General features: G+C 39.1%; 1 protein-coding gene across 1 annotated transcript; it reads left to right on the top strand.

Annotated features, from left to right (window-relative positions):
- Positions 1-179,637: 179,637 nt before the first annotated feature.
- Positions 179,638-1,141,912, top strand: GALNTL6 (polypeptide N-acetylgalactosaminyltransferase like 6). The gene is made up of 15 exons (XM_058192360.1): positions 179,638-179,705; positions 217,099-217,150; positions 326,290-326,479; positions 327,845-328,157; positions 703,877-703,985; positions 724,604-724,742; positions 745,067-745,233; positions 969,553-969,738; positions 972,218-972,401; positions 1,009,956-1,010,073; positions 1,021,565-1,021,672; positions 1,040,249-1,040,470; positions 1,084,258-1,084,374; positions 1,113,300-1,113,449; positions 1,141,742-1,141,912. Exons 4-15 carry the CDS (start codon positions 328,020-328,022, stop codon positions 1,141,910-1,141,912), a joined length of 1,809 nt encoding a protein of 602 aa, XP_058048343.1. The 5' UTR covers positions 179,638-179,705; positions 217,099-217,150; positions 326,290-326,479; positions 327,845-328,019.
- Positions 1,141,913-1,153,433: the final 11,521 nt, after the last annotated feature.

Raw genomic sequence — 1,153,433 nt, 5'->3', positions numbered from 1 at the left:
GACCCATGTGGCACCCCACAAGTGAGGCACCTCGAGGTCGATCTCTGCCCCCCTGCCAACACCGTCTGTGAACGGTCCGAGAGATAGGAGGAGAACCACCGATAAACGGTGCCCCCCACCCCCAATCCCTCCAACTGCCGCAGCAGGATACCATGGTCGATGGTATCAAAAGCCGCCGAGAGATCTAAAAGGACCAGGACAGAGGAATATCCCCTGTCCTGAGCCCTCCAGAGGTCATCCACCAACCTGACCAAAGCTGTGTCCGTGCTGTATGCAGGTCTGAAGCCGGACTGGAACGGGTCTAGATAGATAGTTTCCTCCAGGTATTGGGGAAGCTGATATGCCACCACACTCTCAACAAGCTTCGCCAAAAAGCGAAGGTTGGAGACTGGACGATAGTTCGCCAATATAGCTGGGTCCAGGGAAGGTGTCAGGCTGCCTCTGATTATATTTAGGAAAGAATACACCTTGACTTCATTTGTAAATAAAAAAAAGTACTTTTATTAAATACATAATAATAATAATAATAATAATAATAATAATAATAATAATAATAATAATAATAATAATAATAATAATAATAATAATAATAATTTAATTTATAGACCGCCCTTCTCCCAAAGGACTCAGGGCGGTGAACAGCCAGTTAAAATACAGAAAACAAACCCATACAATATTAAGAACTACCCATAAAAAACTTATTCAATTGGCCAAGCTAAAATACAATTACACCCTATAAAATCACTAAAATTTAAAAACCTCAATAAATCAATTTGAAAGTTTAAAAAATTAAGCCAGTCCAGCAAGACGAAACAAATAGGGTTTTTTTTTTTTTAATTAAAAAAGTTTTACAACAATTAAATTTTTCCCCCTCCCCCCTTCCCTCCTAAACTCCCCTCCCCCCCCAGACTTCCCGGAGCAAACACAAGGTATAGTTCCTTAAACAAAACAGTCATACATTAAATTTTTAAAATCTAACACAATTATAATCTTTCTCTCTCACATAACCTGACTTCTTCCATTAAAATCAAAAATAACATCCTTCATTCAAAAGCAATCCGAAATTTCTTAATCTGATATCTATTTTGAATATAATCAATCCAGTTCTTCCATTCATTTAAATATTTTTCTTGAGTACTGTCTTTCAAGAAGGCTGAGATTTTAGCCATCTCAGCCAAATTGGAAACTTTCAATATCCATTCTTCTATTGTGGGTAATTCTTTTTTCTTCCAATATTGTCCAATCAACAGTCGTGCTGCTGTTATTAAGTTCAAGATCAACTTAGTCTCAATCACTGTACAGTCCGTTGTTATTCCCAAAAGGAAAAATTGCGGTAGGAACTTTATCTTCTTCAGAACATTCTGCATAATCCACCAGATTCTTATCCAGAAAGACTTAATTTTCTTACAAGTCCACCATACATGAAAATATGTAGCATCATCACAATTACATCTCCAACATTTCGCTTGCATATCTGGATACATACATGATAATTTCTTAGGATCTAAATGCCATCTATAAAACATCTTATAAAAATTTTCCCTTAAATTCTGCGCTTGCGTAAATTTAACATTTCTAACCCAAATTTTTTCCCATGTTTCCAACATTATTGGTTCTTGAATATTCTGTGCCCATTTTATCATACAATCCTTTATTAAATCTCTTTCAGAATCTATTTCTATCAACACAGTATACAATCTCTTTATATGCCCGAGTTTGATTTCTAATTTGTTTAACCAAATTTTCTTCATTTTGAATGATACCAATTTTCTGATCTTCTTTCCATCTAGCCTTTAACTGTCCATATTGAAACCAAGTATAATTCCTCCCTTCTTCTTTTAATGTATCCAAAGATTTTAGTTGTAAATTTCCCCTCTCATTGTATAAAAGATCTTTATAAGTAATCATTTCTTGTTCCTGTTCTATATTTATATTCTCTACTGTGTGCGAGGACATACCCATATAGGAATTTTATAATTTAACTTATACTAATATTTTTTCCAGACATGCAGAAGAGAAATTCTCAACACATGATTCTTAAAAGCTTTATCTACTTTCTTATCATACAATAAATATGCATGCCAACCATATAATAAATCATAACCTTCTATATTCAAAATCCTTTCCTCCGTCAAATTAAACCAATCACTTATTACCGAAAGAACAACTGCTTCATAATACAGTTTTAAATTAGGCATTTTTAATCCTCCTCTTTCCCGTGTATCTTGCATTATTTTCATTTTAACTCTCGCTTTTTTCCCTTCCCATATAAATTTATTAATTCCAATCTGCCATTCATCCAAATTTTTATCTTTCTTAATTATTGGTATCATCTGAAACAAGAACAAGAATTTAGGCAAAACATTCATTTTATAGCTGCTATTCTCCTAACAAAGATAATTGTAATTTTTCCAAGTATTCATTTCCTTCTGAATTTTTTTCCATAACACATCATAATTATTCTTATACAATTTTCCATTTGATGAAGTAAGAAAGACTCCTAAATATTTAACCTTTTTTACAATTTCAAATCCTGTTATTTCCTCTAGTTTTTCTTTCTGGTTCTTAATCATATTTTTGGTTAACACTTTTGTTTTATTTTGATTCACTTTAAACCCTGAGACCCTTCCATATTGATTAATTACTTCCAACAAATATACACTCGAATTTATAGGCTGAGTCAACATAACAACCAAATCATCTGCAAATGCTCTAACTTTATATTCATATCTTCTAATTCTAATACCCTCTATCTCCCTTAACTCTCTTATCTTATCCAATAAAGGTTCCAAAGATAAAATAAACAATAAAGGTGATAAAGGACACCCCTGCCTTGTTCCTTTCGCAATTTTAAAACTATCTGTCAAACTACCATTAATTATTATCTGAGCTGTTTGCTCTCCATAAATTGCCCTAAGTATTCGTGTAAAACCATTTCCATTTTTTTCTTTTCCAAATATTCCAATAAATTCACTATCTGCCTAACGTTATTCCTCATTTGTCTCCCTTTTATAAAACCAGACTGGTCAGTGTGAATCCTTTGTTGTACAATTTCCATTAACCTATTTGCCATTATTTTTGCAAAAATCTTATAATCATTATTCAAGAGTGAAATCGGTCTATAATTCCCAGGCTTAGTACAATCCTGATCCTCTTTTGGTATCAATGAAATAAAAGTAGTCCTCCATGATGGTGGTACTCCTCCTCCCATCAATATCTGATTAAATAACTCCATAAGTGGACCAACTATCTCATCCTGTAACTTTTTATAATATATTGCTGTAAGTCCATCTGTGCCTGGGGATTTCCTATTTTAATTGCTTTATTACCAAAATAATTTCCTCAGAAGTTATAGGCCGATTCAACTCTTCCTTTGTTCATTAGATAAACCTTTAACCTTATATTCTTTCAAATATTTATCAATATCCATATTCAATATTGTATCTCTGGCATATAAATTTGTATAATATTCCAAGAAAGCTTTTTTAATTTTATCCTGTTGAAATCGCACTTTACCCTTGTATTCAATTCCTTCAATAGTACGTGCTTTCTGTCTTTTCCTTAACATATAAGCCAACCACCTCCTGATTTATTGGCATTACAAAAGTATTATGTTTAGCATATTGTATATTGGTTGCCACCTGATCTGCCATTAACATATTAAATTGACTCTGTAATATCTTTATCGCTTCAGTAGTTTTTAAATCATGTGGATTATATACCAATAATTGTTGTTTCCTCTGAATTTCCTCTTCTAAATCCCTCGCTGTTTTTGTAGTTTTCTCCTCTGTCTACTATTAATATATATCAAATTTCCTCTCATAAAGGCCTTGCTCGCGTCCACACCATTTCTATCGAAGTTCCTTTCCCAAATTATAATCAAAAAATTCTTTCATTTGTTTTTTACATTGATTTACATTATCCTCATATCTAAACAAATTTTCATTTATTCTCCATGATCTTCTTCCACCTTCATATTGCAACTCCATCCATACCGGACTATGATCAGTTAAACACCTTGGAAATATCTTTGTTTTCCTAACCCTAGAAAGCAAGTCATTGGTAATTAATATAAAATCAATACGTGAAAAAGATTGATGCCTATCCGAAAAAGAAGTATAATCTCTATCATCAAAATTCTGCCTTCTCCATATATCTTTCAACTCAAAATCTTCCATCAAATCAAAAAAAGATTTAGGCAATTTTGCATGCATAGGAATTTTCTTAGAAAGAGTTCTTTTATCTCTTCTAGTGTCCATTACACCATTCCAATCCCCTAATATAATAAATGTTTTATAGTCCCAAAAAGTCAATTTTTCATGTAACAATTTATAAAAATTTTCTTGTTGTTGATTAGGTGCATATATGCCAATCACAAGTGTCTTTTTTCTTTCTAAAATCAATTCAATAGCAATATATCTTCCTTGAATGTCCGTTTCAATTAATTTACTTGATATATTTTTCTTCAAATATATAACTATACCATTTTTCTTATTCGGAGCAGAAGAAACAAAATGTTTACCTAATTTCGAATTAATCAAATATTTCTGATCTGATAATTTTATATGTGTCTCTTGCAAACATATCACATCATTTTTAAATTGTTTCAAATAATGGAATATTTTTCTTCTTTTCTGTGCTGAATTTAAACCATTAACATTCCATGTCAAAAATTTATTTGCCATCTCTGGCCTCTTGAAGCTTCTGAGCAATTAGCTGAAGACCCTCACTCTTGACTTGGCTCCTCCCACAGCTTCAGTAGTAGAATCCGTTCCTGTCTTTGAAGTCGTTCCTCCATCTCCTTACGCCTAATAGCTCCCTTGTGACTCTTTGTTCTTGAGATTGTTCTTGAGGTACTGATATCACAGGTGCAGTTTCAGCTTCCCCACTCTGTTTCTCTTGAAGACTTTTATCCACTGTTTCTACATCCACTTTCAATACATTAAAAAGAAAATCTTTTGCTTTCAATTCAGTATCAATTCGATATCTCCTGCCTTGAAAAAATACTGTTAAACCAATTGGAACCTCCCATCTATATTGAATCTGATGCTTCTTAAGCTCTTGTGTAAAAACCTAAAATCCTTCTATCCTTTAACATTTTAGCAGGGATCTCTTTCAAAACCAACACCTCCTGTTCTGCTATTTGCAATTTCTTTTGGTATGTAGCTTGCAAAATCTGATTTCTTATTGTAGAAGTTAAAAAATAAATTACAATATCTCTTGGGAGCTTTTTCTGCCTCGCTACCCAAGAATTAACCCTATATGCCATATCAATTTGAAAATCAACTTCGAGGGTCCATGCCTAACATTTCAGCTAAGGCTTCTGATATAACTTTTTAAGATCTTCTTCCTTCTGGTCTTGAAGACCCCTAATTCTCAAAGCCTTCTCCAACGCTCTATATTGCAATACCACCACATGATCCTCATTTTTATCCACTTTATTTTGAAGCTCTCCAACTTTATTATCCAAATACTGATTTGCTTGTCTAATTACTTCCACTTTATCCTTCATTACTTCCAAAATTTTTGCCTAACACTGTAAAACCATCAATAAATCTTCTCTAATTTTTTTATTAGTCTCTTTAATTTCTTCCCTAAGTTGATCCTTCACACCATGAATATTATTCATAATTTCTTTAAATCGCTCTTCAGAAACTCTATTCTGTTCCTTTAATATATCTTCTAAATTAGTTTCAGACCCCCTTCTCGTCATGGGAACTTTTGGTGGCTTAGAAGCCATTTTAATTTAAGTAAAGTCTCTAATTAGAATTATAAAATCTCAAAGTCTCAAAAAGTCTCCAATTAAAGTTGTAAAATAAAAACTTTCACCTTGCCTCCTCTGGAAAGCTTCTATTCAGCTAAAATCCACAAAGACGAACTTCACTTTCTCTCACAAGCAGCCTCCAATCCACTTCCTCTCAGACGCCATTTCTTCCTTCACTAAGTTCAAGTGAGAAAAAGTTTTCCCCTTTTAAAAAGGAGTAGAAGTCAGCTCTCTTCTTGCTTCCCCAGTAATCGATCACTTGTATTTGTCCCGTCTGCTTTAAGTTATTCAAAACGGAATCAATTGAGCAGAGGTGGGCGTTTTCCTCTTGTCCTGCTTAATTAACAGGATCGAGCCGAGTCTGGAGTGGGGCTGGGTTATGCAGGCAGCCCTCCGAGACTCTGCATAAGAAAGCAGAGCCCCTGGGGCAATCTTCTCCTATCCAGCCGCTCTTGCTAATCTCTTTCACCCAGAGAAAAGCTTTGAAGCTGGCTAACAGCCATTCTCCCGCTGTTTCACCAGCTTTTACAGAATCTCAGTTCGGGACGCCATTCCAAGCGTCCTCCCGGGGAAAACGAAACCACCGGAAGTCGAAACAAATAGGTTTTAAGTTCGCAGCGAAAGGTCCTAAGGTCGGGCAGTTGTCAGAGTCCAGGGGGAAGCTCGTTCCACAGGGTAGGAGCCCCCACAGAGAAGGCCCTCCCCCTGGGGTCCGCCAATCAAAATTGATTGGCTGACGGCGCTCTAAGGAGTCCCTCTCTGTGAGAACGCACCGGTCGCTGGGAGATTGAAGCCGGCAGAAGACGTTCCCGTAAATATCCCGGTCCTAAGCCATGGAGCGCTTTAAAGGTCGTCACCAATACCTTGAAGTGCACCCGGAAGACCACAGGTAGTCAGTGCAGTCTGCGCAGGATAGGTGTTACGTGGGAGCTCCGAACCGCTCCCTCAATAACCCACGCTGCCGCATTCTGGACTAACTGGAGTCTCTGAGTGCTCTTCAAGGGGAGCCCCATGTAGAGAGCATTGCAATAGTCCAGGCGAGAAGTAACAAGAGCATGAGTGACCGTGCATAGGGCATCCCGATCCAGGAAGGGACGCAACTGGCGAATGAGACGAACCTGATAAAAAGCTCTCCTGGAGACGGTCGTCAAATGATCTTCAAAAGACAACCGCCCATCCAGGAGCACGCCCAAGTTGCGCACCTTCTCCATCGGGGCCAATGACTCGCCCCCGACAGACAGCCGCAACCGCAGCTGACTGTACCAGGGTGCCGGCATCCACAGCCACTCCGTCTTGGAGGGATTAAGCTTGAGCCTGCTCCTCCCCATCCAGACCTGTACGGCTTCCAGACACCGGGACAGTACTTCAATAGCTTCATTGGGGTGGCCTGGGGTGGAAAAGTATAGCTGAGTGTCATCAGCGTACAGCTGGTATCTCACCCCAAAACCACTGATGATCTCATCCAGCGGCTTCATGTAGATGTTGAACAGGAGGGGTGAGAGAATCGACCCCTGCGGCACCCCACACAGGAGGCGCTTCGGAGTCGATCTCTGCCCCCCCCATCAACACCATCTGCGTCCGGTCAGAGAGGTAGAAGGAGAACCACCGATAAACGGTGCCTCCCACTCCCAACCCCTCTAACCGGCGCAGAAGGATACCATGGTCAATGGTACCAAAAGCCGCTGAGAGGTCTAATAGGACCAGGGCAGAGGAGTAACCCTTATCCCTGGCCCTCCAGAGATCATCCACCAACGTGACCAAAGCCGTCTCAGTACTGTATCCAGGTCAAAAGCCGGACTGGAACGGATCTAGATAGACAGTTTCATCGAGGTACTGGGGTAGCTGACATGCCACCGCACTCTCTACAACCTTCGCCGTAAAGCGAAGATTGGAGACTGGACGGTAATTAGCTAAAACAGCTGGGTCCAGGAAAGGCTTCTTGAGGAGAGGTCTCACCACTGCCTCTTTCAAGGCAGCGGGAAAGACCCCCTCCCGCAAAGAAGCATTTGTAATCCCCTGGAGCCAGCCTCGTGTCACCTCCTGCGTGGCCAGCACCAGCCAGGAGGGGCACGGGTCCAGTAAACATGTGGTGCCATTCAACCTTCCCAGCAACCTGTCCATGTCCTCGGGAGTCACAGGATCAAAACTATCCCAAACAACCTCAACAAGACGGGCCTCGGAACTCTCGCCCGGATCTACCCAATTTTGATCCAATCCGTCCCGAAGCTGAATGATTTTATAGTATAGATAACTGTTAAACTCCTCGGCACGCCCTGATAATGGGTCCCCCTGCCCCTTCTGTTGAAAGAGAGAGCGGGTCACCCAAAACAGGGCGGCCGGGCGGTTATCTGCCGACGCAATGAGGGAGGAAACGTAAGAACGCTTCGCATCCCTCAATGCCACTAGGTAGGTCCTACTATAGGACCTAACTAGTGTCCAGTCAGCTTCGAAGCGACTGGATCTCCAGACACTCTCTAGGCGTCTTCTCCGGTGTTTTATCTCCCTCAGCTCCTCAGAGAACCAAGTAGCTGGTTGAGATCGGCGCCGGGTTAGAGGCCACAAAGGCATGACACGGTTCAAAGCTCCAGCCACAGCCTGTTCCCAGGCCGCGACTAGTTCTTCAGTCATGCCGTGGGCCAGCAGTATAAGAATAAATGCAGTATAAATACTGCAGCAGTATAAAGTTGGATCTGAGACAAAATATGGCTAACATTCCATATCCCCTCGTTAGTCCCTCTTCCCCCAAGAGGTCAGGCAGGTCTGGTCCAATGCCAGCTCCTTCTCGGCCCCCCGTGGTAATCTTCTTCCGACGGTCTCTGGCTGTAAATCATCTCAGGAATGCAATATCCGTTGAAAAGCCCGTGCTCTAACATTCTTGCTGATTATAAACCATCAATTTCCCCTCCCCCTAGATCTCATGTCAAACAACATTCTTAAAGGGCCCTCTCCACTTAACCTGAATCCATGAGCTATTTACATTACACACAAAAACCCCACTGCAATCTAACTACTGAATATAAAGTGTACAAAAGGATGTGAGGATTGGAGTGGAGGCTGACAGAAGGCTTCTTGAGGAGGGGCCTCACCACCGCCTCTTTCAAGGTGGCGGGGAAAATGCCCCCCCAACAAAGAAGTGTTGGTAACTCCCAGGAGCCAGCCTCGTGTAACCTCCTGTGTGGCCAGTAGCAACCAGGAGGGACACGGGTCCAATAAACATGTGGTGGGATTCAGCCTACCCAACAACCTGTCCATGTCGTCGAGAGTCACAGGATCAAACTCAGCCCAGGTAATATCCACAAGACCTGTCCCCGTCATCCTGCCTGAATCTATCTGATCAGCGTCCAGTCCGTCCTGGATCCGAGCGATTTTATCGGACAGATACTGTACAAAATCCTCAGCACGCCCCTGCAAGGGGTCCTTCCGAGCCTCCTGCGCAAGCAGGGAGCAGGTCACCCAAAACAGGGTGGCTGGGTAATTATCTGCCGATGCAATAAGAGCGGAAAAATAGTTATGTTTTGCCGTTCTTATCACCACTAGGTAGGTCTGAATATAAGACCTCACTAGTGTTCGGTCGGATTCGGAGCGGCTGGACCTCCAAACGCTCTCTAGGCGTCTTTTCCGGCGCTTCATCTCTCTCAGCTCCTCGTTATACCAAGGAGCTGGTTGAGTTCGGCGCCGGGTCAGAGGCCGCAAAGGCATCTTTGCAAGGTAAGTGACCCAGCATGGCAGCATGGAGGAGGAGAAGGAAATTTCAGGGGTTTTTTATTTGTTATTTACTAACCAGTCCCATTGTTAATGGATGATTTCATTGTTACATTTGGATAAGAAATTGTCTTAGAAATCAATGGTACAGAGAGTCATTGATTTTTACTTCCTCTGAAGTCATATCTAATCTTATATAAATCATTGCCATTTAAAGATATATCTGTGGCAGATATTAGGGAAAATCCATTATATATATTTTTTACACTAGCCATTCTGCATATAATCACCTGAAAAGAATCTTAATTACAGAATTACTCTATCTCAAATGCAGCATTGCTAGTGTTATCCAAAGTACCAGGTAGTTTAATTGCAATAAATATGAAAAAACTATGCATATTAATGAAACATTTAATACTGTTTTCTCTCACAGTAGGATTTCATTGACATAAGAACATTCAATTTTAAACAATGTGTTTAAAGATCTCAAAGGTTCTGCCACAAACCACTAATGCCTGTCCAATTAAATGGAATATATTTAGAGCTATTAATTTATACTGTTCAAGCACTGATCTCAAATGGAATAACCATTTTTACATTATTTTTCTCTTAATGTTCTTTTTAAATACAAAAACATTTTGTTTAAAAAGAATTATGGGTAATGCATATTTAAATAAAAATAATAAATAAACAGAATTTTAACATTTATTTGACACATAGTGGAAGGACCTATAAATGATTTTCATTTTAAAATAATTTGATACATAATTTCAACAGTTATGAATACAGTTCATTATTTATCTGTTATTCTCTTGTTATTTATTTTATTTATTTATTACATTTGTATCCCTCTTTTCTCTAAATGTTCAAGAAACCACAAAGATTTTCCTCCTTCCATCGTAATAGCAAGAGTGGTGAACTATCAATTTTTCTGTGTCCATTAATTTCCATTTGCTCAACTTTATTCAGATTTATTTCGGAGTTTAAGACAACACCCCAAAAGGGTGGTTCCTCTTGAATTTACAACTACTTCTTAAACAACAGGTAAAGACTATTATCCATAGTCTAGATAAACTAGGTTTGTGGTACACAAACCTAGATGTGAATACATGGAAATGGTAACTGATACTGCAATGACTGTTTTGGATAACTGCAACATAGTTCATCTAATTCCACTGACCTTTAAACATGGTTGATTGTTTAGTGGTGTCCATCTATAATTGGTTAATCAACATTATATTCCATTTTTAATTGTTTACTTTTATGGCCAATCATCTTGAACAATGTAACGCTTTGTGGCTTACAAAAAGTAACCAAAATAAAATTACAATGGACATTTACAATAATAATTACTAATCCGAACCTCCATCATATTATTAATGTCTTCTGATGGGAACATACTCATTCTAGCCCCAAAGTTTTGAAAACAATGTTTTTAAAGCATCTTAATATTTCCTTCTATAATACATTATCTCAGGAGTTTTTTTTTTTTCCTGTTGAAAAAAGTCGGAGAATGGACTGAAGGATGGTGGAATCAGTGCTTTAATCAATCAATCAGAATAGAGCTGGAAGGAACCTTGGAGGTCTTCTAGAGCAACCTCTTTCTCAAGCAGAAGACCCTATTCCATTTCAGATAGGTGACTGTCCAGTCTTTTCTTAAAAATCTTAAATTTGAAGCACCTACAACTTCTATCCCCAAACTGTCCCAGGCTACCCCACAGATTGCATACTTAAAAAATTGGATTTCATAACTGCAAAACACCTGGTCAGTGGTTAGAAAAGCTTTGGAGGCATCAAGGGAAGCATATAAAAAATAAGCCGACAAGAAGCACTCAAAATCAAAAGACTTTAGAACTGGAGACAATGTCTGTCTATTCACCAAATACCTGCAATCTAGACAACCCTCCAAAAAACTAGGTCTGAAGTACGTTGGCCCTTTCCCCATAAAATGAATTATTAATCCTGCAACTGTTGAACTTGAATTACCAAAAACCTAGATAAACCTTGGTGACGGTCGAATCACTAGGACAGTATTTGGCTTGGAACCTTGCAGGCATGCTGCTATCAAAAAGCTAGGGGAGAGGGGGAGGCAAAGGGAACAAATGGTATGGAGCTTTTATGGGAAATAGGGAGGGTGGTGACAAAGACCAGAGAGACATGGAAACAGCTTGTGCCGGTCTTGAAGGCCACATACCTTGAGAATGGAATGTGGATTGCCCCACAGATCCTGGCAATTCTCAAAACACCTATGCGGCTCTCCATTGGCTGAAGAACGACTGGTCAAGGAAGGAGGGCTGAGTTGAGAGGAAAAGTTTGTGCAGGAATCTTAGTTCTAGCCTGACTTTACTGCAGTGGGTAACATTTAGTAAAAGAACCTATCACTTCACCCAACTTCTGAAGGCAAGCTTTTCACTGGTTATTTGTCCTCACTGTTAGGAAGTTTGTCCTTAATTCCAGGTTACTTCCCCCCATTGATTAGCTTTCATTCATTGTTTATTGTCTTGCCCTCTGGTGCTTTGAAAAATAAGTTGATTCCCTCTTCTTTGCAGGAGCCTCTCAAATACTGGAATACTGCTATCATGTCACCCCTAGCCATACTTGTCAAAGATACCATTGAGAGAGAACAAAAACATCAAAATGCCATTTTATTTGGATTAGATGACACCAGTGAACCAGATATCACTCAGGTTCGTAACATCATTAGAAGCTATAATATACCTACCATCTCCCCTGATGAAATCATTGAAGACTCCAGAGGTGGACCAGAATACAAGAATAGTGATGGCTCAGTTGCCCCTAGATTCTGTAGAGTCATTTGCAAAAATGAGACCAGCAAATAAAAGTTCATTTATACTATAAATTCAATTGCCAGAACCAACCCCAACCACAGCAAACTTCGTTCATGGCCTGATCTATCCTTACTTCAGCAGATCTGCTCCCGTGAACTCCGCACAGAACTCAAAAGATGCCAAAACAAAGGTGAATCTAACCTATACATCGACTACCACTCTGACTGCATAAAAAGTAAAACCTACAATCAATTGCCCAACATCCAACCCTCCATCACCCAAAACGTCCAACCATCCCTCGTACTGAATGTTCAACCAGCCGTCATTCAGGATTAGATACGCAAACCGCTTATTTCCTCAATACCAACCACTACTGAACTTAAATGCAAACTAATAAATGCAAGAAGCATTGTAAACAAAATGTCCGAACTTCTCCTCTTATTAAATACTGGTACATTTGACATTATATTTGTCTGTAAAATATGGCTAAACTCATCCCTCCCTGACTCCATCATCTCAGTAAGAGAATATCATGTTTTCCGGTTGGATCATGAAACCCGCAGGGGAGGTGGAGTAGCTATCTTTTACAAAAAGTCACTAAATCTAAAAAATATTCAAGTTGCACATAAACTCACTCTTCCAGAAACTATCGTCTGCGAACTGTCCTTTAACATCACACTTCGCTTCTTATTATGTTACAGAGCCCCCAACTACGACATTGCACATGCGAATAAGTTAATCACACTACTAACATGGGCAGCCTCTTGCCCTTATCCTTTCATCTTTCTGGGTAACCTCAACCTATCTCTTATTAACTGGAAAATAAATGAATATACAACTGAACCCATCCATACAACCCTAAACAATGCTGTTACAAATCTAGGTGTTGATCAACTAGTAACTAACAACACTAGAAGATAACAACTGTCATCTTCTGCAACAACTTAAACTCAATTTATGGACTACAAATAAAAGAACCCTTTTCCAACAGTGACCACAGCATGATAGACTTTTGTCTCAATATATTTTGGGACAGAGTCAGGTAGTTTATTCCAGGCATTAACAACTCTGTTACTGAAGTCATATTTTATTTATTTATTTATTTATTTTTCAAATTTATATACCGCCCTATCTCCCTAAGGACTCAGGGCGGTTCACAGGCAGTTAAAATACATATAAATACAGATTAAAAAACAATTAAAAAACTTATTCTATTGCCCCAAATTTAAAATAGTATAAATAATAAAAACCCCTTAAAACCCATAACTTTAAAATCTAATCCAGTCCCGCGCAGATAAATAAGTGTGTTTTAAGTCCCTTGGGAGATAGGGCGGTATATAAATACGATTAAATAAATAAATAAATAAATAAGCTCGCGACGAAAGGTTCGGAGGTCCGGAAGTTGGCGAAGTCCTGGAGGGAGTTCGTTCCAGAGGGTGGGAGCCCCCACAGAGAAGGCCCTTCCCCTGGGTGTCGCCAGACGGCACTGCCTAGCTGACGGCACCCTGAGGAGTCCCTCTCTGTGAGAGCGCACGGGTCGGTGAGAGGTATTTGGTAGCAGTAGGCGGTCCCGTAAGTAGCCCGGCCCTATGCCATGGAGCGCTTTAAAGATTGTCACCACCTTGAAGCGCACCCGGAAGGCCACAGGTAGCCAGTGCAGTCTGCGCAGGATAGGTGTAATACGGGAGCCACGAGGGGCTCCCTCTATCACCCGCGCAGCTGCATTCTGAACTAACTGGAGCCTCCGGATGCCCCTCAAGGGGAGCCCCATGTAGAGAGCATTGCAATAATCCAGGCGAGACGTCACGAGGGCGTGAGTGACCGTGCATAAGGCATCCCGGTCTAGAAAGGGGCATAACTGGCACACCAGGCGAACCTGGTGGAAAGCTCTCCTGGAGACGGCCGTCAAATGATCTTCAAAAGACAGCCGTTCATCCAGGAGAACGCCCAGATTGCGCACCCTCTCCATCGGGGCCAGTGACTCGCCCCCAACAGTCAGCCGAGGACTCAGCTGACTGTACCGGGATGCCGGCATCCACAGCCACTCTGTCTTGGAAGGATTGAGCTTGAGCCTGTTTCTCCCCATCCAGACCCGTACGGCTTCCAAACACCGGGACAGCACTTCGATAGCTTCATTGGGGTGGCCCGGTGTTGAGAAGTACAGCTGGGTGTCATCAGCGTCCAGCTGGTACCTCACACCGAAGCCACTGATGATCTCACCCAGCGGCTTCATATAGATGTTGAACAGAAGGGGCGAGAGAATCGACCCCTGCGGCACCCCACAAGTGAGGCGCCTCGGGGCCGACCTCTGCCCCCCTGTCAACACCGTCTGCGACCGGTCGGAGAGATAGGAGGAGAACCACCGATAAACGGTGCCTCCCACTCCCAATCCCTCCAACCGGCGCAGCAGGATACCATGGTCGATGGTATCGAAAGCCGCTGAGAGGTCTAATAGGACCAGGACAGAGGAACAACCCCTATCCCTGGCCCTCCAGAGATCATCCACCAACGCGACCAAAGCCGTCTCCATGCTGTAGCCGGGCCGGAAACCGGACTGGAACGGGTCTAGATAGACAGTTTCATCCAGGTGCAGGGGAAACTGATATGCCACCATATTTCTACAACCTTCGCCGCTGGGCGGGTTGGAGACCGGACGATAATTACCTAAGACAGCCGGGTCCAGGAGGGCTTCTTGAGGAGGGCCTCACCACCGCCTCTTTCAAGGCGGCCGGAAAGACTCCTCCAACAAGGAGGCACTGTAATCGCCTGAGCCAGCCTCGTGTCACCTCCTGAGTGGCCAGCACCAGCCAGGAGGGGCACGGATCCAGTAAACACGTGGTGGCATTCAGCCTACCCAGCAACCTGTCCATGTCCTCGGGAGCCACAGGGTCAAACTCATCCCAGAAAATGTCACCAAGACCACCCTCAGACGCCTCATCTGAATCGTCGCAATTTTGGTCTAGACCGTCTCAAAGCTGAACGATTTTATCGTATAGATAACCGTTAAACTCCTCAGCACGTCCCTGCAACGGGTCATCCCGCTCCCCCTGGTGAAGGAGGGAACGGGTCACCCGAAACAGGGCGGCTGGGCGGTTATCTGCCGACGCAATGAGGGAGGAGGCGTAGCAATGCCTCGCTTCCCTCAGTGCCACCAGGTAGGTCCTAGTATAGGACCTAACTAGTGTCCGATCAGCCTCTAAACGGCTAGACCTCCAGGAGCTCTCTAGGCGTCTTCTCCGGCGTTTCATCCCTCTCAGCTCCTCGGAGAACCAAGGAGCCGGTTGGGATCTGCGCCGGGTCAGAGGCCGCAGAGGCACGACACGGTCTAAAGCCCCAGCCGCAGCCCGTTGCCAGGTTGCGGCTAGTTCCTCTGCCGTGCTGTGAGCCAGACCCTCAGGAAGTGGCCCAAGCTCCATCCGGAACTATTCCGGGTCCATCAGGCGCCTGGGACGGAACCAACGTTGTGGCTCCGTCTCCCTGCGGTGTTGAGTGGCGGTCAGAAAGTCCAGGCGAAGGAGAGAGTGATCTGACCATGACAAAGGTTCTATGACTACATCTCTCAAATCCAGATCCTTCAACCACTGACCAGAGATAAAAATAAGATCCAGAGTGCCACACCCGATGTGAGTGGGGCCATCCACTACTTGAGTCAGGTCCAAGGCCGTCATGGAAGCCATGAACTCCCGAGCCACTGTCGATGACGAGCCGGCCGATGGCAAGTTAAAGTCCCCCATGACTAAAAGTCTGGGGGTCTCCACTGCCACCCCGGCAAGCACCTCCAGGAGCTCGGGCAGGGCAGCTGTCACGCAGCAAGGAGCCAGGTACGTGACCAGCAAGCCCATCTGACACCGATGACCCCATCTCACAAAGAGGGATTCACACCCGGCGATCTGAGGTACAGTGGTCTCCCTCGGCTCTAGACTCTCTTTAATAGCAACCGCCACCCCCCCACCCCTACCCTGGGCCCTCGGCTGATGGAATGCACGGAAACCTGGTGGGCACATTTCGACCAGGGGCACGCCCCCTTCAGTGCCCAACCAGGTCTCCGTAACGCCTATAAGATCCGCAGCGCCACCCTGGATAAGATCGTGTATTAGGGGGGCCTTATTGGCCACGGACCGTGCGTTGCATAACATAAGACGAAGGCCCAGGCTCTGAGGGTCTTGACCATCCGGGAACGGAAAAGTCAGAGGATCGGGCACGCGATCGATTGCAGACATCGAACGCGTGACCCCCTAGACCGATACGATCCCCCCCTTCTGCCATATCTGCCCCTCCCACTTACCGTGCAAATGAAACCACCCTCACGGAAAGGAACACATTCCCCCCCCATAACCTCCGAACCCACTAAATAATCGCCACGAGCACGCGCAGGGACTGGTTTCCCTCCCACGGGCTACCCCAATACCCGCCCTAACCTCCCCTCCAACCCAAACCCGTCAGTTCCGCCTCCTTAAAATTCCCATTAAAATTCCCCTTAAAAACCCGATTAAAATAATTAATTAAAAATCCCCTGAGTCTCCTATTTTTGGCATGCCATCTCTCGGGGTTCCAAAACCCGTCCTCAAGATGGGCCCTCGATAATGTGGGGGGCCAGACCCACGAGAGAGGGGAATCTCGCAGGGCAAGAAGGTCAGCCGCTGTAAATGTCCGCATGATAAAAGTCCGGCAAACAGACCCATCCTGGACCTGTCAAGATGGAAATTGATGCACCAGTAATTCCGAGTGGAAGACAGACGGGATATAGGTCTTGGGCGGTAGATAAACAAACCGCCATGATTCAGTCAGAGCTCCAACCCCTCATCTCCAATCCTGAGGGGTGGTCTATGGGCGCAGGGGGGGGGATCCTGCAATCAAGATTGGAGCGGTTAACATTAAGCTTAAATCTGTTGTGTGCTCGTGTATTGTTGCAATTGAAGCTGAAGTAGTCTTCGACAGGAAGGACATTGTAATAGATGATTCTATGAGTTAAACTCAGGTCATGTCGAAGGCAGCGTAGTTCTAAATTTTCTAAACCCAGGATTTCAAGTCTGGTGGCATAAGGTATTTTGTTGTATTCAGAGGAGTGGAGAACTCTTCTTGTGAAATATTTCTGGACACATTCAATTGTATTGATGTCAGAAATATGGTATGGGTTCCAGACAGTCGAGCTGTATTCAAGAATTGGTCTAGCAAATGTTTTATATGCTCTGGTTAGTAGTGTAATCTTTCTGGAGAAGAAGCTACACAAGATTAAGTTTACAACTCTTAAAGCCTTTTTTGCGATGTAGGGCTTTGGCACTTGGATCATTTGATATGAAAACTCCAAGATCTTTAACAGGGTGGGGGTCATCTGTAAGGTAATGTCCATCAAGCTTGTACTTAGTGTTTAGGATCTTTTTTCCAATATGTAAGACTGAGCATTTGCTGGTTGAGATTTGGAGTTGCCAAGTTTTAGACCATTCAGATACAAAGTCAAGGTCTTTTTGAAGGGTAGTTGTATTGTTGGTTTTGTTAAATAGTTTGACATCATCAGCACAGAAAACACATTTACTTGTGATATGGTCACAGATATCATTAATGTATAATACGAAGAGTTTTGGTCCAAGAATGCTGCCTTGGGGAACGCCACTTTTGACAGGAACAGGATTTGATACAGCATTGTCAATTTTGACCGCTTGTTGTCTGACAGGAAAGCTGTTATCCAATTGTGGAGGGGTCCTGAAATGCCGTAGGATTTTAGTTTTAGGAGAATTTTATCATGTACTACTGAGTCAAAAGCAAGCTTTACAGAAGTCTATGTAGATTGCATCTATTGCTTTGCCCTGATCAAGATTTGTAGTCCATATGTTTTTGCAGTGAATAAGTTGTAAGTTACATGATAAATTTTTTCTGAAACATTTTTTTTGGGTCGACCCACTTCGAGTAAGCATCAACTAGAATCAGGAAAGTTTGTCCTAGGAAGGGGCCCACAAAGTCCATGTGGACTCGTGCCCATGGTGTCCTGGGGATTCCCAATCCCTGAATGGGGCTGCTGGAGGTGCAGGCCTGGAGGTTTGACACTAAGGGCATCAGGCCATCCAGTCCTCTATCTCCTGGTCCATCTTGGGCCACCACACATAGCTGTGACTGAGGGCTTTCATTCACACTATGCCAGGATGGGCATTGTGCAGGCAGGTGAAAATCTATTGCCTAAGCTCGGAGGGCACTACCACCAGATTCTCCCACAAGAGGCAGCCCTTTAGGACAGACAACTCATGTTGTCTGCAGGCAGAAACTCGGGGGGGCACTGGCCACTGCAGCCACTCCCTGCGCACCCAGTCCAAGACCTGAGAAACAACTGGGTCCTTGGCTGACAGATCCCTAATATCCATAGTGGATATTGGGGACTGAAGTTCCTCAATCAGCAGCACAGAGACAGTTGGGGTTGGATCCTGAATCCCCCCAGGCAGAGGACAGCGGCTAAGGGCATCTGCATGCCCAATAAATTTGCCAGGCTTATAAAACAACTGGTAGGAATAGACCTCCAAAAACCACCCAATGGGACATGCGGGGTGACAGGATTTGAGGCGTTTGGCAGTCACCTGCCAAAAGTCCCAACAATGGCTTATGATCAGTAACCAGGTTTAAAAAACGACCATACAGGTAGTCATGGAATTGTTTGATTCCAGCCACGGCTGCCATGGCCTCCCTATCAAGCTGGCTGTAGTTCCATTCAAGGGCTGATAGGGTCCTAGAATAGAAAGGGATGGGGCCTCTGAGCCATCAGGAAATAGATGGCTCAGGACAGCACCCATGCCATAGGGGAGGTGTGGCATGCCAAAGAAAGCAGGAGGCTGTTGTCATATTGCATGATGACAGGCGCCGATGTGAGTGTGTCCTTGACAGCCTGGAAGGAGGAGGAGGCCTACGGCCCAAGTGCCAAGGCATGTTAGAATCCAATAGCCGGTGGAGAGGCTCAGCTAGAGACGCCTTATAGGGCAGGAAAATGGCGTAAAAATTAAGGAGCCCCAGGAAAGCTTGTAGTTCTGCCTTATTAGTTGGTGCTAGGGCATTCCTTATGGTGTCAACCTTAAAGGGTGTGGGGTGGATTCCCTGTGCATCAATCAGAAACCCCAGAAATTCTACTTGTGGGACCCCTATATGACATTTCTCCCTCTTAAGCTTAAGCCCTGCTTCCCTGAGACGGCTAAGAATGGCCCTTAATTTGCTGATGAGTTTCTGACTGATCGATGGCTGAGATCAAAACATTGTCAAAGTATGGCACCACCCTCAGAAGCCCCTGAAGCAACTGTTCCATCAAGCTTTGGAAAAGCCCAGGGGCTGAATGGAAAAAATGGACTGAATATATGCAAAATAGATATCAGATTAGGAGATATCCGATTGTCTTTGAATGATTAGGATGTATTTATCACTGATTCGTATGGGGGAAGTTAGGATTTGAGAAGAAGGGGAGGATTATAATTTGTGTTAGGGAAAACTTAGCGTATGATTGTTTTGGTTTTTTTTAACTACATCTTGTGTTTGCTCTGGGAAGTTGCGGGGGGAGGGAGGAGGGTGGTTTTGGAGGGAAGGGGGAGGGGATGGAGGGGGGAGGGGGGGAAAGGGGAGTGAAAATTTTCGTAAAAACTTTTTCAATTAAAAAAAAAATAAAAAAGAAAAGCCCAGGGGAAACGCTAACCCCAAACTGCAGGCATTTGCACTTAAAGGCTCGCCGGTGGGTGATGATTGCCTGGGTCATTGCAGCGGGCATATCCACCGGGAGCTGCTGCTAAGCCTGCACCAGGTCTAATTTAGCAAACACCCATCCTTGGCCTAATGAGTGGAGCAGGTGTTTCACCACCGGGACAGGGTATGAATTAGCCTGTAGAGCCCAATTGATGGTGCATTTGTAGTCAGTGCGAATTCTAATGGAGCCATCCTGCTTAAGAGGGATCACTATAGGGGTCTCCCAATTAGAATAGTCTATTGGCTCGAGGACCCCTTGGGCAATAAGTTTGTTCAGCTCTCTGTCAACCATAGGGAGAGCGCTAATGGCACCCTTCAAGGCTTTAGGTGGATAGGCACTACCTGCGCGTCCAGATTAAAAGAAATGTATATTTACCAAGGCGGCCATCGAAGACATCTGTGAACTCACTGAACAGCTGAGCAGGAACATCTGGAAAGGTCGTGTGGACCCTGGAGACATTGAGGTGCAGGGCGGAAAACCAATCCAACCCTAGGAGGCTTGGAAGGTTGTCTCTGTCCACGACGAGAGGCAGCCAACCTGAAAATTTTTTGTAAGAGATGTGAAAGATGCCACAACCCACAGTTGGAATTGGTTTGCCCTGATAGTCCCGCAGCTTGATCTGACAGGTCTGGAGGTGCTGCTGAGTGATGGTTGGCAGCAGGCTTTGCAGAGTAGGTCACAAGATGAGGGATTTGGAGGAGCCCGTGTCAACCTCCATCTTGCAGGGTACTCCTTCCAGATTTACCATAAGGTAAATCTTTTGACAGGAACCCCCACAGCGGCATAGCTGATGGCAACAGCTGCTATGTCTTCGCACAGGTGATAGCAAAGCAGTCATCTCATCAGGCAGCTGTTTTCTTGGCGTTCTTCCTATTCTTGGCAGGGTTGGTAGGCACAGCAGTGCTTGGAAGGATCGCTCGACAGACCCTTGATAGGTGTCCCGTCTTGCCGCAACACCTGCAAATAGCAGATTTGAACCTGCAGTTTGATCTGTGATGGTTTCCGCCGCATCCCAGGCAACCACTATGATGGGTTTTGACAGCTGTTTCCCATCCTTTCTTCAGAGTTTTCTTGAGGTGGTTCACCTCTTCGTCCTCGTCAGATAGAAGGACGATAGATCCTCTTGCTTGGACTCTTCATAGTGGACCAATAGCGGCTTACAGCCGGCATTGATCCCCACCTGGAAACACTGTAATTCAGTGGCTGATCTGTCTGACATCTCAGATGTCCTTGCTTCATCCATGGCCACTTGGAGGGACAACTCAGTGAGGGCCAGTAAACATCGTTGCAGCCGCAAATCCTTGACTCACATACCAACTGGTCAAACAGCATTTCGTCTAGATCACAGAAATCGCAATGCAGTGCGACTGCCCACAGGGAAGCCATATAATCATTAATGGACTTCCCTTCTCTCTGGGACCTCTGCTGAAATGCGTGCTGCCTAGCTATGCTGGAGGGAGTCGGAGAGTAGTGATTTTTTAACTTCTCCAACAGCATCTCCCAAGGTACTGAAAAGACTGGCTGAGGTGCAACTAGGTCCTAGCTGTGGCAAAAATTTCACAGCCGCATGAGCTCAGGAAATAACCCCGTTTCCTGGCGCTGGACAAATCAGTGAGATCGTTGGCCTGCAGGAAGCACTTGAAGCATTCAAGATAGGCTTCCCAGGCTTTGGTGGCAGGTTCAAAAGGTGAAAAGGCAGGAAGGGCAGTTGCTATTGCAGCTGACTGAGGGGAAATTGCCTTGCTGCAACGTCTCATCACTCGTGACTTCCAGGCACCATTCGCTCAGGGTGCTTCAGCTCGTCAATGACTTCGTTAACCGTCAGCTCAAAACAATCCCATCCTTGTCGCCAGTGTTCTGTATGGAGAACCAGGCAAGGAGAGTCTGAGGCTAGGTTAATTAAACACAACTTGTTTATTGCTAACCAGTAACAGCTAACAAAGCAAGGCAACTTCGCGTGAGCTAGAACTTTGACAACAACAGTAGCCACCTGACAGCTGCTTAAATAGGAGCTGTCAGGCTGGAAGTACCAATAGGGCAGCTGCAGGTTTCTGCTTGTTCGGTTACTCGCATCTTAGCCAATCAGCGAAGACCAGCAACAGGGCAGACTTGGATCAAGTCATAACAGCAAGGACTTTACAAAAGCCTTTTTAATTTTCTACTTGTTTGGTTTTTAGAACTTTTGCCTTTCATTTTGAAGCAATTCATTTTGAGTTCCCAGACTTCTTTTACCAGCCTGGTTCTGGAAAATCTGGTTGTTCAAAGATAATGAAAACTAAGGATAACTGAAGAAAGAGAGCTATTGCTTAAGAATTTAACTCTTTGTGTTAGGACTGCAATTCTCTGTTACTCACCAAACTGTTTTGTTAAAGAGACTAGCAGGCCTGTAACTGATAGAAAACTGAAATAGAATTCAGTTTTCTAGGTATGCGGGTACAGGATGGACTTCTTTCCTCCTTATTGGAAGTTTATTGATATTAACATGAACATTTGCATAAAACTAGAATCAATCTTCCATTCAAAAATTATCAGGCAGAGTTATAGTTTTTGAAATATTTCATCAGAATACAGAGAAAAGAGGAAAGTTTGTGCAATATACTGTATTCAAAATTTTTATGACCTTGAATAAAGATCAATAAAGACTACTAGGATCAGCAGAAGGAATTGATTGCTCAGACAATCATAAATGTGATGACCTTGCCTGATTGTACAGTTCATTCATGTCTTTTGATCACAACAGGAAAAAATAATCCTTTCAATCTGCAGTCTCATTGAGTAGCAGGCATACAAACTGTCAAATATTTTCAAAATACATAAACCTTCCTTTTGCTGTTCTTTTCTCTCAACAAAAAGACAAAAGTCATGCTGTACAGATTTTAAAATTTGCATTTATGGGAGATATATTAAGACAGGCATTGTCAGAGAAGAAATTATCTGTAATTTATTTTTATTTTTTTATCTCTCTAATTTTCAACCAATGTTATTCCAGGACAGAATTCCCAATTTTTAAAATCTGCTTGCAATTTTTTTTTTGCCTTTTAAGTATTTTTCTTTGACATTTAGGTTACTTCTCTGCAGCAAACTTCTATATGAACCTAGTCATAAATTAGCTTCCTGAAATGAGATAAGATTCCTGAACTGAGATAAGGGCTACACATCAATTGTGACCTCAGTCAAAACAGACTTCTTTGGATTTGATTTGTACTGCCTGAATACTAAATATAGCAATGATTATATAACATGTTTTGAAATGATTTATCATAATTTTACTTAACTGATGGTTTACAGTGTCTGGAATTTAAAAAAAAATTCTATGGCTGTCTCCTTTGGTTTATTATATTCACTCTTTTAATTGATGTAACTTGAAAAATTGTATTATCTAGAAATACATGTTCAGAATAAAATGAATAAATACTTGCACAAGGGGCGTGCATAAGAGCACCAGTGTGCCTACTGTCCGTGTCCTAATGTTTCTTCTATTGTATCTGTTTAATGTATCCAAACCATGTTTATACTTATTACCTAATACATTCTTGACAAATAAATAAGTAAAATAAAAATTATATTGCTGTATAATTAATAACAGTGGGAGAATTAAAATAAATAAAAGTTTTATAGATCATTCAGATACTTTAAACCGGGGTAGTCAACCTTTTTATACCTATTGCCCATTTTTGTATCTCTGTTAGTAGTAAAATTTTCTAACTGCCCACCGGTTCCGCAGTAATGCACCGTGTATCATTGTCTGCGCATGCCTCTTGCACATCGTGGATTGGGTTGGGGGGGGGCGCCGGCTACCAGCTCTGCTTGTCTGTTACAGCTGGGTGATGTGGGGCGAGATGTGCGAGCTATTCTGGGATGAGGCTCTTTTGTTTGCGGTCACAGTATAGCGTCATTTAGTTTCACTTATGTAACGTGAACCAAACTTATGCACGGGCGATACAAATAGTATATTTTCAGAAATTTAAATTGTCACAGGGAATTTTATGAAAACCTAACGAAAATGTTTTTAAATAATGCTATGAAAATTTAAGTCAATTAAATTAAAAAAAAGGAAAGTGCTTCAGTATCGGACAAAACCCCTACCACCCACCATGAAAGCTGGAACACCCACTAGTGGGCCGTAGGGACCAGGTTGACTACCACTGCTTTAAACATTTGTTCTCTTGAAAACGAATGTCTTGCTTGCAATAATATGTTTATCACTATACTTTTCTTGCATCTATTGGACAGTTCAGTATAAAATTCTCAAAGTAATTTGGACTTGTATTGAGGGATCAGCAAACAGCATTTCATATGGGTCTTTAATGTTTAATCAATATAGTCTCCCATTAGCTGCTCTTTTATCTTGTTTATTAATCTCTTTTGTTCACTTTTTTCTTATGAAAAGACTCCACATTCACTTCTAATGGTTTTTTATGAACCACAGGATCAACAGTGAAATAAAAAAGGCTTCTGAAGTGTTGTTTTATATAAATGATTTTTCTTTTCTTTCTTTTCTTTCTTTTTTCATATTATAATAAGCTATGGATCCAACAACAAAAAAGGTAGCATAAATAGGTTTTAATATCCCTCTTGGCAGATATACATACAGCTCTAATCAAGCCATTATCTCTAATTTCATTACAATTCCCTTCTTTCTATGAACTATTTTTTTCTAATCGTTAAACCACAAATTACAAAATCATCTTCTTTCTCACACAAAAAATCCAAAAACTCATTGAAGAATTTTCAGTAATTTTCTTTCTCTAATCAAAAAAGTCAATTGATCCATTGCAGTATTATTTGTCAATTTCACCAACCATTCACCCATGATAGGTAAAGTTGAATCTCTCTATCTTTGTGCATATAGCAATCTAGCCTCCATAATAATATACTGAAATAATCTCCCATTGCTCTTTTCTATATATTCATCAATTTCCATAACTTTTCCATAAAAGGAAAAGTTCTGGAATATTAAGCTCAATTCTCTGTATCAATGTTAAATTGATACAATGTATCAATTTAACAATCTATCAATGTAAAATGACCTTCAAGTTGTTTAAATTTCCAACATAAAATTTGTTGGAAATTTTATACAGTATAAAATTATACTTTATAATTTCTATATACCAATAATACATCATTTTATAAAACTGTTTTTTAAAACCAAAGCATTTTATACACTTTATGCATTTTATATTTTTAAGCACATAGTTTCCCATTGATTCATCTGTATATTATCACCAAAATTCTTACACTTTCATATATTTTAACCTATTTTTCCAGGGTTTCAAATTTCCACAAACATTTTTATATTTTAACAATTACATGTTGATCATTGGTATACCATTGTATTTCAAATTCCATCTTACTTTAATCCACAACATAAATTTTTAATCCATTTTAAATCTTTATTATAATTGTAAAAGGGGAAACCATAGAGAACTACTGTATTTTTTTATCTATAAGACTCTGGACCATAAGACACACCTAGCTTTTGGGGAGGAAAACAAGAAAAAAAATCTGCCTCTGCCTCCCATCATCCATGGATCCATCAGATGGATCCATCATCCATCTGGCTAGCGTCCTTACAGCAAACAGCACGAAGGTTGAAAATGCATGGAGACTGAAAATGGCCAAAGGGCAGGAGCTGGCAGGTGAGCAGGGCTTCAGCAGCATTCACTCTATAAGATGCACAGACATTTCCACCCACTTTTTGGGGAAGGAAAGTGCATCTTATAGTGCGAAAAATATGCTATACGTTTCTGCCATTAGTTGCTCTCTTGATTTAATTCTACATTAAATTGGGCCTCTGTGGCTCAGACTGCTAAAAGCAGTCTGTTATTAACACAGCCGCCTGCAATTACTTCAGGTTCTAGTCCCACCAGGCCCAAGGTTGACTCAGCCTTCCATCCTTTATAAGGTAGGTAAAATGAGGACCCAGATTGTTGGGGGCAATAAGTTGACTTTGTATATAAATATACAAATAGGATGAAGAATATTGCTAACATAGTGTAAGCCGCCCTGAGTCTTCAGAGAAGGGCGGGATATAAATGCAAATAAAATTTTTTTACCATTGATGATTTTCCAATGTTTCCTACTACATTAATTATTTGCAGTTACCTGCAGTTTTTCATGATAAAATGCTTCTAATGCTGAGATCGTATAGATGTTTTGGGGCACATACTAGTTTTATATCTATTCCATGTTCTCAATGGCATACCTAATAAAATGATGTTTTAAATCAAAATTTAAAACTTGAGGGTTGTGATGCTGCCCCCAGCTGGGGGAGATGAGGACGGTTCTGGACAATCCTGGCTGGGGCCGACTGGGATGTTTTTTCCTATGGCGGCTTGGCCTGGAGGGTGCCGCCGCCGTCAGCAACATTGAGATCTGCTGCAGCGGTCTGGGGCAGTTTGGATTGTTCTGCTGCTTCAGTGCTGCTGGGGCGCTGAGAGTGGCATCTGAGAGAAGTGTGGTCCCCGTTGTGTGGCCCCCACCTCCCGGAGTGACTATGATCTGTTACGCCACATCGTGCCTCGACGATGATGAGGATAAATGAAAACCTGGGCCTTGAGAAAGTCTGGACCTGGACCTGGACCTTGACCTGGACTCCGACTCTAGTAGGAGTCCAGGCGGAACCCTGGTAGCCCATGTCATTGTAGGACTCCTTTTTTTCCCCTCCCCCCCTCTCCCATAGACCACCCTTGGATTGCCTATGTGGGGTTGGTTAATTGACTGCACAAAGCGGTTCTTTTTCCATCTGCCGTCTAAGAACTGATTCCTGACTGTTCTCACCCGGAAGGCTGGCATTGTCATTTTGCCATCTTGACCCGCCATGATGGGTCTGCTTGCCGGATTTCTATTATGTGGACATTTTCAGTGGCTGACCTTCTTGCCCTGCGAGATTCCCCTCTCTCGCGGGTTTGGCCCTCTACATTATCGAGGGCCAAACTTGAGGACCGGTTTTGGAACCCCGAGAGGTGGCATGCCAAAAATAGGAGGCTTAGGGGATTTTTAATTAATTGTTTTAAGCGTTTTTTAAGGAGAGTTTTAATGGGAATTTTAAGGGGAGGGTGGCAACTGATGGGTTTGGGGTGGGGGGTGGGAGGGGAAACCCATCGGGGAGGGAGCCAGTCCTTGCAAGTGCTCACGGCGATTCTTTATTAGGTTCGGAGGTGAAGGGGGAGACTCATTTTCCAGTTCCTGAGGGTTGTCTCATCAGCACGGTAAGTGGGAGAGGCAGATATGGCGGAAGCGGGGGGCCATATCATGTTCAGGGGTTGCGCACTCGCTGTTTAAGAGCGATTGCATGCTCCGGCCCCTCAGACTTTTCTTTTTCTCTGAGTGGTCAGTATCCCCAGGGCCTGGACCTTCGGCTGATGTTATGCAATGCAAGGTCCATTGTGAACAAAGCCCCCCTGATTTATGACCTTTTTTGGGGGGGCTGCGGACCTTATGGGCATTTTGGAAACTTAGTTGGGCACCAAAGGGGGGGTACCCCTTGTAGATATGTGCCTACCAGGTTTCCGAGCATTCCATCAGCCGAGGGCCCAGGGTAGGGATGGAGGGGTGGCGGTTGTTATTAAGGAGAGTCTAGAGCCGAGGGAGGCCACTGTATCTCAGATAGCCGGTTGTGAATCTCTTTACGTGAAGTGGGGGCGTAGGATGCAGGTGGGCTTGTTGGTCACGTACCTGACTCCTTGCTGCGTGACAACAGCCCTACCTGAGCTGCTTGAGGTGATAGCTGGGATGGCAGTTGATACCCCTAGGCTTATGGTCATGGGGGACTTCAACTTGCCATCAGCCGGCGTGTCATCAATGGCAGCTCAGGAGTTCATGGCCTCCATGACGGCCATGGACCTGACCCAACTAATTGACGGCCCCACCCATGTTGCGGGAAGCACACTGGATCTGATTTTTGTCTCTCGACAGTGGCTGAATGATCTGGAACTAGGAGAACTAGTCATTGAACCTTTGTCATGGTCAGATCATTCTCTTCTTTGTCTGGACTTTTGGACCACCACTCAACACCGCAGGGAGACGGGGCCAATGTGTTGGTTCCGTCCTAGGCGACTGATGGACCCGGAGAGGTTCCTGATGGAGCTTGGGCCATTCCCTGGGGATCTGGCCCACGGCTCGGCCGAGGAGCTTGTCGCGACCTGGGAATGGGCCGCAGCGGGCGCTTTGGACCATGTCGTGCCTTTGCGGTCTCAACCGGCTCCCTGGTTTTCCGAGGAGCTGAGGGAGATGAAACGCCGGAAAAGACGCCTAGAGAGTGCCTGGAGGGCCAGCCGTTCTGAAGCTGACCGAACACTAGTTAGGTCTCATATTCAGACCTACCTAGTGGCTCTGAGGGAGGCCAAGCGGGCCTATGTCTCTACCCTCATTGCGTCGGCAGATAACCGCCCGGGCTCCCTGTTTAGGGTGATTCGCTCTCTCCTCCATCAGGAAGTGCGCGATGATCCCTTACAGGGTTGTGCCGAGGACTTTAGTAAGTATCTGTACGATAAAATTGCTCAGCTCCGGGACGGTTTGGACCAAAATTGGGTAGTTTCAGGCGAGGTGACGGAGGCAAGTCTTGTTGAGCCTATTTGGGAGGAGTTTGATCCTGTGGCTCCCGAGGACATGGACAGGTTGCTGGGGGGGGGGCTGAATGCCACCACATGTTTATTGGACCCGTGTCCCTCCTGGTTGGTACAGGCCACTCGGGAGGTTACACGAGGCTGGCTCCAGGGAATTGTTAATGCTTCTTTGAGGGAGGGGATTGTTCCCACCATCTTGAAAGAGGCGGTGGTGAGGCCCCTCCTCAAGAAGCCATCCCTGGACCCAGCTGTTTTGGAAAATTATCGTCCAGTCTCCAACCTTCGCTTTGTGGCGAAGGTTGTTGAGAGTGTGGTATCAGTTACCCCAGTACCTGGATGAATCTATCTATCTAGACCTGTTCCAGTCCAGTTTCGGGCCTGGGTACAGCACGGAGACGGCTTTGGTCGCGTTGGTGGATGACCTCTGGAGGGCTCGGGACAGGGGTTATTCCTCTGCCCTGGTCCTGTTAGATCTCACAGCAGCTTTTGATACCATCGACCATGGTATCTTGCTGCGCCGGTTGGAGGGTTTGGGAGTGGGAGGCACCATTTTGCAGTGGTTCTCCTCCTATCTCTCTGACCGGTTGCAGACGGTGTTGACAGGGGGGCAGAGATCGACTTCAAGGCGCCTCCTGTGTGGGGTGCCACATGGGTCAGTTCTCTCGCCTCTCCTGTTCAACATCTACATGAAGCTGCTGGGTGAGGTCATCAGTGGTTTTGGGGTGAGTTATCAACTATACGCTGATGACATCCAGCTGTACATTTCCACCCCGGACCACCCCAATGAAGCTGGTGAAGTGTTGTCTCGGTGTCTGGAAGCCGTGCAGGTCTGGATGGAAAGAAACAGGCTCAAGCTCAACCCCTCTAAGACTGAGTGGCTGTGGATGCCGGCATCCCAGTACAGTCAGCTGCAACCGCTGCTGACTGTTGGGGGCAAATCATTGGCCCCAATGGAGAGGGTGAGCAATCTAGGCGTTCTCCTGGATGGACGGTTGTCTTTTGAAGAGCATTTGGTGACCGTCTCCAGGAGAGCCTTCTACCAGGTATGCCTGGTTCGCCAGTTGTGCCCCTTTCTAGACCGGGATTCCCTATGCACGGTCACTCATGCCCTCGTCACCTCTCGCCTAGACTACTGCAATGATCTCTACATGGGGCTCCCCTTGAAGAGCACCCGGAGGCTCCAGTTGGTCCAGAATGCAGCTGCGCGGGTGATAGAGGGAGCCACTCGTGGCTCCCATATAACACCTCTCCTGTGCAAGCTGCACTGGCTACCTGTGGTCTTCCGGGTGCACTTCAAGGTATTGGTTACTACCTTTAAAGTGCTCCATGGCATAGGACCCGGATATCTATGGGACCGCCTTCTGTTACCATATGCCTCCCACCGACTGGTGCGCTTCCATAGAGAGGGTCTCCTCAGGGTGCCGTCAGCCAAACAATGCCGGCTGGCGACCCCCAGGGGGAGAGCCTTCTCTGTGGGGGCACCTACCCTCTGGAATGAGCTTCCTCCTGGACTCCGTCAACTTCCTGACCTCCGGGCCTTTCGCTGCGAGCTGAAGACGTATTTATTCTTCCGAGCAGGACTGGCATAACATGGGTTTTAAATTGGATTTTAAACGGGGTTTTATATCATGTCTTTTATAGTTTTAATTTGGCCAATTGTTGAATAAGTTTTTTAAATGGGTTATATTGTATATTGTATTGTATTTTTATCTGGCTGTTAACCGCCCTGAGTCCTTCGGGAGAAGGGTGGTATAAAAATTAAAATATTATTATTATTATTATTATTATTATTATTATTATTATTATTATTATTATTATTATTATTATTATTATTATTATTATTATTATTATTATTATTATTATTATTATTAAAATTAATTTTAACTTTATCATAAAATAATTATCCAAAGATTATCTATCCAAAAATCATGACATGCTCTTCTAACATTTCTCAGAAACACCTATTTTTTTCATCCAGAAAGAAAACAACCAAACTGAGTGTCCCTCCTGGGGAGTTCATTCCTGGACTACAAATATTCTCTTCCATTGATAATTTCAAAATATTCTTTTAAAAGCTCTATTGACAAATTTGCAGTTTCTGGAAAAGCAAATTATGTTTGTAATATGAAATAGTTGGAAGTCTTTTTTAATGGCAATTCAGATGCTGTATATGAAATAAAAGTATTCCGAGCCCAATCAAATACTTCTATTAGAGTGGGAAAATATTCCTTCAGTTTGGCATGCAAATCAGACAGGTGTTTTATCATCAAGACTTTGACATTTTCATTGATGGAAATGTCATTTGTTAATTAAAAAAATAACAGATAGTGAAAAAAAATTATGTTAAATACAAGATTGGTTTTAGAAACATATTAATGACTTAATATTAATATTAATATTAATGAATATTATGACTTGGACGAGGGGATAGATGGGGAACTCATCAAATTTGCAGATGACACCAAGCTGGCAGGAATAGCCAACACTCCAGAAGATAGGCTCAAGTTACAGAAAGATCTTGACAGACTTGAACATTGGGCGCTATCTAACAAAATGAAATTCAACAGTGAAAAAAGTAAGGTTCTACATTTAGGCCAAAAAAACAAAATGCACCAGTACCGTATATGTGGTACCTTGCTCAATAGTAGTATCTGTGAGAGGGATCTTGGAGTCCTAGTGGATAACCATTTAGATATGAGCCAGCAGTGTGCAGCAGCTGTTAAAAAAGCCAACACAGTTCTGGGCTGCATAAACAGAGGGATAGAATCAAGATCACGTGAAGTGCCACTTTATAATGCCTTGGTAAGGCCACACTTGGAATATTGCATTCAGTTTTGGTCGCCACGATGTAAAAAAGATGTTGAGACTCTAGAAAGAGTGCAGAGAAGAGCAACAAAGATGATTAGGGGACTGGAGGCTAAAACATATGAAGAACAGTTGCAGGAACTGGGTATGTCTAGTTTAACAAAAAGAAGGACTAGGGGAGACATGATAGCTGTGTTCCAATATCTTAGGGGCTGCCACAAAGAAGAGGGAGTCAGGCTGTTCACCAAAGCACCTGAGGGTAGAACAAGAAGCAATGGGTGGAAACTGGTCAAAGAAAGAAGCAACTTAGAACTAAGGAGAAATTTCCTGACAGTTAGAACAATTAATAAGTGGAACGACTTGCCTTCAGAAGTTGTGAATGCTCCAACACTGGAAATTTTTAAGAAAATGTTGGATAACCATCTGACTGAGATGGTGTAGGGTTTCCTGCCTGGGCAGAGGGTTGGACTAGAAGGCCCCCAAGGTCCCTTCCAACTCTGATGTTATGTTATGTTATGTTAATTCCAAAATGTGAATTTTACTTGAACTGCATCTATTTTATATTAAAGTCTGAATCTAACTACATGTATACTTTGCAATAAAATATGAATATTATTCATATAAGAATATATCAGCCAAGTATGCCATGTCAGTTTATGTATTTAACATTTGTCACTTAGTTCTGTGCCAATTGAAAATAATATTCCAATTTAAATAAAGCCCCCCTCATTTACAATCTTTTTTTTTTTTTATTAAAAAAGTTTTACAACAATTAAATTTTTCCCCCTCCCCCCCTCCCTCCTAAACCCCCCTCCCCCCCCGGACTTCCCGGAGCAAACACAAGGTATAGTTCCTTAAACAAAACAGTCATACATTAAACTTTTTAAAATCTAACACAATTATAATCTTTCTCTCACACATAACCTGACTTCTTCCATTAAAATCAAAAATAACATCCTTCATTCAAAAGCAATCCGAAATTTCTTAATCCGATATCTATTTTGAATATAATCAATCCAGTTCTTCCATTCATTTAAATATTTTTCTTGAGTACTGTCTTTCAGGAAGGCTGAGATTTTAGCCATCTCAGCCAAATTGGAAACTTTCAATATCCATTCTTCTATTGTGGGTAATTCTTTTTTCTTCCAATATTGTCCAATCAACAGTCGTGCTGCTGTTATTAAGTTCAAAATCAACTTAGTCTCAATCACTGTACAGTCCGTTGTTATTCCCAAAAGGAAAAATTGCGGTAGAAACTTTATCTTCTTCTTCAGAACATTCTGCATAATCCACCAGATTCTTATCCAGAAAGACTTAATTTTCTTACAAGTCCACCATACATGAAAATATGTAGCATCATCACAATTACATCTCCAACATTTCGCTTGCATATCTGGATACATACATGATAATTTTCTTAGGATCTAAATGCCATCTATAAAACATCTTATAAAAATTTTCCTTAAATTCTGCGCTATGTAAATTTAACATTTCTAACCCAAATTTTTTCCCATGTTTCCAACATTATTGGTTCTTGAATATTCTGTGCCCATTTTATCATACAATCCTTTATTAAATCTCTTTCAGAATCTATTTCTATCAACACAGTATACAATCTCTTTATATGCCCCTGAGTTTGATTTCTAATTTGTTTAACCAGATTTTCTTCATTTTGAATGATACCAATTTTCTGATCTTCTTTCCATCTAGCCTTTAACTGTCCATATTGAAACCAAGTATAATTCCTCCCTTCTTCTTTTAATGTATACAAAGATTTTAGTTGTAAATTTGACCTCTCATTGTATAAAAGATCTTTATAAGTAATCATTTCTTGTTCCTGTTCTATATTTATATTCTCTACTGCGTGCGAGGACATACCCATATAGGAATTTTATAATTTAACTTATAATAATATTTTTTCCAGACACGCAGAAGAGAAATTCTCAACACATGATTCTTAAAAGCTTTATCTACTTTCTTATCATACAATAAATATGCATGCCAACCATATAATAAATCATAACCTTCTATATTCAAAATCCTTTCCTCCGTCAAATTAAACCAATCACTTATTACCGAAAGAACAACTGCTTCATAATACAGTTTTAAATTAGGCATTTTAATCCTCCTCTTTCCGTGTATCTTGCATTATTTTCATTTTGACTCTCGCTTTTTCCTTCCCATATAAATTTATTAATTCCAATCTGCCATTCATCCAAATTTTTATCTTTCTTAATTATTGGTATCATCTGAAACAAGAACAAGAATTTAGGCAAAACATTCATTTTATAGCTGCTATTCTCCTAACAAAGATAATTGTAATTTTTCCAAGTATTCATTTCCTTCTGAATTTTTTCCATAACACATCATAATTATTCTTATACAATTTCCATTTGATGAAGTAAGAAAGGCTCCTAAATATTTAGCCTTTTTTACAATTTCAAATCCTGTTATTTCCTCTAGTCTTTCTTTCTGGTTCTTAATCATATTTTTGCTTAACACTTTTGTTTTATTTTGATTCACTTTAAACCCTGGCACCCTTCCATATTGATTAATTACTTCCAACAAATATACACTGAATTTATAGGCTGAGTCAACATAACAACCAAATCATCTGCAAATGCTCTAACTTTATATTCATATCTTCTAATTCTAATACCCTCTATCTCCTTAACTCTCTTATCTTATCCAATAAAGGTTCCAAAGATAAAATAAACAATAAAGGTGATAAAGGACACTCCTGCCTTGTTCCTTTCGCAATTTTAAAACTATCTGTCAAACTACCATTAATTATTATCTGAGCTGTTTGCTCTCCATAAATTGCCCTAAGTATTCGTGTAAAACCATTTCCAAATTGCATTTTGTCTGATAATTTAAATAAAAATTCCCAATGCAAACGATCAAAAGCTTTCTCTGCATCCAAGAATATAAACGCTGCCGGAATCTGATTTTTCTTTTCCAAATATTCCAATAAATTCACTATCTGCCTAACATTATTCCTCATTTGTCTCCCTTTTATGAAACCAGACTGGTCAGTGTGAATCCTTTGTTGTACAATTTCCATTAACCTATTTGCCATTATTTTTGCAAAAATCTTATAATCATTATTCAAGAGTGAAATCGGTCTATAATTCCCAGGCTTAGTACAATCCTGATCCTCTTTTGGTATCAATGAAATAAAAGTAGTCCTCCATGATGGTGGTACTCCTCCTCCCATCAATATCTGATTAAATAACTCCATAAGTGGACCAACTATCTCATCCTGTAACTTTTTATAATATATTGCTGTAAGTCCATCTGTGCCTGGGGATTTCCCTATTTTTAATTGCTTTATTACCAAAATAATTTCCTCAGAAGTTATAGGCCGATTCAACTCTTCCTTTGTTCATTAGTTAAACCTTTAACTTTATATTCTTTCAAATATTTATCAATATCCATATTCAATATTGTATCTCTGGCATATAAATTTGTATAATATTCCAAGAAAGCTTTTTTAATTTTATCCTGTTGAAATCGCACTTTACCCTTGTATTCAATTCCTTCAATAGTACGTGCTTTCTGTCTTTTCCTTAACATATAAGCCAACCACCTCCTGATTTATTGGCATTACAAAAGTATTATGTTTAGCATATTGTATATTGGTTGCCACCTGATCTGCCATTAACATATTAAATTGACTCTGTAATATCTTTATCGCTCAGTAGTTTTTAAATCATGTGGATTATATACCAATAATTGTTGTTTCCTCTGAATTTCCTCTTCTAAATCCCTACGCTGTTTTTGTAGTTTTCTCCTCTGTCTACTATTAATATATATCAAATTTCCTCTCATAAAGGCCTTGCTCGCGTCCCACACCATTTCTATCGAGGTTCCCTTTCCCAAATTATAATCAAAAAATTCTTTCATTTGTTTTTTACATTGATTTACATTATCCTCATATCTAAACAAATTTTCATTTATTCTCCATGATCTTCTTCCACCTTCATATTGCAACTCCATCCATACCGGACTATGATCAGTTAAACACCTTGGAAATATCTTTGTTTTCCTAACCCTAGAAAGCAAGTCATTGGTAATTAATATAAAATCAATACGTGAAAAAGATTGATGCCTGTCCGAAAAATAAGTATAATCTCTATCATCAAAATTCTGCCTTCTCCATATATCTTTCAACTCAAAATCTTCCATCAAATCAAAAAAAGATTTAGGCAATTTTGCATGCATAGGAATTTTCTTAGAAAGAGTTCTTTTATCTCTTCTAGTGTCCATTACACCATTCCAATCCCCTAATATAATAAATGTTTTATAGTCCCAAAAAGTCAATTTTTCATGTAACAGTTTATAAAATTTTTCTTGTTGTTGATTAGGTGCATATATGCCAATCACAAGTGTCTTTTCCTTCTAAAATCAATTCAATAGCAATATATCTTCCTTGAATATCCGTTTCAATTAATTTACTTGATATATTTTTCTTCAAATATATAACTATACCATTTTTCTTATTCAGAGCAGAAGAAACAAAATGTTTACCTAATTTCGAATTAATCAAATATTTCTGATCTGATAATTTTATATGTGTCTCTTGCAAACATATCACATCATTTTTAAATTGTTTCAAATAATGGAATATTTTTCTTCTTTTCTGTGCTGAATTTAAACCATTAACATTCCATGTCAAAAATTTATTTGCCATCTCTGGCCTCTTGAAGCTTCTGAGCAATTAGCTGAAGACCCTCACTCTTCGGCTTGGCTCCTCCCACAGCTTCAGTAGTAGAATCCCGTTCCTGTCTTTGAAGTCGTTCCTCCATCTCCTTACGCCTAATAGCTCCCCTTGTCACTCTTTGTTCTTGAGATTGTTCTTGAGGTACTGATATCACAGGTGCAGTTTCAGCTTCCCCACTCTGTTTCTCTTGAAGACTTTTATCCACTGTTTCTACATCCACTTTCAATACATTAAAAAGAAAATCTTTTGCTTTCAATTCAGTATCAATTCGATATCTCCTGCCTTGAAAAAATACTGTTAAACCAATTGGAACCTCCCATCTATATTGAATCTGATGCTTCTTAAGCTCTTGTGTAAAAAACCTAAAATCCTTCTATCCTTTAACATTTTAGCAGGGATCTCTTTCAAAACCAACACCTCCTGTTCTGCTATTTGCAATTTCTTTTGGTATGTAGCTTGCAAAATCTGATTTCTTATTGTAGAAGTTAAAAGTAATTACAATATCTCTTGGGAGCTTTTTCTGCCTCGCTACCCAAGAATTAACCCTATATGCCTTATCAATTTGAAAATCAACTTCGAGGGTCCATGCCTAACATTTCAGCTAAGGCTTCTGATATAACTTTTTTAAGATCTTCTTCCTTCCGGTCTTGAAGACCCCTAATTCTCAAAGCCTTCTCCAACGCTCTATATTGCAATACCACCACATGATCCTCATTTTTATCCACTTTATTTTGAAGCTCTCCAACTTTATTATCCAAATACTGATTTGCTTGACTAATTACTTCCACTTTATCCTCCATTACTTCCAAATTTTTTGCCAAACCTTGAAAACCATCAATAAATCTTCTAATTTTTTATTAGTCTCTTTAATTTCTTCCCTAAGTTGATCCTTCACACCATGAATATTATTCATAATTTCTTTAAATCGCTCTTCAGAAACTCTATTCTGTTCCTTTAATATATCTTCTAAATTAGTTTCAGACCCCCTTCTCGTCATGGGAACTTTTGGTGGCTTAGAAGCCATTTTAATTTAAGTAAAGTCTCTAATTAGAATTATAAAATCTCAAAGTCTCAAAAAGTCTCCAATTAAAGTTGTAAAATAAAAACTTTCACCTTGCCTCCTCTGGAAAGCTTCTATTCAGCTAAAATCCACAAAGACAAACTTCACTTTCTCTCACAAGCAGCCTCCAATCCACTTCCTCTCAGACGCCATTTCTTCCTTCACTAAGTTCAAGTGAGAAAAGTTTTCCCTTTTAAAAGGAGTAGAAGTCAGCTCTCTTCTTGCTTCCCCAGTAATCGATCACTTGTATTTGTCCCGTCTGCTTTAAGTTATTCAAAACGGAATCAATTGAGCAGAGGTGGGCGTTTTCCTCTTGTCCTGCTTAATTAACAGGATCGAGCCGAGTCTGGAGTGGGGCTGGGTTATGCAGGCAGCCCTCCGAGACTCTGCATAAGAAAGCAGAGCCCCTGGGGCAATCTTCTGCTATCCAGCCACTCTTCGCTATTCTCTTTCACCCAGAGAAAAGCTTTGAAGCTGGCTAACAGCCGTTCTCCCGCTGTTTCACCAACTTTTACAGATTCTCAGTTCGGGACGCCATTCCAGGCGTCCTCCTCGGGGAAAACGAAACCACCGGAAGTCCCCCCCTCATTTACAATCTTATACAGGAGGTGTGTGTGGACCTTTTTGGCATTTCAGAGACTGGTTGGGCACGGAAGGGGGATACCCCTTATAGAAATGTGCCCACCGGGTTTCTGTGCGTTTCATCAGCCAAGGACCCAGGATAGGGGTGGGGGGTGGCGATTGTTATAAACGAAGATCTGCGGCCGAGGGAGGCCACTGTACCATAGATAGCTGGCTGTGAATCCCTCTTTGTGAAGTGGGGTCGTGGGATACAGGTGGGCCTGCTGATCACATACCTGGCTCCCTGCGGCGTGACAGCGGCCCTGCCTGAGCTGCTGGAGGTGATAACCGAGCTGGCGGTTGATACCCCCAGACTTATTGTTATGGGGGATTTCATTTTTGGCTGTGAACCGCCCTGAGTCCTTCGGGAGAAGGGCGGTATAGAAATTTAAATAATAAATAAATAAATAAATAACCTGCCATCGCTCGTTGAGGCATTGGCAGCAGCTCAGGAGTTCAAGGTCTCCATGACAGCCTTGGACCTGATCCAATTAGTTGACGGTCCCACTCACATTGGAGGAAACACGCTGGCCTTAATTTTTGTCTCTGGACAGTGGCTGAGTGATTTAGATGTAAGGGAATTAGTCGTTAAACCCTTGTCATGGTCTGATCACTCTCTTCTTCGACTGGATCTTCGAACTGCCTATCCCCATCACAGGGAGTGGGAACCAATACGTTGGTTCCGTCCCAGGCACCTGATGGACCCGGAGAGGTTACTGATGGAGCTTGGGCCTATTCCTGAGGCCCTGGCCCACAACTCGGCTGAGGAACTCGTTGCCGCATGGGAAAGGGTGGCGGCGGGGGCCTTGGACCGAGTCGTGCCTTTGCGGCCTCTGACCCGGCGCTATTCTGGATCGGCTCCCTGGTTTTCCGAGGAGCTGAGAGAGATGAAGCACCGGAAAAGACGCCTAGAGAGTGTCTGGAGAGCCAGCCGTTCCGACTCTGATCGAACACTAGTAAGGTCTCATATTCAGACCTATCTAGTGGTGATAAGGGTGGCGAAACGGGGATATTTTGCCGCTCTTATTGCATCGGCAGATAATCGCCCGGCCGCCTTGTTTAGGGTGACCCATTCCCTTCTTTTTCAGGGGGCCAGGGAGGACCTCTTGCAAGGTCGTGCTGAGGATTTTGGACAGTATCTGCACAATAAAATTGCTCAGATTCGGGAGGGGCTGGACACAGACTGGGTAGATTCAGACGGGGGGACGGGGGCAGGTCTTGAGGTTGTCAGCTGGGAGGAGTTTGATCCTGTGGCTCCCGAGGACATGGACAGGATACTGAGAAGGCTGAGAGCAACCACATGTTTACTGGACCCGTGTCCCTCCTGGTTGGTACTGGCCACACAGGAGGTTACACAAGGCTGGCTTCAGGGAATTATTAACGCTTCTTTGAGAGAGGGTGTCTTTCTGGCTGCCTTGAAAGACGCAGTGGTGAGGCCCCTGCTCAAGAAGCCTTCCCTGGACCCGGATGTTTTAGCGAACTACCATCCAGACTCCAACCTTCGCTTTGTGGAGAAGGTTGTTGAGAGTGTGGTTGCATCTCAGCTCCCTCTGTACCTGGAGGAAACTGTCTATCTGAACCCGTTCCAGTCCGGTTTCCGACCTGGGTACAGCACAGAGACGGCTTTGGTCGCATTGGTGGATGATCTCTGGAGGACCCGGGACAGGGGTTGTTCCTCTGCCCTGGTCCTATTGGATCTCTCGGTGGCTTTTGATAGCATTGACCATGGTATCCTGCTGCGACGGCTAGAGGGGTTGGGGGTGGGAGGCACCGTTTATTGGTGGTTCTCCTCCTTCCTCTCGGGCCATTCGCAGACGGTGTTGGCAGGTGGGCAGAGGTCGACCGCGAGGCACCTCCTATGTGGGGTGCCACAGGGGTCAGTCCTCTCATCCCTCTTGTTCAACATCTATATGAAGCCGCTGGACGAGATCATCCGTGGTTTTGGGGTGCAGTGTCATCTGTACGCTGATGATACGCAGCTGTACATTTCCACCCCAAACCACCCCAATGAAGCCGTCAAAGTGATGTCCCAGTGTCTAGAGGCCGTGCGGGTCTGGATGGGGAGAAACAGGCTCCGGCTCAACCCATCCAAGACCGAGTGGCTGTGGATGCCGGCATCCCAGTATAATCAGCTGATTCCATAGCTGACTGTGGGAGGTGAGTCATTGGCCCCCACGGTGAAGGTTCGCAATCTGGGCGTTCTTCTGGATGCACGGCTGTCGTTGGAAGATCAAATGATGGCCGTCGCCAGAGGAGCTTTCTATCAGGTTCGCCTGATTTGCCAGTTGCGTCCTTTCTTAGACCGGGATGCCCTATGCACGGTCACTCATGCCCTTGTTACCTCCCATCTGGACTACTGTAATGCTCTCTACATGGGGCTCCCCTTGAAGAGCACCCAGAGGCTTCAACTGGTCCAGAATGCAGCTGCGCAGGTGATAGAGGGAGCAAGACGAGGCTCCCATATAACACCACTCCTGCGTAGGCTGCACTGGCTTCCGGTGATCTTCCGGGTGCAATTCAAGGTACTGGTTACCATCTTTAAAGCGCTTCATGGCATGGGACCTGGGTATTTACGGGCCCACCTACTGCGACCAACGGCCTCCCAGCGACCAGTGCGCTCCCACAGAGTGGGCCTCCTTGGGGTGCTGTCGGCTAGACAATATCAACTGGCGACCCCCAGGGGGAGGGCCTTCTCTGTGAGGGCTCCAACCCTCTGGAACGAACTACCACCAGGTATCCGCCAACTCCCTGTTCTCCGGACTTTTCGACGCGAGCTGAAAAGATGGCTATTTCATCGCGCAGGACTGGCCTGATAGTTTTAATTGGGAATTTTAAATGGGTTTTTAAATGGAGTTAGCCTAAATTTAAATATTTCATTTTAAATTATCTTAATATTTGTAATATTGTTTTTATATGGCTGTAAACAGCCCTTCGGGAGAAGGGCGGTCTAGAAATTTAAATAAATAATAGTAAATAAAATAATACTAAAAATAGGAGTATATTTTCTTGAACTTCATAGAACTGAAGCAGCAGTTTTCAACAAGAGTTTTCTTCACTTCAGTATGCTGCAGCCTGTGTTATGCAGACACCCTTTTTCTTCACACAGTGATTTTACTTTTATAAAATGTTATTTTCATCTGCATTGTTAAGCACAACCTTCAGTTCTTGTGGCATGTATTTCACTGGAAGATAAAGATAGCAGTGGTTATGCCTCATATGTGGGCCTGTTTTTTTATGTGGCCCACAGTACTTAACATGAGTTTAAGCAAAGCTGCTGCTCCATTGGTTGATATACTACAACACAAATGCCAAGCTATTTTATATTCTTTCATAAATGAATTAATCAGACTAAATATTTCTGTTCTGATAATTTTGGCAGGAAGAGGTTTGCCAAAAAGGACTTCTTCTTTAATAGATGACTTGTGCTTATTCCCAACAAAACTCAACAGGCTTGGATATTTTGATGATTAAGGACACTTCTTAGGGAGAAATACATGCATACTCAAGCATATTGCCTTCAAAGTTCAAAGGGAGAGGGACTCATCTGTATTTAGCTTAGTTTAGTTTAGTTTATTTAGATTTTTATACCGCCCTTCTCCCGAAGGACTCAGAGCGGTTCACAGCCATAATAAAAAACAATACAATATACATAATAAAACAATTTAAAAAATCTTATTAAACATCAGGCCAAATTAAAACTAGTAAGAACATAAAAACCCCAAGTTAAATAAAATATTAAAACTGCTAAAATTTATTTTAAAATTTCTATGCCAGTCCTGCGCGAATAAATAGGTAGGTCTTCAACTCACGGCGAAAGGTCCGAAGGTCAGGTAGTTGTCGTAATCCTGGGGGAAGTTCATTCCAGAGGTTGGGAGCCCCCACAGAGAAGGCTCTTCCCCTGGGGGCCGCCAGCCGACATTGTTTGGCGGATGGCACCCTGAGGAGTCCCTCTCTGTGAGAGCGCACGGGTCGGTGGGAGGTAATCGGTAGCAGCAGGCGGTCCCGTAACTAACCCGGTCCTAAACCATGGAGTGCTTTGAAGGTAGTAACCAAAACCTTGAAGTGCACCCGAAAGACCACAGGTAGCCAGTGCAGTCTGCACAGGAGCGGTGCTACATAGGAGCCACGAACGGCTCCCTCAATCACCCGCGCAGCTGTGTTCTGAACCAACTGGAGCCTCCGGGTGCTCTTCAAGGGGAGCCCCATGTAGAGAGCATTGCAGTAATCCAAGCGAGAGGTAACCAGAGCATTCCTATTGCTTTTGTTAAGCAAGTTAAATACTCCCATTGAGTTTCCAGCTTTCTCTGCTTTTTATTTCCTCAAGTGCCCCTTCTAAAACATGAGCTGCTTAATGCCTGTGGAAAGGTTTGGGGAATTTGGGGAAAAAATTGGAAGTTGAGTTTTAGAAAGGTAGAAGGGTCATGTGGTGACAAGGATAAAGCAGGCAGCTACTTCCTGCAGAGACCTCTTGTAAAGACTGGCAATGACAAATCTTGATGACATATAGCCACTGTTAGCTGGGACACAGATAAGACAGCTGCATGTTTAAGTGCACTTGAAGGTTTTTTTTCATCTGTTCTAATGCCCACAGAACTGATTGAAGTTCTTGAAAAGCATGGATATAAACAATACAGTGCCTACCAGCATCACCTGCAGGACAAGGAAAGAAAAAGAAAAGGAAAAGGAAAAGGAAAGGCTGTAACCAAATGTGAAACGTTATTCTGATATATTTCAACTAAAGAGTAATTCAATAACTCAAGAAATTCAGTCAATATGAATTCACTGAATTATTAGACACTATTAATTAAAACAGAATAAATTTATATCAATAGTATGAAATAAAAAGTAAAACTTTGTTTAAAATTAGGTTCAGGCTTTTGGAGCAGATAGAAACATCCTGTCTCATTTCCTTTCCTCCCATTCTTTGATCATTCACCAAAAACATGGAAAATGTTTACAGTGAATACAAGGAAAATATAGGATTTTAGACAATTATAAATTTAATTGCAAATGATAATTTTGTAACTTTTGTAAATAATCGAAGCAATGAATAAACACCATTATCAACCTAGTTTAAATGAATCCAGTTCAAAAATTTGGGAGATTAATCTTAATTATATTCAAATATTTGTGTATTTCAAGCCAGTCCAGACAATACATAGATGTTTTTGAAAACCTAAGGTGATGTACAAGGGTAAAAGCTTTAACTTTATTATAAAGTTAAGATAACAGAATCTTGCAACTCTTAATATAAATTTATTTGTCTTGCCTTTACAGTCCAAAAAATTATAGTCCAAGAAATGAATTGCCATGTCCACATCCTTCTGTATCCTCAGCTGCTCTTTATAATTGATGTCTAGTCTGTAGCTCTTCTACATGTCTCCAGAATTACTCTGTTGTGGCCTGTTAGCCACCAGCCCCTCCAACAGCTGAATCAGATGAGGAGGAGGTGTGGGAGTCAGGGTTAGTATCAAGGCAACCAGGGAGTTCCAAGGGGAAAGAGGGAATGGAACTGTCAGAGAGAGACAGAGATGGAGCCTGGGCCATCTGTCAACCATCAGATGGAGAGTCAACAGCCCCCAGGTCTGGAAATGGCTGATAAGGAAGAGGAGGAACAGCTGAGTCAGTGTCTGATACGTGGATGTGCAGAAGGCAGAGGAGAGGAGAGAAGAGCAGAGGAAATCTGTGGGCTGATCCTTGGGATGGAAGAGACACTGCTGCTAGTGAAGACCCACCCTAGCTCTGGGGATAAAAGGCAGGGGGTGGAGATGAATAGATGTGGCAGACAACTAGTCATCTCTCTGCTGGATAGACTTGTTAGCCTGTGTTGAGAGAGAAACTTTTTGTCACTCCTAATGAAGGAATCATTCATTTAAATACAGAGAGTTTGTCATGTTTGGGGAGCTGGGTCAGAACACACTCCCTATCACAATATCTAACATAATAGCAATATTGTCAACTATTGGAAGGAAAATCCATCTGGTTCAGTTCCAGCTGGGAGAAAGATGCTGGAAACAACATGGAGGCTGATTAGAAAGTTGGTTTATTGATGAAGCAGAACCACACCAAAGACAGTGTGCAGTTCTGGATCAGTTGAACAAATTATTGAATGAGTGGATCAATCTTTATAGGTTTTTGTGACTTTGAAGTTTGAACTGGTCTGGAGGTGGTGCAACAAAGAGGCTTGTATTCTGAAAGGGTGTTGGGCAATTCCTATTGTGGCTAATGGCTTTCGTCCTGTGTCCTGTGTTGGATTTTGGGTGAGGGGTTGCTTTCTAATTCTACCATCCTGCCTTTGTTAGCTGTCAAACTTTGCTGAAAGAAGTTTTGAAATATCCTGTCTTGAATGGATTTCTGCCTGCAGTATTTGCTTTGCTTATGAATAGAGCTATCTAGATAGTTGGTTTCCTCTTTCAATAAGCTCTTTAACTCTTAAGCCTCTAAAACATATTTCACCATTTCTCCTTTAGGAAAATATAATATTCTGCCATTTTTTAATATTTTCCAAAATATTTCAGTCTTGGGGGGGAGCTTCCCACACTACATTGTGTTGGTGAGTTAGGGTATAAATTATAGTATAAATTACCAGCACTTTGAGGTAAAATGACAACTTTTAAAAATCACACTTATAATTCCCAGAGTTATGATTATTTACAAAATAAAGTTTATTTAAGAAGTTAAATAAAACATAAACATAATAAAATACAATTACACTTGGCATCACCACATAAAGAAAAAATAAAAAAATAAAAATAGTATGAGAATTGAATAAGAAGGAACACTTTCCATATTGTAAATAATCAACAGATTACAGTACTAATGTTTTAGAATCACTGTTATTTAGCACCTGTTTTTTTACTTCAGTGAATGAGAAGCTTTGAGAAAATGTTGTGTGTGAACTATTTCTGAAATGGAAGTCTGTAGTCAGTACTCATCTCTACATTTCAGCACTTTAGGCACAAAAGCACTGGATTTTTTAAAAACTTTTGAAGGAGTGTCTTCAAATGAAATTCATCACCAGATGCAGTTTGTTTATGATTATGATGTGAAAACTGTATCACTGAGCCAAAAAACCCAGTATAATCAAGAACAAAGTGGGCAATCTGTGGCAACAATCAATGAATTTCACATGAGAAAGGTTGATACCTTGATTAAGGACAATCATGGATCACTCAGAGGAAAGTTGCTTTCAAGCTAATCACTTGATAGGGAACTATGGCCATATTATTGATCTTCTTTAATATTGGAAGATTTTGCAAGATGGATTTCTTAAATGCTAACGGCAGAAATGAAAGCTTCAAAACTTGAAATTTGCCTGTAATTCTTGTCACAATACAAGAATAAAGATTACACATAGCTACCAAAATATGAAGTCATCATTATGAGTCAATGAAGCATTGCTTCATCAAATCATTACAAAGCTTTACCTGTGGAAGAAAGTTCAAAATCCTGGTTTTGGAAGGAAAGCTCATAGTCACAGATTTTGGCAAAGCAGATATTATTCACATGTATTTCCTTAATTATCAACTCAAAGTGCTACATAGCAATATCAAAACTTTGAAACAATGATTAAGCAGAATTCACAAAAAGGACATTTTGCTGCAACATGACAACACTAGTCTCACATTTCAGAAACCAGTCCAGAAGCAATTGTGAAGTTGCACTTTTCATAAATCTCTCTTTTTTTTCAACCCTTGTAAAATTAAGGCATATTAAATGCCTTTGAAAAAACTCAATCTTTAACATTTTCCAGAAACATTAAAGTGGCAAATCTGATTTTTGGGATGAAGCTGTAGGCCCAGTGTTACAATAGAAAAGCAGTATTTCCTGCTCTCAGCTTTCTTTACATAATGGATGAGAAAAAAAATAGTCTTTCCTGGAAATAGTAACAACTTATCCAGTTGGAAGATGTAGTATTCTAGGTGCCAAAGCATACCATATATGAAATTACAGGTTAAAACCAGCACTTTAAATAACACCCAGGAATTTACAGGAAATATAATAGCAGCTTTATATGTTCCTTTTGAGTAATGTCTGGCAACTATGCTGCTTTATTCTGAATTAATTGTCATTTCTGTGTAATTTTCCAAGGCAGTTTTTTATTTCTCCTTTAGGAAAAATATTTTATCCTGCCTTTTTAATATTTCCCAAAATATTTCATTCTTCTAGGAGGAGGAGAGCTTCCTACACGTTGAATAGATAGTTCTAAAAAAAAAGAATTATCTATTTTTTTCCCATTACTGTTTAGAAGAAAAGAGCCTATTCATATTTGCATTACTAATATTCATATTGGTATTATTAATGTTATTATATTCATACAGAATATAAAGAATTGCACAAATATAAAATGTTTGTTTCAATATCCAACTAGAACATATTGTATACGCACAATTCCTGATATCAGTGAAGCTTATTTCAGATAACATTTTTGAGAACTGAAGAAATAAATTTACCAGAAGAAACAGCACAATTTAAGTAAAAAAGCATAGTGAGAATGACTGTAATCTCTGGTGTTTCATACTCAAAATTCACATTATACTTACAGTAGCTCATTAAAAGTGTGACTTTTTTTTCAATTTATGAAGGGACATTGAGAAACCTGTCCAGATTTCTTAATTCTTGTTCTGGAAAAAGAAGAATTAGGCTATTAGATTAGCCAAGCAGTACCAAATATATATACAGTATATAGTGCTTTTTCCTCCCCTTTCTCCACATTTCATTTTGGCTGAGAGAGAATGACAGGCCCAAAATCAGCCAATGAATGTCCTTGTCTTGAGCCAGGTTTCCATGATGCCTCTCAACATTTTAACTAATACACACATTCGCTTGTCTGAACGTCTATATTCTGTCTTCTAATTTGTTAAATATAAGTTATCATGAGCTCTTTTTTTAAAATTATAATTTAACAACTGAATAAATTGTACATTTTTCATTGTATTGATTCTGTAAAAGTTATCAGATTTATCTTATGGAAATAGGTCATTTTATTTATTACTAAAGATCATTTTATCATGATTTCTATATTATTTCCCGGTAGCATTATTGTTATTTATGCAATCCTATTTCTTATTCTGAAAACTATATTTCATAACTTTTGTCTAATCTTACCATTAATTTAATGTTAATTTGAAGTTAAATAAATCTATAAAAGCTGTGAAAAGTGTATAGGATAAGCTTGTGAAGAAATATGTTTAGTTCCCATTAGTGAGTGTTGTTTCTTTAATAGTGGACATTGTACAGCAGAACATAACAAAGGGATCTAATTATTTGCCTACTATTTTAGGAGAGAGCAGACAACGCTCTATTGGGCATACCATCTTCCCATGGATTCTAAGTTATTTAAATGTTGTGTAAATTAGAACATACTGTACCACTATTTAAACATGCTTCTTTTGTAAGGTTACCCAAAAACTGTTAATAAGAGAAAGTAATTTCACCATCACCTGAGGCTAAATCCAGAATAGTGGTCATTCATATTAAATTTATGCTATCTTTATGAGATTTTTGTCATTGTGACATTTTTATGGAGCTGTTAAATTTTAGCTGCCTGGGGGATATAATGTACTTGATGTGACCCTAACAAACTAAGTCAAGACCAAATGAGTTATACTTACTTTATGACATTCAGAATAAATCAAAACCTCAAATTATTGGCTTTATTGAATTTGTATGGTAGAAACATATATGAATCCTTCATTTTTACAATAAAAGTATAACTTTTTAATTGGGTGACCTTGTGTACTTTTTCTATCTGAGATTCTATTCTATGGAAACAACAAAAATTACAAGCTTTCACCATGTATATAAAATATGTTGAATTATGTATTACAGATCACAGTAGCATTTTCTGAATCTCATCAGTATGGCAATAAAGACAATTCATAACTGAAACATAAATGAAGACTGCCATATTATAAATCACCACTAATTCATTCATTCATTCATTTCTTTAGCCCATCATATCCCTTTATTCAGAACTGAACAATGTGAAAGATCTTTCTTATGATCTATTATTTTGGGTTATTTGAATTCTATGCCTTCACTGATGGTAGACATTATTAACTATAGTTTACATTTTGTGTATTAAAACACAAAATTCTGTTATTAATTTCAAAAGTTGTGGAAAATCCTGTAATTTCTTGAAATGTAATAAACAGCTAAGATTATAAATCAGTCAATAAATACTAAAATGCAAAAATCTTTTCTGAAATAGAACGAAAGTGAAGTTTTAATACAAACAAAGGGCAACTGGTGGTTAACTAGACAAAAAGTGAGTAAAGCAGTATAGATTATTTTCCTATCCCTGCTGCCAAAAAACCCTAGGAGCTCATAAAAGATCAAATTAAAGTATAAAGTAAGTGACATTGAAATATTTAATGGCTCTCTATACTTGTTACTAGAGAACATTCAAAACTTAATAAGATCCCTCTGCAAACTCAGTCTTTTGAATTAAAGCTCAAACATATAATAAGAACTTAATAAATATAATTAAACACAACTAAATGTGCAACCTTGGTGTAACTGTTTGCAATAACATAATAGCAGTAATTGTGAATTGGACAATTGTCTGACTATTATTTTTACTACTTGCATGGTGTTCTTGTTTAGAAATTTTAGAGGAAACATTTTAATTTTAGACTTTGAATAGAATTTTATTGGCCAAGTGTGATTGGACGCACAAGGAATTTGTCTTGGTGTATATGCTCTCAGTGTACATAAAAGAAAAGATACCTCCATCAAGGTACAACATTTACAACACAAATGATGGTCATAGGGTACAATTTAACACTTAATGATACAACACTTTGTTGTATAATTAAGAAACATTGTTCATAATTAGAGCATAAACCTTATATATGTTAGCATAAAAGTAAATGTCACATAGGGTTTCCTCCAAGGTTATAATCATGTACTCTTTTGTGTGCTTTCCAGCCTCGGTTAATACATGAACAAGTCTATGGAGGTTTTGGGCAACATTTTTGGAAATAATTTGACAATCTGTTCTGCCGGGAAATGAGAGAGCATGCATGCTATCTTAGATTCAGTCACATAATGTAAAAGGTATTCAGTACAAGACAAGAAAGAACAGAGAAGTAGGAAAGAAAAAGGGATCTTTAGTATTAGAGTTGAGGAAGGGAATGAAAACTGGAAGAGTTCAGGAACTGCAGACAACTCAACATGGAAATTCACAAGCACTGTATTGTAATTACAGGAAGGATGAAGTTAAAAGGGTATGGGTTTCAGGAAGGAGAGAAAAAGAAAGAACAAACCAGAAGTAAAGGCAGAATACATTTGAGTCTCCTTTTCCTCTCTAAATACACTTGCAAAATTAAATCCTAGCACAAAAAGAGACAAAAGTAGAAAAGCATCATTTTCTACTTTAGTTACAATACAATGTAAAAAACTTCTGCAATGTAACAGAAGTTACAATGCAAATTGGATAACAATGTATCTCAATACAATAACATAACTTTGCCCATATATGGAAGAAAATTGCAACAATTACTGAGATTTAGCTAAGCCAGAAGAACCAAAACTTCCACTTCAAATACCTTTGAATCTCTTCATGGGGAAACAAAGACATCTAATTCAATTGGCTACTTTGACTTTGCTTAGAAACTTGATGAACATTGCCTTACTGATGACCCCCACCCTGTAAAAGACCTTGGAGTTTTCATATCAAATGATCTAAGTGCCAAAGCCCATTGCAACTACATAGCAAAAAAGGCTCTAAGAGTTGTGTAATGTATCTTTAAGAGTTTTGGAGGGAAATTAGAGCGGGAAATAGCACGTTGCTGATTGGCTGTTGCCTCCGACTGAACTGTATATAAAGAGGGGTTTGTCTGTTGTTCGCTGCTGGGTTCACTATAAACTAAAGAGCTGTTGTCACTCATCTGGTTTCCTGCCTCGTTATTGCCCGAATCTAACACTGGCGACGAAGGTGGGATCTCGAGGCAAAAGAGCGCCAGGAACGAACCCAGCAAAATAAGGGCGGATAGCAATGATGTCCAGCTATACACCGCCAGCGCCATTCGACCCAGCCAAAGAAAAATGGGGGTCATACATGGCTCGTTTCGAGTGTTTCCTCGAAGCAAACGAACTCCAGGGGGTCTCCGACAACAGGAAGAGAGCATACTTCCTAAGCCACTGCGGTTCGGAAGTTTTCGACACCGCAGAGTCGCTTTCGGAGCCAACGCCGGTACAGTCGGTACCGTGGCAAACCCTGCAGACCGCCCTTCGGGCTCACTACGCACCAACGCCCTCAAAATTTGTTCAAGGGTTCGAATTGCGGCAACGGATGCAACGAGAGGGCGAATCGATTCGCGAATACATGGCAGCGCTGAGGAAAGCCGCTAACCATTGCGAATACCGAGACTTGGAAGACGCATTACTCGACCAACTCATCTGCGGGGTCAGAGACATCCGATTGCGACGGCGGCTGCTGTCCAGAAGCAACCTAACACTGGCCGTCGCCTTGGACGAGGCCAGGGCTCACGAGATGTCTACCCAAGCGGCAGAAACCTTGCAAACACCGATCGCGATGGGGGCTGGGGCGAAAACAACCCCGGTCCACAATGAGGAAGTCCAGGCCGAAGAGGACGGCGAGGAAGAGGAAGAAGTCTTCCACACCGGGAGGCCAAGGAAAGAAGACAGGGACGAATGCACAAAGGTTGGGGCGCTCGACAGGCCTGTGCGAGTTGCGGGGGACAACACAAACGACAAGACTGCAAATTTAAGGATGCGACTTGTCGGCGTTGCGAAAGGAAGGGGCACATAGCACAGGCCTGTCGAGCGCCCCAACCTTCCCGCCAAAAATTCAAACCGACCAATCAGAGCGCGGGAACGACGAAGAGGCCCGTGATTGGTCAATTCAAAAAAGGCGCGAAACTCAATCAGACTGCCGTAAGAGTAGGCCAAGCAGCCACGCGCCTTGAAAAAAAGATTTTTACTAAAACGCACATTGAAGGGGTGCCGTGCCGAATGGAAGTGGACACCGGTTCATCGATCACGATCATGTCCTGGGACACTCTCGTGAAACGTTTGCCAGCCGTCGCGAAGCGCAAGCTGCAACCACAGAAACTAAGGGTACAAGATTACCAAGGAAATCGCATCCCCGTCCGAGGGGTAACGTCCGTCCAAGTCAAGTATGGACAACACAACAAGACCCTACCCATCACCGTGGTCGACGGAACCTTGCCGAGCTTGTTGGGACTGGACTGGTTCCGGGCATTGGGCATGGGAGTGACCGGAGTCTTCCGGAACGACGTCGACCTAAAGGACGCACTAATGAAAGAGTTCGGGGACGTCTTCAAAGACTGTTTGGGCAAGTACGAGGGGACCCCAATCTCCTTTAACCTTGACCCACAGGTTGCCCCTATCCGGTTAAAGGCTAGGAGGGTCCCGTTCGCCCTGAAGCCCAAAATTGACCGGGAGCTGGACAAACTAGTAAGCCAGGGAATACTAGTGCCAGTTGACCATGCAAAGTGGGAGACACCCATAGTCACCCCGATCAAACCGGACGGGTCGGTCCGGATTTGTGCTGACTACAAGGCAACGCTTAATAAAGCGTTGCAGAAGAATGCCTATCCCGTCCTAGTAGTACAACATTTACTGCACTCTTTGGGGCAGGGCCAGGTCTTCGCCAAGCTAGATTTGGCCCAAGCCTATCAGCAGTTACCCGTAGATAGCAACACAGCCGAAGCACAAACGATCGTAACGCACAGGGGTGCCTTTAAATGCACCCGGTTACAGTTTGGGGTTAGTGTGGCTCCAGGGTTATTTCAGAACCTAATGGAGCGGCTATTGCAGGGACTCCCCGGGGTGGTACCGTACTTTGATGACGTACTGGTATCCGCCGAAAATCTAGAAGAATTAGGGGTATGGTTGAGAAAAGTTCTGGGCATTTTCCGGTCCGCCGGTCTCAAAGTCAAACTGAATAAATGCCAGATAGGGGTAGGATCCGTGGAATTCCTGGGCTATCGGATAGACAAGGAAGGAATCCACCCCACTGAGAGCAAGGTTAGGGCAATCAGGAAGGCCCCAGCTCCCCAAAACAAAACGGAGTTACAGGCGTTTTTAGGTCTGGTCAATTTTTACGCAGTATTTTTAAAAAATAAGGCGACCATAGCCGAACCGCTCCACAAATTACTAACGAAGACAGCTGTGTGGTCTTGGGGAAAGGCGGAAGCTAGGGCATTCGAAGCAGTAAAAAACCTTCTGTCTAGCGATAGTTTACTGATTCAATACAATGGCACGCTGCCATTGGTGTTAGTTTGTGATGCGTCTCCCTACGGGGTGGGGGCTGTGCTCAGCCACAGGTTGCCAAATGGCACAGAAGCCCCTATAGCATTTTACTCCCGAACAATGTCATCGGCTGAAAGAAACTATAGTCAGCTAGATAGAGAAGCCTTGGCCATAGTTTCCGGGGTAAAGAAGTTCCATGAATATGTATTTGGCCGTGATTTCGAAATAGTCACAGACCATAGACCCCTACTAGGCCTGTTGGCAGGCGACCGCCCAACGCCCGTGGCACTTTCGCCTAGACTGACCCGTTGGACTATCTTTCTGGCTGCGTATTCGTACAAATTGCTGCATCGGCCAGGAAAGGAGTTAGGGCATGCAGACGCTTTGAGCAGATGCCCACTACCAGAGACTATCGAAGACCCCACTCCGGGCGCACCAGTCCTGCTAATTGACTCTTTGGACTCGGGTCCAGTCACTTCCAAGGAGGTGGCTCGGGCTTCTTACAAGGACATTACAATCAGAACTGTAATGGGTTGGGTGCAAAGAGGATGGCCCGCTGCGCCGGGCGAGCGGTTTAAGGAATATGTAAAGAAACGCGGGGAGTTGTCGGCTCAAGGAGGGTGTCTGCTCTGGGGGGATAGAGTGGTGATCCCGGAGAAATTGCGGAAAAAAGTTTTGGAACTCCTACACGAGGGCCACCCCGGGATAGTGAGGATGAAGGGTTTAGCAAGAAGCTATGTGTGGTGGCCTTTGATGGACAAGGAGATTAGCGACAGGGTAGGAAAATGCCAAGCCTGCCAGGAGTCCAGACCACTACCACCAACGGCCCCAACTCGGGAGTGGGAGAGACCCCAGGGCCCATGGTCTAGGATCCACATCGATTTTGCCGGCCCCTTCCATGGGCAGACATTCCTAGTGGTAGTCGATGCCTATTCCAAATGGCTGGAAATCATTCTTATGAGATCCATGACAGCCGAGGCCGTAATTCCAGTCCTGCGGCGCCTCTTTGTAACCCACGGGTTACCAGACACCCTAGTCTCCGACAACGGCCCTCAATTCACAGCGACCCTGTTTGAAGGGTACTTGGCCGAAGAGGGCATCCGGCATGTCCTCTCGGCGCCGTTCCACCCTGCGACGAACGGCCTTGCAGAACGTTTCGTACGGAGTGCAAAGGAAGCATTGTCCAGAATCAGGCCAGGCGATTGGCAATTAAAAATTGACACCTTCCTAGCAGTGCAACACAGAACCCCCTGTGTAGCAACTGGCCGCAGCCCAGCAGAACTACTGATGGGCAGGAAGCTGAGGTGCCCACTAGACCGGTTAAACCCAAACTACACCCCAGACGGGTACAAAGGGATAAACGGTAAAACAAGAGAAATGACAGTGGGAAGTCCAGTATGGGCACACAATTACGGAGAAGGCCCAAATTGGGTTAAGGGGACAATCCTTGAAACAACCGGACCCAAATCGTATCGGGTAGAGATAGAGGATGGCCGGGTTTGGAAGCGCCACATAGATCAATTAAGAAAAAGAACAATCACAAGTCCAGAAACAGGCCCTGACTATCCAATGTTTGAATCCACAGCTGACTCAAACCCGGGGCAAACGCGGGACTTATCTGAGTGTGATGAGGTATAGCGACACCAACCGGTCCCTCCTGAAGAGAGCAGGAACGATTCTGCAAATAATCCAGGGCCAGATGGCCTAGAGGAGGAGCTGAGAGGAACAAACAGTCCCTCCGGCCAGCTCGACTCACTCCCAGAGAATGAATTGCGCAGGTCCGAAAGAGTTAGGAGACGCCCAGTCTACTTGCGTGACTACGTAGAGAAATAAGATGCTAATTTCATGTAAATAGGGGTAAAATGTTTTCTGGGAGGGAAGGAGTGTAATGTATCTTTAAGAGTTTTGGAGGGAAATTAGAGCGGGAAATAGCACGTTGCTGATTGGCTGTTGCCTCCGACTGAACTGTATATAAAGAGGGGTTTGTCTGTTGTTCGCTGCTGGGTTCACTATAAACTAAAGAGCTGTTGTCACTCATCTGGTTTCCTGCCTCGTTATTGCCCGAATCTAACAAGTTGTAAACCTAATTGTGCGTAGCTTCTTTTCCAAAAACACTACACTACTAACCAGAGCATACAAAACATTTGGAAGACCCATTCTTGAATACAGCTCACCTGTTTGGAACCCATACCACATCTCCGACATTAATACTATTGAACGAGTCCAGAAATATTTTACAAAAAGAGTCCTCTGCTCCTCTGTAAACAACAAAATACCTTATACTTCCAGACTTGAAATCCTGGCATTAGAAAACTTAGAACTCCGCCGATTCAGACATGACCTGTGTTTAACACACAGAATCATTTATTTATTTATTTATTAATCGTATTTGTATACCGCCCTATCTCCCGGAGGACTCAGGGCGGTTCACAGGCAAGTAAAAAACATATATGTACAAATTAAGATAACCATTAAAAAACTTATTCTAAAAGCCAAATTATTAAAAAATAGTATAAATATTAAAACCAATTAAAACCACTATAAATTTAAAATCTAACCCAGTCCTGCGCAGATGAATAAATATGTTTTAAGCTCACGACGGAAGGTTCGGAGGTCCGGAGTCCTGGGGGGAGTTCGTTCCAGAGGGTGGGAGCCCCCACAGAGAAGGCCCTTCCCCTGGGCGTCGCCAGACGACACTGCCTAGCTGACGGCACCCTGAGGAGTCCCTCTCTGTGAGAGCGCACGGGTCGGTGAGAGGTATTCGGTAGCAGTAGGCGGTCCCGTAAGTAACCCGGCCCTATGCCATGGAGCGCTTTAAAGGTGGTTACCAAAACCTTGAAGCGCACCCGGAAGGCCATAGGTAGCCAGTGCAGCCTGCGCAGGATAGGTGTCATACGGGAGCCACGAGGGGCTCCCTCTATAACCCGCGCAGCCGCATTCTGAACTAACTGCAGTCTCCGGATGCCCTTCAAGGGGAGCCCCATGTAGAGAGCATTGCAGTAATCTAGGTGAGACGTCACGAGGGCGTGAGTGACCGTGCATAGGGCATCCCGGTCTAGAAAGGGGCGCAACTGGCGCACCAGGCGAACCTGGTAAAAAGCTCTCCTGGAGATGGCCGTCAAATGATCTTCAAAAGACAGCCGTTCATCCAGGAGGACGCCCAAGTTGCGCACCCTCTCCATCGGGGCCAATGACTCGCCCCCAACAGTCAGCCGTGGACTCAGCTGACTGTATCGGGATGCCGGCATCCACAGCCACTCTGTCTTGGAGGGATTGAGCTTGAGCCTGTTTCTCCCCATCCAGACCCGTACGGCTTCCAAACACCGGGACAGCACTTCGATAGCTTCTATTGCATCCCTGCAAAATTCTATTGCAATGTCCTTCCTGTTAAAGACTACTTCAGCTTCAATCGCAATAATACAAGAGCAAACAATAGATTCAAACTTAATGTTAACCGCTTCAAACTTGATTGCAGAAAATATGACTTCAGTAACAGAGTTGTTAATGCTTGGAATACACTACCTGACTCTGTGGTCTCTTCTCAAACTCCCAAAATCTTTAACCAAAAACTGTCTACCATTGACCTCACCCCATTCCTAAGGGGACTATAAGGGGCGGGCATAAGTGGACAAAAGTGCCTACCGTTCCTGTCCTATTGTTTTCTTTCATTATATGTGCTTATATATAATGTTGTGACAAAATAAATAAATAAATAAATAAATAAAGCTTTGGGGATTTTGGGAAGAGACCAGAGAGTCAGGCAGTGCATTTTAGGCATTAAGAACTCTGTTACTGAAGTCATATTTTCTACAATCAAGACTGCAGCGGTTCACATTAAGTTTAAATCTATTGTGTGCTCGTGTATTGTTGCAATTGAAGCTGAAATAGTCTTCAACAGGAAGGACATTGTAGCAGATGATTTTATGAATTATACTCAGGTCATGCCGAAGGCGGTGGAGTTCTAAATTTTCTAAACCCAGGATTTCAAGTCTGGTTGCATAAGATATTTTGTTGTGTTCAGAGGAGTGGAGAACTCTTCTTGTAAAATATTTCTGGACACACTCAATTGTATTAATGTCCAAAATGAGGTGTGGGTTCCAGACAGGCAAGCTGTATTAGAGAATTGGTCTCGCAAATGTTTTGTACGCTCTGGTTAGTAGTGTAATCTTTCTGGAGAAGAAGCTACACAAGATTAAGTTTACAACTCTTAAAGCCTTTTTGACGATGTAATTGCAATGGGCTTTGGCACTTAGATAGTTTGATATGAAAACTCCAAGGTCTTTGATAGGGTGAGGGTCATCTACAAGGTAATGTCCATCAAGCTTGTATTTACTGTTCTGATTCTTTTTTCCAATGTGTAAGACAGAGCATTTGCTGGTTGAGATTTGGAGTTGCCAAATTTTTGACCATTTGGCAACTCCACCTCAAGGTCTTTTTGAAGGGTAGCCACATTATTGATAGTGTTAAATAGTTTAACATCATCGGCGAAGAGAACACAATTACTTATAATATGGTCACAGAGGTCATTAATGTATAATATGAAGAGTGTTTGTCCTAGAACGCTGTCTTGGGGGACACCGCTATTGACAGGAACAGGATTTGATAGGGCAATGCCTATTTTGACCACTTGTTGTATGTTTGACAGGAATGCTGTTATCCAATTATGGAAGTGTCTGGAGATGCCGTAGGATTTTAGTTTTAGAAGAAGTTTGTCATGTACCACTGAGTCAAAAACTTTATATAAGTCTATGTAAATTGCATCTATTGCTTTGCCCTGATCAAGATTTGTAGTCCATATGTTTTTGCAGTGAAGAAGTTTTAAATTACATGATAATTTTTTTCTGAAACCAAATTGTTTATTAGAGAGTAGATTGTTTGTTTCAAGGTGGAGGGTGATGGATTGGTTGATGATTGATTCCATTACTTTGCAGGTGATGCAGCATAAAGAAATTGGTCTGTAATTTTCAGTTAGGTTAGGGTCTCCTTTTTGAAGACAGGGATGACCGTGGCTAGTGACCATAGTTTGGGAAGGGAGCTGGTCCTGAAAGATTTTTCAAAGATTATGCTTAGGGGTTTTGCTATAACAGTGGAAAAGATTTTTAAGAAGTATGCACATAGACCATCAGTTCCAATAGATAGAGATGGTTTCAGTCTGTGAAGGACCTTTTCAACATTATCTTTTGTGAAATCTATTTGTGTTGTTGTAATCATTGTTGGTACGACTGGGGAATTTTGGGTATGAGCCATTACTGTTAACAAAGACTGAGCTGAAGAATGTATTAAAGAGGTTTGCTTTAACTGTTTCATCATTACATTCTTTACCATTAGATCCTTTTAGGGGTGGGATGGATCTCGAGTCTTTACATTTGTTGTTTACAAAATTATAGAAAGCGCGATTGGATTTTGTGTGCAGAAGGTCTTCTTCTTGTTTGATGTAGTAATTAGTGCATTCAGTCTTTATTTGGTGGCATATATTTTTGTACTGGTTTTTAAAGTTGGCTACATAGCCAGTTTTGTTTTTTTCGTCAGAGGGATTTTTTTTTGGATTGGAGCTTTTTTATTGAAATGGGTAATTTGTTTTTCCTGATTTTGGTGCTGGTTTGTGGTAGGTATAGTTTAATGACTCTATTGACTTCAAGTAGGAAAACACTATAGTGGTCTTCAGCAGTGATACAGTTAGAGAATAGAATTTGCCAGTCAAGAGATGAGAGGTCGGGGTTTATAAGATCATAGATGGCTTTTTTGAAATTGTAGTTTGATATACTATTATTATGGAGATTCTCTAACCACCTTCTTGCTTATTTTAATTTTTATTTCTAGTCTGTCTTTTACAGTTATGTTTTTGGTAGGTTGGCCTATAGTTTCTTTTTATGTGATGAATGATTCAAAGAATGAGTTAAGCAGCTCTGCTTTTTCCCGACTACTTGTAATTTCCTTGCCATCTTCTCTCTTTAGTGGACTGTGACTGTTTCATTGGCTTTTTTCTTCTTATTTATATGTTGAAAGAAACTTTTTTATTATTATCTTTGACTTTTGTTTCAAGTCTTTGTTCATTCTGATCCTTTCCTTTCCTGACTTCATCTTTGCAGATTCTGGCTATCTTCTGATATTCTGCCTTAGTTATGTGTCCGTCTTTCCATTTTTTGTACTTATCTTTTTTGTCTTTCAGTTTATCAGAGAGATATTTGTCCAACCATGCTGGTTTCTTCTTGGATTGCTTGGATTTCCTTTTCAATGTTATTGTGTTGGATAGAACAGAACAGAACAGAACAGAGCTGGAAGAGACCTTGGAGGTTTGTAGTCCAGCCCCTTGCTCAAGCAGGAGAACCTATACCATTACAGACAAGTGACTGGGTTTTTATGATAATATTTTTCAGTGTTTCACATGTTCCTTGAGTTGTTTTCCTCTTTAGGATATTTATCCATGAAATTTTGCTTAGGCTGTCTCTGAGTTTGTTAAAATCAGCTCTTTTAAAGTTTAAGACACTAGTTGGATTATATTATATTGCTTGTGTTTGCATTATATTGAATTGCAGTATGACATGGTCACTTTTGCCCAAGCTTCCGGCAACTTCAACTCCCTCTGTTTATGTGAAGCATAGAATTGCTTTTGATTTCATTATTAGTTAATCAGAAGCAGTGTCTATTATAGACTGAAAATTAAAGGTTTAATATAGTCTCTTAGGACACTTCAGCCTGAAAGTTGAGAGATGGGATGCAAAACATAAGCTCCTAATGAAATATTTCTTTGAATTATTATTGATTCTTTCTGACTTACAAATTACATTTAACAACTTCTGAAAGTTGTTCTGAATTATAAAGATGATATACTGTATATTTCATTCTAGACTATAACTATACCAGTTTACACTCAGATATAGGTATCTTTTCATATATTAAAATTACCCAAATAATGTAATTTATTCAATTTAGGCATCACCCAACTCTGAACTGATTAGTGTACAATAAAACCAAACAAAATAAAAATACAATACAATGAGCATAAAAGAAATAAATAATAAATGGAAAGAAGAAGCAATGGTGAATCCAACTTTAACCACACAAAAAACCTTCAAGCAATACAACATCTGTAATTCAATTTTATTTAATTCAAATATAAGTGCTTAAGGACACTGTCTATAATTATATCATAAAATCAGATATTTAGCACAGTCATGAAAACATATGGAAGTTGCATTTTTTCTGTTTATTTTTATTTTTTACATTAATAGTTTAAATATATGTAGACATTTCCATTTGTTGTTTTGCAAAAGTTTGTATAAGACACAAAAATAAATGAAATGACATAGTGCCTTCAATTTAATTTTTCCTGGGATTGTACACACACACACACACACACACACACACACACACACACACACACACGCACACACACATATATATCATTCAGAAAGTATTCACCCCCCCTTGACCCACTCAATTTTGTTATGATGGAGCCTGATTCTACAGTTATTGAAATTCATTTTTTCTCATTAATATATACTCAGTACCACATAACGACAAGGTAAAAACAGAATTTTAGAAATGTCTGTAAATTTATTAAAAACTGAATTATCACATCGGCATAAGTATTCAGACCCTTTACAATAACACTTGAAATTTACTCAGGTGCTTCCCATTTCTCTAGATCATTGCTGACATGTTTCTACACCTTCATTGGAGTCCATAACATATGGACTCCATGTGGTAAATAAAATAGATTGGACACAATTTGGAAAGGGACACACCTCTCCACAGAAGGCCTCACAGCTAACAATGCATACAGTATCAGAGCAAAAGCCACGTGGTTAAAGGAACTGCCTGCAGATTGCTCAGAATTATCTCAAGACATAGATCTGGGGAAGACTACTATAAAGGTAGTATAAGTATATATCGGGGTGAAATCTAAAAATTTTCCCTACCGGTTCTGTGGGCGTGGCTTAATTGGTGGGCATGGCTTGGTGGTCAGATGACTGGGTGGGCATGGCCAATAACAATAAATAATAAAAATAATTAACAAACTATAAAAAACAATAAGAGGTATCAAAAACCAACTTTCACACTTTACACACACACAACACAACACAACTGACTCACACACAATGTAAAAGCAGCTGCACTTCACACTTCACACAGCTACAAAAAGCTCAAAAATCAACTTTCACACTTTTCACACACACAACTCACACATACACACACATACACACACACACACACACACACACAAAATGTCACATACAGCTTTCTGAGATTTTGTGTGTTTGTGTAGTTAGAGTGAAACACTACAGAAACACACCAAATCTCAGAAAGCTGCACAAATTTTATTTTATTTTATTTTATTTTATTTTATTTTATTTTATTTTATTTTATTTTATTTTATTTTATTTTATTTTATTTTATTTTATTGTGAACTTCAAATCCCAAAGTTCCTCAGCCAGCAAAGCCAGAGCTGGTCGCCTGATCAAACTGAGCAATTGGAGAAAAGGGCCTTCGTAAGTCAGGTGACCAAGAACCTGACTATCACTTTGACTGAGCTCCAAAGATTCTATGTGAAGAAGATGAGATAGAATTCCAGAAGGACAGCCATCACTGCAGCCCTCCACTGATCTGAGCTTTATGGCAGAGTGGTTAGACAGAAGCCTATTCTCAGTGCAAAACAAATGAAAGCCTGCTTCTGGTTTGCAAAAAAGAACTTGAAAGATTCTGAGACTGTGAGGAACAAGATTCTCTGGTATGATGAACCAAAACTGAATTGTTTGGCCTCTGTTCTAAATGTTATGTCTGGTGGAAACCAGGCATCACTTATCAACTTCCCAATATAATGAAGCATGATGGTGGCGGCAGCATCCTGGCCAGCATCCTGGCCAGATGGTCATGTGACATCACTTCTTTGCCCTAATGACAGTTTGCTGCAACAGTCGTAAGTGTGAAAAACAGTCATAAGTTACTTTTTTCAGTGCCATTGTAACTGTTGTAAATCAAGGATTATCTGTGGGAGTGTTTTTCAGCAGAAGAACTGGGAGACTAGTCAGGATTAAGGGAAAGCTGAATGGCGCAAAGTACAGGGATATCCTCAATGAAAATCTGTTCCATAGCGCTCAGGACATCAGACTGAGCAGGTTTACTGTCCAACGTGACAACAATCCTAAGCACATAGCCAAGACAACACAGGAGGGGCTTAGGGACAACTCTGTGAATGTCCTATAATGGTAATTCAGATCCCTGAATTGAACTCTATGTAACAACTCTGGAGGTACCTGAAAATGGCTATCCGGTATCCAACTTGACTTAGCTTGAGCGGATTTGCAGAGAAGAATGGCAGAGAATCTCAAAATCCAGGTGTGCAAAACTTGTTGCATCATACCCCAAAAAGACTTGAGTGTGTAATTGCTGCCAAAGGTGCTTCAACAAAATACTGAGTGAAGGGTCTGAATACTTATGCCAATGTAATATTTCATTTTTTTCTTTTTAATAAGTTTACAGACATTCCTAAAATTCTGTTTTTACTTTGTGATTATGTGAATGTAGATTAATGAGAAAAAAATGAATTTCAACAACTCTAGAATCAGGCTGCAGGATAGCAAATTGACAAAAGTGAAGGGGGTCTGAATACTTTCTGAATGCACTGTATATGTGTATGTATTCCATGTTTCCCTGAAAATACGACCTACGGCGAAAATGAGCCCTAGCCTGATTTTTCATGCTACTTGCAATATAAGCCCTACCCTACCCCCAAATAAACCCTAGTTAATAGCATCATCAGAGGATGAGGTGAGGAAGATAGTAAGGAGCTGGGAAAATGGCAGGTGTTAAGAGAGAAACCTATTCAGAATCTTGAAAAAATAGAGAATGTTTAGCCAACCACCTATAATATCTTTGTCCATTACAAAGGATGTAATTGGTAACATACTACTGAGGATGCAATCCTTCCAAAGGCATAGCTTCTATAACCAAAACTGAATTGTTTGGCCTCTGTTCTAAATGTTATGTCTGGTGGAAACCAGGCATCACTTATCAACTTCCCAATATAATGAAGCATGATGGTGGCGGCAGCATCCTGGCCAGCATCCTGGCCAGATGGTCATGTGACATCACTTCTTTGCCCTAATGACAGTTTGCTGCAACAGTCGTAAGTGTGAAAAACAGTCATAAGTTACTTTTTTCAGTGCCATTGTAACTGTTGTAAATCAAGGATTATCTGTGGGAGTGTTTTTCAGCAGAAGAACTGGGAGACTAGTCAGGATTAAGGGAAAGCTGAATGGCGCAAAGTACAGGGATATCCTCAATGAAAATCTGTTCCATAGCGCTCAGGACATCAGACTGAGCAGGTTTACTGTCCAACGTGACAACAATCCTAAGCACATAGCCAAGACAACACAGGAGGGGCTTAGGGACAACTCTGTGAATGTCCTATAATGGTAATTCAGATCCCTGAATTGAACTCTATGTAACAACTCTGGAGGTACCTGAAAATGGCTATCCGGTATCCAACTTGACTTAGCTTGAGCGGATTTGCAGAGAAGAATGGCAGAGAATCTCAAAATCCAGGTGTGCAAAACTTGTTGCATCATACCCCAAAAAGACTTGAGTGTGTAATTGCTGCCAAAGGTGCTTCAACAAAATACTGAGTGAAGGGTCTGAATACTTATGCCAATGTAATATTTCATTTTTTTCTTTTTAATAAGTTTACAGACATTCCTAAAATTCTGTTTTTACTTTGTGATTATGTGAATGTAGATTAATGAGAAAAAAATGAATTTCAACAACTCTAGAATCAGGCTGCAGGATAGCAAATTGACAAAAGTGAAGGGGGTCTGAATACTTTCTGAATGCACTGTATATGTGTATGTATTCCATGTTTCCCTGAAAATACGACCTACGGCGAAAATGAGCCCTAGCCTGATTTTTCATGCTACTTGCAATATAAGCCCTACCCTACCCCCAAATAAACCCTAGTTAATAGCATCATCAGAGGATGAGGTGAGGAAGATAGTAAGGAGCTGGGAAAGTGGCAGGTGTTAAGAGAGAAACCTATTCAGAATCTTGAAAAAATAGAGAATGTTTAGCCAACCACCTATAATATCTTTGTCCATTACAAAGGATGTAATTGGTAACATACTACTGAGGATGCAATCCTTCCAAAGGCATAGCTTCTATAACCAAAACTGTATTGTTCTGGAAGAAAATGTTGGGCATAACTTCTAGAAGCCCCTGTATAATTTGGGTTAATTTGGGACTGAATGGTTTTTAATATAACAAAACAGGCTGTGCATCATCTGTGTTAATACCTTAGCTTAATGTCAGCAATGAGTAATATAGTATATTATCTAATGTAGTAGAATTTGCAGTTAAGCAAAAAATATCTTAATCAATTTTATATGGGGTAATATACATTAAAACAGAAAATGTGTAAAATCCTTCATCACTTGAACACTGCAGGTTCCATAAAACAGCCAATAAAGATTAATGGAAAAGAAAAAGGCCATGTTCTGGTTTACTGTATAAGTATCTCTTGGAACATATTGAACAAGCACAAAACTTTAAAACTTGATTCTCTGGCTTAGTTTCAAGAATGTTAAACAATCAAGCAACCAGTAGTTTCTACAATTTGATGCTCAAATCAACCTCTCCAACAACACTGCACTTGCAAGATTTGCAGTTTTTCAGGACAATATATCAAGAGTGCTAAGTTTAAAATTTATTGTACTCTGTAGTCTGAAGTAGCACATGCATAGAAACTGCATTGCACTATCCAGAACTACTAACAGTAAGCATGTAGAAGATTCATATGTTCCTATGGAAAGAGTATTTGATTAGTAGGTGTATGAATTGCATTGTCAACTGAATAAACTATGTGGACATACTGTGGTAACATATCTTTAGACTGTTTTCGTGCCCATCAAATAGTGTTGTGAATCAGTTCTTATTTTTATCTACTGCACAATGACAGTTATGATCAGGCCCATCCATATAATTTATATCCATATACCACCACTGTGAGTATTGCAAAATCTATTATATGAGTGGCATAACAGCTCAAGTAAAGAATCTCAAACTATAAAGCTGATTAATTAAATAATCATACACTTGATCATGACACTCCTAACATAATGGTTTTGAAATCTATATTAACCTTAACTTAAAATCATTTTAGGCAATACATTCATTTTTATCACATATTAATTGCCCAATAAAAACAATTGTAATTTTTCCCATCTTAACATATATACTTTATTTCATTTCATGTCTTAACATAATCAATCTGAAGTAATATACAATTCATATTAGTCATAGTCAATCTTAAAATCTTTTCAATTCAATTTCATGTTCAAATATTTTGTTAATATCTTTATCTTTTGCTTCTTAATTTTAAAACAAGCAAATTTTAATTTAATTTTAAACTCTAAAATCCTATAGGTTTTTTCTATTAATGTTTCTATTCCTTTAAAAAGATTTTCTATTATAACAAAATCATTAAAAAACAAAACAAAACCTGTAAATCTATGTTTCTCTTTAAATGCTCACTTCAGCAATTCTATCATTTTGTCTTATGTCTTTGTTAAATATTTTCAAAATTAATATTAATAATAGTGGTGACATTCTTGTCTTGGTTACATCCTTGTCTTGTAATAACAAGACAAGGATGTAAATCATTTGAAAAAGGCACTTTCTTTATTTTTATCTTTATAACTTAATGTTATAGACCCATTTATTAATTATTTCTGTTTTTCTGTGACCCTTGGTAAATTTTGTTTTGGTAAATATTCATCAACCCTTTCTTCTATATATAATAATATTGATAAAATATTTTTGCATCTTTAAAGTATACAGTATGTTATTATGGTATTTCCATCAAACAATTGTAATATTTTTTTCCTTTTTCTTTTCTCAATGTATATGCCAATCATTTCCCTGACTTATTTGCATATTCCAAATTCCTTTGTGTAGTTCATTTTTATTCTAATAGGAATAATTTACTGTGAAAATAATATTCTTTTGTGGAGGTTTTTTTAATTCTTTCTTTTTATCTAATCAAAAATTGCTTGCATTTTCCTGTCTCTTTTTTGAGCTTATTATTATATTGTATAAATGTTTCATCATAAGGCTTTACTTGCATACCAAACCATCATTACATCTGTAATTGTTGTGACAAGATTGTTGCGGCAAAATTCTTTCCACTTCTTTTTGCAAACTGACATTACTATTTTTTTCTGTAACAATGTTTCATTTAACTTCCTATGAAGGAACTGATTTTCCTTTTTAAATGCTAAAGTAACTGGTTTGTGGTCTCAGAAATCTCTCATCAAATACCAGTTTATTTTCTTTCTCTTAGTAGCACAAAACAAACAGCCTCTGGGCTAATCAGACTTTTTTATGAATTACAGAAAAGAGGAAATAATACTTTAATTTTTTTAAAAAAACACCAGTCATGGAGATTCTATACCACAGCTACAACAAAGAACTGAGAAGAAGACCATCATAAGGCCAGGGGTGTCAAACTTAATTTCATTGAGGGTTGCATCAGGGTTGTGTTTGGCCTGGCGGGGGGTGGCATGGCCAGCTCACTGTCACTCATGTCAGGGCGCCTTTGATGGCCCGAGTGCTCTACCAGCAAAAACGTGCTCCTAAGCTCCGTTTTCAGTTGCAGTGATCTCCTGCAACCCTCTGCCAATGAAAAGGAGCTCAAGCAGGCTGCATGCAGCCCTCCTGAGCTCTGTTTTCACTGGGAGACATACTGCAAGCTGGTCCTTCATTGTTTCCAGAATGGCCCCATGGGCCAGATCTCAGCACCCCATGGGGCTCCTGAGCCTTGAGTTTGACATCCCTGTGTTAGGCTATACAGATATTGATTTTTCTAAGATTTTAAGTGTGGAGTTTGACTAAACAAATGCTTCTAAAAAAAAAGAATGAAAACATATTTCACTATTTAAACAACTGAAAAAATGCAGTTTGTTTACAAGAAATGCATTTTGTGGAAACAAAATATTAAATCTGCAAAAATTGGGGCAAAGAATTTATTTCAGCAGGAATCAAAAAGAGAAACTGAGTTGTGTTCATATAAACACGTTTCATCCAGGACTGATATTAACTGATGATTGTAGCAGATACATGGGGTTGAACCTACTCTACACGAGAATTGGAAATTATGCTACAAATAAGGATATATTTTGTGAAGGGATTGTGGTAAATTAATATATATATTATAATATTGATAAAATATTTTGCATCTTTAAAGTATACAGTATGTTATTATGGTATTTCCATCAAACAATTGTAATATTTTTTCCTTTTTAAATGCTAAAGTAACTGGTTTGTGGTCTCAGAAATCTCTCATCAAATACCAGTTTATTTTCTTTCTCTTAGTAGCACAAAACAAACAGCCTCTGGGCTAATCAGACTTTTTTATGAATTACAGAAAAGAGGAAATAATACTTTAATTTTTTTAAAAAAACACCAGTCATGGAGATTCTATACCACAGCTACAACAAAGAACTGAGAAGAAGACCATCATAAGGCCAGGGGTGTCAAACTTAATTTCATTGAGGGTTGCATCAGGGTTGTGTTTGGCCTGGCGGGGGGTGGCATGGCCAGCTCACTGTCACTCATGTCAGGGCGCCTTTGATGGCCCGAGTGCTCTACCAGCAAAAACGTGCTCCTAAGCTCCGTTTTCAGTTGCAGTGATCTCCTCCACCCCTCTGCCAATGAAAAGCAGCTCAAGCAGGCTGCATGCAGCCCTCCTGAGCTCTGTTTTCACTGGGAGACATACTGCAAGCTGGTCCTTCATTGTTTCCAGAATGGCCCCATGGGCCAGATCTCAGCACCCCATGGGGCTCCCCTTGAGGGGCATCCGGAGGCTCCAGTTAGTCCAGAATGCGGCTGCGCGGGTGATAGAGGGAGCCCCTCGTGGCTCCCGCGTGACACCTATCCTGCGCAGACTGCACTGGCTACCTGTGGTCTTCCGGGTACGCTTCAAGGTGTTGGTGACAATCTTTAAAGCGCTCCATGGCATAGGGCCGCGCTATTTACGGGACCGCCTACTGCTACCGAATACCTCTCACCGACCCATGCGCTCTCACAGAGAGGGACTCCTCAGGGTGCCGTCAACTAGGCAGTGTCGTCTGGCGACACCCAGGGGAAGGGCCTTCTCTGTGGGGGCTCCCACCCTCTGGAACGAACTCCCTCCAGGACTTCGCCAACTTCCGGACCTCCGAACCTTTCATCGCGAGCTTAAAACACACTTATTCATCTGCGCGGGACTGGATTAGATTTTAAATTTACTGGTTTTAAATGGGTTTTTATTATTTATACTGTTTTTTAATAATTCGGCTATAGAATAAGTTTTTTAATTGTCATTTTAGTTTGTATTTATATGTATTTTTAATTGCCTGTGAACCGCCCTGAGTCCCTAGGGAGATAGGGCGGTATATAAATATGATAATAATAATAATAATAATAATAATAATAATAATAATAATAATAATAATAATAATAATAATAATAATATATATATATATATATATATATATATATATATATATATATATATATATATATATATATATATATATATATATATATATATATATATATATATTTGTTTTCTGAGGTTTTCACGGGTGTTTGTATATAGGTCTTTGGTTGTTGGGTTTCTCCGTGTAAATTGGAAGTGTCTTGGCGATGACGAAGTCTCATTCGTCATCTTCAGGCTTCAGCTTGAGCAGTGTGATCGCAGCTGTTTCTTCCTTTAACCGCAGTTCAAACCCCACCAGCAGTTAAAAGGAAGAAACAGCTGCGATCACACATTGCTCCCAGAAGCACGGTTGAAGCCTGAAGATGACGAATGAGACTTCGAAACGCCGCCAAGACACTTCCAATTTTACACGGGAGAAAACCCAATAACTAAAGACATATATATATATATATATATATATATATATATATATATATATATATATATATATATATATATATATATATATATATATATATATATATATATATATATATATGAAAATTTGGAAAATATTATATTTCTATTTCATGACCCACTTTTTGAAATAACAGCTAATATTTGTTTTCATCTTCAGTAAGTGAAGTTATTTTAAGGGTAACATATGTAATTTGTTTCCAGGCTCTGATAATCCTCATCTATCTTTTCTGCACATGTTTCAGTTTCCCTGAATCCTTCTTAAAGTGTGATGTCCAGAAAAGGACACAGGTGGGATATAAACAACATGTTCTATGGTTGAACTATTATTTTCTGTGATCAGGAAATAATGACCTGTGAAGCCTAGAATTGCATTTGTGTTTTAGCACCTCAGCTTCTAACTACTATTTCAAAATTCTTTTAAAATGTAATACTATTAATGTGCCATCACCCTATAATTACATATTTGAATAATTTTTCATTTATCCTTATTAAGTTAATGCTGATATTTTCAGCTCTCTTCTATGACTTATTCAGAACCTTTAGAATTATGTTTCTCTCTTCTAGGCTGCATTCATTGTTTCATTCTATTTTATGTCATCTGAAAATTTGAGAAGCCTTTTTCACATGATGTTACTTGCTATCTTGGTTTATGCTGGTGAAGAAATGTTGATGAATATTCTTTGAGATTTATTTATTTACAGTAGCTATCAAATTGTTATACTGCCCATCTTCCCTACTAGGTGGGGAGGCATAAAGAGTTAAAGTTAGCTTTCATCCAACTCTAGTTCCACCTAATAGGCTTGCCACCTATCCATGCCAAACTGGCTTGCTCATCAGAATGTTGTGAGCATTTTGTCAATCCTTTGCTGAATTCAGGATAAATCCACAACATTTCCACAGTCAACAGTTACCTTATCAGGAAAAAAAATGGAAGGATTTGTAAGAATGAGGAAATCAGAATCAAATGTATTGACACCTTTGAACTTTGCTTCTGAAAAGAAGACTCTTGAGAATAATGTGGACAGCCAATAAAACATTATTTATTTATTTATTTATTTATTTATTTATTTTGTCGAATACATATTAAATAATATATATATATATATATATATAAGTATAAACATGAATTGAATACATAAAATGAATACAATTAAAGGGAACATTATGACAGGGACGGTAGGCACACTGGTGCTCTTATGCATGCCCCTTACAGACCTCTTAGGAATGTAGACAGTCTTATGTTAAACAGTAAACAGTTTTAGGTTAAAATTTTGGGGATTTTGGATGAGACCACAGAGTCTGGTAGTGCATTTTAGGCATTAACAACTCTGTTACTGAAGTCATATTTTCTGCAATCGAGATTGGAGCGGTTCACTATAATAATAATAATAATAATAATAATAATAATAATAATAATAATAATAATAATAATAATAATAATAATAATAATAATAATAATAATAATAATAATAATTTAATTTCTATACCGCCCTTCTCCTGAAGGACTCAGGGCGGTTTACAGACAGGTAAAAACAACAATCAATAAATACAATATAAATAAAATCAATGTTAAAAAGCTTATTCAATTTGGCCCATCATTTAAAATACATTACATCATAAAACCCCCATTAAAAACCCCATTAAAATTACTAATAAAACTAATTTTATGCCTTTAAGTTTGAATCTATTGTCTGCTCGTATATTGTTGTGGTTGAAGCTGAAGTAGTCATTGACAGGAAGGACATTGTAGCAGAGATTTTATGAGCTATGCTCAGGTCATACCGAAGGCAGCGTAGTTCTAAATTTTCTAAACCCAGAATTTCAATTCTGGTGGCATAAAGGTATTTTATTATGAGCAGAGGACTGGAGGACTCTTCTTGTGAAATATTTCTGGACACACTCAATTGTATTAATGTCAGATATGCAGTGTGGGTTGCAGACAAATGAGCTGTATTTGAGAATTGGTCTAGCAAATGTTTTGTATGCTCTGGTTAGTAGTGTAATCTTACCAGAGAAGAAGCTACGCAAGATTAGGTTTACAACTCTTAATGCCTTTTTGACGATGTTGTTACAGTGGGTTTTGGCACTTAAACCATTTGATATGAGTACTCCAAGGTCCTTGACAGAGTGAGGGTCATCTATAAGGTCATGTCCACCAAGCTTGTATTTTGTCTTCTGATTCTTTCTGCCAATGTGTAAGACAGAGCATTCCAACCAGGGGTAAAATCTAAAAATTTTCCCTACTGGTTCTGTGGGCGTGGCTTAATTGGTGGGCATGGCTTGGTGGTCAGATGACTGGGTGGGCATGGCCAATAACAATAAATAATAAAAATCATAAACAATGTATACAAAACAGTAAGAGGTACCAAAAATGAACTTTCACACTTTACACACACACAATAGAACACAACTGACTCACACACAATGTAAAAGCAACTGCACTTCACCCAAAATGGCCCCTGCAACTAGCAGGAACCTCACACTTTCACACTTTACACACACACAACACAACTGACTCACACACACACACACAAAATGCCACATACAGTTTTGTGAGATTTGGGTGTTTGTGTAGTTAGAGTGAAACACTACAGAAACACACCAAATCTCAAAAAGCTACACAAATATTTTATTTTATTATTTTTATTTATTTATTTAGATCAGGGGTATCCAACCTTAGTAACTTTAAGGTTTGTGGACTTCAACTCCCAGAGTTCCTCATTCAGCAAAGCAGGCAGTCAAAGCAGGCTGTAATCAGTAACTGAAGAAAAGCATGGTGTTGCCAGCCCGAAAGGAGCAGTAATTATAGGTGAGGAGGAGGAATTGGGTGGGCATGGGTGGGGGCTCTTGTAAGTGGGGGCTGTTAAAAAGTGAGTTTAAAAGCTTATGAGGATCAGGAAAGTCCTCTGGGATTGCCATAGGAAAAAAAGATTTTAAAAGCTCCTCTGACAATCTCAGCTGAAGTTCTCTCATAGCAGCCCAGAACCTCTTAAAATAATTGTTTTAACATATCTTCGACTATAGAAAACATGTTTTTAAAGGTTCTGGTGATGAGGAACTCATCTGGGATTGCCAAAGGAGTCTTTTAAAACTTCTTTTCTTTCTTTCTTTTTTTTTCTTCAGCTGAAGAGGTTTTTTAAAAAAAAACTTTTAAAGGGTTCTGATGATCTCTGCTCAGCTGTGTGATCATCAGAGGGGTTTTTTTTACTCTTAAAGGCATATTTTCAGCTGAAGAAAAACTGCTTTTAAAAGTAAAAAAAAAAACCTCTGCTGATGGTGTGGCTCAGCAGAGGCAGGGGGCGGGGCCAGAGATTTTTGCTACCGGTCCTCCGAACCAGCAGCCGCCATTGCTACCAGATCGGGTGAGCTGGTCCGAACCGGGAGCATATCACCCCTGATTCTGACACAAAGTCAAGGTCTTTTCTAAGGGTAGCAGCATTGTTGGTGGTGTTAAATAGTTAAACATCACTGATGAAGAGAACGCACAAAGGTCATTTATGTATAATATGAAGAGTGTTGGTCCTAGAACGCTGCCTTGGGGGACACCGCTATTAACAGGTGCAGGATTTGATAGAGCGCTGCCTATTTTGACCACTTTTTGCCTGTTTGACAGGAACGCAGTTATCCAATTATGGAGGGGTCTGGAGATGCCATAGGATTTTAGTTTTTCTAAAATGTATTTATTTTCAAATACATTGAAGATCATTGAAGAAATCAACCCAGGATCCTTACTTGAGGCATAAATGATTAGATTCAAATTATCCTGCTTGGACACATTATGCAAAGACCCAGCTCTCTGAAAAAGGCTTTAATGAACAGAATGGTACAAGGAAAGAGAATAATAGATCAAAATGGAAAAAACCCATCTATGCAGTTGCTAGGATTCTAAAATGTCCAGATGGCACATAATCAATCCAATCAATTTTTTTATTGCTTCCTTTAATAATAGTCATTGCATATAGTAACTCTGGAATATATTTCTACATTGCCTATCTTTAGATAAATCCTTCCTAGGTGTCCATTTCAAAGTTTCACAGATTAAATATAAAACCCTTCAAGCCATGTTTTGAATAGACATGTTATTCCAATTTTTCAACTCATGTGTTTGATTTTATCTAGTTGTAAATTATGAATAATAGTATTTCCAAACATATTGTATTTTCTATAGTCTTTTGCTCAGTGATTTCTATATATATGCAGAAGTCTCAAATACATTTCATGTTGGTTTGTTTTTCCCCTTCAAATATTATGCTAAAGATCTCTTTTTTAATTTTCTTCTAGGAAGCTATTTATCATGTTTTTAAACCAAATAGCTAAGCAACAATAGATGCTTCTGTGACACACAACTACGGATGTTTCATTCTGAAAGCAAGTATGATCTATCCACAATCTTCACACTTTGTAGAAAAATAATATATTATGACACTACAACTAATGTTAGACAAATGGAAATTTAGAATTCACCATCCTGTCTAAAACAAGACATATATTAGGACATCTAATCTCCATTCTACTTTCTCCTGATCAGAAGATTTTACTGGTCCTACCACTATGGAATGGTGGGATACAGTATTTAAAAATAGGAGAAGTGATTCTTGATAGCTATCCTATCAAGCCCTTCACATCAAGGAATAAACAACAAAGCCAGAATTACACAGTTTTCTATAAACACATTTTAATATCAGAATTAGAGGTAAGACCCAGAATCCTAACAAGGGTAATGGGAATTTTCAGCCCTAATTTTACCTTATGACTTACTATATGTTTCTTTTGCTTGGATTTTTGGAACGAACACATTATCTCTTAATTGTTTATAGCTCAGTGCAGGGGTGAAATGTAAAATTTGTTACTACCAGTTCTGTGGGCATGGCTTGGGGTGTATGTGGAATGTGACTGGGTGGGCGTGGCCAACTTTTTTTTTTTTTACTTTTAAAAGCATTTTTTCTACAACCTCTTCGGCTGAAAAGGTTGTAGAAAAAATGCTTTTAAAAGGTTCTGATGATCCCAGCTGAACTCTGCGATCATCAGAGGCTTTTCTTTTACTTTTAAAAGCATTTTTTCGGCCGAAGAAAAAATGCTTTTAAAAGTAAAACAAAAAACAAAAAACCTCTGATGATCACGTGACTCAGCTGGGCATGGGTGGGGCAGGGATTTTTGCTACTGGTTCTCCGAACCACCCGCCACCATCGCTACCGGATCAGGTGATTTGGTCCGAACTGGGAGCATTTCATCCCTGGCTCAGTGGCTAAGATGCTGAGCTTGCTGATCAAGGTCAGCAGTTCAGCAGTTCAAATCCCTATTGCCGCATAATAGAATAGAATAGAATAGAATAGAATAGAATAGAATTTTATTGGCCAAGTGTGATTGGACACACAAGGAATTTGTCTTGGTGCTATGCTCTCAGTGTACATAAAAGAAAAGATACGTTCATCAAGGTACAACATTTACAACACAATTGATGATCAATATATCAATATAAATCATAAGGATTGCCAGCAACAAGTTATAGTCATACAGTCATAAGTGGAAAGAGATTGGTGATGGGAACTCTGAGACGATTAATAGTAGTGCAGATTCAGTAAATAGTCTGACAGTATTGATGGAATTATTTGTTTAGCAGAGTGATGGCCTTCGGGAAAAAACTGTTCTTGTGTCTAGTTGTTCTGGTGTGCAGTGCTCTATAGCGTCGTTTTGAGGGTAGGAGTTGAAACAGTTTATGTCCAGGATGCAAGGGATCTGCAAATATTTTCACGGCCCTCTTCTTGATTCGTGCAGTATACAGGTCCTCAATGGAAGGCAAGTTGGTAGCAATTATTTTTTCTGCAGTTCTAATTATCCTCTGAAGTCTGTGTTTTTCTTGTTGGGTTGCAGAACCGAACCAGACAGTTATAGAGGTGCAAATGACAGACTCAATAATTCCTCTGTAGAATTGGATCAGCAGCTCCTTGGGCAGTTTGAGCTTACTGAGTTGGCGCAGAAAGAACATTCTTTGTTGTCCTTTTTAATGATGTTTTTGATGTTAGCTGTCCATTTGAGATCTTGCGATATGATAGAACCCAGAAATTTGAAGGTTTCTACTGTTGATACTGTGTTGTCAAGTATTGTGAGAGGTGGAAGTATGGAAGGGTTTTTCCTAAAGTCTACCACCATTTCTACGGTTTTGAGTGTGTTCAGTTCCAGATTGTTTTGGTTGCACCACAAGGCTAGTCGTTCGACCTCTCGTCTATATGCGGATTCGTCATTGTCTCGAATGAGACCAATCACTGTTGTGTCATCTGCGAACTTCAGTAGCTTAACAGATGGATCATTGGAGATGCAGTCATTGGTATACAGAGAGAAGAGAAGTGGGGAGAGCACACAGCCTTGGGGGGCCCCTGTGCTAATTGTACAGGTATTTGATGTGATCTTGCTTAGCTTCACCTGCTGCTTCCTGTTCGTTAGGAAGCTTGTGATCCACTTACAAGTCTGTTCCGGTACCTGTAGCTGGTTTAGCTTAGTTAGAAGAATGTCTGGAATGATGGTATTGAATGCTGAACTAAAGTCTACAAAAAGGACCCTTGCATAGGTCTTTGGAGACTCAAGATGTTGTAGGATGTAGTGCAGAGCCATATTAACAGCATCATCTGTTGATCTATTTGCTCGGTATGCAAATTGCAAGGGGTCTAAGAGCGGATTCGTGATGGTTTTCAGGTAGGAAAGCACTAGCCTTTCAAAGGTTTTCATGACTACAGATGTTAGAGCAACTGGTTTCTGTTACTCCCAGCTTCTGCCATCTAGCAGTTCAAAAGCACATAAAAAATACAAGTAGAAAAATAGGGACCACCTTTGGTGGGAAGGTAACAGTGTTTTGTGCACCTTTGGCATTTAAATATGCCAGCCACATGACCATGGAGATTTCTTCAGACAGCGCTGGCTCTTTGGCTTTGAAACGGAGATGAGCACTACCTTCTAGAGTCAGGAACGACTAGCACATATATGTGAGGGGAACCTTTACCTTTACCTTTACTTTCCTCTGTGATTTTTCTTAGGTGGTGTATTCTTGGATGCAGTACAGAATGTAGTATTTTGAATTTTTAAAAGTTAGTTGCCACTTTTATTCCTCTTGTATGTACTTCTCTGTCATTCTCAAAATATGACCACCATATCTCACATATTTTGATTCTCCAATCATTTCAAATGTTTTGTGAAGTTATATAATGCATGAATTCTCTTAAAATTATTCTTCTTTGATATTTCATTTGCACCTTCACCAAGATTTCTGCAAATGGAAATGTTTTGCAATTAGTTTACAAATAAATTATATTGAAACTCTTCTATGATGCTTTTTAATAAAATATGAATTCATGAAATTCAAAGCTCAGAAATTGAAAGCACTTTTATAATGTTAATTTTCACAGCTGAATCAAGTCAACTTGTAAATTATTTTGTCATAAATTAAACATGAATTATATTCTCCTAACATGACCCTACTATCTGTACATCTAATTTTCATTACTTCCTGATATTAGAAGGACAAAAGAAAATTTGAATTCTGGAATGCCTTTAAAAGAAACATTTTCTTTTTAAAAAGGTACATCATCCTTTCAATTGTAAATCCTATTTCATTTTACACTGATTGCTAACTATGAGCTGTGACTCAGCTGCAATTATTTATTAAAGCCATGAGTAATTCTGGTCTGTGTCCATTTATTTATACATCAATATCACCTATTTTTGCATCCTAAAAATCAGTTCAAAAGATACTTTAATTCCATGAATGCATAAATAGAATTTAATATATTCATGTAAAAAATGCATTCTAATTATTTTTCAAGCAATGCATCAACACCAGGCAGTCCCTGGAAACCAAGCAATAGCTCTACAGCAGGGGACTCAAACTTGCAGCATCATGTTTTTGTCACATTATGTAGCATGACTTTCCTCCCTTTACTAAAATGGAGATGGGCGTGGCCAAAGCATGACATATTCTGCCCACGGGCTGCAAGTTTGACAGCCTTGCTCTAGAGAAACCCTATATCAGTCCCCTAATAAAACACAAAAATTAAATTAACTTAAGAAAAAAATGTCACCTATGGACCAAAAAGGACCGCTAAACTGTCACATATGAAAATTATGGCAATATTTTAAGTATCAAATAGTGTATCACATAATTTGGAAAACCAACATTTTGAAAAAAACAGTCCTCAACAAAACAATGCATGTTAGCTAGGGAATTTATTTCATTCTGAAATACAGACCAAATGAAACCTGTAAATGTCACTTTATTGCCTGCTTATGTACTGTAATTCAGAACTCAAGAATCTCTGAGTCAAATATTATCCTTATATTCTTTTCATTGTGGGAGAAAGAGATTATGATTGCCTGTCATATCCACTTAGAGACGAAATATTAGGGTTGTTTAAAATTCAGTGCAGGTAATATGGATGGTATCAATGAATTATTCAGAGTTCTAGGAATTAATTCCTAAATTATCTATGTAATAATAGGCATGCACATACACAAACACAAGCTCATGTACATATACATAAATATTTAATTACATAATGCTTCCTTATACTTTTCCTGAGTTGGGTCAGGCTTAGAAAGAGGTATAGGTCAGTCAAAGAACTTCTATGGCTAAGGATGGACTTGAATCTTGATTTCCCAGGTATCAGTCAAATACTTTAACCACCTTACCACATTGTCTTTATGATATATAACAATCTGTGTCCAAAAAAGCACAAAATAAGAGATATTGCATCATCTATCTCTTGCCAGAGGTCTACCATCTGACCATACTGACTCTTAACCTATCAACTGATTATAATGAGAAAGATACATCTAGTTCAGAGGTGGGTTTCAGCAGGTTCTGACCAGTTCTGAAGAACCAGTAACGGAAATTTTGAGTAGTTCAGAGAACTGGTAGTAAAAATTCTGACTGGCCCCACCCCCATCTATTCTCTGCCTCTCAAGTCCCAGCTGACCAGGAGCGAATGGAGATTTTACAGTATCCTTCCCCTGCCATGCCCAAGCCACGCCCACCAAGCCATACCATGCCTACCAAACCACAGAACTAGTAGTAAAAATATTAGAAACCCACCACTGATCTATTTGGTATGGTGGGAAATGATCATGATTTCCCCCATTCATGACCTCTAAACCTTAACCAAAGTAGTGGATGCACATATTAAAAATTACTAATACTTTATTGTATTAATATCATCTTAAATTGCATTAACACATACAGTTTTTACAATAATGCTTCAGATCATGGAGAAGTAATATAATTAATACTATTATTTTTCTATTTTAATGCTATATTTATCTTTATTATTATCTTTCTTCTATCTATTGCAGTTAAGACATATACCATAAAGAAAATCAGACCTTGTATCCTACAATTCCAAACTTTCTGAATTATGAGTGGAAATAAAGCATTTTCATCAGGTTTTTAATATTTCTTTTTCATTTCTTAGATGAAAGAATGTGGAATAGTAGAATTTCATCAAATGTTTATCACTATTGAACTCTCGTTTTATTAGATTGTTTGAGAAATTGGGCCATTAGTAATTATAAAGAAATTCCTATTGCATAGATTTTAGAAGCAAGTTTAAAGGTAAAGGTAAAAGTTCCCCTCGCACATATGTGCTAGTCCTTCCTGACTCTAGGGGGCAGTGCTCATCTCCATTTCAAAACTGAAGAGCCAGCACTGTCTGAAGACGTCTCCATGGTCATGTGGCCAGCATGACTAAATGCCAGAAGCTCATGGAACGCTGTTACCTTCCCACCAAACACTGTTACCTTCTATTTGCATTTTTTATGTGCTTTCGAACTGCTAGGTTGGCAGTAGCTGGAACAAGTAATGGGAGCGCACCCCATTACGCGGCACTAGGGATATGAGCCTCTGAACTGCTGACCTTTTGATCGACATGCTCAGCATCTTAGCCACTGAGCCACCACGTCCCCATAGAAGCAAGTATAGGACTTCCGGTGGCTCCGCTTCATTAATGGCGGTCTATTTTAGACCGCCAGTTCTGTGTGATTCTGTAGAGCCGCTCAGACAGCGTTAATCTGCTGACTAGTGGCTTGAAAATCTCTCCCTCAGGCAAAGAGGGAGAGGTGAGCATTCAGGCTGAAGTAGAGCCCCCAGGAAAGCCCCAGGAAGATTTCTGGTGGCTTGATGGGAACGCTCCTTCTATAGCCCGAAAAAAGCTCCGGAATCCGGAACGCTTCTGCCAAATGGCGGAACAAAACGCAGCGCCCATCTCCATGACTGAAATGGATTAGTGAAGGACTGCTAACGCGGACAGAGCTGAAACAGGAGCATTGGCATTTGATTGTAAGAAGATTTTAACTCCCGGACAGAGAATGTATTTATAGTCAAGATTGGAGATGATGAAAGGAAATGGCGTACTGTGTATTGAAATTAAATGGCGCTTTGTGTATTGGAAGTGAAAGCTAAGGAAATGCTTATTACAATTGCTGGCCTGGAACCTTTAAGAAGAATATAACAAGATATTTTTTTAAAAAAAGGAATTTTTTGTCTCTTTTCTTTTATATTTTTATTACAGTCGTTCAGCTTCGGGATGGCCTGGATCAAAATTGGGTGGATCCAGGTGAGATGTCGGATCCAGGTGAGGTGTCGGAGAGCTGTCTTGTTGAGACTGTTTGGGATGAGTTTGACCCTGTGGCTCCCGAGGACATGGACAGGTTATTGGGGAGGCTGAATGCCACCACATGTTTACTGGACCCGTGCCCCTCCTGGTTGGTACTGGCCACGCAGGAGGTGACACGAGGCTGGCTCCAGGGGATTACAAATGCTTCTTTGTTGGAGGGGATCTTTCCAGCCGCCTTGAAAGAGGCGGTGGTGAGACCTCTCCTCAAGAAGCCTTCCCTGGACCCAGCTGTATTAGGTAATTATCGTCCGGTCTCCAACCTTCGCTTTGTGGCGAAGGTTGTAGACAGTGTGGTGGCATGTCAATTACCCCGGTACCTGGATGAAACTGTCTATCTAGACCCGTTCCAGTCTAGCTTTCGGCCCGGATACAGCACTGAGACGGCTTTGGTTGTTTTGGTTGATGATCTCTGGAGGGCCAGGGATAGGGGTTATTCCTTTGCCTTGGTCCTATTAGACCTCTCAGCAGCTTTTGATACCATCGACCATGGTATCTTGCTGCACCGGTTGGAGGGATTGGGAGTGGGAGGCACCGTTTATCGGTGGTTCTCCTCCTATCTCTCTGATCGGTTGCAGACCGTGTTGATGGGAGGGCAGAGGTCGACCCCGAGGTGCCTCACTTGTGGGGTGCCACAGGGGTCGATTCTCTCGCCCCTCCTGTTCAACATCTATATGAAGCCGCTGGGTGAGATCATCAGTGGTTTTGGTGTGAGGTACCAACTGTATGCTGATGATACTCAGCTGTACTTTTCCACACCGGGCCACCCCAACGAAGCTATCGAAGTGCTGTCCCGGTGTCTGGAGGCCGTACGGGTCTGGATGGGGAGAAACAGGCTCAAACTCAATCCCTCCAAGACGGAGTGGCTGTGGATGCCGGCACCCCGGTACAGTCAGCTGCAGCTGCGGCTGACTGTTGGGGGCGAGTCATTGGCCCCAATGGAGAGGGTGCGCAACTTGGGCGTTCTCCTGGATGGACGGCTGTCTTTTGAAGACTATTTGACGGCTGTCTCCAGGAGAGCTTTTTACCAGGTCCGCCTGGTTCACCAGTTGCGCCCCTTTCTAGACTGGGATGCCCTATGCACGGTCACTCATGCTCTCGTGACATCTCGTCTGGATTACTGCAATGCTCTCTACATGGGGCTCCCCTTGAAGGGCATCCGGAGACTGCAGTTAGTTCAGAATGCGGCTGCGCGGGTGATAGAGGGAGCCCCTCGTGGCTCCCATGTGACACCTCTCCTGCGCAGACTGCACTGGCTACCTGTGGCCTTTCGGGTGCGCTTCAAGGTTTTGGTAACTATGTTCAAAGCGCTCAATGGCATAGGGCCGGGTTACTTACGGGACCGTCTACTGCCACTGATTGCCTCCCACCGACCCATACGCTCTCACAGAGAGGGACTCCTTAGGGTGCCGTCTGCCAGGCAGTGCCGACTGGCAACACCCAGGGAAAGGGCCTTCTCTGTGGGGGCTCCCACCCTCTGGAATGAACTTCCCCCAGGACTCCGCCAACTTCCTGACCTTCGAACCTTCTACCGCGAGCTTAAGACACATCTATTTATCTGCGCAGGACTGGCCTAGAGTTTTAATTTTTAAATTTAGTTTTTAAATGGGGTTTTTTACTATTTTAATTATAATTTTAAATCTGGCCTAATTCAATAAGTTTTTTAAATATTGTTTTTATCTTGTATTTATTCCTGTGTTTTTATCAGGCTGTAAACCGCCCTGAGTCCTTCGGGAGATAGGGCGGTATAAAAATTTGATTAAATAAAATAAAATAAATAACAGTGTTTAAGAAGAAAAGTTTACTGAATTTTTCTTTTTTCTTTTTTGGTATTACCTAGTTTAAAAATGGCTTTTAAGCAAAGAGAATTAACCACTTCTAAAATACTGGAAATTTCTTCAGTTCAGATACGGAAATTAAAAGAAGATATCAAGGAAGGTTTAAGGAATTTTTTACAGGAGCTTATGGAGGTTTATCTTTCAGAAATAGATCAAAAATTTAATGAAATGGAGAAAGAAATACTGGATTTTAAAGATATGGTGGAAGAGCAGAGGAGGGAGATGAAAAAATTAAAGGAATCAATTACCCCATTATTGCTATCTAGTATTCAGACAGAGGAAAGACTGGAAGAACTTAACCAAGTTAATTTAGATTTGCAAAGGAAAATAGATGAAGTTCAAATTAATTTGAATTTAGAAAATAAAATAGATGATATTCAGGTTAAGGTAGATAGGGCAGATGAAGAAAGGGTTATATTACAATATAAATTAATGGAATATGCTATAAGGGTGAGGGGATTAAAAGAATGTAGGCAGGAAAATTTGAAAGAGATTTTTACTCAGGCCTTTGCTCAGATAGATGGAGTGGAACCAGAAGATTTTGAAGTTAATATTGAAAAAAATTATCGTGTTAATTCTTGGTTGGCAAGGCAGAAGTGTTTACTGAGAGATGGGGTTATTTATTTTACAACTAAGAAGATTAGGTATGGAATTTTGCATGCATTTTATAAAAATAAATTCCAAATATTAGGACAAGATATAATAATGATGAAGGAAATTCCTCTTAAAATGTTAAGAAAGAGAAAAGAATTTGCCTTTTTAGTGGATGAGCTTAAGAAACATCAGATATATTTTAGATGGGAGGTTCCAGTGGGCTTAACAGTGAATTGTAAAGGAAGAAAGTATTTTCTCAATACAGTTTTCAAAGCACGAGATTTTTACACTAATGTATTAAAGATTGGGAATCCTTTATTGATAGATGCTAAGTTGGTGAATAGATGGTGGAAAATGTGTAAGATAGAAGATAAAGGGAGGGAGAATGTTTAATTCTATTATATATGATTATGGTTAACTTTTGTAAATGATTTATTTTGGATATAAATGTGTAATTTTAGGGGTACTATTTGATATATTTGAGGTATAAAGGAATAGGAAGATGGAATATTGTTTAATTTTGGAGGATAGATAGTAAAATTTAGGAATTTGGATTAAATATTATATTTGAGAGATGGATGTAATGTTGTTATTTGGTTAAATAGAATTTAATTGTTATAACTGATATATTTTGGATAAGTTATAGGTGTAATTTTAATAATGTTATTTGATATAAGCAAGGTAAAGTGAAGATTTTAATTATTACAATTGACATATTGTGGAGATAATATACGATTAACAATAATATTAGTAATACTATTTGATGTATGTAAATGATACCAAAGATATGAAAAGATGGATTATTGTTTACCTTTGGAGATTGGACAGTAAAATTTAAGAAATTAAGTTGGAAATATGAACTATTCTTGAGAGACTGCTTAAGGAAGAAAGACATTGCAGAAGAATCCCTGGTGAATATTGGAAGATGGAACGTTGTTTTGGTATTGATTGATGAAGGTTGGATATTAAAAACCATGTACTTTATTGAAGAACAAATACCAACTCAATCGGAAGTCTCTGAGAACTCTAGGAGTGGAATGGTCTGATATATAATGGATTGGAAGAAATGTATTTTCTTTGTTGCTGGAAGGGGAGTTAAGGTTTTAAAGGAGTGACTATGAATTATGATTTGTGTTATATTTTAATTTTTGATTGTTAGTTTTATACCCTGTATTCGGTTCTGGGAAGTCCCGGGGGAGGGAGGAGGGGAGGGAGGGGGAGGGAGGGGGAGGGAGGGATGAGGGTAGAAAATGGATTGATGGTTAATGTACAGGGATGATTGAAGATGTATAATTAATGTAAGGTTGGAGCTGCCTGGCTACCATTTCAGAATGATGGGAAGGAAGGGAGGAGAAAAGAGAAGGAGGTAGGAAAGAGAAGAGGAGGAAGAGGAAAGGAAGGAAGAGGGATAGAAGAGGGAGAAGAAAGGAGTAGGGAGGAAGGAGGAGAGGATGTAGATAAGAGAAGGGGAGGACGGTCGTGGAAAGTAGAAGAAGGTAGAGAAGGGAAGAGAGTTAAAGGAAGGGGGTGGTGACCGGGCAGGTCCGATTAATTGTATATGACTGTACACTAAATATGTTATTGGATATGAATGTTAAAATAAAACTTCTTTAATTAAAAAAAATAGAAGCAAGTATAGATTGCTGTAACTGAGTACAGCTTCTAAGCCTTACAATGTAAACATTTAAGCAATACCACCTAATTTTTTGTATGCAATATAGTGTACTTTAAACTCAACTTTATTGATGAAACCAAAAGATCTAAAAAGTATCAAGAAGTGGATAAGTAAGGAACTCTGAGCATAAGTCAATCAGCTGAAGGAGGAAAATAAATGATTGAATTGGGGTTAGGGTTATGCTGCTGAACTAAGACTGAGAGGAGAGTGTTAAAGGATTGCTGGAAAAAGATAGGGAGGAAACTGGGAGCATAAAAGACCTCCCTTTTTTCCTAAAAGGAGGCAGATTCTGCATTTGGCAATATATGTATTTGCTTTCGATAACCATCCATTGGTACAAGCTTCTACTTCAATTAATTTGCTAGATAAACTGCCTCTATTCCCAATTGGGATGGAAGCAAATAATTGCAGTAAATTAAACTTTCCCTTCTACAAATGAAGATAACATATATGGAATAAAGAGATGAAAAGGACTGGGAAAATGAGAGATTTATTAATAGAACTGCAATAGACTGACATATAGCAGGAACTAAAATTTGCGCTTTGATTAGATAACGCGCTGCTGTTTTAAAAATACTAGTATTCAATTAGAGGGGATTTTTTTTTTCTTTTTGTCCTTTTGGAATTTTTTTCGAGTTCTGTATTGTGTATTTTAAATTTGGTTTGAATAAAATAAAAATATATTATAATTTTAAGAAGCAGCTGCTCCATATATCCTTTAACAATTCTTAAACTAAACTTCAGAAGCAAGAACTAATGATTATATAACTATTTTTTATTTTAAAACTCTTAGTTTAATTTTATATCACCAATACTATTATTTCTTCAAATAATTACCTTATTTATTTAAGAACATTTATGTCTATTTCTATTTGATTTGCCTGCAAGCAAGAAGTGGTGGAACCACAAAATGGACAAAGTAATAGAAAATGAAGAGACTTCAGAATTCAGACTGACAAGCAGTGACCTGTAATTCCACAGGTTTAACAATTGTCAATAAGAAACACAAAGACGTCTGGGTAGTAGACATCACAGTACCTAGGGACAGCAAAATAGAAGAGAAAGAGAACCATTATTGCCAGTCATTTATTGAACAATGATTTGTTGATATTTAAGAAACTAGTATTGATTTGAGCAATGCCAAACAGTGTCAAGGTCAACACAATACAGATATGATAAATGAATCTTTGTAGTTATGTATATGGTACGGTACCAATAAATGTATTAAAAATGCTGTGCCTTCCTTCTTTCTCTTGGTTGTCTGAGTAACCATGTTACTCAAATTTCTAACTTTCCTTTCCCCCTGCAAGGTCAGATGGGTTAAGCTTACGGTCAGTCTATTACACAAAATAAATAAATAAATAAGCAATTAAAATCTGCCTGTCCTTATCTTACAGTCTTCCCCAGTTGGTTATTCATATATATTCAGTTCCCAGGATTCCCTATCCACGATGACCAAGGCTGAGAATTTTAAAATTAGTCAATATTTAAAAAATACTCAGATATTGAAGAAAGAAATTCTAGAATACAGGTATATCATGCCAATTCAACTCCAAGCAATCTATATTCCTATCAGATCTCATTGTATTAAAGTATAGTGAATATTAAAGTTCTTACTTCCTTCAGAAAATCTTCTGAATTTTTTTGCTAGTCAGCTAACTAAGGTACGTAGGAAGCACATCATAGTAGTAATGGGGGATTTTAACTACCCTGACATCAACTGGGAAACAAACTCTGCACCAAGTGGAAGATCCAACAGGTTCCTAACAAACCTAGCAGACAACTTTGTTTCCCAAAAAATAGAGAAGGCAACAAGGGGATCAGCCATACTGGACTTAATTCTCACTAACAGAGATTAAATGATAGAAGGTGTTGAAGCTACAGGAACCTTGGGGGCAAGTGACCACGCAATATTGGAATTTGACATTAAGTAAATACAAGTAATAGAACAAAGTCAAACTAGAGTCTTGGACTTTAAGAGAGCTAATTTCAATAAACTTAGAGAGAGCTTGAGAAGGATTCAATTTATTTATTTTATTTGTTTGTTTGTTTATATTTCTAGATGAGAATCCTCAGGGGAAAAACAACTCATGAAGCTTGGGAAATTTTGAAAAGTGAGATTATAAAAGCGCAGTCTAGCACAATACCAATGAAGAAGAAAAATAATAGATCTCAAAAAAACCCAGCATGGATGCATAAAGAACTATCTGACAAATTGAAAGACAAAAAGGACAAATATAAAAAGTGGAAAGAGGGGCAAATAACTAAGGCAGAATATCAGCAAATAGCCCGAGCCTGTAAAGATGAAGTGAGGAAAGCTAAGGCTTACAATGAACAAAGGCTAGCGACAAAAGTAAAAAATAACAAAAAAAGCTTCTTCCAACATGTTAAAAACAAGAAAAAAGTCAAGGAAACAATTGGCCCATTGCTGGGAGAAAGTGGCAAGAAGATGACAAGCAACAGGGAGAAAGCAGATCTACTTAACTCATTTTTTGCATCTGTCTTTACACAAAAGGAAAAACAATCCAACCTATCAAAACAGCACTACAAAAACAGATTATAAACACAAGTTAAAATAGGGAAGAAAATGGTAAGTGAACACCTGTCTACCCTAGACGAGTTCAAATCACCAGGACCGGATGGATTACACCCCAAGGTTCTGAAGGAACTGGCAGACGTGATCTCAGAACCACTGAACTATATCTTTCAAAGATCCTGGAGCACAGGGGAGCTGCCAGAGGACTGGAAAAGATGTAGTTCCCATCTTCAAAAAAGGAAAAAAAACAGATCCAGGAAACTACAGATCTATCAGCCTGACCTCAATACCAGGGAAGATTCTGGAAAAGATAATCAAGCAACAAATCACCGAACACCTAGAAGCAAACAAAGTAATAACCAAAAGCCAACATGGGTTTGTCAAAAACAGATCATGCCAGACTAATCTTATTGCATTCTTTGACAAAATGACAAAATTAGTAGACCAGAGGAATGCTGTCGATATAATTTACTTGGACTTCAGGAAAGCATTTGATAAAAATAACCTACTACTAGATAAAGTAGAAAAATGTGGGTTAGACAGCACCACCACCAGATGGATTCGTAACTGGCTGACCAACCGCACTCAAGGTGTAGTCCTCAACGGAACTACATCCACATGGAGGGAAGTATGCAGTGGAGTACCCAAGGCTCTGTTTAGGCCCAGTACTCTTCAACATCTTCATCAATGACTTGGACGAGGGGATAGATGGGGAACTCATCAAATTTACAGATGACACCAAGCTGGCAGGAATAGCCAACACTCCAGAAGATAGGCTCAAGTTACAGAAAGATCTTGACAGACTTGAACATTGGGCGCTATCTAACAAAATGAAATTCAACAGTGAAAAATGTAAGGTTCTACATTTAGGCAAAAGAAACAAAACAAAATGCACAGGTACCGGATATGTGGTACCTTGCTCAATAGTAGTACCTGTGAGAGGGATCTTGGCGTCCTAGTAGATAACCATTTAAATATGAGCCAGCAGTGTGCAGCAGCTGCTAAAAAAGCCAACACAGTTCTGGGCTGCATAAACAGAGGGATAGAATCAAGATCACGTGAAGTGTTAGAGCCACTTTATAATGCCTTGGTAAGGCCATACTTGGAATATTGCATCCAGTTTTGATCGCCAGAATGTAAAAAAGATGTTGAGACTCTAGAAAGAGTGCAGAGAAGAGCAACAAAGATGATTAGGGGACTGGAGGCTAAAACATATGAAGAACAGTTGCAGGAACTCGGTATGTCTAGTTTAATAAAAAGAAGGACTAGGGGAGACATGATAGCAGTGTTCCAATATCTCAGGGGTTGCCACAAAGAAGAGGGAGTCGGACTGTTTTCTAAAACACCTGAGGGTAGAACAAGAAGCAATGAGTGGAAACTGATCAAGGAAAGAAGCAACTTAGAACTAAGGAGAAATTTTCTGACAGTTAGAACAATTAATAAGTGGAACGACTTGCCTGCAGAAGTTGTGAATGCTCCAACACTGAAAATTTTTAAGAAAATGTTGGATAACCATCTGACTGAGATGGTGTAGGGTTTCCTGCCTGGGCAGGGGGTTGGACTAGAAGGCCTCCAAGATTCCTTCCAACTCCGTTGTTATATTATATATTATATTATATATTTAATATGGCTTTGCAGTAGCATACAAAACAATGATAGATGTTTTATGTGAAAAAAATTGCCAAATGTTAGGATCTAGTATGTCTGCAAAGATAACATTTTATTTTGAAAATATATTCTAAGTAATACAGTCTAGCTATTTACATTAGTCGTTTATAATATTTTTAGGCATGATTGCAGTGTTATATGATTAATGTAAACAAATATGTTACTATAGGAATAGCTGAATAGAAACGGTCTATTAAATGCTTTTTAGTGTTAATTCATACCTCAGGTATGTGCTATTTGGGTCTCTGGATATTGTTCAATGGTTACTCCCTTTATTGGTCTTGGTGCATAGGACTAAGAGGAATTGGAATTCAATGAAATTAATTGTTCAGCTGCATTTTTTTCCTTGTACATCAGAACCAGTTAAATTATTCATGCGTAGTATACTATAGGAAGAGAATAACCATTCATCTGAACAGTTCAGTTAAATATATATGCTAACATGGGCTTTTTTCAGCTTTAAATAATAGATTCATGCTAACAAAATTTAATACAGTAGTGCCTAGCATTTGATATATACTAGGGTATTTATGTACATTTTACATTAAACTTCAACTGGTTGACCAGGGTTCTCATGAACACTGGGTGTTAGATCTATTTTTATCAACTCAAACAACTCATCTGTCAATATTTGATTAAAGGTCCAAGGTCCTAGGTACAGTCTGTTGCCTTTTTCAGTTGTATAGATAATCTGAAGTGCAAAGATTGAAGTTTCATTCCATAGGGGGAAAAAAGTAAGTAGATAATTTTGGATTATGCCTCATCTTGTGACTTCTCCTATTTTTAGCCTCATGGAAAGACAGTATCTCCCTTATCACTGCCAAGACAGACTCCGCTGGTATTGATTTAGACAGAAAACTTCAATACATTTCAGATTGATTATTTTTTTCTAGCACCTCATCTAACGGTAAATAAAGCTAATCTATATACCTTTCCACTTCCATTTTATTTCTGATACAATTGTCAAAATAAGTCTGTGAATCTGTGAAGATTGTAATATAAATTTCTCAAGGGCAAAAAAGAACAGAATCCTGCCACGTTAATTTCAGGTATATACATTTATCTCTGCATACAAATCTTCCTCTCAAACAGGAATTTTCCAATTTATTTTAATGGAGGAATGACATTTGCAAATTTTCATTTGCATATTTGCCTAAGTTGAGAGAAACATTTTGTACTTTTAAGCAGGAAGTTGCTTTTCCTTTCTATTAGACTCTATTCATTAATGCCTGCTACCATAATATATATTCATCAGAATGGTACTTTTAACAGAAGCAAAGGTGAATCTAGTTCAGCTACCAATCCCCGTTTCTCATTTCATTGCCCTGTATTTTAAAGCATTACCTTTATTTCAGAATATTTTTTATTAATATTTTAATATTATTAAAAAATAAACATGCATACTTTCAGTTATACTGTCTCTACTCTTTTCTCATTTATTAAATCTACACCAGAAGTTCAGAATAAAATTATATTTATAATTCTAATTTTCAAACAGGATTCACAAATTGATCACTTACTGTATTAAACAAAAAGGGAGATGATTTTAATTGAATTCTCTCAGAGAAAAAACCCACAATAATTCTTCCATGTCAGTTCCAGCTGAAACAATTGTAACAAAAGAATTCAACAAAAGAATGCATGTGTCCACTAGTATGTATATGACTGCATGTATCGTATTTTTGTCAGTAAAATTTATTTTGTGAAAAGTACTCTATTTTATAAAATCATATGTGAACTATTCTCACAGGAACTTCTCTCACATTCAGAACAATCAAGTGAAAAAAATAGAAGTACAACTGTCTGAATATCAGCAACACCTCAGAGAAAAGATAAAATACATGAATGAAGCTGTAGAACAGTGATTAATGAAAAAAGGGCTGCTGAATTAAATATGACAAAAATGACTAAAGAGATGTACTTCAGTCATGTACAGCTCATGTACAGTCTTACATTAATAATATAAATAGAACTGGTAAACTAACTAAAAATCAAAACCAAAGTTGAAAATAATATTTTAAGTATTACTGAGTGTTGTTCAGAAGAGAAATCATCATCATTCAAACAGTGCAGAACAAGAACAAATGAATAAAGTCAGGTAATAAAAAATACAAAACAGAGAATTCTAACAGACTAGTGGAATACTAAGTAATAACAACTTTACACAAATAGAGTTGGTAAACCAGATTACAGCCCTCGATCACATAATGACTAAGATTGTGCGGAAGACATTGCAGATCAATTGGAAAACAAGAAGGAGGAGATGGAATTCAAATACACTGTTAAAAAACTTAAACAGTGATAATCTAATTTAGCCTGCCTCCATTGCGGACTGGGGATAAGGGAAAAGTTAGGTAATCAACACATGTCTTCTAAAAAAAAAGTTGGGTATCTCCATATTACATTAGTAAAAAGTGAAGATTAGCCAAAACGAATGTTTTAGATTTGGAAAATAAAAATTGCTGCTGGTATATAAGTGCCCAGAGAATCAGGAAGCATTTCAACATATTAATAACCAAAAAAAAAAAAAAAAGGCAAGGAAACATTAGGTCCACTAAAGAGAAAAGATGGAAAGTAGGGAGGCAGTAGGGAGAAATCAGAGCTTTCTTTGCAACAGTCTTCATGCAAAAAAAATATATATAGCCCAACGTACCAAAAAAGCTACTGTTAAAGACAAACCAGAAATAAAAATTAAAATAAGTAAGAAAATGATAAAAGACATCTATCTGTCCTTGATGAATATTAAATCATTGGAACCTGACAGATTACTCCCAGGGTTCTGAAAGAGCTGGCAGATGTTATCTCAGAACCACTATCTTTCAAAAATCCTGGACCACTAGGAAAGTACCTGAAGACTGAAAAAGGGCTGATGTGGTTTTATTTATTTATTTATTTATTTGATTTTTATACCGCCCTTCTCCCGAAGGACTCAGGGCGGTGTACAGGCAAAAATAAAACAGATAGTACAATATACAATTTAAAATGCAATTAAAAAACTTATTTTAAAATTGGCCTGAAAAGTATACAATGAACTAAAAACCCCATTTAAAATTAGTTAATAAAATTTAAAATTTAATAAAATTCAATTTAAGCCAGCCCCGCGCGAATAAAAAGATGTGTCTTCAGTTCGCGACGGAATGTCCGAAGGTCAGGTATTTGGCGTAAACCCGGGGGAAGTTCGTTCCAGAGTGTGGGAGCCCCCACAGAGTTCACCTCTTCAAGAAAGGAGGAAAAAAATAGAACCAGGAAACTACAGACCAATTAGTTTAACATCAATACCTGGGAAAATCTGGGAAAATATAATAAAAAAACAGAACTGCCGACACCTAGAAACGAGTAAAGTAATAACTAGAAGTCAGCATGGGTTTGTTAAAAAGAGATCATGACAAACCAATCTTATTTCATTTTTCAACAGTGACTAAATTAGTAGATCAGCGAAATACTGTGGACATAGTATACTTAGATTTCACTAAGGCATTTGACAAAGTAGACCACAACCTTCTTTTGGTAAGTAGGCTAGTCTAATGAAAAGAAGAATTCAAGGTGACATGATAGCAGTATTCCAGTGTTTGAGGGGCTGCCACAAAGAATAGAGGGTCAAATTATTTTCCAAAGCACCAGAGGGCAGGACAAGAAAATGGTTGGAAACTAATCAAAGAGAGAAGCAACCTGGAATTAAAGAGAAAGTTGCTAACAGTGAAGACAATTAACCAGTGGAACAGCTTGCCTCCAGAAATCATGGGAAATCATTGGAGGTTTTTAAGAAGACACTGGAAAGTCACTTCTTTGAGATGGTATAGGTTGTCCTGCTTGAGCAGGGGGCTGGACTAGAAGACCTCCAAGGTCCCCTCCAGCTCTGTTCTGTTCAGTTTTCAGTGGATGAAATTATTCAGTTAATTGACATCTAATTTAATTTTAAATAACTAATACTTAACTCCATTCTTAGTTGTAAAAAAATTAGTAGAAATAGTAGAAATGTGGACAATTCATAATCATTATTTTTATTATAAATTTAGGAAACAATCTATATATTGCCATATTTATCAGACACTGTAAGGACTTTTACTACTGTGAAATAGAAAATATATGATCTCTCTACTCCTTATCAATTTAAAGTGAAATCTTATTACAAATAGATTTGTAGATGCTTCAAGATCCATAACAATTTATAGACTCAGCAAGGCACATATTGGTAATTTTTACTGAGTAAAAACTTTGGTTTTGGGGAAAGGAGTTCTAAATTTTATTTTTGTGATTTATGATACTTGCATCTTGCCCTTCCTTGAAGTAGTTCGAAGCAACATTTTATAAAATTCTATTACAGTGTGAGGTTGGTTAAACAGGAGTCATTTACTTGCTTAGGTGAACCCAGTAAATTTTATTGATAGATATTTTGAATGAATGAGATTTTTTAAATAACCTTTATATGGCATGACCTGATAAGAAAAAAAAGGAATCAATTTGAACAAAATCTTATGGATGGAAGAATCCTATTGTCCTGCATATGTTACAATTCTTTTGTTGCCATTGAACACTTAATTCAAGGTGCCATACTGACTTGCAGTTGCCAGTTTCTTAATGTCAAGATGATAAAAAGAAACAACAAACGTAGGTTTAAAAAGTGATAATTTTGTATACATATGTAAGAGGTATAGACAATTCCACTAGCCACCTTGTCTTTTGTAGCAAACGGTGAGAAGGAGATGTCAGGCAAGGTCCTCAGATTTGAGGACATTGTCTTGACAGTGTCAATCAATCAATTAAGTAGAATCTGTAATAAAACTGAGACAAATGTAATCAATTCATTTCATTAACAAACGAAACAAAACACCTTAAAATAGCCATGTGAACTTATTCAGTAATTTTATTACAGTTATTTAAGGTTAACTGCTAAGTTATAAATGTCAACAATGATTCAACAATTGCAAAAGTTGTTTTCATGTCTAGAATGATTAATACCCAAGTAGTAAACAGTGTCTTGAAAAATAACTTTCAATTGTTTATTAAACTTTTTTAATGTTGCAAATTGCATTCATATCTTATGGGAGATGTCCGTTTTATTGAGAAAACAGATTCAGACTTTTAGTATATATAAGGGATATCAACATATTAACAGACTTAAAATTATTTCCCATGAATGAGACATTATCTTCTCTTTGTAATAATAAAAGAAAAATAATTGATTATTAAAATCTAATTCATCAAAAATCTTAACACAATAGATTATGCTCACAGTTAATTCCAGCTGAACTCACAAGTTTTAAAAGTATCTTATCTTTAGCTGGATTGTATCCATATTCCAGGATCAGAATACATCTGGAAGGACCTTAGAGGTCTTCTAGTCCAAGCCCCTGCTCAAGCAGAAGATCCTATACCATTTAAGACAAGTGACAGTCCAATCTCTTCTTAAAAACCTCCGGTGATGAAGTACTACTGAAGGCAAGTTGATCCGTTGGTTAATTGTCTTCACTGTTAGGAAGTTTCTCCTTAATTCCAGGTTGCTTCTCTCCTTGATTATTTTCCATCCATTGTTTCTTGTCCTGCCCTCTGATGCTTTGGAAAATAAATTGACCTCCTCGTCTTTGCCTTTCAAATATTGGAATACTGTTATCATGTCCCTCCCTAGCCCTTCTTTTCTCTTGACTAGCCAACCCAAATTCTACAACCGTTCTTCATATGTTTTAGTTTCCAGGCCTTTAATCATCTTAGTTGTTCATCTTTACACTTTTTCCAAAGTCTCAACATCTTTTTTGTAATGTAGTAACAAAAATTCGATGCAGTATTCCAAATGTGGTCTTACTAAGGCTTTATAGTTATTTTGATTCTGTGCCTCTGTTGATACAACTAAGGATTGTATAACCCAACATTAAGAAAACTAAAATCATGGCATCCGTCCCTTTCAATTCCTGGCAGATAGATGGTGAAGAAATGGCGGTAGTGACAGATTTTATTTTCCTGGGCTCCAAGATCACCGCAGATGGGGACTGCAGCCAAGAAATTAAAAGACACTTGCTCCTGGGGAGGAAGGTTATGGCAAATCTAGACAGAATACTAAAAAGCAGAGATATCACCCTGAAAACAAAAGTGTGTATAGTCAAGGCTATGGTTTTCCCAGTTGCAATGTATGGCTGTGACAGTTGGACCATAAGAAAGGCTGAGTGCCACAGAATTGAGGCCTTTGAACTCTTGTGCTGGAGAAAACTCCTGCAAGTCCCTTGGACTGCAAGGCAAACAAACAAGTCAGTCCTAGAGGAGATCAACACTTAGAAGGTCAGATCCTGAAGATGAAACTGAAATACTTTGGCCCCTTAATGAGAAGGAAGGACTCACTGGAGAAGAGCCTAATTCTGGGAAAGATTGAAGAAAAAAGAAGGGGACGACAGAGAATGAAGTGGCTGGATGGAGTCACTGAAGCAGCAGGCGTCAGCTTAAATGCACTCCAGAGGATGGTAGAGGCCAGGAAGGCCTGGAGGAACATTGGCCATGGAGTCGCGGTGGGTCAGACACAACTTCGTAACTAACACAACAACATGTTTACTTCATACATTTGTTATTTTATTAGCAAAGAGCTCATCTATTTCTTCTGCTTAATTGATTGGCCTGTAATATCGCTTATAGCAATATCATCCCCCCCTTTTATATTGACCCATGTGGATTCTAGGAGGTTTTCATCCTTGATTTGTGTATTTCTTTTTTTAAAAAAATATTTATTGAATTTCCGAAAGTTAAAATACACAATACAAAAAAGCACAATACACAATATCACAATTCTACATGCCGTCAATATGTGTAATATGATATATTGTATATTTTTTTCCATTTTCCCTTCAGAATGCCCAATAGGAATAGTTCTGGTTTTTTTTCTATTTTCTGCCCTGTTATTTCATCCAGCCAGTTTTTTATCTTCCCCAAAAATTTCTTAATCTTAGGGCAGATCCACCACATGTGGTAGAACGTCCCTTGTTTGTGACCACACCTCCAACAACTCAGGGACCTATTTGGAAACATCCTGGCCAATCTCGCTGGTGGCAAATGCCATCTATAAAACATTTTGTACAAATTTTCTTTATAAGCAGCTGACATCGTTAACTTGTAGTTTCTCTCCCACAATCTATCCCATTGATCCAGATAAATATTATGTCCAAAATTTCTTGCCCATCTGATCATTGTTTCTTTAATGGTTTCTTCTTCCATTTTGAATTTTAGCAAAAAATTATACATTTGGTAATCATTTTTTCCCTGGATCTCAGTAATATCTTATCAAGTTCCAATTGTTCTTTGTATATGCCATATTGTTCCTTATCTTTTTTGTATTTTATTCTGATCTGTAAGTATGGCCACCAATCTATTTTTATTCCTTGTTTTCTTAAATCCTGTTCTGACTTTAAATTTCCACTTTCATCTAATAGATCCAAGTATCTTACTATTTTATTTAAGTCCAATACATTGGGATAGATTATGGCTTCCAGTGTTGATATCCAAATTGGAACTTTCATATAGTGATTTTTCTTTATAACATCTCAAATATTATATCAAATATTGATCAAAGCATTTTGCACTAGATGTCTCTGGAAGTATGTATGTGTCTTAATTTTCCCCTCCCAGAGGAACGCATGCCATCCCAATTGGAGGTCATGGCCTTCTAGTATTAAAATTCTCTTATTTATCAGTTGAATTCAATCCTTTAACCAAGTTATTGTGGCTGCCTGATAATGTAATTTCCAATCTGGTAGGCCGAAGTCTCCTTTGGTTCTGGAGTCCTGCAGAAGTTTACGTTTTATTCGGGCTTTTCCCCCCCCACCAAATAAATTTACCTATCATTCTGTTTAGGTATTCAAAAAACTGTTTCCCTAGTCTAATTGGTATCAATTGAAATAGATATAACCATTTAGGTAATATATTCGTCTTTATTACGGCTATTCTACCTATTAAAGATAGCTGTAATTTAGCCCAGATATCTAAATCTTTTTGTATTTGTTGTGTTAATTTGTCATAATTATCTTCTTTTATTGTGGAACATTTTGCCGTAAGCCATATTCCTAAATATTTCACCCTTTTAACAATTTTAATCCCCAGTTTTCTTTCCAATTCATCCTGTTGTCTCTTTTGTACAATTCTTTGTTAACATTTTAGTTTTTTCCTTATTTATTTTAAGCCCCGCTATTTTACCAAATTCTTCAACTTTGTTTATCAAGATGGTTCCCATCTCAAAAGGATTTTCCATGATAAAAACTAGATCATCTGTGAATGCTTGGACCTTATATTCTTCCTTTTTGACTTTCAAACCCTTTATTGTTTGATTTTTCCTAATTTATATTAATAATATCTCTAAAGACAATATAAATAATAGGAGTGACAGGGGACATCCCTGTCTTAACCTTTAGTTATATTAATCTTCTCTGTTGTTTCACCATTCATTATTATTCTAGCCAATTGTTTCAAATAAATTGTTCTAATTAAGTCTGTAAATTTCTCCCCAAAATTCATAATTTCCAATTGGTTGATAAGAAAGTTCCAGTTTAGATTATCAAATGCTTTCTGAGCATCCACAAGCATCAATGCCAGCTGCTTGTCTGGATGAGCCCCATAGTATTATAATGTGTCCATGATCATCCGTGTGTTGTTTCTTATGAATGAAATCCATTTTGATCTGAATCAATAATTTCATTTAAAAAATTTTTTGGCCCTTTCAGCTATTATAGTTACATTAATTTTATAGTCTACATTAAGCAGCGAGATTGGCCGGTAGTTCTTGATTTGCTGTATACTTGTACCTTCCTTTGGAATGAGTGATATTAGTGTCTCCCTCCATGTTTGTGGTAGTTTGGATTGCCCTGTAATTCGTTATAGAATTCGGAGGGAATGCCATTGGGTCCTGATGCTTTGTTGTTGTTGTTTTCTGAATAGCTCCCTTCAGTTCCGACATGGTAATTCTATTGTTCAACATTTCCTTCATTTTCTCTGATATTGTCAGAAAATTTCTTTCTTTCAAGTATTTCTTTATATCCTCCTCCTCCTGGGTATATAATGTTTCAAAATAATTGTGGGCTATTGTCTTTATTTCATCTAACCGATGGTGAATGTTCCCCTCCTCGTCCTGCATTTGTACTATTGTTCTTTTTTCCTTATCCTTTTTTAATTTGTATGCCAGCCATCTTCCTGGCTTATTAGCATGTTCAAAATATATCTGTTTTGTTACCTTAAGCTTTTGGGCCATTTCCTCCTGGTAAAGCAAATTTATTTTATGTTTAGTCAGATCCCTTTCTTTTCTAATTTTCTTATCTCGGGAGGTCTGCATTTTACACTCTGCATTTCTTCCAATTTCTTTTGTAAATCCAATTGTTGTCTTCTTTTTTCTCTATTTCTCCTTGTCCCATAAGCAATCATCAGGCCTCTGATATAAGCCTTGGTTGTATCCCAAAGGTTCTGTAGAGTTGTGTCCTCATTTAAATTTTCCTTCAAGAAGAAATCCAGTTCTTTTCCCATCCATTCAATATACTTTTTTTCTTTTATCACTTTTTGATTCATGGTCCATCTTCCTCTTGGTTTAGATCTTCCTCTGCATTTTAGTGTCAGTGGGTTATGGTTCGCCCATATATTAATTGTTATTTCTACTTCCTCTATATTTTTACTTAAGTCCAAATCCGTCCAAATCATATCTATTCTGGACCATGAATCATGTGGGTTTGAGTAAAAAGTATATATATATATATATATATATTTATGGATTCCATTCCCTCTAGATATCTTTTAGATTCAATTCTTGCACCATATCAAAAAAAGTTGATGGTAGTGTCTTCCTTTGTTTTTTATTTTTCTTCCCTGATCTATAATCTTGCTTTGGATTTATGACCGAATTAAAATCTCCCAATAAACAGATATTTTCACTTTCCAATTCCGCTAATTTTTTATGTAATTTGTAATGAAATTCCCCCTGCCTAATATTTGGCGCATAAATAGCCACCAATGTTATCTTTTTTTGTCTTATCATTATTTCAGTTACTAGAATTCTTCCCTCCTCATTCACTTCGGTTGTAGCCAATCCTTGATGTATGTAACTACTCCTCTCTTTTTTTGTGGTACAAGAGCTGAATAAAGTTTCCTAATTTAGGAGCTTTCCCTTGTTGTCTTTTGATGTGGGTTTCTTGTAGGCATGTAATATCAGTATTATAGTTTTGTAATTTAGCTAGAATTTTTCTTCTTTTGGCTGGAGAGTTTAAGCCATTGATATTGATTGAGAGTAATTTAATTTCTTTGTCCATCTATTTTCTACTAATTTCTTTTCCCTAAATTCAGTTCTGTTGTGTCCTTGACCTTGTCTCTATTCTTTCCTGCTCCTCTTTTTCCTCCATCTCCTGTACTTCCGTTTCTGACTTTTTTCCTTCTTCCTGGCTCTTACCCTCTGTCTCCTTCCCACTCTCCCTCTCTTCATCTGTTGCTAAGCACTGATCATAAAACTCCCTTGCCTTGTCTATCTAATCTAATTTTTTTTATCTTGCCAGGTCACTAGCAAGCCCTCTGGAATCAGCCACCTAAACATAATTTTATATCTAATAAGCTGGAGGAGAGAAAGTGGTAACTCCTTCTTTGATCCTTCTGGGTATTTGTTTAAGAGTCAGAATCTCTTTTCCTTTGTATGTCATTGTTGTGTCTTGGGTTCTCCTATAGATTTTATCTCTAATTGTCCTCTTAGTAAACCGTATATGTACCTCCCTTGGCAATTTGTTCCATCTTGCATAATTAGTATGCACCCTATACAGTTCATCAATCCCGTGTTGCAAATCGGTCTTACTCATCTTCAAACTACCCACCAGCAACTCTACCATAAGATTAAGGAGGTCTTCTTCCTTATTTTCTTAGATATTCTGAAATCAAAAATAAAATGTGGGATTGTCCATTTCCAGAATTCTTCTTCAAGTTCTCAATTTTTTGTAATCAGTTTCTTTTCTGTCTCTTCCAATTTTTTTCTATCTGCTCCATTCTTTCTTCTACTGCTTTTATCCTCTGTTCGTTCTTAACCATTGACTCCTGTATTTCTTCCATTCTCTCGTCTAATTTTCTTATGTTGCTTTTCATCTCGTCCATGTCATTTTTTAATTCTTCATGGTTTTTCCCAATCGACTCTTGCATTTTTAGAAGTACCTCCTGAATCATATTCAGAGTTGTCTGCATGCTTTGTAAGTTTGTTGAAGTCCCTGTTTTCTTACTTCCCAGCATGTCCCCTATCAGTTTTTGTCCTGCTGGCGAGGCAGTCATTTGTGTAACTTTTTTTTGCAACTTTGGTCACTGTTGTCGTATTTGACATATCTAGTTTCTTAAAGAACTTCCTCCACAAGACCATACAAAGCTCTATTTCCTTTTTCCTCCTGGAGTTCATCTTTACTATCAACCCTTCAATGTTAAATATTCCCTCAATTACAATTTTTAAACTTTCATTAACTAGAATAATCAGATACTTAAATATTTAGATAGTATAATTAGTTAATAATATAGTAATATATTAATATAGTATAATTAATTAATATAGTATAGTTATATAATAATGTAATAATATAGTTAATAATAAAGAAGTAATCTTACCAATATCTATTTCCAGTATAAATTAAATTAACAATACCTAAATCAACATGAATATATTACTTCAGATAAAAAAGGGGTATATAGGCAAAGATACAAAACTAAGAAAGACAATAATAATTACTCCAAATTTAAATCTAAATTATTTACCACTATTTTCAATTAGATTTATCTATTTATATACACTTATTTATAATATATCACTATTTTCAAGGGTCAATTAAACAACATATAATAACAATAATAAAAATAAAGAAAATCTAGACATATACTATTTACTTCTAAATAGACACTATACAAATATACACCTCTGGCTTCTGATCTCCCTAGCCTAAAGTTTCTTGGTGGTTCTTAACAAGTTCTCCATTCTCCTACTTCCCTGCACTGTCAGATCGTCTTCCGTTCACTACTTTCCAGTTCCTTCGTCCAAGATGTTTATTCCTCTTAATATTCATTGTCACTGTTATTGTCACTGTAATCCATACTCCAAGCCTCTTCGTTTTAGCTGTTTATCCACACTCCACCTTTTTTCACTTTCAAATCTCAATCCAATTAGTCCCAATCTTTACTGAATTTCAAATTTCTTCTTTTCTCTTCCTTTCAACTCCTCCAATCACCTTCTTTTCTCTCTTCAGCTTCTTTCATGCTGTTCTGCTCCTCCGCCCAGCGCGCCACTTTTCTTCCTTTTAAGAGTCCCTTGTCACACCTTTTAAATTCCACCAAATAGGGAAAGTAGCTGAGTAACTCACTCTGTCCTGTTTCTGATCACCAATGTTCTCAATTGTTTCTCCACTTCTTGCTTCCTTCTTTACAAATGGGCTGTCACGCCTCCAGATCCAACTATTACAGCCAGTCTCTTCCGCGCTAAAATCCAGGGTTTTTTTCTTTTTGTAATGGGGGATCACGCACCTCCCTGTTACCCTGAGAATTTCTCCTCTACAGATCCGACCTCTCCAGGGTATGCTTCCGCCATTATCGGCTTCCAAGCATGGAAAATCAATCCAAGAAGACGGAGCTCTGTTTCTTCAATCGCAACACCATGACGTCACTCTAGAAGTCCCCGATTCTGTAGAGATGCAGTGCTCTTTTATATATAATGCAACTCCACCTCCTCTTTTGTTAGGACTGTTTCTTTTGAACAGTTTATATCCTTCTATCAGAGTATTCTAGTCATAAGTTTCATCCCACTGGCTTTCACTAATGGCAACTATATCATATCTGCCTTCATGTAGTAATACTTCAATTTCACTCTGTTTGTTCCCTAAACTTGGAGCACTAGTGTATAGGCATTTGATTCCTTCATGGGTCTTGGGTATGTTTCTTATATCTCTTACTTTGTTACATCCTTTCCATCACTCTACTTCATTAAGTTTGTTTTTTAATTATTTTTCTCTTTACTCTCTTCCTCTTTATGTGATTAGTTATCTAGTGATTTTTGGAATTAGGTTCTAAAAGTTGTGAAGATTGGCCCCTCTCTCCCTCAATTTTAGTTTAAAGCTCTTTTGATAAGATGAGGCAGTCATTTTCTGAATATATTTTTTCCAGTTCTTGTGAGGTTCACTCCATCCTTGTCAGTAGCCCTTCATCTAGGTTCTATTGATAGCACCAGTTTTTAAGCCAGTGGTTCATTTCTAAAATCATTTGCTCCCACATTGGATGTTGTTCTTTTGTTGGAAGTATAGATAAAAACACCACTTGTGCTCCTATTGTCAACCCTGAAGTGAACCTGGCTGAGGCCATCTTGTAGGCTTCATGGTTGCAACAAGGAAGAAGATGGGACAGGGAAGGGGGAAATAGTTAGCTGAGGGTTTGTAGTAAAAGCAAAACATTTTCCTGTAGGAACGAAGGACATTCCAACATGTGGCTGGGAAGAAGAGGAGTGAAGTAACTAAGCAACCAGCCAACACCTTGATTGGACAATGTGACTGTTGACTTGGTGGAAGGGGGAAGTTTTACTTTTTAATTAGGTGAAAACCGCAGGAACTTTCAGAGTCAGTTTTCATCAGTTGTGCCAATATGAAGTATCCAATAAATCATTCCTTGAGGAATCTACCTGCCTCAGAGTTCTGTTTTCTTTGGGTGCATTACTTGGAACACTGACATCTATTTCTTTAACTTTCTTCCCTAGCTATTCATAATCTCTTGTTATTGTTTTCAGATTAATTGTTGTGTCATTAGTCTCCATGTGTAGGAGAAGAAAGGGGTAGTAATCCATTGGGTTGATTATTTTAGGAATGTACTCAGTTATATCTTTGATTTTTGCTCCAGGCAGACTATATACCTCCCTAGATTGACTGCCTGATCTGCAGACTATAGTTTCTGTTCTGCTAAGAATTGAATTTACTATCACCAAAATTTACCTTTCCCCCCACCCTAGGGAAGACTGGAATACTTTTCTTCTTGTTGCAGGAATGCTGGGTTCTGTCTCTTTTTAGAAACTATTGATGAATACTCTTTTGTAAGTGTCTGAATGTTTTCTTCTAGGCGGAGGCTATGAAAGCAATTGTTCAGTTCCAGAGGGGCTTCATTAGAGAGGGCTAGAGTAGGGGCTTTCCTCTTGGTTGTTGTTTTCTTCTAAAAATGACATGTTTCCATCAGTTTTGCTCTTTAGGTACGTATGTAGGCTCATTTTCTTATGGAAGCAGTTTGTTCCCTATTGTGTTTTATTTTGGTGTACTCTTATTGTTTAGATTGAGATTTCTCACTTTGATCATTGAGTTTCAGAGTGGCTAGAGTTGTTTCTAAACCCTTTACTTTTTCTTCTAGTAATTCAAATAGTTTACATTTGATACATACACAGTTTGGGTCTTCTGTGGGCATAAGTTGAAACATATGGCACACTTTGCAAGTCACTATAGTATACTGTCTCTAGTTCTATGACTTTTCTTTTGTTTGCTAAAAATTTTAAAAAATTAAATGTGAAATGTCAATTTACCAGAGTTTACAAGAGTTCTTGACTTTTTGTTCTCTGTATTGATAAATTCATCACTATTCATCCCTGCTTTAATTGTCTGTCTCTTTTTCTATGGTTTTTACTTTTTTCCTCTTAGATCATTAAGAATTTAACAATTTCTAAAGAATTAAAATAAATAAACTGTTTTTTCAAATGTTTAGTTGAAAAAAGAAATTGAAAAATTGAAAAGATAAAAAAAAGAATTTTATAAAAAATTGAAAAAAGAATGTTAAAATTGAAAAAGATTTAAAAATTGAAAAAAGAATTTAAAATTCAAAATGATATTTAAGAGTTTAAAAACAAGGAATTTAAAAATAAAAAAATAAAAAAATTGAAAAGGATTTTTTCTTAAGAAAGGGAATTCAGAGATTTTAAAAGCTTAAGAATTTACAAGAGGTTTTGGCCATTTATGAAGTGATATGCACTTTTTTTGTTGGAAGTCTTGGGCTATTTTCTCAGACATTTTTTGTTCTTAAGCCTCTACTTCCTGCTTTGAAAGTTTATCCCTTTCTTCCCTGTCCACAAGTATCTTGTACTTATCCTTTTTTCCCTGCTTTGTTGCCCTTTGGTTGCCTGGCCACCGCCAGGGTTTTCAGGTACAGTGTGCTGATGTTGTCATTCTGCTAAGGTAATCCACTGTGCTGCTCTCAGCCACTGCTGATCTACCGGGCTGCTCATAGTCACTGCTCAGGGCACTTTGCTCCTCTGCCATGTAGCTCTGCACCACTGCTGCTCAATGTCTGCCATGCCTGTCTGTTCATATGTCATGTATGTCTGTTCATAGCTGCTGGTCTGCTGCTACCTAACTCCATTTCACTGCTGCTCAGTAGTCTCCATTTGCACCACACTGGTTCCCTTCAGTTGTCAGTGGGTTTCTGGGATGTCTCTCTGTCTCTAAGCTTGGCTGTCTCTCTTTCTCTCAGATGGGTCATCAGGTCGCATCTCAGTTGGGATACAGGGCTGCCTTTCAGCTGGGCCACCTCTCAGTCTCTGACTATTTGTAATCCATAAAAGAATGTAGAATGACAATTTCAGTTCAGAGTAATAAAAGCAGTTCAGGGAAATTTACAATCTGCGTAATAAAAATTTACAATCTGGTTGTAAAACTTTACAAGTAAACAACTTTTTAATATATTCACTCAGTTGTCTCAGAATCATTCAATATATTTAAAAAAAAATCTACTCAGTTCATTCATGATTATTTAGTTGGTATAGACTAGAATCCATATAAATCCTTATAAATATGCAGAGAGAAAAAGAAAAGGGAAAAAAGAACACCCTTGCAACAAGATCTGTACTTCATTCACTAGAGAAAGAGAGGGAAAAAGAAAACTTGTGCAATCAGATCTGTATGTAATTCATTTTGCAATTATGTCTGTGTAAGCATGCTATGCTAATGGTAAAAAGAAGTATGCAGTCAGTATTGAAGAAAAACAGTTAAGTTATATAAAGAAAATGTCCTCAATAATGAAAAAAAATTATCAATGCTGGTATTTTCTCAAGGTGATGATATCAGGAGAACAAAGAAACAAAGTGTTGTGACCCAGGTTCCCAGACTCAGACTCTTGGAGGAGGATGATTCAGAGAGTGAGGAGGAGGAGCTGGCAAGGCCTGCTTCCCCTGGGCCCTCTCCCTCCCTGGCACCAACCTGATTCCCCCGGGCCTTCTTCTGATGAACAATCTTGGCTCGATGCGAGACTGCACAGACATGACCGGTGCGCGCAGCAAAGGAGGCTTTGGGACTGGCTCAGGGAATGATGAGTCACGGAGTGACACCCACAGGGGCTATAAAGCAGGAGGCAGAGCTTCCTGGCTTTTTGTGTTGGACAAAGCAGTGAATTTGCACGGGCAAACTGTTTCCTGGATGTAAGAATCTGTTCGTGAGTGACTCGTGCTTTATCTATAATTTTCTGGTTATCTCCAGGGATTTTGGCAGGCACGTGGGGAGACGTGGCCAGAACATCTCTGTGCCAGAAGGAATCCAGCCAAGTGTAAATAAACTTTAAGGAGGCCTTTGACTGACTTTTTGTTGGAAGCATTGGGAGGGGGAAACAGAACACAAAGGAACTGCAGTCTGATTACACTACAAGCAGAACTTACCAGAATCAATTTATTTGCATCCAAATAAATGTTTGATTTCCAAGATTTCTCTTCTGTCTGAGTCCAGAATGGAGGAAAAGACTCCATTTGCTTTTCTTTCCTATGGTTGCAATTCTGTGCATGTTTGGATTTTTGTTTATAGATTTTTAATTCGATTAATCAGGAGAGCCCCACTTCTGCATGTCTGCTTTCTTCAGCAGTTTCTGGAAGTGGAAGCTTTCTTCAAGAAATTGATAAATGTTTCAGAGTCCCATATTCATATATGTCTCCTGCCACTTTCCATTCTGACACATGTGTTGTTTTTTTCCTATAGCATTTTTTATTTAGCATCATATAGAAACCCAGGTTTTAGTTCACTCTCAGCCACAGAAACTCAGTGAATTACTTTTGGCTTATCAATTTCTGTCAACCAACCTATCTCACAGATTGATTAGTGTGAGGATTAATGGTAGGAACAGAGCACTAGGTACTGAATGAAAGGCAATTTATAAATCAAATAAACAAATGTGTTGAAAAGCATTATAGATATAATCATTGAACCAGGCAATATATGTTCAGGTTCAAAACTGAATGTGTCCTTGTACAACTAATATTTTAAGTAAAGAACTGCTTTAGTTCTGCCTCAATTGTAGAAAGTATGGCTTTAGATATCATATGACAAGTACAAACTTGGTACAAACTACAATGATGGAAAAAGTGATAAAATACAGTTTGTGACATTAAGTCAAACGCTGGTTTTTCATACTTGCATTCTAGTCAGATGCAGGTAGGTAACTCTTAGATTTTTTGTCACAGCATCATCTCACCTCTGTATTCTCTTTCAAATCAATCAATTTCAAATCAAGTGCTTTGCACCCTTTATGGAAAATAGAAATAGTTTCTGCTTTAAAATGACTGCTGTGTGGTAAGAGTTTCTTACCAACTATTTTCTGATTTCACTGCTAAAACTGGTTCTTTGGCAGTGCTGCTCCCTGGTTTTGAATGGGAGCACTTAGGAGTGAGCCAAGACAACTTTTGGACAATTGTGAACCCAGTGGAGAAGGGTGTGTGTGTCTTGAAGATTCCAATTCCAGACTTCTGGTTTGGCATCGCTGCGGGACAATCATGGCCAAATCAGGCCAAATCCTCATCATTGGAGTGCCCTAAGGAGCTAAAGTCACCCTAAAGAGGTGACGAAGAAAGTGGGGATGTCTTGTAAGTCACAGAGAGTGGCAGTTCTTCTGCCTGATCCAAGGCTCCCTCCCATCCAACAACAAAGAAGAAAGGTGGCCATTATGACCGCTGTGAATCTGGGACAACCAAAGAAAGAAATATGCTGGAGCAGTTCATGAACAGTGGACTGGAACTGGGTGAGGTGATTTTCAACTTCTATACTAGAGATCTAACCCCAAAGAAAAGAATTTTTTTTAAAAAGACTCTTTAAAGTAGTGAAAAAGTGGTGAATAAACACTTAGAGAAAGATTACAGACCCAAAAGAAAGTAAAACCTAAGGGAGAACACAAAGTTTTAAAATATAGAAAGACTGGGATAACTTATTGGTAATATTTTGAAAAGGCATTTTAAAATGCTGGAAGTATTTAATATAATATAATATAACAACAGAGTTGGAAGGGACCTTGGAGGCCTTCTAGTCCAACCCCCTGCCCAGGCAGGAAACCCTACACCATCTCAGTCAGATAGTTATCCAACATTTTCTTAAAAATTTCCAGTGTTGGAGCATTCACAAGTGCAGGCAAGTCGTTCCACTTATTAATTGTTCTAACTGTCAGAAAATTTCTCCTTAGTTCTAAGTTGCTTCTTTCCTTGATCAGTTTCCACTCATTGCTTCTTGTTCTACCCACAGGTGTTTTGGAAAACAGTCCGACTCCCTCTTCTTTGTGGCAACCCCTGAGATATTGGAACACTGCTATCATGTCTCCCCTAGTCCTTCTTTTTATTAAACTAGACATACCAAGTTCCTGCAACCGTTCTTCATATGTTTTAGCCTCCAGTCCCCTAATCATCTTTGTTGCTCTTCTCTGCACTCTTTCTAGAGTCTCAACATCTTTTTTACATCGTGGCGACCAAAACTGAATGCAATATTCCAAGTATGGCCTTACCAAGGCATTATAAAGTGGCACTAACATTTCATGTGATCTTGATTCTATCCCTCTGTTTATGCAGCCCAGAACTGTGTTGGCTTTTTTAGCAGCTGCTGCACACTGCTGGCTCATATCTAAATGGTTATCCACTAGGACTCCAAGATCCCTCTCACAGGTACTACTATTGAGCAAGGTACCACATATACGGTACCTGTGCATTTTGTTTTTTTTTTTTGCTTAAATGTAGAACCTTACTTTTTTCACTGTTGAATTTCATTTTGTTAGATAGTACCCAATGTTCAAGTCTGTCAAGATCTTTCTGTAACTTGAGCCTATCTTCTGGAGTGTTGGCTATTCCTGCCAGCTTGGTGTCATCTGCAAATTTGATGAGTTCCCCATCTATCCCCTCGTCCAAGTCATTGATGAAGATGTTGAAGAGGACTACTGCAATGCTCTCTACATGGGGCTCCCCTTGAAGACCACCCGGAGGCTCCAGTTGGTTCAGAATGAAGCTGCGCAGGTGATAGAGGGAGCCCCTCGTGGCTCCCATGTGACACCACTCCTGCGCAGACTGCACTGGCTACCTGTGGTCTTCCGGGGGCACTTCAAGGTGCTGATCACTATCTTTAAAGCGCTCCATGGCTTAGGGCCGGGTTACTTACGGGACCGCCTACTGCCACCGATTGCCTCTCACCGACCCGTGCGCTCCCACAGAGAGAGACTCCTTGGGGTGCCGTCCGCCAGACAATGTCGGCTGGCGGCCCCCAGAGGCAGGGCCTTCTCTGTGGGGACCCCCACCCTATGGAATGAACTTCCCCCAGGACTTCGCCAACTTTCGGCGCTTCGAACCTTCCACCGCGAGCTGAAGACATACTTGTTCATCCGCGCAGGTCTGGCATAGAGTTATAGTTTTTATTGGTTTTAATTGATTGGATTTTACTCTTAATTTTTATATGGGCCAAATTGAATTAGTTTTTTAAATTGTATTTTTTTCTGTATTTATTTTGTCTGATGTTTTAACTGGCTGTAAACCGCCCTGAGTCCTTCAGGAGAAGGGCGGTATAAAAATTTGATTAATAAATAAATAAATAAAAAATAAAAATACTGGGCCTAAAACAGAGCCTTGGGGTACTCCACTGCATACTTCCCTCAATGTGGATGTAGTTCCGTTGAGGACTACACCTTGAGTGCGGTTGGTCAGCCAGTTACGAATCCATCTGGTGGTGGTGCTGTCTAACCCACATTTTTCTACTTTATCTAGTAGTAGGTTATGGTCTACTTTATCAAATGCTTTCCTGAAGTCCAAGTAAATTATATCGACAGCATTCCTCTGGTCTACTAATTTTGTCATTTTGTCAAAGAATGCAATAAGATTAGTCTGGCATGATCTGTTTTTGACAAACCCATGCTGGCTTTTGATTATTACTTTGTTTGCTTCTAGGTGTTCAGTGATTCGTTGCTTGATTATCTTTTCCAGAATCTTCCCCGGTATTGAGGTCAGGCTGATAGATCTGTAGTTTCCTGGATCTGTTTTCTTTCCTTTTTTGAAGATGGGAACTACATCAGCTCTTTTCCAGTCCTCTGGCAGCTCCCCTGTGCTCCAGGATCTTTGAAAGATATAGTTCAGTGGTTCTGAGATCACGTCTGCCAGTTCCTTCAGAACCTTGGGGTGTAATCCATCCGGTCCTGGTGATTTGAACTCGTCTAGGGTAGACAGGTGTTCACTTACCATTTTCTTCCCTATTTTAACTTGTGTTTCTAATCTGTTTTTTGTAGTGCTGTTTTTGATAGATTGGATTGTTTTTTCCTTTTGTGTAAAGACAGATGCAAAAAATGAGTTAAGTAGAACTGCTTTCTCCCTGTTGCTTGTCATCTTCTTGCCACTTTCTCCCAGCAATGGGCCAATTGTTTCCTTGACTTTTTTCTTGTTTTTAACATGTTGGAAGAAGCTTTTTTTGTTATTTTTTACTTTTGTCGCTAGCCTTTGTTCATTGTGAGCCTTAGCTTTCCTCACTTCATCTTTACAGGCTCGGGCTATTTGCTGATATTCTGCCTTAGTTATTTGCCCCTCTTTTCACTTTTTATATTTGTCCTTTTTGTCTTTCAATTTGTCAGATAGTTCTTTATGCATCCATGCTGGGTTTTTTTGAGATCTATTATTTTTCTTCTTCATTGGTATTGTGCTAGACTGCGCTTTTATAATCTCACTTTTCAAAATTTCCCAAGCTTCATGAGTTGTTTTTCCCCTGAGGATTCTCATCTAGAAATATAAACAAACAAATAAATAAAATAAATAAATTGAATCCTTCTCAACTCTCTCTAAGTTTATTGAAATTAGCTCTCTTAAAGTCCAAGACTCTAGTTTGACTTTGTTCTACTACTTGTATTTGCTTAATGTCGAATTCCAATATTGCGTGGTCACTTGCCCCCAAGGTTCCTGTAGCTTCAACACCTTCTATCATTTAATCTCTGTTAGTGAGAATTAAGTCCAGTATGGCTGATCCCCTTGTTGCCTTCTCTATTTTTTGGGAAACAAAGTTGTCTGCTAGGTTTGTTAGGAACCTGTTGGATCTTCCACTTGGTGCAGAGTTTGTTTCCCAGTTGATGTCAGGGTAGTTAAAATCTCCCATTACTACTGTGATGTGCTTCCTACGTACCTGTCAGCCTCCACTCCAATCTTCATATGCTTTGGAATGATTATACCAGTAGATAGAATGTAAAATGTTTATTTCTGTATTATAAAACTCTTTAGGAAATGAGATGTATCATACCACCGTACAGGGTAAGGGAAAGGAGCCTATTAAGAGTGTCGGCTGACATAACAGGGGGGAGGGATGATTAACGACTGAGTGTTATCAGCGCGCGTTTTTCTAACAGACACTGCATTCCTAAGATGACTGACATCTAGAGACCTGTGGAAGAAGATTACCACGAGGGGCTGAGAAGAAGCTGGCATTGGACCAAACCAGCCTGACCTCCTGGAGGAGGAGGGACAAATGGGGGGATATGATATGTTAGCCATATTTTGTCTCAGTTCCAACTTAGCTTGGCTGCTATCATGACTGTAAAAAGTAAAAGTACTTGTCTTTGTTCCAAATGAAGTCAAGGTGTATTCTTTCCTGATTATAGTCGGAGGTAGCCTGACATTAAGTTGGAACTCCACATCATGTCTACCAACCAGGATTGCAATCGCAATACCGGGGGGGAAGAAAACCCAAATGTGATAGAAGGCCTGCTGCCGGCTGAGCTGGGGGAGGCGTCCGGAGGTATTTCTTCTGTCAGTTTTAACCCTGAGCTGGAGATAATGCAGTTGGAAGAAGAGAGGAGGCAACCCGACTTCAAGGAACCTCCCTCTGGAGTAACTACAAGGAGAAAGGAGAAACTGCGCACTTTTTCCGAGTGGGCTGAGGAGCAGAAAGTCAGAGACAGCCTCCAATTGGAAGAAGCACTACGCCTATTTCGTGAAGTGAAAGTAAGGCAAGCTGCTCGCCAAAGGTATGAATCCCCTGTTCAGTCCTCCAAGGGGGGAGGAGAAGAGGAAGAAGAAATTACAAAGAGGCCAGTTAGGGGTGATTCCCAGGGCGGTGAGATTTCTGAAGAGCAGGAACTCTCTCCCAGAGGAAGCTGAATTGGCTGGGGCTGGGCGCCACCTGCTGACCAAGCAAGGCCGCAGGGGAAGGAAAAGCCAAAATTCCCCCCATATCAGAGAAATTTGATGGAAATGCGAAGGAATTGGGACTGTTCCTGGCGAAAGTGAATGACCACATGATAGACTGGGGGGAAGATTATTGGTCACAGGCAGCACAAGTGAGAGCTGTGACCCACAATTTGACCGGAAGAGCAGCTGCGTGGTATGTGTCGTTATATACCAACCACTCCCCCTTACTGCAAAACTACGAGCATTTTATGACTGCACTGAGGAGGAGGTTTGAGGACCCCCTGGCAGAGCAAAAGGCCAAAGGTCGTATGAAAACCATCAGGCAAGGGAGGAGACCGGTGGCTGATTATAACCAGGAGTTCAGTGATTTAGTTCCCTTGATGAGAGGGTGGTCGGAGGTGACCCTTGTGGACATTTTCAAAGATGGTCTGAATGGAGATCTCTACGAACTGTGTCGAGCCCGAGCCTCTCCAACTACGCTGTATGGCTGGTACACCCTGGCAGCAGAGATGGAAATCGAACTAGTGAAGGACCGTGGCAGAAGACAGCGCACTGGAGGGCCATCCCTTGGCCGTTCTCCAGGAGGTACCTATAGGGACGCCCCTAGATTGGAGGGAGGAAGACCACGTTCGTCTGCGTGCTACAGATGTGGAAAAGAAGGCCACCGAGCAGCCGACTGTAGGGTTAAATTGATACCAAGCGCGACCTCTGGTGGTGAAAAGGAACCAGTGAAACCAGCGGCTAAGGCGCGTAAACCGGCAAAAGTGGGGGAGGGCATTGCCAAAAAGGGCACGCCCATCAAAGAGGATGGCGAAGCGTCGCCCGATACTGACGACAGCAAAACCACATCAGAGTCCGATGAAGACCTTCTGGTGAGTTGGGCACGGGGCCCCTTGGACATTCCAGTCAATATACATGTACCCTCTTCGGGTAATAAGGGGGAACTGCTAGCACTACTCGATTCTGGATGCACTAGATGTATGGTCAGTCCCGAACTAGTAGAAAAAATGGAACTAAGATTGAGAACCCTAAGTAGGCCCATAGCGTTTGCCCAGTTGGATGGCTCTGTGGCAGGGGGAGGGCCCGCCCATTTCGTAACAGAACCCATAGAAATGATAATAGGAGACCACCGCGAAATTCTGAACTTCATAGTAGCCCCAGGAATGGACCAACCCCTGTTGCTAGGCCTGTCATGGTTGCGGAAATGGAACCCCCATATTAACTGGAGAACGGGAGTCCTACGTTTCCGTTCCAAAACATTAAAAGGGGAAAAGGGGGAACCCAAGAAGGGATCTACTGTGGCCATGCACCAGGATACGTTGGGGGCAATAATCGAACGGATAGACGGGGAGGAGAGAATACCCAAGGAATACTGGGACTTGCGAGAAGTCTTTAGTGAGAAAGCATCAGACGTACTTCCTCCCCATAGGCCTATTGACTGTGCCATAGACATCCTTCCGGGGGTAAAGCTTCCAAAACCAAAAGCTTATCCCATGACCCAAAAAGAATTGGGTGAGCTACGCAAATTCATAGACAAAAACCTTGAGCGAGGGTTTATCCAACCGGCTAGACCTCGCGTGGCTGCGCCAGTGATGTTCCGGGAAAAGAAAGATGGCTCGTTTCGTCTTATAGTTGACTATAGGAACCTAAACGCCGTGTGCGCCGAAAACATATACCCCATGCCACTCATGAAAGATATGTTAGCACATTTAGCGAAGGGAAAATTCTTCACCAAACTGGACCTGCGAGAAGCCTACTACAGAGTTCGTATAAAAGAGGGGGATGAATGGAAAACCGCTTTCAACTGTCCACTAGGATGTTTCCAGTTTCGAGTACTGCCCTTTGGACTGCAGGGGGCGCCCGCAGTTTTTATGCAACTAATTAATGAAATACTCCATCAGCATCTGTTCAAAGGAGTTCTTGTCTACCTTGACGACATACTTATCTATACTGAAACAATGGAAGAACATATTAAATTAGTAAGAACTGTTCTCAAAAAGTTATTATCTGCAGAACTATATTGCAAGCTATCCAAATGTGATTTCCATCAAACCAAAATAGACTATTTAGGATATCGCATTTCAGCTGATGGGTTAGAAATGGATCCAGAGAAAGTAAAAGCTGTCTTGGAATGGGCCCCCCCACGCACACGCAAGCAACTCCAAAGTTTTTTAGGATTCGCAAACTTCTATCGTCAATTCATCCCCTCCTTTGCTCAAATTGCTTTACCAATCACCAACCTCTTGAAAACTAAAGGAGACACGAAACCCAAACCATCATTACCTCTCGAATGGACAATGGAATGTCAGGCAGCATTTGAAAAATTGAAACGACTCTTTGCCGCCGAACCTATTTTAAAGCACCCTGACATGGATGTTCCTTTTGTAATACAAGCTGATGCAAGTGATGTAGCAGTCGGAGCCGTTTTGCTCCAAAACAATACTGATGGTAAACTACAACCCTGTGCTTTCACTTCGCGAAAATTGACTGAAACTGAAAGACGATGGGCTATTTGGGAAAAGGAAGCATTTGCAGTTCATTGGGCTCTACGGACATGGAGACAATTCTTAGAGGGTTCAAATCATCCTTTTGAAGTTTGGACTGATCACAAAAATCTAGAAGCTCTAAAGACTCCTAGAAAACTTTCACCTAAACAAGCTCGCTGGTCTCAATATTTTAACCGTTTTAATTTTACTTTACATTACATTCCTGGGGGAAAAAACTTCTTAGCGGATGCTCTCTCACGGTTGCCCCAATACAATTGCACTCGTTCCGAGGTGGTTCGACCAATACTTCCCGTGCAACAGTTGGCAGCCCCAGCAATAACTAGAAGCCACTCCAAGGCTGACCCCTCGCTCCCAGATGAACTGACCAAGTCGTTTAAAGAAGCTTTAAACACCGATGACTGGTACTTAACGCATTCCCACGAATGCACACTCCGTGATGGACTAGCTTGGATTGGAACAAAACTATATGTTCCTCTATCACTCAGAGAAACCATCCTACAACGATGTCATGATGCTAAAATGGCAGGACATTTTGGATTTGTAAAAACTTTGCATCTTCTTAAAAGACAATTTTGGTGGCCAAGTCTTAAAAAAGACGTTCAAGCATATGTAGCAAGTTGTCCTATTTGCGCATCATCCAAAAGGCCTCCGGGAAAACCTCCTGGACTGCTTCAAACGGTAGCCAGACCAGGAACCCCATGGAAAGAAATATCCATGGATTTCATAGTGGAATTACCTGAAAGTTCAGGCAATACTGTTATATGGGTGGTAACTGACCTTTTCTCCAAACAAGTCCATTTTATTCCATGTTCAAAAATACCCTCCTCAAAGACTCTAGCGAAGTTGTTTGTACAACACATTTATAGACTCCACGGAGTTCCTGATCGCATCATTTCAGATCGAGGAGTTCAATTCACTTCTCAATTTTGGAGAGAATTTTTACGACTCATTGGCTCCGCCCAAGGATTGAGCTCCTCCCATCATCCCCAAACTAATGGAAGCTGTGAACGTTCGAACTCTGTACTAGAACAATATCTGCGATGTTATGTTAACTACCAGCAAGACAATTGGGCAGATCTCTTACCGTTTGCTGAAGTTGCCTACAACAACTCAATTCATAGTAGCACGGGATTTACTCCTTTTAAAATAGCTTCAGGTCAAGATTTTGTTCCTATCTCGGAACTCCCAAAAGAGGAAACTACTGTTTCCTCTTTGTCAGAATGGATAGATCAAATACAAAGCACATGGAAAATGACTCGCAAAGCGATCGACGACGCTCATCGTGCGCATAAAAAACAAGCAGATAAAAAAAGGTCCCCTGAAAACAAATATCAAGTTGGCGATAAGGTTTATCTATCCACCAAATATCTTCAAACCACTCAAAAATCTAAGAAACTTGGACCCAAATACGTGGGACCTTTCCCCATAGTAAAAATCATCAACCCCGTGACGGTACAACTAGATTTACCAAAAACACTTAGGAGAATCCACCCCGTTTTCCATGTGAGTTTGCTGAAACCTGAACACACGTCTGCTTTCCGTCCTAACCGTACACCCCCTCCTATACCAATTCTCATAGAGGGAGAACAACACTTTGAAATAAAAGAAATTTTAGATTCTTCTTCTTTAGACACATTAGTTAGCTGACTAGCAAAAAGTTCATCTACTTCCTCTGTTTGGTTGGGTGGCCTATAGTATAGACCTATGGCAATATCATTTTTCACCCCTTTTATATTGACCCAAATACATTCAAGATGATTTTCATCATTGTTGTGCTCTATTTCTGTAGAGATGTAGTTATTTCTTATATATAGTGCAACTCCACCTCCTCTTTTATTTGGTCTATTTCTTTTAAATAATTTATATCCCTCTAGCTGTATGTTCCATTTGTCAGTTTCATCCCACCAAGTTTCCGTAATGGCAACAATATCATATCTGCCCTCATTTACTTGAATTTCTAATTCACCCTGTTTATTCCTCATACTCTGTGCATTGGTGTATAGACATTTGAGTCCATTTGGATTGACCTTGTGTTTACTGTCTACATAACCTGTGTTGACTGCCCCTACTTTCTTGCCACCTGTTGGTTTAGTGCACATGGTATGGCACTCACTGTTAAATGCTTGGTTTTGCTTGATAGCAGGGCTGATAGTCTTACCCATACAGACATCTATGTTACATGCACTGATAACCCTTTTAGTTTTCGATTGCTGGGGACAGAAATTTTCTGTATCAGTTAATTCTCTGTCCCCACTGTTCAGTTTAAATGTTTATCCAGAAAATCTGTGAATTTATTGCTAAGTAACTCAGTCCCTTTCTTTGATGGATGCAATCCATCTCTTTTGTACAGTTTTTCATGGACCAGTTGCAGACATCATGACTAATAAAACCAAAGCCTTCCCTTTTACACCACTCCTTTAGCCACACATTAAACTCCACTGCACACTGGCCTTTACCTTTTTGTTCCTTATGTACTGGTAAAGCCTCTGAAAAGATAAGCCTGCAACCTATGCTATTAAGTTCATACCCCAAGCTCTGGAAATCATTCTGCACAGAAAGTACATCCTTTTGGGACAGATCATTTGTGCCAAGATGTATAATAGCATCAACATCAGCATCCTTACTGGCATTCTTGACTATCTTAAGAATACGCCTCTTGTCTCTGCTGGCAGTAGCACCAGATAGACACCTGACCTCTTTCAAAACCTCCTTATCCTTTCCTAAATTTACATCCCTTACAATTGAATCACCAATCAGAAGGTGGCTTCTCTTTTTGGATACCGTGCTCTTCTTGTGTGACCGATCTGTAATACTTGATACACTTGATACACACTTTTCCAAAGTAAGTTCTTCATCTCGGACCATAATCCCTTGATTGTTTGAGTTATCAGTATCACAACTACCTTGATCTGTCACTTTAGTGTTCCTATTAAGGTCAGCAAGGACACTATATCTGTTATACTGGGATACTGTAAAAGCTTTGTGTTTATGGTTCACAGCTCTCACCCTGCCAGATCCCACGGTTGTCCATACTGCCCTTTTCCTGCAGGATCTTTGTAGTAGAGGGGGCTGATGGCACAGCAGCTGGAATGGCTGAATTGGGCACCTAATTTCTGCTTGGAGAGCATAGATTAGAGATTCTAGATAGGTAATCTGTCCACGTAGACTGCTAATTTGTTTACAAAGAGGACAGTACCCAAATTTGAAGAGTACTGCGAAAGACAGCTGCAAAAAAAGTATTGCACTGAACTAAGCCAATCATTTTGAAATAGAATAAAATCACAATCTCAAGTGGACCAACCCTGAATATATTACTGCTATTTTTGATTTATAGTGATTAGATTAGATTAGGTTGTGAAAATGAGAAAGAAATGGAGGCAGTTTCCCACCCCCAATTTCTCCTCAAAGCAGCAACTATACTCACATGCTTCTCTGAAGCAAATGTGAATGAGATGGAGGCAGTTTCCCACCCCCAATTTCTTCTCAAAGCAGTAACTCCACCCACGTGTTTCTCTGAGGCAAAATGGGAAAGAAAGAAATGGAGGCAGTTTCCCGCCCCCAATTTCTCCTCAAAGCAGCAACTATACTCACGTGCTTCTCTGAAGCAAATGTGAATGAGATGGAGGCAGTTTCCCACCCCCAATTTCTCCTCAAAGCAGTAACTCCACCCACGTGTTTCTCTGAGGCAAATGTATATATATTTGGTTGATGATTGGAAGAAATTGCTTGAAGAAAATCAGAACAGCAATCAACTGTTAGATTTTGTGTAATGTTGAAATTAAAACAGAAAAGAGAGTGTAGAAAAACAACACCTGGAAGACTGCCTTTTTACATATTGTTTTATACCTGCTTGCTTCATGGCTGAGGAGGAACAAATTCTGAGACTTTTGAAGATTTCTAAGTAGAGTGGATTACAAATACCTGGAATTATCATTGAAATTAAAGAGTTGATTATATGGCTTAAAAAGACATGGGGAAATCTGATGGATCATCTAGGATTATAAATGTTGTCTGATAACTGCTTAAAAGCCGAAAGAAGAGAAATAGAAAAAGACTTTTTGGAGAACTTGAAAGGAGTAAACTGACTTGTTGAAGAATATAAAGAACTATAAATATTGTGCATCCAGAGGAATAATTTTGGGATTGAGTAAACTGTTTCAATATTGACTATTTGGTGTTATAGAAACTGAGAATTTGGGACTTTGGTAGATTATTGAGTAACTTTTTGACTCATCAAAATAAAGCAAAATGCTTCAACAGGGAAAAATAATTGTATTTCATAATGAAATACTATTGATGTTTCAAAGTATTCATGAAACTATAACAGAGAACCACAGGGAGAAAAAGGATCTGATACATGATATAGTTATGAGACCAGAAAATGCTCAGCAAATGACAATGAAAAATGAGGAAACCCAGGAAATAGAGGAGAAAATAGAAAAAAACAGAGGAAAGGACAGAACAGATAAAGCAACAAATGAAACAAGAAAACAAGGAGAAGAAAAAGATAAAACTTATGAAACAGATCAAGAAGATTATATATTAATAGATCAAAGAATAAAACTGGATTTATTATGGAAAAAGACATTCCTGAAGTGAGGATAGAGGCACTGATAGGCGTATTGAAGGTCTGGCAGCAAGAGGAAGTGGTAGACACAGAGGAAATATTTAGATCAAATATGAATGATGCATGGAGATACAAAATCCCAAGGGAGGAGTATGGGAAACATGCAAAAAAATAAAAAACTGGCAGATGTAATCTCAGAACCATTGAAACATGTCTTTCTAATTCTAGGAGCACGAGGGAACCACCTGAGGACTGGAAAAGAGTTGATAAATTTGCCATCTTCAAAAAAGGAGGAAAAAAAGCAAATCTAGGAAATTACAGACCCAATCAGTGTGACATTAACACTTGGGAAGATCTTGGAAAAGATAATAAACCAACAAATCTTCAAAGTTATAACTAGAAGCCAGCATGGGTTTGTTAAAAACAGATCATGCCAAACAAATCTTATTTCATTCTTTGACAAAGTAACTAAATTAGTGGACCAGCAAAATGCAGTGGACATCATATACTTAGATTTCAGTAAGACATTTGACAAAGTAGATTTCAGTAAGACATTTGACATTTGACAACTTATTTATTAGTAAGCTAGAAAAATGTGGGATAGATAGCACCACCACCAGATGGATTTGTAACAAACCATATTCAACATGTAGTTCTTAATAGAACTACATCCACATGGAGGGAAGTAAGCATTGGGTTCTCCAAAGTTCAATTTTAGGCTCAGTACTCTTCAATATCTTCATAAATGATCTAGATGAGAGAATAGAAGGGAATTCATCAAATTTGCAGATGACAGTAAGCTGGCAGGAACATTCCAGAAGATAGGCTCAAGATCCAGAAATATGCTGAGCTTGTTGATCAGAAAGGTTGGCAGTTTGGCAGTTTGAATCCCTAGTATAGGTCTCCTGCGTGAGCAGGGGTTGGACTAGATGACCTCCAAGGTCCCTTCCAACTCTGTTACTGTTACTAAAATGAAATTCAATGTAGATAAAAGTAAAGTTTTATGTTTAGACAAAAAAATCCAATCATAAAGGTAAAAACTAAGTAAAATTTGGTTCAATGCCAGTAACTGTGAAAAGGATTTTGGAATCCTAGTGGACAATCATTTATATATGATCCAACAGCGTGCAGCAGTGGCCAGAAAAGCCTATGAAATCCTAGTTTGCATTAATAGAGAGATAGAATCAAGATCACATGAGGTATTAGTATTGCTTTACAAAGTCTTAGAAAGACAACACTTGGAATACTGCATCCAGATTTGGTCACCACAATGTAAAAAAGATGCTGAGATTCTAGAAAGAATGCAGAGAAGAGTAAAAAGGATGATTAGGGAGAGTAAAACATATGAAGAATGGTTGCAAGAACTGGGCTTGCCTAGTCTAGTGAAAAGAAGGACTGGGGTGACATGATAGCAGTTGTCCAATATTTGAGGTGCTGCCACAAAGAAAAGATCAACCTATTTTCCAAAGTATCAGAAGGCAAGACAACAAACAATGGGTGGCAACTAATAAAGGAGAGAAGCAACCTAGAATTACATTTCCTGATAGAAAGAACGATTAACCAATGGAATGGCTTGCCTTCAGAAGTTGTGGGTTACCCATCACTGGAATCTTTTAAGAAGAGATTGGACAGCCACTTGTCTGTAATGGCATAGAGTTTCCTGCTTGAGTTTGAACTAGAAAACCTCTAAAGCCCCTTACAACACTGTTATTTTATAAATACTGATTAATAATCTAATGGTGACAGAATTGGCATTATATAAATCAATTCAATTAATATTTATTTATTTGAAAGATTTTTGTATGGCTGCTCATCTTACAGCACAACTGAGAGTGGCTCATTACAATGATAAAACTACAAAATTGTAAAACAATAAAAAACAAAATCTAAAAACCGGCACCTTAATCACCCCTCCCCCCGCCTCCCAGGAATGTCCAAAAACAACCACTCCCCTCCCAGTTCCTGAATAGGGACACCTGCCAGATCGCTCAAAAGAGAGTGTTCCAGAAAAAAGTGCAGCCACAGAGAAGGCATACTTTCTACAGTCCTAATAGTTGGCAATATTGCAGGTCATAGATCTGGAGATGCCTATCCAATCAAATAAGATGGGCAGATATTTTCAAGGATAGGTAGTATTGCAAATGACATGAGTTTTACAGGTAATAACCAGTACCTTGAATTGCACCTGGAAGGAAAATGGGAACCAGTTCAGCTCATGCAAAGGGGGTGTTCAATGGCCTAGCCTATGGGTATCCAATACTGCACATGCTGCTGCATTTTGGGTCTGTAGTAGCTGAGGGGGGCATTCAAGGGCAGCCCCATGAAGATCAAGAAGTGATCAAGCATTGTTAGCAAGGCCACTCCGTGCAGGAAAGGGTGCACAAGACAAATCTGTGCAGAAGTTCCTCTTTAAGCAGGAATCAAACTTCACACCAGCTCAGTCCAAGGGAAATCAACTCCATCCAGAGTAAAAGATGATGTATCCCAACAACCCAAACTGCTTTGCATTTCTTTAGTTCCTCCCTATCCAGATCCTCACATCCTCTAGTGACTTGGTGAGCATAGAAATAGCCACACCTGGCTGGCTGGGGGTTGAGATTTACAGCTGTATATGTGCATTGTTGATACTATATTATCTATTGTCAAATGATCTGTTTCATGTGAGTGTTAGAGAGGAGAAAGACTACTGACAGATACTGAGAATATTCCTCACAGTGACTCTGCAACAGTTCCCCAAATCCTTCTTACCCAAGAGGGACGTGTTTCCCTGAAATCCCACTACTAACCCAGACATAGAGTCCAGTAGCACAAGCAGGGAGGCTGCTACACTATAGGGAGAAAATGGTATGTAGGTATGTATACACAGAGCTCTCACATCTGGAGATGTCTAGGGTCACCAGAGACTCATGAATAACAACAGTCACTTCCTCAACCCTGTCTCGAAACTTTGGTTAATGCCACACCTGAAACCCAGGAAGGCACATTTCAGAGAGGACCCAATCACAATTTAGTGATGCAAACCAAGTTGGCTCTCTCATCCATTAAGTCATGGGTGTGGGAAGTTATATTGCAGGCTGACAGTACAAAGAGGGAGACACATAATTATGTTTTGTAATCCGGAGCCTCTCCATGTCTGACTGTACAAGATAGCATGACATGTCTGATATTTGAGGGGTGTTACCCACTGAATCACCCTTTTCCATTCCAATGCTGTTAATGAGCTAAATATGGTCTGTGGTTCATGACTTATAATGCAATATTTTAGTTCCTTTGTTTTCTGCTTTCCTTTTCTCTTACTGTAGAAAGATGTAAAATCAAAAGCAAATATTAACAGATTATTCATATTGCTATGCAATTAGACTTCTTTGTGGCAGGTTACCATCTTAAAGAAATATAACATTTTTGCTATTGTAGTCTTTATGACTAGTGCTGAAATGACTCTATTGTTATTGCTTCTTTGCTCAGTTTTGTGACTCTTTGTGTAAGTGCTGTCTATAAAAAGAATGCTGAACTGTTGTTGACATTGTTAGGAAAAATGTTAAATGTCTATTTTTTTAAAAAAATCTATATCCTTGACCAATATTTCTGAAGGTACGAGATGCTCAGCATAGAGTATTATGTAATCTATACCTGTGGTTATAAAACAACTTTTAAAAAATGAAGGAACACGGCATTTGTTTGGAGTTTCCACTGATACATTTGCACAAAATTTGAAACTCCTTGGATTTTGTTCAAGGAAAAGCTCTGATGGCAATGGGTGAACAGCTCTGAATTTAAATTCCCCAGTTCCTTTTAATCCTTCACTTTTTATTCCATATTTGTTCACAGAACAAATTCTGTCGATTGTTCCAAAAGGAAATGTTTATTTCTTTTCATTGTATGTATACTTTTTACATCTGTTTAAAACGACCTCTGGAAAATGCAAAATAAACAGCGGTATGTTATAATCAACTCTGTGCAGGCAATACGTATAGAATTTGTCTGTTATAATGCTCCTGAAGGTGCCACTGGCTTTGTCAATAAGAAATTCAAGAATACTGGATTTTAAGTATACAATATGAAAGTATCTTATCCGACAAATATATTGTACTTCTTTTATTGTTTCTATCAGTGCAAAAAAGCAACTTCTTTCTGAATTAGATTTTGTCATTTCATAGACTTTTTATATATAAAATAACATCCCTAATCTCTCTCTCTCTCTAACACACACACAGAGAGAGAGAGAGAGAGAGAGAGAGGGAGAGAGAGGGCAACATCAAGATTATTAACAGGAGGGATTAAAAGGACAACTTGCACTCTTTGAACAAAGAGGTGAGAAGTAGCTAAACTGAAAGGTGGCCCAGCTGAGAGGCAGTCCAGTGTATCAACTAAGAGGTGGCCTAGTGGCCCATCTGAGAAAAGGAGAGACAGCCAAGCTGAGAGATGGAGAGGCAACCCAGTGACCCAGCCTGATACCTGAGTGGAGCCAGCACATTACAAACCTGAGTGGAGGCCACTTAGCAGCAGTGAATTGGAGCTAGGTGGCAGCATACCAGGGGCTGTGAGCAGCATGGCAGATCTTGGGCAGCAGTGGTGCGGAGCTATGTGGCAGAGGAATGAAGTACCTTGAGCAGTGACTAAGAGCAGCATGGTGGATTAGCAGTGGCTGGGAGTAGCGCAGAGGATCAACTGAGCAGCAGCGCCCACAGCAGTGAGTGAGACCAGCATAGCAGATCAGTAGCAGCTGAGACCAGTGCATTGGACCAGCTAAGGAGAGTTCCCACCTCAGCACATCCTACCTGAAAACCTGGCACTGGCCAGGCAACCAAAGGGCAAGAAAGCAGGAAAAAAAGGATAAGTACAAGGCATTTGTGGACAGGAAGAAAGGGATAAACTTTCAGGGTAGGAAGTAGAATAAAGCATCTCCTATAAAGTAGCTTGAGGCTTCTAACAAAACGAGTGCATATTACTTCATAAAGGGCCACAACTTCTTAAATTTTTAAAATCTCTGAATTCTCTTTCTTAAGAAAAAATCTTTTTCAATTTTTAAATTCCTTGTTCCTATTTTAATTCTTTTTAAAACTCTAAAATTTATTTTTAATTTTAAATAGTTTTTTCAATTTTTAAATTCATTTTTCAATTTTTTTTATAAATTTCTTTTTTTTAATTTTTCTGAATTTTTAAATGTGCCATATGTTTCAGCTTATGTCCACAGAAGACCCAAACTATGTATGTATCAAATGTAAACTTCTTGAATTGCTAGAAGAAAAAGTAAAGGGTTTGGAGACAACTCTAGAAACTCAATGATCAAAGTGAGAAATCTCAATCTAAACAATAAGAGTACACTAAAATAAAACACAATGGGGGACAAACAGCTACTTAAAAAATAATTATGAACCCATATATGAACATAAAGAAGAAAACTGATACACCCAATTTGAACACAATAGGGAACAAACTGCTTCCATAAGAAAATGAGCCTACATATGTACCTAAAGAGTAAAACTGATGGAAACATGTCACTTTTAGAAGAAAACAACAACCAAGAGGAAAGCCTCTACTATCTACTCTAGCCTTCTCTAATGAAGCCCCTCTGGAACTGAACAATTGCTTTCATAGCCTCCCCCAGAAGAAAATATTCAGACACTCACAAAAGAGCATTCATCAATAGTTTCAAAAAGATAGGCACAATCCAGCATTCTTGTGACAGGAAGAAAAGTATTCCAGACTTCCCTAGGGAAAATAAAAACATGAAAATTGGTGATAGGAAATTCAATTCTTATTGGAACAGAAACTATAGATTGTACCTCACAAGAACTGGAAACAATACAATATATTCAGAAAATGTCTGGCTCATTTTATCAAAAGGGCTTTAAACTAAAATTGAGGGGGGAAGAGGCAAATCTTCATGACCTATAGAACCTAATTTCAAGCAAAAACCACTAGATAACCAATCACATAAGGAGGAAAGAATAAAGAGAAAAAAGAAATGAAAAAGAAAAAGAAAAACATAATGAAGTAGAGTGATGGAAAGGATGTAAATCCCAGTTACAAAGTACAAGACATAAGAAACATACCCAAGTCCCATAAAGAATCAATAAGATCTTGACAGACTTGAAAAATGGGCCCTATTTAACAAAATGAAATTTAATGAGAAAAACAAGGTTTTACACACGTGCAGGAAAAACTCAAGATACAGTACAGATTAGGCAAAACCTGGCTCAAAAACAGTTACGGTGGGAGAGATCTTGGAGTTGGCCACTTAAGGGACCTCACAATTGTGAGGGCTCTCCCTGTGAGAGGGACCTCACCATTGGTCACTTAAGGAGGAGTCAGCAGTGTGCAGCAGCAATAAAAAAAGCTAATACAATCCTTGGTTGTATAAACAGAGGCATTGAATCAACCTGGACTAGAAGAACTCCAAGGTCCCTTCCACCTCTATTCTGATTCTCTCTTTCTTCTTGCTGCTGTCATGTCTTTCTCCTGATTCAGTTACTTGAATCATAACTATACATTCTAATATAATCAGTGAATCTCCATTGGCAATACTGGTAAATCCTCAGGATTCAAAGAGGATCATTTGCATCAGAACTAAACCACATAATAGCATAGCAATATATAAGGGGAAACTGTTGCAGTATAATGCAATAGCATTTGGTATCTATTTTGTAGATTGTAGATTATTATTATTATTATTATTATTATTAATAATAATAATAATAATAATAATAATAATAATAATAATAATAATAATAATAATAATAATTATTATTATTATTTTGTAAATATTCCATTGTATCTAGATTCCATAGTAAAACAGTCTTCTTTTTGAAATAATTACATTTAAGTGAATTTTAACGCGCAAGACACATAATGAAATGTTTCTGGGAAAAATCACTCTGGAATTTAAATTCTTCCTCCCTTATTTCTAGAAGAGTTTAATTTAAATGTAGATCAGATATTCAGAGGATATTTCATATTTCAGTGGATATTTCATTTTCTTTAGTGCAGAATATTTTTAATGTACAATACTAATTTTAGTCATTACAATTTACAATTATTTTTTACAGTATACAAACAAATAAAGCTAAGACAAAAATTTATTTTCTTTTTCATGAAGGGAAACTATAAGTCCCTTGAAAATTTGTTTGTAACATAGAAATAATAGATTTAGGTAAGCTATCTCTTTTACCGTTCTTTAATTTTACAAGACAGTAAAAGGGACTATGAAAAAAAAGGAAAGAAACAAAAACACCAGAATATGTCAGGAATCAACAAGCAGAAAAGCAGGAATTAACAACAGGATTAAGAGAAGAGAAACAACTAGTATGGCTTCATTAAAGGATGTGGAACAATTGATGCCATCTTTCAGCCTGTCAGCTCATAGAGAAACACAATGAAAAGAGACAACCACTACACATGGCATTCCTAGATCTGGGAGAAGACATTTGATTGTGTCCCACACCAACTGACCTGGTATGTCCTCTGACATCACGGAGTACCTGAACCACTCATTGACTGGGTCAAAATGCTATACAAAAACACCAGCAACCAAGTGTGATGCCCGGCTGGCCTCTCCAACAGATTCCCAGTGATGGTTGGGGTACACCAAGGCTCTGCACTGTCACCACTTTTGTTTATACTGATCATGGATACCTTCACACATGACCTGCAACAGAATGCACCCTGGACTATGCTCTATGCTGATGATGTTATACTTGCTTCCAGCACCAGAGGCAAAGTATAGCAGCAAGTTCAAACATTATATGATTGCCTCAATCATTTTGGACTCCACCTCAACATCAAGAAAACTGAGTACTTAGAGATTGTCACCACTCCTGGAATGCTTCAAATCAATGGAGAAAACCTAAAGAAGGTAGACATTTTTCAGTATCTGGGATCCCATCTCCAAGGCAATGGTAACATCAATGGCAAGGCGCGAGCAAGGGTGAATGCAGCCTGGATGTGATGGTGAGAACTCACTGGTGTGTTATGTGACAGACAAATGCCAACCCACCTTAAATTCAAGATTTACAAGATAATCATCCACCCTGTTGCACTGTATGGTACTGAATGCTTGGCAGCAACAACATGGACTGAAAGCTATCTCCATGCCATGGAAATGCGAATTCTCCATTGGATATCGGGCATCTCCCTTCTTGACCACATCACAAATGACACCATTTGACAACATTTTGGTGTGGCACCAATTATAAAGAACATAAGGGAAAGCCAGCTCCGCTGATATGGACATGTCCTGAGAGCAGCATCTTCCACCATTGCCAAGACTGCCTACCAACTACAAGTCAATGGCCGGCGACCTTGCAGGTGCCCAAAACAAAGATGGCAAAACAACATCAACAAAGATAAGTGCCCTGGAGATGCAGCTGACCATGCAAAGTTGTGTTTGGTGATCCAAAAAGCAGACCTTGCACTTGCAGGAATATGCTAAGAAGAAGATGAAGTGGAGGAGCAGGAGAAGGAAGAAGAGGAGGAGGAAAAAGAACAAGAGGAGAAGGAAGAGGAAGAGGAAGAAGAAGAGGAGGAGGAGGAGAAACAAAATCAACCAGCTCTGATCAAGAAATTACCAAGGAAAAAATTACATCCCCACCAATACTAGCAGGCCAAGCAATTATATATAAACAGGGACCAAACTCCACACTTGCCAACAGTGGAGACTAGATGTTATCTAGTCTGATAACAAAACATCTGCAAGCAAACAACCAAGCTCAGAGAGTACCAAGTATTTAAGTTCAACCTTGAGTTACACATATTCTCTTTTACATCATTTTCCCTAAGATTGGCCTGACTCTCCTTGCCTTCTGCATTAAAGACTTGGCTTTGCTATCAAGGCTATGACCCTATGAGTGAGCCTGCTTTTTGATAATATTGACTGTGAGGTGTTTTATTGTCAGCTGTTATTTTTTATTTGATTATTTCTTAGCTATATTGTTTTCTTTTTGCTTTTAATTATTGCTTGTAATTTTGTTCTGCTTTTTGTTTTAATTGTTAACCACCCAAAGTCATGTATATCAGCTGGACGTATAAATTTAGTAAACAAATAAATTGCAGCATTTATTCTATTTTTTAATTATGATATTGCTTGAATTTGAAGTAAATAAAGTGGGATCAGATCAGGTGGAATAGAAGAGAAACGTTAAATATTTATACTTATATTCGTTTACACTGAAGTTAATTCAGCTAAGGGAAAACATATTTCTCTGGATCATTCAACATTTTAGTAAATTCTTAACTTATAAGGTTAAATTGACACCTGAATTGCAAGGCATAAAAGTGGAGTGCAATAGTGGATTTTTATTATTCATGAGCTAGTCCTTGAAATGTATGCCTAAAAATTCCAGCTTTTGTTCAGGAAGACTAGGAAACATAGTAGAACTGTAATTATCAGATACATTCTGAACAGATTAAAAACAGGAAGCTTATTTAAAGACACAAGTTTGTGGTTTCAGAGAATGGAGTTTTGCTGACTATAGCCCGTAAGCTGTGTTATTCTATAATGAGATATCCATTAATACAATTTTACAATGGCAAATCACCTTTCCACTATTGTACTGCCTTACTGATAGAGTTATTTGGGAAATGAGAAAATAGCATAATAATATCACATGAGACAGAATCAAGAAATAACCAAGAATACTGAAGAATATAACATAACACAAGTCAGACAAAGAATATTCAAGAATACATTAAGAAAAAGAAAGAAAACCTTATGCCCATTTTGCCAGTCAGATATGCATCACATTCACAGCTAGGTCTGCATCAAAGTTCCACCCAATGGGTATTTTGACTAGCTTACATAATCTCCGAAATACCATTATTAACAACTCTTTTCAATAGTCTTAGCTCACTAGAGTTTTCCAAGAACCAATTCATTTTATCTTGGAAATGAAACCATCAAGGTTAAGGTGTATTTGTTTATATCAAATAGTGATGAAAAGTTTTCAGAGTTAAGAAGTATGTGTTTGCCAAGTTTTTTGAGCTGACAAGAAAAGATCATCCTCAAAGAAAGGGCAAAATAAATGTAATTCTTTATTGACCAAAATAAATTATTGTTTCATTTGTATCACATACACAATCAGTACATAGAAATACATAGTTCTATGTACCATTCACCTGAAAGAAAGAACTATGCACCACTATTTAATTCCATACCACTCTTCCTTACTAATCTTTTTTTTTTATTTTTTTTATTGAAAGAGTTTTAAAAAACAAAAACATTTTTCCCCCTTTTTCCCCCCTCCCTCCCAAAAAACCCCCTTCCCCCCTCCCCCCCCCGGCTTCCCGGGTCAATCACAAGGTATTGTTATACATAAACCAAACATAGAATAACATTTTCCTTCAATCCAAATAACCACATCCAAAGCTTTTCATCTCCCAACCCCTCCCATTACATAAAATAACTTTCTAATTATTCAAAGGCAATCTGATATTTCTTAATCTGATATCTGTTTTGTAGATAATCAATCCATTTTTCCATTCAATTAAATATCTTTCCTGCGTATTGTCTTTTAAAAACGCTGAGATTTTAGCCATCTCAGCCAAATTAATAACTTTCAGTATCCATTCTTCTATTGTAGGTATCTCTTCCTTCTTCCAGTATTGTCCAATCAACAGTCTTGCTGCTGTTATTAAATTCAGAATCAATTTAGTCTCAATCCCTGTACAATCCGTTATAATTCCCAAAAGGAAAAATTGTGGCAGGAACTTTATCTTCTTCTTCAGTACATTTTGAATAATCCACCAAATTCTTATCCAAAAGACCTTAATTTTCTTGCAAGTCCACCAAATATGAAAATATGTAGCATCATCACAATCACACCTCCAACATTTCGCTTGGATATTAGGATACATACATGATAATTTTTTGGGATCTAAGTGCCATCTATAAAACATCTTATAAAAATTTTCCCTTAAATTCTGTGCTTGTGTAAACTTAACATTTCTAACCCAAATTTTCTCCCATGTTTCCAACATTATTGGTTCCTGAATATTCTGTGCCCATTTTATCATACAATCCTTTACCAAATCCTTTTCGAATCTATTTCAAGCAACACATTATACAATCTCTTTATATGCTCCTGGGTCTGATTTCTAATTTGCTTTATTAAATTTTCCTCCTTTGCATTATACCAATTTTTTGATCTTCTTTCCATCTAGCACTTATTTGCCCATATTGAAACCAAGTATAATTCCTCCCTTCTTCATTTAATACCTGTAATGATTTTAATTGCAATCTACCTCCTTCAGCATACAAAAGTTCTTTATAAGTAATCATTTCCTGTTTCTGTTCTATATTTATATTCTCTATTGCATGTCTAGGGCTCGCCCATATAGGAATCTTATAATCTAATTTATAGGAATATTTTTCCCAGACCATAAAGAGCACTTCTCAACACATGATTCTTAAAAGCCCTATCCACTTTTTTTTCATAAAATAAGTACGCATGCCATCCATATAACAAGTCATAACCTTCTATATTCAAAATTCTTTCCTCTGTTAAGTTAAACCAGTCACTTATTACTGAAAGGGTTACTGCTTCATAATATAGTTTAAAGTTAGGCATTCTTAAACCACCTCTTTCCCGTGAGTCCTGTATTATTTTCATTTTAACCCTCAACTTTTTACCCTGCCATATAAATTTGTTAATCCCAATCTGCCAATCTTCCAAATTTTTATCCTTTTTAATTATTGGTATCATCTGGAACAGAAACAAAAATCTAGGTAACACATTCATTTTAATAGCCGCAATCCTTCCCAATAGCGATAACTGCAATTTTTTCCAAACACTCATATCATTCTGAACTTTTTGCCATAGCAACTCATAATTATTCTTAAACAGTTTCCTGTTCGATGAACTAATATAAACCCCTAAGTATTTAACCTTTTTTACTACCTCAAATCCTGTCATTTCCTCTAGTTTTTGTTTCTGTTGTATAGACATATTTTTAATTATCACTTTTGTTTTATTCTGATTTATTTTAAATCCTGATACCTTTCCATATTTATCAATTACTTCCAACAAAAATCTACTTGAATTTATAGGATTTGTTAAAGTAACCACTACATCATCTGCAAAAGCTCTAACTTTGTACTCATATTGTCTAATCTTAATTCCCTCTATTTTCATTAATTCTCGTATTTTATCTAATAATGGTTCCAGAGTCAAAACAAACAATAATGGTGATAAGGGACATCCCTGTCTTGTTCCTTTCGCAATCTTAATAACTTCTGTCAAACTACCATTTACTATAATCTGTGCTGTTTGCTCTCCATAAATCGCTTTAATTATTCTAATAAAACAGTCTCCAAATTGCATTTTCTCTATTAATTTAAATAAAAAATCCCAATGCAATCGATCAAAGGCTTTCTCTGCGTCCAAAAAAATAAATGCTGCTGAGGTATTCTTCTTTTCCAAATATTCCAATATATTAATAATCTGTCTAACATTATTCCTCATCTGCCTCCCTTTTATAAAACCAGATTGATCAGTATGAATTCTTTGTTGTAAAACTAACATTAATCTATTTGCTATTATTTTTACAAAAATCTTATAATCATTATTTAAAAGTGAAATCGGCCTGTAGTTACCAGGTTTAGAGCAGTCTTGCTCCTCTTTTGGTATCAGTGAAATAAAAGATGTTTTCCATGACGGGGGTATTCCCACTCCTAATTGTATCTGATTAAATAATTCTTTAAGTGGGCCTAATATTTCATCCTGTGTTTTTTTATAATAAGTTGCTGTAAGACCATCTGTACCAGGGTTTTCCCATTTTAATTGTTTAATTGCCTCCACTATTTCTCCAGTAGCTATCGGCCGATTCAGCTCCTCCTCTGTTCTAATGTTAGAATATTAACCTTATAATCTTTCAAATAATCATAAATGTCCCTATTCAATATTTTGTCTTTTGCATATAGTGCAGTATAAAATTCTGAGAATGCCTTTTAATTTTATCCTGCTGCTATATCTCTTTACCTTTATATTCTATTTTTTGTATGACACGTGCTTTCTGTTTCTTCCTTAAATTATATGCCAACCATCTCCCAGGTTTATTTGCATTACAAAAGGTATTATGTTTAGCATATTGTATATTCGTTGCCACCTGGTCTGCCATTAACATATTAAATTGACTCTGTAATATTTTTATAGCCTCTTTAAGTTTATGATCTTGTGGGTTTTGAATTAATAACTGTTGCTTCCTTTGAATTTCTTCTTCCAAATACCTACGCTGCCTTTGTTTATTATTCCTTTGCCTATTGTCCAAGTAAATCAATATCCCTCTAATAAACGCTTTGCTCGCCTCCCACACAGTTCCTATAGGTGTCCCTTTGTACATATTAAAATCAAAAAATTCTTTCAACTGTTTCTTACAATAAGTTACATTATCCTCATATCTAAACAGATTTTCATTCAACCTCCATGTTCTACCACCTTTTTTCCCTTGTAATAATTCCATCCATACTGGGCTATGGTCAGTTAAACACCTCGAAATATCTTCATTTTCTTCACCCTAGAAAGCAAGTCATTAGAAATTAAAATAAAATCAATACGTGAAAAGATTGATGCCTATCAGAAAAAAAGTAAAATCTCTCTCATCTGGATTCCGTAACCTCCATATATCTCTAAACTCAAAGTCTTCCATCATTTCAAAAAGGATTTTGGTAATTTTGCATGTATAGGTATCTTCTTGGAGGAGGTTCTCTTATCCTTCTTGTATCAATTACTCCATTCCAGTCTCCTAATAAAATAAACGAACTATAATCCCAGAGGGTCAACCTCTCATGTAACATTTTGTAAAACTTTTCTTGTTGCTGATTAGGTGCATAAATACCTATCAACAAAGTCTTTTGCATCTATCACCAGTTCAATAGCAATAAATCTTCCTTGAATATCTGCCTCAATTAACTTAGCTGGTATATCCTTCCTGATATATACAACAATTCCATGCTTCTTTTCCAAAGCTGATGCAACAAAATGGTTACCCAATTTTGAATTAATTAAATATTTTTGGTCTGATAATTTTATATGTGTCTCTTGCAAACAAATCACATCATTTTTAAATTGTTTCAAGTAGTGAAATATTTTCCTTCTTTTCTGAGCTGAATTCAAGCCATTAACATTCCATGACAAAATTCTATTTGCCATTACTGGCCTCCTGAAGCTTTGAAGCAGACAACGGAAGCTCCTCCTCCGGTATCTTCCGTCTAGCTCCTCCCACAGCTTCCATGCTGGGATCCTGGCTTTTACTTTGAGACTGTTGCTCTTCTTTACGCTTAAGAGCTCCTCTTGTCACCCTTTGCTCTTGTGGTTCCTCTAATACTGGCAGCAATGAAGGCTCTTGGATCACCACGCCTTCTTGAATCTCTTGAAGTTTTTCTATCACTTCTATTTCGACTTTCAAAACTGTAGAAAGAAAATCCTTTGCCTTTAAAACAGTATCAATTCTATATCTCCTTCCTTGATAGAATACTGTCAGTCCAATTGGCACCTCCCATCTGAATTGAATCTGATGTTTTTTAAGTTCTTGTGTAAAAAAAGCAAATTCCTTCCTATCTCTTAACATCTTTGAAGGAATCTCTTTCAACACCTTCAGCTCCTGTTCTCCAATTTTTAAAGTTGTCTGATATGAAACTTGCAGAATCTGATTTCTCATAGTCCTTTTCACAAAATAAACCACAATGTCCTGAGGAAGCTTTCTCTGTCTTGCAATCCAGGAATTAACTCTATATATTTTATCAATTTGGTAAGCTACCTCTTGGGGTTCCACTTCAATAAATTCAGCCAATGCTTCTGATATAATTTTTCTTAAGTCTTCTCCTCGCTCTTCTTGCATACCACGAATTCTAAGAGCTCCTTCCATAAGTTTATATTGTAATATCACAACCTGATCTTCATTTTGATCCACTTTTTTCTGAACACCTTTCATTTTGTCTTCTAAATGCTTATTTGACTGAGAGATCTGTTGCATTTCCACTTCCAATCCCTCAATTTTTTTACTCAGTCCTTGAACTGCCATGAGAATATCTTTTCTTATTTTTGCATTAAAATTCTCCATCATCTCTTTTTGCCTATCTTCAGAAAGTTTTAATTGTTCTTTCAATATTTCCTCAAGACTTGGTTCAGATCCCCTTCTTCCAGAAGGCTTTAAAGGTTTAGCTGCCATTCTGTCTTCAAAAGAATCAGGAATTTAAACTTAACAACTTTCCTTCCCTCCTTTCAGTATAAAAAAAACTCCGTTTGTAACAATCCACAAATAACGCTACTTTATCGTACTAAAAAAAATTTACTTTCACTTTCAGACGCCATTTTAAAAGTCAATTAATCAAAGACAAAGAAAGGTTTCAGGTTTCAGAAAGGGAGTCGGTACTTGCCGTGCTGATTCTACATCAAAGATCGAACGCTTGTGAAATTCCCGTCTGCTTAGAAGATCAATCAATTTAATAAGTCCTTTTGAGCAGAAATGACCACCTACTCCTTTTTCCTGATAAAAACCAGGAGCGTGTTTGAAGTTGGAGGGAGTGGAATTCGGCGGGACCATAAATCCAGGAAAATTCGCTCTTAAGAGCAAACCCCCTGTCAGATCTTCCACTTTTCCACAACTCTGCATAACCCCCTTTTTCCCATAGGGTATGCTAAGCTCAGTGAACAGTGATTTTTTTCTGTTTCACTGACTTTTACAATCTTCTAACACGGAGTGCTCTGTTAGAGCACCCAGCAGGAGCGGTGACGTCACTGGAGCCCTCTTCCTTACTAATCTTGTTTTAAAACCACCAGCATGACCCAAGTTAATGCTGTTTTTCTCAAAAAATGCAACAAAGGGAAAACGTTCCTTCATTTGCTTTAAAACTGATCATCCCAAAGACACTTTTTAAAGATACTAGACAGATATATAAAGCTTCCATTATAGTCTCTTAATTAGTCCTCAGAATTATAATTCTGAAGTACAATGAATGGGTAAGGAAACTAGGTATGTCTAGCCCAGTGGTTCCCGATGTGGGGTCAATGCCCCACAGAGGGGCGATTTGATTTTAATGGGGACAATTTGAAAATGAGCTATTAACTGAATTTTTGAAAGCCCGCTAATTGTTCTTATATATTTGTGATGAGACATCTATTTTCATATACCTATTGTTGTTTTTGTTAAAGTGCATTTCCTAGGGCCTGGTCTGAAAAGGATATCCCAGCTGGGGGGAGGAGGGAGCAACTGCCAGCCAATCAGATGTGTTCCCACTAAGGATTATAGGACTGGCAGAGTCTCTCTCTTTCCAGTGGGATTTCCTGTTGGGTGGTTGCAGGGAGAGCTGCTCTGTGGGAAGACAGAGTGAATGGCTGCTGGTGGAAGTGAGGATACAGAACCAGGACCCAAGTTTAAGTAAGTATTTTTTCTCTCAGAGCAATCTGGGGCTGGGCCATGCATGCATAGGCCTTGCTGGGCCTGTGTGATTCACCTCCACCTACTGAACTACCAAAGCATTTCCCACTAAGCTGCAGGTTCAAACCGAGTGGGCAAGTAGCGGGGGGGGGGTGTCATAGGTTACAACCCCCTTTCATTCATGACAATCTTATTATTCATAAATTAAGCTATGAATGTTTTTAAATTTCCCTCTTTCTGCGTCATCTTCTCAGAAATGCAAAATGATGAGTCATTTAAAACTTCATTCAATATAAAAGGAGCAATGGCATGGCTTTGTGATGAGACAGAAAGTAAATATCCAAATTCAACCTACTTTACAAGAAAACAGCTGTTACCATTCCCATCTTCATATTTAGCTGAATGTTTCTTTAGTGCTGTAAATGATGTGCTAATGAAAAAAAAATCGACTGGATATCACTGAACGAGGAGACTTGAGACTGAAGATGACTAAATTGTAGCCTAATATAAAATCTCTGCAGCAGGCATCAAGCACAAGGATCTTACTAATTTAAGTAGACTAATGCTGCAATCCTAAAACATTTTCCCTGGAGTAAGCCCCATTAAAGACAATGCTACTTACTTCTGAGTAGACATGCATAATATTGCATTGTAAATATGATCTTGGGGTGGGCTCAAATTGTATTTTGAATTTGTTAGTTACCTTTATTTTAATATGTATAGTAATTAATATGATCAAAGTATTACAGAAAAAGCTTTCATTAAAATTATTTTATATTTATGCATTTCAGTTTTCTATTATATGTTTTGAAACTTTGCTGTTTTTTCATATCCCTTCATACTATTATTTTTTAAGTTCTTCAGTTCTTCTACTGTCTTTTATTCTTTTATTTTTCTCTTTCATGGATGCCATCTTATTTGGAACCTTGTTTAGACCAAGTTAATATCTTTTTAGGCTTCCTCCATGTGAGTAGGAGTTCAGTTTTTGAATAGTAAGAATTATATGTCATGGGGGTGGGGGCATCAGGAGTTAGAGATGCTGAGATGGGGCATGGCCAAAAAATAGTTGGGAACCACTGGTCTAGCCTAAGGGCAACATGATGGCCAATCTTCCAATACTTAAAGAGCTGTATTTGAGTACAGCTTAAATATAGCTCTTTAATTGTGTATGTGGGGGGGAGGTTAAGTTATTTTCCAAAGCATCTGAGGACAGCACAAGAACCAATGGATGGAAGCTCATCAGAGGGAGATTCAACCTGGAATTAAGGAAGAATTTCCTGATGATGAGAATAATTAATTCATGGCACTGCTTGCCTTCTGGAGTTGTGAGTAGTCCATTGCTGAAGATTTTCAAGAAAAGATTGGAAAACCATTTGGCCAGGAATTATATTCCTTTATAATGCTTTATTGAATCATTTGAAAGCAAGATTACAGCAACCAAATATTGATAGTCAATATTTCTGCAGTGAAATATGTACTTGGTTAGCTTGTTATATTCAAGATAAAGATGTACCTATTCTTATAGTCTTGGATGAAATTGCATTTTTATTTCTTTTAGATTAATTTTAGTCCAACTGTGGGAATGGATTTCAAGTGTAATACACAAGGAACTTTTTTTAGTTTTATTTTTTCTGAAAAACTATGTTCTATCCATTATAGACTTTAAAAGAAGCATTCCAATCTTCCCAATACCTCTTATCTTACATATTTGTTGAGAAAAATATTGGATCAAAGTGTTGTTGGAGTAGTAAAGAAAATAGATTATTATGTCTTAAAAGGAAACTTCCTGTGAAGATGAAATTAATCTATTAAAAATTCTAATGTCCAGCAGTATTTTCCTTGTTGTCTGGAAATTTTAAGAGATATCTGTTAAGATAGGTTCCTTGGTCTTGTGAGTATTTTTAAAGGTTGGGAAGGACATGAAAAGAAAAGGATGGAAAGAAATTCAGTCATGTGAAAAAGATTGGAAATGAACTATTAAGCTTTCTATAATATGAGAACTCAAGTTATGTTAATGATATGATTTCATATTAATACAAAACCAAACAGTAGATATAAAGAGTTCATCCTCATTTATCCCTTACTTGCTTTTCAAAAATAAATCAGGACACTCTTATTCAGAAGGAAAGCTCAGGTAGAATTGCAATACCATTCATTGTCATTTAGTCTTCCTTTCCCCCTCCCCTCCTTCTCTTCTTCCTCTTCCTCTTTCAGAAGGCACAACAGTGTCAAACTAAATTTTCTTACTGTATATAATATAGCATGTGTGTGTGTGTGTGTGTGTGTGTGTGTGTGTGTGTGTATGTATAAACCATTATATGCTTTACCATTTTTGTCAGCTGCAAAACCTGACATTTTCTCTCTGTCTGACCTTCTGATTTCTAATACCACATAATTATTAATTATTTCAAGCATCATTTGTTTTCTGATAATCTTAATATGTCATACCTGAAGTATAAAATATGGTGTTCAGTTAGGCAAGTAATTTACCCTTCCCCAAATACACTTCCTGCAGAAAATAAAACCATAAAATACTTAGACACAAAAGAATGCTGATTCAAACACAGGGTTATTGTAAAAATCCTGGAAATAAGAATACCAGATAATACCCAGAGAAGAATAACATCTTAACAGACACATTCTCTTGGACCCTTGTGTTTGGCTCAAGGAAGCCATTGTATTAATGCCCCATTATCTCATCATTCCAATCTCATTAACATGTACAAGCTATTATCCAATAAGTAAATGCTCTACTGATTAAATGTATATTGTAATTGCATATGTCTAGATAGAAGGGTTTCATCCCTATCTTTTAGACTTGTTCTTTTGCCTCTAGTACCAATTTGTGTTTTAATGGAATTGTGTGCTTAATGCCTAAAAATTCTTCCACATTCTTCATGTAGCAGTATTGGTTCAAATATTCAGAATTATGCTTTGCAAAATTATGTTACCTTTCTTCAAGTCAAAAGAGGATTCTTAAGTGTTGCCACCTGATTACAGGAAAGCTAAGAAGCTGATAACAGAATGGAAACAATTGTTTCAGAGAATGAAATCTTACACATATCTACTCAAAAGAAAATTCCATTGATTTCAGTGACATTTACTACCTGGAAAGTGGGCAGGATCATAATTTTAGCTGTGTATCAATAGGGTCAATACCAAACCATAGTGGCTGAAATTTCCTATATCATGATGCTATAGGAATATCTCCCAACATGGCCTCAGTTCAACAGAAATTCGTTTTCAATCTATTTACTTACTAAAGGATCATGTTAATTAATTTTCATTGTTGACTGACTTTCATGTAATATTGATAATCTTTACTTGATAATCTAGGTTCCCGTTTGACATGTGGCTGACCTGAACCTCTGAATGAGACCTGAATCTGAAGAATGCAGTCTTTTTAATTTGCATATTAAGCAGATATTCTCTATTTGCATCAAAAGAAAACACAATCATAGGCTTTCATCCTATTTCAACTACTAATTTTAATTGCAAATTTAGGAAAAATCAAGATTTAAAAGGACTGAATATAGGGATGCTGAATTAAACAATGGGTACCCTTATGTATTTTTAAATAACAAAAAAGCACTAAATTTCTGAATAAATATGTATAGGACTGTATTGTGAGTAAGCATCTAATATACTAAAAGTAGAGAATCAAATGGTTGTTTACTGCTAAGAATTTGAATGGTTGTCAGATCCACTTTTACAAAGGTTTCCATTCACCAAAACTCCTGTGGAAGTTGGATGATGTTCACTGTGGAAAGAGTTTCAACTATTTGGCAGGAAATAGTAATGGTTAGAATTTCATATCCTAAATTATTAGCAATTTTCCCTCAAGAAACATGACTGTGTTTGCTTCCTTGCTTCTCTTTTGGTCCTGCCTTATGAAACAAATCAAACTCAATATCTAAGTAATTCTGATAAGTTTGATAAAGCTCTGTAATCTTGTTTCGTGTTTGGTTTCTTAACTTATCTTAAAGGCTTTCATCTTGTTAAGAGCTATATGCTCCTTTTGGAAGATGAAAAAATCCAAATGAGCACAGGCAAGGACCTTTATTAAGTATCATCTCATGGCAATAGACAGCAAGAACACCCTTAATTCTCTAACCTGATTGCATTAGGTAGATCGTGGTGGATAGCTACCCAGCAATCTTATTTCATAAAAGGGTAACATGGGAAAATTTGTAGGGTCATTGTGAGGATTGTTCTAAAATCTGTTGGTTAAATTTGCTTGGATGCACTCGCAGTTAGATTCTGGTTGTGGGGGAGACTGAGGCAAAGTCTTGTCTGTTTATCTGGGCCAGGTTTAAGCTGATTACTCTCACAAAAGTGAATAGGATCTTTGGAGTATTGAATTCTGCCACCTGTATGTTATATCCATGCCCCTTCTGGATGATCAAAGCTGAATCCAAGTAGAGTTGGATGTCTCTTGGTGAGAACTGAGAGCTCCATCTGCCTTAAAAGAGACACTGGTTTCCTCTTTAAAAAGTAATTAGTAGAACCAGCAGTACTGGACAGTTGTAATCCAGTTTCCAAACTTCCTTTCTAGGAATGTTGTTGAAAAGATGGTAGTCTAGCAGCTCCAGCATATACTGAAGAAATTGGAATATCTGGCTCCATTCAGGTTCCAGGGTGGGCCACAATGAGACAGCACTGATTTTGAAAAACTTTTAAATGACACTGGATAGCTCAGCATGAAAGTAGTGTATTTGCCCTGGGTCTGTTTGGTTTCTTGGTGGGTTTTAGTACCATAAATCAGGATATCTTTTTCTTAATTTTTATTTATTTATTAAATTTATCTTTTGGGGCTGATTGAGGAAATGGGAGTAGAAAGTATTGTTTTTCAGTGGTTTTCCTCTTTCCTTCCAGGCTAGTTAATGTTAGTAGGTTGGGATGGGGAGATCCAGCTCCATGGCATCTGCTTTTCTTTCTTCTTAGAGACATGATGGCACAGTGGCTAGAATGCAGTACTGCAGACTAACTCACTGCTCACTTTAGGAGTTCAATTCTGAACAATTCAAGGTTGATTCAGCCTTCCATCCATCCAAGGTCATTAAAATGAGGACTCAGATTGTTGGGGACAATATGATGACTCTGTAAATTGCTTAGAGGAGGCTGTAAAACACTATGAAGTGCTATAAAAGACTATGCTAGTGCTATTGATATTGCTATTCTTTCTTTAATAAGCATTCAGCATTGATATGCAAATTCTGATATTTGATTTACATCAATCCTCGATCATCCAGAATAACATTATTGTTATTGTTGTATATTTAAATCATGTTGGAGAAGAACTGAATCCTTTTTTTGGGCAGTGTAACTTCATCCTGTAATTCATTCTAGCATTGGAAGTGTTTTTACTGTGACCTATTGTGGCATGAAGGTCCTGTTGCCATACATGCACAGCAATTGATGCCACAGTAGAGAGTCACCTTGTTCAGTCAATTTCATCCCCACAGTTTATCCAAGCTTTCAAGCAATTCTCTCAAGTGTATGTGAGGCTCTCTTGGAATTCATTCTAGTGTAGAGAGTATAGTGAGGCAGAAAATTCTGTATGTTGAACTTTAATACAGCTCTAATAAAGATCAGTATTTATTTGTCTAACTTTATTTTTTGGTGAATATAAGGTAAAAGCAAAAGTAAAAGTAAATAAATGAAATAAAATTAAAAGGTAAAGTATATAGAAAATAAGGTTGTTTCATAACTTGTGAAGCTAATAAAACTTTATTGTTATTGGTACTCATTTTATACATAAGGATTAGTCCTTGGGGTCTTGGGAGATTTGGAGATTGTCATTTATGATACTTGGAAGAGGGAAAAGAAAGGCTATTCTTTTTTTTTAATGTGTGTGTGTGTGTATATATATATATATATATATATATATGTATATGTATATATATAGTTTTTATTAAGCTTTTTATCTTTAAAAACAGGAAAAAACCAGGGACAAAAACACAGTAAAAACCAAGACAAACATAACAATACAATATATGCTATTTTTACAGCCTTCTGTATTGATATGTATATTCTCTATTTATGCTCAATTTTTCTACTGAATACATATGTTTACATTATACTTATATACATAATCAATACTTTGAGATTAACAATAATTAACAACTTATGGTTCTTTATTTCAGCAATATTAAATTAATTTTCCCATTTCTTATTTTGGTTTCTTTTTTCTAACCATTTATACATTTTGTTCCACACTCTATAATAGTCCGAATCGTCTCTTTCCTTAATTTCCATTGTCATTTTATCCATTTCTGTGCATTCTAAAAATTTTCTAATCACTATTTCCTCTGATGGTATGCTATTCTGTTTCTACCCTTGTGCAATGGTAATCCTTGCTGCCGTTAATATGTGTAATATTATATATTGCAAAATTTTCTCTATTTTGGGGTTTCTTTTTAGAAAGAACCCTGGTTTGAATTCTATCTTTTGTGATGTAATTTCCTCCAACTATCTCTTAATTTTATACCAATATTTTTTTTATTTTGGGGCACATACACCACATGTGGTAGTATGTTCCTAATTCCTGGCCACATCTCCAACATTTGGGTGACAAATTTGGAAACATTTTGGCCAATCTCTTTGGAGCCAAATGCCATCTATAAAACATTTTGTACAGATTTTCTTTATATGCTATTGTCATTGTAAATTTGTAATTTCTTTCCCATAATTTGTCCCACTTTTCTAATTCTATATTGTGTCCGAAATTTCTTGCCCAACTGATCGTTTCTTTTACTGTTTCGTCTTCCATTCTATATCTTAATAAATGATTGTAAATTTTTGTAATCATTTCCCCCCCATTCTAATAATAATTTATCTATTTCCAATTGTTCCTTATATATGACATATTGTTCCTGATCTTTTTTGAATCTAGCTTTAATTTGTAAATAAGGCCAGCATTCCAAATTTAATCCTTGCATTTTTAAATCTTGAATTGTAGTCATGTATGAAATTTGGGTTTCTTAATGGATTGATTGTAGAATTGTAGATTGTAGAAATGACTTGAGAGAGCTAAGGTAATTTTTTTGGGAGGGAAATGATTTGGTGAATTTGGTGAATCCTAGAAAAAATGAGTTTTGGATTAATGAAGACATCTCTCTCCCCTACTTTTATGACAAAGTAGAAATACACAATAGATGTACTTCTTGACCTAGCAATAGATCTGGAGATATAGTATATGCAAAAAAACCTTTAAAAAGCAGATTTACTCATGTGCAACTATATATTGAGCTTTATTTATTTCCATTTCCATATTTTGTTTTTTTTTCTTTTGTATTGCTTTGAGTCTGAATTTTGTAATCCAAGGAAAATTATTTTATTCTCTGTAACAAAAAGGCTTAATTGAAAAATTACCCCAAAACAAGTTTCCATAAGATGCTCAGAAATTCATAATATCCAACTATCTGACTGACATTAAATGGGACATTAATCCTTGTATTAGTGTGGGTGTTTAAATATTATCTTTCTACTACTTGATGGGTGTAAAATAATCTTTTATTTCATATACAAAAATCCTTCATTAGTGTCAAAGAGAGTTTTTTTTTTCTTCGTTTGTTTTTTCAGTATTCCATATAGGTATAAAGCACAGGAGTAGAATTTTGTTATTGAGTAACTAGGGAAGGAAGGCTTATTCTGCACATAAAGGTCTCAGATAAGAATGAGTTTCTTCTGCAATCTTCCTCAGATGGTATTATAAAAAACTAAAACAAAAAGACAGCTGCACACTATATATTTTATGTAATTAACAGGAGGCCAATTACATGTGTTTAACATATCATGAATTTTACCCCTCAAATTCTACATTTGCTCCTGGTAACCTTGAGTTGCCACTGTGTCTAATCTCTATAAAAAATGCGGTCAGTGTAATATAACCACCTATCATAACCAATATCTCTTTTTCATTTTACTTGAAATAGATTTAAAATTTACATTTATAGAATAATTACCAAATTTCTTTCTCCCTTTATATGACATTTCTCTATGTGTGAATTGCAACTGCAGTGATAGTAATCATTTCTTACAGAGTGCTATCTATTTAAATGTTTTATTCTGAACTCTCAGTGTTGCATGTCTGCTCACAGTATATAATTTGCTTTTAGTTTTTCTCCTGACTGAACTTCTTAAACATTTCTAATGATGATAAGCATTTTATTTATAGCCAGACTTATTGTTTAGATAAAATCAAGCAAATTAAATATTATGAAGAAAAGAAAAGCCCACTGTGGTCCATTGGACAGTTTGAATAAGGTAGGAGTGAGAAAAATATAATGCTCAAATTGCAGTTTAGGTATAAATCCATGGTGACCTTGGATAACTTTCAACCAAGCAATTATATCTGTAGTGCACATACTCTGAGATATCATACCAAAACATGAAAAAAAATATGGATAAGACTCATTGGCCAAAAAAACCCCAAAAACATATCTACAGCACCACAGCCTACTCTTAAAGGGATCCCTTGCCCTCCAAAGCCGCTCTTACCCAAGTCACCAACCACTTTCTGCCACCCTTGCTTCTTTGTGTAGAGCAGGCAACCTCAGTGCCCCTTCCTGAACTACAAGAGCAAGGACTTGATGCCTCTATCTCAGGATCATGCTGAACATTTTCTTCAGGAGGACAATCAAATATCCCAATGCCATATTACTTTTGTGTTGTGGTATTTTCATATTATACTGAGGACTCTGGATTTTATAAAATATCCAGTTTATTTAATATTTGTTCTCTTTGTCACAAAGAATAATCCCAAAAGTATATTTTTCAAAATGGCAGCAACCCACTAATCCTTTCAATTCTGCCAGAAGTTATGCTAAAACAAAGCATTCCAGTTGGTCGCAGTTGGTCAAGTTGGTCAGAAACTTTAGAATAAGCCTAAAAACAACTATACATGCAATTGTTATTAATATTGTAATTAAAATGTAGAAATAGACAAGGTAAGCTTCTTTGGAAATATAACTACTTTCAGAACTAATTTTTTCAGGTGTATCTCCCAAAACAAATGTTTACAATTAAATACATGTGACAACTGAATCTATTTTGACTATTTTTTAAATATCCTTATTTCTTTGTTCTTTTTTTCAAAATATATATTCTATAAATATTTTATTAATACATTTATATCTAGTTGCAAATATAAAATAGTCTTGTTATACTAGCATATTTATGAATATTACTAAACTATTGTTTTTAATTATTTGTTGCTTTTTTCATAAATAAACTGTATTTTATGCAAAATAAAAAATACATACTTTTATTTTGATAGTAAAAAAACTTAATGCATGAATTCAGTGCATTCAATTTCACAGAATAAACTATACATTATGAATTGAATTACAAAATACAATGCAGCTCTACAGTGTTACTATTTGCTTATATTAAAAAAAATAATTTCTTAATAGAAAAAATAGAGCATGAAGCAAATTTCAGCATGATGGTTGGAGAAGGAAACTGATATCTTTTTACATTTTATTTGAATTAGAAAAATGTTCTTCAGAACTGCTGACAACAAAATAACAAGAATAGGAATTATTATTTAATACAATTGTCCTAATGCATTGGCTGCCAATTTGCTTCCGGGTGCAATTCAAGGTGCTAGCATGATCTCTTCATGGCTTGGGACCAGGTTATCTGAGGGGTCATCTCTTGCTGGTCACATCTACCCAACCCATCAGAGCAGGGAGGCAGGGAATGCTGTGGGTCCCATCCCCAAGGGGGATACACCTGGTGGACCCAGAAGAAGGGCCGTCTCCATAGTGGTTCCCTCTCTCTTGAACATCATTCCCCCATTGATTAGAAGGGCCACCATTCTAATACTCTTCCAGAAGGCGCTAAAGACTTGGTTCTGCCAGTGGGCCTGGGGAACCAAGAGCGTGATGGAGCCCATTAAATGGCTTCTGTGATCTGCTGTTGCCCAGGCAGGAGATAAATATTATCTTATCTTATCTTATCTTATCTTATCTTATCTTATCTTATCTTATCTTATCTTATCTTATCTTATCTTATCTTATCTTATCTTATATTATATTATATTTATTATATTATATTATATTATATTATATTATATTATATTATATTATATTATATTATATTATATTATATTATATTATATTATATTATATTATTATATTATATTATATTATATTATATTATATTATATTATATTATATTATATTATATTATATTATATTATATTATATTATATTATATTATATTATATTATATTATATTATAATTATTTTTTTATTCTTTTTATTAGTTTTATTGTTTTAAATGTGGTTTTATATTCTGTAAGCCACCATGGGCAAATAGGAGGCAATATAAATTCAATAAATAAATAAAGTTACTTTCGCACTATTGTAAGTTCAGAATAATATATGTAGCTTTTGATACAGTCCATTAAAGCTTATTTACTAAAAAGCTCCCTTTCATGGATTACTGCCTTGTCGTGGCGAAGGGGCTTGAGTAGCTCAATGAAGCTATGAGCTATGCCATGCAGGGACACCCAAGACGGACAGGTCATAGCAGAGAGTTCTGACAAAACGTAATCCACTGGAGAAGGAAATGGCAACCCACTCCAGTATCTTTGCCATGAAAACCCCATGGACAGTACAAAAAGGAAAAAAGATATGACACCAGAAGATGAGCCCCTCAGGTTGGAATGTGTTCAATATGCTACTGGGGAAGAGCGGAGGGCTAGTACTAGTAGCGCCAGAAAGAATGAAGCGACTGGGCCAAAGCCGAAAGGACGCTCAGCTGTGGATGTATCTGGTGGTGAAAGGAAAGTCCGATGCTGTAAAGATTTTTTCTCCATAGGAACCTGGAATGTAAGATCCATGAATCAAGGCAAGCTGGATGTGGTCAAACAAGAGATGACAAGACTGAACATCGACATCTTAGCAATCAGCAAACTAAAGTGGACGGGAATGGGCGAATTTAATTCAGATGACTATCAGGTATACTACTGTGGGCAAGAATCCCTCAGAAGAAATGGAGTGGCCTTCATAATCAATAAAAAAGTAGGAAAAGCAATACTGGGATACAATCCCCAAAATGACAGAATGATCTCAGTCCGTATCCAAGGCAAACCATTCAATATCACAGTAGTTCAAGTCTATGCCCCAACCACTGGTGCTGAAGAAGATGAAATTGACCAGTTCTATGAAGCCCTACAGCACCTGATAGAATTAACACCAAAAAATGATATCCTTATCATCATGGGAGATTGGAATGCTAAAGTAGGAAGCCAAAAGATAACTGGAATAACAGGCAAATATGGCCTTGGAGTACAAAATGAAGCAGGGAACAGGCTGATAGAATTCTGTCAAGGCAATGCGATGGTCATAGCAAACACTCTTTTCCAACAACCTAAGAGACGACTCTACAAATGGACATCACCAGACGGTCAACACAGAAATCAGATTGATTATGTGCTCTGCAGCCAAAGATGGAGAAGCTCTATACAGTCAGTAAAAACAAGACCAGGAGCTGACTGTGGCTCAGATCATGAGCTTCTTCTTGCAAAATTTAGGCTTAAACTAAACAAAGTAGGGAAAAGCCCCAGGCCACTCAGGTATGAACTAAATCATATTCCTGATGAATATACAGTAGAGGTGACAAATAGATTTAAAGAATTAGATCTGATAGACAGAGTGCCTGCAGAACTATGGACGGAGGTTTGCAACATTGTACAAGAGGTAGCAACTAAAACCATTCCAAAGAAAAAGAAATGCAAGAAAGCAAAATGGCTGTCTGAGGGAGCTCTGCAAATAGCTGAGGAAAGAAGGGAAGCGAAAGGCAAGGGAGAAAGAGAAAGATACACCCAGTTGAATGCAGAATTCCAGAGAACAGCTAGAAGAGATAAGAATGCTTTCTTAAATGAACAGTGCAAAGAAATAGAAGAAAACAATAGAATAGGGAGGGCCAGAGATCTATTCAAGAAAATTGGAGATATGAAGGGAACGTTTCATGCAAAGATGGGCATGATAAAGGACCAAAATGGCAGTGATCTAACAGAGGCAGAAGAGATTAAAAAGAGGTGGCAAAATTACACAGAAGAACTGTACAAGAATGAGCTTAATATCCCTGATAACCACAATGGGTTGGTCACTAACCTTGAGCCAGACATCCTAGAATGTGAAGTCAAATGGGCCTTAGGAAATCTGAGCAACAACAAAGCTACTGGAGGAGACAGTATTCCAGCTGAGCTATTCAAAATCTTAAAAGACGATGCAGTAACAGTGCTACACCCAATTTGCCAGCAAATTTGGAAAACTCAACAATGGCCACAGGATTGGAAAAGGTCAGTTTACATTCCAATTCCAAAGAAAGGCAATGCCAAAGAATGTTCAAACTATCGCATCATTGCACTCATTTCACATCCTAGTAAGGTTATGCTTAAAATCCTACAAGCTAGGCTCCAGCAGTATGTGGATCGAGAACTACCAGAAGTACAGGCAGGATTTCGTAGAAGCAGAGGAACTAGAGATCAAATTGCCAACATACGCTGGATCATGGAGAAAGCTAGGGAGTTCCAGAAAAACATCTACTTCTGCTTCATTGACTATGCTAAAGCCTTTGATTGTGTGGATCACAACAAATTGTGGCAAGCTCTTAAAGAGATGGGAGTACCAGACCAACTTATTTGTCTCTTGAGAAACCTGTATGCGGGTCAAGAAGCCACAGTGAGAACTGGACACGGAACCACTGATTGGTTCAAAATTGGGAAAGGAGTCCAGCAAGGCTGTATACTATCACCCTGCCTATTTAACTTATATGCAGAACATATCATGAGAAAGGCGGGGCTAAATGAATCAAAAATTGGAATTAAGATTGTCGGAAGAAATATCAACAACCTCAAATATGCAGATGATACCACTCTAATGGCAGAAAGCGAAGAGGAACTAAAGAGTCTCTTGATGTGGGTGAAGGAGGAGAGTGCAAAAGTTGGCTTGAAACTCAACATTAAGAAAACTAAAATCATGGCATCCGTCCCTTTCAATTCCTGGTGAAGATGGTGAAGAAATGGAGGTAGTGACAGATTTTATTTTCCTGGGCTCCAAGATTACCGCAGATGGGGACTGCAGCCAAGAAATTAAAAGATGCTTGCTCCTGGGGAGGAAAGCTATGGCAAATCTAGACAGCGTACTAAAAAGCAGAGACATCACCCTGCCAACAAAAGTGCGTATAGTCAAAGCTATGGTTTTCCCAGTTGCAATGTATGGCTGTGAAGGTTGGACCATAAGAAAGACTGAGTGCCAAAGAATTGAGGCTTTTGAACTCTGGTGCTGGAGAAGACTCCTGCGAGTCCCTTGGACTGCAAGGCGAACAAACAAGTCAGTTCTAGAGGAGATCAACCCTGACTGCTCTTTAGAAGGCCAGATCCTGAAGATGAAACTGAAATACTTTGGCCACCTAATGAGAAAGAAGGACTCACTGGAGAAGAGCCTAATGCTGGGAAAGATTGAGGGCAAAAGAAGAAGGGGATGACAGAGAACGAGGTGGCTGGATGGAGTCACTGAAGCAGTAGGCAGGATTTGAAATGGACTCCAGAGGATGGTAGAGGACAGGAAGGCCTGGAGGAATGTTGTCCATGGGGTAGCGATGGGTCGGACACGACTTCACAACTAACAACAACAACTAAAAAGCTGAAAAATTAGCCTTTTGATACTATTCCTTTGAATAGGAAGTAAAGGGGAAGTAAAAAACAAATAACCAGATTTTCAAATGATAAGTGCAAGCAAGCAACTGAAGCTGCTCCTGTCTTTCTATAGGTAAAAGTATGGTCCATTCACAAAAAGGAATTCTGCTGTGGAATTATTCTTTGATTGGCCATAGAGAATTTGACTTCATTCTAGATGATTTCAATTATATACCAGGAGTAGGCAGGCAGGTGTTGTTTATGCTGTATATTATTACATTCTTCAATGGCTTTAGATGTGACAGTTTTGGACAAGAAATTTATCTTCAACTCTTAGCATATATGGAAAGAAATTTTAAAGCAACTTTCTAGTAGCAATAGCACTTAGACTTATATACTGCTTCGTAGTGCTTTACATCCTTCTCTAAGTGGGCTGTAAAGAGTCAGCATATTTACCCCAACAATCTGGGTCCTCATTTTACCGACCTTAGAAGGATGAACGGATGAGTCAACCTTGAGGCAGTCAGGCTCAAACTGTTGGCAGTCAGCAGAATTAGCTTTTAATATTGCAGTTTAACCAGAGGTGTGCTGCAGCCGGTTCAGACCAGTTCAGGTGAACCGATTGTTAAGATTCTATGCAGTTCAGTGAATCAGCAAATCACATCACTGGCTGTCCCCAGCCAGTCACTCCTCGTCTTGCCCGCTCATCCGGCCTAACTGCTACTGCTCTCTGTCTGGCTCCGTTGCCTGCCTGGACCACATAGGCCAGCCAGTTTGCCTGCCTTCACCGCTGCAGCTGCATCCCACATAGTATTCTCCCCGTGGCCCAGCAGAACAGCCCTGATCTGCCTGGGTGAGCCTACGAGCAAGGCCCGAATCCCAGCCCAGCTGCCTCCCATGTGGCCCAGCCAGCTTGCTTATCTGCCTTCCGCCTTGGCCTATAATGCAGCGGCCGTGGCCCACTTCTCGGCCTCAACTGCCTTCCTTCTCCAATCTCTGTTCCTCCTTGCTTGCCTAGACTAGCTACCTTCTGCTGCTCCTGCCCGCTCCAGCAGCAGAAGCCCTGAGGCAGAGGTAAGCATGGCCATACACCCCATCATGGAAGCAGGGCTGGGAAGGGTGCTCATCTCCAAAGCCTCCCGTATCTCTCGCCCTCCACCTCCTACTGCTTCTCTCAGCCTTAATCCATTTCTCTCCCTCCTTCTCCTATCATTTCTCTCCCTCTGCTTCCTACCGCTTCTCGAGGCCCAAGACAAAGTGCCTGGTCTGGGGACACAGCATTCCTCGACGGAGCCCTTCCTGGAGAGCAATATCTGGGACAATCTAATCTGTCCGAAGGCCTCAGGAAGCTTCAGACTTTCCACACACCTCTGCTGGCCTGAGTGCCCTGCCCTTCACAGATCCCAGCGAGGCCAGCACCCAGTGGTGGTGGCATTCTGGGAGGGCAGGCTGATGTCCCAGGGCTTCATGTGTGCACTGCAGCAGAGCAGCAATCTCGGCCCCAGCATGGCGTCTTCCCTGAGGGCCCACTGTCAGCCTTACCTTCACAGGCAACTGCATGCTGACCCTGTTGGGATCTTCAGGCTGGCAGTGGTGCATGGAAGCTCTGGAAGATAATGCCAATGCTGACAGTGGGGGAGGAAGATCCGCTGCATTCAGCTGAAGAGCTGCCTTTTGGGCCTGCCATGTTCAGCTTCCACAGGGTCTCTGGGCAACTGCCGCCTGCTTGCCTTCCCCTTCCCCTCAGGTCCTGCTTCCAGCCCATTATGGGGGGGGCATGCCACTTCCAGGCCTTGCACGCCAGCAGGTGAGCATGCGGCCCTCAGGGGAGATGCCACACTGGGGTCAAGACTGCTGCTCTGCTGCGGTGCACGTATGCAGCCCCGCGACATCCGCTCACTCTCCCGGAGCCTTGCTGCCACCACTCTGGAGCCCCGCTTCTGCCTTCTGCCACTGCTGCCCTGGAGCTCTGCTTTTGCCTTCCACCACCGCCTCCACCGCTGCTGCCACAGCTCGCCTTCTGTCACTGCCATCCCCACCGCTGCTCTGGAGCTCGCCTTCAGGACAGATCAGTTCCCCAAGCCATGCTTTACTCCCTGGGAAGGACTGAATCCTTTGTGGATTGCTGTGTGGCCAGACCAGGCACTTTCTCCCAGGCCTCCCGCCTCACATGGGGCAGTGGGAGCAGGAAGGCTGCCTGCAGTATCTTGCAGCCAAAGCCAGGTTGACTATAAGACCTCCAAGGTAAGTTCTTCTAGCCTATGATTCTAAAGTCTCCAAGACAAGGAAATTTGCTTAAATTGTGTGTGTGTGTGTGTGTGTGTGTGTGTGTGAGAGAGAGAGAGAGAGAGAGAGAAAGAGAGACAGATGGCTTCTTGGGGGTGCATTTTGGAGAAGTATCAATAGAAATGCCAAAAGGGCAGTCATTTTGGCATTAAATTCCAAATGAAATTGGGTCTTCAGGATAAGGAGACATGTAGAACTTTCAACTGCAGGTTTCTAAAAATCTCATTAAAATGAATGTCTGGAGGCAGCTCTTTAACTCATTAGTCCAGAGGGCACAAAAGAGAGGATCTCAATGAGAGTCTTAGATATTTAGCTCAGGAATAACAGAATAACAGAGTTGAAAGGGACTTTGGAGGTTTTCTAGTCCAACCACCTGCTCAGGCAGGAAAACTGAGGATGCCAAAATCTGATTGGAGGGCCTGGGAAAAGTGTCAGAATAACAGAAAAACACTTAGAAGGAACCTTGGGGGGCACGACCCTGTACCATTTCAGAAAAATGGTTGTCCAGTCTTTTTTTAAAAAAACTTCCAGTGTTTGAGCACCCAGAACCTCTTAAGACAAGCAGTTCCATTGGTTAATTGTTCTCACTGTCAGGAAGTTTCTCCTTAGTTTTAGGTTGTTTCTCCCTTTGTTCAGTTTCCATCCATTGCTTCTTGTTTTGCCTCCTGCTTCTTTGGAAAATACATTGCCCCCCACCTTCTTTGTGGCAACCCCTCAAAAGCCTGTTTTGTGACCTGCCTACCACATTCTTGGGCAAAGAATGTGAGCCAATTCCTCCTTTCAGTGGTCCATGAAAGTACATCTATAGCATGTAGATGCATATAATAAAGTCGAAAAAAGGTGAACTACATTTTTACAGAACTATGGGTACAGCTACATGACAAGGAGTAGCTGGCAAGCCACCCTTTGATGTGAGTGACATTAAATTGGCCACAGCCACCCAGCCACATGACCATCCAGGCATCCCTATCCAGTCACATGATCACCCAGCCATGTCCACCCAGCCAATCATTAGGACAGAGAACTGGTTGTTAAAAAATTTGCATTTACTTCAGTTGATATAAAACTAATCTTATAGATACAGGGAATGATGATTTTGATAGAACTCTATTGCTTGAGTATGAAATTATACAGCTTTGCAGAGAGTCACAAAATTTCCAAGACATTTGTCTAATAACTACTGTTTTAGAAAGAAATACTTCATCTCTAGAAATATTCTGTAAATCTCGGGGGGGGGGGGAATTCTTCTAAAAGACTGCTGTAACTACCTGTAAAAAAAGATGCTACTGCCTTAACATTTTATTAATTTAACGTACGGATTCCTTAAAGCAAAAGACTTCAAACTTTCTTAATGAATAATTGAGAAAATATTTGTGCAAAGCTAAAACTCTTCTAAATAAACCTGAAAGCATGACTAATGTGAAACATTATATTGTGGTTAATATATATTTATTAGACATAATTTTCACTAACATACCTATGAACACTATGAACTAATGTAAATATTTTCTTTTCATATAGTGCAATATTACTCATAAAAAGTAATAATATCCAAGAAAGAAAAATAATAATGGATATATTATATTACATAAATAAAAATGAGATATAAATAGAGCCAGTGTGGTATAAAAGCCAAGGTGCTGAAGTAAAAGTGAAGAAACCTGGTTCTATTCCTCTCTTAGATGTAGAAGCCAGCAAGATGATTCTACAGTAGTAATTCTCTTTCAACACTAGACTGGGAAGTAAAAAAACACACACCTACTAATCCTTTACGTGGACCAATGTAATAGATTATGGTCTACTACCTTCAATAAAATCCTACAGAGAATAACAAAATAGAGTTGGAAATGATCTTTGAGGTCTTCTAATCCAACCCCCTGCTCAAGTGGGAGAACCCTATATAATTTCAGACAAATAGCTGTCCAGTTCTATTAAAAACCTTCAGTGATGGAGCACTCAGAACTTCTAAAGGCAAGCCATTCCACTGATTAATTTTTCTAATTGTCATGAAATTTCACCTTATTTCTAGCTTGATTTTTTCATTAATTAGTTTCTATTCATTGCTTCTTGTTCTACCTTCAGGTGCTTTGGAGAAGAGTTAACCCTCTCTTTTTTGTGGCAGCCCTTTAGATAGTGGAACATTGCTATAATTGATTCAGCTGATAATAACATGCCTAATGTTAAGACAAGATTACTGGAATCAGATAATTTTATCTTATGAACATAAAATATGATGACATCTACTTTAAACCAGAATCTTTTTTACAACTTTAGCAAAAGTCTGGCAGGGAATTCCTAGCTGCTAGAAACACATGGTACACAGGCAAATATCTTCTCTGTCTCTCTTTTTATTTTTGTGTGTTACTACATACACAGAAATATACAGAAGAGTAAAGACTAGCAGCTGCAGCTGCTTAAAATTCTGGAGTTGCAAGTTTCAATTGTCAACCAAAGGGTCTTTAATTGTTTTGTAATTCCCTAGAATATAAAGTTTTCATGTAGAATTGGTATGCCATTAAATCTTTATCAATTACTTATGAGTAATTTTTCTGTGCATAATAGCTTTCCCTTAACATCAGGTGCTCCAGATGTACTGTATTACAAATATTGCGGTGGATGGGAATGTGCTTTTCCTTACAATTACAAAAACCAAACATCCAAATTTCATTCAACTAATAAGATGACAACAAAGAAGGACATCTTCTTTTTTGTCATTAGAACAGTGGTAAGTTTTTATCTCAAATAAGTTTGTTAATTTTTAATATTTATATCCCATCTTTCAGCCCAGAATAAATCAAAGAAAATTTAAAATGATAGCCTTTTAAAAACAGATAATACTAAACAAGCTCATAAGACTTGTTTTTGTCCATCAATGCATTCTTAATGACTTATGCAACCACATGTAAATAATACAAGATGCATAAAATTTTTCAACAAAAGTTTTGATGGTGTAATTTTGGAGAACTCTGGACATTATACAATTATGAATGCAAATAGCAAGAGATTTTCTGCACCTGAGCTAAATGCTTTATTGTTTCTGCCATTCATAAAAACATATTTAAAGTCTACACAAGTCTTCACAATAGGAGAAGTCAAGTAGCAATGTGCTGATCATTTAATTCCAAGATAAGCCAAGATGTTAATTGGATCAGTAGATTTAGAAGCTATAAAATAGCTTTATTTTATAGTTTTATATATGTTTAAGATTATTACTAGCCCTTTGACACCAGAAAAAATTAATGCCCATATTTTCTCATATTTATCAATTAAATTTAAAGCAGCCTTTTTTGAGAAAAATAAATAGGAAAAAAGAATAAACCTAAACAAATAATGTCCAACATCTGTTACTATAAGTCCTGAAATATTGAAAAAAATAGTAGTCAATATCTATGTGCAAGTGTGTATATTAACCTGCTAAAAGTGATATTGTCAAGGTTCAACTGCTTTTGAAGTGTTTAGGTCTTATTGCTATTCAACTTGCCAAAAAACTGGGAAAGGTAGATAGAATGCAGACGCTCCAGAGACAGACCATGAGAGCCAAGATCCCACCAAGGCCACTGACAGTCTGACAGAGAAGGGAACTGTTCTCAAAACAAAAGGATAATTCATAATTGGACAGTGTGACCACCTTCAGGTGGGGAGAAAGAGAAACTATTGTTTAACTATACAATCATTGTGAGGGGAAAAACAGAGTTGGTTTTGATTCTTCAGTGCTGAACTGGTATATCAATAAAGTTTTGCTTTGAGATGTACAAGTTCCTGAGAGTATCTATTTTTCTTGAGTTCGCTAGTCGGACCGTTGACAGATATACAAAAATTTCAGGACTAGAAATACAAGGAATTACTGGTTAAACAATTGCAATTACAATAAGTTATCTCCATTAATTGATTCACATTTGCATACATGAATCATTGTTTTTTTCTCACACAATTCACTGTCATATGGAGACGCATACAAGTATATGCATATAACTTCAAATGTCTTGTGCCTTCCAGAAAAATCAGGAGAAAGAGAACAAAGAAAAAGTTTGGTTAAGAGGAATAGGAGAAAAGGTCCAAACTTAAGAGTTTTGAAAATGAAGAGTTCTATTTTTTTAAAGGACTGGACACAGAGTATTTATAAATAAAAAGCCATACTACTAGTAAATGACTTTTTATCACAACAATGCACTATGTAGAAACAAGACAAAATGGTCTCTTTTCTCCTTCATTTATACAGGCATTATTACCATTAACTGTGAAAATACACCAGGAAAATAACCTTTCAGGAATTAAATTATCAATTCAAAAATATACATTGAAATTTACAGTGCTAATGCTGTACTGACAATTACATAACCAAAAGATTCTTTAATACTATTAATATATTCAGTAATAAATTTTTGTAGCAGATTATCTAATAAATAAAAAACCCTCAAATGTTGACATAAAAAAAGCAATATCTGTTCTTAGTATTACTGTTTAACATTGTAAAAAAGGTTAAGTACTTAGGAATATACTTTGTTGACAAAAAAAATCATAGGGATTTATTGAAAAACAAGTATTTTTCCAAATTGGAAAGTATAACAGTAGATGTCTCAAGATGGAAAACATTATATCTTTCTTAGCTGGTAAGTTAAGTATCAATTGTTACGATGACTTGTTTTACCAAGGCTTAATTTTCTTTTATAAATCATTCTTGTACATACTGAAAATGGGATATTAAATGGTTGGCATAAGTAAGCAATGAACTTACTGAAGACAACACAACATATACGCGCTTCCTATAATTTTGAAAACAACAAACTTAAAGACTTGAGATCCATTCCACCCCTAAAAGGATCTAACAGTAAAGAATACAATGATGAAGCAGTTAAAGCAAACCTCTTTAACACATTCTTCGGCTCAGTCCAATCATACCAATAATGACTACAACGATCTAACACAAATAGATTTCACAGAAGATAATGTTGAAAAGGCACTACATAGACTGAAACCATCTCTATCTATCGGACCTGATGGTCTATGTGCATACTTCTTAAAAAAGCTTTCCACTATTATAGCAGAACCCCTAAGCATAATCTTTGAAAAATCTTTCAGGACCAGCTCCCTTCCCAATCTATGGTCACTAGTCACGGTCATCCCTGTCTTCAAAAAAGGAGACTCCAGCCTAGTTGAAAATTACAGACCAATTTCTTTATGCTGCATCACCTGCAAAGTAATGGAATCAATCATCAACCAATCCATCACCCTCCATCTTGAAACAAACAATCTACTCTCTAATAAACAATTTGGTTTCAGAAAAAAATTATCATGTAATTTAAAACTTCTACACTGCAAAAACATATGGACTACAAATTTTGATCAGGGCAAAACAGTAGATGCAATTTACATTGACTTCTGTAAAGCTTTTGATTCAGTGGTACACGACAAACTATTTATAAAACTAAAATCCAGTGGCATCTCTGTACCCCTCCATAATTGGATAACTGTGTTCCTGTTAAACAGGCAACAAGTGGTCAAAATAGGCAGTGCCCTATCAAATCCTGTTCCTGTTAATAGCGGTGTTCTCCAAGGCAGCGTTCTAGGACCAGCACTCTTCATATTATACATAAATGACCTCTGTGATCATATTATAAGTAACTGTGTTCTCTTCGCTGATGATGTTAAACTATTTAACACTACCAACAATGCTTCTACCCTTCAAAAAGACCTGGACTTTGTGTCGGAATGGTCAAAAATTTGGCAACTCCAAATGTCAACCAACAAATGCTCTGTCTTACACATTGGCAGAAAGAATCAGAACACAAAATACAAGCTAGGTGGACATGACCTTGTAGATGACCCTCTCTCTGTCAAAGACCTTGGAGTTCTCATATCAAATGATCTAAGTGCCAAAGCCCACTGCAACTACATCACCAAAAAGGCATTAAGAGTTGTAAACCTAATCTTGTGTAGCTTCTTCTCCAGTAAGATTACACTACTAACCAGAGCATACAAAACATTTGCTAGACTAATTCTTGATTACAGCTCATCTGTCTGGAATCCACACTGCATATTGGACATTAATACAATTAGCATGTCCAGAAATATTTCACAGGAAGAGTCCTGCACTCCTCTGATCGCAGCAAAATACCATATGCCACGAGACTTGAAATTCTAGTTTAGAAAATTTAGAACTACGCCGCTTTCGGTATGACCTGAGCTTAGCTCATAAAATCATCTGCTACAATGTCCTTCCTGTCAATGACTACTTCAGCTTCAACTAAAACAATACACGAGCGCACAATAGATTCATACTTAAAGTGAACCGCTCTAATCTCGACTGTAGAAAATATGACTTCAGTAACAGAGTTGTTAATGCCTGTAATGCACTACCAGACTCCATGGTCTCATCCCCAAATCCCCAAATCTTTAACTCAAAACTGTCTACTGTTGACCTCACCCCATTCCTAAGAGTTCTGTAATGCATAAGAGCACCAGCGTGCCTACTGTTCCTGTCCTTATGTTCCCTTTAGTTGTATTCATTTTATGTTTTCTGTTAAGTTCGGGCAATGAAGAGGCAGGAGACCAATGAGTGGCAACAGCTCTTTAGTTTATTGTGACCCAGTGAAACACAACCGGCAAAAACCCCTCTTTAAATACTCTTTTGGTTGAGGCTTCAACCAATCAGCAACGTGCAATTTTCCTGCCCAAAATTCCCCCTCAAAGTTCAAAATACATTACACTCCTTCCCTCCCAGAATGCTTTGTACCTCTATTTACATAATATTTACATGCTATTTCTCTACGTAGTCATGCAGGTAGACAGGGCGTCTCCTAACTCTTTCTGACCTGCGCAGTTCATTCTCTCCCAGAGAGTCGAGCTGGTCGGAGGGACTGTTTGTTCCTCCCAGCTCCTCCTCTAGGCCGTCCGGCCCTGGATTATTGGCTGAATCGTTCCTGTTGCCTTCAGGAGGAACCGGCTGGCGTCGCTGGACTTCTTCGGAATCAGATAAGTCCTCCGCTCGCCTTGGGTTTGAGTCAGCTGCAGATTCAAACAATTGGTAGTCAGGGCCTGGTTGTTTGGTTTCTAGTTTGTTTGGTATACGTTTTCTTAACTGGTCTATGTGGCGTTTCCATACCCGGCCGTCCTCCATGTCTACTACGTATGATTTGGGTCCGGTTATGCCCAGAATTTCCCCCTTTAACCATGTTGGGCCCTCGCTATAGTTGTGTGCCCATACTAGGTCACCCACTGTCATTTCCCTGGTTTTTCCTTGAATACCCTTGTACCCGTCTGGGGTATAAGTTGGGTTTAGTCGGTCTAGCGGGCACCTGAGTTTCCTGCCCATTAAAAGTTCTGCTGGACTGCAGCCAGTTGTCACACAAGGGGTCCTATGTTGGACGGCCAGGAAAGTGTCTATTTTCGTTTGCCAGTCGCCTTGACTTATCCTAGATAGTGCTTCCTTGGTGCTCCGAACGAAACATTCTGCAAGTCCGTTCGTCGCCGGGTGGAAAGGCGCCGAGAGGACATGTCTGATGCCCTCTCCCGCTAGATACCCCTCAAACTGATTTGCCGTGAATTGCAGGCCATTGTCAGAGACTAAGGTGTCGGGCAGGCTGTGTGTTACGAATAGATGCCTTAGGACTGTGATTACTGCTTCGGCCGTTGTGCTTTTCATGAGGATTATTTCTAACCATTTTGAGTAGGCATCTACCACAATTAAAAAGGTCTGCCCATGGAACGGCCCCGCAAAATCTATGTGAATCCTGGACCAAGGCCCCTGGGGTTTCTCCCACTCTCTAACTGGGGCTGTAGGGGGTAGCGACCTCGACTCTTGGCAGGATTGGCATTTCCCTACCCTGTCGCTGATATCCTTATCCATTAAGGGCCACCATACATAACTCCTCGCTAAACTCTTCATCTGCACAATCCCTGGGTGGCCCACATGCAACAGTTCCAACACATTTTCACGTAATTTTTCTGGGATAACTACCCTATCCCCCCATAACAGACACCCCCCTTGAACAGAGAGTTCTGATTGTTTTTTCGCAAAGTCTTTGAAATGCTCGCCCGGCGCAGTGGGCCAACCCCTTTGCACCCAACCGATCACAGTCCGAATTGTAATGTCTCTATATGATGCCCTAGCTATAGGGGCTTCTGTTCCATTCGGTAACCTATGGCTGAGCACCGCCCCCACCCGATATGGTGAAGCGTCGCAAACTAGCACTAGTGGCAACGTGCCATTGTACTGGATGAGGAGGCTATCGCTGGACAAAAGGTTTTTTACCCCCTCAAATGCCCTAGCCTCTTCTCTGTCCCAGGACCACACAGCTTTCTTTGCTAGCAACTTATGTAGCGGCTCGGCTACTGTTGCTTTATTCTTCAAGAATACCGCATAGAAATTAACAAGCCCCAAGAATGCCTGTAATTCTGTTTTATTTTTGGGGGCTGGGGCCTTTCTAATGGCCCGTACCTTGCTCTCCGTGGGGTGGATCCCTTCCCTGTCTATTCTGTATCCTAGGAATTCTACAGATTTCACCCCAATATGGCATTTGTTGAGCTTAACTTTAAGCCCCGCAGACCTAAAAATGCCCAACACCTTCCTTAGTTTTACCCCGAGTTCCTCTAAGTTTTCAGCTGATACCAATACATCGTCGAAGTATGGTACCACTCCTGGCAGGCCCTGTAATAATCGCTCCATTAGGTTCTGGAAGAGCCCTGGGGCCACGCTAACTCCGAACTGGAGTCGCGTACATTTGAAAGCCCCATGGTGCGTGACAATTGTCTGCGCCTCAGCTGTGCTGCTATCTATAGGTAGCTGCTGGTAGGCTTGGGCCAAATCGAGTTTGGCAAAGACCTGCCCTTGCCCTAATGAGTGTAGCAAATGTTGCACCACTGGAATGGGGTATGCACTTTTCTGCAATGCTTTGTTAAGCGTTGCTTTGTAGTCAGCGCAAATTCGGACCGAACCGTCCGGTTTGACTGGGGTTACTATGGGTGTTTCCCATTTTGCATGGTCGACGGGGACCAATATTCCCTGGCTTACTAACTTGTCCAATTCTCGGTCAATTTTAGGCTTTAGGGCGAATGGGACCCTCCTAGCCTTTAACCGGATAGGGGCGACTTGGGGGTCGAGGTTGAAAGAAATAGGGGTCCCCACGTACTTGCCCAGGCAATCCTTGAATACGTCCTCGAACTCCTTCAGTAGTTCGTCTCTGAGGATGACGTCGCTCCTGTGGACCCCGGTCACTCCCATGCCCAAAGCTCGGAACCAGTCCAACCCTAGCAAACTCGGTAGAGTTCCGTTTACTATGGTGATCGGCAGGGTCTTTGTGAATTGTCCATATTTGACTTGGACGGCTGTGGCTCCTCGAACAGGGATCCGATTCCCCTGGTAGTCCTGCACTCTCAGCTTCTGGGTTTGTAGCTGACGTTTAGCGATCGCTGGCAAGTCTCTCACGATGGTGTCCCAGGACATAATTGTGATTGATGACCCAGTGTCTACTTCCATGGGGCACGGCACCCCTTCAATGTAGACTTGGGTAAATATTTTCTTCTCTAGTCGTGTCGATGCGTGGCCCACTCTCACAGTGGTCTGGTTTAACTTCGCGCCCTTTTTAAATGGACCAATCCCGGGCCGCTTCGCTGCTCCCGCGCTCTGATTGGTCGGTTTGAATTTTTGGCGGGAAGGTTGGGGGGCTCGGCAGGCCCGAGCTATGTGTCCTTTTTTTTCACACCGCCGACAAACCGCGTCCTTGAATCTGCAGTTTTGCCATTGATGTTGCCCCCCACAACTCACACATTCGTCCCGGTCACCTCTCTCCAGCCTCCCGGTGTGGAACACCTCTTCCTCTTCCTCACCTTCCGATTCGGCCTGGACTTCCTCATTGTGGACCGGTGTAGTCTTTGTCCCGGCACCTTGCGCATTTGGCTTTTGCAAGGTCTCTGCCGCCTTGGTGGACATCTCATGAGCTCTGGCTTCGTCCAGGGCTATCGCTAAAGTCAGGTTGCTTTTAGACAGCAGCCGCCTTTGTAGTCTGATGTCTCTGACCCCACAAATGAGCTGTTCGAGTAAGGAATCCTCCAAACCTCTGTACTCGCAGTGGTTTGCGGCTTTCCTCAATGCAGCCATGTACACACTTATTGATTCGCCTTCTCGCTGTACCCGTTGCCTCAATTCAAAACGTTGGACGAACTTTGAGGGTACCGGTGCGTAGTGCGCTCGAAGTGTTGTTTGTAGTGTCTGCCACGGTACCGATTGTACCGGCGTTGGCTCTGAGAGTGACTCCGCCGTATTGAAGACCTCTGGACCGCAGTGGCTCAGGAAGTATGCTCGCTTCCGATTGTCCGAGACTCCCTGTAGTTCGTTCGCTTTGAGGAAACACTCAAAGCGAGCCATGTACGACCCCCATTTCTCCTTGGCTGGGTTGAATGGCACTGGCGGCGTGTAGCTGGACATCGCTATTTTCCGCCTTCGCAAACTGGCTGGGTTTTTTGAATTCCTGGTTCCTTCAGCTCTTTCTTTCGATCTCACTGCCTCAACATCCCACCTTCATCGCCAATGTTAGGTTCGGGCAATGAAGAGGCAGGAGACCAATGAGTGGCAACAGCTCTTTAGTTTATTGTGACCCAGCGAAACACAACCGGCAAAAACCCCTCTTTAAATACTCTTTTGGTTGAGGCTTCAACCAATCAGCAACGTGCAATTTTCCCGCCCAAAATTCCCTCTCAAAGTTCAAAATACATTACATTTTCAATTTATGCTTATATATATTATCTAATGTGTATTTGATGAAATAAATAAATAAAATAAATAAAATAAAATATGTGCACACTTCAAACCCAATAATACAGAAGTTTGTCTACTTCAAGGATAAAACACCCAGACACAAACTGAGCAATGTGGTATAGGCAGAACAATGTGCAGTGAGCCATGTGCAGATCTGTACATTGGGGAAACAAAACAACCACATCATAAATGCATGGCACAACATAGGAGAACAAGCCCATCAGGACAAGATTCAGCAATCCATCTTCATTTAAAAGACAAAGGCCACTCTTTTGAAGGCAGCAAAATCCAGATCCAAAGGACCACTATACTGTTAGAATTTGCAGCAATCCAACCAGCACACAAGTAAATAATTCAGCAGAATTCATTTATATAAGAAACTTCTTTATACCATATAGCAGAATCCAGAACCTGAACTCAAAATCCAGAAGTACAGAATCAATAATCACAAAAACTACATAATACAGAAGCAATAATGCAAGGACAAACCAACTCTTATACAGAACAGTCAAGTTAAGCCACACCCAAGCTCTAAGCTGTCTGAGTCACCAAACAGTCATCATTGGCTGACCTGTTGCTATGTCTATTCCAATTCATGACCTCTTATACATGGACATATATTGCTACAGAAATGCATGAAACCAAAGACAAAAACCTCATAGAATGCATATGAGTCAATATAAAAGGGGAAAAAAAGAATGACATTGCCATAGGTGTATACTATAGACCACCCAACCAAGCAGAAAAAATAAATCTACTTTTTGCTAAACCAATTAACAAATATATGGAGAAAAACACTACAATAGTAATGGCAATAGCAATGACTCTGACATCAACTGGAAGACTAATTCTGCACCAAGTGAGAAACTGAATAGGTTCCTGACCAACCTAGTTGACAACTTTGTTGTCCAAAAGATAGAAGAGGGAACTAGAGGGACAGCCATACTGGATTTAATTCTTACAAACAGAGAAGAAGTGATAGAGGGAGTTGAAACTGCAGGAACCTTGGATGGGAGTGACCATGTCATACTAGAATTCAACATAATGCAAACACAAGCAATAGAACATAATTATACCAGAGTCTTAGATTTTAAAAGAGCTGATTTTAAGAAACTAAAAGAGAACTTGGGAAAGATTCCTTAGATGAAAATCCTAAAACAATTCAAGAAGCTTGGGAAACTCTGACAAATATGACCATAAAAGCCCAATCCAGTACAATATCACTGAAAAAGAAAAAGCAAGAAATCCAAGAAGTAACAACCAATGGAGAGAAAGCAGAGCTACTTAACTCATTCTTTGCATTGGTCTTCATACAAAAAGAAACAATAGGCCAACCTACCAAAAACTTATGTCATGGCCCCATCAGAGACTGAGAAGGAGTCTGAGGAGAAGAACAAGACAGAACTAGGCAGGGGTGGTATTCACTTATCTTTGCTACCAGTTTGCAAATGTGAGTGTGCGCATGCGCAGGAACTTCTGTGCATACGCAGAGTGTCAAAAATGAGACATGATGACATCCAGGTGTGTGGGCAGAGCCTCCCACAGCTGCCACTACCGGTTCACCCGAACCAGATAGAACTGGCTGAATACCACCACTGCAACTAGGGCCAATGGAGGAACAACCAGAGGAACAGGACAAGGCAGTCCCAGGCAGTCCCAGGCCTGAGGGATTTGGGAAGAGTTGCCAGCAGGAGGACCAGGCGAGGGGGGAGGACAGGGCAGGTAATGGAGCAGAGGAGCAATGGAGCTCTGGTGAAATAAGAAAGTCCAGTTGCTGCTTGAAAAAACACCTTTGGGTATATCTATAGAACCAGAGGCCTTTCAGACAGTCTGCATCTTAATTGACATATACAACCTTTAAGACATGATGTAATAACAGGCAATTCATTGAGTATGTTGAACCAATGTAGAAAATAACCCACATATCTTCCTTCTCACATTATTTTTTATATAGCAGAAGGTACTTATAAATTTGTTCAATAAATTTGTTCAGATTGCAAGATTTAATTACAGGTAATTCTGCTATTGTATTTTTTTTACAAGGTTTTATTGAAAACATTAAACTACAACAGCAATTGAGAATAGAACTTCCATTGCTAAGTAATGTGATCATTAATTGGCTGTATTGTTTAGTGATGGTAATCCCTGCAATCCTCATTGATATCATAAATCAACGATCATGAATTGTTAAGTGAGCACCTTTTCACCTTTGCCTGCATCAAACAAACAAGTCAGTGGGAAAGCTGGCAGGAAGTTGCAAATCCCAGGTAGCTTGCAAGAAGATGGCAGGCAGGGTTAGCGTACCAGATTGTGCTACTAACTTTCCATCTTTCTTCTTACAGCATCCTGCTTTCTTTGATTTCTTCCTTCAGAACATATATATATTTAAGTCCATGAATGTTTCCCTATTTCATTTTATTCCACCAAATCACCATGCGATGGGGTTGGTGGCACGACTAAGCATTTGGCTGCTCAAGCAAAGCCTCCAGTGATCATCAACCAACCAAATACTGACACCGACTGATCTGTTCAACTTTTTCAACAGAAACATTCCCAGACTTAAATATATATATGTACTAAAGGAAGAAATCGAAGAAAGCAGGATGCTGCAAGAAGAAAGATGTAATGTTAGCAGCACAATAGTTGGCTCAAGAGATCATCACCAGTTTGTATCAGTTGATTCAAATTCGATTTCTGTCAGAAAAGTTTCAAATGACACAATTAACTTTGTGGCCAAAATGTCCAATACCGTTGATCCGAATTTAAAATTGGCCAACATATTTCCTGGTTGTTATGTTTCCTGCATTTATGACAAAAAATGGTAGGTAGGCAATGTCGTGGAAATTTTGATCTAACAAAATGTTGTGTTGGTAACATTTATGCATCTGTGAGGCCCTGCTCATTCATTTTACTGGCCTGAAAGACAAGATGTTGGTTGGGTTCCAGAACCACATCTTATTTACGTGCTTCCAGCGCCTTCAGTTCATCAGTTACATTTAGCGATGCTAAAGAACATAAATTCAATAATAAATAAGCAATCATTGGAATTTGGCAGTTCATACGAAAAGTATGGACTTCGGCTTATAAACCATATAAGATACCCACTTTATGCTTGGGAACAGCTTAGGATAAGTTGCCCAATTGCCAGCTTGGGAACCGGACAGATACCCACACACGGCTTTGGAACCTCAAGGAAGAAACCAAACTACAGGCTTGGGATCCTGAACCAAGAAACCCACCTGTGGCTGGTATTGCTTGGCCATCAGGCATGCCCCCTATGGTGATGAGGTTGCTGGGTCAAGTGCCTGAACTGGTAGTGACAATGTCACCATGGACCAATGCAATATAATAGTAGTAATGATGTCTATATAAAACAAACGAGGAAACAATAATAGAATGCATGTGACGCTGCCATAGCAATGTCCTCAACTTTGTTCCTATTTGTAGGGCTTTATAAGTTAGAGATGAAGCACCAACCCTACTTTTTAGAGGGTTTGAAATATGCTTTTTCTCCATCATAGTGGAGGCAGCATCCAGGAATGGGTTGTCCTTGTCTGTCAGCCAATAAGACCGAGTCTGTCAAAGCTGCAAAGACATGCCCTCTGCCAACAGTCTCCAGCTTTTGACTTGGTCTTGGTCAAAGACAGTTTTTGCTATCTGACCCATTCTTGGATAGCTGTTTCTCCTTTTTCTATAGCTTAGATTTCATTCATCTATTACCATCTATTTTGAGCTTGATTGTCAGCCTGCTCCCAGCTTCAACTGGTGGAGCCAGCTTTTCCAGCGTGAAAGGCTTTAGCCTGATACCATTGAGGGCCATGATTCGATCACCAGCAAGCCAGACAATGGACAATTCCTGGCAGGGCAGTGAGTGGGGATCACCTTATCACCGCTGAACCTTAGGGTTGCGCTGGGCTCGAGTATTGGCCCGCCTTGAATTCTGGCTCTTGCAAGGACTCGCTGACAGCCAAGGGAGCATCAGCCAGCGAGAGCAGCTGGGTCCATCAAAGCCTGAGTCCAGCGCTGGGTGGCTGCCCAGATAGCCCAGGCTTAGCCTTCAGGCTTAAATAGGCTTCAGAGTCCCTGCCCAGTTTCTGAGCAAATCCTACACTAAAGTGCGAGGGCTTTTTGCCGCGCTAGGTGGCAGCGGAGCTGTTTCAGACGAGCTGCTTGTTTAAAATGGCCGAAGAAGCCACGGCTGTTGCCATTAGAATGGGGAGCAGCGGGGCTGTCATGGAACTGACTCTCTTGACCCCAGGGGAAACAGAGTCGGCAGAACCCTCTGGGCAGAGACCCATAGGCAAGAGAGCCATGGCAAAGCCTGCCAGACACCACAGAGGCCTCTAAGGCCTCAGAGCTAGATGCAGCTAGGAGGCAGAAGGCTATCGATTGGGAGACCAAAAAAGCTTTAAAAAGGGCAGAATCTTAGAAGAACGTACCTCAGAAGGCCCTTGATAGGGAAGACAGTTCCTGACTTCTTTTAAAAGTTTTTTTTATTTTTTATTTTCTTATACACATGTTGTAAATGTACATTTTCTTATTCATAGATAATCACTATTCTCTCTACCGAAAGCACAAAAATAAAACATTTTAATTGCATTTCTTTCCCTCCGTTTTATAACAAACCTTCTTCTCCTTTTTTCCCTCCCTCCTTTTGCTTTCCTACCTTCTTCCTCCTCCTCTCCCTCCTCATACCTACTTCCCCTACCTCTCCCCCACTCCTCTTTTTTTATTCCTTTCTTCTTTCTTTCTTCTTTGTTGTATGATATTTCCCTTGTTTGGTAACCAAGCAGCTCCAATCTTCTGATAGTTATATACTTTCTTTTCAGTTTCTTTTCTATTTTACCCAAATAGAATTGGAATGCCTGGCGTTGTTTGCCAGGCAACGGCAATGCATGAGTTCTGGAGATGGTCTGGTCAGGCCTCTCCTTAGAGTTCCTCTCCACACTCCTGAGGTTTTTCATTAGCTGCCCTGTCTCAGGGAACAACATCAAGCGCGGGCTCATGGAAACCGCTATCCAACATCTTTTGGATATACAAGCAATTCAACCAGTTCCAGAGACCCAATGCTGGATGGGATTTTATTCCATCCTCTTTGTAGTCCTGAAAGCTTGGGGGGGGTATAGGGCAATTCTGGACTGTAAGAGACTGAACTGCTGCATTGTGTATAAGCAGTTTAAGATGTATTCACTTCAGTCAATTTTGGACGGCATCAGGGAGGGTGACTTCCTCACTTCAATTGACCTCACTGAGGATTATCTTCATGTCCCCATTTCTCAGAATCATAGACAGTATCTTCATTTCTGCTATCAGGCCTGCTATCTGCTATAAGTATAGGGCCTTGCCCTTTGGCCTGTCGTCAGCGCCTAGGGCTTTCAACAAATTGCTTGCTCCCTTACCAGCGCACCTCTGGGCTGTTCCCATGCATGTCCAGTGCTATGTGAACAATATACTGATTGTATCAGGTAGGACCAACACTCCTTCTAATGAGAATGATTTAACAGAGTTTCCAGAAGGTCTTTTTTTGTAAAAGCGGGCTGAAAATACCGTAATTTTGGCATTTTTACAAAAAATGTCACCTTTACACCCAATTGGTAAACTATTGGAAAGCAGTAGGAGAATGAAATTTTATATTCAAAAACCTTATGTTGTTAAGTTATTATGCACAAAGTTTCATGTTTCTCATACCATTTCTTCCAGAGATATAAAAAGCTAAACTGTATCCTTTTTTCGCGCCGCAGTCATTTTTGGCCAATTTTGCTCCAAATTATCTAGAAGGAGATCGCTCATGAGAATACTTTTATTATTTTGTTTAATAGAACACAACAAGTTGTACAAGATGGCCAAGTTTTGTTTCTCTCAACAAATATTGCCGAATATATTATGTCTCAAAGTTGTTGAAATCTCAGAGTGATTGCGGTATGGGGACACATAAATGACTATATCTCCACAAGTATTGCATCAGCAAATGTTCATTGGAGACGTGGGTGCATGTGTACAACAAATTTCATCAAAATTCATGATGGTCAAGCTGGGAGCCCCAGACCACTTGATATGGAATGACCCAATGGCAGTTGCATGAGTCTGAGATACTAACCATCATGAATATATGCCAGGTGCCAAGAGTCTGAATTTTGATTATATAACTATAGGATGCTGTAACAATTGTAAGTGCAAGGACAGTTGCAAGTCACTTTTTTCAGTTCTTATGTAATATCACATGGACGCTAAATAAATAATTGTAAGTCAAGGACTATCCTTATACAAATGGATGTGATAGGCATGCATGAACATCCTTGGCATGAAAAACTACTTAACCAGTTTTTTAAGAGAATGCTACTTTACATTGTCCCCAAAGCAATTTTAAACACCATCTCTCGATGTGACAATGTGAATTGAGCTGCAATTCAAGTTGTATCTTTGGAAATGTCATGAATATGTATGTAAGTGTCAATTTCCATTAATAGTATCCAATCCAATCTTTGCTCAACCAACCATCCTCCAATCACCCAACGTACAGAACTTCCAACCATTCATTGCTCAACCATCCATTGTTCAACCAACCATTGCTCAACCATCCAACCTCCAAACACCCGTTGTTCATAACCCCCAACCAACTATCATCCAAAACTAGGTATGCATGTCCCTTACTTCTTCTACACCAAACACTGCAGATCTTAAATACAAATTAATAAATGCAAGAAGCATTGTAAACAAATTGCCTGAATTTATCCTCTTGTTAAACAATGATACATTTGATATTATATTTGTTTGCGAAACATAGCTGAACTCATCCCTCCCTGAATCCATTATTTCAAACAAAGAGTATCATGTTTTTCGGTCAGATCGTGAAACCCACAGAGGAGGTGGAGTGGACTTTTACAAAAAGTCACTGAATCTAAAAAATATTCAAGTTGCACATAAACCTGCTCTTCCTGAAACTATTCGATTCTTCGAATAGTTCGATTCTTCGGTTCTTACTATGCTACAGAGCCCCTGACTATGACATCACTCATGCGAACATGTTAACCACACTACTACTTCTCTCTGGAAAAGAAACAAAAAGAGCTATGTAGCAAATTTTAAAAACCACTACAGAAATTTTATGCAGCCAAATAAAAATTGAATGCACCAATTACCACACCAAGCAAGAAGAAGACCTTCTGTGCACGAATTCCAATCGTACTTTTTATAATTTTGTAAACAACAAACTTAAAGACTCGAGATCCATCCCACCACTAAAAGAATCTAATGGCAAAGAATATAATGATGAAACAGCTAAAGCAAACATCTTTAACACATTCTTTGGCTCAGTCTCTGTTAACAGTAATGGCTCATCTCCGACATTCCCCTATCATACCAACAGTGAGTACAACGACCTAACACAAATAGATTTCACAGAAGATAATGTTGAAAAAGCTCTTCGCAAACTGAAACCATCCCTATCTATTGGACCTGATGGACTATGTGCATACTTCTTAAAAAAACTTTCCACTAATATAGCAGAACCCCTAAGCATAATCTTTGAAAAAGCTTTCAAGACCAGCTCCCTTCCCAAACTTTGGTCACTAGCCATGGTCATCCGAGTCTTCAAAAAAGGAGACCCCAGGTTAGTTGAAAATTACAGACCAATTTCTCTGTGTTGCATCACCTGCAAAGTAATGGAATCTATCATCAACCAATCCATTACCCTCCATCTAGAAACAAACAACCTACTCTCTAATAAACAATTTGGTTTCAGAAAAAAATTATCATGCAACTTACAACTTTTCCACTGTAAAAACATATGGACTACAAATCTTGATCAAGGCAAAACAATAGATGCAATTTACATAGACTTCTGTAAAGCTTTTGACTCAGTAGTACATGATAAACTTCTCCTAAAACTAAAATCCTACGGCATCTCAGGACCCCTCCACAATTGGATAACAGCTTTCCTGTCAAACAGACAAGTGTTCAAAATTGGCAATGCTCTATCAAATCCTGTTCCTGTTAAAAGTAGCATTCCCCAAGGCAGCGTTCTTGGACCAACACTCTTCATATTATACATTAATGATCTCTGTGACCATATTACAAGTAATTGTGTTCTCTTTGCTGACAATGTCAAACTATTTAACACCACCAACAATACAGCTACCCTTCAAAAAGACCTTGACTTTGTATCTGAATGGTCTAAAACTTGGCAACTCCAAATCTCAACCAGCAAATGCTCAGTCTTACATATTGGAAAAAAGAACCTAAACACTAAGTACAAACTCGATGGACATTACCTTACAGATGACCCCCACCCTGTCAAAGACCTTGGAGTTTTCATATCAAATGATCTAAGTGCCAAAGCCCACTGCAACTACTTCACAAAAAAGGCTTTAAGAGTTGTAAACCTAATCTCGCGCAGCTTCTTCTCCAAAAACACTACACTGCTAACCAGAGCATATAAAACATTTGCTAGACCAATTCTTGAATATAGCTCAACTGTCTGGAACCCATACCACATTTCTGATATCAATACAATTGAACGTGTCCAGAAATATTTTACAAGAAGTTTTCCACTCCTCTGAATACAACAAAATACTTTATGCCACCAGACTTGAAATCCTGGGTTTAGAAAATTTAGAACTACGCTGCCTACGACATGACCTGATTTTAACTCATAGAATCATCTATTGCAATGTCTTTCCTATTAAAGACTACTTCAGCTTCAGTCACAATAATACAAGAGCAAATAACAGATTTAATATTAACCACTTCAATCTTGACTGCAGAAAATATGACTTTTGTAATAGAGTTGTTAATGCTTGGAACACACTACCTGACTCTCTGGTCTCTTCCCAAAATCCCCAAAGCTTCAACCAAAAACTATCTACCATTGACCTCACCCCATTCCTAAGAGGTCTGTAAGGGGCGTGCATAAGAGCACAAACGTGCCTACCTTTCCTGTCCTATTGTTTCCTTTCGTTATATCCAATTAATATAGTTATTACATACTCATGCTTATATATATGCTCATATATTGTATAGTTATTTCATGCTTATGTGTTGTGTCTTGCCCGCTCTCACCTCAGCCGGGGTCTGCTTATCTGCTTCCGAACGCTGAAGAATGTCCTAGTATGCCTCCCGGCCCCAGCCCTGGCTCCATGCCCAGACAGGCTGAAGAGGAAGAAATACTTCCAGCCCCGAGCTCTGGCTCCATGCCCAGGCAAACGGAGCAACTAGACCCCTCCCCCTCCTCCACAGCATGTGAGCCTGAGGAAGGTCAATTACCAACAGCTGCCGATTGGAGTGACCCTCGCGTCAGAAGACTTGATAGGCGGAGACAACAGAAGGAAGGGAGGGGCAGGCCTGGATAAGTGCTGAGTCATGGAGCCACACCCCATGGCCTATATAAAGGATCTGCTTTCTGGCATTCTCTGAGTCAGGCAAAGTCTAAACATATCTTGCTGAAGTCACTTTCTGATCTCCTGCCTGCCCTGAAGACTTTGCTAGGACTTTGGCAGAGCTGCAGAGGCACGCCTGATTCAGATTTCCCTGACCTGGCCATCAGCGGAGGAATGGGACACGACATTATGCTTATGTATATTGTGTGACAAAATAAATAATAAAAATAAATAAATAAAATAAATTTGATAGCATGGAAGGGTAACAAGTTGCCTGGCCAAACTAACCCCACAGTCTCCCTTACATTGGGCCCAGCACCATGTGGTGGAGTAAACTTCCATCACTTGCCTCAGCTTCTACTCACCTAACTGTTTGAAATTTGAGTGGATAAATAGGTATCACTTCGGTGGGAAATATGAGCAGATTTTTGTACAGTCCGACCCCTGCTGGTTCTGGACCTGTCCAGATGTGACATCTGACTATGATGTGAGGTGATATCAGTGGTGAGAGAAGACTCTGGATGTCATTGAAGGATCCATTTGTCTTTCTGGAGCTAAGTCAGTTTGCCCCCTGTAGTGTACCATGGATAAGCACATAAGTGTGAACTAAATGGACTAGCATTTTTTAGCAGCCAAAAAGCTACTATATACTAACACTGTAGTCTCCTGGGAGTTGTAACATTGCCATATGCTAAATAACGAACTGCAAATACTACAATATCATCATCCTCCCGGAAAATCATCAATCCCTCTGGCATCAGCCATCTGAAGCCCACTCCCTTCTGGTACAATTTGCTTGACAAAAAATAATATTTCTTTCTTTTTTCACGTACCTGTCTGGGAATCTGCCTCAGAATGGCTATCTCCCTGCCCCTGTAAATCAGTGCCCCACTCCTATGTTTTCTAAGAATTTCATCTCTCGTCTCTCTTCTCACAAATTTGACATGAACCTCTCTGGGAACTGCATGCGTGCGTGCATATTGCGAATTAACTCTATAAACTCGATCCACATCCCAATTCATGAAATCAACACCTCTCCCAAGAAATTCTCCCAACAATTTAGTCACAACATCTCTCAAGTCTTCTTGGTCCACTTCTTCCAAATTTTGAAACCTAAGGAAATAAGACATTTTATCCATCTGTAGTCCAAGCACAGCATTGCCTGTCGTCTCCTCTCTTTTCTGCACTGCCGCATCTCTCCCTCCAGACCTTCCACTTTCTGCTTGTTTTCTGCTGAGACTTGTTGAGTGTCCTTTAAATCCTTTTGGATAGTCACAATTTCTGCTCTTATTTCCGTTTGGCCTCTTTGCAAATCATCCAGTTTCTTGTCCATATTGGATAACTTTTCCAGAATTCTCTCCATCTCTCCAGCAGTTGGTCTCTGACCTTTTGCCATTTGAAAAAAAAAGAATCAAAATCCTCAGGCAAGCACAGTATCCTTGTAATTTCCTCCGGATCCACCAGGGGGCACTCACAGGAGCAACGAGTCCAGAGTACAGTTAGTCAACCAGGAAGTCAAGGGAAGTGATGTCATCAAAATTCTCATAGTGAAGGCGGAAGCTGGGCGCCACCACTGTTCCCCAGAAGGAGGGGCCTCAAACCTTCCCTCCTAAATTTCTCCATCACCTCTTCTCCAGAGCTCCACAAAACCGGTAATCTTCTTATTTTAAGTTCTCCTCTCTCCAAAATAACTCGTGCTCCTTCCAACCGCAGGGGAGAAAAAACCCCCCCGCACTCCGGGGCACTCCACTCACGTTTACCGATATTCCCTTCCCTTCTCCTCCTCAATTCTTCTCCGTTCCCTGTTCACCACCAGGCTGCTGCAGTTATAAATCCAATGCCCCGGTGTCACCGGGCACAGCGGCCCAGGCGCCGACCAAAATAATGGCCGCGGCCTGTGGCCTCCGAACCCCGCCAAGCCTAGGACGCGCCAGCATCGGTCCCCACAGTCCTGTATGTCGGCTGGGAGACCCCTGGCGAGCCGTCCGTACGGCAGGTGTCCTTTTCGGAACACCTGGCCCCTAAGGGCCTCGGCGGCGGCCGGATTCGGGCGCTGGAGGCAGGAGAAACCTTCCAGACGTCCGTTGCCGCTGGATACCGGAAGTCGTCCAAAAACACGACATTATGCTTATGTATATTGTGTGACAAAATAAATAATAAAAATAAATAAATAAAATAAATTTGATAGCATGGAAGGGTAACAAGTTGCCTGGCCAAACTAACCCCACAGTCTCCCTTACATTGGGCCCAGCACCATGTGGTGGAGTAAACTTCCATCACTTGCCTCAGCTTCTACTCACCTAACTGTTTGAAATTTGAGTGGATAAATAGGTATCACTTCGGTGGGAAATATGAGCAGATTTTTGTACAGTCCGACCCCTGCTGGTTCTGGACCTGTCCAGATGTGACATCTGACTATGATGTGAGGTGATATCAGTGGTGAGAGAAGACTCTGGATGTCATTGAAGGATCCATTTGTCTTTCTGGAGCTAAGTCAGTTTGCCCCCTGTAGTGTACCATGGATAAGCACATAAGTGTGAACTAAATGGACTAGCATTTTTTAGCAGCCAAAAAGCTACTATATACTAACACTGTAGTCTCCTGGGAGTTGTAACATTGCCATATGCTAAATAACTAACTGCAAATACTACAATATCATCATCTTTTCTTTCTGTTTTCTTAGTTTATATGCCAACCATCTCCTGAGTTTATTTGCATGTTCAAAAAAGTGTTGTTTTGTATATTTAAGTTTCTGTTTAATATCTGAAACAGTTAACAAATAAATTTGCTATTGTAATAATTTTAGTTTACTTTAAAATTTAAAATTAACCTCTTATGGATGGTATTTGGCACCACTTTTTATGATTTTTATTTTGTTCTTTATTTTGTTCTTATTTTAATTACTGTTGATTTAAATTATTTTTGTGTTGGGAATCCTGTAGTAACAAGGCCTGAGAAACAAATTTTATTTATTTATTTATTGTTTCCTTTTTTCTTATTGTGGGTGTTTTTATATCGTATTTTAGTTTGTATGCCAACAAGAGACAGACTAATTTGATAGCATGAAAATAATAATTATAAACAATATATAAAATAATATTGTTTTTTCACTGAAGTTTCTTATTAATGTCCAAGATATATAATTTAATAATTGTGTTGAATCTGTATATTTATAGATTTCCACTGATATTTATGTACTGGACATTCCGATTATAGTAGTTATTGCATACATCCATATACTTGTGGATATCTAACTTAATGTATTCCAATAGCAGTTTTTAATGGTCTCTATAAACTTATTATTTTGTAAAAGTATATTAAATCTCTTCCAGTTCACTTCTCATCCAGAGTGAACAGTAAATCAGACATTTAATATTAAAGTCAGCTTTCAACTACATAACTACTTCTAGTTATGCCTTGGCTAATTTAATATATTTTTTGAGGACAGCAATTAAACTTCAATTGATTGGAGAAGTTGCTTGTAAAGGAATGCATAGGGAAGAGTATGTCTTAAAATTCTGGATCATATCAGACAGTAGAGCAGTGAACCCAGATCCATCAGCTTGTATAACAGGTGAGGGATAAAGTAGGATCTGGATGACAGACTGAATATCTATGTTATTGAATAAAGATTAATTAGGTTTAGAACCAGTGGTGAAATCTAAAAATTTTCGCTACCAGTTCTGTGGATATGGCTTGGTGGACGTGGCTTGGTAGTCATGTGACCGGGTGGGCATGGCCAACTTGACATCGCTCACATCACTTGTTGTTAGAGCCAGGAGCTGCACATTTTGAAGTACATTCTGCCCTTCTGAAGCCCCCAATGCTTTGAGTTTCCTTCTGGCTTGACTGTCCAAGTGAACTTCGGAGCCTTTTCCCTGCTCTCCATCCCGGAGGGCCACGCATTCTCCCCCTCACCAATCCTCTATACAAACCACCCGCCCTGCTTCTGAAAAGGCAGAGCCCCCACCACCACAGGGCAATCCAAAGAGGGGAAAGGGATGCTGCAGAAAAGGCTGCCTTTCACCTGGGCCCATGTGCTTCCTTTGCCGACTCTGTGGGGTTTGGGGCTCTGAAGCAGTTCTGGAACAATCTGCTGCCCTCCCTCCCTCCTGGTTGCAGATGTCCGCCTGTCCTCCTGGAGCATCGCTGCCGCCATTCGCTTTCATTTCACGGCGGGAAAAGGATGAAAGCGAATGGCGGCGCTGCAACAGTGCTCTGCAAGGGCAGGTGGATATCCTGGGCTGCTGCATATATCCTGGGGCAGCGCAGTGATGGCGTCTCCACCAAGGGCCATCTGCCCACCCACTGACTGGGCCAGGCTGGAAGCCGACCTCAGAAAGCAAGCGGGCATGGGGGACTGCCGGGGAGGCAGCGTGGAAGGCAGGCAAGCATGGCAGGGCTGTAGGGAAGGGAGTAGGCTGCTAGCTCCCTTTACCGCAGCCCTGCCATGTTTGCCTGCCTTCCACATGGCCTTTTGCTTGCCTGCCTTCGCAAGCTGGCCATGGGGATGCTGGGAAGGCAGTGTGGAAGGCAGGCAAGCATGGCAGGACTGTGGGGAAGGGAGCTAGCAGCCTACTCATTTCCCCGCAGCCCTGCCATGTTTGCCTGCCTTCCATGTGGCCTTCTGCTTGCCTGCCTTCACAAGCTGGCCACAAGGATGCCAGGAAGGCCATGTGGAAGGCAGGGAAGCATGGCAGGACTGTGGGCTGTGGACCAGTTCAGGGACACGGCCAGTCAGTGCTTGCTACTGGTATGGCAAACCAGCCCCAATGTTAGCTAATGGTTTGCCCGAACTGGTCTGAACTGGTAACATTTCACCCCTGTTTAGAATCTAAGGGGAAAAATCGAAAAATCATTTTTCTAAGCAAAATAACTCAACAGTATGAACAGTGTAGCAAAATTGACATAAACATAGGGTGAAATGTAACACATACAAATATGAGGTATGCCAGAATCTTTTACCACCTGCAGATTTATTTCAGGACTAATATAGATTATTCAATAAAATGAATAACTTAATATTCTTGTGAAGCTCTTCATTTGTGGACACTACTCAGTTTCTGGTTGCCTTAGCCTCTGATCCCTTGGAGAGTGGCACCATCAACATTTTCTGACAAGCCAGATTTGGCATGTAAGGCAGGAGTGTCAAATTGGCAGCCCAGGGGTTGGATGAGTCACACACAGGCCATGCCCATCCCAGCTCTGCAAAGACAAAAAAGGGTCACGTGACATGATTGACTTTGACACCCATGATGTAAGGCATCTGCTTCCAAAATATCCATTTCTCACAAAAACAAAACTGTGTTGAAACTTCAGAAAGATAGGAAGGAATCCAGTGGTGGGATTCAGATAATTTAACATTGGTGTGGCTAGGTGGCATGGCTTCATGGTCATGTGACTTGGTGGGCACGGCTATGTGGTCATGTGACTGGGTTGGCATGGCCAACTTAACATGACTTACATCAAGGCTGCAGGGAAGGCAGGCTAGCAAGTTGGGCTGCCAGGTCTGCATGGGAGGCAGCTGGGTGAGAAACGAAGGAAGCGAAGAAAGACTCACCAGGCAGAGATCAGCTGGGCTGTGTGATCGAGGCAAGTGAAGGAACCAGAGAGCAGCAGCAACTATGGGTGACTTTAGGTACCAGCCAAGGCAGGCGAGGTGAGATAAGGAGTGACTAGGTAGGGCAGGGTGGGCAGGGCTAGCCAGCAATTTAAAAATTAGTTTGGCCAAAATGGTGCAAAACCAGTTGAATCCTACCACTGATGGAACCTATGTGCCAACTAGATAGATTTTGCACAGTCTAGCTACAGATCTTGCCAGCATAGCTTTTCTCTGATAGATTAGTTGCTCTACAGGAAATCCTTGACTTACGATCAGTCACGAAATTATGAAATTACAATGGGCACGAAACAGGAGGTTTATGATCTGTAAAGAACTTCTGGTTCTTGTTAAGTGTTATGACACCCCCCTCCCCAATAGTTATGTGACTGCATTTCTGGTACTTAGCAATTGGCTCATCTTACAACCAATTGCAGCATCCTATGGTCATGTGACCATGATTTTCAAAACATTTGGCCAATTTTCAGCAAAAAACACATATGAAGGAACAGGTTCATACTTATGACTGTGGCATTTACTTAACAAACATGGATTTGCTAACTTCTGTGGTGATTCATTTAAAAACTATAGCAAAAAAATGTAAAATTGAGGCCAGTCATGTGGGTGCATCAACTTACAACTGAAAATGCAGTCACAATTGCCTTTATATTTTTAGCCTTTAGAATTTCTAAACATGTCTAAATCCTGCAAGAAAAAAAAAAGATAAAAAATAGCAGCCTAGGCACAGCTGTCAAAATACCTGTATTATACACAGATAGTAAAACCTTTGAGCTTGGTTGTTTTCTTGCAGATGTTTCATTCACCAAAGAAAAAAAATAGGAATCATCTGCAACATGGGTGTCAATCTCACAGCGTCACATTGCCATCATGTAATGTATCACAACAATTTTCCCCTTCGCAGAGCTGGGATGGATGTGACCTATGTGTGACATATCCAGCCCGCTGGCTGCCACCTTGACACCCCTGATCTACAACATAGAATTTAAAGACTGAACCAGCCATTATGTAGGACAAACAGGCAGAAGACTAGCAGACAGCATTTATGAATACCAACTAGCAGTCAAAAGACATGATTAAAAAAACTCTTTAATTTCACAACACATGAACATACTTAGCCATAATTTCAACTGGGATACTGTGACCATCCTGGACCAAGCCAAGTCCAAAAGCTCTAAAAAATTCCTGGAAGCCTGGCCATCAATAGACACATAGACATAAACAACATCTACATACTGTACAAAAGTGACAACAAACAAGACAAAAATGGAACAAACAGACCAAAACATCTCCCACCAGCCATCAACATTCAGTTGATCATAGATTAACATCAGGACTAACATTAGACCAACAATCAAGAAATAAACAAGGAACTGCAAAATAAGCTAACAGTAAACAACCCAACCAAAGAACCACCAAGACCACTCCCACCAACACTGTTAGGGAAAGCCATTAAAGTATAAACTAAGAATAGCACTCTTTAATAGCACTGATGATGTTCCCTAGTTTGGGTAATGAAATGTCTGCAAGAAAACAACTAAGATAGTGCCAAGCACCCTACATTTCAGTCTTGAGCTATAAATTCTCTCCTTTATCAGTTAAACCTTTCTCTGACCAAACAATGTTGATTAATTTCTTTCCCCTTTTATGCCTTGATTCTACCAAATTATCCTTGAAGTGACAATGTAACCAGAACACTTTTAAAATTCTTTGGAAGAACAAACTTTTGACTTAATAGGTTCAAAGTTGAAAGTAATAAATCATTTTCTTTTCCCAAATTTTTTTTTTTTTATTCAAAAAGTTTTACAAAATTTTTTTCCCCCTTTCCCCCCCTCCTCCCCCCTCCCTTCGCAACCCCTCCCCGACTTCCCGGAACGAGCACAAGGTATAGTTAAAAATAAAACAAACATATGCTAAAAAATTTTCACCCCAACTTGATTATACCCCTACAATCATCAATTCCTAACTTCCCCCAAAAGCAATCAAAAATAATACATCATAATCATTCAAAAACAGTCTGATAACTCTTAGTCTGATATCTACGTTGAATATAGTCAATCCATTTTTTCCATTCCTTTAAGTATCTTTCTTGCGTATTGTCTTTCAAAAAGGCTGATATCTTCGCCATCTCAGCCAAATTGGCAACTTTCAATATCCATTCTTCTATTGTTGGTACTTCTTTTTTCCTCTATAAATTTTGTCAATTTGATAAGCAACCTCTTGTGGATCAAGTTCAATAAATTCAGCCAGAGCTTCTGATAAAAAATTTTTTAAATCTTCCCCTTTCTCCTCATTCAAACCCCTAATTCTCAGAGCTCCTTCCATCATTCTATACTGCATCACCACCACTTGATCTTCATTTTTATCCAATTTGATTTGCATTCCCCCCATTCTATTTTCTATTTGTTGATTTGACTGAACAATTTCTTGCACCTCCTCCTCCACCACCTCCAGTCTTTTTGCCAAACCTTGAAAAGCCATCAAGATATCTTCTTATTTTTTATTATTCTCTTTATTTCTTCTCTTATTTTCTCATTATTATCCATAATCTCCTTAAACCTTTCTTCAGACACTTTCCTTGCTCTTTAATCAGATCTTCTAAAGCTGGTTCAGAACCCTTCTGCCCCCAGTCTTAGGTGGTTTAGTAGCCATTTCAGTTTTAAAATTCACAAAATATAAGTCTAGAAACTTCTTTTCCCTTTAAGTATAGGAGAGCTCAGTTCACTTCATTAAAATCCACACATAACATTTCTTATCTTCTTAGTTGCACAGACTGTTTGAAATTCCATTCGTCACTTTCACTCCCGTTCAGGCGCCATCTTTAAGAGTCAATTAAAACAAAGGAAAAAAAGTTTCTCTTTTTTAAAAGGTAGAAGTCAGGAAATCAAAAATCCTTGCAATCCAATAATTGTCCGCTGGCACTCATTCCGTCTGCTTAAAGAGATCCATAAAGATAAGACAATTAGCAGAGATGGACACTTTCTTCTTTTCCTGCTTTTGCAAGCACGCACTGAAGTCGGAGGGCAGGAATATTTATGGGACCCGTCGACCCTTCGAGGCTCTGCTTAATTAAAACAAAGCCTCTGGGGAGGTCTACCAACATTTCCTGCTACTCTTATCTTTCCCCTTTCATCCAGGGAAAAAGATTAAAGCCGGCTTTTCCTGGCTTTTACGATGTTCAGTGCGGAGCCCCTTTAATTAGGGGCTCAGCGAAGAGGTTGAGCCACCCGGAAGTCTTTTCCCAAATTTTTTATAACATAAGTTTTGAAAGAAAAAGAAGGAAGGTACAATAGATATTCTCTGTATCTTTATTCTATTTTAGAAAGATGCCAATATAATGCTACTCACAGACTAGACAAGACTGAACAAAGGTGACATTCACAGTATTAGTGTGAGGGTTGATGAGTATTCAGGAAATAAAAGTTCATTTTTCTCTACAAAAATGAAGAAAAATAGAATGGTTACACAAACACATACCCAGATAAGATGACATCAGATGAGGTGAGGTGAGGTGAGATAAAATATGTATTAATTTATGAACTTCTTAACCCAATTAGAATCATATAGAATAACACATTTCTTAGCTTTATTTGTTCTTCATATTCTTCCACAGTTCAGAGATAAATTTCTTCTATGTCATATCTGGGGTCAAGGCAACATTCTGCAGGCTTTACAGTATTATGGCAAGTGGGAATAATCTCAAAAGCTTTCAAGACAAATCTGTTGTGTTGCTAAAATTCAGAATCATAATGTAGCACTTTACAGAGTAGCAAATTCATTATGGAAGAAACCCTTGTCTTTGGTGTATTAGTATATGGAAATGATCAGCTGAAATGTTTTCCATGTTTTTCACGTTTGGTTCATGTGAATTAAATGCAACAAAATTATCAGTTTGTGTATATTTTTTCCTCGTATTTCTGTGTTCTATCTATTTCACTGAATGGGAAATACAGGATTTTTGCTAAGAAATTTGACTCCCAATTATGAATACAGCGCACTGGATGTATTGATTCTATAGTTTTCTGAATCAGTAAAAATTACTGTCTTGCCTTAACCAATCAGTGATTAACAAGATGGCCTTTAAGACAACAAATGTTTGGCCTTGCTTCTTCTCTGGAAGTCTCAATACCTGTACCAACATTGTAAGTGTATAGTTACAAAGCTCTATACAGTTTTATGCTATCAGGATCCATTAACTAGCTTCCTTCCTTCCGTCCTTCCTTCCTTCCTTCCTTCCTTCCTTCCTTCCTTCCTTCCTTCCTTCGTCCATCTCAGCAAAATCAACTCTTGGCAGTGCATAGCAACCATGCTTGATTTATCTCCTACTGCTGTTGATGACCATAAAAATATCAAAATAAAGAATATATATATGTGTGTGTGTGTGTGTGTAGGTCGAGAAGTACGAAGCCGAAGACACCAGCCTGAAGATGATGAGTGAGACCTCATCGAAACGTCGCCAAGATACTCTCAACTTTACACGGGAAAAGAACCGAAAATGCCAAGACCTACATACCTATACCCGTGAAAACCTACGAAAACACACACGCACACACACACACACACACACACACACACACACACACACACATCTATCTATCTATCTATCTATCTATCTATCTATCTATCTATCTATCTATTTATCTATTTATCTATCTATCTATCTATCTATATCCCTAAGGCAGAATTAGAACTCAATCTCCTGGTTTCTATCCTGATGCCTTAATCACTAGATCAACTGACTCTCAAACAAATCCTAAACATATCTGTAAAACAGCAAACAAGCCTTATTAAAAACAGAGAATTTTGCATCTGTAATTAATGTAATAGTTGGATTGAACTTCATGGCAGATATTTCTGTGCTTGCATGTTTATGCTTTTTAAATATTTTTAAATATCTTAATGCAAAAATTAAACTTTAAACTTACAATTGAAATTAACCTTCCACAGTCAATTTTGTAGAAGATTTAACTTGACCTTTTAACAGCTTTCTCTATAATATAAATGTCACCTCAAGATGGCGCCACTGACGGCAGCCTCGGTAAAATACTCTCTTGTAGTTTTGATGTTTTTTTATTATTTTCTGTGACTTTCTAAGAATTTCATACTCAATTGAGTATGAATTGAACTTTTGAATATCAAAGAATGGTCTTTATATAACAAACAACTTTCTGGGACTATTCCTCCCTTCTTTTCAAATCGGAGGAAATTCTGACTGAGGAACAACAGTTATCTCTTTTGGCCTGGTGGAAATGAAGAAGCAGAAAAAGAACAAAAGGAGCAGGAAAAGAGGCAAGGGAGGAGGCGTATTACAAAGGCTCAGGAAGCACAGGGTAAGCAAATCTCCCTTCCCCGTCTGCATTTAACTAATCTTTGCTCACTAGTAAATAAAGTAGATGAACTCCCACTCTTAAATAGAAACAATGCAGACGTTTGTAATTCAACAGTCTTCTGCTTCATTGAAATATGGCTGAATGATTCAATTAATGATAGCTGCCTGCAAATCCCAGGATTTCAGATTCAAAGAGCAGATAGAATTGCAGAAACATCTGGTTTTAAAAAAGGGAGGAGGTCTCTGCTTTTATATAAACAACTGATGGTGTGAAAATGTAACTACACTGAAGAAATTTTGAGACAAGGACTTAGAGACATTATTTATCAATTGCAAACTGTTTTATTGCCAGCAAGAGTTTTCCTCATTTATTCTGGCTGCTTCGTATATTCCACTGGAAGCTTGCATGAAAAATGAATTACAAACTTTAGCTGACCAGATTCTGTAGGCTGAAGAAAGATACCCAGACTCCTTTCTCATTGTGCTAGGAGATTTCAACAGTGCTAACTAACTTAAGCCAAGAGTTGCCAAAATACATTAAGCATGACAACTGTCTTACTAGAGGCAATAATATTTTACACCACTGCTATACAACATTAAATAATGCTTATTGGTTTTTACCACAAGCAGTATGGGACACTGATCACTGTATGAGTCACCTTATACCCAGTGGTGGGATTCAGCCAGTTCGCACCACTTCGGGAGAACTGGTTGTTAACTTTATGAGCAGTTTGGCAAACTGGTTGTTGGAAGAAATCATTAGGGCAGAGAACCGGTTGTTAAATGACTTGAATCCCACCACTGCTTATACCTACTTATAGACAAAGACTTAAAACCATAAAACCAATAACTAAATCAGCGAAAGTCTTGGATTGAGGAGGCAAAATTAAAACTACAGGTTTGCCTTGACTCTACAGATTGGAACATTTTTGAAACTACCTCTGCAGACGTGGATGAACTCACAGATACTGTGATATCATGTCAGCGTTTGTGAAGACCTGTGTGTGCCAACCAGAAAATTATGAATAAACAGTAACAACAAACCTGGATTCACAGCTAAACTCAAGCAGCTATGTCATGCCAAAGAGGAAGCCTACAACAAAGGAGATGTATTAATAAGGGAGATCAGAGCAGCAAAAAGAAGCTACTCTGAAAAGCTGAAGAATCAGCTCTCAACAAATGAACCAGCAAATGTGTGGATAATCCTTAAAGATATCACTGACTACAGCAAAGCTCCTTTCTATGCTGAAGGAAATTGACAACTGGGAGAGAGCCCGAATATGTTTTACTGAAACTTTGAGAGAAAATCACTGTCAACTATGCCACCCTCTCCATCTCAGATATATCAACAACAACAAGTCTCCTACAACTGTTTCCATTGTGGTCAGAGGTAGGCCAAGATTTCATGGAAGCCATGCCTTCAATGGGCCTGTCACAGGTCATCCAGGGCCCAACTAGAAATAATGGTCACACATCTGATTTGATGTTCTTGTTGGAACAGTGCCTATGTTACCTGGAATCAGTGGACTTGTACTTGGTCCCCCTGTCATGATCAGGTCACAGTCTGGTGGCAATGAGTTTCTTGAGATATGTACCCTCCTGCAGGAAGGCAGGGCCTATTAGATTAATCTGCCCCCATCAACTAATGGACCCTGATGGGTTCCAGAAGGAACTGGGGGTTATAACTGCAGATCTGCTGTACAGTCCAGCCAAGCTCTTAGTTATTTTGGAATAGGAAGGTGACTGAAGCTTTGGATAGGATTGTGCCCATGCGATCTCTGTTCACGCATAGACCTCTCTGCCCTCCATAGTATATAGAGGAACAGAGAGGGATGAAATGGATGAAGAGATGTTTAGAACACCACTGGCAGAAGACAAGGGATGAACTCAATCAAACACAGGTAAGAGCTTCTATTAAGGCCTACCTTGTGGCAATTTTTGTGATGAAGTATAAATATTTCTCCACACTAATTGTGCTTGTGGATAATTGCCCAGTGACCCTCTTTAAGGTGAGCTGCCTCATCCTGGGGAAGGAAAAGATTGAGGTCCACATGAAGGGGTGCTCTGAGGAATTTGTATGTGCTATCCTGCTTCACTTCCTTTCTCTGTGGCAGGTCTCAGTCAGTATTGATACGAGGGGAGAGATCCAGCCCTCGCCCATTGCTTTGCACGGTCCTGCAGGCTTGGTACTCTCTCTGCTCCTGTTCCACATTTATATGAAGCCATTGGGTAAGATCATCTGTCACCATGGATTGAGGTATCATTAATTTGCTGATGATACTCAGCTATATGTCTCAGCCCATAGTGAGTTAAGCGATGCCATGTCCTCTCTCTTGCAGTGCCTAGAGACTATTAAAGGCTGGATGGGGAGCAACGGGTTGAAACTGAATCCTGGCAAGATTGAGTGGCTCTGGGTTTGGGGTTCTTTGGCCCATGGAGAATTACCACCTTTGGTCTTGGATGGGGCGGCACTACACCAAGCAGACCCTGTGCATAATCTGGAGGTTCTCCTGGATTCATAACTACTGCTTGAAGAGCAGGTGGCAGTCATGGCTAGGAGGACCTTTGCACAACTGTGGGTTGTGCATCAGTTATGCCCTTTCCTGGACCGACAATCCTTACTCACAGTCACTCATGCCCTAGTCACCTCCTGTCTTGACTATTGCAACACACTCTACAACACTACTCTTGAAGAGCATCTGGAAGCACCAGTTGGTGCAAAATGCAGTAATCGACATGATTTTGTGCAGACCTCGGTGTGCACATGTATCACCTCTCCTGCAGGAGCAGCATTGGTTGCTGATTTGCTTCCATGTGCAATTCAAGGTACTGTTGTCACCTTTAAAGCCCTTCACGACTTGGCACAAGATAATCTGAGGGTCTCTTGCTGGTCACATCTTCCTGACCCACTAGAGTGGGGAGGCAAGGAATGTTGCAGGCCCCATCCCCTAGGGAGATACACCTTGTGGGACCCAGAAGAAGGGCCTTCTACATTGTAGCTCCCTCTCTTTGGGACATCATTCCGTTAAAGATTAGAATGGCTCCCACTCTAACACTCTTCTGGAAGGCGCTGAAGACCTGGTTCTGTCAGCGGGCCTGGGGAACCCAGAGTGGGATGGAGCCCATTAAATGGCTTGTGCGATGTGTTATAGCCATGGTTGTGGGGGCACTATTATATTATTTTATTATTTGATTATTTGATTATTTTCTTCTATTAGTAATATATATAGGCAGAGAATAGATGGGGGTGGGGCCAGTCAGAATTTTTACTACTGGTTCTCTGAACTACTCAAAATTTTTGCAACCGGTTCTCCAGAATTGGTCAGAACCTGTTGAAACCCACCTCTGGAATGGTTAGTGGACAAAGAAGAATGGGCAAGCAAAGAGCACACTGGCTTGATAACATCAAATCTGATACAAAGTCAAAAACATATAACAACTGAAAGAAGCTGTGTGTCGGGCCTGGAGACCATACTAGGCCTTAGGTTTCCAGACGCTGCCACATTTTTCCCCTGAGGGGAAGAAGGGGGGTTGAGGGGTATGGTAACATTCTTCAAGCGGTCAAGGTCGGATTGTGTTCACATCTGCAGAAGGAGTGGCAAGAGGTTTCGAATAAAGTGGAAGAACGTTGGACCATGTGACCAGCAAAGGGGTTAGGAGGGTGGGACTCTTGGGGTTTGTATAACTGGGGAAAGAATCTGGAAGTTCAGTTTTGGAATTTCACTCATTGTGTGCCAGTTTCCTTATGCTAGTAAAGAACTCTGAAAGACAATGGCTTCTGAGTTTTTTTTTATGCAGAGGAGGTTTTTCTGGAACCTTGACATTATTCCAAAACTCATAACTTTCTTTGGCTTAACGGTACCCTCTCCTCTGCTCGGGGGCCCGTTAGGGGGGTGCTGAGCTCCAGCCTCCGCAACCTCCACAGCGGTGCAAAGACCCAGCGAAGATGGAAGGCCAGCAAGCTGAAAGCCTTCAAAGGGCCGAGAGGCTGGAATCTGAGGACTTGGTCGAGATCACCTACTTCCCATCGGAAGATATGACTAAAAAGCCTGAAGTGGAAAAGCCTGCTCATCAGCTTGATTCATGGCCTAAAGACTCCGATTCATGGGTAAGCTGTTGCTCCGGCCAAACCCCTCCCCATCAATTGCAAGAAGTGAGATCCCTGGGAGAAAACATTTCCCCAGGGCGGAATGGAGAGCCCCCTCCCTCTTCTCAATCTCTCTCTTTTTTTTTTATTGAAAAGGTTTTACAACAACAATTAAATTTTTTCCCCTCCCTTCCCCCCTCCCCCTCCTTTCCCCCTCCCTCCAAAACCCCCCTCCCCCCCGACTTCCCGGAGCAAACACATTGTATAGTTCAATAAACAAATAATCATACATTAAATTTTTAAAATCTAACACAATTATAATCCTTCTCTCTCACATAACCTGACTTCTTCCATTAAAATCAAAAACAACGTCCTTCATTCAAAGGCAATCTGAAATTTCTTAATCTGATATCTATTTTGAATATAATCAATCCAATTCTTCCATTCTTTTAAATATTTTTCTTGAGTATTGTCTTTCAAGAAGGCTGAGATTTTAGCCATCTCAGCCAAATTGGAAACTTTCAATATCCATTCTTCCATTGTGGGTAGTTCTTTTTTCTTCCAATATTGTCCAATCAACAGTCTTGCTGCTGTTATTAAATTCAAAATCAACTTAGTCTCAATCACTGTACAGTCCGTTGTTATTCCCAAAAGGAAAAATTGTGGTAGGAACTTTATCTTCTTCTTCAGAACATTCTGCATAATCCACCAAATTCTTATCCAGAAAGACTTAATTTTCTTACAAGTCCACCATACATGAAAATATGTAGCATCATCACAATTACATCTCCAACATTTCGCTTGCATATCTGGATACATACATGATAATTTCTTAGGATCTAAATGCCATCTATAAAACATCTTATAAAAATTTTCCTTAAATTCTGCGCTTGTAAATTTAACATTTCTAACCCAAATTTTTCCCATGTTTCCAACATTATTGGTTCTGAATATTCTGTGCCCATTTTATCATACAATCCTTTATTAAATCTCTTTCAGAATCTATTTCTATCAACACAGTATACAATCTCTTTATATGCCCTGGGTTTGATTTCTAATTTGTTTAACCAAATTTTCTTCATTTTGAATAATACCAATTTTCTGATCTTCTTTCCATCTAGCCTTTAACTGTCCATATTGAAACCAAGTATAATTCCTCCCTTCTTCTTTTAATGTATCCAAAGATTTTAGTTGTAGATTTCCCCTCTCATTATATAAAAGATCTTTATAAGTAATCATTTCTTGTTCCTGTTCTATATTTATATTCTCTACTGCATGCCGAGGACTTACCCATATAGGAATTTTATAATTTAACTTATAATAATATTTTTTCCAGACACGCAGAAGAGAAATTCTCAACACATGATTCTTAAAAGCTTTATCTACTTTCTTATCATACAATAAATATGCATGCCAACCATATAATAAATCATAACCTTCTATATTCAAAATCCTTTCCTCCGTCAAATTAAACCAATCACTTATTACCGAAAGAACAACTGCTTCATAATACAGTTTTAAATTAGGCATTTTTAATCCTCCTCTTTCCCATGTATCTTGCATTATTTTCATTTTGACTCTCACTTTTTTCCCTTCCCATATAAATTTATTAATTCCAATCTGCCATTCTTCCAAATTTTTGTCTTTCTTAATTATTGGTATCATCTGAAACAAGAACAAGAATTTAGGCAAAACATTCATTTTTATAGCTGCTATTCTCCCCAACAAAGATAATTGTAATTTTTTCCAAGTATTCATTTCCTTCTGAATTTTTTTCCATAACACATCATAATTATTCTTATACAATTTTACATTTGATGAAGTAAGAAAGACTCCTAAATATTTAACCTTTTTTACAATTTCAAATCCTGTTATTTCCTCTAGTTTTTCTTTCTGATTCTTAATCATATTTTTGGTTAACACTTTTGTTTTATTTTGATTCACTTTAAACCCTGAGACCCTTCCATATTGATTAATTACTTCCAACAAATATACACTCGAATTTATAGGCTGAGTCAACATAACAACCAAATCATCTGCAAATGCTCTGACTTTATATTCATATCTTCTAATTCTAATACCCTCTATCTCCCTTAACTCTCTTATCTTATCCAATAAAGGTTCCAAAGACAAAATAAACAATAAAGGTGATAAAGGACACCCCTGCCTTGTTCCTTTCGCAATTCAAACTACCATTAATTATTATCTGAGCTGTTTGCTCTCCATAAATTTCCCTAAGTATTCTTATAAAACCATTTCCAAATTGCATTTTGTCTGTTAATTTAAATAAAAATTCCCAATGCAAACAATCAAAAGCTTTCTCTGCATCCAAAAATATAAACGCTGCCGGAATCTGATTTTTCTTTTCCAAATATTCCAATAAATTCACTATCTGCCTAACATTATTCCTCATTTGTCTCCCTTTTATAAAACCAGACTGGTCAGTATGAATCCTTTGTTGTACAATTTCCATTAACCTATTTGCCATTATTTTCGCAAAAATCTTATAATCATTATTCAAGAGTGAAATCGGTCTATAATTCCCAGGCTTAGTACAATCCTGATCCTCTTTTGGTATCAGTGAAATAAAAGTAGTCCTCCATGATGGTGGCACTCCTCCTCCCATCAGTATCTGATTAAATAACTCCATAAGTGGACCAACTATCTCATCCTGTAACTTTTTATAATATATTGCTGTAAGTCCATCTGTGCCCGGGGATTTTCCTATTTTTAATTGCTTTATTACCAAAATAATTTCCTCAGACGTTATAGACCGATTCAACTCTTCCCTTTGTTCATTAGTTAAACCTTTAACCTTATATTCTTCCAAATATTTATCAATATCCATATTCAATATTGTATCTCTGGCATATAAATTTGTATAATATTCCAAGAAAGCTTTTTTAATTTTATCCTGATGAAATCTCACTTTACCCTTATATTCAATTCTTTCAATAATACGTGCTTTCTGTCTTTTTCTTAACATATAAGCCAACCACCTCCCTGATTTATTGGCATTACAAAAAGTATTATGTTTAACATATTGTATATTGGTTGCCACCTGATCTGCCATTAACATATTAAATTGACTCTGTAATATCTTTATCGCCTCATTAATTTTTAAATCATGTGGATTATATACCAGTAATTGTTGTTTCCTCTGAATTTCCTCTTCTAAATCCCTACGCTGTTTTTGTAATTTTCTCCCGTCTATTATTAATATATATCAAATTACCTCTCATAAAGGCCTTGCTAGCGTCCCACACCATTTCTCTCGAAGTTCCCATATTCAAAATATACTCAAAAAATTCTTTCATTTGTTTTTTACATTGATTTACATTATCCTCATATCTAAACAAATTTTCATTCATTCTCCATGATCTTCTTCCACCTTCATATTGCAACTCCATCCATACCGGACTATGATCAGTTAAACACCTTGGAAATATCTTTGTTTTCTTAACCCTAGAAAGCAAGTCATTGGTAATTAATATAAAGTCAATACGTGAAAAAGATTGGTGCCTGTCCGAAAAATAAGTGTAGTCTCTATCATCAAAATTCTGCCTTCTCCATATATCTTTCAACTCAAAATCTTCCATCAAATCAAAAAAAGATTTAGGCAGTTTTGCATGCATAGGAATTTTCTTAGAAAGAGTTCTTTTATCTTTTCTAATATCCATTACACCATTCCAATCCCCTAATATAATAAATGTTTTATAGTCCCAAAGAGTCAATTTTTCATGTAACAGTTTATAAAATTTTTCTTGTTGTTGATTAGGTGCATATATGCCAATCACAAGTGTCTTTTTTCCTTCTAAAATCAATTCAATAGCAATATATCTTCCTTGAATGTCCGTTTCAATTAATTTAGCTGATATATTTTTCTTCAAATATATAACTATACCATTTTTCTTATTCGGAGCAGAAGAAACAAAATGTTTACCTAATTTCGAATTAATCAAATAATAATAATAATAATAATAATTGAGATTAATAATAATTAATCTCTTGCAAACATATCACATCATTTTTAAATTGCTTCAAATAATGAAATATTTTTCTTCTTTTCTGTGCTGAATTCAAACCATTAACATTCCATGTCAAAAATTTATTTGCCATCACTGGCCTCTTGAAGCTTCTGAGCAATTAGCTGAAGACTCTCACTCTTCGGCTTGGCTCCTCCCACAGCTTCAGTAGTAGAATCCCGTTCCTGTCTTTGAAGTTGTTCCTCTATCTCCTTACGCCTAATAGCTCCCCTTGTCACTCTTTGTTCTTGAGGTTGTTCTTGAGGTACTGACATCACAGGTGTAGTTTCAACTTCCCCACTCTGTTTCTCTTGAAGACTTTTATCCACTGTTTCTACATCCACTTTCAATACATTAAAAAAAAATCTTTTGCTTTCAACTCAGTATCAATTCGATATCTCCTGCCTTGAAAAAATACTGTTAAGCCAATTGGAACCTCCCATCTGTATTGAATCTGATGCTTCTTAAGCTCTTGTGTAAAAAATCTAAAATTCCTTCTATCCTTTAACATTTTAGCAGGGATCTCTTTCAAAACCAACACCTCCTGTTCTCCTATTTGCAATTTCTTTTGGTATGTAGCTTGCAAAATCTGATTTCTTATTGTAGAAGTCAAAAAATAAATTACAATGTCTCTTGGGAGCTTTTTCTGCCTTGCTACCCAAGAATTAACCCTATATGCCTTATCAATTTGAAAATCGACTTCTCGAGGGTCCATTCCTAACATTTCAGCTAGGGCTTCTGATATAACTTTTTTAATATCTTCTTCCTTTCGATCCTGGAGACCCCTAATTCTCAAAGCCTTCTCCAACGCTCTATATTGCAATACCACCAGATGGTCCTCATTTTTATCCACTTTATTTTGGACTCTCCAACTTTATTATCCAAATACTGATTTGCTTGACTAATTACTTCCACTTTATCCTCCATTACTTCCAAATTTTTTGCCAAACCTTGAAAAACCATCAATAAATCATCTCTAATTTTTTTATTAGTCTCTTTAATTTCTTCCCTAAGTTGATCCTTCACACTGTGAATATTATTCATAATTTCTTTAAATCTCTCTTCAGAAACTCTGTTTTGTTCCTTTAACATATCTTCCAAGTTAGTTTCAGACCCCCTTCTCGTCATGGGAGCTTTTGGTGGCTTAAAAGCCATTTTAATTTAAGTAAAGTCTCTAATTAGAATTGTAAAATCTCAAAGTCTCAAAAACTTTTTTTTTTTTGAGACCTCTTCTAAATCTCAATGGAGGGCAATAAAAACTGGAGAATCGGGAGAGTCACTGGATTGGGACCTGAGAAACCCCCTAAAATTGCAATCCCTACTGGACCTCCCGGAAACTTTTGAGCGTTTGGAAGTGAGGCTTTGCATAAGCTCAGCTCAACTCCCTCGAGAGCCATTAAGTTTAGCCCAGCCTAAATTCATCTTCCCTCCCACCAGAAAGGGAGAAATTACTGAAGCTTGAAGCCATTCCGATGAACGCAGTAGGCCCTCCCTTCCCTCCTTCAGACAGCAGGGAGTTCAGGCAGCACCAGGTACTTGGGGGGAACCGCAACCCCCCCCCCATTTACTTTTCCTGCCAGCCGAGGCCTACGTTATCTCCTGCTGCTTCCATTCCTCCCAGTTGGGCATTTTATCCTGGACAAGGATGGATCCAATACCAATGGCAACCACCAAGTTCAGCACCTTTCTTTCCTGGGGGCCCCAGGCCAGGTTTTGCCACGCCAGCTGAAGCATTTCAAGGACTTTCTTCTCAGCAGCCAGGGGGGATTCCACCCCCCTTTACAACTCAGCAACCAGCCACGATGGCTTCACCCCTCCCCCAGCCACAAGCATTTTTACAACCATCAACAACAGCCATCCCACAAATTCCTCTTCAACCGCAAGCAGGCCAGCTAAACCCACCTCCACCCCTTCACTCAACCCCTCCCACTTTCAAAGCAACCTTTGATGGAAATCCACACCACCTGGCTTACTTTCTCAGCAGAATTGAGGCTTACGTTGAACAATATAGACATCAATACTGGAGATAAAGTCTTTTTATCTACTAAGTATCTGAGGTTGAGAATACCAAGCAGAAAATTTGGTCCAAAATTTGTGGGCCCTTTCCCCATTGTAAAGATTATTAATCCCGTTACCCTCCAACTCAAACTCCCTCGAATATTGGGGAAAATACACCCAGTATTCCATAGCAGCTTATTAAAACCTGCTAGACAATCTGGAGGGACATGGTGGCTCAGGGGCTAGGACATTGAGCTTGTCGATCGAAAGGTCGGCAGCTCGGCGGTTCGAATCCCTAGTGCTGCCATGTAATGGGGTGAGCTCCCGTTACTTGTCCCAGCTTCTGCCAACCTAGCAGTTTCGAAAGCACGTAAAAATGCAAGTAGAAAAATTAGGGACCACCTTTGGTGGGAAGGTAACACCGTTCCGTGCGCCTTTGGTGTTAAGTCATGCTGGCCACATGACCATGGAGACATCTTTGGAGAGCGCTGACTCTTCGGCTTTGAAACGGAGATGAGCACCGCCCCCTAGAGTCAGCAATGACTAGCACGTATGTGCGAGGGGAACCTTTACCTTTACCTTTAGACAATCTGGACTGAGACCTCTACCTCCCGCCCCCCCCCCACCCTTGATAATCCAAGATGAAACCCACTATGAGATCAAGAAAATCCTTTAGACTATACAGAGGTCAATTACAATATTTAGTCCACTGGAAAGGATATCCATTATCAGAATCTACTTGGGTCAAAAGTTGGAAAGTAAATGCGGACAATTTGATTAGACAATTTCACGACACTTTCCCTGACAAACCTAAAAAACCTCTTGGAGGGGGGAGAGGGGGATAGAAGGGAAGTGTGGACCACCAACACTCTTTTTTATTAATTCTTTGTTTTCTTTCCTAGGATATAGCTTCTTTTGCAAGGGGGGACACCTGTCAGCCCTGGAGACCATACTAGGCCTTAGGTTTCCAGATGCTGCCACATTTTTCCCCTGAAGGGAAGGAGGGGGGTTGAGGGGTATGGAACATTCTTCAAGCGGTCAAGGTCGGATTGTGTTCACATCTGCAGAAGGAGTGGCAAGAAGAGGTTTCGAATAAAGTGGAAGAATGTTGGACCATGTGACCAGCAAAGGGGTTAGGGGGGTGAGACTCTTGGGGTTTGTATAACTGGGAAAAGAATCCGGAAGTTTCAGTTTTGGAATTTCACTCATCGTGTGCCAGTTTCCTTATGCTAGTAAAGAACTCTGAAAGACAATGGCTTCTGAGGTTTTTTTATGCAGAGGAGGTTTTTCTGGAATCTTTTTTTTTTATATATATAAAAAAGTTTTATTTTTACAATCTTATCAAATAATTCATCCAATGTACAGTTATATACAATTAGTCGGGCCTGCCCAGTCACCACCCCCCTTTTTAACCTTCTTCCCTCTTCTACCTTCTTTTACTTTCCAAACCTTCCTCTCCTTCTCTTATCTACCTCCTCTCCTCCCTCCACCCTACACTCTTCTCCCTCTTCTACCCCTCTTCCTTCCTCTTCTCCTCTTTCCTACCTCCTACTCTCTCTTTTTTCCCTCCCCACCGTTCTAAAATGGCAACTGGTCAGACCCGACCCTACATTAATTATATTTATACATCTTCAATAATCCCTGTACATTAACCATCACTCCATCACTAACCTCAACCCCCAATTCCTTCCCTTACCCCCACCCCCACCCGACTTCCCAGAACAAAATGCAGGGTATCAAAACTAACAATCATAATCTAAAATAATTCCTAAATTATAATCTCTAGTCTCTCCACGCTTATTCACACTCTCAATTCCTCTCCTTCAAAATATATCTAATACAAATTATTCCTAAATTTACTCATATGCTATTTGATATTTTTTTATCTGATACTTATTTTGAATATAATCAATCCACATTTTCCATTCTAAAATATATTTTTCTTGTGTATAGTCTTTCAAGTAAGCAGAGATTTTTGCCATTTCTGCCAGGTTTGATACTTTAAGAGTCCATTCTTCAATTGTAGGTAATTCTTCTTTCTTCCAATATTGAGCAATCAAAAGTCTTGCGGCTGTTATTAAGTTCAGAATCAATTTAGTCTCTATAGCTGTACAATCCATAATTATTCCTAGTAAAGAACTGCGGGTAAACTTAATCTTCTTTTCAAAATATTCTGCATGATCCACCATACTTTAATCCAAAATGCTTTAACTTTTTTGCAAGTCCACCATATATGATAATAAGTAGCATCTTCACAATCACATCTCCAGCATTTAGCCTGTACATTAGGATACATACATGACAATTTTTTGGGGTCTAAATGCCATCTATAAAACATCTTATAAAATTTTCTCTCATATTTTGCGCTTGTGTAAATTTAACATTCCTCACCCAAATTCTTTCCCAAGTTTCCAACATTATTGGTTGCTGAAAATTTTGTGCCCACTTAATCATACAATCCTTAACCAAATCAGTCTCTGAATCTATTTCTACTAATACATTATACAACCTCTTAATATGCTGTTGACCTTGATCTCTCATTTGTTTTAACAAATTATCCTCAATTTGCTTAACACCTATTTTTGATCTAATTTCCATCTAGCTTGTAGTTGTCCATATTGGAACCATGTATAATTTTTCCTTCTTCCCCATCTTTTCTCTAGATTTTAATTGTAACTCCCCTTTTCCATACAAAGAAGTTCTTTATAAGTAACTACCTCCATCTTTTGATATATATTTATATTTTCTATCATGTGTCTCGGTTTGCCCATATTGGAATCTTTCCATCTAATTTGTATTGATATTTCCTCCAAACCCTCAATAATGCATTTCTAATTATATTATTTTAAATATTTTATCAACTTTCTTATCATATAATAAATAGGCATGCCACCCATATAACAAACCATAACCTTCTATATTCAGAACTCTTTCCTCAGTTAAATTAATCCAATCAGTAATTAATGATAAAACAACTGCTTCATAATACAATTTTAAATTAGGCATTTTAAGACCCCTTTCCTTATATCCTGCATTACTTTTAATTTTATTCTTGGTTTTTGCCCATCCATACAAATTTACTAATCCCTTTTGCCATTCCTGTAATTTAATATCATTCTTAAACACCGTATCATTTGAAACAAAACAAAACCTGGGCAAAACATTCATTTTATAGCCGCTATTCTTCCCAGCAAAGATAGTTGTAACTTCTTCCAACTCTCCATTTCTTTCCATACCTTCTGCCACAATACCTCATAATTATTTTGTATAATTTAACATTTGAAGCTGTAATATATATTCCTAAATATTTAACCTTTTAACGATTTCAAAACCTGAAGTTCTTTCTAACTCTTCTTTTGTTGTATATTCATATTTTTAGTTATCATCTTTGTCTTTTGCTGATTCACCTTAAATCCAGATACTTTACCATACTGACCAATTATATCTTTTAAACCAGTTACTGAGTATATTGCTTGAGATACAGTAACAACCACGTCATCTGCAAAAGCTCTTAATCTATAATCTTGATGTTTAACTCTAATTCCCTTTATTCGATCGGAACCACGTATGTTATTCAGAAGAATTTCTAAAGTTAAAATAAAAGTAATGGGGACAAGGGACATCCCTGTCTCGTCCCTTGCTCAATTTTAAAAGTTTCTGTTAACCCACCATTTACTATTATTTGTGCTGTTTGCTTCTGATATATTGCTTTAATTGCACGAATAAAATAATCCCCAAATTGCATTTTTCTATTACTTTAAACAAAACTGCCAATCCAATCTATCAAAAGCTTTTCAGCATCCAAAAAGAATGCCGCTGATACTTGGTTGTTTCGTTCCAAATATTCAAGTAAATTTACGATTTGCCTCACATTATATCTCATCTGCCTACCCTTAATAAATCCTGACTGATCATTATGAATTATTTGATTCATCACTGGCATTAATCTATTAGCCAATATCTTGGTAAATATCTTGTAATCAGTATTTAAAAGTGATATAGGCCTATAATTCTCTGCTTTAATACCATCTCGATCTTCCTTCGGTATTAACGAAATAAAGGCTGTCCTCCATGAAGGGGGAACATCTCCTCCCATTTGAATTTTATTAAATAACTCTTTAAGTGGTTCAACCATCTCATTTTGTAAATTTTATAATAAACAGCTGTTAAACCATCTGTTCCTGGTGCTTTACCGATTTTAAGTTGTTTAATTGCTAAGAAAATTTCCTCTGAAGTAATTAATTGATTCAATTCTTCTCTTTGATTTTCTGTAAGCTCACAAATATTTTGTTGTTGTAAATATCTTTCTATCTCTGTATCATCAACCATATCCCTAGAATATAACTTACTATAATACTCTAAAAATGCTTTTTTAATCAAGTTCTTTTGATAAACTTCCTTACCCCTATATTCTATTTTATCAATCGTTCGTGATTTCTGTTTTTTCCTTATTAAATAGGCAAGCCATCTTCCTGGCTTATTGGCATTATTAAACGTATTATGTTTTACATATTGTAAATTAATTGCTACTTGATCTGCCATCAACATATTAAACTGACCTCTCAATATATTTATTGATTCTTTTATTTTACTATTTCCTGGGCTATTTTATCAATAATTGTTCTTTCTTTTAATTTCCTCTTCCAGTTCCTTTTCTTTTTCTGCAATTTATTTTTGTATTTAATATTCATTTGTATAAGATTTCCTCTCATATAAGCCTTACTGGAGTCCCAAATCATCTCTATAGATGTCTCTTTTTTCATATTCATAATAAAAAATTCTTTCATTTGTTTTTTACATTCATTTACATTTTGTTCATATTTAAACAAATTCTCATTCAACCTCCATGATCTCCTAGCCTCCTTTTGCCGGTCAAATTCAATCCAAACTGCACTATGATCAGATAAAGTTCTTGAACAAATCTTCGTCTTCTTCACTCTAGAATACAAGTCATTAGTAACCAAAATAAAATCAATCCTCGAAAATGATTGGTGCCTATCAGAAAAGAAGGTAAAATCCCTCTCTTCTGTATTATGTTCTCTCCAAATATCTCTTAATTCCAAGTCCTCCATCATTTCAAAAAGCCTTTGGTAATTTACTGCTTGATATCTTCCTTAAGCTTTTTTTTGTCTTTTGAGTATCCAACACACCATTCCAATCACCCATTAATATATATGATTTATAATCCCAAAATACTATTCTTTTATGTAAAAACTTGAAAAAATTTTCTTGTTGTTGATTCGGAGCATAAACTCCTATTAATAATGTCTTCTTTCCCTCCAACAAGAGTTCAATAGCAATGTATCTTCCTTGCTTATCCACCTCAATTAATTTTGCTGATATATCCTTCTTTATATATATAACTAAACCATTTTTTTTCTCCAAAGAGGAGGCAACAAAATGTACTCCCAGTTTTGAATTTATCAAATATTTCTGGTCTAAAGATCTAATATGTGTTTCTTGTAAACAAGTAATGTCATTTTAAATTGTTTCAAATAATGAAATACTTTCCTTCTCTTCTGTGAATTCAAACCATTAACATTCCAAGATAATAGTTTAATTGCCATTATCGGCCAAAGGAAACTTTTGGAACACTAGCCGCAAATCACATTTTGCTTTAGGCCTTGCTCCTCCCACTGTTTCCGTTGTAGTAGTTGCCAGTTGTTGTTGTGCCTTCATCTCTTGTTCCTTGCGTTTAGGAGCAGCTCTTGTCAGCCTTTGTTCTTTTGAATCTGGACCCGTCATAGGTATTTCCAACACTTGTAATAAATCTTCTTCCATCGCAATCTGTTCTTGAACCTGCTTCACTTCTCTTTCCTTCACTTCAGTCTCCTTTCTTCTAGCATCCAGTGGAGAAAGACTTCCAACTTTAATGCCTCAACATAAAATTCTCTCGCTTTTCCAACTGTATTGAGACGATGTACTTTCCCTGCATAATATACTATTATACCAGTTGGAATATCCCATCTATATTCAATCTGACGTTTTTTAAGTTCATTCACCAGGAAGGCAAATTCCTTTCTAGCCCTTAACATTTTGGTGGAATTTCCTTTAATATTAAAATATCCTGACCAGCAATCTGAATCTTCTCCCCCTTATATGAGGCTTGCAAAATCTGATTTCTCACTGTTCTATTTGTAAAATAAATAACAACATCCCTTGGCAACTTTTTTTGCCTTGCTATCCAAGAATTCACATGATATATTTTATCAATTTGATAAGCCACATCTGCTGGACGAGCTGCTAATATCTCAGCAAATACTTCAGAAAAAATTTCCCTTAAATCCTCTTCTTTATTCTCTTTCAGACCACGAATTCTTAGAGCAAATTCCATATTTCTGTATTGTATCAAAACTATTTCATCATCTGTTTTTTCCATTTTACTTTGAAATTCAGCCATTTTATTATCTAATTTTGAATTATGTTGCTTAATTTCTTCAACCTCCTCTTCCAATAAAATCACATTATTTGCCAAACTTTGTACTGCAATTACAAATCCTTCCTTAACTTCTTTATTTCCCACTTGAATTTCTGATATCTGCTCTTTCATTTCCAACATCTCCTCAGTTATTACTTTAAATTTTTCTTGCATAAAGTCTTTTAAATTCTCTTGTACCGCCTCTAAGTTCAATGTTCTAGTCTCCACTGTATGAGCTGGAGAGGCACCAGCTGAGGAGATTCCAGAGCCCTTTGTTACAGTAGACTTTAATTGTTTGGCTGCCATCTTCTATAAAATTATTTATTTATTTCCAACTTAATATTCAGTTTAAATCTTCTTAACCTCTGAGAAACACAGTCCTTTAAAGCTTTTTTAAAGCAATATTTAAAAAGAAAATCTCTCCTAGATTCTAGGCAGCAAAGAGTTAAAGAGTTGAAGTAGCAAATAACATGCAATTTACCAAGAGCAGACGGCAAGCTGTGAAAGTATCACTTTCGCTTTCCACTCGTTAACTTGTTAACAATTCGCCTCCATTTTCTTGCTGTTTTCAAACTTGTTACAAAGTATCGGGGAATCGGCTTGGCTACTTGCATAAAGTTCTCCCACTTTCGTTCTGTCCGGTATAATCCTTTATTGTCCAAAATAAATCTCGGCGTTTGGTCGTGGTGATTGGTTCCGCCCAAGCAGAAGAATCCTCGGATCTGGAGCTCTTCGGGTTGCTGGAGGGAACTTAACCCTTCAAACCCCTTTTTTCTCAGGGGCTTTAGGGAAATTCAACCTCTGCCCTCAGCTCACCCCCTCCTCTTCTCCCGAAGAGAGGGTTTTTCGAACCGCTGGACAGCAGATTTAAGCTGTCCTAGCGATTCCACAAAATCCAGAGGTTGGTGATCGTAAAGATCACCGCCATCACCTACGGTGCCAAACCGGAAGTCAGGTTTTTCTGGAATCTTGACATTGTGCTTGACAGGGTAGCATGGAGAACACTTGCCTATAAAGTCACCAAGAGTCTGACATAACTAAATATTCACATATTAATAGAGTTGGAAGGGACCTTGTAGGTTATCTAGTCCAAATCCCCACCCAAGCAGACCCTACACCATTTTTAACAGATAGCAGTCCAGTCTCTTCTTTAAAGCTTCTGGTGATGAAGATCCCACAACTTCTGAAGGCAAGCTGTTCCACTGATTGATTGCTTTCACTGTGAGAAAATTTTTCCTTATTCCCAGGTTGAACCTCTCCTTGTTCAGTTTCTATCCATTATTCCTTGTCTGTCCTTCAGGTGCTTTGGAAAATAGCTTGACCTCGTCCTCTCTTTGGCAGCCCCTCAAATATTGGAACACTGCTATTATGTCTCCCCTGATCTTTCTCTTCATTAGACTAGCCATGCCCAGTTCCTGCAACCATTCATCATATGTTTTAGCCTCCAGTCCCCTAATCATCTTGGTTGCTCTTCTCTGAGCTCTTTCTAGAGTTTCAACATCTTTTTTATACGTGGTGTCCAAAATTGGATGCAGTATTCTAGGCGTGGTCTTACTAAGACTTTATAGAGTGATATTAGTACCTCACTTGATCTTGATTAAGTGATCAAGATCTCCTTCTGTTAATGCATCTTAGCATTGGCTTTTTTGGCTGTTGCTGCACACTGCTGGCTCATATTTAATTGGTTGTCCACTAAGACTCCAAGATCTCTCTCAAAGTTACTGCTATTAAGAAGTTTGGTTTCACCCAGTCTATATGTGTACTTTGGGTTTTTCTTGCATAAGTGTAAGTCTTTACTTTTCTCTACATTGAATTCATTTTGTTAGATAGTGCCCAGTGTTCAGGTCTGTCAAGATCCATCTGGATCTTGAGCCTATCATCTAGGGCAGGGGTAGTCAATCTTTTTATACCTAGTGCCCACTTTTGTATCTCTGTTAGTAGTAAAATTTTCTAACCACCCACCGGTTCCACAGTAATGCGCCATGTATCGTTGCCTGCACATGCCTCTCACGCATCATGGGTTGGGTTTGTGGGGGGCGCCAGCTATCAGCTCTGCTTGTCTGTTACAGCTGGGTGGTGTAGGGGGAGTTGTGAGCTATTCTGGGACAAGGCTCTTTTGTTTGCGGTCACACTATAGCACCATTTACTTTTACTTAAGTAACGTGAACTAAACTTGTGCACAGGCAATATAAATAGTATATTTTCAGAAATTTAAATTGTCCCGGGGAATTTTTAATATTATTTTAATTTGATATTTTAATTTAACTTAGTTTTAATTGAATTTTAAACTGTATTAATCTATTTATAATTTTATATTTTAGGGTTTTATATCGGTCTTTTGACCGCTTTTAGTTTTAATTGGGCCGGTTAAATATTTCATTTTAAATGTCTTTTAAATTTATTGTGTACCTATGGGTTTTAATAAGGCTGTACACCGCCCTGAGTCCTTCGGGAGAAGGGCGATCTAGAAATCTAATAAATAAATAAATAAATAAATAAATTTTATGAAAACCTAATGAAAATATTTTTAAATAATGCTGTGAAAAATTTTTAAAAAGTCAATTAATTTTTTTTAAAAAGAAAGTGCTTTCATGCCCATCATGAAAGCTGGAATGCCCACTAATGGGTGGTAGGGACCAGGTTGACTACCACTGATCTAGGGTGTTGGCCATTCCTGCCAGTTTCGTATCATCTGCAAATTTGATAAATTCCCTTCTATTCCCTCATCTAAGTCATTTATGAACATATTGAAGTACTGGGCCTAAGACGGAAATAAGTAGTGGTACCCCACTACTTACTTCCCTCCATGTAGATGTAGTACCATTAAGGATTACTAATTGAGTATGGTTTGTCAGCCAGTTACAAATCCATCTGATGGTGATGTAGTCTATCACACATTTTTCTAGGTTATGAAGGAGTAGGTTGTGATTAAGGTTAGGGTTTGTCAAACGCTTTGCTGAAGTCTAAATATATTATGCCCACAGTATTTCGCTGGTCTACTAATTTAGTCATTATGTTGAAAAATGAAATAAGATTGGTTTGACATGATCTGTTTTTAACAAACCCATGCTGACTTCTAGTTATTACTTTACTCATTTCTAGATGTTGGCAGATCTATTTTTTTATTATCTTTTCCAGTATCTTTCCAGGTATTGATGTTAGGCTGATTGGTCTGTAGTTTCCTGGGTCTGTTTTTTCCCCCCTTTGTTGAAGATGGGAACCACATCAGCTCTTTTCCAGTCTTCTGGTAGTTCCCCAGTGCTCCAGAATTTTTGAAAGATGTGGTACAGTGGTTGTGAGATGACATCTGTCAACTCCTTTATAACTCTGGGATGTTCTTTAGATTCATTAGGCCCTGGCGATTTGTATCAATATCAGACAGAGGTTTTTTTTTGGCTTATTTTAACTTTTATTTCTAGTTTGTATTTTACAGTTATGTTTTTGGTAGGTTGGACTATTGTTTCTTTTTTTAAATGGTTAACAATAACAACAACAACAACTGTTTCAAACATTGTAAGCTTACATCTTGAAATAGAAATGGACCAAAACAAGAGCTAAAGAGTCATATATGTCACATAAATAGCAAGTAGAAAGACCGGGTATTTTTTGTCTCTGGTACATAAAATATGTTGTTAATTGTGTACACTGGGTACATTGCCATTTATTTATTTATTTATTTATTTATATTTATATACCGCCCTATCTCCCTAAGGACTCAGGGCGGTTCACAGGCAGTTAAAACACATATAAATACAGATTAAAAACAACAATTAAAAAACTTATTCTATAGCCAAATTTTTAAAACAATATAAATAATAAAAACCCCTTAAAACCAATTTCTTTAAAATCTAATCCAGTCCCGCGCAGATGAATAGGTGTGTTTTAAGCTCGCGACGAAAGGTTCGGAGGTCCGGAAGTTGACGAAGTCCTGGAGGGAGTTCGTTCCAGAGGGTGGGAGCCCCCACAGAGAAGGCCCTTCCCCTGGGTTTCGCCAGACGGCACTGCCTAGCTGATGGCACCCTGAGGAGTCCCTTCCTGTGAGAGCGCACGGGTCGGTGAGAGGTATTTGGTAGCAGTAGGCGGTCCCGTAAATAGCCCGGCCCTATGCCATGGAGCGCTTTAAAGATTGTCACCAACACCTTGAAGCGCACCCGGAAGGCCACAGGTAGCCAGTGCAGTCTGCGCAGGATAGGTGTCACACGGGAGCCACGAGGGGCTCCCTCTATCACCCGCGCAGCCGCATTCTGGACTAACTGAAGCCTCCGGATGCCCCTCAAAGGGAGCCCCATGTAGAGAGCATTGCAGTAATCCAGGCGAGACGTCACGAGGGCGTGAGTGACCGTGCATAAGGCATCCCGGTCTAGAAAGGGGCGCAACTGGCGCACCAGGCGAACCTGGTGGAAAGCTCTCCTGGAGACGGCCGTCAAATGGTCTTCAAAAGACAGCTGTTCATCCAGGAGAACGCCCAAGTTGCGCACCCTCTCCATCGGGGCCAGTGACTCGCCCCCAACAGTCAGCCGAGGACTCAGCTGACTGTACCGGGATGCCGGCATCCACAGCCACTCTGTCTTGGAGGGATTTAGCTTGAGCCTGTTTCTCCCCATCCAGACCCGTACGGCTTCCAAACACTGGGACAGCACTTTGATAGCTTCATTGGGGTGGCCCGGTGTGGAAAAGTACAGCTGGGTGTCATCAGCGTACAGCTGGTATCTCACACCGAAGCCACTGATGATCTCACCCAGCGGCTTCATATAGATGTTGAACAGAAGGGGCGAGAGAATCGACCCCTGCGGCACCCCACAAGTGAGGCGCCTCGGGGCCAACCCCTGCCCCTGTCAACACTGTTTGCTGTTGAGAGATAGGAGGAGAACCACCGATAAACGGTGCCTCCCACTCCCAATCCCTCCAACCGACGCAGCAGGATACCATGGTCGATGGTATCGAAAGCCGCTGAGAGGTCTAATAGGACCAGGACAGAGGAGCAACCCCTATCCCTGGCCCTCCAGAGATCATCCACCAACGCGACCATTGAGGCAAACCACCAGTAACATACATCCAGAGGCATGTTCTAGCATATTTGTTATATTCTTACCCACTTATTTTTCTACTTCCAAATTCCAGCAGTATCAGAACTTTATATATTTAAAAAGGGCCTCTGGTGGCTCAGACTGCTAAGACAGTCTGTTATTAACACAGCTGCTTGCAATTACTGCAGGTTCAAGTCCCACCAGGCCCAAGGTTGACTCAGCCTTCCATCCTTTATAAGGTAGGTAAAATGAGGACCCAGATTGTTGGGGGCAATAAGTTGACTTTGTATATAATATACAAATGGATGAAGACTATTGCTTGACATAGTGTAAGCCGCCCTGAGTCTTCGGAGAAGGGCGGGATATAAATGCAAAGAAAAAAAAATCCACAGCATTATTTTTTTTGCATTATTTTCATATAGACTTTATATACATTATACATTAAAATATACAATATATATTAACAATGTAAATTATTATATTATGAAAAATGTATTATCACCTTATGCTGTACACTGTTTCTTTAATCTTTTGTTTAAAATAATACTTAAGAAATTTAATTGCCAGAGCACAAACAAATTCAATGTAGATGTTATGTAATTAAAGAGGTCACTTAATTCATAGACTCGAGTACACTATATATTTATTTCATACTATTCAATGGAGTTTGTTCATTAATAAGTATGCCTAAATCTGTTACACAAAGAATTGCTCTTTTTTCAACTATTGAAAACCTTATCTTACTGAAATCTATTTTGTTCATGAAAACTTGAAGTTACTTGTTTTGCATACTTTATATGATTTTCTATTTTCCCATATCTGGCTTGATGTTTAATCTCACTTTCTATATTTTTTTAATCTATCTTTGTTCTATTGTTCTAGATTTTCATGCCCAAATTCAAAAAAATGCATGGATCTGAGATCGTTTTAAATTGTTATATATTTATTTTATTTGTCAGCCAGAACCTAACATATCAAATTCTTCCGTTTTTCAGCTGTAGCATGCAGCAATGTACAATTCATTATTTCAGAATTTACTACAAGGTTGCTTTAGTACGTTGACTTATTGTTGACACAGTGAGATTCTGAACTTGTGACCTCAGACCTTTTTCAAGTGGCAGTCCCCTTTTCTTTGAATGCTTTATTGCTTAATTGCAACATAGAAAGCTTTTGGTGATTTTTTTCTGACTGAATCAGCAGCCTTCTATGTTTTTCACTTGATTTATTATAGGTTCAAAATCAAGATCAAAAGTCTTATCCTTCCTATAAGGAAGAAGACACTTGAGCTGGCAGAAAAATCAATCACCTTTTAGTCCAGACCCAAAGAAAAAGAAAATACATTCAATCTCTTTATCATTTAAAAATTCTTTTTCATAGAATCATAGAATATAAGTGTTGAAAAGGATTCTAGATGTCTTCTAGTCCTCCCCACCTTAGTATAAGAAGCTACTACCTTAGAATCCCTGACAATGGTCATATAGCGTACATCTAAATGCCTCCAGGGAAGGATAGTCCGCTAGTTCCTGAGACCATCTGACCATCTTGGAACAAGTCTAACCAATACCCTATCTCTATGATATTTCAGATACATATATTCCTCTTTGAAATCTTTTCTGTCCTAAATTAAACATATCCAATACATTTCTAACCATTGAGTGTGGTGCCGCAGTGGTTAGAATGCAGTACCGCAGCTACTTCTGCTGAAAGCTGGCTGCCTGCAATTTGGCAGATCAAATCTCACCAGACTCAAGGTTGACTCAGCCTTCCATCCTTCCAAGGTGGGTAAAATGAGGAACCAAAATTGTTGGGGGCAATATGCGGACTCTGTAAACTGCTTAGAGAGGACTGTAAAAGCATTGTGAAGCAGTATATAAGTCTAAGTGCTATTGCTATTGTTATTCTTCTTAAGTCTATCCTTCCAGGAGTTTTTTTATCATCTTGGTAGATTTTCTGTACATATATTCCAGTTTGATAATGATTTTCCTAAAATGTGATCTTCTCTACTGTTGTGTTCGGGCAATAAAGAGGCAGGAGACGATACAAGTGACAACAGCTCTTTGGTTTATTGTGATCCCAGCAAAAGCCAACAGGCAAAAACCCCTCTTTAAATAGGATTTTGGCTGAGGCATCAGCCAATCAGCAACGTGCATTTTCCCGCCCAAATTTCCCTCCTGAAATTCAAATACATTACACTCCTCCCCTCCCAGAACACATTTCACCATATTTACATAGTATTTTTGCATATTATTTTTCCACGTGGTCACGCAGGTAGACAGGGCGTCTCCTAACTCTTTCTGACCTGCGCAATTCATTCCCTGGGAGTGAGTTGAGCTGGTCGGAGGGACTGTTTGTTCCTCCCAGCTCCTCCTCTGGGCCATCCAGCCCTGGATTATTGGCAGAGTCGTCCCTGCTGTCCTCTGGAGGAGCCGGTTGGCGTCGCTGGACTTCTTCAGACTCAGCTAAGTCCTCCGATCGCCTCGGGGTTGAGTTAGCTGTTGGTACAAATATTGGGTAGTCAGGGTCTGGCTGTTTGGTTTCTGGATTGTTTTGTATTCTTTTTCGTAATTGATCTATGTGGCGTCTCCATACTCGGCCATCCCCCATGTCCACTATGTATGACTTTGGGCCCGTCACTCCTACAATTGTTCCCTTAAGCCACGCTGGGCCCTCACTATAGTTATGTGCCCATACTGGTTCACCTGTTGTCATTGTTCTGGTTCTTCCCTTTGTGCTTTGGTACCCATCAGGGGAGTATGTTGGGTTTAACCGATCTAGGGGGCACCGGAGTCTTCTACCCATTAATAACTCCGATGGGCTGCGGCTGGTGGTCACACAGGGAGTTCTATGTTGAACTGCCAGGAAGGCATCAATTTTTGATTGCCAATCTCCTGGGCTAATTCTAGATAGTGCTTCCTTGGCACCGCGTATGAAACATTCTGCAAGTCCGTTCGTCGCCGGGTGGAAAGGTGCCGAGAGGACATGTCAGATGCCCTCTTCTGCCAAGTACCCCTCAAACTGGGTGGCCGTGAACTGTGGGCCGTTATCGGACACTAGAGTGTCGGGCAACCCGTGTGTCACAAATAGATGCCTCAAGACTGTGATTACCGCTTCCGCTGTTGTGGTTTTTATTTATTTATTTATTTATTTTATTTATTAATTAAACTTTTATACCGCCCTTCTCCCGAAGGACTCAGGGCAGTGTACAGCCAAGATAAAAAGCAATAAGTATACAAAGTTAAAAAATCAATTTAAAATACCTATTCAATAATGGCCGAATTAAAACCGTCAAATTGACCAACCTAAAATACCCCATATAAAATTACAGAAAATTTAAAAATTTAAAATTTAGAAATTTAAAAAATCTAAAAAATCAGTCCAGTCCCGCTTGGATGAATAAATAAGTTTTTAATTCCCGACGAAAGGTCCGAAGGTCAGATATTTGGCGCAAACCGGGGGGAAGGTCGTTCCAGAGAGTAGGAGCTCCAACAGAGAAGGCCCTTCCCCTGGGGGCCGCCAGCCGGCATTGCTTGGCGGACGGCACCCTGAGAAGACCCTCTCTGTGAGAGCGTACGGGTCGATGGGAGGCATAAGGTAACAGCAGGCGGTCCCGTAAGTACCCGGGCCCTAAGCCATGGAGCGCTTTAAAGGTGGTAACCAGAACCCTGAAGCATACCCGAAAGACCACAGGTAGCCAGTGCAGACTGCGCAGGAGTGGTGTTACCCGGGAGCAACGTGGTGCTCCCTCAATCACCCGCGCAGCTGCATTCTGGACTAGCTGAAGTCTCCGGGTGCACCTCAGGGGTAGCCCCATGTAGAGAGCATTGCAATAATCCAGGCGAGAAGTGATGAGAGCATGAGTGACCGTGCATAAGGCATCCCGGTCCAGAAAGGGGCGCAACTGGCGAACCAGGCGAACCTGGTAAAAAGCTCTCCTGGAGACGGTTTTCATGAGTAAAATTTCTAACCACTTCGAGTAGGCATCTACCACAATTAAGAAGGTCTGCACATGGAACAGCCGGCAAAATCTATGTGGATCCTGGACCAAGGACCCTGGGGTTTCTCCCAATCCCTAATGGGGGCTGTTGGGGGTAGTGGCCTTGATTCTTGACATGCTTGGCATTTCCCTACCTTGGCTAATGTCTTTATCCATTTGTGGCCACCACACGTAACTTCTCGCTAGGCTTTTCATCCTCACAATCCCCAGGTGGCCCACATGCAATAGTTCCAACACATGCCCTCGTAATTTCTCCGGAATAATCACTCTATCCCCCCATAACAGACAACCCCCTTGTACCGACAGTTCCGAACGCTTTTTTGTAAACTCTTTGAAACGATCCCCCGGTGCAGCGGGCCATCCCCTCTGCACCCAACCGATCACAGTTCTAATGACAATGTCTTTGTAAGATGCCCTAGTCACTTCCGCAGATGTGACTGGGCCAGAGTCCAAAAAGTCAATCAACAAGACGTCCCTGGGGTCGGGTCTTCAATAGTCTCTGGCAACGGGCATCTACTTAAAGCGTCCGCATGTCCCAAATCCTTGCCCGGTCGGTGAGACAGTTTGTACGAATATGCTGCCAGGAAAATAGTCCAACGGGTCAGCCTGGGTGATAATGCAACCAGTGTTGGACGGTCCCCCGCCAATAGTCCCAATAAAGGTCTGTGGTCTGTGACTATTTCAAAGTGCCGCCCAAACAGGTACTCGTGGAATTTTTTAACCCCAGAAACTATAGCCAGGGCTTCCCAGTCTAGTTGGCTATAGTTCCTTTCCGCTGCGGACATTGTGCGGGAAAAATATGTGATAGGGGCTTCTGAACTGTTCGGTAACCTGTGGCTGAGGACAGCCCCTACCCTGTTAGGGTGATGCATCACAAACTAGTACTAGTGGCAATGTCCCATTGTACTGAATAAGAAGGCTCTTGCTGGACAAGAGATTCTTAACTCCTTCAAATGCCTTAGCCTCAACCCTGCCCCAAGTCCACACAGCTTTTTTCGCTAGCAGTTTATGTAGCGGTTCGGCTACCATTGCCTTATCTTTTAAAAATACCGCATAGAAGTTCACAAGCCCCAAAAATGCTTGTAATTCTGTTTTGTTTTTTGGGATTGGAGTTCTTCTAATGGCTCGCACTTTGCTCTCCGCTGGGTGGATGCCTTCCTTATCTATCCGGTAACCCAAGAATTCTACAGATTCAACTCCTATCTGGCATTTGTTGAGTTTAACCTTAAGCCCCGCAGACCTGAAAATGCCCAAAACCTTCCGCAATTTGACCCCTAATTCTTCCAAGTTTTCTGCTGATACCAGTACATCATCGAAATATGGAACTACTCCCGGTAGACCTTGTAGGAGTCGTTCCATTAGGTTTTGGAATAACCCAGGGGCTACACTAACTCCGAACTGAAGTCGAGTGCATTTAAAAGCGCCCCGATGTGTGACAATCGTTTGCGCTTCGGCCGTTCCGTTGTCGACCGGTAATTGTTGGTAGGCTTGAGCCAGATCGAGTTTGGCAAAGACCTGTCCCTGCCCTAACGAGTGCAACAAATGTTGCACTACGGGAATGGGGTAAACACTCTTTTGCAATGCTTTGTTAAGCATTGCCTTATAGTCTGCGCAAATCCGGACTGATCCGTCCAGTTTGACTAGGGTCACTATTGGTGTCTCCCATTTTGCATGGTCGATGGGGACTAGTATTCCCTGGCTTACTAACTTATCTAGTTCCCTGTCAATCTTGGGTTTGAGGGCGAACGGGACCCTCCTAGCTTTTAATCTAATGGGAGCCACCTGGGGGTCCAAATTGAATGAAATGGGGGTCCCCACGTACTTGCCCAGGCTGTCTTGAAAAACGTCCTCGAATTCCTTCAACAATTCGTCCTTCAGGTTGACTCCATTGTTGTGGACCCCGGTTATGCCCATTCCTAGGGCTCGAAACCAGTCCAGTCCCAGTAAACTAGGCAGGTTTCCATCAACGATGGTGATCAGCAGGGTTTTCTTGAATTGTCCATATCTTACTCTGACCGTTGTGGCTCCTTTTACGGGGATCCGGTTTCCCTGGTAGTCTTGCACTCTCAGCTTTTGGGGTTGTAGCTGTCATTTCGCGACTTCTGACAGGTCCCGTGCGACCATGTCCCAGGACATAATCGTGATTGATGGGCCAGTATCCACCTCCATTTTACACTGCACTCCTTCGATGTAGGTCTTAGTGAATATTTTCTTTTCTATGCGTGTCGATGCGTGGCCCACTCGCACAGTGGTGTGATTCGACTTCGTGCCTTTTTTGAACTGGCCAATCCCTGGCCGCTTCGCTGAACCGGCGCCCTGCTGATTTGCCGGTTTGAATTTTTGGCGGGAAAGTTGGGAGGCTCGACAGGCCTGAGCTATGTGTCCTTTCTTTTCACACCGCCGACAAATTGCGTCTTTGAACCTGCAATACTGTCGTTGGTGTTGGCCTCCACAACTCACGCACTCGTCCCGGTTGCCTCTCTCTGGCCTCCCGGTGTGGAAAACCTCTTCCTCTTCTTCACCGTCCGATTCGGCCTGGATTTCTTCGCTGTGGACTGGTGTTGCTTTCGCCGCAGCATTCGGCGTGTTCGGCTTTTGTAAGGTTTCTGCCACTTTGGTGGACATCTCGTGTGCCCTGGCCTCCTCCAGGGCTATCGCCAGGGTTAGGTTGCTTTTCGACAGCAGCCACCTCTGTAGTCGGATGTCCCTGACCCCACAAATGAGTTGTTCTAATAAAGAGTCCTCTAAGTCTCTATACTCACAGTGGTTTGCGGCTTTCCTTAATGCGGCCATGTATATGCTTATCGATTCGCCCTCTCGCTGGACTCTTTGCCTCAACTCGAACCATTGTACAAACTTCAATGGCACCGGCGCGTAGTGTGCTCGTAGCGTTGTCTGTAGCGTTTGCCATGGCACCAACTGTACAGGCGTTGGTTCCGACAGCGATTCGGCGGTATCGAAGAGTTCTGGCCCACAGTGGCTCAGGAAGTAAGCGTGCTTGCGATTATCCGATACTTCTTGCAGTTCGTTAGCTTCAAGGAAACACTCGAAACGAGCCATGTACAACCCCCACTTCTCCTTGGGTGGGTCGAATGGCGCTGGCGGCGTATAGCTAGACATCGCTATGTATCCGCTCCTGATACTGGCTGGGTTTTAAACTAAGTTATTCCTTCAGTTCTTTTCCCGGTCTCACTGCCTTCAACATCCCACCCTCGTCGCCAATGTTGTGTTCGGGCAATGAAGAGGCAGGAGACGATACAAGTGACAACAGCTCTTTGGTTTATTGTGATCCCAGCAAAAGCCAACAGGCAAAAACCCCTCTTTAAATAGGATTTTGACTGAGGCATCAGCCAATCAGCAACGTGCATTTTCCCACCCAAATTTCCCTCCTGAAATTCAAATACATTACATATACTGAATGCAATCTTCAACAAGTGGTCTCATAGCACAGAAAAGAGAGGAATGCCTTCTCTGGGTTTTGGCACTATACTTCTGTTGATACAGCTTCCTTCCTTCCTTCCTTCCTTCCTTCCTTCCTTCCTTCCTTCCTTCCTTCCTTCCTTCCTTCTTCCTTCCTTCCTTTTCATGAGGCTGCCTCTGAAGACCACTTGGAAACTGTAACTGGAGGAACGTGTGTGGTCTGTATATTAATGAATCAGGTTTGCTATACCCACATAGCACTTTTTAAATGGTTGCTGGCTACTTGTACATTTCTGGGTACCCTTCAAAGTGCTGATGTTCACCTACATAGCTCTATATAAATTGGAACTGAAGTACTTTCAGGATAGTCTTTTCCACTTATCCATTGCATACCATCCACCAATAGCTTTTAATGGTCTTCCATGCAGGAGAAGAGAGAGGAATGAGCTTTGCAGCAATGTTTTCCAATATAGTCCTCATACCATGAAAAAGCCTCTCCATTCTAACTCCTTATCCTTCAAACATTGCCAATTTTGTTTCACCTGGAACCATTTCTCTTTCACCTCTTGCCAGAAAGAAGGAAATAATCTCCCTAGTGGTGACTTTTTTTGCTTTTTGAAAGCAAAGAGAAAGTTATAAAAAGTTTTACATCAGTGCTGATGCTAAAGATAACCCATAATACAGGTATTTCTTGACATAACCATAATAGAACCCAGAATTTAGGCCATAAGTCATGGCAGTAATTAAGCAGATTACCATGTGACCTCACCTGATTTTACAACATATTTGTGGAGGTTGTTAAGCAAACCCTATAGTTGTTAAGTGAACATTGCAGTTGTTAAGCCAATGAAACCAACAAAACTTGGTTTCATGAAACCAAGTGAAACCCTGAAAGTAAATTGCCAGTTTCTAGCAAATAATATAGCAAATTGTGGTCACATGACCGTGGAACTTCAAACAGCCATGAATACAGGCTGTTTGCCAAGGGCACAAAATCCAATCACATGACCGTCGGGGTGGCCATTAACACTTCAAAACACGGTTGCAAGTAGCTCTAGAGAGGTCTGCAGTAACTTTGAATGGTCACTGAAGGTCATAAATTGAGAACTACTTACTCAGTTTTAGTTTACACCAGTGAAATGTTATAACACTCTCAATTTAAATCATCTCAAAGATTCATCCTAAATGATCCATAACAGTCTTTTCATATTGGTACTCTAGGATCAAGGTATATTTAAATTATGTTTTGCCATATAAATGAATATGGTAATTTTGGAAATCTGCCATGCCTAATATATGACCTCTCCTTATCACTTCCACTTTGACTAATTCTGATGCATACAAAAGAATAAAGTATTTCAGATTTAGAAAAACAATAGGTTACTATACACTTTGTGGCAAATTATATATCTTTTGAAAGGAAGATATATCAAATAGTAAAGGGATTTATTTTTAAAGGATAATAATAATCAAGAATGTATAAATGCTCAAGTTGATATGGTTATAGTGTTAAAAACTTGTACTGTCCAACTATCAGAGGTCTTAGTAAGGATTTTTAATGTCTCCCTGAAAACAGCCAGTGTTCCATCATGTCTGAAAGCAGCCACTATCATTCTAGTCCCAAAGAAAACAGTAATAAACAGCCTAAATGACTACAGACCTATTGCACTAACATCTGCAGTGATGAAGTGCTTCAAGAGACTGGTTCTTCAACACCGCAGGTCATGCCTTCCATCAAACTTTGACCAAAATCAGTTTGCCTACAGAAGAAATAGGTTGACAGGCAATGCCATTGCTACTGCCCTACATTCTGTAGTGAGTCATCTATAGAAACCTGGGAACTACGTCAGAATTTTTTCATAGATTACAGCTCAGCTTTCAACACCATTTTGCCCAGTATTCTCATCGAAAAGTTGACTGACCTGAATTTTCTCTCTCGCACCTGTGATTGGATTAAAGGCTTTCTGATGGACCGGCCACAGTGAGGATGGGTCTTTCACTTCTTCCTCCCTGAAGCTCAGCACTGGCTCTCTTCAGGGCTATGTGCTTAGTCCCTACCTGTGCTTGCTGTACACATACGACTGCATATCTTCTGATCCATCTAATAGGATAATAAAGTTTGCAGATGATACCACCGTACTGGGTCTTATTACAGGAGGAGACAAATTAGCATACAGGGAAGAAGTCCAGAAGTTATCCACATGGTGCTCAGTAAACAACTTGCATCTAAACACCAGCAAGACTAAGAAGATGGTGCTAAACTACTGGAAGCAGAGAGTGGAACATGCCTCACTCTACATCAAGTGGAGGTGGGGGTGCTAAGTGGAGTGGGTCTACTCTTTCAAATTCCTGGGACTCCACTTTATTTTATTATTTATTTATTTTATTAATCATACTTTTATACCGCACCATCTCCCGTAGGACTCAGGGCGGTTTACAAGCATATTAAAAACAATATAATAAATAAACATTAAAAACCCAATTAAAACTAAATTTTATCATGGCCAAATCACTAAAATTGATAAAAACCATTAAAAAACCCTTAAAATTTAGTTAAAACATTTTATTCTTAGGCTAGTCCAGCGCGCTGAAACAATAAAGTCTTCAGTTCACGTCTGAAGGTCCGGAGGTCAGGGAGTTGTCGTAATCCCAGAGGAAGCTCGTTCCACAGGGCTGGTGCCGCCACAGAGAAGGCCCTCCCCCTGGGGGTCGCCAACCTACATTTTTTGGTTGACGGCACCCTGAGGAGACCCACTCTGTGGGAGCGCACGGGTCGTTGGGAGGCAATCGGTGGCAGAAGGCGGTCTCAAAGGTATCCCGGTCCTAAGCCATGGAGCGCTTTAAAGATGGTAACCAAAACCTTGAATTGCACCTGGAAGGCTACCGGTAGCCAGTGTAGACTGCGCAGGATGGGTGTTATATGGGAGTAATGCGGTGCTCCCTCTATCACCCGCGCGGCCACATTCTGGACTAACTGGAGCCTCCGGGTGCTCTTCAAGGGGAGCCCCATGTAGAGAGCATTGCAATAGTCCAGGCGGGAAGTGACGAGGGCATGAGTGACCGTGCGCAAGGCGTCCCGGTCAAGGAAGGGGCGCAACTGGCGAATCAGGTGGACCTGATAAAATGCTCCCCTGGCGACGGCCGTCAAATGATCCTCTAAGGACAGCCGATCATCCAGGAGAACGCCTAAGTTGCGCACTCCCTCCCTGGGGGTCAGGACTTCCTCCCCCACAGTCAGCGATGGTGTAAGCTGACTGAACTGGGGCGCCGGAACGCACAGCCACTCTGTCTTGAACGGGTTGAGTCAGAGCCTGTTCCTCCCCATCCAGACCCGCATGGCCTCAAGACACCGGCCCATCACCTTGACGACTTCGTTGGGGTGGTTCGGGGTGGAAATGTACAGCTGAGTATCATCAGCGTACAGATGATAATCCACCCCGAAACCACGGATAACCTCACCTAGCGGCTTCATATAGATGTTGAACAGGAGAGGCGAGAGAACAGACCCCTGAGGCACCCCACAAGTGAGGCGCCTTGGGGTCAACCTCTGCCCCCCTGCCAACACCGTCTGCGAACGGTCAGAGAGATAGGAGGAGAAATACCGATAAACGGTGCCTCCCACCCCCAATCCCTCCAACCGTCGCAGCAGGATACCATGGTCGATGGTATCAAAAGCTGCTGAGAGATCTAATAGAACCAGGACAGAGGAACAACCCCTGTCCCGGGCTCTCCAGAGGTCATCCACCAACGCGACCAAAGCTGTCTCGGTGCTGTATCCGGGCCTGAAACCAGACTGGAATGGGTCTAGATAGACAGTTTCCTCCAGGTGCTGAGGAAGTTGATACGCCACCACACTCTCAACAACCTTCGCTAAAAAGTGAAGGTTGGAGACTGGACGGTAGTTCGCTAAAACAGCCGGGTCCAGGGAGGGCTTCTTGAGGAGGGGCCTCACCACCGCCTCTTTCAAAGCGGCGGGGAAAACACCCTCCAACAAAGAAGCATTAGTAACTCCCTGGAGCCAGCCTCGTGTAACCTCCCGTGTGGCCAGTACCATCCAGGAGAGACATGGGTCCAATAAACATGTGGTGGAATTCAACCTACCCAACAACCTGTCCATGTCATCAGGAGTCACAGGATCAAACTCAGCCCAGATAACACTCTCAAGACTTGTCTCCGCCATCCCACCTGGATCTATCCAATCAGTGTCCAAGCCATCCTGAATCTGAGCGATTTTATCAGACAGATACTGAACAAAATCCTTAGCACGTCCCTGTAAGGGATCCTCCCGAGCCTCCTGCCTAAGCAGGGAGTGGGTCACCCTAAACAGGGTGGCTGGGCGATTATCTGCCGATGCGATGAGTGCAGAGAAATAGTTATGTTTCGCCACCCTGATCGCCACTAGATAGGTCTGAATATATAACCTCACTAGTGTTCGGTCAGATTCGGAACGGCTGGACCTCCAGTCGCTCTCTAGGCTTCTTTTCCGGCGCTTCATCTCTCTCAGCTCCTTGTTGTACCAAGGAGCTGGTCGAGTTCATTGCCGGGTCAGAAGCCACAAAGGCACGATGCGGTCTAAGGCACCAGTGGCCGCCTCCTCCCAGGCGGCCACCAGCTCCTCAGCCGAGCCGTGGGCTAACTCCCTCAGAAATGGCCCAAGCTCCGTCAGAAACCTCTCAGGGTCCATCAGGTGCCTGGGACGGAACCATTGGACCGGTTCCGTCTCCCTGCGGCGAGGTGTAGCGGTCCGAAAGTCTAACTGAAGGAGTAAATGATCTGACCATGACAAGGGTTGAGATATTAATTCCCCTAACTCAAGATCATTTAGCCACTGTCCCGAGACAAAAATCAAGTCCAGGGTGTTACCCCCAACGTGGGTGGGGACCGCAACTACCGGAGTCAGGTCCAAGGCCGTCATGGAAGCCATGAACTCCCGAGCTGCCGTTGATGAATCGCCCGCCAACGGTAAGTTGAAATCCCCCATGACCATAAGTCTGGGGGTCTCAACCGCCATCCCGGCTATCATCTCCAGCAGCTCTGGCAGGGCTGCCGCCACGTAGCAAGGAGCCAGGTACATAATCAGCAAGCCCACCTGCACCCCCCGGCCCTACCTCATGAAGAGGGTTTCACAACCGGCTATCTGCGGGACAGCAACCTCCCTCGGATCCAGACTCTCGTTGATAACAACCGCTACCCCCCCACCCCTACCCTGGGCCCTCGGCTGATGAAACGCACGGAAACCTGGCGGGCACATCTCAGTGAGGGGAACCCCCCCTTCCATGCCCAGCCAGGTCTCCGTAATGCCCATTAGGTCCACTCCCCCCTCTTGAATAAGATTGGATATGAGGGGGGCCTTATTCATGACAGACCTAGCATTACATAACATCAGTCGAAGGTCCAGGTTCCGAGGGATATTACCACTCGGGACCTGACTGAAGCCTAGGGGCCCGGAGTGCGGTATCGCTTTCAAACAGCGAGAACGCACTCCCTGAACATGATACGAGCCCCTGCTTCCGCCATACCTGCCCCTCCCATGTACTGTGCAGATGGAAGTGCCCATATATGGTCGAGCCTTAACCTCCTTCAAGACCTCCAATTTACAAACCTCCAGATCGTGAACCTTAGAAAGGAGTAGCCTAATCCCCTGTGGGCGTGCCCCCCACACCCCCTAACCCCTTATTAGAATTAGATAAAAGTTTACAAAAAGATAAATTTGAAAATCTCCTTAACCCTCTCTTAGAAGCATGCCACCTCTCGGGATTCCAAAATCCGTCATCGAGGCGACCGTCACCGCCGTGGAACGTCTTCCACGATAGCCTAGCCATCACCGTCGTCACCGCCCTGGCATCCAGCAGCCACTCAGGGAGCCCCCAAGGACCCCAGCGGAGCCACCAAGAAACCATAGAGCCCCCCGGGGGGAAGGGGGGAAAAATCACCGTCGCCATTGCCGTCTTCGCCATCCCCATCGGGGTATCGCTGCCGGCATCATAGATATTTAAAGGCAACCACCGTCCCCTTAACACAGCAACCCCCAAACAAACAAGGCTCCAGGTCTCGAGGGGCTCCGTCGGGTACCCAGTAGGACTCCAAAAGTCTCCAAAGTTGTTTTATTCGTTGTTTAATTTGTTTAAGGCACCAAGGCCCAAGCGTCTTCAACCAAGGCCGTGGGCACTGCTGGTTCTCCAGGGGTGAGAACCGCCGGCTCCCCAAACACCCCAGCCGCCCGGCCCTCACTGGCAAAACAAACATGCCAGTATAAACAAGCCGAGGCAGGCCGAAATGATCAGGAGGGGCCATCGGCAGCCACCTCCCCCTTCAAGCCCACAGGCCCACAGTCATCCTCAAAGGCTTAATCCTCAGATCTTCGCCATCCCGGCTCACCGCCTCAGCACTTCCTTGGCCCTTCCATCACCTCCGCTGCCCCAGACGGCCTCACCGGCACCACCATCGGTCGTCCTCGCCCCTGTCAGCCGCCACACACCATATGAGACTGCAGCCATGAACAGGGGAAACGCTGAGAAACGCCGGCGGAGAAACGCCGGGAAAGCCGCCGCCGGCCAGCCACCGCCCCAATCAGGCCCGCCGCGCTTGGAAGCCACGCCCAGGAACCGCCGCTTGCTGTCCATGCTCCATGCCTCTATGTCTCCGTTTCTGCCGATCCGACCGTTTTCAAGGGTAAAATAACCCTCATCGGGATGACAAGATGTTCCTCAGCAAGGTACTGGGGCCATGCTGGCAAAAAAGCCCCTTCCTCAACCCAGCTTCACCAGGAACGGCCCACCAGCCTCCGCTCCGGTTCACCATACCGCCATCTTGCGCATGCTCCGGTTTTCTTTAGCCAAGTTCTCACCTGGAAAAATAACAGGTGGTCAGGAAGGCTCAACAGAGACTCAATTTCTTTAGGGTCTTGCAGAAAAATCAGGTGGAACAACAACTGATGACTTCCTTTTACCGATCTATGATAGAAAAAACATATTGTGTTATGGTATGGTATGCTGGCTTGACAGCCGCAGAGAGCAAGGCATTACAGAGGGTGATGAGCACAGCACAAAAAAATCATAATGTCAGGCGTGCCTCCGTTCAACACCCAAGAAAGAAAACCCCCAACTCCATGTTTTTAGAGAAAGGTACTTTTACTGAGCATGAACTGAATGCAATGAAAGAAAAGCAAGATCTGAATAGTAGGAGTGACTTACACATACATATCCCTCATACATCCTTCCTCCCTCCAAAGGTCAAACAGTCTAGTCGAATCCTTTCATCTTAGGCTTCACATGGTGTTCTTCTTCCGGTGGCTTCTGCTTGTCTGGTATGCAGAGTTCGTTGGCATAAGCCCGCTCTTGGACTTTGACTAAAACTCCTCCCCCCCATTTTTATTTATTTATTTATTTATTTATTTATTTATTTATTTATTTATTTATTTATTTATTTATTTATTTATTTATTTTGTCACAACGGTATATATAAGCATAAGCATGAAATAACTATACGACATATAAGTATATATATATATATAAGTATAAGCATGAAATAATTATATGAGTTGGATACGATCAAGGGGAACATTAGGACAGGAACGGTAGGCACGCTGGTGGTCTTATGCATGCCCCTTACAAACCTCTTAGGAATGGGGTGAGGTCAATAGTAGATAGTCTTTGGTTAAAGCTATGGGGATTTTGGGAAGAGACCACAGAGTCAGGTAGTGGATTCCAGGCATTAACAACTCAATTAAAAATTATGGCAGCCGAAGCAGCTTTAAAGGCACATTACTCCATTCCCAATACTTAACACTAAAAGTAAGCTTTTATAAGCAATAAAACACTTAACCAAGTAATAAAACAATCAAGATATCATGCGGAGGCTGACACATAGACTGCCCTGACCTCACTGAATGAAATCGCCAAGACCCACTGCCTTAGCAGAGTGAGGAAAATCATCAGGGATGATTCACACCCTGGGCAGCACTTCTTTACTCTCTTACCATTGGGCAGGAGATATAGGAACATAGCCAGCTGAATGAATAGGCTGAAAAATCGCTTTTATCCATAGGCCGTCAGACTTCTGAATGCAACATAACACCATAATTAGGTTTAATATGATAGACGTACAGGGCCAGAGCAACGTGCAACATATTCATACCAGTGTAATATAATATAATGTTATATACATATATGGGACTGTGTGCTAGTTACTACTTATTTGGATTTAGGGGTTTCTTTTTCTTTATTTTGAGTTATTGGGATGCATTCTGTGTTTTGGGGAGGCTGCACCAAGGGAGGCTCATTCAATCTCATTTTATACATGTGCATTGACAATAAAGGTTTGATTTGATTTGATTTATTAGAGAAGAATATTTTGAGTTCTTTATTTATGATAAGTATCACATTGCTTAATTGCATACTGTTCCTACATTCTCTACTGTTCCTAGATTCTCAGCATAAGAAGCCTGAAAAAGCTAGACACTAATCAAGTAAACAACAGTAAGTGGTGAAACCTTTTAATTCTGTTGGTTAAAATTCTGGCACAAAGACAAGTAAATGAGCTACACGGTAATTATCAGCAGCTTTTGTGCCTGGGTTTAGATATGCTCAAACTACATTTAATTAAATCACATAAGTATGACAAGAAATTAACTTGTATCAAAGCTCATTCACTGGTATATTGTATTATTAGATATCAAAGTTGTTTTATTCAGCGTCTTTGGGCAGAGCATGTAAAACCTTTCTATCAGCAAGTGTATCAGCTTGGATAAATTAAACAGCCAAGTAGCCATTGGAATTCATGATTAAGATATTTATTGTAAAGCCAACTGTTTCAACAAAGATTCTTTAATACTAAATGCACATTAAATGCAAACACTGCTGGTGTTTCTGATATGCTGAACTCTCAGTTGTATTCTAGGTCTTTCAAAACTAGAATATTCTAAGTCTTTTAAAACTACTATGTATTTGAATAGTTATAATTGCCTCTTATAGATATATTCAAAATTTCACTAATATATTTAGCTACTCAAACATTTAGGAATTACAGGTAGCTTCAAAAATGTGGTTGCTCTTATATGAAATACCATTGTTTCCCACCAGCATGCTTGGTTGAAAAGACATTTGAGAAAAATCTGGGAACTCTCATGGTTTTGACTTTTGTCTACTGGAACCAAATGATAATATCTTAAATCTAAGGCAGAAACAGAGTCAGATTTATTGCAAATTGATTAATACAACTCAGATAATATAATAAAAATGAAATATGCTATAGGCTATGTTAAAAATAGAATTTGTATAAAAGATGTGCACATACTAATTTCAAAAGCCAATTTTTTGCAAGAATCTAGCCTGTTCTCCAAAATATTTTAAGCAAATAACAAGTAGATAATGCAGAGAGCAAATCAGTGATAGAAAAGTCTGTTTTTCCCACCTTTTCTGCTCTTTTGTGTGCATTTTCAAAGTTTAATTTAAAGAAATATTAAAGGGCACAACCATCAAATATAGAAATGTAAAGGGCATCTGAATATGCAATACAATATAAATCCACATTTTGGAAGGTGCCAAAACTATAATAACTTTGAGGATTAGAGGTTCTGTAGCCAAAAGAGTTGAAAATGCCCTAATGAAATATCATTTTTACAGCAAAGCAATTGCTTACATATGACATGAAAAATAATAATAATAATAATAATAATAATAATAATAATAATAATAATAATAATAATAATAATAACAACAACAACAACAACAACAACAACAACAACAACAACAACAACAACAACAACATTTTAATTTGTATACCGTCCTTCTCCCGAAGGACTCAGGGCGGTTTACAGCCAAAATAAAATACAGGAAAAACACATACAATACTAAAAACAGACATTAAAAAACTTATTAAATTTGGCCCAATTTTAAAATACAATCAAACCCTAAAAAATTAATAAAAATTAAAACCCATAAAATCAGCTAAAAAAATTAAAATTCAAGCCAGTCCTGCAAGACGGAATAGATAAGTCTTAAGTTCATGGCGAAAGGTCCAAAGGTCAGGTATTTGTCGAAGCCCAGGGGGAAATTCGTTCCACAGGGTAAGAGCCCCCACAGAGAAGGCCCTTCCCCTGGGGGCCGCCAGTCGACATTGCTTGGCTGACGGCACCCTAAAGAGTCCCTCTCTGTGAGAACGCACAGGTCGCTGGGAGATACAAGATGGCAGTAGATGGTCCCGTAAGTATCCCTGTCCTAAGCCATGGAGCGCTTTAAAGGTGGTAACTAATACCTTGAAGTGCACCCGGAAGACAACAGGCAGCCAGTGCAGTCTGCGCAGGATGGGTGTTACATGGGAGCTCCGAACCGCGCCCTCTATCACCCGCGCAGCTGCATTCTGAACTAACTGGAGCCTCCGGGTGCTCTTCAAGGGGAGCCCCATGTAGAGAGCATTGCAGTAATCCAAGCGAGAGGTAACAAGAGCATGAGTGACCGTGCATCCCGGTCCAGGAAGGGGCGCAACTGGCGAATTAGGCGGACCTGATAAAAAGCTCTCCTGGAGATGGTCGTCAAGTGATCTTCAAAAGACAACCGCCCATCCAGGAGAACACCCAAATTGCGCACCCTTTCCATCAGGGCCAATGACTCGCCCCAATAGTCAGCCGCGGCTGCAGCTGACTGCACCGGGGTGCTGGCATCCACAGCCACTCCGTCTTGGGGGGATTAAGCTTGAGCCTGTTCCTCCCCATCCAGACCCATACGGCTTCTAGACACCGGGACAGTACTTCGATAGCTTCGTTGGAGTGGCCTGGGGTGGAAAAGTACAGCTACGTATCATCAGCGTACAGTTGGTACCTCACACCAAAACCACTGATGATCTCACCCAGTGGCTTCATATAGATGTTGAACAGGAGAGGTGAGAGAATCGACCCCTGTGGCACCCCACACATGAGGCGCCTCGGGGTCGATCTCTGCCCCCTGCCAACACCGTCTGCGACCGGTCAGAGAGATAGGAGGAGAACCACCAATAAACAGTGCCTCCCACTCCCAAACTCCCCAGCCGGCGCAGCAAGATACCATGGTCAATGATATTGAAAGCCGCTGAGAAGTCTAATAGGACCAGGGCAGAGGAGTAACCCTTGTCCCTGGCCCTCCAGAGATCATCAACCAACGTGACCAAAGCCGTCTCCATACTGTATCCAGGTCGAAAGCCGGACTGGAATGGGTCTAGATAGACAGTTTCATCCAGGTACTGGGGTAATTGACGTGCCACCGCACTCTCTACAACCTTCGCCACAAAGCGAAGGTTGGAGACCGGATGATAATTTCCTAACAGAGCTGGGTCCAGGGAAGGCTTCTTGAGGAGGAGTCTCACCACCGCCTCTTTCAAGGCAGCAGGAAAAGCCCCCTCCAACAAAGAAGCATTTGTAATCCCCCGGAGCCAGCCTCGTGTCACCTCCTGCATGGCCAGCACCAGCCAGGAGGGGCACGGGTCCAGTAAACATGTGGTGGCATTCAACCTCCCCAGCAACCTGTCCATGTCCTCGGGAGTCACAGGGTCAAAACTATCCCAAACAGTCTCAACAAGACGAGTCTCGAACCTCTCGCCTGGATCTACCCAATTTTGATCCAATCCATCCCGAAGCTGAATGATTTTATCATATAGATAACCGTTAAACTCCTCGGCACGCCCTTGTAATGGGACCTCCCGCCCCTCCTGTTGAAGGAGAGAGCGGGTCACCCGAAACAGGGCGGCCGGGCGGTTATCCTCCGACGCAATGAGGGAGGAGACATAGAGACGCTTCGCTTCCCTCAATGCCACTAGGTAGGTCCTACTATATGACCTAACTAGTGTCCGGTCAGCTTCCGAATGGCTGGATCTCCAAGCACTCTCTAGGCATCTTCTCCGGCGTTTCATCTCCCTCAGCCCCTCGGAAAACCAAGGAGCTGGTTGAGACCTACGCCGGGTCAGAGGCCGCAAAGGCACGACACGGTCCAAAGCCCCAGCCGTGGCCTGTTCCCAGGCCGCGACTAGTTCTTCAGCTGTGCCGCGGGCCAGATTCTCAGGAAACGGCCCAAGCTCCATCAGGAACCTCTCCGAGTCCATCAGGCGCCTGGGACGGAACCAACGCATTGGTTCCATCTCCCTGCAGTGTTGAGTAGCGGTCCGAAAGTCCAGACAAAGAAGAGAAAGATCATTCGACCACTGGCCAGAGATAAAAATCAGGTCTAGAGTGCCTCCGCCGATGTGGGTAGGGCCATCCACTAATTGAGTCAGGTCCATGGCTGTCATGGAAGCCATGAACTCCTGGGCCGTCAAGGATGCCACGCCAGTTGATGGCAAATTGAAATCCCCCATGACCAACAGTCTAGGGGTTTCAACTGCCAACCCAGCCAGCAACTCCAACAGCTTGGGAAGGGCTGTTGTCACGTAGCAAGGAGCCAGGTACGTGATCAGCAAGCCCACCTGAGTCCTACGACCCCACTTCACATAGAGGGATTCACAACCAGCTATCTGAGGCACAGTGGTCTCCCTCGGTTCCAGGCTTTCCTTAATAATGACTGCCACCCCCCCACCCCTACCTTGAGCCCTTGGCTGATGGAATGCTCGTAAACCTGGTGGGCACATCTCCACTAGGGGGACCCCCCCATCCGTGCCCAACCAGGTCTCCATAATGCCCATAACGTCTGTGGTCCCCTCCTGAATTAGATCTGAAATCAGGGGGGCTTTTTTCATCACGGACCTTGCATTGCATAACATCAGCCGGAGGCCCAAGTCCTGAGTACTCTGGCCACTCGGGGAACGGGAAAAATCTGGGGGGCCGGAGCACGTGATCGCTCTTAAATAGTGAGGGCGTACCCCCAAAACCTGATACGGCCCCCCTCTTCCGCCATATCTGCCTCTCCCGCTTACCGTGTTGATAGAACAACCCTGATGGACTGGAACAGAACCCTCCCCTGTCACCTTCGGACCTGTTACCTTAACGCCATGAACACACACTGGACTTGGCACCCTCCCCAACGGGTTTCCCTCCCCCCACCCATCCTTACCCTCCCACCCTTTAAAAAACCCTTAATTAAAAACTTATTTGAAAACCCCCAGAGATTCTTCTTCTCTCTGGGTCCCAAGATTCTTCATTAAGGCAGGCCCTCGATAACGTGGAGGGCCATTCTTGCGAGGCGGGGGAATCTCGCAAGCGAAGAAGTTCGAAAGGTGAGTATCTCATAGAGAAAAAGGTGGCTAAAAGGTGGCATTGACCCTGATCGATAAAGATGATAAATAAATAAAAACTATTTCAGCTTAATTGGATCCATTTAGGGCCTGGTGCAAGATGGAAAAAAAAGTTTGACAATCAGTCTTCCAAGGCAAAAGCCCTGGCAATAGTTGGGTAAAAATAAATAGTCTGATAGATGACAATCGCAGATCACAGGACCAAGATGACACGGACCATAATAGGGGTTGACGCAGCCCGCAGAATATATCTCCCTCGTCCCTCCAGTTCCATTGTCACCTCCATCACTCCGACCCTCCACATGGCACAGCCCCATCTTAGGCATTCCGGAACAGTCCAGCCAAATTTCATCCCTTTTTCTACTCAAGTAAAGTTGTAATTAATAAAAACAAGATAAAGACTTGGGGTAATTTGAAGGATAAGTTACATAAAAAAGACATTCCCTGCCTTCCCCAAAAAGCCTGAGCCATAGAGCCTCTTTTATCTGAAATTTTACAGTTATCTATGAGATGAAAATAGAATGTAAAAATGTAGTGTGAAATTAGGGACCATTGAATGTCAGAGCTGGACAAATACAATCATTACAAGAAGACAAAGGAAAATGAATGAGACTTAGCATTTGGGATTCAAGTCCTGAAGCAAAAAGAAAGGAAGGGAGAAAAGAAAAGAAAAGAAAAGAAAAGAAAAGAAAAGAAAAGAAAACCCTTTGAACAATGATTTATCCCAACATAATCATAGTATTACACCATCAAGAAAGCATCGTTGAGTTTCTTTAGTGAAAGATGATTAATTCATACTTAATTTGGAAGGAAGCTTCTTGTTCACTACCAATGCATTTGTATTTCTAGTATTATAAAAAAAAATGCAATTGTAAATATAGTCCTGTAGATGATTATATAAAAAAACAAAGTTGTCTTCCATTCACTGAAGCCACTAAGACATTGTTTCTAAGATAGGTAGATATATCCAGGCCAGACATTTCCCATTAAATAAATTGAGGAAGCCAAAAGAAAAGTAACTTGCACAATAAGTTAGGCATGAAGTTAAAGTTAGAATAGCACAAAAATCACTCTTTTGAAACCACAGTTTTCTGCTCTATTTTACAAAATGGATGAGCTTTAGATAAGTAACTTGGACAAGAAACAGATTAATTGGAAAAAAATGGTGTAATAACCTGAAATGATGAGGTATATGTTTGTAGCATACCAACCTGCCTGGAATTATTATAATTCTATCTTGTGACCATATCTCAGTAATTGAACAATCACAAGATAGTATTGACATAAGTCAGAACCAAATGTCAGATAAAATCATAGTGCAATAATAGCCATGTTAGCCAGATCAAAATCTGAGCTAGTAATATAATATTAGAGCAGAAATCAATGATGTACCTATATTTATAATATTTGGAATATTTCTTAACTGTAAAAAAGTTTCTACTTCCCCTCTCACTGTATCAACATATGAACAAGAATTCTGTTTTTTAGGATTTGAAAATTTAAAAAAATATTTTTATTATAGTTCATTTGAATTTTTGCAAAAGTTTAAAACAATATGCTAATAATTTATACTTTTTTTACAAATTCTCAATACATTTGTTTCATTAGTTTACATGAGTAATGCATTCTGAGAATCACTTATACCTAAAAATCATGATATCAAACCTGAGCTCATTCATATCATGCATTTTAAATCTTCCTTTACTTCTAACTCAAGTTGCCCACATTTTGATTCATGTGACTTTTTCTTTCAAGAAGCGTAACTGTATTATGTATAATCCATTATATTATGTAACCATGAATAAATGCTTTGAACATTTCCCAAACAATCCTAAAGTAAAATGTCTCTGTTAGGAAAACAAGCTGCAGCAACAAAGTCTTAAAACACCCTCTTTCAATAATTTAATATTTTTAATCCAAACTTATTACGCTAATGCTGGTCATAAACTAAAATTGATACAAAAGGCAAAAAATTTAGACAGATTGACAAGAAGATTTTGAAATTGAAAGATTTATATGAACTGAGAGAAAACTAGAAAAAAAGCTTTTCTTTTTTTTCTCTTTTCCTTAGCCAACAAATAATGGAAGTTTTGGCACTTAGAGTTCTACATTCTTACTTACCTTGTTAAAATAATAAAGTATACTTATATGTAATTGAATATTGGGTCATCCTTCAGATAAACCGAATGACCATGACTGTCAAAAAAGCAACGAGAGGGAGAGTGACTTGTGGGAAGCTGACAAGAAGTGTCAGAAACCACAATCACATGACTGCAGCTGACTGCAGCTGATCATAGCAGTGCCTCACAACTTTGTCAATACAAAGAGGTCTGAAGATGCTTGAAATTTCAATTTCATGGGAGCAATGAGTCTGGTATTTCGGATGCATTATTTTAGTTAGCCCATATAAGGAACCTTTATTCAAAAACTTTTTACCTGCCAATTATCAAATCTATTTCAAGCTTCTCCCATTTTCAAGTGCCAGAGACCTCTTAGGTGGTTTTTAACATTTTACTCTTCACCACTACATATCTACCCCTCTCTCCTACAAAGACTATTTCCTTTCAAAACTAAACAATACCTATACTCAGCATTTTATCAATAGAACAATACAATCTGTTTTGTTGGGAACCTTCATGAATTCACTGAAACCTGAAAAGTTAGCATGATGCTATGACTAAAGGCAGGTTCAGCACAAGCAAATATGTGATTACAAACAATTAGAAGCAGTGCTCTCAATTGAAAATACCCATGAATGAAAATATTTTTAATATGCTTATGGAAATCTAGTTTTCTGATCATATGTGGAAATGGATCAGTGGTGTTAGGCCTGAATAGAAGTTGAATATATAATATCCAAGAGTTAATAGTAGATCTACATAATGACTGCCTTAATTTTCTTCTTACTTCCCCTCCTCTCTTTCTCTCTCTTCCCCCCACCCCCGTATATATGTATATGTTTATGCATATGCATGTATGCTTCCATATATACATACACTATATACAAATATACAGGATGTATGTGTACAGATATTCAAGGATGCATAAATTACTCCAATAAAATAAATTACTACTAACAGTGCAGCAGTCATGATTGCCATTGTATTTGTTGTCTCTATATTTATGATGGTGAAAAATATTTACTATAATCTTGTACCGGCATTTTCTGGCCCCTGAAGTAGAAAACAGATAGCCAGTAATGAATGTAGTTTGTCATGATGTATAAATAGTTTCTCTGACTTCATTGACATTTACATTATATGATGAAAAACAAGGAGAAAAGCTCTCAGGCAGAGGAGGCTATAAATTTAAGCGAAGTCATTAAAAACTGCATTTCGATTTTAGAGACAATCCATAAAATCTTAACAATGCGATTTCATATGTCAGATGTAGAAGTTTCCTGAAAGAATTATATTGATATTTAGTTTTTCCAGCTAAAACTAAGAATGAAACTGGCTCATAATTCAATGAAAAGAGGGAGATTAGAAATAAATAGCCTGCCCTCAGGCTTTCAGAATCTTACTTCCTCCATATGTATAATAACTTTAGGAAACCTCTACCCAGTCATCCAGCAGACTTCAAACACTGCCATAAGACAGAAACAGAATGATTTTCAGATGTGCCAAACAAATCCACATTCATTTATCCTTTATAAAAGGCTTGAGAATTTCTCATTAAAGTTCATTTACAAATTTTGGATTACTCTAAGGGCAAAAAACACCTACCCTGGAAGGGAAAAATTCTTGAAATGAAAAATGGCCAGGGAAAAAAAGTTCTTCTCATACTCACTTGTTATTCATTTCATTTTGGATTTAACTATATAAGACCCTGAAAAACATACAATTTGCAATATTATTTTGTGACATGACTTGATGTGATTAAATCAAATTTTCAAGAATAGTGGATTTAACTGAAAAATGAAAATTGTGGAATTTCAGAGAAATATAAATAGCAGTTTTTAATCTTTGATTTTTTTTGCAATATGTAATACATAAACACATGTTGGAAGAAATATCCATCTGGGTTCAGTTCCAAGTGGGGACAAAGACACTGGAAACATGGAGGCTGCTTCGAAAGATGGTTTAATGGTGGTCAGGATCACATGGCTTGAGTTCCTGAACAGAAAAGGGGATGAGATCCTGTGCGCTCCCTGGCTTTATGCTTTTTCTGAGCTTTGAACTTTCTGGGGCACAGGAAGAGTATCCTGATTGGTTGTCAAACTCCCAGGTGGTCTAGGGGTCTTAGCTAACGTTGTAGGTTGTCTCTCAAGCTTGCTTGAGCCTTGCCATGTGGTGAGTTTCTGTTGCTAGATGAATCCTATTGTGTTGCAAATGATGGTCCATTGACAAAGGTGGGGGGATTGAGTGAGTGTGGCTGAAGCCTTAATTGCCCATTGACAAAGGTGGGGAGAATGAATTTCTACCTTTGACCCATTGACAAAGGTGGGGGGATTCAGGAAGCTGCTTTGTCTTTAAAACATGTTTCTCCATTTCTCATCCAGGGAATATATTCTGCTTTTTAAATATTTTCTAAAATATTTCATTCTTCTAGGAGGGGGGTGGGTGCGAAATTCCTACACACACACACAAAAAGGGGCAAAGAATTAGGACCCTTTGAAACATCAGTAGAACAAGAGTCATTTGAAACTCAGGGGGAATCCTAATTCCAGAGAGCAGCAAAGAAAGCAACAAAGAAAGCACACTTCCTGTGTGCTGACAAATGACATTTTTTAAACAAAGGAACCTAGAATGCATCCTGTCAGCTCAATCAAAACCAATATTTCACAAAGATTAGTGTAGATTAGAAAGATATTAAAAATGAAAGTGGATTCTCTCTACTTGCCACTTTGTGAAGCATCACAAATTTTCCAACACTTTTTTTTCATCCTTGAGAAACATATTAGAAATACAATATAGGTAAAGTAAAGGTAAAGGTTCCCCTTGCACATTCCTGCTAGTTGTAGCCAACTCTAGGGGGCGGTGCTCATCTCCGTTTCAAATCCGAAGAGCCAGCACTGTGCGAAGATGTCTCCATGGTCATGTGGCCAGCATGACTCAATGCCAAAGGCGCACGGAATGCTGTTACGTTCCCACCAAAGGTGGTCCCTATTTTTTTACTTGCATTTTTACGTGCTTTCGAAACTGCTAGGTTGGCAGAAGCTGGGACAAGTAACAGGAGCTCACCCCGTTACACGGCAGCACTAGGGATTCAAACCACTGAGCTACTGACTTTTGATTGACAAGCTCAACGTCCTAGCCCCTGAGCCACCAATGTACATCCTAATATACACAATATACAATATACACAATATACAATGTACACCCCAATATACACCGTATTAATTCTTTGTATGCTACATCTACAGGTAGTTCTTAATTTTTAATCACAACTGTGATGGGAATTTCAGTTGCTAAGTGATGTGGCTGAAGAGAAGTCATCATGTGATTGGATCCAATTTGATGATCATTTTTACCATGCTTGTTAAGAGAACAAGCATGATAGTTCATATTGCTTGTCAGATAATTGCTAGTTTACATTGCTTGTCAGATAATGTCAGCAGCCAGCTGGGAAGTTTGCAAATCACAATCACAAGATCATGAGACACTGAAACTTTCATAAATACAAGCTGGTTGCCAAGCACCAAAATTGCGATCACATGACCACAGGAATCTGTAACGGTCATAACTTGGAGCATAGGTTGTAGGTCAATTTTTATGAGTCTACCATAACTTTGTACAAACGGTGGTAAGTGAAGACTAACTGCACATGTAACAATCAAACAAGATTGTTGTTTGATTGCATTGCTAAGCACGTGGGCACTAATATGATGCACAGAAAAGCAAAACTGCACATAGGGCACTTTTCCCAACAAACTTCCTGTTTCAGCTAATTTTATTTATTTGTTTGGGTTTTTTTAAAAAAAACACCAAACAGTTTATTTAATTACTTTTTTTTTTGCATAAGGTTATGTTTATCAGCATTGTATTGATGGATAAACCTTCTGAAGAACTTCTGCTTAACACTTGTTCTTCAGCATTATATCAGAGGTATCAAACTCAAGGCCTGCAGGCTGGATCTGACCTGTGGGATGTTTAGATCTGGCCCTGGAAATAGCAAAGGACCGGCCTGCAGAGCCTTTGCCTGCAAAAATGGAACTCGGGGCATGCACAGCCCTCCCAATCTCTGTTTTCATGACAGAGCACTCAGGCCACCACAGGCACCCGGCACGAGTGACATCAAGCTGGCCATGCCCACCCTGGCCACACCTATCCACCCCCCCCAGAGACCAAACACAACCCAGATGCAGCCCTCAATAAAATTGAGTTTGATACCCCTGCTTTATATGGTCCCAATGAAATTTTAAACAATAAAATGGTGTGTTGCTGCAGCATCGCCTTCTGTTTTTTTTCTGATATTTGGGTATTTTGTGATTAGTCACACCATGGTAGCCAAAGTTTAGCATGACAGGTTTGCACAATTTCAGCTGATACAATGATATAAAAAATTTGGTAACTCCTCTATAAAAATATCACTAAGCACTTTAAAGAACTTACTTTATTGCATTTCTAAATGATAACAAAACCCAGAGTTATTATTACAAATAAAATAAAATAAAATAAAAATGTGTAGTACAATATAGTAGTTTGTGTGTGTGTGTGTGTGCACGTGCATGTGCACATGCATGTATGCATGTATACATGTATGTGTATGTATAGATGTGTGTGTGTGAGTGCGTATATATATATATATATATATATATATATATATATATATATATATATATATATATATATATATATATATATATATATATATTTGTTTTCTGAGGTTTTCGCGGGTGTTTGTATGTAGATCTTTGGTTATTCGGGTTTTCTCCCGCATAAAATTGGAAGTGTCTTGGCGACGTTTCGATGAAGTCTCATTCGTCATCTTCAGGCTTCAGCTTCGTGCTTCTGGGAGCAATGTGTGACTGCAGCTGTTTCTTCCTTTTTAACTGCTAGTGGGGGTTTGAACTGATTGGGTGGGAGCTTGGCTGTGCTCTGATTGGATGGGGGTTTTTTGGTGCTCTGATTGGATGGGGGTGTGTCCTCTTTGGGTGGGGGCTTGGTTGTGCTCAGATTAGTCTGAGCTGCAGGGAGATTTGAGCTGGTGAGCTTCACAGCTGTTGTCCGGCTTCGTGTTCGCGGTCGTGCCACATCTTCACAGTGGGTGTCAGTCTGCTGCATGTATGGATTGGAGGGGTTTGAAATGGCCAATGTTGCAGCTGCGGTCTGGCTTCTGGTCCTTAATCGTGCTTCATGATCAGTGTGGGTTTGGGTCTGCTTTCTGGGTGGATGTGTGGTGGTGACATCCTGTGTGGACCTCGTGAGTGTGGGTCTGGTGTCATTCCTCGTGTTAGGGACACGTTTGTCAATAAGGGCAAACTCTGGCTCAGATACGTAGATGACACCTTCATAATCTGGCCACACGGGAAAGAAAAACTTGAAAACTTCCTCACACACCTCAATAGCCTACACCCCAAAATACAGTTCACCATGGAAACAGAAGTTAACAACCAACTTCCCTTCCTAGATGTCTTAGTCTACAAGAAACCCAATGGCTCCCTAGGACACACCATCTACCAGAAGAAAACACACACAAACCGCTATCTGCATGCACTCTCACACCACCACCCAGCACAGATCAACTCCGTAGCCAAGACACTCATCTCCAGAACAAAACGCTTAGCTGACGAACAACACCTAAAAACCGAACTACACACTCTCACTAACGTACTAACATCCAATGGATTCCAGAGAAATAAGATTACCAAACTAATCCAAAAAGAACCCCCCACTAAAACCCAAGACAGAGAACAAGAAAACGGCACAGCCCTCCTCCCATATATAAAAGGCACCACAGACAGAATCAGCAAGATCCTCCACAAACATAACATCAAGACAGCATTCTGCACAAACCAAAAAATATCCACCATCCTAAGAAACCCCAAAGACAAAATTGAGTTAGAAAATCAAGGAGTATATGAAATCCCATGCACCGCCTGCCCCACCACATACGTTGGACAAACCAAAAGAAGAATAAATGCATGCATTGAAGAACACAAGAACTCAGTCAAAAAAGAGGAACCAACTTCTTCCCTGGTCCAACACCTTAAAGCCACAGGACACGATATTGACTTTAAAAAGATCAGAACTATCGCCAAAACTGAACACTTTAACAACAGAATAATCAGAGAAGCCATCGAGATAGAAAAACACCCACACAGCATGAACAAACGAGATGATACCTCCCGCCTACCAGCCATTTGGAAACCCGCCCTTATTGACAAACGAGTCCCTAACACGAGGAATGACACCAGACCCACACTCACGAGGTCCACACAGGATGTCACCACCACACATCCACCCAGAAAGCAGACCCAAACCCACACTGATCAGGAAGCACGACCAAGGACCAGAAGCCAGACCGCAGCTGCAACATTAGCCATTTCAAACCCCTCCAATCCATACATGCAGCAGACTGACACCCACTATGAAGATGTAGCACGACCATGAACACGAAGCCGGACAACAGCTGTGAAGCTCACCAGCTCAAATCCCCCTGCAGCTCAGACTAATCTGAGCACAACCAAGCCCCCACCCAAAGAGGACACACCCCCATCCAATCAGAGCACCAAAAAACCCCCATCCAATCAGAGCACAGCCAAGCTCCCACCCAATCAGTTCAAACCCCCACTAGCAGTTAAAAAGGAAGAAACAGCTGCAATCACACATTGCTCCCAGAAGCACGAAGCTGAAGCCTGAAGATGACGAATGAGACTTCGTCGAAACGTCGCCAAGACACTTCCAATTTTACGCGGGAGAAAACCCGAATAACCAAAGACCTACATACAAACACCCGCGAGCTTCGTGCTTCTAGAAGAAATGTGTGATCGCAGCTGTTTCTTCCTTTTAACTGCTAGTGGGGGTTTGAACTGATTGGTTGGGAGCTTCGTTGTGTTCTGATTGGGTGGAGGTGTGTTCTGATTGGGTGGAGGTTTGGCTGTGCTCTGATTGGATGGTGGGGTTGATTGTGCTCTGATTGGATGGGTGTGTGTTCTGTTTCGGGGGGACTTGGTTGTGCTCAGGTTGGTCGGAGATGCAGGGGGATTTGAGTTGGTGAGCTGCATTGCTGTTGTTTGGCTTCGCGTTCGTGGTCGTGCTACATCTTCATGGTGGGTGTCAGTCTGCTGCATGTATGGATTGGAGGGCTTTGAAATGGCTAATGTTGCAGCTGCGGTCTGGCTTCTGGTCCTTGGTCGTGCTTCCTGATCAGTGTGGGTTTGGGTCTGCTTTCTGGGTGGATGTGTGGTGGTGACATCCTGTGTGGCACTCATGAGTGTGGGTCTTGCGTCATTCTTTATGTTAGGAACTCATTTGTCGATAAGGGCGGGTTTCCAAATGGCTGGTAGGTGGGAGGTATCATCTCGTTTATTCATGCTGTGTGGGCGTTTTTCTATCTCGATGGCTTCTCTGATTATTCTGTTGTTAAAATGTTCAGTTTTGGCGATAGTTCTGGTATTTTTAAAATCAATTTTATGTCCTGTGGCTTTAAGGTGTTGGACCAGGGAAGAAGTTGGTTCCTCTTTTTTGACTGAGTTCTTGTGTTCTTCAATGCGTGCACTTATTCTTCTGTTGGTTTGTCCGATGTATGTGGTGCTGCAGGCGGTGCATGGGATTTCATATACTCCTTGATTTTCTAACTCAATTTTGTCTTTTGGGCTTCTTAGGATAGTGGATATTTTTTGGTTTGTGCAGAATGCTGTCTTGATGTTGTGCTTGTGGAGGATCTTGCTGATTCTGTCTGTGGTGCCTGTTATATATGGGAGGAGGGCTGTGCCGTTTTCTTGTTCTCTGTCTTGGGTTTTAGCGGGGGGTTCTTTTTGGATTAGTTTGGTAATCTTAGTTCTTTGGAATCCATTGGATGTTAGTATGTTAGTGAGAGTGTATAGTTCGGTTTTTAGGTGTTGTTCGTCAGCTAAGCGTTTTGTTCTGGAGATGAGTGTCTTGGCTACGGAGTTGATCTGTGCTGAATGGTGATGTGAGAGTGCGTGCTGATAGCGGTTTGTGTGTGTTTTCTTCTGGTAGATGGCGTGTCCTAGGGAGCCATTGGATTTCCTGTAGACTAAAACATCCAGGAAGGGAAGTTGGTTGTTAGCTTCTGTTTCCATGGTGAATTGTATTTTGGGGTGTAGGCTGTTGAGGTGTATGAGGAAGTTGTCCAGTTTTTCTTTCCCATGTGTCCAGATTATGAAGGTGTCGCCTACGTATCTGAGCCAGAGTTTGGGTTTGTGGTCAGATTTTTCTAGAGCTTGGGTTTCAAAGTGTTCCATGTAGAGGTTTGCAATGACAGGTGAGAGAGGTGATCCCATGGGTGCTCCTTCTGTTTGTTTGTATTTTTGTCCGTTATAGATGAAGTATGTGTTGGATAGGCAGTGATTGGTCAGATCTAGGATGTGCTTGGGGGGTTTATATTTGTTTTGGATGACTGTGAAGGCTTCTTTGATTGGCACTTGGGTGAAGAGGGATATTATTATTATTATTATTATTATTATTATTATTATTATTATTATTATTATTATTATTATTATTATTTCGATTTTTATACCGCCCTTCTCCCGAAGGACTCAGGGCGGTGTACAGCCAAAATAAAACAAACAATACAATATACAATTAAAACCCGAATTAAAAAACTTATTACACCATTGGCCTAAGACTTTAAAACATATAAAACTAAAAAACCCATTAAAATTCATAATAAAAATTTTAAAAACCCAATAAAAACCCAATAAAATTTAAGCCAGCCCCGCGCGAATAAATAGATATGTTTTCAATTTGCGGCGAAGGTCCGACGGTCAGGTATTTGGTGTAAACCAGGGGGAAGTTTGTTCCAGAGGGTAGGAGCCCCCACAGAGAAGGATCTTCCCCTGGGGGCCGCCAGCCGACATTGTTTGGCGGATGGCACCCTGAGAAGTCCCTCTCTGTGTGAGCGTACGGGTCGGTGGGAGGCATGCGGTAACAGTAGGCGGTCCCGTAAGTACCCAGGCCCTAAGCCATGGAGCGCTTTAAAGGTAGTGACCAAAACCTTAAAGTTCACCCGAAAGAACTCAGGTAGCCAGTGCAGTCTGCGCAGGAGTGGTGTTACATGGGAGCTATGTGAAGCTCCCTCTATCACCCGCGCAGCTGCGTTCTGGACTAACTGAAGCCTCCGAGTGCACTTCAAGGGGAGCCCCATGTAGAGAGCATTACAATAATCCAAGCGGGAGGTAACAAGGGCATGAGTGACTGTGCACAAGGCATCCCGATCAAGGAAGGGGCGCAACTAACGAACCAGGCGAACCTGGTGAAAGGCTCTCCTGGAGACGGCCGTCAAATGGTCTTCAAATGACAGCCATTCATCCAGGAGAACACCCAAGTTGCATACCCTTTCCTTTGGGGCCAATAACTCGCCTCCAACTGTCATCTGCGGCTGCAGCTGACTGAATCGGGGTGCCGGCATCCACAGCCACTCTGTCTTGGAGGGATTAAGCTTGAGCCTGTTCCTCCCCATCCAGACCCGTACGGCTTCCAAACACCGGGACAGCACTTCAACAGCTTTGTTGGGGTGACATCGAAGCTCACGAGTAGATCGCTGGGCTGTAAGTTTTGTTTCTTTATGATCTCTATGAACTGGAATGAGTTTTTTATGTGTGAGGTGATGGATTCTGTATAGGGCTGTAGTTGTTTGGCGAGAAATTTGGGTAGGTTTTGTAGAGGTGAGCCTATGGAGCTGACTATGGTCTAAGTGGGGTTCCTTCTTTGTGTATCTTGGGGAGACCATAGAGCTTAGGGCACCTGGATGATTCAATGTCATGTCCTGTTGCACGCCTTGCAGAACGCAAGAATGCAGTCAGAAAAGAAGAAAAAACTTCCTCCCTTTTCCAGCACCTTAAAGCAACAGGACATGACATTGATTTTGAAGGAACCAAATTAATCTCCAAAACTGAACACAAACCCATCCCATAGACGAAATACAACCACCATCCAGAAGCCAGACCATGACAGCATCACCAGCTGCTCCACCCCCCTCCAATCCCCTCGCAAAGCAAACTGATACATGCCATAAACACATAACAGGACCTCAAACTCGGAACCAGACCAGGACCCGAGTTGCTACATCCCACCCAGGATGCTACGAAACAGCTGACCAATCTGTAAACATCAACTCCATCAACCAATCACAATGTAACAGCACAGCTTCAAACATCAACTCCATTAACCAATGAAGATGTAACAACACAGCCAACCAATCAGCTTACAGAAACTAAGTCAGCACTCCACAACCCCCCCACCAGTAATTATAGAGAAAGAGCAGTTATAACCACGCTTTGCTCGCATAAGCACGAAGCCAAAAACTCCAGCCTGAAGATGACGAGTGAGACCTTGTCGAAACGTTGCCTAGATACTTTCAACCTTACACAGGAAAAGACCTGAATATGCCAAAACCTACATACTGTTCTGTCCCCCCACCACACATAGAAAGACACATGAGCAAACGACGTCTGCTAATAATTTATTTTTACAAGCCGACCTGAATCCCTGTAGCAGATAAAAGTGCTGGCAGCTACTTTCCGAATGCCTGCCAAGTTTCTTATCACCTCTAGAAACAGGAGTCAGTGTATCTGTAGTCCGTTGCTGGAGCAACCAAGAGTTCAAAGAGTAGACAGAAATCATTCACAAAGTCCAAGCCTTAATTCCGAAAAATATCCCATCTGAAACTCACAATATGCAGTTTTTGTCTGTCACAGAGTCTGCAGAACAACCCCACCCACTTTTATCCCCTGTGGGGCATGGCTCAGTGATTCAGCAATCTCTGGCCCTTCCTCACCTTTTCCTTTGCTGCGCACGCCTCTACCTCCGATGCTGCCTGGGATCAATCCAAGATTGATTTTCATCACTCCCTATTAGTGGATGTTCTGACAGGCCTTCCTCCTGGCCTTCAGCTGGAGCCTGAGGCGTTGCCAGAAAGGAGGGTCCTGGAGAGGGAGGCCTTGTCAGCTCCTCCCATCACTTTCAGAGTCATCTTCCTCTGTGAGGACAGGCTCGGGAGCTGGAGTCACAACACATACCTTTAGCCGTGAAAACCTACGAATATATATAGGTTTTAATGGGTATAGGTATGTAAGTCTTGGGATATTCGGGTCTTTTCTCGTGTAAGGTTGAGAGTATCTTGGCGACATTTCGACGAGGTCTCACTCATCATCTTCAGGCTGGAGTTTTTGGCTTCGTGCTTCTGTGAGCAAAGCTTTGTATGTTATCAAATCAATTTGTCTGTTACTTAAAAGATCATTTTCAATTCTGTTTTCATCTTAGTGTTCTTTTATATTTTGCTGGTCATTGACCAAATAAATATTATTGATTGACTAATTACTGTGTTGTCTTGTTTATTTTTAATATATGGATGATATATTTGATGTGCCAATAAGCAGATAAATAATAAATAAATCCAAATAGTTCTAGTAATACATAACAACAAAAGGGATCTTTTATTCATTTTTAATGCTTCATAACTTCACTGTAATGGCCTGTCTGCATCTCCATTATTGTGTTCTTTTTCCTGCCTGCTGCTTAAAAATATGATATCTTAATTGTAGAATTAGCATATCTTCCTCATCATTAATCTGTCACTTTATCCCTTTTCCACAGCACTCATGGCAAAAATGAAGATTGGGGGTATAGATCAATTTACAGAACATAAATGTTTGGAAGATAGAGTGAGGAAAGAGTGCATCAAAAAGACCTCAACAGGAAAATGAGACATTATTATCAGCTTTTAAGGAAAGTAGACTTCATTGTTTATTCTCTGTTTCCAAAAAACCAATAATTGGTCATTGAAAATTGCTAATTGCAAGCAGAATAAATTAATATCTGGTTTGACTCAAAAGACACAATTTTGCAATTTTGCAAGTAAAAATAAAACAGATCCTTTTTAGGGGAAAGTATTGGGGATATATCAGCTGTTCTTCCTTTCCAATTTTCAACTGTTTGTGAAGACATTATGTCTTTGTTCCATAAATACTGCTAAGTCAAGAGAGAAACCAAAGAAATATATTCATCACAATGAGCTATGACTATCATGTAGCACCAAGATATATTTCACTCAGATAAGTTTTAAGTTTGTCAAAAAAAAAGTGTGACCACTGACTCAAACATCTCTTTGTAGTCAACGAAAGCCATGCATAGAGGCATGGTGTACTCTTGTGCCTTTCAATGACTAGCTGAACAACCTGCCTGCTCCTTAGTCTGTACATCAGTTAATGTTCTCAATGTTCTTTTTGTAATTACCTTAGTGAAAATTTTGTAGATAACTGAAAGAAGGCTTATTGGGCAATAGTTCTTTAAATCATCTTGGGCCCCTTTCCTGTCTATAAGAATCACTTCAGCATTTTTCCATGCATCAGGTATTTTTTATTCTCTAGGGCAGAGCTGTCAAACTCCCAGCCTGCAAGCTGGATACATCACACGCTGGCCACACGCATGCCTGATTTAGCAAAGGGGGAAAAAGTCCCAATATGTTACATGACGAAGCCGTGACGATGTGAGTTTCACACATCTGCTCTAGGGCATCTTGAATATAGTTTTGCTAGTATCTTGTGTAAACTGTGACTACCAGCTTTCATCATTTCAGTCATAAAACAGTCATTTCCTGAAGGTTTTTCATTTTTCATTTTTCTTACTCTCACCTGCATAAATCTGTTTTTATTTGTACATTTGCATTTTCTTGTTCAGGAAATTGTGAAACAAACAATACAGTCCTTATTTATCTCCCTAAAACTGATTTTCCAAATTGTTGGCTGTTTGACAATTTTATTAGAGATAATAGTTTATCTCAGAGTTGTCAAATTTCATCCAATGATTCTTAGATATAGTCACTTTTTTTTTGCTAAAGGAATTGGATGTAATACCATTAATGCATTAATTTCAAAAACATTCCCCAAAAATTTTCCAAACTTTAATGGAGTTTGCTCTAATAAAAAGTTCTATATTTTTATGAAGCTCCAATTTTCTTTAATACTTTTTTACGCTATCTCTTTTATACTTTCTTCTACTTCAAGAATTATTATTTTGAAATAAGTAAAATGTCATAAAGCACTTTCTCTTACACATTATTCATTAATGAAATGTATTGTATCCAATATCACTCCTGTTATTTTTCTCAAGGCAACAAGCCCTGAACTTAATTGAACTGAGAGAGAATAACTGGCCCTAAGTCAGTCACTGATTATTCGTGACTCAGGGTGGACACAAATTGAAACTTCTAATTCCAATATTTAGGAAGTATCATGTTAAGCTAAATAAGGAGAATTGTATCATTTGAAAAAGGTATATTAGCTTGGGGCAGTGGTGAAATCCAAATTTTTTTACTACTGGTTCTGTGGGGATGGCTTGGTGGGTGTGATGTGGCTTGGTGAGAGGGGCAGGAGAAGGATACTGCAAAATCTCCATTCTCTCCCCAATCTGGGGTCAGCCAGAGGTGGCATTTGCTGGTTCTCCGAACTACTAAAAATTTCCGCTACTGGTTCTTCAGAACTTGTCAAAACCTGCTGGATTTCACACCTGGTTTGGGGAATATAATCAATTTTAAGGATTAAATTTTCCTTAAAAGTTATGTTTAACAGGTTCCATAGTTTAAGATGACATTTAATTTTATGCTTAACAAATTATAATTTAATATACACAATTAGGAAATACTTTTGGAAATTAAAATTCCAAGATATTTTGTACACCATTGTGTCCCACTGTTTTGGCCAGTTTCACTAGGAACTAGCAGGTAGGGCATGCTACAGGTCCCTTCCCTCAAACAATGCCTTCTTGTTGAAATCTTGACCTGCATGGCTGTGTCTAACCTGTGGAAAAGCAACTCTGCCCCCCCCCCCCCGCAGAGATCAGATGGTCCTGAAGCTCTTAGCCTTTCATAAGGTACAGAAAACTGGGCTGTTCCCTAGGCATTTGGGCTAGGAAGTTAGATGAGTCATGTTGATGATATAGCTTCTTCTGGGGTCATTCTTTGAACTAGATTATCATGGATTATATTGTTGAATCATCTGGTGGGCTTCTCATGAAGGCTGCTGATGAACGACAGACTCATGGACTTCTCGGGATGAGAGCTTAGAGAATGTCTGGGATGAAAAAAGCCCAGAGCAAATTCCAGAGCCCCCTTTTATTGTGTTTAGGTAAAAATGGGTGGTTACAAAAGGTAAGCAGGGGAGGTTACATATTAGCATATAATCAACATGTGAATACGTGGCTGCACGCACATCTATAAGCCTATGATTTTGGGAGAAAGCTTGTGATTCTTGGGAGGAGTTTTACCATGAGGTGGCTCTTTGTTCTCTGCTTTTGCCCACGTGGTACAGCTGCATGGCAACCTACATAGGCTACAAGGACATCACTCCCAAACGTGTCTAAGGCGTTCTACAGTTACACTATTCAAGCTACACGTAGCAAACAGAAATACATCTTGTACATCCTGACCCTGCATGTTAACAATTCTCATATAATTGTATGTAGAAGAAACTTCTAAGAAGCTTTGTGAAAGGAACCTTATCAGAAAAGGAATGTCCTGTGGTTAATCACAAAAGTGTTGATACATTTCACACCATCGTACTGCAGCCTTGATGTCAAACAAGTTTCTGCTTATTTCTTTTGTACGTGATAAAATTGCCCAAAGTTACTTATGCTGATCTTTGCACATAAGCAATCTCTCAAGGGTTCCATATGGCTTAATATTGCAACATTATATTTTTATGATGGTTATATTTTTGCATGCCATACTGAGCTACAGCTATGAGAGAAGCAACTCTATAAATAACATTAAATAAATAGCAATACATCATGAATTTACTGTATATACAGCTTCATAGTGCTTTACAGCCCTCTCTAAGTGGTTTAAAGAGTCAGCATATTGTCCCCAACAATTTGAATCCTCATTTTGCTGACCGCAGAAGGATGGAAGGCTCAGTCAACCTTAAGCAGGTCAGGATCGAACTGCTGGCATTCAGCAGAATTAGCCAGCAATACTGCTTCTAACTACTGCATCACCATGGCTCTTAAATAATTAATTAATTAATTAATTAATTAATTAATTAAGGAAGGAAGGAAGGAAGGAAGGAAGGAAGGAAGGAAGGAAGGAAGGAAGGAAGTGGTAAGTAAGTAAGGAAATAAATAAATATTTAAGGCAAATACATTCTGTAAAGATTTGGAACTATGTTGATAGGCAAAGCTTCAGTATTTCTTTTAAATTATTATTATTTTACTTTTTAAACTGCTACCATCTCAATCACCAGAATAGTGTCATTTGGAAAGGCATTAAGAAGCTGTTTGCCTATGGTACTATTATTCCACCAATGATTGAGTTATTCTGTATATTCAACTTCTTTTCAAATCTATCTTTCTTTCAAGTTTTTTATTTTTTTTCAAACATATCAATGCGTGAACAGTGTGGCACCTGAGTGTCTTACATTTTAGTTCAAATAAAATAATATTCATTATATTTACTACGTTTGACAAGCTTATATAATTCTAGTATTAGTACACATATTTATGTTGTTATAATCTTCCATTATTTAATTATTCAATATTTCAGTATGTTATTTTTACAGCAATCACCATATTATTGATGAATACTTGATAATACCATCATTCAAATTCTGATTTCCCCTCTTGTTATTACATTATATAAAAATGTGTATTCCATTAATCCCATTCTCTCTAGTTTGCATTCCTATTCTAACTTTTAATTATGCCACTATTATATTTAAAAATATTCCCTTTCTATCTATCGTCTCTTGCCAGCTTTAAAGCTTTAATTGTTCTTTTCTTAGCTTGCTTCCCATATTCTTCTCTTGGATCTTTGTCTCTATCTTGACCAATCATTTTAAACTTTTCTCCTTTCTCTGCCCTGTTCCATTGTCTAATTTTCAAAATATCTACTCTTGCTCCTTTCTCTCTTCCCAAAAAATGTTCCTGCAACTCCATTTTTTTTTTAATTCCCTTAAAATCCTCTCCCTCGGCTTATTTTATCAGCCATTGTTGTTTTATTAGTTATATCCTTCTTGTCATATCATTTTATTTGTTGGTTTTTCTGTTCTGTTTTTTCATCTACTCTTTCATCTGGCTCCTCCTCTTCCTGGACATCTTGATCACTCCTTGTCCTTTGTATCAGTGGTAGTATTCAGCCGGTTCTATCCAGTTCGGGCAAACCAGTAGTGGCCACTGCAGGAGGCTCCACCCACCCGCCATCATCATGTCCCATCATCATGCCCCATGTTTGACACTCTGCGCATGCACGGAAGACCGTGCACATGCACAGAGGTGGCGCATGTGAGTGAATTGAGTCAGAGGTGGGTTTCAGCAGGTTCTGACAATTCTGGAGAACCGGTAGCAGAAATTTTGAGTATTTAAGAGAACCGGTAGTAAAAATTCTGATTGGCCCCACCCCCATCTATTCTCTGCCTCCCAAGACCCAGATGATTGGGCGGGAATGGGGATTTTGCAGTATCCTTCCCCTGGAGTGGGGAGGGAATGGAGATTTTGCAGTATCCTTCCTGCGCAAGTCATGCCCACCAAGCCACACCTACAGAACCTGTAGTAAAAAAATTTGAAACCCACCACTGAATTGAGTGCACACATGCATGCTCAAATTTGTGAACTGGTAGCAAAGGTAAGTGAATATCACCCCTGGTTTGTATCATGTTTTCCAGCTCTCCATCTATGCTCTGCATTTTATTCATAATCTCCTTGTAGCTTATCAAAGAATCCCTAATATTTTAAATTAACAATGCCATTTCTACTCAAATTCCACTCTTTTCTTGCTGGTGGAGCATCTTGTTTGGTTTTATTTTGTCCCTCTTTTGTCCAATAATCCAAAAACCATGTATTCAAACCTAAAGTCACTTCTCAAAAAGTTCAATATTCATGAATCTTTATATCCCCAAACTGATCAACCTGATCCTCTGGATAGTCCAAAGAATTTTCCCAGAACCTTCATAAGGCCCTCTATAAATTCAGTCTTGTGTTGTAGCCTTCAGAGGTTACTTTAATAATAGTGTCTTTCTTATTCTCACATTTAAATCTCCAGTAGCCAAGTATTCCCAAGATTTTGGGAATGTGTTATGCCTTCCTTTTGTCAGCAGTTGGCACTCTCAGATCAATTTTCAATATTAACCAGTTTTATCCAATTTTAGTCCAAAATATAGTCCAAAATATAAAGATGATATTAGTTTTTTAATAATAGTTCTAGCATTTTAAAATGCCTATCCAAAACAATGTCCAATTTAAAAATCCAATTTTCTGTATTTTTAATGGTTTTTGCCTTTCTCCCTTTGATTCTTTTTCCTTCAATTTTGAAATTCTTCTCAAAATGTTAAATCACTGCTTTTAAAAATAGCAGTGAGCTTCTCTTTTCCTGGATATTCTTTTGGGGTTGAATTTTAAATAAAAAGGATTCTTCTCACCCAATTCCAGACACTGTTCACCAACTCCACTCCAGTACAGTTCTTAGATGTTTCTTGGCTGTCCCAGCTTCATGGCAGCCATATTTAGGCTGTCTCTTCTTCTTGCCATGGCATAGAGGGAAAAAAGCCTGGGGTTCAGCAGGAGAGTTGCGATCTCTCCCAAGACCTCCCAGGACGCCCCTCCTTAGCTTTGCTGACCCTACAAGGTGGCTTTGGCTCCTCTCAGAACCCACAACCAAGGAGGTTTCAGCACAGGAACACAGAGACCCATTCCCTGCACCTGATATTGCTGTGACATCAGCTGGAAGTCCCCTTCTTTTCAAATATTTCTCAAGATGTTTGGGAGGTTAAAGACAGAAAAAGCAGAGCAATTCAAATTTCCAGTCAAGGATAAGACAAAGGTAAGAAGGCAGTATTCTTATTTCAGTATTCTTATTTCAGTTGTCAACTTGGCATGATCTTCTTTCTCAGCAGAAAAACTTGTCCTTTAGTTAATGTGGTTGTTTAGATTTTGCCATTGCTCCAAGATATGCAATTACATAAATTTACATTTAAAACATGTATTTTACAAGTGAATACAAAAGCTGACAATATTTTTTTAAAAGCAAACTATGCTTGCTAATGAAATTGTATATGGCAATTAAGTAGAGTCCTGCACATTGACTCCCTAAATTTCAATCATTCATTTTTTTTTAGTCTTCAGACATATACTCCTGTCATTCATTGCTCAGGCAATTTATTCAATGTAGTTTGACAATGTCAAACACAATGAAAATTATTGAAAAAGTTCCAAATAGCAGTAGAATAGTGAAAGAAATTTGCATATATTTACAAGTTTGAGTCACAGCACTCTTACATAAAAATAGAGAAGCAAATGGACAATAAATAATCCTTAAAATAATATTTAGGATTTAATAGTCTGTCCCAAAAAATGATAGTATGCCTTTGTGTACCTTGTTATTTTATTGTATATAATTATTTTGCTACATATCAATTTTTATTGCATTAGCATCACAGAATTTTTCATAGAAGATGTGACTGATAATAAAAATTAATACTGGTCATGTTGAGGTTATTAAGAATATTTCACTTTCTTATCATATATTCCAAAATGAAGAGCAAACAAAACTTTTTGCAAACATTTACACAATTGTCTCATACATTCATAGGAACAGTTAGAAAATATTCAGCCATAATTTCCTGTATTACATTTACTAGGAACAATCTATACATCTAGATGCTAGATTTATAAGCAGCAGCCCGTTTTCATGAATAGGATTGTTGTTGATGATGGTAATAATAATTTTGAACACAATTGTAAGGCTAGTATTATCACATTCTTAAATTTATAATGCTAAGAATGTTAACATATTAAGAAAACAGTATTAAAGTAATAACTGCAGCCTTCCAGGGAACTTTGTTTTATTCATTTTTATCTCCTGATTTGATTATTGAAACATGCTTTACAAGGGGCTACCCTTAAAGAATATTCAAAAACTACAATTGGTTCAGAATGCAGGGGCATGGATAATTTAAGAAGCCCCTAGCAGTGTTGGGTTGCTACCGGTTCGCACTGGTTCGGGAAAATCGTTGGTGAAAATTTGGCCAAGGTTGCAGAACCGGTAGTAATGGCTGGCTGGCCACAACCCTGAACCGGTCACCCAGCTGCTACTTTCTTGCCTCAGCCACCATGTTTGTCATCGCCATCTTCTTCATGCACGCGCATCCCATTGCCTTGTAAGTCCAACGGGATGCACAATTGCAAAGAATATGGTGACAACAGCAGCAGCTTTTTCTGCTGGTACTTTTTGGCAGCCTGCAGAGAAAGCAGCTTGCAAAGAAACCTTTTTGGAGACTTCTTTGACAGCTGTTTTCCAGCAGCAGCAGCTGGCTGGGGGCTGCCAAAAACTCTGGTCAGCTTGTCTTCCGGACTCTGGACCAGCTGCCATGGAAGGTAAACAAGCGTGGTGGGGGAGGAAATGTGGCTAGGGCCGGGGCTGCTAACAGAGAGCCAGGCGAAGGGAGACCGGGTAACCATGCCACTGCGAAGTGGTTGGCCCCTTCTGCTGCCACTGATGCTGCCGCTTCTGCCTCTTCCTTTTCTCTGCGAATAGAATTCGGAGAGAAAAGGCAGTTTCTTCAGTGGGTGTTTCTCCAGGTTTTCATCCTAAATCAGCCAAAGCCTTCCCCATGTGGTTCCCGAAATCAGCTAGCCTGCAAGGGAAGAGTGCAGAATAGCGCAGCCCCAGAGCCCTCCCCGTGTGGTTCCTGAAGCCAACTAGCCTGCAAGGGAAGCGCATGGGAGATCACTGGCTGGACTAGTGAGGTGGATGGGGGAGGGAGGGCAACACTCCTGAGAGCACTGTGCTGCGAACTGTGTGCTCTGGGGCCTCCCGCCCATCTCTGCTTCTGCAAGGCAGAAAGAAAGCTGTGGAAGTCTTCACCCATGGCCTCCTGGGACCCTGGTCTCGGTGCCAATTCAAGCGCGTCCTTTGCGGATGGCTAAGAGCCCAAAGCTGGCAGCGCCAAGGCAGCCCATGCCTCCTGCTGCTTTGGGCTCAGAGCTGTAATCCACATCCAGGGAGCACTCTGGTGGAGAGAAGCTGCCTAAGTCAACCATAGCCAGGAATCTCAAATACAGATGAGAATGAAGATTGTGTTGTAGCCAACGGTAGATAGCCCCCTGCGAACTCCCTCTCTTGAGGAACCCAGCTGCTTGCCAAGTTGCCTGGACTTTCTGTGACAGGAAGGGGTCCTTCAGGCACTTAGTTTGGCTGCCTGTTTAGTAGCTCCAGCCAGCGGCTACCATACAAACATTCATTCCCGGCCGTATTTGAGATTCCTAGCTGCAGTTTACTTGTGAGCACCATTGGCCGGGAGAGGCAGGGAGAAAGACCAATGGTGCTCAAGAGTAAACTGCACATTAGAGGCAGCCCACAGATTGCTGGCTTGTTCGCTTGGCTGCTTGCTGCCCGGAGCTTTCAGGCAGCAAACGAAACCCATGTTGTGACTGCCGCCTTCTGCCTCCATGCATTGAGGAGGCCAAGTACCAGCGGGAAGAGCACAGACCTCCTGAAATGCAGGAAAAGGCTGCTAGCAATGCCCTCAGGAAAAGATGCCCCACAGAGGTACTCGCTGCCCCTCTGACACTCACCAAGCCTCCTTCCACCATGCTTCTCTTCCTCTTAACCAGAAACACTCACAAGCAACAACAGATGTGTTATTTTTGTGGGATCGCCCCTGTCTGGTCTTCAGTATGTGGTTCATCAGCCTCCAGACATCAGATTCCCACCACCTAGCACCAGTTCAGAGGTTCCTTTCCCCAACCTCCAAGGACAGAGAGAGAGAGGGAGGGTGGGAAAGAGAAACAGATAAGCAAACACTGTGGTTGTTAAACAAGTCCATTTTCCGCAATGGGAATTTTTAACCAGAAACCAGAAAGAATTGTTGGAAACTGGCAAAAAACATTAAAAAGCTCAGTCACATGACTGTGTAGGATGTTGTAACTGGTCATAAGTGTGTGTGTGTGTGTGTGTGTGTGTGTGTATGCATGGCTGTCAAAACTCCAAAAACAGGTCAAGTAGCTCTGAGGAAGTCAGTTGTAAATTGAAACACTTGCTAAGCAACAGGTTATTAATCGAGGGCCAATTGTATTTGGTTTGCCTTAAAAGTTTGGAGCTGTATGGAAACTGGTTTTCTTTGGGGGATTGCAAAATGTCCGGATCCTAGAGGGAACTAGGATCATGACCACCTAGCACTCCCACCCAGTCACATGTCTGCCAAGCCACTCCCATCCAGTCATATGACCGCCAAGCCATGCCTACCAAATAAGCCATGCCCACAGAACCGGTACTAAAAATTTTGAAACCCACCACTGGCCCCTAGGTTATATCACCTCTGGTATGTGAGCTGAACTGGATGCCAATCTGTTTCTGGGAATTTCAGTTGGTGGGATCCAGGAAAAGAGACTTTTCTCCCATGGTTCCCACCCTTGGAACAACTTGCCACAGGAGGTAAGATCTGCCCTTCTCTTTTAGCTTTCAGGAAAAGCCTTAACACGTGGCTATCCCAGCTAGCATGGAGTCCTGAGGATTTGTTGGCTGGAGGTGGTTGGTGCATTAACAGAAATAGTTAAGTTTTTTTTTAAAAAAATGTAATTTTAATCTGCTTTTATATTTATAATTATGAGATGTTTGTGTTTTATTTTGTTGTAAGTCTTTCAGAGCCACTTTGAACCATTAGATGGGTGGCACATAATTTTGATAATAATAATTGTCACACACATGCATATGCACATTACATACACATAAATATATGTTCCCCTCTAACACCAATGGGGGGTATGCATCTTCGTGTCTTCTTCATTCTCAGGTCATCTACCAAAAGCCTGGGAGTTCTGTACAGTATCTTAGCCATTCCTAGCACTGCATCATTCTGAACAGAGAACTCTGATGCTGTTTCTGAAATCTGCTTTTGAGGCCATGTTGTCTTCTAGAGACTGCCTACAAGTCTCTGCAGTTTTCTTGCTAGGTTTTTCAGAAGTGATTTGCCATTTCCATCTTCCTAGCTCTGAGAAAGAGTAACTGGGCAAGTTAGCATATTATCTAAGGTGAAACTAGAACTCCTGATCTCCTGATTTCTTACCTAGAGCCTAAATCACTACATGAAACTGGTTTGCTTATGGTTAAACTGTTTATTTTTACATAGATTCCACTAAATTGTTTGTGAAGGCTTTATATTAGCTTGTACTGTGATTCAAAATTCCAAGGGAAAAAACAAATGAAAACAGTGAACATATACTATCCTCTGCAATTGCGTATGGCAGCCATGCCTTTTGGGGGTTCATGCTGTATCTGTAAAAGAATCCCAGAAAAAGATCCTGTTGCTTTAAGAAATTGCATTTTCCTCTTTAATGTTTTCTACATTGGAGCCAAGTATAGTTCTAGCTATACTCCAAACTATAAAACCAACAACACTCCTTTGATTTTCATGTCCTGAGTAATAAATAGTGTGATCTTTGACTGACAGTATCCCATCCCACTCCATCTTAATTTGCTGATACTTAAGAGATCAATTTGACAAGAAATTCCTCTTTCACTGTTTTGAGCTTTCTCATGTTTGTTTCTTTCGTTCCATGTTTTTACTGTAATTCTGCCTTTATAGATTTGGGTTTTCTTTCCCTGTATGCATAACTAGACATCCCAAATGCTTTAATCTAGACGCATAATAAATACCATTTGTTATATACCATATAAGGAGTGTGCTATAGTTTTCACTCAGGTCCTCCAAAAGGTGGGAAAATACTTGAATCTCATTGGCTAAGCTGTCTGGCAGCCCTCTATATAAAGAGGACACTGCCAGACTAGCACTCTGTTGGGTTGTACTGGTCTACTAATAAAGAGCTGTTGTTACTGAAAGTGCTGTGTCCATCTCTTCCATCATTGGATCCAACACCATTAGTATTCCAAAAGATCCTCAGTTTTTCCTCAGCATCATGTTGAGTGCAATCTGACTTCAGGGACCGAACATTTAGCATTATATCAAACATTTTATAATTTGGGGTGGTTATAGTAATATAGGAATGGCTTACATTTCCTTCTCCTGCACAGTATAAATTGATGCCTTTATCATTATCACTAAAGAGATCATCTACTCCAGCATCTTCCTATATAATTACTGGTCCGTATAGTTTTTTGCTTGCTTGAACTAGGCAGCTGGAATAACCTTCATGCCGTGGTTGATCTTGATGGGAAATATATACTCTTGGTATATACTAATATTTACTCTTTACTCATCCTACCTGGAACACCCCCACCCCCACCATGATCAAGCTACACAGTAGGACTTGAGGCTTCTTTTTTTTTTTGCATACTTGTAACATATACTGGTAGCTATCAAAGCCATTCCTACAAATTATCCATATGCAACTTGCCTGTTTCAAACTACCATTGAAAAATATTTTCAAAGCATCCAGCTAATTCATTCTATCAGATATGATCCTGCTGGCAACCATATTTCAAAAGGGCTGTCTTTATAGTAATAAAAGTCCACCTAATTGGCAGTTCAATTAATTTTCTTTACTCTTTAAAAGCCTAGTGAGAGCTGCTAATGTAATAGTTAAGGGAAATAACTCTAATTGGGAAAATCACTAGTTCACATCTCACTTTAAACATTAATTCATCAATAGGCTTTGTTAACGTGCTCCATAGTTAGTAGCACTTTTACACTAAAGTGGAAATCATTCTCCCCCTGCATTGCCCATAAGTGCTACACTTATTTTATTATTTAAACTATTACTAACCTGCCAGTTTTTCAGAAGATTTCATTTATTTATTGGATATATTAGTCAACTAAAACATAATCTTGATTACATGAACAAGCAAAATGTTCATTAATCATTAACACTATTTCATTTCTAAGGCACCAAATCTAATTGTATCAGTTATACTATTTTATCATCCCAATTCAGGAGAATACAATCCTGATGTACAGCTCCCAGCATCCATCACCATGGATATCAGCATTGTATTTCAGGAGTACCTGGATGACCACAAGATCCCCATCTCTGTCTTCATCTAGTATAGCATATGAAGGACAGAGAGAAAGTTTTATGTGACTAACTTTTTAACTTTTTTTTATTAAGCTGGTGGTTTATAGGACTGAAAGTAGAAACTTATCCATGCAAAGTCTTCTCTTGATTAGAGTGCCTTAACTTATCAGGGAATAGTTAAAAATTATTATTTGCAGGCAATTATGTATATTTGCACATTTCAACAAATATAAGCCTCATTTATTTTGTCTCCTTAATGCCTTTTACTTGTTAGAATATATTACATTAAGGTTTATGTTTATATTGATTCTTGTTTCCAGCAATTACACATAGCAGCTTTTAACTGGTTAGGTAGCTCTTTTACCATATTTCAAATAGGTAACAATCTGCAAATCAAGTTTTATACTTGTGCATTGATTCTTCATGTTATAAAAATATATTTAGCTCAGTTGTAAGACAACACAGTTTGATGGATTTTAAGTATTTCTAATGTCTGCTGAGAAGGGATCAAAACTTAACAAATTATTTATATACATATATAATACTTGAATACGTGTATCTACAGATAACTGAATATTAATATTTTATTGTTCTATTATTTTTAACTACTTCATCTATACTATAAAAAAGAACAAACTGAATTGGTGGTGTTGCAATTTAAATCAATGGAGTTTGCTCTGAGAGTTAGAGGACTTAAAGAAAATAAGCAGGAGAATTTAAAAGAAATTTTTGCAGAGGTTTTTGCACAGGTGACTGGAGAGCAACCAGAAGATGTTTTAATTCAAATTGAAAAAATATATCGTGTTAGTTCTAAGGTTGCCAGACAGAAACAGCTACCAAGAGATATTGTGATTTATTTTACAACCAGGAGGATGAGGAATGAAATTTTACAAGCACCTTATAAAAATAAAATCCAAATATTAGGACAAGAGATATTAATTTTGAAAGAAATTTCTATTAAAATGTTAAGAAGTAGAAAGGATTTTGCTTTTTTGATGGATGAGCTTAAAAATCATCAGATATGGTTTAGATGAGATGTTCCAGCTGGTTTAACAGTAAATCATACAGGAAGAAAATATTGTCTTAATACAGTACCTAAAGCAAGAGATTTTTATACTAATGTATTAAAGGCTGGAAGTCCATATCAAATAGTTGGGATTAAAACTGATGCAGAAGAAATACTGGAAAAAGTAGGGGATGTAAAGGAGAAAAGATCGAGTCAAGTAGTTATTAAATGTAAAGAACAAGGAGTAAAGAAGCAACAATTTCAAGTGAACAGAGTTTCTCTTTATGGGAAAGGTTAAATTATAATTAACTTTTGTTAATTTATATATGTTTGTAAGAATAGTTATTTGGAGTTTGTAAAATTTATTTGTATCTGTTTGAATTTATAATTTAAATGTTGGAGATGTGACTGTAGTGATGTTATTTGTTTATATATGGTTGAATTGTCAACAACTGAATTATTTTATTTGAGGGAGTCTTGATAAAAACAGAACAAGAAATGGACTTAATTAAGGAATGTATGAAAATGGCTATAAATTATTTGGTAATTTATAGTGTTGGATATATGGGGAAGAATTGGGATTAAATGTAAATGGTATTGTTTGAATTTATATTTTAAATGTTGGAGTGATTGTAGTAATGCTAGTTGATTATATGTGGATTTGTTAAAATTTAAATTAATTTGGATAAAAAATAAGGTAATGATAATAATAGAATAATTAATAGAATAATTAAGGATTGGATAAAAATGATATTATTTATTATTATGTATGACGGATCTATAAATCTGGTGGACTATACAAGATATTACTTGGAAGAATAATAGGGAGTAAATTGATTTTAATCATCAGCAATTGGACTTTTGCTACTGAAATATTGGAAGATGAAATATTGTATACTATTGAAGATTGGATACTAAAATTAATGAACTTAAAAGAGAAAGCAGAAACTTTAGTGTACTTAAAAGACTGTCTACGAAAGAATATTGGAATGGAGAAGAAGGACTGAAAAGCTAAGAATGGATAGAATGTAATTGTAATAGTTTGTTCTCTTTTCTTTTCTTTTCTTTTTTCTTTTGAATAGATAAGGGGAGTTAAGGTACTAGGGGAGGGATGGAAGTTTATGGATTGTTTGCTTATTCTAGTTTATGATTGTTAGGTGACATATCCTGTGTTTTGCTCTGGGAAGTCTGGGGATGGGGGGTGGGGGGATTGGGGGTGGAGGGAGGGGACAGGGTGAGGGTTGGAGGGCGGAGGGGGGAAGTATGGGTAAAAATGTTTGTAAAACTTTTTGAATTAAAAAAAAAAAAGAACAAACTGGAATGCTGTTATTTAAGACCCTGGGCAGAGCAATTCTACTTTTCTGTCAGTGTCAAACTTCATACCAACCCCACAGCCAATCTCTCTCTACAGTATTTCTATTTCTAATTACAGAAACTTTAAGGATCATGCATGCAGAAGTAGCTTTTATTGTAACTTGCATTTCTTCATCTTAAGCCCTTATATCAGTGATGGCTAATCGTTTCTGGACTGAATACCCGAAGCGCAAGCGTGCGCATATGAATGCACGCATGTGCGCCTGAACCCCCAAAATACAATGTGTGCGCCCCCCGTGCATGCGCTCCCCCTTCCCGCACATGCGCACCCTGTATGCAACCCATCCCTGCACATTCTAGTGCACCCCCCCATGTGCTCATGCCCCCTGCATGCACAGTAAAGACCCAAAGACCAGCTGGCTGGTGTGAGGCATGCGTGCCTGCATGGCAGAGCTGAACTGGGGCAATGGCTTGCATGCCCACAGAGAGGGCACTGCATGCCACTTCTGGCAGTTTGCTATAGGTTTGCCATCACAGCCTTATATCATTCCCGCTCTACTATTTATTTTGCCCTTTTTGAGTTTAAAGCACTAATTTCAAGATAAAAACCTGGGAACAAAGGGCTAGGCACGTCAACCGTAATCCTAGTATAAATTTGCTACAAATTGTGGATAAACTGAGAAAATAGAGGCTTTGAATTCAGTGGATCAAGTTTTATCTGTCTCAGCCCCTTTCTTTTGTTAGCTCAGAGTTAATTTTTATTTTTATTTTTTTTAATATAATAATTCCATCTTCAATTAAGCAGTGTGTCGTCCGGGTACAGATATCTTCATAAAATAATAATCAAAATTTACAACAATGTTTATTACATTAACATTGATTGAGTTTAGAAAGCTAACTTTAGGATAATATCCTGGAGAAAGAAGTAGATAAGTTCTGTATTTCAATGAAACTTGCCCTCATAAGCGTCCTTTTCTTAGACTGAAAAAAATACTTTTCTAAGATTGAAATAACATTCACTTCTGTGAGTGTGGAACATCTAACTCAGATCTCTGTATGAAATGAAAATGTATCCTCATCTAGGACCAAAGAGGTGCTTTCCAAGGACCATATAAATGTAGCCTCTAAAAAATATTATAATAGTTTTAAGCTCTGGGAGAGATAGTATATATCTACCAACATTGTAAATATATATATATCTACCAACATTGTAAATAAACAGTTGAAAAATTTATGTACAATAATCAGTTTGTATTAAGGTAATAATTTGCCCTTGAGATCTTTTCCCCTGGATTCTGCATTAAATTAACAGTATTTTATTTCTTCAGTTAACCTGTTAACAAACAATTTTTCTGTTACCTAAGAATAAAATATTGGTTAGTGAATAAATAATATTTAATATCTATAACATCAATTATATGTTTATTACTAATGTAGTTGATAATAACATGCACATTCTTCAATTTCAATAGTTTGATAGCAATCTAGTTATAATTATTTCACCATCCTTGTTCTCATAAAATTCTTAAAATAATCAAGTTAAATAGAAATCTTATTGAAATACATTGCCTCTTAATATTTTCCCATAAAACCAAAGTTTATGAAGGAGATATGGGTAGAAGTATTATTATATATCTACCCATTTTTAGCATTTGGTACACATGCTTTTATCAATATTGTATATTTTTATTAAGATTTTTATTATGATAATAATCTAATATTCTAATAAATAGTAAATAATAAATAATAAATAATAAATAGTTTAGTTCAGCATTCAATACCATCATTCCAGACATTCTTCTAACTAAGCTAAACCAGCTACAGGTACCGGAACAGACTTGTAAGTGGATCACAACCTTCCTAACAAACAGGAAGCAGCAGGTGAAGCTAAGCAAGATCACATCAAATACCTGTACAATTAGCACAGGGGCCCCCCAAGGCTGTGTGCTCTCCCCACTTCTCTTCTCTCTGTATACCAATGACTGCATCTCCAATGATCCATTTGTTAAGCTACTGAAGTTCGCAGATGACACAACAGTGATTGGTCTCATTCGAGACAATGACGAATCCGCATATAGACGAGAGGTCGAACGACTAGCCTTGTGGTGCAACCAAAACAATCTGGAACTGAACACACTCAAAACCGTAGAAATGGTGGTAGATTTTAGGAAAACCCTTCCATACTTCCACCTCTCACAATACTTGACAACACAGTATCAACAGTAGAAACCTTCAAATTTCTGGGTTCTATCATATCGCAAGATCTCAAATGGACAGCTAACATCACAAACATCATTAAAAAAGGACAACAAAGAATGTTCTTTCTGCGCCAACTCAGTAAGCTCAAACTGCCCAAGGAGCTGCTGATCCAGTTCTACAGAGGAATTATTGAGTCTGTCATTTGCACCTCTATAACTGTCTGGTTCGGTTCTGCAACCCAACAAGAAAAACACAGACTTCAGAGGATAATTAGAACTGCAGAAAAATAATTGCTACCAACTTGCCTTCCATTGAGGACCTGTATACTGCACGAATCAAGAAGAGGGCCGTGAAAATATTTGCAGATCCTCGCATCCTGGACATAAACTGTTTCAACTCCTACCCTCAAAACGACGCTATAGAGCACTGCACACCAGAACAACTAGACACAAGAACAGTTTTTTCCCGAAGGCCATCACTCTGCTAAACAAATAATTCCATCAACACTGTCAGACTATTTACTGAATCTGCACTACTATTAATCGTTTCATAGTTCCCATCACCCATCTCCTTTCACTTATGACTGTATGACTATAACTTGTTGCTGGCAATCCTTATGATTTATATTGATATATTGATCATCAATTGTGTTGTAAATGTTGTACCTTGATGAACGTATCTTTTCTTTTATGTACACTGAGAGCATATGCACCAAGACAAATTCCTTGTGTGTCCAATCACACTTGGCCAATAAAATTCTATTCCATTCCATAAACTAAACTTAAAGAAATAAATGAGTATAGAGAGAAGCAATAAAAGTGGAAGAAAAAAGAAAAGAATAAATAGAAAATATGTACAGACGTTACTTCCAATCTTCATCACAGTGAGTACAAATACATTTGCTTACTCTACTCTTCTATAAGGTTTCAAACAGATATCTTTTTATTCCATAACCCATCCCTCCCTTATAAACAAATTCATATATCAGTATATTTTCAGTTCTGGTGTCAACTGAAAATCCATAAAAGAAAGCCAGAAGTAACAATATCTTATTTTAACCTTAATTAACTAAACCAACTTTGTATTTCCTTCCCTTTACTTCTTACAGCCAGGGGATTTCTCTTCATTTCTTCTTTGTCCCAAAGGACAAAAGTTTTCAAGATTTTAACAAGCCTCTTCTGTAAATCCAGTGAGAAAAGATTATCTAGGTTACTATCTTGATTTGACACTTGACTCTTTAAAATTTTAATACTTCAGTCAATTTCTTTTGTAGATCTAGTCAAGTTTCATGATTCCAATTTTATCTGTAGTCACAGTCCATTTATAACTTTTTAGGATGAAAAAATTATTTAGCTTTCTATTATTTATTTCATATTCTTTAAATTATTAAACTTGTAATTAAAATTTTATTTCATTCAGGATTAAAGATAGACTCAGTATTTTCAATCTTGTCATTCTGAAGGTCTCTAATGTTTCCTGTCTATTCTACCTCATAAGGATGAGATGAGCTGACTCAACAAAATTTAGGGAATCAGATTAAAGTCCCTGTAGGTGAAACAATAATACTAATATTCCTTATTAAAAATAAAGGTTGATTTTGAAAAGTATTTATATCTTCATTCATCATACAGTATGCATATAAACTTATTAAAATAAACCATTTTATGCAATCCAATTTCAGCATTACTTCTCAATATTTACATAAGCTTGAAGAAAACTAAATGTTTTAAAAGTAATTAAATAGCAACCATTCTAAAATATTTTATACTTTGAGCCTTCTAGTCCAGAAGTACTGAATTAGAACTGATTGCAGTTGAGTTCACTTAGCAAGTAAGCCTATAAATGATATATTTACCAATAAATACATTCCAGTTAATTCATTGCTCTTTATTTGTAAGTAGACGTTTTTTGGATTAAAAATTCTCAATACTGCCTATGAAGTTTTCTGGTTCTCATTTTATGCCTATAACTAGAGTTAGCTAATGATTGAACTTCATGATTCAGTAGATCTAAACCTAAACCTTCCCATATATTCTCAACCTGCCTATAGGCAGGAAAAATTTCACTCCTATATTGTACTTACTTGCACTTATATTGTTCAGCGTAAGTGCTAGTGAACTATTTTCATCTAACTAATTACATCAATAGCAATAGCACTTAGACTTATATACCATTTCATAGTGCTTAGCTGTTCATAGTGCTTAGCCCTCTCTAAGTGGTTTACAGAGTCACCATATTGCCACCAACAATCTGGGTCCTCATTTTACCCACCTCGGAAAGATGGAAGGCTGAGTCAACCTTGAGCCGGTGAAATTTGAACTGCTGAACTGCAGCTAGCAGTCAGCTGAAGTAGCCTGCAGTACTGTACTCAACCACTGCGCCACCTCAGCTCTTAAAGGTTCACATTCAAAAATATGAAATATATTGAAACTCACAATAAAAAAAACCCTCTTAAAATATATCAGTGGCTGTATTTTCTTCCATAAAAGACTATTGGGAATTATTGAAAGTTAAATATTATTTGTAGGTGATGCACCCTAACAATGCATAAATAAAAATACTGGTATATTGCATACAACACATAGTTTGATTACTAATAACATTTTGAACACTAAATGTAGTAAATGTTGAATGGAACTCAGAAATGACTAAACGTTGGTTTCTGCTTTGTAAATATCAGGTTCATGGGATTGTCTGAAAAATAGTGGTCTGAGGCTAAGGGAATAGAAATATTTCAATGCTAAGGGAAGGGAAACAGACATTACTTGAAAGGTGTGTGGGGAGAAAGTGCTATGTTCTTCCTGATTTAGAGTACAATGGTCAGAAATGAACTCATGAGAATTGTATTCCTATACATGCCTCCTGTACCAGGGATTGATATTCTTGGGCACTTTGCAGCCTCACCCTAACTCATTCAGATGTGAGAAATAAAGGCCAAAGACCAGTGATGGTTAACCTTTTTGGCATGAGTGCCAAAACTGGAGCGTGTGTGCGTGCATGTGCTGGAGCGCCAGAATCCAGAAGAAAGCAACTGGCTGGTGCACATGATAAGTTCATAAATCTGACAAAAACGTAGTTCTGACCCATGAAAGCCTTTGGGTAGGTAGCCTCTGTCTTTACTTTACTGAGAAGAGGCTTAGCTTTGCAGAATTGATTTGTTGATTCCTGTTTTGCAAGGGTTATTCTTTATGTTTCATATTTTTCTCTTTAATAATACTTCCTGCCATATTATCTAAAATAGATATTAACCTAATAGATGTAAATGAAAACCTGAATTCTGTCACACACTTTAGATGGCATCTGTGGTTATTGAAACTAAATGAAAAGTATTATGTGGCCCATTTGTGATCTCTTATATAGTAAATCGATGAACAGAAGTCTGTCAAAGCAATGTGTTATTGCTTATCAGCGCAGGGCTATCTGGGAAAATTGTTCGTGGTTATAATAGTGGATTATATCCAACAAAATTAGCAAGATAGCATACAGCATTTATTTCACTGGTAAAGCTGCTAATGTTATGGGATAATCTTTAGCTTGTTAAGTGCAACCAGTTTGGAAGCACACAACAAATAACTTTTCTTTTTCCTAATCCTGGTTAATATTCATTTGCTCTATAGTTTGTATGCTTTACATTCTGGATTTCTTAAAATAAAATGAAACAAAAACTGTTTACCCTGAAATAATAAAGCTAATGATAACATGAAAACATTTTGATATAGCTATTAAAGCATTAGGCTAAAAACTGGGAGATGGTGTTCTATCTCCACTTTAGGCATCAAGGCAGATGGACGACCTTGGGCGTGACACTTTCTCTCAGTCTTAGGAAATAGGCAAACCACTTCTGAAAATCTTGTAAGAGTAACTGTTACTTGATAATGAGATGAGTGGCATATAACTTTAATAAATAACATCATTTGTATTATCAGCTAACAAGATGGCATTATCTGCATATGAAAGCTAATGCACCCAATCAACATTAGAAAAAATATTCATTAGATATTTATTCATAAATCCATTAAACAACCAAATAAACATCAGATAGCCAACCAAATTAATGGATATTTAATGCAGAGTTTTGATATTTTGAAATTGGCAAATGGTTGAATGTGTAATAATAGTGGTCAATAGCCTGGGAACCCCTGATCCTGAACACCTACAATAGCAATTTTTATATGACATATAAATTCTATATTCAAAAATTATTTCAAGACCTGGATTCTTAGAAAGGATGCTGAGACTGAAGTGCAAGACCTAAGACACCTCTTTATCCCTGAACCATCTCTAAAACTGCTGGGGAAGGGATTATATTTCTGACTTCACTAATTTCAGGAAAGGTCTCCGAGGGCCACAAAAAGGTGCTGTAGGTGCCATGCCTGTCTGTACTTTTGTACTTGTGGTTTACTAAAAGGAATATTCCAGAACACAGTGGCATTAATTAAGAATATAGAACATTGTTGTTTATTGTAATTAACTGTCTTTAGATATTATGAGATAATTTAAATTTAATTTAAATTAATGCTCAGATATCACCACTGAATTTGAATCTGAATTTTGAGCGATAAACACTTTTGCCGCTACTCTACTGAAATCAGCCCTAAAATAAAACATGTTCACTATATAAGAGAGTAATTTCTGCATTGGGTCCTTTGAGTTTTGAATAAAGATACACCAATACACATCAAGCCAAAATCAAAATCAAGCTGAGGGAGCTTTAAAATAAATAAATAATATTAAGGGTATAGGATAGCTGTGTGCAACATGTCCCTTAAGACAGAGTTTTAGCATGCCTTTTGCAATCATGCAAAGAAATATACACAACAGTCTCTGAAAAAATATTCTCCATTTCCTGAACTGAAGTGTAGAAGGTGCTGGATTTTATATTTTATTAGGTGCCCTCCCATACATATTTCATCAGGTTAGGGTAGTAACCATTTCAAAACTATTAGAATGCCATCCAGAACCCATTGGATTAAGGATAAGCTCCAAGGAACATAATAGACCATAATAAAATGTATTTACTTATAAGCATACATACTCAAGTTGCACTTTGGTAGGGTTCTATCTTTCTTTTCACTTAACTAATAGCATATTTTGTCATCATTTGATGAACACCAAGCCAATCATCTGATATTTGGTTTTCCATACACTCTGCAATATTTGCTTTTGCAATGTCAAACTTGATTTTTCTTTGATGCCTAGGAAAGTGGTTGAATATGACTTGCTAAAATTGACCTTTTCTTACAGAATGTGGCATTTAGATTCCAATATTATGATAAAACAGACCACAGTTTCAAATTTATTACTCATCCTGACCTTTGCTTGTAATAGAATATTGTTCTTTATCCTGGGAGGGGAAAAAAAACACCTCAACAACAACCACACACACAGAGATATACATAGATACACAGACACACAGACACACACACTCACTCACCTCAGAGGACATTAATATGCTTTTGAAGAATTCTCATAAATTTCTGTGAGTCACCCAATAAATTTCACAGTGTATTTGTTTATAAAGAAGAAGTAAATCCTAGGCTTTTTTTTTTTTTTAAAGTTTGGCATTACTGTATTAGAACTATAATATTCTAAAGGAGAGATTTTTAAGAAAATGTTGGATAACCATCTGTCTGAGATGGTGTAGGGTTTCCTGCCTGGGCAGGGGGTTGGACTAGAAGACCTCCAAGGTCCCTTCCAACTCTGTTGTTATTATTATTAAGGATCAAGATTGACAACATTAAATTCATTTTATTTTTAGGAAAATCTCAAAATCCTTCAAATGGCATGTAAAGAATGATATACCATGTATGGTGTAGTCTTTCATGCATACATTATGGTTCAAACCAATAATTCGTTCTCAGTATAAAAACTGACTTTACTATATTTTTTTACACAACTCCATACTTTTTTCCCACCGGTTTGTTTGTTTCTATTTTAGCTGGAAACAGTAGTTATCTTTAAAGTGATTTTGTTGCTTTGAGTGTGCTAAAAGGTAGCCCCTTCAAATACAATCTTGATTTTTTTAATTTATTAAACCATTTGAGTACTTCAGGTGTTATTCAATTCCTATTTCATTTTTTACTGATGCTTCAGAATACCTTCAAGGGGTAAATATTAAATAAATATTTAAAAATATATCTCAGTTTTCGGCAGAAATAACAAAGATGAAGAAAAGACGGCGCAATAGCATCCAAACTTTGATAAGAACCCATAGAAAAGCTGAACCAGTGTAGATAGAGTACAACTCCAACTTGAAAATAAAACATTCAAAAACATTTAAAAATAACTGTTTATTCCTCTAAATCACTGAGTTTTCTGAGATCTCAGGAGACTTGACAGAGCTGGATAGAAAGCTGAACCCCAATTTGGAAGGACAACCTACATTAAATTTAGAGCTTAATATTTCAAGTTAGGTAATCAGTAGAAGCAGAATGCCAATGCATCACCATAGAAATAGAGGCTCATCTGGAATGGATGGCATTTGTGGCTTGCCATTTTATTTGAAAAGCAATAGAAAGAATATTTGATATACAGGTCAGCTTTGAATCCATATTCAAAATTTGATTGGTAAATTGACTCCCATTTGTATTGGCAGAAGCAGCATTGACAAGGAACTTTCCACTGGCACAAAGAAGAGCAGTTAAAGCTTGTAGTTGACTGAGAAAATAAATGAGGCTTAAACAATGTTAGCTTTGCTGCCATTTCATTTGCAGCATTTACTTACCAATATATATTTGGACAGCAAAGACTTCAACCATCAATCAATAAAAGAATTAGTAAATAACATTAATGAATCTTCATATATCACTTCACTTACAAATAATCTGCCCACCTGTTAGATTTCCCAATGCTATTAAATCAACTTTTTGGCTCTTGTCATTACCCCTGGTTAGTGGCAGATCACTTGAGCTCAGGAGTTCTGGGCTTCAGTGGGCTACGCTGATCTAGTGTCCGCACTAAGTTCGGCATCAATATGATGATCTAGGCAATTCAGGCATAGGCACAAAATCCATGCCAGTAGTTATTCGAAAAGGAGTCAACCCTGTACTACTATGTACTGCATTATTATAAGCCACTTCTGGCTTATAATAACTGAAGGGTAATAACTCTGCCCGGTTTTTTGTTGATAATTTACATAACATATGATGTATTGTTCCACCATTGCATTCAATTTTTCATCCATTAGTAGCCAGATGGAAAGCCAGGCTAAGCCCCTGGGGTGACCCAATGGACCTCAGGAATTCCTTCCAAAATTTAGCAGGACCCCTAGATCTGATATTATTCTCTGGGGCACTCCATGTAGCCTGTAGATGTGCTTCATGAAAAGTTTTGCCAGCTTTTTAGCAGAGAGTAGTCCGTCACAGGCAGTGAAGAGTGCTTGTTTGGAGAGTAAATCAATGACAGTCCAAATCACTGTGTTTCCTCCGCTTTCCAGATGTTCGACGATAAAGTCCATTGCAATCTCATCTCATGGTTGTGTAGGTTCTGCCACTTGCTGGAGAAGACCAGGGGGCTTCCCCGGTCATGGTGGCACAGGTAGTGCAGCTTCTAACATAGTCCTCTACGTCGGTTTTCATTCTTGGCCACCAGAATTGCCTTCTAACCAAATGAAGGGTTTTTAAGAACCCAAAGTGGCCCCATAGTCAGTTCAGCATTCCAGAAAATCCAAACTCCAATTAAAAACTCCGAGGAAAGTATTTCTCAAAGTTCCATTTATTAGAGTAGGTATACTGGCACATTTGGGAAAACCCGAATCTGAGAGTTCCGGGTTTTCCCTCAGGAAATGAAAACTGATATAGAGGATTGCTGCCAGCCTCAGCCTCCAGAGTAACTGGATTACAGGCTCACGCTACCGTGCCTGGTGAGTAGGAAGAAGGAACTTGTCTAGATACACTTTGAGTATCAAAGTACATAATATAGAGATATTTTTAAAAATTGATAGAGAACACATATCTTGAGTAGACTCTTTAACATCAGGATTTTAAATTTCTTTTAATCCATAGAGCATAAATAGTTATGTTATAATAAAAGCTTAACATAGTGGTGGATCGCTTGAGCTTAATTTTCTATTTTTGAAGTATAACAAACATCACATTTACATTTTTAATTGCTATGTATTTCTTCTAAGTGGTATTAAAATAACTAATGATTTGAAGCCTATGAAAAGCCAGAAAAAAGCATGACCAGGTAAATCAAAAAGCCCTGAAATTTCTTTGAACACCAGTAGAAGAAAAGAACCATCATATATACTACTAATGTACTGAGCATAGATTAATATACTCAGCACAGGAAAGAATATTAATTAAGGAATTCAATTGGTCTGATTGTGAAGTACTTACAAACACATGTGCTCTAGCAATTATTCCTTTAAACAATAGAACAATTATACATGAACTGGAAGTAAAACAGATTAAGAAGCATATAAAAGCTTAGGAAAAGGGGAGAAAAAATCCAGGATGAGTATTAAGTGAGCATCTTTGAGGAGAGAATTGCAGAACCAATTCAAAATCCTGTATCCAGTGCTATTATCCTTCCTTCTTCCTACCTGTTGTCCACACCACCCAGAGCTCCTCTACATCACCCAGAGCCCCTCTCTGACGGACAGATGGACAATTAAGAACTATGAACTATAAGCAAACAAGCAAATGAATGAATAAAATATACAGAACAATTTATGTTTGATTTATCTTGTGTTCTACCGGAAAAAAAGATAATTACAATACCCAAAGAAGTTATTGTAATTATTTATTTTTTTCACACTGGAGACAATTAATTGTAGAGCCAAGCTTCCTTTAGGTAGTTTGACCATAAGCAATGAAGAATATTAGGGTTTAAATTTAAGATCAACATTTTGAACTATGTTGAGAGCTAATGCAATTCAGCAGATATCTTCCTGCCTTTTCTATTTGTTGTATTGTGCCAAAGTTGTTGCTGGAACAAAAAGTTTATCTATCTAAAAAATTCCATTTGTTAACTGCTAGGTTATGTCTCTTCCCTACTACGCAACACATAAGATAGTTTAATTGCTCTATAAACTTTTAAAGATGTGGAATAAAGAAAAAACTGCAATAAAATTAAATGAGATTTTAAAAGAACAATCCTAAACACTTCTGTCAGTTGATTACTCCATTTTTGTCTTTGTTGGACTGGAAAATAGGGTCAGTATCATAAAACTGCCTTGGCTAACAAATAGTGGAGATAGCATTTTGTTAAGTTTATAAACTTTACAAACACTCTCACACACACTCACATGCAGCACACAGATATCTATAGCTATTTGATCAATGCAAAGAACAGTAAATTAACCAATGCATGATTCATTTCTATATTATTTTAAATCAGGCTAGAATGAAACCATAAATTCAACAATAATTTTATTTTCCCTATTTCTCCTTTTTGAAAAATGTTAAGAATAATGTAAAGAATACAGTTTAGTGCCCATAGAATACTGCTATTTTTAAGCTAATAAACTGTTATTTTTAACTAATAAAGTGCTAAATTTATTACTACGGTATTTCATATAATCTCATGATTTATCAGAAAACTCAACTGGAACATAAAAGGTATAAAATAGTTCTTAAGGACACACTTTTAAATATGGTTGCAGTACATTTGTGGGAATTTATTAAAACTGAACAATAGCACTAGCACTTAGACTTATTTACGGCTTTACAGTGCTTTACAGCCTTCACTAAGCAGTTTACAGAGTCAGCATATTGCTCCCAAAAATTTTGGATCCTCATTTTACCCACCTCAGAAGGATGAAGGCTGAGTCAATCTTGAGCCTGGTGAGATTTGAACTGCCAAATTGCAGGCAGCCGGCAGTTAGCAGAAGTAGCCTGCAGTACTGTACTCTAACCACTGCGCCACCATGGCTCAACAATGTTAGATAATTTATTAAAACTGAACAATGTTATATAGAAACTTCTTTAAAATAAACTTTTTTTCACTAAACAGTCAAGAGGAGGGGGGGGTTCATCACAATTCAAGGAAATAAAGGTCACATAGTGCCTTGGAAAATCTTAAATATAATCAATGTTTTTCTTTGTTTGATATTATTCCATATCGGTCTTCATTTTTAAAGAGTTATAGACAAAAATTCAAAGATCTTATCTTCACGTTTATCTATTCTCTGACCAGGAGATCCTTGCTTTACATTAGATGTCTTTTTGTCGGGGTTAGTATCAACAACTGCTTGCTGAGGAGCAGGCTTATAGGAACTCCTTTCCTGAATTACTATTCTTCTTTTCTGCTATCACTAATTGTTCTTCACTAGAAAAGACAAGATCAATATTTTATTCTTGCATTGTGTTTTGCAATGGGAAAGATAAAAGACAGGATTATATGGTAATGATAGTGGCATGAAGAAAATGGTTCCTTTCCCAGCATCTGGCACAAAGGAGGGACATGACAAAATTGACGTGTTAATTGACAATACAGCACATGTTTTTTGTATAACCATATGAATTCGGTGGAATGAGTGGGGATAAGGGAATATGTTTAATAAGAGGTTGACAGTAACACAAAGCATGTGAACTCTACTAGTTATCCAGAATTATATGGAATATAAATAGATAGAGATAAGAGATAAGAGATAATAGCAAAAATTTGATGGCTTATAGCTATTACCAAAAAAATTCCAGACCATGATTTCAGCATAAAACCATCTCTTTATTGTGTACAAGGCAGGGATGGCCCATATATTGCTGAATAGGAGTTGAATTGGATTTTGCCTTCTTATATTTACTTTTTTGAAGGCTTTAAAAGTCATGCCAAGGGGATGCGGTGGCTCAGGGGCTAGAACGTTGAGTTTGTCGATCGAAAGGTCGGCAGCTCAGCGGTTCGAATCCCTAGTGCTGCCGTGTAACGGGGTGAGCTCCCGTTACTTGTCCCAGCTTCTGCCAACCTAGCAGTTTCGAAAGCATGTAAAAATGCAAGTAGAAAAAATAGGGACCATCTTTGGTGGGAAGGTAACAGCGTTCCGTGCGCCTTTGGCGTTCAGTCATGCCGGCCACATGACCATGAAGACGTCTTCGGACAGCGCTGGCTCTTCGGCTTTGAAACGGAGATGAGCACCGCCCCCTAGAGTCGGCAACGACTAGCACGTATGTGCGAGGGGAACCTTTACCTTTACCTAAAGTCATGCCAAGTGATATAATCATATCCCCAGGTGAGGGGGGGCAATTCTGGGGAGCAAAAGATACAGTAAATATCAATATTTAGGAAACCTATCTCTAACTTCTACTGTTCAAGCAGTTCAGAAACCTATGTTGCTGAAAACTAGTAGTTTTATGGCTGAATTTCAAAAGTATAATTCTCGGGTGCTTTGAGAGTTCCAAAATTTCCCACTTCTGCACAAGGAATATTTTTTTAAAAAATTGTCATAGTACTTCTTGGTGAATTCAATCCTATTATTGCACATACTATCTTGTTTGATAAAATTATTTTTAAATGATAAGCAGACCTACCAAATAGGCATATAAAGAATAGAAAATCATAATATTTGAATAGTTTACTTGGGAAACACCAATAACATTTTTTAATTATTTAAGTTAGAAAGTACATAATGGAATGAGTAAAATGCCTATTAAGTGAACCTAAAAAATAAACATTTGGCTAGAGTGAAGAGTTTTGTTGACAGATTTAAACAATGTTCAGAATCTTAATTTCTATTTTACATTAACTTGCCCAAGACTACCAACAACAGGGAGAAGAATTTATTTGAGAAACATTGGTTTTAATGCCATTGGGTTTCCAGATGATTTTAAAATTAAAATAAAGCAATGTGGAAAATCCTAAATAGTATGGAAGAGAAGGCAATTTGGGAGATTTTTATGGAGCCTCTTGTTCTGTTTAGTACTGTTTTCACACTGAGATTCATTAAAAAAGTCTTTATGACATCTCCAATGTTATTTGTTCTTATTTCTAAAGACACTGATGACACAAATGCAAATAACAATAGTTATTATTACCTTCTAAACAAAAATCTGCACTCAATCATTTTTTCATCCAGTTAGGTTTACTTATCCAGTTCAAAATGCAGCTATCCAGCCTAGGTTTGAGTTGCAGAAAAATTAGCATGTTAGCTTATTCTGTGCTTATGGCTCCAAAACACTATAGTTCCCACACACCTCTTTATATTTATAACTATCCCATTTTGGAAACTTTCCCTATCTACTGGCATTTTTTCAATAAAGGTAGTCCTCAACTTATGACCACAATTTGGACCAGAATCTGGATTGTTGAGTGAAGCAATCATTAAGTGGAATTCCCTCATGACTGCTTTACTCAATGATCAGTGCCAGCACTTCCAGATGAGGGTATTAAGCAATCTCTCAGTTTGTTAAATGGATGGAATGAAAGTGCTTCCTGCCAACTTCAAATTGCCTCTGTGTGGAGAAGGGAACTGTAAGAACAGAACTGAGATATTCATGATATGAACTACATTTCTCCACCCCACTGGAGGAATTCATCTCCCTTCTGTGTATGAAAGAGAATTGCTCTTGCAGGCTGCAGAAATGCAGATCCCAAAAGTGGGTGAGGGAGAGATCTAAGCTCTGTTTCTACAGCCCTTCAAAGGAGTTCCCGTCATGTTGATATTCATGCTTAAGGCTTGACCTATGGAGAAAAAAGTATAGGCATCAACATTACTTGGGTCTATAAAATTCCCATCTTATACAGGTTAAAAAAATTCCATGAAATGGGTTCTTTTTAAATTTAGAGGGTTTTTTTTTTCAAGAAAAAGAATGATTGGTCTCTATGTTCACATCTACTGTATGGTCAAGAATCTCATTTCACAAATGGATACATCTTGTATTGAGATGTTATACTCTGGAATTATCAATTGAGAACAAGGGTTGGTGAGCTTCAGTGCTGACTACTCTCACATTAACAGTTCATTATAACAGAATAAGAGAATTGGAAGGGAACTTATATGTCTTCTAGTCCAACTCCCTGCTCAAGCAGGAGACTGTATATCATTCCAGATAAGTGGCTGTCAAGTATGGAATGTTTTTCTGTGAATTGGAGGATGAATGTATGTTTTCTACCAAAACATACCTACATATATATTAAATCTTCCAATTCAAAGAAGATACTCTGTTGTACAGTTCATCTGTGGCTATGGAGGTGGCTCTGTAATCTGCAAGATCAGAGTTTAGCACATTGGGGGCATGGGAAGTCCATTGTTGTGTAATTGTGAGTGTTATTCTGTAATGCTGCTCATAGCTTTCTATCAGATTTTGGTGGCACCTGTCTTCAAAGCTGTATGTTACAATAGCATAGGGATAGGCTGACAGCTGATGGAAAGCTATCATAAAGTCAGTGGCCCTTGACCCTTAGATACATTGAGTAGTTAAGGATCCAGAAACCATGCCAATATAATTCTGTGCTATGATTAGTGAAATTAACTTGAGAGATTTATTTCATACCATAGACCAACTGTAAGGATTTGTTGTTGCTGTTTAGTATAAAATATTATCCTGGGTAGTAAAAAAAAGATAAACAATAGGATTTTTTTTTATTGAAAAAGTTTTAACAAACAAAAACATTTTCCCCCTTTTCCCCCCTCCCCCCCGCAAACCCCCTTTCCCCCCTTCCTTCACCCACCACCCCCCCGGCTTCCCGGGTCAATCACAAGGTATTGTTATACATAAACCAAACAATAGGAAATTAAATAAATGCAAGCACTTAGCACAACACATTGTAGAACTTCAATAATGTTTAATTAGAAATAAACATCAAAATAGGAAAAATAGGGTTGCAAGTATGCTCCTGTTTTTCATTTGTAAAATATTGGAGTAAACTCAGTTCAATACACAAAGTATAACATTTCTAGAATTTGGAGACAGCTTCATTATATTTTTGTCTTCTAGCTTTTGCAAGTTAAATGTAACATAAAAGATGTTTGTGCTGTCTTCCAGATGTCAGTAGTAACCTTGAAGAAAACATTTAGGAAAATATGCAAAATGTGCCTGCATCTCTTGTAGGTTGTAAAAGAATGACACCACAGGAGGTCATCAATATTCAATAGAGTAAGAGATGAAGCAACTATGTAAGAAAAACACTAGCAGGATTTTGTTCTGATTTCGGGTGGTTGAAAGTGAGAGAAAACACGAGGATGTAATCATTTTCTTGAAAGGCCGCAATCACTATTGTATATTTAGCTGCAATACTCTTTTAAGCATATGATTGTTTATTCAGATATTCATAAGAACCTTGTTTTCTTCATCAGTTGTATACCAATAGAAAATCAGTTAAACACAATATGCTATGAAAAAGGAGACCAAAGCAAAAGAAAAACAATGCAGGTATTTCCATTTCTACTAGATAATTAAAATATGGCCTATATTTTTTAATTACCGGTAATCCATAATTTAAAATGATAAAGTCACCTGAATCTTTGCAGTGTACAGATTAAAAACAGATACAATATCTAGAGTGTAGCAGTAAATATGACCAAGGTATATCCATACCCTAACTAAAACTGATATAATATACCACATGGACACACTCTGATCTTTCCCATGACTTTGGGGGGAGGGAAGGTTTTAGAGGTCAATTAAGGTTTTGTGGGGTTGGGACAATCTGTATGCTATTGCAAAGGCTGCAGTAGAAAAGGCACACTTTCTAACTGGCAGAAATAATGAGATGGAGGTGATTCTCAGAGAGCCAGGGCTTTATACAACATCTTTTGTTGAATTTGAAACTCACTGGTAACCAATACAGCTTTCACAGTGAGGTGTCACATAAACACATAATATGCCTATAACTAGTAGCACAAGTGTGATTTGGCCAGCTGTAGCTTCCAATTCAGCTTCAAAGCAGTCCCATATAGAGCACGCTACAATAATCCACACATGAGAAGATAAGACATAACTCATTACAGGAAGGAATTCTTGGTTGTGGATTAGTGCAAATCCACTACCAGATGAATCACTGAAAACGTTTTTGGCCCCAGCTACTTTCTGACAGAAGCTATGTATCCAAAAGGTTGTTCAAACTCTGCATCATTTCTGTATGAGGAAGTGCTAATTCCAACATTTATATAGGCTTTTCAGATTTTAAAAGTTTAAGGCATTTCAAATACAGTCCTAAAGGACACATTTATTTTTGTTTGAAGGTCCCTGTCCTGAAAATGAAGCATCGTTTTTAATCTAGAAGAATTTACCAATTGCTTTCTAATCACAAATATTTTCTTTGGGATAAGCTGGTTGAGATGGTATCTGTAGCTCATGTTCTTTGAGGAGACTGATTATTTTGATCTCTATCAGTCTGGACTGAATTTGTTTTTGGACAGATTCAGCTAGAGAGGCCCACATTCATTATCTCTAACTGCTTGATCAGTATTAACTCCTGGAGCATGTCTATAATTAGATTAGAGGTACTTTATTATAGTGGTTTTATTCTTAGTTACAGTAATAGTTTTAGGGTGTGATATTAAGTGACTACACCTTTACACTTTGGAAGCTAGGTAGTTCAATACCATAAAGCTGTGATGGCTAACCTTTTTGCCATCACGTGCCAGGAGGCGGGCGGGTGGGGGCTGAGGGGATCATGCGAATGCCCATACCCATAATTCTATGTGCCCCACACCTGCACATGTGTGCATGACCCTACCCTGCTCCATCCCCACCCCTGGCATGTGATGGCCCAATAGGCCCGTTTTTCTCTCTCATCTGGCTCCAGAGCCTCTCTATGAGTCTAGGGAGGCCAAAAATGGCCTTCCCCACCCCCCTGGAGGCCCTCCAGAGGCCAGAAATGGCCTGTTTGCCAACTTCCAGTTGGACAGGAAGCACTTTTTTTGCCGCCCCTAGCCTCCAGAGACTCCTAGAGAGAAGTTGGCAAACAGGCCATTTCCGACCTCTGGAGGGCCTCTGGTGGGGTGGGGAAGGCTGTTTTCACTTTCCCCAGATTCATAGAAAGGCTCTGTGAAAGAGGTGAGAGAGAAAAATGGTCCTTCCCCACTACCCCCAAGCCCTCTGGAGGCAGGAAACAGCCTGTTTCCCTACTTCTGGTAGGCCTAGAAGGCCCAAAAATCAGTATGTGCATGCCAGAACTAAGCTCGCATCCCCACTGATATGACTATGTGTGCCACCTGTGGCATGCATCCCATATGTTTGCCATCACAGCCATAAAGCATTGTTTTACCTCTTTTGCTATTTAGTATTTAGATTATTGCTAGGGGTGGTTATTAGACATTTTGAGACTGTTATTAATATTCTGATGACATTCAGATCAAATATAGTAAGACTGTTAATTAGTGTCTTTAATGGCATGATATAGTGATAACGGCAACAAAGCAATTCAGAAGTAACAGGTTCATATCTTGGGGCTGTTCTTAGACTTATAATTAAACCCTAGTGGTTTTAATTGCTAGGGTGCCTATTACCAGTAAGTTAGTTCTTACTACTGTCATTGATCATGGTTTTGGAGATTTACAAAGTGAACAAGCAATCCCATATTCTTGATTGTAAATTCAGTTCCTGGGGGACCTTGGGAAAGATGTTGCTGAGTACTGCTCCTGGCTGGTGAACTCCTTTTTTATTTTAATTAGCTACTTGGTTTAGTTATTTTAGCTCAAAGGAAGCCAAGGCCATTTGTCTGTTAGAATTTTAAAAGCTTTTTGCCTTTTGGATTGCAGAAATAAACTGAACAAATTGAAGATAAGATAACAAATCATTTTAACAGGAGTTGCTTGGTGTCTTGCATGGAAAACAGTCATTAAGGACTGATAAATGAAACAAAACGTTTTATCAGTATTTTTTTAAAAAAATCTTGTAGGCATTTTAATCTATTTTAGCAGTCTGATTTTTTTTTAATAAAAAAGTTTTATTTTTACAATCATATCAAATAATTCATCCAATGTACAGTTATATACAATTAGTCGGGCTTGCTCAGTCACCACCCCCCTTTTTAACACTCTTCCCTCTTCTACCTTCTTTTACTTTCCAAACCTTCCTCTCCTTCTCTTATCTACATCCTCTCCTCCCTCCACCCTCCACTCCTTCTCCCTCTTCTACCCCTCTTCCTTCCTCTTCTCCTCTTTCCTACCTCCTACTCTCTTTTCTCCTCCCCACCGTTCTAAAATGGTAACTGGGCAGACCCGACCCTACATTAATTATATTTATACATCTTCAATAATCCCTGTACATTAACCATCACTCCATCTCTATCCTCAACACCCCAATTCCCCTCCCCCTTACCCCCCACCCCCCACCCCGACTTCCCAGAACAAAATGCAGGGTATCAAAACTAACAATCATAATCTAAAATAATTCCTAAATTATAATCTCTAGTCACTCCACACTTAATCACACTCTCAATTCCCCTCTCCTTCAGAAATATATCTAATACAAAATATTTCCTAAATTTACTCATATGCTATTTGATATTTTTTTATCTGATACTTATTTTGAATATAATCAATCCACATTTTCCATTCTAAAATATATTTTTCTTGTGTATAGTCTTTCAAATAAGCAGAGATTTTTGCCATTTCTGCCAGATTTGATATTTAGCAGTCTGATTTTAATGTTAGAAAATAGAAAAATTTCTCAGATTTTAACCAGATTTTGAGCTTAATACCTGTTTGCTATGATATCAAAAACTCAGCTGGATAGAAAACTCGATCCAGTACTAGAGACTAAATCATCCAAAAGAAAAAGAGATGTATCTGTAGGTTTCTTTATTAATAATAATAATAATAATAATAATAATAATAATAATAATAATAATAATAATAATAATAATAATAATAATTTAATTTAATTTTTATACCGCCCTTCTCCCGAAGGACTCAGGGCGGTTAACAGCCAGATAAAATAACAATCACATACAACACAATAAAACCAGAATTAAAAAACTTATTCAATCTAGCCTATAATTAAATATAAGATACATAACATCGTAAAACCCCAATTAAAATCCTATTAAAACCCATTTTATGCCAGTCCTGCACGGAAGAATAAATACGTCTTCAGCTCGCGGCGGAGATCAGGAAGTTGACGAAGTCCTGGAGGAAGCTCATTCCAGAGGGTAGGTGCCCACACAGAGAAGGCTCTCCCTCTGGGGGTTGCCAGTCGACATTGTTTGGCTGACGGCACCCTGAGGAGACCCTCTCTGTGGGAGCGCACAGGTCGGTGGGAGGAAAGTGGTAGCAGAAGGCGGTCCCATAAATATCCCGGTCCTAAGCCATGGAGCACTTTAAAGGTGGTAACCAATACCTTGAAGTGCACCCGGAAGACCACAGGCAGCCAGTGCAGCTTGCGCAGGATAGGTGTTATATGAGAGCCACGAGTGGCTCCCTCTATCACCTGCACAGCTGCATTCTGAACCAACTGGAGCCTCCATGTAGAGAGCATTGCAGTAGTCCAGGCGAGAAGTGACGAGGGCATGAGTGACTGTGCATAGGGAATCCCGGTCTAGAAAGGGGCGCAATTGGTGGACCAGGCGGACCTAGTAGAAAGCTCTCCTGGAGATAGTCATCAGGTGTTCTTCAAAGGACAACTCCCCATCCAGGAGAACGCCTAAATTGCGCACCCTTTCCATTGGGGCCAATGACTCGCCCCCAACAGTTAGCAGCGGTTGCAGCTGACTGTACCGGGATGCCGGCATCCACAGCCACTCAGTCTTGGAGGGGTTGAGCTTGAGCCTGTTTCTCCCCATCCAGACCCGCACGGCCTCCAGACACCGAGACAACACTTCAACAGCTTCATTGGGGTGGTCAGGGGTGGAAATGTACAGCTGGGTGTCATCAGTGTACAGTTGATAACTCACCCCAAAACCACTGATAACCTCACCCAGCGGCTTCATATAGATGTTGAACAGGAGAGGCGAGAGAACTGACCCCTGCGGCACCCCACACATGAGGCGCCTAGCGGTCGATCTCTGCCCCCCTGCCAACACCGTCTGCGATCAGTCGGAGAGATAGGATGAGAACCACCGAAAAACGGTGCCCCCCACTCCCAAACTCCCCAATCGATGCAGCAGGATACCATGGTCGATGGTATCAAAAGCCGCTGAGAGATCTAAGAGGACCAGGGCAGAGGAATAACCCCTGTCCCGAGCCCTCCAGATATCATCCACCAATGAGACCAAAGCCGTCTCCGTGCTGTAATGTCTAATTGTTAGACATTACTTCTTGCACACTGTTTCTGCCAGAAATTTCAGGTGCCTAACCTTAATCTTGTGCTGAAAGAAGCATCACCTTGGATGAAGAACCTTAATCTATTGCCAGAAAAGGTAAGAAAGTTCAGTCCCTGGACTTGATATGTCCATCGACATTAAATTTCTGCCTGTTGTTACTGATGCAATTTTGAAATCACCCACTATTGGTTGGAAATATCTTACAACTGAAAAGCAGCTTTCATTCAATCAGAATTTTGATTTAGTGTCCTTTTATTTAAGAACTGTGAAATCAGCAACATTTGCTCTGCTCCTACAAAATCAGGCAAGAAGCATTCCAAGGAAGAAAAAATAAAATTATAATGAATGTTGCCTTTCCAAAGCTTGGTACTAAAATAAATTTAAAGACGCTTTTTTATTTACTCTATCACAATAATAACTAACATAAAATAAGCAAATCTGATAAGCCAATTGGAAAATGAGGAATAACACAGCAACTTTTCTATCTGGACAGACCTTTGAAGGCATGAAAGGTGTATTTTGACCCCCAAATTATTTAATATTTACTTTAATGATTTGGAATAATTTCTAAATTGGGTGAAGGGTAACTTTCCTTCACTTAGTCATAGAAGATTATGCTTGCTGTCCATTCAAGAATGAATCTCAAATAATATTTAACAGACTTCATTGAATATTGTAGGTAAAATTTCTTTCAAATAAATTGATACAAATTTAGTGTCTTGATCTTTGACAGGAAATGCTGGTTCTGGATGGTAGAGCAGGCTAGATACTTTGTGTATGGTGGCTTAATGTTTCACCATTCTCTGTCCTAGTCAATATACTATTGTTTTATTCTTTTGAAGCTAGAAGCCACCATATTTGTGCTTCTGCCTTTTTTTTTCTGTTCAAATGATGTAGTTGTAGTTAGTTTGGGAACATTTTTTGATTTAAATATATTTTTACCTAAAGAAAGGTGCTTGATTATTCAGAAACTCATTCCTGGACAGGATAAATTTATCCAACAGGCTTTCAAGTGTATAGCACAAAACTGACCTAATCACATTACCACTCAAATGTAGCTTATCATGGAAATATCTTACAACTGAAAAGCAGCTTTCATTCAATCAGAATTTTGATTTAGTGTCCTTTTATTTAAGAACTGTGAAATCAGCAACATTTGCTCTGCTCCTACAAAATCAGGCAAGAAGCATTCCAAGGAAGAAAAAATAAAATTATAAAGAATGTTGCCTTTCCAAAGCTTGGTACTAAAATAAATTTAAAGACGCTTTTTTATTTACTCTATCACAATAATAACTAACATAAAATAAGCAAATCTGATAAGCCGATTGGAAAATGAGGAATAACACAGCAACTTTTCTATCTGGACAGACCTTTGAAGGCATGAAAGGTGTATTTTGACCCCCAAATTATTTAATATTTACTTTAATGATTTGGAATAATTTCTAAATTGGGTGAAGGGTAACTTTCCTTCACTTAGTCATAGAAGATTATGCTTGCTGTCCATTCAAGAATGAATCTCAAATAATATTTAACAGACTTCATTGAATATTGTAGGTAAAATTTCTTTCAAATAAATTGATACAAATTTAGTGTCTTGATCTTTGACAGGAAATGCTGGTTCTGGATGGTAGAGCAGGCTAGATACTTTGTGTATGGTGGCTTAATGTTTCACCATTCTCTGTCCTAGTCAATATACTATTGTTTTATTCTTTTGAAGCTAGAAGCCACCATATTTGTGCTTCTGCCTTTTTTTTTCTGTTCAAATGATGTAGTTGTAGTTAGTTTGGGAACATTTTTTGATTTAAATATATTTTTACCTAAAGAAAGGTGCTTGATTATTCAGAAACTCATTCCTGGACAGGATAAATTTATCCAACAGGCTTTCAAGTGTATAGCACAAAACTGACCTAATCACATTACCACTCAAATGTAGCTTATCATCAAAATAACTTCTGAGTATACTTAGGGTTGCAATTATTGCAGGGATGAACTTTTCCTTTTTGATTCATAATTATCTGCCATGATCAAAAACGTAGACCTTTTTGAACAAACGTTTATCTTTAGCCAGTCACAATAATAAAGATTCATATACCCAATTTGACTTTAATCCAACTAACTTCGCTTCTCAGTACCACACTAGGTACCACTTATGAATGGATCCACTGCAGAGTAAATAAGAAGATATATAATCTCAAATGATCTTAGTGAGCTAGAACAGTGAAAGTGTTGGTAATGGTGATTTTTTACATTTTAAATATTTAATACTTTGCATTTGGTAGAGCTATGACAAACTGGAGTTAATTTTTTTTTCAAAAAATAACTTGCTGTATTTTTTAACTATTTAATTTCCAGATATTTATTCTAGGGTGGTTTAAAAAAATAAATTCTTGCTTTAGAAATAACAGAGCTCAGAATAAAATGCTACTGAAACTCCCAGGTTGTTTTAATTTCATTTGCATATTTCTGTGTGCTTATTGGGTAGCTTCAGGAGATGTTGCTCGTACTTATTTTGTCCATAAGGGAATTGATCTACAAATTAAATATCAGTGGATATCTGTCTTACCCCTCTTTGAGTTAGATTATTTTTTAACTAGCGTCACATACTATAGCAAACCTCTATTCAGAATTTTCATAGAATACTTTGAGGTATATTTAAATCATTCTCATCCCTAGACAGTGATAGTGTGACTATAACTATTATTGTACAGTTAGACTTAGATTTAAATTATATATGAAAATGTTCTTGTACTGAACCTGGAGCCTATAATGGGTGCAGAATGTGATTTCCAAATATTTGGCTATACACTATTGTTGAAACAACTGCATGGGAGTTAATTAGTTATTGAACCAAATTCAAAATCAAGTTATAGCATATAACTTTGGGATCAGTGCATCTATTTTTAAGATTGCCAGAAGAGGATCTCCTTGCATAATGTATGCCTAGAAGAACAGTGTGCTGTGTTGCAGTTATATATGGCCGAGGCTTCTCTGCAATAGGTATTGTTCTGAAATTGATCAGCACCTACTATAACTTTTAGGCACCAGATAAAGACATACTATATAAATGCTGCAATAATTATTGCTTTTTGCTTTTTCCTACCACCTTTTTAATGACAATATTAATTTTATATTCTTTTAATTGTATTATATTGTTGTATTTTAATTGTTATATTGTCAACTTTTCTGAGATTTAAAACAACAAAAGCAGTATGAGAATTTATTAAATAAATAAATCAGTGTGATTTATTTCTAAAAGTAGAATAAACACTGCTACTCTGAAATATTATAGGCATGTATTGTTTGGGACTCATTAAGGTAGCACCAGTATAACCCATTCAGAAATCAGGTCAGCTATAACCTTTCCATCATTTCAAATCCAGGAGAAATATTAGTCATCAAAGAAGCACTAATCAATGTCTCATAAACTGATACTTAACATTCAAGGTATTGTAGAATGGTGATTCCTTCCAAGAAATATAGGTAAGTTTTGTTTTGAAATTATTCTTAGTTTACTTTATTCTCTGATTGCACATTCCAGATGAATGTAAAAACGGCATGCTTGTAAAGTTCAAAGATTTCATTTTTAAAGCATAGAATTGGATATCAACATCTCTGACAGTGGGAACATTGTAGAAGCCTCATTAAAGCAAATAACACAGTGCCTTTAGTACAGCAAGAGCATAAGTCATATCATGGAATGCTTTTCATGGAAGTGAGACTTTTCAAGATCAGTCTATGCTAGTACCTGAATGTCAATGTAACCACTGTATAATTCACATCAAAGAAAGGCTATTTTTCTACTTCTGTTATTTTAATGCGATTGCCTAATGAGACCCTATCAAAAGCATAAAGCTACACGGCTAGGATCCAAATACACTCATAAAGTACAGCATTTTGAAAGCTCAATGAGCTTCACAGAGTGTATAATTCTAATGTCTGTTGCATTCTCACCCTTAGGCACTTTCTTTTTCTTATGATTGCATCCTGTTAGCAAAAAGCTGACCCCCAGCAACAAGAAAAGCTCAGACAAGGCTGCTTAGCAGCTCATGAATTTCAGCTTCCTTAGAATTTTGCCTAGCAAGATACATGAATACTAAATTGATTTGTAGAAGAGAAAAAAAATCTGGCAAATTAACAGCAAAAAACAAACAAACAAAACACCACAACCACCTCCTACTGGATTTACAGCAAAGGAGAACAAATTCTTTATTTTTTTGTATGATGTTCAGCTTTTTTAACACAGAACTACTGGCAACATTATTTCTATTAGTATTTCAAAGCTTTCCCTCTTCTATGTGTGAGAGGCATTGTGATGAGCAGGCTACAATTTATTATTCAAGACCGAGGTTCAAATCATAACAGTTAAAGAACTTAGTGAGGTTCTAAAGAAAAGAATTTTCTAAGGAATTATGAAATGAATAGGAGTTTCACTCAGACATCTTTGGACAAATTTCCAACGCCAGCTTCTCATGGGTATCTATGTAAAAAGTTCTGCTATTAACTTCTGTATTTGGAATGCAAAATATTCCTGATGTAGAAGAATTTGCAAACCTCCCAACTTTAAATGTATCTTAAGAGAGTTCAAAAGTGCTACTGAAATTCTTAAAATCTGAATTATATCATTCTAACTTTTCAAGAAAGTTTTTTTTGTTTTTTTTGTTTTTTTTGCATTTATATCCCGCCCTTCTCCGAAGACTCAGGGCGGCTTACACTATGTCAAGCAATAGTCTTCATCCATTTGTATACTATATACAAAGTCAACTTATTGCCCCCCAACAATCTGGGTCCTCATTTTACCTACCTTATAAAGGATGGAAGGCTGAGTCAACCTTGGGCCTGGTGGGACTTGAACCTGCAATATTGCAAGCAGTTGCTGTTAATAATAGGCTGCATTAGCCTGTTGCGCCACCAGAGGCCCAAGTTTGAATAAGATATGTACTCAAAGGAGATATATACACATAGACTATTTATAAATTATTAGAATTAAACTCCAGGAAAATGAAAAGTTTCCCTCTGCACAAATGTATATATATAGGCTATTTTTAATTTTTTTTTGGCAAATATTTTTAAGGAAAAAATAAAGCAAGATAGGCACACATTATCTTTTGCAACATTTGAGAGAGCACACCCCTCCCCTAGGAGCTAAGAATATATCATTTTAATTAGAAAGGTTGGAAACTTTAAAACAGATTAACAGAGTTGGAAACCTTGTAGGCCATCTAGTCCAACCCCCCCCAAGCAGGAGACCCTACACCATTTCTGACAAATGGCAGTCCAATATCTTCTTGAAGATCTCAAGTAATGAAGTTCCCACAACTTCTGAAGGCAACTTCTGTTCCATGGGTTAATTGTTCTCACTGTAAGAAAATTCCTCCTTATCTCTAGGTTAAATCTTTCCTTGTCCAGTTTCCTTTCACTTTAGGTCAAGTCTTTAATTAAACCGCTTGCACTTATGCAGATTACTATACAAATCACATCTATTCTGATGTATAAGGGGCGTGCATAAGAGCACAAAAGTGCCTACCGTTCCTGTCCTATTGTTCCCTTCATTATATCAAATTAATATAGTTGATGCATATTTTTTTACTTATATATATTTGCAGGAAACCCTTCAATATAATGTGCATTTTATAGAAATCAGCATAAAACACAGAAAGGAAACCTAATCTCAAAGGAATTGAACTTCTTCTCTTGTGAAGGTGCTGACAAACCAGGTAGTGTTTGCTGTAACACAAAATCATCATTAGAGGTTCCATCCCATTTCCTTCCCAGGAACTGAAAGCCAGATAGAAAAGGCCCATAATAGGCAAGTTGTACTGTGTTTCCCCGAAAATAAGATCCTGTCTTATATTTTTTGAACACCAAAATAAGCGCTTGACCTTATTTTTGGGGAAATCTTATTATTTTGGGGGTATTTTAGCCCATGCAGTCAAAAGCCCGATTAGGTTTATTATCCGGGAATGTCTTATTTTTGGGGAAACAAGGTACATATTTTTTTGGTAGACATAAAAATTTTGCAAGAACAGATTATATATTTGTAACACCAGAAATATTATCTAAAATAATGACAGCAGAGATAAAAATAATTAAAATATCTGATCATCAATGGTAACTATGGATATGGAAATAGATTGTGATTATAAACAGGCAGGTAAATGGAGAATGGATTTGAGGATTTTTAAAAATAGAGATTTTAGAAAAAATGGAAAGGGAATTAAAAGAAATATGGACTATAAATGAAGAGGGAGGTAGTAATACAGGTGTAATATGGGATGGCAATGAAAACAGTAGTGAGAGGTTTAGGGATAAAATACTCTTATAATTAAAAAAACAAAAAGAAACATATAAAATGGTTGGAGTAGGAAATAAGGGAACTACAGAGTAAATATATACAAAGTAGATAGAATAATCCTATCAGCTAAAAGAAAAGAGTTGCAAAATATTCCTGATGTAGAAGAATTTGCAAACCTCCCAACTTTAAATGTATCTTAAGAGAGTTCAAAAGTGCTACTGAAATTCTTAAAATCTGAATTATATCATTCTAACTTTTCAAGAAAGTTTTTTTTGTTTTTTTTGCATTTATATCCCGCCTTCTCCGAAGACTCAGGGCGGCTTACACTATGTCAAGCAATAGTCTTCATCCATTTGTATACTATATACAAAGTAGATAGAATAATCCTATCAGCTAAAAGAAAAGAGTTGCAAAATATTCCTGATGTAGGAAGGCGGGTGACCCAAACAGGGCGGCCGGGCGGTTATCTGCCGGCGCAATGAGGGTGGAGGCGTGAACGCCGCCTCCTCATTGCCACTAGGTAGGTCCTAGAATAGGACCTAACTAGTGTCGATCAGTTCGAGCGACTGGACCTCCAGGTGCTCTCCAGGCGTCTTCTCCGGCGTTTCATCTCCCTCAGCCCCTCGGAGAACCAAGGGGCGGTCGAGATCTCGCGGGTCAGAGGCCGCAAAGGCGCGACACGGTCCAGGCCCGCCGCGGCCTGTTCCCAGGCCACGACCAGTTCCTCAGTCGTGCCGTGGGCCAGATCCTCAGGGAATGGCCCAAGCTCCGTCAGGGACCTCTCAGGGTCCATCAGGCGCCTGGGACGGAACCACCGTATAGGTTCCGCCTCCCTGCGGTGGTGAATGGCGGTGCGGGAGTCTAGGCGAAGGAGAAATGATCCGACCATGACATTGGTTCCGTTACTAAATCATCTAATACCAGATCATTTAACCACTGTCCAGAGATATAAAGCAGATCCAGTGTGCCTCCCCGTGTGCGTGGGGCCATCATTGTCTTTCTAAATAGCCACTGGGTCCCCTATTAGCACTACAAAGGTGTGTAGATTGCTTCTGCTAGTTGAGATCTTGTGGGAAACGAGTGGCATTTTATGGAGGTTTTTAGATCTTAATGCAGGTTAATGCAGGAAGGATGTACTTTTACAGCAGTAAGTATGTTCTTCATGAGAAAGGAAATGCAGGTATACAAAGACATCAGTATATATATGTTGCAGGAAACCCTTCAATATAATGTGCATTTTATAGAAATCAGCATAAAACACAGAAAGGAAACCTAATCTCAAAGGAATTGAACTTCTTCTCTTGTGAAGGTGCTGACAAACCAGGTAGTGTTTGCTGTAACACAAAATCATCATTAGAGGTTCCATCCCATTTCCTTCCCAGGAACTGAAAGCCAGATAGAAAAGGCCCATAATAGGCAAGTTGTACTGTGTTTCCCCGAAAATAAGATCCTGTCTTATATTTTTTGAACACCAAAATAAGCGCTTGACCTTATTTTTGGGGAAATCTTATTATTTTGGGGTGCATGGAGCAAGACAGGGCTCTTCTTGCCATCTTACTTGATTTCCAGCTGTAAATATTGTAAATATTTTCGGAGAGGCTTATTTTGGGGGGGGGGGTATTTTAGCCCATGCAGTCAAAAGCCCGATTAGGTTTATTATCCGGGAATGTCTTATTTTGGGTGCATGGAGCAAGACAGGGCTCTTCTTGCCATCTTACTTGATTTCCAGCTGTAAATATTGTAAATATTTTCGGAGAGGCTTATTTTGGGGGGGGGGGTATTTTAGCCCATGCAGTCAAAAGCCCGATTAGGTTTATTATCCGGGAATGTCTTATTTTTGGGGTATTTTAGCCCATGCAGTCAAAAGCCCGATTAGGTTTATTATCCGGGAATGTCTTATTTTGGGGGTATTTTAGCCCATGCAGTCAAAAGCCCGATTAGGTTTATTATCCGGGAATGTCTTATTTTGGGGGTATTTTAGCCCATGCAGTCAAAAGCCCGATTAGGTTTATTATCCGGGAATGTCTTATTTTTGGGGAAACAAGGTACATATTTTTTTGGTAGACATAAAAATTTTGCAAGAACAGATTATATATTTGTAACACCAGAAATATTATCTAAAATAATGACAGCAGAGAAAAAAATAATTAAAATATCTGATCATCAATGGTAACTATGGATATGGAAATAGATTGTGATTATAAACAGGCAGGTAAATGGAGAATGGATTTGAGGATTTTTAAAAATAGAGATTTTAGAAAAAATGGAAAGGGAATTAAAAGAAATATGGACTATAAATGAAGAGGGAGGTAGTAATACAGGTGTAATATGGGATGGCAATGAAAACAGTAGTGAGAGGTTTAGGGATAAAATACTCTTATAATTAAAAAAACAAAAAGAAACATATAAAATGGTTGGAGTAGGAAATAAGGGAACTACAGAGTAAATATATACAAAGTAGATAGAATAATCCTATCAGCTAAAAGAAAAGAGTTGCAAAATATTGAGATAGAACAGGTTCAAAAAATATAATATATTTAAACAGGGAATTTTATGAACACAGTAATAAAAATTCTAGAATGCTGCCTAGAGCCACACAAGCTAAAAAGGCAAAAAGCCTGATTGGCTTTTGATAAGGAGGGGAAGATGAGTGAAAAATTGTTGATATTTCAGAAATTCTTTGAAAAGCTATATAAGGGAAATGACATAAATGTGAATGAAAGTGAGGCATATATAGAAAAGAATTTAAATTGTAAAATCCAAGAATATGATAAAGAAATAATGGAAACACAAATAGAAGAAAAGGAAATAGTGGAGGTTATTAATAAATTGAAAATAGGTAAGGAACCAGGGTTAGATGGGCTAGGTGTAGAAGATAATAAAAATTTTAAACGGCTATTGGTGCCGAAGATGAAGATAATGTTTAAGAAAATAATGGAAGGGGGAAATATTCCATGTTCCTGGAAGCAATCCTTGATAATACTGATAGTGAAACCAGCTAAAGATCATACAAACCCAGGATCATATGACTAATATATCTTATTAAAATAGATAAATATGAGAAAGTAAAATTATCATGGTTTGGAAGAATTGCAATGATAAAAATGAAAGTTTTACCAATTTTTATTTTTTTTTTATTTTTTTTGGTACTGGATGATCCTAATTAAATTTTCGGATCAAGGATTAAAGCAAATACAGAGGTTGCTGGAGGTGTATTGTAATGGAGGTAAGACAGCAAGAATAAGTAAAGCATTATGGTATGAACCATTAAAAAAGGGTCGGTTGGATCTTCCAAATATTAGAAATTATAGTAGCAACTAGAGATTTAATATGGAAGGATATAGAGTTGAAGGAATTAAGGGAAATAGGTGATCCTATAGAAACATATTAGTTTAAAAAGGATATTTAAAAAATTGCTAGGAGGATTCAAAATCCCTTTTTAAAAAATTTGATTGAATTATGGAATAAATGGAGATACCGACTAATGCCAGGAATTTCTCCTTTAGCACCGGTGGTGGAAATGGAGAAATTCCCCAAGACTGGGTTGAAAGAATGGATTAGTAAACTAAAAAGAAAATCAGATATATTAATGGGAAGACTGGATGAGCAAGATAAAGAATATAACACAACTAAGGAACATTTTAGCATATATTAAATTAAATTGATTGAATTTAATACAATTAGAGAAATGGATAAAAGTGGAAGAAAGATTTGAGGAGAAAGATAGACAGTTAACAAAATTTGAAATGATTATAAAAGAATGTGAGGTGAATGAAGAATATAAAGGTAAAGGACGAATTGGGAAAATATATAGAATATTAACTGAATTAGAAGAGCAGGCAAAAGCTTTAAAAAATTAAAATTAATTTGGAAATCAGATTTAGGAGAAATAAATGATAATGAATGGAACAATATTTTGAATAGAAGAGTATATAAGAATATGTCAGTTAGAGTTAAGGAAAATAGATATAAAGTGAAATGGAGATGGTATCTAACACCATATATATTAAATCAAATAGATGGCAAATATACAAATATTTGTTGGAGATGCAAGAAAGAGGTTGGAACATAGAAACGTGGTGGGATTGTGATAGTGCACAAAAAATATGGGACATGGTGTTTAGAGAAATTAGAGCACTTTGAATGTAAATTTAGACATGTCACCGAGAATTGCATTACTGTTGCTGGTGGAAAAACATGATATAAATGAAACAAAAAAGGAATTGATTGTAAATTTGATAATGGCAGCTAGATTAGTGATGGCTAAATATTGGGGATGAAATTGGGATATTCAAAGAAATGAGTGGTATAATGAAATTTGGAGTATGGCAACAAATGCCAAATTAACAATGGAAATTAAATTTTAAAAAGGGATGATCAAAGCAAACAATTATAATGAAATATTGGGGGACTTTATAAAATCAGTGTTGGTGGAAGGCAAAGGGAATAAACCTACTCAAGAATATATGTTGTTTTGGAGAGGATAAGGGCAAAGTTGGAATATATTGTATATCTTTTCGTTGTTCTAGACAAAGAAATATAAGGGGAAAAAGGGTCTCCGAGGAGGGGGGTGCACTGTAATATTGATTTTTTTTCTTTTTCATTCTTTTTTTTTTGTATTTAGATGTATATGTACTATGTTTGTATAATTTGCATTTAAAAAAATATTTTTTTTAAAAAAATGTCATAATTGCGTTTTGGGGCCATCAGGGATCTGGAAAACAAGGCACATGGCAGAAGGCTGTTGTTTCTTGTAAAAGAACAGCTCCGATGGCTACATCTGAAGAATCTGTTTGGACAATAAATCTCTTTAATGTGTCTGAGTGCTGAAGCAAGGCCTGGCAAGCAAAGCTGCTTTATCTCCTTAAATGCTGACTGATGTGTTGAAGTCCAAACAAATTTAACTCCTTTCTTAGTCAGTTGGATCAGTGGTTTGGCTTCATGAGCAAAACCTAATATAATTTTTCCTATAGAAATTAGCAAAGCCTTGGAAGCATTGGACGTATTTGTTTGTGCAAGGGGCTTGCCAGTCTAGGACTGCTTGGACCTTCTTGGGGTCCATCTATATGCCTTTTGTGGAAATATGATAATCCAAGAAGTCTAGCTGTTGCAGGTCAAAGGAACATTTTTTGGGCTTGGCAAAGAGATAGTTATCTCTTGGTCTATAGAAAATGGTGTGCATGTAGCCTATATGCTAAGAGTTGTTCTCAGAGTAGATCAAAATGTCATTCAGATAGAGCACGATAAATTTACCTATGAGATTTGAGAATACTTGGTCATGAATCTGGAAAATATGGCTCCCGGATTAATTAGTCCATATGCGGTCACTATGTATTCAAATTTGCTTCATCTGTATCAAAGGCAATTAAGTATTCATGGCCCTTTTTGATCCTAATGAGATTGTAAGCACTGCAGAGGTCTAGTTTTGCAAAAAATGAGTACTTTCTACAGTCTATCCAAGAGGCCTGGAATTAATGGCAGTGGATAATGGTCTGTTACTATCATTGAGTTCAAAGCTTTATAATAATGGACCACTCTCAGTGAAGATTCCCCACTATTGTTAAATTCACTGGATTCTTGTTTCTTGGATTCAAAGAAGGTGGGAGCTGAGGCAGGTGTCTGGGAAGTTCATATGAATCTGTTTTGCAAATTAAAATCCAAATATTGTTTCAGAGTTTCAGACATTTGGTCTTGTTTCTTGGTAGGATTCTTGGCACAGGGACTAGATTTATAGTGCAATCACAGACTCTGTGTATGGGGAGGACTGAAGCTTCTTTCTCCCCAAAAACGTCAGCACAATCTGTATATTTACTTGACAGATTTGGAATCTTTCTATTAGCTTTTGGGGAATTTTGGAGGTGACAAAGACATTGATGGATATAAAAAGCAATGGACTGGTTCTTCCACTTAATTGTGGGATCGAGATGTTGTGGTTCCCAGCACTAATGGAAGGTTGATGTGCCCAGTCATGTATAGGGTTAATGTTTCTGGATCTTGAGTTATTGTCAAGTATAAAGGCACTGTGGCGTGAATGATGGGGCCTACTTTTAAAATTTGGCCATCAATAGTTATTACTGGCAATAGAGACTTTGGAAGAACTGTGGAGATTTTAAATTTCTGGACTGTGGCTAGGCTTATGAAGTTGGAGGTTGCTTCAGAATCTATCAAAACAGGGAAGATGGTTTCCCAAGAAGAGTCAGGATAGAATCAAATTTTATTAAGTGTGGAAATAATTGAGGTCCATTTAGTGCTTGATGGCCCCCTGTGAGCAAGTGGAATGGGGGCCTTTCCTGGGGCCTCTGCCCGCATGCTGCCTACTCGCCCTTTGCTTCAAGCTTCGACTTCCATGGGGCCTCTGGATGGGAGGCCTTAGAAAAAATGCCTCCCCTGAGGGTCGCCCACTTGCCCATCCGCTGGCCAGGCTGGCCTGGAAGCAGCATGTCTCCTTGTCATGGGCTGGATGGGGGACCTGAGGTGGAGCGGAGGTCGAGCAGGTGGCAGCCCAGAGCAGGACCAAAAGGCAGCTTTGGCTGAGCGCAGCAAACCTGGAGCAGATCTTCCTTCCCTGCCGTCAGCCTTACCTTTCAGCCCATGAGGCTCACACTGTTCTCACAGCAGCAGCTCATGCTTGGCCAAAGCACATGGGCCGGTGGGCAGGTGAGGAGGAGTGGCTGGCAGAGAGGCAATGTGGGCAGTGTAGCCTCGTGCTCCCTGGTAATCCCCCCCAGACAAGTAGTAATAATAATAATAATAATAATAATAATAATAATAATAATAATAATAATAATAATAATAATAATAATAATAATAATAATAATTTATTATTATAATAATTATATAATTATATAATAATAATAATAATAATAATAATAATAATAATAACAATAATAACAATAATAATAATAATAAAAATAATAATAATAAAGTGTGTGGGTCAACAGGTGGCAAGGGAGGAGAGGCTGGCAGAGGGTCAATGCAGGCAGTATAGCATTGTGCTCCCTGGTCACCCCTACCCTGGCAGATGAGGCCGAGCAGCAGAGAACCTGGCCGGGGGCTAGATGCAAGCTGGGGGAGAGCCGAGCGGCAACAACTCAGTCCTGGCTGGCTCACCTTCCCTTCTGCCACCAGCCATGGGATGAAAGCCATGGGAAGTAAGGTCACAGCCAGTTGAGAAAGCCGAACCGCTGCCTAGCCCAGAGCTGCCGGCAGGGTGGGTGAGACTGCAGTGCACACCTCGCTTGAAGTTTCAAATCTCCCCAAAAGAGGGTGGGAAGGAAGTCCCAACCCTGGCCCCTTTGTTGGACTTGCAAGCCTTTCCTGCCAGCCTTTCTGGGCAATGCAAAAGTCAACTAAATCTATGCTAAAAATACATACAGTATGTTGGGAAAGGACCAACACATTTCATATTCAGCAAATCTGCAGCATTTGCTTTTTTGGGGGTATTTTCTTTGGGGACCAAGGATGTCATATACCTAGAAGAAAAACTGTGAGAGCACATTTTATTCATCTATATACTTTCTCTCCTTCCAACTTGGAAATCTTTATTTCCAAGAATTCATAGATATTAAATTTAATGAAAATATATTATTTGAAAATGCAAGTATTTTCCTTGAAAATGCCTGAAGAAATTACACTCCTTATTTATCTTTGTTTCAAATTTGAAGTAAATGTTCCATAAGAGCATACACCTTCCTTGTTCAAGCAGGAAAGGGGGAAGTGCTTATATAATAATCTGTAAAATGCTAATCGGGTAAACATTAGGATTGTATTGAAAATGTACATTATGGTCAATGTTGCAGAGATATAATGATGACCATAATCATTAAGTGCATCCCAAGGCCTTTAAACTTAAAAAGAACCTAGGCTTAATAAATGCTGGATAGTGTATATTCTATCCTAAGCCTCTTAATAGAAATACCCTTCTGTTATTTCAATTTTTACATCTCTTTTTAAAAGAACATTATCTACAATGGATGTAAAAAGTCCACACACCCCTATTAAAATGCCATGTTTTTGAGATGTAAAAAACCAGACCAAAATATATCATTTCAGAATTTTTCCCACCTTTAATATAACATATAACATATAACACATAACATATAACATTATATATATATATATATATATATATATATATATATATATATATATATATATATATATATATATATATATATATATATATATATATATATATATTCTGAGGTTTTCACGGTGTTTGTATATAGGTCTTTGGTTGTTCGGGTTTTCTCCGTGTAAAATTGGAAGTGTCTTGGTGACGTTTCGTGAAGTCTCATTCGTCATCTTCAGGCTTCAGCCGTGCTTCTGGGAGCAATGTGTGATCGCAGCTGTTTCTTCCTTTTAACTGCTAGTGGGGGTTTGAACTGATTGGGTGGGAGCTTGGCTGTGCTCTGATTGGATGGGGGGGGGTTTGTGCTCTGATTGGCTGGGGGTGTGTCCTGTGTTGGTGGGGGCTTGTTTGTGCTCAGTTTAGTCTGTGTTGCAGGGGGATTTGAGCTGGTGAGCTGCATAGCTGTTGTTTGGCTTTGTGGTTGTGCTACATCTTCATAGTGGGTGTCGGTCTGCTGCATGTATGGATTGGAGGGGTTTGAAATGGCTAATGTTGCAGCTGCGGTCTGGCTTCTGGTCCTTGGTCGTGCTTCATGATCAGTGTGGGTTTGGGTCTGCTTTCTGGGTGGATGTGCGGTGGTGACATCCTGTGAGGACCTCGTGAGTGTGGGTCTGGTGTCATTCCTCGTGTTAGGGACTCGTTAGGGACAAACTTCGTACGAAACGTTCTGCAAGGCCGTTCGTCGCAGGGTGGAACGGCGCCGAGAGGACATGTCTGATGCCCTCTTCTGCCAAGTACCCTTCAAACAGGGTCGCTGTGAATTGAGGGCCGTTGTCGGAGACTAGGGTGTCTGGTAACCCGTGGGTTACAAATAGGCGCCGCAGGACTGGGATTACGGCCTCGGCTGTCATGGATCTCATAAGAATGATTTCCAGCCATTTGGAATAGGCATCGACTACCACTAGGAGTGTTTGCCCGTGGAAAGGGCCGGCAAAATCGATGTGGATCCTAGACCATGGGCCCTGGGGTCTCTCCCACTCCCGAATTGGGGCCATTGGTGGTAGTGGTCTGGACTCCTGGCAGGCTTGGCATTTTCCTACCCTGTCGCTAATCTCCTTGTCCATCAAAGGCCACCACACATAGCTTCTTGCTAAACCCTTCATCCTCACTATCCCGGGGTGGCCCTCGTGTAGGAGTTCCAAAACTTTTTTCCGCAATTTCTCCGGGATCACCACTCTATCCCCCCAGAGCAGACACCCTCCTTGAGCCGACAACTCCCCGCGTTTCTTTACATATTCCTTAAACCGCTCGCCTGGCGCAGCGGGCCATCCTCTTTGCACCCAACCCATTACAGTTCTGATTGTAATGTCCTTGTAAGAAGCCCGAGCCACCTCCTTGGAAGTGACTGGACCCGAGTCCAAAGAGTCAATTAGCAGGACTGGTGTGCCCGGAGTGGGGTCTTCGATAGTCTCTGGTAGTGGGCATCTGCTCAAAGCGCCTGCATGCCCTAACTCTTTCCTGGCCGATGCAGCAATTTGTACGAATACGCAGCCAGAAAGATAGTCCATCGGGTCAGTCTAGGCGAAAGTGCCACGGGCGCTAGGTCGCCTGCCAACAGTCCTAGTAGGGTCTATGGTCTGTGACTATTTTGAAATCACGGCCAAATACATATTCATGGAACTTCTTTACCCCGAAACTATGGCCAAGGCTTCTATCTAGCTGACTATAGTTTCTTTCAGCCGATGACATTGTTCGGGAGTAAAATGCTATAGGGGCTTCTGTGCCATTTGGCAACCTGTGGGTCAAGGTTAAAGGAGATTGGGGTCCCCTCGTACTTGCCCAAACAGTCTTTGAAGACGTCCCCGAACTCTTTCATTAATGCGTCCTTTAGGTCGACGTCGTTCCGGAAGACTCCGGTCACTCCCATGCCCAATGCCCGGAACCAGTCCAGTCCCAACAAGCTCGGCAAGGTTCCGTCGACCACGGTGATGGGCAGGGTCTTGTTGTGTTGTCCATACTTGACTTGGACGGACGTTACCCCTCGGACGGGGATGCGATTTCCTTGGTAATCTTGTACCCTTAGTTTCTGTGGTTGCAGCTTGCGCTTCGCGACGGCTGGCAAACGTTTCACGAGAGTGTCCCAGGACATGATCGTGATCGATGAACCGGTGTCCACTTCCATTCGGCACGGCACCCCTTCAATGTGCGTTTTAGTGAAAATCTTTTTTTCAAGGCGCGTGGCGGCTTGGCCTATTCTCACGGCAGTCTGATTAAGTTTCGCGCCTTTTTTGAATCGACCAATCACGGGCCTCTTCGTCGTTCCCGCGCTCTGATTGGTCGGTTTGAATTTTTGGCGGGAAGGTTGGGGCGCTCGACAGGCCTGTGCTATGTGCCCCTTCCTTTCGCACCGCCGACAAGTCGCATCCTTAAATTTGCAGTCTTGTCGTTTGTGTTGTCCCCCGCAACTCGCGCATTCGTCCCGGTCGTCTTTCCTTGGCCTCCCGGTGTGGAAGACTTCTTCCTCTTCCTCGCCGTCCTCTTCGGCCTGGACTTCCTCAGTGTGGGTTTGGGTCTGCTTTCTGGGTGGATGTGCGGTGGTGACATCCTGTGAGGACCTCGTGAGTGTGGGTCTGGTGTCATTCCTCGTGTTAGGGACTCGTTAGGGACAAACTTGCAGAGCGTTCTGCAAGGCCATTCGTGCAGGGGTGGAACGCGCCGAGAGGACATGTCTGATGCCCTTTTCTGCCAAGTACCCTTCAAACAGGGTCGCTGTGAATTGAGGGCCGTTGTCGGAGACTAGGGTGTCTGGTAACCCGTGGGTTACAAATAGGCGCCGCAGGACTGGGATTACGGCCTCGGCTGTCATGGATCTCATAAGAATGATTTCCAGCCATTTGGAATAGGCATCGACTACCACTAGGAATGTTTGCCCATGGAAGGGCCGCAAAATCGATGTGGATCCTAGACCATGGGCCCTGGGGTCTCCCACTCCCGAATTGGGGCCATTGGTGGTAGTGGTCTGGACTCCTGGCAGGCTTGGCATTTTCCTACCCTGTCGCTAATCTCCTTGTCCATCAAAGGCCACCACACATAGCTTCTTGCTAAACCCTTCATCCTCACTATCCCCGGGTGGCCCTCGTGTAGGAGTTCCAAAAATTTTTCCGCACTCTCCGGGATCACCACTCTATCCCCCAGAGCAGACACCTCCTTGAGCCGACAACTCCCGCGTTTCTTTACATATTCCTTAAACCGCTCGCCTGCGAGGGCCATCCTCTTTGCATCCAACCCATTACAGTTCTGATTGTAATGTCCTTGTAAGAAGCCCGAGCCACCTCCTTGGAAGTGACTGGACCCGAGTCCAAAGAGTCAATTAGCAGGACTGGTGCGCCCGGAGTGGGGTCTTCGATAGTCTCTGGTAGTGGGCATCTGCTCAAAGCGTCTGCATGCCCTAACTCCTTTCCTGGCCGATGCAGCAATTTGTACGAATACGCAGTCAGGAAGATAGTCCAACGGGTCAGTCTAGGCGAAAGTGCCACGGGCGTTGGGCGGTCGCCTGCCAACAGTCCTAGTAGGGGTCTATGGTCTGTGACTATTTTGAAATCACGGCCAAATACATATTCATGGAACTTCTTTACCCTTGAAACTATGGCCAAGGCTTCTCTGTCTAGCTGACTATAGTTTCTTTCAGCCGATGACATTGTTTGTGAGTAAAATGCTATAGGGGCTTCTGTGCCATTTGGCAACCTGTGGCTGAGCACAGCCCCCACCCCGTAGGGAGACGCATCACAAACTAACACCAATGGCAGCGTGCCATTGTATTGAATCAGTAAACTATCGCTAGACAGAAGGTTTTTTACTGCTTCGAATGCCCTAGCTTCCGCCTTTCCCCAAGACCACACAGCTGTCTTCATTAGCAATTTGTGGAGCGGTTCGGCTATGGTCGCCTTATTTTTTAAAAATACCGCGTAAAAATTGACCAGACCTAAAAACGCCTGTAACTCCGTTTTGTTTTGGGGAGCTGGGGCCTTCCTGATTGCCCTAACCTTGCTCTCAGTGGGGTGGATTCCTTCCTTGTCTATCCGATAGCCCAGGAATTCCACGGATCCTACCCCTATCTGGCATTTATTCAGTTTGACTTTGAGACCGCGGACCGGAAAATGCCCAGAACTTGTACCCTAATTCCTCTAGATTTTCGCGGATACCAGTACGTCATCAAAGCACGGTACCACCGGGAGTCCCTGCAATAGCCGCCCATTAGGTTCTGAATAACCCTGGAGCCACACTAACCCCAAACTGTAACCGGGTGCATTTAAAGGCACCCCTGTGCGTCTGATCGTTTGTGCTTCGGCTGTGTTGCTATCTACGGGTAACTGCTGATAGGCTTGGGCCAAATCTAGCTTGGCGAAGACCTGGCCCTTCCCCAAAGAGTGCAGTAAGTGTTGTACTACTGGGACGGGGTAGGCACTCTTCTGCAACGCTTTAAGCGTTGCCTTGTAGTCAGCACAACCGGACCGACCCGTCCGGTTTGATCGGGTGACTATGGGTGTCTCCCACTTTGCATGGTCAACTGGCACTAGTATTCCTGGCTTACTAGTTTGTCCAGCTCCCGGTCAATTTTGGGCTTCAGGCGAACGGGACCCTCCTAGCCTTTAACCGGATAGGGGCAACCTGTGGGTCAAGGTTAAAGGAGATTGGGGTCCCCTCGTACTTGCCCAAACAGTCTTTGAAGACGTCCCCGAACTCTTTCATTAATGCGTCCTTTAGGTCGACGTCGTTCGGAAGACTCGGTCACTCCCATGCCCAATGCCCGAACCAGTCCAGTCCCAACAAGCTCGGCAAGGTTCCGACCACGGTGATGGGCAGGGTCTTGTTGTGTTGTCCATACTTGACTTGGACGGACGTTACCCCTCGGACGGGGATGCGATTTCCTTGGTAATCTTGTACCCTTAGTTTCTGTGGTTGCAGCTTGCGCTTCGCGACGGCTGGCAAACGTTTCACGAGGGTGTCCCAGGACATGATCGTGATCGATGAACCGGTGTCCACTTCCATTCGGCACGGCACCCCTTCAATGTGCGTTTTAGTGAAAATCTTTTTTTCAAGGCGCGTGGCGGCTTGGCCTATTCTCACGGCAGTCTGATTAAGTTTCGCGCCTTTTTTGAATCGACCAATCACGGGCCTCTTCGTCGTTCCCGCGCTCTGATTGGTCGGTTTGAATTTTTGGCGGGAAGGTTGGGGCGCTCGACAGGCCTGTGCTATGTGCCCCTTCCTTTCGCACCGCCGACAAGTCGCATCCTTAAATTTGCAGTCTTGTCGTTTGTGTTGTCCCCCGCAACTCGCGCATTCGTCCCGGTCGTCTTTCCTTGGCCTCCCGGTGTGGAAGACTTCTTCCTCTTCCTCGCCGTCCTCTTCGGCCTGGACTTCCTCATTGTGGACCGGGGTTGTTTTCGCCCCAGTCCCCTGCGCGATCGGTGTTTGCAGGGTTTCTGCCGCTTGGGTGGACATCTCGTGAGCCCTGGCCTCGTCCAAGGCGACGGCCAGTGTTAGGTTGCTTCTGGACAGCAGCCGCCGTCGCAATCGGATGTCTCTGACCCCGCAGATGAGTTGGTCGAGTAATGCGTCTTCCAAGTCTCGATATTCGCAGTGGTTAGCGGCTTTTCTCAGCGCTGCCATGTACTCGCGAATCGATTCGCCCTCTCGTTGCATCCGTTGCCACAATTCAAACCTTTGAACAAATTTTGAGGGCGTCGGTGCGTAGTGAGCCCGAAGGGCGGTCTGCAGGGTTTGCCACGGTACCGACTGTACCGGCGTTGGCTCCGAAAGCGACTCTGCGGTGTCGAAAACTTCCGAACCGCAGTGGCTTAGGAAGTATGCTCTCTTCCTGTTGTCGGAGACCCCCTGGAGTTCGTTTGCTTCGAGGAAACACTCGAAACGAGCCATGTATGACCCCCATTTTTCTTTGGCTGGGTCGAATGGCGCTGGCGGTGTATAGCTGGACATTGTTGCTATCCGCCCTTATTTTGCTGGGTTCGTTCCTGGCGCTCTTTTGCCTCGAGATCCCACCTTCGTCGCCAGTGTTAGATTCGGGCAATAACGAGGCAGGAGACCAGATGAGTGACAACAGCTCTTTAGTTTATAGTGAACCCAGCAGCGAACAACAGACAAACCTCTCTTTATATACAGTTCAGTCGGGGGCAACAGCCAATCAGCAACGTGCTATTTCCCGCTCTAATTTCCCTCCAAAATTCTTAAAGATACATTACACTCACCACATCTCTGACATCAATACAATTGAACGTGTCCAGAAATATTTTACAAGAAGAGTTCTCCATTCCTCTGAAAACAATAAAATACCCTATCCCACCAGACTTGAAATCCTAGGCTTAGAAAACTTGGAACTCCGTCGCCTTTGACAAGACCTAAGCTTAACTCACAGAATCATCTATTGTAATGTCCTTCCTGTTAAAGACTACTTCAGCTTTAATTGCAATAATACTAGAGCAACTAATAGATTTAAACTTAAATGTCAACCGCTTTAATCTAGATTGCAGAAAATATGACTTCTGTAACAGAATCATCAGTGCTTGGAATACTTTACTTGACTCTGTGGTCTCTTCTCATATCCTAAAAGCTTTAACCAAAAACTTTCTACTATTGACCTCACCCCATTCCTAAGAGGACCATAAGGGGCATGCATAAGCGCACAAACGTGCCTAACGTTCCTGTCCTATTGTTTTTCTTTTCTTCTTCCTATACATATGCTTATACCTCCTCATATTTACTCATATATGTGTTTATATACTATATAATCTGTTTTGTATGATACCTACATATATTGTTGTGACAAAATAAATAAATAAATAAATAAATAAATAAATATTAGCTGTACAAATCAATTGAAAAATAAATTGAAATCTCTTAGGGGAAAATAAAAATATGCAATGTGGTTGTATATGCACACTCTTAAGCTGATACTTTGGTGAAGCACCTTTTGATTTTATGACAGCATTCTTTTGGGGTAGAAGCCTATCAGTTGGCACATCTTTGACCACTCTTCCTTGGAAAAGCACTCTAAATCTATCAGATTGCAAGGGCATCTCCTGTGCACATCCCTTTTCAAGTTACCTCATAGATGTTCAACTTGATTCAGGTCCAAACTCTAGCTGGGCCATTCCAAAATTTTAATTTTCTTCTAGTGAAGCTATTCTCTTGTCAGTTTGGAAGTATGCTTTGGGTCATTATGATGAATGATGAAATTCTTTTTCATTTTCAGCATTTTAGCAGAGGGCTGAAGGTTGTGCCAAAATTACCGGTATTTGGAACTGTTCATAATTCCCTCTACCCGGGGTGGGTTCTAAACTTTTTTACTACTGGTTCTGTGGGCATGGCTTATTTTGTGGGCATGGCTTGATGGTCATGTGACAGTGGACATGGCTTGATGGTCATGTGACTGGGTAGGCATGGCCAACTCAATGTCACTCATGTCAAGGGGTGCCTCGCCTGGCCCGTCCCCTCCCAGCCATTCCTTGTCACACCCAGCCTCAATGTATCTATAGTTCTGTAAAAATGTTGTTCACCTTTTTTCAACTTTATTATCTTATATACTATATAATCTTTTGTATGATACCCATATATATTATTGTGACAAAATAAATAAATAAATAAATAAATAAATAAATATTAGCTGTACAAATCAATTGAAAAATAAATTGAAATCTCTTAGGGGAAAATAAAAATATGCAATGTGGTTGTATATAGCACACTCTTAAGCTGATACTTTGGTGAAGCACCTTTTGATTTTATGACAGCATTCTTTTGGGGTAGAAGCCTATCAGTTGGCACATCTTTGACCACTCTTCCTTGGAAAAGCACTCTAAATCTATCAGATTGCAAGGGCATCTCCTGTGCACATCCCTTTTCAAGTTACCTCATAGATGTTCAACTTGATTCAGGTCCAAACTCTAGCTGGGCCATTCCAAAATTTTAATTTTCTTCTAGTGAAGCTATTCTCTTGTCAGTTTGGAAGTATGCTTTGGGTCATTATGATGAATGATGAAATTCTTTTTCATTTTCAGCATTTTAGCAGAGGGCTGAAGGTTGTGCCAAAATTACGGTATTTGGAACTGTTCATAATTCCCTCTACCCGCCTGGGGTATAAGTTGGGTTTAGTCGGTCTAGCGGGCACCTGAGTTTCCTGCCCATTAAAAGTTCTGCTGGGCTGCGGCCAGTTGTTACACAAGGGTCCTATGTTGGGCCAGGAAAGTGTCTATTTTCGTTTGCCAGTCGCCTGGACTTATCCTAGATAGCGCTTCCTTGGTGCTCGAACGAAACATTCTGCAAGTCCGTTTGTCGCCGGGTGGAAAGGCACCGAGAGGACATGTCTGATGCCCTCTCCGCTAGATACCCTCAAACTGGTTTGCCGTGAATTGCGGGCCATTGTCAGAGACTAGGGTGTCGGGCAGGCCGTGTGTTACGAATAGATGCCTTAGGACTGTGATTACTGCTTGGCCGTTGTGCTTTTCATGAGGATTATTTCCAACCATTTTGAGTAGGCATCTACCACAATTAAAAGGTCTGCCCATGGAACGGCCCCACAAAATCTATGTGAATCCTGGACCAAGGCCCTGGGGTTTCTCCCACTCTAACTGGGGCTGTAGGGGTAGCGACCTCGACTCTTGGCAGGATTGGCATTTCCCTACCCTGTCGCTGATGTCCTTATCCATTAAGGGCCACCATACATAACTCCTCGCTAAACTCTTCATCCGCACAATCCCTGGGTGGCCCATGCAACAGTTCCAACACATTTTCACGTAATTTTCTGGGATAACTACCCTATCCCCCATAACAGACACCCCTTGAACAGACAGTTCTGATTGTTTTTTCGCAAAGTCTTTGAACGCCCGCGCAGCGGCCAACCCTTTGCACCCAACCGATCACAGTCCAATTGTAATGTCCTTCCTGTCAGCTTTAATTGCAATAATTCTAGAGCAACTAATAGATTTAAACTTAATGTCAACCGCTTTAATCTAGATTGCAGAAAATATGACTTCTGTAACAGAATCAACAGTGCTTGGAATACTTTACCTGACTCTGTGGTCTCTTCTCATAATCCTAAAAGCTTTAACCAAAAACTTTCTACTATTGACCTCACCCCATTCCTAAGAGGACCATAAGGGGCGTGCATAAGCGCACAAACGTGCCTAACGTTCCTGTCCTATTGTTTTTCTTTTCTTCTTCATATATATATATGCGCTTATACCTCCTTATATTTACTCATATATGTGTTTATATACTATATAATCTTTTTGTATGATACCTACATATATTGTTGTGACAAAATAAATAAAATAAATAAATAAATAAATAAATATTAGCTGTACAAATCAATTGAAAAATAAATTGAAATCTCTTAGGGGAAAATAAAAATATGCAATGTGGTTGTATATGCACACTCTTAAGCTGATACTTTGGTGAAGCACCTTTTGATTTTATGACAGCATTCTTTTGGGGTAGAAGCCTATCAGTTGGCACATCTTTGACCACTCTTCCTTGGAAAAGCACTCTAAATCTATCAGATTGCAAGGGCATCTCCTGTGCACATCCCTTTTCAAGTTACCTCATAGATGTTCAACTTGATTCAGGTCCAAACTCTAGCTGGGCCATTCCAAAATTTTAATTTTCTTCTAGTGAAGCTATTCTCTTGTCAGTTTGGAAGTATGCTTTGGGTCATTATGATGAATGATGAAATTCTTTTTCATTTTCAGCATTTTAGCAGAGGGCTGAAGGTTGTGCCAAAATTACCGGTATTTGGAACTGTTCATAATTCCCTCTACCCGGGGTGGGTTCTAATTTTTTTACTACTGGTTCTATGGGCGTGGCTTATTTTGTGGGCGTGGCTTGATGGTCATGTGACAGTGGGCATGGCTTGATGGTCATGTGACTGGGTAGGCATGGCCAACACAATGTCACATCAAGGGGTGCCTCGCCTGGCCCCTCCCCTCCCAGCCATTTCTTGTCATACCCAGCTTCAACATATCTATAGTTCTGCAAAAATGTTGTTCACCTTTTTTCAACTTTACTATCTTATATACTATAGATGCACTTTCAGATGCACTGAAAGGAGGAAATGGCAATAGTGTGATAGGCAACAGGCTTTTAAGGGGCTGCCAGAAAGAAGGGGGGGCAATGTATTTTCCAAAGCACCAGAAGACAAAACAAGAAGCAATGGATGGAAATTGAACAAGAGAGAAGCAATCTAAAACTAAGGAGAAACTTCCTGACAGTGTGAACCAATATAGGTTTCAGTCATAATTTCACATATAAAATAGCCATTCATGTAATACAACCTGCATATTGTTCAAAACAGTCATTAGTATTGTTAAGTTCGGGCAATGAAGAGGCAGGAGACCAATGAGTGGCAACAGCTCTTTAGTTTATTGTGACCCAGCGAAAAACAACCGGCAAAAACCCCTCTTTAAATACTCTTTTGGTTGAGGCTTCAACCAATCAGCAACGTGCAATTTTCCCGCCCAAAATTCCCTCTCAAAGTTCAAAATACATTACACTCCTTCCCTCCCAGAACACTTTGTACCTCTATTTACATAATATTTACATGCTATCTCTCTACGTAGTCACGCAGGTAGACAGGGCGTCTCCTAACTCTTTCTGACCTGCGCAGTTCATTCTCTGGGAGAGAGTCGAGCTGGTCGGAGGGACTGTTTGTTCCTCCCAGCTCCTCCTCTAGGCCATCCGGCCCTGGATTATTGGCTGAATCGTTCCTGTTGCCTTCAGGAGGAACCGGTTGGCATTGACCTCCGCTCACCTCGGGTTTGAGTCAGCTGCAGATTCAAACAATTGGTAGTCAGGGCCTGGTTGTTTGGTTTCTAGTTTGTTTGGTATACGTTTTCTTAACTGGTCTATGTGGCGTTTCCATACCCGGCTGTCCTCCATGTCTACTACGTATGATTTGGGTCCGGTTATGCCCAGAATTTCCCCTTTTAACCATGTTGGGCCCTCGCTATAGTTGTGTGCCCATACTAGGTCACCCACTGTCATTTCCCTGGTTTTTCCTTGAATACCCTTGTACCCGTCTGGGGTATAAGTTGGGTTTAGTCGGTCTAGCGGGCACCTGAGTTTCCTGCCCATTAAAAGTTCTGCTGGGCTGCGGCCAGTTGTTACACAAGGGGTCCTATGTTGGACGGCCAGGAAAGTGTCTATTTTCGTTTGCCAGTCGCCTGGACTTATCCTAGATAGCGCTTCCTTGGTGCTCCGAACGAAACGTTCTGCAAGTCCGTTTGTCGCCGGGTGGAAAGGCACCGAGAGGACATGTCTGATGCCCTCTCCCGCTAGATACCCCTCAAACTGATTTGCCGTGAATTGCGGGCCATTGTCAGAGACTAGGGTGTCGGGCAGGCCGTGTGTTACGAATAGATGCCTTAGGACTGTGATTACTGCTTCGGCCGTTGTGCTTTTCATGAGGATTATTTCCAACCATTTTGAGTAGGCATCTACCACAATTAAAAAGGTCTGCCCATGGAACGGCCCCACAAAATCTATGTGAATCCTGGACCAAGGCCCCTGGGGTTTCTCCCACTCTCTAACTGGGGCTGTAGGGGGTAGCGACCTCGACTCTTGGCAGGATTGGCATTTCCCTACCCTGTCGCTGATGTCCTTATCCATTAAGGGCCACCATACATAACTCCTCGCTAAACTCTTCATCCGCACAATCCCTGGGTGGCCCACATGCAACAGTTCCAACACATTTTCACGTAATTTTTCTGGGATAACTACCCTATCCCCCCATAACAGACACCCCCCTTGAACAGACAGTTCTGATTGTTTTTTCGCAAAGTCTTTGAAACGCCGCAGCGGGCCAACCTCTTTGCACCCAACCGATCACAGTCCGAATTGTAATGTCTCTATACGATGCCCTAGCCACCTGCTTGGATGTGACTGGGCCAGAGTCCAAAGAGTCAATTAGTAAGACGGGTGTCCCCGGGGTGGGGTCCTCAATTGTCTCTGGTAGAGGGCATCTGCTCAGAGCATCCGCATGCCCTAAGTCTTTTCCTGGGCGGTAGAGCAATTTGTAGGAGTATGCTGCTAGGAAAATAGTCCATCGGGTCAGCCTGGGAGAAAGTGCCACGGGTGTTGGGCGGTCACCCGCTAAAAGCCCTAGAAGGGGTCTGTGGTCCGTGACTATCTCGAAATCTCGTCCGAACAAATATTCGTGAAATTTCTTAACCCCGGAGACTATGGCCAACGCTTCCCTATCTAACTGGCTGTAGTTCCTTTCCGCAGAGGACATAGTCTGGGAATAATACGCTATAGGGGCTTCTGTTCCATTCGGTAACCTATGGCTGAGCACTGCCCCCACCCCATATGGTGAAGCGTCGCAAACTAGTACTAGTGGCAACGTGCCATTGTACTGGATGAGGAGGCTATCGCTGGACAAAAGGTTTTTTACCCCCTCAAATGCCCTAGCCTCTTCTTTGCCCCAGGACCACACAGCTTTCTTTGCTAGCAACTTATGTAGCGGCTCGGCAACTGTTGCTTTATTCTTCAAGAATACCGCATAGAAATTAACAAGCCCCAAGAATGCCTGTAATTCTGTTTTATTTTTGGGGGCTGGGGCCTTTCTAATGGCCCGTACCTTGCTCTCCGTGGGGTGGATCCCTTCCCTGTCTATTCTGTATCCTAGGAATTCTACAGATTTCACCCCAATATGGCATTTGTTGAGCTTAACTTTAAGCCCCGCAGACCTAAAAATGCCCAACACCTTCCTTAGTTTTACCCCGAGTTCCTCTAAGTTTTCAGCTGATACCAATACATCGTCGAAGTATGGTACCACTCCTGGCAGGCCCTGTAATAATCGCTCCATTAGGTTCTGGAAGAGCCCTGGGGCCACGCTAACTCTGAACTGGAGTCGCGTACATTTGAAAGCCCCACGGTGCGTGACAATTGTCTGCGCCTCAGCTGTGCTGCTATCTACAGGTAGCTGCTGGTAGGCTTGGGCCAAATCGAGTTTGGCGAAGACCTGCCCTTGCCCTAATGAGTGTAGCAAGTGTTGCACCACTGGAACGGGGTATGCACTTTTCTGCAATGCTTTGTTAAGCGTTGCTTTGTAGTCAGCGCAAATTCGGACCGAACCGTCCGGTTTGACTGGGGTTACTATGGGTGTCTCCCATTTTGCATGGTCGACGGGGACTAATATTCCCTGGCTTACTAACTTGTCCAATTCTCGGTCAATTTTAGGCTTTAGGGTGAATGGGACCCTCCTATCCTTTAACCGGATAGGGGCAACTTGGGGGTCGAGGTTGAAAGAAATAGGGGTCCCCACATACTTGCCCAGGCAATCCTTGAATACGTCCTCGAACTCCTTCAGTAGTTCGTCTCTGAGGATGACGTCGCTCCTGTGGACCCCGGTCACTCCCATGCCCAAAGCTCGGAACCAGTCCAACCCTAGCAAACTCGGTAGAGTTCCGTTTACTATGGTGATCGGCAGGGTCTTTGTGAATTGTCCATATTTGACTTGGACGGCTGTGGCTCCTCGAACAGGGATCCGATTCCCCTGGTAGTCCTGCACTCTCAGCTTCTGGGTTTGTAGCTGACGTTTAGCGATCGCTGGCAAGTCTCTCACGATGGTGTCCCAGGACATAATTATGATTGACGATCCAGTGTCTACTTCCATGGGGCACGGCACCCCTTCAATGTAGACTTGGGTAAATATTTTCTTCTCTAGTCGTGTCGATGCGTGGCCCACTCTCACAGTGGTCTGGTTTAACTTCGCGCCCTTTTTAAATGGACCAATCCGGGCCGCCGCTGCTCCCGCGCTCTGATTGGTCGGTTTGAATTTTTGGCGGGAAGGTTGGGGGGCTCGGCAGGCCCGAGCTATGTGTCCTTTTTTTTCACACCGCCGACAAACCGCGTCCTTGAATCTGCAGTTTTGCCGTTGGTGTTGCCCCCCACAACTCACACATTCGTCTCGGTCACCTCTCTCCAGCCTCCCGGTGTGGAACACCTCTTCCTCTTCCTCACCTTCCGATTCGGCCTGGACTTCCTCACTGTGGACCGGTGTAATCTTTGTCCCGGCACCCTGCGCGTTTGGCTTTTGCAAGGTCTCCGCCACCTTGGTGGACATCTCATGAGCTCTGGCTTCGTCCAGGGCTATCGCTAGAGTCAGGTTGCTTTTAGACAGCCGCCGCCTTTGTAGTCTGATGTCTCTGACCCCATAAATGAGCTGTTCGAGTAAGGAGTCCTCCAAATCTCTGTACTCGCAGTGGTTTGCGGCTTTCCTCAACGCGGCCATGTACACACTTATTGATTCGCCTTCTCACTGTACCCGTTGCCTCAATTCGAAACGTTGGACGAACTTTGAGGGTACCGGTGCGTAGTGCGCTCGAAGTGTTGTTTGTAGTGTCTGCCACGGTACCGATTGTACCGGTGTTGGCTCTGAGAGTGACTCCGCCGTATCGAAGACCTCTGGACCGCAGTGGCTCAGGAAGTATGCTCGCTTCCGATTGTCCGAGACTCCCTGTAGCTCGTTCGCTTCGAGGAAACACTCGAAGCGAGCCATGTACGACCCCCATTTCTCCTTGGCTGGGTCAAATGGCGCTGGCGGCGTGTAGCTGGACATCGCTATTTTCCGCCTTTACAAACTGGCTGGGTTTTTGGAATTCCTGGTTCCTTCAGCTCTTTCGTTCGATCTCACTGCCTCAACATCCCACCTTCATCGCCAAAAATTAAGTTCGGGCAATGAAGAGGCAGGAGACCAATGAGTGGCAACAGCTCTTTAGTTTATTGTGACCCAGCGAAAAACAACCGGCAAAAACCCCTCTTTAAATACTCTTTTGGTTGAGGCTTCAACCAATCAGCAACGTGCAATTTTCCCGCCCAAAATTCCCTCTCAAAGTTCAAAATACATTACAAGTATTATGGCTGGTGTTTGACAGCAAGCCTAAAATCCCCATTCCCTCCCTATTCCAGGGGAAGATTACTTCAAAATCCCCATTCCCTCCACATTCCTACCAGCTGCATAAAGGAAACTTTGTAAGAAGAAAACAGCTACAGGTGCTTAGAGATAATATAAAGTGGAAGCCGGAAGTTCGGCTCCATTTACAAGCAGGCAGAAAACTCATTCAAGACAGGATATTTCACAATGGAAATTACCGAAACCTTTTTAGAAACACAAAGCCCATGTTGCACAAACCCCAAAACTTCAAAAACATAGAACCATATAAGAATTCCTCCTCTTATCCAGTTTGTTGTTCAGCTGACCCAGAAACGAACTGCTTCTGCAAGTAAAAATCTCCTTCCAGAAGCTGCTGTCAATTTAAAGCGACAGTGTCTTTTTTTTTTTTTCCTTCTTCTTGGCGAAGTGATCTCCTGGCTAAAAAGTGAGTCCTGATTTTTTCATTCTAGCCGATCAGTTGGGAGGTTGCTTGGCTTCTCAATTTAAAGCCACGGTGTCTTGTTTTTTCTCTCTCTCTTTTGTCAAGTGAATCCTGATTTTTTCCTTCTAGCCGATCAGCTGGGAATGGGAGGCAGCAATAGATTGGGGGCGGAGCCAGGCAGAGGTGGCATTTACTGGTTCTCCAAACTACTCAAAATGTTTACTACCGGTTCGCAAGAACCAGGGAGAACCGGTAGCCTCAGTTCCACTGAAGTTTCAGTTGCAGCCTAAAGCAAAATGCTGCCACCACCATGCTTCACTATGCACATGTACTCCTGGTGATCCGTAATGTTTTTGTGCCAAACATATCTTTTGGAATTATGGCTAAAAGTTCAACCTTGGTCTCATCAGACTATAACACACTTTCCCATATGTTTTTGTCATACTTAATGTAGGTTTTTGCAATATGCAGCTGGCCTTGGATGTTTTTCTTTGTAAGAAAAAACTTCTTGTCACCCTATCCCATAGCTCAGACATATGAAGAATAGAGCAGATTGTTTTCACACCTAGTACATAATCATTACTTGCCAGAAAATTCTACAGCTCCTTTAATTTTGTTGTATGCCTCTTGATAGCTTCTTTTGTTTTTTCATCAATTATGGAGGGTAATGTCATTCCTGCATATTTCTCCACTTGTTGATGACTGACTTACTTTATTGTGTTCCATGGTATGTCTAATGCCTTGGAAATTGTTTTGTACCTGTCTCCTGATTGATACCTTTCAGCAATGAGATCCCTTTGATGCCTTGTAAATTCTTTGCAAACCATGGCTTTTACTATAATTCAAAGCCTTTATTGTGATTGTATATCATGTATACAACAAAATTGGTTTAGCCTCTACTGGTGCAGTCCACTATAAGAAGCAACTGAGTAAATATCAGAAAACAGTTACCTGCACAGATGAGCTAAATGTATGGACTCAGTCTCTGCAATTGCTGGCAAGTTTGCATTGACAACTATTTAACATCAGTTTGAATGTGATTCTGAACAGTCACATCCCTATTTATAAGAAGGTATGCACACTTATGCAACTATGCTATTGTACTGTTTTACAATATTATTTTTTCAATTGAATTGTACAACTTATATGTTATATTAAAGGTGTAAACAAATTGAAGTAATTTATCTTGGTCTGATTTTTTACATAAACCTAGCATTTTAACAGGGGTGTATAAATTTTCAACTGTATGCAGATCAACTGTATGGATATGAAGGAAGGTTACAATTATGGGGTGCATCTACAGAAGTTCCATTAATCTAATCAGAACATTAATAAACAACAAGATGTAATTACTTGACTTGCAAAGTACTCTAAATGTTTAGTTTAGTCATGAGGTATACTGTTTTGGAAAAGTCAGGTTTTTTCATACAAAGTTTTGTATACAGAGAAAAGACTTGTTCAGATTTTCTAAACATAAATCATTTGTACCCCAGCTTTGAATATGATTCATGGGAAATTAAGGTCCTCTGAAAAAAGTAAACCTCAATTTTTTAATGAGGATGTTCAGATAGTTTTGAAAACCATCCATATTTTGCTGTGAAATCAAAATTGAGAATCTTGGCAGTAGTAAAATGCAGATGCTTTATAATATGTCTTATAACTGTGATGGCGAACCTATGGCACACGTGCCACACCTGGCACACGTAGCCATATCAGTGGGCACGCCAGCTCAGCTGTGGTGCACATGCGCACGCCAGCTGTTTTGTCCCCCCTTCCACATCATGGAGAAACGCAAGTTTCACAGTCCTTTTATTGACACAGAGCTGATTCTTCTGTAGGAAGCACAAGACTTGGCAGCGACCGTGCAGAGGCCTGACAAATTCTGAAGTCTTAATCTCAAACAGAGATAAAAGCACTCATGTCCAAGTCCCGTTGCCAAGGAAAGAAAGGCCTTTAATTCCCAAGCGACTGAGCTGCCCAGCACACGCTGGGTAGTTTTTTGTCCGTCACGAAGCCCAACGGCAGCTCCATCTGCTTTTATCCCCTATGGGGTGTGGCTCCGTGACTCAGCATTCTCTCAGCCTGCCACATCTTTTCCTCTGTTGCGCACGCTTATCTTTACATCGCTGCCTCGGGTCAATCCAGGATTGATCATCAGCAGTTGGGACTTGGGGCGTTGCCAGGGAGGAGGGTCCAGGAGAGGGAGGCCTTGTCAGCTCCTCCTCCTGGCCTGCAGCTGGAACTTGGGGCGGTGCCAGCGAGGAGGATCCTGGTGAGGGAGGTCCTGCTGGCTCCTCTCCCTCACTTTTTTTTTTAAAATTTTTTTTATTGCTTTTTTTACAACAAACAAACAAAAAGAAAATACATTATTACACCCTTGTGCTATACATAAAAGGAAGATTTGGGTCTTCGGATATATCCTCATGATTGCCAAAATCCACGTTCTCGAAGTACAGGTACTGAAGCGTCCAATGTTCCAAGCGCAAAGTCCACAAATGGTTTCCAAGTCTTCCAGAAAATATCTTCTTTATACACACCACTTTTAATTTTAATATCACATGTCATTTTATCATTTAAAGCTAGTTTCCACATTTCAGAATTCCACTCTTCTATTCTAAAAATCACATCTAGTTTCCAATATCTAGCTATTATAATTCTACCTATTATAATCATAATTCTAATCAATTCTTTTTCATATTTTGTTAATTCTATTTCCTTAATTACCAACAATAATATAGTTTCCACTCTCAATGTTATTACTTTCCCCATCATTTCAAATATCATTTTCTCCAATTGTTGCCAAAACTTTTTAACCTTATCACAATTATACCACATATGTTCATAAGTCCCCAATTCCATCTCACATCTCCAACATTTTTTACTAATTTTTTTATCCATTTGTGACAATCTTACTGGAGTCAAATACCATTTCCAAACAACTTTATAATTATGCTCTTTAATCCTTATAGATAAAGTTCTCATAATTCTACTCTTCCAATTCACATTCCAATCTGACTCTGGTATTTCAGACCGTGGCCATGACCGTGGTGGGGTAAGGACCTTTCCTTCACTTCACAGGGCTTATTAATGAAGATTTATGAGAATTTATGCCGTTTGGAATGCACTGTTATGGATGAAAGTTAATAAATCATGAGGTGAAAGTGTTAACAGCCCAGCAGATTGAATTTAAAACTGGTAGGTCATCTGAAACGGCTTGAATTAAGGAGTTTCTACAGCGTGGGATGACCGTGCCGGCAGACACGTTAAGTTGGAATAAATTGCTGTGTTTTGTTTTTCCAAAATTAACTATCGTGTTCTGTGTTAAAAAAATTTCTTTTCTATTGCTGAGGCTAAGGAGTGAATATTAAGGATTGAATCTGATAATGAGAAGAATTTAATATACACAGAATTTAATTGAAGAGAAGAGAAACTGACTTTTTGTTGGATTGTTTAGCAGCAAAAGGATTTTACTGAGCGGATAATTTTTTCTTTATTTTTTTTTTCTTGAGAGCAAATTAATAGCTTGTTTATATTACAGGGAAAAAAAGGATTCTGCTTCGTTTAAGTTGCTTTGTCTTTCTTTCTGCTTTGCTGACGTGGAGGAAAAATGGCGCTGATTAATGTTAGCTGTGAAGTTCTGTGTTTCTTTGTGGAGTATCCTTGAACTTGAGAGATAACAGTGCATAAGCCGCTTCGCTTCAATTAAAAGGCTGTCGTCCTTTGATCTTCACTAAGACCCTCTGTAAAATTGGTTTGGAATCCTAGTTTGGGAAATTTTTTGGTTTTTTTTCAAAATGACTCAACAACTTTCAGAAACGCAGCAACTTGCTGCAGCTTTAAATAAAATTGGGGGAAAAATAGCAGGACTATCAGAGCGTATAGATAATTTGACATTGAAACTGACATCCGAAGTGCAAAATTTGAAGCAAGAGATGAATGATAACTTTGCTAAACAAAAAGAGGAAATGATAATGATTAAAGATGAAATGGAGCAGATGCATGTGCATGAGGCAAAAGTAGATCGGCAAATTGGCAAAATATTTTATAAAAATGAGCAGCAAGATAAGAGAATTTGTCTTTTGGAAGAAGAGATGAGGAAATATAATTTGGTTATCAGAGGAATCTCGGAAGAAAAGGAGGATAAATTGAAACAGCGGGTTCTGAAATGGATTAATGATTTGGATACGCAACTTACGTTCACAATAGCAGACCTGGCAAGTGTTTTTAGAATTGGATATAGAAGGCAAAATGGTTCTAACAGGAATGTGCTTGTCAGGTTCGCAAATCTTGGTGATAAGTTGGAAGTTATGGCCAAGGTGAGAGAGTTGGGAGATGCTTTGAAGTTTGAAGGGAAGACTATTCAAGTCTTCCCGGATATATCAAGAGAAGAAAGGGCATGGAGATTTTTTTTAAAACCAATTACAAAAGTTTTGAGAGATAATGGAATTAAATACAATTGGAGGCCACCACAACAATTGAAATTTTTTTATAAAGGAAGGATGCGTAATCACCCCAGATATAGATGCATTATTATATTTACGGGAGCTTGGACTGATTGAGATGGAGGATTTAATGGAGATAAAAGATCAAATGCTTCAGATGGGTGGAACATACGCGGAAACATCAATCTCAGAAGAAGAAAAAGGGGCTATTGGAGGGCAAGACTCTAAAGGGTTAAAGAGGAAAGAAATATCACCTGTGTTGGTTGAACAGAAGAAGAGTCGTGAGGATACAGTAGGAGAAGAAGCAGATAAGAGTCTTGGAAAATACGAAGCTGAATGCGGGTCATCGCTATCTTTTTTTCTGAGTGATGAATTCAAATAGACAGCCCGAAAGAAGTGGCCCGGGCATTGGCACGTCCCCTCTCCCCCATTCTCTTTATAGAGGCGAAACCGATGAGGATGTGGGGGAAGAAGATTGTTTGTACTTTATTGTTTGTTTTGTTTTTTGTTTTTTTTCTGTTTTCTTATTGTTGTTTATATGGTAGTTTAATGTCGGGTGGTGGGCACAGAAAGGAAGATACGGGGATAGGATTAAAAAATTTATATTTTAAATGGGAGTTATAAAAATAATGTCATGGAATGTGAAGGGTACAGGGAATCAGATTAAAAGAAGAAGATTGGAGTTTAAGATTAAAAGGGATGTAGGGTTTATAAGATTATAAATTCTGATGAAAAATTACAAAGAGTGATGAGGACAAATTGGGAAAAAGATCTCAATATTGAAATACCGGCTCCTCTCCCTCACTCTCTGAGTCACTCTCCTCCACGAGGGCAGGCTCGGGGGCCGGAGCCACACCACCAGCCAGCTGATTTTCGGGCCTTCTGGACCCACCAGAAGTAGGGAAGCAGGCTGTCTCCTGCCTTCGGAGGGCCTGGGGATGGGTGGGGAAGGTCCATTTTTCTTTCTTGCTTGGCTCCAGATACTCTCTATGCATCTAGGGAGGGTGAAAAGAGCTTTCCACAGGCCCTCTGGAGGCCCAAAATGGCCCATTTCCCAACTTCTGGTTGGACAGGAAGTTTTGTTTTTGGCTGTCCTTAGCCTCCAGAGACTCCTAGAGAGGCTCTGGAGGCTGGGGACAGCAAAAAAGTCATTTCCTGTCCAACTGGAAGTTGGGAAACAAGCCGTTTTGGGCCTCCGGAGGGCCTCTGAGCAGGTGGGGAAGGCTGTTTTCACCCTCCTCAGATGCATAGAGATGATCTGGAGCCAGGTGAGAAAGAAAAACAGGCCTACCGGGCCATCACATGCCAGGAGTGGGGGGAGGGGGATTGCGAGTGCATGTGCAGGGCAGGGCGCATAGAATTATGGGTGTGGGCACACACCCATGCAAACCTTCCCCCGCCATCCTGGCACACGATGGCAAAAAGGTTAGCCATCACTGTCCTATAATCTGGCCATCATATTAATTAGATGTGTTGTAAAATATCTCATTCAAACATTTTTGGAGAAACACTGGGTAACAGATAGGATATTGGATGTGTTTCATCTATTCACTTTAGAGCAGTGAAAAGTTACTAAATTAATTTATATTTCTTGTGATGAATGCTGAAAGTATCTTATTTATATATTTATTTTTCTTTATTATATTCTTACTTTTCTCTTTTTTTCTTGGACTTTTTAGTCATTCTTTCTATTCTTGTCTCTTTCTCTAAGTTTAATTGCCAAACTAAAGTTTCCAAAATAGGTTATAAGATTATTGAAAAATATAATGGTTAAAATTTTCATTTAAAGGATTTGAAATTGGTCATGGCGAGCAAGATTAAAAATATTGATTATGGTGCAAATTTAAATTTTGTTGCTTTTGAAATCTTTTGCTTATAGAAATATATGTCTTAATGAAAGAATTAGTTTAGAAATGTGCAAAATTCTTCCATAAAGTTTATGAATATTATTTTGATTCTTTCTAATTCTTGAGATATTTCGCTTATGGAATAATTCAGTTTCTGGTATCAATGGATTTTCATTTTGAATTCTACGTTTCTATCTTATAGAAGAAGCTTAGTGGGATTTTTTTTTAAGTTCTTAAGTCTGTAATTCAATTCTTAAATTTCACAAAACAGAAAGTGATCAATTTGACAATATTTTGAATTACATTGATTTACATAAAACATAGCAAGACCTGCTACAACAAAGAAAAGCTATGAAGTGAAAAACATTTTTATTAAGCTTTCCAATAATTAAAGTATATTTTCAAAAATGAAAAACTTGGTATACTGGTATTGTTGTTGTTAGCTGCGAAGTCATGTCTGACCCATCGCGACCCCATGGACAACGTTCCTCCAGGCCTTCCTAACCTCCACCATCCTCTGGAGTCCACTCAAGCTCACACCTACTGCTTCAGTGACTCCATCCAGCCACCTTATTCTCTGTCGTCCCTTTCTTCTTTTGCCTTCAATCTTGCTCAGCATTAGGCTCTTCTCCAGTGAGTCCTTCCTTCTCATTATATTTCAGTTTCATCTTCAGGATCTGGCCTTCTAAAGAGCAGTCAGGGTTGATCTTCTCTAATGTTATGTATAGAATGTATACTGGTATACATTATACCAAAAAAGAAAAAAGAAAGAAAAAGAAACTTAGAATTATAACTTGAAGAACTTTCTGAAGAACCTCCAGGGAAAACTTTAGCAAAATCTCAAAAAAAGAAAGAAAAAGAAACTTAGAATTATAACTTGAAGAACTTTCTGAAGAACCTCCAGGGAAAACTTTAGCAAAATCTCAAAAAAAAAGAAAAGATTGAAATATCTCCCACCTCCAACACAACTTCTCAAACAGATGATATTTAAGAGGACAGCAAAGAGACCAGACTGATAAAATATTAAATAAAATATTTCCTTCTGAGACAGAAAGTGAAATTGAGATGCATAGGAAAAAACAGTGCACATAAAAGGAAACTCAAGTTCAGGGACTCTGAGAACATCCAATAAATAACACTCTCTAAGGAACTGAACCCAAAAAATCATACAGAAGCTGAACCACTCATTGTATATTCTTCTGAAAGCTACCTCTTCTAACAATCAGAAAGACAACAAAATAAAAAAAATATGCATTAAACATCTTCCAGACTGAATATAGTCAAAATGGAAAAAAAATCTCAGTCTTGTATTTTAGAGCTTCTTTTAAGTATTTTTAAAGGAACTTGCTTTTACTCATAAGAGGAAGAGTGGAGGTGAAGTATTTGCTGCTTCCTTCCTTTCTATTATCAGATTTTTTGCCTGTCATACATAGAGACTGATTCTGTGCAATGAAAGTTTCTTTCTATGAGATTCTTCAAATTGCATACCATGCTGATTTTGCTGGAGCTCGCCCCCCCCACCCTTATATCAAAGAGGCTTCACACTGAAGGCAAACATCTTTTACATATGGCAAAAAGTGAGAATTATAGCAACGGAAACAAACATAGGACATTTTATCTCCCTCAATCCCCTATTGTGTATTGATGTTCCATACTTTAAAGCAGGGGTGAAATCTAATTTTTTTTTGCTACCGGTTCTGTAGGCGTGGCTTGGTGGGCATGGCTTGGTGGTCATGTGAATGGGTGGGTGTGGCCAACTTCTAAAATGTGGTGAAACTCACTTAACAAGGCTCTTGCTTAGCAACCAAAATTTGGGGCACAATTGTGGTCATAAGCTAGCTAGCTTTCTTTCTTTCTTTCTTTCTTTCTTTCTTTCTTTCTTTCTTTCTTTCTTTCTTTCTCTTCTCTCTCTCTCTTTTTTCTTTCTTTCTCTCTTTCTCTCTCTCTCTGTCTCTCACACATGCAGACACCCCCCCCCCTGATCTGGGCACATAGACAGAGCCCTTCCCGGGGAGCTTTCCTGCCTGGATGCAGCAGCAACAGTGGCAGCAGCGGCAGCAGCAGAGCTTGCCTGGGCTCTCCCGCCATCCCAGACAATCCTGGCAGCAGCGGCAGAGTTTGCCTGGGCTCCCCGCCATCCCAGAACTGCACTGTGCCGGGGAGTTTTCCCATGTGGATGCTTCTGGCAGCAGCGGTGGCGGCGGCGGTAGAGCTTGCCTGGGCTCCCCCACCATCCCAGAACAGTGCTGCATCAGGAGTTTTTTCTGTACAGCCACAGTGCTGATGGCAGCAGCAGCGGCAGAGCACACCCTGCCCTTCAGGGACCCGAACATGGGTGGCCCAGCCCAGAAGTGGTGTGTTCCCCATCATGGGCTGGATGCAGGGGAGAAGGCAAGCAGGTGGCAGTCAGCCAAAGGCCTGGCAGAAGCCAAGTGCAAAAGGCGAGCACACCATGCCCAAAAGGCGAGCAAGCCATGCCAGATCCCTCCAAGGCCGAGCACAGTGGATCTCCCTTCCCCCCCCACACCGCCATCATTGGCTTATCTTCTAGATCCTCTTCCTGCAGCCCTGCTATGCTTTCCTCAGTTTCCTGCCTTTCACGTGGCCTTCCTTCAGTTGCCTGCCTTCACACGACTGCAGACCGCAGACTGGTTCGGGGGCCAGCCAGAGATTGCTACCAGTTCTCTGAACCAGCCCCAACCTCCGCTACCTACTCGCCCGATCCGGTAGCATTTCACCCCTGCTCTAAAGATGTTGGATAGGATTATTAATGAAGGGATAGTGAAGGCATCACCTATTAGATCTTGAACTTTTCTTGAACAAGATAAGGAAGACATTCTGATTCACTAAAATGTTTAATGTTTTGTAAGAGTTGATTTTTAACTTGGTTCATTTAAGCTATATTTATTGCTGAATTCCATTTGGAGAACATTAAAAGCTACTAGCTTTTAAGAGTTTTATTTATTTATTTATGACCAACTGATTTTTGTCTCATTGACACTGGAACAAAAAAGTGTTTTGATGATGTATCAGAAAGTTAACCTTTTCCAAGTAACTTAACAAGTAACCTTCCCTGCTGGCTTCTTCACAGACTTTGCTTGTGGGAAACTGGCAAGAAAGGTTGTAAATGGTAACCATGCTTTTTTGATGCTTTGGATATAATTGTTCATTTAAATGAATTGTTGATTCAATCAAGAATGCTGGGTGTGGTTGTGGAGTCAAGTAGTTCAGAGTGAATTGCTGCTCTCATGCTTCAAATGCTGGTCTTGTGGGAGAATATCTGCTTTTATGCCGGATAATGATAGATGACTCCAGGGAATAAATAAAAATGTTTATTAAAAAACTTATTAACTTTTCAAAACCCATTTCTTAAAAATATGTTTATACCTAATTGCCTTTATGTTAATTAACACTTGTTTGGTATTATTGGTATTAATCTAGAAGGTATAAACATGTATTCTATATTAACAGTACTATTTGGTTAGTTTGTAGTAGTAGTGTTTCATATAATAAAATTATTTTTAAAAATGTATTGGAGAAGAGTTTTAATTATTCTGCATATTAGAAGTAAGTTCTCAGAAAAATATACGTAAGTACCTACACACACACGATGTTGGATTTGTGCTTGTTATTGAACTGTTAAGAAGATATATTTGGCTCCACCATGAAGCTGATTTGTGTAACTACAACTAATTTTACACCGAATAATTTTGTGCTTTAAACTTAAATTTTAAAATATCATTCCCTTCCCAATGTCTTTTTAATATCCAAATTGTTATATATTGTCGTTTTCTTTAAATGAAAGATTTATTTACATAAAATTACTAGATTTCTGTATATATAATACAAAATCTGAAAATGTCATTTAAATATGAACATGCTTTTAACATGTTCCAAAGGTGCTTTTTCAAAAGCCAACTGGACTTTCTGGTTTTGCTTTGAAGATGTTATGTGTCATGTGTTTATAACATAGGGAGAACAAATCCATCAGGACTTGATTAGCAGTCCATCTGCATTTAACAGACAAAGGCCACTCTTTTGAAGACAGCAAAGTCCAAAGTCCAATTTTGGACAGAGAGGACCACTGGTTTGAAAGAGGGGTCAAAGAGACCTCTATGTCAAAATTGAACAACTCTTTCTTAACAGAGGAGGAAAGATACGACATCATCTATGTCCAATCTACAACACAGTTCTTTCAACTTTCAAGAAGGCTCAACAACCATTTGCACCACTTAGGTGACTCTAACATCACAGATAAACCACCAGGTGGCCTTAATCACTTGCTACAAGAATGCAAATGATCAGAAAGTCCAGTTGCCTCTTGAAAAAACATCTTTAGGACAGGGGTGGGTTCTAAACTTTTTTACTACCGGTTCTGTGGGTGTGGCTGGGGGGGAGATGACTGAGTGGGCATGGCCAACTTGACATCACTCACGCACTCAGTCACATGACCTCCCCCACCAAACCACGCCCACCGAAACGGTGGCGAAAAATTTTGGGACTTTTTGACACTTTTTTTTGACACTTCGGCCCCATATCCAGAGCAGGATGCAGTGGGGTGGCAGTGGTCTTTCCCTCCATTGCCCTTCCTGGCCAAAAAGCGCCCCTTCTCTCCTCTGATGGGCTTTCCCCGTGGTTGCAGCTGGAGCAGGCAGGGCAGGGGCGATGGCAACAGCAGAATCCAGCACTTGGGGAGAGCAAAGTTAGCACGCTCCCAGCTGTGCCCTGCACGGCCTCCGCCAGCTCAGCTGCAACCAGACAAGCCAAGGAACTGCGGGGAGCATCCTGCATGTTGCACCCCCCCTCCCAGCCTTGGCCAATGCCTCTGTGCCATTTTCGGGCATCCAGCTTACAGGGCTGCCCCCGTCCTTGTTGCAGCTCCAACAGCGGCAGCTTCAGGAGACGCTGGCAGCATGGAGGCATGGGTGAAGGCTGGGAGGGGGATGCAACACATGGGAGCCTCCCCGCAGTTCCTTGGCTCATCTGGGCTGCAGCTGAGTCCTCTGCCCTGAGCCGGCAGACGGAAGCACCCTCCCCAGCCAGATCTTTCTGGATTTGACTTGGAGGAAAGCACAGCTCGTGGCTGCTACATTTCACTGTGCTGGATGAGCGAAGAGGAAGAAACAGCCAGTGGAGAGCACAGAGCTGCTCAGGTCACGTGTTCTCCAGGTCAGCGGCTGTTTCTCTCCTTCGTTACTCTTTATGGGAAAGCGTTTGGCGCAGCACAGCAAAATTTAACAGCCATGAGCCATGCTTTCCTCTAAGTCTCATCTGAAAAGCTCTGTGCAGAGAAAAACTCCTGTTTCCCTCTGCCGTCCACAGCGCTTAGAGGAAAGCACAGCTTTCCTCCCAAGGTCTGCTGGAGCTAGATACTTGCTGGAGGAGCCCAGGAGTTTCCCTGGTCCCTGTCAGCTTTGGTGGATATATGGATGATAAATGGAACTTTGAAGAATGCTTGCCTCTGAGTTTTTAAATGGAGTGGGGTTTTCTGGAACGCTGACAGTCTCATTTTCATGGCAGCACAGGTAGCACAGTTTTTCACATAGTCTGCTACATTAGCTTTCATTTTTGGCAGCCAAAATTCCTGGCTAGGTGTAGGCTTTTCAAGAATCCGAAATGGCTGGCCAGTCAGGAGTCATGGCTGCACTGTAGCATTTCCAGTCTCAAGCTAGCAGAGACATATAGTTTTGATCCTTTCCAAGCTAGTCCATCCCTCATGGTCAAGATTTTCCTATTATCTATGAGCCATGGGTCAGTTGGAAGTGCTGTTTTCAGTGCTGCTGTCAGCTTGTCCCACCTGGGATCAGGTTGTCACCTGGCTTGAACCCTAGTGGTGATTTGTGCAGCTGATTGCAAGGGGGAATGATGGTGTGGATGACTTCTTCCCTGCAAATATCTAATCGGGGTTTTCTTGATAGGGCATCTGCCATTAGTTTTTTCCTGCTGGGATATACAGTACTTCAACTCGACTTTAAACTGTTTGAAGTATTGTGCCCAGCGGATTTGTTTGAGAGATAGTTTTCTGGGGTTTTTTAGAGCTTCAAGATTTTTATGATCAGTCCAAACCTCAAAGAGCACTTTACCTTTTTCCAGGAAATGCCTCCAGGAGAGGAGGGCCTAGCAGACTGCGTAGGCTTCTTTCTTCCAAATGACCCACCTCTCAGTGTCGGTGAGTTCTTAGACACGTAGGCACAGGGTAGGAGCTGTCCTTGTGGGTCCTTTTGTAGGAGCATGGCTGCCACAGTTACATTGCTGGTGACCACTTGGATGAAGAACTGTCATTCTGGAGGATTGGCTCCTCAGCAAAGAGTCGTTTTAATTTCTCAAAGACACTTTGGCAGTCCATTGACCAGGCATGTGGTTGGCTTGGCTGTGGTGTTGCAGGAGGAGACCCCATTTTTAATAATTCTGTTAGGGGCAAGGAGACTTCTGCAAATGCTGGGATAAATTGCCTGTAAATGTTTGCAAACCCTAGGAAGCTTTGAAGCTGTTTGTGGGTGCGTGGAGGCGCCAATCTAGCACTGCTTTCACTGTTCTTGGATCCATTTTCACTCCTCCACTGGATATTTGGCAGTCGAGATAATCTAGGGAGGTTTGATGGAATTAAAATTTTGACAGCTTTGCATAGAGCTTCGTGGCGAGGAGTTTTTTCAGTACCTGCTGCACTAGCTTTACATGCTCTTTGAGAGTTTCGCTAAATATAAGAATGTCATCTTGGTAAACTAGAACCCCTTTGAGTAAAATGCTCATGTAGCACTTCATTTATAAACTACATGAAGACTGCTGGGGCTCCCTGCAAACCAAGTGGCATGACTTTGAATTGGAAGCTGTCAAGCGGACAGTTAAAGGCTGTCTTCCATTCATTACCTTCTTTGATTCTTATGCGAAAGTAGGCTTCTCTCAAGTCCAGTTTGGTGAACACCTTACCATTGGCTAAATGGTTTAGCATGTCCTTCATGAGGTGAAATGGGTAGGTGTTCTCCACGCACACAGCATTAATTCCATGAAAATCAATGCAAAGCCTCATCCCCCATCTTTTTTCTCTTTAAATAGTAATGGAACCATCACTTTGGATTTTGTGGGCTAGATAAAACATTTATAATTAAATTTATAAATTTAAATTTATATTTAAAAGTATTTATGAAAATGCGACAAAGAATCATAAGGAGATGATGGGATTGTTCAAAGTTATCAACAAATGGTGGGAAAAGATTAACATAATATTCAGAAGACAGATGAGAAATTTGAAGGAGTGGTAGAGGAGACAAATCAAAATAAGTTACAAGAAGACAAAATCATGAAGAGACAGTAGCAATAAGTACCATACTTTTCAGAGTATAAGATGCTCTTTCCCCCAGAAAAGTCGGTGGAAATGTCTGTGCATCTTATACAGAAAATGTTGCCAAAGCCCTGCCCATCCACCAGCCCCCATCCTCCAGCCTTTGCCTCCCAGCAATTTATCTCCTTGCAGCAAACAGAAAACAGTGTTGTCAGGTTCAGCACAGCTAATTTAGCATGAGCAGCTGACTGGTGGTTGGATCAGCCTCCCAGAATACTGCCTATCAGCTGTTCCAGGCTGCGGGAGATCGCCGCCGCCCCTCAGTGCTATCACCTATTGCCACCTCCAAGCGCCCTATTTTCAGTCTCCGTGCATCCCCTTTTCGGCATCTGCACATCTCATTTTTTGGTCTGTTCCAGGTGGCGGGGATAGGCAGTGGCGATCTTCACCACCTGGAACAGGCCAAAAATGGGATAAGCTGAGGCTAAAAATGGGGCACGCGGAGGCTGAGAACGGGATGCATGGAGGCTAAAAATGGGACACAGGGAGGTGGTGCTAGGTGACACCGGCAACAGATGGTGACAGCACCAATGGGCGGCAGCGATCTCCACAGTCTGGAACAGCTGAAGAGATATTCGGAGGCAGATCCAACCTCCAATCAGTTGCTCATGCTAAATCAGGCTGTGCTGAATCTGACCACACTGTTTGCTGTTTGCTGCAAGGAGGCAAATTGCTGAGAGGCCGAGACAAAGGCCTCTGTTTCTTGTTTTCCTCCCCAAAACCTAGGTGTGTCTTACACTTCAAAGCACCTTTTAGTCCAAAAGATATGGTACTAGGAATCAAATAGATAATTCAATTTACAATAGAACAGAGGGAAAAAAAGGAAGATCTTCCAAATATAATTAAAGGGTTATGTTGGGGTATCCAAATGATGCAGCAGAAGGAGACAAAGGTAAGGCAGAGGGAACATTCAGTTTGTGCAAAAATGTTAGAAGGAGATGATGTTACTTTTTCAAAACACAAAGGACAGTATGGAGAAAAGATTTAAAGAGATCATGGAAAAAATGGAAAATGTTATACAAGGGAGGATGAGCAAAGATCAAGACGCCCAGGAAAAGGAGGAGCTAACAATAGAAATGATGGAAAAGACTGAGATGAAGAATCAGAAAATAAAAAAAGAAGACAAAGAGGAGACAACAAAGAAAATAACAGTGATTGATGAATCAAACTAGGGGGAAAATATATCAAGGGAGTTGAAAAGAGAATTGGAGACACAGGAAGATACCTTTGGAAGGGAGATAGGGGCATGGGCGGAAATCTTGGAAACTAGGCAGTGGAGAAGGAGGGTAGAGGTGGGAAAAATACTCAGATTAAACAGCCAAGAAGCAGATGCAAAAAGAGATAAAGATCTCAGAGAGGAATAAGGAAGACAAGTCAGAAAGAAAAAAAAGCATAACAATTAAAGTATTGAAGCAAGCAAAAGGTAATGGATAGATGATCTTACATTTTTGGTGTTGTTTTCATTTGCCTTCCTTTTCGTCTCTCTCTCTTTCTCTCTCTCTCTCTCTCTCTCTCTCTTTTGTAGGTAGGTGACAGGATTAGAAGTTAGATAAGAACTAGAAATAAGAAAAGAGGAATATTAGTGTATAAAGTTTTATATAACAAAATAAGAATAATAATAAGAGAAAACATGGAATAATTGAGTAACAAAAGAGTGCAACTTTATTTAAATATCTATCACTATTAGAAATATATAAGATGGATTGAAAGTAATAATTATGACTAATGCTATTAGTTTTATTTGTATTAGAATATAATAAAATAAGAGTAATAGTAAGAGAAAACATGGAATAATTGAATAAGGATCAATTGCAATTTTATATAAATAAGTATTACTATTAGAAATATATAAGTTGGACTGAAAGTAATAACTATGACTAATGCTATTAGTTCTATTTGTATTAGAATATATGACACCCAGGCACCACATTGTTCATGCATTGATGTTCGTTAAAAATTTTTTTTTTAAAAAAAGTCCCTGAGCATGATGAAAATTCTTTGATTTCACAACATATAGACATATGATCCTTAATTTCAATTGGGCAAATGTGACAATCCTAGATCAGGCCAAGTCCAAAAATGCCAGGGAATTTCTAGAAACTCTGACAAATCAGCGATCATTACACACATTAACAACATCTATAGATTATGTAAAAATGACAATCAACCAGCCCAAAAAAGAAAAAGACTCCAGTATCTCTCTAACAGTAATCAGAACTCAGATCAGCATAGATTAACATCAAGGTCAACTTCAGACCAACAATCAATTAAGGAATACCACAATCAAGAAACTGCCAAAGAGCCATCAGTTAACAGCCCAAACAAAGAATCCCTTAGACCGCCCCATCTACACAGATAGGCAAGACACCAGAATATAAACTGACAGTAAACAGCACTTACTAGCACTGATGATGTTACCTAGTTAGGGTAATGAAACGTCTTCAACAAAACAAGCAAGCTCAGAGAGCATCAAGGACCCCTCATTTCAACCGAGCTACAAATACTCTCCTTTATTGGTATAATAACGTTCATTGTTACTTTATTTTGAAATACTTTTTAGAGTTTAATCATACAAATAATGTTTCCCTATGAACTCTCTCCTGCTTTACTTTTAATTAAAGTTTCCAACTTCTATAATAATTTATCTCAAACATTTATTTATAGTGCATTTCACATTTCCCACATGGTGTTGCTTGTCATATATTTCCCAACAAAGGAAATGTAGACTCAGATAAGAGGATCCCATAACACACTGTACCATAACATACTGCTTATACAGGTAATCATAATTAGGAAATCAAATACCATTATCATTTCAGATTAGTATGCAAAGATCACTAATAAGTAGAATGGAAGCTAATGTTATCGGATGTATAATGACTTGCTTTTCAAGACTGTATAATTTTACAGCAGTAATAAAATCTTATTGTCATCACAAAAGGTGTTCCTAAATGTGACGATGCTAGCTGAGTTAAAGAGATTATGGAAAAAATGGAAAATGTTATACAAGGGAGGATGAACAAAGATCAAGACGCCCAGGAAAAGGAGGAGCTAACAATAGAAATGATGGAAAAGACTGAGATGAAGAATCAGAAAATAAAAAAAGAAGACAAAGAGGAGACAACAAAGAAAATAACAGTGATTGATGAATCAAATCAGGGGGAAAATATATCAAGGGAATTGAAGAGAGAATTGGAGACACAGGAAGATACCTTTGGAAGGGAGATAGGGGCATGGGCAGAAATCCAGGCTATAACAAATGTAAAATTTGTTACTACCAGTTATGTGGGTGTGGCTTGGGGGGGATAATGTGACTGGGTGGGCATAGCCAAATTTTCTCTTTTACTTTTAAAAGCATTTTTTCTACAACCTCTTCGGCTGAGTACTGATGATCCCAGCTGAGTTGCCTGATCGCTAGAACCTTTTGAAAGCATTTTTTTAACAGCCTCTTCAGCCAAAGAGGTTGAGAAAAATTGCTTTTAAAAGGTTCAGATGATCCCAGCTGAGCCACATGATCATCAGAGGCCTTTTTTTTTTTACTTTTAAAAGCATTTTTTCGGCCAAACAAAAAATTCTTTTAAAAGTAAAAAAAAACACAACCCTCTGATGATCACGCGGCTCAGCTGGGCATGCGGGGGGGGAGGGATTTTTGCTACCAGTTCTCCAAACCACCTGCCATCACTACCGGATCGGGCGATCTGGTCTGAACTGGGAGCATTTCACCCCGGTTAAATCCCAACCTATGCCAACATTTCAAAGAAGTAGGTTAGTAACTTTAGGACATATTTGCTTAGTTGCAATCAACTGTATGGTAAGAAGAAAAATATTGAAGTCTGAATCATCCCTTCTTAGAAAGGATTGTACCAGGGAGTCCAATAATATTTTTCAACAATTCTCATACATTAAAAATAACCCTTGTTATTTGGGTATGTATTTCAGTTTGGTTTATTTTTCATCCTTTTTGAAAAGTACTAAAATTTCAATCCTATGATGAATTATCAATGGGTTAATTATCAATGGGATAGAGGACGACTTCCGGTATCCGGTGGCAACGGACGTCTGGAAGGCTTCTCCTGCCTCCAGTGTCCGAATCCGGCCGCCGCCGAGGCCCTCAGGGGCCAGGTGTTCCGAAAAGGACACCTGCCGCATGGACGGCTCGCCAGGGGTCTCCCAGCCGACATACAGGACTGTGGGGACCGATGCTGGCGCGTCCTAGGCTCGGCGGGGTTCGGAGGCCACAGGCCGCGGCCATTATTTTGGTCGTCGCCTAGGCCGCTGTGCCCAGTGACACCGGGGCTTTGGATTTATAATTGCAGCAGCCTGGTGGTGAACAGGGAACGGACAAGAATTGAGGAATGAAGAAGGGAAGGGGATATCGGCAAACGTGAGTGGAGTGCTCCGGAGTGCGGGGGTTTTCTCCTGCGACTGGAAGGAGTACGAATCACTTTGGAGAGAGGAGAACTTAAAATAACAAGATTCCCGGTTTTGTGGAGCTCTGGAGAGAAGAGGTGATGGAGAAATTTAGGAGGGAGGTTTGAGGCCCCTCCTCTGGGGAACAATGGTGGCGTCAGCTTCCGCCTTCACTATGAGAATCTTGATGACATCACTTCCCTTGACTTCCTGGTTGACTAACTGTACTCTGGACTCGTTGCTCCTGTGAGTGCCCCTGGTGGATCCGGAGGAAATTATAAGGATACTGTGCTTGCCTGAGGACTTTAAAAATTTTTTTTAAATGGCAAAGGTCAGAGACCAACTGCTGGAGAAATGGAGAGAATTTTGGAAAAGTTATCTAATATGGACAAGAAACTGGATGAAATAAGAGCAGAAATTGTGACTATCCAAAAGGATTTAAAGGATACTCAACAAGTCTCAGCAGAAATAAGCAGAAAGTGGAAGGTCTGGAGGGTGAGATGCGGCAGTGCAGAAAAGAGGGGAGACGACAAGCAATGCTGTGCTTGGATTACAGATGGATAAAATGTCTTATTTCCTTAGGTTTCAAAATTTGGAAGAAGTGGACCAAGAAGACTTGAGAGATGTTGTGACTAACTGTTGGGAGAATTTCTTGGGAGAGGTGTTGATTTTATGAATTGGGATGTGGATCGAGTTTATAGAGTTAATTCACAATATGCACGCACGCATGCAGTTCCTAGAGAGGTTCATGTCAAATTTGTGAAAAGAGAGACGAGATGAAATTCTTAGAAAACATAGGAGTGGGGCACTGACTTATAGGGGCAGGGAGATAGCCATTCTGAGGCAGATTCCCAGACAGGTACGTGAAATGAGAAAGAAAATATTACTTTTGTCAAGCAAATTGTACCAGAAGGAGTAGGCTTCAGATGGCTGATGCCAGAGGGATTGATGATTTTCCGGGAGGGCATTACGAAAAAATTAGTACAATTGCGGAGGCTACGGCCTACGTGGAGGAACACAAAGCCCTCCTGGAATCAGATGACCCAGGAATTGAAGAAGGGAGGTTATAGACCATGGGGGAGGCGGCTGCCGCTGTTGCGCCCTGAGTTGGGTCAGGCTGAACCCAGAGTTCTGAGATCCAAAACTAGGAAGTGACAAAGATATTTGGTATTGTGTTGGTTTTCCTTATTCTCTTCGTATGATATTCTGATTATTCTTGACCCTTCTTTATTGCGTATGTAAGATTGGTAAACTTAGCTACTTCAGATCACCTGCTTGCCATATGGCTGTTGTATGTGTTTAAAATTTTGAGTAAAATTCTTATCTTGTATAAGAAAATGAAAATTTACCATACCTGATATGTATTTGTATAAACTTTTTGAAAAAAAAAAAATTATCAATGGGTTAATTATCAATGGGATAATGAATTATCAATGGGCTTAGTTCATGATCAGAGCACTCCAATTTTGAAGGAAAAACTCTGATATTAAAACTCTGTCCCTTTATTTCAGTCTTCTTAGTTTTTGCTGCTTAATTTTTTTAGTATCAGAAACTTTGGAAGTCAGGAAGAATGAAGAAGAGAATACACAAAAAGAATCATACTATGAAAAAAAAATGAGCTTGACATGATCAACATAATTACAATGTCAAAAACTGGGCTGTTATCTTAATACGACTATAAAAACAAGATTACGGTTTGTGGAGCTCTGGAGAGAAGAGGTGATGGAGAAATTTAGGAGGGAGGTTTGAGGCCCCCTCCTCTGAGAACAATGGTGGCGTCAGCTTCCGCCTTCACTATGAGAATCTTGATGACATCACTTCCCTTGACTTCCTGGTTGACTAACTGTACTCTGGACTCGTTGCTCCTGTGAGTGCCCCTGGTGGATCCGGAGGAAATTATAAGGATACTGTGCTTGCCTGAGGACTTTAAAAATTTTTTTAAATGGCAAAGGTCAGAGACCAACTGCTGGAGAAATGGAGAATTTTGGAAAAGTTATCTAATATGGACAAGAAACTGGATGAAATAAGAGCAGAAATTGTGACTATCCAAAAGGATTTAAAGGATACTCAACAAGTCTCAGCAGAAATAAGCAGAAAGTGGAAGGTCTGGAGGGTGAGATGCGGCAGTGCAGAAAAGAGGGAGACGACAAGCAATGCTGTGCTTGGACTACAGATGGATAAAATGTCTTATTTCCTTAGGTTTCAAAATTTGGAAGAAGTGGACCAAGAAGACTTGAGAGATGTTGTGACTAAACTGTTGGGAGAATTTCTTGGGAGAGGTGTTGATTTTATGAATTGGGATGTGGATCGAGTTTATAGAGTTAATTCACAATATGCACGCACGCATGCAGTTCCTAGAGAGGTTCATGTCAAATTTGTGAAAAGAGAGACGAGATGAAATTCTTAGAAAACATAGGAGTGGGGCACTGACTTATAGGGGCAGGGAGATAGCCATTCTGAGGCAGATTCCCAGACAGGTACGTGAAATGAGAAAGAAATATTACTTTTGTCAAGCAAATTGTACCAGAAGGAGTAGGCTTCAGATGGCTGATGCCAGAGGGATTGATGATTTTCCGGGAGGGCATTACGAAAAAATTAGTACAATTGCGGAGGCTACGGCCTACGTGGAGGAACACAAAGCCCTCCTGGAATCAGATGACCCAGGAATTGAAGAAGGGAGGTTATAGACCATGGGGGAGGCGGCTGCCGCTGTTGCGGCCCTGAGTTGGGTCAGGCTGAACCCAGAGTTCTGAGATCCAAAACTAGGAAGTGACAAAGATATTTGGTATTGTGTTGGTTTTCCTTATTCTCTTCGTATGATATTCTGATTATTCTTGACCCTTCTTTATTGCGTATGTAAGATTGGTAAACTTAGCTACTTATTATCACCTGCTTGCCATATGGCTGTTGTATGTGTTTAAAATTTTGAGTAAAATTCTTATCACGTATAAGAAAAATGAAAATTTACCATACCTGATATGTATTTGTATAAACTTTTTTTTTGACCAATAAAAACTTTTTTTGAAAAAAAAAAAAAAAAAAAAAATTATCAATGGGATAATGAATTATCAATGGGCTTAGTTCATGATCAGAGCACTCCAATTTTGAAGGAAAAACTCTGATATTAAAACTCTGTCCCTTTATTTCAGTCTTCTTAGTTTTTGCTGCTTAATTTTTTTAGTATCAGAAACTTTGGAAGTCAGGAAGAATGAAGAAGAGAATACACAAAAAGAATCATACTATGAAAAAAAAATGAGCTTGACATGATCAACATAATTACAATGTCAAAAACTGGGCTGTTATCTTAATACGACTATAAAAACAAGATTACCTTGCTATGAAACTTACTGACTATAATGTGACTAAAATAGCTCATGCTGACTAAATCATTTACTGATTACCAGGGTCAAAAGCTTCATCCATATTTTCAAGACTTCAACGTATGTTTACTTGCTTTTTTGTCTTTGAAGAAAAGCAGAAATAAAAGATTAGGTCATAAGAGGCTATACTAAATAAAATCTATCCAACTAGTGTACATGTAATCCCAAGATAGAACACAGAATGTTTAAAATAAATAGTATATTTCCAAGATTTTTATCCAACAAAACGAAACTAGTATTTGTATATTCACTTTTCCAGCAGAACAGAACTTCATGAAAGGTTACCTGATACAAATTAGGCTACTGATTCAAAATTTTTAATATTGTTTACCACTTTCTGCTTTGTACAGAAACTATTCTGCTCTACCTAAATGTACCAGAATTTGAACAATGCAGTAAAAATATTTAATCAACTAAGATCTTGATCAACTGTTTCTTCCAATAAACTTACTTCAGATCTCTTCTTGAACTATATTTGCTAAATTCATTTCAATATGACAGCATTTTTAAAAAAAATAGTTGCTCTGGATCTGTGGTATAGAAGACTAACAACTGACATATTTACCTGGAAAATATTTTATCCATTTTTATTTATAGTACTTAACAGAAAAGTAACAAAAATAAAGAAAAATTATTTAGCAGCATGGAATATTGTTCAATTTGGGATATGTACTTATCAGGAAAAACATAAATTGAAATCTATGACCATCTCTTACTACCTGCTAAAGAAGATCTTGTGCCTCAACATAGGTCATTCTAGTAATAAAATTAATTTATATAAAATAGAAAGAGGCATAATTTGGAAATTCGCTCTTCCAAATGTTTTTTCAACTTTCAGAGAGGGAAACTCAGCACTATTTCTGTTAAAGAAAGATCCTATTATACAAACTACAGAAATTACAGTACTTGATTGGAGTACTCTCCATAGTCACAATATTTGCATTGATTAAAATAGTAAAGAATGTTGCATCAAATTACCTGCATTCTCAGAATCTTTCAAATCTAATCTTTATTATATTTATCAAAATCTATTTATTACTGCATTTTAACTCATATGATTCAGGACACCATGCATGATCAGTTTTTTCTTTCTTGGGATCATATGGGATCACAAAACTTTCATTAATTACACAGAAACTAACAGTGCAATTTTGGTAGCTTGATCATCACAATTAAAAAGTGAAAATAATGTTTTACTCATGTTAAGGTCAGTTTTCAATTATTATATCAGAATTTCCATATATTCTTGGCAATATGGAAGTAGTTCATCGTTGCCTTCTTCTCAGAAATTCTCAGAAGTTCCAACCTAGCCCACAACTTTTTTTTCTTGATAGACTCCTATCCAGGGGGTGAAATGTTCCTGGTTTGGACTAGATCACGCAATCCGGTAGCGATGGCAGAGGGTGGTTCGGAGAACCAGTAGCAAAAGTCCCTGCTCCCCCATGCCCAGCTGAGCCGCGCGATCATAAGAGGTTTTTTTTTTTACCTTTAAAAGCATTTTTTCTTCGGCTGAAAAAATGCTTTTAAAAGTAAAAAAGAAAAAAAAGCCTCTGATGATCGTGTGGCTCAGCTGGGATTGTCTAAACCATTTAAAAGCATTTTTTCTCAACCTCTTCAGCCGAAGAGGTTGTAAAAAAATGCTTTTAAAAGGCTCCTCTGGCGATCCCAGCTGAGTTGCCTGATCATCAGAAGCTTTTAAAAGCATTTTTTTACTGCCGAAGAGGTTGTAGAAAATATGCTTTTAAAAATAATTTAAAAAGTTGGCCACACCCACCGCCACATTACCCCCACCACCACCAAGCCACGCCCACAGAACCAGTAGTAACAAATTTTACATTTCACCCCTGCTCCTATCCAAATAGTACCAGGTGTGAGCTTTCTGCGATAACCAAGGTGAGATAGGTAGTGCTACCTGCTGGAAAATTCACTAGAACTAAGAATTCAAAAGCACAAATGCAGGTTTTTAGTGAGAATAACATAAACATTTGTTGAATAGGATAATGCTTCTAGAAACATAAGATAATCTTTGGTATGACAATGAACATTTAGGACTAGGGGTGACATGAGAGCAGCTGCTACAAAGAAGAGTGGATCAACCTATTCTCCCAAACACCTGGAGACAGGACAGGAAGCAATGGATAGAAACTAATTGAGAGAGCCAACCTACAAATAAGGCGAAATTTCCTGACAGAACAATTAACCAGTAAAATAGCTTTGCTTCAGAAGTTGTGGGTGCTCCATCACTGGAGATTTTCAAGAAGAGATTGGACAGCCATTTGTCTGAAATGGTATGGAGTCTCCTACTTGAGTAGGTGGTTGGATTGGAAGACCCTTCCAAATCTGTAAATTTATTATCTTCCAATCCCACATCTCAATATTAACTTTGACTATTATGCCATAACTCATGTCATGTTCATTTTATTTCTAACAATTAAGTATTTCTAATACTTTCTTCTATATCTTCCCAGTCTTGGAATGCTGTGTTCTGTTTCACTGTGGTAACAGGCAGTAGCCTTCACTAAAAGCTCCATGATATTATAGCATTGTAGAGATGGTTATGACATACAGTACAGCAGTGGCATTTTAACAGGATATTCATATTCATAGCAGCGATGTCTTTCGTTACTATATAGTATTAAATACTGTCCTGTCACACATAGTTCATTGTTTGTAGTGTTATTCACAGAAAAGTGCGGAGGACCACATGAAGATAAAGTTACTTTGATTCTTCAAATATTTCTATTTCTGAAGATTATAATGAAACTACAGCAGCAGCAATAGTTAGAACAAATGTGCTAGGAAGACCAGCAGAGTTTTCCTTTCACTGCTTGGGTACAAGAATGAAAGTGATTTCAAAACATTCTGTAGTTTATCAGCCCCAATGATTGGTTTCACTTGGTCTGTTTTCTGCCCTACAAAAGGTCTTCTGCCAAACACAATTGACGCTGGAATTGTTATGGACTTTTCTAAGCCTTACAAGCAGCAATTAATTTTCCCCCCCATTTCTCGGAAAGAGCTGCAAACTGCCATCTGGTGTCTGATACGGAACAATCCACCAACATTACTGCTGACTAGTACCTTGCAAGGCAGAACTAGTGCCTGCCTTAACTGCATGTGCAAGACACTTCGCTTTAAGCTGGTTCGTCATTCTTTTTTACAGGCAAACTTTCCTGTTATTCTGACACTAAGCAGCGCTAGGAGGCTGCCTCGCCATCTCCTTTTAATGCCTTTTTCCCTCGTTAGTTTCTTCTTCTCATTCCCACTGACAATATGGAGATAGGACGCCCGACAACCTGACGCACTCAGGCCCAGCAAGCGCCTCTCTTTAATATCTGGCTCTTGGAATCCCTAGGCACCTGCAGGCACTCAATGGCTGCGGGAACAGCTTAGGGCGTTGCCGCCGCTTGCAAATTCCGTGTTGGATTCCCACCGCTGTTACTGGGAGTATGAGCCGCTCCGAAAAGACAAGAGACTGAGCCTCTCTTTTCCTTTGCTTTTTTCCAAAGCTTCCCCGCCTACTTCTAGAGCGATTTGTCGAAGACGCGCGCTTGCTGCTGCTGCTGCTGCTGCTGCTGCGTGGCTGTTGATCCACTGATCATGAAGGAATCGGGAGAGGAAAGAAAACCCAGGAGCAAATCGCTGCTTCTTCCCGTTCGTTCCTGCTCTGGAGTCTGGAGCTCTGGACTGGGGGATCAGGTGAGGTGGCTAGGGACGCAGATTCTCCAGGAAAATCTCTGCGCGACGAGAAAAAGGGCCTGGGACACGGCGACTCTCCCACCTTCAACCTTCCTCTCCCGGCCTGATTTCTAATTAGACGTCCTTGTGGCACGTGCTAGCCAATAGCCAGTTTTCAAAAGGCAGGATTCCCACAGCGACTTATAACATCTTCTAGAGAGTCATCCAGCCCTCTTTGAAGCGATCTAGAGCTACAACATTGCTGATTTATCTCTATAAGGAGTGACTCTAGAAAACCACCCACTGCACTAACTGAGGCTGGCAATAAGCAGATCAAGGAAGGGAAAGGAGCTATGGGCGGATGGATGGATGGACGGACGGTCGGGACTGTGTGTGGGGAAGGGAGGGGAGAGGAGAGAAGAGGATCGCACGTGACAATGCTTACGCGAGCGTGTTTTACCTGCCCACTTTTTAATATCTTTGGTTCTGCTGGAAGCAAGGAAAGGTTCTTGAGGCTGATGTATTGTGAACCCCTCGCCTCTCGGATTGTTTGTTTCTGAAGAATGGTAATGTGGTGGCGATAGACGTAGAGTGAATTTTATGTTGTTATTTGGATGCTCTTCTTTCCCCGCGGCCCCCCCCCCCGCACACCTGAAGCGGCAGCTCTCTGTAAAAGTAGACCTGCCAAGCCATAAATTAGAAGACTACTATAAATGTCAGACCAAGATTGACTGATGCGTGTATATGTGTGTGTTGGTGAAAATTACATGTCTTGCCAAATTTAGCGCCACGGAGCTTTTTCCTCTTGCTAAAGAGATTGCCGATGTGCTGGGGAAGCAGTAGATGAACAAGAGGCATAAAGCTGAATGTGTGCATGGGAGTGAGAGAGTTTGAAGACCTTTTTCAAATTGGAGGCTACAAGGTCCCAGGTATACCTACCATGAGACCTGAGATCTACTTCCATAAAGGGTAGAAGCTTGGACTCCCTGGTCCAAATGCCCCTTCTCAGTTTTGGGTGAAGGAAGGAGCAGGATATCATTGATCTGACATAGGAAACCTTGCCAAGTGTTCCTTGTTTATTCCCACTGCCCCCAAATTCTGCTGCTTTTCTCTGAGGAATTGGTCACATTGCCCTCAACTTTTCCCCCAATTGCCCTCTGTAACTTCTGGTCACCAGCAGCAGTCAGGATTGTTGTACTCCCTAGCAATCATTTGGCTGGTGTGCTCAGTCCATCCTTTTCCTCTGATGGTTTATGTGAATGGAGGAGGGGAAATGGAACTGATCCATGGATTTTTGGGTCTTCCTTGAATGATGGAGTGGGCTGAAGCTCAGTGATGTTCCAGAGATTAGCTGATGTAATTCTGTTTTTTGCCTTGGATCCATAGGTTACCAATTGCTGCCCCTATGAAGTGGAAATTGAACTGATAGTGGAATTGAAGTTTCAGTTCAGGATTTGGGGGTGAATTTGTGTGAGGAAAAAGGGGAAGAAAACACTGCAATTACAAAAGGAAAGGAGAATATTCATTTATCTTGCTTATTCTTTGCTTCCTATTTTTTGCCATGAAGAGAAAACAGAAAAGATTTCTGCAAATGACACTGCTATTCCTGGTGACTCTAATATTCCTGCCAAATATTGGACTCTGGTCTCTTTATAGGGAAAAACATTTTATGAAATCCACAGTGCTGGGAGAGCAGCAGGTAAGTGAAACAAATACGATCAAAAGTGGCCGACAGCAAAGCAAATTGTTTGTGTGTTAAGTGGGGAGTGAAAGCGTCTGTTTAGCTGCTATAAAAAGCTGGGATGGCTCTTAGCAATGATGCATCCTTTAAATTTGAATCTTTTGTTGTGGGAATACTGAATCCACTCTAGGGAGCCTGTGAGGCAGAGGATTTTAAATTAGCTTCACTATTGATTATAATGAACTAGAAGAATAAAGATGGGATGAGATAGAAAACAAGATTGTAGAACTCCTGCCTAAGTATAATATCTGAATCATGAGCATATTAATTCTGTTTTTCATAAATCATAACATATTGTTTCAGGTGGAACTCAAAAGTTTATAAAGTGAATATATGTATACTTGGCTGTATTTGTATGTCTAGAAATCTATTGAAGCTTGTAGAACGCAGCTTAAAGCTGATACTACAATATAAATATAATTATATAATATAATTATTCGTTGATCAATAATATCAGTTTATTGAAGTGCAATAATGATCCTTACTAGTTTTGTTATTGAATAAAATATATTAGGATTCCTTTCTGTCTTCTTGAACTGTTCCAGAGAAATAAGTCAACTTACAAGTTGGTTGTTCATTTCATTGCAAAACATCCCCTGCCTCATAAACTTCTCTTTGTTATCTGAGATTAATTTTTGTCATAATTTTCAGTTTATGAAGCATAGCTTTGACATGTAAACCAAAATAAGACTTGCGTTAAAGTAAGTGCCTTATTTTATGCAAAAGTTTAAATTGTTTCTAATAGGTAAAAAGGTGTTATTGTAATGCCAGAGCAATATTAACTGCAGAATGTTCTATTTAGATTTTAAAACAACTTTAAGCACAGAGATGATAAAATATAATTATATCTTATATCAAAACAAGACGCTAGCACCATATACATCGTTATATTAATATATTTAATTTCAAGGACTATCACTCAAGTGTACTATTCTTCCACATATTACATGATCATAGATTATTTTGGTCAATAAGAGGTACACTTCTGCATATCAGATTGGTGATTGGTACCATACTGCCAACATTGACTGAATACATATATCTGCCGGTAATAAGTTTAATTTTAAAGTGTTTTGAAACATAGTACTATGTAAAAAGCTTTACTTTTATAAGTAGTCTTTTTACGAGGTGTTTTTTAAGATTACATTCAAGATTTATAAGTATTTTACAGCAAACATAGGATGTTTGCTTGAAAATAATTCTTGCTGAGAAGTGCTAATTTCCTAGTAAATATGATAAAATGTGTGTGTGTGTGTGAATACAGAAGTCTGGTTCATTACATAAGAATATATAGTAATACAGTAATAACTTATAAACTGATTTTTAATTGGTGGCCTTTCTGACAGTTGTTGCCCTTCAGGTGTGCTGGCTTACAAATCCTGTCTCCACTACCCATTAGAGAAAGCTGGACAGGATTTAGGAATATTGGTTTAGGACAGTCTAAGAATATGAACTAAAATTCTGAATGTCTTCTAAACATTACATATTTTTAATTTCTAATCAACTGTCAGCCCAATCCTATGCAGTACGTTCTGCTGCAGTTTATAGAATTGCATTGGAAAGTCTAACCCTGACCAGAAGAAATATTTATACCAGAACTCTGAATAAGTCTAATCATAAAAGAAGTTCTATCACAACCGTAAAAATACGTCCCATCATAACTCTGCTTCCTAAAAAAACAAATGTCTGACCAATAAACACAGCATTTTTTTAAAAAAAGGGTCATGAATGAAAATGAGGGACGTTGTATTGGGGATGCCAAGTACCATCATTTCAGTTGATTGGAGTTGTAGTCAGGCCAAGTATAGGGATTCCTGCCTGAGCAGGTGTTGGGCTAAAAGATCTTTCCAGCTCTGTTATTCTGTCCTGTTGATGTTTTGAAGTTTCCATGAATAAATTGCAGCAATATACATGGAGAAATCAGGGCTAATGAGATTTCTAGAACATGCATTATCTAAATAACATTTATTCATTTATTATTCATTTATTCATTCGTTTATTCATTTGATATTAAAGCAAGAAAAAAATAATAAAATAATAACATGGCACAAAGTATATGCTCAGAGAACTCTGCTTCAGTTGTGCAGATAGATATTTATTGTAGCAAGCGGGAATCAAATAAGATGTAGCAATGCACATTTCTATCTGTAAGATATATATTTTCTGTGACAAATTACTAGTTTCCTGTGACCTACTTTGTAGGAGTACAAGTTATGGGATTTGGATTCTAAGACGCTAGGTATTTACATAACATAATTTATTTAAATTTTAATTTCAGGAAAATGTCTATCAGATTATGGTGCCAACATTTCCTGAACTGTTATCATTTTAGTTGAGTGATATCTGATTTAAACATTAAATGCACTTAAATAGGCCTATTTTGAAACTCAGATCTATAAAAAGTTTTTTTTCTCCTAAGACTGCATTGTAGAATTTGCAATTTGCTTTGCAATTTTAGTTAAGAGCATGCTATAAGATACTGAATCAAGCACATAGTGGGTTTCTACTGAAATATGTAATCCTACAACCATTTTACCTGGTTATTTAATCAGATTTCAATCAGAAGTAAGTCTGATTGAAATCGGTATATTTCAATATACTGATTTGAGAAAATGTGTATATGATTGCAGTGTAAAATTGCATGTGAAAGGACTGGTAATATGTTAGCTGTTGTCTAAATTATATATGGTTTATAATTAACAAAATTGAAATCAGATAGATTTAGTCGGCATATCAACACCGATATGACTGTTCTAGAGATCAAACTTGACATATACTGTATTATAGCTCACAATAACATTCAGACATTGTAATTTCTGTAAATTTCTGACATGCTGACTAAAATTTTAAGAATATTTTTCATTTGGAATGCCTTCCAACTTTATCACAGAACAAAATGTGCATATGAATGCTGCAATCCTCTACTTGATTGCTTAAAAGTAGGACATATTGAACACTGTAGATCTTCTAAACAGGCATATGTATGCAGCAAAGAAGATTTAGGCTGAAGTGTGAACAGATAATTTCTGCAGGGCTCTCTTTTGAATAGACCTATGATTGCAGGCTGTTGAGATTTTTATTTATCTGTTATATATTGAAATTATTTGTTGTATGAAATGCATGTGTGAACTGATACTAGACTATGTAAATCAGATAATGTTAAAATCAAGGAGAGATTGATTTTTAAATTAATCAGAAACAGCAAAATGGCTAGGGTAGAGTGGAGGGGGTGAACCAGACAATTAACACATAGAAAGGTTATTCAAGGAAAGTAATGGGACTGGCTGGTAACTGAACAAATTCTTTTGATTTATTTCCATCTTTGTGGAAATGTCACAACCTGCCCCAAAATTGCTTCGGAAGCATTTGAAGAATTAACACTTTGTAATAGTATGATGTAATTGTATAGATTTAAGTGATGCATTAAAAATAAAAGTGATCATATCCTAGTGACATGTACCCAGCATTTGTGAAATTAATTGGGAAACAATTTCAGAGTTTCATTTGTTTTGTAATCATCTCTGCATCTTATCTCTAAAGTCAGACTCTTTACTAGAAGATTGGAAAATAGCTATTATAACTTTCTTTCAGCCTTGCTCAATGTTTTCCTGACTCAACAGTCAGGGGAGAGTCAGAAAATCATAGGGCCATTATTGTGACATCTGTCTTGAATGATTTAGTGAAAAGTTAGAAAATAATAGAAACCATGTTAAAGCCGTATCAGCATGGCTTCTGCAAAGGGAAGCCTTGCCACACTAACGTTTGAAGTTCTTGGGAATGTCAACAGAATGTAGATGGAATACGATGGAAGTAATTTACAAGTAGTAAAAAAACTATACTGTGTTTTCCTGAAAATAAGACCCTGTCTTATATTTATTTGAACCCCAAAATAAGGGCTTGGTCTTATTATTATTTTGGTGGTGGAGCGTGGCCACTTCATGGCTGCTGCTATGATATGCTGTTGTGGCAGTGCAACACAGCCCCACTTGTCAGCTGTTCACTGGGGCAACCAAAGGTGGGAATATCCCCGTGTTCTTGGTACTCGCCCGCCATCCATCCATCCATCCCCCTCGCCTGCTTCGCCTCTCCGCCAGGCAATCCCCGGCAGCCCCAGACACCCAAAGCCTGTGACTGCCCAGCTCCCTTTTCCACAGCACTAGCTCTTTATCAAGGAGGGTGGCATGTGGGCATGGGAGAAGCAAGATGCGTGGAGTGAGACGGGGCTCGCTCCTCTTGCCGTCTCTTCTCCCTCCATCGCCAGGGACCAAGGAGACGCAAGACGCACATCTTACCTGCCTTGCAGCTCTGTTGCGTGTCTCGCCATTGTCTGCAGGCAAACACGTTGTAGGGTAAAACCAAACTTCTTGCGAGTTTGAGAAATTTGATTGAACTCACAAGGTTTTTTTTTTTACCCTACAATGTGTTTGCCTGCAGACAATGGCGAGACACATGATAGAGCTGGAAAGCAGGTAAGACGGCTCCACGCACCCCAATGGTATCGTAACAGCAGCCTGGCTGCTACTGTTCCCTGTGGTCTCTTTGACGAGGGGGGTGGCAGGTAGGGTGAGGAAGAAGTGAAACGTATGGAGTGCGATGGGGCTCCTCTTGCCATCTCTTCTCCCCCCCCTCGCCAGGGACCAGGGAGATGAGAGACGCGCGTCTTACCTGCCTTGCAGCTCTGTCGTGTGTCTCACTTTTGTCTGCAGGCAAACACCTTGTAGGGTAAAACCAAGCTTTTCACAAGTTTGAGAAGTTTGATTGAATTCGTGAGGTTTTTTTTACTCTACGTGTTTGCCTGCAAACGGTGAGACACACGACAAAGTTACAAGGCAGGTAAGGCACATCCTGTGTTTACCCGGCCCCACCCCTCACCACCTGACACCCCCAAATTGCATCCAATTTGGGCAGGGGCAGGAAGCCCTGCCATATCCTGCGAGAGGGGGAAATGAGATGGCAAGAGGAGTGAGCCCTGTCTTGCTCCATGCGTCTCGCTTCTCCTACATCCCACCTGCCACTGTTCTCGATAAAGAGACAGGCACTGTGGAAAAGGGAGCCGGGCGGGTGCGGGCTTTGGGTGTCTGGGGCTGCCAAGAGGCAGGAGCAGGGTGGGAATTTGCAAGTGATCGCTTTCCCTTTCCCTTCTCTCCCAAAAGCGCTCCTCAGGCACAGCCACTTCTGCATTAGGAGACTCACGCCTCGCACCAACCTTCCGAAAGGTAGCAGGAGCTATCCACAATTTTTTAACCCTTATTTCATCCCAACCCACATGGCCCAGTACAGTTGAGATGAAATAAGGGTAAAAAAATTGTGGATAGCTGCTGCTGCAGTACCTTTTGGAAGGCTGGTGCTAGGCACATGGGGCGCATCACTTGGCCTCCTGTTGCAGAAGTGGCCGCAATCCGTGGCAAAAGTGCCCATGCTTGCTGGAGGCGCTGGCCGGAGTGGCACCACGAATCAGCTGTGAATGGTGGCCTGAGCAGCTCAGGTGATTGGATTAAGGGGCCAAGAAGCCCTGAGGTGACCGGGGAAAGAAAGGGCTGCCTCCTGTGCTGGCCATGCCCACCCTGTCACTAGGGCTTATTTTTGGGGGAGGGTATATATTTACACCCAAAAATCAGGCTTGGCCTTATTTTCAGAACATGTCCTATTTTCGGGGAAACATGGTAGAAAGAAGGAAACGTTGGTTACACAAATGTTGACGCTGGACTAATAGCTCAGGAAATTATATAGTATGACGGGAGATAGATAAGTTTGCATGTGACCACAAATATTCAGAACATTCAGTCAAAACATTTTCTATCTAGGATTGCAAATAAAATAAAACAATACCATACAACTTTACTAAATGATGTTTCAGGACTTGAACAGGAGTTAATATTTAGATGGGAACTAAATTAATTTTGGCTACCAATACAAAAATTAGAAGACAGCTATACTGTTGTCATGCTGTTCTCAAAGAAGAGGACATTAAAATGCATAAATTGGATCAAGTAAGAATTAAAATCGGCTGGCAGTAAAAACATAATATACCAAGGGAAACTGGCAAAAATTAATACAAAACTTATTTATGAAAGTTTGCATGAAAATGCAAACAAAGATCAATGCTGGTTTTCCACACTGGGGTTTTTGTGATTCAATATATTTGAAACAGAGGATCAGTTTAAATAAAATTGGAAGTGTTACACTATGCACAACAAAAATTAGTTGCAGTTGGTACAGTATACAGTAGTACAGGCAGGGGTGTGTTATTGTCCCATGATCCCATTGCCATGGTTACTTGTTGGCTTCTAGAAGATAGTTATCACCTTTAAAGTCCTTCTGGGCATGGTGTACTCTTGAGTCTTATTCATCAAACAGCGATATCTTGTGAGATCCAAGATGTGCTCCTAAAGATTTATATGGCTCCTTTTCTCATGACATTCTGGAAATTAATTAAAACTTGGTTATTCTCCCAGCCCTTAAAACAGAGCAGTTGTGGAACTCCTTTTAGTTTAATTTAGTTTAGTGTGGTCTATTTTAAAATTGGTTGTTGGTTCTGCTTGGCTGGTCTCTTTTTAGTTAGGTATTGTAATTTCTTTTGTTTGTAAGCTCCTGGAGTCATTGAGCATTTGGGCAGCCACGGATTTGAATGAAATAAATAAAATAAACATAAAATTTGTTCTTATGAGGTAGAATTGGGAATAATTAATTAGATGTTAATGAAATTTAATGTTTCAATGGGTAACTTAGTTAAAATATAAATCAATATATATTCTTTAGGGGAAAAGGGCTGGTAGCTAAAGTTTTTTGGGAATTGTTAATGTAGTCCAGTACCACAGTAGATTTGCTATAAACTTATGTTTCTGCTGCATGTGAAAACTGTAAATAGATCAACATGTGGTAAGGGAAGGAAAATACAAAGAAAACCACCACCACCACCAAATGAATCCAGGCAGATTTTCAGGACAAGCCTTTGAATCTTGTTATTTAAAAATATTGAAGTAACAGAAGAAATAATGAAGCATATTGGTAAATACATGTCTTCTTGCTATCCAATGAAATTAATCTGAAGAAGATCCAAGGAAATAAAATATTGTTTATAGAATTATAGAATTTTCTGGCAAAGGAATATGATGGCTTAAACTATTTTGTAGATGCAAGATTATCAATGTTTATTAACTGAATTTAAGTAAATAGAAATCTTGGGTCCAGAGATAATATGTAGCCAAACCTCACATAGTTGACAAACTGAGGAAGCAAGAGATACACAGATTTCAGAAATCCATTTTTAATATTACTATGGGTAAAAAAAATAATCTTGAAAATAAAAAAGTAAATTCCCAGGCAGACTTCTAGCAAGCCCTTAAGGTGGAGCCTTTGAAACATTTCCTTTCCACAACTCACACCTCTTTTCAAACAATCTGAACCTGCTTTTCACAAGTCTTCAAACAATACAAACAAAACAGCACTGAAAAAATACTTTTTAGTATTATTGCTTAGAAGGAAGGGAGCAAAATCTGGGTGAATACAGCTATGTTCATATGAGCGAGTGGGTTCCTGTAAGAGTTAGTTAGCCACGATGGAAAATATGATATCCAATCCAATTGAGCTGTCTTTATGTGATTTATGCCTTAACCAGAAAAAATGACATTTGGAGTTATTAGACAAACTTTTCTAATTGCAGTGTATTGGACATCATGGCAATTGAATCACATTATAAATATATTGGTCCTATAACGGAAGTATAAAGATGCTTTTGCAAAAGGCAACTTTACTTTTTTGTTTTGCTTGAAGACATTTCACTTCTCATCCAAGAAGCTTCTTCAATTCATGGTTTGGGAAAAGTGAGTGAGATGATCTAACTTCAAAGATGTATTGGAGGTTACTTGCACTGGCTTGTGAGAAAATTTTCTGAATTTTTGGGAATCAGTTAACAACAGAAGTGCACAAAGTTTCAACACCTTTTGCACAAGTCAGCTGTTCCACAGCTCACACTGCAGCACAGTGGCATCAATAGATTTGGGTGAGCTGGTTCTTAAACTTCTAGCACAGGGGTGTTAAACTGGCAGCCCATGGGGCGGATGTGTCACACACAGGCCACGCCCACCCCAGCTCCACAAAGGGAAAAAAATGTCACGATACATCACGTGACATCACATGATACGATCGAGTTGACACCCATGATCTAGCAGGACACCACTTCCTGCTCTCACATATATAAGTTAGAAGATTTTTTTAATTTTTTACACACAAATAACAACATACAATATATCTTTTCTGAACAAAATATCAGCCAGGTACATGTTTTACACCCAGTTTGGTTTTTTACAACACTTCTTATAAGCTTTTATCAATATATTTTCCTTCCCTTTTTTTTATTTCCCTATTTGCATTTCTCTTAAAAATCTAATCTAACCCTCCATCCCCCATTTTAATCTTTAATCAAATTTATCCTTCTCTCCCCCCCTTTTTTTCCCATTCATGTTAAACCCTTATATTCCCATTTACTAAATTCTTTCTTTTCAATCTTCTGCATAACTTCAACATCAATCATATCTTTACATTTCAATGACAGTTTTTAAATTGTTATCCATAATCCTATAAAGAAAATAAAAAACAAGCAAAACTCTTATTTTTTTCCAAATTAGCTTCTGCATTATTCTTAATAAAAACATAATAACCTTCAAACATTTTCATCATTTCAAAAAGTCTAATATTTTTATATTCCCATTTCATTAATATTTTAACCCTTAATTTATTTCAATTCTCTTCTTTTCTTTTCTTTTAAAAATTCCATGCTCTCTTTGCTTGTTCTATTTTTCTATCCATTCTCTTTTTCTTTCCTTCCCCCATTTTTTGTTTTTATCTATTAGTCCCTATGTAATCCTTTGATTTAGTGTTTTTTCCCTTCCTTTCTTTCTTTCCTTATCTCTTCATTCCCTCATTATTTTTTCCCCTTCTTGTTTTTAGTATTTTTCCATTTACTTTCCTCAACTTCTTTGTGCTATTTTCCTTTTTATTTTCCCCTTTTCTGGAGATCCCTTCATCTCTCCCCTTAAACTGTTTTAAAATTTCACAATCATTTAATAATTCATCCTCCCTATTCTTTTCATCATCTTCCAACTCCTTCTCTTGCTTCATGGATTTTTTGTTTGCTGTCAGTTCTCGTACAGCTCTTATTTCTTCTGGTTCCTGCTTTCCATAAGGTCTTGTAATTATTTCTTTTATTTCTTGCTTAAAAGTCATATTTATTTATTTATTTATAGTGTAATTTCTATACCGCCCTTCTCCCGAAGGACTCAGGGCGGTTTACAGCCTTTTTTAAAAACACAAAAAATACATAATATAAATAACAAATTTAAAACAAATTTAAAACAAAATATTAAATAGGCCTAATTTAACTAAAACGGTCATAGACCGACATTAAAACCCTTAAAATTTAAAATTATAATTAAAATGCACTCAGGCAAGTCCCGCACGATTGAATAGTAAGGTCTTCAGTTCCCGCTTGAAGGTTCGGAGGTTGGGGAGTTGGCGTAACCCTGGAGGTAACTCGTTCCACAGGGCCGGTGCTACCACAGAGAAGGCTCTCCCCCTGGGGGCCGCCAACCGACATTGTCTGGTCGATGGCACCCTGAGCAGGCCCACTCTGTGGGAGCGCACAGGTCGTTGGGAGGCCAGCGGTGGCAGTAGGCAGTCTTGTAAATAGCCCGGTCCTAAGCCATGGAGCGCTTTAAAGGTGGTCACTAACACCTTGAATTGCACCCGGAAGGCTACCGGCAGCCAGTGTAGGCCACGCAGGATATGTGTTATATGGGAGCAACGTGGTGCTCCCTCTATTACTTGCGCAGCCGCATTCTGGACTAGCTGGAGCCTTCTGGTGCTCTTCAAGGGGAGCCCCATGTAGAGAGCATTGCAATAGTCCAGGCGAGAAGTAACGAGGGCGTGAGTGACTGTGCGCAAGGTATCCCGGTCAAGGAAGGAGCGCAACTGGTGGATCAGGCGAACCTGATAAAATGCTCCCCTGGCGACGGCCGTCAGATGTTTTTCTAAAGACAGCCGATCGTCCAGGAGAACGCCCAAGTTGCGCACCCTTCCCCTGTGGGCCAATACTTCACCCCCAACAGTCAGCGAAGGTGTAAGCTGACTGTACTGGGACGCCGGAACCCACAGCCACTCTGTCTTGGTAGGGTTGAGTTGGAGCCTGTTCCTCCCCATCCAGACCTGCGCAACTTCAAGACACCGGGCCATCACCTCGACCACTTCGTTGGGGTGGTTCGGGGTGGAAATGTACAGCTGAGTATCGTCAGTGTACAGATGATAATCCACCCCGAAACCACGGATAACCTCACCCAGTGGCTTCATGTAGATGTTGAACAGGAGAGGTGAGAGAACCGACCCCTGAGGCACCCCACAAGTGAGGTACCTAGGAGTCGATCTCTGCCCCCCTGCCAACACCATTTGCGAATGGTCAGAGAGATAGGATGAGAACCACCGATAAATGGTGCCCCCCACTCCCAATCCCTCCAACCGCCTCAGCAGGATACTGTCGTGTCCCACTCCTCCGCTGACGGCCGGGTCAGGGAAATCTGAATCAGGTGTGCCTCTGCAGCTCTGCCAAAGTCCTAGCAAAGTCCTCAGGGCAGGCAGGAGACCAGAAAGTGACTTCAGCAAGATATGTTTAGACTTTGCCTGACTCAGAGAATGCCAGAAAGCAGATCCTTTATATAGGCCATGGGATGTGGCTCCATGACTCAGCACTTATCCAGGCCTGCCCCTCCCTTCTTTCTGTTGCCTCCGCCTATCAAGTCTTCTGACGCGAGGGTCACTCCAGTCGGCAGCTGTTGGTAATTGACCTCCCTCAGGCTCACATGCTGTGGAGGAGGGGGAGGGGTCTAGTTGCTCCGTTTGCCTGGGCATGGAGCCAGAGCTGGGGGCTGGAGGTATTTCTTCCTCTTCAGCCTGTCTGGGCATGGAGCCAGGGCTGGGGCCGGGAGGCATACTAGAACATTCCTCCATGTTCGGAAGCAGATAAGAAGACCCTGGCTGAGGTGAGATCGGACGAGACACAACAGATACCATGGTTGATGGTATCAAAAGCCACTGAGAGGTCTAACAGGACCAGGACAGAGGAACATCCCCTATCCCGAGCCCTCCAGAGGTCATCCACCAACGCGACCAAAGCCGTCTCAGTGCTGTATCCAGGTCTGAAGCCGGACTGGAACGGATCTAGAAAGACAGACTCCTCCAGGTGCTGGGGAAGCTGATATGCCACCACACTCTCAACAACCTTCGCCAAAAAGCGAAGGTTGGAGACTGGACGATAGTTCGCCAATATAGCTGGGTCCAGGGAAGGCTTCTTGAGGAGGGGCCTCACCACCGCCTCTTTCAAGGCGGTGGGGAAAAAGCCCCCCAACAAGGAAGCATTGGTAACTCCCAGGAGCCAGCCTCGTGTCACCTCCTGTGTGGCCAGTACCAACCAGGAGGGACACGGGTCCAATAAACATGTGGTGGGATTCAGCCTGCCCAGCAACCTGTCCATGTCATCAGGAGTCACAGGATCAAACTCAACCCAGGTAATATCCACAAGACTTGTCCCCGCCATCTCACCCGAATCTATCCAATCAGCGTCCAGTCCATCCCGGATCCGAGCGATTTTATCGGACAGATACTGTACAAAATCCTCAGCACGTACCTGCAAGGGGTCCTCCCGAGCTTCCTGCGAGAGCAGGGAGCGGGTCACCCTAAACAGGGTAGCTGGGCGATTATCTGCCGATGCGATAAGAGCGGAGAAATAATTATGTTTCGCCGTTCTTATCGCCACTAGATAGGTCTGAATATGTGACCTAACTAGTGTTTGGTCAGATTTGGTGCGGCTGGACCTCCAGGCACTCTCTAGGCGTCTTTTCCGGCGCTTCATCTCTCTTCCATCATTTCAATTGCTTAACACAATGTAAGCCGCCCTGAGTCTTCAGAGAAGGCAGGATATAAATTCAAATAATAATAAAAAAATTATTCCCTGTGCTATTTTTGGGGGGGTTGTAGATCTTATTTTTATCAGAGTCAAACAGTTTGTTAACAAAACCCTCCCTTTCGGTTCTCACCAGTGTTATCGCTACAGTAAAGAAATTTTCCACAGCAAATGTTATTCAGAGTAATTTTCTCTTCTGCCTGAGGGTGTCACTTTCCAATCCACAATTCAATCAACAATTAGCAAAAGTATCCATTTTGTTTCCTTTACTTAAAGCCTCACCTTGTTTTGCTTTAACTTTTTAGTTCTTCCAGTTAGTCCCATTTAAGATCCATATCCCAATTTACTTAATTCCAATTCATAGAAGAAAAAGGAAATCAGAGAAATTCCACCACTTTGTAGTTTTAAATCCTCCGTTTTTTTCCTTTTTTCCTTTTTGTAGTCTGTAACAAGTTTTAAAAGTCTCCAAATTTTCCAGCTTTAATTAAGGGCTCCCTTATTTCTTCTTTTTTGTTTGAGGGGTCTCTGCTTCAGTTTTAAAAGTCAAAGTTCTCTCAGGTCTTTGGGTACTGCTTCCATTTCTTTTATTTTGCTATGTTTACAGTCCTTCTTAATTTAGCTGCTATTCCACCGCCAAATTTTTTTTTGCAAATATCAAATTTAGAGTGCTTCTTTGTGAGTTGGTATTCACTCACCTGGCTTTGATATTTCATCCAAATCACCGCTCCTGCTCAAAAACTTGGTCCGTTTGCCCCAGCTTAGTGATAGCTGCCATAGCCATCTCCCACATTGTTGAGTTGAAGAATTTTCCTCTGACCTCCGAGGAACTTGCTGATTCCTCTCAGTCATCCGACGCACCTCTCCTTCTTCACCATCACTACAGGACAGCTCTGGTCCGAAGACTCCTCAAATGGCGGTTCGTCGGCCTGGGAATTCACAGAGTTTGGTGGAGCTTGCTTTCCCCCATCTGTCTCGCCGTGACGCTTCCGGTCGAATCATAACTTAGAATATCTTATTTTATGCTCTCTTGTTTATGTTGCTTAAAGCAAAGGATTTGCTTTAAAGCAAAGGACACTACTTGGGATGATAAACAACAGTTGTTCTCCTATTATAAGATCTGAGATAGTTTTCTGCCTCCATATTCAATGTACTAGCTTTAGGGGTCTTCATGAATAAATTTCTGTAGAGTATAACAGTGCCTTTAATGGGAGTAGGTGTGAGATGCAACTGTTTTCTTGCGTGTTTGTTTAAGACCCAATGAATGTTGAAGTAGCAGTTCTTCTTACTTGGTGACATGATACAGTAGACTATACATCCTGTAGACTATAAATAGAATAGAATAGAATAGAACAGAACAGAACAGAACAGAATTCTTTATTGGCCAAGTGTGATTAGACAGACAAGGAATTTGTCTTGGTGCATACGCTCTCGGAGTACATAAAAGAAAAGACACATTTGTCAAGAATCATAAGGTACAACACTTAATGATAGTCATAGGGAAACAGTCAATATAAATCTTAAGGATACCAGCAACAAGGTTACAGTCATACAGTCATAAGTGGGAGGAGATGGGTGATAGGAACAATGAGAAGATTATTCCTCTGCCCTGGTCCTATTAGACCTCTCAGCGGCTTTTGATACCATCGACCATGGTATCCTGCTGCACCGATTGGAGGGATTGGGAGTGGGAGGCACCGTTTATCAGTGGTTCTCCTCCTATCTCTCCGATCGGTCGCAGACGGTGTTGGCAGGGGGGCAGAGGTTGGCCCCGAGGCACCTCACTTGTGGGGTGCCACAGGGGTCGATTCTCTCGCCCCTCCTGTTCATCAAATTTTGGACTGATCAAATTTTTCTCCTTTCTCTGTAACTGCTAATTTTTGTTAGACTCTAAAATATCAAACTAAGAATGTGTTATTACCTTTATTTCACAGCATTATCAATTTATTCTTGAATATTTTTATATTTTTTACCATTGTTGTTGTTAGTTGCGAAGTCGTGTCCGACCCATTGCGACCCCATGGACAACATTCCTCCAGGCCTTCCTGTCCTCTACCATCCTCTGGAGTCCATTTAAATTCATGCATACTGCTTCAGTGACTCCATCCAGCCTCGTTCTCTGTCGTCCCCTTCTTCTTTTGACCTCAATCTTTCCCAGCATTAGGCTCTTCTCCAGTGAGTCCTTCTTTCTCATTAGGTGGCCAAAGTATTTCAGTTTCATCTTCAGGATCTGGCCTTCTAAAGAGCAGTCAGGGTTGATCTCCTCTAGAACTGACTTGTTTGTTTGCCTTGCGGTCCAAGGGACTCTCAGGAGTCTTCTCCAGCACAAGAGTTCAAAGGCCTCGATTCTTTGGCGCTCAGCCTTTCTTATGGTCCAACCTTCACAGCCATACATTGCAAGTGGGAAAACCATAGCTTTGACTATACGCACTTTGATTGGCAGGGTGATGTCTCTGCTTTTTAGTACGCTGTCTAGATTTCCCATAGCTTTCCTCCCCAGGAGCAAGCATCTTTTAATTTCTTGGCTGCAGTCCCCATCTGTGGTAATCTTGGAGCCCAGGAAAGTAAAATCTGTCACTACCTCCATTTCTTCACCATCTATCTGCCAGGGATTGAAAGGGATGGATGCCATGATTTTAGTTTTCTTAATGTTGAGTTTCAAGCCAACTTTTGCACTCTCCTCCTTCGCCCGCATCAAGAGACTCTTTAGTTCCTTTTCGCTTTCTGCCATTAGAGTGGTATCATCTGCATATCTGAGGTTGTTGATATTTCTTCCGGCAATCTTAATTCCAATTTTTGATTCTTCTAGCCCCGCCTTTCTCATGATGTGTTCTGCATATAAGTTAAATAGGCAGGGTGATATTATACAGCCTTGCCGGACTCCTTTCCCAATTTTGAACCAATCAGTGGTTCCGTGTCCAGTTCTCACTGTGGCTTCTTGACCCGCATACAGGTTTCTCAAGAGACAAATAAGATGGTCTGGTACTCCCATCTCTTTAAGAACTTGCCACAATTTGTTGTGATCCACACAATCAAAGGCTTTAGCATAGTCAATGAAGCAGAAGTTTTTCTGGAACTCCCTAGCTTTCTCCATGATCCAGCGTATGTTGGCAATTTGATCTCTAGTTCCTCTGCCTCTACGAAATCCTGCCTGTACTTCTGGTAGTTCTCGATCCACATATTGCTGGAGCCTAGCTTGTAGGATTTTAAGCATAACCTTACTAGCATGTGAAATGAGTGCAATGGTGCGATAGTTTGAACATTCTTTGGCATTGCCTTTCTTTGGAATTGGAATGTAAACTGACCTTTTCCAATCCTGTGGCCATTGTTGAGTTTTCCAAATTTGCTGGCAAATTGGGTGTAGCACTTTTACTGCGTCGTCTTTTAAGATTTTGAATAGCTCAGCTGGAATACTGTCTCCTCCACTAGCTTTGTTGTTGCTCAGATTTCCTAAGGCCCATTTGATTTCACATTCTAGGATGTCTGGCTCAAGATTAGTGACCACCCCATGGGGTTATCAGGGATGTTAAGCTCATTCTTGTATAGTTCTTCTGTGTAATTTTGCCACCTCTTCTTAATCTCTCCTGCCTCTGTTAGGTCCCTGCCATTTTGGTCCTTTATCATGCCCACCTTTGCATGAAATGTTCCCTTCATATCTCCAATTTTCTTGAATAGATCTCTGGTCCTCCCTCTTCTATTGTTTTCTTCTATTTCTTTGCACTGTTCATTTAATAATGCATTCTTATCTCTTCTAGCTATTCTCTGGAATTCTGCATTCAACTGGGTGTATCTTTCTCTTTCTCCCTTGCCTTTCGCTTCCATTCTTTCCTCAGCTATTTGCAGAGCTTCCTCAGATTTTGCTTTCTTGCATTTCTTTTTCTTTGGAATGGTTTTAGTTGCTACCTCTTGTACAATGTTGCGAACCTCCGTCCATAGTTCATCAGGCACTCTGTCTATCAGATCTAATTCTTTAAATCTATTTGTCACCTCTACTGTATATTCATCAGGGATATGATTTAGTTCATACCTGAGTGGCCTGGTGCTTTTCCCTACTTTCTTTAGTTTAAGCCTAAATTTTGCAAGAAGAAGCTCATGATCTGAGCCACAGTCAGCTCCTGGTCTTGTTTTTACTGACTGTATAGAGCTTCTCCATCTTTGGCTGCAGAGCACATAGTCAATCTGATTTCAGTGTTGACCATCTGGTGATGTCCATGTTTTAAAATGTTTTTAAATGATGTCCATGTTTTAAAATGGTGATGTCCATTTTTACCATTAGTTTTCCTTTATTTTTTCTTTATATTAGAACCTTCATATATAGATCTTAAGTACCCCAGTAAATCTTTGCCTAGCATATTCCCTAGACATTGACAAAACATTGGGTGATTTTTCATAATAGTGTTACCTTTTTATGTTTTAGCAAGAACCCCCTTTTTCCCTTGTTTTTTCCCTTCCTTTTGGTTAACCTGGCAGTCATTCTTAATAATAGCTGGGTAACCTTGAAAATATTCTTCCAGTGCATTTTAATGAGTTTTTATTATATTTATTCCATCAAGCTCTTCAGTAGCATACAAAAGATATTTAAAATGTTACAATAGAATGTAATTTCAGGTAGCCTACTTTGTGTGCTAACTATTCCAAAATATGCTTGTGACTGAAGGAGGCTGTATAAAAAGCTCAACCAGTTTTCTATAGAGTTGGATTTGCAAGATATGGGACAGAGGGTTCACAATGTCATGAACAAAACTGAGTAGTATCTTTTTGTGTGTGTGTGTGATTAAATACATTCACTGCTTGTGAGAGACGCATCTGACAAATGAAGCTTGGTTTTAATATGTGTATGCCCCGGTGCCTGGAAGCTGTACGGGTCTGGATGAGGTGAAACAGACTCAAGCTCAATCCCTCCAAGACGGAGTGGCTGTGGATGCCGGCACCCCGGTACAGTCAGCTGCATCCGCAGCTGACTGTTGGGGGCGAGTTAGTGGCCCCAAAGGAGGTGGTTCGCAACTTGGGTGTCCTCCTGGATGGACGGCTGTCCTTTGATGAACATCTGGCGGCTGTCGCCAGGAGGGCCTTTTACCAAGTTTGCTTGGTTCGCCAGTTGCATCCCTTCCTTGACCGGGATGTCTTATGCACAGTCACTCATGCTCTGGTTACGTCTCGGCTGGATTACTGCAATGCTCTCTACATGGGGCTGCCCTTGAGGTGCACCCGGAGGCTGCAGTTAGTCCAGAATGCAGCTGCGTGAGTAGTAATGGGAGCCGCTCGTGGCTCCCACGTAACACCACTGCTCCGTAGTCTGCACTGGCTTCCTGTAGTCTTTCGGGTGCGCTTCAAGATTCTGGTTACCACCTTTAAAGCGCTCCATGGCTTAGGACCCGGGTACTTACGAGACCGCCTGCTGTTACCCTATGCCTTCCACCGACCCATACGCTCTCACAGAGAGGGTCTCGTCAGGGTGCCGTCCGCCAAACAATGTTGGCTGGCGGCCCCCAGGAGTAGGGCCTTCTCTGTGGGAGCATCGACGCTCTGGAATGAACTCCCCCCTGGCCTACGTCAAGTGCCTGATCTTCGGACCTTCCGTCATGAGCTAAAAACATATTTATTTATTCAAGCGGGACTGGCATAAATAGATTGATTTTAAATTGGGTTTTATTAATATTTTAAATTTTAAATCCATTTTAATTCTCAGCCGTTTAGTAATTGTTATATTTTAATTCGTTTTAATTGTATATATCCTGTATTTTATTCTGGCTGTACACCGCCCTGAGTCCTTCGGGAGAAGGGCGGTATAAAAATTTAATAAAATAAATAAATAAATAAATAAATATGCATGCAAAAGGAACAATTAAAGGGAAAGCTACGTGGAATATTTAAATTATTTTAGGGGATTTACATTAAGAACTATATGCATTAGAAAAAACTGGGTTTAAAAACTCCTTATATTAGAAACAATGTAAATTAAAATGTACATTTTAAAATGATTGTTTAGTGAATTATTTGTAATAAAAAAGGATCAGTGATAATTTTCTCCAAGGAGAATTTTTTTTTCTTCAGATAGTTTAATTTCTATCAGAGCCATAATTAGAGAAACTGAACACAACATTTCTGGTTTGGATAATCCCAGCTCCTGTGCAAAGGGATTTCTCTCTTATCTGAAAATGTTTGATCCAACATAGTTTTTCTGCTAAATGGATATAAAATGAAGAAAAGCTTTGCTGCTTAGGAAAAAGAAATGAAGGAAAATTGGCTTAACCTATCCAATGGCTTTCCATCAATGAAATAAAAATTCCAATCAAGTAGATTTCAAGTTCTTAATACACATTAATGACTGGAATGGTGACAAAGATGTTGGGTCCAAGTCGCTAGCGGATTGGAAGAGAAACGTTGAACCGTAACTCCCTTGCCCAGTTGGATAAAAATCTTTATATCTATAAAGTATAAAGGAGAGGCCCAAGACTGCAACTAATATGATAAAAATATTTTGCCACACAAGTTGCTGTCTCAATGAAAAAGTTACTTTAAAATATTCCACCCTATGCAGATGCTAAGTATACATGTCTCCTTTGGATTTTACATTTCTGTTTGGAATTAATTCATATGCAAGTCATCGACCTTTCAGATATCCTGTTTGCTTCTCCACAATTCAAGTATTATGGAAAAAGTGCTAATATTTATTATCCCTTCTCTGTATCTCTAGATGCTTGTTTAAAATACTTCTTTAGAAAAAAATAGACCAGTGTTATCTTCTGAATGCTTAAATTACTGCCTCTTTAGAATGAGGGAATAAAAAGCAAACTCATAAAATTTGCAGATGAATACCAAGCTAGCAGAAGTAACCACACCCCAGAAGATAGGATCAAGATCCAAATGGATCTTGACAGACTTGAATACTGGGCCCTGTTTAACAAATTGAAATTAAATGTAGAGAAAAATAAGGTCTACACTTATGCAAGAAAAACCAAATGTACAGATATAGATTAAGTGAAATTTGCCTCAGGGCAGGTACCTTTTGGACTTCAAGGACTACTAAATTAGTAATTTTAAATATGATCTGCGTAATGACCAGCTGGATGGGCATGGCTAGGTGGTCATGTGACTGGATGGGTGTGGCCAACTGGATGTCACTCACGTCGAGGGGTGCCTCGCCAGCCTCTACTCACCCACCCTTCCAGCCACTCCTCCCCTCCCCACTAGGGCTCCTTAGGGCCCCAACAGGAAGCAATTGTTGGAGCTAAGAAGCCACCCTGAGAAAGAGTTGGCAAAACAGCTCAGTTCAAATTGGATCTGACCAAGAAGGAGGCTCAGCAGAAGTACCTCACTGATGACTATGAGCATAGGCTTTTCAAGCAGAGGGAAGACCTGCGTGAGTGCAAGACTAGGTACTGGCACCTGAAGGTTCAGTGGGCTGTGATGGTCAGCCAGTTCCAGGCCATGATGCAATCTCACTGGAACAAGGCCCTCTGGCTTTTCACCACCAGCAGCACTTCCCTCCAGCCTTCACCCAAAGCCCTGTACCAGGAGGCTGAAGCAGACCCCAAGTTGGAATTTCTGCCCCCCCGCTTCGACTCACACAAAAAGACCCAGAAGGGGGAGACTCTCTGCAGCAACACAAATGTTCATTGCATGTATCCGGCCCAGGAGCCATAGTTTCAGGACCCCCTATATTGCACTAAATATTGCACTATATGTAGTGCAATATAAAAAATTCAAATAATTTTTTCTGCAGACCATCAAATTTTCTCATGGACCACCAGTGGTCCACGGACCACCAGTTGGTGACCACTGTGCTAAAGGAATCTTAGAATCCTAGTAGACAGTTATTTAAATATGAGCCAGCAGTGTACTGTGGGCACCAAAAAACCCACAATGAAGTCCTAGACTGCATTAACAGAAGGATAGAATCAAGATCACATGAAGTGTTAGTACCATTTTATAAGGCCTTGGTGAGACCACACTTAGAATATTGCATCCAGTTTTATTCACCTTATTATAAAAAAAGATAGAAACTCTGGAGTGCAGAGAAAAGCAGTAAAGATGATTTGGAGGCTGGAAACTAAAACATATGAAGAATGGTTGCAGGAATTGTATATGTCTAGTCTAGTGAAAATAAGGATTAGTTGTGACATAATAGCAGTGTTCTAATATTTTAAGGGCTGCCACAAAGAAGAAAGAAAGCACCAAAGCATTCTCCAAAGCACCAGTAGGCAAAATGGGAAGCGATGGTTGAAAACTAACCAAGGAGAGAAACAACCTAGAACTAAGGAGAAATTTCCTGACAGAACAATAAATCAGTGGAATAGCTTGTCTTCAGAAATTGTGAATGCTCTATCACTGGAAGCTTTTAAAGAGTGATTGTACAGCTATTTTAGTTTGAAATGATATAGGACAGTGATGGCGAACCTTTTTGGCACTGAGTGCCAAAAAGGTCACATAGAAACGTCGTGTGCACGCTCGTCGAGGCTGCACTCTGAAAAAGCTGAACTTTCATGTTCTAGTGTGCATGCATGCCTGACAAACAGCTAGTGGTGTGCATGTGCAGGCTGGTTTTCGGCACTGCTGTGCACGTGCGTGAAGGGATCGCGCTCCAGAGAAACCAAACTTCTGGGTTCTGGCGTGTATTCACACCTGACAATCAGCTGGCCAGTGTGCATGTTCACACTGGTTTTCGGCACTGCTGCGTGCATGAAGGACAGCTGATCATTGCGTGCCATAAACCCGGAAGACAAACAGGCAAGGCTGCGTGTGCTGGGCGACATGGCTTCGTGTGCCACTTTGGGCACGTGTGCTACAGGTTCGCCATTACGGATATAGGATCTCCTGCTTCAGCAGGGGATTGGACTAGAAGACTTCCAAGGTCCCTTCCAACTCTGTTACTCTGTCCTTTTATAAGAACATTGTTGATGAAAGTTTTGTATTCTGTTTCCTGGTCATGTTCTCATCCAGGTAAAACTACTTTCATTATTACTGATAACATCATCAGATATGATGGAAGCTTGTTAGAAATATGGTTAGGAGCTAAGTTAAAAGCTTTGCCATATTTCTTTGGGAATTTGACGGGAGATTCATAGCACACTTGCAGTATATTGGATTTAGGAAGCTTGATTTATATCATCAGTTGAGATACACAACTTATATGTGATCTTTAGAGATTCTCAGTCAACCAGATCATGGTTGTCTCAAAGGTGCTTTTTCAAAAGGCAACTGGACTATATTTTTTCCTTTGAGGAAGAACAAGACTTTTTGCTTCTTATCCAAGAAGCTTCATCAGAATCATCTTGCGGTGAGTCTAAAAATCTAGAGTGCAAAATTTTGAAATACATTATGCACCTGTGTGATTTTACCACAGAGCAAGCAGCTTTAGCATGTTTGTGCTTTATTTCACAAGAGCACAAATTACTATTTATATTCATTAGCAAGAATTTTCTGTTGTACTCAATTTTGCTGGAGAGAGCCCCCTGTGTCTAATCTAATATTTATAATTTGCAGGAATATTATCAGAGTATATTTGTGGAGATACAAATATACTGTTTAAATTTGGTCCTGTTCGCAGTCCCTTATATATGGAAAAGCTATAATTTTATGCCTAAATTGGCTGTTATATTGTCTGAGCATATACAACTTGTTATTTTGATTTTATGTAAATTTCTATAGTTTTGTGCTTTTAAAAGCACAGCGCAGAGATTTTTCTACTATAGTATCAGAATAAGCTTCTTGCTATACATTAATACAGTAAATGCAACTATATAGCTATGTGTATTGAAAAATCATCTTCCTGATAAGTCTAATTAAATAAGCATGGTCTAAGGCTTTTTTCCCAGACTGGCATTTTTCAGATGTTTTTAGGATTACAGCTCCAGAATTCCTAATTGGAAAGGCCTGGAAAGAATATTCCAAATATAATGAATATTGTTCTTGAGCTGGAATTTGAATAGTTTTCATTTAACCTTATCAATATTCTTTCATCAATCATATTGTTTGCAGAAATGGAATGCAATAATATCTCAAAGTATGTAAAAAAACAAGTCTATACTTGGTTCTTCCATCTCTCATCTCCCAGTATAAATAAAGGTTGTGATAGAAATATAATGGAGTTGTGTCAGCTCACCACAACAACTGGTATGTACTTTACCCACATTTCTTACCTGTAGGGAAAATGCTTTCCTGACACCTTGGGATGAAGCCAGTAGGAAAAGGGACTCTGTACATGTACTGATATATGCAGGTAATATACACTGATAAAATCTTCCATATAAGGGATGTCAGTTTCAGTGAAGGATTCTTATATGTGAATGAAGCTTAAACATACAATATAAACTCATCACTTAGTTGAATCATCATTAGATCATTATAAAAGTTTTAACAAGAAATACCCTTGGTGCACTTAAGGGATTGGGTGCAATTCTATCCCAATCAGCACATGTAGTCAGTAGCATATCTTGTTAGTTTCAGCAGACCACCCTTTATAGAATTATACTCTCTTTGCATGGTCATTTAAATTGAAACAAGTGTGACTTGCTAGTTCAGAATCACTCATGCAATTTACATTGCAATTTACTCTTAGAAAAAATTAATTTGAATAAGGAAGCAGAATATTTCCTCAGATCTTGAGGGAGTGACTGTCTTGAGAGAAAGAAGTATTTAAATATAACAAAATTAACCCAGAAATTAATCAGGCCAGCTACATGATTGAATTTTAATGATGATACATTGTATAGCAAAAGATGAAGGTTTCTAATGCAGTGCATACATGTATTCATATGTGTCTGTATATATGTGTGTACATTAAATATGTTGCTGAATGAAGGTCTTTTTATTGAAGGCTATAGACTAAATGTATAATTATTCACACTATTGCTTTTTCTATATATAAAATAGCTATAATTTAAAGACATAGAGAAAGATTTGTTTAGCTTTTCTTTTTAATCAAATTTCTTCTATGCACTCAGGGAATCTTAACTGCAAAGCTCTGAACTTCTTTTTATTTAAAATACCCATGTTTTAATTAAATACTTTCTCAACATGGGATTTTATCTCTTTGAAAATGTGACTGTGAAAATCATGGTCTTGGCTAATTTACAGTCTGAACTGAGTTCTTCCTTTGAATGATGCTGATTTTCTGTTACATATTCTTTTACCAAATAAATACATATGCTCTAAAATTAATTAATCTGCCTTATTTATCATCTAACGTCTTACTTATTTAATTTAGGGTTGTTCGTTAAACTCTGCAAAGACTAATATTTTATGATATATAAAAAACTATTATTTAGAATGCCTGGAGGGTCAAAAAAGATATTCTATTTTCTATGAAAGTCACCTCTAGTTGAGAAAAAAAACCTGGTACCTCTCATGAGATCTTGTCTGAATAGCTAGTTTTCACATTTTGCAAGTACTGTGGTATGTATTAGCATAACACCTAAGATTTGAATCATGTTAGCATTTCATTATTGTACTAAAAAATTATATGGAATGCTTTGGAGACTGTTTCTGAAAATGATCAAATATCTGTGGATAAAATAAATTTTCATTAATTTACAGATATGTAAACCAAGTTAATGTCACTGCTGTGGGTTGATTTGGTGGGCCTTAGATATTTTAAAATATGTCCTTCAATTAAATTTGCTGTGGATTGTTATTAGAGTAAGTAGAATTACACAATAATAGAATAACAGAGTTGGAAGATGTCAGAGTGTACAAAGTGTGATTGTTTTGAGGCAACTCAGGAGCAAAATACAGTAAACAGAGGCTTGTCTTTCAAATAGTGGTTTATCTACAAGGAATATATACATACATGTACTAGGCAAAGTCAGGCAATCAATCACCAACTATAGCACAGAAGCACACATGGAGAGAGTGTGTGCTTCTCTCCAAACACCCGTCTTACAGAATCACCAACCATCCACTGTGCAACCAACCTTTGTTCAACCAACCGATGTTCAACCAACCAACCTCCAACCACCTATGCAAAATCTCCAACCATCCAATGCTCAACCATCCATTGTTCAAACAAATGTTGAACAAACATCCAACCTCCAACCACCCGTCGTACATAGCCCTCAACCAACTATCATTCAAAACTAGGTACGCATGCCCCTTACTTCTTCTACACCAAACACTGCAGATCTTAAATGCAAATTGATAAATGCAAGAAGCATTGTAAATAAATTGCCTGAATTTATCCTCTTGTTAAACATTGGTACATTTGATATTATATTTGTTTGCGAAACATGGCTGAACTCATCCCTCCCTGACTCCATTATTTCAAACAAAAAGTATCATGTTTTCGGTCAGATCGCGAAACCCGCAGAGGAGGTGGAGTGGCTATCTTTTACAAAAGGTCACTGAATCTAAAAAATATTCAAGTTACACACAAACTTTCTCTTCCTGATACTATTGTATGCGACCTGTCCTTTAACATCACACTTCAATTCTTACTATGCTACAGAGCCCCTGACTGCGACATCTCTCATGCAAACATGTTAACCACACTACTAACATGGGCTACCTCTTGCCCATAGCCTCTCATCTTCCTGGGTGACCTTAATCTACCTTCTATTAACTGGATAACAAATGAATGTACAACTGAACCCATCCATAGTACCCTATACAACGCTGTTACAAACCTTGGTCTAGAACAACTAGTAACTAATAATACAAGACTCAACAACTGCCTTGACCTCATCTTCTGAAACAACACAAACTCAATTTATGGACTACAAATAAAAGAACCCTTTTCCAACAGCGACCACAGCATGATAGACTTTTGTCTCAATATACGCCCTTACATAAATCATCATAATAACGGTATTCCAAACTACAATTTCAAAAAAGCCAACTATGACCTTATAAGCAACGACCTCTCATTTCTTGACTGGCAAAATCTGTTCTCAACCTGCATCACTGCAGAAGACCACTATAAAGTTTTCCTACTTGAAGTCAATAGAGTAATTAATCTTTACATACCACAAACCACCACCAAAAACAGAAAAAAACAAATTGCCCATATCAATAAAAAACTTCAATCCCAAAAAAAATCCCTCTGGAGAAGAAACAAAAAAGGACTATGTAGCAAATTTCAAAAACCACTACAGAAATATATGCAATCAAATAAAAACTGAATGCACCAATTACCACACCAAGCAAGAAGAAGACCTCTTGTGCACAAATTCCAATCGTGCTTTTTATAATTTAAAATTATAATTTTATAATTTATAACAAGAAACTTAAAGACTCGAGATCCATCCCACCACTAAAAGATTCTAACGACAAAGAATATAATGATGAAAAAGTTAAAGCAAACCTCTTCAACACATTCTTTGGTCCAGTCTTTGTTAACAGTAATGACTTATACACGACATTCCCCAATCGTACCAACAGTGAGTACAACGACCTAACAAATATAGATTTCACAGAAGATAATGCTGAAAAAGCTCTTCGCAAACTAAAACCATCCCTATCTATTGGACCTGATGGACTATGTGCATACTTCTTAAAAAAGATTTCCACTAATATAGCAGAACTCCTAAGCATAATTTTTGAAAAAGCTTTCACGACCAGTTCCCTCCCCAAACTTTGGTCACTTGCCATGGTCATCCCTATCTTCAAAAAAGGAGACCCCAGCCTAGTTGAAAATTACAGACCTATTTCTTTTTGCTGTGTCACCTGCAAAGTAATGGAATCTACCATCAACTAATCCATTACCTTCCATCTAGAAACAAACAACCTACTCTCTAATAAACAATTTGGTTTCAGAAAAAAATTATCATGTAATTTACAACTTCTTCACTGCAAAAACATATGGACTACAAATCTTGATCAGGGCAAAGCAATAGATGCAATCTACATAGAGTTCTGTAAAGCTTTTGACTCAGTAGTATATGATAAACTTCTCCTAAAACTAAAATCCTACGGCGTTTCAGGACCCCTCCACAATTGGATAACAGCTTTTCTATCAAACAGACAACAAGTGGTCAAAATTGGCAATGCTTTATCAAATCCTGTTCCTGTAAAAAGTGGCATTCCCCGAGGCAGCGTTCTTGGACCAACACTCTTCATATTATACATTAATGATCTCTGTGACCATATTACAAGTAATTGTGTTCTCTTTGCTGACGATGTCAAACTATTTAACACCACCAACAATACAGCTACTTTTTATCTGAATGGTCTAAAACTTGGCAACTCCAAATCTCAACCAGCAAATGCTAAGTCTTACATATTGGAAAAAAGAACCTAAACACTAAGTACAAGCTTGATGGACATTACCTTACTGATGACCCCCACCCTGTTAAAGATCTTGGAGTTTTCATATCAAATGATCTAAGTGCCAAAGCCCACTGTACCTACATCGCAAAAAAGGCCGTAAAAGTTGTAAACCTAATCTTGCATAGCTTCTTCTCCAAAAACGCTACACTACTAATCAGAGCATATAAAACATTTGCTAGAACAATTCTTGAATACAACTTGACTGTCTGGAACCCATACCACATTTCTGACATCAATACAATTGAACATGTCCAGAAATATTTTACAAGAAGAGTTCTCCACTCCTCTAAATACAACAAAATACCTTATGCCCTGAAATCCTGGGTTTAGAAAATTTAGAACTATACCACCTTCGACATGACCTGAGTTTAACTGATAGAATCATCTATTACAATGTCCTTCCTGTCGAAGACTACTTCAGCTTCAATTGCAACAATACACGAGCACACAATAGATTTAAGCTTAATGTTAACCGCTCCAATCTTGATTGCAGAAAATATGACTTCAGTAATAGAGTTGTTAATACTTGGAATACACTACCTAACTCTGTGGTCTCTTCCCAAAATCCCCAAAGCTTCAACCAAAAACTGTCGACTGTTGACCTCACCCCATTCCTAAGAGGTCTGTAAGGGTCGTGCATAAGAGCATAAACGTGCCTACCGTTCCTGTCCTATTGTTTCCTTTCGTTATATCCAATTAATATAGTTATTACATAGTCATACTCATATATATGCTTATATATTGTATAGTTATTTCATACTTAAGCTTATATATACTGTGTGACAAAATAAATAAATAAATAAAAATAAAATGAAATAAAAAATAGAGAGAGACACCCTCACAGGGCCTCTCATATATACAACCTCTTAAAGTTGTATCAGCCCAAAAACTGCTGACTCATTCCCTGCCTTATATCACTGTAGCAGCTGGTCAGCCCTTAAAAGTATTTCCCTGACACTCCACCCCTTTAAAGCTGAACAGCTGAATGCTTTAACATATTCATGCTGCTTTCTATTTCTATTATGTCCTCGCATCCTGCTTTCTATTCTCACTGCTACAAAAACTACTAGTACCATTACTATTGCTGCTGCTAGAATTGCTCCTAATTTCATTTTCTAATGGCTATGTACACTCTGTCTCATTATTTTTCCTTACAACTTGTTCACCATCTCTTGGCTGAATACCTTCACTTTCTCTTTTCACTAGTTCAGTTTCCTTAGTTTGGTATATCTGTCTGCCTGACATTCTCTTTAACTCTGGCTTCTTCCATTTATCTTATGTTTTCTTAGGCAATGACCATAACCATGTGTCTTGGTACTTACTGGATTCGTTACAAATACTCTAACTCGACTTGCAATGAACCACTCAGAAGATATATCTTTATTACTGCAAACAGTATTTCATATCGTTGACTTTCTAACCTGGAAATACTCAGCAGATTATGATCTACAGGTACATATAAGACATTGTCTAATGTTTCTCTTATCTCAGGTACATAGACTTTACTTTCCTCTTAAACAGCAGATTGTTGACCATTGGCCAAACTAACAAATGTTTGCTTAGCTGGTCTCAAGCCAGAAAATGTCTGTGGATTATTTGCAATATGCTGACTTACCCCACTGTTCAACACCCAAGTGTTTCTAGTGCTTTCAAATGCTGTTGCTGCCAGAGAAAATGATGATAAAGAACCGCTCCTCATGTCATGCCCTACACTCTTGTCTTGCTGCTCCTCTGTTTCTTCTCTCAGGGCAGTGTCTCTGGAGATGGTGTGTAGAACCACATGTGTAGCACTGCTTCATTGTGTAAACAGTCTTAGCTGCTCTGCCAGCATCCTAGGATGTTGCAGATTTTGGCCTGTGCTGAACGTTATCTCCTCCCTTTCTTAGTCACCTGTCCAGCCATTTCTGTTCTTCCTCCAGCAATTGGCCAGTCAAATATGTCATGGTTAAGTCTGTTTCTTGCATAGACTCTAGGCTAGTCACGAGAACGTCCCATTTATTTATTTATTTATTCATATTTTTATACCGCCCTTCTCCGAAGACTCAGGGCGGTGTACAGCCAATAAAACAACAAAAATCCCCCAAAATTTAAATTACACTATCAAATTTAAAAAACTGATTCAATCGCTGTAACATTAAAATATTAGCTAAAATTTATCAAAACTAAAACCTAGGTAAAACCCTATAAAAAACCCACTAAAATCCCCATACTAAAATCAGTCAGGCCAGCCCCGCTTGGTGAAAAAAGAAAGTCTTGAGCTCGCGCTTAAAGGTCCGGAGATCAGGGAGGAGATGGAGTCCCACCGGCAGCTCATTCCATAAAGCCGGGGCCCCCACAGGGAATGCCCTTCCCCTGGGAGCCGCCAGTCGACATTGACTAGCCGACGGCACCCTAAGAAGACCCTCCCTGTGGGCGCGCACTGGACTTATCAGACAATGGGAGGTAACTGTCGGCAGCAGGCGGTCCCGTAAATATCCCGGTCCAATGCAATGGAGCGCTTTAAAGGTGATAACCAACACCTTGAAGCGCACCCGGAAGACCACCGGCAACCAATGCAGCCTACGCAGGAGAGGTGTTACATGGGAGCTACGAGGAGCTCCCACAATCCCCCGCGCAGCCGCATTCTGCACCAGTTGGAGCTCCGGGTGCTCCTCAAGGGGAGCCCCATGTAGACAGCATTGCAGTAATCCAGACGGGAAGTGACGAGGGCATGAGTGACCGTGCATAACGCGTCCCGGTCCAGGAAAGGGCGCAATTGGCGAATCAGGCGAACCTGATGAAAAGCTCCCCTGGTGACGGCTGTCAAATGGTCTTCTAAAGACAGCCGTGCATCCAGGAGAACGCCTAAATTGCGCACCGATTCCCTGGGGGCTAACGATTCGCCCCCCACAGTCAGCGATGGAGTAAGCTGACTGTGCCGGGACGCCGGCATCCACAGCCACTCCTTCTTGGATGGGTTGAGTCGGAGCCTGTTCATCCCCATCCAGACCCGAACGGCCTCAAGTGAAGTGTCCAATGAATTGAGCACCACATATACCTTGTGTGCCTCAGTAAACATCATTCCTCTTTCCTCTAATTCTAGGAATGTCTTTCTCATAGCCTGCAGATGTGTGGACATGCTCTCCCCTGGCTTCAGTTGTACTTTATACAATATCCTTGTCAGCAACACTTTACTGCCCACAGTCTCTCTAACATACATACTGCACAAAGCCTCCCAGCACTCTTTCGCAGACTGGAGACCTCTCACGTGTATCAGTTGACTGTCCTCCAAAGCCAGAATTATGCTGGCTAATGTCTTTTCATTTCCGCTCCAGTCTCCATCATCCAGGACTGCTGGTGGATTAGTAACTATCATCCACAACTCCCTTTGCAGGTACATCTCCATCTTTTCACTCCAGGAGAAGTAGTTTCTCTCATTGAGCCAAGACACCACGAAATCTCCTCCCATTATCTGATGAAAGCCATGTTGCTTGTTTCCATTACAAGCACTAACCACTAAAAAACCATGATGCACAAACCCTCTGACTCTGGAGCAAGCTCTCACTGGGTTTCTCTTCTCTCTGGTTTCTCTAGTCACTCCGGTCTTCTCTCTATCAGAGTGCACACAGTGTGACTATTTTGAGGCAATCCAGGAGCAAAATACAATAAACAGAGTTTTGTCTTTCAAATAGTGGTTTATCTATAAGGAATATATACATACAAATACGAGGCAATCAATAATCAACTATAGCATGGAAGCACACATGGAGAGAAAGACGCCCTCACAGGGCCTCTTTCATATATACAGCCTCTTAAAGTTGTATCATCCAAAAAACCTTGCTGACCCATTCCTTGCCTTATATCAGCTGGTCAGCTCTTAAAGTGTTTCCCTGACAGAAGAGACCTTGGAGGTCTTCTAGTCCAACCTCCTGCTCAAGCAGGAAACCCTATACCATTTCAGACACATAGTTGTCTAATCTCTAGTGTTGGAGCATCTACAACTTCTGGAAGCAAGCTGTTCCACTGATTAATTATTCTATGTCAAGAAATTTCTCTGCTGGGTTGGTTGCCTCCTTGATTAGTTTTCATCCATTGCTTCTTGTCTTGTCTTCAGATACCTTGTGAGCTTTTTTTTATTTTTATTTTAACCAAAATAAGATTTATGGGAAAAATATACGATAACTAAAATAACAAATTCTTATTGACTTATGCCTAATTATACCTACATAAAACAAACTATATGGCAGGTGGAGAAATATAGAGAAGACAAAATCGTGGGAAAAAATCATTCTAGCAGGCAACCTCTTCCAGAAATGTTAGATTTCGAGTATTATTAGCCATTGTTAGTATAGCCACTTAACAAGGTCATTTATGAATTGTACATTGCCTGGCCTGATTCACCCAAGATGTTTCTGTGACTAAGACTGAAAGTTCAGATATTATAGCTGCTATTTTGGACAGATCACCTCACACATCCTTTTGGTTGGTCTTGCTTTGTAAACAACATTCATTTAATTTTTGTACAGGACCTCTGAATACATCATTATTAAGCCTTGGCATAAATTCCATTGTTCACACCGACTGAATGTGATTTAGTTTCCCTTAAATCTGTGATGGCGAACCTATGACACGTGTGCCACAGCTGGCACGCAGAGCCTTCTCTGCAGGCATGCGAGCCATCGCCCAGCTCAGCTTCACCCCGCATGTGTGCGCGACACCCGCTGGCCAGCTGATTTTTGGGTCTCTGCTGTGCATGTGCATGGGGCAAGGTGCATGCGGGAAAAGTGCATGCATGCCTGGGGGGCTGGGGAGGGTCACAAGCACATGCATGGGAAGGGAACGCATGCATGCACTGGAGCAGGGGACATGTGCGCCTGCACAGGGGTGGGAGCATGCGGGGGTGCTGTTTGCCCCTGCAGCCTGTTTTGGCCCTAGCAGACCTCCCTGCAACCTCCTGGGGCGAAAAAAGGGCTGTGGGGGGGACCCCCTGCAGCCCATTTTGGCCCCAGGAGGCTGCAATGTGGCCTACTAAGCCCAAAATGGGGTGCAGGGAGGTTTGGACGCATGCATGGGGGTTTGTCATGTGCGCATTGCATCAGAGGTGGGTTCTAAATTTTTTTACTAGCAGCTCTATCTTAGCTCTATGTCTTATTTTGTGGGCGTGGCTTGATGGTCATGTGACAGTGGACGTGACTTGGTCATGTGACTGGGTAGGTGTGGCCAACTCAATGTCACTCATATCAAGGGTGCCTCACCTGGCCTGTCCTCCCAGCCATTCCATTCCTTGTCATACCCAGCCTCAACATATCTATAGTACTGTAAAAATGTTGCTCACCATTTTTCAACTTCATTATCTACATACTATAGATGCACTTTCATGAACCATTGAAAGGAGGAAATGGCTCACATGCTTTGCCCAAGAGTGTACTAGGCAACAGGCTTTTAAAGTGCTGCCAGAAAGAAGAGGGGGCAATGTATTTTCCAAAGCATCAGAAGGGAAAACAAGAAGCAATGGATGGAAATTGAACAAAGAGAGAAGCAACCTAAAACGAAGGAGAAATTTCCTGACAGTGTGAACCAATATAGGTGCAGAAATTTTTCAGTAATAATTTCACATATAAAATAGCCATTCGTGTAATACAATCTGCATATTGTTCAAAACAGTCATTAGTATTATGGCTGATGTTTGACAGCAAGCCTAAAATTCAAAGATTACAAGAGTGCTTCTTTCTCTATATGTATACAAAACAACACATACCAGGAATAGCATATTAAGATGGACTTATTCAGTGGTCGGTTTCAATTTTTTTTACTACTGGTTCTGTGGGTGTGGTTTGGTGGGCGTGGTGTGGTGTGGTGTGCATGACGGGAAGGATACTTCAAAATCCCCATTTCCTCCCCAACCCACTAACCTGCTCTGGGAAGGAATCAAATTTCCCCCTCTTCATTTCCCCAAATAAAATATTACTCAAAAGAAAAGGCTCCCAGAAACGCAAGGAAAAATCAAGCTGCTAACAAGGAACCTGCCTGATACTCATTCCAAATTCCTGCCAGCTGCATAAAGGAAACTTTGTAAGAAGAAAACAGCTACCAGTGCTTAGAGATAATAGAAAGTGGAAACCAGAAGTTTGGCTCCATTTACAAGCAGGCAGAAAACTCATTCAAGATAGGATATTTCACAATGGAAATCTCCCAAACCTTTTTAGAAACACAAAGCCCATGTTGCACAAACCCCAAAACTTCAAAAACATAGAATCCCTCCTCTTATCCAGTTTGTTGTTCAGCTGACCCAGAAACGAACTGCTGAATGTCACTTCGCTTCTGCAGGTAAAAACCTCCTTTCAGCATCTGCTTCTTGGCTTCTCAATTTAAAGCGACGGTATCTTGTTTTGTTTTTTTCTTCTTTGTCAAATGAGCCCTGATTTTTTCCTTCTAGCTGATCAGCTGGGATTCGGGAGGCAGCAAATAGATGGAGGACAGGGCCAGGCAGAGGTGGTATTTACCGGTTCTCTGAACTACTCAAAATTTCCACTACCAGTTCGCAAGAACCGGGGAGAACCGGTAGCAACCCACCACTGCATTGCATTATGTGTGCAGGCACATGTGCGCACTTTCAGCACATGACAACAATAAGATTATCCATCACTGCCTTAAATTCTTTTAATTGGTTGACTTTAGGATTTCAGTGGTTGAACTTGGGTAATAATCCTAATTAATACTAGTCTCTTAGCTTTAATGACTGCTTTTCTTTACTTCTCTGTACTATTTGTATTCCTTTCAATATTAATTTTCATCTCCTATTTGTTTCCTGCTTTTTTCTGTCAAATATTGTACTAATTTTGCGATATTCTTTTCATAATATAATCCCTACAGTCTAAGAGCTGCCATCCACTGGATTTACTATCGAAGAAAGGGAAACCAGAGATCCTGAGGTTGCTCATTAATATTTAATAATTGAAGCTACCTTCCCAAGTATGTAGATAATTTCATCCCAGCCTTCATTGAGGGAGCTCTATTACAATGTGTTCTGACCCAGTCTTCGCAGAAGCAAGAAATGGACTCCTCGGAAAGAAAAATCCCTCTTTATTTACATCTTGTGAATTAATGAAGTCCAGGCAAGAGTCCTGCGAGGAGTTAACTGAAGCAATAGGCCTTATCAGCTTGTTATGATACTTGCAAGACTATTTGCAAGGCTGCAAATTAAGTCAATTCAAATAAACAAACCTCAGTTCTAGCAGGGCACTCTTTGTCGCATGAAACACAATGACCAAAACCTCCAGAAATGCGAATGGTTGTCTGCAACAACCACCACTCCCCTTTTCTCCTATTTATTCCCCAGCCAGGGAGTGGCCATTTCTGCATCCACATTTGACTCCTTGTGCTTCGTTGTTCACCTCTCCTATCTGCTCTGCGCATACGTTCATCAGGCCCCAGCTGTTCTTCCTCCTCATTCATCTCTGACTCCAAAGGCAGCTGCCTCTCCGGTGGCTGGGAAATGCTGGATGGCCCTGGCTCTTTCTCTGTGTCTGATGTTGAGCATCCATCAGAGCCTTCCTCAAGCTCCAGAACTGGCCCAAGTTCTTCCCCAACCTCCTCCTCATCCGAGTCTGCCGCCAGCTCTGCTGGCAGCTGGCATGCCACAACATAATCTAAGAGAAAAATAAAACATAAATAGGAATTTAGAGAGCTTCATAGAATTAACTCCATATTTTAGGTGAGAATTTGTAATATTTCATTAATTAGTTATGTACAACCAAATATATTGCATCTTTTAAATATGCAGGTCATCATTAAACAGCGAGTTATTTATATATTTGATGGTCACCAACTGACTCTGACTGAATGATTCTGAGTGGTCAACAGCAAATAAAACCATTAAAAAAGAAAATATATGTAGTCCCAGATCCATAAAACATATACCTAAATGGCCACTGTCAATACAACAAAAGCCACAACATTTCATGGGAACACATGATGATACATGCAGTTCTTATCATAGTATATCTGCATGCATTATTGTGCATAATAAAATAAGTTGAAATGTTTTATTTATTTTTTTAAAAAATATATTGCTGTCCATCTGTCCATAAGAGAGATTATGTGTGAATCTGGTTTTCTCTAGGCTTCCTAAAACTAAGCTTTTTCAGAAAACCTTATTTTCATCGGGGTAGAAGACTAGACTTCATTACTAGGAGACTAATGTTTGGCTAGGAAAGAATTAAACCTTTCACATAATTGTCAGATCTGATAGTACAAAATTCCATTGTACAAAATTTAGCTATATAGTTCTATTACTCTGTCAACACTAGAGATTTGGTGTAACAATTTGAGGCATTATTTTAAAAATGCATAAAAAGATTTAAACTAAAGGCAGCTGAAAGGGATTTTTTGTGGAAAATTTCATTTCTTGTTGTATTTTAATTCAATTTCTTCCAGAATAGCTAATATTTCCTGGTTTCATATATGCATTTATTTAATCAAATTTGAATCCCCATTACACCGATAATTATGCATTAAGAACTTTCTCTTGCATTATACCTGAGTCATCTTGGTTATCAATACAACCAGTTGGTTGAAAAGCATTAAGGAATAACTAAAATTCAGTAAGTAGTTTTGCATATAGACCCTAATTGCTCCCCTTCCATCTTATTAAGTTTATGTATTTAAACAGAGTGTTTAAATATATTTTTGTACTCAATCTTACAGCAATAAAGTTAGTAGCAAAAGTTATATCAGCACTTACACATTATTTCTGAAATTAATTTATCCTGTTTTATTTTTTGGGTACTTAGTTAATTATAATATGCTTCTTTAAGTACTTAAACTTTAAGACTGGGTTTTGTAAGGTATAATGTTTGCATAGTGTGCAAGAATGGCAACTAAAAGAATATATTGCTGTTTTCTAGCAGTATTCTACTGTCATAAAAAGGTAAAGGCAAGGTTCCCCTCACACATATGTGCTAGTCGTTCCCGATTCTAGGGGGGAGTGCTCATCTCTGTTTCAAAGCCGAAGAGCCAGCGCTGTCTGAAGAGGTCTCCATGGTCATGTGGCTGGCATGACTAAATGCCAAAAGCTCACAGAACGCTGTTACCTTCCCACCATAGTGGTCCCTATTTTTCTATTTGCATTTTTTATGTACTTTAGAACTGCTATGTTGGTAGAAGCTGGGACAAGTAACTTATGTGGCACTAGTGATTCGAACTACTGAACTGCTGACCTTTCAATCGACAAGTTCAGCATCTTAGCCACAGAGCCACCGCATCTCTATATTCTACTGTCATAGAAAGGACTAAAATATCGATGTCTTTTATATTACGTCTTGTTGCCCAGTCAGCCAGATGCCAGATGGATTTGACATTTTTATCCTATTAAGTCCTTTCCAAGGACCTGGAATAAACAGATTTGATGTTTGATGGTGTTAAATATGTAAACTGTTCGAGTCAAACAGTCTTTCACAATTGACTGATGATAATTTTGTCAAAGTCAATGGTTTTCAAATGGTTCTCCAGTTGCTTTGTGATTTCACCCAAGGCATTTATTACTATTAATACTATCTTTGCTTTCTTTTGTCACAGTCATTCTATTTCTCTTTACAGGTTTTTGTATTTTGTTACCTTCTCCAATTCTTTCTATTCTATTCAGCTGTCTCCTGGTACTGCCATGTCCACTAATCAGACTGTTTTCTCTTTTTGACAATTATAAGTCTGGGGTATTTTATGGTTGAAAGAGTTCTTGGTTGCATACAAACGGTATTTTGTGTAGATCATCCAATATTATTATTATTATTAAATTTATTTACTGCTCATCTTGTGGTTCAAGGTGACTGAATAGCTCGCAATGTGATAAAGTATGCAAATATAAAAATAATTATAAATATAAAAACAGATTAAAAGTACCAAAACATTCAAACAAACTAAAAAAAGGGGAGAGATGATGGTGCTTTTGGCATTACTGCAGCAACCACCTCCAGCCAACAGCTTCTCCTTCAGAATCCAAGCCAACCAGTATAACCAAGTTTTAAGGCTTTGCCTGAAGACTAAACAAGAGGGGAATCCCTAGTGCCGTTTAATGGGGTGAGTTTCCATTACTTGTCCCAGCTTCTGCCAACCTAGCAGTTCGAAAGCATTAAAAAAGGATGGAAGTAGAAAAATAGGGACCACCTTTGGTGGGAAGGTAACAGTGTTCCGTGCGCCTTTGGTGTTTAGTCATGCTGGTCACATGACCATGGAGACGTCTTCGGATAGCGCTGGCTCTTCAGCTTTGAAATGGAGATGAGCACTGCTCTCTAGGGTCGGGAATGACTAGCACATATGTGCAAGGGAAACCTTTACCTTTACCTTAAACAAGAGGGGTGAATCTCACCTCCTATGACAAGATATTTCAAAACTAAGGTGCCCTGGCAGAAAAGAATCTTCTCTTGGATCCCACCAGTCTAAATTCCTTGGGTGAAGGTATTTGTAGTAGGCCACTTCCACCAGCACGAATAGATGGGCCAGTCCTATTGAGGAAAGATAATTTGACAAATATCCTGGACCCATGTCATGGAGGACTTTAAAGATGATAATATCTTGAATTTAACCTGGAAGTAGATCAATAATTAGCGCACCATGCTTGAACTCTAACCGAGCACAAACATAACCATCAGATGTTGCACAAACCCTCTGTGCAGCGCTTAAGATAATTATCCACGCCCCTTTACTGAGTAGGGATCAGGTGACCTTGAACAGGGTCATTGGACAACAGGCTGTGGATATAGTAAGTGCAGTGAAATATTGGTATTTCGCTGCTCCTACTGTAATGAAGTAGGCCTTAATTGCAGCTCTGACCTGTATTCAGTCAGATTCATTCTTTGTTTCCCTCAGCAGTACTCTAGCATTCTTTTGATCATTTTTAACACTTTCAGCCTCTCCATGAACCACAGGGAATGTTGAGCCTTAGGGGTCAAGAGAAGGGTTCATAGGCATGATCCTGTCTGGGACTTCAGTCAAATTCCAGGTTGCAACTAAAAGCAACACAGGACTGTGCAGCAGTGTCTCCAGGATCTTTCCTAGCTTGCTTTGGAACCCAAGCAGGCCCAACAGTTGCTAAAGTGGACCATTCAAGTATGTTCAGCCTCCCTGTAGATTTGGCAGAATCTCAAGTCTACCATATATACATTATATACAAAATGAAAGAGAAGCATGAATGGATGTTAGTTTGCAGAATGTAAACAAAGGCACCAAATTGATAATCTTCTTCTTATACGCATGCGCAAGAATGGCGGCGTTTTGAATTTTATGCTGATGGCGGGCGGGGTTTTCCTGGGCTGAGATGCCGTGGATGTCGATTGCCGAGCTGCCTGAGTCCTCCGCCCCGCATGCCATCATTCCAGCAACCGAGGGGAGGCCTTTGGGCCTCGCTGTATCCTCGGTTGCTGGGAACGGGGCTGGAGTCGCGGACGGGTAGCGGATGGTGGCGGCCATTTTGGGGGGCGCGAAGCGGCGTCCGCTGAAAATGGCTGGGCCGGACTGCTGCTTGCTGCTTGCTGGCCGCGCACAACATCGGCAGCTGGGTTGTTTGCCACGTCGGTCATCAGCGGCATTGTCTGTCATCAGTGGCATTGATACCAGCGATACCATCGACATCGACTGTTGCCTATTAGCCGCATTACGACATCGGCGGCTGGATCGTTTTGCCGCATTTGTCATCAGCGGCATTGATACCAGCGGCGTTGGACACTGGTGGCTCTGGCAGGCGGAATTTGATTCCAGCTGATTTCTGGCCGCGTATGACATCGGTGGCTAGAAATCTTTTTTCCTGCTTTCGGCATTAGTGGCATCAATTATGGGTGGCTTCGGAATTAGTCATGGGCGGCATTGGCGGGCGAAATTTTTTGCCGCATTTATCATCGGCGGCATCAGCGGGCGGAATCCATTAGCTGAATTTCCATCTTTATTAGTCCCATTACCGGCCGTTCTACTGGCCTGGTTCGTGACTGTCCCAGCTCTGACCGTAGGCCGCAATATCATCTATTGTACCGAGCAGGGATGCCCTTTTTTTTCCTGCTGTTATTTATAATCTTTTCATGAAATATTCGCCTACTGAACTTCTTCGACTGCGAGGTTCCCCCGCCTCGCAGGAATGGCCCTCTGTGTTATCGAGGGCCTGCCTTAACGAGGGGTCTTGGGATCCGGAGAGGTGGCATGTGATGAAGAAGAACCTCTGGGGGTTTGTAAATAGGTTTTTTAAAAAAGGTCTTTTAAGGGGGGGGGAGGGAAGAGACGGGTGGGGGGAAAAACCCATCGGGGAGGGAATGTCCAGTTCCTGGGCCTGTTTGCGGCGTTCTTCCATCTGGTCTGAGGGCGGGGGGGAGGGGTGTGTTCCAGGTGTTGAGGGCCATTGCATCTGTATGGTAAGTGGGAGGGGCAGATATGGCGGAAGCAAGGGGCCGTATCGTTTTTTGGGAGTACGTGCTCGCTGTTTAAAAGCGATCACGTGCTCCGGCCCCTTAGTCCTTACCCGTTCCCCGGAAGGCCAAGACCCTCAGAGCCTGGGCCTCCGGTTGATGTTGTGCAATGCCCGGTCCGTGGTCAATAAGGGCCCCCTGATCTGCGATCTTATTCAGGGAGAGTCCACGGACTTTATGGGCATTATGGAGACCTGGTTGGGCACAGAAGGGGATGTACACCTGGTTAAACTGTGCCCTCCGGGTTTCCGAGCATTACATCAACCGAGAGCCCAAGGTAGGGGTGGAGGGGTGGCGGTTGTGATTAGAGAAGGTCTAGAGCCTAGAGAGTCCACTGTGCCTCAGATAGCCGGTTGTGAATCCCTCCTTGTGAAGTGGGGCCATAGGAATCAGATGGGTTTGTTGATCACGTACCTGGCTCCTTGCTGCGTGACTACAGCCCTACCTGAGCTACTGGAGGTGCTTGCTGGAGTGGCGGTTGAGATCCCCAGACTTTTGGTCATGGGGGATTTCAACTTGCCATCGGCCGGCTTGTCATCAACGGTGGTCCAGGAGTTCCAGGCTTCCATGACGGCTTTGGACCTGATTCAAGTAACTGATGGCCCTACACACATTGGGGGGGGCACACTGGACTTGATTTATATCTCTGGACAATGGTTTAATGATCTGGTATTAGGAGATTTAGTGACGGAACCTGTGTCATGGTCAGATCATTTTCTCCTTCGCCTGGACTTTCAGACCGCCGCTCACTACTGCAGGGAGACGGAACCAATGTGTTGGTTCCGTCCCAGGCACCTGATGGACCCCGAGAGGTTCCTGACGGAGCTTGGGCCGTTCCCTGAGGATCTTGCCCACGGCACGGGTGAAGAATTAGTTACGGCCTGGGAACGCCACGGCTGGGGCTTTGGACCGTGTCGTGCCTTTGCGGCATCTGACCCGGCGCAGATCTCAATTGGCCCCTTGGTTCTCTGAGGAGCTGAGAGAGATGAAACGCCGGAGAAGACGCCTAGAGAGTACCTGGAGGTCCAGCCATTCCGAAGACCTACCTAGTGGCACTGAGGGAGGCGAAACGTTCTTTTGTTTCCACCCTCATTGCGTCGGCAGATAACCGCCCGGCCGCCCTGTTTCGGGTGACCCGCTCTCTCCTTCATCAGGAGGGGCGGGATGACCCCTTGCAGGGACGTGCCGAGGAGTTTAGTGGTTATCTATATGATAAAATCGTTCAGCTTCGGGAAAGTTTGGACCAAAATTGCGATGATCCAAGTGAGATGACGGAGGGTCTTGTTGAGGTTGTTTGGGATGAGTTTGATTCTGTGGCTCTCGAGGACGTGGACAGGCTACTGGGGAGGTTACATGCCACTACATGTTTACTGGACCCGTGTCCCTCCTGGCTGGTGCTGGCCACTCAGGAGGTGACACGAGGCTGGCTCCAGGGAATTATAAATGCTTCATTGTTGGAAGGGGTTTTCCCCGCCGCCTTAAATAGGTGGTGGTGAGACCCCTCCTCAAGAAGCCTTCCCTGGACCCAGCTATTTTGGGAAATTATCGTCCAGTCTCCAACCTTCGCTTTGTGGCGAAGGTTGTAGAGAGTGTGGTGGCATGGCAGCTTCCCCGGTACCTGGATGAAGCTGTCTATCTAGACCCGTTCCAGTCTGGCCTCCGGTCCGGATATAGTATGGAGACAGCTTTGGTCGCGTTGGTGGATGACCTCTGGAGGGCCAGGGATAGGGGTTGTTCCTCTGCCCTGGTCCTGTTAGATCTCTCAGCGGCTTTTGATACCATCGACCATGGTATCCTGCTGCACTGGTTGGAGAGCTTGGGAGTGGGAGGCACCGTTTATCGGTGGTTCTTCTCCTATCTCTCTGACCGGTCGCAGACGGTGTTGACAGGAGGGCAGAGATTGACCGCGAGGCGCCTTACTTGTGGGGTGCCTCAGGGGTCGATTCTCTCACCTCTCCTGTTCAACATCTATATGAAGCCGTTGGGTGAGGTCATCAGTGGCTTTGGGTGAGTTACCAGCTGTACGCTGATGATACGCAGCTGTACTTTTCCACCCCGGGCCACCTCAACGAAGCTGTCGAAGTACTGTCCCGGTGCCTGGAAGCCGTACGGGTTTGGATGGGGAGAAACAGACTCAAGCTCAATCCCTCCAAGATGGAGTGGCTGTGGATGCCGGCACCCCGGTACAGTCAGCTGCAAACGCAGCTGACTGTTGGGGACGAGTCATTGGCCCCAACAGAAAGGGTGTGCAACTTGGGTATTCTCCTGGATGGACTGCTGTCGTTTGAAGATCATTTGGCGGCAGTCTCCAGGAGAGCTTTTTACCAGGTGCGTTTGGTTCGTCAGTTGCTCCCCTTCCTTGACCAGGATGCCTTATGCACGGTCACTCACGCTCTTGTCACTTCTCGTTTGGATTATTGCAATGCTCTCTACATAGGGCTACCCTTGAAGTGCACTCGGAGGCTTCAGTTAGTTCAGAATGCAGCTGCGTGGCTGATCGAGGGAGCCACACGTTGCTCCCGTGTAACACCGCTCCTGCGCAGTCTGCACTGGCTACCTGTGGTCTTTCGGGTGCGCTTCAAGGTTTTGGTTACCACCTTTAAAGCGCTCCATGGCCTAGGGCCCGGGTACTTACGGGACCGCCTGCTGTTACCATATGCCTCCCACCGACCTGTACGCTCACACAGAGAGGGTCTTCTCAGGGTGCCGTCCGCCAAGCAATGTCGGCTGGCGGCCCCCAGGGGAAGGGCCTTCTCTGTAGGAGCACCTACCCTCTGGAACGAACTTCCCCCTGGTTTGCGTCAACTACCTGACCTTCGGACCTTTCGCCGTGAATTGAAAACGCACTTATTTATTCAAGAGGGACTGACTTAAATTTTTTAAACTTTTTGAATTTTAAAATTTTTAATTGGGGTATTTTTATGAATTTTATGGGTTAAATTTGATGGTTTTATATTTTCGGCCAATTATAGAATATGTTATTTTAAGTCTCTTTTTTAATTTGTATATTGTATTGTTTTTATAATCTGGCTGAGTCCTTCGGGAGAAGGGCGGTATAAAAATCTAAATAATAAATAAATAAAATAAATAAATAATCAAACTGCTTGTGCAATTTTCATAGTCTAATAAAATATAACAAACTTGGAAAATCAGCAAATAAAAGTATTCATACTATGATAACACAACATTATAACAATGATAATGATGCTGATGACAATAACTATCACCAGCTAAACCTTGTTGCTGTATGAAAGTTCATATGAAAAATGAAATAATATAATCAATGTTTCATCAATTTGCACTGGATATAAAATATGTTGGTTCTGTGTGCATAATAGAATTCATTATTTTCTGTAAAGGCAGTCTAATATTATTTCATAACACTGATATATGTGGAGAAAATTGACCGAATATCTCTTAGCTTAACAGTGATAAAAAAAGTGATTTATTTTTTCATATGATTTTTTTATATATATATGATATCAGTTTATTTTTGGAACATTTGCTTAAGCTCACTTGAGGTTTGCGCTGACCAAGAAGGTTTTCTTTTCACTAAATAATAAAAATTGTCTCTTTTAATATTCTGTTGGAATTTTGTGATGTTAATTTTTAAGCATTAGTGAAATATTAAGATTAAAAATACATTTCAACTACTTTGACTGTGACAAACAAAACATAAAATGCCATAAAGGTTTATTTGAGGAGCTTGCTATTATACTGCTGATTTAATTACATTGTATAGTAGAGTAGGTTTTTTACACTCTCCAATTTATTTCAGTGGGCTTTGTGTAATATCTACTGTTCCTCACTTTGTGAAAAGAAGACTAAGGTATGAAATAAAAATGACACTTTTCATTTCTGAGTGCAGGCAATCTCAGAATGGTTGCTCTTTTCTTACATATATTTCCAAAATATTTTCCCTCATATATTCATTGTTGTAAGCCCTTGGTTCCAGTGGTGGGTTGCTACTGGTTTGCCTCTGATTGGGTGAACCAGTAGCAGCAGTGGAGTAGGCTCCGCCCACCCACCTGGACACACCCTGCGCATGCACAGAAGCGTTGCGAGCATGCAAGCACCCACAAGTGAACTGGTAGCAATAGGTTTTGAAACCCACTACTGCTTGGTTCCTTGGTTCCTGTTAATATTTGACATTCACCCAGAGAACCTTCTAAATTATTGGGTAGGCTTTAATTATTGCAGATAATTTTTAAAAGACTAACATTCACAGAAGTTAAATTTTAGAGTGACTTTGCTTTTTCCAGAAATTATGATGAGAGATTAGTTTATAATCTCTTGATCTTGATTTATGACCAAACTAGTGATACTCTACAACAAAACAATGTGAGAAGATGCATAAGGACCTTGCTATATCTCCTTATAGTTCAATAAGGAGGGCGCGGATTGGTGCGCGCTAGAAATGGCCGGGCTGGACCGTGGGTTGCTGCAGCCGGCCGTCAGGACATCGGCGGCTGAGAGTGGGCCGCTGATCTTTTTAGCGGCTCTGTTTAGCAGCACTGATACCAACGACCCTTTGGACAGCAGATGGCGGGGGCTATTCCGGAGGGGCGCGGAGTGGTAAGGAGTGGCGCCCACTGCAAAGAGCTGGGCCGGACTGCGGTTCTATTGCTGGACCATTTGCCGTTTTGTCATCATCATTGTACCATCGGTAATCATCTGGATCATTGGGTCGTACTATGGTTCCGCTATGACCGCATTTGTCATCACTGACCGCATATGTCATCACTGCGGATGGCTGGACGGTTTGCCGCATTTTCTGAGTGGCATTGTTACCGCCGGTTTGGTCACGGACAGCTCTGGCAGGTGGAACTCTGACTTTAGTTGAGGGGCGACATTATGGGCAGAATCCACCAGCCCAACTTCCATCTTTTATTCCATCTAACTGTTGCCCTACCGGCCTTCTGGCCGTTGGTTTGTGACTGTCCTGGTTCTGCCCGCCGTCCACAATACCATCTAGCGACCTGGGAACTCCTTTCTCCCCGCTGTTATTTAGATCTTTATGCATGAAATATACGGCTGCCGAACTTCTTCGACTGCGAGGTTCCCCCGCCTCACAGGAATGGCCCTCTGGGTTATCGAGGGCCGGCCTTAACGAGGGGTCTTGGGTCCCAGAGAGGTGGCATGCGAGGAAGAAGAATTTATGGGGTTTTGTACATAGGTTTTTTAATAAGGGTTTTTTAAAGGGGGGGAGGGAAGTGACGGGTGGGGGGAAGAACCCATCGGGGAGGGTAGGTCCAGTCCCAGTTCACGGCATTTTTTCATCAGGTCCGAGGGACGGGGGTGAGGGGTACGTTCCAGATGTGGAAGTTGGTTCCATCTGTACGGTAAGTGGGAGGGGCAGATATGGTGGAAGCAAGGGGCCGTATCATTCGTTGGGAGCACATGTTCGCTGTTTAAAAGCGATCACGTGCTCTGGCCCCCCAGTCTTTCCCCGTTCCCCAGAAGGCCAGGATCCTCATAGCCCGGGCCTCCGGTTGATGTTGTGTAATGCCCGGTCCGTGGTTAACAAGGCCCCCCTGATTTGTGATCTTATTCAGGGGGAGTCCACGGACTTTATGGGCATTACGGAGACCTGGTTGGGCGCAGAAGGGGGGGTGCCCCTAGTTGAACTGTGCCCTCCAGGTTTCCGAGCATTCCATCAACCGAGGGCCCAGGGTAGGGGTGGAGGGGTGGCGGTTGTAATGAAAGAGGGTCTGGAGCCGAGAGAGACCACTGTTCCTCAGATAGCCGGCTGTGAATCCTTTCTTGTGAAGTGGGGCCATAAGAATCAGATGGGCTTGTTGATCGCGTACCTGGCTCCTTGCTACGTGACTACAGCCCTACCTGAGCTGCTGGAGGTGCTTGCCGGGGTGGCTGTTGAGATCCCCAGACTTTTGGTCATGGGTGATTTCAACTTGCCATCGGCCGGCTTGTCGTCAACAGTGGTTCAGGAGTTCCAGGCTTCCATGACGGATTCAAGTAACGGATGGCCCTACTCACACGGGGGGATCCGCGCTGGACCTGATTTATATCTCTGGACAGTGGTTTAATGATCTGGTAGTAAGAGATTTAGTGACGACACCGGTGTCATGGTCAGATCATTTTCTCCTCCGCCTAGACTTTCAGACCGCTACCCACCACCGCAGGGAGACAGAACCAATGCGTTGGTTCCGTCCCAGGCGCCTGATGGACCCTGAGAGGTTCCAGATGGAGCTTGGGCCGTTTCCTGAGGAACTTGCCCACGGCACGACCGAAGAACTAGTGGCGGCCTGGGAACAGGCCGCGGCTGGGGCTTTGGACCGTGTCGTGCCTTTGCGGCCTCTGACCCGGCGCAGATCTCAATTAGCTCCTTGGTTCTCTGAGGAGCTGAGAGAGATGAAACGCCGGAGAAGACGCCTAGAGAGTGTCTGGAGGTCCAGCCGTTCCGAGGCTGATCAGACACTAGTTAGGTTTTTCTCAAAGACCTACCTAGTGGCACTGAGGGTAGTGAGGCGTGCTTACGCTTCCTCCCTCATTGCGTCGGCAGATAACCGCCCGGCCGCCCTGTTTCGGGTGACCCGTTCCCTCCTTCACCAGGGGGGACGGGATGACCCCTTACAGGGACGTGCCGAGGACTTTAGCGGTTATCTATATAATCAAATCGCTCAGCTTCAGGATAGCTTGGACCAAGATTGCAATGATCCGGATGAGATGACTGAGGCGCATCTTGTTGATGTTGTTTGGGATGAGTTTGATTCTGTGGCTCTCGAGGACGTGGACAGGCTACTGGGGAGGTTACATGCCACTACATGTTTACTGGACCCGTGTCCCTCCTGGCTGGTGCTGGCCACTCAGGATGTGACACGAGGCTGACTCCGGGGTATTATAAATGCTTCTTTGATGGAAGGGATCTTTCCCGCCGCCTTGAAAGAGGCGGTGGTGAGACCCCTCCTCAAGAAGCCTTCCCTGGACCCAGCTATTTTGGGTAATTATCGTCCAGTCTCCAACCTTCGCTTTGTGGCGAAGGTTGTTGAGAATGTGGTGGCACGGCAGTTCCCTCAGTACCTGGATGAAGCTGTCTATCTAGACCCGTTCCAGACCGGCTTCCGGCCCAGGTATAGCACGGAGACAGCTTTGGTCACGCTGGTGGATGACCTCTGGAGGGCCAGGGATAGGGGTTGCTCCTCTGCCCTGGTCCTGTTGGATCTCTCATCGGCTTTTGACACCATCGACCATGGTATCCTGCTGCGCCGGTTGGAGGGGTTGGGAGTGGGAAGCACCGTTTATCGGTGGTTCTCCTCCTACCTCTCCGACCGGTTGCAGACGGTGTTGACAGGGGGGCAGAGATCGGCCGCGAGGCGCTTCACTTGTGGGGTGCCGCAGGGGTCGATTCTCTCGCCTCTCCTGTTCAACATCTACATGAAGCCGTTGGGCGAGGTCATCAGTGGCTTTGGGGTGAGTTATCATCTGTACGCTGATGATACCCAGCTGTACTTCTCCACCCCGGGCCACCCCAGCGAAGCTGTCGAAGTGCTGTCCCGTTGTTTGGAGGCCGTACGGGTCTGGATGGGGAGAAACAGACTCAAACTCAATCCATCCAAGACGGAGTGGCTGTGGATGCCAGCATCCCGGTACAGTCAGCTGCAACCACGGCTGACTGTTGGGGGCGAGTCACTGGCCCCAACGGAAAGGTTGCGCAACTTGGGCATTCTCCTGGATGGACGGTTGTTATTTGAAGATCACCTGACAGCCGTCTCCAGGAGAGCTTTTTACCAGGTTCGCCTGGTCCGCCAGTTGCGCCCCTTTCTTGACCGGGATGCCTTATGCACGGTCACTCATGCTCTCGTCACTTCTCGCCTGGATTATTGCAATGCTCTCTACGTGGGGCTACCCCTGAAGTGCACTCGGAGACTTCAGTTAGTCCAGAATGCAGCTGCGCGGGTGATTGAGGGAGCACCACGTTGCTCCCGGGTAACACCACTCCTGCGCAGTCTGCACTGGCTACCTGTGGTCTTCCGGGTGCGCTTCAAGGTTTTGGTTACCACCTTCAAAGCGCTCCATGGCTTAGGGCCCGGGTACTTACGGGACCGCCTGCTGTTACCATATGCCTCCCACCGACCCGTACGCTCTCACAGAGAGGGTCTTCTCAGGGTGCCGTCCGCCAAGCAGTGTCGGCTGGCGGCCCCCAGGGGAAGGTCCTTCTCTGTGGGAGCACCTACTCTCTGGAACGAACTTCCCCCCGGTTTACGCCAATTGCCTGACCTTCGGACCTTTCGCCGGGAACTGAAAACTTATTTATTTATCCAAGCGGGACTGGCCTGATTGTTAAATTCTAAATTTTAAATTGTAATTTTATTGGGTATTTTATATGGTCAATTGGACGGTTTTAATTTCGGCCTTTTATTGAATAAGCTTTTTAATTGTTATTTTAATATGTATATTAATTGTTTTAAATGAAGGCTGTATACCGCCCTGAGTCCTTCGGGAGAAGGGCGGTATAAAAGTATAAATAAATAAATAAATAAATAAATAAATAAATAAATAAATAAATAAATAAATAAATAAATAAATAAATAAATAATAGTCAAGAATTGTTCTGAAAAGATCACAAATGATATCATATGTGTATAGTTGAAATTCTTGTCTAGAATAGTAATCCATATACCTAAACTTCTGACTTCTTTGTTATCAAATGAGTAAAATATGTGAGGTATATGTATTTCCAACAATTTTTTTGAAACAATAGCAAAACTATATATTTCCGGTATGATATTAAATATATTGTATATATTTCAGCCAACAATAGCCCTGAGAAAAACAAGTTTTTTTAATTTCATTTTTACATTTAGGCTCTTCAAAGAAACCATATCACTTTGAATGTGATATGCATTTCTGGACAATCTCACTATAACTAAGCAGTTCTCTAACCTTGTATGCCAGGGGTGTCAAACTCGATTTCATTGAGGGCTGCATCAGGGTTGTGTTTGACCTCAGGAGGCCAGGTGGGTATGCCCAGGGAGGGTGTGGCAAGCTCAACATCAATTGTGTTGGGGGCACAAGTGGTAACCTGGTGGGGCTGGGAGGATCCATTGTCTCCAGTAGACCAAGGTGAGACCAGGGAGAACGTCAAACCCTTGGCCTCCAGAAAAGCCTCGCTGCTGCTCTCAGGCCACACAGAAGACCCCTGGATGGCAGCACAGGCTTTCCAGAGTCCTAGGCAGCAGACAGCAAGTACACAGCCCAGCCCTTGAGCTCCCAGGACACTGGGACCCCACAGCTCAGCCCTGAGGGGGTACCTGGCTTCGCTTACCTCCTCCGCAAAGCTGTTGCTGCTCTCGCTCTGCTTGGCCAGGAGGGCGAAGTGTACAGGAGGGCGAAGTGGATCAGAGGGAGATCCACTCCCTCTCCACACAAGGAGACCCGGCCTTGTACTAAAGCATCCTCAGTGATAGGATGGGAGACCACCACAAGCAGTCAGGAGGACGGGACAAGGGGATATGGGGAGGTGCTAAGACAGACTTTTCCTTCCTTCCTCCCTCCCTCCCGTCCTTCCTTCCTTCCTTCCTTCCTTCCTTCCTCCCTTCCTTTTCTTTTTCCTTCCCTCTTCATTCTCCTTTCTTCTTCCTTCCCTTCTTTCCTTTTTTCTTTCCTTTCTCTCTTCCCACCTTCCCTTCTTTTTCTTTGTCTTTCCTCTTTCCCTTTCTCCTTTCCTGCCCATTCTTGGATGCTCAAATGCAAAAAGGGAAACATTTCTCCTTTTCTTTTTTTTCCTTTTAATTTGTTTTGCTAGCTGTCTGCCAGCGCAAACAAAGCTCAAGGGTGTGTGTAATCCCCTGGCCTCATTTTCGGCCTGAATGGCCTCCTGCAGCCCTCTGCTAGCAAAAAAGGAGCTCAGGAAGGGCGCACGTGGACCTACCCAGGCCCCGTGTTTGGCCTGGATGGCTTCCTGCAGCTTTCTGCCAGTGAAAACAGAGCTCGGGAGCTCTGCCCTTCCGAGCTCTGTTTTCACTGGCAGAGGCACCCCGGGCCAGCCCTTCACTATTTCCAGGGCAGCCCTGCGGGCCAGATCTAAGCATCCCATGGGCTGGATGTGGCCCTCAAGCCTTGAGTTTTGACACCTCTGTTGTAAGCTATAATGACCTGTAGTATGGATTCAATTCACAAGTAAAATTTAAATTTTAAGAGAAAAAATGAAATTAACACAGTACTAGGATTATCATGCAGGGGTGTGTGTATGTGTGTATGTGTGTGGTCTATATCCAGTCATTTTCCTAGGAGTATCTAGTAATATAATACAATGGATTTTGGGGAGATAATTTTGTATTATTGATCACTGCTGAGGAGAGATCATACAAATTTATTTGCTGATGCTTAAATCATATAGCAATTATACCATTTTGTTCTGTTTTTATATTGAGCATTGTCTCTAGATGTTAAATCTTAGTTTTATGATTTTTCTGGAGTTCACATGTAGACAAATTTAATGAAAACTTAACTGTCCTCTGCAAAGAGCATTTCCTTAAAACAGATAATATCTAGCCTTTGCTCTTCCCCCAATTCAAAGATAGAAGAAATCCATATCCAATTTTATATATAGAAGTAATCTCATAGAAAAAAAACCTCTCTGCCTCTGTAACAGGAACAGTCTAGTAGTTCAGTTTAGTTCCAATAAAGTCAACTGCTTTTTCAGAACTTTTAGATTACCTTAGGAAGTTAACTATTACATAATTCTGTTCCATATCTGAGTTAAGATTTTGAACCTATCTTTAAAAATCTTGATCACCAGCTTAATATAAAGAAATACTGAAGAAATACTATATTTGTGCCAGTATATGAGTAAGCCAATAAGCGTTGGATTCCGATCAGCAGCCACAATCTGCTATATAAAGATGTACTGCATTGTTTCATAATGTTAGAAATGGGGGATTGGCAGAGTTTGGACAATGGCACAAGGTAAGACATGGGTTTTAGTTTGCCTCACTATATGATATTCTCTATACAGGCATAAGTCTCACGTCATCTAAATATTTTTATTCTTTAAATCCTATCTTCTTTACATACATCTGAAATGAGAAAATTCATATTCCCAAGAAACATGACTAATATCCATTCCTTTTCATTATTGCTCACCTTTGCTGTCATCTTCTTCCACTGGTTATTTTCTCTTTCTCTTTATCTCAATATAGATGATGGGTAAACAAATTAATGCACTTCAAATAACTGCCATTGCTTACAGCCAGCTTGTCCAATTTTTTTTTTAAATTTTATTTATTTTGTCACAACATCATACAAAAAGATTATATAGTATATACACATATAAACATATATAGGAAGAAGAAAAGAAAAACAATAGGACAGGAACGGTAGGCACGTTTGTGCGCTTATGCACGCCCCTTATGGTCCTCTTAGGAATGGGGTGAGGTCAATAGTAGAAAGTTTTTGGTTAAAGCTTTTAGGATTATGGGAAGAGACCACAGAGTCAGGTAAAGTATTCCAAGCACTGATGATTCTGTTGCAGAAGTCATATTTTCTGCAATCTAGATTAAAGCGGTTTACATTAAGTTAAAATCTATTGGTTGCCCTTGTATTATTGCAATTAAAGCTGAAGTAGTCTTTGACAGGAAGGACATTACAATAGATGATTCTGTGAGTTAAACTTAGGTCTTGTCGAAGGCGACGGAGTTCCAAGTTTTCTAAGCCTAGGATTTCAAGTCTGGTGGGATAAGGTATTTTGCTGTTTTCAGAGGAATGGAGAACTCTTCTTGTAAAATATTTCTGGACACGTTCAATTGTATTGATGTCAGAGATGTGGTGAGGTTCCAAACAGGTGAGCTGTATTCTAGAATTGGTCTAGCAAATGTTTTATATGCTCTGGTTAGTAGTGTGGTGTTTTGGAAAAGAAGCTACGCAAAATTAGGTTTACAACTCTTAGAGCTTTTTTTGCTATGTAGTTGCAGTGGGCTTTGGCACTTAGATCATTTGACATGAAGACTCCAAGGTCTTTAACGGGATGGGGGTCGTCTGTAAGGTAATGTCCATCTAGTATGTACTTAGTTTTAGGGTTCTTTTTTCCTATATGTAAGACTGAGCATTTGCTGGTTGAAATTTGGAGCTGCCAATTTTTAGACCAAGCAGTTAGATGGTCAAGGTCGTTTTGAATTATAGAAGTGTTATCTGTGGTGTTAAATAGTTTGACATCGTCAGCAAAGAGAACACAATTACTTGAGATATGGTCACAAAGATCATTAATGTATAGAATAAAGAGTGTTGGTCCAAGGACGCTGCATTGAGGAACGCCACTCTTTTTTTTTTTTTTCATGTCCATGTTTATACTTTTTTTTTTTATTAAAAAAGTTTTACAACAATTAAATTTTTCCCCCTCCCCCCCTCCCTCCTAAACCCCCCTCCCCCCCCCGGACTTCCCGGAGCAAACACAAGGTATAGTTCCTTAAACAAAACAGTCATACATTAAACTTTTAAAATCTAACACAATTATAATCTTTCTCTCTCACATAACCTGACTTCTTCCATTAAAATCAAAATAACATCCTTCATTCAAAAGCAATCCGAAATTTCTTAATCTGATATCTATTTTGAATATAATCAATCCAGTTCTTCCATTCATTTAAATATTTTTCTTGAGTACTGTCTTTCAAGAAGGCTGAGATTTTAGCCATCTCAGCCAAATTGGAAACTTTCAATATCCATTCTTCTATTGTGGGTAATTCTTTTTTCTTCCAATATTGTCCAATCAACAGTCGTGCTGCTGTTATTAAGTTCAAAATCAACTTAGTCTCAATCACTGTACAGTCCGTTGTTATTCCCAAAAGGAAAAATTGCGGGAGAAACTTTATCTTCTTCTTCAGAACATTCTGCATAATCCACCAGATTCTTATCCAGAAAGACTTAATTTTCTTACAAGTCCACCATACATGAAAATATGTAGCATCATCACAATTACATCTCCAACATTTCGCTTGCATATCTGGATACATACATGATAATTTCTTAGGATCTAAATGCCATCTATAAAACATCTTATAAAAATTTTCCTTAAATTCTGCGCTTGCGTAAATTTAACATTTCTAACCAAATTTTTCCCATGTATCCAACATTATTGGTTCTTGAATATTCTGTGCCCATTTTATCATACAATCCTTTATTAAATCTCTTTCAGAATCTATTTCTATCAACACAGTATACAATCTCTTTATATGCCCCTGAGTTTGATTTCTAATTTGTTTAACCAGATTTTCTTCATTTTGAATGATACCAATTTTTTGATCTTCTTTCCATCTAGCCTTTAACTGTCCATATTGAAACCAAGTATAATTCCTCCCTTCTTCTTTTAATGTATCCAAAGATTTTAGTTGTAAATTTCCTCTCATTGTATAAAAGATCTTTATAAGTAATCATTTCTTGTTCCTGTTCTATATTTATATTCTCTACTGCGTGCGAGGACATACCCATATAGGAATTTTATAATTTAACTTATAATAATATTTTTCCAGACACGCAGAAGAGAAATTCTCAACACATGATTCTTAAAAGCTTTATCTACTTTCTTATCATACAATAAATATGCATGCCAACCATATAATAAATCATAACCTTCTATATTCAAAATCCTTTCCTCCGTCAAATTAAACCAATCACTTATTACCGAAAGAACAACTCCTTCATAATACAGTTTTAAATTAGGCATTTTAATCCTCCTCTTTCCGTGTATCTTGCATTATTTTCATTTTAACTCTCGCTTTTTCCTTCCCATATAAATTTATTAATTCCAATCTGCCATTCATCCAAATTTTTATCTTTCTTAATTATTGGTATCATCTGAAACAAGAACAAGAATTTAGGCAGAACATTCATTTTATAGCTGCTATTCTCCTAACAAAGATAATTGTAATTTTTCCAAGTATTCATTTCCTTCTGAATTTTTTCCATAACACATCATAATTATTCTTATACAATTTCCATTTGATGAAGTAAGAAAGACTCCTAAATATTTAACCTTTTTTACAATTTCAAATCCTGTTATTTCCTCTAGTTTTTCTTTCTGGTTCTTAATCATATTTTTGGTTAACACTTTTGTTTTATTTTGATTCACTTTAAACCCTGAGACCCTTCCATATTGATTAATTACTTCCAACAAATATACACTGAATTTATAGGCTGAGTCAACATAACAACCAAATCATCTGCAAATGCTCTAACTTTATATTCATATCTTCTAATTCTAATACCTCTATCTCCCTTAACTCTCTTATCTTATCCAATAAAGGTTCCAAAGATAAAATAAACAATAAAGGTGATAAAGGACACCCTGCCTTGTTCCTTTCGCAATTTTAAAACTATCTGTCAAACTACCATTAATTATTATCTGAGCTGTTTGCTCTCCATAAATTGCCCTAAGTATTCGTAAAACCATTTCCAAATTGCATTTTGTCTGATAATTTAAATAAAATTCCCAATGCAAACGATCAAAAGCTTTCTCTGCATCCAAGAATATAAACGCTGCGGAATCTGATTTTCTTTTCCAAATATTCCAATAAATTCACTATCTGCCTAACATTATTCCTCATTTGTCTCCCTTTATGAAACCAGACTGGTCAGTGTGAATCCTTTGTTGTACAATTTCCATTAACCTATTTGCCATTATTTTTGCAAAATCTTATAATCATTATTCAAGAGTGAAATCGGTCTATAATTCCCAGGCTTAGTACAATCCTGATCCTCTTTTGGTATCAATGAAATAAAAGTAGTCCTCCATGATGGTGGTACCTCCTCCCATCAATATCTGATTAAATAACTCCATAAGTGGACCAACTATCTCATCCTGTAACTTTTTATAATATATTGCTGTAAGTCCATCTGTGCCTGGGATTTCCTATTTTTAATTGCTTTATTACCAAAATAATTTCCTCAGAAGTTATAGGCCGATTCAACTCTTCCTTTGTTCATTAGTTAAACCTTTAACTTTATATTCTTTCAAATATTTATCAATATCCATATTCAATATTGTATCTCTGGCATATAAATTTGTATAATATTCCAAGAAAGCTTTTTTAATTTTATCCTGTTGAAATCGCACTTTACCCTTGTATTCAATTCCTTCAATAGTACGTGCTTTCTGTCTTTTCCTTAACATATAAGCCAACCACCTCCCTGATTTATTGGCATTACAAAAAGTATTATGTTTAGCATATTGTATATTGGTTGCCACCTGATCTGCCATTAACATATTAAATTGACTCTGTAATATCTTTATCGCTTCAGTAGTTTTTAAATCATGTGGATTATATACCAATAATTGTTGTTTCCTCTGAATTTCCTCTTCTAAATCCCTACGCTGTTTTTGTAGTTTTCTCCTCTGTCTACTATTAATATATATCAAATTTCCTCTCATAAAGGCCTTGCTCGCGTCCCACACCATTTCTATCGAAGTCTCCTTTCCCAAATTATAATCAAAAAATTCTTTCATTTGTTTTTTACATTGATTTACATTATCCTCATATCTAAACAAATTTTCATTTATTCTCCATGATCTTCTTCCACCTTCATATTGCAACTCCATCCATACCGGACTATGATCAGTTAAACACCTTGGAAATATCTTTGTTTTCCTAACCCTAGAAAGCAAGTCATTGGTAATTAATATAAAATCAATACGTGAAAAAGATTGATGCCTGTCCGAAAAATAAGTATAATCTCTATCATCAAAATTCTGCCTTCTCCATATATCTTTCAACTCAAAATCTTCCATCAAATCAAAAAAAGATTTAGGCAATTTTGCATGCATAGGAATTTTCTTAGAAAGAGTTCTTTATCTCTTCTAGTGTCCATTACACCATTCCAATCCCCTAATATAATAAATGTTTTATAGTCCCAAAAAGTCAATTTTTCATGTAACAGTTTATAAAATTTTTCTTGTTGTTGATTAGGTGCATATATGCCAATCACAAGTGTCTTTTTCCTTCTAAAATCAATTCAATAGCAATATATCTTCCTTGAATGTCCGTTTCAATTAATTTACTTGATATATTTTTCTTCAAATATATAACTATACCATTTTTCTTATTCGAGCAGAAGAAACAAAATGTTTACCTAATTTCGAATTAATCAAATATTTCTGATCTGATAATTTTATATGTGTCTCTTGCAAACATATCACATCATTTTTAAATTGTTTCAAATAATGGAATATTTTTCTTCTTTTCTGTGCTGAATTTAAACCATTAACATTCCATGTCAAAAATTTATTTGCCATCTCTGGCCTCTTGAAGCTTCTGAGCAATTAGCTGAAGACCTTCACTCTTCGGCTTGGCTCCTCCCACAGCTTCAGTAGTAGAATCCCGTTCCTGTCTTTGAAGTCGTTCCTCCATCTCCTTACGCCTAATAGCTCCCCTTGTCACTCTTTGTTCTTGAGATTGTTCTTGAGGTACTGATATCACAGGTGCAGTTTCAGCTTCCCCACTCTGTTTCTCTTGAAGACTTTTATCCACTGTTTCTACATCCACTTTCAATACATTAAAAGAAAATCTTTGCTTTCAATTCAGTATCAATTCGATATCTCCTGCCTTGAAAAATACTGTTAAACCAATTGGAACCTCCCATCTATATTGAATCTGATGCTTCTTAAGCTCTTGTGTAAAAACCTCAAATTCCTTCTATCCTTTAACATTTTAGCAGGGATCTCTTTCAAAACCAACACCTCCTGTTCTGCTATTTGCAATTTCTTTTGGTATGTAGCTTGCAAAATCTGATTTCTTATTGTAGAAGTTAAAAAGTAAATTACAATATCTCTTGGGAGCTTTTTCTGCCTCGCTACCCAAGAATTAACCCTATATGCCTTATCAATTTGAAAATCAACTTCTCGAGGGTCCATGCCTAACATTTCAGCTAAGGCTTCTGATATAACTTTTTTAAGATCTTCTTCCTTCCGGTCTTGAAGACCCCTAATTCTCAAAGCCTTCTCCAACGCTCTATATTGCAATACCACCACATGATCCTCATTTTTATCCACTTTATTTTGAAGCTCTCCAACTTTATTATCCAAATACTGATTTGCTTGACTAATTACTTCCACTTTATCCTCCATTACTTCCAAATTTTTTGCCAAACCTTGGAAAACCATCAATAAATCTTCTCTAATTTTTTTATTAGTCTCTTTAATTTCTTCCCTAAGTTGATCCTTCACACCATGAATATTATTCATAATTTCTTTAAATCGCTCTTCAGAAACTCTATTCTGTTCCTTTAATATATCTTCTAAATTAGTTTCAGACCCCCTTCTCATCATGGGAACTTTTGGTGGCTTAGAAGCCATTTTAATTTAAGTAAAGTCTCCAATTAGAATTATAAAATCTCAAAAGTCTCAAAAGTCTCCAATTAAAGTTGTAAAATAAAAACTTTCACCTTGCCTCCTCTGGAAAGCTTCTATTCAGCTAAAATCCACAAAGACGAACTTCACTTTCTCTCACAAGCAGCCTCCAATCCACTTCCTCTCAGACGCCATTTCTTCCTTCACTAAGTTCAGGTGAGAAAAAGTTTTCCCCTTTTAAAAAGGAGTAGAAGTCAGCTCTCTTCTTGCTTCCCCAGTAATCGATCACTTGTATTTGTCCCGTCTGCTTTAAGTTATTCAAAACGGAATCAATTGAGCAGAGGTGGGCGTTTTCCTCTTGTCCTGCTTAATTAACAGGATCGAGCCGAGTCTGGAGTGGAGCTGGGTTATGCAGGCAGCCCTCCGAGACTCTGCATAAGAAAGCAGAGCCCCTGGGGCAATCTTCTGCTCTCCAGCCGCTCTGGCTAATCTCTTTCACCCAGAGAAAAGCTTTGAAGCTGGCTAACAGCCGTTCTCCCGCTGTTTCACCAGCTTTTACAGAATCTCAGTTCGGGACGCCATTCCAGGCGTCCTCCTCGGGGAAAACGAAACCACCGGAAGTCCAGGAACGCCACTCTTGACAGGAACAGGATTTGATAAAGCATTGCCGATTTTGACCACTTGTTGTCTGTTAGACAGAAAAGCAGATATCCATTTGTGGAGGGGTCCTGAGATGCCATAGGATGTTAGTTTAAGGAGAAGTTTATCGTGTACTACTGAGTCAAAAGCTTTGCAGAAGTCTATGTAGATTGCATCTATTGATTTGCCTTGATCTAGATTTGAAGTCCATATGTTTTTGCAGTGGAGAAGTTGTAAGTTACATGATAACTGTTTCCTGAAACCAAATTGTTTGTTGGAGAGTAGGTTGTTAGTTTCTAAGTGTGAGGTAATGGATTGGTTGATGATAGATTCCATGACTTTGCAGGTGACGCAGCAAAGGGAGATCGGTCTGTAGTTTTCGACTAAGCTGGGGTCTCCTTTTTTGAAGATGGGGATGACTGTGGCTAGTGACCATAGTTTGGGAAGAGAACTGGTAGTGAAAGCTTTATCAAAGATAATACTTAGGGGTTCAGCTATATTAATGGAAAGTTTTTTTAAGAAATATGCACATAGTCCATCAGGTCCAATAGAAAGCGATGGTTTTAAGTTGTGAAGAGCTTTACCAACATTGTCTTCTGTGAAATCTATATGAGTTAAATCATCATAGTCATTGCTGGTTCGTTTGTGGAATGTTGGATATGTGTTATCGGAGTTTACAAAAACTGAGCCAAAGAAAATGTTGAAGAGGTTTGCTTTGACTGTTTCGTCATTGCATTCTTTGTTGTTAGAATCTTTTAGTGGTGGGATGGATCTTGAGTCTTTAAGTTTATTGTTGACAAAATTATAAAAGGCACGATTAGAATTTGTGCGTAGAAGGTTCTCTTCTTGCTTGGTGTGGTAATTTGTGCATTCAGTTTTTATTTGGTTGCATATGTTTCTGTAGCGGTTTCTGAAGTTTGTAACATAGCCTTTTTTGTTTCTTTTCCAGAGGGATTTTTTTTTTGATTGAAGCTTTTTTATTGATATGGGTAGTTTGTTTTTCTTGGACATGGTAGTCGTTCGTGGTACATATAATTTAATGACTCTATTGATTTCAAGTAGGAAGACTCTATAGAGGTCATCAGCGGTTATGCAGGTTGCAAACAGATTTTGCCAGTTTGTCGTTGTTTATAAGGTCGTAATTGGCTTTCTTGAAGTTGTAGTTGGGAGTTCTGTTGTTATGACGATTTAAGTATGGACGTATATTGAGACGAAAATCAATCATGCAGTGGTCACTGTTTGAAAAAGGTTCTTTAATTTGTAGTCCGTAAATTGAGTTTGGATTGTTGCAGAAGATGAGGTCAAGGCAGTTGTTGAGTCTTGTATTGTTAGTTAAAAGTTGTTCAAGACCTAGGTTTGTAACAGCGTTGTATAGTGTAGTATGGATTGGGTCAGTTGAACATTCATTAGTTGTCCAGTTAATGAGAGGTAGATTTAGGTCACCCAGGAAGATGAGAGGGTATGGGCAAGAGGTAGCCCATGTTAGCATTGAAGTTAGCATATTTGCGTGGGTAATGTCATAGTCGGGGGCTCTGTAGCATAGTAAGAATCAAAGAGTAGTGTCAAGGGATAGGTCGCATACTATAGTTTCAGGAAGAGAGAGTTTATGTGCTACTTGGATATTTTTTAGATTCAGTGTCTTTTTGTAAAAGATAGCCACTCCACCACCTCTTCGGTTTTCCCGATCTGATCGATAGACTTGATATTCTTTGTTTGAGATAATGGAGTCAGGAAGGGATGAATTCAGCCATGTTTCACAAACAAAAATGATATCAAATGTGCCACTGTTTAATAAGAGGATAAATTCAGGTAATTTGTTGACTATGCTTCTTGCATTTATCAATTTGCATTTGAGATCTGATATGATTGGTGTTGAAGAGGTAAGGGGCGTACATACCTAGTTTTGGGTGTTAGTAGGTTGGGGGTTGTGTACAATAGATGGTTGTATAGATGGTTGGATGGTAGTTTGGATGTTTGGATGGATGGTTGTTTGGATGGATGGTTGGGTGGATTGTTGGGTGGCTGTTTGGATGGCTGGTTGGATGGCTGTTTGGATGGCTGATTGGATAGCTGCTTGGATGGCTGTTTGGATGGCTGTTTGGATGGTTGTTTGGATGGCTGGTTGGATTGTTGGTTGGATGGCTGTTGGTTGGATGGCTGGTAAGATGGTTGGTTGAATGGGAGGTAGGGGGATGGGTACTTGATTGAATACTGGGATGGCTGGTTGATTGTTATGGGTGGTGGGGGGTTTGGAGGTGATTTTTTGATTGCAGGTTTTATTTTTTATGCAATCAGCACGGTAGTCGATGTATAGGTTGGATTCACCATTGTCTTGTCTTCTTTTAAGTTCTGTGCGAAGTTCACGAGAACGTATCCGTTGTAGAAATATCCAGGAATTTGGGAATTTTAGCTGAGAATGCCTGAGAGCGCAGTAGGGATGCAAATCCATTATCTACATATTAAACAACTACTATCTTATCTTAATTTATTATAAATACTGCCATGTATACTCATTAAATTTTATTTAGCCTTGTCATATATATCTATTAACCAGATACAATAGTATACGTGAGAGAGTGAAGCCAACCTATTTATAGGACACCAGATTAGAGAAATGTAATAACTTGAGGTCTTGAGAAATATACAAATGATACCGTATATACTCGAGTATAAGCCGAGTTTTTCAGCACGTTTTTTGTGCTGAAAAGCGCCCCCTCGGCTTATACTCGAGTCTACCCTTGCAGCTGGGCCGGCAGGACGAGCCCAAATGCTGCAGGCATGCTTTGCCAGCTCGGCCGGCTCATTTTGGGGCGGCGGCTGGCCTCCGGCGTTTTCTTCCGCCGCTTTTTGATGGCGGCAGCGGCGGTGGTCGGCGGAGGGGGCGGGGGTCGGAGGGGGCGTTCGACATTTCGCCTCTCACTGTCCTCCTCTCGCCTCGGAGGGGCGGAGGCGTTGTCACCCCGCCTCCTCTCCGAAAAGCCGAAATTGAGTGCGGCGGCAGTGGGGTGGGTGGTGGTGGGGAGGCCGCCGTGAAGTGCTGGCAGGACGAGCCCAAATGCTGCCGGCATGCTTTGCCAGCTCGGCCGGCTCGTTTGGGCGGCGGCTGGCCTCGGCGTTTCTTCCGCCGCTGATGGCGGCGGCGGTGGTCGGCGGAGGGGCGGGCGGAGGGGCGTTCGACATTTCGCCCCTCTCACTCGCCTCCTCTTGCCCTCGGAGGGGCGGAGGCGTTGTCACCTCGCCTCCTCTCCAGCCGAAATTGAGTGCGGCGGCAGTGGGGTGGGTGGTGGTGGGGAGGCCGCCGTGAAGTGCTGGCAGGACGAGCCCAAATGCTGCCGGCATGCTTTGCCAGCTCGGCCGGCTCGTTTGGGCGGCGGCTGGCCTCCGGCGTTCTTCCGCCGCTGATGGCGGCGGCGGTGGTCGGCGGAGGGGCGGGCGGAGGGGCGTTCGACATTTCGCCCCTCTCACTCGCCTCCTCTTGCCCTCGGAGGGGCGGAGGCGTTGTCACCTCGCCTCCTCTCCAGCCGAAATTGAGTGCGGCGGCAGTGGGGTGGGTGGGTGGGTGGGGAGGCCGCCGTGAAGTGCTGGCAGGGCGAGCCCAAATGCTGCCGGCATGCTTTGCCAGCTCGGCCGGCTCGTTTGGGCGGCGGCTGGCCTCCGGCGTTCTTCCGCCGCTTTTGATGGCGGCGGCGGTGGTCGGCGGAGGGGCGGGGCGGAGGGGCGTTCGACATTTCGCCCCCTCTCACTCGTCCTCCTCTTGCCCTCGGAGGCGGAGGGGCGTTGTCACCTCGCCTCCTCTCAGCCGAAATTGAGTGCGGCGGCAGTGGGGTGGGTGGTGGGTGGGTGGGGAGGCCGCCGTGAAGTGCTGGCAGGACGACCCCAAATGCTGCCGGCATGCTTTGGCAGCTCGGCCGGCTCGTTTGGGCGGCGGCTGGCCTCCGGCGTTCTTCCGCCGCTGATGGCGGCGGTGGAGGGGCGGGGCGGAGGGGCGGGGCGGAGGGGCGTTCGACATTTCGCCCCCTCTCACTCGTCCTCCTCTCGCCTCGGAGGGGCGGAGGGGCGTTGTCACCTCGCCTCCTCTTACTCGCCCTCCTCTCGCCTCGGAATGTGAAAGAAACGTGGAAAACTCAACTACAGTATAAAAAAACATTTGCACTCAGTACTTTTTATTTTATTTTATTTTTGCCAAGTTTTCCCCAGGGTTTTTTTTCCCCTATGGAAATTGGGGAGGTGGGGAGAAAGAGGTGAAAAGAAAGCCTCTTGGAAAGCGGAGAAATACGGCAAGAACAAACGATTTCTCCCCGCCTCCCGGCGCCGTCCTTCTCTCCCGCCAGTCACACGGTTCAGTTTTTCAGGCTAACTATACTTTGCTTCTCCCCGAGTGAGGAAGAAGAAGGAGGCAAAAGAAACCGACTCGCGAGATCAGCAATTAGCTTTCCTTCTCCAAACCAATTGGAGGCGGGGGCGCTGCCGAGAAGCCGCTGCTTACAGAGAGCGAAAAGCCAGGAGACCTTGGCATAGGTGGGCGGCTGGTGTAAGGAAGGAAAAGAAAAGAAAAGGGGAGGAAAATAAGAGCAGTCCGAGCTCTGAACTGGGGAACGAAGGAAAGAAAGAGAGAGAGAGTAAGGACTGCCACTGGGGTCAGGGAGCAGAGCACCAGGAAACAGGGCGGCCAACGCGCGCATACTACACACACACAAACACAGAGCCAGCTCCTCCCTGCCGCTGTTGAATCTTACTTCACCGCACTGAGTCCTTCGGGAGAAGGGCGGAATAATAATAATAATAATAATAATAATAATAATGATGATGATGATGATGATGATGATGATAATGATAATAATAATAATGATGATGATGATGATGATGATGATAATGATAATAATGATAATGATAATGATAATAATAATAATAATGATGATGATAATGATAATAATGATAATGATAATAATAATAATAATAATAATGATGATGATAATGATAATAATGATAATAATGATAATAATAATGATGATGATGATGATGATGATAATGATGATAATGATAATAATAATAATAATAATAATAATAATAATAATAATAATAATAATATTCAGCCGTGCTTTGATGGCAGCCTGACGAAATGGGGGCAGGGGATACATACAGTTAGGGAAAATAACAAAACAACGTTTTGGGCTCAATTGCAGTCTTAAATTGAGGACTACTTGCAATTTGAACCTTATTGGACACTTCATTCCTGGAGGGTTTTTAAAGAACAGACTGGACAATCCTTTGTCTGAAACAGTATAGGATCTCTTGCTTGAGGAGTGGGGACTGGACTAGAAGATCACTGTTAGTTTGGGATATGTTCAGAGCCCACACATCTGATGACATAAAAAAATTGGCAAAGTCATCTCAAGTCACTTTGGCCGTTATTCCAGGTGGGCTTACATCTGTATTGCAGCCCCTAGATGTCAGTTTAAATAAACCTTTCAAGGACCGTGTGCGAAGGATGTGGCATGAATGGATGACATCTGGTAAAGCTCGTCTGACAAAAGTTGGAAATCTGAGAAAGCCAGACATAGAACTAATAGCACAGTGGGTTCGTGATGCATGGGAAGATATTCCAGAGGACATGGTGCAACGTGCCTTCAAGAAATGTGGCATTAGTAATGCTATGGATGGCAGTGAAGACAGCGCATTGTATGAGAGTGACAGCAGTGATGATGACGACTGTGAACTCAGTGATGACGACAACGTATATGCGGATAACATCACAGAAGCTGAAGTAGCTGAAGCTCTGTTTGGACAAACAGATGATGAGGAGGAGAACTCCAGTTTTGAGGATTTTAGCTCGTTAGCTTGGTTGCTGTTACTTTTAAAGATACTGTATTTTTGATACCATATTCTTTTTGGGGACCCCCTTTTGCACTTTTATTGTTTTTCGTTCAAATAAATATTCATGTTATTTTACTTGGCTCTATCTTTATTTTTTACATTGACCAGTAGCTGCCTCATTTCCCACCCTAGGCTTATACTCGAGTCAATAGTTTTTCCCAGTTTTTTGTGGTAAAATTAGGTACCTCGGCTTATATTCGGGTCGGCTTATACTCGAGTATATACGGTACTTTTATCTTGCAGCATCTCATGGTTTATAAAATAGGAAATGGTACAAATCTGAGTGAAGAATCATTTTAGCTTCTGTTAAATTTGGGCAATAACGAGGCAGGAGACCAGGATAGTGACAACAGCTCTTTACTATATGGTGAACCCAGCGGCTCGGGCTGGGAAAACCCTCTCTTTATATACAGTTTAGCCAGAGGCTTCATCCAATCAGCAACGTGCTTTTTCCTGCTCAGTTTTCCCTCCAAAACTCTTAAAGATACATTACACTCCTTCCCTCCCAGAGAACACTTTACCAATATTTACATAGAATTAACATCTTATTTTTCTACGTAATCACGCAAGTAGACTGGGCGTCTCCTGACTCTTTCGGACCTGCGCAATTCATTTTCTGGGAGTGAGTCGAGCTGACCAGAGGGACTGTTTGTTCCTCTCAGCTCCTCCTCTAGGCCATCCGGCCCTGGATTATTTGCAGAGTCGTCCCTGCTGTCTTCAGGAGGAACCGGTTGGCGTCGCTGGACCTCCTGGAACTCAGATAAGTCCCGCGTTTGCCCCGGGTTTGAGTCAGCTGTGGATTCAAACATTGGATAGTCAGGGCCTGTTTCGTCTGATTCTGATTTACCGGTTATGCGTTTCCTTATTTGGTCTATGTGGCGCTTCCATACCCGCCATCCTCTATCTCTACTAGATATGATTTTGGTCCTGTTATCTCTAGGATTTTCCTGCTAACCAGGTCGGGCCTCGCTGTAGTTGTGTGCCCACACTAGGTCGCCTACTGCCATCCTCTTGTTTTACCGTGTGCCCTTTGTAACCGTCTGGTGTGTAGTTTGGGTTTAAGCGGTCTAGTGGGCACCTAAGCTTCCGACCCATTAATAGCTCTGCCGGGCTGCGGCCAGTTGTTACACAGGGGTTCTGTGTTGGACTGCTAGGAATGTATCGATTTTGTTTGCCAATCGCCTGGCCTGATTCTGGACAATGCTTCCTTTGCGCTCGAACGAAACGTTCTGCAAGGCCGTTCGTCGCAGGGTGGAAAGGCGCCGAGGACATGCCGGATGCCCTCCTCTGCCAAGTACCCCTCAAACTGGGTTGCCGTGAATTGCGGGCCGTTATCGGAAACTAAAGTGTCGGGCAACCCGTGGGTTACAAATAGGTGCCGTAGGACTGAAATCACGGCCTCGGCTGTCATGGATCTCATGAGAATGATTTCCAGCCATTTGGAGTAGGCATCGACTACTACCAGAAAGGTTTGGCCGTGGAAGGGCGGCAAAATCGATATGGATCCTAGACCAAGGGCCCTGGGGTCTCTCCCATTCCGAATCGGGGCCGTTGGGGTAGCGGTCTGGACTCCTGGCAGGCCTGGCATTTCCCTACCCTTTCAGCAATTTCCGTGTCCATTAAGGGCCACCACACATAGCTTCTCGCTAGACCCTTCATTCTCACGATCCCTGGGTGGCCTTCGTGAAGGAGCTCCAATACCTTTTCCTCAATTTCTCCGGGATCACCACTCGATCCCCCATAGCAGGCACCCCTTGAGCTGAGAGTTCCCACGTTTTCACAAATTCTTTAAAACGCTGCCCGGTAGCGGGCCAACCTCTTTGTACCCAACCAATTACAGTCCTTATTGTAATGTCCTTGTACGAAGCCGAGCCACCTCTTTGGATGTGACTGGGCCAGAGTCCAAAGAGTCAATTAGCAGAACTGGTGTCCCGGAGTGGGGTCTTGATAGTCTCTGGTAACGGGCATCTGCTCAGGGCGTCCGCATGCCCTAATTCCTTCCCTGGCCAGTGTAGTAGTTTGTAAGAATACGCCGCTAGGAAGATAGTCCATCTGGTCAGTCTGGGCGAAAGTGCCACGGGCGTTGGGCGGTCACCTGCCAACAGGCCTAGCAAAGGTCTATGGTCCGTGATGATTTCGAAATCACGACCAAATACATATTCATGGAATTTCTTTACTCCGGAGACTATAGCCAAGGCTTCCCTATCTAGCTGGCTATAATTCCTTTCAGCTGATGACATTGTTCGGGAGTAATATGCAATAGGGGCTTCTGTGCCATTTGGCAACCTGTGGCTGAGCACAGCCCCCACCCCATAGGGAGATGCATCGCAGCTTAACACTAATGGCAGTGTGCCATTGTATTGGATAAGGAGGCTAATAATTCCTCTAGATTCTCAGCGGATACCAGTACATCGTCAAAGTATGGTACCACCCCTGGTAGTCCCTGCAATAGCCGCTCCATTAGGTTCTGAAATAACCCTGGAGCCACACTAACCCCAAACTGTAACCGGGTACACTTAAAAGCCCCTCTGTGAGTCACAATTGTCTGCGCTTCGGCTGTGCTGCTATCTACAGGCAGCTGTTGATAGGCTTGGGCCAAGTCTAGCTTGGCAAAAACCTGCCCTTGCCCCATTGAGTGCAGTAAGTGCTGTACCACCGGGACGGGGTAAGCACTCTTTTGCAACGCTTTGTTAAGCGTTGCCTTATAGTCAGCGCAAATCCGGACCGACCCGTCCGGTTTGACTGGGGTGACTATAGGGTCTCCCATAGCATGGTCAACTGGCACTAGAATTCCCTGGTTTACTAGCTTGTCCAGTTCCCGGTCAATCCTGGGCTTTAGGGCGAACGGGACCCTCCTAGCCTTTAAACGAATAGGGGCAACTTGTGGGTCTAAGTTAAAAGAAATAGGGGTCCCCGTGTACTTGCCCAGGCAGTCTCTGAAAACGTCCCCAAATTCCTTCATGAGTGCGTCTTTGAGGTTGACTTCGTTTCTGAAGATTCCAGTCACTCCCATGCCCAATGCTCGGAACCAGTCCAGTCCCAACAAGCTTGGCAGGATCCCATCGACTATGGTGATGGGCAGAGTTTTCTTGTATTGTCCATACTCGACGTGGACGGACGTTACCCCTCGAACAGGGATGCGATTCCCTTGGTAGTCTTGTACCTTTAAGTTCTGTGGTTTCAGCTTGCGCTTTGCGATGGCGGGTAAGGCTTTCACGAGAGTGTCCCAGGACATGATCGTGATCGCTGAGCCGGTGTCCACCTCCAATCGGCACGGCACCCCCTCAATCTTTGTTTTCGTAAAGATTTTTTTCTCTAGGCGTGTTGCTGCGTGACCCACTCTCACGGCAGTCTGATTCAACTTCGCGCCTTTTTTGAATTGACCAATCACGGGCCGCTTCGCCGTTCCCGCGCTCTGGTTGGTCAGTTTGAATTTTTGGCGGGAAGGTTGGGGTGCTCGACAGGCCTGTGCTATGTGCCCCTTCCTTTCGCACCGCCGACAAGTCGCATCCTTAAATTTGCATTGTTGTCGTTGGTGTTGCCCTCCACAACTCGCGCAGTCACCCCGGTCTCCTATCTCCGGCCCCCCGGTGTGGAAGACCCCTTCCTCCCCCTCACCGTCCGACTCGGCCTGGACCTCTTCATTGTGAACGGGGGTTAATTTCGCACCAGCCGTTGGTGCGACCTGCTTTTGTAGGGTTTCCGCCGCTTGGGTAGACATCTCATGAGCCCTGGCTTCATCCAAGGCGTTTGCCAGCGTCAAGTTGCTTTTGGACAGCAGCCGCCGTCGCAAACGGATGTCCCTGACCCCATGAATGAGTTGCTCCATCAATGCCTCTTCCAAGTCTCGGTACTCGCAATGGTTCGTGGCTTTCCTCAGGGCTGCCATGTATACGCTGATGGACTCGCCCTCTTGCTGCCTACGCTCCCTGAATTCGTACCGTTGCACATACTTGGACGGCGTTGGTGCATAATGGGCTTTCAATACGGTCTGTAGAGTCTGCCACGGCACCGATTGTACCGGCGTTGGCTCCGCCAACGATTCTGCGGTGTCGAAAACCTCTGGACCGCAGTGGCTCAGGAAATATGCTCGCTTCCTGTTGTCTGAGACTCCTTGGAGTTCGTTCGCCTCGAGGAAACACTCGAAACGAGCCATGTATGACCCCCATTTTTCCTTAGCTGGGTCGAATGGCGCTGGCGGTGTGTAGCTGGACATCGCTGCTTTCCGCCCCTTGTTTGCTGGGTTCGCGTCTTCCTGGTGAATTCAGCTTTTTTCCTGGCGCTCCTAGCCTCGAGATCCCACCCTCGTCGCCAGTGTTAAATTCGGGCAATAACGAGGCAGGAGACCAGGATAGTGACAACAGCTCTTTACTATATGGTGAACCCAGCGGCTCGGGCTGGGAAAACCCTCTCTTTATATACAGTTTAGCCAGAGGCTTCATCCAATCAGCAACGTGCTTTTTCCCGCTCAGTTTTCCCTCCAAAACTCTTAAAGATACATTACAGCTTCTTTCTCAGAAATTGTGCAAATTTTATCATTTCCCCACAAGGCTACAGGCTAATAATGTGTTGTAAATGTTGTACCTTGATGAACGTATCTTTTCTTTTATGTACACTGAGAGCATATGCACCAAGACAAATTCCTTGTGTGTCCAATCACACTTGGCCAATAAAAAATTCTATTCTATTCTATTCTATTCTATCCCTCCCCCTCTGTTAAGTGAGGGCTGCTCAATTTTGACATAGATGGCTTCTTTAATCCCTCTTTCAAATCAGCGATCCTCTCTGTTCCAAATATGGATTTCCTTGTAATGTGAGGAAAAAGCCAAAGAATTACAAGATAGCCTAACTGCAAAACTGGAAAGCATAGTGTTCAGCAATTGATGATACCATAGAAGCTAGTTAGGAAGACATTCAGTAGTGATCTTGAAAATCTCACAGCTGAATAAAGACTGAATGTAAATGAATAAAGACTAAAAGAGAAACTCAAAACCTCAAGATGACAAAAAATGGTTTTCCATGGTCTTTAATGAGCTTTATATTGTCTTCCAGTTTTCTTGCATGTTCAAATAATGCAATATAAATTATATTCAATATATTATGAGAATGTAAATTTTATTGTGCTTTGTAGTTCTATTGCAGAAGATTATTGTAATGGCAGGATATTTAATCTCATTTTCCCCTGTGCTTTCTTAGGTAAAATGGCTTCTCTTCTGCACTGTTATGCATCGTATGTCTTGTAAAAGGTCTTCATAACTCTCTTCCTTTAATTGGTGATTTTGTCATGCAGTTCAGTTCAAGTAATGTGAACATATATTTCTTAGTTTAACACCTAGAAAAGGATTATAGGTAGATACATAACAGGGACATTTTCTTGGTTGAAATATCTTTGGCAACCATTTAAATATTAGGATTTCATTCAAACTCATGATAAATTGTGTCATCAAACCATCTCCGGGTGTTGAATTATTTATACCCTCTGTATTTGGTAAAAATATAGAGAATGACAAACCTTGTACGTATTTTGAGCCTTACTGTATGCTTAACCAGGAAAAATGTCTTTAAACTAACCAGAATAATCTGAGGAGCATTTGTTGCTGCTCTCTTCTGATTATAATTAAGATAGCCTCCGAACTACTGAAGTCATGTGAGATTTAGTCTTATATTTACATTATTAAATGTTTCCATGTCTGGACTTATTGCCTTGTCCATGGATGTTTATAAAGGTTGTCCTCAAACATTAGTTTCATGATGATTCAAAGTTATGATCGCCTAGGAAAAAGTGACTTATGACCTATACTCTCACAATCATTGACTAAAAGACCTCCAAGGGTCTGATTGATTGATTGAATTGGACTTGGAACAAACCAGCACTCTCTGGTCATGTGATCATAATTGAGGTGCTTGACAACAGGCTTGCAATTACAACTGGTTGCAGCATTGTGCACTCATGTGATTGCAGATTGCAAATTTCTGGCAAAAAATCCTTATTGGGAAACTGCATTTACTTAACATCTGCATGATTTGCTTAACAGCCATTGTAAAAATAGTTGTAAAATTAGGTCTGACTCTATTTACAATCACAATCACTTATGAAATTTTGATCACAATTAAGGTCATAAGTCAAGGACTACTTGTATTAGTGATTTGAAATAATGGGTTTTTAAAAACAGTTTATTATTATTATTATTTTTATAAAAATGTCAGTGTGGCATGACTGTGTGTGTGCGCCTGGGCGTCATACATTCCAAATGAAATCGATCAGATTAAACATAATTATTACATTCAGTCAATTTATGTATTTTTAATAACAATACACATCTATCTAGTCTATCATTCAATTATTCCACATTTTCTCATTATTACTTTCATTTTATAAAATAAAAATCTATACATTAATATTCCCTTTATTTCTATCACTTATTCTAGCTTTTAATCATGTCACCCTTTATTAAGAAACTTTTTCTTTCTTTCCTGTCTAACGTCTAACTGCCTAAAGAAAAAAAATAAAAAGAAAAAAAAATAGAGGGGGGGGGTTAGAAGCAACTCAGAACAACAACAAAAAAGGAGTCATCCATCCATCATTTCTTGCCCGCTTCATACTTTAATTGCTATGCTTTAAAAGAAAGAGAGGAAAAAGGAAAAGCAAATCCTGCACCTTTCATTTCCAGTTAGGTATTTCTTCAGAGTGCCCCTAAAATGCTCAAACTCCGCTTTAACACATAGTTCTGAGCAAATGATTCTGAATTGTTTCTTGGGGTTAGGTTTAAAGCGAAAGAAAAATCCTCTCCCCCAATTCCAACATGGCTCACCTTCTCTCCAGCACCAGCCTTAGCTGTTTTTGTTCAGTTGTCCCGGCTTTCTAGCAGCCATCTTTAGCTGCTTCTTCTTCTTGCCATGGCTGCGAGGGAAAAATAAATCTGGACCAGACAGGAGAGTTGCAACTCTCCCCGACCTCACAGGGTGCCCCTCTTTGCTTCACTGCCCCTACAGGGTGGCTTTCTCCCTCTGGAGCCCACAAACATGAAGAATTCAGAACAGGGAATGTGGAGACCCGTTCCTCTGTGTCTGTACTGCTGTGACATCAACTGGAGGTTCTGATTGGTTGATCACAACAGGCAACCAGATTGAATTTGGTATTTTGTCCATCTATTGAGTCCTTCCTAAGATCCTGGGATAGATAGATATTGTTTAATGGTGTTAAAGGTACCATCACAGGACATAAGCTGTTGCAAATAAAGCTGCTATTTGCAATTGACTGATCGTGATTTTGTCAATGCTGATGGTGTTCAAGTGATTTGCCAGACATTTTAGGATTGCACCGAAGGGACTTATTTCTTGTATACTATCTTTCCTTTCCTTTCCTTTCCTTTCCTTTCCTTTCCTTTCCTTTCCTTTCCTTTCCTTTCCTTTCCTTTCCCACAGTTGTCATAAAAAGAAACATTTAACATTTATTCTATATGGATGATTTAAAATTATTTGGAAAAACGAAGATTGAACTAGGATCCACATTAAAAAGCACAAAATAATTCAAAAAAAAAAAATTGGAATGCCATTTTGGATTATGATATATGCAATTATTGCCATAAAGGAAGGCAAAATTATCAAGGATGGTGAAATACAATTTAATTTTGATGGTCACTGAATAATTATTAATTGATACAGTTTAAATGAAGATTTCATAAAGGCAGTACCATATTAGCAGAAGAAGGAAAGAAATAATTTGGGATTTGTGGAAGCAAGTGATTTATTATGGAGTCAAGTCAAATAAAATATCTCTACCAGGTATATCAAATGAATTCCCAAAAATTTGAAATTAAAGCTAAATGATACAAACATTATTAAAGAAACTAATACCTGGCAGTCCCTGCTTTTTTTGATATACAGGTGGAATAGTTGACTGGAAACAAATTAAACATAAAAACTTGGATCAGAAAACAAGAAAACTGTCAAGAAGGCAATATACTGTCAAAGAGAAACTGGCAGAATTGGGGGGGAGTCAAGCAGGGACTTAATTTAGAATCTCTATTAATCATAAAAGGATGAAGTCCAGTTCCTCTTGATGTTGTTGAACCTTATTTAGTTTTATAGATGCAAACTCTTAGTTTGAAAAGATTCTTGTGTATAGGTTTGAGTAATAAAGCAGTAAATTGAAACCTCAATTGTTCGTGGTAACAGTCCCCACGCTTTGCACCAAAAAGGGTCTTATGAGACAGATACAGCATTGGTTGTGCTTGTTGAAGATCTCTAGCGAGAACGAAATGGGGGTAGCACAACCATCCTCAGTCCCATTGACCTCTCAGTAACCTTTAATACTGTGGAGGCTGGAACTGGGTGGCATTGCCCTGTGCTGGTTCAGCTTCTTTCTCTAAGTCTTTCAAACTGTTTTAATAGAGAGTGAGAGATCCAGCTTAGCCAATGAGATTCAAGTATTTTCCCACCTTTTTGGAGGACCTGAGTGAAAACTATGCACACTCCTTATATGGTATATTTTATTAGCCATATTTAACAATTTTCCATCAGTGGTTTTACAGGATAGGTTTAATAATATATTCTTTTCCAAAGACGGGAATTAGGACAATTTTGTTTATACTTTTGTGCAGACCATGGCACTGAATTATTAGTGTCACTATTGAACCCTCTGCTAAATGCTAAGTGATAAGGAAAAATCTCTACTTTTCTTAGGAGGGAAATTTACAGAAATATCCATCAGGGTTGCCAAAGGTTGTTCAATTACAGTTACAATTAATATTGGCAATGCCTGCTGGTTGATTTATTTCTCCAGTGGGAAGAAATAACGGTACTCAGATTTGAACACTCTATTTTTTGTTTGGTTGTATGCTTGCAGACATTTCATTCTCTGACTAGGTAACATCATTAATTCATTGATGATGGTACCTAGTTGGGTAATGAAACATCTGCAAGAAAAAAACCAAGTTTGGTTATTTATTTCTGCCTGAAAAGCCTGTAATTCTGTTAATCTCTTAATTATTTCCCCATACAGTTTTATCTGATTATAAATTAATGCTTTAGATATTTTAGTCTTTGACTGTAAATAAATTTCAACTAAAATTTATCAGAGATGTAGAGATTAAAGATTAATCATTTGTCATTGAAGCTGGAGTCATGAAATTAGGATTGTTCAGATGTTCATCTAGAAACAGAAAGTACCTTTTATGTATATGAAGTTTAGCCTTCTATAAAAGTGAAGCTAATCATTTTTATAGGTTACTTTGAACGGACTTCGCTATTACAAATAAGTGAAATTTTAATACATTATTGTATGAGAGTGGATTTTTTGAGCATAACTTGGGAGTCAGGCTAAAGTCAGCCATTAAGTTCCTGGTTTCAGGCTTATGGCAACTCCCTCACCCCTAAAGTTTCTGTACTGCCTTATGATTTGAAACAGGAGGAGTTATTTTTCAAATATTGTATAAACAAATACATGGAGTGTATTTCATTTCAGCTACCAACACACTTTGTCATTATTGGTTTCTATCTTGGGCACAGTTCCTTTACTATTCAACAACTTTGGCAGATTTTGACAAGATGGCAGTGTTTTAAAAGAAAATTATGACCAATTTGAAAATGAATGATACTTAACACTGAATCATGAGGGAAGAAGATTCATTAAAATTCTCACTTAAAAATTGTCATGACTCTTTTTCCATTGTTACTTGACATTGCCTGAGAGATGGTTATATATTATGTTTATTTTTAGCACTTATTGTTCTCTTTAAATTGAGTCTACAGTGTGGGGAGAAAAGTAATAATATTTAAAGAGAGAATTTAATTTCTCTCTCTTCCACTTTTTCTTCTTAAACTTAAATTTCCATCTCAAGTAGCACCATATAAAAAAGCAGAAGATATTTTGTCTTTCAAACATGAATCAAACCCTAACCAAGAATTGATAGTTGCTTTGAGGGAATGCATTTTTAAAGGAAAAAATAAAAAGCAAATAAAAGTAAAAACCTTTTATTTACTAACATTTGGACCAAAACTAGATCATCACTAGTTCTAGTTTTTAATCATAACTTTAAAGTTCTGAAACAATACTTTAATGTGATTTCAGAGCAGAGGGTTGTCTAAATAGATTGACATATTCTTCTTGCAGAATGTTCTAAAAAAACTGACTATTTAAGTTGGAATGAGTCTGAACACATCATCATGAAATGGTTAGGGGTAAGTTTCAAAGCAAAATGGTTTACGGGTTAATTTCATTAACTGCCACCTTTGAAATGTATTGACCCAACTAACAAACATAATAATGTTGGGTGTTCTTTTCTGCTTTCTACAATTTGAGGGAAAGTATACATTTTTTTATCATTGTATTTTATATTTGACAGAAAATGGTGTTAGGTTTGTGCTGTTTCTGCAACTGTTTTAAAGAGATAGTTGTGGAATATTACCTGGGAAACTTCTAAACAGATGTTAGCTAATGTATTAAACTAAAGAGTACTGCCATGCTTCAGTAAGATTCATAAAATGACATCTGCTTTTTCTATTACACTGAATAGGCATCTTGCATTTGGAAGCTCTCCTTTTGTTTTACTGTATGTTGCCCAGTACCTTCATTTTATTCATGCATTGTTGGATTATTTTTATGTCATTATACTGGGAAGCAAAACGGGATATAAATGTTATTGGTTGATGAAACATACATAATTCTATATGTTTATATACATTATTTGGCTTCCATGTGATTTTTTTAATACTATAATTTGTAAGATGCCCGGAGTTACCTTGTAAGGGAGATATGTGGCATAGAAGTGTAACCAATCAATCAGTTAATAAAGTGACTACTGTATCAGAAACACGGATAATGAACACAGAATTGTGCTGCAATTTGGCTTCTTTCCCCATGCTGGTGATATCATGACACAAATACAAAAAAAATAGTGGGAGGAAATAGCTTTCTTTTAGGTAAAGGTAAAGATGCTAGTTGTTGCCGACTCTAGGGGGCGGTGCTCATCTCTGTTTCAAAGCCGAAGAGCCAGCTCTGTCCGAAGACGTCTCCGTGGTCATGTGGCCGGCATGACTCAATGCTAAAGGCGCACGGAACGCTGTTACCTTCCCACCAAAGGTGGTCCCTATTTTTTCTACTTGCATTTTTATGTGCTTTCGAAACTGCTAGGTTGGCAGAAGCTGGGACAAGTAATGGGAGCTCACCCCGTTACATGGCAGCACTAGGGAACCGCTGAGCTGCCGACCTTTCGATCGACAAGCTCAACGTCCTAGCCCCTGAGCCACTGTGTCCCAAGCTTTCTTTTATACGTGTATAAATTCTGGAATACACTTAGATTTGTTGAAGACTCAAGAAGGTCATGGTTGTTTTGATTACTTTGCAAGGCCCTTCGGGATAATATGTTGTTCTCTAAATTTCTTATAACCTATATAAAGTTACTGGGAGACAAGCTTCTGAAATATTCTGATCTTCTAGAAGAAGAAGTCATATCTATTTAGCCACTTTTTAAACTGATATTAATAATAATAATAATAATAATAATAATAATAATAATAATAATAATAATAATAATAATAATAATAATAATAATAATAATAATAATGTTTTAATTTGTATACCGCCCTTCTCCCGAAGGACTCAGGGTGGTGAACAGGCAGATAAAATACAAACAGAAACATACACCATAATTAAAACAACCCTTAAAAAACTGATTCAAATTCGCCAGAAAATTTAAAATAACATTACACCCCATAAAAATTAAAGAAATTTAAAACCCACAATTAAAATTTAAAATTTAAAATTTAAAATCAGGCCAGTCCAGCCATACGAAATAAATTGGTTTTAAGTTCGTGGCGAAAGGTCCTAAGGTCAGGTAGTTGTCGAAGCCCGAGGGGAAGCTCGTTCCACAGGGTAGGAGCCCCCACAGAGAAGGCCCTCCCCCTGGGGGCCGCCAGTCGACATTGTTTGGCTGATGGCACCCTGAGGAGTCCATCTCTGTGGGAACGCACCGGACGCTGGGAAATAGAGGCTGGCAGTAGACGGTCCCGTAAGTAGCCCGGTCCTAAGCCATGGAGCACTTTAAAGGTGGTAACCAATACCTTGAAGCGCACCCGGAAAACAACAGGTAGCCAGTGCAGTCTGCGCAGGATAGGTGTTACGTGGGAGCTTCGAACCGCTCCCTCAATAACCCGCGCAGCCGCATTTTGGACTAGCTGAAGTCTCCGGGTGCTCTTCAAGGGGAGCCCCATGTAGAGAGCATTGCAGTAGTCCAGACGAGAGGTAACGAGAGCATGAGTGACCATGCATAGGGCATCCCGGTCCAGGAAGGATGGATCAGGCGAACCTGATACAAAGCTCTCCTGGAGATGGTCGTCAAATGATCTTCAAAGGACAACCGACCATCCAGGAGCATGCCCAAGTTGCGTACCTTCTCCATCGGGGCCAACGACTCGCCCCCGATAGAAAGCCTTGGAAGTCTGGAACAGTTCTCTGGGTATTATAATAAAAACAGGAAGCACAGTGTGGACAAAATGAGTTCAATCTATGTAGCAACCTACAGACAAGGCTATTTAAGATTCTGGGGATAACTTTTTTATTTGTATTATCTCTGAATAATCAAGTTTTGAGATTTAAGACATTGCTTTTTGGAAGTCAGGTGGCTGCTATAGTTAGACTTGCTTTTCTATAGCAAAAGAAGCAGCTTCTTTCTAATGGAAACAGTTGTGGTCATATTTATTCAATCACCATTTTGTTTAGTCTATTTTAATATGGAACTTTCCTTGGAACGTTTGTAAAAGTGATATTCAGACTAATATGTAGTTAGAAATCATGCCTACCAGTACCAAATTAATTATAGTAGCTTTTATCTGGTGTCTATGCCTAATTCAAATGTTATCTAGATTTGTAAATTATGAAATAATTTAGGGCACCTAAAATATTGTCTCTTATATGAGGCATCTTAACATGTTTCACTAGGATATGTTTAGGTACTGGGATTTGTGAGCTAGAAGCTTTTCTACAGATGTTCTCTATAAAAACATATTTGTATTCAAACTTCTTCTGAGATGAAATTATTATGGCACCATGAACTGAAGATGCTAGTGAAATGTTTCAGGAGCATTCAAGAATATAATGCCATAAATATAAAACAACTTTTTTACTGGCAAGATTTGATGTCATAATACTAGAGGGGCATTTTAATAATTTTACATCAGTGCAATAACTTTTGACAAAACCTAATGATGTTATATTCTTACAACATACACTACTCAACATATACTTTGATAAAAATTCTAAGAGAATCTTTTCTCTTGCTTTGTGAGTTGATGGGCTTTTAGGCATTGGGATGCCAATTTTGACCTTATTAGGGGGTGACTAAGTTTCCAAATATTGCAGTGAACATTAGTACTGATTGCAGCTTAGTGTTGATGCCATGGATATGTGTAAGGGCAGAAGGATTTGATTGAAAAGGACAGTGTGAAACAATGTTCCATTTTCTCCCAGTTTACTCAACCCAGCTATAAAACATAAAAACTATTTTTATTTTCTCAGCAGCAAGCTGAGTAAGTATGCTTAAATTCTCAGTACAGGCACTTCAGACATATAGACAGTCCAAGTGAGGACCTTTCTTTCTGATCTCAACTTTGTACACTCTATGCCTGTGCCTATAAAGATTATAATCTAAGTTTAACATAGTATCTGAATCAAATATATTTCTAGCCCATCTATTCTGTCTACGTCTGGAATTTATTTTATTTATTTATTTATTTATTTATTAAACTTTTATACCGCCCTTCTCCCGAAGGACTCAGGGCGGTGTACAGCCAAGATAAAAACAATAAATATACACAGTTAAAAATCAATTTAAAATACCTATTCAATAGTGGCCGAATTAAAACCGTCGAATTGACCAACCTAAAATACCCCATATAAAATTACAGGAAATATAAAAAATTTAAAATTTTAAAATTTAGAAATTTAAAAAATCTAAAAAATCAGTCCAGTCCCACTTGGATGAATAAATAAGTTTTTAATTCCCGACGAAAGGTCCGAAGGTCAGATATTTGACGCAAACCGGGGGGGAAGGTCGTTCCAGAGAGTAGGAGCTCCAACAGAGAAGGCCCTTCCCCTGGGGGCCGCCAGCCGGCATTGCTTGGCGGACGGCACCCTGAGAAGACCCTCTCTGTGAGAGCGTACCCTCTCTGTGAGAATTAAAGGACTTACGGGTATTAAGGACAACATTTATCTTGCTTTGCTTAAATAAGTTAACAGTTAAGCTTGATGATCTTTTGACAAGTAAAATCTTTGATCTTGTCACATCTGTTACTTGGAGCAGAAATGAAATTTTTTAGGATTGAGTAGATAAGGATCCTTCCACCTTCAGTACAGATTGGGCCAGCCACCTTCCCTAGATTGTGGCCTTGAATTCTTCATGGATTTGAGAGCGCTTACAAACTAAAGCGTCGTCAGGAATGCAAACAGTATCTAATGTATTTTTGGATCCCTGTTCAGGTATTTTTTAGTTTGAAACAGTCCATCTTCAACAGCCACTACAGTTACCTAAGCCAAAATTAACCTTTTCATCTGCCAGTCATTACCCCTATTTCCAAGCTGCTGCTTTCTGGAATCTTTCTGGGTGTTCTTAAGAATACCTTTTTTCAATATATATATCAGAAATGCCTCTTTCTCCCATGAGTAGCACATTCTCATTCTATCATTTTGATAAACTATGTTTTGGGTGGTTATTTTCAGGTGGCATTTCTGTTTTTTGAAGTATGTGTGTGTGTGTGTGTGTGTGTGTGAGAGAGAGAGAGAGAGAGAGAGATTGATCATATTTATCGCACTACATTTTGAATTTATTTATTTATTTATTATTCATATTTGTATACCGCCCTATCTCCCGAAGGACTCAGGGCGGTTCACAGACAAATAAAACATTTATATACACATTAAAATAACCATTAAAAAACTTATTCTAATGCCAAATTTTAAAATATAAATATAAATATTAAAACCAATTTAAAACCCCTATAAATTTAAAATCTAAGCCAGTCCTGCACAGATGAATAAATGTGTCTTGAGCTCGCGACGGAAGGTTCGGAGGTCCGGAAGTTGACAGAGTCCTGGCGGGAGTTCGTTCCAGAGGGTGGGAGCCCCCACAGAGAAGGCCCTTCCCCTGGGCGTCGCCAGACGGCATTGCCTAGCTGACGGCACCCTGAGGAGTCCCTCTCTGTGAGAGCGCACGGGACGGTGAGAGGTATTAGGTAGCAGTAGGCGGTCCCGTAGATAACCCGGCCCTATGCCATGGAGCGCTTTGAAGGTGGTCACCAAAACCTTGAAGCGCACCCGGAAGGCCACAGGTAGCCAGTGCAGTCTGCGCAGGATTGGTGTCATACGGGAGCCATGAACTAACTGCAGCCTCCGGATGCCCTTCAAGGGGAGCCCCATGTAGAGAGCATTGCAGTAATCCAGGCGGGACGTCACGAGGGCGTGAGTGACCGTGCATAGGGCATCCCGGTCTAGAAAGGGGCGCAACTGGCGCACCAGGCGGACCTGGTAAAAAGCTCTCCTGGAGACGGCCGTCAAATGATCTTCAAAAGACAGCCGTTCATCCAGGAGGACGCCCAAGTTGCGCACCCCTTCCATCGGGGCCAATGACTCGCCCCCAACAGTCAGCCGAGGACTCAGCTGACTGTACCGGGATGCCGGCATCCACAGCCACTCAGTCTTGGAGGGATTGAGCTTGAGCCTATTTCTCCCCATCCAGACCCGTACGGCCTCCAAGCACCGGGAAAACACTTCGATAGCTTCGTTGGGGTGGCCCGGTGTGGAAAAGTACAGCTGGGTGTCATCAGCGTACAGCTGGTACCTCACACCGAAGCCACTGATGATCTCACCCAGCGGCTTCATATAGATGTTGAACAGAAGGGGCGAGAGGATCGACCCCTGTGGCACCCCACAAGTGAGGCGCCTCGGAGCCGACCTCTGCCCCCCTGTCAACACCGTCTGCGACCGATCGGAGAGATAGGAGGAGAACCACCGATAAACGGTGCCTCCCACTCCCAATCCCCCCAACCGGCGCAGCAGGATACCATGGTCGATGGTATCGAAAGCCGCTGAGAGGTCTAATAGGACCAGGGCAGAGGAACATCCCCTATCCCTGGCCCTCCAGAGATCATCCACCAACGCGACCAAAGCCGTCTCAGTGCTGTAACCGGGCCGAATTGTTCATTGTTTTGAAAGCCATGCTGGTGGGGCACATATACATGGGAGTTTTCATAATAAATATATTTCAGGTAAATAAATATCTGAAAAAAAGAAGTTCCAGTTCTTCCAATCCTTTTCTAATTCCAAATTCTAATTGTCTGTGACATGCTCCATCAATCAGATGCTAATAACTTATCAAAGACATTAGCTAGTGCTTGTTTTTCATGACAAGTGCTGTCTCCTTGTCTGGATTACTAATCCAGAGCAGGACTGAGTTTGTTTTGAGAAAACATTAGGACAGATTTCTGTTGATCTCGAACAGCAAATCAAATTTTTCAATTAGTTGTGGCACAATCTACTAACTGTCAAACTGATTCCATAAAAGGTACATTGCATAGGAAGTTTTGAGGTTGCAATAGTTTCATGGAATTATATCAGCTCTCAGGGTTTCTTTTTCCCCTGAAATGTTTTTTGTTCAGTTTCTTTCATCTAACATTAAGAAAAGGAGAGGGAGGGAGAGAGAATGAGAGAGAATGAGGGAGTATGAAATGCAGTAATTATAAAGTTTCCTATAAAAAGTCCTGGCATTCTTCAGATTTTTCACGCATATCCTGTCAGCTAAGAAGTGCATATCCTTAATAGCTCAAACAGGCCTTATAGAAATGATAAAATTTTACTGGATCACTGGCATATTCTTGGAAGAATTATAAAATTATTATTAAGGATACTAAAATAGGAGACATTTGTCCATATAGTCATCAGGTAGATCTGTGCAAATATTATTTCATCAATTAATAAATACTAAGGATGTTGACATATTATAATTAATAGTGGTTGAACTCAAGGAAGTAATTGGTTACAAAGCATCTGAAAAATCACCAATTAAAATAAAGCCTAATTGTTTGGATAAGTGTATCAAAAGACATTTGAGTTGTGATGTATCTACATTATTGAAAGGAATCCAGAGTTAGCTACCACATGTAGTAGCTATGCACATATAAGAGGTAAGTTCTGTCATAGCCCTCTACATCCTCCACAGTAGAAATAGAAATAGCATTTAGGTTTATATATTGCCCCATAACATTTTCCAGTGTTCTCTGGGAGATTTACTATGTAGAAGCATTATATTACCCCCAACAATCTGACCCCTCATTTTATTGACCTTGGAAGGATGGAGGTTTGAGTCAACCTTGATCTCAGTCATGATCAAACTCCAGACTCCACAAACACTGGTATACACAATGGTGCTTGTTTTAGAGCAGGACAGGTTAATTTGCAATTCACATGAAAATTTAGCTCTTAGTCAACCTTCCTTTTAATGTTAATTCAGAAATGTGGATTTTTTTAAAAAAATTGAAATATTGGGGAAGTCCAGATTTATACATAAAAACAAGCTAACTCTAAGGCCAACAAATAATGTGGCATTAACCTTTCAAAATTTTCTCAACAAAGGAATCCAAATATAGCCAGTTATATCTGTTGGCCTCTCTTTTTTCTGTGCCTAAATATATACCTTGAAACTGCTGTTCTGTATTCTTCCCACTGCCTAGTAGCTGTAACTTCTGGAGATAAGTTGAAGCATTATTAAAACAGCTAGAGCCAGGGTACTGCTGGGATCTGCCTTGATGTCTTTTTCAAAACTTTCCTTAATGAAAAAGAGGAAGGAGAGGAAAATTTTCTCTGTATTTTAATGCATTATATTGTGAGAATCCCCCTCCAAGAAGGATGAATTATTTTGGGGAATATTAAAAGAAGCAGAATATTGTATTTCCCCAAAGGAGAAATGGAGAAACATACTCTTAAAGACAGAAAGCATCCCCAATTTCCTGTATTGTAAAACAGCCCCAAGCAATGCCAAAAGTCTTTATTTTATTTATTTATTTATTTATTTTTGTCACACAGTATATATGAGCGTAAACATGAAATAACTATACACTATATAAGTATATATATAAGTATGAGTATGTAATAACTAAATTAATTGAGTATAAAGAAAGGAAACAATAGGACAGGAATAGTAGGCACTCTTGTGCTCTTATGCACGCCCCTTATAGACCTCTTAGGAATGGGGTGAGGTCAATAGTTGACAGTTTTTGGTTGAACATTTGGGGATTTTGGGAAGAGACCACAGAGTCAGGTAGTGTATTCCAAGCATTAACAACTCTGTTACTGAAGTCATATTTTCTGCAATCAAGATTGGAGCGGTTAACATTAAGCTTAAATCTATTGTGTGCTCGTGTATCGTTGCAATTGAAGTAGTCTTTGACAGGAAGGACATAGATAATTCTATGAGTTAAACTCAAGTCATGTTGGAGACGGCGTAGTTCTAAATTTTCTAAACCCAGGATTTCAAGTCTGGTGGCATAAGGTATTTTGTTGTATTCAGAGGAGTGGAGAACTCTTCTTGTAAAATATTTCTGGACATGTTCAATTGTATTGATGTCAGAAATGTGGTATGGATTCCAGACAGTCGAGCTGTATTCAAGAGTTGGTCTAGCAAATGTTTTATATGCTCTGGTTAGTAGAGTAGTGTTTTTGGAGAAGAAGCTACGCAAGATTAGGTTTACAACTCTTAAAGCTTTTTTTGCAATGTAGTTGCAGTGGGCTTTGGCACTTAGATCATTTGATATGAAAACTCCAAGATCTTTAACAGGGTGTGGGTCATCTGTAAGGTAATGTCCATTAAGCTTGTACTTAGTGTTTGGGTTCTTTTTTCCAATATGCAAGACTGAACATTTGCTGGTAGAGATTTGGCGTTGCCAAGTTTTAGACCATTCAGATACAAAGTCAAGGTCTTTTTGAAGGGTAGCTGTATTTTTGTGATAAAATGCTGTACAATCAGGCCAGAAATGCACTAACAAGGGAGATAAGAGCAGCAAAAAGAAGCTACTCTGAAAAGCTAAAGAATCAATTTTCAGCAAATGAACCAGCAAACATGTGGAAAACTCTTAAAAATATCACCGGCTATGGCAAACCTCCTTCCCAGGCTGAAGGTAATCAACAACTGGCAGATGACCTGAATGAGTTTTACTGCAGGTTTGAAAGGAAACTACAGCCACCTATCTCCACAACCCCCATCTCAGACACAGCAACAACAGCCAAGCCTCCTACAACTGACCCCATTTCATTGGGTTCACAACCCCTAGTGATCACAGAAAAGGAAGTGCAGGACCTATTTCACAGACAAAAGCCAGGAAAAGCGCCAGGCCCAGACAAGATAACTCCTTCTTGCTTAAAAGTCTGTGCTGACCAATTGGCCCCCATCTTCACCCATATTTTCAATAAATCACTAGAGATGTGCTATGTTCCTTCTTGCTTCAAACGCTCTACCATCATCCCAGTGCCGAAGAAGCCCACCATCAAGGAACTAAATGACTACAGACCAGTTGCTCTAACATCTGTAGTCATGAAAACCTTTGAAAGGCTAGTGCTTTCCTACCTGAAAACCATCACGAATCCGCTTTTAGACCCCTTGCAATTTGCATACCAAGCAAATAGATCAACAGATGATGCTGTTAATATGGCTCTGCACTACATCCTACAACATCTTGAGTCTCCAAAGACCTATGCAAGGGTCCTTTTTGTAGACTTTAGTTCAGCATTCAATACCATCATTCCAGACATTCTTCTAACTAAGCTAAACCAGCTACAGGTACCGGAACAGACTTGTAAGTGGATCACAAGCTTCCTAACAAACAGGAAGCAGCAGGTGAAGCTAAGCAAGATCACATCAAATACCTGTACAATTAGCACAGGGGCCCCCCAAGGCTGTGTGCTCTCCCCACTTCTCTTCTCTCTGTATACCAATGACTGCATCTCCAATGATCCATTTGTTAAGCTACTGAAGTTTGCAGATGACACAACAGTGATTGGTCTCATTCGAGACAATGACGAATCCGCATATAGGCGAGAGGTCGAACGACTAGCCTTGTGGTGCAACCAAAACAATCTGGAACTGAACACACTCAAAACCGTAGAAATGGTGGTAGATTTTAGGAAAAACCCTTCCATACTTCCACCTCTCACAATACTTGACAACACAGTATCAACAGTAGAAACCTTCAAATTTCTGGGTTCTATCATATCGCAAGATCTCAAATGGACAGCTAACATCAAAACATCATTAAAAAGGACAACAAAGAATGTTCTTTCTGCGCCAACTCAGTAAGCTCAAACTGCCCAAGGAGCTGCTGATCCAGTTCTACAGAGGAATTATTGAGTCTGTCATTTGCACCTCTATAACTGTCTGGTTCGGTTCTGCAACCCAACAAGAAAAACACAGACTTCAGAGGATAATTAGAACTGCAGAAAAAATAATTGCTACCAACTTGCCTTCCATTGAGGACCTGTATACTGCACGAATCAAGAAGAGAGCCGTGAAAATATTTGCAGATCCCTCGCATCCTGGACATAAACTGTTTCAACTCCTACCCTCAAAACGACGCTATAGAGCACTGCACACCAGAACAACTAGACACAAGAACAGTTTTTTCCCGAAGGCCATCACTCTGCTAAACAAATAATTCCCTCAACACTGTCAGACTATTTACTGAATCTGCACTACTATTAATCGTTTCATAGTTCCCATCACCAATCTCTTTCCACTTATGACTGTATGACTATAACTTGTTGCTGGCAATCCTTATGATTTATATTGATATATTGATCATCAATTGTGTTGTAAATGTTGTACCTTGATGAACGTATCTTTTCTTTTATGTACACTGAGAGCATATGCACCAAGACAAATTCCTTGTGTGTCCAATCACACTTGGCCAATAAATTCTATTCTCTCTTCTCTTCTCTTTTGGTGGTGTTAAATAGTTTGACATTGTCAGCAAAGAGAACACAATTACTTGTTATTTGGTCACAGAGATCATTAATGTATAATATGAAGAGTGTTGGTCCAAGAACGCTGCCTTGGGGAACGCCACTTTTGACAGGAACGGGATTTGATATAGCATTGCCAATTTTGACCACTTGTTGTCTGTTTGTCAGGAAAGTTGTTATCCAATTGTGGAGGGGGTTCTGAGATGCCTTAGGATTTTAGTTTTTGGAGAAGTTTATCATGTACTACTGAGTCAAAAGCTTTACAGAAATTTAGAAATTTAGAAATGGATATTTTGTGCCCATTAACAATATATTCATAAACAAAATATCTTCAGCTCCAGGGTGATGCGATTAAGGACAGGACATGACCTTAAACCCATTCATTGAGAAAACAATACCTGTCTATTATGAAAGGCAGGCTAGAGGCAATAGATAATAGGATAAAATCAATTACACATGCCTGACAGGATTAGGACTAAGGAAGTGATAATTAAGACCCATCATGAGCCTTTGTGAAACAAGTAAAACAATCAAATAATAAAAACACACAAAGCAAGCCTCCAGATTACAAAATGCTGTAAAAACTGTACAAAAGCCCATGTAAAACTAAACCAATTGGTCACTGTCCCAGAACAGGACTCTGTGTGTATGTGTGTGTTGGTTCTGCTCATCAATAAACAGAATCTTTCTTTCCAATCAGCGTCCATGTTATTTCCAGCATCTTTCTCCCATTTTGGAACTGAACCACCTGGATTTTCCTTCCAACAGTATTTATGGATAAATGGTTGCACATTAACATTTCTACATCAACATCATTTACGTCAATGAAAAATACAATAGAAAACCAAATCTCAGCAACATTAATTGACATTTAGTGGACATGTAAAAAAGTTTAAAATATTGGATACAAATTCATTAATCCAGAAGATTGTAAATGTTAAAATACAACTAAAACTATATACTTTTCTTTTGGGACTAATGGACAGGCAACTATAAAAAAAAATTGTGTAACTTTTTTTTATATATATGATAACTGCAAGAAGATGGTTCAACACTAACCACAATGGAGGAATTGTTGGTGAAGATGGTTGAACTTGCAGAAATAGTTAAATTAACTTCTTTGATAAGGGAACAATGCCTACATTTATGGCTAACTGGAAACTTCTTATAGATTTTTTTTGGTTGAAATAAAAAAGTGTGTCAGGGTTCCAAGTAACACCCCCAACCAAAGAAGACTCCAAGGCCAACAGTTCCTCAAAGTTCCATTTTATTAAAGATGTCACATTGGCACATCTGGGAAAACCCGAATCTAAAAGCTCCTGGGCTTTCCCCACCCAAAGGAAAGTCGAAGTCCATTCCCCTGCACCCACATGTCCATCACATGGTCCAATCAATCCACCATCCCAACTGGAGATGCCTCCCAGTCACACTATTCCAGGTGCAGGCTGAGCATCCTTGACTCTCAGAGAAAAGTAAGTTGTTATGGCTAAGTACTTCTACCAACTCCATGCAAACCCCTGTCCCAGTTTCCCACAGACTAAGTGTGGCAACCCTGAAGATACAAAAGAAAAGATGGCCTCCAGGACTGACAAAGTGAACATAATTTGTAATTTTGAAGATTAGAAAAGAAATCCTGGATAATAATTAAAATTATCTTTTCATTTTTGTAATCATAAAGTAAGAGCTATTTTTGTAATTGTATTTATATTTGTTACAAAGGAAATCAGAAGTGTCTTCTATTTCTTTTTATTCTTTCCTTCCACGTTTTTCTCCCTTCTTGCTTTTTTTTTATTTCATTTGTCACAACAGTATACAAACGTTGACATAAAACAACAACACATCATATAACAAAAAATATATATATAAGCAAAAGAATGCAATAACTATGTTAATTTGATATAATGAAAAGGAACAATAGGACAGGAACGGTAGGCACTTTTGTTCTCTTATGCACGCCCCTTATAGTCCTCTTAGGAATGGGGTGAGGTCAAAAGTAGACAGTTTTTGGTTGAAGATTTTGGGATTTTGAGTAGAGACTATAGAGTCAGGTAATGAGTTCCAAGCGTTAACAATTCTGTTATAGAAATCATATTTTCTGCAATCAAGTTTGAAGCGGTTGACATTAAGTTTGAATCTATTTTCTTATTATTAGTTTGTGTTAGTTTTTTATATTCTTTGTAAATATTTTAATAAAAACTTATTTAAAAAAGGAAAAGCACAATGGAAATAGTGGAACAAATAAAAACAATTTTCAGATGAACGCTACTCTCTTAGTAGCTGTTAGGAAACTGCTAGCTAGGCTGGAAGGAAGTTAAGTTAAATGAGTGCACCCATAAGAAGCATAAGCTTGACAGAGATCTATGAAGTCTTATCTGGTCATTCCTATGAGCAGTCTGGTGACATTCTTGTAACGTGTAGTAAACAATAAAGTTACTGACTTTAGCTATTGACATTAGCTATCCACAAGAGGGTAGGGTTGCTTACACTTGATACTAGTTTTACATAACTTAGTACTTCTCATCCGTGCTATAAATCCACTTTCCAGAGTAGACACTGAAAGAATTGCAAACAAAGCATATATGGAATACACTAATTTTGGAGAGGATGTATTAACCAGTAGCAGATTCTTCAAAAGAGACTTATTTGATCATTATAGTACAAAGTACTTAAGAGTTAGATAAAGTTACTTAGATAATACTAATTATGGTCAGAACTATTAGTTTTATTTTATTTTTATTTTTTTTATTTACATTTATATCCCGCCCTTCTCTGAAGACTCAGGGCGGCTTACAGTGTATAATATAGTTCTTCCAATACTGATAGTGTATACGGATAAGAAAATGAGATGATTGGTCAAAGGATTTGAGCTGATTGATATACGGGGAGGTAGTTGATCTGATTCATACAGGAAGATGAAATTTAAAAAAACCACCACATTTCTGGATCCTGAAGACTTAGTGTTTTGAAAGAATTTATTAATACTTTCCAATGTTGTTGAAGCAATGTGCCATGTAGCCATATTGAAAAGACAGAATGTACACTGTTACTGTATCTTACCTGCAACAATTGGCAAAAATAATTATGTTTAGTGAAGAAAAGTCAATGCTGAAAAGCACATGTTACTACTGAGGAAGGTCTCAGTTATTAATTCCATCTATGTGTCTTTTTAAAAAATGAGAAAGCACAAAACCTATTATGACACTCAGGCTTATATTAACCATATAAAATGCAACTTTCTGGTTTGTAAATTTACTTATTTCACCCATCATATTTGATACTATGCCTTTGTGAAGTTGAATTTTCCCTTCCGTAATCTTCACAAATTCAGGAACACAGGAAACAAGACACATCTGATCTTTATTGCTAATAAGGTAAAGTTACAGACTCTTGAAGGCCGAAGTAATTATCTTAAAAAAGGAGTACCTATTATAAGGTGGACTTATTCTGATTTTTTTTTCTGGGCTTTCCCCACACTTTGGACTCAAGAAACTTTTCTATAACAAAATAACTCAAACTGTAAAATTAATAAGTTGTTATTAAGTATTTTTGAACAATATTAGAATAATAAAGCCGTGAAGTTATTTAAAAAATGTTTTCTGGTGTGTTTTTTTTAATTATGCACAAGTGTATTTTATTATATCACTGCCATGCCAGAATATTAGCTGGACATTCCTTTAAGTTATATGAAAGTTATTCATCCAGAAAAAAATTAGTATACATATTTCCAGTATGTATGTGTGTGCATGCTCAATCTTATTAAAATATTTGTTGTTACAGAAGCAATAAAAAAATGAGTTGAGGTATTAAGCCATTTGTGGAACTTTTGATAGGGCTTTGCTTTTCCACCAGCATTTTGACAATGAAAGAGGAAAATCCCATCTTTTTTGAAACCTAATCTCTAACATATATTTTTATTGAAGGGAAACTACTATATAGGACATAATTTCTTTTATTGTCAGAGGAAATTCAATAGTGAAACTTTATGGTAATAATCCAGAGGCAGTAAAGTTTCTTGAATGATTATTTTCTTCTTTATATTCCTTGTTCTCTGCTATTCTGTTCCAAGGATGGAATGGAATGGAATGGAATAAATTTATTGGCCAAGTGTGGTTGGATATACAACAAATTTGTCTCCGGTTCATAAACTCTCAGTGTACATATAAACAACAATGTAATATAATCATAACATACTAATAGGAGAAGGAAGTAGAAAAGATGAGATTGATAACAGTACAGCTGTTGGTACAGTTGGTAACAGTACAGCTGCATGGGTAAATATCTTTAGACATGTGGTAATTTGGCATTCAGCAGGGTGATGGCACAGGGAAAAAACTGTCTTGTGTCTAGTTGTTTTGGCATGCAATGCCCTATAGTGGCATTCTGAGGAGAGAAGTTGAAACAGTTTTTGCCCAGGATATGAGGGATCAGTAGATATTTTAGCAGTCCTATTTCTGATCCATGGAGTATACAGGTCCTCAATGGAAGGCAGGCTGGTTGCAACTTTTTTTTTCTGCAGTCCTAACTACCCATTGAAATCTGTAGCTATCCTGTTTGGTTGCTGTACCAATCCAGACAATTATAGAAGTACAAATGAGAGACCCCACAATTCCTCTGTAGAACTATATCAATAGCTCCTTGGGCACTCTGAACTTTCTAAGTTGACACAGGAAAAACATTCTTTCTTGTGCCATTGTAATGAGGGCTGTCACAAAAACAAGGGGGGGGGCAACTATTTTCTAAAGAAGGCAAGACAAGAACCAATCGATGGAAACTAATCAAGGACAGAAGCAACCTAGAACAAAATAGAATAGAATAGAATAGAATAGAATAGAATAGAATAGAATAGAATAGAATAGAATAGAATAGAATAGAATTTTTTTATTAGCCAAGTGTGAATGGACACACAAGGAATTTGTCTTGGTGCATATGCTCTCAGTGTACATAAAAGAAAAGATACCTTCATCAAGGTACAACACTTAAAACACTTAGTGATGGTCATAGGGTACAAATAAGCAATCTGGAAACAATCAATATCAATATAAATTATAAGGATTACCAGCAACAAAGTTACAGTCATACAGTCATAATGGAAGGAGATGGGTGATGGGAATGATGAGAAGATTAATAGTGCAGATTTAGTAAATAGTTTGACAATGTTGAGGGAATTATTTGTTTAGCAGAATGATGGCGTTCGGCAAAAAACTGTTCTTGTGTCTAGTTGTTCTGGTGCGCAGTGCTCTATAGCGTCGTTTTGAGGGTAGGAGTTGAAACAGTTTATGTCCAGGATGTGAGGGATCTGTAAATATTTTAACGGCCCCCTTCTTGATTCGTGCAGTATACAGGTCCTCAGTGGAAGGCAGGTTGGTAGCAATTATTTTTTCTGCAGTTCTAATTATCCTCTGAAGTCTTTGTCTTTCTTGTTGGGTTGCAGAACCGAACCAGACAGTTATAAAGGTGCAAATGAGAGACTCAATGTTGTAGGATGTAGTACAGAGCCATATGAACAGCATCATCTGTTGATCTATTTGCTCGGTATGCAAATTGCAAGGGGTCTAACAGCGGATCCATGATGGTTTTCAAGTGGGACAGCACTAGCCTTTCAAAGGTTTTCATGACTACAGATGTTAAAGCAACTGGTCTATAGTCATTCAGTTGCTTGATGGTGGGCTTCTTCGGCACTGGGATGATGGTAGAGCGTTTGAAGCAAAAAGTAACATAGCACATCTCTAGTGATTTATTGAAGATATGGGTGAAGATGGGGGCCAATTGGTCAGCACAGACTTTTAAGCAAGAAGGAATTATCTTGTCTGGGCCTGGAGCTTTTCCTGGCTTTTGTCTGTGAAATAGGTCCTGCACTTCCTTTTCTGTGATCACTAGGGGTTGTGAACCCAATGGGATGGGGTCAGTTGTAGGAGGCTTGTTGGTGTGTCTGAGATTGGGGTTGTGGAGATAGGTGGCTGTAGTTTCCTTTCAAACCTGCAGTAAAACACCTTCAGGTCATCTGCCAGTTGTTGATTTTCTTCAGCCTGGGAAGGAGGTTTGCCATAGCTGGTGATATTTTTAAGAGTTTTCCACATGTTTGCTGGTTCATTTGTTGAGAACTGATTTTTTTAGCTTTTCAGAGTAGCTTCTTTTTGCTGCTCTGATCTCCCTTGTTAGTACATTTCTGACCTGAAAAATTTCCTAACAGTGAGAACAATTAACCAGTGAAACAGCTTGCATTCAGAAATTGTGTGTGCCCCATCACTGGACAGCCATTTGTCTGAAATGGTATAGGGTCACCTGCTTGTGCAGGGGTTGGACTGGATGACCTCCAACATGTCAGGCTGCCCTCCCCATTGCTTATTGTGCAGCCTGCTACAATCCTGAGAGGGAGGGGGAGAGATTGGGTAAGAGTGTTTTTGTTAAAGGGGGGAGACCAGCATGAAGAGGAAGGAGAGGTGTGAACCAGCTTCATCAATCCACTTCAAGGATGTCTGGCACTCAGGGCCTGGGAATGGAATGTTAACTGCTTCTCGAAGTGTCCTGTTCTCAAAACATCTAGTTACTATCCTATTGGGCACTGATAAACTGGTAAAAAGAGGAGAAGGCTAAGGGTTCAAAGCAAGTTTTTATTAAATCTGGCCTTGCTTTCTCTGCATCTAGTTGTCTCTAGTAAAAGAGCCATGTAACTTTCTGAGTCAAGCATCTTTCATTGCTAGAGAGACAGGTGGGGCAGGGCTGACACTTATTCTGTTATTCTGTTATTTGTTCTAATGTTCTAAAGTTAGGAGTCAATTTCAGATCCTGGGAGATTATAGGACCCAGAAAGGTAAAACAGTCTACTATTGATATATGTTGTCTAATATTGTAAGAGGTGGTAGAATAGAAGGGCTCCTCCTAAAATCCACTTTCACTCTACAGTTTTAAGTGTACAGCTGCACTCCAGAGCCAGTTGTTCAATTTCCTATCTGTAGGCAGATTCATCGTCATCTCGAATGAGATCAATGACTGTTGTATCATCTGCAGACTTCAGTACTTTAACAGAAGTCATTGGTATAGAGTCATTGGAGAGCTGAGTTGCCTGATCGCCAGAACCTTTTAAAAGCATTTTTTTACAACCTCTTCAGCTGAGCTTAAAATGCTTTTAAAAGGTTCTGGCAATCAGGCAACTCAGCTGAGATTGCCAGAGAAGCCTTTTAAAAGCTTTTTTTTTACAACCTCTTCAGCCCAAGAGGTTGTAAAAAAATGCTTTTAAAGGGTTCTGACGATCCCAGGTGAGTTGCGCGATCATCACAGGCTTTTTTTTATTTTTAAAAGCATTTTTTCAGCCGAAGAAATAATGCTTTTAAAAGTTAAAAAAAAAAAAACCTCTGATGATCGCGCGGCTCAGCTGGGCCGGGGGCGGGGGGCGTGATTTTTGCTACTGGTTCTCCGAACCATCCACCACCATCGCTACCAGATCGGGCAATCCGGTCGGAACTGGGAGCATTTCACCCCTGGTATAGAGAGACTAGAGTAAAAGAGAGAGCACACAGTCCTCAGGGGCGCTTATGCTAATTGAATGGATATTCGATGTGATTTTATTAATAGCTTCACCTGCTGCTTTCTATCTGTCATAAAGCTTATAATCCGATACAAGTATGGACAGGCACTGCTCGCTGCGTTAGTTTAGAGTGCAGAATTTCTATAATTGTGGTATGATACTGGAACTGCCTGCTAGAAATAGTCTTCAATGAACCCAGCTCCATGAGACAGAGTAAGTCTCATTACTCAATCCTAGCTCCTGCCCACCAAGCAGTTCAAAAACATGCAAATTGCAAGTAGATAAATGGATACCACTTAGGTGGAGGGGAAAAAAACCCTAGCTGCACTCGTGTGAAGAGAGCAGAAGCTGGCATTGGACCTGGCCAGATGTGAGGCATGGCAACGAGGTGAAGTGAGACTGGCAGAGGAGCCTAGAAGAGCCAGCAACCCAAGAACACTAGCTAATTAGTGTAAATCTAGTTCACCCCCTCCCCCTGCAGTGCACCAAGGATAGGTGTGTAAGTGCAGAATGGGAGGAACTAGCAATCTAGGCAGTCGGGACTACATTGTGTCTAGCATGGTAGATTTCCCTGACATTGTATGCCCATACATATGGCATTGGGCCGGGTTATTTACGGGACCGCCTACTGCTACCGAATACCTCTCACCGACCCGTGCGCTCTCATAGAGAGGGTCTCCTCAGGGTGCCGTCAGCGAGGCAATGTCGTCTGGCGACGCCCAGGGGAAGGGCCTTCTCTGTGGGGGCTCCCACCCTCTGGAACGAACTACCCCCCGGACTTCGTCAGCTTCCGGACCTTCGGACCTTCCCCCGCGGGCTTAAAACATACTTATTTAATTGTGCAGGACTGAGCTAGATTTTAAATTTATGGGTTTTAATTGGGTTTTATTTTTATATTTTAATTAACGGGCTTATAGAATAAGTTTTTTAATTGTTTTTATATTGTATTTATGTGTTTATGTGTTTTTTAAGTGCCTGTAAACCGCCCTGAGTCCTTCGGGAGATAGGGCGGTATATAAATACGATTAAATAAATAAATAAATAAATAAATAAATAAATACTCTAAATAAATAAATATATACTATAATTTTCTCTCTTTTAATCCTTCAAATATTGCGAATGAATTCTGGTTTCTTTGTATTTGCATCCTAGTTACACATTAATTGCCCTGTATGAGGTTTTTCCATAATTTTATTTAATGGGCACATTAAATAAATTTGTGGAAATATTTCCACAAATATTTTTTTAATATTTCCTATGGGCAAAAAGCTGGGATGTAAATCAAAATAATTATTTATTTATTTATTTATTATTTATTTATTATTCAAATTTGTATACTGCCCTATCTCCCGAAGGACTCAGGGCGGTTCACAGGCAAATAAAAACAGTAATATACTTAAAATAACCATTAAAAAACTTATTCTAAAGCCAGATTCTTAAAAAATGATATAAATATTAAAACTAATTAAAACCCCTATAAATTTAAAATCTAGTCCAGTCCTGCACAGATGAATAAATGTGTCTTAAGCTCGCGACGGAAGGTTCGGAGGTCCGGAAGTTGACGGAGTCCTGGGGGGAGTTCGTTCCAGAGGGTGGGAGCCCCCACAGAGAAGGCCCGTCTCCTGGGCGTCGCCAGACATTGCCTAGCTGACGGCACCCTGAGGAGTCCCTCTCTGTGAGAGCGCACGGGTCGGTGAGAGGTATTCGGTAGCAGTAGGCGGTCCCGTAATTATAATTAAACAGTAACAACAAGTTTCATTCCCTTCAGTTTAGCCTGCTGAAATATAAATATGTACTGTAAGGTAATAAATGCATATAAATATATTATAGCATACAGTACAGTACATTATTTTGTTATCCTGTTCACTGTCATAGAAAAGCAGATTAATGTAATATGTAAATATATATTTATAAATTTGGGTGACAAAAGGAGATTAGAAATAAGTGTTTATGGAATAGGCAGTGATAATTTCAAAGCAAGATTGGCTAAGTTTGTCTTACAGAGCTTTTTTTGTATAATTTCCAGGTTTTTTGTTTTGTTTTGTTTGTTTGTTAGATTTATGTCCTACTTTTTGTTCATATATTCAAGGTATGCAAAGTGCTTATTTGTTCTATTTTTTTTTCCTCGCAGTATCAATTTTTGCTGATAGGTTCAGGTCCAAAATCACCTATTAAGTTTCCATGGCTGAGGCTGGACAAAACCTGGGTCTCTCCAGTAACAGTTCACTACACTATGATCATATATGATCACTACACTATGCAATATATGGAAATACCATGTTTATTTTGCCAGAAGATACATTTCAAAAGTTTCTCAATTTGTAATAATGGGCTATACTTTGGGCTAGCAAGGAAAGATTTACTGGCTTCATTAAAAAAAGAAATTTAGGTATAGATAAAAACCAAATCATGAATTAGTACTGATGAACAATCTATTACAATCTGGTTACAAACAATCAGTAAAGGCTTAGGTTCATCTCAACCTCATTTAAATCTGAAGGACAACTTAGCTTTCTGATCATATGAAACCTAAAAACAGAATAGAAAGCCACAGTCTGTATAGAAATAGTGAAAGACTGGCAGGTTATCAAATTAGTGAGACAAGATTCTAGTGATTGATCATTGATTATGTGCCATAAGTCACTCAGTAACTAATTAAGTAGACCTTCACCATGATGGTCTATCCTTAAATTCACCCTTCCTGTCTTCTAATGATGCATCTATCGCTGCACTAATCCAGCCTTCCATCTTGGTGTTGATCATCCTTTTCTCTTTTCCCAGCCTTATACATTTCTCAAGAGAAATATGATAATTTGAACCTGATCATTTGTGTCTTGAAAGGAAACTCTAGATTGAGTTCTTCAAGTGGCTTATTGTTTCCTTGACTATCTATAGTATTCTTAAGTGTCTTCTCAAAAGAGTCTGTGCTCTTTCTTTCCTGCATCTTCAGTGTCCAACTTTCACTTTCATAGAATGTCTCAGGGAAAGTCTTTTTTCCAGGTCTTCATTGCTAGCCTGCAGCATATTACGTGACTGTTGGATCCTGTACTGTTGTTAGTTGATCCTAAAAGGCAGATAATTGTTGCTTCTGAGAGTAATTGCTGTGCTTTTGTCATTAGGTTGGTATTATTTATATTTGAATATAATCTTATATTTTTTCCTTTACTTTCATTGCTAGAACTTTCAGATTATTTGCATTTTCAGCCGTCATAGTGCACTAGTGCAGTTGCAGCATAGTGCAGATTATAGGTGTTTCTTTTTACAGTGTTAACCATACTCATTTTCTCCCAATCCAGTCTTTCTCACTATATATTTAAAGATAGCATACAACTTTATCCTATTTCTTTACCAATCTGGAGCTGGTCAATTTTATCATGAGCCGTGGTGGCACAGTGGTTAGAATGCATCAGCTTTAAGAAAACTTTATTCTTAATGCACAAGTCAAGAAGAGACAGATGTAATAAGCTTCCAAATCTCTTCTGGCTCACTAATATTTGAAGAAGGAGGATTTCTGGCTCTTTCCTGGACTTCATTATAGCCATTCTTTCAATTTATAAAACATATTTCTCCTTATTTCATTTTTGAGAAAGCTGCTGCACTTCCTCTTTCTTTCTTTCTTTCTTTCTTCCTTCCTTCCTTCCTTCCTTCCTTCCTTCCTTCCTTCCTTCCTTCCTTCCTTCCTTCCTCCCTCCCTCCCTCCCTTCCTTCCTTTCTTTCATGCCTTTCAATAGGAGGCTGTAGCTCAATGGTTTATGTAAATCTTCCCTTAAAAGAAGTTTGGTAGGAAGGCATTCCAGAAGTGCAGTGTCTTGTGACACTATAATAATTGTGTCACACAGGACAACTGGTTTATGGCAAAGCCCTCCTGCAGACATTTTACAGGAACATCCACAATGTTCTCAAAATTCATAACACACTAAGATACTTCCTTTTCTCTTATTCTGTGGCATGGAAGTAAAAACATGTTGATTAGAACACAGTAGCAGATGGAGATTTGAAATTTCTGTAGCAATAGCAGCAGTCTTGATGAGAACTTCATTTCCCAGCAGGTAAGTTCCACAGCATTAAATGAATTGTCACCTTAAAACAGATGTATGGGGAAAAAAAGACTAGCTGCTTTAATGAATTGCTGAGAGACAGCATGCTCATAGAGGGCCAAAACACTTTGGAATCATCTGTGAAGCATGCATATTCATAATATGAATCCCTTGTCTTAAGTACTGTTGTTTTTTCAATTTAAAAGAGAAGGAGGAAGTGTTACATTTTAACACTTCTTAACTATTGGTTGAAAGGGATGGAAAGAGGGTTATTTTGGTTAAAATAAGTTACTTCCTCAAAATATCTTTAGCAGTGAGCAAGTTGAGGAACTTGCTTACCTTATTCAACCTTACTTATTAAGTGAAGTTTATAATGTTATTACAATTAATATTATTTTAAATACATAAATAAATTATATATATTACATAAAGAAGGACTGGGGAAACATGATAGCAGTGTTCCAATATTTGAGGGTTGCCACAAAGAAAAATGGGTCAACCTATTCCTCAAAGCACTAGAAGGCAAGACAAGAAACAATGGGTGGAAATAGATCAAGGAGAGAAACAACTTAGAACTAATGAGAAATTTCCTAATAGTGAATGCAGTTAACCAGAGAAACGGTTTACTGTCAGAAGCTGTGCTCCATTAGTTTTAAGAAGAGACTGGACAGCCATTTATCTGAAATGGTGCAGGATCTCTTTCTTGAGCAGGTGGTTGGGCTAGAAGATCTTCAAGGTCCCTTCCCACTCCAACTCAAAATTATATTTTGTATTCTGTAGTATTCAGTTTAAAATTATCCTAGGATAACTAGGATTTCTCATGGGATAACTCATGGGATAACTCATGAAATTTCCACTTGTTGTCATCGGCCATTCAGTTATGTCCAACCCTTGGCCACTCTATGCATCACTAGTCTCCAGGCCCTCTGTCTTGCTTACATCGCTTCCTTCAGATCTGCCATGGTCATCCTGGTGTCATTCTTTATAGTGTCCAGCCAAGTACTTGTTTGGCCTCTTCTCCTTTTTCTGCTGATCACTCTCAGCATAATTGACTTTTCGATTCTGTCAGCACTTATGATATCAAGTGAGTCAGCACTTGTGATATCACCAAAGTATGACAGACTCCATTTGGCGATCTTGGCTTCAAGTGATATTTTTGGTGAGATTTGGTCTAGAACTTCTTTGTTTGTTATTTTGCAGTCAATGGGATGTGTAATAATTGCTGCCAATAATTGCTGCTGTCAAAGGTGTCTGCCCTTCTCCTATCAGAGTCCTTTACCAGAGGACCTTTATCCACGTTTTGTAGCCATAAGTAACAATTAGAAAAATTATTGAGTTAACTAATCTTTATTTGGTTGTGGGGCTAATATCTTTGCCCTTCCAGATGTTATGCATGCCAGACATTGCAGTTCTTCCAAATGCTGTTCAAAATTTGCACTATATCAGTTCAAAAAACAAAGTGTCATGTGCCCAATTTGTTGCTTTAATAATTCTAATATAAAGACTGGAGAAGATTTTTTTATCATGTTAGCTATATGTTTACATACAAAGTAATTGTTAAGAAATGTTCAGATGCTGAGTTATGTTTAAAAATGACACGTTAATAGTAACATATTTTTTTGAATGAATTCAGCAACCATCTGTGCTCCTTACAGCATTCATTTTGTTAACTGAATTAATAGGTTAATTAATTGTTTAGCTGGATATTTCATTTCTTTTTAAGATGTCTTTTCCAGGATTAAATATACAAACCCGGCTACCACACATGCAGTATAAAATTCTGTGTCGTTGCAATATCCACAAGAAAAAAAATTGGTTACAGAATTATAGCTGTCAATTTGTGACAATTTTTTGGTATATCTATAACAATTTTTGTGTGTGTATATAAGTATATATATGTTTTCTGAGGTTTTCACGGGTGTTTGTATGTAGGTCTTTGGTTATTCAGGTTTTCTCCCATGTAAAATTGGAAGTGTCTTGGCGATGTTTCGATGAAGTCTCATTCGTCATCTTCAGGCTTCAGCTTCATGCTTCTAGGAACAATGTGTGTTCGCAGCTGTTTCTTCCTTTTAACTGGTAGTGGGGTTTGAACTGATTGGGTGGGAGCTTGGCTGTGCTCTGATTGGCTGGAGGTGTGTCCTGTTTAGGTGGGGGCTTGGTTGTGCTCAGATTAGTCTGAGTTGCAGGGGGATTTGAGCTGGTGAGCTCAATATTTACTTTAAAAAGACCAGAACTATCGCCAAAACTGAATACTTTAACAACAGAATAATCAGAGAAGCCATCGAGATAGAAAAACGCCCACACAGCATGAATAAACGAGATGATACCTCCCGCCTACCAGCCATTTGGAAACCCGCCCTTATTGACAAACGAGTCCCTAACACGAGGAATGACACCAGACCCACACTCACGAGGTCCACACAGGATGTCACCACCACACATCCACCCAGAAAGCAGACTCAAATCCACAACGATGATGAGCACAACCAAGGACCAGAAGCCAGACCGCAGCTGCAACATTAGCCATTTCAAACCCCTCCAATCCATACATGCAGCAGACTGACACCCACCATGAAGATGTAGCATGACCACGAACACGAAGCCAAACAACAGCAATGCAGCAGCTCACCAGCTCAAATCACCCTGCAACTCAGACTAATCTGAGCACAACCAAGCCTCCACCCAAACAGGACACACCTCCAGCCAATCAGAGCACCGCCAAGCTCCCACCCAATCAGTTCAAACCCCCACTAGCAGTTAAAAGGAAGAGACAGCTGCGAACACACATTGCTCCTAGAAGCACGAAGCTGAAGCCTGAAGATGACAAATGAGACTTCGTCGAAACGTCACCAAGACACTTCCAATTTTACGTGGGAGAAAACTCGAATAACCAAAGACCTATATACATACATACATACATACATATATATATATATATATATATATATACACACACACACACACACACACACACACACACATATATATATATACACACACACACACACACACATATATATATATACACACATACATACATACATATACACACAAACACATACATACATACATACATACATATATTTATTTATTTATTTTATTATTATTTTATTAATTAAACTTTTATACCGCCCTTCTCCCGAAGGACTCAGGGCGGTGTACAGCCTTCATTTAAAACAATTAATGTACATATTAAAATAACAATTAAAAAGCTTATTCAATAAAAGGCCGAAATTAAAACCGTCCAATTGACCATATAAAATACCCAGTAAAATTACAATTAAAAATTAAAAATTAAAAATTTAGAATTTAAAAATCAGGCCAGTCCCGCTTGGATAAATAAATAAGTTTTCAGTTCCCGGCGAAAGGTCCGAAGGTCAGGCAATTGGCGTAAAACGGGGGGAAGTTCGTTCCAGAGGGTAGGTGCTCCCACAGAGAAGGACCTTCCCCTGGAGGCCACCAGCCGACACTGCTTGGCGGACGGCACCCTGAGAAGACCCTCTCTGTGAGAGCGTACGGGTCGGTGGGAGGCATGTGGAAACAGCAGGCGGTCCCGTAAGTACCCGGGCCCTAAGCCATGGAGCGCTTTGAAGGTGGTAACCAAAACCTTGAAGCGCACCCGGAAGACCACAGGTAGCTAGTGCAGACTGCGCAGGAGTGGTGTTACCCGAGAGCAACGTGGTGCTCCCTCAATCACCCGCGCAGCTGCATTCTGGACTAACTGAAGTCTCCGAGTACACTTCAAGGGTAGCCCCATGTAGAGAGCATTGCAATAATCCAGTCGAGAAGTGACGAGAGCATGAGTGACCGTGCATAAGGCATCCCGGTCAAGAAAGGGGCGCAACTGGCGGACCAGGCGAACCTGGTAAAAAGCTCTCCTGGAGACGGCCGTCAAGTGATCTTCAAACGACAGCCGTCCATCCAGGAGAACGCCCAAGTTGCTCACCCTTTCTGTTGGGGCCAATGACTCGCCCCCAACAGTCAGCCGCGGTTGCAGCTGACTGTACCGGGATGCCGGCATCCACAGCCACTCCGTCTTGGATGGATTGAGTCTGAGTCTGTTTCTCCCCATCCAGACCCGTACAGCCTCCAAACAACGGGACAGCACTTCGACAGCTTCGCTGGGGTGGCCTGGGGTGGAGAAGTACAGCTGGGTATCATCAGCGTACAGATGATAACTCACCCCATATGTATACCCCATATGTACACATGCATGCAAGTCTTGGCGTATTCGGGTCTTTTCCTGTGTAAGGTTGAGAGTATCTTGGCGACGTTTTGACGAGGTCCCACTCATCATCTTCAGGCTGGTGCTTATGGCTTTGTGCTTCTGCGAGCAAAGCATAGTCGGAGCTGCCGTCTCTCTATAAATACTGGTGGGGAGATGTGGAGAGCTGGCTTTGTTGCTGTAAGCGGGTTGGTTGGCTGTGTTTATTTATTTATTTATTTATTAAATTTTTATACCGCCCTTCTCCCAAAGGACTCAGGGCGGTGTACAGCCAGAATAAAAACAAAGATATATACAATTTAAAACAACATTTAAAAAGAGCAAATTTTAAAGGCTGATTATTAAAATTTAAGTTAAAAAGTTAAAAATATTAAAACCCAATTAAAATACATCACTAATTATGCCAGTCCCGCTTTAATGAATAAATATGTTTTGAGCTCACGACGGAAGGTCTGAAGATCAGGCACTTGATGCAGGCCGGGGGGAAGTTCGTTCCAGAGCGTCACAGCCCCCAGAGAGAAGGCCCTCCTCCTGGGGGCCGCCAGCCGACACTGTTTGGCGGACAGCACCCTGAGGAGACCCTCTCTGTGCGAGCGTACGGGTCGGTGGGAGGCATGTGGAAACAGCAGGCGGTCCCGTAAGTACCGGGCCCTAAGCCATGGAGCGCTTTGAAGGTGGTAACCAAAACCTTGAAGCGCACCGGAAGACCACAGGTAGCTAGTGCAGACTGCGCAGGAGTGGTGTTACCGAGAGCAACGTGGTGCTCCTCAATCACCAGCAGCTGCATTCTGGACTAACTGAAGTCTCCGAGTACACTTCAAGGGTAGCCCCATGTAGAGAGCATTGCAATAATCCAGCCTAGACGTAACCAGAGCGTGAGTGACCGTGCATAAGGCATCCCGGTCAAGAAAGGCGCAACTGGCGGACCAGGCGAACCTGGTAAAAGCTCTCCTGGAGACGGCCGTCAAGTGATCTTCAAGCGACAGCCGTCCATCCAGGAGAACGCCCAAGTTGCTCACCTTTCTGTTGGGGCCAATCCCTCCCCCCCACCAGCCAGCTGCGGTTGCAGCTGACTGTACCGGGATGCCGGCATCCACAGCCACTCCGTCTTGGATGGATTGAGCCTGAGTCTGTTTCTCCCCATCCAGACGCGTACACCCTCCAAACAACGGGACAGCACTTCAACAGCTTCGCTGGGTTGGCCTGGGGTGGAGAAGTACAGCTGGGTATCATCAGCGTACAGATGATAACTCACCCCATATATACACCCCATATGTACACATGCATGCAAGTCTTGGCGGATTCGGGTCTTTTCCTGTGTAAGGTTGAGAGTATCTTGGCGACGTTTTGACGAGGTCCCACTCATCATCTTCAGGCTGGTGTTTATGGCTTTGCGCTTCTGAGCAAAGCGTAGTCGGAGCTGCCGTCTCTCTATAAATACTGGTGGGGAGATGTGGAGTGCTGGCTTTGTTGCTGTAAGCGGGTTGGTTGGCTGTGTTTATTTATTTATTTATTTATTAAATTTTTATACCGCCCTTCTCCCAAAGGACTCAGGGCGGTGTACAGCCAGAATAAAAACAAAGATATATACAATTTAAAACAACATTTAAAAAGAGCAAATTTTAAAGGCTGATTATTAAAATTTAAGTTAAAAAGTTAAAAATATTAAAACCCAATTAAAATACATCACTAATTATGCCAGTCCCGCTTTAATGAATAAATATGTTTTGAGCTCACGACGGAAGGTCTGAAGATCAGGCACTTGATGCAGGCCGGGGGGAAGTTCGTTCCAGAGCGTCACTGCCCCCAGAGAGAAGGCCCTACTCCTGGGGGCCGCCAGCCGACACTGTTTGGCGGACAGCACCCTGAGGAGACCCTCTCTGTGCGAGCGTACGGGGCGGTGGGAGGCAAAGGGTAACAGCAGGCGGTCTCGTAAGTCCCCGGGTCCTAAGCCATGGAGCGCTTTAAAGATAGTTACCAAAATCTTGAAGCGCACCCGAAAGACCACAGGAAGCCAGTGCAAGCTACGGAGCAGCGATGTCACATGGGAGCCACGAGCGGCTCCCGTTACTACTCGCGCAGCCGCATTCTGGACTAACTGCAGCCTCCGGGTGCACCTCAAGGGCAGCCCCATGTAGAGAGCATTGCAATAATCCAGTCGAGAAGTGACGAGAGCATGAGTGACCGTGCATAAGGCATCCCGGTCAAGAAAGGGGCGCAACTGGCGGACCAGGCGAACCTGGTAAAAAGCTCTCCTGGAGACGGCCGTCAAGTGATCTTCAAACGACAGCCGTCCATCCAGGAGAACGCCCAAGTTGCTCACCTTTTCCGTTGGGGCCACTAACTCGCCCCAACAGTCAGCTGCGGATGCAGCTGACTGTACCGGGATGCCGGCATCCACAGCCACTCCGTCTTAGATGGATTGAGTCTGAGTCTGTTTCTCCCCATCCAGACCCGTACAGCCTCCAAACAACGGGACAGCACTTCGACAGCTTCGCTGGGGTGGCCTGGGGTGGAGAAGTACAGCTGGGTATCATCAGCGTACAGATGATAACTCACCCCATATATACACCCCATATGTACACATGCATGCAAGTCTTGGCGTATTCGGGTCTTTTCCTGTGTAAGGTTGAGAGTATCTTGGCGACGTTTTGACGAGGTCCCACTCATCATCTTCAGGCTGGTGCTTATGGCTTTGTGCTTCTGCGAGCAAAGCGTAGTCGGAGCTGCCGTCTCTCTATAAATACTGGTGGGGAGATGTGGAGTGCTGGCTTTGTTGCTGTAAGCGGGTTGGTTGGCTGTGTTTATTTATTTATTTATTTATTAAATTTTTATACCGCCCTTCTCCCAAAGGACTCAGGGCGGTGTACAGCCAGAATAAAAACAAAGATATATACAATTTAAAACAACATTTAAAAAGAGCAAATTTTAAAGGCTGATTATTAAAATTTAAGTTAAAAAGTTAAAAATATTAAAACCCAATTAAAATACATCACTAATTATGCCAGTCCCGCTTTAATGAATAAATATGTTTTGAGCTCACGACGGAAGGTCTGAAGATCAGGCACTTGATGCAGGCCGGGGGGAAGTTCGTTCCAGAGCGTCACTGCCCCCAGAGAGAAGGCCCTACTCCTGGGGGCCGCCAGCCGACACTGTTTGGCGGACAGCACCCTGAGGAGACCCTCTCTGTGCGAGCGTACGGGTCGATGGGAGGCAAAGGGTAACAGCAGGCGGTCTCGTAAGTACCCGGGTCCTAAGCCATGGAGCGCTTTAAAGATAGTTACCAAAATCTTGAAGCGCACCCGAAAGACCACAGGAAGCCAGTGCAAGCTACGGAGCAGCGATGTCACATGGGAGCCACGAGCGGCTCCCGTTACTACTCGCGCAGCCGCATTCTGGACTAACTGCAGCCTCCGGGTGCACCTCAAGGGCAGCCCCATGTAGAGAGCATTGCAATAATCCAGCCTAGACGTAACCAGAGCGTGAGTGACCGTGCATAAGGCATCCCGGTCAAGGAAGGGACGCAACTGGCGAACCAGGCGAACCTGGTAAAAGGCCCTCCTGGCGACGGCCGCCAGGTGTTCATCAAAAGACAGCCGTCCATCCAGGAGGACGCCCAAGTTGCGAACCACCTCCTTTGGGGCCACTAACTCGCCCCCAACAGTCAGCTGCGGATGCAGCTGACTGTACCGGGATGCTGGCATCCACAGCCACTCCGTCTTGGAGGGATTGAGCTTGAGTCTGTTTCTCCCTATCCAGACCCGTACGGCTTCCAGGCACCGGGACAGCACTTCGACCGCTTCGTTGGGGTGGTCCGGGGTGGAGAAGTACAGCTGAGTATCATCAGCGTACAGATGATAACTCACCCCGAAACCACTGATGACCTCACCCAGCGGCTTCATATAGATGTTGAACAGGGTAGGCGAGAGAATCGACCCCTGAGGCACCCCACAAGTTATTACATCTTGATTGGTTGATGGAGTTGATGTTTGCAGATTAGTCGGCTGTTTTGTACCATCCGGTGTGGTGTGGTCCTAGCTGTGTACCCAGTAGTCTTAACGACCTAAGGACCACACCCACACAGAATGCTGCGAAACAGCCGACTAATCTGCAAACATCAACTAAATGAAAAACAAAAATTTGCTCTTCTCACTTGTTTATCTGCATCTGTTAAAGTGAAAATAATAGCAAACAACTCAAAATAGAAGAAAGTGTCTTCTAAAAACTGGCAGTAGTTTTGGGAGTTGATTTTGAGTCCATTTTCAACTCGAAAAAATCCAACTAGCTCATTTTTAATAATATCAGCCCATACCAATACCCCACCTCTACCTTGCTGGTGTCTGAGTCGAAGTGGAGCTCTGTGCCCATTACTGATCCAGCCATGGGCCCATCCATTTGATCCGTCAACAGTCACTCTCATCTCATCAGTTCATAAAACCTTTGAAAAATCTGTCTTCAGATATTTCTTGACCCAGTCTTGCCATTTCAACTTATGTGTCTCGCTCACTGGTGGTCAGGTTTCAGCCTTCCTTACCTTGGCCATGTGTCTGAGCACTGAATACCTTGTACTTCTGGGCACTCTAGGTAGATTGCAGTTCTGGAATATGACAGCACTGGAGGATAATGGGTTCCTGGTAGCTTCACACTTGATTTCTTTGGCAGTTAATGTGTGTCTTTTTTTTCTCAACAAATTTCTTGCAACTCTGTTGACTACATGCAACAAAATGTTTGGTGGTTTTGTGATCATGCCCCAATATCTTAGCAATTTCAAGAGTGCTGCATCTCTCTGAAAGATTTTTTACAATTTTTGACTTTTCGGAATTAGTTAAATCTCTTTTTTTGGCCCATTTTGTCTGAAGAAAAGAAGCTGCCAAATAATTATGCACAGCTTGATTTATGGTGTTGATTTCTTTAGGCCATACCCTCCCTCATTACACAGATACACATTACCTAATATGCTTATATTCACTAAGAATACAAGTTTATATAGCTAGGAGGTGGAAAATATGGATAAAACGATGATACAGTCAAAATATTCACTTGCCTAATAATTGTGCACACAGTGTAGATATACTGTATATGGAAAAGCAAAATGTTCACATGTAGTTGGTCCCTTAAAATCAAATCAATCTCAGGTATAGCCATCAGATTCAAAGGAATTATGTTTTAGTCTGAGAATCTGTTCTTCATATTTGCTGATGTTCCTTATAATGGTTGGGGCTGCAGGGAATTCTAATTGAACAAAACCTGAAAGAAAACTTTCTTTTCTATACCGGTAGTACAGTATAAAATCTGAAAATTTTGTTGTTGATGATATGGGTCCTTTCAAATTCGTTTGTACAAACTTAGTGTGCTCAGTTTTTGGAATTCTTGCTTGTAGAAAGAGAAGGAATGGCCTTGAAGACAGGAGGAAGTGCTTCCAAGACAAGGTGCAGAAAGAGGACTGAATTTGGGGCAGAAATTTAACCTGAGAAAACATCTGAGACAAGATCATCCCTAATTCACAGGAAGATTATGGGAGGGAATGGTAAAGCACAATCAAACTTACAAGATTCTATTACTGTATCTTTATAAATAAAAGTAATATTGGCCTATAAGATTTTAGTTTCCTAGTCTGTTCTACTTTGAAGAGCTGACACACACAAGAAATATGTTTGAGGTTTTCCTACTGTGAGGGGTAGATAGCTATGTTTTAACTGAATCCTTAATTAATTCTGTGTGGAATTTAGTAATGGATACATTTTAGAATAAGTGTCATTGTTCTTGCCATTTTAGCAAAGGTAGTATTATTGCCATCAGAATCCCTTTGTATGTGTAGATAACGGAAAGGTTATCCCTTGTGTGAATAGATTTAGATAATAAAACGAGTATTTTGGAATTTTTGCCACTGAATGCACTGGGGGAGTTTATTATTGTTGTATATTTTAAGGTCATGTTGCCCAAGGCTGATCACATTTAGAACAACTAAATTATTTCATGTTTCATCTGCTTGAAACTGTCAAAAGCATCCATATTGACATGAATACAAAAGCAAAATATTAATAAAACTGCTCTAGGACTTAGAGAAAATCAAGGAACACCCTTATTAATTAATTAATTAATTAATTAATTAATTAATTAATTAATTTTGTAACAGTATATATAAACATAAGCATGAAATAATTATACAATATATAAGCATATTTATCAGTATGAGTATGTAATAACTATATTAATTGGATATAACAAAAGGAAATAATAGGACAGGAATGGTAGGCACTCTTGGGCTCTTATGCACGCCCCTTACAGACCTCTTAGAAATGGGGCGAGGTCAATGGTAGACAGTTTTTGGTTGAAGCTTTGGAGATTTTGGGAAGAGACCACAGAGTCAGGTAGTGTATTCCAGGCATGAACCTGTTACTGAAGTCATATTTTCTGCAATCAAGATTGGAGCGGTTAACATTAAGCTTAAATCTATTGTGTGCTCGTGTATCGTTGCAATTGAAGCTGAAGTAGTCTTTGACAGGAAGGACATTGTAATAGATAATTCTATGAGTTAAACTCAAGTCATGTCGGAGACGGCGTAGTTCTAAATTTTCTAAACCCAGGATTTCAAGTCTGGTGGCATAAGGTATTTTGTTGTATTCGGAGGAGTGGAGTACTCTTCTTGTAAAATATTTCTGGACACGTTCAATTGTATTGATGTCAGAAATGTGGTATGGGTTCCAAACAATCGAGCTGTATTCAAGAATTGGTCTAGCAAATGTTTTATATGCTCTGGTTAGTAGTGTAGCGTTTTTGGAGAAGAAGCTATGCAAGATTAGGTTTACAACTTTTGAGGTCTTCTTTGTGATGTAGTTACAGTGGGCTTTGGCACTTAGATCATTTGATATGAAAACTCCCAAAATCTTTAAGAGGGTGGGGGTCATCAGTAAGGTAATGTAATCAAGCTTGTACTTAGTGTTTTGGTTCTTTTTTCCAATATGTAAGACTGAGCATTTGCTGGTTGAGATTTGGAGTTGCCAAGTTTTAGACCATTCAGATAAAAAGTCAAGGTCTTTTTGGAGAATAGCTGTATTGTTGGTGGTGTTAAATAGTTTGACATTGTCAGCAAAGAGAACACAATTACTTGTAATATGGTCACAGAGATCATTAATGTATAATATGAAGAGTGTTGGTCCAAGAACGCTGCCTTGGGGAACACCATTTTTAACAGGAACAGGATTTGATATAGCATTGCCAATTTTGACCACTTGTCTGTTTGATAGAAAAGCAGTTATCCAATTGTGGAGGGGTCCTGAGATGCCATAGGATTTTAGTTTTAGGAGAAGTTTATCATGTTTATCATACTTAACTCATACTTTGCATCTGTCTTTACACAAAAGGAAAAAACAATCCAACCTATCAAAAACAGCACTACAAAAAACAGATTAGAAACACAAGTTAAAATAGGGAAGAAAATGGTAAGTGAACACCCATCTACCCTAGACGAGTTCAAATCACCAGGATCGGATGGATTACACCCCAAGGTTCTGAAGGAACTGGCAGACGTGATCTCAGAACCACTGAACTATATCTTTCAAAGATCCTGGAGCACAGGGGAGCTGCCAGAGGACTGGAAAAGAGCTGATGTAGTTCCCATCTTCAAAAAAGGAAAAAAAACAGATCCAGGAAACTACAGACCTATCAGTCTGACCTCAATACCGGGGAAGATTCTGGAAAAGATAATCAAGCAACGAATCACCGAACACCTAGAAGCAAACAAAGTAATAACCAAAAGCCAACATGGGTTTGTCAAAAACAGATCATGCCAGACTAATCTTATCGCATTCTTTGACAAAATGACAAAATTAGTAGACCAGAGGAATGCTGTTGATATAATTTACTTGAACTTCAGTAAAGCATTTGATAAAGTAGACCATAACCTACTACTAGATAAAGTAGAAAAATGTGGGTTAGACAGCACCACCACCAGATGGATTCGTAACTTGCTGACCAACCGCACTCAACGTGTAGTCCTCAACGGAACTACATCCACATGGAGGGAAGTATGCAGTGGAGTACCCCAAGGCTCTGTTTTAGGCCCAGTACTCTTCAACATCTTCATCAATGACTTGGACGAGGGGATAGATGGGGAACTCATCAAATTTGCAGATGACACCAAGCTGGCAGGAATAGCCAACACTCCAGAAGATAGGCTCAAGTTACAGAAAGATCTTGACAGACTTGAACATTGGGCGCTATCTAACAAAATAAAATTCAACAGTGAAAAAAGTAAGGTTCTACATTTAGGCCAAAAAAACAAAATGAACCAGTACCGTATATGTGGTACCTTGCTCAATAGTAGTACCTGTGAGAGGGATCTTGGAGTCCTAGTGGATAGTCATTTAGATATGAGCCAGCAGTGTGCAACAGCTGCCAAAAAAGCCAACACAGTTCTGGGCTGCATAAACAGAGGGATAGAATCAAGATCACGTGAAGTGTTAGTACCACTTTATAATGCCTTGGTAAGGCCACACTTGGAATATTGCATCCAGTTTTGGTCGCCACGATGCAAAAAAGATGTTGAGACTCTAGAAAGAGTGCAGAGAAGAGCAACAAAGATGATTAGGGGACTGGAGGATAAAACATATGAAGAACGGTTGCAGGAACTGGGTATGTCTAGTTTAACAAAGAGAAGGACTAGGGGAGACATGATAGCTTTGTTCCAGTTTCTCGGGGCTGCCACAAAGAGGAGGGAGTCGGGCTGTTCTCCAAAGCACCTGAGGGAAGAACAAGAAGCAATGGGTGGAAACTGATCAAAGAAAGAAGCAACTTAGAACTAAGGAGAAATTTCCTGACAGTTAGAACAATTAATAAGTGGAACGACTTGCCTTCAGAAGTTGTGAATGCTCCAACACTGAAAATTTTTAAGAAAATGTTGGATAACCATCTGACTGAGATGGTGTAGGGTTTCCTGCCTGGGCAGACGGTTGGACTAGAAGGCCTCCAAGGTCCCTTCCAACTCTGTTGTTATATTATGTTATGTTATATACTACTGAGTCAAAAGCTTTACAGAAGTCTACGTAGATTGCATCTATTGCTTTGCTCTGACCAAGATTTGTAGTCCATATGTTTTTGCAGTGAAGAAGTTGTAAATTACATGATAATTTTTTTCTGAAACCAAATTGTTTATTAGAGAGTAGGTTGTTTGTTTCTAGATGGAAGGTAATTGATTGGTTGATGATAGATTCCATTACTTTTCAGGTGACACAGCAAAGACAGATAGGTCTGTAATTTTCAACTAGGCTGGGGTCTCCTTTTTTGAAGATAGGATGACCGTGGCAAGTGACCAAAGTTTGGGAAGGAAACTGGTCGTGAAAGCTTTTTCAAAGATTATGTTTAGGGGTTCTGCTATATTAGTAGAAAGCTTTTTTAAGACGTATGCACATAATCCATCAGGTCCAATAGATAGGGATGGTTTCAGTTTGCGAAGAGCTTTTTCAACATTATCTTCTGTGAAATCTATGTGTGTTAGGTCGTTGCACTCATTGTTGGTACGATTGGGGAATGTCGGATATGTGTCATCGCTGTTAACAAAAACTGAGCCAAAGAATGTGTTGAACAGTTTTCCTTAACTGTTTCATCATTATATTCTTTGTCGTTAGAATCTTTTAGTGGTGGGATGGATCTTGAGTCTTTAAGTTTGTTGTTCACAAAATTATAAAAAGCACGATTGGAATTTGTGCACAAGAGGTCTTCTTCTTGCTTGGTGTGGTAATTGGTGCATTCAGTTTTTATTTGATTGCATATATTTCTGTAGCGGTTTTTGAAATTTACTACATAGCCCTTTTTGTTTCTTCTCCAAAGGGATTTTTTTTTGGATTGAAGCTTTTTTATTGATATGGGTAATTTGTTTTTTCTGGTTTTGGTGGTGGTTTGTGGTATATAAAGATTAATGACTCTATTGACTTCAAGTAGGAAAACTTTATAGTGGTCTTCTGTAGTGATGCAGGTTGAGAAAAGGTTTTGCCAGTCAAGAAATGAAAGGTCGTTGTTTATAAGGTCATAGTTGACTTTTTTGAAATTGTAGTTTGGAATACCATTATTATGACGATTTATGTAAGGGCGTATATTGAGACAAAAGTCTATCATGCTGTGGTCGCTGTGGAAAAGGGTTCTTTTATTTGTAGTCCATAAATTGAGTTTGTGTTGTTGCAGAAGATGAGGTCAAGGCAGTTGTTTAGTCTTGTATTGTTAGTTACTAGTTGTTCTAAACCAAGGTTTGTAACAGCATTGTATAGGTAGTACTGAAACCTGGTTAAATGAATCAATTGAAAATAGCAGCCTGAACATTCCAGGATTTCAAATTGAACGATCAGACAGGATTCCAGAAACATCTGGTAAAAAGAAAGGAGGAGGCTTATGCCTATATATTAGCAGAAACTGGTGTCAAGATTTTAAAATAATTTACAAATTCTGTGACAACAATTTAGAGACTCTAATTATCAACTGCAAACCTTACTATTCGCCTCGTGAATTTTCCTCATTTCTTCTAATTGCTGTTTATGTCCCACCACAAGCCTGTGTAAACAAGGCATTACGAACTCTAGCTGACCAAATCATGGAGGCTGAAGCCAAACACCCTGATTCACTGGCCATTGTTTTGGGAGATCTAAACAAGGCAAACTTAAGGAAAGAGCTACCAAAATACTTTCAGCATGTCAATTGTCCCACCAGAGGCAAGAATACTCTAGACCATTGCTACACAACACTAAAAGATGCCTATCGGTCTTTACCACGTGCAGCTGTAGGACACTCTGATCATTGCATGATTCACCTTGTACCTGCTTACAGGCAAAGACTTAAAGCCACAAAACCAATAATTAAATCAGTGAAAACCTGGACGGAGGAATCAGAATTAAAGCTACAGGCATGTTTTGACTGCACTGATTGGAATATTTTTAAAGATACCTCTGCAGACCTGGATGAACTCACAGATACTGTAACATCATATGTCAGCTTCTGTGAAGACCTATGTGTGCCTACAAGGAATTTGCGAATACACAGTAACAACAAACCTTGGTTTACACCTAAACTTAAGCAGCTACGACATTCCAAAGAGGAAGCCTACAGAAAAGATGATAAAATGCTGTACAATCAGGCCAGAAATGCACTAACAAGGGAGATAAGAGCAGCAAAAAGAAGCTACTCTGAAAAGCTAAAGAATCAGTTTTCAGCAAATGAACCAGCAAACATGTGGAAAACTCTTAAAAATATCACCGGCTATGGCAAACCTCCTTCCCAGGCTGAAGGTAATCAACAACTGGCAGATGACCTGAATGAGTTTTACTGCAGGTTTGAAAGGAAACTACAGCCACCTATCTCCACAACCCCCATCTCAGATACACCAACAACAGCCAAGCCTCCTACAACTGACCCCATTTCATTGGGTTCACAACCCCTAGTGATCACAGAAAAGGAAGTGCAGGACCTATTTCACAGACAAAAGCCAGGAAAAGCTCCAGGCCCAGACAAGATAACTCCTTCTTGCTTAAAAGTCTGTGCTGACCAATTGGCCCCCATCTTCACCCATATTTTCAATAAATCACTAGAGATGTGTTATGTTCCTTCTTGCTTCAAACGCTCTACCATCATCCCAGTGCCGAAGAAGCCCACCATCAAGGAACTGAATGACTACAGACCAGTTGCTTTAACATCTGTAGTCATGAAAACCTTTGAAAGGCTAGTGCTTTCCTACCTGAAAACCATCACGGATCCGCTGTTAGACCCCTTGCAATTTGCATACCGAGCAAATAGATTTTATTTATTTATTTATTTATTTATTTGATTATTATACCGCCCTTCTCCTGAAGGACTCAGGGCGGTGTACAGGCAAAAGTAAAAAACAGACAATACAATATACAATTTAAAATGCAAGTTAAAAAACTTATTATAATTAGCCTAAAAACTTTAAAATATATAAAAAACTAAAACCCCATTTAAAATTAGTAATAAGAAATTTAAAATCGATAAAACTTAAGCCAGCCCCGCGTGATTGAAAAGATGTGTCTTCAGTTCGCGGCGAAAGGTCCGAAGGTCGGGTATTTGGCGTAAACCCGGGGGAAGCTCGTTCTAGAGTGTGGGAGCCCCCACAGAGAAGGACCTTCCCCTGGGGGCCGCCAGCCGACATTGCTTGGCGGACGGCACCCTGAGAAGTCCCTCTCTGTGAGAGTGTATAGGTCGGTGGGAGGCATGCGGTAACAGCAGGCGGTCCCGTAAGTACCGAGGCCCTAAGCCATGGAGCGCTTTAAAGGTCATAACCAAAACCTTAAAGTGCACTCGAAAGGCCACAGGTAGCCAGTGCAGTCTGCGCAGGAGCGGTGTTACGTGGGAGCTACGCCTAGCTCCCTCAATCACCCGCGCAGCTGCATTCTGGACTAACTGAAGCCTCCGAGTGCACCTCAAGGGAGCCCCATGTAGAGAGCATTACAATAATCCAAGCGAGAGGTAATGAGCGCATGAGTGACTGTGCACAAGGCATCCCGATCAAGGAAGGGGCGCAACTGCCGAACCAGGCGCACCTGGTGGAAGGCCCCCCTGGAGACGGCCGTCAAATGATCTTCAAATGACAGCCGCTCATCCAGGAGGACACCTAAGTTGCGCACCCTATCCTTTGGGGCCAATAACTCGCCTCCAACAGTCAGCTGCGGCTGCAGCTGACTGAATCGGGATGCCGGCATCCATAGCCACTCCGTCTTGGAGGGATTAAGCTTGAGCCTGTTTCTCCCCATCCAGACCCGTACGGCTTCCAAACACCGGGACAGCACTTCAACAACTTCATTGGGGTGGCCCGGGGTGGAAAAATACAGCTGGGTGTCATCAGCGTACTGCTGGTATCTCACCCCGAAGCCACTGATGATCTCACCCAGCGGCTTCATATAGATGTTGAACAGAAGGGGCGAGAGGATCGACCCCTGCGGCACCCCACAAGTGAGGCACCTCGCGGTCAATGTCTGTCCCCCTGTCAACACCGTCTGCGACCGGTCGGAGAGATAGGAGGAGAACCACCGATACACGGTGCCTCCCACTCCCAATCCCCCCAACCGGCGCAGCAAGATACCATGGTCAATGGTATCAAAAGCCGCTGAGAGGTCTAATAGGACCAGGGCAGAGGAATAACCCCTGTCCCTGGCCCTCCAGAGATCATCCACCAATGCGACCAAAACTGTCTCCGTGCTGTATCCGGGTCAGAAGCCGGACTGGAACGGATCTAGATAGACGGCTTCATCCAGGTATTGGGGTAGCTGTCGCGCCACAGCACTCTCTACAATCTTCGCAACAAAGCGAAGGTTGGAGACTGGACGGTAATTACCCAAAATAGCTGGATCCAAAGAGGGCTTCTTGAGGAGGGGTCTCACCACCGTCTCTTTCAAGGCGGCAGGGAAAACCCCTTCCAACAAAGAAGCGTTAATAATCCTCTGGAGCCAGCCTCGTGTCACCTCCTGAGTGGCCAATACCAGCCAGGAAGGACACAGGTCCAGTAAACATGTAGTGGCGTGAAGCCTCCCCAACAACCTGTCCATGTCCTCGGGAGCCACAGGGTCAAACTCATCCCAGACAGACTCAACAAGACGTGCCTCCTCTCCCTCGCTTGGATCATCCCAATTTCGGTCCAGACCATTCCGGAGCTGAGCGATTTTATCGTATAGATAACCACTAAACTCCTCGGCTCGTCCCTGCAAAGGGTCATACCGCACCTCCTGATGAAGGAGGGAGCGGGTCACCCGAAACAGGGCGGCCGGGCGGTTATCTGCCGACGCAATGAGGGTGGAGGCGTAGGAACGCCTCGCCTCCCTCATTGCCACTAGGTAGGCTAACTAGTGTCCGATCAGCTTCGGAACCACTGGACCTCCAGGTGCTCTCTAGGCGTCTTCTCCGGCGTTTCATCTCCCTCAGCCCCTCGGGGAACCAAGGGGCCGGACGAGATCTGCGCCGGGTCAGAGGCCGCAAAGGCGCGACACGATCCAAGGCCCCAGCCGCGGCCTGTTCCCAGGCCACAACTAGTTCCTCAGTCGTGCCGTGGGCCAGATCCTCAGGGAATGGCCCAAGCTCCGTCAGGAACCTCTCGGGATCCATCAGGTGCCTGGGATGGAACCAACGTATAGGTTCAGTCTCCCTGCGATGGTGAATGGCGGTTCGGAAGTCTAGGCGAAGGAGAAAATGATCGGACCATGACATTGGTTCTGTTACTAAATCATCTAATTCCAGATCATTTAACCACTGTCCATAGATATAAATCAGATCCAGCGTGCCTCCCCCCATGTGCGTAGGGCCATCATTTACTCGAATCAGGTCCAAGGCTGTCATGGAAGCCTGGAACTCCCGAGCTGCAGTCGATAAGAAGCCAGCTGATGGTAGGTTGAAATCCCCCATGACTATAAGTCTGGGGGTCTCAACCGCCACAGTGGCAAGTACCTCCAACAGCTCGGGCAGGGCTGTGGTCATGCAGCAAGGAGCCAGGTACGCGATCAACAAGCCCAACTGATTCCTATGGCCCCACCTCACATAGAGGGATTCACAGCCGGCAATCTGAGGAACAGTGGCCTCCCTCGGCTCTAGATCTTCCTTAATGACAACCCCCACCCCCCCACCCCTACCTTGGGCCCTCGGCTGATGAAATGCTCGTAAACCTGGAGGGCACAGCTCAACAAGGGGAACCCCCCCCTCTGGACCCAACCAGGTCTCCGTAATGCCCATAAGGTTTGCGGACTCCCCCTGAATAAGATCACAAATCAGGGGAGCTTTATTAGCCACGGACCGGGCATTACATAACATCAACCGAAGATCCAAGCTCTGAGGATCATGGCCACCCGAGGAATGGGTAGGAACTGAGGGGCCGGAGCACGTGATCGCTTTCAGACATCGAACACGTGCTCCCAACTCTCGATACGGCCCCCCACGCCATATCTGCCTCTCCCACTAACCACACAGATGGAACCACCCTCATCGTCAGGAACATCACCCTCCCCCAAAACCTCCGGACCTATTAAAACCCTGCCGCAAATACGCACAGTGACTGGCCCCTCCCTCGGCGGGCTACCCCCAGCACCCGCCCTTACCCTCCCCCCCTTAAAAATTCCCTATCTAAAAATCCCCACAAGTTCTTTCAACAGATCAACAGATGATGCTGTTAATATGGCTCTGCACTACATCCTACAACATCTTGAGTCTCCAAAGACCTATGCAAGGGTCCTTTTTGTAGACTTTAGTTCAGCATTCAATACCATCATTCCAGACATACTTCTAACTAAGCTAAACCAGCTACAGGTACCGGAACAGACTTGTAAGTGGATCACAAGCTTCCTAACAAACAGGAAGCAGCAGGTGAAGCTAAACAAGATCACATCAAATACCTGTACAATTAGCACAGGGGCCCCCCAAGACTGTGTGCTCTCCCCACTTCTCTTCTCTCTGTATACCAATGACTGCATCTCCAATGATCCATCTGTTAAGCTACTGAAGTTCGCAGATGACACAACAGTGATTGGTCTCATTCGAGACAATGACGAATCCGCATATAGACGAGAGGTCGAACGACTAGCCTTGTGGTGCAACCAAAACAATCTGGAACTGAACACACTCAAAACTGTAGAAATGGTGGTAGACTTTAGGAGAAACCCTTCCATACTTCCACCTCTCACAATACTTGACAACACAGTATCAACAGTAGAAACCTTCAAATTTCTGGGTTCTATCATATCGCAAGATCTCAAATGGACAGCTAACATCAAAAACATCATTAAAAAAGGACAACAAAGAATGTTCTTTCTGCGCCAACTCAGTAAGCTCAAACTGCCCAAGGAGCTGCTGATCCAGTTCTACAGAGGAATTATTGAGTCTGTCATTTGCACCTCTATAACTGTCTGGTTCGGGTCTGCAACCCAACAAGAAAAACACAGACTTCAGAGGATAATTAGAACTGCAGAAAAAATAATTGCTACCAACCTGCCTTCCATTGAGGACCTGTATACTGCATGAATCAAGAAGAGGGCCGTGAAAATATTTGCAGATCCCTCGCATCCTGGACATAAACTGTTTCAACTCCTACCCTCAAAACAACGCTATAGAGCACTGCACACCAGAACAACTAAACACAAGAACAGTTTTTTCCTGAAGGCCATCACTCTGCTAAACAAATAATTCCCTCAACACTGTCAGACTATTTACTGAATCTGCACTACTATTAATCGTTTCATAGTTCCCATCACCAATCTCTTTCCACTTATGACTGTATGACTATAACTTGTTGCTGGCAATCCTTATGATTTATATTGATATATTGACCATCAATTGTGTTGTAAATGTTGTACCTTGATGAACGTATCTTTTTTTTTATGTACACTGAGAGCATATGCACCAAGACAAATTCCTTGTGCGTCCAATCACACTTGGCCAATAAAATTCTATTCTATTCTATGGATGGGTTCAGTTGTACATTCATTTGTTATCCAGTTAATAGAAGATAGATTAAGGTCACCCAGAAAGATGAAAGGATATGGGCAAGAGGTATCCCATGTTAGTAGTGTGATTAATTTGTTTGAATGAGCGATATTAACTGCAACTATGCAATTCATAGGATTTCAGATAAAAGTAGAAAACCATTACAAAGATGAATGTTTTTTCAGGACCAAATTGTTTATTTGTCCTTCCCTGTTCTTGTCACTTTATCTTGTACATATTTTGAATTAAGTATGTTAATACTGACAATAGCTATTAATATACTACTGTGCATATATTAAGTAGGATACAATATGCTAGAGCTGGCACTCAAGAAAATTGATCAAAACTACACAATAACTATCAGTGTGTAGGCATTTTTATTTTTATCTAAAAAGATTATCTGAAAATACTTCCTGAGTAAACTGAATTCATCGGATCATATTTGTTTTTATCTTTTCTTTTAACTTTGGTTATTACAATGAGAATGCAGCTATCAGAGAAAAACATATGTCTGAAGTAAGTTCTTTCCAACAAGCTTTGTCAAGTTAGGTCTATAAATTACAATTTTCCCTTTGTCTGTTTTGAAAATTGTTTCTTTATTTTGAATGGTAACCTATTTTTATGAACTTTCCTTTTTGTTGATCTACTACAGTCCTTGCCTTACTAAGTCACTCTGGACTGGTTGACTGTTGAATCCTATTTTAGCTTCTTTGATTCATTGTTCCTCTGTGAGCATTACCACCCTTTTCTTTGGAGCAAATATGAGTCAGCAAGATAGTTCTTTGTTCTACCTTTGCTTTTTTAAAATTTTCAGTTTTAATGGGGACGGAAATCATTTGTCTTGATTCCTTTAGATCTATTTTGAGATTTTGCTAATTCATTTGTTCTGTTGTTTTTTTATGTAGCTGCAAATCATTCTTTGATATTCCTTTATTAAGATTATGAACAAGCGTAAAAATGCCATTATAGAATAGAATAGAATAGAATTTTATTGGCCAAGTGTGATTGGACACACAAGGAATTTGTCTTGGTGCATATGCTCTCAGTGTACATAAAAGAAAAGATACGTTCATCAAGGTACAACATTTACAACACAATTGATGATCAATATATCAATATAAATCATAAGGATTGCCAGCAACAAGTTATAGTCATACAGTCATAAGTGGAAAGAGATTGGTGATGGGAACGATGAGAAGATTAATAGTAGTGCAGATTCAGTAAATAGTCTGACAGTGTTGAGGGAATTATTTGTTTAGCAGAGTGATGGCCTTCGGGAAAAAACTGTTCTTGTGTCTAGTTGTTCTGGTGTGCAGTGCTCTATAGCGTCGTTTTGAGGTAGGAGTTGAAACAGTTTATGTCCAGGATGCGAGGGATCTGCAAATATTTTCACGGCCTCTTCTTGATTCGTGCAGTATACAGGTCCTCAATGGAAGGCAAGTTGGTAGCAATTATTTTTCTGCAGTTCTAATTATCCTCTGAAGTCTGTGTTTTCTTGTTGGGTTGCAGAACCGAACCAGACAGTTATAGAGGTGCAAATGACAGACTCAATAATTCCTCTGTAGAACTGGATCAGCAGCTCCTTGGGCAGTTTGAGCTTACTGAGTTGGCGCAGAAAGAACATTCTTTGTTGTCCTTTTTAATGATGTTTTGATGTTAGCTGTCCATTTGAGATCTTGCGATATGATAGAACCCAGAAATTTGAAGGTTTCTACTGTTGATACTGTGTTGTCAAGTATTGTGAGAGGTGGAAGTATGGAAGGGTTTTTCCTAAAATCTACCACCATTTCTACGGTTTTGAGTGTGTTCAGTTCCAGATTGTTTTGGTTGCACCACAAGGCTAGTCGTTCGACCTCTCCTCTATATGCGGATTCGTCATTGTCTTGCATGAGGCCAATCACTGTTGTGTCATCTGCGAATTTCAGTAGCTTAACAAATGGATCATTGGAGATGCAGTCATTGGTATACAGAGAAGAGAAGTGGGGAGAGCACACAGCCTTGGGGGGCCCCTGTGCTAATTGTACAGGTATTTGATGTGATCTTGCTTAGCTTCACCTGCTGCTTCCTGTTTGTTAGGAAGCTTGTGATCCACTTACAAGTCTGTTCCGGTACCTGTAGCTGGTTTAGCTTAGTTTAGTTTAGAATGTCTGGAATGATGGTATTGAATGCTGAACTAAAGTCTACAAAAAGGACCCTTGCATAGGTCTTTGGAGACTCAAGATGTTGTAGGATGTAGTGCAGAGCCATATTAACAGCATCATCTGTTGATCTATTTGCTCGGTATGCAAATTGCAAGGGGTCTAAGAGCGGATTCGTGATGGTTTTCAGGTAGGAAAGCACTAGCCTTTCAAAGGTTTTCATGACTACAGATGTTAGAGCAACTGGTCTGTAGTCATTCAGTTCCTTGATGGTGGGCTTCTTCGGCACTGGGATGATGGTAGAGCGTTTGAAGCAAGAAGGAACATAGCACATCTCTAGTGATTTATTGAAAATATGGGTGAAGATGGGGGCCAATTGGTCAGCACAGACTTTTAAGCAAGAAGGAGTTATCTTGTCTGGGCCTGGAGCTTTTCCTGGCTTTTCTCTGTGAAATAGGTCCTGCACTTCCTTTTCTGTGATCACTAGGGTTGTGAACCCAATGAATTGGGGTCAGTTGTAGGAGGCTTGGCTGTTGTTGGTGTGTCTGAGATGGGGGTTGTGGAGATAGGTGGCTGTAGTTTCCTTTCAAACCTGCAGTAAAACTCATTCAGGTCATCTGCCAGTTGTTGATTACCTTCAGCCTGGGAAGGAGGTTTGCCATAGCCGGTGATATTTTTAAGAGTTTTCCACATGTTTGCTGGTTCATTTGCTGAAAATTGATTCTTTAGCTTTTCAGAGTAGCATCTTTTTGCTGCTCTTATCTCCCTTGTTAGTGCATTTCTGGCCTGATTGTACAGCATTTTATCACCTTTTCTGTAGGCTTCCTCTTTGGAATGTCGTAGCTGCTTAAGTTTAGGTGTAAACCAAGGTTTGTTATTACTGTGTATTCGCAAGTTCCTTGTAGGTACATAGGTCTTCACAGAAGCTGACATATGATGTTACAGTATCTGTGAGTTCATCCAGGTCTGCAGAGGTATCTTTAAAATATTCCAATCAGTGCAGTCAAAACATGCCTGTAGCTTTAATTCTGATTCCTCCGTCCAGGTTTTCACTGATTTAATTATTGGTTTTATGGCTTTAAGTCTTTGCCTGTAAGCAGGTACAAGGTGAATCATGCAATGATCAGAGTGTCCTACAGCTGCACGTGGTAAAGACCGATAGGCATCTTTTAGTGTTGTGTAGCAGTGGTCTAGAGTATTCTTGCCTCTGGTGGGACAATTGACATGCTGAAAGTATTTTGGTAGTTCTTTCCTTAAGTTTGCCTTGTTTAGATCTCCCAAAACAATGGCCAGTGAATCAGGGTGTTTGGCTTCAGCCTCCATGATTTGGTCAGCTAGAGTTCGTAATGCCTCGTTTACACAGGCTTGTGGTGGGACATAAACAGCAATTAGAAGAAATGAGGAAAATTCACGAGGCGAATAGTAAGGTTTGCAGTTGATAATTAGAGTCTCTAAATTGTTGTCACAGAATTTGTAAATTATGTTAAAATCTTGACACCAGGTTGAATTAATATATAGGCATAAGCCTCCTCCTTTCTTTTTACCAGATGTTTCTGGAACCCTGTCTGATCGTTCAATTTGAAATCCTGGAATGTTCAGGCTGCTATTTTCAATGGATTCATTTAACCAGGTTTCAGAGAAGCATAGGACTGCTGAATTGCGAAAATCAGAATAGTATTTGTTTAAGAGGAGTATTTCATCCATCCATAGCTCTGGAAAAGGTAATGCACAATACAAAGCCAATGTATTGGCCTGTGAAAAAGACCTTGAGAAAAAGGACAAAGAGAAGCTGCCTAAGGAATGATCAGTTAAGAGAAGGTGTAGGCTATAGCTTATAACAGATGAAGAAAAAGGCTCAGAAGGCACTCCTCTTAACTGTTCAGGCTGTAAAGGAAACAGTCGGAGAATAGTACTTTCAAACTTGTGAGATTGATGTTAGTCTTCCCAGGTATACCAGTCAGGAAACAGACCAGACCAGATACTTCTACTCTATTGTAAGGCTACATGAAGCAATTATTGGAAATCTGAAAATACAAATCTCCCACACACTATGGGCTCCCCTCTCTCTTATCTGATCATTACCTAGAACAGCATCTCTTTGCTTCATTTTTCAAGGCCTTTCTCCCACATACCATACCATTACATAATTATTGGTTATGACTGGGAAAATATTTCTTAAACATTCCTACTAAGATACTGCTTCATTTGGACAAAGTTAAATGTTAACATTAGTCTGCAAAATTTCAACTTTCGACAATGTTTTTATGCAACAGTGGTTAAAAATCCAGGGAAAAATAGTAGAAGAAAGACAAAAATAAATGACACTTATTCTACTTATGCAAATTATATCTGTCTCCAGTGTAAACCAAACTGAGATATCATTTTGAAGCACCACACTAAAACACTTTTTAATCTAGAGAACTGAATGCTCTCTATCCAGATTTAAGGACATTGGAAATCAGTGAAGGCTAGACTTTCTTTTCTGTGAGAAAAAACATGCTGATCAAAAGCACAGAACAAAGGAGTTCTCTGATTTAGCCATCTAAGCCAGTTTCAGATTTTATTTTACTTTGCAGTAAAGTCTATAGAAAATAGTGTCTATTCCTGTGCAGTGGAAATCATTCCTACCTAACAATTCTGGTTGATGGGATAAGAACATCTTGAGCATTATAGGTATGAAATTATCGCTCATTTGCCAAAAGAAACATGCAATTTTTAGTTAAGTAGAGTAACAATAACTTTGATAGATTATTATGTTCTCTCACTGAAAAATGAGAGACTATGGAGGCCCAATATTAAAATCCTTTTTTAAAAAATAAAAAGGTACAGTAGCAAAATCTTTTAAAGTAATTACACAAATACTGTTGTTCTAGTGATTTTAGAAACTTAAGGAGAATTTAAACAAAAGCACAAGGCTTTGAGAGCTAACCTGGTATCCATAGATGTTCTGAAATACCATCTCCACCTTCCTTCCTTCCTTCCTTCCTTCCTTCCTTCCTTCCTTCCTTCCTTCCTTCCTTCCTTCCTTCCTTTTTCTTTCACTATTGACAAAGCTGGATGGAGACTAATGAAAATTAGTCCAAGAGATATTAGTCAGAAACTTCCAGGCTAAGGATTTGTCACTATGAAATCTAACTTTCAAATTCTCCTTTTGTATCATAAGCATAGCAAGCTCATGTTTTTTTTCCTCATGTCTAGACCAATAAAGCTGTAGACCAGTCAATTATTTTATTTCAATTACAGGTATAGAATACATAGCAAGCTCCTATCTCAAAACATCCTTCATCTGATTTGTATCATAGAAGCTTTGGCCTCAAAATTATCCTGTTGAATAACTGATTGGAAAGCTATTATTCTGCTTTCAGTTAACACAATAGAATCTTGTGGCAAATGACTGTGATGGAGGTGTGCTTCACATTCAGATATAATTATTCCTATTTTTAATAAAAAGATTTTAAGAGGAAATCGTTATTTATAAATATAAATATAACAAAAGAGTTGGAAGGGACCTTGGAGGCCTTCTAGTCCAACCCCCTGCCCAGGCAGGAAACCCTACACCATCTCAGACAGATGGTTATCCAACATTTTCTTAAAAATTTCCAGTGTTGGAGCATTCACAACTTCTGCAGGCAAGTCGTTCCACTTATTAATTGTTCTAACTGTCAGGAAATTTCTCCTTAGTTCTAAGTTGCTTCTTTCTTTGATTAGTTTCCATCCATTGCTTCTTGTTCTACCCTCAGGTGCTTTGGAGAACAGCCCGACTCCCTCTTGTTTGTGGCAGCCCCTGAGATATTGGAATACTACTATCATGTCTCCCCTAGTCCTTCTTTTCATTAAACTAGACATACCCAGTTCCTGCAATCGTTCTTCATATGTTTTAGCCTCCGGTCCCCTAATCATCTTTGTTGCTCTTCTCTGCACTCTTTCTAGAGTTTCAGCATCTTTTTTACATCGCGGCGACTAAAACTGAATGCAGTATTCCAAGTGTTTCTTTACAACTTTTCTGGTTTTACTTTTCTCATAGTGTGAACAGAATTTTTTTCCTAAAACATACATTATGTTCTGAGGAATATGTGTGTGGTAAGGAATATATATATCAGGAATATATGTGGATTGTAAAGGATTATATTGTTATGAATGTCATGATGAGAAAGAAATACATATTTTAAACTTATTTTAACCAGTCATTTTTAAAATATATATGAAACTATTCTGATTATTTTTAAATACTATTGGATGTTACTATTTACACAACAGAGGATGTTGATGTCTCTCAAATTATGTGAAAATGTGTATATATTTTCTGAAATCAGGATGCGTTTTTGGATCAGATCAACCAACATGGTCAAGTTGAAATGTGAATGGGTTCATGACAGTATTCCAACAAAAACGAAATAAAACACCCATCTATAAGTGGATCATCCTCCCACTTTTTAGTGACTGATTCTTTTGACAGCAAAAGTCAGGTTTTGGGATCTCAAGAAGCAAAAAACCAAAAACTAGTTGCCAGTTTTTTTCTTCTGAACATCAGTTGATAAAAAAAATGTTTTCAAAAATATTTAAAAAGATTCTAACCTCATAATATCAAGGAACTTCCATATAAGTTTACATTGTTGGATTTAAAACTCAGATCAGTAAATTATGAAATAAGATCCAGTCATTTCCTTCACCTAAAAATCTTATATATATAAACATTCTGTTCAAGAACATTCAATCTGAATGTATCTGGCATGGAGCTATACTTCCAAACAGAAAAGCAAATGGCAGCAGTCTTCTGCCCAGAGTAATCACAGACATTTTGATATTTTTGTAATAAGATTCATGGTTTTTTTTAAAAATATGTACGGATAGGCCTCGATTCATAGCTATTCATTCTATGACTATTTGAAGTTACAAATGCACTGAAAAAGTATTTTAAAACCAGTCCTTGAACTTGTGACCATCACAGATTAAAATTTGTGCATGTGGCAACTGGCATGTATTTATGATGGTTGCAGTGCCCAGGAGTTATGTGATAACTATTTGCTATCTTTCCAGCTTACTTTTCATAAGCAAAGTCATATTTTAATAATGATCACATGATTCACTTAACAAATGCAGTGATTCACTTAACACCCATAGCACAAAACCAGGCACAACTCACTTAACTGCCTTCTTTACAAATGGAATTTCTGGTCCCAGTTGTGGTCGTAAGTTGAAGATTACCTGTATGAGAGCCTAAAAACTGGAGGCTTATCAAAACAGCCATTTATAACTGAATGGAAATTTAATAGAAAAACTGTTTGCATTCAAATAAAAAAGTTGATGTCAGTTTCTAAACTGTTCTTAAATTAGCATACAGTGCTCAGAAAGCAGTGACCTCAAACTCTTTATTTCTACTTTTTTAAATTCAAAAATTATATGGTAAAAACATATTAATTAAATTATGAATGTTTTTTGTATTTGAAATACTGGCTTTGGTATACAAAGTTCTAAGATGTGAGGATAGAAGTTACTCGGAAAGCACTTTTGCCTACCATTACAAGATCTTTTTCTGTATCATGAGTAATATGGTAATTAGTAGCAGACAAATGGTTGATTTGCAAAAGATGATCAGAAATATTGTTGGACATGATTTTAAAAATGCTACTCCTAATTTGTCGTTGCTGCTACTGCTGTTGTTGTCTTTGTTTTGCTTTTATACAACTTCATTTGAAATTTTCCCGAATACTCCTTTTCCAGCCTGAAATAATTCATTATTTATGAACATGTGGAAATAAGTTTGTCTGACACTAATACTATAAATATATGCCAGTACTATTTCCTGTTAAGAAAATACAATCTGCTTTTCAAAAACTGATTTTATGAAAATTGTCATTCAAAAGGTTTAATAGGATTGGCTCAATCCTGCTTAAATAGCATCTGAAAATCAAGAAAGACTAAACGCCCCAGTGGCTAATAAAAGTCTCAAGAAAACACAAACAACATGGCCCATTAAATGGTTGTAATGTTCCAGTTTGCTTGATTTAGTTTGCTTAATTCAACCTTTGATAGAATTTCCATTTTAAAAAAAGCACACAGAGTTAGAAATAAAATGCAACATACAGCTTTCCCACATATATCATATACATTCAAATCTCAGCTTAAAGTTGTGACAATAATTCAATCTTTCTATCCTCCACTCCCTGCCCTCCAGAACCAGGATATTTTAATGTAGTATTAGGGTTGCCGTGAGGAATTGTTAATGCATAATTTATACATGCAATTAAAGAGCAGTTTTAACCAAGTGTCATAACACAGTGACAAGTAAATTAGACTGTGATTTACAGTAACAACCATTGCAACTTAATTTAGTGTCATTCTGAAGGAAGTGACAAAAACAGCCTCCTCAGAACAAGACAGTGGCTTCAGTAAAGAATGAATTAATTTCCAAAGTGCTAACAGGCTTGAAAGATACTTTGTGTATGCCAGTGGAGTCATGATTAATAATTTGGTTTTATAGAACGTCTGCTGAAAGAATAGTGCTGCTGCTTTTAATCATCCAGGAATATTCAGGCAAGTCACTGACATGAATGATAACACTTCCCTGCTAGAAAAAGTCTGCTTTAAGTTTGTGAAAAGTGCCTTTCACATAAGGAAAGAAGCATATCCTAAATTATTGCCTTGGATGTACAGAAGCTATCATTAAACAGATGAAAAGGGCAAAACATGAAAATATAAAAGCATCAGAGGAAAGATTGCTAAAATAGATTTATCAAGAATATGATAAACTAAACTAAATCTCTAAATCCTCTTTAAAATGTTCCCAAGAAGTGCACTGAAGTATACTTCCAAGAGTCCCAAACTGATATAAAACAATTAATGAAGGTAAAGGTTTGAGTAAATTAGCTAGTTTTAAGGAACTGAAAAATATATCAATATTGCAACTGATTGTTATTCAGTCAATAGTGGACTAAAGACGGCTCTGCTTTTGTGGAGCCAACAACCACAGTGAAAAGAGGAGCCAGTAAGTGGACCAGCATCTAAGAACTCATTTCCGGATCAAGGAAAGTAAAACACAACTTTGCTGTATAGGAGAATCTCCCTGGGAAGAGATTGTAAAATGGGGAAAAACATCCTGCCTAAGCTGTGGTTCAGAGTCTTCAGAAGGACATTGGGTTCACTTATCTTTTCAAAATTAACATTCTAGACCACCTGTTGCCTGTATAATATTTAAAATTTTATAAAAAATATAAGAAAATTTTGATTAAGTGAAAGAAATCTTCCTATATGAAGTTTTTTGAATGGAAAATAAACAGTTGACATACTATTTGACTAACTGAAGAAATTAAGGTTTTGGGGGAATAATGTATTCAAAAAGTACTTACAAGATTGTCTGAAATGGTAGCAGAGGATATAGAAGGACAACAGATTTTACTGGATAAAACAGAGAATCTGGCTCCTTTGAATGTGGATTTGGATTTTTTTTTAAAAAAAAAGGTGATATGGAAAAAATGTCTTAGGGAGATGTACAAATAATAAAATAGGAAGAGTGATTAGAAAGTCCCCTTATCTTTGATTTTAAAAAAGTGTTAAACTATGAAGTTATTTCTGAGGAGACAAAAAGAAAATGAGAAGAAATCAGTTTATGGAACATTATTTGATGGAATTAAAGATCAATAAAATAAACAGAAGGAATTCAAAATGGACTTATTTGATCAGAGTCAAAAAAAATATATGTTCTGGATTTTTGAAGTTATTCATAGACTAGACTAGACTAGACTAGACTAGACTAGACTAGACTAGACTAGACTAGACTAGAATAGAATAGAATAGAATAGAATAGAATAGAATAGAATAGAATTTTTATTGGCCAAGTATGATTGAACACACAAGGAATTTGTCTTGATGCATACTCTCTCGGTTTACATAAAAGAAAAGATACATTTGTCAAGAATCATAAGGTACAACGCTTAATGATAGTCATAGGGAAACAGTCAGTATAAATCTTAAGGATACCAGCAACAAGGTTACAGTCTTAGTCATAAGTGGAAGGAGATGGGTGATAGGAACGATAAGATTAATAGTAAGGCAGACTTAGTAACTAGCCTCTTTTTGACTCGTGCAGTATACAGGTCCTCAGTGGAAGGCAGATTGGTTGCAATTGTTTTTTCTGCAGTTCTAATTATCCTCTGAAGTCTGTGTCTGTCTTGTTGGGTTGCAGAACCGAACCAGACAGTTATAGAGGTGCAGATGACAGACTCAATAATTCCTCTGTAGAACTGTATCAGCAGCTCCTTGGACAGTTTGAGCTTTCTGAGTTGACGCAGAAAGAACATTCTTTGTTGTGCTTTTTTGATGACGTTTTTGATGTTTGGTGTCCATTTTAGGTCATGAGATATGGTAAAACCTAGAAATTTGAAAGTCTCTTCTGTTGATACTGTGTTGTCTAGTATTGTAAGCGGTGGTAGTATGGGAGGGTTTCTCCTAAAGTCCACCACCATTTCTACAGTTTTGAATGTGTTCAGTTCCAGATTTTTCTGGTCGCACCACGTGGCTAGTTGTTCAACCTCCTGTCTGTATGCTGATTCATCATTGTCTTGAATGAAACCGATCACTGTTGTGTTATCTGTGAACTTCAGTAGTTTAACAGATGGATAATTTGAGATGCAGTGATTGGTATATAGAGAGAAGTGGAGAGAGCACACAGCCTTGTGGGGCTCCTGTGCTAATTGTACAGGTATCTGATGTGATTCTGCTTAGCTTCACCTGTTGCTTCCTGTCTGTTAGGAAGCTTATTGTTGTGTCTTCGGCTCCTGAGCCCGGCCTCCTGGCAGAGAGTGACTCAGAGAGTGAGGGGAAAGAGCCAACAGGGCTTCCCTCTGCAGGACCTTCCTCTCTGGCTCCACTCCAGGTCCCAGAGGCATGGCAGGTGGAGGAGATGATGAGGCCTCTTTCTCCCGCACCTCCCCCCACCCCAGGCAACACCTCAAGACCCAGCTGCTGACAATCAGTCCTGGTTAAATCCCAGGCATCGAAAAAAGGAGAGGTGGGAACAACAAAAGAAGGGGTGGGGCAGGCCCAGAGAGTGCTGAGTCACAGAGCCACACCCCACAGGGTATAAAAGCAGGAGGAGCTGCTCTATAGCTTCTTGTGACGGACAAAAACTGACTTTTGGAAACTTTGGCTGCAATATTTCGAGACTAAGAATTTAGCTTCTGGATTTCTGTTTATTTCTGAATTCTTGGTTGCTCCAGCAATGACCTGCAGCTACGCTGGCTTCTGAGGAGATAAAAGAACTTGGCAGGCAATCACAGGTTCGTTGCCAGAACTGATATCTGTCATAGGAATAAATTGCTGGCAAATATAGTCAGCTCGCGTGTCTTCTTGGTTGTGGTTGGGGGGGGACAGAACACTTATGATCCATTTACAAGTGTGTTCAGATACCGCTAGCTGGTTTAGCTTAGTTAGAAGAATGTCTGGAATGATGTTGTTGAATGCTGAACTAAAGTCTACAAAGAGGACCCTCATGTAGGTCTTTGGAGATTCTAGATGCTATAGGATTTAGTGCACAGCCATATTAACGGGATCATCTGTTGATCTATTTGCTCAATATGCAAATTGCAGGGGGTCTAACAGTGGATCTGTGATGGTTTTCAAGTGAAACAGCACCAGACTTTCAAAGGTTTTCATAACTACAGATGTTAGAGCAAGTGGTCTGTAGTTCAGTTCCTTGATGGTGGGCATCTTCGGCACTGGGTTGATAGTAGAGCGTTTGAAGCAAGAAGGAACATAGCACATCTCTAGCAATTTATTGAAGATACGGGTGAATATGGGGGCCAATTGGTCAGTACTGACTTTTAAGCAAGAAGGAGTTATCTTGTCTGGGCCTGGAGCTTTTCCTGGCTTTTGTCTGTGAACTAGGTCTTGCACTTCCTTTTCTGTGATCACTAGGGGTTGTGAATCCAATGAGATGGGGTCAGTTGTAGGAGGCTTGGCTGTTGTTAGTGTGTCTGAGATGGGGGTTGTGGAGATAGGTGGCTGTAGTTTCCTTTCAAACCTGCAATAAAACACCTTCAGGTCATCTGCCAGTTGTTGATTTCCTTCAGCCTGGGAAGGAGGTTTGCCATAACCGGTGATATTTTTAAGAGTTTTCCACATGTTTGCTGGTTCATTTGTTGAGAACTGATTCTTTAGCTTTTCAAAGTAGCTTCTTTTTGCTGCTCTGACTCTCTTGTTACTACATTTCTGGTCTGATTGTACAGCATTTTATCACCTTTTCTGTAGGCTTCCTCTTTGGAATGTCGTAGCTGCTTAAGTTTAGGTGTGAACCAAGGTTTGTTGTTACTGTATATTTGCAAGTTCCTGGTCAGTACACAGAGGTCTTCACAGAAGCTGACATATGATGTTACAGTTTCTGTGAGTTCATCTAAGTTTGCAGAGATACTTTCAAAAACATTCCAATCAGTGCAAGTCAAGGTAGGCCTGTAGTTTTAACTTTGCCTCCTCAGTCCAGATCTTCACTGATTTAATTGTTGGTTTTGTGGTTTTTAAGTCTTTGCCTGTAAGCAGGTACAAGGTGAATCATGCAAAAGCCTTAGTTAAATGAGCTTTAATTATGTCAAATTGCGTATTCAATCCTTTGTTTCTGTGTTAAATAGCTGTTATATAATGGCTATCTTTTGGTCATTGCAATTGTTAAGTCTTTTTACTATTAATTTAAATTATTTTACCAATTTGAATTAAATTGCTCTTATTATCATTGATTTAAATTAACAAAAGGAGAGATGGAAAGAAAAAAATCTGTATAATGATGACCTTCATAATGATGCTTTATTCCTTTTCTCTTTGACATAAAGATTAATTATATTATATAATTTTGATTTGTTGGCAACAAAAATATATTGTATTAAAAAATAATGTCATAGATTAACAGTAATTGACCATATGGTTTTGATTAAATTCCTCTGCATATATAATCCTTACCTAAGAATATTAATCCATTGCTTTAATTCAGACTGTAATTTCATAATTTAAATATTATTTAACATCAGACCAAGTGCTGCCTCATTAAGATATAGCTTGTTTTAAAAATATTTTCTATATACCTTTTTTATTTTTTATTTTCTTTATTTTGTCATAACAGTATATATAAGCATTACATGAAATAACTATATAATATATAAGCATATATATGAGCATAAGTATGTAATAACTATATTAATTGGATATAATGAAGAGGAACAATAAGACAGGGAACGATAGGCACGTTTGTGCTCTTATGCACGCCCCTTATTAGACCTCTTAGGAATGGGGTGAGTTCAATAGTAGACAATTTTTGTTTAAAGATTTTGGGATTTTGAGAAGAGACCACAGAGTCAGGTAATGTGTTCCAAGCATTAATAACTCTGTTACAGAAGTCATATTTTCTGCAATCAAGATTGAAGCGGTTAACATTAAGTTTAAATCTATTGTTTGCACTTGTATTGTTGTGATTGAAGATGAAGAAGTTTTCAACAGGAAGAACATTGCAATAGATGATTCTATGAGTTAAACACAGGTCCTGTCGAAGGTGGCGGAGTTCTAAATTTTCTAAACCCAGGATTTCAAGTCTGGTGGCATAAGGTATTTTGTTGTATTCATTGCATTACGAATACAACAAATTACCTTGCATTAGAGTATCTCATTTAGATGAAAGTAAAATTAAATTTATAGCTGAAGAGAGAGAAATAAATCAGTTGAGTTTGTTATCATCTTGGCATAATTGTGTGATGGGAAGTAATGGTCTGCAATTGTCAATTCTGTCAATTGTGTACTTGTTATTTCAATTTCTATGGCCAGCCATTTCAAATACATGAATCCAAGTGGCTAATAGCAATTAAAAAGCTATATAAAAGAAAAAAAACAGTATAAAACACATAAAATATATTCCGCAAAAACCAATAGCAATCAATATTATCTCTGCACAAACCCATTGAGACATCTAATTCCCAAAGCCTAGTGGCAAAACTATTTCTTTAAGGCCTTGTGAAATGCCATTAGGGTCATAGCCAATCTAATTTCTAGAAGATGATGTTTCAAAAGGCAGATAATGACAAGGTCATCCTGAATCTTAACCTCTTTCCTAATAGGATTTACATATTACATATTTTAATAATGACTTAATTTATTTTAATGTAGCTCAGTGTTGAACTGTAATTTTTGTTGGTTGGTTTGTTTGTTGCTTGGTTACTTGTTTGCAGAACATTTCATTACCTAAACCGATGATAGATAATATCATCAGTGTAGTGAATGTGGAGTTTTTCTGTGGGATTTATGGTAGATTGCCCTGCTCGGATGTGGTATTGGTGGGATGTGTTTTTTCCTTGGTGGTTCCTTGATTCTGGTATTGTTTCTACTTGATTTGTTTGTCTGGTTTTAATCCCTGCTTATGTTGTTATTGGCTGGTGAAAGGGAGGATCTTTTTGTTTCCTTCTTAGCTTTTTTATTTTCTCTTTTGAATGATTTGTACATGTGATTTATCTGAATGTGTCTATTGATGACTGATTTGTCTGAATACCAAGCCTCCAGTATTTCCTTAGCATTTTTAGATTTTGGTACAAAATCCACATTTACTAGCACTGATGATGTTTATTTATTTATTTATTTATTATTTACATTTTTATACCGCCCTTCTCCGAAGACTCAGGGCGGTGTACACCAGATAAAACAACAATAAACCAGAAAAATTTTAAAATACAGTACCAAATTTAAAAATCTAATTTAAACACCGTATGTTAAAAATAGTTAAATAAAAATTACAGAAAGATAAAAAAACCCTGTTAAAAGCCCACTAAAAACCCCACAATATTTAAAATCAATCAGGCCAGCCCCGCTTGGTTAAAAAAGAAGGTCTTGAGCTCGCACTTAAAGGTCCGAACATCAGGGAGAAGACGGAGTCCCACCGGCAACTCGTTCTACAAGGCCGGGGCTCCCACAGAGAATGCTCTTCCCCTGGGGGCCGCCAGCCGACATTGGTTGGCCAACGGCACCCTAAGGAGGCCCTCCCTATGAGAGCACACTGGACGCACCAGACGATGGGAGGTAACTGGCGGCAGCAGGCGGTCCCGTAGATATCCCGGTCCCATGCCATGGAGCACTTTAAAGGTGATGACCAACACCTTGAAGCGCACCCAGAAGACCACCGGCAACCAGTGCAGCCTGCGCAGGAGAGGTGTTACATGGGAGCTACGCGGTGCTCCCTCAATCCCCCGCGCGGCCGCATTCTGTACCAGTTGGAGCCTCTGGATGCTCTTTAAGGGGAGCCCCATATAGAGAGCATTGCAGTAATCCAGACGGGAAGTGACGAGGGCATGAGTGACTGTGCATAACGAGTCCCGGTCCAGGAAAGGGCGCAATTGGCGAATCAGGTGAACCTGATAAAAAGCTTCCCTGGTGACAGCCGTCAGATGGTCTTCTAAAGACAGCCGTGGTCCAGGAGAACGCCTAAATTGCGCACCGATTCCCTGGGGGCTAGCGATTCGCCCCCCTGGGGGCTAGCGATTCGCCCCCCACAGTCAGCAATGGGGTAAGCTGACTGTGCCGGGGCGCTGGCATCCACAGCCACTCCTTGGATGGGTTGAGTCGGAGTCTGTTCGTCCCCATCCAGACCCATGTTACCTAGTGAGGTAATGAAATGTCTGCTTGCAAGACAACCAAATACAAACAGCATCAAGTATTCCACATTTTCCAGTTAGTTATTTAATATACTAAAGCTGTCAACCGATCTTAAAAATCGATTAGATGCATCCTATTTTTATTTTTAATTATCTACTATTTCTTGAGATTAATCTTTAATACCAGAACTGAAGGGAGTTCAGTTTTTTTTTTCATCTCAAAATTCCATCACATGCTTACCCAAATCTTTTATCATTTCAGTTTGGAATGCCAATATTGGAAAAACATTTTATAATGGCTATTATTCATGCCAGTCTTCTACTTTCTATTTTCTAATCTACTATTACTTTCTGTTTAGCTCTTTTAAATTTGGAGATTAGGAAAATAAAAGGGATATAGTGTCCTTGAAGCTTTCCCAAGTTTGAATAATTATAATTAAGGACAATTTTTCTGCAAATTCTCACAATTTCACACCACATTTCTGAAGGATAGTATATTATTTTTATATCTATACCTTGTACCCCTTAGAAATATGAGTTTGAAGTGATAATGGAGAAAGCCTCAATTTAGCTATTTAGAAAGAACTGGTTTATACAGAGGTACTTTGTTTTGCATTAGAGATACCTTTAATACAACCTCTGAAAACACACCGTGAACATCCATCTGCCAAAGATGTCCATTTATTTTGTTAATCTTGTCTCCATAATGTGACTTCCAAAATCGTCTTGCACTGTATACGGAAATGCAATTTTCTTTTTATCAATTTTTCATTTCCTCTTTTTTCTTCAGGAATGAAGTAGATTTCCCCTAGTTGTTTTCACAACACTCTTCTCTTTTTTAAAAATACAGTTTTGATCACATTTTACTCTCTATTCTAAAATAAACAATTCCAATCTTTTAATCTCTTAAGAAGCACATATGAACAGTTTCTGATTTGGGAAGTATGCAGTTTGGGAAGATGAAAGAGTTCTTTTAAGATATCATTATGTTTATAGAAAAAGACTTTGGGCTTTTGTTGCTGACTATCTATGTGTACATTATTTTCACATCAAGAAAACAATTCCTTGCTAAATTGTTCAGAGAACAGAAGGGCACAAAAATGTGAAAATCAATGCTAGAAAAAACTTGTCAGAATTGGGTTATAATGTTGAGCAGTTTACATTTAGTAGTTGATAACAGAACTAAGATTACAAACGGTCCTGAATGTGCTTTAAAATGATTTTTTGAAAAAGACTGTGTTAACTATACATATGTATTCGTATTAGTAACATCTCATATCAGATTTTAGTCAATTTAAAATGTAACTCATAAAAATAATAGCTGGCAAATGTGCACGTTAATATCAATAAAATATCCAGAATAGAATAGAATAATTAGGTTTTTAATGTTGGGACTAATTCTTCTCAGAAGTTGTGTTTATTTCTGAATAGTCCTGAATATTTTGCATCTTATTTTCTATTAGAACTCACTGAATACAGTTATTATGCAGTTATTATGAAGGTATATCGTACCTTCCACAGTCTTGATGCTAAAATAAAAACAAAAAAGTATGTTTCTTGCAAAAGCCATTAAGTAGCTGTACAGTTTCTTTATTAGTGTAAAGGGAGGGGGGGAATCCTTACCAAACTCTATTAACACATCAGTATTTTGTAATGTAATACTCTGAAATGGTCTTGGCCTTTCTTGAAATCAAAACAAATTATTGTTGAATTTTTTCTCAGATTCCGAAAGTATTTTTGGCTATTTTATTTTATTTTATTTTATTTTATTTTATTTTATTTTATTTTATTTTATATAAGCATATTTTATAACAATATTTTATTTATAATACTAACCAAATCCAAAGATTCCAAGGTCATTATTTAAATTCAATAATCAAACTTATGGGACTGGATGGATATCTTCTAGCTATAAGGCATTGATCTCAATAGTCCCTGTCTTCCATTAATGGATTTAGGACTGCATATAAATCAGATCCGGAAATTGTCCTGATTAAGGAAGAAATACTGCAGCTGGACTTATATATTGTTTGACATCTCACTGCAGCCAGGGTATTCCTTAGATGCTACTAAACTTTCCTAGATCACTTCTTTGTTGCAATCAGGTCCCAAAGGAACACTTCTCTTTTTTCTACTTAAAAAGCAATTTCTTTTTCTGTAAGGTAAAAGGGAAAATTAAAGAAATGTTTCCTCCATAGTGTAGGAAGAAGTATTAAGTCTTGCCTTCTAGCTAGAAGAAACTCTTTCTTATCATATCCATTTGCCCTAACTACTTCAAATACAATTAAACAGTGATTTAGACGTATTCTATCCTATGCAAGGTACAAACGTTGATATGTAAATACCTGGCAGAGAATCCTACAGCTATCATGTTTAAGGATGAAAAAGGGGATTGGAATAAAGTAGATATCCAAATGTTTGATTTTTGTTTTAGAGATTCTAAATGGTAATGACAAAAGATGAGGAACAACCAAAGTGAAACAATATTTTCCCTAAATGTCTTCCCAAAAAATACCCAATGATATGTTCAAGTCAGTCTTGCTTCCTGGCAACTGTCTGGATAAGGCCATGCAATTTTCTTACCAACATTTTCAGAAGAATTTTGCCATTTCCTTTTTCCTAAGGATGAGAGAGTAACTAGCTTAAAATCATCCTGCTGATTTAAATGCTTAAGGCAGATCTAAAACTCGCTGTTTCCTTGTTTCTAGTCTGGTGCCTTAAACTATTTCACAAACTGGCTCTCCCAACTTGTCTGACAGTACTAATATTCTGACATTAAAAATTTACGGATTTCCCAAGCTTCTAAAAAATTTTAAAAGTAAAAAATCGATCTAAAATCGAATAAAGACAGAAACATATACCGTATATACTCGAGTATAAGCCGAGTTTTTCAGCACGTTTTTTGTGCTGAAAAGCGCCCTCTCGGCTTATACTCGAGCCAAGCCGTTCAGCCCTTCCTCTTGCAGCGAGTCCTTTCTACCGCAGGCAGCTAGCTCTCGTTAGTGCGCGCATGCATTTATTCCTATGTGGACACACGCCAAGACACCCCTCACGCACAATTACCCGCGTTAGTTATAATTGTTGACAGCGTTGACAGAGAGGGCACGAGGGAGAGGCGAGGCAAGGCAAGGGACCCCAATCAAGAGTTATAATTGTTGACAAATACACACGCAGGGAGCGAAGAGTGAAACCTCCCGGTTTCAAGCGAAGGAAGGAGGCGCCTGGCTACACACCCGCCTTCAAAGAAATAGCTGGCATTACGGACGGGCGCGCAGACACACACACACACACACACACACACACACACACACACACACACACACACGCCGCCTCCTAAATTCATTTCCCCACCCCACCCCACCCCTTTTTCTTGGCTGCTTCTTCTTTTCTCCCTCCCCCGGCGCCGCAGGCCGCCTAGGGCTCTCCTTACCCAGCCTGCAAGTGCGGTCAGCTGCCAAATCGACGCTTCCTCTCCTCCCACTGAGGAGGTTTCAAGCTCTGGATTTAAATACAACCGAAAGGGGACGCTGGGGCTACAAACAAGACAGGGAGGGAGGGAGGGGGAAGGGAAAGGGACGGAGGGAGGAGGGAGGTCGAGGGAAGCGCAAGAAACTTGTCAGGTAAAACTCAACAGGCAAGGCGGAAAAAACAGGAACTGGGAAAACGCCCCAACTAGGGAGAAAAGGGAAGGTGGTGTTTTTTAAAAACAAAAGTCCCAAACCCAGCGACGGAACCTTTTTCAAAACCGGCTGCCGAGCCGAGAAGTGACGGACGGACGGACGGCCGACTCATGAGGCCAGAAGGTAGCCCAGCCGCCTCGCCAGGCTTTTCTCAGTTACTGCGGCCCCGCCTCCCTCCCTTCCGTGGCGGTTTAGCAGGGCTGCTTTGGAAGAGCCTTAAACGAGCCCGTCCTCAGCCACCCTCCCTTCCCTTCCTTGAGCCTCCAGCTCCAGCAGCAGTCTATCCCGTGACGAACGCCTCCCGTTTGCCTTCCCGGAGCCTAGCCGGCCCGCTCTCCCTCCCCTCCGTAGCGGTTCAGCAGGGCTGCTTTGGAAGAGCCTTAAACGAGCCCGTCCTCAGCCACCCCTCCCCTTCCCTTTCCTTCGGGCCTCCAGCTCCAGCAGCAGTCTATCCCGGTGGATCCCAGCAGTCTATCCCGTGACGAACGCCTCCCGTTTGCCTTCCCGGAGCCTAGCCGGCCCGCTCTCCCTCCCTCCGTAGCGGCTCAGCTGGGCTGCGAGCCCCGCCTCGGTCGCCTTCGCCCGGCCCTTTGCTGGCCTCGCCTGGGCAGGGCTGGGCAGAGCCGGTGACATCACCTCCACCGCCCACCGTTGCCGTCCGCCGTCCGCCGCCCACCGCCGCCGCTGCTCGCCTCCCGTCCTCCTCCGCCTCCTCCAGCAGCCAGCAGCGTGGCCGGGCGCCGGCGCTGCAGGGCCGGGCTGGCGACGGCCTCTCCTGGCGGCAGCAACGGCGGCGGCAGCAGCATCAACAGCACCAGCAGCACCAGCGGCTCCCGCAGCAGCCCCGCAGCCGCCTCCTTCCCGGGCGCCACCTGCATGAGCCACCGCAAAGGCGACAAGCCGCCCATCAGCATCCAGGAGCACATGGCCATCGACGCCTGCCCAGGTCCCATCCGCCCCATCAAGCAGATCTCCGACTACTTCCCTGCTTCTGGGCCTCCCCGCCGCCGCTTTGCTCAGCCGGAGCCTCCCTCTCTCTCTCTCTCTCTCTCTCACACACACACACACACACACACAGAGAGACTTCTAAAGTGGGTTTAATGATATTAGAGACCCTTATTGCCCTGCCAAAAAAAAAAAAAAAGAGCCACCCCAACGGCTATGAAAAATAACCTTCTTCCAAGAGACACTGTGCAGGGTATTTTCACTGTTGGTGTGCATACAGGCTTAGATTTGTGCTGGGTTCTTAGTACTTAGAGCACTGACCTTCAGAGGCACCCTGGTCCCTTGGAAGCTAAAGGAGGACTCATTTTCATGCTTGCAGTGTTCAATTTGGGAAGGGCATCCAAAGAAGTGGTAGATCCTTGTGTGTCCAATCACACTTAGCCAATAAAAATTCTATTCTATTCTATTCTATTCTATTCTATTCTATTCTATTCTATTCTATTCACTCATTCATTCATTCATTCATTCCTTGTGTGTCCAATCACACTTGGCCAATAAAAATTCTATTCTATTCTATTCTATTCTATTCTATTCTATTCTATTCACTCATTCATTCATTCATTCATTCCTTGTGTGTCCAATCACACTTGGCCAATAAAAATTCTATTCTATTCTATTCTATTCTATTCTATTCTATTCTATTCTATTCTATTCTATTCTATTCTATTCTATTCATTTTATTTTGTCAAATACATATTAAATAATTATATAAATATAAGCATGAATTGAATACATAAAAGGAATACAACTAAAGGGAACATTAGGACAGGGACGGTAGGCACGCTGGTGCTCTTATGCACGCCCCTTACAGACCTCTTAGGAATGGGGTGAGGTCAATACTAGATAGTCTTTGGTTAAGGCTTTGGGGATTTTGGGAAGAGACCACAGAGTCAGGTAGCACATTCCAGGCATTAACAACTCTGTTACTGAAGTCACATTTTCTGCAATCTAGATTGGAGAGGTTCACTTTTAAGTTTGAATCTATTGTGTTCTCGTGTATTGTTGTGGTTGAAGCTGAAGTAGTCATTGATAGGAAGTACATTGTAGCAGATAATTTTATGAGCTATGCTCAGGTCATACCAAAGGCGGCGTAGTTCTAAATTTTCTAAAGCTGGGAATCCTCCTTCCCCCTTTTGCACTTTTATTGTTTTTCGTTCAAATAAATATTCATGTTATTTTACTTGGCTCTATCTTTATTTTTTACATTGACCAGTAGCTGCCTCATTTCCCACCCTCGGCTTATACTCGAGTCAATAGTTTTTCCCAGTTTTTGTGGTAAAATTAGGTACCTCGGCTTATATTCGGGTCGGCTTATACTCGAGTATATACGGTACTTTAAAAGATGCTTGGTCATCATAGTTTTAATAGATTTCTGAAAAGAGAATGTTGTCATGTCCTTTTACTGAATCGTATGTTTTAGTAGTAGAACTATGGCTTTAATTTATTCGTTTTGCTATGTACAGTAAGCATGCACTCCATATGAAAATGCCAATATGAAAGATGCTTCTTTCAACTTTGATAGGAAATGTTTTCATGCTAATGCCATCATCAAGCAAAACAACTGAGAGATATTGTTTGAAATGCAAATACAAAATACATGATCTATATTATTTATTGATTTAATCTCATTTTCTATGCAGAAGTAGGTATGGTATATATTTCAAAAATTTAAAAAACTACAGTAATGATGGAATCAAATTTTAAAATCAAGCAAATAACTAGTGACAGAAACATGGATATTGCTCAGAAAGACTAGATATCAAACTGTCCTTTCATTCATTTAAACAGCCATATGGCTGACTTTGATTGCGTCTTAACACCAAGTTCCTTAGGTGAGATGAACAGCAAACAAATAATAAATAAATAAATAAAGCCTTGTCCCTTCCTAATATAACATAGAAAGGTAACAAAAATTAAATATATAATGGAATTGAAACAGACTAAAAGAGAAAAAATATAGATTATTTTTAAATCAAAGAATCCACTAATTTAGTCATTTTATCAAAGAAGAAAATAAGATTTGTCTGAGTGAAATCTTTTAACACATTTCTATAGAACATATAATGATAATTGTACATAAATATTACTATATAACCATACATTTTGGTGATCTTAAATTGTCTCATTCCTAGTATTATCTGGGTAAGGTATATACGATTGACAACGAAATTCTAATATCTACATAACTCTTTACCCACTGCTATTTACAAGATTGAGGGATTCATGTGCAAATGAGTTTCGTGCTCCTTACAAAGAATCCTGATTGTTCTTTTATTCAAAAATGAATAAATCCTCACATCTTTTCCATAACGAAATGAATTCGTCTCTAATTTTAATTCTTATAGTGCATTCCCTATCAATTCTTATTCATTACCAATTGAATTGAATGCCCATTAGAGATTAAGCAATGAAAAATTGGTTCGGATGACAAGATATACAATGTGATGCATCATTAGTCTTTCAATAAAGAAAAGGATACCTTTCTGATATAACATACAGTATTTAGTTAGCAATATTAGATAATATTAGATAATATTAGAATGAATTTCATTACTGAGAGAATTTTCATGTTTTACTTTCAGTAAATAGTTTCAAATGATATCTGAAAAAAATAAAATCTCATACATTTTCTTTCTTCCCTCCAAGACTGTAAGTTGTATCTCAACTGTTATTAAAATCATTATTATTTCAGCTCATTCTCCCTAAATGTATGTATAATTGTCAGTAGAGATTTGTTTTAAAACCCTTGGTACTTTAATCAAATAAATAATCAGTTTACCAATATTTCAAATATATGTAACTCAAATTGCAGCACTAAGGAAAGGACAAGGTTATTTTGGAAACATTTTTCTTTCCTTTTTTATAATTATTCACACTATTTGATAGTACAAAAATGTGTCCAGGTTTTTTTATTTATCTACCATAGCCGTAGACATTTTTCAGGACTATTTTGCAGGTGTTTGTCACATGGGTTGTTAATTACAAATGATACACTAGTAATAACAAACCAGTGGTGGCTTTCAACCGGTGTTACCACCGGTTCACATCATGCACGTGCTTTGTGTCTTTAAACAATACCATTGTCTCCTTATTGTTCTTTATAGTTTCATGCACACTTTTTAACATCAAGAATATTTCTTCATATGCCTCTATCATCCCCTGTACATCCATTTTATAACAATTTAATAAAAATTATTCAGTATACTTCTATAGTTCCAATGTCTTAATATTTAAAAACTCCTTCTTAATAAGATTTCATCAATCCCACAATTATACATCCCAAACCCCTAAATTTATGATCTTTAAAATTATTTAATTTACAGCCTTATATCTTCCTAATTGTCCAAATTTTAAAGTCTTACTTAAATTTCCTTTTCTCTTTTCTATCACCTTTCTTCTTTTGTCTCGTACAGTGTTCTGTTAAATAACATTAATAGTCCAAATCCAAATTAATCCACTAGATTCCTCCAATCTTTCAGATCCATAATCCAATAGCCAATTTTAATTTTTTTATTTATTTGCAAGTTAGTTCCTTTTAGAAATCTTCAAAATGGGAAAAAAAACTCATTAAGTATTCTCAAAATATCCATGTCATCTTCTAACATAAAGTCAAGGTCAGGCCGTCTTCCAGATGTTGTTACTTCTGTGTATTAGACTTTGTGTGTATAGAGTTCACTTTCACTGAGTATACTGCAGCTATAGTGCTGTAGTACTTCTCTTCTTCCAATAGATGGCTGTCTTGTTCCCAAATCCAATGTTAAACAATCTGTCAAAAACAGCTGATTATCTCATGAATCCAGGGGGTTTAGAAATACAAATAAACAAGACACTTTCTCCTGAAAATCACCTTTAAAATTGTTTAAACTTTTTTCAGGCTTTCTGTGTTTTAAAGCTTCCCTTGGGCTTCTTTCGCCTCTTGATTTTCAGGGTTGTTTTTTTCTCCATGTATGTAATCACTGCTTTCTTAGGCTTGGAAATTCTCTTTTAAAATTCTTGTACTTAAATCAGGTCTTTAGAGTAAAAGTTGGTAATTATCTCTCACAGTGTCAATGCTCTGTCCACGATCTGCTCCAGCACAAAACTTAATGTCCTGGTTGTCCCAGCTTTGTAACTGCTAAAAATGGTTGTCTTCTCTGCTGCCATTTGGTAGAGCTTGCTTTGGACCTAACAAGGAGATTGTGGGTTCCTCATGGTCAGTGAAGCATTTCTCTTTCCTTCACCACCCCTACAAGGTGGCTATGACCCCATAGGGTCTCCTGACAGCGGTTACCGGCTGGATTTCACAAGACTTAGTGGAGCCTGGTATTTTCCAGCTGTTCTCGCCACGACGTCAATCAGAAGTTTGTCTGTTTGTTGTAGCTTTGAACAGTCATTAAGTGACCATCATAAGACAGGGACTGCCTTAGTAGAAATAGATGTTTGGCATAGTTATAGAAGTGAGATAAGAAAGCTGTGTGCTTTTCTATAATGAATTAAATAAGGCAAAGCTGATAATTCTCTACTAATTAATTACATGCCAGATTAAGTGTATTAATTTGTATGTTTTTGGAGGGTGGGGAATGGAGAAATGAAACTCCAGAAAACTTGTATCAGACTGATAAGGGATGGCAAGGAAAATAATGTAGTATTGCTTAGCATTACCTGACATTAATATGGGGAGCAATAGTAGAAGGGTTTTGTCAACATTCCTAGCTAAGCTCAATTATTTATGTGACTTCAGTCAAGTCTGTGTTCTTCAGTTTGTCCTTTTCTTTAATGAATACTGTAAGACATATGAAGGAATTCCAATAATTATAATTCAAATATTCAGGGAATCTCAAAAGAAAGGCATTTTAGATGAGAATGATACTATAGCTGCACTTTATATTTTAGCAATAAGAGAGAAGTTTCTACAATGTGTAAATCCCTAGTCTCTCATTAAACCCAAGCTTGGGTTTTTGCTGTTAACTTGGAGAGTTAACATTTCTGACATGGCATTAAACCCAAAGTAGCTCATAGTAGTCCAGATAAAATTGCCTTTAGCGGCTTACCAATTGAATATAACTGCTAAAAATAAATCTAGAAAAAAGTCTTCTGAAAAGTGTTACTATGACTAGAATATTTCTTCATTACAACATATTATGAATAATTCAAAACTAGGGAAGCTTCATGAAAACCAAAAGTGATACACATATAGAAAGTTGTGGGGGGAGCTATAGTCAAAACTCAGTGAAAAGTCCTTTCAATTATGAAAAACACATCTGAGTTAGAGAAAACTGGCTCACAGTCATTGAAATAGAGGAACTGACAATTGAGAACAGTAGAGAAAAAGCATAGTTGGACTAGCAAAAAGAAAGTATGTAAATAATAATCTAGACATATCAAGAAAATATAATCAAATCCTTTCTCATTTATATTTTTGTATTAATTGTTTCATTTTTCTAGTTTCACTTTCTTATCTATATTACAATGTTTTGCACGTGTTCCTGCTAAGGCTCTTTGGAAACACATACTAGTTGAGTTCTCATCTAATTTTTAATTCAAATACCTAAAAAATTAACTCACTTTCTTTTTTTCTATTTTTATTTTATTCAAAAAAAGTTAAAATATTTTTTTAAACCAAAGAAACATAAAAAAAACCAGAACAAACAAGACATTAAAAAGAAAAAGGTGTATTAAAAAAGTCTAACAAATATGTACATATTTTCCTCCATAGTTCAATTCAGATTATTATATTACATATTGGATCAGTCCACAACATCCCAAAGTCATCATAGGTTATTCCTAAGTGCCCCCATTCAAATCCAGGGAGGAAGACTGCCAAAGAGCAGCAGCAAACACAGCAGATCATGGACAGGAGAAAAATTCTTTCCACCAAGCAGCAGCCACCTTAGGGAGGAGTCTCTCGATTTATCTCACTTTCAATTCTGGCTTAACTGTCAAAACGAAAACAGAATTCTTACCCTCATTATTGTGTACTGCTTGGTTAAATTCAAATAGGTATCTGAAACTTTTCAGCAGACCCAATATAGCCCTAAGTGTATTTGCTTAGAAAAGGTCAGATTATGTTCAATGATGTTACTTTTAGTATTTTAATATACATTACTATACACCTAATTAAATGAACATAAATTAATATTCTGTGAGTACTCTTTTTTAAAAAATAATTTTTATTAAAAAAATTTAACTTGGTAAAACCTAATACAAACTAATAAGTGACAAGCAGGGAAAAAGAAAGAGAAAAAAGCAAAAATTATAAAAATGAAAAATATTAAGAAAAATAGACAAAAAAGAATAGGGTATAAAGAATGTGACTTCCGATATTTTTCACAACTGATAAAGTACAAATATAGTTTAACTACCTTCTCTAAAGTTATATCAAATTGCTCTTCTATCTGTAATCTATTCTATATACAGTAAATGTCAAATTATAAGTCACAAGTCCATAAGAGGCTTCCGGTCAATAATAAATATAACTCATGTCTTTTTCTAATCAAAGAATTTAATTTATCCATTTCAACAAAATTTGTCAGCTTCACCAATCATACCTCCATAATGGGTTGTGTAGAATCTTTTCATCTCTACACATATAATAAGCTCATTGTTATATATTGTAATAATCTTCCATGGCTTTTTTTCTTAAGTGCTGATCCATTAATCCTAAAAGGAAAAGTTCTGCCTTCAATTTAATATTAATCTTTAGAATCCGGTGTATCAGATCAAATGCACACATTTACATGTAAAACAGGTGGTACCTGGCTCAATATTAGTTACTGTGAGAGGGATCTTGGAGTCGTAGTGGACAATCACTTAAATCTGAGCTAGCAGTGTGCCACAGCTGCCAAAACAGCCAACACAGTTCTAGACTGCATTAAGAGAGGAATAGAATCAAGATCACATGAAGTGTTAATACCACTTTATAATGCTTTAGTAAGACCACACTTGGAATACTGCATCCAGTTTTGATCGCTACGATATAAAAAAGATGTTGAGACTATCAAGAGTGCAGAGAAGAGAAACAAATATGATTAGGGCACTGGAGGCTAAAATATATGAAGAATGGTTGCTGGAATTGGGTATGTCTAATTTAATGAAAAGAAGGACTAGCAGTGTTCCAATATCTCAGAGGCTGCCACAAAGAAATGGTTGTCAAGCTATTCTCCAAAGCACCTGAGGGCAGGACAAGAAGAAATTTCCTGACAGTTGGAACAATTAATTAATGGGACAACCTTCCTCCAGAAATTGTGAATGCTCCAAAACTTGAAGTTTTTAAGAAGATTGGACATTTGTCTGAAATGGTATAGGGTTTCCTGTCTGAGCAGGAAGTTGGACTAGAAGACCTCCAAGGTCCCTTTCAACTCCGTTATTCTGTTCTATAGTATGTATTTGGAGCCATTGTTACAGCTTTTTTACATGTGAACCAAGCAGGATACAATGTTCCCACATGTTGTTTATATTACATTACATTTGAAATGCCCTTATATACTCAAGATCAGGGGTCCCCAACCCCCAGTCCATGGACTGGCACCCATCTGCAGCATGCCAGAAATTGGCCTGTGCAAACAAGCAAAGCCCCATCCGCTGGTCGCTGGTACCCAAAAGTTTGGGGGCCGTTGGTGTAGATAATTTCTCTACATGTATCAGCAATATATCATTTTATAAAAATTTCTTTGACACAATGTAAATTATAACCATTTTAATTACATATTTTCCCACTGAGCCAGGTATATATTATGAACAAAATTCTTAGACCATTTTATCATACCTTGTTTAGCCTGCTCTTCTTGTATTTAAAATGTCAAAAAAAGTTTGTACTTTTTAGCAATTGTATATTCAGCAGTACACAACTGTATTTCAAATTCTTAATTTGCTCCAAAGTATATTACTTTTGAGCTCCCGTTACTTCTCCCAGCTTCTGCCAACCTACCAGTTCGAAAGCACGTAAAAAATGCAAGGAGAAAAATAGGAACCATCTTTAGTGGGAAGGTAACAGTGCTCCGTTCACCTTTGCCATTGAGTCATGCCGGACACATGACCATGGAGACATCTTTGGACAGCACTGGCTATTCGGTTTTGAAATGGAGATGAACACCACCCCCTAGAGTCGGGAACGACTAGCACATATGTGCGAGGGGAGCCTTTACCTTTACCTTATATGACTTTTTATCCATTTTAAATATTTCAGATGATAACTATAAATGAGACAACAATTGACAACTGTGTCCTGCTATTGTTCTCTTAATTTTATTTTAAATTTAACTTTAAATTTGATTACTTATATATGATTATTGAATGGAGCAGCATAGAAGTAGCACAGAATGTTTTCCCCTTTTGCAGATGTCTGGTTATACACATATATAGAGAAGCCGTTATGTTAAGCCCTGTTCAGTGCTAAACATAAAACAAATTAAGAATTTGAAAGATGTTATTGGTAAATTTTATAGCACAGTTCTCCACAAAATTCTCATCATATTCATATATATCAATTTTTAAATTGCTTTTTCTAAATTGAAAAACCAGTTTGACAAACTGTTTTGTCATTGAGTAGCAAAGGTTTTCTTAAGCACTGTCTAATCTTGCCTAAGCACTGAAAAATATTGTGTGGTATGTGGTGTAAGATGAAGAGATATGCTAATAGTAGAAAATTGCAGGTCTTACTTTGAAATGTTTTTATTTCTACCTGTATACCTACATTCTGTGTAGATCAGTCAGGGGTGTCAAACTCGCATCGTCATGTGGCATCACATGATGTACTGGGACTTTCCCCCTCTTTGCTAAACTGGGTGTGGGCGTGGCCAGCACATGACATGGGCCAGAAGTTTGACAGCCCTAGTGTAGATAATACACTCTTCAACAGGTTTTTATCACTTATTACTTCAAAACTCAATGAAAGACCAATATATACAAAATATTCTAATTAATTAAAACTGTATTATTGAATAGGGTTGTTCAAACCTTTGAAAGATTTTCTCAAATGATGGTGAAGGCAACCACCCACTCAACTGAAACTGCTTCACCTGTTAACATATCCTTATCTTTGACTGGCAACAGTGAATTGACAATGATATATCATTTTCAGTTCTCATCTTGCAATCAGTTATTGCTAGTTTACATAAAAAAAAAAACTTGACACAAGTTTTCAACTTGACAGTTAACGAATAAAACTACTATATGGAGCTCTGAGGTCTGCCGCACTGCCTAAAGCAGTGATGGCTAACCTTTTCTCGACTGAATGCCCAAAGCGCACATGCGCATGTGTGAATACACTGGAACCCCCAAAATGCAATACATGTGTGTGGCCCCCACAAGGGCGTGTGCCCACCCCTGTGCATGTGCGTGCAGCCCCCATTCCCCCTTTACGTGCCCCTCACGCATGCATTTGTGCATGCGTGAGGGGCCCCCACACACATCCCGCCCCCCTGCATGCACGGCAGAAACCCGAAGACCAGCTGGTGGGAGATGCATGTGCATGCATAGTGGATCTGAACTGGGGCGACGACTCGTGTGCCATCAGAGAGGGCGCTGCGTGCCACCTCTGGCATGCGTGCCATTGGTTCGTCATCACGGGCCTAGAGTTAACTCAGTAAAGCCAGAATCAATAGATTTTACAGTTGTTAAACAACATTAGATAATTTTTTCAAATGATGCATTAACGTGAAACTTTAAAATAATCAGAACTTTGAAAAAACATTAAATATAATATATTTTGATGGTTTTACTCTAAGAACTCACAAGAGATTCCTAAACTTTAATCTAATTTCATAATGTTACTTGTTAGGCCATCTTGCTTTTAAAATAATGTTAAAAGTGACCTGGTTGGACGCAGAAGGGGGGGTTCCCCTCACTGAGATGTGCCCACCAGGCTTCCGTGCATTCCATCAGCCGAGGGCCCAGGGTAGGGGTGTGGGGGGGTAGCGGTTGTTATCAACGAGAGTCTGGAACCGAGGGAGGTCACTGTCCTGCAGATAGCCGGTTGTGAAACCCTTCTAGTGAAGTGGGGCTGTGGGGTGCAGGTGGGCTTGCTGATTGTGAACCTGGCTCCTTGCTATGTAACGGCAGCCCTGCCCGAGCTGCTGGAGATGATAGCCGGGACGGCAGTTGAGACCCCCAGACTTATGGTTATGGGGGATTTCAACTTGCCGTCGGCGGGCGACTCGTCAATGGCAGCTCAGGAGTTCATGGCTTCCATGACGGCCTTGGACCTGACCTAGTTAGTTAATTGTCCCACCCACACTGGGGGTAACACACTGGACCTATTTTCATCTCGGGGCAGTGGCTAAATGATCTGGAGTTAGGGGAGTTATTATTTAAACCCTTGTCATGGTCAGATCATTTGCTCCTTCAGCGAGACTTTCGAACCGCTGCACCGCACTGCAAGGAGACGGAACCAGTTCGATGGTTCTGTCCCAGGCGCCTGATGGACCCAGAGAGGTTTCTGACGGAGCTTGGGCCATTTCCGAGGGAATTAGCCCACGGCTCGGCTGAGGAACTGGTAGCCGCCTGGGAAGAGGCGGCGGCTGGGGCTTTAGACCGCGTTGTGCCTTTGTGGCCTCTGACCCGGCGACGAACTCGACCAGCTCCTTGGTATAACGAGGAGCTGAGAGAGATGAAGTGCCAGAAAAGACGCCTAGAGAGTGCTTGGAGGTCCAGTCGCTCTGAACCTGACCGAAGATTAGCGAGGTCACATATTCAGACCTACCTAGTGGCGATCAGAGCAGCGAAACATAATTATTTCTCCGCTCTCATCGCATCAGCAGATAATCGCCCAGCCACCCTGTTTAGGGTGACCCGCTGCCTGCTTCTGCAGGAGGCTTGGGAGGACCCCTTACAGGGGCGTGCTGAGGATTTTGTACAATATCTGTCTGATAAAATCGCTCGGATTCAGGATGGACTGGACACTGATTGGATAGATCCGGGTGGGTTGGCGGGGACGAGTCTTGAGAGTACTATCTGGGCTGAGTTCGATCCTGTGACTTCCAACGACATGGACAGGTTGTTGGGTAGGCTGAATCCCACCACATGTTTATTGGACCCGTGTCCCTCCTGGATGGTACTAGCCACATGGAAGGTTACACGAGGCTGGCTCCTGGGAGTTACCAATGCTTCCTTGTTGGGGGGCATTTTCCCCACCGCCTTGAAAGAGGCTGTGGTGAGGCCCCTCCTCAAGAAGCCCTCCCTGGACCCAGCTGTATTAGCGAACTACCGTCCAGTCTCCAACCTTCGCTTTTTGGCGAAGGTTGTTGAGAGTGTGGTGGCATATCAGCTGACTGTTGGGGGGGAAGTACTGACCCCCAGGGGAAGAGTGCGCAACTTAGGCGTTCTCCTGGACCGGCTGTCTTTAGAAGAACACTTGACGGCCGTCACCAGGGGAGCATTTTATCAGGTTCACCTGATTCACCAGTTGCGCTCCTTCCTTGATCGGGACTCCTTACGCACGGTCACTCATGCCCTTGTCACTTCCCGCCTGGACTATTGCAATGATCTCTACATGGGGCTCCCCTTGAAGAGCACCAGGAGGCTCCAGCTAGTTCAGAATGCGGCCGCACGGGTGATAGAGGGGGCACCGCGTTGTTCCCATATAACACCCATCCTGCACGGCCTGCGCTGGCTTTCGGTGGTCTTCCGGGTGCAATTCAAGGTGCTGGTTACCACCTTTAAAGTTCTCCATGGCTTAGGACTGGGATATTTGTGAGACCGCCTTCTGCCACCAATTCCCTCCCAACGACCTGTGCGCTCCCACAGAGCGGGCCTCCTCAGGGTGCCGTCGACCAAACAATGTAGGTTGGCGGCCCCCAGGGGGAGGGCGTTCTCTGTGGCGGCACCAGCCCTATGTAACGAGCTACCTCCGGGATTACGCCAACTCCCAGACCTCCGGGCCTTCAAACGTGAACTGAAGACTTTACTATTTCACCGAGCGGGACTAGCCTAAGATATATTTTAACGAAATTTTTAAGGGGTTTTAATCGGTCTTTGACCGTTTTAGTGATTCGGCCAGTAAATATTTGTTCTTAATTGTTTTTAAATATTGTTATTTATTATATTTATATTGTATTGATGTGGGTATTTTAATAATTGGCTGTAAACCGCCCTGAGTCCTCCGGGAGATGGTGCGGTATAGAAATGTAATTATAAATAAATAAATAAAATAAATAAATAAAGTCATAAAGACATCTGAAGTCTTAAATATATAGAATTGAAAATTTTAGATTTTTGTCTCTTTCATCAAACAGGAAAATTATTACTCAGATGATTTGGGGGAATATATATATAAATATATTGTTTAAAGTAGAGTATGCAAATTTCATATAGAAACAATACCCTAAATGGATGGTAGCAGCTTAATAAAGGAGCTTGGGATAGTTGATTTGCATATATATATTAGTTATTAAATTTTGACATCACCAATCTCACTATCCAAGCAACTCTTTATACATTTAATACATTTCTTGCAGTTTGCCTGCAAGAGCCCATTCAGGAAATACATTTATTTTTAGCTGACTTCATATTCAGTTATGATGTTTGAGTTTTCTTTTAATTCTAGGAACATTTTGAAAAGCATTTTCTATATATCATTAAAAAACTGTTTAGGAAATAAAGTCCTTGGAAACTTGTTCAAACATAATATATATATATTTGTTGTAATGCCTATGATTGTAGAGTTATCTGTTAAAATGTTACATTAATAAATTATGTTAACAAATCAGTGTTGATCTAGTGAAGAGAAATCATTGGCCCCAAGTGTTGCTTCATATCCTAAACTGAGACATTAGAAATCATTCTTTCACTTCTAGAGAACAAATGGTGAACTGAAGATAGCTAAAAATAGAATCAACGACTGCAGGAGAATGGAGAGCCAGAGAGAAAATCTTTGTAACGTTCTCTGAAAGAAGAGAGAACTTAAAATTACCCACAAGTGCTCCATACAGTTGTTTGTTTGTTTGTTTGTTTGTTTATTTATTTATTATTTTAATTTCTATACTGCCCTTCTCCCAAAGGACTCAGAGCGGTTTACAGCCAAAGTAAAACAGCCGATACAAAAATTAAAAACAAATTTAAAAGACAAAAATTCAAATTTGGCTAGAACTATAAAATCCAATAAAAACCACTAAAAAACCCATTTAAAACCATTAGGCCAGTCCTGCGCGATGGAACAAAAACGTTTTCAGCTCGCGTCGAAAGGTCTGGAGATCAGGGAGTTGGCGGATCCCTGGTGGTAGCTCGTTCCAGAGGGTTGGAGCCCCCACAGAGAAGGCCCTCCCCCTGGGGGTCACCAGCCGACATTGTCTGGCCGACGGCACCCTGAGGAGACCCTCCCTATGGGAGCGCACTGGTCGATGGGAGGCCACCGGTAGCAGCAGGCGGTCCCGTAAATAACCCGGTCCTATGCCATGGAGCGCTTTAAAGGTGGTAACCAACACCTTGAATTGCACCCGGAAGATCACCGAAAGCCTGTGCAGCCTACGCAGGAGAGGTGTTATATGGGAGCCATGAGTCGTTCCCTCTATCACCCGCGCGGCCGCATTCTGAACCAGTTGGAGCCTCCGGGTGCTCTTCAAGGGGAGCCCCATGTAGAGAGTGTTGCAGTAGTCCAGGCGGGAAGTGACGAGGGCGTGAGTGACTGTGCATAGGGAATCCCGGTCTAAGAAGGGACGCAACTGGCGTATCAGGCGTACCTGATAGAAAGCTTCTCTGGCGACGGCCGTCATATGTTCTTCTAACGACAGCCGTGCATCCAGAAGGACGCCAGATTGCGGACCCTCTCTTGTTCCTCATGAAGAGACCACAAGACCAGAGGTAGCAGCAGGCTTAGTGGTCTGGGAGAGAAGTAAATAGCTGTCCTTTTGCTCCAATCAGTTGGTGCTTTCAAAAGGCACCAGGATTTGCATACTTCTTTTTCTAATTGTTTACAGAAGTTTTTTTTATTTTTTTATTTATTTTTGTCACAACAGTATACACAAACAATTGTCATAGATAAAACAATATATTTTGAAGAAAATATACATATATGTATAAAAATATGCATCAACTATATCAATTTGATATGATGAAGGGAACAATAGGACAGGAACAGTAGGCACTTTTGTGCTCTTATGCACGCCCCTTATAGCCCTCTTAAAAATGGAGTGAGGTCAATAATAGACAGTTTTTGGTTGAAGATTTTGGGATTTTGAGTAGAGACTATGGAGTCAGGTAATGAGTTCCAAGCATTAACAACTCTGTTACAGAAGTCATATTTTCTGCAATCAAGTTTGAAGCGGTTGACATTTAGCTTGAATCTATTTTTTGCTCTTGTAATATTGTGATTGAAGCTGAAGTAGTCTTTTATAGGAAGGATATTGCAATAGATGATTTTGTGTGTTAAACACAGGTCATGTCGAAGTCGACGGAGTTGTAAATTTTCTAATCCCAGGATTTTAAGTCTGTTGGTATAAGGTATTTTGTTGTTTTCGGAGGAGTGAAGAACTCTTCTAGTAAAATATTTCTGGACTCTTTCGATTGTATTTATGTCAGAGATGTGGTATGGGTTCCAGACGAATGAGCTGTATTCAAGAATAGGTCTGGCAAATGTTTTGTATGCTGTAGTTAGTAGTGTAGAGTTTTTAGAAAAGAAGCTGCATAAAATTAGGTTTACAACTCTTAGGGCTTTTTTTCTGCTATGTAGTTGCAGTGAGCTTTGGCACTAAGGTCATTTGATATGAGAACTCCAAGATCTTTGACAGGGTGGGGGTCATCAGTTAGGTTATGTCCATCAAGTTTGTACTTGATGTTAGGGTTCTTTTTTCCAATATGTAAGACTGAGCGTTTGCTGGTTGAGATTTGGAGTTGCCAAGTTTTAGACCAATCGGAAATTAAGTGGAGGACTTCTTGAACAGTAGAAGTATTATTAGTGATATTAAATAGTTTGACATCACCAGCAAAGAGAACACAATAACTTGAGATGAGGTCGCAGAGATCATTTATGTATAGTATGAAGAGTGTTGGTCCAAGAACACTACCTTGGGGAACGCCACTTTTGACAGGAACAGGATTAGATATAGCGTTGCCAATTTTGACCACTTGTCTGTTTGACAGGAAGGCATTTATCCAATTGTGAAGAGGTCCCGAAATGCCGTAGGATTTTAGTTTGAGGAGTAGTTTATCATGTACTACTGAATCAAAAGCTTTGCAGAAGTCTATGTAGATTGCATCTATTGCTTTTCCTTGATCAAGGTTTGTAGTCCATATGTTTTTGCAGTGGAGAAGTTGTAGATTACAAGACATTTTTTTTCTGAAACCAAATTGTTTATTAGAGAGAAGGTTGTTTGTTTCGAGATGGAGTGTAATGGATTGGTTTATGATGGATTCCATTACTTTGCATGAGACACAACATAGAGAGTTAGGTCTGTAATTTTCAACAAGGCATGGATCTCCTTTTTTGAAGATAGGGATGACTGTGGCTAGAGACCAGAGTTTTGGAAGGGAACTAATTTTGAAGGCTTTATTAAAGATAATGCATAGGGGTCAGCTATATTAATTGAAAGTTTTTTTAAAAGTATGCACATAGTCCATCTGGTCCAATAGATAATGATGGTTTCAGGTTGCGAAGGGCTTTTTCAACATTATCTTCTGTAAAGCCACGTGTGTTAGGTGGGTGTTTTCTTCTGTGGAGTCTATATGTGTTGAGTCGTTGTTAACATTTTTGATACGATTGAGGAATGTTGGATATGAGCCATCACTGTTTACAAAGACTGAGCCGAAGAATGTGTTAAAGAGGTTTGCTTTAATTGTTTCATCAGTACATTCTTTACCGTTAGATTCTTTTAGTGGTGGAATAGTTCTTGTTTCTTTTAGTTTATTGTTTAAAAAATTATAAAAAGCACGACTGGAATTGGAATTGGAAGTTACCAGAATACTGTAGCTATTCAGCTATTGGGAACTTTTGGATTGATATATTTTACAGCACTGGTTGAGTTTTCTTCTAACCTTAGCAAAATAAGTTTTAAATACAAATTTAAGAACTTAAAACAATGATTTTGGAATAAACAGCAAAAGGGTGATTACAACTTTGATTTTGGAAAGTTACAAACAGATGAAGAGTCCAGATGTATTTGAAATTCAATTTTGGAAATAATTGTAGGAATCCTCTTTATGGTAAAATGCTTTTATTTTTAATAAATAATTGAACATTGGACATATTGGAGTCTATCTTTGAACAATGCACTCAAGTTAAATTTAAAAGTATCTGCTTTAAAAGTGTTTCAAGGATGTTATTAAAGAAGTACAAGTTTTATCTTAGAAGATTGTTTGGGAATAGACTTGTTGGTTTGGGATTGATCAGAAGTGGAATTAACTGAAATCCAGCAGGTTCTGACAGGTTCTGGAGAACCGGTAGTGCAAACAGGCAAATACCACCTCTGGCTGGCCCCAGAGTGGGGTGGGAATGGAGATTTTGCAGTATCCTTCCCCTGCCATGCCCACCAAACCATGCCCACAGAACCGGTAGTAAAAAAATTTGGATTTCACCACTGCTATAAATGTGATATGAAAAAAAGATTGGAGATAAAAAGAAACTGATTGATATCTTAATAATTAAGAGGGATATAAAATTAGAGAGTAATCTGGATAATTTTCCTATACTGGAGTTACAAAAGAGACTTGTTAAGCTTCAAAGAGTTTTATTAGATGGGACAAAGGAAAAAATGAAAAGAAATCAAGTTCTCTGACATTATTTCAAGGGACTATAGATAATATTTGTTAAAAGTAAAAGGAAGGAATATAAAGTTGGCTTATTTCATGTTAAAATAACTATATAGTTTTCTCTGATAACCCTTAAAGAACTTTTGCTAATCAGGACTGAACAGTGAGATTTTAAGGATTTGCTTATAGAAAACAGATAAGAGGTTATTTGTTGCATTTTAAGAGAATGTGATAAGGTTTTTTTTTTATTATTCAAAAAGTTTTACAAAAAATTTTTCCCCCTTTCCCCCAACCCCCTCCCTTCACTAATCCCCTCCCCCCTCCCCCCTGACTTCCCGGAACAAGCACAAGGTATAGTTAAAAATAAAACAAACATATGCTAAGAAAATTTTTCCCCAAATCTATTATACCAATTTTCCCTCTCTAGCTCTGACTTCCTCCTAACATAACCAAAATCCTTCAAAAAAAATTAACAATTGGCTCCAGTGACGTCACTGCTCCTGCTGGGTGCTCTAACAGAGCACTCCGTGTTAGAAGATTGTAAAAGTCAGTGAAACAGAAAAAAAAATCACTGTTCACTGAGCTTAGCATACCCTCTGGGCAAAAGAGGGTTATCAGAGTTGTGGGAAAGTGGCATGTCTGACAGGGGGTTTGCTCTTAAGAGCGAATTTTCCTGGATTTATGACCCCACCGAATTCCACTCCCTCCAACTTCAAACACGCTCCTGTTTTTTATCAGGAAAAAGGAGTGGAGAGTCGCTTCTGCTCAAAAGGACTTATTAAATTGATTGATTTTCTAAGCAGACGGGAATTTCACAAGCGCTCGATCTTTGATGTAGAATCAGCACGGCAAGTACCGACTCCCTTTCTGAAACCTGAAACCTTTCTTTGTCTTTGATTAATTGACTTTTAAAATGGCGTCTGAAAGTGAAAGTAAATTTTTTTTAGTACGATAAAGTAGCGTTATTTGTGGATTGTTACAAACGGAGTTTTTTTATACTGAAAGGAGGGAAGGAAAGTTATTAAGTTTAAATTCCTGATTCTTTTGAAGACAGAATGGCAGCTAAACCTTTAAAGCCTTCTGGAAGAAGGGGATCTGAACCAAGTCTTGAGGAAATATTGAAAGAACAACTAAAACTTTCTGAAGATAGGCAAAAAGAGATGATGGAGAATTTTAATGCAAAAATAAGAGAAGATATTCTCATGGCAGTTCAAGGACTGAGTAAAAAAATTGAGGGATTGGAAGAGGAGATGCAACAGATCTCTCAGTCAAATAAGTATTTAGAAGACAAAATGAAAGGTGTTGAGAAAAAAGTGGATCAAAATGAAGATCAGGTTGTGATATTACAATATAAACTTATGGAAGGAGCTCTTAGAATCCGTGGTATGCAAGAAGAGCGAGGAGAAGACTTAAGAAAAATTATATCAGAAGCATTGGCTGAATTTATTGAAGTGGAACCCCAAGAGGTAGCTTACCAAATTGATAAAATATATAGAGTTAACTCCTGGATTGCAAGACAGAGAAAGCTTCCTCGGGACATTGTGGTTTATTTTGTGAAAAGGACTATGAGAAATCAGATTCTGCAAGTTTCATATCAGACAACTTTAAAAATTGGAGAACAGGAGCTGAAGGTGCTGAAAGAGATTCCTTCAAAGATGTTAAGAGATAGGAAGGAATTTGTTTTTTTTACACAAGAACTTAAAAAACATCAGATTCAATTCAGATGGGAGGTGCCAGTTGGACTGACAGTATTCTATCAAGGAAGGAGATATAGAATTGACACTGTTTTAAAGGCAAAGGATTTTCTTTCTACAGTTTTGAAAGTCGAAATAGAAGTGATAGAAAACCTTCAAGAGATTCAAGAAGGCGTGGTGATCCAAGAGCCTTCATTGCTGCCAGTATTAGAGGAACCACAAGAGCAAAGGGTGACAAGAGGAGCTCTTAAGCGTAAAGAAGAGCAACAGTCTCAAAGTAAAAGTCAGGATCCCAGTATGGAAGCTGTGGGAGGAGCTAGACGGAAGATACCGGAGGAGGAGTTTCCGTTGTCTGCTTCAAAGCTTCAGGAGGCCAGTAATGGCAAATAGAATTTTGTCATGGAATGTTAATGGCTTGAATTCAGCTCAGAAAAGAAGGAAAATATTTCACTACTTGAAACAATTTAAGAATGATGTGATTTGTTTGCAAGAGACACATATAAAATTATCAGACCAAAAATATTTAATTAACTCAAAATTGGGTAAACATTTTGTTGCATCAGCTTTGGAAAAGAAGCATGGAATTGTTGTATATATCAGGAAGGATATACCAGCTAAGTTAATTGAGGCAGATATTCAAGGAAGATTTATTGCTATTGAACTGGTGATAGATGCAAAAAAGACTTTGCTGATAGGTATTTATGCACCTAATCAGCAACAAGAAAAGTTTTACAAAATGTTACACGAGAGGTTGACCCTCTGGGATTATAGTTCGTTTATTTTATTAGGAGACTGGAATGGAGTAATTGATACAAGAAGGGATAAGAGAACCTCCTCCAAGAAGATACCTATACATGCAAAATTACCAAAATCCTTTTTTGAAATGATGGAAGACTTTGAGTTTAGAGACATATGGAGGTTACGGAATCCAGATGAGAGAGATTTTACTTTTTTTTCCGATAGGCATCAATCTTTTTCACGTATTGATTTTATTTTAATTTCTAATGACTTGCTTTCTAGGGTGAAGAAAATGAAGATATTTCCGAGGTGTTTAACTGACCATAGCCCAGTATGGATGGAATTATTACAAGGGAAAAAAGGTGGTAGAACATGGAGGTTGAATGAAAATCTGTTTAGATATGAGGATAATCTAAATTATTGTAAGAAACAGTTGAAAGAATTTTTTGATTTTAATATGTACAAAGGGACACCTATAGGAACTGTGTGGGAGGCGAGCAAAGCGTTTATTAGAGGGATATTATTTTATTTGGACAATAGGCAAAGGAATAATAAACAAAGGCAGCGTAGGTATTTGGAAGAAGAAATTCAAAGGAAGCAACAGTTATTAATTCAAAACCCACAAGATCACAAACTTAAAGAGGCTATAAAAATATTACAGAGTCAATTTAATATGTTAATGGCAGACCAGGTGGCAACGAATATACAATATGCTAAACATAATACCTTTTGTAATGCAAATAAACCTGGGAGATGGTTGGCATATAACTTAAGGAAAAAACAGGAAGCACGTGTCATACAAAAAATAGAATATAAAGGTAAAGAGATATATCAACAGGATAAAATTAAAAAGGCATTCTCAGAATTTTATACTGCACTATATGCAAAAGACAAAATATTGAATAGGGACATTTATGATTATTTGAAAGATTATAAGGTTAATATTCTAACATTAGAACAGAGGGAGGAGCTGAATCGGCCGATAGCTACTGGAGAAATAGTGGAGGCAATTAAACAATTAAAAATGGGGAAAACCCCTGGTACAGATGGTCTTACAGCAACTTATTATAAAAAAACACAGGATGAAATATTAGGCCCACTTAAAGAATTATTTAATCAGATACAATTAGGAGTGGGAATACCCCCGTCATGGAAAACATCTTTTATTTCACTGATACCAAAAGAGGAGCAAGATTGCTCTAAACCCGGTAACTACAGGCCGATTTCACTTTTAAATAATGATTATAAGATTTTTGTAAAAATAATAGCAAATAGATTAATGTTAGTTTTACAACAAAGAATTCATACTGATCAATCTGGTTTTATAAAAGGGAGGCAGATGAGGAATAATGTTAGACAGATTATTAATATATTGGAATATTTGGAAAAGAAGAATACTTCAGCAGCACTTATTTTTTTGGATGCAGAGAAAGCCTTTGATCGATTGCATTGGGATTTTTTATTTAAATTAATAGAGAAAATGCAATTTGGAGATTGTTTTGTTAGAATAATTAAAGCGATTTATGGAGAACAAACAGCACAGATTATAATAAATGGTAGCTTGACAGAAGTTATTAAGATTGCGAAGGAACGAGACAGGGATGTCCTTATCACCATTATTGTTTGTTTTGACTCTGGAACCATTATTAGATAAAATACGAGAATTAACGAAAATAGAGGAATTAAGATTAGACAATATGAGTATAAAGTTAGAGCTTTTGCAGATGATGTAGTGGTTACGTTAACAAATCCTATAAATTCAAGTAGATTTTTGTTGGAAGTAATTGATAAATATGGAAAGGTATCAGGATTTAAAATAAATCAGAATAAAACAAAAGTGATAATTAAAAATATGTCTATACAACAGAAACAAAAACTAGAGGAAATGACAGGATTTGAGGTAGTAAAAAAGGTTAAATACTTAGGGGTTTATATTAGCTCATCGAACAAGAAACTTTATAAGAATAATTATGACTTGCTATGGCAAAAAGTTCAGAATGATATGAGTGTCTGGAAGAAATTGCAGTTATCCCTATTGGGAAGGATTGCGGCTATTAAAATGAATGTGTTACCTAGATTTTTGTTTCTGTTCCAGATGATACCAATAATTAAAAAGGATAAAAATTTGGAAGATTGGCAGATTGGGATTAATAAATTTATATGGCAGGGTAAAAAGGTGAGGTTAAAATGAAAATAATACAGGACTCACGGGAAAGAGGTGGTTTAAGAATGCCTAACTTTAAACTATATTATGAAGCAGTAGCCCTTTCAGTAATAAGTGACTGGTTTAACTTAACAGAGGAAAGAATTTTGAATATAGAAGGTTATGACTTGTTATATGGATGGCATGCATACTTATTTTATGAAAAAAAAGTGGATAGGGCTTTTAAGAATCATGTGTTGAGAAGTGCTCTTTATGGTCTGGAAAAATATTCCTATAAATTAGAATACAAGATTCCTATATGGGCGAGCCCTAGACATGCAATAGAGAATATAAATATAGAACAGAAACAGGAAATGATTACTTATAAAGAACTTTTGTATGCTGAAGGAGGTAGATTGCAATTAAAATCATTACAGGTATTAAATGAAGAAGGGAGGAATTATACTTGGTTTCAATATGGGCAAATAAGTGCTAGATGGAAAGAAGATCAAAAAATTGGTATAATGCAAAGGAGGAAAATTTAATAAAGCAAATTAGAAATCAGACCCAGGAGCATATAAAGAGATTGTATAATGTGTTGCTTGAAATAGATTCGGAAAAGGATTTGGTAAAGGATTGTATGATAAAATGGGCACAGAATATTCAGGAACCAATAATGTTGGAAACATGGGAGAAAATTTGGGTTAGAAATGTTAAGTTTACACAAGCACAGAATTTAAGGGAAAATTTTTATAAGATGTTTTATAGATGGCACTTAGATCCCAAAAAATTATCATGTATGTATCCTAATATCCAAGCGAAATGTTGGAGGTGTGATTGTGATGACGCTACATATTTTCATATTTGGTGGACTTGCAAGAAAATTAAGGTCTTTTGGATAAGAATTTGGTGGATTATTCAAAATGTACTGAAGAAGAAGATAAAGTTCCTGCCACAATTTTTCCTTTTGGGAATTATAACGGATTGTACAGGGATTGAGACTAAATTGATTCTGAATTTAATAACAGCAGCAAGACTGTTGATTGGACAATACTGGAAGAAAGAAGAGGTACCTACAATAGAAGAATGGATACTGAAAGTCATTAATTTGGCTGAGATGGCTAAAATCTCAGCGTTTTTAAAAGACAATACGCAGGAAAGATATTTAATTGAATGGAAAAAATGGATTGATTATCTACAAAACAGATATCAGATTAAGAAATATCAGATTGCCTTTGAATAATTAGAAAGTTATTTTATGTAATGGGGAGGGGGTTGGGAGATGAAAAGCTTTGGATGTGGTTATTTGGATTGGAAGGGAAAATTTTATTCTATGTTTGGTTTATGTATAACAATACCTTGTGATTGACCCGGGAAGCCGGGGGGGGGGAGGGAGGGGGGAAGGGGGTTTTTTGGGGAGGGAGGGGGGGAAAAAGGGGGAAAAATGTTTTTGTTTTTTAAAACTCTTTCAATAATAAAAAAAAAATTAACAATTAACAGTAATAAGATATGTAAAGCAATAGAACAAATTAATCCTAAAGTGTTTAAAACCAGCTAAAGCATAAAAATCCAATCCCATTCAGAGAATATCTCCCTTATAGGTTCTATAACCATATAATTTCCCCCCCAGGTCTTTCTTACATAAGATCTTTCGAGAATATTCTATTTAAAATTCAATACAACACATTATAAAATTTCAATACAGAAAATTACAATATCTATTCAACTTTAGTCCTTCCTCGTCAAAATCCAGTATAAATCCAAACATCTAGTCTTTTATGATAGATATAAAACATATAATCAACCCATTTCTTCCAGGGCTTCCTCACATATTGTCTTTCAGGGACACTAATATTTTTGTCTGTTAATATTTCAAAACAACCTTGCTTCAAGGATAATACTTTTGTCTCTTGCCATTTTTTTTGATGCATTAATCTCTGTCTTTCCTTCATTACTCCTTTTGAAAAGTCAGTCACAATATTTCCTAGTATTCCTTATGTCCAAGAATCCACAAATTACTGCTGTATATTTCATCAGTCCAAAAAGAGAACTCTTGGAAAGCATTAACCCTGTGAGTTTTTTCGGTTCAGGAGACAGCCTCCTGTAGCACAAATTCAGGCATTTCATCCAAACTATTTAAAGAAAACTTCTTTACATCAACTTGTTTATTCACGATCATATCTTCATATTTATCCACTTTTGTTTGTATCTCCTCCATTCCATTTTCCAAGTCCTGATTACACTGGTTAATTTCCTCCAAGCTCTCATCCAAAACGTCCCCATTTTTTATCAATTTGTATTTTTGAATAATTAAATACATTCTTTCTGTGTAATCCTGTATAAAATCACAAATCCATTCTTCTGAAAGAACCTTCATGGCAAAGTTCTTGCTGAGAATCCCCTTATGAAATACTTAAACAATTTAATATAATCCAACAATCCACAGTCCAACACAATAAGATAAAATCTCCATTCAGTTTCGATTTCGCAGCAAGGCTCCTTTCCTTTCCCTTCCCTTTATTGCTCTACTTTCAGTTGCTCTCAAACGCCATTTTAAACAATTAAAGGAAGGGGAAAAATTTTTTCTCTTTTTAAAGAAGGTGGAAGTCAGAAAGTCAAAAATACTTGCAAACCAATAATTGTTCACTCATGCTTCTTCCGTCTGCTTATAGAGATCCACAAAAAGAAATCAATTGTTAGCAGAAGTGGACACCTTCCTCTTTTCCTGCTTTTGCAGAAGCGCACTGAATATTGGAGATTAAAGAAGGATTCAATGGGATTTGACCTTTCGGGACTTTGCATAACAAAAACAAAGCCCCTAGGGGAATCTATCACTCTCCCCCTCTGCTCTTTCTCTCTCTTTCAACCAGAGAGGGAAATTGAAGCCGGGAACAGCTGTTCGTTGCTGTTTTCACCGGCTTTTACCATATTCAGTGCGGAGTGCCATAAATTAGCACCCAGTGAGAAAGGTGGCGCCAAGCGGAAGTCCGAGAATGTGATAAGTTACTAATAAAATGAATAATGATAATAATAATAATAATGAAATTGTGTGCATTTACTGTAATGAAAGAGAAATCATTTGTTTATTCATTTTTTAATTTTTTTCTATATTCTTATTTTCTTATTTTATATTTTTCTACTTTTTCATTTCTGCACTCTTATGTTTTATTTGTAACTTTAATGTGATAAAATTTAAAGTCAATTTAACAAAATTAATGTATAAAACAGTGAGAATTAATGTATTCTGACTTCAAGAAGGTACAAATCAAAAGCTGCATTGACTTAAGACTGTTCCAAAATACACTTTTTTTCATTTAACTCATAGCATCAGAAAACAGAATTAACTCTAGCTTTTTAAAAAATCAATAAAATGGGGTGAAATATGTGAGACAAAAATATGTTTCTAGGGAATGAAGGGATAGAAACAGATTTTTTTCAGACAGAATCTTTAATCTCCTCCTCCTCCTCCACCACCACCACCTTCTTTTTGATTTAAAAAAATGTATTGTAACATTACAGAGGTAGGGTGTGAAGAAAGAAAATAAATTTAACAACTTAGGTATACTTTCTGCATTTACTAAATTTCAGACAATTAAGTTGAGGGCCTTGCAAATTTGACAGGCGCAATTAATGAATTATTTAATTGACAATGTCAGTGTTTACTGCAGACATAGAAACACCCTTTGGCAAGTAACCTTGTTTCAAAGCCAACCTGATTTTACAGTATCCAAACTGTCAACTACATGTCAGGAAGACTACAGAATTCCCCAACAAACATCAGTGAGGAATAGATACTTATTTTAATATTTAGCAAAAGAAAATATGCCCTTACAACCTACTTATTCTGCATGTGTAAACCGCAGGCAGGAGAAAGGAAACAAGCAACGATTTGGATACCAGAATTACAGGAGATTGCTGATGAGTCTTTGATAAAAGATAATTTATAAGAAACAAGAAAATAAGTCCAAAAAGGAGGAGGAAAAGAAAGCATTAAATCTGGTAAATAGGTCTAGGAGAAAATTGTGGGAAATACTTAATTGATTCTGGTTTATGTATATATTTAATATATAGTCTCTGCAGCTTGTTTTCAGCTAGTCAGTAATTGAGTTTTTAATGTCACTTGGGATTTCCTAGATTCTTCTAGGTAATATCAGAGCAGCAGCAACCAGAGATTTATATTTTCCTTTATATTTCATTTTGGAAGTTTAGTTAAGATGGTTTTTCTGTAATTTAAACAATATTTTAATTTACTCTGCTATTAAATACGTTTACATGATTGTATATAAACAACATCATTAAAACATTATTTTTTAAAAAAATGAAGTTAGTTTTTAGTTATCTCTTGTGACATTGCTCTGTCACCCACAGGAGTTAGAGAAGCAATCCTGGTTTCTTTAGCCATGTACCTAAGCATTACAGGATGAGGAGCTGACTATATGATTTATTTGACTTTTTTTCTTTCTTTCTCTCTCTTTCCTTTTAATTGGTCAAAAAAGTAAACATAGACTATAGTTTCTATCTCATATGCTGGGATTGGGAAGATGCCATGTGAGATACTTCCCAAAAAATAATAGTAGCAGCAGTAATTACCAAGTCTCTTCAGGCAGGAAGTAACGTGAGAAGAAGTTTGCAACTGCCAGTTTTTCACCCTATAGGTTCAACTATGCTGCTACAAGTCTCTGAAGTACACAAAGTAGAATAGAATAGAATAGAATAGAATAGAATAGAATAGAATAGAATAGAATAGAATAGAATAGAATAGAATAGAATAGAATAGAATAGAATAGAATAACAGAGTTGGAAGGGACCTTGGAAGTCTTCTAGTCCAACCCCCTGCTTAAGGAGGAAACCCTACACCACTTCAGACAAATGCTTATCCAGCATCATCTTAAAAACTTCAAGTGTTGAATTATTCACAACTTCTGGAGGCAAATTGTTCTACTGATTAATTGTTCTAACTGTCAGGAAATTTCTCCTTAGTTCTAAGTTGGTTTTCTCCTTGATTAGTTTCCACCCATTGCTGCTTGTCCTACCCTCAGGTGCTTTGGAGAATAGCTTGACTCCCTTTTCTTTGTGGCAGCCCCTGAGCTATTGGAACACTACTATGTTCCAGGCAGCGCCGCATGGGATGGAGCTGCGGCGGCAAAGCAAGCCAGGTAAGCTGGAGGCTGGGGACAGTGAGGGGGGGGGGAGACAGCTAACTATGCTGTGATTTGCAGGCTTACTTACCCAGGCAGGCAGATCAGGTCTGCTCAGTTGGGTTGCAGGCACCGCGTGGGAAGGCAGGCAAGCTGCAGAGACCGTATGATCAGCGCAAGCGAGGAGCCACACTATGTGCTATGCCGGGGAAGCAAGATGAGGAGGTACTGAGCAGGACAGGTCAAGCAGGGGACGGGTCGGGCAAGTAAGTAAATAAGCAAGTAAGAAGGATTCAATGGATGAGAATCCTCAGGGGGAAAACAACTCAAGAAGCTTGGGAAATTTTGAAAAGTGAGATTATAAAAGCACAGTCTAACACAATACCAATGAAGAAGAAAAATAGTAGATCACAAAAGAAACCAGCATGGATTTATAAAGAACTATCTGACAAATTGAAAGACAAAAAGGACAAATATAAAAAGTGGAAAGAGGGGCAAATAACTAAGGCAGAATATCAGCAAATAGCCCGAGCCTGTAAAGATGAAGTGAGGAAAGCTAAGGCTCACAATGAACAAAGGCTAGCGACAAAAGTAAAAAATAACAAAAAAAGCTTCTTCCAACATGTTAAAAACAAGAAAAAAGTCAAGGAAACAATTGGCCCATTGCTGGGAGAAAGTGGCAAGAAGATGACAAACAACAGGGAGAAAGCAGATCTACTTAACTCATATTTTGCATCTGTCTTTACACAAAAGGAAAAAACAATCCAACCTATCAAAAACAGCACTACAAAAAACAGATTAGAAACACAAGTTAAAATAGGGAAGAAAATGGTAAGTGAACACCTGTCTACCCTAGACGAGTTCAAATCACCAGGACCGGATGGATTACACCCCAAGGTTCTGAAGGAACTGGCAGACGTGATCTCAGAACCACTGAACTATATCTTTCAAAGAACCTGGAGCACAGGGGAGCTGCCAGAGGACTGGAAAAGAGCTGATGTAGTTCCCATCTTCAAAAAAGGAAAAAAAACAGATCCAGGAAACTACAGACCTATCAGTCTGACCTCAATACCGGGGAAGATTCTGGAAAAGATAATCAAGCAACGAATCACCGAACACCTAGAAGCAAACAAAGTAATAACCAAAAGCCAACATGGGTTTGTCAAAACAGATCATGCCAGACTAATCTTATCGCATTCTTTGACAAAATGACAAAATTAGTAGACCAGAGGAATGCTGTTGATATAATTTACTTGGACTTCAGTAAAGCATTTGATAAAGTAGACCATAACCTACTACTAGATAAAGTAGAAAATGTGGGTTAGACAGCACCACCACCAGATGGATTCGCAACTGGCTGACCAACGCACTCAACGTGTAGTCCTCAACGGAACTACATCCACATGGAGGAAGTATGCAGTGGAGTACCCCAAGGCTCTGTTTTAGGCCCAGTACTCTTCAACATCTTCATCAATGACTTGGACGAGGGATAGATGGGGAACTCATCAAATTTGCAGATGACACCAAGCTGGCAGGAATAGCCAACACTCCAGAAGATAGGCTCAAGTTACAGAAAGATCTTGACAGACTTGAACATTGGGCGCTATCTAACAAAATGAAATTCAACAGTGAAAAAGTAAGGTTCTACATTTAGGCCAAAAACAAAATGCACCAGTACCGTATATGTGGTACCTTGCTCAATAGTAGTACCTGTGAGAGGGATCTTGGAGTCCTAGTGGATAACCATCTAGATATGAGCCAGCAGTGCAGCAGCTGTTAAAAAGCCAACACAGTTCTGGGCTGCATAAACAGAGGATAGAATCAAGATCACGTGAAGTGCTAGTACCACTTTATAATGCCTTGGTAAGGCCACACTTGGAATATTGCATCCAGTTTTGGTCGCCACGATGTAAAAAGATGTTGAGACTCTAGAAAGAGTGCAGAGAAGAGCAACAAAGATGATTAGGGACTGGAGGATAAAACATATGAAGAACGGTTGCAGGAACTGGGCATGTCTAGTTTAACAAAAAGAAGGACTAGGGGAGACATGATAGCTGTGTTCCAATATCTCAGGGGCTGCCACAAAGAAGAGGGAGTCGGGCTGTTCTCCAAAGCACCTGAGGGTAGAACAAGAAGCAATGGGTGGAAACTGATCAAAGAAAGAAGCAACTTAGAACTAAGGAGAAATTTCCTGACAGTTAGAACAATTAATAAGTGGAACGACTTGCCTTCAGAAGTTGTGAATGCTCCAACACTGGAAATTTTTAAGAAAATGTTGGATAACCATCTGACTGAGATGGTGTAGGGTTTCCTGCCTGGGCAGGGGGTTGGACTAGAAGGCCTCCAAGGTCCCTTCCAACTCTGATGTTATGTTATGTTATGTTATGTTAAGTGGGCAGGGATGGAGGCAGTCAGAGGTGGTATTTGCCAGTTCTCCACTACTCAAAATTTCTGCTACAGGTTCACCTGAACCGGTTCAAACTAGCTGAATACCACCTCTGGGTTTATGTTGTCTTTGGAATATTTCCTTATTTATAGAAGAATATGATATAACAATTAATTCCAGATAAATTTCTTTTTATATCACTGCTATGCACTGCTGTTGCAGCCATTATTTCACTTTTAATATTTTTTTCATTTCAACTTTTAAACTCACAACTCCATCACAATTAATATGAGGTAATAGGTTCATGTGTTATTCGTACACATTGGAAAAAAATATTATTACAAATATTTATTTTTAAAACAGCATGTAATTTTTAAACCACAGTATAAGAGGAGTTTCTTAAATCACTTCTATGTTATTTTAGTATGTGTATTTGTTTCTAAGCAAACCGTTTTACAATGGAATAATTTAGAATGCCAATAAATCAGCAACTACAATACATTATTTAAGAAATTAATTGTATAGTGAAATTGTTTCTCTGAATATAATTTGCTTAACAACATTTCTTAAATATTGGGTATTCTATGTGCACAAAAATAGTTATTTGACTTTTTTAAAAAAAATAGTCTACTTCAAGGAAAATACACATTAATATGTTTTTTGTCATCACGCTGAATTGTCTTGCCTTCTTGCATAAAGTCTAGTGTGATTCATTGTAGTAAAAGAGTGGTTTCCAGCAAATCTAAATGGGATGGAAATTATAGTTGTTGTAATCCAGGAAAACCGTCACACATGCCGTTAGGTTTAAAAAATTAAGTACATTTTGGTCTATTTAAATTAAGTATTCTTCCTGTCAACTGTTTAGGCATTGACAAAATATAATAATGTCAAAAATAACAAGAGATGATAATGAACCCAATAAACCTGTTTTGTTAAGCAGCTAATAGAATATTTATTTGTTTTCTGTCTTGTGTTCTTTCCTTTTTTTCTCTTTCTTTTAAATTCTGAATTTATGGTAATTTATAGTCATTTTCAGATGCACAAACTGTTAAAACTATTGGAACCTATGTAAATTGCATTTAATATTTACATTTAATAATTGTTTATTTTCTGAAATAAAACTTTTATAAGTCTTAGTAATTTTTTTACAAAATTTAAATAACTTTTAATTTATTTTAATATGTTGATTTTAATTCTGATTTTAACATTGTTTTTTAAGCTCAGTTTTGTATTATGTATTCTGCTTTGTTGTCTTGAATATTATGTAAACAAAATAAATTTAATTGAATAAATGGAATAGCCATTTTCCACCAATTTTAGTTAATTTTGAAATTAGTTAATATTCCAGCCCCTGAAGAAGATACATGGCAAAATAAAAAATAAAAATAAATCAGGAAGGTCCATGTAAAACTGAGTTTTCCCCAAAGTACTATATGCCTCTTTGAAAGATCTACAATTTATTTTAGAAAGTATGTCCTTTCAACAAGTAGCTGCCGATAGTAGAAAAAGCGCTACAAGTTTTATTCCCTTCTTTCCTTATCTTCACTCAAATGGCCCCCACAGAATCACAACATTCATTTCCTTAGATTTACAATATATTAACATACCATATGATTTGTTTTCTCTTTCTCTGTCTTCTGTTACATTTAACATTTGGGTGCTTTAACTTCTGGATTGTAATCATGAGAATAATCTCGTTGCATTTCAATTATACATATTAAATCCTAGTTGCCTTGCTGTAATAAGATCAAGCTTATCTTACTTGTTATCCTCTGAAAATTAATATAGACAACGAAACCATGAACTTTATGAGTCAGTGTTGATTTTTCATTCTGTGATTTAATAGGTCCCAATTTAATTACTTTATCCTGTAGTCTTGCATATAGAATCATAAACTGAGTTTCTCTCTCCAATCCTCTCAGGATTCAAAGCTTTCTTGATGAAGTTCAACATGCTTTAAGTAAACACAATATCTTTGTTGCTGTGAGATGCCATATATTTCATGTTTGCAATTCAGTATCCAATATCCAAATATTTTATGCAGGCATAATAGCTGGACATTCCCCTGCTGTATTATTCCTTCCCCTTTCCAGTCTTGCTCCATGGCTTAGAAGGATGGATGGGAATACCACATGATCCCCCTGGGAAACTGTGCTGAGCATGAAAGAGAAGAAAGCAAACAATCAGCAGAAGGGAGAAGTTGTTATTGGCTTATCAAACAAATGGCTGTTTACTCAATCGTGCCAGCAGACTGTGAAGAAGAAATTCAAAGGCTAAATAAACTTACTGAAAAACTCATAGGATTGGAGAGTTTCTGTCTTAATTCTGTACTCTAATCTCTAATTCAAAAGAAAGTCCATATGAACCTTTCTTTCTTGATCATGTTCTGAAGTTAAGAGGCATGACAGGCCCTTCAACTTCCTTCCTAGAATTTCAAGGTCCCAGATGATGTGTTGTAGTTGCTCTTGGCAATATCATCAGTCTCCATATGGATGATTAGGAAAAGGTATTTGTCAGTGGGATTGATGAGTCTTGGCAGCTACTCCATTATATCCCTGATTCATATTCCCAGGGGACCTATTACTCTATAAATCTGCCCATCTGGTATATGTTACTTTCTGTTCCTTGTAGCTACTACAATTCAACAATAGTTACTACAATTTCTGTGTGTCCTATTGCCCACTGTGTTTCACCCTAAGCTCTTGTTTTGTGTTTAGCACAGGTATTTGTTCATTCCCTAGAAATGCTTATGTTGTTTCTTCTGTGAAACCTGAAAATGATTTCTAAATTTCTATGCTACAAAGAATGGTTCTTTAAGAGTAATCTAATTCTGTCAGCTATAATGTTAAAAATGGATTAATAGGTCTGCTACTATGAAGTAGTAAATAAACCAAGAATTTGCATCAATTTAGGATGACTACCAGCCATGATTGACTTTAGGTTCATGCCTGAATGTTGTTTTTTTAATCCTCATTCACATGCAAAAGGTATCTTTTCCATTCAGGGATTAACAAATGAGTGTCAGCAGTGTGTGTGTGTGTGTCAAAATTTACAAATCTGTAAGATGACAGGTGCAGAATTGCATTCTAAGCCCCACTCCCTGTCTATTGATATACAATACATACATAAAAGGAACAGAGATTGGACTGAAGTACTGCAACCTCACTCTAACAGATTTTGACATCTCTATATATGGATGGCATTATTTTGACAATATCATGATCATGAAGAGAAAAATTTTTAGAAGATTTTCCTTCTGTTAAAAGACCTCTAATACTTCACCCAACATATTTCTCCGATTTGCCACTCAGTGGTTATGTAGAAACACAAACTAAAAAATCATATTTTAGCTTAGAGTAATAGATGAAACAAAATATAGGGTAATGCTATGTTCTGCATGTTTTGTAAATACATAAAATTGAGTTCATGGTTTTGTTATTTATGTTAATTAGCATGTTGTGGGAAGTTGGCATTTTTCCAACAAGTAGCTACCAGTACTGATCTCTCGCTCTTCTAAATAGATAGATAAATTGTATATCTGGTTTTGGAGGGCTATGATCCTCTTTTTCTTTCAATTCAGTCTGCTTACTATTTTAAATGACTTTGTTTTTTAAAAAATCCACTAGTTTTCTATTTTTGATTCCTGCTGCAACCCAGAAGATTTCCTAAAATTATTTCCAAACTGAGAAGTCCTTAATGCTCTCTTAGCTTGATTTTTCTCATACAGATATTTCATTACCTGGCTAGGTAATAACTTCATTCCAAGAAGACACTACTGCTTATATACAGTAGCTTGTCCTGTCAGTGTTGGTGGGTTGTTGTTTTGTCCTTGATTTCTTTGATTAGATATTTACTGCTTGATTGTTTGGTGTTAATCCTGGTATTAATCCTTGTTTAACTGGTTGCTGATTGCTTGTTGATAAAGTATTCTAGGCTTTTTGTTTCCTTTTTAGCTTTTTTATTGTGTTTTTTGAATGGTGTATCAATGTTTGTCTCTATATTTCTGTTAATGGCTGATTTGTCTAAGTGCCAAGCTTCCAGGAATTTCCTAGGGTTTTTTGATTTAATTTCTCAGCTGAAACTGTGGTTAAGTCTGTCCATGTGTTGTGAAATTAAAGAGTTTACATCATGTCTTCTAAGTGCTAGTTGGTATTCGTGCTAGTTGACATTCTGATAGACTTCTGCTTATAGTCCTTAGCAATAGCACTTGGACTTGTGGACCGCTTCACAGTGCTTTACAGCCCTCTCTAAGCGGTTTACAGAGTCAGCATATTGTCCCCAACAATATGGGTCTTCATTTTACTGATCTCAGTAAATCATTTTACTGATCTCAGTAAAAAAGAAGGATGGAACGCTGAATCAACCTTGAGCCAATCAGGATCAAACTCCAGGCAATGAGCAGAGTCAGCCTGCAATATTGCATTCTAACTACTGTGCCACTATGGCCCTGTCCTACATAGTGGCTGTTACAGTTCTTACACAATGTTGTTGTTAGTTGCGAAGTCATGTCCGACCCATCACGACCCCATGGTCAACGTTCCTCCAGGCCTTCCTGTTCTCTACCATCCTCTGGAGTCCATCTTACACAATATGTTGTAGATAATTTCTGTTTTTTCTGCTTGGACTACTTGGGTCCAAGCAAAACAACAACAACCTTCCAAAACCCGAGTTTTGGATCTTTTGATTCACTTAAGATGTTTCAGAGGACTTTAGTTGATTTGTGTCACATGGTGATACAGTGTTGCTGGAATACTCTGTTGGCCATTTCTGTTTGTGGTATATGGCAGTGTTATCTTTTCTATTTCTATATCTTTCAAAACTGTGAAATTTGAATGTTATCTGGTTTGACTAGTTTCACCATTATTTTGTTCTATAATATTATTATTCACTATACGTCTCGCCTGGATTACTGCAATGCTCTCTACATGGGGCTCCCCTTGAAGGGCATCCGGAGGCTACAGTTAGTCCAGAATGCAGCTGCGCGGGTGATAGATGGAGCCCCCCGTGGCTCCCGCATAACACCTATCCTGCGCAGACTGCACTGGCTACCTGTGGCCTTCCGGGTGCGCTTCAAGGTTTTGGTGACCACCTTTAAAGCGCTCCATGGCATAGGGCCGGGTTATTTACGGGACCGCCTACTGCTACCGAATACCTCTCACCGACCTGTGCGCTCTCATAGAGAGGGACTCCTCAGGGTGCCGTCAGCGAGGCAATGTCGTCTGGCGACGCCCAGGGGAAGGGCCTTCTCTGTGGGGGCTCCCACCCTCTGGAACGAACTACCCCCCGGACTTCGTCAGCTTGCGGACCTTCGGACCTTCCGCCGCGGGCTTAAAACACACTTATTTAATTGCGCAGGACTGAGCTAGATTTTAAATTTATGGGTTTTAAATTGGGTTTTATTTCTATATTTTTAATTTTTGGGGCTTTTAGAATAAGTTTTTTAATTGTTTTTATATTGTATTTATGTGTTTATGTGTTTTTTAAGTGCCTGTAAACCGCCCTGAGTCCTTCGGGAGATAGGGCGGTATATAAATACGATCAAATAAATAAATAAATAAATAAATAAATGTCACCTTATAAGAAAGATGGCGGCATTAAAAAAATAAATAAATTGTGCACAGTAATAGTCATTCACTGTTATGCATTTTCCTAGGCAGCTCTGTAGTTGTCAGTGACATAATTTAACAAGATTTCTTAAGTATTTTGAAAGCATTTTACTTTTAGAGATTAATTTCTTGTATAGATTTTTTTGGCAACATTACTAATTAGGTTTCGTATCTTCTCATTCTTCATTTCCTGAGCTTTTTTTTTCTTGTCCCAGTTAGCACCTTATCCCATTATCTACAGTTGTAAATTTTAGCAATTGGTTGTCAGTGGACAATTAAAAAGAGAAAACTGTGTTTGGTGAACAGAGTGATGCCATAAATGAATTTCATAGGTTTTCAGAAGTGGTATTATTATTTATTACTTATTATATAATCATATAATAATTATTACTATTATTATTATTTATTACTTATTACTCAAAAAAGCACATTTAATTACATCAAAGTTTTTGAGAAAATAAATTTTGAACTCTAAAATCATCCTATTGAGACATTTTAAAATTCTCAGTTATAGTGAGGCAAAGCGAGGCCATATCTGAATCTGTCTCAGTGTCTGCACCAGCACTGGAAAATTATAGAATAATTATTTTGAAAAGATAAAATGTTTTTGTGTGTGTGTAAGCATCTACACATGTGCACAAACAACACACACATAAGTGTGCATGCAGTGGTGGGCTTAACATTTCCTCTTGCAAAGAAAGAGAGAGATGGCTAAGTCTCATCACTTTATAGCATATTTAGCATTCCATACTAAGATTCACATATCATACAGTTTGTGAAATAAGTTAGAGTAATGCTTACCAAAAACATGCTAGTGAAACCAGAGTGTCTGTGTTCACACAGCTGACTAAACATTAAGGAAACAAAACCACATCACAGCTTACCACAATGTGTGAGTCCAGTTATAGCATGCGATGTAGCTTTTAAATTAGATAAACATGAATAGCTAAAATGTATTTGAGAAAGTATTTGTCAACATTTTTACTATTCACATTGTCAAGAAAAAAAATTAAGAGCTCTTTAACTAGGGCTAAGTTCACTCCTCATTCTCAGCCATGGTTTGTTATTTATCATTGTTTGATATATCATAACCATTCATTCATATAACAGGGTAAGACAAACATGAAGCAAGCCACAATATGATTTGGGACGATATATATGTAGGTTATTGCCGTACCACTCCTTAAATCTTGCTTGAGTGAAAATACAGCTGTTATTTAAAACTAGTTTGAAGAAATAAATGAAAGAGCATAGATGTTTAAGGTATGCAACAATAAGCACAGATTTATTTTCCTCCTTTGAATCATTTTAATATTGCTCATTCTTCAGCAAACCTTATTTTAAAGCATTATATTGCACAGCAGGAAGTAAGTCCTTTCAGAAAATAATATTTTAATGATTTTATTGATTAAGTGTTCAATACGATACTTTTGTTTCTGGTGTCCTGCACATTGATTTCACTGAATTTTCACGAAGAGATACATGAATCATTTTCTCAAAAGCTTGTTTAATGCTACATTCCCAGAATTCTAGAAAGTATACTTTAAAGCACTTCGTTCAAAAATGTTTCTTTGGAAAATAAGTTATGAACTTCTAAAATGGAGAATATAGTTATAAAACAATCCAAATCACTTTGTTTAAGGAGAACTTTAAAGTTTAGATTTTCAGACAGCAATCCCCATGACACTACATTTGAAAGAGTCAAAACTAGACAGACCCCAAACATCATTGTAACCATAGTAAACAGTATGAAACCCTAGGCTGTATGCCATCCTCCAAAGATCTCTATCTAGTCACCAGACCTACTTGCAAAACTTATGCTAGAATATAATTTCTAATGTGACCAAAGAGGAAATTTATGAAATAAATATAGTAACTTGTGACTTTATTTTTGTCTACCTTTACACGAGTGTTATTATTAAGTCATGCAAGTATCCAATGCAATTTTTATTAGAAGCCCTTGATCTTAATGGTCTTAGTGACATACTTTCTGACGAGTAGGGCTATGCCCATTTGATTGTCTTATTCTGTTCTTATAAAGCAACATACCCAATTGCTGGTGACCCAGTTGAATATCAGATTCCTGTTTTATGTTATATTCTGTTTCTTATTTCCTTTGCTTTTTTTCATTAAAAAAAAAGCTGTTGATTTCTCTTCCTACCAACTTCCCTGTGATTACTTGTATCAATTCATTTTTATTTCTTTGCCAAAGTTTTCCTTTTGTTCTTGGGAATTTAAGTCTTTTTCATCTCTTTGATTCTATCCAATTTATTTGCATTCATTTACCAGCACTTATCATTTTTTTAACAACCCTGTAATCCTTGCATTGGGGTGGACTGAATGGAGCTGAGCATTTATTGGCCGGATGTCCTTACTGACATCTATACAGAGTTCAGAGCAGATATTTTCTCTTTGCACCCAGAGAGAGTAATATCTGCGGTTACCTAGGATCAAACTCATAGCCTCCTGATTGTGAAGTGAATCTCCACCTCTAGACTACCACACTGCTCGACCAGCACATATCGACACAAGCACATATATAAGCTATATATAAGCTGTCATTGTAAGCTAAGTAAACAAGCAAAAAAGATTGGTTTAAGCAATTTTCAGCAAAAACTACTGATCATATATAGCAGTTGAATAGATTTAGACAAAAAAAAATTAGACCAAACCAATTTCTTATGTGTTACATTGGTAGAATAAATAGTAATAGGACAGTTTATGCTTCAACCTGTTGTCTTGGAACATTTCCAAAAAGTAGAAATTAAATCTACTCTTAGATTTTTATAAAATTTAAATCATAATTGATTATGTATTATCATGTCCATGATCACTTAGACAAGTTTTCTCCGTTTTTCTTCCCAACATATCTTCACTCTTCCAATAGTGTATTAATCATTGATATAATTAAGTTTATCCATCTTGCTGCTAGTCATCCTCTTCTTTTTCTTTATAGTTATATTATTATTGATTGACTGATTAGCCTATAGGCCATATCAAAAATGTATGTATTACCAATAAAATCCTATACAAACAATTTAAAATAAGAGCAGGGTAAAATACAATAATTATGGGATAAAATACAATAATTTAATACATAAATATGTAAAAATAAAAAGATATGAAATTATATTTATTTATACCTTTCCCAGACTTTTCTTATAGACTTCTCCAGATAGATAGATCTTCACATAAATGTGTCAGAGGTATGATAACTTGAACCAGGTAATTTGTGCCTCAAATGAGATCTCTGGCTTGATTTATTTCATAATTCATTTATTTGTTGTCTTGATAAGTGGGCGGTAGGTATAAAAAAGTTGACTACCCCTGGGGTAGACCAAGGCTTCTATCGTTGATACCCAGCTTGGAACTTTTATGTAAAAGTTTCTTTTAATCTTCATCCAGGTTTCTAGCAGTACTTCCCTCACCTGATGTCTCTGGAAGTACTTATGGGCTTTGTTTTTTCCCTCCCAAATAAAGGCATGCCAATCTCTCTGTAAATCATGTCCCTCAATCGTTAGTATTCTTCCATTTTTAAAATTTCTCCATTCTTTAAGCCATGATATTACTGCCACTTGATGGTAAAGTTCCCAATCTGCAAGGCCAAAGCCACTCTTAGTTCTAGAATCTTGCAAGGGTTTTAGTTTAATTCTGGGCTTTTTCCCTAGCCATATAAATTTACTAATAATTTTATTCAATTTGTTAAAAAAGTTTTCCCCCAATTTTATAGCTATTGTTTGAAATAAATATAGATTTTTTTTGTAGGATGTTCATCTTTATAGTAGCAATTATTCCAGTCAATGATATTTGTAATTTTGCACTACTCTCTAAATCTTTTTGAATTTGTTGCAGTAATTTTAAATAATTGTCTTCCTTTATTGAGGACGTTCTTGCCGTTAGCCAAATGCCCAGGTATTTTACTTTTTTCACAACTTGAATTCCTAATTTCTCCTCTAATTTCTTATTTTGGCCTTGCATAAAGTTTTTGGTGATTATCTTCATTTTACTTTTATTTATTTTCAAGCCAGCAACTATAACAAATTTCTCTATTTCCTGTAATAGCAATTCTCCTGTTTCCAAAGGGTCCTCTATTATAAAAGTCATATAGTCCATGAAGGCCTATGTTTTATACTCTTCTTTTTTCAATTTTAGCCCTTTTATTCCTTATTTCCCGTTACCTGAATCAATAAGATTTATAATGAAGGAATAAATAAGAGGGGAGATAATGGACATTCTTGTCTAACCCCTTTATTTATATTTACTTTTTCTATTAGGTCTCCATTTGCTATCTGATTTGAGTAAATTGCTTTAATCATTTCTATAAATTTTTCGCCAGATTTCATCCCGATTAATTGAATAATTAGAAACTGCCAATTCAGGTTGTCGAATGCCTTCTGTGCATCCACCAATATTAATGCCAATTGTTTTTCAGGGTGGGCCTCATAATACTCTAATATATTCATTATAATTCTTGTGTTGTTTTTTATTTGTATTTTGGGTAAAAACCCATTTTGGTCTGAATGAATAATTTTGTTTAATATTTTCTTTAGTCTTTCTGCCATTATTGTCGCCAGGATTTTATAGTCGGCATTGAGATTGGCCTGTAATTTTGGATATGTTGATTGTCTGTCCTTTCTTTTGGGATTAATGTTATATATTAACATTCATTAATATTAACAGGTTCTGCGCATGCGCAAGATGGCGCAGCGTTGAAGATTCGGCTCCGACGTTTGTGGGGCCCTCCGAGCATGGTAATGTTTAAACTGCCCGTCTAGCCGCCTGCTGCCCCCGGCCTGGATTGTCATCTGATCGGCAGCCGTGGGAGAGGTTTTTGGACTTTTTTGAGCCCACGGCTGCCGAGAACGGGGCCGGGTAAGCAGACGGTGAAGTTCCGGCGGCCATGTTTTTTTTTTCGGGCCTGGGAGTGGGGCGATGACTCGGCGTTTCTCCGGCTGTTTTTCTGGCCGATTCTTCAGTTGATTCTTCAGCTGGCTCCTGCAATTGGCGTGGGGTCTTGACTTGTCATGGTTGGTTTGCCTCCTGATTTTTACATCTGGTTTTACATCTTGTCGTCCTGGCTGCGCTGTGCCGTTTGGGTCTGGATTTTTAACCCTTGGCAGGAGACAGATGGAGCGTCTCAATGGCGACAGCGATTGAGACGCTCCATCTGTCTCCTGCCAAGTCGCCTGTGGCTTTTCCTTGCTGCCAGATGGTGATCATGGCGTCCTTCCTATCCTCCAGCCTCTCGGAGAGGCTCAACCTGCGGGATAGGCTTGGCCCCTTGGAAGGAGAGGTTTGGAGAGTCCGGGCCTCCGAACCGGGTGAGGATGCACTAGGGGGTGCTGGAGTTGAAGGGACCCCTGGATTGTGCGTTCTATCTTGGCTTGGAGGTGGTGGTTGGAGGACAGCGGGAAGGCGATGGAGGTGTTATGGATTCATCTGCTTGGAGACCCCCTTTGGACGGTTTAACATCTGCTACGCCTCTTCTGGCCTTGTTGGCATTCTTGGCCGGTGTTGGCCCTTTGGGCCTTTTGGAGGAGGCAGGAGATTCAACAGAGGCCGATGCAGGAGATTCAACAGAGGCCGACATTGCTTATGACTGGAACACCCCCTTCCCCCTTTACTTATTCCAGGATGTTTGGTCTCAGACTTCCGACAGACTACCATCTGGACTGTTTTGCGGTTGTTACTCTTGTCTGCCCTTATTTGGGACTATCAGCATTCTGGATTACTATTATGTGCCATCGTTTTAGGCCTGCCTTTATTTAGGATTAGTAATATTTGGATACCATCACTAACTTTGCCATCACTTTTGCCTCTCGGAGTTGGACCCCTTTTCGCCGGTCTTATCTTCTATTACGACGTGCTACTCTTCTTATGAACTCTTGCAACTGCGAGGTGCCCCTGCCTCGCAGAAATGGCCCTCCACACTACCGAGGGCCAGCCTCTATGATGGGTTTTGGGACCCACAGAGGTGGCATGCGAAAAAAAAAGAACCTGTGGGGTTTTTTAAATAGGGAATTTTTAAGGGGTGGGAGGGTAAGGTCGAGTAATGGGGGTAGCCCGTCGGGGCGGGGGTTTAAAGAGGGGGAGGGGATTGCCAGTCCCAGTGCATGCTCACGGCACTATTTCATCGGGTCCGAAGACGGGGGGAGGGGGATGTTCAGAGCGGAGTGTGTTATCCCATCTGTATGGTAAGTGGGAGGGGCAGACATGGCGGAGGCAAGGGGTCCTATCGTTCTTTGGGAGCACGTGCTCGATTTCTTTTTTTTTTTTTTTTATTCAAAAAGTTTTTATTAGTCAAAAAAAGGTTTATACAAATACATATCAGGTATGGTAAATTTTCATTTTTCTTATCAAAAATAAGAATTTTATTCAAATTTTTTAACACATACAACAGCCATATGGCAAGCAGGTGACACGAAGTAGCTAAGTTTACAAATTTTAAATACGTAATAAAGAAGAGTCAAGAATAAACAGAATATCGTACGAAAGAGAATAAGGAAAACCAACACAATCCCAAATATCTTTATCACTTCCTAGTTTTGGATCTCAGAACTCTGGGTTCAGCCTGACCCAACTCCAGGGCCGCAACAGCGGCAGCGCCCCATGATCTATAACCTCCCTTCTTCAATTCCTGGGTCATCTGATTCCAGGAGGGCTTTGTGTTCCTCCACATAGGCCGTAGCCTCCGCAATTGTACTGATTTTTCGTAATGCCCTCCCGGAAAATCATCAATCCCTCTGGCATCAGCCATCTGAAGCCCACTCCTTCTGGTACAATTTGCTTGACAAAAATAATATTTCTTTCTTTTTCACGCACCTGTCTGGGAATCTGCCTCAGAATGGCTATCTCCCTGCCCCTGTAAATCAGTGCCCCACTCCTATGTTTTCTAAGAATTTCATCTCTCGTCTCTCTTCTCACAAATTTGACATGAACCTCTCTGGGAACTGCATGCGTGCGTGCATATTGCGAATTAACTCTATAAACTCGATCCACATCCCAATTCATGAAATCAACACCTCTCCCAAGAAATTCTCCCAACAATTTAGTCACAACATCTCTCAAGTCTTCTTGGTCCACTTCTTCCAAATTTTGAAACCTAAGGAAATAAGACATTTTATCCATCTGTAGTCCAAGCACAGCATTGCCTGTCGTCTCCTCTCTTTTCTGCACTGCCCGCATCTCACCCTCCAAACCTTCCACTTTCTGCTTGTTTTCTGCTGAAACTTGTTGAGTATCCTTTAAATCCTTTTGGATAGTCACAATTTCTGCTCTTATTTCATCCAATTTCTTGTCCATATTAGATAACTTTTCCAAAATTCTCTCCATCTCTCCAGCAGTTGGTCTCTGACCTTTTGCCATTAAGGGGAAAAAAAAATACAAAATCCTCAGGCAGGCACAGTATCCTTGTAATTTCCTCCGGATCCACCAGGGGGCACTCACAGGAGCAACAAGTCCAGAGTACAGTTAGTCAACCAGGAAGCCGAAGGGAAGTGATGTCATCAAAATTCTCATAGTGAAGGCGGAAGCTGGGCGCCACCACTGTTCCCCAGAAGGAGGGGGGGCCTCAAACCTTCCCTCCTAAATTTCTCCATCACCTCTTCTCTCCAGAGCTCCACAAAACCGGTAATCTTCTTATTTTAAGTTCTCCTCTCCAGCATAACTCGTGCTCCTTCCAACCGCAGGGGAGAAAAACCCCCGCACTCCGGAGCACTCCACTCACGTTTACCGATATTCCCTTCCTTCTCCTCCTCAATTCTTCTCCGTTCCTGTTCACCACCAGGCTGCTGCAGTTATAAATCCAATGCCCGGTGTCACGGGCACAGCGCCCAGGCGACGACCAAAATAATGGCGCGGCCTGTGGCCTCAAACCCGCCAAGCCTAGGACGCGCCAGCATCGGTCCCCACAGTCCTGTATGTCGGCTGGGAGACCCCTGGCGAGCCGTCCGTGCGGCAGGTGTCCTTTTCGGAACACCTGGCCCCTGAGGGCCTCGGCGGCGGCCGGATTCGGGCGCTGGAGGCAGGAGAAGCCTTCCAGACGTCCGTTGCCGCTGGACACCGGAAGTCGTCTCACGTGCTCGATTTCTTAAAGCGATCACGTGCTCTGGCCCCTCAGTCCTTACTCGTTCCCCAGATGGTCAGGATCCTCAGAGCTTGGGTCTCCGGCTGATGCTGTGCAATGCCCGTTCCGTGGTTAATAAGGCTCCCTTGATTCACGATCTTATCCAGAGGGAGTCCGCGGATTTTACGGGCATTACGGAGACCTGGTTGGGCACAGAGGGGGGTGTTCCCCTGGTTGAACTGTGCCCACCAGGTTTCCATGCATTTCATCAGCCGAGGGCCCAAGGTAGGGGTGGGGGGGTGGCGGTTGTGATTAAGGAAAGCCTAGAGCCGAGGGAGTCCACTGTGTCTCAGATAGCTGGGTGTGAATCCCTCCTTGTGAAGTGGGGCCATAGGAATCAGATGGGTTTGTTGATCACGTACCTGGCTCCTTGCTGCGTGACTACAGCCCTACCTGAGCTGCTGGAGGTGCTTGCCGGGGTGGCAGTTGAGACTCCCAGACTTTTGGTCATGGGGGATTTCAACTTGCCATCGGCCGGCTTGTCGTCGACGGTAGCTCAGGAGTTCCTGGCTTCCATGACGGCCATGGACCTGATTCAAGTAACTGATGGCCCTACACACACGGGGGGAAACACACTAGACTTGATTTTTATCTCTGGACAGTGGATGAATGATCTGGAATTAGGAGATTTAGTGACGGAACCGGTGTCATGTCAGATCATTTTTTCCTTCGCCTGGACTTTCGGACCGCCGCTCACCACCGCAGGGAGACGGAGCCAATGCGTTGGTTCCGTCCCAGGCGCCTGATGGACCCTGAGAGGTTCTGGACAGAGCTTGGGCCGTTCCCTGAGGATCTTGCCCACAGCATGACTGAAGAACTAGTTGCGGCCTGGGAACGGGCCGCGGCTGGGGCTTTGGACTGTGTCATGCCTTTGCGGCCTCTGACCCGGCGTAGATCTCAATTGGCTCCTTGGTTCTCTGAGGAGCTGAGGGAGATGAAACGCCAGAGAAGACGCCTAGAGAGCACCTGGAGGTCTAGCTGTTCCGAGGCTGATCGGACACTAGTGAGGTCCTTTACTAAGACCTACCTAGTGGCAATGAGGGAGGCGAAACGTTCCTACGTTTCCACCCTCATTGCATCGGCAGATAACCGCCCAGCCACCCTGTTCCGGGTGACTCGCTCCCTCCTTCACCAGGAGGGGCGGGATGACCCCCTACAGGGACGTGCTGAGGAGTTTAACGGTTATCTATACGATAAAATCGTTCAGCTTCGGGATAGTTTAGACCAAAATTGCGATGATCCAAGTGGGATGGCGGAGGCACGTCTTGTTGAGGTTGTTTGGGATGAGTTTGAGACTGTGACTCTCGAGGACGTGGACAGGTTGCTGGGGAGGTTACATGCAACCACATGTTTACTGGACCCATGTCCTTCCTGGCTGGTGCTGGCTACTCAGGAAGTGACACGAGGCTGGCTCCAGGGAATTATAAATGCTTCATTGTTGGATGGGGTTTTCCCCGCCGCCTTGAAAGAGGCGATGGTGAGACCCCTCCTCAAGAAGCCTTCCCTGGACCCAGCTATTTTGGGTAATTATCGTCCAGTCTCCAACCTTCGCTTTGTGGCGAAGGTTGTAGAGAGTGTGGTTGCATGGCAGCTTCCCCAGTACCTGGATGAAGTTGTCTATCTAGACCCGTTCCAGTCCGGCTTCCGGTTCGGTCACAGTATGGAGACAGCTTTGGTCGCATTGGTGGATGACCTCTGGAGGGCCAGGGACAGGGGCTGTTCCTCTGCCCTGGTCCTATTAGATCTCTCAGCGGCTTTCGATACCATTGACCATGGTATCCTGCTGCACCGGTTGGAGGGTCTGGGAGGGGAGGCACCGTTTATCGGTGGTTCTCCTCCTATCTCTCCGACCAGTCGCAGACGGTGTTGACAGGGGGGCAGAGGTCGACCGCGAGGCGCCTCATTTGTGGGGTGCCTCAGGGGTCGATTCTCTTGCCCCTCCTGTTCAACATCTACATGAAGCCGCTGGGCGAGGTCATCAGTGGTTTCGGGGTGAGTTATCATCTGTACGCTGATGATACGCAGCTGTACTTTTCCACCCCGGACCACCCAACGAAGCGGTCGAAGTGCTGTCCCAGTGTCTGGAAGCTGTACGGGTCTGGATGGGGAGAAACAGACTCAAGCTCAATCCCTCCAAGACGGAGTGGCTGTGGATGCCGGCACCCCGGTTCAGTCAGCTGCAGCCGCAGCTGGCTGTGGGGGGCGAGTTATTGGCCCCAACGGAGAGGGTGCGCAACTTGGGTGTCCTCTTGGGTGGGCGGCTGTCATTTGATGATCATTTGGCGGCTGTCTCCAAGAGGGCCTTCCACCAAATACGCTTGGTGCACCAGTTGCGCCCCTTCCTTGACCGGGATGCCTTATGCACGGTCACTCATGCCCTTGTCACTTCCCGCTTGGATTATTGCAATGCTCTCTACATGGGGCTGCCCTTGAAGAGCACCCGGAGACTTCAGCTAGTCCAGAATGCGGCTGCGCGGGTTATTGAGGGAGCGGTTCGAAGCTCCCACGTAACACCTATCCTGCGCAGACTGCACTGGCTTCCTGTGGTCTTCCGGGTGCGCTTTAAGATTTTGGTTACCACCTTTAAAACGCTCCATGGCTTAGGACCCGGGTACTTACGGGACCGCCTGCTGTTACCTTTTGCCTCCCACCGACCCGTACGCTCTCACAGAGAGTGCCTTCTCAGGGTGCCGTCCGCCAAACAATGTCGGCTGGCGGCCCCCAGGGATAGGGCCTTCTCTGTTGGAGCTCCCACGCTCTGGAACGAGCTTCCCCCTGGTTTACGTCAAGTGCCTGATCTTCGGACTTTTCGCCGTGAGCTGAAAACGCACCTATTTATTCAATTGGCCTAAAATTCAATTGGCCTAAAATTTTATTGGAGTCATTTATATTTTAATGTTTTAAATTGTTTTAAATTCGGCCACCTTATAATATGTTTGTTTTAATTTCTTTTAATATTTATACTGTGATTTTTTTACTTGGCTGTACACCGCCCTGAGTCCTTCGGGAGAAGGGCGGTATAAAAATTGAATAAAATAAAATAAAAATATATGCCTCTGTCCATGAGTTTGGCATTTTACCTCTCTCTAATACCTCATTATGTATTTCCAACATAATTTTTTCTAAAGATTCCTGATTTTTTTTTATATAGTTCCGCTGGGATTCCATCTGGCCCTGGTGTTTTATTAATTTTTTGTTTTTTGATTGCCTCTTTCAACACTGTTAAAGTAATTTTATCATTCAACATTTCCCTATCTTCCTCTGATATATTTGGCAGATTTCTCTCCCATAGTTATTTTATAATGTTTTCTTCTGCAATATTTTCTTGACGATATAGTGTTTGAAAGTAATTTTGAATGTTTTTTCCCGTCAATCTTGTAATGCAAATTTCCTTGTTCATCTTGTAAATGTTGTATCAATTTTTTAGCTTTTTCTTTTTAAAATGTGTGAGCTAACCATCTTCCTGGTTTATTTGCTGTTTCAAATTAATTTTGTTTTGCCAATTTTATATTCCGTATCATTGCCTCCTGTTCAACATCTACATGAAGCCGCTGGGCGAGGTCATCAGTGGTTTCGGGGTGAGTTATCATCTGTACGCTGATGATACGCAGCTGTACTTTTCCACCCCGGACCACCCAACGAAGCGGTCGAAGTGCTGTCCCAGTGTCTGGAAGCTGTACGGGTCTGGATGGGGAGAAACAGACTCAAGCTCAATCCCTCCAAGACGGAGTGGCTGTGGATGCCGGCACCCCGGTTCAGTCAGCTGCAGCCGCAGCTGGCTGTGGGGGGCGAGTTATTGGCCCCAACGGAGAGGGTGCGCAACTTGGGTGTCCTCTTGGGTGGGCGGCTGTCATTTGATGATCATTTGGCGGCTGTCTCCAAGAGGGCCTTCCACCAAATACGCTTGGTGCACCAGTTGCGCCCCTTCCTTGACCGGGATGCCTTATGCACGGTCACTCATGCCCTTGTCACTTCCCGCTTGGATTATTGCAATGCTCTCTACATGGGGCTGCCCTTGAAGAGCACCCGGAGACTTCAGCTAGTCCAGAATGCGGCTGCGCGGGTTATTGAGGGAGCGGTTCGAAGCTCCCACGTAACACCTATCCTGCGCAGACTGCACTGGCTTCCTGTGGTCTTCCGGGTGCGCTTTAAGATTTTGGTTACCACCTTTAAAACGCTCCATGGCTTAGGACCCGGGTACTTACGGGACCGCCTGCTGTTACCTTTTGCCTCCCACCGACCCGTACGCTCTCACAGAGAGGGCCTTCTCAGGGTGCCGTCCGCCAAACAATGTCGGCTGGCGGCCCCCAGGGATAGGGCCTTCTCTGTTGGAGCTCCCACGCTCTGGAACGAGCTTCCCCCTGGTTTACGTCAAGTGCCTGATCTTCGGACTTTTCACCGTGAGCTGAAAACGCACCTATTTATTCAATTGGCCTAAAATTCAATTGGCCTAAAATTTTATTGGAGTCATTTATATTTTAATGTTTTAAATTGTTTTAAATTTGGCCACCTTATAATATGTTTGTTTTAATTTCTTTTAATATTTATACTGTGATTTTTTTTACTTGGCTGTACACTGCCCTGAGTCCTTCGGGAGAAGGGCGGTATAAAAAATTGAATAAAATAAAATAAAAATATATGCCTCTGTCCATGAGTTTGGCATTTTACCTCTCTCTAATACCTCATTATGTATTTCCAACATAATTTTTTCTAAAGATTTCTGATTTTTTTTTATATAGTTCCGCTGGGATTCCATCTGGCCCTGGTGTTTTATTAATTTTTTGTTTTTTGATTGCCTCTTTCAACACTGTTAAAGTAATTTTATCATTCAACATTTCCCTATCTTCCTCTGATATATTTGGCAGATTTCTCTCCCATAGTTATTTTATAATGTTTTCTTCTGCAATATTTTCTTGACGATATAGTGTTTGAAAGTAATTTTGAATGTTTTTTCCCGTCAATCTTGTAATGCAAATTTCCTTGTTCATCTTGTAAATGTTGTATCAATTTTTTAGCTTTTTCTTTTTAAAATGTGTGAGCTAACCATCTTCCTGGTTTATTTGCTGTTTCAAATTAATTTTGTTTTGCCAATTTTATATTCCGTATCATTGCCTCCTATTGTAATATATTAATTTTATGTTTCATTAGCTCTCTTTCTTCTATAATTTTCACATTCTGGGGTTCTTTCTGTAGGGCTATTTCTAATTTTCCCCATATCTTCTGTTTTAACCTCTACTGACTTTACCTTTTGTTCATTTTGGTTATCATCTCCTGCATTGTACTGATTTTATCATCTAGCTTTTGTACCTTCCTCTTTACTTCTCCCATGTCATTCTTAATATCTTTTTTAAACAAGTTTTTTATTTTTAAAAAGTTTTTCCACAGTACCATATAATCAACCGTATTCTTCTATTCCTCTCTTTCAATCTCTATCCTTCTTTAATTCCTCTAAATTCTTTTCTTTTTGTAATCTTGATAGTATCTGTTTATGTTTAATGGATCAATTGATGCCATTGATGTTTAATGATAGCATCTTTGCTCCCTTATTCTTTTCGGAATCTATTTCAGTAGTATGATCTCTTTTCTATTATACATCAGGGGGTCTTTTCTTGTTTTACTGTATACTTCAGCTCTTGTTTTTCTTTTTCTCATAAATATAACATGGACTTCTCTCGGAAGTTTATTCCTCCGTGCATAATTCGTGTGAATCCTGTATGCTTCATCAATTTCATTTTCCAGCTCTTATTTGCTTTTTTGCAGTGGGTCTGCTAGGAGTTCAGCCATTAGTTTAGAGAGATCTTCTTCGCTTTCTAAGATGTTTTTCCATTTCCAAATTTATTATAGCTTCTTCTAATTCCCTATGTTCTGCCACCATTTTATTTGTTGCTATGTCTAGTTTTTCCCCCATATCTTCTGTTTTAACCTCTACTGACTTTACCTTTTGTTCATTTTTGGTTATCATCTCCTGCATTGTACTGATTTTATCATCTAGCTTTTGTACCTTCCTCTTTACTTCTCCCATGTCATTCTTAATATCTTTTTTTTAAACAAGTTTTTTTATTTTTTAAAAAAACAAAACAAAACATACAAATCTTTGTTGAAGAAGATACCAGTTGGGTATATACTCAAACAATCAAAGACCTATATCCAAAAAATAACATGAAAACAAAGTCAAATTCTCTCCTAACTTAGATCTCACCTTAAATTAAAAGGTCACCCATCCTATTTCACATAGAAAAAAAATAATAGAATAAAAGAAAAACCAATTTAAAAAGTTAAAAACAAAATCTCTCCTATCTTGATTCTCATCTTAATCAAAAGGTCACCCAACATTTAATTGTTTCAATAATCCCATATCTTCATCGTTGTTTGTCATAACCTCCTCCATTTTTAACATTGTTTCCTGTATTTCTAGTAGGGTTGACAGCATACTTTGTAGATTAACCGTAAAGCCAAATTTTTCACCTTCCAACACGGCTTCCACAGATTTTGATCCTGAGGGGGAAGCTGTTATTGAAGTTATCCCCCCCCCATTTTTAGTGACTGTGGTAGTTGTGCTTGCCATTTTGATATTTTTTAAAAAGTTTTTCCACAGTACCATATAATCAACCGTATTCTTCTATTCCTCTCTTTCAATCTCTATCCTTCTTTAATTCCTCTAAATTCTTTCCATACAATTGTGATATCCCCCAATAATCTCTTGATATAATCCTTAATTGATTCAATGCCAATTTCTAACAGTTAATTGATTGATAAATACTTATTATTAATTAATAGTTATTAATAAATAAATAAGTAGATAATAATAATTCTTGGATATACTCCTTTCTTACGATTCAATTACAATTATCAATCTTAAATATATTTCTGTATATTTAATACAATTTCTGTATTTATACTACCATGTTATATAAATATGAAAATATTATGAATATTATGAAAATATCTCCAATATTATCTATTTGTCGTGCAATTAAATAAAAATATGTTCGTATGCAGAACTAAGTATATATATATCAGTATAAAAGTATAAAAGTAAACAGAAGTTAATATAGATTACTATAGATTATAAATATTTTAGTAAATATGTGTATGTATGTATGTGTGTGTGCGTGTGTGTATATATATATATATATATTTGTTTTCTGAGGTTTTTGTGGGTGTTTGTAGGTCTTTGGTTATTCGGGTTTTCTCCCGCGTAAAATTGGAAGTGTCTTGGCAACGTTTCGATGAAATCCCATTCGTCATCATCAGGCTAGGTGTTTACAGCTTAGTGCTTCTAGAAATGTTAATAAATAAATAAATATAATATATAAATATAAATATAAATAAATAAATAAATATAAATAATAAAGCGATCAAACCCCAATCCACTTGTTTTCTCCGCTCATATGCTAAATTCTTTTCTTTTTTGACAGCTCTCGATCTCTGTTCTCACCGCCACTTTGCCGCTCAAGTTCCCTCTTGTAGTCTCACTTTGCTGCTTCTGTCTCGAGTTGTTTTATAATCCCTGAGAGTTTTTCCTTTCTGTCACTCTTATTCTCCTCTCTCCGGTTCTTCAAGCTGCTTTCCACTGTTCTCTCCCTGTACAAATCATCAGGCCATCATGCCTCTGGATCTGCCATTCTCAAGCAGATTTCTTCCATGTATATCCAAGGGCTCCTCTTGCTGAACAGGAACTTGCACTTTTCCCCATTTGAACTCTGAAGAAACCCCTCCACCTGACCAATCTCTTCAAGTTCCAACCTTCTGAAGCCTCAAAAACATAAAAAATCAGGTACAAACAAGTGGAGCCCCGCTCGTTTGCCCCACTACAGTATGACATCATCTCCAGAAGTGTTTAAATTATTTGTTATAAATTATTTTATCTTTTATTGAAGATTAATAAAATTTGTTCTTTATTAATTTTGTCTACTACTTATATTTCCAGTTTACCTCTGCTCATTGTTTTTTATAAAAGGGACGTTGTTTTGTCTGAACGTCCATTTTCTGGGTGCTGTGAGGATAATCCATGGATGGGTTATTCATTTAGATAGATACTGAGTGCTGTTTATTTAAAAAAAATTCTCTGACCCTGCCTTCCCTGCTCTTGCCTGTCAGTTTGTTTCATGAAGGCGTAGGTCACTAATTGTGTAAGAACGTAATAAAAGACACCCTGGGGCCCCAACAGGAAGCCTAGTGTGTGGGCTGGATTATCCTCGCAGTGCCCAGAAAATGGACATTCAGACAAGACAAGGTCCCTTTTCCAGTGCGCTGCTTGGATAATCCATGGATGGGATATACCCAAGCTTACTTATGATGGGCGGGAGGCTGACTGACCTCTGGGCCCCAGGTGGAATATACAGACTGCAATACCCGTCTACCAAATGATGCCTCAGCCGAGGCATATGTGTCCAGTTTTTAATGCCGTATAAATGGCAACAAGGATGAACAACTGGCCGCCCTATAAATGTCCTCTACGGAAGCTTGTGTCGATCAAGCTGCTGTCGTTGCTGCACTTCAAGTTGAATGTGCAAAGATTCGTTGTGGCAAAGGCTTGGCATTGAGTTCATATGCTTTCATGATACAGGCCTTCAACCAATGCCCCACCGTTGAAGAGGAGACTTTCCTGCCTATCGAGGAAGAATGAAAAGACACTAAGAGAGCCTCAGTCTGTCGAAACGATGCAGTATGGTGAATGTAGCTACGGAGGGCACTCCTAACGTCCAAGGTATGCCATTTTTGTTCCGGCTAATTGGACGGATCTGGACAAAAGTCCGGCAAAATGAGCTCCTGGGCCTGGTGGAAATAAGAATTAATTTGGGCAGAAAGGAGGGATCCAACCGCAGTACCACTCTGTCTGAATGAAATATACAGAGGTCCTCCCTTATGGACAATGCCGCCAACTCTGATATCCTCCTGGCAGATGTAATGGCCAGGAGAAAGGTGACCTTGAATGTGAGAAAACGGAGGGTTATAGAGTCCAGTGGCTCGAAAGGTGAATCTGTAAGGGCTTGAAGTACCAAAGGAAGGTCCCAGGTAGGATAGTGGTGAACCACCAGAGGCCGAAGGTTAGTAGCTCCTCGGAGAAAGCACTGCACCCTAGGATGTTGTGCAAGTGTTCTGTAGGCATCACAGACCAGGACCGTAGACAGAGCAGCCACCGTCTGCGTAATGTTGTTGGTGCTAAACCCTTGTCTAATCCTGATTGCAGGAATTCAAGTACCTCAGACACAGATGCCGAGGTAGGATCAATGTCAGTCCTTGAACACCAGCGGCAAAAAGAATGCCATGAGGCATTATAAATGCAGTTCTTTGACTCTCGCCTAGATGCCTGAATGGTGTATATCACCTTCCCTGAAAGATTGTCTTTTCTCAGGAGGATCCTCTCAAATGCCAGATGGTCAACTGGAGCTATTGGGCGTCTGGGTGTATTATGACTCCCTGGCTGAGAGAAATCCGTTCCCGAGGAATCCTCCAGGGTTGGGACACGGATAGAGACCTCAGATCGGCGAACCAAAGCTTGTTCTGTTAACAGTTTCCGAATGACCCTCGGAATGAGTGTGATTGGAGGGAATCATATAGCAGGCCCTGTGGCCATGGCAACCGGGGAGCATCGCACCCTTCTGCCCCTGGGCTCAGGAATCGAGAGAAGAACCGCTGATGATGTGTGTTCTCCAGTGTTGCAAACAAGTCTACGATTGGCTTACTAAATTTGAGAGATAGTTCCTTGAAAAGTTGCAGGTGCAGCCACCATTCAAATGGATCCAATTGATGGCGACTCAGCCAGTCCACCTGAATGTTGGAAGAGCCAGATTTGAGCTCCATCCTGAGGGAGAATAGGTGTCTCTCTGCCCAATTCAACAATTTCACTGACTCATCCATAAAAATCAGGTACAAACAAGTGGAGCCCCGCTCGTTTGCCCCACTACAGTATGACATCATCTCCAGAAGTGTTTAAATTATTTGTTATAAATTATTTTATCTTTTATTGAAGATTAATAAAATTTGTTCTTTATTAATTTTGTCTACTACTTATATTTCCAGTTTACCTCTGCTCATTGTTTTTTATAAAAGGGACGTTGTTTTGTCTGAACGTCCATTTTCTGGGTGCTGTGAGGATAATCCATGGATGGGTTATTCATTTAGATAGATACTGAGTGCTGTTTATTTAAAAAAAATTCTCTGACCCTGCCTTCCCTGCTCTTGCCTGTCAGTTTGTTTCATGAAGGCGTAGGTCACTAATTGTGTAAGAACGTAATAAAAGACACCCTGGGGCCCCAACAGGAAGCCTAGTGTGGGCTGGATTATCCTCGCAGTGCCCAGAAAATGGACATTCAGACAAGACAAGGTCCCTTTTCCAGTGCGCTGCTTGGATAATCCATGGATGGGATATACCCAAGCTTACTTATGATGGGCGGGAGGCTGACTGACCTCTGGGCCCCAGGTGGAATATACAGACTGCAATACCCGTCTACCAAATGATGCCTCAGCCGAGGCATATGTGTCCAGTTTTTAATGCCGTATAAATGGCAACAAGGATGAACAACTGGCCGCCCTATAAATGTCCTCTACGGAAGCTTGTGTCGATCAAGCTGCTGTCGTTGCTGCACTTCAAGTTGAATGTGCAAAGATTCGTTGTGGCAAAGGCTTGGCATTGAGTTCATATGCTTTCATGATACAGGCCTTCAACCAATGCCCCACCGTTGAAGAGGAGACTTTCCTGCCTATCGAGGAAGAATGAAAAGACACTAAGAGAGCCTCAGTCTGTCGAAACGATGCAGTATGGTGAATGTAGCTACGGAGGGCACTCCTAACGTCCAAGGTATGCCATTTTTGTTCCGGCTAATTGGACGGATCTGGACAAAAGTCCGGCAAAATGAGCTCCTGGGCCTGGTGGAAATAAGAATTAATTTGGGCAGAAAGGAGGGATCCAACCGCAGTACCACTCTGTCTGAATGAAATATACAGAGGTCCTCCCTTATGGACAATGCCGCCAACTCTGATATCCTCCTGGCAGATGTAATGGCCAGGAGAAAGGTGACCTTGAATGTGAGAAAACGGAGGGTTATAGAGTCCAGTGGCTCGAAAGGTGAATCTGTAAGGGCTTGAAGTACCAAAGGAAGGTCCCAGGTAGGATAGTGGTGAACCACCAGAGGCCGAAGGTTAGTAGCTCCTCGGAGAAAGCACTGCACCCTAGGATGTTGTGCAAGTGTTCTGTAGGCATCACAGACCAGGACCGTAGACAGAGCAGCCACCGTCTGCGTAATGTTGTTGGTGCTAAACCCTTGTCTAATCCTGATTGCAGGAATTCAAGTACCTCAGACACAGATGCCGAGGTAGGATCAATGTCAGTCCTTGAACACCAGCGGCAAAAAGAATGCCATGAGGCATTATAAATGCAGTTCTTTGACTCTCGCCTAGATGCCTGAATGGTGTATATCACCTTCCCTGAAAGATTGTCTTTCCTCAGGAGGATCCTCTCAAATGCCAGATGGTCAACTGGAGCTATTGGGCGTCTGGGTGTATTATGACTCCCTGGCTGAGAGAAATCCGTTCCCGAGGAATCCTCCAGGGTTGGGACACGGATAGAGACCTCAGATCGGCGAACCAAAGCTTGTTCTGTTAACAGTTTCCGAATGACCCTCGGAATGAGTGTGATTGGAGGGAATCATATAGCAGGCCCTGTGGCCATGGCAACCGGGGAGCATCGCACCCTTCTGCCCCTGGGCTCAGGAATCGAGAGAAGAACCGCTGATGATGTGTGTTCTCCAGTGTTGCAAACAAGTCTACGATTGGCTTACTAAATTTGAGAGATAGTTCCTTGAAAAGTTGCAGGTGCAGCCACCATTCAAATGGATCCAATTGATGGCGACTCAGCCAGTCCACCTGAATGTTGGAAGAGCCAGATTTGAGCTCCATCCTGAGGGAGAATAGGTGTCTCTCTGCCCAATTCAACAATTTCACTGACTCATCCATGAGAATCCTGGAACAAGTCCCCCCTTCTCGATTTATATGGGCTTTCGTAGCCACATTGTCTGTTAAGATCAGCACAGACTAGTCCTGTACTATTGTTTGAAATTGTTGGAGACCTAGGCTTACTGCCCAGAACTCCAACAAATTGATACTGTATGTTTGTTCTGCTGATGACCACTGAACTTGTGCCACTTGGGAAAGTACATGAGCCCCCCAACCAGAAAGACTTGCATCTATTGTTACTGTGACTCTTCGTGTAGCCTGGAATACACAGCCTTTCTGAAGCGCCACCTATATCCACCAGTGGAGAGACAGCCGCACCTGTGAGGGAAGTATTACCTTTGCTCTGGTGTTGCTGTGACCTGTTCTCTAAAATGGCAGCAGTAACCATTGCAGGATTCTCACGTTTCTGTGAGCCCAAGGCACTATTGAGATGCATGAGATCATCTTCCCGAGTAATTGTGATAAAAGAATCAAGGGAACTGACCTCTGGGAGATTACCTGTGACACCAAGTCCTGATACCTTGTTGGCGGTCTGGAGACAGGTACACCTGTCCTTGAAGTGAATCTATCACCAGCCCCAGATGCAGAATACGATTGGTAGGCTGTAGATTACTCTTTTTGAAGTTCAGAGAAAACCCATGGGATTCCAGAATTTGGATGACAGTCTTTAAGTCTCTAATGGCTTGCTCCTTGGTGGAGGACAAAATTAATATGTCATCCAGGTAGCAAAGGACCTGTAGAGAAAGTAGATGGGCTGTGGCTACAACTGCCACCAGCAACTTGGTAAATGTCCTGGGGGATGATGACAGGCCAAACGGCATTGCCCAGTATTGGAAGTGGTGGTGTGCATACTCAAAGCGTACGAATTGGCGATGCATAGGATGAATTGGCACATGTAAATAAGCCTCTTTCAAATCCACTGAAGTCAAGAAATTGCCCTCTTGAATGCAAGGCAGATTGATTTTAGGGACTGCATCTTGAACTGACGATAAAGGATAAATTTGTTGAAGGGCTTGAGATTTAAAATCCCCCTCCAGTCCCCCGAACTCTTTGGGATTAGGAATAAAATTGAATAAAATCCCTGTTTTTCCTGCCCTATTGGCACTGGTTCTATAGCTCTTATGGCTAACAAATGTTGTACCTCCCTAAGGGAAGACTTTTGTGGATGCTGAGATATTGGGCACGCCAGATAATGAATTGGAGGACTGGCTTGGAATTCTAAAGTGAGCCCAAGGCCCACCATACAGCGAACCCAAGCATCCGTTGTGGACCCTTCCCATTGATGATAAAAATGTTGAAGACGACCGCCAATGGGATGAACCCTTTGGGAGTCACTTGCCCCTTCTAAACGATCTGGTAGCGGCTCCCCTAAAGGGTCACTTCCCTTGTTGTTGACGTCTACCTCTGTCCCTGTAAGGCTGTCTATTAGTAGTACGGTCAAATCCCTGGGTATAGGACCTTGGAAAATAGGACCGACTTGGGCCTGAGTCAGTCTGAAAGGGCTGCCTCTGTGCATATGGAGTAAACCTACGCTCTGGTCTCCGATATGAAGAAGGCAAGACCTTCCTCTTGTCCTTTCCTTCAACTAAGATAGGTTCCAATGCCTCTCCAAAAAGAAGGGATCCCTTGTAAGGCGCTGACGCTAGCTTCCATTTTGCTTTACTATTTGCCCTCTAATTGCTTAGCCATAAAAGATGGCGTGAAGCAATAGTTGACTCCAGGACGCTCAATGCAAATTTTGCTGCATCTAAGGAAGCATCCGTGGCATATTCTGCAGCTGCCACCAATTTGTTTATATCTTGATGAACCCTTGTATCTAAGGGCATTCTCTCCTGCAACTGATGGAGCCAAATTAAAGAAGCCCTTGTAAAGAAAGACGTGGCTGTAGTAGCTGCTCTAATAGCCCAGGCTGATGCCTTGTGCATCTTTCTAAGGGCAACCTCTGCCTTCCTATCTTCTGCTTTTAACAGTTCCAGAACATCATTAGAGAGAACTGTGGGAGAAATTAAACTGAGTACCGGCGCATCTACCATCAGTAGTTGTAAAAGATTATTTAGATCAGGCGCTGCACAGTAAAGTCATCTATCATGACTACTGGATGCTGCCAAGGAACCCGGACAACTCTATTGCTGTAGAATGATATCATTGAACAGCTGAGGGCAGGGAATAAAGTCCTGGTCAAGAGTGGGTAAAGCAAAAAACTCATCTATTTATCTGCGCAGGACTGGACTAGATTTTAGATTTTAAATTTAAACTGGTTTTAATGGGTTTTATTATGTATACTGTTATTTTTAATTATTCGGCTATTTGGAATAAGTTTTTTAATTGATGTTTTATTTTGTATTTATATGTATTTTTTATCTGCCTGTAAACCGCCCTGAGTCCCTAGGGAGATAGGGCAGTATAAAAATACGAAAAATAAATAAATAAATAAATAAAAAAGCCCCTCATGTGGGTGAGAATCTGTATTGGATTGCTCCACCTGAACTTCCTTTTTTTTATTGAAAAAGTTTTACAAAAACAAAAACAATTTTTTTTTAACAATTATTTCCCCCTCCACCCCCCTCCCTTCCCCTTCCCTCCACCCCGCCCCCCAAGACTTCCCAGAACAAAATACAGGGTATAAAGTCTAACAATCATAAACTGGAATACAACAAAAACCATAACCCACAGTCTCTCCTCTCCCTTTGCACCCTTAACTCCCCTTTCCCATTTAAACTAATACTTTAATATAATACTCATAAGCTATTTGATACTTTTTAGTCTGATACTTATTTTGAATATAGTCAATCCAACTTCTCCATTCCAATATGTATCTTTCTTGAGAATAGTCTTTCAAATAAGCAGAAATTTTAGCCATTTCTGCTAAGTTTGATACTTTAAGTGTCCATTCTTCAATTGTAGGTAAATCTTTCTTCCAATATTGCGCAACCAAGAGTCTTGCAGCTGTTATTAAATTTAAAATCAATTTAGTCTCTATTACCGTACATTCCATAGTCATGCCCAATAAAAACAACTGTGGAGTAAATTTTATCTTTTTCAAAATATTCTGCATAATCCACCAGATTTTTATCCAAAATGCTTTGATTTCCTTACAAGTCCACCATACATGATAATAAGTAGCATCCTCACAATCACATCTCCAACATTTAGCCTGCATATTCGGATACATACATGCCAGTTTTTTAGGATCTAAATGCCATCTATAAAACATTTTATAAAAGTTTTCTCTTAAATTTTGTGCTTGTGTAAATTTAACATTTCTAACCCAATTTTTTCCCCACATTTCCAACATTCTAGGTTGCTGAATGTTTTGTGCCCATTTTATCATACAATCCTTAACTAATTCCGTTTCTGAATCTATTTCTATCAATACATTATACAACCTCTTAATATGCAATTGACATTGATCTCTAATTTGTTTTATCAAATTTTCCTCATTTTGCTTAATACCCATTTTCTGGTTTATTCTTCATCTGGCTTGTAACTGTCCATACTGAAACCATGTATAATTTATCCCTTCTTCTCTCATTTTATTTAAAGATTTTAATTGTAATTTACCCTTTTCTACAATAAGAAGTTCCTTATAAGTAACCACCTCCAATTTTTGTTCTATATTTATATTCTCTATCATATGTCCAGGAATTGCCCATATTGGTATCTTGTAATCTAGTTTATATTGATATTTCTTCCACACCCTTATCAAAGCATTTCTAAGAATATGGTTTTTAAAAGTCTTGTACACTTTCTTATCATATAATAAATAGGCATGCCATCCATATAACAAATCATAACCTTCTATATTCAGAATTTTTTCCTCTGTTACGTTAAACCAATCATTAATTAATGAGAGAACAACTGCTTCATAATACAATTTCAAATTAGGCATTTTTAAACCCCCTCTTGCATTATTTTTAACTTTATTCTTGGTTTTTTACCCATCCAAACAAAATTACTAATCCCTTTTTGCCATTCCTGTAAATTTGCATCCTTTTTAAGTATTGGTATCATTTGAAACAAAAATAAAAATAAATAAAAAGCCCCTCATGTGGGTGAGAATCTGTATTGGATTGCTCCACCTGAACTTCCTTTTTTATTGAAAAGTTTTACAAAACAAAACAATTTTTTTAACAATTATTTCCCCTCCACCCCTCCTTCCCTTCCCTCCACCCCGCCCCCCAAGACTTCCCAGAACAAAATACAGGGTATAAAGTCTAACAATCATAAACTGGAATACAACAAAAACCATAACCCACAGTCTCTCCTCTCCCTTTGCACCCTTAACTCCCCTTTCCCATTTAAACTAATACTTTAATATAATACTCAAAAGCTATTTAATACTTTTTAGTCTGATACTTATTTTGAATATAGTCAATCCAACTTCTCCATTCCAATATGTATCTTTCTTGAGAATAGTCTTTCAAATACGCAGAAATTTTAGCCATTTCTGCTAAGTTCGATACTTTAAGTGTCCATTCTTCAATTGTAGGTAAATCTTCTTTCTTCCAATATTGTGCAACCAAGAGTCTTGCAGCTGTTATTAAATTTAAAATCAATTTAGTGTTTATTACCGTACATTCCATAGTCATGCCCAATAAAAACAACTGTGGAGTAAATTTTATCTTCTTTTTCAAAATATTCTGCATAATCCACCAGATTTTTATCCAAAATGCTTTGATTTTCTTACAAGTCCACCATACATGAGAATAAGTAGCATCCTGACAATCACATCTCCAACATTTAGCCTGCATATTCGGATACATACATGCCAATTTTTTAGGATCTAAATGCCATCTATAAAACATTTTATAAAAGTTTCCTCTTAAATTTTGTGCTTGTGTAAATTTAACATTTCTAACCCAATTTTTTCCCCACATTTCCAACATTCTAGGTTGCTGAATGTTTTGTGCCCATTTTATCATACAATCCTTAACTAATTCCGTTTCTGAATCTATTTCTATCAATACATTATACAACCTCTTAATATGCAATTGACATTGATCTCTAATTTGTTTTATCAAATTTTCCAATAAGTTTACAATTTGTCTCATATTATATCTCATTTGTCTCCCCTGATAAATCCTGATTGATCACTATGAATTATTTGACTCATAACTGGCATTAATCTATTTGCTAATATCTTGGCAAAATCTTATAATCTGTATTTAAAAGCAATATTGGCCTATAATTCTCTGGTTTCTTATAGTCTTGGTCTTCCTTTGGTATTAACAAAAATAAAAACCTAGGCAAGACATTCATTTTTATTGCTGCTATTCTTCTCAACAACGATAATTGTAACTTCTTCCAATTCTCTAATTTCTTCTCTACTTTCTGCCACAATACTTCATAATTATTTTTATATAGTTTCATGTTTGAAACTCCTAAATATTTAACCTTATGAACTATTTCATATCCAGTTACTCTTTCTAATTCTTCTTTTTGTTGTGTATTCATATTTTTAGTTATCATCTTTGTCTTTTGTTGGTTCACTTTAAATCCAGATACCTTACCATACTGATCAATTATCTCCTTTAAATATAAAGCTGAATATATAGGTTGAAATAAAGTAACAACCAAGTCATCTGCAAACACTCTTAACCTGTAATCTTGATGTTTAATTTTAATTCCCTTTATTCGATTCGAACCACGTATTTTATTCAATAAAATTTCTAAAGTTAAAATAAACAGCAATGGAGACAAGGGACATCCTTGTCTAGTCCCTTTCTCAATTCTAAAAGGTTCTGTTAAATTGCCATTAACTATTATTTGTGCTGTTTGCCTCTGATATATTGCTTTAATTGCTTGTATAAAATTCTAAAAGGTTCTGTTAAATTGCCATTAACTATTATTTGTGCTGTTTGCCTCTGATATATTGCTTTAATTGCTTGTATAAAATTCTCTTAAATTTTGTGCTTGTGTAAATTTAACATTTCTAACCCAATTTTTCCCCACATTTCCAACATTCTAGGTTGCTGAATGTTTTGTGCCCATTTTATCATACAATCCTTAACTAATTCTGTTTCTGAATCTATTTCTATATTTATATTCTCTATCATATGTCCAGGAATTGCCCATATTGGTATCTTGTAATCTAGTTTATATTGATATTTCTTCCACACCCTTATCAAAGCATTTCTAAGAATATGGTTTTTAAAAGTCTTGTACACTTTCTTATCATATAATAAATAGGCATGCCATCCATATAACAAATCATAACCTTCTATATTCAAATTTTTTCCCCACATTTCCAACATTCTAGGTTGCTGAATGTTTTGTGCCCATTTTATCATACAATCCTTAACTAATTCCGTTTCTGAATCTATTTCTATCAATACATTATACAACCTCTTAATATGCAATTGACATTGATCTCTAATTTGTTTTACCAAATTTTCCAATAAGTTTACAATTTGTCTCATATTATATCTCATTTGTCTCCCCCTGATAAATCCTGATTGATCACTATGAATTATTTGACTCATAACTGGCATTAATCTATTTATTAATATCTTGGCAAAAATCTTATAATCTGTATTTAAAAGCAATATTGGCCTATAATTCTCTGGTTTCTTATAGTCTTGGTCTTCCTTTGGTATTAACAAAATAAAGGCCGTCCTTCACGAAGGAGGCACCTCTCCTCCGAATTGAATTCCATTAAATAATTCTTTAAGCGGTTCTACCATTTCATTTTGTAATTTTTTATAATAAACGGCCATTAAGCCGTCTGTTCCTGGTGCTTTACCCATTTTAAGCTGTTTAATTGCTAAGATTATTTCCTCTGCAGTAATAAATTGATTCAATTCTTCCTTTGCTCTGCTGTAAGTTCATAAATACCTTGCTCCTGTAAATATCTTTCTATATCTATATCTTTAATCAAGTCTGTAACATATAACTTTGTATAAAATTCTAAAAAAGCTTTTTTAATCATATTTTGTTGATATACTTCTTTACCTTTGAACAAATAAATAAATAAATACCTCTATAGTCTATCTTACCAATTGTACGTGTTTTCTGTTTCTTCCTTATTAAATAAGCTAACCACCTTCCAGGCTTGTTAGCATTATTAAAAGTATTATGCTTTACATATTGTAAGTTAGTTGCCACCAGTTCTGCCATCATCATATTAAATTGTCCTCGTAATATATTTATTAATTCTTTTTTTTTTATCTCCTGGATTATTTATAAGTAGCTGCTCTTTCTTTTTAATTTCCTCCTCTAACTCCATTCTCTTTTTCTGCAATCTATTTCTATATTTATTATTCATATGCATAAGGACTCTCCTCATATAAGCCTTACTTGCATCCCAAACCATCTCTATAGGTGTGCCCTTCTGCATATTCATAATAAAAAATTCTTTCATTTGTGTTTCACATTCTTTTACATTTTATTCATATTTAAACAAATTCTCATTCAATCTCCAGGTTTTTCTAGCTCCTTTTTCCTGATCAAGTTCTATCCAAACCGGACTGTGATCAGACAAAATTCTTGGACATATCTTGGTCTTCTTTACCCTAGAAAGCAAATCATTAGTAATTAAGATAAAGTCAATCCTAGAAAAGGATTGGTGTCTATCAGAAAAAAAGGTAAAATCTTTTTCTTCAATATTACGTTCTCGCCAAATATCTCTTAGCTCTAAATCGTCCATCATATCAAAAAAAGCCTTTGGCAATTTTGCACAACTTGAAATATTTTGTAGGCCTTTTTTATCTTTTCGAGTGTCGATTTCTCCATTCCAATCACCCATTAATATGTACGATTTGTAATCCCAATGTACTATTCTATTATGTAAAAATGTAAAAAAAAATTCTTGTTGTTGATTAGGTGCATAAACACAAATTAAAAGTATTTTTCCCCTCCAATAAAAGTTCAATTGCAATATATCTTCCTTGATTGTCCGTTTCAATTAACTTGGCTGCTAAACCCTTCTTTATATATATATCTATTCCATTCTTTTTCTCTGTAGCCGAAACAACAAAATGTATACCCAGCCTTGCATTTATCAAATATTTTTGGTCTAAAGTTCTAATATGTGTTTCCTGTAAACAAACTATATCATTTTTAAATTGTTTCAAATAATGAGATATCTTCATTCTCTTCTGTGGTGAATTCAAACCATTAACATTCCAGGATAAAAGTCTAACTGCCATTCTTGGCAGTCTGAAGCTCTTGAAGCAACAGCTGCAGATCAGGCTTAACTTTTGGCCTTGCTCCTCCCACTGCTTCTATTTTGGTAGACATCACTTGAATTTGTTGGGCTTTTGCTGCTTGTTCCTTACGTTTAATAGCTGCTCTTGTCAACCTTTGTTCTTTTGCACCTTCTAATCCCACTTTAGATATGTCCAAGACTTGCAGTAAATCTTCCTCCATTACTATAGCTCCAGCTTGGTTTTGTACCTGCTTCACCTCTTTTCCCTTCTTTGTTTCATCCACATCTCTTCTCCTGCCTTCTGGTGACGGTGGGCTTTCAGCTTTTAATACATTAATGTAATAATCTCTCGCTTTCCAAATTGTATTAAGGTGATGTGCTTTTCCTGCTTGAAACACTATAATCCCAGCTGGGATATCCCATTTATACTCTATCTGTCATTTTTTAAGCTCATTCACCAGAAATTGCACCCGGAAGACCACTGGTTGCCCGTGGTCTTCTGGGTGCAATTCAAGGTGTTGGTTATCACCTTTAAAACGCGCCATGGCATATGACCGGGTTACTTACGGGACCGCCTACTGCCACCTATAGCCTCCCATCGGCCTGTGCGCTCCCATAGGGAGGGCCTCCTCAGGGTGCCGTCAGTCAAACAATGTCGACTGGTGGCCCCCAGGGGGAGGCCCTTCTCTGTGGGGGCTCCTGCCCTTTGGAATGAGTTGCCTCCAGGGTTGTGTCAACTCCCTGACCACCGGTCTTTTAAATACAAGCTCAAGACCTTTTTATTTCACCGTGCGGGGCTAGCCTGATGTAATTTTTAAGTGGGGGTTTTATGATGATTTTATCTTAGTTTTAATTTTATTTGGCCATTTTATAATAAGTTTTTTAATATGTTTTTAATTTTTGTTTATGTTTATGTTGGTTTATCGGCTGTAAACCACCCTGAGTCCTTCGGGAGAAGGGCTGTATAAAAATCGAATAAATAAATAAATAAATAAATAATAAGTAAATGCATATTCCTTTCTATTTCTCAGCATTTTAGGAGGAATTTCCTTCAATATTAAAATTTCTTGACCAGCTACTTGAATTTTTTCCCCCTTATAAGAAGCTTGTAGAATTTCATTTCTCACTCTTCTAGTTGTAAAATAAATAACCACGTCTCTTGGCAGCTGCTTCTGTCTAGCAATTCAAGAATTCACACAATAAATTTTGTCAATTTGAAACACCACATCTGCTGGTTGTTCCCCTAATAATTTTGCAAAGGCTTCAGAAAACATTTCCCTAAGATTTTCCTGTTTATTTTCCTTCAACCCTCTGATTCTTAAAGCAAATTCCATAGCCCTATATTGTACCAAAACAATCTCATCATCTGCTTTCTCTACTTTAACCTGAACATCCTCCATTTTATTTTCCAACTTTAAATTAGTTTGCTTAATTTCCTCTACTTCTTCCTCCAGTTGAATTAAATTTAAGGCCAAACTGTGAACTGCTACAAATTCCTTGTGTGTCCAATCACACTTGGCCAATAAATTCTATAAAATACTCACTATTTCCATAAAATAATCTATTATAGAAACTGAAGAAAATTGGTTGGTTAGCATTATCTTAAAAAATAAGTAGGTGGGATTTTTTAAAATATCAATATATGAACAGTTTGCTGTCAGTATAATTCATTTTGATACAAACATCAATAAAGATAATCAAAATAATTGTTATATTAATCAAATTTATATAATTCTAGAATTGATATACATGTTTTTAAGGTAATTATTCAATATTTCAGTATTCTATTTTAATGCCAATGACGTTATAAATGTACATGGTAATACCACCTTTCTCCCTCTAGTCGTTCCCATCCAATTGTTAATTATATTCTATTATATAAAAAGAAGAGGGGAAAATTATATCTCCTAATATTCCCTCTAAATCAGATCACTATTACTAATCCTTATATATAAAGATGTGTATTCTTATTTATTCCTCTATAAATTTCTAATCAGGCCATCATTATATTAGAACAAAAGTAGAAAAAAATCTATAATAATTTCTTTCTATCCATCGTCTCTCACCCGTTTTAATACTTCAATTCTTATTCGGGTTTTTTGCTTGCTTCCCATATTCCTGTCTTGGATCTTTATCTCTATCAACATCTGTATCTTCACCATTCAGACTGAATATTTCTCCTATCTCTATTCTCCTAAGATGCCAGATCTCCCTTTCAAAAATATCTTCCCAATTATCTGGTTCCATTTTTATATTTCTTAAAGTACTTTTCCTTTTATTTATTTCATCAGTCATTATCTTTATCATCTTCTCCTTCCCATCTTTTGGTTTTATTTGCTGGTTTCTCCATTTTGTCTTTTCTTCCAGTCTCCTCTCTTTCCTGGACTCTTTGATCTTCGTTCATCATCAGTTGTAGCATATTTTCTATTTTCCCATGTATGCCTTGCATTAGGTATTTATCTTTCTGTGATTCTTTTCCACAGTACCTCTAATGCTTTAAAACATGTACACCATTTCTCTTGAATTCTCACTCCTTTCCCCTTGATGAAGCATCTTGTCTTGATTTAATAAGACCCACTCTTAGGTAAAGTAAAGGTTCCCCTCACCCATATGTGCTACTAATTCCTGACTCTAGGGGGCAGTGCTCATCACCATTTCAAAGTCGAAGAGCCAGCAGTGTCCAAAGATGTATCCGTGGTCATGTAGCTAACATGACTAAACACCAAAGGCACACTGAATGCTGTTACCTTCTCAACAAAGGTGGTCCCTATTTTTCTACTTGCATTTTTTACATGCTTTCGAACTGCTAAATTGGCAAAAGCTGGGACAAGTAACGGAAGCTCACCTTGTTACGTGGCACTAGGGATTTGAACCACTGAACTGCTGACCTTTTGATCAACAAGCTCAGTGTCTTAGCCACTGAACCATCGCGTACCATATAAGACCCACTCTTACTTAGATCCAAAAGCAATATATTCCAGTCCAATATTACTCCTCATTAAGTTCAGTAATCATAGTCCTTTACATCTCAGAGTTGTTAATCAATTCCATTTAAGTAGTCCAGGAAGCTTTCATGAGTCAAAAATCATTTTGCTTTAGTTAAAAGTCTTAAAAAGTCTTCTTATTATCATAATACGATCTCCAGTAATCATAAAGTAACTAGTTATAAAACAGTAAGTGTCACCACAATCCACCAGATGGATGTTATTTCTCTCATCAAAAAGTTTTTTTAAAATTTGTAGGGTCTGGTATATTCCATTCACCAGTAGATGGCAACCTCAGGTTAGGTTTCAGTGTTGTTTCAAGTCTTATAGATATAATTAATCCAAATTTAGTTCAGTTTATGGGAACAAAGTCCACTATTCAAATAATTTCATTTTTTGGAGTATAAGATGCACCTTTTCTCCCTCTAAATGTGGGTGAAAATTTTGCTGCGTCTTATACACCAAATGTTGCATCAGCCATACCTGGGGGGAGGGGAGAGGAAGTTGGTGTGGTGGCGGCAACGGCAACAGGCAGGTGATTGGCGGTATTTTGGGAGGCCAATCCAACAGCCAATCAGAGAGGTGGGATTCAGCCAGTTCAGCTGAACTGTTTGTTAAAGTAGTATGAACAATTGGCTGAACCCACCACTGCCTGCCCTGTTCATCGAACAGTTTGCCAAGGACGCCTGCCACTCTGCTGCCTGGCCTGCCACCCCACCGCTGTCTGCCACCCCACCATCGCCTGCCATCCCACCTCCTGGCCTGCCAACCTGCTGCTTGATGCCCCGCCACTACCTGCCGCCACACCAGGCCTGACGCATTGCCGCCTGCTGCCATCTGCTGTACTGCCTGCCACACCACCAGGCCTGCTGCACCGCCGCACCGTTGCCACCTGCCACACTGTCACCTGTCGCACTGCCTCACTACCTGGAGTGTCGACCATGCACCACCTGGACTGCATGGACTGTGAGCCAGATACACAGAGAGAGGTATGGCTTGGCTTCCAGTGCCGGAGAGGGCGGGCCAAGGAAGCGGTCAGGTTGCCGCTGCCTTTCATTGGGGAGTGCATGGCAAGGTGAGGCTCCTCTTGCCATCCATTTTCCCCTCATCACTGGGCATGTGGGGCATGACTTCCTGCCCCACAGCAGCCATCAATGCAATTTAGGGGTAGCAGACTGTGTTTTATTAGCATGGGCAGGCGTGCTAGAGCCTGCCTACTTATCTTTGTAAAGATAACACGGTTAGATTTTTTTTCCAGGAGGAAAAGAATCACCAATGTCCTAAAATTCTCAGCTTGCTATTATGAGTTTAAGGCGGGGCGTATTGAGCTAGTGTGGCTTGTACTGTATATGGTATACCAGTATCTTGTGTATGAATGTATGAACATACATTCTCTACAGTGCTCTGTATTGTTATAAAAGACACCTTATTGTTCTTTCTTGCAGAAAAATACTACGGTACCTCCTGATGCTACATAAGGATGTCAAAAGACAAGCATATAAAATTTATTTTAAACTGGAAGTAGTGAAATATGCTGAGGAACATGGAAACAGAGCAGCGGAGAAACATTTTGGACCACCTCTAACTGAAAAAATAATAAGAGAGTGGAGGAAACAGGTGGATCAGCTGCAAAAAGTAAAAGATAAAAGCAAGCACAACTTTTGTGGGCTTTCGGCAAAGTGGCCTCAATTACAGGTGGACATGAAAGACTGGATCATACGTCACCAGAATAATGGCTTCGCAATTTCCACAAAAATGGTAATATATGAAGCCAAACACATTGCTGTACAGAAAGGCATTCAGGATTTTACTGGATCACCATCATGGTGCTTCAGATTTATGAGGAGATATGGCCTTGCTAATACGCACCAAAACTAGAATTGCGTAAAAAAATGCCAAAAGAGTATGAATCTAAGATTCTGTCTTTTCATACAGTTGTAATAGATGCTAGGAAGAAAAATAATTTTGAAATTGGGCAGATTGGGAATATGGATGAAGCCCCGCTAACCTTTGATGTGCCATCTAATAAGACTGTTGATCTGAAGGTGCCAAAATCATAACCATGAAAACCTCAGGATGTGAAAAAACACATTACATGGCTGTGTATGTCCTGCTGTGCAGATGGCACCAAATTGCCATCGATGTTAATATTCAAAAATAATTTTCAAAAAAATTATTCCAAAACTCTTATTAATCTGTAATTGACAATACCATGTACATCATTAACTCGAGTTCAAGACCTTGAAATCAAAGGGACATTTTTCATTAAAAATTTATTTGTTTTCTTTCCAAGGGCTCTTCCACTTTTTGTAGAATACAAGGACTTGCCTGTTATTTTTTTTTTAAAAAGCTCTTGCTTAGATTTTAAAAAACAATTTTGGAAATAAAATAGCATTTTACCTAAACAGGATTCCCTCATAAGCACTTTTGTAGTTTTTAAAATAAATCAATATTGAGGATGGCGGGGAAAAAGCTTCATTTTAAAGCTGAAGTAAGTCTTAGGCTTGTTACACTGCCCTGCATTTTTTTCATTCTTGTGGCAGAAATTTTGCTAAATCTCCAGATAATTCCCATTTCCTTTATCTCAGTGTTATTAAATGGTGAGGATTTATTATTTACTAATAGGTAAAAGTTGAGATATGGTATGAAGAGATAGTTGCTTGAAATGTTACATAAAGTGTTAAATTACTGAAAATGTTTGTACCTGTCTTGATGAAGGGGAAAATCAAATATTTTCTACTTTTGTATATATGTGTATTTGGATGTGTGTATATACATACACAAACATATGTCCCTTTTTCTTCCCTCTTTTTTTCTCCGCAATTTTTACCTTTCGTTTTATATATTTTTCTTAGTTTATTTTATATTGTATTTTCAAAATTCAATAAAAATAATATAAAAAAGAAAGAATAGGAATTATCACATGTCATCTACTGTGCATAGAGACACACACTTTTTCCCATATTCAAGAAGTGGAAAGGCAGGCACATCAATCTGTGGCCAGAAGACCGTTATCGAATATTCTATATTATCAAGATGGTTCTGTTCAAGCATGAGTTTGAAATGTATCTTCGCTTTGGAAGGGTACCCAAGGATGCTCAGTTTAAAATAAAATACAATTCCTTTTTATAAATGATGGTTGCTACGGTAGATATTTCACTTTTCTATTTGAAGTAGGAAGAGCAATATGTAAAATAAAAAGCACTGCTGCATTGCTTTAATTTGTGATTTTTCATCAGTACAACAAGGAATTTCAATACTTGTTAAAATGGCTTTGGGAGAGGTTTGATAAATGCTGATGCCATGGGAATCTTTAGTTTTAATATGTAGTGAATATTTGTAATAATTAGCATTGGTGACTTCATGATTAAAAATATATCTGCAATATGAATTCGTAAATATTTTGAGATGAAGCTTAAACTGCAAGATTAGTTTACGTTAGTAGTTTATGCCTGTTTAATCCCATAGATAAGGTTAAATAAAATTAGTTATAATGACCTGTGCACTGAAAGTTGCACATTACCTTTGTAATGTGCTAATCCACTGTTTGTGGATATTTAAAACTTAATTCATGACTTAAAAAAAATAGAAATAGTGCTTTAACTCCTAAATGCCCATATATGCTAGCACCATACGTTGCACTAAGCTGTGGCTTGATTTAAACATAGATTTATTTATTTAAAACATTTATATCCCCCCCACACACATTTTAAAGAACTCTGGGCAGCTCACAACAAAACCAATAATCAAAAACAATCAGTAAAAAGCAAATCAGTAAAACCAAAACCTGCCCCTTAATAAAAGAGATTACAGTACACCCCAATCTCCTTGAGATGTGCTGTAGCAAAGTCCAGTTGGTCTCATTCCATACTTTTTATCTATACAATTCTGTTTCAACCCCTCAGTAAAAAGCCAAGTCTTAATGGCCTTCAGAAAGGCTAAAATGTAATTCTCAGCAAGGATTATTACAAGATGACAAACAGATATTATAAACCGTTCCTATGTGCAGTCCATTCATTATTAACAATTGTTCTGAATTGTATTTCTACCTTCTTGATAAAGATAAGTAACTTTCTGTGACCTTGGCTGAAGAAATGATAGTCATGGTGTAGTAGACAAGTAAAATTGTTTAAAGAAAAGTGATAAATACAATTTAACACTATTTCAAAAGGATAAACTATACAGAGAGAATGGGAGAGAAGAGGATGAGTGGGCAATACGTTTTTCTTGCATTTTTATTATAAATAAAACTAAATAGAAACCTTTCTGGCTACTGAACTGAACTACGGTGAAAGAACCAAAGGTTTACTAAAGCCAATATTACTATTGCCAACTGTTACATTTTTTGACAGTATGTAATGGAGACCTGGGAAGGAAGAATTATCCTGAAAAAAAAATCCTCTAAGACACTTGAAATATTTAGAGCAATAACTAGGTTGCATAAAAGAAGAATGAAGGAACAGATGCTGCATCCATAATCTGCTTCAGGGATGTTAAAAAGCTTTAAAATACAAGCTGTAATTATTGATAATTTTGTTAAAGCGCTCAATGTATTATCTCCCAATAACTATACATTTCCTGATGCATTATCAAGTTTGCTAGAATTTAGCTGGGCGATTTCTTTTGTGTAGGATTACAGTTTGATAAATGACAGTAGAATCTATCTAAACCTCTTCTTGCACTGAATTCCAATGGTAACCTCATTTTCAAATAGTTTTCTGTAATTTATATAATTGCTTGCAGATGAGACCTAATGTTATTTAATCAAAAATAAATTGCATTCCTGACAGTCATTCTTACATCTTGCATGTGATTTAATTTAAAAGTGTCTACTTTTAAGATGGGAGATAAAATGATTCAGTGAAACTTTTGCACTGATATCTGAAGCATCAAATTTACTTTCTTTGACATCATTTAGGGAGCAAGTGAGATACATAAGTATGGGGAGTGGGGAATACCAGGAAATGACTAGGAAGGAAAGAGGGGTCTTGGTGCTCACTGAGCTTGCTTATTTTCTTGCAGATGTTTCGTTACCCTAATTAGGTAATATCATCAGTGCTAGTCAGGACTGATATATAGCACTGGTGATGTTACCTAGTTAAGGTAATGAAAAGTCTGCAAGACAACAAGCTAGCTCAAAGAGCACCAAGGACTCCTCAAAACATATTGCAACATAGTTTTGAGTTTTACATATTTGAGTGTGACCCGGTGAAGCTTGTATTATTACATCACAATGCATGCTTTAACAATGATTTCATTAAAGTTAGGAAGGTAGATTACCAGAATATCCATCACCCAAATTCATATGATATTTGGTGTTTCTATGCTTTTCCAGCACCCCTTTTTCCCTATCTTTTTCCCTTTCATTCTGCTTAATCCTAAATTTTCCTTGGAAAGTTCTGAGGGTTACAGTTTTGACATAATTTAATATTAATAGGTTGAAGGAAGCTCCTATAATAGCCACTCATGTAAGAAAGAGCCCTGAACCAACTTTGTTCATTTTTTCCTGGCCAATAAAAATCCTAGTTTTGTGTCATAAATTGGAAGAGAGGGATAGAAAAGATGGGTGAAGGAAACCTCTGCAACTCTTCTTTTGCATGTGCAAAGAAAGAGCATTTATTATAGTGTTGTTTGGTTTTATCAATGCTTAGCTTGAATCCAATCAAAATACTTTGTAAATGATAAGCTATGGCTTAGTGTGAATTCAGTTCATTTACAAATTAGTTAAAAACTTTGTGGCTAACCATACCTTGGTTAGTGTGTGAATTCCCTGGAAGATTAAGGAATAAATGATTGGTATGAGAATGAAGCTACGGGGAATCAACAGGGATAGAATGGGGGTTGGGGGAGCTTCTTCCTTTTTTGGTTTGGCTTTCTAGTCCCTGATCAATCTATTCAATGGAATATTATCTTAATTTTAAAGAATTTTGGTATTGTTATTTTAAAATGTTACAATTTATTTTCTATTCATTAATCTGAATTAGCATATTAATTTATCTGTAGTGTGGGTAGAAGCTATATTACTGCAAAATGTAACATATCATGCTTCTACCTAGGAGCTTGAGAAGCTATTAACACTATTGCTATGGGTTAGTGCAGGGATAGTCAACCTTTTTATACATACCACCCACTTTTATATCTCTGTTAGTAGTAAAATTTTCTAACCACCCACTGATTCCACAGTAATGTGCCGTGTATCATTGTCTGCGCTTGCCTCTCGTGCATCGTGGATTGGGTTTGAGGGGGCGCCAGCTACCAGCTCTGCTTGTCTGTTACAGCTGGGTGGTGTTGGAGGAGATGCGTGAGCTATTCTTGGACAAGGCTCTTTTGTTTGTGTTCGCACTATAGCGCCATTTAGTTTCACTTACATAACGTGAACTAAACTTATGCGCGGGCAATACAAATAGTATATTTTCAGAAATTTAAATTGTCACGGGGAATTTTATGAAAACCTAATGAAAATGTTTTTAAAAAATGCTATGAAATTTTTTTAAAAAAGGAAAGTGCTTCAGTATTGGACAAAACCCCTACCGCCCACCATAAAAGCTGGAGCGCCCACTAGTGGGTGGTAGGGACCTGGTTGACTACCACTGGGTTAGTGTATCATGTAATTTGTCAGGATAGAGCTGCAATCTTTATGTTAAAAGTTCATCTGCTTTCAATAGAAACTTGAAGCAGAAGGGTTTATATCATCTTTCTTTGTTCTATTGTTTTTTTTATAATTGTGGTGGGATTTTTTTTTTTTGACTAAACATTATTGAAGGTATTTTGGATCTAAATTTTTAAATGTTGTTTTTATTAACTGTAATAAATAGTGTTGTGAACGACCCTTTAATCAACAGGACCATCTCTAGTCTTCCTAGCAGATGCTATTTTTAGCATATCTTTGGATTTAATTTAAAAGTGTCTACTTTTAAGATGGGAGATAAAATGATTCAGTGAAACTTTTGCACTGATATCTGAAGCATCAAATTTACTTTCTTTGACATCATTTAGGGAGCAAGTGAGATACATAAGTATGGGGAGTGGGGAATACCAGGAAATGACTAGGAAGGAAAGAGGGGTCTTGGTGCTCACTGAGCTTGCTTATTTTCTTGCAGATGTTTCGTTACCCTAATTAGGTAATATCATCAGTGCTAGTCAGGACTGATATATAGCACTGGTGATGTTACCTAGTTAAGGTAATGAAAAGTCTGCAAGACAACAAGCTAGCTCAAAGAGCACCAAGGACTCCTCAAAACATATTGCAACATAGTTTTGAGTTTTACATATTTGAGTGTGACCCGGTGAAGCTTGTATTATTACATCACAATGCATGCTTTAACAATGATTTCATTAAAGTTAGGAAGGTAGATTACCAGAATATCCATCACCCAAATTCATATGATATTTGGTGTTTCTATGCTTTTCCAGCACCCCTTTTTCCCTATCTTTTTCCCTTTCATTCTGCTTAATCCTAAATTTTCCTTGGAAAGTTCTGAGGGTTACAGTTTTGACAAAATGGAATATTAACAGTTCAGAGTAAGGTGTCTTATAAAGTCAGTTATTATGAGTTGTTTTTAACAATGTCAGGGTTTTTGGGGGGGGTTGTTTCTCAGAGTTTTACAAACAAAAGTAATAGAAATTCCTAAGTAAATCATTGCACCATACATTTCTATGAAGGTTTAACTGAAATAGAAATCAGTCAAATTCTAGAATGAAAGACCGTATTAATGCCATTAAGTAAGGGAAAGTTTTATAGAACTTTTCAGCTGGTTGTGGCTTTTGTTTGGTACTACAGTTTACTTATATATTAGACACTAATATTTGGCCCAAGAAACTTCAGCAGGCAAGATACTAGTGTTAAGATTCATCCAATAATCTCTCTTGATCCTAGACAACTGAGTGTTGCTTTCAAAATTACACAAAATTTCATTTCCTTAGGTTTAAAAGCCCAATTCCAGCTTCAGAATAACTGATGTGGATGCCAGAAAGTCATATTGCCAGTCTGCACAAGATGAAGACCACAGCTCATTAAGAAGTGGCAGCTTAGATATGCTTAGTGAACGGCATATTAATTTTTACTGTGATTCGCTATAGGTAAACATACACTTCTGCAGATTTTAAATTAATTTAGTTTGGATTCAGCTTCATTCCAGTAAAAAGTTTAGGGACAGATATATAATTTTCCTTTGATATCTGGCTGTCAGATAATAGAGATATCTTGTTCCTTTCAGGATTTGAACCAAGATCTGAATTGCTGCTCTGCCTCAGGCTTTCATATGTTCATCCATTTGACCCTTGGTGTCTTTGGTGTGCATAGTGTGCATGGTGTTCTATATGTGTATAGAAACATCTCCACTGAACGCACACTTTTTACAACATATGACAATCTAAATACCTAGTTTGTTTTTTTTAAATTTTATTTACATTTATATCCCGCCCTTCTCCGAAGACTCAGGGCGGCTTACAGTGTATAAGGCAATAGTCTCATTCTATTTGTATATTTACAAAGTCAACTTATTGCCCCCCCCAACAATCTGGGTCCTCATTTTACCTACCTTATAAAGGATGGAAGGCTGAGTCAACCTTGGGCCGGGCTTGAACCTGCAGTAATTGCAGGCTACTGTGTTCCAATAACAGGCTTCTAACAGCCTGAGCTACTACAGTTAGTCCAGCTGGACTGAAAGGTGAACTTATGAGGTGGCTTCCTTACTATTTACACACTCTGTGTATTCTTTCTTCCTGTTTTAGCTTTGTTTTTATAATTTTAATGCTTTTTAAATAACTATATAATGTTTGAAGTGTCCTATTTATTTTCTGTTTTTATTGGATTTTGCTATGCCACCCAGAGTCACTTTCATGAGGTGGGCAACCATATAAAGTTAATTAATAAATAAATAAACAAAACCAAACCATGTTTAAATCATTTTATTGCAACTCACATGACCTGGCTGAAAGTGAAAAGTATCTTTGCATGTTTGGGATGGATATATATGTTAAGTTAATGACATAGTAATACATTTCATTGTTTGGAAATGAAAATGAAAACAAAAGGGGGGAGTGAAATCAAACAGAAATTACCATAAGTATTATTCATAGAAAAAAGTCTTCCTGATGTATGCAGTAAATATGCAGTGATGCATATTCTGTTGCACATAACTTTAATATGCTGGTTATACTTTAAAGTAGCATAAGATATATGGTATTTATTCTCTCAAATGCCTCATTTTCCACTCCCTAAGAATTAATTCTGATCAGAACATAAAAGGTTTAGAACTCTGTTCCTATCTTAATAGAGATGATTGCTAATACTGACAGAACCAAAGCTAAAATGATAGAACCTTTTTAAGTAGCATATAGTAATGTTTAAATCTCTACCAAATAACAGAAATTAGGCAAAAGAGAAATTTTTAATCTTAATGAGATGTTACTCTAATCCCCTAAATATGAAGACATCAATGTGTTTGTGCCACTGTTTTGTTAATACTAGAATTTAAAGGAGGACGACTTCCGGTATCCGGCGGCAACGGACATCTGGAGGTGCCTCTCCTGCCTCCAGTGTCCGAATCCGGCCGCCTCCGAGGCCCTTAGGGGCCAGGTGTTCCGAAAAGGACACCTGCCGCACGGACGGCTCGCCAGGGGTCTCCCAGCCGACATACAGGACTGGGGGGACCGATGCTGGCGCGTCCTAGGCTCGGAGGGGTTCGGAGGCCTCAGGCCGCGGCCATTATTTTGGTCGTCGCCTGGCCGCTGTGCCCAGTGACACGGGGCTTTGGATTTATAATTGCAGCAGCCTGGTGGCGAACAGGAACGGAGAAGAATTGAGGAAGGAGAAGGGAAGGAGATATCGGCAAATGTGGTGGAGTGCTCCGAGTGCGGGGGTTTCTCTCCCCTGCGACTGGAAGGAGCACGAATCACTTTGGAGAGAGGAGAACTTAAAATAACAAGATTACCGGTTTTGTGGAGCTCTGGAGAAGAGGTGATGGAGAAATTTAGGAGGGAGGGTTTGAGGCCCCTCCTCTGAGGAACAATGGTGGCGTCCAGCTTCGCCTTCACTATGAGAATCTTGATGACATCACTTCCCTTGACTTCCTGGTTGACTAACTGTACTCTGGACTCGTTGCTCCTGTGAGTGCCCCTGGTGGATCCGGAGGAAATTACAAGGATACTGTGCTTGCCTGAGGATTTTAAAAATTTTTAAATGGCAAAGGTCAGAGACCAACTGCTGGAGAAATGGAGAGAATTTTGGAAAAGTTATCTAATATGGACAAGAAACTGGATGAAATAAGAGCAGAAATTGTGACTATCCAAAAGGATTTAAAGGACACTCAACAAGTCTCAGCAGAAAACAAGCAGAAAGTGGAAGGTCTGGAGGAGAGATGCGGGCAGTGCAGAAAGAGAGGAGGCGACAGGCAATGCTGTGCTTGGACTACAGATGGATAAAATGTCTTATTTCCTTAGGTTTCAAAATCTGGAAGAAGTGGACCAAGAAGACTTGAGAGATGTTGTGACTAACTGTTGGGAGAATTTCTTGGGAGAGGTGTTGACTTTATGAATTGGGATGTGGATCGAGCTTATAGAGTTAATTCAAAATATGCACGCATGCAGTTCCTAGAGAGGTTCATGTCAAATTTGTGAGAAGAGAGACGAGAGATGAAATTCTTAGAAAACATAGGAGTGGGGCACTGACTTATAGGGGCAGGGAGATAGCCATTCTGAGGCAGATTCCCAGACAGGTACGTGAAATGAGAAAGAAATATTACTTTTTGTCAAGCAAATTGTACCAGAAGGGAGTAGGCTTCAGATGGCTGATGCCAGAGGGATTGATGATTTTCCGGGAGGGCATTACGAAAAAAATTAGTACAATTGCGGAGGCTGCGGCCTACGTGGAGGAACACAAAGCCCTCCTGGAATTAGATGACCCAGGAGTTGAAGAAGGGGAGGTTATAGACCATGGGGGGGAGCCGGCTGCCGCTGTTGCGCCCCTGGAGTTGGGTCAGGCTGAACCCAGAGTTCTGAGATCCAAAACTAGGAAGTGACAATGATATTTGGTATTGTGTTGGTTTTCCTTATTCTCCTTTGTATGATATTCTGATTATTCTTGACCCTTCTTTATTGCGTATGTAAGATTGATAAACTTAGCTACTTCGTATCACCTGCTTGCCATATGGCTGTTGTATGTGTTTAAAATTTTGAGTAAAATTCTTATCTTGTATAAGAAAAATGAAAATTTACCATACCTGATATGTATTTGTATAAACCTTTTTTGACCAATAAAAACTTTTTGGATAAAAAAAAAAAAAAAAAAAAAAAAAAAATACTAGAATTTAAACACTTGCCAGAATTTAATCTCTATCTTCTTAATTTTATTTCCTTCTACTTGGTTATTTCATATTCCATAACTATATCCATGAGCTTAATTTGCATACTTTGTGCCAAACACTTTCTCAACCAAACAGTTTTTGAGCCAGTGCCATCCTTGGCTATTAGTGAAGGACAGCCTGCCAAAATGGTTAAAGTTAATACATTCATCTGCCCCACCTCATTTGTCTCTCTCATTAATGCTGACATCTGATCAAATTTCATTTGCCACCTTATCAAAATGAGTCCTAGTCAAATTGAACCAAATATAAGTTAATCCAAAATCAGAGGGGCTAAAAGTTATAAGAAGATATCCATTGATCACTGATTCTTAGATTAATTGTGTTAGGAAGGGGAGACAAGGTACAGATGTGGATAATGCCACCAGACAGTACAAGACAGTGATATCTCATAATTTTGCATTATGTAAGATTTGCTAGAAGTAGCAGCATACTTATGCTGCAGACTAAATAATTAATCAGATATCAAGAAGTGTACCTGTACCCCAGCACTCTTAGTCTTTATTTTAAAATAACTTTTTTTTCAAACTTGCATCTTTAGGCCTGCACATGCTATCATTTTTCAGGACTGCAATATATTAATGTGGACATCTGTAAGATGTCACTAATCAAGAAAGTAAAGAGAAGTTAGTGCATGAACCACATTTCTAATTAGCTGCTATTTTTATATTTTTTAGTGAACTTAATTAAATAGGAAAATAATTGACATCTTTTTGGAATTTCTGATTCCCTGTAATCTTGACTCTGATAAAATATTAGTAGAATATATGACTAATCTAAAAATCATTAGTTTAGATCAATGATTAATAAGCATAACCATCATATTCTTTGTTGAATATATTGGGCAAGTTGTACGATTTATTTAGTAGTTTTTTTAATATATGCCTGAATGTACTGAAAAATAATGCAAGTCTATTGGTAACTACCGAGTTGTAGATAAGCTATGATGTCTTTCTGGAGAGGAGATTTTAACATTATAGCTAATAAACAAATACAGTACTTTATCCATGTTTGCCATAAACCAAGGATGGACAATTAATTTTTCCAACAGGCCATATGAAAAACTGAGACTATTATAGAGGACTACTGTTCCATCCCCCACAAACACCACTTCTCCCCTGATGACACTGCCCCCTGCTGCCTCACTTGCCTTTGCCTTCCTGCCCACCATGATGCCCCCCCTGAGAAGCCCCCCCCCCCATGTCCTTCCATGCCAGTGGTCTCTGGTCTCCACTGATGCTGCTAGTAGCCAGACAGGGACAGGTCATCGGCTGGATTACATAGGCTGTAAAATGCCCAGATCTGCCATTAACAGTTTGGGCAAAGAAAGCATCAACTACTTATTTGGAATCCCTTCCTTCCTTCCTTCCTTCCTTCCTTCCTTCCTTCCTTCCTTCCTTCCTTCCTTCCTTCCTTCCTTCCTTCCTTCCTTCCTTGTAAGATAGTCATCTTTCCACAGAAATGGTGCTTAAGTGTGGTTATTCTTAATTTTTACATGTAAGAGATGTGAAATATAAAAACTGCAGTATATTAAATACACAGAAGCATTTTTGCAATATTAAAAAGTCTTCAAGTCAAACCATGGGCATAATGTTTTAAAAATGATACAAAATATGTCGCCATTTCCTTTGGCTTTTTAAAAAATATATCTGGACTTCGAGACTGATAAAAGTAAAAATAGATAAATTTATGCTATTGAATTTTTAGTAAAAGCAATACTGAGCAAAGTTGAATAAGCAGTTATTGCAACATTGTAATGAATAATTTTACTGATCTAGTAAATTATATAACTAGCTCATTATAAAATAAAGTTATATGCTTTTAAAAACTACAACTACAAAAAAGTTACTCAATTTATATTTTTAAATTATGATTTGATATTTGTGCAATGAATTAAAAGTAGAGTATACAGAATCATGGCTCTCAGGCTGGGAAGACAGTTGTGACATGAAATCCTGCTGGTTCTCCTCAGTGTGTGGGCTATAAATGGCCAGTAAAGATAGAGAAAAAGTGTTAGGACCTTAATTAGATAATAAGAGCTGCCCATAGTTCTCCATACTTTGTTACTTTTTGAAAACAAATTAGTTGACAATTTACCATGTATGCATCCATATTGCAAGTCCTCTAATCTGAAAGGATTCCAAATGTCAGACTAGATCTAAAATATTGTGCGCAAATAGCTTTTAAAAAAATATGAAATTCCTATCATCCCCATTGTTTTCAATAATCATGTTTGTAAGAGGACCACGAATTACAGAAATCTTTTGAGTAGCAAGAAGATCATGATGGGAACATATGGCTACAATGGACCATTCATGTCATTAAATCAAATTCTCTTCTCAGTTCAGGATTTGAATTGGAACATCCACAACAAATGTCTCTCCAACATATGTTGAATATGTGGATTAAAGGGAAATTGTTTCTCTGTATAGACCAATGCTTTAATTATCAAATGTTTTTTCTGGTAGAAATATTGCCTGATAACTAGACTGAAATCCTACCCCTTCTAAAGTAAGGCAAGTTTTCTTTCTTTGTATATAATAGTTGAGATTGAAATGGTAAAAGAGAGATCCAGGTTCATATTACTCTCAGTTCACTGGGTAACTTGGTCAGACATTCTCAGCTGAATCCTCAGGATTGTTCGGAGAAAAAGTGGAAAAGAATTTTTATGTTTCCCCAAGCTCCTAAATAAAAATGAAATATAGAGCTAATAAATAAATGCAAAGATGATCTGCATCCTGCACTGAAAGAAAATCATAGATTGGGTCCTTTTAAAATCCCTTTAGCTACTTGAAGGTATTTCCAGTGTCTCCCCCCCCCCACTTCACCATATGGAGCTAAGGGTCTCTCATTTCATTTTGGATAAAGCTAATACCTCTTTAAATAATCTCCTCTGATTTGGAATGTAAACACTGTAGGAAAAAGCCAAATTGTCCATGCATTTGATGTAATTGAATGTATGTCACAAAAGCTTTTACCTTTTAATAAAAAAAAAAAATTCTGTAAATTGATAGCAGACTCCTAATTTTGGGGCTTGGATGCATCTTTAATACCAAATTCAAAATATATGGTAGTCTTTGCTTATTTATATCTGGGTATATTAACAAGCCAGGTGAAAAGGACAAGTCTTTGTGTGGTATCCAAGGAGCAGGCAGTCACATTCTGATGCCATTGTCCAAAAGAACCTGTATAAGCTGTATAAAGCCAGGCATTTTGAAATCCCAGGTAATGATAGAGAGGTAGAACAAAGAAACCGTTCAGCAATATTGCATGATTATTTCAGTAGAAAACCTACTTCTTTACCTCCACAGAACATTATAACATGTCTGCTGCTAAAATGAACCAAGCCATCTCCCCTGTTTCTTATGAAATTCTAATAGAAGTTGGCAGTCCTACAGATGGCTGAAGGAAACTATGCTTGACACAGAAGCAGTTCTAGCTATGATTTATGATGACTTACTGCCAAGTGCCCTGGCCAGTGTGTTTTGAATTTGTAGTTTCAGCTTTTTGTGTTTCAGTATTTTGTCAAAATGTGGAGGATTTAACTTAGTTGTTCTTTACAATATGTGGATGTGGCTCAGTAATGTCAGATACCTCAAAGAGATATAAGAAAAAGTAGTCAGTGCCAGTGACAGCATGTGTTTGGAATATTTTTAAAGTTTTTCAGATTGTTTTTGTTTTCTATGTATTAAACAATTTCACAGGGAATTACATACATTATTAGAAATATGTATCTATGGAATAGATTCATTTATCATTATACCTAAAGAAAAATTTTGCTGCTTTTTTTTCATAAAATGTAAGCCCTTCAATGCATGGGTCCAGGTTACTTGAGTGACCATCTCTCCCCACTGGAATTGACCTGTACCACTCTCGTCACCAGAGAAGGCATGCTGCGGGTCCCATCAGCCTGAATATTCTGGCTGGTGGTGTCCAGGAGGAGGGCCTTCTCTGCTATTGCTCCTGTTCTCTGGAACACTTGTCCCCTGATGTGAGGTTGGTCTCAATCCTCCTATCTTTTCTTAAGGGCCTAAAGACCTGGCTCTGCCAGTCAGCTTGGGACCCCATTTGAGGAACAGCACAATAGAGGTGGTTGATTGAATAATAAGAGATCCCACCTCCCCCCCCCCACTCCACTCTCAGCCTCCCCATGTGACTTTGGCTGTAAGGTTTGATTTTAACATTTCATGTTTTAACTAAGATGTAATTGTAAGATGCCCAGAGTTACTCTATGGTAAGATAGTTGGCTAATAAATTTTATAAATTAAATAAAATAAGAGTCGGAAAAAAACTTAGATTATCTAGTGAAATTCCCTGCCCGCAATGAGACTATCTTTGACAGAAAGCAACCAATCACAATTTAAATACTTCTAATAAAGAGACTCTACTATGTCATAAATTGATTTGCTACATTGCTAAACAGCTCTTATAATTAATAAATTCTTCATGACATAAAATTTAAATCTATTATCTTGTAATCAAAATTAATTGTTTCTTGTCTTCTGAAATAACAAAGATCAAGTCTAGCCTGTCTTGTGTGTAGCAACTCATCAGATACTTAAGGGCAACTAGCATGTCTCCCCTCCAGTTGGCTTTTATCCAGACTAGGCATATCTAAGTGATTCTAATCAGTCCTTCTGAATCCCCCCCCCAATAATCTTAGTTGACCTTCCCAATTTGATTGTCTCCTTCTAAAATGCAATATATCATTTCAGACAAGTGGTTGTCCAAGCTTTTCTTAAAAACCTCCTACAACTTCTGAAGGCAAGCTGTTCCATTGGTTAATTGTTCTTACTGTTAGGAAGTTTATTTTTTCCTTAATTCCAGGTTGCTTCTCTCCGTGATTAGTTTCCATCCATTGTTTCTTGTCTTGCCTTCAGGTCCTTTGGAAAATAAGTTGACCCCTCTTCTTTGTGGCAGCCTGTCAAATATTGGAATACTGCCATCATGTCACTCCATTTTTTTCTCTAGACTTGTTATACCTAATTCCTGCAACCATTCTCCAGGCCTTTAATCATTCTCCGGGCCTTTAATCATCATAGCTGGTCTTCTTTACACTTTTTTCAAAGTCTCAACTTCTTTTTGTAATATGTGACCAAACCTGGATTCAGGCTTACTAAGAATTTATAAAACGGAACTATATTTCATGTGATTTTGATTCTATGCATCTGTTTATACAACAAAGAATTGTATTAGCTTTTTTTGCTGCAGTTGCACACTGGTGCATCATGTTTAAATGACTGTCAGCTAGGACTCCAAAGTTTTTGTTACTGTTTTTGAGCCAGGTTTTGCCTAATCAGTACTTGTACCTCTGGTTTTTCCTTCCCAGGTGTAAAGCCTTGCTTTTCTCCACATTAAATTTCATGTTGTTGTATAGTCTGTCAAGATCTTTTTGGATACTGAGCTTGTCTTCTAGGATGTTGGCTATCCCTGCCAGCTTAGTGTCATCTGCAAATCTGATGAGTTCCCCCTCTATTCCCTCATTTAAGTCATTTATTAAGATATTGAAGAGTACTAGGCTTAAGATGGAACTTTATGGTAATCCACTGCTTATTTCCCTCTATGTAGTACCATTGAGTATGGTTTGTCAACCATACTGGTGGTGATGCTGTCTATGCCACATTTTTCTAGATTATAAAGAAGTAGGTTGTGGTCTACTTTGTTGAATGCCTTGCTGAAATCTAAGTACACTATGTCTACAGCATTTCTACTAATTTTGTCACTTTGTACAAGAATGAAATTGGTTTGGCATGCTCTGTGGGACTGTCCTTCTAACTTCAACAGCAACTTTCTACTATTTTGGATTTCTATATTGGACTGCTTGACCTTCTCTTGGTGAGTGACAGTACCATTTCCATAGTTTGTGGATTGGCTTTCCCCAGCAGTTAGCTTTGCTTGCTTGCTTGGTGGTTTACTCTCAGCTCCCTGTTTATTTTTTTGCTAGCATTACCTCTGTTGAACGTTCAACAGTTCTGGGGTTTTGTGGACCTCCGCGCTCCCGGGGGGAGCTGGAGATTGTATTTGTGGAGTTTTTGCACTTCCTACGGCTGGAGGAGATCGTGTGGAGCTTTGCGCTCCCCTGAGGCTAATCGGGTGGCTTTTTGGTAACTGAAAGCTGCCGTCCAACCCTTGTTTCGCCAAAGGAACTTCATGCTCCGTTTTCCTTTCGGGCTAGCCTAATCAGCGATAGGCTTTTGTGCCGTTTTTCCTCCCTGGCTTTGCAGAGGAAGGTTAGGAAGTGTCAGGTCTGGAAACCATACTAGGCCTTAGGTTTCCAGATGCTGCCACATTTTTCCCCTGAGGGGAAGGAGGGGGGTTGAGGGGTATGGTGACATTCTTCAAGCGGTCAAGGTCAGATTGTGTTCACATCTGCAGAAAGAGTGGCAAGAAGATATTCGAATGAAATGGGAGAATGTGGGACCATGTGACCAGCAAAGGGGTTAGGGGGGTGGGACTCTTGGGGTTTGTATAACTGGGAAAAGAATCCGGAAGTTCAGTTTTGGAATTTCACTCATCGTGTGCCAGTTTCCTTATGCTAGTCAAGAACTCTGAAAGACAATGGCTTCTGAGGTTTCTTTATGCAGAAGAGGTTTTTCTGGAACCTTGACAGGAAGCTTTGCGCTCCAGCTGTTACTTTCTGGGCATTTGGCGGCCATTAAGTGGAGCTCTGCGCTCCTGTTTACAACATCTTTGACAGCCGCCATTTTGTTTTGCCACCCGAAGTCTCCTCAGCGTGGCTTAAGATGGAACTTTATGGTAACCCACTGCTTATTTCCCTCTATGTAGTACCATTGAGTATGGTTTGTCAGCCAGTTACAAATTCATCTGGTGGTGATGCTGTCTATGTCACATTTTTCTAGATTATAAAGAAGTAGGTTGTGGTCTACTTTGTTGAATGCCTTGATGCAGATTACCAGGAGGATTCTTAGTCTGCTGCAGCCCCAGATTCCCCAGCTCCCTTCCAAGGAGGTCATCAATTGCTCCTTGAGGAGGTTGAGCCCCGGGCTTCTTCCGGAGCATTCTTCTCTTTCTGCAGGCTATTTTCAAATCCTTACTCTTTAAGGCATCTAATTACAGCACAGCTGGGTTCCTCTTCTGCCAAGTTGGTTTCTCCACGATCACAAGGAAATTTGAATCTGCTTTTTGCAGAGTCTCCCAACCAGTAGACTCCATTCCAGCACCACCTTTGTTCCTCGACGCAGTCAAGAAACAGTGGTCTTCTTCTGGGTCGGCTCCAATTCCATCCTCTGCCGATAGATGCCTATTTAATGTGGCTCCAGAGCTGGCAATGCTCCTCCAGGTTCTGCTGGTTGAAGCCCCAGTCACCATCCTACTGCCAAATGGCAGTATTCCCGGGGATTTGGCTCAACGGCTGCGTCCTGAGGGGCGTAGGTCGAACCAGGTTCTTCAAAAAGCATACCAAGCGGCGATTCGCTCAGCTACTACAGCTTTGTTTTTTAACAGAACCACATTATTGTGGTTACACCAGTTGCAGGATAAGTTGCTTCCTAAAGATACAAGGATCCAGCAGGACCTAAACAAGTTTATCACTGCTGTCCAGTTTTCTGCGGATGCCATGCTCAATGCGGCCCGCTTTGCTTCTAAGTCATTAGCATCTTCTGTGGATGCTCACCGATTGGTCTGGCTCAGACATTGGCAGGCGGACTCCAGACACAAGTGGAGTTTGGCATCTGTCGCCTTTATGGGCACTAAATTGTTTGGGGAACTGCTTGAGCCATTCCTGGTGAAAACTAAAGACAGAAAGAGAGTGTTATCTACTGCATACCAGGGGGGGAATCCCATTTTTCATTGTATTCCCAGCATTCCCAGTTTCGGGATTCTGAAGGGGATGTGCCGCTCCTTGTTTTCAGGGGGCTTTCACTCCACGACAGCAGGGACTCCAAGACAGGTCTTCGAGAGGTAGACCCTTTTTGAACAAACAGCCCTTTCGAGGGGGAGGAGGTGTTCAATCTGGCGCTGCTGTCAGCTGCATTTCTGGTCTTCCCATTGGTGTCAGTTTGGCCCTTTTCACTGACCTCTGGGAAAGTAGTACTTCTGATAAATGGGTCAGGGATACTATAACAATGGGTCAGGGATACTATAAGATTGGGTTTATCCCTGGAATTTCTCCCCACTTCTCCTGTGTTCTTCATACGATATCCACTTTCTCACAACAAGGATAAAAGATCATGGATTTTGCTATACAACATCTTTTGTCAATCAGGGCAGTCCAAACCGTGCCTAAAGATGAATTCGGATTGGGATTTTATTCCCATGTACTCCTTGTTCCCAAGGTGCCGGGGGGTTGGAGACTGATTTTGGACCTTAAACATCTGAACTGCTATACTGTATATAAACGCTTCAATGTGCAGTCTTCACAATCCATTCTCGACAGCATTAGGAGGGGCGACCTCCTCACGTCTATTGACCTCACTGAGGCCTATCTTCATATTCCAATTTTTCCCCCTCACAGAAAATTTCTCAGGTTTTGTTCTGTGGGGGCCCATTGTCAATTCAGGGCTTTGCCCTTTGGGCTTTCTTCTGCTCCCCGTTGTTTCACCAAGGTTCTAGTTTCCTTGGCTGCCTCTCTCTGGGCCAGAGCTGTTCTTTTGCAGTGTTACTTACATGACATTTGATTTTGTCTCCCTCTATACAGTGAGCAGCCGAGGACCTTCAGGTCCTATCTTCTCATGGGTTCTCCAGTAATCTGGAGAAGAGTTATTTGACTCCTTCTACCCACCTGCTCCATTTGGGAGTAATAATTGATTCCATTGAAGGCAGGGTCTATTTGTCCTAGGTGCATCAGAATAGTCTAAAGGCCCTTGTGGCCAAGATCCAACAGGATCGAAAGGCATCCCCTTTCTTACTTTCTCAACTCCTGAGCAAAATGATTTCAGCTATTTCCATCATTCCCTGGGCTAATTTACATGCTAGAGACCTTCAATGGTTCCTTTTACCATTCCAGAAGGTGGGCAGAGGGACAGCAACAACCAAGGTGTCAATCTCAACGAAGGTGCTCAACTCCCTCACCTGCTGGTGGTCGCCAGCCATCGCCAAGGGCTGTCAATTACATGATCCCCAGAGGCTGGTGATAACAATGGACACCAGCCTCTTAGGCTGGGGAGCACATTTCCAGACGCAGGTAGCGCGGGGCAGGTGGAGTGCCCATGAGAAGCATCAAAACATTAACTGGCTGGAGTTGCGACGGGTATATCTGGTGCTCCGTTACTTTCGGATACATCTTTCTGGCAGCCATGTCCTAGTACTCACAGACAACATTGTTACAAAAGCGCATATAAACTGCCAAGGGGGCACCAGGTCCAAGTCTCTGATGCTGGAGGCCAAAAGACTTGGACTTTGGATGGAGTGACACCTTTGCTCTTTGGCGGCGGAGCACATCTCTGGGGTGGCCAATGTAAAGGAGGACTGGCTGAGTCATCAGGTCATCGACCACTCAGAATGGTGCTTGCATCCTTTGATCTTCAGAGCACTGACGGCCAGGTTCGGCAGCCTGGAGATAGACCTGTTTGTGTCTCAGGTGAACGCCCAGCTTCCGCATTTTCATTCACGGTTCCCAACGCCACAGGCAGAAGAAATGGACACTCTTCATACCATGTGACCAAGAGGCCTTCTTTATGCATTTCCTCCAATTCCCCTCATCCCGAGAGTAATACGCAAGATTCTGCAGGAACATGTGGAGGTGGTTCTTCTGACACTTCATTGGCCATGCAGGCCTTGGTTTGCCGACCTATTGACCTTGTCGGTGGCCCCACCCTGGAGGATCCCTCAGGGAGTGGCTTCTCTCAGCCAGGGGCAGTGGTTCACCCAGACCCTCAGTGGCTCCAGTTGACCGCTTGGTGATAACTGCGTGCCCTGAGTGGGGACAACTTCACCTCCAGGGTCATCCAAACTTTCCAAGCTTCTTGGAGACCTTCTACTGAACGGATTTATTTGGCCACTTGACAAGCATTTTGTTCCTGGTGTAACAAAGTGGGATTTCCTCCAGGACAGGTTGGAAAGTGGGCTATTGCCCAATACAATTAGGAGGCAGGTAGCTGCCCTCTCAACAGTCATTTCCTGTGGTTCCCTTCCCTTTTTATCTCAACATCCTACTGTGAGACGGTTCCTAAAGGGTGCCACGAATCTGTGTCCCCCTGCCATCTACAGATACCCTACATGGGATTTGTCAATTGTGTTAAATTCTCTCACAGAGGCCCCGTAAGAACCATTACGGATGGCCAGTCTCCGTCTTTTATCATGTAAAGTTGCATTTTTGATTGCCATTACCTCTGCACGCAGAATTTCTGAAATTGCTGCTGTTTCTGTGCGAAGTGATCTACGCATATTTCATAGTGATCGTGTAGTCCTTCGCCTTGACCGCTCTTTCCTCCCTAAGGTCAATACGCCTTTCCATCGGATGCAGAAACTGAACCTTCCTTACTTTTGTCCACATCCAGCCCATCCTTTGGAGTGCCACTGGCATATGTTGGATGTCCAGAAGGCTTTCTACAAAATGGAATTATTGTTTGTCTCTTTTCTCCCAGTCTCTTTAGGTGGTCGGATGACTCCGTTTATGGTGGGAAGGTGGATCAGACAGACAATTGCCAAAGTGTATGACTTACGCTCCTTACCTCGGCCAGCTCATCTTACAGCGCACTCTACCAACTGTGCGACCATGATGGCGGCTTGGGCCACTCAGGCTTCTTTGCTGGAGATCTGCAGGGCAGCAACTTGGACTTCCCCTTCACCCTTTATTAAGCACTATAAATTGGATAAATTTGCTTCAGCAAAGGCTGCATTTGGATGTACAGTTTTGCAACATGTCCACACTGAATGGGAAGGTTCTAGCCAGACTGGGTCCGCCTGTTAGGGAAAATAGGCTTTGTTATGTCCCATGCCTGGCTGCTGTCTCCACCCACAATGGAGAAGGGGCATTGGTCTTACCTGAGATGCACCTTCTTGTTGGGTGGAGACAGCAGCCAGCCCCACCCTTTTCCAGTCTGGTTTTTCTGCTAATTTCTCTAATTTTTTCCCACACGTCAAGTCTGTTTCTTCGTCTTCATCTTCACCAAAAGCTGGAGCCCCTAGCAATAGGGGCAGGACTTCACAGCTCTGACAGACTCAGTCCTCCAATCTGAACAGACGAATACAACCCATGCCTGGCTGCTGTCTCCATCCTATGAGAAAGTGATCTCAGGTAAGACCAATGCCCCTTCTCTCTCTCTCTTTCTCTCCCTCACTCTCTTACACACATACACAAACATACCAGTTCAGTGCTATAAACCAGGGATGTCAAACTCAAGGCCTGCGGGCCATATCTGGCCTGCAGGGTGCTTAGATCTGGCCCATGGGTCCACCTTGGAAACAGCAAAGGACTGGCCCATGGTGCCTCTGCCAGTGAAAATGGAGCTGGGAGGGCCATGTGTGTCCCCTGAGCTCCATTTTCACTGCCAGAGGGGTGCAGGAGGCTGTCACTGCCAAAAACAGAGCTTGGCAGCCTGTTTTCATTGGCAGAGTGCTTGGGCCACCACAGGCACCCGACATGAGTAATGTCAAGCTGACCATGCCCACCCTGGCTACGGCCACCTCGGGTCAAACACAACCCTGATGCAGCCCTCAATGAAATTGAATTTGACACCCCTGCTGTAAACAAGAATCCTGATTTGTACAAGGGGAACACTGGTGTTCTTTTTTATTATTTGGATTGTTATTCTGTTCAACAATGAACAATGGGTTGATCTTCTGATAGTTAATGCTATAAAATTTAATGGAATCTAAATTCTTTTGTTTTCCAGTTTCACACTTTCTAAATAAATGTCAATATCTAAGATCAACTTAAAAAAAACAATCACAAAAAAAGAAAACTTGAGAAAAGTCTAAATTTTCTTAAACAGATCTTTTCCTTTATAATCTTCTTTCATAGTGATACTGATTAATTAGCTAGGTTTAGACTCAATATTTCTTTAATTTTTATTTTTAAGTGAAATTATTTACTTTCTGAAGTTCCTGAAGAAATCAGAATGAGATATTGCAAGGATGTCACTGATTCAGAATTTAGGAAATAGCAAAACCAAGAAAATACCTGCTTTGGTGTTTCTTTCATGAATAGCAGTATTTTTTATCAGTTCAAAATGTCAATAAAATGTTAAACCTTCATGGTGCAAAAGACAACTCCTGTATGATGATTTTAAAGCTGTCACTAAGTCAAGAATTATGAGAAAATATTTATCTCCTAAAAACACAGTGGTTGCAGTTTTAGTTATTCTTTTGGAACTATTTTGATAAGATATGTTTTCATTTCACTGTATCTAAGAGATCACTATCTAATAAGAGGTTACTGTATGAAAAGGCTGCTTGTAAAAGTTTAGCTTTGCATGCTGGATCTGGAAATAATTCTTATGTGTTAATTTCAACCTCACTTTATTAAAGGAAGATTATACCTTTCAGATTGTACCTTTATTTTTATTCTGTGATTCACATTTATCTTATTTATGATTAAAACTTTACATAGAGAACATCATAATTTGACCATCACTTTTAGGAAATGCAGTAGAGGTTCATTTCCATAAAATCTCAAAGTTTCCTAAGAAAAGGTGATTATTATTTGTACTTTATAAATTAGTGTGTAACATTAATTTATTATAAAAACTATATCTTTTCAAGTTTGTGTTTAGGATCACTTATATGATAAAAATACAAACTATTTTGACTGACACACGTGACTAATGTATGGCTAAATAAGCAAGGAAGGAATTACAGCTTTCTATGGTTATGGTATGTTGTCCTCAGTAGTGAGTTGCCCTTGGTTTGCACTGGTTCGGGAGAACCAGTAGTAAAAATTTGCCGTCAGTCACAGAACCAGTAGTAATGGCTGGCTGGCCATGCCCCCGAACCGTCCCCTGGTCGCTGCTTCCTCACCCTGGCTGCCTTGTTCGTCGCTGCCATGATCTTCACACACGTGCATCCCATTGCCTTGCAAGTCCAATGAGATGTGCATGCGCAAAGAACATGATGGTGACGACAGCAACTTTTTCCATAGCTGCGAAGCTTGCTGGACCAGGCAGCCCCCTCCCGCCTGCCATGAGCTCCCAAATCCACCTCCAAGGCTGCTGGCTTTGCCCTCTTCACTGCCACTGCCCTCTCCTGTCGAGGCTGCCACTACTGTCTCCTGCCGCCACCATTCCTTCAGAGGCATGTGGAAGATCTAGAAAGTAAAGCCAATGCTGGCAGCAAGGGAGGGAGACCTCCTGCACTCAGCTGAAGAGTCGTCTGGGGGGGGCACATGGTGAGGCTCACAGCTGAGTTGCGCAATCATCAGAGCCTTTTTTTTACTTTTAAAAGCATTTTTTACAACCTATTAACCCAAATAGGTTGTAAAAAAAATGTCCCTGTTCCACCCCCACCCACCCTCAGGTGATGGCAAGCATTTAATACTACTTGTAATATTTATAACATAAAATCCTAACCGTAACATAAGATTATTCAAAGCCAAATTATTAAGACTTTTGCTGAATGGCACATAATATACTGCAATAGGGAATGGAAGGGGAGGGAGGGAGGTGGAAATGAGATGGAATGATGGATGGAAGGAAGAAGATGGGAATGAGAGGGGAGGGGAGGAAGGAAGGAAGAAGCTGGAAATGAGATAGATGGAAGGAGATGCGAATGAGAGGGGAGGGAGGGAGGATTGTATGTGGCCCCAAATAACTTTTAGGAAGGGAGGGAGGGAGGGAGAAAGGAAATTTCTAATGCATTGTTACTAGTATATTTATTAAGAAGATACATTCAAATATTAAGAACTGAACATCTTTCTTTCTTTCTTTCTTTCTTTCTTTCTTTCTTTCTTTCTTTCTTTCTTTCTTTCTCTACTATATTGTTTTGCTCATTTCCACATTCTTAAAAAAAAAACCTAAATTCTCTAAGTGGGATCATTTATAGTCAAGTTAACGAATCTGAGCTAAAGCTTTTTTAGCTAAAGCTAAAGTTTTGAACAAGACTTCTAGAGGTCCTTTAGGTATGATTCCTAAAACGTGAGAGAGAGAGAGAGAGAGAGAGAGAGAGAAGAGGAAGGAAGGAAGGAAGGAAGGAAGGAAGGGAGAGAGAGAGAGAAGAGGAAGGAAGGGAGAGAGAGAAGAGGAAGGAAGGGAGAGAGAGAGAGAAGAGGAAGGAGGGACCTGGCACTAGACGTGGCTTCAGAAGAGCTTTGAAACAGGACAGCAATCTAGGGCTGGAAGGGACCTTGGAGGCCATCTACTCCAACCCCCTGCTCCAGCAGGAAACTTTATATCAACTGGATAATTTTGATGCCTCTAACAGAGAGGAAAATTTCAGAAAGGACAAGGCTATCATGCAGAGGGAGGCAGAGATAGTCCTTTACATACGAGTACAATTTAGCCCAAAATTTTGGTTGCTAAGCAAGAGCGTTATTAAGTGAATTTCACCACATTTTACTCAATACATGACCTCTCCTGGTACTAACAGTCATGTGCAAGCTAGGGAAGAACATCTGAAGGTGTGTGTAATGTTCTAAAAGTACAGAAGTTATAGTGTAGCAGAAAGTGGACTCTGGGTGTGTTTTTCCAAATGTAGTAAGTGAGGCTGAATGTGTATAGTTTTAGAAGAGCTGTGTGTGCGTGTGTGTGAGCGTGTGTGTGTGCGTGTGTGTGTGTGTACATACACATACAGTATATATAGTAGATAATGTGTTCTGTTTCCCTTCCCCCAATACTCCCAGCAAAGAGTCAGTCAGAGGCCTCCTTTTCTGATTTATTTACATATATATAAATGTCCTGGCCACGTCTACCCACGGGCCTGCCAAGTTTCTGGAGATAACAAGGAAATTACAGATAAGGCCAGAATTACTCACGAATATATTCTTCCCTCCATTGATACAGTTTGCCTGCGCAAATTCATTGCTTTGTCCAAGACAAAAAACCAGGAAGTCCCACCTCCTATTTATAGTCTCTGCAGATGTCACTGCATGACAATTATGACTTGGCTTTGTCCCAACGCTTCCTCTGCTGCGCGCGCCGGTCACGCCTGCGCAGTCTTGCATCACTCCAAAACTGTTCTTGGGGCGTTGCCAAATCAGAAGAAGGCTCCAGGGAATCAGGCTTTGCCGGCCCCTCCTCCTCCCTTTGAGTGGGTGCCAGGGAGGGAAAGGGCTCAAGAGAAGCAGGGCTTGCCAGGTCTTCTCCCTCACTTTCTGAATCATCCGAGTCCAGGAGTCCGGGTCCAGGAACCTGGGTCACAACATAATGTATCTTTTTGTGTGCCTATACATACTATACTATGTAATATGTATGTACTCATATGGCATATATACACAGGATTAAATAGTATATTTTGGATGTTCAGTAGTCGTAAATAAATAAACAGGAAAATTGTATCTCGTTGAGACCTTTCAGGCAAAGACAGGCCAGGCATCCTAAGCCTCACCTTTGACATCAAGTTGGCCACACCCACCCAGTCACATGATCACCAAGCTATGGCCACCAAACAAGCAACAGCCTCAGAACCAGTAGTAAAAAAATTTGGAACCCACCCCTGGTTGTGCTTATATATAGCATATGATATCAGTAGGAGAGGTCTGACTTAGTCTTCTTCCTAATCTACTGGTTTTCTAGGTATAGAAAATTATTTTTATCCTAGAAAAATTTCCAAGTATTCTGATTTAGCTTTTTTTACCACTTTGTCTGGAACCTAGAGCCAACTGCTATTTCAAATATATCAGATATATGTCGGATTTACCTTACATACCTCTAGGAAATAACTTAAAATTATATTGCCATTACCTGATTTCGTGCTGAAAGAAAAACTTGACTTCATCTTTGATGAGCCATTAAAGTTATTTTCCTTTTCTGTGTGCCTACTGAGCTGTGACATCTGATCAAATACAGGTAGTGACACTTTTTAGATATGTTTACCAATAGCTGGCAGCACTATCCTTTAGTTCTGCACCACTGAATTTTTCAAACATAAAAATCATTTTTTATTCTTTACTTATAATCCTTTTAGACCATCATTTCTATGTTTGTTATCATTTTTTAAAATAATGTATATTATGTTTATTTTAAGGCCAGCATTATCAACCAATTCATGCCTTTTTAAGAAATTAAATTGGCTGAAAATAGAAAATGTTTATATTTTTAAAAAATTGTGGTTGTATATCTTACACATTCATTTTTTTTAGTTACTGTATTTTTCAGTAGTATAAGACGCACCTTAGATTTTGTGGATGAAAATAGGAAAAAAAATCTGCTTCCGCCTACCAGGTATTCATCTGGCTAGCGTCCTTAGCCTGATCAGCTTCAGCACATTAGTTTGCTGGTTGTGAGCGCACGCGTATGTCTTTATACTCAATATCTTATACTCAAAAGACATTCCATATTCATTGAGGAGATATTTTGAGATGACACAATCAAAACTGGTGATTTGTTCCAGCAGCTCTTCATGGTAGTGCCCCTTTCCATTTGATTTCTTGACTATGAACCTGCTCTATAGTCTGTTTTGGGTTAGACATTTTTTTTTATTTCATTTTGTCACAACATTATATACAAACATTGTCATAAATAAAACAACATATCATGAAGAATATATATATATATATATATATATATATATATATATATATATATATGTAGGTCTTTGGTTGTTCAGGTTTTCTCCCGTGTAAAATTGGAAATGTCTTGGCAACGTTTCGACGAAGTCTCATTCGTCATCTTCAGGCTTCAGCTTCGTGCTTCTGGGAGCAATGTGTGATCGCAGCTGTTTCTTCCTTTAAAAAGGAAGAAACAGCTGCGATCACACATTGCTCCTAGAAGCACGAGGCTGAAGCCTGAAGATGAATTGCCAAGACATTTCCAATTTTACACGGGAGAAAACCCGAACAACCAAAGACCTACATACAAACACCCGTGAAAACCTCAGAATATATATATATATGTATAGGTCTTTGGTTATTCGGGTTTTCTCCCGCGTAAAATTGGAAGTGTCTTGGTGATGTTTCGACGAAGTCTCATTCGTCAGCTTCTGGGAGCACGAAGCTGAAGCCTGAAGATGACGAATGAGACTTTTGCTCCCAGAAGCACGAAGCTGAAGCCTGAAGATGACGAATGCAGCCTGCGCAGGAGTGGTGTTACATGGGAGCCACGTGCGGCTCCCTCTATCACCCGTGCAGCTGTATTCTGAACTAACTGAAGCCTCCGAGTGCACTTCAAGGGGAACCCCATGTAGAGAGCATTGCAATAATCTAAGCGAGAGGTAACAAGAGTATGAGTGACCGTACATAAGGCATCCCAATCAAGGAAGGGGCACAACTGGCGAACCAGGCGAACCTGATGAAAAGCTCTCCTGGAGACGACCGTCAAATGATCTTCAAACGACAACCGTCCATCCAGGAGAACACCCAAGTTGCACATCCTTTCCATTGGGGCCAATGACTCACCCCCAACAGTCAGCTGCAGCAAGGTGCCAGGTACGTGATCAAGAAGCCCATCTCATTCCTATGACCCCACCTCACAAAGAGGGATTCACAACCGGCTATCTGAGGTACAGTGGACTCCCTCAGCTCTAGGCCTTCCCTAATAACAACCGCCACCCCTCCACCCCTACCTTTGGCTCTCGGTTGATGGAATGCTCGGAAACCCGGAGGGCACAAGTCAACAAGGGGAACACCCCCTTCCGAGCCCAACCAGGTCTCCGTAATGCCCATGAGGTCCGCGGACTCCCCCTGAATAAGATCGCAGATCAGGGGGGCTTTATTAACCACGGACCGAGCATTGCATAACATCAACCGAAGACCCAAGTTCTGAGGATCCTGGCCGCCCGGGGAATGGTTAAAGACTAAGGGGCCGGAGCACGTGATCGCTTTTAAACAGCGAGCACGTGCTCCCAAAGGTCGATACGGCCCCCTGCTTCCACCATATCTGCCTCTCCCACTTACCGTACAGATGGAACGACCCTCTAAACCTGGAACATACCCCTCCCCCTCTGCAAAATGTTCTGACAGTGAGAACAATCAACAATAAGTTGACTTTGTATATAATATACAAATGGATGAAGACTATTGCTTGACATAGTGTAAGCTGCCCTGAGTCTTTGGAGAAGGGCGGGATATAAATGTAAATTAAAAAAAACCAAAAAAAACCCGATGGAACAGTTTGCCTTCAGAATTTGTGGGAGCTTCATCACTGGAGGCTTTCAAGTGGAAAGGCTCCAGTGAGCCTCACTGGACTTGTCAGAGAGAGGGGGGGATTCTCCTGCTTGGATGGGAGTTAGACTAGATGACCTACAAGGTCCCTTCAAACTCTGTTAATCTGCTAATCCACGACCAGAATGCGACCATTTTTCTTTACCTTTTGTTTTCCCAAGTGTAGAGCTCTTTATTTTCATAAATGCTCCACAAATCCCTGAGCCTATCTAAAATAATTGGCATCCAAGCGAAAATGTAAATTAGCCAAGTCAACTTTTATATTCCTAAAGAATTCCCATAAAGGAATTTATATTGACAAATTTCTTTCTTAGGTTTGAGTCTTGACACCTTTCTGATTTAAAGTTATTTATTGTTCTCTTTGCTCATATATCTTGTCCCTAATTATAGCTAGCTATTAAGATTAATGGTCTGCAAGCGGGCAGCACTTGCCAAGTTTACCTTTTTATTTTACTTGCCTGATGGGTATATAGAAGCTAGATGTAGTTTTCAGAGTTATTTTTCCTTGTAAAAACAGGAATGATTGATCAGCTGTAGGGATAGTAACACAGTTCTACTTTGGATTAACCCCAAGATAAAACTACATCAGCTTGATACAGGCTCAGGAACCTGAAAATATATTAGTCAATGACAAGCCTCTTTTCTGGAGGGATTTAGTTAATCTTTTTGCCACCTTGATTTAATAATATTTGCATGTTGTCTCAGAAGAGACAACATGCTGACATTATTATCTTCCTCTTCTGACCAGTAAATGTATTGTCCAGTTTTCTTTACTGAAATCTTTGATTTTCAGAAATCTTTTAATTCATAACAAGAAGACAGGAGCAATAAGCAATAAGTTTAGGCTTTTGCTTAATGAGACACAAAGAAATGAATGATGGAAAAAAAAGAAGTCAGAAAAAGTTGGGGAAATTCTTACCTGAAAAATTTCTTTCTTTTGAGGTTTTTGAGTTAAGGAGTATATGGGCAGAGTGTAGAATTAAAAGTGGGCATAGACATTATTGTGCTCTGTCCCAGTCTTTCATACTTTTTTATTTATGTATTTTTCTTTCTAGCCACTTGGCTTGAACACTTCTATAGCAGAGATGTCCCCTTGTGTCCCCTCTTTTTCCCTTTTGTGCTTGCATGCAAGGAGGTTAAGAAACACAGACAACTGCCAGATGCTGTTTATGTTTTTTGTGCAGCTGGGCATCATTATAATGGGGCATGTAATCAATTGATTAGATAGATAGATAGATAGATAGATAGATAGATAGATAGATAGATAGATAGATAGATAGATAGATAGATATTGTAGATATAGACAAACAGACAGTTAGACAGCTGTTCTTGAAGATATTTTAGAGAGTTTCCCATATGGAATAATAGGTTTGTAGTGGAAATTATTTATAGAGACAACAGCCCTCACAAATGTACCTTGGAGAAAGCAGACTGAGTTAGTTTGATGATCAAAATAGGATGAGTGTGGGTTAAATCACTTCATATCCATCATTTTTGCACAGATATATGTACCACAAATTGGTTGACCCTCAAGGCTAGAGGAAAGAGTAATGAGAACACTTTATGGTTGAGAGATCAAAACTGAAATCTGAGACACAAGGACCTTCCTTGATTTTACACTGTTCCATTTGTTTGATTTTCAGTAGACACTTTATCTTCACTTCCTATTTCTGGTACAGTATGTATACATACTATGTGACAGAATTTAAGTTTGTAAAGTGATACTACATTTTTTAAACTAAACAATACTTTCAAGTGACCTTCTTTAGAGTGGCTACTTTTGAAACATTTGGAGTTTAAGGCTTAGATGTTGATTATTATTACTGTGAGATAGTTATGTGTAAAAATATATGTGTATATATATATATATGTGTAAATATGTGCAAAAAAATATATGTGTATATATATATGTGTGTGTAAATATGTGCAAAATATTTACATTAAATATTTTTTCATGTTAAATTACATAAGTTATAGAAGACAGCTATTCTCAGTCATGGTGATAGGGATGTTGCACTGCACTGCAGTTACTTTGGAAAAGCAGAGAATAAAGCATTCATCATCAAGGTGATCCAGCTCTTATTTTAACTGTTTTAACATCAGTTGCAGAAAATAATATTCTTTTCAAAAGTCCTTCTTTCTTCACAGTTTGACTTGTGTTAGCATTTCAGTTTCCTGACTACTTCCAAGTGTGCATAATGCATCTTACAATCTTTGAAACTTATATTCCTTCTTGAGAATTTTTTATCAAATCAAATCAAATGTATTACAATCAAAGATCAATAGTACTAAAAGTAGTTAAACAAGAAGGATAATATCAATACAATGACATTAGGAAACTTAATATTAGAAAAATATGTCCAAACTACAAGGGAGGGGGTGGCTTAGTGGCTAAGACACTGAGCTTGTCAATCGAAAGGTCAGCAGTTCAGGAGTTTGAATCCCTAGTGCCGTGTAATGGGGTGAGCTCCCGTTACTTGTCCCAGCTTCTGCCAACCTAGCAGTTCGAAAGCACGTAAAAAATGCAAGTAGAAAAATAGGGACCACCTTTGGTGGGAAGGTAAAAGCGTTCTGTGTGCCTTTGACGTTGAGTCATGACCACGGAGATGTCTTCAGACAGTGCTGGCTCTTCGGCTTTGAAATGGAGATGAGCACCACTCCCTAGAGTCCGGAACGACTAGCACATATGTGCGAGGGGAACCTTTACCTTTATCTTATGTACAAACTGGAAAATTTATTACATTTATGATAAATGTTGCTGTATTTTCACTGCAGCCAAACAAAATTTGGCTACTAGCATAGCTGGAACCTGAGGAAAAAGATTGATAAAATATTCTTCTGTCCCTCCTGGAAGGCATTGCAGCAGAGGAAATATGTAATGCCTATGCATATCTCTATAAAAGTTGCAGTGAAATAATACTATTGGATGGTTTCTATTTATCTAGAATCACATGGGCAGGTAAATTCCGCTAATGGGGCTATAATAAATCTGCCCTGTAATAGTGATGATATCTGGCTCCAAATAAGTTCAAAATAAAAGTGTGGGCATACATTGATAATTTGCAAATTGCCAGGTGCCTTTGATATCAGGTTCTGATCAGGTTTCAGGACATGGTACTAGTTTGATTTGGTTTGACAGTTGGAGAATTGTCTCTTTCGCTTGCTCAACACTAGAAGCTAACAGCAAATCTGTGACAAGACCACAGCAACTCACTGCATAGTTCACTGTTGATGAACTTGATTATGGGTAGGGGTCCAAGAATATCAGTACCACTAGGCCATTTATACAATTGCTTCTAATTTGAGCATTCCCATTCTGAGTACTACATTGGGGAGACTCCTTGGAGTCATAAGAATGGACTGTAAAAATTTTGTTTGTATTTTTCTTTGTACAAAATTCTACCTACAATTTTTAGATTTTACATGGAACTACACGGAAACGCAATCCTTAGGCATATATATAAAGACCTCCCATCATTTACAACATTTACACTACTTTAATGGCCAATCAGCTAAATAACTCTGATTTTCATACACCCAAATTTTGGCAGACATAGAAAGATGCAGCTGTTACCTTGTGCACTTCCATCAGGCTCAGAAAAGCCATGAAAACCATGACTGACTTCAGCAAAGTAAACAAGCGAATACAAATTACAAAAAATAAATGAAATAAAATAAATTAAATTAAAAACTAACATTGAAAAAAATGTAAATTGCATGTTTGCAGGAAAAAGACAAAGCTAGTGGGTGGAGTTAAATGCATCATCAGTTTAGAGTCTTTGTGTTGCCACAAGAGATCCAAGTCCAGTCCAGCTCTCCCCTTGAATTCTGTTGGCACTTATCTAGTGCCAATTTATTGCTGACCATTAGTTGACCAGATTCTTATGTATAGGTGCAAAGAATAACTGTTTCTGACTACAATTCAATCTGTGGTCATGCACTTACCAGAAATCAATTCAGTTGTATAATAAATGCAAATAAAATCATTACACTTCAAATATATGGAAGTGGTCTTCCATGTTCAGGGGACCTGAAAAGTATCAGAAATGTATATATATATTATTCAAACATTCTCAGGATCCTCAACAGAGATCAAGAGATTCTTCTACTCCAAAGGAATGGGATTACTGATAAGTGTTTGACGGCAAAACCCTTGCCCAAATTTTATACAGAGTCAGGTAGGACTTCAAATGAACAATTTTGTTTGTACAAGCTTGAGTATAAAATTAATTATTAAAAATATACATATATGAAAAACTTTTCATATTTTTTACTTTATTATTTTTAGAAGAATGGGATTGCCTTCATAAAACTTGTCAAATGTATTTGTCAAAATGTATAAAATGTAAAATAACCCCATAATACTGTGCATGCCCTGACAATTTTAATAAATGATTGTTGAATAATATTAATTTGTGATCAGTTTAACAGATCTATGCATACTGTATATACTAGCAGATAAGTCCATTCATGGCGAAGACAGTACTCAATATTTTCTTTTTTCCCCCCAATATATTCTGAAGGACTTCGCTTTGTATCAATAAATGTTGGTTTCCAGAATAGAATGTGTTTTAAATTTTCCCAATTGGCTTATCCATGGGTGGCACATTTTTCATGGCATTTGGGTTCAGCTTATCTGCGAGTATACAGTATGTAGGTTCTTTTAAAAAATATTGCCGTATATATTCACGGATAAGTCCATCCATGCGTAAGCATAAAACTCAATTTTTTGGATGTATTTTGGAGCCTAAAATTGTCGGCTTATCTGCAAATATATATAGTAGCAACAAAATTTTGTCTTGGATCGGCTTTAGTTTTATGACCTTTCATTTATAGGAAGAGTTAGGCATTGCAGTATATAAAAAGGGTATCTATTAGATAAGGAAACATTCAGTAACTTGTTTATCTTAATTAAAATCCAAACTGTTTAAATAGTTTATTGACTTTCCACATGCAACCTATATTGCAACATTAAGGCTGCATTAATATATCTACTTAGCAGAGTATAGGCTCCTTTGAAAATAAGGTTACTTTACTCATATGTAAAATGCAGAGAATTATGCTGCTATAGCAATATTTGGCATACTGATATTAGAAAAATTTTGAATGGCCGTTATCTTAGCAGCATACTAATGACTACATGATGCAATAAAATAGAAGAAATCAATTTATGATGAAGTAGAAGTAGAAAGATTTTATAGATTGAGACTGAGAACTGGCAAGTAATCATGCAAACATAGCGGAAAAAGGATTTCTCTGTATTTTTAAGGAAGCTAGAAATGACAAGTTAAGTATCAAGTATCTTTCTATATATAGTCAAGGAAAGTTCAGAAGATTTATAATATGTCATCGTTTGGGATTTGCAATAATCATTGTTCCTGCAAGAAACCTGGCTGGACCAAAGGTTTGCAAGAAAACGTTTTCAATCTATTCTTTTGTTTAACTTTTATGTTTGTTTACCTTTTCTTAGAATCCTTAGAATCCTTCTCAAACATTGCTCTAGTGTTAATAGTAAAAGTTTGTTAATATGAATATGCTTTATTCCTGAACTGTTTTTTCAACTAAGTAATCTGCAGTGATATCATGTCAATAGTACAAATAAATAAATTAATAGCATTTACTTTGGTGACATTTAATATTACAACTTTAGATCAGTTTTCAGATAAGGGGACACGAAGACAGCTATTTTAATGAAGGGTAACAAAAAAATCAGAAAGAATATGATGAAAGCTTTTTCAGCTAACAGATCTTACTAGAAGTCATACATTTTCAAGAGCATAAGCACTCTTCTTTCCCTTCCAGCCTCTTTCCAATTTAAATCCTATATCAGTCCAGTCACTCTATGTATCCGATAAAGCGAATGGCAGCCTTTTAATAAAAATTGTGAATTGGAAATGGGTTCTCCAACTCGGTCTGATTTCCTGAGCTAATTACAGTAGTAATCTTATCTTTTAACTATTTTCTTAATTACTAAAGATTATTGTTGTTGTTGTTTTATATGTAAACCAGAGTATTCTCCCTCTAAGTGGAGACAGAATCCAGGAATGGGTTGACCTTGTCTGTTCAGTTGAAGGACTGAGTCTGTCAAAGTTATTAAGCTCCGCCTCTGTTGCTAGGGCTTTTCTGCTTTTTGACTCAGTCCTTCAGCCTGGACAGACGTGTCGAAAGTTGGCCTTCCTAGTGAAAATTTCCTGGATGTTGTTTACCTGTGTATAAAAGACTGTGTTTGTGAATTCAGAAATGGATTGTGAGTTTGACAGCGCTTTCTGAGTTTGGAGAGAGTGTTTCTTTCCCAGCGGCTAGGGCTTCAGCTCCAGATGTTGGCGGGATCCCGCCTTGGCATTTGACAGCTAGCTGTCAGTTATAGACGTGTGCCTTCAGTTGAGCTGCAGGTGCTCCAGACAGGCTTGTGGTGGATTCCAGTGCTCCCAATTGGAGCAGGGGGTCAAATTGTGGAGCTCCATGCTCCCCAGTGTCAGTGGGGGAAGCCATGTCTCAGAAATTTGGCACTTTCTGCCTGCGCAATTCGGGTGGCCATTTTGACAGCTAACAAGCTCCCTGACAGTTTAAACTTATAATTGGTGGAGCTTTCGCGTTCCCGAACAGCCTGCCTGCCTTGCGGCTTCGCCCAGCATTTCCGCCACCCATAACACGGCGAATGATAGGCTTCCAAGCCTCCGGATTTTCTTGGAGATTGCTAAAAGGACTCAAGCTGCTGACAGGAGCTTCGTGCTTCTGGTGGCTGTTCTGTGCATTGACAGGCATGCTGCAGTTTAATTGGGAGAAAGAGAGGCTGTTTTCAGGGCTTCACACCCATTTCTCTGCCCAGCGATTACCTTTTTGACACATTGTGCGTCTTCTTCGGAGTCAGCTGCCAGTTTTGGTTGAGCATAAGGCCTTATATTTTGGGAGAGAACCATCATGCTATATGTATGTTTGTGCTTATTTATGAAAAATCAATAAGCTGATTTTAATGGAAAATCTGAAGCTAACAAAAATACAATGACTGATACTAATTAAACTACAAAACTATAAAACAATGAATGTATATATAGTATCTGTTCATACTTCATTTTATTTTTATTTTTATTTGCATTTATATCCCACCCTTCTCCGAAGACTCAGGGCGGCTTACACTATGTCAAGCAATAGTCTTCATCCATTTGTATATTATATACAAATTATTATTGCCCCCAACAATCTGGGTCCTCATTTTACCTACCTTATAAAGGATGGAAGGCTTGGGTCTAGTGGGGCTTGAACCTGCAGTAATTGCAAGCAGCTGCTGTTAATAACAGACTGTCTTACCAGTCTGAACCACAGAGGCCCTGAGCCACATACGGTACATATGTGCACAAGTCATCTTTAATATGCTTCTCTATTCTCAATATATAGACTATATTATTTATTTAAACTTATCTCTGGTCCCTCACTGCAAAATTGCTTTGTTCCATGGCGTAAAATGTATCTAATTGTGACTGATCACTGAAATAACAGTGTTGCTGCTTTTAGTCCCTCTTTTCTCCAACATTTGGGACTGACCTTACATTTAAGGTAGAGTTAACCATTTAGATCCATTTTGTATCAAGAGGAATAGTTGGGGGTAATCAACCTTTGCAGTGCTAAGGGCTGCAGTTTTAACTTTTGAAAAGGGTGAGCTTAGTGAGAAAGATAATGATACAAATGAATGGAAATAAGACTTGGTATCTGGGGTGAGTGTGTTTTTTAGTATGTTAATTATAATTATGGGATATACAGAAGCTTGTGTTTCTTATCTCACAATAACAGGAAAGCATGATAACCAATTTTGAGAACTCATAGGCTACCAAAATGTACAGCCCTAGGATATTCTGCTTATCCTTGGAATAGTTGGCAAACAAAATTAATGTCTGCGTATTGTGTCAAGAGTCTTTAAAAATGTTTTGACTACTACAGCATTGGGAGAATGTAATTTGTTTACAGTTCCAGAAGAAAAGAAAATCACGAACCTTTAGTCTACAGTGATGCTAATAATTCAAACTTAACTAATTATCTATTTTCTTAACCAATTAACTATATCATGACCAAATATGCTGCTTTTTGACTACATGACATAAAAAATTAAAATAAATTTTCATTATACATTTATTTTAAAATTAAACAAAATAACATTGTGCTAACACTATTTATGATTTTACTTCATTTCATGTGGAAGACAAGCAGAATGCATACAGAACACCAACTAGACTCAGAAGACACTCTGAAAACATCTTAATTTCACAACACATACAGATTTAACCATAGTTTCTACTGGAAAAATGTGAACATTCTAAACAAGGTTGGTCAAACTCCCAGCCTGTGGGACAGATGCATCACACATTGGCTACACCCAGTTTAGTGAAGGGAGAAAAAGTCCTGGTACAACACATGACATCACCATGATGACATGAGTTTGACACCCCTGTTCTAAACTAAACTACATCTAAAAACACTAGAGAATTTCTGGCACTTAAACACATCAGCATTCAAAAGGCACATAAACAATTTACAGAACACTCATAGGAGACAATAAAAAAGCTAAATTGGAAACAAAAAGACCACAACATCTCTAATCAGCAATCAGCACTCAGACATGTAGGGAGTAACCTCAGGATTGACACCAGACAAACAACAATAAGCAATACATAATTAAGAAAGTACCAACTCAGACAAGCAGTGAACAACAATATCAAGAGGGAAACAACATCCCCACCAAAACTGACAGGACAAGTTACTGTATAGAGACCAAATTCTACTCTTCTAGTACTGAAAATGGTACATGATCAAATAATGAAATGTCTGCAAACAACCAACCAAGCTCAGAGAGCACTAATAACTCCACAGTTTATGTCATTAAAGAAAAAAACCTTATGGACAAAATATTTCCATTAATGTTCCAAGGAAGAAAGAAAGCCTGCTCCCAAAGATTTGTTATTATAGCAGTATGACACTTAACTAGTCTCATAAAAATGAAAATCTGTCATCAAAAAAGTAAATAAAATATAACCTCAATTTGTATAGCAGATTGCCACATAGATGTCACATTAGAAATAATTACTGTAATTGAAATACAACAAATACAACATACAGCATCCTTGTGGAAATACGCTGATATGAAGAAACTGCCCAGTGCTAAGTTATTGATGAGCTATTTTGAAGAACAATTTTTCATGGTTCTTTATTTTTAAACTAAAGATGGACTAAATAGTTCTCAATAAATATATTTTTCAAACAGACAACTGCTCCTTGACAGGTCTTTAAATTGATGACTGCCCTCTATAAAGAAGGACACATGGTCATTTTAATACAAGTCTAATGCCTGAGGGAACAGTTGGTTAAATATATTTCTTTAAGCATTTTAGTTGTTTAAACTTCACTAACATTTTTCTTAAAGAATTCTTTTTTAACTCATTATTAACTTCTCCTTAAATAAGTCCTATAAACTAGTATTTAAACGTGAGATACTGAATAAAATTATTTTCTTTAATTACTTAATCTCAATTTATTCAGAGGATAATTTAGGAAAATTATAATTTTATTTTAAAATCCTCAAAATCTGAGGAACTATCAAGATTGCAAGCCAAAAATATTTGAGGTAAAAGCATGCTATTAAAGGTACCAAACACTATTTTATAGAACTTTGAAGTCTCTATATCTCTTGAGACTTTATTCTTAGAATGAATAAAATGAAAATGATTGTGTGGGATTAAAATAATCATCATTACTCTGGTATGTTCAAAATTATCAGAACTATAAAAGGTAGAAAAAAATAACTTCCATTTAAGTATTCATATGTAAGATATGTGACCATGGATACATTCATGACTAAATGTTTGATTCTCTTTTGGGGAATTCCTTGGTTCTGAAAAGTTCCAGGATGTTCTGCTTGCTATTGGATTAGCAAATCCACTTCCCACCCCCCAAAACATTATTTTTTGTTTAAGTTCACATCTCTAAATATCAGGATGACTTTAGGACAGGCTGAATATTACCGATCCAAAAAACAATTCCACCAGGCAAGTAAATATAGACCAACAGTAATGCTTTCAAAGCAAAGTTAATAGAGCTGATTATAAATACAGCATAACACTCTGAGAAGATGAAGGTGTGAAGTTGTCCATATATCATCTTAATGGAAACATTTGCTACAAGGCGACATGGCGCAGTCCTTTCATATTTCATGAATTCTATTTCCTTGGCTTCAAAATGCTAAATGTACCAAGAACAGCAATTGAATATTCATAGGTTCCTGGGACTTCTTTGACAGTTGACAATTGGAAAAATAGCTTTATCCAGCACACAGTTGGAAAGAAGGGAGGGAGGGAGAGAGGGAAGGAGAGGTAGTTATGCTTTAATGATCCCTTATTACATGCTGTTTTTCCTCTTGTCTTCAATGCAACTCTTGATAACCAGTGCTGTCTTAACGCATGGGCCTGATGGGCACTTTCCCATGGGCCTCATAAGCATAGGGGCCCCATACTAATCTCTGTATGTTAACTCTTCAATGCACCTTGTATCATATAAATACAGCAACAGATTTATTGCAATTTACTGCATTTTTAATTAATACTAAGATGCAAATATATGTTTAATTTTATTGACCATTTACATTTTTATTCCTGTGAGTAGTTGTCATAGAGGCCTCAGTACACTGCTTTGCCCAGTACACTAACAGCCCATAATGCTGTTAAGACGGCCCTGTTGATAACCCTAATTGTTATTCTCAACTGTTGTTGTTATGAGAGTGTGTGTCCTGACTACAATACATTAATGGATGGATATTATGGCTTTGCAAAGCTTTAATGAGAAAATCTGATTCTCAGATTATGTTGTTGAAACATATTCCTCAAGTGACACAATAGTTTTTTTTCTTAATGGACAAAGAAGAAGGGGTGCTTTAGCTGCTTCTCATGCTCTTCTGAGTCTTTATGTGTTAAAGCCCCTTGCCTAAATAATTGGCTAGCACGAGTAATCCTATCTTGATGGCATGTCAAATGATATTTCACTTGAAGGAATAAAGAATATAGATTGTTCCCACTTTGGATATACTGGATGTGTGTGTTGAATGTATTTATTTTATTTATTTATTTATTTTGTCAAATACATATTAAATAATATATATATGCATAAGCATGAATTGAATACATAAAATGAATACAACTAAAGGGAACATTAGGACAGGAACGGTAGGCACACTGGTGCTCTTATGCACGCCCCTTACAGACCTCTTAGGAATGGGGTGAGGTCAACAGTAGACAGTCTTAGGTTAAAGTTTTGGGGATTTTGGGATGAGACCACGGAGTCTGGTAGTGCATTCCAGGCATTAACAACTCTGTTATTGAAGTCATATTTTCTGCAATCGAGATTGGAGCGGTTCACTTTAAGTTTGAATCTATTGTGTGCTCGTGTATTGTTGTGGTTGAAGCTGAAGTAGTCACTGACAGGAAGGACATTGATTTGGCAGATGATTTTATGAGCTATGCTCAGGTCATACCAAAGATGGCGTAGTTCTAAATTTTCTAAACCCAGAATTTCAAGTCTGGTGGCATAAGGTATTTTCTTGCGAGCAGAGAACTGGAGGATTCTCCTTGTGAAATATTTCTGGATGCACTCAATTGTATTAATGTCCAATATGCAATGTGGGTTCCAGACAGATGAGCTGTATTCAAGAATTGGTCTAGCAAATGTTTTGTATGCTCTGGTTAGTAGTGTAATCTTACCGGAGAAGAAGCTACGCAAGATTAGGTTTACAACACTTAATGCCTTTTTGGCGATATTGTTTCAATGGGCTTTGGCACTTAGATCATTTGATATGAGTACTCCAAGGTCCTTGACAGAGTGAAGGTCATCTACAAGGTAATGACCATCGAGCTTGTATTTAGTGTTCAGATTTTTTTTTCAATGTGTAAGACAGAGCATTTGCTGGTTGAGATTTAGTCGACAGCTGAGGGCTGAGGGACTCTGGAAGTTGAAGTCCACAAGTCTTAAAGGGACCAAGGTTGGAGACCCCTGATCTACAAGGTCATGTCCACCTAGATTGTATTTTGTGTTCTGATTCTTTTTGCCAGTGTGTAAGATAGAGCATTTGTTGGTTGAGATTTGGAATTGCCAATTTTTTGAGCATTCCGACACAAAGTCAAGGTCTTTTTGAAGGGTAGCAGCATGTATCCAGCCAATTTCTTTGTTATATGCTTTTCTTTGTTTTCTAAACAAAGATATCTAAATCCATAGATTTAGGAGGGGGCCAAAATGGGAGATTCAAGCAGCGGCGACAGCAGCAGCTGAAACAGGAACTTCAGGCCACGGCAGGCGGCGGCAGGGCATCCCGGAACTCCTGAGTTTTCCTATGTGGCTTTTGATGCAGCAGGCATCAGCGGTGGTGGCATCAGCGGCAGGGCAACCTGGAACTCTAGTTTTGCTCTCAGCTTCTCAGCCCTCTTAAAGTTGATCGCCAGCGCCTCTTTTTCTCAGAGCCATGATGTCTGCCTCCCTTCACATGTGGTGCACATGTGCAGCATCCCTGGGAAAACCGCTCGCCCTCCCCGACCTTGGGACCTCTGGGAAGGCCGTGTGGAAGGCAGGCAAGCATGGCAGGGCCACATGGAAGGGAATAGGCTGCTAGCTGCCTTTCCAACAGCCAGGGGCCCCTGACATGCTTGCCTGCCTTCCATGTGCCTTTCCCGGTGGTCCCGTGGCTAGGCCCACTTGACTGCCTTCCTCCCCCACCACCGCCTCTTTGTTTAGCTGTTTACCTTCCTTGGCAGTTGGTCCAGAGTTGGGAAGGCAAGCTGACCGGAGTTTTCGGCCACTGCTGGAAAGCGGCTGGCAAATAAGCCTCTGAAAAGGCTTCTTTCTTTCAGCCGCTTTCTCCGCAGACCACCAAAAAGTACCAGCAGAAAAAGCTGCTGCCATTGCCGCCATGTTCTTTGCGCATGCACATCCCATTGGACTTGCAAAGCAATGGGATGTGTGTGCATGAAGAACATGGCGGCAACGAACATGGCAGCCAGGGTGAATGAGCGGCGACTGGGTGACTGGTTTGGGGGCGTGGCCAGCCAGCCATTACTACCAGTTCTGCGAGCAACTACATATTTTTACAACCGGTTCTCCCAAACCGGTGTGAACCGGTAAGAACCTACCACTGATCCTGTTACTGAAGTGTTGTTTCTTTTTAATATGCTGTTTGGAATTGGTGCCTCATTGCTCCCCAGGGTGATACTATTTTGCTTCTCTTTTTGGAACAATCATATTTACTCTTCTTTTAGTTGATCAGGCATGTCCCTGAGTGCAATACTGCAGGCTACTTCTGTTGATCACCAGCTGCCAGCAGTTTGGCAGATCAAATTTCACCAGGCTCAAGGTTGACTCAGCCTTCCATCTTTTCGAGATGGGTAAAATGAGGATCCAGATTTTTGGGGGCAATAGGCTGACACTGTAAATCACTTAGAGAAGGCTGTGAAGCGGTATATAAGTTTAAGTGGTATTGTATTGCTATTGCTATTTTCCTCCATTTTCCGAGCCTTCCTGCTTCTCTTTTACTAATCTTGCCTCTCCCTTCAGCTAGCTTTGTTACCCTTCAGGTATTTTGGATGTCGCTTTATGAGTTTCTTTTCCTCCTCTACCCCTTCATGTATTTTAGCAATTGTAGTTGGATTAAAACAAAAGGAAATAGTGTCCTTTAGACCTCTGGCTAAATACATGAAAGGGATAATTTGGGAAAAGTGAGAATGGGAATTCAACACATGTGAAACACTGTTCTGAATCTAGTTTGAAGTCTACCATCTGTTCAATTGAATGCCTGAAATACTTGAGGTCTATTTCACCTATATTTATGTATTAGTAGTTTTGTACTAATGATATTTATGTATCATTAGTACAAAAATGACAGTAGTCTCAGTAATTTTGAAAAGGGTAATTGGTATGATGTGTGTCACTCACCAGTGAAGGGTATAAAAGCAGCATTTCTCAGAGTGCGAGAGAGTAATCCAGGGTAATGAATTGAGTTTCTGTAATTAAGATTCTCCTTATTTATTATGGTATCCTTCTCATAAAGACAGTGGGGCATGGTTCCTGTAATAGTTTTGTTTTATTTGCTTATGCTGCTTTAAATGAACATACATCTCCTGAGATTTAATTCCCAGATGACTTGTAATTGTTCTCATGGCAAAGTTTAAAATAAAGGTAAATTAACTTCATAATTGTATGTGTCTCGGGACCTGAAAAAAATGTATTACTCTGTTCTCCTGCCCATATATTTGCCCATTTCCCTAGGCTCTTCTTTAGGGATTTCCATCATCCAATTAAAGGCAGGGATGATCAGAGAAAAAAATGGTATCTTTAAGATTCAGGCTTTGATACTAAATTTTAGTAATGTTTGTTAGCAGGAAAGAAAGGTTGGGCATCAAAGCTGTGTGCAGATTTGAAATATAAAAATAGCTAAATTTCAATACATTCTGGTTTAATGCTTAGTCTAACCAGATTAGGTATTAAATCAGAATGTATTGAAATTTAGCTATTAACATACACATATAAAATATATAAGTAATATACATATATAAGATGTATGCCATACCTTTTAGTTTATACATGGATAAATACTGTACCTAAAAAATTCTGTGTTACATTATCTTCCTATTTAATATCTATTAAATAGATATTAAATATGAGGCGGTGGCTCAGAGGCTAGGACGTTGAGCTTGTCAATCGAAAGGTCAGCAGCTCAGCGGTTCAAATCCCTAGTGCTGCCGTGTAACAGGGTGAGCTCCCATTACTTGTCCCAGCTTCTGCCTACCTAGCAGTTTGGAAAGCACGTAAAAATGCAAGTAGAAAAAATAGGGACCACCTTGGTGGGAAGGTAACAACGTTCCGTGCGTCTTTGGTGTTGAGTCATGCTGGCCACATGACCACAGAGACGTCTTCGGACAGCGCTGGCTCGTGAAATGGAGATGAGCACCGCCCCCTACAGTTGGCAATGACTAGCACGAATGTGCGAGGGGAACCTTTACCTTTACGTTTAATCACAAACAACAGCATAATTAAAATATAGATTCTAAACCTTGAAATTTAAATTAACAGTACAGCAACTACAAAAACCATATAACATATGGAAGCTAAGACACCAAAAATCTCCTGATTTGTACAAAGTTGGATCAGATTCTATCAGTGAATGCATAAGTTTTGAACATGTTTCCAGACACAATACTAAAAAATAGCATTGTCTCTATAAATAACTCTTTACTTTTACGTTTCTGATAAGTTCATATCTTTAGATTAACTTTCAGAAATACTTCAGTGAGATTGTCAATGTTTGATTAAGCTGTGAATTATTCTAGAAATGGGCACTTTAATTCTCACTTCCTGTCATCACGTCTTGTCTCTTAGGACTTTTTCCTTCTGTTATGATATTATCTCTTGGCCCTGCCTTTTCTCTTTTACCAATCTTTCATTTTTAATTCAGACTAACTTTTTAAAAATACACTTGAATTTGATCATGTACTAATCCTTCAAAATCCCTAACTTTGGAGGACCGTGACAATATTTGACATGTGAAATTGGATTTGCAAAGGAAAGATCTGCTGTTGTGGATATACTTTTTCCTTTTGTGCTATAAGTTGGGGCAAAGGTGGTGATTATTATTTTTAGTCCTTGCATATTGTATAGCCGTGATGGCAAACCTATGGCACGCATGCCACAGGTGGCACGCGGAGTCATATGTGTGGGCACGTGAGCGTTGCCCTAGCTCAGCTACAGCGTGCATGCGTGTGCCGGTCAGCTGATTTTCAGGCTTTTTGGACTGTTTTTGCCCTCCCCAGGCTCCTAGAAAACGTCTGGAGCCTGGGGAGGGCAAAATAACAGGCCTACCGGGCCCACCGGGCCATCACATGCCAAAAGCAGGGGGGAGCGTGAGGGGTCATGCGTGCATGTATGGGGGGGCAGGGCACATTGAATTATGGGTGTGGGCACACCTGCGTGTGACCCTCCCTCACTCCCCTCTGCTTTTGGCACGCGATGGCAAAAAGGTTAGTCATCACTGTTGTATAGAGTCACATAATAATAATAATAATAATAATAATAATAATAATAATAATAATAATAATAATAATAATAATTTAATTTGTATACCGCCCTTCTCCCGAAGGACTCAGGGCGGTTTACAGCCAAAATAAAATACAGCAACACATACAATACTAAAAACAAACATTAAAAAACTTATTACATTTGGCCCAATATTAAAATACAAGTAACCCTAAAAATTAGTAAAAATTAAAAACCCATAAAATCCGCTAAAAAATTAAAATTAAAATTCAAGCCAGTCCAGCAAGACGAAATAAATAAGTCTTAAGTTCGCGGCGAAAGGTCCGGAGGTCAGGTATTTGTCGGAGTCCAGGGGGAAGCTCGTTCCACAGGGTAGGCGCTCCCACAGAGAAGGCTCTTCCCCTGGGGTCCGCCAGTCGACATTGCTTGGCTGACAGCACCCTAAGGAGTCCCTCTCTGTGAGAACGCACAGGTTGCTGGGAGATACAAGATGGCAGTAGGCAGTCCTGTAAATATCCCGGTCCTAAGCCATGGAGCGCTTCAAAGGTGGTAACCAATACCTTGAAGCGCACCCGGAAGACAACAGGCAGCCAGTGCAGTCTGTGCAGGATGGGTGTTACGTGGGAGCTCAGAACCGCTCCCTCTATCACCCGCGCAGCTGCATTCTGGACTAACTGGAGCCTCCAAGTGCTCTTCAAGGGAAGCCCCATGTAGAGAGCATTGCAGTAATACACGCAAGAGGTAACAAGAGCATGAGTGACCGTGCATAGGGCATCCCGGTCCAGGAAGGGGCACAACTGGCAAATCAGGCGAACCTGATAAAAAGCTTTCCTGGAGACAGTTGTCAAATGATCTTCAAACGACAACCACCCATCCAGGAGAACGCCCAAGTTGTGCACCCTTTTCATCGGGGCCAATGACTCGTCCCCAACAGTCAGCCGCGGCTGCAGCTGACTGTACCGGGGTGCTGGCATCCACAGCCACTCCGTCTTGGAGGGGTTAAGCTTGAGCCTATTTCTCCCCATCCAGACCCGTACAGCTTCCAGACACCGGGACAGTACTTCGATAGCTTCGTTGGGGTGGCCTGGGGTGGAAAAGTACAGCTGCGTATCATCAGCGTACAGTTGGTACCTCACCCCAAAACCACTGATGATCTCACCCAGCGGCTTCATATAGATGTTGAACAGGAGAGGCGAGAGAATCGACCCCTGCAGCACCCCACACATGAGGCACCTCGGGGTCAATCTCTGCCCCCCTGCCAACACTGTCTGCGACCGGTCAGAGAGATAGGAGGAGAACCACCGATAAACGGTGCCTCCCATTCCCAAACTCCCCAGCCGGCGCAGCAAGATACCATGGTCGATGGTATTGAAAGCCGCTGAGAGATCTAATAGGACCAGGGCAGAGGAGTAACCCTTGTCCCTGGCCCTCCAGAGATCATCAATTTACATGGGAGGCCATGTAAATCATGTAAACAAATAAAATCATTGCTTTGCAGGATTGCCTATTATAAAATAATTCCCACTGTAGAAGTAGTAAATCCCAAAAACTGATCTTACTACAAAATTAATTGTTGAGGTAACTCTCTGACATTGTTCTACCCATTATATCCAGGCAGTCACTAGCAATTCATGGGTGACCTGTGTCTTTTTTGTGTAAGTGTGAATGAGTTAACATTTATAAAGTAAGCATTGGAATGTACCAATCACCACTTTTATATTTGACCTTTGACATTGTGAACTTTCAAAGAAAGTTCAAAGAACTTTCTAGGAAATACATAATTCTGAAGGCTAGTGCTTGGTGATTGCTGCAGAGCTGGTATCCTTTTAATTTTTTTTAATAAAATGTCTTTTTTAAAAAGTAGGGAGTGAAGGAAGCATGGTATATATCAAATAAGGTTTGTTTAGATATGTTGGGGTTTAGGAATTCCAGATCTTTAAGGAATTAAATAAAAGTTTATGTTTTAAATTCCAGTCCAAATCTACTACTTCACATTACCGGTAGTTATTTCAACTTTTAACAAAGAATCCATCACACAGTTAGTTTCTAATTTTCTAATAAAATATATTTGAGGAACAACATTCAAAGTATTGTCAATATATTATTAGAATACCTAACTCAGTTTTAACTAAGTAACTTGCTCAAAAAAGTAGACTTCAAAAATAGGTAAATAGAAGGAAATGAAAGAACATTTACTTCAATTCAGGCAATTTAAATGCAGAGACATTAAAAACCCAAACACCTAAATCCTAAACAAAATGTCTAAACCTTTAAAAACAACAAAGAATTAGATACATGCTTACTTAGAAGTTCCTGTGATTTTCAATATTCCTACATTTGTGCATTTTAGGCTATCTAATGTTGTCATATGGATTAGACATCTGGCACTAGATAGTCTTGAAGCTGAAGCTCAAATACTTTAGTCACCAAGTAAGACTCATTTTGAAAAAGATTGAAAGCAAAAGGAGAAGGGAATGGCAGAGGATGATAGATGGTTAGATAGTGCTGTCGACACCACAAACATGAATTTTGAGCTCCAGGGGACAGTAGAGGATGGGGAGGGGGTGGTATGATCCATGGGGTCATGAAGAATCAGACATAACTTAGAAACTGATCAACTTAGACCATTAAGTTCACCACACTTCTTTATCCAGAGATACAAATGAAACAACCCCAGGCAAATGGTTATCCATCCCCTGCATAAATATAACCAATTAAAGGTAGTTCACCATCTCTGGCTAACTTGTTCCATTTTCCAGATGGCTGTTACATTTATGACAGTTTTAGTAACATTTATTCTGAATCTGTTTTCTTGTATCTTGAATCCATTATTCAGTGGCAGGAACAACGAGAACACCTCTTTATTTTTTTTAATATAACATATTTTCAAGTAAATGAATAGTTCTATCATATCCTTCCATAGATGCCTTTTATTTGAGGCTAAACAATCTCAGGTCTAATTTGTTCATCAACTTTGTTGCACTTTTATGAGTCTCTTCAAGTTTTAAGAACCATTTTAAAGAGTAATGCTTAGTAATTTTTTTATCCATTTGTGACAATTTTACTGGAGTCAAATACCATTTCCAAACAACTTTGTAATTATGCTCTTTAATCCTTATAGATAAAGTCCTCATAATTCTACTATTCCAATTCACATTCCAATCTGACTCTGGTATTTCAATATTAAGATCTTTTTCCCAATTTATCCTCATCACTCTTTGTAGTTTTTCATCAGAGTTTATAATCTTATAAACCCTACTAACGAGTCCCTTTAGCCCAATTTCATCTTTCATAATCCGAGATACTAGATATTCGAATTCAGTTTGACATCTATTTGTCGAATAGTTTTCCCTTAATTTTTTTGTCCATTTTTCTATCTGTATTTTTTCAAACCAGCTTAACCCTAATTTTTCAATAATTTCTTTGTTCCTCCTTTCATTTTCTAAAACTTTTAACCAATCTATAAAAGATTCTATATTTTCATCTTTAATCACTTCATTCGTCTTGTATTATTTTTTAATCGGCCAATTTCAATTGTCTTCCCCAAAAGATTATATCCGAATTAAAATTTTAACAAATTTATTCCACATTTTACTTAATCCCTTTAACCAATAACTTCTGATTACACATTTTGAGTTTGCTTTATCTAAAAACCACCTTGATCCAAATTTCTCTATATCCCTTAACTCTAAATCTCTCCAATGATTATCTTCACCTTTAAGTATTTTTACCACTATCCGGATGTCATATGCACAATAATAATTAAATAATTTGGGGATTCCTAATCCACCTTCCTTTTGATTTTGATACCACATCTTCTTCACTAATCTAGGTCTTTTCCCACCATTGCAAAATTTGTCCAATTTTTTCTGATATCCTTCAATATCTTTCTCTGTCAAATTTAACGGTAGCATCTCGAATAAAAAATTAAACTTGGGCAGCAACATCATCTTACACATTGCAATTCTACCAAACCAAGACAACTTTAACATTTTATATTTATCTATCTTCTTCTCAATTTCATTCATCACCACATCATAATTAAGTTTTTTCAGTTCTTTAACCTTGAGTGAAAGCATTATACCCAAATATTTCAATGTATTTTTAATCCTTATCCCAAATTGCTCTTGCATATTCTCGCGCTCATTTCCATTACTATCCATTAATAATTCTGATTTTGACCAATTAACTTTCAGACCTGTCATTTCCTCAAATTCTTTCAAATGCTTATATATCCTTTTCAGATCTTTCTCTATATTTTTCAAAATAATTAAAGTATCATCCACATACAAATTTATCTTATATCCCTTATATCCTTCTAATTCTTCATCTTTTTCTATCATTTTTGTCAAGATTTCCATAGCCAATAAAAATAATGTTGGGGACAAGGGACATCCTTGTCTCGTATCCGCTTCTAATTTTATCTCTTCAGTTAATATTCCATTCACCTTTACTCTTGCACTACTTTTTTGATACAATTTTGAAATAACATGTATAAACTTGTTACAAAGCCTAAAGCCTCCACAATTACTTTAATAGCTTCCCATTGTACAGAATCAAAAGCTTTAAAAATATCTAATGATACTATACCAATTTTATCCCCATTATGTTCAGCTACATCTATAATATTTAATACTCTTCTAACAATATCATATATCTGCCCTTCACAAAACCTACTTGGTTGTAACTTATATATCTATCTATAAATCTACTTAATCTATTGCTTATAATAGCAATGTTGGAGATGTGATATGGAATTGGGGACTTATGAACATATGTGGTATAAATGTGATAAGGTTAAAAAGTTTTGGCAACAATTGGAGAAAATGATATTTGAAATGATGGGGAAAGTAATAATATTGAGAGTGGAAACTATATTATTGTTGGTAATTAAGGAAATAGAATTAACAAAATATGAAAAAGAATTGATTAGAATTATGATTATAATAGGTAGAATTATAATAGCTAGATATTGGAAATTAGATGTGATTTTTGGAATAGAAGAGTGGAATTCTGAAATGTGGAAATTAGCTTTAAATGATAAAATGACATGTGATATTAAAATTAGAAGTGGTGTGTATAAAGAAGATATTTTCTGGAAGATTTGGAAACCATTCGTGGACTATGCGCTTGGAAAATTGGACGCCTCGGTACCTGTATCTCGAGAACGTGGATTTTGGCAATCATGAGGATATATCTGAAGACCCAAATCTTCCTTTTTCATGTATAGCACAAGGGTGGAATAAATGTATTTTCTTTTTTGTTTGTAAAATAATAATAATAATAATAATAAAAAAAAAATAAAGAGTAATGCTTAGAATTGGCACATTTCTTGAATGTGCTGAGTAATGTATTGAGTAAAGCAAAATACAGTTGAGTGATTATTACCCATTTGTTGACATTATGTTTCTTTTACGTCATCTTGACATTGCATTTGCCTTTTTTGCAATCACACTGATGATACTGTTACCAGGTCAGATATTCTCTGCTTTTGATTCTTTTTTTCTCTAAGTAAGGACTTTTGCTTTTGCACTTTACATTCATTTTGTTCCGTTCAACTCACTTCTCTAACCTATCCTATGTAAGCATGCTCTGATATGGTAAATACAATACTATCCCGCATTTGATTTTTCTACTGCAATTTTTTATTCTAGAGAGGGGAGTTTCATGCATGTAGATGAAATGTCCTGCTATCCGGTTATCTACTTGGCTGAAAATCTCTTTCTCTTGCAGAATGTTTATTATGCAGTCAAAGGCAATATAAAGTTGCCTTTGTAGAGTTATTCAGTTTCCTTGGTTTTGATTGATATGCATGCTCCTTCCTCAATTGTAGTTTTCAGATCACCAGATCAACTGAAAATTCTCTGCATTGTAGTCCCAACTCATTATGAGGGCATGAGATTTGTTGACCTTTATATTTGAAGAGAGTTTCCTTCAAATCTAACTGCTAATCTTCATGTTTCATTTTGGCATATGAGTCATATTTGTTATTCAGATAAGCGTACTTATCTTTATGGAAGTGACTAAATGATGAGAAAGGTGGTATAGTGTAATAACTTAAGCTAAATTCCTTGGGGGCGTGGCCATGACCGTGGTGGGGTAAGGACCTTTCCTTCACTTCACAGGGCTTATTAATGAAGATTTATGAGGATTTATGCTGTTTGGAATGCACCGTTTTGGATGAAAGTTAATAAATCATGAAGTGAAAGTGTTAATAGCCCAGCAGACTGAATTTAAAACTGGTAGGTCATCTGAAACTGCTTGAATTAAGGAGTTTTTACAGCGTGGGGGTGACCGAGCCGACTGGCAGACACGATAAGTTTGGAATAAATTGTTGTCTTTTGCTTTTCCTATTATAACTATCGTGTTCTGTGTTAAAAAAAGTTTTTTTATTGCTGAGGCTAAGGAGTGAATATTAAAGACTGAATTTGTTAATGAGAAGAATTTAACTGAAGAGAAACCGATCTTTTGTGTTGGCTGACTGGCAGCAATAGGATTTCACTGGGGCGATATTTTTTTTTTTTTTCTTTTGAGAGGAAATTAATAGCTTGTTTATATCACAGAAAACAAAAAAAGGACTTTGTTTTGAAGTTTAAGTTGGTCTTTTTTTTTCTTTCTCCTTTGCTGACGTGGAGAAAAAATGGCGCTGATTATTTTTTAAAAGCTGGGAGGTATCTGTGTTTCTTTGTGGAGTGACTATGAGTCACAAGCTACTGAGAGATAACGAGTGCAAATAAGCCGCTTCGCTTCAATTAAAAGACTGCCGTCCCTTGATCTTCATTAAGACCCTCTGTAAAATTGGTTTGAAATACTAGCTTGGAAAAAAGTTTTTTAAGATTATTTAAAATGACTCAACAACTTTCAGAAACGCAGCAATTTGCTGCAGCTTTAAATAAAATTGGGGGAAAAATAGCAGGACTATCAGAGCGTATGGACAATATGAGACTGGAAATGACATCGGAAATGAAAAATATGAAACAAGAGATGAATGAAAATTTTGCAAAGCAAAGAGAGGAAATGACAATTATTAAAGATGAAATGGAGCAGATCCATGTACATGAGGTAAAAGTAGATCGGCAAATTGGTGAAATATATTATAAAAATGAGCAGCAAGATAAGAGAATTTGTCTCTTGGAAGAAGAGATGAGGAAATATAATTTGGTTATCCGCGGGATTTCAGAAGAAAAGGAGGATAAATTGAAACAGCGGGTTTTGAAATGGATTAATGATTTGGATACGCAACTTACGTTCACAATAGCAGATCTGGCAAGTGTTTTTAGAATTGGATATAGAAGGCAAAATGGTTTTAACAGGAATGTGCTTGTCAGGTTTGCAAATCTTGGTGATAAGCTGGAAGTTATGGCCAAGGTGAGAGAGATGGGAGATGCTTTAAAGTTTGAAGGGAAGACTATTCAAGTCTTCCCGGATATATCAAGAGAAGAAAGGGCACGGAGATTTTTTTTAAAACCAATTACAAAAGTTTTGAGAGATAATGGAATTAAATATAATTGGAGGCCACCACAACAATTGAATTTTTTTTATAAAGGAAGGATGCGTACAATCACCTCAGACATAGATGCACTATTATATTTACGGGAACTTGGACTGATTGAGATGGAGGATTTAATGGAGATAAAAGACCAAATGCTTTAGATGGGTGGAACACACGTGGAAACATCAACCCCAGAAGAAGAAAAAGGGGCTATCGGAGGGCAAGACCCCAAAGGGTTAAAGAGGAAAGAAATATCACCTGTGTTGGTTGAACAGAAGAAAAGTCGTGAGGATACAGTAGGAGAAGAAGCAGATAAGAGTCTTGGAAAATATGAAGTTGAATGCGGGAGAGAGTCATCATTATCTTTTTTTTTGAGTGATGAATTTAAATAGACAGCCCGAAAGAAGTGGCCCGGACATTGGCACGTCCCCTCTCCCCCATTCTCTTTATGGAGGCGAAATCGATGAGGATGTGGGGGAAGAAGATTGTTTGTATTTTGTTGTTTGTCTTGTTTTTTGTTTTTTTTTGTTTTCTTGTTGTTTTTTATATGTTAAATGTTGGTTATGTGGGAGTTTGGTGTTGGGTTTTGGGCACAGAAAGGAAAATGCAGGGATAGGATTGAAAGATTTATATTTTGAATAGGAGTTATAAAGATAATGTCATGGAATGTGAAGGGTACAGGGAATCAGATTAAAAGAAGAAGATTGGAATTTAAGATTAAAAGAGATTTACCAGATATTTTATTTCTACAAGAAACCCATCAGAAATCTGAAGATTCAAATAGAATGTATATAAAAAGTATGCAAATATATGAAAAAGCATTTGGAACTTCAAAAGCCAGAGGAGTTGCAACACTGATATCAGATAGGGTGTATTTTGAAAAACATCAGGTAATTTTGGATGAGGATGGAAGATATGTAATAATTGTTGGAAATCTTAATGAGGAAAAAGTGACACTTGTTAATTTATATTTACCGAATGAAAACAAAGAGAATTTCTTGAAAAATAACAAAATTTTGGAGAAGGAAAGTGTAGGAAAGTAATTGTGGCTGGGGATTTTAATTTAATCAGAGATAAAATAGACAGTACTAACCCCAACCGCTGTGGAGGAGCAAATAAAATGGGGATTTTAAATACGTGGATGCTTCAAACGGCGTGGTGGATGTGGAGAGAGGTCAAAGGAATTGAAAGAGTATATACTTTTTTCTCTAAGATATATAATACATATTCTAGAATTGATTATATTTTTCTTTCTAAAGATTTGTTGAATAATGTGGACAAGGTAGATGTGGGAATTTTTAAAGATTCTGATCATGCAGAAGTTATGGTGGATTTAGATTTTAATTTTGAGAAAAAAAGAAGCTATTGGAGATATGAGGAGAAACTGTATAAAATGAAAAGGATAAAAAATGGATACTTAAAAAATTGGAGGAAAGTTGGAGATTAAATGATAACGGGGAGGTTAAATTTGAAATTGTTTGGGACGCGATGAAAGCGGTGTTTAGAGGGGAGAGTATTAAATTATCAAGTAGGAAATATAAAAATTATAAAATTAAAATGGAAAGAGATAAAAACCAGATTAAAGAATTGGAAAATCAATTTTTGCTTACTAAAGAAAAAAAAATTCTTCAGGAGCTTAATATGTTAAGAAATAAAATGATAGAAGAGGATACAGAGTTGGTAAAAAGAAATTTGAGATATTTAAATAGGAATTTTTTTGAATTTAGTAACAGAAATTCTAAGTTATTGGCAAAGATGGCGAAAAATAAAAGAGAGAAGAGAGAAATTGGAGTTTTGATAGATGACAGAGGTATAAGATGTTATAAAAAATTAGAGAAATGTGAAGTGGTTAGAAATTTTTTTCAGAATCTATATTCAAAGAAATCAGTTAATCGGGGAAAATTGCAAAGCTATTTAGAAAAATATGCGGTGAAAATCGATCAAACATATAAGGAATTGATGGAAGAAGACATAACACAAGATGAGATTAATGGAGTTATACAAAAAATAAAATTAGGGAAAGCTCCAGGTGAAGATGGATTACCTGCTGAGTTCTATAAAGAATTTAAAGAATTAATAATACCAAGATTGCAAAAATTATTTAATGGAATATTACATGGTGGAGAAGTACCTTCGTCATGGAATAGAACGGTGATATCCCTAATTCCTAAGCCAGATAAAGATTTAGAAAGGATTGAGTCCTATCGGCCCATTTCTTTAATTAATCAGGATGCAAAGATATTTACTGCTATTATAAGTAATAGATTAAATAGATTTATAGATAGATATATAAGTTACAACCAAGTAGGTTTCGTGAAGGGTAGATATATGAGTGATATTGTTAGAAGAGTATTAAATATTATAGATGTAGCTGAATATAACGGTGATAAAATTGGTATAATATCATTGGATATTTTTAAAGCTTTTGATTCCATACAATGGGAAACTATTAAAGTAATTGTGGAGGCTTTAGGTTTCGGTAATAAGTTTATACATGTTATTTCAAAATTGTATCAAAAAAGCAGTGCAAGAGTGAAGGTGAATGGAATATTAACTGAAGAGATAAAATTAGAAGCAGGTACGAGACAAGGATGTCCCTTGTCCCCAACATTATTTTTATTGGCTATGGAAATTTTGACAAAAATGATAGAAAAAGATGAAGAATTAGAAGGATATAAGGGGTATAAGATAAATTTGTATGCGGATGATACTTTAATTATTTTGAAAAATGTAGAGAAAGACCTGAAAAAGATATATAAGCATTTGAAAGAATTTGAGGAAATGACAGGTCTGAAAGTAAATTGGTCAAAGTCAGAATTATTGATGGATAGTAATGGAAATGAGCGCGAGAATATGCAAGAGCAATTTGGGATAAGGATTAAAAATACATTGAAATATTTGGGTATAATGCTTTCACTCAAGGTTAAAGAACTGAAAAAACTTAATTATGATGTGGTGATGAATGAAATTGAGAAGAAGATAGATAAATATAAAATGTTAAAGTTGTCTTGGTTTGGTAGAATTGCAATGTGTAAGATGATGTTGCTGCCCAAGTTTAACTTTTTATTCGAGATGCTTCCGTTAAATCTGACAGAGAAAGATATTGAAGGATATCAGAAAAAATTGGATAAATTTTGTAATGGTGGGAAGAGACCTAGATAAGTGAAGAAAATGTGGTATCAAAATCAAAAGGAAGGTGGATTGGGAATCCCCAAATTATTTAATTATTACTGTGCGTATGGTATCCGGATAGTGGTAAAAATATTTAAAGGTGAAGACAACTATTGGAGAGACTTAGAGTTAAGGGATATAGAGAAATTTGGATCAAGGTGGTTTTTAGATAAAGCCAATTCAAAATGTGTAATTAGAAGTTATTGGTTAAAGGGATTAAGTAAAATGTGGAATAAATTTGTTAAAATTTTAATTCCGGATATAATCTTTTTGGGGGAGACAATTGGAAATTGGCCGATTAAAAATAATATAAAACGTAATGAAGTGATTAAAGAGGAAAATATAGAAATTATTAGAGATTGGATAAAAGTTATGGAAAATGAAAGGAGGAATAAAGAAATTATTGAAAAATTAGGGTTAAGTTGGTTTGAAAAAATACAGATAGAAAAATGGATAAAAAAATTAAGGGAAAATTATTTGATAAATAGATGTGAAACTGAATTTGAATATTTAGTATCTCGGATTATGAAAGATGAAATTGGGCTAAAGGGACTCGTTAGTAGGGTTTATAAGATTATAAACTTTGATGAAAAATTACAAAGAGTGATGAGGGCAAATTGGGAAAAAGATCTTAATATTGAAATACCAGAGTCAGATTGGAATGTGAATTGGAATAGTAGAATTATGAGAACTTTATCTATAAGGATTAAAGAGCATAATTATAAAGTTGTTTGGAATGGTATTTGACTCCAGTAAGATTGTCACAAATGGATAAAAAATTAGTAAAAATGTTGGAGATGTGAGATGGAATTGGGGACTTATGAACATATGTGGTATAAATGTGATAAGGTTAAAAGTTTTGGCAACAATTGGAGAAAATGATATTTGAAATGATGGGGAAAGTAATAATATTGCGAGTGGAAACTATATTATTGTTGGTAATTAAGGAAATAGAATTAACAAAATATGAAAAAGAATTGATTAGAATTATGATTATAATAGGTAGAATTATAATAGCTAGATATTGGAAATTAGATGTGATTTTTAGAATAGAAGAGTGGAATTCTGAAATGTGGAAATTAGCTTTAAATGATAAACTGACATGTGATATTAAAATTAGAAGTGGTGTGTATAAAGAAGATATTTTCTGGAAGACTTGGAAACCATTTGTGGACTATGCGCTTGGAAAATTGGACGCTTCAGTACCTGTACCTCGAGAACGTGGATTTTGGCAATCATGAGGATATATCCGAAGACCCAAATCTTCCTTTTATGTATAGCACAAGGGTGTAATAATGTATTTTCTTTTTTGTTTGTTGAAAAAAATTTAAAAATAAAAATAATTAAAAAAAAAAAAAGCTAAATTCCTTTTTTTGAGTTATGAAAAATAAAGATTTACCTTTACTCCCAAATAGAGTGAACTTACATATTGGTAATCAATAAGTCATTAATCATCATAGCAAATTTATGAGGTACTTAGCAAGGTATCTTATAAGTCATCAGCTGAGATCCTTCTTTGCCAATGGCAATTTCTGAACTTTCTTATAAAGTCTTATTACTGCAAAGATTATTAATGCCACCTGGACACAAGAATACAAATTGGAAGAGAACGAGATTTTACTACGTACTGTAGCCTTCTGTGTAGTCCACTGGGACAGCAGAGGAAAATGCTAAAAATATGTTTTAAAAATTAAAAGCCCTGAGGTCCTAGAAACCAAAGGGCATAATACATATATTATTAGGGCAGTCAGCCAAAACAGTTGTTCTTAGCTTTAATGCTGAATATCATAAAAGCAATATGACATAGCTGCAATGATATATTTAAAAACATAATTTTAAGAGGGCTACTTCTAAATGCTGAACAAGATTGAGATCTAACTTTCAGTGTTCTTTATGATTTAATAGTGGAAGAGAACATTCATCAATAGTATTTTAAGGAATGTTCTGAGTCATTTCCATTTGATTCAAAGAGTAGTCACATGCATAGAGGACATTCTTATGTCCCCAATTGCAACATCAGGATGCCCTGCTAATTGCTTTCTTTCTGTCATATCTTTATGAATTTGCTTTTTCTCATCTTCACAATCAAGTTAATCTAAGATTCATTTTAGCTGTTGCAATTTTAAATTGGTATTTTCTTTCAACAGTTTTAGCCATGGTGACTATTTAGCATCTTTTACTGATGCAGTAATGGCTATGAGGGAATACACAGAAAAATTGGGTAATTATCTTGACTCTACAATTTAGGATTAAAACTTTACCTGGAAATCATTCTAAATCTTGTCATTGGAATGGGAATATTGATGATTCCATTGGGATTGGGAACAAGCTCTTAATATCCCAGGCATGAATGTCAGGTGACTGATATCTGCATGTGTAAGAAGGATCATCACATCTTCTAATAGTGATTGTAAGCAAAAGATGTGATTTTGGGTGACATGCACTTTCTATGGTCAATTTATAAAATCCTATCCAACGTATAGGATGTTGGGATTCATCTAAGGCTCTATTTGCATGTGTATAGTCTACTCTGCTCCTATTACAATATATCAGAATCCTCCATTGTAAATACAGTAAATAAAAGCTAGTATTTTGCTTCTTGTTTAAATGAAATTGTAATCGTGAAATCCTTCAAATTGTATGAGAATCTTCCTGTGTAGCACGAAAGTATTCTAAACTCCTTTCTCTTTGTTAAGAATGCAACAGGGAACATTTTGTATACTTAATACTTTTAGGGAACATTTTGTACACTTAATACTTTTCATATGAGAGTTATGCTGCCTAGTCTTACCTGACTTAATACAGATATTAATATGATTCTCACAGCTATTCATAACTCTACATGGAAGGTGGAGTATTAAGTAATTCAGAATAGAAATTGGAGTTGCCCATACATTACCAAATATCTTTTGCAGAGACACTACAGTACAGTATTTTATCAAGGCTAGAAGGGTTTGTCACTGCAGCCCCAACTCTGTTTAATATCCTGAATAATCAAGGGGGTTTTTGTGGCAAGAGGAACACAGTGTTGGCATCTATTCCTCTCCAACTATCACCTGCACAAACTATCATGTGCATGGTGCAGAAATTGCCATCACGGTGACAGCAACTTTGGCATCTCGACTTCTAGATTTAGGGCCAAATGCACTTAGCACAATTCTGAGTCGCCTTCAGCTCTTCAGTTCTTTGCTGGAATCCTGGGTTTGATTTGAACAGTGTTAGAGGAAGGCTGGAGGGTGATCTGATCTGCAGATTACAAAGTAAATTAGGACAGTAATTAAGTAAGATTTGGGGACATAGCACATAAAGGTCATAGGAGGATGTCTAAAAGTTTTAGTTTGCACAAACTCAAAAAATTTAACAAGCAGCTCACATGATTTCTCATAAATAATCTGCAGTAGATTATTTATTTAACAGAAATACAGTTAAGATGCTGTAGATAAGATGTTGATCTAGAAACCAGGAGACCTTGACTTCTAGGCCACATCTGGAGCACCACTTAAAAACTACTGGCATTGAAAAAATCCCCAGTTAATTGAAACAGGCAGTTTATATTAGCTTGTTGCTGTTAGTTGCAAAGTCGTGTCTGACCCATCGCAACTCCATGGACAACGTTCCTCCAGGCCTTCCTATCCTCTACCATCCTTTATCTATACATTATTTTATTATTTTATTTTATTTTATTTTTCCATACTATTTTGGTTTAGAATCAATCTGGATTGGGTCCACAGCGGTATCTGCCTGTTTAATCTGAGTCACAAGTATTAAATGTTGGAAGAGCGCTTAAAATAGGACTAGCATTTTCTTAAAGAGAGTTCCAGTCATCTGCAATGAAGCTCAATTTAAGCTAGAAAGAGCTTGGTTTGCCATTTATACGTTGCTTGCTCTATCAATTCTGAGTTCATTAAAGGTTTTCCACAGCTTCTGCTAACTGGGGAGAACATTTCATGTGGCTGTACTTTTTACTATTTTTATTATTTTCATGGCTGCCATTTTACTTATTCCATTATTATTATTATTAATTTTATTATTATTAATTTGATTTTTATACCGCCCTTCTCCCGAAGGACTCAGGGCGGTGCACAGGCAAAATAAAACAGGTAATACAATGTACAATTTAAAATACGATTAAGAAACTTATTTTATAGTTAGCCTAAGAAGTTAAAATATATAATAGACTAAAACCCCATTTAAAATTATTAATAAAAAATTTAAAATTGATAAAATTCAAGCCAGCCCCGTGCGAATGAACAGATGTGTCTTCAGTTCGCGACGAAAGGTCCGAAGGTCAGGAATTTGGCGTAAACCCGGGGGAAGCTCGTTCCAGAGTGTGGGAGCCCCCACCGAGAAGGACCTTCCCCTGGGGGCCGCCAGCCGACATTGTTTGGCGGACGGCACCCTGAGAAGTCCCTCTCTGTGAGAGCGTACGGGTCGGTGGGAGGCATGTGGTAACAGCAGGCGGTCCCGTAAGTACCCAGGGCCTAAGCCATGGAGCGCTTTAAAGGTCGTAACCAAAACCTTAAAGTGCACTCGAAAGGCCACAGGTAGCCAGTGCAGCCTGCGCAGGTGCGGTGTTACATGGGAGCTACGCCTAGCTCCCTCAATCACCCGCGCAAGCTGCATTCTGGACTAACTGAAGCCTCCGAGTGCACCTCAAGGGGAGCCCCATGTAGAGAGCATTACAATAATCCAAGCGAGAGGTAACGAGCGCATGAGTGACTGTGCACAAGGCATCCCGATCAAGGAAGGGGCGCAACTGCCGAACCAGGCGAACCTGGTGGAAGGCCCTCCTGGAAACGGCCGTCAAATGATCTTCAAACGACAGCCGTTCATCCAGGAGGACACCTAAATTGCGCACCCTATCCTTTGGGGCCAGTAACTCGCCTCCAACAGTCAGCTGCGGCTGCAGCTGACTGAATCGGGATGCCGGCATCCACAGCCACTCCGTCTTGGAGGGATTAAGCTTGAGCCTGTTTCTCCCCATCCAGACCCGTACGGCTTCCAAACACCGGGACAGCACTTCAACAGCTTCATTAAATCTTATATACAATACACAATGTTGCAAAACCTCATAACTTTTTCTGATTTAATAACAGAAAATACTAAAAAATATTTAGCTTTATCTAAAAGGTTAACTAAAAGTAAACAAGGAGTTTCAAAGGGAGAGTCTCTAATAAGAGATTCATATGTACACAATATCTTTGTCTGTCTAAACATTTTTGGGATTTTGTGAAAATCCAAAACACACAGAAATTCTGAAGCAAATACATATATAATATTCTGTCTAGGTCTTCTTTCAGTTAGATTGAATCTACCCTAAATGAATAAAGGGCACTAGATGTGATGGAAGAATCAGATTTTTATTCAAGATTTGTTTTGCAACTCTGCACTTCATGCTGGAACCAAGAAGAAATCATGTGCTTCTCATTACTATGTTGCATTTGACATCTAATAAGTAGTTTCTAATTTAACTGACTGACCCAACAGTATTCACTCTTCATTACTTACATTGTCAGCAACGCTCTCTCAGTGCTCAACAGCAGCACCATTGACACAGCTGGACTCGAATTTACTGTATTTCCTATTCAAGATTCAGTTATATGTGTTTAGACAGAATTATGTGCAGAAATATATTAACAGTTTTAGAAACCTGGAATACTCATTAGACTTGAAATTAAACATTTATTTTATGAAAAATAGCACGATATGTACCATTAGCTAAATAAAATGATGCATTAGCTGAATTTTGCCTTTTAGCTGTATGTTTGGGGTTGGTTTTGACTGCTGGTTTTTAAGTAAGAGTCAAAGGTAAAAATATGTATTTGAGGCTATAAGTTACAGAGCAAATTATTTCTGGGGCAATCTATATATCTGATAAGAGGAGATCTGAAAATTTCTCACGTATTGATTTTTAGATGTTGGGGAAATAACTGCACGATCAGCACAAAGGTGAGCTAGTAAAGTGCTGATGCTGTGGAAAGTCTAAAGTGCAGGAACCATGACAAGAGAGGATTTAAAAGAGTTTTGTTCTGCCAGAAGGTATATTATACTTTGTTTTTATAATAATCTCTATGGTTCTCTCCGTAGTACATTTTATTATAATCTTGATATTGTGAATATTTAGACTTTATTTAGCTCTTTATAATAATGCATTTATTAAAATTCAATAATGAATATTTATATTTCTTATTGTGTAGATATGTAGCCTGTAAAAGTGGCTGCCACATATTTAGTAAAATCACCAATTGAGTAAACCCAACAGTATTTACTTAGAATAGCTGTTGTTTTGGGGATTGTACGTGATATGCTATATCATTTAGAATGTCAGGCCTGGAAACCATATTAAACTTTAGGTTTCCAGACGCTGCCACATTTTTATCCTGAGGGGAGGAGGGGGGGTTGAGGGGTATGGTAACATTCTTCAAAGGTCAAGGTCGGATGGTGTTCACGTCTGCAGGAAGAGTGGCAAGAAGTTACTCGAATGAACTGGAAGAACGTGGGACCGTGTGATCATCAGGGGGGTGGGACTATGGGGGTTTGTATAACTGGGGAAACGAATCCGGAACTTCAGTTTTGGGAATTGCACTCATCGTGTGCCAGTCTCCTCATGCTAGTAAAGGACTCCGAGAAAAAGAAAAAATGCCTCTGAGTTTCTTTTACGCAGAAGAGGTATTTCTGGAAGCTTGACATAGAAATTATTGGAATTGAATTTTAGATGTTCTAAATAAGATTTTTTTTTTAAACTGGAAGAATAAATAGGACTTTAGTTCAGCAATAGGCATGCCCCTGAGAAACACATAAGAAGATATGGGGGCGAAATCTTCAATTCTTTTCCAGTGCTGCTGTCTTCTGATTTTAATAAGAAGTTTGAACTCTTAATTTCTTGTTTGTTATTCAGTTGTTTGGTCACCTCCATCTTTGTGCTTTGATGGAACATCAACATTTTTACCAGTTTTTACTTTTAGATTATGCATTGAAAATATTAAGCTTAGTCTTGTTATTAGTGTTTTCAGTGGTCAGCTGACATTTATTTCATAATGAATTATTTTTATCTTCCTACAGTCTAAGGTGCCTTCAACAATTATTGTCCAGTATTACACTTTAAAGTCATTAATTCTTTCTGATGAGTCAGATTTCATAATGATAAGTTAAAGCTGAGAAAGCCATAGCCATGCCAGTATATACTTTTGCCATTAGTATGATGCCTATGCATTTTTACACATTGCCTAGAATCTTTCTCACAAGTAGCAGATATATTACTCATTTCATCACCATTCTAGTAAGCTTTTGAGTTTTGGAAAATAAAGTCTATCATTACTTGATTTTTTTTCTCCCTTTATTAGCACTGGTTGATCTTGCCTGGTTTTATTTTTTTTTAATATTGAGCATCAGGCTTTTGTATACTTATCTTTTAATCAGCAAAAATTTTCTTAGTTTTCCTTTCTAGCTGTTTGCATGATATGAAGTGATTGAAGCCTCCTGAGTGACCTTGGGTCAGTTACACTCTCTGAGTCCAACTCACCTCACAGAGTTGTTGTTGCAGTAAATAAGAGGAGAAAGGAGTGTTGGATATGTTCATCACAATAAACTGTTTATAAAAACAATAAAGGCAGGATTAAAATAAATATTTACACAAGAGTTTCCCTAATTCCTAAGATTAAATAAATATCTTGTCTTTCCCATCTCCTGATCTTGCTTTTCTCTAGAACTCAATGTTTCATTCGGCAGTTTTCTCTGTTTTTGTTGCTTTTGACTTTTCATTTTTCTTTGGCTATTTTGTGTACACCAGTCAACAGCCATTTCATATTCTTTTTTTATATCTGCATATTTTTGTTTGCTTTATCTTTAATTATGTCATTAATTTCAATCCAGAATTATTTGGACATTATGTTTATCAAATGTAATACATTGAATCTATTCTTTACCTTGACCATATGAGAATATTATTGATCTGTTATTTTGTTTGTTTGTTTTTTATAGTTTAAGGTATAATCTTTCAAGAAAGAGATTGTGGTCTTTGTTCATTTATTTATTTGCTTGCTTGGTTGCTTGCTGTTGGAATAAAGTTATACCACTTCTGATTGCTGAATATAAGTTAGTTGCATTTCAGTGTTGCCCAATTGATGAAATCTCTGTAGAGTTTTAGATTTTGGAAAAATCATTTGCTATAAACATTAAATTGTATTAGCTATTAGTCTCATTCTAGTTTTAAGGCTAGATTTCCCTGTTACTGCAGATGACATTTTACTTCCAATGTTATACTCAGGTCACTTGTAATGAGCACAATTAGTTTTTTAAAAAATATTTATCAACAAGGTGCAGCAATTTATTGTAGAGCTACTTCTTCTGTATTTAGGATTAAAGCATAGAGATGGATCACCATATTGGTTTGACATGTATACAGATTATGATCATTCATATAAATTTGGGTTTGTATGTAGTTACTGACTTTGTCACCTTTCACTGATAATTGCCCAATTTGTTCTACAATTTTCTTGTCCATAATAAAAAACATAATTGTTCATTTGATGTAAATTCAGTTATTGTAGTCCATCTCTTTTTGCTAATTTCCAGAATTCTAGCATTTGAAAGTTCTAATCTGATAGCTTCAGATTTCCATGAATAATTTCATGGAAATTATTCCATGATTTGACCTTCAACATACAAATGGTATACATATCTTTGCAGCATCAATCTTTCCTTTTACTTCTGGCCACATCAACAGCTGGATCCCTTTCAACTTTAATTCAGCAACAACATACACAAGTGCTCCTCAAACTTGTCTCAATACCTAATTGGATGCCCTTTGACCTGGAAGGGAAGGAGAGTCATTGTCTTTGATCAAGTTGAAATGTCTCGATTGTAAATCTCCATTTGGAGTTTTTGGAAGAATACTGGAATGGGTTGCCATCTTTTTTTCCCAATAAATGTGTTTGCAGCAATCTAACCAGCACACAAGTAAAGAATTCAGCAGTATTCATCTATATAAGAAACTTCTTTATGTACAATACCATACAGCAGAAGCCAGAACTCAGAATCCAGAAGTACAGAATTACAGAAGCTATGGAATATTCAGATCAGTGAACCAGTAAGTCAGTGAATCAGTAAGGCAGGCCCAGGCTCCGAGCTGTCTGGGTTGCCAAACAGTCCCCATTGGCTGACCTGTTAACATGTCTATTCCAATTCATGAACCCCTATATACTGACAAAATCATATTTAGTCAGATGTCTTATCATGGTTACTCTTCTGGGTATGTACTATGTCAGCAATATAGCTCATATTTTCATTAGGATAAGTCTATTCACTCATTTTAGAAGAAAACAATCTGTAAAAGGAGAGCAATGAAATGGGAAAAGTTTGTACTATGTCAAAAGGACATGGAATGGTGGTTTTAAGTACTGGATAGTAGTTTCTGCTTCTCTGTTAGAGAAACAAACTTTGTAGAATATCAGAAGTTTGTCAGTGAAATTGATTACTCATAGAAATTGTGGATTCTCCTTCAGTGGATTTGATATGATTTTATTTGAGCAATAGTTTTAAAGATACTTTAATTTGGATTCTGCAAAGTACTAGAGATTGGTTAAATGGATTTTCCAACACAGAATTCTATAGTCTATAGCCAAGATACAGGTGAAACTCAAAAAATTAGAATATCGTGCAAAAGTTCATTTATTTCAACTTAAAAGGTGGAACTAATATACGAGATAGACTCATTACATGCAAAGCGAGATAGTTCATGCCTTGATTTGTCATAATTTTGTTGATTATGGCTTATAGCTCATGAAAACCCAAATTCACAATCTCAGAAAATTAGAATATTGTGAAAAGGTTCAATATTCTAGGCTCAAAAGTGTCCCACTCTAATCAGCTAATTAAGCCTAACACCTGCAAAGGGTTTCTAAGCCTTTAAATGGTCTCCCAGTCTGGTTCAGTAGGAATCACAATCATGGGAAAGACTGCTGACCTGACAGTTGTGCAGAAAACCATCATTGACACCCTCCATAAGGAGGGAAAGCCTCAAAAGGTAATTGCAAAAGAAGTTGGATGTTCCCAAACTGCTGTATCAAAGCACATTAATAGAAAGTCATGTGGAAGAGAAAAGTGTGAAGGAAAAAGATGCACAAGCAGCAGGGATGACCGCAGCCTGGAGAGGATTGTCAGGAAAAGGCCATTCAAAAGTGTTGGGGACTTTCACAAGGAGTGGACTGAGGCTGGAGTCAGTGCATCAAGAGCCACCACACACAGACGTATCCTGGACATGGGCTTCAAATGTCATATTCCTCTTGTCAAGCCGCTCCTGAACAACAAACAATGTCAGAAGCATCTTACCTGGGCTAAAAAAAAAAACTGGTCTGTTGCTCAGTGGTCCAAAGTCCTCTTTTCTGATGAGAGCAACTTTTGCATCTCATTTGGAAACCAAGGACCAGAGTCTGGAGGAAGAATGGAGAGGCACACACTGCAAGATGAAGTCCAGTGTGAAGTTTCCACATTCTGTGTTGATTTGGGGAGCCATGTCATCTGCTGGTGTTGGTCCACTGTGCTTCATTAAGTCCAGGGTCAACGCAGCTGTCTACCAGGAGATTTTGGAGCACTTCATGCTTCCTTCTGCAGTTTTATGGGGATGCTTTATGGGGATGCTAACTTCATTTTCCAGCAGGACTTGGCACCTTCCCACACTACCAAAAGTACCAAAACCTGGTTCAATGCCGATGGGATTACTGTTCTTGATTGGCCAGCAAACTCGCCTGACCTGAACCCCATAGAGAGTCTATGGGGCATTGCCAAGAGACATGAGACCGAACAATGCAGAAGAGCTGAAGACTATTGAAGCATCCTGGTCTTCCATAACACCTCAGCAATGCCATAGGCTGATAGCATCCATGCTACGCTGCATTGAGGCAGTAATTGATGCAAAAGGGGCCTAAACCAAGTACTGAGTACATACGCATGCTTATACTTTTCAGAGGTCCGATATTGTTCTATTTACAATCCTTGTTTTATTGATTTCATGTAATATTGTAATTTTCTCAGATTGTGAATTTGGGGTTTTCATGAGCTGTCAACCATAATCATCAAAATTATGACAAATCAAGGCATGAACTATCTCACTTTGCATGTAATGAGTCTATCTCATATATTAGTTTCACTTTTTAAATTGCATTACTGAAATAAATGAATTTTGCACGATATTCTAATTTTTTGAGTTTCACCTATAAATTTTAATTGATACAAGCGATATTCTGTCACTGTGTTTTTAGCCTTCATCAGCAATACTTCTCTAACATTAGACTGATCTACCAAAATGTTCCAGCTATAGTAATTCCAATGCATCTGGACAGCTTGTTTATACATCTTGAATACTTGTCTCTTTGTAGATAGAGAACCCTCCACATAGAATCCTTTATGTCTCATGACATATTTCTTTAGTTCTATACATTGTTGCAGAAATGGATAACTTAAAACCTCCTCTAATAATAACTGCAGGAAATATAAATCAATGAGTTGTAAATTTCACAGTTCCTGGATTCATAACACAATATTGCTGGGCCAGAGGAAAGCTTTTAATAATATATTTCTCACATAAATGTAAAGCAAAGCATACAATAACATGAACAGCACCAGATGAATATAGAAGATAATGGATTGAGGTGAAATAAATTGTGCAAGGGTATATTTATGTATGAATTTAACATTGTTATGAGCAATATTTCAAAGTGAGAACATAGCCATGAGAAGAATTATCTTTCTTTAGTTTACTGTTGAAAATTACAATCTGATTTTTAATTAAATAGATATAAGATAAATCATAAATAAATGAATCCATACAGCTTTTATAGATATGTTTTTATTTTTTCTGAAAAGATATTAGTCTTCATAGCTCATAGCTTCATAGATTATGACTACTGTATCATAAAGGTCTTCTCAACCTGTGGCCTTCTGAAGGCCACAATCAGTCGTTGAAGTCTAGGTTATCAATCACATACCCAAAACAAGCATCTTTAATGTATGTTCATAGATATATTTATTGAATATTTTAGATTTGCATTTATTGATACACTAGTACCTCAGTCACCAAAACATTGACCATTTAGTACCTGTTACTAGAACTGGGAAAATTAAGGAAATGTCAGTTTTGGAAGGCAATTTTCTTTTTGCTTCTTAACTGCCACATATTTTAGCTGGGGAAGTTGGGAGGGGGTTGTTGTTGGAGCGGTAGAAAGTTAGTCATAACAACATTTCATAGTCAAGGACTTTTGCCTGCGTCTGATGTAGACTGCCTGAAGACTGTATCCAATTGAGTGTGAAGAGTTGATTGGACAATGTGATGAACTTGTGGGTGTAGGGCAGGGCTGTGAACTGTCAACTGGGTGTGAAAAACCTGGAAGCTTTTAGTTTCGGGTTTTCCCAGCTATGCCAACATGACATCTCTAATAAATTGGAACTTTGAGGACCCCAAGCCTCAGACCTTTATTTTGTTGGGGCTGTTCCTTGGAACCCTGACAGAAAAATCCATTTCTGGTCTTATTTTTATTGCCAGTTCCATCTTATATATTTAAATAACTTACATCTGAATTATGGAGTTGTCTTCATTTAGTTGCTAAATGACATGGTGCAATACTCCAAGTAATTATAAACTTGTTAATGCCTTTATAGATTCTCTCTATGCCTTTTACTGCTACTGTTAAAAACATCATCATCGTCATTATTTGGCATAAAAAGTTGACTTACTATAAGTTCTTATTACTCTCCCTTGTCAAAGCATTTTCAGTCAGGGTGATGGTCAGGAACAAAAGCTATTTACCTTTATAGTATAAGTTTTCAGAATAAAAGATTTCTAAGTAATAGAGAGGTAGCACTGCCACTTTCATGTTAGATCTAATAAATGAATAATATGAAAACACATAAGTTATGTTTAATTTTACTAAACAGTCAAAGTATAGACAAATTAAAAAAATATGCATTTGTTTTCAGTAGCTAAAGTAATAAATAAATGTAAACTGAAAATAATAACTATATTCTTATTCCACAATCCTTTATCAGCTATAATAAAAACAGTGTTCTTCATAAATTACAGAAGTTATTTGACAAGTAAACGGTACTATTCCTTTTAGTACTGTGATATAACAGGATATTTCATTTGAATGATAAAACTAAACTGCTTAGACTTAGTTTATATGGTTTTTTTTTGAGAGAGAGAATATGGTTTACACCAAGCTTTCTCACTTCAGGTGCTTTCTAGATGTGCCAAAGCAGAAAAAAGAAAATAGATAAGACTAAAACAACACCCAGAATTGTATTAAGAAATTCTATGATTAAACTGTCATCTCTCTCCCTGCCTCCCCTCTATTCCTCTCCACTTGGGAATTCACAATATTGTATATAGAATTCTGTCCTTCATTTCCCTCCCACAGCAATAACCTATGATATAGATTCAACCTGGTTGAAAAGACCTTCAGATAGAGATAATACATTCAAATAGATGATAGTAGTATGTAAAGCAAGACTAATGGACACACACAAAGCAAAACTAATTGACACCACCTTTCTGTTCAGCATTTTTCCATTAAGAAGTGGATCTCAAAAGTAAATATGTTGGTTGGTTGGTTGGTTGGCTGGCTGGCTGGCTGGATGGATGGATGGATGGATGGATAGAGACAGAGAGAGAGATGGTGTGTTTTCATATGAAAATTTTATTTTATTAGCATCAATCTTTTCTAGCTTATTCAAAGCAGGAAATACTTGATTATTTAAAAATGGGGCAAGAAACTTTGCAGTTGATAGTAATGGAACAAATAGGAGTTTTGTTTATTACTTCTTATCTTCCTTGGAAAGAATTTTATGCTTGGATCTTCAGTGGAAGGGCCTGAGGGCAGCTTATATATAGCAAGCAAGCAGACTTCAATAAGTATGTTGAATGTCATTTCTAAGTCTGGTTTTAAGTTAGCTGGGTGAAATACAATAACATAAAATAAAATAAGCAAAAATACAACAGAGAGTTTTGAACTGAGCAACAGCAAATGGGACAGTTATACGTGCTATGCACATGCATGTGGTTTTTGTGCAATGCATGTGCATGAATGCTGTCTACATGTGTGTGCTGCATACCAGTACTTTTGTGCGCATGTGCAAAAGTGCATGCATGCACAGGAGAGCTTTGAAGACCAGCTGGGTTCCCTGAATTGCGGGCATGTGCCCCGGACCCCAACTGAGAAGTGCGGTCATCCCAGATGGCCAGGCACCAAAGTGCCACCACCACTGCTGAAGAGAGAGAGAGGGAGGGAGGGAGGGAGGGAGGGAGGGAGCGAGAGAGAGAGAGAGAGACATCCCAATGTCTGTCTTTGCTTGTGGAGTGTGCGGCAAAGCTGGAGGACCAGGTTGGATGGTGGGGGCCGACCACGAACGGGCCATGGTGTGGTGCCACCCTCCCCCGCCACCTGCCTTGCCTAGCCTCTGTACTAACAGTACTAAAAATGGTACTAAATCATAAATATAGTATCAACCTCCGAGTAGCATACAACATTAATACCTATTGCTTGCTGTCAATTTTTGATTCAATTTTTAAAAAATCAGATAGGAATTAAGTAGAATTTAAAATTATAAAGATTTTGATCTGTTCCTCCAGTTACTCTCCCCAGTCTGCCTCATGTGCCTTTCAGAATTACTTGAAGTAGACTCAGTTGAGATGGATTAGTTGAAGTTTCCAAATAAGTTAGTATTTGATAAGATAAAGAAGCATAAAATTGAATAAGACAGCAAAGAGTTGACCAGTATTTGTGGCTAATTTCATTAATGACATATAAATGGGAAAAAAAGTCAAACAGCTTTGTTCCTGCATATTGCTAAGACACAAAGGTATTTATTTATTTATTTATTTATTCGTCATAACAATATAACAATATATATATACAAGCGTTGCATAAAGGGTTATATAATATATGAACGTATATACAAGGAGAAACGAGGTACTAAAAACATATATATACATAGGGGAAGAAACAGTAGGACAGGAACGGTAGGCACGTATGTGCTCTTATGCACGCCCCTTAGAGTCCTCTTAGGAAAGTGGTGAGGTCAACCGTGGACAGTTTTTGAATAAAGCCTTTGGGGATATGAGAAGAAACTACAGAGTCAGGTAATGCATTCCAAGTATATACAATTCTGTTACAGAAATCGTGTTTTCTGCAATCTAAACTGGAGCGGTTGACATTGAGTTTAAATCTATTGGTAGCTCTTGTGATATTGTTATTGAAACTAAAAAAGTCATTGACAGGAAGGACATTACAATGGATGATTTTATATGCTAAACCCAGGTCTTGTCAAGGCGACAAGTACCAAGTTTTCTAGACCCAAGATATCAAGTCTGGTGGAATAAGGTATTTTATTAGTTTCGAGGAGTGAGAATTCTTCTCGTAAAATACCTTTGGACACGCTCAACTGTGTTGATGTCAGATATATGATATGGGTTCCAGACAGGAGAGCAGTAATCAGAATTGGCCTAACAAATGTTTTATATGCTCTGGTCAGTAGCGTGGTGTTTTTTGAAAAGAAGCTACGTAAAATTAAGTTAACAACTCTTAGAGCCTTCTTAGCTATATAGTTGCAGTGGGCTTTGGAACTTAAATCGTTAGATATAAAAACTCCAAGGTCTTTGACAGGGGGTCATCTGCGAGGCAATGTCCATCAAGCATGTACTTTGTGATTGGGTTCTTTCTTCCAATATGCAAGACTGAGCATTTACTGGTTGAGATTTGTAGTTGCCAAATTTTAGACCAAGCAGTTAGATGATCAAGGTCCTTTTGAATTGTGGATGTATTGTCAGTGGTGTTGAAAAGTTTGACATCATCAGCAAAGAGAACACAGTTACTTGAGATATGATTACAAAGATCATTTATGTATATTATAAAGAGAGTAGGTCCAAGAACGCTGCCTTGAGGAACACCACTCTTGACAGGAACAGGATTTGATAGAGCATTACCAATTTTAACTATTTGTTGTCTGTTTGACAGAAAAGCAGATATCCAGTTGTGTAAGGGTCCTGAAATGCCATAGGATTTTAATTTTAGGAGAAGTTTATCATGTACTACTGAGTCAAAAGCTTTACAGAAGTCTATGTATATTGCATCTATTGATTTACCTAGATCAAGATTTGTAGTCCATAGGTTTTTACAGTGGAGAAGCTGTAAATTGCAAGATAATTTTTTCCTGAAGCCAAATTGTTTATTTGAGAGAAGGTTGTGTATTTCTAAGTGTAAGGTAATGGATTGGTTGATGATGGATTCCATAACCTTGCAGGCGACGCAACATAGGGAGATTGGTCTGTAATTATCAACTAAGCTGGGGTCGCCTTTTTTGAAAACTGGAATGACTGTGGCTAGTGACCAGAGACTGGGAAGGGAACTGGTAGTAAAAGCTATATTAAAGATTATACTTAGGGGTTCTGCTAGATTACTAGAGAGTTTTTTTAAAAAATAAGCACAAAGTCCATCAGGTCCAATGGATAGAGATGGCTTCAATTTACTTAGAGCTTTACCAACATTTTCTTCTGTAAAATCAACATTAGTTAAGTTGTCATGCTCGTTGCTTATACAATTAGGAAATGTGGGATGAGTGCCATCACTGTTGACAAAAACTGATGCAAAGAATTTGTTAAAGAGGTTTGCTCTAGTTACTTCATCATTGTATACATTGCCATCAGAGTCTTTTAGTGGTGGCATGCATCTAGAGTTTTTAAGCTTGTTGTTGACAAAATTATAGAAGGCACGACTGGAATTAGTGCGCAGAAGATCCTCTTCTTGCTTGGTGTGGTAATTTGTGCATTCAGTTTTTATTTGGTTACATATAGATCTGTATCGATTTTTAAAATTAGCTACATAGCCCTTTTTGTTTCTTTTCCAGAGGGATCTTTTTTTAGATCGAAGCTTTTTTATTGATATGGGTAGTTTGCTTTTCCTGATCTTGGTGGTAGTTTGTGGTACGTATAGTTCGATGACTCTGTTGATTTTGATTAGGAAAACTCTATAGTGGTCTTCAGCAGTTATACAGGTTGAGAACAGATTTTGCCAGTCCAGAAGTGAAAGATCATTGTTTATAAGGTCATAATTGGCTTTTTTGAAGTTGTAGATGGGAATGCTATTGATATGATGATTTAAGTGACAACGTATATTAAGATGGAAGTCAATCATGCAATGATCACTGTTGGAAAAGGGTTCTCTTATTTGTAGTCCATAAATGGTATTGTTGTTGTTGCAGAAGATGAGGTCAAGGCAGTTGTTTAGTCTTGTACTGTTAGTTACAAGTTGTTCAAGACCTAGGTTTGTAACAGCGTTGTATATTGTAGTGTGGATTGGATCAGTTGTACTTTCGTTTGTTATCCAGTTGATGAGAAGTAAATTTAGGTCACCCAGGAAGATGAGTGGATATGGGCAAGAGGCAGCCCACGTTAGTAATGAGGTTAAAATATTAGCATGGGTAATATCGTAGTCGGGGGCTCTGTAGCATAGTATGAATCAAAGTGCGGTATTAGATGATAGGTCGCATACAATAGTTTCAGGAAGAGAAAGTTTGTGTGCAACTTGAATGTTTTTTAGATTCAGTGACTTTTTATAGAAAATAGCCACTCCACCACCTCTTCGGTTTTCACGATCTGAACGGTGAACTTGATATTCTTTGTTTAAAATGATGGAATCAGGGATGGATGAGATTAGCCATGTTTCACAAATAAACATGATATCAAATGTACCACTGTTTAGCAGGAGGATAAATTCAGGTAATTTGTTAAGAATACTTCTTGCATTCATCAATTTACATTTAAAATCTGTAGAAAGAGGTGTTAAAGAGGTAAGGGGCATGCATACCTAGTTTTGAATGTTAGTTGGTTGAGGGATATGTACAACTGGTGGTGGTATAGGAGGTTGGATGAGTGGATGGAAGTTTTGGTGGAGAGTGCTTGGATGTTGGGTACTTGACTGTTTGTTGATATGGTTGGTTGGATGGATGGTTGAAAGGCTGGTTGAAAGGTTGGTTGGATGGATGATCGGATGGCTGGTTGAATGGTTTGTTGGATAGCTGTACGGATGGCTGGTTGAATGGTTTGTTGGATGGCTGATTGGATGACAGTTTCGATAATATAATAATATTTAATATTATCTAATTTGAGGACAAATCAGATAGACTAAAAAATAGAATAGTAGACTAATATAATAGAATAATAATGTTAACATGATATCTAGAGCCTGCAACAAACATAGTTGTCTATTTTGTATCTACATTTACAACAATAGCAAGACAAGACTTCAAAGACTTCAAATAAAAGACTAAAAGTGCCGCCCCCTTATGTATTTTGTTTATTTATTAGCAATGCCCTACTGAATCCTACATAGGATAAACAGTCCAGACTATGCAAAATGATTAATGGACAGAAGTTTGACCTCATCAGTCAGAACAAAGGCAAAATACTATCAAAGCATTTTAATATTTCAGGATCCTCCATTACACATTTCAAAAATATTGTTTTAGAACAGAAAAATCTACCAGCACAATTGAGTGAGAAACTGTTCAGCTAACATACTGTATATCAAAAGTTTCAGCCCATCTCTGAAGATCGCCATAAATTCAGTGCATTTTTAACACACAGCAATTGTAATTGATGAGTTTCTTGTAATTTATCCCACATGAAACCTGCATTTGCAATGATAGTCTTGTCTTCTGGTCCCTTTTCACCCATTTTTATTTTAATTCTGCATATTTTACGCACTTCACGAATCTCACAAAATGAGTTGTATTTCCCAAAAGCTTATGCCTTTTAATAAAAATTGTTAATCTGAAAAGATGCCACCAGACTCTTTCAGATTATAAGCATACTGGAATTTGTATGAACATTATTTTCTTAATTAATATTTTTATTTTACCACAGTTATATAAATGTCAGTCTAAATACTTGCATGATTATAATAATTGGGGGGAAATTATATTTAAATACAATTCCTAAAAGCTTGAGAATCTAGAAGACTTATGTGTTCTGAATTCATTGTCACTGTTGGGTCATTCCTTTGTTACATTATTATATACCTCTTAAAATCAAAATATTTTGCTTAGAAAATATTCCAAAAGCATTTCAATTTAAGAAAAGGACTACAACATTACACAACAAAACAAATCGATAAATCTTATACTAATTTCTTCCAAATTAGAACAAGATTCGAATTATCTTTAAGCAAATCAAATTAAGCCTTTATTATAAGTCTAGAGCCGAGGTGCCGCAGTGGTTAGAGTGCAGTACTGCAGGCTACTTCAGCTGACTGCTAGCTGCAGTTTGGCAGTTCAAATCTCAGCGGCTCAAAGTTGACTCAGCCTTCTATTTTTTTATTATTATTATTATTTGTCACAACAGTATACACAAACATCGTCATAAATAAAAACAAGATATCATGAAAGAAATATATGTATATATAAGTAAAAACATGCAACAACTGTTAATTTGTTGAAGGGAACAATAGGACAGGAATATAATTATATTATATTCTATCCTTCCGAGGTGGGTAAAATGAGGACCCAGATTGTTGTAAAAGCCCTATGAAGCAATATATAAGTTTAAGAGCTATTGCTATAATAAAGAACAAGCATAAGGTGGGTGTAGTACAAAAAATAAAAAACATAACAGATGCAACAAAAATATATTATATTATATTATATTATATTATATTATATTATATTATATTATATTATATTATATTATATTATATTATATTATATTACATTACATTACATTACATTACATTACATTACATTACATTACATTATTTGTATAAAAATCTAAAAGTATAAAAACAAAAACGTAAAGAAAAAGAGTAGATGGGATAAGAAAGCATAGTAAAATAAATCTATCATAATACAAAGCACTCTATAATGACAAATATATTCATTAAATTTTTGGTACAGATCGTCTTTGGATTTAAAGTGCAGTTGCACAGAATCTAACAACATTGTATGTTGTAGAAAGATTGGTATCTGAGAGCAGCAGGGTTTCAGGCCAGAACTTTTCAAGTTTATTTGTGGATATTAGGATCTGAATTTGTGACCTTCTATATGTATAATAGGCAGTATATAACTGAACTAAAATGAGGACTTATATCTTGAGAAGAGCAAGGTATTTGTAAAATGAATGATAATGATGTTTGAAAACTTTCTAGCTGAGAGGGTGTAGCTTTCCAAGAAGACCGGAAGATCAGAATAAAGATTGGAGTGAAATCAGGAAAGATTATACAGGTTGGTGCCTGATGCGGGACGAAACATGGTTAGCATAATTAGTTTACTTAAATCTTAATTTATATCAATCCCTGAATGATTGTCATAGCATATCCAATTATTGTTTTTGCATGTTGATATATTGATTGAATGTTTCTAGCCAAATAGTCTGTATTTAAAACAATGAGTTAATGATCTTCAATTGGTTACTGACAATAAATTTCCTTTCCTTCTTTGACAGAGAATTTTTTAGTCACTTACCATTCTGCTTTTAATTTCCCCCAACGCTCCATATTACTCCAGAACATAATGTGTCTTTCATATGCAACTTGGGCCATGCATGCAAAAAAGCAGAATTCAGCTTTATCTATATCCAGTGTTTTGCCTGGATAAAGGTTTAAAAAATTTCCACATATTAGAGAATGTATATAAGGCTAAGCCATTTCTACCAGAAATAGATCAATAATTGCACACACATAATTAAACTTAAACCTCAATATATAAAATATGCCCAGTTCAAGTTGAAATGTATTAAGACTCAAAGACTACTAAATTCAATTCTATATAAACACTTACCTAGTATATATCCCATTGACTACATTGGAACTATTTTTGAGTAAGTCCAGATTTATATGCATCCTATTATTAAAAATATAAAATTAAGGGCATCTTCTTCTTCCTTTAGCGCAGGGGTAAAATGCTCCCAGTTTGGACCGGATCGGCCAATTGTAGCGATGGCGGTGGGTGGTTCAGAGAACCGGTAGCCCTCCCTCCCCCCCATGCCCACCCGGTCGCCCGCTTACCCGTTTGCCACTTTTTAAAAAAAATGTTTTAAAAAAGGCTCTAACAGTCACAGCTGAGCCACGCGATCGTCAGAGCCTTTTTTTTTACTTTTAAAAGCATTTTTTTACAACCTATTTGGTTAAAATATTAAAAAATGCTTTTAAAAGTAAAAAAAAAGATCGTGCGCCACAGCTGTTCATCCCCCCCCCCCGCATGCTGTTCTACTTACCCCATGCCTCCTTTTGGCGTGCACTGCACGGCACATGTGTACCTCACATTTGGTGTGTGGTGTGTACTGCGCATGCATGCGCGCAGCACGCATGCGCAGCCAGCAAACTGGTAGTATACTGGTTCAGATTTCACCACTGCCTTAGAGCAATCAGTCTCCAAACTTTCTGGCTTTGTGGACTGGTGGTGGAGGGAGGAGATTATTCTGTGTGAGTGGCGATCAACCATGTGAGTGATGTGAGTGGCAGACTTGCGCACGCAGCAGGCGAGCATATGCACATAGGTCCATTTGTGTGAACTGCAGACAAGCATGACCAATCACCGAGAGTCAGTAAATGACTGTATAGAATCCATATTAGGATTCTTCAGATGTCTTCCTAGCCAATTCTTCCTTTTTGGAGTTCAAACTGTCTATTGGGAATTAAACTCATGAACCATTATTGCACCTTACATGAGTATAGGCAGTGAATTAGCTTCAGGATATATCCATGTCTTGGCGCTCAGTAATACTGCAGGAAGGATATATAGAAACTATTAAATGGTATATATTGCTTGCCTACTCTAAAGCTCTCAGGATAGAGTGATATGGATGTAACACTATGTCATGCCTCCAGTACAAGGTGTTAACAAAATAACAGAATAACAGATTTTAAGGAACAGGAAACCCTATAACATTTCAGACAAATGGTTGTCCAGTCTCTTCTTAAAACCTCCAGTGTTAGAGCACCCACAGTTTCATGAGACAAGACATTTTACGGATTAATTGTTGTGTCAAGAAATTTCTCCTTAGTTCTAAGTTGGTTCTCTCCTTGATTAGTTTCCATCCTTTTCCTTCTTGTTCTGCCTTCATATGCTTTGGAGAATAGGTTGACTCCCTCTTCTTTGTGGCAGCCCCATAAGAACACTAATATCATGTCACCCCAGTCCTTCTTTTCACGAGACTAACCATACTTAATGAAACTGAGACTGTTCTTCATATCTTATAGCTTCTAGCACCCTAATCTTCTTTGTTGCTCTTCTCTGCATTCTTTCTAGAGTTTCAATATCTTTTTTTATATCATGATGATCAAAACTGAATGCAATATTCTTAGTGTGGTCTTACCAGGACATTATAAAGTGGTAATACCTCATGTGATCTTGATTCTGTTGTTCTGTTAATGCAGACTAAATCTACAGTACAATCACTTATTTAAGTGATTGTCTGCTAGGACTTCAAAATCCCTCTCACAGTTACTACTATTGAACCAGGTACCACTTATTCTATACTTGTACATTTGGTTTTTCTTGCATAAATGCAATCTTACTTTTTTTCCCCATTGAATTTCATTTTTTATTATTTTATTATTATTATTTATTTGATTTTTATACCGCCCTTCTCCCGAAGGACTCAGGGCGGTGTACAGGCAAGATAAAACAATACAATATACAGATTAAAATACCATTTAAAAACTTATTTAAATTAGCCTGAAATTAAAATTTCCGTAAACTAAAAACCCCGTTTAAAAATTAATAAAATTTCACATTTAAAAAATCCAATTTAAGCCAGCCCCGCGCGGATAAAAAGATGTGTCTTCAGTTCGCGACGGAATGTCCGAAGGTCAGGTATTTGACGTAAACCCGGGGGAAGCTCGTTCCAGAGTGTGGGAGCCCCCACAGAGAAGGCCCTTCCCCTGGGGGCCGCCAGCCGGCATTGTTTGGCGGACGGCACCCTGAGAAGTCCCTCTCTATGGGAGCGTACGGGTCGGTGGGAGGCGTATGGTAGCAGCAGGCGGTCCCGTAAGTACCCAGGTCCTAAGCCATGGAGCGCTTTAAAGGTCATAACCAACACCTTAAAGCGCACTCGGAAGGCCACAGGCAGCCAGTGCAGTCTGCGCAGGAGCGGTGTTACATGGGAGCTACGTGTAGCTCCCTCTATTACCTGCGCAGCTGCATTCTGGACTAACTGAAGCCTCCGAGTGCACTTCAAGGGGAGCCCCATGTAGAGAGCATTACAGTAATCCAAGAGAGAGGTAACGAGCGCATGAGTGACTGTGCATAAGGCATCCCGATCAAGGAAGGGGCACAACTGCCGAACCAGGTGAACCTGGTGGAAGGCCCTCCTGGAGACGGCCGTCAAGTGATCTTCAAACGACAGCCGATCATCCAGGAGGACACCTAAGTTGCGCACCCTATCCTTTGGGGCCAATAACTCGCCTCCGACAGCCAGCCGCGGCTGCAGCTGACTGAATCGGGATGCCGGCATCCACAGCCACTCCGTCTTGGAGGGATTAAGCTTGAGCCTGTTTCTCCCCATCCAGACCCGTACGGCTTCCAAACACCGGGACAGCACTTCAACAACTTCATTGGGGTGGCCCGGGGTGGAAAAGTACAGCTGGGTGTCATCAGCGTACTGCTGGTATCTCACCCCGAAACCACTGATGATTTCACCCAACGGCTTCATGTAGATGTTGAACAGCAGGGGCGAGAGAATCGACCCCTGAGGGACCCCACAAGTGAGGCACCTCGCGGTCGACCTCTGCCCCCCTGTCAACACCGTCTGTGACCAGTCGGAGAGATAGGAGGAGAACCACCGATATACGGTGCCTCCCACTCCCAATCCCCCCAACCGGCGCAGCAAGATACCATGGTCGATGGTATCGAACGCTGCTGAGAGGTCTAATAGGACCAGGGCAGAGGAATAACCCCTGTCCCTAGCCCTCCAGTGATCATCCACCAATGCGACCAAAGCTGTCTCCGTGCTGTATCCGTGCTGTATCCGGGTCGGAAGCCGGACTGGAACGGGTCTAGATAGACATCTTCATCCATTGTTAGATAGAGTCCCGTGTTCAAGTCTGTTGAAATTCTTCTGTATCTTGAGCATTTTCTGAAGTATTGGCTATTCCTGTTAGCTTGATGTCATTTGCAAATTTGATGTGTTCCTCTTCTATCCCCTCATGTAAATTATTGATGAAGATATTGATGAAGATATTGAAGAGTAGTGGGCATAAGACAGAGCCTTGGGGTACCCCATGCATACTGCCCTCCATGTTGATGTTGATGTAGATCCAATCTATCCATCAAGTGTGGTTGGTCAGCCAGTTACAAATCCATCTAGTGGTGATGCTAGCTAACTCACATTTTCCTATCTTATCAAGTAGTAGGTTATGATCTATTTTATCAAATGCATTACTGACGTCCAAGTAAAATATATCAGCAGCATTTCTATATACAATGTAAATTAGTTACAATATAATTTAGTTACATTGCCAAAGAATGCAATAAAATGTGTCTGGCATGATCTGTTTTTGAGAAAGCCATGTTGGCTTCTGGTTATGACTTTGTTTGCCTCTAGGTGTTTGCAGATTTGGTGCTTGATTATCTTTTACAGAATCTTCCAGGTATTGATGTCAGGCTGATAGTTATGTTGTAGTTTCCTGGATATTTTTTTTTCTTTTTTTGAAGATGGAAACTACCTCAGCCCTTTTCAGTCATCTGATAGTTTCCCAGTACTCCAGGATCTTTAAAAAAAAGATGTTTCAGTGGTTCTGGCATCACATCTGCCAATTCCTTTGGAACCTTAGGGTATATTAACAGGGTCCTTCCTGTTAAAGACTACTTCAGCTTTAATTGCAATAATACAAGAGCAACCAATAGATTTAAACTTAATGTTAACTGCTTTAATCTAGATTGCAGAAAATATGACTTCTGTAACAGAATCATCAGTGCTTGGAACACTTTACCTGACTCTGTGGTCTCTTCCCATAATCCCAAAAGCTTTAACCAAAAACTTTCTACTATTGACCTCACCCCATTCCTAAGGGGACCATAAGGGGCGTGCATAAGAGCACAAACCTGCCTACCGTTCCTGTCCTATTGTTTTTTCTTTTTCTTCTTATATATATGCTTATACCTCCTTATATTTCCTCATATATATGTTTATATACTATATAATCTTTTGTGTGATGCTTATATATATTGTTATGACAAATAAATAAATAAATAAATAAATAAATAAATAAAATATACCATCTGGTCCTGGTAATTTGAACTTATCTAGAATGGATAGGTGTTCTCTTACCATTTTCTTTCTCATTTTGACTTGCCTTCATAATCTGCATTATATGTTTTTTTTTGGAGGGGGAGGGGATAGGTTGGACTGTTTTTCATATTGTGTAAAGACAGATGTAGAAATTGAGTTAAACAGTTCTGCTTTCCCCCTGTTCTTCGTAACCTTGCCATTAATGGACCTTTCTCCCATTAATGGACCGATCATTTGTTTGACTTTTTTCTTGTTTTTTTTACATGTTGAAAGAAACTTTTTTTTTCTGATTATTTTTGACTTTTGTTGCAGACCATAGCTCATTTTGAACCTTAGCTTTCCTGACTTCCACTTTGCAGGTTTCAGCTGTTTGATGATATTCTACCTTAGTTATGTGGCCATTTTCTGCTTTTTATCCTTGTCCTTTTTGTATTTCAGTTTATCAGAAAGATCTTTGTGCAGCCAAGCTAGTTTATTTTGAGATCACTCTTTTTTTAATTGTGCTGGACTGGGCTTTTATAATCTCACTTTTCAAAGTTTCCAAGCTTCTTGGGTTGTTTTCCCCTTGAGGATTCTTATCCATGGAATCCTTGCCAAGCTATCTCTAAGTTTATTGAAATCAGCTCTCAATGTCCAAGAGTCTAATTTGACTTTCGTCTATTGCTTGTGGTTGCATAATGTTGAATTCTGATATTCCATGGTTGCTTCCCCTTCCCCTCAAGGTTCCTGTAACTTCAGTGCCTTTTATTATTTTATCTCAGTTAATGTGATTTAAGTCCATTATGGCTGACCCTCTAGTTCCCTTCTGTACATTTTGGGAGACAAAGTTGTCTGGTAGGTTTGTCAGGAATCTGTTTGATCTTCCAGTAGGTACAGAATTTGTCTTCCAGTTGTTTTGTGACTTCTACATACACCTGCCTTGGAAAAGGTTAAAAAAATTCACATTGTAACTAAAACATCATCTTGTAACTATTCTTTATGAATATATTCAGTGCTAAAGGTCTTTGTTTTGCTCTATATCATTATCAGATGAATATGTATCATCCAGTCTTTTTTTAAGGTAACTTATACTTTGAAAACTAACAAAAATAATGTCTAAATAGTATATGCATGCTTATATCTTTCATTAAAATACATTATACGGTAAAACCCACTTGCTTCCAGGCAGTGTTAGATAGTGTAATTATTCTATCATTAAAAGACATTAATAATTTTCCAAATTTTTGACTTTTATATTATATGGCATCTTCTTGTTCTATAGAGTTTATCTCTTTTTTTCCCTTCATTTTTTGCTTTGTATTTTTTTTTGCTTGTATTTTAGTTTTTGGGAATTTTCACATTTCTTGTGTCACAGGATGTTATTAGTCCATCAGAATTTGGCATGTGAAATAATCTCAAAACTACAACAGTTCAAACTTTCTCATCTATAATGCAAAAAAGCTGTTATTTGTTAATCAAATTCCCTACGTAATCATAGGGCAGAAAGTTGATTTTTTACCTACTATTGCTTTCAGTAAAATCCAGTCACATACTGAAGAAAAGAACCTTGATATACATCCTAGGAAATTATTGTATTCCAATTAGATACACCCACAATTTTAATAGGAGCAAGAAGCCTCAGGTTCTAGTGCTTCCTTAGGCATGGAAGTGAACTGGGTGACTGAATGAATTGCAAATAATCTACTTAGAATCTTTCTGTCTCTCTAATTGACATGAGAGGATGTTTGCTTCAAATTGTCTTTCATTAGCATAGGCCTATTTACTCTAACACAGCTCCATTACAATCTCCTACTCAAAATACTAGTTGATCTAGTAAAGGCTTTTATCTGGTATGGAATATCAGCGGTGTTTATAAGGGTAATGAACTTTGTCCTTTTCTCTCATCCAGTCAAGAAGGGCAGGAAACATGCACTCTATGTTATCTTTGAGCTATGAAACAATTCTTGGAAAGACAATAAATTGTATCAAATTATGACCCTTATTAACTGAAGGATAATCAACAATGGCGGCAATAGAGGAAGCATTGTTACATCATGGGGAGCGGGGAGTTGCTATTAAACGAAGCTAAAATAGTAGGAGGAGAAGTGGAGAAGGAAATATAAATCATAGAAAAAGAAAAAAGACTGGAGAAAGAAAAAGGAGAGGAAAGATTGAAGAAATTAGGAGGAAAGTGCCACCAAGGGCAGCGGCCCAGGGTGAACTTGCTGAGAGAAGCCCAGCTGCACCCGAGAGGCCTACTGAAAGAGTGGAAGTCCATTGAAGTGAGGTGAGCGAAGAGGCAAAACAATCTGGTGAAGAACAAGGAGGTGAACCAATGAGCGAGTGGGGCCAGCTGTGGAGCGGGGAGGAAAATCATGTGTGGGGTGGAGAGGAAAGCCAACTGAGGGCAGCCTAACAACTGGCAGAGGACAAAAAGGAGAGCTGGTAAGATAGCTGAGCAAGAAGGAGGAGAGCCAGCTGCAGAGAGGAGAGATGAGCTTATTGTGGACCATCTAGGTCAGCGGTGTCAAACTCAAGGCCCGTGAGTGCTTTGATCTGACCCACAAGGCCATCCTGGAAACAGTAAAGGACCAGCCCATGATGCCTCTGCCAGCAAAAACAGCTTGAGGACGCCGCCCATCGCCCATCTGGGCTCTGTTTTTTTAAAATATATATATATTACTATTTTTTAAAAATATACATCCATATTGTGTGTGGACAAAGTTGGTTCTGGGTATCATTCATATTAATCCAATTTGCAGTAACAATATTAATAACCTCTATCACATTTATCAAATTATCAATATTATTTAAACATACATTTAAAAAATGCCTAACGTTAAAACTTCTAATCTTTCTATCTATTATTTTTATTCATTCTGTAAAAAATTATATTCTAATATTTCCCCTATCTAATTTTATTTCTGCCTCTTTCAGCTTACAATCAGGCTACTTTAATATTTAAAGGGCAATTATTCCTATCCATCATCTCTTCTCCTCTTTAATGCTTCAATTCTTATCATTTTTTAATTTGCCTCCCACATTACTCATATATGTCTCTATCTTCATCTCTATCTTTCTTGTTCGATCTAAACCTTTCTCCCAGTACAATCTTATACTGCCAATTCTCCCAGATGTCTGCCCATGCCCCAATCTCCTTATCAAAAATATCTTCCTGTCTCTTCAGTAGTTGATTTGTCTGGTTTTTTTCCATCGGTCTTTCTCTCTTTATCAGCTGGTTTGTCAGGCCTATTTTTTGCTCCAGTCCTTGATTTATTTGTTGATGTGACCAATCCATCTGTTCTCTCTGCTCCTTTTGCTTGCCATTTATCTGGTCTTCCTCTTCATTGATCTATTGCTTCATTTGCTGGTTCATGTTCAGTTTGCTGGCTTGAGTAATCCATTTCATCTAGACTTTCTGTTGCTTCCACCAGTTCATGGACAGTTTGATCTTTGTTCTTTGCAGAACACTTTTCATTTTCTCACCTATACCATTAATTGAAGTCATCTCATTAAAAAGTCCTCTCATTTCCACAGCTGTTCCTTTAACTCCAGCCATAATAGCAATAAAATTGAAATAAGCAATAATGCCACAATCTAATTCAGAAAGAGTCCAAGTTTCCAATCATTAGTAAATGGGGCTCTCCTCTCAAATTTCTATGCTGTCATTTTTTTCCAGCAGATATTTATTTCACTCAAAATCCATTTCTTTTAAAACAAAGTCAATTATTTAAATGAGCCAGTTCCAGCATTTACTCAATACTCTGATAGTCCAAGGTATTTTCTAAGTTCTTTAAGTCTGCTCTGTGGTTTTAGTCTTTTATTCTAGCTTCCCAGAGTCTCTTTTACAAAATGTCTTTCTTATTTCCACCTCTGGTAAGCATAAGGCAATGAACAGTTAAAAATCAGGAATCTAGGAGTCACTCTTCCTTTCATCAGTAGACGGTGCTTTGGACTTACTTTTCAACATAGATCTCGGAATTGGTTATTTTTGCAGCCTAAACAATTATCTTTTTAGACTCTTATCATAGATTTTTTATTTTCTTTTGGGTTAATTTTTAAGTAGAAGATGAATAATCTCTGTTCACTGTTCTCTTCGCTCCTGCACTTTGTTAGGTGTTCTGGATGTCCGCAGCTTCATGGCAGCCATGTTGACTACCGCTGCTCCTCGACTTCAGATGAGGGGGATTTTCCAAGTCAGGGAGGAGAGATGCAGCTCTTCTCGCCCTGCAAGGTGCCCCACCTTTTCCTCACCACCCCTACAGGGAGGCTATGGCACCTTTCAGAGCCCTCCAATGTGGAGAACTCAGAAAACAGCTGCGGAGCTTGCGGTTGTCGCCTCCAGTAGCATCGGAAGTACAACTGGAAGTCTGTTTTTGGCCATAACAGCTTCCTGCAGCCCACTGCCAGTGAAATTGAACATCATACTAATCAAACAACTTCTAAAAGAATTGACACCTTAGAAGAAGAAGAAAACAGATGAAAACAAGTCACTCATAGGAAAAAACACAAGCCTACTACAAAGCCCCTGTCCAATCCAACTATGATGCAGTCCCACTGGCGCTAAGCAATCAATGTCATGGATTCTTCCTGGAAGAAAATAGGCAGATACCTAAAAAAGAAGCATCATAAAATGTCCCTAAAAAAGCAGCACCATCAAGTGTTTCTGTGATAGGTAGAAAAATATCCCAAACCTTCCTAGGTTAAAAAAAAAAGTAAATGTTTGTGATAGGAGATTCAATTCCCAAGGGAACAGAACAGCTGTCTGTAGACCAGACAGTCAATCTAAAAAGGTATATTGTCTTTCTGGAGCAAAAATCAAAGATGTGACTGAGAACCTAACCAAAATAATAAAACCCACTGATTACTACCTTTTCTATTAGTACAGATAGGCAACACTGAAGCTGTGGCAGTGAATATAGTTATGCCCTCACAAACTGAGGTTTGCACTGGTTGGACTGCCATCCACACCAGGGCTTTGTGCATTTTGAGGTTGTGAAAGGCTCCATGCAGGTATTCAATTGTGCATGCCAGCATCCTCCCGATCTGCCTCACCCTGGGTCATCTCCTCTTCAATCTCCATTCACAGTTTCCCCCGCTCCCATGTGTGGACTCACCCTGGATTACTTTTCTTCCTAATTTTCTTTTCAACCCCCAATGACTATCCGGGTCTTGGCTGGTCACTGCTGGCTTCCACCTCACTCAGCCATTCAGGGAAGTCTACTGTGCCATGGGATTTTTAGGATGGTGCTTCCTTCCAGGCTTCAACTTCCTCCTGATCATTCTTGTAAGCCAACATGCTTTGCACAGCTCCCATGGTAGAGGTGTCTCTCTGGATTGGCTGTTATTGCAGTTCTAGCTTAATATCAGAGCTTCCTAAGTCAGGTCCCTTAGGAAAGAAAGACTCCATTTGGGTGAAGTGAAAGGTTCTTTTACTAAACGCTGCTGGCTGCAGTAAAGTTAGGCTACAACTAAATTTCTCATGCGAAAAGGTTACAATTTTTCCCCTTATCCCTTGACCAATTTGTCTTCAGCCTAGATGTTTTGAGAATGTTGAGATGTTTAGGGTAGGCCACATTCCAGTCTCAGGGTGTGTGGCCTTGAAAGCTGGCACAAACTGGTTCCTTGTCTCCCTCGTCTTTGTCAAGCCATCAGCTGAAATTTAGGTTTAGTATTATAAGAATCTTATTTGAATGAATAGTCACTTAAAAATTAAAAGAAAAAGGAAAAAGAAAAACTTGGTACTCAAAGCTTGTTGCCCTGAAAATAATTCTTACTTCTCATCATCTAGGAAATGGATGATTTTAAAGAGAAAGTCACACTTCCATTAAGGGAGCAACAGAAATCCCATTTAAAGTAGAGATGGACAACATTTATGTCCCAACTAGCATCTTCAGGTTGACAGCCATTAGCAACTTAGGGTGCATGGCTAGCATAGCAAATGAAAGGTTATCCAATTATTTCAATTCTCCCCTATTCACTTTAGGAAGAGATCCATCATGCAGAGCAGAATATTTCTTTGGCTAAGGCATTGAACGGAAAGAAAGAAGTTGGTCAAGAATAGCAGGCAGTTCAATTTTAGCATGGCATTTACATTCCTACAGTACTATCTTTAATATCTAGGCTTCCTCTCATTTCTCTAATAATTATTGCCAATAATATTTTTATTCTGTCTTCTATTTATCATATCTCATTCTCTAGTATCTTTTGCATTTTTTTCTTAAGAAGCTAATAAAGGTTTTGTTTTTTCTTTAATTATCTGTATGAATCAAAGGTAACATCATTCACCTCTTTCTTGGCCTTGTTTATCCGAATTATCCTGAAAGGCTGAATTATCCTGAAAGATTTAGTGATGCCAAAGACTAAAGGCAAAAATTTTCTAACTAGATTAATTAGTGTTGATTAAACTGTGTGTGTGTATGTGTGTCACTGTACCAAAAGATAAAAAGTTTAGATTTGTTTATATACTGTATAAGATTAACATTTTCTGAAATAAATTCAACATAGAACAAATAATTCTTAAATATAATTTAGAAAATGCATTTAAACTAGGATTAATGGATTAAAATATATGCATCCCATTTCTCTTTAAAGAACAGGCCTGTTATATCTTTTTTCCAGTTTCCAGCTTTTTCATTTAAAGAATTTAACATTAATTCTATACTCGTTTACTTGGAACAAATAAAAACTCCCTTTTTATGACCCTGTAATCCAGTGGTTCTCAACCTGTGGGTCGCGACCCTGTTGGGGGTCGAATGACGATTTGCCAGGGGTCGCCTAAAACCATCGGAAATATGGGAAGTATACTTGAAAGTCGAAGAATCGCGCTCCAATGGTTGACACCACAAGCCAGCTGCAGGCTCTTCAGATCACTAGCCAAATTCGGCTTCAGGTGCGAAGAATTAAAAAAGAGAGAAATCTTTGCTCTGATCTCTCCCTCTCAAGCCAGCTGCAATCACTCCCAATCGCTAGCCTAATCTGGCTTCAGGCGCGATAAATTTAATAGGGGAGGAGTCTCCACTGTAATGCCTCCTTCCTCAAGGCAATCGCAAGCAGTTCAGATCACTAGCCAATACGGCTTCAGGCGTGATAAATTCAAAACGAAAATAATTTTACGGTTGGAGTTGCCACATCATGGGGAATTGTATTAAAGGGGTCGCAGCACTATAAAGGTTGAGAACACTGCTGTAATCCTTTAGTTCATGGTAGAGTCAGGGCAACTGGATGGAGCTGAACATTTACTGACTCAATGCCATTCTTCTGCCACATGGAATTCACAGCAGATATTTTTTCTTGGTGCCCTGACATGATTATTTAGACTTCTACTTATTTATCCAGACCTGATGCCACTTTGAACAGCTCATAAAAAACATTGTGAGTGGAACCTACTCTAGATTTAGTAACTGAATACCGTTATATGTTGTCACCTCAGATTGCATATAACTTTGTATGCAGGTGTGCGCAAATTGGTGCTAAGGCTGGATGACTGTTGATGGGTTTGTTGAAATTGAATGGCAAATATATGATACATGCAGATATATTCATATCTTAAATCTACAGATATGTCAATTAAGATTTTACTTACTAGATTGAAAAATAGCATTTTCTTCAATGTAGCTAAGTGAATTTGACCCTTATGTAATTCCTCTTTTTTTATGACCTTTTATAGCACAAGCTGTATAACATCAGCAACAGCTGATCAAGTCAATTTAAGTAAAACACAAATACACATGTAAATATATGTTTTATGATAAATACATAATGTTCTGTATGCATAAAAATATATTCCTGAGGGAGCATCCAAATATTCAGAAATAATTAGCATGTCTTACTGTAGTTAGTTTTAATGTGTAGTTTGCATTCATGGCTTATTTTGAATTAATTTACCATAATCACAGCATCTAATTTGAGGTAGGCTTAATCCTAGCAATAAACCAAGATTTGATTTGAAGTTGATTAACTTCTTTTCTGGCTTCCGGATATTAAAACAAGAGACATTGTACACAAGATCCTTGATACTCTTATGTTCTTTGAGCCCTCCGGAAAACACTGAAGCAGTAGGGCAATTTAGCTTTCCCTTGTTTTTTTATACTTAACATAATTGGTATAGAAATATTCAAATATTTCTCTGTTGGAGCTCCTACGCTCTGGAATGAACTTCCCCCCGGTTTACGTCAATTGCCTGATCTTCGGACCTTTCGGCGTGAGCTGAAAACGCACCTATTTATTCAAGCGGGACTGGATTGAAATTTTATTGGGGTTTTAAGATTTTAAATGGTTTTAAAATTTCGGCCACATTATAATATTTCTTTTTAACCTCTTTTTAATGTTTATATATTGAATTTTTACTTGGCTGTACACTGCCCTGAGTCCTCCGGGAGAAGGGCGGTATAAAAATCGAAATAAATAAATAAATAAATAAATAAATAAATAAATAAATAAATAAATAAATAAATAAATATCGAAAACCAAATTGACAATGCCAAGATAGTTACGAAAAATTCATACAGACCAAAAGTCATCAGAACCTTACACCAACAAGCTGAAGGTTTGCTTACCAGCAAAGATGGGAAAGAAAAAGAATTAATCACATCAAGGAAGCCCTTAGAACATGTGACTAGAATGTGAGAAGTGAAACTTCTTCAAAGAAGAACCAAAAAGTCCAGTTGCCTCTTGAAAAAAAGCACACACTCCCTTGGGGAGCACAGTAAACATTGCCCAGTGAATCATTCTGTTGGTATTTATTTGTTTATTTACATACTATATTTATATACTATATTTTTGTGTGTGCAATTCAAGGTGGTTTGTATAATGTTGTCTTTTCCTTTTTCTCTACAATAAGCATTCTGTGAGGTGAGTTGGCCTGAGAAAGTGTGACTAGAATGAGGTCTCCAACCAGAGAGCTCACAGAAAGCAGAGTTCTAACTAGAACTCATGGTATCTTGGTTTCTAGCCCAGTATCCAAATGACTAAAAGATAGGAAAGAAAACTCCAGGTGGTCATCTCACAGTATTTTATTTATTGCAGCCTTTCTCAGCATGGAAGCCTTTCTTATACATGTAACAAAATAACGTCCTTTATCTCAAGCTTCCATATTTAGTTGCTGGAAAGATGAGAGTTATAATTCAATATGATTTATGCAGCTGACATAGGCTATGAAAAATGATTGAATTAAGATATAATTCAAGATAGGTATAATCTATGTTTCTTCTCTTAGATGAGGGTGGGCAATTAATTTTTCCATGGGATTATAAGAAAAATTGTCCCGGTTGTGGAGGTCTGCCACCTCACTCCACCCCTGACCCCTGCCAGCCCACTCCCTTTGCCAATGCTGCATTGTTTGCCTCTGCCAACACTGCCCTGCCCTTTCTCCCGATGCCGTCCCATCACTCCCATTCCCCACTGCCAATGACCCTCCATCTATCCTGCTGACATCCCACCCCCCACTGCGAAAGCAGGCTGGACTCTGAACACCTGCAGACTGGATGTGGCCCATGGGCTGTGAAATGCACAAGTCTGTCTTAGATGAAAATGGAAATAATTGTCTGCATTAATAAATATATTGGGGTAGCCAATCATTTTAATTGACTAATATGATCTTTAGTATTTCTGAGAGGACTGCTTTTGTCAGTTCTGACAATTAATAATGTAATAGAAATGTCTAATATGTCTTATGCAGCCTTCTAGCAATCTGTTATACTAACGTAACAGAGTAAATCAGTTTTTGATTTATAATAAATTAATCAGTTTATAAATCAGTTTTTGTTCCAGGATTTTTAAAAGTTCCATATACTTTGTACAATGCCATTAGCTATAGAACATGGTCTCTCCAGATGTTTTACCAATCTACATTATTCCAAGTTAATACTGAGAAGCACTTCCTAATTTAATAACTGCCAGTGCAGCAGTAGATCACAATGAAGTAAATTTATACTAGGCGGTAAGGGTGGGAAGAAGGAATATTGCAATAACTTCCATATTACCATATAACCTGGAGAATGGAACCTTCTGTTTTGAGATGATGAATATCTAGCCCTGAAATGCATCATCGGCTCCAGATTTTGCCAACATAATTTGACAGGCATGGAATTATACTGAATAAGTAGACAAAGCAGAAGTATCTAAGCCTTCTTGAGCTGTGACTTTCATTTATATAGCACAGGCAATGTTTCAATAAAATCAACCAATATCAATAATTCAATTCAAAAGATAAAGAAATGCAATTCAATCAGAATACTTCCAGTTTGGAGAATAAAACATGAATTATTTGTGGCAACTATACTGGTTAGAGATATATAGGCTAAATGTAGTAGGTATAAATGGAGAAAAGAATCAAAATGTAAGATCAATATAGAGAATGGATTCAGTATTCTTAACTTCTATGAAAAGCCTGAGGAGCTCTGTAAGAGTCATTGTGAAGACCAATGAAAATTTATCAAAATGTCAATGAAGAACAGGAGATTAGTTTTAAGGAAGAAAATAATGGCAAACTTGAATAAGATAATGAAGGATATTTCTATGACAGCAAAGATCACAATAGTCAAAGTTATCACTTTGCCAGTAGTAATATACGACTGTGAAAGCTAAGCACAAGAAAAGACAGGAAGAAAAAAAAAAACAATAGTTGCCTTTGAACTATAGATTTGGAAACAGTGTCTAAGAGTACCCTGGAAACATGGCCAATAACTATTTTAAGAGCTTCTCATTCTAGCAAAACTTCTCACACTATTTAATGAAAGAAAATGTCCTTCTACTGCATCACTGTTGGGAAGTGCACAATGAAAGTTGATCCTTTCAAGTTTTGCTATGCTGACCCCTGATGTTCCTGGGAGGGATGACCAAAGAACTTTGGAGTACATGCCTAGAGTATATATTCAAAACAGGATCACCCAAGGAAAGAAGATCACCTCTTAGCTACTTAGCTAAGACAAGCAGGCATGTACATTAGGCAGTAGAATTATAGGAATGTGCTGGAGGCAGGCAATCTCTTTAGTAACAGGACATCACTTATACTGTGCATCAGAAAGTAATGGTAAAGCATTTCTGTATTTTTACCAAGAAAATTACACGGATAGACTAAAATTACCCTACTTTAGACACATTATGCAAAGAATTAATTCTGAAGAAAAGAGAAGAATGACCACCAGCAAGCTGGATGAACATATATTGCACTGGTAATCAGTGCAATATTGGAAGATCTGAAAGACCAGGTTAGGGACAGATGATCATGGAGAAAATCAATGTAATGAGTAAGAGTTGACAATGATTTAATAGCATATAATCAAATAATCAAAATGAAAGTTATAGGACAACTTGAATTGATTCCCTGAAATCTTTGCACTTGAAATTCCATGAAGCAGTGAAAGTTTCAAGCCTTGTAGTGCCCTGAGTTGAAAATCTTCAGATTTGCATAAATATATTATCAGATCTTGATGTTTAAACTCTTTTTCTGAGGGCTAACCTGACATGAAAGTATAGAGTTATAAATTGCTTAATTCAAAATCATGTAGTTATTTCCTTGAAGTGCATTTCTTTCAAGTATCTTCAGAACAGTATTGCATACTTGTTTTTTCATGGAACAATTGCAACTAAGACTGTAAACTTTACCCACGGTGAAAATTTAAGCAGCACTGCAGAAACAGATTAAGATACTTAAGACAGCAAATGAATATATTAAAAATATATGTTTGAAACACAAACGGCATGTCATAAAAATAACTATAAATGTTTCATGACAAAATGGGGAGGGGAGAATAAAGATAAAACATTTTGCATCTGGAAGCCTAGGGGAACATTAGTCATATATATATACTCTAAAAGAGGATTCATGCTATTCTGTTACACCAAAAATAATGAACAGCCTATGGCACAAAAAGCTTAACTAATTTGTGGGAAAGCTTTGATAAGCAAACAAGTTCATTCTTCAATAAATTAAACATTAGCTACTTCATCAGATGCCTCAATGCTTCAGCCAAGCAACATTCTGTCACAATAAATCTATTAATGCTATAGGCATATTCAGCCATTTTCTTTTTGTCATGATGAGAAAGACATCATAAGTTTCAGCATGTTAGCTCTACCATTTTACCTTATCAGCATTATCACTACCCTGCTTGCATATGGCCTACCAGCCATTTGGAAACCCACCCTTATTGACAAAAGAGTCCCTAACACGAGGAATGACACCAGACCCACACTCACGAGGTCCACCCAGGATGTCACCACCACACATCCACCCAGAAAGCAGACCCAAACCCACACTGATCATGAAGCACGACCAAGGACCAGAAGCCAGACCGCAGCTGCAACATTAGCCATTTCAAACCCCTCCAATCCATACATGCAGCAGACTGACACCCACTATGAAGATGTAGCACCACCACAAAGCCAAACAACAGCTATGCAGCTCACCAGCTCAAATCCCCCTGCAACACAGACTAAATTGAGCACAACCAAGCCCCCACCCAAACAGGACACACCCCCAGCCAATCAGAGCACAAAAAAACCTCCATCCAATCAGAGCACAGCCAAGCTCCCACCCAATCAGTTCAAACCCCCACTAGCAGTTAAAAGGAAGAAACAGCTGCGATCACACGTTGCTTCCAGAAGCACGAAGCTGAAGCCTGAAGATGACGAATGAGACTTCGTCGAAACGTTGCCAAGACATTTCCAATTTTACACGGGAGAAAACCCGAACAACCAAAGACCTACATACAAACACCCGTGAAAACCTCAGAAAACAAATATATATATATATTTTTAAATTTATGGGTTTTTTAATGGGTTTTTTATTATTTATCCTAAATTTTTTAATCTCGGCCAATTGAATAAGTTTTTTAATTGTATTTTAATTGTATTTATATTGTAATATTATTGTGTATTTTTATCTGGCTGTGAACCGCCCTGAGTCCTTCGGGAGAAGGGCGGTATAAAAATTTAAATAATAAATAAATAAATATGTATGTATGTATATATATTTGTTTTCTGAGGTTTTCGCAGGTGTTTGTATGTAGGTCTTTGGTTACTCGGGTTTGAGTGAGACCTCGTCGATGAGTGAGTGAGAGATGATGAGTGAGACCTCGTCGAAACATCACCAAGATACTCTCAACCTTATACGGGAAACGATCCGAATATGCCAAGACCAACATACCTATACCCGTGAAAACCTACAATAACAACAACAACAACAACAACAATAATAATAATAATAATAATAATATTTTAATTTGTATACCGCCCTTCTCCCGAAGGACTCAGGGCGGTGAACAGCCATATAAAAACAACAATCAAAATACAATACAAATAAAACAATAGCTAAAAAACTTATTAAATTTGGCCCAAATTTAAAATACATTTAAAGACCCAAAAAACTAATTAAAAATTAAAACCCATAAAACATCTAAAAATTCTATGCCAGTCCCGCGCGGACAAAAATACACACACACACACACACACACACACACACACATATATATATATATATATATATTTGTTTTCTGAGGTTTTCGCGGGTGTTTGTATGTAGTTGGTTATTTGGGTTTTCTCCCGCGTAAAATTGGAAGTGTCTTGGCGATGTTTCGACGAAGTCTCATTCGTCATCTTCAGGCTTCAGCTTCGTGCTTCTGGGAGCAATGTGTGATTGCAGCTGTTTCTTCCTTTTTAACTGCTAGTGGGGGTTTGAACTGATTGGGTGGGAGCTTGGCTGTGCTCTGATTGGATGGGGTTTTTTTGTGCTCTGATTGGCTGGGGGTGTGTCCTGTTTGGGTGGGGGCTTGGTTGTGCTCAGATTAATCTGAGTTGCAGGGGGATTTGAGCTGGTGAGTTGCATTGCTGTTGTTTGGCTTCGTGTTTGTAGTCGTGCTATATCTTCATAGTGGATGTCTGTCTGCTGTATGTATGGATTGGAGGGGTTTGAAATGGCTAATGTTGCAGCTGCGATCTGGCTTCTGGTCCTTGGTCGTGCTTCCTGATCAGTGTGGGTTTGGGTCTGCTTTCTGGGTGGATGTGTGGTGGTGACATCCTGTGTGGACCTCGTGAGTGTGGGTCTGGTGTCATTCCTCGTGTTAGGGACTCGTTTGTCAATAAGGGTGGGTTTCCAAATGGCTGGTAGGCGGGAGGTATCATGAACAAACGAGAGTATGTATACGTGTGTGTGTGTGTGTGTGTGTGTGTGTGTGTGTGTGTATATTTTTGTCCGCGCGGGACTGGCATAGAATTTTTAGATGTTTTATGGGTTTTAATTTTTAATTAGTTTTTTGGGTTTTTAAATGTATTTTAAATTTGGGCCAAATTTAATAAGTTTTTTAGCTATTGTTTTATTTGTATTGTGTGTTTTGATTGTTGTTTTTATATGGCTGTTCACCGCCCTGAGTCCTTCGGGAGAAGGGCGGTATACAAATTAAAATATTATTATTATTATTGTTGTTGTTGTTGTTGTTGTTGTTGTTGTTATTGTAGGTTTTCACGGGTATAGGTATGTTGGTCTTGGCGTATTCGGATCGTTTCCCGTATAAGGTTGAGAGTATCTTGGTGACGTTTCGACGAGGTCTCACTCATCATCTTCAGTCTGGTGCTTTCAGCTTCGTGCTTCTGTGATCTCACGGAAGCACGAAGGTGAAAGCACCTGCCTGAAGATGATGAGTGAGACCTCGTCAAAATGTTGCCAGGATACTCTCAATCTTACACAGGAAAAGACCCGAATATTTATTTATTTATTTATTTATTTATTTATTTATTAAATTTCTAGACCGCCCTTCTCCCGAAGGACTCAGGGCGGTGTACAGCCTTATTAAAATACATAGATAGACAATAAATTGCCAAGAATATGCCAAGACCTACATACCTATACCCATGAAAACTTACGAAAACATATATATGTAATGTATGTATGTATGCATACACACACACACACATACATATATATATATCGGGGTGAAATTCATTTACCTTCCCTACCGGTTCGCAAATGTCTCTATATCTTTTTTCATTACTTGACATTTACAGTTATTTATGATTACAATAAAGTGAATATACCAGCCATTTTAAAATAAAATAAAAAAGTTTGTTATGCAATCCAGGCAAATCCTAAGAGAAATCAAGAGATATAAGAAAGACTAATTGAATGCAAAGTTGAAATAATCAGTTGTTGGATGCTTAAAGCCCTAAAGAATTCGAAAACTCATTATAATCCTGAATATAATGGAAGGCTTATAAGTACTATCAAATAAGCAAGCAAGCAAACAAACAAACAAACTAACTAATAATATAGATCCTGGACTACCAGGAAACAACAAAATACAAGAGAAAGAATGAGAGACAAAATACTAGGACCTGCGAATAGAACTAGAACAACTGTGGGAAAAGAAAGCAAAGGTAGTACCAATACTAAAAGGCACCTTGAGTGCAATCTGAAAACATCTGAAGCACCACTTGAACACCATCAATGTTGACAAAAAGCTATCAATCAATTGTAAAAGGCAGCCTTACTTGGAACAGTTTATATGCTGTCATGATACCTTTAACAAAGTGGTTCCCAATGTGGGGCTCACACCCTACAGGGGGACAATTTGATTTTTAATGGGGGCAATTTGAAATCTTGTTTAAACCAAGTTAATGGCCTTTTAGGCTTCTTCCATGTGAGTAAGAGTTCACTTTTTGAATAGTAAGAATTATATGTCGGGGGTGGGGGGTGGAGGGCATCAGGATTTTAAAGATGCTTAGGTGGGGCATGGCCAAAAAAAGGTTGGGAGCCACTGCTTTAACACCATCAAACTACAGCATTTGCCCATCCCAGATCCTTGGGAAGGACTTAAAAGGTTGACCTAAATACTAAATACAATTTAAACCTCTTTACTAACTGAGTAACCAGCCATATGATTTATTAAGCTTATTTGCCACTGACTCCCAGCAACTTTGGTAGTTTACAATTGTTAAAATATTTTTTAAAAAACCAGAGAACAGTACAGAAAACACAAAAACAGCATGGGACAAAGGGACAACAATTACAGAGGGAAACAGGAAGCAGAAAGGAGTATTAGTTTGCTCTCCAAACCTGGGAAAAGAGGCAGGTCTTTAAAGTCCTTTGAAATCCCAGTAGAGTGGGAACCATTTTAATTTGTGGGGGGGGGGAATCCTCATTCGAGAGGAAAGGCAGTTCTATAGAAAAGACATGCTTCTAAGGCAGTGGTCAAGTAGATACCATACAGCCAAACAGTGTCAACTGGCGGCCCCCAGGGGGAGGGCCTTCTCTGTGGGAGCTCCGACCCTGTGGAACGAACTTCCCCTCGGACTTCGACAATTACCTGACCTTAGGACCTTTCGCCACGAACTTAAAACTTATTTATTTCATATGGCTGGACTAGCCTGATTTTTATTTTTATTGGATGGGTTTTTAAAATTGTGTTATTTTACAGGGGAGTATGTTTTTTAACGTTTTGGGCATTTAAATTAGTTTTTTAAGGGTTGTTTTTAAATTATTGTGTGTATTTATATTTTATCTGCCTGTTCACCGCCCTGAGTCCTTCGGGAGAAGGGCGGTATACAAATTAAAATATTATTATTATTATTATTATTATTATTATTATTATTATTATTATTATTATTATTATTATTATTATTATTATTATTATTATTATTATATGAGACAGATGGTCTAGTAACCAGGACTTGTATGTCCAGCTTTAATAGAATAATATTTTCATCATTTTAACACATGAAGATATGCTAAAATGATTTTTTTAATACTCTCAGTCCAGTTTTTACTGGTATATTTTGGAAATAAACAAAGACAAAAAATGTGTCTTTGGTTTATTAGCTTTATCCTACAGACTCCAACAACGTAACATGTAAGATCAAATTTATAAAACAATAATATGTATTTTTTACTTCTTCTTTGCTTTGGAAATAAAACTGGCATGCCATCTACTTAATACTTAACGTAGATAATAAATAACTAAGTACTTTTCTAGTTTACAATATAAAAATTCAATTTTTATTATGAATGCAGGATTTCCCTCTTTCTGAAACAGTAATTTTAGAAGTTTGGACATTTGAACAGATCAGCATCATTTAAAACCTTCATGTTATGGATGCAAGACACATATTTATAAAAGTGTTCTTATCTAGGATCTAAAACTTAAACACCTTGCCACAGTTAACCTAGTAATTTTCAACCAGGATGCCAGAAAAAAAATCACTAGACGTTTTAATATCACCCTATCAGTTTGGTGTAATAGTTAAAGCACTATGTTGGAAAACAGGAGAATGGGATCTTTAGTCTGTTTTAGGCAAAAGACTACAATAGTTGGATGACTTTGGCCATTTTCTCTTAGCTCTAGCAAGAAAGAACGGGAAAGCTACTTTCAAGAATGCTTGCCAAGAAAACTGCAGGGATTTCTCCAGTTGGTTACAGGGAGTCAGAACTGACTTGAACATACAAATTTCCTTTTTTAACTAAGAACATCTCACTGAAACAATATGAATATCAATATTATGTCATAGTTCTCATAGTTGCTCTGAAGTTCATAAGACAAAATAATACATACATTACCAGAAAATGCATGTGAATTGTTGTTGTTATAAAGTGAACATTATTTGTCAAAATAATGAACAAAGTTAAAAATATAAAAACGTGCCTGCTGCATTCTTAATGTACTATCTTTCTTATAAACCTTTCCAAGTTACTTTTGAAAACAATAAGATTTTTCTCCAGCTGTCCAAATCATAATATCATCTTTGTTCTTTCAAAGATTGCATAATAATGTATAATACATTCTAATTTCTGAAGGGTATGACAGTTTCATTAGAAATACTGAACACGCATCATGTTAATCCAAATAAAAGCATAAAAAGCATAGTGTGATAGGTATATCATCATTATATGTCTTCTTATAATTGCTTTCTGCTCAGTTATCACCAGTATTTGTACTTCATGAATGTAGAGAGGTTAGGATGAAAGTCACAAGATATGCAAAAAGCATTAAATCATCATTCCCTGTAGCTAATATCAGTAAGCTTCTGCAGCTTAATTATAGAATTTTTAAAAAGCTGCCTGTTCAAGTAAAGCTAATGTGATCTTAAATTTCAGATTATCTATTAAATAAATTAGACTTTATAAAAGATTTTAACTATAGCAATCATAGCACTCAATAGCAAATGAGACATAGGGCTCTAAGAGATATTTAAAGGATTGGTTTGCTTCATCAGAGCTGCAAAGTGTCTCTTCAAAATGAAGTGCCATTTTACTTCCAATGGCTATAACAGCCATATTGTTTTGATTCAGTTAATAACAAGGGCTTTTATAATGCTCCCTATTATCGAAGTATAGTCGATCATTGGGTTGGATTTATCCTAGCTAACAAAAACATAAAGTGAAACAACCGATCTCTATATATGATGGTTCACATATGAGATGTACAAGCCTAAATAATTTTATCTAGTATGAAGTAGCATAGCAGAAACAAGTGAATTTAGATTCATTCATAAAGCTGCATTAAACCGTTGCTCTTAATTGCAACACTGATATATGCTAACATAAAAATATATTAATTGCGTTTGGAATCCATTCTGCCTGATAATGAAGCCAAATAAAACCTTTATTCACATGAGAAAAGGAGAGAACACCTCTTTTGATATCAATTAACTTCTGTGGTCAATTATTTGATTCCACCAAGGATATATTCTTGCTTTTCTTCTTACATTTTCTGTCAGCTATGGTAAGACAAACTAAAACGGGAGAGGCCAATGAAGAGTATCATACTAGTGTGAGTCCTGGCACCAAAAGAATCTGACTGTATTCTAGACATAACTCTGTGGAAATAGTAGTTAAGAGCATCTCTTTAGTTAGCACTCTTATTTATTTATTATTGGTTGATTTGAACAATACCAAATTTCAAAATTATTCTAGGCTGATCATTATATAGAAAAAAACAAGATAAAAACAGAATACAACATATTTAACAAGATGTGATCTGGCCACTCAATACAAAGATTCTATATAACTGCTTATTCTTTATTGTTGTTGTTGTCTACAAAAACAACAACAAAATCAAGCACTGTAGCATCTAATTTGAATCTGGAAAATTTTTTGATGTGTGACTTCCCCTATCTTCATCACTACTTCCTTAAAACAGAATCATAATAAGCATAAGAAAGATAAGCACATGGATATGCCTGAAAAAAATCTCTCTTTTCCCAATTCCATATTTGATTCTTAAAAGACTGGAACAAAACAGAATTACAATCTACTATTTCTGTTGAGAATGAGGTGGCTGGATGGAGTCATTGAAACAGTAGGTGTGAGCTTAAATATAGGATGGTAGAGACAGGAAGGCCTGTCCATGGGGTCGCGATGGGTTGGACATGACTTCGCAACTAACAACAACATTTCTGTTGATCTCAGTTCAAATCCAAGGCAAACTATTCAACATCACAGAAGTCCAAGTCTATGTCCCAACCACTGGTGCTGAGGAGGATGAAGTTGACCGTTTCTATGAAGCCCTACAATACCTTCTAGAATTAACACCAAAAAATGATGTCCTTATCGTCATGGGGATTGGAATGCTAAAGTAGGAAGCTAAAAGATAACTGGAATTACAGGCATATTTGGTTTGGAGTACAAAATGAAACAGGGCACAGGTTGGTAGAATTTTGTCAAGAGAATAGGATAGTCATAGTAAACACTCTTTTTCAACAACCCAAGAGACAACTCTACACATGGACATCACCAGACGGTCAACACAGAAATCAGATTGACTATGTGCTCTGCAGCCAAAGATGAGAAGCTCTATATAGTCAGTAAAAAAAAGACCAGGAGCTGACTGTGGCTCAGATTATGAGCTTCTTGTTGCAAAATTTAGGCTTAAATTGAAGAAACTGGGGAAAGCACTAGGCCACTCAGGTGTAAACTAAATCATATCCCTGATGAATATACAGTAGAGGTGACAAATAGATTTAAGGAATTAGATCTGATAGACAGAGTGCTTGACTCTGGACGAACTATGGATGGAAGTTTGCAACATTGTACAAGAGGTAGCAACTAAAACCATCCCAAAGAAAAAGAAATGCAAGAAAGCAAAATGGCTGTCTGAGGAAGCTTTGCAAATAGCTGAGGAAAGAAGGGAAGTGAAAGGCAAGGGAGAAAGAGAAAGATACACCCAATTGAATGCAGAATTATAGAGAATAGCTAGAAGAGATAAGAATGCCTTCTTAAATGAACAGTGAAAAGAAATAGAAGAAAACAACAGAATATGGAAGACCAGAAAGCTCTTCAAGAAAATTAGAGATATGAAGGGAATGTTTCATGCAAAGATGGGCATGATAAAGGGCCAAAATAGCAGGGACCTAACAGAGGCAGCAGAGATTAAGAAGAGGTGGCAAAATTACACAGAAGAACATACAAGAATGAGCTTAACATCCCTGATTACCATGATGGGGTGGTTACTGACCTCGAGCCAGACATCCTGGAATGTGAAGTCAAATTGGCCTTAGGAAATCTGAGCAACAACAAAACCAATGGAGGTGACAGTATTCCAGCTGAGCTGTTCAAAATCTTAAAAGATGATGCAGTAAAAGTGCTACACTCAATTTGCCAGCAATTTAAAAACACTTTTAAAAGGTTCTGGCGATCAGGCAACTCAGCTGGGATCGCCAGAGGAGCCTTTTAAAAGCATTTTTTTTACAACCTCTTCGGCTGAAGTTTTAAAAGGTTCTGAGGATCCCAGCTGAGCCGCATGATCATCACAGGCTTTTTTTTACTTTTAAAAGCATTTTTTTGGCTGAAGAAAAAATGCTTTTAAGGTAAAAAAAAACACCTCTGATGATTGCACATCTCAGCTGTGGGGGGGAGGGAATTTGCTACCAGTTCTCTGAACCACCTGCCGCCATCACTACTGGATCGGGCGATCTGGTCCAAACCGGGAGCATTTCACCCTGCATCTGGCTCTCTCAATTCCTGGCAAATAGATGGGGAAGAAATGGAGGTAGTGACAGATTTTATTTTCCTGGGTTCCAAGATCACTGCAGATGGGGACTACAGGCAAGAAATTAAAAGACGCTTGCTCCTGGGGAGGAAAGCTATGACAAATCTAGACAGCATACTAAAAAGCAGAGACATAACCCTGCAAACAAAAGTACATATAGTCAAGGCTATGGTTTTCCCAGTTGCAATATATGGCTGTGAAAGTTGGGCCATAAGGAAGGCTGAGCACCAAAGAATGAGGGCCATTGAACTATGGTGCTGGAGAAGATTCCTGCAAGTCCTTGGACTGTAAGGCTATCAAATCGATCAGTCTTAGAGGAGATCAACCCTGACTGCTCTTTAGAAGGCCAGATCCTGAAGATGAAACTCAAATACTTTGGCCACCTAGTGAGAAGGAAGGACTCACTGGAGAAGAGCCTAATGCTGGGAACGATTGAGGGCAAAAGATGGAGTCACTGAAGCAGTTGGCGTGAGCTTAAATGGACTCCAGAGGATAGCAGAGGACAGGAAGGCCTGGAGGACGTTGGCCATGGAGTTGTGATCAGTGGTGGGTTGCTCTCGGTTTGTCCCGGTTCGGTTCACACCGTTTCAAATCCCGACACTGCTGGTTCACTATTGGTAGCAGTGGTGGGAGGCTCCGCCCACCCACCCAGACATCATCAAAAATGTTCTGCTCATGCACAGAAGCATCACATGCCCATGTGCTACCAATAGCGAAACCATTAGCACCGGGATTTGAAATCCACTATTGGTCGCGATGGGTTGTACACGACTTCACGATTAACAACAACAAAAAAATTATATTAGTTTAAGCCTACATTAAATCTAATATAATCAAATCCTATTAATTCTAATGTGTGATGACTTTCTGACCAAGTCATGGCATTATTCTTCTAAAGTTTTATTATTTAAACTTATGCTATAGATGAAATAGGGACGCAATGGCTCAGTGGCTAAGATGTTGAGCTTGTCGATCGAAAGGTTGGCAGTTCAGCGGTTCAAATCCCTAGTGCCACGTAACGGGGTGAGCTCCCGTTACTTGTCCCAGCTTCTGCCAACCTAGCAGTTCGAACGTACGTAAAAATTGCAAGTAGAAAAATAGGGACCATCTTTGGTTGGAAAATAATAGCGTTCCGTGCGCCTTTGGCGTTGAGTCATGACACATGACCATGGAGATGTCTTCGGACAGTGCTGGTTCTTCAGCTTTGAAATGGAGATGAGTACCGCCCCCTAGAGTCGGGAATGACTAGCACATATGTTTGAGAGGAACCTTTACCTTTAAAGATGAAATCTCTAAATATAGTTCAACTATGCCCTGTTCACAAACAGTTCTGAATAACCAAACAATTAATTATGTCACTTTCCTGAGTTACTGGTCTATTATAACAAATAGAGTAAACTATATGGTTGTGACGTTGTTATTCATGGGATAAACTGGTACAATTGGTTATAAGTAGTGCAAGTAATGCTCCAAGAGACAAGTGATTCTATTCAGCAGACATTATATTATCAATCTGTTGAGGGAATTTAAAGTCTGACTCTGGTGAAGTCCTTTTTTTTAAAGAAAAAAGTCATGTTCTGTTCCCTTTCAATATACTCAAACATTTTCAGAACCCTGGGTATTCAGCACGCAGGTTGCCATGTAATTTTTTTTTCTTTGAGACGCGTTCAGTCCGTTCAGTCCTGAAATGAAATCTTTAAGAATGTGCTTACATCAGATACAGATTACAATAGAGAGTTCTTTGCTGCAGTTCTTTGAGCAAAATAAGTTTTTTCTAGTGCCTAAAAAGCAAGCAAGCAAGCTAGCTCACAAGACATCTTCTGACAACCCCATTACCTCGTCAAGACAACAGTAGACACCTGTTTCACTTCCAGGATTTACATACAGCACTTTCAAAATGAATGCAAGGGGCAGCCCAGAAAAAAAAAAAGATAATGATAACTGCAGTGGTAGAGGACATTCTGTCAAGGTGCTTGTGGGAAATAACTTCAATAGTCTAGCTGGTAAATAGATGTATTGTGACTGTTATGTCCAATGTGACAAGTTGTAAAAGTGCCCAAGACATGCTTTCCAAGTTTCAGATGGGTCCAGTGGCCTGAAAAGCTTGGAAGGATAAGAATTCATCAAGGGCACATTCCTGAACAAATTTGGACTAAATCGGTTATCAAAATTGATGTCCTTTAATATCCAATATGCAACATTTTCTATCTTAACTGAAAATAGACAGATGTGATATACTTGCTACACATATATATGAAATGCAAAATAAAGGACTTTGAAGATAATGCAATTATTTGTATTGTCACGGGAAAAGTGAGAGAAGCAACAGAGAATGGGAAGGAAAATAATTATTTTAAGCAGTACCATTAACATATATGGATACCAATTTTCTTGAAATTGGTTCATTCTATTACAAAAAAAGCCAATTTTAATTTTTATTCCCTATTTCATTTTTAATTTTGTAATGTTTTGGTTAATTGTGACCATTAAGAATAATCTGTACATTTAGAATATATGGCAATAGCTGAATATTTTAAGACTTCCCAATATTGTACTGCGGAATTAAGTTCAACATGACATTGCATAAATAAAACAAATTAAGTTTAAGCAACTTGCTAGATTTTCCTTATTGTTTGTCATTGTTCTAGCACACTGTTAAAGCAAGAAAATTAATTTGCATGAAAATAAATGTTATATTCAACCAAGTTAGCTACTTGTTGTTATGCCTCAGACAAAGATAGTGGGAGGTGTTTACATAGGCACACACAGACACTAGTTTTTAAAAAACCATTTATGTTCATTGAAAAATACAGGAACTGCTCAGGGCATTGGAATCCCTGGAGGCTTTTGGTTATATGTTCCTCTTACTATCTGTATTTCTTCGAAAATACAACCAGATCTTATTTTCTTTTGACCCCTGAAAAAACATCTAGGCCTTCTTTTCGAGGGGTATCTTAATTTCCCACACACACACCTCGCCTGCCCACGGGCCACTTCTTTCGTGGCCAAAAAGAGCGAGTGACACAACCCATGCGCCTCACGTACCCTTGCCTACCTGTAACGGTCACTCCAGCTACCGGTAGCCGTCCACCCGAAAAAGCTGCTGTTGCCCACTCTGGCAAGCCTGGCGGTGCATGTGCTTAAATAGGGCCAAATTTTATTTATTTATTTATTTATTTATTTATTTTTCATATTTATATACCGCCCTATCTCCCTAAGGACTCAGGGCGGTTCACAGGCAATTAAAATACATATAAATACAGATTAAAAACGACGATTAAAAAACTTATTCTATTGCCAAATTATTAAAAACAATATAAATAGTAAAAACCCCTTAAAACCAATAACTTTAAAATCTAATCCAGTCCCGCGCAGATGAATAAGTGTGTTTTAAGCTCGCGACGAAAGGTTCGGAGGTCCGGAAGTTGACGAAGTCCTGGAGGGAGTTCGTTCCAGAGGGTGGGAGCCCCCACAGAGAAGGCCCTTCCCCTGGGTGTCGCCAGACGGCACTGCCTAGCTGACGGCACCCTGAGGAGTCCCTCTCTGTGAGAGCGCACGGGTCGGTGAGAGGTATTTGGTAGCAGTAGGCGGTCCCGTAAATAGCCCGGCCCTATGCCATGGAGCGCTTTAAAGATTGTCACCAACACCTTGAAGCGCACCCGGAAGGCCACAGGTAGCCAGTGCAGTCTGCGCAGGATAGGTGTCACACGGGAGCCACGAGGGCTCCCTCTATCACCCGCGCAGCCGCATTCTGGACTAACTGAAGCCTCCGGATGCCCCTCAAGGGGAGCCCCATGTAGAGAGCATTGCAGTAATCCAGGCGAGACATCACGAGGGCATGAGTGACCGTGCATAAGGCATCCCGGTCTAGAAAGGGGCGCAACTGGCGCACCAGGCGAACCTGGTGGAAAGCTCTCCTGGAGACGGCCGTCAAATGATCTTCAAAAGACAGCCGTTCATCCAGGAGAACGCCCAGATTGTGCACCCTCTCCATCGGGGCCAGTGACTCGCCCCCAACAGTCAGCCGAGGGCTCAGTTGACTGTACCGGAATGCCGGCATCCACAGCCACTCTGTCTTGGAAGGATTGAGCTTGAGCCTGTTTCTCCCCATCCAGACCCGTACGGCTTCCAAACACCGGGACAGCACTTCGATAGCTTCATTGGGGTGGCCCGGTGTGGAAAAGTACAGCTGGGTGTCATCAGCATACAGCTGGTACCTCACACCGAAGCCACTGATGATCTCACCCAGCGGCTTCATATAGATGTTGAACAGAAGGGGCGAGAGAATCGACCCCTGCGGCACCCCACAAGTGAGGCGCCTCAGGGCCGACCTCTGCCCCCCTGTCAACACTGTCTGCGACCGGTCGGAGAGATAGGAGGAGAACCACCGATAAACGGTGCCTCCCACTCCCAATCCCTCCAACCGGCACAGCAGGATACCATGGTCAATGGTATCGAAAGCCGCTGAGAGGTCTAATAGGACCAGGACAGAGGAACAACCCCTATCCCTGGCCCTCCAGAGATCATCCACCAACGCGACCAAAGCCGTCTCCGTGCTGTAGCCGGGCCGGAAACCGGACTGGAACGGGTCTAGATAGACAGTTTCATCCAGGTGCAGGGGAAACTGATATGCCACCATACTCTCTACAACCTTCGCCACGAAGCGGAGGTTGGAGACCGGACGATAATTACCTAAGACAGCCGGGTCCAGGGAGGGCTTCTTGAGGAGGGGCCTCACCACCGCCTCTTTCAAGGCGGCCGGAAAGACTCCCTCCAACAAGGAGGCACTCGTAATCGCCTGGAGCCAGCCTCGTGTCACCTCCTGAGTGGCCAGCACCAGCCAGGAGGGGCACGGGTCCAGTAAACACGTGGTGGCATTCAGCCTACCCAAAAACCTGTCCATGTCCTCGGGAGCCACAGGGTCAAACTCACCCCAGAAAATGTCACCAAGACCACCCTCAGACGCCTCATCTGAATCGCCGCAATTTTGGTCTAGACCGTCTCGAAGCTGAACGATTTTATCGTATAGATAACCGTTAAACTCCTCAGCACATCCCTGCAACGGGTCATCCCGCTCCCCCTGGTGAAGGAGGGAACGGGTCACCCAAAACAGGGCGGCTGGGCGGTTATCTGCCGACGCAATGAGGGAGGAGGCGTAGCAACGCCTCGCTTCCCTCAGTGCCACTAGGTAGGTCCTAGTATAGGACCTAACTAGTGTCCGATCAGCCTCTAAACGGCTAGACCTCCAGGAGCTCTCTAGGTGTCTTCTCCGGCGTTTCATCCCCCTCAGCTCCTCGGAGAACCAAGGAGCCGGTTGGGATCTGCGCCGGGTCAGAGGTCGCAGAGGCACGACACGGTCAGCCCCAGCCGCAGCCCATTGCCAGGCTGCGGCTAGTTCCTCTGCCGTGCCGTGAGCCAGACCCTCAGGAAGTGGCCCAAGCTCCGTCCGGAACCTCTCCGGGTCCATCAGGCGCCTGGGACGGAACCAACGTTGTGGTTCCGTCTCCCTGCGGTGTTGAGTGGCGGTCAGAAAGTCCAGGCGAAGGAGAGAGTGATCTGACCATGACAAAGGTTCTATGACTACATCTCTCAAATCCAGATCCTTCAACCACTGACCAGAGATAAAAATAAGATCCAGAGTGCCACCCCCGATGTGAGTGGGGCCATCCACTACTTGAGTCAGGTCCAAGGCCGTCATGGAAGCCATGAACTCCCGAGCCACTGTTGATGATGAGCCGGCAGATGGCAAGTTAAAGTCCCCCATGACTAAAAGTCTGGGGGTCTCCACTGCCACCCCGGCAAGCACCTCCAGGAGCTCGGGCAGGGCAGCTGTCACGCAGCAAGGAGCCAGGTACGTGAACAGCAAGCCCATCTGACACCTATGACCCCATCTCACAAAGAGGGATTCACACCCGGCGATCTGAGGTACAGTGGTCTCCCTCGGCTCTAGACTCTCTTTAATAGCAACTGCCACCCCCCCACCCCTACCCTGGGCCCTCGGCTGATGGAATGCACGGAAACCCGGTGGGCACATTTCGACCAGGGGCACGCCCCCTTCAGTGCCCAACCAGGTCTCCGTAACGCCTATAAGATCCGCGGCGCCCCCCTGGATAAGATCGTGTATTAGGGGGGCTTTATTGGCCACGGACCGTGCGTTGCATAACATAAGACGAAGGCCCAGGCTCTGAGGGTCTTGACCATCCGGGAAACGGGAAAAGTCAGAGGGATCGCTTGCAGACATCGAACGCGTGACCCCCTAGACCGATACGATCCCCCCCTTCCGCCATATCTGCCCCTCCCACTTACCGTGCAAATGGAGCCACATTCCCCCCCCATAACCTCCGAACCCACTAAATAATTGCCACGAGCACGCGCAGGGACTGGTTTCCCTCCCGACGGGCTACCCCCAACACCCGCCCTAACCCTCCCACCTCTTAAAAATGCCCTATCTAAAAAACCCCAAAGGCTCTTTCTCTTCGCATGCCACCTCTGTGGGTCCCAAGACCCGTCATTGAGGCCGGCCCTTGGTAGTGAAACGGGCCATTCCTGCGAGGCGGGGGCACCTCGCAGGCGCAAGAGTTCCTGTGCAGCGTAACGCATAGAAATGTACGAATCGGTGAGGGTGCTAAGATGGTAACATCCCAGATGGTAATTCATTAAAAGATGGATCCTCCAAATTTTGGGGGTAAGGCTTAATTTTAAAGAATGCGCACAAAACAGTGCTGGGCCTTCTTTTTGGAGTGGGTCATGTTTTAGGAGAAACACAGTATTAACTGTAATGAAACAAGGACAAGAGAAACAAAGATATCTGTGTCTGACTTTTCCTTTACATGTTTAACAGTAGCATTAACAATAAGCTGTATTTACATTCCTGAAAGAGCATTATATTTTAAGGCACACCTTCAAAATTAGGATCAGAAGAAATTAATTCATTTTAGAATTTAATATGAACCTATTATTTGCCAAATCACATTTCCTGAATTTCTCAACCCAGTTCTCCAATGTAAGTAAGTGTACATTTATTCATGCACACATTTTACTCATGCAAAATATGAATATGAAATATTGTATGCATATTTTTTTAAATAGCACATTTAATTAAATAAAATTATTTGCCAAAAATGTATTTCCAGAAGAGGTAAGTCAAACTGAAAAAAGCATAGCCAATGATTGCAGCAAAAACAAAGGAACTGGTAAGTAAAATGGCTGTTCAAATCTGTCCAGATAAAGAGAATTCAGGGGAATATCTAAATGTGTTCTGGACAGTCTCTTCTTATGAGAAGACCACAGGACAGAGGTGGGTTTCAGCAGGTTCTGACCAGTTCTGGAGAAGGTGTGAAAGTATTTCTCCCTCCTTTCATTTTATCTTCCAGAAAACTAAGAAAGCTCCCTTCCGAAATGTTTCCCGTATGCCTTTGTATTTCTGTGAGCTGACTTGTCTTTGTCATGGTAGTTGTCTTGTCTGTTGATCTTCTTCCTATTTCCCAAGGTCATTCCCACATACCATTACATAGTATTAATGGATTACATATTTAGCATTAGTGACTTAGAAATTGGCTTCAGTCTTTTGAATTATGGTTACATTCAATATTTTCTTCTTTTTTAACCACTTCCATGTGGGCATTGGTTAATAACAAGAAAAGTAGTTATTTTGTCGTTGTGAAAGAGATTCTATCCCCACATATATTTCAGAATGATTTTAGCAGGCACCAAACAAAACGGAATTCCTTTCCAAAAATGCCAGACTGCAGTTCATAACATTTGTTTCTCAGGTACATTAATTTAATTCAACACATTACGGCCTTTGCTGCATTGTGTTTTTTCTTATAAATGATTCATATTAAGTCCAGATCTGGATGAGCAATGACTTTTCACCAGAAACAGACTGAAAAAAATGCTTTAGGCCATTCCCAGTTAACTTCAGATACTTCAAGAAAAATCTGGCATGCAGAGGAAACTGACCTCCATCTATTGCCAAACTCCATTCACCCCAGGCTTTAGTTCTCTGGAGAACATGTTTTACTAATAACATGAACAGATGGCCCCTTATGTATAATACTCTAGAGTATTTTGAGTTATTCACTGGTTGGTAAACCCCAGCATTTCTTATGATGAATACTTGCATTTATCATATTTTAACTTTGGCAGTGATTTTTCATGTGCCTTTTTATAGGAATTTTTAACCTCTGGATTTAGAGAATATGGTATATTTTACAGAATATATTTTACAGAAACTTAGGACGTAAGATCTGAAACTGAGACTAGACATAACTCTTCTGTATGCATAATTAATGTCACCACGCCTAATTCAGCTCCCATTGCTGTAGTATTGAAGTTTTGTATACAAAACAGAAACTAACTATTCACTTTTCCTCTGGGAAGTTGTTTTGATCACAGTGCCTGCATATCCAATCTTGTGGGAGCCAAAGTGCAATTTTGTTGCTTTCAACTTAAACAAAACAAAACAGCATAATTAAAGTTGTCGCTTCTAATCCCATTCAACAGTATTATTTTATTGAGTTTTAGTTTACAAGAAACTATAAAGGGTACCTTGCCTTTTCTTGGAAATTATCTTGTCACAATGCTACCTGTGTTTCTATGATTCTAGAGCAAATCTATTTGAAATGAGAAAAGTTTGTTCCTCCCTTCTTTCCTCCCTCTCTCCCTTCTTCCCTTCCTTTTTTCCATTTTTTTTTTTTAAAAACCCCTCTTTCTGAATTTCTGGGGGAGAAAGACATGCAACTTCTTTCATTACTTTCCATAAAAATCCTCGATGGAAAGCTGCCTCTTCACTTGGGGAGGGGAGAATAAGGGCACACCAGAGCAATTTTATCTGAAAAAATAATGTGGAGGTGAGAAATTTAAACAATAACCTATCCCAGTTTCCTTCTTTGGCTACTATTCTTAATAGACATGCATTTCTTATAATCCTCTGCATCTCTAGAAAATGGAAGAATTGAAAATTGTGATTTTGCATTTCTCATGTTGCTTGAAACATCCATTCCATGGAAAAGGGCTAGCTTATTTTTTCCAAATTTCTTCATATGATAATACATTTCTTTTTTCATTTTTCCAGTTCAGTTGCAGTTAGAGAAGTTAGCAATTTTCTTTCTTTTTTTTTAAACAAGTTTTTGTTGATTTTTTTAATCCCCCCCCCCTTACACACATACATGGTTTATGAACAATATGATTATTGGCCATATAATACTTATACAATTCAATATAGTCAAATATATTTTACTTACAGTTTTTGCCAGAATATTCTTTTTTCATAATTTTTATTCATTTCCTAATAGTTCCTTGCTCTTTCACTAAGTCACATCTTTTTTCGCTCTCAAGTTCTAATTTCTCCATTTTTATTAGTATTCATTCTTTCATTTTTTTTAACTGTTTCAATTTTTATCCTAATATATTCAAATATAATCAAAGTTGCTTTTCTTCCATTTCATCTTTTCCTTTTCACAGCAATCCTTTCTTCTATTTCTCACTCCTCTTCCTCCCTTTTTTCATCCTACTTGCTTTCTTCTCTTCTCTCCTACTCCTTCTCTATTTCCCCTTCCTTTCTCTCCCTCCTCTTCCCTTTCTTCTTTCTCTCTCCCTCCTTCCCCCTTTCCATCTCTCTCCTTCTTCTTTTCTCTCTCCATTGCTGTATTTATTTTCATTTCAATATTTCTGGTGTCCAGGCAACCTTGACTTTCTCATTTATTGAGTATATTTCTCAAACCTCCCCTCATATATTTTAGTTATTAACATTGTCTGCATCTTATTCCATTTGTATTTTACAAATAATTAACACAACCTTCCACCTCTTACAGTCTTAGAGTTTTTGTTCACAATTCTATATTATTCTTTTCCACTAGTGTACATCATTTACTAACATTTCAATTTTATTTATTTTTACATCTTAATTTCAATCATTTTCACTTATAAACCATACTATCTTTCATATTTCATCTGCTGAACTATTTATTATTTTTTAAAACAATGTACTACTTCTTTTTTACCTTCTTTTCAATTTTATATCTTAACTTCAAATATTTTTTCCATTCGTTTATATATTTAAAATTTATTTCCTTACCATCAACTATAATTTTCTTTCATTCCATGCATTCTCAGATACAAAAAAAAGAAAACATATATCCCATTATATCTTCCACATTTCATTTACTTCTCCATTTTACATTAAACAATATATTCCTCCTTTTTTTACTCCCTTCATTCACTTCATTTCAACCTTTTTTACTACCGTTTTACAATAAGCAATATATTTTTTCTAATTTTCATCATTCCAAAAAATTTCTACCACTACTTTAATTTCTTTTCTACTATTCATTTTTCTCCTCCTTTTAACCATTTTCTTTCAGTCTCTCCAAAATCCCATCTCTTAATATTTTTCTCCCTTTATCCTATTCTTTTATCTTTTTCTTTCTCTCTTTCTTGTATATTCTTTTCCACCTCCTTTCTCTAGTTTTTACTCTTTTAATTTTCCCCCTCAATTTTCTCAATTTTCTCCTCTTCTCTTTGTTCTGTCACTGCTAATCCCAGTGTAATCATCTGTTTTTTTCACTCTTTTAATTTTTCCCCTCAATCTTTTCTTCTTTTCATTTTTCCTTCTTTTTTAAAGTATGCTTCCCCCTCTCCATTTCTATTCTTTCACTATCAATCCCAATATGATCATCTGTATTTTTATCCTCACTCATTTCTTTTTCAACATTATATTTTTGTACCTCTTGTTTCCTCATAATTTCTTCATAATTTCTTTTTTTATTTTTAAGCCACAGCTCTGTTTGTTTATTTCTCTTAAAGGATTCTTGTATCATTTGAAGCGTCTCCCATAGTTCTTCATATTCATCCTCCCAACTCTCCATATTTTCAATATAAGGAGAAAGGCTTTTTAAATTTATTTATTTTAACTTATGTATAGTCCAAATTCAAGTCCAAAATATTGTCTCTTCTCCCCCCCCCCTTTTTTTTTTTCTATTTCTAAATGCAAGCCAGTTCAAATGTTTTTTCCCTAGGTTGTCCTAGTTCCAATCTTGATCCTCCCAGTCTTTTGAAGCTATGCCACAGTTGTTTAAACAAGTACTCCTTTGGTGTTTCTCTTTCTCTTAGTAGCCTAAACAATGCAATGTTATTTTTTCCCCTCTCCAGCAATGTTTCTTACCAATCCACAACTCCCAGCAACAAAATGTCACTTGTTAATCCACAAAAACAATTCCTTTGTCTTCCTCTATTAAATCCTTTTGTTAGCAAAAGATGCTTTCTTTCAGTTTTCTTCTTCTTTTAATATTTATTTTTTCTTCCAAAACCAATTTTAAGTCCAGATGGAATGTTAGTTCTTATAGATCCTCTTTGCTGTTTGTTTCCTCTCACTTTCAGTTTCTGCATTGCCTATTAGCCACTAACTTCAAGCCGGAAAATCTTTTGAGCTTTAAAAGTTTTTTTCTTTTCTTACCTGTGAGTTGGCCAATCGCTCGCCCATTAACAACACTCTGTTCTGATCTTTCCTCCTGCTCAATCTTCTTGTGTGGCCATCCCGACTTTGGCAGCTCCTAATGGCTGCCTTTCCATATTATTGGGTCGAAGGCTGGATGCCAGTGCTGCAGGGAATTCGCAACTTCCCTGTTCACACCGGCCGATGCCTTCTTTCTTCGCTGTCCCTCCAGGACAGCTATGGTCCATTAAGGACCCCCAAATCGACTGGAATTTTGACGCTCTTCCTGGAGTTCCCAGGGTTCACGTCATCTCGTTGCGATGCTGGGCACGCAATTTTCTGAACATATTCATTTTGTATCTTTTTGTCCATGTCATTTTTCAGGATAAAGAAATAATCTTCATTCTGCCCCATGCTAGTATAAATTCTTTTTCTGCACTTAATAACTAAAAAAGAGAAAGTTTCTGACTCAAAATAGATGGAGAAGGCTGCCCATAATTCAAATATGGCTCTTCTCATTTGTATTGGAATACTACTTGTTTTCTGTTGTAAAATGTAGGGAGAAATTGTGATCAACATAAGGTATAACATAACACAATACAATACAACACCAATTTTCTCTATTCAAAATTAAATACAAAGATTGAGTGGGCAACAGAAATGAGACAGTCCATCCAAGGGAATAGGAGGCAGCCTACTTCAAGGCAAAATAGATAACTTGTCATATTTGTGACCTACAGGTCATTGTAAACTGTCTTCTCCATCCTCTTGAGTAGAGGGTTCTGTCAGAGTTTTAAAGCTGCTTTCTAGTGCTTGAGTTTAAGATGTCATCAAGCTTTTAAATTTCAGGGTTAATATCTATTAAGTCACATGTTAATCACTTATGGTAGTGCTACAAACATTCAGAATTTAAGTTCTTTTCAAGTAAAATGCGTGCATAAGATCCAATAATCAGATTAACTGATATCAAGTAGATTTGTAATTATAACATGTTTCAATGACTATTAATTCATTTCTTCTCATTCACAGAGAAACCTAAGGGAAAGGGAAAACTAAAGGAAAGGTGAAAGTCCATTCATATCCTTTCAACAATAGTGTCCAATGTCTTCTAGAGTTAATTGCAAAATCTCTCATCATCAGTGCAGTTCTTTAAGGACTGGTGACACTTACTACTTGTGTTTATTGATTTTTTTTCCAGCTTAGTATTTCCAGAAAGAGACATAAACTAAAGGAGGGAAGCTTTAGAGTTTGGTATTCATGAGGAAGCATCTTCATTGCTATTCCTGACTTTTCAGCATTATGTTAAATTTGTCTTGTCATGGCTATGACTCCATGGATTCATTCTTCTCATTGATTGGAAATTTATTTTCCTTCCTCCCTTCCTAAAATGGAAACAGTCATTTTTTTTTCTTTCTCACAAACTTTCCCTGACCTACAGCAGTAACTGTTCCATGACCTACTACAGCAACTGTTATCTTTTGACAGACTTACAGACAATTGCTCATTAATATTTTGAAATCATGTTTTAATTATAACAAATCCTTCCAAAAGGTTGTCTAATTGCAATACAGTATAAGTTCAAATACAGAAAAAAATCTGTATTTTTAGTATTCCCCTAAGAACTAAGAATAGGGTAAAAACTTTTTACTTTCTGTGTCCCCGCAAAGAGCAACTTCATTCTTAGAAGCAATTATTTAATCAGCAGATGGTGGCCATATTATTTCATGTATAAATTACTCAGAGTCAGCATTTGACAACAGAAAATTCTTCTGGCATGTAAGCAGGATGGCAAAATATGAATCCGTTTAAAGTTTAGGATATTTCAAAATACATTCTTCTGTTTCTGTTACCTTCCTTTAATTGATTAGGGAGCCCATAATTTTAACCTTATATTAAGAGAATATGCATGCATACACACACATTATGATTGTAGTCTGTTGTTCAACTTCTTAATCGTTGCAATTCAAAGGAATTTTGGCATATATATAAAATAGATATGGTATTTGTGTGCGTGTGTGTGTGCCTGTGTGGAGAGAAAAAGAGAATGGGAAATTGATTCAATTTAGGAATAAAAGAAAAATTGGTTGAGGAATTTGATAGGATTATCAAGATATTGGAAAGAATCAGCTGAGTTAGGATGGTGATATATAATTAAAGGTATGAAGTGACAGAAGTTTAACTGATTGGTGGGAACAGAGTGGAGTTTGAGGAAATTGGAAACAGAGCTACAGTTAAACTGGAGGAGGAGAAAAGGAGAATTGGAAGAAAAGAATATTGTTACATGTCAGAGAAAGAGAATAATAAAGGAGAAAGGGACAATAAGTGGTGGGAATTAGTGTTAAAGAAAAGTTGGAGATATCACAGTACATTAATAGATGGAGTCATCACTTGTGTAACAAGTTACTACTTGTTTTTGATATAATTTTCCATTAAAATGTGTGTCTGTGTCTGTGTGTGTGTTCTGATATTTGGAGACACTCAACTCCAGCTTTTCAACTACTTCAAGGCTAACCACACTTCTAGTGCAGCCCGAGTCCAATAAAGCCAACATTCTCCCCTGAGTCCTTGAGGAGGGCACCACTAGTTTCACAGGAATGGTTATAGGGATCACGTTGACTTAACGGGATCCTTGTTGAAGTCACTTTTACTTTCACCCAAGCTGATTGGAGCTCCTAGCCCCTCAGTTCCAGGAGGGGTGAACTCTATAACTTCCATGCCTTTCAGTGCTGTCTCCTGGGTTCTCAGAGCTGGCTTTTCTGCCTTCTTTCTCAGAGTTGTCATGGTTTTGTGGTTGGGCTTGGTGGATCAATATTCCACAGCTTGCCATGGACCTCTAGATCCAGAGTCATTCTTTGCTCAGGGCTTATATACATGCAGGAGTGAAAGATTTGCACTATCTATGGTCCCCATGGTGTCAGTCCCGGGTGACATCAATTTCTACCATAGAATAGAATAGAATAGAATAGAATAGAATAGAATAGAATAGAATAGAATAGAATAGAATAGAATAGAATAGAATAGAGTTTTTATTGGCCAAGTGTGATTGGACACACAAGGAATTTGTCTTGGTGCATATTCTCTCAGTGTACATAAAAGAAAAGATACCTTCATCAAGGTACAACATTTACAACACAAATGATGGTCATAAGGTACAATTTAACACTTAATGATACAACACTTAATGATAAACATAGGGTACAAATAAGCAATCAGGAAAAATCAATATCAATATAAATCATAAGGATTACCAGCAACAGAGTTACAGTCATACAGTCATAAGCGGAAAGAGATTGGTGATGGGAACTATGAAACGATTAATAGTAGTGCAGATTCAGTAAATAGTCTGACAGTGTTGAGGGAATTATTTGTTTAGCAGAGTGATGGCCTTCGGGAAAAAACTGTTCTTGTGTCTAGTTGTTCTGGTGTGCAGTGCTCTGTAGCGTCATTTTGAGGGTAGGAGTTGAAATAGTTTATGTCCAGGATGTGAGGGATCTGTAAATATTTTCACGGCCCTCTTCTTGATTCGTGCAGTATACAGGTCCTCAATGGAAGGCAGGTTGATAGCAATTATTTTTTCTGCAGTTCTAATTATCCTCTGAAGTCTGTGTCTTTCTTGTTGGGTAGCAGAACCGAACCAGACAGTTATAGAGGTGCAAATGACAGACTCAATAATTCCTCTGTAGAACTGAATCAGCAGCTCCTTGGGCAGTTTGAGCTTTCTGAGTTGGCGCAGAAAGAACATTCTTTGTTGTCCTTTTTTGATGATGTTTTTTGATGATGTTTTTGATGTTAGCTGTCCATTTTAGATCTTGCAATATGATAGAACCTAGAAATTTAAAGGTTTCTACTGTTGATACTGTGTTGTCTAGTATTATGAGAGGTGGAAGTATGGAAGGGTTTCTCCTAAAGTCTACCACCATTTCTACGGTTTTGAGTGTGTTCAGTTCCATATTGTTTCAGTCGCACCACAAAGCTAGTCATTCGACCTCTCATCTATATGCAGATTCATCATTGTCTCGAATGAAACCAATCACTGTTGTGTCATCTGCGAACTTCAGTAGTTTAACAGATGGATCGTTGGAGATTCAGTCATTAGTATACAGAGAGAAGAGAAGTGGGGAGAGCACACAGCCTTGGGGAGCCCCAGTGCAGGTACAGGTATTTGATGTGATCTTGCTTAGCTTCACCTGCTATTTCCTGTTTGTTAGGAAGCTTGTGATCCACTTACAAGTCTGTTCCGGTACCTGTAGCTGGTTTAGCTTAGTTAGAAGAATGTCTGGAATGATGGTATTGAATGCTGAACTAAAGTCTACAAAGAGGATCCTTGCATAGGTCTTTGGAGACTCAAGATGTTGTAAGTTGTAGTGCAGAGCCATATTAACAGCATCAACTGTTGATCTATTTGCTCAGTATGCAAATTGCAAGGGGTCTAACAGCGGATCCGTGATGGTTTTCAAGTAGGAAAGCACTAGCCTTTCAAAGGTTTTCATGACTACATATGTTAAAGCAACTGATCTGTAGTCATTCAGTTCCTTGATGGTGGGCTTCTTCGGCACTGGGATGATGGTAGAGCATTTGAAGCAAGAAGGAACATAGCACATCTCTAGTGATTTATTGAAGATATGGGTGAAGATGGGGGCCAATTGGTCAGCACAGACTTTTAAGCAAGAAGGAGTTATCTTGTCTGAGCCTGGAGCTTTTCCTGGCTTTTGTCTGTGAAATAGGTCCTGCACTTCCTTTTCTGTGATCACTGGGATTGTGAACCCAATGGGATGGGGTCAGTTGTAGGAGGCTTGGCTGTTGTTGGTGTGTCTTAGATGGGGGTTATGGAGATAGGCGGCTGTGTTGTAACAGTGTTGTAGAGTATGTGGAGCCCCATGTGAAATACAGGTCTGGTAGATATCATTGTTGAGGACATCTTTGAAGCAGTCAATGTCTTCAGGCCATGTAGTTAGTTGGCATGCCAACTCTTGGAACTCCTGGGTGTACGTGGCCACCGACTGCGGCCCTTGGGTGATGGTCTTCATCCAGGTCCGAGCCTTGCATTCCACCAGTGGGTTCTCAAACCATTGGTGAAGGGATGCCATAAAGTGGTTCTAGTTCCAAAGCTGGAGGGTGTTGTCATTGTGGAGGGAAACCATCCACTTGACAGCTGCATCCTCCAGAGTCTTGGTCATGAGTCTTACTCAGACTGCCTCCATCTGCAGTTCAGCCCATACTCCTCCATGTAGTTCCAGACTTGCACCAGGAAGAATCTCAGTTGCTTGGAATCTCCCCCATATTTCCCCAAGGCTGGGTCCTTTGGGGCTCAATGTCTCCAAGGGGATCCCTGCAGGTGGAGGAGCTTGTGCAGCAGCTGCTGCTAGCGGTGGCATTGTTTGCACTGACTCCCGTGCAGGTAGAGCAGGTGTGGCCGCCACAGTAGTAGCACTTCGCTACTTGGGCTGACCTGGAGAGCCTGGGAAATCATCTGTGTGAGAATTTCCCAGGCTCTTTGATTCTCCATTGCCTTTTGTATCAGGAACAGGGCCTAATTCAGCATGACATCCTCTGGGCTTTCATCAAGATGTGGGGTCTTCCCTTTGCCTCATGTCCAGTGAGCATCTTGGCCTGATAGGTTACTCATCAAGGTCCAGTTCCTGTCACCATTCCGCCTTGTCTCAGGTGCAGGTCTAGGGGCCATACCTCTGGTTTCCTGTAGCTCATTCCCATGTCTCAGGTGCAGTGCAGTCTATCTGGCCATATTTCTGGTTTCGTCTAGCTCATTCCCATGGCTGGACATTAGATGCTCTGTCCCCATGGTAGACTGCTGTCTGTGGGTTGACCGTTAAAAAAGATTTTGCCTAATGTCAGGGCTGCCTCTACCCAATTCCTAGGAAAGAAAAATCCTCAGCTCCATAGAATGAGAGAAAAGATACTTTTTCTAGGAACGAGACGATTACAGTTAAGTCAATCAAAATCTGGACCAAACCGTGCAAAGCAACAAATTGAAACAAACCCTAGAGCCCTCCCCCTGGTAGCTAGGCAACCAAAGTTCAATCAACAGCCAGATGTTTTGGGGAAGTCTCTGATTCAGGTGCTTCATCTCTCCGTTCTGCATTCCAAAGCCAGAAGAAATGACCCTGATGAGATAAGCAAAGTCCAAGCTGGCAGGTGTGAAACTTCATGAAAAATTTCCACTGTTTCCTCCTGTATGCTTTTCCATCATTCCCCCTCCACCTGTTTCCATGGCAGCAGGCAGCAAGCTGGCTGACACTGTATCTCATTCAGCACAATATTTTTTCATTTATCGTTATCATTGATAATTTTATATTAAAATGTTTTTATCTATTCTGACCTTTTGAGATTCAGAGATGCTGTATCACATTCTTATTTATTTATTTATTTGCATTTATATCCTGCCCTTCTCCGAAGACTCAGGGCGGCTTACATTATGTTAGCAATAGTCTTCATCCTATTTGTATAATTATATACAAAGTCAACTTATTGCCCCCAACAATCTGGGTCCTCATTTTACCTACCTTATAAAGGATGGAAGGCTGAGTCAACCTTGGGCCTGGTGGGACTAGAACCTGCAGTAATTGCAAGCAGCACAATATTTTTCATTTACAAAACTGAAAATCTGAAAAGGGTAGAATACTCATGCATCTTTGTCAATAGGGAAAAGTCAGTCTAGGAATCTTATTGGAAGTTGAGAAACAAAATACAGTAAGACAAATTTCTTGTTATTCTTAGAAGCCAGAATTTTAAAACCTTAGATAAATTACAATTCAGAAAGTAAAGGTTTTATAGGAAACACAAGACACTGAATAATCTTAAAATGGAATATAAAATTGAGCATAAATAGTGACAGTTCACTCCAATCTTACTTTCTGTACTCTCTTCTTGACCCATTAAAGAATGAACAATTTCAATAGGTGTTACAACAACTGTTCTAAAAAGTATTAGGAAGGATTTCCACCAGGCTACTGAATTCTTTTTGACACCAGTTAGTAACATTGTATTATAGTTATATCCAAAACAAGTAGTAATTTGTTATGAAACAAATGATGACTGATTTTATTAGTGTAGTATGACATCACCAACTGTTTTCTCTAACACTATATTTCCAACATTTATTGCTACTATCTCCTTTATTATTGTCTCTCTATTTGAACATACTTTCAATATTTAAAGATTAATAAAATAAAAAGGATTGTGCTGGAGAAAATCAAAAGCATTAATTATTGTAAAATAATTACTGATTTAATTAACTATCATTTAATATAATTTTATGAAGTTATAATATTTATTTATTTATTTAACTTTATAATGCTGTTTTTAAATTAATTAATGGGTGGTTTTAGTGAGTTTCTTTTTACGTTTTTTTTTAATACTGTAAAACATTTTATTTATTTATTTATTCATTTATTTAATTTTGTCATAACAATATACACAAGCATAACAAGCATAACACAAAAGATTATATAATATATAAACATATATATGAGGAGAAACAAGGTAGTATAAGCATATATATATATAGGGGAAGAAACAATAGGACAGGAACGGTAGGCACATTTGTGCTCTTATGCACGCCCCTTAGAGTCCTCTTAGGAATGTGGTGAGGTCAACAGTGGATAGATTTTTAATAAAACATAATTAATAAACAAAATCAATAATTTTGAATGCTTTGTGTACAGAACAATGAATGTTATAATCTAATTAATTAACCTCGGCAGCATGGCAATAGCTCTGTGGCAAAGTGGTATTCTACATATGGAAGATTTGAGTTCAGTTTTGATTTTTTCAGGTATAGTTATAAAAGATTCCTATCTGAATCATGAAAGATACACGTGATGTGAACTTATACAAGCAACTTGATTTCCTTCTCTAAAAAGAATACTTTATAGTATAAAGTAAAGTTGTGCTAAGGAACAGAAGGAATAAGGAAAGAAGCATCAAGAGTTGTGCTAAGACTAGAAAGGTTTTGTTAGATGCTCCTGTTCATTATTACTGGCAAGCGTTCATGTCCGCTGAGATACAAGCAGATTTAGACATCAACAGATTTTTACCATCACTGGATATTTCGTTGGGAATCTGAAGCTACTGGTGTAACTCTCCAAATAGTTGATGGTTAGTAAATATGTACTTAGAAATACTGCCCCCCCTCCCTTCCCTCTAAAATCAAGTTGAACACTGAGTTCCGAGTCCAAACAATACTCATTTATCAATTCTGAAAACTATTACTGTATTTAAAATATAAAAAGTATATTTTAGTTGTTAAACTTCATACTGCTTCCTAGATATATAGCTTACAACCAACAATGTAGCCTGGAATTTCACTTGTAAATCATTGCAGTCATAAATCAAGGACCATGTCATCAAAGTTAATTTTAGGAAAATGTTTATAATAGTTGTAAAGTAATTTGCTACAATCAGTTAGGCAAATCATGTGGTCATTAAGTGAATCAATTCTTCTGAATGGCCTTTTTTTTGTCAGAAACTCACAAAAACATTTAAATTGTGGTCACATGACCACGGGATGCTAGAACTGGTTTAAGTGTGAGCTGGTTGCCAAGTGCCCAAAATGCAATCACATAACCATGATGTAGGGATGACTTTTTAAAGACTGTCCTAACTTAAACAGCTATTAAATGACTAGTCCAAGTCAAGAACACTTGTATTCCAAGGAGAAGCTGTTTGAACTTATAATAATTATAGCTGTGTTTACAAACTATGACCTAAATATTACACTTACAAAAGAAAAAGATAAATGGTAGAATTATTTGTAACATAAGGTATATACATAAGACTATCTCTATCTCCTACAGTTTCTGCCATAATATCATTATGTAATATATTTGTGTTATGTATACTATTTGTATACTATACTATACATACTAGGATGTTGAGCTTGTTGATCGAAAGGTCGGCAGTTCAGCGGTTCGAATCCCTAGTGCTGCCGTGTAACGGGGTGAGCTCCCTTTACTTGTCCCAGCTTCTGCCAACCTAGCAGTTTTGAAAGCACGTAAAAATGCAAGTAGAAAAAATAGGGACCACCTTTGGTGGGAAGGTAACAGCATTCCGTGCGCCTTTGGCGTTAAGTCATGCCGGCAACATGACCACGGAGACGTCTTCGGACAGCACTGGCTCTTCGGCTTTGAAACAGAGATGAGCACCGCCCCCTAGAGTCAGCAACGACTAGCACGTATGTGCGAGGGGAACCTTTACCTTTACCTATACTATTTGTAAAATACATAGAATTCAGAAATATTCAGAATATTAGCAGATTATAACAAAAATACTTTACTGATGTTAGCCAGCAATTATTTTTGTCGAGTAAAACTTATCCACAATTAAAGTAATTCAATAAATTCAGATAAAAAATTATAGGCCCATATCTTTACTGAATGCTGTTTATAAAATATATGCTTCAATAATAGAGAGATTAAAAAGATTTTTAAATGAATGTATACATCCAGATCAAAATGGCTTTTTACCTAAGAGACAGATTAAAAACAACATGAGAATGATTTTAAATACATTAGAATATTATGAAGCACATCCTGGAAAACAAATGGTGTTGATCTTCTTAGATGCGCAGAAAGCATTTGGCAATGTAAACTGGCAATTTGTGTTGTCACAATTAAAATCTATGGACTTTGGTGAGAGATTTATTAACATGATAAAGGCAATATACCATAAACAAACAGCAAATGTGATGGTAAATGGAGATACGACAGAGAATTTTAATATAGAAAAAGGCACAAGATAAGGATGTCCACTATCTCCTTTACTCCTTTATCTCCTTGTTCTTTCTGCGCCAACTCAGTAAGCTCAAACTGCCCAAGGAGCTGCTGATCCAATTCTACAGAGGAATTATTGAGTCTGTCATTTGCATCTCTATAACTGTCTGGTTCGGTTCTGCAACCCAACAAGAAAAACACAGACTTCAAAGGATAATTAGAACTGCAGAAAAAATAATTGCTACCAACTTGCCTTCCATTGAGGACCTGTATACTGCACGAATCAAGAAGAGGGCCGTGAAAATATTTGCAGATCCCTCGCATCCTGGACATAAACTGTTTCAACTCCTACCCTCAAAACGACGCTATAGAGCACTGCACACCAGAACAACTAGACACAAGAACAGTTTTTTCCCGAAGGCCATCACTCTGCTAAACAAATAATTCCCTCAACACTGTCAGACTATTTACTGAATCTGCACTACTATTAATCGTTTCATAGTTCCCATCGCCAATCTCTTTCCACTTATGACTGTATGACTATAACTTGTTGCTGGCAATCCTTATGATTTATATTGATATATTGATCATCAATTGTGTTGTAAATGTTGTACCTTGATGAACGTATCTTTTCTTTTATGTACACTGAGAGCATATGCACCAAGACAAATTCCTTGTGTGTCCAATCACACTTGGCTAATAAAAAATTCTATTCTATTCTATTCTATTCTATTCTATTCTATTCTATTCTATTCTATTCTATTCTATTACTATTTATATTGACACTGGAAGTGTTAAATAGAAATATTAGACACAACATAGAAATTAAAGGTATGGAAATAAAAAAAGGAACAATATAAATTATAGGCATTCGCATATGATTTGGTCTTTATTTTGTAAGACCCACAAGAAAATGGACCTAAATTAATTAGGAAAACAGAAGAATATGGTGAAGTTGCAGGACTGAAAATAAATAAAGAAAAAACTAAAATAATAGTTTAAAAAGTTACAGACACACAGAGAAAAAGAACTAATGAGGAAAATAGGTATACAGATAGTTAAGAAAGTTAAATATTTAAGAAATCAACTAATGACAAGGTGTGTAACGATTAAAGAAGAGAATTATTACAAACTGGCACAACAAACTAAAACAGATTTGGAAAGTGGAAAAATCTACAACTATAATTGATGGGAAGAATAGCCACTATAAAAATGAATATCCTGCCAAGATTACTATATTTATTTCAAACAATACCAATAAAATTGGAAAAACATTACTTTGAAGAATTAAATAAAATAATATTAAAATATATTTGGCAAGGGAAAAAAGAAAGGATAAGTTTGAAAATGTTGCAAGATTCTAAAAATAGAGGTGGTTTTGGGCTACCAGATTGAGAATTGTATTATCAGGCTTTGATACTTACCTGGGTGAAAGAATAGATTGGCTTGAAGACAAAAGACTATTGATCTTGGAGGGACATGATCTTGAATTAGGTTGGCATGCTTTTTTATGGTATGGAAAAAACAAAATACATAGCTATTTCCAGAGACATTATATTAGGAATGCATTATTATTATTATGGGAAAAAATTAAAGAACAACATTATTTGAAAATACCAGTCTGGCTCTCCACAATGAAGGCACTGATTTATCCAAATATTATTGATATAGAGAATGTTAGCAGATATAAAGATATTTTAAATGAAAAGGGGGGACTTAAAACTAAGCAGGAACTGAGTGATCAAGGAATTGAGATAACATGGTGGTCATATGTGCAGATATAATCTAGATATGAGAAGGATGTTAAAATGTATGGTTTAAATAAAGAATTAACAGAATTAGATCATATTTTAACAGGGACAGATGAAAATTAATAAAGAAAATATAGAGGCTCCAGTGACGTCACCGCTCCTGCCGGGTGCTCTAACAGGGCACTCCGCGTTAGAAGATCGTAAAAGTCAGTGAAACAGTATAAATCACTGTTCACTGAGCTTAGCATACCCTTTGGGCATAAGAGGGTTATGCAGAGTTGTGGAAAAGTGGTAGATCTAGACAGGGGGTTTGCTCTTAAGAGCGAATTTTCCTGGATTTATGATCCCACCGAACTCCACTATCTCCAACTTCAAACGCGCTCCTGTTTTTTTCCAGGAAAAAGGAGTAGGGGGTCATTTCTGCTCAAAAGGACTTATTAAATTGATTGATTTTCTAAGCAGACGGGAATTTCACAAGCGTTCGATCTTTGATGTAGAATCAACACGGCAAGTATACCGACTCCCTTTTTGAAACCTGAAACCTTTCTTTGTCTCTGATTAATTGACTTTTAAAATGGCGTCTGAAAGTGAAAGTAAAATTTTTTAGTACAACAAAGTAGCGTTATTTGTGGATTGTTACAAACGGAGTTCTCTTAAGTTGTTAAGTTTAAATTCCTGATTCTTTTGAAGACAGAATGGCAGCTAAACCTTTAAAGCCTTCTGGAAGAAGGGGATCTGAACCAAGTCTTGAGGATATATTGAAAGTACAATTAAAACTTTCTGAAGATATGCAAAAAGAGATGATGGAGAATTTTAATGCAAAAATAAGAGAAGATATTCTCATGGCAGTTCAAGGATTGAGTAAAAAAATTGAGGGATTGGAAGGGGAAATGCAACAGATCTCTCAGTCAAATAAGCATTTAGAAGACAAAATGAAAGGTGTTCAGAAAAAAGTGGATCAAAATGAAGATCAGGTTGTGATATTACAATATAAACTTATGGAAGGAGCTCTTAGAATTCGTGGTATGCAAGAACAGCGAGGAGAAGACTTAAGAAAAATTATATCAGAAGCATTGGCTGAATTTATTGAAGTGGAACCCCAAGAGGTAGCTTACCAAATTGATAAAATATATAGAGTTAACTCCTGGATCGCAAGACAGAGAAAGCTTCCTCGGGACATTGTGGTTTATTTTGTGAAAAGGACTATGAGAAATCAGATTCTGCAAGTTTCATATCAGACAACTTTAAAAATTGGAGAACAGGAGCTGAAGGTGCTGAAAGAGATTCCTTCCAAGATGTTAAGAGATAGGAAGGAATTTGGTTTTTTTACACAAGAACTTAAAAAACACCAGATTCAATTCAGATGGGAGGTGCCAGTTGGACTGACAGTATTTTATCAAGGAAGGAGATATAGAATTGACACTGTTTTAAAGGCAAAGGATTTTCTTTCTACAGTTTTGAAAGTCGAAATAGAAGTGATAGAAAAACTTCAAGAGATTCAAGAAGGCGTGGTGATCCAAGAGCCTTTTTTTTTTTTTTGAATAATTTTTATTTCCATTTTCCAACATCATATTTATGTACAAACTATTATCCATCATTAATCATTAATTTTTATTTATAACTGATTCAGGCCTGCCCGATTGCCACTTCCTTTCTACACAACCTCCCTCTCTACCCTCTACTACTTTCCCTCTCTACCCTCCTTCATCTCCTTCACTTTACTACTTCCTCTCCTCCTTCTCCACTCCTCCCTTCTTCCACCCTTCTTCCATCCTATCTAACCTTCTTATTCCCCTCCTCCTTCTCTACTCTTTCCTACCTACTTTCTTCCCTCCTTCTACTCCTCTCTCCTTTTCTTCCTGAAATGGCAGTCGAGCATCCCCAATATCATTTTAAATTTTTTAATTTCATATCTTCAAAAATTACTGTACATTAATAATCAATCCATGTATCATTTCCCTCCCCTCCTCCCCTTCCCCCAGACTTCCCAGAGCAAATAGGTATTATAACCAACAATCACAAACAAAAGTATACAAAATATACATAACCTCCCACCTTTAAAAATTTAAAACTTTAGATCCCCTCACAATAAAAATAAAAAGATAGGAAAGAATAATAAAAAAAAAGAAAAGAAAAGAAGCAATACCAACTTCACATATTACTTCTTACAGTCCATTTTTAAAATTAATCCATCTTCTCAAATTCAAATTTTTTCCACTTGTATATTCCTTCAAATTTCATAAGTCCATTTCTCAAATTACAGTCCATCTTCTCGAACTCAAATTTTATCACTTATATATTTCTTCAGTTGCCATAACATTTAATGTCCGTTCTTCTTACAGTCCATTTTAAAAATTAGTCCATCTTCTAAAGTTCAATTTTTTCCCCCCACTTATATATTCCTTCAAATTTCATAAGTCCATTTCTTAAATTACAATCCAGCTTCTCAAATTCAAATTTTCATCATTTATATATTTCTTCAATTGTCGTAAGATTTAATATCCAATCTTCCAATACTACTCCATCAATCAAATATCATTTCAAATAAAATCTCTCAAATATAATATTTCCAGCTTAACTTCATAACTTTTACTATCTATAAACGTATCAATTAAAATAAATAATCATTTAAACTACATCCACAATATAACAGTAAGCAGTTAAAATCATTACATCCACATTATCTAAATTCATAAATTTCACTTTCCATCCTTCACAATTGAATAATATCATCCCATAGATTTATACCATACAAATAGCAAATAACAAAAATCCTATAATTTATATCCTAAACAAATCAATTCCAAAAATTAACCATAATCATCATATTCACATCTTAAACATTCCTCCCCTCTCCCATTCTATTTTGCATCATTTCCAAACCAGTTAACTTAGCATCTAACAACAAAGGATTCCCACTCTTTAAAACATTAATATAAAAATGTCTCGCTTTCATAACTGAATTAAGAAAATACTTTCTACCTCTAAAATTCAGTGACAAACCCATTGGGACTTCCCATCTAAAATATATCTGATATTTCTTAAGCTCATCCACCAAAAAAGCAAATTCTCTTCTGTTTCTTAACATTTTAGGAGGAATTTCCTTCATCATTTTTATATCTTGTCCCAATATCTGAAATTTATTTTTATAAAAGGCTTGCAAGATTTCATGCCTAACCTTTTTAGTTGTAAAATAAATAACCACATCCCTAGGTACTCTATTTTGTCTTGCCCACCAAGAATTAACACGATAAATTCTTTCAATATTAATCTCAAAATCTTCTGGCTTCACACCCTTTATCTGTGCAAAGGCTTGCGTAAAAATCTCCTTTAAATTTTCCTTCCTATTTTGTTTCAACCCCCTCACCCTTATAGCATATTCCATTAATCTATATTGTAATATTACTCTTTCTTCATCTGCCCTATCTACCTTTGCCTTTATATCTTCCATCTTATTATCTAAGTTCCAATTGTTTTGATTTTTTTGAATATCTTCTATTTTCCTTTGCAGCTCTAAATTAGTTTTATTAAATTCTGCAAGATCGTCCTGCATCTGAATACAAGAACTTAATATTTGCGCAATTGCATCCTTTACCATTTTCATTTCCCTCTTCTGCTCTTCCACCATTTCCTTAAAATCCAACATCTCTTTCTCTATTTCATCAAATTTTTGATCTATTTCTAAAAAATGACTCTCCAAAAACTCCTGTAAAAAATTTCTTACTTCCTTTTTGATTTCTTCTTTTAATTTTTGAATCTGAGCTGAAGAAATTTCAGCTGAAATTTCAAAGTTTTTAATAACTTTTGGCACTATTTGCTTAAAGGCCATTTAAAAAAAAAAAGGATAGCTTAATAATAAACCAAAAAAGAGAAAGAAGAAAAAATTTTAAAAGAAAATTTCAAAAAAACCCTATCTTTTAAGTCTATAATCCCAAGGAAGATGAAAAAATATAAATCATAAGATTCTCATTTCTTCCAGTTAGTCAGTATCTTCCTATATATCTTCTTTTTCAACACACTTTTGGCACTATTTGCTTAAAAGCCATTTAAAATATATATAACAAGTCAAGCCCAAAAAGAGAAAAAATATAAATCATAAAATTCTCATATCTTCCATTTAGTCAGTATGTTTCTATGTATCTTCTTTCTTCTACTTCAACACTAGCTGTTAGTAAGCATTTCTACTTTCGTTTTCAGAGCACACATTCCACAAAACCGCCATTTGCTTTCTTCTCTCCTATCTTCGCAGCCAATAAATCCTCAGGGTTTCACAATCTTCTTACAAGCAGATGTTAGAACTCCAGTTTTTGCTCCGTCCATGTTTAAATCCGTCATTAAATCAATTCTTGTCGTGGCGGTTGGATGCTTCGTTTGTTTGCCATGAAGGCAAGTGCCTCTCCTAGCCCGGAGCTTATCAGATTATAGAAGGAGAACTTCCCACCAGATAAGGGCATCTCAACCTCAAATCTAATTGCTCAGCTTTCCTCCTTCGCCCGGAGGAAAGAATACAAGCTGTTGGACTGATTTACGATGTCCTAACAGCTTTTACAGACTAGGGAGTCAGCAGCTAAATCATAGCTGCTTTCTGCACGAAGCAGAGCCAAACCGGAAGTCCATCCAAGAGCCTTCATTGCTGCCAGCATCAGAGGAACCACAAGAGCAAAGGGTGACAAGAGGAGCTCTTAAGCGTAAAGAAGAGCAACAGTCTCAAAGTAAAAGTCAGGATCCCAGTATGGAAGCTGTGGGAGGAGCTAGACGGAAGATACCGGAGGAGGATCTTCCGTTGTTTGCTTCAAAGCTTCAGGAGGCCAGTAATGGCAAATAGAATTTTGTCATGGAATGTTAATGGCTTGAATTCAGCTCAGAAAAGAAGGAAAATATTTCACTACTTGAAACAATTTAAAAATGATGTGATTTGCCTGCAAGAGACACATATAAAATTATCAGACCAAAAATACTTAATTAACTCAAAATTAGGTAAACATTTTGTTGCATCAGCTTTGGAAAAGAAGCATGGAATTGTTGTATATATCAGGAAGGATATACCAGCTAAGTTAATTGAGGCAGATATTCAAGGAAGATTTATTGCTATTGAACTGGTGATAGATGCAAAAAAGACTTTGCTGATAGGTATTTATGCACCTAATCAGCAACAAGAAAAGTTTTATAAAATGTTACACGAGAGGTTGATCCTCTGGGATTATAGTTCATTTATTTTATTAGGAGACTGGAATGGAGTAATTGATACAAGAAGTAATAAGAGAACCTCTTCCAAGAAGATACCTATACATGCAAAACTACCAAAATCCTTTTTTGAAATGATGGAAGACTTTGAGTTTAGAGATATATGGAGGTTACGGAATCCAGATGAGAGAGATTTTACTTTTTTTTTCGATAGGCACCAATCTTTCTCACGTATTGATTTTATTTTAATTTCTAATGACTTGCTTTCTAGGGTGAAGAAAATGAAGATATTTCTGAGGTGTTTAACTGACCATAGCCCAGTATGGATGGAATTATTACAAGGGAAAAAAGGTGGTAGAACATGGAGGTTGAATGAAAATCTGTTTAGATATGAGGATAATGTAAATTATTGTAAGAAACAGTTGAAAGAATTTTTTGATTTTAATATGCACAAAGGGACACCTATAGGAACTGTGTGGGAGGCGAGTAAAGCTTTTATTAGAGGGATATTGATTTACTTGGACAATACGCAAAGGAATAATAAACAAAGGCAGCGTAGGTACTTGGAAGAAGAAATTCAAAGGAAGCAACAGTTATTAATTCAAAACCCACAAGATCACAAACTTAAAGAGGCTATAAAAATATTACAGAGTCAGTTTAATATGTTAATGGCAGGTGGCAACGAATATACAATATGCTAAACATAATACCTTTTGTAATGCAAATAAACTTGGGAGATGGTTGGCATATAACTTAAGGAAAAAACAGAAAGCACGTGTCATACAAAAAATAGAATATAAAGGCAAAGAGATATATCAACAGGATAAAATTAAAAAGGCATTCTCAGAATTTTACACTGCTCTATATGCAAAAGACAAAATATTGAATAGGGACATTTATGATTATTTGAAAGATTATAAGGTTAATATTCTAACATTAGAACAGAGGGAGGAGCTGAATCGGCCGATAGCTACTGGAGAAATAGTGGAGGCAATTAAACAATTAAAAATGGGGAAAACCCCTGGTACAGATGGTCTTACAGCAAGTTATTATAAAAAAATACCGGATGAAATATTAGGCCCACTTAAAGAATTATTTAATCAGATACAACTAGGAGTGGGAATACCCCCGTCATGGAAAACATCTTTTATTTCACTGATACCAAAAGAGGAGCAAGATTGCTCTAAACCCGGTAACTACAGGCCGATTTCACTTTTAAATAATGATTATAAGAATTTGTAAAATAATAGCAAATAGATTAATGTTAGTTTTACAACAAAGAATTCATACTGATCAATCTGGTTTTATAAAAGGGAGGCAGATGAGGAATAATGTTAGACAGATTATTAATATATTGGAATATTTGGAAAAGAAGAATACTTCAGCAGCACTTATTTTTTTGGATGCAGAGAAAGCCTTTGATCGATTGCATTGGGATTTTTTATTTAAATTAATAGAGAAAATGCAATTTGGAGATTGTTTTGTTAGAATAATTAAAGCGATTTATGGAGAGCAAACAGCTCAGATTATAATAAATGGTAGTTTGACAGAAGTTATTAAGATTGCGAAAGGAATGAGACAGGGATGTCCCTTATCACCACTATTGTTTGTTTTGACTCTGGAACCATTATTAGATAAAATACGAGAATTAACGAAAATAGAGGGAATTAAGATTAGACAATATGAGTACAAAGTTAGAGCTTTTGCAGATGATGTAGTGGTTACTTTAACAAATCCTATAAATTCAAGTAGATTTTTGTTGGAAGTAATTGATAAATATGGAAAGGTATCAGGATTTAAAATAAATCAGAATAAAACAAAAGTGATAATTAAAAATATGTCTATACAACAGAAAAAAATTAGAGGAAATGACAGGATTTGAGGTGGTAAAAAGGGTTAAATACTTAGGGGTTTATATTAGCTCATCGAACAAGAAACTTTATAAGAATAATTATGACTTGCTATGGCAAAAAGTTCAGAATGATATGAGTGTCTGGAAAAAATTGCAGTTATCGCTATTGGGAAGGATTGCGGCTATTAAAATGAATGTGTTACCTAGATTTTTGTTTCTGTTCCAGATGATACCAATAATTAAAAAGGATAAAAATTTGGAAGATTGGCAGATTGGGATTAATAAATTTATATGGCAGGGTAAAAAGGCGAGGGTTAAAATGAAAATAATACAGGACTCACGGGAAAGAGGTGGCTTAAAAATGCCTAACTTTAAACTATATTATGAAGCAGTAGCCCTTTCAGTAATAAGTGATTGGTTTAATTTAACGGAGGAAAGAATTTTGAATATAGAAGGTTATGACTTGTTATATGGATGGCATGCATACTTATTTTATGAAAAAAAAGTGGATAGGGCTTTAAAGAATAATGTGTTGAGAAGTGCTCTTTTGCGGGTCTGGAAAAAATATTCTTATAAATTAGATTACAAGATTCCTATATGGGCGAACCCCAGACATGCAATAGAGAATATAAATGTAGAACAGAAACAGGAAATGATTACTTATAAAGAACTTTTGTATGTTGAAGGAGGTAGATTGCAATTAAAATCATTACAGGTATTAAATGAAGAAGGGAGGAATTATACTTGGTTTCAATATGGGCAAATAAGTGCTAGATGGAAAGAAGATCAAAAAATTGGTATAATGCGAAGGGAGGAAAATTTAATAAAGCAAATTAGAAATCAGACCCAGGAGCATATAAAGAGATTGTATAATGTGTTGCTTGAAATAGATTCGGAAAAGGATTTGGTAAAGGACTGTATGATAAAATGGGCACAGAATATTCAGGAACCAATAATGTTGGAAACATGGGAGAAAATCTGGGTTAGAAATGTTAAGTTTACACAAGCACAGAATTTAAGGAAAAATTTTTATAAGATGTTTTATAGATGGCACTTAGATCCCAAAAAATTATCACGTATGTATCCTAATATCCAAGCGAAATGTTGGAGGTGTGATTGTGATGACGCTACATATTTTCATATTTGGTGGACTTGCAAGAAAATTAAGGTCTTTTGGATAAGAATTTGGTGGATTATTCAAAATGTACTGAAGAAGAAGATAAAGTTCCTGCCACAATTTTTCCTTTTGGGAATTATAACGGATTGTACACTAAACTGATTCTGAATTTAATAACAGCAGCAAGACTGTTGATTGGACAATACTGGAAGAAAGAAGAGGTACCTACAATAGAAGAATGGATACTGAAAGTCATTAATTTGGCTGAGATGGCTAAAATCTCAGCTTTTTTAAAAGACAATACGCAGGAAAGATATTTAATTGAATGGAAACAATGGATTGATTATCTACAAAATAGATATCAGATTAAGAAATATCAGATTGCCTTTGAATAATTAGAAAGTTATTTTATGTAATGGGGAGGGGGTTGGGAGATGAAAAGCTTTGGATGTGGTTAATTGGATTGGAAGGGAAAATTTTATTCTATGTTTGGTTTATGTATAACAATACCTTGTGATTGACCCGGGAAGCCGGGGGAAGGAGGGGAAGGGGGTTTTTTGGGAGAGAGGGGGAAAAAAAGGGGGGGAAATGTCTTTGTTTTTTTTTAAACTCTTTCAATAAAAAAAAAAACACCAACAACAATGCTGCTAACCCTACAAAAAGACCTTGACTATCTGTCAGAATGGTCAAACAATTGGCAACTCCAAATCTCAACAAACAAATGCTGTCTTACACATTGGCAAAAAAAAAAATCAAAGCCACAAAATACAAGCTGCGCGGCTACAACTTTGTAGATGACTCTCACCCTGTCAAGGACCTTGAAGTACTCATATCAAACAATCTAAGAGCCCGAGCTCACTGTAACAGCATTGCCAAGAAACCATTAAAAGTTGTTAACCTAAAAAAAAAGAAAAGAAAATATATAGCTATTTGTTAAGTATTAAGATGGAAAATGAACAAGTAAAAGAGACAATGACAGTATGGGCTAAAAACTTTGGCTATCTGATTAAGTTAGATAAATGGCAGAAATTATGGGATAGATATTATAAATTAACAATGTCTACTGCATACAAAGAAAATCTTTATAAAATGTTTTCTAGATGGCATTTTCCACCCTCAAGGTTAGCAAAGATGTTCAAGGATAAATCGGCAAAATGTTGGAAAAGCCACCAAACACGTCAAAAAGCAAAAAAAAATATTGGACAAAAATACATACATGGCTTGAAAAAATGGTAAAACAACATATTGATTTGAAACCAGATATGCCAGGTCACTTACTCTTTGAAGATCTAGTGAACTGTTTCCTCTCTAGCCTCTCTGCCATATGAGATCATAGCAGCCAATGCTCAAAGTATTGCATCAGCTTGCAAGCATTTTGCATGGAGCCTGGAAGCTTGTGTTGTGGCCTGCTGGTGACCAGCAGAGGTGGCAGCAGAGTCAGAGAGTGAGGAGGTTGGGGAGGAATTTGGGCCAGTCCTGGGGGCTGGGGAAAGCTTAGACGAGGGCTCTGCATCAGAGGCAAACAGGGGGCCAAGTCATTTGATAGTTGGCCCTATAGATAGATGTGCTGCCTCTGGAGACTGACATCAGCAAGGCAGAAGAACAGCGGGAGCCTGTTCCCAGTGTGCGCAGGCGCAGAGCTGCCAGAAGACACGAACTATTAAGAAAACAGGGTCAACTTGGGAGAAAGGTTTGGAAATGATTGGCCCCTCCCATAAGACATAAAAGAGAAGTGAATGGGACGTGAGCTTTTGCAGGAAGCAATTAGTTCATCTGGTAGGTTCAAGCTTTGAAAAATTCTGTTTGACTTTGTGCCAAGTTTGGCCTTGTCCTGCATTTGGCAATTAGTTCTCTGGCAGCATTCCAAGGGTGGGTGTTTATAAACATTCCCCTGAAAAACTGTTTATGAAGCCTTGTGGACTGTGAATGACAATAATTCACAGCCATGTAAATAAAATAGGTTTTGCCAGGACTAAGATTGTGCTTTACACTTTCTAACGAAACCTAGGCCAGAACAGCTTCTGAGTGCCATGATTTCAGGCACCCATCCACTTTTTCAGAGAATGATGGCCTGAAATCGTGCGAGATCATGGTCCCCAGAACATTTTACTCTCTATACCTATTGGATGCTGGAAGCAAAATCGTCCTGCTCTCAAAGAAACCATAGCAGAGAGGAGACTTTTACAAGGTAAATGAATCTGGCACAGCAGGATAGGAGGGGGGAAGAAATTGTGGGGATGGGGGAGGGAATAAGAAGGGTACCTCTGCTGCTGTTCAACAAGAACAGGGTGAACAATTGCAACATTCGTAATTTTGGGACTGTGTCATAAATACTGGGGTGGGTGGGTTATTGTGTAGCTTTGAATGGTTACTAAGTGAACTGTCATAACTCGAGAATTACCTGGAACCTTAGTTACTTTCATTGGATTTCAGACATGTTTTGATATGGGATTAACTGCTGATTTAGTTGGCTGCTTGCCTGAACACCTTCATTGGAGAAAGCTTGTTAAGATTCCCTTACTGAAGTAATTACATTTGGCATAACCTGTCACTGAAAATGAAAGATGAGCTGGGAGACTAGCTATAGAAAAATATTATACGAGAATTATTATTTATTATGAGTGTATAATTTTATTATAAACTAGACTTTATTTATGATAATTCAGGCACAACTAAAAATAGTGGATAGTAGGAATAAGGACATTTCATTAGTATATCTATTAAATACAGATCGTTAACATGTAAGTTCACCCTCATTATTCTTCCTGATGTGACATTTTAGCAGGAGATGATGGTTCCACTTCACAAATTATGGGAGATGTGCTTAGTGAAATCCGTAGCAGATTCAAATATTGATTTATTTTCAAATATCCCTGTTCTGTGTTAAAAAAAGATTCTGAGGTGAGATATAAATATTATAAAAAGAACTACCATATTTTTCAGAGTATAAGATGCTCCGGAGTATAAGACACACATTAGTTTTTGGGGAAGAAAAAAAAATCTGCAGCCTACCAGCATCCATCAGTATTTATTTGGCTAGCTGCAAACAGCAAACAGCCTGGTTAGCTTCAGCACGTTATTGCAGCCTAATTTAGCATGAACAGCTGACTGACGGTTGGATCAGCCTCCCGGAATACTGCCAATCAGTTGTTCCAGGCTGCAGGGATCACTAGAGCCCATCGCCGCCTCCACGTGTTGCGTCTTAGGACTCCGCACATTGCATTTTTGGCCTTTGCACACTCTGTTTTAGACCTGTTCCAGGCGGTGGGGATTGCCACAGCACATTGCCACTGATCACCGCCACCTGGAACCGGCCAAAAATGCGACGCACGGAGGCCAAAAATGAGGCATGGGGAGGCTGAAAATACAATGTGCGGAGGCCAAAAATGCAATGCGTAGAGATGGCAATCGAAAACGATTGCTGTAGCAATCCCCACCGCCTGGAAAAGTCTAAAACGGGGTGTACAGAGGCCAAAAATGCAATGCGAGGAGGCCGAAAATGGCCGAAGGGTGGGGGCCGGCATGTGGGTGGGGCTTTGGCAACATTCAGTGTATAAAATGCACCACAATTTTCACCCACTTTTAGGGGAGAAAAAAGTGCATCTTATACTCCGAAAGGTACGGTATGTAAACTTTCAACACAGTAAAAGGGAACAACATATATATAAACTGTTACAGAGTAAGATAAATCTATGGCATTAATCCTATTTCTATGGGAAAAAACATTTTAAAGATCATCTCAGGAAAAAGAAAAAGAAAGTTAAAGATCTAATGACAAGACTCCAGAAAAAGTTCTATCTTCTTCCATTGGAGGAATGGAAATTTTGCAAAAATATATGATTGCTAGTAGTTTTAGTAAATAATATTCTGCAGATGTTGAAAAATCAGTGTCAGTGGCTGCTAAATGTACATAGAATACATAGTTGGAAAAAAATACTCTTTTCTATTATATTAACAGGTCATGAAAAGGCCACTGTTATAAAATTTCACAAATGATTTAATAGCTATAAGAGAATACATGGGAATCCTAGGACTATTGGCTTGACTTGGAAGTTGACAAAACATTTCAGAGGAAGGCAAGGCTGCTCTAATACTGCCAAGAAAACTGCATTAATGCAGTCATAGAACATCAATCCCAAGCAAGGACATTTTATTTTATCTTCATTTCATAATTCCATTTTCCTGTAATAGGTCCATAGGCTAAATAACAGACTAAAATGGTATTGTTGTGATAAGTGAAACATGATATTGAAGGAATTGTTCAAAGAATATTAAGATAATTGTTCAAAGAATATAAAGAGAAACTCGGTTTTGCTGCCATTCTAAATGCAGATAGAGTGAATATATCTTTCTAAGCAAAGAAGCTTAGGTGACTTTTTTGTATAAGTAAGGCTAGCCAAATTGATCCTAAAAAAGAACAAAATTGGATATATTTAATAAAACAAACTGTAGCAGCTAGTTTTAGATGCTACCATCTGAAACTACACACACCAACTATAACTATAGCAAATGCACTGCAAAGTAGAACCGCTAACTGGTGCTATGTGAATAAATATAAAAAGTGAAAGCAGGAGGGAAAATCCAGAATATTGAACCTGTAAAACATTTCAGTGAAAATTTTCTCATTTAGATTTTTCTGAGGAGCAACAGGCTGTATTCTCATAAGCATCAAACAACTTTTTAAAAAATAATTCATAGACTATATACAGTATATGTGTTTGTGTGTTTGTTTATGTATATGTACTCTGTTTCCCCCAAAATAAGACATCCCCTAATAATAAGCCCAATCAGGCTTTTGAGCACATGGCAATAAGGCCAAGCGCTTATTTCAGGGTTCAAAAAAATAATAATAAGACAGGGTCTTATTTTCAGGGAAACACGGTATGTATGTATGTATATGTATATGTATATGTAGTATTCCTGACATTTTCAGATGCACTGAAGTGACATACATATTTTCCTGATATTATTTCTCTTTCTTTCGCTTTGGAATTGCTTGTGGGAAGTTTGATTTGATGCATCACTTTACCACTTTAATCACAGCTGTATTGCCGTGCCCTTTTCCATGTCAGCTTTATGGCTATTCTGTTGTTGATCCTTTTATTAGCTTCTCTCATGAGCTCCTGCCCTCCAGCATGTGCTAATTCACATATACCTGATCCTTTATTTTAATATCTTTAAAACCAAGACTTGTGTGTTTAATATCTCTTAATGAAAAAGAAATGCTTTCTGAGCTATGACAATTTAATCTTCATGTTCCCTGAAACCAAGAAATTTTAAAAGTTCAGTTTGATAAATTTAGGGAGAGGACTAATATAATTAAACTTCAATACTTTAAAGTAGTTACTAAGTAGAGAGACACCATTTAGTGGGGAAAGGACATATTAAGCAGTAAATCTTCAGGAAGGAGATTTTCATTTATAGAAAATCATACCATCAGACCAGCACTTTATATATTGTTTGCTGTACAACACTGGCAAGACTGAGTGATTTTGGGACTTGGGAATTTATCATCTTTAGTTTTAGATGGACACTCTGCCCCAGACAGACACACTAAGCATTTTGGTGGGTCCTTCCGAACTCAGAAATCCTGCACAATGAACAAGGACACTCGTGGATATAAGTGCCTTTATACAACGTGAGGTTGTGCGCAGTATCATTCCTGGACCAGAACTTATCTCTCATATAGATTACAGTAATGCACTCTACATGGGACTGCTCTTGAAGGTGCAAAAAGTAGTGAAGGCAACTACATATATTCCTAGGTTAGTGCATGTTACACCTCTGCTGCATTATCAGTTTGCTTCTGGGTTCAATTCAAGATACTCTTAATGGCTTATAAAGCCCTATATGGCATGGGGCTGGGATATTTGAGAAACTGCCTCTCCACAATTATCTATTCATCTCATCAGGTTTGGCAGAAACAAGTGTTGCAAATGGAATATCATCTGGGTTCCCAAGGAGGAAAGAGTTTTTTGCCACTGCATCTCTCCCCTAAAATAGGTCACCACCTCCCATGAGGCCATATGGGCCCAACCTAGTTGGCTTTGGGAAGACAAGGCTTTATCACCTGGTCTAGGAATCTGGTAGGAGTATCGCATACCCTGTATAGTTGCTGTATTATTGGTGAAATTGAATATACTTTCCCACATATGATTTTTTATTACGTTAATGATTATTATGTTTTAATCTTTTTTGTACTTTTTTGTGTTTATTACCTTCTAAGGATTATTTTATGACATTCACTGAATGAGTTCCCTTCAGCCCTTAGCTATAGAAGTTTTAACTATAAGATTAAGGATTTAAATATATTCTATTTTTTAAAAAATAAACAGGGTACCAATAAAGGAGAATATTTATTGCTTAGGGTTGAAATGATGGGTCCTTGGTGCTCTCTGAGCTTGATTGTTTTCTTGAAGATATTTCAATATGATGACAAGTAGGTAATATCATAAATGCTAGTGTACTAGCGTAAGGACCCCTCAACAAAAAGGTAATTAGAAGTTGTTTTTAAGAAGTATAAACAGACTGAGGGTCCAGGTGGATTTGAAATAAGATTTTGAAATTAATTATAAGAATTTTTCCCATGGGAAATGGCCGGTATTTTAATTTCTGAGAAAAAAATGATGGGATGGGACTTTGGTTGGAAACTAGAGGAAACCTGAACAAACTAAAGGTTACATTTAAAGGAGACGTATGCTTAAACTTGACTTGCTAATACAAAATAGAGAAAAATATTCTTAACATTGGATGCATTGAGTGGCATCTATTGCCGGATCTTGAACAAAGTAAAATGTTCTGAGTATTTTGAAATTTTAAAACTGATTCTTCAAAAAAGCTAATAGAATTGGGTAACTCTGTGGTCTCTTCCCAAAATCCCCAAATCTTCAAACCAAAAGCTGTCTACTATTGACCTCACCCCATTCCTAAGAGGTCTATAAGGGACGTGCATAAGAGCACAAGAGTGCCTACCGTTCCTGTCCTATTTTTTCCTTTCGTTATTTCCAATTAATTTAGTTATTACATATTCATACTTTTATATATATATATATATATATATATATATATATATATATATATATATATACTTATATATTGTACAATTATTTCATGCTTATGCTTATATATACTGTGTGACAAAATAAATAAATAAATAATAAATAAAACATAAAAGTACATGCCCATGCTAATTCTTTCTTTGCCCATTTTCTCAATTAATTCCTGGTCCACGTTCAAGATTATATCTTTAAAGACTTCAAATCACATGGACATAACTGACTGTATATCTCTCATCTCTGTCCATCCAAAACATTAGGAAAGGTTGGCATGCTACAAGTCCAAATTATTAAACAGTGTTATCTTATGTAACCAAATAAATGGGCCTTCAAATCATTGTGCCCCTCATGTGGAATAACATCTTCCTGAGATTCAGATGGCCTAACTCTGTTGGCCTTTAGAAATGGCCTGAAGACCTGTCCTTTCTCTTGAGCACTAGGGCAGAATTTTTAAAATGAGCTGTCAATATACTTTAGGTGTGAGTTATTGGAATTATTTTTATGGTATATTTATTTGTGTTTTTAGTAGTAGATGTATTTTTGAATGTTTTTAACGTGTTAGAACTCCCACAGCTATCTGGCAATTGAGCAGCCATATAAACTGAATGGGTGGAGAGATATGATGAATGGATATTATTTGAAATAATCTCATCATTAGAGGGCTTGACCTAGATGCTAGCTCATGATAAGATATGGCAAGTTAACTGCCAAGGGAATGAACTGTTTAGTAATAACTACCCAACTTTGCAATTCCCTGTCTAGTAAAGTGTTCAAAATTTTGTGCAAATAAAGGAAAATTTATTCTTCTGGATCCCTAACACGAGGAATGACACCAGACCCACACTCACGAGGTCCATACAGGATGTCACCACCACACATCCACCCAGAAAGCAAACCCAAACCCACACTGATCAGGAAGCACGACCAAGGACCAGAAGCCAGACCGCAGCTGCAACATTAGCCATTTCAAACCCCTCCAATCCATACATACAGCAGACAGACACCCACTATGAAGATGTAGCACGACCACAAACACGAAGCCAAACAACAGCAATGCAGCTCACCAGTTCAAATCCCCCTGCAACTCAGACTAATCTGAGAACAACCAAACCCCCACCCAAACAGGACACACCCCCAGCCAATCAGAGCACAAAGAAACCTCCATCCAATCAGAGCACAGCCAAGCTCTCACCCAATCAGTTCAAACCCCCACTAGCAGTTAAAAAGGAAGAAACAGCTGCAATCCCACATTGCTCCCAGAAGCACGAAGCTGAAGCCTGAAGATGACGAATGAGACTTCGTCGAAACGTCGCCAAGACACTTCTAATTTTACACGGGAGAAAACCCGAACAACCAAAGACATATATATATATATATATATATGTTTTCTGAGGTTTTCACGGGTGTTTGTATGTAGGTCTTAGATTGTATATATATATATATATATGTAGGTCTTTATATATATATAAAGGTTTTCACAGGTATAGGTATGTAGGTCTTGGCATATTCGGGTCTTTTTTTTATTTTGTCACAACAATATACACAAGCATTAACATAAAATAACTACATAACATATAAGCATATATATTAGCAAAAGGATGCAATAACTATATTAATTTGATATAATAAAAGGAAACAATAGGACGGGAATGTTAGGCACTTTTGTGCTCTTATGCACTCCCCTTATAGTCCTCTTAGGAACTTGAGATATGGTTACAGAGATCATTTATGTATAGTATGAAGAGCATTGGTCCAAGAACGCTGCCTTGAGGAACGCCATTCTTGACAGGAACAGGATTTGATAGAGCATTGCCAATTTTGACCACTTGTCTGTTTGACAGGAAAGCAGTTATCCAATTGTGAAGAGGTCCTGAAATGCCATAGGATTTTAGTTTGAGGAGTAGTTTATCATGTACTACTGAATCAAAAGCTTTGCAGAAGTCTATGTAGCTTGCATCTATTGCTTTGCCTTGATCAAGATTAGTAGTCCATATGTTTTTGCAGTGGAGAAGTTGTAAGTTACATGATAATTTTTTTCTGAAACCAAATTGTTTATTAGAGAGTAGGTTGTTTGTTTCTAGGTGGAGGGTAATGGATTCGTTGATGATAGATTCCATTACTTTGCAGGTGACGCAGTATAGAGAGATTGGTCTGTAGTTTACAACTAGGCTGGGATCTCCTTTTTTGAAGATAGGGATGACTGTGGCTAGAGACCAAAGTTTGGGAAGGGAACTAGTCGTGAAAGCTTTATCAAAAATTATGCTTAGGGATGCTGCTATATTAGTGGAAAGTTTTTTTAAGAAGTATGCACATAGTCCATCAGGCCCAAAAGATAAAGATGGTTTCAGTTTGTGAAGAGATTTTTCAACATTATCTTCTGTGAAGTCTATATGTGTTAAGTCGTTGTACTCATTGTTGGTACGATTAGGGAATGTCGGATATGAGCCATCACTGTTAACAAAGAATGAGCCAAAGAATGTGTTAAAGATGTTTGCTTTAACTGTTTCATCATTACATTCTTTGCCATTAGATTCTTTTAGTGGTGGGATGGATCTTGATTCTTTAAGTTTATTGTTCACAAAATTATAAAAAGCACGATTGGAATTTGTGCACAGAAGGTCTTCTTCTTGCTTGGTGTGGTAAATGGTGCATTCAGTTTTTATTTGGTTGCAAATATTTCTGTAGCGGTTTTTGAAATTAGCTACATAGCGCTTTTTGTTTCTTCTCCAGAGGGATTTTTTTTTCGATTGAAGCTTTTTTATTTATATGGGTAATTTGCTTTTTTTGATTTTGATGGTGATTTGTGGTACGTATAGTTTAATGATTCTATTGATTTCAAGTAGGAAAACTCTATAGTGGTCATCGGCAGTGGTAAAGGTTGAGAACAGGTTTTGCCAGTCAAGAGATGAGAGGTCGTTGTTTATAAGGTCATAGTTGGCTTTTTTGAAATTGTAGTTAGGAGTACTATTATTATGATGATTCATGTGAGGGCGTATATTGAGACAAAAATCTATCATGCAGTGGTTTCTGTTGGAAAAGGGTTCTTTTATTTGTAGTCCATAAATTGAGTTTGTGTTATTGCAAATGATGAGGTCAAGGCAGTTGTTTAGTCTTGTATTGTTAGTTACTAGTTGTTCAAGACCTAGGTTTGTAACAGCATTATATAGTGTAGTATGGATTGGTTCAGTTGTACATTCATTTGTTATCCAGTTAATAAAAGGTAGATTTAGGTCACCCAGGAAGATGAGAGGATTTGGGCAAGAGGTAGCCCATGTTAGCAGTTTGGTTAACATATTTTTCCATGTAAGGTTGAGAGTATCTTGGTGATGTTTTGACGAGGTGTCACTCATCATCTTCAGGCTCGTGCTTTTGGCTTCGTGCTTCTGTGAGCAAAGCGTGGTCGGAGCTGCCCTCTCTCTATAAATACTGGTGGGGAGGTGGGGAATGTTGCTGTGAGCAGGTTGGTTGGCTGTGTGGTTGCATCTTGATTGATAGATGGAGTGGGTGTTTGCAAATTGGTCGGCTGCCTCGCAGCATCCTGTGTGGGTGTGGTCCTAGTCTTTTGTTCCTGAGCTTTGGTGTTGTGGCTTCTGGAGTTCTGTGATGTGATGTCTTGAGCAGATGGCTGTAATGCAGTATCCCAGGCCCTGGCCTGGTTCTGAGTCCGAGGTCCTGTCATGAATTCTTGGTGTGTATCAGCTTGCTTTGCATGGGGGCGCAGCAGCCAGTGGTGTCAGCATGGTCTGGCTTCTGGATGGTGGTTGTGTTTTGTCTGTGGGATGAGTTTGGGTTTGAATCTGGTGAGGATGATTGGTGGTGGCATTGTGTGTTATCCTGGGTCCGGTGTCAATTTTCGTGGCTGGGATGTCTGGTAGGCAGGAGGTGTCATCCCGTTTATTCATGTTGTGGGGGTGTTTCTCTATTTTGATGGCTTCCATAATTATTCTCTTGTTATAGTGTTCAGTTTTGGAGATTAATTTGGTCCCTTCAAAATCAATTTCATTTTCTGTGGTTTTAAGGTGCTGGAAAAGGGAGGAGGTTTTTTCTTCTTTTTTGACTGCGTTCTTGTGTTCTGCGATGGGTGCATTTATTCTCCTATTAGTTTGTCCAATGTATGTGGCTAGGCAGACTTTGCATGGTATTTCATTGACCCTTGGTTTTCTAGCTGGATCTTGTCTTTGGGGTTTCTTAAGATGTTGGCTATTTTTTGGTCTGTGCAGAAGGCTGTCTTGATGTTGTGTTTGTGGAGAATTTTGCCAATTTTATCTGTGGTGCCTTTGATGTACGGGAGGGGGGCGATGCCATTGTCTTGTTCTGTGTCTTGGTTCTTGGGTGGTGTCTTCCTTTGGATTAGGTTGGTAACTGTGTTTCTTTGGAATCCGTTGGAGATTAATACGTTTGTGAGAGTGAGTAATTCAGTTTTCAGGTGGTCTTTGTCGGCTAGGCGTTTGGTTCTGGAGATGAGAGTCTTGGCTACGGAGTTGATCTGTGCAGGGTGGTGATGTGATTGTGCATTTAAGTAGCAGTTGTTGTGTGTTTTTTTCTGATAGATGGTGTGTCCTAGGGAGCCGCTGAGTTTTTTGTAGATTAGGACGTCTATTTCTCATATATAATATAATTTCATATATATATATATATATATATATATATATATATATATATATATATATATGTATGTATGTATGTATGTATGTATGTATGTATGTATGTATGTTTTCTGAGGTTTTCACGGGTGTTTGTATATAGGTCTTTGGTTGTTCGGGTTTTCTCCCATGTAAAATTGGAAGTGTCTTGTCGACGTTTCGACGAAGCTCCCACCCAATTAGTTCAAACCCCCACTAGCAGTTAAAAGGAAGAAACAGCTGCGATCACACATTGCTCCCAGAAGCACAAAGCTGAAGCCTGAAGATGACGAATGAGACTTCGTCGAAACGTCGCCAAGACACTTCCAATTTTACACGGGAGAAAACCCGAACAACCAAAGACCTATATATATATATATATATGTGTGTGTGTGTGTGTGTGTGTGTGTGTGTGTGTGTGTGTGTATGTATGTATGTATGTATGTATGTATGTATATAATGTAGGTCTTGGCATATTCGGGTCTTTTCCCGTGTAAGGTTGAGAGTATCTTGGCGACGTTTCGACAAGGTCTCACTCATCATCTTCAGGCTGGATGATGAGTGACCTCGTCGAAACGTCACCAAGATACTCTCAACCTTACATGGGAAAAGACCCGAATATGCCAAGACCTACATACCTATACCCGTGAAAACCTACAAAAACATATGAAAGATGCTATGTATAGAAGATGATCATTTAATGGCTAAATGGTTACATAGTTGTAATGAGGTTTAAAAGGGCTCTAAACCATTACATGGCCCTTTTTTTAAAATAAAAAAATGTTTATTCAATTTTAAAACAAGGGTTGTGCAGATTTTCAGAATGGTGCTTCAAGGGCAAACCTTCCGTTCGAAACTGGCTTTGCAAAGTAATACAGTCTTCTTTTTACAAGCAAAATAAAACTACTGCATCATTTAATTTCAGATCACTTCAACTGTCTCCTCTGGCATATCCAATAGGCTTCTGTTCATGCAGTGAAATGAATGCTTGTAATGAATTGCTGAAGTGGTTTTAGTGCCTGTATAACATATGTGCAGTATCCTGTTTTAGTTACTGGATAAACCAGAGGAAGCTGTCAGAGTTACATTAAGTATTTCAAGAGGGCAAATAATAGTGTGCTTCATGATTGCAAGTTAGAACAGTCCCATGAAGAACTACTTAAATCTTTCAAACCAAAGAAATCCCCCAGTGAAATTTCAAGCAATTGAAATCTTACCAAGAACAAAGATTGTGTGGTGCTATGGGGAACAGGGAAAAAAAGACACCCTTGAAGAATCCCAATTCAGATATCTGGATTTCAGAACCTTGGTGAGTTCCTCCCAAAATATAGAATCTAAAATTATGGTTCGATATGCCTTGTTTTTTCCTGCCAAGTTGTCAAACTTTGTAGAAACAGATAATATTAAAACAAATATACATAGGTGGATATATGTTTCACTATGCATGTACCCATGTATGTGTACCCGCATAAAATCTTGGTGAATAAAATAATATTTAATATATTTAAATAATTGAATAACTATTATTTCTGTTTTCTGTACACTGAAATTTGTCTTATGTTTTTTTGGAATGATTATAGTTTCAGACATAGATATCCAAAGTGGGAACAAATGAAAAAAATTCTATTTCAGTCTTTCAAAGCAAACTGTCCCTTACATATTTGTATGTAATGTTAGAACAGAAATATGAAAATGAGAAGCTTAGGTTGTGAGATTATGACATATATAACACTTTGGCATTATCATGATTAGAAAAGGACACATATTTTCTCAAGGATAGTGTTAAATGCTACTTGAAGTTATTTGTGTACATTTTCTCCTGAAGTCGATATCAGATAAGACAAACACTCAGCATTTTTTCTGATGTAGTTGAACACATTAAAAAAGATGGGGTCAAGAAACAACAAGATGCTTTTTTCCCCCATGGCAAGTAACTAAAATTGTGTAACAAAAGATACTGTAGCACTTTTCCTTGCATTGAGTTTTGCCCTGAACTCAGTGAACACAAAGCATAAGGTTTCTGGGAAGGGCACCTTCTCACTCTAGGTATGCAAAATGTGTTTTGTGAAAAATATGCAGAAATCATTGCATCTTACTAGGGAAATATCCTGCCCAGGAACTTGAACAGCAGGAAGTTCTAAAATAGGAATTGCTTATGCCATATTTCAGAAAGCTGTTTCAGAAATATAAATATTTATACAATTTGTGAACTCTCCATCCTGCCGTAAAAACAAAACTCATAGCAGGTAAATAAATAATTTTAATGCCTGTTTGTGGATATTCCAAAATGGCAACAGCTACAGTTACTACATCTGGGCTACAAAAGTCCAGGTGGCCACTAGATGGTAGCCAAAGATTATTATTTTATCTTTGGATTTTTTTAACACCCTATCGTTTGTTTCAGTAAGACAAGTATATAAGTATTGTATGTGTAGTACAGTTTTCTAATGTAGAAAGAAGAAGAAAATATTTTTGTGACTTCTCAGACTAACAAATTTGTTAAAAGATATTATGGGCAACTATCTTCAGATCTATAAAATACTGTTCCAGAAGAAGACTATTGATATAGAATAGAATAGAATTCTTTATTGGCCAAGTGTAATTGGACACACAAGGAATTTGTCTTGGTGCATATGCTCTCAGTGTACATATTAGAGAACATTTCACCGAGGCAGCCTTCGTCGGTGCCATCTTGGAAACTTGAAATATACAGTTGTTAAAAAGAGGGTTATATTAAAAGGAAGCCTCAATAATATTTTTGAAGAGCAGCAATTAGGAGAATAGCAAAAAAAAAGAAATGTGTTATCAAAAAGAAATATAACTTAAAGAGGAAAAGAATTTAGAGCTAAATTTATGTTTCTGACCATTAAAGAGTATAGATGTATGTATGTGCATGTACACACACAGAGAGAGACACAAATCTTGTATGTATAGACTTACAGATTGTTTTCTCTAGCTTTAATTTTTTATTGCCAGATCCCTCAGTAGATCCTGCCTGATTCTAAAATTTCACAGAATCAGAAAAAACTTTTTTTAAAAAAAGATGATTCAGATTAAAATTCATGGAAAATTATTCTCATATTCTGTTTATAATTTAAGGAATTCAAGTATTCTGAACCATTCTAGGACCATCTCCTTGACTTCTTCTGTATGCATTTTTGGGGAAGGAAGTGAGGGATTCCATTTTAATTATATTTTGACAAGATAATCAGAGTAGAAAAAAATACATACTCTACTGTAGTCAGTTGTATAAGCAAAGAAACTACTTCTGGTTCATTTTATTTATTTATTTATTTGTCAAGAACATATTAGGTAATAAGTATAAGAATGGATTGGATACATAAAATAGATACAAATAGAAGACACATTAGGACAGGGATGGTAGACACGCTGGTGCACTTATGCACAACCCTTACAAACCTCTTATGAATGGGGTGAGGTCAACAGTAGCCAGTCTTAGATTAAAATTTTGGGGGTTTTGGGATGAAACCACAGAGTCAGGTAGTGCATTCCAGACATTGTCCACTCTGTTGCTGAAATCATATTTTCTGCAATCGAGTTTGGTGTGGTTTACCTTAAGTTTGTATCTATTGTGTGTTTGTGTTTGAAGCTGAAGTAGTCATTGATAGGTAGGACATTGTAGCAGATAATTGTATGAGCTACGCTTAGGTCATATCGAAGGCGGCGTAGTTCTAAGTTTTCTAAGCCCAGAATTTCAAGTCTGGTGGCATAAGGTAATTTGTTGCAAGCAGAGGAGTGGAGGACTCTTCTTGTGAAATATTTCTGGACACATTCAATTGTATGAATGTCTGATATGCAGTGTGGGTTCCAGACAGATGAGCTGAATTCAAGAATTGGTCTAGCAAATGTTTTGTATGCTCTGGTTAGTAGTGTGATATTACCGGAGAAGAAGCTAAGCAAGATTGGGTTTACAACTCTTAATGCCTTTTTGGCGATGTTGTTACAGTGAGCTTTGTCACTTAGATCATTAGATATGAGTACTCCAAGGTCCTTGACAGAGTGAGGGTTGTCTAAAAGATTGTGTCCACTCAGCATGTATTTTGCGTTCTGGTTCTTTTTGCTAATGTGTAACACACAGAGCATTTGTTGGTTGAGATTTGGAATTGCTAATTGTTTGACCATTCTGACATTCTACTGTAGTCAGTTGTATAAGCAAAGAAACTACTTCTGGTTCATTTTAGATTTAAGAAATGCAATCAGAAATGATAGCAGTGATAGAAACAAGGTAAAACAAAATAATATATCAAAAAAAGTGCTAGCTTGAGAAGGTAATTGGACTTTGAGTGAAGGAAACAAATGCTAAATATAGAATACACTACAGAGGAACTAAGTGATGATTTTTTTTTGTAACTGCTTTCAGGGCACAAAACAAACTAAGGTTGCAAGAGATAAGCTTCTTGGGTTTAATGAAAAACTGAAACTACAATAGAGGAATCACTAGGTGCAGAGGTATCCATCCACAATTTTTGAAATATTCTTATTATAAATTACTGGTATTATGCAACAAAGATAGAACTTCTATATGAAAGGACTGGAAAGAAACGAATATAATCCTAATATTGCTTAAAAAGAAACCCAGGAGAGCAGCAAAATGTTTCTTGAAAAAAATCCCTAAGATTTTTATTTTTACTACTTTAATAAACAGAATGTTTGTGTGTATGACAAATATTTGTTAACTATTCATTTGTTAACATAGTATATGCCAAGCTTTTATTTGAAAATTGAACCTTATTTCAACCTGAAATAATTAATATCAACCTTAATACCGGTAGTACTTTTAATTCTATGTAAAAAGTCATTTGGAATTTTCTGCAGCATTAAAATACTAATGGTAATTTAGAAGATATACTGCTGCTAATGTGTTTAACCCATATAATGAATTTGCCTTCTTATGTGAGGGCCTTATTCCCTGACTGTTCTCAGACAATTATGGAACCTTTCTAATGTGCTAAGAATAGACTATGAATAGGCAACCATCATTATCATGTGGCAATTACAATGTCAGGGTTCCAACCGATGCCCTAATAAAAGCAAGAGCCTTAAGCCAAATCCAGTTGTTTACTAGGAGCACCATATCGGTACAGACCTAGTGAAGCCAGCTCTGACCCTACTCAGTTTGCGCCTTGCCTCTGACCCTGTTCCTCCCTCCCTCCAAGGCATGTCATCAGTCACATTCCCCAACAAAGCAATTTTGTGGGTTGTAGAAGTCACTCCCTCCAGCTGTTACCGGTTTCTGTGGAAATGGCCTTGGCTGGCTAGGATGTCCATTGTTTTGACTGAGGTGCAAATTCCTCAATGCAGCTGTGAGGCTCGATTCCCCATTCCCCTGCCCATGGCAACTCAGGAGCAGGTTAGGGAAATTTTGCAAGTTGACATATAATTTATATAAAGAAAATATATGGTATTTTTATGAAAATATAATTATTTACCTTTGTATTAATAATGTGTTAAACATTAATATGAGAATACTCTTGGTATAAATATCACTCATGAAATTTATATATCTATTATGTATAGTATGTATAAAAAATCCTTGAGGTAATTGCAAGATATTTAAAAGAATTAAAACACTAAGTAATGCATCATTTTCAACTTTTACTTATAAATTACAGCCTATAGGAAGCATATGAAATGTTACAATTAATTAAATAAACTGATAAATATTCATATATTCATAATTATCATATGTCATAATATATTGTCAGCATATAATAGTTTTCAAAACTTACCACTTTTATACCCACAATGGTCTTCAGTTAACTAATAAGTCAAGTTTTAATATCTGTAACAAAGACTATTCTTGACAAGTTCCATCATAAATTCTAATAATAGGAACAAAAAAATTCCCCAATATTTGTTAGTATAAGAAACCCACTGAAATAGAAACTTTTTCTGTTATGATAGTATCTGTTATTCATGAAAAGGTAAAGATGCAGCTACAAAAATCTTATGTGCATTTTTGTATGTTATTTAATGCCCTGATTCTTCAAAAAGACAACCCACCTTGAAAAGAAGCCCTGTCACATTTTGAGAGCATGCAATCAAATTAAGCCCTGCCCACCCTGGGGTGCAGGGGGTGGGGTGAGGCACACAGGTAAAAAATAAGCTAGGGTGGGGATGGGGGGTGGAGCTGCCCTACTTACCAGGCCTCACACACACCTCACACACACTGCCTTGCTTTCTTCTGAGGTGCTTGCCACCATTCGCATGCATCGCCCTGGCCTCCATTTTGCCATCAGATGCCCGCCAGAAGGTATCTGCAGCCAATAACAGAGCTCTGGATCAATCTGGTGCTCTGTTATTGGCTGCGGATGTCTTCCAACAGGCATCTGAATGCAAAACAGAGGCTGGGGTGATGTGTGTGAGTGGTGGCAAGCAGCCGCAGAAGAAGTGGGCCAGCAGCGGGCTCCTGCTGGGCGGGACTGTAGGTGCCACCGTCACGACGTGAGTCAATAATTAGAATCCTCCAAAAAGGAGGCGTAGCCAGTTTTTTGGGGGGGGTTCAAAAGAAAATAAGACCCGGCCTTCTTTTTGAGAAACACGGTACCTCCATATATACTTCTCTAATGTCTGTACTACAAAGACATTTCTATTTATCTTATCTCACCATTGTTGCATAAATACACAGGGCACACAGAACAATTTTATATCTCCCTGCTGTTTTCAGTACCAACCCTGCTTCATATAATGATGCCAGGTTTTGTGCATCACACATAAAATCTGTCAGAAGATGACCTGTGCTATAAACCAGTTTTAATGATGCAAAGTTCATCATTCTACAGTGCTCTGTATTATGATATTCAATTGACATGCTTCTCTACACACATTTACTGCTCCCATTTCTCTTTTTAGATGCTTTTTAGATTATTATTTTTTTTTGTTTTTCTATATTTTTTAATTTCTTGTTCCTTATCTACCTATGCTTCCCTTTGACCATAATAAATATTTGATTTTATTTATATGCTTTTCCATCAGCATCATTCCTAATAAAATTGATGATATTTAATTAATTTATCTATTTACTTTTCATCTCACCTTTAATATTTTTTATAAGTAACTTAAGGTGACAAATGTATCTAATATTGTTTTTTCTCCCCAATAATAACTCTATGAGGTAGATTGGGCTGTGAGAGAGTAACTGATCCAAGTCACCCAGCTGTGTTCATGCTTAAGGTGAAATCACAATTTCCTGTTTTCTAGCTTCGTGTCTCAGCCACTAGACCAAAACATAAGCTTCCTAGAATCACTTTACATAAATAAATATAATAAACAAACTAGCTGTTTGTTGCTGTTTATAATTTATCATTTAGTTCCCCTTTGCTTTATAAATTTTAGCTAACATTCTTGATGACACACCTTTCTAAAGGAGGTCAAATTTATCTTCTAAGTCTCACCCTGCCCCCGCCCTGGTCTTAAAATAAAGCAATATTTCATAGCAGATATCTGAATGAACATGCTCCTAAGGAAGATACAATTAAAACTTTGTGCGGTTCCTAAATATATACAACATTTCAATTTTTCAAGTTTAGGTATATAATAAAATCAGTATCAGTTTTTCATAATGTTAAAAATCAACATTAATTAATTCAACATTAATTTCTAACAATAAAAAATACAATATCACCTTGATATTTAAGAAATAACTAACAATACAAGCAAAATGTAACTAGATAACAATGTTCCTGGCTTTTTAACTTACTCCTTTATCAAATCCTTTTTTTAACTTCATCTTGCTGTATTGATTTATTGAATCAAGATGAAAACTTATAGCATTTTTAATTATAAGTATATTCTTAAATACGACCACAATTTTTATGTTCATATTTTTTTCTCCTAGAGAGAATCACCAACACACACAAATACCTTTTTATTTTTTATGAATTTTCATGATATGTTACCATTTTTAAATATATATTTTTTTCAAATTTGCACTGTATCTTTATTGAATGAAATTAAAACAAATTAATTTCTCAATTAAATGCAGCTGTTGCTAAACTTCATCTCTCAAATGTCAATAGGAAAAAAAGCCATGTTTTATTTCTCTAAGGATTCTAATAAATCTGTGAGTGAGTCTCTTTGGTAATCATGTGTCTTTTTGGCTCATCACATTTTTCTATAATTGAACCAGATGTTAAATTTTCTCTAGAGAAGAAGGATCTTCTGAATCTATGTAGTAATTTATTAGACTGGCATCTCATAGGATTTGCAGGTTAATGTAAAAATCAAATGATGAGCAAGACTTTGCATGTAATTTTGCTGTTTTGGTAATACCTTCTAACCCAATTCATTTAAAAATATGCTTCCTGCAAATCTCTACCAGGTGTAACAAATGCTGGAGAATATGCTATATTGATATGTTTAAGTATCACTTAAACAGGTATTTTTTCACTATCATTTCTTTGATCTTTCAGGTAATGTAACAACCAGCAAAACACTCTTTCCAACTCTGATTTCCCATAGAAAATGATCTAGAAAGTAATGTCCATGTGTGTCTTTAATTGAGGTCATGTCACAGCTAAATCGTATCACCCAAAACATTAAGAATATGGGGGGGGGGTTGTTTTCTTTTTGAAAGAAGAAGAAAGAATAGAAATGTAAATTGTAATGGAACATGTATGGTGAAGTTATAAAAATGTACCTCATCATTCTCTGTAACTATTATGGGATATTGCCTATCACCTCAGTTTCTTTTCAGTTCTTTTGCATATAGGTAGATCTATTAAAAAAATTCCTCCAGGCAGGCCTAGAAACATTCTTGGAAATAAAGCTAATAATTGCAACATGTCATTTAGCATTACTTCTTTAAAGAAAATAAGAATTTTATCAATTCATCCTGTTGATCAGGAAGTCTGGTGTGAGTCACAGGAAATGCCTGTCACTAAATGCACCCACAAGAAATCGTATTAGGGATTCCCAGGTATTAGATTTATTTGTAAAAATGTAAAAATAAATATTGAGCAGCTAATGTACAGCTATCAAGGTTTCCTTAATTTGACTTGGTATACATTATTTGGTATATAATAGGAAAGTTTTACCTCCCTATTTGTCAGTATTACTGACTAATTAGTTTGAGCAGATAGTGAAACAAAAAAGTTGAACATCACCACTTGTAATTGCCAGTCACTAATTATTTATAATAATCTGTTTTAACAAATGACTATATTTATAAATTAAATATTCTGATATCTCGATGGTTGCTTATTGTTTGTACCTGGATTATATTTAATAGCTTTTCAACTAAACATTACTCAATTAAAATATTTTACTTATCTGCCTAATTAAAGGAATACTTCTGTAGTTACTGATGGTAGGTAAAACACTGCTGACAGTTCTGAACATATATTTCTCAATAACAGGAATATTTGCCTTTACTCAAGTATGACAGAATGAGCGGCATGGTGGCATAGTGGTGGAGCTCTCACTCACAGTTAGGAGGCTGTGAATTCAATCCCAGGTAGCAGCAAATATTTCTCTTTCTGGGCACAAAGGCATCAGGAAGAACATCTGGCCAGTAAACACTCAGCTCCATTCAGTCTCCCCACCTCAATGCAAGGGATTGTTGTTGTTAATCGCGAAGTCATGTCCGACCCATCACGACTCCATGGACAACATTTCTCCAGGCCTTCTTGTCCTCTACCATCCCCCGGAGACCATTTAAGCTCATGCCTACTGCTTCAGTGACTCCATCCAGCCACTTCATTCTCTATCGTCCCGTTCTTCTTTTGCCCTCAATCATTCCCAGCATTAGTCTCTTCTCCAGTGAGTCCTTCCTTCTAAAGAGCAGTCAGGGTTGATCTCCTCTAGGACTGATCGGTTTGATCACCTTGTAGTCCAAGTGATTCGTTGGAGTCTTTTTTTTATTTTATTTGTCACAATAGTATATATAAGCATAAGCATGAAATAACTATACGATATATAAGCATAAATATAATCATAAGTATTATATGAAATTGGATACAATCAAAGGGAACATTAGGACAGGAATGGTAGGCACATTTTCTGAGGTTTTCATGGGTGTTTGTATGTAGGTCTTTGGTTGTTCGGGTTTTCTCCCGCGTAAAATTGGAAGTGTCTTGGCGACGTTTCGACGAAGTCTCATTCGTCATCTTCAGGCTTCAGCTTCGTGCTTCTGGGAGCAATGTGGGATTGCAGCTGTTTCTTCCTTTTTAACTGCTAGTGGGGGATTGAACTGATTGGGTGGGAGCTTGGCTGTGCTCTGATTGGATGGGGGTTTTTTTGTGCTCTGATTGGCTGGGGATGTGTCCTGTGTTGGTGGGGGCTTGGTTGTGCTCAGATTAGTCTGATTTGCAGGGGGATTTGAGCTGGTGAGCTGCATTGCTGTTGTTTGGCTTCATGGTCATGCTACATCTTCATAGTGGGTGTCAGTCTGCTGCAAGTATGGATTGGAGGGGTTTGAAATGGCTAATGTTGCAGCTGCGGTCTGGCTTCTGGTCCTTGGTCGTGCTTCATGATCAGTGTGAGTTTGGGTCTGCTTTCTGGGTGGATGTGCGGTGTTGACATCCTGTGTGGACCTCGTGAGTGTGGGTCTGGTGTCATTCCTTGTGTTAGGGACTCGTTTGTCAATAAGGGCGGGTTTCCAAATGGCTGGTAGGCGAGAGGTATCATCTCGTTTGTTCACGCTGTGTAGGCGTTTTTCTATCTCAATGGCTTCTCTGATTATTCTGTTGTTAAAGTGTTCAGTTTTGGCAATAGTTCTGGTCTTTTTAAGCCAGACCGCAGCCGGCTTAAAAAGATAGTTCTGGTCCTTTTAAGCCAGACCGCAGCTGAAACATTAGCCATTTCAAACCCCTCCAATCCATACATGCAGCAGACTGACACCCACTATTGAAGATGTAGCATGACCATGAAGCCAAACAACAGGAATGCAGCTCACCAGCTCAAATCCCCCTGCAAATCAGACTAATCTGAGCACAACCAAGCCCCCACCAACACAGGACACACCCCCAGCCAATCAAAGCACAAAAAAACCCCCATCCAATCAGAGCACAGCCAAGCTCCCACCCAATCAGTTCAATCCCCCACTAGCAGTTAAAAAGGAAGAAACAGCTGCAATCCCACATTGCTCCCAGAAGCACGAAGCTGAAGCCTGAAGATGACGAATGAGACTTCGTCGAAACGTCGCCAAGACACTTCCAATTTTACGCGGGAGAAAACCCGAATAACCAAAGATCTACATACAAACACCCGCGAAAACCTCAGAAAACAAATATATATATGTATATATATATATATATATATATATATATATATATATATATATATGTATGTATGTATGTATGTATGTATGTATATATATATGTATATATATATGTATGTATATATACAGACACACACATAAACAAACAGTATACACACACACACATAAACAAACAGTATACAACATATCCACCTCTCACAATACTTGACAACACAGTATCAACAATAGAAACCTTCAAATTTCTGGGTTCTATCATATCGCAAGATCTCAAATGGACAGCTAACATCAAAAACATCATTAAAAAAGGACAACAAAGAATGTTCTTTCTGCGCCAACTCAGTAAGCTCAAACTGCCCAAGGAGCTGCTGATCCAATTCTACAGAGGAATTATTGAGTCTGTCATTTGCACCTCTATAACTGTCTGGTTCGGTTCTGCAACCCAACAAGAAAAACACAGACTTCAGAGGATAATTAGAACTGCAGAAAAAATAATTGCTACCAACTTGCCTTCCATTGAGGACCTGTATATTGCACGAATCAAGAAGAGGGCCGTGAAAATATTTGCAGATCCCTCGCATCCTGGACATAAACTGTTTCAACTCCTACCCTCAAAACGACACTATAGAGCACTGCACACCAGAACAACTAGACACAAGAACAGTTTTTCCCCGAAGGCCATCACTCTGCTAAACAAATAATTCCCTCAACACTGTCAGACTATTTACTGAATCTGCACTACTATTAATCGTTTCATAGCTCCCATCATCAATCTCTCCACTTATGACTGTATGACTATAACTTGTTGCTGGCAATCCTTATGATTTATATTGATATATTGATCATCAATTGTGTTGTAAATGTTGTACCTTGATGAACGTATCTTTTCTTTTATGCACACTGAGAGCATATGCACCAAGACAAATTCCTTGTGTGTCCAATCACACTTGACCAATAAAAAATTCTATTCTATATCAGATAGGACCCTCACCACAGCAGAAACCAATGTTCTCTCCACAGGATTCAACTTTGCAGTCACCCCCAAACGCATCCCCACTGAAAACATCATATGCGAAGTTGAAGCTAGCCTAACCAAAATCAACCCATATGAAGCCAATAAAATCAGGCTAGAAGTCACCAACGTCCTCTGCTCCAGCAACCCACCCAGAAGCAACTTAGACAAAGAAGAACAAAAAGCATTCACCAACCTAAAAAAAGACAATAACATAATCATTCTCCCAGCAGACAAAGGCAACGCCACAGTGGTGATGAACACATCTGACTACCAATCCAAACTAACCAACCTACTCCAAGACTCTGCTTACAAACCTCTAAACACAGACCCCTACTTAGAAAAAACCACCAAATCCAAAATAAAAGCCTTCCCCATCAATGTAGAGATCCAGCAAAGAATCATCCCCAGAGAAAAATCATCCATATGCTCCAAGCTCTATGGCCTCCCCAAGATACACAAAAAAAGAACACCACTCAGACCCATAGTCAGCTCCATAGGCTCACCTCTATAGAATCTTGCCAAATTCCTTGCCAAACAACTTCAGCCATATGCAAAATCCATCACCTCACACATACAAAACTCATTCCACTTCATAGAAACAATAAAGAAACAAAACCTACAACCCAGCGACCTACTCGTGAGCTTCGATGTCATATCCCTCTTCACCCAAATACCTATTAAAGAAGCATTGACAGCTATTCAAATCAAATACAACCCCCCCAAGCACATCCTAGATCTGACTAACCACTGCCTAACCAACACATACTTCATCCACAATGGACAAAGATACAAACAGGTAGAAGGAGCACCCATGGGATCACCCCCTCACCTGTCATCGCAAACCTATACATAGAACACTTTGAAACCAACGCTTTAGATAAATCTGAACACAAACCCAAACTCTGGCTCAGATATGTAGATGACACCTTCGTAATTTGGCCACACGGAAAGAAAGAACTGGATAACTTCCTCACACATCTCAACAGCCTTCTCCCCAAAATACAATTTATCATGGAAATGGAGGTGAACAACCAACTCCCTTTTCTAGACGTCCTAATTTACAAAAAACCAAACGGCTCCCTAGGACACACAATCTACCAGAAAAAAACACACACCAACCGCTACTTAAATGCACAATCACATCACCACCCTGCACAGATCAACTCAGCAGCCAAGACTCTCATCTCCAGAACCAAACACCTAGCTGACAAAGACCACCTGAAAACTGAATTACACACACTTACAAACGTACTAATCTCGAACAGATTCCAAAGAAACACAATTACAAACCTAATTCAAAGAGACACTCAACCCAAAAACCAAGACACAGAACAAAAAAAAAGCATCGCCCTCCTCCCATACATCAAAGGCACTACAGATAAAATCAGCAAAATTCTCTACAAACACAACATCAAGATAGCCTTCTGCACAGACCAAAAAATAGCTAATGCCTTAAAAAAACCCAAAGATAAGATCCAGCTAGAAAACCAAGGAGTCTATGAAATATCATCAAAATCTGCCCAGCAACATACATTGGACAAACTAATAGGAGAATAAATGCATGCATAGCAGAACACAAGATTGCAGTCAGAAAAGAAGAAAAAACTTCATCTCTTTTCCAACACCTTAAAGCAACAGGACATGACATTGATTTTGAAGGAACCAAATTAATCTCCAAAACTGAACACTACCACAAGAGAATAATTATGGAAGCCATAGAAATAGAGAAACACCACCACAACATGAACAAACGTGATGATACCTCCTGCCTACCAAACATATGGAAACTAGCCCTAGTCAAGAAACAAATCCCAGCTACAAAAATTGACACCACCGCACAACAGGACCTTGAACTCGAAACCAGACCAGGGCCCAAAATGCTACTTCCCACACAAACATCAACATATGACAAGACCTCGAACTCGGAACCAGACCAGGGCCCAAAATGCTACTTCCCACAAAAACATCAACACATAACAGGACCTTGAACTCGGAACCAGACCAGGGCCCAAAATACTACTTCCCACACAAACATTAACCCCATTAACCAATTAGCAACACAGCCAACCAATCAGCCTGCAGCAGCTAGGCCAGCAATTTAAAAAACTCCATTAACCAATCAATATGTAGCAACACAGCCAACCAATCATCTTGCAACAGCTAGGCCATCGATTCAAAATATACCCCCCCACCAGTATTTATAGAGAAACAGCAGTTAAAATCCATACTTTGTCACATAAGAACAAAGCCAAAAACTCCAGCCTGAAGATGATGAGTGAGAACTCATCGATGTTGCCTAAATACTTTCAATCGTACACAGGAAAAGACCCGAACATACCAAAATCTGCATATATATATATATATATATATATATATATATATATATATATATATATATATGTATGTATGTATGTATGTATATATATATGTATGTATATATATATGTAAGCACTATAGTTCAAAGGCCTCAATTCTTTGGTGCTCAGCCTTCCTTATGGCCCAACTTTCACAGCCATATATTGCAACTGGGAAAACCATAGCCTTGACTATATGTACTTTAGTTGGCAGGATGATTTCTCTGCTTTTTAGTATGCTGTCTGGGTTTGCCATAGCTTTCCTCCCCAGGAGCAAGCGTCTTTTAATTTCTTGGCTGTAGCCCCCATCTGTGGTGATCTTGGAGCCCAAGAAAATAAAATTTGTCACTACCGCCATTTCTTCCCCATCTATTTTCCAGGAATTGAAAGGGACGGATGTCATGATCTTACTTTTCTTAATGTTGAGTTTCAAGCCAACTTTTGCACTTTCTTCCTTCACCTGCATCAAGAAGCTCTTTAGTTCCTCTTCACTTTCTGCCATTAGAATGGTATCATCTGCATATCTGAGTTTGTTGATATTTCTCCCGGCAAGGGATTACAGGGTCACTAAAGAAAAAACCAAGTATGACAGAATAATTAACAATGTGACCTTAGCAGAAAAGTGCAGCATCTAATATAAATTATTTAGTTTATTTTAGCTCTATTCTTTATTAAGTATGCACACATTTATAATTGCTTGGCATATTTTCTGAAATTATTGTTAGGTAAGTAAAGAAAGAAACAACATTTACTGAAAGTAAGCTTTTAAATACAGATATAAGTACATTTTCAGGGTTCTCAGTTGTGTTTTATTATGCAAATTACTTCAGTCTAATCTATGAAGATTTGAATAATTTGAATAAAATGTTTTCCTAAGAATATATAGGAAAACTGTTGAAGATCTATTGAGTTTCTAGGAAGACTGTTGAACTTGGTTTAAAATTAGATTTCAGGACTCAGCTGAAAGTTTCTTTGGTTTAGACAACAAAATATACCATGGAGTTCTGTCCAAAATCTACCCAGTTGTTACAAACCTTAATGGTCGATAATTTATAAAAGAGTTTGGAACAAAGAATTTTCAAGGATTCAGAATAACCCTGTAACACAATAATTGATTTTAAAAACAAGTTTAATGGAAACATTCAGCTACTGGTCAGAAGAGGCATTTCATAGTTTTTTACAGTACAGCAAAAAGACTAGAGATATAAATGGTGAAACCTCATACTTTCCCATTCTAAAAAAGTACATTTTAAATTCATTTTTCTTATCAGAAGGAAAGCCTGCTGAATATTTCTGTAACCTTAATTTAGTGATACTATAGCATGTGGGTTTTACTCTTGTGTTGAAAGAAGCCTCACAATAGTTATCAAAAGCCCTTCCTTCACTTTTTCTTTTATATATATAGGAAGAAGAAAAGAAAAACAATAGGACAGGAACGGTAGGCACGTTTGTGCGCTTATGCATGCCCCTTATAGTCCTCTTAGGAATGGGGTGAGGTCAATAGTAGAAAGTTTTTGGTTAAAGCTTTTAGGATTATGAGAAGGGACCACAGAGTCAGGTAAAGTATTCCAAGCACTGATGATTCTGTTACAGAAGTCATATTTTCTGCAATCTAGATTAAAGCGGTTGACATTAAGTTTAAATTTATTGGTTGCTCTTGTATTATTGCAATTAAAGCTGAAGTAGTCTTTGACAGGAAGGACATTACAATAGATGATTCTATGAGTTAAACTTAGGTCTTGTCGAAGGCGACGGAGTTCCAAGTTTTCCAAGCCCAGGATTTCAAGTCTAGTGGGATAAGGTATTTTGTTGTTTACAGAGGAATGGAGAACTCTTCTTGTAAAATATTTCTGGACACGTTCAATTGTATTGATGTCAGAGATATGGTGAGGGTTCCAAACAGGTGAGCTGTATTCTAGAATTGGTCTAGCAAATGTTTTATATGCTCTGGTTAGTAGTGTAGTGTTTTTGGAAAAGAAGCTACACAAGATTAGGTTTACAACTCTTAGAGCCTTTTTGCTATGTATTTGCAGTGGGCTTTGGCACTTAGATCATTTGACATGAAAACTCCAAGGTCTTTAACGGGATGGGGTCATCTGTGAGGTAATGTCCATCAAGTATGTACTTAGTGTTTGGGTTCTTTTTTCCTATATGTAAGACTGAGCATTTGCTGGTTGAGATTTGGAGTTGCCAAGTTTTAGACCAAGCGGTTAGATGATCAAGGTCTTTTTGAATGATAGATGTATTATCAGTGGTGTTAAATAGTTTGACATCGTCAGCAAAGAGAACACAATTACTTGAGATATGGTCACAAAGATCATTAATGTATAGTATGAAGAGTGTTGGTCCAAGGACGCTGCCTTGAGGAACGGCACTCTTGACAGGAACAGGATTTAATAGAGCATTGCCAATTTTGACCACTTGTTGTCTGTTAGACAGAAAAGCAGATATCCATTTGTGAAGGGGTCCTGAAATGCCGTAGGATTTTAGTTTTAGGAGAAGTTTATCGTGTACTACTGAGTCAAAAGCTTTGCAGAAGTCTATGTAGATTGCATCTATTGTTTTGCCTTGATCGAGATTTGTAGTCCATATGTTTTTACAGTGGAGAAGTTGTAAGTTGCATGATAATTTTTTCCTGAAACCAAATTGTTTATTGGAGAGTAGGTTGTTTGCTTCTAAGTGTGAGGTAATGGATTGGTTGATGATTGATTCCATGATTTTGCAGGTGACGCAGCATAGAGAGATTGGTCTGTAATTTTCGACTAAGCTGGGGTCTCCTTTTTTGAAGATAGGGATGACTGTGGCCAGTGACCAAAGTTTGGGAAGGGACTTGGAAACCTAAAGTAGCACAACTAGCACATCTGTAAAAGGAGGATGTTTGTGAGCATGAGTGTGTACATTGAAAGAAAATGATGAGAAGAGGAAATTGCAGGGAAAGAGAGGATAAGCTGCCTGGATAAAGTATAGTATGTAGTGGATGACTGGTGGCGTGGGAAGTTTGAATGTGAATTCTGACAAACCAACAAGTAAATACTGAATGGAGAACTGGAGCTTGGCAGCCATTCAACCTCCAACAAAGATGCTAACAGTCAACAGCTAGCCATCAACTGAAAATGCATCTTCCCTTTCCCCACAACACAAACTGAAAGATTGCAATGCCAAAGCCTCTGCAGGAGTTCAGAACAGGAGCCAACAGTACTGAACTGAAAATATTAGCATGCCAGCCAGCAACAGAGCTAAATAACTCCAGCATAGCTAAAGGCAAGCTAAAGTGATGGTTATATTTCAAATCAAAGAGGTTTTTTATATCTCAGACTGAGCAATGGTTCATAATCTTCAGCTAAGAGTTAAGCTTATTAGACTATGCAGGTGTAAAAAAGTCAATTGGGGAGAAAAAGATCTGTATAAAGACATTTTAAAATTTAGACATATAGCAGGGGTGTCAAACTTGCGGAGTCAAGGCAGACTCATGTGATGTATCAGGACTTTTTACCCTTCGCTAAACCGGGCGGGGCTGGGGCCAGTTTGACACCCCTGATATATAGGAATAGTCACATAGAAAACAAGGTAGAAGTAATGGTAGGAATTAAGTAACAAGAAATAAATATTGTAAAGTTTGTTTAAACACTTTTGTAATAAACTTTGCCTGCTAATACATGGAAGATAAAATTACCCTTGTTGGTGTTCATATCATTTCCACAAACAACTGATCATTTCTACAGCTGGTGCTTCTATGCTATTTTTTAATCAACTGCATGTAAGAACAAGTTAACATGTATAATTTTTGTTGTTACCTAAATCTATTTTCAGTAGAATAAAGGCTTCTTAATTAAAGGTTATGAACTGAAGTGTACATATTGGTCCAGTGTTGAACGTTAGGAGGATGGTTTTTTATTTCCTAGTTTCTAGGGCTGAGAGATACTGACTACCTCAAGGTCACTCAGTTGGTTCCCATGCCTAAGAGAATCTGGATCTCTTTGTTCTAGTCCGGTGCTTCCTTATCATTACACCACATTGCTTGTCTACATAAAGCCTTAGCAAATTATGTTTAATAAAACAATAGTCTCAAGTTAGCCTCATAGTCACTCTAAAATGATTAATCCATAAGTGCATTTGGTATCTTCTACTATTAAGTTACATCTAACTCCTCAAGGTGTAAACCAAATATAATGTGTGTGACTATCTCTGTGTTGTTCAGAACATGACCTGAGATAAGCTCCTGGTTTTCATGATGTCCGAGAAATCATAAGACATTTCAAAACCATTCAGTGATTGCAAATTTTACATTCACTGGGTGGTTTTGAAATGGCTTATGAAATCTGCATGGAAAGAGGGGAGCTTTAAGTCCTGATTCCCTCTTTAATCACCATCAAATCCAGACATCTGTATTTCCGTTGTGGTACCTGCTTTCTGGAATACCATCACTTGATTTAAATGTAATTTATTTATTTTATTTTATTTATTTATTTGTCACAACAGTATATATAAGCATAAGCATGAAATAACTATACGATATATAAGCATATATATAAGCATAAGTATGTAATAACTATATTAATTGGATATAATGAAAGGGAACATTAGGACAGGAACAGTAGGCACGCTTGTGCTCTTATGCACGCCCCTTACAGACCTCTTAGGAATGGGGTGAGGTCAATAGTAGACAGTTTTTGGTTAAAGCTTTGGGGATTTTGAGAAGAGACCACAGAGTCTCTTCCCAAAATTTAAAAATTTATCCTCCTTTACCAAATTATTTTCATTATTCAGGGAGAGGTGAAGGGAGAGAGAGTCTTCAACTAGTTTAATACTTTAAGCTTATTCTTGCATTATTTAAACTAGCATCTATAAGTTGCTAGAGTTCGTAGAGAGAAGATCTATACCAAGTAATATTGTATACTTTATAATCTCTCCAGCTATGGTGAAATTGCCAATACAGATAGGATACAAATAGGATTATTTTTTGTGTGGAGGTTACAATTAAACAGAAGCCATAGATTTTCAGAATACCTGCTGGGCAGAAGTCTCTATGTGTCCAAATGTGTAGCCAAATATTTAATGCTTTCATTTTTATTGGTATTTTTACATAAATGATACTGACATCAAGATACGTATATGTCATATGCAAGGCATTGGGAGTATATTATTGTTTTTATTATTGTTTTCTATGGTTGATTGTATAATCAGCCAGTTGTTTAGACTGGGTTTTTCAGTTTTATACAGCTATTGACTCCTTCCCAATGACCTGATATTTGATGATGTTAAAGGTAATGTCACAGGATGTAAGGTGTTCTGAGTAAAGCTGCCATTTGCAATTGACTGATAGTGATTTTGTCAATGCTGATGATGTTTAAGTGGTACTCTGGTGGTTTTGAGCTTGCATCTAAGGTGCCTATTACTACCTTTGTTTTCTTTTACCACAGTTCTATTTCTGCTTGAAAGTCTTTTTGTTAGTTTTTCCAGTTCTTTCTTTTCTATTCTGCTCTATTATTTTCCAGGTATTGCCTCTGGACTTTTTTTATTGACAATTCTTAAGTCTGTGAAGTTATGCTTCACTTTTTGAATTCTAAAGTTCCAAAGCACTTTACCTTCTTCATTTTCTCTATTATTATTTTCCTCTATTTTATAGTCCAAATAATTCTTGCTTACAGGAAAACGATATTTCTTGCAGATATTCCAATGCACCATTGTTGCTACTTTGTCATGCCATGGTAGTCACTCTGTGCAATCTTCTTGCAGCAGTTAACTAGATGGTCCACCGTTTCTTCAGCTTCTTTGCAGAGGCAGCATTTCCGTTCTGCAAGAACTTCTCAATTCTGTCTCTGTATGCATTTGTTCTTAACACTTGGTTTTGTGCAGCTCTCTTTCTTTCTTCAACTTTCCTGCACTTAGCCACTTAACCAGGTCTTCTTGTTATTTTTTTTGCTATTTTTTTTAATGCCAGCCAAGTAATAGTTTATCTTGCCATGTCTACTTCCCATTCCTCATTTGGTTTTTCTTGAGGCCCATATGGTCTCTTCAGTACTCAATAAGTGTCTGGTAATGAAGCTACATTACTAGCTTCACATTTTTCATTGTCCTTCAGATATTCTACCAATGCCCTTTTATGTTTTTCAACTGTCTGGTGTACTTGCAGCATTTCTAGCCCACCTATTTTCATTGACAAGTTGAGTCTGTCAGTGTGACTGTATTTGGATGAAGGACACAATTCATTGTCATTATTTCTGATCATTTTATCCAGGGCTTTTTGTTTTGCTTGATTCCACTATTTCAGCTGTGTATCTAATTGGTAGAATTTCTCAGACATTAATTGTTTTGATGGTATTTTTTCCACTGAGTTTGGACTGTAAGATCTTTAATCTCTTGATGTATTTATTTCTGACCTTCTTCTTGACTTCCGTTTGGTTGATGTTATCAATTTGAAAAATGCCAGGGAATAGTAGTGATTGTCTTCATCCAGACCTTTGATGTTATTTACGTCTTGATTCCTTCAATTTTCACAGTTTTCACATGTTGATGGTGAGGGTAGCACATTTGTCCAGTCCAAGCTCCATTGCAATGTCTTGGCTGTATATACAAACAGAGTTGAGACAGGATTCTGCTTCAGATGGTGTTTTTCCATGTAGTTTCATATTATCCATGTAAAGCCTGGCAGATGTTTTAGAATAGAATAGAATAGAATAGAATTTTTATTGGCCAAGTGTGATTGGACACACAAGGAATTTGTCTTGGTGGATATGCTCTCAGTGTACATAAAAGAAAAGATACGTTCATCAAGGTACAACATTTACAACACAATTGATGATCAATATATCAATATAAATCATAAGGATTGCCAGCAACAAGTTATAGTCATACAGTCATAAGTGGAAAGAGATTGGTGATGGGAACTATGAAACGATTAATAGTAGTGCAGATTCAGTAAATAGTCTGACAGTGTTGAGGGAATTATTTGTTTAGCAGAGTGATGGCCTTCGGGAAAAAACTGTTCTTGTGTCTAGTTGTTCTGGTGTGCAGTGCTCTATAGCGTCGTTTTGAGGGTAGGAGTTGAAACAGTTTATGTCCAGGATGCGAGGATCTGCAAATATTTTCACGGCCTCTTCTTGATTCGTGCAGTATACAGGTCCTCAATGGAAGGCAAGTTGGTAGCAATTATTTTTCTGCAGTTCTAATTATCCTCTGAAGTCTGTGTTTTCTTGTTGGGTTGCAGAACCGAACCAGACAGTTATAGAGGTGCAAATGACAGACTCAATAATTCCTCTGTAGAATTGGATCAGCAGCTCCTTGGGCAGTTTGAGCTTACTGAGTTGGCGCAGAAAGAACATTCTTTGTTGTCCTTTTTTAATGATGTTTTTGATGTTAGCTGTCCATTTGAGATCTTGCGATATGATAGAACCCAGAAATTTGAAGGTTTCTACTGTTGATACTGTGTTGTCAAGTATTGTGAGAGGTGGAAGTATGGAAGGGTTTTTCCTAAAGTCTACCACCATTTCTACGGTTTTGAGTGTGTTCAGTTCCAGATTGTTTTGGTTGCACCACAAGGCTAGTCGTTCGACCTCTCGTCTATATCCGGATTCGTCATTGTCTCGAATGAGACCAATCACTGTTGTGTCATCTGCGAACTTCAGTAGCTTAACAAATGGATCATTGGAGATGCAGTCATTGGTATACAGAGAAGAGAAGTGGGGAGAGCACACAGCCTTGGGGGCCCCTGTGCTAATTGTACAGGTATTTGATGTGATCTTGCTTAGCTTCACCTGCTGCTTCCTGTTTGTTAGGAAGCTTGTGATCCACTTACAAGTCTGTTCCGGTACCTGTAGCTGGTTTAGCTTAGTTAGAAGAATGTCTGGAATGATGGTATTGAATGCTGAACTAAAGTCTACAAAAAGGACCCTTGCATAGGTCTTTGGAGACTCAAGATGTTGTAGGATGTAGTGCAGAGCCATATTAACAGCATCATCTGTTGATCTATTTGCTCGGTATGCAAATTGCAAGGGGTCTAACAGCGGATCCGTGATGGTTTTCAGGTAGGAAAGCACTAGCCTTTCAAAGGTTTTCATGACTACAGATGTTAGAGCAACTGGTCTGTAGTCATTCAGTTCCTTGATGGTGGGCTTCTTGGCACTGGGATGATGGTAGGCGTTTGAAGCAAGAAGGAACATAGCACATCTCTAGTGATTTATTGAAAATATGGGTGAAGATGGGGCCAATTGGTCAGCACAGACTTTTAAGCAAGAAGGAGTTATCTTGTCTGGGCCTGGAGCTTTTCCTGGCTTTTGTCTGTGAAATAGGTCCTGCACTTCCTTTTCTGTGATCACTAGGGGTTGTGAACCCAATGAAATGGGGTCAGTTGTAGGAGGCTTGGCTGTTGTTGGTGTGTCTGAGATGGGGGTTGTGGAGATAGGTGGCTGTAGTTTCCTTTCAAACCTGCAGTAAAACTCATTCAGGTCATCTGCCAGTTGTTGATTACCTTCAGCCTGGGAAGGAGGTTTGCCATAGCCGGTGATATTTTTAAGAGTTTTCCACATGTTTGCTGGTTCATTTGCTGAAAATTGATTCTTTAGCTTTTCAGAGTAGCTTCTTTTTGCTGCTCTTATCTCCCTTGTTAGTGCATTTCTGGCCTGATTGTACAGCATTTTATCACCTTTTCTGTAGGCTTCCTCTTTGGAATGTCGTAGCTGCTTAAGTTTAGGTGTAAACCAAAGATTTAGATGTATTATATCCCTGGCCTGAGTTATTCAATATAGTTGAAGCAGGAATCAGTGCAATGACAAGCAGTAGACAGGGAGCCTTCTTGAAATTCCACTCTTGAAGTTAAATCTTCCAGCCTATCTTTCATTGTACACATGTGTATCTTTGTACACAGGATCTGATGTTTTACAACTCTTGTTATTTCTAGGCACTAGATTACTCAGTCATGGGTCCATGAGTCAGATGCCTTTTGTAATCAATCCATGGAATATTCATGTTGGTTTTCCTTCTCTTGCAGTTTTTCAGAATCAATCTGTCAATTAGGAGCTAGTCTTTATATTAGTTGTACTAGCAGTAGTGACAGTGAGGGCAGCTTTACCCTGGTTCTATCCTTTCAAAGTGCTTTTTAATAACTGCAATATATTTGTCAATCTCACATAGAAAGTTTCTATATGGCTTTAGTTTTTTGTTGTTTTTCTTCTCAACAGTTTTCCAGTTGGAGAATCTCTCGTATAACTTTGATATCCTCCATTGTTGTTTAATTCTTTCTGTTCTGTTATAGAACATAGATTACCTATTGCCTACTACTTTTACCTCTTTAGGAACAGGGATGGAAGAAGCAAAATGACTGCTTCTAGTACTAAACAGAAAATCATTTAATTAATGTGATTACATTTTTATTATTTAATTCTTTTTCCTCATTTTAAATGTAATATTGGATATTCCTGCTGGGGTCTTAAGCCTCTCAGCCCCAAAAATAACACTTCAGAAACAAGGTTTATCAAACAGAAGCTCCTCTGCCTTCAGCAAGTCAAGGAAATTATTTTCTAAAGTGCTTTAGCATAATCTTGTTAAACCCATAGCAGGACTTCAAAAGAAAAGGTTTCTAGATGTTTGGCTGCTAACAAGAGAAATCAGTAGCTGAGGAACTGCAGGCAGCTTCAAATGTTTGTATCCCCTAATTTCAAATTCCTTGCTTGCTTTACAAAGCTTGACACTGAGGTTTTTGGAAATTTATAACATCTGTTCTAAGATCGATTAATAAGAATGTATCTCTTTTGTGTGCACGTGGAGAAAATGGCATTTCATGTTTCCATATGGCTCATTGACATTTATTCCTTACTAACAGGTATTGTTAGAAAAATAGTTATAACTGAATTTTGCTTTCAGAAACGTTCCTATTAGATCATTGTATACATTTTATGAATTATTTCTTACAGAAAAATGAGGATAAAGTTTCAAAAGTCAATGTGAATACTGATATTCCATTCTATATTAAAATGAAAAGATGATTCAGCATTGTAGATACAGTAATTTTTTATTTTTTGCTTTTATGGCATGCCACAGTACATAAAACATTATTAGATAAATGTCAATTTGAGAGGCAGGGATTGTTATTTAACCAACTAGATTTCTGTGAATTAATTTTAATTATATTAAAAACCAAAGCTGGATAAATGAGAAGAGTGATATGAAAGTGAGATAGCAATAGCAATAGACTTATATACCACTTCACAGTGCTTCTACAGCTCTCTCTAAGTGGTTTACAGAGTCAGCATATTGCCCCCAACAATTTGGGTCCTCATTTTACCCACCTCAAAAGGATGGAAGGCTGAGTCAGTCTTGAACCTGGTGAGATTTGATCTGCCAAATTGCAGGCAATCAGCAGGCAGCAGAAGTGGTCTGCAATACTGCATTCTAGCCACTGCGCCATCACGGCTCCACGAGATGGACTGGAAGTAAGTTTATTTGCGTGTTATTAGCTATTTGTAAATGTTTTTACATCATTGGCTTTGGATTCTCCTCCTCCCCTCCTAAAAAAAGGATTGGGTGTGTCCATTCTCATCTACTGGAGCAAGTTTGGATCTTGCTAGGCAGAATCACCCATATAATTAAAGCAATAGCATTTAGACATATATACTGCTTCATAGTGCTTTATAGCAGTTTACAAAGTCAGCATATCGCCACCAACAATCTGGGTCCTCATTTTACATTTTCTCATTTTACCAACCTCAGTGTCATGGCCTCGTCAAGTCTGACTCAGCAGAGGAGGAGGAGCCGGAGCTAGGACTGATGGAGGTCGAGAGGGTGGCCTCGTTGTCTCTGGAGGAACTTGGGGAAGAGCAGGACAAGGTAGCCCCTAGTCCCTTGGGCTTGGACAGCTTGCCAGCAGGGAATAACAGGGGCAGGATGACCAAGAGAAGGGGGAAGAAAGGGCAGGCAGTGGAGATGAGGAGTGACGGAGCTTGGGCGATGAGCAAGGACCGCCCCCTCCTGATCCCCAAGCATGGAGAGTGGAGAGGAGGCAGGAACAGCGCAGGCCAATCCAACGATTCGGGAGGAGAGCACCCCCACCCCTCTTCAGGCACACCTGGGGACTTTAGGAGATGCTGTGGGCAGTGGCACTTGTTAGGAACAAGTGCTGAATTCATGGTGTTTTGTGTGCTATTGCTGACATCTGGAGTTCACTAAACTTCTTGCCTTATTATTGCCTTGTTCCTTTGCTTCGTGGACTCATTGCCTTGTTCCTTTGCTTCGTTGAACGCATTGCCTTGTTCCCTTGCCTTGCTTTTTGCCTTGAAGCCGTTGTGCTAACAGCATTTTGCTGAACTACTTGCAGTCAAAGGCTGCTGGAGGTGTGTGCAAGAGAGCTTTGCTCTGTGCTTGCCATAAACATGGGAGCACTGGAGGGAAAGTTGAAGCAATAAAGGGGAGTTTGAACTATCAGCTGACTGTGTTGCCTCCATGCCTTGCCCCGGGTCATCACACTCAGAAGGATAGAAGACTGAATCAACTTTGAGTTGGTCAGGATTAAATTCCTAGCTATGGGTAAACTTAGCCTGCAATACTGCGCCACTACAGCTCCTGTAAATTACGGGTATCAGTTTTCTTGTAGCCAAACTTTATCCATATAAGTATGTGTTGCGGATGTGTATACGTATGTGTTATTGCAGTAATAAATAGTCTGCAGTGTCTGTTCTGACATTGTAATGAATCATTCTGAATAGAATAAAGGCAAGATATAGAAAAATAATTTAGAAAAGGAAAACTTAGTATCGGATCTTTAAATGAAGCTTTCACTCTCCATATCATGCTTTTGGTTAAATAATATTATGATCCAGAAATTTCTGTATTACCCAGAGAAAAATGAAATATTTTACAAAATTTGCTGAGTAATTGTCATAAAAGAGTATATGGAGGAGGTTTCTGATAATAAAAGAAGAAGAAGAATAGAATAGAATAGAATAGAATAGAATAGAATAGAATAGAATAGAATAGAATAGAATAGAATAGAATAGAATACTTTATTGGACAAGTGTGATTGGACACACAAGGAATTTGTCTTTGGTGCATATGCTCTCAGTGTACATAAAAGAAAAAATAAAATATATTCGTCAAGAATCATAAAATACTTAAAATACTTAGTGATAGTTATAGGATACTAGTAAGCAATCAAATCATACTAGGAAACAATAAAAACAATATAAGTTGTAAAGATACAAACAACATGGATATAGTCATAAGTGGGAAGAGATAGGTACTAGTAAGAATGAGAAAAAGAGTAGTAATACAGTCTTAGAAGCATGATTCATAGGGTAAAGCTGACTAGCTGAACACTAGCTTGATTGATATATTTTATATATAGATAAAAGAGTAAAAGTATTTCAAAAAATGTATAATTTTCCATTTGCTTTATAAGTAGATTGCTGATTCTACTCAGTTTCTCTAATACCATAGATTAATTCTTTCTGAAAGTGCAACAGTGATTATCATCTTAACTTTACAATCTACCAATTAATCTATTGTGCCTCTCAACCCAAAATAATTTTTTTGCAGTATACTTTTTGAAATGAAAATATATTAGATTATATTCTGATTTTTCACATATGGAAATACAACTCATTTAAAGCTAAAAACTATCACTATCAATATTGTGCTCTTGTTTCTATGGGCCATTATTTATGTAATTAATATATATCACTAATAATGCAAATAATATATAATCATCAGTTAATTAACAAGGGCCGTGGTGGCTTAGGCTGTAAGATAGCCTGTTATTAAAACACAGCAGCCTGCAATTACTGCAGGCTCGAATCCCACCAGGCCCAAGGTTGACTCAGCCTTCCATCCTTTATAAGGTAGGTAAAATGAGGACCCAGATTGTTGGGGAGGTAATAAGTTGACTTTGTAAATATACAAATAGAATGAGACTATTGCCTTATACACTGTAAGCCGCCCTGAGTCTTCGGAGAAGGGTGGGATATAAATGTAAATAAATAAATAAAAATATGATTTTTTAAACAACCACTGGATGTATTGATTATATTGTTTTTGCTTTTGACTGTATTAAATGTTGAAGTCACATGACAAATCTCCAAAATTGTAGGGGGGAAAGCTGCAGATTTATAATACCAAACTCAGTTTCACAAAAATCCACTTTAATTAAACTGAAGTTTGTAGCTGATCAGTTCTTAAAATTGAATGTCTAGACAAAAGCATCGGTTCCCGAAGGATTGCTGAATATATTGTCCAGAAGCAGAGGATGGAATTCTAGTGTCAATGCATTGAATTTAAAGTATTTTTTGCTTTTATAGCTTGCCACAGTACACAAATTCAATGCACTGAATTTAAAGTATGTGTGAGCCTATGCCACAAAAACTGGACGCAATTGCTAGTTGCAGTCCACTATGAACAGCTTCTATAGTGACACAAGAGACTTCTGAGAAGCTAATCTTAAGTAGAATAATAGGATGCGCTAAACAGGGTAGTTCATAGCAGGTAGCAGGGCACTGATAGAGAGGGTAATGAGATGCCAAGATTTTGCAACACCTGTAAAAAAGGCAGGGCATGGTCACCACGTTCATGATTTTTTGTGCTGTCCCCACATCCTCCCATAAACCCTGGCATTTAAATTTATTCTAAATGTAGTATTTATCTTTTGTCACCATTTAGTCAGTTAGTTCCATTTTTATGTTAAGAATCAAAATAGTTTATATGTTAAAAGGAGAACCAAAAATGCATCAACTGTTGTTTACTTTACAAAACAAAAAAATCTAAATAAATAAATAAACTCCAGTAAATAACATCCTCCTTTTTAAAAAGAAAATAAATAAACATTTAAAGCTGACTCAAATAAACAAATATTTGCTAAGGAGAGATAGGTGGATTTGTACACATAGGGTGTTCTTGGTTCAGTCATTCAAGTCATGACTGGAAAAATCCAGTCATTCAGTCATGACTGGAAAAATAAGCCAGCATATGCAAGAATTACATGTGTATATTGTGGTGCATACAAGAAGCCTGACTGGTGCTTGTTTTTCCTTATGAATAATTTGAGTTTCAACAAAAAATTGAGCATTTGCTAGTATTTGTTTTTCTTTTCAGACTATAATTATAACTGTTTCCTTTGCAGACTTTGCCAATGAGGTTGGGAGATGGACAATTATATACCTGGACAGATGGTTTGAAAAGAAAGGACTGGCATGACTATGAACGTATTCAAAAAGATGCCGTACGTTTAGGTGAGATGCTTAAGGAACTTGACCCATATATGTAAACAATTGGGAATGGGCAAAGGGAAGAAATTAGAGAACTACATTACTTACATACTTGCGATCAATGTCAAAATACAAGTATGAAATGTCAGTTTGTGTTGTGATGTCACTATGCACATCATTTCACATCATTGTGATTTCTACTGGACACTTATGTCCTTTCGGCCTATGTAGTTTTGTATTAGACCTGAATAAATAGTATCTACAGAGAGATCTTCAAGTAACTAAAATGTCATGCAAAATGCTGAATACCAAACTCAGTTTCATGGAAATCCACTTTCATTAAACTGATGTTTGTAACTGATCAATTATTCTTAAAATTCAGAGTCTAACCAGAAGTGCCAGAAGGATTACTAAATGTGATGCCCAGAAGCAGAGGTTGGAACTGTAGTGTATATATTAGTTGAAATATTCAGTTAAATTAGTGTGACATTCCATCTGCCATCTTGCTTATTTTACCCTTACCCACCTTCCTTATGGATGCCACTAGGAATTGTCATAATTGAAATAAAAAGATAAGTGGATCTGTTCCATTATTTAAAAACTGAAGTTTTATCATAGCACTGTCAGTGGATACATTTAAAAGTATCCTTTCCCTATTTTATTTTTTTAATATCCTTAAAAGTTCAGCTCTTGTAAAAATTAAATGATTTGAATGATTTATATACTATCCTTACAAGTTTGTTTTTAAAACTGTAAGACTGAAGCAAAGTGACTAAAAGTCACATAGTGATTGTCTTTGCTGAGTGGGGATTTTACCAAGCTGTTCCTAGTTACAGTTCAGTATTAATCATAACACACTGACTTAGATAAACAAATATTTCCAAGGGTTGTGTTATGCAGCTTAAGTGAGACTTTGTTCCTGTGTTTTTGTGTTGGCCTCTAATTACTTATTCAAATGGAAGTAGCTTTCATTTGTATAAAAGTGGCACATTTTTCTAGTGTAACTGTAAAATTGGGAATCAAGAGTTAATCTACAAATTAAAGTATAGTATAGGTTATACCAGGTTATACCTACCACCCACTTTTGTATCTCTGTTAGTAGTAAAATTTTCTAACCATCTACCGTTTCCACAGTAATGCACCATGTATTGTCATCTGCGCATGCCTCTCGCGCATCGTGGATTGGGTTTGGGGGGTGCACCGGCTACCAGCTCTGCTTGTCCGTTACAGCTGGGTGGTGTGGGGGGTGATGCCTGAGCTATTCTGGGAGGAGGCTCTTTTGTTTGTGGTTGCACTATAGCGCCATTTAGTTTCACTTAGGTAACGTGAACTAAACTTATGCGCAGGCAATACAAATAGTATATTTTCAGAAATTTAAATTGTCACAGGAAATTTTATGAAAACCTAATGAAAATGTTTTTAAATAATGCTATGAAAATTTTTTTAAAAGTCAATTAAATTTAAAAAAAGGAAAGTGCTTCAGTATCGGACAAAACCCCTACTGCCCACTATGAAAGCTGGAACGCCCACTAGTGGGTGGTAGGGACCAGGTTGACTACCACTGGGTTATACCAAAGTATACTAGCTCATCTCAAAGTTTTACACATTAGAACTAAACAAAGATCACTGAAGCACAATAGGCTTCATGTCATATTTAAAACTTGTGTATCAAATGAAGTTTTATCCTAACTGAGAAGAGTAAAAAGATGTACCAAAAAGTCAAAGAATTGGCACCGTATCTTTTTGGTTATTTAGAGTATGAAAAAAAGTATCAATACAAGTTTACCTTGAAATAAAGTAGTATATAAAGCACACTATTTCAAGACTTTCTAAATTTAGTAACAAAGCATCCCAATAAAATCCAGAATGGTCTAGAGCCATGATGGCGAACCTATGGCACACATGCCCGAAGTGGCACACAGAGCCATGTCACCTAGTATGCATGACGTCACCTGTTTCTCTTCCTGGTTTCTGGCGTGCATGTGCGCGCGATGATCAGCTGCATGTGACAGTGCTGGAAACTAGAAGATCTTCTAGCTGATCTTTCGTTTTCCTGTGTGAGCATGCGCGCTGGCCAGCTGATAGTCATGTGCACATTCTCTCCAGAAATCCAGAAGATTAGCTGGATGAAACCAGAAGTTCAGTAGCTGAAACCAGAAGTTCATTTCTGAAAGCACAAATGCACCCTGGGTAGCTCCTTTTCCAGATTGCAGCCTAGACATGCACACACAGTGCCGAAAAAATTTGCAATCAGTGGTCTAGAGGAAGGGTGTCAGCTATTTTGTAATCAGGGATTACAAATTTGTAGTATTTAAGAGTTAGCAAGGAGAACAATAATATTTTACAAAGTCTATTCAAAAACTTATTTCTTTGCTATAAGAAAGTGTATAGTTGCCACATCAATATATGGCAGCATGAATTTCACAGCAGGATCTCAGGAGATCTGAGGATTAAAAAACATTTGGTCTGATCTTGAAAGCAGAGAAGGGGTAGGGAACTCATTTCAGAACTAAAATGTGTCTCCTCCATTATCATTGGTCCTGTTTTCTAGGAATGCTAGGCATTCACCAATTTTCAGAACAGGTTGCTTATCTTTGGAACAAAGCATCGGACTGAGCCAAAAACAGCCCAGATTTACATTTATCTTTAATGCTTAATATTGTACATGAGTTTGAATGAATAATATTTCAGATAATCTAATTTACTTGTATTGAGATTAACCCTTGGAGAAAGGATGAAGTAAAGTATATTTAATAGGTCTCCATTATTTTAATGAAGATGAGGTATCACAACTTCAGTCTAAAGAGATGTCAATATTAACCTAAAAATGATCCTTCACTGCACCCCTGAAGTTTGAAATTAATAAGAAAAGCTATATCTCTTGATTAGTAACTTGTTCAATATGCTTTCTTAAAAACTTTTAATGTTAACAGCCACTTTACAAACAAGTATGTAATACTAGCAAAAGTCAATTGAGAGTAGTTAATTGCCCCCCTCCCACACATACACATAAAGACTATGAAAGGCCTCTCTAGCAAATTGGTTTTTAATGATCTGAGTATAATCCATTTTCTTTAATGTCCTTGCAAACAGCTGAGCTCCAGAAAACTGCAGATCATGCAATGTGACAATATCACTTTTGTTTGATCAGACTAGTATCTCCTAAAAAGGTCATGGCATCAAGAGTTTTGACTTCTGGCCAGAAGTTAATCTGATTGTTTCTGTTAGTCATATTCCATGGCACCTACTACACACTCTCAGGGATGACCTTGGCCATGGATTATCTGAAATACTGGACAAATGGTAGCTGAGGAACTCTTAACATAAATCTTGATGATGGTTCACAATTTAAAATGTTTAAATATACTTTCAAAGGTTAGCTTCACATGCTGCACAAAATCATAAACTAATATTGGCTTTGAGCCCCTCAATTAAATTTTGGAAAGAAAATTTGAAGAGTAAATTTGAATATCAGTTTTCTAGTTCCATATAATTGGATAACTAAGAACAGAGGAGCTATATATAGGTCCTGAAGTCTACTTTTGTGGTCTCCAGAGCATCAAGAATAACGCTGTGGAAAATTCTGAGGCAACAAGCTGGAAAAGTTGGTTTTTACTATCCTACTTCAGTGAAGTGTGTAAAGTGTATTGGATTTACTTAAAGTACCTAAAACGCATACTCAAAAACAACTGAAGACTGGTGTTATTAAATCACCAGTCTGCTTCCCTGTGGTTTTTGCTCACCAAACATAATATTCAAAATAAAAAGAAATATGGCCTCTAAATTGAACTATTTAGTAGGCTTTGGGATATGTACTGAAAGGCTTTCTTTCTTTCTGCTGTGCCACCCTAATTAGAAAAACTTGGTTGGATCAACTCAGTTTGACAATATTATTAGGAAATTCAAATCAGACTGATGATTTGAATCTTATCTGGGCCAATTGACATCCCACAAGTATTCTGAATCAATTCTTCATTTGCAGAAGAATGAGATCTTTATTGAATTCCATGAACATTTCATCTTTCTCTAGATGCTCAAGATGACATATATAGTTCTTCTCTCTATTGCCACTGATTATGTCCATAATAACTCATAACATACATAACATAACATAACATCAGAGTTGGAAGGGACCTTGGAGGCCTTCTAGTCCAACCCCCTGCCCAGGCAGGAAACCCTACACCATCTCAGTCAGATGGTTATCCAACATTTTTCTTAAAAATTTCCAGTGTTGGAGCATTCACAACTTCTGAAGGCAAGTCGTTCCACTTATTAATTGTTCTAACTGTCAGGAAATTTCTCCTTAGTTCTAAGTTGCTTCTTTCTTTGATCAGTTTCCACCCATTGCTTCTTGTTCTACCCTCAGGTGCTTTGGAGAACTCAGAAAAGTTATTGAGTGGATTTCATGGTCAAGTGGACTTGTGTGCCCAGTGTTAGCTTTTCCAACATTAATCACTATGACAGCAGTAGCAATACCAAAATGAACAAATTATGATAATTTTTCAGTTTTCCAATTTTTACCATGGGCAGGCAAGCAGGCAGACAAAAAGACAGATACAATGGCAATGTATGCAGAAGATACAATAGCAGCCTAAAGGTTACTATCGCCTTTAATATGTTACATTTTTAAAATTATAATAAAAATTATTTAATTATTTTAATAAGTTCTGCTTTCCTCTTTTACAATCAACAATCTAAGAAAGGGGAATGGATGGATGGATGGATGGATAGATAGATAGATAGATAGATAGATAGATAGATAGATAGATAGATAGATAGATAGATAGATGATACACACATACACACACACACACCAGTGGTGGGATTAAATTTTTTTTACTACCGGTTCTGTGGGCATGGCGTGGCTTGGTGGGCGTGGCTTGGTGGGCATGGCAGGGGAAGGATCTGTAAAATCTCCATTTCCTTCCCACTTCAGGGGAAGATTACTGCAAAATCCCCATTTCCTCCCAATCAGCTGGGACTCAGGAGGCAGAGAATAGATGGGAGCGGGGCCAGTCAGAGGTGGTAGTTACCGGTTCTCTCAAAATTTCTGCTACCGATTCTCCAGAACTGGTCAGAACCTGCTGAAACCCACCTCCAAAACACACACACACACACACACACACACACACATACACACACACACACACACGCCCTTCTAGAATATCCTTGCAGCATGTCTTTGTTTCTTAAATATTACTCCTTTCTTGAGGTGAAATTTTCTGATTACCCAAGCACATGGTGAATTCCTTTCCTCTAAACATACCAGCCAGAGAGTTACTCAAAGTACAACTATTTGTAATGTGATGTTTGATAAGAATCTTTTCAGACACTTATTTCTTTGTAGTTCATAAGACTTGGCTCTGGGATATCACCAAATGCCAGATTCTTCTTACGTTAAGTGGCTACAAAAAGTCACTGAATCTAAAAAATATTTAAGTTGCACATAAACTCGCTCTTCCTGAAACTTTTGTATGCAAACTGCGAACTATCTCTTAACATCACACTTCACTTCTTGCTATGCTACAGAGCCCCTGACTACAACATCGCACATGCAAACATGTTAACCACATTACTAACATGGGCTACCTCTTGCCCATATCCTCTCATCTTCCTGGGTGATCTCAATCTACCTGTTATTAACTGGATAACAAACGAATGCACAACTGAACCCATTCATACTACCCTGAACAATGCTGTTACAAATCTAGGTCTTGATCAACTAGTAACTAACAATACAAGACTCAACAACTGCCTTGACCTTATCTTCTGCAACAACGCAAACTCAATTTATGGACTACAAATAAAAGAACCCTTTTCCAACAGTGACCACAGCATGATAGACTTTTGTCTCAATATACGCCCTTACAAAATCTTCATAATAATGGTATTCCAAACTACAATTTCAAAAAAGCCAACTATGACCTTATAAACACCTACCTCTCCTCTCTTGACTGGCAAAATCTCTTCTCAACCTGTATTACTGCTGAAGACCACTATAGAGTTTTCCAACTTGAAGTCAGTAGAGTCATAAAACTATATGTACCACAAACCACCACCAAAATCAGAAAAAACAAATTACCCATATCACTAAAAAAGCTCCAATCCAAAAAAAAAATCCCTCTGGTGAAGAAACAAAACTGGCTATGTAGCCAACTTCAGAAACTGCTACAAAAATATATGCAATCAAATAAAAATTGAATGCACCAATTACCACACCAAACAAGAAGACCTTCTGCGCACAAATTCCAGTCGTGCTTTTTATAATTTTGTGAACAACAAACTTAAAGACTCGAGATCCATCCCACCACTAAAAGGATCTAACGGCAAAGAATATAATGATGAAACAGTTAAAGCAAACCTCTTTAACACATTCTTCGGCTCAGTCTTTGTTAACAGTAATGGCTCACACCCAACATTTCCCAGCCGTACCAACAATGAGTACAATGACCTAACACATTGTAAAGCTTTTGACTCTGTGGTGCATGACAAACTTCTCCTAAAACTAAAATCCTACGGCATCTCCGGACCCCTCCACAATTGGATAACAGTGTTCCTGTCAAACAGACAACAAGTGGTCAAAATAGGCAATGCCCTATCAAATCCTGTTCCTGTCAATAGCGGCGTTCCCCAAGGCAGCGTTCTTGGACCAACACGCTTCATATTATACATTAATGATCTCTGTGACCATATTATAAGTAATTGTGTTCTCTTTGCTGACGATGCTAAACTATTTAACACTACCAACAATACAGCTACCCTTCAAAAAGACCTTGACTTTGTGTCAGAATGGTCAAAAACTTGGCAACTCCAAATCTCAACCAGCAAATGCTCTGTCTTACACATTGGAAAAAAGAATCTGAACACTAAATAGAAGCTCGATGGACATTACCTTGTAGATGACCCTCACCCCATTAAAGATCTTGGAGTTTTCATATCAAATGATCTAACATCGCAAAAAAGGCTTTAAGAGTGGTAAACTTAATCTTGCGTAGCTTCTTCTCCAGAAACACTACACTACTAACCAGAGCATATAAAACATTTGCTAGACCAATTCTTGAATACAGCTTGCCTGTCTGGAACCCATACCTCTTTTCAGACATTAATACAATTGAGCATATCCAAAAATATTTTACAAGAAGAGTTCTCCACTCCTCTGATTACAACAAAATACCTTATTCCACCAGACTTGAAATCCTGGGTTTAGAAAATTTAGAACTCCGCCGCCTTTGACATGACCTAAGTTTAACTCATAGAATCATCTGTTACAACGTCCTTCCTGTTGAAGACTACTTCAGCTTCAATCACAACAATACACAAGCACACAATAGATTTAAGCTTAATGTGAACCGCTCAAATCTTGATTGCAGAAAATATGACTTCAGTAATATGACTTCAGTAACAGAGTTGTTAATGCCTGGAATGCACTCTGCAGACTCTGTGCCTGAGAGGTCTGTAAGGGGCATGCATAAGAGCACCAACGTGCCTACCGTTCTGTCCTAATGTTCCCTATGATTGTATCCAATTTCATATAGTTATTACATACTTATGATTATATTTATGCTTATATATTGTATATTTATTTCATGTTTATGCTTATATATACTGTTGTGACAAATAAATAAATAAATAAAAATAAAAATAATTTGAGCATTTGTGTCATTGGGCAATAAATAGCCGGGCTAAATAGAAGATGTATTGTGCATCCCCTGGCTACAAAACAAGAATTCATTTCAGTTAGCTGCTGAAACAGAAGCTCTTTATAGGGCGATAGTGTTATAATTTCGTAAGACCATCCAAGGGTTCCTTATCTCTCACTGTACACTTCAGACTTATATTGGACAAACTATTGGGTCTAGATTAAGTCTTTAAAATAAGTCTTTCTTATTTTAAAACATGTACTTGTACTTTCATTGTGTCTGTTGAAACATGAGTATTGTAAGTGCTAAATTGTTTTTAAAGGTTAATGTGGATTAATAATATACTTTTCTTTCCATTATAGACAAAAAATTATACACAAATGGCTATGTCTGTTATATAGTTACAAGACTCCTAAAACTAGTATAAGTCTCACAATCACCATAATAAAATTGCATATCAAAATCCAGCCAAATCCAGTCTGAACATCTGGCTGACTGTGGGATGAACCATATAATTTTCACATAGTGAAATTATAGGATTACCTAGTTTAATAAATAAATCGACACTTTTAATAATTTATTTTTTAAAATAAATGAAATTAATAGTTAATGTTTGACTAAATTTTCATCAAACTAAGTTGATTCTTTATATAATACATAGTGAAAAATAAAAATATATGAGGCTATCAACTGTATAACAGTCAAAATGTTTTGGAAGAACTTGAGATTAATACTATTTTCTATCTATATTTATTTCTAATATTGAAATATATGGAAGTCATAAAGTTGTATTTCTTCAGTGTGTTTAGTCATCTCCCCAAATAATTTTTTTGGAAAAATTGTGTATATACATCTGTCAGCTTTGGAAGCCATACTAGGCTGAAAGCTTCCTCACACTGCCACTTTCTCATATGTGGGAGATGGGGAGGGTGGTGGTGGTACAAGGGATTATTAGTCATAACAACATTCTTCCTGCTGGTCAAGGTCAGGCTAGGCTCGCATCTGGAGAAGGAATGGCCAGAGTGATGTCTTGAGATGGGATGGTTGAAGATTGGAGCATGTGATGGGCAGAGGAGTCATGAGAGTGGGGATTTTGGGGTTTGGAGGAACCCGGATCCCCAGATTCGGATTTCCACCAACTGTGCCAGCTTACCTATGCTGGTAAAAGAACTTGGAAGATGTTTGCTTTGGAGTCTTTTCTGCAAGGAGGATTTTCTGGAACGCTGACATTATCTTTATTTTAATGTAATAGATCAGTTAGTTGCTGAGTTAAAAATAGCTGATTAATCAGCAGTTACACAGCAATTCAGGGGGTACCCTGAAATTAAATGTATTTAAATTAAATTATGTGTTAAATAATTTAATGTAAATAATTTAATTAATTATTTTTTAAAAGACAATGTTAAAATAATTTAAATTCTATCTAACTTTTGTGTGTAGATGAGATTAAATCCTATTAAATACAGGGGAAACTTATTTTCTACACATATATAGGATTGCAATGTATTCCTATACATTGTATACAATGTACAAATCAAGATGAATTATATCAATTATTTTATTATGATGATCCTAAATTGTCATTTATTAATATTTGTTATTCGTTAATCATATTGTGAGCCACGGTGACTCAGTGGTTAGAGTGCAGTACTGCAAGTTACTTCTGCTGACTGCCGTCTGCCTGCAATTTGGCATATTCAACCAGGTCAAGGTTGAACTCAGCCTTCCGTCCTTCTGAGATGGGTAAACTGAGGACCCAGATTGCTGACTCTGTAAACCCCTTAGAGAGGGCTGTATATAAGTGCTATTGCTATATCATGATTCATGGTTACATGCTGCACTTACATTATTCATTTATTTATTTGATAATTGCCCATGTCACATATGTGACTCTAATGGGTAAACGAGATTGAAAAAGATTAGTACAACAATAATCAAGAAAACATAACAACAAAAAGCATCAAAATCAGTAAAATGATAATTATAATTAATTATATAAGTATAAAACGGTAATCTGTAGAAGAGCAGAGTCACTGTCAGGCATGCCTCCTTTCAAAACCCAAGAAAGAAAACCCCCAACTCCATGTTTGTAGAGAATAGGTACTTTTACTGAGCTTGAAATGATAGCAATGAAAGAAAAGCAAGATCTGAAGCACAAGTTGCAAAAGTTACATATTGAAAGTATCCCCAAATCTCTCCCCCCAAGGACCCAGGCTGAATGTCCAACCCCAACCAATATGGTGTCATGTGGGGTGCATCTTCAGACGTTTTCGCCCATCTGGTATTCCGGGATGGTGGACCTTGACTGGGTATAAACATGTCCATTCAGCTGCGCAGTAGATCATGAGAGCAATCCTTCCTTTTCATTCACACAGGCCATCTCTCTCCAGCTCACCTCCCCACCCAAATGCCAATCTTCCCCCTCCCTGTTACTATGGCAGCCGATAGCAAGCAAACATCATAGAAGCGACAATCATTTTTTCCCTAACTGCCTTACGGATTCCATATCCACATTACTGGATTCACAGGTAGATTGCAATACATGTCTTTAGCACCTTTTGGAAAGTCAGCAAGTTCAAATAAGTCCCATGACATTCAGGACTTTATACATCATTACCAGCATCTTGAATCCTGAAGTAAACTGGTGGCCAAACTAGCTTGTTTGTGCAGGAGAGGTGCATTGATCTAAGTGTATACATGACTACCCACACTGCCACATTTTGCAGCATGTGAAATTTCCAGATGTTTGTCAAGGGCAGTTCTATGTAGACATGTTACAGTAATCCATGTGGAATCATGTGAGTGATGTGGTAGGACCTTGTGGCCCAAAATGGGGACAACTGGTGCATAATCTGAAACTGATCAAAAGCCCTCCTAGTCCTGCCTGCCACTGCTCATTCATCAGACAAAAACTCCCTGATTGCACAATGGGTCTGTCTATTATTTTATTTTTTAAAAAGATTAAATATAAGATACAAGCTAACAAGAAAAAGAATGTGTGTGTCTGTGTCTCTCTATCTCTCTGTGTATTCACAAAGACATAAGTAATTGAATGATTTTGAGATAAAAAATTAACAAGCACACACATTATAAAAAAGCATTCTTATAGTTTCTCCATCTTTGTCCTCCTTCTAGCTCACTGTCCTTCATGTCTCTAATTACTGTATGGAAACTTTTATACTATACTTGTATAACATTACATGGGAAATATTGTAGATTAAAGGAAATTCGGGGTGTGTGTGTGTGTGTGTGTGTTGTTTTGTAGGATTTCATTCTGAACAATTAACTTGATAATTAGCATACCTGGCAATGGTACTGATTTTTCTGATAGCCTGACATTTTTATGCTATTATATGTCTGTACCAGCATGAGGGAATAATGTTCCTTTTCTTGGCTCACTAATTCTTGGTTTTCTTTGTTTTTAGGTCAAGAATTTTTCCTTCCCTGTTCTTTGTTGCGCTTCAGGTACTTCTGCTGTAATTCAGTAGCACAGCATTTGTCTGGCAAACGTAAGATCTGAGATTCAATTTTCTGAATCTCCAGAATGAATGCATTCCACATTTTCAATCAGTGTGGACAGCATAAGAGATGGACCAGTCATCTGACATGGCATAAGGAATTTTATTAGGATGTTCTACCATACACTATGACCACAGGAATTACTACTGTATTTAATTTCTGTGAGACACTAACATTGAGAATAAAATTATCAGTTTATTCACATAAGTATTTATTTCTCTCTTCTCTCTAATATCATGTTGTATACAGTTGGATTATAAAATGACACGCAGATATTCCCCTGCAGAATAGTAACAAATATACAACAACAAAATACCTTACCCCACCAGACTTGAAATCCTAGGCTTAGAAAGCTTGGAACTCTGTCGCCTCCAACAAGACCTAAGTTTAACTCACAGAATCATCTATTGTAATGTCCTTCCTGTTAAAGACTACTTCAGCTTTAATTGCAATAATACTAGAGCAACTAATAGATTTAAACTAAATGTCAACCGCTTTAATCTAGATTGCAGAAAATATGACTTCTGTAACAGAATCATCAGTGCTTGGAATACTTTACCTGACTCTGTGGTCTCTTCTCATAATCCTAAAAGCTTTAACCAAAAACTTTCTACTATTGACCTCACCCCATTCCTAAGAGGACCATAAGGGGCGTGCATAAGCGCACAAACGTGCCTATCGTTCCTGTCCTATTGTTTTTCTTTTCTTTTTCCTATATATATATATGCTTATACCTCCTAATATTTACTCATATATGTGTTTATATGCTATATAATCTTTTTGTATGATACCTACATATATTGTTGTGACAAAATAAATAAATAAAAATAAAATAAAATATATGTTGCTTTCATACTTGGAGGTAACACCATCTCCAGGCAGTCATGAATATAAAAATGTATGGGATGTGGAGAGAGCAGATAGGCATCTTTAATAATTCTGAAATAGGAGGCTGAGCCCAAGGGAGGGGTTAAAAGTGTCATTGGTCTCAAGTCCCTTTGTATCCACAAGAGTTCTAAGTCCAGTTCACCTTGCATTCCATTGACTCTTATCTACTGCCAATCGCTTTGACTTAGATTCAGATTCTTATAGAGTGCTTTAGCAGTGAATAAACCTATATATTAATTTGAACTGCCTGGACTTCTGATTTCCTGCACTTGATATGGACCTTTTGATTCATCCCTTTATGGATATCTGTTTACGTGACCGCTGCAAACTTTCCACTGACTATGCCACATATATTATTTTCACAATAGAAAGTGAATGGGAAGAGATATATAATATTTTATGGCATATGCATAGGATAGTTGGAGTAGCTTCAAGAAAACATTATTCAGTCCTGAGAAAAAGAGAAGAATGAGAAAGATGGTCAAAATAACTTTAATTTAATGTTGTCTTATATAAGATGGGTCTGAGAGAAACTTTCAACAGTTTTCAAGATTTTGCTATTCTACCTTATTACAATTAAAAGCACCCCTAGCATTTCCCTCTTTCTTGACCTTGCTAATCTAAAAGGTCTGCCAATCAGAAATAGTAATCAAATGAACTCCTCCTCAAGAATGGTAGGAACTGTTCTTTTTCCTGCCAATAATATTTCAATTTTGCTGCCAAAGCTGGTTCTTTGGCACTGCTGCTCCTGAAGTTGAATGGAAGCACTTAGGAGCACTTAAATGCCAAGAGAGCACTAAGACAGCTTTTGGACAGTCATGGACCCACCTGGGAAGGGGAGTGTTAAAGATTCCAGTTCCTTCTGGGAGCAGTCGGAAAGTCATGGGCATCCATCTTTCCTTTCAGCAGTTTGTTTTCTTAAGCAGATCTGGGTTTCATTTTTCAAAGCTTTTCTTTTCCTTTGTTTTTTAACTTTAAAAGTTGACCAAAATGCGGATGTGATGGGCAGGAATTGCATGACCAACTAGTAATCAGAGAAAGAAGGCAGGAATATACAGTAAAACTTTACCCAAATGAAAAAATGGCCAAGCCGTAAAAGGGGACACTGACCTATGAGAAATGGAATCAGATATCCTGGAGGAGGAAGTATAAACTATAAGAGTATATAACATCAAAACCAATGCCAATCAGTGTCAAAACCAAATGCCGACTAGTTAATGCAGTATTTTTTCCAATTGCTAAGTATGGCTGTGAAACTTCTGAAAAAGGCAAATAGGAGAAGGGTGGATGCCTTTGAACTGTGGTGCTGGAGGTGACTATTAAGCATCCCATGGACTGCAAATATAACAAACAAAGAAGTCCTAGACAGAACTTTACCAAAAATATCACTTGAAGTCAAGATCACTAGACAGAGACTGTCATACTTTGTTCATGTCATAAGAACTGACTCAATCAAAAAGTCAACCAAGCTGGGAGTGATCAGCAGAAAATGGAGAAGGGCCTGCCCTAGTATCCGCTGGCTGGGCACTATAAAGATGACACCAGGATCTGAAGGAGGAGGTGTAAGACAGGAGGCATGGAGAGTGCTGCTCTACAGAATGGTCTGACACAACTTAAAGTATGATGACAACAACAATGTTATTAGCAAACAAATGTGGATGAATCGATGTTATCTTTTGGGACAATTGGAGATAGATAAGATGGCCATGGTGACTTTTCTATGAGTTGATTACAGTAACAGTTTAACAAACTTTAATCTCGCTTTTCTTATTACTGTTTTTCCTGTTAACTGGTCATTAATATAGTATAAAAATGTCAGGTTAATAATTTGCAAATAGATTTAGTAGTTTTAAAAAAATGAACCACTTTCTCAAGCGGTCAAAAACTAATATTGTTGTAATATATTAATCAGTATCCAGGTAAGTGGATAATAAGTGTGTATGTGTTAGGATTTTTTAGTTTTATTTTTTATTTTTATTTATTTATTTATTTTTTATTCAAAACGTTTTACAAAAAAAAAATCCCACCCCCTTTTTCCCCCAACCCCCCTCCCTTCACTAATCCCTCCCCCCTCCCCCCTGACTTCCCGGATGAAGCACAAGGTATAGTTAAAAATAAAACAAACATATGCTAAAAAGATTTTCCCCCAAAACTATTATACCAATTTTCCCTCTCTAGCTCTGACTTCCTCCTAACACAACCAAAATCCTTAAAAAAATAATAATAATAAAAAAAAAAATTAACAATTAAGAATAACAAAATATGTAAATCAATAAAACAAATTAATCCTAAAGTATTTAAAACCAACTAAAACATAAAAATCCAATCCAATTCAAAGAATATCTCCCTTATAACTTCTATAACCATATAATTTTTCCCCCAGGTCTTTCTTACATAAATATTCTATTCAAAATACAGTACAACACATTATAAAATTTCAATACCAAGAATTACAGTAGCTATTCAAATTTAGTCCATCCTCGTCAAAATCCAGTATAAAACCAAATATCTAGTCTTTTATAATAGATATAAAACATATAATCAACCCATTTCTTCCAGATCTTCCTCACATATTGTCTTTCAGAGACAGTAATATTTTTGTCTGTTAATAATTCAAAGAATAATACTTTTGTCTCTTGCCATTTTTTTGATGCATTAATCTCTGTCTTTCCTTCATGTCTCCTTTTGAAAAGTCAGTCACAATATTGCCTAATAGATCCTTATGTTCTGAAATCCACAAATTACTACCATATATTCCATCAATCCAAAGAGAGAATTCTTGAAAAGCATTAAGCCATTAAGTAAATTTTTTCAGTTCGGGAGACAGCCTCCTGTAACAAAAATTCTGACATTTCATCCAAACTATTTAAAGGAAACTTCTTTACATCAACTTGTTTATTCACGATCATATCTTCATATTTATCCATTTTTATTTGTATCTCCTCCATTGCATTTAAGTCCTGTTTCAGTTCGTATTTTTGAATAATTAAATACATTCTTTCTGTGTAATCCTGTATAAAATCACGAATCCATTCTTCTGAAAGAACCTTCATGGCAAAGATCTTGCTGAAAATCCCCTTATGAAATACTTAAACAACGTAATATAATCCAACAATCCAGAATCCAACACAATAAGATGATGTCTCCATTCAGTTTCGATTTTGCAGCAAGGCTGGTCTATTTGCAGTTAGTCTAAAATGCCATTTTAAGAGAAGGGAAAAAAAATAATTTTTCTCTCTTTAAAAAAGGAGGAAGTCAGGAAATCAACAATACTTGCAAACCAATAATTGTTCACTCATGCTTCTTCCGCCTGCTTATAGAAATCCACAAAAAGAAATCAATTGTTAGCAGAACTTGGACACCTTCCTCTTTCTCTGCTGTTGCAGGAGACGCGCTGGATAATGGAGGTAGGAGGAATTCAAAGGGACTCGACCTTTCGGGACTTTGCATAAGAAAAACAAAGCCCCTAGGGGAATCTACCTCTCTCCCCCCTGCTCTTTCCCCTGCTCTCTCAACCAGAGAAGGAAAATTAAGTCGGGAACAGCTGTTCGTAGCTATTTACACCGGCTTTTACAATATCCAGTGCGGAGTGCCATAAATTAGCACCCAGCGAGAAAGGTGGTGCCAAGCGGAACGTGTTATGATTTTTTAATGATATCTTATTTTTGTGGTTTTTTTCCTCTGATTGTTATTAGGGTTTTTTTGTTTGTTTGTTTGTTTTAAATACATTTTTGAGAAGGGTTTTTTTTTTTTTAAGTTTTGTATTTGTGTTTCAACTTTTTTTTAATAAAATAAAAATAGAAAAAAAGAAATAGCAATAAAATGAATTAATTCCAGTTATACCAAAAAAAAAAAAATCCTTCTCTGGCAGACAGCTTACCACACTCCAGTGCCTATGCTATAATATCTTTCTAGAAAACCATTTATGCTTTCCATAAAGGGGGTCAGCAGTTATGAAAACTTGTTTCTATGGTCCATGGTTCTATGGAGATGGCATTCCCTGAGCCTGGCCACTGGGCATCATACTGAATACAATCACCAAATTTCAACTTATCTTATCAGCAATGTTTCAGTAAGCTAGTGTATAGCTCATTAAAACTCCTTCAGAGGTAAGATCAAAACAATTATTCACATAATACTTAGATATCAGCACAGCTTTTAGTTCATTGACAAGTTAATTCTGTATGTTTACTCAAAAGGAGTAGGCTGAATTCAGTGGTGTTAACCAATAAGGAATAATGTGCATATATATGTAAACACCAGGATGTAACTTTTAAACTTTGAGAATTTGGGTCAGAGGTGGGTTGCTACCAGTTCTGACCAATTCAGGAGAACCGTTAGTGGAAATTTGATGTGGTTCCCTGAACCGGGAGTGACCTCTGGCTGGCCACGCCCCCAAACCAGTCCCTGGTTCCCGCTCGCTCACCCCGCCCACCTGATGGTTGCTCGCCCTGCCTGCCTGCCTGGCCCAGCAACAGAATTGGCAACATCCTTCCCAGCTACTGTTTTCTCTGCTCAGCAGGAAGAGGGGTTTTTTTTTAGGTTAGTCCCCATCTTCACGGGGAGAGAAAAAGAAGGTGGCACGGGATGGGGTGGGGTGGGAGTGGGGGTTGTCTTAATCCCGGCTGATTGCTGCTTCCTTGGGTACCCTCAACTTTTCAGTCCCAGAAAGTGGCTAAGCAGCTCGTTTTTATTTGGTTTTCCCTCCCACCCTGAAAGGAGTTTCTAAAGGAAACGAGGGGGGGGGGAAGGGGGAAAGAAGGATCCGGGAATGGGAAGAATGAGAACGAGATCAGGTGGATGTGGGTGTGGCTGTGTGAGAGAGAGACAAAGAAAGAGAGTGTGTGTGTGTGTGTGTGTGTGTGTGTGTGAGAGAGAGAGAGAGAGAGAGAGAGAGACAAAGAGACAAAGAGAAAGAAAAAAGAAAGGAAGAGGAAGGAAGGGGGGAAGAGAGAAAATCCTGTGCTATTATTTTTAATTGTTCCATTATTTATCATGTGTTAATATTTTACACTGTCCCTACACCTAGAGTTATTTTACTGCCTTTCTTTTGTCTGGAGCTACCACATATTTTTTTAGGGATTTACATGCATTCAGTGGCTATAGTCCAGAGTATAAATTTGTGTCTGTTTATTTTGTACATCAGGTTGCATAAGTCCATCTCAATATGCTATTCCTGATATGTGATGTTTTGTATACATACAGAGAAAGCAGCACTCTTGTGATCTTTGACTTTTAGGTTTGCTGTCAAACATCAGCCATAATACTAATTACCTGTTTTGAACAATATGCAAGTTGTATTACATGAATGGCTATTTTATATGTGAAATTATGACTGAAATATTTCTGCACCTATATTGGTTCACACTGTAAGGAAGTTTCTCCTTAGTTTTAGGTTGCTTCTCTCTTTGTTCAGTTTCCATCCATTGCTTCTTGTTTTGTCTTCTGGTGCTTTGGAAAATACATTGCCCCCCCTTCTCTTTGGCAGCCCTTTAAAAGCCTGTTGCCTATCACACTCTTGGGCAAAGCATGTGAGCCATTTCCTCCTTTCAGTGGTCCATGAAAATACATCTATAGTATGTAGATAATAAATCTGAAAAAAGGTGAACAACATTTTTAGAGAACTATAGATACGTTGAGGCTGGGTGTGACAAGGAATGGCTGGGAGGGGAGGGGCCAGATGCACCCTTGACATGAGTGACATTGAGTTGGCCACGCCCACCCACTGTCACATGACCATCAAGCCACACCCACTGTCACATGACCATCAAGCCACGCCCACAAAATAAGCCACGCCCACAGAACTGATAGTAAAAAAATTTAGAACCCATCCCTGATTTGGGTTATCTTTCACATTTGCTGAATTGGAACTAGCTTCATAGCATTGCTTTCATAATCATTACATCAGCAATTTTTAGCTTATGTAATGGTTAAGAATCAGGCAAGAAATTAGGAATCTGTGAGATCTGGTCCTATCTTAGACATGAAGTCATCTAGGTGATCTTGGGCCGGTTATTATTCTTATGAAGACAGCAAAGGCAGAGCAGTTCCTAAAAATATTGCCAAGAGTATAGGGACTAGTCCATGAGTTAACATGACTTGAAACCTTCAGGCTATCATGACTTGAAACCACAAAAAATCATCATCATCAAGTTATCAAGTTTAGCTAATAAACTTGGCTATGGTACCATGGTATCAGAATCTATGTTTGCCACTTTAGACAATTCAGATATCTGCTATGTTACACTCCATTGTTTTCTCCCATTTTCCTTTTATGATCTCCAGCTCCAATCCTGCCAATCTCATCTTTCAAAACAATGAGACAATTATATCTTTATCTGAAGTAAACATTGCAGTTAATACAATTAAGCAATGAAAACTTTTAGGATAAATTGAGCCAGAAAGACATACTTAAGAAAAGAGTGAGTGAATATGGATTCATTGTCTTTAATTATTAAATAATTATCATATATAAGAAAAGAGAAAGCAAAAAACAAAGCAAAATTAACATGCAAGGATCCAAAATAAGAGAGCAAGTCTAATGTAATAGTTAAGTCATGAGGCTAGAAACTGGGGGCCCATGAGTTGTAGTCCCACCTTAGACACAAAATTAGCTGGGTGACCTTAGCCCAGCTGCTCTCTTTCAGTTCTCGTAAAGAGGCAGCAGCAAATCACTTCTAAAAAAACATTGCCAAGAAAGATGCAGGAACTGGTCTAGTCTGTCTCGGACATGATTGAAAAAAAGAAAAAAAATCCAAAATAAAATCTTATTCACAGCTGAAATAAAGTATGCTTATGTTTTGTTCAAATCCAATGTTGTTTTTTTTTTAATCATCATTGCTATGGCATAGACTTTGGCTGGATGCCTTATCTTTCACTGCTTCTTCAAATGGCTTACTAAAAAGTTGATGTCAACTAATTTTTTATTAAATTTATATGCTGCCCAAGTTCCTTGTTAAGGTGACTCTGAATGGCTTACAATGACTACAATTTTAAAATAAGGTGCTATTTTGCTATTAAAGTACATGTATTATCCATTGTTTTCCTTGATAAAACAGGTCTCTGGTCTAAGACTGTAATAAACTGATTGAATTGATTGATAAAACAAGTAACTAGTAATAGGAACACATATTTAATCATATTGATTGATAATCTTCTGTATTTTTCTGAACACTTTGGAAGGAAAATCTGCCTGATCACATTTGTGGCCAGTTCCACGTCTCTTAAAGTAGCCATACCTATTGTGTCTGCGGGGCCCGAGCCGGCCTTCCTGGCTGAGAGTGACTCAGAGAGTGAGGGGGCAGAGCCGACAGGGCTTCCCTCTGCAGAATCTTCCTCTCTGGCTCCGCTCCAGGTCCCAGAGGCAGGCCAAGTGGAGAAAGAGGAGCCGACACGGCCTCTTTCCCCCGACCCCTCCTTCTCCTCCCTGGCAGAGCTCCAAGAGCCAGCTGAGGGGAATCCAGTGTGATTAGATGCAAGGCAGCGAAGCCGAGCGAAGCATGCACAGCAAAAGGAAGGAAGGGGCCGGCCCATGGAGTGCTGAGTCACGGAGCCACACCCCACAGGGTATAAAAGTGGGTGGAGCTGCTTTTGGGCTCCGTGATGGACAAAGACTGACTCCTGGGAGCTTCGGCTGTGTTATTTTGTGATTCAGACTTTGACTTCTGTTTATTCCTGAACTGCAAATTACGCTGGTCTAAGGAGAACATGGCAGGCAATCGCAGGTTCATTGGCAGGACTGTTAGCTGTTGTCGGAGTAAATTGCTGGCAAGGAAAGTCAGCTCACGTGTCTTTTTGGGTTGTGGTCGGGAGGCGACATAACAATACCCATCCTATATTCATATAAATGGTTGGTTCATTCTGACTCATTTCTAATTCTATACCATTAAATACAAAAATAAGAGTTACACCTTTCCAGTAAGGATTTAACATTGATAACTACTGGAGCAAATCTTCTTTCAAGGAACTTAACTTTATGGCTTTACAATACTGTACAGTATATTTCAGGGTTGTCAAACTCCTGGTCCGAGGGCTGGATACATCACTCACTGGCCATACCCATGCCTGGTTTAATGAATGAAGGGAAAGTCCCTATATGTCACATGACGCCGTCATGACAATGTGAGTTTAACAGCCATAGTATATTTCAAGAACTGTAATAAAACAGAGATTACACCAAAATTCTGTTGCTTTTTCTATCCATTAGTATGTGTGTATGTGCATGTAATGTGTACATAAATACACACACACAAACAAACAAGAGTTTTACAATATTTTTTAATGTCACAAAATATTTCAGCTTTGATTGAACAGTTGTATCTATGAAAAATAACAATAATAAAAACACAGACAATCGTGACAAAACTTCTTTGTAAAAATACGTCATAATATGGTAGGGCAAAATTCCTGCTTGTCATTCCTTACTTTCCTGCTTATGATGAGGGGAAAATTCACCTTAAGAATGACAGCTTGGGAATTGTCATGTTCATGTTTGACTTGGCACAGACTTGCCATGTTTTAATTTACAGAAAAACAGCTAACCGTTTCTGAGATCGTGTTCATCCCTGATCATATTTTGATTTAATACCATTTCAGGGAAAGGTGAACAAGGAAAGCCATATCCTGTCACAGAGGAAGACAGTGATGATTCTGCTTATCGTGAGAATGGTTTCAATATTTTTGTAAGCAACAATATTGCTTTGGAACGATCACTGCCAGACATCCGACATCCTAAGTGAGTACACTAAGTTTGATTATTATTACATTCATTTAATATCTTTGTACTTACTTTCTTACATAGAAGAATCTGAATCAATGGAAGGTGAGAAATAGTATAAAGCTGAAAATGTTGAAGGTTTCGTCTTCTATATACAGTTTTTATAATGAATACGAAAAGACACTGTTTTTCTTATTTTCATTGCAGACAGTGCTTGGCTATCTAATACAAGGGAATTGTGAAATTTTTGTTCACATGTATTAATGGCAGAATATAGGAAATACTAGTAGCAGCCTAAACCTGTCTTTCATTGGGCTGAAATATACAAAGTTCTACTTTGGATTGATAAACAAAAGACACACATTAATCAAGTCTGTTTAATAATTGCCCAGGAAGTCTAAGAAGCTATTATTTTGATGTCCAATTGATTTGATTTGTACTTCAAGGTGTGATCTGACTCAAATATGTTCCAAATTATCCAATACCTAGATTACTAGAAAAGTAATAGTTCCCATCACCTATCTCTTTCCATTTATGACTGTATGACTATAACTTGTTGCTGGCAATCCTTATGATTTATATTGATATATTGACCATCAATTGTGTTGTAAATGTTGTACCTTGATGAACGTATCTTTTCTTTTATGTACACTGAGAGCATATGCACCAAGACAAATTCCTTGTGTGTCCAATCACACTTGGCCAATAAAAAAATTCTATTCTATTCTGTTCTATTCTATTCTAATCTAGGGACCACAGGATCCACTGAATTTTCTGCATTTACCTCTCTTTAGAAATAAAAGTAAATTTATGGACAGATAAATGTAGAAAATTCAGAGGACCCTGTGATATTTTCCTAGTAATCTAGATGTTGAATATGTTCTAATAGATTTGAGTCATATGTTGTTAGACTGCTGTTGTTTGATTTCAGGACAGTATTTCCCAGAAATCTTCTTGAAGTAATGGCACAAATCCAAACCAGCATCCCTGCTTTTTTTAGTCCAGATTTTTCAGAAAAGTTGTTAACTATCTGAGATTGAAATTTGTAAAGATACTATTCTGACCCAGCTCCCCAAACACAACAAACCCACTGAAGTTAACGCCAAGATTTCTTTATTAGGAGTGCCAGCAGCCCGGGCAAAAAGTTTCTCACTGCAGACTAACAGATCCAACCAACCAGGAGATGAATAGTTTCTGCCACATCTATTCCTCCCTGCCCCCTGCCTTTTATCCCCAGAGCTAGGGTGGGGCTTTGCTAGCAGTGATGGCTCTTCCTTCCCAAGGATTGGCCCATGGATTTCCACTGCTCTCCTCTCCTCTGCCTTCTGCGCATCTGCATGTCAGGTACTGGACCCAGCTGTTCCTCCTCTTCTTCATCAACCACCTCCAGACCTGAGGGCTGTTGACTCTTCATCGTAGGGTTGACGGATGGCCCAGGTTCCACCTCTGTCTCTGCCACTTCCATTCTATGTTCTCCTTTGGACCTCTCAGGTTGCCTTGATGCTGATCTTGACTTCCATGCCTCCTCCTCCTCTGATTTTGCTGCTGGAGAGGTTGGCGGCTGACAGGCCACAACAGATATAATCAAACTGAATAGACAAAGTCTTAATCCAGTCCATCCCGAGATTTGAAATATTCCTTCTTGACATCCAAGGTACAATAAACATAGTAGATCCAAACAGATGGCCACAGTTGTTCAGGAAGTTGAATACAGAGTAGTCAGGACAGACACTGGGATGCACATTATTGGACAGCCATGGAGAATATCTGGTGACTGACTACTTACAAGTAAATACACACAAGTATCTTAAATGAAAATATTTACTTTCAACCAAATTTAACCAGGACTGATGAGCTCTGATTGTTGGCCCAGATAGTTTCCATGTACTTCTCCATATACATGATTCTGCTCTGTCCTTTATTTTCTTATGTAAAACCAGTAAAGCTGCATTCATCAGTCAAGATAGATTAGGGCCAAATCTACAGATGCTGAGTTATGAAATGGCTGGGCATGCTTCCACCGAGTACTGGTCCATGAAGCCAATTCTGTCTGGCTCTTTTCCTGCTCTTCTTTCTTAATGATATGTCATACTGTCAGAGCACCACCATACCTAATTAGAAGTCTTATTGAAGCATATTGGGAGTAGATTGATGGCAGACTTTTTTAAACAGAAGAAAATTATACCAGTCCTAAACCATTTGCATAGTAACTTTTAACTGCCATATGAAAAGAATAGATGAGGGGAATTATTATAACAACAGCAACACAACTAGTTGAAAAATAATTTCAGTCCTAGCCTGCAAGATCATAGTAGAGCTTGTGGTGATTCTTATACCACAGATGTTGTAAAACTGCTGTGGGAGAAGACTGATTAGAATATTTTAAGCAGGATTGTGAGGTGTTTTTTTTTTTGCAAGTTAGACAAATAGTGCTAGTTTTATTTAAATAATTCTTATTAATTGCTAAGTGAAAATATCAAATGGTCAAGCACCTTAGAGGTCCCACCACTACATAAAACCTGTAACATGAATGAGCAAGAACACAGGTCTGTTTTTATGTTTCTCCAATAGAGCTTGCATTGAAAACTTTGCTTGTGGATTATATCTGGAAGATCTCAGTAAAACATTTATTTATACTGAGTTGTATTTGTTTGTTTGTTTGTTTAAGTGTCCCAGTCTTTCAGGCATTTACTTCATATTTTGGCACTTAAATTTCCAGACTTCCAGCAGAATGGACAACAGTTCTGGAAGTTGGAAAAGTACCAGATTGGGAAAAACTGATAAAAGTTTTTATTTTCAGTTTTTAAAGATGCTTATCTAATTTTTAATATGTCAAAAGTTATTTCAAAAAGAGAAAGCATGAAACCTTGAAAAGCTACATATTAATCTCTATCACTTTCAAATGATCAATGGAACAAATTAACAGCATTTTATCTGATCTATCAATTTTAAATATTTTGGTTTTGGCTGGGAAAATTAATTCAAATCACCTGAAATTATCTACAACGGTTCCTTTTGGCCAAGAGTGCTTCTAGTTATATGGAATTTTTTTATTTTTTTATTGAAAGAGTTTTAAAAAAACAAAAACATTTTCCCCCCTTTTTTCCCCCTCCCTCCCAAAAAAAACCAAAACACCCCCCTCCCTCCCCCACCCCCCGGCTTCCGGGGTCAATCACAAGGTAAAGTTATACATAAACCAAACATAGAATAAAATTTTCCCTTCCAATCCAAATAACCACATCCAAAGCTTTTCGTCTCCCAACCCCCTCCCCATTACATAAAATAACTTTCTAATTATTCAAAGGCAATCTGATATTTCTTAATCTGATATCTATTTTGTAGATAATCAATCCATTTTTTTCCATTCAATTAAATATCCCTATCAACAAAGTCTTTTTTGCATCTATCACCAGTTCAATAGCAATAAATCTTCCTTGAATATCTGCCTCAATTAGCTTAGCTGGTAAATCCTTCCTGATATATACAACAATTCCATGCTTCTTTTCCAAAGCTGATGCAACAAAATGGTTACCCAATTTTGAATTAATTAAATATTTTTGGTCTGATAATTTTATATGTGTCTCTTGCAAACAAATCACATCATTTTTAAATTGTTTCAAGTAGTGAAATATTTTCCTTCTTTTCTGAGCTGAATTCAAGCCATTAACATTCCATGACAAGATTCTATTTGCCATTACTGGCCTCCTGAAGCTTTGAAGCAGACAACGGAAGCTCCTCCTCCGGTATCTTCCGTCTAGCTCCTCCCACAGCTTCCATAATGGGATCCTGACTTTTACTTTGAGACTGTTGCTCTTCTTTACGCTTAAGGGCTCCTCTTGTCACCCTTTGCTCTTGTGGTTCCTCTAATACTGGCAGCAATAAAGGCTCTTGGGTCACCACGCCTTCTTGAGTCTCTTGAAGTTTTTCTATCACTTCTATTTCGACTTTCAAAACTGTAGAAAGAAAATCCTTTGCCTTTAAAACAGTGTCAATTCTATATCTCCTTCCTTGATAGAATAGTGTCAGTCCAACTGGCACCTCCCATCTGAATTGAATCTGATGTTTTTTAAGTTCTTGTGTAAAAAAAGCAAATTCCTTCCTGTCTCTTAACATCTTTGAAGGAATCTCTTTCAACACCTTCAACTCCTGTTCTCCAATTTTTAAAGTTGTCTGATATGAAACTTGCAGAATTTGATTTCTCATAGTCCTTTTCACAAAATAAACCACAATGTCCCGAGGAAGCTTTCTCTGTCTTGCAATCCAAGAATTAACTCTATATATTTTATCAATTTGGTAAGCTACCTCTTGGGGGTCCGCTTCAATAAATTCAGCCAATGCTTCTGATATAATTTTTCTTAAGTCTTCTCCACGCTCTTCTCGCATACCACGAATTCTAAGAGCTCCTTCCATAAGTTTATATTGTAATATCACAACCTGATCTTCATTTTGATCCACTTTTTTCTGAACACCTTTCATTTCGTCTTCTAAATGCTTATTTGACTGAGAGATCTGTTGCATTTCCACTTCCAATCCTTCAATTTTTTTACTCAGTCCTTGAACTGCCATAAGAATATCTTCTCTTATTTTTGCATTAAAATTCTCCATCATCTCTTTTTGCCTATCTTCAGAAAGTTTTAATTGTTCTTTCAATATTTCCTCAAGACTTGGTTCAGATCCCCTTCTTCCAGAAGGCTTTAAAGGTTTAGCTGCCATTCTGTCTTCAAAAGAATCAGGAATTCAAACTTAATAACTCTCCTTCCCTCCTTTCAGTATAAAAAAACTCCGTTTGTAACAATCCACAAGTATAAGTGCTTCATCGTACTAAAAATTTTTTACTTTCACTTTTAGACGCCATTTTAAAAATCAATTAATCAAAGACAAAGAAAGGTTTCAAGTTTCAAAAAGGGAGTCGGAACTTGCCGTGCTGATTCTGCATCAAAGATCGAACGCTTGTGAAATTCCCGTCTGCTTGGAATATCAATCAATTTAATAAGTCCTCTAGAGCAGAAGCGACATTCCTCTCCTTTTCCCTGATAAAAACAGGGGCGTGCTGAAGTTGGAAGGAGTGAAATTCGGTGGGGTCATAAATCCAGGAAAATTCGCTCTTGAGAGCAAACCCCCTGTCAGACCTGCCACTCTTCCACAATTCTGATAACCTCTTTCACCCAGAGATTATGCTAAGCTCAGTGAACAGTGATTTATTTTCTGTTTCACTGACTTTTACAATCTTCTAACACGGAGTGCTCTGTTAGAGCACCCAGCAGGAGGGTGACGTCACTGGAGCCTCGTTATATGGAATTTTAATACCTAATTATAGAACATTGAAGTAGCATTCTATTGCATGGTTGGCATGATAAAAAAGGAGTGCATAATAGCTTTTGCTCTAAAAGGCTATCCTAATTTCTGCTTGTGTTCAAAACTGTGCCAAAGGAAACAGTATGAAAAATCATTTGAGACACAATGAAGCTGAACTGCCACTTTCTCCTATTGTGTTTGTTGAACTATTCTTGCAAATTTGATTTTTGCCAACTGATAGCCAGATGGCTATGACATTTCTAAAGAGACCCCAGAAATAAGGTGTTATCAGTGCTGACTTAATGGGAGCATTAACATTTTGGTTTTTGCTCTTCCATTAACATTTTTATTTCATGAACCTAATACAAAATAATAGAGTTGGAAGAGCTCTTGGAGGTCTTTTAATCCAACCCTCTACTCAAGCAGGAGACTCTATACTATTCCAGACCATTGGCTGACAAGTGTCTTCTTAAAAACCTCCAATGATGAAGCACCCACAACTTTGAAGGCAAGCCATTCCACTGGTTAATTGTTCTCCATAAGAAGAAATGTTCCTTAGTTTTAGCTTCTGTGGCTTGCCAAGGGCACTGTCATTCTCAGACAAGACCTGAATTTGTAGGTAAACTTCTAACTGGGTTTTATTCCAGTTATTCAATTCACAGGTCTATTCCTGTATTGTATTAGGTTTTGGTTTATTTTATTTTATTTGTTCTAATAAGAGGCTGTTTGATATTAGGTGGATCAAAAATATTGTGCAAAGTTAGCTTCTGCAGTCCAATATACAATATTTTGATGAAGGCTATAAGTTTATGGTTGTTGTCCTACTACAGAATAAATTTGGGACCAATTACACACTTCCCTGGCTTGACGGATAAATTACCTGCCCATATTTCTCAGCGTTAAGGACACTATTGATCCTCATCATAGTTGAGACACTTAGCCTTGTTTCCATGTCAGAGGTATGGCTTTTTGGCCACAATTCTTTCATGAAGATCACTTCTGGCCAGACTTCTCCAGACAGTACATGGGTGTACCTGGGTCCCACTGGTTTTCACTAGTTTTGTGCTGATGGGACTGCTGGACATCTTCTGATGTTGAAGGGAAGTAAGCATGATGTGTCTTTCATCTGCTGCAATACATTTCCTTGACCACTGCATCTATGGTCCTCAATGTTGCCCGGTTTTTTGTGCTTTTTCAAAAGAGCTTGAACAGCTTGTTGATGCAGTATATCTGTCTTTTGTCTTGTTCCTATGCTGTTTTGCCATGGTGTATGTCTGGTGACATGAAGCTGTCTTCCACAACCTCACAAAAGAGTTTGGCTGCTTCTCACCTAGTTTAAAGCCTCCTACATTGCTGTTGCTGTTTCTGTTCAGTTAATGACTGTATTTCAACCTACATATAAAATTGATGATCATTAGCACCTGCTTGGTGTACAGAGTCATACACCTGGCTCTAATCCTACAAAATTGCAGACTTTGTGCAAGTGTAAGATTGATGCTGTTTTGAAGGCAAAGGGTGGTCACCACAAATATTGATGTGGATTTCTCTTCTGTTCATTTACTTTCCATTTTGTTACTTGATAAAAATAAATTATTAACATTTCTATTTCTGAAAGCATTCTTAATTTACAGCATTTTTGCACAACTGCCTAATACTTTTGCACAGCACTGTATATTAGCTGACACTTTATTTAAATTAAATTTGTGATTGCATGAACTCTGTAGATATCATACACTAAAATAAATAAATCTAAGATACATGGGTGGAAGGGGGACATTAGCAGCCATGTGATTAAAAGATGAAGTTTTACCGTTTGCATTACTTCTCTTCAAATATGGTTAGTATATGAAGAGCAAGCTTGAGAAGATAAAGCACTGCATGCTGTTCCTTCCACATAACTCCACATGTTCCACCCTTAAACTAGTTGGATAGAGTTGTTGTGCAAAGTAATTTGCTTCTCCAATCCAAAGACATGGTGGAGAAAACATTTTTTGAATAATTGTGTGTGAGGGTCCCTTTTTATAAGGACATGAATAGCATGTAAATAAAATAATGGTATGTACTGATATTTTTCCATAACCCCCACCCCCCACAGATCAATGTAGTTATATACAAACCAATTAAATTGTACTATTCAGTTTTAAAGCTGATTTAGGAACCAGCTTCTGTCCAGGTTCTCTGGCTTTACAGATGAGTTAAGTTTTATATTAGCATTTTAATTTCCAGTTTAATACAGAAATATTCTGTAATGTTTGTACCCCCTAAAAGCTTTGAGGCAGTGTACTACTATCATTGATAAAATTATTTTCATTTGTCCCACCCTTATTAATTTTACAGACCTGTCAAATGGTTGTGCAAATTCCTAGTTATCACTTCTTTATCAAGTTCAACTGACAAGGCTAGATCGAAAAATAAATCTAGTATGTCTATAGCTAAGTCCCGTAAATTGAATACTTTGACAGACTGAGACAATTACTACGTAACTCTTTGCTTGAAAATGTTTTAGGCTGGTATTTTTCTGTGGCATACTGGTCGCTGGCTTGATGTCAAGGTAGTATTGTAGTTTCTCTGATAAAGAAAAGGTAGCTCTTTCTCTCTCTCTCTGTCTTTAAAATACCCTCTATTAACAATAGTTACAAAAACTGTATGGAAAATTCAAACTTTCATTATCTCTTTGTTTTGACTTTGAAAATTGAGGTGGGGTTACTTTAATTGTCTCTGAATTCCTGTACTTGTCATTTATTCTCTCTTATGTCCTAAAGGTTTTGCAGACAACGTATTCCCTTGCGCTTTATTTGTTTTAGGTTAGTTTTTATTCCACTTTTTATAAATAAGACAGAGAACTTATGTAATACACATTCCTCTTCCTGTTTTTTCCTCACCCTGTGAGGTTATTTGGGCTGAGAAAGAGTGACTGTCTCAAAGTCCTTCTGCTGGCTTTCATGACTAAGGCGGGACTAGAAATGACAAACTCCTGGTTTCTAGCCTGGTGCCTTAACTACTAGATATACTTGGGTCTTTTACCTATTTTTTTTCTTTATATATGCTTTTTCTAGCAGGAAGGGCATTTTTAAATCTGTTGATATGTACAACAGATTTAAATGGTGGTAGTGGTAGCTGGTCTCCCACTAATAACTCATAACAATTATAACATATTATTGCTATAATTATGGAGTCCAACAAACTTCAGTTTTTTTAATTGACCTTTTTAATAAACTCATAGAATTGGTGCCAACCCTATTTTATCATTTGAAAAGCTAAAAGCTGTTTTGAAATGTTGTCCTGCAGACTTTTAAAGATAGGGCTCCTGAAAATTTATTTTTATGAAAGAGCAGGTAATAAAAAGCATGTTTTTATGGGAGCTATACTGTTAATAATTAAAGTTTCTTTTAAGTTCATATTTTAAGTACAAGACAATTTCTTCTATTATAATCTCATGCATTATAAGAAAGTATGGCATAGAGAAAACTATATTCTCAAATATAGCTAGCTATTCCGTTACACTTTCCAAGAAGCCTTTCGTAACCTTTAATTAACCTGCTCTTGTTTTTTTTATTTATTATTTATCTTGTTTTCTGATTATCAAACTAGTAATTATCAAACTATCAATATAGCCTCTATTTTTAGGAAGAGTTTTCTGATTACCAGTGTGCAGCATGCCTTGTTAAGAAAAGTCCAAATAAATAATAATATTCTATTCTCAGCAATCCATATAGGAATACTATAATGTGCTGTGCACAAGGCTGTTCTTAAAGAGCACTTGGAAATTACAACTGGTCCATAGTGAGGTGAACCAGTTCTGCTAGTTTCACAGTATAAACAGTTCTGCTCATTTCACATACGTTCATATATACCATTTGCATTACCTTCTAATGAGCCTTTGGGTGCAATTCAAGTTGCTGGCTATGACCTGTGAAGCTTATTTGGCCCAGGATCAGACTAACTGAGCGATTCTTTCAGGGATGAAATTCAAAATTTTTCCCTACCGTTTCTGTGGGCGTGGCTTGGTGGGTGAGGCTTGGTGGTCATGTGACTGGATGGGTGTGGCTTGGTCATGTGACTGGGTAGGTGGGCGTGGCCAACTCAATGTCACTCCCATCTAGTCACATGACCCAGCCCAGCCACACCTGCCCAGGTTTTGTAGGTTTTGTAACAGTGCTACTTAGTTTGACATGTTACCTAGTCAGAGAATGAAACATCTGCAAACACACAACTAACTTCAGACAGCACCAAGGACTTTACAATTCAACCCTGAGCTACATATATTATTCTCTGTTGGAGATGGAAGGATCCATGTTGGAAGATATATTGATTATTGCTGTAATTTATTTTTAAAGTAATTTGAGTGGTTTTTACTGAAGGACAGTGTATTTGTTTTAATTCATTGTTGTCATGAGTTAAGGAATATAACTTGAATAAATACATAGTTTACATTATGTTAAAATTGTTAGCATCTCAGGATCATTTTAATTTCTTGAGATGTTTCAGATTTTTCCATAAGATCGCGTGACTCTATGAAAATTATTGACATTTTTCTGTGATAACTGCATGAATTTTCAGGCGTGATATCACCAAAATCAGCAATATCATAATCTTGGAATATTTTGAACACTTTAATGAATTAATGAATTGGTACCCAAACATAATATTTTCTTATGTGATGCTCCTAAGTGACTAACAAGGGTGTCAGCTTGCTTTTAGAGCACTGATTTGAGGAGGACAATATTGATACTTACACTTCAATAGTACTGTTTATATTAAAAGCTGCATTGATGTTGTCACTACCACCAGACAAGTACGGGTGTTCTCTAACAACAAGCCCTGGATAAATAGAGAAGTGTGCCTTTTATTAAGAGCTAGAAATGCTGCTTTCCATTATGGTGATGCGCTACAGTGTAGCAAGAGCTAAATTGAAAAAGGGTTTCAGGGATGCTAACGCTACATACAGACGGAGGATTGAAAATCTTTTTCAGAACTTGGACTTTGGTCGTGTATGGCAAGGCCTGCGACAAATCACAGGGCAGAGCTTTAAAAATAGTTTGTCTAGCAGTAGTGACTCTTTGGCTGAGCAGCTAAATCAATTCTTTAGCCATTTTGAGGTGGAAACAGGAATGACCATCATTCCAGCATTTACCACTGTACACAGTACACCGTTAATATCTACCACCGATAGACAACCACTTCTACTGCAGATCTCTGATGTGAGACGCGCTTTCCAGAATGTTATCTGGAAGGCATTTGGGCCTGATGGAATCATGGGACGAATTGTTAGGGAATGTGTTGCAGAGCTAGCTGGAGTGTTCAGGGATATTTTCAATCTATCACTGTTGCAGTACTCTATCCCTACCTGTCTGAAGACATCTGTTATAGTGCCAGTCCCTAAGTAGATAGTAGTGGTATTCCTTAATGATTATAGACCAGTAGCTTTAACAACTGTTGTCATGAAATGTTTTGAGAAGCTGGTGTTGAACTATATTAAGGCTCGACTTCCATCTACTTTGGACCCCTACTGATTTGCAAATAGGAGTAATAGCTTAACTCACAATGCTATGTCTATTGTTGTCCATACTGTATTGAATCATTTGGAACAACAGGGAACATACGTAAGGTTGTTATTTGTATATTATATCTCTGCCTTCAATACCATTCTACCCACAGGTTGTTTCTTAAAATGTCCAATTTGGGTATAACTCAGAGGATTTGTTTGTGGATAAAAGATTTTCTGACAGATAGACCACAGTCAGTAAGGATGGGATCTCACGATTCCTCTACTCTGATACTAAACACAGGAGCCACCCAGGGTTGTATGCTAAGCTCTTTTCTGTATTCCTTGTGTACACATGACTGCATCCCATTGTATAACACCAACGCAATTATTAAATTTGCAGATGACATGACAGTGGTGGGGCTCATTAATAAGAACAATGAATCTGCTTATAGAAAGGAAGTAAAAGGGCTGACATTGTGGTGTAAAGAAAATAATCTTACACTTAACACCCAAAAAACTAAAGAACTTATAATTGACTTCAGGAGGAAGAGAGATGTACATTTACCATTGTACATAAATGGTGAGGAGGTGGAGAGGGTTGGTAGTTTTAAATTTCTGGGCATTTATATCTCGAAGGACCTCTCATGGACTATGAATGCTATCATGCTTGTGAAGAAGGCACAGAAGAGGCTGTACTTCCTGAGAAGATAAATCTATCTCAGCATCTACTTCTATCCTAGTATCGCAGCACCATTGTGGGTGTCCTGACATACGGCATTCTTGCATGGTATGGGAGCAGCTCTGTAGCAGACAAAAGAGCTCTACAGAGAATCATTAAAACTGCCCAGAATGTCATCGGGGTCAAGCTACCAGCCCTGGACGACATTTTCGAATCTTGCTGTTTGGGGAAGTTGCATAACATTCTCAGAGACTCTTCCCATCCTGCTTACAATCTTTTTGGACTGTTGCCTTCTGGCAAAAGATACAGAACACTTAAAACTTGGACCACACATTTTCTGAATAGTTTTTATCCCATAGCTATAATTGCACTCAACAATGAATTAAAGGTTCATAACATCAGAGAGCTGTTGGACAGCATTACTTGGTCTGTTGTGTGGATGTTTGGGGGGTTTTCCAGTTTATATAATACACTAACCCATACCAAACAAACCGTTTAATTGTTAATGTTCTATATAAAAGATGTAAATGTTTAAACATCCATATTCAATATTTTTATCAAAACAGACATTTGTTTATATGAAGATAATTTATTAGAAATTACTTTGTGAATACATACAAGGAATGGAAGTAAAAAAATAATAATAATCCTCAAGTTCAGACCTACACTTCCTGGGAGGACATTCTATTTTGATCAGGCATTAGCAGCAACAAAGCATTAGTGGAGTGCAGTATAAGTAGTCATTAACTTATAATCATTCATTTAGCAATCATTCACAATTATAAATTCACTGAAAACAGTGACTTAGAGCAAAATCCGGGCAATTGGCAACCAGCATGTATTTGCGATGGCTGAAGCAGCCTAGAGCCATGTGATTATCATTTGCGACCTTCCCAGGTGGCTTCTGACAGAATCAATGGGGGAAAGCCAGATTCATTTAGTGACCATGTGATTCATTTAACTACAGTGATTTGCCTAACAAGTGGGGCAAAAAGGTTGTAAAATTGGGCATGACCCACTTAACAGTCACCTTGCTTAGCAATGAAAATTCTGGTTCCAATTGTGGTCATAAATCAAGGACTACTTATATATTTATCAATATACTATTCATCAATGTACTATTTCTTCATTCCACCTCCTAAGTGGAATGTTTTTCCACCATATTATAGGATTAGGAGCAAAGACATAAATTAACTTCTGTTAGTAAAACCAATAATAAATCTTACCAAAACAAATCTTTTTGTTTGTCTTGTCCAATTGCCTTTTGATTTACCTTTTCTTTATTTCTGCATTCTTATGCTCTACTGTATGTGCTCTGATCTTATCTCTTAGGTTCTGACTGAACACTAATGTACAACCTGTTTCTTATTTTTCAATTTTCAATTTCTAATTTTTATCTTATCCTATCTTTCTATATCCTATTTTATTTTCTTATCTTTATGCCTTTCTATTTACAGCTTAGCTAATAATTCTCATTTTTTTATCTTTGTCCTATTGATGTTTTATTTTAGCTAATTCTTTAGGGCTCTACAGCTGAAATTTTTAATGCTTTTATCTCCTCTTTTCTCATTCCCAGGATTGGGCGGCTTGCCTTCTTTGAAAGAATAATGCAAATTCTTCTTGGTGCAGTGTGGCCTTCCTGGCAACAAAATCGTTTTTTCCATGTGTAGAAAAAAAGGAGCGATCACCTGGTGTCCCACTTTCCACTTTTATTTTTGCTGCTATAGAAAAGCTGCTGTGGGTATCCCACAACTGAGTGGCCCTTTCTCCGCAGCATGATGCTCCTCTCTTTGAAGATGGGGTGTTTGTTTCTTTCTCTTTCTTTTCTTGTGTGGGATCCCTCCCTCTCTCCCTCTTTCTTTTTCTTTCTCATTCTTCCTCTCCTTTTCTCTGCTTTTTCTTGCCTACTTGGCAAGAAAAAGAGAAAGAGGGACCCTAAGCAGTGGAAATGCAGGAATCTTTATACATTTTGGGGTTCAAGAGTGGGAAATCTGAAGTGGCTGATTCCTAGAGACATTTTGAGCAAGTGAGATAAGATGTTCAAACAAAGGAATATAGTTTTGTAAAGCAAATTGCTAAGAATTTCATAGAAGATGGGATGTTGAGACATTACACACTTGATGGGGATGGAATATCTGCTGTTTCTCAACTCTTGCTTCCTAGGTGAACTTTTTTTAGGTGAGTGCTTTGCATTGTTCTCCTCGGTACAGGATGATAAGTCTATTCTGGCAGTGGAAATATAATGATGTTTGGCCTGTGCATTCTGGGCTTGGTCCATTTTATGCATGCAACTGGTGGGGCAGAGACAGCAGAAAGGAAAGTAAGAAAAGTGTTTGAAACAGGAAAATAGGGGAAGGAGAGATAAAGAAAAAGGTGGAGGAGAAATTGGAAAAGAATTTGCAGATTTATTTTATTATTTTTCCATCATACCTCATTATCTGCACATTATTCCAGCTTTACGCAGTGTGGGATAATCGAGCAACTCTTTTTAAACTAGCAAAAATAAAAGTGGAAAGTAAGACATCAGGCAAACCTTCCTCTATTCCACACACGGTAGAAACAATTTTGTAGACAGGGAAGGTATATCACATCAAAAAGGATTTATTTTTTCTTTCAGTGACAAACTGTCCAATGCTGGGCTATTTGTCTCTTCCTTCTGGCCATCAACATTGCACTTGGTGTCCAGTGTGAGTAGCAGCTGCTTTGTGCTCAAACCTTCACCCCGGCAAAACTTGTAGTGGGGACAGCTGACTGCGGGGCCCAGCGCCAGTCAACTGAGTGATACAGGCATTCTGGAGTCCGATCATGGCATCCAGTTCAGATTTTGCCGCGGGTTGGCCCAGATGACCCCGGTTCCGTTCTCTTCACCCTGGCAATGCGGTTGTGGCTGGGAATTTGAAAAACCCCAATGCCCAAGGTTGCTGCGCACACATCACCCAGTATCCTCTCCAGGCGGCTGCAGCCAATTGACTCACTCCACTCATGAATGGTCGTCTGTTTTTGGGAGTGCAGAGGTCAGCAAGGTCTGTCACAGTTGTTAGTCCTCACAGATTCTCTGTTTCATTTGACAATACAACTGCTGCCATTTTCTTTTGAAGGAGTCAGATCTGTCTTTCCATCCTATCTGTGCTTCTGAGGTCTTCCCAGCTGCTATTGCCTTCCTTCCTGTCATTCTCAGTGCCATTTTCTACTGCTAGTTAGTACCAGATTACCTTTCCACATTCTTAGCCCTTTCTTCGGCTACTTGGCAATTGCTATGATTTCTCCTAGCTGGCTTGATCTCTGAAGTTCCTGCCTCAGCTGTTGCAGGAATTTCTGTATCACGTATAGGCTGCTGCTGTTATCTCCTAATGCAGTGAATTAATACATGCAAGCTAGTTCAAATACACAAATTACAAGAGGAGTTGAAAGAATTTGTTTATTTATTTATTTATTTTTCAAATTTTTATACCGCCGTTCTCCGAAGACTCAGGGTCTTCGGAGATAAAATGTACAGCATAAATAAAACATAAATATCAAAAAAGTTAAAATACAATACAAGTTAAAAATCTGATTCAAATATGCTCAACGAATTAAAATAGAAATATAAAACTCTAAAAATGTTAAAAGCCCCACTAAAAACTTTCAATAAAATCATTAGGCCAACCCTGCTTGGTGAAACAAGAAAGTTTTGAGCTCGCGTTTAAAGATCCGAAGATCAGGGAGAAGACGTAGCCCCACAGGTAGTGTATGCCAGAGAGCCGGAGCCCCCACAGAGAACACTCTTTCCCTGGGGGCCGCCAGCCGACACTGTTTGGCCAACGGCACCCCAAGGAGGCCCTCCCTATGAGAGCACACCGGATGATGGGAGGCTGTTGGCGGCAGCAGGCGGTCCCGTAAATATCCCGGTCCCATGCCATGGAGCACTTTAAAGGTGATAACCAGGACCTTGAATCGCACCCAGAAGACCACCGGTAACCAATGCAGCCTGCGCAGGAGAGGTGTTACATGGGAGCTACATGACACTCCCTCAATCCCCCGCGCGGCCGCATTCTGCACCAGCTGGAGCCTCCTGGTGCTCTTCAAGGGGAGCCCCATGTAGAGAGCATTGCAGTAATCCAGGCGGGAAGTAACGATTCCTGAAGGCTCAGATTTCTGCTCAAGATAAAAAAGTTAAGGAAATTGAGGAGAAATTATTGGAAATTAAAAATTCTGCTACAGTTGAGAATGAAGATTTACAAGAAGAAATGAGGTCAGCCTTTATGACTATGATTGAATTTATAAAAAAGCTGGATGGAAAAGTGCATGAGATTGATCAAATTAACTTGAATTTAAAAAGTCAAATAGAGGATCTTCGGGACAAGGTGGAGAGAGCAGATGAAGAATGGGTGTTATTACAATATAAAACAATGGAATCTGCATTGAGGGTGAAAGGTTTAAAAGAAAATAAGTGAGAGAATCTAAAAAGGATATTTGCCGAAGTCTTCTCACAGGTGATTGGACTGACATCAGTGGATCTTGAAAATCAAATTGAGAAAATTTACCGTGTTAATTCATGGGTGGCAAGGCATAGACAACTGCCAAGGGATATAATGATTTATTTTACATCTAGGAAGATTAGGAGTGTAATTTCACAAGCCTCCTATAAAAGTAAAATTCAAATATTGGGTCAAGAGGTTTTGGTGTTGAAAGAAATTCCTTCCAAAATATTGAGGGATAGAAAAGAATATGCTTTTTTGGTAAAGGAGCTTAGAAACCGTCAGGTATGGTATAGATGGAACGTGCCAGCCGGATTAACAGTAAATTATATGGAAGGGAAATATTGTCTTAACGCAGTTACCAAAGCAAGAGATTTTTATGTTAAGGTATTGAAGGCTGGAAGTTTACCAGATTTAGAAGTTAAGGTGGGAGGAGAAGTGGAAATGGCTAAAAAAAGGGAGAAGGAAGTAAAGCAAACACAATTTGAAATTGGGGCTGTAATTTTGGAAGAAGAAATACAGAGAATAGCAGGGGAGGAGCAAAGGATGGTAATCTTTAAAAAGAAAATAAGTGAGAGAATCTAAAAAGGATATTTGCCGAAGTCTTCTCACAGGTGATTGGACTGACATCAGTGGATCTTGAAAATCAAATTGAGAAAATTTACCGTGTTAACTCATGGGTGGCAAGGCAGAGACAACCGCCAAGGGATATAGTGATTTATTTTACATCTAGGAAGATTAGGAGTGAAATTTCACAAGCCTCCTATAAAAGTAAAATTCAAATATTGGGTCAAGAGGTTTTGGTGTTGAAATAAATTCCTTCCAAAATATTGAGGGATAGAAAAGAATATGCTTTTTTGGTAAAGGAGCTTAGAAACCGTCAGGTATGGTATAGATGGAACGTGCCAGCCGGATTAACAGTAAATTATATGGGAGGGAAATATTGTCTTAACGCAGTTACCAAAGCAAGAGATTTTTATGTTAAGGTATTGAAGGCTGGAAGTTTACCAGATTTAGAAGTTAAGGTGGGAGGAGAAGTGGAAATGGCTAAAAAAAGGGAGAAGGAAGTAAAGCAAACACAATTTGAAATTGGGGCTGTAATTTTGGAAGAAGAAATACAGAGAATAGCAGGGGAGGAGCAAAGGATGGTAATCTTTAAAAAAGAACAAGGAGTAAAGAAGCAACATTGTCAGATGAAAAATGTTTCCTTTTATGGGAAAGTGTAAACTGTAAGTAAAAAAAATTGAACATAAAAGAAATAGAAAGGATAATGTGTACTTGTTTGAGTTTATAAGTCAAATGTGAGTGTATTATATTTATGCTGTTATTATATATGGTGGATTTATCTATTTTGGATAAAAACCGAAAGTAAGAAAGGATAATGTGTACTTGTTTGAGTTTATAAGTCAAATGTGAGTGTATTATATTTATGCTGTTATTATATATGGTGGATTTATCTATTTTGGATAAAAACCGAAAGTAAGAAAGGATAACTTAAATTCTTTTTTTATATAAAATGTTTTATAGATCGCATTTGGAAAGTAAGTTGGGGTGTATTTGTTTTAACTTGTAAGTAAAATATTTTATTGATGTTATTTTGTTAATGGTGGATTTAGTTACTTTGGATAAAAATTGATGTTGGGTTTAAAGTGTTGGGGGGGGAAAATAAAAATTAAAATAATAATAATAATAATAATAATAATAATAATAATAATAATAATAATAATAATAATAATAATAATAATAATAATAATAATTTAATTTGTATACCGCCCTTCTCCCGAAGGACTCAGGGCAGTTAACAGCCAAGTAAAAAAACAACAATCAGTAAACACAATACAAATATAACAATAACTAAAAAACTTATTCAAATTTGGCCCGAATTTAAAATACATTTAAAACCTTAAAAACCAATTAAAAATTTTAAACCAATAATTTGGTTAATTAAATTAACCAAATAATTTGGTTAATTTGGTTAATTAAATTAAATTAAAATCGAAAGGGAGTTGTTCAAGGTTAAAATGTTAAAATGTTTATAAAATATTTGTAATTTATTGTGAAAATGTTAGTGTAATATTGGAAGTAATATGGGATGTAATGGGGAAAAATTTTATTGTAAAACTTTTTCAATAAAAAAACAACAACATTCTTTGCTGTCCTGTTATATGTCTGGGTCACATATAACATCAGATTACCAACTCCCTGCCTTTCCCTTTAAGGCTTTTTTATAAAGACTATATGTAGAAAGAGAGAAAAGGAACAAGAAGTTTTCTGCTGAATGGTGGAACTGCTAATCTTAAGCCAATTTAGAACCTTACCTCCAATGGACACACCAATCACAGAAAACAAAAGATATGCTTCAATGTTTTGTTACACTTCACTTTCAGCACAAACTAGCAGCTAATTCAGGTAGATTGTGTTAGAAGGCAGACAATACATGAACCACTGGAGCTCTGTTGTTATAGGGCATAATAGCAAAATCATGAAAGCCTGAAGTTAAACTTGAGTTTTTCTCCTTGCTCCTTTTTGTATGGGCTAAAATGATACTTATATAATGCTTATTTAATTCTTTCTTCAAAATCATTTCCATATGCTTCTGTACACAAACTTTCCAGAGATAGACACATCAAATTTACTTTTTTTCCTATGAGATAAATATCTGTTCTGCCATCCTTCCATTCAGTGGAGGTTGCATGCTCAGTTTAATGAATATTGCAGAACTAGAAGCATTTATATGAAGGAGGGCATGAGTGAAGATAGGTAAAGGAGATTGATTAATTCTGTTTTACTTACTTTTATAAATTGAATTTCTGCTTATCCACAGATTAGATGGACACAAGAAAATATAAGATTTACAATCCTAAATTTCCTGTCTAATTGTAGCTACCTGAAAATGATTAAAATAGCAAATACTTACCTGGCATTTTATCCCTAGGTTGGGGAAATGATGAATTGATGTTTTCGATTCATTGAACTGAAAGCTGATTGAAAGATAATAGGAACTATGATATATTATTTGAGAGAAAACTAAAGGACCTAATCAATAATGAATTTATTCATTTTCCCTTTACTTTCCATCCTCATATATTACTCTTCACAGAATAACACAGTTGGAAGGGATCTTGGAGATATTCTAGTCCAATTTCTTGCTCAAGCAGGACAGCCTATATCATTTCAAACAAATTGTCCAAGTAAAAATGTCTTTTTATTCTCTTTTATAATGTTAAAAGTTTTTAATATTAATATTAATTAGTACATTTTGTTTTTAATTGTTCTACACCATTCTGAGTCACTTGAGTGTGAGATGATGAATAAATAAAATAGTGATACGTTTTAAAAACATTTACAGGATTATGATTACATGTTGTTATAACTTCAAAGTTATAAGTCTTCAGATTGTACTGGGGGCAGAAGCAAGGAGATTGTAAAGCAAGATATTGTCTAAATAATCATACTTTATTCCATAAAATACTCAGAAAATAGTTTCCTGGATTTCAATCAGCCATTTCAAATTAGTCCTAATCTGAACATTATTACAATTTTACTCCCTGTTTGGAATGAAGTAAAAAACAGAAAGTCATCTCCTGCAAATAGCTTTGCCAAGCTTCTGGCAAACAGGCACATCTTCAAAAGTGCCACTTCTACTGATGAAGGAAACTAGCTGGTTTAAATCAAATGAGAAACCTCTTATTATACAAAACCATAGTATTCCACATATAAAAATAAATTAAATTGTAAATAAAATAGATAGCTCACGCTGAATAAAACTAACATATAGTATTGTCTGACAACCACTTATGTAATTCTCATTTCAGTTAAACTACTTTTATGGGATACAACTTATCCATTTCATACCTTCCAAAGATTTTGGGGCAATAATTTCCTCTCAGGTTTCTCTTTTTAACAGTGGGTGTGTGCGCGCACTTGATTTATTTGTAAAATAATAAAGGCAGGATACAAATAAGTAAAATAATATTAGAGTTTTCAGAAAACTGAAAAATAGATATTTGCATCTGCTAGGGTGCAAAAAAAATGTGAATGCATTTTTATTCATTAACTTATTATGTGAAATATGCCATACTGTATAAAGTAACCTTGGAGAATTCTGAAATAAAAGTTTGAGTGGTGGTGATTTCTATATTACATATTTATATTTTATATTATATGTTACCTAAATAGTGATATTTCACTAAAATTTTCATTTCAAACACTATAAATCAGTCTTAACAAGAACAACAAAAATCTGGTTCTTCAGAATAGATTGATTTTGAATGTCCAATACTGGTAATGTATCAGGATTTTTATTACAAAAATCATTATCTGTTTGTATATCATATTTATATTTACTGGGAAAAAGTTATAAATGAGAAAATGCAGTTCTTTTTTATATTCTTACAAGGTACCTCTTTTTTTTCACCCTCAGCTGTAAGGACAAGGTATACTTGGAGAAGCTCCCAAACACTAGTATAATTATCCCATTTCATAATGAAGGTTGGACTTCACTTTTGCGGACTATACACAGCATTATCAACAGGACGCCAAATAGCTTGATAGCAGAAATTATTCTTGTGGATGACTTCAGTGATAGAGGTAAGGCAAAAGGCAAACAAGATTCACTTCACAATTACTGGTTATAACTTCCTTATAAATTATAACTCTCCTTTGTGGAATATCATTTTTTTTCTGTAGGAACTTTGTGTTCAATTTTGATTTTATTAGAACAAATATTCTGCTTAGTTCTTTTTTTTTTCCAGAGCATGACACATTATGTAGTATTAACAAAAGAAGTTAGAACTTCTGTGTGTCCTTTTCGCTAAAATAGAATAGTTAAATAGTTGAATGTATTTGTAGTTTTCTAGATAAGTGTGAGTAGGTGCATGTGTGTGTATATGTATTAGCAATAGTAGTATTCATCTGGATGAAAACCTTTTGACGTTGACTTTTAAATAAAAATGTTTTATTAGATTTACAACTTTTATATTTTATTGCATGGTACAGATTAATAGTTGTGCTGTAATAATGTGGTAGTGCATTAGAATGACAATGTTATAAATTCAATTTTTAGGACTAAAAAGAAAAATTGTTTAAAAACATAAGTAGCCTCAAATTCTTTGAAATCAATCCAACAGAATCAGATGCATTTCCATCTATTGCAGTGGTAGTCAACCTGGTCCCTACCGCCGACTAGTGGGTGTTCCAGCTTTCATGGTGGGCGGTAGGGGTTTTGTCCGATACTGAAGCACTTTCCTTTTTTTTTAATTTAATTGACTTTTTTTAAAAAAATTCATAGCATTATTTAAAAACATTTTCATTAGGTTTTCATAAATTCCCCGTGACAATTTAAATTTCTAAAAATATACTATTTGTATCACCCGCGCATAAGTTTAGTTCCCGTTACGTAAATGAAACTAAATGGTGCTACAGTGCAACCACAAACAAAAGAGCCTCATCCCAGAATAGCTCGCGCATCTCCCCCCATACCACCCAGCTGTAACAGCCCCCCCAACCCAATCCACGATGTGCGAGAGGCATGCGCAGAAGACGAAACACAATGCATTACTGTGGAACTGGTGGGCGGTTAGAAAATTTTACTACTAACAGAGATACAAAAGTGGGCGGTAGGTATAAAAAGGTTGACTATCCCTGATCTATTGTCTCTTGGAACTAAATTTTGTACTTAACAGTACAATTCTATGTAAATTCATTGTACTCATTCTTCTACTCTATTAGGGAACTAAAGTAATATAATATTTAAAGCATTCAACTAGGTCTGTAAGAGGCTCAGATTCAAATGTGAGGGTTTATACATTGTTTTCACATGACTAGTCATTATGCCCAAAATTCCTTATGAGGCTGTGATAATGATTCAGTTCCTGTATATATAACCATTTATATGGTTATCCACTTCTTAGAAGAAAAGCAACATATATATTGCAAATAGATAAATAACAGCACTTGAAATTAAAATATAAGGTGTAATGAAACATATTTAAAATTCATTTAAATATACCTTATTTTTTACTAGGGTTTAGAATATGATACTAAGTATAATATCTAAGTTTCTGAGTAAGTCTGTGAAATGCATTGATGCTACTTGCATTTTAGTGTACCTTTTCTTGAAGTAGATTGACATAAAAAGTAAAGCTTCTGAATCAGATTTAACTCTAAGTGACTTCATGGATATGTCCAGTGGTTTTCCTTAGTCTCAATGTAGAAATGCTTTATCATATCACAAGCTATTCTAGGCTGTTGGTTTGAGCTCGGAACTCAGACCAACAAACTAACTACCAACCCAAGCTACTAATATTCAAACACATTTCAACAAGCTATTCTTTTTTTTTTACTTCCCAGTCTAACTTCTAATACTAATTGGGTTCAATCTTTCTCAACTTTTTGAGATCAGCAGGTTGGACAATTTGTAGATTAGAGTAAGTCTATTTAATGTGAAACCTATTCATGTTATGTGAAATTCCTTTGAAATCCCCTTTGCGAACATTTTCCTCTATATCTTAAAAAAAGAAATAATTTGTTAAAAGCCTTTCTTGGAGGTAGGGTACCATTTTAAAATATTTTTGTTTTTTGTTTAACTTTTGCTTTTAACCCTTACATAGTTGTTAATTTTAATGCTTTTAATGATTTTTAATGCTTTTTATACCACTGTAATATCCAACCTTCACTTTGGGTAGTGAAATGAACAGCATATAAATTTAAAAAATAAATACAAACTGCAGTATCAGCTCCAATATTATTTGGATTTTCCAATTCTCCTGAATGAGTTTTGAAACTTGCAATTTCTAACAATAGTTAGAAATCCTATGGTTAGAAATCCCTGTCTTGGGAACTCTGCAGCCAACTCTCTTTTAAAAAAATAGATTTCCCATCTCCCTCCTTAGTTTGAATAGATATAATTTCACTGATTCCTTAGAAGGATTTGCAGACATGTGAAAATTCATTTTCATATCAGTTGCTAACTGTTGGCTCAGGGCAACTTTTGTTTGATGTAAACTAAAATTTGTTATTTTCTGTTACAAATGTGTTGCGTTAATTATTAAGGTTGATCTTACATGCTTTGGATATGATTTTATTTTCCCTAGCAACTAAGCATTTATCAGATGCAAGCATTGTCTTCATTAATATTTCCAAGCCTTGGATGATATGTTTTTTTCACTCCAGATGAATTGTTGCAGTATTTTTCTGTGACAATGCTACAGATGGTGGAAATATGTGTATTTTTGTTGTTCTTGGATGATAAATATTAATTTTTGCACAGTTAAGAGAAAGAAATAAGATGTGCCTCAGAAATATAATTTTGAATTTGTAGTTTTGAAACTGTTAGAATGTGATACATAGAAGGAGTAAGTAAATATATGCTTTGCACTGGTTTATGACCACAATAATTATGTGATTTGAGGTAAATATATAGTAATAGCAACAACGTTTTTAGACAAAAAGGGGAAATGAGAAATGTGAAAATATCTGTGTATTTCTTTGAGCCTTGAAAAGACCTCTAGGCTCTTCGCTAATTAACAGTTGGCTTTAATTGAACAGTCTGTGTAGGAATACTGGAGAGAATTTCAGCAGAAGCCTACTAGTAACTAGTACAGCTCACACAGCAAAGTTGTGATGTGGCCATTCATTTCATGCTCATAACCACTGGCGACACTGCAATCTGCTGCCTGCTGCATTTCCCAGTGGACTTTTAAGAGCAACCCTATGTTGACCAATTTGCAGTAATCCACATACGAGGTAATCAAAGCATGATAATTATCATAAGGTTCTCCTAATACAAAATTGGTACATTAGGGGAATGTATGAAGCCATTGTATGAGCCTGATGCAACCTGTTCTTCAAAAAATAGCTGTGAGTCCAAATTGCACAACAATAATTAAGAGGAAAATGCAGTCCCACATAAAGGGCTAAAGATGAAACATCTCCAAACCCAGATGGATAAAATATATGCAGCCATTCAGTCTTGTCAGGGTTGAAGTAAGGTTTTTCTTCCCTATCCAAACTTGTACAATCTGACACTGTGGCATATGCTTCATCACACCAATTCACCAATCCTGAAATTATATATTACTATCACAGGATAAAGCTAGAAATAGAAATTAAACTAGAAATTAAAATTAAAATAAGCAAGAAAATGGTTAGAGAACACCTATCTGATCTTGATGAATATAAATCACCAGAACCTTATGGATTATTTCCCAGAGTTCTGAAGGAACTGGCAGATGTTATCGCAAAGCCATTGTATCATATATTCCAAAAATTCTGAAACAACAGGAAATTACCTGAGGATTGGAAAAGAGCTGATGTGGTTCCCTTTTTCAAAAAAAAGAAAGAAAAAAAAAACAGACCCAAGAAACTACAGACAAATCAGCCTAACATCAATACTTGGGAAGATACTGGAAAATATAATAAAAACAGATCTGCAAACATCTAGAAACAAATAAAGTTATAACTAAAAGCCAGCACAGATTTGTTAAAAACAGATATTGCCAAACCAATCTTATTTCATTCTTTGACAAAGTAACTAAATTTGTAGACCTGCAAAATGCTGTAGACAAAGTATATTTTGACTTCAGCATGGCATTCTACAAAGTAGACCACAACCTACTTCTTGGTAAACTAGAAAAATGTGGGATAGACAGCATCACTATCAGATGGATTTGTAACTGGCTGACAAACTGTATTCAGAAAGTACTGTAGTCCTTAATGGTACCAATTCTACATGGAGGAAAGTAAGCAGTGGGGTACCACAAGATTCCATCTTAGGCCTAGTACTCTTCAATATCTTCATAAATGACTTAGAAGAGGGAATAGAAGGGTATCTCATCAAATTTTCAGATGACACTTAGTTGGCAGGAATAGCCAGCATTCTGAAGACAAGCTCAGGATCCAAAAAGATCTTGATAGACTTTTGAAAAAGGGCCCTATCCAACAAATTTAATGTGGAAAGAAGCAACCCTAACTGTCACTAACCCTAACTCATCCGGTTTGAGCAAATGGACAGGTCATTGCTAGGGGGCCAGCCATCTTCCCACGTTATGGATGAGTTAGTCTTGGAGATGGGCACCAACTAGGAGGTTCTGTGGTTTGTGGTAATCCTGAAAATAATGGAGGAAATAGTCCTGGGCCTAGCATGGCTAGATAAGTGGGGGCCAACAATCTGGTGGGGGGGTGGTTGCTGACATCTGTGGATAGGCCTGGGCCTACCCCACTGATTCATGAGGAGTGTCCTCAAACCATGACACGAGGCTGGGGGGCCAGGCAGGTAGTAGCGTACGGAAAAGGGGGGCTACCCTGGGGTGTATGTGGATTTGAATGACGTTTTCAGTGAAAAAGAATGTGACACAGGGGCGGGTTTCAAAACCTGTCGCTACTGGTTCGCTCATGGGTGTGTGCATGTGACACTTTTGTACAGAAGCATCCGGACGAGTGAGTGGAGCCTCCTATCACTGCTGCTACCGGTTCGCTCGATCGGGGGCGAACTGATAGCAACCCAGCACTGATGTGACACTTTGCCTCCCCACCCCCACCCCCACTGACTGTGGGATAGAGATCCTCCCCGGGGCTACATTGCCGAAGCCCAAGATGTATTCCATGATCCCACAGGAGCTAATGGAGATGAAGGCATATATCTAAAAGAACCTGAAATAAGGGTTCATCCGACCCCTCGTGGCTGGGTGGCTGCTCCTGTCCTGTTTAGGGAGAAGAAGGTCAAAGGTTTACAGTTATGTATAGACTTCAGGGGGATCAATGCAGTATGCATGGAACACTTGTACCCCCTCCCACTGATGGAAGACATGTTAGCCCATTTGGTGGAGGGATGGGTTTTCACCAAACTGGACCTCTGGAAGGTGTATTACAGAGTCAGGATAAAGTCCAGGGACAAATGGAAAACAGCCTTTGATTGCCCCCTTAGGAGCTATGACCCCTACAGCAGCCAATAGCTTGCCACAGGAACAGGAAGCTCAAATTCAAAGCCCAAGAGAAGGTATAAATATCTCTCTCTCTCTCTCTCTCTCTCTCTCTCTCTCTCTCTCTCTCTCTCTCTCTCTCTCTCTCTCCCATGTGCTCATTTTTGCCCAGGACCCAAAACACCCATGTGGGCCTGTTCACCATTAAATCATCTTCACAAACAGCCTCCATGTTTCCAGTGTCTTCTCCCCACTTGGAACTGAACCCAGATGGGTTTTCTTCCAACAATGTCTTCAGATCAACTATCCCCACCCCCCAAGAACTTTTATTATAAAAATGTTTTTACAGAGTATGCTAAAAAAAAGAGTGAAGATACATACAAATCAAAACTGCAAATATTTGGCAAGGTAGCAAATGTTTAGCTCCCTAAAATGGCTGTAAAAATGGATGAAAGAAGGGGACAGTTTTTATTTCATTCTATAATGTTATCTTATGCTAACAGAGTCATACATATAAAGACCCATCTATGATAGACTAGAAAAATGTTTCAGCATATGGTATACCACTGAATATTCTGCCAAACAACTCTGTTAATTTATTATATGAATTATATACATTTTCCCTGGCCCCAAAATCTGTAAGTATTTTTAATTTAAAAGAATAATCATTTCTGGCATTTAGACCACACAGAATTGTAAGGACAAATATAAATCTTGAAAAAATTATGCAGGATTCCTGTATTAGTTAGAAAAGGGAAGAGGAGCCCTCAGGATGCCCGAACGATGAGTTGCGTGGCAAATACATCTGATCAATGAAATGAAATAATAAAAAAGAATTGCAAGCTAAGCCAATCCTCAGAATAGTTTTCTGATAATTATGCATCAAAAGCTTGAGTAAGACAATTTCACACAGAAATATTACCCTATAGATTTATAAAATTGATATGTCTATATGATTTGGTTTGATTGAAGACCAGAGATTTGAAGACACTTTATTTTTGATTCAAATAGCAAGCCTCCAAATTCACTGCATACAACTGGGCTGGCAGAAGGAAATATCCTCCTTTTCTCTTTCTGTGGGGCATTGTTGAATAGAAGGGCTTGACTAAGAAGATGTGGCATTCCAGAATGTCTAAAAAACATTTTGTAAAGGGAGGTGCGGAGAGAGTTAAGAACCTGCCCATAATGGCTGAGGGAAATGTCAGGTTGTTAAGGCCTTCTGGAAGGCCAATGGGGCTGGAACCATTTGGAACTTGGGGGGAAGCTTTCCATTATAACAGACTAATTTTTAAAGTAGGATATCAGTATTATCAATAGAATAGCAAAGTTCAAATCAGAGGAGAGGAGGAAAGCTATATAAAAACTAATCTAATTCTCTGAAAAGTGGTTGCCTCAGGCAGCAAAATTCTAGCATAGTTAGAGGCAGTGAAATGTTAGTTATTGTCACTGCAGTTGCCTTTCACTGCTTATGGGATTATCTGCCACAAGGAATAATTTAGCTTTGACTATTTTATGCTTTAAGTTGGAAGGAGCAAAAAGTTTGGTCCAGCAATAGAGAAGACATAAATTCATCATTTTTGCCTGTTGTCCTCTTTATCACCCATTTTAACAGTTGTCCTTTGATGAAAAGTTGTCCTTTGACGAAGGTTTTTTTTTCTTTTATGTACACTGAGACCATATGCACCAAAACAAATTCCTTGTGTGTCCAATCACACTTGGCCAATAAAATTCTATTCTATTCTATTCTATAAGAGGCTGCTTCAATCTGTGAATGAATGTTGAAAGAGCAGGATTCTATCACAAGTGGAATCAACATGATAAAAAAGAGTCTCTGGTATACTCACCCTCTACTTGTAATGTGTGACCAGAATGACAAGAATGAGTTTGCCTGAATTTTTTCTTTCAAGGGCTAGATTGTCTTTCATATCCTGTTTCCCACTTTTAAGTTCCTCATCAAGATACATATTTGCCAGCATTTTTGTTTTGCATTTGAGAACACTAAAACATTTATTTGACATAAGACAGACCTTTGGACATGATTTGTTTGGCTTGCTTTTAGGAGGATTAATCTGTTCTATGGTGGTCACAAGATTAGCTATAAACACAGCTTTTGATAATATGCTAATTATGACCTTTGCAAGTCAGTCCTTTGTTCTTTCCTTAATGGCTGCATTAGCACTGCCAAACCTGTCACCAGCTAAGACTTAATGCCTAGTGAATAATTTTGAAATCCTCATTTGTCAAGCGGTTGTGTGCCTTTCACTCTTTCTAATTGTCTGGAGTAAGTTTTTTTCACCCCTACTTAGATATTGTTAATTGTATGAAAATAAATTACTATTGTTGACTTACAGGGTTGAATTCTTTATAGTATCAAACATTTTAAAAATTCAGTCTTAGCACTCATTGTTATCATTACAGGCATTTTTATTCAGAACAAGTATTACTTTCTTCTGGAATTCTATAAGGTATTTATCAGAGCATGTAAGAAAGAAGAATAAAATGGTTAGCTTGTTCAGCATCCATTTAAATGTGTGCTATATTAATTGAATTTTATTCCTAGGTGTTGCCATGTCGTATATGGTATTATTCTCTGTACAATGCCATTTGTTATAATGGTATCTTCTTTACTTAGGAATGCAGTACAAGTGACTCTGTAATCTTGTATGATCAGGTGATTATTACAAAAATAAAGTAACTAAAGGAAGATGATTACTTAAATTCTTGAAAATAGTATTTTATTTTCTCATTTGTTTTATGGATTGTAAGCAGCCATGATCTCCTTACGATAGCAACAAGTTACAAATATTTAAACAAATACATATTTATATGTTATATATGCGCATTGAATTACAACTAATACTGTATTCAAATATGAAGCCAAAATTATATCCTTCCCAACACCATATGGAGATAAGCTTACAATCCACAAATATAATAGACAAAACATGTTCATTCTATTTTATAAACTTAAAAGTAACCTGGGATGAAATAGGAACAATAAAATCTATGAGAGACAGTTGGCAGCCAGTTGGCTGTATATTGTGAATAAGAGCACTGGACACTGAAATATTCTGTTCAAGTTTCATTTTTCCTTTGTTACATTTGACACTGAGAAGCCCAGTAATATACTACCCAACAACTGGAACTGTAACAACAATTTGGAGAGCAAGTTTATTTTTTTATTATTATTATTTTTTATTTTATTTTGTCATAACAATATATGTAGGTATCATACAAAAAGATTATATAGTAAATAAACACATATATGGGTAAATATAAGGAGGTTTAAGCATATATATAGGAAGAGTCTCTTTTCTCTAAATACACTGTGGGCTCAAAGTATGGAGAGACTGGAGCCTTTCCCACAGTTTAGTCTCTCCCCATCCTCTGTGCTTTCGGGTCTATGAGAATAAAGGCACAGAAAATTTCTTGCCTGAATGTGGGCAAGTTGAAGAGGCAGGAAGCATATACACTATATGGTATTCCATTTGTTCAGGCAAATATCTCAATCAGGGTCTGCCGCCTGTGATAATGGAAGTTAATAGTAGCCCATGGCTGGTAGTCATTTGTAGACATGTTTTTTACGACTAATGAATATTAATATGGAGCCATATTATCCCTTTATGAGTTCATACCTGCAATATTAATCAGCAAGGGGAGGCAGCACATTAAGTTCAGTGGAAGTTTATTAGCATTTAGCTAGTGTTTCTACTAAAGATTTCTGGAGTCTTCTATTGATCTTCAGTTTTACTGAATTGTGAAATAGGATCTCTCAATCAAATATAATCTGTATCTGAATAGACTTTGGTTGTTTGTCTTACCATTTTTATTACGAGTATTACTGTCCTTTTGGACCTTGCTTTCTGGCTTGTTTCATTTTAATTCAGAATTATAAATCTGGGAAGGTGAATGTTGCCTTATCCACTGTCTTTCATAGATTTCACACACTAACAAAATATTGTCCCAGTTCTGTCAATGATAGTTTCATGACAATTATTTTCAATATAGAAAGATTGATTATTTATCTATTCAACAGATAATTGAAAACCACCCTACCAATTTTTTCTAATTGTAAGCTGCTCAGAGCTGTTTCCATTATGAGATGGTTGGCATATACATTTAATAAATAAATAAAAATTACTTGAAACGCAATATAATCTTTTAATGCTAAACTTACCACCAAAACCAAGTTGTGCCATTTAAATAATATATACAAAATTTCAATAAAAATGACAAAATATTTATAACAAAATAACAGAGTTGGAAGGACCTTGTAGGTCATCTAGTTCAACCCCACCCAACAGGACACCCTATGACTAATACTTTTCCACAGATTAATATTTCTATTCTGTAGGCATCATCCAACATGGTCTCATGCCACTATAACTGTGCCAAGAGCACATTAAATTTACATACACATAAAAAAATCTGATTTGATTTGATTAAGCATAAAAAGAAACGTGCATTTAACCTAGTTGAATATAAGTTAATGTGATTGAGCTCTTTTAAATGAAATTATTTCTAGTATTCTTTAACTGAGACAGAAAACATCCTTGCTAAATTACAACACCAATACTACAACACAGTATTGAACTGATAAAGCTTATACCATGAATGAGTACAATCTTTGTTACTAAAATGGTAAGCAAAAAGGTTCAGGTAATTGATGAATGAATGGAAAAAATGAGTAACTCAGTTGTCAAATAATGGGATGTTACTTAGACCCATGTTATTGATTCATTGGTGCCTGCAGATACTGAATAAAAAGATATTAGAAGGGATTAGAAGTTTGATGTGAAGCGAAGAATAATGAGAAATCAATACAGAGCTATACATTGAATTTATAACATGGCTTTCTAGCTAAGCCACAGTGTTAGGGAATTTTAAAAAGGACATACAGTGGGAAGGCTTTTCAACCACCTTGTTTAAAGTATGGATCTGGAATTTCTCTAAAATAATTGAATCTCGCTAAAATAGGAGGGACATTTGTGTATGTTGGGGGAGAGCAATATTAGACAGAAAAGCAAGTTCCGATTTATTTTCACTTCCATGATGCTAGGTTAAACTCATTTTGAACTTGTGATTTGGGGGGCATCCAAATAGGGGGGCATTCTGTAACTAGAGCATAAAGACTTTTCTGCTCAAATATTAGGCTGTAGATCTACTAATTTGTTAAGTGTAGAAGTAGTCCTCGCTTAATGACTACAATTGGGACCAGTCATTGAGCAAAGTGCTATTAAATAACATATCTTTTTAAAAAGCATTTATTTATTTATTTATATTAAATACAATAGAAATACGAAATTAAGGGAAGGAAAAGGAGTAGGGAAAAGGTGTGAAGTACGAAGGACAAAAAAGGAAAAAAAGGCTTTGACGTCCAACTCTTTTTAGCACAGTATACTCCAGCCTCACCTTTTTTGCATTTGCACATTAATATATAACTAGCCATTTATTTAATGACAAATCTATCTGATCAACAAAACCAAAGTCAAAGTTTCTTTTTTTTTTCATCACAAGCACAAAATCTAGAAGTGATATCCAAGTGAAAAATGTACTCAAATATATTTTCCTCTCTGAATAAAATAATCAATTTAACCATTCCTGCTTTATCTTCTCTGCTATGGAAATAATATATATTTCTATTTGCACCTAGTAATCCTTGTGAACTATCACCATTTTTATTAACAAGATTCATTTTCTTCTTTCAAATTCTTTGACCTTGGGAGTGGGGGAGAAAAACTCTTTTTTCCCACCTTTTTTTTTAAATGTAAAACTTTCTTTAAACACTTTTCTAAAATCAAACTTTCTAATTTTACATTTTCAAATTTTGGATTAAGACTTTCAATTACAAATGTGAAACAAAGGAAGATACATCCTAGATCCAGTTAACTCATTAAGTTTAAGTCACTCCTTCCAGCTTGTCTTCATGGAGTAAAATCTTTTTCTTCTTTTTCTTTTTCTTCTCTGGAAAGTTTATCAATAGTTATAAACCTCCCTTTTTATCACGGATTTCTCAACCTTGTTAATGTCCTTAAAGAAAAATCCCCAAACAAAACTAGAATCCAGCCTTCAGTCTCTGTTTTTTCATCAACTTTTTTTTTGTTCCACACTTCCTTATTTTGGCTTACTTTAGCAGCCTTCTTCCTTGTTATTTAGCACAAAAGAAATCCCTAAAATGGTGCAAAAAGGCATAGCAAGTTGTGACTAAAGACAGCATCTTTTAATTTAACTTAGAAAAGATGAATATGTAGTCCTTGAAGGTGATTAAGAAGTGAAAGGCACAACTTGCTGTCCATTTGAAAGGTAAATTTTGAAATGTCTTCTTCAACCACAAACAGATTGCAGGCCCACCCACCTACCCACCTCAGTTTTTGGCATGCAGATAGCTTCAAAGTCTAACTCCAGAAGCCACTTGCAGGCTTTCAGCTGTATCAGTGGGACTGAAGGGGTAGTTCTTAGACTCTCCCTGAACTAAGTGGATCATATAAACTGAAGGAATGCCAGTCCCTTCAGTTGAAAGTTGGAGAGCTACAGCCCAGGGAAAAATCCTTCAGGGATCCTCCTTAAGTGTGTATTCAATTGGCCATTTTCACAAAAGTCCTGTTAAATAACATCAATGATCACTCAATGAATGCAATCCCAGCACTCTCAATTGAGTCATTAAGTTATCTCACAGATTAAGCAGATGCACAGAGCTAAAATCATTTTTTCTGGCCACTCTCTACCTGAGCAGGGAGGCACAGGGTTTTAAAATCTATGCACAGGCAAGAGAGTCAGGGAGCTTTTAGCATGCTAAAATTCTTGTCACCGTGCCTCTCTATGCTTTCTTTCCCTGCATGGAGTTCTTTTGGCAGGCAGCAGTAGCTGACAACATTCCCTGCCAATTTCCCCATTGACTTTCTGGCAAAGAAGATTGTAAGTGGCAATCACAATTCACATGCCAGGAGGCAAATGGTCATGATTGCAAATAGAGTGCCAAGTACCCAGATCAGAATCATGTGACTTTGGAGCGGACTACAACACTTTGCAATGGTTTTTCCAAGGGCATTGTTAATTCAAATGGTTGCTAAGTGACCAGTCATTAAATCTGTCACCTATTGAAAAGTGGGTTTTTATCTTTGGTTGCATTATTATCAGTCATAGATTAAAAGGCATGTATATTTTTTTTCTATCTCAGATCAGTATTTGGTAAAGAATAGAATAGAATAGAATAGAATTTTATTGGCCAAGTGTGATTGGACACACAAGGAATTTGTCTTGGTGCATATGCTCTCAGTGTACATAAAAGAAAAGATACGTTCATCAAGGTACAACATTTACAACACAATTGATGATCAATATATCAATATAAATCATAAGGATTGCCAGCAACAAGTTATAGTCATACAGTCATAAGTGGAAAGAGATTGGTGATGGGAACTATGAAACGATTAATAGTAGTGCAGATTCAGTAAATAGTCTGACAGTGTTGAGGGAATTATTTGTTTAGCAGAGTGATGGTCTTCGGGAAAAAACTGTTCTTGTGTCTAGTTGTTCTGGTGTGCAGTGCTCTATAGCGTCGTTTTGAGGGTAGGAGTTGAAACAGTTTATGTCCAGGATGCGAGGGATCTGCAAATATTTTCACGGCCCTCTTCTTGATTCGTGCAGTATACAGGTCCTCAATGGAAGGCAAGTTGGTAGCAATTTTTTTTCTGCAGTTCTAATTATCCTCTGAAGTCTGTGTTTTTCTTGTTGGGTTGCAGAACCGAACCAGACAGTTATAGAGGTGCAAATGACAGACTCAATAATTCCTCTGTAGAATTGGATCAGCAGCTCCTTGGGCAGTTTGAGCTTACTGAGTTGGCGCAGAAAGAACATTCTTTGTTGTCCTTTTTAATGATGTTTTGATGTTAGCTGTCCATTTGAGATCTTGCGATATGATAGAACCCAGAAATTTGAAGGTTTCTACTGTTGATACTGTGTTGTCAAGTATTGTGAGAGGTGGAAGTATGGAAGGGTTTTTCCTAAAGTCTACCACCATTTCTACGGTTTTGAGTGTGTTCAGTTCCAGATTGTTTTGGTTGCACCACAAGGCTAGTCGTTCGACCTCTCGTCTATATGCGGATTCGTCATTGTCTCGAATGAGACCAATCACTGTTGTGTCATCTGCGAACTTCAGTAGCTTAACAAATGGATCATTGGAGATGCAGTCATTGGTATACAGAGAGAAGAGAAGTGGGGAGAGCACACAGCCTTGGGGGGCCCCTGTGCTAATTGTACAGGTATTTGATGTGATCTTGCTTAGCTTCACCTGCTGCTTCCTGTTTGTTAGGAAGCTTGTGATCCACTTACAAGTCTGTTCCGGTACCTGTAGCTGGTTTAGCTTAGTTAGAAGAATGTCTGGAATGATGGTATTGAATGCTGAACTAAAGTCTACAAAAAGGACCCTTGCATAGGTCTTTGGAGACTCAAGATGTTGTAGGATGTAGTGCAGAGCCATATTAACAGCATCATCTGTTGATCTATTTGCTCGGTATGCAAATTGCAAGGGGTAAAGTGTATGTGGTGTGTGTAGATATAGAACTTTTCAGTAATTTCTCTGTTGAAATATGTTTATTCTATGGACATTAAAAATGCTTAACATTTTCTAGTATATTCTTTCTCTCTCTCTCTCTCTCTCTCACACACACACACACCCACACACACACACAAACACACACACACACACACACACACCAGGTCATATTAATAAGTCATATATTTGATAAGATTGAGCACTTCTGATGAGTTTTTCAGTAGTTGTTCCATTTTATTTTATAACTTAATAGACTACCTAAAGGAAGAAGACTAGATGAAATAACTCAATCCTATTACATTCTGTCAATTTAAATTTTAGCTACTTCTTTTCATTTAGGCAATATTAAAGGAACTGAATTATAACAGTTTCAGTTTTCCAAAGAATTTCTGCATTGTAGGATAAGTTACCTGTATAGCAAAAAGGTAGAATTCCATAATAGATAAGAAATTGATATACCAACCAAACTGATAAATCATTTAAAGAAGACTTAATGTGATCATTCTATTTTATTATTTACATAAATATTCTATTAGTAGGTGACCAAAATATTGTGATGCTTTGCACATCAAAAGTCAGTCACTTTTACAGCAAACTTTTACAGAATCTTTATTCTGGAACTTTTTCATAAAATTTTAGTTTTCAAAATAGCAAGAGACAAAATAGTGGAAATTTAGAAATAGACTAGAAATTTAGTCATTTCAGGCTGCCTTATATTAGTCTGACACATGATATAGTGTAAATCATTAAAGTGTAAATCATGTTAACTGACTGCAAGTTACGTTTTTGCTAATTGTGAATTTGAAGTTGATAATGGCAAAATAACAAACACTTTCTAAAAGAAGAATATATATAATTAATGAGGCTAATGCTAATGCCTAGTCATAAACACTAATGGATTTTGGAATACAGTCTAAATCTATTTTCATAATAAAAGACAATTTTTCAGAAGATCATGAACTGATAATGTTTTAGTGACTACGAGGTATGTATTTTAAAAAAACTTTTAATATACATACTTCTATTTATGCATCCTCTGTGTATCATCAAGGAATGCTGTGAAATAGATGGCTTTATAAATTGCATGAAGAAATAAGCTGTTCTCATATGAAAAACAGATAACAGAAAAAACAGATGCTCTCTACATGGGGCTCCCCTTGAAGAGCACCCGGAGACTTCAGCTAATCCAGAATGCGGCTGCGCGGGTTATTGAGGGAGCGGTTTGGAGCTCCCACATAACACCTATCCTGCGCAGACTGCACTAGCTACCTGTTGTTTTCCGGGTGCGCTTCAAGGTATTGGTTACCACCTTTAAAGCGCTCCATGGCTTAGGACCGGGCTACTTACGGGACCGTCTACTGCCGGCCTCTATCTCCCATCGTCCGGTGCGTTCCCACAGAGAGGGACTCCTCAGGGTGCCATCACCAGTTGCGCCCCTTTCTAGACCGGGATGCCCTATGCACGGTCACTCACGCCCTCGTGACGTCTCGCCTGGATTACTGCAATGCTCTCTACATGGGGCTCCCCTTGAAGGGCATCTGGAGGCTGCAGTTAGTCCAGAATGCGGCTGCGTGGGTGATAGAGGGAGCCCCTCGTGGCTCCCGTATGACACCTATCCTGCGCAGACTGCACTGGCTACCTGTGGCCTTCCGGGTGCGCTTCAAGGTGTTGGTAACCACCTTTAAAGCGCTCCATGGCATAGGGCCGGGTTACTTACGGGACCGCCTACTGCTACCGAATACCTCCCACCGACCCGTGCGCTCTCACAGAGAGGGACTCCTCAGGGTGCCGTCAGCGAGGCAATGTCGTCTGGCGACGCCCAGGGGAAGGGCCTTCTCTGTGGGGGCTCCCACCCTCTGGAACGAACTACCCCCAGGACTTCGTCAACTTCTGGACCTCCGAACCTTCCGTCGCGAGCTTAAAACACACTTATTCATCTGCGCAGGACTGGACTAGATTTTAAATTTATTAGTTTTAAATGGGTTTTATTATTTATATTGTTTCGGCCTTTTTAGAATAAGTTTTTTAATTCTTATTTTAATCTGTATTTATATGTTTTTATTTGCCTGTGAACCGCCCTGAGTCCTTCGGGAGATAGGGCGGTATACAAATGTGATCAATAAATAAAAATAAAAAAATCAGCCAAACAGTGTTGACTGGCGGCCCCCAGGCGGAGGGCCTTCTCTGTGGGGGCTCCGACCCTGTGGAACGAACTTCCCCTCGGGCTTCGACAACTACCTGACCTTAGGACCTTTCGCCGCGAACTTAAAACCTATTTATTTCGTATGGCTGGACTAGCTTGATTTTACTTTTAAATTTTAATTGAATTTGATGGGTTTTTAAATTTTTGTAATTTTATGGGGTGTATTGTTATTTTAAATTTTTGGGCAAATTTAAATCAGTTTTTTAAGGGTTGTTTTAACTATTGTGTATGTTTGTATTTTATCTGCCTGTTCACCGCCCTGAGTCCTTCGGGAGAAGGGCGGTATACAAATTAAAACATTATTATTATTATTATTATTATTATTATTATTATAAAAATCACAAAATTTAAGCTTAATTATATATAATTAATATAGGAAAAAAAAACCCAAACACTAAGTACATGCTAGATGGACATTACCTTACAGACAACCCCCATCCCGTTAAAGACCTTGGAGTTTTCATGTCAAATGATCTAAGTGCCAAAGCCCACTGCAACTACATAGCAAAAAAAGCTCTAAGAGTTGTAAACCTAATCTTGCATAGCTTCTTTTCCTAAAACACCACACTACTAACCAGAGCATATAAAACATTTGCTAGACCAATTCTAGAATACAGCTCGCCTGTTTGGAACCCTCACCACATCTCTGACATCAATACAATTGAACGTGTTCAGAAATATTTTACAAGAAGAGTTCTCCATTCCTCTGAAAACAATAAAATATCGTATCCCACCAGACTTGAAATCCTAGGCTTAGAAAACTTGGAACTCCGTCGCCTTCGACAAGACCTAAGTTTAACTCACAGAATCATCTATTGTAATGTCCTTCCTGTTAAAGACTACTTCAGCTTCAATTGCAATAATACTAGAGCAACTAATAGATTTAAACTTAATGTCAATTGCTTTAATCTAGATTGCAGAAAATATGACTTCTGTAACAGAATCATCAGTGCTTGGAATACTTTACCTGACTCTGTGGTCCCTTCTCATAATCCTAAAAGCTTTAACCAAAAACTTTCTACTATTGACCTCACCCCATTCCTAAGAGAACCATAAGGGGGGTGCATAAGCGCACAAATGTGCCTACCGTTCCTGTCCTATTGTTTTTCTTTTCTTCTTCCTATATATATATATGCTTATACCACCTTATATTTACTCATATATGTGTTTATATACTATATAACCTTTTTGTACGATACCTACATATATTGTTGTGACAAAATAAAATAAATAAATAAAATAAATAAAAATTAATTTGGAAGGGTGGAAGGTGGGTCAGATGTAGTTTTAGTTGGATCTATCATAACCTCAAATGACCATTTAAGTTACCAGTCATCTCAAAGACTTCCTTAACTTTACATATATAAGTAATCACAAGAATAATTTACATAAGGTCATCTATTTGTTTATAGTTTGTGAATACAAACTTCATTGCATTCTTCTTCTTCTTCCTCATCTCTCTCATCTTAATATTCATCTTCTTCATCTTCAACCTCTGCCTTTTCTACAAAGTATTCATAGAAGAAAGTATAGCCCTACAAATGCTTACCTCCAAATGCTACTAGCTCCAGCCTGAAGTAAGGAATGATGGAAATCACAGTCAAATCAAATTTGGAAGGCATTTATAGACCATTCTCTTTATGGTTTACTATCATTAAAAAGAGCAACATCTATGTTGAATGTATATAGTAAATAACAACCAAATTAATTGAATTAATTGAAAGACTGGCTGCTGTAAGGTACTGAACTGGAAATTAATTGGTTGTGAGTCTTAGTCCTCCATCAGGCATGAAAGCCACTTGGGTAACATTTTTAAAGCATTTGCTATATATACGTAAAAACTTTTATAGGAAAATTTCAATTATCATTTCAATTATTAGTTCTTATTATATTATACTTATATTACATCAACTACTATTCAAAGTATATAGAAACTATTTCATCACTGCTTTTTCAGCATTCAACAAAAGAAATGCACCATTTTTTTTTCCAGTTTAAGGAAACTGTATGGATATTTATTAGAGATTAAATTAGAAGAAGAACAAGTTAAAGAAACAATGATTGCTTGGGGGAAGAATTTTGGTTATGGGATTGATTTAGACGTATGGCAAAAATTATAGACACATAATTATAAAATGACAATGTCTATGGCATATAAAGAGAATCTCTATAAGATGTTTTACAGGTGGCATTTACCCCCGACAAAAATTGCCAGAATGTTCAAGGATAAATCCAAAAAACGTTGGAAATGTCATCAGACATTTGGATTATACTACCATATCTGGTGGACATGCGTGGAAGCTAAAATATACTGGACTAAAATGCACACATGGTTGGAAAAAATGATTAAAAAACATATAGATTTTAAGCCAGAAGTTTTCTTATTGGGGATCATACCAGAAATATATAGTAGAGAACTGAAATATCTGATGGTGAATATTATAACAGCAGCCAGGATTGTGTTTGCTAAAAATTGGAAAAATGAGAAAATATCTTTGCATTATTAGGAAAATAATGGAATGTGCAGAAATGAGTAAACTGACATTTGAAATTAGAGAGCAAGAAGAAAAGCAATATTATAAGATATGGGATTTATTTATCAATGGCTAGAAGGAAAGTTATGTTAGTAAAGATTAGAGGAAGATCATTATTACCTGAAATACTAAACTGAATGGTTTTAGAATGATGGAATGAATGATGTTATTAGATAAAATATATATTTGTGGACATGTATAAGGGTGGCTCAGGGGCTAGGACATTGAGCTTGTCAATTGAAAGGTCAGCAGCTCGGCAGTTCGAATCCCTAGTGCTGCCGTGTAATGGGGTGAGCTCCCGTTACTTGTCCCAGCTTCTGCCAACCTAGCAGTTTCGAAAGCACATAAAAATGCAAGTAGAAAAAATAGGGACCACCTTTGGTGAGAAGGTAACAGCATTCCACACGCCTTTGGCATTGAGTCATGCCGGCCACATGACCACGGAGACGTCTTCGGACAGCGCTGGCTCTTTGGCTTTGAAACGGAGGTGAGTACCGCACCCTAGCACGTATGTACAAGGGGAACCTTTACCTTTACCTATATGGAATGAGAGAATGAAAGGTTATAGCCATTGGTTAATTAAAAGATCAGATATTAGATGGAAGTAATGTAACATTAGATGAATTAAGGATATTTCTATGTTGAATTCACATAAGAGATATGTAACCATTCCACTGACACACAGTAATTGGATTGAAAATGTTTTTATATTTATGTGTTTTGTGTTAAAAAAATAAAAAATATATAAAAAAGAAAAGAAAAGAAAAGCTTGGTTACCTAATACAATCTAATTCTGTACTCTAATAATTTTATGCATACAAAGAGATATACATACAGGCATGCAAACACATTAGACACATTCTGATGTACACCTACATCTAATCCATTATATACATGTCTGTATATAGTCAATATAATCTTGTTTCTGCATCATTTGCTTCCACATGGTTTCTCCCACAAACTGCACAAATGCTTTAATAGATTTTACAGTTTATATTTTTCCAAGAATTTTTTTTTTATTTGTACTACTCCTGAAATGTATTTTCTACTCCTGAAATATATTTTGAGCAGAAAAGAATTTCATAGTTTTTATAGAGGTACAAAAGTGATGTCACAATCCTTTTATTAGCCCTGAAGTTATAAGTGAAATCAGGTATTTTAAAAACAAGTATCAAAAAACAATGTGATATCCATGGATATTATTAGATATTAATGTGTTTAATTCAGTCCCATTTCTAAGTTATAATAAGGACTTTTGTTTTGCTAGAATATTTTGCTGCCTCTAATATATTAAGTAATGTACAAAATCTATTAGAAAGCGTATACTTGTCCTAGTAATAAACCAATTATGTTGGCTGAAAAAATCTATGAAGAAATGGTGTGTATCTAATGTAGGACATCTAATTAATTTTATACATTCCTGATTGAGGTTGAGAGAACTACTTTGGAGGGAGAAAATCAATCTCATCAAGTTTAAATGGCGCTGCCTGGTAGAAGATATTCTAAAAATAAGGAACATCAAGAGCTAACTTTCATTTACTATTTATTCTTTATTACAGTGTTCATACTTTTGTTTGCTATGACTATGAGTGTGAAAGATCAACTATAGATCACTTTGGGAATGTGGCAATGCTGTCTGCTACTTCAATGATATCTTATTGCTTATGAGACTGTTATTCACTTGGATCATTGGCCTTGATTACACTGCTTTAAGCATACAAAAGAAAAAACCAGAAATAATGTGGTCTGAAGAAATGCATATTCTAAAATATATTCTTTGCAAACAAACAAAACAATAAGAAAAAAAATCTTCAAGTTGAAACAAGTAAAAAAAATCAGCTTTATTTATTTTCTATTTCCCTGGATTATTTTTCCCCTTTTTCTGCGCTGCTCATTAAATTGAAAAACTCAGATATTCTGAATCTTACAAGAAAGTATTTTTGCATGGTATTTCTGTTTATGAATGTATGTGCCGACATGTAAAATAGGCACCACCATTTTTTTAAAAAAAATCCAAAGTCTGGAATAGCAAAAAGAAAAACTAAGAGTAGAATTTCATACCTAATAGTGACAACATCATTTCATTGCCATGCCTTCTGCAATACTCAGAAACCATTTAAAAATATTCTGCTTGGATACCAAAAAAGTTATTCTTCTACATATAAAATGTACAGCAATTTCTCTTGTTCATAACATTCATTCAAAAAGATACACATTGCTTTAAAATACTATTTTACCTTGACCCTTCACAGAATTATATGCACATTTTCTGATTATAAGACTTAAAATGGCTATTTAGGTCTGAAGATAAGATAAACATAAAGCAACCTGTCTGTAAAATTAGAAAATATTTTATTTCCTTTATACCTATCTATGTGGGCTTACAGAAGCCACTAAACTCTGATAGTAGTCCTTTGTGTGATATTTAATTTCCTGGCAGGTTGGAAAGTATGACACTTTTCTGCTCATCAGCTAAGATTTTCTGTCATCTGAAATAATCATCAGCCTTATTTTTCTTGTATGTTTTCTTTTGTCTATTCATGTGTGGCCTGTATGTTCCCTTAATCCTTTGGATATAGGTGATTTTAAAACTGATAACTTTTTTTAAAATGTTATTATTTTAATGTATTTTAGATCTTATCTAAATGATTTTTAAAATATTTTAGTTTTGTGGAACTGAAGCTATAATAAAAGAAAGATTTGTTCAGAATTGGCAGAGAAGACATCAGAGAAGGTACCCAAATCATTCAGCAATTCCCATCTTTGTTGGCCAAAGAAATATGCCACTGCAATTAATAAGGGCTATGTCTTAGTGGTAGAGCAAAGGGTCCAGCTTCATCCTGATTACAGTTACAGAAAAAAGCCTGTACCTTGGAGCAGCTGTTGAGTCAGAGTCAATAACATTAAGAGTGCCATCATCTCTTTTCTTAGCTTAAAGTTCTTCAGATGGAAAAATAATTAGTTTAATTGGCCACAATATTCTGGTGATGTACCACACTAAATCCATAAGAATCCTATGTCATTGAAAAGTCCAATTAATAGTTTCCAAATTTTGGAATTCTTTACTGCTGCACTTGAATAATCAGGGCAATATATAGTTACTATTACTGTTCCATCCAAATGACTCCACAACATTGTTTTTTCTTAAGATAACTGGGATGATATCTTTACAGCAATAGAATTGCAATTGAATGTTTGTAAACTGCATAGAGTTGCTTTGGCGAGATAAGCAACATATAAATTTGGTAAATAAATAAATAAATTCCTGATGCCTCTTGTCCCTAGGAGACTTCAATGTCCATTTGGTGGACATTATCTTATCGTAAAACATAGAGGAGTCCTTGACAGTTGACACTAGAGCTCCTAAATGACCTCTTCAATCCAGCAGACCTCAGAATAATGAAATAGAGAGTGGAAAGCTAGTGTCCAAGTGGAAGAACATATCAAACAGAGATAAATTAGATTAAATATGAAGTGGGATACTTTTGAGAGTCATCTGAAACATTTCATGTCAGTGAACATAGAAAAGAAGGCCTAATTCTTCCTCACAAAAGGTTATTTTAATCTGTTTTGTAACTTTAGTTTTATACTCAGTTTCTGGACCCCACTTTTTTGTGACTACAGTGCCCTCTCTACTATCTTTCCTAATTTGCAGTTTGTAATGCAGTTTTGAAAATTGTGGTACTTTTCCCTATTCCGAAGGAGAAGATGTGAAGGTTAAAAGTAATTGAATCTTTCAACATCCATATAAGTCAAAAAGGAAAGCTTCAAAGTGTACAGACCCACCTTGCATTATTGTCCTTCACTAATTATGGTCTTATATTAGATCAAAATAACTATAAATAAACAGTAAGATAAGGCATTATTCCTTATGGAATATTCTCCCCTCAGAGATTAAAATGTGCCCAACCCTGTTGGCTTTTTGCAAAGTTTTAAAAACATAGCTATGTACCTAGGCCTGGTGGTCAGAATGTGTGAAGGGACCCATTACTTGGCTTTCTGTTAGTTGAGTAATCATCATGGCTGCTGTTTATACTTATTTATTTTATGGATATTTTTATTGTTTAAATCTCTTTTGAGTTATTTTAATTTTAATTGTCTTAAAATTTTAGAATTATAAGCTTCCCAGAGTCCCTTAGTTAAGTTAGGTGACTATTGAAATTGAATGGATGGATGGATGGATCACTACAGTTATTGCCAAGAAAATGTATTGATCCTATGCAGGTAATCCTGACTCCGTGTAGGAGCCATGACTGATTTAAAGAAATAAAACACATAAAAGTATTAGATATAACCAATGGCATAGTTTTTAATTTTATATCAAATCTGATCTCATTATAAGCATTCCAGATTTTCATATAGGAAATGCAAGAATATATGCTACAAATATATGCTTGATGTCTTCTATATGCAAATCTAGGGTCAGGTCACTATCAATTGGCAACCTTCATCAAATTATATTTCATATATATCAAGGAAGGAAAAAAAATCAATGTTAGCGTCATAATAATTGTAGATATTATCTTAAAACTCCTGAGACTGTAGAACATTATATCAACATTTGATCAATCTTAATTAAATTTTCTGCCTTAAATAACAATTGTAATTTACATTATGTGATATATAGAGGAGCACATATAAAAAAGAAATCTCAACTTGCATGATTTGTGTATTTTTTTGCGAGAAAGTGAAGGTGTAAGGGACCTTATCTATAGCCGAGTTTCCTGTAAATTCCACGTAAGCTGTACAGTCAGTACTTCTTTATTGCTATAACTCTTAGAGGAAAAATAGTCTCAGAAGTAGATTTAAGATGCAGAACTGTAATTTATAAAGTGCTGTGAAAAAAATGCCCCTTAAAAAAAATTATCTTCCAAATTTTAAAACGTACACAGAAAAATATCACACACACCCTGTGGTGCTACTTAGCAAATGACATTTTGTAAACAATACAATAGGCTTATATATTACATGTATTTTGAGGGTATAAATCCATTCCCTTGTCACAAGGATGGCTACATGTAATTTGAATTGACTATTACTTCTATTGTTATTATGATGCATAAAACTGAAAAACAAATTACATTGAATGCTATCAGAATGAACTATATTAAAACATCATTTTCTATATAACCAAGAGTGAGCATTTATGTTTAATGAGATTCTTGCATCTTGTACTGAAAATATCCCTTTGCTCCATTGTGCTGAAATTTGAAATGCCATCATAAATTAGGGAATTTGAATCTTTTGCACAGAATCTTTGTTTGTATAGTATCTTTTATTTTTGATTTATTAACATCTCTTTTGCATGAGGATAGAACTTTAATAAACAGGAAAAGAAGAGAGAACATATAAGAAATATGTCATTATTTTGTTGTGGGAAAACCTTATTCATTATGAATAAGTCTGCTCTTTTTGCTTTAGCACATGGGGTATGCTAAAAAGTATTGATTTTGTTTAAGTTAAAAATAGAATGGAATACGGAACAGAACAGAACAGAACAGAACAGAACAGAACAGAACAGAATAGAATAGAATAGAATAGAACATCCCACATTTTTAGCCCATGCTATCATTGGCCCCTTTACAATTTCCTCTTCCAGATCAAAGTTTAATAAATAATTACATATTTTAGATAGTAATTTCTCTTCCAGGCCTATTAATAATTTGTCTAGTAGTGTTAACTTAGGTTCAAATCCAAATTCCTCTAAATCTTTTTTGTATCTCGATTGTACCTGGAAATATGGCCATCAATCTATAATTATTCCCTGTTCCTTTAATTTTTGGTTGAATTTTAATCTTCCCCTGTTATCCAAAATTTCATTATATTTCACTATTTTACCAATGTCTAATGAATTAGGGTGAATCATTGCCTCCATAGTGGATAGCCAACCCAGTATTTTAAAATAGTGCTTCTTCTTGATTCCCTCCCAAGTCTCTATCAGCGAATGTCGCAATGTATGTCTAAGAAACATAAATGTTTCTGGTTTCTGGCATTCCATATGTCGCAATGTATGTCTAAGAAACATAAATGTTTCTGGTTTCTGGCATTCCATATGAAAGCATGCCACCCCATCTGAAGATCATGTCCTTCCAATGTTAGAATTCTCCTATTCTTTAAATTTATCCATTCCCTGACCCAAACCAAACTTGTTGCTTTATAATAAGTCTCCCACGCAGGGAGTCCAAAGCCACCTTTACTTCTACTATCCTGAAGTGAGATTAATTTTATCCTCGTCTTTTTTCCTGCCCATATAAACTTCATAGTCATCTTATTTAATTCTTTTAAAAATTTCTTGTCTAGTTTTATGGGAATCATTTGGAATAAATAGAGCAATTTTGGCAAAATATTCATTTTAATCGTTGTGATTTTCCCTAATAATTGTAGCTTCTTCCATCTTTCCAAATCTTTCCCTACTTGTTGTATTAATTTTGTGTAGTTATCCTTTTTTAATGCTGAGCATCTTGCTCTTAGCCAAACATTTAGATATTTCACTTTTTTTTACAATTTGAAGCCCCATTCTTTTCCCGAATTCTCCCTTTTGTTTCTCCGATAAATTCTTGAATAACATTTTAGTTTTTTCTTTGTTAATTTTGAGGCCTGCGACCTCCCCATATTTCTTTATCTCTTGCAACAATATCAGTCCAGATTTCAATGGGTCCTCTATAACAAATACCATATCATCTGCAAATGCCTGCAATTTGAATTCTTCCTGTTTAATTTTAGTTCCTTTTATTTCCACATTTAGTCTAATTCTTTGTAGTAGTATCTCTAAGCTCAGGATAAAGAGCAGAGGTGACAGTGGACAGCCCTGCCTAACTCCTTAAGTAGGTCTGTGGTCTTCCCATTTATTACTACCCTTGCCTTTTGCATAGAGTAAATTAACTCAATCATCTTTTCAAATTTATCTCCAAATTTCATGACTTTAATTTGTTGGACCATAAATTCCCAATTCACATTATCAAAAGCTTTTTGAGCATCCAGGAAGACAACGGCCGCTTGTGTCTCTGGATGCGCCTCATAGTATTCCAATATATTAATTATTATTCTAGCATTATTTCTAATTTGTCTCATAGGAAGAAATCCATTTTGGTCTGTATGTATCTTTTCATTTAGTACTTTTTTTATCCATTCCACCATAATATTCATAAATATTTTATAATCCAAATTTAACAGTGAGATTGGTCTATAATTCTTAATTTGTTTATTGTCAGTGCCTTCTTTAGGGATCGGGGTAATATATGCCTCTTTCCAAGATTCTGGTACCTTTGCTTCCCTCAAGACTTTATTACATATTTCCAATAGTAATAATTCTATTGAATCTATTGAATTCTATTGAATTCTATTGAGTTTATAAATTCCCCTGGCAACCCATCTGGTCCTTGGGAATTATTACTTTTTTGTTTCCGAATTGCTTTAAGTTTGAATAATATTATTTCCTTATTTAGTACTTCCCTTTCTTCTTCTCTCAATGAGAGCGCAGTTTCTTCCTTCAAATAATCACTTATTTTCCCCTGTACTGTTTCTTCCTGTCTATAAAGCCTTTCAAAAAATGATTGTGTAATTTTCTTTTTCTTCTCCATATTACTTTCTATGGTTCCATTTTCATCCTGTAGCTGATGTATTCTTCTTTTTTCTTTTTCTTTTTTTAATTGATAAGCCAGCCACCTCCCTCATTTATTAGCATATTCAAAATAATTTTTTTAAAATTTGAATTTATATCCCGCCCTTCTCCGAAGACTCAGGGCAGCTTACATTGTGTTAAGCAATAGTCTTCATCCATTTTGTATATTATATACAAAGTCAACTTCATTGCCCCCAACAATCTGGTCCTCATTTTACCTACCTTATAAAGGATGGAAGGCTTTATAAGGGCCGGTTTAGCTCTGCCTGGTAAGGCCTGTTATTAAGAACACAAAGCCTGCAATTACTGCAGGTTCGAGCCTGGCCCAAGGTTGACTCAGCCTTCCATCCTTTATAAGGTAGGTAAAATGAGGACCCAGATTGTTGGGGGGGCAATAAGTTGACTTTGTAAATATATACAAATAGAATGAGACTATTGCCCTATACATTGTAAGCCGCCCTGAGTCTTCGGAGAAGGGCGGGGTATAAATGTAAACAAAAAAAACAAAAAAAAAAAGGCTGAGTCAACCTTGGGCCTGGTGGGACTTGAACTTGCAGTAATTGCAAGCAGCTGTGTTAATAACAGACAGACTTAGTCTGCTGAGCCACCAGAGGCCACCATTTTGTTTTGCGAATTTTAAATTTCTTGCCAATTCTTTTTGGTCCAAAATATTCAATTTATGTTTAACTAGGGCCATTTTATTTTTAGTTTGTTCATCCTTGGGATCTGTTTGTAATTGATTTTCTAACTTTTTAATTTCCTTGGACAATATGTTATAATCTCTCCACTTATCTTTATTTCTTTTTGCAATATATGATATTGTAATCCCCCTTAAATATGCTTTCGTGGTATCCAAGAGGTTTTGTAATGAGGTGTGGTGTTTCTTGTTGTCTTTAAAAAACAATTCCAATTCTTTTAAGATCTTTTGGATATATTCTTTTTCTTTTTTAAATTTGTGGATTCAATGTCCATCTACCTTTCTTCCTTTTTTGTCCTTTCCATATTATTTTGAGAGGGTTGTGGTCAGCCATCTGTACCATTTCAACATCTTTAACTAAGTCTCCATTTATCTAGGCCATGTCAATTCTTGATCAGGATTTGTGGGGATTAGAATAGAAGGTGATTTTTGTTTCTTCTGGGTTTCGGGTTCTCCATATGTCTAATAGGTTTAATTCTTTTGCCATTTCAAAAAAAAACTTTTGGTGACGTATTCCTTTTTATTTTTGTTTTTTGGTTATTTGCAAAGTCCTTTTTAATGTACACTATTGCATTGTAGTCACCAATCAAACAAACATTGTCATTCCCTATTTCTAGTATCTTATCATACACATTTTTATAGAAGTCCCTTTGGTTCTTATTGGACACATATATAACAACTAACAAAATATTTTTGTACCCATTAATATTTCAATTATTAACATTCTTCCACTTATTTCTGTATATATATGTTTAGCTGTTATTCCCTCTTCGATGTATACCACCACTCCTTTTTCTTCTTCTGCTAATGTTGAATAAACATTTCCCCAATTTATTATATTGTAAATATCTTTTGCCTTCTTTTTTAATGTGCACCTCCTGGAGGCACACAGTATCTACTTTTTGTTTAACTAATTTTGAAAATATCTGTCTTCTTTTGGACAGTGAATTTAAGCCATTCATGTTTAGCGATATTAATTTCAGTTCCTCTTCCATTCTTAATTTTATACCACTTGCTGCCTTCTTTGAATTCTTGTTCTTACCCCTTTTCTTTTCAGTGTTCCTTCTCCTCTTTATTTTTATCCTCTTGGTCTTTCTCTTGAGTCTCCTGTCATTGTTCATCTTGGCTGGCCAATTCCAATTCCTCCCTGCTGCTATATTCTTTGTCTGGGCCTACTAGCTGGTTATAAAATTCGTGGGCTTTCCTCATACTGTCAGTTTTAATCTTTTTGTCATTCCAGGAAACTAACATTCCCGCTGGGGTAATCCATCGGAACCGTATATTCCTTTTGTTTAATTTGATCTCTAAGAAGTGGTAATCCTTCCGTTGTTCATGCACCCTTCTAGGGATTTGTTTCAAAGTGATAATTTCTTTCCCTTTGTATGTCATTGGTTCCTCCCTTGTAATCTTGTATAAAAATCTCTCTCACTTTCTTGCAGGCAAATCTTATGTGAACTTCCCTAGGGAGTTTGTGGCATCTAACGTAACTTGTATGGACCCTATACACATCATCCAATTCATTTATGATCTCTTGCTTTTCCCTTTGAAGGGCTTTCTCAATTAGATCTGCCATCATCATCCCTAGATCTTCTTCCTTTGTCTCCACAATATTCTGGAACCTCAGAAAGGAGGAGGCCCGGTCCATCTCTAAATGTATCAGAGACTCTTCTAACTCCTTATTCAGCCCAATCATTTTCCGATCTACCATTTCTAGCTTTTTTTCCATTTGCTCTGTTCTATCTTTAATAGTTTTTATTCTTTCTTTGTTTTTCTGAATCGCTTCTTGGATTGAGCCCATTCTATCATCCAATTTGTGTATGTCAGTTTTATCTCTCCCATTTTTAACTTTAGTTCTGATTTAATTTCTCTATGGTTTTTTGTCATATCTTCCTGGAGTTCTGCCATCGTTTCTTGTATTGGCAATAGTGTAGATTGCATTGATTGCATGTTTGGCATGGTGTTCGGTCTTTCGGTGATAAGCATTCCTTCAATTAATCTTTGATTCAACGGGGATGCAGTTGATGTTGAGACTGATGGTGTGGCCTTTCTTCCTGTTTTCAGGGTTGTAATACTGGTCATCTCTCTTATAATTTTATGTTGCTCACCTAGAATTGTATATATAATCTCCCAAATTACCATCCAGTTTTGTTGATCTAGTTTGTATTATATATGTTATATATCCCTATTAAGTTAATTTTCTTCTAGTATATATAATTCTATCTCTATAGATAAGTATTAATAAATATTATTAAGTATCTGTAAATAGTACTAGTAATAGATAGTAACTACAATAAGTATTAGGTATTAAATACAATAAATACAATAAATAGGTAAATACAATAAATATTTGTAAGTATAATGAGAAAAAAACAGTTATTAATAAGTCTAATTAATAAAGTTAATAAATATAATAAATACAATTAGTATTGGGTCCACAAGTCAATAAATCAAAATGTCTAACTACTTCTAAGTAATTTTAAATATTTTATCTGTATTTAACTTTAATAGGTGGGAATATAGATCAACCGCGAGGTGCCTCACTTGTGGGGTGCCACAGGGGTCGATTCTCTCGCCTTTCCTGTTCAACATCTATATGAAGCCACTGGGCGAGGTCATCAGTGGCTTTGGGGTGAGATACCAACTGTACGCTGATGACACGCAGCTGTACTTTTCCACCCCGGGCCACCCCAACGAAGCTGTTGAAGTGCTGTTCCAGTGCTTGGAAGCCGCACGGGTCTGGATGGGGAGAAATAGGCTCAAGCTCAATTCCTCCAAGACGGAGTGGCTGTGGATGCCGGCACCCCGGTACAGCCAGCTGCAACCACAGCTGACTGTTGGGGGCGAGTCATTGGCCCCAATGGAAAGGGTGCGCAACTTGGGTGTTCTCCTGGATGGACAGCTGTTGTTTGAAGACCATTTGACGGCGTCTCCAGGAGAGCTTTTTACCAGGTGCGCTTGGTTCGCCAGTTGCACACCTTCCTTGACCGGGATGCCTTATGCACGGTCACTCACGCTCTTATCACCTCTCGCTTAGATTATTGCAATGCTCTCTACATGGGGCTCCCCTTGAAGTGCACTTGGAGGCTTCAGTTAGTTCAGAATGCAGCTGCGCGGGTGATTGAGGGAGCCACACGTGGCTCCCATGTAACACCGCTCCTGCGCAGACTGCACTGGCTACCTGTGGTCTTTCGGGTGCGCTTTAAGGTTTTGGTCACTACCTTTAAAGCGCTCCATGGCTTAGGGCCTGGGTACATACGGGACCGCCTGCTGTTACCTCATGTATACCACTGACCCGTACGCTTGCACAGAGAGGGACTTCTCAGGGTGCCGTCCGCCAAGCAATGTCGGCTGGTGGCCCCCCAGGGGAAGATGCTTCTCTGTGGGGGCTCCTACCCTTTGGAATAAGCTCCCCCCTGGCTTGCGTCAATTGCCTGACCTTCGGACCTTCCGCCGCGAGCTGAAAATGCATTTATTTATTCAAGCGGGACTGGCTTAAATTTTTAAATATTTTTAACTGGGGTTGTACTTTTTATGAATTTTAAGGGTTTTTAAATTTAATTATTTTAAATTTCGGCCGACTATTGAATAAGTTTTTTAATTTTTGTTTTAATTGTATATTGTTATTGTTTTTATAATTGGCTGTACACCGCCCTGAGTCCTTCGGGAGAAGGGCGGTATAAAAATCTAATAAATAAAATAAATAAAATAAATAAATAAAATAAATATGTGGTTTCTGATATTGAGTCTTAAATAGGTATTTATAAAAAACTTAGATACAAAAAATATGAATATAAGTTTATATATGTATCACTACAGCTCTATATTGTCTATTTGCTAAATTTTTTAAATAAATATAATCATCAGGTTGATTAAAATATTTCTTAATAGGTCTATATTCTATAATATAAATAGCCAGTTCTAAGAATACCAAGAAATATAAGGAGGATATAAATATTGAGGAATATAAAAATATAGAAATAGGTAAAGATAAAGGTAAAGGTTCCCCTCGCACATAAAATTAAAATTAAATTAAATTTTTAAAAAAGAGAGGGAAGGGAAGGGAAGGGAAGGGAAGAGATGAGATGAGATGAGATGAGACAAGACGAGAAGAGAAGAGGCCAGTTTAATGTCATCTGCAAATTCCCCTTCTATTCCCTCATCTAAGTCATTTATGAAGATATTGAAGAGTACTGGGCCTAAGATGGAGCTGTGGTACCCCACTACTTACTTCTGTCCATGTGGATTTAGTACCATTAAGGACTACTCATTGAGTAAGGTTTGTCAGCCAGCTAGAAATCCATCTGATGATGATGTTGTTTATTCCACATTTTTCTGGCTTACCAAGAAGTAGGTTGTGGTCTACCTTGTCAAACGCCTTACTGTAATCTAAGTATACTATGTCCACAGCATTTCGCTGGTCTACTAATTTAGTCACTTTATCAAAGAATGAAATAAGATTGGTTTGGCATGATCTGTTTTTAACAAATCCATGCTGGCTACTAGTTATAACCTTATTTGCTTCACAGATCTGTTTCTTGATTATCTTTTCCAGAATCTTCCCAGATATTGATGTTAGACTGATTGTTCTGTCCTGGGTTTGGTTTTTTTCCCCCTTTCTTGAAGATGGGAACCACCTCAGCCCTTTTCCAATCCTCAGGTACTTTCCCGGTGCTACAGGATTTTGAAAAATATGGTACAATGGTTCTGCAATAAAATTTGTCAGCTCCTTCAGAACTCTGGGATGTAATATGTCAGGTCCCGATGATTTATATTCATCAAGGTCAGATAGCTGTTCTCTTACCATTTTCTTGCTTATTTTAATTTTTAGTTTGTCTTTTACAGTAGGAGGTGTTTTTTTTTTGGTACATTGGGCTATAATTTCTTTTTGCATGAAGACTGAGAAGGCAGAGAAAGCAGCTCTGCTTTCTCCCTCTTGCCTGTTACTTCCTTGCCATCTTCTCTCTTTAGTGGACCTACTGTTTCCTTGAATTTTTTACTTGTTATTGATATGTTGAAAGAAACGTTTTTATTATCTTTGACTTTTGTTGCAAGTCTTCGTTCATTGAGCTTCCCTGACTTCATCTTTGCATGTTCTGCCTATCTGCTGATAATCAGCTTTAGTTATGTGTCACTCTTTCCATTTTTTTGTACTTGTTCTTTTTGTATTTCTTTCTGTCAGAGAGATCTTTGTGCAGTCATGCTGGTTTCTTATTTAATTTCTTCTTTTTCTTTTTCTGTGGTATTGTGCTGGACTGAGCTTTTATGATCGCATTTTTCAGATTTTCCTACACTTGTTGAGTTGTTTTCCCCTTTAGGATTTTTTTCAATGGAATCTTTCCTACGCTCTTTCGGATTTTGTTAAAATCAGTCTTTTAAAGTTTAAGACACTGGTTGGATTATTTTCTATTGCTTGTGTTTGCGTTATATTGAATTCCAGTATGATGTGGTAACTTTAACCCAAGGTTCCAGCAACTTCCACTCCCTCTTCTTTTCTATTAGTAAGAATTAAGTGTAGCTAGTGTAGCTTTACTTTTAGTTTCCTCTTCTACCATTTGGGTGACTAGGTTTTCAGCTAAGTTGGTTAGGAATTTGTTCAATCTCCCACTCACTGCAGAGTTTGTCTCCCAGTTGATATCTGGATAGTTAAAGTCTGCCATTACTACTGTGGTATGCTTCCATTTGTTAACTGGTTGGCAAAGAGTTCATATATTTCTCCTGATTGGTTGGGTGGCCTGAAATATACACCTATGACAATGTCACTTTTTTCCATTTTATATTGACCCATATACTCCCCATACTTATACTCCCCACAGAACTGATTTTCATATACTTCCATATACTTTCCACACTTATACTTCCCACAGAACTGGTTTTCAGTTTTCCTGGAATAATGAGAAAGATAATACTAAGGACATCAGGAAGAATAAGGGGAATTAAAATATTCATCTCTTATTTTATGGATAGAAATCATGTGCAACATGATGGCCAAGTGGTAAAGACACTCACCTCCATTTGGAAGGTTGAAAGTTCAATCCTAGGTAGTGACAGATGTTCCTCTCTTAAGATACAAAGAAAAAATAACTGCTGCAAATTCCATGTGGTCTAAGGAAGGGTATCTGGCCAGTAAACAGTCAGCTCTATCCAGTTGCCCTGACTCCATCCTGAATCAAGGAATTACAGGGTCATAAAAAGGGAATTACTATGTGGATAGGTACTTCAAACAAAGCTAAACAGATATTTTCAATGGTTGGGATGCAACCCAGACCTCTTCATTCAGAGCAGAGCTTCCACTTTTTATCTTAGGTCTGATGTTTTGAAATATTAGACATGTGTCACTTTACTAAGCTAAACTTTATCACAGCTTCAGAGAATAGTATCTATTCTTGGACTGCAGTGGAGAACTGACAAAACATAGTTTATTTTACCTTTTTATGAATACTGCAAAGGGAAAGGAATTTATATAATACTAATGATAACCTCCATATTTGCATCTTCTGCTGTGTGTATATATCCATACACATTTTTATTAAAAGTGTTTTAAATAATGTAAAAACTAAAACTAATAAAGGATACAGAAAAGAAATAAAAAAGAGAAAAGTTCATAAAGAAAAAATAAAACAAAATATGAACAGGGCTGTCAAAACTCCTGACCCAATGGCTGGATGCATCATGCATATATTTCTTCTATTATCCTCTTGTTTTTTCTAATCATCAAAACCATTTCATAAGTGCACTTTTATGTTTCAAAAGAATGTAACGGGTATCCAGTCAACCATAAATGTAAATATTATCTTTTTTCTAACCGAGGAAGTTAATCTAACAATTTCTGCAAGTTGCATCATTTTCACCAACCATTCCTCTATTGTGGTTAACACTGAACTTTTCCACTTCTCGAACATATAATCTGCTTCATGGAACTAGTAGATGAAATGTAGTCATAGCCTTATTTTTTTTAAAAAATAATAATCTAGTATCTCCTGGTTGCATTTCATATAGCACTTTATGGCCTTTAGTTCTCAAAAAGAGTTTTTTTGCTCCTTGTGGCTGTTAGAGATTACTTATCCCATTTCTAAACTATAATTTTTTGTTCATCACTAACTAAAATGAGATCAGTGATACAATTTACAGTGACAAAGAACTAGCTACCTGAAAATGCATTTGGGTAAAAACTTAAGATTTAATAGGATGCAAAAAATTTTCATATTTAAACCAACCTATTTTTGAGCGGAAAATATTCTTTTTTTTAAGATTCCAAATGAAAGCAGGGCTAGACTATCAACTGATAAAAGTCAATATTTGCATAGTGTCTGCACACAACTATCATAAATTGAACTTTTCCTTGTTTACCTTTAACTGTGTCACAAATATGCCATGTCCCCGTAATGTCACCTTCATCCCAATCCTTTCAAAACCTTCCTCATCTGTTTTAAAATAGCATTTTTCCTGTTATCTCAAAACAATTGTCCATGGTGACAATCCTGCTTGCTTTCTTCAGTGATCCTTCTGTTATGACTGCTATGGTTTGGATCAGCTCAGTTCTTACTAGTTTCTAGACATGGTCTTCCAGTTTCATTCTTGTTTGGGCAGCTGGACAGTCCATTTCTTTCAATCTGGGATCACACCTGCCAGCAGGTGTCCTATGTAATCCCTGATTGAGAACTCTATTTCATTTGGGATAGCAGCTGACTTGCAGTTATAGTGAGTAAGCTGCACAAAAAAACAAGAGAGAGGGAGAAGGTAACTTTGTTTGCTGCTTCATTCTGCTTTCTTCCCTGAAATTTGTCAGCAAGTCTACTTTTTAACATAGGTTCAGCATTCTTCTGGTGTAGCACTTAAACTGTCTTCATTTTAACAGTTTACTGCTTTTGTGGAAGAGTCTTAATTGTAAAGAGTATGATTATCAGATGATACTGGTTAATAGTTGAGCTCCCCTTGAATGCATCCACAGAAAACATTTGTAGAAAATCAGACTACATTTTGACAGATCACTAAAAACTGAGGTAGTCATCAGTCAAAACTCACACTTTCCATATCCCTAACTCCACTGCATATTAAGCAAGGAGATTGATGGATGATCTTCGAATGGCTGGTGATGTTTGGTGGGAGGAGAGGGAAACACAGCTGACAGAATCCACCAACTTAATGCATCTGTATGTTGTAAATAAAGATATCACTTCATGCAGGTATTGTGCTTATGGCAGGATAGGGATTGCCAAATGTGACACAGTACATTTTATATTGACTTAATTTTCTCATGATTCAAAGACTGATGGATAGTCTTTAATCAGCTGTGGGAGTGTTATATCAGCAGATAATGCTGTGCAAGCAAGTGGTTGCAGTATCATGTATAATTCTGAGCAAGCAATTTATTCCAACAAAATGTAAAAATATTTTTATAGATTAGTAGTCAGAGCAGTTTTCAGATTTTATCTTATCAGTGCAAGATGAAAAATACATTAGAGGGATAGGACTGTAGCCTCAATCTAGAACTTTTGGAATGTCTGTAAAAGCTAATTTTGGGCAGGGTAGTGTCCATAGGTTTAGTGCTTTCAAATGGAAAATGCTTCTTTATCTTTAAAATTGCCCTAAGATATTGGTGTCTCCAATGTGCCAGATGTTTTTAGTTTTGTGGTGGTGCTCAAACCTGGTTCCTTCTTTTGACATCAGTCTTGATGAATTCTAGAGACTCTGGGGTCTTTCCCTGACATCCTTTAAAAATATAGAATATGAAAATATAGAATATAAAACAAATTGCTGTTGATATGAGAACATAAAACTGGGCTGTGTAAGAATGTGACATAGGGTGAAATTGTCATAACCTAAAAATGTAGCAAGCATGTACGCAGAGAGAACAAAAGTAAGGAATCTTGTCAAAAATATAATTTCAGGAGGTAAATTAGAAGGATCCAAATTGTTAAGGATCAAAGAGGAAATGTCATCTTTGAAAAAGGAGGCTAAGCATTGAGCAAATGGAATATGCACACACTTCATCCCATTGACAGATACCAGATTTATGAATCAACAAAGAAAGAGTTCTGGGGGATAAAATGAGGTTTGAAGCCTTCCCATACTTTGAGTCATCCTGGATCTAAACTTAACAACTTCTGTCTTGCTTAGCGCCTGGACAGCCTAATTGAAAATGACACAGGTAAGTGGGAATAGAGGCTGAGAGAGAGAGCAAATCTACACTATAACCAGCAAAATTTTGCTGATGCTTCTGAATTATTGAAGATGATTTGCAAATGTTCCTAATAATTTTCCAGGTTTCAATTAGGGCTGTGTCACTCATATGCTGTGGCTGCACCTCTGGAAAGAGCATGAGTGTGTGTGTGTGTGGGGGGGGAAGACTGTGAAATTTAAATGCTTTAACAGGCTGTACGTGTACAAGTGAATTACCATGTTGAACATCGACTTGTCACAGTTTTGAATTTTTTATTTATTAACTTTAATGTTAATTATTATTAGTCCCCCAATGTGAGTGGGACCATCAACTAACTGGGTCAGGGCCAAGGCCATCATGGAAGCCATGAACTCCTGAGCTGCAGAAGATGACTCACCGAGCGATGGCACGTTGAAATCCCCCATAACCATAAGTCTGGGGGTATCAACTGCCAGCTCGGCTATCACCTCCAGCAGTTCGGGTAGGGCTGCTGTCACGCCGCAGGGAGCCAGGTACGTAATCAGCAAACCCACCTGTATCCCTGGCCCCACCTCACAAAGGGGGACTCTCATCCGGCTGTCTGTGGAACAGTGACCTCCCTCGGTCGAAGACCCTCGTTAATAATAACCGCCACCCCACCACCCCTACCCTGGGCCCTCGGCTGATGAAATGCACGGAAACCTGGTGGGCACATTTCAACCACAGGCACCCCCCCTTCCGTGCCCAACCAGGTCTCCGAAATGCCCAACAGGTCCGTACCCCCCTCCTTATAAGATCGTAAATAAGGGGGGCTTTATTCACAACGGACCTGGCATTACACAACATCAGCCGAAGGTCCAGGCTCTGAGGATCCCGACCACCCGGGGAACGGGAGAAGTCAGAGGGACCGGAGTGCAAGATCGTTCGCAAATAACGCTCACGCATTCCCTTAACATGATATGGTCCCGGCTTCCACCATATCTGCCCCTTCCAATTACCGTGCTGATGGAATGACCCTCATGGAACCGAGCACCCGTCTCTACCCCATCTCCGAACCTATGATAGCAGCGACGCGAGCCTTTGCAGGATTTGGTCGTATCTCAATCCCGATCCCTCCCCCCTCTGGGTTTTCCCCCAAACCCACCCTGGCCCTCCCTCCCCTTAAAAACTTATTAAAACGCAATTTTAAAAAACCCCTAAGATCTTTCTTTGCCGCATGCCATCTCTCGGGATTCCAAAATCCGTCATCGAGGTAGGCCCTCGATAGAGTGGAGGGCCACTTCTGCGAGAGGGGGGAATCTCGCAGACCAAGAAGAGTTGCTGGCGAATACATGCATATTGCGGAGCATGGCGGGTGTTCCCCTCCTGGCCTGTCCAAATAATATCCAAACAAGTCTCCGGCTAGGAACAGATGGAAAAGGTCAGTCCACAATGGAAAATGATGGCAATGTCCAGCGACGTCAATGCAAACCCTCAAAGGAGAAGCGTCACAGCCAATGTCACCGCCATCACCGCTGCAGGGCGCCGCCGTCGTCAGAAGATGCCGCCACCGCCATCATATTTATTTTATTTTATTTATTAATCAAATTTCTAGACCGCCCTTCTCCCGAAGGACTCAGGGCGGTGTACAGCCATATTAAAATACATAGATAGACAATGAATTTAAAATAATTTTAAAATGAAATATTTAGCCGGCCAATTGAACTAAAGATAATAAAACCAATTAAAATCAGTATAAAATTTAAAATTTAAAAGCTAAAAAATCTAATCCAGTCCTGCGCACCTGAATAAGTGTGTTTTAAGTTCACGACGGAAGGTTCTAAGGTCCGAGAGTTGGCGAAGTCCTGGGGAGCCTGCTCCAGAGGGCGGGAGCCCCCGCAGAGAAGGCCCTTCCCCTGGGTGTCGCCAGACGACACTGCCTAGCTGACGGCACCCTGAGGAGTCCCTCTCTGTGAGAGCGCACGGGTCGGTGAGAGGTATTCGGTAGCAGAAGGCGGTCCCGTAAATAGCCCGGCCCTATGCCATGGAGCGCTTTAAAGGTGATCACCAACACCTTGAAGCGCACCCGGAAGGCCACAGGTAGCCAGTGCAGTCTGCGCAGGATAGGTGTCACCCGGGAGCCACGAGGGGCTCCTTCTATCACCCGCACTGGGCTAACTGCAGTCTCCGGATGCCCTTCAAGGGGAGCCCCATGTAGAGAGCATTGCAGTAGTCTAGGCGAGACGTCACGAGGGCGTGAGTGACCGTGCATAGGGCATCCCGGTCAGAAAGGGCGAACTGGCGCACCAGGCGAACCTGGTAAAAGCTCTCCTGGAGACGGCCGCCAAATGATCTTCAAAGGACAGCCGTTCATCCAGGAGGACGCCCAAGTTGCGCACCTCTCCATTGGGGCCAATGACTGCCCCAACAGCCACCCGGGGCTGCAGCTGACTGTACCGGGATGCCGGCACCCACAGCCACTCTGTCTTGGAGGGATTGAGCCTGAGCCTGTTTCTCCCCATCCAGACCCGTACGGCTTCCAGACACCGGGACAGCACTTGATAGCTTCATTGGGGTGGCCCGTGTGGAAAAGTACAGCTGGGTGTCATCAGCGACAGCTGGTACCTCACACCAAGCCACTGATGATCTCACCCAGCGGCTTCATATAGATGTTGAACAAGAGGCGAGAGAATCGACCTCGCGGCACCCCACAAGTGAGGTGCCTCGAGCCGACCTCTGCCCCCGTCAACACCGCTCATGACCAATCGGAGAGATAGGAGGAGAACCACCGATAAACGGTGCCTCCCACTCCCAATCCCTCCAACCGCAGCAGGATACCATGGTCGATGGTATCAAAAGCTGCTGAGAGGTCTAATAGGACCAGGGCAGAGGAACAACCCCTATCCCTGGCCCTCCAGAGATCATCCACCAACGCGACCAAAGCCGTCTCAGTGCTGTAACCGGGCCGCAAACCGGACTGGAACGGGTCTAGATAGACAGTTTCATCCAGGTGTAAGGGAAACTGATATGCCACCATACTCTCTACAACCTTCGCCGTAAAGCGAAGGTTGGAGACCGGACGATAGTTACTTAAAACAGCCGGGTCCAAGGCAGGCTTCTTGAGGGGGGGTCTCACCACCGCCTCTTTCAAGGCGGCCGGGGAGACTCCCTCCACCAAGGAAGCACTCGTAATTGCCTGGACCCAGCCTCGTGCCACCTCCTGGGTGGCCAGCACCAACCAGGAGGGGCACGGGTCCAGTAAACATGTGGTGGCATTCAACCTACCCAACAACCTGTCCATGTCCTCGGGAGCCACAGGGTCAAACTCATCCCATAAAATATCACCAAGACCACCCTCGGACGCCTCCCCTGAGTCACTGCAATTTCGGTCCAGACCGTCCCGAAGCTGAACGATTTTATCGTATAGATAACCATTAAACTCCTCAGCACGTCCCTGCAACGGGTCATCCCGCCCCTGGTGAAGGAGGGAACGAGTCACCCAAACAGGGCGGCTGGGCGGTTATCTGCCGACGCAATGAGGGAGGAGGCGAGCAACGCCGATCCTCAATGCCACTAGGTAAGTCCTAGTATAGGACTTCACTAGTGTCCGATCAGCCTCGGAACGGCTAGACCTCCAAGAACTCTCCAGGCGCCTTCTCTGGCGCTCATCCCCTCAGCTCCTCGGAGAACCAAGGAGCCGTTTGGGACCTGCGCCGGGTCAGAGGCCGCAAAGGCACGACACGATCTAAGGCCCCGCCGCGCCCGCTCCCAGGCCGCAACCAGTTCCTCAGCCGTGTCGTGGGCCAGACCTTCAGGAAGTGGCCCAAGCTCCGTCCGAACCTCTCCGGGTCCATCAGGCGCCTGGGACGGAACCAACGTAATGGCTCCGTCTCCCTGCGGTGTTGAATGGCGGTCAGAAAGTCCAGGCGAAGAAGAGAGTGATCTGACCATGACAAAGGTTCAATAGCTAATTCCTTCAAATCTCTCAACCACTGACCAGAGATAAAAATCAGATCCAGAGTGCCACCCCCAATGTGAGTAGGGCCATCAACTACTTGAGTCAGGTCCAAGGCCGTCATGGAAGCCATGAACTCCCGAGCAACTGTCGATGACGAGCCGGAAGATGGCAAGTTAAAATCCCCCATGACTAAAAGTCTGGGGGTCTCAACTGCCACCCCAGCAAGCACCTCCAGGAGCTCGGGCAGGGCAGCTGTCACGTAGCAAGGAGCCAGGTACGCGACCAGCAAGCCCATCTGACATCTATGACCCCATCTCACAAAGAGGGATTCGCACCCGGCAATCTGAGGTACAGTGGTCTCCCTCGGCTCTAGACTCTCTCTAATCACAACCGCCACCCCACCACCCCTACCCTGGCCCCTCGGCTGATGAAATGCTCGGAAACCCGGTGGGCACATCTGAACAAGGGGCACGCCCCCTTCTGGGCCCAACCAGGTCTCCGTAACGCCCATAAGGTCCGCGGCACCCCCCTGAATAAGATCGTGAATTAGGGGGGCCTTATTGGCCACGGACCGGATCATAGTGGCCGTATTTCCATCCAAACCAAACCAACACCCTCATGCCTTCCGGGGGGGAGGGGGAGCTCCAGATGGTCTCCAGGTGGTCTCCAAAGGACTCCAAGGGGCTGCAAGGGACTCTGCAGGCTGCAAGGGGCTCCAGAAAGGGAAACCCCCGCAGGCCCCAAGGAGGGGGGGGGCGAGGCCTCTGTTCCAGAAGAATACCGCCAGTCATCACCATTAATCTTTTTCTTCAAATAGATTAATTTGAAAAGACTGAGTTAGTAAAAAAATGCTAAAGGAAAGAATGAAATGTGGAAGACAGAAAATATGCAGAAAAGATAAACACCAATTAGTAAACTGTTAGGGCAAAGCCAAGCAACTTTGGAGGGCTGAAAGCTATAATTTTCTGGAGGGGGGGGTTGGCCAGGGGTGAAATCTAAAAATTTTCCCTACCGGTTCTGTGGGCATGGCTTAATTGGTGGGCATGGCTTGGTGGTCAGATGCCTGGGTGGGTGTGGCCAATAACAATAAATAATAAAAATTAAAAATAAGGTATACAAAACAATAAGAGGTACCAAAAACCAACTTTCACACTTTACACACACACAATACAACACAACTGACTCACACACAATGTAAAAGCAGCTGCACTTCACCCAAAATGGCCCCTGCAACAAGCAGGAACCCCACACTTTCACATTTTACACATACACAACTCACACACACACACACACACACACACACACTGCCACATACAGCTTTGTGAGATTTTGTGTGTTTGTGTAGTTAGAGTGAAACACTACAGAAACACACCAAATCTCAGAAAGCTGCACAAATATTTTATTTTATTATTTTAATTTATTTTTTTAGAACAGGGGTCTCCAACCTTAGTAACTTAGTTTGTGGACTTCAACTCCCAGAGTTCCTCATTCAGCAAAGCAGGAAGTCAAAGCAAGCTTTTTTTTCTTTTCTTCAGTAGCTGAAGAAAAAGCATGCCATTGCCGAAAGGAGCAGTAATTATAGGTAAGTGAGGAGGGGGAATTGGCTGGGCATGGGTGGGGGCTCTTGTAAGTGGGGGCTGCTAAAAAGTGAGTTTAAAAGCCTGTGAGGATCAGGAAATCCCTCTGGGATCACCAGAGGAGGCTTTTAAAACCTCGTGTTTTTTTTCTTGGTTTTTTTTCCCTTCGGCTGAAGAGGGTTTTTTAAAAAAAACTTTTAAAGGGTTTTGATGATCTTTGCTCAGCCCCGCGATCATCAGAGGGTTTTTTTTTTTACTTTAAAGGCATGTTTCGGCTGAAGAAAAACTTTTAAAAGTAAAAAAAAAACTCTGCTGATGTTGCGGCTCAGCAGAGGCAGGGGGCGGGGCCAGAGATTTTTGCTACCGGTCCTCCGAACCAGCAGCCGCCATCGCTACAGGATCGGCGAGCCAGTCCGTACCGGGAGCATTTCGCCCCTGGGTTTGGCAAGCTTTAAGGCTACAAATATGGCTAATTTTGCCATTGTAGAAATTCTTTACCTTTCTTTAGAAGATTTATCAGAATTTAGCAATATAAATATGGGAAAAAAGTGAATGTTCCTGTCTTAGGGAACAAATGGGTTAGGAAGCAGGTATTCTACTACCAAAGTAAAATTTAGTGCTCTTCTGGTCCTCTGCTGCATTCATACAGTCTCTAAGCACACAAAGGTTTCTGGCAAATCTCCCACATTTTCATGTAAATCTTGGAAAGACTCCTGTCTTAAATCCTAGGGAATATTATCAGTCTTGAGTATCTTATATTTATATACAGTATATATAGTCCTCAACTTAGAACAGTTTGTTTAGTGACCATTCGGAGTTATAGTGGTACTGAAAAAAAGTGACTTTTGACCATTTTTCACATTGTGACCATTGCAGCATCCCCATAGTTTCATGACTTACATTTGGATGCTTGACAAATGACTCACATTTATAACAGCTGCAGTGTCCTATAGTCAAGGAATCTCTTTTTGACCTCCTGACAAGCGAAGTCAATGGGCAAAACAGATTCACTTAACAACTGTGTTTCTAATTTAAAAACTGCAATGATTCCCTTAACAAATGTGTCAAGAAAAGTCGTAAAATGGGACAAAACTCACTTAACAAATTTGTCACTTAACCACATAATTTTGGGCTCAATTGTGGTCATAAGTTGGTCATAAGGACTATCTGTATAGTACTATTTGTATTACAGCCAGTATCTCTGTGACATCTTTGAAAACCATTTTCTAGAAACTTCTATTTGCTTATCATGTCAAATGCAATAGTTACATGTATTTGGCACTAATTCTATTTGATTAAATTTTCTGCCAGGAATCAGGACTGATGGTTTCTTAACTGTAATAAACTAGACTCACAGCCTTTCTCTCAAGCACACAATCCAGAAGATACTATTATATAAAATATATTAATCATACAAAAGAAAACACAGAATTAACTAAAGCTTAGATTAATCTAATCTATATCTCCAATATTTGACCTTAGTGTGTGTGCATGCATATTTGCTTTGTGGTGTTTGCAGAGCTGTGCTATATTCAAAGTATTCATTGTATAAGAATTTCTAGTTACATTTTCTCATTTGACTTCCAAATACCGGTATATAGTATATACTTATGTAAAAAATGTCATCATTAGAGTTGTGAAGCGCTACAACAGTATCTGTTTGAAAAATCCTTATGTCCAGTTCACCACACTCTCACTCATAAATTTTGACATTCATTTAATTATTATTATTTATTTGATTTTTATACCGCCCTTCTCCCGAAGGACTCAGGGCGGTGATTCACTAGTTGAATTAATTCAACTAGTGCATTATCTGACTCCAAACCAATTCTAAACAGTTCACAGTATAATAAATTACAACTAAATGGTTACTTTATAGAAAAACATAGACAAACCTTATCCAGTATCATATCAGTGCATTAGTTCTGATATTAACATTAAGATTCATATTTATTTTAATAAATTTACATGGTTAAATATATAAAATAATTTATCACTATAGATAGTTAGGTCGGGAAAGCAGAGAACAATAGCAGCTGTGATTTTCATCCTTAAATTATCTCTTCAAAACAGGTTTAGATATTCAGTTCTTTCCCAAAAGTGCCGTAAACAACCTTAGGAGAAAATTAATTTCCCTCTAGAGAAGTGCAATCAGTCTCCAATTCATTTTGGATGTAAATTGTTACCCAAAGTCTGAATTGGCAATCTATAATGAATTGTTGAAGCCACTGCTCATGTTTAGTTAAAATATCACTGCCAAATCTTTCTTAGATATCTATTTTTTCAAAATGAGACAATGATGATTACTTCTCTCTAGGCATAGTGTATTCTGCTTCTCCACACAAATTATTTGTTTGAATTTCACTATCATTCACCAGTAAACAATCCTAGTATATTAAACCACTCTGCCATCTAGCTTTCCTATATGGTATGTTATTATTTTAGGAAATTTTACCATTCTTACCTATTTTTTTAAAAAAACATTATTTTAAAATATGCCAGGTCAGGCTGCATACCAAGTGCAAAGAATTTTATGAAATAAGTGACTAAATAACACACAGCTTTTATTTTTCAATATATTTTCCCATTTCTTGATCCATAATTGTATCTAGGGGACAATTAGGAATTTGAAGAGGTTCCATTTTGCATGTTGGATAATATATAACCATCTTAAAGTTTCACATTTGTATTTGACTAGGGAGCCAGAAGTATAAAAGCAACCAGTATAGTTAAACCAAAATTTATTTTTATTTTTATTTATTTTATTTATTTTGTCACAACAATATATATAAGTGTCATACAAAAAAATTATATAGTATATAAACATATATATGAGTAAATATTAGGAGGTATAAGCATATTTATATATAGGAAGAAGAAAAGAAAAACAATAGGACAGGAACGGTAGGCACGTTTGTGTGCTTATGTGCCCCTTATGGCCCTCTTAGGAATGGGGTGAGGTCAATAGTAAGAAAGTTTTTGGTTAAAGTTTTTAGAATTATGGGAAGAGACCACAGAGTCAGATAAAGTGTTCCAAGCACTGATGATTCTGTTACAGAAGTCATATTTTCTGCAATCTAGATTAAAGCGGTTAACATTAAGTTTAAATCTATTGGTTGCTCTTGTATTATTGCAATTAAAGCTGAAGTAGTCTTTAACAGGAAGGACATTATAGTAGATGTCATTAGCAGCAACTTGGTGAGTTCTATTCCAATTCCTATTTTTCTTTGGATGCAGTTGTGACAAGATTTGCATCAGATTCTGAAGACAACTATTTAATGTACAGTAAGAGAAGATATGGGCACAAATTTGGAAATCTGGGTGGTCCTACCTTCTCTTTTTCTATTTCCAGCCTTCCACACCTTTTCCTTCAGTGTTATGGGGGTTCCCCAATCATCTGGAGCTTTTCAATAATTCCCAGGGTATCAAGGAAATTATTGACAAATGTTTGTTATCCTTTTCCTATAGCAGAAACATCACAATAGAATTGAGTTCATGGAAATCTTTGTTGCAGACTAAAAGGAATATAAATTATCCTTACTTCTATGTAACTGTAGTAGCAGGGGTGAAATCCAGCAGGTTCTGACAGGTTCTGAAGAACCGGTAGTGGAAATTATGAGTAGTTCAGAGAACTGGCAAATACCACCTCTGGCTGACCCCAGAGTGGGGTGGGAATGGAGATTTTGCAGTATACATCTCCTGCCATGCCCACCAAGCCATGCCCACAGAACCAGTAGTAAAAAAAATTGGATTTCACTACTGTGTAGCAGCAAGGAAAAATATAGGTTATATGAAAAAGTAGTTCATTTGACAGTTAGAATGTTAGAAGCAAATCCAAGAATCTCAGTTATGTCTCTGCTTTTCTTATTTAAAAAGGGCATTTAACAATATTAATTTTCAAATGCAAAGTTTATTATGGGAAGAAAAAGCAATGTGCTTCTTCTTGCCAGAGTTTATCTTTGCACTTTTTTAAAACATGTATCATTAAAGTTCAGAGAGGTTAAAATTCTAAAATCTTCCCTCCTTCTCCAATTCATATATATTACCCCAAAGTGGAGCGTATATAGCAATTTTAATAGTATGTACATTATTTAATTAGGATTCTTTTATTTGAACACTAATGACTACAACTGGCTTGTGTTAGAGTCATAACAGTAGGTAGGATAGCCAACTGAAAACAAAAACCTAATTTGTTGATTTCAAGTGAGGTATAATTATATTGCTTCATCTGCAGAGCAGATCATAAGAGAATCCCCCTTCTCCAAATCAGCCTGATTGTGTAATGAATAACTAATTGCAAACAGCAGAGCTCTAGCTATAAATGCATTGTAATGGTTAATGCCAGGTTGGCTTCATTGTTACAATGCTTCATTACTACATTAACGAAAGCAACAATGGAACACTGCCCAGTGCCAGCCTGATGTCCTTATTGTCTTGTGATTATTTCATTTATTATATCTTCAAATAAATACATAATTGTTGCAAAGATGATTGTTGCAAAGTAAAGGTAAAGGAGTCCCTAAGGATTTTACTCTGCTAGTCATTGCCAACTCTAGGGGGCGGTGGTCATCTCAGATTCAGGGCCATTGAGACAGCACAGACTGAAGACATTTCCATGGTCATGTGGTCAGCATGACGTCATGGAGCGATGTTACCTTCTCTCCAAAGCGGTACCTATTTATCTATTTGCGATCTATGGTATTGGCAGATTTGTGATCTGCCGATACCAATTTCAGCATGCATTTGTATGCTTTCGAATTAGTAGATTGGCAGGAATTTGGGCAACAATGGGAGCTGATCCCATTGTATGGAACTTGGGTCTTGAACCTGGGCTGCTGGCTCTCCAGCTGATAAGTCCAGTATCTTAACCGCTGAGCCTCAGCACCGCCTCTTCCTTGGGATGGGGGAAATCAGCAGCAAAATGCTTGAGAAGCTTATCAATGATCTTTGATGGCTCCATTACATTATCATTTGCAACTTTAAGACTTAGAACTTGTCTGAAAGTTGTTTCAGATGACTAGTTATTTTAGTCCTTTTGGTTTCTTTCAAAAATCTCTTTATTTTTTCCTTTCTCCAATCTAAATATATTTGGGATTGTTTGTAAAATTATTTAAGGTTCCTATGTAGATGTGTGCTTGATGTATGTAGATGTTTCCTCCAAGGCCAATGGAACTGCCCTCTCAATTGCTATCAGTTCTTGCTCCAGCTCATTTCCTCCCACCCACAGATTCAACTCTGGGGGGGAAGGGGGGGAAGGGGGGCATGATAGGAATCTTGTTCAAAGGTTTCCTTTTGTGCAACATGCAACTCCTCAAGCAGCCTTCATTTCAAAACTGTGATTTGTGATCTGCCGATACCAATTTCAGGATGCAAAACAAAATGTGAATTCTGTCACCCAGAGATGCCCATTCCTTCCAGAAACAAAAACTTTTATACAGTCCATTATGATTTGAAAGAATCATTTATTTAACTTTCTTAGGAGCATGTTTGTTTTGTTTGTGTGTGGTGTTTTTTTTAAATTAGTCAGCATTCTTGTTTTGTTCCTGTTTATTTTTTTTCTCTACACCTTTTAATCAGATCTTATTTGCCATATTTTCCTTCTCTGTCTCAGACTGTAAGTATCTGTATTTGTGTTGTTTTTTTAAAAGTATTAAGTTTACAATCAGTGCTTCAATGCTTGATAATAATATGGTTTTCTCTTGCAACCATCTGGTTTGGAAACAGTATAATCTTTACTGAATTTCCTTTCTCTGATGGTCACAAATAAATCTGCTCTTATGCTCTAATGTTGCTATTTGTATGAATGTGGGTCGGTGAGTGTATGTGTGAGAGATGTGTCACAGAAATATTATTAAAACATTAGACAAAAGTACAAAAACATTTGCAAAAATAAAAAGCATTAGATTATACTTTATCCTTAATTTTGCCATCCAGTAGATTTATTTTCATTACTTTAAACATATTTCTCATATGTTACTTTAATTTGGAATGTTTCAATCTACATATAATATCTATTTGTGTTACATGTGTGCTCTCAGATTCAATTTATGGTCACTCACTCTGGAAAATTGTCACACTCAGATTATTTTCAACTGAACATAGAGGCACAAACAGTTCTTTAGAATACATGGAGACCCAGTGAATTTAAAATAACAGCAAACTTTACTGGTTACAAAGAATATCTATTTGCACTTACGGCCAAACCCACACAAACGCACTCCTTCTCTCATTCACATTTACGCGATTTCCCTCACTAGGCTGCCAGACACTAGCCAGAGGGACTGAAGCTGCCAAGTCTGGATCCAAAAATTACTCCAAGAGTGTGCAGGCTTTAGTACCTCTTTTATCCCCCCAAGTCCTTGCTTTGTTTGTGGGGAGGAGCTGCCCATGTGCTCAGTTCTTTTGTCCTTTTCTTTTCCTAACAACTTAGTTCTTTCCTGGCTTTCTCCGCCTTCCTTGCTTGCTTCACATTTAGCTTCGGCCTAGTCTCACATTTACAGCACCATTTTTCAGGCCTAACTATATAGTTCATTATGTAAATGAATAGATAACTCGTTCTGAAAGCATCTTTGAGAAGGTATTTGAAGCATCTGTAAACAATTACTTTGTAATCAAATAGAATATGAAGAAGAAAAATGAGAAACGAAAAATCCTACTTGAGGAGGGCTTTTTTTCTTCTGTTTTTATTGGGTTGTCCTAAAAAAATGGTATACATGAGATTTTTTTATCATGTAAATTAAATAATCAGAACAGAGCTGGAAGGGATCATGGAGGTCTTCTAGTCAGCTCCCTGCTCAAGCAGGAGACCCTATACCATTTCAGACAAGTGGCTGTCCACTTTTTTTAAAAAACCTAGTGATGAAGGATCCACAACTTCCAAAGGCAAGTTGTTCCACTGGTTAATTGTCTTTACTGTTAGGAAGTTTCTCCTTAATGCGAGGTTGCTTCTCTCCTTGATTAGTTTCTGTTATGTATTTAAACTTTAGGAGGGAAGTTTGGGCAGGAACAAGCACGTTGCTGATTGGCTGATGCCTCAGCCAAAATAGTATTTAAAGAGGGGTTTTTGCTGTTGGTCTTTTGCTGGGTCACAATAAACGAAAGAGCTGTTGTCACTCGTGTGGTCTCCTGCCTCGTTATTGCCCGAACTTAACATTGGTGACGAAGGTGGCATATTGAGGCAGCGAGACCAGGAAAAGAGCTGAAGGAGCACGGATTCGGAAAACCCAGCCGGTATCGGAAGCGGTCACATAGCCATGTCCAGCTATACACCGCCAGCGCCATTTGACCCGGCCAAAGAGAAATGGGGGTCGTACATGGCTCGTTTCGAGTGTTTCCTCGAAGCAAACGAACTACAGGGAGTCTCGGACAATCGGAAGCGAGCTTACTTCCTAAGTCACTGCGGACCAGAGGTTTTCGATACCGCCGAATCGCTGTCGGAACCAACGCCGGTACAGTCGATGCCATGGCAAACGCTGCAGACAACACTGAAGGCACACTACGCTCCGGTGCCGTCGAAGTTTGTTCAGCGTTTCGAGCTAAGACAGCGAGTTCAGCGAGAGGGCGAATCGATAAGTGTGTACATGGCCGCATTAAGGAAAGCCGCAAACCACTGTGAGTACCGGGATTTGGATGACTCCCTACTGGAACAACTCATTTGCGGGGTCCGGGACATTCATTTACAGAGGAGGTTGCTTTCCAAAAGCAACCTAACTCTGGCCCTGGCCCTGGACGAGGCAAGGGCACACGAGATGTCCACCAAAGCGGCGGAAACCCTACAGAAACCGAACACACCGAACACCAGCACAAAAGCAACGCCAGTCCACAGCGAAGTCGTCGAGGCCGAATCCGAGGAAGAGGAAGAAGAAGAGGTCTCCCATACTGGACGGGCAGAGAGAGGCGACCGGGACGAGTGCGTGAGCTGTGGAGGCCAACACCAACGACAAAATTGCAGATTCAAGGACGCAATTTGCCGGCGGTGCGAAAAGAAAGGGCACATCGCACAGGCCTGTCGAGCCCCTCAACCGTCCCGCCTAAAATTCAAACCGGCCAATCAGCAGAGCGCTGGACCGACAAAACGGCCAGGGATTGGCTCTTCCAAAAGAGGCGCGAAATTGAACCAAACAACTGTACGAGTGGGTCACGCATCAACGCGAATCGAAAAGAAGATATTCACACAAACGCACATCGAAGGAGTGCCGTGTAAAATGGAGGTGGACACTGGATCGTCGATCACGATCATGTCCTGGGACACCGTCGCGAGGAACCTGCCAGAGGTCGCGAGACGCCAACTGCAAACCCAAAAGCTGAGAGTGCAAGACTACCAGGGAAACCGGATCCCTGTTCGAGGAGTCACGTCCGTCAAAGTGAGATACGGAAATTTTAAGAAAACTCTACCGATCACCATCGTAGATGGAGACCTCCCAAGCTTGCTAGGCCTGGACTGGTTCAGGACCCTGGGGATGGAAGTGACCGGGGTTCACAGAAACGGAGTCACCCTAAAGGATGAACTGCTGAAAGAGTTCGAGGACGTCTTCCAGGACTGCCTGGGCAAGTACGTGGGGACCCCTATTTCGTGGCTCCCATTAGGTTAAAGGCTAGGAGGGTCCCCTTAGCCCTTAAGCCCAAGATTGACCGGGAGTTAGACAAACTAGTAAACCAGGGAATACTAGTCCCCGTCGACCATGCCAAATGGGAGACACCAATTGTAACTTCAGTCAAGCCGGACGGATCGGTCCGGATTTGCGCTGACTACAAGGCAACGCTTAACAAAGCATTGCAAAAGAGTGCATACCCCGTTCCTGTAGTGCAACATCTGTTGCACTCATTGGGACAAGGGCAGGTCTTCGCCAAACTCGATCTGGCCCAAGCCTACCAACAACTGCCCGTAGACGACACAGTCGAGGCGCAAACGATCGTAACGCATTGAGGCGCATTCAAATGCACTCGACTCCAGTTTGGAGTCAGCGTAGCCCCAGGTTTGTTCCAAAATCTAATGGAACGTCTATTACAGGGAATACCGGGGGTTGTGCCATATTTTGACGACGTACTAGTTTCAGCAGAGAACCTAGTTGAGTTAGGGGCCAAACTACGGAAAGTCTTGGGCATTTTCAGGTCTGCTGGACTTAAGGTCAAGCTCAACAAATGCCAGATAGGAGTTGAATCCGTAGAATTCTTGGGTTACCAAATAGACAGAGAAGGAATCCACCCCACGGAGAGCAAAGTGCGAGCCATCAGGAAGGCTCCGGCTCCCAAAAATAAGGCTGAGTTACAGGCATCTTTGGGGCTTGTGAATTTCTACGTGGTCTTCTTGCGAAATAAGGCAACAGTAGCAGAGCTGCTGCACAAGCTATTAGCAAAAAAGACTGTTTGGTCGTGGGGCAAGGCTGAGGCTAGGGCATTCGAGGGTGTTAAGAACCTATTGTCCAGTGATAGCCTGCTAATCCAATACAATGGGACATTGCCACTAGTGCTAGTCTGCGATGTGTCACCCTATGGGGTAGGGGCTGTCCTCAGCCATAGGTTACCGAACGGATTGGAAGCCCCCATCGCATATTTTTCCCGTACAATGTCAGCAGCAGAAAGAAACTACAGCCAGCTAGATAGAGAGGCCCTTGGCCATAGTTTCGGGAGTTAAAAAATTCCACGAATACCTATTTGGGCGACAATTCGAAATAGTAACATACCACAGACCACTATTGGGACTTCTGATGGGGGACCGCACAACTCTGGTTGCATTATCACCCAGAATGACCCGTTGGACTATCTTCCTGGCAGCGTACTCGTACAAATTGTCCCATCGTCCAGGAAAGGACTTAGGACACGCAGACGCTTTGAGTAGATGCCCCTTACCAGAGACGATCGAAGACCCGACCCCAGGGACACCCATCCTACTAATTGACTCTCTAGACTCCGGCCCGGTCACTTCTAAGGAAGTGACTAGGGCATAATACAGAGACGTTATTATAAGGACTGTAATCGGTTGGGTACATAGGGGATGGCCCAATACACCGGGAGATCGCTTCAAGGACTTTACAAAAAAACGATCGGAGCTGTCGGTTCAAGGGGGTTGTCTGTTATGGGGGGATAGAGTGGTTATTCCAGAGAAACTGTGAGAAAATGTGTTGGAACTGTTACATGTGGGGCACCTGGGAATTGTCAGGATGAAAAGCCTGGCGAGGAGTTATGTGTGGTGGCCACAAATGGATAAAGATATTAGCGATAGGGTAGGAAAATGCCAGGCCTGCCAAGAGTCAAGGCCACTACCCCCAACAGCCCCCATAAGAGAGTGGAAGAAACCCCAGGGTCCTTGGTCCAGGATCCACATAGATTTTGCCGGGCCATTCCATGGGCAAACCTTTTTAATCGTGGTAGACGCGTTTTCAAAGTGGTTAGAAATTCTGCTCATGAAATCCACAACAGCCGAAGCTGTAATTACAACGTTGCGGCACCTTTTTGTAACACACGGGTTGTCGGACACCCTGGTGTCCGACAACAGGCCGCAATTCACGGCTACCCAATTCGAAGGGTACTTAGCAGAAGAGGGCATCCGATATGTCCTCTTGGCGCCTTTCCACCCGGCGACGAACGGACTTGCAGAATGATTCGTTCGGAGTGCCAAGGAAGCGCTATCTAGAATCACCCCCGGTGATTGGCAAGCCAAAATCGATACCTTTCTAGCGGTACAACACAGGACCCCCTGTGTAGCCACAGGGCGCAGCCCATCTGAACTATTAATGGGTTGGAAACTAAGGTGTCCCTTAGATCGATTAAACCCAACATATTCCCCTGACAGGTACCAAGGCATCCACGAAAAAACCAGGGAAATGACAAGGGGTGATTTAGTGTGGGCACATAACTATAGTGAAGGCCCAGCATGGCTTAAAGGAACAATCCCTGGAGTAACTGGCCCAAAATCATATATAGTGGACTTGGGGGATGGCAGAGTATGGAGGCGCCACATAGATCAACTACGTAGAAGGATACAAAACAAACCAGAAACCGCGCAACCAGACCCTGACTACCCAATATTTGAACCAACAGCTAACTTAAACCTGCGGCGATCGGAGGACTTATCTGAACTCGAAGAAGTCCAGCGACGCCAACCGGTTCCTCCTGAAGACTGCAGGAACGACTCTGCAAATAATCCAGGGCCGGAGGGCCCAGAAGAGGAACTGGGAGGAACAAACAGTCCCTCCAACCAGCTCGACTCACTCCCAGAGAATGAATTGCGCAGGTCAGAAAGAGTTAGGAGACGCCCTGTCTACCTGCGTGACTACGTGGAAAAATAACATGCAAATTCCATGCAAAGAAGTGGCTCAATGCGTTCTGGGAGGGGAAGAGTGTTATGTATTTAAACTTTAGGAGGGAAGTTTGGGCGGGAACAAGCACGTTGCTGATTGGCTGATGCCTCAGCCAAAATAGTATTTAAAGAGGGGTTTTTGCTGTTGGTCTTTTGCTGGGTCACAATAAACTAAAGAGCTGTTGTCACTCGTGTGGTCTCCTGCCTCGTTATTGCCCGAACTTAACAGTTTCCATCCACTGTTTCTTGCCCTGCCCTCTGTTGCTTTGGAAAATAAATTGACCCCTTCCTCTTTGTGGCAGTCTCTCAAACACTGGAATATTGCTAATATGCTATTATGTCTCCCTTAGTCCTTCTTTTCTCTAGACTAGCCAAACCTAAACCCTGCAACATTTCTTCATATGTTTGTATCTCCAAGACTTTAATCATTTTAGTTGCTCTTCTTTAGACTTTTTCCATTTTTTGTAATGTGGTGATCAAAACTGGATACAGTATTTCAGCTGTGGCCTTACTAAGATTTTATAAAGTGGTACTAATATTTCATGTGATTTTGATTCAATGCCTCTGTTTATACAACCAAGGATTATATTAGCTTTTTTGGCTGCTGCCACGCACTTCTGACTCATGTTTAAATGATCGTCCACTAGGACACCAAGGTCCCTCTCACAGTTACTGTTTTTAAGCCAGTTTTTGTCTAATCTGTGCTTGTACCTTTAGTTTTTCCTGCCCAGGTGTAAAACCTTGCTTTTTTGGGTGGACTATTAGAGTCACAAATATCAAGTCACAATCTAGTGTTGGAGTTTATATATGAAACAAGTAGCTTGAAATGTATATGGAAGCCACTGGTAATGGTGGAGTTTATATAGCAGAGATATTACATGAACTGCCACATCCAAGACAAGCTTTAACTTTCAAGTAGACTTCAAGGCCCAGTCCCATTAGAGCACGTTACAATAATCCAAATGTAAAGTTGAATAAGGCACATAAGCATGATTTCTTGATTAAGGAAATGATATTATTGGTAACCATATATTGACAAGACCTTCATGTCCAATCTTTTATTTGAAATGGCTGTGTATCCCAATATTGCCTAAGAATTTAACACTGGGATACATACATATTATTTTACTAATTTTTATTTTGATAAATATGCTCATAATTAAACTCTGCATATTAGAATAATGTTAGTTGCCAGCAGAATGTAAGGTGTATGCTTTTTTTTTACAAAATTAGCTTTATATGCTTTTCTAACGGTATGTAACCGTGTGTGTGTGTGTGTGTGTGTGTGTGTGTGTGTACACACACATACATACATATATATTTAATTTCAGTATATTTGAGTTTCCATTTCTATTATTTCTCAGTGTGAGATTTACAAAATCAATACCTTGTGATAATCTGGTGGTGGAAAAATGAAAGAACGACCACTTCTATAACCAGGGCATATTGCAGTGCCACTTAATCTAAAATCGGGTTAGCTACTATTGTAAAAATAGTCATTGCTGGTTTAGAATTTCCAATTATTTGAGGACTCAGTAGATTGTTTGTATACATCTTCATTTTAAATTGTAATTTTTTACAGTGAAACTTAGTTGGCCATGTGGACATAAATACTGACCAAGAAAAAATACATTATTTAGGATCACCAAGCACATAATGCTTTATTCAGTTGAGTTTTCTCATCAGAGTACAAGACTTTATTTTGAGCTTTTGATCTTGCAGGCAGGCAATTTGCCATCTTTCCAATAGCTGCCCAAAGAAAAGTCTTTATCTCAGTATAGGTCCTACACTGAATTCTTCTAAGAAGAAAACCTCCTTTCCCTTCTATGTAGGTCCAGGGAGACCAGATGTTCCTTTTGTTCAAGTTGCTTTAAGAGGATTTTCCTTATTCTCATAATAGTCCACAAGAAATGGAAAGATCCAAAAGAAATTAAAGATAAATTGGAAGTTCCAGAAATATATATGAAGGTTAAAAATTAATAGAGGAAATGAAGTACAAGAAGAGCAAGGAAGGACGTAGTAGTCCAACTGTTACAGTGAAGGATATAAAATATATGAAATAATTTATTTTGTCTTCAATAACTTTTTAAAGTTTTTTTTGGCTTTGTTTGAATACCAGTTCTTCCATAATTTAAATCTTAGTATTTGCAGCTTATTAAATTCAAATCTAGAGATTTCTCACATTATGTTACCTATGTTTTACTTGCTTACCACAATTTAAATGAATCTCTATTAAACTGAATTTATGTTAATGACATCCTGATTAAACAACTGTTATTTCCATTTACTATCATTAGTTAAATCAGTTTCCTGGGAGATGTCAGAGCAAGATATCTGTCCCTATTCAGTATATTCTAATTAAAGAGTATTTTGTAATAGTATTTATCAGCATTTACTTCTTAAAAAAAACTTTCCATTAATATAGCAGAACCCCTAAGTATTATCTTTGATAAAGCTTTCACTACCAGTTCCCTTTCCAAACTTTGGTCACTAGCCACAGTCATCCCTATCTTCAAAAAAGGAGACCCCAGTTTAGTCGAAAATTACAGACCGATCTCTCTTTGCTGCGTCACCTGCAAAGTCATGGAATCAATCATCAACCAATCCATTACCTCACACTTAGAAACTAACAACCTACTCTCCAATAAACAATTTGGTTTCAGGAAAAAAATATCATGTAACTTACAACTTCTCCACTGTAAAAACATATGGACTACAAATCTTGATCAAGGCAAACCAATAGATGCAATCTACATAGACTTCTGCAAAGCTTTTGACTCAGTAGTACACGATAAATTTCTCCTAAAACTAATATCCTATGGCATCTCAGGACCCCTTCACAAATGGATATCTGCTTTTCTGTCTAACAGACAACAAGTGGTCAAAATTGGCAATGCTTTATCAAATCCTGTTCCTATCAAGAGTGGCGTTCCTCAAGGCAGCGTTCTTGGACCAACACTCTTTATACTATACATTAATGATCTTTGTGACCATATCTCAAGTAATTGTGTTCTCTTTGCTGATGATGTCAAACTATTTAACATCACAGACAATACTTCTATCATTCAAAACGACCTTGATCATCTAACTGCTTGGTCTAAAAATTGGCAGCTCCAAATTTCAACCAGCAAATGCTCAGTCTTACATATAGGAAAAAAGAACCCAAACACTAAGTACATACTAGATGGACATTACCTTACAGACGACCCCCATCCCATTAAAGACCTTGGAGTTTTCATGTCAAATGATCTAAGTGCCAAAGCCCACTGCAACTACATAGCAAAAAAAGCTCTAAGAGTTGTAAACCTAATCTTGCATAGCTTCTTTTCCTAAAACACCACACTACTAACCAGAGCATATAAAACATTTGCTAGACCAATTCTAGAATACAGCTCGCCTGTTTGGAACCCTCACCACATCTCTGACATCAATACAATTGAACGTGTCCAGAAATATTTTACAAGAAGAGTTCTCCATTCCTCTGAAAACAATAAAATACCTTATCCCACCAGACTTGAAATCCTAGGCTTAGAAAACTTGGAACTCCGTCGCCTTCGACAAGACCTAAGTTTAACTCACAGAATCATCTATTGTAATGTCCTTCCTGTCAAAGACTACTTCAGCTTTAATTGCAATAATACTAGAGCAACTAATAGATTTAAACTTAATGTCAACCACTTTAATCTAGATTGCAGAAAATATGACTTCTGTAACAGAATCATCAGTGCTTGGAATACTTTACCTGACTCTGTGGTCTCTTCTCATAATCCTAAAAGCTTTAACCAAAAACTTTCTACTATTGACCTCACCTCATTCCTAAGAGGACCATAAGGGGTGTGCATAAGCGCACAAACGTGCCTACCGTTCCTGTCCTATTGTTTTTCTTTTCTTCTTCCTATATATATATATATATGCTTATATCTCCTTATATTTACTCATATATGTGTTTATATACTATATAATCTTTTTGTATGATACCTACATATATTGTTGTGACAAAATAAATAAATAAATAAAAAGAATAAAAAGAATAAAAAAATAAATAAAATATGTACTACATATATAACATAGTGCTCAGTAGTAGTCAAAAAAGTCAATTCAATCCTAGGCTGCGTTAATAGAGGGATAGAATCAAAATCACATAAAGTTTTAGTACTACTTTACAAAGCCTTAGTAAGAACACACTTGGAATACTGCATCTAATTCTGGTCACCACAATATAAAAATGCTGAGATTCTGGAATAGAGTACAGAAAAGAGCAACAAGAATGATCAGGGGGGCTGGAGGCTAAAACATGTGAAGAACAGGAATTGGGTATGTCTAGACCTATAACATGCATGCCCAAAGTGGCACACAGAGCCATGATGCCCGGCACACCTGACATCGCCCGTTCCTATTCCAGGTTTCTGGCGCACATGTGCATGCGACGATCAGGTGGCCTTTTGTGTGCGGAAGTGCCGGAAACTGAAAGAACTGGTCTTCCATTTTCCTATGTGAACATGTGCACTGGCAAGCTGATCGTCAAGCACATATGTGCTAGAAACTCGGAAGACCAGCTGGCTGGCACGCATGCGCATGTGCACGCTGGAAACTGGAAGTTCATTTTAGGGTGCGCGCATGTGCCCTGGGCAGCTTCTCTTCCGGGTTGTGTCCAGACGAGCATGCACACTCCCTTTTCAGCATTTGGTGCCAAAAAGGTTCACCATCACTGGTCTAGTCTAATGAAAAGATGCCTAGGGGAGATATAATAACAGTGTTCCAATATTTGAAGGGCTCCTACAAAGAAGAGGGGGGTCAAACCATTTTCCAAAACACAAAAAGGGAAGAGAAGAAACAATGACTATATTAAGGAAATACTTATTTAAGTTTTAGAATCACTATGCCAGCAACATTAGTTTTCAAAGTTTATTTGAACAATAGTTAATCAGCATGGAGTTTCTTAAAAATACTGTTCTGTTTATATTTCTTATGAACTGACCTGGTCCAAATTTTCTAAATACTTCCTCAAACCTGTCCATTTTTATACTGATATATTCCATTGACATCAACTATACAATAGCTTCACGTAATTTAATATGGTATTTCAATTTAAAATGTGATACTGCCATTGTAGTGGAATACATACCACTAACGTTGGAGCTTCAAGTGGTCATTATAAGATAAATTTAGCTGTAGACTGTTGTGTCACTTGAAGGTAGTACACATAACAGCTGAGTGGTTCTCAATGATGCAGGAACACTATGGATCCGTTCAATTCGGGCTGAAATTGGTTGTTCCAATTTCAATTAACAATAATGTTTATAGATTCACTAGAAATGGCTTTTGAGCAATTCCAGATATTAATTTAAACCCTAAGTGATTCTCTGCCAAGGCCACACTAATGTGCATGTTCACTATTCAATATTAATACTGATTGGCTTGTGAATGCAGGATGGCAAAAATGGTCCTAGTAACCAGCTATTAGGAACACAGACAAAAACCTGTCTGGTTCCTCTTATAAAGTTTTAACTAGAAAGAAAATAAATTCCCTGAAAGAGAATTATTAGTAAAAAAGTTCCAATTATTAACTGGAATTTTTTTCAGATTTTTGATAGGGATAATTTCATCAGATAATGACCTTGAAAACAATGGTATGATTTCAGCATGTGTTTCAGAAAATATTTCAGCTTCATTTTCATTATATTTTACTATAAATAAACGTCTATTTTAACCTAGGCTGAACTCGTTACCACAGTGGCCCCTTTTTAGCTTATTTCATAAGTGAAATCAATGAGACTACCAAGAAATGTTTTGATTTCTTCACAATTTTGGAAGCTAATTGAGAATTTTGCTTCTCTTTATTTATAGGCCTCTTTATCTATGTAGAATTTACAGCTAAATGAAAATTTAAAAATTGCAACTCACAAAAGATGAAAAAAATGGAAATGGATGATGATTTAAAAATACACCTACACTGGAATTACAAAAAGACTTTAGACAAAAATGATGAGGCTCTTGAGACAAGAGATAAAGATGTTAGAACTTCTTTTGTGTGACTTAAATATTACTGGGAGAAAGAAGAAAAATAGAAAACTGGTTTATTTGACCATGGTTAAAGTAATGGTAGGTAAAGTAAGTTTCTGGTAGTATCCTTTTTTTCTGGGATTGAATTATGATTGTTATTCATTTATAGAAAAATATTCTTAAAGTTTGGGAGCTTGTGAACATTATACATATTATACATAAATACAGATTGTCAACATAAATACCTACTTTTGGAGAATTAACAACAGTGAATAGGTCTCAGCCCAACTCACTTCAATAGTTTCTCTTATAGGAAAAATAGAAAGGAGTATTATTTTTATTTATAAATAATTTTTTTTTAATAAAAATAATAATGGTAGGATTTTTAAAAAAATTAAAAATGTAGTTACATTGGCAATAATGCACTACTATATTTATGTTTTCATATAGCCACCTTTAAAATGAACAAATGAATAGGAGATTAAATGATAAATAAGTAAAATAAAAGGCATAGTCTAATAATTCTTAGCAAGTCCATATTCACTGAAAAAAGCTGAAATCCAATAATATTCAAGACTATTATACAGGAAAATTATGTTAGTTTAATTGGACTGTTAATAGTGTAATTTAAAATAGTTTAATTTAATTTGATTGATTTGTATCAGCATTTTATGAAAGTTTATTTTGGGGCCCACAGTTGTACAAAGTGTGAGAATAACTTTTCTGTAACTAGACAAAAAGTGCTAGCAAACATAATAAAAGCAAACAAAATAAATCTACCGTAGAAGCTAGAGTCATAATGAAGCTTTACTTGCTTTGTATTAACTATGCCTATGATTAAGAGTGTGACCATGCTCAAGCCCATCATTTATTCCATTGCTAAATTTAAAAGCCTTTTGGGTTGTCCTAATGTAAATATTGGTTGACTGTTCCCATACATGTATTCATATATCTTTAATGATTACTCCTGGTCAAATGACTGTAATAAATTGTCGAGTTATGTTCCAGATTCTTCAGTGCTGCTTTTACTGTAACTTATATTTCAAATATTTATCCCCACAAATTTATTTATTTATTCAAATTTATTGGCATATTTTGCATGTATTATGCATACATTTAACACATAAACTGTTTATATTAAGATGAAATAAACAAAAAACTGCATTATATTAGGGGAATTATTGATAAAATTATATGTAAGTCAAAATATATATGCATGTGCATATTTGGGAAAGTCTTGTAAATTTCTTCATAACTGGAACAGAGAGGAATAATTAAATTTTGGATATTGTTTTGCTCTTCCGAAACTATGATAATGATCCTTTATCATAGGAGGATTAAAAATGTATAAATCTATATATAAATCTATGTATATAAAAATGAAAACCACTCACACATTAATCACAATATCTCCAGAACCGTAAAGCCTACAAACTTGAAATTTGCCATGTATGTTCCTCTTGGCTTCTAGGTGCTCACTAAGAAAAGATTTTTCGAAATGACCATTAGAGAATTAGTATTTCCTATATTAATATAACACACTCTGATGCTAATTAGTAAGATGTTCTACTCTCCCTCCTAACTTGAAAATAACTCTGGAGAGAATGGGATAGCATAGGAGAAGAATTCTGTGGGGCAAGCCTCATGGAGAGAAGGGGCTAGAAAGCCTGAGGGAGTGAAGGGGATAGGATAGGAGACGTTTCTGTGGGGAAAGGCTGAGGGAGAGAAGGGGAGAGGAGAGGCCGATCATAACTATTTATTAATTTTCAAATTCTAACTGTCGATTTATGAAGCCTGATCACATAGTTTCATAGCGGAGCACAGGTATTCAGCTAGTAAATTTAACATTTTTGTCTTCAGCCTTTCTGATGCAAGGAGGCACACCTTCTTCTACATCAAAGAAGCAATATTATGATTTGCTTACCCGTGTTTCCCCGAAAATAAGACCCTGTCTTATATTTTTTTGAACCCTGAAATAAATGCTTAGTCTTATTGCCATGCACTCAAAAGCCCTTACTTTGGGGGAAACAGGGTATTTATTTTGTGGCACTGTATATGAACTAAGAATTTACAACATGATGTTAAAATTTCGTTTAATAAAGCCAGTTTCTTCATATGACAATTACCATACATTTATTGAATGCAAATAGTATGTGGAATAAATAAACATATGTCTGTGTATGTGCATTTTCCATTTGGAACATTTCATGAAGTAATTGCTTACAAAAGTTTGTGCTGCAGCAAATTAATTCAGATTTAAAGAGGCATATTCTTGGGTTAGGTTTTTGTTTTTTTCAATACAAGGATCTTTTCAAAATACTTTGTACCTAACACAGTGTCTGTACTTTTTTTCTTGGATTGTAATTTAAATAATATCCTATGTCTTAATTTCAATAAGTAATTTATACAAGATTAAAAAGATTTTGAGTATAAATAAGACTGTGAAGGAAAGTTGAATTTTATTAAATGTCCTGATGGACTAGATCTTCAAAGGTTACTTGCTTCATAAAAGTAACAAGCAATATGATTTTTCATATACTTTGAACTTTTAAAAAGTCAAATGTCAATTTCCTTCAGTAGCATTTCCTACCAAGCATTATTGAATTTAACAGCAAGATGAAACCCATTGGAGGCAATGAAACAATGTATCACACAATTATAAGAAACTTATTAATTCATGAGTTTTGTACATTTAAACCATCCAGATATTTTCCCCTCTAAAGCTAGAATTGTCTTGCATTGCACATTATAATTCTTAAGTCTAACCAGATCTTTGGCTCTAAAGTTGCTGATGGCCAAAATTGTGAAAATAACAGATGTATTGTTGAGAAATTATTTTGGTATCTGCTTCATGAGTAATCTGTTGATAAAGTATTTGTCAAGATGCTTACTTTTGAGAACAAATAAATCTGTTTCTCCAGGGATATAAACAAAGGTGGGAAAGTATGTCAAGTTAGGTCCAAGATATGCAGTACAGTTTTGCTAAGACAACAATGACAGCTTCAACAAATGAATCTTAAGTTTGGGTGAACCGTAGGCTATAGTTTTAAGTATTCAGAGAAATAACAAAATGTTCCTTATTCCTAGGTAGTAATATTTTTAGTTTAGAGGTACATGATATGAAAGCCACCATTCTCTCTATAATCTTATTTTTTTCATTTGGGAATTAATTTGAATGAAAATTATATTTTACATCAAAGCTAAACACTTCAGAAAACTGTTGAAAAGCAACCTTCCAATGATAATAAAATTTTACAGGTGGTATGATTTTCACAGTATGGCGTATTTAAACAAGTGACTCTTCCTATGAAAAAAATGCTTGTTTCAGTGCCTTGAAAGGGTCACCATCTGACCTAATTAACAGTTCAACCATTTCTTTCTTGATCAGAGAATAAGGCTTGATTGATATCTTATTGTGTAAACCTATGAATATTTATTGACAGATCTCAATGCTCTTTACCACTTTCTTATTCAAAACTAAATTAAAGAAGGAAAACTAGCTTTTCATGTTGGCTTTTGATACTCTCAGATATTCCTAGCTCAGTAGAATTCTAAGATTTTTTAAAAATAATAACATTTGTAAATTCTTTCTTTCCTTCCCCACTACATTTTAAAATAATCCAGCAAACTAATGTGGATTAGTTTATAGTCTATTTATGTCTAGGAATTCCAATACCTAGCACAGTCTTTGTTCACCTAAGTGTTACCATCTGGGTATAGGTTTCTATAAGTTACATTTCACCATATTGTTTATAGGAGAGACACTTCTCAGCTGGCTTTACTGATGTAATTGCACCACTATCATAGCCCTCATTTTCCTCAGACTATGCAAGTTCTTCAACACATCAAGGAAGTGCCTCATTGGTGATGATGATGATGATAATGAAGATAATACCCTGCAGAGTTGTAACGTCTCAGGACTATTATTTAGCACAGAATTATTGTAAGTTCATGCAGCAGCTTATGTAAATATTTCACTAAAGGAAAGCATATTGATTTCAGTTTAATTAATTATATATTATACAAGCTATCTTATAATGGAATGGAATGGAATGGAATGGAATAGAATAGAATAGAATAGAATAGAATAGAATAGAATAGAATAGAATAGAATAGAATAGAATAGAATAGAATAGAATAGAATAGGAAGGAACCTTGGAGGTCTTCTAGTCCAGGTACCTGCTCAAGCAGGAGAACCTATACTATTTCAGATAAGTGACTATCTAATCTCTTCTTAAAAACTTCAGCAATGGAGTGCCCACAATTTCTGAAGGCAAGCTGTTCCACTGGTTAATTGTCCTCACTGTTAGGAATCTCTCCTTAATTCTAGGTTGCTTCTCTCTTTAGTTAGTTTCCAATCATTGTTTCTTGTCCTGCCCTCTGGTGCACTGGAGAATAATTTGACCCCCTCTTCTTTGTGGCAGCCCCAGTGGTGGGATTCAGCCAGTTCGCACCACTTCGGGAGAACCCGTTGTTAACTGTCCAAGCAGTTTCGCAAACTGGTTGTTGGAAGAAATCATTAGGGCAGAGAACTGGTTGTTAAATTACTTGTATCCCACTACTGGGCAGCCCCTATAATACTGGAATACTGCTATCATGTTGCCCCTAATTCTTCTTTTTTGTAGACTAGCCAAACCCAAATCCTGCAGTCGTTCTTCATATGTTTTACTCTCCAGGCCTTTGATCATCTTAGTTGCTCCTCTCTGAACTTTTTCCAAAGTTTCAACAACTTTTTTGTAGTATGGTGATCAAAATTGGGTGCAGTATTCCAGGTGTGGTCTTACTAGGGATTTATAAAGCAGTACTAATACTTCAAGTGACCTTGATTCTATGCCTCAGTTTATACAACCCAGGAACATATTCACATTTTTTGCTCCTGTTGCACCAGTGGTGGGTTTCTACTGCTTTGCCCCGGTTCGGAAAAACCAGTAGTGGCAGCAGGAAACTGTCACGGATGCTCTGCGCATGCGCAGAAAGTTCTGTGCATTTGCAGAAGCGCCGTGCATGTTCCCAATTCTGAACCAGTAGCGAAGGTAAGTGGAACCCACTACTGTATTACACATTCCTGGCTCATATTCAAATGATCATCCACTAGGAGTCCAAAGTCCCTGTCACAGTTACTGTTTTTAATCCAGGTCTTGCCTACTCTGTACTTTTGATTTTTCTTGCCTAAATATAAAACTTTGCTTTTCTCCACATTAACATGTAATTTGTTCGATAGGGCCCATTGTTCAACTTTGTCAAGATCTTTTTGGATCCTGGGCTTGTCTTCAGGGCTGTTGGCTATTCCTGCCAGTTTAGTTTCATCTGCAAATTTGATGAGTTCCTCTTCTATTCCTTCATCTAAGTCATTTATGAAGAAATTGATGATTCACAGTAACAAAAATAAACTTATTTCCTTGTGTATTTCCAGAACACTATGCTGTTTTTAATTTTGGTTATAGCATAACTTGTATAACTTTATTATTATCAGTTGTGCCATCAAACATTAAAAAAGCACAGGCAAAAAAACTGTATAAACAAGATTTAATAATAATTATCAGTGGCTCACTTTCTATCTGACCATGGACTATACCATTTTCCAGTCTGAAATGTCTTGAAAGTATTATAAATATGCAATAACTGTGCTGAGATACAGAATCAGGCCTTGAACAACTGCAAAGGGAAGAATACAATTTCAGAATCTTTTGTATAAGTATGTAATGATTAAGCCTATTAACTTGTAATATCAATTTGGCAGCTTATTACATCTGGCAAAATTTTGGGAAATAGTTTCTGAAAGCTAAATACATTTTATGTACAACATTTAATATCTGTGGCCTGCAGTTACTGGGATATATTTGGATTGAAAACCAACTGCAGAATCAATTTGTTAGAATTCAATAGAAGAAAGTTTTTACTATCCTATGTTTTGGAAAATGCACAGAATTTGTACAATTGTCTTTTAAACAGCAAAATAACTGAACCAAGCTATTCATGTGTCATATTAAATGGAATAAGGGAACTGCATCAGGAATTTCTGGGGAGAGCTCTAAATGCTTACATTCTCTGAAATGCATCGGTTTCAAGTGAAATGTGAAAGAGCTTACCCAAAGAGTTTTTATACCTGAGATCTCTCTTCTATAGTAAAGGTAACACATTTGATTTGGGACATTGGGTGGAAAATCTCCTAAGTATTATAATAACTACGATCAGCTATGTCTCATTCTCTTGCTTTCTCTCTCTTTTATACTATATTCTATATAAACAATACATGCATGCAACATTTGTGTTGTAAATGTCGTACCTTGATGAACGTATCTTTTCTTTTATGTACACTGAGAGCATATCCACCAAGACAAATTCCTTGTGTGTCCAATCACACTTGGCCAATAAATTCTATTCTATTCTATTCTATTCTATATACATGCATGCATACATATGTAGTTTTAATAGTCTGTCAGGCAATGCTATGGATAAATTCTGATTATTTTAAATAACAAGCAGTCCTTGACTTACAACCACAATTGAGCCCAATATTTCTGTTTCTAAGCAAGACAGTTGTTAAGTAAATTTTGTCCCATTTTACGACCTCTCTTGCCAAAGTTAAGTGAATCACTACTGTTTTTTAGTTAGTAACACAACAGGCTTCCCTATTGATTTTGCTTGTTAGAAATTTGCAAAAGATGATCACATGACCTCAGGACATTGCAGCTGTCAAAAATGTCAGTTGCCAAGTGTCTGAAGTTTGGTCATGTGACCACACAACAGGCTGCAATGGTTGTATGTGCAAAAAATAGTTGTAAATCACTTTTTTTCAGTGCCGGTGTGACTTCAAATGGTCACTAAGTGAACTGTTGTAAGTCAAGGATGACCTGCAATTTATGAAAGAAAAATAGTTCCAGACTTTCTGCATCCTAGAGATAGATAGATAGATAGATAGATAGATAGATAGATAGATAGATAGATAGATAGATAGATAGATAGATAGATATACATTGCAGTCCAAACATATCTGGGCAGCATAAGGTTGGACTGTGTGATCAAAAATGTAGTAACAATAACTCAAGAGAAAAAAATGTAGATTGATTTATTGCATGTACAAACTGGGTCTTTTGCAATTAAGATAAAATTATAAAATGCACCCAAGTTGAGTAGAATTGTGTTTCATGCTTCTGATATTTCATTATTTTATCCTTATCTTTTCTAACATGGCAAATGAGAGGCTTTGTTAATCTATAGCTCAATTGTTAATTAGTCTAGGGTTCTGCAATATTCAATATTTTTTAGCTAAGATAAAGTAGATAATAAAATCCTTGCTCTTAAGCTTCAAATTTTATCCCATTAATAAATGTAGTAGCCCAAATTTTGGCAGCAGTCAATTATTTGTTTAATAATGACACTTCTAAAAAACCATTACAAAGGATATAACTTGTGTGTGTGCTAGCAATATATAATGTTCCACTGAAGTTCTTGCACTGAATATATTCTATCTCCTTTATAACTATCAAGATATCAGTATCCCATACTTCCTTTAAAAGATTATCTCCTCTTTCTAAGTTCACCAGTAGCCTATGACATTTGAAATTGTTCCTTTTGGGTGCTCTAAATAGTTCAATGTTAACTTATTAAAAGTCATCAAGAGTAAATAGCTGAATTTATAATATCCTCATTACCCAATAGTGATTTAAACTGATATCAGAAAATAGCTTGACTGTTCTTTATTGCACTATTTGTTCTTTATTCAGAGATTCCCTATTGATGTAAAAATCTTTAAATCTATAAAAATTACATCAATTAAAAAGTTTCAATTGAGCAAGAACATATTCAAGAACATAGAAATCTATTCTATTTTATAGATGTTATTAAGAGAGAATAATATTGTTAGGTTTACATTTTTTATCATTTTTTCTATTTTACTGTCGTAAGCCACTCAGAATGCACCCATGACAAGTTGGGTAGCAAATAAATTTAATTAATTAATAAATTAATAAATAATCCAAGTCTATATATTTATTCTTACAAATTTGGAGCATTGCTACGGTAAAATCTTTTTCATTTTTGTTTACTTCGGGAAAAAAACACCATTATGAAAAATCATTTGGTATAATATCTGTTTGCATCCATTGTAAGGATAGTTTTTCCAAAATGAAAAATGGTATATTTCCCCTTATGATGTCTGAGGTGTGTATAAAAACTTTTATAAATTCTCTTTTTTTAATACATGAAAATAAAAGGTCTATTTTTTCCCCCCAAGTATGTTAGAATCCATTTTAGAATTTCCACTGGGAAGCATTGAAATAGAATTTTATTTTTTTATTTTTATTTATTTATTTATTTATTGGATTTTTATACCGCCCTGGGTTTACAGCCAAGATAAAACAACTATAGTATACAAATAAAACAATAAATTAAAACACTTATTCAACATATGGCTGAATTAAAACATTTAAAATCATAAAAACCCCATAAAATTTATAAAATTTATATCAAATATTAAAACTATTAAAAATCCTATGCCAGTCCTGCGCGAATAAACAAATAGGTCTTCAGCTCGCGGCGGAAGGTCCGAAGGTCAGGCAGTTGACGAAGTCCATGGGGAAGTTCAGTCCAGAGGGTGGGAGCCCCCACAAAGAAGGCCCTTCCCCTGGGAGCTGCCAGCCAACATTGCTTGGCGGACAGCACCCTGAGAAGTCCCTCTCTGTGCGAGCGTACGGGTGGGTGGGAGGCATTCGGTAGCAGTAGGTGGTCCCGTAAGTACCCAGGCCCTAAGCCATGGAGCGCTTTAAAGGTAGTAACCAAAACCTTGAAGTGCACCCGAAAGACCACAGGTAGCCAGTGCAGTCTGCACAGGAGTGGTGTTACATGGGAGCCACATGCGGCTCCCTCTATCACCCGCGCAGTTGCATTCTGAACCAACTGGAGCCTCCGGGTGCTCCTCAAGGGGAGCCCCATGTAGAGAGCATTGCAGTAATCCAAGCGAGAGGTAACAAGAGCATGAGTGACCATGCATAGGGCATCCCGGTCAAGGAAGGGGCGCAACTGGTGAATCAGGCGGACCTGATAAAAAGCTCTCCTGGAGATGGTCGTCAAGTGATCTTCAAAAGAAAACCGCCCATCCAGGAGAACGCCCAAGTTGCGCACCCTTTCCACCGGGGCCAATGATTCGCCCCCAACAGTCAGTCGCGGCTGCAGCTGACTGTACCGGGGTGCTGGCATCCACAGCCACTCCGTCTTGGAGGGATTGAGCTTGAGCCTGTTTCTCCCCATCCAGACCCGTACGGCTTCCAAACACCGGGACAGCACTTCGATAGCTTTGTTGTGGTGGCCTGGGGTGGAGAAGTACAGCTGCGTGTCATCAGCGTACAGTTGGTACCTCACCCCAAAGCCATTGATGATCTCACCCAGCGGCTTCATATAGATGTTGAACAGGAGAGGCGAGAGAATCGACCCCTGCGGCACCCCACACGTGTGGGGCCTCGCGGTCGATCTCTGCCCCCCTGCCAACACCGTCTGCGACCGGTCAGAGAGATAGGAGGAGAACCACCGATAAACGGTGCCTCCCACTCCCAAACTCCCCAACCGGTGCAGCAAGATACCATGGTCGATGGTATCAAAAGCCGCTGAGAGATCTAATAGGACCAGGGCAGAGGAATAACCCCTGTCCCTGGCCCTCCAGAGATCATCAACCAACGCGACCAAAGCCGTCTCCGTACTGTATCCAGGCCGAAAGCCGGACTGGAACGGGTCTAGATAGACAGATTCATCCAGGTATTGGGGTAATTGACATGCCACCACACTCTCTACAACCTTCGCCACAAAGCGAAGGTTGGAGACCGGACGATAATTTCCCAAAACAGCTGGGTCCAGGGAAGGCTTCTTGAGGAGGGGTCTCACCACCGCTTCTTTCAAGGCGGCAGGGAAAACCCCTTCCATCAAAGAAGCGTTGATAATCCCCCGGAGCCAGCCTCGTGTCACCTCCTGCATGGCCAGCACCAGCCAGGAGGGGCACGGTCCAGTAAACATGTGGTGGCTATTTAACCATGCAACAAATTTCATTTTAACACCCATAATTTTACTTAAAGAACTGAAATATTTTTGAGCCCAATTTTTCGTTTCCTGGTTTAATTTCTTCCAAGTTGCAATATAATTATTAATCATTTTTAAAATGTTTTGGGTAATAGTGATTGCTAAATATTTAATAATTTAAATTTTTGTATGTTATTGGAATTTCTAGACCTGTTGAAACTTCATTTTCAATTGTAGGAGGGCATAAAAAAACATCAAATACAATTTGTGGAAATTAATGGATAATACTGAATTTTTCTAACTCAATATGTTTAGCTAGATGGGAAGCATTTGAGAGAGTCAGAATCAAATACATTAAAAAGATATGTCCTATTTTTTAATTTTATCTCATGGATCAAAGTGCTTCCATGAATAATCAAAGTGGTAACTGACAGCTCTGTTAAGTGAACTCATAATAAAATTTGAATCATACTGTAACTATTAAATCTTATACGTGTTTATTTTGTCCATAAATATGATCAATCTTTTCATAAAAGTCATCCGTAAATTTAAATTTGTTTAATTCTTGTATTAAAAATTAAGGATATATTATTATTATTATTATTATTATTTATTTATTATTTATTATTTATTTCATATGGCTGGACTAGCTTGATTTTTACTTTTAAATTTTAATTTAATTGAATTTGATGGGTTTTTAAAGTTTTATAATTTTATGGGGGTGTATGTTATTTTAATATTTGGGCAAATTTAAATCAGTTTCTTAAGGGATTTTGTCATTCTTTACATTTCTATTACCTTTTTTTTAATTGCAAAATATACAGCATAGGAGTTCAAAATTATCCTATATGTTTCTTTAAAAAAATTAGTGCAGAAAATTAAAATTAAAAACTACAAAGGAAAAAAAGATGATTTTATATATAAAAAACCCTAAATAAAAATATTAAAAATGTGGATTAGAAAGAAACTGTCAGCCTCCGCTGCTTTTATTTTAAGTGTATTTTTACTTATTGGAGTGTTTTACTTTATGGAGTGTTTTACTTATTGGAGATATTTCTTCTTATAGAATATCTTACATGATTTATGGGGGAGGGGGGAGGTTTATACTGCTGCCAGCGTCGGCTGTCATTTCAGGTGGAGGAGGAGATAGTCTTTCAAACAGACAGCAGAGTTTGAACTGATTTGGTGGGTGAGTGTAATGGGAGTTGCCTGCTTCGCATTCCATTCGGAAGATTGACAGAGGGAGAACATCGGAAGTGAAACAGCACGTGACTAAGGAAGAAAAGGACATTGGACTAACACTGTTTGAACTCTGGTGGGAGGAAGGCTCTTGGGAGGATATAATTCTGTACAATTACAATTGGTTTCAGTTCTAGCTCTGCTTCTCTTGCAATCTGATGTGTTTAGTAAAAATTACCAATCTCTTCAAACTGATGGAGTTGGGACTTTATTGTCTTAAACATTGATCGGAGGCAAGCTGACATAAACAAAAACACATATTATCCCTCCTAGTTGAGCACTGGCAAACATATATTAACAATAATAGTTTTCTCACCTTGCTAGTTTGGTCTAAGATTTATAAACTTCTATATCTAATTGCAGCCTGCTAGACCAATTATCCAGCATGTTTCAATTTTAGGGAGTTAGAGGAAAGTTTGAAAAAGTTAAATAGCTGTTGGTTGATAAATTGCACTTTGCTTCTGACTGTGTCAGTTACAGAAGAAGGAAAAAAGCATGGTTTAAAAAGAGTGCTACTGATTTTGCATCTGAAAATGTTTATTGAAATGAATGATAGCACTTACCTGCTATACTATTTGACTGAATTAATTCTGTCATTGTGTTTTGATAGCCATTGTGGCTATAGCCAACATCTGGAATTACAACATGCCTGGAAAAATAGCAAATGGAGTTGTGACCTACTTTAAAAAGTTTGTTCTCTTAATATGTCATATGCATTTGGGATTAAAGGCTTAAAGTATTATCGCTAACTTTCTTCACACCACTCATCTTTTCTGACACTATACATTTATATAGCATGCATCCTTCTTTAAGCTCCCTTAATATGTAGGTAGTTTTAAATACAAAGCAAAACAACTCCCCCCCCCAAAAGGACTGTATCTGTTTGTATCGCATGTAACTGGCTGATTTTAGAGATGAGTTAACAATGCATTGATATCACTGAGGAAGGAAGGATTTATGGTCCATTTTTCTTTCCTGTAAGATTTCTTTTTCCTGTTATTATCAGAAATTTGAGGGATCTTTTTTCTCTTGATTTCCTTCTGGAGTTTGGTGGAAAATTGCCATTATTCAGCAGCTTGCTGTAAATTCAGCAAAACCTTGAGGGTCACATAAAATCTACCAACCGTGGATTGCCCACCCCTTTTCAAAAGACTAGAATAAAAGTAAAGTACTGTGGTTGCATATTTTATTTCAATTACAGTTGATATATAATGGCTGGAGAATATGAGTACGTAAGACAGAGATTCATCACGGCATGGCAATAAATTTCTCTCTAGAAATTTAACTAGCATTCATGAACCAGCAGTGCAAGAATCAAGGTCAAGGTCCAGATAAATCAGTTGTTTTTATTGAAGGCAACAAAGATAACACAGATTAGTTACTTCAGGATCAATCCAAGTCTCCATATATGAGTTCTAGGATTTAAATGTTATGTCTCCTTCCCTGCTTTCCTGGTAAAAGACTCTTGCCACTTGTTCTTTAACCTTGGATATGGAGGGTTGTTGTGTTAGTTTTACTTTGATAATGTATTAAAGTCTTTGTTTCTGGCCTTAGAAACTTCAGTCCTCATAGTATGCATGTTTGGATTCTGATGAGTAGCTAAAAGTAATAATGCCTCTATAAAACAATATACTAGCAACACAATTAGTAGTGGTCTTTGAATAGTAATTCCTGAAGAACAATTGGGAATTAAGGAATTTATCCCACAACATTGTATATGGCTGTTTGGGCAGGTGCTTCTGATTGGCTGCTTTGAGAAACATGTTGCTGATTTATAGAAGGACTCTTCTCATAATCAGTGATTGGCTCTTCTAGTAACATGACTAAATTTTATAGAGTGAACTTATTTATTTAAAATATCTTCTAACTTTTATTCAAAAACCTTTATATGACATGCATAATAATAAATAACCATGCCAATTTGTTTGTTGATTTCCCTTTGAGAGTGCCCTTGTTGATGCAAAAATATCTAATATCTAATTCTATGATCTTTGCCATTTTGAATGGAATAATGTGATTGAAATCAGGTCTTATTAGCAAGCTTCCAATGAATTACACACATATAACATGTGTATATGCTGTATGTAATGCTCAAATATGTCTTTCACAAACATGGTGCAATATATTTTTTTGCACAGTAAGTTTGGATTGAAATATTAGACACATAGAGGTGTTAGCAATGATAGTATCTAGGGCTCCTTTCCATTTAGGGTTACGGGAGCCAGGTGTCCAATGTTGCTCAAATATAAATACTTGCCAGTTTAGCCTATGAAACTTGTTTTTTCTGCTTTTCCGGTTTTTGAATGCTGCATACAAATTTAGTGTATTTCCTGGTTGTATTATAATAAGGAAACTAAGATATAATTATACATGATCATTGAACATTGCTACAGAAACAAATCTAATGGTGGCCTAAGAAATTTTGCACAATTCATTCTTTCTCCCTCTCTCTCTCTTTCTCTCTCTTCATCTCCTTGCATAGCTCAAATAATATCCCTTTTTGACTCAAGTAGTATATGCAACCTGATTACCCCAGTGACAAATGTACATACATTGTATCTCGTTATTGATAAAGCTTTCCATTAAAAATGTTTCTAATGCTGAGTGAAATTATTCCTTTATTTTCACATTAAAGTTGTAACTACTTAAATTATCCATAAAAAATTAGCAATTCAAATACTAGATAACACTTCTTTATGATTTTGTACCCAGTACACAGTGAATCTGAAAGCAATAGAAATTTCTATTATCTTCTAAGAATTAAAGTTGACAGATATTGAATATAACCCCATCTGGACAGTTCTGATTAATTACAAGGAAGACAAATAAGATTTTCATCTGCAATTTAATTTTAGTTCATTTAGTTTTATAATGTGATCATTTTCAAACCTTAAGCATTAAAATACAACTGAAGTCAAGGCAAGATTGTGTGTTACTTTGTAATACTGATTTCTTCTTGACTACATAGGAAGGCATTTTGTTTCAAATGAGTTAAAAAGTGTAGTTTCATTTGAAATATAAATATGCCTCAATAAAGAAAAAGGCATAACATCTGAGAAATAGATATATTAAAAGAATTTGCCTTTCATCTATATATGTGCTAATAATATAATAAATTTGTAAAACTATCACCATTCATTAATGCTAGCACCTGGAAGAAAACAGCCAAACTCATGGAACACCAAGGATCCACAGTCAGCCCTGACTTTCCAATATTCTCTTCTTTCAAAATTTGCAAAATTTATCAGCAAGTTTAAAGATCTTACTTGTTTAATAATGTAAATAAGATTTTTAAACTTGCTGATAAGTTTAAGTAGGGCACTTGATGTGTTTTCTTTTAAGTAGTAATGGGCCAAAAATGCAATGCTTAGATTATAGCCTATTTCTTTTGTTCAGCTCAGTAGCTTGATGTACTGAGCAATCACTCGATAATAACAAAAAAGTATCCTGCTTTTCATTATTATTTTTTTAAAGGTCTGGGTATCTTGGCTTTTGCAGCCCAAATACTCAATGACTATAAATGGAGCCAGAATATGTGTTCTAGCAAAGAAACATTCACACAACAGGATGATCACTATAATAATAGAATCCCTACTTAATTCAAATCTCTACAGCTGGTACAAACGCTAAAACTAGGATCATTGACAGAAGTGCTGTGTGGAGAAATAAATGAAATTAGGACAGAAATAATACCCTCTTTGATACTTAAGCCTACACAGTTTGGATTTACTTCAGTCAGTTTATACATCTCCCCACATCAATACAGACTTAATTCATTCTTTGCATCAGTCTTCACACATATAGCCCAACTAGCAAACTATAGACCAGCTTACCAAAAACGTAACACTAAAAGACTAGAAATAAAAATTAAAATAAGCAAGAAATTGGTAAGAGAACACCTGTCTGATCTTGATGAATATAAATCACTGGGACTTGACAGATTACAACCCAGAGTTCTGAAGGAGGTGGCAGAGGTTATCTCAAATCATTGCACCATATCTTTCAAAAATCCTGAAGCACCGGGAACTATAAGAGGTTTGGAAAACGTGATTCCCATCTTAAAAAAAAGCCAGACCCAGGAAACTATAGACTTATCAGCCTAACACCAATACCTAGGAAGATACTGGAAAAATAATTTAAAAACAGATCTGTGAGTAGTTTGTATTGTGATATAGTTTGCTATGCTTTCTTGTGCCTAGGTATTTCTCCTACCCTCTTTTTAGATTCTTTTGTATTCCTTTTAATATTTGTTTTGCTTTTTATTTGCAATTTTTTTATTGTGATGTATCTTTTATCCTTTAAATTCTTTAAATTCTTTATACCCCACCCTCCTTATGCTGATCTTCAACCATAATAAAGGTTTGATTTTATTTGATAATACTTAAGAATATATTGCAAAGATTTAGACAGATAGGTACCAACCATGAGGCAAGCAATTTTTTCGAACAACAAAATTATAAAATGTTCATTGAAGAATTGTAGTTTCTTATCAATATTAGATTTATAGATTATATATGAAAACATTTATTCCATGCCATTCAAAAGAATTATTTCCCCCTGATATTCTTTGCATATTACTTTAATAATTAACTTGCTCTATGGTTCCTTTTTTATATTTAAATACAGATGTATTGTCCTTTGTTTCCCCTGAGCTTTTTGTTTAAAAAATGTGTTTCATTTCTAAAAACCTGGGGAATAATAGGACTTCCGGTGGCACCATAGGTGTTGAAGACAGTCTTTTAGACCGCCAGCCCTATGATCGCATTAAGATCTGTTCAGACAGCGTAAATCAGTTGTCAGATGGCTTGGAAACCTTTCCCTCAGGAGAAGAGGGAAAGGTGAGCAGTTGGGTGAAGGTATAGCTCCCTGAAAGCCCCAGGAATAATTCTAGGGGCTTGAAGGGTGAGAGCTCCCTGGAAAGATCGATAGAGCTCCGGATCCGGGATGTTTTTAAGCAGAACAAAACGCTGCGACCACGTCTGCAATCAACATTAAATCTTAATTGGAGTTTAAAGCAGACGGAGCAAAGACAGGAGCGCTGGCAATTGCAAGTAATAAACCTTAACTCTGTAGCTACATTGTTTCCTGCTGAGAGAACTTAAGAAGATTAAAGGAAATGGTGCTTGTGATTTAAGAGAGCATGAAAACGAAAGTGAGGAGAGTTCTTGTTAATGTTGTTAGCGCCCTTAGCGCTGTTCAAGGCTGCTGGTGTTTAAACTTAAGTTAAGAGTCTTAAAAGTGAAAAGGACTATAGAACTGTGTTTATGAAAAGGTTTAAGGAGAATTGGATTTATTGATTTTATTGTTGCAAACCACAAAGTTAAAGTAAGATGGCATCTAAATAAAGTCTGGCATTTCCAAGAGTGCTGGAGGTTCACCAGCTCATTCGGCTGACCCAAAAGCATTAAATTTGGAAGCTTTACAAGAATCCTTGAAAGAATTTTTTAAGGAATCTCTAAAAGAAGCCTTAGAGCTGCAAACTTCTGTTATCGAGGAAAAATTTAAGGAAATTGCAGAAGAGATATCAGAAGTTAAAGTTGTTGTTGAGGCTCGGAATAAGGAAATAAGAGAAGACATTGTGGTAGCATTTCAAGGTTTGGCAAAAAATATGATCCAACTGGACAAAAGGGTGGAGGAAATTAATCAATCTAATTTGAAGTTGGAAAATAAGATGGAGGAGGTTCAGATTAAGGTGGAGAGGGCAGACAACGAAGTGGTTTTGTTACAATACAGATTGATGGAATTTGCCCTGAGAGAGTGAGAGGATTGAAAGAAAACAACCGAGAGAACTTAAAAGAGATTTTTGCAGAGGCCTTTGCACAGATGATTGGAGAGCAACCAGCAGATTTTGTAATCCAAATTGATAAAATTTATCATGTTAATTCCTGGGTTGTTAGACAGAGACAGTTGCCAAGAGATGTTGTGATTTATTTTACAACCAGAAGGATTAGAAATGAAATTTTACAAGCATCTTACAAGAATAAAATCCAAATAACAGGTCAAGAAGTATTAGTGCTGAAAGAAATTCCTCCAAAAATTTTAAGAAATGGGAAGGAGTTTGCTTTTTTGGTGGACGAACTTAGATACTCCTCAAGTTCCAGAACCACAGGAAAAAACAAAAGATGCAAAGGAGCAAAGATTGACTCGAGCAGCCATTAAGCGCAAAGAACAAGAAAAAAAGATGCAACTATCTTAAGCGATAATTCAAGACATTACTCAAAAATAAGCTGTGGGAGGGGCCAGGCCGAAGAGGAAGATCCAGGAAGATACTCAGTTGATGCTCCAAAAGCTTCAAGGTGCCAAGGATGGCAAATAGATTCTTAACTTGGAATTTTAATGGCTTAAACTCGCCAAAAAAGAGAAAGAAGATATTTCATTATTTGAAACAATTTGCTTGCAGGAAACATATATTAGAATATTAGATGAAAAATATTTGATAAATTCAAGATTAGGTAAACACTTTGTTGCATCGTATCCAAAGAAGAAAAATGGTATAGTTATATATTTAAAGAAAGAATTAACAGCTAAGCTAATTGAGGTGGATGTTCAAGGAAGATATATTGCAATTGAGCTTCTAATGGAAGGGAAGAAAATACTTTTACTTGGAGTATATGCACCTAACCAACCTCAAGAAAAAAATTTTAAACTTTTGCATAATAAAATAATACAATGGGATTATAAATTGTCTATATTAATGGGTGACTGGAATGGAGTATTGCACATCCGAAAGGATAAAAAAGGCTTATCTGAAAATATTTGAAGCTGTGCGAAATTGCCCAAAACTTTTTTTGATATGATGGAAGATTTGGAGTTGAGAGACATTTGGCGATAATGGACTGCTGAAGAAAAAGATTTCACTTTTTTTTCTGATAGACAGCAATCCTTTTCTAGGATTGATTTTATACTAATTACTAACGATTTTCTTTCTAGGGTGAAGAAGACGAAGATATGTTCAAGAACTTTGACCTATCATAGCCCGGTATGGGTGGAATTTGATCAGGATAAGGGAGCTAGGAGATCTTGGAGGTTAAATGAAAATTTGTTTAGATATGAAGAAAATGTAAAAGATTGTAAAAGACAAATGAAAGAATTTTTTGTAATGAATATGCATAAGGGTACATCTATGGAAATAGTTTGGGATGCAAGTAAGGCAAACATGAAGGGAATTTTAATACATATGAATAACAAACATAGAATTAGACAGCAGAAGAAGCAGATGGAACTAGAGGAGGAAATAAAAAAGAAAGAGCAATTATTTATACTTAGCCCAGGAGATAAGAAAGTAAAAGAAACAATAAATATACCACGAGGGCAGTTTAATATGTTGATGACAGACCAGGTGGCAACTAATCTACAATATGTTAAGCATAATACATTTTGTAACGCTAATAAACCAGGTAGGTGGTTAGCATATGCAATAAGAAAAAAGCAGAAATTACGTACTATTGGAAAGATAGAGTATAAAGATAAAGAGGTATATCAACAGAATATGATTGAAAAAGCTTTTTTTAGAATTTTATGCAAAGTTATATGCTAGTGATGCAATCCAAGGTATAGATATAGATAGATACTTACAGGAAGAAAACATTTGTGAATTTACCCCAGAACAAAGGGAAGGATTGAATCAAATTATAACTTCTGAGGAAATTATTTTAGCAATTAAATATTTAAAAACGAGTAAAGCCCCAGGAACAGATGGACTAACAGCTGTCTATTATAAAAATTTACAGTTTGAAATGGTAGAACCGCTTAAAGATTTATTTAACAAAAATCAATCTGGAGGAGATGTGCCGCCTTCATGGAGAACAGCTTTTATTTCATTGATAGCAAAGGAAGACCAAGACTAAAGTAAACCAGAAAACTATAAGCCAATATTGCTTTTGAACACTGATTACAAGATTTTTGCTAAAATATTAGCAAATAGATTAATGTTCGTCATGAATCAAATGATTCACAATGACCAATCAGGATTTATAAGAGGGAGACAAATGAGATATAACGTAAGACAAATTGTAAATCTATTGGAATATTTGGAAAGAAACAACCAAGTCCCGGCAGCGTTCTTTTTTCTGGATGCTGAGAAGGCATTTGATCGATTGAACTGGCAATTTTTACTTAAAATAATAAAAAGGATGCAATTTGGGGAATATTTTACACAAGCAATTAGCAATATATCAGAGACAAACAGCACAAATAATAGTTAATGGTAGTTTAACAGAAGCTTTTAGAATTGAAAAAGGGACAAGGCAGGGTTGTCCTTTGTCCCATTACTGTTTATTTTAACTCTAGTACTTTTACTGAATAAAATAAGTGGGTCAAATAAAATAAAGGGAATTAAAATTAGACACCAAGATTATAGATTAAGAGCATTTGTAGATGACTTGGTTGTTACTTTATCTCAACCAACACAATCGGTTATATACCTGATGGATATAATTAGTCAATACGGAAAGGTATCTAGATTTAAAGTAAATCAACAAAAGACAAAGATAATAACTAAAAATATGACTATACATCAAAAAGAAGAATTAGAAAGAATAACAGGATTTGAAACAGTAAAAAAGGTTAAATATTTAGGAATATATATTTCAGCTTCAAATGTGAAATCATATAAAAATAATTATGAAGTGTTATGGCAAAAAGTGCAGAAGGAAATGAAGAACTGGAAAAAACTACAATTATCTTTATTGGGAAGAATAGCAGTAATAAAAACAAATGTTTTGCCTAGGTTTTTATTTCTGTTCCAAATGATACCAATACTTAAAACAGATGCAAATTTGCAGGAATGGCAGAAAGGTATTAACAAAAGTCCGAGAATAAAGTTAAAAATAATACAGGATACACGTGAAAGAGGAGTTCTTAAAATGCCTAATCTAAGATTATATTATGAAGCAACTGCCCTGTCTTTAATCAGTGATTGGTTTAACCTAATAGAAGAAAGAACACTAAACATAGAAGGTTAATATCAGCAGCTAGACTATTGGTAGTGCAATATTGGAAGAAGGAATATCTGCCTACCATGGAAGAGTGGATATAAAAAGTAGCGAATTTAGCGGATATGGCAAAAATCTCAGCGTATCTGAAAGATTATTCACAAGAAAGATATATACTGGAATGGAGAAGATAGATTGATTATATTCAAAACAAATATCAGACCAAGAAGTACCAGATAGCGTATGAATGAATAGAAAGTAAAAATTGTATTTGTATATTTTTCTTTATGTAAAAGGGAAGTTAAGGCTCTAGGGGAGGGAGGGAAGTTTATGCATAGTTAGTGTATTCTAGCTTATTATTGTTAGATGTTATACTGGGGTGAAATCTAAAAATTTTCCCTACTGTTTTTGTGGGCGTGGCTTAATTGGTGGGCGTGGCTTGGTGGTCAGATGACTGGGTGGGCATGGCCAATAACAATAAATAATAAAAATAATTAACAAAGTATAAAAAATAATAAGAGGTACCAAAAACCAACTTTCACACTTTACACACACACAACACAACACAACACAACTAACTCACACACAGTGTAAAAGCAGCTGCACTTCACACTTCACACAGCCACAAAAAGTTCAAAAACCAACTTTCACACTTTACACACACACAACTCTCTCTCTCTCTCTCTCTCACACACACACACACACACACACACACAAAATGCCACATACAGCTTTCTGAGATTTTGTGTGTTTGTGTAGTTAGAGTGAAACACTACAGAAGCACACCAAATCTCAGAAAGCTGCACAAATATTTTATTTTATTATTTTATTTTATTTTATTGTGGACTTCAAATCCCAGAATTCCTTAGCCAGCCAAGCCAGCCAGTTGATCATCGAGGAAATAGATTAGCTAAGCAATTGATTCTGTCTGGCAGAAACTGAAACTGCTTTGGGGCTGTGGCCATGCGTTCTCAGTAATCAGGTAAGTGCCTTAGAATCTCTACTCTTACTTGTAGAAAACATGTTTTCTACAAGTAAGAGTACAAGTAAGGTTCTGCTGATGAGGAACTCAGGTGAGATTGGCAGAGGAGACTTTAATTTTTTTTTTTAAAGTTTAAAGTCTCTGCCGATATCAGCTGAGGTGTGGGATCCTCAAAGGTTTTTTTTTACTTTTAAAGGCCTGTTTTGGCTGAAGCAAAACCGGCTTTTAAAAGTAAAAAAAAAAAAACTCTGCAGATGGTGCGGCTCAGCAGAGGCAGGGTGGGCGGGGCCAGGGATTTTTGCTACCAGTCCTCTGAACCAGCAGCCACCATCGCTACCAGGTCACGCGATCTGGTCCGATTCGGGAGCATTTCACCCCTGTGTTATACCCTGTATTTTGCTCGGGGAAGTCTGGGGGGGGGATTGGGGGGGAGGGGGAGGGGGAGGGAGGGGGAGGGGAGGCATTTGTGGAAATTTTCTATAAAACTTCTTAATTAAAAAACAAAACAAAACCTGGGGAATAATTGAGATTCCCAAGCATTTCATGTTTGCCATTTCAGGAAAGAGTCTAGTGTCAGCAAAAAATAGAAGCACATCAAATTGAAATTCAGATTCTGAGAGTCTGGCATCAGGACTCCTGCCTTTCCATGTGTGAAATTATTGTATCCCTTTTGACTTTAGTTAAGAGAACCCCTTGCTAAACACCTGAGCCACCATACTTACACAACTAGAAAGTTGTATACACTTCCCATCATCCATCTGTGTCAGGCAATTTTACTCTGGGTAGCAAATCTATGTTCATTCAAGCAGACTCACACCAGCCGGCTTCAAGCCCACCTTCTTATTTACTTCTATAGCTACAGGCAAGTATGCAGATGGTTTTTGTTCATCTCTTTTTTAAAAAACAACAATTTCACACTGAAAGATTTAAGACATTTCCAGAATGTCTTAATTATAACTTCTACATTTAAGAAAGAAAACCATCCAATAAAAAAAACAAAACAATGAAGTTAATAATAAAAGACAGGAATGCCCTCAATTGTCAAAATAGTTATACTGGAAAAGTCTCTATCTTTTTTTTAAATCCCCCAATAAAGCAAAGAGAAAAAGGATTGTTAAGAGTAATAAATAAATTTGTGTACATATAGTGAAGCTTTTAGAATGTCCCTTTGGCAGGAAAATGAGTTAGCATTCATTGTGAATTACAATTTCCACAGTACCTGCTTGCTTAAATTAGATCTGATTGTGCAGTTGACTTTCTGCCGTATCCAATATTGATTCAGCATGTGAACTGAAATTGAAAGCTTATAACTCCAAATGAATGGCTAAATCCTGGTAGGAATGTTATCATCCTTTTTCCAATATAGGTCAGCTGGCTTCCAAAGAAAGTATGTACTGAAATGTGTAAATGATTTCCCCTCTATCTAGTTCTATTATTTATACGCAGCAAAACAGACTCATAGGAGTTATATTTTAATTATAGATGAATGAAGAAGCAAAATTCAGATTTTCAGGTTGTAAGTTCCCAAAGCTACAAGTAAATTCAACAACTATTTGACTCCAGCTTAGTTATAAAAATGAATCTTTGTGCAAGAATTCTTTAGGCAAGAGCTAGCCAGTATGGTTAAGGCATCAGACTAGAAACTAGGAGAGTGTGAGCTCAAGTCCTCCCTTAGCCATTAAAAAAGGCTGGATGACTTTTGTCCAGTCACTTTCTCTGAACCCAGCCCACTCTACAGGACCGTTATGGGGATAATAGGAAGAGGAAAGATATTGAATAAGTTTGCCATCTTGACATTTGTTAAAAATAATAAAGGCAGGATACAAATAAATATAAATCTTTTTTAGTCTTGATAGAACCATCTAGAGCTTTTGGTAAAGGTAGAATAACTTTACCAAAAGAGAGACGGTATAACTGTTCCCTCTCCTTTGCTTTTTATACATCCTTAAGGAAGATAGATCAATGTTTCTCATGTTATAGTCTCATGCATATAAATTGTTATTTGTTTGTTGAACCACAGAATACCACTTATTCTTTGCCACTTCAATTTCCTTTTTCTGTTTCTGTGCAAATGGGTACACTTCCAATAAAAGAACTAGCTGCAATGATTAACATGTTGGTAATCATGAGACCCTGCACACCCACAAGTAATCAAAGTCCAGCCCACCTTGAATTCCTTTCTCAATTCTCATTAATTTCCCTTGACCGTTACTAGTTCAGATTCTTGCAGAGCTTGCAATAAATCTTTATACTCATTTGAACTGCCTGAATCTACTGATTTTTTCTGCATTTAACAGGTACCTGAGGCAGTATATTATCATTCTTTGATCCCAAGAAACATGATGTGTAAATCTAATCTTCTGGTTGGTAAATCTACCCTGTTTTCCCCAAAATAAGATATCCCCTGATAACAAGCCCAATCGGGCTTTTGAGCGCATGGCAATAAGGCCAAGCGCTTATTTCAGGATTCAAAAAAATATAAGACAGAGTCTTATTTTCGGGGAAACACAATAGCTGTATGACTTAGCAGCAAACAAACAGATTTAACAATTTGTGGTTTTGCATGATGCATGAATCCAGTCAATATTTTTTATTTTCCTTTTTTTCCCTCTTGGACATAAAAATAAAGTTTTTATTATCTGCTACTGAAGACTTGAAAGCTGAAAGTTGCTTTCTTTTAGAGCAAGTTTTCCTTGAAATAAAATTTACACATACTATATATACAAATGTCTTTATAAATTATAAGTTGTGGAGGTTTGATGAGGGTTTAGCAGAAATCTATAAGCAATATACTAAAGATCTAAACTGTTTAAAATAAAGTTTTCAATTAATTTTTCTGTCTTTGAATACCATTCAGTAATAAAAGCCTTTTTCTATTTTATATGACCATGAAATCTCTTTGTAGCATTTTGTTTTCTTACCTGTGCATAGTTTAAAACCAAGCAGGTAAGACAAAGAGCACACCATTTATCATAAATACCTTTAGTAGTTTAAAATTACTGTATTTTTCAGTGTATAAGACACACTTCGCCCGAAAAGTGGATGGAAATGTCTGTGCGTCTTATAGAGCAAATGTTGCCAAAGCCCCAGCCACCCACCAGTTCCCACCCTTCGGCCTCTGCCTCCCAGCAATTTGCTTCCTTGCAGCAAACAGCAAATGGCCTGGTCAGCTTCAGCACAGCCTGATTTAGCACAAGCAGCTGATTGATGGTTGGACCGACCTCCCGGAATACCGCCAATCAGCTGTTCCAGGTTATGGGAATTGCCACTGCCCATCGATGCCATCGCTGCCTCTGCACACCCCATTTTCGGCCTCTGTGCATCCCATTTTCGGCCTGCACATGCCCCATTTTCAGCCAGTTCCAGATGGCAGGGATAGACTGCAGCAGGGATAAGTGGCAGCCACCTGGAATGGGTTGAACACAGGATGCGTTGAGGGTGAAAATGGGGTGCCTGGAGGCCAAAAATGGGGTGAGCTGAGGCAAAAACGGGACAAGCAGAGACCAAAAATGGGGTACATGAAGGCAGCGATAGGTGGTGGCAGCAATGGTGGTGATGGGGGGGGTGATCCCCGGAGCCTGAAACAGCTGATAGGCTGATCAAACCACCAATCCAACCACTAATCAGCTGCTTATGCTAAATCAGGCTGTGCTGAAGCTGACCAGACTGTTTGCTGGAAGGAGGCAAATTGCTGGGAGGCAGAGACAGAGGCAGATTTTTTTTTCTTGTTATCCTCCCTGAAAGCTAGTTGCATCTTATAGTCTGGAGCATCTTATAATCCAAAAATATGGTATATTGGATCAGATAAAAACAAAATCATTAAATACCATACATTTGTGAATATGACAAGACCCATTATCATCAGATTAAAAGTAATTCTTAGTTTTCTACTGTGAACATCTTATAGCTAATAAATATTATTGAGTCTTAGTTCAGAGGGTTGGCAATGAGTTGCTTTTTCTAATTGAAATGTTACCAGAAAATTGAAAAAGAGAAAGAGAGAAACTAATTTACTTCTAAATTCAGACTACTTGAATCTGATTTCTTGAGGCACAAAACAGCCTTGTTATTTTTCATTGAATTTCTATTTCTACCCATTTACCTGAAACAGACATGAAATTGACAGCCTTATACTTTCGTAAAACTCTCTTACATCCCTTTTAAAAACCAGTGGCACATTATTTCTTATCTCTGGCTCTGAGACTAGCATGAGTAATAAGTAGACCAGGATGTCATTAAGTATACTGAATCCTTTCAAAATCTGGTGGTTACCTGATAATATCATGGATTTCCCATTGCCTTATGCAGCTCTGATATTTCTGGTGATCATCCATTCATATGCTAGCTGTCATCCCTGGAAGCCATCTTTTACTTTTGCTCTTCAGGGCTGCCATATTTAGTTCTGTGGGAAACTGGAAAGGGGAATTGTATGGAGTTGGGGAGATATCTAGCCATAATAACATTCTTTTCTCTGAGAGTCAAGGACATCATGCCCTGCACCCAGAGTGGCGTGAATGGGAGGCATCTCCAGTTGGGATGGTGTATTGATTGGACCATGTGATGGACATGTGGGTGCTGGGCAGGGACTTGGATTTTCTTTTGGGTGGGGAAAACCTGGAAGCTTTCAGATTTGGTTTTTCCCAGATGTGCCAATATGACATCTCTAATAAAATGGAACTTTGAGGAACTTCTAGCCTCAGAGTCTTCTTTTGTTGGGGGTGTTACTTGGAACCCTGACACTAACTGCTTAGCTGTAAAAGGCTATGCATAGCATATTAAATAGGCAGTGTTTTGTTTGCCAGAAAATATTATATGTTAGTACATAATCTACAATATAAATTTATTTATTTATTTATTTATTTAATTTATATACCGCCCTTCTCCTGAAGGCCTCAGGGCGGTTTGCAGCCAGGGTAAAAGCACAACACAGAAAAGTTAAAAATATTTAAAGACTACTTAAGTTAAAGGCTGAAGGAATATAAGACTATAATAAAACCCCAATAAAAACTTCATTAAGCCAACCCTGCACGATGAAATAGAAAGGTCTTTAGCTCGCGGAAGGTCCGGAGGTCAGGAAGTTGATGTATCCTCGGAGGTAGCTCATTCCAGAGGGCAGGAGCCCCCACAGAGAAGGCTCTCCCCCTGGTGGTCGCCAGTCTACATTGTTTGACCAACGGCACCCTGAGGAGACCGTCTCTATGGGAGCGCACAGGTCGATGGGAGGCTATTGGTAGCAGCAGGCGGTCTCGTAGATAACCCGGTCCTATGCCATGGAGCGCTTTAAAGGTGATAACCAACACCTTGAATTGCACCCGGAAGACCACCGGAAGCCAGTGTAGCTCACGCAGGACAGGTGTTACATGGGAGGCTCAGGTTGTTCCCACTATTACCCGCACAGCCGCATTCTGAACCAGTTAGAGCCTCCGAGTGCTCTTCAAGGGGAGCCCCATGTAGAGAGCGTTACAGTAGTCCAGGCGGGAAGTGATGAGAGCGTGAGTGACCATGCATAAAGAATCCCGGTCCAGAAAGGGACGCAACTGGCATATCAGGTGAACCTGATAAAAGGCCCCCTGGCAATGGCCATCATATGCTCTTCTAAAGACAGCCGTGCATCCAGGAGGATGCCTAGATTGCGAGCCCTCTCCGTGGGTGCCAATGACTCGCCCCCAACAGCCAGCGATGGCGTCAGCTGGCTATATTGGGACGCTGGCATCCATAGCCACTCAGTCTTGGAAGGGTTGAGTTGGAGCCTGTTTCTCCCCATCCAGACCCACACAGCCTCTAGACACCGGGACATCACTTCAGCGGCATCGTTGGAATGGTTTGGGGTGGAAATGTACAGCTGAGTATTGTCAGCGTACAGATGGCATCACACCCCAAAACCACGGATGATCTCACCTTCTGCGGCTTCACATAGATGTTGAACAGAAGAGGCGAGAGAACCGACCCCTGTGGCACCCCACATATGAGGCGCCTCGTGGCCTATCTGGCCTCCTGCCAACACCGTCTGCGACCGGTCAGAAAGATAGGAGGAGAACCACCACAGAACGGTGCCCCCCACTCCTAACCCCTCCAACCGGCGCAGCAAAATACCATGGTCGATGGTATCAAAGGCCGCTGAGAGATCTAATAGGACCAGGACAGAGGAGCAACCCCTGTCCCGAGCCCTCCAGAGATCATCCACCAACGCGACCAATGCCATCTCTGTGCTGTACCCAGGCCGGAAGCCGGACTGAAACGGGTCGAGATAGGCAGTTTCATCCAGGTACTGTGGGAGTTGTCGCGCCACCACACTCTCTACAACTTTCACCACAAAGTGAAGGTTGGAGACGGGACGATAGTTCGCTAGAACAGCTGGATCCAGGGAGGGCTTCTTGAGGAGAGGCCTCACTACGGCCGCTTTCAAGGCGGCAGGGAAGACACCCTCTGTCAAAGAAGCGTTGACAATTCCCTGAAGCAGCCTCGTGTAACCTCCCGGGTGGTCAATACCAGCCAAGAGGGACATGGATCCAATAAACATGTGGTCGCGTTCAGCCTCCCCAGTATCCTGTCCATGTCTTCAGGAGCAACAGTATCGAACTCTTCCCAGATAACATCCTCAAGACCTATCTCCATCACCCCGTCCAAATCCACACAGTCAGAGTCCAGACCATCCCGAATCTGAGTGATTTTATCATTCCATTGTCCCTTTCTACTTTGATCACCCTAGTAGGTAATTATGCAAATATATTACTGCTAATGATAATAAGCTCTTTTTCTGTTATCTTGCTGCTCTATTATAACCATTATTATTTTTCCTTTTAAAAAAGCAGGATAGAGAATCCACTCTAATGCAATGACATTGATTCTGACTGAGATTCCAATGTTAAAACAAGCCAGCATATTATCCCAATTGTATTATAGCTTGGTGCAGTCTAATCAAAGAATATAACCTCAGCTTTGTAGAATATGACCTAAAATGAAACAACGGTGTAGAATGTAGTTCACAAATGCTTGCATTATAAATTTTCAGTGTGCAAAATAGCTGGTCTATTAATATGTCTGCATAGTACAAATCACCTCAAAGCCCATTTAGTGTGATTCGTACATTAATTTGACATAATCAGTCTTTTCCTGGGAGAATATTTACAAAATTAACTCAACAACAAATTTAAAATCTGGATCACCATCTGGCATATTTATTATGCTCCCAAATATAAAATTATATATCTGTTATTCTGTATAGGTCTGAACAAAATTTGTAGTAGGGATGCTAATACAATACGTGATGGCATTGTATTTGTATGACAAATGTGGCTTTGCTGCTAAAAGATCTCAGTTATTTCCAATTGGTTCTCTTCATTGCATATGTAGCTACCAAAGTATGCAATTTATTTATTTTTATTTATTATTTGTTTTGTCACAACATTATATACAAGCACATATAATGAAAGAAAACAATAGGACAGGAACGGTAGGCACTTTTGTGCACTTATGCACGCCTCTTATAGTCCTCTTAGGAATGGAGTGAGGTCAATGGTAGACAGTTTTTGGTTAAAGATTTTGGGAGTTTGAGAAGAGACCACAGAGTCAGGTAGTGTGTTCCAAGCGTTAACAACTCTGTTACAAAAGTCATATTTTCTGCAATCAAGATTGAAGCATTAACATTAAGTTTGAATCTATTGTTTGCTCTGGTATTATTGCGATTGAAGCTGAATTAGTCTTCAAAAGGAAGGATGTTGTAACAGATGATTCTATGAGTTAAACATAGGTCCTGTCAAAGGCGGCGGAGTTCTAAATTTTCTAAATTCAAGATTTCAAGTCTGGAGGTATAAGGTATTTTGTTATTTACAGAGGAGCGGAGAACTCTTCTTGTAAAATATTTCTGGACTCGTTCAATAGTATTAATGTCAGAGATGTGATATGGGTTCCAGACAGGTGAGCTGTATTCAAGAATGGGTCTTGCAAATGTTTTGTATGCTCTGGTTAGTAGTGTAGTGTTTTTCGAAAAGAAGCTACACAAAATTAATCAACTCTTAATTAATTTAATTAATCAATCAATCAATCAAAATTAATCAACTCTTAATGTATTGCTTTATACCATCATTGACAGCAACATCTTGGAGGATTCATGAGAGCAGATTATTCACAGTTCATATGCCTCTGATAAGTCAGGGAACATCAATATGCAGAGGAGCTTTTCTAAAACCATATCTTATTTCTAAGAATGTCAGTAGACCTCTGCCATAGAAATAGTCAGTAGGTCTGTGGTTCATTGGTTGAATATAAGGTATATATTGCCTAAATTGCAAATTATTTTAGTTTCACAATAAGACAAATAATATTTTTAGTCCAAACAAAATTTCAGGAAAATGTAAAACAGGACCACTTTCAGAGAATTACACTAAATTGAACACAGAAATAAAAAATAGGAACTTTAAAACGAGGTTCCATTTTTTTCCTATTCCTAATTTATTTTTAAAAAAAGTAAATTTCCCTGTTGTTCTTAAATCCTTATCTAATTTTCCTGAGATTCCAATTTTATTCTTATATGCTTTCTCAGTCTGGGATGTCTGTCAAGTCCCTCTAAATCCAATTTATTTAATTTTTCAGCGATCTTTAAATGATCTGCATGATTCTTCCTCATTGTGAATCAAGTGGGAAACTAGCATTTCACAACTTCTTCTCTGAGGCAATGAAATAATCCAGCAGCTCTGCTTTTCCATCTATTTAATCTAGCTGCATCACAACACTATATAATTTTTAAATATGTGCTTATAACCATGGATAAATTGCCACTTGATAAGGTAACACAATTTTCAGCAGAAACTTGATTTATAACACTCTGATAAGAAGCTTACTCCATCTTTATTTTTGCTTTTGTTATTTTATTAATTGGTTATTTGAATAATATAATGAAATATCACTGATTTTAATGCACATACTGTATATATGCATATACCTGTACTATGCTTTGTTTTTTATTGATTGCTTTATTTATTTTTTATTACTTTTTATTGAATGGTTTTTAAGACTTATTCACTTATCACTTATTCATCTGCGCAGGACTGGGTTAGGTTTTTTAAATTTATGGGTTTTTAATGGGTTTTTTTTATTATTTATCCTAATTTTTTAATCTCGGCCAATTGAATAAGTTTTTTAATTGTATTTTAATTGTATTTATATTGTAATATTATTGTGTATTTTTATCTGGCTGTGAACCGCCCTGAGTCCTTCGGGAGAAGGGCGGTATAGAAATTTAAATAATAAATAAATAATAAATAAATAAAGAGGAAACTACTCATAGAAATCTTTGTAACAAGTAATAAAAAACAGCTTCAAGTAAGACATGTACTTTAAAAGTTCTTGTTTTTACTTATTACAAAGATTTCCATGAGTAGTTTTCTACTGGGTAGGAAAGTTAAAATAAATTGTTAAAAATATTTTCCTGAATACAAATATAAGAGATTTTATATGGGAGACTTATAAAAGAAATAACCCTAGCAAATATAAAAACTGATTATGCAGGTTGGCACAGGAGTGCTATAACTCTTTCCAAGCTGAATATATTCAGCTAAGAATAGTAAATATAAGTGATAGTTTTATGGAGCCTTGGAAGTATACAAAATGCTTTAATGACTAATAATGAAATTCAGAAATATTATTTCAGTGAATTATCTCATCCTGACTTCAAGAGATCATGATACAAGTAGTTACATATATTTTCAAGATGAAAGATAAGGAAACTAACATGCTGGCATGGAGCATATACTCTGTGTAAAGCTCATCTTCCAATTTATCACTAAATATTAATTGCAGTTATGTAATTATAAAAACCATTAACAAGAGGAAAAATATATATTTATTATGACTAAAAAACTAAATTTACTTTTATATTACATCTTAATATTGATAAGACTAGTTGCTTTATTCTGAATCAGAAATGTAACTTTTTTTCAGGATGCTTGGTCAACTTGGGATTTGTTCAGAATAATGTATATGTGGAACTTAGTTGTGTTCTTCATGGCATAGGAGCAGCATTTGATAGCTGCAGCTTTTAGCAATCTCCCAAAATAGAATACAATTCATTTGGTTTATCTTGCATAAGAATGCACTTTTGAATTCCAAAGGCAAGTTTCACTATAGCTATTGAGTAGCTATAAAGATAGAACCCAAGATCCTTTGGGTCCTTTTGCCTACATGCAACCTGTTCTAGATGTAAGAAGCTTTAGGAGGCAGGTAGAGTTAATTTTCACTGAGTACCATTCTTTCATGCCTTAGTATATGTGACCAATTGATTGGCAGCATGGAGATAAAATTCTTTCCAAAAAATTAAATATTTTGGTTCTAGGCAATGATTATGAGGTGTAATAGCTGCTGCCCATATCCTGTGAACTGAGGTTGATCTGCTCATCAGAGATCTGTAGGAGCTGATTAGTGAAACAGCACATGATTGGGTAAGTGTGAATTACTCTTGTGGAATAGCATGTGGAATACATGGTGACTAACCAGGTGTCAGCTTGCCTCAGATCAATGTTTAAGAAATAAAGACCCAACTCCATCATTTTGAAGAAACTGATAATTTTTACTAAACATGTCAGATAGCAAACGAAGCTAAGCCAGAACTGAAACCCACAGGCGTCATATCCTCTCCTGAACCCTCCTCCCACTAGAGTTCAAACAGTTATAATCCAATGTCGTCTTCCTCCTTGGCCACGTGTAGTTTCACTTCCGATATTCTCCCTCTGTCAATCTTCTGGATGGAATGTGAAGCAGGCAACTCCCGTTACATTCACGCACCAAATCAGTTCAAACATCTGTTTGAAAGACTATCTCCCTCCCCCACACATGCAATGTCAGCCGAACACTGGCAACAGTACAAACCTCCCCCCTCCTCCATAAATCATGTAAGACATTCAGTAAGAAGAAAACCTTTAACGAAGTAATAAAACAGTAAAACAGTCTAGTAGGAGAAATATACTTAAATAAAGTGGAGGCTGGCACTAGGTCAAATTTCCTTTGAATCAAATTGAGAAGTTGCCATCATGCAATAAGCAAAAGAGAGTAGGCAAACGGCCAAAAAGTGACAGGAATAAAAGCTTTCAAAATTGGCCACACAAAATTTGATCTTAACAGAAGCAATGGAAAGTCTGTAATGTAATAGTAGCAGAATCTGCCTCAGTATTTGGTTTAAATCTACCTATTTTGCAATAGACCAAGGCTCTTCCAAAAGTGCTAAATGTATATTTTTAAAAATTTCATATACAACCTGATAAGTGCTTCAGATATTAGCGATCTGATAAACATGGACAGATTTATGTGTAGAAGCCAGATATCGCATGAAGCCAAAATGTCTGTGGAAGGTAGTTCCAAACACTGAAGGGAGATCTGCAGATTTTCAGAGGGGCAGGAATTGGGACAACTACGATGATTATCCTAGCTCATATCAGCTTTAGTGATGTACAATTAAATATAATGTAATTGACACATTTTTGTTGGTAGACTATAAATTTATTTTCTCCAAGTTTTGTCCTTGCTTCTTTCCACAAGAAGTGGACCTCCCCACGCCATGCCTTGCTCCCTTGAATCCAACAGCAATTTTACATTGGAGATCAAAATTCCAATTCATTCTTCTTCTTCAGAATATGCTTCAGTAGTTTTAAAGAACTAAACATATCACTTTTCATTCAAGAACACTTTCTGGCATACTAAAAAAGAAGATCATTGTATTGGAAGGGCAATTCATGTTTTAAAGCGAAAGAGAAAATGTAAAGATTTTTGTGAAGTAAAGAGCAACAGAAAGGGGGTGAACTGCTTACTTTTCCACTGGTTTAGATGAGTGTGTTATGATTCCAATATTTATAAGAAAAAAAGAAAAGTAATTTTGCCAGCTGCACTTTTCCATATTCATTATTTTGAAAGAGAACGTCTGAAGAATAAAATATTCAGATATGAGGATGCAATATGAAAAAGATAATTTTCTGTGTTAATACCATGTTATAAAATGTATGTTATGATAGCTATTTAGGGGAAAGATTTATACGATCTGAAGAGAAACCAGAGTGTAACTATTTGAATAGGGATCTCAACATCTTTTTTTGTATTGTGGTAACTGGAACTGGATGCAGTATTCTGGAACTGGATGCAGTATTTCAAGTGTGGTCTCACCAGTGCATTATAAAGTGGCACTACTTGTGATCTTGATGCTATCCCTCTTTGATGCAGCCCAAGACTTTTTTAGCAGCTGCAGCACACTACTGGCTCCTATTTAAGTGGTGGTCCACTAGAATACCTAGATCTCTTTATAATTTTTTTAATCAATTTTTATTGATTTTTTTCCCCTCATACCCAAACCCACATATTTTATGAACAGAGTATTGGCCATATTGTATCTTATACAACTTAACATATCCAAATACATTTTACGTATTTACCATTTCTGCCAAAATGTTCTTTTTCCATATTTTTAATCATATCTTAATATTTCTATGCTTATTTTATATAGACCACATCTTCTTTTGTCCTTCAGTTCTAATTTCTCCATTTTTACTGATATATATTCTCTTTTATTATTTTTTAAATAATTTAGTTTTTATCCTGATATATTCAAACATGTTCAGGGTTGCCTTTCTTCCACTTCATTTTTTTCCTTTTACAGCAATCTTTCTTCTCTTTCTCATTCCTCTTCTCCCCCTCCTCCTTTCTTCATCCCTAACTAACCTTCTCGCCTACTAAAAGTTCTACCTTTTCCTTGCTACCCCCCATCTCCTTGCCACCTTTTCCTACTATTGGATTGATATTGCCTTGACTTTTTCTTTTCTATTACATATGGAAAGAAACTTGTTTTATTATTTTTGGCATTTATCACCAAAAATAGATTTTTTGTGTAGATTTCCTGACTCTATCCTTGCAGATTCCTTGCAACTATCATGTGCTTCAGGAAGAAACTATAATGATTCAAGATTTATTTATTTATATATTTATTTATTTATTAGTTTAATTTCTATACCGCTCTTCTCCCAAAGGACTCAGGGCGATTTACTGCCAGAATAAAACAATAGATACAAAAATTAAAAACAAATTTAAAAGACTAATTCAAATTTGGCTAAAAACTATAAAAACCCAATAAAAACCCCCATTAAAACTATTAGGCCAGTCCTGAGCGATGGGAAAAAAACGTCTTCAGCTCGCGTCAGAAGATCCGGAGGTCAGGGAGTTGGCGAATCCCTGGAGGTAGCTCGTTCCAGAGGGCTGGAGCCCCCACAGAGTAGGCCCTCCCCCTGGGGGTCTCCAGCCGACATTGTCTGGCCGACGACATCCTGAGGAGACCCTCCCTATGGGAGCGCACTGATCGATCGGAGGCTACCGGTAGCAGCAGGCGGTCCCGTAAATAACCCGGTCCTATGCCATGGAGTGCTTTAAAGGTGGTAACAAATACCTTGAATTGCACCCGGAAGACCACCAGAAGATTCCATCACTTTATTATTTCAATTAAATCACCAGATATATATAGACTAGTAAAAGAAAAAAAGAAACACATGGAATAAAACAGCTTGATGTAGCCTCAAACCTAAACAAGATTTTAATTCTTGCTGACCAGAAAAAAATAGATAAGGCAAGCAATGGGACAATCTTAGTTCTGAAAATTGAAGAATGTCTGTATCTTCCTTGTATTAATGACATACATGCCAGAATGATCATTTGACCATAGATGCTTTCATCTGGAATATTGGTTTCAAAGTAATAAAAACTCCTTGTTTTTTTATTATAATAAAGCATTTTAAATTAAATAGGCTTGAAATTGCTTTTACTTCAGTCATGTGTTTTGTTTGTCTAATACTAGGTTTAAAGTTGCTTCTTAGTCCTGCAGGCAATCCAGTCTTCTAATCTCCAACCTAAGCAGGGCCCTAGTTTAAGATAGCTGTAATGTAATTTGTATTCAATCAGTGGCACAGATCCAAATTTGAAAGTAAAAGCGGCTAGTATTAAATATATATATTCTTGACAAACTATGCCATGTAAATTAGAGTGCTAAGACCTTTTCATTGTATAAGCCTGCTATAGTTGTTGCATATTGATGCATTTAATGAAGACATGTTTTTAATGCTTGACTAAAAACAAGAATAAAAATGGTCAGGTATATATTAAATTATATACAGTCTTTTCTTAATGAGCCTATGTGGTCTTTAATGCAGATGTGTATCAAAATACGTATTTCAGACAAACAATATAAGTAATTAATAAATTAATGGAATTTAGGCTGCATTATAAATTAGTAACAATAGGTGTGGTTTGGATAGATGACATTTCTTATTTATAGCACTCTGAAACAGTAATATTACCTAAATAATTTCAGACTTCTGGTTTTACACAGGATTTTTCACAGAAAATACTGCAGCTAAAAAATAGAAGAGATAATATCCTGAATGTTACTGACTTGGACATTTATATAAAATTTTTAGAATAATGAAATTCCTAAGAGACTTAGCTTCCATTATTGTACTTGAGCTGCTAAATATAGACTTTAAAAAATCAGGATAATTACTACGGTATATGACAGTGAATTGCTCACATTTGTATTGCCAGCGACTGTTCAAATTTTTGCAGCCCAAATCTGGGACCCTTAATTGTGCTCATCAATCCTACTTCTGCTTCCATACATCTCCCCATCCACCCCGCCCCACAGCCCCTGTCCCTTATGGAATTCATAGACCTTTGCCACCTCACATACTTCCAGCTTGATAGATAACAATATAAACAAATTGACAAAACACCTACCTCAGATGCAGCCATACTTCCACATACACAAACCAAATAATGGATTCAGTTGATTAACAAAACTTTAATTATAATAAAAAAGAGAATTTCAGATCATACACAGTACACTTAACAATATCTTTAATGGAATCAAACTAAAGAGAAAAGAAAAGAGCAAACAAATTTCCTGGACATTTTCATCAGCAAAGAAAACGGGCAAATTGCAAACCAAAGTGCAGCTTAAAGCATAAGCTGCATAAGAATCATGTTTATTAGAACAAAAATGCAACAGTAATTCAGAACTCCAGAAAGAAAGGGAAAAAAAGCTTAACTGAAACACATTTTCCACTGCAATGGATATCTGTGGTAATGTATAAAAGTGAATCTCTATTCACATAACTGTCACAATCAAAAAGAAGAAGAAGTCTTCCGTATGTAAATAAACACATTTCAGAAATCACTAACATATTACTTATTCACCCTTAGGTTGGCTCAGAAGCCAACCAAAACAAATGCAATTGCCAAAGAAAACAAAACCTCTATGTAGGGCAAATAGGTATAAAATTGGCAAATTGCACCTACAAATAGCAACTGGCAGCCAGAAGATATGCTGAAATGTTATTAATTTCACAGTACACAGAAAAGTTAATCCACAATTTTAACTGGGAAGCTGTAGGCATTTTGGATCTTGCCACTGAGTGCAAGAAAATTATTAGAGGCTTGGCACTCTGACAAATTAGCAATCAAACATTTGTAGAGAAATGAACTCCATTTACAAACCAGTCAAAAGGCGCAACTAAGGGTTAAAGCAAGGGACAAACTGTACAGATAACATCTTCCTTTTAGCACACACCTGTTAATTAATATCCATATAAGTAAAAATCAGCACTAATCAGTACAATAACACCAGACAATAGCATGCCAATCAAAGAAGAAACAATACCACCAATCAGCACTTCCTGGCTAAGCATACACAAGTCCTGCTATATATGAATAACCAACTTGTCCCCTTCCATGTTTTAGTTAAGTCTTCAAGAAGAAAGAAAACCAAGCTTAAAGAACATCAAAAACCCCAATGTTCTCATACTATATACTATATTATTGTTTCTACCAAAAAAATATGCTTATTGTGTTAGCCGCAAAACAGATTTTTTTATTTTCTAGCAAGAATTTTTTTTCCTTTTTACGGCCTTGGGATATTGTGTGATATTATCTACCTATTCATGACATTCAGCCTGCTTAGTTTTATAACTATGCAAAGTCAGCTGGATGCAGATACTTAGCTGAGTGTTCTACACCAGAACTATTTTTAAAAAGACTTTTATATGAGAAGGAACTAAAGAATTGAGTAAGGCCAAATATACTAAAAGACATTGGTTCTTAATATTTTATTCATAAGTACAACAGAAATAAAAGTTGTTTTGCGTGAACTATCTGCAAATTTACCTATCTGAAATGTACTAAGTATTAATCTGAAAGTTACATTTTAAAACAATTAGTAAGAGCCATCTAAATAAGAATTACTTGGGAATATTTCAATTCTTTCATAGGATATTTTAGAAACTTCATACTTTTAAACTTAAATAAATCAATTATTTCTAATTCAATAAAAGCTGATACATTTGTTAATCAAATTAAACTGAAAATCCTTTCTCAATGCTATTGAAGCTTAGTAGAATTATTTAGCAAGAAGTTAGTAGTTAATTAAAAAATCTTAAAATGAAAAATAATTAGCCAAATTAACTTACTAATGAATATTTTACAAATGAGCAAATGCCATGGCTCATTTGAAACTGTTGTTTAACAATATACTTTCACGAGAGCAGGAAGCGGGATTCATGGACAACCCTCTGACCAAGTCTACATATTTTTTTATTAAAAGTTTTACAAAGAAAATAAAACTAATGTCAGAGGGGGAGTAGAAAGGAAAGAAGGAAGGAAAGAAAGAAAGAAAGAGCCCTGATGAATTCTATGCACATGGTGGACTTAAGCAGAGAGTCATTTGATTTTGTTCAGTGCTTGAAAACAGTTGCTCATAGTATTTGACAGCTTGCAGTAGCTGTTTTTTATTAAAGATACTTCAAAATGGACCAGGGGTGGGTTCTAATTTTTTTACTACCAGTTCTGTGGGCGTGGCTCATTTTGTGGGCGTGGCTTGATGGTCATGTGACAGTGGGTATGGCATGATGGTCATATGACTGGGTAGGCATGGCCAACTCAATGTCTCTCATGTCAAGGGGTACCTCGCCTGGTCCCTCCCCTCCCAGCCATTCCTTGTCACACCCGGCCTCAACGTATCTATAGTTCTGAAAAAATGTTGTTCACCTTTTTTCAACTTTATTATCTACATACTATAGATCAGGGGTCTCCAAACTTGGCCACTTTAAGACTTATGGACTTCAACTCCCAGAATTCCTCAGCCAGCTTTGCTGTCTTAAAGTCTTAAAGTGGCCAAGGTTAGAGACCAGGATCGGACAGGATTGCGCGATCCGGTAGCGATGGCGGCTGCTGGTTCGGAGGACCGGTAGCAAAAATCCCTGGCCTAGCCCCCCTGCCTCTGCTGAGCCGCACCATCTGCAGAGGGTTTTTTTTTTTACTTTTAAAAGCTGGTTTTGCTTCAGCAGAAACAGGCCTTTAAAAGTAAAAAAACAGCAGAACCTTACTTGTACTCTTAGTTGTAGAAAACATGTTTTCTACAAGTAAAAGTAGAGATTCTAAGGCACTTACCTGATTACTGATGAACGCATGGCCACAGCCCGAAAGCAGTTTCAGTTTCAGCCCAGACAGAATCAATCGCTCAGCTAATCTATTTCCTTGGTGATCAACTGGCTGGCTATGCTGAGGAACTCTGGGATTTGAAGTCCACAATAAAATAAAATAAAATAAAATATTTGTGCAGCTTTCTGAGATTTGGTGTATTTCTGTAGTGTTTCACTCTAACTACACAAACACACAAAATCTCAGAAAGCTGTATGTGGCATATTGTGTGTGTGTGTGTGTGTGTGTGTTAGGTGTGTGTGTGTGTGTAAAGTGAGAAAGTTGGTTTTTGAGCTTTTTGTGGCTATGTGAAGTGTGAAGTGCAGCTGCTTTTATATTGTGTGTGAGTCAGTTGTGTTGTGTTGTGTGTGTGTAAAGTGTGAAAGTTGGTTTTTGGTACCTCTTATTGTTTTTTTATACTTTGTTTATTATTTTTATTATTTATTGTTATTGGCCATGCCCACCAAGCCATCTGACCACCAAGCCATGCCCAGCAATTAAGCCACACCCACAGAACCAGTAGGGAAAATTTTTAGATTTCACCCCTGTTAGAGATCTCTGTTATAGATGCACTTTCATGGACCACTGAAAGGAGGAAATGGCTCACATGCTTTGCCCAAGAGTGTGATAGGCAACAGTCTTTTAAGGGGCTGCTAGAAAGAAGGGGGGGAGTATTTTCCAAAGCACCAGAACGCAAAACAAGAAGCAATGATGGAAACTCAACAAAGAGAGAAGCAACCTAAAACTAAGGACAAACTTCCTGACAGAGTGAACATATATAGGTTTCAGTCATAATTTCACATATAAAATAGCCATTCATGTAATACAACCTGCATATTGTTCAAAACAATCATTAATATTATGGCTGTTTGACAGCAAGCCTAAAATCCCCATTCCCTCCCCACTCCAGGGGAAGGTTACTTCAAAATCCCCATTTCCTCCCCACCCCACTAATCTGTTCTGGGAAGGAATCAAACTCCCCCCTCTTCATTTTCCAAATAAAATATCCCAGATAATTAAGGAATAATCAAACTGCTAGCAAGGAACCTGCCTGGAATTCCACATTCCTGCCAGCTGCATAAAGGAAACTTTGTAAGCAGAAAACAGCTACCGGTGCTTACAGATAATATAAAGTGGAAGCCAGAAGTTCGGCTCCATTTACAAGCAGGCAGAAAATTCATTCAAGACAGGATACTTCACAATGGAAATCGCCCAAACCTTTTTAGAAACAGAAAGCCCATGTTGCACAAACCCCAAATCTTCAAAAACATTGAACCATATAAGAATTCCTCCTTTTATCCAATTTGCTGTTCAGCTGACTGAGAAAGGAGCTTCTAGCCGCTCTGTCAATTTAAAACGACAGCATTCCCCGCCACTTCTTCTTTGCCAAGAGATCTCCTGACTGAGAAGCAAGCCGATTAGTTGGGAGGCTTCTTGGCTTCTCAATTTAAAGGGACGGTGTCTTCTTGTTGTTTTTTCTGTTCTTCTACAAGTGAGTCTTGATTTTTTCCTTCTAGCTGATCAGCTGGGAGTCGGGAGGAAGCAATAGATTGGGGGCAGGGCCAGGCAGAATTTTTACTAGTAGTTTGGTTCTCCAAACTACTCAAAGTGTTTACTACCGGTTCTTGCGAACTGGGAAGAACCAGTAGCAACCCACTACTGAAATGGACTTTGAAAAGAACTATATCTGGTTCCACAGAAATTCACAGAAATTGACCACTGTGAAGAAGTTCTCAGTATTCATAGCAACTGCTTTGAGATGAGGCACAAGGCAGGGCTATCCTATCATTTCTATATTATTCTTATTGAACTTAAATTATTATATGAACATTTTTATTTTTAATTCCATATGAACTATTCTTTAAGATCTATGTGATTTTCAATTTTTTTCATGACAATAAAATCAGGTTTTATCATCAGGCTTGGTAATAACAGGTTAGATCTCTTCTATTGTGGGTATCAATAACCTTATAACGGAAACTTAAAGAGCTCTCTGAATTGCTCTTTTAAATATATTGGAATATTAATAATAAAAGTATTATTATTAATAACAAATAATGCTAATAAATTATAGCTCCTATTTTTAAAAAATTGAACAAGGAAATAGGAAAAACATGTTTTTAGGCAAAATATCACAATAACATTCTTTCCATTCTTTTCCTATTTTAATTCCACTATTCCTTCAAAATCTTAGGCATGTTTATCAGCCAAGACAAATGTTTTAGTTTTTCTCTCAGTCAATCTGCCAAAGTGCATGTGTGTGTGTGTGTATCTAGCATATAACCAGGGAAAATGTATGTCATATGTTACTACACAATTATTCCCATTCATAGAAATTATGATTCCAAAATTACAATTATTACAATTGACTCTAATAAAGAAACATCCATCTCAATTATAATATCTCATTGTAGAAACCTTCTATGAAGAATTTAACCTTTTTTACCTCCTTTAGCCTCCTCCTCATTTTGGGGAGCATTTTAGTACCTTAAAATAAAAATAATATGATAAAGATAAGTTTCTTTTGTTTTCCCCCCAATCAAAGTAATAACCTAGCTGTTAAATGTTACACAAATTAAACGCAAACATATTCCAATGTTGGATTCATAAATATCAAATATAATAATTTATATGATCTTTATATCAGAATTGTAGGTTACATAAATCCTAGCAAATTTGAAAAAAATCTGCTATAGCTTCAAAACAGCTAAGAATTTAATTTCAAAAAATATATTGGTGATTAATAGATGCTCAATTTAACACACAGTCAAACCTAAAATTAATGTGGGAGGATGATCTCTTTCTGTCATTATATGACTTTCAATAGGAAGGGCTCTGGAATCAACAACCAATTAAGACAACTTCAGCTCAGCTCCAGGAAACATAATTAAAATAATTAAATAGCTAGTATTTAACACCCATCAAATTACACCAAATGTTACTACTATATTTCTGCAAAAGTAATTTAACTATCCACGTGTAAATAGCTTTTGGGTCAAAGACTTATAATAGATGTTAGAGTGTTCAATTGTGTAATGCAGTATTGCTATTTATTTATTTATTTATTTATTTATTTATTTTGTCACAACAGTATATTTAAGCATAAGCATGAAAATAACTATATAATATATAAGCAAATATATAAGCATAAGTATGTAATAACTATATTAATTGGATATAATGAAAGGAAACAATAGGACAGGAACAGTAGGCACGCTTGTGTTCTTATGCACGCCCCTTACAGACCTCTTAGGAATGGGGTGAGGTCAATAGTAGACAGTTTTTGGTTAAAGCTTTGGGGATTTTGGGAAGAGACCACAGAGTCTGGTAGTGCATTCCAGGCATTAACAACTCTGTTTCTGAAGTCATATTTTCTGCAATCAAGATTGAAGTGGTTCACATTAAGCTTAAATCTATTGTGTGCTCGTGTATTGCTGTGACTGAAGCTGAAGTAGTCTTCAACAGGAAGGATGTTGTAACAGATGATTCTATGAGTTAAACACAGGTCCTGTCGAAGGCGGCGGAGTTCTAAATTTTCTAAATTCAAGATTTCAAGTCTGGTGGCATAAGGTATTTTGTTGTATTCAGAGGAGTGGAGAACTCTTCTTGTAAAATATTTCTGGACACGTTCAATTGTACTGATGTCTGAAATGTGGTATGGGTTCCAGACAGGCAAGCTGTATTCAAGAATTGGTCTAGCAAATGTTTTATAAGCTCTGGTTAGTAGTGTAGTGTTTCTGGAGAAGAAGCTACGTAAGATTAAGTTTACAACTCTTAAAGCCTTTTTTGCGATGTAGTTGCAGAGGGCTTTGGCACTTAGATCATTGGATATGAAATGAAATGAAATGAAATTTCTTTTAAATGAAAGTAGATTTTACTACACCAAACTACACCAAACATTAATTAGTATATTATTTGGACATATCAATGATAAAACTGTTCCTCAGTTTATATAGGGGCCTCTGTGGCTCAGACTGCTAATGCAGTCTGTTATTAACAGCAGCTGCCTGCAATTACTGCAGGTTCTAGTCCCACCAGGCCTAAGGTAGGTAAAATGAGGACCCAGATTGTTGTGGACAATAAGTTGACTTTGTATATAAATATACAAATAGGATGAAGACTATTGCTAACATAGTGTAAGCCGCCCTGAGTCTTCTGAGAAGGGCGGGATAAATAAATAAATAAATAAAAATATTCCTTTTATCTACTTCTGTTTCATGTCAGATCGAAGTCTGATGCTCTATCATCTTAGTCACAGTGAAGGATATATTATGTTGAAAGATTAACATTTGAAGAGGTCTTTGCATATTTCACTCTTGGGCCACTGATCATAATGTCCTTCCAGACAGCATGGGAATATTAAGAACTGGTGATCTCAAAGGTAGTTTTTCAAAAGGCAACTGGACTTTGTTTATCCTTGAAGACGTTTCGCTTCTCATCCCAGAATCTTCTTGAGTTCTGACTAAATAGTGAAGGATAGAAGGATTTATATTCCTTGACAACATCTGGTCATTAGAACTCTGTCTGGGAGTCACTGAGGACACCTGGGAGTTTATCTGGGCCCTTAGGGTTACCTGAATAATGCAAATGGGTATGGAACGTTCTGAAAGGACTGTATTGTAAACAGGAGATAGATGATATCCTATCCCTCCCCTTCTGTTGAGAGAGAGGGAGAGAGGACTGTTCAACCTTAATGCAGATGGATTCTTTGACTCCCTCTTTCAAATCGGAGGTCATCTCTATCTGGAAAGTAGATTTTGCTGTCTTCCATAGAGTGACTTTTGTCGTTCAAATGCAGATGGACTGCTCAATCTTATCTTGATGTGTTTGTTCTTCTATGTTATTCCTTGTGTTTGTGAAGCAGTTGTTTTGTTTCTCCAGTGTATGATCTGTACATGTCTGACTGCACCTTTTGAAAATGCATCTTTGGGAAACCATGACCTGGATGACTAAGAATCTCATTAAAAACTGGCATATTGTTGCTCAGCTGTGATATACCAACAGATATTAGCTAATATTTTAAAATTTTGTTATCCATTCTGTCAAATTCACTGGCAGATATTCTTATATAGTCAATAGTATAAATTGTCTAAGATCATGCTTCAAATTTAGCTAAGATTTTCAGACAAAATGACAAAAAAAAGTGAGTTCTAGAAAGCATTGCATTTTTGCAACATAAAGACAAAATATTTCTTTATTGTGTTGTGGTATTATTATTCTGCTACTTCTTTTCCTTTTCTGGAATAGTAAACATTTTGCCCTGCACTTGTCCTTGAAGCTAAATGACTGTTCCTTGTTAATGTAACTGATGTCTGTGCAACTGTCTCTCAATTTTTCTTGTATGCATTCTATAGGACTTATTCTGTGATGGAATATAGGTTTTCATCTTTTTTTATTATTATTATTTGCATTTATATCCCCCCTTCTCCGAAGACTCAGGGCGGCTTACACTATGTTAGCAATAGTCTTCATCCTATTTGTATATTTATATACAAAGTCAACTTATTGCCCCTAACAATCTGGGTCCTCATTTTACCTACCTTATAAAGGATGGAAGGCTGAGTCAACCTTGGGCCTGGTGGGACTAGAACCTACAGTAATTGCAAGCAGCTGCTGTTAATAACAGACTGCATTAGCAGTCTGAGCCACAGAGGCCCTAACATCTTCGACCTAACATCACGGATCACCAGTAAAATAAGGGCATTCTTTCTCTACTTACTTACTAAACCATATTAAAGACTGGGTAGCAATTAACTCTTTTATTTTCCCCTCCTACCATTTCACCTAAGCAGGAGCTGCATTTTCTAAAAACGTGCCTTTTAATAAAGACCCGCAAAAATCATATTCATGATACACGACATCATTTGAGGCACTTTTGTTTGCTTATCATGTAAGGATTCTAGAAAAATAATTCCATCTCAAGTGTCCCTTTTTTCTAGTTTACATTTCAAAGAATCCATTTAAAAATCATGTCATAATAGTTGGACAGTTTGGCACCACAAAAAGGACCTAGGGCTTTAAGTCTCAAATTATATATCAGATTCCAGAGAGCTAGAATTACTAGGAGTTTGTACACTTTGTTTTGCAAAATAACCTCACGGTATATCCCTTCTGGCCTCATTTACTGTCTTACATGGAATATCCTATCAATTTTCTTCAGTCTTTCAAATTTTTCTTTTTGTTACAATTCTTCTGTTTCTCGACTTTTGTAATTGTAAGTGTAAAGTCTTACAAAAATATTTCTGAGCAAATAAGTCCTGACAATGTTTACATATTTTACATATATTACCTACATTTTGCATGTATTATTTGTATTTTATTCATTTTTCCCACTTAATGGATATAGAATAGAATAGAATAGAATTTTTTATTGGCCAAGTGTGATTGGACACACAAGGAATTTGTCTTGGTGCATATGCTCTCAGTGTACATAAAAGAAAAGATACGTTCATCAAGGTACAACATTTACAACACAATTGATGATCAATATATCAATATAAATCATAAAGATTGCCAGCAACAAGTTATAGTCATACAGTCATAAGTGGAAAGAGATTGGTGATGGGAACTATGAAACGATTAATAGTAGTGCAGATTCAGTAAATAGTCTGACAGTGTTGAGGGAATTATTTGTTTAGCAGAGTGATGGTCTTCGGGGAAAAAACTATTCTTGTGTCTAGTTGTTCTGGTGTGCAGTGCTCTATAGCGTCGTTTTGAGGGTAGGAGTTGAAACAGTTTATGTCCAGGATGCGAGGGATCTGCAAATATTTTCACGGCCCTCTTCTTGATTCGTGCAGTATACAGGTCCTCAATGGAAGGCAAGTTGGTAGCAATTATTTTTTCTGCAGTTCTAATTATCCTCTGAAGTCTGTGTTTTTCTTGTTGGGTTGCAGAACCGAACCAGACAGTTATAGAGGTGCAAATGACAGACTCAATAATTCCTCTGTAGAATTGGATCAGCAGCTCCTTGGGCAGTTTGAGCTTACTGAGTTGGCGCAGAAAGAACATTCTTTGTTGTCCTTTTTTAATGATGTTTTGATGTTAGCTGTCCATTTGAGATCTTGCGATATGATAGAACCCAGAAATTTGAAGGTTTCTACTGTTGATACTGTGTTGTCAAGTATTGTGAGAGGTGGAAGTATGGAAGGGTTTTTCCTAAAGTCTACCACCATTTCTACGGTTTTGAGTGTGTTCAGTTCCAGATTGTTTTGGTTGCACCACAAGGCTAGTCGTTCGACCTCTCGTCTATATGCGGATTCGTCATTGTCTCGAATGAGACCAATCACTGTTGTGTCATCTGCGAACTTCAGTAGCTTAACAAATGGATCATTGGAGATGCAGTCATTGGTATACAGAGAGAAGAGAAGTGGGGAGAGCACACAGCCTTGGGGGGCCCCTGTGCTAATTGTACAGGTATTTGATGTGATCTTGCTTAGCTTCACCTGCTGCTTCCTGTTTGTTAGGAAGCTTGTGATCCACTTACAAGTCTGTTCCGGTACCTGTAGCTGGTTTAGCTTAGTTAGAAGAATGTCTGGAATGATGGTATTGAATGCTGAACTAAAGTCTACAAAAAGGACCCTTGCATAGGTCTTTGGAGACTCAAGATGTTGTAGGATGTAGTGCAGAGCCATATTAACAGCATCATCTTTTGATCTATTTGCTCGGTATGCAAATTGCAAGGGGTCTAAGAGCGGATTCGTGATGGTTTTCAGGTAGGAAAGCACTAGCCTTTCAAAGGTTTTCATGACTACAGATGTTAGAGCAACTAGTAGAACTTCACAGGAGGTTATAGTAATGCTTTGTACTGCACTAGGTAGGCCACATTTGCAATACTATGTCCAGGTCTTATCACCGTGACAACAAAAAGATGCTGAGGTCCTAGAAAGAGTCCATAGACGAGCAACAAAGATAAGGGGTCTGGAGGCTAAGTGTTTCTGCCACTGGATTTGGTGATCAGGAACAGTGTCCAAGCCTCTGCAATGCTTGAGCCTCCTATGATAAACAAGAGAAGTAGATATGTTAATTTAACAAAGAGAAAGTTTTGGGGAGACATGATAGAAGTCTTCTAATATTTGAAGGGCTGTTACAGGGAAGAGAGCATCAATTTATTCTCCATTGCACCTGAGGGTAAAACAAGATGCAATGGGTGGAAGCTCATCAGAGGTAGATCAAATCTGGAAATAAGGAGGAATTTCCTAACAGAGTGATTAATTAGTGAAATAGCTTGCCTCCCGGAGTTGTGGATGGTCCATTATTTGAGGTTTTCAAGAAAAAAATTGGACAACCATTGCCTGTGATAGTATAAGAACTCCTACCTTGGGGAATGGGTTGACTAGAAGACTTCCAAGGTCTTCTATGATATTCAACATAATCTCAAATGCCTAAAACCGTGATGGCAAACCTATGGCACACGTGCTTGAAGTGACAAGCAGAGCCACCTCTCCGGGCACACAAGTCATCACCTGTTGCTCTTCCAGGTTGTGGCATGCTGGGCAGCTTGTCTTCACATGCGTGGGAGCGCCAGAAACCAAAAGAGCAGCCATCCGGTGTGCATGTGCACTCCGGGAAGATGATCTTCCAGTTTCTGGTGCACACATCCACAATGGCCATCTGATCTTTGTGCATGCATGCGTGCCAGAAACCGGAAGACCAGGTGGCCAGTGTGCATGTGTGTGCGGAATATCATCTTCCTGGCACATGCATGCACAGTGGCTGTGTGTGTGTACGTGTGTGTGTGTGTGTGTGTGTGTTTTGCTGATAAAGAAATAAAGGGAGACTAATATAGATCTATTTCAAGCTATTTAGCTCTCATCAGCTAGCCATACCCTTAATCAGATTAAAACTTGGGATGCCTGCATATTAGGCAGTTGTATTAACCTCTGAGCCACAAGCTAGCCATATACATTATATATGCATTTGCCAGGTTAATTAATCAATAACAAATTATTGCAAACATTGCAGAGGCTCAGACACTTTTCCCGATCCCCAAATCCAGTAGCAGAACCATGTCTTATGGTCTTGTGAAAGGCCCACAGGGTCAGAGGTATTGTGTTGTTATATCTGGGAGAATATATTACAAATGAAGATGCCAAGTCAGAAAAGGCAGTTTACTGAACAGTCTAATCAGCTGCATTATCCCTATGGTGTATTTTGCCAAGTGGCAAATCCAGTCCTGAATAAATAGAGAAGTGCATGCATGTTTTGATAAAAGTATAAATTAGCTAGAAGTATATCTTATGTCAAAGAACTGGGATCCAGTGGTTAGGAATTCTTACATGTGGCTAAATTCTTGGTGAAGTTCTGAATCCACAAAGGTTGGTAAACGGAGGTAGTCTCTTTTTTCCTTTTTCCTTTCTTTCATAACTACAAGTAATTCTAAGTGCAAACACCATAGGTGAGAAAGTACCTAATAGCAGTGTTCTTCCTATCCCAGAGTAGCAGCCACTGTAATATATCATTGGAGAATGATTTGAAAGATTGCTCTTCTCCTTTTTGTGTTATTTCACAACAGTCATCAATCAAGGACTATTTGAAATGTAATTTTTGTATTATATACTTCTGAGTTCCAGCTGACTGAGTGGAGGCCCACATATAAAACAATAGATGGATCAATAACAATAATTTAATATCATTCACTTTGTTAATTGAGAACTTAGAATAATTGAGACTGCTCTGAAAGTGGATTGAAAAATGATGGATAATTTTGGATAATTTTCCTGCATTGGATTTACAAAAGAGGCTTGTTAACATCTTGAAAAATTTTTATGAGAAAGGACAAAATAAAAAATAAAAAAGTCAAATTGTAGGACATTATTTGAAGGATCAAGATTGTTAAAAAAAAGAAAAGGAAATAATATAAAGCTGATTTATTTGATCAGGGTTAAAGATATATGTTATCTTTGATAATCCTTAAAGGATTTTTGCTGACAATGGGACTAAAATTATGAAGATTTAAAGATTTGTTTATAGTAAGAAATGAGCTATGGGAAATCCTTTGTTGCATTTTAAGAGACTATGACTATACTAAAATTTATATTTCTTGGGAGGAAGAGAAAAGTCATTTCTTTATATATTTCTTTCTTTTTCTGTACTAAATTCTTTTTTCTTTCTATTTTTCTCTTCTGCCAATTGTTCTTTTTTTGTTTTTGTTTTTGAAATTGAAATTTTTTTATAAAAAAGAGAGCTTCATAGTATGCAAAACCTATTATCCATTGCTGTTTAATATATCAGTGACAAAGTCACTAATAATGGGTATAAACAGAAGTCATGTGAAAAAGAAAGTATGGTTTCTTGAGTTCTATGGTTTTACATATCAGGACACAGTAAAAATCATTTGGTCCTTAGCAGTTCTTTAAAATAGCTAAATATAATCTCGGATTAACTATAACACATGAAATATTACACCATGTTATCATTTATTTTACAAAAGAAACCCCAAAATAGAGAAACCATATTCTATTCCAACTTGTTATCAACCATCTGACAACATTCATGCATATGTTTTTAACTGTTTTACTGTTTGTATATTTTGTAGAGCATTCAGTGTCTCCCTAGATATTGTACTTCACCACACCCAGTACATTAATTTAGTGACAAGGAATTTGTCTGCAAGAGTGTTTCATCCACTGCAGGTTATACTTATATTAATAGTTTGGGAGTGCAACTTGAACTCCCAATCTTTTAAAGATTGCAGAGGGTGGGGGCTGGTTATACGGTTGATTTCTGTCAGAATTATGACTAGTTTTTATATTGGCAGGGGTGTCTGTGTCTATGTTGGGGGTAGAATAGAAGGACAGATACTGAGTATTAGCACTGTTAAAATCCCCATTCCTACAAAAATGGGCACAAATACTAATATTAAAATTCAACCATTTTACTAACAGATATCAGGATCCAAATGTTATTTGAGGTATTTGGGCTCAGGATTGTGCTAGGAAAAAATAAGCTAAATTACATGTGTGAGGCCTTAGATTTTGTGGACAAATGCTCAAAAGACATTTCTAAATTTGTGTGTGATTTTTTTTTTATTTGCATTTATATCCCGCCGTTCTCCGAAGACTCAGGGCGGCTTACACTATGTCAAGCAATAGTCTTCATCCATTTGTATATTATATACAAAGTCAACTTATTGCCCCCAACAATCTGGGTCCTCATTTTACCTACCTTATAAAGGATGGAAGGCTGAGTCAACCTTGGGCCTGGTGGGGCTTGAACCTGCAGTAATTGCAAGCAGCTGCTGTTAATAACAGACTGGCTTACCAGTCTGAGTCTATTAGCATAATAGATAGAACATGTGGTGATGCTTATCTTCCAAATGTGGCTGGTATGATTTGATTGGAATTGTTTTTCAAAGAAGCAAAGGCCACCAAGATGGTTTTGCTTTTGCAAACAAACAAAAAATCTGTCTTCATTGTATCATTATGTGTCTTAGTTTGCCCTTAGGCGATTTAACTTTTATATCTGAATTACAATTGCAAATGTCAAGGAATGGAAAAAAGAGGTGAAAACATCATTCATAAAAATGGTGTTAGGATAAAGCAGTTAATCTGATTTTTTAAAGAATCCAAATTCCAGTAACAGTCTAAATGTTACAGTAAATGAATAGCTGGATATAAATCTTCTGAGTATTTCAGCAGTTTTTTCAAAGCAATGTTTCTTGTATGAAATACTTGACAGATCTGCTTTGGAAATTGGTCTAATAACAAATAATTAGATTCTGTTTTTGACTTATGTGCGGTCTCTTTCAAAAGTAATGTAGTTAACTGTCTCCCAGCAACAATGCATTATATATATTACATTGCTTCATTCTAAAAATATGATGGATAACATCAGATATAATTCCAGTGGAAATCAACACAGTGAACTAGGATTTTTAATTATTTTTATTTATTTATTTTTGTCAAATACATATAAGATAACAGATATAATTATAAACATGATTATGAATACAGATAAGGATACGAATAAATGGGGACAGTAGGACAGGGACGGTAGGCACATTTGTATGCTTATACATGCCCCTTATAGACCTCTTAGGAATGGGGTGAGGTCAACAGTAGAAAGTCTAAAGTTAAAGTTATGGGGCTTTGGGGAAGTAACCACAGAGTCAGGTAGTGCATTCTAGGCATTGACCACACTGTTGCTGAAGTCGTATTTTCTGCAAATGAGTTTGGAGCGGTTTACCTTAAGTTTGTATATATTGTATGCTCGTGTATTATTGTGGTTGAAGCTGAAATAGTCATTGATAGGTAGGACATTGTAGCAGATAATTTTGTGTACGCTTGTGTACGCTTAGGTCAGACCGAAGGCGACGTAGTTCTAAATTATCTAATCCTTTGTCCTTAATTAATCCTTAATTAGATGTCCTTTGCTAAGAAAAAGCTGCTGTCATCTGAAAGTCCCACATAGTTTTGTTTCATAGTTTTCCTTCCTCTATGAGAGCCAGTTTTGTGTAATGGTTAAGGCATCAGCTAGAAACCGGGAGACCACGAGTTTTAGTGCTGCCTTAGACACAAAGCCAATTAGTGACTTTGAGCCAGTCACTTTCTCTCAGCCTAGGAAGGAGGCCATAACAAATCACTTAAAAACCTTATCAAAAAAATTGCAGGGACTTGTTCAGGCACTCTCCTAGAATTGGACATGACTGAACTGAAGAAGAAAAAAAATCTTTCCTCTTTTCAATTTAAGACAATAAAATGTAGCCCCAAAAGAAAACATGAGAACAAAGCTTCCATTTCCTTTTTTTTTAGCCATTTTACATAATTAATTGTGATATCTTTGCATGACAAAAAGGTACTTCTAAGCTTTTCAGTGCTTGGCAATTTCCCTCTAAATTTAGAATTTGGGACAAGATCTTTTGGAAGAAAACCTTTTAACAGAATATTGGCAGTTGTAATACATCCGTAACAGCTGTTGTAATTTGCTATATTTTTTATGCTACATCATAAAGAGAAGATCATAAATCTCATCGCCTACTGCAATGGGCACATTCTTTTTTTTCCTATGGTGGACTGCCAATTAAAAAGAATGAGTAATGAGAGAGTGTACTCTTCTTTGAGCAGCCAATTCTGAGAACCATTCATTTTCTTTTATCCTTCAGCCTAATTCCAGGGATTTGCAAGATAAGAGTAAAGCATATATCATTTCAGGATATTATCGTCTACCGGTAGTTTTAGCATTATTAAAAAAATATGCTCTTTTTTATAGAGGGGGAAAAATATATTGGGGGTGGAAGTGTTTCATTTTCTTGCCGTTTAAGTGTTTTATCTCTTCAGATATGACCTTGTATAATTAAATATATGTATTTCAAAAATAAAGATACATGACACTGGTATAAACAGTAGAATTCATTATATTAAATGGTTTCACAATACATTATAGATATTATTATATTATATTATATTATATTATATTATATTATATTATATTATATTATAGCATAGCATAGCATAGCATAGCATAGCATAGCATAGCATAGCATAGCATAGCATAGCATAGCATAGCATAGCATAGCATAGCATAGCATAGCATAATATGGGCCAAGGAGCTTGATGGATACCACTCAGTGTTTCCACAATTCATTCTTTTTGAGTTTCTTTAGCACAACAGATCAGAGTACATTACTGGGACTCTAGGTAGCTCTGAATTATTTTTAACATAAAAAAGGAAATGGAATGGAAATGGAGGTAGGCACTAATACTTATCGCTTCATTTCTAAAAAAATAAAGAATTGTATGGAGTGCAAAATACAACCACATTGTCATGCTATAATTTCATTTTTAGTCTGAAGACTAATGTGAGCTGGAATCAGTTATAGCAATGAGGCTTTTTTAAAGCCTGCCTTACTAAAATAATAATAATAATAATAATAATAATAATAATAATAATAATAATAATAATAATAATAATAATAATAATAATAATAATAATTTAATTTTTATACCGCCCTTCTCCCGAAGGACTCAGGGCGGTGAACAGCCAAGTAAAAACAATACAATATATTACAATAAAAACTATTTAAAAAACTTATTCAATGTGGCCTAAATTTAAATATAAAATACATAATATAAAATAACCCCATTTAAAACCGAATTAAAAACCCCTATCAAGCCAGTCCTGCTCGGAAGAATAGGTACGTCTTCAGCTCGCGGCAAAAAGTCCGGAGGTCAGGAAGTTGTCGAAGTCCTGGGGGAAGCTCGTTCCAGAGGGTAGGTGCCCCCACAGAGAAGGCTCTCCCCCTGGGGGTCGCCAGCTGACACTGTTTGGCTGACGGCACCCTGAGGAGACCCTCTCTATGGAAGTGTACTGGTCGGTGGGAGGCATGTGGTAGCAGAAGGCAGTCCCGAAGATATCCCGGTCCTATGCCATGGAGCGCTTTAAAGGTGATAACCAACACCTTGAAGTGCACCCGGAAGACCACAGGTAGCCAGTGCAGCCTGCGCAGGATTGGTGTTATATGGGAGCCACGAGTGGCTCCCTCTATCACCCGCGCAGCTGCATTCTGGACCAACTGAAGCCTCCGGGTGCTCCTCAAGGGGACCCCCATGTAGAGAGCATAATAAATTCAAAATAAATCCTTGTACCAAGTTCATCAAAATCCTTTTAATTTTCTTAAATTCTTTTTTAAGTCATTGATACAGAATGAACAGTGAAGTTTTTCTCTGAATCTGTAGCATATCCCATTGGATTGGTGTAATTATACTAGATATAATGCAGTTAAGCTTTTTTAATTAAGTTGCATTAGAACAGGGGTGTCCAAACTACGGCCCGCGGGCCAACTGCGGCCCACAGGTCAGTTTTTATTGGCCCGCAGCAAATTCTGAAAATATAATTGAATATGGCCCGCACATGGCGCTTGAGCTCAACTCTGTTGCACTTCTCAGTTTCAACACTAGATGGAGCCAGTCACAGAAAAGGTGCTTCTCCACTAAACAAAATTAAGCAAAGAAAAACCTCTTGTGTGTGGCCCGGGCCTTTGCTTATTTTTCTGTATTTGGCCCTCACCAAAAAAACTTTGGACACCCCTGCATTAGAACATTTAATCATCCCATTGTATTAGAGTATGACTATGCTTCTGGATGTCATAAACACAACTTTTATATTAAATATCTTGCCTTTACCATTACTGTTACAAGCATGGATAATAAAAGTTACATAGATTTGGCTAAAATGGGTCACCACAGAAAAAGGCCCTAACATGCAACATAGGCTAATGTTTTCCCTAGGGTGCCTTGATAGATTTTATTATCCGAGTTGAGAACAGGAAGCTATCCTGCTTCATTTTGTATATTGTATGTGCAAAAACTGATTGGAAGGGCAATCTTTCTACAATGTCAGTGAAGGGACAGCATTCTCCATTGTAATAAGAGGCAATAGGCTAGCTTAAATATTGCCAAACAGGCTATGAAATACCTATTTCTCTTTCACCAAATCTAGATGCTACCTGATGAAACTACATCATTTTGTCTTTTAGTAGTGTTATCCTGTCCTCCTTGTTCTGTCTTCCTCAAAGAACCAAGCAGGTTGTTAAGATTAATTTTTCCATTTATATTCTGTATTCTGAATGTAGCTTTCCACGGCATTTTTATTTTAATTTTAATCATAACAGCTTTATATTAATAGAACCAATTGTAGCATTTAATCATGTCACTGTTCTTGGAATACAAACACATTGCTTCCAAATTTATAAGCACTTTTGGCATGAAGTACCTTTTCTGTATAAAATATGACTTCACAGATTGGTTTTCTTGCAGTCTATTATTTTACTACACTGTCATCTTGTAAGTAATATTGTAACCCTGGAAGATTCAATAGTGGTTTTTTCTTCAAAAGTAGCTTTTTATTTTATTATAATAGCTGGAAGTCTATAACTCAAGTCTTATTTTTTATTTTATTTTATTTTATTTTAATATTTATTTTAAATATTTCTTTCTTTCTTTTTATTTTAAGTCTTATTTTTTATTTTATTATAATAGCTAGAAGTCTATAACTCATAGTCTCTACTCAAAATCCCAAAATCTTCAACCAAAAACTGTCTACTATTGACCTCACCCCATTCCTAAGAGGACTATAAGGGGCGTGCATAAGAGCACAAAAGTGCCTACAGTTCCTGTCCTATTGTTCCCTTTATTATATCAAATTAATATAGCTGATGCATATTCTTTACTTATATATATATATTTTCTTCATGATATGTTTTTTTTTTTACTTATGACAATGTTTGTGTATACTGTTGTGACAAAATGAAATAAAAAAAAAAGTGTGGAACCTTGATATCTATGTATTATTCAGTGGATACTGAAAAGTATGTTCCCAATAGTCAGGAAAAAAAGAGGGAAAAAACAAATTTACTAGGATGTAAATGTTCATCATATTGGCAAAAGTTATGTGAAGCAATTCATTTTGAAGACGAATATAAATGTGACCCCTAGATGGAGAAGAACAAAAATTAACTGGCACTCTGCAGGACAAACAAGCAAAACTGAAACCATCTTTCTCCTCGTCCATGGAAAAATTGTCTGTCACAAAACTAGTTCCTGGTGCTAAAAAGGTTGGGACTGCTGCTCTAAGAGGATGAAGTTGGAAGACTTCATTTTTTGCATCATTTATAGACACAGTATATAACTCCTTTACCCAAAGTTGGTCTTTCCAGCTTGTGTTCTTTTCAGCTAGAAGAAAGGCTCTTTTTTATTATTGTTTTGCTTGCTTTTTTCACTTCTGACTGATTGCATATTTTATGGGTTACAACAAAAATAATATTGAGAAAATCTTTCTGGGAGATCTTTATCTGAAGTTGGTAATATTTAAAATAGTCTTGGGGAGAAAAACAAGAAAACTGTATCAGTACATTGTATCATTGATCAATAGTCCAATCCCAAAACCACACTATATAAATCTATTGCTTGTTGACAGGAATTACAACATGAGCAATGGTGTACTTAAATATTTTAGATTATGTACTTAGTTGTATTTTGTCAATGTCATAAAGAAGATAGTGTGCCTTCAAAATGGACTTCAAGTCTTCAAAATATGTTCTTTTTGGATATTGCTGCTTATTCTGTTCAACAAAGCTCAGAACTGTTTGAAGACCACACAAGGCAGGAACAACTCATTATATCTGGTTTGGAAAGTATCCCAGAAGCTCTGCTTATTTTAATAATTCTTGCTTTTGAATAAGAAGTGGTGAAATTGATTAACAATATATCAATATCAGCATTAAACAATATGTAATAAATTTTATGGAGTATGTTTCCCCAAGGTTTTATAACAGAGAACAAGTTTAGACTGCACTTCCCAAAATTCAGAGTTTGCACATTTTGGCATCTTTAGCTCTACTTCATCAGAGTAGCACTGTCATTCAAAATGTTAAAAAAATATTGTGTGGGTGTTTAGCAATTCACCATGCTAATAGTAAGATTACAGTCAAGCTAACAAAAAAGAAATTTAAAGAGCAAAAAGGAAAAAATATTGAATTTCAGAAAAGTTTAGACACTTTTACAGTATGTGTTTTTGCATGAAAGAATAAGCTTTAAAACTGTTACTAGTTCTTACAGCCTTAAGATAACTTTACAGGTCTTTAACCTTGACTCTTTGTAGCATACAGTAAGGTTAACCAATGAAAGGGTTAGAATCAATCTTGTGTTCATCTAGGTATATTCTTTGTCTGTAAGCATGTTTAAACAGAAGGAATTCGACATTAAAAGAAGTAGAATAGTCCCAAATGTGCTATTCAGTGTTTTTAGTGTCCCAAATGTGTTTTAGTGTCCCAAATGTCCTTTTGAGTTAATCCCATTGATTTTTATTATGCCATATTTTCAAGGTAAAAGAAGTAAAAATTGCATTAAGCATTTAGTATCTACTATTATGAAAAAAAAATCCATGTGGAACTCTTCCCTAAAAGTTAAGGTCAAGGGTCCCCAAACTTGGAGCTTTAAGACTTGTGGACTTCAACTCCCAGAATTCTCCAGCCAGCATAGCTCCAGCATAGCTGGCTGGAGAATTCTGGGAGTTGAAGTCCACAAGTCTTAAAGCTGCCAAGTTTGAAGACCTCTGCCTAGCTTAAAGCTGCCAAGTTTGAAGACCTCTGGTTTAGATAGTCCTTTTTCTTTATTTGTCTTGTTCCAGTGACTTTTTTATTAGATGTGGCCTAATAATGAGTATCTAGTGCTCTTTTTGTTTTTTACTTAAGCTCCCATTCTCCTCCTCAATTTTTGGGGGTGCCTACATTGTAATGAGCCATTGTATTATGCAATCTTCTGAGCATTTTCTTTCTTTAGAATAAAAGTGTGACATTACATTTTGTGTTGATACTGGTAAATACTATTGCTAATGTAATACTATATTAAGTGCCCAAACTCTTATTCATCATAAACTTTGTATTTGAAAGAGTACAAAAGAATACAAACACTGTCATAATATATCTTTGGTCCTCTGGTTAAAGTTAATGATGTCAGCTTCTTTTCAAAAGCCCAGCTCATATTTTTAATTTTCATGCACTTGTTCTTGGACACTAAGGAAAGGCTATGTGGAATTTGGAACTCTTGGGGAATGGAGGAATGTTTTTATTATTGTATGTCACACTGACAGCTAAAAATGACTGTTAGACTTCAGAAATACAGTCAAAGGAAAGTATTTGCAGATTATGTCAGCAAAGAACTGGGAACAAAAATATGTGAAGGAAACAATAGAAGTTTTGTAATGCTAAGTATGGCTGCTATGAATTTTTTCCCATTATTCTGAATATTTTAAGAGGAAAGTGAAGTTCTATAGGAAGGCTTTTTACAATAATTTTAAATGTTTATTTGAATGGGATAATTTAGGGACACTTTTTTACTATTCTTGATTTTTATTCTATCCATATATGAAAAGGAAAGGGAAAATAAATATATTATTTTCTTTTTAGAAACCATCTGAGTTTTTTCTTACTGCCTTTTAATCCATGCCTCCCTCCCTTTCTTTTTATAACATATATACATTTTAGGCAAAAATACAGTGACATGCACGACAAAACCAAGGGATAATTACAACTTCGAGTTATATACAAAAAGGACCAACTGTCTGTATGCTATGATGTACTTAATTCTACTAATATTTACTTATATTTAAACATTGTAGGGGCTCTGGTGGCTCAACAGACAAAGCAGTCTGTTATTAACACAGCTGCTTGCAATTACTGCAAGTTCAAATCCCACCAGGCCCAAGGTTGACTCAGCCTTCCATCCTTTATAAGGTAGGTAAAATGAGGACCCAGATTGTTGGGGGCAATAAAAGTTGACTTTGTATATAATATACAAATGGATGAAGACTATTGCTTAACACAATGTAAGCCGCCCTGAGTCTTCGGAGAAGGGCGGGATATAAATTCAAAAAAAAAAAAAAATTGTAGGGAATTTTTTTTTAAATACACATTTTAAGTTTAGGAAAATGCATTTTGGAAACTGATTCTAAAATGAATGCACTTAATTTGTAGTTTTGTAAACTATTTAAAATGCACGTAGTCACAGAAAAATGTTAATCATAATAATTCTTATTCAATGCAGTATGAAAAGATTTTTGATTGAAGCTCATTAAGTTTAATCAATGCCATTTAAGGCTGTTCTAGTTCATAAAAAGAACTCATTTCTAAGGCCATGGAAGACATCATAATCTGAATAAAATTTTAAACTTTTTTTTAAAATAATGCGCATTGTTTCTGGCAGCAGTAACATTGCAACTAGAAGGCTAATTATGGTATAATTCATAACTATAGGGGGTGAATCCCAACATACTAGGCAGTATGCCATTTCAGATGTTCTTGTCATTAATTTTTCCTCCGGTAATACCCCTGTAAGTTCATGTTGTAGCATTTTATATCATTTCCAAAGTAATTTTTTAACTGAATTGGATTACAATATTCAAATGTACAAGAAGGATTTATAAAGCAACAAAACTGATGCAGAAGGTACTTTTTAGAAGAGGATGAAAGAAGTGAAATACCAATTCAGCCTCTATACTTTTCAAATCCCTAGTTAAAATGAAGCACTGAGTATATCTTAAGTGTGTATGTTTCAAATTGAATGTTTTACAGATTGTGTTCAAGAGTTAGGAGGACACAATTATTCAATTTCCTGTATTTCTTATTAAAATTGATATGGGGAAAAAACTTTAATGTTTCCATTTTTCAGACATCCTGTTCTATGTCTGCATATAGCTTAAAAAGTATCTCAAAAGTTTTGAGCCCTCTAACCTTTTCAAACCAAAATATCACTGGAGAACTTAAAATGTTCTGAATCCCCCTTTTTTCCTGCTCTGTCATAACTATTTGGGTAGCCTCACAGTAAAGCTTTGACCATGGGACTGAGATGATCTGTTCCTTACATGGCTTCTAGGAAGAAAAGATCAGAAATGTGTGGTACATCTAAATACCCAAGGACACTGTCAGAACTCTTCCCTTCCTTTCCCTATTGCTGCTTCAAAAATTGTTTTTCAGGGAGGTTGATCAGCAGTCTTTTAAGTTAATTAAATATAAATTTGTTGAGTACATGGTTTGGGTGGTGAGATATAAAATAATTTATATATAATTATTTATTATTGTGATATGTAGTTGAAGCTGTACCAGAGCAGCAAACGCTATCAAATAAATGGATCTCATTTAAGTGGCTGGAAGTTTATAGTCTGTAAGAAATGAACTTGATACATTACATGAAAAATTATTTGAATAGCTGAGTTTATTCCTCTCTAAAGGATAATAGTTTCAAAGCTGCTTTTTTGACAAGATAATGAAAGAAAAAATAGATTGGACTATAAATAAGCTTAATTCAACGTTTGATAAATTTTGAGATAGGTGAGTCTTTATTTCAGTTATGCTCTCACTCCATTTATTTAGTACTGACTTTGTTTCAACCAATAATATTGAACAGAATACTCTAACTTCACTCCACAGCAGAAATCTAAAAGGTTAATCCTACCAGATGCTGTTTGTATTGTACTGCAAATGTGGGCACCTTGCTGAGTGCAGCTGGCTGGGAATATCTTTGTTACTTTGTTTTTCACTTAAAACAATCCTTGTGTGAGTAGTTGACATTTTGATAGACTGTTCTGTGACTTTATAATTACAAAGAAATCCCTTTATATAGTATTTAAATAATCTATGAATTATTTTACTCAGTTAAACAGTAAATTGTAAATAATTCTCATTGAAAATCCCTTTATATATAATATTTGCCCTGCATTACATTTATTAGACTGTTTCTGTCAAGTATGTCCTCATGTTAAAAAATTTATTTATTTATTTTTATTTATTTATTTTTGTCACAACAATATACACATGCATCACACAAAATGATTATATAGTATATAAACATATATATGAGGAAATATAAGGAAGTATAAGCATATATATATATATAAGAAAAAAACAATAGGACAGGAACGGTAGGCACGTTTGTGCTCTTATGCACGCCCCTTATGGTCCTCTTAGGAATGGGGTGAGGTCAATAGTAGATAGTTTTTGGTTAAAGCTTTTGGGATTATGAGAAGAGACCACAGAGTCAGGTAATGTGTTCCAAGCACTGATAACTCTGTTATAGAAGTCATATTTTCTGCAATTTAGATTGAAGCGGTTAACATTAAGTTTAAGTCTATTGGTTGCTCTTGAATTATTGCAATTGAAGCTGAAGTAGTCTTTAACAGGAAGGACATTACAATAGATGATTCTATGAGTTAAACTTAGGTCTTGTCAAAGGCGGCGGAGTTCTAAGTTTTTAAAGGTACCATTTTTAAATGGTACATTTGATATTATATTTGTATGTGAAACATGGCTTAACTCATCCATCTTTGACTCCATTATTTCAGACAAAAAGTACCATGTTTTTAGATCAGATCGTGAAACCTGCAGAGGTGGTGAGTAGCTATCTTTCATAAAAAGTCACTAAATCTAAAAAATGTTCAAGTTGCACAAAATCTAGCTATCCCAGAAACTATTGTATGTGACCTATCCCTTAACACCACACTTCGATTCCTACTATGCTACAGAGCTTCTGACTATGACATCGCACATGCGAACAAGTTAACCTCACTCCTAACTTGGGCTACCTCTTGCCCATATCCTCTCATCTTCCTGGGTGACCTCAATCTACCTCTTATTAACTGGATAACAAATGAATGTACGACTGAACCCATCCATGCTACCTTATACAATGTTGTTACAAATCTAGGTCTTGAACAATTAGTAACTAACAATACAAAACTAACAACTGCCTTGACCTCATTTTCTGCAATAACACAAACACAATTTATGGACTACAAATAAAAGAACCCTTCTCCAACAGTGACCACAGTATGATAGACTTTTGCCTCAATATACGCCCTTACAAATATCGTCATAATAATAATAATCCAATCTACAATTTCAAAAAAGCCAACTATGACGTTATAAACACCTACCTCTCATTTCTTGATTGGCAAAATCTATTCTCAACCCGTATCACTGCTGAAGACCACTACAAAGTTTTCCTACTGAAAGTCAATAGAATCATTAAACTCTACGTACCACTAACCACCACCAAAATCAGGAAAAACAAATTACCCATATCAATAAAAAAGCTCCAATCAAAAAAAAATCCCTTTGGAGAAAAAACAAAAAGGGGCATGTAGCAAGTTTCAAAAAACGCTACAGATATATATGCAACCAAATAAAAATTGAATGTACAAATTACCACACCAAGCAAGAAGAAGACCTTCTGCGCACAAATTCCAATCGTGCTTTTTGTAATTTTGTAAATAACAAACTTAATGTCTCGAGATCCATCCCGCCACTAAAAGAATCTAACGGCAAAGAAAATAATGACAAAACAGTTAAAGCAAACCTCTTTAACACATTCTTCGGCTCAGTCTTTGTCAACAGCAATGGCTCAAACCCAAAATTTCCCAACTGCACCAACGACCTAACACAAATAGATTTCACTGAAGAAAATGTTGAAAAAGCTCTTCGCAATTTAAAACCATCCAACCATCTCCAAGACCTTGGAGTTTTCATATCAAATGATCTAAGTGCCAAAGCTCACTGCAACTACATCGCAAAAAAGGCTTTAAGAGTGGTAAACTTAATATTGCGTAGCTTCTTCTCCAGAAACACTACACTACTAACCAGAGCATATAAAACATTTGCTAGACCAATTCTTGAATACAGCTTGCCTGTCTGGAACCCATACCTCTTTTCAGACATTAATACAATTGAGCGTGTCCAAAAATATTTTACAAGAAGAGTTCTCCACTCCTCTGAATACAACAAAATACCTTATGCCACCAGACCCGGGTTTAGAAAACTTAGAACTCCGCCGCCTCCGACAGGACCTGTGTTTAACTCATAGAATCATCTATTGCAATGTCCTTCCTGTTGAAGACTACTTCAGCTTCAATCATAACAATACAAGAGCAAACAATAGATTTAAACTTAATATTAACCGCTCCAAACTTGATTCAGAAAATATGACTTCAGTAACAGAGTTGTTAATGCTCGCAATACACTACCTGACTCTGTTGTCCCTTCTCAAAGTCCCCAAAGCTTTAACCAAAAACTGTCTACCATTGACGTCACCCCTTTCCTAAGAGGTCTATAGGAGCACAAATGTGCCTACCATTCCTGTCCTCCTGTTTCCTTCATTATATACAATTTATATATTTATTACATGCTTATACTCATATATATACTTATATGTTGATAGATACTTCATGCTTATGCTTATGTATACTGTATACTGTTATGACAAATAAATAAATAAAATAAATTTTAAAAAAGTCAGAGGTCTAGCACGAATACTTTCCATATACTAAAAAAAAGTGGCTTCAAACAAGACTTTGAAAGCTGCCAACTTATTATTATGAAATAAAGATTATACAGACCAACAATTCTTTTAAAGTATAGTTTGGTAAATGAGATAATCTAATACGATAGGATTCAATGACAGTTCCTGTAAACATGTCAGTTCATCTTCAAAAGAATCAAAACGTTCACAAAATGTATATTTGAATATGATAAAGAGCAATATAGTTGTAGCAATTTTTTATTTTTTATAATCATTATAATATTATATGTGTTATATACAGGAACTGATGCTTTGACTTTTTTTTTAACTCCAGAAAAAATCCAAAGAGAAAAAAACAAAAAACAAACTTAAAAAAGAAAAAAGTGCACTCAAAAAACACCAACCGATACACACTTATTATCTCCCTAATTGAATACTGATTAATACTTACTATAACACTAGTTTCCACACCTTGTGAAACAGGCCGTGCCAAATTTTTTAAACTATTAAGTCTATTCGCAAATTATTGACTTGTCTTCTATATATTATATTAGTGGCAAGTATTTAACAACAAGAACAACAACAACAACAACAATAATAATAATAATAATTAAAGTTTCAAAATTCTGTTAACAAACTGTTATTGCTATCCACTTATAGAATATTTGCCATGGCATTTATCTATCCCAAGTCATTCCAAAAGTTATAAATAGTTTGTCCTGAATCAAATATCTATGTTTCTTTCTTAATGCCATCTCTTATCAATTTTTGTTTAATTAAATATAATAGATTCAGTCTTCTTATCTAAGTCCAAAAAGAAGTGGTTACTAGTTAATTGTAATAAATCTATCCAGTCTCCCTCAATCTTTGTAAGAAAAAGGAAGATGACACTTCCTCTTTCAGTTACAATCCTAATACTGTAAAAACATGCATATTTAAACTTCACAGAAATGATGAAATCCACTCTGTTAGTTCTCTAGTTATGAGAATATCTCTTTGGTCTCAAACTAGATCAAGGTCCTTTTGTGTATCTTTATTCAAAGTTTCATGCTCCAACTTATTTTGCAAGATCATTATTGTCTCATCAAGCTTTTTAAAGAAAAATTCAGCTAAGGCCTGCACACTCCTCACCTTCCTTTCTTAGGTTTCAGCCACTGTTTAGCCATTTCTTAGTCTGTGAAACTTGGTCAGACAACAAAGAACAGATGTTGTCTATATTTGGGGTCTCCAACCTTGGCCACTTTAAGCCTGGTGGAACTCAACTCCAAGCTTTGCTGGTTGGGGAATTCTGGGAGTCGAAGTCCACCAGGCTTAAAGTGGCCAAGGTTGGAGACCCCTGGTCTATATGTTTCTCTATATTTCGATCCCAGGTTAAAAGAAAAATTCAATAAAAATAAACTCCAAATATTTTGCCAGTTCAAAAAGTACAGAAACCCTGTGGTAAGAATTTAAAAACTCAAAATCTAAAACCAGGGCTGAAATCTACTTACCTTCCTTACCGGCTCGGAAGTGCACACGCCGCCCGCACGTGCAGACCTTCTGTGCATGCGCAGAAGGTAAAAAACACTTCCTGGTTAAAACTAGGAAGTAATGACACCCAAGTGGGTGGGCGGAGCTTCGCTCCACCATCACTACCGGATCACTGAACTACTAGCCATGGTCGCTACCAGATCGTGCAATCCAGTTCAATCTGATAGCATTTCACCCTTGCTTCAACCTCCCCCCGAATGCCTGCTGTGCTTCCTTACAAAGAAAGGGGCGTGTATAAGAGCACAAACATGCCTACCGTTCCTGTCCTATTGTTTTTCTTTTTCTCCTTCTTATATATATATATGCTTATTCCTCCTAATATTTACTCATATATATGTTTATACACTATATAATCTTTTTTGTATGATACTTATATATATTGTTGTGACAAAATAAATAAATAAAAATAAATAAATAAAAGAGGACAGAGGTTATCCAGAATCAGATATATCTAAAAGACAAAAAGAAAAAGCAATAAGAATCCAGCAAAGGGTTGAAATAAATCAGCATTCAAATATTAATCAAGATTTAAAGCAGGAACAAAATGAAACAATAAGTTCAAAAAGTTCAGCCGAAGAGGTTGAGAAAAAATGCTTTTAAAAGATTCAGATGATCCCAGCTGAGCCGCGCGATCATCACCTACTCCAAAAATATTTGGGAACTGCTAGAAGTCCAGCACTCTGACAAATCACCCATCAAGACCTGGTTGGGCACAGAAGGGGGGGGGTTCCCCTTACTGAGATGTGCCCACCAGGCTTCCGTGCATTCCATCAGCCGAGGGCCCAGGGTAGGGGTGGGGGAGTAGCGGTTGTTATTAACGAGGGTCTGGAACTGAGGGAGGTCACTGTCCCGCAGATAGCCGGTTGTGAAACCCTCCTTGTGAAGTGGGGCCATGGGGTGCAGATGGGCTTGCTGATTACGTACCTGGCTCCTTGCTACGTAACAGCAGCCCTGCCCAAGCTGTTGGAGATGATAGCCGGGATGGCGGTTGAGACCCCCAGACTTATGGTTATGGGGGATTTCAACTTGCCGTCGGTGGGCGAATCATCAACGGCAGCTCGGGAGTTCATGGCTTCCATGACGGCCTTGGACCTGACCCAGGTAGTTAATGGTCCCACCCACATTGGGGGTAACACCCTGGACTTGATTTTTGTCTCGGGACAGTGGCTAAATGATCTGGAGTTAAGGGATTTAATTTTTAAACCCCTGTCATGGTCAGATCATTTGCTCCTTCAGCTAGACTTTCGAACCGCTGCACCGCACCACAGGGAGATGGAACCGATTTGATGGTTCCGTCCCAGGCACCTGATGGACCCAGAGAGGTTTCTGATGGAGCTTGGGCCGTTTTCCGGGGAATTAGCCCACGGCTCGGCCGAAGAACTGGTGGCCGCCTGGGAGGAGGCGGTGACAGGGCTTTGGACCACGTCGTGCCTTTGCAGCCTCTGACCCGGCGCCGAACCCGACCAGCTCCTTGATATAACGAGGAGCTGAGAGAGATGAAGCGCCAGAAAAGACATCTAGAGAGTGTTTGGAGGTCCAGCCGCTCCAAACGTGACCGAACACTAGTGAGGTCATATATTCAGACCTACCTAGTGGCGATAAGAGCGGCGAAACATAATTATTTTTCCGCTCTTATCGAATTGGCAGATAATCGCCCAGCCACCCTGTTTAGGGTGGCCCGCTCCCTGCTTATGCAGGAGGTGCGGGAGGACCCTTTGCAGGGGCGTGCTGAGGATTTTGTACAGTATCTGTCCGATAAAATCGCTCGGATCCGGGACAGACTGGACGCTGATTGGATAGATTCGGGCGGGATGGCGGGGACGGGTCTTGAGGATATTACCTGGGCTGAGTTTGATCCTGTGACTCCTGATGACATGGACAGGTTGTTGGGTAGGCTGAATCCCACCACATGTTTATTGGACCCGTGTCCCTCCTGGTTGGTACTGGTCACACGGGAGGTTACATGAGGCTGGCTCCTGGGAGTTACCAATGCTTCCTTGCTGGGGGGCATTTTCCCCACCGCCTTGAAAGAGGCGGTGGTGAGGCCCCTCCTCAAGAAGCCTTCCCTGGACCCAGCTGTATTGGCGAACTATCATCCAGTCTCCAACCTTCGCTTTTTGGCGAAGGTTGTTGAGAGTGTGGTGGCATATCAGCTCCCCCAATACCTGGAGGAAACTGTCTATCTGGACCCGTTCCAGTCCGGTTTCAGACCTGGATACAGCATGGAGACGGCTTTGGTCGCATTGCTGGATGACCTCTGGCAGGCTGGGAACAGGGGATGTTCCTCTGTCTTGGTACTTTTAGATCTCTTGGCGGCTTTTGATACCATCGACCATGATATCCTGCTGCGGCGGTTGGAGGGATTGGGGGGGGCACCGTCTATCGGTGGTTCTCCTCCTATCTCTCTGACCATTCGCAGATGGTGTTGGCAGGGGGGCAGAGATCGACCTCTAGGTGCCTCATTTGTGGGGTGCCACAGGGGTCGGTTCTCTCGCCTCTCCTGTTCAACATCTACATGAAGCTACTGGGTGAGGTTATCCGTGGTTTCGGGGTGGAATACCATCTGTACGCTGACGATACTCAGCTGTACATTTCCACCCCGAACCACCCCAACGAAGCCGTCGAGGTGATGGGCCGGTGTCTTGAAGCCATGCGGGTCTGGATGGGGAGGAACAGGCTCCGGCTCAACCCCTCCAAGATAGAGTGGCTGTGAGTTCCGGCATCCCGGTACAGTCAGCTTATGCCATCGCTGACTGTTGGGGGTGAAGTATTGGCCCCCAGGGGAAGGGTGCGCAACTTGGGCGTTCTCCTGGACGATCGGCTGTCTTTAGAAGAACATTTGACGGCCGTCACCAGGGGAGCATTTTATCAGGTTCGCCTGATTCTCCAGTTGCGTCCCTTCCTTGACCGGGACTCCTTACACACTCACGCCCTCGTTACTTCCCGCCTGGACTATTGCAATGTTCTCTACATGGGGCTCCCCTTGAAGAGCACCAGGAGGCTCCAGCTAGTCCAGAATGCGGCTGCGCGGGTGATAGAGGGAGCACCGCATTGCTCCCATATAACACCTATCCTGCGCGGCCTGCACTGGCTACCGGTAGCCTTCCGGGTGCACTTCAAGGTGTTGGTTACCACCTTTAAAGCACTCCATGGCTTAGGACCGGGTTATTTACGAGACCGCCTTCTGCCACCGATAGCCTCCCAACTACCTGTGCGCTCCCACAGAGTGGGCCTCCTCAGGGTGCCGTCGACCAAACAATGTTGGTTGGCGGCCCCCAGGGGGAGGGCCTTCTCTGTGGCAGCACCAGCCCTTTGGAATGAGCTGCCTCCGGGGTTACGCCAACTCCCCGACCTCCGGACCTTCAAACGTGAACTGAAGACTTTACTATTTCATCGTGCGGGAGTAGTCTAAGTATAATTTTAATTGTAATTTTATATGGGTTTTATGTCGGTCTTTGACCGTTTTAGTTGATCTGGCCACTAAATATTTGGTTTTAATTCGTTTTTAAAATTGTTATTTGTATTTGGTGTTTTTAATATGGCTGTAAACCGCCCTGAATCCTTCGGGACAAGGGCGGTATAGAAATTAAATTATAAATAAATAAATTAAATAAATAAATAGACATATAGACATTAACAACATATATAGACTATGCAAAAGAGACTTGTCCCAAAAGGAACAAAAAGACCCTAGCACTTCTCCACCAGCAATCAGCACACAGATCAGCATAGATTAACTCCAAGGTTAACATCAGACCAATGGTGAAATCCAATTTTTTTTACTACCGGTTCGGTGGGTGTGGCCTGGTGGGTGTGGCAGAGGAAAGTTACTGCAAAATCTCCATTTCCACCCCAGTCCAGGGGAAGGATACAGCAAAATCCCCATTCCCTCCCCACTCCTGGGGGAAGGATATTGCAAAATCTCCATTCCCATCCCACTCTGGTACCAGTTCTCTGAACTACTCAAAATTTCCACTACCAGTTCTCCAGAACCTGTCAGAACCTGCTGGATTTCATCCCTGCATCAGACCAACAATCAAGTAAACAATACCCCAATCAAGAAAATGCCAAAGAAGCCAACAACAAACAGCCCAATCAAAGGATCTCTAAGACCACCCCAATCAACACTGATAGGCAAGCCACTAGAATATAAACTGACCACAAATTCCTTACTAGCACTGATGATGTTACTTAGTTTGGATAATGAAACGTCTGCAAAAAAACCAAGCAAGCTCAGAAGTTTTCTGTACTTAAATACTTTCAAGAAAGTAGGTTCGATGTAGTTGTTAAGGCATCAGGCTAAAGACAGAACACTGTGAGTTCTAATCCCACCTTAGGCAAAACTTGCTGACCTTGGACCAGTTACTTTCTCTCAGCTGTAGGAAAAACAAACCACTTCTGAAACCTTGCCAAGAAAACTTCAGGGACTTACAGTATCTAGGCAAAACAACATTGCAACACTGACTTGAAGGCATGCATACAGAAATACCTTCAATTATGTTGCTTGTATTGCTTTTTACCCAGTGGCTGAAGAATTAGGCAAATGTTAATTTCTTCTCAATAACAAGATTTTATTTCATTTCATAATTCTTTTTACTTTTTCACAAGGTACATTACTAAATCACCAGAAATTGTAAACAGGAAGGGCAGAATTCCATGTTGTACAAATAAAAATCTTTCATTTAATGGATCTCTCTATTTTTTTCCTGTTCCTTAATAAATAAAACTCTGGAGGCTGGAAGAATCCTTTAGGGAACATTTTGAAGCTGCTTGAAATCCTCACTCTATTGGCAAAATTAGTTTCTTCTAACATAAATAACAATAGGATTTTGTCTTAAACTTATATTAATAATATATATTTACATTAAAAATGAAAACAGTAAAGAAGGGTACTGTATAAAATGTCTCAGTAGCACTTTGCTGGTCCCCACTTAAAAGTTTATTATTGCAACTCATTGTCCCAACCCAATCTCCTGCCTTACATCATAAGAACCTAAAAGCGGAGGACAAATTTATTTATTTATTTATTTATTATTCATATTTGTATACCGCCCTATCTCCCGAAGGACTCAGGGCGGTTAAATTAAGTTAAATTAAAGATTTATGCAATAATTCTGGATCATTTCCAGACATTCACATTATATATAGATAAAATAAATGAATACAAGTCAGCATTTAGTATATACAGAAATGAAACAATGAAATAAATCTTCTTCTTGAGACATACAGTATATGAAGGGAAGTTCTGCCAAAATATTTCTCACTTTTCACAGTGATTAAAAAAAAAGATTAAACAACCAACCCAGTTCTCTTCCTGAAATTTTTCCACCCACATAGAAGTTAAGGAATATTTTTGTTTCCCACAGTCTTTTTGCTAATATTTGTGGAAATATGACTTTTAAAAAACACTATCTTAGGCAACAAGAAAATATTTGACAAACGTTCAGAGTTTATATAAAGTAAGTGACAATAGTAATAGAAACACTATCTGGCCTATTGAAGAGTTTAATATTCATACGGAAAGATGTTCTAGACAGGCCTTAGGAAAATGTTTTATTGTAATCTGATACTGCAAACAGTGACTTGTTTGCTAGAAGAGACTCATGCAGATAAAAACTGAAATAATTTTTGACCTGCCAATGTCTCAAAGGGATCTTTAAGGCATTGTTAGAGCCCTGAATCAATTTATTCCACAGAATTTCAGTAATGGTACTTCATGATCTGAAGTTGATTTTCATTAAGTGCAGAATTATAAATGATAATTCCTTTTCCTTGACTCTGTTCAGATGTTTTTGTCTTAACTGCTATAAATAAATCTATTATGTGCAACTGAGTATTTTCCAAGTTTACAAGTGGATGATTTGCCTTATTTAAGAGATATAGAGGTAATCCTTAATGTACAACCACAACTGAGCCCAAAATTTCTGTTGTTAAGTAAGACATTTCTTAAGTGAGTTTTGCTCCACCTTACAACCTTTCTTGCCACAGTTGTTAAGTGAATCACTGCAGTTGGTAAGTTAGGAACACCGTTGCTAAGTAAATCTGGCTTCCCCATTGACTTTGCTTGCCAGAAGTTTGCAAAGGTGATCACATAATCCAGGACACTGCAACCGTCATAAATATGACTTAGTTGCCAAGCATCTGAATTTTGATCACGTAATCATGGGGGTACTAAAAAGGTGGTAACTGTGAAAAATAGTTATAAGCCACATTTTTCAGTGCCGTTGTAACTTTGAATGATCATTAAATGAATTGTTGTAAATCGAGGACTATCTGTATTGGATATACAGTTTGGAAGAAATCAGATATACAAAGGAATCTCAGCTGTTAAGGCAAAATCAAATCAAAGCTTATTAGTAATATAATTTGAATTTCAGTTGTTAAAAGAAAAATAAATGATGTCAGTGCCTAAAAATATCATAGCTTTTGTGTATTTATTTAAACACAGGTTTGGTAATCATGTGCAATGAATTCTGAGGAGTTCTGAATTCTACCATGTGTTACCAAGCCATTTTTGTGTGTGTTTCTGTTGTCATCTTTCTAAACAAAGAGAGCTCTGGTTCCTTCTATAATTTAATTGTAGCTAATCCCCTATTAGTTACAGTAGAAAGATTTTAATATTTTCAAGGCTCATAAGCTAGCTTTTCTGCAGTTTATGATTTGAATCATGACTCACATGATTCTACTAAATTATTTGCATTCCATTACTTTTCAATGACTTGTGTCCAACATCCCAAACCACTAACTCCAACAATGCTAGGGAATTTCTGGAAGTTTGGAATTCAGACAAATCAGCTATCAATATACACATAGAGATTACATTTTGATATCATTCAAAAGAGGTAATAAAAAAGCTAAGGCAGAAACAGAGTGACCATAACATATTCTGCCTAGCAACCTACACCTATATAAGCACCAGAAAAATAATGAAGCTGAAAACAATATCCTAATCAAGGAACTACTAAAAAGAAAAACATATACCTGCCCAACACTGACAAGGCAAGCTATTGCATATAAACAGATTATTATATTATATTGCATATAAACAGAGAAAAAACTTCACACTCACCAGTATTGATGATGTTACCTAGTCAAGTAATGAAATGAGGACCCAGATTGTTGGGGCCAATAAGTTGACTTTGTATATAATATACAAATGGATTAAGACTATTGCTTGACATAGTGTAAGCCACCCTGAGTCTTCGGAGAAGGGCGGGATATAAATGCAAAAAAAACCAAAAACCTGCAAGCAAACTATGTTCAAAGATTCCACCATTCCATACAATGAGTAAATTCTTATTATGAGTTATTTTAAAAAGCAGTTAATAAAATAATGTCAAGAGAATTAAAAATCTAATTCTATCTTCTGCCATTTACCAATACTTTCTCACTGCTGGTATTTTCATTCTCTGTATCAAGGATAAATACCTGAATTACCCCATAAAATTAAACAACATTTTTGAAAAGAATCTGAATACAGCAAAGCCATCTGGACTATCTGTCTGTATGGAAAAACTTTAAAAATATGAATACAATCTAAATTACATCCAGGTAAGATGTCTAATATGTGTGTATGTGATTTATATCAATATCTGTCTGTCTGTCTATATACTAGACAATACATGACTCCTTGTGTCATAATTTCAGAAACATTTTTTACAAGACTCCTCAGTGCGTTCAGCAATGACAGAGCTCTAATATTCAGCCTTCACTGGAAAAGTTCTTTAAAAAATCAAGATATTCAAAGAGAGATCTGCCTTGAAAATAGGCCATGTTGAATTTTAGCATAGTCAAACGTCAGCAGTTGACCACCGGAAATATCTTGTGACATTTTATATTATAACAACTTTTATAATAACTTTTATGTCATAAATTGTTTTTACAAAAATTACCAAATTTCTATTCATGAGTCATGAAAGCTCAATATATTCTGTAGGTTAGTCATTTAAGTTTTCTTGATTCGAAAAACGTTGCCCTAAGGACTAAGGTCCATATTTTGCTCTGTTAAAGGTTATAGATAGAAGAGTTTTAGAAGTTAGATAGATGATGATAGACAGACAGATAGACATGAGAATTACATTCTCATAATTTGGCAGGTTTTAAGATGTCATAATAAAATTATATATTTTGGTTTGTGTTAATTTGAATACACACACATGTACACACATACTCTTTAAGCACTGAACTTATTGTTTGCTTATAATTAAAGATATATTTGTATCAAGCTGTGCTAGTTTGTTTAGTCTAATATGTTTTTCCTCAAATGTCAAACATTATGAAAAACTAAGTTTAAATTTGGCAAAACTTTTCACACAAGACATCTTGTGTGAAAGTTACAAAAGTTAGCACAAGTAAAACGGGAAATGTTAATAACTGCTAATCCTTTATTTATGCAAGATGAAATAGTTTAGAATTCAGTTTTCATCTTTGCATTTTAAATGCAGAAGTATTCTAATTAGTCCCTTGTTCTATAATATTACAATCTATTTGTTATTCTCTGATAACACTAATATTCCCAAGTGCTTTACTGTGCATCATTAAGCTTTACTTTTCCCCATTAGTCTATCCTATATATCAATCCTCTAGGGCTTTAAAGATTAATTGTATTTTTGCTGCTGCAATTGTCAACTCGTGTCTCTCCTAATTAAACATATCTCTACTGCTATTCTGGCAGGTAATTAATAATAAAGTTAAAGGATAAAGAATATGGTGTCTTCATGTGGTGCATCCAGAACTGAACAATGTAAAAGTATATATGAAAGAAAGGATACTGGATATTAAATATATTTTTCAAGTTTATCCTTCCAATTAATATCCTTTTAAAGGTTTAAAGGTCCCATTTATAAAAGCATATTTTGTTCCCTTTTATGTTTTAAAAAATACATTCTGACCCATATAATATTGCTAAACAACTGAGGTCAGAAGATGATCTTCAGAGGGAGAAAATATAAGCAGAGAAACAAAATTCCATATCATTTATGTCTACTTCTTTTAGGTCCTTTCCTAAGAATTTCTCAGCTGCTGCTTAACATCCAGGCAAATTATCTTTCCTGTCAGGAATGAAGCTTTTTATACAAAAAAATGCAAACAAATGGCTCATGTGAGATTTATTTCAGAAACTGGTTTCTGAATAATTGTACTATTATTTTTCCATAAACACAAGCAAATTTTCTTTTAAAGACACATTGACCACATCCAATATTTAAGTGAAGATGATACAAAATATAGTAGAAGGAAAGAATATATTTTTAAAATCTGCTTTTTCACAAGATAGTTTTAGAAGTAATATAAGTGTGTAATAATAACAACAATAATATGACAAACGAGCTAACAAACCAATGAATTAAATATTAATTTAAAATTCCCAAGGGGGGGGGAACATTTAACAATGTCAAAAGGAAAATCTACTCAGAGGATTGAAACTGATTTCAGGACTCCTTTGAAACCATTATGACATAGTTTTCCAATAAAGAAAAAAACTAATTATAATTCCAATACAGAGCATGCAGATATGAACCCACTTGCGTATACCAATTTAGTGAGAAATGCAGCATAAAAATATTTCAGTACTTAACATATGACCTCATGGTGAGGACACTGAATTTGCTATCCTGGTGCTCAATTTTGATAAGTTACTTAATGATTCCTGCTATCTTTATTTTAAACTCAACTTTAAAGGACCTATTTTAGATCTTCTGTATAATAAGTTACAAGGTAGTCCAAATTTCAAATGTTGAAATTTGGCAATTTTGAAGGGCAAGAAATTAGAATTAGAATTAGAATTAGAATTTTATTGGCCAAGTGTGATTGGACACACAAGGAATTTGTCTTGGTGCATATGCTCTCAGTGTACATAAAAGAAAAGATACGTTCATCAAGGTACAACATTTACAACACAATTGATGATCAATATATCAATATAAATCATAAGGATTGCCAGCAACAAGTTATAGTCATACAGTCATAAGTGGAAAGAGATTGGTGATGGGAACTATGAAACGATTAATAGTAGTGCAGATTCAGTAAATAGTCTGACAGTGTTGAGGGAATTATTTGTTTAGCAGAGTGATGGCCTTCGGGGAAAAACTGTTCTTGTGTCTAGTTGTTCTGGTGTGCAGTGCTCTATAGCGTCGTTTTGAGAGTAGGAGTTGAAACAGTTTATGTCCAGGATGCGAGGGATCTGCAAATATTTTCACGGCCCTCTTCTTGATTCGTGCAGTATACAGGTCCTCAATGGAAGGCAGGTTGGTAGCAATTATTTTTTCTGCAGTTCTAATTATCCTCTGAAGTCTGTGTTTTTCTTGTTGGGTTGCAGAACCGAACCAGACAGTTATAGAGGTGCAAATGACAGACTCAATAATTCCTCTGTAGAATTGGATCAGCAGCTCCTTGGGCAGTTTGAGCTTACTGAGTTGGCGCAGAAAGAACATTCTTTGTTGTCCGTTTTGAATGATGTTTTTGATGTTGGCTGTCCATTTGAGATCTTGCGATATGATAGAACCCAGAAATTTGAAGGTTTCTACTGTTGATACTGTGTTGTCTAGTATTGTGAGAAGTGGAAGTATGGAAGGGTTTTTCCTAAAGTCTACCACCATTTCTACGGTTTAGAGTGTGTTCAGTTCCAGATTGTTTTGGTTGCACCACAAGGCTAGTCATTCAACCTCTCGTCTATATGTGGATTCGTCATTGTCTCGAATGAGACCAATCACTGTTGTGTCATCTGCGAACTTCAGTAGCTTAACAGATGGATCATTGGAGATGCAGTCATTGGTATACAGAGAGAAGAGAAGTGGGGAGAGCACACAGCCTTGGGGGGCCCCTGTGCTAATTGTACAGGTATGTGATGTGATCTTGCTTAGCTTCACCTGCTGCTTCCTGTTTGTTAGGAAGCTTGTGATCCACTTACAAGTCTGTTCCGGTACCTGTAGCTGGTTTAGCTTAGTTAGAAGAATGTCTGGAATGATGGTATTGAATGCTGAACTAAAGTCTACAAAAAGGACCCTTGCATAGGTCTTTGGAGACTCAAGATGTTGTAGGATGTAGTGCAGAGTCATATTAACAGCATCATCTGTTGATCTATTTGCTTGGTATGCAAATTGCAAGGGGTCTAACAGCGGATCCGTGATGGTTTTCAGGTAGGAAAGCACTAGCCTTTCAAAGGTTTTCATGACTACATGAGTGCCTTATAACTAGATAGGTCATTTCCAGCAAGAAAACTGTTAGTATTGGAATTCTGCTTCTCAAATAACACTGTCTACAATCTTTGCCCAGACTTAGGTTTAAATTGTAAATAATAGATTCATTTTATGGATTTATTATGTAATAATAAATAGTGTTTTAATAATATTTATTCCCAAATAAACATGCATAAAACTGAATGGTTAAATAATTGAATTATTGTCTGTGTTAGCTAGATGAAAGAGAAAAGAATTTTCATTGTAAACTACTTTACAAGAGGCATGGCGAGGGAAGAAGAGACTCAAAAGTGAAGCAGTACCAATGGAAAACCTTTTTCCATTACAAAACCTTGTAATGACTGAGATCATTCAGAACTATTATGCAGGCTCATAGAGGTCCCTGAAATATAAGTTAAATAGCATTATGTGGTTACAGTTATTTGAGTGGTACAGCTTCTAATTTATATTAATTATACTATTTATAAACAAACTTCAGGAGGGAAAAAGACAAATTCATTTGTTGATTTCTTTTTTTATCGCTGTTTTTCTCGTACTATTAACACTTTATTTCCCTTTCCTTTATTTTCCTACTTAAGAAGGAATAGAAACCAGACTAGCTCTTCTATACATTCCTTGAGACATTTATTAAGGTTACAATCATGGTGAGAATGTATATACAATTAGATGACATGTCAAATTTCTTCTGTAGAAGAAATTGTTCTTTGGAATAGCCAATTTATCAAGCATCAATAAAAAAGTTCAATTAAATATTGAATTTTCATGCTAATGTGGCCTTTTCCTTATTCTGCATGAATACACATTCATCACACTCATAACTTTGCTGTTGACAGAATACTATTAAAATAGTTATGACAAAGTAAAGTTCAGATTGTTTTGTGACTGAGCAATCTGAAGATTAATGTATCTAAAATTCAAAATAGGTCAAGGATTGCTTGCTTTTTAATTGATATCAATTGCAAATAAATAATGAACAACTTTTTCAAATTTAGTACAAATGTTAGCTTAACCCGTCTCCTTTGCCTTTGGCCTTCAAAAGGTCTTGTATTTCAGCTCCTAGATTTTCCAGTCCTCATACCATCGTTTATATATCCAAGATCCATTGAGTATTTCCATTCGACAAAGTCTTACTCTCAAACATTTACTGAACTTATTGTGGACTCAAATACTGCATTAAAAAATAGACAAAGACAATAAATGACTCCATTTTACTCCATCAGTTATTATGTAATAACTGAGCATGATCATTCCTAGATTGATTAATTTTATATGAAAAATGTATTTATAATCTGTTACTTTCACACCTTTGTTACTTGGTTTCAAATATTATCAATATTATTTTTGTATGAAAAAATGGGAGGAAAGAAGATGATGTACTAATTAATGTATTAATAAATCAGATCAGGATAATTTCTGTTTGCCATAATGAAGTCATAAAAGCAACAGAAGCCAGACACAATATTTTGTCTCTTTATAAGATTTGCCAGCACCATTGTTTTGCATTACCTTTTAAGGTGACAAACTCATTAGTAGAAACTTTCAATATTGCCAGAAGGATTTTGTCCACATGACAATATAGTACTGAAGTGCTGGCATCTTTGTTTTTAATTATTGCTTTTGGTGTCTGAGAATCTCAGGATACAGAACAGAACAGAATAGAATTCTTTATTGGCCAAGTGTGATTGGACACACAAGGAATTTGTCTTTGGTGCATAGGCTCTCAGTGTACATAAAGAAAAATAAAATACATTTATCAAGAATCATAAGATACCACACTTAGTGATAGTCATGGGTTACTAATAAGCAATCAAATCGTACTAGGAAAACAAAACAATATAAATTGTAAAGATACAAACAGTATGGTTATAGTCATAAGTGGGACTAGAGATAGATACTAGGAAGGATGAGAATAATAATAATACTAAGGTCTTAGTAAATAATTTGACAGTGTTGTGGAAATTAGTTGTTTAGCAGTGTGATGATATTTGGGGAAAAAGTGTCCTTATGTCTAGTTGTTCTGGTGTCTGTTCTGGCAGTGCCCTATAGCATTGTTTATGTCCAGGATGTGAGGGGTCTGTAGATATTTTCACAGCCCTCTTTTTGACTTGTGCAGTATACAGGTCCTCAATGGAAGTCAAGTTGGTAGCAATTGTTTTTTTCTGCAGTTCTAATTATCCTCTAAAGTCTGTGTCTGTCTTGTTTGGTTGCAGAGCCAAACCAGACAGTAATAGAGGTGCAGATGACAGACTCAATAATTCCTCTGTAGAATTGAATCAGCAGCCCCTTGGGCAGTTTGAGCTTTCTGAGTTGACGCAGAAAGAACATTCTTTGTTGTGTATTTTTGATGATGTTTTTGATGTTAGGAGTCCATTTTAAGTCTTGAGATATGATAGAACCTAGAACTTGAAGGTCTCTCCTGTTGATACTTTGTTGTCTAGTATTGTAAGAGGTGGTAGTATAGGAGGGTTTCTCCTAAAACTTACCACCATTTCTATGGTTTTCAGTGTATTTAGTTCAAGATTGTTCTGACTGCACCGCAAGGCTAGTTGTTCAACCTCCAGTCTGTATGCAGATTCATCATTGTCGAGGATAAGGAATAAGGAAATGACACAACATAATTCAAATGTACATATAGGATAGCTTTTTCATCTTTTTTAAAAAACATTTGATAATACTGAGATCATATGAAGGTTATGAATCTTATTTCTGTTTATGTTTGGTGATTTTTGCTGAATTTCCAAATGTAATTTTAGCAGAGGAGGTGAATCTGAGATATGGAAAAAGTGGCTTCAGGTTTCAGTAATGATTCAAAATTCTTTTAGACTAAAAATCTGCACATTAAATAATGATATAATAATTTCATTAATAGTTTTATTATTTGAAAAGTAACCAGGTAAGAGTCTTGCAAGTCTCATCTTCAGATTGAATTCATTAGTTAGAAAATAAATAGTAAATAAGGAAATGTAGAAAATGTAGCCTTTTACTAGCATACTTTCTGTGTAATAATTTCAAACATTACATGATGATAAATTTGTGTGAACAGCTTTCTATATTACAAGAAAATATTCTGATAAGAACAGAGTCAGGGTAAAACAGGATGAGAAAGAAATTTATACATGTCAAATTCTTCTTTGTTCATTATGAACAAGTGTCAGGTTGAGTAGTAATGGAAAATGCACCTAGATCAGCAATTAAGGCATTAAGGAAGCAAATTATCATTCTTTAAGGCTGTGCATGAAAACATGAATACCAAAGAGTATGTTGGCTGAAAATCTTTACAGAAAAATAATACATAGACAAGATGCTTTATTCTGTAAGAATAAAATTACCATCCATCCCATCAGGATGGGAAAGCAGGGTGTATTGTGGTCCCCATCTATAGTATTAGAAATGTACTTCTGGTGGAACCATGAAAAAGTATATTTTTGGTTGTGGCCCCTTCACTATGGAAAACCATTCCCCCCAGAAATACAGTTGGATCCCACTTTATTGTTTCATCTTTTAGTTTTTGTATCACTTTTATGTTTTAAAATTTTAAATATCAATATATTAAATATTAAAAAATGTTTTTGTATTGTTTGTTGTCCAAAAGATGTGATTTTTGTCATCAGGCCTGGGGGCCATGAATAGAGAAGGAGCCAGCCGATCAATTGGTTGATTTTATTGTGTTGCTATTGTATGGGGTGGGGATGGTGAGTATGGTTGTTACGTTGTGACTTTTAATGTTATAAGCTGATTGTACTCACCTGCATGTGAGTTGGGCAAATTTTAAATTTGTTTATTAAATAAATTTTATGTCACCTTATCTATAAATGTTATTGGTAAGAAAAAGAGTAATTGGCTGGCACTGACTCACTTTAGGCTGATAGAATTAGGTTTCTCCCATCTCAGTCCTCAGCTTTAAGAAGCCACACAAAGACTTACAAAGAAGCATAGAATCTGGTTGGCTGTCAAATACACATAGTAAATAGGCAGTTACTAACCTTAATTTGAGAAAGTAAGCAACAAGGACAGGGCATACAGTGTTGCCACTTCTATGTTAGGTTAAGCATAAGATATGAACTTTGCTCTTAATAAGAAGAACTTCAATCTCAGTATTACATTAAAGTTAATATATTAAATTATCATTGCATATGCTACAAGTGGCACTCTGCTGACATTCAGAATTTCCATGGAACTTTAATATAGCTTAATGTATTATACTTATATACTATTATAGTAACATATAATAATGTAATTATGAATTAATGTTAAATAAACAGAAATCCAAATATTGGATGAGACATGTCTCTTGGATGAACACTTTATTCTTAATATTAGAAATTGTTTTTGTTTTTAATGTTCAGTTTCAGGTTTACCCAAGAAAGACAAATTATTATTGGAATTAAAAGAATATGTTTGGATCAAAACTGACTCAAGCTTTATATAGAAATTGTGCAGAAGTTTAATTAAACATCATTATTATTCTATCTTTCCTTGCTTTAAAAGAAGAGAAGGCATAGTCAACAAACCAAGTTATTTCTACTTTGGACAAAACCTCAACACTAATCCCTTCCCCACAATTAGATGTCAAAGTAGAATCCTATCATCTTTATTTAACTCATGTTATTACCCAATTATCTTAGACATTGACTGTCACAAATTGACACTATTTGAATTTAGGAATAGGCCTTTCTTACAAAATGGTATAACCATTCAGTGGTTTACTGTAGTGGTTTTTAGTGGTATAACCAAATAGCAACTACACATTACTAGAATCAAGAAAAGCTTCCATACCTATTATGTTTTAAATTAAACATTTTTTTTTGATAGTTGGAGATTAAGGGTCTCAGAAGAAGGAGAGTGCAAATTTTTATCCTTGTCACATCTTGCAGGCAGTCATAAAGTTGATAACTCTATGTTCAGTTTAGACATATTTCTAAAAATAAGCTACTGATAATTATATATGTACGCTTTCAGTCAATTTACACTACACTTTTAATTTTTATGGAAGTATTTCTGTATGCAATGATGACATTTCAGGAGTTATGATGCAGTGCTGGCACAAATATATAGTTTTTATATCTGTCTGTATATATACTATGGATGAAATTAATCACTCCAACAGAACTGCCAGTTGAAGTCTCTTTATTTCAATATGAGCCAACTAATGTTAATAACACAATTAATGAAATCATTAATTGAATTGTGCATCAGTTCAATTAACATATGTCCTAACTGATTTTTGAAATTTTTATTTGATTGATTTCTTTCATATTACTTAAAGTCATGATATTAAGTTAAGGATTGGTAAGAATTGGCAAATTATAACATGTTACATCTTAGATGTACATTTTCTTTCTAAGATGTGTTTCTTTTGAGAGGAACAATAACAGCTTCTTAGTTTGTACTTCAGGTTTCATTTTAACCCCTCCCAGACAAGTCTGCTGGGTAACCAGTGTTGTATTTGCGAAACAACGGCAAGGAGGGAGGTGACGCAGGTGAACCATTAACAGCTCTTTATTAACATCATAACTAATAACTGAGGTGAGCGAGCAAGCGAGCCCTAGGCTGACAGTTCTTTTATACAGGAGCTGTCAGCAGTTCAGCCAATCCCAGCTCCTTAATTTCCCACTGACAATCACATTGGTGGTTAACCAATTGGCTGCTTTGTTATTTGTCATATGATCTCTGGCTGAACATAAATACCCCTCCCTTTCTGGATTGCGTAAGCGTAATCAGCCAAGTAGGCAGGGTGTTTCCTGGCTCACTCCGACCTGCGCAATAAGACTGTTCCAGGTGCCATTGATGGGACCTGCACAGAAACTTTGGGAACTTCTGGGGCTTGTTTGGTTGCTCCAGATGGAAATTCGTTGGACCGGTCCTGCTGGGGCCTTGGAAGTAAGTTGATGGCTGGCGAAGTTGTGGGTGGACTGCCAGGGTTGGGCATGGTTTCCGGACGGGACTCGTTGCTCTGTACAGGTGGTGGCTGATTTGATGTGGTCAGGTCCGTGTAGCTTGGTACATTGGATGGGGGCATGCGGCGGCGGTGGTGCAGTTGAGCCACATGGTGCCACCATATGCGACCATCCTCCATCTGAACTTGGTATGAACGGGGGCCGGTCACTTCTTCTATTCGACCCAGTAGCCACCGCAGGTTCCCCCCGAAATGCTGGGCATACACCAAATCCCCCATTTGGAATGTGCGGGCTCTGCTGGTAGAATCAGGTGGTTTCTCCAGAGAGTACTCAGGGTGCAAACGATCTAACACAGTCCTCAGTCACCGGCCCATCAGCAGTTCTGGCAGGCAGCAGTTAGCCGTGGGGCATGGAGTAGTTTGTTGTGCCAATAGATAGGTCGCTATTTTGTCTCACCAATCTCTGGAAACTAATTTAGCTAGGACAGTGGTAGTCAACCTGGTCCCTACCGCCCACTAGTGGGCATTCCAGCTTTCATGGTGGGCGGTAGGAGTTTTGTCCGATACTGAAGCATTTTCCTTTTTTAAAATTTAATTGACTTTTAAAAAAGAATTTCATAGCATTATTTAAAAACATTTTCATTAGGTTTTCATAAAATTCCCTGTGACCATTTAAATTTCTGAAAATATACTATTTGTATCACCTGAGCATAAGTTTAGTTCATGTTACGTAAGTGAAACTAAATGGCGTTATAGTGTGACCGCAAGCAAAAGTGCCTCGGCCCAGAATAGCTCGCACATCTCCCCCCCCACACACCACCCAGCTGTAACAGACAAGCAGAGCTGGTAGCTGGTGCCCCCCCAAACCCAATCCATGATGTGTGAGAGGCATGCACAGACAACAATACACTTTATAAATCACCATTACTATGGAACCGGTGGGCGGTTAGAAAATTTTACTACTAACAGAGATACAAAAGTGAGCGGTAGGTATAAAAAGGTTGACTACCCCTGAGCTAGGACTTCTTTAGCCGAGTGGACTGTCCGTTCAGCCAGGCCATTTGAGGCCGGATGAAATGGGGCAATAGTGGCATGGTAAATGCCCTGCTTTGCCAGGAATGCATGGAAGGCTGCCGAGGCCCATTATCTGACACTAAAACATCAGGCAAGCCATGAATGGCGAAGACTCTCTTAAGTGTACGGACCAATGCCTCTGAGGTGGTAGAGGTCATTGAGACAACCTTGACCTGCTTACAATAAGCATCCATGATAATAAACATGTGTCCTTGGATGGGGCCGGCAAAGTCCACATGGATGTGGGCCCAGGGGGTTTCTGGCATCTCCCATTCAATGGCCACTGCTGCTGGAGGAGCTGCTCTATGGATCTGGCAACTTGGGCCCCCGGCTACCACTCAGCGATTTCTTGGCCACCACAGGTAACTGCAGGCCAATGCCTTCATGCAGGTGATGCCTGGGTGGCCTTCAGGCAAGACATTAAGGATGCGGCCACAGATAATCTGGAATTATCATCCAGGAGCCCCAGAGTATGTTGTCAAAATAGGGACAACCCCTGGCAACACTTGTAAGAGTCTCTCCATCAGGCATTGGAAAATGCCAGGGGCCACACAGACCATGAATTTCAGGCAGTGGCATTTGAAGGCACTGCGGTGAGTCACAATTGTCTGTATTTCAAATAGAATTCAATAGATTAAAGTTAAAATACTTTACTAAGGTAATAATAATACAAATACAAATAATTGATGTGTGGTATATGAGAAATACTTGGTCTACTGTATTTAATCTAAAGCAATGTTAAATGTCTATTTAACATTTACAGTTTCTATATTGCCCTTCAAAACCAGGTTTTATTAAAGACATGGAAGATTCAATTTTTAAAAAAGTTTTCAAATTAGCTTTCTTATATCCTTTGCTGGCTTAAAAAGAAAACTAATAATGAAATATTATTGACAATTAAGAGAGTGAAACAGTTTAAATCTGTACTCTAATTCAACTTCGTTCTTTTATTAGTGATGTGTTGCTTGTTAAGAAACAGTTGGTATGGAACTTTAGCTAGTTTAAAGATTTTCCAAAGCATAGGATAGAATGAAAGTTAACTGTCTTCTCTCTTCAATACATTTTCTCTATTTCCTAATGAAATATGACTAGATACGATTTAAAAAATATATGTTAAGAACACATGGTTTTCTTTTGGCCCAGATGAATTTCCAAAATTAGTGGCAAGCAAAAGTTTGTGCTCAGTAATGTAAATCTGAACATTAACTCAATAAACCTTAATGCACATGACTAACTGCCATATATCTCATTGGTATGCTTTCCCATGTGTTTAATTCAGGGTCCTAATTAATGTGCTACCACAAGACCTTAATAAGCCATGAAATAGTTTCTGTTCTGAGCACTTCAATATTCTGCTGTTTTTATTGTAATGTGATTATTTTTCATTTGCTTCTAGAAATTGTTTGTTGTCAATGTACTCTCATGCACTCTAAGTCTATTTTGTAATTAATCTGCTTGTTACTTTTGCACTTGGGTCAATAAAGATTATTAAAATATTGTATCATTCTAATCTTTGAAGTATTGCTTTTGGAGTAACCGATGATTAAAACTGTGGTTTGTCCTTTAAATTCATACTTATATGAAGTATAATTATTTTATGTACATTTTTTCTGTAGTACATTCTAGGCCTAAAACCATTTATAAGCATAGTTAAATAATCTGTATAAATAAATTTGTATTTATTTGTATGTACAGATTACATTTTACTTAGTATTGAAAGTGGCTTCCTGACAATTTAAATATTTTCAATATATTGTGAAATGCTATTATAGTTTTCTAAATAATTGGAACTGTTGTAAATTACTAAAGCATGGAGGCACATATGAAGAAATAATTTATTTTGAATTGACAGAAATCAACCAAGTACTAGGTAGGTAGAAATTAATGTTGATCCAATACTGAGGAGTCAGCTATTCTGTGCAACAAAAATTCTTCAGTTTTTCCTTTAAGCATTTAGTGCAGGGGTGTTAAACTCATGTTGTCACAATGGCATCACCTGACGTATCAGAACTTTTTTTTCTCCTTCCCTAAACCAGGCATGGGTGTGGCCAGTGCCTGATGCATCTGGTCTATGAACCAGGAGTTTGACAGCCCTGATTTAGTGGAACCAGTAAACAAGTTAGTGGTTTATTTAGGTACCTTAAAATGTTTTAATCAAGATCTATCTGCAAGCTAAATCTTAAGTAAAACATCTTAACAGTTTTTTTTAAAAAATATGCCAGCAATAGAGTAATATTTTAAAATGTCATATATCTTTCATAAATTTACAATAAATTGTGTTGACTGATTACTAGATCTGCCTTGCTTTGTCCTTAAAGATTAAAGCAGAGGCAAGAAGTTTTTCTTCTGTATACAACACAAATTATCCAATTTGACTAAAATAATTTCCCTCTTATCATACAATATTTGCAAGTTTACTATTTCTCTTTCTGTATTAAGGTACTATAGATGTGAAGATATTGAATGTTAAATGATCCAAACCACTAGATCTAGTTTTTCAACCTGGCTTGAAGATGTGTAGAATTCAATTCCAGGATTCCCTAGCCATCACATTGAAGTCCAATATTTCAAACTGCCACAATTGAGAAATACTTGGTCTACTGTATTTAATCTAAAGCACTAAATATTGGATTTAACCATAAGACTTGTATCTTTATATTATTAGGTGTTCCTTTAGTAGTTACATTCCTATTCCTATTCCATTTGACTGACTGATGTGTTCCTGAAATGTATGAAAGAAAGAAATAAGTTTCCATTGCTTTGAACCTTACTCCTCAGTTCTCTCTGTTTGATTAGGACGGGTTATTTTTTCTCTTCATTTGCAAGTCTAAAACAGTATCACTATCTCTAAATTCTATATTTCATTATTGCTTTAAAAGTCAAACAAACTCCCTAGCTTAGCAGACACATTTATTTATTTTTATTTATTTTATTTGATTTTTATACCGCCCTTCTCCCGAAGGACTCAGGGCGGTGTACAGGCATAATAAAACCGACAATACAATATACAAGTTTAAAATACGATTTAAAAAACTTATTTTAAATTAGCCCAATGATTAAAATTTACCATACTAAGAAAACCCCGTTTAAAATTAATAAATTTAAACATTAAAATCCCAATTTAAGCCAGCCCTGCGGATAAAAGATGAGTCGTGAGTTCGCGAGGAAATGCCCGAAGGTCGGGTATTTGGCGTAAACCCGGGGGAGGTTCGTCCCAGAGTGTGGGAGCCCCCACAGAGAAGGCCCTTCCCCTGGGAGCCACCAGCCGACATTGTTTGGCGGACGGCACCCTGAGAAGTCCCTCTCTATGGGAGCGTACGGGTCGGTGGGAGGCGTGTGGTAACAGCAGGCGGTCCCGTAAGTACCCAGGTCCTAAGCCATGGAGCGATTTAAAGGTCATAACCAACACCTTAAAGTGCACCCGGAAGGCCACAGGCAGCCAGTGCAGTCTGCGCAGGAGGCGGTGTTACATGGGAGCTACGCGTAGCTCCCTCTATAACCAGCGCAGCTGCATTCTGGACTAACTGAAGCCTCCGGCGCACTTCAAGGGAGCCCCATGTAGAGAGCATTACAGTAATCCAAGCGAGAGGTAACGAGCGCATGAGTGACTGTGCATAAGGCATCCCGATCAAGGAAGGCGCAACTGCGAACCAGGCGAACCTGGTGGAAGGCCCTCCTGGAGCGGCCGTCAAATGGTCTTCAAGCGACAGCCGATCATCCAGGAGGACACCCAAGTTGCGCACCCTATCCTTTGGGGCCAGTAACTCGCCTCAACAGCCAGCCGCGGCTGCAGCTGACTGAATCGGGTGCCGGCATCCACAGCCACTCCGTCTTGGAGGATTAAGCTTGAGCCTGTTTCTCCCCATCCAGACCCGTACAGCTTCCAAACACGGGACAGCACTTGACAACTTCATTGGGGTGGTCTGGGGTGGAAAAGTACAGCTGGGTGTCGTCAGCGTACTGCTGGTATCTCACCCGAAACCACTGATGATCTCACCCAACGGCTTCATGTAGATGTTGAACAGCAGGCGAGAGAATCGACCCCTGTGGGACCCCACAAGTGAGGCCCCTCGCGGTCGACCTCTGCCCCCTGTCAACACCGTCTGCGACCGGTCAGAGATAGGAGGAGAACCACCGATATACGGTGCCTCCACTCCCAATCCCCCAACCGGCGCAGCAGGATACCATGATCGATGGTATCGAGCGCGCTGAGAGGTCTAATAGGACCAGGGCAGAGGAATATCCCTGTCCCTGGCCCTCCAGAGATCATCCACCAATGCGACCAAAGCTGTCTCCGTGCTGTATCCGGGTCGGAAGCCGGACTGGAGCAGGTCTAGATAGACATCTTCATCCAGGTGTTGGGGCAGCTGTCGCGCCACGGCACTCTCTACAACCTTCGCAACAAAGCGAAGGTTGGAGACTGGACGATAATTACCCAAAATAGCTGGGTCCAAAGAGGGCTTCTTAAGGAGGGGTCTCACCACCGCCTCTTTCAAGGCGGCAGGGAAAACCCCATCCAACAAAGAAGCGTTGATAATCCTCTGGAGCCAGCCTCGTGTCACCGCCTGAGTGGCCAGTACCAGCCAGGAAGGACACGGGTCCAGTAAACATGTCGTGCCGTGAAGCCTCCCCAACAGCCTGTCCACGTCCTCGGGAGCCACAGGGTCAAACTCATCCCAAATGTGCTCAACAAGGCGTGCCTCCTCTCCCTCGCTTGGATCATCCCAAATTCGGTCCAGACCGTCCCTCAGCTGAGCGATTTTATCGTATAGATAACCACTAAACTCCTCGGCTCGTCCTGCAAGGGTCATCCGCACCTCCTGATGTAGGAGAGGCGGGTCACCCAAACAGGGCGGCCGGGCGGTTATCTGCCGGCGCAATGAGGGTGGGCGTGGGCGCCTCGCTTCCTCATTGCCACTAGGTAGGTCCTAGAATAGGTCCTAACTAGTGTCCGATCAACCGGGCGACTGGACCTCCAGGTGCTCTCTAGGCGTCTTCTCCGGCGTTTCATCTCCCTCAGCCTCGGAGAACCAAGGGCCGGACGAGATCTCGCCGGGTCAGAGGCCGCAAAGCGCGACACGGTCCAGGGCCCCGGCGCGGCCGCTCCCAGGCCACGACCAGTTCCTCAGTCGTGCCGTGGGCCAGATCCTCAGGGAATGGCCCAAGCTCCGTCTGGAACCTCTCAGGGTCCATCAGGCGCCTGGGACGGAACCACCGTATAGGTTCCGTCTCCCTGCGGTGGTGAATGGCGGTTCGGAAGTCTAGGCGAAGGAGAAAATGATCCGACCATGACATTGGTTCTGTTACTAAATCGTCTAATACCAGATCATTTAACCACTGTCCAGAGATATAAATCAGATCCAGCATGCCTCCCCCCATGTGCGTAGGGCCATCATTTACTCGAATCAGGTCCAAGGCCGTCATGGAAGCCTGGAACTCCCGAGCTGCCGTCGATGCCAAGCCAACTGATGGCAAGTTGAAATCCCCCATGACTATAAGTCTGGGGGTCTCAACCGCCACAGCAGCCAGTACCTCCAACAGCTCGGGCAGGGCTGTGGTCACGCAGCAAGGAGCCAGGTACGCGATCAACAAGCCCAACTGATTCCTATGGCCCCACCTCACATAGAGGGATTCACAGCCGGCAATCTGAGGAACAGTGGCCTCCTCGGCTCTAGACCTTCCTTAATAACAACCGCCACCCCCCCACCCCTACCTTGGGCCCTCGGCTGATGAAATGCTCGGAAACCTGGAGGGCACAACTCAACAAGGGGCACCCCCCCCTCCGGGCCCAACCAGGTCTCCGTAATGCCCATAAGGTCCGCGGACTCCCCCTGAATAAGATCGCAGATCAGGGGAGCTTTATTAGCCACGGACCGGGCATTACATAACATCAGCCGAAGATCCAAGCTCTGAGGATCATGGCCTCCTGAGGAACAGGTAGGAACTGAGGGGCAGGGGCACGTGATCGCCTTCAGACATCGAACACGTGCCCCCAGGTCTCGATACGGCCCCCCCCCTCCGCCATATCTGCCTCTCCCACTAACCACACAGATGGAACCACAATTGTCACCTGGAACATCACCCTCCCCCGGAACCTTCGGACCTATTAACACTCCGCCGCAAACACGCGCAGTGACTGGCCCCACCCTCGACGGGCTACCCCCAACTCCCGCCCTTTCCCTCCCCCCCTTAAAATTTCCCTTAAAATCCCCCAATAAAAAACGACTAAAAGAGTTCATTAAAAATCCCCTAAGCCTCCTTGATTTCCCATGCCATCTCTCCGGGTTCCAAAACCCGTCCTCCAGATGTGCCCTCGATAATGTGGAGGCCAGACCTCTTGAGAGGGGAGTCTCGCAGGGCAAGAAGGTCCGCGGTTGAAAATCTTCGCATAGGTAAATAAAAATACAAATACAAAATGGTCAGCAGTCCATCCAGGCCGGTGAAAATGTCAAGGTGTTATTGTAGCGCGGTTGAAAGCAATAAAATAAGAGGGGTGATAACTTGGTGCTATTGGAAAAAAAACATGGGATAAACTGAGACACAACATAGCTACCTGTTCTGACAAAAAAACACAGAGGCAAACTGCAGCAATAGTGCAAATCCATTACAAATGTAAGTTAGTTTAAAACAGGCGTCTCCAACCTTGGTCACTTTAAGACTTGTGGACTTCAACTCCCAGAATTCCTCAGCTTGTTTCATTGGCTGAGGAACTCTGGGAGTTGAAGTCCACAAGTCTTAAAGTGGCCAAGGTTGGAGACCTCTGGTTTAAAAGATAGAGGTAGCAGGGAAAATATTAAGCCAGAATTCAAAGATAAATCAAGAACTAGATTACTGGACCAGACTTGCACAAGAGTTGTCTAAATCAAAGGCTTCAGTCATGAGAAACCCAAGATTAGAAACTGGATAAAGATTATTGGACTTAAAAAAAAGTTATATTTTCAGCAGTCTTCTTTCTTTTTGTATATCTCCAATTGATCTGCAATTGTGAAGCTTCTTCTCACCACTGAAACAACATGTGACTAGAGCACATTTTTAAAAAAGTCCTCCAAATTACATTCAGAAGCAAGTATAAAGATGAATATTCTCTCAACATCCATGCTGTGATTCCACTGAAATTGCTCTAAGTATTTCTTCTGGTTTCTTTTTTATAGAAATTACAAACAGTGTTTTGTTGATACAATAAATCTCTGTTCAGAGATACATTCACAGTTAAATTGGGAAAACAATTGTATTTTAAGAGCAGAAGCTGTGAGTACTTGCTACCAAACTGCCTCATAATTCTACCTATGTAAAATTAGACAAGGTTTTTGCTTTTGAAACCAGAAGATGTGCTTTTGAAGAATATTAGTGGCTTACTATTATCTGACCTTTAGTAACTCTCTCTTTTCAAAACAGTGAGAACAGGAGTAGTTCAGAAAGGGGTCATGATATAAAGCAGGAGGATACAAACTGATGGAATGTTTCCATGGAACAAACAGGGCAAAAGGGAAAGTAACGGTGATCAAAGCAGAATGGGCGAATCCAGATTAAAAACTAATTTGTTTTAGAGCATAAGATAACAACTATTCCTTTAGATCAAAAAATGCCTTAAATCAGCCTTTACTCATCTTCCTGCCATCACAAATTTGACCTCAAGTTATGTTTTACTGTGGCTTTAAAGTAGTATTTTCTTCTCATCTCGCTAAATACACTTGTCAGTTTCAGCAGGAATACTTAACTTCCTTTCTTGTTACTCCCTTGGTTCATTAGCTACTTCACTTTAGCTACTTCACAGAGGAAGAAATGCCTCTGCAGCTGAGATAATAGTTGTCCTGGTTTCTAAAAGCCTCTAAGTTCTTCTCTTTATTATCAGTATTAAAATAGCAGGGATGTTATACATCTTATATGTAAGGAGCTGCTAGTTCAAAACCCTGAAGATTATTTTAAATTTAATTTTAAAATTCTATTTCTTTCCTTCAACTTAACTACATGTTTTTTTTAAAAATAGTTGCTTAGGATTATCTATCAGTTCTTCTGATACACAAGAAAAAGCTCTTAACACCTATGCTATTTTAGCATTGGTAATATAAGGAAGATGTAGAAGTTATTGAAGTGCAAAAAAGTGTTAGCAAATTTTTTTAAAGCAATGGTTTGTGCTGCATACATATTGATGCTGTGCATTAAGACTGTTTAAAGAAAGAAAAAAATTAGCAGTTACAATCATTGATGCATTCCTACTATAACCTATGAAACACTTTTTTTTCAAAATAAAATCTTGAATCTTGAAGCAGTTTTAATCATATGGACTTTGTAACTTTGATTTACAAACTAAATTGTAATTGTGCCCTTCCTAAATCTGTTGAATCTGACATTGAATCAGATATTATGTCTCCAGCAAGACTTATCATGCCAAATAAATATTTGATTACAAATATTGATGTCTTTTAGCAGGGTATTGTTATAAGCACTGCCAGCCAACGAATATGAGTAATTATGAATTCATGTCTATGCATAGGCTCTCACCTCATTTCTCCTTTTAGCCATTTTGTTAAAGTGTTATTCTTGTATATTTGTAGTTACTTTTTTTGCATTTCTACATTTGCTTTTCAAAGGCAGAAGAACCATGTTGTATTTTTTTGATACCTAAATAAAAAAAAATATATAATAACCATTTTATATGCTGTCTTTATATTGGTCACATACCATGAGGCAGCATGTAACCTGCTATGTCCTATATTGGGTCCCAGCAGATGCAGCCAACCAGCTATTCAATGAAGTTGAAGTCCTCCGCTGGAAAGTGAACAAATGGGCCATTGGTCTTATAGACAGTTTATTAGCTTTAGCAGCTACCTGGATCCTGGTACTCAGCACTATTGTGGAAGAAATATACCATCAGAATGGTAGTCCACTTCCCGTAAATTCTCAGAAACAGATATATATTAAGTTACATTATGTCATGTCCTTGTGTTCAAGCTTTTACTTTACTTCTACCAGCCCTCTCAGAAGAAGGAACATTTCTCTATTTTTACATAAAATACACTTCTTAGGTCCTAAAACTAGTGTTCTGAATATGTGTTCAATTCCCATTGCAGCTCACACCCTAGTTCTATTACTTCACTTGATTTGCCCTTTGAAGCTTCTGAGAGGCCACCTATGGCATAGAAGGTGGCACCATGCTGCCATCTAAAACAATTTTAAGAGATAATATAACATCAGTCTGAAACAAACTGCACAATTTCACAGCCTGGACTCAGCAAAAGAAGAAAATGCTTATGCAACTGGCAAGCAAAATGTGGGCCTTGTAAAGTGGTCCTCTTATTAGATAGTGTTTCAAAATGGTAAGTTATGTGGGAATGCCAAGAGGACCTTTTCTGTCATGAAATTGCATTTTTAAAATGCCTGTTCTCTACAAATTAGGCTCTGCCAATACTGCCTAATTTTTGCCATTTGTGATATGACAGGGTAAAACATTTCAAATGTGGCTGATGGCTGGATTTCAAAAATTGAAATTGCTGGATTAACATCAGCAAAGCAGAAAGAATTCATTGCTCCTTAAAGTCTTCATCCTAAACAATCTTATGAGAGAACCACAATACAAATATATGCATAGAGAGGGAATAATCTTAATCTTAGTTTTCCAATTTTACAGGTTTCTCACAGTCATAGAGATTAGAGGAATTAGATTGGATTCAGATTAAGTTATATCTGGCTTCCCCCCCCCCCCATTGATTTCAGTATGTTCTGTAACTTGTATGCTCTGTAATTCCACATCCTTATGCTCTCCATGTGTTATTACAATCATATCTCCAATTATCTATCGTCCAATTTAAATTTCACAGATCTCCTGTGGACACAATCTTAATCTGGTAAAAGTGATTATTTTCTATAGTCCCACCACCTAATAATAACCAGTATTTTTTTCTCCTGAAAAAATGAAATGCACTTTAATCATAATTAGAATATTGTACAGAAGCAATAGACACTGTTATATTATCTAATCTGTCAGAAAAGTAATAGTATGGCAGGGCTTGTAACATTTATTATTTTAATTCCCTTTGAAGATGGAAAGACAAATAATACTGCTTAAAATCTGTGACAAGGTGATTAGCTACTGGTGAGTGTTCTTGAATCTGTTGTTTGGATTTTTTTTTTTTTGTTTACATTTATACCCCGCCCTTCTCCGAAGACTCAGGGCGGCTTACAATGTATAAGGCAATAGTCTCATTCTATTTGTATATTTTTTTTACAAAGTCAATTTATTGCCCCCCCAACAATCTGGGTCCTCATTTTACCTACCTTATAAAGGGTGGAAGGCTGAGTCAACCTTGGGCCGGGCTCGAACCTGCAGTAATTGCAGGCTCTGTGTTCTAATAACAGGCTTCTCTATTGCCTGAGCTATCCCGGCCCAATGGATTAATTTTTGACAATTGTTCTTGCACCACAGTTTCAGAATATCTTTAAAACAGGACTTAACAATTTCATTTGAAATAGATAATTCTTAATATGATCTATGAGTTTTGTTCCTGGCAACTTCCTGAGTATGTCCCCACAATTTTCTTCACAAGGTTTTTCAGAAATGTTCTGCATTGCCACCTTCCTATGTCTGAAAGATTGTAAGTAGCCCAAGGTTACCCAGCTATAACTATAACTGTATCTAGCCCAAGGTTACCCAGCCAGCTTTGTGCTCAAGACAGGATTAAGTCTCCCACTTTCTAGGCTGAATGACTACACCAAACTGACTCTCATTGATAAGAGTTGAAGCTTTTGTACCTTTAAACATTCTGATATTGAGATTATTTGGTATAATTTAAGTTTTAATTTAAATTTAATATTTGCTGTTACTATTTTTAAATATTTTCTTATTAGAAGCTAAATTGATGAACTAATGATTGTTAAGGTACAACGTATCTTTTCTTTTATGTACACTGAGAGCATATGCACCAAGACAAATTCCTTGTGTGTCCAATCACACTTGGCCAATAAAATTCTATTCTATTCTATTCTATTCTATTCTATTCTATTCTATTCTAATGATTGTTAAATGAGAGGTTTTGGTAATTTTACACTTTTGTAAAAAGTATTCCAGTTCTGAGCACTAAAAAGTGGGTAGTTAATTCAGCAGTCTTATAAAACAAGATTTTCAGTTTCTCTTTATTTTTACATATGACACATGTCTTTGATATATGAGAAGCTAAGAATTGCACATTTAACTACAGTACATTATACACCCTTGAATGCTTTTAGGGTGGTTAGGGTCTTGCTTTTGCCAAACACTATATATAATTATATGAGTCAAAGAATGGAGAAAGGAACATCACTCTTACTAGAGGTTTTACTGCCTCTGAGCACATTGTGTTTTGTACTTTGGCCTCATGTGTCAACAGAAAGGAAATAACTGCACTCTTGCTTTGGAACCTTTGTGCTTAATCACATATCACAGTTGGCTAAGTTCACACAACATTTTAAACCAACATTGGACACAGCTCAACATGGCTCACTATTTTGCATAACTTCATCTATTATTTCTACAATCCAGGGATCATAATCATCTAGAAAAACAGATGTTGCAAAGAAAGAAGTCCAAAACAAATATTTATTAGCTTTCCTTGGCCATTTCCCCCCCCCATTTTTTTCACCCTGAAATTGTATGATTCATTTCATTATACTTTTTCCAGTACAATTGCTGTATTTTGGCTACTATATAGCTTCCAAGCACAGCAGAATACCTATGTCCTATTTAGTCTTCTCTACAAACGTAGAGGGTTACATATCTCTAGGTGGATGCATAACCCAACGAAAACAGATTATTTCTGGGAAATTAAACAATTTGACAGGAAAAAAACAAAAAGTTCCTGAATGGCATTTCCTTCATCCCACCAGATTTTGATTTTGAAAATATAAAATCCAAAAGACTTTTCCTCCTGCAAATTAGAGGGTTTGCAGAACCATTTCTAATTTAAAGTCTATGTTTTGCAAACTATCAATAAATCAAAGTGTTTTAATAATAATTAAAATGTGTAAAAAGGCAATAAGTATGGTCATTTATTTTCCAGAAATCACTAATATACCACAGTGAAAACAATTGTTTGGTCAGTCATGAAATATGAAGGGTGAAGTGGAAAGGGACAGATAGCAGCTTCTGGCATGGAAGTATGGAGAAAGAATTTACTCTGAAGTATTCCCAGTTATTCTGAGAGAAACATCCCACATAATTGTGCAGCAATTGCTAGTAGTGTCAGTAAGAACTGCTGTAAAAAATATTGGGAGCAAAGGCTGAATGTAGAGATATTATATTATAAGGGATCAAAACAGTTTCTTTCCTTTTGTCCTTGAAAACATTCCCCCATCATATAATTGAGAAAGGATAGCATGCGCTGAAGTCAAGAACTACCTGAGAGAGAACAAATTTAAGTGTTTTGCTGTATCCAGCAGCACAAAAGAATCAGAAAGCTGATGTGGTATGTGGCTTTCAGAGAAATGGCAACGTTTATTCAAAAGAAAAAAAACTACCATCTCAGGTCATTATGAAGTTTGACACAAAAAAATTACAGCCAACTGAAAACGTTTAATGCTTTCATTTCCCAAATGTCAGATTTAGCTTATTTTACTTCAAACCAAACTATCTCCATCTTAGCATTTGCTTTCCAGTTTGGGCTTTCAATGAAAATGTGCTAACTTGCTGCAGATTATAAATAGGCATGTGCAAGGTTGTCAGAAAGTATTTCACTTTGAATCAAACAAATGATGCTGCACCTGGTTGTGACATGAGATAATTAAAGTCCTCCAAGTTGCTCCAATTGCCTTCTACAACACATGCACAGAAGCCTTTTCCAGCAACTGTAGGTGTCTGAGATACCATTTGAACAACAAAAAGCAAAGCAACATGGCATCTTAACTTCACTTATAAAAATAAGTACATCTGATCATTGCCACCCTTTGAAGCTTTGTACAGACTTTTTAATGAGACACAATCATTGTTTTGCCTAACAAAGCCAGGCTCTGAATTATGCTAAAAGGTAAAAAAGTGAAAGAATAAAACAATCATTTACTATATGAAATTGTAACATTTTTTTCCTGGGGGGGGGGGGGGGTCCGGAAAAAAAAAATCTCGTCATCTCAATAGCTATAGAAAGGCTCGTCCTCCCGTCAGTAAAAACATAAAGCATCAGTGTGAATAGACAGTTTGCTTCATTTATTTTAGAGTAGCTCATAGGCACTATGACATTCAGAAGCAGCTCCAAACCTTTCTGAAAATCTCATTCCTGAATAACCTGATCCCATGCAGATATCCGGTATCTCTGTACCTACCTGTGTATCTACCTACCTCTGTCTGTCTACCTACCTCACAGATCTGAAGAATGAGGTCTGGCTCCATTCCAGTTAGTGGGAGTTGATAATTAGTATCATTTCCAAAGTCTTACAAAGTGTTAACTAACAAATAACATTTTGTTGTATGAGCCAGGATATCAATTAATCAGATTTAATTTACTGAATCAGATCATTGGTCCATTAATATCTATACATAGAAAAGTGTCTGCCTGTCTTTGAAACCAGCTGACCTGTACAATGCATCCTATTGTTTCTTGGGGGAGAAAAGATAGGTTACAAGTTTTCTTGTGCTGTTGCCTATGTGTTGAGTTAATGATGAGGACCAGAGAATTCTCACTGTTCAGTTTTTGTAAATGCAATGAGGAAAAAATAAATAGACATAAATCTCTAGCAAAAAAATGTACCTGGTAAGTATACCTAACAATTCAGCTATTTCCTTATAGTTCAAGGGGAAATCATTGATTATTGCCACATCAAAGTGACATCACCTTTAGAGGAGAGGGAAAAAATGACAAGTGAGTTCATTAAAAATATCTATATTTTCTAGTCATATGAGGCACATTTAATGGTACCATGAGACCAGCAGTGATGTCAGGAGGTTTTGTTAATCTCACTACTTTCTTCTTTTGTTCAACCATATCTGATTCTCAGAGTCTGTCTGAACAAGTCCCTGCAGTTTTCTTGGTAAGGTTTTTCAGAAGTATTTGCCATTGTCTCATTCCTAAACCTGAGACCCAAGGTCACCCAGCTTTGTGCACAGATGGAACTAAAACTCATGGTCTCCCAGTTTCTAGCCTGATTCCATAACCACTACACCAAACTGCCTTACTTATTACTGTAGGGCTGAGATTTGCTATGAATATGTTTCAATATTAACATAATAAACTGAGGGTTAGCTGTTTATTTAGCAGAATTTAGGAGAAATACATTATTTGCAATGCTTCCAAGAGGTATATATTTGAGGATTGATCTTTAAAAGTGAATCGAACATGATGATGCCAATTTTTCCCCAATCCAAAATAGCTCTCATTTTTATACCTGGTTTATTCAGATAATGCTCTATTTTGCAAATCTGGGAGGAGAAATAATTCTGTTCTGATCATGAGGCAATTATTTCACACCTTGAAGTATGAGAGTTGATTACCCTTATTATCTGAGGTTCTGTAATTATACAGTGCTGTCCACTCTCCTACAATTACCATGTTTCTTTTTCTTTTTCTTTTTCTCTTCTTTTATGGAAAAAGAAATGTCAATTGCCTGATCTCTTGCAGCAATCACGAAGCTCCTGCAAGGCTAATACTAGGCTTTTTCTTCCTGTTTTCAACTGAAGCCTTTATAAAGGATAGTATATATTGCTGGGGATTTCAATTTTTAGATATATAATTTTTGTTGTAGCTCTTCATAGAAATAATATCACTAGATTCCAGGACTATGAAAAAGCACTCCATGTTATTGGTTTATCTTCATTCAGAGGGGAGAATGTCAGAACACCCACCGATGTTTCTGTTCTGCTCTATAGCATGTTCCGTTCTGTGAACATGCTATAGAAAGCAATTATCATTATCTCTCACTTGTACTGTGTTAATAAGTACTTGATAAAAATAAAGTTAGAAATAAAGTCCTCCTAAACCAAGCTCATAGAAGAAATTTGGAGACTCATGCAAGCTTACTGATTGCAAGATACTAGCTTTTCTAGAGACTCATTAGGGAATGTATTCATTCATTCATTCCATTTATATAGCCACTCATCTCACATATGTATGTAGAGATTTGTGATTCAGTTTCATGACAGTCTAGTGCATGGTTTTCCCCTTTGTGAAGCTGTGATGGGCGTGGCCTGTGCATGATGCATCCAACCTGTGGGCCACCAGTTTGACACCCCAATATAGTGGAATCTAGTGGAATCACCCAATTAGATATTCAAATGAATTTGAAATATCAAATTGAATCAATTGCCCTTAAATAAGATTTGAGAATTCTATGGATTTTCTAATATTTTCTGAGTTTGCAGGGTGCAAAAAAAAAATGTTCCTTCCATTTGAAGGAACCATGGTGGCTCAGTGGTTAGAATGCAGTATTGCAGGCTAATTCTGCTGATGGCCAGCAGTGCGGCAGTTCAAATCTCACTGGCTCAAGGTTGACTCAGCCTTCCGTCCTTCCGAGGGCCCAGATTGTTGGGTGAAATATGCTGATTCTGTAAACTGCTTATAGAGGTCTATAAAGCACTGTGAAGTGGTATATAAAACTAAGTGCTATTGCGATTGCTATTTGTGGCACTGAGTAGTACAGATGGAATCTGCTGATACTGAAATAAATAATTATTTATTATTTATTAAAAACATTAATACAATGAATACAATTGATCTTGTCCAGAAATATTTTACAAGAAGAGTTCTCCACTCCTCTGATCACAACAAAATACCTTATGCCACCAGACTTGAAATCCTGGGTTTAGAAAATCTAGAACTCCACGCCTTCGGCATGACCTGAGTTTAAGTCATAGAATCATCTGCTACAATGTCCTTCCAGTTGAAAACTACTTTAGCTTCAATCACAACAATAAACGAGCACACTATAGATTTAAACTTAAAGTGAACCATTCCAATCTTGATTGTAGAAAATATGACTTCAGTAACAGAGTTATTAATGCGTGGAATGCACTTCTTGACTCTGTGGTCTCTTCCCAAAATCCCCAAAGCTTTAACCAAAGACTATTTACTATTGACCTCACCCCATTCCTAAGAGGTCTGTGAGGGGCGTGCATAAGAGCACCAGCGTGCCTACCGTTCCTATCCTAAAGTTCCGTTTGATTGTATCCAATTTGTATAGTTATTACATGCTTATACCTATATATACTGTTGCGACAAAATAAATAAATAAATAAAAAATAAAATAAAATAAATCAGCCAATAACATTATAGATAATCATCAACTTACAAACATTTGTTCATCAGATAGCTGAAGTTTCCACGGCACTGAACAAAGGGACTTATGATCCATGCCTGAACTTTACCGCCATTGCAGTACACTCACAGTCATGTGATCAAAATTTGGTCGCCTGTCCACATTTACAACCATCAGGGCTCTTCAGCTCCCCACACCTGCCTATCTCCCTCCCATCTGTGTCCTTTTGGAATCCTCCATTCTGAGACTTACCATTTCCTTGCTCCTGCTGCTGCTGAGGTATTCTAATTCATTACACTATTCTTCCTTCCTTGTATTTCTGCACCTTAATTATCACCTTTTTGTTGTAAAACTAGGTAAATCAGCAGTGCAGGGGGTTCTCAAATTTCCTGTTATTCATAACTGAAAGAGAAGGTTGCTGAAGCTGGGATAGAACTAACTGGAGCAATTTAGCTTAAACACATGCTGTCTTTAGTGAATGAGGTCAGATTTCAAAGTAGATTGCTACTTATCACCTTCCTTGCGTGTTTTATTTCCCATTCAACCTTGCATGCTGCAACTGTTTGATCCGAATGGCAAAAACTGTCAATGATTATAAAAAGTAATTATGTTGATGTCAAAAGATGATACATTGTGGTAAATATATTTGTTTATTAGTAACATGACAGTTCAGGAATAAGAATTTGGTAGCAAATAAATCCATGTTCCAAAGGACAAAATTGAGTTAAAACGAAAGGAATAATCAGGTCATAGTTAATCGTTCTTTTGATATACCTTTCAATTTAAATATTTGATTCAAAGTGCATAAAACCACAAAGAACTACTAGAATCATCAGTGTGGCTCCAATTTAAATGTATTTCATTAGTTTTCTCCCTCCACTTATCTTACATCACCACTCTTTCCTCACTTACTTTGTCAACCAGATATATCCCGATATACTAATTCCAACTTCCAGAACGTTTTGCCTGAAAGTGTCATAAAAGTCCCATATATATAACTTTTTCATGAGAAACTAGATGAAGGATAGGCATATGATCAGTGGTGGGTTGCTACTGCTTCGGCCCGGACATCATCAAATATGCTCTGCGCATGCGCAGAAACACGTACGTGCATGCTCCCATTGCGAACCGGTAGCAAAGGTAAGTGAAACCCACCCCTGCATATGATGATTACCTGGTTTTGTACTGAGAAGGTATAATTATCATTGCAGCTAGCAAATAACATTGATAATACAGTACTGCTGAGTCATACATAAATTCTATGGGAAATACTGCTGTAAGCACTGTTTAGTACTTCAGCTAATATTTCTGACCTGCTATATTGTTGTTTTGTGCCTAACAGGCTGACACATATAATGTGCCAGACAATTTAGTCTAACAAAAATGTTTATCTTTTACAGAAAAATATTTCTCTTAAAGTTGAGAAATTATATGAATAGTAATTTATTTCAAAGGCAACTAGATAGGAGTTCACTCAGGTACAATTGTTTGTCAACAGATTTGTTTTATATACATGGACTGAAGACTAATAATAGTCTCCTTTTCAGCTAGCTATTTAAAAGTGTCTACAGTGAAAACTGCAATCATTTGAAAGCAAAAGGAAAAACGTAAAAGAAAAATAGCAGAGACCCATGGAGCAAAAATAATATGGAAGTAGCTTTTCAGTTGGAGCACCCTTAATTAAATGATGGTTGGTATTTCAAGGATCATAGAACAACCTTGAACTTGCTCTGAGGCACTTAAAGCAAAGCATGTCCTTTTAATTCCTTCTGATTTTCATTCAGTCCAGATCATTCTAGTTCTAATCAGCAAGTAATTTTACAATTTAGCTTCAAATCTTCTCTCTCTCTTTCTCTCTCTCTCTCTCACACACACACACATAGAAAACACACATACACACACACTCCTCATTGGTTCCTGCTTCTTGCATGCTATCAAAGTTCTCTGTATCATTAGCATAGCTTCAAGAGCAAAGGAGGTTGCTCTTGAAGGCTACTTCTCTGCCCTTCATCTAATCGCAACATTAATAGTTATTGGAAGACTTGTTGCTGAACCTGAACCACTGAGATGGAAGCAGTGAAGTAGCAAACTGGCACTACAGGAAGGCTGTGAAAGATCCTGACCTCCTGAATCTAGAATTAATTGGAATTGGTGTATTGCAGTCAAGCATACACCATGACTTTCTAATTAAGTCTGGAAGTTACATACGCAGGAAGCAGCATAGGACTGCCTCTCTTCTCAAAATTATATTTAACGTTAGAATATAACATATTTGGAAACTAAAACAAAACAACCATTCTCACAAGTTATTTTAGTAAAATGCCTAATGCCAAGAGAAATTGGAAGAAAAAAATATGGAGAGTCTGACCACTAAAGTTTTCGCCAGAATGTAGGATTATATCAATGTTTGCGTGGATCTGAGCTAGGTGATGAATGCAAAAATAATAAATAACTGCAAAATAATATCCTGAAATGCCAGTCAAAGCATTGTTGTTTAAAAACAAAGAGTCTTTAAAAGAAGAAGATTTGTATTAGATATGCTGAATTGCCAGTTCACTCCACCAATTTAACAGAGATCAAAGTCTTAATGTGACTTAACAGATAAAATTTCATAGAATAATAATTTCTGCTGTGAAAGAGATCACACATTGCAGTGTTTTTTGTCTTCTCTAATTTTGACAAAGCATTCATAATCTAATTATATCCCTTTTAATCTGCCTGAATCTATGAAGCCTAACATCAGTTTATTTCATGTGTGCATGTGTGCGGGCATGATGAGTACACAATAAAAATTTTGGTGCCATAAAATTAAATAGTTTCTAAAAGGTAGGCTATCATATTAACAAAATTGTTTTTCTTTAATTGTTAGTGGCAAAAATGGTTGGCATATGCCCAAAATGTTTCTACCATTATATTACTTTTGGCTATGATAATAATTTATGCAAGATTTTAGCATTTGTGGTATTACTAGATATGCTTTCCAATCATTAAATATATTGAGTCTCCTAGTGATCGCACAATAGTGCTGCTTTGTTTTCCCATCATGCTTGAACCCATCTTCCTAGTGCTATAATTGTAAAACTTTGACAAATGTTTTGCAACAGTGCAACATATGCAACAGTGGATTGTGTTGCAAAACAGCTGTAGACATTGGAGAAGATAATTGATTTAGCACACTTCTGGTTTCTGGTGTCCCTGCATAATGAAAGGACAGCAGGTCTGCACATAGACATTCAGTTGCTTCTACTTCTTGTGACCTGAGGAACATCGTTTTTTTAAAAAAAAAATTTAATTTTTATTTGTCACAACAGTATATTTAAGCATAAGAATGAAAGTAACTATATAATATATAAGCATATATATGAACATAAGTATGTGATAACTATATTAATTGGATATAATGAAAGGAAACAATAGGACAGGAACGGTAGGCACGTTTGTGCTCTTATGCACGCCCCTTATAGACCTCTTAGGAATGGGGTGAGGAATGGGGTGATTTTCCTAAGATTGCTTGTAATTGCCTTTTTTGAGTTTTTGTAAACTCATGTCATCAATGCCAGCAAGTAGCCTTTTTTTTAATCGGCCTATTTTTTAGGTGCCTCTGATATTTCCAAGCATCAGGATTTTCTCCAGTGACTCTTGCTTTCACCTTATGTGGACAATTGATTAAGGTTTAGCTTAATTTCATTCCAGTTAGCACTACTTTGGTTAGTGCTGGATTCCTCCCTTTGGTTCCAGGTCCTTTTAACAATTTTCTCTTGCACCACAGTTTAGAAGCACATTTTTCTTCATCAATCGTTTTTCAGTTTCAGCTTTCAGTTATAAATTGCAAATGGGGAAAAAATAAAAATATCAGTTTTTGACTCTACCTTTTAATATTTTGCCTACATTTGTCATAATCTTCCTCCCCATTGTAGATGTCTTCATATCTATATCTTTATAAATGTTCAGCCTAGGAAGAAGGCTTTCTTTCTTTCTTTCTTTCTTTCTTTCTTTCTTTCTTTCTTTCTTTCTTTCTTTCGCATTGAGTTAGCTTTGTTGACATAATGTTGATGGGAGGTCATTGTTTATTTTGAGCAGCAGAGTGATTTTGCACTCTCTTTCTCTCTATTTTTACCCTGAATGATGGAATCCTTAAGTCTTTGTTACTTCCAGCATCATCAACATATCTGAAGTTGTTGCCGTTTCTTTCAGCAATTTTAATTCAAATTTTCAGATAAAATTACAACTACAAACCTCTTGGATCACTAAATTGACAAATTTTGTAAGAAGCTGTGACCTTCCTGTCTTTTGTGTAACAGGAAAACAAGTTAAAAAAAGAGTTGCTCAAAAAGTCATGGACATAGAAGCACAGAATGATATAGCTACTCTTAGTAAGGCTGGTAACTTGAAATGGCTGACTAAATATAAATAAACTTTTCAAAGAGACAGCTATTTAAAGTTACAATTGCCAAAACATCTTGAGATATTTATGTGAGTGAAATTCGAACAGCTTGATATAGTGGTCAGATATGGAAGATTCCATTCTATACCATATAATGGAAGTATCTGCATTTGCAGAGAGCTGGAGATAGAAGACTTGGCTCATGTACTATTTGATCATTGTTTGTATAAGAAGGATGAGAGACAGGTACCTTGATTCATATATTAAATGAATGATCCATTGGGAACCCCATATTAAAATAACATACCTTATGTGCGGCAAGAATCTGAAAACAACATTTAATATGGCAAAGTACTTGAGTAAAATGATTCATCTGAGCTCAGCATATGTGGGACTGATTGTAAGGAAGATACTGAAATATAATTTTATCTTATTTTACTTACCTATATATCAAATTTCATTTTAACTTATTTTTATGGGACGTTATTAATAAATTGTGTTTGGAAATCTGTACTTTGATGTGGCCTATGGGCTAATCAGTAAACTAAGTCCAATTTCTATTTATTCTAGGATTTTTCATAGTATATTCTACATAAAAGGTAAGAGTAAGAAGGCAGTATTTAACTTTATTGCATTCATTGAGTTTCTCCATATTCCAGCCTGGCTAGTTCTACCTGGTCATCATACAAATTCTTCAAAATGCAGTGAAAGTGACCTGATAGTCCTTTATTTCCGTAACTGATTTACACGGTTAAGCCCTTGTAGAATAAATATAGGAAAATTAACATCTTGCAATTATAGCAGGCAAGATAAAGTGTCAGTGGGCTCAATAGTATATCATAGCTCAGAGGAGCCCAACCCCCAGTCCATGGATCGGCACCAGTCTGCAGTATGCCAGAAACCAGGCTGCGCAAATAAGTGAAGCCCCATCTGTGGGATGCAGGTAGCCTGCAAGATCCTGTGCAGTTTGTAGAAAAACCTGTCTCAACAGAACTGTTCTGACCCAGCTCTCCAAACATGACAAACTCTCTGAAGTTAACTCAAAGATTCCTTTATTAGGAGCGCCAGCAGCCCTGGCAAAAAGTTTCTCTCTCAATGCAGGCTAACAAGTCCATCCAGCCAGAAAATGAATAGTTATCTGCCACATCTGTTCATCTCCACCCCCTGTCTTTTATCCCCAGAGACAGGGTGTGGCTTCGTTAGCAGCGGTGGCTCTTCCTTCCCAAGGATCATCCCATGGAATTCCACTGCTCTCCTCTCCTCGGCCTTCTGTGCATCCATGTGACAGGCTGTTCCTGCTGTTCCTTCTCTTCCTCATCAACCACCTCCAGACCTGGGGGCTGTTGACTCTCCATCTGAGGGCTGACGGACGGTCCAGGCTCCGCCTGTCTTCTCTCTCTGCCAGCTCCATTCCCTCTTGGAACTCTTAGGTTGCCTTGATGCTGACCCTGACTCCCACACCTCCACCTCCTCCTCTGATTCGGCTGCTGGAGGGACCGGCAGCCAATAGGCCACAACAAGAACTGGTTCCTTGTGCCCAAAAGGTTGGGGGCCCTGTCATAGCTGACAAAAGGACCAACAATTTTTAAGAATAAATATAAGGTGATGACCTTAAAAGGGCAAGTACTGAGCATATGCAGTAAGCAAGCATGTGAAAATGCTGAGGCTTTGAGGCAAATGGAAAACAGAACTAGAAAAGTAGTAGACTATTCTGAAAAAGATAGTCCACATTTATAAATTCCTTACCTAGACAACTGAAAGTGTATTGTATATTTAATTTGCAAATTCTGTACAAACTTTTTCCCTTTTTCCCATCATACTGCCACCAATGTGATAGCTAGTATGATATAATGATTAAACTGTTGGGAAGACTAGGGGAGATACAGGTTCTATTCTACTCATCTCCATGGAAGCAGTTTCAGTTACTTTGGCCAGGTCATTAGTCCAACTTACCTCACAGGATTGAATGGAATGGAATGGCATGGAAAAATACAAAAAGAAAAAATGCTTGACTGAAACACAGGATAAAATATGTTTAATATTTTAATCTTAATGTCAACTCGCAAGGCATCCCTGGCCTGCTCTCGAGCTGCCATAGGCAAAGGGGATGGGAAAATGAACTTTGCAGCTGCAGCGAGGGAGCACTTCTGTCAAAACAAAAACACATTCCAGCCATCTCTCTCTATCAAGGCCATCTCCGTGGTTACCCATGATAGCCATAGGGGAGTGATCTCTACAATCCTCAGAAATTGCTTTGTTAGAGAATGTGATTGATGACACACCTTGGGGGGATGGGGGAAACAGGGTCAGAGCCAGGACGTAAATTAAGTAAGGTCAGAGTTGGTTTCACTTAGAATGTGCTGACATGAAGCTCCTAATAAATAACTGGATTTCTTTTGAAGCTTGGCTAGAGGCTCATGATTTAATTAGGGCATCAGTCAGAACTCTGACACTTAACTCACAGCAATTCATAAAAGGTCAAAGTAGGATAGCAGTCAATCACAATTAAATACAATAAAATAAAACTTAAATAGTATAGTTAAATCAGTAATTATGTAAATAAATTCTGTATTTATTTACACAAATATATACATTTATGGAAATGCAGTGTTCAGTTTTGCATTGGAACAGCTCCTCTCTCTGGGACTGGTCCCAGTCAGTGTTGAAGGAGTTGTGTAGTCCAGCCCACTGCCACTTTTTAGAGTGCTGCAAGGCTCAGTACTTTCTCCAGTCCTCTTTTATATCTACATGAAGCGTCTGAGTGAAATTCTTCATCATGGATTCAGGTGATATCAACAGTGTTCTATCTCCACTCCTGGTGATCCAAGTGATACTGTGGCTGCCCTCTCAAAGTGCCTGGAGGCTGTGGGGGCCTGGATGAGGAAAAACAGGTTTTGGCTGAATCCTGGCAAAACCAAGTGAGTTTTGGTGCATGGAGCTTCAATATCTGAGTTTTTTACATCTTTAGTTTTGGACGGAGTGGCACTACCCCAGGCAGACCCAGCCCACAACTTGGGAATTCTCCTGGACTTGCGACTCCTACTCAAAGAGCAATTTGCTTCTGGGCACAATTGAAGGTGTTGGTAATCACCTATAAAACCTTTCATGGCATAAAACCTTTCATGGCTACTTGAATAACCATCTCATCCTGGTGGGACTGACCTGCCCCACCCACACAAGCAGAGAGAAGAAACTGTGTATCCAGTCAGTCAAGGGATTTTTGGCAGATGGCACCTAGAAGAGTCCTTTCTGCCATGGCTTCTGCCTTTTAGAACATCTTACTCCCAGAAGTGAGATTGTTGCCACCCTCCCGATTTTTCATAAGAGCCTGGTTCTGCCAGATGGCTGGGATTCCCAATGGAGAGTTTCTCACTGGAAATTTGGATAATTAAAAGATAATCCAACCTCTCCCCTCCCCCCCCCCATATATCTGGCTTTCCTCTTGTCCATCTAGTGTTAATGATTTTATCTTGTCTGTTTTGTAATTTTATATTCAATGGTATTAATGTTTTTAATATTTATTATGCTATAAGTCACTCAGGGTCATTTGAAAGGAAATGGGTAGCAAATAAATTTAATAAATAATTAAATTGAAGTTAATTACTAAAACTTGATAAAAAGTTTAAAGTATATTATTTATTTGTTAACGGATATATTAATGAACCAAAATCTATTATTAAAAAATTGTTTAGTTGCCACTGTAGGAAACATTTTCAGACTCTTCATCTAGTTTGATATTCAATAACCTAGATTATATGAATTACATATTTCCCCTTCAAAAATTTTCTATGAGCAGCAAGAACAATAGTACAGTGAATAACATGGGGAGGTTTTTGAAATTATAATAATATTTTAAATAAATAGCTATTCCTAATAGTTGATAACATTATTGAAAATAAAGTCTAATAAATATTTAGGATATTTTAAGTAGTATATTCAAGTATAGTTTTGCAATCAGAGGTGGGTTTCAGCAGGTTCTGACCAATTCTGGAGAACCGGTAGCAGAAATTTTGACCGGTTTGGAGAACCGATAGTAAAAATTCTGACTGGCCCTCATCTATTCTCTGCCTCCCGAGTCCAGCTGATTGGGAAGATATGGGGATTTTGAAGTATCTTTCCCATGCCATGCCCACCAAGCCTTGCCCACCAAGTCATGCCACGCCCACCAAGTCACATCCACAGAACCAGTAGTAAAAAATTTTGAAACCCACCACTGTTTGCAATATGCGCATATCAGGGACCAATGTTATTTTGTGATTTTAGAAATGTAGAAATGTGTAAACCCACTTCCTAAAAATTGGGGTCTCGGTTGTTCAAATTATGAAAAAAAATCTGGTGAAAAGATTTGTTCATCAAAATCAGAAAATGCAGGGTGAACTTTTGTGTGGAAACATGGGAAACTAGCACTTTTTTACAAAGCAACAGGGGTAATGCAGAGGCAAAGGCTAACAGCCAGGTGCTGTACCCAAGCTAATGGAGCTTCTCTGGACAAGAAGACACCATCAGATTATCCACTTGTGCGGAAAGGATGGATCTTCACAAAAAAGACTGTTGGTCTGTGGAAAGCCTGCTAAGCCTGGAAGAAGACATGCAATATTTAAGGTCCCTGGGTCTGCCCAATCTGCTTTCCAAAACACATATAATATAGAAAAAAACAAACTGTAAAGAGACCGTCAGACCAGTGGAGCCTTTTGGTCCAGAAAAGATTAAATAAAATGGAAAGAACCAGTTATAAAGATTTTAAAAGAATTAAATAAAAAAAGGTAACTGGCATTTTGGAATAAGAAAGTTAAAACACAGACTAAACGGACAGATACATTTGGAATAGTTCCATAAATAAAGTATTCTGTGAATTAAATAAGCAGATAATGTTGAGAAGAATGATTAAAGTTGTTAAATAAGCTGATTTGTTGACTATATTAAATAAAGAGACAAGTGGAAAAGAAATTCTGAGACAACCGCGTGATTATAAATACATTACATAGTGGTACCTCAGTATTAGCCCCACTTGCATGCCAAAACTTTATTATTCTGTTAAAGATAAGTGAATTTTTATTTGTGGGGCCCAATATAACTATATATATAAATATAATTTTAATATAACTATCTGAAGCCATAAAAAGAATGCCAAGATAGGAGCAAAAGGAGATTTGCTTTATGACATATTCTCCAACTCTTTGTTGATGCCTTTTGTTGTTACTTTCATTAAATAAATTAATTGGTGCATCTTTAGAATTTAGGGCAATCAAAATAAATTGCAGAGTTCCCTTTGATACACTATTTTCTTTCTCTGTGGGAATTTGTTTTTCCTTTTCTTCATTATAAATTCTGAAATCATCCTTAGGGAAATCATCCGTAGGGAGTCTCCTTGCCACACTCCTAACCATACGGTATGTTATTTTACATTCTGCATCAAATCAATTATTATATAATTGAAAAGGTCTTGATTTACAATTTTCTTGTATTAAATCCTGTTTTAAATATTCCACTATATATTAATAATAACTCAGATCATTTGGCGAACATGAGTCAGTAGTATGCAATTTGTCGAGAAAATTTAGAAGGATAATGTTTGTTTGTAGAATTGCAGCAATTATCTCTCTAAACCTACAGATACCAATTTAATTCTCCTTTTTTGGCTCAAAAGTTCTAATTAAGTTAAACAATTATATGTTTACCTACTATTAACTTTAAGTTCAATATTATAGAGACAGGATAATTTGGTGATCACACCAATCTCTTGAAATGAGCTCAATATTTCAAAAACTTCTTATTTAGCAAAGGAGATACATAATCAATTTTACTTAACCCAAATATATATGATTGCCATATATAATTTCAGGGATAACAGAAATTCAGAATGAGATAATTCCTTTTATAAAGTAAACCCAACAATTTTTATTTTGCTGGATTCAAATTAAAGTACTTCAGTTAAAATGATTAAAAAGAAAAGGAAGGAAAAGTTCACCAACATTCAAGTATTTTGCTGTTTTATCATCAGCATTTCTTGCATTGAAGTATCCTACTAATGTTTATATTATTTTATTTTATTTTATTATTTGTCAACAAGTACAAGGAAACAAGTATCAGTATAGTCATGGACACGTGAAAAATTTGCACAAGTAAATGGATATAAATAAGCAAAACATAGCCATAAATACATAAAATGTGTACATATAAATGGGGATACTATGACAGGAATGGTAGGCATGCACACCCCCTTAGGGACCTCTTAAAAAATGTGTAAGGTCCACGGTAGAGAGTTTAAAGTTAAGGAGGTTAGAGAAACTAACAGCAGGATCAGGTAGACTGTTCCAGACATTTACTACTCTATTGCTGAATTTTCTGCAATCAAGATTAGAGTGGATTACATTTAGTTTGTATATATTGATAGCCCTAGCTTGTATTTGATGTTCTAATTTTTATTGCCAGTGTGCAAGACTGAGCATTTGTTAGCAGAGATTTGGAGTTGCCGATTGTTTGATCATTCAGATACACAATCAAGGTCATTTTGTAGGGTAGTAGAATTGTCTATGGTGTTAAATAGTTTCACATCGTTGGCAAAGAGGATGCAGCTACTTGTAATATGATCACAAAGGTCATTTATATAGAGCAGAAAAAGTGTTAATCCTAGAACACTGTCTTGGGGAACACCACTATAAACTGGTGCAGGGTTTGACATAGTGTTTCCAGTTTTAACTACTTGTTGTCTGTTTGATAAGAGTGTAGCAATCCACTTGTGCAAAGATCCAGAAATGCCATAAGAACTTAGTTTTAACAGAGGTTTGTCATGTACCATCATGATAGCTAAATGATATCAGATGGAAATTTACCTTCTAATGTTGAATTTGCATCAGAACCCACGTATTCTCAGTTACTATTAATATACTATATAGTGGAATATTTAAATTGCACACTGAGCCTGGATTTAAGGATTGTTATTACTAGTGGCAGAAAAACATTTACCACTATTATGATGGGCTTATACTTTATCCTGAATATCACTATCAATGTAGAGGAACACAATCAAGATTCATCTGAACTACCTCCACATTGTACTTATTTAGGATAATAACTAAACCTCCAAAAGACAGGAGAATTTGATTTCCCTGCTGGAACAAAACATGACCCAAATCCTGCCAAATTAATTATGTCAGCCTGACTTTCTAGAATTCAGATATTCCACAACACACTATAACATACAATTTAAAGAATTTTGAAGCATCTTTATCAATAATTGAAGCATTCCATTCTAGTATTCCAAGCCAGTCTTGACATAAATTGAAATAAATAACTTTCAAGCCACCTGAAACTACAAGGAGTGATTGTCATTTATTTTCAAAGGGCTTCCTATTCTTGATAAAACCAGATATAATCATGGTATTTACTAATTAAGCTAGTGATATCAGATGCATGGTGGAGTTATCTCTTCTTGTTCCCACAATAATTTCATGCTTATATTGGATTTGATCAGGGCATATACATCTAAATTGTTTAGTCTGACCACATTGCTTTTTTTAATGAACTGGGATGAAATCTTAGATCTCCTAATCCCAAAATTACACTGTGATTAGATCTCAAAAGCTGATTGTGAGAACACCTGGTCTGACTGAATATCAAGAAACTTAAATTATGCTACCTTAAGGGGTTAATGCCATATTAGCTATTTTCATACTAAAGATTTATCTCCACCATGATTTGAGTCTGCTTCCCAACTGCAGCTGTGGCATCTGCATCATCTTTTTTCTTGAAGGTAATTGTTGTCCTTTTGATTATATTGCCCAATATTGCTAAGTTTACTTTTGCTGGATATATCATCAGATGAGAATTGTGAGGATGTGGAGCCAGAGGCATCTGATGACAACAGTGATTCAGCAGTGTTAGAGCTAATAACTACTCCAGCTGAGACAGATCCATTAAACCCTCAAGACTCCTTGCCTACATCATTAACAGCTTCTCAGGCTTCTCATCCAGCCAGTCCTAAGCAGAGACATTTGATAAACGTCCAACAGCAGAGGGCTGAATTCTGCAGGTCTGAGAGTTGTGCCAACGATGCCAGTAGGAGGTCAGATTCTGATGTATTACATAGGTCAGTTGTGCACTGAGTGAATGGAGGTTCAGCATGGCTGATTTATTGGTTTCACTCTGTGGGACAAAATGCTGAGGTCACCTTTCAGTCCTATTGTGCTTCGCTTGTTGTGCAATGCTTGGAATTCTGAAACCCATCATGATTTCTTCCTTTCTCATGGATTTGTTGCTTGTTTATAGGATTTCTGCTCTTGATCCATGCAAAATCTGTTGATAATAAAATGATTTTTCTCCCAGAAGACCTTTCAGCCTATATAACTGGACTGTGGTAGACATCCAGTTATTGTTTAGGTAGGTCAGGCAGAGAAAAGCTTCTGTTGATTAGATGCCAATTCAAGAAATGTTGGGTTAGAAGAAGCTTGGATTGCGATTGGTAATTATTATTTATTAATTTACTAATTCTTTTCTTAGCCAAACTAATTTAGCTAAGGTATTCTGCTCCCTAACATGTGTTTCAGTGAAAGTATTTATTAGCCTTTTTTTCAGATATAAAACTCCTGTCAGTGATTAAATTGGGCAAATTTTACCCATGAAATTACAGAAATATTATTGAAATAACTCCCAATCTGTCTTGCTTAAATGTTAATTCGATAGACCATTTATGCTTATCATTAGAATAACAAGTTATCAAAGTTTTGGGTGTAGCCCTATTATAATGCAAATATTTCACTTTTCAAAATAGTTTCTTTGGAAAGTCGGTCTGAAGTAAAATTGAAGTATCTGCACAAAATATTACTTTGATCTATCTATAAGAGTTAATCTCTCGGGTTTTGAAAGTTAGATAACACAAGTTTACCTTCCACAAGTTGTCATTACCAGATTATGTATAAAGCACTTTCCCTTACACTTCTCAAGAAAACTCAAACTATGATTTACAAGTAATTGTATTTAGATACAGTATGTCCTACAATGGTTGGACATGATGTTGCTGGCCTTATTATTCCTGCTTCTTTTGTTGGTTACTGATTGCTTTGGTCATCTTAGGCAACATTTTGACTGTTGCACATATCGTATTGTTTATCCTCAAAAGCTTTAAAAGGTTGTTATAATTCACTTTGGTAGTACAATAAAGGGTACAGATGCTTTCGTCTTCTTGCTTTTCTGTATTTGTTTTTCCATCTTTGCCCTCTTTTCTTGTTTCTTAGTGGATAAGTTTCTTTTCTTAGTAACATGCAAAATTAGGATATATAGCTGGTATAGGACAGTTTGTCATCTCCGCCTCCCTTTGTTTTCATTTGTCCAATCTCATTGGACACCAACTTAATAACTGAAGTCAGGAAACAATTAGACAAAATGATAGAAATGTAATAGTTCATCTGACCAGTTTATAGGGTAATTATTAAAAATTCTTCTGGTTTCCTTAGGTCATGCTGATGGTAAAACCAAAATCATATTTTAAAGGGACCCTTGAAATATGTTCCATATTTCACATTAATTATATTTAATGTTTGCTTTTATATACGACAATGATGTTTGTGCTATTGATACTATTATATTTGGAGATTTCCATTTGTATGCAGTTTCTGTTCACCAGTTTTAACTATTTCTCAGCAAAAGCGATTTTAGCTGCAACATTAGAAGTATTTTTATTTGAAATATAGGACTAGTAATAGGGGCTTAGCAGTCATTTATTCAGCATATAATTTTCTGTCCCCTTTTATTTCATGACAATGATCTTCTGCAAACGTTCTTTGAAGTTTAACTTCTGGAGAAGACAATCAAGCCTTAATTGGTTTTTTTCCCAATTTAATGTATACATCAATTTCTTCAGTTAAATGCACAGCCCAAACCCACCAAGAATCAGTGGTTAAATGTTTTTCCTAGATCTTTGGTTAGCTTCTTAAAACAATTCAGCAAACCCCTCTACAGAGAGATAAATCTGATATTTTGTGAGCTCTGTCTTAAATTGCACTTTTTAATATGTATTATTTCTGGCTAGTAAAGCAGCACAATTTAATCAGCAGAACTTCACAGCCTTCTGTCTGTTTGTAGTTTCCAAATGAGAGCATAAAAGTCCTAATGTGAAAACAACAGCTGTGGCCTTCAGCTAAGTTGATAGAGTAATGGAGCAATGTTTATCTGTTTCTTTCAATTCTTCCCTCTTAGCAACCCAAGACAAAAGTTTCATAGTTAATTACAACTATAGCTATCTTCACACCCAAACTGGATGTTTCAGGTATACATCTAATTATTAAATGATGGCTAACAAAGTATTTGGGTGGGTTCTTGAAACTTATAACTACAATTCAGCAAGCCCCTCTGAAGAGAGATATATCTGATAATTTTTGAGCTATGTCTTAAATTACACTTTTTAAATGAGTCCTTGCACTCAAGGGACCTTTAATATAAAACAGAGATGGGATGAAAGGACTAATTAGTATAAATATGAGGCAGTATACAGCAGTATAAACGGATTTACAATATACACTTATTCATAATATATTTTATTTATTAATCAAATTTATATAGCTACCCTACTTACAAAAAAGTGACATTGCGCACTGAACAATACAATAAAACAACAGAAAAATATAAAAATCCACATTAAAAAGTAAATATCATAAAAACAAATTTACAAACCCTAGGCAAAGATAAAATAAAAATTACCATCTTGGCAAAGAAGCCAACTAAACATGTCTCTGGTTTTTTGGGAGTCCAGGCCTGATAACAAACAGAGCTTGAGGGACTCCAGGGATAGAGCTAACCTAATTTTGGGGGACAGAATGATGCATAGGATAAATGCCATAGCAAAGAGGCATGTCTACTGGGATCTACCTGATGATACCAGCAGCAGATCTGTCAGATCTAATGAGGCAAATTGTGGAAACCACCAGGAAGAGGGGTGCCTCAGATAGCACAAACCGATGCCATGTAGGGCTTTAATTGACTTGGACCCAGATGCAAACCAGCAAGCAATGCAACTCATATGTTGTTGTTCTTGTTAGTTGCAAAGTCATGTCCGACCCATCATGACCCTATTGACAATGTTCCTCCAGGCTTTCCTGTCCTCTTCCATTGTCTGGAGTCCATTTAAGCTTACACCTACTGCTTCAGTGATTCCATCCAGCCACCTTATTTTCTTTCGTCCCATTCTTCTTTTGCCCTCAATCTTCTTTTGCCCTCAAGAAGAGCCTGATGCTCAAAGAAGAGCATCAGGCTCTTCTCCAGTGAGTCCTTCCTTCTCATTAGCTGGCCAAAGTATTTCAGTTTCATCTTCAGGTTCTGGCCTTCTAAAGAGCAGTCAGGATTGATCTCCTCTAGGACTGACCAGTTTGATTGCCTTGCAGTCGAAGGGACTCACAGGAGTCTTCTCCAGCACCAAAGTTCAAAGGCCTCAGTTCTTTGGTGCTCAGCCTTCCTTATGGCCCAACTTTCACAGCCATACATTGCAACTGGGAAAACCTTGACTATGCGCACTTTTGTTGGCAGGGTGATGTCTCTGCTTTTTAGTATGCTGTTTAGGTTTGCCATAGTTTTCCTTCCCAGGAGCAAGCGTCTTTTAATTTCTTGGCTGTAATCTCCATGTGCAGTGATCTTGAAGCCCAGGAAAAAAAAATCTGTCACTACCTCCATTTTCTTCCCCTTCTATTTGCCAGGAATTGAGAGGGCTGGATGCCATGATCTTAGTTTTCTTAATGTGTAGTTTCAAGCCAACTTTTGCACTCTCCTTCTTCACCTGCATCAAGAGGCTTTTAGTTCTTCTTCACTTTCTGCCATTAAAGTGGTATCATTTGCATATCTGAGGTTGTTGATATTTCTCCTGGCAATCTTAATTCCAACTTTTGATTCATCCAGCCCTGCCTTTCTCATGATGTCTTCTGCATATAAGTTAAATAGGCAGGGTGACTATATACAGCCTTGCTGAACTCCTTTCTCAATTTGGAACCAATCAGTGGTTCCGTGTCCAGTTCTCACTGTTGCTTCTTGACCCACATACAGGTTTCTCAAGAGACAAGTAAGATGGTCTGGTGCTCCCATCTCTTTAAGGAACTTGCCACAATTTGTTGTGATCCACACAATCAAAGGATTTACCAAAGTCAATGGAGCAGAAATAGATGTTTTTCTGGAACTCCCTAGCTTTCTTCATAATCCAGCATATGTTGGCAATTTGATCTCTAGTTCCTCTGCCTGTTCAAAATCCTGCCTGTACTTCCGGTAGTTCTCTATCCACATACTGCTGGAGCCTAGCTTGTAGGATTTTAAGCATAACCTTACTTAGTTTGTGAAATGAGTGCAAATGTGCGATAGTTTGAATATTCTTTGGCATTGCCTTTCTTTGGAATTGTAATATAAACTGACCTTTTCCTGTCCTGTGGCCACTGTTGAGTTTTCCAAATTTGCTGGCAAATTGAGTGTAGCACTTTTACTGCATCATCTTTTAAGATTTTGAATAGCTCAGCTGGAATACTGTCACCCCACTAGCTTTGTTGTTGCTCAGATTTCCTAAGGCCCATTTGACTTCACATTCTAGGATGTCTGACTCGAGGTTAACCCATCGTGATTATCAGGGATATTAAGCTCATTCTTGTATAGTTCTTCTGTGTAATTTTGCCACCATTTCTTAATCTCTTCTCCCTCTGTTAGGTCCCTGCCATTTTGGTCCTTTATTATGCCGATCTTTGCATGAAATGCTCCCTTCATATGTCCAATTTTCTTGAAGAGATCTCTGGTCTTCCCTATTCTATTGTTTTCTCCTATTTCTTTGCACTGTTCATTTAAGAAGGCATTCTTATGTCTTCTAGCTATTCTCTGGAATTCTGCATTCAACTGGGTATCTTTCTCTTTCTCCCTTCTTTCCTCAGCTATTTGTAAAGCTTCTTCAGACAGCCATTTTGCTTTCTTCCATTTCTTTTTCTTTGGAATGGTTTTAGTTGCTACCTCTTGTACAATGTTGCCAACCTCTGTCCATAGTTTTTCAGGCACTCTATCTATAAAATTTAATTCCTTAAATCTATTTGTCACCTCTACTGTATATTCATCAGGGATATGCTTTAGTTCATACCTGAGTGGCCTGGGGCTTTTCTCTACTTTCTTCAATTTAAGCCTAAATTTTGCAAAGAGAAGCTCATGATCTGAGCAACAGTCAGCTCCTGGTCTTGTTTTTATTGACTGTATAGAGCTTCTCCATCTTTGGCTGCAGAGCACATAGTCAATCTGATTTCTGTGTTGACCGTCTGGTGATGTCCATGTGTAGAGTCGTCTCTTGGGTTGTTGGAAAAGACTGTTTGCTATGACCATCGTATTATCTTGACAGAATTCGATCAGCCTGTGCCCTGCTTCATTGTGTACTCCAAGCCAAACTTGCCTGTTATTTACGGTTACCTTTTGGCTTCTTACTTTAGCAATCCCCCATGATTATAAGGACATCATTTTTTGGTGTTAATTCTATAAGGTGTTGTAGGGCTTCATAGAACTGGTCAATTTCATCCTCTTCAGCACCAGTGGTGCATCATAGACTTGGATTACTGCGATATTGAATAGTTTGCCTTGGATTCGAACTGAGATCATTCTGTCATTTTGGGGATTGTATCCCAGTATTGGTTTTCCTACTCTTTTATTGGCTACTCCATTTCTTCTGAGGGATTCTTGCCCACAGTAGTATACCTGATGGTCATCTGAATTAAATTCACCCATTTCTGTCCATTTTAGTTCACTGATTCCTAAGATGTTGATGTTCAGTCTTGTCATCTCGTCTGACCATGTCCGGTTTGCCTCAATTCATGGATCTTACATTCCAGGTTCCTATGGAGAAAAAAATCTTTACAGCATTGGACTTTCCTTTCACCACCAGATGCATCCACAGCTGAGCGTCTTTTGGCTTTGGCCCAGTTGTTTCACTCTTTCTGGTGCTACTAGTACTAGCCCTCTGCACTTCCCCAGTAGCATATTGGACACCATCTGACCAGAGGGGCTCATCTTCATCCCCTCGTCCTATCTTTTTTCCTTATGGTACTGTCCATGGGGTTTTCATGGCAAAGATACTGGAGTGGTTGCCATTTCCTTCTCCAGTGGATCACATTTTGTCATTGGTCTATGCAAGCCCTTTCGCCATGACAAGGCAATAATCCATGAATGAGGCAATTAATATAGCAGAGGTATAATATATACTGTTCTAGAAGAACAGATATCTGCCATATCTGAAGCTTTCAGATATTCTTCAAGGGTAGTCCCATGTAAAGGGAATTGTATTGGTCTAATTTGGAAATGACTAGGGCATGAGTGGCTATATTTAGAATCTGCTGATCTGGGACACAAAATGAAGCTTAGTAAAGATCCTCCTAGCCATGATTGTCACCTACTCATCACTTAACAATTCCATCAAGCAACAAAGAGGACACAGTCCTGGAAATAGTGGGCCCCCAAATGCAGAGCCAATGTAGGAAAAGGAGTGGCACAACTTGAGGGCAGAGTTAAAGAGGGATCAGTCTAGAATCCGTACATAGCTACAAGTGAAGTAAGTTCAACCCCATTTGAATTCCATGGATCCTTATTTAATACCATGTCGATACTAACCAGTTGTGAAGATTCCCATGCATAGGCTGTGTAACAATGAATCAGCTTTGGACTTTCTCACGTGGAGGTGGTCTTTCTTTCTGGACAGCCAGTTTGTCTTACATTGTTTCATCTGATGCTCACAGCTTCAGATACCAGGATAAGATATTCATGGTATCCTTAATTCACTAGAAGCAAAAGTATATAATTGGGCATCATCAGTGTACTGATGACACCTCAGCCCACATTGACAGATGAGTACGCCCAGTGGTCTCATGTACATGTTAAAGAAGACAGGAGAAAATACTGAACCCACATAGCAAGGACTGAGCTAGATTTTAATTTATGGTTTTTTAAATTGGGTTTTATTTTCATATTTTTAATTTAGGCTTTTAGAATAAGTTTTTTAACTGTTTTTAGATTGTATTTACCTGTTTTTTAAATGCCTGTAAACCGCCCTGAGTCCTTTGGGAGATAGGGCGGTATATAAATTTAAACAATAAATAAATAAATAAATCTGGAAAGTGCTATAAAGCACTTTGGGGCACTATATAAGTCTAACTGCTATTGTTAAGTGATATATCTCCTCAAACATCACCATTAGAATATACTCTGAAGGGAGAAGACAAAGTACCACCACATCCATGCCACACAAACCCAATCCTCTGAGTCAATCCAATGTACAACCTATTTAAATCTCAGACATAAAACTATCTTTAGTATACTAACCAAAGCACACAAAAATCTTTCTCAAACAATGCCTTCTAAATATGTCAGATTACAAATCCTGTAATTTTCAAGATTACAAGAACTTTGGGGTCTTAGAGTTCAAACATGTCTGATGTGCTGCAAATTGGGAAAAGCTACATAAAGATATGGATTTTATCTGATCAGCAGACACTGTCTCTTTAAAATGAAATTGCTCAAAGGCAAACTGTGTTGGACTATTTATAACTATAAGCAGTCTCTAAGTGCCAAAGTATGTACCTCGTGACCCAGAAGCTAGTTTAATTAGCCTCAGTTTGGAGGCTCATTTTAAACTGAAATTATACCATGGTCTGGTGCTTTTAAATTAAACTTTAACTACTTAGCTGTGGAAGTGTATTTATTTTTGAAATGCCTTTATAATCAAATAATTAATAGATGACTCCCAAGGACCATGTTGAAGTGAAATGGGTGCAGGAGGAACAAAGACAAGTATCATTTCAGAAATAGTAATCATAGCACTTAGAATATTTCAGCAAAAGTTAATTAAGAGAGTACAAAATGGATGACTGTTTCAAGCTCATATCATATTTCCTAGTGTTGGTTCAATAAAAGATACTATATGTTACCATATCTTGCCAAAATTCATAAACTGACCCTGGGAGATTATAGTAGTAATTATTTAGCAACTGCAACAAAAGCAGAAGTACTAAACAATATACAACACATCTCTTATTTAAAGAGGTATATCTTGGATTTTTCCTTCTGTCTAAGCTAAATCACATAAAAACAAAAGTTACTGAAACCATTGTACACTGAACTGAAGCAGTCTCAGCTGAATCAAGGACTGGTTGTTTTCTATTCAAATTCTATGCTTCCATGAACTTCTTTGAAAATCTAGAACCTGGATTTCTTGTTCTATCATTTGCCACTCTGAACTATGCTCTAAAAGTTTTATTTTTAAAAAATCCACAGGTGGCCTCCTTCATAGTCAAAATTGATTTGACTATGAGTTCAAGGCAAAGGAAAGCAATTTCTATATAAAGATCAGCTATGTTTCAATTCAAGTAAAGTCCTCAAAAATAATATACTCCTCTGTCTCTGTTAAGGAAGTACCCCTCCCTCATCTTTAATAATTTTTAAAATGTTATTATTCCATTTTAATCCCATTTTCCAAACCACCCGGCTTCTAAAGAAATATGTTTTAATAAAAATTTCATAAGGAAAGCTTCATAGGTAACCATGGTGGCAAAGTGGTTAGAATGCAGTATTGCAGGCTAACTTTTCCCACAGCCTGGAGTTTAATCGTGATGGGGCCCAAGGTTGACTCAGCCTTCCATCCTTCCTGATTATGACTAGGGAGCTGATAAACAGATCCATATTTATCTATAACATTTGCATTGTGTTACAAGGCAACTTGAACATGTATCAAGAATAATACTAAGTAGAAAAGCTTTACATATGAACTTCTCTTCAATTGAAGAAAACATTTGGTAAGATAGTTAATTTTAATGAACTTTATGTTTAAGTGTTTGCTTTAAAACTGCATACAAAACTATATGCAAAGAGCCATTGTAAACTTCAGACTTCAGCATGCCAAATTGAATTAGGCAATACAAAATCCCAGGCCCATAAGATTGTTTTGCAAATCTCTATATCTTTAAATAGGCACATAGATTCTTGTTTTCTGGAAACAAGTTCATGGCTAACTTTTTGTTGTAAATTAGTCATAGATAAAAGGTTGGTTAATATGGATCTTTAGCTATTTGATAAATGTGTAATATTTATTTATTTATTTATTTATTTATTTATTTATTTATTTATTTATTTATTTATTTATTTATTTATTTATTTATTTATTTATTGCATTTGTATACCGCCCTTCTCCCGAAGGACTCAGGGCGGTTTACAGCCAATTTAAAAGATACAATAAATACACATTAAAAACAGACTAAAATTTATATAAATAATGGCCAAAATATTTAAAAACTAATTAATACAAAAAACTAAAACCCCATTTAAAATTACTTAGTCAGGCTAGCCCAGCTCGATGGAATAAAAGAGTCTTCAACTCACGGCGGAAGGTCCGAAGGTCGGGGAGTTGGCGAAGCCCCGGAGGCAGCTCGTTCCAGAGGGCAGGAGCCCCCACAGAGAAGGCCCTACCCCTGGGGGTCGCCAGTCGACATTGTTTCATCGACGGCACCCCAAGGAGGCCCTTCCTGTGGGAGCGCACAGGTCGATGGGAGGCTGTTTGTGGCAGTAGGCGGTCCCGTAAATAGCCCGGTCCTAAGCCATGGAGCGCTTTAAAGGTGGTAACCAACACCTTGAATTGCACCCGAAAGACCACCGGAAGCCAGTGCAGCCCACGCAGGAGCGATGTTATATGGGAGCCACGAGGTGCTCCCTCTATCACCCGCGCGGCTGCATTCTGGACCAGTTGGAGCTTCCGGGTGCTCTTCAAGGGGAGCCCCATGTAGAGAGCATTTATTTAGCATTTATTACATATTTTACACAGAACAACCTTGGCAAATGTAGGTATTTTCTAGATTGTGTTATAATGGTGATAGAAGACTTGTTTTCAGGATAGTATCATTCAAACTATAACAATTTTGTAATTTTTTTTCTCTGCAGTTTTTCTAAATCAGATTTTCCATGCTTTATTCAAACTTCATGACACCATCTGGCATCCTAAATTATTTATTAGATCCCACTAAGTCAGCAGATTCTTATAGTGCTGCCACCTGGTGCAGGTCCTCTGTGTCATGAAACTGGGTCCATTAGTGTCCTTTTAATTTTACACAGTTTTTGGAATAATGGTATATTGTGGCATCAGCCTGAATGGCTGTCAATGCCATAAACACTGTCAAAGAAACCCAAGAGGGCTATTAGGAGAAGTTTCACTCAATAGACTGCCAGGTCTGTATCAATTTCTGTATCTATGTTACTTATATAATTCAATATTGTCAGGTTTTAAATTGACACATCATATTTCTCAGAAGATAAGAAAGTTAATGAACCTCTCAATTCAGAAACCAGGGAATTCCAATATTAGTTGAGAAAGGACAGATTCAGTTCCACAGCCTGGAATGAAAAATTGTCATCTCGTTCAAATGAAAAAGTTGCCAGCCTTTGGACTGTTGATAGTGGCATGGGGAGAGCAAAAAGACAGCAAGTTAAATGAGTGGTGGGGTTTGCAATGGAAATCACCTGATGGGAACAAAAGTTTTGTAGATTCTGACATCATAAATCAGGGCTGTTAAGTTTCAAGTGTTCTCTGGTTGGTAAAGAAACTTTGGATATTTAAGACTCCCTTCAGAGAGGAACAGTGGAATGAATTGCCTTAAAGTCAGATGCCTCTTGAATATGGCCATTGTACTCAGATTACTTGTTGGAATTCTAATTCTCAGATTGAAACCCTAAAACACGGATCATAAGGTAAAGCCCGATTTCCATCTTTATGAAATGTTAATCAATTTCCTAATGTATAACTGTTGTGTCTAAATTCTGGAATGTAGTTTGGCTATAAAAATACTTACCCTTTTTATACTTTAACAAATAAAAGTTGCTCAAAAAAATAAAGGGAACACTTAAACAACACAATGTAGTTCCAAGTCAATCACACTTCTGTGAAATCAAACTGTCCACTTAGGTAGCAACACTGATTACAATCAATTCCACATGCTGTTGTGCACATGGAATAGACAACAGGTGGAAAGCATAGGCACTTAGCAAGATATCCCCAATAAAGGAGTGGTTCTGCAGGTGGTGACCACAGACCACTTCTCAGTTCCTTTGCTTTCTGGCTGATGGTTTGGTCACTTTTGAATGCTGGCGGTGCTGTCACTCTAATAGTAGCATGAGACAGAGTATTGCACAATTAGGTATGGAATTAGCTACACCAGTGATTCCCAAAGTGTGAGCCGCGGCTCCCAGGGCAGCGCTATCTTCATAAGGCGCCAAGAAGCAGCGTCTGCTCCACTCCCATACGCTGTGCGAGATCCCAGATGCACAAAGCGGACACGGCCACAGCGACCGGGACTCAGACACCGTGAACTTGGGATAACTCTAAAGCCAAGGGACCTTGCGCAGCCAGACCACACCTGGGGCAGGCCACAGCTGGTAGAAAGATGGCAGCCGCCGCCGGACTAAAGGAGAAGCGCGGCGCGGCCGCCTGCCCGTTTGAATCACAGCGCCTGCCCAGACGACGGACTAAAGGAGAAGCGCGGCGCCGGCCGCCTGCCCGTTTGAATCACAGCGCCTGCCCAGACGACGGACTAAAGGAGAAGCGCGGCCGCCTGCCCGTTTGAATCACAGCGCCTGCCCTGACACGCTGTTCAACATGGCTGCGGCCATCACGCTCGATGGCATCGGAAAGAGGGGTTGCGAAAATAGTAAAACTATTTTGTTGGTTCCTCCCAGGTGAGTCAGGCTGGGCGAGAACAGTCACCTCTTTACAAGGCGGAGATTTGAGGGAACAAGGGATCGTGAGAGGTCAAACTCGAGACCAAGCAGGGACTTTCATTTCTGGGAAAGTTTTGCAGAGGTTGCTCTTATCAAAGGAGACGCGTCCTCAGCAAATCCAGACGGCAGACCTTCTTTAAATTGTGAATTTAAAGCTCGTATTTAATTTATTTTTCAATTAACCTAACCTTAACGATCTAAAAGTAGATTTCCAAATCCTTAAAAGACAAAAATTAAAAAAAATCGGATGTACCTATTATGGGAAAACCAAGTGTTATGGTGCAAACCAAAAAAAGATTGGGAACCTCTGAGCTACACTTTAAACATAGAAATACTGAAATAGCTAAGTATAGTTATTCATGTAAATAGTGAATAGATTGATTGACAGTGCTATAATATACCCAGCAGCATTTATTCTTGAAATGATGTTTTTAATGTAGAATGTGCAGAAGAGTTACCAGTCTCTTGCTTCTCACCGTCATTTCTTCTATTCCTACATACAATATATCCAAATGTTAGTACAGTGAAATCCATAGTCTAGAAAAGGGGACCTGCCCCCAAAATATTTCAAATTCTGTTAAGGGATGAGGTATGTGTGCATATGGATGTGGATATATGGTTAACTCCTAAGCAAATCAGCCCACTTCAAACATTTTGGGGTGAATATACCTGTTGGAACAAAGCTAGAAATGACATCAGATATTCTGATTATATAAAATTCAAAATATTTCAAGTGTTCTCTGGTTGGTAAAGAAACTTTGGATATTTAAGACTCCCTTCAGAGAGGAACAGTGGAATGAATTGCCTTAAAGTCAGATGCCTCTTGAATATGGCCATTGTACTCAGATTACTTGTTGGAATTCTAATTCTCAGATTGAAACCCTAAAACACGGATCATAAGGTAAAGCCCGATTTCCATCTTTATGAAATGTTAATCAATTTCCTAATGTATAACTGTTGTGTCTAAATTCTGGAATGTAGTTTGGCTATAAAAATACTTACCCTTTTTATACTTTAACAAATAAAAGTTGCTCAAAAAAATAAAGGGAACACTTAAACAACACAATGTAGTTCCAAGTCAATCACACTTCTGTGAAATCAAACTGTCCACTTAGGTAGCAACACTGATTACAATCAATTCCACATGCTGTTGTGCACATGGAATAGACAACAGGTGGAAAGCATAGGCACTTAGCAAGATATCCCCAATAAAGGAGTGGTTCTGCAGGTGGTGACCACAGACCACTTCTCAGTTCCTTTGCTTTCTGGCTGATGGTTTGGTCACTTTTGAATGCTGGCGGTGCTGTCACTCTAATAGTAGCATGAGACAGAGTATTGCACAATTAGGTATGGAATTAGCTACACCAGTGATTCCCAAAGTGTGAGCCGCGGCTCCCCAGGGAGCCGCGCTATCTTCATAAGGGCGCCGCGAAGAAGCAGCGTCTGCTCCACTCCCATACGCTGTGCGAGATCCCAGATGCACAAAGCGGACACGGCCACAGCGACCGGGACTCAGACACCGTGAACTTGGGATAACTCTAAAGCCAAGGGACCTTGCGCAGCCAGACCACACCTGGGGCAGGCCACAGCTGGTAGAAAGATGGCAGCCGCCGCCGGACTAAAGGAGAAGCGCGGCGCGGCCGCCTGCCCGTTTGAATCACAGCGCCTGCCCAGACGACGGACTAAAGGAGAAGCGCGGCGCGGCCGCCTGCCCGTTTGAATCACAGCGCCTGCCCAGACGACGGACTAAAGGAGAAGCGCGGCCGCCTGCCCGTTTGAATCACAGCGCCTGCCCTGACACGCTGTTCAACATGGCTGCGGCCATCACGCTCGATGGCATCGGAAAGAGGGGTTGCGAAAATAGTAAAACTATTTTGTTGGTTCCTCCCAGGTGAGTCAGGCTGGGCGAGAACAGTCACCTCTTTACAAGGCGGAGATTTGAGGGAACAAGGGATCGTGAGAGGTCAAACTCGAGACCAAGCAGGGACTTTCATTTCTGGGAAAGTTTTGCAGAGGTTGCTCTTATCAAAGGAGACGCGTCCTCAGCAAATCCAGACGGCAGACCTTCTTTAAATTGTGAATTTAAAGCTCGTATTTAATTTATTTTTCAATTAACCTAACCTTAACGATCTAAAAGTAGATTTCCAAATCCTTAAAAGACAAAAATTAAAAAAAATCGGATGTACCTATTATGGGAAAACCAAGTGTTATGGTGCAAACCAAAAAAAGATTGGGAACCTCTGAGCTACACTTTAAACATAGAAAATAAAAGCTCTTCTTTAAATTCTGTGTTTTAGACTTTGCGTTTTCCAGTGTGTTTGATTATGTCAGTCTGAATTGGCTTTTAGTATTTGTATGAAACACTCTTTTCGAAGGCTGAGATTTTTACTGTATGTATCTGGCTGAAATACTGAAATAGCTAAGTATAGTTATTCATGTAAATAGTGAATAGATTGATTGACAGTGCTATAATATACCCAGCAGCATTTATTCTTGAAATGATGTTTTTAATGTAGAATGTGCAGAAGAGTTACCAGTCTCTTGCTTCTCACCGTCATTTCTTCTATTCCTACATACAATATATCCAAATGTTAGTACAGTGAAATCCATAGTCTAGAAAAGGGGACCTGCCCCCAAAATATTTCAAATTCTGTTAAGGGATGAGGTATGTGTGCATATGGATGTGGATATATGGTTAACTCCTAAGCAAATCAGCCCACTTCAAACATTTTGGGGTGAATATACCTGTTGGAACAAAGCTAGAAATGACATCAGATATTCTGATTATATAAAATTCAAAATATTTCAAGTGTTTCAGCAATAGAAAACAATGTAAATCAGAACAAAATCTTTCATATTTGGGTTGGTTTTTTTTAAATAATATCACAGCCATAGGAGTGCATAAGTTGGCAATTAACTTTATCTGAAAGCAAGGGATGCTGAATACTGTGGAATATATTTTTGAATTGAAATTAAATTTAATCAATATCAATTCAATATCATTGAATTGACGCTGATTAAATGAACATATAAAATATAATATACGAATTATACCCTGTACATATATTTTCCTGTACCTATACATCTACCTTATATATATTATAACCACATAGAAAAAATATTCTCCACATGCAATTCAATTCTTCTATCCTTATTAAACAAATATGATCTGTACTTTATTGAAAATATTTTTCGCTTATCCATAAAAAAAACCCCAGAAGCTCATTATCCTTGTTTTAAACTTTTTTTAGAAAATTATCAAAATGTCTATAAATTAATAGAGAGCACTGCCAGCAGAAATAGAAAGCCTAGTTTTCCTTATCCTTGGGCCTTCTTTATGTATTGTTCTACAACTCCTGTAATTTCTAATCATATTATAGGATTTGTATACTGAAGGGCACCATTTAATAAAGTTGATTTGAGTAATTCTTTTTTTTTTTTTTTGCCAAGTCTTCTTGTGAAATCCTGCTTAAAATCCTTCACTCTTAATATTAAATCTTATCACTTAAAAAACAAACTTTTTTGGAAATATTCTCAATGTCACTTTCTTTTCCCTTTGAATATTCATTGTCTTTACTCATTTGCTTTCATGTTGAATGCACAAAATAGCTCTCCTCAAACAAATACACTGTATTCGATCATTTAGTCATTAAAGTAGAAAAGAATAAAAATATCATGATTAAGCAGATTAGAAGTTAAGATAGCATTGATACAAATAAGTTCACTGTAAATCTCACTGGGTAAACCTGACCAGGAATCAATGCCACAAGAATGTTAGGGCTATTTTTTCACATTAAAAAAAAATGGATAAAGGTTTCCTCTGCCAGTTATACTACATCCAACTCCAGGGAGTGGTGCTCATCTCCTATTCACACTGAAAAGCCATCATTGTACAAAGATTCTTGTGTAGTCATATGTCAGGCATGATTATATTCCGAATATGCATGGAACTATGTTACCTTCCTAACGAAGTGGTATCTATTAATCTACTTGCATTTCCATGGTTTTGAACTGCTAGATTGGCAGGAGCTGGAGCAATTATATATAATTTATATATAAATATAAATTATATATAATATAATTAATTATAATATAAAAATATGCACAATTGTTTGTGCATACTGTTGTGACAAAAATAAATAAATAAAAAAGAACGGGAGCTCACACCATCATACAATTGAACTGATACAACTATCATAATAGAGTTTTACAAGCCAGATTGTGCTGTAATCTTTCCCTTCTTATATTCATGTGGATTAGCTATCTGAACCTCTCCACATTTTATCTGCCTATTTTGGTCTTAGAATACATTTTCCCATCATCATTTTCATAATGAATCTCACCTATCTTCATAATCTCGTCCTTTCTCTCTACAAATAATGATACTAAATCCTGACTATTTATTTGTTTATTTGTTTATAAATGTATTTATTTATTTATTTATTTATTTATTTATTTTACTGTTTATAAATGTATTGGTCACACATCTTCCTACAAGGTAACTCTGAGTGGTTTTCCATCAGAGCTGTTTCTAACAGCAGCAGCACATTAAATTTCATACAATACCAATAAATAAATAAATAAATAAGGCTAAAATATCATTGTGTGGGGCCATTGTAAAAGTAAAAAGAAATAGAGCTGGTCCTCATTTAGTGGCTGCCTTGTTTACCAACAGTTCACAATTATGATAATGAAAAGGTTTGAATTTACAACCTTTGTCTATAAAGCAAAAGAAAGCTGATGAAAGATTGAATAGAATAGAATAGAATAGAATTTTTTGGCCAAGTGTGATTGGACACACAAGGAATTTGTCTTGGTGCATATGCTCTCAGTGTACATAAAAGAAAAGATACGTTCATCAAGGCACAAAATTTACAACACAAATGATGGTCAATATATCAATAGGGGGGCAGAGGTCGTCCTCGAGGGGCCTCACTTGTGGGGTACCCCAGGGGTCGATTCTCTCACCTACCCTGTTCAACATCTACATGAAGCCGCTGGGTGAGGTCATCAGTGTCATCTGTCGCTGATGACACTCAGCTGTACTTTTCACGGACCACCCCAACGAAGCGGTCAAGTGCTGTCCCGTGCCTGGAAGCCGTGCGGGTCTGGATGGGGAGAAACAGACTCAAGCTCAATCCTCCAAGACGGAGTGGCTGTGGATTCCGGCACCCGGTACAGTCAGCTGCATCCGCAGCTGACTGTTGAGCGAGTTAGTGGCCCCAAAGGAGGTGGTTCGCAACTTGGGCGTCCTCCTGGAAATAGAAAGCCTAGTTTTCCTTATCCTTGGGCCTTCTTTATGTATTGTTCTACAACTCCTGTAATTTCTAATCATATTATAGGATTTGTATACTGAAGGGCACCATTTAATAAAGTTGATTTGAGTAATTCTTTTTTTTTTTTGCCAAGTCTTCTTGTGAAATCCTGCTTAAAATCCTTCACTCTTAATATTAAATCTTATCACTTAAAAAACAAACTTTTTTGGAAATATTCTCAATGTCACTTTCTTTTCCCTTTGAATATTCATTGTCTTTACTCATTTGCTTTCATGTTGAATGCACAAAATAGCTCTCCTCAAACAAATACACTGTATTCGATCATTTAGTCATTAAAGTAGAAAAGAATAAAAATATCATGATTAAGCAGATTAGAAGTTAAGATAGCATTGATACAAATAAGTTCACTGTAAATCTCACTGGGTAAACCTGACCAGGAATCAATGCCACAAGAATGTTAGGGCTATTTTTTCACATTAAAAAAAAATGGATAAAGGTTTCCTCTGCCAGTTATACTACATCCAACTCCAGGGAGTGGTGCTCATCTCCTATTCACACTGAAAAGCCATCATTGTACAAAGATTCTTGTGTAGTCATATGTCAGGCATGATTATATTCCGAATATGCATGGAACTATGTTACCTTCCTAACAGTGGTATCTATTAATCTACTTGCATTTCCATGGTTTTGAACTGCTAGATTGGGGAGTTGATAATTATATATAATTTATATATAAATATAAATTATATATAATATAATTAATTATAATATAAAAATATGCACAATTGTTTGTGCATACTGTTGTGACAAAAATAAATAAATAAAAAAGAACGGGAGCTCACACCATCATACAATTGAACTGATACAACTATCATAATAGAGTTTTACAAGCCAGATTGTGCTGTAATCTTTCCCTTCTTATATTCATGTGGATTAGCTATCTGAACCTCTCCACATTTTATCTGCCTATTTTGGTCTTAGAATACATTTTCCCATCATCATTTTCATAATGAATCTCACCTATCTTCATAATCTCGTCCTTTCTCTCTACAAATAATGATACTAAATCCTGACTATTTATTTGTTTATTTGTTTATAAAATGTATTGGTCACTCACCTTTTATTTATTATTTATTTATTTTACTGTTTATAAAATGTATTGGTCACACATCTTCCTACAAGGTAACTCTGAGTGGTTTTCCATCAGAGCTGTTTCTCTAACAGCAGCAGCACATTAAATTTCATACAATACCAATAAATAAAGGCTAAATAAATAAGGCTAAAATATCATTGTGTGGGGCCATTGTAAAAGTAAAAAGAAATAGAGCTGGTCCTCATTTAGTGGCTGCCTTGTTTACCAACAGTTCACAATTATGATAATGAAAAGGTTTGAATTTACAACCTTTGTCTATAAAGCAAAAGAAAGCTGATGAAAGATTGAATAGAATAGAATAGAATAGAATTTTTTATTGGCCAAGTGTGATTGGACACACAAGGAATTTGTCTTGGTGCATATGCTCTCAGTGTACATAAAAGAAAAGATACGTTCATCAAGGCACAAAATTTACAACACAAATGATGGTCAATATATCAATAGGGGGGCAGAGGTCGTCCTCGAGGGGCCTCACTTGTGGGGTACCCCAGGGGTCGATTCTCTCGCCTACCCTGTTCAACATCTACATGAAGCCGCTGGGTGAGGTCATCAGTGGGTTCGGGGTGAGTTATCATCTGTACGCTGATGACACTCAGCTGTACTTTTCCACCCCGGACCACCCCAACGAAGCGGTCGAAGTGCTGTCCCGGTGCCTGGAAGCCGTACGGGTCTGGATGGGGAGAAACAGACTCAAGCTCAATCCCTCCAAGACGGAGTGGCTGTGGATTCCGGCACCCCGGTACAGTCAGCTGCATCCGCAGCTGACTGTTGGGGGCGAGTTAGTGGCCCCAAAGGAGGTGGTTCGCAACTTGGGCGTCCTCCTGGATGGCCGGCTGTCCTTGAGGAACATCTGGCAGCCGCCACCAGGAGGGCTTTTACCAAGTTCGCTTGGTTCGCCAGTTGCGCCCCTTCCTTGACCGGGATGCCTTATGCACGGTCACCACGCCTGGTTACGCCTCGCTGGATTATTGCAATGCTCTCTACATGGGCTGCCCTTGAGGTGCACCCGGAGGCTGCAGTTAGTCCAGAATGCAGCTGCGCGAGTGGTAATGGGAGCCGCCGAGGCTCCCACGTAACACCTCTGCTCCGTAGTTTGCACTGGCTTCCTGTGGTCTTTCGGTGCGCTTCAAGATCCTGGTTACCACCTTTAAAGCGCCCATGGCTTAGGACCCGGTACTTACGAGACCGCCTGCTGTTACCGTATGCCTCCCATCGACCAGACGCCTCACAGAGAGGGTTCTCAGGGTGCCGCCCGCCAAACAATGTCGGCTGGCGGCTCCCAGGGTAGGGCCTTCTGTGGGAGCACCGACGCCTGGAACGAACTCCCCTGGCTTACGCCAAGTTCCTGATCTTCGGACCTTCCGTCGTGAGCTAAAACATACTTATTTATTCAAGCAGGACTGGCATAAATAGTGATTTTAAATTGGGGTTTTCAGGATAGTATCATTCAAACTATAACAATTTTGTAATTTTTTTTCTCTGCAGTTTTTCTAAATCAGATTTTCCATGCTTTATTCAAACTTCATGACACCATCTGGCATCCTAAATTATTTATTAGATCCCACTAAGTCAGCAGATTCTTATAGTGCTGCCACCTGGTGCAGGTCCTCTGTGTCATGAAACTGGGTCCATTAGTGCCCTTTTAATTTTACACAGTTTTTGGAATAATGGTATATTGTGGCATCAGCCTGAATGGCTGTCAATGCCATAAACACTGTCAAAGAAACCCAAGAGGGCTATTAGGAGAAGTTTCACTCAATAGACTGCCAGGTCTGTATCAATTTCTGTATCTATGTTACTTATATAATTCAATATTGTCAGGTTTTAAATTGACACATCATATTTCTCAGAAGATAAGAAAGTTAATGAACCTCTCAATTCAGAAACCAGGGAATTCCAATATTAGTTGAGAAAGGACAGATTCAGTTCCACAGCCTGGAATGAAAAATTGTCATCTCGTTCAAATGAAAAAGTTGCCAGCCTTTGGACTGTTGATAGTGGCATGGGGAGAGCAAAAAGACAGCAAGTTAAATGAGTGGTGGGGTTTGCAATGGAAATCACCTGATGGGAACAAAAGTTTTGTAGATTCTGACATCATAAATCAGGGCTGTTAAGTTTCAAGTGTTCTCTGGTTGGTAAAGAAACTTTGGATATTTAAGACTCCCTTCAGAGAGGAACAGTGGAATGAATTGCCTTAAAGTCAGATGCCTCTTGAATATGGCCATTGTACTCAGATTACTTGTTGGAATTCTAATTCTCAGATTGAAACCCTAAAACACGGATCATAAGGTAAAGCCCGATTTCCATCTTTATGAAATGTTAATCAATTTCCTAATGTATAACTGTTGTGTCTAAATTCTGGAATGTAGTTTGGCTATAAAAATACTTACCCTTTTTATACTTTAACAAATAAAAGTTGCTCAAAAAAATAAAGGGAACACTTAAACAACACAATGTAGTTCCAAGTCAATCACACTTCTGTGAAATCAAACTGTCCACTTAGGTAGCAACACTGATTACAATCAATTCCACATGCTGTTGTGCACATGGAATAGACAACAGGTGGAAAGCATAGGCACTTAGCAAGATATCCCCAATAAAGGAGTGGTTCTGCAGGTGGTGACCACAGACCACTTCTCAGTTCCTTTGCTTTCTGGCTGATGGTTTGGTCACTTTTGAATGCTGGCGGTGCTGTCACTCTAATAGTAGCATGAGACAGAGTATTGCACAATTAGGTATGGAATTAGCTACACCAGTGATTCCCAAAGTGTGAGCCGCGGCTCCCCAGGGAGCCGCGCTATCTTCATAAGGGCGCCGCGAAGAAGCAGCGTCTGCTCCATACGCGGTGTTGCGAGATCCCAGATGCACAAAGCCGGACACGGCCACAGCGACCGGGACTCGTACACCGCAACTTGGGATAACTCTAAAAGCCAAGGGACCTTTGCGCAGCCGCACTCACACCCTCCGCGGGGCAGGCCACAGCTGGTAGAAAGACGGCAGCCGCCGCCGCCGGACTAAAGGAGGAGCGCGAGCGCCGGCCGCCTGCCCGTTTGAATCACAGCGCCTGCCCAGGCGGCGGACTAAAGGAGAAGCGCGGCGCCGGCCGCCTGCCCGTTTGAATCACAGCGCCTGCCCAGGCGGCGGACTAAAGGAGAAGCGCGGCGCCGGCCGCCCCCCCGTTTGAATCCAGCGCCTGCCCTGACACGCTGTTCAACATGGCTGCGGCCATCACGCTCGATGGCATCGGGAAAGAGGGGTTGCGCAGAAAATAGTAAAACTATTTTGTTGGTTCCTCCCAGGTGAGTCAGGCTGGAGGCGAGAACAGTCACCTCTTTTACAAGGCGGAGATTTGAGGGAACAAGGGGATCGTGAGAGGTCAAACTCCGAGACCGAAGCAGGGACTTTCATTTCTGGGAAAGTTTTGCAGAGGTTGCTCTTATCAAAGGAGACGGCGCGTCCATCAGCAAATCCAGACGGGCAGACCTTCTTTAAATTGTGAATTTAAAGCTCGTATTTAATTTATTTTTCAATTAACCTAACCTTAACGATCTAAAAAGTAGATTTCCAAATCCTTAAAAAGACAAAAATTAAAAAAAAAATCGGATGTACCTATTAAGGGAGCCGCGGAAAAAATCCGAAGTGTTATGGGAGCCGCAAACCAAAAAAGATTGGGAACCTCTGAGCTACACTTTAAACATAGAAAATAAAAGCTCTTCTTTAAATTCTGTGTTTTAGACTTTGCGTTTTCCAGTGTGTTTGATTATGTCAGTCTGAATTGGCTTTTAGTATTTGTATGAAACACTCTTTTCGAAGGCTGAGATTTTTACTGTATGTATCTGGCTGAAATACTGAAATAGCTAAGTATAGTTATTCATGTAAATAGTGAATAGATTGATTGACAGTGCTATAATATACCCAGCAGCATTTATTCTTGAAATGATGTTTTTAATGTAGAATGTGCAGAAGAGTTACCAGTCTCTTGCTTCTCACCGTCATTTCTTCTATTCCTACATACAATATATCCAAATGTTAGTACAGTGAAATCCATAGTCTAGAAAAGGGGACCTGCCCCCAAAATATTTCAAATTCTGTTAAGGGATGAGGTATGTGTGCATATGGATGTGGATATATGGTTAACTCCTAAGCAAATCAGCCCACTTCAAACATTTTGGGGTGAATATACCTGTTGGAACAAAGCTAGAAATGACATCAGATATTTTGATTATATAAAATTCAAAATATTTCAAGTGTTTCAGCAATAGAAAACAATGTAAATCAGAACAAAATCTTTCATATTTGGTTGGTTTTTTTTAAATAATATCACAGCCATAGGAGTGCATAAGTTGGCAATTAACTTTATCTGAAAGCAAGGGATGCTGAATACTGTGGAATATATTTTTGAATTGAAATTAAATTTAATCAATATCAATTCAATATCATTGAATTGACGCTGATTAAATGAACATATAAAATATAATATACGAATTATACCCTGTACATATATTTTCCTGTACCTATACATCTACCTTATATATATTATAACCACATAGAAAAAATATTCTCCACATGCAATTCAATTCTTCTATCCTTATTGAACAAATATGATCTGTACTTTATTGAAAATATTTTTCGCTTATCCATAAAAAAAACCCCAGAAGCTCATTATCCTTGTTTTAAACTTTTTTTAGAAAATTATCAAAATGTCTATAAATTAATAGAGAGCACTGCCAGCAGAAATAGAAAGCCTAGTTTTCCTTATCCTTGGGCCTTCTTTATGTATTGTTCTACAACTCCTGTAATTTCTAATCATATTATAGGATTTGTATACTGAAGGGCACCATTTAATAAAGTTGATTTGAGTAATTCTTTTTTTTTTTTTTGCCAAGTCTTCTTGTGAAATCCTGCTTAAAATCCTTCACTCTTAATATTAAATCTTATCACTTAAAAAACAAACTTTTTTGGAAATATTCTCAATGTCACTTTCTTTTCCCTTTGAATATTCATTGTCTTTACTCATTTGCTTTCATGTTGAATGCACAAAATAGCTCTCCTCAAACAAATACACTGTATTCGATCATTTAGTCATTAAAGTAGAAAAGAATAAAAATATCATGATTAAGCAGATTAGAAGTTAAGATAGCATTGATACAAATAAGTTCACTGTAAATCTCACTGGGTAAACCTGACCAGGAATCAATGCCACAAGAATGTTAGGGCTATTTTTTCACATTAAAAAAAAATATTAGGCAGTAAGAATAGCAACATAACATTACTAACCAGAGGTGGGATTCACATAATTTACCTACTGGTTCGACCAGCACCGAAAATGTGAGCATGCGTGTGCATTAAGCATATGTGCAAAGATTGCACCTCCACACATGTGCCCGTGCACATGCCTATGGCGCAGGCACTTGGACTTAAAAAGTGCCTAAATAGGACAGCAGGGAGCCGGGGCGGGTGGCCAGGTCCACTTTCGATTTCTGCTACAGGTTCGCCCGAACCGGCTGAATACCATCTCTGTTACTAACCAGTAACAGTATATAACTGGTTTAACAGTATTTAATAGTATATAAGAAAAAAAGAAAATGTAAAACTACTCCTAGCACCTTAAATGGTTCAACAAATTTATTTTAATGTAAAAGATAGTTGAAGAAGAATGTAACACAACAATCTACTGTTGCAACTGATGTGCACATAAACCAAACTAATCACAGAATCACTTAGCACAATTCAACAATTTAGTCATAGTATGGCAAAGAGAGAAAATTCCAGATCCACATTTCATGTTCTCCCTGAATACTCACACAGTTTATACATTTTGTTTTTAACATGAAGGAACCACAAATACACATTAGGAAAAGAGAAACAATATACCTTCCTAATGGATAGCATCTTTTAAAGTTCGCTATTCTAAATATGGATTGATGTTTCATCTCCAGTAATGCAAGCTGCTATGGTTTGTGATCTTTTACACAAAAACAGGTTTTTTGAATAAGTCATATGATGTGGACTTTTTTCCTTCCCAAAATTGATGTTTTCGATTTTGAGTGATATGGTCTTTACCATTTTAATGAACTGCACAACACATTGTGTAATATCTAGTATAATTCTGGCAAAGTTTCAGAATCCAAAGCAGCATAAGCTTTGGTTTGATGCTTTAGTTTTACTGAAAATTAAAATATCAGTTGACAGCTTTCTCACTTCCTGAGATAAGAGAGAGTTTGCTATAACAAGCTTTCCTAAAATAAGATTGAGAATAAAAATATAGCACAGTGAAGAAAAAGTCAGGACAGAGAAACTATCCAGATACATCTAACATCTCTGCTGACTAAAATACTCTCCCTTTTTTTCTTTTTACAATCCTGTAATCTCTTTTATCTGTGTTTAATATATATTAAAATGAGTCAGTGTGGTGTAGGGATTGGAGTGTTAAACTAAGAGGAAAGAGACTCGGATTCAAATGTACTATTTGCTATGGAAGCTCACCAATCATTGACTCTTACACTAGCCTACCTCACAAAATTGCTGTCGTGAACATAAATTAAAAGATCTCCATGGGAGCTGAGAAGCTACCAGAGAGAAATCTAATAAATAAATATATTCTTTCATTATTACCAAAAGTTAATAAGATACAGAAAATTCCTAAGGCATTTTTCTTTCCTTGTGCAATTTCATAACTTAATTAATTGAACAAATAAACCATATCATATCTCAGATGATCTTGCTGATTAAAACAATCTGCTTAGATTAAGAAAAAGGAAAAAAAACAGATCCAGGAAACTACAGACCTATCAGTCTGACCTCAATACCGGGGAAGATTCTGGAAAAGATAATCAAGCAACGAATCACCAAACACCTAGAAGCAAACAAAGTAATAACCAAAAGCCAACATGGGTTTGTCAAAAACAGATCATGCCAGACTAATCTTATCGCATTCTTTGACAAAATGACAAAATTAGTAGACCAGAGGAATGCTGTCGATATAATTTACTTGGACTTCAGTAAAGCATTTGATAAAGTAGACCATAACCTACTACTAGATAAAGTAGAAAAATGTGGGTTTGACAGCACCACCACCAGATGGATTCGTAACTGGCTGACCAACCGCACTCAACGTGTAGTCCTCAACGGAACTACATCCACATGGAGGGAAGTATGCAGTGGAGTACCCCAAGGCTCTGTTTTAGGCCCAGTACTCTTCAACATCTTCATCAATGACTTGGACGAGGAGATAGATGGGGAACTCATCAAATTTGCAGATGACACCAAGCTGGCAGGAATAGCCAACACTCCAGAAGATAGGCTCAAGTTACAGAAAGATCTTGACAGACTTGAACATTGGGCGCTATCTAACAAAATGAAATTCAACAGTGAAAAAAGCAAGGTTCTACATTTAGGCCAAGAAACAAAATGCACCAGTACCGTATATGTGGTACCTTGCTCAATAGTAGTACCTGTGAGAGGGATCTTGGAGTCCTAGTGGATAACCATTTAGATATGAGCCAGCAATGTGCAGCAGCTGTTAAAAAAGCCAACACAGTTCTGGGCTGCATAAACAGAGGGATAGAATCAAGATCACGTGAAGTGTTAGTGCCACTTTATAATGCCTTGGTAAGGCCACACTTGGAATATTGCATCCAGTTTTGGTCGCCACGATGTAAAAAAGATGTTGAGACTCTAGAAAGAGTGCAGAGAAGAGCAACAAAGATGATTAGGGGACTGGAGGATAAAACATATGAAGAACGGTTGCAGGAACTGGGTATGTCTAGTTTAACAAAAAGAAGGACTAGGGGAGACATGATAGCTGTGTTCCAATATCTTAGGGGCTGCCACAAAGAAGAGGGAGTCAGACTGTTCACCAAAGCACCTGAGGGTAGAACAAGAAGCAATGGGTGGAAACTGATCAAAGAAAGAAGCAACTTAGAACTAAGGAGAAATTTCCTGACAGTTAGAACAATTAATAAGTGGAACGACTTGCCTTCAGAAGTTGTGAATGCTCCAACACTGGAAATTTTTAAGAAAATGTTGGATAACCATCTGACTGAAATGGTGTAGGGTTTCCTGCCTGGGCAGGGGGTTGGACTAGAAGGCCTCCAAGGTCCCTTCCAACTCTGATGTTATGTTATGTTAAGAGTCCATTAAAAATCCAACATTCCACTTACTCTAAAGCAAATAAAGTATCTTTCTTTAACAATATACTGTAAGCAAGATGGAGTTTGTTTGGTGGACAGATGAAAAATATTGAGTGTAGATACATGACTATCACTAAGATACTTTCTTTTCATAAAATAGACATAATGTAGCTAGTAGCTTTTCATACTGAAAGATCTAGCTTGTATCTCTAGAGTTGCTGCCAGTTAGTATAGGCAACAGAGATAGGTGGAGCATTAGCATCAATAAGACAAATTCTTTTGTATAATAATGTTTTTTTTAAGTGAGCATTAGTATATTCCCACTACTAAAAGTTCAGCAGCTGGTGGGCTTATTCTACTTTTACTGTGTTATAAATTGAAAATTTTTACACTAAATTATTTATAAATTCATCATTGTTATTTATTATGAATGTAGTCGAAGCGCGTCCAGTTGGACTAGGTTTTTTTTTTTTTTGTAGGCACATAAAGCTAGTCCTCGACTTATAACCACAGTTAAGCCCAAAATTTCTATTGTTAAGTGAGACATTTGTTAAGTGAGTTTTACCTCATTTTACAACCTTTCTTGCCACAGCTATTAAGTGAATCACCACAGTTAATAAATTAGTAACCTGGTTGTTAAGTGAATCTGGCTTCTCCATTGACTCTGTTGGCCAAAAAGTTGCAAAAAGTGATCACATGGTCTTGGAATTCAGCAATGGTCATAAATATGAACCAGTTGGCCAGCATCTGAATTTTGATTATGGAAATGCTACAAAGGTTGTAACTGTAACAAAAATGGTCATAAGTCATTTTTCAGTGCCATTGAAACTTTGAAAACAGTCACCAAAGAACCATTGTAAGTTGAGGACTACCTGTACAATGTTTTAGGAAAAATAGCCTGGTTCTGTTTGGTGCTGCTTTTTCTATATGTGGTTATCAGACTTTAATGTAAAGAAATCTATGTGTTTTTTTAAAAACATTATTATTGAATGAGTTCTCATCTGCAATTCTATATGATTCTGCAGTGGCCCAAGATAAGGAAAAATTATTGTCACTTCTAAAATGTGCTACGTGTATGTGCTTTCCCTGTTAAAATTGCAGGTGATGACATTAAATATTATAGAATACCTTTTGATTGAAATAATCTTTCTGTGGTTACAATTGTAGGATCCTTGGTGTGCTCTGAATTTGGTTGTTTTCTTGCATATTTTTCATTACCAAACTAGGTAATTTCATCAGTGCTAGTAGGAGGTGGGATTCACTCCCTGCTTATATGATAGTGCCTTATCCTGTCAAAGTTGGTGGGAGAGGTCTTGGTGGTTCCTTGATTGAGCTGTTGTTCTCTGCTAGGTTCTTTGGCGGTTCCTTGATTGGGTTATTGTTTGCTTCTTAATTGTTGGACTGAAGTTAACCTTGGTGTTAATCTCTCCTTATCCAGGGCTGGTTGCTGGTAAGGAGCTGTTTTAGTCTTATTGTTTCCTTTTGAATAGTAATAGCACTTAGATTTTTATAGTACCCCCTAGTGCTTTACAGCACTCTCTCTCAGCATATTGGCCCCAACAATCTGGGTTCTCATTTTACAGACTTGGAAGGATGGAAGGCTGAGTCAAACTTGAGCCCCGTCAGAATCGAAATCCAGACTGTAGACAGAGCTAGCCTGCAATGCTGCATTCTAACCACAGCGCCACCAGGGCTCCTGAATCGTATGTAGATGTTGTTTATGTCTATATGCCTGTTGAGGTCCTATTTGTCAGGCTTTCAGGAATTCTCTAGTGTTTTTTGGACTTGGCTTGGTCTAGGATACTCATGGTTTCCAATTAAAACTATGATTAAGTCTGTCCATGAGTTGTTTAATTAAGGAATTGTCATAAAAATATCCCAATAAAGAAACAAAAGACAGTAGCACAATAAAACACTTCTTACTATTTTCATGAACCCCTGACTATGACATTACCCATGCAAATATGCTAACCTCAATGCTAACATGAGCTACCTCTTGCCCATATCCTCTTATCTTCCTGGGTGACCTAAATCTACCTCTCATTAACTGGACAACTAATGAATGTTCAACTGACCCAATCCATACTACACTATACAATGCTGTTACAAACCTAGGTCTTGAACAACTTGTAACTAACAATACAAGACTCAACAACTGCCTTGATCTCATCTTCTGCAACAATTCAAACTCAATTTACGGACTACAAATTAAAGAATCTTTTTCCAACAGTGACCACTGCATGATTGATTTTCGTCTCAATATACGTCCATACTTAAATCGTCATAACAACAGTACTCCCAACTACAACTTCAAAAAAGCCAATTATGACCTTATAAACAACGATCTTTCATTTCTGGACTGGCAAAATTTGTTTGCAACCTGCATAACCGCTGAAGACACTATAGAGTCTTCCTACTTGAAATCAATAGAGTCATTAAACTATATGTATCATAAATGACTACCATGATCAAGAAAAACAAACTACCCATATCAATAAAAAAGCTTCAATCAAAAAAAAAATCCCTCTGGAAAAGAAACAAAAAAGGCTATGTTACAAATTTCAAAAACCGCTACAGAAACATATGCAACCAAATAAAAACTGAATGCACAAATTACCACACCAAGCAAGAAGAGAATCTTCTGCGCACAAATTCCAATCGTGCCTTTTATAATTTTGTTAACAATAAACTTAAAGACTCTAGATCCATCTCATCACTAAAAGATTCTAACAACAAAGAATGCAATGACAAAACAGTTAAAGCAAACCTCTTCAACATTTTCTCTGGCTCAGTTTTTGTTAACTCCGATAACACATATCCGACATTCCACAAACGTACCAGCAATGATTATGATGATTTAACTCATATAGATTTCACAGAAGACAACGTTGGAAAAGCTCTTCACAACTTAAAACCATCGCTTTCTATTGGACCCGATGGACTGTGTGCATACTTCTTAAAAAAAACTTTCCATTAATATAGCAGAACCTCTAAGTATTATCTTTTATAAAGCTTTCACTACCAGTTCTCTTCCCGAACTTTGGTCACTAGCCACAGTCATCCCTATCTTCAAAAAAGGAGACCCCAGCTTAGTCGAAAACTACAGACCGATCTCCCTTTGCTGCGTCACCTGCAAAGTCATGGAATCTATCATCAGCCAATCCATTACCTCACACTTAGAAACAAACAACCTACTCTCCAACAAACAATTTGGTTTCAGAAAAAAAATATCATGTAACTTACAACTTCTCCACTGTAAAAACATATGGACTACAAATCTTGATCAAGGCAAACCAATAGATGCAATCTACATAGACTTCTGCAAAGCTTTTGACTCAGTAGTACACGATAAACTTCTCCTAAAACTAATATCCTATGGCATCTCAGGACCCCTCCACAAATGGATATCTGCTTTTCTGTCTAACAGACAACAAATGGTCAAAATTGGCAATGCTTTATCAAATCCTGTTCCTGTCAAGAGTGGCGTTCCTCAAGGCAGTGTTCTTGGACCAACACTCTTTATACTATACATTAATGATCTTTGTGACCATATCTCAAGTAATTGTGTTCTCTTTGCTGATGATGTCAAACTATTTAACATCACAGACAATACTTCTATCATTCAAAACGACCTTGATCATCTAACTGCTTGGTCTAAAAATTGGTAGCTCCAAATTTCAACCAGCAAATGCTCAGTCTTACATATAGGGAAAAAGAACTCAAAAACTAAGTACATACTAGATGGACATTACCTTACAGACAACCCCCATCCCATTAAAGACCTTGGAGTTTTCATGTCAAATGATCTAAGTGCCAAAGCCCACTGCAACTACATAGCAAAAAAAGCTCTAAGAGTTGTAAACCTAATTTTGCGTAGCTTCTTTTCCAAAAACACCACACTACTAACCAGAGCATATAAAACATTTGCTAGACCAATTCTAGAATACAGCTCGCCTGTTTGGAACCCTCACCACATCTCTGACATCAATACAATTGAACGTGTCCAGAAATATTTTACAAGAAGAGTTCTCCATTCCTCTGAAAACAATAGAATACCCTATCCCACCAGACTTGAAATCCTAGGCTTAGAAAACTTGGAACTCCGTCGCCTTCGACAAGACCTAAGCTTAACTCACAGAATCATCTATTGTAATGTCCTTCCTGTTAAAGACTACTTCAGCTTTAATTGCAATAATACTAGAGCAACTAATAGATTTAAACTTAATGTCAACCGCTTTAATCTAGATTGCAGAAAATATGACTTCTGTAACAGAATCATCAGTGCTTGGAATACTTTACCTGACTCTGTGGTCTCTTCCCACAATCCTAAAAGTTTTATCCAAAAACTTTCTACTATTGACCTCACCCCATTCCTAAGAGGACCATAAGGGGCATGCATAAGCGCTCAAACGTGCCTACCGTTCCTGACCTATTGTTTTTCTTTTCTTCTTTCTATATATATGCTGATACCTCCTTATATTTACTCATATATGTTTATATACTATATAATCTTTTGTATGTTTCCTACATATATTGTTGTGACAAAATAAAAATAATAAATAAATAAATAAATGAACAATTTTTAAACATGAACAGCCATCATAACATTGTAATAACAAAATATTACTTATATCAATAACACATTGCTATGAGGTCCAGGGGCACAGCTTGGTCCAAAGGATCAGCTATAGCCACTGGCCCCAATCTGAGACCCATCTCTATCTTTATACACTTTTCCTGACAGCCCCTTAGTAAATGGAATTTTACTGGGGTTACTTCCTTGTTTTCTCATACTGACCGTCAGTTTCCACATACATACATGTACATCTGAAACCTTCTACCATCTGCTACTTTCAGTTCCTTATTTCTTAACATCTTCCTAGTCCAAAATAGCTTCTGAAACTATGTACTTTACAAATTCATATTGCATTAATTGCGACGGCTTAGCAGATTACAAAATTTCTTTTCTTTTTTTTCTTTTTTTTTAGTATAATAGTTTCATCTTCCGTTAAACAGTGTGTCGTCTGGGTACATGTATCTTTGTGCAATAATAATCAAAATTTACAACAGTATTCATTACAATAATATTACTTCTCTAATTTTACAGTACTAATATTGAACATTAACTAAAGACAAACCCTCTACTAAATCCCCCCCCTCCTACTTTCCCACACATGAGAAAGTGGCAGCACAGAAGCTTCCGGCCTAGTATGGCTTTCAAAGCTGACATAGTGATGTGCAGTGTTTCCAAAGTATGTGAGACTGTCAATATCTCTATAAACCAATCCATTGATTTAATGAGTTTATATGATGGCTCTATATAGAACAGTAATTTGTATATTGAGATGAATGTGACACACTTTTTGCTGTTATTGTTCACTGTACTTTAGAAAATAGACGAAAAGAGCCATTATAAAGGTTTGTACTAATTTTTCAGAACAACAATAAATTTTAAGGCATAAAAAACCCAGATTGATAGAAATTCACCAATGTTTGTTCTGTGATGCTCCTTGAGATTTTGCTGCACAGACACACACACACACACACACACACACAAATACTTCTGCAAAAATATCTTTAGAACATTTTAGGATATACCTGTTAGCAAAGATAATTCTCATTACCATCTTCGTCTAACTTACCCAAGTTGGCTTCCTCTAACAAACAGAAATCCAAAGCATTACGATTACTAGAGTTATGTAAAATGTATATAATAATATTTTTTTTTAAAAAATCAGTTGAAGAATTCAATAGAAATAGACCTCCCAGTTATGCAAGAATGAGGCAGGGGAGGATGGGAAACTTACTTATCAGATCTGAATACCCATTTACACCATTTTATTTGCACATTTCTGTTCTTTTTCAATCTCCTGCATATCCCTAGGACATACACAGGAACCACTTTCAGCAAAATAGCAAAATATGTGATTTCAAGGACTGAATAGACATTTCCTTTACAAAATTAGACAAATTTAAAATTCTCCCTTTTTCATCTAAACTATTAAAAGATTATAGATTAAATGGAACATCCTTTTTTGGAGCAGCTTGGCTTTCTGCTTGACAATAAAAAAAAATCTGCAACATACAGCCAAGCTGCCTTTCCCTTTCTACTGTTTGCCAGCCCTTGATTAATTTCAGTTTTCTTCTGAACAATTAGTACAGCTTTTGCTGTACTTTTTGCTTTTGCTTTTGCTGTATTAACTGATAAAATAAAAAGTTAATAGAATGCACGAGATTAATCAAAAAGAAAATATTGCAAATCTTTAACTCTGCAGTCTTCAAAATGCTTTGGATGACATATTTAGAAGACCATCACAGATACTATAGCTGGTTAAAGGCAGATCAGACAATTCAGTGTAATCAGGGCTCTTTCACAGCTCTTTCATACTGAGGATGTCTTATCTAAGAGAAGAAAATGTATGTAACTCGAGGTTGAACTGTGGAGTGCTTGGTGCTCTCTGGGCTTGGTCGTTTGCTTACAGACGTTTCATTAGTGACTAATCAGTGATATTACCTAGTCAGTAATGAAATGTCTGCAAGTAAGCAACCAAGCTCAGTGAGCACCAAGGACTCTACAGTTGTCTTATCTGTTTGCTGCTATGATCGGTAACTGTATCACTAACTATATTTGAAGTTTTATGCAGCAAATGTGATTCATTTTTCATTTTTGTTTTCTCTATTAGCTATGTATATTTTTTATGAGATGAAATAATTTCTGTATGTGGCATAAAAGCTAGTTGAGTAAATAAAAACGTAAACAGAAAAATACAAAGCACTATTTGACAAAACAGCAATTAAGCCAGACAGATTTCAAAACAAAGCTTATTTCTTTCTTCTTCATATACTACACTGTATGATAAATTCTATTTTCAATTATCAACCATATCAAAACCCTTACAATAGTTCTTTGATGTCTTATGATCAAGACTGAAGCCACATGAAGAAGGAATTCAAAAGTTTATATACCACAATCATTGCCAAATGACTTGTTTTACTGAAAAGAAATTAGGAGTATTCCTGATAATCTGAAGAATTATTCAAATACAATAATCACTTTTGAAGAGACCTATTTTCCTCACATAACCAGACAGTTTCTATCAAATTGAAGATGGATAAATGGATGGATGGATGAATGATGGATACATCCAGTACCCCAGATAGAATACCGATTGATAACACTAAGCACTTTGTTCTAAATCTATAGAACTGAACAGAATAAAATACTATGTTGGAATTGATAAACAGATGAAAAAAGTTCTTAATGATTGTTTTCATCATATTCTTCAGAGCTTTGTTATATACCAGAGAATCTGTAAAGCCCCACAACAGAGTGACTGCAATAAGTAGTTCTGAAAACCTGAAACCTTCACATTCAGACAACTGGAAAAAAAAAAAACTTGCCTTGAGCTTTCCGAGAGAGTCAAAAGATTTTCTTCAAAAGTAGTTGCATAAAAATAATCCTATATAAAGAATTTGATATCTTGAAAAGAAAGAGAATATCATTCCTATGTAGATAGTTAAATAAATAAATGCTTGATATCTAAAATTTGTATCTTGTTTCTGTGATGTAGTTTAAAAATTGAAAAATCTAAATCTTTTTAAGATTAAAATTTGATAATAACTAAGAATAGAAATGTAAAGTCCAAATCTTTTCAGAGGCAAAAAGTCTATCAGTAATGTTATTATCCTTCTTGCATATAACTTTTGTGTCCCCAAAACATATGTTATGCAGTATATTTTGCATGTCTAGAGTCATTTTTCAAGTGGATCACCAAAATAAAATAAAAAGCATGCAAACATAAAAAAAACATGGGAGGATCCTTTTGAATAAATTTTTAAAAATATTGTAGGAATGGATTATTTATTTATTTATTTATCTATCAAATTTATATACCGCACCATCTCCCGTAGGACTCAGGGCGGTTCACAGGCATATTAAAAACAATATAAAAACAATATAATAAATAAACATTAAAACCCAGTTAAAACTAAATATTATCATAGCCTGATCACTAAAACAGTAAAAACCAGTAAAACCCCCATTAAAATTTAGCTAAAACATTTTGTTCTTAGGCTAATCCCGCACGCTGAAATAATAGAGTCTTCAGTTCACGTCTGAAGGTCCGGAGGTCGGGGAGTTGTCGTAATCCCGGAGGAAGCTCGTTCCACAGGGCTGGTGCCGCCACAGAGAAGGCCCTCCCCCTGGGGGTCGCCAACCTACATTGTTTGGTCGACGGCACCCTGAGGAGGCCCACTCTGTGGGAGCGCACAGGTCGTTGGGAGGCAATCGGCGGCAGAAGGCGGTCTCGAAGGTATCCCGGTCCTAAGCCATGGAGCGCTTTAAAGATGGTAACCAAAACCTTGAATTGCACCCGGAAGACTACCGGTAGCCAGTGTAGGCCGCACAGGATAGGTGTTATATGGGAGCAGCGCGGTGCTCCCTCTATCACCCGCGCGGCCGCATTCTGGACTAACTGGAGCCTCCGGGTGCTCTTCAAGGGGAGCCCCATGTAGAGAGCATTGCAATAGTCCAGGCGGGAAGTGACGAGGGCGTGAGTGACCGTGCGCAAGGCGTCCCGGTCAAGGAAGGGGCGCAACTGGCGGATCAGGTGGACCTGATAAAAAGCTCCCCTGGTGACGGCTGTCACATGATCCTCTAGGGACAGCCGATCGTCCAGGAGAACGCCTAAGTTGCGCACTCCCTCCCTGGGGGTCAGTACTTCCTCCCTCACAGTCAGCGATGGTGTAAGCTGACTGTACCGGGACGCCGGCACCCACAGCCACTCTGTCTTGGAAGGGTTGAGTCGGAGCCTTTCCTCCCCATCCAGACCCGTATGGCCTCAAGACACCGGCCCATCACCTCAACGGCTTCATTGGGGTGGTTCGGGGTGGAAATGTACAGCTGAGTATCATCAGCGTACAGATGATAATCCACCCCGAAACCACGGATAACCTCACCCAGCGGCTTCATATTCATGTTGAACAGGAGAGGCGAGAGAACAGACCCCTGAGGCACCCCACAAGTGAGGCGCCTTGGGGTCGACCTCTGCCCCCCTGCCAACACCGTCTGTGAACGGTCAGAGAGATAGGAGGAGAACCACCGATACACAGTACCTCCCACTCCCAATCCCCCCAACCGTCGCAGCAGGATACCATGGTCAATGGTATCAAAAGCCGCCGAGAGATCTAATAGAACCAGGACAGAGGAACAACCCCTGTCCCGGGCTCTCCAGAGGTCATCCACCAACGCAACCAAAGCCGTCTCGGTGCTGTAACCGGGTCTGAAGCCGGACTGGAATGGGTCCAGATAGACAGTTTCCTCCAGGTGTTGAGGAAGCTGATTTGCCACCGCACTCTCAACAACCTTCGCTAAGAAGCGAAGGTTGGAGACTGGACGATAGTTCGCTAAAACAGCCGGGTCCAGGGAGGGCTTCTTGAGGAGGGGCCTCACCACCGCCTCTTTCAAAGCAGCGGGGAAGACACCCTCCAACAAAGAAGCGTTGGTAACTTCCTGGAGCCAGCCTCGTGTAACCTCCCGAGTGGCCAGCACCATCCAGGAGGGACACGGGTCCAATAAACATGTGGTGGAGTTCAACCTGCCCAACAACCTGTCCATGTCCTCAGGAGTCACAGGATCGAACTCAGCCCAGATAACATTCTCAAGACCTGTCTCCACCATCCCACCTGAAACTATCCAATCAATGTCCAAGCCGTCCCGAATCTGAGCAATTTTATCAGACAGATACTGAACAAAATCCTCAGCGCGTCCCTGTAAGGGGTCCTCCCAAGCCCCCTGCGTGAGCAGGGAGCGGGTCACCCTAAACAGGGTGGCTGGGCGATTATCTGCCGATGTGATGAGTGTGGAGAAATAGTTATGTTTCGCCGCCCTGATCGCCACTAGGTAGGTCTGAATATATGACCTTACTAGTGTTCGGTCAGGTTCGGAGCGGCTGGACCTCCAGGCGCTCTCTAGGCTTCTTTTCCGGCGCTTCATCTCTCTCAGCTCCTCGTTATACCAAGGAGCTGGTCGAGTTCGTCGCCAGGTCAGAAGCCGCAAAGGCACGACGCGGTCTAAGGCATCAGCGGCCGCCTCATCCCAGGCGGCCACCAGCTCCTCAGCCGAGCCATGGGCTAACTCCCTCGGAAATGGCCCAAGCTCCGTCAGAAACCTCTCGGGGTCCATCAGGCACCTGGAACGGAACCATTGAACCGGTTCCATCTCCCTGCGGTGAGGTGTAGCGGTCCGAAAGTCTAGCTGAAGGAGTAAATGATCTGACCATGACAAGGGTTGAGATATTAATTCCCCTAACTCCAGATCATTTAGCCACTGTCCTGAGACGAAAATCAGGTCCAGTGTTTTACCCCCGACGTGGGTGGGGACCGCAACTACCTGGGTCAGGTCCAAGGCCGTCATGGAAGCCATGAACTCCCGAGCTACCATTGACGAATCGCCCGCCGACGGCAAGTTGAAATCCCCCATGACCATAAGTCTGGGGGTCTCAACCACCGTCCCGGCTATTATCTCCAGCAGCTCGGGCAGGGCTGCCGTCACGTAGCAAGGAGCCAAGTACGTGATCAGCAAGCCCACCTGCACCCCCCGGCCCCACCTCACAAAGAGGGTTTCACAACCGGCTATCTGCGGGACAGCAACCTCCCTCGGATCCAGACTCTCGTTAATGACAACCACTACCCCCCCCACCCCTACCCTGGGCCCTCGGCTGATGAAACACACGGAAACCCGGAGGGCACATCTCAGTGACAGGAACCCCCCCTCCGTGCCCAGCCAGGTCTCCGTAATGCCCATTAGGTCCGCTCCCCCCTCTTGAATAAGATTGAATATGAGGAGGGCCTTATTCATGACGGACCTAGCATTACATAACATCAATGCTTATCTATGTCAGCTGTTGTGGCTAGTTTATTTACTAAACTATTGATGGCCATCAATACCAATCAAGTACCAATACCAATCAATACCAATCAAGTACCAGACCATCTCATTTGTCTCTTGAGAAATCTGTATGCGGGTCAAGAAGCAACAGTGAGAACTGGACATGGAACCACTGATTGGTTCAAAATTGGGAAAGGAGTCCGGCAAGGCTGTATACTATAACCTTGTCTATTTAACTTATATGCAGAGCACATCATGAGGAAGGCGGGGCTAGATGAATCAAAAATTGGAATTAAGATTGCCGGGAGAAATATCAACAACCGGGATAGCTCAGGCAATAGAGAAGCCTGTTATTAAAAACACAGAGCCTGCAATTACTGCAGGTTCGAGCCCGGCCCAAGGTTGACTCAGCCTTCCACCCTTTATAAGGTAGGTAAAATGAGGACCCAGATTGTTGGGGGGGCAATAAGTTGACTTTGTAAAAATATATACAAATAGAATGAGACTATTGCCTTATACACTGTAAGCCGCCCTGAGTCTTTGGAGAAGGGCGGGGTATAAATGTAAACAAAAAAAAACAACAAAAAAACCTCAGATATGCAGATGATACCACTCTAATGGCAGAAAGCGAAGAGGAACTAAAGAGCCTCTTGATGTGGATGAAGGAGGAGAATGCAAAAGTTGGCTTGAAACTCAACATTAAGAAAACTAAGATCATGGTATCTGGCCCTCTCAATTCCAGGCAGATAGATGGGGAAGAAATGGAGGTAGTGACAGATTTTATTTTCCTGGGCTCCAAGATCACCGCAGATGGGGACTGCAGCCAAGAAATTAAAAGACACTTGCTCCTGGGGACGAAAGCTATGGCAAATCTAGACAGCGTACTAAAAAGCAGAGACATCACCCTGCCAACAAAAGTGCGTATAATCAAGGCTATGGTTTTCCCGGTTGCAATGTATGGCTGTGAAGGTTGGACCATAAGAAAGGCTGAGCGCCAAAGAATCAAGGCCTTTGAACTCTGGTGCTGGAGAAGACTCCTGCGAGTCCCTTGGACTGCAAGGCGAACAAACAAGTAAGTCCTACAGGAGATCAACCCTGACTGCTCTTTAGAAGGCCAGATCCTGAAGATGAAACTGAAATACTTTAGCCACCTAATGAGAAAGAAGGACTCACTGGAGAAGAGCCTAATGCTGGGAAAGATTGAGGGCAAAAGAAGAATGGGACGACAGAGAAGTAGGTGGCTCGATGGAGTCATTGAAGCAGTAGTCATGAGTTTAAATGGACTCCAGAGGATGGTAGAGGACAGGAAGGCCTGGAGGAACGTTGTCCATGGGGTCGCGATGGGTCGGAAACAACTTCGCAACTAACAACAACATTGATGGCCAAGTCACTGTCCAGAGCTTGTTATATATAATCCATAAAAAATTAAATATATTAATTTGATTTAAAGTTATAATACTAATCTTAGTAGCAGTTTCTTGTTTTCTTAATTTTATTTGTTTATGTATTTAGCCATCCTGTTTAATTTTCAGATTAGTATTGTTGGAAGAAAAATGAGGTCCATTTCCAAGCCAAGAGATGAAATGAAATAAAATGGAGGCAGGCTGCAGCAAAGAATGTCTCTGTTTATTTGGTAGCCAGAAACTTCAGGGATAGCAGCATGTTTCTGGGGTGACTGACAAAATGGGGTTCAAAGTAGGTGGATTTTTATAGATTCTTTGGGGCTTTGTGATTGAGATGCCTATAACTGTGTAAGAATATGTCCTTTAATATTTTAAAGGGCATTGCCAGATTCCTATGGGGTCATGTAGGGGTCATGGCTGGCTCTACAGGCAAGAGGGGAAATATAAATCCTAGATGTTTTGTTTGGGTTAATATTTGGCTCCTTGCCTATTGTATTGCTTATTTGGAGTTTCTGGTTGTTCTTTGCTTATGAATAGATTCGCCCAGTCTTTATGAATGGATACACAATCTCCATTCCTAAAGACTAGCCTCTTCAAGTTTCTGCTTCAGGTGTTTTCCTATGACAGGAAGACTAGGGGTGCTTTCTGCCATTGTTAAAATTATTCCTCCTCTTCTCCTTTAGGGGAAATATTCTATCCTGATTCTTTTAATATCCTGTAGAATATTTTTATTCTGGGGAGGGGGGGACTTATCACAGTATTATATTATTATTATTATTATTATTATTATTATTATTATTATTATTATTATTATTATTATTATTATTATTATTATTAAAATATATTACATCTAAAATAAGTAAGTTGCTTTGAGCTTACATGCATACTGAAATTCATAATTTATTTTTATTAGATATTCAGGGGCCATGATAAAGATAGACCAAATATCCTTCTATCTGTCTTTCTTTCTTTCTGTCACAGTAGGCTGAACACATAAAACTGTTAAATTAGAAAGAGCTAGGCAAAATATTTTACATTAGAGAATATTGTCAAACCCTTGTACATACCAAACACTAGGAAAATATAGTCAAAGGGAATGAAAAATATACATGAAAAATATATGGTTTTTTTAGTAAAATTATAAACCAAAATAAAATAGGAAAATGAAAAATGTACTCATTTCCTTATCTGTATTCTAGAGTATTCATTTTCACTAAAAAAAACACTGGTATATGTCTTGGATGGCACACAGATACAGCAGGATGATGAAGCTCTGGATGTTTTAATCCCATTTCCTATGTCACACTTTTGTGAATTGGGATTCTCTTTGGTACTTGTGATGAAAAATAAAGCAATAAAACAAACTGTCTGTGAACAACACCTGCTACTGAGTATTTCTTTGATTCAACCCAACATAAAGTAATTAACTGATGCCAATAAGCATAAGAGTCTTATTAAAATTGTCTGTTAAATGTGAACTTTGTTATGCAATTAAAATAAATTTATAGTTGTACAATGCTTGTGTAAAAATATAGTTCATGCTAAACCGAAGGTTTATTTTCCTGTAAAACTTTGTTATTAATCTTAGACTGTGTCTTTCTTTTGCAAATCACTGACTGAGAACAAGCTTTATTATCTTAAGAGTTGCTGAAGCTACAGAAGACTAATGAATTAAAACTTTTAAATATATCACTTGTAGAGATTGGTTAAGAAGAATTAGTTACTGTTAATTAGACTGTTATTAAGGTTGTCTTGACCTTTCTTCAAAGATGTCAAAAACATATTTGTAGGTAAGATTCACTACAATTTATTATGAGGAAAGACTAGTTTTTACGTAGATAATAACTAGGCTTAATGCACTCAGTGAGATTTATCTGGGTCTCCTTTGTCAGGTGTATGTGTAATCTTCTAAGACAACTGAAAAACAATTCAGGTCAAATTTGAATAACTTATAAAACTTTTGATTTTTTTAATTTTTAAAATTATATAACAGATTTTAAATGGTTTTAAATAATTTTAAAATCATTGGATTTTTTTTAAATCAATAAATTGCCCAACATTTATCAGAATTGTGGTAGAAGTAGAGGTGGGTTGGCTGTTTCTATATATATTTAATTGGAAACAGCATTCTTCTGCCTATTTAAAACTTGGTGCAGATTTTTAGATTTGTTTTATGTTTTATACTAAATGGTTTTAAGGAAATGATATCCTTTAAAAATGAATTATATGAAAGAAGGATTTATGCACAAACAAGGAAACTTAAAGTATAATTATAGGTTACAAAATATGAGATACTTTTAACAGTATTATAAATAAATAAACCTTGTTACAACAGTACATCCATCAGCACTGTGAGTAAGTCCTTCCATTTTGTTTCAGGTCATCCTCTTCTCTTTCCTTCCAATTTTTCAAAATTGAAACCTTCTTCATTGTCTTTGCTTAATTTATCCAAAGAAGAATAATTTGACCCTATGCCTGAAGTGATATATACTCAGTGATCTATTTTTTTACAGTATTGACTGTCCATGGTATTCTCAAACACTAACCTTGACCACACTAATAGAATATTATGATTTATTAGTAAATATTGAATTAATGTGTAATAATTGCACATTATTACACATTACACATTAAAAAGATGGGGGGCGAACTAATGGTATCTTATGACACGCATTTATTTTGAGAGGAAAAGTTTAAAGTTTAACAGCAGCACTTAATATCAAATTATGCTCAGAAACAGAGTAATAATCAATTAAACTAATTAGAAATTAAAAAAAAGACTGGCCTACCTAAAAAAAAAACCAGTTGACTTAATGCACAACTACTGTATTAAGGAGCAGTAAAAATTTCTGAGAACTCTTAAATAACTACCTTATTTCCTTCAATAACTCAAATTGGCACATATTGTGGTGTAATGTTTTCTTAATCCTCAAACAGTAAATATATGTCTAACTAGTCCCAAAGGACTAGTTTTTCAAGAGACAACTGGACTTTTTGTTTTTTCTTCAGCTCTGAAGAAGCTTCTTGGATAAGAAACAAAACGACTCAAAAAAAAAGCAGAAAGTCCAGTTGCCTCTTGAAAAAGCACCTGTGGAACAACCATGACCTGAATAACTGAAAATCTCCATGGATATATGTCTAACTACATTTTTCCAAATTTGAGTACAATTGTGAAAATATTTCCCACAAATATTTATGGGAAACAGTATATGCCCACCTTTTATCTTATATTAATTTTTAGATATTTTGTACTTTCTATTTTTAATGATGCTACCTAATTTTTTGAATATCTCAAAAAATATCTCCAAAGTGAATTAGACAGCTATTGTTTCATGAAAACAAATGTATCTGCCAAATCCAGATACTTTTCATTAGATATGAATTTCATATTCTTTTTGCAGCATCTTTTATATGTGTAAGAATAATTATGTTTAATTTAGATTTATACTTTCTCAGCATTTATCTTTCTAAGGGGAAAGATTGTGGATTTTTTTTTTACTTTGATGTGTCTATATCTCTCTGTGTGCATTTTTGTAAGAAGCTTGTAGTTACAGGTAGTCCTTGCTTAACTACCTAATTGGAACCAGAAACTCTGCCTCTAGGTGAAACAGTTACTAAACTACCCTACTAAACAGTTACTAAATTTTGCTTTCTGGCTGGAAAGAAATAAGACTACTCAGTTTCACATTTTCTTCTTTTCTTTGCTACCTAACCATTCTCTTACCCTTTGGAATGTTTGAATGCCTGCTTTCTATGTTGTACATATCAAAAACTGATACTGCTGGCAGATTGGGATTAGGATTTTCTGGTGTGCTGCATATAGTACTCTTTTGAAATCTTTTCCTCTCCACTCTCTGCTGTTGGGGAGATTAAGGCAAAAGAAAAATTGCCTAGAAACCACTTGCAATTTTTCTTTTGTGTGGTGGGGAGAGGAGAAAAAAAACCAAGTGATTTCTATAGGCAATCTCTTCTTTGCCTGCTCCTTCTCTCCCATCATACAGTTGGGAGATCGGAGAGGAAGATATTTCAAGAGAGCAAGCTATTGGCTTTTCTATCCATCAAGAGCAATGTGATCATGCTGGCAACAGGAAAGGGTCAGGCAAAGAAGAGATTGCCTACAGAAATTGTTTCCTTTTTTTCTCCCCTCTACTCCCCTCTTCACTCCTGCAGAATAGAGAGATTTGAGAGAATAAGAGAGTAGTATAAGCTGTCTGCATAGTATCACCCACTGTATGATCACATTGCTTTCATTTTGTAAGAAACAAACAGCTTAATCTCTTGCAATGCCTTCTTTTGCAATCTCTCTGCAGTGCAAGAAAGGAAAAAGGGGAAAAAAACAAATGAGGCAAGGACAAGGATACTGATTGTAATGGCAATTCATGTGGCTTTGAAAGCTTTTGAATGACCATAAAATTCTCTTATAACAAGTGGTCAGTAAACAAGGATTATATGTGTAACTCTAGCATTTCCAAATGCTTCACAAAATGCAGTATACTATATACAAAGTATAAAAAATTTCCATCTTGTATTGCTCTTTTATTAAAGAAGGAAAAATCAGTGAAATAACATCAGTCAAGAACAAGCTTACACCTATTTAATTTGTTCAGTTAATTAGAATAGTCCTATACAGCTTTTTTAGGCAAGATCCAGCTCCTGAAATAATCAATTACATTTTAATTAAAGTAACCATTTTAAAGAATAGTCTAAACTGAAGCACACAGTTTTAAAACAATTTTAGACCAGCACTACTTTAAAACAATCAACTTCAAGTAAGATCTCTTGAAAGCTTTTATTGATGGTGGCATAATTAAAAAACCTCTACTATTATAGGACCACTAACAAAAAAGCTGTCAGACTAATTGGTTTTTAAGCTAAGTGATTTTCTGACCTACTTTTAGCTCTTATATTTTTAAATTTGTTTTTATTGAATTAAAGTTAATAAACCTTATCAGGTAACAAAATGAAAGTAAACGCAAAATGCATAGCGAAAATAGTTATAGGAAATGTAAACAAATATTTTAAAATGTAAGTACTGTGCATGTAGAATTTTTCTTATATGTAAAATATTATAGTTACTGCTATTAAGCTAAACTTTAAACATCCATTCAAATTTGATAAAATTATGATCCCAACATTTGATCTCTTATTATTTCAATTTTGTCTGTAAAATAGCAACTAAAGATGCTATTAATTCACATCTCAAGTGTTACATTATCTAAATTTTTCCAATGTTGGGCAACTATTATTTTAGATTATATAGATAAGTTCCTTATTTTTAAACTTGAGGTTTGGGTCTGTAAATAAATGCAGTAAACCTAACTCTGGAGAACGTTATTTTATTTAGTGATGTTACTTTTCTCCCCCAAAATTTTACTCCAAAATTGCATGACCACCAGAAATGAATGAATGATTCTTTTCTCTCTTTTTAATTGTACTGAGCTTTTTTTTGTTTGTTTTTAACTGTAGTTTCCCCCCCCCATCTATTTGTCAATATGTTAGCATTTTTATTATCATGTTCATAGTAGCTTTGCTTGGTAAAAATAACCTGAAAAGAGATTTTATCTGTCCCCAAATTATCTCCTTTTATTTATTATTTGTTTATAAATTGTTATTGATCCAGTTATATTTTATTTTGGTAATATATTGTTAATTTTTGAATAAAGCTTATTTGCCTTTTGTAATGCTATTTTTAAAATTGTGCTTATCTGGTTTATACACTGACCTCTTAATACTGCTTTCATAGCATCCCACCTTATTCCTGATTCATTTATATTACTTTCTTGACCCCCCACCCCAAAGTTTGAGTTAATGCTTGCTTAGCAGGTGCATTATATAATAAAACAGGTTAAAATACCAATTATAAGTAAATGGGCTAATTTCTTTTAATTAATTAATTACTGAAATAATATATTCAGATTAAACAACTTTTACATGTAATTGATCTTTGAGCTTGGAAAGTTTATATGGAGAGTTTATATAGTAGAGTTTTTTAAATAGTCTTGGCTTCAAACCACCTGTCATTATAACCTCTCAATGTCTCAGACAGAAGAAAATACAGTAATATTAAGTATTCCAGTCTGTCTAAGAAAAACAAATAAGGGAATACCCTTGCACCCATAAGTTCTGGCTTCCTGAAACAGAATTGAAAAGCCTGAGGAATGAGGCTGTAAAGGAAGTTTTTGTTAACTCTCTACCTGTAGGAAATCTATCTCCAGTTAATTTTAAATACTTCCTGGCTTACAACTCATAAACCTTCATCTTTGTTGAGCATACAATGAATGCAATTGTCTTTATATCATTTAAATGTCTCTTTTTTTCATTTTGAACTAATATTTTTATTTTCTGCTTTTTGCCCTACTCTGTACAGATGAGGACATATAATTTTTTTGTTCAGATGCAGTTGCATCCAATCTTCTCTCAGTAGCCATCTGATTTTAAACAAGAGTAACCCTACTATTATAATAGTTCAATCTTTTGTGTCCACTGTTGCTATCCAGATGTCCCTGAAATGCTTGCAAGTAGAAGATGGAAACATATTCCTTCTGCCATTGTTTCCCTGAAATGGTTTGCAAGGGAATTGCAGCCAATGTGGAGGTAATAGCTCTCAACAGAACTGCCCTCCACTAATTTATCCAATTCTGTCTTAATGCCATCTGAGGTAGTGATCATCACTGTGTCCTTTAGCAATTAAAGCCATACCTTAACTGGCAGTGCTTTCTTCTTTCTGTTTTAAATCTCTTCCCAGTCAACTTCCTCTTATTACCACTTGTCATAAAGTTTAGAGAAAGGGAGAAAGATCATGTTCTGGCCACTTTCTTTTATCAATCATGATTTTATCATCAATCACAATCTCTTTCCAATCATCTATTTTTCCCCAGAAGAGCAACTCTAGACTTTTCAAATAGGAAAGAATTTTGAGTCCCTGACTGCTTGGTTTCCATCCATTGTACTGTTTTCAGTTTCATTATATTATTTTTCAGATGAGGCAACCAAACTAGACACGGTATTCCAATTACGAGTTCATTATGAGGCAGCAGTTTTATTTTCAATCCCTTACCTAATGACCCCACTATCTCTGTGAGAGACAGAAAATCAACACATGCAGTTCTCGTTGTCACAGCATTACTGGAGCTGGTTAAAGTATTTTGGCACAGACTGTGAAATATCTCTGTAAAAGTTGGCAATTCTAAAAAAATGAAGTTGGCAGCCTTGATTGAAGCATACCTTTGGCCATTCTGCCAAGTTCCTCTTAATTATTAGGACAGGGAAAGGAATTGCCTGTTTGCTATTCTTTCTGTAAATTTCTCTTTTCTTTAAATGAAGATAAAAAAGACACACAGAAAATAATTACAATAGAGAATTTGTTTATAGACTATCACTAGGGGAACCATAATACTGTCCTTTATCATTGCTTGTCAAGCCACTGACAACCTATAAAGTTCCTGTTCCTGCATATCATTTTATTTGTCTGTTTCTCTGCCAATTCCTACCTGGCAGATTCCTGGCATATATCTGCTCTATGATTGATTACCTTGTTTAGTAAATGGCTTGAAGAAAAGAATGATTTTTTAAAAAATAATTTAAATTAAGAACTGACTTCCCATTTTTATCAAAAATTATACTAGTGTCCATACTTCACATATACCATTATTGTACAAGAAAAAATAAATAAACATAACCAAATTCTTTTCTCTCAGTCCATTCCATTCTGTCTAAAATTGGAATTTATGCAATATCTTACCATATAAAAAACCTATCTGACATGAATGCTTCAGTATCACAGCAAGCATTCCAGAACAGAATCCAGTGATAATAAATGACCAAGATGCATGCATCCTAAATATATTATAGTTATTTCATTTTAGTGGACTTTCTCATTAACACATTACACAGTTTTATAGAAATCTTATTATTTTTATAATATAAATCTGAAATAATATCACATTTCTTTGTGCTTTGACATTGAGCAATTATCTAATTTTTTATTTTGAATGATACTATTTTATTTGTATGCAATAGATTATTATGGTACATAATTTTGTAATTGTAAACCTGTTAGTATAAGTCCTGGAATTATTTGAGGGAAATTAATTATTTATTGACTAAAATTATGTGTGTCTCCCCAATCAAAGACACTGGGCAGCTGATAATTATATAAATCCAAACTCCACATCATCATATGATAAAAAATTAATATGAACAAATATGATGAATAAATAAATGTATTTATGTAAATTAAAAGCCACAGTAAAAAACAATTTATAATGAAAAGTAATATCACTGAGCATAATACAATAGTATACATAATCAAGATTTCCATCGCATTCCTTGCTCAATCTGAGGTACAGTTGTCCCCGATCCTTCATATAGAATTGACCTGTGTAGGTTTTCTGTAGTTGCTGCCCATCATCATCTCTACAATCTTGCCCCTCCCCAAAAAAATATGGGAGATGAATTGACCTAAATGCTTCAATAAAGAATTACTTTTGAGACCACATAGGACAAAGCTTATCCCATAGAGAACCTTGTTCACTTTCTCAATCCATATATTCCCAGATGACCTTGCAACGTTTCAACAATCCCAGTTCACCAATCTCTGGCCAGCTGACAGTTGACTATGAACTAATATGAATTATTTTGTCTGCAAAAGTCCCAAAACTACACCTAAATATAGTTCTTCTGATTCAGATATAGATAACATTAACTTTTAACAATGTCACTAGATAATTTCTGGTGATAAGGGCAGAAAATTATAGACGCCTCACCATCCTTACTGCTATAGTGAAGATCTGAACTTGAGCTTAATTTGGTTTGTTCTTAGTTTTTGACTGGAGTAAGAAATTTTGCTTCTTAAAATTAAAGCTGTTAAATTTGAATTGGGAAAATCCTGATAATCACTAAATGCTAGCAAAGAACTAATGATTAATTTTACCAGATGTTTATCTGAAGGTAGCTTAGCTTAATGCCATATCTAATTTTGTTATAGGGTCAAAACTGGGCATCTTTCTGGTTTTATGCTAGCTCAGGTGTCGGCAACCTGCGGCTCTGGAGCTGCATGCAGCTTTTTGGGCCCTCTGCTGTGGCTGCCTGTCCCTGCCCGTTGCCCTTCCCTCTCTTGCCTGGCCTGAGAAGGTAAGGGCAAGGGCCGGGGATGGAGAACCAGCTGGGGCTGATTCTTCGGCACCTCACTCTTGTGTAGTTTTTTCTGGCCTTTGTTGGTGCTGGGTGTGCCTTGGTCGCTTGAGGAGACATGCAACCTGCTCTCCATCCCGAGACACTGGCTTGATCCCATCGCTGAAGCTGGCCTCGCTAACACGAGGGCTGGCAGGGTGGGAATGGGATCCAGGAGGATGGGACATTGGAAAGGGGGACAGGCCTGCAGTGCCCAGCCATGGCTTTAAGAGGTTCAGGGCAGCGGAAAAGGGAGCTGGCCCTGCCGAACCTCACATGCCCACCCCGGGGGTCAGGCTTGGAGAAAGCCCTCCCCAAAGACACTCGTGAATCAGCCAATCTCTTCCCTCCCCCTTAGTGTATCTCTATCACGCTCTCTCTCTGTCTTTGTGTTTCTTCTCTCTCTCTGGCCAAGCTTAGCAAGTTGACACCATCAAGCTCTCCTTCGGGTGCTTCGCTATTTTTATTTCTTCTTTTTGGAAATCTGGGCTGGATTCCCTTCAGGCAACTCTTCTCTCCCCTTACTTCTCATCTCATGACTCCCCTGGCTGGCTGTGGTGGGGCTGGGAGGATGCACATGTGCAGGGAGACCCTCCTCAAGCAAGCGCCAAAGTACAGCAAAGGCGCGCATGGGGCAGCCAGCTACTCACTTAAGGAGGGTTTTAACAGGACACAAAAGGACGTGGCTTCTCTCCTGCACTAAGGCTCCGGCCATTGCCTTGCCGTGTCTACACACACCCCCTGCATGAGAGGAGGGGGAGAAGGGTCACTTGAGAGTGCAGGAGTGAAGCGGCCCTGTACCTGCCTTTGAGCCACATTTGCACATAAGGCAGCCTTCGCTTCTTGCCGCTTCAGGCTGAAGCTCGTGTCCTCTGCACTTGGCTGAAGAGCAAGGCAAGGCGATGACCAGAGCCTTTGTGCAGGAGAGAAGCTGCGTCTTTTTGCGTCCTGTTAAAACCCTCCTTAAGTGAGTGGCCAGTTGCCGTGCGTGCGAGAGAGAGAGAGACAGACAGACAGACACAGATGTGCGCACACAGGCACACATACACAGATACAGAGGAGAGGAGAGAAAGAGATAAACATAGAGTGATAGGGGAGAGGGAGATAGAGAGGGAGAAAGAGTTGGGGGAAAGGGAAGGAGAGATGGGAGGGAGAGGGAGAAAGAGTGATGAGAAGGAGGGAGGGAGAAAGAGAGAGATGGGAGAGAGAGAGAAAGATGAGATAGGGGGAGGGAGGGAGATAGAGGGGAGAAAGAGAGATGGGGAGAGGGTAGGAGAGATGAGAGGAAGGGAGGGGAAGGGAGAAAGATGGGAGAGAGGATGGGGGAGAGAGAAAGAAAGAAAAATGAGAGAGAGGTAGGGAAATGGAGAGGGGAAAAAGAGAGATTGGAGAGGGAGTCAGAGAGAGAGGGAGAAATATATATATATATATATATAGGTCTTTGGTTATATATATACCTGTTTCCCATAGAAAAGAAAACCTAGAAAGCCACAAAACCTGGGTAGGCGTGGCTGGGGGAGGGTCATGTGACTCGGTAGGAGTGAGTGATATTGAATTGGCCATGCCCACCCAGGTTTTGTAGCTCCCGGTGCTTTGTTTTCTGTGGGAAATGGGCCAAAATGGCTCTTTGAGTGTTTAGGGTTGCAGACCCCTGTGCTAGCTCATTTTCTTGGGATAACACTGAATATCAGATTAATTAAGTTGATTATATTAATGAAATTAATATTAGTGCTATCATATCTGGGCTACAAAAAATGTATACTGCTAGAGGGCAGCAAAAAGAAAAGTATAATGATTGTGTGAATTTTTGCCACATGAAATAGTATGCTTAATTAATGTACATAATTTTATTAGGAAAATAGCAGCTGCAAGAAACTCTGAGTAATATTCAGATCATGGTAGATAAAGAACAAAAATTTAATTTTTGGCTCCCAGTCATGAACTCTACAACATAATTATCTGGTCTTCCAGTACCATTTACTGCATTCCACGCAGTATTCTATATAGATTTCAAGAGAAACCTTTATTGGTACCTAAATAATATCCTTGGAACTATGGGAAGAAAAAATATCTTATGTGATCTTTCTAGGATCCAAATAGTAGGCAATGACAAAACTCAATATTCATTTGTTTATTATTTACCACCTTTATTATTTTTACAAATAACTCAAGATGGTAAACATAACCAACACAGCTTCCTCCTCCTATTTTCCCCATAAGAACCTTGTCAGATGACTTCTGCTGAGAGAGAGTGACTGGCCCAAGGTCACCCAGCTGGCTTTCCTGGGTAAGGCAGGATTTGAACTCATGGTCTCCTGCTTTCTAGCCTGCTGCCTTAACCAAGATGCACCAAATTGGATCTCTATTATTACTATTCTGATTTTATGCCACCTGACCCCCCGCCCAAATCCACGACATATATTCATAATTGCTGGGAGATGTAGATTGATATTAGAATAATTAATTTGGTGAAGTGACATACTTTATGAAACCAATGTTATATTTGTTTTTCTTCATATACCAAACTAATACATTGGTTTTAGAAAAAGACAGATGTGCAGGCCATAGTTTTTTCCTCTTCTGTACAATCATGTCCAATTCTCAGACTCCAATTCCTGCAGGCTTTTGAGTTTGTAATTGCCTGACAAACCATACTCAATGAATAGTCCTTAATGGTACTATATCCACATGGGGAGAAGTAAGCAGTGGGGTAAGGCTCCTTCTTAGGCCCAGTACTCTTCAATATCTCCAGAAATGACTTAGACAAGGGAATAGAAGAGGAACTCATCAAATTTGCAGATGACACTAAGCTGGCAGGAATATCCAACACCCCAGAAGACAAGCTCAGGATCCAGAAAGAACTTGACAGACTTGAACAATAAGCCCTATTCAACAAAACAAAATTTAGAGAAAAGCAAGGTTTTGCACCTAGGTAGGAAAAACCAAAGGTACAAGTACGGATTAGGAGAAACCTGGCTCAAAAACAGTAACTGTGAAAGGGATCTTGGAGATTATCACTTAAACATAAGCCAGCAGTGTGCAGTAGCAGCTAATACAAAAAAGCTAATACAATCCTTGGTTATATAAAAGAATCACATGAAGTATTAGTACTACTAGTGGCCCCTATAAAGCCTTTATAAAGCTTTACTAAGACCACATCTGAAATACTGCATCCAGTTTTGATCACCACATTACCAAAAAGATATTGAGACTGTGGAAAAAGTGCAAAGAACAGCAAATAAGATTATTAGGGACCCTGAGACAAAGACATATGAAGAACAGTTGCAGGAATTGGGTATGGCTAGCCTAGAGGGGAAAAAAATTAGGGGAGACATGATAGCAGTATTCCAGTATTTGCCACAAAGAAGAGGGGTCAGCTTATTTTCCAAAACACCAGAGAGCAAGACAAGAAACAATGGATGGAAACTAATCAAGGGGAGAAGCAACCTGGAATTAAGAAGAAACCTCCTAACAGTGAGGGCAATTAACCAGTGGAACAGCTTGTCTTCAGGTGTTGTAGGTGTTTCATCACTGGGGGTTTTAAAGAAAAGACTGGCAGCCACCTATCTGAAATGATATAGGGCTATGATGGTGAACCTATAGCATGTGTGCCACAGATGGCCCACGTAGCCATATCAGTGGGCTTGCAAGCTCAGCTGATTTTCGGGCCTTCTGAGCCCACCAGAAGTCGGGAAACAGGGTTGGGAAAGGCCCGTTTTTGTCTCTCACCTGGCTCCAGAGCCTCTCTGTGAGTCTGGGGAGGGTGAAAATGGCCTCCCCCATCCCCCAGAGGCCCTCATGAGGCCAGAAACAGCCCATTTCACAACTTCTGGTTGGACAGGAAGTGATGTTCTTTGCTGTCCCCAGCCTCCAAAGACTCTCTAGGAGTCTGGGGGTAGGGAAGGCCATTTTTGCCCTCTCCAGACTCATAGAGAGGCTCTGAAGCCAGATGAGAGAGAAAAACAGGTCTACCGGGCCATCGCATGCCAGGAACGGGGGGGGGGAGCAGGAAGGTTGCACATGCATGCACAGGGGCAGGGCACAGAGAATTATGGGTGTAGGCAAGCACATATTTATTTATTTATTTATTTATTTATTTATTGGATTTTTATACCGCCCTTCTCCCGAAGGACTCAGAGCGGTTCACAGCCAAAATAAAACAGCAATAATATACAAATAAAACAATAGATTAAAAAACTTATTAGACATAAGGCCAGATTAAAACATTTAAAATCATAAAAACCCCATAAAATTTATATCAAATATTAAAAGCTATTTAAAATTCCTATGCCAGTCCTGCGCGAATAAACAGATAAGTCTTCAGCTGGCGGCGGAAGGTCCAAAGGTCCGGCAGTTGACGAAGTCCAGGGGGAAATTCATTCCAGAGGGTGGGAGCCCCCACAGAGAAGGCCCTTCCCCTGGGGGCCGCCAGCCGACATTGCTTGGCGGATGGCACCCTGAGAAGTCCCTCTCTGTGCAAGCATACGGGACGGTGGGAGGCATTCAGTAGCAATAGGCGGTCCCGTAAGTACCCTGGTCCTAAGCCATGGAGCGCTTTAAAGGTAGTAACCAAAACCTTGAAGTGCACCCGAAAGACCACAGGTAGCCAGTGCAGCCTGCGCAGGAGTGGTGTTACATGGGAGCCACGTGCGGCTCCCTCTATCACCCGTGCAGCTGCATTCTGAACCAACTGGAGCCTCCGGGTGGTCTTCAAGGGGAGCCCCATGTAGAGAGCATTGCAGTAATCCAAGCGAGAGGTAACGAGCATGAGTGACCGTGCATAGGGCATCCCAGTCAAGGAAGGGGCGCAGCTGGTGAATCAGGTAGACCTGATAAAAAGCTCTCCTGGAGACGGTCGTCAAGTGATCTTCAAAAGACAACCGCCCATCCAGGAGAACGCCCAAGTTGCGCACCTTCTCCACCGGGGCCAATGATTCGCCCCCAACAGTCAGCCGCGGCTGCAGCTGACTGTACCAGGGTGCCGGCATCCACAGCCACTCCGTCTTGGAGGGATTGAGCTTGAGCCTGTTTCTCCCCATCCAGACCCGTACGGCTTCCAGACACCGGGACAGTACTTCGATAGCTTCGTTGGGGTGGCCTGGGGTGGAGAAGTACAGCTGCGTGTCATCAGCGTACAGTTGGTACCTCACCCCAAAGCCATTGATGATCTCACCCAGCGGCTTCATATAGATGTTGAACAGGAGAGGTGAGAGAATCAACCCCTGCAGCACCCCACACGTGAGGTGCCTCGCGGTCGATCTCTGCCCCCCTGCCAACACCGTCTGCAACCGGTCAGAGAGATAGGAGGAGAACCACCAATAAACGGTGCCTCCCACTCCCAAATTCCCCAGCCGGTGCAGCAGGATACCATGGTCGATGGTATCAAAAGCCGCTGAGAGGTCTAATAGGACCAGGGCAGAGGAATAACCCCTGTCCCTGGCCCTCCAGAGATCATCAACCAACACGACCAAAGCCGTCTCCGTACTGTATCCAGGCCGAAAGCCGGACTGGAACGGGTCTAGATAGACAGTTTCATCCAGGTATTGGGGTAATTGACATGCCACCACACTCTCTACAACCTTCGCAACAAAGTGAAGGTTGGAGACCGGACGATAATTCCCCAAAACAGCTGGGTCCAGGGAAGGCTTCTTGAGGAGGGGTCTCACCACCGCCTCTTTCAAGGCGGCAGGAAAAACCCCTTCCAACAAAGAAGCATTGATAATCCCCTGGAGCCAGCCTCGTGTCACCTCCTGCGTGGCCAGCACCAGCCAGGTGGGGCACGGGTCCAGTAAACATGTGGTGGCATTCAACCGTCCCAACAACCTGTCCATGTCCTCGGGAGTCACAGGGTCAAATCCAATCCAAACAGTCTCAACAAGACGAGTCTCCGACCTCTCACCTGGATCTACCCAATTTTGATCCAACCCATCCCGAAGCTGAACGATTTTATCATATAGATAACCACTAAACTCCTCAGCACGGCCCTGTAAGGGGTCCTCCTGCACCTCCTGTTGAAGGAGAGAGCGGGTCACCCGAAACAGGGCGGCCGAGCGGTTATCTGCCAATGCAATGAGGGAGGAAACGTAAAAACTCCTCCCCCTTGCCTTCCGTCCTGGCACACAGTTTAGCCATCACTAATATAGGGTCTCTTGCTTGAGCAGGGGGTTGGACTAAAAGACCTCCAAGGTCCCTTCCCACTCTATTCTGATTGAATATTCGGATTGAGAAGTGATTTGCTATGGCCTCCTTCCAAAGGCTTAGGGAAAGTAAGTAGTTAGCTTTGTATCTAAGGCACCCTAGAACTCATGGTCTCTCTATTTTTCTGATGCCTGTTCTGATTGTCATTCTTCCTAATGTCAACTAGAGGAATTGAAAGGGGAAGGGGTATATAGCAAACTACTATTAATAAATAGCTATTGTTTATTTGCTGAAAAATTGTATCTAATTTTTGAATTTGCTCCAAAGTTGATTTGATCTTACACCTTCATTAATACTGATTTAACTATATAAATGGAAATAAATACACATTCATACAATGCATATTTTTACATAATTAATAGGCTAGTAAACTCATTTAGAAAGGGCACCATTTATAAAACCATATGCCAGAATATTCATTTGGCCTTGGACAGCAGGCTATGGAGTGTTGATGAGCATCTGATGGTCATTATGACTATGAGTCTATGCAGGATGGAAGTTTGCCAACAGTGAATGTGCTATGAAGAGGTTTAAAATGTCAGTTGCTTCTTTTTGTGTATTTATACAAAGAACATTTGCAATTTATGAAGCACCTCAGACAGTTTGGCAAATAATGAGGAACTCTGGAAAAAAAAGCAAAGTGAATTTGAATATGTATTATGAAAGGGGTCATATATTCTCATCCCTTCCTAACCTATGCTTCCATATTCTTAACCATATCTTTTGTAGAACATTTAAAAGAGAAACTGGAGGAATATATGGCTCATATTGACAAAGTGAGAATTGTGCGTACCAAGAAGCGGGAAGGACTTATTCGCACCAGATTACTTGGAGCTTCAATAGCTAAAGGAGAAGTATTGACTTTTCTAGATTCACACTGTGAAGTTAATGTGAACTGGCTACCTCCTTTACTAAGTAAGTAGCATAAAATACCTTAATCTGAATATTAGAGTATTTTTGCCATTGTTTCTTTCTTCCCCTCTATCACTTTTGAAATGATAACTATATAGATAGATAGACACAAAAAGATTCATTGTGCAACCAAATGGTAGGTCCATAGCTGAGAGTGGTTCTGCCTATTCTACGTTATGAAGAAACAAAATTTGAATGGAACATGTTTTGCAAATACAGTGCTTTCTCCACTTGCATATAACCAGAGCACGACCATTTTCTGGAATATCATTTTTCATTGCACACCTATGATTAGCTGTCCTTAGCTCTACTTGTATTAAAGTTTTGTTTTCCTTCTAATTCTGACACTGTACAAGCTGCGATTAGGTTTTGTCATTTCTTTTCCTTTGAAGGAAATCAGTGACTTGAAACAGAAACAATTGAAGCAGGATAGAGATTGACAACAGAGGCACCAAATTTCAAGGTAGTTTTCTACCGGGTCAAAGATGAGAGGAAAGCATTTCCACACAATAATGGGAAACTGCAAAAATGGGGAAAGGCAGAGGCATAAGTAAATCTCTCTGAGACCTAAGGCAAACATTCTAGTTGGAGCTGCCAAAGAGAAAAGTTCAGGTGTCAGACTCTTATCTCAGACCAGCAAGTGAGCAGGAGAAAGAGAAGCAGGTAATATTGTAAGTGCTTCTTCAATACTGTCACTGCAGCAGCAGCAGCAAAATTAAGTGTAATTTCTTCTAACCTTGTCAGTCATACAACTATATTTTTCCATTCTGTTCAACTTCCTGTATTCATTTGCCTTTGCTTCCTCAATACTCCATCTGGACTCTGAAAGCCTTCTTTCTCTATTAGATTTACTGCCATTAAGGAAAGGCAGAAAGGTTCTATTTTTCTATGAAGCTCAGAAACTTTGACTCATGTTTAATAAAAGTACGTCTGCTGACAGTTCCATGCATTCATAAAGCAAAGCAACAATACATGCAATTATTTAAATGCTGGTGAGGTGGAAACAACATGGCATAGGGCCGGGCTATTTACGGGACCGCCTACTGCTACCGAATACCTCTCACCGACCCGTGCGCTCTCACAGAGAGGGACTCCTCAGGGTGCCGTCAGCTAGGCAGTGCCGTCTGGCGACACCCAGGGGAAGGGCCTTCTCTGTGGGGGCTCCCACCCTCTGGAACGAACTTCCCCCAGGACTCCGTCAACTTCCGGACCTCCGAACCTTTCGTCGCGAGCTTAAAACACACTTATTCATTTGCGCAGGACTGGATCAGTTTTTAAATTTATATTGGTTTTAAATGGGTTTTTATTATTTATATTGCTTTTTAATTCGGCTTTGTAGAATAAGTTTTTTAAATGTGGTTTTAGTGTGTATTTATATGTCTTTTACTTGCCTGTGAACCGCCCTGAGTCCCTCGGGAGATAGGGCGGTATATAAATGTGATTAATAAATAAAAATAAATAAATAAATAAACAAGTCACACAACTCCGAGACCAAATGCCTGAGATGGTTATGTGGACAGAACAGGTATTAAAATTCTAAAGGCAGACTGTCTCACACCTAATCAAATCTCAAGAAAAGTACTATTCTAAAGGCAGGACCAACAGAGAAGGCATGTTTATTGAGCTCCACAAGATAATATTGCCTTCCCCCAATTTCAGATGTATCAATAAATCGTCATATTGTCTTTTAATGTGTACTTCTTGTAAACAAATTAATATTGTCTAAACTAAATGACCCAAAGCCTGCTGACAATGTCAGATCATACTAGATGAGAAGATGTCTTTATATATAGTCACCTGATGAATCAGACAAAGTCAGTTTAAGAATCCAGTATAACTTGGGATTCATCTGAAGACACTTTATGCCACTAATATTGTGAGATGAAATAAATACCCTAAAATTTTGGAGCTTCTTTTTTCCAAATTAATTTTTGTAGATTAACTCAGACATAAAATAGCATTATGTGGTATATAAAAGTGTAATGGACTAGAAGACCCCTGCCTTTCAAATACTGGGTTACAGTAAAGCCAAATATATTTCAATAACAAGAAGCAGCATTTTCTTTGTGAATATTGTATGCAAACCTCAAATGAGCATTTTTCATTCGTTTTTCTTTCTGAGTATCCTTGTTGTCTCCTTATGTGACAGACTGGAGACAGCATAGAGCAGCACAATGACAAAGATATACATGGTTTGACTTTGATGGTCTCACTGGGATGCTTCTCTCTTTGAAGAACTATAATTGCTTCTAATCATTGTGCAAGTGCTTCAAGCCCAGACAAGACTGAGCCTGGATGCAGATATAAAAACTGAAATGCTTCTAGGGCCATGGGGACTTGCCTACGCAATCTTCCAATTAAAAAAAAAGTAAAGCAGAGGAAGAGGGAAGAAGCCAAGGGCTTTTTTTTTTTTTTTTTTTGGTAAGGTGATAAATGGCTTGATTGTCTTGCTGTTTTTGTACTTTCTGTTTTCATATTTCAGACCAGATTGCACTGAACCATAAAACTATTGTATGTCCCATGATTGATGTCATTGACCACAATCACTTTGGGTATGAGGCCCAAGCAGGGGATGCCATGCGTGGAGCCTTTGACTGGGAAATGTATTACAAAAGAATCCCAATTCCACTGGAGCTCCAGAGGACTGATCCCAGTGACCCTTTTGAGTAAGTAGTCATTGCACTGAGCATTAAAATGAAACACTACAGATGATGGGACCTTGGAACATATTAGGCTCAGATTGTACACTGTTATTAAAACTAGTAACATACAGGAGCCATGGAGAGAAAAATCAAATCCCTCCTATGAAGGGCTCCATAGAAATGCCTTTAGCACGGGGGTCTCCAACCTTGGCCACTTGAAGCCTGGCGGGCTTCAACTCCCAGAATTCTGGGAATTGAAGTCCACCAGGCTTCAAGTGGCCAAGGTTGAAGAGCCCTGCTCTAGCACTGTAGTTTGATCAGGAAGAAATCTGGTTAGCCAAAGGGTCTTTGTCATTAAAGAAAAAAATAGATAATGGAAAATAAATTTATCTGTGTTGATTCCTATTACACAAAATAGTCTTTAAGGAGACTTTATTTGATTATTTTTTTCTAGAGATTAATACAATAGAAAATCAAACTTCAGTTTGCTCTTGTCTAGATAAGGCATTACTATTGATTGTGTTGCTATTACAGACATCTTGTTATTTTTTATTTATTTGTTTGTGACCCACATTTATTATTTTTACAAATAACTCAAAGAGGCAAACATATCCAACATACTTTCCTACTCATAGTTTTGCCATAACAACCTTGTCAGGGGGCTGGGATGAGAGAGAGTGACTGGCTTAAACTCAGCAATTTTTCATAGCTAAGATAGGACTTGAATTCATGATCTTCCACTTTTGCACCTGGTGCTTTAACCAGTAGACAAAACTGGCTCTAGTGATACACAACTGATTGTGAATAAGTTCAAATAAGCCAACATTTTATTACTAATATTGCATGGTTCACAATAAGTGTCTCCCTAGTCTTCATAAAGTCAACTCCCTTTTTATTGATTTTTTTTTGGTCTATATTGTAAAACATAATTTATGCTCATCTGCCAACAAAACTAAAATCAATGGTAGTTGAGGAAAGAAACTGGAGTTTTGGTTTAGTAGTAAGAATAACAGAATAGAAGAGTTGGAAGGGACCTTGGACATCTTCTAGTCCAACTCCTGCTCAGGCAGGAAACCCTATACCATTTCAGACAAATTGTCCAATCTCTTCTTAAAAACTTCCAGTGTTGGAGCATTCACAACTTCTGGAGGAAAGTCATCTCACTAATTAATTGTTCTAAATGACAGGAAATTTCTCAATTCTAGATTGCATTCTGGAAACAGTGTTATTGGACCATTACATTCATAATAATTATACAGTACTAAGTACATTTGTAAAACTTAAAGTAAAAATTAGATATGTATGGCTTGCACGAGCAGCTTGCTGCAGACTGTAGCAGAGTCTTTGCACAGAAAAGAAATATCCAGTTATTATTTTAGGGATTTTAACAGAGCTAATCTCACTTATGAATTATCAGATATACTTAGCATGTTAGCTGCCTCATTAAAGGCAAAAACATACTGGATCACTGCTAGACCATGTTAAAAGGTACTTACCACTGTCTTTCTTGGGCAACCATTGGTCCCTCTCATCACTGCACGATCCATTCTTATCTCCACCTAGAGGCAGAAACTTAAAAGTACAAAGCCTGTGGTAAGAACAGTGAAAAGCTGTATGGCGGAGGCAAAGTAAAAGATACAGGTTGCTCTGATTGCATGGACTGGAATATTTTTGAAGCTGCTTCAATGTACTTAGATGAATTTACTGAGACTGTGACATCACATGTTAGCATTGTGAGGACAAAAGGTTTGTTTATATATAACAACAATAAGCCTTGGTTTATAGCTAAGCTCAAGCAGCTTTGTTGTGCAAAAAGGAGGCCTACAGGAAAGAAGGTAGGATCTTGTACAATCAGGCCAGGAATATCAACAAGGGAGATTGTTGATATTCCTGGTCTGATTGTACAAGATCCTACCTTCAGGATAGCAAAGAGAAGCCACTCTGAAAAGCTGAGAAATCTGTTCTCAGCTAATGAATCTGCAACTGTGTGGAGAAGCCTGAAGAACATCATTAGCTACAGTAGACCTCCCTCCATTCCTGAAAAGAATCGTCAACTGCTGAATGTGTTCTGCTGTAAGTCTGAGAGGAGAACCCTGTCATTTATTGTTACTTACCCCACTTCAAATACACCAACAGTAGCCAATTTTCTTACATCTATTTCTGTTCCTCTGGGCCTCCACACCTCTGATGATCTTAGAAAAAGAATTGGTGAGTCTGTTTCATAGACAAAAGGTCAGAAAAGCACCAGGCTCAGACAGAGTGATTCCTTCTTCCTTGAAAGCCTGAGCTGAACAACTGGCTCCCGTCTTCACATGAATTTTTAATAAATCACTGTGTTAGGTCCCTTCAAATACTCTGCCATCATTCTGGTTTCTAAGAAATCCTCCATCAGGGAAATGAATGAATACAGGCCGGTTGCTCTGACATCTGTAGTTCTGAAGACCTTTGAGAGGTTAGTATGGATAGTTAGGACTGCAAAAAGAACAGTTACAACCAGCCTGTCTCCCATGGAAGGCCTGGATATTGCACAGGTCAGGAGAGTTGAGAAGATATCTGCAGACCCCTAACATCCTGGACATAAACTGTTTTCAACTCCTTGTATCACGATGATTCTGTAGGGCACTGCATGACAAAAACAACTAGACACACAAATAGTTTTTTCCCCCTTGTGCCATCATTTTGCTGAAGACTTACTGTAGTTCTCATAATGTTCTCTAAAGTCTATGTGTATTTATTTACCCATGTAGTATGGTTGTAGTATTTTTATCCTTATATTATCTTCTCTACTCCACTCTCTTATTGGTATATTATGACGATTATCATTACATTCTATTATTTTGCATGTACATTGAGTGTTTGTACCAGAGATAAACTCCTTGTGTCTAATTACACTTGGCCAAATAAAGTATTCAGTTCAGTGTGTTTGTGTGTTTGTGTGTGTGTGTGTGTGTGTGTGTGAAAGAGAGAGAGAGATGGGAGGGGAGGGAGAGAGTGTCAGATGTTCAGACTGTATTTGGCATTTTTATCCCTGTATCAAGTCCTTCCCAAGGACCTGGGAGGTAGATGTGGATATTTGATGAGGTATTGTCTCAGGATGTAGGCTGTTCCAAGTAAAGCTGTCTTTTGCAATTGACTGCTTCCCATCAGGACTGACGGACAGACTGGTTGTGGTCACTGTATCATCTGTTACCATCTTGACCGGCCCAGGATGTGCCTCCTGCCGGACTTTCTTGGTGATGCGAACGTTTACGGCGGCTGACCTTCTTGCCCTGCGAGATGCCCCTCTCTCGCAGGTTTGGCCCTCCATACTATCAAGGGCCCACCTTGAGGACGGGCTTTGGAGCCCCGAGAGGTGGCATGCTAAAAATAGGAGGCTTAGGGGCTTTTTAATTAGCTGTTTTAAGAGATTTTTTAAGGGGAGTTTTAATGGGGATTTTAAGGGTTGGGGGAGGGATTCGACGGGTAGGGGAGAGAACCCGTCGGGAGGGGGTGGGAGGGTTAGGGCGGGTATTGGGAGTAGCCCGCGGGTGGGGAGCCAGTCCTTGCACATGCTCGTGGCGGTTCTGTAATGGGTTCGGAGGTTATAGGGGGGGATTGTGTTCCTTTTGGTGAGGGTGGTTCCATTTGCACGGTAAGTGGGAGGGGCAGATATGGCGGAAGGGGGGGACCGTATCGTTCTGGGGGGGCGCGCGCTCGATGTCTGCAGGCGATCGCGCGCCCCGATCCCCCTCCCTTCTCCCGTTCCCCGGATGGTCAAGACCCTCAGAGCCTGGGCCTTCGTCTGATGTTATGCAACGCACGGTCCGTGGCCAATAAGGCCCCCCTAATACATGATCTGATTCAGGGGTGCCGCGATATTATAGGCGCACGGAGACCTGGTTGGGCACTGAAGGGGCGTGCCCTGGTCGAGATGTGCCCACCGGGTTTCCGTGCATTCCATCAGCCGAGGCCCAGGGTAGGGGTGGGGGTGGCGGTTGTTATTAAAGAGAGTCTAGAGCCGAGGAGACCACCGTACCTCAGATTGCCGGGTGTGAATCCTCTTGTGAGGTGGGGTCATAGGTGTCAGATGGGCTTGCTGGTCACGCACCTGGCTCCTTGCTGCGTGACAGCCGCCCTGCCCGAGCTCCTGGAGGTGCTTGCTGGGGTGGCAGTGGAGACCCCCAGACTTTTAGTCATGGGGGACTTTAACTTGCCATCTGCCGGCTCGTCATCGACAGTAGCTCGGGAGTTCATGGCTTCCATGACGGCCCTGGACCTGACTCAAGTAGTGGATGGCCCCACTCACATCGGGGGAGGCACACTGGACCTGATTTTTATCTCTGGTCGGTGGTTGAAGGATCTGGACTTGAGAGATATAGTCACGGAACCTTTGTCATGGTCAGATCACTCGCTCCTTCGCCTAGACCTTCTGACCGCTACCCAACACCGCAGGGAGACGGAACCATTACATTGGTACCGCCCCAGGCGCCTGATGGACCCGGAGAGGTTCCGGACGGAGCTTGGGCCACTTCCTGAGGGTCTGGCTCACGGCACGGCAGAGGAACTAGCCGCAGCCTGGGAACGGGCTGCGGCTGGGGCTTTAGACCGTGTCGTGCCTCTGCGGCCTCTGTCCCGCCGCAGATCCCAACCGCCCTTGGTTCTCGGAGGAGCTGAGGGGGATGAAACGCCGGAGAAGACGCCTAGAGAGTTCTTGGAGGTCCAGCCGCTCAGAGGCTGATCGGACACTAGTTAGATCCTATACTAGGACCTACCTAGTGGCACTGAGGGAAGCGAGGCGTTGCTACGCCTCCTCCTCATTGCGCCGGCAGATAACCGCCCAGCTGCCCTGTTTGGGTGACCCGCTCCTCCTTCACCAGGGGAGCGGGATGACCCGCTGCAGGGACGTGCTGAGGAGTTTAACGGTTATCTATACGATAAAATCGCTCAGCTTCGGGACGGTCTGGACCAAAATTGTGGCGATTCGGACGGGCGCCTGAGGCGGTCTTGGTGATATTGTCTGGGATGAGTTTGACCCTGTGGCTCCGAGGACATGGACAGGTTGCTGGGTAGACTGAATGCCACCACGTGTTTATTGGACCCGTGCCCTCCTGGCTGGTGCTGGCCACCAGGAGGTGACACGAGGCTGGCTCCAGGAGATTACAAGTGCTTCCTTGTTGGAGGAGTCTTTCCGCCGCCTTGAAAGAGGCGGTGGTGAGGCCCTCCTCAAGAAGCCTTCCTGACCCGCTATTTTAGGTAATTATCGTCCGGTCTCCAACCCGCTCGCGAAGGTTGTAGAGAGTATGGTGGCATATCAGTTTCCCCTTCACCTGGAGGAAACTGTCTATCTAGACCCGTTCCAGTCCGGCTTTCGGCCCGGTTACAGCACTGAGACGGCTTTGGTCGCGTTGGTGGATGATCTCTGGAGGGCCAGGGATAGGGGTTGTTCCTCTGCCCTGGTCCTATTAGACCTCTCAGCGGCTTTTGATACCATCGACCATGGTATCCTGCTGCGCCGGTTGGGGGGACTGGGAGGGAGGGGCAACGCTTATCGGTGGTTCTCCTCCTATCTCTCCGACCGGTCGCAGACGGTGTTGACGGGGGCAGAGGTCGACCCGCGGCGCCTCACTTGTGGGTGCCGCAGGGTCGATTCTCTCGCCTTCTGTTCAACATCTATATGAAGCCGCTGGGTGAGATCATCAGTGGCTTCGTGTGAGGTACCAGCTGTACGCTGATGACACCCAGCTGTACTTTTCCACACCGGCCACCCCAATGAAGCTATCAAGTGCTGTCCCGGTGTTTGGAAGCCGACGGGTCTGGATGGGGAGAAACAGGCTCAAGCTCAATCCTCCAAGACGGAGTGGCTGTGGATGCCGGCATCCCGGTACAGTCAGCTGAGTCCACGGCTGACTGTTGGGAGCGAGTCATTGGCCCCGATGGAGAGGGTGCGCAACTTGGGCGTTCTCCTGGATGAACGGCTGTCTTTGAAGACCACCTGACGGCCGCTCCAGGAGAGCTTTCCACCAGGTTCGCCTGGTGCGCCAGTTGCGCCTTTCTAGACCGGGATGCCTTATGCACAGTCACCACGCCTCATGACGCCTCGCCTGGATTACTGCAATGCTCTCTACATGGGGCTCCCTTGAGGGGCATCCGGAGGCTTCAGTTAGTCCAGAATGCGCTGCTGGTGATAGAGGGAGCCCTCGTGGCTCCCGCGTGACACCTATCCTGCGCAGACTGCACTGGCTACCTGTGGCCTTCCGGGTGCGCTTCAAGGTTCTGGTGAACGTCTTCAAAGCGCTCCATGGCATAGGGCCGGGCTATTTACGGGACCGCCTACTGCTACCAAATACCTCCCACCGACCCGTGCGCTCTCACAGAGAGGGACTCCTCAGGGTGCCGTCGGCGCGACAGTGTCGTCTGGCGACGCCCAGGGGAAGGGCCTTCTCTGTGGGGGCTCCCGCCCTCTGGAACGAACTCCCCCCGGGACTCCGTCAACTTCCGGACCTCCGAACCTTTCGTCGCGAGCTTAAAACGCATTTATTCATCTGCGCAGGACTGGGTTAGTTTTTTAAATTTATGGGTTTTAATTGGGGGTTTTAAATGGGGTTTTAAATTGTATCTAAATTTTTAGGCCGTTATTGAATCAGTTTTTTATATAGTTTTTAATTTGTATTGTATGTATTGTGTTTTTTATTGGCTGTGAACCGCCCTGAGTCCTTCGGGAGAAGGGCGGTATACAAATATAATAAATAAATAAATAAATAAACTGGCGCTGAATTTGTCAATGCCCATGGTGTTTAAGTGCTGCTCCATTTGTTTTTGGATTACATGCAAAGTGCCTGTGATTCTTGGTACTTCCTTTGCTTTCTTTTGCTACAGGCATATGTGTATATGTCTGTGTGTGTGTGATTTTTGTTTTAATATAATGCTAGCTAAGTAGGATTTTCATTCTAAGCAGAGTATAGAATTCCTACTTACACAGCATGACAACCAGTCCCTTCCCTTCTGAAAATAGAAATTACTCCTATCACCACTTCAGTTCTACAGTTAGGTTAATACATACCAAAGAAAAGTCTATGTCTGAAGTAGAGCAATAATCTTTCAAAAAGTCTAAATACTTTTCAGAATAGGCCCATATGTGTTCCAAACAGATTTTATTTAAGAATCTGTTCTGAAATTTCTACAGCATTGCCAAAACCATCCATTTCTAACTTGGTAGCTTCCAAATACATTTCCTCTCATTCCAAGTCAATGTAATTCAAAATATATGGAGAAGGCTTGTTTTTAGGAAGTCTGGACTATGAAATCCTGCATGTTTCTTTGACAGGAGTTCCCGTTTATTAAGAGAGAGATTTCCCCACTCACTAAATTAAGAATTGATATAGAATAGATGTTTGCCATTTAAACAAAAACATGTAATCATTTTTGCAAGGGTCCATATCATGATTTGGTTTCTCATAGTGTTTCAACATTTGTACATTCTTGCTGATCAAAATCAGATTTTTTCACCCAAGCAGTTTTATTAGAGGTTGAAGAAATATTATTCAGAAGAGGGAATTTCTTGTTGACAAAAGATAATAATTTTTCCCCTTTTGATAGTTGATGAAGCTTTTATTATTTAAAATACATTTGTTTCACAGGGAATGTAAATCTTGCCTGCTTCTCTGCCTGTATTTGGGGTTTGTTTGTTTTTTGTCTTGGGGAGGAATTAATTATTTAATTTGTTTGCCTTGGGGAGGAATTAATTATTAGACTCTGATTAAAATATAATATAAATGTGTACACTAAATAATTGTATCAAAATGAGTATACACTAGATAACCTATGATCAGATGGGTTATCGTTTTAGAAAGATTTTAGAAACAAAGAAATAGAATGACAAATAGGCAAAAAAAGCAGCAGGAGCAGTTTTTGATTTCCTGCCAATTTCCCCATTGAGAAGCTAGCAAGGAGCATCATCCTTCCTTCCTTCTTTCCTTCTTTCCTTCCTTCCTTCCCTCCCTTTCTTCCCTTCCTCCCCTCTGTCATTCTCTTCCCTCCTTCTTCCCTCCTTCACTTCCAGCTTTCCATTGCAGCTGTTTATTTACGAATAGGCCATGAGAGTAAATGGAATTATTTTGACTCTTGAAGCTGCTCATTCCCCATTAATCATGTTCTAAGTGAACACAATAATAGATGAAATCAGGAAGAGGTTTCCATTGCCACACAGCAAAATTTAAATGAAAGCAATCAACCTTCTTCAAACTCAACCTTAAAGAGTCTAATAAATTCCTGATCTTTGGGGAGGGATAATTCTGATTTTAATTTGTTTTAAAATTAAATATCACTAATATCTGAAAATAAGAATGGAGACATATCATTAAGTTATGATGTGACGCGAATATGAAAAGAGATAGGAACATATATTCAGGATTTATTTTGTAGCTTATAGCCAATGAGATAGCAGTTTCCTATTGAATGATACACTTTGACAAACACTTGATTTTGGAGAATTGGAACATTTTTCTTATCCTTAAATAACAATTGCTACTTAGTGTGGTATTTTCAGCCACATTATCATTCAATTTGCAACCTGTTTCTTGATTACTGCCCACCTCAAAGATAATGAATTGGTTTTCTCCTTTTCTTGTAAACTGATCAAGAGAAATAGTTGCCGAAGAAAACCAAGAGTGCATTTGGATATTTGTTGTTCAGGCTACATTCCTTCCCCATGTTAGGATGCAAAAATATGCAGACATCTAGAAAAGTTCACCTCTCAAAGAATTGTGTCATCTCTTTTTGCAACCTGGCAGATTCTTTTGCTTACTCTTAACAGTTCTACCTTTCTAAATCCTAAACCAATCAGACCACGGTTTTTCAAGATTGAGTCAGTTGGTCATACCTTTAAAGTAGACTAAGTACCCCAAAAAATAATATTTTCAAAATTAACTGAAAACATTTACAGGTTTCCACACTGTTCTCTTTCTGTATGCCTGAAAAAGTAACTCAAGTTAATTCTGAAAAAAATTACCCAACTTTGTGACCAATTTCTTGAAGATTATGCAATATTCTATGCAGCAAGCTACCCTTTGAGATCTCTTTATGTACTCTGGCAGCTTTCAGAACTTCTGGAGGATTTCTTTTATTACCTCTTAAAATCTTACCTACTTTACAAGATTTTTAGAAAGAAAAAATATATGAATGAAGCTGTAGGGGAAACTAGGGTTGTAAATACAGAATGATAGTGGTGGACTATTTTCTCTTCCCTCTGACTCTATCAAAATTCTATGAATGAGTAAATAATTACATAATAAGAGCTTCATCTGGATGAAGCCTAAATATTACATATTGCTATTTCATTCAAGCGTTGTAAGCAGGATATTAACCATTTTATATGCCTGGCAACTGTGTGAAAATTCAGTTTGCAATTTTGATTCCTGGAAATCAATAAAACTAATCAAGAAATAGATCTGGACTGGACTGGACTTTTAAACAATACAAATAACTTGCCATTTAGTAAATTTAATGTGTCTGATAATTACATACATTGGGATTACTTCTCAGTGTCAGGGCATATTTTGGCTTTCTAGAAGAGTATTAAAACCTGGTTCAGTCAAGTAGCATAGGGATCCAAGAGTGATATGCAACCATGGGAGTGCTTTCCTCATCTTTTTACCTTTGTCTATTTCTGTAGGATTTTATGATATTTTAACTTGCTAAGAGTCACTTAAATGAGTAATGTATGACTTTGATTAATAAATAATAAATGAATATAATATATTTGAAGTATTTAAAAAACATTTTATGGATAGTAGAAGAGAGATTTCAGCAGAAACGTTTTTAAATCTATACAATATGATTGTGACCTTCTCTCTTCAGAAAAAAGACTGGTGGGTTAGGAAAAACATAGAAGTTTTCTGCAGTTTCGATTTCTGATAATACAGTATATGGTTCCATATGCTTTTCTCTTTTCTAAATAACAAATAGATTGCTTCTTTCCAGAGCTGTCAATTTGGTGCTCCTGTCCATTGAATTGAAAGTAGGCTTCTGCTCCCTGAGAGAACCCTGTCAAACTTTTCCAGGGTTGAAATTTACTTAACTTTTCTACCAGTTTGCCAATGTGTGCACGCCATCACATGTGCTATTGCCTGCACAAAGGCTTCTGCACATGTGCAGAAGCTTAAAATGTTGCCAAAAAGTGACCTCATGATGTCCACATGGGTGGGCGGAGCCTCCCGCAGCTGCCCCTACTGGTTTTCCTGAGCCGGATAGAACCGGCTGGATTTCACCCCTGGTTTAGGGGCCCTACTGGAAAAGCAAGTAGAAGCTATGAACAAGTAGCTCTTTGTCCAAGTTGAGTTGGTATGTCAATTGCAACTCTACCTAGAACAAGATACTCTACTTGTTGCCTAGTTATCTTCCATATGAAATATTGTGTCTATTGGTCAGGCTACATTCTTCCCCATGTTAGGATGTCTGTTGTGTATATACTTCACTATTGTGAAGTATTGTGAACCCTGACATACCGTAAGCTACAAAGCTTACAATTGAAAGAATATTTCAATTGGTCCATATGCTTACAGGAAAGCGTAGTTAATGTCATGTAATATCTTTGCGGTAAATGCTGCACCGTCTACTGGTATATTTCCAAATGCAATTAAGTGTGGGTTACTATCTATACCTATATGATTCTAGCCCTATATGATTCAGGGAAGGGGTACTTATGAAACATCCTTTCTCAGATTGCTTCTGTCTATCTCAACTGAATGCATTGCTAAAAGTCTCCATTAAATTCTCACTCTCACTACAGCGAGAACTGAACTGAAAGTGGGTATTCCCTAAGGAAGCTCCCTTCCTATGGAATAACCTGTCCTTTTAGGCCAAAGTGGTTCCTACTTCTGCATTGGCTTCATGATTTTGCTGTTTGACTAATCTTTTAGTCTGTTTAAGATTTAGGCAATTTAGAGATTAATAAAATAAATGCTTAGATTAAAAGTATGGTGATATACAGATATATTTTGATAATAAATAAAAAGGATTAACTAAGCTTTTATGAATTACTTTGAGTGCTTTTACTTTAAAATTGAAAAAAACCTACAGACTGTTATTTGAGTTAAAATATTTTATGCTAAAGAGAAATAAAATCAGTAACATAAGGTCAGCTTGCCTGTTGCCTTGGGCAACCGATTCCATATGTCAACAGAATACTGATTTAAATGCCTTGACTTCAAAATTTGAAGAAGAAAAAAAAATAAACATATTCCAATGGAGAAAATATAATTTGTTTTCCTCTTTTAAAGAATGGTAAATTACTTTCTTTAAAAGGTTTTAAATAACCCTGCCAAGAACTCCAGTTCTTCTCCTCTTTTTTTGGTTAAATATGTGAGAAAAAAATATTTTCAAAATGGTTAGGTCAGAATGATTTCTATGCATTTACTTATTTCATTGCTCTGGTTTGGCTCTTGAGATAAATTGATTTACAAAGGGAAAAAATATATAGAAAGATTTCCTATTCTCTGCTTTCCCTAGCAGTTATCCTTAACTTGAAAAGTCCTTTTTTGGGGGAGAAATATTGAAAAATATCATGATTTGCAAATTGATATTGAGCGATTATGGAGGGAAAAGTCAATGGTTGTACCAATAGTAATAGGAGCCTTTGAAGCAATACCCAAAGGACTGCCAAAGATACATGGGAATTTTGAATTTATTACACCTGAATATTTTGATTTTGCAAAAGAACAGCCTACTCAGCATTGCCCTATAAACTCAGACACTACCTTAAGCTCTTAAATCCTTGGTTAGAACTTGAACTGTTAAGTTTTAACCAGTCCCAGACTATGAATCAAATGGAAAATTAACAACAACAACAACAACAACAACAGTGAAAAGAAGAAGGACGAGAAGAGTCCCAAACTGTGAGCTGAATTGAAAATTAACCATAATAACAACAAGATGGATAAAAAATATTAATTTCCACCATTTCCAAGAAAAATAGCCCAACTGATTATTTTTGTATCAATCTTGTGATTGGACTAGGTAAAATAGACAGTTTTGAGTTACCATAGTAATCTGATGAAAAGCAGAAATTTGTTAAAGCGTTAGATATATTTGAATTTCAAGTGGCTTCTGGATGTGGATCCAGGTTGGTGAGTGCAGTTGGTAGATGGAGAATGGGTAAGTATGAGTTTTATTATACATTTATAAAATGCTATTCCATTATGCCCAGTGAAAAACACACAGTGCACTTCTGCACACATTTACACTGTGCATATCAATATTTTACCATGTTCACATAGAAAAGGGACACATTTTGGTGATTAAAGACCATGTTCGTTGGGCTAGGAATTTGGGTACTTTTTTAGTCTTTTTACATAAGCTATTCTATTTTTGATTTATATTGCAATTTCCATTTGTTTACACCTCAAAATGATGGGAAACTACTGTGACACTATAACAATTATAGCAATTACAGTCTGAACAGACTGGGGAGTTGTAGCAGCCCCTGAGATCATAGGATACCCACCCCAATCTAAATATATAGATTCTAAGAAACTTTATGAAACTCATAGATTCAGGATTAGCAAGGAGTTGGAACAAATTAGACAATATTCACAGAGGTGCTTTCCTTATTATGGAATCCCATTATATGCAATAGATTCAGGATTATAACAATTTATTTCAGCATTCTTTGTATAGCAAATTCTCTGACTTTTCTATCTCTGTGCTCTCCATTGCAAGCTCGGTAAAGCTGCAGTGGAGCTCTTGCTCCCAAATTGAACTCAAGACAGTCATTTAGCTCGACCCTCCTCTCTTCCATAAAGAAGAATGAGGCAAAGTCACCTCTTATTCCTCCTTTCTCCTGTCCACTCCCATCCCCAGCTAATTGTAGCTATTTATGCATGCAGTGTTACTCTCATTAATGTTAGAAATTCATTTTCAGAATAAGATTAACCTTATCTTGCCACTTACAAGGTCACTAAATAAGCTTCAATAACATATTAATATTGTTAAAAGTTAGACTATTTAGAGCTATATTTCATGTGAATTAGAAGAATTACTTCAAATGAGAAAGCAAGGCTATATGTTGTATCAGAATATTTGTTACTCATAACTTAAAGAGTAAGCAGACTTACCCCTCTCAATTAATTGCTGCAAAGAATGTTTAGATTTAATTAATTTTCAGATGGCCAATAGAGGCATAAAAATCAAATGCTTCTGAATAGCACATTGCTGAGGATATATCCCCACCTACTGACAAGAAAAATGAATGTAATATAAAAACAGATTTACAGTGATTTTTTTTATTCAGAAAAAATAATTACAAATTTACTGTTTGCCAAGGACATTTATTCATTAAATCATCTCTATCTTGTTAGCCCAGAGTTGTAAGTGTTTTGAAATGATGCTTCTCACATTGTGCCATTACATGACATTGCATGCTTACAATTTAGGATGCCTAGAGGAGGCAGCTTGAGATAAGATGAGTAAGCCACTCAGCTCTAACTAGCCTGCTATGAGGCCACTCCCCTTTCACCTGAGCACTGGGTTCTGCACTTGTTCTGCAATGCTGTTTTAGCTGTGAAGAATCTTACCTTATAGAGGTTGCTACCTCAACCAAGAGCTTGTGAAACCCACAGCACTCAACAGTTGGACACTACACATAACACTTCTCCTTTTCAATCCTGATTTGTAGGAGGAAATGGGCATGGAAAATGGGCATGAAGTCTTCTCTGCATTTAGCATTGCAATGGCTGTGAAAGAGATTGGATGACCCATTTCTGTGGCCATTTTATTCACGATTGTTAAAGGTTACTGCAAGAGAAAGGATGTGAACCAAAGAAATCACCCACATTTCTCTTTCTTCCCTACCTTATAATGGGTCTTATTTGATGTTTCCAATAAGAGAGTTAGTTGAAGAAGTGGAATTGCTAAGGAAAAAGGAAGAGGAAGATAGAAGAAATGAAGAATCAAAGGAGGAAAAGAGAGGAAAAGGAAGAAAAAAGCAGAAGGAACTGAAATAGAATAAGCCAAAGAAAGCAAGGAAGCCGGTCCTAACAAGAGGAGCTGACAAGCAAGTGCCAGCCATCTGCGAGCAATCATCAGATGCAGCAATACCAAAATGGTTACAATGATATCAGAAGCAGCCATACAACCAGTAATGGAAATAAAAAGTTAGAAGAGTCAGAAAGTCTTCCAAAGTCCACGTGCAACTTGAATATTTTTTAAGTTCAGTGATTTTTTGTAAAAAATAGCTACTCCACCACCTCTGCGGTGATCACGATCTGATCGAAGGACTTGGTATAAATTATGAAAATACATTCATTATCCACTTTGTATCTCAATACAGGTAGTCCTTGTCTTACAACAGTTCACTTAGTGATATTCGTAGTTACACCGACACTGAAAAAAGTGACTTATGACCATTTTTCACAGTTATGACCATTGCAGCATCCCATGGTCATGTGATTTACATTCAGATGCTTGACAGCTGACTCACATTTATGACAGTTGCTATATCCTGGGGTCAGGTGATCACCTTTTGTGACCTTCTGGTAAGGAAAGTCAATGGGGAAACCAGATTCACTTAACAACCATGTTACTAATTTAACAATTGCAGTGATTCACTTAACAAATGTGGCAAGAAAAATTGTAAAATGGGACAAAACTCACTTAACAAATTTCTCAGATAGCAACATAAATTTTGGGCTGAATTGTGGTTGTAGGACTACCTATAATGATGTCTGAGCAAACAGTTAGGGACCATGCATAACAAACGAAGTATAAATATTTGTCAATGGATTTTTCCCCAAGTGATTTTAGGTGACTTTCTCCTCCATTCTTAAAATTAATATTTTGCTTTTTTTCCCCATTGCAATAGCATCCTAAATATGTTTTCAGACTTGAAGAAACTGCATTTAGCTTGCTATGCATATTAATAACAAGCATTTTTAAGTGATTCCAAATATTCTTAAACTTCTACCTTGACAACACACCATTAGGACTGCCAGGGAGTAAGACAGAAGGCTGTATTTTCAGAATACATATTTTATAACTCTCTCACATTAATATTATATAGTTATTTGAGGAAAGACTTAGATCAGTTCATCTTACTGAAGTCTCTGAAGGTGATAAAAACTTCAACACATGATGTCAATGACTTAGAGCAGATCTCATCTAGCCAGTTGGAACTGTGTTGGGAAGATATTTATTAAATAAGAGCCATTTTGAAAATGAAACTCTGTCTAATTTCATTGCATTAAATCAAACACCATGTTAACTAGAAAATCAAATCTACTCCTTTGCTTTTAGGAATTATCTTTTGTTTCTATGAATCAGTATTTTAGGAGTTAAACGCTGGATTGGCAATGCTAGAAGATATTTTCCAGTGATGTTAAGTCATCACTGACTTAACAAATACAGAACAGCAGAGCATCAGATACAGGAAAAGCCAATATTTAATCCAGAGATAAGCATCATGATGTTAATGAACATCCTCTAGCTGAGTGCCTCCAGGCTCCTTGTCTCTTTCATCCTATCATTTTAAAAAAAAACAAATTAAATTAAAAATAATGGAATGGAAGGCTGGCATGCTACAGGGTGAGATGCAAGATTCTCGTATACTTTTTAATTTTCAAAATGCCTCTGGATTCCATATGAGTCCCAGAAACATTCTTAGAATTTTTTTAAAAAATAGAGAGAGAGCCTCATGTATTGGTTGAAATTTTGTCCAAGCAGCCATTTTTAAAAAAGGAAGAAGGATCAGCAGTGATAATGTATCACTGAGGATGAGAGTTACAAGGCGAGAGCTGCACCCATTTGTTTTCGATGTGGATGCTTTGAACAGGATGTGTTCATCATGACAGGATTATGTAACTGTGATTTCCCTGATATGTTCACAAAATTCTAAGAAGTCTGTCTAGAGACCTTTCTCCAAACTTGTCGACCTATATTTGGGGCTGCCTTTATCTATAGTATGCATACACTTTACAAGTGGTGCCATCAGTGGTGAAATGTAAAATTTGTTACTACCGGTTCTGTGGGCATAGCTTGTTGGGGGAAGGGGTAATGTGACTTGGTGGGTACGGCCAACTTTTTTTTTTTTTACTTTTAAAAGCATTTTTTTTCTACAACCTCTTCGGTCGAAGAGAACTGGTAGCAAAAATCCCTGCCCCCTCCATGCCCAGCTGAGCAGCGTGATCATCAGAAGTTTTTTTTTCTTTTAAAAACATTTTTTCTTCGGCTGAAAAAATGCTTTTAAAAGTAAAAAAAAAAGTCTCTGATGATCGCGCAGCTCAGCTGGGATCGTCAGAGGCTTTTAAAAGCATTTTTTTCTAAAACTTCTTCAGCCAAAGAGGTTGTAGAAGAAATTCTTTTAAAAGACTCCTGTCACGATCCCAGCTGAGTTGCCTGATCGTCAGAGGCTTTTCTTTTAAAAGCATTTTTTTTTTGCCTTTAAAAGAAAAAAAAAGCCTCTGATGATCAGGCAACTCAGCTGGATTGTCAGAGGAGCCTTTTAAAAGCATTTTTTCTACAACCTCTTTGGCTGAAGAAGTTTTAGAAAAAAATGCTTTTAAAAGCCTCTGACGATCCCAGCTGAGCTGCGCGATCATCAGAGACTTTTTTTTTTTACCTTTAAAAGCATTTTTTCAGCCGAAGAAAAAATGTTTTTAAAAGAAAAAAAAAACTTCTGATGATCACGCTGCTCAGCTGGGCATGGAGGGGGCAGGGATTTTTGCTACCAGTTCCCTGAACCACCTGCCGCCATCACTACCAGATCGGGTGATCTGGTCCAAGCCGGAAAAAATTCACCCCTGGGTGGCATGAACTATCAAAAACCACATCCAATATTAATAGAATAGAATAGAATAGAATAGAATAGAATAGAATAGAATAGAATAGAATAGAATAGAATAGAATTTTATTGGCCAAGTGTGATTGGACACACAAGGAATTTGTCTTGGTGCATATGCTCTCAGTGTACATAAAAGAAAAGATACATTCATCAAGGTACAACATTTACAACACAATTGATGGTCAATATATCAATATAAATCATAAGGATTGCCAGCAACAAGTTATAGTCATACAGTCATAAGTGGAAAGAGATTGGTGATCGGAACTATGAGACGATTAATAGTAGTGCAGATTCAGTAAATAGTTTGACAGTGTTGGTGGAATTATTTGTTTAGCAGAGTGATGGCCTTCGGGAAAAAACTGTTCTTGTGTCTAGTTGTTCTGGTGTGCAGTGCTCTATAGCGTCGTTTTGAGGGTAGGAGTTGAAACAGTTTATGTCCAGGATGCGAGGGATCTGTAAATATTTTCACGGCCCTCTTCTTGATTCGTGCAGTATACAGGTCCTCAATGGAAGGCAGGTTGGTAGCAATTATTTTTTCTGCAGTTCTAATTATCCTCTGAAGTCTGTGTTTTTCTTGTTGGGTTGCAGAACCGAACCAGACAGTTATAGAGGTGCAAATGACAGACTCAATAATTCCTCTGTAGAACTGAATCAGCAGCTCCTTGGGCAGTTTGAGCTTACTGAGTTGGCGCAGAAAGAACATTCTTTGTTGTCCTTTTTTAATGATGTTTTTGATGTTAGCTGTCCATTTGAGATCTTGCGATATGATAGAACCTAGAAATTTGAAGGTTTCTACTGTTGATACTGTGTTGTCTAGTATTGTGAGAGGTGGAAGTATGGAAGGGTTTCTCCTAAAGTCTACCACCATTTCTACGGTTTTGAGTGTGTTCAGTTCCAGATTGTTTTGGTTGCATCACAGGGCTAGTCGTTCGACCTCTCGTCTATATGCGGATTCATCATTGTCTCGAATGAGACCAATCACTGTTGTGTCATCTGCGAACTTCAGTAGCTTAACAGATGGATCATTGAAGATGCAGTCATTGATATACAGAGAGAGAAGTGGGAGAGCTCACAGCCTTGGGGGGCCCCTGTGCTAATTGTACAGGTATTTGATGTGATCTTGCTTAGCTTCACCTGCTGCTTCCTGTTTGTTAGGAAGCTTGTGATCCACTTACAAGTCTGTTCCGGTACCTGTAGCTGGTTTAGCTTAGTTAGAAGAATGTCTGGAATGATGGTATTGAATGCTGAACTAAAGTCTACAAAAAGGACCCTTGCATAGGTCTTTGGAGACTCAAGATGTTGTAGGATGTAGTGCAGAGCCATATTAACAGCATCATCTGTTGATCTATTTGCTCGGTATGCAAATTGCAAGGGGTCTAACAGCGGATCCGTGATGGTTTTCAAGTAGGAAAGCACTAGCCTTTCAAAGGTTTTCATGACTACAGATGTTAAAGCAACTGGTCTGTAGTCATTCAGTTCCTTGATGGTGGGCTTCTTCGGCACTGGGATGATGGTAGAGCGTTTGAAGCAAGAAGGAACATAACACATCTCTAGTGATTTATTGAAAATATGGGTGAAGATGCGGGCCAATTGGTCAGCACAGACTTTTAAGCAAGAAGGAGTTATCTTGTCTGGGCCTGGAGCTTTTCCTGGCTTTTGTCTGTGAAATAGGTCCTGCACTTCTTTTTCTGTGATCACTAGGGGTTGTGAACCCAATGAAATGGGGTCAGTTGTAGGAGGCTTGGCTGTTGTTGGTGTGTCTGAGATGGGGGTTGTGGAGATAGGTGGCTGTAGTTTCCTTTCAAGCCTGCAGTAAAACTCATTCAGGTCATCTGCCAGTTGTTGATTACCTTCAGCCTGGGAAGGAGGTTTGCCATAGCCGGTGATATTTTTAAGAGTTTTCCACACGTTTGCTGGTTCATTTGCTGAAAACTGATTCTTTAGCTTTTCAGAGTAGCTTCTTTTTGCTGCTCTGATCTCCCTTGTTAGTGCATTTCTGGCCTGATTGTACAGCATTTTATCACCTTTTCTGTAGGCTTCCTCTTTGGAATGTCGTAGCTGCTTAAGTTTAGGTGTAAACCAAGGCTTGTTGTTACTGTATATTCGCAAGTTCCTTGTAGGTACACATAGGTCTTCACAGAAGCTGACATATGATGTTACACTATCTGTGAGTTCATCCAGGTCTGCAGAGGTATCTTTAAAAATATTCCAATCAGTGCAGTCAAAACATGCCTGTTTAATTTGGACTGTTCAATTTTTAAATACAAAATGAAGATTTGAATCTTTTCCTTGTTCCTGCAAATAACAACACAGTACCAAGGAACACCACCACCACCACCTGTGGTCATTATAAGCAGATAAAAGGAAAATTATGAATTCTCTTTTGAGAAAGAGTTTTTTAAAACTTTTGTGGTGGCACAATTTAGCCCCATGAATCCAGGGTTGCTAAGAGATCATAATGGACAACTGCCATAAGAGACTTAGAGATACAAGAGTTTCATCGGAATCCCAGGACTAATTCTCCAGCCTGTTAACAAGCTGTGTAATACAGTATCCAGACTTTAAATTCTCCTTCTGAGTTTCTTGGCACAGTTCCATCCCATTTCTAATTCCACTCTTTTAAAATTCTAGCTTGCAGCACGGGATGTGCAGCCAGTCAAGAAAGATACCGTCCCTCAGAGAGTTCTTTGCCATTTTTAGGGAAATTGTTACATGGTTTTCAAGGTTCTGCCCCTGATATGCTTTTCATCCTGTAATTTCCAGGGAAGCCAAACTTGTAAGGCAAACGATTTTCTTTATTAACTCATTGCATGTATAATGACGAGTTCTTTGTTCGACCTCGGAAAAAGATTTCCAGAATGCCATCATTTGATATTTTTTTTCCACTTTGATGTCCCTGATCCTATACAGAGCCACAACCTCATTTTTAAGTGCACAAATGTAACTGATACTTATTCACAAATATTCACCAGAAGCAGAAACTTAAATTTAGACTGAAGAAACCTGTTTAGGTCAGTGTTTTTTTCAAATTTGGCAACTTTAATATGTGTGGACTTCAGCTCCAAGAATTCCTCATCCATCATGTTTGGTAATGCTGGCTGGAGAATACTGTGAGTTAAGTCCACACATCTTAATGTTCCCAAGTTTGAGGAGAAAAAATGGTTTAGCCAAAACCAAAGAAGCATCAATGGTTTTATTAAGACTATCCTAACATGGGTTATTTCTTTCCATTATTTGCTTCATTTTCATGCTTTCAAATCACTTATTATTATAGTTCCTAATTGTCTGGCATAGTGCTTTCATTTATAAAAAAAGTTGTGTATTTTACATATTGACTGAACTCTACCTTTCCTTTTTGCCAAGAATGGCATATAAAACCAGACAAAGTAATTGCATTGTAAGAGTATACTAATTTCTTTTTTTGGTCTGCATTTGGGAAGCATACTTGTCACCCTTTCTCACAACCAAAACCATTTTTTTTCCCTCTCTGAACCTCTCTATCAGGGCAGCAAACTCCTGTGCTATCTTTCTGAAAGAAAGTGGCAATGCTATTACCCTGTCATTGGAGTTGATAAAGTATCTTGAACAGCCCCAAATGAGAAAATTCTCATCAGTATAAGGATTGCCTAGAGTTTATGTAGTGCAATTGGGATATATTTTTCTCTGTAGATCACCCTTAAAAGCTGAGGGAAAACTGGTACTGTGAAGGCTTAGAAGGGACACAGTGGTCTACAAGCCATGCAATTATGATATAGAGCCAAAAGAATATTTTGTATATTGAAGACATCAGTTCTGACTTGATGTACATAGTATTTGGAGGGGGGGGAATCCCACAGGTATTATTTTTAATATAATTAATGCATACTAATTACCATGCCTTTCTTTAAAAGCTTGACCTTTTTCATAATAAATAACAATTGTAGTGATTTGTTAAGTTGTTTAATATTGTTAAGAAATAAAATGTAATCTACGTTTGTATTAATGGAACTTTCAGAAATAGCTAAAGTAGGGTATTAAAGCCGTACGTCTCCAAGGGTGAAGTAGGCCTGAATACCAGTTAGACCATTTGAACTGTTGCCATTCTACAAACTGTCTGTTCAAATGAAAGCTTTTATTTAATAAAGTGTCTTTAATATTAAAAACCGAATATCAATCTGATGTGCCAAATAAAATATCACGAAGGTTAGAATCATCAGCTATGGAAGATGACATTTTGGTTCTGCCCTGCCAGCCAATGGGCATCCAGAATTGTATTAATTCTTAACAATATTTAACAAATTAGTGATGTTATTTAGCATTGTGGTAGTATTTTAATGAAGAGATAATAATATGATGGATAGTTATGCTGTAGCATTCACATGCATTTTTCAGCACTTCAGGAAAATCAGAGAGGAGTCATCTAAGCAATATAGAGAAGTTTCTTAAAGGAGGCATTATTTCATCCACTTAAATAAAGAGGATCTTGAATAGTTCTTTGTTTATTTATCCATTTAAAGCCTTTTTATCCTACCTCTCAGCCAAAAGGGCTGGTAGAGCATTTGCATACCATCAGTGAAGGAAAATGTATCAAAATAGCAGGAGAAAGATAGGGGGAAGGAAGAAACTAAATTGTCTTCTGACAGATATTTAATCACACAGTCACCTAGATGATTGGTATTTGGCACTTACTAGGACTCCTGTTTTCTTGGTAAAAATAATGTTCATTCATACTTTTTGCTTATGTTATTGCTAATGCTATTAATACTGGGTGGGAGATAAGGGGGCCCAAAGGCAGAGATTGTTAAGAGAGAAAGGCATTATTTTTTTTTAAAAAAAATTGTTATCCTTGTTTTATCTGGCTCTTTTAATTGAGATATACCCTGTTTCCCCCAAAATAAGACATCCCCTGATAATAAGCCCAATCAGGCTTTTGAGCACATGGCAATAAGACCAAGCACATTTCAGGGTTCAAAAAAATATAAGACAGGGTCTTATTTTCCGGAAAACATGGTAGTATTTTTATATGGTTTTTATGTTTTTAATTGTACACTCAGAGTCACTCTGTGATTGAAATGGGCAGCCTCTAATTGTAATAAATAAATAAAATTAACTATTGAACTTTACAATTATGCTTTATGTATTGTGAACTCTATGGTTTTTATTCTCAATTGTTATTATTATATGACCCTTTTATTGTTAAAAAAGGAAAAAACTATTCCAAATGCCTTTGATTGATAACAGGCATTCAAAATGCTGTTGTGACTTTTATGACCCAAGATGACTGTTGGGTGTAGATGACTGTTGTTTTATGTTTTCCGGAAAAGCAATCATCAGAAAAATTACCAGACTATTCTACAAAACAGCTGATCATTATATGGTCTGGAGAAAACATGGCATATTCTGAAGTTTTCCAGAAGATTTCACGTCCAAATATGGAACTTTTTGCTCATTCCTAGTATTGTGTTTTTTTAACTGTGGATTTTGTATCTAATCTTGTGTTAGCTTGAGTGCCTTTTAAGAAGAAACGTTAAATAAAGAAGTAAAACCTGGCCTACATCAAAGTAGCAACTTCTAGTGTCATTTTTGTTTTAAAAAATATACATCACATAGCCATCTTAAAACTGAAACTACTAGAAGTTGCTGCCCAGAGTTTTACTGGAAGTATGCACAGCAAGCTTCAGGTAGCAGAAAATATCCTCAGGGAATACAGGTGGTGGCAAGATATACCTCACTGGCTGCCTTCTGTTAAATTAGTGTTCTGTGAGTAGTCACATACCTCATATTATTCATTTTACAACTACATAAGCACCCATTACAGCCATTTGGTAAGAACATCAAATAATGTTCTCAAACAGTTGAAAAAAACTTGCTTATTCCTGGGATAGTCATATATTTGGGATGCATTCTTAAACTTCTTAAAGATCTGGTTATAGGATGAGATTTTGTGTGTGTGTGTGTGTGTGTGTGTGTGTGTGTTTTCTGAGGTTTTCACGGGTGTTTGTATATAGGTCTTTGGTTATTCGGGTTTTCTGCCACGTAAAATTGGAAGTGTCTTAGCAACGTTGCTTTGTAATCCTACCAGTGCAGCTGGACTTTAAAATCCAGCCTGAGGTGAATTTTCTTGGCAGAGGCAGAGAGAGAAGCAAAGGCGCTTTCATTTTTAGATTCTATACAGGGAGCTTGTGACTGTTGAGTTGTCACCTTGGGAAATGTGAGTCTATTTGCCACTCCCAGAATATACCATCAGGGTGTCCAAAAAGTATTGCTACTGACAGGGTGATGTATGAGGGAAGAAACCCCACTAAAACTGAGCATGCTGTATCAAATGTGCTTGTAGTTGTTGTCTCTTTCTTGGGAATAGAAGAGACAGAGATAGAATGCTGACTTTTGCAAAGCTCATTTTTCTCCAAGGAACATTCTTCATTTCTTTCCTTCTATTATTCATTGCCAAGACACCAAGTCTTCTAATGAATAAAGGTCTTGTTCTTCTAAGTCCACAATACCCATTAAAGATGGAAAGACCTTGTCAGGAGTCCACTTTAACTGACCTTAAAAGACAAGTTCAGTTTGATTATATTGCTTTTCTGTCTCTGATGAAAGACTGAGGCTGATGAAGTTTATGAATTAGAGTCTAATCTCTCATGGAGTGATGCTAATTTTCTTGTCCTTAGCGTTTGTTTTGGGTTTTCTATTTGGATTTTATTTTAAGAAAAATGTTGCTAACTATGCCGGCATTTACAGCAAAACATAGATAGATGCACCTTGCAAAATACTGCTATCATTAAACAAATCAAAATAGAACATTATTTTATGAAAAGTTTCTGTGATGTTATTTATTTTTTTATCTATTTAAACAATTTGATTTTTACTGCTGTAATGCTATATTTAGTGTCACACGCCAACACTATAGCTCTAATAAAAAGCTGAAAATTACTCTAATTTACAGAGAAATATATGAGGTAGCCATAACTAGTGGTGGTTATAAAAAACAATTTTTATAATACAATGGATTTGTTTCATTACATAATATGCATTCTTTCAAAAAGAACATACCTCTGTTTTTTTCGAAATCAGCCAAACCTAAACCAAATACTGAGGTTTCCCTGGAGTCCCTGGAATTTCCTGGGACTTAAAAGCTTATTTTTATAGCCATGGATCTAGCCATTGGATATTATGATCTCTACACATTCTTTTTTTCTTCACCGCTTTCACCTAACACAGGATTAGTGATGTGCATGTTGGTATAGTATTTACATATATCAAGCTCACTGTGAGATTAACACTAGAATAGTAGGATTACTCATAATAAAGAAAACCCGACTTTCAGACATTTCAGATGAATAGTCTCCTTATCATGTGTGCAGTCACCCTCGATAATGCATCAAATAGGACTATCCTCTCAACCTTCATCTGTAATTTTCAACATTTCATTTCTTTTTATTGCAAATATATTTATACTAGCAAATGGTTTTAGTGTTCAGCACTTGCTGTTATGATACGGAAGCTTTATTCACTTCTGAGGGAAATATTTGTCAATATGTTCTCAAGAATGTGTTACAATTCTATTTATCCAAAATCCAGGACACAGCTAGTAAGTAATTTCGTCATTGTTACTTATCACTAGCGTCAGTAAGAATTAAAATATAAATTGATATTACTGGATTCACACAATTAGTGGGATGTAACATAATTAAATTATCATTTTAATTTTTATTTGTAATCCATACTGTAGTATGAACACATACTACATTATATGTTAAAGAGTAGTGAACTTCAGTAACCTTATAGTATCTGAGCTGTAAAAATCCAGAAAACCAATAGATGCTGCCATCTAATGGTCTGGATTTTTGCAGTCCAGATATGGTAGGCCTAGTTGAGAGACAGAACACTGAAAATTTTAACTATTACTTCTAGAACATAGTAGACTAAGGGCAGGCTTTGGTTATACAATGTTGTTCTTTAAAATGGTTTAATTTTCATGTATATGAATAAGATATTTAACCTCTTGTATCTTCTTCTGCCTTATATAGTATTCTATTCTGCCTTATATAGATTTGATACCACTGAAATTTTCTTGATGTTAGTTTCCAGAATTCCAATTGTCAAGTATAAGGCCATGTTCCTGACCTCACCCATCATATTTCCCCTTTCTGAAATTCATTATTCTGCATGAGATTCTTTGTTTATAATTATTCTTTGAATTCTAGTGCTTTTTCTCTATGGCCATGGAGGTATGTCCCTTGCTCCATGGTAAACATATCCCACCATTCATGCAGCTTCCATGTCTGATCTACATCTCAAGGAAAGTCTTTAGCTGGGGTACCTTGAAGATGGCTTTTGGTGTTCTACTCTGGAAATGGTGTTTTCACCCTTAACCAAGCTCAAGTTGTTCCATGTAGACAATGTTGATGACGTCGATGACATATTCCATCTGGTGGCTACTTCTGGTTTTGTTTGCCCTTTTGGGCCTATCCTTGTACTTCTCTTTCTTCCCTTAATCCCTCTCTGGGTGCAATGGAGATGCAAACACCTGGACCTGTGGCCTTGTATCCTCTGCCAACTGCCCACAACTTGGTCAATGCACTATTAAAAATGGATCCCATGGCCAGTAACAAAATTTGGAAAATCATCACTTCATTCCTTCAACCCTTTATTTTCATAATTCTTTAAAATTAGTTTTATTTGTACAGAGGGATCATTATCCAACATTACTGCTTTTCCATTTGATCTGTCATAGAGCTTTAATAAGAAAACAAAAAAACTACCACCATCATACCTGCCAGTGACTGATAAATCTTTTTCCCCCTTTGGCACTAGAAAAAAAAAAGGAGGGATGGGAAGTTCTAAGTAACATCAGCAGCCACTTCTTCTGCCACTATGACACAAGGAAGCCATAACTGAGGAAAGGACCAGTAGGGAAACTGGAGGAAGTCATCCTCTGAATGAAACCTGTTTTAACAGATATCCCTAAATCTTGTGGTGTCCCTAAATTGCTGCAAACCCAAAAGCCTATTTCCAGCACAATCTTTATTTCAAAAACTTATTTTAAGACTCCTTAAAGCTTTTTAAAGTAAAAAATTACTGCAGGTAACTGCAGTTCAGTGCCTTTCTGAAAGTAGTACCAGGCACTAGTGAAAGGATAAGAGCAAGGATAATAGAAAGTATCCTGCAACAGGTAATCCTATGGTGCTTTATTTACTTATGTACCGTAGTATCCATTTATGAATGTGCAAGATGCCACAACAGGAAATTTTCAAGAACACCCACGATATGTTTTCAAAATTCCAATGTATCCATCAATGGAAAAACAGTCAATATTTGGGTAAGAAAACAGGGATATGGTACCATCCTTACTCTGGAAATGCCAGCTTTCAAAGAACATAATGAAGTGTGTTGTTAGGGCAGTATGTTGTGTCTGAAAAGTCCAATACCTAAGCTGTTTCTCCATTGCATACTAAATATTTGGATAAATGTTGTTGTTTACAGAAATGCTGTCTTAAAATACTGATGTTATTGTTTAGTGATGTTGACCTGCTAGTATTCCAAACATTTCTTCTCTCACCCTCCCTTTCTCTCTTATAATCTCTCTCATACACAATAATAGAAAGCTTGTTTCTATATATTTCTATATCCAGCCAAATGAACCTGTGTAAATGTAGAAAGATGGCTTTCATGTCATTGTTATTATCACACTGAGACCCTTTTTTATTTTTTATTTAGTCTAAATGGGAAAACAATCTCTCTTTGTAGGGTGATAAAACTGATGGCTCATTTCCTTTGGTGTCAAGAGCATTGCCTGCCCCTCTTCACCATACTTCAAATGAAAAACAATATTGGGACAATAAAGTGCTCAACTTCATCAGCTTTCAGTTCTTTTCTCCTCTGCACTGGAGTAGATTCTGTCAATTCCATTTTTAAAAACTGCTTTCGTGGCTTTTACAAGAAAATGTTGTGCCTCTGGTACAGAGGGGAAGAGGAATCGAATTTCATTACAGCTAAGTGCTTACCTTCTGTGAAAACCAGCAGGGTGTATTATGGAATGTTAATAAAATAGGAGAAATGGAAGTAGAAGCACATTTCAAGAAGCCAAATTACTCTGGGCCACTAGCACCTCTCTCATTTCATACTGACTGCTGCCTTTCCTACAGCCTAATTGCAATATTTCTGTGGACTTGCAGCCCAGTGATAACTGGTTGGCTTGACTTTGTTTTACTGTGACCCAGAACAGCAGGAGCTTTGCACTTCTTCCCTGCTACTCCATAATAGTTTCTGACAGTTGTATTAATCCCTAGAGACTTCAGCCTAAATTAAATATGAGTATTTATCTTTTAGTCACCAGTCTTCCTGCCCATCCCCAGCAACTAAGTGGGAAAGGAGTGACCCGGCTGCATCCCTGATCAAAGGAACAATATTCACCTGCTCTCTGCTGCATGGCAGATCACAGGCTGTATCATTAATGGTATGTCTCATCCACTTAGCAAAGTATTAGGCTCTTGTCAGTTTGAATCAATGTCAGGATGTGCAGGTTTGAGACAGCCCATAGAAAAGGCCCTCAAATTCTGGCTCACTAAGAACGTGGGCCATGGAACCAATTCAATCCTCTCATGGAGGAAAAGAAAAAAAGAAAAAATATTTCAACTTTTTGTCTATTGTAATCAGATGCATCTAAGAGAAAGAAAGAATAAAATCTGTTCCTGGCTGAAAATTGCTTTATTACTATTACAGTTACCGTCCTCCAAAAATGAAATAAATGGATGGATTCAAACAGAAATAAGAAATATTTTCTAAGATACTGGTCGCAATCAACAGCCAAGTTATAATGGGAAGGAAGTATAGAATTTGTAAGCAAGTAGTTTGAAATTAGGTTTGTGTTACCTAAGATGGCGCCGACGAAGGCTGCCTCGGTGAAATGGTCTCTAATTGTTTCTTTATTTCTAATTGTTCTCTGTGACTCACTACGGATTTCCTACTCATGAGACCATCTGCTAAAAATTAAGGAACATTTCTTTAAGGAGCAGCTTTCTTTAATCTCACCCCCGCCTGTCTTTACAAACACGGAGGAGATTCTAACACAGGAGGAGGCAATTCCCACGGAGCCATGGATTACTAAAAAAACCAAACGACGGAAACGAAGGAAACGAGGTAAACGATCTGGGATCTTAATCAAGCTAAGAACTCGCACTAAAACTCCTCTGCCTTCAATTTTCCTAACAAATATACGCTCACTTGCAAATAAGATGGATGAAATACTCCTCTTAAACAAATACTATTCTGATTTTCGCAATTCAGCAGTCCTATGCTTCTCTGAAACCTGGTTAAATGAATCAATTGAAAATAGCAGCCTGAACATTCCAGGATTTCAAATTGAACGATCAGACAGGATTCCAGAAACATCTGGTAAAAGAAAGGAGGAGGCTTATGCCTATATATTAATTCAACCTGGTGTCAAGATTTTAACATAATTTACAAATTCTGTGACAACAATTTAGAGACTCTAATTATCAACTGCAAACCTTACTATTCGCCTCGTGAATTTTCCTCATTTCTTCTAATTGCTGTTTATGTCCCACCACAAGCCTGTGTAAACGAGGCATTACGAACTCTAGCTGACCAAATCATGGAGGCTGAAGCCAAACACCCTGATTCACTGGCCATTGTTTTGGGAGATCTAAACAAGGCAAACTTAAGGAAAGAACTACCAAAATACTTTCAGCATGTCAATTGTCCCACCAGAGGCAAGAATACTCTAGACCACTGCTACACAACACTAAAAGATGCCTATCGGTCTTTACCACGTGCAGCTGTAGGACACTCTGATCATTGCATGATTCACCTTGTACCTGCTTACAGGCAAAGACTTAAAGCCATAAAACCAATAATTAAATCAGTGAAAACCTGGACAGAGGAATCAGAATTAAAGCTACAGGCATGTTTTGACTGCACTGATTGGAATATTTTTAAAGATACCTCTGCAGACCTGGATGAACTCACAGATACTGTAACATCATATGTCAGCTTCTGTGTAGACCTATGTGTACCTACAAGGAACTTGCGAATACACAGTAATAACAAACCTTGGTTTACACCTAAACTTAAGCAGCTACGACATTCCAAAGAGGAAGCCTACAGAAAAGGTGATAAAATGCTGTACAATCAGGCCAGAAATGCACTAACAAGGGAGATAAGAGCAGCAAAAAGAAGCTACTCTGAAAAGCTAAAGAATCAATTTTCAGCAAATGAACCAGTAAACATGTGGAAAACTCTTAAAAATATCACCGGCTATGGCAAACCTCCTTCCCAGGCTGAAGGTAATCAACAACTGGCAGATGACCTGAATGAGTTTTACTGCAGGTTTGAAAGGAAACTACAGCCACCTATCTCCACAACCCCCATCTCAGACACACCAACAACAGCCAAGCCTCCTACAACTGACCCCATTTCATTGGGTTCACAACCCCTAGTGATCACAGAAAAGGAAGTGCAGGACCTATTTCACAGACAAAAGCCAGGAAAAGCTCCAGGCCCAGACAAGATAACTCCTTCTTGCTTAAAAGTCTGTGCTGACCAATTGGCCCCCATCTTCACCCATATTTTCAATAAATCACTAGAGATGTGCTATGTTCCTTCTTGCTTCAAACGCTCTACCATCATCCCAGTGCCGAAGAAGCCCACCATCAAGGAACTGAATGACTACAGACCAGTTGATCTAACATCTGTAGTCATGAAAACCTTTGAAAGGCTAGTGCTTTCCTACCTGAAAACCATCACGAATCGGCTCTTAGACCCCTTGCAATTTGCATACCGAGCAAATAGATCAACAGATGATGCTGTTAATATGGCTCTGCACTACATCCTACAACATCTTGAGTCTCCAAAGACCTATGCAAGGGTCCTTTTTGTAGACTTTAGTTCAGCATTCAATACCATCATTCCAGACATTCTTCTAACTAAGCTAAACCAGCTACAGGTACCGGAACAGACTTGTAAGTGGATCACAAGCTTCCTAACAAACAGGAAGCAGCAGGTGAAGCTAAGCAAGATCACATCAAATACCTGTACAATTAGCACAGGGGCCCCCCAAGGCTGTGTGCTCTCCCCACTTCTCTTCTCTCTGTATACCAATGACTGCATCTCCAATGATCCATTTGTTAAGCTACTGAAGTTCGCAGATGACACAACACAGAGAGGGACTCCTCAGGGTGCCGTCAGCTAGGCAGTGCCGTCTGGCGACACCCAGGGGAAGGGCCTTCTCTGTGGGGGCTCCCACCCTCTGGAACGAACTCCCCCCAGGACTTCGTCAACTCCCGGACCTCCGAACCTTCCGCCGCGAGCTTAAAACACATCTATTTACTTGTGCAGGACTGGAGTAGATTTTAAATTTTATATTGGTTTTTATTGGTTTTAATGGGTTTTATTATGGATATGGTTTTTTAATATAATCGGGCTATGTAGAATAAGTTTTTTTAATTGTTATTTTATCCTGTATTTATATGTATTTTTATTTGCCTGTGAACCACTCTGAGTCCCTAGGGAGATAGGGCAGTATATAAATATGATAAATAAATAAATAAATAAATAAATAAATAAATAAATAAATAAATAAATAAATAAATAAATAAATAAATAAATAAATAAATAAACAAACAAACAGTGATTGGTCTCATTCGAGACAATGACGAATCCGCATATAGACGAGAGGTCGAACGACTAGCCTTGTGGTGCAACCAAAACAATCTGGAACTGAACACACTCAAAACCGTAGAAATGGTGGTAGACTTTAGGAAAAACCCTTCTATACTTCCACCTCTCACAATACTTGACAACACAGTATCAACAGTAGAAACCTTCAAATTTCTGGGTTCTATCATATCGCAAGATCTCAAATGGACAGCTAACATCAAAAACATCATTAAAAAAGGACAACAAAGAATGTTCTTTCTGCGCCAACTCAGTAAGCTCAAACTGCCCAAGGAGCTGCTGATCCAATTCTACAGAGGAATTATTGAGTCTGTCATTTGCACCTCTATAACTGTCTGGTTCGGTTCTGCAACCCAACAAGAAAAACACAGACTTCAGAGGATAATTAGAACTGCAGAAAAAATAATTGCTACCAACTTGCCTTCCATTGAGGACCTGTATACTGCACGAATCAAGAAGAGGGCCGTGAAAATATTTGCAGATCCCTCGCATCCTGGACATAAACTGTTTCAACTCCTACCCTCAAACGACGCTATAGAGCACTGCACACCAGAACAACTAGACACAAGAACAGTTTTTTCCCGAAGGCCATCACTCTGCTAAACAAATAATTCCCTCAACACTGTCAGACTATTTACTGAATCTGCACTACTATTAATCGTTTCATAGTTCCCATCACCAATCTCTTTCCACTTATGACTGTATGACTATAACTTGTTGCTGGCAATCCTTATGATTTATATTGATATATTGATCATCAATTGTGTTGTAAATGTTGTACCTTGATGAACGTATCTTTTCTTTTATATACACTGAGAGCATATGCACCAAGACAAATTCCTTGTGTGTCCAATCACACTTGGCCAATAAAATTCTATTCTATTCTATTCTATTCTAAAAAAATAATAATATTCTAGTAATTTTAACTCATATTTTTCATTCATTTTAATCCTCTTCTCTTGTATGTTAATCTATCTTCCTTATTTAAAAATAATTTATTGCAATTTTTAATTGTATAATTTTAATATGTGATTTATATTATATTGTTATTCCTGATTTTTGTACTCTGTGTAGAGTTTAAAAGTAATTTGGGGATCAAAGATATTCAGTAATTTTCTACTATATTTAATCTCATGAAAAATACAGAGGCACACACACAGAGACACACATATATGAAGAAGGGAGAAAGAAAAACAAGCTTTTTTCCTGTTCAGAATTCTTTTTTTAAGAGTGGGATATATTTTTACTCCGTGATTAATTCAGCATGACTTCCTTTTTATGACTGAATATAATTTAAAAAATAAAAATATTTTCATAGACAGAAGGCTCAATATCCTTGACTAAATTTGGTGTGTGTGTGAGTGTCTACATCAGGGGTGTCAAACTTGCATTGTCACGGTGGCGTCACATGATGTATTGTGACTTTTTCGCCTTCGCTAAACGGGTCATGGGTGTGACCAGCACGTGACACATTTGAGTTTGACAGCCCTGGTCTACATCTAAAATGGAAGGTTTACTTTCAATACCTTTAAAAATAATTCCTATGAGCGGAAAATATGCCTGCGTATCGATTTACTTTCAGGAAAACATGCTCAGCAAAGGCTTTGGCTTGCTGAAGCATTGCTCATAAAATTCTAATCAACCACTTGTAATCCTAAACAAAGCATAACAAAGCCCCTGGGGCATCCAGGTAGACATTTGAAATATTCATTTCCTGCCTTCAGTGAGATATAATATTGTTCTAATTGGATATTAATCCTTCTGGAATGCAGTCTTTCTATTCTAATTTCATTGTCTTAAAGTGGGATTCACTGCATTATCGTCTCTTTTAGGTTTACAAGTTAAGAGGTGGAGTTGTTATTTTGCTCTAGCTAAAATAAATAATCTGGTTAGAAAATAGTTGGTTCTGCTTTTATTTGTGTCAGTAGGACTTGTACTGGTGTGACGGAAGCAAAGTTACTTACAGTTTTGCTTGTTAGCTTGAAAGTCTTGTTTGTTCCTTTTTAAAACTTGGATTCACAGAGCATTACACTTTTAATGCTGTGGTATCATTCTTGCCTACTTTTTCAGTTTGCTCAAAAGCAGTAGAAATAAAGATCTGACCTTTCCCATGTTCTAATTGGATTTTTTAGTAGAGAAGAGAAATAAGACTGTGCTTCTGAAAGCCTACAACAACACAGTGTGTTTGTATAGTTGGCAAATTATTTATTTCATCATCCCTCTGAAGATCTGGATGTGACTTATATAATTATCCCATTTCCCGTGCTGTTTTATCTTCACAGAGACAATTCTGCAAGGTATATTAGACTTAGAGATATTGATTGACCCAAGATCACAAGACAAACTCAGTGCCTGAGTGAGAATTTGAAATTAAATTTCACCAATCCTAATCTAACATGCTTTGCATAGACATAAGTATTTGTGGAATATATTCTTCTAATATTTGTAGCTGATATTTCCAATAGATATCATGCAGCTCAGATGACTTCAAAGAACATTTCATGACGTATTGCATAACTTACCCAAAAGAGGGTAATAAGAGGAGTTCAGGGCTATGTATTCTCTGAACTTCACCATGGAATGTGAATCTAGAACTATACCAGTTCAGATAATTTACCCATCTTAGGTAAAGACTGAGCAGTGCATTTAATCTGAATATTAAACTCAGCTTTGAGTTCTGTTAGTATTTAGATAATTTATTGCAAAACAAATATTTTCACTTAGCTTGAAGTATCAGTTTTCATTCTAGTTTGATGTCATTTATTTTATGCATTAATAAAAAAGAATATGCCAGAATAACAAATTTTGTAAATGTGATAAATACTACAAATAATTTTTAAAATTCCATGTTTAGGATGGCTACATACATATCCTTCCCCTTTCTGCATTTAAAAAGTATAAGGTAACATATCACACAAAAAAGGAAGCAGAATTACATGAAAATTGTGCATGCTGATTTATATTACACAAATACTACATTAGAAATGAAGTTCATCATCCTTCCGAACAAGATGGTGTTCGTTGTCTATTATCTAAAGGTAAAGGTTTCCCCTGTCCAGTTGTGTCCAACTGTAGGGGGCAGTGCTCATCTGTTTCTTAGCCGAGTGAGCCGGCATTGTCCAAAGGCACTTTCTGTGATCATGTGGCCAGCATGACTATACACTGAAGTGCATGGAATGCTAGTACTTTCCCAATGAAGTGGTACCTATTTCTCTACTCGCATTTGCATCCTTTTGAATTCCTAGGTGGGCAGGAATTGGGGTAAATAATGGCTTATCTTGTCACATGGCACTTGGATCTTGAACCTGGACTGTCAGCTTTCCAGCTGATAAGCCTAGCATCTTTAATCACTGAGCCACTGTGTTCCTGGCTATTGTCTATTGCTTATTTGCTGCTTAAATACATCCCTTTGCATAAACTAGAAAACTAAAAACAGCCAGAATAATCTATCTAACTCAGTACTTTGGCTCAGTAGCTTTCCAAGTCTAATAAGAGTTGTCATTATTTTGGATGATCAACTTTCACCCTTAGGAATGTAATGTGGCTACTGATCTCAATTTTTTTTTAATTGAAAAAGTTTTACAAAATTTTAACAAGTATCTCCCCTCCTTCCCCCTCCCCCCTTCTCCAACCTCCCGCCTTCCCCCTCCCCCCTTTCCCTCCCCCCCCCCGGACTTCCCAGAGCAAAATACAGGGTATAACAAACATCTAACAATCATAAGCTAAACATATGCTAACTATCCATAAACTCTCATCCTCCCCTAGGACCTTAACTCTCCTTTTACATACAGAGAAATATAAATATAATTCTTGCAGTCTGTTCATTCAAAAGCTTTTTGATATTTCTTGGTCTGGTATTTATTTTGAATGTAGTCAATCCATCTTCTCCATTCGATTATGTATCTTTCTTGTGAACAGTCTTTCAAATATGCTGAAATTTTTGCCATCTCTGCTAAGTTTGCAACTTTTAATATCCATTCTTCAATCATAGGCAAATATTCCTTCTTCCAATATTGCGCTACCAATAGTCTGGCTACTGATATTAAATTTAAAATCAATTTACTCTCTATTATCATACAATCCGAGATTATACCCAATAAAAACAATTGTGGAGTAAACTTTATCTTCTTTTTCAAAATATTTTGCATGACTCACCAAATTCTTATCCAAAATGGTTTGATTTTTTACAAGTCCACCATATATGATAATAAGTAGCATCGTCACAGTCACATCTCCAACATTTTTGAAGATCCTGCAGCAACTTTGATTATCATGCTGAATTTCATTTTCCTTCCGTTTTAAGGCAGGAAACATACAGTGATATTTCCCTAGGTCTGAAGAGTTTTCCACTCCATTCTGGAAATTTGACACCCAGCATATATGTTAAACAAATAAAAACCTGGCCAAATATTGGCTTGCAACAGACCACAGTGTAAAGGGCATTTCTTTCTGATAAAAGAAGTTCATTTCATTGCAAGCCATGGCACATAATACATAAGCTCAATGTGTATTTTAGTTTCCATTCTGGAAAGTGTCAGAAAGAACTCAGGATATGCTTCAGCTAAATCCTCTAACATTTAGCTCAAATGGGGCCGGTTTAGCTCACGCTGGTAAAAGCCTGTTATTAAGAACACAGTAGCCTGCAATTACTGCAGGTTCGAGCCCGGCCCAAGGTTGACTCAGCCTTCCATCCTTTATAAGGTAGGTAAAATGAGGACCCAGATTGTTGGGGGGGCAATAAGTTGACTTTGTAAAAATATACAAATAGAATGAGACTATTGCCTTACACACTGTAAGCCGCCCTGAGTCTTCGGAGAAGGGCGGGGTATAAATGTAAACAAAACAAACAAACAAACAAACAAATATATACAATAGTTTATTTTTTATACTCAGTTAAAGAATATTATAAAGATAGATTTCTGTAACTTGCAATAAATTTGGAGTATCTTGTTTTAACAAATTAATACGTTGGTGTTTCAGACAATGTTAAATATGTGTCTTTGATCTCAAGTTGCAATTAATTCAACAACCAATTCTTTTTTGAGTGTATTTGACACCCCGAGGATGTTTAGTAATCCTTGAATGTCAACCTTAGTTTACTGGAAATTTAACATGGCAGAATGGATATTCAAATATATCCTTTAGCTTCTTTTATCATTCTTTTCTGGCTTACTGACTTTAAATTTTGGATCAATGAGATTTATTTACAGTCCACCTATAAACTGGTTTGGAATGAATAGAAGAAAGTCTGCAGTAGTATTCTAATATACACATATATCTATTTACATGTTAAGTGCTATTTTAAACATTTATAGATATGCCTGTTGCCGTTTTCTGTACCAAGAAATCATGAACGGGGTCCTGGATCTCTGGTTCTTAATATTGTAAAAACATAGGCCACCAAAAACTATCAAAGGTCTCAATGCGCCAAAAAAGCCACTGCCCTTGCTGCCCTATTCTTCGCACTGGCTGCACCTGGGCAAGTCCCTCCGCTCCGGCGCAGCAGGCAATGGGGTGTGCATGTGTGGCCAGCATGAAGAACAAGGCGGTGACAGCAGCAGCTTTTTCAGCGTGTTCGAGACCTCCGGTAGTTTTCAGCACAAGAAGCCTCTAGCCAGCCGCCACTGCCAACTCAGTTCTGGCTGGCAAAGAAGTGGCAGCTGGGAAGCTTCTTGCACCAAAAAAAGAGGTGGTAGCTGTGCAGGCATCTCGCGACAAGGGGGGCGAGATGCGGCCTGGTGGGGAGCCCAGAAGTGATGACTCAGCTGTGGCTTTCCTTCCCCTCTGCCACCAGCCACAGGAGGAAGGTAAGCCCAAAGAAAGAGCAGTTGTGGGGGAGGAAGTGGGGCTAGGGCCAGGGCCTCTGAAGGAGGGGAAATGGGGTAAGGCATGAGACTGGCAAAGGGAGAGCAGGTGGTGAGAGAGAGGCAGCTCCAGGGCAAGGCTGGAGCCAGGGAATGGCGCATTCCCTGACACGGCCGAGGCAGGCAGCGACTCCAGTGCCTCGGAATGGCGCATCCCTGTGGCCCCTGACCCAAGGTGAAGGGTGAGCAGGCAGCATGCTTACCTTTGGTGAGCTGAGCAGAGCTGGTAAGGCACGGAGGGGACTGGCAAGGAGATTAGCTGGGCCACGTGGTGAAGGCAACATATATAGGACTGGACTGGGATGGATGGGTTGAGCATCGAGCAGATGGACAGGGTAAGCAAACAGAGTGAGCAAGCGGCGACCGGGCAACTGGGTCGGGGGCATGGCCAGCTAGAGGTCGCTACCAGTTCGCTGAATCAGGTCAAATTTTTCCTACCGGTTCTCCCGAACTGGTGCAAACTGGCTAGAGCCTAGAGGTGAGAAGTAAAAGCTATGAAATAGCATTTAGATATAGAATTTATTTTGGTGACATACAAATTACAAGATATAACTATTCCAGCTTTTGGAGTTAAATGCATTCACTAAAATATTCTATCAAAAATTTTCTTGTCTCAACATGTGCAAATTGAGACTAAGTGAAAAAAGATGTACTAATGTACATACTGTACGCATAAAGCCGACCAAATTAGGGAAAGCATACCTCCATATTAAGATTACTATTATGAAGTAGTTGCAGTTAAGTTTTATGTCCTGGGTTTTCTTCTAGGAGTTCAAAGTGGCATATACAACATTTCTTCCTACAATTTTTTTGTGTATGTGTGGCATCCTGGTTCAACCTAAACCATAATCTTATCTGTTGTGAGATTTCATGGTGGCAACTGAACAACTATCTAAGTACCTTATCACTTAGTAGCAAACATATTGATATTAAGTAGTGAACTGGAAAAAATTCTAAGAATACTCTGTTACTATATAATCTGCAATAGGTTTCTCCTTGTCTGATATCTTCCAGATATGTTGAAACTGTAATTCTCAGGATTCCTAGCTAGCAGCTGACTGGGAATTATGCAAGATGAAATCCAATTCATATGAAGGATAAAAACCTCCATATACATATGTGTTATTGTAAAAATAGCAAGTATCAGCGTCTGTGATGAATTAACAGGGTTTTCTATCATGCCATGATAATATCCATCACTTGAAGTATCTTGTGTTTCTTCCTTAGATCTCCTGTTATGGCTGGAGGCCTCTTTGCTATTAACAGAAAGTGGTTTTGGGATCTTGGTGGCTATGATCCTGGATTAGAAATCTGGGGAGGAGAACAGTATGAAATATCATTCAAGGTAAGCACTTACGGTACACACTTCTCTTCTATGAGGATGGACGTGATGGTGCAGTGGTTAGAATGCATTACTGCAAACTACTTCTGCTGCCTGCTGGCTGCCTGCATTTCGCAGTTTGTATATAAGTGGTATATAAGTCTAAGTGCTATTGCTATGATGGCATATGTGCTGAAGAGCAAATTAAAAATGCAACACAACAAATTTTGCTATGCATTCTTCCTACTCTTTTTTTTAAAAAACTAAAATGGTCACCGGAAGATATAGGTTTAAATGAAATATTAGAAAGAACCTATTTATCTCTTCCTTCTTACCATATTTTTGGGGGGGCTTTGTGTTCTCCCTATAAGGATCTAGTGGGTCATTGGATAAAAGACTAAATAGATTTTTGGTATGATTCAATAGGTTCAGATGTTGCTTATGCATATCTGAACATATCCCTTATCTCACTTTCTTCTGAACAAAGTAATCTACATCTCATAACAGTCATAAACAGCAGTGCTTTAAATATCCCACAAGAGTGGTACACCACAAAGTTAATTTCTTCTTATTACAGTCCGTTCCCAGAAATCTTGCACTGACTCAGGAAACAGTAGAAGGCAATAAGCTCTGGAAACTGGAAACAAGACTGCACACACCCAAATATTAAAAATAATAAGTGCCAAAGTAGAATTCTCTATGTGTGGGTTGAAGGATGTCAAACTCTGCAATATTATGGGTGCAGCATTGCAGTTGACATCCCCCCTCATTATGTACTATCAAATGTACAAACAAAAGGGGTGGGATTTCTATAATGATACTGCATCCACGATCTTGTAGATTTTAGCCCCCATGAGCCCCTGTCACATGCAAAACCAGGTGTTTATTTGATTATCTACAATTTGACAATATATCATTTCATAAGGTACTTCTTTTTTTTTAATGTAGAGGAAATGGTTCCCATTTGTATTTTCCTATTTTTCCAATTGACAAATTTGGACCATAATACTAATCTTAAACAAAACTTTGTATATTGCTTCAAGAGGTTCCCAGTTCAATTTAATCTACCGTAATGCCTATCTTGTGTTTTAATGCTCATTTAGAGTGTCAAATGTTAACAATTGTGCAATTCTTGTTGTTTCTCTAAACATCATTGGAGCATGAAACAAATCCATCTGTATTAGTAATAAACAAGAGAAGATTACACAGAATGGACTCACAAATGGTGGCATGGGATGTCTGAACTCCAAACCATGTAGTGAGGCTAATTTCAGCAAAATAAAAATGAGCTGAGTGAATTGAGTTCATATGATATAATTTTCAATTGAATCTTTTCTAAGCGAAACAAATCTAAAGACATGAAAGTCCATAAGCCAAACATATGACAGTTGATTTAGAGAACTGGAGATTTAGAGTGTAACATCAAGTTACACTCTCTATTGTTAAGGTATTTCATAGCTAAATGCACATTGGTCCTGCATCTCACAATTCTGGCAGAAGACATAAAGACCGTATTATTCTACTTCCTATGTTTATTTGTTTATTTGTTTGTTTGTCAAACATGTACAAGATAACAAGTATATGTATGAACATATATTTATGTTCATAAACATAAACAAAGGAAGTAAATACAAATAAATGGGGACAGTAAGACATGGATGGTAGGCATGCTGGTGCGCTTATTCATGCCCCCGTTACAGACCTCTTAAGAATGGCGTAAGGTCCATGGTAAACAGTTTGAGGTTGAAACTGTGAGTGTTTGAGGCTGTAACAACGGAATCGGGTAGAGCATTCCAGTTGTTGACCACTCTGTTGCTGAAATCATATTTCCTGCAACAGAGTTTGAAGTGATTTACCTTGAGTTTCTATCGATTGCCCGTGTACTACCATGGTTGAAACTGAAAAAGTCATTGACAGGCAAGACATTGTAGCAGACAATTTTGTGCACTAAGCTTAAATCGGACTGCAGGCGGCGCAATTCTAGATTGTCCAAGCCCAAAATTTTAAGCCTTGTGGCATAGGGAGTGGAGTACTCTTCTCATGAAATACCTCTGAACCTGCTCAATCATGTTAATGTGTGTAATACAGTGTGGGTTCTAGGCGGACAAGCTGTATTCAAGAATTGGTCTAACAAAGGTTTTGAATGCCTTAGTTAACAATACAATATTACCAGAGAAGAAACTTCGCAAAATTCGGTTAACAACTCTTAGTGCCTTTTTGGCAATGCTGTTACAATGAGCTCTGGGGCTTGGATCATTTGAGATGCGTACTCCTAAGTCCTTAAAAGTTCCTTTTATTTGTCATTGGAAGAAACATCATTGTATGCCTATTCCCCACTACACAGAAACCATGGTAACCATACTGGAAGCTTGGATACTAAACTGTCTCAGCCTGTTTTGTTCCTTGATATATTCTTTGGAGAAGAATAAATTATACCAGGGCTCATTTTATCTATATCTGCTCATTCATTTCATTACTGTGAATTGACCTTAAGGGTACATGCCCTTCCCCATGGATATAATTTTAAATAATTTTCAATAGCATTTTGTACTATTCATATAGAAACTATTCTCTGCCTCAATCAGACCTCAGTTGGAAATAGGAATAAACCATACATAGAATGCATTGCTTGCTTTGAAACTAGAAGGCAAAGGATAAAGATATAAAAGCGAGTTAAGGATTTTTTGTGTGTAGAGTATTGAGAATCAGGAAATAAGTAGTGAACTAAGTTTTCTGCTAAGATAAAGGTAGTAATTTAAGTTGCAATTTAGTTCAAAGGCCCACGGTGCCAGGTAATTAGAAATTCAGTATCTGTTTCTGGAATCTACAGTTAGTGCTACAGCAGATCACCTCCAGTATTAAAGCCTGGAGACCTCCTAAATCAGGTTGCTCAGTCTTTACTTGCCTTTAATGCTTCTCAGCCCCATTGTTCACCCCCTCTAAAATCCCAAATGTCATATCACTGAGAATCAATGTAATATGGTGCTAAATTCATTGAACCAAAGAAACCCATACGGAAATATCCATCCAGGCTTGAAACTCAATAAGTGACTTTGAGCTACTTTGGCTCATCTATCCCTTGGATCTATTGTGAACACAAATCACCTTCCCAATCTCACCAAAGCCTTTCAATAGGGCCAGGCTAAATATTTTCATCTGCTGATCAGTACTATCATTTTATCATTCATGTGTGTGGATGGATGGATAGATGGGTGGGTGGGTGGACAGGCAGGCAGGCAGGCAGGCGGGCAGACAAATAGCTATGTCTATATTGTTCCCAGTGTTTAATCTTTAATGCATTCAAATCAGATGTCTCTGCTTTAGAGATATTGGGGGGAGGGGGTTAGGCTCTTTCATTCACCAATGCTGTTACTATGCAGTTTTACTCTTGACTGTTCAGATAATAGTCTAACTAAGACTGAAATGACATATATATTTATGTATTATGCATCATATTTATATAGCTACCCATTTCACAAAAACATGAATCTGGGCAGCATACAACAATGAATTAAGAAGAAAAACCACTAACAGTATAAAAACACAATATATAAAAAAGACACTCTAAGGAAAATGAAAAAAAAAAACCAGCTAACACCACTAGAGACAAAGCACAAATAACCACAAGACTCCTCCACACCCAGGTTATATGGACTCCCCTAAATACACAAGAACGGGATCCCCTTACACCCAATTGTGTCTCTTACTAGAACACCAATGTACAAACTAGCAAAAACCCTGCAGAGGAAACTCAGACACCTGGTCAATGAGTCAACCCACTCAATAAACTCCCCAGAACAATTTCTCCAATGCATCACACACACCAAGATCAACAAGGAAGAAATCATGGTCTCCTTTAATGTCAACTCTCTGCACCCTGATTGACATCAACCTGGCTAAGGAAACCATACACCAACTACTCACTAAACACCATAGCCACAAAGATGATGCCATCACAAAATACTCCATTTCCACAGATACCAACATGAAACTCCTGGATCTATGCCTCAACACATACTTCAAGTTCAATAGGGAAATCTATAAGCAAGTACAAGGTTCCCTAACGGTCACCCGTATCAGGCCTAATAGCAGAAGCAGTCATGTAATGACTCAAATACATAGCTCTACTCACCATCCAACCGAATTCTGGACACTCTATGTTGATGACACCTCTGTCATTGAAGAAACACACCACCTACTCAATAACATATTCCCTGGGATCAAATTCACACACGAAGAAGAAAGAGACAACAGACTCCCATTCCACAACACTGACAAGCAATTCTACCAACAGGCACATTGACCTACAACCAGCCTAAGAATCCCCTCAGAATCCAAATCAATTACACAGCCAACCAGAAAGCAGCACTGACCAATCGAAACAAGCCCCCCCAACCAGCATTTCACCTCCCAGTGACCCTCACCTATTGTAACTTTCCTATCACAAAACCCATCACAATGTCATTGATGACTCAGACCTGATCCATCACAAGATCCATTACAAGACTCACTTGACACACCCATACCTGATGTCCTTATAAACAGAAGAACACTAACATTACATTCTCTAAACTCCACTGAAGTGTTTACCCGTAGCCTGGTAATGAAACCAACCCACAAGCTCGGAGAATGAACCTTCACCTTATATAAAAACAGTCACCATTAAAAACTATTTTAAAAACTATAAAAACCACACAAGCAGAGGAGATGATATTAGCCATAGTAAGGGTTGCATTGCTTAATTTAATTTAGTTTAATTGTTAAATAAAGACAAAGTGATTTAAACGAGTAGTATGCTAAAATACCATGTTAAATATGTTCAAAATGAAACTAAAGTATAAAAATTCATTTTCAATGTTTTGGAGTTGTTTTGTGTTTTTTAAAGCAGGATTGTTTTAGAATTGTATCTTTGCCTTTAAATGTGCTTTACAATTATGTCATTACTTTACAAATAACATTCTTTAAGAATATAAAATAAAATAATATATTAACTTTCAGTGTAATAAATGTATGTTATATTACATTTCTGGGGATTTCATCTTTCATTTTCAAGGAAACTAATATTAAACACTTCACAATTTAAAAGCAACTTTTGAAGTAATACAAATTAACAGAACTGTTAGTTTGAAAAATTTATTTCCTTATAAAGTAAAATTTTGCACCTAAATTTAAGGATGTCTGGATCAAAGAAGAGCTAGGCCATTAACTTATATGGAAAGGCTTGGTTTTGGGCATTCTTGAATAATAGGAATGCAAGAATATATGACATTTTTCATTTTCTTTTTTTTTTTAATGTAAAATCCAGCATTACAGAACTATATTTAAAAAATACAGTAGGCAGATTTTACTATATATGTATTAGTAATTTTGATCTGGCTTCCAGACTATAACTACTAAAAGACAATATGAAGTGGCAACTGGTTCAATATTTAATCTCCAACATGTGAAAGTGAAAGAGAGAAAGACATGATGATGATGATGATGATTGGAATATATGTATCATCTGGAAATTCAAGAATTCAACTAAACCTATTGTAGTTTTTTTCAGTACAAAGCTCATTGTTTTGAATCACATTAGACAGTTAATGACTCTGTCTTAATCTTTAGTTATATGCATGTTTTGTTGCTTAGCAAAATCATATAATAAAGTAAATTAATTGAATAGTAAAAGAAAGATTATTAGGGGAAGGAGAGACGGGAAGAAATCAACCAAATTCCTAGTGTTCTAACGTTCACAACTGAAGAATTAAATCTAAAAAGACACTTAAGATATTTAAGTATGTTGATGGAAAAATATCCACATAATGGATATCCTTGCAAAATATGTAGGAGTAATGAATTGAAAATTGAATTGAAAAGTGATGGCAGCATCAAAAGGTGACTTATGTATATGGCAAAGATAGCATTATCCAGGCAGAATTTTATTACATAATTTCATATATAGAGTTATATTTCTTTTAATGAAGTCATTGGAAGCTATTAAATTATGAAAATTCAAGTAGTGGGATTAAATTTACATGGATGTGTCCTGATCGCCAGGGACCTATTCTTTATTCTATTCTAATACTGGCTTCACTAGGTATCACAAGATCTTTCAAAATGCAAAGATTTTCATCTTTCTGAAGATATTTATCTTTACTGAAGCCCATGTTTTGGGTCCATGGAACAACATATCATGGAATAAAGATCCAGTGAAATATTGACTGCCATTTTCTGTTATTTTAGAAAATATCAGAAAAATGCACTTCAGTCTCTTTCTTTTACAAACACACACACAAACACAGAGAGAGAGAAAGAGAGAGAGAAAGAGAGGGGAGAGAGATTTTTTAGAGACACTTCACTTTAACTTTGTTTTTTTCTGTATTTCTTTTTTCTGTTAGCTAAACTGGATTTTCTATATTTTATTAATTCCCAATTAATAACAGCAATAATAATGGTGATGTGTGGAAATAATTTTATATCAGCATTCTTCACTGTGATTTACAGTTTAGTTTCTCTTCAGAGTGAGCTCATAAACTTCAAGGAACAGTATAAGTTGTTTTTTTTTTGCATGACACTGTGGAAAGACAAAAAAGCAGCCCATATTTTGATAATTGTGTGGCATGGACGACACTGCACTAACAAATGAGAGCCTAGATCAGCTAGTAGAAGATTGCTACAATGTTTTCTTACATATGCACCAAAGTGTCCTATATCTCTTTATTAAAGGAAGGAACCTACAGATTTGCTTTGTGCAAATCTTTCAAAAGAGTAATTTTTTTCAGATTGTTTAAGATGCGAGATCTTTTTCCAATTAATCCACTCAATGCACCTGCTTTGGAAGATATTCCAGTGATTTATGCATGGGGAACAGGGATGGGTTCTACTTACCTTTACTACCGGTTCGCAGCGGGATCACACGTGCGCGCTCACTTTGCTCTCACATGCACAGAAGATTCCTTTTTTTCTTTTTCTTTTTTTTTTGGTAAAAAGTTTATTTTTTTTTTAACACACACACAAACATACAATACATTTTTTCTGAACAGAATATTGGCCAGGTTTCAGGTTTATACAACTTTTAGTTCTCTTCCAACACATTTTGTATGTTTACATTAATATATTTTTTTCCTTTTCTCTCTCATTTTTGTTTTCTTTCCTTTATTTATGTTGTATATCTAATCTTACCCTTCACCCTAAATTCTAATCATTTATCAACTTCCCTCTTTTTTTCCCTTTTCTCATTATTCCCTCTAAATTAAACCCTTTATTTCCAAATCAATCGTTATCAGAATTGATATTTGTAAAAGTTTATATATACTACTTATCAAAGATTAAAATCATTCATTTATATGAAACAATTCATATAAATTTATAACTCTTTATAATAAACCATAATCAAAAAAGAAAAACTTAGTTAATCTTCATAACATAATATCATTTCTAATGCTTTAAGTAAATTCCATAATTACAATCAAAGACTTTTTATATTTTCAAATTCCATTATTAATATTTAAACCATTCAATATATTGTCAGCTATTTTTATTTTCTTCTTTTCTCTTTTCTCCTTTTTTTCTTCTTTCTCTTAAAATCCTTTACTCTCTTCATTTGCCCTGTATTTCTATCCACTCTCTTCTTTCCCCTTTCCCTTGTTCCTATATTCTCACTGTTACTCCCAGTGGTCCTTTAACTTTGTATTTTTTTTCTTCCCCCCTTTTTTTCCTCCTTGTCTCTTTCTGCCCTTTCGATTTAGTCTGTTCTCCTAGTTTGCAATATGTTTCCAACTGCTCTCCTTATTCCCCTTTTAATTATTCTTCTTTTGCCACTGTTAATCCCAGTGTAATCATTTAAATTCTTTGTGTTTTTCTCTTCCCTCCTACTTTCTCCCTTTGCCTCTCTCCAACCTTTCTATTTTTATCATCATTAATTTTTTTCATCATTACTCCCCACACAATCATTTAATTTTTCACAATTAGTATTTTTTCCTTTATCTTCAATAACACTCTCTTGTTTCTTCTTCATAGTTCCCATGTCTTCTTGGGTATATTCCAACACAGTTCCTAGTTCGTCCGATTTCAATTTTCCATGAGACATTGTGATTATTTCCTTTATTTCCCATTTTAAAGAAATATGCTCCTTTTCATCATTTCAATTATTTCCTGTGCCATTCTGTATTTTCTGGGTTGTATTTCACGTTCCTTGATCATCAAAGTCAAAAAGCTTGCAGGCACACAAATCCTCCCCCAAAGTTCTCACTGGTCTTATCACTTTTAAAAAAAATACTTTTTCCAAAACACAAGTTAGTCATTCGTAGTTTTTTTCCTCCACCTGAGGGTGTCTCTCTCAATCCACAATTCCAATCAACAAGCTGTGAAAGTATCCATGTTGGTTTTTTTGTTTTTTAAAAAAACACATTTTACCCCCGGCATAGGTTCATCAGCCTGGGATTTCGCGAAGCTCATCAGAGCTCGCTATTCCCCGACTGTCTCACCAAGGCGCTTTCTTCGAATCCCGCAGAAGATTCCTGATGACATTGGGGTTGGTGGGTGGAGTCTACCCCCGGTTTTACTACCGGTTCTACTCCTGTGTATTCTTAAAAAAAAAATAGTACTGAAGATCTGCATAACTACTGTGTATTATGCTCCTCAAGCAAATGATACTTCTAGTGTTTTAATAATCAGCTGGTTAATATCTAATAGCTCATATGGAAAATGTTTTATTCAATTTAATGGTGAGAGTAAGAAAATAATTTCATTGTTGTTAATATTAACTGGAGATTCACTGCTATAAAAAAACATTTGAATTTACATCTTGCTTATCCAAATCTCTGTTTTGCAGTTTGAGTCTGAAACTTCATACAATGTAATTCTGTTTACATTGTGAGTATATATGTGAGGGAAGAAAAAATGTGCTTGTTTTTACATTTTAATGTTGTTGCTTAATAGTTCAGAGAATATTATAAACATATTATTAGGATACTTGGTCTTTGGAAAAAACAGTTTGCAGTCATTTAGAAAGTAATAAACAGGAATAGCTATAAAAATGTATTTTAGACTGGTTCATACTTCATTTAAGCTACCTAAAAAAACTTGCTAAGTTATATATTCTGTATTTTCCATTTTATATTTAGTAGTTATGTTTCAAGTCTTTTTTCTTAATTGTTTTACTTCAGCATTTCTAGTTTTTCTGCATTTTCTTCTGGTTACTCATTGATAAGAATAGAAAATCAAGATGTAAATGTAGATAGATCTAATGCTGGGGATTAGATACACATACTCACATACTGTATTCACAACTTTTTAAAATAAGTTCTTTGCAACATTTATTTTATCTGCCACTACAGAATTTGGGCTCCTTGTGTTATGGAGTTCTGACCAAAATTCACCAAAGGGATCACTAACCTTCCTATTTGAAAGGAATGTGTCAGATTTCTTTTAATTAGTTAAGCAAGAAACTATAAGAGGACACTAAAGCTTTATAAGGAGATTTATTGTAGAAAAGCTAAGAAATCCATTAATGAAAGAACTCCAGTGACTGTTATTCATCAAGTGCAAGTATTTACAATAAAATTAAGATTTAAATTCTTATTATCTCTCCTCACTGCAGCAAGAGGCATGAGGCTACTCTCTTTTGAATAAAAAGGACAGTTTTCACCTTTCTTTTGTTTTGATAAAAAGCCATTCTTGCATCAGTTATTTGCTTAGAACCTTGTCAGTATTGGCTCTTTCAGAATGTATCACTGGTACAGGTTTCACTAGGGCTAATACAATTAAAAATGCATATGTTTTGTCTTAAATATATTATGTTCTATTCATAAAGTGTAACGTGAAAACCTCATCTGATGTTAACTTTTATGAGGTTACCTGGTAAGAACCTGACATATGGAAGATTGTGATATGGAATATCGATGATAAAAAGCATTAATCAATTAATTCAAGAAAAGGGAAATGTTGATATGTTGGCTTCATATGATCTAAGAGAAATGAGATGTAAATGAATGGAATTGATTAATACATGGAGGGACAAACAAGGGTAGGTTTAATTATAAATGAAAGGGCTACGGTATTTGAAAGGATGACTTGGTGACATCTAGTTTGTTATAGGTGCATATAAAAATAGGAATCCATAGTTTGGTAATAAATGCATTTTATGCTCTAAATGTCAACGTTCCAGAAAACCCCCTCCTGCAGAAAAGGTTGTGATAATGGAAGTCTCACCTATGAGTTTTGGGAAAAATGAAAATATGTGCAACATTCTGAATGTGATTTGAGAAATTGCTCTTAGATGGCATAAATAAGTGCTAACAAGAACATGTAGAACAGTTATTAGGCCATTTGTAAATTCAAGTCTAAGCTGATTACTGTTTGCTTAGTAAAAAGTCTGTTGGTTTTGGTTTTCCCATGAATATATTCATATGTATTCATATTCAGCAAAGGAATGAAAATATCCCTGAATGTGGATATATACGTATGTGTGTGTTTGTGTGTAAATGATAGATCATATTGTTCATAGTTTCAAGGTACATCTAGAGGGAACTAGGGAGGGAAGAAAAGAAGTGTTCTGTGTAAAAAAGCCTAAGAAAATAGATTAATCTCCCAATATAATGGAAAATAGACATTAGATAGAGCATTTTTGCAGCATCAGATATTCCTTTTTCCTCTGGACATGTCAGCACCTGGACACTCTTTCAACTTTAATTCAGATATATCATAAGTGTATTCACCCCAGATCTTCTGACTGGGTCATTTTACCATGTCAGATTATGGTTGTCTTAATTATGAATATCAATTTGATTTTCTTGGCATAAACCTGGTGTAGCTTGCCATTTTCTTCTCTGAGAGGGATATACTTAGCTGAATAGCAATAACAATAGCACTTAGACTTATATACCATTTCACAGTGCTTTACCGAACTTGGAAGGATGGAAGGCTGAGTCAGTGAGAATTGAACTGCTGATAGTTGATATAATTAGCCTGCAATACTTCATTCTACCTACTGCATCACCACAGCTCTTTCATGTAGGCCTCAGTATAACTCAAAAATAGCTTATGAAGAAGTGCAAACCCCTTAACCCTATACAGTAACGATCTATGTGGGGATATTTATTCTTTAAAAAAAGTGGGTGAATTCAATCAGATGATAACACCAGGCTGATTTTTTTGGGCCTAGAAGGTAGAAAGATTCAGACCTGGTTAGCATTTAGATGGTAAGCCAGGAAGTAGTGGATCAACAGTTAAACAGGGAAGATGAAAAAAAATCCAAAATGAGGGTATTGGCAAACCTTTTCTGAATAGTTTCCAAAAATACTGCATGGATATATGCAGCAAATTTTTAAAAGTGAATTTCAGCTTTGTAAGGACATTATCATATGCTTATAGACCTAGTTCAATTTTACTACATATAATTCTATTCTATTTTCAAAGAAACAAATGACTACAACCAGAATAAATCTCAAAGACTTTAAATATTGTATCTGCTTATATTCTCAGTGGCTGTTTAAATCTTCTGATCACATTTGAACCTCCGTTTCTCTCACAGGTCTGGATGTGTGGAGGTGGCATGTTTGACGTTCCGTGTTCTAGAGTTGGGCACATCTATAGGAAATATGTTCCCTATAAAGTCCCATCTGGTACCAGTTTAGCAAGGGTAAGTTCTTGGAATTTAATAACTCCCTGACTTTAAAAAGTCTACATTACTTTTTTGCTTTATTTTAAGTTAGTCAAATATCACATTCCCAACTTCCAATCTTATCTTGAAGAATTAGGAATAAGAAATCATCTTTAAGGGATATTTTAGAAATATTGATTTATGGGCCCTGACACAGAATAGCTGCCATAATAGGAGTAGCCAGTCACAAAAGTACACATTTACTAGAAGGAAAGCTGATAATTGCTAATTGTCCAGCCTTTAAAGTTGATCTCCATTATATCCATTGCATTTTTTATTTTCTGAGCAAGTGGAAGCAGTTCTGTGACCAGGACTGCCTGTTGTCAGCTTTAATCTGAATATCAGCTATGCCTTTTAATGGATCGGAATAGTCTAATATATCATATATTAGTACCTTATGTTTACATTTAATTTTTATTTGTATTTATTTATTTGTCAAACACAACAGTATATATAAATATAAGCATGAAATAACCATACGAATTGGATATAATCAAAGGGAACATTAGGACAGGAACGGTAGGCACGCTTATGCTCTTATGCACGCCCCTTACAGACCTCTTAGGAATGGGGTGAGATCAATAGTAGATAGTCTTTGGTTAAAGCTTTGGGGATTTTGGGAGGAGACCACAGAGTCAGGTAGTGCATTCCAGGCATTAACAACTCTGTTACTGAAGTCATATTTTCTACAATCAAGATTGGAGCGATTCACATTAAGTTTAAATCTATTGTGTGCTCGTGTATTGTTGCGATTGAAGCTGAAGTAGTCTTCGACAGGAAGGACATTGTAGCAGATGATTTTATGAGTTATACTCAGGTCATGCCGAAGGTGGCGGAGTTCTAAATTTTCTAAACCCAGGATTTCAAGTCTGGTGGCATAAGGTATTTTGTTGTGATCAGAGGAGTGGAGAACTCTTCTTGTAAAATATTTCTGGACACGCTCAATTGTATTAATGTCTGAAATGAGGTGTGGGTTCCAGACAGGCGAGCTGTATTCAAGAATTGGTCTAGCAAATGTTTTGTATGCTCTGATTAGTAGTGTAATCTTTCTGGAGAAGAAGCTACGCAAGATTAAGTTTACAACTCTTAAAGCCTTTTTGGCGATGTAGTTGCAGTGGGCTTTGGCACTTAGATTGTTTGATATGAAAACTCCAAGGTCTTTAACTGGGTGAGGGTCATCTACAAGGTAATGTCCATTAAGCTTGTATTTAGTGTTCTGATTCTTTTTTCCAATGCGTAAGACAGAGCATTTGCTGGTTGAGATTTGGAGTTGCCAAATTTTTGACCATTCTGACACAAAGTCAAGGTCTTTTTGAAGGGTAGCCACATTGTTGGTAGTGTTAAATAGTTTAACATCATCGGCGAAGAGAACACAATTACTTATAATATGGTCACAGAGGTCGTTAATGTATAATATGAAGAGTGTTGGTCCTAGAACGCTGCCTTGCGGGACACCGCTATTGACAGGAGCAGGATTTGATAGGGCACTGGCTATTTTGACCACTTGTTGTCTGTTTGACAGGAACGCTGTTATCCAATTATGGAGGGGTCCGGAGATGCCGTAGGATTTTAATTTTAGAAGAAGTTTGTCATGTACCACTGAGTCAAACACTTTACAGAAGTCTATGTAAATTGCATCTATTGCTTTGCCCTGATCAAAATTTGTAGTCCATATGTTTTTGCAGTGAAGAAGTTGTAAATTACAGGATAATTTTTTTCTGAAACCAAATTGTTTATTAGAGAGTAGGTTGTTGGTTTCAAAGTGGAGGGTAATGGATTGGTTGATGATTTATTCCATTACTGTGCAGGTGATGCAGCATAAAGAAATTGGTCTGTAATTTTCTTTTTTCTTTTTTTTTTATTACTTTTTTCTAACATTACAAACAGAAAAAAAAAATACATTATTCCACCCTTGTGCTATACATAAAAAAGGAAGATTTGGGTCTTCGGATATGTCTTCATGATTGCCAAAATCCACGTTCTCGAGGTACAGGTACCGAGGCGTCCAATTTTCCAAGCGCATAGTCCACGAATGGTTTCCAAATCTTCCAGAAAATATCTTCTTTATACACACCACTTCTAATTTTAATATCACATGTCATTTTATCATTTAAAGCTAATTTCCACATTTCAGAATTCTACTCTTCTATTCTAAAAATCACATCTAGTTTCCAATATCTAGCTATTATAATTCTACCTATTATAATCATAATTCTAATCAATTCTTTTTCATATTTTGTTAATTCTATTTCCTTAATTACCAACAATAATATAGTTTCCACTCTCAATGTTATTACTTTCCCCATCATTTCAAATATCATTTTCTCCAATTGTTGCCAAAACTTTTTAATCTTATCACATTTATACCACATATGTTCATAAGTCCCCAATTCCATATCACATCTCCAACATTTTTTACTAATTTTTTTATCCATTTGTGACAATTTTACTGGAGTCAAATACCATTTCCAAACAACTTTGTAATTATGCTCTTTAATCCTTATAGATAAAGTCCTCATAATTCTACTATTCCAATTCACATTCCAATCTGACTCTGGTATTTCAGTATTAAGATCTTTTTCCCAATTTATCCTCATCACTCTTTGTAGTTTTTCATCAGAGTTTATAATCTTATAAACCCTGCTAACGAGTCCCTTTAGCCCAATTTCATCTTTCATAATCCGAGATACTAAATGTTCAAATTCAGTTTCACATCTATTTATCGAATAGTTTTCCCTTAATTTTTTTGTCCATTTTTCTATCTGTATTTTTTCAAACCAGCTTAACCCTAATTTTTCAATAATTTCTTTGTTCCTCCTTTCATTTTCTAAAACTTTTAACCAATCTATAATAGTTTCTATATTTTCATCTTTAATCACTTCATTACGTCTTATATTATTTTTAATCGGCCAATTTCCAATTGTCTTCCCCAAAAAGATTATATCCGGAATTAAAATTTTAACAAATTTATTCCACATTTTACTTAATCCCTTTAACCAATAACTTCTAATTAGGGAAAGTAATTGTGGCTGGGGATTTTAACTTAATCAGAGATAAAATAGATAGTACTAACCCCACTCGTTGTGGAGGAGCAAATAAAATGGGGATTTTAAATAAGTGGATGCTCCGAAACGGTGTAGTGGATGTGTGGAGAGAGGTTAAAGGGACTGAAAGAGTATACACTTTTTTCTTTAAGATATATAATACATATTCCAGAATTGATTATATCTTTCTCTCTAAAGATTTGCTGAACAATGTGGATAAGGTAAAGGTGGGAATTTTTAAAGATTCTGATCATGCAGAAGTTATGGTGGATTTAGATTTTAATTTTGAGAAAAAAAGAAGTTATTGGAGATATGAGGAGAAACTGTATAAAAATGAAAAGGATAAAAAATGGATACTTAAAAAATTGGAGGAAAGTTGGAGACTAAATGATAATGGGGAGGTTAAATTTGAAATTGTTTGGGATGCGATGAAAGCGGTGTTTAGAGGGGAGAGTATTAAATTATCAAGTAGGAAATATAAAAATTATAAAATTAAAATGGAAAGGGATAAAAATCAGATTAAAGAATTGGAAAATCAATTTTTGCTTACTAAAGAAAAAAAAATCCTTGAGGAGCTTAATATGTTAAGAAATAAAATGATAGAAGAGGATACAGAGTTGGTAAAAAGGAATTTGAGATATTTAAATAGGAATTTTTTTGAATTCAGTAACAGAAACTCTTAAGTTATTGGCAAAGATGGCGAAAAATAAAAGAGAGAAGAGAGAAATTGGAGTTTGTTAGATGATAAAGGTATAAGATGTTACAAAAAATTAGAGAAATGTGAAGTGGTTAGAAATTTTTTTCAGAATCTATATTCAAAGAAACCAGTCAATCGGGGAAAATTGCAAAGTTATTTAGAAAAATATGTGGTGAAAATTGATCAAACATATAAAGAATTGATGGAAGAAGATATAACACAAGATGAGATTAATGGAGTTATACAAAAAATAAAATTAGGGAAAGCTCCAGGTGAGGATGGATTACCTGCTGAGTTTTATAAAGAATTTAAAGAATTAATAATACCAAGATTGCAGAAATTATTTAATGGAATATTACATGGTGGAGAAGTTCCTTCATCATGGAATAGAACGGTGATATCCCTAATTCCTAAACCAGATAAAGATTTAGAAAGGATTGAGTCCTACCGGCCCATTTCTTTAATTAATCAGGATGCAAAGATATTTACTGCTATTATAAGTAATAGATTAAGTAGATTTATAGATAGATATATAAATTACAACCAAGTAGGTTTTGTGAAGGGCAGATATATGAGTGATATTGTTAGAAGAGTATTAAATATTATAGATGTAGCTGAACATAATGGTGATAAAATTGGTATAGTATCATTGGATATTTTTAAAGCTTTTGATTCTGTACAATGGGAAGCTATTAAAGTAATTGTGGAGGCTTTAGGCTTTGGTAACAAGTTTATACATGTTATTTCAAAATTGTATCAAAAAAGTAGTGCAAAAGTGAAAGTGAATGGAATATTAACTGAAGAGATAAAATTAGAAGCGGGTACGAGACAAGGATGTCCCTTGTCCCCAACATTATTTTTATTGGCTATGGAAATCTTGACAAAAATGATAGAAAAAGATGAAGAATTAGAAGGATATAAGGGATATAAGATAAATTTGTATGCGGATGATACTTTAATTATTTTGAAAAATATAGAGAAAGACCTGAAAAAGATATATAAGCATTTGAAAGAATTTGAGGAAATGACAGGTCTGAAAGTAAATTGGTCAAAATCAGAATTATTGATGGATAGTAATGGTAATGAGCGCGAGAATATGCAAGAGCAATTTGGGATAAGGATTAAAAATACATTGAAATATTTGGGTATAGTGCTCTCACTCAAGGTTAAAGAACTGAAAAAACTTAATTATGATGTGGTGATGAATGAAATTGAGAAGAAGATAGATAAATATAAAATGTTAAAGTTGTCTTGGTTTGGTAGAATTGCAATGTGTAAGATGATGTTGCTGCCCAAGTTTAATTTTTTATTCGAGATGCTACCGTTAAATTTGACAGAGAAAGATATTGAAGGATATCAGAAAAAATTGGACAAATTTTGCAATGGTGGGAAAAGACCTAGATTAGTGAAGAAAATGTGGTATCAAAATCAAAAGGAAGGCGGATTAGGAATCCCCAAATTATTTAATTATTACTGTGCATATGGTATCCGGATAGTGGTAAAAATACTTAAAGGTGAAGATAATCATTGGAGAGATTTAGAGTTAAGGGATATAGAGAAATTTGGATTAAGGTGGTTTTTAGATAAAGCAAACTCAAAATTGGTCTGTAATTTTCAACTAGGCTGGGGTCTCCTTTTTTGAAGACAGGGATGACAGTGGCTAGTGACCATAGTTTGGGAAGGGAAAGAGTTTTCAAAGATTATGCTTAGGGGTTTTGCTATAACAGTGCAAAGCTTTTTTAAGAATTATGCACATAGTCCATCAGGTCCAATAAATAGAGATGGTTTCAGTCTGCGAAGGGCCTTTTCAACATTATCTTCTGTGAAATCTATTTGTGTTAGATTGTTGTAATCATTGTTGGTATGATTGGGGAATTTTGTGTATGAGCCATAACTGTTAACAAAGACTGAGCCAAAGAATGTGTTAAAGAGGTTTGCTTTAACTGTTTCATCATTACCTTCTTTACTGTTAGATCCTTTTAGGGGTGGGATAGATCTCGAGTCTTTAAGTTTGTTATTTACAAAATTATAGAAAGCGCAATTGGATTTTGTGAGCAGAAGGTCTTTTTCTTGTTTTATTTTATTTTTATTTATTTATAATTTAATTTCTATACCGCCCTTCTCCTGAAGGACTCAGGGCAGTTTACAGCCATATTAAAAACACAGAATATACAAAGTATAAATAACAGATTAAAACGAATTTAAAACGAAATATTTAATAGGCCTAATGAGCTAAAACGGTCATAAACCGATATAAAACCCTTTAAAATTTAATAAATTAATTAAAACACACTTAGGCTAGTCCCGCATGATTAAATAGTAGAGTCTTCAATTCCCGCTTGAAGGTTCGGAGGTCGGGGAGTTGGCCTAACCCCGGAGGTAACTCGTTCCAAAGGGCCGGTGCTGCCACAGAGAAGGCTCTCCCCCTGGGGGCCACCAACTGACATTGTTTGGATGATGGCACCCAGAGCAGGCCCACTCTGTGGGAGCACACAGGTCGTTGGGAGGCTATCGGTGGCTGAAGGCGGTCTCGTAGATATCCCGGTCCTAAGCCATGGAGCGCTTTGAAGGTGATAACTAACACCTTGAATTGCACCCGGAAGGCTATTGGCAGCCAGTGCAGGCCACGCAGGATAGGTGTTATATGGTGCTCCCTCTATAACCCGCGCAGCCGCATTCTGGACTAGCTGGAGCCTCCTGGTGCTCTTCAAGGGGAGCCCCATGTAGAGACCATTGCAATAGTCCAAGTGAGAGGTAATGAGGGCATGAGTGACCGTGCATAAGGAGTCCCGGTCAAGAAAGGGGCGCAACTGGTGAATCAGGTGGACCTGATAAAATGCTCCCCTGGCGACGGCCGTCAGATGTTCTTCTAGGGACAGCCGATCATCCAGGAGAACGCCCAAGGGCCGTGATAGCTCAGGCTGTTAGAAGCCTGTTATTAGAACACAGCAGCCTGCAATTACTTCAGGTTCAAGCCCGGCCCGAGGTTGACTCAGCCTTCCATCCTTTATAAGGTAGGTAAAATGAGGAGCCAGATTGTTGGGGGAGCAATAAGTTGACTTTGTAAATATACAAATAGAATGAGACTATTGCCTTATACACTGTAAGCCGCCCTGAGTCTTCGGAGAAGGGCGGGATATAAATGTAAATAAAAAAAAACGTTGTGCACCCTTCCCCTGGGGGCCAGAACTTCACCCCCAACAGTCAGCGAAGGCATAAGCTGACTGTACCGGGACACCGGGACCCACAGACACTCTGTCTTGGTGGGGTTGAGCTGGAGCCTGTTCCTCCCCATCCAGACCCGCACGGCCTCAAGTCACCGGTCCATCACCTCGACAGTTTCGCTGGGGTGGTTCGGGGTGGAAATGTACAGCTGAGTATCATCAGCGTACAGATGATAATCCACCCCGATAACCTCACCCAGCGGCTTCATATAGATGTTGAACAGGAGAGGTGAGAGAACCGACCCCTGAGGCACCCCACAAGTGAGGCACCTAGAGGTCGATCTCTGCCTCCCTGCCAACACCATCTGCGAACGGTCCGAGAGATAGGAGGAGAGCCACCGATAGATGGTACCCCCCACCCCCAATCCCTCCAACTGCCGCAGCAGGATACTATGGTCGATGGTATCAAAAGCCGCCGAGAGATCTAACAGGACCAGGACAGAGGAACATCCCCTGTCCCGAGTCCTCCAGAGGTCATCCACCAACGTGACCAAAGCCATCTCAGTGGTGTATCCAGGTCTGAAGCCGGACTGGAACGGATCTAGATCTTGATGTGGTAATTGGTGCATTCAGTCTTTATTTGGTGGCATATATTTTTATAGTTGTTTTTAAAGTTGGCTACATAGCCAGTTTTGTTTTTTTGCCAGAGGGATTTTTTTTTTTGGATTGGAGCTTTTTTATTGAAATGGGTAATTTGTTTTTCCTGATTTTGGTGATGGTTTGTGGTACGTATAGTTTAATGACTCTATTGACTTCAAGTAGGAAAACGCTATAGTGGTCTTCAGCAGTGATACAGTTAGAGAATAGAATTTGCCAGTCAAGAGATGAGAGGTCTGTGTCTATAAGATCATAGTTGGCTTTTTTGAAATTGTAGTTTTGTATACCATTATTATGGAGATTATTGTAAGGGTGTATAATGAGACAAAAGTCTATCATGCTGTGGTCACTGTTGGAAAAGGGTTCTTTTATCTGTAGTCCATAAATTGAGTTTGCATTGTTGCAGAAGATGAGGTCAAGGCAGTTGTTGAGTCTTGTTTTGGTAGTTACTAGTTGATCAAGACCTAGATTTGTAACAGCATTGTACAGGGTAGTATGGATGGCTTCAGTTGTACATTTGTTTGTTATCCAATTAATAAGAGGTAGGTTGAGGTCACCCAGGAAGATGAGAGGATAAGGACAAGAGGCACCCATGTTACTAGTGTGGTTAACATGTTCGTATGTGCAATGTCATAGTCGGGGGCTCTGTAGCATAGCAAGAAGCGAAGTGTGATGTTAAGGGACAGTTCACAGACAATAGTTTCTGGAAGAGCGAGTTTATGTGCAACTTGAATATTTTTTAGATTCAGTGACTTTTTGTAAAAGATAGCCACTCCACCTCCTCTGCAGGTTTCGTGATCGGACCGGAAAACATGATATTCTCTGTCTGAAATGATGGAGTCTGGGAGGGATGAATTCAGCCATATTTCGCATACAAATATAATGTCGAATGTACCAGTATTTAACAAGAGGAGAAATTCAGGAATTTTGTTAACAATGCTTCTTGCATTTATCAGTTTGCATTTACGTTCTGTAGTGGTTGGTATAGAGGAAATAAGGGGCGTGCGTACCTAGTTTTGGATGATGGCTGCTTGAAAGTTCTGTACGACAGAAGATTGAATGTTTTGAGTGATGGGGGGTTGGATGTTGGGCAATTGAATGTAGGTTTTTCTTTTAATGCAGTCAGTATAGGTCAATGTATAGGTTGGATTCGCCTTCATCTTAGAGAAATGTGAAATAATATAAGAAAAAGAGTAAGAAAAAGAAAAATGTAAAATAAGAAAATAAAATATAGAAAGAAATTCAACATGGGGAAAAAAGATAAATAAAGAAACTATTTCCGATCTTCTTTTCAGGGGGTACAAACAGTGGTGGGATTCAAATAATTTAACAACTGGTTCTATGCCCAAATGACCGGCTGGATGGGTGTGGCCAGGGAGTGTGACAGGCAGCACTCAGCATCCTGCACCCCCTTGAGAGCAAAAATGGGCTGCGGGGGGATGTGCCTCCCCCTCATGCCCTGTTTTGGGCCTAGTAGGCTTCCCTGCAGTCTCCTGGGAGTAAAAACAGGCTGCGGGGGACTGCACCGAACCCCCCTGTGCCCCATTTTTTTTAATTTACATTTATATCCCGCCCTTCTCCAAAGACTCAGGGCGGCTTACAGTGTGTAAGGTAATAGTCTCATTCTATTTGTATATTTTTTACAAAGTCAACTTATTGCCCCCCCAACAATCTGGGTCCTCATTTTACCTACCTTATAAAGGATGGAAGGCTGAGTCAACCTTGGGCCGGGCTTGAACCTGCAGTAATTGCAGGCTGCTGTGTTCTAATAACAGGCTTCTTACCAGCCTGAGCTACCATGGCCCTTTGGGCCTAGTAGGCCTTCCTGCACTTACCTGGGAGCCAAAATTAGACTGCGTGGGGATTCCTGGAAGGGGAGGGGAGGAGTGAAGCCTAAGGAACTATCTAAGGAAATGAGGAAGGCTTTTATTATGTCACATGCAAAAGAAGATGAAGTTGTTCATTCCACATATTTAGACAAGAGATACATATTTTTTTTATTAGCAAAATAGCTTTCTCCTTCCTTCCTTCCTTCCTTCCTTCCTTCCTTCCTTCCTTCCTTCCTTCCTTCCTTCCTTCCTTCCTTCCTTCCTTCCTTCCTTCCTTCCTTCCTTCCTTTTTATATGATGCTTTTAATAGTACTGGTCTTTGGTTGAGTCAAATACTTCTCTTTCTGAGAACAATGACTTTTCAAATTGTCTGTTCTTGCTTCCTTCACTGCAATCAATTTTCTTCTTTTTGTTGTTGGTGTCCAACCTGTCCTTTGCCCACTCGTTTCTAATGTAGCCTCTTTAGGCAGAAATAGCCTGATTCCTAGAATCGTCTGCACAGCATCACTCTGATGGCAAATTGTTATGACCTAGGTTGCCTAGGCAGAGGATGGTAATAGAGTCATTTATTGCTTTGATTAAATGTCAACGACACCCAGCCCTACAACAAACTGTAGAGGCTCCACTCCACCCTCAGTCCCTCAAACAAAAGCTAGTAAACAACAAAGAAAGTCCAAAGGTGCAAGCTCATAGGGCAAGGTCCAGAGTCCAGGTCTGCAAGGCAAAGCAAGTCCACAGGGCAAAAGGCAGACCACAAGGCAAAGGCAAAGGCAAGGCACAGGCAAGAGCATGAGTCAAAGCTGGGAAAGTGTAAGCCAAAACAAACAATTGTTCCTGACAAAGACAAACTTCCCTCCCCACTTTCTCCTTAAGTCAATCCACACCAGGTGTTCCTTTTGAGGAGGGGCAGGGTCTCTCAGCCCCCATTTGAGCTTGCCTCCACTCTACACTCTCTGCCCTTGGATTGAGAGGGAGGCAGCTGTTCCTCATCAGAAGTGATCTGCTGCCTCTTAGCACCACTGCCTGTCTTCCCCTGGATCTGTGAGGGCAGGCAGCTCTCCATCCAATCAATCACTTTCCCCAATTCCTAAGGGGCCTGCAATAGCATCATCCTCGGCCCCTGGCATCTCCAAATATTACAAGGGTGACATGCCATCTCTGTAGGAAGGTCCCAGTTCCAACTCCTCTTCTTCTTCCAAACCGGTCTCCAACAGGGCCAAGTCACAAAGCATGCCCAAACTTACTTTTAGTTTGTCTTTCAAACTAAAGACAAAAGTCCAGTTATTGTAAGCCTACTATTTCAAGCAAGGCCCAGTAGAATTTTGTATGGTTTCAATTATTGTATGGTTCTGCATTACAATGATGTAGAAGAGGTCGGGGATGCATATTTCTTATCTTTTGTCCCCCAGCCTTCTGTGGCCCCAATATTTAAGTCTAATAGCATAGAAATGTCTATGCTTGTTTCTGTAAAATAATAACAAAAGGCAGCCAAATATGAACAAACTCATTTAGGAAAAAGCATTCACAGAAAATTGTTTCTTAATCCGCTTTATGTACCCTTGTGCAATTCCAGAACATGTTTTTATATTATTGAGACAAAGCAGCTGAAAGAACTGAAATGTTCTTTATTTGTTCTGCCTCTTCCTCTTTATCTATTCAGATCAGTCTTACTGTTTGGAGACTTCTAGCTTTATTTAGATATTTGAAGCAGAGCAGATTACTAAAATCCAGGGAAGTTGCTTCTAAACAAACCCATGCACCAACCCTAGTACAGTAGGAGAACTGTTTTAACCAGAAGTGTTATTTAAGCCACATTAGATTTTTTTCATTGTTTATTTCTTTCAGAACTTATTTCATGTTTTTGATACCTGATTTTTCTACTGAAGAGATAATAGAAAAAAGATTGCAAATAGTAGTTTTGAAATGGAGCTGGATAATTCATTTACTTTCAAAATCTCCTCAGGAAAAAAAATTATTTAATCTAAATCTAATGAAGCAACAGCTGAAGCAACTATGAAAGTGAAACTTATTTAATGGGAGGTAAGACAGGGATAGGGAAAAAAACCCAGCAGCTATTACATTTAGCTTCTGTTTTAGCATTGGTTCCTTCAGCTTACAGTTGAACTCCACATTAGATAAATTATTTAACCATTTGACATAATGAAGTAATGATCTCAGATGATAGGTGAAAGAGTCCCAATTTATGAACTGTTTCTTGTAGCAATAGAAGCCTAACACAGCTATGTAGGATGAGCTGCTGACTATGAAACAGAAAGTATGGCATTCATCTGAGCACATTTTAGACACAATCCATACAACTCAGCTTCTCATTCTCCTCATCTCCCCCATGCTGGAAGGGAATTTTGAGAAGTGCAGAAGTTTTGAGGATGGCATGGAAGTAAGGCTGCACAGACAAAGAATGGGAAATCATGAATATGTGTTCCTAGAGTACATCTAAAGCTAAAATGAAATTGCAATGTCTAACCCTTCATAGTTGTATGTCTAACCATTTTTCCATATACAAATATCTTTATATACATAAATATAGTATTTTTAATTCAAAATATGTCAGGAGCATATATGTCTTCCTTAATCTTGGGTCTCCTAACAAAGACCTGGAAGTTTGATGATTATGGGCAATATCTTAACTGCTCCTAACACTGCACTCTTCTGCACAGAGAGCTCTCTTCCTGGGATCTGTGAAGCCATTCCCTAGCTTAGGAGACATAGCCCCAAGTGCTGCCTATCACCATATGGAACACTTTGGCTTTTACTTTCCATCATGTATCTAGTTTATCCTTCAAATCCTGCTACTTCTCTTACTTCACATATTCCTTCTTCCTCATGTTGCTATCACTTGGCACTGCTACATTGATCACCACTGCTGTGTTCTGTTCTTTATCTACTAACAAAATATCTGGTTGGTTGGGCATTACCTGCCTGTCCATCTAGGTCTGGAAATCTCACAAGATATCAGTGTTCTTATTATCCACAACTATTTGTGGAATCTCCCATCTGGACTTGGGAGGGTCTAATCTAGCCTATACATTGTGCAGATATTCATGTACAAAATGCCAGCTCGTTGGCTATGCTGCTTAGTGTATGCTGTTCCTGCCTGTATCTTACACCCTGTCACTGTGTGTCAAATTGTTTCTGAAGCTATATGCACAGTCTGCACATTTGGTCCTGTGTGGTAGACCCATGCTTCTATGGATCTGGTGCTTAGTGCCTATTCTTTTGCTGTTATGCATGAGTATTTTAGTCCAGCCCTTTCCAATCACCAATAGAATTTTCCAGTGTCTCCCAGCTGTGCTATGTAATGATGGTACATCCCATGTAGGTCTTTGTCTTACTGTGGAACTTAGGAACCAGTAATAGAACAGAATAACAGAGTTGGAAGGTACCTTGGAGATCTTCTAGTCCAACCCCCTGCTCAAGCATAAGACCCTGTACCATTTCAGACAAGTGGCTGTCCAGTCTTAAAAGCCTCCAGTGATGAAGCTCCCACAACTCCTGAATGCAAGCTCTTCCACTGATTTATTGTTCTTACTGTTAGGAAATTTCTCCTTAATTCTAGCTTGCTTCTCTCCTTGGTTAGTTTCCATCCATTGTTTCTTGTCTTGCCTTCTTTTGCTGTGGAAAATAGGTTGATCCCCTCTTCTTTGTGGCAACCACTTGACTATTGGAACACTGCTATCATATCATCCCTAGTCCTTCTTTTCACTAGATTAGCCATATCCAATTCCTGCACCAATTCTTCATATGTTTTAATCTGCAGGCACTTTTCCACAGCTCCGCCCAGCTGCCAATCCACTGAGCCCTTGATGATATCCTTGATGTTCATGCTGAAGTCTCTGGGCCCCTGGACTGCTGGGTTGAGTCTTCCTCTGCTTCATCCTTCTTCCATGCTTCCTGCTAAAGCAAGCAGCTGATTTTGGGTGCCATCTTATTATTTATGTACTCTTAAATGTACTTGGTTTTGCCCAGGACAGTGGCTTTGACACTTACCAGACCCCACCTGTTCTTTTTCCATGTGGTGTACAATCTCTGTATGTTAGAATTGCGGTAGAAACCTCTGTACATTGTGAGGATCTTCAGGATCTTCACAATGGCGGTTTCCATGTCCTGCTTTGGCCAGCAGTATATTTGATGACTGACAGGCAGTGGTGGGATGCTGTCAATTTAACAACCAGTTCGGTGATCACGCACTTTGTGGGGGGAGGGGCGTACATGTGTGAGGGTGCACACAGGGAGCATGCATGCATGCACGGGGTGGCAGGGGCATGCGGGGGGTGCACATGTGCGGGAGGTGGGGGGCGCATGTGGGGGGTGGGGCACATGTGCGGAGGAACAGGGTGCATGCGGGGGGCTGCACACGCAATGCATTTTGGGGTTCAGGCACGTGCGCATTCGCACACTTAGGGCACTCAGTCTGGAAAAGGTTAGCCATCACTCTCCTAAGCCAATAAAATCAAGCTGACATTCAATCACAATCATATTTATTGCCCAAAATTTTATTCAATATTTCCAGTATTAACATTCTATTCTGCAAACGAAAGCCTCTTGTATGCATATTCTATCAATTTCAGATTGAAATTGACCAGAAAACCTGTCAGCTTTTTGTTATTATCCATCATTTGTTGGAGCATAAACTTTAATAACTATCATATCCAAAAGTTGTCCATGAAATCTAAGACCAGATATTATTTGGACATGGACTTCGCTGTTTCTGAATACTATAATTGCTACTTCTACTCCAATTATGAAAACAGAATTGGAGAAGAAAACATTTCTTCTTTGTTTTTCTTGTCCATAGTAGTAAACAGGATGCTTTTCTGACTAAATATATTCAGTTCTAATCCACTTTAATTCTGTTGTTGCTTTTGATCAATTTATAGTTGATTCATTTCACCTACACTGTAACTTTTTCAGGTTTATTCTTATGTTCCATGTTCCCACTGGAATCCCACTGTTTTTGTAGGAAAAAAACCATATATATATTGTCGTGTCCCACTCCTCCGCTGACGGCCGGGTCAGGGAAATCCGAATCAGGCTTGCCTCTGCAGCTCTGCCCAAAGTCCTAGCAAAGTCCTCAGAGCAGGCAGGAGACCAAAAAGTGACTTCAGCAAGATAAGTTCGACTTTGCCTGACTCAGAGACTGCCAGAAAGCAAATCCTTTATATAGGCCATGGGGTGTGGCTCCATGACTCAGCACTCATTAAGGCCTGCCCCTCCCTTCCTTCTGTTGCCTCCGCCTATCCAGTCTTCTGATGCGAGGGTCACTCCAATCAGCAGCTGTTGGAAATAAACCTTCCTCAGGCTCACATGCTGTGGAGGAGGGGGAGGGGTCTAGCTGCTCCGTTTGCCTGGGCATGGAGCCAGGGCTGGGGCCGGGAGGTGCCTCCTCCTCTTCAGCTTGTCTGGGCATGGAGCCAGGACTGGGGCCGGGAGGCATACATTCCTCCATGTTCGGGAGCAGATAAGAAGGCCCCGGCTGCTGTGAGAGCGGGCAAGACACAACATATATATATATATATATATATATATATATATATATATATATATATATATATATATATATATATATATATATATATATATATATATATATATTTGTTTTCTGAGGTTTTCGCGGGTGTTTGTATGTAGATCTTTGGTTATTCGGGTTTTCTCCCGCGTAAAATTGGAAGTGTCTTGGCGACGTTTCGACGAACTCTCATTCGTCATCTTCAGGCTTCAGCTTCGTGCTTCTGGGAGCAATGTGTGATCGCAGCTGTTTCTTCCTTTTAACTGCTAGTGGGGGTTTGAACTGATTGGGTGGGAGCTTGGCTGTGCTCTGATTGGCTGGGGGTATGTCCTGTTTGGGTGGGGGCTTGGTTGTGCTCAGTTTAGTCTGTGTTGCAGGGGGATTTGAGCTGGTGAGCTGCATTGCTGTTGTTTAGCTTTGTGGTCGTGCTACATCTTCATAGTGGGTGTCAGTCTGCTGCATGCATGGATTGGAGGGGTTTGAAATGGCTAATGTTGCAGCTGCGGTCTGGCTTCTGGTCCTTGGTCATGCTTCATGATCAGTGTGGGTTTGGGTCTGCTTTCTGGGTGGATGTGCGGTGGTGACATCCTGTGTGGACCTCGTGAGTGTGGGTCTGGTGTCATTCCTCGTGTTAGGGACTCGTTTGTCAATAAGGGCGGGTTTCCAAATGGCTGGTAGGCGGGAGGTATCATCACTTTTGTTCATGCTGTGTGGGCGTTTTTCAATCTCAATGGCTTCTCTGATTATTCTGTTGTTAAAGTGTTTCGTTTTGGCGAAAGTTCTGGTCTTTTTAAAGTCAATATCATGTCCTGTGACTTTAAGATGTTGGACCAGGGAAGAAGTTGGTTCCTCTTTTTTGACTGAGTTCTTGTGTTCTTCAATGCGTGCACTTATTCTTCTGTTGGTTTGTCCGATGTATGTGGTGGGGCAGGCGGTGCATGGGATTTCATATACTCCTTGATTTTCTAACTCAATTTTGTCTTTGGGGTTTCTTAGGATGGTGGATATTTTTCGGTTTGTGCAGAATGCTGTCTTGATGTTGTGTTTGTGGAGGATCTTGCTGATTCTGTCTATGGTGCCATATATATGTATATATATATGTTGTCAGCACCATAGTTGGATGTCCAGAAATCTGTCATAAACCCCATTAGTACTCTGAAAGATCCATACCTTTTGTTCAGTAGCATGTTAAGTACCATTTGACCTGAGCAGACCATCATGCTACATTGTCAGTCACTTTCTTTGATCAATGAACATGGGTTTCTTGGTAAAATGCAGAAGTGGTTTATCATCACCTTCTCCCTCACAATGTGAAATTATGTACTTGTGATTGTCATTAAAGTGATCATCCAGCTCCAGTGTCTTCCTATGACACTGCTCTCAATAAAGATGCTTGCTTCCTTGCTTTGCTGGTCAGCTGGGTTGCCTTGGATAATCCTACTGGCAGTATGCACTCTTTTTTTAAAGTTTTTATTTTATTTTATAGACAAACAAACATACAATACATAATCCATCATTCAGTGTATCATCTGAGTACATCTTTTGTGTCTTCTTCTTACTCCTCCAATATTTATCATTTCTTAATATTATAATTTCATTTATTGTAACGTTTTTCCCACATTTCTTGCTTTACTGTTAATACATTTATCAAGATAGACTGTATTAACAGTAAAGCAAGAAATGTGGGAGAAATTTTCTCCTCTTCCTTCTTTACTTATTTCATTACAACATTGCCGTGTGTGTGTGTGTGTGTGTGTGTGTGTGTGTGTGTGTGTATCTTTTCTAACCAATGGTAAAATTGCTCCCATATCTTAAAGTATTCAGATTCCTCTCTTTCTCTAATTGTCAAAGTCAATCTATTCATTTCTGCACAATCCAATACATTCTTGATATTCTTTGCTCATCCCTCCCCGGAACCCCACCATGAACAAGTAATATAGCAGAACTTGTAGGTGTCTTGTGCTTGGATTGTTTAAACTTAAAAGTAACTTTAACAGAAATCAATGCCTTGTCTTTGAAAACAGGAGCTTGGGTTGTTGAAAGCAGTGATCAAATACTGTCCCTTCGTACACAGACTTCTCATCTGCTTCCTTTTTCAAAGATATCTTTGAAGCTCTTCACTCAACTGTAGTTGGCAATTTTAAAAGCACTGTACTTATTAAAAACCTGTCATATCTCCTAGCTGTATATTTCTTTCTCTGCCATTGCAGACACCAACAACATGCTTCATATTGAATTGCCTCTGTTGTTTCTTTTGTTTGTCATTCCTTTCTCTGATCTTAATGAAAGACATTTTTTCCTCTCTTTATTTTGCTAGCTGCTTTTCTCATTGTCCCATTTGAAACTCTTAGTCCCTTGTGCTCTTCTGTGCAGTTCTTCCATCTCTTTGAACTATGAGGAGAATTCTGCTGAGCAAGAATATCTATTTCCGTTCTTTTATTCTTTGCTTTAGAGTATTTCTATTGTTTTATTTAAGTTCTTTTCTACTCTTAATTTTTTCCCTAAGCTTCCTTTTCTCTTTTTTCTTTGTCGCAATACCTTTTTCATAGTTAACTAATTCTAGTTAATCACAATCCTCCACTTGCTCTCTCTCATGCACACACCACTCATCCCCTTTTGTATCTGCATTTGTATCTTGAAAGAGAAGTTCCTCCCTTAAGAGATCTCTAAGTCTAATGTCATCCTTAGCCATTAGAAGGCAACAAATTCCAAAATCTTTTGTCAAGAAAACCTCAGGGACTAATTCTGGCAGCAATCAGAAGTCAATTGATTTAAATACATGCATGTGTCTATAAACAAATAAACAAATAAATCCTTACATTTGCTGTCTCTTCCCTTAATCTCTACCACTTGTTTACTTTGACCCATCCCTGGAGATCCTATTCAATCAGTTTCTTTAATAAATGCATCAATCTGGCAAACTCTTGCTACACATTCTTTGCATCAATGTTTTTAATTATTTCAAAACTCTAATTACAGCTCAAGTTTGCAGGAACAAGAATGTTCAAATATCAGTTTGTTTAATGGAACTTATTTTGCATAATATAAGCCACCAATGTATCCCTAAGGATACCACACAATGCACACTACCAGTTGGTCAAAACTAAAACCAGGAAAAGAAACATGGAGTGAGAGTTTAATTAAATGAATCTGAAAAGGCAAAAAAAAAAAAAGACTCAGAAGATTTTTTTTAAATGCCAGGTAAATGGAGCTTCAAATAAATGTATTGTAATTCAGTTTGAATTCTAAATAATTAATCTAAAGTTTAACAATTTTCTGCCTGCAAACAATGCAGAAAATCAACTACATTTTTCTTTTACTAAGTAACAAGTGAAAGTAGAATTGGTAATAGTATTCTATTGAAACCATTAATTGGGGTTTTACTGTTTTTTGGTTAATTAAACCTCTTTCAGTAATTGCAATAAGGAGGAGTGCTGTTGCTGATGCTGTTTAAGAAGCGATCACTCTTTGCTTAAAAGCTATTTGCTAATGCATAAACATCTATATCTGGTTAAGAGAATGATGTTCTATAATTTTTAGGGTATATCAAAGATAACAACAATCACTTGGAAGAAAGATTTTTCTGCATGCAAATAATGTAGAAAATCAATTAAGCCTCTTGCTTTTTGTTGTTCAGAACCTGAAACGTGTGGCAGAAACTTGGATGGATGAGTTTGCTGAATATGTTTATCAGAGACGACCTGAATATAGACATCTTTCCACTGGTGATATTTCAGTCCAGAAAGAGCTTCGCAAGCATCTCAAGTGCAAGGATTTCAAGTGGTTCATGGCTGCAGTGGCCTGGGATGTCCCTAAATATTTTCCACCAGTGGAGCCACCACCTGCTTCTTGGGGAGAGGTGAGGAACATACTTAAATCCAGGATTCAGCCTAATCTCATCTTTATTCAAAATAGTCAGATATAGCTATGCATTTTCAGCAAAGCTATTATGACCATGGTGCAGATTTCACAAAACCAACTTTAACTTTAATTGGTCAGTGACTAGGCCACTGGAACTACCTAAGAATAAATTGTTGACTGGTAAAACTGTTTCATTTGTTCCATCATCATTTATCTGTACATATACAAAAATGTACTGCCATTGTTAATTTTTTGACCCATTTGACATTTTAAGAAAAACATTTTTACAAAAATACAAGACATAATATTCATATTTAAAATAAATAAATTGCACCCAATTCTTCTTCAGAATATAGTACAGTGGAAATGGTGATGTGTCGGTCTAATTTTCTCTTCTGAAGATTAAGCATAATCTTAAATTCAGATTTGTATACCTTTTGGGTAAATATACTTGTGTGTGCATAGTAACTTGATAGCGCAGTTTCCTATTGTTGCTTTTGTTCATATTGAGACAAAAATATAATTGCTTGGGTCAATCTGAACAAATTCCAAGTGAACTTTTGAAATATTTGATCTTCTTGGTCTATTTGCTGCTATGTTTTGTTACTAATTTGCTGTTAGGTTTCAGTCAATAACTAGAGTAGTTCCAATTAGATTGTCAACAGGAGGTCTATTTGTATGTTTGTTGCTATAGCTTTTCTTTGCATGCTTTCTCCCAAACATGCCTACCATGCTTCCTTGAAAATAAGGCACATGTTGTGTCTGCGCCCCTCCCCCCTGAGCCGGGCCCCCTGCCAGAAAGTGACTCGGAAAGTGAGGGGGAAGGGCCATCAGGACTTACCTCTGGAGCACCGGCTTCCCTGGCTCAGCTCCAGAAGCCAGAGGCAGGCCAGGTGGAGGAGATAACGAGGCCGCCGTCACCTGACTCTTTCCCCCCCAGGCCATGCCTCCAGACCCGGCTGATGGCAATCAGGCCTGGCTGGACCCTAGGTTTTGTAGGCAGGAGAGGCGGGAACAACAGAAGCAGGGGTGGGGCAGGCCTAGGAAGTGCTGAGTCATGGAGCCACATCCCACAGGATATAAAAGCAGCAAGGGCTGCTATACCACTTCGTGGCAAGCAAATCAACTGCTTAACTAGAGCTGAAATACTGTTTGTTCCTGGTTGACTCAACGGCATCAAGAGAGATAACAGAGACACTTAGCATACGCTCGCTAGTTTGCTGCCAGAGCTGATAGTTGCCGGCTAATTAAGTTATCGCTTGGACTAAGGCGAGGGGGACATTAGGGTCTTATTTTCTTTTGAACCCCGACATAAGGGCTTGGCCTTATTATCAGGGGGGTCTTATTTCGGGGGTGCAGGACACCCCGGGCAGCCTGTGCCCTCACAGCTGGGAGTCTGGCAGAGAGAGGCTCACTTCGCATGCCGCCATCAAGTCCCTCCCCTCCTGTGGTGTGTGTGTGTAGAACGTGAGCGGCCCAAAAGAACCAAGCCGCATAAGTGCCTGTCCCCATCCCACCCGGCTCGCATGCTTCCCAGGCCTCACCACATTGATGTGGGCGAAACCAGTGAGAACTAGGACTTTGAGGAGCTCGTAGCAAATGACGCCAGAGCCCACCACCAGCACCCGTGCGGAAGCCATGGCTCCAGCTCCAGCCGTCACCATAGAGCGGGAAGCACACTCCCAGAGCACTTTCCTTGCATGCAGCCAAAAGCAGAAGCAGCAGAAGTCTTTCTTTCTCTCCCCCAAACTCTGCCTCTGTGGTTTCCAAACCCCAGCCAGGGCAGCAGCTGCCCCTTCCCCCCTGCTCCTCTCCGCTCCGATCGCAGGTCGTTTCCTCTTTCCAAGTGCCCAGCAGCTGCGCCAAGGGCAGCTCCAACAGACACAGCACGGCTGGCCCAGTCACAGCCAACGCTCCTTGCCCATGGCTGAGCTTGGCCACAGGGGGCCGCCAGGCCTTTGCAGGTAGCGGCGGCAGCAGCAACACCTATAGCGCCTCAACCATCCCCGCCGAGACCTGCACCCAGCTGCAGGATGTGCCAGGCCTCCATGATTGCCCCCCATGCATAAAAGTCTCTCTACCACCAGTGACCACCCTGCCAAGGAAGCCCCAGGGCGGCAATGCTTGCAGTGGGGCTGCTGTGGCAAGCACTCAGTAGCACGGGCTATGCAGACACTGCGCCTGGGCGAGAGCAGATGGGCCACCACCATGGCACAAGAGCAGGTGCTTGAGGTCTATGGTTAGTGCTATGGGCAGCGAAAGGGGTGGGGGTGCAGGAGTTTACAGGGATGTGGCTGCTTTGGGAGGGTTGGGGGGGGTTGTTGTGACCCAGACTCGAGCAGGTAGCAACAAACGCAGTCCTTAATGAAAATAAACATTATTCAAGCAGCTGGGAATGGCTCAAAAGAAAGCAAAGGCTCCTCACACAAAACAGTCTGTCATTATTTCCAACCTGGTCCAATTTAGATAAATGTCAAAGTCCTTTGCAGGTAAGCATCTCGAGCAGAGAATGGAGAGCTGCCAAGGTCTTCTCAGAGAAACATCCAGAGCAGAGAATAGGACGGGCGCAGCTCCAACGTTGTTTTCTGGCAAACTGAGTCACCGATGCAGGTCTCCTTTTAAACCTTATGGGAGGGGCCAATTATCTCTTGGCCCTACCCCTGAGGTGACCTCTCTGCTTGAGCTGCTCCTGCCTCTTGGCAGCTCTCCTCACTCGGGCATTAGGGACAGGCTCTCCCAGTTCCTCCTCCTCCTCGCTACTCTCGGCCTCTGGAGGTTCTGGAGTCCACACTTCATTCTCAGTAGTCTCAGGCCCTGGAGGCTCTGGAGTCCACACCCCATTTCTTGATGGCCCTGGTCTCGCCTCTGCCTCATCACTGTCAGATTCCGCTACCAGCACCGTAGGCTGCTGACGGACCACAATGGGGTGAGGGACCTGTGTGTGTATGAGAGGGGGGGGCTTATCTTCAAGGAAGGGTGTATATTTAGCCCCACTCCAAAAATCAGGCTTGGCCTTATTTTCAGGACATGTCCTATTTTCGGGGAAACACAGTAGATAAACTTATGCCAAAAATTTAGTCCAATACTGAACCAACTGAATTTGTGACTTTAAAAAGTGCATATAAAAGATGCACAGCTTTCAGTATGGACTAATATAGGGAATAAAACAGCAGGACATGAAAAATTGTCTTGATTGCCTTATCCCAGCATAGCCAAAGGCCAAAGGCCCTCCAGATATCATATTGCTGTATTTTCTTTCTAGCAATTTTGAAAGTGGAATATTAAATTTAAGTATTATGGACATTTTCCTTTGTCAAACAGAAAGAATATTTTAAAAATAATTAAGAGTAGGAAAAGAACTATTCAGTAGGTCTGCATTATATTTTTCCATCTTTCTGCAAATGTGAAACAATTTGTTGGATCTTTCCTGAAGCTTTTTTGTTTCTTTGTTTTGAGAGGCATTGTCACTGATTGGATTGAGAAACAATAAGCCAAATATATAGTTATATCATTTTTCCCATGAGGAGAAATATTTACCAACAGAGAATGATTGGGTTACACTTGTACCCAAAATAGTATTTTACAGTATTTTTGTAAGGAAAGTACAATGTATCTAGAAAGTTCCAAAGATTTTTGAATAGTTGCTGCTCTATTACTGTTCACTTTTACCCAATATGACTGTTAAGTCATGGTAGTGTGAAATCAAGAGTTTGGTGTAGTGATTAAGGTGCTAGACCAGAAACCAGAAACCAGGAAACTCTAAATTCCAGTCTTCCCTTAGGCATGTAATCCAAGTTGGGTGACTTGGAACTACTCTGTTTCCCCCAAAATAAGACATCCCCTGATAATAAGCCCAATCGGGCTTTTGAGTGCATGACAATAAGGTCAAGTACTTATTTCAGGGTTCAAAAAAATATAAGACGGTCTTATTTTCGGGAAAACACGGTAGTCACTTTCTCTCAGCCCAGCCTCCCCAGCCCACTCCTCTGACAGCATTATTGTGGGAAAAAATATGAAGGGGAAGAATTATACATGCTGTCTTGAATCATTAAGTGGAGTTGAATAAAATAAAGGATATTCATATAGCAATAATAACATATAACAAGAAAGTGTAGACCTTCCAATGAGTGAGCATCTTGCATTTTCAAGTAGAGCTGTACAAGTAAGTCTGTTTTAATTTGAAGAGGGTCTTTAACCTTTTCCACTGTAAATCTCTCAGTGTAGACATTCCAATTCTTCATTTCTTCCTTCTGGACATATTATAGACAAATGACAGCTCAATATTATCTTTCCTGTACATACTATTTGTGTCACTTCTATTACACTTAAAATGCCAAAGCATGCAAGCTGCTTTATATAAACCCTACTTCAATTCACAGGCCACAGAATCAATTTGAAACTCCTCACTTTTGACTTCGATTAAAACAAATCTCAAGCACTTCTTAAGGAGTTATCATTGGGATTTCATCTCTGAATTGTATGATATAGTTTATGGCTAACAAAGTATTGACATAATTTTAAATGTTTAATTTGAAATAAAATATATAGAGGTATGCACACTTAGGCTTAAATTATACTTATCAATATTACATACTTAACCACATAATTGTGAATTAATTTATGAACAATGAATATAGTAATTAATAGAAAAAGATGGAGTGACATTCATCCCTTATTAGAATTTTGTAGAAGTCTTTGGCTATACTGCAGAATGAATTGTTGTGCAGACAGCTTTCTTTCAATTGCTCCTTCAATCTCCCCTCTCCCTGGAGAGATGCATGAATAGGCTGGTTTTTTGCCATACAAATAGAAATGTTCATTCATCCTTCAAGGATCCTAATGGCTCTTTCTAGGATGGAGGATAATACATATCTTCATTCACTGCATGGAACACAGCTAAACTTGTGTTGGGATCACTTTCAACAGTTTCTACTCTCCAATATCAGGATATATTAGAGGAAAAATTGTATTCCAGTGTGTCAGGAAGAGAACAATCTCAGTGAAAAGAAGTTCAGCCACATTAACCGAATCTTTGCAGGGGCCTTAAACATTTTATTTTAAGTGTGTGGATGAGTACATGGATGCATGCACACGTATATGTATGTATGTTTCTGAAAAAAATCTATATATGTGGTCATTGAGAATCAACACAAACATTTCCCTAGTCGTACCATTAATAACTACAACGATCTAACACAAATAGATTTCACAGAAGATAACGTTCCAAAGGCACTACGTAGACTAAAACCATCTCTATATATTGGACCTAATAGACTATGTGCATACTTCTTAAAAAAGCTTTAAGAAGCAGAACCTATAGCAGAACCCCTAAGCATAATCTTTGAAAAATCTTTCAGGACCAGCTCCCTATTCAATCTATGGTCACTAGCCACGGTCATCCCTATCTTCAAAAAGGGAGACCCCAGCCTAGTCGAAAATTACAGACCACTCTCTTTATGCTGCGTCACCTGCAAAGCAGGAGTGAAATGATCCCAGTTTGGACTGGCTCGCCTGATCTGGTAGCGAAGGTGGCTAGTGGTTTGGAGAACCGGTAGCAAAAATCCCTGGCCCCGCCCCTTGCCCCTGCTGAGCCGCGCCATCATCAGAGGTTGTTTTTTTACTTTTAAAAGCATCTTTTCTTCAGCCAAAAAAAATGACTTTAAAGTAAAAAAAAAAGCCTTTGATGATCCCACGCTCAGCTGGGATCATCAGAAGCCTTTAAACTCTTTTTTTTAACAACCTCTTCAGCCAAAGAGGTTGTAAAAAAAAAGGTTTTAAAAGGCTCCTCTGGTGATCCCAGATGAGGGATCTGGGATCACCAGAACCTTAGAAAACATGTTTTCTACAAGCTCTTTGGCTGAAGTGATTGTTAAAACAATCCTTTTAAGAGGTTCTGGCGATGAGGCAACATCAGCTGGGATCGTCAGAGGAGCTTTTAAAATCTTTTTTTCCTCTGGCGATTCCAGCTGAGTTTCCTGATCATCATAGGCTTTTAAAATCATTTTTAATAACCTCTTACAACAGCCCCCACCCATGCCCACCCAATCACCCCCTCCCCACTTATCTTATTACTGTTCCTTTTGGGCTGGCAAAGCCATGCTTTACATCAGTTGCATCAGCTAGCAACTGAATCTGCCTGCCTGTAATCCATCTCCTCAGTGAGCAACTCAATCTTCCTGCTTTGCTGGCTGAGGAACTCTGGGAGCTGAAGTCCACAAACCTTAAAGTTACTAAGGTTGGAGACTCCTGATCTAAAAAATATAAATAAAATAATAAACTATTGTGCAGCTTTTTGAGATTTGGTGTGTTTCTGTAGTGTTTCACTCTAACTACACAAACACACAAAATCTCACAAAGCTGTATGTGGCATTTTGTGTGTGTGTGAAAGTCAGTTGTGTTGTGTTGTGTGTGTGTAAAGTGTGAAAGTGTGAGGTTCCTGCTTGTTGCAGGGGCCATTTTGGGTGAAGTGCAGTTGCTTTTACATTGTGTATGAGTCTGTTGTGTTGTGATGAGTGTGTGTAAAGTGTGAGAGTTGGTTTTTGGTGCCTCTTATTGTTTTGTATACTTGGTTTATTATTTTTATTATTTATTGTTACTTGCCATGCCCACTCAGTCATCTGACCACCAAGCCACGTCCACCAATTAAGCCACACCCACAGAACCAGTAGGGAAAATTTTTAGATTTCACCCCTGCTGCAAAGTCATGGAATCAACCATCAACCAATCCATTACACTCCACCTAGAAACAAACAACCTACTCTCTAATAAACAATTTGGTTTCAGAGAAAAATTATCCTGTAATTTACAACTTCTTCATTGCAAAAACATATGGACTACAAATCTTGATCAGGGCAAAACAATAGATGCAATTTACATAGACTTCTGTAAAGCCTTTGCTTCAGTGGTACATGATAAACTACTTCTAAAACTAAAATCCTATGGCATCTCCGGACCCCTCCATAATTGGATAACCACGTTCCTGTCAAAAGACAAGAAGTGGTCAAAATAGAGAGCGCCCTATCAAATTAAGGGGCATTTATTTATTTATTTATTTATTTATTTATTTATTTATTTATTTATTTATTTATTTATTTGATTTTTATACCGCCCTTCTCCCGAAGGACTCAGGGCGGTGTACAGGCAAATAAAAACAGACAAGACAATATTATATAAAATACAAGATTAAAAAACTTATTATAATTTGCCTAAAAATTTAGAATATATAGAAACTAAAACCCCATTTAAAATTAATGATAAAAACTATAAAATCCATAAAATTTAAGCCAGCCCCACGCGAATGAAAAGATGTGTCTTCAGTTCGCGGCGAAAGGTCCGAAGGTCAGGTATTTGGCGAGTGCGTGAGTGACTGTGCACAAGGCATCCCGATCAAGGAAGGGGCGCAACTGCCGAACCAGGCGGACCTGGTGGAAGGCCCCCCTGGAGACGGCCGTCAAATGGTCTTCAAACGACAGCCGCTCATCCAGGAGGACACCTAAGTTGCGCACCCTATCCTTTGGGGCCAATAACTCGCCTCCAACAGTCAGCTGCAGCTGCAGCTGACTGAATCGAGATGCCGGCATCCACAGCCACTCCGTCTTGGAGGGATTGAGCTTGAGCCTGTTTCTCCCCATCCAGACCCGTACGGCTTCCAAACACCGGGACAGCACTTCAACAACTTCATTGGGGTGACCTGGGGTGGAGAAGTACAGCTGAGTATCATCAGCGTAGGGATGGTACTTCACCCCAAAGCCACTGATGATCTCACCCAACGGCTTCATGTAGATGTTGAACAGAAGGGGCGAGAGAATCGACCCCTGCGGCACCCCACAAGTGAGGGTCCTCGCGGTCGACCTCTGCCCCCCTGTCAACACCGTCTGCGACCGGTCGGAGAGATAGGAGGAGAACCACCGATAAACGGTGCCTCCCACTCCCAATCCCCCCAGCCGGCGCAGCAAGATACCATGGTCGATGGTATCAAAAGCCGCTGAGAGGTCTAATAGGACCAGGGCAGAGGAATAACCCCTGTCCCTGGCCCTCCAGAGATCATCCACCAATGCGACCAAAGCTGTCTCCGTGCTGTAACCAGATCGGAAGCCGGACTGGAACGGGTCTAGATAGACGGATTCATCCAGGTATTGGGGTAGCTGGCGTGCCACAGCACTCTCTACAACCTTCGCAACAAAGCGAAGGTTGGAGACTGGCCGATAATTTCCCAAAATAGCCGGGTCCAAAGAGGGCTTCTTAAGGAGGGGTCTCACCACCGCCTCTTTCAAGGCGGCAGGGAAGACCCCTTCCAACAAAGAAGCATTTATAATCCTCTGGAGCCAGCCTCGTGTCACCTCCTGAGTGGCCAGCACCAGCCAGGAAGGACACGGATCCAGTAAACATGTAGTGGCGTGGAGCCTCCCCAACAACCTGTCCACGTCCTCGGGAGCCACAGGGTCAAATTCATCCCAAACAGACTCAACAAGACGTGCCTCCTCTCCCTCGCTTGGATCATCCCAATTTCGGTCCAGACCATCCCGGAGCTGAGCGATTTTGTCGTATAGATAACCACTAAACTCCTCGGCACGTCCCTGCAAAGGGTCATCCCACACCTCCTGATGAAGGAGGGAGCGGGTCACCCGAAACAGGGCGGCCGGGCGGTTATCTGCCGACGCAATGAGGGTGGAGGCGTAAGAACGCCTCGCCTCCCTCATTGCCACTAGGTAGGTCCTAGAATAGGACCTAACTAGTGTCCGATCAGCTTCGGAACGACTGGACCTCCAAGTGCTCTCTAGGCGTCTTCTCCGGCGTTTCATCTCTCTCAGCCCCTCGGAGAACCAAGGGGCCAGACGAGATCTGCGCCGGGTCAGAGGCCGCAACTAGTTCCCAGGCCGCAACTAGTTCCTCAGTCGTGCCGTGGGCCAGATCCTCAGGGAATGGCCCAAGCTCCGTCAGGAACCTCTCAGGGTCCATCAGGCGCCTGGGACGGAACCAACGTGTAGGTTCCGTCTCCCTGCGATGGTGGGTGGCGGTTCGGAAGTCTAGGCGAAGGAGAAAATGATCGGACCATGACATTGGTTCTGTTACTAAATCGTCTAGTATCAGATCATTTAACCACTGACCAGAGATATAAATCAGATCCAGTTTGCATAAGTGCACCAGCATGCCTACCATCCCTGTTCTAATGTATTCTTTTATTCATACCCTTTACATGTATTTATAAGTATGTTTACACTTGTATCTGTCATAAAATACATGCTTGACCAAAATAAATTGAAAAAAAATCCTGCACCTTTTAATAGTGGTGTCCCCCAAGGCAGCATTCTAGGACCAGCACTTTTCATACTACACATAAATGACCTTTATGATCATATTATAAGTAATTGCATTCTCTTCATCGATGATGTAAAACTATTTAACACCACCAACAATGCTGCTACCCTTCAAAAAGACCTTGACTTTGTGTGGGAATGTCATAAAATTGGCAACTCCAAATCTCAACCAACAAATGCTCTGTCTTACACATTGGCAAAAGGAATCAGAACACAAAATACAAACTGAGTGGACATGACCTTGTAGATGACCCTCACTCTGTCAAGGACCTTGGAGTACTCATATGAAATTATCTAAGTGCCAAAGCCCACTGTAACAACATCGCCAAAAAGGCATTAAGGGTTGTAAACCTAATCTTGTGCAGCTTCTTCTCTGGTAATATTACACTACTAACCAGAGCATACAAAATATTTGCTAAACCAATTCTCGAATAGAGCTCATCTGTCTGGAACCTGCACTGCATATCGGACATTAATACAATTGAAAGTGTCCAGAAATATTTCACAAGAAGAGTCCTCCATTCCTCCGCTCATAACAAAATACCTTATGCCATCAGACTTGAAATTTTGGGCTTAGAAAATTTAGAACTACGCTACCTTCAGTATGACCTAAGCATAGCTCATAAAATCATCTGCTACAATGTCCTACCTATCAATTACTACTTCAGCTTCAATCACAACAATATATGAGCACACAATAGATACAAATATAAGGTAAACCGCACCAACTCGATTGCAGAAAATATGACTTCAGCAACAAAGTGGTCAATGCCTGGAATAAACTACCTAACTCTGTGGTTTCATCCCCAAAGCCCCAAAATTTTAACCTTAGACTGGCTATTGTTGACCTCACCCCATTCTTAAGAGGTCTGTAAGGGGCGTGCATAAGAGCACCAGCATGCCTACCATCCCTGTCCTAATGTTCCTTTTAATTGTATTCATTTTATGTATTCAATTCATACTTATATATATTATCTAATATGTATTAGACGAATAGAATAGAATAGAATAGAATAGAATAGAATAGAATAGAATAGAATAGAATAGAATAGAATAGAATAGAATAGAATAGAATAGAATAGAATATTGGCCAAGTGTGATTGGACACACAAGGGATTTGTCTTGGTTCATATGCTCTCTGTGTATATAAAAGAAAAAATACATTCATCAAAAATTCTAAGGTACAACACTTAATGATAGTCATAGGGTACAAATAAGCAATCAGGAAACTATCAATATTAATATAAATTATAAGGATATAAGTAACAAAGTTACAGTCATACAGTCATAAGTGGAAGGAGATGGGTGATAAGAATGATGAGAAGATTAATAGTAATGCAGATTTAGTAAATAGTTTGACCATGCTAAGGGAATTATTTGTTTAGCAAGGTGATGGCGTTCGGGAAAAAACTGTTCTTGTGTCTAGTTGTTCTGGTGTGCAGTGCTCTGTAGTGTCATTTTGAGGGTAGGAGTTGAAACAGATTATGTCCAGGATGTGAGGGATCTGTAAATATTTTCACAGCCCTCTTTTTGATTCGTGAAGTATATAGGTTCTCAATGGAAGGCAGGTTGATAACAGTTGTTTTTTCTGCTGTTCTAATTATCCTCTGAAGTCTGTGTCTGTCTTGTTGGGTTGCAGAACCAAACCAGATAGTTAGAGAGGTGCAAATGACAGACTCAATAATTCCTCTGTAGAACTGTATCAGCAGCTACTTGGGCAGTTTGAGTTTTCTGTGTTGGGGTAGAAAGAACATTCTTTGTTGTGCTTTTTTGATGATGTTTTGATGTTAGCTGTCCATCTTGCAATATGGTAGAACCTAGAAATTTGAAGGTCTCTATTGTTGATACTGTGTCATCTTGTATTGTAAGAGGTGGAAGTATGGAAGGGTTTCTTCTAAAGTGTACCACCATTTCTACAGTTTTGAATGTGTTCAGTTCCAGATTGTTCCAGTCGCACCATGAAGCTAGTTGTTCAACCTCCCGTCTATATGCAGATTCATCATTGTATCCAATTACTGTTGTGTCATCTGCAAACTTCAATAGTTTAACAGATGGAAATGCATTCAATGGTATACAGAGAGAAGAGAAGTGGGGAGAGCACACAGCCTTGGGGTGCTAATTGTACATAAATAAACAAATAAAATAAAATAAATAAGTAGTTGCTCACTGTTAGCTGGAGAACTGGGATATTGTTCAGCTTGCGATGATCAAATCTTTGTTCTCCTAGCAACTTCTGGTGGTATGTAAATGCAACAAGTGGCACAAATTGTAAACAGTAACAGAGTCATGGGAAAGAGGTTAGCAGTGTAATGACCTGCAAAATATGTGCTATGTTTGTATTCCTGCCCATGGAGGACTCAAATTATTCCTGCACCAAGTGCAAACTGATCAGATTGCTAGAGGATAAAGTGGGAGGACTAAAGTCATGTCTAGCCACTCTAAGTCTCATCCATGAAAATGAGGAATACCTCAGAAAGGCTGAAATCTGTATTCAAATTAAACACAGCAGGGAAGAAACAACTTTAAGGAAAAATGAAGCCTTAGAGCAGGTGTCCCCAAGCCCTGGGTTGCGGACTAGCATTGGGATGCGGTATGCCAGAAACCAGGTTGCCCAAGCAAGCAAAGCCTCATCCGCACCAGCATGGGATGCAGGCAGTGTGTGAAACCATTCCCCCTCCCATCCACAGAAAAGCCTCTCTCCATGGAACCGGGTCCGTGGTGCCCAAAAGGTTGGGGCTGCTAGAGGAAGACCAATGGCAACATATCACTCAGAGAACACCAAAAAAAGGAAAAAAACCCACCCCAACAGGAACAAAAGAACCCCAAGAAGAATGTCCCTGCCACTGGGATTGAACAATTGATTTTATGTCCTCACCCTGCACAAAATAAAACAAGCTTCTAAAATAGGGTCTTCATCTAGTGTTCAAGTGACAGGAAAAAATGTAGCTCAGACTGCCACAAAAAAGAAGAGTCTGCTGAGTTCCTCAAACAGAAAAGGGTGTGTGGTGATGATTGGTGGTATCTTTATCTCCCAAAAGGTGGAAGGGGGAACCAGAGAGTCAATTATACTGGATTAATTCTTACTAATAGAGATGAAAAATGTTGGGTTTGGGCAATTAAGAGGCAGGAGACAGTCTTTAGTGACAACAACTCTTTAGTTTATTGTGAGAACCCAGCAAAAACAACAGGCAAACAACTCTATTTATATAGTCTTTTGGCTGAGGCACCAGCCAATCAGGAACGTGCTTTTTCCTGCCCAAATTTCCCTCCAGAAATTCAAATACATTACACTACTCCCCTCCCCCCTCTTGGGGTTTGTATAACTGGGAAAAGAATCCGGAAGTTCAGTTTTGGAATTTCACTCATCGTGTGCCAGTTTCCTCATGCTAGTAAAGAACTCTGAAAAACAATGGCTTCTGAGGTTTTTTTTATGCAGAAGAGGTTCTTCTGGAACCTTGACATTATTCCAAAACTCCTAACTTTCTTTTGCTAACGGTACCCTCTCCTCCGCTCAGAGGGGGCCCGTTAGGGGGGTGCTGGGCCCCAGCCTCCGCAACCTCCACAGCGGTGCAAAGACCCAGCGAAGATGGAAGAGCAGCAAGCTGAAAGCATGGAAGTAGCACAGAAGCTTGAATCTAACGATTTAGTTGAAATCACCTACTTCCCATCGGAAGATATGACTCAAAAACCCGAAGTGGTTGAGCCTGCTTGTCAGCTTGGAGCACGGCCCAAAGATTCCGATTCATGGGTAAGCTGTCGTTCGGGAGAAAACATTTCCCCGGGGCGGAATGGAGAGCCCCCTCCCTCTTCTCAACCTCACTGGAGGACAGTAAAACCCGGAGAATCGGGAGAGTCACTGGATTGGGACCTGAAAAACCCCCTGAAATCCCAGTCTCTATTAGACCTCCCTGAAACTTTTGAGCATTTGGAAGTGAGGCCTCGTATAAGCTCAGCTCACCCACCTCGAGAGCCTTTAGCTCAGCCTAAATTCACCTTCCCTCCCACCAGAGAGGGAGAAATTACTGAAGCTCAAAGCTATTCCGATGAACGCAGGAGGACCTCCCTTCCCTCCTTCAGACGGCAGGGAGTTCAGGCAGCACCAAGGACTTGGGGGGAATCGCAACTCCCCCCTCCAATTGACTTTTCCTGCCAACAGAGGCCTACGCTGCCTCCAGCTGCTTCTATTCCTCCTGGTTGGGCATTTTATCCTGGACAATGGTGGATCCAATACCAATGGCAACCAGCCAGTTCAGCACCTTTCTTTCCTGGGGGCCCCAGGCCGATTTTTGCCTCGTCAGCTGAAGCATTTCAAGGACTTCCTTCTCAGCAGTCAGGGGGAAATCCACCCCCCTTCACAACTCAGCAACCAGCTACAACAGCAACGGCCGTCCCCCAAATCCCTCTTCAACCGCAAGCAGGCCAGCTAAACCCACCTGCACCCCCTCACCCAGCCCCTCCCCCTTTCAAACCAACCTTTGATGGGAATCCACACCACCTGGCTTACTTTCTCAGCAGAATTGAGGCTTACATTGAACAATATAGACATCAATACCTATCAGAAAGAAGCCTAATAAACGCTATCTCGGATGGTATGAACGTGGGGCTAGCCTCAGAATGGATAGCTCAACTACACAATGAACGTGCACCAGAACTAAACGATGTTCACGGATTTATGGCACTGCTTCGCAACCGGTTTCAAGATGATGACCTAATTGCAGAATGTGAAACCACCTTAAAAACGATGAAGCAAGGTAACAAACCTCTAAAACAATTTGTATGAGATTTCAGAAGGGTTGCTGGCAATCTTAGACATTGGCCAGATCGCATCGTCCTCCACTACTTCAAAGAGGCCATTGATCAAAACATCAGAAAAGCCTGCTCCACCAGAGGAATCCCAGAACAACTAAATGACAACGTGTCCATCGCTCTGGACAGAGAATTCAATCCCCTCCAAAGCCAATCACCAACTACAACTCCACAACGACCACCTACAAGACCCTCCCTCTTAAGACCAACCACACACCCCACCTTTCAGCCTTCAACAATAATCAAATGCTACCGTTGTGGAAAACTAGGACATTGGGCGTCAGTTTGCCTAGCCCCAACACCACTCCCACAGTATCGTCCACCAACTGCTACCCAACCACGCAGACCTCCTCGAAAGAATCCGAATACCAGTTGCTTTGCGAGACAAGTCATAGACCTCCCTACTGACCTTCTGTCATCTGATTCACCTCCTGATGACTCAAACCAAGCAGAAAACGACCCAATGGTGAGTGCATCCATTCCTCCATTTGCTATCAAAGTAAACTTAGTAATTCCAGGGGGAGGGGCAAAAAAAGATTTAGAGGCTATTGTGGACACAGGATGCACCAGACGCCTAATTTCAACCTCTACGGTCGCCCAACTCCGTATAAAAACATTTCCCTTGAAACACCCAATTAAATTCCACCAAGTAGATGGAACTTTGATTGGTGGCGTTCCAGCAACCCAAATCACACAACTGGTTCGCTTAGAAATTGGAGCCCATCATGAACTTATAAGATTCATAGTAATTCCAAAGATGTCAGAATCCATCATCCTGGGTTTAGCTTGGCTGGACAAATGGGAACCCACAATCAAATGGGAGGATGGATTCAGGAAAATTATATGGACTTTCAATTCCCCCTATCCAAAATGACCACCAGAGGGAACCAACAACCACCATATCCAATCCATCTCCTAATGAACCACGCATCCCTAAAGCATACATGGATTTATCAGATGTTTTTAGCGAGGATGAATGTAACCTCTTACCCCCCCACCGACAAACTGATTGCGCAATTGAATTGCACCCGGGGGCAAAATTACCTAAACCCAAAATGTATTCAATGACACCAGCCGAAATGTCTGAACTAAGAAAATACATTGACACTAACCTAGCCAGAGGGTTCATTGAACCAGCAAAATCACCTGTAGCTGCGCCTGTGCTATTTAAACAAAAGAAAGATGGTTCGCTTAGATTGTGTATTGACTTCAAAAATATCAATGTAATTTGCATACAAAACACCTACCCTTTACCACTTATGCACGATTTGTTGAACCACTTATCAAAAGGCAAAATTTTCACCAGATTGGATTTAAGGGAAGCCTATTATCGGGTCCGCATCAAGGAAGGTGATGAATGGAAAATGGCTTTCAACTGCCCCTTGGGCAGTTTCCAATACCGTGTCATGCCTTTTGGCCTACAAGGGGCTCCAGCTGTTTTTATGCAACTAATTAATGAAACCCTGCACCCCTATCTCTACAATGGGGTTCTTGTCTACTTAGATGATATTCTTATCTACACAAACAATATCGAAGGACACATCAAATTGGTCAGACAAGTCCTTAAAAAGCTCCTAGCGGCCAAGCTATATGTCAAACTTTCCAAATGCGAATTCCATAAGGAATCCCTAGACTACCTAGGTTACCGGATATCAAACAAAGGTATCGAAATGGACCCAGGAAAAGTAAAAGCGGTGTTGGATTGGCAACCGCCACGCACACGTAAGCAACTTCAAAGTTTCTTGGGATTCACGAATTTTTACCGCAAATTCATTCCTTCTTTCGCAGAAGTAGCTCTACCATTAACAGAATTGCTAAAAACTGGGCCATTACCCATCAAACCCAAACCTACCCAACCCCTACCTTGGACAATGGACTGCCAATGTTCCTTTGAACACCTGAAACGCCTATTCTCCATGGAACCAATTCTTCAACACCCGGATCCAAATAAACCTTTTGTGGTCCAAGCTGATGCAAGTGATGTAGCAGTAGCCGCTGTCTTATTACAACGGAATACCGACAACAATCTAATGCCCTGCGCGTACGTGTCTAAAAAACTGACGGACACTGAACGCAGATGGGCAGTTTGGGAAAAGGAAGCCTTTGCAGTGCGCTGGGCACTCCTCTCCTGGAGACACTTCCTTGAAGGGGGAAAAGAACCATTCGAGGTGTGGACCGACCACAAAAACCTTGAATACTTAAAAACCCCTCGAAAACTTTCTCCCAAACAAGTTCGATGGGCTCAGTTTTTCAAACGGTTCCATTTCACCCTCAAATACATCCCCGGCGACCAAAATCTACTGGCTGATGCCCTATCTAGGAAACCACAATTTGACAGCCAACGCGAAGAGGTAATACATGCGATGATTCCCGATAGCGAACCGGCAAGCCAAACAATTACTCGACCGCATTCACGCCGTAGTACTAACATCCCACCAAATAAACTACTAGCGGAATTAAAATCAGCACTCACTGACGATGCTTGGTTTAAAGAAAACTTGCCACACCTCACCTTAAGGGATGGGATACCCTGGAAGGGAACCAAGATTTATGTACCCGTCGCTATGCGGCTGCCTATACTACAAAGAAGCCATGACTCTCGCCTAGGAGGTCACTTTGGATTTTTAAAGACTCTCCACTTGGCTAGAAGACAATTCTGGTGGCCAAAAATGAAATCAGATGTCAAAGACTATGTCCGGAGCTGTGCTACCTGCGCCACCATGAAGTCCATACCAGGGAAACCCCCTGGACTCCTACAACCCGTAGCCGAACCCACCAGACCCTGGGAAGAGATTGCCATGGATTTTATTGTTGAACTCCCATCTAGTGGGGGAAATACAGTGATATGGACCATAGTGGACTTGTTCTCTAAACAGGCCCACTTCACTGTGTGCAGCGGATTGCCATCGGTGAGAAAATTAGCAAAGCTCTTCGTCAAACACATCTACAGACTGCATGGAGTTCCTAAAAGAATAATATCTGACAGGGGTGTTCAATTCACAGCCAAGTTCTGGAGGGAGTTCCTACGGTCCATTGGGTCGTCTCAAGGACTTAGTTCTGGGTTCCATCTGGAGACCAATGGAGCGGCTGAAAAATTGAACTCGATGGTGGAACAATACATACGGTGTTATATAAATTACCAACAAGAAAACTGGTCAGATTTGTTACCATTTGCAGAGGTCGCATATAATAATGCTGTACACAGCAGCACGGAGTTAACCCCTTTTCAAGTAACCACCGGCATAGACTTCGTTCCAATGCCTGAACTCCCTGTGCAACCCCCCACTTCCATTTCCCTAACGGACTGGATGAATTCGTTGAAAAAAGGTTGGGAAAATACAAAAAAGGCCTTAGCTGTGACAGCTCGGAATTACAAAGCCCAAGCTGACAAACACCGTTCCCTTCAACCCCCTTTTCGCATTGGAGATAAAGTCTTTTTATCTACTAAGTATCTGAGGTTGAGAATACCCAGCAGAAAATTCGGTCCAAAATTTTTGGGTCCTTTCCCCATTGTAAAAATTATTAATCCTGTTACCGTCCAACTCAAGCAAATGTTGGGGAAAATATACCCGGTATTCCATACCAGCTTATTAAAACCTGCTAGACAGTCTGGTCTGAGACCTCAACCTGCCGCTCCCCCACCACCCTTGATAATCCAAGGTGAAACCCACTATGAAATCAAGAAAATCCTTGACTCTAGACTATACAGAGGTCAATTACAATATTTAGTCCACCGGAAGGGATATCCATTATCTGAATCTACTTGGGTCAAAAGTTGGAAAGTAAATGCGGACAATTTGATTAAACAATTTCACGACACTTTCCCTGACAAACCTAAAAAACCTCTTGGAAAGGGGAGGGGGGGTAGAAGGGAAGTGTGGACCACTGACACTCTTCTTTATCAACTCTTTGTTTTCTTTCCTAGGATATAGCTTCTTTTCCAAGGGGGGACGCCTGTCAGGCCTGGAAACCATACTAGACTTTAGGGTTCCAGACGCTGCCACATTTTTCCCCTGAGGAAAAGAAGGGGGGCTGAGGGGTATGGTAACATTCTTCAAGCGGTCAAGGTCGGATGGTGTTCACATCTGCAGGAAGAGTGGCGGGAAGATATTCGAATGAACTGGGAGAACGTGGGACCATGTGACCATCAAAGGGGTCAGGGGGGTGGGACTCTTGGGGTTTGTATAACTGGGAAAAGAATCCGGAAGTTCAGTTTTGGAATTTCACTCATCGTGTGCCAGTTTCCTCATGCTAGTAAAGAACTCTGAAAAACAATGGCTTCTGAGTTTTTTTTATGCAGAAGAGGTTTTTATGGAACCTTGACACTTAGCCAACTATTTACATATTATTTACAAACGTAATCACGCAGGTAATTCTTTCTGACCTGCGCAATTCATTCCCTGGAGGGGAGTCGAGCTGGTTGGAGGGACTATCTGTTCCTCCCAGCTCCTCCCTTTGGCCCTCCGGCCCTGGATTATTAGCAGAGTCGTCCCTGCTGTCTTCTGGAGGAATCGTGTGGCGTCGCTGGACTTCGTCATTTTCAGATAAGTCCTCCGATCGCCTCGGGCTTGAGCTAGCTGTTAGCATAAACATTTGATAGTCAGGACCTGGTTGTTTGGTCTCAATATCAGTTTTTATTCTTTTTCGTAGCTGATCTATGTGCCGTTTCCAGACCCTGCCATTTCCCATGTCACTAGGTACGATTTGGGACCTGTTATCCCTAGAATTGTTTCCCCCAACCACAAGGGACCCTCACTGTAATTGCGTGCCCACACAAGGTCACAGTTGGCAAATACTCTTGTTTTGTCCCTCGTTGTTGGATACCCATCAGGGGAGTATGTCGGATTTAGTCTATCTAAGGGGCATCGGAGTCTCCTCCCCATTAATAGTTCCGCTGGGCTGCAGCCAGCGGCTATGCAGGGTGTCCCATGTTGCACAGCCAGGAAAGTGTCAATTTTGGCTTGCCAGTCTCCTGGGCTAATTCTTGACAGTGCCTCCTTGGCACTGTGCACAAAACGTTCTGCAAGGCCATTGCTAGCCGGATGGAAGGGTGCCGAGAGGGCATGGCGGATGCCCACTTCGGCCAAGTACCCCTCGAATTGAGTGGCCGTAAATTGCGGCCCGTTGTCTGACACTAAAGTGTCTGGCAACCCGTGTGTCACAAACAGTTGCCATAAAACTCTTATCACAGCTTCTGCCATTGTGGTTTTCATTAAGATTATCTCCAACCACTTGGAGTAGGCATCTACAACAATTAAGAAGGTTTGCCCGTGAAAAGGGCCCGCAAAATCTATGTGGATCCTTGACCAAGGTCCCTGGGGCTTCTCCCACTCCCTTACTGGAGCTGTAGGAGGTAATGGTCTCGAGTCCTGGCAAGCCTGGCATTTTCCTATCTGGTCACTAATGTCTTTGTCCATCTGGGGCCACCACACATAACTCCTTGCTAAACTTTTCATCCTAACAATTCCGGGATGTCCCACATGTAACAATTCTAACACATTGTCTCTTAACTGTAACGGAATAACCACTCTATCACCCCATAATAAACAACCCCCTTGCACAGACAATTCCGAACGCTTCTTTGTAAATTCTTTAAACTTTTCACCCGGTGCAACGGGCCATCCCCTCTGCACCCAGCCAATTACAGTGCGGACAATAATGTCTCTGTAAGATGCCTTAGCCACTTCGGCAGAAGTGACAGGGCCAGAGTCCAAAGAGTCAATTAATAAAATTGGCGTTCCCGGGGTCAGGTCTTGAATTGTGTCTGACAAGGGACACCTGCCTAAAGCGTCCGCATGTCCCAAGTCTTTGCCTAGTCGGTGGGTCAGATGGTAAAAATATGCTGCCAGGAATATAGTCCAATGGGTCAGTCTGGGAGACAGTGCAATTGGTGTCGGACGGTCACCCGCCAAGAGACCCAACAACGGGCGATGGTCCGTGATGATTTCAAACTGCCTCCCAAACAAATACTCGTGAAATTTTTTCACGCCCAACACTATTGCTAATGCTTCTCTATCTAATTGACTATAGTTCCTTTCTGCTCCCGATAAAGTGCGGGAAAAGTAAGCAATTGGAACTTCTGTCCAGTTCGGTAACTTGTGGCTGAGGACAGCCTCTACTCCATAGGGTGAAGCATCGCATACCAATATTAGGGGCAAGGTTCCATTATATTGGATTAGCAGACTGTCGCTAGACAGCAGCTTCTTTTTTTTTTCTTTTTTTTTTAGATAGAATAGAATTTTTTATTGGCCAAGTGTGATTGGACACACAAGGAATTATTTTTTTTTCTTGTTCTTCTTCTTTCCCTTCATTTCCTGTCTTCCAGCACTTGGTTTTCTTTTTTCTTTTTTTTTCTTCTTTTTTTTAATTTTACTTTTTTTATTACTTTTTTTTACAACAAACAAACAAAAAGAAAATACATTATTACACCCTTGTGCTATACATAAAAGGAAGATTTGGGTCTTCGGATATATCCTCATGATTGCCAAAATCCACGTTCTCGAGGTACAGGTACTGAAGCGTCCAATGTTCCAAGCGCAAAGTCCACAAATGGTTTCCAAGTCTTCCAGAAAATATCTTCTTTATACACACCACTTTTAATTTTAATATCACATGTCATTTTATCATTTAAAGCTAATTTCCACATTTCAGAATTCCACTCTTCTATTCTAAAAATCACATCTAGTTTCCAATATCTAGCTATTATAATTCTACCTATTATAATCATAATTCTAATCAATTCTTTTCATATTTTGTTAATTCTATTTCCTTAATTACCAACAATAATATAGTTTCCACTCTCAATGTTATTACTTTCCCCATCATTTCAAATATCATTTTCTCCAATTGTTGCCAAAACTTTTAACCTTATCACAATTATACCACATATGTTCATAAGTCCCCAATTCCATCTCACATCTCCAACATTTTTACTAATTTTTTATCCATTTGTGACAATCTTACTGGAGTCAAATACCATTTCCAAACAACTTTATAATTGTGCTCTTTAATCCTTATAGATAAAGTTCTCATAATTCTACTCTTCCAATTCACATTCCAATCTGACTCTGGTATTTCAATATTAAGATCTTTTTCCCAATTTGTCCTCATCACTCTTTGTAATTTTTCATCAGAATTTATAATCTTATAAACCCTACTAACGAGTCCCTTTAGCCCAATTTCATCTTTCATAATCCGAGATACTAAATATTCAAATTCAGTTTCACATCTATTTATCGAATAATTTTCCCTTAGTTTTTTTGTCCATTTTCTATCTGTATTTTTCAAACCAACTTAACCCTAATTTTTCAATAATTTCTTTATTCCTCCTTTCATTTCCATAACTTTTATCCAATCTCTAATAATTTCTATATTTTCCTCTTTAATCACTTCATTACGTTTTATATTATTTTTAATCGGCCAAATTCCAATTGTCTCCCCCAAAAAGATTATATCCGGAATTAAAATTTTAACAAATTTATTCCACATTTTACTTAATCCCTTTAACCAATAACTTCTACTTACAGATTTTAAATTTGCTTTATCTAAAACCACCTTGATCCAAATTTCACTATATCCCTTAACTCTAAGTCTCTCCAATAGCTATCTTCACCTTTAAATATTTTTACCACTATCCGGATACCATACGCACAGTAATAATTAAATAATTTGGGGATTCCTAATCCACCTTCCTTTTGACTTTGATACCACATTTTCTTCACTAATCTAGGTCTTTTACCACCATTACAAAATTTATCCAGTTTTTTCTGATATCCTTCAATATCTTTCTCTGTCAAATTTAGTGGTAGCATCTCGAATAAAAAGTTGAACTTGGGCAGCAACATCATCTTACACATTGCAATTCTGCCAAACCAAGACAACTTTAAAATTTTATATTTATCTATCTTCTTCTCAATTTCATTCATCACCACATCATAATTAAGTTTTTCAATTCTTTAACCTTAAGTGAAAGCACTATACCCAAATATTTCAATGTGTTTTAATCCTTATCCCAAATTGCTCTTGCATATTCTCAGACTCATTACCATTACTATCCATCAATAATTCTGACTTTGACCAATTTACTTTCAATCCTGTCATTTCCTCAAATTCTATCAAATGCTTATATATCTTTTCAAATCTTTCTCTACATTTTTCAAAATAATTAAAGTATCATCCGCATACAAATTTATCTTATACCCCTTATATCCTTCTAATTCTTCATCTTTTTCTATCATTTTTGTCAATATCTCCATAGCCAATAAAAATAATGTTGGGGACAGGAGACATCCTTGTCTCGTACCAGCTTCTAATTTTATCTCTTCAGTTAATATTCCATTCACCTTCACTCTTGCACTGCTCTTTTGGTACAATTTTGAAATAACATGTATAAACTTATTACCAAAGCCTAAAGCCTCCACAATTACTTTAATAGTTTCCCATTGTACAGAATCAAAAGCTTTAAAAATATCCAATGATACTATACCAATTTTATCACCATTATATTCAGCTACATCTATAATATTTAATACTCTTCTAACAATATCACTCATGTATCTACCCTTCACAAAACCTACTTGATTATAACTTATATATCTATCTATAAATCTATTTAATCTATTACTTATAATAGCAGTAAATATCTTTGCATCCTGATTAATTAAAGAAATGGGCGATAGGACTCAATCCTTTCTAAATCTTTATCTGGTTTAGGAATTAAGGATATCACCGTTCTGTTCCATGACGAAGGTACTTCCCCACCATGTAATATTCCATTGAATAATTTTTGCAATCTTGGTATTATTAATTCTTTAAATTCTTTATAAAACTCAACAGGTAATCCATCCTCACCTGGAGCTTTCCCTAATTTTAATTTTTGTATTATTCCATTAATCTCATCTTGTGTTATATCTTCTTCCATCAATTCCTTATATGTTTGATCAATTTTCACCACATACTTTTCTAAATAGCTTTGCAATTTTCCCCGATTAATTGGTTTCTTTGAATATAGATTCTGAAAAAAATTTCTAACCACTTCACATTTCTCTAATTTTTTATAACATCTTATACCTCTATCATCTATCAAAACTCCAATTTCTCTCTTCTCTCTTTTATCTTTCGCCATCTTTGCCAATAATTTAGAATTTCTATTACTAAATTCAAAAATTCCTATTTAAAATCTCAAATTTCTTTTTACTAACTCTGTATCTTCTTCTATCATTTTATTTCTTAACATATTAAGCTCCTGAAGAATTTTTTTTCTTTAGTAAGCAAAATTGATTTTGCAATTCTTTAATCTGATTTTTATCTCTTTCCATTTTAATTTTATAATTTTTATATTTCCTACTTGATAATTTGATACTCTCCCCTCTAAACACCGCTTTCATCGCATCCCAAACAATTTCAAATTTAACCTCCCCGTTATCATTTAATCTCCAACTTTCCTCCAATTTTTTAAGTATCCATTTTTTATCCTTTTCATTTTATACAATTTCGTCATATCTCCAATAGCTTCTTTTTCTCAAAATTAAAATCTAAATCCACCATAACTTCTGCATGATCAGAATCTTTAAAAATTCCCACATCTACCTTATCCACATTATTCAACAAATCTTTAGAAAGAAAAATATAATCAATTCTAGAATATGTATTATATATCTTAGAGAAAAAAGTGTATACTCTCTCAATTCCTTTAACCTCTCTCCACACATCAACCACGCCGTTTCGAAGCATCCACATATTTAAAATCCCCATTTTATTTGCTCCTCCACAGCGGGTGGGATTAGTACTATCTATTTTATCTCTGATTAAATTAAAATCCCCAGCCACAATTACTTTCCTACACTTTCATTCTCCAAAATTTTGTTATTTTTCAAGAAATTCTCTGTTTTTTCATTCGGTAAATATAAATTAACAAGTGTCACTTTTTCCTCATTAAGATTTCCAACAATTATTACATATCTTCCATCTTCATCCAAAATTACCTTATGTTTTTCAAAGTACACCCTATCTGATATCAGTGTTGCAACTCCTCTAGCTTTTGAAGTTCCAAATGCTTTTTCATATATTTGCATACCTTTTATATACATTCTATTTGAATCTTCAGATTTCTGATGGGTTTCTTGTAAAAATAAAATGTCTGGTAAATCCCTTTTAATCTTAAGCTCCAATCTTCTTCTTTTAATCTGATTCCCTGTACCCTTCACATTCCATGACATTATTTTTATAACTCCCATTTAAAATATAAATTTTTTAATCCTATCCCCGCATCTTCCTTTCTGTGCCCACCACCCGAAATTAAACTACCATATAAACAACAATAAGAAAACAGAAAAAAAACAAAAAACAAAACAAACAATAAAGTACAAACAATCTTCTTCCCCCACATCCTCATCGGTTTCGCCTCTATAAAGAGAATGGGGAGAGGGACGCCAATGCCGGGCCACTTCTTTCGGGCTCTCTATTTATATTCATCTCTCATTAAAAAAGATAGCGATGACCCGCATTCAGCTTCGTATTTTCCAAGACTCTTATCTGCTTCTTCTCCTGCTGTATCCTCACGACTCTTCTTCTGTTCAACCAACACAGGTGATATTTCTTTCCTCTTTAACCCTTTAGAGTCTTGCCCTCCAATAGCCCCTTTTTCTTCTTCTGAGATTGATGTTTCCACGTATGTTCCACCCATCTGAAGCATTTGATCTTTTATCTCCATTAAATCCTCCATCTCAATCAGTCCAAGCTCCCGTAAATATAATAATGCATCTATATCTGGGGTGATTGTACGCATCCTTCCTTTATAAAAAAATTTCAATTGTTGTGGTGGCCTCCAATTGTATTTAATTCCATTATCTCTCAAAACTTTTGTAATTGGTTTTAAAAAAAATCTCCATGCCCTTTCTTCTCTGATATATCCGGGAAGACTTGAATAGTCTTCCCTTCAAACTTCAAAGCATCTCCCAACTCTCTCACCTTGGCCGTAACTTCCAACTTATCACCAAGATTTGCGAACCTGACAAGCACATTCCTGTTAGAACCATTTTGCCTTCTATATCCAATTCTAAAAACACTTGCCAGGTCTGCTATTGTGAACGTAAGTTGCGTATCCAAATCATTAATCCATTTCAGAACCCGCTGTTTCAATTTATCCTCCTTTTCTTCCGAAATTCATCTGATAACCAAATTATATTTCCTCATCTCTTCTTCCAAAAGACAAATTCTCTTATCTTGCTGCTCATTTTTATAAAATATTTTGCCAATTTGCCGATCTACTTTTACCTCATGCACATGCATCTGCTCCATTTCATCTTTAATCATTATCATTTCCTCTTTTTGTTTAGCAAAGTTATCATTCATCTCTTGCTTCAAATTATGCATTTCGGATGTCAGTTTCAATGTCAAATTATCTATACGCTCTGATAGTCCTGCTATTTTTTCCCCAATTTTATTTAAAGCTGCAGCAAGTTGCTGCGTTTCTGAAAGTTGTTGAGTCATTTTTAAAAAAACCAAAAAATTTCCCAAACTAGGATTCCAAACCAATTTTACAGAGGGTCTTAGTGAAGATCAAAGGACGACAGTCTTTTAATTGAAGCGAAGCGGCTTATGCACTGTTATCTCTCAAGTTCAAGGATACTCCACAAAGAAACACAGAACTTCACAGCTAACATTAATCAACGCCATTTTTTCCTCCACGTCAGCAAAGCAGAAAGAAAGACAAAGCAACTTAAACGAAGCAGAATCCTTTTTTTTTTCTGTAATATAAACAAGCTATTAATTTGCTCTCAAGAGAAAAAAAAAATAAAGAAAAAATTATCCGCTCAGTAAAAATCCTCTTGCTGCCAAACAATCCAACAAAAAGTCAGTTTCTCTTCTCTTCAATTAAGTTCTGTGTATATTAAATTCTTCTCATTATCAGATTCAGTCCTTAATAGTCACTCCTTAGCCTCAGCAATAGAAAAAAAAATTTTTTAACACAGAACACGATAGTTAATTTTGGAAAAACAAAACACAGCAATTTATTCCAACTTAACGTGTCTGCCGGCTCGGTCATCCCACGCTGTAGAAACTCCTTAATTCAAGCCGTTTCAGATGACCTACCAGTTTTAAATTCAATCTGCTGGGCTGTTAACACTTTCACCTCATGATTTATTAACTTTCATCCATAACAGTGCATTCCAAACGGCATAAATTCTCATAAATCTTCATTAATAAGCCCTGTGAAGTGAAGGAAAGGTCCTTACCCCACCACGGTCATGGCCACGCCCCCCAGACAGCAGCTTCTTAACAGCTTCAAAAGCCGCTGGCTTGTGGAGTTTTTCGCTAACAGTCTGTGTAGTGGTTCAGCCACGGTTGCCTTGTCTTTCAAAAAGACTGCATAGAAGTTTAAGAGTCCCAAAAATGCTTGTAACTCCGCTTTGTTTTTTGGAGGTGGAGCCTTCCTAATCACTCACACCATGCTTTCTGTTGGATGGATGCCTTCTTTATCTATACGATATCCCAAAAATTCAACTGATTTCACTCCGATTTGGCATTTATTGAGCTTGACCTTAAGTCCCACAGCTCTAAAAATTTCCAGAATCCTTCGCAATTTGTCCCTTAATTCTCTTAAATCACTTGCTGATACCAATACATCGTCAAAATAGGGAACTACTCCAGGTAGACCCTGCAGGAGCCATTCCATGAGGTTCTGAAATAGCCCAGGGGCGACACTAACCCCAAATTGGAGTCTGGTGCATTTAAAAGCGCCCCTATGCGTGACAATTGTTTGTGCTTCGGCTGTCTCATTATCAACAGGCAGTTGATATAGTTGTCATAGATTGCAGTTCAAGAATTCTAGAAACAGGTCCAAGATTTTAGTATTTACCTGGAAAGCATGCTCATTTTTCTTTTTGGAAAGTTTCAGAGTTAAAACTTTTGTGTTGTTACCATTAGTGATTTGACACTTGGGTTTTACTTTTATAGCAAGTTCATTTTAATTTAAAATTGCTTAATTTGGATGGTAGCTGAGGTGTCATACTGGTTTTCAAAAACATATGAAATTTTACAATATAATTAGCTAGTTGATTTGACACCCCTAGACTAAGTTATGCTTCAAGTTATTATGAGTCTGAAAGTAACATAAATAAAATTCTTGTTTGGTGTCTGCATCAGACTGGATTAGAGAGAGAACTGTTCTCAAAAGAATCCAAAATAATTCAGTGAAGTATAAAGCTTGGGAGTAAAACTGTTCTGATGAAGCATGGTTGAAATTGTATTTAGTGCCTTTTTAAATTAATAAAATGGGGGTGGGGACTGGAAATCTGTGCAGTCCTGATTTATCCCTGAAATCCATAAATCGACAGTTCTTCTTGATAAAGTGATGACTTGCAAGATCCTGCTTAATGCATTCTGTATGCCTTCTTAGCTTGCAGTAAGTTTTACCATCTACAACAGGAAAAGAAATCCCATACTTATACATTTATTAGCCTGGACTAATGAAATTTCAGTAGTAAAAAATACCCAGTTAACTTTATTCTCATAGGAAGGAGAAATTGCCATTAAAGCAAAAGGTTTTTGCAGGAGCAGGAAGAAAATCCACAGTTGATTACTGGATAATATCATACAACCTCCAGAAGTTCTTACAGAAGATGGAGGTAGACTCGCAACTGGAAAGAGATCATGATTCAGTAATCCTTACTCTTACATTACACCAGAATTGTTTAAGGGCTGGCTCAATCTACCTACCCAGGTTAGAGAGCCAAAATACCAGTGGTGGGATTCAGCCAGTTCGCACCACTTCGGGAGAACCGGTTGTTAACTTTCTGAGCAGTTTGGTGAACTGGTTGTTGACAGAAATCATTAGGACAGAGAACCAGTTGTTAAATTATTTGAATCCCACCACTGCAAAATACCCAGGTAAAAATTAAATGGACCTAGAAAAATGCAAAGGAAGTTACTAAATGCAAAGGAAGTTACTAAATCCAGAAACCATAGAACTACGTACATCTCTACTAAGAAATAAGTTTGAAGGATCATACTTAGAGGGGTTTGAAACCTTAATTTCAAATCTGAAATCAGTTCTCACTAAAAGAATACTAGCTCACTGCAAAAAGCCAGCTTTAAAGAATAAAGAATAGTTTGATAGAGATTGCGTGCAACTGAAAAGGATAGATAACCAGGAGTGCAGAAAAAGTAAAAACGCCCCTTTTGAGGATCACACTACTTAAAGCAGTTGAAGGCACAATATAAGACTCTCCTAAAAGAAAAGAAAAGTCTGGCTCTGAAAGAGTCATGGCATAGATTAATTGCATCAGTCAAGACAAAAAAATACATCCCTTTTTTGGTATATCACCGGAGGATTGGGAAATCCCCCCTACCCTCAACTAATGAGGTACCAATTCATGCCTTGGAAAAAATATTTTAGAGAGCTATATACAGAGCCTGACTATGTAACTAAGGAGAGCTAAATTAGTTTGGACCAAACTCCTTACTGGCCCCCTGTTATACCAGAAGAGATACCCCGGTTGATTGGAGCCCTCAAGGCTAATAAGGCAACTGGTGCTGATAAATAATATATAAAGAAATAATCAGAAAGAACGCCAGTTGGTGAGTTCCACTTTTAGCATCTCTGTTTACATTTATAGATAAAACGGGCCGTATGCCGACAGATTGGGGATTAGCAATTATTATACCAATTTATAAAAAGGGTAATAGAAATGACCCTGGCAATTATAGACCCATTAGTCTGCTGAGTGTTATTAGTAAATTGTATGCCAAACACCTAAATGATAAACTTCAGGGGGGATAATCAAAGATGAACAAGCTGGTTTTAGAGAAGGAAGATCAATGGTGGATCATATCTTGGTACTTCATCATCTGGTTCAAAAATACACATATAAAAAAAAATTCCTCTCTTTTCGTGGCTTTCTTTGATTGTAACAGGCCTTCAATTCAATATCCAGGACCACCCTCTGGGAGAAATTAAAATACACCACTATTGATAAATGCCTCCTTTTCCTAATACAAAAATTGTATGCTAATTCCAACTTGAAAGTGAGTTATAATCCTCAAGGGACTTTAACCGGCCTAGTAAAGGTACAAAAAGGCTTATGGCAGGGTTGCATTCTGCCCCCCTCCCTTTTTAGCTTCTATATTAACCCCCGATTGATCTCTTACAGAACCCTGATATAAATCCTCCTAGCCTAGCCTAGCACAATGCAAAATTCCGATTCTCCTATATGCCAACGATGCTGCTATTATTCCACAAACTCCCATAGGACTGAGGAGAGCAATTACGGCAACTCTTGGATATTGTAGGCAGAATAAGTTGGTCCTTAACTTTGATAAATCAAAAATTTTAGTTTTTGCTAAAAGACCTAGCCAATACTCCTGAAAAATAGGACATAGATTGGAACAGATTAGGGCATTTAGATATCTTGGGGCGGTTTTCCACTCACAAGGGACATGGAAGGCACACCTGAATCATACATTGCAAGAGGCTATAGGTCCTCAAATGCAATTAAACATTTCTTTTACACAGGCAAAGGTCAATTAGTACATGCTGCCTTAAAACTTTTTGAGGCCAAAACATTGGCACAAATTCTATATGGGGCACAATCAGGAATCCTTGCAAAGAAAGACTCGCTAGAAACCATACAAACCAAATTCCTGCAAGCCATCTTAGCTGCACCCAAAAGAATTTCAAATGCCCAGTTAAGAATTGAGACAGGCATGCCTCAATTTCAGGTAAGAGCCTGGAAGATGATGATCACTCATTGGCAAAAAATGCATTTGTTTCCAGAGGGACTGTCCCTGCTAGTGTTGACTAATAACTTCCCCTCCCGCTGGAAAAAGGCGATAGACCACAAGCTGGGCTCTTATGGGCTCTCACTGGTATTCTTAATATCCCTAGGCTTTGACCAAGCAAAGCAAGTAGTAATCAATAGAATGAAGGACATGGAGTTCCAAGAAGAACTAAATAGGTTGCCTCTCCACAGTAAGGACAGGATCAAACAGGATGTGTGGGAATCAGCAAGATATCTAAATGACCTGATCTTCCCAAAACAAAGAATAGCTTTCTGCAGAGCCAGGTTTAACATACTCCCTCAGCACTCATTCAGGGCAGGTATAAGAGAACACCAATAGCAGAACAGGGATGTATATGTGGTAAAGGACAAGTCGAAGATATCTCACATGTTTTATTGTACTGTGAATTATACAGAGTTTATAGGTCAGTGTATATTCTCCCCTTATTAGAGAGATTTCCAGGGAGGGCAGACAATTTTTATGTAGGCTTTCTCCTCCAGGACTCAAACCCAGCTATCACTCATGCAGTGGCAAAATTCTGTGTCACTGCAATGTCCACAAGAAAAAAAATAGGTTACAGAATTATAACTGTCAATTGTGCCAATTTTTTGGAGATATCTCTAACAATTTTTGGAAAATTATATTTACTTACATTCTTTTTTTAAAAAGTTTTTTATTATTTTTATTTTTTATAAAAATGTCAAATCAATGCGTGAACAGTGTGACACCTGGGCGCCATACAAACAAAACTGATCAGATTAAACATTATTACATTCAATCAACTTATGAAATTCCCATAACAATACACATCTATATTAGGTTACAATCTGTCATTATTCAATTATTCCACCTATTTCTCATCATTACTTTATCAAATAAAAATGCAATACATTAATATTCCCTTTATTTCTATCTCTTACTCTAGATTTTAATTATATCACTCTATATTGAAAAGCTTTTTCTTTCTTTCCTGTCTGACTTCTAATCATATCATCTGCCTACAGAAAGAGAAAGAGAGAAAAAGAATAGAGAGAGAGAGAGATAGGCAAAAACAATTCAAAACAGCAACTGAGAACAGAAATCATCCTTCCATCATCTCTTGCCTGCTTTATACTTTAATTGCTATACTTTAAATAAAGAGGGGTAGAAGGAAAAGCAAGTGAAAGCAACAATTAAAAAAAAGAAATCATCTACCCATCATCTCTTGCCCGCTTCGATACTTCAAATGCTATGCTTTTATTTTTTACTTGTCTCCCCCATTCCTCTCTTAAGTCTCCATCTATATCTATTTCTTGAATGTCTCATCTAAGCATTCCTTCCATATCTACCCTCTTCTACTGCCTATTCTCCAAAATTGTTACTGAGGCCCCTGCCTCCATTTCAAACATATCTTTCCACTCTCTTAGTATGTTTTCTCTCTGATTTAATTCATCAATCATTATTATTTTCATTATAATCTCCTTATCTTCTTCCTTCTTTATTTCTTCTTTTGTCTCCTCTTTCCTGGGATTCTTGGTCTGTAGTCATCATCCCTTGTATAGTGTTTTCCATTTTTTCCATAATATCGTTAAATTATTTGTCCATAATGTCTTTTATATTTTGAAAAAGTAGATCCATCTCTTGGACAATTCCACTCATTTCTCCTTCTTCAGTATCTTATTTTAAGAAGGTTGATTTTTATCCAACAGTCCGAGAATTATTTATTTAGTCTTTAAACTACCCTTCAAGGAGTACACTAGTCTTTATGTCTCATAAGTAAACGTTCAGTTCCATTCAAGTAGTACCCAGAGGCTATCAAAAAACCTTTTACCGTATTTTTCAGAGTATAAACCTTAGGTTTTTGGGAGGAAAATAAGAAAAAAGCTGATTGGCAGGTGGATTGGCCTCCCAAAATACTGCCAATCAGCTGTTCCCAGAGGTAAAGTTTAGCAACAGGTTCCTTGGTTGTGAGCTCTGTGCCTTGCTTTTTTTGACTTTTTTTTCCTGCCTCTGAAACTGCATTTCAGGGGGGGGAAAATTCTGCCTCTGAAAGCCTCCAAAACAGAACTTCAGAAAAAAAGCCTTTGAAGCTCTGTTTGGGAGCTTCTTTTCTGAAGCTCTATTTGGGGGCTTTTTTTCTGAAGCTATGTTGGGGCTTCTTTTCTGATGCTCCGTTTGGGGCTTTTTTTCTAAGCTCCTTGAAGCTCCATTTGGGGCTTTTTTCCTAAGCTCCGTGAATCTCCGTTTGGAGCTTTTTTTTTGAAGCTCCATTTCTGATGCTTTTTTCAGCCTCTGAAACCTCAGTTTGAGAAGCTGGGCAGGGCTACATTCGGAGTATAAGACGCACCCAGATTTTCACCCTCTTTTGGGGGGGGAAAGGTGCGTCTTATACTCTGAAAAATACGGTATATCTGTTCTGTCTGTGCCCTCACTCTGGAGTAACGAGCTGGCCTTCAGCCAGTGGATACACGACTCTTATCAGTCCTGGCTGGGAAAACGCAGCTGTCTGCCAAAAAGTTCAAACAGATTAAGACTTCAGCTCACTTCAACACGGTTCAGCTAATTTGCTTCCCGTAGAACTGAAAGCAGTCCCAAAACTCTTTATATATCCTGTATATTCCCTTTGATGACGCCGCCTCTCTAATCTTCTGAAGCGCGGATCGGTCCAGGCTTGATTGGTATGGTTATCAGCTGCATCTGTAGGCGTAGCCTAAGGAAGGGAGGAATCAGGGGATGTTGGCCTCATTACGGCCTGGTTTTGGCTCCTGGAGCCGGGCCAAAGGAATCGGTGCTCCTGAGGTAAACCTTACCGGCCCTTCCCCCTCACTCTCAGAGTCACTTTCGGGCATGGGGCCAGGTTCGGAGACTGGAGCCACAACAATATCCTCTTTGCAAATTCAATCCTCTAAAATGGTGTTCAAGTGTCTCTTTACTTAAATCACTTCCTTGTAGTTTCCTCTTTTGTCAGCACTCTCCATTTAAATTTCAGTTTGCTAGTTTACTAATCTACTGCTGTTTGGGTTATATAGCAAATATCCAAACAGAGTAACTTTTTAAATAAATTCAATGTTTTAAAATACCTTCCCAGTAGCACTTCTTCCCAGTTTAGGAGTCTGTTTATTCCATAATCTGTTGTTTATTCTCCTACCACTTTCATTTCTGGTTAGGTTTCCCCCCCCCCCCAAAAATGTCCCAAAATGCTTAGGCACTGCTTTAACACTCAGTTCTGGGCAAATAGTTCTGGTTATTTCTTGGGTTTCAATTTAAGACAAAAGAAAAATCTTCTCCCCCAGTTCCACCATGGCTCACCTTCTTCACTCCAGCACAGTCTTAGCTGTTATTCTTCAGTTTGTCCCTGCTTTGTAGCAGCCATTTTTAGATGCTACTTCTTTTAATAGTAACAGAATTGGAAGGGACCTTGGAGGTCATCTAGGCCAACCCCTGCTCATGCAGGAGACCTATACTAGGGATTCAAACCACCGAACTGCCAACCTTTCTGATCAACAAGCTCAGCGTCTTAGCCACTAAACCATCTAGCCATGGCTGAGAGGAAAGAAAAATCTCGAGTCGAATAGGAGAGCTGCAACTCTCCCCAACCTCACAAGGTGCTCCTTTTTGCTTCACCGCCCGTTCAAGGCAGCTTAGGCTTCCTCTGGAGCCCATAAACAGGAAGAATTCAGCACAAGGAATGTGGAGACTCATTCCTCTGTGTCTGTATTGCCATAATGTCAAACCGGAAGTCCCTATATTTACTCACATACTTATTGGCTCCTCACTCACATAAACAAGGGAGTGACCCTAACTGTTTGACATGTATTTTCTTAATAGGGATGTTAAGGGATTCACTATTAATGTCAGTACTATTTTTTAATATATTGTAAATAGTGATGTCTATTGCTGGTCTATGACTGTAATAAAGTTCTGTTCTATCCTATCCTATCCTATCCTATCCTATCCTATCCTATCCTATTCCAGAAAGCTTTAGAAATGTAGAAAGAAGTTAAGAAAAAAAGACTCTTGACTCCATTTGGTTGAAATGATAGGTTCTGTTACTAAACAATGTTGGTTGCTGCAAAGCCAGGATAGAAATAAGTTTCCCACATTTTCTATGATACAAAATGTTTCCCCTCATCCCAGCCACCCACCCATGACCAATACGTCTTCAGCCAATGAAGATTTGCCTAGGTGTTTTGAGAACACTGAGATATTTTCGGTAATCCACATTCTTTCTCAGGGTGCATGGTCTTGAGTGCTGGTGCAAGCTGGTTCTAAGCTTCTCTGTTCTCTGTTTCCTATCCCATACCCATACAGGTTTGTTGCCCTTTTGTTCCTCCTCTGCCCTCCTCCTCCTAGCCTTTGATGGCAAGATGCTAGCGAGGCACCAAGCCAAAGATGACAGACATGACATACAATACGTTCTACAGATAAATAAGACAAAAGCATCAACCTAAATCAGATTTTATATAGACTTAAGATATCGCAAGTAAGAAATCAAGTTTATAATTATCCTCTGCTTATTATAGATGACCAACTAGTTCAACTGAGAAGAGTAAAATACTTAAGCCAGACTTAGAAAGGTCTATAGGCAGATTTGTCTCCAGGCAACCTCCAGAGAAAACAGCTTTTATTACAGAGGCATTCTCATTTCAAATGTGCCTTTTGGTTGTAATAGATTTCCTGTTGCGGAGGCACTATGAAGCATATCTGGAGAATATATTTATTTGCAAGTCTGTTTGGAAGAATACCTGCAGCAGTTGAAGAATTTATTTCCAGACTTGAAGCATCAGGTTTAACTGTCTGTCTAGCCAAAGGTTACCTGGGGTTTTCTGAACAAGGTTACATGGTGAACCAGCAAGAAATTAACCCAAAAGGAAAGAAGAAAGTAAGGTAATCCTGGCATTAGTGGAATACTGTGGACGGCTTTTTTTTATTATTATTATTATTTATTCGATTTTTATACCGCCCTTCTCCCGAAGCACTCAGGGCGGTGTACAGCCAAAAGTAAAAATGGACAATACAATATACAATTTAAAATACAAATTAAAAAACTTATTTTATAATTGGCCTAAAAAACTTTAAAATATATAAAACTAAAACACCATTAAAATTAATATTAAAAAATTTAAAATCGATAAAATTTAAAATCGATAAAATTTAAGCCAGCCCCGCGCGAATGAAAAGATGTGTCTTCAGTTCGCGGCGGAAGGTCCGAAGGTCAGGTATTTGGCGTAAACCCGGGGGAAGCTCGTTCCAGAGTGTGGGAGCCCCCACAGAGAAGGACCTTCCCCTGGGGGCCGCCAGCCGACATTGCTTGGCGGACGGCACCCTGAGAGCGTACGGGTCGGTGGGAGGCATGCGGTAACGGCTTGTTCCTTGCTTTTCTACCAAGGCAGGATCATCACTTTTATCTAGAAAAAAGGAAACTGATAAAGTTGCCTGTTCTCATTTATATGTATGTAAAACATACTAAGATGGTAAATGCCTCACAAATTTTAAGGTTATGGAGAATCAGTAATATTTGTTTTCTCACAAAATTTAATATGTGTAATTTCTTGAAAATTTCTTCAGAAATAGGTTTCTCCTATCTTACCTTCTGTCCTTTCTTTTTTGCTTTATCTAGCATGCAGTATTTTTTTATTTGTGGATGGATATACATATGGTAGATACATACATTTTTAATACTGGCTGACAAAAGGCTATGAATACATAGTTTTTCACTCATAATATTGTATTGTATGGAGCTATAATCCATTATCTGCTTTTGTGGTGAAAAAGCTATCATAGAACTGTGCATTTTCTATTCATGTTCTTGAAAGATGATGTTTTTATGTTATCTTGACTTAGAGCATATCTGGAAAGTTAACAAATTGAATTTCCTGAGCCTAATGTTATAACTTGTTTTCAACAAAACAATTACAGAAATTACATACATTTTTAATCATTGAATTATTTAAAAAAATGCTCTTGACATTAACACTCCATATATGGATATTTTCAAACACTTCCTCCTATAAGAACAGTTCTGATAACTTTACACAGTTTACCTGAAAGCAAGAAGTTTATTTAAGTAGCTATTTCAATTTATATGGCTGCCTACTTACAAGATACTCTAGATGTCTAATATTAATATAAGCAAAAAATAAAAATAAAAATAAAGAATATCCAAGAAAATAGATAACTTTATGAACATTAAAAAAAACACATATGAATTGTAATATCAGTATCAAAAGTCACTACTATTACTAAATTTATTTATTTATTTTATTTATTTATTTATTTATTTTATTTATTATTCAAATTTTTATACCGCCCTATCTCCGAAGGACTCAGGGCGGTTTATAGCCTTATAAAAACATAAAAAACATAAGAATAAATACAAGTTACAACAACATTTTAAAAAACTTATTACATTAGGCCAAATTTAAAAATATCGATTAAAATAGTACAAAACCCCATTTAAAACTAATTTTTAAAAACTAAACCCTAGGCCAGCCCCGCACAAATAAATAGATGTGTCTTAAGCTCGCGGCGGAAGGTTCGAAGGTCAGGAAGTTGGCGCAGTCCTGGGGGGAGCTCGTTCCAGAGGGTGGGAGCCCCCACAGAGAAAGCCCTTCCCCTGGGTGTCGCCAGTCGGCACTGCCTGGCAGACGGCACCCTAAGGAGTCCCTCTCTGTGGGAGCGTAAGGGTCGGTGGGAGGCAGGCGGTGGCAGCAGGCGGTCCCGTAGATAATCCGGCCCTATGCCATGGAGCGCTTTAAAGATGGTAACCAAAACCTTGAAGCGCACCCGGAAGGCCACAGGTAGTCAGTGCAGTCTGCGCAGGAGAGGTGTCACATGGGAGCCACGAGGGGCTCCCTGTATTACCCGCGCAGCTGCATTCTGAACCAACTGAAGCCTCCGGATGCTCTTCAAGGGGAGCCCCATGTAGAAAGCATTGCAGTAATCCAAGCGAGATGTGACGAGCGCATGAGTGACTGTGCATAGGGCACCTCGGTCTAGGAAGGGGCGCAACTGGCGAACTAGGCGAACCTGGTAAAAAGCTCTCCTGGAGACGGCTGTCAAATGATCTTCAAAAGACAGCCATCCATTCAGGAGGACGCCCAAGTTGCGCACCCTTTCCATTGGGGCCAATAACTCGCCCCCAACAGTCAGCTGCGGCTGCAACCGACTGTACCGGGGTGCCAGCATCCACAGCCACTCCGTCTTGGAGGGATTGAGTTTGAGCCTGTTTTTCCCCATCCAGACCCGTACGGCTTCCAGGCACCGGGACAGCACTTCGATAGCTTCATTAGGGTGGCCCGGGGTGGAAAAGTACAGCTGAGTATCATCAGCGTACAGATGGTACCTCACCCCAAAGCCACTGATGATCTCACCCCGTGGCTTCATATAGATGTTGAACAGGAGGGGCGAGAGAATCGACCCCTGCGGCACCCCACAAGTGAGGTGCCTCGGGGACAACCTCTGCCCCCCGTCAACACCGTCTGCGACCGATTGGAGAGATAGGAGGAGAACCACCAATAGACGGTGCCTCCCACTCCCAATCCCTCCAACCGGTGCAGCAGGATACCATGGTCGATGGTATCAAAAGCCGCTGAGAGGTCTAATAGGACCAGGGCAGAGGAAAAACCCCTATCCCTGGCCCTCCAGAGATCATCAACCAATACAACCAAAGCCGTCTCCGTGCTATAACCGGGCCAAAAGCCGGACTGGAACGGGTCCAGATAAACAGTTTCCTCCAGGTACCGGGGTAATTGACATGCCACCACACTCTCTACAACCTTCGCCACAAAGCGAAGGTTGGAGACTGGACGATAATTTCCTAAAACAGCCGGATCCAGGGAAGGCTTCTTGAGAAGGGGTCTCACCACTGCCTCTTTCAAATCACTTACATTGACATTCTTTTTTTTTTTAAAGAAAACTTGTATAGTAGAACCTCGGTACTCATCATTAACTGGTTCCAGGAGGTGCAATCAGTACCAAAAATGATGAGTACCAAACAAATATTTCCATAAGGAATAGTATAGTGAGTCAAAAGGCAACCAATACTGACAAGTTCTAACTTGTGCATTGAATACCAAACAAACAATGAAACTTTCACATCAAAATGCATTGAGTACCAAATTCAATGAGTTTCAAAGCAATTGAGTACCAAGATATAAGGTTTGCTAAGGCAAATGGAGATGATGACAACAATCAGAGGCCATTTCTACTCTGTTATGTGGTGACTGTTATCACATGACCAAAGATAAAATTGCTTTAATCTCTTAGAAAATCGATATCATTTTAGGTAGGATATTTTAACTAGGTTTTGCTCTATTCCTGTAATAGCTCCGTAGAGGCCTAGGTTCACAATTCTCCTTTTTGTTTAGCAGTAGTGCATACCAAAGGAGATATTTCCATTTTAAATGCTGTTCTGTGAAGCTTATGAGGAAGGTCATTCTCCATGCCTCTCATATTTTAGCTACCAAAGGATCACGCTAAGACAAAATTGTGGACTTCTTGGTGCATCCTGAGCTTGGTTCTTTGCTTGTAGACATTTCATTATCCAACTGGGTACCATTATCATTACAAGTGAGTGTGGGCTTTGCTATATTTTTATATGCAGTAGCTTATCCTGCCAGTTTTGGTGAAGGTGTAGCTTTCTCTTTAGTTTCTTGATTAGAGTATTAATCTACAAATATGCATACACAAATATATTTATTGAGACAATATTATTTCATGGGTGCTCTAAATGCATATTAGGAAAATTGGCTCAAAATTGCACACAAAATGAATTTTAAGTTTGGATAAGAAAGGTACAGTAACTTTATTTACACTCCTCTAATTATCAGGTCAATTGAAGAGCGCACTTAATTACAAGGTCAGCAATAGTGAAGATTTTCACTGATCATCAAACCAACTGCTTTTGAGAAATTGGCCAACAGAAACATTAGTACATAATATTAATGTACTAATATGAAAGAGCTGTGTAAACCTCAATATTTCTCTGTAACATCCAGTTCCTGAGCAGCATACAGTTGATATCAACACAAGCTAGTAATCAGTTGAGCTCAAGTGCCAACATTTCTCCCAAGAAATTTTGATGTTTTGATTCAATTCATATACCGTATATACTCGAGTATAAGCCGACCCGAATATAAGCCGAGGTACCTAATTTTACCACAAAAACTGGGAAAAACTATTGACTCGAGTATAAGCCGAGGGTGGGAAATGAGGCAGCTACTGGTCAATGTAAAAAATAAAGATAGAGCCAAGTAAAATAACATGAATATTTATTTGAACGAAAAACAATAAAAGTGCAAAAGGGGGAAGGAGGATTCCCAGCTTTAGAAAATTTAGAACTACGCCGCCTTTGGTATGACCTGAGCATAGCTCATAAAATTATCTGCTACAATGTACTTCCTATCAATGACTACTTCAGCTTCAACCACAACAATACACGAGAACACAATAGATTCAAACTTAAAGTGAACCTCCAATCTAGATTGCAGAAAATGTGACTTCAGTAACAGAGTTGTTAATGCCTGAATGTGCAACCTGACTCTGTGGTCTCTTCCCAAAATCCCCAAAGCCTTAACCAAAGACTATCTAGTATTGACCTCACCCCATTCCTAAGAGGTCTGTAAGGGGCGTGCATAAGAGCACCAGCGTGCCTACCGTCCCTGTCCTAATGTTCCCTTTAGTTGTATTCCTTTTATGTATTCAATTCATGCTTATATTTATATAATTATTTAATATGTATTTGACAAAATAAAATGAATAGAATAGAATAGAATAGAATAGAATAGAATTTTTATTGGCTAAGTGTGATTGGACACACAAGGATCTACCACTTCTTTGGATGCCCTTCCCAAATTGAACACTGCAAGCATGAAAATGAGTCCTCCTTTAGCTTCCAAGGGACCAGGGTGCCTCTGAAGGTCAGTGCTCTAAGTACTAAGAACCCAGCACAAATCTAAGCCTGTATGCACACCAACAGTGAAAATACCCTGCACAGTGTCTCTTGGAAGAGAAGGTTAATTTTCATAGACGTTGGGGTGGCTCTTTTTTTTTTTTTTGGCAGGGCAATAAGGGTCTCTAATATCATTAAACCCACTTTAGAAGTCTCTGTGTGTGTGTGTGTGTGTGTGTGAGAGAGAGAGAGAGAGAGAGAGAGGGAGGCTCCGGCTGAGCAAAGCGGCGGCGGGGAGGCCGCTGGGAAACGCGGAAGTAGTCGGAGATCTGCTTGATGGGGCGGATGGGACCTGGGCAGACGCCGATGGCCATGTGCTCCTGGATGCTGATGGGCGGCTTGTCGCCTTTGCGGTGGCTCATGCAGGTGGCGCCCGGGAAGGAGGCGGCTGCGGGGCTGCTGCGGAGCCGCTGGTGCTGCTGGTGCTGTTGATGCTGCTGCCGCCGCCGTTGCTGCCGCCAGGAGAGGCCGCCGCCAGCCCGGCCCTGCCGCGCCGAGCGCCCGGCCACGCTGCTGGCTGCTGGAGGAGGCGGAGGGAGGGACGGAGGCAGCAGCGGCGGCGGCGGCGGCGGACGGCGGACGGCAACGGTGGGCGGTGGAGGGTGATGTCACCGGCTCTGCCCAGCCCTGCCCAGGCGAGGCCAGCAAAGGGCCGGGCGAAGGCGACCGAGGACGGGCTCGCAGCCCAGCTGAGCCGCCACGGAGGGAGGGAGAGCGGGCCGGCTAGGCTCCGGGAAGGCAAAACGGGAGGCGTCGTCCACCGGGATAGACTGCTGGGATCCACCGGGATAGACTGCTGCTGGAGCTGGAGGCTCAAGGAAGGGAAGGAGAGGGGTGGTGGAGCTCAAGGTTCTTAGCCCCAGACACCTGCCCCGCTAGAGAAGGGAGGAGATCGGGCCGCCAGTCTCCGGAAGGTAGACGGGCCAGATTCTTACCGGGATAGACTGCTGCTGGAGCTGGAGGCTCAAGGAAGGGAAGGGAGGGGCGGCTGAGAACGGGCTCGTTTAAGGCTCTTCCAAAGCAGCCCTGCTGAACCGCTACGGAGGGGAGGGAGAGCGGGGCCGGCTAGGCTCCAGGAAGGCAAAACGGGAGGCGTTCGTCCACCGGGATAGACTGCTGCTGGAGCTGGAGGCTCGAAGGAAGGGGAAGGGGAGGGGTGGCTGAGGACGGGCTCGTTTAAGGCTCTTCCAAAGCAGCCCTGCTAAACCGCTACGGAAGGGAGGGAGAGCGGGGCCGCAGTAACTGAGAAAAGCCTGACGAGGGGCGGCTGGGCTACCTTCTGGCCTCGCGAGTCGGCCGTCCGTCCGTCCGTCACTTCTCGGCTCGGCAGCCGGTTTTGAAAAAGGTTCCGTCGCTGGGTTTCGGGACTTTTGTTTTTTTTTTAAAAAAAAAAACACCACCTTCCCCTTTTCTCCCTAGTTGGGGGCGTTTTCCCAGTTCCCTGTTTTTTCCGCCTTGCCTGTTGAGTTTTACCTGACAAGTTTCTTGCGCTTCCTCGACCTCCCTCCTCCCTCCGTCCCTTTCCTTCCCCTCCCTCCCTCCCTGTCTTGTTTGTAGCCCCAGCGCCCCTTTCGGTTGTATTTAAATCCAGAGCTTGAAACCTCCTCAGTGGGAGGAGAGGAACGTCGATTTGGCAGCTGACCGCACTTGCACGGGCTGGGTAAGGAGAGCCCTAGGCGGCCTGCGCGCCGGGGGAGGGAGAAAAGAAGAAGCCAAGAAAAAGGGGTGGGGTGGGGAAATGAATTTAGGAGGCGTGTGTGTGTGTGTGTGTGTGTGTGTGTGTGTGTGTGTGTCTGCGCCACCGTCACGCGAGGAATGCCAGCTATTTCTTTGAAGGCGGGTGTAGCCAGGCGCCCTTCCTTCGCTTGAAACCCGGGAGGGTTTTCACTCTTCGCTCCCTGCGTGTGTATTTGTCAACAATTATAACTCTTCGGTCGGGGTCCCTTGCCTTGCCTCGCCTCTCCCTCGTGCCCTCTCTGTCAACGCTGTCAACAATTATAACTAACGCGCGGGTAATTGTGCGTGAGGGGGTGTGCGCGTGTGTCCACATAGGAATAAGTACGCATGCGCGCGCACTAACGAGAGCTAGCTGCCTGCGGTAGAAAGGACTCGCTGCAAGAGGAAGGGCTGAACGGCTTGGCTCGAGTATAAGCCGAGGGGGCGCTTTTCAGCACAAAAAACGTGCTGAAAAACTCGGCTTATACTCGAGTATATACGGTAAATGCAATAGGAATGAATGTAGATTGGAATACACCAAATCCAAGGCTTTACTGTGTATCTCTTGTGCAAAACAATTGAAAACTAAGCAGATACAGCGCAAATGTAAGACAAAATATTTTTATTTTATTTATTTATTTTATTTATTTATTTATTTATTTATTTAGTCACAACAGTATATATAAGCATAAGCATGAAAATAACTATATAATATATAAGCATATATATAAGCATAAGTATGTAATAACTATATTAACTGGATTTAATGAAAGGAAACAATAGGACAGGAACGGTAGGCACGTTAGTGCTCTTACGCACGCCCCTTACAGACCTCTTAGGAATGGGGTGAGGTCAATAGTAGACAGTTTTTGTTTAAAGCTTTAGGGATTTTGGGAATGTAGATTGGAATACACCAAATCCAAGGCTTTACTGTGTATCTCTTGTGCAAAACAATTGAAAACTACAGATACAGATATCACTACACAGAGTCAGGTAGTGTATTCCAAGTATTAACAACTCTGTTACTGAAGTCATATTTTCTGCAATCAAGATTGAAGCGATTAATATTAAGTTTAAATCTATTGTTTGCTCTTGTATTGTTGTGATTGAAGCTGAAGTAGTCTTTAACAGGAAGGACATTGCAATAGATGATTCTATTATACTACTTCCTTCTTGAGCAAACTTCCTCCCTGCCTGTCAGAATGGCTTGTCACCTTGATTTGGCAAGGTTTTTTTTTCCCCCGTTATGATAAAACTGTTTCTTTTTTATTTAGCTTCTGTCTATTTACAGTGACAAAAATAAAAACTTACTCAAACCCAATGACAATACTCAACTGCAAGATACTGTAATATTAAAAGAATAGGTAGTACATCCTATCATACAGCTAAATCGTTACAAATAAGTAATTACAAATAAATCTGCAATAAAGTTCTTTATCGTTATTGTAAAGCCAACTTTGATTCTCCAGAATCCAGATGCTCCTCCTTTATGCTTCCATGTTTGTGTCAGCGTTCCAGAAAACCCCTCCTACAGAAAAGACTTCGAAACCAACATCTTTCAAAGTTCTTTTACTAGCGTGGGTAAACTGGCACAGTTGGATGAAAACCAAAACTGGGGATTCCGGTTCCTCCCTCAGTAATACAAACCTCAAGATCTCCACCCTCATGACCCTTCTGCCGATCACATGCTCCAATCCTCAACCGTCCCATGTCGAAGCATCACTCCAGCCACTCCTTCTCCAGCCTGATCTTGACCAGCAGGAAAAATTTTGTTATGTCTAATCACCCCTTGCACTACCATCCTCCTCCCCTCCTTTCCCACAGAGGAGAATGTGGCAGCGTGTGGAAGCCTTCGGCCTAGTATGGCTTCCAAAGCAGACAGGCTTCTCCCCGCCCCCTTGCAGAAGAAAACACATCCTAGAAAACAAAACAGACAAAAAGCAAAAGATGGGGTTAACGCCTAGTATGTCCCCTTCTAACCCCCTTGCCCCCCTCCAGGAGAGACTGACAAAGCTGACAGTTTGGTTAACAGATATCTTTCTCATAAATCATCTTACATCCTTATAGGCTAAAAAAGCAAAATGTAGCTGATTTTATCCAAAAGTAAAACTTTTTATCAATATTGTACTGAATTGAATTGGCAAAAAAACAAAAGTTTGTTCTCTTTCTTTCCAGACAAATTAGCATTTTCCAAGCTGTGTTGTGATGCTTAAAATAGATTTGTTAATTTTACAGATTCGAAATGTGGCAGCTAATCTCTGTATGGACAGTAAGCATGGTGGAACAGGCACTGAACTCAGACTAGATATATGTGTGAAGGATGGATCTGAACGGACATGGTCACATGAGCAGGTATGTTGAGACAGCAAGTATATTTTAGGGATTTTTTTTCATGCATTGATCACGCTAGAAGCTCTTAGAATTATAGGGCTTGGAAGGAACTTTGGAGGTATTCTAGTTTAAGTTTCTGCCGAAGCCAGGAGACCTTATACCATCCTTGACAAATGGCTGCCCAATATTTTCTTTAAAAATTCCAGCAATGGAGCACCCACAACTCTGGGAGGCAAGCTGTTCCATTGATTAAGCATTCCCACTGTCAGGAAAATTCTCCTTTGTTCCGGGTTGGATCTCTTTTTAATGAGCTTCACCCATTGTTTCTTGCCATGCCCTCAGGTACTTGGGAGAATAAGATAAGCCTCTCTTCTGTAAGCCGAAGGAGTCCTATGCTGCATTAACAGAGGGATAGAATCAATATCATGTGAAGTGTTAATACCACTTTACAATGCCTTGGTAAGACCACACTTGGAATACTGCACCCAGTTTTGGTCACCACAATGTAAACAAAGATGTTGAGACTCTAGAAAAAATATAGGAAGTGCAACAAAGATGATTAGGGAATTGGAGGCTAAAACATATAAAGAACAATTGCTGGAATTGGGTATGTCTAATGAAAAGAAGAACTAGGAGTGACATGATAGCAGTGTTCCAATATCTAAGGGATGCCTTAGATAGAAGACAGAGTTAAGCTATTCTCCAAAGCACCTGAAGGCAGGACAAGAAGCAGTAGATGGAAACTAATCAAGGAGAGAACCCACCTAAAACTAAGTGAGAACAATTAACCAGTGGAACGAATTGCCTCCAGAAATTGTGGGTGCTCCAACACTGGAAGTTTTTAAGAAGAGACTGGACAACCATTTGTCTAAAATGTTATAGGATTTCCTGCCTGAGCAGGGGGTTGGACTAGAAGACCTCCAAGGTTTCTCCCACCTCTGTTATTCTGTATGACAACCCCTCAAGTATTGGAAGATAACTATAATGTCACTCCTAATCCTTCTCTTTCTTTTTAAAAAGTTTTATTTTAACATTCATATCCAATAACATATTTAATGTACCATCATATACAATTAATCGGACCTGTCCGGTCACCACCCCCTTCCTTTAACTCTCTTCCCTTCTCTACCTTCTTCTACTTTCCACGACCATCCTCCCCTTCTCTTATCTACCTCCTCTCCTCCTTCCTCCCTACTCCTTTCTTCTCCCTCTTCTATCCCTCTTCCTTCCTTTCCTCTTCCTCCTCTTCTCTTTCCTACCTCCTTCTCTCTTCTACTTCCTTCCTTCCCATCATTCTGAAATGGTAGCCAGGCAGCTCCAATCTTACATTGATTATACATCTTCAATCATCTCTGTTCATTAACCATCAATCCATTTTCTACCTTATCCCCCCTCCCTCTCCCTCCCCCTCCCTCCTCCCACCCCCCGGGACTTCCCAGAACCGAATACAGGGTATAAAACTAACAGTCAAAAATTAAAATATAACACAAATCATAATCCATAGTCACTCCTTAAAACCTCGACTCCCCGATCTCAGAAATTTCAAATTGAGTTCGTATTTGTTCTTCATTAAAGTACATAGTTTTTAATATCCAACCTTCATCAATCAGTACCAAAACAACGTTCCATCTTCCAATATTCACCAAGGATTCTTCTGAAATGTCTTTCTTCCTTAAGCAGTCTCTCAAGAATAGTTCATATTTCCAATTTAATTTCTTAAATTTTACTGTCCAACCTCCAAACATAAACAATAATCCATCTTTTCATATCTTTGGTATCATTTACATACATCAAATCAGATTACAAATATTATTATTAATCCTATATTATCTCCACAATATATCAATTGTAATAATTAAAATCTTCACTTTACCTTACTTATATCAAATAACATTATTAAAATTACACCTATAACTTATCCAAAATATATCAGTTATAACAATTAAATTCTAGTTAACCATATAACAACATTACATCCATCTCTCAAATATAATATTTAATCCAAATTAAATTTTACTATCTATCCTCCAAAATTAAACAATATTCCATCTTCCTATTCCTTTATACCTCAAATATATCAAATAGTACCCCTAAAATTACACATTTATATCCAAAATAAATCATTTACAAAAATTAACCATAATCATATATAATAAAATTAAACATTCTCACTCCCCTTATCTTCTATCTTACACATTTTCCACCATCTATTCACCATTCAACTTAACATCTATCGATAAAGGGTTCCCAATCTTTAATACATTAGTGTAGAAATCTCGTGCTTTAAAAACTGTATTAAGAAAATACTTTCTTCCTTTATAATTCACTGTTAAGCCAGCTGGAATCTCCCATCTAAAATATATCTGATGTTTCTTAAGCTCATCCACTAAAAAGGCAAATTCTTTTCTCTTTCTTAACATTTTAGGAGGAATTTCCTTCATCATTATTATATCTTGTCCTAGTATTTGAAATTTATTTTTATAAAATGCTTGCAAAATTCCATACCTAATCTTCTTATTTGTAAAATAAATAACCACATCTCTCGGTAAACACTTCTGCCTTGCCAACCAAGAATTAACACGATAATTTTTTTCAATATTAACTTCAAAATCTTCTGGTTCCACTCCATCTATCTGAGCAAAGGCCTGAATAAAAATCTCTTTCAAATTTTCTTCCTTACATTCTTTTAATCCTCTCACCCTTATGGCATATTCCATTAATTTATATTGTAATATAACCCTTTCTTCATCTGCCCTATCAACCTTAACCTGAATATCGTCTATTTTATTTTCTAAATTCAAATTAATTTGAACTTCATCTATTTTCTTTTGCAAATCTAAATTAATTTGGTTAATTTCTTCCAGTCTTTCCTCTATTTGAATACTAGATAGCAATAATGGGTTAATTGATTCCTTTAATTTTTTCATCTTCTTCCTCCATATCTTTAAAATCCAATATTTCTTTCTCCATTTCATCAAATTTTTGATCTATTTCTGAAAGATGAACCTCCATAAGCTCCTGTAAAAAATTCCTTAAGCCATCTTTAATATCTTCTTTCAATTTCTGTATCTGAAGTGAGGAAATTTCCAATATTTTAGAAGTAGTTAAATCTCTTTGCTTGAAAGCCATTTTTAAATTAAGTAATACCAAGAAGAAGGAAAGAAAAAAAAAAGAAAAAGAAAAAAGAAAAATTCAATAAACTTTTCTTCTTAAACACTGTAATAAAAAGATAAAAAAGGATAAAAAATAAAAAATAAAAATTCCATTTAAAAAAATATCTTGTTATATTCTTCTTAAAGATTTCACGCCAGCAATTGTAATAAGCATTTCCTTAACTTTCACTTCCAATATACAAAATGCCATTTACTTGCAATACACAAAACGCCATTTCCTTTCATCATCTCCAATCTTGACTACGAATACATTCTCTATCAGGGAGTTAAAATCTTGTTACAATCAAATGCTAACGCTCCAGTTTTCAGCTCTGTCCGCGTTAGAGTCCTTCAGTAATCCATTTCAGTCGTGGAGATGGACGCTGCGTTTTGTTCTGCCATTTGGCAGAAGCGTTCTGGATTCTGGAGCTTTTTTTCAGGCTATAGAAGGAGTGTTCCCATCAAGCTACCAGGAATCTTCCTGGTGCTTCCCTGGGGGCTCTACTTCAGCCCGAATGCTCACTTCTCCCTCTTTGCCCGAGGGAAGAGATTTCCAAGTCGCTTGACATCAGATTAACGTTGTCTAAGTGGCTCTACAGAATCACACGGAACTGGCGGTCTGAGATAGCCCGCCATTAATGAAGCGGAGCCACCCGTAAGTCCCTAATCCTTCTCTTTCTTAGACAAGAAATACCTACCATTTTTTGGAATATAAAACGCACTGGAGTATAAGACGCACCTTAGTTTTTGGGGAGGAAAATAAGAAAAAAGCTGATTGGCAGGTGGATTGGCCTCCTGAAATACCCCCAATCAGCTGTTCCCAGAGGTGAATTTTAACAATAGATTCCTTGGTTGTGAGCTCTGTGCCTTGCTTTTTTTTTTCCTGCTTCTAAAACTACAATTCAGAAAAAAAAACTTTTTTCTGCCTCTGAAAGCCTCCAAAAGAGAACTTCAGAAAAAAAGCCTCTGAAGCTTTGTTTGGGAGCTTCTTTTCTGAAGCTCTGTTTGGGGGCTTTTTTTCTGAAGCTATGTTTGGGGCTTCTTTTCTGATGCTCCGTTTGGGGCTTTTTTCCTAAGCTCCTTGAAGCTCCATTTGGGGTTTTTTTTCTAAGCTCCGTGAATCTCCGTTTGGAGCTTTTTTTCTGAAGCTCCATTTCTGATGCTTTTTTCAGCCTCTGAAACCTCGGTTTGAGAAGCTGGGCGGGGCTACATTCGGAGTATAAGACGCATCCAGATTGGCTGGTGGATTAGCCTCCCTGAATACCCCCCCCCCCAATCAGCTGTTCCCAGAGGTAAATTTTAGCAACAGGTTCCTGGGTTGTGAGTTCTGTGCCTTGCTTTTGGGGGCTTTTTTTTCCTGCCTCCGAACTCCATTTCAGAAAAAAACTTTTTTCTGCCTCTGAAAGCCTCCAAAACAGAACTTCAGAAAAAAAGCCTCTGAAGCTCTATTTGGGGGCTTTTTTTTCTGAAGCTTTGTTTGGGGCTTTTTTTCTGAAGCTCCCTTTGGGGCTTTTTTTTTAAAGCTCCATTTCTGATGCTTTTTTCAGCCTCTGAAACCTCCATTTGGGTGGTGGGGCTACATTCAGAGTATAAGACACACCCAGATTTTCACCCTCTTTTTTGGGGGAAAAAGGTGCGTCTTATACTCCAAAAAATACAGTGGTTTCCTTTATCATTCATCATAGGTTTTAGCCTGCAGATCCATTATCATCTTTGATGCTCTTCTCTGGACTTTTTCTAGGGCTTCAGCATCTTTTTTTTTTTTTTTTAATTTAAAAAGTTTTACAAAAAAAATTTTTCCCCCCCTTTCCCCCCAACCCCTCTCCCTTCAAACCCCCTCCCCCCTCCCCCCCTGGCTTCCCGGAACAAACACAAGGTATAGTTAAAAATAAAACAACCATATGCTAAAAAAAATTTTTTCCCCAAAACTATTATACCAATTCTCCCTCTCTAGCTCTGACTTCCTCCTTACATAACCAAAATCCTTCAAAAAATTAACAATAAACAATAATAAAATATATAGATCAGTAGAACAAATTAATCCTAAAATATTTAAAACCAGCTAAAGCATAAAAATCCAATCCAATTCAGAGAATATCTCCCTTATAACTTCTATAACCATATAATTTTCCCCCCAAGTCTTTCTTACATAAGATCTTTCGAGAATATTCTATTTAAAATTCAATACAACAGATTATAGAATTTCAATACAGGGAAATTACAATATCTGTTCAACTTTAGTCCTTCCTCGTCAAAATCCAGTATAAATCCAAATATCTAGTCTTTTATGATGGTTATAAAACATATAATCAACCCATTTCTTCCAAATCTTCCTTACGTATTGTCTTTCAGAAAGGCTAAAATCTTTTTCTGTTAATATTTCAAAAAAAAATTCTTTCAAAAATGATACTTTTGTCTCTTGCCATTTTTGATGCATTAGTCTCTGTCTTTCCTTCATTACTCCTTTTGAAAAGTCAGTCACAATATTTCCTAATAGTTCCTTATGTCCAAGAATCCACGAGTTACTGCCGTATATTCCCTCAATCCGAAAAGAGAACTCTTGGAAAGCATTAACCCTGTGAATTTTTCCATTTCGGGAGACAGCCTCCTGTAGCACAACTTCAGGCTTTTCATCCAAACTTTTAAAAAAAGGCTTCTTTACATCCATTCCATATTCCAAGTCCTGATTACTTTGGTTAATTTCCTCCAAACTCTCATCCAAAACGCCTCCATTTTTTTCCAATTCGTATTGTTGAATAATTAAATACATTCTTTCTGTATAATCCTGTATAAAGTCACGAATCCATTCTTCTGAAAAAACCTTCATGGCAAAGTTCTTGCTGAAAATCCCCTTATGAAATACTTAAACAAACTAAAATAATCCAACAATCCACAGTCCAGTACAATAAGATAAAATCTCCATTCAGTTTCACTTTCTCGACAAGTAAACGCCATTTTATTTCATTGTGTTGATTGTAGATGAGGAAAAAAAAATATTATTTTTTTAAAAGAAAAAATAGAAGTCAGATTTAATACTTGCAATTTAAATGACTGATCTCCTGTGTTTTATTCCGTCTGCTTATAAATATCCATAACAATCAATTGAAGCAGAAGTGGTCGCTCTCTTCTCTGTCTGCTTAAAGCAGAAACACACTGGGGCTGGAGCTTTGCAGAATTCCAGGGAACTTTCCCTTTCGAGTTCCCCAAACGGGGCCTCTAGAGAGAGCTCTACCCTTCCCTCTTCTGCTCTTTCCCTTCTCCTTACCGGGGAAGGTACTTTCAGCCGTTGATTTCGCCGGCTTTTACAGAATCCCAGCGCGGGCGCCCTTAGGGCGTCCTTCGGAGAGAGCGGAGCCACCAGAAGCTCCAGCATCTTTTTTGTATTGTGGTGACCAGAACTGAGTACCATATTCCAAGTGTGGTTTCACTAGCACAGTATAAAGTGGTAGTATCACTTCTCATGATCTTGATGCTATTCCTCTGTTGATGCAGCCTAGGACTGCATTGGCTTTTTCGGCAGCTGTAGCACACTGCTGGCTCATACTTAAGTGGTGGTCCACTCAGACATCTAGAACCCATTGAGCCAGGTATTGCCTATTCTAAACGTACGCATTTGATTTCTCCTGCTTAAGTACAGAATCTTACTTTTCTCACCATTGAACTGCATCTTGTTAGTTAGGGCCCAATACTCAAGTCTGTCAAGATCTTTCTGAGTCTATCTTCCAAAACGTTGGCAAACCGCCCCCCCCCAGTGTCATCTGCAAATTTGACAAATTCCCTTTATATCTCTTGATCCAGATCATTTATGAAGATGTTGTAGACTATTGAGCCTAAGACAGAACATTGAGGTACCCCACTGCATGCTTCCTTCCATATAGATGTAGTTCCATTGAGGACTACAGGCTGAATGCAGTTGGTCAGCTAACTATGAATCCATATGATGATGATATTGTCTATCCCACATCGTTCTGTCTTACCAAGAAATAGGCTGTGATCTACTTTGTCAAATGCCATACAAAAGTCCAAGCATTCTCTGATCCATTAATTAATTGTGAGCATGTTTTTAATTCTGCAAAGAACGTATTTATACTATTTAAGCTACTCCAGTATGATGTAGTTAGGGTCTTGGGAAGATCCAGTTGATGTTGAATCATGGAAGTTCATTTGATGATTTTCATTTTGAGAGTTTGGAAGAAATACGAAGAATGGTTGTAGGAATTGGGTATGACTAGTCTAGAGAAAAGAAGAACTAGGAGTGCCATGATAGCAGTATTTAAGGGGCTAACACAAAGAAGAGGGTTTCAAGCTATTCTCCAAAGCACCTGAAGGCAGGACAAGAAACAATGGATGAAAACTAATCAAGGAGAGAAGCAACCTGAAATTAAGGAAAAACTTTCTAACAGTGAACACAATTAACCAGTGAAATAGCTTGCCTTCAGAGGTTGTGGGTGCTTCATCCCTGGAGATCTTTAAGAAGAGACTGGACAACCATTTGTCTGAAATGGTTTAGGGTCTCCTGCTTGAGCAGGGGGTTATACTAGAAGACCTCCAAGGTCCCTTCCAGCTCTATTCTGATTGATAGATTGAACCAGTCAATCTTTCAGTCAATAGGTGTCATAGGCTGCTGATTGGGAGATAGTTTAGGAATGTGGTATATATTAGCTCAAATCCTCACATTTTTTTCCTTAACTTTTCCTGCATATTGATTTTGATTTACTCAATATGTAGATTAAAGCTCAAGAAATCATTGATATAATAGGGATTCATCGGAAACGTGTCTAATCCAGCATAGCTATTTTATAAAACAAATGTGGCAAACCCTTTGCACTGCTTATTTCTTTCCCTTTTAGTATTAAACTGATTTGGGCCTCACAGTTTATGGATTGTAATTTTAGTATAGTAGACCATGTGTAATTAACAGACTGGATTTTATCATAGATTTTTTCTATTATTTTATTCTAGAATTTTTAATCGTATATTTACTGAGTGTTTTTATTTGTTCTGGTCTCTGGTCTATGACTGTAATAAATCTTTTAAATAAATGGATCATAAAAATTGATATCCCCATATTAGTAACTTTTTTTCTAATAGGCCTACATTTTTAATTCAAAATCTGTAGTTCCCTAAAACATCAGCAGAGAGCAGTGCTAGACAAATAGAGTTCTAGGATGAACCAAGGCAGGAAAGAAAAAAAATAATCCTAAAAAATATATAGAGATTTTGAGCGTCCAAAAGCATTATAATAGGTAAAGGTAAAGGTTCCCCTCGCACATATGTGCTTGTCGTTCTTGACTCTAGGGGGCAGTAATAATAATAATAATAACAACAGAGTTGGAAGGGACCTTGGAAGCCTTCTAGTCCAACCCCCTGCCCAGGCAGGAAACCCTACATCATCTCAGACAGATGGTTATCCAACATTTTCTTAAAAATTTCCAGTGTTGGAGCATTCACAACTTCTGCAGGCAAGTCGTTCCACTTATTAATTGTTCTAACTCCATTTCAAAGCCGAAGAGCCAGCACTGTCCAAAGACATCTACATGGTCATGTGGCCAGCATGACTAAACACCAAAGGTGCACGGAACGCTATTACCTTCCCACCAAAAGTAGTCCCTATTTTTCTACTTGCATATTATGATAGAGCTTATTAAAAGTTAAAGTAAACTAAGAAAGAATGATGAGGTAAATAAAATAATTTGAAAAATAAATGATTATTCAAATATATGGATTTCTTTATTTTTCAGCAAAGGGATTCCGCAGCTATATGTAATATAATGTTGTTTGAAAGGCAGTGAAAAACAGTTAATTTATTATTCTTAATTTAAAGTAATGCATAATAAATATAACAAGTTTGTCATGGTTCAAAAGGTCAAACATATCTTGATTAAAGACATAACTTTGTTTATAAGGTGTATCAATTACCTGAATCCAAAGAGCTCTTGGCAATATATAGAAATAAAACAAAATAAATAGCTTAAATATATTTATTTATTTTATTTATTTATTTATTATTCATATTTATATACCGCCCTATCTCCCAAAGGACTCAGGGCGGTTTACAGGCATTTAAAAAACAGATAAATACAGTCTAAAAACAATTAAAAAACTTATTCTAAAAGCCTAATAATTAAAAATATAAGAATAAAACCCAATTTAAAACCCGTAAATTAAAATCTAGCTCAGTCCTGCGCAATTAAATAAGTATGTTTTAAGCTCGCGGCGGAAGGTCCAAAGGTCCGGAAGCTGACGAAGTCCTGGGGGCAGTTCGTTCCAGAGGGTGGGAGCCCCCACAGAGAAGGCCCTTCCCCTGGGCGTCGCCAGACGACATTGCCTCGCTGACGGCACCCTGAGGAGTCCCTCTCTATGAGAGCGCACGGGTCGGTGAGAGGTATTCGGTAGCAGTAGGCGGTCCGTAGATAACCCGGCCCTATGCCATGGAGCGCTTTAAAGTGGTCACCAAAACCTTGAAGCGCACCGGAAGGCCACAGGTAGCCAGTGCGGTCGGCGCGGGATGGGTGTTGTGGGGGAGCCACGAGGGGCTCCCTCTATCACCCGCGCAGCCGCATTCTGGACTAACTGTAGCCTCCGGATGCCCTTCAAGGGGAGCCCCATGTAGAGAGCATTGCAGTAATCCAGGCGAGACGTCACGAGTGCGTGAGTGACCGTGCATAGGGCATCCCGGTCCAGAAAGGGGCGCAACTGGCGCACCAGGCGAACCTGGTAGAACGCTCTCCTGGAGACGGCCGTCAAATGATCTTCTAGAGACAGCCGTTCGTCCAGGAGGACGCCTAAGTTGCGCACCCCCTCCATCGGGGCCAATGACTCGCCACCGATGGTCAGCCGCGGATTTAGCTGACTGTACCGGGATGCCGGCATCCACAGCCACTCTGTCTTGGAGGGATTGAGCTTGAGCCTGTTTCTCCCCATCCAGACCCGTACGGCCTCCAGACACTGGGACAGCACTTCGATAGCTTCGTTGGGGTGGTCCGGCGTGGAAAAGTACAGCTGGGTGTCATCCGCATACAGCTGGTACCTCACGCCGAAACCACTGATGATCTCACCCAGCGGCTTCATGTAGATGTTGAACAGAATATATAATAATATCAACACAAAACATAAAAATTATTTTGGTTTTAACAATGCTACACCATCAATTTTGAAAGGTCTTCCAAAAGAGCCAATATCTCTTGATAGACCACAAGCGGAGCAGCCACCTTGCTTCCTACTTGTTCCATGAGATTGGGGGCCCACACAAATAAGACCCATATAAGATTCGGGGCCCACACAAATAAGACCCAAATAAGATGATTGTCAATCATCCTCTCGTTATATTTTTGGCTCTGCACATGTGTGGGGAATGGAGGCTCGCGGCTGAGACGGGAGACAGCGAGGGACGTTTTTCTTGAGAATGGAGGCTTCCTGAGCCTCGCCGAGCCGCCTATACCCCCTGACCCGCTGGATCGTCATCCCAGCAGCCGCAGGAGGGGTCTTTGGACCCTCTCGAGTTAGCGGCTGCGGAGAACGGGCAGGGGGGGTGGCGATGCGGCGAGCGGCGAGCGAGCGGCCATTTCGTTTGGCGCGTGGCCTGTTGCGGGCGGCCTGTGGGCGGCCTGCTGTTTTTCGGCCTGCGGCCTGCTGGCAACCTGCTGCTTTTCGGCCTGCAATCTTCCTGATTTGGACGTCTTTGACACTCTGGCGTCTTCGGCACCGGACGGCTTTCATCTTCCCAGCAGCCCGGGAGTGTTTTTTGGGCTGCTGAGGTATGTGTCCTCGCGGAGCTGGCGGACACGAAGACCGGGCCTGATGGGAGTTTGCAGACGGTGGCGGCCATGGTGCGGGTGGTTGGGGCGACAGGTGGAAGGATACGGCCCACGCCCGCGTTTGTCTATCGGCGCCTGGTCTGCTGAGTTTACATCTACGCCCACCCTCATCATCAGTGTTGGAAGTTTGGACGAGACCGCAGCACGGAAATAAGGCCGCGGGGGGTGAGATCTGAGAACAGCGTCCTTCTTGGCCCCATATACTATTCTCCTTGTTGGGTCATTGTTGTTTCGACGGGTTTTGAACCCCCCCCGCCCTGTTTGAAGAGGTGGGGGAGGGGATTCCACCCGGTTTTGTAAGATCTATCGGAGGATTCCCTTTCCGGGAATTGACAGTGCCAGCGATGGTGGGGATGACGACGCTACTCACCTACTTGCCATATGGGTTTGTCAGCCTATTTTTGACTTTCCATCGGACAAAGTGGCCTCCCATTGGTCGGACCATCTATTCTTGCCTTGTCCATTCTGAGGATATGACTCTCTCTCACTTTCTCTACTTTTCAACATGCGATACTCCGCACATGAACTCCTCTGCCTGCGAGGTGCCCCCGCCTCACAGGAATGCATTACCAAGGGCCGGCCTCAATGACGGGTCTTGGGACCCACAGAGGTGGCATGCGTCGAAGAAGAGCCTTTGGGGATTTTTAAACAGGGAATTTTTAAAGGGGGGGGAGGGCAAGGGCGGGTGTTGGGGGAAACCCGTAGAGGAGGGCATGTCCAGTCCTAGCGCGTGCTCACGACACTATTTTAGCTGGTCCGAAGACGGGGGGGAGGGGTCTGAACAGAGCAAAGAGTATCATTCCATCTGTACGGTAAGTGGGAGGGGCAGATATGGCGGAGGCAGGGGGCTGTATCGTTCTTCGGGAGCACGTGGCCGATGTCTAAAGACGATCACGTGCTCCGGCCCCCCAGTCCTCACTCGTTCCCCGGATGGTCAAGATCCTCAGAGCTTGGGTCTACGGCTGATGCTCTGCAATGCCCGGTCCGTGGTTAACAAGGCTCCCCTGATTTGTGATCTGATTCAGAGGGAGTCCGCGGACTTTATGGGCATTATGGAGACCTGGCTGGGCACAGAAGGGGGTGTACCCCTGGTTGAACTGTGCCTCCGGGTTTCCGCGCATTCCATCAGCCGAGGGCCCAGGGTAGGGGTGGGGGGGTGGCAGTTGTGATTAGAGAAAGTCTGGAGCCGAGGGAGTCCACTGTTCCTCAGATAGCTGGCTGTGAATCCCTCCTTGTGAAGTGGGGCCATCGAAATCAGATGGGGTTGTTGATCACATACCTGGCTCCTTGCTGCGTGACTACAGCCCTACCTGAACTACTGGAGGTGCTTGCTGGCGTGGCGGTTGAGATTCCCAGACTTTTGGTCTTGGGAGATTTCAACTTGCCATCGGCCGGCTTGTCATCAACAGTGGTTCAGGAGTTCCAGGCCTCCATGACGGCCTTGGACCTGATTCAAGTAACTGATGGCCCTACACACATTGGGGGAGGTGCGCTAGACTTGATTTTTATCTCTGGTCAGTGGGTAAATGATCTGGATTTAGGAGATATAGTGAAAGAACCGTTGTCATGGTCAGATCATTTTCTCCTTCGCCTAGACTTTCAAACCACTGCTCACCACCGCAGGGAGACAGAGCCGATGTGTTGGTTCCGTCCCAGGTGCCTGATGGACCCGGAGAGGTTCCTGACGGAGCTTGGGCCGTTTCCTGAGGATCTTACCCACGGCACGGCTGAAGAACTGGTTGCGGCTTGGGAACGGGCCGCGGCTGGGGCTTTGGACCGTGTCGCGCCTTTGCGGCCTCTGACCCAGCGTAGATCTCAATTGGCTCCCTGGTTCTCCGGGGAGCTGAGAGAGATGAAACGCCGGAGAAGACACCTAGAGAGTGTTTGGAGGTCCAGCCGCTCCGAGGCTGATCGGACACTAGTGAGATCCTTTACTAGGACCTACCTAGTGGCAATGAGGGAGGCGAAGCGTTCCTACGTTTCCACCCTCATTGCATCGGCAGATAATCTGCCTGGCCGCCCTGTTTCGGGTGACCCGGTCCCTTCTTCAACAGGAGGGACGGGATGACCCCCTGCAGGGACGAGCCGAGGAGTTTAATGGTTATCTATACGATAAAATCGTTCAGCTTCGTGATGGCTTGGACCATGATTGCGATGATTCAGCCGAGGTGGCAGAGACTCGTCTTGTTGAGGTTATTTGAGATGAGTTTGATTCTGTGGCTCTCGAGGACGTGGACAGGTTGCTGGGGAGGTTGCATGCAACTACGTGTTTACTGGACCCGTGTCCTTCCTGGTTAGTACTGGCTGCTCAGGAAGTGATACGAGGCTGGCTCCAGGGGATTATAAATGCTTCTTTGGTTGAAGGGGTTTTCCCCACCGCCTTGAAGGAGGCGGTGGTGAGACCTCTCCTGAAGAAGCCTTCCCTGGACCTAGCTATTTTGGGAAATTATCGTCCAGTCTCCAACCTTCGCTTTTTAGGTCGCGAAGGTTGTAGAGAGTGTGGTTGCATGGCAGCTTCCCCGGCACCTGGAGGAAGCTGTCTATCTAGACCCGTTCCAGTCCGGCTTCTGACCCGGTTACAGCACGGAGACGGCTTTGGTCGCGTTGGTGGATGACCTCTGGAGGGCCAGGGACAGGGGTTGTTCCTCTGCCTTGGTCCTATTAGATCTCTCAGCGGCTTTTGATACCATCGACCATGGTATCCTGCTGCACCGGTTGGAGGGATTGGGAGTGGGAGGCACCGTTTATCGGTGGTTCTCCTCCTATCTCTCCGACCGGTCGCAGACGGTGTTGACAGGGGGACAGAGGTCGTCCTCGAGGTGCCTCACTTGTGGGGTACCTCAGGGGTCGATTCTCTCACCTACTCTGTTCAACATCTACATGAAGCTGCTGGGTGAGGTCATCAGTGGTTTCGGGGTGAGTTATCATCTGTACGCTGATGATACTCAGCTGTACTTTTCCACCCCGGACCACCCCAATGAAGCGGTCGAAGTGCTGTCCCGGTGCCTGGAAGCCGTACGGGTCTGGATGGGGAGAAACAGACTCAAGCTCAATCCCTCCAAGACGGAGTGGCTGTGTATGCCGGCACCCCGGTACAGTCAGCTGCACCCGCAGCTGACTGTTGGGGGCGAGTTAATGGCCCCAAAGGAGGTGGTTCGCAACTTGGGCTTCCTCCTGGATGGTCGGCTGTCCTTTGATGAACATCTGGCGGCCATCACCAGGAGGGCCTTTTACCAAGTTCGCTTGGTTCGCCAGTTGCGTCCCTTCCTTGACCGGGATGCCTTATGCACAGTCACTCACGCTCTGGTTACGTCTCGGCTGGATTATTGCAATGCTCTCTACATGGGGCTGCCCTTGAGGTGCACCCGGAGGCTGCAGTTAGTCCAGAATGCAGCTGCGCGAGTGGTAATGGGAGCCGCTCGTGGCTCCCACGTAACACAACTGCTCCGTAGTATGCACTGGCTTCCTGTAGTCTTTCGGGTGCGCTTCAAGATCCTGGTTACCACCTTTAAAGCGCTCCATGGCTTAGGACCCGGGTACTTATGAGACCGCCTGCTGTTACCTTATGCCTCCCATCGACCCATACGCTCTCACAGAGAGGGCCTTCTCAGGGTGCCGTCCGCCAAACAATGTCGGCTGGCGGCCCCCAGGAGTAGGGCCTTCTCTGTGGGAGCACAGACGCTCTGGAACAAACTCCCCCCTGGCTTACGTCAAGTGCCTGATCTTCGGACCTTTCGTCGTGAGCTAAAAACTTATTTATTCATTCAAGCAGGACTGGCATAAATAGTTTATTTTAAATTGGGGTTTTAGTAATATTTTAAATTTTAATTTTTTTTAAAATTATCGGCCGTCTAGTAGTAGTTTATTTTAAATTCTTTTAATTGTATATATTCTGTATTTTATTCTGGCTGTACACCGCCCTGAGTCCTTCGGGAGAAGGGCGGTATAAAAATTTAATAAAATAAAAAAATAAATAAATAAAAATAAATATCTCATGTGTGGGATTTCAGCAGATGCCCTTTGTCTGAACTGGGTGGGAAAAATCTTATAGGGAAAGGCAATCTCTTAAATACAATTCCCAGGCCCTTGATTATGTAGGGCTTTATAGATATTTATTAATGACCTGAATTACACTGGAAGAACAATAGCAACCAGAGCATATGTATTAAATGGTAGTACTAACTCTCCTTAGTATGTATATAGGCCATTATATTTTTTTAACCAGCTGAATTTTACAGATGACTTTCAAGGGAGCCTTATGTAGAACTAATAGTAGTAATCCAGTTGTAAGATAATAAGGGTATAAGTGATTATCTTTACTGCATCCAATTCCAGGCAGTGGTGCAATTGGTATAACAAACTAAAACTAGACAGATGCACTTAACCTCCTACTTTTGTAGCAAGAACTGTGAGCCCTGCACTCAAGTTGCAGTCTATCTTCCCTGGAGGAAAATAGCACAATTGTTAATCAAAGTGGAATCCTGGAAGCAGTGTGTTTCTGATTTAAATGCATTCCATCTTGTTTCAGTTAATTCTAGTCTGTTTTTCCATCTATGCCCTGACGGAGTCCAGGCACTAAATCAGGACTTCTGAATCTACCACTTGACCCAGGTAGACATATAAATCCAATATCAAGAGCCGTGATGGCAATGTGTTTAGAATGCATTAGAACCCTAATTCTGTTGACTGCCAGCAGTTCTCCAGGTCAAGGTTGACTCAGCCTTCCATCCTTCCAAGGTCAGTAAAATAAGGACCCAGATTGTTGGGGGCAATATGCCTACCCCTTAGAAAGGGCTATAAAGCACTATAAAGTATATATAAGTCTAAGTGCTATTGCTATCACCTGTATGTTGATACCTCACTCCAAACCAATGGATGATCTTTCCTCACCCTATTTCTACAAGCTAAATCTACCCATTCCGGAGCAAAACACCATAAAACAGTGTCTCTCATGCCCAAATTTAATAGGCATTTCAGAAGAATACCATGGTTGATAATATCAAAGGCTGTTGGATAAGAATGGTTATATTCCCCATCCAAATCCTATTAACAGCCATTCATTAGAGCAACCAATGCAATTTCCAACCCATGCTCAGAGTTTGAATCAAGATTGCCATTGGTCCAGATTGTTCTTCAGAGTTCTTTGTAATTGCCATACCATCATTTTCTCAACAACCGTCTTCAAAACAAAAAGCTGGTTTATGAAGATGAACTGGTATATATCCATTAAAAGTGGGTCCAATACTGATTTCTTGAGCAGAAGAAAGACCAATGTTCCAAAGCAGCTGGAAGCATCCCATCTGTTAAAGATCCTTAATCATCTTAATCTCTTAAAGATCCTTAATCATCTTAATCAGTGATGGGCTTCAATTTTTTTAACGTTCTCTGGCCTAATGACTGGCTGGGTGGGCATGGCCAACTCGACATCGCTTCTTTGCCTAAGAGATAGCCTATGTCTTTTGCTCTCTCTGGACTAATGACTTAAAGAGCTGCCTCTAGACATTCATTTTAATAAAATTTTTAGAAACCTGCAGTTGAAAGTTCTTCATGTCTCCTTACCCTGAAAACCCAATTTCATTTGGAATTTAACCCCAAGCTGATTGCCCTTTTAGCATTTCTCTTGATACTTCTCCAAAATGCACCCCCAAGAAGCCATGTCTCTCTCTCTCTCCTCTCCTCTCCTCTCCTCTTCTCTCTCTCTCTTACATACACACACACACTAAGCGAAATCCCTTGTTATGGAGACTTTAGAATCACAGGCTAGAAGGTACCTTGGAGGTCTTATAGTTCAACCTTCTCAAGGCAGAAGACCTCATACATATGCAAGTTTGCAGACATTCCCACCACACACTTCCTCCTCCCACCGCCACAGGCAGAAGGCCCAAGAAAAAGCTCCTGGTCTGGGCCCACAGCCCTTCCCAGGGAGCAAAGCAAGAACTTACTGATCCATCCCACCTCCAGAGTGGTGGCACTCTTGGCTGGCGGGCTTCAGGGGAGGAATTTTCTCTCAGGCCTCCCACCCATCAGGATGTTGCTTGATCTTGCAGCCACTTCTTACGGCCTTTGTTGGTGCTGTGCATGCCTTGCGTGCTCGGGGAGATGCTCCATGTGCTCTCCAGGAGCTGTTTCTCTCCACTGCTGCTCTTGCTGGGAGGCATCTTGTACAGCACAGTGAAATTTAGCAGCTGTGAGCCACCACTTCCCCTAAGTCCCATCCGGAAAGCGCTGCAACAGAGAGAAGCAGCCAGATTGAATGCTGTTTTTTTTTTCTGCCACAGCGCTTTCTGCATGGGACTTACAGGACCCAAAGTGGTGGCTCACGGCTACTAAATTTCACTGTGCTGCACAAGATGCTCTCTCAGCAAGAGCAGCAGCAGAGAGAAAAAGCTACTGACCCAGAGAGCACATGGAGACATGGAGCATCTTTGCGAGCAAGCGAGGCTCACCCAACACCAAGGGCTAGAAGAAGCAACTGCAAGATCTGAGAGATGCCAGAGATTCGACCCGGCTGCTTCTCTCCACTGCAGCACTTTCCAGATGGCATTTCTTACGGGTAGGAACTTTACCCAAACCGCTTCAGCCCCCCTGAGCCCCGCCGACCCCCTGCACCTGCATTGCCCCCTCCCTTCGGCCAAGTGTGGCAGGACACAGGCCAGATAAATTGCTTTGGCTTCGGCCCAGGGGCCATAGTTTGAGGCCAGAGAGGGGCATGCAGGTGGAGGCCCCAGGGAAGGCCAGGGACTTGTGTGTTCCCCTGACCCAAGGTGAAGGGCAAATGGGTGGCACATGGGCAGAGACCCCATGGAAGGCCAGAGCCAGGGACTGGCGTGTCCCCTGGGCCCTGACTCGAGGCGAAGGGTGAGTGGGCAGCATGCAGGTGGAAGGATGGTGAGAGCCAGGCCCGAAAGGTGGCTGAGCCTCCCCAGGTCTACCCCTTTGACTGAGTGCCCTACCTTCACTGGCAGCAATGGTAAACAGAGCGGGTGAGGCATGGAGATTAGCTGGGCTGCGTGGCCAGCATGGTAGGCTATAGGGAAGGCAGCCAAGCGGGCGAGGCACAGAGATCAGCTGGGCCATGTGGTCTGGGTAAACGAGCCAGAAAGTAGCTGGGCACTGGCGTGACTCCAGCCACTGGCCAAGGCAGGCAAGGTGACATAGGGTGGGGTGGGTGGGGCCAGCCAGTGGTGGGATTTGCCATTTCGCCGAACTGCACAGAATCGTAAGAACCAGTTTGCCCGAACTGGTCCAAACTGGCAGCAGCCCACCTCTGATCTTAATCAGTCAGTTGAATGATGGACCATTCCATTAGTACAGACCTGACCTTATAAAGAACTGTGTGTTATTTGCTAAAATCTACAAAGTAAAAAAAAAAACCTTTAACAATATTGGCAAGCCATCATTTCTTCAGTTTCCATCCACTCTAGCTTCCAAGCCCATATCTAGACAAGTGATTTTACCCATGAACTGTTCACCCAATATTGCACTAATGGAATCTTCCAGCCCATCCTTTCTTAAAAATACGTAGAACACTCAAAATGGTATCACTGTTTGAGTAAAAAGGTTGAAAAGTAATCCTTCTTTGTTGTCCTAATTGTCATAGAGTGGACAAAACTTTGAACCAATATGCAAGTGTGAATGTATTTACTTCCCATTTTCTGCTAGCATTGTTCTAGGTATGAGATTTAGTATGAAGATGGCCTTGATCTCACTTGTTGCTGTCCTGTGACAGACCCGGATTGGGGGTGCCACATCAGTCCTAGTACTCTTTGATCTCTCAGCAGTTTCCAATACCTTTGACCACAGTATCCTTTTGGATCAATTTTGGGGGTTTGGGATAAAAGGCATGGTGACTAGTTTCAATCCATTATGATAAATGAAGGGAGATTGGCCCATGGCTTCTCACTTATGGGATGCCACAATGCTCAAAGCTCTCTCCTCTCATGTTTATAATCAAACAAAACCATTGGGTGAGCTCATCTGCTAGCCAAGCCTCAATTTACTGATTATACCCAGTTATATATCTATATCTATGAGTAGCCAAATGCTGCAGTCGAAGTCCTAATCCAATGCCTACGTAGATACTATGTAGTTTTGGACAAGGAGGCTCCCATCCTGATGGACCAAGGGGATGTGTTTATTTGGGTTCCCAGATAGTGGAGGTGATCCACTGTTGACTCTCAGTGAGTTGTACTTAGATTCTCAGCTCCTGCTTGAACTTCAGGTGGAAGTAGAGTTCAAGAAATCATTCTAAAGTACATCACGCACCAGTGGATGAGGATGAGGATTTCCTGGATGAGGAGGTTCTTTAAATAGTCATGCCATAATCATATCATATTGTGATTACTATTTGCATGTACTTTGCGTTGTCCTTGAAGTCATTTGGAAGTTGTATCCAGTCCAGAATGCAGCAGTGATAATGATGGGGGTGCCATAATAAGTGCATGCAACTCTACAGCTTAATGAGTTCATCTAGCTACCAGTTGGCACAATTCAAGATCCTGGTTATGAATTTAAAATCCTTCATGGCCCAGGACTTGCCTGCCTGAAGGACTATTTTAAGCCATCTCTTCCCAACTGCTCCTACCGAGCACTTTGGGTTTTCTTGATTAAACTGCCTAAACTGTTACAGACTGGTTTTCCTCTAGAGATTTTAATGGTTCCCAACTTTACGTTGAATAGGAAATCATTAAATATCTGTTGTTCCCCCAGTTCTTGGGGGACACAGTGACTGACTGAATTTCCTTCCCCTCACTTGTGACTGGGTCGAAGATTTCCTGATGGATCATCCACAAATAGTAAGGGTTGGGTTCTTTACATCTTCCACCCTGAAACTTAGCACAGGCTCCCCTGTGTGCTCAGCCCCTACCTGTACTCACTGTATACACATGAGTGCATATCGTCTGATCCATCCAACATCATAATAAAATTTGCAGATGATACAACGGTGCTGGGTCTTATAACTGGAGGGGACGAATCAGCAAACAGGGAAGAAGTCCAGAAGGTATCCGCATGGTGCTCAAAAAACAATTTACATCTAAATACTAGTAAGACAAAGGAGATGGTACTAGATTTCTGAAAGCACAGAGAGGAACCTGCCCCATATATAGAGAAGGGCTGTGTGGAGAGGGATTCCTCTTTTAAATTCTTGGGAGTGCTTATTAGTTAAGATCTCATCTGGAAAAACCACACGTCCCTGGTGGTTAGTAAGGCTCAACAGAGACTTCATTTCCTTAGACTCCTGTAGAAAAATCAGATGGAACAACGGCTAATGACCACCTTCTACCAGTCTATGATATAAAGTATTATTTCATACTGTATAACAGTATAGTACGCTGGTTCAACAGCTGCAGACAGGAAGGTACTAAAGAGAGTGATTACCATATTTTTTGGCATATAAGACACACCGGAGTATAAGACGCACTTTAATTTTTTTGGTGGGGGGGACAAGAAAAAAAGAATTTTGCCTCTGCCTATCAGCATCAGGATCAGCCACGTCCAGATTTCCACTTGATTTTGATAACGAGCAGCACAGTTATCTGTTTAAAACAAATCCTATAACTCTACATGTCTTTAACTGGAATGAATGGGGTGGGGGATGATTTTCATGGGGGCAGAAGAAGGACTTGGCACCAAAGGCTCTGTTCCCGAGATGCCCCCGTCTTCCTACCTATAGCTCTGGGAGGAGGGTCAGAGCACAGCTTGAGGAACTAACCTCTTCAGGATGTGGGAGGGGGGAAATCTGCCCAGCAGCTTTGGTGAAGAAGGCGGGCTGGTCTACTAATTTAATCACTTTTTTAAAGAATGAAATAAGATTGGTTTGGCATGATCTGTTTTTAACAAACCTGTAGTGGCTTCACAATTCAAAATTCACAAGGCAGAGCAGAAAATGTTGTATTATTAAGCACCAAGTTGAGTTTTAGGCATATTTGGGGGGGGGGAAGCAACATTTCCAGATCTTTATGATAAGATTCCCTTGATTATATAAAGATCCATTATGATAAAATGTATATTTGGGAATTGTTAGGTTGACTGGATCTTGGATATAGAGATTAAAATAGTATTTCTTAACTTCAGTAACTTGAAGATGTGTGGACTTCAACTCCCAGAATTCCCCAGCCAATTCTGGGAGTTGAAATCCACACTTCTTCAAATGGTCAGGGTTGAAAAAACTGGATTAGAGAGGCAGGATTACAGGGAGTTTTAAACTCTAAATTTTTCCATTTTTCTAATCTGGACATTGTGATGTGGACAGTGAAGCTCAAACAAAGGTTTCATTCCAAGTTGCCTTACCTATTTTGACATGGTGTGATTAAAGTTAGGACTATTCCCACCTGATATGTGACTTTGGGTGACTTTGGGTCGGTCGTTGTCTCTCTCAGCCCAACGCACCTCACAGGGTTGTTGTTCTGGGGAAAATAGGAGAAGGAAAGAGTCTTGGTATGTTCGCCACCTTGAATTGTTTACAACCCCCAGCCTTGGCCTTCTGAAATGCTGAATCCGCCAGCCCCCACCCTTTGAACGTTTTCCAGCAGTTCCAAGCGGTGGGGTTCTGGGCCAGGGCACAGCCTGTCCTGAAGAGGAACAAACCTCTTTGGGACACTTTGTGGGGGGGGATCAGCCTGGTGGTTTTGGTAAAGAAGGCGGGCTCCACAGTTCACGGCCGGTCACCCCTTTGGCTGCCCAGTGGGCAGCTCAGAACACTGCCGCCACCGCCTAAGTGGTCTCGATGCCCAGGAGCTGAGCTGAGCCGAGCCGAGTGGGAGGCATGAAACGTCCCTCCTTTCCAGCCACCGCTGCCCATTGGCCCAATTCCCCAAGGGAAATTTCAGAGCTGCGTTTCAGGTGGCAGCCAGTTCCCCTGCAATGGGCAGCGGGGAACCGGGAACCCTCTTGGATTCAAGGAGGTGATCGCAGCGCTGCCACCTGAAAATGCTCCTTGGGAAAGAGGTGAGTCTGCTGAGAAGGAGGACAAGGATGGGCGGCTCTGCAATGTTGCAACGGGAGCTCAATTCAGCACAAGAAACCATTAGTTGCCCCCTAACCCCACTGGATGACATCACCAGGTCTCGTTGTTTCAGCAGAGTAAGGAAGATACTTAGGGACGATTCACATCCTGGTCAGTGTCTTTTTTCACTTTTACAATTGGGCAGAAGACACGGAAGTATAGCCAGCCAGACAAACAGGTTTAAAAACAGCTTTTATCCATGGGCTGTCAGACTCCTAAATACAATTGCAATCACTCCATGCATACATGGAAACTTATGACTGGTTTCCAGTGGTGGGCTGCTGCCAGTTGTAACAATCGGTTCACCCAGCATCAAAAATGTGAGCGCGCACATGCTAGCTTTACTCGCTGCATGCCTTCCCCGCATGCACACAGCCTTCCCCATATGTGCACGGCTTCAAAAACACAGCGATATCGGACGGGAATAGCACCGGAGTAGGTGGGCAGGCCCACCCACAGGTTGCAACTACTAGTTCGCCCCAACCAGTCTGAAGTGGCAGCAACCACCTCTGCTGGTTTCTCCCTAATTACTTGTATAAGGACCATTTTCTATATTATTCATGTTGTTTTGTATTTTGTTACTCTACTGGTCCAATCCATAACAAAATACAATATGGACCAGTAGAGGTTAAATCAATTTCCTTGTATAAATGTACAATGACAATAAAGGTGGTTATTATTGTTGTTGTTGTTGTAGAGACTTTTCATTTGGTTTTAATAGCTTCATGACTGATATTTTGTTTTCTGGTCAGTGTGTTCATTTATACGTTGGGTTTTTAATTTAAAGCTACATAGAGTCATCTAAGGTACAGGTGCCCTTGGAATTTAACAAATAAATTTTTGTATGCCATTTTCAAAGACTTTATCTTTGACTTTATGTATTTAAATTTGATTGTGAATCTGATTTTTTAACATAAATAATAGGACAATATCTATCCAGTTCTATCTGTGATTTTGCTGCATCCAGGTGTTATCTGATCAAGTATTTCAGTTTTATCAACATTTAGTACCAAGCTGATTTTTTCTATTTTTTGCCTTCATGACATTTGTAAATAGTGCTTGTTCTTAGACAACAAAAAGCATTCCTGCTGGGGGTTTTTTAAGGTTACCATTCTTTTTTTCTTTTCTTTTTTTCTTTTTTCTTTTCTTTTACACAATCTGACAGACACACAACGTATAACATATAAATATTTCCTATTTCTAAACAGCGTTTCTTAGTGGTCTTCTCTCACTTGTATACCTTCCCCCCTTATCACATTTGTTATTTTATTTTCTTTCTTATCCCCTTTTCTTTATTTATATTAAATTATTTAATATTAATAGCTTTACTTTTCTAGATTCTTATATATTTATTATTTACATATTATACATTCCTAATACATTCTGTACATTCTAATTTCTCCCCTTTATTTTTTTCCTTTATTTCTAGACTCAAGCCATTCATACCATTTATTCCAGATTGCATAATAATCTGTCTCTTCTTTCTCTTTAATTTCTTTTGTTAACGTGTCCATTTCGACACACTCTAAAATTTTCCCTATCAATTCTTCATCTGTTGGTATCTCTTCTTGCTTCCAATTTTGTGCATAAGTTATTCATGCAGCTGTTATAATGTGTAGAATCAGATATTTTATTTCTTTGGGGACTTCCGTTGGTGATGTCATCGTGAAGAGGGTGAGGGAACAGTGTGCTGTAATCAAAACCCCAAACTTCTCTACCAGGAGCTCTTTTTAGGGCATCCTCGATCCCATAGAGATTGAGGAATAAAAGGAAAAGTTCCAAAGCCCCCAGGTGACATGCAATCGCCAGGGAGGAAAAGGAGCAATCCCTTTAAATCCAGTAGAGAAAAAGTAGGCCTGTAGGCTGACTAGGAGTGATGGCAACCATATAGTGTGGAAGCAAAGAGTGATAAAAACAGTTTCGAATGACAGAAGGAGTGGACTCATAAGAAGACGAAAAGAAATTGGAGAAATGGAAGTACAAAACGATAGAGGCACAGAGGAGGTGGACAATATAACTCCAACAAAGCGGCGACAGAACAGATTGGAATCATGCTGTGAAAGAGACTGGAAAGAAGGTTAGTGCGAAAGGAGGAGGATCCCAGAGAGTGGAATAACAAAAGAATGGAATATTTGTGGCAGAGATAACACTCTTACAAATGTAAATTGGGACTGGTCACTGTTAAAAAACTGAGATTTAACATTTAAAAAGAAAAGAAGAAAAGTGGATAGATGGACTGGAGAGTCCAGTGAAAGAGTTTGAAAGAGACTGATGCAATAGCACAGCAGAAAACTACAGCCAGAAACCTAATGTGTGAAGAGAGAAAGAGAGACAAAGAAGTATAAAACAAAAACAAAAAATATATCATGATATTTGTATATATATATATATATACAAATATATATATATGTAATTAATTGAACTTGAGAGAATGGAATGACATAGAGTTAAAGGATTATTGAATGAACGAATAAGATATTAAGTGAATTATAAATAGTATATAAGATATTTAAAGTAGTACATAAAGTTTTGTGTGTGTGTGTGTGTGTGTGTGTGTGTGTGTGTGTATCGGGGTGAAATGCTCCCGGTTCGCACCGGTTCTCCCGATTAGGTAGTGATGGCAGCTGCTGGTTCAGAGGACTGGTAGCAAAAATCCCTGGCCCCGCCCCCCCTGCCTCTGCTGAGCCGCACCATCAGCAGAGGTTTTTTTTTTTACTTTTAAAAGTTTTTCTTCAGCCAAAAACATACCTTTAAAAGTAAAAAAAAAAAAACCTCTGATGATCTTGGGGCTGAGCAGAGATCATCAGAACAGTTTAAAAGTTTTTTTTTAAAAAAACCTCTTCAGCCGAAGGGGAAAAAGAGGAAAGGGGGGCTTTAAAAGGCTCATCTGGCCATCTCAGCTGAGTTCAGTTCTAATGTCAGTCTATTACATTCTGCACATTCAAATATTTCTGCACATTCAAATATTTTCTTTATTATTTCCCATTTTTTTGGTATGTTTACACTCTTCCATTGTTGGGGTAAACTATTCTTGCTGCTGTAATGATATGCAATGTTAGATACCCTTTACTTAAACCTTCTTTTAAGAAATACGGTAGTTCTGGTTTGAATTCCACTTTCTGTCCTGTCATTTCTTCTAACCACATTTGGATTTTTTGCCAATATACTTATGCTTTTCTACATGTCCACCATGAGTGGTAACAGATGCCCAGTATTTAATAACATTTCCAGCATTTAGGTGATAAATTTTTATACATTTTGGCTAGCCTAGCTGATGGTAGGTGCCACCTATAAAACATTTTATATAGGTTCTCTTTGTACAACGTGGCCAAAATTAGCTTCCTGTTTCTTTCCCACAATTTTTCTCACTTTTCCAATTTGATATTCTACACAAAGTTCTTTGCCCATACCACCATTGTCTCTTTAACACGCTCTTCCTCCATTTTGTATTCTAATAAAAATTTATATATTGCTTTAATCATTTTCTCCTCTATCCCCAATAAAGATATCACTAATATCGCTATTATTGACCCATGTTTTCAAATCTTTAATATAACTTGACTGAATTTGTAAATATGACCAGCATTCCAATTCTAACCCTTGTTCTTTTAGCTGCAGTCTTGATTTTAATTTCCCCTGTTCATTGTATATATCTTTGTATGTCACAATTTTTCCCCAGTTGATAAGATTTGGATATACCACCACTTCTAGGGTGGAAAGCCAGATCGGTATTTCCATATAGTTCTGGTTTTTTATTTTGTTCCATATCTCCAATAATGCCTGTCGTATGTGATCCCTTATGTCTTTCATACCAGAGGAATGCATGCTATGCTTGAATGTCATGACTTTCTAATGTTAATAACCTTTTGTTTCTTAGGGTTATCCATTCTTTGACCCAGGTGATCGTTGCTAGTTGGTAATATAGTTCCCAACCGGGTAAACCAAACCCTCCTCTTTCTTTGGCCTCCTAAAGTCATTTCAATTTAATTCTTGACTTTTTCCCCATATAAATTTCAACACAATTTTGCATTTGAACATGTATTGATGTTGCAGAAAGGCTAGGCCATCTGGAATCAAACTTCGCATCCAGTCCTGCCAAGTGAGAAGTAATCAGCAGCAGACCTAATGAAGATGAAAAGTAGACCTGGACATCATTTAATTAAAGATACTATCTGACCTCATCACCTTTGTTGATTATTCCAATAAAATCATGTGGTGGTGGTGGAGTACATAATGGAACTGCCCTGCAGTATAAAAACCAAAGTGGAACATAAATTTCCCAATATGACCTTTATCTGTTATCAAGATAGTGTCAAAGCTTTGCCTCCAACTGCAATTTATCCAGCTAGTGCAAGAATATGATGATCAGTGTGAATACAATGATATTCAAGAACACTGATAAATCATCATAATTAGGGTTTTTTAATCTTTTTCTGACTCTAATAATTATCTGAATATATCTATTATCCATTTTATATTACCTCTTGGATCTTGTACATGTCTGTCTTTTCTGAAACATGCCTGTTTATTTAACATTTCTTTCTTTACTGTTTTTTCTTAATGAAAAATCTGATTTTTTTTTCAGAATTTTTCTTACTTTTCTATCTGAAACAAAAATTTGCTTATGTGTAAGAAATGACTGCAGTGGTTTACATATTCTTTTGAATCTTCATTATGGCTGTTTCCCATAACTAATTTTTTACACTTTCTAGCCCATATAGTTTTGTTCCAAATTTGCTGCTTTACCGCTAATAGCATTTTAACAACTATTTCTCCTGTACTTTAAAGAAGTCTACTGGGTATTTCATCTGCATATGGTGCTTTTTATGTCCTTGGAAGAGGAAGTTGGAGGTTATCCTTTGTATATATTTTGCTTTCATTTCTTTTTCTTTATGCCTCATTGCACCTCTATTCGTATTTTCTTTTTTCTTTTTCTTGACTAGTTAGTTTATGTAATTTTATAGGTACATTTTGTAAAATTTAATATAATTGTGACTCAGATAAAAGCACAGTATAAAACAATTTAGAACAATAGAAACAGTGACTACGTTAAGCATTAAGTTTAAAACATTAAAAGTTAACAAAAAATTAAAGAAAAAGGAACCAATATGTAAATGGGGTGGAGATAGAATCATTTCTAATCTACTTATCACCTCTAGTGTGGGATGCCCCCATAGGAGACCCTGACCAGTTGGCAGAAACAGGTTTTCAGGCCTTTCAGAAGGCCAAGGGGGTGGAGGCAGATCTTACCTCAAGAGACATGATATTCCAAAAAGTGGGAGACATGGAAGAAAAGTTTCTTCTCCTGAACCTACCAGCCAAATTTCCTTGGATTCCAGTAGGATCCATAGCATGACCCTTCTGTCAGCACAAGTGGGACAAGCCAATCCTATTAGGGCAAGATAGTTCCTCAGGTAGCCTGGACCATGCCATAAAGGACTTTAAAAGTGATAACCAATACCATGAATTAAACCCAGAAGCAACTGGGCAATGAGTACAGTTTGCGCAACTATGCTGTTACATGGGCCACCTGAAAGGCTTCTAGAATTGTCCACACTGTTGCATTCTGTGCCAATTATAGATTTTGAATACTCTTCAAGTGTAGACACATGTACAGACACATGTACATTGCAGTAGTCCAGAAGTGAGATGACCTGGTTATGAATGACTGAGTGCAGGGCTTCGTGATCCAGGAAAGGATGCAGTTGGCTCACAACACAAAGTTGTGCAAAATCTATCCTAACCTGTTCTTCAAGCAGGAGTTATGAGTCTAGGAGACCCAATTGCCACCCCAGATTGTGCATGGGGTCTGTTTGGGTACTGCAGCTAATTAATTGACAGTCTTCCTTCTTTGTTGCAAGAAATTAGTTTTGAAACTGTTAACAAATTCAATCAGAAATCTCAAAAGCCTTCTGCTCACCATGGTGTCGAATCAGCTTTATAGAATAAGCACAGTCTGTCCCAGAAAATCCTGAATGTAAAGTAAATCTTGTCAGTGGTACCCCAATAATATTCAAGGAGTTTTCCCTTGCATTGATTGAATTAAACAGTAAGAACTGGGAAGGTGCAGACAAAGTAAACTGCTTTCCCAGTAGGCAAAATTATACCCACAAGCACAAGATAATTTTTTTTTTAATGTAAACTCCATACATATCTTAAATGAGGAAAAGAATATGTACATTTTCTAATAGTGGTAACATGTTTAAGGTTTTTGAAATTTGTATTGCATTTGAACTATTTTGCAAAGTGGTATCAAGTGTTGTTTGCAACTCAAAAAGTAGAGAAAATTAATGTTTGAAAGTGCTTATTTGTGAAAACTTTTAGAAAATATTGACTTGTTCAGATTCTTAAACTGTTTCCTAATGCTTGCTGAATTTTGTATAAATCTTAACTTTAAATAGTAATCTAATGTCTTCAGTGTATCACTTCAAGTAGAAATACTGTAAGACAATTTAAACAAAAATTTGTCTCCTTGGCTGCTAATTTTTTTTCATAGAAAACTACTCAGTGATGTGAACATTGAAGTACCTATAGCTTAGACATATTTTCTACCATATTCTCAATGAACTTTCAGTTATTCTTGTCAGTGATTGTCTTCTCATAGCTTCGCTATTCTGTGGCTTTTTTCATACCATCCATTTTCCTGTAAATATTAGTATTAATTCCATAGAAATGTGGTCAAGTTTTAATTTCTCAGCTCATGGAGTATGTATTTCCTTTGGGTGCATTGTGAATTTTTTTATATGTAAAGTATTTTTTCCTTTAAAGTAATCTGATCCTTTAACTAAATCTAACTTTTATTTTTAGCAGTTTATAGACATGTTATTACACTAATGCTAAACTACTTCAACAATGATTAGTTCAGGTACACCAAAATAGATTCAAATCTGACTGGAATGATGTCCTACTGCCACGTGTTTTTTTTTTAAAAAGCCACATTCTATCACTATTTTCCTTCACTGTTTTTCTTAGCTGTTCACCTTTGGTTGGAGAGAAGACATCCGTCCAGGCGAACCTCTTCACACCCGAAAATTCTGCTTCGACGCAATTTCACACAGTAGTCCTGTCACACTTTATGACTGTCATGGTATGAAAGGCAACCAGCATTGGAGCTATAGGAAGGTTAGTCTTGCTTTGTGATTCTTTAAAGGCATGCAGTGATCCAGATAATTATGTAGAAGTTCCAAAGTCCATGTTAGCAGAATCAATATTGAAATTTTTAAATTTTTAACAGTTTATTTAAAAAATGCTACTTGGTGTACAAACAGCAATAGTGACAAGCTTAGTGTGGACAATAATTGGACAAGATACATTAGATCCAACTATGTGAAATCAAATCCCAAATTCACACTTACACAGTTTGCCCAAATATATGAATAAATTTACCATGTGGGTTACATACTTCATAATATTTCCAATAATAGCAATAACACTTAGACTTGTATACCATTTCATAATGCTTTACACCCTTCTCTAAGTGATTTACGGAATCAGCATATTGCCCCCAACAATCTTGGTCCTCATTTTACCAACCTCAGAAGGATAGAAGGCTGAGTCAACCTTGAGCTGGTGAAGATTGAATTCTTGGCAGTAGGCAGAGTTAGCCTGCAATACTGCATTCTAACCAGTTAGAATGTTTAGCTTTATGGTGAACTTTCATGTTTAATAGTAATCTTACATCTTTGCTTAGGTGGGGATGGTTTTGGCAATAATATTTAGGGTTTAAAAAAATCATTGTTGGCAATGGGATAAAGATGGGGTTAAGGTTAGATTTCCCTGGGGTTTATAGAAAATGTAGTATGTTAACCTAAATATGATTTTGTATCATTAGTAAAAGTCTTAGGTTTATACCATATTATAGTGGCAATGGTCTTTTCTTTTTTATTATTTTTTATTATGCAATTTTCTTTGTTATATATAAAATTTCCATATTCACAATAGCAGTGTACTGTCTGGGTACAATCTCTTTTAAATACACATAATAAAACTTATACGCACAATAATTATGACTGTTATTCTCAAACTCTGTTCACCATGGTCTTAACTTATCCTTGTTTAAACATTTTCCATTGTTTAATTAAACACTCTGTTCATTTTGTCTGTAATCAAATAATAATACCAGACATTATAAACATCATGTAAACATCACATTTATAACCATTATTCTCCAAGTCTATTAATCATAATGTTTACTTATTCTAATTATTCAATATTCATTATTTAATTACAATTTCTTCCTCTTTGTTATATATCCTCCTTGATTCTAAGTTTTTAACTTCTGCTTCTATTTTCTAACCATTAATAAAATAGTTCCCAAGTTAAAAAGTAATATTTTCCCCATTTCTAGTTTCTATTTCTATTCTAATTTTTAATAGAAAACTCCTATATTAAACAGTATTCTACATTTATCCCTCATCTCTTGCCTGTTTATGTATCTAATCTCTTATTGACTTCTTGGCACATCTCCCAAACTCCTCCCTTGGGGTTTTATATCTTCTTATATCATTCATGTTTAATCTGAGTATTTCATCTGCCTATATCACTTCTTCACTCTTTTAGGACTTCAGTCGATCTTTCAGTGATCCTTTCCTCACTTCAGGGGTGTCTTTCCATGTATCCTCTTCTATTTTTTGATCTCTTAAAGTATAATTTTCTTTTTTCTATCTCATCAGCTTTCACTATCTCTTCTTTTTCTTTTTGCATCATTTGTCCATTCTTCTGTTCTTTCTATTTTACATTCTACATCCTGGATTTCATATTCATTATTCAGTGTCATTTACTCATAATTTTCTGGTCTCACAACTACATCATGTATCAATTCCTTTATCTCCCTGTGATTCCTTGTCATAATTTCCTGTGTACCTTGGAGTATCAGTAATATTTCTTTAAATAATACATTTATTTCCCCCTATTGTACCATTTTGCCTTATTTTAGTGAATTAAAAAGTTATTCAGTAATCAATCAAGATCCCAAAGTCCCAATTATTTATCACACCAAGTAAGGCAATATTAGAGCAGTTCACAAAATCACTCCATTAAATAGTCCATTAGCAACCTTCACTTAGTTTGTCTGTTTTCCACTCTCACACTGTGCAGCATATTTGTAATCCTCAAAACTAGCCAATCCAGTCTATCCTTTATCTTTAAGGTTGCTTCTGTCTGCAATTTCTTTTCTTTCTTTTCCAAATCTGACAGTAGCTGCAGGTCTTAGTTGCCGCTATCCACCTCAATTGAGTCCCACTTTCCAATGGGGATGTTTTTTAGGGGAAATTCCACAGCAAAAGTTAGAAAGATCTTACCCAGACCGAGCACACTGTTACAAAATCTTTTCTTTCTTCTCTTTGGTTTCAGCTGTCACAGCTCCAGTTCAGCCATAATGGCCATCTTCTCTTCTACCTATTAAAGGGGCTTTCTTCGGGTGAAACGAGGAGACTGCACTCTCCTTGTGACCACCGAAGTATCCCCTCTGTCTTCATCACCCCTAAAGGGTGATTTTCACAGAGCCTCCTGGCTGGAAGAATTTGGTGGGACTTCGCAGAGCTACCACTCATCCACACCGCTTTGCCGCGATATTGGCTGCCTTCTCCGCACTGTCTTTTCTTGTAACACTTCATCCTCACTGCCACTGAAAATTCTGTGGCAGTGAAGATGAAGTGATATATAACCTTAGGTTTTTTTCAAATCTGTTGTTCAATTGAGTTTAGCACTAGCTTTACTATGAATGTTTTGGCCAGTGACAGGTTAACAGTTTCACTAAAATGTGGACTACTTCAAGTAAAAAGTTACATTAGCTAGAGGATGAACTTGGGCTTAGGCTTCTTTGAATGGTATTGTTAATTTAGGGTGGTTTTACACTAGATGCTTTCTAATTATTTGTTAATTGCTAATTATTTATTTATATCCCACCTTTATTATTTTTACAAATAAATCAAGGCGATGAATATATTCAACGCACCCTCCTCCAACTTATGAGAGTGGTCAGCCCAAAGGCATTCAACTGGCTTTCATGGCTGAAGCAGGACTAGAAATTATGATCTCCTGCTTTCTAACCTGCTGCTTTAACCACTAGACCAAACTGGCTTGAATGCTTAGGAAAATTTTTGATTAAAAATGATTTTGTAATTACAGTAAAGTTAAAGTTAGATTTCATTCATTCTATGGTTAATTTTATTATAACAGTTAAAAGAAATTTCATATTTTGCAGCATTAGAGTTTCTTTATATATGATTTGCTTGCTCTATTGCGTAACAAGATATAGTTAGGATTATATTTATTGAGCTGTATGGTATGGTTTATGGTTTATGGTTTATTAGATTTTTATACCGCCCTTCTCCCGAAGGACTCAGGGCGGTGTACAGCCGGAATAAGAACAAAATATATACAATTCAAAACAACAGTTAAAAAGAGCAAATTTTAAAAGGCTGAATTATTAAAATTTAGATTTAAAATTTAAAAATATAAGAATACCCAATTAAAATTCATCAATAATTATGCCAGTCCCGCTTTAATAAATAAATATGTTTTGAGCTCACGACGGAAGGTCCGAAGATCAGGCACTTGACGCAGGCCAGGGGGAAGTTCGTTCCAGAGCGTCACTGCCCCCACAGAGAAGGCCCTACTCCTGGGGGCCGCCAGCCGACATTGTTTGGCGGACGGCACCCTGAGGAGACCCTCTCTGTGAGAGCGTACGGGTCGGTGGGAGGCAAAGGGTAACAGCAGGCGGTCTCGTAAGTACCCGGGTCCTAAGCCATGGAGCGCTTTAAAGATAGTTACCAGAATCTTGAAGCGCACCCGAAAGACCACAGGAAGCCAGTGCAAGCTACGGAGCAGCGATGTCACGTGGGAGCCACAAGCGGCTCCCGTTACTACTCGCGCAGTCGCATTCTGGACTAACTGCAGCCTCCGGGTGCACCTCAAGGGCAGCCCCATGTAGAGAGCATTGCAATAATCCAGCCTAGACGTAACCAGAGCGTGAGTGACCGTGCATAAGGCATCCCGGTCAAGGAAGGGACGCAACTGGCGAACCAAGCGAACTTGGTAAAAGGCCCTCCTGGCGACGGCCGCCAGATGTTCATCAAAAGACAGCCGTCCATCCAGGAGGATGCCCAAGTTGCGAACCACCTCCTTTGGGGCCACTAACTGCTTCAACAGCCAGCTGCGGATGCAGCTGACTGTACCGGGATGCCGGCATCCACAGCCACTCCGTCTTGGAGGGATTGAGCTTGAGTCTGTTTCTCCCCATCCAGACCCGTACAGCTTCCAGGCACCGGGACAGCACTTCAACCGCTTCGTTGGGGTGGTCCGGGGTGGAAAAGTACAGCTGAGTATCATCAGCGTACAGATGGTAACTCACCCGAAACCACTGATGACCTCACCCAGCGGCTCCATATAGATGTTGAACAGGGTAGGCGAGAGAATCGACCCCTGAGGCACCCCACAAGTGAGGCGCCTCGAGGACGACCTCTGCCCCCCTGTCAACACCGTCTGTGACCGGTCAGAGAGATAGGAGGAGAACCACCGATAAACGGTGCCCCCACTCCCAATCCCTCCAACCGCGCAGCAGGATACCATGGTCGATGGTATCAAGGCCGCTGAGAGATCTAATAGGACCAAGGCAGAGGAACAACCCTGTCCCTGGCCCTCCAGAGGTCATCCACCAACGCGACCAAAGCCGTCTCCGTGCTATAACCGGGTCGGAAGCCAGACTGGAACGGGTCTAGATAGACAGTTTCCTCCAGGTGCCGGGGAGCTGCCATGCAACCACTCTCTACAACCTTCGCCACAAAGCGAAGGTTGGAGACTGGACGGTAATTACCCAAAATAGCTGGGTCCAGGGAAGGCTTCTTGAGGAGAGGTCTCACCACCGCCTCCTTCAAGGCGGCGGGGAAAACCCCTTCCATCAAAGAAGCATTTATAATCCCCTGGAGCCAGCCTCGTGTCACTTCCTGAGCAGCCAGCACTAACCAGGAAGGGCACGGGTCCAGTAAACATGTAGTTGCATGTAACCTCCCCAGCAACCTGTCCATGTCCTCGGGAGCCACAGAATCAAACTCATCCCACATAACCTCAACAAGACGCGACTCTGTCATCCCGGCTGGATCATCGCAATCTTGGTCCAAACTATCCCGAAGCTGAACGATTTTATCGTATAGATAACCGTTAAACTCCTCAGCTCGTCCCTGTAGGGGTCATCCCGTCCCTCTTGATAGAGGAGGAACGGGTCACCAAACAGGGCGGCCGGGCGGTTATCTGCCGATGCAATGAGGGTGGAAACGAGAACGCCGCCTCCCTCATTGCCACTAGGTAGGTCCTAGTAAAGGACCTCACTAGTGTCCGATCAGCCTCGGAACAGCTAGACCTCCAAGTACTCTCTAGGCGTCTTCTCCGGCGTTTCATCTCTCTCAGCTCCTCGGAAAACCAGGGAGCCAATTGAGATCTACGCCGGGTCAGAGGCCGCAAAGGCACGACACGGTCCAAAGCCCCAGCCGCGGCCCGTTCCCAGGCCGCAACCAGTTCTTCAGTCGTGCCGTGGGTAAGATCCTCAGGAAACGGCCCAAGCTCCGTCAGGAACCTCTCCGGGTCCATCAGGCGCCTGGGACGGAACCAACGCATTGGCTCCGTCTCCCTGCGGTGGTGAGCGGCGGTCCGAAAGTCTAGGCGAAGAAGAAAATGATCTGACCATGACACCGGTTCTTTCACTATATCTCCTAAATCCAGATCATTTACCCACTGACCAGAGATGAAAATCAAGTCTAGCGCGCCTCCCCCAATGTGTGTAGGGCCATCAGTTACTTGAATCAGATCCAAGGCCGTCATGGAGGCCTGGAACTCCTGAACCACCGTTGATGACAAGCCGGCAGATGGCAGGTTGAAATCACCCAAGACCAAAAGTCTGGGGATCTCAACCGCCACGCCAGCAAGCACCTCTAGTAGTTCAGGTAGGGCTGTAGTCACGCAGCAAGGAGCCAGGTACGTGATCAACAGCCCCATCTGATTACGGTGGCCCCACTTCACAAGGAGGGATTCACAGCCAGCTATCTGAGGAACAGTGGACTCCCTCGGCTCCAGACTTTCTTTAATCACAACCGCCACCCCCCCCCCCCTACCTTGGGCCCTCGGCTGATGGAATGCACGGAAGCCCGGAGGGCACAGTTCAACCAGGGGTACACCCCCTTCTGTGCCCAGCCAAGTCTCCGTAATGCCCATAAGGTCCGCGGACTCCCTCTGAATCAGATCACAAATCAGGGGAGCCTTATTGACCATGGACCGGGCATTGCAAAGCATCAGCCGAAGACCCAAGCTCTGAGGGTCTTGACCATCCGGGGAACGAGTGAGGACTGAGGGGTCGGAGCACGTGATCGCTTTTAGACATCGAACACGTGCTCCCAAAGAGCGATACGGCCCCCTGCCTCCGCCATATCTGCCCCTCCCACTTACCGTACAGATGGAATAACATTCTCTGCTCGGAACAGACCCCTCCCCTCCTGTCTTCGGACCAGCTAAAATAGTGTCGTGAGCGCGCGCTGGGACTGGACATACCCTCCCCGACGGGTCACTCCCCCTACCCGTCGATCCCCTCCCCCCCTTTAAAAACCCCTTATTAAAAAACCTATTTAAAAACCCCCGAAGATTCTTCTTGGACGTATCAGGATTAGCTTTAGGGAGAGGCTTTGCAGTAAGGATTATTGTTACTTTTAGGTTTCTGGTATAATAAACATTCTATCCTTTGCATTAAAAATCCTGTTGGCATTTAGTTAGGAATGGTTATAGTCTTAAATTTAGTTATAGTCTTATAATTTTGCTATATGAAGGTTGCATGCTTCAATTTTAAGCCTAATAAAAACAAGTAATTTTAGAGTTCTGGACTGCTTCACTGAAATCTAATGTTACATTTAGTTTGAAGTTAGCTTTAATGGAGACTTATGTTCGAAGTTTTGAATAAAATATTTCTATGGCCATCAGGAAGAAGCCTGGATTATCATTTAACTTCCTCCAGGTCTATCAATAATTTGGTTTTAAGAATTACTGTTAAAGTAGCTTTTTTGTTTAATGGTAGATTGTGATTCCTTTGAATTGGGATTACCCGTGTTGATGACACTCAGTAAAGTAACTTTACTAATGAAGGCAAAATTTTCTCACAGAATAAGCATTAGTGCTTTTTATCATCCTTGAAATCTGGCATAAATTCATGTTTCAGATTCCATATTTCCATAGTTGTGGTTTTACACTCATTTCAGTTTCAATTTCAATTTTGATTTCAATTCTATGTTTCAGTAATATGTCAGATGAAAAATTACAATTCTCTTTGTATGCAGCTCTGAAAATATTCTTATTCTATATTACAGACATGAGGAACATCTATGAATTTAGTATATAGATCCAGGATGTCAAACTCAATTTTATTGAGGGCCTCATCAGGGCTGTGGTTGACCTCGGGGGGGGGTCAGGCATGGCTGACTGGGTGGCTGTGGCCAACTGGGTGGGCGTGGCCACCTTGATGCCACTCACTGGTTGCGGCCGACTGGGAGCATGGCCAATTGGGGAGCGTGGCCAGCTTGATGCCACTCCTCAAACTGCTGGTATGTTTCCCCTTCACATAGACCGGGCCAAAGCATTGTGGGCCAGCCCCTTACATTTTTCAGGACAGCCCTGTGGGCTGGAATCCCGAGAGGTGGCATGCTTCTAAGAGAGGGTTAAGGAGGTTTTTAAATTTATCTTTTTGTAAACTTTTATCTAATTCAAATAAGGGGTTAGGGGGTGGGGGGGCATGCCCACAGGGGATTAGTCTAGTCCCTTCTAAGGTTCACGATCTGGAGGTTTGTAAATTGGAGGTCTTGGAGGAAGTTAAGGCTCGACCATGTATGGGCACTTCCATCTGCACGGTACGAGGGAAGGGCAGGTATGGCAGAAGCAGGGGCTCGTATCATGTTCGGGGAGTGCGTTCTCGCTGTTTGAAAGCGATACCGCACTCCGGGCCCCTAGGCTTCACTCGGGTCCCAAGTGGTTATATCCCCCGGAACCTGGACCTTCGACTGATGTTATGTAATGCCAGGTCCGTCATGAATAAGGCCCCCCTCATATCCGATCTTATTCAAGAGGGGGGAGCGGACCTAATGGGCACGGAAGGGGGGTTCCCCTCACTGAGATGTGCCCGCCAGGTTTCTGTGCGTTTCATCAGCCAAGGGCCCAGGGCAGGGGTGGGGGGGGGTAGCGGTTGTTATTAACGAGAGTCTGGATCCGAGGGAGATCGCTGTCCCGCAGATAGCCGGTTGTGAAACCCTCTTCGTGAGGTGGGGCCGGGGGGTGCAGGTGGGCTTGCTGATTACGTACCTGGCTCCTTGCTATGTGACGGCAGCCCTGCCCAAGCTGCTGGAGGTTTTTTTATGCAGAAGAGGTTTTTCTGGAACCTTGACATGGAGATGATAGCTGGGACGGCGGTTGAGACCCCCAGACTTATGGTCATGGGGGATTTCAACTTGTCGTCAGCGGACGATTCGTCAATGGCAGCTCGGGAGTTCATGGCTTCCATGACGGCCTTGGACCTGACCCAGGTAGTTGCGGTCCCCACCCACGTCGGGGGTAACACACTGGACTTGATTTTCGTCTCGGGACAGTGGCTAAATGATCTGGAGTTAGGGGAATTAATATCTCAACCCTTGTCATGGTCAGATCATTTACTCCTTCAGCTAGACTTTCGGACCACTACACCTCACCGCAGGGAGACGGAACCGGTTCAAAGGTTCCGTCCCAGGCGCCTGATGGACCCTGAGAGGTTTCTGACGGAGCTTGGGCCATTTCCGAGGGAGTTAGCCCACGGCTCGGCTGAGGAGCTGGCGGCCGCCTGGGATGAAGCGGCCGCTGGCGCCTTAGACCGCGTCGTGCCTTTGTGGCTTCTGACCCGGCAATGAACTCGACCAGCTCCTTGGAATAACGAGGAGCTGAGAGAGATGAAGCGCCGGAAAAGAAGCCCAGAGAGTGCCTGGAGGTCCAGCCACTCCGAACCTGACCGAACACTAGCGAGATCATATATTCAGACCTATCTAGTGGCGATCAGGGTGGCGAAACATAACTATTTTTCCACACTCATCGCATCGGCAGATAATCGCCCAACCACCCTGTTTAGGGTGACTTGCTCCCTGCTTACGCAGGGGGCTCGGGAGGACCCCTTACAGGGACGCGCTGAGGATTTTGTTCAGTATCTGTCTGATAAAATCGCTCAGATTCGGGACGGCCTGGACACTGATTGGATAGATCCAGGTGGGATGGCGGAGACGAGTCTTGAGAATGTTATCTGGGCTGAGTTCGATCCTGTGACTCCTGATGACATGGACAGGTTGTTGGGTAGGTTGAATTCCACCACATGTTTATTGGACCCGTGTCCCTCCTGGATGGTACTGGCCACACGGGAGGTTACACGAGGCTGGCTCCAGGGAGTTACCAACGCTTCTTTGTTGGAGGGTGTTTTCCCCGCCGCTTTGAAAGAGGTGGTGGTGAGGCCCCTCCTCAAGAAGCCCTCCCTGGACCCGGCTGTTTTAGCGAACTACTGTCCAGTCTCCAACCTTCGCTTTTTAGCGAAGGTTGTTGAGAGTGTGGTGGCATATCAGTTTCCTCAACACCTGGAGGAAACTGTCTATCTGGACCCGTTCCAGTCCGGTTTCAGACCCGGATACAGCACCAAGACGGCTTTGGTTGCGTTGGTGGATGACCTCTGGAGAGCCCGGGACAGGGGTTGTTCCTCTGTCCTGGTTCTATTAGATCTCTTGGCGGCTTTTGATACCATCGACCATGGTATCCTGCTGCGACGGTTGGAGGGATTGGGGGTGGGAGGCACCGTTTATCAGTGGTTCTCCTCCTATTTCTCTGACCGTTCGCAGACGGTGTTGGCAGGGGGGCAGAGGTCGACCCCAAGGCGCCTCACTTGTGGGGTGCCTCAGGGGTCTGTTCTCTCGCCTCTCCTGTTCAACATCTATATGAAGCCGCTGGGTGAGGTTATCCGTGGTTTCGGGGTGGATTATCATCTGTACGCTGATGATACTCAGCTGTACATTTCCACCCCGAACCACCCCAATGAAGCCGTTGAGGTGATGGGCCGGTGTCTTGAGGCCGTGCGGGTCTGGATGGGGAGGAACAGGCTCTGACTCAACCCTTCCAAGACAGAGTGGCTATGGGTGCCGGCGTCCCGGTACAGTCAGCTTACACCATCGCTGACTGTGGGGAAGGAAGTACTGACCCCCAGGGAGGGAGTGTGCAACTTAGGCATTCTCCTGGACGATAGGCTGTCCTTGGAGGATCACTTGACAGCCATCGCCAGGGGAGCATTTTATCAGGTTCACCTGATTCGCCAGTTGCGCCCCTTCCTTGACCGGGACGCCTTGCGCACGGTCACTAACGCCCTTGTCACTTCCCGCCTGGACTATTGCAATGCTCTCTACATGGGGCTCCCCTTGAAGAGCACCCGGAGGCTCCAGTTAGTCCAGAATGCGGCCACGTGGGTGATAGAGGGAGCACCGCGTTGCTCCCATATAACACCCATCCTGCGCAGTCTACACTGGCTACCGGTAGCCTTCCAGGTGCAATTCAAGGTTTTGGTTACTATCTTTAAAGCGCTCCATGGCTTAGGACCGGGATACCTTCGAGACCGCCTTCTGCCGACGATTGCCTCCCAGCGACCCGTGCACTCCCACAGAGTGGGCCTCCTCAGGGTGTAGTTGACCAAACAATGTAGGTTGGCGACCCCCAGGGGGAGGGCCTTCTCTGTGGCGGCACCAGCCCTGTGGAACGAGCTTCCTCCGGGATTACGACAACTCCCCGACTTCCGGACCTTCAGACGTGAACTGAAGACTTTATTATTTCAGCGTGCTGGACTAGCCTAAGAATAAAATGTTTTAGCTAAATTTTAATGGGGTTTTTAACCGGTTTTTACCGTTTTTAGTGATTTGGCTATGATAATATTTAGTTTTAATTGGGTTTTTAATGCTTATTTATTATATTGTCTTTTAATATGCCTGTGAACCGCCCTGAGTCCTACGGGAGATGGTGCGGTATAAAAGTATGATTAATAAATAAATAAAATAAATAAACCACATCACGGGCTGTATGTGGCCCATGAGCCTTGTGTTTGACACCCCTTATATGATTGTATTTACCATTTATCTAAATTGCTGCAACACTCATCCTTGTATCTAATAAAACAACATGTTTTACAGTTCAGAAGTCCCAGATGCCATCTGCATTTAAACATTTTTATAAATCCCCACAAATAGATAGCTTTGTCACTGAAATTGTGTATGATCTTTTAACATGTACTATTTACCCATAACAAAGTTTTGGAAAACTATGCTTATTTCATTGGAAATGGGCATCCAGCAAGTGAACTTGATTACATTTTTCTTTACAGATCTTAGTGAATGACAGTGGATGGACATGATCTGTGAAATTATAATGCTCCATACTCACTTTTCCCATTTCCCACTTTTTAACATCCAACTTCTTCAAATTATTAAAACTACAAACCTATTGGACTAGAAGACCTCCAAGGTCTCTTCCAACTCCGTTATTCTATTAAATTTATTGAATTTAGTGGACTTATACTTTTAAATAATCACTCATGGTATTACCATACTTTACTGTTATTGCACCTTGTACAACAAAATTAAATACCATCTTCAGTGTACATTACTGTATAATTATAAAAATAAAACACAAACACACATCCTTCACATTCAATACAATTGAATTGAAAACCAATTTTTTTTTTTTGAATTTATATCCCGCCCTTCTCCGAAGACTCAGGGCGGCTTACATTGTGTAAGGCAATAGTCTCATCCTATTTGTATATTTATATACAAAGTCAACTTATTGCATTAATATTGCACTATACAGTAGAATTCAATATAGTTACAGCCCTGGGATAGAAGCTGTTTTTCAACCTATTTGTCCTTGTTTTTATTATCCTGTACCGACTGCCAGATGGTAATAGTTCAAAAAAAGGGTGCCCAGGATGAGATGGATCTTTAAGAATGTTTTGAACTTTCTTAAGGCATTGGGAGCTATAAAGCTCTTCCAAAGAGGGGAGAGGGCAACCAATGATCCTCTGGGCAATGACAACCCTCTGGAATGCTGTCCTATCTGTCATTGCGCAATGGGCAAACCATACACGGATGCAGTAAGTAAAAATACTCTCTATGGTGCAGCCGTAGAAGGCCACTAGCAGTTTTTCATTCAGTTGTTGTTTCCTGAGAAGTCTCAGGTAGTATAATCTCTGCTGGGCCCTTTTGACCAGTGCTGCAATGTGAGTGCCCCAGTCAGGTCCTCTTTTATGATAACAGCCAAAACTTAAAACTGGCCACTTGCTCCACTCGGTCTCCATTGATAAGCAAGGGTTGGATGTCTGATCTATTACTTCTATAGTCCACTATAAGCTCCTTGGTCTTATTTGTGTTAAGGACCAAGTTATTGTCTCCACACCATGAAAGCAACCATTCCACCTCATCTTGATAGGTAGACTCATCTCCCCCAGAGATGAGTCTCACCACTATTGTATCATCTGCAAATTTAGTAATAGTATTACTAGCATGAGTGGGAATGCAGTCATGCACATAAAGAGTATAGAGTATGGGACTCAACACGCAACCCTGTGGTGTACCAGTGTTAAGAATAAGAGCTGAAGAGATATGATTACCTAATCTGACCCTCTGAGAGTGGCCAGACAGGCGATCCATAATCCAAAGGCAGATTGAATAAGAAAGCCCAAGAAATCCTCCACCACACACCCCCGCTGTTCCAAATTTCATTTTCATTTCATTTATTAAATTTTTATACCGCCCTTCTCCCGCAGGACTCAGGGCGGTGTACAGGCAAATAAAAACAAACAAGACACTATATATAAAATATAAAATTAAAAAACTTATTATAATTTGCCTAAAAATTTAAAAATCTATAAAAAACTAAAACCCCGTTTAAAATTAATAATAACTATAAAATCCATAAAAATTAACCCAGCCCCGCGCGAATAAAAAGATGTGTCTTCAGTTCGCGGCGAAAGGTCCGAAGGTCAGGTATTTGGCGTAAACCCGGGGGAAGTTCGTTCCAGAGTGTGGGAGCCCCCACAGAGAAGGACCTTCCCCTGGGGGCCGCCAGCCGACATTGCTTGGCGGACGGCACCCTGAGAAGTCCCTCTCTGTGAGAGCGTACGGGTCGGTGGGAGGCATATGGTAACAGTAGGCGGTCCCGTAAGTACCCCGGCCCTAAGCCATGGAGCGCTTTAAAGGTCATAACCAAAACCTTAAAGTGCACCCGAAAAGCCACAGGAAGCCAGTGCAGTCTGCGCAGGAGAGGTGTTACATGGGAGGTACGCGACACTCCCTCTATCACCCGCGCAGCTGCATTCTGGACTAGCTGAAGCCTTCGAGTGCACCTCAAGGGGAGCCCCATGTAGAGAGCATTACAATAATCCAAGCGAGAGGTAACGAGTGCGTGAGTGACTGTGCACAAGGCATCCCGATCAAGGAAGGGGCGCAACTGCCGAACCAGGCGAACCTGGTGGAAGGCCCCCCTGGAGACGGCCGTCAGATGATCTTCAAACGACAGCCGCTCATCCAGGAGGACCCCTAAGTTGCGCACCCTATCCTTTGGGGCCAATAACTCGCCTCCAACAGTCAGCTGCAGCTGCAGCTGACTGAATCGAGATGCCGGCATCCACAGCCACTCTGTCTTGGAAGGATTGAGCTTGAGCCTGTTTCTCCCCATCCAGACCCGTACGGCTTCCAAACACCGGGACAGCACTTCAACAACTTCATTGGGGTGACCTGGGGTGGAGAAGTACAGCTGAGTGTCATCAGCGTACTGATGGTACTTCACCCCAAAGCCACTAATGATCTCACCCAACGGCTTCATGTAGATGTTGAACAGAAGGGGCGAGAGAATCGACCCCTGCGGCACCCCACAAGTGAGGGCCCTCGCGGTCGACCTCTGCCCTCCTGTCAACACCGTCTGCGACCGGTCGGAGAGATAGGAGGAGATCCACCGATAAACGGTGCCTCCCACTCCCAATCCCCCCAGCCGGCGCAGCAAGATACCATGGTCGATGGTATCAAAAGCCGCTGAGAGGTCTAATAGGACCAGGGCAGAGGAATAACCCCTGTCCCTGGCCCTCCAGAGATCATCCACCAATGCGACCAAAGCTGTCTCCGTGCTGTAACCGGGTCGGAAGCCGGACTGGAACGGGTCTAGATAGACGGATTCTTCCAGGTATTGGGGTAGCTGATGCGCCACAGCACTCTCTACAACCTTCACAACGAAGCGAAGGTTGGAGACTGGCCGATAATTTCCCAAAATAGCCGGGTCCAAAGAGGGCTTCTTAAGGAGGGGTCTCACCACCGCCTCTTTCAAGGCGGCAGGGAAAACCCCTTCCAACAAAATGAGTCAGAGCAGTGTGAAGAGTGATGGCTATAGCATCTCTGTAGATCTATTTCTTCTGTATGCAAACTGGTGTTTATCAAATGTATGCAGAAGACCAGAAATGATGTGCTGGCAGACCAATTTCTCAAAGCACTTCATGATGATAGGAGTGAGTGCCACTGGTCTGTAATTGTTGAGGTTATTTATAGGGAACTTCTTTGACAGCAGAACAATGGTGGAAGCCTTCAAACAAGATGGAATAGTGGACTGGGATAAAGACTGATTGAAGATTCTGGTAAAGAATCCAGCCAAATGAATCCAGCCAACTGATCAACACAGTCTTTAAGTACTTGGCCAGAGATACTGTCAGGACTGGCAGCCTTTCCAGGGTCCACAGCCCTCCTCACCACATGTTCTTCCACAATGGGGAGGGGCTACAATGGGTTGGTGGCTGTATTTTAGCTGTCTCTGATGTCTCCATTTCAAAGCGAGCAAAGAAATGATTCAGTTCCTCTGCCAATGAAGCATCCCCCTCAGTAGGGATGACATTGGTCAGCTGATGGTTGGTAATTTGTTGAATCCCTCGCCACACCTGCCTCATGTTATTACTATAAAAATTATCCTCAATCTTCCTCTTATAATCAGTCTTGGCCTTCTATACATTTCTTCAGAATAGTTCTGGCAACACTGTATTTTGCCCCATCACCAGATCTAAAGACCTTGGTCCTGTCATGAAAGAGGCGCTGGACTTCCTTGGTCATCCAGGGCTTCTGATTGGGATAGATCTTAATACGTTTATCCACAGTGACGATATCTGTGAAGTGTGTGATATAGCACAGAACAGTTGTAGTATGCTCCTCTAGATCAGAGTGGTAAAAGATGTCGCAATTTGTGTTCTCAAAACAATCCTGAAGTTGTTGGGAAGCATCTTCTGGCCAAAATTCCACTGTCTTTATTATAGGCAGAGCCCGTCTCCGAAGAGGGATGTATGCTGGTGCTAAAAGCAGTGACATATGGTCTTTCGATACCATCGACCATGGTATCCTGCTGCGCCGGTTGGAGGGATTGGGAGTGGGAGGCACCGTTTATCGGTGGTTCTCCTCCTATCTCTCCGACCGGTCGCAGACGGTGTTGACAGGGGGGCAGAGGTCGGCCCCGAGGCGCCTCACTTGTTTCAACATCTATATGAAGCCACTGGGTGAGATCATCAGTGGCTTCGGTGTGAGGTACCAGCTGTACGCTGATGACACCCAGCTGTACTTTTCCACACCGGGCCACCCCAATGAAGCTATCGAAGTGCTGTCCCGGTGTTTGGAAGCCGTACGGGTCTGGATGGGGAGAAACAGGCTCAAGCTCAATCCTTCCAAGACAGAGTGGCTGTGGATGCCGGCATCCCGGTACAGTCAGCTGAGTCCTCGGCTGACTGTTGGGGGCGAGTCACTGGCCCCGATGGAGAGGGTGCGCAATCTGGGCGTTCTCCTGGATGAACGGCTGTCTTTTGAAGATCATTTGACGGCCGTCTCCAGGAGAGCTTTCCACCAGGTTCGCCTGGTGCGCCAGTTGCGCCCCTTTCTAGACCGGGATGCCTTATGCACGGTCACTCACGCCTTCGTGACGTCTCGCCTGGATTATTGCAATGCTCTCTACATGGGGCTCCCCTTGAGGGGCATCCGGAGGCTCCAGTTAGTTCAGAATGCAGCTGCGCGGGTGATAGAGGGAGCCCCTCGTGGCTCCCGTGTTACACCTATCCTGCGCAGACTGCACTGGCTACCTGTGGCCTTCCGGGTGCGCTTCAAGGTGCTGGTGACAATCTTTAAAGCGCCCCATGGCATAGGGCCGGGCTATTTACGGGACCGCCTACTGCTACCAAATACCTCTCACCGACCCGTGCGCTCTCACAGAGAGGGACTCCTCAGGGTGCCGTCAGCTAGGCAGTGCCGTCTGGCGACACCCAGGGGAAGGGCCTTCTCTGTGGGGGCTCCCACCCTCTGGAACGAACTCCCTCCAGGACTTCGCCAACTTCCGGACCTCCGAACCTTTCGTCGCGAGCTTAAAACACACTTATTTATCTGCGCGGGACTGGATTAGATTTTAAAGTTATGGGTTTTAAGGGGTTTTTATTATTTATACTATTTTAAATTTGGGGCAATAGAATAAGTTTTTTAATTGTTTTTTAATCTGTATTTATATGTATTTTAACTGCCTGTGAACCGCCCTGAGTCCTTAGGGAGATAGGGCGGTATATAAATTTGAAAAATAAATAAATAAATAAATAATTGTCCCAAATGTGATAATTGTATAACCTTATAGATATGTTTAATGTTGGTATATACTTTGTCCAGTATGTTTGCTCCTCTATACTTGCACACTCTACATAACATGCTGATAGAATTTAGGGAGCTTTTAAATCAGCCTGATTAAAGTCCCCTGCTATAATATGCACAGCATCAGAATACTTACTATTCTGCTGATTACTAACAATGTTGTACAAGAATCCCAAAGCTATGGCAGTATTGGCATCAGGTGGGATATGTTGTTGTTGTTAGTTGCGAAGTCGTGTCTGACCCATCGCGACCCCACGGACAACATTCCTCCAGCCCTTCCTATCCTCTACCATCCTCTGGAGTCCATTTAAGATCATGCCTACTGCTTCAGTGATTCCATCCAGCCACCTCATTCTCTGTTGTCCCCTTCTTCTTTTGCCCTCAATCTTGCCCAACATTAGGCTCTTTTCCAGTGAGTCCTTCCTTCTCATTAGGTGGCCAATGTATTTCAGTTTCATCTTCAGGATCTGGCCATCGGATCTCCTCTAGGACTGACCGGTTTGTTCGCCTTGCAGCCCAAGGAACTCGCAGGAGTCTTCTCTAGCACCAGAGTTCAAAGGCCTCAATTCTTTGGCGCTCAGCCTTTCTTATGGTCCAACTTTCACAGCCATATATTGCAACTGGGAAAACCATAGCCTTGACTATACACACTTTTGTTGGCAGGGTGATGTCTCTGCTTTTAGTACACTTTCTAGATTTGCCATAGCTTTCCTCTCCAGGAGCAAGCATCATTTAATTTCTTGGCTGCAGTCCCCATCTTACACATTGGAAAAAAGAATCTTATATCTTACATACTGGAAAAAAGAATCTAAACACTAAAGCTCGATGGATATTACCTTAAAGATGACCCCCACCCTGTTAAAGACCTTGGAGTTTTCATATCAAATAATCTAAGTGCCAAAGCCCACTGCAACTACATCACAAAAAGGCCTTAAGAGTTGTAAACCTAATCTTGCATAGCTTCTTCTCCAGAAACGTTACACTACTAACCAGAGCATATAAAACATTTGCTAGACCAATTCTTGAATACAACTTGCCTGTCTGGAACCCATACCACATTTCAGACATCAATACAATAGAACATGTCCAGAAATATTTTACAAGAAGAGTTCTCCACTCTTCTGAATACAACAAAATACCTTATGCCACCAGACTTAAAATCCTGGGTTTAGAAAATTTAGAACTCCGCCGCCTTCGACATGACCTGAGTTTAACTCATAGAATCATCTATTACAATGTCCTTCCTGTTGAAGACTACTTCAGCTTCAATTGCAACAATACACAAGCACACAATAGATTTAAGCTTAATGTTAACTGCTCCAATCTTGATTGCAGAAAATATGACTTCAGTAACAGAGTTGTTAATACTTGGAATACACTATCTGACTCTGTGGTCTCTTCCCAAAATCCCCAAAGCTTTAACCAAAAACTGTCTACTATTGACCTCACCCCATTCCTAAGAGTGGGGGGCGTGCATAAGAGCACAAGCGTGCCTACCAGTCCTGTCCTATTGTTTCCTTTCATTATATCCAATTAATGTAATTATTACATACTTATGCTTATATATATGCTTATATATTGTATAGTTATTTCATGCTTATGCTTATATATACTGTTGTGACAAAATAAATAAAATAGTAATAATAATTGTTACAAAATAAAAGGACATCATTTTTTGGTGTTAATTCTATAAAGTGCTGTAGGGTTTCCTAGAAACAGTCAATTTCATCCCCTTCAGCACCAGTGGTTGGGGCATAGACTTGGACTACTGTGATATTGAACGATTTGCCTTGGATTCGAACTGAGATCATTCTGTCATTTTGGGGATTGTATCCCAGTATTGCTTTTCCTACTCTTTTATTGATTATAAAGGCTACTCCATTTCTTCTAAAGGATTCTTACCCACAGTAGTATACCTGATGGTCATCTGAATTAAATTCACCCATTCCTGTCCATTTTAGTTCACTGATTTCTAAGATGTCGATGTTCAGTCTTGTCCTCTCTTGTTTGACCACGTCCAGCTTACCTTGATTCATGGATCTTACATTCCAGGTTCCTATGGAGAAAAAAGCTTTACAGCATCGGACTTTCCTTTCACCATCAGATACATCCACAGCTGAGCGTCCTTTCAACTTTGGCCCAGTCGCTTCATTCTTTCTGGTTCTACTAGTACTAGCCCTCTGCTCTTTCCAGTAGCATTCTGGACACCTTCCGACCTGAGGGGCTCACCTTCTGGCGTCATATCTTTTTTCCTTTTTGTACTGCCCATGGGGTTTTCATGGCAAAGATACTGGAGTGGGTTGCCATTTCCTTTTCCAGTGCTCACGTTTTGTCAGAACTCTGCTATGAACTGTACGTCTTGGGTGTCCCTGCACAGCATAGCTCATAGCTTCATAGCAAGCCCCTTCGCCACGACAAGGCAGTAATCTATGAAGGGGCAGGTGGGATAGACCATAATAATCAAAACTACACTGAACTCCCATGGAAGATATATGGGTCTACATTTAAGAGTCATATACTCCAGATCCATGGAGCGATGGCACAATATAAAAATTACACAATATAGGTGTGGTTTAGCCCTACTCCTAAACATGAAGTATTGTCAAACTTAATAGATTCTTCAGGCACCATATGATTTTAATTCTTCTCCATATTTCTTGTATGAGTATGAGGCACAAACGCATTCATTCCCCTGGGTTGTTACACAGTATACTCTCTTCTTTTTTCTTATTACCAGTAGAAGTTGGATAATGGTTTAAATTATTTGCTCTGGAAAAGGACTCTGTTGTACAAATCCTTTATGCATCAATATTCTAACTCTTAATGATAATCAAAATGGAGGTGCCTCACAATTATAATCTTATATCTTCAGTATCATTTATTATAATATTGTGATAGAATATTTTTGAATAGAATACTCAAGAATTCATGGTATTAGAAATTACAAGATTCTTCTAAGCCATGGCAATACGATTTTTAAAAATATATTATTCTTTTGGATGGAGAAAGCAGAATAAATAATTTGAGAGTACGGATCAAGTCACTGGAGAAGAGGCATATGGAATTTATAATTAGTGAAGGGACGGGATATATTCCAGGAAGGAAAGAAACAGCAGATGGCAGGCTTTTCCAAGTTCATATTATCTGAAATTTTGTCTTGAGGTTTTTATCTGAAAATATAGCCTTGTTAAAATTTTGTGATGGGAAGTCTAGTGACATTATGTGTGTTTAGTTATTCAGCCTGTTTACTGTTTATGCTGTAATCAAAGAAGATCAGTTTTCATAGGTGAACTGATTTCTCATCTAAGCTGAGATGCTATCTGTAAGGCAACTAAAAGAAACATGCTGGATATTCAAATTGTGCAAGCTTGTCCTATTTCTTTGAAGTTGGGTGCAAAAGCTCCGTTTATGTCAGAGAAGAATCTACGTCATACTGTAATTGAAGTTTCTTGTTCAGAAACACAGCCAATTTCTTTCTTGCTTTCTCAAGCTGGGGAAAAAAACTTGATGACATGGAAGTCTTTATTAGTATCTAATGCTCCAGGTGTGACTGTGAAAGAGAACACATATCAAAGTGTTTTCCTTTGATTTGAGCCCATTGTATTTTTAATTTGAAACTCAGTAGATACCAGTGAAATGAGTACCATGTAGTGTATGCCAGCAAGCAATGGAAAAAAACTGTCGTGATTTACTTTTATTATGTAGGGTTGTGCTAAAGCACAAAGTTTCTTCTTTCAAGCCAAAAATCTATGTTTCTGACTGAGGAATTCCTTAAACCTGATAAAAATGAAATGTTTGAAAACACATAGTGCTAATCCAATAGTAGTGCATCCTGTCAGTTCACACCAATAGACAAACACTTATAAATAGCTATAAATTGTCTTGGTAAGGAGCCACAACCATTGAAAACAATAATGCTAAATCAATGACAGTATTTGATTAATTGTCTCAGCACTTCTCAGATTATTATTAAAACTTTTCCCTGGTTTTTCATACTGCTAATATTTCTTATTTGTTTCTAGTAGGGATTATATTTTTCTGAAAATTAAACATATTATTTCTGGAAGATAATCATTTCTTTTAGACAGAACCTTTTGAATATCTATAGAATTTTGGGTAATGCACACAAGCATCCCTTTAAGGTAAGCCATCATTATCCCTTGTTACAAGCAGAATACTGAGGTTGGCTGGATAGTAAGTCTTTGATTGGGCTGAAATATGAGCTGGTGAAGTTTGGCAATAGACAGTTACAGATTACACACACATGCCAAATCCAGCAGCATACAGTTATGAGAAAGTGATATATTGAGTCCATTCCATAGACCCAGGTTTAAATGTGCAGGAAACTGAAGATACTGTCATTTAGAAGTCAAATGTCATTAATTTGTGCATTATATATACCTTAGGGATTTTGTTTATTCATCCATTCATTTATTTCATTTTTTGTCTTCCAAAGACCAAATACGTCTGACAAAGAAAGTCTGCCATTTTCCAAGGCACTCTGTTCCAGCTTTGAATAAGTCTTATTGTCAGCAATTTTTTCCTGTTATTCAATCAAATTTAAACCCATTCCTTTTTGTCCTGTCTTTTGGAACACCTCTGAACAATTCAGCCCCATTTCCACATGAGTTGTCCAAAGATTGCTATCGCAATTCTCAGCAGTGTTTTCTTCTCCAAGTTAAACATACCCAACTTATCTCCAAATGTTCTTTCTAAGTTTTTCTTTCCAGATCTTTATCATCTTAATTTCTCAGGAGTGCATTATAGTTGCATTTTGATCCTCAGGAATACAGATCATTTGGGTAAATGTGCAAGATGCTTTCCTTATATACAATATACTTTTTTAAAAATAGGAAATAAAAAAACCCTGATCACAACTGACTATCTGCGCCAAGAGAAAGAAGCCAATGCTGATGGCTTCATTATGTGATGTAAAGCATTTTCTGGAATGTGCCAGTTTTCTGTATTAAATGGTTATTTTTAAGTCTAAAGAGATCAATAGACTGGAGTGGAGTTTTTTTTAATAAAGAAGCTTGCCTGTTTTTCATGGACCTTATTTTACAATTTCTTTTTCTGGCAGAAACTTCATTTTCATTTTTCAGGTGACTTTATATAACAAAAATATTATCAAAACTGAGCTACCTTGAGGCATATGATACCTTTGCTAAACCTAGACTGATAGTTTCTTTAGTGTCTCTATCTCATATATGATATAGTACAGTAATAAATACAAACCAGCCAGGCAGTCTTTACACTATGCCTAGGAACATATTATAGAAAAAACAGATTTATAAATATGTGACAGATGTCTTGCTTGGCTTTTTATGAAAACTTAATCATACTTAAGTCCAATTGAAATTAATGCTCTATATTTAGGGGTTTCTTGAGTTCTATCCACATTGGCATCTGCTATATTTTTATGTAAAAAATAATACTGTCTCTCCAGTAAAAAAAAACTATTGCTGACTACATTTCTCTGCTTGGGAGATATCCCTACAATATGCATGTATCATGTATCATTGTGATATTTGGATTCAAATTCAAATTATTGTGGCCATTAACCAGCAGAAATAAAACAAAATAATTTTCAAATATCTAGAACATCCAGAATAAATAAAGAGGGTGATATTTCGATTTGGCTATTGTAATACTCAGTGTTACTCAGTAGAAGAGTAATAATCTATAAGAGAGAAAGAGACTTGTAATCTTCAATAGAGTCTGGATGGCTCACAATAATGATGCCACAATAAAATCTAAGAATAAAATCACTATAAAATATAGAGTTACATGATCATCTAATAACTGAAAATCATATATAACAGATTTAAAAGAGCAGCTACCATTCCTTCATCTTATCCTTAAAAGGACAGTTTTGGGCTTCAAGGTTTAGTGACTATGGTCTAGACAATAATTTCCTAAATACTTTGTCTCTGAAGATGCCAATCACAGTTGCTAGTGTAACATCATAAAATCTTATGTGTAGACCATGGTCACTAAACCCTGAAGCCCAATGCTTTCTAACAGGTACAATCTGTAAAAGCCTACACCACTATATTATCCTCAAAAGACTTAATGAAATAGAAGGATTTTCAGCTACGTCTGGAATGTCATTAGAGAGAGATAGTTAACATCAGAGATTGTTAATTTCAGTGTTAACAATGCTAGGAGATCTCTGGATTGCCACCTTTCCCCATCCTCCATGTCCTACCCACAATCTATCTGGAGAGAGCAAATCATCAAAAATCCTTCCCATTAGAAGGCAGGGGATAGGAAGATTCTATCTGAGGATAAGGATAAAGAGAATAACTGTGGTGGCTCAGCGGTTTGAGACAATTGGGTGAGCTCCTGCCTCTTGTCCCTGTTCTACTGTCCCCATTTACTTATACTCATTCCTTGTTCATGTCCATGTTTATACTTATACTGTTATCTAATACATATTTGACAAATTAAATAAATAAATAAAATGCCCCAGCTCCTGCCTACCTAGCAGTTCGAAAGCATGAAGTAGATAAATAGATGTCACTTCAGTGGGAAGGTAACAGCATTCTGTGCACCTCGGAATATAGTCATGCCAGACACATGACCATGGAAATGACTTTGGACAATGCTGGCTCCCTCAGCTAAGATACAGAGATGTGGACTGTCCCCTAAAGACAGACACAACTTAATAGGGGAAACCTTTACCTTTCTCTGAAAAATAAATCTCATAAGAACTTAGGACCTAAGCTATATTCAACTTTATAGAAAATAATCAGCTTTTACATGTATCAGAAATCTAGTGGATGCTATGATGGTCATAAGTGTGAGGACCATGTGGATGCTATGATGGTCATAAGTGTGAGGACTGGTCCTAAGTTACTTTTTTCACTGCCAGTGTGACTTTCAACAATTGTTAAACAAATGGTTGTAAGTCAAGGACTACCTATGCAGTAAAATCTTTATTTATTTAATTTTCTTCTGTTTAATTAATAACAAAAAAAAAGAAATATACCAAACAATAGTGATACATACATTGTCAAAAAAAAGGTGTTATAACAAAAAACAATGCTATACAGAAACAGTCAAATCAAAATTAGATTTGACTTTTCAAAATGAAGCTGCCGTACCATTTTGGCAATACATCAGCAGTTAGGATTAGAAAATATTGAGTTGGCTTTGGAGAAATGTGGGTAAGAACAGTTTAAAACAAGGGACCCAACTGAATGTCATTATATTGTAGGGGGTGAGTATCTGTCTTCTGAGAGCTGCTCCATGTCACTACAATACAGATAACTTTTCCTTTTTGAGTACAGTGTCTTTAAGGCTATAACTCATTAAAATATTTACTCATCACATCGGTTACCAATTTGGTTCTAATTTTACAATTTAGCCCTTGAATCTCATGTGGAATTGGGAATGGCATTAATAAAAACCAAACTCAGTTTGTTTGTTCATTTACTTATTATGTATTTTCCACATTGATTGGCAGCCATTCTCCATGAAATCAGTCAGATTATCAGGAACAGAACTGCAACAAAAGGAAAGTTAACTACAGTATTACTTTGCCAATCCCATTAGATTTCAGGATTGTCACCTAAATACAGTCTGTGAGTTACCTAGTTTGATTTAACATTATAGTCAGGGTTCATGCTATAGCAATTCCTGCAGTGGATATTATAATGAATGCAGAATTCAGTCACTATGCTCATCAACATGGACAGGAGGTCTTTGTCATATAAAGGCAATGCTTTACTACTAAACTCCCACTACCATGGTGGTTTTGGCAAGTCATTTACTACAAGATAGAAGTACAAAACAAAACAAAACAGGGCAGAATGTTTAAGTGTGTCGGCTTGATATTAACCGATATCAAGAACCGATCCATACTATAAATATACAGCGCTGTTACAAACAGTCTTGAACAGCTAGTAACTAACAATGCAAGACTCAACAACTGCCTTGACCTCATCTTCTGCAACAACACAAACTCAATTTATGGACTACAAGTAAAAGAACCCTTTTCCAACAGCGACCACAGCATGATAGACTTTTCTCTCAATATATGCCCTTACAAAAATCATCATAATAACAGTATTCCAAACTACAATTTCAAAAAAAGCCAACTATGACTTCATAAACAACGACCTCTCATTTCTTGACTGGCAAAATCTGTTCTCAACTTGTATCACTGCTGAAGACCACTATAAAGTTTTCCTACTTGAAGTCAATAGAGTCATTAAACTATACGTACCACAAACCACCACCAAAACCAGAAAAACCAAATTACCATATCAATAAAAAAGCTTCAATTCAAAAAAAAATCTCTCTGGAGAAGAAACAAAAAGGGCTATGTAGCAAATTTCAAAAACCGCTACAGAAATATATGTAACCAAATAAAAACTGAATGTACTAATTACCACACCAAGCAAGAAGAAGACCTTCTACGCACAAATACCAATCATGCTTTTTATAATTTTGTGAATAATAAACTTAAAGACTCAAGATCCATCCCACCACTAAAAAATTCTAACGGTAAAGAATGTAATGATGAAACAGTTAAAGCAAACCTCTTTAACACATTCTTTCTCAGTCTTTGTTAACAGTAATGGCTCTTACCCGACTTTCCCCAATCGTACCAACAATGAGTACAACAATGAGTACAACGAACTAACACATATAAACTTCACAGAAGATAATGTTGAAAAAGCTCTTCACAAAATGAAACCATCTCTATCTATTGGGCCTGATGGTCTATGTGCATACTTCTTAAAAAATCTTTCCACTAATATAGCAGAACCCCTAAGCATAATCTTTGAAAAAGCTTTCATGATCAGTTTCCTTCCTAAACTTTGGTCACTAGCCACAGTCATCCCTGTCTTCAAAAAAGGAGACCCCAGCCTAGTTGAAAATTACAGACCAATCTCTGTATGCTGCGTCACCTGCTAAGTAATGGACTCAATCATCAACCAATCCATTACCCTTCACCTAGAAACAAATAACCTACTCTCTAATAAACAATTTGGTTTCAGAAGAAAATTATCATGTAACTTACAACTTCTTCACTGCAAAAACATATGGAGTACAAATCTTGATCAAGGCAAAGCAATTGATGCAATCTACATAGACTTCTGTAAAGCTTTTGACTCAGTAGCACATGATAAACTTCTCCTAAAACTAAAATCCTATGGTATTTCAGGACCCCTCCACAATTGGATATCTGCTTTCCTATCAAACAGACAACAAATGGTCAAAATTGTTAATGCTCTATCAAATCCTGTTCCTGTCAAAAGTGATGTTCCCCAAGGCAACGTTCTTGGACCAACGCTCTTATATTATATATCAATGATCTCTGCGACCATATCACAAGTAATTGTGTTCTCTTTGCTGACGATGTCAAACTATTTAACACCAACAGCAACACAACTACCCTTCAAAAAGACCTTGACTTTGTATCCAAATGGTCTAAAACTTGGCAACTCCAAATCTCAACCAGCAAATGCTCAGTCTTACATATTGGAAAAAAGAATCAAAACACTAAACACAAGCTTGATGGACATTACCTTACAGATGATCCCCACCCTGTTAAAGACCTTGGAGTTTTAATATCAAATGATCTAAGTGCCAAAGTCCACTGCAACTACATCACAAAAAAGACTCTAAGAGTTGTAAACTTAATCTTACGTAGCTTCTTTTCCAAAAATACTACACTACTAACCAGAGCATATAAAACATTTGCTAGATCAGTTCTTGAATACAGCTCGCCTGTTTGGAACCCATACCACATTTCTGATATCAACACAATTGAACGTGTCCAGAAATATTTTACAAGAAGAATTCTCTACTCCTCCAAATACAACAAAATACCTTATGGCACCAGACTTGAAATCCTGGGTTTAGAAAATTTAGAACTCCGCCACCTTTGACAGGACCTGTGTTTAACTCACAGAATCATCTATTGCAATGTTCTTCTTGTTGAAAACTTCTTCAGTTTCAATCACAACAATATAAGAGCAAACAATAGATTTAAACTTAATGTTAACCGCTTCAATCTTGATTGCAGAAAATATGACTTCTGTAACAGAGTTATTAATGCTTGGAACACATTACCTGACTCTGTGGTCTCTTCTCAAAATCCCAAAATCTTTAACCAAAAACTATCTACTATTGACCTCACCCAATTCCTAAGAGGTCTATAAGGGGCGTGCATAAGAGCACAAACGTGCCTACCGTTCCCTGTCCTATTATTCCTCTTCATTAGAATAGAATAGAATAGAATAGAATAGAATTTTATTGGCCAAGTGTGATTGGACACACAAGGAATTTGTCTTGGTGCATATGCTCTCAGTGTACATAAAAGAAAAGATACGTTCATCAAGGTACAACATTTACAACACAATTGATGATCAATATATCAATATAAATCATAAGGATTGCCAGCAACAAGTTATAGTCATACAGTCATAAGTGGAAAGAGATTGGTGATGGGAACTATGAAACAATTAATAGTAGTGCAGATTCAGTAAATAGTCTGACAGTGTTGAGGGAATTATTTGTTTAGCAGAGTGATGGCCTTCGGGGAAAAAACTGTTCTTGTGTCTAGTTGTTCTGGTGTGCAGTGCTCTATAGCGTCGTTTTGAGGGTAGGAGTTGAAACAGTTTATGTCCAGGATGCGAGGGATCTGCAAATATTTTCACGGCCCTCTTCTTGATTCGTGCAGTATACAGGTCCTCAATGGAAGGCAAGTTGGTAGCAATTATTTTTTCTGCAGTTCTAATTATCCTCTGAAGTCTGTGTTTTTCTTGTTGGGTTGCAGAACCAAACCAGACAGTTATAGAGGTGCAAATGACAGACTCAATAATTCCTCTGTAGAATTGGATCAGCAGCTCCTTGGGCAGTTTGATTGATATATTAATTATATCCAATTAATATAGTTATTACATACTTATGCTCATATATATGCTTATCTATTATATAGTTATTTCATGTTAATGCTTATATATACTGTTATGACAAAATAAAAATAAAAATAAAAAATAAAATCCTTGAAAATGGAAATTATCTCTATAAATATTGGACAGTCTTTCCTATTTCACTCATTGCTTGTATTTTGATCACTGCATGCAGAAATAGAAGATGGATGGATGGATGGACGGACGGACGGACAGACAGACAGAGGATGAGGAGAAGCAATTATCTTGGCATAAGAGAGAAAAGCAGCTTGTCATTTATTTTCTTTTGGGATGGGTTTCTTTCCAGTGTAGCGTACAGCACTAAATTTCTCCGACATTAATGAAGCTGGATCCCTTTAACTTTCTGGATCTGCTAAAATCAGCTAAGGTCTGCCATCTGCTGAAAGTCATATGTAAAAACAAAATTGTTCTGTTCTGTTTTGTCCTGTCCTGTTATATTCTTTCCATTCCATTCTAGACCAATATTTCTTAAACTTGACTTCATCTCTCAGAATACCATTCTATGAGTTGAGGTTCATACATACAAAGATTGCAAAGGTTGAGAAACTCTGCTGTAGATAACAACATATAATTCATTGAAAGTAATTTGGGGAAATATTTTCCAGTATTAAATTAGACTGTAGAATTGCTACATAAATCTCAAAGAAACCAGACTTAGATGTTTCAAATATGTTCTGAAAAATATGTCCATTTTTAATCATCTGGGACTTAATTGTTCATTGTTTTTATTTTATTCCCACAGGACAAAACTTTATTCCATACTGTGAGTGGCAGCTGCATTGATTGCAATCCAGCAGAAAAGAAGATTTTCATGAATAGATGTGATCCTTTATCTGAAACTCAACAGTGGATTTTTGAGCATATTAATATGACTGTTATAGAAAAAATTATTAGCAAAGAAACCAGCTCTTAACAAGGAACAGAAAACAAATTGTTCTGTATAGATTGAAAACAGCATTTTGGCCAGCATCTGGATTAGAGGAATCAGAAATTAAGTTTTCCTAGAGCCAGGAAATCTGTTCTGAAGATTAAGCAAATGCCAGGGCAGAAGCCAGCCACATATCAATGCAGATGGACAATATCTGAAGAACTTGGCTAAGAACAGTACCAGCTGCTGCTGAGGCTTAAACTCTGCTGACAATTCCCTTGCTGGTCAAGGGAGAACTTTATTTAAAATAATGAAATGACTCAAATGCTCAGTGTTAATAAAGTTAAGCAAGAGTTTTAGAGTTTCTCAGGTCAAACCCTGCTATAGTGAGTAGGTACAATTAGTAGTTGTTGTTTATGGGTAACTAATGGAGTGCATGACTGCTATGGGGGATGTTTGAATGGGCATTGAACTAGCAACATGTATGAAATGTTGCCAGAATGGTGAAGGAGATGTCTAATGCCATTTCATTCCCTCAGCAAACGTCTTGAGTCAAGAGGTTATCTAAATAAAGGCTTGCGGCAGAGAATATTGACAGCCTCCTTGTTATGTTTCTTTTCAGTTTTGAATAGGGAATGGGTTTTTTTAAAAAGTAATTTTTGGGTTGCATTTTTGAATGAAGCATGAAAACGATTGTTAAAGTTTTGAGATCTCATTTTTCTCTTGCAGTTCAACAAATAATAATTTCCATCAAAGCAATTAAATAAAATTTCCATCATTTTAAAAGGTGTTACTGAACAATCACCTGAAGTCATACATACATTATCTAAGCTATCATTTATAAAATAAACCAAAAAGGATACAGAGAACTCATTTTTCATCAGCTGCATGTTGCAAATTTTTCAGAAAGGATTTCTCTTTTGAGAATCTTCATTCTGTGTATATCATCTATTAAGAAAATTCTTATAACTAATTTTAAATTGATAGAAAATGCATCATGAGTCTGTCAAGAAAAGCTATATCGCCTAAAGCTAAGAGATGCTGTTTTACCAATATTAATCCAGTTAATAGAGTTGTAGAAATAACTATTATCCAAAGTGATACATTTAGTCCTTTATAAGAATTGGGATTCCTAGAGGCACATGTGTTAGATGAGTGATAATATAAATTTGATAAATAAAATAAAGAAGTCCATTGAAGTACCCCATTACAGGAATCATATGGTGTACCTCTTGATGGATTGCACTCCCCTTTAAGTTTTTGTTTAAATCCATGTTGCCTGCAAGTATGAGTGAGCATTGAAATCTGCCATCTGAAACATTAGTAAATGCTTATACCATGTGGCTTTATTCTTAAGCATGATTATAAAGGCATTCTCTTTGAATATGTGCCTAGCTATGGGGACACAAATATTAAGGCAAAACTGTGGTCATAGCAGAATAAAGATACTACTAAATCTGCCTCATAGTTCAAAGGAAAACGAAAAGATAGAACTAAAAACAATACTGTATTGTAAAATGTACTGTTGTATAGTATTGTAAAATACTGTAAAAATAATACCATAGCTTAAACGTATTTTTTAATTTATTTTTTATTTATTTATTTATGTCACAACAATATATGTAAGTATCATACAGAAAGGTTATATAGTATATAAACATATATATGAGTAAATATTAGGAGGTATAAGCATATATATATATATAGGAAGAAGAAAAGAAAAACAATAGGACAGGAACGGTAGGCACATTTGTGCGCTTATGCACGCCCCTTATGGTCCTCTTAGGAATGGGGTGAGGTCAATAGTAGAAAGTTTTAGGATAAAGCTTTTAGGATTATGGGAAGAGACCACAGAGTACTTTTAGCTTTTGCCACAAAAAATGAAAGTTATTATTTTAATAGCCCTTTGATTTGAAGGTTAATTTTTGGAAACCTCATATGGCTCATGTGAGAAAAATAATTTTAAAAAATTTTTCCTTGAAAGAAGGATAGTAAAATGTACATTTCATTTCATTGTAACTGAGAACAGAAATTAAAAGGAACCAAGAATGTGGATAATATTTTTAAGAGATCATAGATATAAATCTAGGAATTTTTAAATTGTAGAGATTGATATATATAAATTTCAAATCTGGATATCCCAAAAACTAGTTGTGGGTGCCTCTTCAACCCTACATTATATCAAGTTGGGTTGCCCAACTTGATATTATATAACAAAAATAGGACATGCTCGTATTTTTTGTGAGTAGGTTTATTTCAAAAGGGGTGTTTAACTTAGGCAGCAAATTTTCTTCTAAGAGACTTCTTATTTCATGGAATTCAGTGAAATTAAGCATCTAACTGTCCACAGGACTGGTATATGCTTCATAAACCTTAGAAGATAGGTATGATATTGTATTTTTGTGCAGGACCTTAAGAGAATGGCAGTTTTTAAAAGCAAGATAAATATTGTCAATCTTTCCAGCAGTGGATTTAGGTGTATTTTAGAGAGATATTTAATCTCTTTTTTGAATAGCATTTATAATGGGAGTTACATAGATAGTATCATTTGGTACCTGCCTTACCAGTAAGGTTTTTTGGCAAAGCCCCTCTAATGCTCACCTACCTACTTCAGATATGAAAGTAACATGAATAAGAAAACATACTGACTTGGACATTGCCTGGATTAACAAGGTGCGCCCTAGATATATGGGAACCAGGGCAATCTGCCGATAAGTGGCCTACTGGAATAAACCATACACACACGAGACAAAAAATCCTGGATCAATGGAATATTATTACAACAGTAAACTAATGAGAGAGGATATATGAAATATAAGAAGGAATTATGGATGTACATAAGACCTATATCAGGGGTGAAATGCTCCCGGTTCGGACCGGATCTCACGATCCGGTAGCGATGTGGGCAGGTAGTTCGGAGAACCGGTAGCAAAAATCCCTGCCCCCCTCCACTGCCCACGCCTCACTGTTCTTCTTTTCTGTCCCTGAAGCGCTCGGTGGTGATATAGCTGCAAACGGCTGCTAAATGACTGCCGCGGCACTTCAAAGGGCTGCACTACAGCTGATCAGCGCTGTAGGCAGCTAGTAGACCGGTGCCTCTATTTTTAAAGAAGGTAGACTGGGGCCTGTCAGTAAAAGGCGATTGGTAGACCGGAGTCTGTTTTTAAAGAAGGTAGACCGGGACCTGTCAGTAAAAGGCAATTGGTAGACCAGGGTCTGTTTTTAAAGAATGTAGACCAGGGCCTCCCAAGTTTTGTATACTTTATTATTTTTATTATTTATTATTATTGACCATGCCCATTCAGTCACTGACCACCCAGCCACAGCCACCAATTAAGCCACGCCCACAGAACCGGTAGGGAAAATTTTTAGATTTCACCCCAACCTATATCCATAGTAGCTGAGAAATAAAACTTGCTCAGGTGAAAACCAAGGATGAAGAGCAAATCAGACCAGTTTTTTATTTGCTTATACACAATAGACAGAATTTTGCCAGATTAAACCCTTATTGCACTCACCCTAACAGATTTGAGCAGTGAGATTCTATAAAGCAGTTGTCCTTACTTTCTTCTTCTGTTTCCTATCTAGCTCAGGGTCTTGCCTGTCCCTCTGGGAAACTGCTGGTTCACTGAAGCCCATCGTACCAACTCCCCTTCTTATGGGCACCATCTCTCACAAAAACAGCTAGTCACATAATATTTCAGTTTAATGAAGAGGAAGCTGCTCTCACAATCTGAAATACACAAATTACACATTGCATTCCAGACTGAAGAAGACATTGAAAAACAACTGGGTGGGCAGCAAGCACCTGAAGTTGGAACATCATTGCCAATCTTTCAATTACAGAACACAGCAGCTGATCGAGGGATAAAAGTAGCTACAGTCAACACTTGAGAGCAGTTACCAAGGGTGAAGTGCCATCAGATAGTATGCTAGAAGATGTTAGTAGAGTCCTCATGAAAAATCCCTAAAACCATCATAACTCAAATGAATGAACTGGTATACACTATAACTTTGGCAATACTGGAAATTCTTGGCTACATATCAAGAACAAAAACAGTACATGCCACCAACATCAGACCTCAGAAAATGAGGTTGGAACTAATATTAAGGCAACTGGGACAGAAGTTAGTCAGCAGGTGAAAAGAGGGTGGGGATTAAGGATAAGATTGGCTTCTGACAAAACACAGGGGCTTGACTCCATCTGAAGCTTGATAAACAGCTAAACAAAGGCTCACATCAGTGGCTACCAGACAAGGGAGATACACTAGGGAAGCAGAGACCAAGTAAATTAATGCCCTGTTCTCCAAAAAATCATCCTAATTGCAGTGCAATAACACAGTAACAGCAGAGCCACAAACAGTAAAAACTGAACACTACTGGAAGAACATATGGGAGAAAGAGAAGACACAACACCAGTGCAAAGAAGCTGCAGAACCTGAGACCAAATCACAGCTTTCTCCTAGAATAGGAACCAGGTACTATCACTGTAATAGTCATCCAAGAAGGGGTCAAAAACATAAAGAGCTAGACCATAATCTCGTACCAAACTGGTTTCCTTAATGTTAAAGAGTTTAATTATATTTTAAGACAATTTTTCAAGCTTGGATGCTTGAACAATAAAAGTAATTCATGTGCAGCTCTGTGTGCATAAAATTATTTTAAAATCTGTACAGTACACTAACTGTTCTTAGTAGCAAAATGAGCCTCTTTTTTAAAAAAAATAAGCACAGATAAAAGTGTAACTGATTCTTCTAACAAGCTAAGGCTTAACAGTGTGTTCAGTCAGATGACAAAAGTGTAATAGCTGTCTTATATGGTGTAACAAAAACCTCTTGTAATAAACACCAATTGCAGTGATGTGATATTTATTGGCAGTCTTACACGCAACAAATGACTCCAAGTAAGAAGGACAAAGAATACATCTTTGTTTATTGCTAGTAGTCAATTTGGTGATGGGGACCCAGACAAGTATTTGGGGTTTTTTATCTTGTATTCTTGTTCCTGTCAATTTAAATCTGTTCATCTCAATATCCAAGTTAATCTTGCCCCAGTTTTAAAGATAAGTAACTCCCATAATGACTACAGTAAAGGGTGATCTTTTTAACCAGCAAGGTAAGAACTAAGTACTGTAACACTCAGATTGCTTGGTAGCAGCTCCTAGTAGCTTATTATTTTGATTAGTTTCATCATATATGGGAGGGTGGGGAACAGGAGTGAAATGCTCCCGGATCGTGCGATCCAGTAGCGATCGTGGCTGGTAGTTTGGCGATCCGATAGCAATGGTGGACCAAACCTCCGCCCAGCCACCCAGGTGTCATTACTTTCTGGTTTTAACCAGGAAGTAATGTGTTTTTTACCTTCTGAGCATCCACAGAAGGTCTGCGTACGCATGTGGCGCATGTGCGCGGTGTGTGCACTTCCGAACCAGTAAGGAAGGTAAGTAGATTTCACTCCTGGTGGGGAAGGAGACTGAGATATTCTATGTGTATAATCTTAATTTCATTTGAAGAGAAGTAAATTATTAGGCATTATACTTTCCTGCCAAAGACTAGTCGAGAAGAACTTATCTGGAAATGGTGCTTCCATACAGATGAGCAAGTACAGTATATTCTAAATTCTTTTGTGGAAAGAATGCATTTTTACAAAAATCTCAATCTATTAAGAAAGAATGAGAGATGTTTTCAATTAATTTTTTTAATAGCAGTAAGGCTGAAATATCCCATCATAATATATTACGTTATTCACTTTCTGGTGAGTAAAATAACCCTCCAAACTTCAAATTCCTAACTGTAGCTAAGTGACAAACTGGGCTACAGGAAAAAAAATGATTGTAATAGCAGATTGTAATAGCAGTGAGAGGGATCTTGGAGTCCAAGTGGACAACCATTTAGATATGAGCCAGCAGTGTGCAGCAGCTGCTAAAAAAGCCAACACAGTTCTGGGCTGCATAAACAGAGGGATAGAATCAAGATCACATGAAGTGTTAGTGCCACTTTATAATGCCTTGGTAAGGCCATGCTTGGAATACTGCATTCAGTTTTGGTCGCCGCGATGTAAAAAAGATGCTGAGACTCTAGAAAGAGTGCAGAGAAGAGCAACAAAGATGATTAGGGGACTGGAGGCTAAAACATATGAAGAACGGTTGCAGGAACTGGGTATGTCTAGTTTAATAAAAAGAAGGACTAGGGGAGACATGATAGCAGTGTTCCAATATCTCACGGGTTGCCACAAAGAAGAGGGAGTCGGGCTGTTCTCCAAAGCACCTGAGGGTAGAACAAGAAGCAATGGGTGGAAACCAGGGGTGAAATGTTCCCGGTTCGGACCGGCTTGGCCGATCCGGTAGCAATGGTGGCTGCTGCCCCCCGCCTCTGCTGAGCCGCACCATCAGCAGAGGGTTTTTTTTTACTTTTAAAAGTTTTTCTTCAGCCAAAACATGCCTTTAAAAGTAAATAAAAAACCCCTCTGATGATCGTGGGGCTGAGCAGAGATCATCAAAACCCTTTAAAAGTTTTTTTTTAAAAGACCTCTTCAGCCGAAGGGAAAGAAAAAAAGAAAAAAAACCGAGGTTTTAAAAGCCTCCTCTGGCGATCCCAGAGGAGTTTCCTGATCCTCACAGGCTTTTAAACTCAATGTTTTAACAGCCCCCACTTACAAGAGCCCCCACCCATGCCCAACCAATTCCCCCTCCTCGCTTACCTATAATTACTGCTCCTTTCGGCAACGGCATGCTTTTTCTTCAGCTATTGAAGAAAAAAAAAAGCTTGCTTTGACTTCCTGCTTTGCTGAATGAGGGACTCTGGGAGTTGAAGTCCACAAACTAAGTTACTAAGGTTGGAGACCCCTGTTCTAAAAAAATAAAATAAAATAATAAAATAAAATATTTGTGCAGCTTTCTGAGATTTGGTGTGTTTCTATAGTGTTTCACTCTAACTACACAAACACACAAAATCTCACAAAGCTGTAGGTGGCATTGTGTGTGTCTGTCTGTCTATGTGTGAGTCAGCTGTGTTGTGTGTGTGTAAAGTGTGAAAGTGTGGGGTTTCTGCTTGTTGCAGCGGCCATTTTGGGTGAAGTGCAGCTGCTTTTATATTGTGTGTGAGTCAGTTGTGTTGTATTGTGTGTGTGTAAAGTGTGAAAGTTGGTTTTTGGTACCCCTTATTGTTTTATATACTTTATTTATTATTTTTATTATTTATTGTTATTGGCCACGCCCACCCAGTCATCTGACCACCAAGCCACGCCCACCAATTAAGCCACACCCACAGAACCGGTAGGGAAAATTTTTAGATTTCACCCCTGGTGGAAACTGATCAAGGAAAGAAGCAACTTAGAACTAAGGAGAAATTTCCTGACAGTTAGAACAATTAATAAGTGGAACGACTTGCCTGCAGAAGTTGTTAATGCTCCAACACTGGAAATTTTTAAGAAAATGTTGGATAACCATTTGTCTGAGATAGTGTAGAGTTTCCTGCCTGGGCAGTGGGTTGGACTAGAAGGCCTACAAGGTCCCTTCCAACTCTGTTGTTGTTGTTGTTGTTGTTGTTGTTGTTATTTCAGTTACCCAATTATTCTGTATTGCAATGCGGTCAAAGAAAATTTAGCAAAAATGTCAAACAAACCAAAACATAATCCAATTTTCCAAAGTGTTCATGTTACTGACAGGACAAATCTGAAGCTGCTTTTTAAAGTTTTCTCTATCAACAGAAATAGCAATATAATTTAGGTTTCTATATTGCCCCATAGCACTTTACAGAACTCTCTTGATGGTTTACAAGGTACAAGTAATGTTTGCATATTGCCTCCAACAATCTGAGTCCTCATTTTATTCACCTCAGAAGGATGGAAGGCTGGATCAACTTTGAGTTGGTCAGGATTGAACTCATGGCAATGGGCAAGATTTAGCATTCTAACCACTGCACCACCATGTCTCCTATATTTCCTATAGATGTTATACCCACATGTGTAGAGTCCTTTTGAAAAATTGCATAACTGGTTTCTTCTGTTCAGGCATCAAACAGCCAATAATGATCTTAATACAACCTCTTGTAGAAGACCCATCAACGTTGCTCTTTCATTAAATCATACAGATGTCTTTTCTACAAAAAATAAAAAGTTAGTACCAGTTACTCTAACATACTTGTACTCAAACTGATCCCTCCTTATGCTTTGTGATTACAAGTTACAGTGACAGAGAATTGTGGACATTGCAATTCCAAAAATATAAATCTGCAATCTTCTGCCTAAATATGTTACTCTTCTGATACAAAATCTCCCTGTTAAAGAGGGATTCTTGGGTTTAATTTGTGGCCACGTTCAGATTGATACTAAATTATAATTTTAGATTATACAATTGAATCTGTTGGTGTTCCTTACCACAGCATAAGAAGGATGTGTGGAAGCTTTCCATTTTTTTCAATATTTAAATGCAGACAAACTTAATCAAAATTATTTTTATTAAACAAACCAACTTGATCAGTTAAGTTCACATTCATTCACACAAATACGTATCTACTTAGATGCACAAGAGATTCTGCTACACAAAGTCTTAATCACTCTTTTAAATAGATTTTGAAAGCTATTCCCAATAAAAATAGATTACTCAGAAGTAGCTATAGCTATAGCTATAGCAATAGCAATAGTCCCTCTCTAAGCAGTTTACAGAGTGAACATATTGCCCCCAACAATCTGGATCCTCATTTTACCCACCTCGGAAGGATAGAAGCCTGAGTCAACCTTGAGCCTGGTGAGATTCAATCTGCCAAACTGCTGGCAGCCAGTGATCAGCAGAAGTAGCCTGCAGTACTGGACTCTAACCACTGTGCCACCGCAGCTCATAATTAAAAAACTACTTGTTTCTTGGCATTTTAACATTTTATTTATTTATTTATTTATTTATCATATTTATATACCGCCCTATCTCCCTAGGGACTCAGGGCGGTTCATAGGCAAATAAAAATACATATAAATACAGAATAAAATAACAGTTAAAAAGCTTATTCTACATGGCCCAGTTTTTTAAAAAAACCATATAAATAATAAAACCCATTAAAACCAGTATAAAATTTAAAATCTACTCCAGTCCTGCACAAATAAATAGATGTGTTTTAAGCTCGCGGCGGAAGGTTCGGAGGTCCGGAAGTTGACGAAGTCCTGGGGGGAGTTCGTTCCAGAGGGTGGGAGCCCCCACAGAGAAGGCCCTTCCCCTGGGTGTCGCCAGACGGCACTGCCTAGCTGACGGCACCCTGAGGAGTCCCTCTCTGTGAGAGTGCACGGGTCGGTGAGAGGTATTTGGTAGCAGTAGGCGGTCCCGTAAATAGCCCGGCCCTATACCATGGAGCGCTTTAAAGGTGGTTACCAAAACCTTGAAGCGCACCCGGAAGGCCACAGGCAGCCAGTGCAGTCTGCGCAGGAGAGGTGTCACATGGGAGCCACGAGGGGCTCCCTCTATCACCCGCGCAGCCGCATTCTGAACTAACTGAAGCCTCCGGATGCCCCTCAAGGGGAGCCCCATGTAGAGAGCATTGCAGTAATCCAGATGAGACGTCACGAGGGCGTGAGTGACCGTGCATAGGGCATCCCGGTCTAGAAAGGGGCGCAACTGGCGAACCAGGCGAACCTGGTAAAAAGCTCTCCTGGAGACGGCCGTCAAATGATCTTCAAAAGACAGCCGTTCATCCAGGAGGACGCCCAAGTTGCACACCCTCTCCATCGGGGCCAATGACTCGCCCCCAACAGTCAGCCGTGGACTCAGCTGACTGTACCGGGATGCCGGCATCCACAGCCACTCTGTCTTGGAGGGATTGAGCTTGAGCCTGTTTCTCCCCATCCAGACCCGTACGGCTTCCAAACACCGGGACAGCACTTCGTAGCTTCATTGGGGTGGCCCGGTGTGGAAAAGTACAGCTGGGTGTCATCAGCGTACAGCTGGTACCTCACACCGAAGCCACTGATGATCTCACCCAACGGCTTCATATAGATGTTGAACAGAAGGGGCGAGAGAATCGACCCCTGAGGCACCCCACAAGTGAGGCGCCTCGGGGCCGACCTCTGCCCCCCTGTCAACACCGTCTGCGACCGATCGGAGAGATAGGAGGAGAACCACCCACTCCCAATCCCTCCAACCGGCGCAGCAGGATACCATGGTCGATGGTATCAAAAGCCGCTGAGAGGTCTAATAGGACCAGGGCAGAGGAACAACCCCTATCCCTGGCCCTCCAGAGATCATCCACCAACGCGACCAAAGCCGTCTCCGTGCTGTAACCGGGCCGGAAACCGGACTGGAACGGGTCTAGATAGACAGTTTCATCCAGGTGAAGGGGAAACTGATGTGCCACCATACTCTCTACAACCTTCGCCACAAAGCGAAGGTTGGAGACCGGACGATAATTACCTAAAACAGCCGGGTCCAGGGAAGGCTTCTTGAGGAGGGGCCTCACCACCGCCTCTTTCAAGGCGGCCGGAAAGACTCCCTCCAACAAGGAGGCACTCGTAATCGCCTGGAGCCAGCCTCGTGTCACCTCCTGAGTGGCCAGCACCAACCAGGAGGGGCACGGGTCCAGTAAACACGTGGTGGCATTCAATCTACCCAACAACCTGTCCATGTCCTCGGGAGCCACAGGGTCAAACTCATCCCAAACAATGTCAACAAGACCGCCCTCTGACGCCCCATCTGAATCGCCGCAATTTCGATCCAGACCGTCCCGAAGCTGAACGATTTTATCGTATAGATAACCGTTAAACTCCTCAGCATGTCCCTGCAACGGGTCATCCTGCTCTCCCTGGTGAAGGAGGGAGTGGGTCACCCGAAACAGGGCGGCTGGGCGGTTATCTGCCGACGCAATGAGGGAGGAGGCGTAGCAACGCCTCGCTTCCCTCAGTGCCACCAGGTAGGTCCTAGTATAGGACCTAACTAGTGTCCGATCAGCCTCTAAACGGCTAGACCTCCAGGAGCTCTCTAGGCGTCTTCTCCGGTGGTGAGGCCCCTCCTCAAGAAGCCTTCCCTGGACCCGGCTGTTTTAGGTAATTATCGTCCGGTCTCCAACCTTCGCTTCGTGGCGAAGGTTGTAGAGAGTATGGTGGCATATCAGTTTCCCCTGCACCTGGATGAAGCTGTCTATCTGGACCCGTTCCAGTCCGGTTTCCGGCCCGGTTACAGCACGGAGACGGCTTTGGTCGCGTTGATGGATGATCATGGAGGGCCAGGGATAGGGGTTGTTCCTCTGTCCTGGTCCTATTAGACCTCTCAGCGGCTTTCGATACCATCGACCATGGTATCCTGCTGCGCCGGTTGGAGGGATTGGGAGTGGGAGGCACCGTTTATCGGTGGTTCTCCTCCTATCTCTCCGATCGGTCGCAGACGGTGTTGACAGGGGGGCAGAGGTCGGCCCCGAGGCGCCTCACTTGTGGGGTGCCGCAGGGGTCGATTCTCTCGCCCCTTCTGTTCAACATCTACATGAAGCCGCTGGGTGAGATCATCAGTGGCTTCGGTGTGAGGTACCAGCTGTACGCTGATGACACCCAGCTGTACTTTTCCACACCGGGCCACCCCAATGAAGCTATCGAA

The sequence above is a fragment of the Ahaetulla prasina genome, chromosome 8 (genome assembly GCF_028640845.1).
Source record: "Ahaetulla prasina isolate Xishuangbanna chromosome 8, ASM2864084v1, whole genome shotgun sequence".
In the NCBI taxonomy this organism is placed as follows: Eukaryota; Metazoa; Chordata; class Lepidosauria; order Squamata; family Colubridae; genus Ahaetulla; species Ahaetulla prasina.
The sequence above is the reverse complement of the archived record's forward strand: the minus strand, read 5'-3'. Positions and strand labels throughout refer to the sequence as shown.

Excerpts from the sequence above, each read along its gene's own strand:
- GALNTL6 (XM_058192360.1), top strand. The coding sequence starts at position 328,020 with ATGAAGAGAAAACAGAAAAGATTTCTGCAAATGACACTGCTATTCCTG. Across the intron at positions 969,739-972,217 it reads CTGGCTACCTCCTTTACTAA|ACCAGATTGCACTGAACCAT; the intron begins GTAAGTAGCATA and ends TTCATATTTCAG. Across the intron at positions 1,040,471-1,084,257 it reads CACCTGCTTCTTGGGGAGAG|ATTCGAAATGTGGCAGCTAA; the intron begins GTGAGGAACATA and ends TTAATTTTACAG.